The 1131371-nt window shown below is 41.8% G+C and overlaps 3 protein-coding genes and 3 non-coding genes across 11 annotated transcripts in view; 2 read left to right on the top strand and 4 right to left on the bottom strand.

The window, feature by feature from the left end:
* LOC126235833 (EGF domain-specific O-linked N-acetylglucosamine transferase) overlaps positions 1–91451 on the bottom strand; it is a 140429-nt gene extending 48978 nt beyond the window's left edge. The window contains exons 1-6 of one of the 2 annotated variants that reach the window (XM_049944688.1): positions 91229–91451; positions 90932–91108; positions 64046–64252; positions 44896–45044; positions 12054–12217; positions 1–145 (exon numbers count right to left, since the gene is read on the bottom strand). The exon at positions 1–145 is cut by the window's left edge and continues 130 nt beyond it. In XM_049944688.1, coding sequence (XP_049800645.1) covers positions 1–145; positions 12054–12217; positions 44896–45044; positions 64046–64252; positions 90932–91108; positions 91229–91231 — 845 coding nt within the window. In that variant the 5' untranslated portion in view covers positions 91232–91451. The remainder of the gene's footprint in view (positions 146–12053; positions 12218–44895; positions 45045–64045; positions 64253–90931; positions 91109–91228) is intronic. The other variant, XM_049944689.1, reaches the window with a different exon arrangement.
* On the top strand, positions 35451–35524 carry Trnat-ugu (transfer RNA threonine (anticodon UGU)). The gene has a single exon. It is a non-coding gene; the product is annotated as a tRNA-Thr (tRNA).
* Positions 91452–159342: 67891 nt separating the features above from the next.
* On the bottom strand, positions 159343–783654 carry LOC126235831 (phospholipid transfer protein C2CD2L). 5 transcript variants are annotated; one of them, XM_049944685.1, is made up of 18 exons: positions 782971–783654; positions 414302–414397; positions 332611–332790; positions 311729–311932; positions 305757–305853; positions 298885–298993; positions 288719–288908; positions 267523–267661; positions 259888–260009; positions 255008–255034; positions 251134–251178; positions 238661–238745; positions 234849–235034; positions 222746–222899; positions 192973–193080; positions 188481–188633; positions 176863–176890; positions 159343–161777 (listed from the first exon to the last, which is right to left on the bottom strand). In XM_049944685.1, exons 1-17 carry the CDS (start codon positions 783556–783558, stop codon positions 176863–176865), a joined length of 2511 nt encoding a protein of 836 aa, XP_049800642.1. In that variant the 5' UTR covers positions 783559–783654; the 3' UTR covers positions 159343–161777. The 5 variants fall into 5 exon arrangements, with proteins under 5 accessions (XP_049800642.1, XP_049800640.1, XP_049800641.1 ...); XM_049944683.1 differs by lacking the exon at positions 176863–176890; XM_049944684.1 differs by lacking the exon at positions 176863–176890 and having other exon boundaries at positions 222746–222887.
* Positions 588712–588784, top strand: Trnae-cuc (transfer RNA glutamic acid (anticodon CUC)). The gene has a single exon. It is a non-coding gene; the product is annotated as a tRNA-Glu (tRNA).
* On the bottom strand, positions 615232–615306 carry Trnat-ugu (transfer RNA threonine (anticodon UGU)). The gene has a single exon. It is a non-coding gene; the product is annotated as a tRNA-Thr (tRNA).
* Positions 783655–985895: 202241 nt separating the features above from the next.
* LOC126235830 (UPF0430 protein CG31712) lies at positions 985896–1076621 on the bottom strand. Its single transcript, XM_049944682.1, has 5 exons — positions 1076275–1076621; positions 1041323–1041466; positions 1021186–1021411; positions 1000751–1000834; positions 985896–990558 (listed from the first exon to the last, which is right to left on the bottom strand). Exons 1-5 carry the CDS (start codon positions 1076412–1076414, stop codon positions 990391–990393), a joined length of 762 nt encoding a protein of 253 aa, XP_049800639.1. The 5' UTR covers positions 1076415–1076621; the 3' UTR covers positions 985896–990390.
* Between the last annotated feature and the right edge of the window lie 54750 nt (positions 1076622–1131371).

Raw genomic sequence — 1131371 nt, 5'->3', positions numbered from 1 at the left:
ACACTTTTAAAACTTGACTGATATGTAAAGCTTTCCCATATGAGTATATGGACATCAGTAGAAAAAGCACTTGGATGAGAAGAATTTATGTGCAATGATGCATACAAGTTGAAAAAATCACAGAAATGATGGTACATGTTGACTGCTGCAACAAAACAACACCATTAGTAATATACATACCAATTAACTACACAACATACATAAAATAAGAAAATTACATGAATCTCATTACTTCATATCACTTAAGTTAGAAAAAAGTCTAAAGTTTTGAAAGAATGCATGAAAATGTACATATATCAATGACCTATAATGCCAAACCACAAAAAGTGAGTAAATCTAGTGATAATTGGTTTTTCAAAAGGGCAACCCCCCAATAACAAAAATCAGTTTAAACACACTAAACTAATAATGGTCAAAATGTTATACTGAGAAATAAAAGTAGAAGGTTATATAAATTGAAGGTGGAGGGGGGAGACTGAAAAGGAAAGGAAAGGGTAGAGTAGGAACTGATGAAAACAGCTGCACCAGGAAGGAATCGACAGCGATGAGTGAAAGTTTGTGCCGGGTCGGGATTTGAACCCGGGGTCTCCTGCTTACTAGGCAGTTGCGTTAACCACTGCACCATCCGGACACAGTGTTTATTGCTAACACACAGACTATCTTGGCATGTCCCCCAGCAGAATGACATTCCCACCTAGTGCCACCAAACCACTGTCCCCATCCATGTCCTCCACGCTCGATAATTTTAAATTCCTGCATGAGGTCGAATGATATTGTGCATCTGCACTAAGGGTTGTGGATTTATTGACCACTAAGGCAAATCAATTATATGAATGCGTGGTATCTGTTCTTTCAGACATGTCCAAAGGAACAGGTGTCATGCATCATATTGAAAATAGAAGGTGTGCAACAGTAAATCAAATGAATCCATCAAGCATATTGTCACAGAAGAAGCTGAGTAGCACAGTTGCCGTAGTGGAGTGGTTATGATATTAGACTGTTGCATGGAGGGTCAGGAGTTCAAAACTCACCTGAACTGCAAAATTTTAATTTCTATATTCGGTGCAAGTACATTCTAGAAGTATCCACAAATGGCAAGAATCATTGTACTGGAATGTTCTGTAGCTGTATATATACCATATGTGTTCTGGCTGGAGGCAGTTCGCTCCATGTTCTTGTATGTGCAAGTGCTGAATAAACCTTCATTAAGTGAAGTTAGTGTTCGTCATTCATCTACTTACACCTTCTTCTACATGACATTATTCTGGTGGAGTCGCCGAGTATTGGAACTTGTGATACCGCACATTATCGACGAGGCAGTGGCTCATACGAGAAACCCAAGTTCGAGCCATATTCAACAGATCACAGTCTATCGGAGACAGAAGAAGAAGAGGACATTACAATGACAGTAACTGTGTGCCACCACATGAGACATCCTTCCGGGTTCTCTGGTGATGATGGCCAAGATCCAAACAAGTGGCTGAAGGTACATGAGCGTATAGCCAAATTTAACAAATGGGATGACACCATGTGTTTGGCTGACGTATTTTTCTACTTGGAGGGCACTGCCAAGCAATGGTATGAGAACAACGAGAAGAAGTTCACAAGCTGGGAAGTATTCCAGGTGGAACTGCACAAGTATTTCGGCAACACATAATGACAGACTTGCAAGGCTGAAGATAAATTAAAGTGCAGGGCACAGCGTCCAGGAGAAATGACAGCATCCTACATTCAAGACGTCTTGGAGCTGTGTAAAATAGTGGATCCTAGAATGAAGAAGATAAGGTTGCACATCTCATGAAGGGTGTTGCTGAGGACATCTACCACGCCCTACTCCTGGAAGAGGTTTCGACAGCAGACGAATTCATAAAATGGTCCCAGTATATCGAGACAATGCATCGAAAAAGAATTAAACGTAATAAGTTTGAACAGCTTCCAAACATTGTATCAATGTCTGTGATGGAGGAAGAAACTGATTTCACAAGTGTTCTTTGTCAAATAGTGAGAGAGGAAGTTCAGAAGGCACTTGGATTGCACAGCGAGGAAAAAACCAAGACTCTTCAAGAGGTCATAAGGGAGGAAGTGGAACAGACATTGAACCCAATCTCTTGTCCTTCATTTCCCTTTAAAAAAGTAAAAAAGTCAAGACCCAGGTGAAGTTATGTTCCTACAATGCCGCATGAGGAACCAGTTTGGGCAACAAGGAAGACTGACGTCTGGAGGGCCCAGGATAACCAACCAGTATGTTCCCACTGTGGATGGCCGGGACATGTGGTGCACTATTGTCGAGAAAGGCGGCGGATATTTGATGATGCCCACATCAGAAGGCAGCAGACCGATCTTAGCCGATGCCAACTCTGGGACGATGAAGATGAACAAGAACATGTGGGTGCAGGATGACGTAGGTCACCATCACCACAAGCTAGCCACTTGAGAGGACGCTCCCCAACACGCTAATCAAGGTCTCCATCGCCATTTATAAGCTCCAGCCAATCACATAGCCACCACAACCTGGAAAACTAAAGGGTGTGACCTTCCTTGGAGGTGAGGCCGCTGAAGAGAAAAATCCTCCGCCGTCAATCACTACAAAAATAATAGTAAACTACGTCGATATCCTCTTGGATGGCCAACCAGCCCAAGCTCTTGTGGACTCTAGACCATCACATTCAGTCATTTCGGAGAAGTGCCATCACCAGTTACAGAATATCGTATTCGTCAACAACAAAACATCTCTGCTGAAGGTGGCTAATGGGAAATATGTAAAACGTACAGGAAGATGTGTCATTCGTGTGGGTATAAGTGGCCATACACAGCCCTTAGAATTCATCGTCTTACAAGAATGTAGTCATGATGTCATTCTCAAATTGGACTTTTTGAAAGCTTCTCAGGCAATGACAGATTGTGGTCACTTGAAGATTATGCTAGACGAGATTAGATACTGTGGACAGGAAGATGCACATCCGAGTGTGTGGAGATTGTGTGTGCTGGATGAAGTATTCATTCCTGCAGTCAGCGCTAGAAAGGTAACAGTCATGTGTCAAGCCATGCATCAACCCATGGATCTTGTAGTGGAATGTAAGAGAAGCATACCACTGAAGAATAACTTGGTCATCCCAGCCTCTGTTGTCTTGTTTAAGAACAGATTTGGTGAATTGTGGATAGTTAACTGTCGCCGAGAACCGCAGGTCCTTCCAAGATGCAAGTGCATAGCAAACGCTGAGCTGTTAATTGCAGAACAGCTGAGCATCATAGAAACCTCCCATGCAGAGTCTGTGGGTGAAATTAGCGCTACCACTACGGGACAAGATCTTCTAGCTTGACTCTCACCAGATCTCACTAAGGAAGAACAGAAGCTGCTTGCCACTCTTCAAGAGTTCTCTGAATGCTTCAATCCACAGGTGTTGAGCGAACTAGACAAATCAATGGTGAAGCACCAGAGCACTGGAGACCATCAACCAATAAGCCATAGATGACACCGTGTGTCAGCAACAGAACGTTGAATAATTTGCGACGAGGGAGAGAAAATGATGAAGGATGACATCATTCAGCCTTTGCAGAGCCCACGGTTGTCACCACTGGTTCTCATCAGGAAGAAGGATGGCGGTTAGCGCTTTTGTGTTGATGACAGGAAGCTTAATAAGATAACTAAAAAGGACGTTTACCCTCTTCCACAAATTGATGATACTCTAGAGTGTCTGAAGCGGGCTAAGTTTTTCTCAACCATAGACATGTACTTGGGATACTGGCAGATCGAAGTAGATGAGGCTGATCATGAGAAAACTACATTCATCAACCCTGAGGGCCTGTATGAGTTTAAGAATAATGCCGTTTGGTTTGTGTAATGCATCAGCAACTTTTGAACAGATGATGGATAATCTTCTAAGTCACCTGAACTGGACAATGTGTCTTTCTTATTAAGATGACATTATAGTGTTCTTAGAGACATTTGATGAACACATAAAAAGACTGAGGGCCATTCTTAAGTGTCTCCAACAAGCTGGACTGAAACTTAATCCAAAAAAGTGTCACTTTGAAGCAAAAGAAATCAGAATACTTGGACACCTTCTGTCAAACGAAGGTGTGCAGCCAGACCCAGGAAAGGTGAGATCTATAACGGAATTTCCTATTCCTAAAAATATTAGAGATGTGAGAAGCTTCCTCAGATTATGTTCTTATTACCATCGTTTTATCAAAGACTTTTGTATCAAAGCCAGGCCACTCCAAGAGTTGTTAAAAGTCATTGCTAAATTTATCTGAGGTGGTGCTCAACAAGATTCTCGCAATGTGCTGCGAAAAGCTCTGACGACTGACGCTGTACTTGGTCTGTATGATGAGAGAGCAACTACAGAAATACACACAGATGCCAGTGGGTATGGGATCGGCACTGTTCTGGTGCAGATTTTGGATGGAGAAGAGAAGGTTGTAGCCTATGCTTCTAGGACACTTACAAAAGCCGAGAGAAACTACTCAGCTATACAAAGAGAATGTCATGCTGTGATCTGGACCATGTGCAAATTTCGACAGTAGCTCTATAGAAGGTCATTCACGGTTGTTACAGACCATCATTCACTTTGTTGGTTGACAGGTCGTAAGGATCCAATAGGACGACTTACCAGGTGGGCACTATGTCTTCAAGAGTACGACATTACCATAGTGTTCAAAAGTGGAAGAAAACACCAAGATGCCAACTGTCTCTCAAGAAACCCTCTGCAAGACCATCAACACTTTGATGAAGATAGTGACTGTCTCACTGCACTCTAGGATCTCTCTGCTGAGCAGAAGAAGGATGCCAAGATACCTCAAATTATGCTTGCCTTAAATCAGTCAGAGGATGTGAAAGGACAATTTAAGGTAGTTAATGGATTACTATGCAAGAAAAACTTTGATCCATTTGCAAAGAGGTGGCTACCATTGATTCCTAAACACATGCACTTAGATATTCTACAGAACTTCCATGACACACCTGAGGCCAGACATTTAGGATTTATTGAGACATACGATAGGATACGCAAGAGATTTTTCTGGCCAGGTTTATTTAGGAGTGTCCATCACTATGTGTCACACTGTCGAGAGTGCCAGAGGAGAAAGGCAGTTCCTCAGAAATCACCTGGCCGACTCATACTGATTCCACCAGCGGAAACGCCTTTCCAGCGTATTGGGATTGACCTCCTTGGATAATTTCCAATGTCTGCTAGTGGCAATAAATGGATTATTGTTTGCACTGATTATCTGACATGCTATGCCATTACGAAAGCCATGAAAACAGCTGAAGCATTCAAGGTAGCCAAATTCATTGTAGAAGACATTGTATTACAACACAGTGCCCTAAGGTTGTTAATTATGGATTGAGGGAAAGTTTGTCAATCGAATTTTGTGACAGAGATAAACCGTCGGTGCAATATTACTCATCACATGATGACTGCCTACCATCGACAAACGAACGGGCTCACTGAACGCCTTAATAAGACCTTGGCCGACATGCTATCAATGTTCGTCAAAGTTGAGCAGAACAACTGGGATGAGGTGCTACCTTTCGTGACATTTGCCTACAACACTGCCAAACAAGACACCACAGGATTTACGCCATTTTTCCTGATGCATGGGCGTGAGGCAATAATGACGATGGACACCGTGTTTCCATTGGATCCTGATGACGTGGACAATGACTACACCAGCCAGGTGTTAACCAAAGCTGAGGAAGCTCAGCCATTAGCTTGACTCTGCACGCTGCAGGTTCAAGAAATCGATCACCGAATGTATGATGCGAGCCACCACCCTGCTGTCTACCAGCCTGGTGACCTCGTCTGGATCTTCACTCCTGTTCGGAAGGTTAGTCTCTCTGAGAAGCTCCTCAGGAGCTTCTTTGGACCTTATAAGGTTGTAAGACGTTGTCTGATGTTACTTATGAAGTTCAAGATTTCGACCCCGACACAAGACGACGAAAGATCAGAGATACAGTCCAAGTCCTTCAAATGAAGCCCTATGAGGATCCTGCAACCCAGCGCAAATTCAAAGCTCCAGCGACAGGGAATAAGCAGAAAGGTGACGAAGACTGTAGCAGCAAGGGAAGTTCTAAAAAGATCACTGCCAGGGCGAGCATCAGTCATTGGGAGTCAGAGTATGAAGGACCAATGACTTGTTCCTAGACTAGGACGACATAACACCGAGACGCTGTTCTCTTAAAGAGGGAGCAATGTCGCCGAAGAAGCTGAGTAGCACAGCTGTCTTAGTGGAGTGGTTATGATACTAGACTGTTGCATGGAGAGTTGTGAGTTCAAAACTCACCTGAACTGCAAAATTTTAATTTCTATATTCGGTTAGAGTACATTCTAGAAGTATCCACAAATGGCAAGAATCATTGTACTGGAATTTTCTGTAGCTGTATATATACCATATGTGTTCTGGCTGGAGGCAGTTCGCTCTGTGCTCTTGTATGTGCAAGTGCTGAATAAACCTCCGTTAAGTGAAGTTAGTATTCGTCATTTATCTACTTACACCTTCTTCTACGTGACAATATGCTAGAGAGATAGTGAAGATGATTTGTGTAGCCACCAGTTACAAAATTTGATATACAGGGTGGTCCATTGATCGTGACTGGGCCAAATATCTCAAGAAATAAGCGTCACACGAAAAAACTACAAAGAACGAAGCTTGTCTAGCTTGAAGTGGGAAACCAGATGGCACTATGGTTGGCCCGCTAGATGGTACTGCCATAGGTCAAACAGATATCAACTATTTTTTTTTTTAAATAGGAACCCCCATTTTTTATTACATATTCGTGTAGTATGTAAAGAAATATGAATGTTTTAGTTGGACCACTTTTTTCACTTTGCGATAGATGGCACTGTAATAGTCACAAACATATGGCTCACAATTTTAGATGAACAGTTGGTAACACGTAGGTTTTTTTAAATTAAAATACAGAATGTCGGTACATTGGAACATTTTATTTTGGTTGTTCCAATGTGATACATGTACCTTTGTGAACTTATCATATTTGAGAGAGCATGCTGTTACAGCGTGATTACCTGTAAATACCACATTAATGTAATAAATGCTCAAAATGGTGTCCATCAACCTCAATGCATTTGGCAATACGTGTAATGACATTCCTCTCAACAGCGAGTAGTTCGCCTTCCGTAATGTTCGGGCATGCATTGACAATGCGCTGACGCATGTTGTCAGGCGTTGTCAGTGGATCACAACAGCAAATATCCTTCAACTTTCCCCACAGAAAGAAATCCGAGGACGTCAGATACGGTGAACGTGCGGACCATGTTATGGTGCTTCGACGACCAATCCACCTGTCATGAAATATGCTATTCAATACCGCTTCAACCACACGCGAACTATGTGCCAGACATTCATCATGTTGGAAGTACATCGCCATTCTGTCATGCAGTGAAACATCTTGTAGTAACATTATGTTGGAAATCAGCATACATTGCACCATCTAGATTGCCATCGATAAAATGGGGGCCAATTATCCATCCTCCCGTAATGCCGCACCATACATTAACCGCCATGGTTGCTGATGTTCCACTTGTCGCAGCCATCGTGGATTTTCTGTTGCCCAATAGTGCATCTTATGCTGGTTTATGTTACCGCTGTTGGCGAATGACGCTTCATCACTAAATATAATGCCTGCAAAAAATCTGTTATCGTCCCGTAATTTCTCTTGTGCCCAGTGGCAGAACTGTACATGACATTCAAAGTCATTACCATGCAATTCCTAGTGCATAGAAATATGGTACGAGTGCAATCAATGTTGATGTAGCATTCTCAACACCGACATTTTTGAGATTCCAGATTCTCGCGCAATTTGTCTGCTACTGATGTGCGGATTAGCCATGACAGCAGCTAAAACACCTACTTGGGCATCATCATTTGTTGCAGGTCATGGTTGATGTTTCACATGTGGCTGAACACTTCCTGTTTCCTTAAATAATGTAAATATCTGGCGAACGGTCCGAACACTTGGATGATGTCGTCCAGGATACCGAACAGCATACATAGCACATGCCCGTTGGGCATTTTGATCACAATAGTAATACATCAACATGATATCGACCTTTTCTGCAATTGGTAAATGGTCCATTTTAACACGGGTAATGTATCATGAAGCAAATACTGTCTGCACTGGCGGAATGTTATGTGATACCACGTACTTATAGGTTTGTGACTATTTACAGCGCCATCTATCACAAAGCGAAAAAAGTGGTCCAACTAAAACATTCATATTTCTTTACGTACTACATGACTATGTATTAAAAAATGGGGGTTCCTATTTTTAAAAATACAGTTGATATCCGTTTGACCTATGGCAGAGCCATCTAGCAGGCCAACCATAGCGCCATCTGGTTTCCCCCTACAAGCTAGATGAGTGTCGTTTTTTGTAGTTTTTTCATTTGATGCTTATTTCATGAGATATTTGGCCCGGTCATTATCAATGGACCACCCTGTATACTCTAATTAAAATTACTTTATGACCTGTATTTCAGCGAACTGAGTGGTAGGGGCCAGTTGCCATCCACTCATAGTCTTTCTCAAGTGTCATGTGATTGCTGTGTTGCCTGTTTAGCAGGCACATGCAGAGCCTTGTGAAGCATGGCTGGCTGCAGGCTGCATGCTGGAAAAACTGCCCCCACCACTACCGTCTGTCGGTCACAAAGTAATTTTAACTGGAGTGTAGAAAGTTTGCACACTATACACCAAACACATGTAATTACGGTGATCACAAGCCAAGGATGATTGCTGTGCAGATGCACACATATGCTTGAACTGATGTGGGAATAGGCCTTGCCACAAGCATTAAGATTAATGGGCAGGCAGCACTACTTTCATAGTGTGTGGAGTAAGTCGAGAATGTGGGTCTGCTGGGAGCGTGCTTGAGATAAGTCAGCGCAGCTGCGCTAATTCCTGTGTCCTCAGTGGCTTAGGGGTTAGAGCGCCTGCCTTGTAAGCAGGAGATCCCAGGTTTGACTCCTGGTTGGTCACACATTTTCAACTCTCTCAATGTCCCACACACAGCTGATGTTTGTAATTCATTGAAATTTCATTCTTCATAGCTGTCACAATCCATCATGGTGACTATTCTTTCAGACATTTCTGAAAGAACAGACACCCAACACATACGCATATAAATCAATAATCTTTATACAATATAATAACAGGAAATGAAACTTGATAAGATTCACATGAGTCAGAAACTAAGCACCAATCAACTGTGTGGGAGTTACAAGATGAAGCAAAATCAACCAGTGGTTCCTATGCAAAGTCATTCCACGAAAATTATCACTTGTTGCTTCAGTTACACTCGAAATGTCATGATCACTATTTTAGGGAATCAAAAGAACAGTCACAGCTCAATGTTATATAACAATTTGTTTGCCAAAAACAAGAAAACCATTGAATTAATGTGTCATTGCCTGAATTCACCTGATTTGTCTAATAACTTTTTTGTTTCCTTGTGAAAAAGAACATTGAGAACAATTTCATTACCTCCAGAAGCCATCAAATCCTCCCTATGTCGCATTTTTGAGGTACCAACATACATGTGGAAAAATATTTCCAGAACTGGTTCAAACAGAGACAAAAATGTACAAATTTTAAAGGCAAATATTTTCACAAGCAACAAAATGATTTGTCACTATCTTGTCAAAAATAGACATTGTAAGGATTGTGGCTGTAGTATAATTATAATATTTATAATTTGAAAGAGCAACCAGCCACCAAGTATGTTTTTTTTTTTTTTTTTTTTAAATGTATTTAAATCAAACCATCTTTTATCAGTTTTCTCCATGAGAGTTTTGTTAACAGTTAGTTTACTGTTGATATGCTTGAGTGTTATGTGTTCACAGCAAATTCTGTTACTCGCTGAAAGCTTGTGTTTTGTTATGAGTTTTTCAGCTTTATATGCCAAGTTGATTTTTTCCATTAGAATCTAGCTTGGCAAAATCACATGTAAGTCTTGTAGCTGCTATTATGTCTTTTGTGCTCTTGCAGTTGAGTTTTAGAGCAATAAGATGCTTGAAGCCTTTGTTTAGAAGCTTCAGTTCACCAGAACTGAAAGAGATATCAGTTGAGTGTAATACTCTGGACAGAATTTGTGCTGTTGCTGCTGTGCATATATTTGAAGTTCATTTACTTTTAGTTTAATGAGAGATCCGAAATTCTTCTTATGCCTACGAGGTAAGAGATATTTTCTAATTTAGATGCATCTTGTACATTGATTCATTAAGCTTTGTACCAAAAACTGTTTATCTTTCACTGTTTTTGAAAAAAAACTCAAAAGGAGATCCTCACTCATAACAATGAGTAATTAATAGTATTTGCATCAAAAGGATGCATTAGACTATGGTATTTATTATTAGGTGTCACATTTTAAATTTACAGGATGTCATTCTTGTGTAAATTTTAAGTTGATAGCAAATAATGTTTTATCATAATAACATACCTTCGTAACATATATTGTGTGAGCATTTTTAATAAATTTCTCCATTATTACCTTGTTTACATTAATATATACTATAAAAGAAATGAAAAATGTTAAAGAACATATTCTAAGAGAATAGTTCTACTACTACTTTGCAAAATACACTTAATCCAATGGAAGTAAAGGAAATTTAATGACACAGAAGGTTAATTTTAACTTGCACTTGTGCAGAACCATCTTCTGAAACTTTCATTTCAGAATAAGAATTGAGTATGATGTAAAAACTTTTAGCACCTAAATACCCCCACACCCCCCCCCCCCCCACACCAAAATGCTAGAAACTAGGTTTTTAGAATGTGGGTGCTTGATGATCTAAAATGCGCTGCACACGTCATGAAAAGTAACAGTAAATTAATGAGGGAAAGTTGCTACTCACCATATAGCAGAGACGCTGAGTTGCAGATAGGCACAACAAAAAGACTCTCACAATTATAGCTTCTGGCCATTAAGGCCTTCGTCGACCTTAATGGCTGGGAGCTATAATTGTGAGAGTCTTTTTTTTGTGCCCATTTGCAACTCAGCATCTCCACTATATCGTGAGTAGCATCTTTCCTTCACATCCATCCTGGATTTTCCATTGTTTGTTTGAGTAAATTAATGAATTAAGTTACAATCAATCAACTAATCAGTTCATTCATATCACGCCGTATACCCAAAGACTGCACTCTAAATGTTGTGTTTCACATTATAATGCAAACTGCATTGTATTCTGGGTAAAATCTCCACCTAGCTGAGACGTTGCCTTCGCTTATCTCAGAGCCAGGAGAGAAATGAGCAGTGCAAAGCCATCAGGCATATGTACACCTCTCTTTCAAAATTAATCTTCTTTTAAATCTTGGCAGTGTCTACAAATTATAAAGTTATATGTTTGTTGAAAGTGACATGCCTAAACTCAGCAAAAAATTGAATACCCATACTCATACCACAGCACAAGAAATAAAATAAATCTTCACATTCATACACCACAAACCTCTACTGCCATCACATAATAGTATAAAAGAAAACAACATTTTAAAACTAGAGGCTGCTTTCATTTGTTCTGTAATGTATTTTGTGTAGTTCTTGCATTTGTCTTTGATGTATTTTGGTATTTGATTTTTGACAGCACTTCACCATTGTGATGTTATAATCTACAGGTGTTTTATTTTAAAGCCTCATAAACCAAGGAAGGATCACAAACTTAACACATGAAAAACAATCTAAATATGATATGGAAATAATTTAGAAGTAAAGGAGTCAACTCACCACACAGTGAAAGTGTTGAGTCAACCATAGGCATACAAAAAAAAAAATGGAAACTTCCCTAGATTTTGGACAAATCATTAAAAACTGTGCCAGCTGAACAAACATTCTTGGCACTGTAGTTCCTAGAGCAGTCTTCATTCTTTTTTGTGTGCTTGTAGATGACTCAATGCTCCTTTCAGTGAGTTGTCTTCTTTACTCATAAATTATTTACAAAAGACAATCTAATACAGATATTGTTCTCATATCAGCACTGTTTCATCTTCACATATTGACAAACCACATAATTCACTGAACACAACAAACAAGCACTTACTGGCATCAATTTTCATAATGAAAGTAGGTTTTTCAATTACTACATCACAGTCATCATCAGTGATTGGTCTCCTGGGCAATTCAGTGAAGTAGCGAATTTCAGGACCCCACGATTGCAAAGGACTTATATGATCACATTCAGCTTGCAGCCTCTCATTATGTAACCTGAGGACATACAGTAGTTTCAGAATGCTTCTATCAAATGAAATGATTCAGTATGGTTAAAAACATTATTATTAATGCTACTGTTCCACCATTGTTTATTGTATTATACAAGAGTAGTTCAAAAATATGTTCAGAAGCAATGAAGATATTTAGAAATTTTTGAGCCTACAGTTGAGGGCCATTTGTTTACAGATTACATTTAACATAATTACAAGCATCTTCATCACATATAGGCTCAAGTAAGTGCCTTCTGCAGTGCATACACACTTCATAAGAGCTTCTACCACAATGGCTCACATATGAGGTACAGACATAGACAAAAGATGTGTTTAGGATAGTCATTCACAGTGAATGGATATGAGGTATGTGTGATACAGAAATGAGTTGGAAAGGTAGCAGATTGAAGTGAATGCCTATACATGTCTCACAACTTCATGTTATGACGTCAACATTAACTCAGAAGCATAGACTTGAGCTATGTTTAGATTGGTGCCTGTGGATCGCACCCACATGAGGTGCCAGTGGCGGGTACAGTGGGCACACTGTCTAGCAAGACCAAAGCAAGAAATGTACGATCACTGGTAACCGACATCAAAGTAATGCGTGGCTCACCAGCATGTCTCTTGCTACCTGTCTATCGGTACTACGGGCTTGGTGCACAACAAATTTGGCTTATTTCTATTTTTGCTTGTTCTACCGACATACTTTGGCACCCTTCTTGCTGACTGAAATGCCTCCAGCTCTGGCTTCTCATGCTACCATGGTTTCACTACTTCAGCTTGTGATTTTTGCAGCTTTGCTGCTCTAGGCAAGTCACCAGAGATACGTATTTTTATCGTGACTAATAGAAACATTGGCTACGAGGAATGTTCTCGATGTACAGTTTTCATTATTATGGATCCAAAATTTCTCATACTGTAGAAGCAACCATTGGAACAGCAGCAGTGGTTATAATTACTGCAATGACAAAAATGATAACAATAGACAGACAGACAGACAGTGGCAATGACATAACTGCAACCACTGCCCTTGTCAACTTGTGTGAGGCCTTGCATTGTCATGGAGAGGCAACAATTCATTTGCATTTTTCTGACAATGGACATGCTGAAGTCATTTCGTCAGTTTCCTGAGGGTAGCAATATACACTTCCAAGTTGATAGTTGCACCATGAGGGGGGACATCAAACAGAATAATCTTTTCAGAGTCCCAGAAGAATGAGTGAGTCTTCATGTTCCAACATTACAGGAGCCACAGTTGTGTATGCCAGACAGCATATGGGAGATTGGACAGGTTCATGTGACCTTGTTGCAGTGATGACAGACATGTCCCGTCCAATGACTCATCGTGCTTCTATTCACTGCCAATGCTCCACACACATTCTGCATGTACCTACAAACATCTGTGATGTTCTGGTTTTACACCAAAAGAAACACAATAACAGCTCTCTGCTTTGAAAGCATCCTCCATTACAGATGCCATTTTGGAGGCTACATATAGTGCCCCCACCTATCATAAATCATGAAACTATAGGGACTGAAGCAGGAATAGTCCACAATGTCCCACAACAAATTCCACATTTTTTCAACCAAAATTGGCTGAGAAAAAAATGTTACATTACTTATTGAATGCCACTCATAATTCTAGAGGTTACTGTCATGTTGGTACTGGAGAAACAAGTTATGGCTAAAGTCTTGGCATTTTTGGACCAATCACTTGAAGAACTACTACATATAGTCCAAGTATTTGAAATAGCTGCTTCCACTCAGCAAATATTTGGAAACAATGTTAATATCTGTAGAGTGTTTAATAGCCAATTTTGTTGAACAGCTGAGGACATAAAGTCTTTGTCGTCATCCTCAGATTCTTTAGTCCATCAGTATAGCATAAAGAAGTCAATAATTCGCCCATCATTACTCTGGTAAAAGCTGCGATACAAGAACATATAGTAAACTGTCTGTCACTTGCTATCTCATAGCTGCTCCTTCGCAGCCCCATAATGTTAAATTGCATAAATCATGCCCTGTCTGTTATGAAAAACATGCTACCAGTCCATATTCCAACATGTGCAATTCATGCCAAGAATCACTCCACCCAACTGCATGTGCCTCAGCAAGTGACCACCAACAACCACAAGGCATAATGAGCCTTCACACAAATAGCAGCAGCATACAGAACTCTAATTTTCTGATGATCCACGTAATCATCAATAAACAGCAGATCAAATTGCAAGTGGACACGAGAGCAGCAGTGTCATTATCTTGCTGGTACACATACCAGTGCATTGGCACCCATCAGTTCCAGTAAACAGAGGCAAGTGGTACCCTCCAGTGATAACTAAGAGGACAAATTAAGGTCCCAGTAATGTACAAGCAAGTTGCTCATACACCAACATTGCTAATAGGTAGTTTGTCAGCAGAAATTAGCATATCTGAACTAGACATTTTCACTCTATTTGAGTTAGAAATTGACAACCAAGTAATGCACTTGTCATAAGAAGTTGCATTAACCCACTCTAGGTTGTGCAAAAGATTTTAAGATGTACATAACATTAAAACCTTCAGTGCAACCTCACTTCTGTAGAGCATTCTCGACTTCAATAGCTAAGTGTGAAGCCATTCAAATGAAGCTACAAATATTGCAGGAACTTGAGAGCATCAAACCGATATCAATTATCCAGTGAACACCACAGATTACTATTAAAAAGCCTACCAGATGAATCTGTATATGTCGTGATTTTAAGCAACAGTAACACACAGTCTAATATCAATCTTCATCCAATACTGTGATCAAAGAAGATGCTGAAAAATTAGTCAAGAGCCTGTATTTCTCCAAAAATGTTCTTGTGGAGCATATTTACAACTTCTGTTGCATTAGGAGATAAAGAAGTTCCTCATATTTAATATGTTATTCTGATTGCTCTTCAGAGTAGCAAGCATGCCTGCTGTATTCAAAAGATATTCCAAACACCTGATTGAGGCATCCCTAACTGTACTAATTTTCCTAATTATCTATTCTATATTGTGTTAATGAGAACTATATTGATAGAACATATACCTAGCTTCCAGGCATTGTTTGACCATTTACAAATCAACATGTTAAAACAATGATTGATAGGTGCAATGTTTTCATCCAAGCATAAAACACCTAGTGTGCATATTAAGTAAAAATAATAGCCTCCACATTTACACAGTTCTGGAGGCACAATGGCATAAACCACCTAAGCATTGCTCCCTTTCACCTAGCTCCTAGTTCTGAGGCAGAACAAAACAAATGCAGAAGGTTATCCGAACAATGTCGTATGAGGAAGCCCTCACCAATTTTCTTGCCACCTATAGATCCACCCCTGTCACTGCATGCAGCCAAAATTATGCACAGGTGAAACTCCATACATTAGTCAACCTATTGCATCTGATGTAACAAGCCAGAGCACAAATCTTACTATCTCATGAGCTCTCAAGTCTAGACTCACACCTGTGGGCAAGTGTCAGGATCTCAGAGTGTGCTAGGTTTTCTGACTTGTGAGCAACAGGAACCAAGTGTAGCCACAAATTCCATCACAGTCAGCACCAATACTTATTGACAGTTAGCAGTAGATTCACACATTGGTGACAAAAGTGGTACAACCTACAAGACAGAGAAGTTGTTGTCCAGCACTCACCTATCCCCATCTCTGGTCCAATTCCAGCACTACGCATCCCTCTACTCAACCAATGAGCCCACAGTCTTTTTACTTCTCTCCTTTTCTGATTCTCTCATCACTGCCATCATAGTCATGGTAACAATCACTATTGTAATGCAGTTCATTGCCTAGGAGGCACAAGAGTGACACCGCCACTGTCACTATCATCGGACGCCGACAACAGGCAGCTGCCTGTCACGGGAGTCATTGCTTGGAGTGCGTTATGGTAATGCATTGTTGCCATCATCTAGGGATGCCGCCTCCACAAATGCCATGACTGGGGCTGGAGCCAGAGACCCTGGCCTGCCGATCCCAGACAGCCGCAGCTGGGGATGGTCCTTGAGATAGGGCACTGACCTGCTGGCATATCCTCCTCAGATGCAATCACAAAAGAGGCTTGCAGCAGCATGTGGTTCCAGCCACTGCAGTATGAACCAGCAAGATCATAGCACCACTGCCAAGGCAGTAAATTCCAGTTACACCAGCGCACCTATAGTCAGTGCAGCAGGGGTGCGGCTGAGCGTCTGCTGGCCACCTTCGTCACCACTGAGAACATAACAAGTGGAAGTAAACCTCGCCCAGAGGGGCCACAGCCAATGTATTGCAGGTGATCAATAAATGTTGTTATTCTGTCATAAGGAGCCATCTGTGGACACCATTCTCTTCCTCATGTGCAGCAGAGAACCCACATTTGAATCCGGTGATGGGCAGTGGAGCCCCATGCCTGTTAACACAGCCTGTTTACACTGGTGTCAGGAAGACTTCTGAGGCATCGTGGACTACAACTATGGTGTGCCATGCAGCAAAGGAAGTTCTGTGCCAATTTCAGTTATTTTGGTTTTGAGCCTGTTGGTTTGTCCCTTTTCCTGTCTTTTGTCTGGATCATTTTTTGCATTCTTTGGGTATACTTTTCTCTTGATTAAATTGTAGCCATAGCAAAGGAACTTTCAGCTGGTGAAGTTATTGAGCAACATTGGGATCAAGTAGATAAATTACAGATAGAGGAAAATAAGCTCAGAGCAGTGGGGAGGGAAGCCACATCACAAGCCACCATCCCTGCAGGACTGATTACCCCATTTTCAACGAAAAACGGTGATGACATTTTTATCTTTTTTGCCAATTTGGCTACAGCCACCAAATGAGGGAGATGGATTAAGGAGCATTTATGATATTTTGCTATACTTAAGTTAGCAGGAGTTGGCTCAAAATGGCTCTGAGCACTATGGGACTCAACTGCTGTGGTCATAAGTCCCCTAGAACTTAGAACTACTTAAACCTAACTAACCTAAGGACAGCACACAACACCCAGCCATCACGAGGCAGAGAAAATCCCTGACCCCGCTGGGAATCGAACCCGGGAACCCGGGAGTGGGAAGCGAGAACGCTACCGCACGACCACGAGATGCGGGAGCAGGAGTTGCTAGAGTACATGTTATGGTAATGAGAATCTGAAGGAGAATAAAACATTTGAGGGTTTTCAGGAAGGGTTAATAGAGAGATACTGGAAGAAGAACATGGCAAGATATTGTTGAGGACAACTTACTAGGATTTTCCGTAAGCAGGATGAATCTACTGAAAGTTTCACTGACCATATTCGTTAAATCACTGTAGGTACCTATGAGCTCACGGATGATGATAGGGTTAACTTTGTAATTTTGCAAGAAGCAGATCAGATGGCTCTTGATGCATTTTTGAGGGGGTTACAACCAGAAATGTCAAGAAAGGTTTGTTTGAAATTTCGTAAGTACCTGAGTGAAGCAATGGATACAGCATTGTCATAGTGGAAACTGAGTCATTGGCTAGGTCATGTGAACATCGGACAGTGTTTATACAGATGAACCATGGACCTTGCCGTTGGTGGGGAGGCTTGCGTGCCTCAGTGATACAGATGGCCGTACCGTAGGTGCAACCACAACGGAGGGGTATATGTTGAGAGGCCAGACAAACATGTGGTTCCTGAAGACGGGCAGCAGCCTTTTCAGTAGTTGCAGGGGCAACAGTCTGGATGATTGACTGATCTGGCCTTGTAACATTAACCAAAACGGCCTTGCTGTGCTAGTACTGCGAACGGCTGAAAGCAAGGGGAAACTACAGCCGTAATTTTTCCCGAGGACATGCAGCTTTACTGTATGATTAAATGATGATGGCGTCCTCTTGGGTAAAATATTCCGGAGGTAAAATAGTACCCCATTCGGATCTCCGGGCGGGGACTACTCAAGAGGACGTCGTTTTCAGGAGAAAGAAAACTGGCATTCTACGGATCGGAGTGTGGAATGTCAGATCCCTTAATCGGGCAGGTAGGTTAGAAAATTTAAAAAGGGAAATGGATAGGTTAAAGTTAGATATAGTGCGAATTAGTGAAGTTCGTTGGCAGGAGGAACAAGACTTTTGGTCAGGTGATTACAGGGTTATAAATACAAAATCAAATAGGGGTAATGCAGGAGTAGGTTTAATAATGAATAAAAAATAGGAGTGCGGGTTAGCTACTACAAACAGCATAGTGAACACATTATTGTGGCCAAGATAGACACAAAGCCCATGCCTACTACAGTAGTACAAGTTTATATGCCAACTAGCTCTGCAGATGATGAAATTGATGAAATGTATGACAAGATAAAAGAAATTATTCAGGTAGTGAAGGGAGACGAAAATTTAATAGTCATGGGTGATTGGAATTCGTCAGTAGGAAAAGGGAGAGAAGGAAACATAGTAGGTGAATATGGATTGGGGGGAAGAAATGAAAGAGGAAGCCGCCTTGTAGAATTTTGCACAGGGCATAACTTAATCATAGCTAACACTTGGTTCAAGAATCATAAAAGAAGGTTGTATACCTGGAAGAATCCTGGAGATACTAATAGGTATCAGATAGATTATATAATGGTAAGACAGAGATTTAGGAACCAGGTTTTAAATTGTTAGACATTTCCAGGGGCAGATGTGAATTCTGACCACAATCTATTGGTTATGAACTGCAGATTGAAACTGAAGAAACTGCAAAAAGGTGGGAATTTAAGGAGATGGGACCTGGATACACTGAAAGAACCAGAGGTTGTAGAGAGTTTCAGGGAGAGCATAAGGGGACAATTGACAGGAATGGGGGAAAGAAATACAGTAGAAGAAGAATGGGTAGCTCTGAGGGATGAAGTAGTGAAGGCAGCAGAGGATCAAGTAGGTAAAAAGAAGAGGGCTAATAGAAATCCTTGGATAACAGAAGAAATATTGAATTTAATTGATGAAAGGAGAAAATATAAAAATGCAGTAAATGAAGCAGGCAAAAGGGAATACAAACGTCTCAAAAATGAGATCGACAGAAAGTGCAAAATGGCTAAGCAGGGATGGCTAGAGGACAAATGTAAGGATGTAGAGGCTTGTCTCACTAGGGGTAAGATAGATACTGCCTACAGGAAAATTAAAGAGACCTTTGGAGAGAAGAAAACCACTTGTATGAATATCGAGAGCTCAGATGGCAACCCAGTTCTAAGCAAAGAAGGAAAGGCAGAAAGGTGGAAGGAGTATATAGAGGGTTTATACAAGGGCGATGTACTTGAGGACAATATTATGGAAATGGAAGAGGATGTAGATGAAGATGAAATGGGAGATAAGATACTGCGTGAAGAGTTTGACAGAGCACTGAAAGACCTGAGTCGAAACAAGGCCCCGGGAGTAGACAACATTCCATTAGAACTACTGATGGCCTTGGGAGAGCCAGTCACGACAAAACTCTACCATCTGGTGAGCAAGATGTATGAGACAGGCGAAATACCCACAGACTTCAAGAAGAATACAATAATTCCAATACCAAAGAAAGCAGGTGTTGACAGATGTGAAAATTACCGAACTATCAGTTTAATAAGTCACAGCTGCAAAATACTAACGCGAATTCTTTACAGACGAATGGAAAAACTGGTAGAAGCGGACCTCGGGGAAGATCAGTTTGGATTCCGTAGAAATGTTGGAACATGTGAGGCAATACTAACCTTACGACTTATCTTAGAAGAAAGATTAAGAAAAGGCAAACCTACATTTCTAGCATTTGTAGACTTAGAGAAAGCTTTTGACAACGTTAACTGGAATACTCCCTTTCAAATTCTGAAGGTGGCAGGGGTAAAATACAGGGAGCGAATGGCTATTTACAATTTGCACAGAAACCAGATGGCAGTTATAAGAGTCGAGGGGCATGAAAGGGAAGCAGTGGTTGGGAAAGGAGTGAGACAGGGTTGTAGCGTCTCCCCGATGTTATTCAATCTGTATATTGAGCAAGCAGTAAAGGAAACAAAAGAAAAATTCAGAGTAGGTATTAAAATTCATGGAGAAGAAGTAAAAACTTTGAGGTTCGCCGATGACATTGTAATTCCGTCAGAGACAGCAAAGGACTTGGAAGAGCAGTTGAACGGAATGGACAGTGTCTTGAAAGGAGGATATAAGATGAACATCAACAAAAGCAAAACGAGGATAATGGAATGTAGTCAAATTAAATCGGGTGATGCTGAGGGGATTAGATTAGGAAATGAGACACTTAAAGTAGTAAAGGAGTTTTGCTATTTAGGGAGTAAAATAACTGATGATGGTCGAAGTAGAGAGGATATAAAATGTGGACTGGCAATGGCAAGGAAATCGTTTCTGAAGAAGAGAAATTTGTTAACATCGAGTATAGATTTAAGTGTCACGAAGTCGTTTCTGAAAGTATTTGTATGGAGTGTAGCCATGTATGGAAGTGAAACATGGACGATAACCAGTTTGGACAAGAAGAGAATAGAAGCTTTCGAAATGTGGTGCTACAGAAGAATGCTGAAGATAAGATGGGTAGATCACATAACTAATGAGGAGGTATTGAATAGGATTGGGGAGAAGAGAAGTTTGTGGCACAACTTGACTAGAAGAAGGGATCAGTTGGTAGGACATGTTTTGAGGCATCAAGGGATAACAAATTTAGCATTGGAGGGTAAAAATCGTAGAGGGAGACCAAGAGATCAATACACTAAGCAGATTCAGAAGGATGTAGGTTGCAGTAGGTACTGGGAGATGAAGAAGCTTGCACAGGATAGAGTAGCATGGAGAGCTGCATCAAACCAGTCTCAGGACTGAAGACCACAACAACAACAACAAGCTGTTTTTAGTGTGGATGCAATGGTCATGTACAAAGGGACTGCAGATAGTAACATTGCAGGCATTGTGAGAAATTTGGTCACTCGGGTGAGCAATGCTGTAACAGAAATAAGCAACAACAGAAGTTTCAGTCACAGGGTAGATTTTACAGGCAGCAGATAAACAGCGCAGCGACAGGGTGTTCCCCATGCCATATTCCCAGTAAAAGTTGGCACACGTAATAAAGCAGTGTCAGACTTTTTTCTGACCAGGTTCTCAGGTATCAGGTGGAAGTATACAAGTATTTGGGGCAAATAGATTAAATGCACCATAATGGACATTGAGTGGCGCAGGTGGAGGGTGTGTAAATTCACTCGGTGCTGGAGTGTTGAGGTTTTGAGTGGGGGAGGTTAACTTCCAAGTGGATGCAGAAGTTCTTCCCTTGATTAGCAGTACCCCGGTTGCGAATTTAGAAGTGTTAAATGAGGACGAAGTAGACGGTGACTTTACAGCAAATTGCACAATGCCAGGAGGGTCTGTCGACTAGTCAGCACTAAGGAGTAAGGAGTCAGGAGTCAGGAAGTAGATGGACATGAACACCCTATTGTGTACACTTCACAGCAGCTCAGTAATGCTAAACAAAATTATTCCACTACACAGAAGGAAATGCTTGCAGTGATTTTTGTAATTGGGTACTTTTGTTGTTACGTCTATGGTAGATGATTTAAAGTGGTGACTGACCATGCAGCACTTCAGTGGCTTTTAGGACTTAAAGATTCAATGGGTAGATTGTTGAGATGGTCCTTGCAGCTAAGCAAGTTTGATTATGAGGTCACATGTCTGCCAAGGAAGGTCACACGCTAATGTGGATAGATTCAGCCATAAGGTATGCGCTATGGAATGCATAGGCATTGACGTTAGTGAATGGAGAGCAGCACAAAGTGCTACCCAGACTGTCAGTGGTTTGCTAAAGAGCAGCAGTTCTGCACAGAGGATAGAGTATTGAATCGGACAACAAGAAATGGGCCACGGTTAGTGGTACCACAAAGCTTGGATGATGAAGTGTTGAGGTAAGTGCATGATTCAATTTCAGTGGGACATTCAGGTCGAAGAGCAATGGAAAGAAGGGTAGCACAGATTTATTGATGGATGATGTTAGGCAGGATGTGGACCATCACATGAAAAATTAGGTTTCGTGTGCTCAAAGAGCAAAACTTAACCATCAGAAAATTACACTACAGATGTTACCGGAAATTGATAAACCCTTCCTATTGGCCTACGTCATCGTTGCATACAACTCAAAAGTTCACCACAGCACAGGGTTATCCCCATATGAAGTAATTTTTGGGTGTGAGATGCCATCGCCCTTTGAGTTTTGCAAAGCCACGCCATGAGGAGACATTTCGTCAGTGAAGGATTTTACTAAGAGAGCGAAACTTATCTGGAGACAAGTACAAAAGATGAATACGAAGGCTTTAGAGAAAAAGGAAATGTTGCATGATATGAAAGCAGTATTACCTAAGTACCATGTGGCACTCTGAATTATGTTAACGAATCCTTATGTGACAAATGGGAAAACAAAGAAGTTGGTGTTACAGTACAATGGCCCTCACCATGTAATGGAGATAACATCATTGGTTAACATTAAATTGCAACTTCCCATCCACCCTTTCATAGTCAACATAAACCAAATTTGGAAATTTACAAGGGGTATAGACAATTTGCCTCATGTTGCCCCAGTTTCCTTAGATGGGTGGAGAGAAATGACAAAAGAGGAGGAGAAAAAGGAAGTGAGGGAAACAGAATAATATGGCGAATCATCATTATATGCTAACACTTAGAGCAGGGACATAGGACTGACACTAGAATTTTCTTTCCCCACAGGACCCACATTCCTGCCCTGGGATGGGAGAGGATGGAAGCAGCATCCAGTAGCACATAATCCAGTCCATGGAGTAGGGATGTAGTGTGGAGTCTTATTGTGTTAGGCCTATTGTACAGTGGGTGTGTAGCTGAAGCAGTGAAGGTACATTCAGTGTCAGGAAGTGTCATGTTTTCCAAGCCGACGGATATGATTATGTCAGATCACTCTGGGCATCAAGGGTAAATTGCAACATTTGAACTCTCGGGAATGAGATTTGGAGACTAGAAGAAATGTTTGGGAAACTGCACAACACGATGAGTAATCAGTCAGGGTGTAACACTATACAAGGAGAGTATTGTCTGTTACGATTAGAGTTTGCAAAGTTGTAGGTGCAACTGTGGCAGATTATGGAGTTGATCCTGTGGATCACACAGAAAAGAGGATGGTTGGACACGGATGATAGGATCCTAAAGACAGTGTTTGATACAGCCAATGTGAATGTCATAGCTAGCTCCTGTAATAAGGCACTGCGGAAAGTCTGGAGGTGGAAAGCAACCAAGAGGCAGTGAATTTGCACACAACCCAGCTCGCCAATTGGGAAAGTGATGTGCTGAACAACACTTGGCAGCTTTATGACTTGGCTGCTACTTTAATGTCACATATTATGTCACCTGCTGAAACCACCAATTGAGACTTGTGTGTTATTCATGATTGCTTGAACAACATTAATGCACAGTTAATGATTGCCACATTACTATGCAATCTTGCTGACAGCTTGACAGATGCTCTACTGAAACTGCAGAGTTGCAGTAAACACTGTTGCCTGCCATGTGCCGGCACCTTACATCAGTTCTACTGCCAGCAGAATGATTGGTGATGTGTTTGAAAGAAACGCAAACTGTTGGAGCAGAACCTTTGGGGGTATTAAACTGACAAGGGAGTAGTATTGCTTGGCTACCGTTACAAACCAGCAGAGAGGGCTTACCTCGAAGTTAGCAAACAAATATCACTAACTTGTAGATACTGCTATTTGGAGTGCTATGCTGTACATGCATAACCAGTAGTACAGGAGTCTTTGCAGAACTATGTCCAGCTAAAAACGTACTGGAAATCTTACTAGTGGCACCAGAAAGACACAATCAAGTGTTAATGTCTGCACAGGAGTTATTATGCTGTCGCACTGGACCAGTTACCATCTGCCCTTTGAAGTTAGTGCAGGGGGGCATGGAATGCCCTAAGGTAGTATTGTCAGAGGAGGGGAAATATTTCCAGTGCATAGGACAGCACTGATTATACTCAGTGGCAGAGCCAATAGTCGTTATTTGTACATGTTACAAGCTGGGCAACTTAGATGATACACAAATGTTCTGCAATGTCAAGGATTAATACTCAATGGAACTCAATGTGACATATCTGAATCAACTTTCCACTTACCAGCTATGATAAAGCAAACCATAGCCTTCAGAATAGTCCATTGACAAACTGCCTATTGGCTTCTGTCTCGGGTTCTTCGGCCGACGTTCATCTAATGATTTTTCTGACGTTTCGCCAGCACGAGTGGCTGGCATTGTCAAAACTTCACCCTCCATTGCCGGTGGTGAACTGGAGCCGAGCTTGTGGGCGCAGACTATATGTACCTGGCGCGCCAATGTCCGAGGGCTTCTCCGCGGTCATTTCCCCTGCGGTTCTCCTCTTGCTACCTGCGACGGTCGTTCGCTGCAGTACGGGAAGCCAGGATCCGTTTACCTTAAGGCTTTCCTCTTTCTTGTTCAAACTGTTCGCGTGTTTTTGTATTTCTACAGCTTCTCTGAACAAGCGCGTGTGATAGTGCTTCTCTACAGCCAGAACTTCCGTGACGGCGAATTTTATTACGTGGTCGGTCTCATTCAGTGCGAGCTCTGCCACAGCCGATTTCTCCACCTGCCCCAACCTGCAATGTCGCTTATGCTCTTTGATCCTGGTGTTGATGGATCGTCCAGTCATTCTGACATAAACTTTTCCGCATGTGCATGGTATACGGTATATTCCCGACATTGCAAGTGGGTCTCTTTTCTCCTTCGCCGATCTAAGACACTCTCTGATCTTCCTTGTCGGTTTGAAAATCGTCTTTACGCCATGTTTGCACAATATACGGCTGATTCTGACCGTCACTCTGGGAATGTATGGCAGAAAGGCCGTACCCGACATTTCTTTTTCTGGTTCCTTACTTCGCCGAGTGTTTAGCTCTGTTACACTTCTAATATAATTTGTGGAGTACCCATTGCTCCTCAGGACAGTTTTCAGGTGTTGCATTTCTCGTTTGAGGTGTTGCGGCTCACATATTCGTCCTGCTCTCGTTACGAGTGTACTAATCATGCCTCTTTTCTGGCCCGGGTGGTAGTTTGACAGTTTGTGCAGGTATCGGTCCGTGTGTGTCGTAACGAGAGTAGGACGAATATGTGAGCCGCAACACCTCAAACGAGAAATGCAACACCTGAAAACTGTCCTGAGGAGCAATGGGTACTCCACAAATTATATTAGAAGTGTAACAGAGCTAAACACTCGGCGAAGTAAGGAACCAGAAAAAGAAATGTCGGATACGGCCTTTCTGCCATACATTCCCAGAGTGACGGACAGAATTGGCCGTATATTGCGCAAACATGGCGTAAAGACGATTTTCAAACCGACAAGGAAGATCAAAGAGTGTCTTAGATCGGCGAAGGAGAAAAGAGACCCACTTGCAATGTCGGGAATATACCGTATACCATGCACATGCGGAAAAGTTTATGTCGGAATGACTGGACGATCCATCAACACCAGGATCAAAGAGCATAAGTGACATTGCAGGTTGGGGCAGGTGGAGAAATCGGCCGTGGCAGAGCACGCACTGAATGAGACCGACCACGTAATAAAATTCGCCGTCACGGAAGTTCTGGCTGTAGAGAAGCACTATCACACGCGCTTGTTCAGAGAAGCTGTAGAAATACAAAAACACACGAACAGTTTGAACAAGAAAGAGGAAAGCCTTAAGGTAAACAGATCCTGGCTTCCCGTACTGCAGCGAACGACCGTCGCAGGTAGCAAGAGGAGAACCGCACCGGAAATGACTGCGGAGAAGCCCTCGGACATTGGCATGCCAGGTACATATAGTCTGCGCCCGCGAGCTCGGCTCCAGTTCACCACCGGCAATGGAGGGTGAAGCTTTGACAATGCCAGCCACTCGTGCTGGCGAAACATCAGAAAAATCATTAGATGAACGTCGGCCGAAGAACCCGAGACAGAAGCCAATAGGCAGTTTGTCAACAAGTGGCCACGAAAGCCTTAACAATTTCATAGTCCATTGCTTAATTTACTTACCTGACCTATCTTCCTTAGTTTTCTCCCAGAACACATTTCATTTCTTAGTGATACCAATGACAAGGACCTGCTCACCTCTCTGGATCAGATGATTGCCATCCAACATGATCGTATTACCATGGAACAAGTCTTACAAAACTGTGAAAAGCTACAGAAGCAGCAGCAGCAATTGGTTGTCATTGGTTCATCAGCATCTGCCACTGGTGTATTCCTTGTTGTGATCAGAGTTATATATTTCTTGTTTAAGTCGGAATGACTGGACGATCCATCAACACCAGGATCAAAGAGCATAAGCGACATTGCAGGTTCGGGCAGGTTGAGAAATCGGCCGTGGCAGAGCACGCACTGAATGAGACCGACCACGTAATAAAATTCGCCGACACGGAAGTTCTGGCTGTAGAGAAGCACTATCACATGCGCTTGTTCAGAGAACCCTCAGCCATTCAAACCAATCAGAATGGCACTCCCCACCCCCTTCCCCCAAGGCAGTGTAATGAATGAACAGTCATGAAGGCAAAGACCAAGTATGCTCAAGGATCATAAGGAACAGTGTCTATAAGAGGGAGAACTATGGTTTAATTAGTAGTGACAAGCCACAATATATAATTTCAAAGGCAGTGAACTGTGTAAATACGGTACAAGTCCAGTATTGGTAGAGGGTTCAAAACCATGTAAAGAGAGTCAAATGAAAATAGATGTAGAGACAGAATATGGTGATTCATTCTTTCTGTAGAAGGGGGCCAGTGTAGAGGATCATATGATCAAAGTGATTAAGTTAGTTAAAGGTAGAAGTTTTACTGTAATGAAGTTTGTTAAAATGTGAAGGAATACTGGGAGCCATAAGTCATATGTGTGTTACATTCTGGTGAGCAGTTCAGTGGCATGATACCATGACGTAAGTGGGTCGACGGAGTGCCAAGTTAAGCAACACGACGAAGAATGATGTGTCACCATCCACTGGTGGACATGACAAGAAGCAGTTCGCAACACACCAAAATGTCAACATCGAGGGCAGTAATCAGGTCAGTTAAGCCAGCTGAGTAAAACCATAATATTCCACTGACCTACTTGGGATGAAGAATTACAGACATCAGTGGCAGAAAGCCATATTTAAGGACCAGCAGCCAGCTCACCATCATCATCCATCATGAGGTATTGGGGTGATGCAGAGTCTGTGGCTCTCAGCACCACCACCAGTTCAGAGTCATCACTGCCATCATAATCCTCATGACAGTCATCGTTGTAATGCAGGTTGTTGCCAAGGAGGCACCAGAGTGACGCCACCACTGACAACAGGCAGCCGCCTGTCATCGAAGTCATCGCTTGGGGTGTGCATTGTGGAAACGCACTGTCACCATCGTTTAGGGATGCCGCCTCCACAAATGCCGTGACTGGGGCTGGAGCCAGGGACCCAGGCCCGCCGACACCAGACAGCCACAGCTGAGGACGGTTGCTGAGACAGGGCACTGACCTGACTCACCACTGCTCCCCTCCAGACACAATTACAAAAGTGGTCTGCGGCGTGTGGTCCCAGCCATCACAGTATGACCCAACAAAGTCACAGCACTGTGGCCAAGGCAGCGGATTGCAGCTACAGTCACCACAGCAGGCATGCTTATGAGTGTCTGCTGGCCATCTTTGTCATCACTGAGAATATTACGAGCAGAAGCAAATCTCGCCCAGGGGGCCCACAACCAATGTATTGCAGTAGATCAATAAATGTTGTTATTCTGTCATCAGTGGACACATCCCCATCATCCTCTTCCTCATCCCAGAAGAGGACGCATGTTCGAATCCAGCGACAGGCAGTGGAGCCCCGTGCCTGTTAACATGGCCCATTTACATTCCAGCAGGAACCATGGCCCTATAACAGAGCAGGGGGATACAAAGGGACTGCGAATCATGTCACTCAGTTTCAATTACAGGCATCTTTAGAGCAAAATCAGCTAACTCATTTCCTTTAATTCCTGTACACCTCGAAAACAGAAAAATGACATATTCTTCTCCTGTTTTTGAAAGGAACAGAGATATGCTGAACAGATGTGAACACACACTAAGAATTTGAGTAGATGATGAATTTATGAATGTAGTGTTGTCTCTTTTGCTCCACTGCCTACAATATTACATGCATCTAGGCATCACATGGCGAATCTGAACTCCACTAACACAATTTTTGGGTTTTTTCAGGTATATTTTCTGAGTATTTTGGTAACGGGACCCATAGTCGCTGAAGGATTAATACAGAAAAAAATGTAATTATGATTTGTTCGGTTTATTTCCGAATAATCTCCGATTCTGTGAAAATATCTTGACAATAGTGAAAAGTCTGCAATATACAATAACCAAAACAGAGTAACACAAGAATCCTCAGATGCACCACAACAATACTGTGATGCGGTTGCTTTCACTGAGGGAAAATCTGAGCATACTGCCATCATGCAGCTCTTCTATTGTATACAAACGTAGTGATATCGCTTTATATAATTATTTACCCAAGACTACCACTGCCACACAAACAAACCCCAGCAGTGCTGAATACAAGCAGAAGGGTTAAATGTGAAGTGAGAATTACCATTGTTAACAACAACAGAACACGTCTGTTTGCAAAGATAACACACAATGTGCGTTGAGGACATTTGCACTGTTGTTCAGATATTTTCAGCACAGTACAAATACAAAACTACACTGTGGTAAGACTTGAACAAAATGTGTTTAGCTGTGGTAAGATTTCGAACAAAATGTGTTTACTAATATTGTGAAAAGGATTCTTTACAGATGAATGAAAAAACTGGTAGAAGCCAACATTGGGCAAGATCAGTTTGGATTCTGTTGGAACACATGAGGCAATACTGACCTTACGACTTAACTTAGAAGATAGATTAAGGAAAGGCAAACCTACGTTTCTAGCATTTGTAAACTTAGAGAAAGCTATTGACAATGTTGACTGTAACACTCTCTTTCAAATTCTGAAGGTGGCAGGGGTAAAATACAGGAAGTGAAAGGCTATTTACAATTTGTACAGAAACCAGATGGCAGTTATAAGAGTCGAGGGGGCAATGAAGGAAAGCAGTGGCTGAGAAGGGTGTCAGGCAGGGTTGTTGCCAATCCCCAATGTTATTCAATCTGTATATTGAGCAAGCAGTAAAGGAAATAAAAGAAAAATTTGCCGTAGGAATTAAAATGCATGGAGAAGAAATAAAAACTTTTGAGGTTTGCCTATAACATTGTAATTCTGTCATAGACAGCAAAGGGCTTGGAAGATCAGCTGAACAGAATGGACAGTGCCTTGAAAGGAGGATATAAGATGAACATCAACAAAATCAAAATGAGGATAATGGAATGTAGTCGAATTAAAACAGGTGATGCTGAGGGAATTAGATTAGGAAATGAGACACTTAAAGAAGTAGGTGAGTTTTGCTATTTGGGGAGCAAAATAACTGATGATGGTCAAAGTAGAGAGGATATAAAATGTAAACTGGCAATGGCAAGGAAAGTGTTTATGAAGAAGAGAAATTTGTAAACATCGAGTATAGATTTAAGTGACAGAAAGTCTTTCCTGAAAGTATTTGTATGGAGTGTAGCCATGTATGGAACTGAAATATGGACGATAAATAGTTTGGACAAGAAGAGAATAGAAGCTTTCAGAATGAGGTGCTACAGAAGAACACTGAAGATTAGATGGGTAGATCACATAACTAATGAGGAGGTACTGATTAGAATTGGGGAGAATAGGAATTTGTGGCACAACTTGACTAGAAGAAGGGATCAGTTGGTAGGACATGTTCTGAGGCATCAAAGGATCACCAATTTAGTATTGGAGAGCAGCGTGGAGGGTAAAAATTGTAGAGGGAGACCTAGAGATGAATACACTAAGCAGATTCAGAAAGATGTAGGTTGCAATAGTTACTTGGAGATGAAGAAGCTTGCACAGGATAGAGTAGCATGGAGAGTTGCAGCAAACCAGTCTTAGGACTGAAGACCACAACACCAACAAAAGTTGCTACTCAGCAATTGGCACAGATGCTGAGTCGCAGATAGGTACAACAAAAGACTGTCAGCAAGTGAGCTTTCAGCCAGCAAAGCCTTCATCGAAAATAAACAACATACACACATAAGTGTGCAAATGTATATCACACACACATGACCTAAGGCTCTGGCTACTTGAGGTCAAACTCAATCTCCGACTCAGCATCTCCGCTATATCGTGAGTAGCAACTGTTCTTTCATAATATTGTTACATTTCATCCTGGCTTTTCCATTGTTTAAAATGTATTTACTCTGTAACAAGCCACTGGAGACCAAAATACTCAGAAAATATTCCTGAAAACCATTTAAATTTTGACGGTGGAGTAAGGGTTCACCCTATACATATACATCCACATGATGCAACTCGCTGTGATGTGCAGGGTAAAAGATACTTCCCACTGAACTATAAATTCGGGTTTCTTCTTCTTCCATTTGTGTACAGAGCATAGGGAGAATGACTGTTCTTTAAATAACTAGACAATAATCTAGGAGAATATTACAGCCTTCTTAATTATATCTTGCCTATGGAGTAAACCTGTGAGGGCAGATTTAAGTTTTGCCTGGAGAGCTCAGTCAGTAGAGCAATTGCTTGCTAAAGATAATGTTATCAGGTTCACGTCTAGCACACAGCTTTAATCTACCATATTCTGAGATGTTTTACTCCATGTACTCTTGCAATTCTAACAACAGCTCGGGCCTTCTCAACAATGAAGGCACTGGTGTCATCAGCACTTAAGAACAGTCATTTTATCTGCACCTAATACCACTCAGCTGCAGGTTGTACAAATCCCTAATGGCCCTGTTGCTTATGGACAAGTCACAAAATGCCATTCCACTTACCTCCAATCGAATGGAAGAAAAAGGAAGAAAGATTATAGTTTACCATCCCATTGATAACAAGGTCTTTGGAGATGGTGCACAAGCTCATATTAGCGAGAATGGGGGAAGGAACTGACTGTGTTCTTTGAAAGGAACCATACTAGCATTTGCCTTGTGTGATTTGTGGAAATCACAGTAAACCTAAGTCTGGAAGGTCAGATGGGGATGAGAACCATCATGTGCCCAAAGGTGAGTCCAATGTGCTGACCACTCCACCTCTTTGATCGGTCCATGCAGCTGAAGGCTAGTGACTGAGATGCAACTGGCTTTGTATGCTTGACTCACTACTACAAAATATGGAAGGTTGATATCTGGGATACAACTGGTTGTTGCATGCTTGACCCACAATAAGGAAATGTTAACCTGATTGAAAGTGATGGCTCATCAGCCTCTATATAAGAGTGGGAATCAGGCTGTCCAAAAAAAAAAAAAAAAAAAAAAAAACTCCTGTTACCAACCTCATTCCTCAAGGTGAATATAATACACTCACAGTTTTGTGATACTGAGCATTCATAACACAGCCAAGGTCACAAATTGCTTAGTCTCCCCATTGTGATCAGCAACTGAGGCGCTAGATACTGACTGGCTTGTAGGCACTTGTTTTGAGATGTCTTAGGTATTGTAACAGTATTAATGTTTCATGAAATGCTAGGCCCAGATTTTGGAAACTGAAAGCAACACCTTTTATCCATAGATACGTTAACTGAAAACAACATCATAATGGTGAAAGTCGAAACACACATTTTTATTAGAATTCAGCCATTGTTAACCACTATATAAAGCTGATAAGTCATGGTCATTAGACTAGAGAAGCAGTACAAGAAGGGAAAGTTGCACAGCAAGCAGATGCTGACTGGGGGCTTCACTTTTAGGGTGACATACTATGATAGATATTTTTGAGTGATGATGTTCTTTTGGTCAAAATGGTCAGACATGACATGGTCAAGCTGATGTGTAAAGAAATGCTTAAACAAGGTCCTTAAAAAGATGGCAAATCATCCACAGAAAGCCTGCAGATGAACACAACATTAATTTTAAGAGCTTGTATGAAGACAGTAGAGTGAGTTTCCCACAAGAAAGTTCTTCAGTTCAGTTTTAAACTACCAGATAGGATGAGAAGGAAAGTCTTTCCTTCTCATCCCATCTGGTAAGTTACCCCTAAACCTCATCCCTCTGTTTCCTTCACCTCTCTTCTTTCCCCTTCAACACAACTGCCAGAAGAAGGAGCCACTGGCTCCAAAAGCTTGAACATTTCCATAACTTTTATGTGTATTTTCTCCTGCTGCTATTTCATAAGTAGATATTTTACCTATCCTATTATATTTTCAAAAAATTGTTTAAATAAAACAATGGAAAATTCAGGGTGGGATGTAACAACATTATGAAAAGGATAGTTGCTACTCACTGTATAGCAGAGATGCTGAGTTGCAGATAGGCGCAACAAAAAGACTACCAGAAAGTGAGCTTTCAGCCAGCAACACCTTAATTGAAAATACACACACACACACACACACACACACACACACACACACACACACCACAGTCTCTAGCAGTCTGGCTTCAGCTGGGATACAACTGAAGCCAGACTGCCAGAGACTGTGGTCATATATGTGTGAGTTACATTTGCATGGAGTGTGTGTGTGTGTGTGTGTGTGTGTGTGTGTGTGTGTGTGTTGTGTGTGTCTATTTTTGATGACAGAATTGTTGGCCAAAACCTCACTTTCTGACAGTCTTTTTGTTGTGCCTATCTGAGACTCAGCATCTCCAAAAAATTGATTATTTTTATTGATATATTTATTTAGTGTACAGGATAGCAAATCATATATGACCATATACATCATATATAAATAATACCTTCTTTTAAAAAAATGGAAAACAGGTATAAAAGCTCTTGCAAAAATCAAAAGGAAATAAATCAAAAGAGTCACAAACAAATTTTCAATTTTTTTTTATATATTCAGTTGCATATTAGTTCACAGTGAAGAAATCGATCACTGAGTGGCAATCTGCTATAATGCGATAGATGGTTTGTCTACTGGCACAATAACAACTTTCCTGTGAAGCTGTCTTTCCCCATTGCTAGAAAGAGACCTCTCATATGCCATATTCTGTTGGAGTTGTTCCATATTTTCCAGTGCAGGTCAAAGCTCATGGGTTTTTCTGCAATATGAGGAAGGTTGTAGACACATAACAATGAGGAACCTTCCCATAGTTTTTGTCATGCTTCAATGATGTTAAAATTGTTGGCAAGTTGCTTCCTGAATTTTTTAAGTACAGAGGTGCTCTGGAGCTCAATCTGTCAATTTTTGCACCTTCAGTCAGTTGATGAATTGAATACAGATGAACATATGGAGCCAACAGACAGGCATAGAGCTTCAAATGTTAGACAGAAATATAGAAACACTGTGAAATATGCATGCTTGAACATAGATGAAGATGCAAGCGAAGCCTGCAGGTTGTGATGCTGTATGGGATCATGAACAGCACTTGTGCAATGTTTTCAATATGTGCAAGTGCAAGTGCCAGTCATGGTCAGAACAGTGTGTAGTTTTGGGTGTGTTATGTCAGAGCTAACTGAATTCAAAGGTGAGCACATTGTTGGGGCTCATACGGTCAGAGCTTCTGCAACCAAAGTACCTTAAGTGTTAGGTGTGTCAAAAGGCATCAAATGGAAGATAGCAGTACAGCATCACGTTCTAAGTCACAATGTGAATGAAAGTGTGTATTGAATAATCACGGCGGATGGACACTGAAGAGGAGTATAATGAAAAATAAGAGGATGATAGCTGCAAAAGTGAGTGCAGAACTGAATGTTGCACTCGCAAATCCTGACAGCACCTAAACAACATGAAGGGAGCTCCATAAGCTGGCAATTGCAGGGCAAGTTGGAATTCCAAATCCACTAATCAGTGATGCAAATGCCTGTAAGAGGAAAATGAGGTGCTGAAACTGTAAAACCTGCACTACAGAGCAATGGAACATCAGATGTGTCTTGTTTCACACTTTTTCCAACTTCTGGCCAAGTTTAAATCCCAAGTATGAAACATGGCAGGGGTTCTGTGATGACTAGGGTGGCTATATTATCGTATTCCTTGAACCTCATGGTTATTCTTCAAGGTCACATTACTGCCAAGGATTATGTGACCATTTTGGCTGATCATGTCTACCTCATGGTACAATGTTTGTTCCCCAGTGGTGACGTTGTGTTTCAAGATAATAGGCACCCTGTTCACACAGCTCATGTCACCCAGGACTAGTTTTGTAAGTGTGAGGGTGAACTGTCACATTTTCCCTGGCCACCACAATCAATCACATCTTACCTGTCCACCATAGTCACCAGATCTCAATATTATTGAGCCTTTGTCATCTATTTTGGAGAGAAGGATGCATGATCACTGTCCACCTCCATCATTACCTGAACTTGCCACTAATTTGCAGGAAGAATGATACTATAATATTCCCTCAAAAACTATGTAGGACTTGTATTTATCCATTGAGATTACTGGAAGCTCTTTAGAACACCAAGTTTCCCTGCACCATATTAGACCTGGTATTGTGTCATGTTTGTGGTGTTTCTACATTTTTTTCCGCCACTTGTAATCATTCCAGATATTGTAGGGGGATTTATACAGCAAATTCAGAGACAGTTTGACATACTTCAGTGACTAGCTGAAGTTCATGGGAGAGCAGAACAATGCTCTGTCAACTGCATCAACATCACTGGTGTCTATATCAGCATTCTCAACACCAAAATTTCCAGCATTTGGTGATCCAAAGGAAACATGGAATATATATGGAAAACAATTTTTGCACTGTTGCGAGACTAGCAACATTTCTTATATTCAAGTTCAGTCTGTTATTGTCTTCTAGTATTCATATTTACAAGTTGGTTTGCAAATTATGACCACTCATGGCTTTTTAAGTGATGTCTTTGTTATTTTATTGTCCACTCATTTCAAGATGCAAATGTCTGTAGTTGAAGCTAGACTGAGCTTCAATGAGTATGAGAAGAAAGTGAACCAGTGACACCCGTATAAATCCTGGTTGCCAGACCTACATGGTCTTAGTCAACAGTGCAATTTCTGTGCTCAGAATGTATTACATTTTATGCCAGATCTTTAATTCAGGATGTGATTGTGTGTCTCCTTCTCAACCAGACCATTTGGCCTAGCTGTCTTATTAGAAAGTCTGATCTTAGTTATGTGACACTCTTACGGGAATCGCCAAAGCGTGCGCGAGTAATGAGTGAATGGGCAAATGTCTATAAGGTACATTGCTCATGTAGAATTGTGGACAGTTGGGAATGTGAGTTTCACGGGAAGCGTGCAAGGGATAAGTCCCTGCAGTCGCACTATTCATCTGTGTCCTCGGTGGCTCAGATGGATAGAGCGTCTGCCGTGTAAGCAGGAGGTCCCGGGTTCGAGTCCCGGTTGGGGCACACATTTTCAGCTGTTCACATCGAGGTAAATCAACAACACCAGTCGGCAGCTGAGGGTCTCAGATAGTCATAATTTACTCTTCACTTAGCTCAATCAGTCAAAATTTCATCAACAACGTAAGTGCCTATGAAAATGAATCATTAATTGCACAAAAAGAATCCACCACACAAAGATGCAAACATGTCATATAGATACAAATTCAAGCAGTAGTGATGATAGTTATCATTGTGACAGCTCATAAAGTATAGTGAAAACAAAAAAAATCCTGAACAAAATATTTCAGCAATCACAGCTGGCACCAATGCCCAAAGACAATAAGCCAATACCAGCACTCCATTGAAACTGATGATGTCACCAAATACCTATAATGTTGCCATGGATTCTGAATAAACACTGAAGCTTCTGTATCATTAATTCATGCTGATATAGTGGCGCACTGCCACTGGAAGCAACTAAACATTGATCAGTAATATATAGCAGTCACCTTATTGCTTTAAAGGCCAAATAACAGTCAAAGCTATATACAAAATGTTGGAGACCATAGCATAAATGCAGTTAAGGATTTTTTTATAGAAGTTTGTATCTTCTTCATTATACATATGGTAAAGTCAAGATACTTGCTACCTGGGATGCACAACGTTCCACACTTATACCAAATTGTAGTCAATCATGAATGCCCAAAGTTCACTGTTATAGACCACAGGCAATGCAGATCAATTACTGTTCTAGAGCCCCCGTTTGCATGCATTCATTCATTCATTCATTCAGAGATGTGAAATGAGACAAGATGTACATCATTCAAAGACAGGTAACTCATGGGACCTTAATTTGTGCACTGTATTAACAATACACTACAATTTTAAAGCTAAATGCTATTCATGCTCACTCCAATTAAATTTAATCAAGTATGTTAGAAAACAAACTGCCACTCTGAAACCACTGCTACTTTCTGAGTTATACTAAACAGCTGTTGTTTATCTCATACTGATAGCTTAGTATTTACTTAACTACACTTGTATAAAAAAAAGACAACAACAACAACAACAACAACAACAACAAAAACAACATCTGCAAATACTGAGTCCTGTTTTTAGTACATTACTACATGTCATGTCTGCCCCCGTTAGCTGAGTGGTCAGCACAGCGGAATGCCATGACACGGGGCTCGGGTTCGATTCCCGGCTGGGGCAGGAGATTTTCTCCACTCAGGCACGGGGTGTTGTGTTGTCATCATCATCATTACACCACCATCTCCGATGCGCAAGTCACCCGGTGTGGCACTGAATGCAATAAGTACTTGCCCTCAGCGGCCGAATTTCCCCGAATGGGGGACTCCCAGCCCACAATGCCGTATGCTCATTTCATTTTTTTCACTTCATATCATGAAGCTTTGAAACAAACATTGCTACTTGCCATGTAGCTAACAAACATTTTCAATTCTTGAATCTAAATTCTCACATAATCTGTTGAAAGTGTGGCTGCTGAGATAGGTTTCCAGCTGTTTTCTGAACTGGTTGGTATTGTGAATCTCTTATCTTATACTTGTTTTGTAAATAAAACCGTCCTCTCCTGCCGCCACTTAATTTATTCATCCCAGACATGTTTCACCTTTCTCTTGTTTTAAGGCATCATCAGTGGGATGACTTGCTGATCTAGCATTTCCTCTCATCTGGTCTGGAGGTCGCACTACCACTTTATTACTGACATATAAGCACAATTTTGCATTCTGACCTTCTTCACACTGTTCACTATGTTTCTCCTTCTTTTTTGTGGTGTACTATTGTTCTTTTGCCACTCAATACAACTATTTCGTCGGACACTGCTTTTCACAATGTAAATATTGCAACTCCATTTAGTACACCACAAAAAAGAAGGAGAAACATAGTGAACAGTGTGAAGAAGGTCAGAACTCAAAGTTGTGCTTATATGTCAGTAATAAAGTGGTAGTGTGACCTCCAGACCAGATGAGAGGAAATGCCAGATCAGCAAATCATCCCACTGATGATGCCTTAAAACAAGAAAAAGGCGAAACACGTCTGGGATAAATAAATTAAGTGAAAGCATGAAAAGGCTGTTTTATTTACAAAACAAGTATTTCTATGCTTGGTGCAGATGATGGCCACACAAGCAAATTTGTTCTTATTTTATATTAGATAGGAATTTCTTAAACATCTTTGTAGCAAAGTACTTATTTTCACCCTGAACAAGGGGCAAAGTCTACATAAAAATATTTTTGTGCCTTGTATTGTGATTAACCACACCACATTTCAGCTAAAATCGATTTTTATTGTTTACAAACACCAATGTCTATATCTGATGCTAGCAGATCATTTTTGCTTGTTTGAAACCACATAGCATAGTCTTTGTGGGATTAAGACTTAAACTGTAAGCTATAAACCTGTTCAGCCATCACCTGAACTATGTGTGATGAGGTTGAGTCTGGACCATTGATCAGAATGCTCATGTCATCAGCATATATTACAGTTTTTAAACCAACCTTTAAAGTCACTGGAAGGTCATTTATGAACTGGTTTATTAAAAGCAAAGAGTGGGTCCAGTACCAAACCTATTATGTTCTCTCGTTTCTGTGGCACAGTCTATCAAAGAGATACTCTGTTTTATGTTATGAAGGTATGACTCCATCCATGAAAGAGTGTTCTCACTGATGCCATTACATGTTAGTCTGCTATGACAAGTTTTGTGACACACTGTCTCTGGCTGAGCCAGATGCAGCTGCCTGCCCTGTTTCAGAGGATGATTCTCAGCCTTCAAGGTCCGGGCAATCACAGAGGGTGGGCTTATTGGTAGTTGGGAGCTCCAATGTTAGGCGTGTAATGGGACCCCTTAGGGATATGGCGGCTAAGGAGGGGAAGAAATCCAGTGTGCACTCCGTGTGTATTCCGGGTGGAGTCATTCCTGATGTGGAAAGGGTCCTTCCGGATGCCATGAAGAGCACAGGGTGCAGCCAGCTGCAGGTGGTGGCACATGTTGGCATTAATGACATGTGTCGCTTTGGATCTGAGGAAATTCTCTCTGGATTCCAGCAGCTATCTGATTTGGTGAAGGCTGTCGGTCTTGCTTACGAGATGAAGGCAGAGCTCACTATCTGCAGCATCGTTGACAGAACCGACTGCGGACCTTTCGTGCAGAGCCGGGTGGAGGGTCTGAATCAGAGGCTCAGATGGTTTTGCGACCGTGTTGGCTGCAGATTCCTTGACTTGTGCCATAGAGTGGTGGGGTTTTGGGTTCCGCTGAATAGGTCAGGAGTTCACTACACTAAGCTGGCGGCTACACGGGTATCGGAGGCTGTGTGGCGTGGACTGGGCAGTTTTTTAGGTTAGAAGGCCTCGGGAAAGTACGGGGTGGGCTGCAATCTCAAAGGGTGCATGGAAAATACAGGACGTGCTTGGATCAAGGAACAGTCGGAATTGTAGTTGTAACTTGTTGTAGTTGTGCTGGGAAAGTCCCTGAGCTTCAAGCGCTAATAGAAAGCACAGAAGCTGAAATCGTTATAGGTACAGAAAGCTGGCTAAAGCCTGAAATAAGTTCTGCAGAAATTTTTACGAAGTCTCAGACGGTGTTCAGGAAAGATAGATTAGGCAGAATTGGTGGTGGAGTGTTTGTGTCTGTCAGTAGTGGTTTATCTTGTAGTGAAGTCGAAGTAGATACTCCGTGCGAATTGGTATGGGTGGAGGTTATACTTAACAGCCGAACTAAGTTAATAATTGGCTCCTTCTACCGACCCCCAGGCTCCGATGATATAGTTGCTGAACAGTTCAGAGAACATTTGAGTTTCGTAACAAATAAATACCCCACTCATACGGTTATAGTTGGTGGGGACTTCAACCTTCCCTCGATATGTTGGCAAAAATACTTGTTCAAAACTGGTGGTAGGCAGAAAACATCTTCCGAGATTGTCCTAAATGCTTTCTCCGAAAATTATTTCGAGCAGTTAGTCCACGAATTCACGCGAATTGTAAATGGTTGCGAAAACACACTTGACCTCTTAGCCGCAAACAATCCAGAGCTGATAGAGAGCATCATGACTGATACAGGGATTAGTGATCACAAGGTCGTTGTAGCTAGGCTCAATACCATTTCTTCCAAATCCACCAGAAACAAACGCAAAATAATTTTATTTAAAAAAGCGGATAAAGTGTCACTAGAAGCCTTCCTAAGAGACAATCTCCATTCCTTCCGAACTGACTATGCAAATGTAGACGAGATGTGGCTCAAATTCAAAGATATAGTAGCAACAGCAATTGAGAGATTCATACCTCATAAATTGGTAAGAGATGGAACTGATCCCCCGTGGTACACAAAACAGGTCCAAACGCTGTTGCAGAGGCAACGGAGAAAGCATGCAAAGTTCAGAAGAACGCGAAATCCTGAAGATTGGCTAAAATTTACAGACGCGCGAAATTTGGCACGGACTTCAATGCGAGATGCCTTTAATAGGTTCCACAACGAAACATTGTCTCGAAATTTGGTAGAAAATCCGAAGAAATTCTGGTCGTATGTAAAGTACACAAGCGGCAAGACGCAGTCAATACCTTCGCTGCGCAGTGCTGATGGTACTGTTACCGACGATTGTGCCGCTAAAGCGGAGTTATTGAACGCAGTTTTCCGAAATTCCTTCACCAGGGAAGACGAATGGAATATTCCAGAATTTGAAACACGAACAGCTGCTAGCATGAGTTTCTTAGAAGTAGATACCTTAGGGGTTGCAAAGCAACTCAAATCGCTTGATACGGGCAAGTCTTCAGGTCCAGATTGTATACCGATTAGGTTCCTTTCAGATTACGCTGATACAATAGCTCCCTACTTAGCAATCATATACAACCGCTCACTCACCAATAGATCTGTACCTACAGATTGGAAAATTTGCTCAGGTCGCACCAGTGTTTAAGAAGGGTAGTAGGAGTAATCCATCGAACTACAGACCTATATCATTGACGTCGGTTTGCAGTAGGGTTTTGGAGCATATACTGTCGGTTTGCAGTAGGGTTTTGGAGCATATACTGTATTCAAACATTATAAATCACCTCGAAGGGAACGATCTATTGATACGTAATCAGCATGGTTTCAGAAAACATCGTTCTTGTGCAACGCAGCTAGCTCTTTATTCGCATGAAGTAATGGCCGCTATCAACAGGGGATCTCAAGTTGATTCCGTATTTCTAGATTTCCGGAAAGCTTTTGACACCGTTCCTCACAAGCGACTTCTAATCAAGCTGCAGGCCTATGGGGTATCGTCTCAGTTGTGCAACTGGATTCGTGATTTCCTGTCAGGAAGGACGCAGTTCATAGTAATGGACGGCAAATCATCGAGTAAAACTGAAGTGATATCAGGTGTTCCCCAGGGAAGTGTCCTGCGACCTCTGCTGTTCCTGATCTATATAAATGACCTGGGTGACAATCCGAGCAGTTCTCTTAGGTTGTTCGCAGATGATGCTGTAATTTACCGTCTAGTAAGGTCATCCGAAGACCAGTATCAGTTGCAAAGCGATTTAGAAAAGATTGCTGTATGGTGTGGCAGGTGGCAGTTGACGCTAAATAATGAAAAGTGTGAGGTGATCCACATAAGTTCCAAAAGAAATCCGTTGGAATTCGATTACTTGATAAATAGTACAATTCTCAAGGCTGTCAATTCAACTAAGTACCTGGGTGTTAAAATTACGAACAACTTCAGTTGGAAAGACCACATAGATAATATTGTGGGGAAGGCGAGCCAAAGGTTGTGTTTCATTGGCAGGACACTTAGAAGATGCAACAAGTCCACTAAAGAGACAGATTACACTACACTCGTTCGTCCTCTGTTAGAATATTGCTGTGCTGTGTGGGATCCCTACCAGGTGGGATTGACGGAGGACATCGAAAGGGTGCAAAAAAGGGCAGCTCGTTTTGTATTATCACGTAATAGGGGAGAGAGTGTGGCAGATATGATACGCGAATTGGGATGGAACTCATTAAAGCAAAGACGTTTTTCGTCGCGGCGAGATCTATTTACGAAATTTCAGTCACCAACTTTCTCTTCCGAATGCGAAAATATTTTGTTGAGCCCAACCTACATAGGTAGGAATGATCACCAAAATAAAATAAGAGAAATCAGAGCTCGAACAGAAAGGTTTAGGTGTTCGTTTTTCCCGCGCGCTGTTCGGGAGTGGAATGGTAGAGAGAGAGTATGATTGTGGTTCGATGAACCCTCTGCCAAGCGCTTAAATGTGAATTGCAGAGTAGTAATGTAGATGTAGATGTAGACACCAATCAGAGGTAGCAAAGTCGCAAGATACAGGAACAGGATAATTTTTCTTTATCTTTCCAGGACTTCATTTGTGAGGTCTTGTATTGCTTTCTTTGTGGTGTATTCTTTTAAATCCGAACTATGAGACATTTAACGAGTTCTGCTGAATTAAATGAATCAGTAATGTATCACAGTCCACTTTCTTAATTCCTTTTTCAAATAATTGGATGAATAGAAATATGTTTCCGGCTAGAGGTGGTTTGTTTATCTTCTATTTTATAGATGGATGTTAGTACGGCATATTTCATTCTGTCACAAAATATAGTCTGAGTTATTGATTTATTACAAAGGTAGCTTACAGATAATCCTATCAAGTCAGCATAAGATTTTAATGTTCTACTGGAAACACCACTACAGCCAGTAGAATTAGAAAATTTTAGTGACCTGATGAATTTTGTAATCTCATTAGTGGTTGAATTTTTTAAACTAAAGTATGTATACAATGCATGCAGTATCTGCACATGTAAATCTAATGCCTCTGAGTTTGGTTGTTTATTATTGGGTGCAATGTTTTCTGTCAGTATAAGGAAGTAATCACTGAATTTGGTGGCCAATGATTTGAAAGTGTCACCATTTGCGCCATAGCTATATTGTGAGGGCTCAGTTTCATTTATGTCAAAATTTTTGTTTGTTTCTTGTTAGTAATTTTCTTAGAGTGTTTTATTTTTATTATTTTTTTATTTAGTGTAGTGCATGAGCTTTGTTTTCTTGGCAGTAGACTGCAGGATTATACAAAACAGATGGTAACTGAATTCCAACTTTTGGCTATACAGTTTTCCCTTTGAATTAGAGAGAGCTCTCTCTTCTTAGTACAAAATACCTTAATTCTAGGAGTTACACATCTATTACTCTTACTTCTGCTTGATTTTAACTTTGTTTCATGGAAAGACAATACTCAAAGTGCTCAGTGAATATGCTTGAGGAAGAGTTAAATTTTCTATCTACACTATCTGCTTTACAGATTTCTCCTCAGCATTCTTCCTGCAATTTGCCTATAAATCCTTTGATCAAGTTATTGTTTATGTATCTGTAATATAACACTTTTTTTATGATCTGAACCAAACCAATCAGTATATTCTATTGTTAACACTAACCTACCATGGTCAGATAAACCGCTGCCTATTAATTTTACACTTCAGACTCCTCCACAGGTTGTTGGGTCAAAAAGCAAATTATGTTATAAAAACAGCTGCCAACCACTAATTTACAGATTTTTTGTGTAGCACATTTTACTTTTCCTTGCTATTACTGGTTTAGAACTTTTGTTCATTACCAGATGGCTGCATTACAGGATGATCTGCTGAGCAGAAGGTGGTGTTTTTTATACCATAGTGCCAGTGAATGCGTCTTGACAGCTTTGAAGGCTTGTGTTTTTATTATTTTCCTTGTAACACACATTAGTATCATGGTAAACATGTCCCACTATTATAAACAAAATCACAAAAACACAAAGTAAAGGGTGAGTCACCATTAGCACTTTTACAATGAACAATCTGATATCACAAACACTTCATCACACTGTAGAACATGAGAAGCATATGTGATATCACACTGTTCATTGTAAACATGCTAATGGTGACTCATGAATTACTCTGTGTTTTTGTGACTGTGTTTATAACATGGGGATATATTTAACGTGATACTACTGCATGTTAGAGGGAAAATAATGAAAATGCAGTCCTTCAAAGCTATCAAGACATGTTCACTGACACCATGACTTACAAAACAACCAACTGTTGGTTTAGCAGTTCATTCTGTAACACAGCCACATGATGATGAACCAAAGTTCAAAACCAGTAATAGCAAGGAACAGTAAAAGATGTTAAACAAAAATGTCTTTAAATTAGAGGTTGGCAGCTGTTTTTATAACACATCTTATAATACAACCATGGAGCTCTCATAATGTCAATTACTGACAAACTAGCTTCATAAACAAATTGCCAATGCCTCCTGTGTCATGTGCTTCAATCATTGTTGGAAATTTTACTATAGTGAATAATCCAAAGCTGAAACATCAACAACTCTGTATGTCCTCAATCAATATTTTCTGAAAGAAAATCAACATTAAACTCTTCACAGACAATGATTCTCCATTTAAATTTGCATAATCTTATTAAAATTGTTTTTAGATACATTATGAAACTTAAGATATTTCATGTTGGTGGCCAGTCAGTGTTACACACTCATTTGCTTCTGATCCACTGCTGTGGCACAGCTTTCAAACATCTGTTTGATACAATGTTCATTACCCTGAAGGTTCGGGGACTTAACTCCACTTTTGCATTTACTGCCACTCTCATTTCCTCTTAAAGATAAATCTATTTAGTTTCATTAATTTCTGTGATATGTTCTGATAAGCACAATAAGGCTGCTGCTGTTCCATCTATCCTTTCATTTTCCTGTAAGGATGTGAGAAATTCATTCTTTATATTTGCAGGCTTCTGATATTCTGATGGGAGACACTACATGCACTTCCATCAATACCCATGGCTTTGTAAAAAAAATTGCAGTACTTTGTTTTGCTAGTAGGTGGTTCAGCTGTAACTATATTTATTGTGTACCCCTTTCTTTCTAATTTACCCTTCAAAAGGCTACAGAACACAATGGAAATCACTGAAATGTGATGGATACTGTTTTAGTCAAACTGATCACTTTACATGCATCCAGCTATTTGTAGCTGCGAGCCCTTTTGGAGGAATACTGAACTTCCAAAATCTAAATTGATGTCAGTACAAAAGAAAGTAAACGAAAAATTAGTAAAGATATGTAACTAACTATACACAGCAGTGCAATCAAACTATTATGATTAAAGCAATAGACAAAAATAAAAAAATAAGACACATGGGTAAGAATTACTGGAACAATGAATACCTACTGAAAAACATTACAAGTTTCTCAGAAGAGGGTTTAGAGAGAGAGAGAGAGAGAGAGAGAGAGAGAGAGAGAGATGGATGGATGGATTTATATGCACTGTTGGTTTACTGGAAGGGAGGGAGGGAGGGAATTATATGCACTGTTGGTGTACTGGAATGGAGTATTTTCAAGTGTAGCTTTGTCAAAAACTACCTGCAATATCCACCAATTTGACCAGGCTTCAGGACATCCATTTTGTATCGCAATGGTTCAGATCGAGATGCTAAATCAGTCAAGTTGATCATCAAGTTACGGCCTCTACAAAATCTCAAGTGTTTTGAGCATTCCAAGGATGAATCCTCCTGCAAACAGATGGAAAAATAATACAGATATACATGCAATACTTTTAAAGTTAGGATTAATTTCATTAAGCATCTTTTAATGATTACATAGTTTGACATGCAAAATGTTGTAAAAATGAAATAAGATAAACTTTCCAGAATGAAATTTTCACTCTGCAGCAGAGTGTGCGCTGATATGAAACTTCCTGGCAGATTAAAACTGTGTGCTAGTTCTGCAAGGTTCGCAGGAGAGCTTCTGTAAAGTTTGGAAGGTAGGAGACGAGGTACTGGCAGAAGTAAATCTGTGAGTACCGGGCGTGAGTCGTGCTTCAGTAGCTCAGTTGGTAGAGCACTTGCCCGCGAAAGGCAAAGGTCCCAAGTTCAAGTCTCGGTCGGGCACACAGTTTTAATCTGCCAGGAAGTTTCAAGATAAACTTTGTTAATTATGTCCCACTGAAATTGAAACTGGTGCTAAAATTTGCTTATTAGTTCAAGTTTCTGATTTGCAGCCATACCTATATTACCAAACATTGAGCCCCACATACTGGTACTTGGAAATACTATTTGGGTATGTCTGAATTCTCACAGTATGACATCACCACATGATGGGGTACATGCTCTGCATGTTTTCACAAAATAATCAGTCACATTTTGGCCATAAAAGGGACTTCATTTCTTAATAACTGTTATAATAAAATGGTTACATTTTGATGATTCTCTGAGTACAATCATGAGAATTGTGTTGTTTTATGCTTCCAGCTGGCAACCTACTATTAACAGGCCAACACAATACTGTCCCTTGAATGTCTTAAAAATGAAGATAACTGATATATTTGCAGTGAAGTATAACATTTGCTTTGAGAGGAGTTCAGTTACATCTCCTATAAAAAAGGAGTAATTATTGTATTTTGATTTTAAGATAGAGGACCAGGATAAAAAATGAGTACCTTGTGTTCATTTACCCTCAATAAGTGAATGAATGGAGCATGATGCCATATGCCATATGGACTGCTGATGGTTTGGATGGAGTCTGCCAATTGTAATATTGATTCTTATTTGCCTCATAAACAAAGGAGTCTTCATGAAGAAGTATTGCAGAGCATATATTATTATGCTCTGCAATTCACCCTGCAGCTCATGGCAAAGAACATACTGCTCCTAAATTTTCAGACGTCTATCTGTGGGCTTGAAAGATTCCTCAACTGAAGATGAAAACACCATCTAGTTGACAGAGGCATACTGCTTTCTAAGCACATCCTCCTTGATTCACAATATGGGACAAGTGGAGTTCAGTGATATCTTCAGAGATCTAGATATTTCTTTAGAAAAAAGGGCAAAACTATTGGTATCTCATTTAAAACAGTGGAAGTATTTATACAATTATTTGAAAGTGTCCATTTGGTAATATGTCTAAAGAACTGGAGCACTCCTTTAAAACTGCAGGTGACCTCACGACAAACTTTGAAGACACACACGGTGTGACAAATGCTGTGAATGTCATATGCCATCCTGAACAATGACAACTATTAATGGACACTTCAAAGAAAGTCTCAAAGTGGTAGTTTCACACAATGGTAACAAGTTTCATTCTTCATCTATAGATTATACTACCAATACAAAAGGAATACACCCAAATATGAGAAACATCTTGATAGTCTAACAATGGAAAATCCTGGATGGAATGTAACAATATTATGAAAAGGATAGTTGCTACTCACCATATAGCGGAGATCCTGAGTCGCAGATAGGAGCAACAAAAAGATTGTCAGAGAGTGAGCTTTCGGCCAACAAGGCCTTCGTCAAAAATAGACAAAACACACACACACACACACACACACAAAGCAGACAGCAAGCAGCAGTGCATGATGGGAAAGGCAACAAGACTGTGGGGGTAAGGAGGAGGCTGGGGCAGAGAGGGGGAGGGGTAGCAGGGTAGTGGTTGGGGAATTGTAAAGTGTTGGTTGTGGAACCCCACATGGACGAGATGGAGAGAGGGTAGGGCAGCTAGGTGCAGCCAGGAGGTTACACGGAAGTTGGGGAGAGGGTGGGTGGGGAAGGGGGAGAGGAGTAGCGGAAAAGGAGAGAAGTACAAAGACTGAGGGTGTGTTGGTGGAATAGAGGGCTGTCTAGTGCTGGAATGGGAACAGGGAAGGGCATCAATGGGTAAGACAATGACTAACGAAGGTTGAGGCCAGGAGGGTGACAGAATTGTAGGATATATTGCATTGAGAGTTCAACCTGAGCAATTCAGAAAAGCTGGCATTGCTGGAAAAGATCCAGATGGCACAGGCTGTGAAGCAGTCACTGATATGACAAACATCATGTTGTGTGGTGTGCTCAGGAATGGGGTGGTCCAGACAACATCTTGATAGTTGTAGATTGTGTGAGAAACCCGTTGAAAATTTATGGAGAAGTTAAAATTATTGCCATATTATTAGGACTGCAATTTGGCAATGCCAAGTATTACTGTTTCACAGGGAAGTGAGATAGTTGTACTATGAACAGACACTATTTACAGAAAAACTGCATGAAGATACAATAATTAATTCCTGGAATGATAAGTATTGTATATGAAGCATTGACAGAGCCAAGCAGAGTTTTCTTCCAGCACTGCATTGGAAATTCAGGCTGAGGAAGAATTCTGAAAAACTTTAGGTGTAAATAGCTCTGCATTCACATACTTACATCAATGTTGCCAGGCTCAGTTCTGAAAAAAGTGAAAGTAGATGAGCATATTGGTTTACATATCAGCTAACTTTTTAAAGACATTCAGTTGAATTTTTGGTAAAAGACAAGGAGAAAACAGCACTGAAATTCTGTAAAAATTTTTCAAATTATTTTTGTGGAAACTTCAAACAAAAAAATTTCAAAGAACTTGTGGATGATCTCGTATGTCCATATGAATAATTGCAATGAAATGTATCACTAACAAAATAAATTTTGGAATAAAATGTGGATATATTCCTGTCAAACCGTGCTGATGTTAGTGTGTACATGACCAGTATTTACACCAGGATATTTCATTGATGGAATAAAGGTAAACAAGGAAATGGACTGCTGCCATGTTAAGTGATTTTGTTTGGTGGTGAAAGGGATACTCCTGTAACACAATATTAGGGGCCAGTCAAAATAAGACATCTTATCGTTTTTTAAAGAATTATTTCATCTTTCCTTGTAATATACATACAATCACTATCATTATCTCACACAGGACGGACAATCTATGAATTTAAGCTTCATTTTTTTTTTATTTTTGAGACACAAAAACAAGAAGAAATTACACATTATTCACCACAATATTGAATGTTTTAAAATTTGTAGAAAAATGTTATCCCACTTTAGAAAAGTAGAAAGTGGGGTGTCTGCTAGCTTACATTTCTAGTTGATGTGTACTGTACCAAAGATGGTTGTGGAGTTTTGATTCAAATGTTATTTAGGAAACTTCCCATTTGAAGGAAAAAACAGGAATTGTTTACAACTGTTCAGTTACATCATACATGGTTGGTATTTATAGCTCTGGTGATGTTGGTTTTGTGGGCACTGGGATATTGTCTAATGCACAGAAATCCTAATAGGCAGAGATACTGCACAATAAACTTGCTTTCAGAGCAGGCAACAGTGTGCTAAGTCCACTGTTGTTTTGTCTTCTGATTAAATAAAATCAAGGCACACAAGACATGCCTTGGACCCTGGCTGAAAGTTCATAAAACCAATGTTATCGAAATTAAATTACACTCACTTATAATGATCCACAAAACAAAACTGAAATGAGAAGCTGGCCTTGCAATGGACAGTATGTCTACTAACACCACAATAAAAAAATCCTTGGTTAATGTCCTAGCAGCCATGTAGAGATCCTGCATAGGGAAACAGTGGCACCTGAGGTGACAAATCCAAGGGCTATTCATTGCATGTTCTGAAAGGGATAATCCACAACATAGAAGAGCTAAGTAAAAGCAGCCAAGGCTCTCTTCTATAGTTCTTTTACAAAATTACCATTCTTGTTACAAGTGCACATCTGCATTTTAATGTTTCAGCATTTACAAGGGAACATCATGAATGCTCATAAAAAGTGGGAAATTTAAGTTTGAATATTGGTGCTGGCACAATTTTATAATCATCACTTGTGATAGTTATGGGTAATACTTGGAGGTAACATAACATAGGAAATCAGTAGTCAGGAAATTGAATGAGGAGACTTGGATTTGTTGAAAAGGTTCTGCAAAAGTGTCATGAACTTGCAAAATAAATCATATAAAAGATACTAGTTGTAGAATACTGCTTCAGCATTTGGAGTCTTTTTTTAAAAAGGGATTATAGCAGACAGAGCAAATCTAGAAACATTACATCAGGACCATAGAAGGTCACTATAATTCATAAGAAAAGAGTACAATCAAATATTGCAGAGATGTTGAGTCACAGACAAACACAATAAAAAAAAGTCTCTTAAATGTATTAAAAATGAAGATACCCACAGTAAAGTAACATTTGATTTGAGGAGCATTCAATTATGTCTCCTAGTCACTATTTTCTAATGCTACTGTACTCAACAACTGTCCTGTTCTTTCTCTTCTTTTCTGTGTTGTTCATTTTGCCTTCCAAACTGCAATGCATGCTCTTACTTACAAGCCACACTGTATCATCATTCTAGTCCATGCACAACACATGGCTACAAGACGACACTCACTGTTGGTACAGCATTTCATGTCCCACATTACTCCCGCCATTATCATTAATCATAGACCTTAAAACTGATCACTCTTCCTGCATCACTCTTGCATATTTTCAAATGTTATTTTCTGTATGTTCCTGTGCTACATGAACTTGTACCTCTAGCTACCAACCCCTCCCCACCACCCATTCTTTCCCCTCTCTTATTCCGATTTACACTAATCTCATCTGGTCTAGACACATCTGCTGTCCCACTTCCTCATACGTATACACCCACTGAAAACAAGCTACATTACAATCTTTTTATTTATTTTTGTCTTTGATCTCACTGTGTTTTCACATCGATTTCAGTTTGTTTTTGCCTTCCCCTATCAGCCTATTCCCTCAGGTTTCATCCTATTTCCCAGTACTTCATCCGCTCTGCTCTTCTTATGATTTTTCCCATGAATTTTTGTGTATTTTTGGGAACTTTTTGCACATATTTCTATATCATTTACGTATTTTTATCTTTCACCATGGCCTTGCTCCATCCATCTATGCCAATACAGAAAAGTTTCCTTATCCCTAGCCAGAACCCAGCCCAACATACTGTTCCTGCATTGTTGCTTGCAATATAAAGGATATCACCATTTCCTTCACCAACTCCCGACAGTTTGTGTCTCTACCGCATGGTGCTCTACTCCTCACTATTGATACCACCACTCTTTACATTAATGTATCTAATTCCCATGGTCTAGCCACTACTGAACACCACCTTTCTCAAGGCCCAACATATACAAAACCTACAACCTCCTTCCTGGTACCATGACCAGCTATATCCTCACCCACAATTACTGCCACTCTGAAGGCATCACCTACAAACAAATTCACCTACAAACAAATCTGCAATACGGCAATGGGCACCTGCATGATGCCATCCTAGGCAAACCTATTCATGAGTCTTCTAGAGAACCCCTGCCTAGCCATCCAGAATCCCAAACTCCTCATCTAGTTCAGAGTTATTGATGACAGCCTTGTGATTTGGACTGAGGATGAGGACACTCCACCAACATTCCTCCAGAACCTCAACACCTGCTCCCCACTCCCTTCACCTGCACCTCCTCAGCCCAACAACATCTCCCCCGGTGTTGACCTCCACCTCAAATATGGCTGAAACAGTTATCTCTGCCCATATCAAATATGCCAACCACCAGCAATACCTCCACTTCAACAGCTGCCACCTGTTCCATACCAAGAAGACCATTCCATACAGCCTAGCCAACCATGGCCATTGCGTCTGTAGTGACAAGCAGTCAAAATATACAAAATGTCTTTCTGAGGCCTTCATTGACTGTAATTTCCCCCCAACCTTGTACAATAACAGATCTCTCATGCCTTATATTTCCAGTCACCCACCACCTCGTCAGGTCCCACCATCTGGCCACAGACGAGCATTCCCCTCGTGACTCAGTGTCACCCAGGACTGGAACAAGTGAATCACATTTCCCACCACAGTTTCAACTACCTCTCGTGTGCCCTGAAGTGAGGAATGTGCTATCCACTATCTGCTTTACCTCTCCCACAATGGTATTCCACTGCCCACCAAATCAGCACAATATCCTTGTCCGCCCCTACTCCACCCCTGCTTCTGATGCCTGGCCTCATGGTTCATATACCTGTAACAGACCTAGATGCAAGACCTGTCCCATACATCTTCCCACCATCACCCACTCCAGTCTGCCCACAAGCATCACCTATCCCATTGAAGGCAGGGCTACCTGTGAAATGAGTCAAGTGATCTACAAGCTAAGCTGCAACCACTATGCTTTGTTCTACGTGAGCATGACAAACAACAATCTGTCTGCTCACATGAATGGCCACCAACAAACTGTGACCAAGAAACAGCTGGATAACATAGTCAATGAGCATGTTGTCCAATACAATGTTCTCCATTTTAACGGCTACTTCACAGCCTGTGCTATCTGGATGCTTCCTACCACCACTGTTGTTGTTGTGGTCTTCAGTCCTGAGACTGGTTTGATGCAGATCTCCATTCTACTCTATCCTGTGCAAGCATCTTCATCTCCCAGTACCTACCGCAACCTACATCCTTCTGAATCTGCTTAGTGTATTCATCTCTTGGTCTCTCTCTATGATTTTTACCCTCCACGCTGCCCTCCAATACTAAATTGGTGATCCCTTGATGCCTCAGAACATGTCCTACCAACCGATCCCTTCTTCTAGTCAAGTTGTGCCACAAACTTCTCTTCTCCCCAATCCTATTCAATACTTCCTCATTAGTTATGTGATCTACCCAATTAATCTTCAGCATTCTTCTGTAGCACCACATTTCAAAAGCTTCTATTCTCTTAACTATTTATCGTCCATGTTTCACTTCCATACAAGGCTACACTCCATACAAATACTTTCAGAAATGACTTCCTGACACTTAAATCTATACTCGATGTTAACAAATTTCTCTTCTTCAGAAAGGCTTTCCTTGCCATTGCCAGTCTACATTTTATATCCTCTCTACTTCGACCATCATCAGTTATTTTGCTCCCCAAATAGCAAAACTCCTTTACTACTTTAAGTGTCTCATTTCCTAATCTAATTCCCTCAGCATCACCCGACTTAATTCGACTACATTCCATTATCCTCGTTTTGCTTTTGTTGATGTTCATCTTACATCCTCCTTTCAAGACACTATCCATTCTGATCAACTGCTCTTCCAAGTCCTTTGCTGTCTCTAACAGAATTACAATGTCATCAGCGAACCTCAAAGTTTTTATTTCTTCACCATGGATTTTAATACCTACTCCGAACTTTTCTTTTGTTTCCTTTACTGCTTGCTCAATATACAGATTGAATAACATTGGAGATAGGCCACAGGCCTGTCTCACTCCCTTCTCAACCACTGCTTCCCTTTCATGCCCCTCAATTCTTACAACTGCCTTCTGGTTTCTGTGCAAATTGTAAATAGCCTTTCGCTCCTGTATTTTACCCCTGCCACCTTCAGAATTTGAAAGAGAGTATTCCAGTTAACGTTGTCAAAAGCTTTCTCTAAGTCTACAAATGCTAGAAATGTAGGTTTGCCCTTCCTTAATCTAGCTTCTAAGATGAGTCGTAGGGTCAGTATTGCCTCACGTGTTCCAACATTTCTACGGAATCCAAACTGATCTTCCCCTAGGTCGGCTTCTACCAGCTTTTCCATTCGTCTGTAAAGAATTCGCGTTAGTATTTTGCAGCTGTGGCTTATTAAACTGATTGTTCGGTAATTTTCACATCTGTCAACACCTGCTTTCTTTGGGATTGGAATTATTATATTCTTCTTGAAGTCTGAGGTCATTTTGCCTGTCTCATACATCTTGCTCACCAGATGGTAGAGTTTTGTCAGAACTGGCTCTCCCAAGGCCGCCAGTAGTTCCAATGGAATGTTGTCTACTCCGGGGGCCTTGTTTTGACTCAGGTCTTTCAGTGCTCTGTCAAACTCTTCACACAGTATCGTAGCTCCCATTTCATATTCATCTACATCCTCTTCCATTTCCATAATATTGTCCTCAAGTACATCGCCCTTGTATAGACCTTCTATATACTCCTTCCACCTTTCTGCTTTCCCTTCTTTGCTTAGAACTGGGTTTCCATCTGAGCTCTTGATGTTCACGCAAGTGGTTCTCTTATCTCCAAAGGTCTCTTTAATTTTCCTGTAGGCAGTATCTATCTTACCCCTAGTGAGATAAGCCTCTACATCCTTACATTTGTCCTCTAGCCATCCCTGCTTAGCCATTTTGCACTTCCTGTCAATCTCATTTTTGAGACGTTTGTATTCCTTTTTGCCTGCTCCATTTACTACATTTTTATATTTTCTCCTTTCATCAGTTAAATTCAATATATCTTCTGTTACCCAAGGATTTCTACTAACCCTCGTCTTTTTACCTACTTGATCCTCTGCTGCCTTCACTACTTCGTCCCTCAAAGATACCCATTCTTCTTCTACTGTATTTCTTTCTCCCATTCCTGTCAATTGTTCCCTTATGCTCTCCCTGAAACTCTGTACAACCTCTGGTTCTTTCAGTTTATCCAGGTCCCATCTCCTTAAATTCCCACCTTTTTGCAGTTTCTTCAGTTTTAATCTACAGGTCATAACCAATAGATTGTGGTCAGAGTTCACATCTGCCCCTGGAAATGTCTTACAATTTAAAACCTGGTTCCTAAATCTCTGTCTTACCATTATATAATCTATCTGAAACCTGTCAGTATCTCCAGGATTCTTTCATGTATACAGCCTTCTTTTATGATTCTTGAACCAAGTGTTAGCTATGATTAAGTTGTGCTCTGTACAAAATTCTACCAGGCGGCTTCCTCATTCATTTCTTAGCCCCAATCCATATTCTCCTACTACGTTTCCTTCTCTCCCTTTTCCTACTCTCGAATTCCAGTCACCCATGACTATTAAATTTTCGTCTCCCTTCACTATCTGAATAATTTCTTTTTTTCATCATACATTTCTTCAATTTCCTCGTCATCTGCAGAGCTAGTTGGCATATAAAATTGTACTACTGTAGTAGGTGTGGGCTTCGTATCTATCTTGGCCACAATAATGCGTTCACTATGCTGTTTGTAGTAGCTTACCCGCATTCCTATTTTCCTATTCATTATTAAACCTACTCCTGCATTACCCCTATTTGATTTTGTGTTTATAACCCTGTAGTCACCTGACCAGAAGTCTTGTTCCTCCTGCCAGCGAACTTCACTAATTCCTACTATATCTAACTTTAACCTATCCATTTCCCTTTTTAAATTTTCTAACCTACCTGCCCGATTAAGGGATCTGACATTCCACACTCCGATCCGTAGAACGCCAGTTTTCTTTCTCCTGATAATGACATCCTCTTGAGTAGTCCCCGCCCGGAGATCTGAATGGGGGACTATTTTACCTCCGGAATATTTTACCCAAGAGGATGCCATCATCATTTAACCATACAGTAAAGCTGCATGCCCCCTTGCTTTCAGCTGTTCACAGTACCAGCACAGCAATGCTGTTGTGGTTAGTGTTACAAGGCCAGATCAGTCAATCATCCAGACTGTTGCCCTTGCAACTACTGAAAAGGCTGCTGCCCCTCTTCAGGAACCACACGTTTTTCTGGCCTCTAAACAGATTCCCCTCCGTTGTGGTTGCACCTACGGTACGGCTATCTGTATCGCTGAGGCACGCAAGCTTCCCCACCAACTTCAAGGTCCATGGTTCATGGGGGGGCTACCACCACTAGCTTCTCTTAATTGTGCAAGTTGGAACTCTCCCTGCAATATACCCTACATTCACGTAGCCCTCCCAGCCTCAACCTTTGCTAGTCATTGCCCTTCGCCCAACTATCCCCTTCCCTATTCCCTCTCCGACACTACACAGCCTTTTATTCCACAAGTGCACCCATAATCTTTTATTTCTCTCCTTTTCCACCCCTACCCCACCCCCCACCCCACCTCCCACTCTCTGTATAGCATACGGATTGCATCTAGCTGCCGTACCCTCTCTTCACCTCATCCCTGCTTGCTCCACAAATAGCACTTTACCATTCCCCACCCACACAGAGCTCTCCCCCCCCCCCCCTACCCACCCCAGCCTCCTCCTTACACCCATCACTCAGAGTGACTGCTTCTCCCATCATGCACAGTTGCATGCATTCTGGCCTTGGGAGGCACAGAGAGAGCTCATGTGTGTGTGAGCTGCATTTGCATGACTGTGTGTGTGTGGTGGCGGGGGGGGGGGGGGGGGGGGAGGGGGGGCCGGCGCACGCATGTTGTCCATTTCAGAAGAATGCTTTCTGGCCGAAAGCTCGTGTGTTTAATAGTGTTTTTGTAATTTCTGTCTCCAACTCAACATCTCCACTATATGGTGAATAGCAATCTATCCTTTTCACAAATTGACATGAAGAAGGCTAACAAAGATGCTCAGGGAATTTAAAGAGAATTGTTTTGAAAATTGCAACAGTCTCACCGAAACATTGTTGGATCAATTTTGAGAGACAGTATTTGAGGAAGAATGTGCAACAATTCTGCTGCCTCATCATATATTGTGCACTGGGATCACAAAAAACAATATAAGAGAAATCAGAGCATGGAAACATTGTAGACAGTCCATTCCTCTCCCCCCTCCCCAACAACTCTGCTACAAACACAAATAAAGGATATGACAGAAAAACATGAATTTTGGTGCTGAGTGCCATGTAGTATATACACCACCTGCCACCTTCCAAAGTTCCACTGTCCGGCCACAGAGAAGCACTCCTCTCATGACTCAGTACCACCCAGGACCGGAGCAACTGAATTATGTTCTGCATCACTGTTTCGACTACTTACTGTGATGCTCCGAACTGAGAATGTCCTATCCTCTATCCTTCCCACCCCTCTCACAGTGATATTCCACAGCCCACTGAACCTACACAATATCCTCATCCATCCTTACACAATCCCTGCTCCCTTTTGGCTCATATCCCTGTAATAGACCTAGATGCAAAATGTGTCCCATACATCCTCCCACCACCACCTACTCCAGTCCGGTCACAAACATCACCTACCCCTCAAAGACAGGGCTACCTGTGAAACATGTCATTTACAAGTTAAACTGCAACCACTGTGCTCCACTCTACATGGGCACAACAACCAACCAGTTACCTGTCTGTAAGAATGGCCATCAGCAAACTACAGCCAAGAAACAGCTGGACCACTCTGTTGCTGAGCACGTGCCCAATGCAATGTTCTTCATTTCAATGACTGCTTCACAGCCTGTGCTAACTGGATTCTCCCTACCAACACCAGCTTTTCTGAACCATGCAGGTGGAAACTCTTCCTGCAACATATCCTATGTTCTCGTAACCCTCCTGACCTCAACCTTCATCAGTCATTGTCCTTACCCATCTAGCCCCTTCCCTGTTCCCTTTTCAGTTTACACATCCCTCTATTCCACCAATGCACTTTCACTTTTTTTTACTTTTCTCCTTTTCTACTACCTCTCCCCCCCCCTCCCCCTCCCCCTGGTTTGATACTGCATGCTAGTATATCATGTGCAAACCTCTTTATCTCTGGTTGGTTGGTTGGTTTGTGGAGGTTGAAGGGACCAGACTACAAAGGCCATCGGTCCCTTGTTCCACGGCCATAAAATCCTACAAGGAATTAAAAAAAAAAAAAAAAAGCAATTGAGATGAGAAGGGGTGACACAGAACCAGAAAGACACAGACAAAGACCAGACAAAAGGAATTAAAAGCACACAGAGTGTGACAGTGATTGGCCGATCATGAAAGGAAAAGCCAACCACCAAGAAACACACTAAAAAGCATAATCTAAAACTGGAGGCCAAAGGCCAGACTCAACATAAAAAGGACACAAACCCTCAAATTGAGCGATAAAAGCGCCCTGCAAGAATAAAACTCAAAACTAAGTCTGCCATCGCGGCATCATCCGATAAAAGTGCAGGGAGCATATCAGGAAGCACATACGTCTGCCTGAGCATAGTTAAAAATGGACAGGCCAACAAAATGTGGACCACTGTCAACACTGATCCACAGCGACAGAGAGGTGGGTCCTCACGGCAGAAGAGACGCCCATGCATCCGCCAGGTGTGGCCAATGCGTAGCTGGCAGAGAACAATTAAGTCCTTGCGGGAGGCTCGCAAGGAGGAGCACCACACACCTGTAGTCTCCTTGATGACTCGAAGTTTGTTGGGTGAAGGCAGGGGTGTCATTCATCACCCCAGGCACCAAGTACCTTCTTCCACAAAACTGACTGGAGATCACACTCCCAAAAGGCCAGTCTCCAAGGCTGGTGCATCGACAGCCTATTTCACCAGCGTGTCAACATGTTCATTACCCAGGATGCAGACACGACCCGCGGTCCACAGGAAAACGACGGAGTGGCCACAACAAGCAAGAGTATGGATGGATTCCTGGATAGCCATCACCAGACAAGAGCAAGGAAAACACTGGTCAACAGCTCGTGAACCACTCAGGGAGTCACTACAGATAACGAAGGACTCACCTGAGCAGGAGCGGATATGCTCTAGGGCACAAGAGATGGCGAGCAGCACTGCAGTGAAGACACTGCAGCCAGCCGCCAATGAGCATTGTTCATAATGATCACCTATAACAAGAGCATAACCGACATGACCAGCAACCATCGAACCATCAGTATAGACCACGTCAGAGCCTTGAAACATGGCAAGGATTGAAAGAAAGTGACGGTGAAGGGCCTCAGGAGGGACTGAGTCCTTCGAGCTCTATGCCAAATTGAGCTGAAGGCATGGGTGGGGCACACACCATGGGGGCATACACAGAGGGGCCCGGAAAAGAGGTGGAAGAGGGAAAAGCTCAAGCCCAGAGAGAAGAGCCCTGACATGAACCACGATCGTACACCCTGACCGGAGCCGCCGTTCTGAAAGATGGACGACCGAGTGAGGGAACAGGAGATGGTAATTGTGATGCCCAAGCAAGCTACAAACATATGCAGCATAAGCGGCCAGTAGTTGATGGTGCTGGATACGCAATGGAGGGACACCAGCCTCCACAAGTACGCTGTTGACAAGGTTTGTGCGGAAAGCTCCAGTGGCGAGTCGGATCCCGCTGTGAAGGATGGGGTCAAGCAACCGTAAGCCAGGCTACCAAAATCTAGACGGGACTGAATTAACGCCTGGGCAGCTTGTGTGACTCAAGCAACGAAGAGTGTCAAGATGCTGCCAGCATGTTTGTTTAAGCTGCCGTATATGAGGGAGCCAAGTCAACCAGGTATCTAAAACCAATCCCAAAAACCGATGTGTTTCCACCACAGCTAGAGGTTTGCCATCAAGATAAAGCTGTGGCAGAGGGTGAACAGTGTGATGCCAGCAGAAACGCTTAACGCAGGTCTTGGCAGCAGAAAACTGGAAGCCATGCGCTACAGCCCAAGACTGCGCCTGGCGGAGCAGCAAAAAACTGGAAGGCATGCACTACAGCCCAAGACTGTGCATTGCAGATAGCGCCCTGCAGCTGCAGAAAGGCAGCAGCAATGTCAGTGGAGTTATAGTATAGGCAGTCGTCATCAGCATACGAGGAAGCTGAGACGGACGTTCCCACCGCTGCAGCGAGCCCATTAATTGCAAATAAAAAGAGGCAGACACTCAAGACAGATCCTTGTGGTACCCCATTCTCCTGAACTCGGGAGGAACTATGGGAGGCCACAACTTGCACATGGAAGGGACGAAGCGACAGAAAATTTTATATGAAAATCGGGAGCGGGCCCCGAAGACCCCACCCATGAAGCGAGGTGAGGATGGGATGTTGCCATGCCTCCCTCAAGTCAAAAAGGACAGCAACCAGATGCTGACAGCAGGCAAAGGCCATACATACGGATGGCAGACTCCAGGCAGACCAGATTATTGGTGGCAGACTGGCACTTATGAAACCCGCTTTATCTCTGCATAGCCACTGCAATCTACAACCACTTGGACTTTCTTACTATGGTCAGGTCTTGGTCTCCCTCTACAATTTTTACTCCCCCCCCCCCCTTGCACTTCCCTTCATTACCAAATTGACAATAATTAAATGCTTCATGGTGAGTCCTGTTTTAGTCAAGTTGTGCCTGAGTCCCTGCCGTATCAGGCTACACTCCAGGCACATACCTTTAGAAAGGACTTCCCATAGCTTAAATGTATGTTAGACGTTAAAATATTGATCTTTTTCAGAAACACATTTCCAGATACTGTCAGTCTGTATTTTACATCACCTCTACTTCAGCCACTGTCAACTATTTTTCTCTCCAAATAGTAAAATTCATCTACTACTTGTAGTGTCATTAGCTAATATAATTTCCTCAGTATCAATTGATTTTAATTCAGTTACATACCATTATCCTCATTTTACTTTTGTTGATGCTCCTCTTATAATCTTTCTTAATGACATTATCCACTCCTTCCAGCTGATCTTTCGCATCCTTTGCTGTCTCTGACAGAAACATTATTCCAACAACAAAGAATGCATTCCAGGCCACATTGTCAAATGACATACAAATTGTACAGAAACAGGTTTGCTTTTCTTCCATCTTCTAAAATAAGACATATGGTCAACACTGGCTCATGTGTCTTACATTTCCTCTCCTAAACTGATCTTCCTCAAGGCCAGCTTCCACCAGAGTTTTCATTCTCCTGCAAATATTTTGTGTTATTATTATGGAACCATGACTTACTAAACTGATGGTCTGGTGATATTCACACCTGTCGCCACCTGCCTTCTTTGGAAATGGGATTATTACATTCTTCTTGAAGTCTGAGGGTATTTTGCATGTCATATATATATCTCACCCAGGTGAATTAATCATGAATGATGATCCCAATCATACAGTAATTCTGAGCAATTTTTCTCTACTCATGGTGCCTTGTTTTCACTTACGTCTTTCAGTGCTGTGTCAAATTCTTCTTGCAGTGTCACATCTCTCACCTTCATTTAATTCTTCTTCATTTTTTGTAATATTATCTTCAAGTTTATTTCCTTTGCATAGCCCTTCTATGTAATCCTTCAACCTTTCTGCCTTACCTTCTTTGATCAGTACTGACTTACCATCTGAACTCTTGATAGGCATACATCTGGTTCCCCTTTTCTCCCCAAGTTTCTTTAATTTTCCTGTAGGCAGCATCTATATTTCCCACAAGACTCTATATTTCCCACAGTCTTGCATGCTTCTACAGCTTCACATTTCTTCTCTAGCCAACCATCGTTTACTGTTCTGCACTAATTGTCTATCTCATTTTCAAATTTCTGTATTCCATTTTGCCTTCTTTATTTGCTACATTTTTACATTTTCTCCTTCACTCAATTAAATTTAATATCTTATAGTAAGGCATGAATTTGTACTAGATCTTATCTTGCTGTGTATGAACCTCTGCTGTCTTCTCTCAAAGCTACCAATTCACCATCTATTATATTCCTTTCCTCTGTTTCAGTTAGTTGTCATCTAACATTCCACAGAATCTCTCAACAACATATCATTCTTCCAAGTTATCCAGGTCCCATCTCCTTAATTACCTACTTTTCTTCAGTTTTAATCTGCAGTTCAAAAATAATATTTATGGTCAGAGTTCATATCTGATACTTTAAATGTTTCCAGTTTAAAATGTGATTTCTTAATCTCTGTTTGATTATTATATAATCTATCTGAAACCTTCCAGTGTCTCCAAGTCTGTCCCAGGTATACAATCTTCTTTCAAGAGTCTTAAACTAAGTATTTGCAATTATTAAATTATGCACTTTGTAAAATTCTACTAGTCAGCTTTCACTTTCATTCCTTTCCTTTTATCCATTGTCTTCCTCTTCCTACTGTTAAATTTCAGTTCTCCATTAATGAAATGAACAATTTCTTTTAACTCCATCACACGTTTTGAGTCTCTTCATCAGGACATCTAGTAGGCTTACTTGTACTACTTTGGTGAATTTTGGCTATGATAATGCAATCACTATGCTGTTCAAAACTGTTTGCCAGAATTCTTATTTTCTTTTTCATTATTAGGCCAACTCCTACATTACCAATGTTTCATTTTGTGTTGGTAACCCTGTACTCACCTGATTATAAACCCCCTTCTTCCTGCCAGCATATTTCACTACATACAATAAATGGTAGTTATTAAAAGTTTGAATTATCACCTCAAAGAAGTAAAATTTGTATTTTTTTTTCTTTTTGCAGATAAATGTCCATCACATAACTAGTAAAAAAAATTAAAAAACGGCACAGTCCATTTCGACTTTATCAATGGACTACATCACTTTGCTACGGCTCCTCTAGCAATGTGCTACGGTATTGTGGCAGTGGGATTTCCCATGTGTACCAGGACTGCAGATGTGTAACTACAAAACAAAAAAAAAAAAAAAAATGAATTATGGAACTTTATTTTCTTGAGGTCATAATTAAAACTTTATGACTATCCCTGATAACTTCAAGCTAACTACATTTCAAGTTCACTACCCTACTTAACTGATTAAGAGAGCTAGAAATTCTCTACTCCGACCTGCAGAATGCCACATTTGTTTTTCCTCCTGAGCAGTCTCTGCCCTGAGATCTGAACAGAGTACTGCCTTAAATCTACATATATACTCTGCAAACTACTGTGAAGTGCATGGCAATGGATACTTAGCATGGTACCACATATTAGGTTTTCTACCCATTATTGCATATGTGGTGCAGGAATGACTGCTTAAATGTCTCTGTGTGTGCTGAAATTCATCAAATTTTATCTTCACAGGCCCTATAGGAACAATACATATGCGGCTGAAGGAAAGTTCTAGATTCTTCATTTAATACTGGTTCTCGAAATTTTGTAAGAAGTATTTCGCCTTCAGAGTGTTTTATCCAAGAGGATGCCATCATCATTAAACCATACAGCAGAGCTGGATGTCTTTGGAAAATACAATGGCTCTATTTTCCCTCGCTTTCGACTGTTTACAGTACAGACATAGCAAGGCCATGTTGGCTTTATGTTACAAGGCCAGATTTGTCAATCATCCAGAAAGACAACATTCCATTAGAACTACTGATGGCCTTGGGAGAGCCAGTCATGACAAAACTCTACCATCTGGTGAGCAAGATGTATGAGACAGGCGAAATACCCACAGACTTCAAGAAGAATATAATAATTCCAATACCAAAGAAAGCAGGTGTTGACAGATGTGAAAATTACCGAACTATCAGTTTAATAAGTCACAGCTGCAAAATACTAACGCGAATTCTTTACAGACGAATGGAAAAACTGGTAGAACCGGACCTCGGGGAAGATCAGGTTGGATTCCGTAGAAATATTGGAACACGTGAGGCAATACTGACCCTACGGTTTATCTTAGAAGCTAGATTAAGGAAAGGCAAACCTACGTTTCTAGCATTTGTAGACTTAGAGAAAGCTTTTGACAACGTTAACTGGAATACTCTCTTACAAATTCTGAAGGTGGCAGGGGTAAAATACAGGGAGCGAAAGGCTATTTACAATTTGTACAGAAACCAGATGGCAGTTATAAGAGTCGAGGGGCATGAAAGGGAAGCAGTGGTTGGGAAAGGAGTGAGACAGGGTTGTAGCCTCTCCCCGATGTTATTCAATCTGTATATTGAGCAAGCAGTAAAGGAAACAAAAGAAAAATTCGGAGTAGGTATTAAAATTCATGGAGAAGAAGTAAAAACTTTGAGGTTCGCCGATGACTTTGTAATTCTGTCAGAGACAGCAAAGGACTTGGAAGAGCAGTTGAACGGAATGGACAGTGTCTTGAAAGGAGGATATAAGATGAACATCAACAAAAACAAAACGAGGATAATGGAATGTAGTCAAATTAAGTCGGGTGATGCTGCGGGAATTAGATTAGGAAATGAGACACTTAAAGTAGTAAAGGAGTTTTGCTATTTGGGGAGTAAAATAACTGATGATGGTCGAAGTAGAGAGGATATAAAATGTAGACTGGCAATGGCAAGGAAAGCGTTTCTGAAGAAGAGAAATTTGTTAACATCGAGTATAGATTTAAGTGTCAGGAAGTCGTTTCTGAAAGTATTTGTATGGAGTGTAGCCATGTATGGAAGTGAAACGTGGACGATAACCAGTTTGGACAAGAAGAGAATAGAAGCTTTCGAAATGTGGTGCTACAGAAGAATGCTGAAGATAAGGTGGGTAGATCACGTAACTAATGAGGAGGTATTGAATAGGATTGGGGAGAAGAGAAGTTTGTGGCACAACTTGACTAGAAGAAGGGATCGGTTGGTAGGACATGTTTTGAGGCATCAAGGGATCACAAATTTAGCATTGGAGGGCAGCGTGGAGGGTAAAAATCGTAGAGGGAGACCAAGAGATCAATACACTAAGCAGATTCAGAAGGATGTAGGTTGCAGTAGGTACTGGGAGATGAAGAAGCTTGCACAGGATAGAATAGCATGGAGAGCTGCATCAAACCAGTCTCAGGACTGAAGACCACAACAACAACAACAACCAGAATGTTGCCCTGCACTACAGGAAAGGTGGAACCACAGCTCCTCCAGTATGGTTGCCTGTACATTATTGATGTCTGCATCACTGAGGCAATTAAGCTACCCCACCCTGAAAGGTCCATTGTTTGTGAGGGCAGGGGGAGGAGAGATGGGGGCAAACCTATCAGCTTGTTATGTAATGGTTGGAAAAGTGTGCTAATTTTATGAAGTCTATTAAGCACACATTTTTAAATGTACTTTGCAGGATTTCATTCTTTCCTTCACCTTTTTATTGAGACTGAGTATTAGTACAAAATATTGTGCTGAGTTATTATGATGAAGTACAGTTTAACAGTTTTAAGTTACTGTTATTAAATGGATTTTTAGTTGTTGCTGACACATAATAGCTTACCACAAACCTTAAATAATGGCTCACACATCACCATCATCTCTTCAAGCTGTTGACGAACATATCCAAAATCACCCTGGGTATAAAAAGTTTGGAGCTGGTCCTGCTTTGACTTCACCCATCCCCGGTGATCACCAGGACATAGAGGCATTGAATATGACTCCTGTAGCTTGCAGCCTTGCTCATATCCCCAACATGCCTTTACATCTAGATACTCCTGCAAGAGCAAATGGAACAGTATATAAAAAGTCCAGTCTTATGAAGTGTCTCACTTGTTTCATCTTAAAGTTTGTTTCTGGTTGTGTGTCTTCATCGTGAAATCAGTTAGCATGTAAATCAAATTTAAGATGTCTTGGAACACAGAAATCTACATTAAATTGAAAAATAATATTAAAATATCTAAGAGCCAAATGGGTAAAATACAGATACAGTTACAAGTTTATTACATCCTAAAGTAGCTAGCAGCATAAGAAATAGATACTGTAGAATACTATGGTTTAAGAAGTATGTGTGTGTGTGTTTTTTTTCTTAACAGGAGCTAAGGAAAAACGTTGAGAACACAAACAAATAGCATCCCTTCAAAGGTGAGGGTACAGTGCACAAGGGCACAGCACTGAAAATAATATCAACGCCTTAGGGATTATTTACTGAAATGTTTGATCAGTTGGTTGAAGACAATAAGTTTGTTGAGGTCAATCTTCAATGAGAAATGAAGTTTGTATTTAAGCATCATAATGAATAAGTAAAATCAAAGCATAGCAAATATATGGCAATGTTCATAATATAGCCATGACAGTTCAAAATTTAATGTCTTTTGTTTCGTTCTGTGTTCCGTTGTCCAGCGTAATATTCAACAGGGCGCCAAATGTCCCGTTTTTTCGTAATCAGTAGTAACCTTATCTCTTTTTATTTCGCCGCGCGGTCTAATGCGTCTTGTCACGGTCCGCGCGGCTCGCCCCGTCGGAGATTCGAGTCCTCCCTCGGACGTGTGTGTGTGTGTGTGTTGTCCTTAGCACAAGTTAGAAGTAGGTAAGTAGTGCGTTTCGGCATGGAAGATAGCCGGCTCCTTTCCTTGCAAACAGGCAGCCATGCACGCCATCTCGCAAACTTGCGGCGAACCTTGCTCCGTGTGAGACGGGCCTAAGCTTAGGGACTGATTACCTCAGCAGTTTGGTCCCGTAAGACCTTATCAGAAATTTCCAAATTCCGTTTTGCTTCATTTTGTGTTCTTATTTATTTTTCGTCAGTTTGGTGTCTTAGACACGGTTTTGTAATATTTTCTTGAATCTTGCTTTGTCTTGAATGCAAAAATGGAGTGAAGAAGCATATTCTGATCACGATATGAGGATAGGCGTGAACAGAAGATTTTCCGGTATCATGCTCAGTACGTGTGAGCTCCGCGATTGGTATCGATTATTTACTACTGTAGAAATAACGGACGGATGTAAAAAGTTTTCATTAAAGAAAGCTACAGGGCTATCAATGTCCAATTTTATTTGTAGTTACAAATTAGCTATTTACTGTTACATGATATAAATTTGCAGTAGATGCAACCTACACGATGTATTCTGACTGTTACTGACAACAATGAGAAGTAAGCAGAAGTTTCAAACATGGGTTCGGCAAGCTTGCTTTAGTGCGCTGCGTCGTGTGTTGCTTGGTGTGTGTGTGTAAAACTAACTCGTGACCATTAATATGGAGAAAAGCAAGTGTTCTTTCTCGAAAACATGAAAGAAGTGGTCCCTTTCTTGAAGGAAACCACGAGTAGGAAGGTAGAAAGTACGATTGTGTCGTTCAGTTTTTTTTCCATTGGACATGGAGGACGTGTCGATACAATACAGCACATAAAGAAAAAGGAGCACCTGTCGGTAGCTTCTGCGAGAGCTTCTAGCAGCATAACTTTCTTTGTAAGTACGAACAAACTACAGAGGAAGATAAACGTATCGCTGCGGAAGGTCTGCGTTGCATACCACAAAAAAACAATCATTCTTTTTGCGTTCATTGGATTGCACGGCTCTTCTCATCATAGACCTATTTGAGATTAAATTCACATGTTCTATAAAAACTATAAAATGCGAGTCGATTTTAGCGACGTTTTATCGCCGCACGCAACGCATGAAGTTCAGTGAAAACCTAAGTGTCTGTCTGATGGTTGATGCATCATTTTACAAAAGCTCCAAACTAGTGCCGATTTTAGATAGGTATTTCATTCCTACCAGAGGTGTTCAGTGTAAAATAGTTTGTCTTCAGAACACTGGCGGAGAAACAGCAGAATTATTAACTAGCTATATTCGGGATATTTTAAAATAGGAAAATTTAGTTGACAAGATCGTCGTATTTTGTGCATATAATTGTAATACCGACTTTGGTGGGTTCAAGAGGGCAGGAACAAACAATGTTTATTCCAAAGTGGATAATGTTCTCAAGATGAACATTCAAGGCATCGGATGTGTGACCCATGTGTTACACAGTGAAGTTCAAACAAGTGCAGACATTCTTCTCATTGACACAGAAACAATAGTGAAATTTTTCAACATTTTCACATTTACACTGTGCGTGTGTAGGGACTGAAAACAACTATGATTACGTTGATACTGAAATCAAGCAAGTTCCAGGTAGTAAAACTTGATGGCTGTCGTCGTTGCAGCCGGCCGCGGTGGCCGTGCGGTTCTAGGCGCTTCAGCCTGGAACCGCGGGACTGCTACGGTCGCAGGTTCGAATCCTGCCTCGCGCATGGATGTGTGTGATGTCCTTAGGTTAGTTAGGTTTAAGTTGTTCTACGTTCTAGGGTACTGATGACCTAAGATGTTAAGTCCCATAGTGCTCAGAGCCATTTGAACCATTTGTCGTCGTTGCAGGAGTTTAAAGAATTATTGATATGTATGAACCTTTGAAGTCTTATTTTCTGTCACGGCACAGGTATCCTACATTGCTGAAACGGTTATGTAAGAACCCAAAGTGACATTTTTGACTCCATTTCATACAAAGCTAATCGAAAATATTTTCTATTTCAATCCAAAAGTTGGAAAGAACCACGAATTCAGATAAAGAATCAGCTGAGGAGAGAGCTGCTGAAAGGTAAAAAAATTGAGTTATTTCTTCAATTTTAATTAACTTGGAAAAGGAAGATTTTTCACTCAGTAATAATACAAGATAATTACCAGTTTATTTTATGGCACTTTGTTGACTTGCTTACACTGAAATCATGTTATTAGATAACGCTGAAAAATTCTATTTCTTGGGCTAACTTTGAGAATGTTATCTAATAACGCTGAAAAATTCTATTTCTTGGGCTAACTTTGAAACTGCCTGAAATTTCTTAGAAGTTGTTAGGTTCAGATGCAACATTTCGGAGAGAGATGATGTATTGTTTGATGATAGGATGCATGAACAATATTGTATCCAAGAAACTTGAGGACTGGGGAAAAGCTAATTTGGAAACATAAAAGGGATGGTGTGATGTATTCTGTGTGACTTGCTGTAAAAATATAGGAGATGCTAGTGAGTTTTGCTCTTGTTACACCAGGCACAAATTTTGTTGTGGAAAGGATATTTTCAGTTGTGAATTCCCTTTGGACTGATGAGAAAAACCTGTTTTACCACTGAAACTACCGAAGCAATTGTAATAGCTAAGACATTACCAAGACCTTAACATGCAAGGAGTTCTACAACCTGCTATTAACAATTCATACTGACACTAAATGGTCTACAGATTTTTGATGTATACATTAGTGTTTGTTTGCTAGAAATCATTGTCAGTATTTTGAATTATAAATAGTTCTTGGAAAAACAATGAATTATCACATGATAAAGGAGTGCTGTTGCAAACATGTTTTGAAGTTTCTTGTTAAAGTCTATGCCTTTTTATAGGTATAAATTTTAGTAGAAGATGCAATCATGTGTGCACAATATTTTCTGTTTGTCTAGTATGCCATTTTGTCCCATTTTTTTATCCCAATGTTTTGCAAATGTCCCTTTCTTAAAGAAAAGAAGTGCAACAATTTGCTAAGCTCAGAACAAAAAACTACACAAAGGCAGAAGAAGCTATACCTGATATGCTGGTGCATGTCTGGCAGGAAATCAAATTCAGATATCAACCATGAAATTAAAATGAACCTTAACAAACTATAGATACAAGTTTTATGTTTGTTGTGAAAGAATGAAACCAAAACCATCTCACCATAAAAAAACTTTAAAATAACTGCTTAGTTGTATATTCCATATTTAAACATATTGTATGTTTTTATATTATTATTTAATAGTTTATGAAAATGACAGTACAATGAAGGTGGTACTCCAGATAATATTAATTACTAAATGTTCACTTAAAATCACAGTGTTCATTTCAGAATGTAAGCTTGTAGAACTGGGAACCCAGGATATTTCAACAAGCCCAAAAATGTCCTGCATCTTCTCAGTAATTGTCCTGAAGACTTGCTCCAACATTATTTTAGTCAAAATTACATATGCCAGATGCGGTTTCCCTGTAGTTACAACTGTCCACGATGCTCATAATTGGCTGCCACAGAAATAGCCTATATATCACAAAAATCTGACTGACTTTTGTAAGCATTTTGCAATATATGTCATCACTAACTACCACTTGTAGTTCCTCAACCTCCACACAGAGGCTGAGAGACAAGACTCCATGTATTACGGACTATTCCACAGTTCAGAGGAAAGTTACTGTCAGTTCTTGGTAGAACATTATGAATGAGACACACATGGCATTGGTATAATATTCTACTATATTTATTATTTTACAAACCGGCTTTCAGCTGTTATGCTATCATCAGAGATAAAAATAAATACAGGGTCATTCCACGTCAAGGGGACCAGGGATCCCCACTCGACCATCTCCAAATCTAATGAAATTTGGTGTGAAGATTCCATATAACCTTTGATGGTTACATACCAAATTTCAGTTCAGTTTCTTCAGAGTTCGAATTTTTAGGGGCTTTTAAAGAGAGACAATCACTTTCACATCACATACGAATGTGCAGATGTGCCAAGTTTGCTAGGCTTTTTTAAAAGTTCTAGTACATATTTGGTCATTTGCTGTAACATACATAGACAACTTTTTATCTTGAATCACACCATGGAAAAAATTTGGGATTTTGACAACTGCTACTTTTCAAATGAACCAATCACACTAAAACTTCAGAGGGTTATTCCTACCTATTTGGGGGGGGGGGGGGGGGGGGGGAGTGTTATCTCAACTGTATCTTGTTCAATCCCTATTTTCTTGCCACAGCTTGAAACAGCATGCTTTAAGCTTTCAAAGCTATATCATTTAACTTCTGGATCTAGCGTATTGATGGGTAAGAATACATTTCAGAAGTTACTATTTTTGCTCTTTGAGACGATTGAAAAGTGAAATGTTTTGCTCACTAAGTCCCACAATTAATTTTTTGAGCATATAAAGAAGTTTCAAACATTAATTGAACATATGCCATAAAACATATGCCAAACAAAAACACTGAAGAGTCAGTTCCATTTTTGGTTAAGTAGTTCTACAATTTAGTCAAGGATAGATCGAGGAAAACTGTATTGTCTTCCTGGTGACAAGGGTATCATCTTCCTGATGATGATGTTGATGGTGCTTCTAAAGTCATGAAAAAATGTTGCTCAAGAATCCAGCAGGTGTCTTTAGCAGTTGGCCATTGGAAGGAACAAGCAGAACCATGTGGGTGCATAAAGCTGATGAGGACATCTTGTTGTTCATGTGAAACTTCAAACACTTTTCCAACCCACCAAAAATTGTCATACATACATACCTACATACATGCAATATACTGTCCTGGTTGTAAACTTGCTGCTGCTGGAGTTGCTTCATCTGCTTTGGAGGCATTAACTGTGAATGCTGTAGCTTCATTGGAAACTCTACTTACTCTGAGCTGATTACAGTTAATAGGCTTAAACTGATGTTTTTCTCTTATTCCAGATATTTTATGACCCATGGCGAACCTTGTTTCTTTATCAGGCTGGATTTTTGTCCAAAATATTCTTTTGGTACATAAAAATTTTATGCTTGCAATATTGTCATTACAGAATTTGAACAAATCATATGGAGGCAGTAGTCGGTTATCTAAGGGCCTCTGCAGACTAGCACAGGCTGTCCCCTAATGCCACAAGGCAATTGACCTGGGCTTGTTCCAAAATATTCCATTTGGCAGTGATGCCAAAATCCTTTTCACGCAGATATAAATTGATGAAATTTTTGAAATTCTTATACTGAGCAACTGAACCTGTACTAAAGAAATAAATGTTCTTAATGTTTTCAACCCGTGTCTTTAAATATGCTATTAACTTTATTTGGAAGTCATGGGCAGCAATGGTATCATGATGGAGACAGTCACTGATCATACAAATGCTAATACTCTGACATTCTTTGCCACCAAAATAGATAACAAATGGATGTAATGTAGCCTGACTATTCCCCCAATAAAATCCTTGCACAGCATCTTGAACAACAAATGAATAATGTAATCCATCAATGTAATCTGCAAGATTTCTTTTTGGCTGCTTAAGGTGTTTTGTCACATAAACTGGTAGTTTTCAAAATCAGTGCATCCATGAAATCTTTAACAGTTCTCCGACATGTCTCCAATGTGTGTTTGACAGTGTGGATCCACTGTTGGTATTACATTGATTCTTGAGGATCATAGTCTTTAAAAGTGTAAGGCAACATTAATTTGACATTTTGATGAACTGCACATACACATATTGAATGTGATCCAGTAGCACCAACTGTAGTACACCATCTCGTCCTGAGCCCACAAAATTGTGAGCAGCTCAGTCGATTTCCATATCGCTTACAATAAGCAATGAACATTTCTTTCAGGTTTCAAAGCAGCAGATGTTTCTGCTTGTGAATTTTTTTCCCATTTATTCTTACTGCAACACAATCCTTTTAGCCTGGGCATAAACAAGAAAACTAATCATCTCCTAAAAAAAGTGAGGACAATTTGTTTTACTTCATCATTGAACCTTTTCCCATTTCGGTTTGCAGGTGTTGCCTAAATTGCATTCCATCTTTAGTTTCCTAAACTTCATCTCCATTTTAGTTGAAACAGCAAATTCTTTAGCCGTTTTTTCAATAGTCCAGCTATTTGGGGCCAGGGTCAAAATTTGAACTTTACAGCAATTTCTTGAAGTCTGAAGCGTAATCTTAAGTTCTTCAATTAAGATATCCATATCTTTAAATTTTTTGCACTCTTCCATTTGTATTTGAGCAATATCTACTTGGCTCACACCATTAGCTGTGCAAATTGCCTGAGTAATGCAGCCTTTTCAGAACTTTGTGCTAATGGTGACTGTCCAAGTGATGATAATGAAGTATTAGCAGGAAAGCAAGCAACAACAACAACATCCATGTCTTCAGTGGATGGTGATTCTTGCTTATCCTACATGGATGATTTATTTATTTATTTATTTTTAAGGCACTTCGTGTCTACATATGGTACAAATTTTCTGATCATGTTTAAAAACTTCATTAGGCAGTAACTTGAACCTATCAGACATTAAAATGATCATTGCTGTTAAAGCCTTCTTGGTTATGTGTTTTTCTTTACCATATGGATTGTAGCAAGTCGTCTGCAGGAACTGAAATTTTGTCATTAACAAGACATTATGTTATGAACAAATTTGGGCATCTTCAGTAAAATCAAGCCCAGACCTATGTCATAGAAGCTCCTTGTCCATTGGTGACATTTCCTTAACTGATTGTAGTTGACTTTTGTCATAATAGAATAGTGATGACTTTTGACAATCAGCTCCACCTGATCCACTAAAGTAGCTAGGTGAAGAGGTTTCTTGGTCTCTTTGTTCATTTTATACAATAATTTAATAACCTATAACAAGCAATTTTGAAAGCTTGTGAATATCCTGGTTTAAAGCATAGGAGATTCAGTTTCATTTGTATATAAAACTACAAATTGGGCCATAAAAACATTGTTCTGGTGTTTACCATCAGTTACAACAATGATTATTGATTATTCAAACACTCGGTACTCAACACAAAGATAGTACAATGTCAACACAACACCACACAGAAGACTGACACAGTGAAAATTGCCAGTAATTAAGGCAACAATTGAAAGTGGTGATTCAGCAATTTATCACTGCTGCAAGGATAGAGCCTTAAAAAAACTATTGCTGCTTTATAATATCAATGGAAACAGTGACAATGCGTATATGTACCCACATGTATTGCAGGATTAAATCATTCTAAACAACATGTGATGAAGCCAGCTGGGATATTTTTACTTCCCCTCTTGTTTTGCCATCTGCCTCCTTAAAATTCACTTTTTTTTATTTCTGACTAATTACCACTAACACACATGAGTATAATCTGCATTTTCACAAAAGAAAAAGGTTGGCCCTCAGTTTTAAAGAATATAACACCAGATCTAATTTTGTGCTTAGTTTTATATATGTAATTGATTTTCTAATTTACTTTGACTGTTCCTAGTTAATACTTTTGTTGTAGAGTGAAATCGGTAATTGTTTCATAACTTAAATTCTGTTGTTGACTTATAAACAAATATAAATTCCGTACTAATTATAAACATTTGGAAGATGAAATGCTGGCATTCTTTAAGTATTTATTTGGTTCTATTCAAAAACATGTTAGCAAAGCCAGCTCTTAATTACTTCTAAAGTAATTTCCAGTTTTGTCAAAAGGATTGCTTGCGTACCTATATTTGTTAATTTCATGATTTAAACAAATAATAAGCTTAGCACTTGTAGAAGAAGGAACTGTTAAAAAGACGGAATTTTTCAACATATCCAGTTAATTTAATGAGTTAAATCAAAAAACGTATAGTTTCAGTGACTATTGTTGTGCTGATATATAAGGGCCAGATTTTTTGTCCCAAGACAGTCAGTCCACAGCCGCATTTCAGGCGAGGAACCCATATTGGTTTGAACAACAACAATGCATCCAGTTAACTGTGAAATAAATATAATAAGCCATGTGCTAAGACAATGACAGTGTCTGTTCAGTACACACCATATTATGCGGAAAGAACTGCATGGTTAGGTTTTTACTGCTCGTAGATGTCCAACAGTAAACCATTATAGCAGTATGTGCAAACTATTAATGAGGCTTATAGAAAGTTAAACAATAGTGCACTGGCCATACAACTGTGTATTATTGGGGGTTGTGAACAATGAAAGTAAAGAACTGTGAACCGCAACTGTGCACATGTTGGCTATATCATTTACAGTAGTCAGTACTGCGCTTCCACCCCCTACTTTTTCAGCCAGTATCACAATGCAGTACGACACCAAGGACAATCAATGAAGAAATAAAGCAGGTGAACATCACAAACACAGCATTCCATAATGATCATCTAGATTTTATGATCTTAAGAGCATTTTGTGAGGTTTTAGGATATTTATATTTTATTATATTTTTATTATATTTATATTCTATACTGTAAGATAATGTAAAAACACTTATTAGCATAGTTACATTCACTAAACTATAGGTATATCTTATACTATTAAAAGATACTACAATCATACATTTTTTGATTTACAATTACAAATTGTATTAATTTTTTGTATTATTTATTAATAATCCATTTTCCCTACGTTTGAATAGATATTCTTACCCATCAATGGAAGACCCAGAAATTAAACAATATAGCTTTGAAAGCTTAAAGAATGCTGTTTCCAGCTGTGGCAAGAGAAAGAAGACTGAACAAGACCCAGTTGAGATATTGCAACACCCCCCCCCCCCCCCCCAAAAAAAAAAAAGAAGAGAAACATTGCAGGTAGAAAATTTTGGCCAAATCTGCAGATGCATATCTTCTCTTCTAGGCATCCAATGTTAATTAAATTTGCTGCATATATAGACATCATAGGTAGGAATAACCCTCTGAAGTTTTGGTGTGATTGGTTCATAAAAATAGTATCAGTGGTCGGTCAAACATTGGCTCTCCGAATAGCACGACAAATTTTTTTTGCCACTTTAGAGGCTTGCATCTATATTTAGGTGGAGCTGAATTCCAAATTTTTGCCAAGGTATGATTCAGCATAAAAAGTTGTCTATATATGTTAAAGCAAATGACCAAATGTGTGCTAGGACTTTCAAAAAAGCCTAGCAAACTTGGCACATTTGTACTTTAATATATGATGTGAAGATGAGTAGCCTCTCTATAAAGGCTCCTAAAGATTAAACTACTGAAGATACTGAACTGAAATTTCGAATATAACCATCAAAGACTATATTGAATGTTCACACCAAATATCATTAGATTTGGAGATGGTTGAGTGGGGGGACAATTTAATATTGGTCCCTTTGACGTGGTATGACCCTACAGCATGTGTGGCTGTGAAATTTTGTAGGAGCAAAGATTTTAAACTAGTGCATTCCATAGTATCTCGGTTTGTTTCCAAAGATGACAATTTTAAAATGTTTGATTTCAGACTAAAACAAAGAGAAATTATTTCTGTGAAAATGTTATGTAATTATTGAACTTAGACAAACTATGTGACTTATTAAATAACGAATTACATAACAAATTACAACAAGTGTTGTGAAAAGATAACAAATTGTATAATAAAGTTTGATGAAATTTTCCAAGGGAGGAGCTGAACAAAACAAACTTATCTTTCTTTAATGGTCCAGTATTACAAGCAGGTAAAATATACAACTGAGATTAAGCAGGTAAGTAACACAGCTGTGATTATATAAAGCAAAAATTTTCAACAGGGCAAATGAAAATACAGGGTGTTTCAAAAAGAACATACATATTACAAAGTATTACTTTGTCAAAATCATTGATCGGTGCAAAACAGCTTGATTATTGGAGGAACAAATACATCGCCTAGTTTATGTTTATTGTTGCTAGATGTCTGTTGTCTTCTAACTGCTGGTCTCTGTCACATTGCAAAATGGCTACTTCACAGAAGAAATAATTTTTTGTAATTCTGCGGTTACAGTGCAAAGACCTTTTACACTGAGGTACCAAATTGAACCTCTGAAAGGACAGAACATTCGCAGGTTGTATCAATGGTCTGTACACACAGTATATGTATGTAAACAGAAGAGTCCAGTGTCCTCGTGTTTGCGACGAAAATGTTGCACGAATTCAAACTGCTTTCCAACGTAGTCCTACAAAATCAACTCGTCCTGCCAGTCAGGAGTTAGAACTGCCTACAAAAACAATTTGGAGTGTTTTGAGAAGTCACTTGGTTATGAAGCCATGCAAGTCACAGCTGTTACAGGCTCTACGTCATGACGACAAACGCAAACATGTGGGCATTTTCTGACGAGCTTCAGAACGCTGTTGACAGTGATAACACTTTCGCACAACGCATTGTGTTCAGTGATGAAACAACTTTTCACCTTAGTGGGAAAGTAAACAAAAACAGTGTTAGAATTTGGGGCCTACAGATCCCAAATTCACACACTGAACAGCTACAAGATTCACTCGAGGTCAATGTCTTTTGTGCGATATCCCTCTCGTCTGTTTACAGCCCCTTTTTCTTTTATGGAAACATGGCTAATGTTCAGCAGTATGTTGCTTCATTGCAAAGCTGGTTGGTTGCGAAGCTGAACGAGATCTACTTAGTTTTTCAACAATGTAGTGGGAATTTCTGCCACCAAATGTAGCAGGAAGAGATAGTAGGCACTTTATTAAGACTTGTCCGAGCTTTCGAAGTGATTTATTGTTTCCAGCTACAGCGCTCCCGTTCCTCTCGATCTGCCACTGGGTCCCGCAATGCTGACGACACCACTTCACTGCCTGCGAAACGGCTTGGCGTGGAATGGCTGCATCAGCAACCTGTGCGCGCACTGTTTGTCAGCCTTGTACACCAGCAGAGTTGCATCGTCGTCAGGACGCCGGCAGTCGACTCACCGGTCTGCATCCCTGCCGACTCAGCGCCGCTCGGTGTGAGTCGCAGGTGGCCAGCTGCGTGCTTCTCTCCAGCGTGGCTAAGATTGCGGCGACAACACGCTCCCATTATCCGGAGTCCGTATCTGTGGCACTCACTCCGGGATGCCTCTGGCACGTGTTGGAAGCCAGGACGACTCCCTGCGGCAGCGAGCCGTGGAGTGGCTCGCCGCTGGCTGGCTACGGACCCTGTGTCGGCCTCTTGAACCAGCGACCCGCCGTGGATTGGGACACTGGCGCCCCATCCGCTGCTGCATGTAGCTGTGGTGTGACACGCCCCGCCGTCCAGGAGAGCTACCACACTTGAATGAATCTCATTAGAAACCTGCACTTATTTATACGCGGCTGGGTGCCTCCGTTTTGCCACATGCGCTGCTTCGTGTCACATACTCACAACACGCTAGGCTCTGTGGCCTCTATTCTACTTCGCAACTTTATGTGTAACTCACTGCAATCCGGCCCGCACTTGTCTGTAACTTGTGCTTAGAATATTGCACAAAACTAACTTTCCCTATCCTAAATGGTGGTGCTGCTACAGCAAGACGGTGACCCACACTTGACTACCCAAGTGCGTGAGTATCTGAATGAGCCGTTGGATTGATTTTCAAACAGCCGGCGACTTACCACTTCTTAGCTGGCTACCAGTTTCACCAGATTTGAAGCCCTGTAACTTCCTTCTGTGAGGTTTCATTAAGGACAACATTTATGCACCAACACTACCACAGAAGAGATGAAGAACCAGATATGTATTGCCATAACACCTGTGACGATGAACATGCTTATCCGAGTTTTGGACGAATTCGAGTATCAAAGTGATATTGTTCATGTCCCTGGTGGAGAAATACTGAACATCTTTAATCTAAACTTGAGAGATTCTTAAATCTGTGTCCCAAGTTTCATAGTTGTATGTATTACGGTTTAATAAATATATGCATTTGAAATATGTATATTCTTTTAGAAACACCCTGTATAATAAATTGTACAAAGAGAAAAAAAAAGGGCTGGCGAGTAATAGAGCTGTGTCTGATTGTTCAGAAGTAAACTTGAGGAAATTGACATAGTTTATTAATTTCCATTATTTCAAGGCAGTTCATCTTTATCTATTTATGGATGTGATGTAGGACTTAATGTTGCACCTTGTATCAATAGTCTGGTTTGCAAAAGTAGTCTCTCCTATTCTAAGTTTCCAATTTCTATCGTGTTCCTTAAAGCGGGTGCATATTCCCCTGTCAGACTGATAGAATTTTCCACAATTATGAATAATTTTGTATATTCCACTCATTTCCAAAGTTGAAGTGCTGTCTTTACCGCTGGGTAAAAAGTGGCCAATAGAGTTACCTACATAAAATTATATTTTAAAATTCCTGGATTTAAGCTTTCTGGCCACAATCAGTGAGTTTTTTTCTCTAAATATAGAAACATGCATCATTTATTGAGGTCTTCAGGCAGTGAGATGAGAACTGGCCGAAGAAGAGAGGAGACTTGTTTTTTTATACGTTTTGGAGTCCACCAAGTCAGGGTTTTTGCCATTCTTTGAAGCTATTTGTTTTATTGTATTTAATTCACTTTTGAAAGTTGTCCTCACTCATAGGGATGGGTATTAGGTGATGTATCACTGAATGAAAGGCAGCATGTTTATGGGTCACTGGATGTTGGGATCTGCAGGTACTACAATGTCTGTAGTGATAGTTTTCTGTAGTTTATAGGGAAACTAGATCAACTACCGTAAAATAATGGAAATCAATGAACATATCAATTTCCCCAACTCATTAGTGAATGATGAGACACGGTTCTCTTACTCAGCACTTCTAATGGTTGATATTACTCATAATCCCATCTAGACCATGTTGTAAATTACCCCCCTACTCACATACACAATTTCTTCTGCCTAATCTCACTTAATACATCTTAACCTACTTTTAATAGTGGACCTGTTAAAGATAAGATTATTTTGTTCAGCTACTTCCTAGGAAAATGTCACCAGAGTTTGCTGTTCAATTCATTTCCTTCTCAGAATAATTGTTGTAATTTGTTATATAGTTCATTATTTAATGAATCATATTTTGTCTCAGTTCAATAATTTTACGTAACATCTGATGATAACACAATATCTGAAAAATAGTTTGTAAAATAATAAATATTGTAAAACATTATACCAGTGTCGTGCGTTTCATTCAGAATAAATTACTTGTTGTCCTCACCCTACTCCAATCATGAGCCCTTAGCTCACCAGTGAGATGATAGATGTGGACGACAAGTATGCTGCAGTATTTGCTATGCAGGAAAATTAATGGCTTTTCTCTGTAGCCTCTGTACCCTGATTTCTTAAGTGCCCTGATGCTATGTAAAATAACTTATTTTCCTCTGCCTCTGTAAGAGGAGAAGAGAATCAGGCATCGCTTAGGTTCTGTTCTTTGGAAAGTAAATGTGCTGATTAGCATGGAGAGTATTCAGTGAATAAGCATAATTATGAGTAAGTTTGTGACAAACTTCTCATCAGTGCCCTCAAGGTTACAAGCAATTCTGGATCTTAACCTGTAAATGTCTCGTGTCAGTCCTGATACTCTTGAGGAATATCACTGTGGGAGTTCAACCACTCAGACCCATTTATATGAACTGTGACATTGCTGCAGTACACAGCTAGAATGTTATAAACCATGGAATTTAATAACTGTAGTCCAGTATATTGTTCTTCCTAAGCACAGTAAATCTAAAATGACTGGAGAATGACAAGTGAGAATATTAACATGGTCTGTATCAACTGTTACTAAATACACTTAGTAAATTGTTAATGCCCTTACAGCTTTACTTTATATAATTTTGCTCCACTTTAGGGCACGGCAAACAGTAGTATGGAATAATTGCAACTGCTCTGTCAACAACAGGCTACAGCCATAAGGAACTGCTGCTGTTGTTGGATGGCAAGCAATGGCTCACCAGCCTCGGCAAAGAGGTAGGGGATTAAGCTAATCTTATATGACTTTGTGGATAGCCTAATCTTCTCACAGTGAACAGTGTCAATGATTGTGACAAGTGGTAGTTTGACAGTGTTGTAAACCATGCAATCACAATCAAGCAGGCACCTCATCAAAGTCTTTTATAAATGTAGCAGATGCATTCAATCTGTTCCCTATGACTGGTGGCTACTGAATTTGAAAATAATATAGCTTCTCATCAAAAGCTCAGAAATCTCATTCAGATTTTAAAATTAAGTGTTGTATTCCTCTTTCAGGGAAAAAGACAGGGAACTGTATACAGAAAACAGTTACTTAAACTTTCTTTTTGGCTGCTAAAGTGTACTTTACTAGATGTAGTTGTCTCCTTAGTGTATTTTCCTGGCCTCAGGCAAGATGGAACCAAGCTCACCCATAAAGTAGTCACAACTGCACACCTTTTCAGAATACATATTCCAGCTGCCCCTCTCCATTCACATTCAGTGGTGGTAGAAAATTGGTTCTGGTTTTGATTGTAAGCAGCATAAGTGAAGTATTTAGCCACTGCCTGGGCAATGTAATTAGGTGTAAGATAAAATCTGTTTGGGCTTCCAGCTGCATCAAGTACTTACACATCCATAACCTTTCAGCTGAGTGCTTCTTGATCAAGGACAAGTGGTAACAAACTGCCTTGTAGTTGCTGCCATCCTTACATAGCCACAGTACTGGTTGGTAACACCAGCAGTGTGCAGGTCATTGCCATATAAGGCAATGCACCTGTTGTGTCTACTTAAACACTCCAGTGGCTGGATTCCACACAGCACTTAGGTGGAAACCAATTTTTTGTCTCTGTAACTTTTTTAATTAATGTCAAAGCATCTGATACATTCTCAATGAAGACAGACGTTTGCAGCTAAACATAACATGGGACCTGGCCACCAAAAATTTATAGCATGGGTGGTAGAGATAGGATGAAAACACTGCCTATATAGTGGACTGACCACCAGTGACATCACAACCTGCACAACTACTGTACAGGGGGGGGGGGGGCATTAATAAAACCGACAAACTGCAGGGACAGATTCCTGACTGGAAATGTAGGAAAAAGGTCCTATGAACCCCTGCCGAAAAATATATTGTTGCCGCAGTAGACACCACTGAGAAATGAAAGTTCCTCTGACCATGTGCTGTGTGTTCCTTGCGTATTGCAGGCTGTGAGATTGATGCAGCATACTGTAAGGAGCAGAATGATTCAGTATTGATGTCGGGAACAAACCGAGGTGGTGATGGTGTGTGGCCAAACAGATGGAAACTGTCGAGAGGCAGCACGGCTATACCAGGACGAATACCCTCACAGACACCAACCACATCACACAACATTTCAAGCTCTTTTTGGCGTTTGTGTGGTAACGGGTCCTTTCAGCCAGAGGAAAATGCAGGGAGCCTGTGGACTGTGTGTACACCTGATATAGCCATGCTGCCTCTCTACTGTTTCCATCTCCTTGAACATACACAAACACCATCTCAGCTCGTTCCTGACATGAATACCCTACATTTTAATCCATCCAGCCCTGAAAGAAATCTCTCTCTTGCAGCTGACAGTTTAACAGTGCTTATGGAAAGTAAAATCAGTTTTGTGAGATAATGTTTGTGCTTTTAATGCTGCACTGAAGGAAAAGCACTTTCTTACACTTTTAACTTTATTTAGAATTTTAACACTTCCATTAAATCATCAGAAGTCGCACATTTTTATGTTTCGATTTGAGGCAGTAGACATTTAAAATGTTTTCCTCCTTATTTTAAGCACATTTGTAACTGTAGTGGTCCATGTTGTTATTTAACATGGCATCATGTCCCAGTTCTTCCTGCTATACTGATGAAAGATGTTCATGGGGAAATATAATTTTAATTAGTTGCGTATTAAGAACAACCCATTGTCTGTGAATTTTGTGCAGGGCAGAATGTGAGCACAGGGCATCCACAAGACCTGACGATGAGCGCGTGTCTTTACCTTGCAAAGGAGAAGTTGTTTACGCTTTGCAGTCGCGCTTAGGGGGTGCTGTAGACTCCAGAGAAGAAGGGGCCTGACGACAACGTTTAGCCCCAGAACAAATGAAGTTATATTATGCAAGCTATTACTTACTATCTTGTTATCTCATTACTTATCATATCTAGACTGCCTACAAGTATATTGTAAATGAGAGATCTGTTCATTTGATGTTGTTATAGTATGAGAAATGTTAAATACAGAAAATATCTTTAAAATGTAGTTACATGATTTCATAGCTAGTTGCTAGAGAATACAAGCGCTCTCTTACAACCCTTGATCTGCTGCAGTTGGAAATGAAGTCCCATGGTACAATTAGTGACAGTGCATAGTAGGACCACTGCATCAAGAACCAGCAAAAAGGCAACTGTAAGATGTTTTAGGTAAACAATATTATGAACAGTATCTGGGTGACAGAACTCTTCATGAAGTAGATACCCTCAGGAAGGCAAACGTAAGCCTGAGTCAAGTATACCACTTCATGCTCACTACTGTGCACACTCCAAAGTACTGCTGCATATGGAAACAACAAGTATACGGCATGAATTCAATTTTTCAGATGATATTACATTATAGGACACTGTTGATACATAATGTCTTTGATATGGGAAAAAAAACCTAATGTGAGTTAAATATGAGGACCATGGTGGACAAGTCATTGGCCCTCCTCTGCCAATTTACTAGGAAAAGTCAGATTTAAGATTCCATGCCTAGCCACCAAGTGAAAATGTACTGCACGTCTACCTTGCTGCAATCACATAAAGAGCCTAAATGCTAGTGGAATATCTAACAATGCTGTCAAGCATGTTTGAGAAATTCAAGAGTACCACTCAGCATTTGTTTATCAAAAATAAAACAGCTATAGCTTTATTGTTGATGAGTCTACACCAAGTATTTATTCTCCAGGCATGCTGAGGTTAACAAAGAGGGTTTTCTTTTGACCAGTAGTGAGCATTGTGATTATTTTCCTTGCCATTAGATATGAAAAAGGCTTCATCAGAGAACTGTAATGTTGTTTAGAATGCAAAAAATGATTCTTGTCTGGACATCTTCCCTTAATGCTCAATAAACTTATATGTGATAGGGACATAACAACTATCATGCAGCCAAGAATTTTTTTGTGGTGGATTTGTTGTACTGACTGTTCTCAATGCCCTTTTGTCACATATTCATAGAGGAATTAATGCAATAAACTCACCATGAACAGTTAATGCAGCTAACATGTAGGACTCTCCAAACAGTTCTGTTTACTATTCTCTCTATAAAAAGATGCCACTCAAGGTTTGTAGCAGTATATAGTTTATAGCAGTGCACTTCTATCATTTCTAACACATCATCTCATTTGTTTGTTATGTTGGTGGTCAGCTGCACCTGGCTACTAGAACGAATCTGCACCTCCACTTGTTGAAAACATGGTGTGACCAGTGTGGATGATCTTGATATATCTCTCCATAAACCAATGCTGCTTGTAGGTGACTCTGGCAACATTTTCTGAGTACTAGTGCTGAGTTCCCGGGGGTACGCTTGGGAATGTTTCAATGTGTAAATGTTAAGAGCCACAAAAATATTATTATATATAAATCTGAATCATTTGCTTACTTTACGATGTGTGTTAAAAGTATGTTATAATTTGTTCCAGCAATAATTTGTAAACATTAGACATTGGCAACAGGTCACTTCAGAGTACCACTTAACTTTCTTGCAGAAAACCAGCACTGCTGGGTACTATACATAAATCAAACACATCTTTATTAGTAAATTCCATTATTGAATGAAAATCATAAAGTGAAAACCACCACAGAAACGTTAAACAGTGTACCACCACCACAACAACTAGTTAGATTCGGTATTGGCACTAGCAGTGAGGAGATACAAGTTATGCCTTTTCTATACTACTAGTTTTACTCCATGTTATCCTTTAAAATTCTGAAGTTCGAGTTCATTTTCCAGCAGTTTCCAGGTAATGTAAGGTTCATCACTATACTAGTCCTCTTTTCTACCCACAAAAGATCGAACACATCGTTTCTGACAAGTACCTGTACCATAGTTCAGCAGCACCTTATACACTCTCCAGTCACATTATTGTGACCATTTGTCAAAAGCCTGAATAACTTCCCCTTGCAGAGAGGTCCACTGTGAGGAGTGCAGGAAGTGTGTCAATGAGTTTCTGGGAGGTACCGACAGGGATGTGGAGCCTTGCCAGTTCCAGTTCCGTGGCCTGTTGTGCTAGGCTTCTCAATTGAGGATCCACTGCTTGAACAGCCCAATGGAGGTGGTCCAATAGACTCTCAATTGGATTTAAATCCAGGGAATTTGGTGGCCTGTAGAGTACTGCTCTTTGAACCATACGCATGCACTGCGAGCTGTGTGACATGTTGCTGGTAGGTGCCATCACACCAAGGGGGAAAAAAAAAAAAAAAACTGCGTGTAAGGGTGGAAATTGTCCCCAAGGATAGATGCATACCTGTGTTGATCCATTGGGCCTTCCAGAATGATGAGTTCACCCAGGGAATGTCATAAATACATTCTCCCAGACCATAACACTCTCTCCTCTGGCCTGGAGCCTTCTCACAATTGTTGAAGGCTGTTTGCTTTCAGACGTTTCATGCTGTACACGTCAATAGCCTTCTGTCCAGTGGAGAATAAAATATGATTCATTTGGAGAGACCACCAGTCACCACTCAGTAGACACTCAGTTGTGGTATTGGCATGCAATTCCAACCCCCATTGCCAGTGAAAAGCAGTCAGAATAGGTGCCTGAACTGGGCACCTGCTACAGAGGCACATATGCAGCAGCATTTGCTGAATGGTCTTTGAGGAGACACTGTTGATAGCCCCTTGGTTCATATGGGTGGTCAGTAGCTCAACAGGTCACCCATACACATCTCTGCAGCCATCATCCACCCGTGTCATCTATAGCCGGTGGTGCACTTGGCACCGGTTTTGGATTGTGCCATTTTACCATGCATGGTATACTTTAACTATGGTAGCGAGTGAACAGTTTACACTCGTAGCCATTTCGGAAATGCTTCCTCCCTTGCCCAAACACCAATGGTCATGCCCATTTGGACATCAAATAAATTGCTCTGTTTCTGCGTTATGACAATGAGGACACTGTCCCCCCCCCCCCCCCCCCCAGGACACTTTATATGCTCTACACTCCTAGTACTACTATCTGTGAGTGATTACTGCATGTTAATGTCGAACAGAGGTCGTGGTCCCATTAATGAGACTGGACCATCTATAAGGTACTCACTGTTTCAATTAATGTGATGTCTAATTTTAGTTTTCAACATTTGACGTAAACAGATAGCATGGTTCTTATATTTTACAACTTCATGTCCAACAATTCTTAAAATAGTCTGGTAACTTTAACCTTTAGTGTTGGAAGTTTTACACTATTTTCACGAAAAAATCTGGACTACTGCAATCTGTCAACAAGATGCATATCTTCTAAGAGAGGAACAGAAAAATATTCTTTTGGACATTAACAGCAACTGAGTCAATTTGTGGACAAGGAAAGGCACCTTTATTAGCATGACAAACTGTAAACAGCAATAAGGCATGGGTCTATCACTATACACCATAACCCAAGAGAGGGAGAGGATGGGGGCGAGGTGATGAATGATCATAATGCTGCAAGCTGTTGATCACTGCAGTACTACCACATTATCTGTGACCAGTAATTAATTCAGAGCAATCTGCTTTCTTTGCATGTTATGGTGGAGCTGCAAAAAGCAAACTTGAAAAGCAATAATCTCCAGGAATTTCACTTGACAGCTGTTTAACTTTACCCATACAGTCCAGATTCATTTCCATGACTTCCACAAGTTTTGCTCAATTGAGGAAACTTTATGTGGGTAAATAATCATGGATAATCAGAGATGATGTAGGTATTGAGCTGTTGGTATACTGCTCTTCTTTTTTCAATCACGGGATCAAGATGCTGCCATTCTGATGGGGAAAATGCATTTTTGTAGAAAGTAAACGTGGAGAAAAATGGCATACTGCCTTGGCATTTTATTTGGCAGCAGTAAATGTATTGAAAAAACCTGAAGTTCAAATCTGAATAACTGTCAGTCATTTAGTGCTTAATCTACTACTCAAAGAAAGACTTTCAGCAATAGCAAGACATGCTTTGGTGATTGTACCAGGATGCTTCACCTGCAGACAATGCAAGTCTGCTATTTCAATTGGATGTTTCGAGGCTCATTTGAGCGAATATACACATTTTTATTTAATATATAGCTTTATTTGTTAATACAACAATTTACATATTACATAACATTAACATGAATAATTGGAATCTGTCATAACATATTCTCTGTTTTTTGTTGAAAGTGAAAGTATTTTTTCGGGGCATCAATCTGCAACATGGTTGGTTATGTCTCTTTCACAAACTTTAATCATCTGAAAATGGTTTCATGGTTTGCCTGAGTTTTGGTATCCTTGGATTATCTTTCACCATTTTGTAAACAAAACATTTTCTGCATCAACTTTCAGAAAATTTTGAAATGTGTGGTGATATTTTGGTGTCTTTATGTCAACTAGGCTTGTCCCAGATATAGGCCTACACCAAAAATAGGGTTGCATATGTTTGCTGTAGACTGAACATTACTGTGTAGTGCGAGTGACCCTATGGTCAAGCTGTTGCTGTCTGGAAATGGCTGAAAGCTAGGGATAAATTTTGACAACATAGTCTTTAGAAAACAGTGACCTAATGCTATATTTAAGTTAAAATGAACAGTTTGGATCGCAATAATATTTGCTTATTAACCAGTTTTGGCTTATGTACAAGTCATCTTCAGAATATTTGGTCCCCTTTGGCTGGTGGTGGTGGCTCGTCAGATTTCTCATACATCCGTATGATCGTAGTATCACGAGAAATCCAAAGAGCCACCAGCACCAGCCATAGGGGGCCAAATATTCTGAAGATGACTTGTACATAAGCCATAATTGGTTAATAAACAAATATTATTGCAATCTCGACTGTTCATTTTTAAGTTAAAAGTTAGGGGTTCTGATGGTAGTAACAGTGAAGTTATTAACAGATGTTTGGTTCATTATTCTGAGAATTTTCCTTCTACATCTACATACATACTCTGCAAACCACCTGGAAGTGGTGGAGGCTACCCTATACCACTACTAGTCATTTCATTTCCCATTCCACTCACAAAAGCCCGTCTCTGAATTACTTAGATGTCTTCCTTTAATCTGACATGGTGCTGGTCCCAAACACTCTCACAGCACTCAAAAACAAGTTGCTCTAGTGTCCTACATGTGTTCTCATTTACAGATAAACACCCTTTCCTAAAACCCTCACAATAAACTGAAGTTAACCATTCGCCTTCCCTACCACAATCCTGACGTGCTCATTCCCTCTCATATCACTTTGCAACATTATGCGCTGATATTTAAATGAAGCGCCTGTGTCAAGCAGCACAATATTGGTGCTCACTCGAACATTATGGGTTTGTTTTTCCTACTTATCCACATTTTTTTTTTCTACATTTAGAGCTAGCTGCCCTTCATCACACCAACTTAAAATTTTGGCAAAGTCATCTTGTATCCTCCTACAGTCACTCAACTTCGATGCCTTCCTATACACCACAGCTTCATCACTAAACAACCACACATTGCTGCCTACCCTGTCTGCCAGATCATTTCTGCTAATAGTGGTCCTATCACACTTCATTGGGGCACTCCCATGATACCCTTGCCACTGATGAACAATCCATCGAGTGGGTTCTATTATTTAAAATGGCTTTGTGCCACTAACCTATCTGGGAACCTATTTCACATCCTTGTACCTTTATTAATAGTCTGCAGTGTTAAATGCTTTTTGTGGAATCTCCCTGTTGGCCTTCATCCATAGTTCACTGTATGTCACATGAGAAAAGGGTGAGCGGATTTTTGCATGAGGAATGTTTCCTAAAACCATGCTGATTCGTGGACATGAGCTTTCCAGTCTCTAGGAAATGTATTATATTCGAACTCACAATATGTTCTAGAAGTCTGCAGTGTGACACCAAGGATATTGGTCTGTAATTTTGTGGGTACGTTCTGTTACTGCTCTTATAGACAGGAGTCACATGGGCTTTTTTCCAGTCTCTTGGAACTTTGCACTGGGTGAGAGATTTAAAAAATGCAAGTTAAGTAAGAGGCCAATGCCATAGTGTGAAATTTAAAACTTAGCTTTCATTTTGCAATCTTCTACTGCCACACCAACTGGTCAACAACTGACACCACGGAAGCCATAGACCCGTTTAGTGCTTTTACATAGAGGCAAAATTTTCTCAGATTCTCAACCAGATCTTTTGCTAAGGTATGGCAGTGGTAGATGCTATATGCTGCTCATGTACATCCATTCAGACACATAAATCTCTAATGACCATAGCCTGTCATTATTTGTGCATTATTCTCTTTTGAACCAAGAGTGCAGCACCATTTGATTCATCATTTTCCGAATTTCATTGTTAAAAGGGGTTTTTTTTTTTTTCTGTCCTTAATCCACTAACCTGGGCATACTTGTCTAGGGCATGATTTACAATCTACATAAACTTTGACCATAATTCCATGTTCCTGTTACTGGTACTGCTTATCTTATCTTTCTAATAGAAGCCTTCTCCTAGCCTTCTCGACTTATTTATTAACTTTCGTAACCATAGTCTCTATGATGACATCATGATCACTAGCCCCTGTCTATATATTGATGCCAGCAGTAATGTCCATCCTTTTTGCAGCTTCGAGGTCTACGATATTTCCATTGTGTGTGGGTTGCCAAACTAGATGGTCAAGATAGTTATTGGAAAATGTTTTCAAAAGTAGCTTGCAAGACTGTCTGTCTGTACCCCCTGATTGAATCCATAATGTCCCAGTCTATGCTCAGTAGTTTCAAGTTGCCTTGAATGAGTCTTGCAGGATCTGGCTAATTCTGCACTACTGACTGTAGACTTTCTTTGGATTACCGTAGAACTGTCACAGTGGAATCAGGTGGCCTGTAAAAACAATTTTTTGTCAACTGCAATGAACATTCCCTCTCCTATGGCATCTAGTCTGTCTTTTAAATATCACAGAGCTTTCTACTTCAGATTTCAGCCACCTCTCAGTCCCTAGAATTGTTTGAGCATGAGAATTTTTCTGGAAGGCAGTAAATTTGGAAACTTTGTTACAATTGCTATGACAGCATACTGATAAAATTTTGGTCTGATTTTGCTATCTGCGTATCAACTGGTATATGTTCATCAGCGTACCTCAAACTACTCCCTAGCCTAAAAAACCACTCCAGAAGTACTCTGCTAGCCAAGTAGCTGTTTGCTTTGTGTAGTGCACCCCTGACCTATAAAGGGGAGCCCTATAATTCCCAATTTAATAATGAAGGTCCAGAAATCTGCAGCCAAGAAAGTCACCGAGTTCCCATGAGCTATAAAAGCAAAGCTTGTGGTACAATGCTCCCAGATGTCAGTTTCTCTACAAACTTCAAGCTGGAGGGAATTCAGAGGGTTGATGACCTTAGGGTTACCATTAGCAGTTATGGCTCAGTTGATTACTTTCAGGTGGCATTATTTTTGCTGACAGGTAGTGAGCAGAAGTGTTAAGCCACTGTGCCTGTTATTGGTGCTGAGGGAGTCTGGTTTCCATTTCGTTTTTCAGTAGTTGTCCTCTAACTGCCTTTCTCCGATGTGGATCTTGGTAATCTACCAGTATGTGGAGTTTTTTTTTTTTTATATAGTAATGGAGACAAATGAAAGTTCACCATATATTTGTCTTGATCACAATATTAAAATAAAAAAAGTACATAACCTGTTTGAATTACTGAGCAACCCTCTTCAGTTCTACTGAAAGAAGAGGGAAATAGTTATCAGAAGGGATAACATCCCCCGTACTAACAATCATTTACCTCTTCTTTTTGGGGATCATTGTTCAACAAGTGACAATGCTTATCTAACTGCTCCATTATATTGTGTTCAAAGTATGTAAGTTTATAAATTTATTTTGGATCATGTCTCCTTAAATGACAGTTACGTGTTACAGAAGAAGAAAGTTTGAAAGGGAATGGTAGGAGCAACTAGTAAGTTTAGCAGGTACTTGTAGAAAAGTGCAGCTGTAAGGTGGTGGTTAGTGTTTAACGTCCCATCGACAACGAGGTCGTTATAGACGGAGCGCAAGCTCGGGTTAGGGAAGGATTGGGAAGGAAATCGGCTGTGCCCTTTCAAAGGAACCATCCCGGCATTTGCCTGAAATGATTTAGGGAAATCACGGAAAACCTAAATCAGGATGGCTGGAGACGGGATTGAACCGTCGTCCTCCCGAATGCGAGTCCAGTGTGCTAACCACTGCATCACCTCGCTCGGTGCAGCTGTAAGGCTGTGTGAACTACTATTCTTTTTTTTTGTGTGTGTGTGTGTGTGTGTGTGTGTGTGTGAATCAGGTGAATCAGTAATGTGGTGTATTTCAGCAGGAAGTTGATTAATCCTAGTCCTCCCTCAACCAGCTTCAACTTGAAAGCAACATATGACACCATACAAATTTTCTTCACCACAGCAGCCAATATTCAGCATGCTCTATGGTTCTGCAATTCTCTTTTGGGACACTGAAGACCTGTGTCATCTACCACAATTTGGATAGTACATACATATTTATTTAATTTCTGTGCTAGTATGAGATTGCTGTTGAAACTTGAGCCTGTAGTCACTCAACATCATCTCAGTATAAGGCATCTGCTTCATTACATTAAATTACAGAACCTTTATTTCTTCAAGATTTCAGGAAACATTGGAGATTCAGTGCTTCACACTAATTATTTTCTTGACTTGTTAATGTACGTCCTATACTAAATAGGTCTTTCTCTTACAAGATTTGATCAAGAGGACATGTCTCGATAATTTTCTTAGTAGGCAGTAGGGTGATACAGCCAGCTAATAGTCCGAACTATTAGAAGTTTTTCTGTCTTTATTTTAATGACCCTAGAAGATGCAGAGGAAGTAAGTGTCAACCCAAGCAAAGGCACAATACGTAGACAGGCAGAAGAGAGGAATGTGACACAGAGGTTGCCAGCTATTATTTACTGCCTCCGTAAGTGCCTTGGACACCTTGAGCCACAAGTAGTTATTTTTAACAGACCAGCCTACAGCACAATTGACACAAGGCTCACCAGACCAAACCCTATTCCATCTAAGCTGCTTAAAACACTCACAATTTTGAACCATCCAAAGGGCTCATGCAAGTAACAATGTCATGATTATGGAGAGCAAGGTCAAGATTCCAAGACACATAAAACAGTCCAAAGTTTAAGACATCCTTAGCACTCTATACCAATGTGCTGCATTGTCTTAGAACACCAGTGAATGTGTAAAACAATAAATAAAACATACTCCAAACGTGCTCAACAAACATCGCAGCAACAAGGGACAACATGTAAATGGCTTTGAGCAGGCAAATAGTTCAAGGTAGAAGAAATATTAGTGTTTTCAGTCCAATCAGAACTGATATAATTAGACACGGGGCACAAATCTGAGTTGGACATAAGCTTGATACAATATTGATTGCTGCCTTGCTTAAGGAATCATCACAATTCGCTTGAATCGATTTGCAGCAACAATGGAAAATCTAAATCCAGATGCTTAGGCAATGATTTGATTCCTGCTTCTCCTGAATAAGAGCTTCATAACTTAACCACCATACCATCCAACATCACTTGGTACACAGAGTCCAGTACAAGACTAGATTAAAATTACAAATATACCTAATACCTTAGTACATAAAGGAAGAGAGTGGAGGCATGCTGAATGAGATAAGATGTTGGGAGTGTTTCTGTTATTAAAAATACCTGCCACCACACACACCGAAAAAGATGGGTTTTAAAGGAAAGGCAGTGAGATTCAAGTCCCAGAGAAATTTATGGAATGAAAACGTATTAAATAATTCTAGTAATCTATAATGAAATGAACCAGTCACAGTACTTTAACATGCAACCTTGTGTTTGGAGTTGTGTTGCATTTCCTTACCTTATACGGGCATTGATCCGAAGTTCTACACTTTTCGGCAATATCATTAAAAGAACTAAAATAATATGGAATGTGCTCGTCGGGAAGATTAATATTCGAGAAATTGTATGTTACGCTGGCGCGTATAACAACACTAATAATAAAACAGTGTTGGATGTAAACAGATTCCCACGACGTCTGTCAACAAACACAGAATGCCATTACTATTATTGAGTGCAACGCATAACACATCTGCTTCTACTGTTACTGCTGACAGTCATGCATGAACATTAACGAAGAGATAAACTTGTGCCATACCATTCTGTATGGAATGAATTTTTAAAGGTTCTGTACAAGAACTACAAAATTGCATTACAAATATATCACAAAATACTGCCGGTATCACAGCTAAAATGCTGAGCAAAATGCGCTCGCGCGGTTAAAAGATTAAAAATACAAATTATATAAATTGACACATGACAGAACACCGCACTAAACCTATTATGGTATTTATTTTGAATTGTGACACAAGAAATACACGTGGTCGATATACCACAGTGTTTCACTTTGTCGATTTCAGTGATCTCTAGAGATGACTAGTCGATACACGAAATGACACGCTGGATCAGCTGTAAATTCTGTATAAAATATTATATGGATTCCAGCTAGTGGCCAGGTCTTGCTCAGTTTAATTGATTTCAGCTATTTATAACTGCCATTGACATTAATCTCTCACCTTTTCATATGTGCGAAAATTAAACTCGGGCACAATTCCTTGGGACACCCATTTGCCGGCCGCGGTGGTCTCGCGTTTCTAGGCGCTCAGTCCGGAACCGCGCGACTGCTACGGTCGCAGGTTCGAATCCTTCCTCGGGCATGGATGTGTGTGATGTCCTTAGGTTAGTTAGGTTTAATTAGTTCTAAGTTCTAGGGGACTGATGACCTAAGATGTTAAGTCCCATAGTGCTCAGAGCCATTTAGCCATTTTTGACACCCATTTGAAAACAGATGAGCATTTCAACTTTTGCTTTGGTATCCTAAATTTCAGTTTTGTTGTATTCATGAGTGTTTGTACACTAACTTTGGAGCTACTGATTATCGTGCATTCGCATCTTGCACCGACACATCTTTCAGATGTCATAACGTGAAGTACACGAACATAGTGATTTCAAGCGTTGAGTAGAATATTGTCAGTTTTTCGCAACAGCTGCAAGATGATAATACAAGCTAGAAATACTTGCCTTTTACTGATAAAGAAAAGATACCACTGCATATGCGACAATGCTATGTCCCTACGATCTGATTCCTCTTCATTGGTTTTAGAGGGAAGCATTCAATGCTGCGAGAAGCCCCAGCTTCAGCAGATGATAGGCGCTGACTAATTGGCTCACTATGCACCGCTATATCATTTAGTGACAGCATCTCATCGTCTGTTCATCCGTCTGTCGTACAGCAATCGCCAATGCGCAATGCATCCGATGGGAAAAAATTAAGAGTCCTTACTGAAGAGAAGTACAAAACGATATTTCACTAAGAAAATTATTTGTTTTTTAGGTAACGAATGGTAGTGGGGCTGTGACAGTTCTGGGCCAGCAACGATTTTAACCAGATTTCCTCTCCCCTTGCCCATTCCCTCTCTCCCCCTTCCACCTATCCCCTACCCCCTTCACCCGACCACTTCCCACTTTCCTATTCCCATTTTTCCCTATCCCATATGATGTCATGGATTGTTGACAGATAACCCCTTCCCCCTTTGACACAGACCTGTCAGTGCAGCTTGATTAGGAGTGCTCGACTTTGTTAGGTGTGTATCTTCCAAGCTCGCTAGAGTGTGTGAATCATCCACTCTCTGAATTAAGTACAACAATAGCTTAATTTTTCAGAACAGTGAACTATTGCATTCATCTCACTTATAAACAGCTGGGAGACATTTTACACGAGTGTAGAATCGTGTTTAAAAGGCTAAAACAGTTAATGACGAGTTAGTAGTCAAACTATATTTAACCATGTGATGTTTAAAGCTTTCCCGGCATACTGATTGTTCCATAAAAACACGGGAGAACTGCCGGATATCAGTAACGTCCTGCCACGATATTTCGGCGCAGAGTCTTCTGGCCATCTTCAGGTGAGTGCCATTGTAGAAGTACTACTACTGCCGGATATCAGTAACGTCCTGCCACGATATTTCGGCCATCTTCAGGTGAGTGCCTCTGTAGAAGTACTGCTACAGTGGCACTCACCTGAAGATGGCCAGAAGACTCTGTGCCGAAATATCGTGGCAGGACGTTACTGATATCCGGCAGTTCTGTGTTTTTATGGAACTATATTTAACCATGTTCAGTCTCTATCAGAGTAAGCAAAAAGCAAAGAATAAAGAGCAGTGTCACTACAATAGCATCTGGTGGTGTGCGGAATTCTATTTGACAGATGTGAGAACAATACACAGCAGGTATTGGAAGAGAAGGCTGCCAACACTTATAGGTGACAGTGTGTGCGTGGTAGTGGGATCACTCATGGAGCAGCACCTTTTTTGGATTCAAGTCAGCTGATAGGTATCCCTGCTTAAAGGAAATCCCTCTATCAAAGGAATCACCTTTAGAGGTGGTCAAGTATCCAAGTAGTGAAGGAAGTAGCATAATTCATCAGAATATGAGAGGTATTACAGAACTGTTTATAGATCATGACTCTGTTATTATTGGTATATTGGAGCACCACTTAAATAATCCGACAATTCGGAGGCTTCCTTTACCAGGATACAGTTCAGCTGGCTGTTTTTCAAGGAGTTCTTTGTGGAATGGGGGAGTGGCCATGTATGTAGAAAATAGTATTCCTTTTGAGTCTACAGACATATCACAACATTGCACTGAACAGGTATTTGAATGTTGTGCAGGGGTGAAACCAACTTCTAATTGTTGTTGTTTATAGGTCCCCTAATTCTGACTTCAGACCATTTCTGCTCAAGCTAGAGAGGGTTTTTGGTTTACTGTATAGGGAGTACCAAACATTAGTTATATGTAGTACTTCAACATTAATTTTTGTATGCGATTATGCAAGAAAAACGACGTTGGAAGATCTAAATTCATATGATCTGATGCAGATTACTTTTTTCCCAACCAGGGTGCAGGGGAACAGTAGCACAGCCATAGCCAATATTTCTATTCATTCTTCATTACTAGATGGGCATTCTGTTAGTAAAAGCTGCGTCATTGGACTGTCAGCCCAGGAGCACCAAGTCCCACTTCCTGTAGTCACACTGCCAGAGTTCTGGGACTCCGATTGTCACAGCCACGAGCTGCCTCATCATGCTGGAGAGAACTGGACACTAATGAAACATGTATACTACCGATTTGGCTACCTATCGCAGAGTGCAGGATAGTGATACTGATTTCCACTGCTAGTATGTTGAGGGGCATGAATGGGAAACAGTGGTTGGGAAGGGATTGAGACAGGGTTGTAGCCTATCACTGATGTTATTCAATCTGTATATTGAGCAAGCAGTAAAGGAAACAGAAGAAAAATTTGGAGTAGGAATTAAAATCCATGGAGAAGAAATAAAAAGGTTTGCCGATGACATTGTAATTCTGTCAGAGACAGCAAAGGACCTGGAAGAGCAGTTGAACAGAATGGACAGTGTCTTGAAAGGAGGATATAAGATGAACATCAACAAAAGCAAAACGAGGATAATGGAATGTAGTCGAATTAAATCAGGTGATGCTGCGGAAATTAGATTAGGAAATGAGACAAAGTAGTAGATAAGTTTTGATATTTGGGAAGCAAACTAAATTATGATGGCCGAAGAAGAGAGGATATAAAATGTAGTCTGGCAATGGCAAGGAAAGCATTTCTGAAGAAGAGAAATTTGTTAACATCGAGTATAGATTTAAGCATCAGGAAGTGTTTTCAGAAAGTACTTGTATGGAGTGTAGCCATGTATGCAAGTGAAACATGGACGATAAATAGTTTAGACAAGAAGAGAACAGAAGCTTTCGGAATGTGGTGCTACAGAAGAATGCTGAAGATTAGATGGGTACATCACGTAACTAATGAGGAGGTACTGAATAGAATTGGGGAGACGAGGAATTTGTGGCACAACTTGTCAAGAAGAAGGGATCGGTTGGTAGGACATGTTTTGAGGCATCAAGGCATCACCAGTTTAGTATTGGAGGGCAGTGTGGAGGGTAAAAATCATAGAGGGAGGCCAAGAGATGACTACACTAAGCAGATTCAGAAGGATATAGGTTGCAGCAGTTACTTGGTGATAAAGAAGCTTGCACACGATAGAGTAGCATGGAGAGCTGCATCAAACCAGTCTCTGGACCTAAGACAACAACAATAACATGTTATTTGTGATAGCGCTACACCCACAGCTCATGTGACCTAAGTTAAAAAGACAGGGGAATTTGAAAATGCAAGAAACAAACTTAACCCATTTGGTAATGTAGGGAAAATCAAAATTTTTCTAAGTTTAAAACGAGCAATAGCCCACACACACAGTTTGCAGGACATTCAAAACATCTGCGTAGAGAAAGGCTTGTGCAATAGCTCAAAAGCCAGAAATAAAAGGATTTAGGTTCTATGTTCATAAAATTCACCACAAAAATATATGTGTGGTAGCTATTCAAACAGGCACTGACATGCCTTAACCAGAGTCAAGCTACAGTTCTGTCATAAACCCACCAATCCTATATGCACCCACAATGAATCAAGTGCATTTGAAAACCAAGAACGTTTTGAAGCAGCAAGCCTGACACTAACCCTCAAAAGTATTATTACTGCTACCTGCAGTCCAGGTTAAATGCAGTTCAGTTAAGGACTCACACTTATCGTAGAGCATCGTTCTAGTCACGTGGTTGGGTCTCATGTGGTGCCACCGGCTGACAGAGGAGTCACACCTCTACAGCCCAGATCCTGTTGCGGTTAAAATTTGCATGAGCCTGAAAAAGATATCACATGCTCCGCAACACTTTCTACAGTATTTACAGTGATGTAATGGTTTGTTAATGTTTCTGCAATGAAAGTTCTCAGAAATAAAGATAGGAAATTACTGAATGTGATGTTCCCGACTATAGTAGTGTTCAACATGTACTGACTGCCCTGTAAAAGATAGGAAATGACAAGATATGACGATCCATACTGCAATTTTCTTCATCTACTGCCATGTAGACATAATGCAATGGGAACTTCACTGCTTCTACAGCCTGAGCCAACAAATGTAGTACTATTTCTGGATCATTTCGCTCAATATAACCTACGAAGAGTTTATATACAGTCAATGAATTTCACATTAAATTTTTTCCCTGATGTTACAGTTTTGTTTGGACTAGACGTACCTCTTATGATCCGAGCAGGGCAACTCTAACTTCAACCAATATCTGCTGTCATGGTTACCTCATTATCACTATAAACAAACCTCTAGAAGTGATTGTACAAGCATCATCTATGCAACCTCCTTTACAGTACATGGCATTTCTTTAGAACCCTGCCAATAAATGTGTTTGATTCACTTTTCCTACTGCTACTTTATGTGATCGTTTAATTTCTTTTTGCATCATACCAAATCCCCTGCCTTTGAACCTATGCTTCAAAGAATTGTGTATGTTCACTCTTTTTTTTTTAAGCTCAGCAAATGATGCAGCATCAAGTGCTTACTAAATTTTTGTCTAATTCCAGTTCGGCACTGAAATCTTTTTCCAAATTATTCAAATATAATGTATAATAACTACTATGAGTTGAATGTGTTGTCAGTGAAATGTGTCTGGTTGGTTTAAGGGAAAGGGGAGGGACCAGACTGCTCAGTCATCGATCCCTTGTTCCTATAAAAAAAAATCCACAAGGGAAAGGATAAAACACACAAGATTTATTGCACAAGACCTGGAGAAAAGAAAAACCACAAGAACTACAGAAGGACAACAAACACTACAATTGTTAAAATAAGATAAGGAAACCACAGGGGGATGCAAGAAACAGGTAGAATGGACTAAAACAATAGAGCAGACGACCACAGCTGGCTGATCACAACAATTAAAAAGGATAAGGCAGCCACTCTGCAACACTTTAAAACCTCCAGCCTAAAAGCACTAGGGTAGAGGACACAGATGGACAAAGGACATGCACCAAAACTTAGAAGGAACTATAACCCCCCTCTCTCACGTATAAAACGTAAAACTAAATCAATTGGTGAGGTGTTGTCAGCTAAAACAACTAGTAACAAGTCTGGTAACTGAAAATTCTGTCGCAGGTCAGCTAAAGCAGGACAATGCAATTGAATGTGGGCCACACTGACACTAGGTTGGGTCATTACAGCAGAGGACATAGCCGTTGGTCAGCCAAGTGTGGCCGATACAGAGCCCAGTAGAGGACCACAGAGACCCTGCAAGAGACCCACATGGAGGAGTCTCACGCATTTGTAGTCTCCTTTATGGCACACAGGTTATGGGTGTACCTAGATTATGCCATTTCGTTTCCCAAATCCCAAAACTCTTGTGGTGTAGTACCGACTGCAGGTCAATTTCAGAGATGCTGATCTCCAGAAGCAGTTTCTGAGTAGCCTGTTTTGCCAGCCTGTCAGCAAGCTCAATTTTCTGTGATTCTGATATGTCCCAGGGTCCAGACACACACCACTGAACGATTGAACCGTTCCAGGGTCATAGACAGACTCCTGGATGGTCGCTATCAAAGGATGGCGAGGGTAGCACTGGTCAATAGCTTGTAAGCTGCTCAAGGTGTCACTACAGACAAGGAAGGACTCACTGGAGCAGGAACAGATATGCTCAAGAGCACAGTATATGGTCATCAGCTCTGCAGTGAAAACAGTGCAGCCATTCGGCAAGGAGCACTGTTCAATTTGTCCTGTGTGAGCATAAGCGAAGCCAAATGACCATTGAGCCATTGGTGTAGACTACTTCAAAGCCCCGGGAAGCATCAAGAATCTAGAGAAAGTGACAACAGAGAATCTTAGGAGGAACTGAGTCCTTAGGGTGGTGTGTAAGGTCCATCCAAAGCTGCGGTCTGGGTATATACTGTGGAGGTGTATGTGAATGGACCTGTAGGATAGGTGATAAAGGAAAGGACACTAGTTCAGACAGAAGGGATCGGACACAAACAGTGATCCTAATCCTTGACCTGGGCTGCCGATGCTGGAGATGGATCGCTGTAGTTGGGAAAAGGAGACATTTGGGTGCTCAGGAGAGCTACGAATGTACATGGCCTGATTGGCGAGCAGTTGTCGACGCCTGATCTGCAGTGGAGGGACCCCAGCCTCCACCAGTAGACTGATCAGACTCATCCTAAAAGCTCCCACTGCTAGCCGAACACCACAGTGGTGCACTGGGTCCAGCAATCGCAGTGTGCCCATCAAACCATAAACCTGACTCCCATGGTCAAGTTTGGACTGAACAAGGGCTTTGTAGAGCCATAGTAGTGTAGAGCGATCTGCACCCGAATTGGCGTTGCTCAGGCAGTGGAGGCCATTAAGGTTCTGCCAGCACTTCCACTTAAGCTGATGAAGGTGAGGAAGCCAAGTCAATTGGGAGTCAAAAATCTGTCCTAAGAATCGATATTCCTCCACTACAATGAGTGGATCGTCATCAATGTAAAATTCTGGTTCTGTATAAACGACACGACGCCGATAGAAGGGTATGATGTACGACTTCACAACTGAAAACCGGAAGCCATGGGTTAGAGCCCATGACTGTGGCTTTTGGATGACTACCCATAGGCGTCACTCAGCAACACCAGTACTGGAGGAGCAATAGGAAATGAAGAACTCGTCTGCACACAAAGAAGGGGAGGCAGATGACCCCACAGCTGCTGCTAGACGTTAATGCCTATTAAAAATGAAGAGACACTCAATACTGCGCCCTGCAGGACCGCATTCTCGTGTATATGGGAGAAACTACAAGAGGCACAAACTTGGAAACAGAAAGTACAGGGTGACAGGAAGTTTTGGATAACTTGGACCCCAGACACTCCACTCATGTAACCTGGCGTGGATGTGGTGCCATCAGGTCGTGTTGTAGGCTTGTCTTAAAACAAAGAAGACAGCTACCAGGTGTTGGTCTCTGGAAAAGGCTGTTCGAATGGCAGACTTAATGGATACTAGCCTATCAGTGGTAGAGTGACCCTGGCAGAAACCGCCCTGACACAGAGCCTGTGACTCCAGGAACCAACACAACCGCCAACTCACCATACCATCTAGCAGCTTACAAAGAACTTTGGTTAAGCTGATGGGTCGATACCTATCTACATCAAGCGGGTCTTTACCGTGTTTGAGCACTGGAATGAGGGTGCTCTCCCACCATTGCGACGGGAATACACCATTGCTCCAGATGCAGTTGAAGATGATTAGGAGATGTCGCTGGTAGTCCAACGAGAGATGTTTAATCATCTGAACATTGATGAGATCTGGCCCAGGACCCATTGGGGCAATGTACAAGGGCGCAGAGGAGCTGCCACTCAGTAAATGGAGAGTTGTATGGTTCACTGTGGTGTGTAGTGAACAAGAGGAGTTTCCCTTCCATCCGCCATTTGAGGGTACAAAAGGCAGGGTGTGGGCTAATTCTCTGACACAGAGGACAAAGCATAGTGCTCAGCAAAGTGCTTGGCAATTGCGTTTACATTGGTAGACAACGCATCATTGATTTATGTGCCAGGGATGCCTGTTTGGATCTGGTACAGAAAGACACCTGATCTTTGTCCAGACTTGCAAAGGTGACGTATGTGACCCAGTGGTGGAGATGCACCTCCCTCAACATTCCTGTTTCCGTCTTTCTATGAGCTGGCGAACACGGGCACAGAGCTGCTTCAAAGCTATTAGGTGCTCCAGTGACGGGTGCCGTTTATGTCGCTGTAGAGCCCACCTACGATCTTTAATGGCCTCGGCGATTTATGGCGACCACCAAGGCACTGTCTTTCTCCAGGGGCACCCTGACAGATGAGGGATCGAGTTTTCTGCAGCAGAAACGATCTTTGTGGATACTCTGTTGACCGCCTCATCGATGTTACCAAGAGTAGTAGGGCAAAGAGAGCTTGGCCCTTTGTTGCATTGTTGCTAAATTCATTCAAAATGACAGCCATAGATGAGCCAATATTGCAGTGACATCGTGGTGGGAGGTTAAAATTTTGGCGGGAAAATAGGTCTGTTGGGCTACCTCCACTAACAAAACCCCCTCCCCTCCTCCATCTGTAAATTGGCGGGAAAAGGATTCAGTTTGTGCTGAGTTGCTGGATAGGAAAGACATGTCTTTATTTTGTGTGCATTGCTTCCCTCCCCTTCCCCATCTGGAAATTAGCGGGAAAGGACTCAGTCTGTGCTGGGGTGCTGCACGGGATGGATGTAAGACTATATTTTGTATGCATTGTTTATTTAAACAATTTGAATTGTCATAGGCAGTACCTTCATCAAGTGTTCTTCATGAGGTCCAGAGACCAGTTGACCTAGTTCACAAACCAGCCACCAGAGGGTGCTGTCGTCCCTCTCCCCTCCCGTGATGTAATCCAAGACAGCATTGGGAAAAGGGTTAAGTCTGTCTAGTTGCTGAACTGGGAAGACAGACGTAATTGTGTACTGTGTTCAATGTATGAGATGTCTGTACTGGAGGAGGAGTAGTTTATTAGCATCTGAGGACTGTGTCAATCGCATTGACATTTGGTGAAGACGAATACATTTCATGAAATATGGAATATTGTCTAAGTTATGCTTCGCAACTCATACTGACAAATGTGTGTGCTGTAAATGTACATCATTCAATAAACGTCCAGTCAGCCAGTTTTCCAAAGAGGCAAGATGTTCACCCACTCTAGTGTGGGGTCTTTTCCAGAGGGCCCAAAGACTCGGGCAGGCAACACGTTGGAGCTTACTCCATGTAAACGTGGTAGCTACTAAGCACTTCCTGTCGCATTGGAAATAACCGCAGCTTTCCTCCACCCCATCCTGGGCTCACGGATATCATCTGTCGTTGAACGCAACTGCTTCAGGAGTTATTACTTATGGTGTTGCGGAATATTTTCACATACATTAAGTTGAAGACTTCACAGGAACTAAATGTACCTCTGCACAAAGAGAGAGAGAGATAATCTTGCAGATGGCGTGAGAATATTTAAACAGTTACGCATTCTATTCCAAGGAATAGCGACACCGCCACACTTGAAGACAGACTCTAAAAATATCACGGCACACTTGTGAAACCGACCCTGTGATACTTCGGGTGATTTGTGGGAAATAAATTTGTCTTTGAGCTCATGCTGCTTCAGTGGAGTATGTCTCTAAACGCACTTTCAAAAGTATCGCTGCACAGTAGTTTGCCTCTAACATGTGCCTGAACTATTGCTCTGCAGTGTCTTTTATTCCAGGAGTAATGTAATATAGTACCCATGAGAGCTTCTATGAAGTCGAGAAGCTATGGGAGAGGTGTACAGTTGTGTTGGCTGGTCTTGAGACGTACCTGGATAGATTAGTCGCCAAAAACGCTGCACAGTATTTTGTGTTTGCAACGTATACCGCCACACTTGAACGATGACTCCGAAAAAGATCGCTGCGCACTTGTGTAACCTCCATGTAACACTTAACAAGATTTGTGGGAAACAAATCCCGAAACCGATATCAGCTACAATATATGGTTTTACACACAAACACGATGATATCTGGACTTCGAAATAAATATCTCTGAAGCTCTAAACAGGACGCTCACCACTTTTCGAGTTTTAGCTGCTTGCTTGAAGGCGCTGCCAGAGAGAGAGAGAAAAATTTCTTAGTCCTACAGCTGCTGTGGTGTTCATCACTTTTCTGAAATGGTGAGTGGGCTTAGTTTATATTTGCTGCTGTTGGAGTCACGGACGTTAATTTTTCCTCACTTCTCGAATCACAGTCTAAGCACAAATGGGAAAACCAGAACAATTACACAAACAGAATTCGAGGCACTCTCCTACAGACAAGCAAAATGCCTGGAATTTTCAGTGAATTTTCGGTGTCCTACAGCTGCTGGTCTGGAGATGCTCTAAAGCCACAATGGTGGATGAGGAACAGCATATCACCAGAGGAGGATGGTCTGCTTGGACGTGTTTATGAACACTCGAACAAAGAAGAAATTATGCTACTCTCAGGCATCATGGAACTTTCAGTGGATACCTTGCCCCTGTCTTGTTCGAACCAGTCCTTAGGGGGTCCTGTGCCCCACACAGAGGATGTCTTGTGAATGGAGCATTCTGATACTCTCTTACTGAATTTACCTGCCAAACTGCTGCTGCTGCCAGTGTGGAAGCACTATCCGCCATTTTCCGCTGACGAGACTTTCAGCGACGAAACTATTTTTACAGGCCGAAAAAAAATACAGCAGCCATATTGCACTGACAGTTAAACCTGGCAGAAGTGGTCTACAGAATATGAAATATGGAAAGACACTTCATCAATTACACTGCTCTGCTACTGTCGAGTGAAGTCTAAGTTTTTCAGCGTGAAACTGATCTCCAATCGGGCTGTCACCACACATCATATCGATGTAGTAACTACAATTCAAGTTGTGCACCATACAAAATCATCACTTCTGCATCCTGCATGTAGATATTTACTACCAGTCACTCATACATATACCACAAAGACAGACAGCATAAGCACATGCAGCATGTATAGTCCTTGCAGCACTAGATATTTCCCATGAGGTCACTTGGTCATCCAGCATAGTCAACAGTCACGAGTTAACTGCATCCTCACACGTTTCCCTGATACACGACCAGAGTGCCCTCCAAAAATGGTTCAAATAGCTCTGATCACTATGGGACTTAACATCTGTGGTCATCAGTCCCCTAGAACTTAGAACTACTTAAACCCAACTAACCTAAGGACATCACACACATCCATGCCCGAGGCAGGATTCGAACCTGCGACCGTAGCCGTCACGCGGTTCCAGACTGAAGCGCCTAGAACCGCACGGCCACACCGGCCGGCCGCCTTCCACAGACAGCGGTCACTCTCCGAACTGTTGAATCGATGTTGCAGAGTCATCGCCGGTCTTGAAGAGGAACTGCATCACTGTTGTCGCAACGTGACATCTACTTCACGGTCCATTATTGGTCACCTGTAAATAAAAGAAATTAATGTTATACACTTAGTTATAGCTAAATGTTCCAAGTATGTTCACAAACAGTTTCATTCTCCTCCTCCAAAAAATTAAAAAAAAAATTAGAGACAACTGTGCAAAACTTTTGAACGCCCTTTGTACATGGGAAGGAATAATGGTCCAACGCAAACACATGTCCATATTGAATCTTCTCAAATTTCCACAGAGAACCCGCGATCATGAAGGCTACCCAACATATACTGAATATTAGTTCGCTGTTCAGTCGTCTAGAGGGTGACATGGTTAGGTCAGCTACATCCCTGTACCCCAACTGGGATTTCCATACGGACGGCTCCTGCCATAACCCGGAAACATCAGTCGTTCCCGCCACAGGCCACCGTGTGAGGTAACGGGCGAGTTGTGGCGCCCTGGAAATATTATATGTTCGGAATTGGGGCGACTGCACAGGTCGCTCGTCAAAGTCGGCGTCCCAGCAGCAAACACGTGGTGGCAAACGTTAGCCGGACGAGAGGGGTAGCCCCAGCACATGGTCCAGCCGCGTGGCTGGGAATTCCGCTGTGTCGAGGACAGTGCTTTGTGTCGATGAAGGAGATGCCTATGCCGGGAGTGCCAAAGATGGCGGACTTTGTGAAACGTTAATGACAGACATTTAACAGTTAGTGTAGAAATTAATAGTAGCCAGACAAATCATGATACCTCAAAAAGAAACATGTACATTACCATTATTTGCATGACGATTCTGATGGTGTAATCAGATTTTCAATATATTTATTAGTTCAAAGTTTAGTATCTAACGATACATTTTACAAGTAACACCCAGCAACGAATTTCTAAAATTAAACAGTTCATCCGATTTCGTCGATCTACATGTCTTTAGAAAGCTATTAGTGTAAACCTAAATTGATATGAATTACAGGCACGTAACTTAAATAGTACATGAGTTATTGGAGGTCAAAGTGGACGATTACTATCGATCGCGTGGGGCCATAAGTACTTCACAGTTACACGAAAAAACGGTAGCAGCATGCTTATAAATATATTGATTCATCTATGTCTTTGTTAATAGTCGATATATGCTATTCATGAAGAAACTGATCAGAGACATTAGGCTCCTGGCCTACCTTTTGCTTCTTTTCTTTTGATATATGTTTATTCAATTGTTTATGTATTTAATAATGTGTGTTAGAGCGTGTTTATGGTCCAGCCGTAGGAATATTTATTTAATTTCAAGTATTTAAATGTGAATCCAGTATTTCGAATATGTGTCATTATGTGACTGTACGTTGGAATGAATACATGGCGCGAGCGCTCCAGCCAATCACAGCGCTCGTGAATGGGGAGGCTGTATGGAAGCGAGTTTCCGGAGAGGACACGTGGTAGTTCGGAGAAGGAGGCAGTTCGGGACGGTACGGGACAGAACACACGGGAGACGCTGGACGACACGACGGACGCACAGTGGCTGGAAAGACTTGGAGTGGGGCAGTTTGCGCGTGGTCACGAGAGACAGAAACATTCCGTAGTGCCGACTTGTGCACTTGTGAGATTTCCGTGGCTTCTACAGTGAAGACGTAGTGTGCGATTTGAATTGAATATCTCGCGAGCTGTGTTGTTGTTCATAACTAATTACGTGCTGTAGGAATCTATTGTTTCCCTGTTATTCAACTTATATTTTATTTAATTGCTGGACCATTGACACCATTAAGTGTTTTGCAGAAATATACCACATTCTCAAAAGTACTTCTACTATCGTATTCATCATTCAAAGTCGCTAAGATAGTACCTGCAGATTTTATTTAATTGCACTCTTTCATTTATAAATTTCTATATTAATTCGCAATTGCCGAGTGATAGGAACCTTCGACCATTCGATTGATATGTGTATTCATATTGTACACTATAGACTCAGCAGTATTTGTCCTGTAATACGGCAACTAAGTATCCCAGCCCCTAGACAACGAAACCAGCCAAAACTTTTAATATTTCAACTCTGAGTTGGAGGGTACATAGTTAATTTTGAAAGCCCGCAACCGTCGCGACGTACACCCCGCAAACCAGGCAGAAACATTCTAGGAAACCAGCGACGTATATTTTATCACTGTACTTACAAATATATATTATGATTGTGACTTCAAACTGACGACATTCGACAACGAGCGAATTATCAGAAATACCTCTTCCTGGTGGCTGTGGCTCTGGAAGTACAAATATCTGTATCATTCTTATGACTGGACATAATTTTTCACATAAAAAACTTTCATTCCCCTTATGGCTATTTCAGTTTTCAACGTCAACTCCATACCTTCCCTTATAACAGTTCAAAGCCAATTTCTTTGCACATGTTGGAACACACCCATACTTTATAAGCCTGCTGATCACAGCAAATCTATCACGCGTTCCCAACGACTAGTGTAATATTTCGCCAATAACTGAATGCTGGCGATTCCTACCAATACTGAGCGAAAATCAGCGATGGGTAGATATGTCTCATAAGTTTTTCTTGCGGGTAGCCCCACTGTGTCTTAGAAAGAGAGACATAATCGTCTTACAAGCCACCAGATGTTAAAAACACGATTGTAACAGCTATTTACTGTCACAAGCGCTCTTGATTCTACAGGCACACACAAGTATTGCTGACGATATCCATGTTAAAAACTATATGAGCCTTATAAATGGAGGTATGGCGTTACCCCCTAATGAAGTGGTTTTCCACACAAATACCATGAAACTGAATATAGATGGTGATGATCACTGAGGTGTGCATTAACAGACCGACAGTGCTGGTACACGTCGCCAGTGGTGTAAGCTCGTAATAAAATCACCTAATTTAGAAAGTGATTCGACTAAGGAACGTGTATGAAGCCGATATTTGCAAGTACCCCATGCTGCTGTTAAATATCTCTCCAGTATTCGTAACACATTCTATCTTGATGCCATGTCAAAGTTTCTGCGATATATCCACTGGGTTATAAACGATGGCTGATTGAGATGATCATAATCAGTGGCTGGTGTGCTATGTGACAAATCACTTTAAAAAAATACAATGTTAGATTGAGTCATACGAAATGAGATCTATAGTGTTATGCTTTCCAGTAGAAATGCTGTCTGCTATTTGGAATCATATCTTTTCATTCAACAACATACCTGCATTGGATCCTATGGAAATATCTTTTAATTGTTAACAGCCACTAGTGAGTCATATTAGTGACACACTCATATCTCGAAACGATTCACCCTTTCCGAACCTATCTGTACAGTAAAATTCCAATGTTGTCTTAGACAGTCCCTATGCATCTTATAAGTGTTCCTCTGACTCTGCACCGCCATCCTTGCAACTTTGTGCATGTGATTATTCCAATTTAAATGGGAACTGAGCAGAAATCCGAGAACGCTATATCTACCACGTTCTGCAACCCGCCCAGAAACAGAATGAGCTGAGTGAATGCGACAGGACCGTGTTTTGACCACTTGGTGGAATTGGGAACATGTTGTGTATGGTGAGCACTAAACGAAGCCTGCTCCTGCAACACGAGATAGTAGAAAAGACAGTACAAGCAGTTACAGGAAGTGGGAGAAGGACGAGGATTTTGCTACTGCATTGCAGTGCGTCTGCAAAAAGCATACAGGTGCTGCAGTCCGAAGGAGACCTGCGTCCCTCAGGGTGCATCCACGTCTGTCACCCAAACATTCTCTCTATAATGTACCACCCAACAGAGAATAAAAAAACTACGAACTACAAACGTTGTGCTAACTTAGTCTGGCAGTGATCTCGATATGTATATCGAAAACAAGGACCGTCTATGTGCTGGCATTGAATATATGCGCTGACCCCCATTAAATATATGCGTATTGATGCACTCAGTTGCCTGTCATACAGACCCACAGAAAATAGTGCAAATGCACTGCAACTCCGTTCGAGTACAGTGCTATACTATACTGAAATGTGGGAGTACATGCATGTCTTCTACTTGGTACGGACAATTCTTGTATGTGGCAGTGTCTGTATGTCTGTGTATCATGGTTGGTTCAGGGAGGAAGGCAGAGTGGCTTCAGGTCTGCTGCCACAAAGAAGGAAGGCTGAGATATTTCCGTAAGACATGAAGCATGCCTAGGATTACAGCTCGCCTGAGCACGCAAGCATCCTGACCGGTATCGCTCGGCCCGGCAAAACATGCGTGTTGCAGGCCGGCAGACTGTGGCATGCCATGTGTCCTTAGCTAAAGAGCGTTGTATTACGAGCTGCGGTGACAGCAATATACAACTATTGAATGGATAGTATGTTTGACCCTGTGCAGGGCTGATTATGTGTTTTAAACCCTAACAAACAGTATTTACAATGTGGTTCTCTGTACTCTCTGCCAATGACAACCTTGTGATGTCAGTTAACAAACCATTGCTGTATCTTATCATTCTACTGTATTTCTCTTGAGGTGACAGGTATACACGCGAGTTGACTGTTGTCTTTGATGCTTTCCTGGATAAAAGAGAACCATCTGCCTCCAAACTTATTTGCACCTACGTTGAAGGATGACAGAAAGTGGATGGAGTGATCAGTTGAGACGGAGCTGTAACGAAGTATGGAGGTATGAGAGGAAGATGTTGTTGCAGGTCATTTTTTCCGTTGTTTTTTCGGAGTGCATCAGTTGTGTGGCGTAATTTACCTTCGACTTGTATGCGACTGCATGTTCTGTGCGTGACCTAGAGCACTGTCTACTCGCGATCGTTAACAGCGAACGTCTACTCTACGTCGTCGCAGGATGTCTGTCTCATGTGTGATGATGATGAAACATGGCCATCCTGTTTCGGCACTTTCCTCTAAACGAACGAAGATTTATGCGACGTACACCATTCCCCTGCCGTATCGCGAGTATAAAATCAAGTCTTCAATTTCATAACTACGGCGATTCTATGTTAGCGACAGTTGTTTGTGAGGCACTGTTTGACAGATGTCATGTTTACGGAGCTAGTGACGGAATGACATGTAATTTCACATGTCAAACACCGCTGATATGCATTTGTCAGTTTCCTAGTAAGAGACATTCTTCGTTACTAACGATCATTCTATAGGAGTGATGCGAGCGTAGTATAATTTCTGAAACGTGATCAGGATGTGAACAGTGGGTGCTATACACCTCTGCAAAGTCATATTGTGCATGTATCACAAAGAATCGATGTTTTAAGGAAGCAGTTTTTTCATTTTACAGTTTGCAACCAAGTTTGTCGTAGAGAAACCTCGAAGGAGAATGTATTTCATGCGTTGGAAATATATTTCTACATTGGGATATTATCAGTGTTACATTCCATACGACTAATAGGTAGGAAACCGCACCACTCTCACATTATAGCCTGTTTTAAGTGCATAACCATGTAGCCTTGGGAGTTGATGTATTTACGTTCTCTCTCACTACTACCTTCTTGCTGCTGACCCCAAACACTAGAACAATAGTTTTGAATTGATAGCACAGTTGATTTACGTAAAATGATTCAAACTCAGTCCGCCTGGAGCTCAATCATGCATAAAAACATCCGTTTCTTCTTCTTCTTAACCATTTGCTATTACACCACAACTCTTTCACATGTAATAACCACCTCGACATGCGCGTATACCAATGTCTCTTCTATTCTTGTTTCTTGTCAAGAGTCACGACCAAAGTTTAGTAGTAGTGGGGGACACTCTGTTGTGGATGAATTCGTTTCCGACTAATGACCTGTCCAATTAATATGAAATAATAATGTATGATAGAAGTGTTCAGATTAATCTTATTACACTTCCACAATATTTTAAGAATTCCAACTGGTACAGTTTATTCTAGAATTGGAAACTGAATGCTCTGTTTTAATGAAATAAGGCCCATTCATTTACATTGGTATTTATTACTGGTTGTGATGTGAACTGCTGCTTGGCAGTGTTGGTGAGTATTCAAAATCTACTTGCAGTTAATTTTCATTGATCAATAAGAATAGTGTTCGTCAGTGAAATGCAGTATCAATAAAGATACACAGCAATTGGTAATTTAACTTTTGAAACCGCTGGTTTATTGGCATTTCTGGAAAAGACCACTCTTATACTCTCATTCGATCAGCAAATTCCGCGTAACAGTTTTGTATGTGTAATGGGACTTATTATGTCGCAAATCGTTCTAATGATTGAATTGATTTGCATTACAGTGTTACTAAGCAACGTTATCAACGAGGTGATATGTGTCCTAATTAAAAAAGAACCTCGATATTTAGAATAAATTTTCGGTTCGTTTTTATCAAAAATCAGTATGTCTCGAAAAGTAATTTCAAACTTCATGCATTAAGTCCAAGCACGTTTGCAATTATTATACGCGTTTTAATGGAAAGCTCTGTCATGAGCTAGCATGTAACGTGTTTCAAATCGAGCGTGCAGGTTTCAATTTTCCCTGATGGGTTAAACGACTCTTTATAATAACGTGATGTGTCTATATCACGTAAAGTCTAAATGAAACTGGATTTGTGTCTATTCTACTCCAAATGACAAAATGAAATTCACCGCACAGATCAGCGAACTGTACACGCACACTTTAAGTTGTAACTCATCTAAGAGTAAAAGCCACACATAAATTCACACTTTTTACATGTATACAAAAACCTTTATATTAAACAGATAAATTAAGGCATGCAATTACTAATTAAACATTTCCTATTCTAAATAAAGTTCAAGAACTTGTATTTCATAATCAATAAAATTTTATCCCACGAAAGAAACTATTAGTCTGCTAAAACGGATTCAGATTACTGTCAACTCGTGTCTGGACGATGACGTCACGAATTGATACTTGCTTGGAATGAACGAAATACCTGTACTAAAAAATTCTATCAGTTGAGTAATTTAAGGGCTTATATGACAAATTTGGTACCCCTTGCATCGCTACACGCGCATCTGGAGAAATCTTGTGCACTTGGATGGGTACTGTGAGCAAGATTGGCGCGGAACAGCAGTTAAGGACTCGGTTCTCACTATTCCTTCACGAGACGCAGAATGTAGTGGTCTACTTCTGGTCAGCTGCAGATTAAATCGGCGACAGTGCTGCAGGGAGGGCTGGTCAGAGACAGTGTCAGAAGATCTTTCAATCTCTGACTTTATCCTAAAAACGCCAGAATGCCCTGTGACTCCCATCCAGATAGAGAGAGATTATAAATTACGCACAATGCTCGAAGTGTTAGAAATATGTACACTCCTGGAAATTGAAATAAGAACACCGTGAATCCATTGTCCCAGGAAGGGGAAACTTTATTGACACATTCCTGGGGTCAGATACATCACATGATCACACTGACAGAACCACAGGCACATAGACACAGGCAACAGAGCATGCACAATGTCGGCACTAGTACAGTGTATATCCACCTTTCGCAGCAATGCAGGCTGCTATTCTCCCATGGAGACGATCGTAGAGATGCTGGATGTAGTCCTGTGGAACGGCTTGCCATGCTATTTCCACCTGGCGCCTCAGTTGGACCAGCGTTCGTGCTGGACGTGCAGACCGCGTGAGACGACGCTTCATCCAGTCCCAAACATGCTCAATGGGGGACAGATCCGGAGATCTTGCTGGCCAGGGTAGTTGACTTACACCTTCTAGAGCACGTTGGGTGGCACGGGATACATGCGGACGTGCATTGTCCAGTTGGAACAGCAAGTTCCCTTGCCGGTCTAGGAATGGTAGAACGATGGGTTCGATGACGGTTTGGATGTACCGTGCACTATTCAGTGTCCCCTCGACGATCACCAGTGGTGTACGGCCAGTGTAGGAGATCGCTCCCCACACCATGCTGCCGGGTGTTGGCCCTGTGTGCCTCGGTCGTATGCAGTCCTGATTGTGGCGCTCACCTGCACGGCGCCAAACACGCATACGACCATCATTGGCACCAAGGCAGAAGCGACTCTCATCGCTTAAGACGACACGTCTCCATTCGTCCCTCCATTCACGCCTGTCGCGACACCACTGGAGGCGGGCTGCACGATGTTGGGGCGTGAGCGGAAGACGGCCTAACGGTGTGTGGGACCGTAGCCCAGCTTCATGGGGACGGTTGCGTATGGTCCTCGCCGATACCCCAGGAGCAACAGTGTCCCTAATTTGCTGGGAAGTGGCGGTGCGGTCCCCTACGGCACTGCGTAGGATCCTACGGTCTTGGCGTACATCCGTGCGTCACTGCGGTCCGGTCCCAGGTCGACGGGCACGTGCACCTTCCGCCGACCACTGGCGACAACATCGATGTACTGTGGAGACCTCACGCCCCACGTATTGAGCAATTCGGCGGTACGTCCACCCGGCCTCCCGCATGCCCACTATACGCCCTCGCTCAAAGTCCGTCAACTGCACATACGGTTCACGTCCACGCTGTCGCGGCATGCTACCAGTGTTAAAGACTGCGATGGAGCTCCGTATGCCACGGCAAACTGGCTGACACTGACGGCGGCGGTGCACAAATGCTGCGCAGCTAGCGCCATTCGACGGCCAACACCGCGGTTCCTGGTGTGTCCGCTGTGCCGTGCGTGTGATCATTGCTTGTACAGCCCTCTCGCAGTGTCCGGAGCAAGTATGGTGGGTCTGACACACCGGTGTCAATGTGTTCTTTTTTCCATTTCCAGGAGTGTAGATCGTTGTGTGGCATACTTAAGCTAATATGTTCGAGAATGAATAATGAATGGACATACTGCACAGTCACCTATCAACATTCGCAATCAAGTATATGGTCCTCTAAAAGTAGTGGAGCAGCAGTTTAGCAATGATAGAAAAATTGAGAAGCATACTGCGCATCATTAGTCGGTGCTGAAATTACGGTAAAATTGCTAAAATTTATCGCATTATCAACTGTGGCGCTTATTATTATAGTACATCGACAGTGTCTTTTCCATCCCATCTGACCACTGGTATGCCTTTGAATACCACATAATGATTATCATCACTTGTTTGGGATGGAGAAAGAGTCTTCTTGGAGGGGCAAAGCCTTTCAGGGATGGCTAGCACCAAAACAGTGATCGCATACATTATTGCAATATGAGGAATAAACGGAAATGGAACCCCGAGCTATCAGCTGTCCCATCATTGTGAAAGATAAGTTTAAATGTAGAGGCCATCAATCACATTCCGACAGCTTTTTGGAAACACTCCACAACGCCGCAGAACTGTTCCAGTTTCCACATGTTGTGAATGTCTTTTATTTAAAATCATCCAGTGTGTGTATTGTGGGAGCAGCAGCAACAACACAATTTACGCCATGTGATGTCTAGTTTTCTGTGAGAGCAAATGTCTCGAAATGTGTTAATCAGTTTAGAACCTGACACAGATCTAGATGACTTGGTGAAAAAAACAAGATGTATGGCGGTGTACAAAGCTGTGTCATATACTAGTTAGACGTGTTATAGCAGGAAAAAACAATGTATGAAACGATGACACAGGGACACAGAGATCTTCTCTTGCAACAGATAGTATAGTCTGTGTTATATATTCCTCGTCCTACAGTACATGTGATGACACTTTACACTGGTCTGTGCTGGCGACTGAGTGGATCAATACCTGTATATTTAATGGAGATCGCTGCATATGTTCGAAGCAAGCAAATAGATCGTATTTGTTTTCGATGTACACGCATCAAAAAAGTTTTGCAACACCTTGGTTCCGAAAGTTCCGGAACCTGTACAGAAAATTGGAATAGAGATCAACGTAAACGTCATTTCCGCCCTTTCTATTGCTCATGAAAATCACACATTGCATATTGTACCACCATACAACGATACCTTCAGAGATGGTGGTCCAGATTGCTGTACACACGAGTTCCTCTAATACCCAGTAGCACGTCTTCTTGCATTGATGCAAGCCAGTATTCGTCGTGGCATACTATCCGCAAGTTCATCAAGACACTGTTGGTCCAGATTGTCCCACTCCTCAACGGCGATTCGGCGTAGATCCCTCAAAGTGGTTGGTGGGTTACCCCGTCCATAAACAGCCCTTTTCAATCTATCCCAGGCATGTTCAGTAGGGTTCATGCCCGGAGAACATGCTGGCCACTGTAGTCGAACGATGTCGTTATCCTGAAGAAAGTCATTCACAAGATGTGTACGATGTGGGCGCTAATTGTCGTCCATGAAGACGAGTGCGTTGCCAATATGCTGCCGATATGGTTGCACTATCAGTCGGAGGATGGCATTCACGTGTCATACAACCGTTACGGCGACTTCCATGACCACCATTGCCATATGTCGGCCCACATAATGCCACCCCAAAACAGCAGGGAACCTCCACCTTGCTGCACTCGCTGGACAGTGTGTATAAGGCGTTCAGCCTAACTGGGTTGCTTCCAAACACATCTCCGACGATTGTCTGGCTGAAGGCATATGCGAAACTCATCGCTGAAGAGAAGGTAATGCCAATCCTGAGTGGTCCATTCTGCATGTTGCTGGGCCCGCCTGTACCGCGCAGCATGGCGTCGTGGTAGCAAAGATGGACCTTGTCATGGACGTTGGGAATAAAGCTGTGCATCATGCACCCTATTGTGCACAGTTTGAGTCCTAACACGACGTCCAGTGACTAAATGAAAAGCATTACTCAACATGGTGGCGTTGCTGCCAGGGTTCCTCCTAGCCATAAACAGTAGGTAGTCGTCTTCCACTGGAGTAGTAGCCCTTGAGCGGCCCGAGCGAGGTATGTCATCGACAGTTCCTGTCTCTCTGTATCTCCTCCATGTCCGAAAAACATCGCTTTGATTCAGTCTGAGATGCCTGGACACTTCCCTTGTTGAGAGCTCTTCCTGGCACAAAGTAACAATTCGGACGCGACCGAACCGTGGTATTGACTATCTAGGCATAGTTGAACTACAGACAACACGAGCCGTGTACCTCCTTCCTGGTAGAATAACTGGAACTGATCGGCTCTCATACCCCTTCCGTCTAATAGGCGCTACTCATGCGTGCTTGTTTACAACTCTTGGCGGATTTAGTGACATCTCTGAACAGTCTCTGTGATACAATGTCCACAGTCAACGTCTATCTTCAGGATTTCCTGGAACCGGGGTGATGCAAAACTTTCTTGAGGTGTATATATATATCGAGATCACTATCAAACGAAGTTAGCAGAACTTTTGTAGTTTGTAGTTTTCTTATTCAGTGTTGGGTGGTACATGATAGAGAGAATGTTTGGGTGACAGACGTGGATGCACCCTGAGGGAAGCAGGACTCTTTCGGACTGCAGTACCTGTATGCTGTTTGGAGGCGCACTGCAATGCAGTAGCAAAATCGCTTGTACTGTCTTTCCTACTAGTGTTGCAGGAGCAGGCTTCGTTTTGCGCTAACCATACCCATCGTACACAGTTGGTGGAGTTACGACAACATGTTGCCGGCCAGGGTGGCCGGACGGTTCTAGGCGCTACAGTCTGGAACTGCGCGACCACTACGGTCGTTGGTTCAAATCCTGCCTTGGGCATGGATGTATGTGATGTCCTTAGGTTAGTTAGGTGTAAGTAGTTCAAAGTTCAAGGGGCTGATGACCTCGGATGTTGAGTTGCATAGTGCTCAGTGCCATTAGAACAATTTTTTTTTTGGCAACATGTTCCCATTTTCACCAAGTGGTCAAAACACGGTCTTGTCACTTTGACTCAGCTCATTTTGTTTCTGGACGGGTTGCAGAACTTGGTAGATATAGCGCTCACCAACTTCTGCTCAGTTCCGATTTAAATCACTATCACATGCACAAAGTTACAGGGATGGCGGGGTAGAGTCTGAGGGATACTGTGCAGGTGATCGGTAGCATACTGCTAAGTTCTTGATATCGAGAACTATCTCGTAAATGGTATGATATTCTGGCAAACCAGGTGAAAATACATATGTTCTTGTAATCCCAGAGTCTGGAGATGGGTGTATAAAGCAAGCAAGCAGGCCGATGTCAGAAACAACAACATCTCTGTATCGAGCGGAACTAGTCAAGTCTTTGTACAACAGTTCGGAGAGTGACCGCTGTCTGTGGAGGGCACTCTGATCGCATATGAGGCAGGCGTGTGCGGAGGAGGCGTGATGGATGACTGAGCGACCTCGCGGGAAATATCTAGTGCTGTGACGACTATATATGCTGCTTGTACTCATGCTGTCTGTCTTTGCAGTATATATATGAGTGTCCAGTGGTCAATAGCTATATGCAGGTGCAGAGTGATGATTTTGTATGGTGCATGACATGAATTGAGGTTACGACATCGATACAGTATGTGGTGACATAGCCCATTTGGAGATCAGTTTCATGCTGAATAACTCACACTTTACTCGACAGTAGAAGAGCAGTGTAATTGATGAAGTGTCTTTCCATATTTCATGATCTGTAGACCACTTCTGCCAGGTTTAGCTGTCAGTACAATATGGCTGCTGTATTTTTTTTTGGTATGTACAAAATAGTTTCGTCGCTGGAAGTCTCGTCAGCAGAAAATGGCGGATAGTGCTCCCACACTGGCAGCAGCAGCAGTTTGGCAGGTAAACTCAGTAAGAGCGAATCAGAATGCTCCATTCACAAGACATCCTGCGTGCAAGGCACAGGAGCCCCTACGGACTAGTTCGAACAAGACGGGGGCAGGGTATCCACTGAAAGTTCCATGATGTCTGAGAATAGCGTAATGTCTTCTTTGTTCGAGTGTTCAGAAACATGTCCAAGCAGACCATCCTCCTCTGGTGGGATGCTGTTCCTCATCTACCTTTGTGGCTTTACAGCATCTCCAGACCAGCAGCTGCTGGACACCGAAAATTCACTGAAAATTCCAGGCATTTTTCTTGTTTGTAGGTGAGTGCTTCGAATTCTGTTAGTGTAATTGTTCTGATTTTCCCATTTGTGCTTAGACTGTGTTTCGAGAAGTGAGGAAAAATTCACGTCCTTGACTCCAACTGCAGCAAATATAACCTAAGCCCACTCACCATTTCAGAAAAGTGATGGACAACACAACAGCTGTAGTACTCTCTCTCTGGCAGCGCCTTCAAACAAGCAGCTAAAACTCAAAAAGTGGTGATCGTCCTGTTTAGAGCTACAGAGATATTTATTTCGAATTCCAAATATCATCGTTTTGGTGTGTAAAACCATATATTGTAGCTGATATCGGTTTCGGGATTTGTTTCCCACAAATCTTGTTAAGTGTTACACGGAGGTTTCACAAGTGCGTAGCGATCTTTTTCGGAGTCAGCGTTCAAGTGTGGCGGTATACATCGCAAACACAAAATTAAGGCAAACTAATGTGCAGCGATACTTTTGAAAGTGCATTTAGAGACATACTCCACAGGGTTTAGTAACTCCTGAAGCAGCACTAGCTCAAACACAAGTGTATTTCCGACAAATGTTCCCGAAGTGTCACAGGGTCGGTTGCACAAGTGTGTCTTGATATTTTTAGAGTCTGTGTTCGAGTGTGGCGGTGTCGCTATTCCTTGGAATGGAATGCGTAATTGTTTAAATATTCTCACGTCTGCTGCAAGGCTAGCTCACTCTCTCTTTGTGCAGTGGTACATTTAGTTCCTGTGATGTCTTCAACTTAATGTATGTGGAAATATTCCGCAACGCTCCTGAAGCAGTTGCGTTCAACGACAAATGGTATCCGTGAGCCTGGGATGGAAGGAGGAAAACTGCGGGTATTTCCAACGCGACAGGAAGTGCTTAGCAGGTAACCATGTGAACATGGTGTAAGCTCAACGTGCCTGCCTGAGTCTCTGGGCCCTTTGGAAGAGGCCCCACACCAAAGTGGGTGAACATCTTGCTTCTTGCGCTTCTGAAAACTGACTGACTGGACTTTGATCGAATGATCTACATTTACAGCACACACATTTGTCAGTATGAGTTGCGAAGCGTAACTTAGCTTGCATGGGGGCTTAATAAAAGAGAAATGAGTAATATTAATGAATAAATGCAATAATTTTACTAGCCGCGTGACCGCTTACGAAGTCTCGTAACTGGTTGGCCCTGACTATTATTAGCATGCAATCTGACTGCATAAAATAAAAATAAAGAATGACAAGGAATTTCCATTGACACAATTGATTAATTAAGTCCCCCGCAACTATAAAAGCTACAAAACAACAAAGCACAAGTGTAACTTTTCTGTGTGTGGTAATGTGACTCAACATACATGTATCTGTCTCGGTTCTTTCTCAATACGACAAAATAAACACAATTTACAATGAACTAAATGAAAAACCAGAGCCCGCATCTCGTGGTCGTGCGGTAGCGTTCTCGCTTCCCACGCCCGGGTTCCCGGGTTCGATTCCCGGCGGGGTCAGGGATTTTCTCTGCCTCGTGATGGCTGGGTGTTGTGTGCTGTCCTTAGGTTAGTTAGGTTTAAGTAGTTCTAAGTTCTAGGGGACTTATGACCACAGCAGTTGAGTCCCATAGTGCTCAGAGCCATTTGAACCATTTTTTTTTTTTGAAAAACCAGAAATACAATAATTGCACATAGAAACCAGAATTACGAGTATAATAAATGAGCACGGGTCAGATGCTTTGTTGACTGTACCCCTCGTGCAAGAGGGATTGTTATCAAAGAAAACTGTAATACCTTTTTACCTCATTATATATTGACGAAAATATTCCATTACACCAGCATAATAAATCAAAAGCCCATCTCCTTTCTCAAATATATTATGACAATTGCATCTTCTTCCATCTATACATTACACCAACCGAACAGTACAACATTTCAGTCAACACTCAGATCGTCTACTCTCTCGCCCAACAGAACAACGACTGGTCTCGACATCTTCTGAACTACTACTGTCCCAGTGGAGGCAGCGTAATAATAATCTTTGGAGCAATCTCTCGCGCTGTGACTCAGTGTAGCCACCTTTCAAGCTCTTATTCATTATTTCATGAAACGTATTTTCTTTACCAAATATCAATGCTATCGACACAATCCTCAGATGCTAATATACGCCTCTTTTTCCAGCACAGATGTCTCACCCACTGAAGCAGTACACAATTACATCTGTCCTCCCAAGCCAGGAGCCATACACAGACTGATCCCTTTACCCATCATTTTTCCCCAGACCGCTATCTTGGATTACGTCACAGGAAGGAAGAGGGGTGGACGAGAGCACCCTCCAGTGTCGGTGCTGTGAACTAGGTTAGTTGGACTGTAGACCTCATGGTGAACACACTGGTTGGAGCTACTGCCTATGACAATTCAGATTGTTTAAATAAACAATGCATACAAAATAAAAATCTATGTCCATCCTATCCAGCAGCCCAGCACAGACTGAGTCCTTTTCCCACCAGTTACGAGATGGGGAGTGGAGGGGAGCAATGCATACAAAATAAAGACTTACAGCCACCCTATCCAGCAGCTCAGCAGAGTCTGAGTCCTTTTATCACCAATTTCTGGGAGGGGGGCGGGGGGGGGGGGGGGGCAAGTGTTAGTGGAGGTAGTCCATCTGATCTATTTTCCCACTAAAATTTGAACTTACTGCCATGATGTCACTACGACATTGCCACATCTATAGCCACTGTCTTGGATCCACCATCTTGAATAAATTTGGCAACAAAATAATGCAATGTGGGGCCCTGCTCTCTTTGCCCTGCTAGTACAATTTGGGGGAGCTTAAATTTCCCAGTGCCTTGTTTAAAGCCAATCTGGGTAGGCATCTGAGGGAATGACGCTGGGGGGGGGGGGGGGGGTGACAGGAAGATGTGGAAGTGGTCACTGCCATACAGGTGGTTGTAGGCTCTGCAGTCGACAGATGGGAGAAGTTCTGGGTTGCAAAGTGATAAATGAATGACCAAATAAGTACTGTGAGCCACACTGAAATGTCTGGTACCCCTTGTATTTAAGGGGCAGGTGTAGTCTTGTGACCCTGAGGCCAACTATAAATGATGGAACTGATGGGGTTGTAACTGTTGTTGCAGCTGTGGCATAAGATGATGTCAAGCACTCAGGCTTTAGCCTTTCAAATTTACTCTTGGCCTCTGTATAGGTCAACTGATCCATGGTCTTGTATTCCATTACTTTCCTTTCTTTCTGGAGAATCCTGCAGTCCATCGAGCAAGGGGAATGATGCTCTCCACAGTTGACACAGATGGGAGGCGGGGCACATGGAGCTCTGGGATGTGATGGACGTCAACAGTCTCGACATGTGACGCTAGAAGTACAGTGGGAAGACACATGCCCGAACTTATAGCACTTCTGCATCAGGGGAAGGATATATGGCTTTATCGCATCGGTATACCATCATCTAAACCTTCTCGGGTAATATGTCATCTTCAAAGACCAAGATGAAGGCATTGGTGGCAACCTGATTGTCCTTTGGACCCCAATGGACGTGTTGGATGAAATGCCGCACAACTCGTCATCGGACTGCAAAAGGAGGTCCCTGTGGAATAAATACCCTGGACCATATCAACGCCGGCGCAGGAAACGACACCACATAGTGGATGGAGGAAACGCACTCAACAGCTGGAGAATGAGCGGAATTGCAGACCCATGGCGATAAAGAACCCTCAAGGTCGCAGCCCACGGGGAGCACGATGCACCATGTAAGATGCACCGTTCCTCCCATGGTGTGGCCAGAGAGAGGAACGAGTTGGGATCATACTTCCTTGCATTGAATTGAGACATTGAACGCTCAGAGAGTGCCGGTATTTGACCACCAGCAAGAGGTGATGTAGTCCGCTTCATTGCAGGTCATCTGCCATGATGCCACCAACTCTGACCAGCGGTCCTCCCCAATAGGCTTGTTCTTTGGAAGAATTCTGAAGAACGGATGTCAAATCCTATAGGGGACGATCACAGAAAGTCCAAAACATTTGAGACTCTGTTTAGTCGCCTCTTATGACAGGCAGAAATACTTCAAGCCTATTCTAACCTCTGGACCCGCAGGGGGCAGATGTGTTTGATACTGACACTGAACACATCAGAACACTCAACGTTAACTTAGCAATGATTTAATACCATCGCACAGACCATTGGTCCCTATCTTAAAGTAAAATCATCAGAACAGGACTGCAGGACATGTGACTTTAAATGCTGTGTAGCCATCTGACGCTTTCCTTACATTCCTTTAAATGTTGTATAGACACCTGACGTTTTCCTAACACCACAGATGGAGCTACATAACAGGGAAAACGCGATGTAATATTGTAACTCTACAGAATATTCACACTTAGCAGTATAAAGGTTCTGGATGTTATGGCTCCAACAATGTATCACTAAGTTCCCTTCATGTTACAAAAGGTACAGTTCTTTCTAGCATCATCGTAAGAATGATTACCTATAATAGTTAGACTTATAGTTAGTAAAAATACATCCATTTGGTTGGAGAAATGGAATCAACGTCGTGATGCAACTTATGTATAGGAAAAATGAAACAGTAATTTTTAATGACAAATTGTACAATGATTGATGATGAAAATAAATTTTTATTGACAACCTGTAATTATGTTGTACAAAGATGTACAGGAAGGTTAATATACTTCAAGAAAGTCTGAAATAGTTTCTCCTTGAGTTATTTGAAAACCAGTACACAATATTAATTAGTGACAGATTCCTTTAGAATTGCACATGTCATAAAATCACTCTGAGGAATGACCAAATCTACCACCTCCAAGGAAAAGGAAAACTTCGAAAACGTAAGCTGTATTGGATGTCAATTATTATTCTGACTATGCTATATGTGAAAATACAGCAAGGAGTGTTAAATCCAACTTTAAAGACAACTGTGAAAAAAAATATTTTAGTTCCCAATAATATTAACTTTCCTGTGAGAAAGCCGTTTCGTACTCAGTACATATAATAATAGAAATATTTCACTGGAGACCTCAGAGGGACTGTACCTGTAACACAGTTTTATGTCTCTAAATAATTGTAAAATATTTGGTTGTTCAGAGAACAATGAATTTTATTTTTCGTTCTGCTCTCATGTCAAGAGAGGAAAAAATTGCATAAAAAGGGTGATACAGGATATGTAACGTTCTTTTTTACAAAATTTAACCACAGTGGATATCTGCAAATGGACGTATCACCAACAAATAATTTAAGAAAAGGCACAATAAATATTAGCCTTTGGTTACGCAAACACAGTGTAACTAGATTCATTGGCTATCTGAAATTCCAGGTTGGGTGATAATTGAAAACAATATTATATACCTGACTAAAAATACTGTAAGATTTCAGGCGACAAATGTGCCCAATGTGTGGGGCTTGTTTGTGTAGACGCTTGATTTGAAGGAACCCCACAAGAAAAAATCACAAACGCTTAGATCAGGGGAGCATGCAATATCCCCGAAACGCGAGATTACTCGGCCACGAAACTTGCTTTTCAAAAAGTCCATTACCTTATTGGATGTATGGGCAGTTGCCCGATCCTGCTAGAACCACATTCTACTGTGCACTAACCGTTTTCTCCTAAGTTCAGGGATCAGGAAGTTTTCTAACATCAACAGATAAAATTGTGAATTGGCAGTAACAGTTTGGCCAACCTATTCAAAGAAGTATAGCGCAATGACACAAGTCTTTGTTACGCCACACAGTGACCTTAGGACTATGCAGAGGAAGTTCATGCAGTTCTTCAGGATCTGTAGCTGACCAATAACGAAAGTTCTGTTTGTTCGCATAACCATCCAGACGGAAATGCGTCCCATTGTTCATCATGAAAATTTTTTCATCTGTCATCAAATCAATCATTTGCTCTGAAAATGCTTTTCGCTTTGCAGAGTTATTGGATTTTAACTGCTGGACAATAGCCATTTTGTATGGATGGAAATGCGGATCGAACTGCAAAATTCGTCTTACCGAGCTGTCAGACATATGCAAAGCAGCAGATTGTTTAGGGGTTGGCCGCCAAAACTGGCTTCCACAGCTTCTCTTACTCTATCGATATTCTCTGGCGTCCAGGCTGACCTTGGACAGCCTGTCGACTTCCATTTCAACTATGAAGCGGTAGCTCGGAAGTTACTCACCCATAGCATAATTGTGTTGCATGTCAGAACTTTTCCTCGTGGATCTAAATTAAAACGCCTATGGAACTGCCGCTGCACACCAACACAGGAATCGCCACTTTTAAAAAAAGCCTCGACAACAAACACGTGATGTCATAACCTTACATGGATGTGTGGCAAAAAAGGATAGGCCCTATTTATTCTAAAGAAAAGTGCAGTCATAACATGGAGTTAAGCTCATAATGGAATACCTTGCAGCAATACCTTCAAGGACATAACGATTCTTACACTTGTTTTAGTTCCTACAGTGATATGTAGTTCATATCAACAGTGAATTAAAGGCGAAATATAGAATTTACTATCATAATGCTAGAAGTAAAATTTTCTAAGTAGACAATTAAACCCTGTCTAGAACTCAGAATGAAATTTTATATTCTAGTGCAAAGTCTGTAACAGATTGTCAGTGAACTTCAGGCAACTAATTGAAAATCCTGATTGAGAAATAAACTAAACTATAGCTCACTGGTTACACCTATAATTTCTAAGAATACAGTAAGTTTCAAACACATCTAAAATTGCAATCATATTATCTATAATTTGTCAGAAAATATATAGTACCATGGAGGTGTACATTCACATATATTAAACCACTTAGGCGTTTTATTTGCCTTCCTAAAATTTTCCTTCAGCAGAGTGTAAATAAAAAAATGGCTCTGAGCACTATGGGACTTAACTGCTGAGGTCATCAGTCCCCTAGAACTAAGAACTACTTAAACCTAACTAACCTAAGGACATCACACACATCCATGCCCGAGGCAGGATTCGAACCTGCGACCGTAGCGGTCACGCGGTTCCAGACTGTACCGCCTAGAACCGCTCGGCCACCCTGGCCGGCAGAGTGTAAATAGCTTCACATGTTTTACTGTATGTCTACATATACATCTATATTATGCAAACCACCTGAGGTACATGGCAGAAGGTACATCCCATTGTACCAGTTATTTGGGTTTCTTCCTGTTCCATTCACGTATGGAGTGCTGGAAGAAGGATTATTTGAATCCCTCTGTACGTGCAGTAATTATTCTAATCTTACCCTCAAGATCCCTGTGAGAGCAATACGTAGGGGATTGTAGTATATCCATAGAATAATCATTTAAAGCCGATTCTTGAAACTTTGATAACAGACTTCCTCAGGATAGTTTATGTCTGTCTTCAAGAGCCTCCAATTTTAGTTCCTTTAGTATCTATGTGGCACTTCCTGATGTATTAAAGAAACAGTAGACCATATCTACTGCCCTTCTCTGCATACACTCAATATCCCCTGCAAGTCCTGTCTCGTGCAGGCTCCACACACTTGAACAATATTCTAGGATGGGTTGCACGAGTGATTTGTAAGCACTCTCTTTTGTAAACTGCCTGCATTTTTCCAGTATTCTACCAACAAACCAAAATCTACCACCTGCTTTACCCACGACTGAACCCGTGTAATCATTCCATTTCACATCCTTACAAAGTGTCACACCCTGCTATTTGTGTGAGTTAGCCAATTTCAATAGTGACTCATTGATATTATAGTGGTAGGATACTACATTTTGCCGTTTTGTGAAGTCCAGAATTTTACTTTTCTGAACGTTTAGAGCAAGTTGCCAATTTCTACATCATGTTGAAATCTTATCAAGCTGTAACGGAATATTTATGCAGCTTTTCTCAGATAGTACTTCATTATAGATAACTGCATCATCTGCATAAAGCCTGATTTAACCATTAATACTGTCTGCAAGATCATTAATATACAACATAAACAGGAAGGTTCCCAACACACTTCCATGGGGCACACCCAAAGTTATTTCTACATCTGAAGATGTCTCTCCATCCAGGATGCACTTCCCTCCCTAGCAAAAAGTCTTCAATACAGTCACAAATTTCACTTGATACCCCTTATGATCGTACTTTTGACAATAAGCTTAGGTGCGGTACTACGTCAAATGCTTTCCGGAAATCAAGAAAAACTGCATCTACCTGGTTGCTTGATCCAGAGGTTTCATTATGTTGTGTGAGAAAAACGCGAGTTGGGTTTCACATCATCGATGTTTTCGAAAACCTTGGCATTGAGGAGGCCATTCTGTTCAAAATACCTCATTATATTTGAGGTGAGAATATGTTATAAGATTCTACAACAAATCTATGTCAAGGATATTGGATGGTAGTTTTGTGGTTCACTTCTACTGTCCTTCTTGTATACAGGTGTGAGGTGTGCCTTTTTCCAAGAACTGGGCACGGTTTATTCTTTGAGGGATCTACGATAGATTATAGAGAGAAGAGGAGGTAACTCAGCCGCAAATTCAGTACAGAATCTGACAGGCATTCCATTGGGCCTGAGGGTTCGTTCAGTTTTAACGATTTCAACTGTTTCTCAACACCACTGACACTAATACTTAATTCATTCATCTTTTCAGTAGTTCCTTTGTAGAGGAACACTTGAAAACAGAATTAAGCATTTCAGCCTTTGCTTTGCTACCATAAATTTCAATTCCTGTCTCATTGGCTAGGGACTGGACACTAACTTTGGTCCCACTAACAGCCTTTACTTATGACCAGAATTTCTTTGGATTTGTGAAAGATCATTTGACAAAATTCTCCTACGATAGTCATTGAAGGCATCACACATTGCTCTCTTGACAGCCAAATGCGTTTCATTCAGCATCTCTCTACCTATAGCCCTACACTTTGTTTTACACCTATTATGCAGCAATCTCTGTTTCTTTAGAAGTTTCTTTACAGTGACTGTGTACCATGAAGGATCCCTCCGATTGTGAACTGTTCTACTGGGTACATATCTATCCAGTGCATGTTCAACTGTTCTTTTAAATTTGAGCCAGAGTTCCTCTACAAGCCTGAGCTGTGCTGAAAGTTTCCAATTCCTCACGGAGATAAGAAATTACTGACTTTTTATCTAGTTTACTGAACATATATATCTTTCTGCTTGATTTAATTGTCCTCTGTAATTTGGTAGTCATTGTTGCCACATCTGTGTCATTGTCACTGATACCAGTTTCGATGTGGACATCCTCAAAGTGGTCAGGTCTATTTACTGCCATGATATCCAATATATTTCCATCATGAGCAGGCTTCTTAACCATCTGTTCTAGGTAGTTTTCAGAGAAGACATTTAGTAAAGTTTCACAGGATGCCTCATCGTGCCCACCACTACAAAATTGTAATTTTCCCAATTAATTGCTAGATGATTAAAGTGTCCACAAATGACTATAGTATGACTGCGGAACTTATGTACAAATGAACTGAGGTTTTCTCTGAAGTTTTCGGTTACATCAGGAGAAGAGTCTGGTGGGCGATAGAAGGGTCCAATTATCATTTTATTCCCACCCCTGATACTGAGTCTTGCCCAAACAATCTGACATGCAGCTTCAATTTCTATCTTGGTGGATTTTTGTTTTGTGTCTACTGTGGCAAATACACCACCTCCATTTCCCATTTTCCTATCCTTTCGATACACACTTAAATTTTCCCCCAAAATTTCACTGCTTTAAATTTCAGTTTCAACAATCTTTCTGTATCTAGTATTACATGATCTTCTCTGCTTTTCATGAGCACTACAAACTCTGGCACTTTGTTGTAAGTGCTCCAGCTGTTTCCATTAGGATTTTAATATTCTCACCTGTGGGAGGCATTTCTTTTTCTCTTACACTGATACTTTGGGTTTCCTACAACTATCTTTATCTGGATTGGATGGAGAGTCGCCTAATCTAAAAAAAAAAAAAAAAAAATTGTGTGCATGCCACACACAATCAGCTACCTGAGTAGCAGCCCCTGATGTGTAGAACACACCTAACCTGTTTAGGGGAGCCCAACAGTCCTCAGCCCTATAGCGCATGTCCAGAAAGTAGCAGCCTAGCTTTTCACAGATCCATCAAAGTCTCTGGTTCAGTCCTTCCACTTGACTCAGAACCAAAGGGCCGCGATCAGTTCTGGGGACAATTCTGCAAATTGTGGGCTTCGTTGAAACTCCACACTCAAGGCTGGTCTTCTCAATCTTTTCTGCCAGTTACTAGAATGAGCCAAGAAAGCCCTCAGAGACCAGACGACAGGCATCATTTGTCCCAATGTGCCCCACAATCTGCAGTTGGTTGCACCTTGCTCCCTCAATGACTGCCGAAATAGCATCTCCAACAAGCTGAATGAAGCCCCTGGCATACACACTGAGTGCACCTGGTGTTCTTCCCTGTACCTTGCTACCATTTCCGTAAGGGGTACTATCATTCACCATACATATGAACTGCCAACAATTAATAGACCCCTACCTTTTTGTGTTTGCCTCCTCCTGACAGTGGACAAAACCGATTTGCCCAAAACAGGTGAAATGAGGCGCACTGGTTCAGTTTTAGTTTAAGTGAAAGACAGCACCTCCAACTTGTTGGTTAGGTACAACATCCTGAGTTCTCCCTGACCTCTGTCCATCCTGTGCAGGACGCCTAGATCTACCATTGGTACACCACTCACAGTCAAGCGAATGGGTAAAGACAGATCCTGTACTGTCTGCCAAGAAGACAGAATCCACAGGAGAAGATAGTACTTAAGGTACCTCTGGAGTAGATATCGCTGGTACATGACTCACAGGAGCTCTTCCAACACATCGATTCACAGCGACTGTCATAAGAATTGAATCAGATACACAAAACGAGGTTTCTATTAAGGCAACACAAAAACCTGTGGTAAAAATTATTAGTTTTCTAGAACGTTTTGATGTTAATTATAGTCGTTAGCGAACTCGAAAATTTACGATAAATGCTGATAATATAGTGGGCTACTCCTCTTTAAGGGAAAACTAGATGTAACACAAAATGTCAGTTAGAAAATGTGCTGCAGTAACTAAATCACAAACCCTGATTTCTCGTAGATTATCCAAAGGACAATGGTAGCTTCCGAAAGTTCTCAAAAACGCGCGTTTATTTGCATTGATACACAATGAAATTCAGGAGTGATGTACATTTCGGCTGAACTGTGAACCAAAAACGCTTATTTGCTACAAATTAAAATGTATATCCAAAACGCTCGTACCACTAACTTACAAAAATATAGTTTTGTACTCGTCCGAAAATTCCTAGTTCTTACGTAATTTGACAAAGAAAGTAGGGAGAGAATGTTTCGAACGAAATAGGCCTAATGACCGTAAAAATTTTAAAAGAGCACAATTTGGTTTAAGCCTATAATTGACGATAACAATACTAGTTTATCGCGGTACTTGCGAATGTTCGAAATTTTACAATATATCACAATACAAGGGGGTATTGATACAATCAATGAAAGATTGCTTAGAAGAAGCGACACAAACAGTTAACCATGTGAATATAGGACTTTAAATCGACACACGATCTTGTACAAGCCATCACACAAGGTAAAATTCTTAAGTCGGCTTTAATATATAATTAAACGTGCGTATTTGACGGATTTTTCACTTAACTGATTCCGTGCACGCTTCTACACTGGCATGCCGAAGAAGAACACTGCAGAGTAAGTTTATCTCGATCAAAATCGGTAAAATGTGCAGCACCAACAAAGCACATCTTCGGCCTGTTGCAGCTAACAATACTGTTTGGACTCTGCTACTCACTCCAACTGCCTTCTAGTGGCAGCTTCAAACTGGGCAGGTCAGACTGTCCAGTATAGTCTGCTCCCTGTCGGAAGAATTTGCAACCTATGTGCGGAAGTGGACCTCCCAGGTCCTTTGTGCGTGCAGGTAGGATTAGCCGTTGCAACAGCCGAGCGGCGAGTAGGTAGCTGCGAGACCCCGTAGCGGACGGGCGTGTATGTCTTCCAGCTGAGCCAGGAGCCGCAGTTGGCGCGCTGCCTGTGCAAGTTGTAAGGTTTAATGTAATAAACAATTATACCAGACTACTTGTTTCGTCTAGTTATTGTGAGTGGAAACAAGGAGAGGACAGTAAGTCCACTCGCACTATACATTCACACTCCAATGTACCACCACTGGAGGAAGAGCCCGCGCGCACGTTTTTTGGTCCTCCGGGTCGGATACAGTGGCCACGCGGAATTTACGTTCGCGCGGACTTATTTTCCGGTATTTATGAACTTCTAAAAAACAACGTGTGAGCTGCGCACGTTATCGGTTTCGTTGTTGACTGCTATCGAGTGTCCCAAGGCCTGTTCGGGACTTCAACAATAACAGCCTTAACAACGCCGATCGGGGACATATTTGTGAACAGTTAATGTGTCTCTAATTCAAACGCGAGAGGCACAGAAACGCGTCGGTGCAGCATCATCGGTGACGTCACCTCCTGCTCCCGCCGAAACTTCGCGCCGTCGGAGACTGCAGCGCCTGCGACGCCAGCTGCCAGTGCGCGTGACGCCGCTGCTGTTCCAGTCCGTACTGCCTCGTATTGCCGCTGCAGTCTGGTAAGTGCAACTGTTGGCTTCCTGCTATCATCTTCCTGGTCCTAAAATGGAGCCCTCAGAGAAAACAAAATTAGTCAACCAGAGAGGTGTAGCAAAGGCCGCTCTCGCGCGCTTAGCGAGCTTTGTCCAGTCTGCAGACAGTGCCAGCATTGAAATGTTGGAATCAAAATTAAGTCGATTGACTCGGATTCAGACTGACTTTTAGTCGTCTCAAACACGGCTGGAAATTGAAGACGAATCAGCAGATCATAGTAAGGACAGGGCAGAATTCGAGGATTCGTGGGACTTTGTTGAATCCACTATCAAGGGTTCAATGAAGAGGTACACCCAGCTTCCGCAGCCTTTTTGCCTCGAATCCATCAGGCAGTGTCAGTTGTTTGAAACTACCCGCTATTAACTTGCCAAATTTTGAAGGTGACTACCTTAAGTGGTCATCATACAGGGATACGTTTTTGAGTCTCATTATGAATAACAATTCAATTGATGACGTTCAAAAACTTCACTACCTTAATTCGTCTTCGCGAGGTGAAGCTAAAGACCTTTTGAAACATATACCTGCCACAGCAGGAAATCTATCGATAGCCTGGGGACTTATTATGCAGAGGTATAATAACCCAAAAATAATTGCAGCCAGACATGCTAAGGCTTTGTTGGCCTTGCCTACAGTCGACCATGGCGCAGCGAGCGATTATAGGCAACTAATTAATCACGTATGCAGCCATTTGAAGGCCTTAGAAGCTCTCAAACCTGATGTTCCACTTCATGAAGTTATTCTTTCGGAAGAGATTCTGTCTAATATGCGACCCACGGATCGTCATGAGTGGGAGGTAAAGATGTCTGGGTCAACATTCGCCACATTGAAACAACTAATAGATTTTTTGGAAACAAAATGTCAGGCCCTTGAGTTGATCAGGTTCAGGAATAACACCTCAAGGGATTTGCAAGGAAATGCCAATAATTTAAATCAAACAAGTCATGTGAGGAGGACTCATCTTGCTAATGCCGATGCTGAGGAATCATGTAATTTTTGTAGTGAACCTCATACTATCACTAAATGCAAAGGGTTTCAAGCACTAAATGTCGATGAGCGGCGGACATATGTGACAAGGAATAAGCTTTGTTTTTTGTGCATCCACTCTGGTCATTTCTCGAATAGATGCAGGATTTCTCCTTGTAAGACCTGTAAAGGAAGGCACAACATACTACTCCACAAGCCTGCTGAACCAAGGAATGGGCAGAATAGTGAACCAGGAGGCCATTCCTTGGCCCATCAAGCTACGAACGGGAAGGCAAACATCCATTGTAATGTTTTGTTAGCAACAGCTGTTGTCAACATTAAAGACAGCATGGGTAGACAGCAGGTTTGCAGAGTTCTGCTAGATAGTGCGAGTCAGCTATCCCTTATATCTAAGGGCATGGCAGAGAAATTAAAAATGAAACGAAGTAAACATTCGTTTCCTGTGAAGGGTATAAACAATGCCTATGCAGCCTCAGTGTCTTACACTTGTGATGTTGAGCTGTCGTCTAGGGTCAACGACTTTCATATCAGAACCACTTGTGCTATCGTAGATCATGTCAGCAGTGACCTACCGGCGAGCAAGATAGACACAAGGTCCTGGAGTGTCCCATGTAATCTTCCGCTCGCTGATCCAGAATTCAACAAGCCTGCCACAGTAGATTTAATTGTTGGTGCTGAGGTTTTCTTTGACGTTATTTGTAAGGAAAGGCTGGTGAAACCAAGTCATCCTTCACTGGTCGAAACAAGATTTGGTTGGATTTTGTCTGGTAGGATGCCTTCAGCTTCATGCAACATGTCTCGTTCTACAGTGACCTCGTGCTTTGTTAGAGGTGACAATTTAGATGCCAAACTGCAAAGGTTTTGGGAGTTAGAGGAACTGTCTACGAAAATGATGAGCAAGCAGGATAAAATATGTGAGACTCACTTTCAGCGCCACGCGGCACGAGATGAAGAAGGGAGATTCGTGGTTCGACTACCGGTGAAACCTGACTGTAAATCATTAGGCGAATCACAACAAGCCTCTCGGAGACTCGTGGATCTTGAGAGAAGGTTTAAAAGGCAACCGAATCTGCAGAAGGAATATGCTGCATTCATGCATGAATACGTCGAGCTGGGACACATGGAGGTCTCTAATTCTCCAGGTATTATTGGTCCAAGGTGTTACCCTCCGCATCATGCTGTCTTCAAAGAATGTAGCTCCACTACTAAGTTGAGGGTAGTATTTGATGGCTCTGCTGCCACTTCTAATGGAGTATCTCTCAATGATATCTTGATGGTTGGTCCCACTGTCCAGCCAGATATATTTTCCATTATTATAAGATTTCGCTCCTTTAATGTTGCTCTGTCAGCTGACATAGCAAAAATGTATCGCCATGTGTCGCTCCATCCTGATGATAGGAACTTCCAGAGAATTCTGTGGCGAGAATCACCGTCTGAACCGATGCAAGAATATAGACTGTGTACACTCACTTATGGAACTGCTCCTGCTGCCTTTCTTGCTACCAGATGTCTTCAACAGTTAGCTTTGAAGAATCAAAACAGGTTTCCAATGGCATCACAAGCCTTGATGTCTAGCTTTCATGTGGATGACTTCTTAGGTGGCTCAGATACAAAAGCTGAAGATCAGGAACTTCAAATCCAGCTGACTCAACTGCTTGCTTCTGGGGGGTTTCCACTGAGGAAATTGTGTTCCAATAGTCACAAGGTCATGGAAAAAATTCCTGTGCGGGACAGAGAAACGTCTTTGCCTTGTCATCTTACTGGTGAACAAGCCATAAAAACGTTAGTGATATTAAGGCACCCTGGCTCCGACACTTTCCAGTTCCATGTACAGCTGAAGAGTCTTCGGCTCTCAAAGGTTACCAAACTCAGTGTCCTGTCTTCAATAGCATCAATCTATGACACACTGGGGCTTTTAGGTCCAGCAGTCATAAGATGTAAATTGTTCTTACAGCGCTTGTGGCAACTAAGCCTTGATTGGGATGAAATTCTTCCATACAACCTCACTGATGAATGGAATGCTGTTTGTGTGCAACTGCCTTCCCTAAATGGTATTTTCATTAACAGGAAGATCATTCCTTGCCCCCACCATGATAAATTAGAAATTCATGGGTTTTGTGACGCTTCACAGTTGGCATATGGTGCGTGTGTATACGTCAGATGTGTTCTTCCCAATAACAGTGTATTGGTCTCATTGGCTGCAGCCAAATCTTGGGTCACCCCTGTAAAACAACAGTCTCTTCCACGACTGGAATTATGTGGTGCTGTGGGGCGGCGAGTTTTGAATTTTGGGAAAATATGCTTGCTGTATAAAAGTTTGAATGTTGAATCAGTTTCTGGCTTTTAGAATGTTGTTAATGCTGTCTTTCGCCATTCTCAACACTGGCTCTCTATTTACTTTTTAGCACCCAGAAAGTGATTTAACAAAACGTGAAGCCTGTAATTAGAGTTCCTAGTGCCCACTTCATCTGAGAATACAATTATAGCTGCAGCTTATAGCTCTGAGGAATTAGGAGATTGTCCGGGATTTCTAATCAAAAACGATTTTCCAAAATAGTTGAGTGTATTCTCAAAGTCACAGATAAAAAAAAAAACACAAGTATCCCTACAACCTAACTATCAGAGCAGTTCAGAGTCTAATGCGCTGATGCAACTATAAATGTCCGAATTAAATGTTGAAATGAATGCTCGCCATAATTTGATGATTAGTTTCATCAAACGCCACGCTAAATAATTGGTAGAATGTCTGTCCCGCGACGGCACGTGAAAATACGACAATACGCAAACTGAAGCTAGAAAATGAAAATCATCCCAGAATTAACACTTCACTTGAAATGATTTCATGGTTACACGTATCTCTAGTAACTTAATACGGCACCCGAGGCTGTTTGTAGCAGTGATACCGATGCGACGCGACTCCCGACACAGATGGCGTGTTATTCAGCGCCTGGAGAGAACTGGGGCCTTGCTTCCTTGCGCAGCGTTCTTATATATAAAGCCGCGGTGCGGACGGCTAAGGGAACACCTGATCAAATCGGCTCTCCCGACTAGCCGCTGGGCTAGTAACGCACCACTTCAAGTTACATAATAAATTATAGCTTCTTTTGCTGATGGCCGATGAAGCTCTTAACTTAAATGTGCATTCAGCACACAGTTAAATATTGATAATAAATTTTTGACGTGGCTAAGTTAAATATTTTGGGCGAGAGAATTAATTAAATTACACTGCACGCAGTAGATGAGCTCTGAACTGGCCCTTTTGAGATCTGCTATCGCTATAATTTTATAGGTATTCAAAATAAACTTTTCACATCTTCATAGTCATAGCGGACCTCCAACCAATTTAAATCTAAACATCCTAGCCTTATTTATTAGCCTACTTAATCTATCTTGCTTCCTTCAGTTTTGAGACAAAAACCACAAAATCATGAATTTCCACTAAAATCTTAATTTGTGAAATCCAAAGTACTGTTTTTATTAAATCATTATGAAAGATGAATCTAAATATAAAATTTGAAGTCTCTAGCTCTTTTCTGCTGCGCCAATGATTTTTACAGAAAAACGTCCAAATTTCAAAAATGGCTAAAGTTATCGCACTGATATTTAACACACATTAATTTAGTATTACTCCTGACATGCTAGAAAAGTTTTAGGTTATTTGATTGATTTTTAAAGTATTGCGCAACATTTATGACGTCAGAGCTAGTTACAGCAGACTGGCTGGCACAAAATGGAAAGGCTGATATGAATTTACTACAGCGTGAGTAGGCTGCTTCCCTACATCACCCTCTACTTAAATTTTTTGTTTTTGAATGTTAATGAATGAAAAAAAATTAATTACAAAAAGGGAAGCAAGAGTACAGCGTAACTTCCTACGAAAAATTGAAATGTAAACATATAGACACATTAAAGAAAACTGATTACCTACATTAATTATTTAACTTGCGGGCATGTTCACTGCCTCTTAAGCAACATTATTACTCAAATTTTAAGCAAAGTCAATGAAACACTTTGGCATACATATTGCCTTAGACAGACAAACACATATAAATATGTAAAATTATGAAAATCTTAAATCCATTAAATACCTTCTTACATACACAAATTTAAAGAAAATAACATGATACATAAACAGATGATTATCTCTTAGCAGTCTTTTCTAAACCTGAAAGAAAATTTCACAACTAAATTTTACACACGTGGTTGTAGCCGCTTTGGCTGGCGTTCTACACTTCCATTCACAAGGGTAGAGGAGGGAAGTTGCTATGGTGTGCGTCCTTCTCGTTCACTCTAAATTACATGGGGAAAGGGGAGGGGTCACTGTGAGTTGTGTCCAAGTCACTCCACGCTTTCACGCAGCTACCAGGCTGCCATTATCTGGTTTGTCCTGTAGAACAAACAAAAAGAGTGCCCCAGACTCTGTTCACTTAATATCTAAGGGTGGGTCACAATGAAATGGGGATATACATTTTATCTTCCAATATGTTACTGGAACAAAGTTAACAGAACCTTTTTAATTTTACTCTCATGGTTACTTGTGTATTTATGCTGAGCTAAAATTTACGTTTCACGTCTGTCATTATGTTATTCAATTATGTTGCTAGTGTATATACTTATTTAACACTCACTCTATTAAAATTTAAAGCATAGGATAGCACATTTATTTCATATCCATAGTGTATTGGAGCTGATCAGTTTGCTCACGTGGCAGTCCATTTCCACTCGATCGGACGCTGAAACCACAGGTAGTCTCTCTCGACCTACCACTAAAGTGCATCAAGTAATTATGGACGAGCGTAATGCTAAATTCCTTAAACCTATAGGACACCATGAGCTGCTCTGTCTCATCTAACATAAGGGTACCTATGGTCGCATTCACGCCTCCAACTCATAACCTCAATACGTGTAGGTGTGTCCTGTCACACACTGCACCAAATAACGGCCAGCTCCAACCTTATAAATATTTCAAAGACGTGTCCTTCACGTCTCAACCACAAACACTGCTCAAATCTATTACACTGCTATTCCTTGCTACACAAGGTGAGTTTATTCTTACAAATTATCTGCATATTTTTCATAACACTAAGCACTCTCTCTTACTATTAATTAGTTAGCTCTAATGTATACACTAGGTTTCACTACCACTTCAGATCCTGCTTGAACACGAATTTGTACATCTTTTTAAAATTACTATTATGGGAACATTTCCAATAAAACAACAACTTAGTACTTACTTTATTACCAGGGTTCTATACATAATTGTTACTCAAATACATTTTCTCTTAATTACGTCATACTTCTCTATTGTTTGTCACTATTAGGTTTGTCACATTAGGTATTTTTCTTCACTAATCGGTAGATAGAATGGTTATATAACGCATGGCTTGATAGCCGTGACGGAAAATTTTCGTATGTTGGAAAGAAGAGGTCAAAACTTTTTGTGGACAGGAAAGATGAAGATTGAGTGAGACCTGAAATGGGAAAGAAGATCTATTCCACATAATAGCAAATTAAGGGATTTGCACCGGTTTGTTGATGCCGAAGGTATTTTACAAGTGGGAGGGAGATTAATGAATGCTGATGTACCATATGATGAGCGCCATCCTATTATCGTACCGCTTAAGCATAATTTGACAAAAATTCTCATAATAGATGAACATGAAAATCTGTTGCACGCTGGGTCACAACTTTTGTTGGCTATGTTGCGTAGGAGGTTTTGGATCCCCAATGGGCGTAACACAGTCAAGGAAGTTATCAGAAAATGTTTAAAATGCTTTAGGCTTAAGTCCAAGACAGCAGTTCAACTCATGGGTCAGCTACCTGCAGCTAGAGTAAACCAGTCTCATCCATTCCAGCACTGTGGAGTAGATTATGCAGGCCCTATTGCTGTAAAGCATGGTGGAAGACGGAGTAAAGTTACCACCAAGACTTATATTGCTTTATTCATTTGCATGGCAAACAAGGTCATCCACTTAGAATTAGTTAGTGACTTGGTAACAAGTTCATTTTTGGCCACCCTCAGGAGATTCATTGCAAGAAGAGGGAAACCTTCTCACATGTACAGTGACAATGGTACCACATTTGTAGGTGCAGACAATGAGCTTAAACGTTTTCTCTCTAATGATGCTACTGTTGAAGGTGTGGTGAATTTTTCGACCTCAGAGGGAATCAGTCGGAGGTTCACTCCACCTCGTGCCCCTCACTTTGGTGGACTCTGGGAGGCAGGAATCAAATGCATGAAGTCGCATCTCAAACGCGTCATCGGCAATGCAGTACTGACATTTGAAGAACTGACTACTGTGTTAATTCATATAGAAGCATGCTTGAATTCTAGGCCGTTGTTTCTTCTCTCTGATGACCTAAATTCTCCTGCTGCTCTCACTCCTGGTCATTTCCCAATCGGACAGCCCCTTTGTGCTCATCCTGAACTCTCTGTCCTTGAGGTTCCTGCCAACAGGTTGCACAGATGGCAACTTGTACAGCAGTTGCATCTCTCCTTTTGGAAGAGGTGGTCCACAGAATACATACATGATCTGCAGCAATGCAAAAAATTGACATCAGAAGGAGCATGGCAACCCCAGATCGGCGATACTGTGCTAGTCAAGAAAGATAATTTGCCTCCCTTGGTGTGGAGGCTGGGTGTCATTGACCAGCTGTTTCCCGGTCCTGGTAAGTGTGTGCGTGTGGTGATGGTAAAAACTGCAAATGGGCAGATTAAGAGGCCTATAGCAAAATTGTGTCCCCTACCTAAGCAGTGAATCAGTTAAGTGTTCCCTCATATCTATGTAGTGGTATATGATACAGGGCCACTGCCAAATTGCCATTTACGGGAATAACCTCATAATACATAAGATCAGCTTGGGAAGCTGTGGATGTTTCTTGTGGACTAACTACTGTCAGTATTGATTTCATGTTTTTATGCTGTACAATATTAATACTTTATTGTTTTGTTCCCTGCATGTTAGTACCCATCGTGTTTCACATGCAGTGTGACAGTGGTGTTTTGGTGATGTGGGCATCCCAAATGTTAGTGTATTCATATTTTATGTCCATTGATACTGTGCCTAGTTATATTTCTATTGTTTACTTGTTTTGGTTTTGTTGTTTGTTAAAATTTTGGTATTTGTAAAATGAGAAAACTCATTTTAGAGTAGGAGTATGTTTGGACTCTGCTACTCACTCCAACTGCCATCTCGTGGCAGCTTCAAACTGGGCAGGTCAGATTGTCCAGTATAGTCTGCTCCCTGTCAGAAGAATTTGCAACCTATGTGCGGAAGTGGACCTCCCAGGTCCTTTGTGCACACAGGTAGGATTAGTCATTGTAATGGCCGAACAGGTAGCTGCGAGACCCCGTAGCGGACGGGCGTGTATGTCTCCCAGCTAAGCTAGGAGCCGCAGTTGGCGCACTGCCTGTGCAAGTTCTAATGTTTAATGTAATAAACAATTATACCAGATTACTTGTTTCGTCTAGTTATTGTGAGTGGAAACAAGGGGAGGACAGTAAGTCCTCTCGCACTATACATTCACACTCCAATGTACCACCATGGGAGGAAGAGGCCGCGCACACAAATACAGTTTTTTTTATTTCACTCAATGTTTATTTGGAAATTGCAGCAGAGAAGTCTAGCTCCTTTTAGCATTTTCCTGCTGCCCAGGAGCCTTCACGTTAGCATCAGCCACTCATCTGGAGTAGCTGCTCTCCTCATACAAGTAGTTATACGTTGGATTATGGAGCGTCAAAATATAATTATATGTTTCCACATCCATCCGCAAATAAACATGCTCGTTGTCAGGTTTGCACTGCAACTTGTGGAGTAAATTTATGAGCAAAAACCACCTTCGCTTAAGATTCCAGTGTCTGCACCATTTTGCTCGCCTTTTTCTTACAATTTTGTTTTCATTCTTTTCCATTGAAATACAAGTTGCCCATACTGGTTCAAACCATACAGAATTTCCTCCATTACGAATTTCTGAATAAACGAAATTAACTTTTGCGCTGTCACAGCCTAGTCACTTGTCGCTGATATTTCTTTTCTCGACCGACAGATGACTTGTGAACAGCAGACTGGAACTTGCGTCGTGTGAACGCAAGACATTTGCAGATTTGTTGTACGAGCAAACATATGGTCAGATATCTGCTTGTACGAGCAAATGTGTGGTCAGATATCTGCGCAGACAGATGATTGCATATTGATGTGACTTTTTAATAATCTATACTGTTGTCACGTTCAATATAATTTATTGATTCAAAAACTCAATGTTACTGAGATCTGGTAAACAATTGCACTTGTTTTAATTTCTGTGTGTTCACTGCGTTTTAGTGTTGAGTGGTAGCTTATTGCTTGTGGCAATGACTTTGGAAAACTTTGTTTTAATACGATGTGTCTTGAAAGTAAAAGATGCTTTGAAATAAAAAGTTAACCATACGAAAAAAATTGTTATATACATTTTAAAAGTACACTGTTTTTCTCCATAATCGCCATTCAATCATACTGTGACAAGTTTCTCAATAGTGTGTGTGTAGAAATTTGCCTCCTGAAATTGCAACCAGAGGCTTATAATGGTACACAGTTTGGCGTCAGTATCAGTGTCGTGCAGTGAGCTATGTCTTAATTGCTGGAAAGAGGTCATAGTCGCTCAGCGCCATATTCAGTCTGTATGGTGAATGATCAAACACCTCTCATCGAAAACCCTATAGAAGGCCTCGGGTATGATGAGCCATGTGTCGATTTGCACAGTCTTGAAAAACAAAGCTTTTGCTCTAAGTTTTTCCCGGTGCTTGTTTTGAACTGCCCACCTTAATTTTGTCAGTGTTTGACAGCACCTCTCTCTGTTAATTGTTGTCAACAAGAATAACTCCCTTAGAGTCCCAAAAGATGGTACTCATGATCTTTCTTGCTGACAGTGTTTGCAAACACTTCCTTGGTTTATTGGGACAATTTGAGTGTCCCCATTCCATCGACAGCCTTTTTGTTTCACAATCGACATGCTTCAACCAAATCTTTTTGTGTTCTTCCATTAGGATTTAGGGAGCCCACTTAACAAAAAGTTTGCCTTAACGAAGCTTCTCCGTCACAGTTTCATGCACCAAATTTCGTGAAATTTGGCTAAAATGTTGCGAAAGCTCCATAATCGTAAAACGACGATTGTCATAAATTTTATTGTTGACTTTCATCCACAGTTCATCAGTCACAATGCTTGGTCCACTACTGCCATCATCATCGTGAGCACTGGTACAGCTATTCTTAAAGTCAATGTAAGCCTTACTTGGCTTTCACTCATTACTCCTTTTCCGTGCACTTCTTAAAATCAATGTAGGCCTCACTTGGCTTTCACTCATTACTCCTTTTCCGTGCACATCACAAAGATGGTAATAAATTTCAATTGGTCTGTAGGTCTTTTTCAACTAAAACCTAAACAAAGGATGCACCTCACAAGTAGTACGATTTCCTATCACAGCACACATTTATCACGTAACATGCAGCAGAGTAGCAGAGACAGAGACCACACGCTAACACTGCTGGATGAGAACTGAGCATAGGGCATATTATCTATCGTCTATGGTTCTGAGTGTAGGAACTTTATGGCACCAAGATGGCAGCTGTAGCCCTGTCTGCTACCATGATAGATCAAAACGTCTGTTACTCTCTGGATAGCGCTCATGTCATCTATGTTAAATATGGGGATACAAAGGTGCAAACTAAGCAGTAAGACCTGCATTAATTTCCGTTTATTAAAGAACCCAGTGAGATTTCTGAGTGTGCTGTTTCTACTGCGAAATTTTACATTGACATGAAGTATGCAAGTAGTAAATGGGCAGGTTGGGTGCACTAAGGGATTATTTAAAGATCAAACCCACCCTTCCACAAAAATAAAGTATAAAAAATAAAATTGATAAAAAATAAATATAAAATTGAAAAGTCCATTAATTTTTAGTCAAAATAAATATAACTAATGTGTGGGATGAATTTTAATTTGATATTTTTGTTGATAGAAATAATAAACCAAGAGAGAAGGAATTTCAATATGATAATTGCAAAGAATATTTTAAGCCATCTTTAATTACAAAGCATTTCAGAAGTGGGGAACATACTGAAAATATTAACATATTCAAACAAATTTATGTAGAAGAATACATAACGAGATTTAATAGTTGTGATTAAACTGATATTCAAATATGGGAGGAAGTAGAAAACTAAGGTTCTTTCTTTTTTATGACTAAAAAAAGTAGCGAATTATAATTCACCAATAAATAATTTGCCAAAAATAATACAAAATTATATTAAAGCCTATGAATTATTTTTAACATTTTCACACTCAATATTATAGATTTAGAAGACAGAGAATAAAATAAAAATTTATATCATTGGCATAATAAATCTGGTATAAATTTTAAACTTACATTAGAAATATAGAAAAATTATTTTATATTTATTAAAATTTATTAAATAATAAATAATTTTTAATATCCATAAGGCACTGTGTCATAATTTTCTAGAACCTCTCTTTTGTCTTACAGAAATGAGAATTCTTTCTTAGCCTGCTTGTTAACCAGATTTTTAGTATCAACATCTCTAGTAATCTGATTATACTGTAAGTGAGTCTTTTCCTTCACTTAACTCTCAATTAATCTGATCATAGATTCTCCATTTAGCTTTGGAATATTTTTATAGTTTAGAGTCAATCCTTTTACCTTCATTATCGTGCTTTTGTCGTTTTTCTCGTATTAATAACTTTTTGGACCAGTTGAAGCCCAATTTGTTATCCACTTACTATTTTCTAACTCATCAGTCTATTCACCCAACATACAAACTTTTTCTATACTGGCTTTACCATCATCAATGTAGACTACAGAATCGGTATCAAAATATATAACATTGTTCCTAGTTTATTTATTGTATCATACAATCTATGCCTTGCATTTGACATAGTAAATGCAGCTCTAGAAATATTAGTAGCTGTATTATTTTCCGCTTAATAATTCTTGAAATTTTACTTCATCTGAAACATGTTGTCATTAAGAAAATATATATCTATACTGTCTAATCGATCATCCAATAGTACCTCATAAAATTGCTTTAAATTTGTTAAATATTCTGTATGACTAATATTTTGCCTTTGCCCAAATATCCCTCATAATGAATTACGATATATCTTCGCAACAGCTCGTTTTCCTGTATTTTCCGTTATTCTATCAGGATTTAAGTCACTATCTAATTTCTCTTTAACTGTTTTGATATACTCTTCACGTTTCAAAATCATGTGGATTGGTTTCTAATTTTATGTTCATAAATTCGAACATACAATTTTTGAAACAACATGTTACTTTTATTTCTAAAATCCCATACTTCATAGATGTCTAAAATTTTATAACCCATTTCTACAGCCAACTCTACTTCACCAGTTACCCAAGTTCCAATAAAACTTCTTTGTTTACTGCTGTGATTGCATTTATTTTTCTGTTCGTCTGCACATTTGACACACAAAGGAAACAACTGCTTTTTACATTTATTTTTACATGCAAAACGCGATGATACAATCCTCTAGGTGCCAATACTTTACATTTTATAAAGTCATACCAATTTTTAGAATAATAGCTTAGTCTGTATATTTTTGTTTCATGTCGTTTGAGATAGAAATCATAATATTGTACAGTTCGATAAATACTGTACACATCACCAAATCCAATTTTTGTGCTAACACCATCTGCTTTAGCTCTTAATTTTAATGCATTTGTTTAACCACCACAAAAGCATCTCTCGGATTCTATGGTTCAACAATTTCAGGTAACTGTTTTAATTTATTAGGATTTTTGTACTCTCCTCAGTTAAGCCAATCGCATTCCCACATTTCCACTAAATTATATCCAGCATTTCGTATTTCTGCACTTCTTGTTAAAGTCTTTTGATGAAGGTCATCCATTGTTTCTTTATTTTTATTGTTAATTACCTCACTTTTAAAACGTTTTTTATAACCATGACAAATACAACTATGGTATTGATAAACAGTATTAGTTTCTTTATCAATTCCATATACTTTGCACCAGCTATTGTTACTTGTCCAACATTAAGAGCATGCAAGGTATTATCCTTATTTAAACATTTAACAAATCTATAAATTCTTTGCTGTAATTTTCTTTTTGTGCTTCATCCAATACAGTGATTGTATTTTCAGGTAAATATTTATATCTGTAAATAGCTGCACAAACACCAGAAATTGTTAAATAAGAGAATGAATCTATGTAAGTTATCTCTTCTCAAAATACCTACATTAGAATGACAGTACTCATTAATTTCCATCTTCATGTTGAACACGTAATTTTCTTTAACTCTGGAGCTATGCCATTTGAGAAATGCTTCTCTATCTTTTGGTCTCATAGTGTAAACACAATAATATCGAGTATCTGGAATTGGTCCCATGTAATTTTCATTTTCCTGTGTATTGAACATATGTGGGAAGTAGTCTTCCTTCAGTCCTTTCAAATTAAATGTCTTTTGAAAACTACCAAGTGCACCTTATACAAAATTACTGCTATCTATAATTTTTAGGCCTAACTGTTTTTTCTCACTAACGTTAATTTAGTTCCTGTGTGCACAGTAAATGGTTTTATTGTATTTTCAGCACAGTACTTCAAAGTGAATTGTGAATCCTTTAGCATAGTGAGCTTTGAATGTATAATATGTGTTTTTCTCAGATATCACCCAACTACAGAATTCTTCATTTGTCGTAAATTTACAAACAGTATATCCTTCAAAATTGTGAACTACAATGTGATTCAGAGTATGTTTACTAGTTTTTTGTTGAGATTCATAATCAAACAACACGTATCTTTCAGTATAGGTACAATTCATTCTCATAGGGAATCCATCTTCATAACACTCAACTGTTTACCAGCAACTATTTTTCCACATTCTCAGCATTGGTAAACATAAAAATCTTTGAGTTCTCCATTAATATAACAGCCATATTTATTACAATTTAGGCAAGCTATGACTATAAAATCCGCACTAAATGTTCTTTCACAAATACCACCTTTTTGCAATCTGTACTGAATGTAACATTTATGATTTCCAATTTTCACTACTTGATTATGTTTTACTGGAAATTTTCAAAAGCACTTATTTATTCTTTAGATCTCAAACAAATCTTTTTGCAACCTTCGCATTTACAAGCTGTATCACAAAATTCTTTGTGATTTTTGAAGCATTCTTCATTATAATGGTATCTATTGCAGTTTTCACAGTGTATGTTGTTTTCCACATTTTTGTGTTCTGGAATATTGCACAGTTTACAGATTTTTCTCTCTATTTTGCAATTAGGTATATATTTGATGTTATATGGTTTGTTACATTTGTCACAGAAAAATGATGATACCAAGAAAGCTTTCATGCTATTAATTACATTAAAATAGTTTTGAATTTTATACAGATATAGGTTTATCTCTTTCTCAGGAGTACTGTGGATAACAGAACTGAAATTCTCAGCACATACAATGTTTATTTGAATATTCAACAATTCCTCAACATTTCATGTATCATCTAAGGTATACCCTTCTTCATTGTATTCACCCAACTGATTACACAATATGTCAGTTAAATCTTTTTGTAATCTGTATTTATCTCAACTCTAATCATCTTAATCTCATTTATAGTTAGTTCTCTGCCCAAAATATTATTTGTCTGCTATGTTAATACAACTATTATTCTCCAGGACAACACAAATTATCATTATTATTAATTCTTGTGATACATCTCACAGTATTTCTGTATTCAGCTAGATTTATTATTCTTTTTACTCTAGCACCTCTGTCTCTAAAAATTGCTATCATCTGAATATTAAATGGGGTATCTGCTATATCAGTAGCCTCATCAGATGTTAATATTTCTCTGTTTTTATTGCACAAAACTTGAACAGATTCTCGAATATTATCTGATGCTTCATATCCTGTAGAAATTGGATGAAACATTTTTGGATTTTTGGATGTTACATTCAACTTATCTTCTTTTCTAAGATTAGTTCTTCAACGATAGAAATGAATGCTTTCCTTATTTAATCTGTTTTCTCACTAACAGTATAAAGTTTAGTAAATTATCATCATTAAAAACTTATTATAGTCAACAAACCTAGCTTGAAATGTTTCATTAAATTTGCATGAATAGTTTCCTACTAAATGGATAAATTTGATCTAGTCTCACTGTTTTTTTCTTCTCTAGGTGGTTGAGTTTTTTCAATAACTTCATCATCACATCGGTATGAAAATAATTTATATTAGGTACACGTTTTGGTCTTGCTCTAGTTTTTTGGAATAATTCTGGGTGAAATTTATACATGTAACCCAGTAGCATTAACGAATGCTGATTTCTTTAATTTACTGTATCCTCTAACACCAAGATTTTTAGCTCTAGCTTTGAGTTCCCTTACTTCCAAATTATCGAGAGTTCTTGTAGTAGGAGGTAAATTATTTAAAACAATTAAATTAATTAAATCAACTTTTGTAAATCTGCTATACAGTTTTAAATTATTCCTTCTGCAATAATCACGATGTTGAGCAATTGTAAACTGTCTCTAAACCTATAAGGATAAAAAACATTACATTTTAAAAAAATGAGTTGAGTACTATCTTCAGCTAATTTATTTTGTTTGTTTGACAGTAAATGTCTTTTGGGATCACTTGTATTTATTTATTTTCCACCCTAAGACACTATTTTTCTTTTTTACCTATCTTCTATTTTACAAAACTTTCATCTACATCAGAGTTGGTTGTTACAAGTACAGTTAAAGTAAAAACAATGAAGATCTTTAATTTCTAGACAGCCTATACATTTCTTAGTTGAATTATCATTATATCACTTTTCACAGATAACGATAGTTTAGGAAGTTCTCTTTTTAAATGATTCTTTTAATAGTTGGATGCAATAAATTTTCCATATACACAAAGAGCTTGTTTACTATTCTATTTATTTCTTTGACGGTTTTGAATATGTTCCTTACATATTTGTGAATATTTATCCTTTCTATATTCACACGAGTGAAAGTTATCAATTCACTTCTCTACTTCACATTTCTTACATTTCTTGACTTCCATTTAATATGACAACTTTTATTGACCTGATTAAAATTATTATTTAATAAATGCAATGGAAACTCCAAAGTTGTTAGAATTGGTAACAAAAGATACAAGAAGATATAAATTAGAACAACATCACTACATTATTGAAGAAACAAACATTTGAGAATGTTTTGAGAAAAAAATTGGAAAAAATTGAAGATAGATATATATTAATTAATCATTATAAAGAACAGATTGATTATTGGTCAAAAGAACCGGATAATTATCTTTTTTGTGGTGAAACTATTTATGATTTAGCAGAGTACTTCCTACCTCGATCAAAAATGCTTATAATGCAAGAAAATTGGAAAATTTACAAAAAGGATTTAATTTCATGGCCAATCCATTGAGTACTTATCCTATTCTAAATAAAAATTATTCATTAATAAATGACTTCACTTTGTTGTTTTAAGGTTATACGATTTTAATTATGAATGTTATGTTATTCAGATACAATTTAAAAATGCACAAAATCATATAGATATTATCAGAAATAAATATCCAAATTGTGAAGAATTTCTAACAATTATTTATGCAAGTTCAGCAAGTTTATATCATCAAATGAGACACTTTAAGAATTATTTTTCCCTGAAATTATGTTACTACTTTAATATAATTATTTACGAGAAGAACTGTTTAATGATATAATAATGAATCTTCTTCACCAGTTTTAAACCTGACTATTCATCTACCTTTACCAAAATTCAACTTGAAGAAAGTCAGAGATTGGAAAATTCACTGTTGAATATAAGATTTTATAATCCATTTCGTATAGTATACATAAACCATACAAATTTCCATTAATACTTTGTAAATAATTAACATTTTCAACAGTTAATTGATTTATGAATTTAGACACTATATATTCTTTGTTGTCATGTGGATAACAGATGGTTAGAAAAAAGGAAAGTGCAAGTCTTTTTTATAGCATAGCTATTTATATAGAAAAAATTACTAACTTTTATAAAAACATTAATTTATCTGATTTTTATGTGAATTATCAAAATGAAACAATTTAACATGTACTCTATCTCCTATCTTTTTCAAGAAAATTTCAACATGATATAAAAGTGGATATTTTGTTTTCTGCACTTACCATTCAAAACAATGTCCTTAAATATATTTCAATTTGTTTGTGATTGGATTAGAATGAATAATAGTATCTTCAATTTCAAATATTTCTGTCCAGCAGTTTGCAGTATATCCTTTTTCTAAAATTCCTTTACGTTTACTGTTTCTGACTTTATCTACTTTTTTGAATTTCCCTTTTTCATTATACACAATAGTAGTGGGTTTATAATTTTTTTCATTAACTTCTGTTGGTTTCGTGTTGTTATATTCATCAACTAATGTCAAAACTATGTCAATCTATGTATACTTAAGTTCCTTGATGACTAAATCTCTTCCACATCTTTTCTTTCAGTGTTTTATTAAATCATTTAGCAACAGATCCTTTTAATTCACTAAAATTCGAATACCGATTATTGTTAAATTTATTCATCAATTCTTGAAAATATTTATTATAAAATTCCTTACCATCATCTATCTGTAAAGTTTTTGGAGATCTATGAAGCAAAATAAAAACAGTCTATTCCTTTATATCTTCCTCTAGTAAAATATTCTCTAACTATATCACGATTTTCAAGAATAAAATTACCAAATGCTTCTCCTGAATTATCTAGATTTTTCCTAATAGAATAATGTCATCATCAGTTACAATAAAAGCAATAAGTTTTTCATACTGTTTATCTTCAGTTTTTTCACACCTTTTTACTACTGCTTCATATTTTGGTTGATCTAAACTTCTTGAATAAACATAAAAATGATTAATTTTATTCCAATTCAAGCATCCTGGAGCTAGAATACAATTGTCAATCAATAATTTTGCTTTTATCCAACCACTTGGACCTATGATTGCACATCGAATTGAATTTAGTAAACGTTTATCATGTTATATTTGGATTTCTTTTGTGGGATACTTATTTTTGGTTCCCAATCTGTCATTTATTTAATAGACTTTGTTGTAGTAAGTGGGTAGATTATTTCAGTTAAGTGATAAGTCATCTGCTCCTGCGTGAGACAGCTCTAGTAATGTTGCACTGATTGGTTTTTATTCAACTTTTTAACTCCAAATATTACATAAAAAATAATACACTCTACTGTGATGGATAGATAATAGAAATTCCTGTGGGTCAATATAGTTTGAATAATTTAGAAAAAATCATTCATTCGAAAAATCCAAATATTCATATTAAAGCACATAAAATTTTAAGTAGGATTGTGATCAAAAGTGATGTAAAATTGTATATGGATATAAAAGAAGATAATATTGCGAGTTACTAGGATTTAATAATCAAATTATTGAAGCTAATAAAAAACTGTAGCTAAAAACATTCCTAAAATTATTCCATTTGAATTAATTAATGTAAATTTTAATCTACCTGTTGGAATGTTCGTTAAATATATGGACCATTTTCATAGAGAAACTAATATTATTTCTTCAATCAAGCCTAATTTGATGGACCATAAATTCCTGAACGACATTATGCTGTACATATTCAAATTTTTTAACCTATTCAATATTTAGAAATTACTGTAACTGATCAAAATGATAATTTGATTGACTTTAATGGTGCTTATGTAGCAGTAATTTTAGAAGTTTCTTGATAAATTTTGTCTTTATTAAACTGTGAACGAAGTAGAGAGTTTTCAGTTTTACTGATTCCCAGCGAATGACAAGACAATTGGTGATGGTTGGGTTCATCCTAATCATGTTCAGTTACACGATTTTTACTTTTATTGGAGCTGATGGTACTGATTTTCCATCATATGATGGAAAATCTAATAAACAATTAATTGATAACTATGCGACAAAGTTGTTTGAGGTCATCACTATAAAGAAATGAAACAATATTTTGTCTAGAGTGGAACATCCATTCATTTCTTCATCCATCCCTACGCACATGTCTTCAACTTCAGCTTGTGAGTTAACTATGGGAGGTTGCATTCTTAGTAACAGTATGATAAAAAGTAATAAACATGAAGTATTTTTTTTGCTAGATTTGTTTGGTGGATTTCTCAGAGGTTATAAAGAAGTGATGTGGGAAGGAGATTTAACCGTAATTTTTACTTGTTGCTCATGTGCTGAAGGTACTATTTTTAGATAGGATGATAAAAATGATGCTGGAATTTAAATAAAAAGGTAAAGCTGTAGTAGACTCTATGGAAACTCGTGTTCCTGTCATGAAATATGAACCAGAATACTCACAAGAGCTAGAAGAAGAAAGACTAAAAAGATAAAAAATTCCAGTATCTTTCTTTGAGTCATAAACAGTTGAAACAGCTGGATTAGAAGGAAAAAGAAATTTTGAATGTGATATTACTAATTTTTATAATTCTTCAGAATTTGATATGCCTTACTTTATTTTCGTTGTTTTCCAAACTAATCGAAAAAATAATGAAGTTTTCCCTCAAGAATTATGGAACTTGATCCATCAAATAATTATCTGATTATATGATGCTTTCGTCGATTTCAAGAGAGTTACTCAATTGAATGATGATGTCGAAATAAATTCCTTCAGTTTTATGTAAAATTATCTTATTTTTGTTATAAATATGTGTTAGTTACACAGAAAACTACAATGAAATTACTTGTCACTTTTAATGATAAAATTTCTAAAGAGATAATTGTGTACATAGTCATGTATGGTAAGAAAAATTTATCATGGTGCTCAGCGTACAACTTTGAATGAACATTTTATATAAATGGATAATCTATTGAAAAAGCTTGATAATGCAAGCAATTGTAATTTGTTTAAGAAGATTAGTGACCTAGAAGTAAATGAATCCTATTACATTACAGGCTGCGAATATTTAAAGCTAGATATGGAGATAAAATTTCTATGGAGCTTTATAATAATTTTGAAATTATTTTGCCAGAATGGTTTAATAAAATAATTACTAATTGGGACTTTCAATATTTTTCAGACATTAATATTATGCTAAAATATACTGGAATGAAGAAAACTAAAAATAATAACGAATGTCAAAATCTGGAGTTCATTATGTGAGTAAATTTTTATTGATTTAATTTTTTTATATTTTATTTTTGCAGGTGGGTGGGTTTGATCATTAAATAATCCCTTAGTGCACCCAACTTGCCCACTTACTACTGATGCATGGAGATAGTAACTCACGTGAAGTCCAACAAACACAAAGCTGCACTTCAGGGTAACTCATCCCCTGTGTTCAATAGTGAGATTCCCATTGCATCCTTAATGTGCCTCCAATGTTTTAACTTTTCTATATGCTGAATCAGTTTCTCTGATGATCATTTCTTTTTCGATTTCTTTGCAAATTTCCTGCAGCCATTCTGCCTTGGTTTTAATGGAAATAACATATATATCACCTTACAGGATTCAGGCATGTTCATACAAGGCAGGGAGGCTTATTAATGCGAACAGGATATGGAGCTTTAAGTGCAGCCTAGAAGAGGTAGAATGGGATGAAGTATACACAGAAAATGATGCTGATGCCAAATTCAGTTTATTCCACCTTAAATTTGTCTGAATATTTGAGAGTTGCTTTCCTGAAACGTTATCCAAAAAAGCCATTACAAAGTCAAGTAAGCCATGGGTTACTAAGGGAATTAAGATATCGTGTAAGAGGAAGAGGGAAATATATGGACAGGCCAGAATAAGTCAGGATGCGGATAATAAGATTAAAACTATATGGAATATTGTCAAACGGGAGATGGGGCAGTCTGACAGCACACTGCATACCATAGCAATAAAGTTAAATAATGGTGTTGTGAGTGATAATTCACAAGTTACAAGTATTTTTAACAATCACTTTGTGAATGTAGCAGCAAAAATAAGGTTAAAGGATTCAGTTGAAGAAGCAAAAAAAAATGATAAAAATGTCGTTCCCCAGAACTTTAGGCCTTTAGAAATAGCACCCACACCCCCCACTGAAATTAGGGGAATTATAAATATATTGAAAAACAAGAGCTCATGTGGTGTTAATGGAAGTGTTGTTCTAATTTTATAAGTGGAGTCCTTAGCGATATATGTAATGCTTCGCTGGCACAGGGAATTTTTTCAGACAGATTGAAATACGCAATTGTCAAACCTCTTCATAAGAAAGGAGACAAGAGTGACTTAAATAATTATAGACTAATCCCATTGCTGACTTCATTTTCTAAAATATTCGAAAAAGTTGTGTATTCTAGAGTAGACTCACATGTAAGTGAAAATATTTACTCAGCATATGACAGTTCAGATTCCGGAAGGAATGCTATCTACACATTTACCCACCAAATAGTACAAGCCCTAAATAACAAATTATCGCCAGTTGGTATTTTTTGTGATCTCTCCACGGCATTTGACTGTGTAGATCATGTCACACTCTTAGAAAAACTCAGGTTTTATGGAATTGAAGGCACAGCTGATTTGAATCATACTTAATGAACAGAAAGCAAAACGTTGTGCTGAATAGCACAAATAATGTTGGGAGGGTGGTAAATTCTAGTGAATGGGGAGTTATCACAAAGGGAGTCCCACAGGGTTCAAGTTTAGGTCCTCTGCTTTTCCTTATTATGTGAATGACCTCCCAGTTAACACTCAGCAAGCAGAACTAGTACTCTTTGCAGATGACACGAGTGTTACAATAAAACCCATTCCAAAAAACGCAGCTGAAGATATTTGTTAAGGATGTCTTTCAAATAATTATTAGATGGTTCTCAGAAAATCGACTCTCCCTTAATTTTGAAAAAACTCACTCTATCCAGTTCTGTACACCAAATAGAGTCATACTGACAATTGATGTAGCATATGAACAGGGCTCAGTTAACAGGGTAGATTTCTCCAACTTTTTAGGTGTTCACATTGATGACAACTTGAACAGGAACAAGCTTATTACTGAGCTTCTCAAACAACTAAGTTCAGCTTCTTTAGCTCTTTGTATAATCGCTAGTCTTGGTAATAAACAGAACAGCCTCCTAACGTACTTTGCATATTTCCACTCAATAATGTCTTATGGAATAGTTTTCTGGGGTAACTCACCACTTAGACATAAAGTATTGATTGCACAAAGGAGAGAAGTGAGAATAATTAGTGATGTTTACCCAAGGACATCGTGTTGGCACCTTTTCAAGGAGTTAGGTATTTTAACTGCACAATGAGAGTACATATATTCGCTAATGAAATTCATTATAAATAATCTTTCTCAATTTGCAAAGAACAGTAATGTTTATAGTTACAACATTAGGGGAAAAAATGACATTTCCTATCCGTTATTGAAGCTGTCAGTTGCTCAAAAAGGAGTACATTATTCAGCAACAAAAATCTTTGATCATTTACCCAACAACATAAAGTGTCTGGCTGGTAGCAGATCAAGTTTTAAATCTAGCTTAAAATCATTTCTTTTGGTCAACTCCTTCTACTTCATTGGCGAGTTTCTGTTTCAGATATGGTAAAAAAAATTGTACATCTAAATGTAGTTTCATGTGTAGAACTATATATATATATATATATATATATATATATATATATATATATATATATATATAAAATAGAGGGAAACATTCCACGTGGAAAAATATATCTAAAAACGAAGATGATGTGACTTACCAAACGAAAGTGCTGGCAGGTCGATACACACACAAACGAGCACAAACATACACACAAAATTCAAGCTTACGCAACCAATGGATGCTTCGTCAGGAAAGAGGGCTTTTTTCGGAGGAAATGTAAATAAAACTTAATGGGGTCGTTGTGGGGGTGACATGGTATTAGAAGGTGGAAAGTGTAACATGAGGCTGAAATGAAAATGAAAATAAAAATATATGGGGAGAGGTAAAGGTGAACTAGAAAGCAACTGGAGATCTGGTGTGAAAAACGCGAAAAAGTGTTGGTTAAACCTGGGCTATGTTGATTCTGTGGTGAACTTGGGTTGGTAGACAACGATGTGCACAAATGTTAGGTGGTTGTGTTGCCGCCAAAACACGTTAAAGGGTTGAGAATTTCGAGAAAATTTAGAAAAAACTGCATGTAAATGTATTAAAAGGAGTGGTTTTGTGGTGGCAGATTATGAAAATGAGGCTATCAATTGTCTGACGAAGAAATAATGACGTTGAAACTTGTGGCAAGCGGCTAAAAATGATCAGTGATGTGGGAAAAACGGAAATGGAAATAAAGCAAAAGTTATTAGAACTAGCCGAAGTGGTTGTTTAATAGGTGAAAGGAACTGTTTGTGAACTAGAAACTGTAGATTTTATAGCAGCGGTAGTGTTGAAAGCGGAAAAAAATTTTTTTGGTTATGGTTTGGAAGTGGGTTACATATTATTGAGTATATATAGGCGGGATAAAATTGTATAGTACATTACGGTATAAAGGAGAAGGTGAATACAAAGTGAAACTACTGGCAAAAACAGAAAGAGAAAATAAGACGACACAAAAAATTTCGAAATGCAACAGTGACAATAACAAACGTAATTGTTGGGTTCAAATTAATGATATGAATATATTAGAGGGAAACATTCCACGTGGGAAAAATATATCTAAAAACAAAGATGATGTGACTTACCAAACGAAAGTGCTGGCAGGTCGATAGACACACAAACAAACACAAACATACACACAAAATTCAAGCTTTCGCAACCAAGGGCTCTTTCCTGATGAAGCAACCGTTGGTTGCGAAAGCTTAAATTTTGTGTGTGTGTTTGTTAGTGTCTCTATCAACATACCAACACTTTCGTTTGGTAAGTTACATCATCTTTATCATCTTTGTTTGTTTTTAGATATATTTTTCCCACGTGGAATGTTTCTCTCTCTCTCTCTCTCTCTCTCTCTCTCTCTCTATATATATATATATATATATATATATATATATATATATATATATATATATATATATATATATATATATATAATCTAACTTGTTCCACATCATATCGATGAAATAATCAGGAAAATGATCTACAAAACATAACATAACTAAAACTGAACTAAACTAAAACTAAACTCCCTGCAATTCCAATTTACTTAATTCCAAAGGGATTTACATCATTGTATTCCTGTCTTTCCCTGAACACTATTCTACTTCCTACTTCCATCAAGCAATTGACGCATTTCTTCTGTTACCCAAGACTGTTCGTGGTTACCTTCCTTGTACTTATGTTTTTATGTCCAACATCTGTGAATGCCCTTTTAGAGATGTCCACTCCTATTCAACTGAAATGCCTTCTGTGGTATTTCTTACTGCGCTATCCACAGCTTGAAGGAACTTCTAATGCATCTCATAATTCCTCAGTAATTATGCATCCCATTTTCTTCCACACTGGTTCTTCTAGACGATTCTCTTAAATTTCAATTTACTATTCATCAATACTAAATTGTGAGCTGAGTCTGCATCTGCTCCTGGGTATACCTTCCTATCTAGTATCTGATTTCAGAATATGTCTGATCATGATCCAGTTGGAATCTTCCCATATCTCTGGGCCTTTTCCAAGTAAACCTCCTCTTCTTATGATTCTTGAAGAGAGTATTCGCCATTAGTACCTGAAATTTGTCTCACAACTCAATTAATCTTCCTTTTCTCACATTGATATCGCTAAACCCATATTCTCCTGTAACTCTTTCGTCTTCTCTTTCCCCTAAAACCGCATTCCAGTCCCATGTGACTGTTATGTTATCATCTCCCTTTAAATATGGAATTACCAGCAAATCCGAAAGTTGCAATTACACTCATCCGCTTTACATGCGATGTCATCCAGATTGTGATGACATCCATTTCAGTAGACCATTGTTAATATAGACTGTTCGTGACGTCGTGACACTGATACTGTGGTCAGTGAGATATCTTGTTGAATCCGACTGAAACCAACACTTAAGTCAGATGATTCGAGGCAGGACACTGACTTTCTGTTATTGCGAGCTGTGTTGACTGTAGAGTGGAGTTGACAGCTATGGGTTTTTTTCTCATTTATAGCTGAAATCAAGAATTGATTTTAACAACTAAACAATTTGCCTTATTGCTGTGACACATTTAGTATTATGGTTACCCCAATTTCTCCAAAATTCATAATATTAATGCGATGGTTATCGTTTTAACATATGGCCAAGTCGTTCTTACAAGCAACAGAATTACAGTTCATCAGTGAATACTTGTTTTTGTCACACTATAAGTTTTTTAGTTCGCTGGTTCCACAGCCATAAAAGACAAAAGCAGCAGCATTACTATTCTGACAACCGCTCAACAAAACGTGTGAAATATATTGTTATACTTTTATAAGAACTGACATCCATTTAAATCCATTATGTCTGATTTTAAGCAAAATAAGCATTTATATATTATGGTTTTTTCCACAATATAGTTATGCTGGTATGTAAAGCAAGAAAAGATTGCCTGTTTACGTTAAAAGAATCTCCTAAGGGAACTTCACTGGTTCACTCAACAAACAACTTTAGTTGTGTATGACGCTGTCAGAAGCAGATCTGCACCACGAGGGACTTTTGTACTGGCATATAAACTGAGTGAAGACCTGCTGGAAATTTTTTTCAATGCTGTGACAAGTTGTGGAAGAGCAGAATCTCAATACAGCAGTGTGAAGCTGCTTTCAAGAGATTTTTAATGCATATTCAGACTGATGCAGCTACTAGTGCTAAATGCTCAGCCGTTGTAATAAATAACGAATATAATTACATAACTCATCCAGTTTTTTTCACTGTGTATTTGGCTGGAAAACTGAACAAAAAACCGAGGTGCCACTTTTGGCAAATTTCACTATGTTCTAAAGTTTCTAGTACTGGTATGTTGAACAGGAAAAAAAATAGAAGTGGCTTGTCTGTTATATCCAATGATCATGTTTATCTGCTCAAAATGGGAAATGGGAGAGAAAGCATTAGACAAACGTCCATTTTTATTGTGAAAAACTCATAATTATCTCAGCTTTGCAGGACTGATGATGAATGATTTCTTTTTTTAGATGAATAAACATATTTCAAACAATCCTCCCCTTGATAATCACCATGAAATGAGACTCCATAGCGAGAAGGTACACAATGTTCTGATTAGAAGTTTCCAACAACAATAATTTTGCTTAGTAATCAATGATTTTATGTTTTGTTTTGGAAATAGAATTACGTACATATGAGGTGACACCTACTGTTGCAGAACTCAAGTCACCATTGTACTTTTTGTGTTTGTTACTGTGAAATAAATTAATGAAGTTGAGTGCCATTCTATAAAGTTTCTCTGTAACTTTTCTTAAACTCTATTGCCAGCAAATGAGATAGTTAATGCCTTGTATTTGTTTCAGTGCGTAATGCAGAACATGTTTCCAAATTTCTGTACCTTAACCCTCTACTGCCCACCGTGACTCTGAAGTCACGTCAAATTTTATCGTTATATTTCGCATTAGGATCGTTATTTCTTTCTTGACCAGTGTGACTTGAGTGTTACAATATGGCTGCTTTATACACAAACAATGTAACTGCCCACTGTGACCTCAGAGTCACAGAACTATTTTTAAAAAATAATTTTTTTCAAAAACAAAAATTCACCTGATATGTGTTAAATACATTATTCTCTAACATTCTGTGCAAATAAATATTTTTTTCTACAGGAAATAATAATTTGGGCAATAGAGGGTTAAAACTGTGTTATCATCTTAATTTTTAAGATGAGTGAACTGTTTTTCCTTCTTGCCTCTCACACTGTGTTTCCACAGCAGCAAAACTTGGATATTTATAAAAAAAGTGCTTCAGCAACTAGAAAAGAAGCTGAAATCGACACCCTATCTAGTGACATGAATCAGGTTTTTCCCTGGTGCTAGCAGCTGATACCTCTTTGTATGGAATTGGTGCAAGTTTTATCACATAAAAATTTCCAAGTGGTTCCAAAAGGCCAAGAAGCATAAAAAATTTTGTCATCAACACAATATCAATATTTTCAAATGGAAAAGGAGGTCCTAGACATTGTTTCTGGTGTACAGAAATGCCAAATACTTTATGTAGCAACGAATTGCACCTATTTACTAACCAAAACCTTTTACTTTTCCATTTTGGGCCAAAATCCAAGCTTCCTCATTATACTCTGGCTCTTGTGCTGGGGTTCGTATTTGTCAGTTCCCAATATTTCATTTATTCCACCTACACAATGTTCAACTGCATATATGTGTTGTATATTGCCAAGTGACATGATCCAGAGAACTGTAGCCAAGAAAATGTGCGCCTCCAAATAGACTGTCACATCAATCAAACCTTGGAAAATTTTCACAGCATGTCGCAGGGCACAGCAATGTAAAATGCAAGATTCTATTCTTAGCAAAGCACTAAGTTGCATGTACACATCAATCACTATCTCCTCGAACACTTCCTTGTGGCTGGAACCAATATCAACATTGAGAACATCTCCACACTGATGTTGCTGGACCTTTTTGGGGTAGTTGTGATTAATCCATACCCCCATTTCTCATATGTGGTCAAGCAACAGCATACCATCATGAAAGCCATCTCTATGACTTTATGTAAGATCTTCCCCATTCAGGATATATTCTAAAGACTCATAATGGGCCACAAGTTGTGGAAACAGTTTCTAAACACTTCTAGACACACATTGGCATCAAACATCTAACCATTCCCCCATTTCAAGCCAAATCAAGTGGCAGTTTGTAGAGATCTGTGCACACTTTTAAAACTCCCAATGCCTCTAAAAAATTGTCTAAGGACACTTCTGAAAGAGCTTTACATAATTTTCTAATTACATATGGTGCTATTCCTACCCATGGTTGCAGTGTGGCTGAGCTGCTTCATTGCCACCATGATTGGACACTCCTCGAATTACTGATTGGATGCCCCAACAGAATGAGAGTGCTCCAACGGAGTGAGAGGAGAACAACACCACACTGCAGCAACATCAGAATTGGCTGCACTTGTGCCATCTGGGCAAAGTGCTGCCTACTCTCACCAAACTATTCTAAGAACCATCATGATCCCCAGGACAGCCAACTGCCTTTCAGGGACTTCTGATAGGCTCTCCTGACATATCACTCAAAGACAATGCCCATGGCAGCATCACCAACGCCTCTTTCCTTCATGGGATGGCCCTTACTGGCACCCTACATACACCACACAGTGACACCAGTTTCCCCACATCAGACTGAAAATTTTTGGCCCTTTGAGCCAGTTCAAGGGGGGAGGGAATAATTTAGTCACCTTGCCTAGACATGTAAACTACATAACTGATCTGAGTAATTGCTGCAACATCCAGCTGGGACACTGCAGCTGCCTAGCATTAGGTGTGTGGCAGTGTACTGCCTGAGCCAGTGGCTGTGTTTGATAAAAAGTTAGACACAGACAACTCTGTGTTTATCTATGCCAGTGTTTCACAATGATCTCAGTTTGCCTTTTAGAATAAAATTTGCATTTAAAAAAAATTATGACTGGTTTGCTTTATGGATTTTATCTGTATCCACTGCTACAAGAATCTTCCTTGGACTTGGACTGTAATGTTTTCTTTTCATGTCTTGCCTGCTTTAGCATCCAGTATAAATACCCCCTTTCTAGTATATTTTGCAATAATTATTTCATTTGTTTGTGTCAAATTTACTGCGAAATTAAATATTAAATGCTGTCTATAAAAGTTATCTTTTACAGAACAGAATGACTTCAGTGTCCAAAGTCACCTTGTGGACAGATCCGCAAGTTAACATTCTGAGCTTTATTTTATTTTATTTTATTTTTTTAAGCAGGTAGTAGTGGTTTGTATAAATCTTGTATGACACTGATAATGACAATGTATGTGATTGTAAGTAATTATTAACTGAATCTGCTTACAATGAAATTTGCAGCTTTATAGAGCAATTCAAGGTAATGTACCGTACAGAAAAACCCTCTCTGCCAAAGCAGCATACTAGCTATCCTAGTACATAATTAAACTAACAATCAGCTATTGTATTCTGAAACTAGAATTCTTTATGCAGGAGATCCTGTTACTGCAACTAAAGGAATGTTTTGGCAATTCCACCTTTGATTGGACCTGAAACCATGCGTATGGAGCTGTGGAGACGTTGAACATTTAGAGGTCCTCAGAAAGTTAAGGAGACACATAAACCTAGTTCCCATTTGGATCACAGAAGGCACTAAACTAACTGAGAACTAGAATATCACAGTCCACGAAAATAATTAAAAATGGGTTACATTAAATGAAATTATATTTTTTACTTTCTTGGAATGCAGGATCCCAAATGCTCCCTGCTCTGATGGAGATAAAACCAAAAAAGGAAGGAAACAATAAACTGAATGTGTTTTAATACAGGGTGTTTCAAAAATGACCGGTATATTTGAAACGGCAATAAAAACTAAACGAGCAGCGATAGAAATACACCGTTTGTTGCAATATGCTTGGGACAACAGTACATTTCCAGGCAGACAAACTTTCGAAATTACAGTAGTTACAATTTTCAACAACAGATGGCGCTGCGGTCTGGGAAACTCTATAGTGCGATATTTTCCACATATCCACCATGCGTAGCAATAATATGGCGTAGCCTCTGAATGAAATTACCCGAAACCTTTGACAACGTGTCTGGCGGAATGGCTTCACATGCAGATGAGATGTACTGCTTCGGCTGTTCAATTGTTTCTGGATTCTGGCGGTACACCTGGTCTTTCAAGTGTCCCCACAGAAAGAAGTCACAGGGGTTCATGTCTGGCGAATAGGGAGGCCAATCCACGCCGCCTCCTGTATGTTTCGGATAGCCCAAAGCAATCACACGATCATCGAAATATTCATTCAGGAAATTAAAGACGTCGGCCGTGTGATGTGGCCGGGCACCATCTTGCATAAACCACGAGGTGTTCGCAGTGTCGTCTAAGGCAGTTTGTACCGCCACAAATTCACGAAGAATGTCCAGATAGCGTGATGCAGTAATCGTTTCGGATCTGAAAAATGGGCCAATGATTCCTTTGGAAGAAATGGTGGCCCAGGCCAGTACTTTTTGAGGATGCAGGGACGATGGGACTGCAACATGGGGCTTTTCGGTTCCCCATATGCGCCAGTTCTGTTTATTGACGAAGCCGTCCAGGTAAAAATAAGCTTCATCAGTAAACCAAATACTGCCCACATGCATATCGCCGTCATCAATCCTGTGCACTATATCGTTAGCGAATGTGTCTCGTGCAGCAATGGTAGCGGCGCTGAGGGGTTGCCGCGTTTGAATTTTGTATGGATAGAGGTGTAAACCCTGGCGCATGAGACGATACGTGGACGTTGGCGTCATTTGGACCGCAGCTGCAACACGGCGAACGGAAACCCGAGGCCGCTGTTGGATCACCTGCTGCACTAGCTGCGCGTTGCCCTCTGTGGTTGCCGTACGCGGTCGCCCTACCTTTCCAGCACGTTCATCCGTCACGTTCCCAGTCCGTTGAAATTTTTCAAACAGATCCTTTATTGTATTGCTTTTCGGTCCTTTGGTTACATTAAACCTCCGTTGAAAACTTCGTCTTGTTGCAACAACACTGTGTTCTAGGCGGTGGAATTCCAACACCAGAAAAATCCTCTGTTCTAATGAATAAACCATGTTGTCTACAGCACACTTGCACGTTGTGAACAGCACACGCTTACAGCAGAAAGACGACGTACAGAATGGCGCACCCACAGACTGCGTTGTCTTCTATATCTTTCACATCACTTGCAGCGCCATCTGTTGTTGAAAATTGTAACTACTGTAATTTCGAAAGTTTGTCCGCCTGAAAATGTACTGTTGTCCCAAGCATATTGCAACAAACGGTGTATTTCTATCGCTGCTCGTTTAGTTTTTATTGCCGTTTCAAATATACCGGTCATTTTTGAAACACCCTGTACAAGAAATGAAAAACATAAGTTTTTTAGCAAACAGTTTAATATTAAAATTGTATTGCATTAATAAATCTGTACACATTAAAATATATTTCCATCAAAATAACTGATGGAAACTCAATAGAATCATACATAAAGCAACACTTGCATTTATAACAATTTGTGATACATACTATTTCACAAATACAGGAAAATTAAAATTTCAAAGCCACCATAAGCATTTTGCACTGGTCAGTGGCAGGAAAGTCCATGGTTTCAGCAAATACCCTATTTACGGTACCATGGTCCCTTACAAATCATATAAATGTATTACTGCCAACACCAAAGAGGCAAGCACTGGTAAACGTTCCGATAATCAGTGTATGTAGTCTATGTCCATTAGAATTGCAAAACTTTCAAAAGACAGTTTGAAATAATTGCTTTATGGTTATCACATTAAGTCATTTCCAGCAAAGTGAAGCAAACTGAATTACATAATGGCTTTTTATAATAACGAAAACAATCAGTTTTGACATAATAATTTAATTGGATAGATAAAAAAATCTACTCACCAAGTGGCGGCATAACATACACATAAAAGACGGTTATAAGGCAAGCTTTTGGAGCCAGTGGCTCCTTCTTCAGGCAGTGTGTTGAAGGGGAAGGAAGAGTGGTGAAGGAAAAGGACTGGAGATGACTTGAAAAAAGAGGTAGATTTCAGGAAGTCATCCAGGACTGCAGGTCAAAGGAAATTTAGTGCACATGATGAGAAGGAAGGACTCAACAGGTCTTTTTCCTTCACCCTTCGTCCTTCCCCTTCAACCCCACTGCCTGAAGAAGGAGCCAGTGGTTCTGAGAGCTTGCCCAATTACAACATTTTTTAATGTGTGTTTTCTACTGCTGCTTGGTGAGTAGATTTTTTATCTATACAATTAAATTATAATGGCTTCTTAGTTTTACAAATAACTCGGTGTAATTAAAAATGAATGTAGTCCCTCAAACACATTTTTCAGAGATGCATTTGTTCTTTAAGAGAGATGTTTAATGGTAGTGATTTAAGTATAACAGATCTTAAACAGAGTTTTATTTTAGGAATGTGAACACAAATAGAAACTACAGGAAATTTCAGTTTCACTGGAATGAAGAAGAAAACTTATCTCAAAATGGACAGCAAGAGTCTGAAGAAGCCTAAATGCCTGCATATCATTTAAAAGGCTTTCCGGTAGTGGTCACTGTTTGAGAAAAATGAACCACACTACAAACAAGATATTCACAGATAACTGCACATATATTATTTAATACCTTACTGTTTACAGTTCCAATTTATATATGCAGGTAAGATAAATTGTGCACTTAAAAGCAACAAACATTTATTTCAATGTCTCTGAGTAGTCAATATATGCTGCAGTTATCTTTACTGTTTAAAGAATTTGAATTTAATGGGGGTTCCTCATCCATTAAATTTAAATCAGTAATATTTACAATGCTGCATTGCTACAACAAAATAAAATTAAAAATCTGTGTGAAGATGAAGAAAACATTTAAATTACTTGAGAAATTAATGTGATGCTGAGGATGCAAATGAGTACAAACACAAAACAAGAGTGAACAAATTGTTACATTCTCATTTATGTATAAAATGAAGATGGTGGTGGGGTGGTGGTGAACAAACACATCAGTTCAGCAGTTCGCAGTTTCAAATACTGCATTTCGAATAGATGTTAGTAAGTACATAAAAATAAGCATTTACTACAACATTTTAAAAGTCCTCCAAAAACTGGTTTAAAATAATTACATTGTTTATAAGAGTAAGAACCCCACATTTTGGATACCTCTCTCAGTTGTTGCAGTTTCTTGCTAAATGTGTTAATGATCAAAACTATAGAAAGGTACATTTTTAACAAAAATTCTGCTTTCTATGTCAAATAAACTTGAATTATCAAAACAAAAAAGGTACAAAGAGCATTTGAATATCTTAATTACTTTAGTTTTGTTACATCATAGATGTTTGTGTGTACAAAAGCAATGTTATATAACCTACTCCACATCTTCTCAAGCATAAGTTTTCTGAAGTCATACAATATTTTCTTTTCATTTTTGTGTACAATTTATTAAAATACAGTAAAACTGTTATCAAGTCCTTTCAGTGAATATTTAAGGGCAAAATAGCATGTCAGGCAGTACAAGCAATATTTCATTCAAGCCAGCACATTTTCATGTTATTATTCACATAACAAAATAGAGTCTTTATGCAGCTATGAATAGCACCATGTACTTGTCACTATCAGATGCTGGAAAAATAATTATAAGACGATAATGTTCTTCTCTTAATAAATGAAAGCTGTGCAAAAGTGAGTCATTTATCAAGATGTACTGGTTGTTTATAATACTCCAGCACATGACAGAATGACGGCAGCGTAGGTTCCTCTATCTTCAGCTCCAGCCATTCTTCAGTTGGAAGACCCGCCTATCCATGTAGGGGCTTGAGAGGTATGCACTGCAATGGAATTTAGTATTACAATCAAAGGTCGACATTAAATTGTTCCAATGATTTGTCTATTCATATCAACCCACATTAATTCATTAATGATAAGCAAACAAAGTACAGGAGTATTGAGTTGGTAGATATATAGAGATGAAAGTGTTGAAAAAATGTCAGGTGAATATTTACTGTTGAGACGCCTCTCGCATGGTCTGATGAAAACCAGTTACTTCACTCAGATAATTTGAAAACTGGTATCTAAAAGTATGTTGATTTCAGGACAAACTGTACCTACATGAGGAGTTATGGTCTGGGATGTGATTTTGTAAGACAGACAGAGCACTCTGTGGTTATTCCCCACACCCTGACTGCAAATTTGTATGCCAGTCTGGTGATTCAACCTGTGCTGCCATTCATGAACAGCACTCCACGGGGTATTTTCCAACAGGATAACATTCATCCTCATATCACTGTTGTATCCCAATACCCTTTACAGACTATCAGCATGTTGCCTTGGCCTGCTCGATCACCATGTCTGTCTCCAATTGAGCACATATGGACATCATCAAATGACAGCTCCAGTGTTATCCACAATTAGCATTAACTGTATGTGTATTGGCTGACCAAGTGCAACAGGCATGGAACTCAATCCCATAAACTTACATGCGGTACCTGAACGACACAATGCATGTATGTCTGCATGCTCACAATTCTGCATTCTGGTGGTTACATCGGTTATTAATGTACCAGCATTTCACATTTGCAATGTCTTATCTCACACTTACACTGACCTACGATCTTGCAATGTTATTCACTTAAATATGTTACCTAGACAACTGTATTACAGAAATAATAAATGAAAAGCAGCAGTTTCCAACAGGATAACATTCATCCACATATCGCTATTGTATCCCAACACCCTTTACAGAGCATCAGCATGTTGCCTTGGCCTGCTCGATCAAACTGGTGCTTTTCATTTAGTAATGTTATGTTGTTCTACCAAGAACCGACGGAAGATTCTGTTAACATGGTATTCCAGAAATTTCATTACTCTACATTAGTTTTGGTATTGCAGTTTCTTCTAACACTGTATTATAATACCTGTAAAGACTGTTCTTGTTAATTTGGTAGTTCATAAAGTAGACAACTTTAATCGTTCAGTTCAGAATGGAAGATTTAAAACTACTACACATAAATGAAAACCATGCAACAATTCTATATTAAGACAAGAAAAAGAAATGTTAAACACTACACAATACTGCAAGAATTGGTAAGGTAGTTAAAGGGATATGTCTTCCATAAACATTTCTTTCAAGTACAGAATCAACTGATTCATGAACTGTGACATTGAACTGGCTAGACTTTTACAACTCATGGTGTATAATTTGCCTTTATCTATACTGTATTACGATTACAAGGGGGAACAGAACAAAAATTGACTGATGCATGAAAAAGGATACAGTGTCACAGTTCATATTGCACATGCGGTGAAATTATATGAACTAAAATGAATCCTTGAAAAGAAAACAGTTAATCTAAAATGTTGTCCATAACTTTGTTTATGCTGTCTTCATCAGTATCAGAACTGTCCTTTGTCAGATGCATGAGCTTGGGTATTCAACTGTGTATGCCCAGTTCTCTTTCTTATACCCTGATATATGATGTGTATAGCACTCGTGCTAAATTTTATTCTGCCACTGAAAGAGTTGAAAACAAGTAAGTCACCAGGTCTGGATGGAGTCTCAAATAAGTTTTACAGAAAGTCTTATATGGTAGTGGCCCTTTACTTAGCTTGTATTCACCATGCATCTCTCACCCATCTCAAAATTCCAAGCGACTGGAAAAAAGTGTAGATGACTCCTCTATATAAAAAGGATAAAAGAACAGATCCACAAAATTACCAGCCATTATTCTTAACTTGGTTTGATGCACAGTTCTTGAACATATTCTCATTTTGAATGTAATAACTTTCTGTAAGGAGGAGGAGCTTCTGTCCACAAACCAACACAGTTTTAAAAAGCAGCGCTCATGTGAAAATCAGCTTGCCCTTTTCTAACATGACATCCTGCGAACCATGGATAAAGGGCAACAGGCAGATTTCATATCCCTAGATTTCCAAAAAGTATTTGACACAGTTGCCCACTGAATACTGTTAACAAAGCTATGAGTATAATGATTAGGTTCCCTGATATGTGAGTGGCTTGTTGACTTCTTAAGTAACAGGATCCAGTACGCCATCCTCGTTGGTGAGTGTTCATTGTGGAGAAAGGTATCATCAGGAGCGCCCCTGGGTACAAAATTATCTGACGGACAGGGTAAGTGGCAATCTGCAGCTGTTTGATTACGATGTTGTGATGTACGGGAAGACATTGTTGTTGAGTGACTCAGGAGGATACAAGATTACTTAGACACACTTTCTAGTTGATGTGATGAATGGCAGCTAGATCTAAGTAAGTTAATGCAGACAAGTAGGAAAAACAATCCTTTAATACTCAAATACCGTTTTGGTAATGTGTTGCTTGACACAGTTACACTAATTAAATATCTAGGTGAAACAATGCAAAGCAATATAAAATGGAATGAGCATTTAAGGATTGTAGTAGAGAAGGCAAATTGTTGACTCTGATTTACTGGGAGAATTTTAGGAAAGTGTGGTTTATCTGAAAAGAAGAGAGTATCGAACACTAGCTTGCAGAAAGAGAGAGAGAGAGAGAGAGAGAGAGAGAGAATGTGTGTGTGAAGAACGATAAAGTTACAACATGAAAAAGTTGATTTCAAAAGTGTAAGCTCCAATGAAACTTCAAGGCAGGTTAAGGAACAATCAATGATCCCATTGCAGATGCAACACAAGCTCAGATGAGGCAATAGGAGGAAAGGTAATTAGCCCTTTCCTTACCTCTGCCATGCACTTCACAGTGGTTTACAGAGTATGGGTGGATGTAGATTAAAGGAAGCATTCTGGCATTTTGCCTTAAACAGCTTACTGAAACTATTGAAAACCTACATCTGGATGGGGATTTGAGCCCTTTCCTCTTGAATGTTAGTACAGTGCCCACCTCACTTAGTTCAAGGCGGGTGAAAACATTGTGCATAGCAGTGTTCCAAATACAACTCCATTTGTACTCCTCCTCTGTTGGTATTTTTGCCTTCTTTTCCATGAGGGACAATTATATGAAAGCTTGTCATCTGATTTCTATATGTGATAATCTTGCTTTCTCCATAAAGAAGATACAAAATGTAATAAAAGATGCAGGCAACAGTAGACAGAACATGTCTAGGGTAGGTTCGTTTTCTGGTTATGTAAGAAATGAAATAAAATGAAGGCAGTGGAAAAGATATACAACATTCAAATGAAGCAAATGTGACAATAAGTCACACATCTAGAGAAATAAGTTTGTAAATGATAGTGGTGAAGGAACTGTTTACAGTTAAGATTTATGAAAAATGTTGGAATATGGAAAGTTTTTAGTAATTGACCTAGGACCCTAATCAGAGCAACTGCTTTGTAGGGTATGATTAAAGAACTAGGTAGATAATCCTGTCTTGATATGCCAACCAAGACATTATTACATTACAAAGGCATTGGTTTTCAGATATCTAATGGAAGGTACGTCAAGCCTTGAGACAGGTTGACAAACCTGTTTAGAAAGAAAAGAGTTAACACTTATGTGTTATGAGTGTCCTGGCATATTTATGAAGAGCCTTTGAAACAAAATTAATTAGAGGCACATTTTAAAGAAAGCATTGAAATATTAGGAAGCATTGAAATGTAGTTCTTCAAACAATGGAAACTTCCTTAATAGGACACACCGAGCGAGGTGGCGCAGTGGTTAGACACTGGACTCGCATTCGGGAGGACGACGGTTCAATCCCGCGTCCGGCCATCCTGATTTAGGTTTTCCGTGATTTCCCTAAATCACTCCAGGCAAATGCCGGGATGGTTCCTCTGAAAGGGCACGGCCGACTTCCTTCCCCATCCTTCCCTAATCCGATGAGACCGATGACCACGCTGTCTGGTCTCCTTCCCCAAAAACAACCAACCTTAATAGGACAGATAGTTTCTTGCTGTAAAGATGACCTGTTGAGTTGCAGACAGGCACAACAAAAAGACACATGCAGCTATAGGTCAAAGCCTTCCTCAGCAAATAAAACATAAACACATTTGCACAAGCAAGCACACCTCATGCGCACTTGGCTGGCATCACCAGCAGCTCTGACTGGGATATGAGAGTCATGTGAACAGAAAATCTGGAATGGGGCAGGAAAGGGGGAGGGATAGTAGGGTACGGGTATGGGGAGAGAAGAGTACTGTCTGAAGAGTACTGTTCCATCCAAAAGTCCCACATAACCTCCAGTCCCTGCTTAAAGCCTTAGGCCCTTCCCAGAACCCCTCTCCTGAATCCATTTCCCTACTCGTCCTCATGGCACACTGTGCACCCACCTTTTATGTCCTTCCTGAAATTCACAAACCCAACACCCCTGGATGCCCCTTTGTAGCTGGTTATTGTGCCCCCCCCCCCCCCCCCCCCAATGGAAAGGATTTCAGCCCTCATTGACCAACATTTCCAACCAATTGCCCATAAGCTAGCCTCAAACATCAAAGACACCTACAACTTCCTTCACCTACTCTCCACCATCCCCACCCTTTCACCTCCTGGTTTCCTACTGGTCACAGCTGACTCCACTTCCCTATACACCAAAATCCCCCATGAACTTGCCGCAATTGAACACTATTTCTCCCAGCATCCTTCAGACTGCAAACACACTACCTCATTCACCTATCAAACTTTATACTAACATGTAACTACTTCTCCTTTGAAGGGAAGGCATACAAACAAATCTGCGGAACAGCCATAGGCATGTGTATGGCACCATCCTATGCCAACCTGTTTGTGGGCCATATTGAGGAAACTTCCCCTGCCTCCCAGAACCCCAGACTCTTGGCCTGGTTCAGGTTAATTGTTGATATCTTATGATCTGGAGTCAAGGTCAAGACATTCCATCCTTATTCCTTCACAACCTCAACATCTTCTCTTGCATCCACTTCACCTGGTCATCCTCACCCAATGTGGCACCTTCCTAGATGTTGATCTCCTTCTCTCTGATGGCTCCATCCACACCTCTCTTCACATTAAATCCACCAACAGTACCAACATTTTGCGGCTGCCATCCTTTCCACATCAAAAAGCCCCTCCCATACAGTCTTGCTACCCGTCAACAAAAAGTCCCTTTCCCAGTATACTGTAGGTCTCACCAAGGCCTTCACAGACAGGCAATACCCCTCAGAACTAGTCAGCAAACAGATTTCCTGTGCCATTTCCCCACACAACCCCAATCCTCCCATCACACATAACAGCCAGCTACAAAAGAGTGCTCCCTTTGTCACCCAATATCGCCCCGGACTGGAACAGCTGAACCACATCCTTTGTCGAGGTTTTGATTATCTCTCAACATGCCCTGAAATGAGGGACATCTTATACCCACGATTTTTCGCGCACCTTCTAAAGTGGTGTTCTGTTGCCCACACAATCCTCACAACTTCCAATTTCAATCCCTTGCCACAGGAATGATGTCCCTGTGGAAGAGTTAGATGCAAGACCTATCCAATCCAACCACCCAGCACAGGCTTATCTTATCCCATGAACGGCTGGGCCTTTGAAAGTAGCCATGTTGTGTACCAGGTTTCTGCAACCATTACATAGCTTTTTATATTAGTATGACTACTAACCAGCTGTCCATCAGGATGAACGGTCACCACCAAATTGTGGCTGAAAGCAAAGTAGACAGTCCTGTGGCACAACAAGCTGTGAAAAATGCTTGATTTTAATGGCTGCTTCACAACCCAGGCCATCTGGATTCTTTTCAGAATTGCACAGGTTGGAATTATCCTTACAATATATTCTCCGCCCCCTAAATTATCCTGGCCTCAACCTGCAGTATCCTACACATCCCACACCCTACACCTAACAGTGTCTGCCCTCTTGTCCTGTCACCTCCTCCCCTCTCACATTCTCTCATTGCCTTTGTGTGCCATCCTCTGCCAACATACCTGTTCATCCTTTACTCTTCCCTGCTTCCCTCATTTTCCTCTTCTCTCCTTCTCTACTCTCCTCCTTTTCCTCTCCTCCCCCTACTCTCCTCCTTTTTTCGCTTCTTAAGTTATGCAGTGTTGAAGGAATTAGATTAAAAATGAAACACTAAAAGTAGTAGCTGACTTTTGGTAACTGGGCAGCAAAAGAACTGTTAGTGGTCAAAATAGAGAGGACACAAAATGCAGATTAGCAACAGCAAGAAAAGCATCTCTGAAGATGAGGATTTTTTTAACATATGATAGGAATTTCTGAAAAAGAGGAATTTATTAACACACAATATAACTTTTAAGTTTCAAGAAGCCTTTTCTGAAGGTATTTGTCTGGAGTGTAGTCTTGAAGAGATGTGAGATGTGGATGATAACTGGTTCAGAAAAGAAGAGAATGGAAGCTTTTGAAACACAATGCTACAGAAGAATGCTGAAGATTATATGGATAGATTGAATAATGAATGGTGGTACTGAGTCAAAATGCAAAAAAAATTATGGCATACCTCGACCAAAATAAGGAATTAGTTGATAGGACACAACCTGAGGCATCAGTGTGTGTATGCGCATGTCCGTGTCCTTGCGCGCATGCATGCGTGCTTGTGTGTGTGTGTGTGTGTGTGTGTGTGTGTGTGTGCAGGGGTGGTTAAAAATTGCAAAGGGAGACTGAGGCTTGAATACAAAATGGATGTAGTTCATAGTGGTTAGAGATGAAGAGGCTGGTACAGGATGACTGGTGTGGAGAACTGCACCAACCCAGCCTTCAAACTGAAGACCACAATATCGACCTACCTTGATCTGCACTCAAGTCCTATTTAAAAACAGAGGACAATTCATCTCAGTTGCTGTAGGATTTGGTTCTAGGTTCACTTTTTTTTCATTGTTGCAATTAATGGTTTGCCAACAGCCTTACCACAATGATAACACTGGTTCCCGTCAGATCACTGAAGTTAATCGCTGTTGGGCTGGGCTAGCACTTGGATGGGTGATTATCTAGTCTGCTGAGTGCTGTTGGCAAACAGCGTGCACTCAGCCCTTGTGAGCCAAACTGAGGAGCTACTTGACAGAAGTAGTGGCTCCGGACCCGTAAACTGACATACAGCCGGGAGAGCAGTGTGCTGATCATATGCCCCTCCATATCTGCATGCAATGATGCCTATTGGCAGCAGGTTGGTACCATTGGGCTTTCATGGCCCTCCTGGGCAGAGTTTAATTTAATTAATGGTTTACAATCCCATATACACAATTATAGCTGGTAGTGGCTTCAATCTACCCCAAATATGTTGGAAAAAGTACATTTCCAAAGTGTAAAAGGGTGCAATAACAAACTAGACCTCTTCGCAACAAATAATCCTGTTCAAATAGGGAGCAACATGATGGAAACAGGAATTAGTGACCACAAGTCCGTTGTAATGAGACCAAATACTGTAACATCCAAAACCACCCAAAATAAATGCAAAACATATTTATTTAAAAACTGGATGAAAATTTGCTTGACACCTCCCTTACAGACAGTCTCCACTGCTTCCAAAGTAACCGTGTAAGCATAGAGTACATTTGGTTTAAATTCAGAGAAATAGTGTTCATGGGAATTCAGATTTCCACACTATAAAAATTAGTAAGAGACTGAATAGTTCCCCTATGGTACACAAAACAGGTTAAGGTTCTCTTATAGAACAAACAAGTAAAGCATGTCAGATTTAAAAGAATGCAAAATCTCTATCATTTGTAAAATTTAGACTGGACTTCATTGTGAGATAGTTTCCACTCTATCTCAAAATCTGACAGAAAATCTAAAGAGGTTCTGGTTGTTTGTAAAGCACACCAGCAGCAAGAAGCAGTGAATACCTACATCTTGTGATAGCAAAGGTAATGCTACTGATGACAGGGCCACTAATTCAGAGTTACTCAGTACAGTTTTCCAAAATTTCTTCACAAACTAACATGAATAATTTAGGAGTACATACACTCAGTATAATGAAGCAACTTAAGTCACTCAATAAAGGCAAAGCTTCTGGTCCAAACAGTATATCAGTTAGGTTATTTTTGGAGTATGCTGATAAAATGGTTCCATATTTAGTAATCATATACAAGCACACACTCTATGAAAGATTTGTGCCCAAGGACTGGAAACTTACACAGATCACACTAATACATGAGAAAGAAAACAGATGGCAGAACACTTAGAAAATCTACTAGAGAGACTACCATTAGTCCTCTTCTGGATTGTTGCTATGTGATACAGGAGCCTTACCAGATGGGACTGATGCAGGACATCAAAAAAGTTCAAAGAAAGGCACCTTATTTTGTATATAACACAAAATAGGGGAGAGAATGTCATGGATGTGAGAAGCAAGTTGGGGTGGCAACCACTACAACAAGGGGTGTTTTTCAAGAAATTTCCATCACCAACTTTTCCTCTGAATGTGAAAATATTTTGTTGGCAACCACCTATATAGGAAGGAAAGGCTATAACAAAATCATAATTCCCACTGAAAGACTTAGGTGCTCTTTTTCCCATGTGGTATTCAAGAATGTGACGGTGAATAAATTGTCTGAAAGTGGTAGTGTCAACTCTCTACCAATCACTTTACTGTGAACTGTAGAGTAATCATGTAGATAAATGTAGATGTGTAGAAGCTAATTCCATAGTACATTATGCAGACAACACAACATTGCTTGACACACACCACAGAACTGCATAAGGCAAATCAGGGAAAATTTTGGGAATAATTAAAAATTATCCTAAATTAAACTGGAGGGAACATATTGGAAAAGTCTGGAAGACAATAGTTCGCAATGTGCTACTTCTTGTGGAAACTAACAGATGTGGTCATAAATGAGAATCTAAAGATGTCATAATTTGGTCTTTATGAATCTCTTATGGCACAGTGATATGAGGACATTGGTGGTATACCAGCAAACTTCAGAAAATTTATGTATATTATATAAAAGTAATCAGAAAATGAACAGAGTGTATCATAAGCATGCTTCCACTGTCATAAACACATATATCTATCCAGCATGTCAAAAGCACTTAGGTGACATAACACCATTGCAATTAAAAGAAAAAAAAAATTACTTCAGAATTTTGTGCAGTCCTTGACCTAGCACATTTTTATTTAAGGCACCCACTTTATGGGGTAACATCATTTTTGAAATAACTAGCATTCATTTTGGTTTTGAAAAATGCTGATACAGAATTAGCAGTGAACTGTATCAATTCTTCTGTAAAAATACCCTTATTATCAACGGTGAAATGGTTAACAAAGAACAGTGAATCAAACTCAACAAATTCACTCCAGACAGCATGACATTTACTTTGAAAAGAAGCAGTCCTGGCAAAGATCTGTGACTGCACCAAGTTGGGGTATATAGTTAAATCAGTCCTAGCCAAGTAGCATTGTAGCAGGTTATGGAATTAGCAGATATGATTTTTATGTATGGACAAGCAAATTGAAACAGTGAAAATTTGGGCAGACAAAGTTGATGACTGGTTACTGGGCTTGTATATGCTTACTTAGAACTTTTAAAAAAATCAGCACTTAAGAAAATATGAGCACATGGAAAACCAAATCAGCTGTGTGATTGGACTGAAAGAGTAGCTAGCAAACAGAACGTAGCATTCCGTTCTTAACAGATACAAATCTTCAGACATACAAGTATTCCAGTATATCCCAAGTGCCTGTTATAGGACTATTACTTTTCAAACTACAATAAATGAACTTGTGGATAACATCATTAAGTTACGTGAGCCTTTTCGCAGGTGGTGCTGTTGCATACAGAGAAGTGGCAATACTAGAAAATTGTAGTGAAAACAGGTAGACCTGCAGAGGATCAACACATGGTGCATGGATTGGCAGCTGGCTCTCAACATGAACAAATGTAACATTTTGTGCATAACTAAGCAGAAAGACCTATTATTGTATGATAACCTGATTCCATAACAAGAAGTGGAAGTAATCACATCCATTAAATACCTGGGAGTATGTGTACTGAGTGATTTAATGTAGAATGACTACAGAATTAGTTGCAGGTAAGGCGCAAGCCAAGCTGAGATTAATTGGAAGAATCCAAGGGAAACTTAGTCCATCCTCAAAGGAGGTAGTTAACATAAAGCTTATTTGGACTGGTACTTGAATACTGGGATCCATGCAATATAGAAAAAAGAGAGATGATCCGAAGAATCGCATCCCATTTCACTACAAGTTCATTTAGTAGTAAAACAGCATCACTGAGACACTCAACCAATTCCAATGACAAACACCACAAGAAGGGCTTTGTGCATCACAGTGTGTTCAGATTCTGAGAGGGTACATTCCTATGAAGAGTCAACCATTATATTGCTTTCTTCTACATATATCTTATGAAAAGATCATGAACATAAAATTAGAGAAATATGTGCCCACAAAGAGGCTCACCAACAATCATTTTTACTCCAGACCATTTGCTACTATAGCGGGAAAAAGGGGGGAGGGGGGGGGGTAGCAAGAGTGACAGTGATAGGAAAAGTACATTCTGCAATCTTAAGATAGCTTGCAGAGTATAGTTTGTTCAACTACATCTTAGTATGGTATGTTTTTGAGAAACAAACCTCCTACATTGTCGAACATATGCACATATTGTTCGAACATGACAAAACCTCAACTCACTTTGCACATCTTATAAATGAACACATGCATCATATGTTTTTAAGGGTAGTAAGGAAGATAAGGTCCTATTTTGTGGCCATTTCATTCACCTTACCTGATATCACTTGTTTTCTTTTCATGAGGTTATCAAAAATGTCTTTTATTGAAACATTAGGAAAGACTAAAGAGGATCCTTGGAAAATGTTTGCTTCCTATAGCACTGTTTATATATAAGGGTTGTTCCCATGGGTACAACAGAACTTTCTGTTACACCTCCTTTCATGGAATATAGGGAATGCCACTTTGAAAAACTGTTGCTTTTACATTTTCGGGTTAAAAGTATCTGTGCACACATATACAATGCAGAATTGACCTGTAGGCATCATGAGGGGTCGAGTTTCTTTTTTTGGATATCACTAGATGTTGAGAGATGGAGTTTCTTTTTTTGGATATCACTAGATGTTGGGAGATGGAGTTTCTTTTTTTGTGTAGTATATCTGGCTTCACCAGAAATATCCAATCTCCACAATTTATTGCGATTTATTTACAGATTGTATCTAATGAACAATCTGTAAATAAATCGCAATAAATTGTGGAGATTGAATTGAACTGGACCTTGCCGTTGGTGGGGAGGCTTGCGTGCCTCAGCGATACAGATGGCCGTACCGTAGGTGCAACCACAACGGAGGGGTATCTGTTGAGAGGCCAGACAAACATGTGGTTCCTGAAGAGGGGCAGCAGCCTTTTCAGTAGTTGCAGGGGCAACAGTCTGGATGATTGACTGATCTGGCCTTGTAACATTAACCAAAACGGCCTTGCTGTGCTGGTACTGCGAACGGCTGAAAGCAAGGGGAAACTACAGCCGTAATTTTTCCCAAGGACATGCAGCTTTACTGTATGATTAAATGATGATGGCGTCCTCTTGGGTAAAATATTCCGGAGGTAAAATAGTCCCCCATTCGGATCTCCGGGCGGGGACTACTCAAGAGGACGTCGTTATCAGGAGAAAGAAAACTGGCATTCTACGGATCGGAGCGTGGAATGTCAGATCCCTTAATCGGGCAGGTAGGTTAGAAAATTTAAAAAGGGAAATGGATAGGTTAAAGTTAGATATAGTGGGAATTAGTGAAGTTCGGTGGCAGGAGGGACAAGACTTTTGGTCAGGTGATTACAGGGTTATAAATACAAAATCAAATAGGGGTAATGCAGGAGTAGGTTTAATAATGAATAAAAAAATAGGAGTGCGGGTTAGCTACTACAAACAGCATAGTGAACGCATTATTGTGGCCAAGATAGACACAAAGCCCATGCCTACTACAGTAGTACAAGTTTATATGCCAACTAGCTCTGCAGATGATGAAGAAATTGATGAAATGTATGACGAGATAAAAGAAATTATTCAGGTAGTGAAGGGAGACGAAAATTTAATAGTCATGGGTGACTGGAATTCGTCAGTAGGAAAAGGGAGAGAAGGAAACATAGTAGGTGAATATGGATTGGGGGGAAGAAATGAAAGAGGAAGCCGCCTTGTAGAATTTTGCACAGAGCATAACTTAATCATAGCTAACACTTGGTTCAAGAATCATAAAAGAAGGTTGTATACCTGGAAGAATCCTGGAGATACTAATAGGTATCAGATAGATTATATAATGGTAAGACAGAGATTTAGGAACCAGGTTTTAAATTGTAAGACATTTCCAGGGGCAGATGTGGATTCTGACCACAATCTATTGGTTATGAACTGCAGATTGAAACTGAAGAAACTGCAAAAAGGTGGGAATTTAAGGAGATGGGACCTGGATAAACTCAAAGAACCAGAGGTTGTAGAGAGTTTCAGGGAGAGCATAAGGGAACAATTGACAGGAATGGGGGAAAGAAATACAGTAGAAGAAGAATGGGTAGCTCTGAGGGATGAAGTAGTGAAGGCAGCAGAGGATCAAGTAGGTAAAAAGACGAGGGCTAATAGAAATACTTCGGTAACAGAAGAAATATTGAATTTAATTGATGAAAGGAGAAAATATAAAAATGCAGTAAATGAAGCAGGCAAAAGGGAATACAAACGTCTCAAAAATGAGATCGACAGAAAGTGCAAAATGGCTAAGCAGGGATGGCTAGAGGACAAATGTAAGGATGTAGAGGCTTGTCTCACTAGGGGTAATACAGATACTGCCTACAGGAAAATTAAAGAGACCTTTGGAGAGAAGAAAACCACTTGTATGAATATCAAGAGCTCAGATGGCAACCCAGTTCTAAGCAAAGAAGGGAAGGCAGAAAGGTGGAAGGAGTATATAGAGGGTTTATACAAGGGCGATGTACTTGAGGACAATATTATGGAAATGGAAGAGGATGTAGATGAAGATGAAATGGGAGATAAGATACAGCGTGAAGAGTTTGACAGAGCACTCAAAGACCTGAGTCGAAACAAGGCCCCGGGAGTAGACAACATTCCATTAGAACTACTGATGGCCTTAGGAGAACCAGTCATGACAAAACTCTACCATCTGGTGAGCAAGATGTATGAGACAGGCGAAATACCCACAGACTTCAAGAAGAATATAATAATTCCAATACCAAAGAAAGCAGGTGTTGACAGATGTGAAAATTACCGAACTATCAGTTTAATAAGTCACAGCTGCAAAATACTAACGCGAATTCTTTACAGACGAATGGAAAAACTGGTAGAAGCGGACCTCGGGGAAGATCAGTTTGGATTCCGTAGAAATGTTGGAACACGTGAGGCAATACAAACCTTGCGACTTATCTTAGAAGAAAGATTAAGAAAAGGCAAACCTACGTTTCTAGCATTTGTAGACTTAGAGAAAGCTTTTGACAACGTTAACTGGAATACTCTCTTTCAAATTCTGAAGGTGGCAGGGGTAAAATACAGGGAGCGAAAGGCTAGTTACAATTTGTACAGAAACCAGATTGCAGTTATAAGAGTCGAGGGGCATGAAAGGGAAGCAGTGGTTGGGAAAGGAGTGAGACAGGGTTGCAGCCTCTCCCCGATGTTATTCAATCTGTATATTGAGCAAGCAGTAAAGGAAACAAAAGAAAAATTCGGAGTAGGTATTAAAATTCATGGAGAAGAAGTAAAAACTTTGAGGTTCGCTGATGACATTGTAATTCTGTCAGAGACAGCAAAGGACTTGGAAGAGCAGTTGAACGGAATGGACAGTGTCTTGAAAGGAGGATATAAGATGAACATCAACAAAAGCAAAATGAGGATAATGGAATGTAGTCAAATTAAATCGGGTGATGCTGAGGGGATTAGATTAGGAAATGAGACACTTAAAGTAGTAAAGGAGTTTTGCTATTTAGGGAGTAAAATAACTGATGATGGTCGAAGTAGAGAGGATATAAAATGTAGACTGGCAATGGCAAGGAAATCGTTTCTGAAGAAGAGAAATTTGTTAACATCGAGTATAGATTTAAGTATCAGGAAGTCGTTTCTGAAAGTATTTGTATGGAGTGTAGCCATGTATGGAAGTGAAACATGGACAATAACCAGTTTCGACAAGAAGAGAGTAGAAGCTTTCAAAATGTGGTGCTACAGAAGAATGCTGAAGATAAGGTGGGTAGATCACGTAACTAATGAGGAGGTATTGAATAGGATTGGGGAGAAGAGAAGTTTGTGGCACAACTTGACTAGAAGAAGGGATCGGTTGGTAGGACATGTTTTGAGGCATCAAGGGATCACAAATTTAGCATTGGAGGGCAGCGTGGAGGGTAAAAATCGTAAAGGGAGACCAAGAGATGAATACACTAAGCAGATTCAGAAGGATGTAGGTTGCAGTAGGTACTGGGAGATGAAGAAGCTTGCACAGGATAGAGTAGCATGGAGAGCTGCATCAAACCAGTCTCAGGACTGAAGACCACAACAACAACAACAACATCTAATGAACACATATGTAGATACTTACTTTCTTCAACATTGGAATTTTTGCTGCTCTTAATAGTCTTTTCTTGCTCATTTTCTATTTCCTGATGAAAGGTACAAAACAACATTTCTTTCCATATATGAAAAAATTACACTGTTACCTATTGAAATGTATTCTGTATTTATACCTTTCATTGTTTGTGTTATACATATAGGGAGACACACTAAATTGCAATAGTACACACAAGGTTACACTACACTACATTGGGTTATGAAATACCACATAATCTTTGATATTGTTATCTAATTGCATTACCAGTACATTCAATGTTATGTGAACAACAAGAGAATTGGTCGGGTGTTGGAGAGCAGACAAAATAAATTAATTGCAGCACAACATGCTTAACACTTTAATAACTTAAAAAAGACAAACATTATTTACTGGAAAACTACTATTTAAAAAAAAATCATAATTTTAAAACTTCAGCAAGCCACAACATATCGTAGCTCTCTTACCTATTCACTCAAGACAGGCAGTAGGGACCAGTAAAAGAAAAGAATGATTAATATTACAATCATTGCAAAATATTAATCATAAATGACAATTCATAAATATATAAGCTTTGATTTTATAATAATAAGTGTAAATAAACTCATTCAGAAGTACACTAAAGAAATTAAGAGTTTTGCTTGCTAATTTATTGTCGATAATATGTCTGACTTAAACAACAAAATTATCCTTCTGTTTAAAATGTGGCATTATAAACTAATTTGCAGTTACAAACTGTTGAACTAATTTACAGTTACAAACTGTCATAAAAGAGGATTGAAATAATAAAAATAAATTAATGACAGGACAAGTATGCTAAGAAGAGTCTTTGGCATGTAGAAGTAGATGGCATTGTAGACATGATATCCAGATTAGCAGAAACTAAACAGTCTAAAAATACTTTGCCTGATAATGTAAATTAACTTGTCACATTTACAACAACTTTCCATGGTCTTTTAAGTACTACTAAACACACTACAATTTGTTGCTGAGCTCAGAAGACTATTTTGTTTCACACCTCAAAATGACAGCAAAGTAGGCAGGTTAAATATGTTGAAGAAATGTTTGCATGTCTTGTTATTCACACATGTTAACATTCTATTAGTGGAAAGTGAAATCCTAAATAAAATGACAGAAAAATACACTACATAACCTTATCAAAGTAGACAACTTGTACTTTGACTGACAATGTGACAGGAAGGACAAGGACAAACTACTAAACATTGTAGTTGGTGGTAATCAAGGTTTCTTGATGCCTAATAGACATACCAGTGGTGAAAATTAGAAGTCATTCTGTAACAGAGACATAAAAAGTAAGGTCTGATGACATATGAACTAACTCATAGTGCCGACATTATATTTCAGATGCCGACTAAAAAAGTCAAAGATAAAAATCTTTTACCAGTTATTTTTACCAGGATATTTTTAGGCTTTTAGATGCAACCCATTATGCCATGAACAAATGTGTTGTTTTGCCCATAAAGCAGGTGTACTTCTGGGAGTTGTGCCCATTTCTTTTTACTTCTTTTAAACATTTTCCTATTGTTAACAGTTTTGTAGAAACTTCTTAGAGGCAGTGCAGGATTAACTTTTTCACTACATAGTAATTACAGCTGATCCTATAAAACATTCTTGCAACAATAAAGATTTTTCTCACATTTGATCAACTTCAAAATACAGGGTCGTTATAATTAAACTTTTGATACTTGAGAGTGCCCCCATGAAATACAAGTGATCGTAGGACATTCACTACGTAGTGATTACAGTTGATTCTATAAAACATTCTTTCAACAACAAAGATTTTTTTCACATTTGATCAACTTCAAAATACAGGGTGGTTATAATTAAAGTTTTGCTACTTGAGAGTGCCCCATGAAATACAAGTGATTGTAGGACAATGAAACTTAGTGGAAACATTTGTAAGGACATGCAAAAGAGAAATAATGAATAAACCACTGAAAGAAAAAAGAAATTTCAACTTCTACATGAGATGGCAACATTTGTTAATTGCACACCATGTTTACATTCCAGGTTACAAATGTTGCTCAATGTGCCAATAATCCGCATCAATGACAGCATGGATACCATTTCATCTCACAACTGTTCACAGTACTTTTTCAAAAGAAGGACCACGGAATTTTCAGTTGATGTGACACAGCCCATGCATTGCTTGAAGATCACACATTGCTTCTGGCATTCTCAGCCATGTCAACAGTAACTTCTTCAACAGTTTGTGGCAAAATTGGCCATCCTCTCCCAAGAGCCATTCCTAAATCACAAGTTAATTTGAACTTCCGAATCATGTTTTTCAACATCAGTATGGAAAGAGGTACCTCTCCATCTTCCTTTAATTTGTCTATACTCAAGCAGAGCAGCAGCACCATTGCTGTTGTTTTATGAGTGAAGCCCTGATTACATTGTTGAGATCCAGGTTGACTGTCTACAACTGTAACACACAGTGATGCTTGAATTCCAGCCCTACTTCATCACACTAGTATCAGTGCCTGCAGTGCAGGTACCCTTCTGGCAAATTGTTTGGCTCAAAGTTGCACAAGTTTACTTATAACCACCCTATATTTCTGAGTATCTCTAAGAGGTAAAATGCCACAATTTTACATAATATTTCCTAACTGCAGACAATGTCACATTGCTAGTGAAAAATGAAGATGACCTATGAAGGGGAATACACTTATTAGGAAAGATATGTGAAGAGTACCATTTGATGATTAGGCTGCAGCATCACACAATGAAGACACAGAGAAGAAATTAGCAAAGTTTGGGAATATATGTGGAACAATCAACATATGTCTAAAAAATAAAATGAGAAAAGAAATAAGATTGAAATTTTATAAAACAATGGCAGTTCCGATATCTATTTATGGATATGAGCCTTATGTTATACATAAATGCTAAGAAAGTTGCATGTAAGCAACAGAAATGAGATTTCTAAGAGCGGGAAAGGGATGCATAAGAGCAAATAGATTTCAAAAATTGGAAATTAGGCAAGAACTGGATGTATTTAATCTCCTCAATAAAATACAAGAAGATAGGAGAAAGTGAACAAACATCTCAAAAGAATGAGAGGAGAAAGACTACTTTTCCAGATAAGAAGATTTAAGCCAGTTGAGAGAAGAAGTCAAGGAAGACTGTGGAAGTGATGGGTACAAAAACAAAAAACAAACAAAAAGGCCTAATGTGAAGTGATGGCTTGCTAAATGTATTATTTATCTATCGCACCTGGCTAGAATTTATAACCAAAAGTTTAATTTTTGATAAGATTTTTTGCGTAGTGGTTGGCCTGTCATTATGTGCACATTAAGATAGTGGTCATTCAGCACACAAATGAAATGTGTGTCAAGTTTCAGTGGCTTAAAGAGCTAAGCAACATCAGCTACTCTTGTTAGACTGCCCTGTGGTTCAACGTGCAGCTGAACATAACACACTTGATTTCAATAGCTGCTTCACTAACCAAGCCATCTGGATCCTTCCCTCCACCACCACTTTTTCTGAACTGGGCAGATGGGAATTATCCTTACAACACATACTCCACTTCCATAATTATCCTGGCCTAAGCCTGTGGTAACATACTATCCCCACACCCTCCACCCAACAGTTTAAACCCCCTTCGTCCTATCATCTCATCCCCATCCTCATTTCCCACCCAATTTATTTGCAGCCCTCTGCCATTACATCTGCCCGTCTTTCTCCACTCCTATCCTTTTTGCCCCCCCCCCCCCTCTCCACCCTGCCCACAACCTCCTGATGCTGCACCTGTTGGCAGTCTAGCCCCTGTACACTCCACCAGACAGCACTCATCTCTCTATCCACCCATACACTACTATTCCTTCCTCGTCCCCACCACTCCAGATGGCTGCTTGCATCCTATGTGATGTTGCATTCTGGCTTGAGGTGCTGGAGTTGGCACTTGTGTGTGTGTGTGTGTGTGTGTGTGTGTGTGTGTGTGTGTGTGTGTGTGTGAGGTAAGTAGCAATCTGTATTTTCCTACACTGTTAGCAAACTTAATAGAAAGCAAAGGTATAAATTCCTAGTGAGTGACCATGTTGAGACACTACTGCAACATTTCAATGAATGTCACATTCACCATGTTGGGATCCATTTCCTGACAGTGCTGGGGTGAGAAATCCTACTGTTATGAGTAACTTGTTCCACATATCTGTTAGGTTTCAGTACAATTTGATCTAAATGTTCATTGTTCACAAAGTGAGAAAAGGCCTCAAATGGTGAACTGTTATTTTAAAGATGTTTCTGAAAGCCGGATTTTCCCGTGAAAGCAACTGAGCTGTGATGTCCTCTGTATGCCATCCATTCCACATTTTCATTTTCATGGGCACATTCTTCAACTTCCGCTTCTGTGTGGTTTACCAATTCTTCCTGTTTATCTGTTTGTTTACTGAAGTAGAACAGGTACATTTTCCATTTGAGAATTTCCTTCCTTTTCTGAACTGCAAGGTCTTGGATCAGCAACAGAATCATTACAAGACACATCTTCTTTTTCATGACCAGCTTTTAAGATCTTACAAACATATACTTCAGTCAACTTTTCAACAGCCATCTTGCAGGTATTTTAACATGTGAAACAAGCTGAAAGTTGCAGTTTGTACTCAACGTAGTGTTGGCAAGAGAGAATCTGCATTATTGGGGATGCGATGTGATGAATCAGAATAAAATTTTGAAAACTATTAGATAATACATACCACACAATATCAGTCACATATTTCCAACATGGCTATGTAATGACACTGTCACATTACAGTGCCACATCAATTGCACATATTTCCTGTTATAAGGTCGAAAGAAGTGTGAAATGCACATATACTTGGTTCTTTCAACAATGCAACAAGTTTCAGATGTATAAACAAATGCCCCAAAGAGGACATATTTCCAAAACTATTTTGCCCACCAGATGATGAAGGATGTCAATCATGCATATTTGAAGTGGCCTGGTGGTAAAATACTAATGTCAGTTAAATATCAGTCACATGATAGTCAAAGGTTAACTTAAGGTTTCTGTCTTGGTTCTGTTTCCTAATATATGCTTCACATTCTTCCTTTCCATTTTCCTGAGTTCTTCAGTTCCTTGTATTGATTCTAAACTCAGTGCTTGTGATGCACATGTGGATTCTGGTAATATTTGTGTCTAGTAATTATTAATTTTTAACTATGGAAATTCGTTGATGGGGCACTATGAAAAGTAAGGGACAGTCAACCACTCAACTACACTGGGTCAATGTGTGGAACACAATAACACATAATAGAAAATAGTATTCATGATAGCTTTCAAGCACCAACTTTTTTTCCAGCAATAGTGTACACACACACACACACACACACACACACACACACACACACACACACACACACACACATCTTCAGATTAATCTGTTGAAACAAAAAAGATAAATAAAAATACTTGTGCAACTGATGATTCTAAAATATATACAGGGTGTCTACGACCCGGGAGATCCGAGAAAAACCCGGGAATTTTTTCATCCGGGAGAAAACCGGGACAAACCTGGGAATTTTTTTGAATTTCGGGAATTTTTCATTGTTTTTGTTCTCAGTTAAATTTTTGTAGTTTTGACTGGTAAGAACCAATACTCTAACAAAGGATATTACTGTATCCTGCTACTGCAGAATAATACTGCAGCCATAAACAATGAAAATATAAAAATGCAGTAAATGAAGCAGGCAAAAAGGAATACAAACGTCTCAAAAATGAGATCGACAGGAAGTGCAAAAGGGCTAAGCAGGGATGGCTAGAGGACAAATGTAAGGATGTAGAGGCTTATCTCACTAGGGGTAAGATAGATACTGCCTACAGGAAAATTAAAGAGACCTTTGGAGATAAGAGAACCACTTGTATGAACATCAAGAACTCAGATGGAAACCCAGCTCTAAGTAAAGAAGGGAAAGCAGAAACGTGGAAGGAGTATATAGAGGGTCTATACAAGGGCGATGTACTTGAGGACAATATTATGGAAATGGAAGAGGATGTAGATGAAGATGAAATGGGAGATACGATACTGTGTGGAGAGTTTGACAGAGCACTCAAAGACCTGAGTCGAAACAAGGCCCCCGGAGTAGACAACATTCCATTGGAACTACTGATGGCCTTGGGAGAGCCAGTCCTGACAAAACTCGACCATCTGGTGAGCAAGATGTATGAAACAGGCGAAATACCATCAGAATTCAAGAAGAATATAATAATTCCAATCCCAAAGAAAGCAGGTGTTCACAGATGTGAAAATTACCGAACTATCAGTTTAATAAGTCACAGCTGCAAAATACTAACGCGAATTCTTTACAGACGAATCGAAAAACTAGTAGAAGCCGACCTCGGGGAAGATCAGTTTGGTTTCTGTCGAAATGTTGGAACACGTGAGGCAATACTGACCCTACGACTTATCTTAGAAGCTAGATTAAGGAAGGGCAAACCTACGTTTTTAGCATTTGTAGACTTAGAGAAAGCTTTTGACAATGTTGACTGGAATACTCTCTTTCAAATTCTGAAGGTGGCAGGGGTAAAATACAGGGAGCGAAAGGCTATTTACAATTTGTACAGAAACCAGATGGCAGTTATAAGAGTCGAGGGGCATGAAAGGGAAGCAGTGGTTGGGAAAGGAGTGAGACAGGGTTGTAGTCTCTCCCCGATGTTATTCAATCTGTATATTGAGCAAGCAGTGAAGGAAACAAAAGAAAAATTCGGAGTAGGTATTAAAATCCATGGAGCAGAAATTAAAACTTTGAGGTTCGCCGATGACATTGTAATTCTGTCAGAGACAGCAAAGGACTTGGAAGAGCAGTTGGACGGAATGGACAGTGTCCGGAAAGGAGGGTATAAGATGAACATCAACAAAAGCAAAACAAGGATAATGAAATGTAGTCGAATTAAGTGGGGTGATGCTGAAGGAATTAGATTGGGAAATGAGACACTTAAAGTAGTAAAGGAGTTTTGCTATTTGGGGAGCAAAATAACTGATGATGGTCGAAGTAGAGAGGATATAAAATGTAGACTGGCAATGGCAAGGAAAGTGTATCTGAAGAAGAGAAATTTGTTAACATCGAGTATAGATTTAAGTGTCAGGAAGTTATTTCTGAAAGTATTTGTATGGAGTGTAGCCATGTATGGAAGTGAAACATGGACGATAAATAGTTTGGACAAGAAGAGAATAGAAGCTTTCGAAATATGGTGCTACAGAAGAATGCTGAAGATTAAATGGGTAGATCATGTAACTAATGAGGAAGTATTGAATAGGATTGGGGAGAAGAGAAGTTTGTGGCACAACTTGACTAGAAGAAGGGATCGGTTGGTAGGACATGTTCTGAGGCATCAAGGGATCACCAATTTAATATTGGAGGGCAGCGTGGAGAGTAAAAATCGTAGAGGGAGACCAAGAGATGAATACACTAAGCAGATTGAGAAGGATGTAGGTTGCAGTAGGTACTGGGAGATGAAGAAGCTTGCACAGGATAGAATAGCTTGGAGAGCTGCATCAAACCAGTCTCAGGACTGAAGACTACAACAACAAACAAACAATGAACGAGAGAAAAATTAAAATAAAACTTAAATTGCAAGGGAAGTGTGCCCTATACAGCAACAAAACACAGTGCTCATACAAGCGGCTGCCAACAGCAAAATTTGTCAAAGGCTTTAGGAAGACTATGCAATGCTTCACAACAAAAATTTCATCCGATAAGCATGACGCCACAACTGTTATTAGATTTGTTTTAGCAGTTACGAGTGGGATCATGCGCATGCGCAGTTCAGTACTACCTTCTTCCACTTCTGGCTACAGAAACGTGGCTGTTGGCTGTGTAAGCAGTCGCAGTAAAAAAAAAAGAAAATGGATCCAGGAGTGCGGTGGGGGGAGGGGGCGGGAGGGGGGGGGGGGCAATTCATATAAAACTTGTTTCACAAAGCGCCTAGCATCCAGCGCACATTGGTCTATCGATTTTTCATATGACTTTGAAACGTGTCCCTGTCAGGTTTTGAACATCATTGAACACATTCTAAGTTGATTTCTGAATGAATAATATGTTGATTTTTGAATGCGTGCATAATGTACGTGATGTCTCTGTCAGTGGAATCCTCGTCACATCTAAAAACAAACTTCCCTGCAGACGAAAAAGGGGCTATGCGATCTGAGCAGAGTATAGCCGAATGAAAGAAAGCCAACCACTATGTGATTATGTGGTTGATATGGTTTGTGAATGATGAGCGTTGCTACTATTACCAGCTAAATCCATAGATTCAGACTACCAGAGTGCGAATAAACGACTAACAGGAATAACGGGTAAGAAAGATTACATATTATCTTCTTGGTGTATCCAAAAAAATTTTTGGCCAGATCGCTATACTAGCAAGGGCCAGTTATACAGTCTCCGGCTAGCAGCCGCTTTAAGGTCTATTCTGGAAGTAGTGCGGACAATGCGTTGTACAAACACGTAACAATGCCTAACCGGAGAATAATTGTGGGATAACTAAACTGGTGATTCTGGCAGAGTTAGTGAAGTTAACCGGTGAATAAGCTTTGACATTGGCAGGAATAGATACAGAATTAGTGATGACAATGTTGTCTGTTAGAACGAAGAAGGAGAAGAAACGGGGACATCACACAAATTATGGTAGAATAAGACGATTCCAAATTTCTATAAAAATTTTGCACTACTAGTTTTCGATCTCATGCTTGAGAAACTGGAGCGTATGAATGGTGTAAAACTATTTCCTAGCTATTTTGTTTTATCTTGCAGACAGTGACAAAATATAGGTAATCAGGTTGAGAAACCACACCAGCCTTGGGCCTATATGTAATTACAGCTTTTTCAGTATTAGACAACGACATTTCGATTTTTCATGTAGCAAAAGTTTGACAAACTTTGATGAGGTAACAGATCCTTTCGCAGAAAGGAAAGCACGCCATGTAAAGCCGTAGCAAGATTAGAGAGAAAAAAATTCTAGGAGCTAAGGATTGAAGAAATGTGTACTGTTTTGCTTGTCTCTTCTCTTTACTGGCTTTATGTATCCTATACTTAATTTTATGTCACAGAAAGCAGCAAGTTGTTAGTTAATAGAGAATTAAAGAGTGCAAATTTTCTGAAGAGTTTAAAAAAAAAAAAAAAAAACAGAGGGGCAGGATGTCAAACTGGCCGACTGGAAGCAGGAGAGGCACCATAGGACATTTTAATTTCCGCTGTCCTGATTATAGTTTGATAGCATCCAGTACAAAATATACACGTTTCAATTCCACAGACCAAAATACAGTGATGTGCAATAGAAGAATGCTGTGTGAAGAGGTGTGGCGCTGCACTTTGGCGCACTTAAGATCAGATAACATGTCTTACAATTCCTCGGACACATATGTTTTATGTATCAGAGTATTCAGAAAGATGTGCACAACAAAATGGACGTATTTTTGAAAATTTGATTTTTTAAAAATTTTTGACGTCCCATCTCAAATGCTCGAGGGACGCCACTATCTACTATTGGCCCGGTTCGGCAATATTGTGATACGGGTCTGCAGTCTGATTGAGAGTTATAATAGGGAAGGGGGTAGTCTCCATGTGACCCGTGTTTACATTTAGTGATTTTGCTGTTTCCTCCTTGTCTACTGCACTCACGTCAAATGAAAACAAAATTGATTTCTTTGGCCTGGAGCTATCATGTGAATTAAAATACATTCACATAATTACGGAAGGCTAAAATACGTTATTAGTTTCAGATTTTATTTTATTTCCACCTTTCTGACAGTCAAGCATTAATTGCCATGCAGAACAATGAAGTTATTTTTATCGGTTTGCTGAAGAAATTTTCTTTTATTAATATTTTCCGCTGAGGCAGTCAATATATTTGAAACAAAGGGTTTAATTTCAAACTATTAGCTAGTTTCAACTGTTCGGTGCATTTCAAGTGTACGTTTTCATCATCTAGCACATATGGCATTATGCCATAACAAAGAACAAGACATGAGATAACAAAGCACTGGTACCCAAGGAAATTTACATCCCGAAACCACATTGAAAAGCTTAATATCAGGTCAATGCCTACTTCACTGGGCAATCTGCGACTCATTTAAAAATCAGCTCTTTGATGACGAGCCACTTAGAAGAATTGTTAGCCCAGGAGATCACACATTTATGTTGTTTTTAAAAAATTTACTTGCACATTTGTGTGATATATCTTAAAATGTAATACGTGCATAAAAGACCAACATTATATGTGAAAGCTTAGCTTCTCTTGCATTGTATTGGCCTTAGAGACCAATAATATATGTGAAATCTTTGTTTTTCTTGTAGCAACATTATATATATGAATTTAAACCATTAACTTTTACTGTTCATGTGTTCGCGCTACTTAACAGTGATGTTGCTATTGGCTGACTACACCACGTGTTCGAAGCTCTGAACATCCACTGTCATTGGCTGACGAGATCATGTGACATGAACTATGACTGGCTTACAAATATGCGTCACAATCTCGATTTCAGTGCTTCGGAAAGTAACATGCTGTGTTTGGTGGAATTCGAATTTATACCTTCGTAATACGAAAATATGCAGCGTACATGTTACTGCACGTCAAACATCTTTCCAAAAGGTGTTTCGTTTTCTAAAGCGCCGGGAAATTCTACTCCCATGTATAAAATCATAACCATTCAAAGGATTGATAAGTTCTACAGTTCTGAGAGAAAATATACTGTCAATTAACAGGGAAAAACTACGTTTCCACCCGGGATAAAGTGTATTTTTAACCGGGAAATCTGGGAGAAATCCGGGAATTTTTTTTCCTTGTCCATGTATACACCCTGGTATACTACAGTTGCTGAGAAAATAATAGTCATGAATAAAGTCATTTCATCAACTGTGTTCAATTAATGGTAGCTGCCAGAAAAGTAGGGCCCATTTAAGTCCACACATGTCTGTTTTTGTTTCTCCATTGCTCAGAGCATCCCTGCATCTTATTTTACACAAGATTGCACAGGAGCTTAACTGTTTTTGCTTTTCAGCTAAATATAAAAATATGTTTGTAATAAACTGCTTGCCCACAACTATTGAGTTTACTTGTTTTTATGGTACTTGACACAGTGCAAGGACACAATTAAAGGTAAAAGAAAGGTCATCCACCTATAAACAACAACAAATAATATAACTATGGTCAGATATGCTTTGATTTCTCGATTCTTGATAAGCAGAAGTTGATGTTTTTCAGCCATCTTAAATGATTTTCAAACCTAAAGTTTAAAATTTTTTGTATTAATTTTTTAGTGTAACTTGTTGACAGGGGTATTTGTGAACTGTGACAGAGAGGTGGAAAGGCTATATGTGCCTAAATGTTTGTATGAAGCACCTTAATAATTATGTCATAAGCACTGAATGCATAGCTAATACTGATTCATAAGCTCCCTTTAGCAATCATTCCTAAATGTTATGGAGAAAAATGAAACTGCGCAAAATGGCAAACAAAGAAGGTAAAACAATTAAACAAATAATATGTGGGAATTTGCTTTCTTGTTACATACACATCCCTCTCCCTTCTTCCTTCTGTATCTTTTGAGAGAGCAAATTTTTGCTTGTTAAAAGAATAAAAAGCACAAACAATGCAACATAGGGAGTACAAAAATCATAACAATTAGTGACAAAACATGAAGCAATAGTAATGATAAAATGTAGTAAGCACAATAAATGTTTTTTTTACTAAAAAATGACATTCTTGGAATGAGAAATTTCCATTTAAATGGTAGAATATTTACCATCACCTCCTCCTCCTCAAATCCTCACAATGATATATTTGAATATATCCTCTTAAGAGTAAAGACACCATGTGCTACTGGACTCTGTTCACAAAATTGTGACGAGAGGGAGTGGGATGGTGGGAGTAGCGTTGTCAGTACAGTCATCACTTAGATACTGGTAATTAATCCCAGTTAATGAGATAGTTACATATTTAATATTTTTCTTTCCTATTAGATATGTGATGTTTCAATAAAAATTTTTGCCAATTCTATTTCCTTAGCACAAATATGGAAAAAATTCCAGCATTGTAATGAGATTTCTAAAATTATATACTTACAGTTCAATATTCTGAATTGTCGAACTTGTGCAGTTGGTATCCACCTTCACGTGACAGTGCTTATGACACTTCAGCTGGCAGTCTCTGCATTCATAACCTTGCTTCCCTAGTCTTCGTGCAATAGTCTTCTTGCATACTTCACAGACAGTGCCACTAAAAATAAATAATAGAAAATGGCATTCATTTGAAAGACAACATAGGAGTAAATGAGAGACCTCACAAAATTAAAACTATTAAGAATAGCTTGCACAGCATGCAAAAATATATTTACTGCCTACTAAATTAAATGTGTAAATTTCCTTAATGTCCATACATGTAACAGATTAAAACAGAATCAACACACTGATTAGCTGATCAAGTTCAGAGAGCTTGTTGTTAAAAGTAACTCACTGCTTTCATCTATAGACTAAGGGGCTAGTATAGATTCATTTCTTAATATCTTATGGCTTAATCTTCTGGAGCTTTAATGGTACTGGATGATTATACTTAAAGTGCAGCTACTCATACAGAGGTCCAGTGTGGTGTATGGTAATGTATGGCAGCGAAACTTGCTAGATATTCTAACACATAAATGTTTCCATATATAATGGATTAGGAATGGGCCATGAGCAGAAAGGATCAAACAAGTGAGAAAGGCACAATGTTGATTTTATTATTAACTGCCGCTTACACAACTGAGCACTGGAGATATTGACAAGATGCTGTACAGCATCAGATTTCCACCTGGCAGCCAAAACTGGAACTATTCTTTTTTTTTTTTCTAGCACAAATCGCTTCCACATTAATGTGTTAGCATAACTACCAAGTTTTGGAACCATACAATAATTACAGCCCACACTGTTGAGTCATGACTAGCTGCATTTTAATTATAACCACCTGGTATTTGTCAGAAGTCAATGTATATATAATAAATGTCAGCATGGTTTGTTCACGTGTGCCTCTGTATCTCTGCATTTCATTTGTGTACCGCCACAGGGATTACTTGGTATGGTAGCCCTTTACCCCCATACATGAAGGTTTCAGTTTGTAACTGTGGGAGAAGGATTTAAAGATATGGGTAACAAAAGAGGGGAAGTTGGTGTAGAAACTGGGAATCAGATGCCGAAGTGGCCAAGACTAGCCACAATGTCCATTCTAGAGCATTTCAGAATGTTGTGGAATGTTCCAGAATGTCACAGAATCTTTCAGAAGGTTTGATAAGGTTCCAAAAATGTATAGAATCTCCGTAACACTTGCTTTAGAATGTTGTAGAAAGTTTCAGAATTTTCTTTATGTTCTCAGACACTTTGGAATGTTCTTGGTGTTTTACAAAGAAATGAATAAGTGAGGGACTGAGTACTTTCTTCCGAGCTAGGCTACTGTTCAATATTTAAGTGGATTTAAGAGTATTTGAGAGTATTTTCAACAACAAATAATAACACTGTTATGATTTTTTTGAATGTTCATTTTTTGCAATGTTCTTGAGTGATCTGGAATGTTCTCAGAAAACAAATGAAAATAAAGACCAAGCGAAGTGGGTCTTTTGCTCTGCTAGTAGTAAAAATAAACTTAAGTACAATGTTCATTTATAAAACCGTTTTATTTTATCTTTGGCCTGTTGTCTACAGTCGAAATGGAGTTCTGTCTGGTGAAAATTTCTTCAAAAATTTCCTGTCAGATGAAAGCATGAAACTAGGGATACCTACAAATTCATAATAATAATAATAAAAATAATACTAAATAATAACATCCATCATTAGCTACCATTATCCAATTAATCTAATTTTGATGACTGAAGACCACTGTCAGATGTGTAACTATTACCATTAGTAGTCATTGTGTGTGCTGGTCTGTATTGTTAGAAACGTAGAGATTCTTCAACAGATACCAAATCTGTCATGTAAATACTCAGAAGGCAGTAGGGGATAAGCAGCAACTATTTAATGTGCTTGAAGTAGTAATATCTTTTTGCATACCAGTAGCTTTACTGTTAAATATATAGTGTTAAATTTAGCCTGAGTACACATGAGTAGAATATGGCAGTATAGTGAGTGGTAGTTTTTATCAATATGATATACAGACTTACAAGGGAATGGTTTGGTGTGCAATGCTGAAAATTGCTCTGTAATTTTCTTAGTCACTTTTAGTTCAGCATCATGTGAAAACAATTCGTGTTTTGTAACTGCTGATTCACACTAGAATTTAGCTGAGCAAAAAATCACAGAAAACACTATTTATTAGCAGAGTCCACGCAAATGAATAAACTGGCTCCTCCGGATGTTACTCACATACTATTGTTTCAACAAATGTAGTGTGGTGAATGCTCATGGAAGTGTTGCAGACTGCCAGCACAACATACACTGAAGAAGAACACTGCTTCAATTCTGTGTTAAAATGGAATAGAACAGTCATTTTGTGGATATTTCTTTTGGTTATAGGTAAATTTTTGAATCACATAATTCTCACATAAGTTTTAACTTCAAAAATTATTCTGTGAATCCAGTTTCATAGTGCAGATATTTGTATATGTTTTGCTGCTATCTGTGGATAATTACAGCAGATTTATCTGAAGACCTAATACAGGGACCGATGACCTAGCAGGTTGGTCCCTTCCCCCATCTTTAAACCAACCAACCAACCAATACAAAAACACACACTTCTGAAGATTATCTGTTGTGGGGAATTATAATGACAATTTGTATATGAACTTTTAAATAGTTCAAATAGGTGTGTGCAGAATCAAGAGATCAACAGTTTCTAAGACTTCAGTGCCACAGACAAGAAAATATGCAAAGAGATGATGTATTGGTTGAACAACCTTGGTAAAATACTTACATGTGAGTAATAATCCAAGGAAATTTTGTTTTGACTGTTATATAACTAGAAAAGATTCGAAATGATGTACCATTCCTTTCAAATAACAGCAACATTATGCACATACATTTTTGTTCAACTTTAGAAAAAGAAAGATCAGTCTGCATATGGTGCATTATTGCCCTCTATGATTGGGATTTATATGTTGTGAATGGTGTGTGACAAAAGATATTGCATATTTTGCAACTCTGAGTTCTCATCTCATGAAGTCACTTGATATTGTGTTTAACAATAAAAGGTAAACTGCTACTAACCACAAAGATGATACGTTGAGTAGCAGACAGGCACGATGAAAATACACTTACGCATTAGCTTTCAGACAAAAGTCTTCATCAGAAAAGAGAAGACACACACACACACACACACACACACACACACACACACACACACACACCTCAAGTACAGATGACTACCGTCTCCGGCAACTTGGACCGGAACATATTCTGGTCCAAGCTGTCAGAGATGGCAGTCGTGTGTCATGCTTACATGAATGAGTGTTTGTGTGTTTCCTTTTCTGAGGAAGTCTTGGGCCAAAAGCTAATGTATAAGTCTCTTTTCATTGTGCCTCTCTGAAACTCAAAGCGTCATCTTTATGGTGAGTAGCAATCTATCTTTTCCATTTGTTGTTGATATTCCAACCTCGAGTTTCCATTGTTTGATACTGGGTTTAGAAAGAAAAACAAATTTGTACAGAATAAAATATTGGAAAAGTCTGATTTCATATGCACAAAATAATATCTCCAATTATAGTGAATCCTGCATGTACAATGCAGATCAGTCTAATGTTGAAAAACAAATTCACAGTAAAATAATGCTGTTATGCAAAGGGGGGAAAATTTAGTGCGTATTTTCAACTCCTTGTCTGCATTGACACATCAATTCACTAAAACCGCCGATGATCAGTCTGCATTATTCTTAATTATCTGCATTATGTGTATCTCTTCACAAATCAACTAAAAACTTTGGATGATATGTTCACAGGTTAATGTTCTGGGCAGAAAATCTTGTAGTAGTCTCATGAAAGTGCGGATTTTCCATGCTTCTCACTTTTCCTCCATTATTTGGCAAAACCCCCCATCTCCGTTTGGATTCTTGGTCCGAAGTTGATTTAGCAGTAAACAGAGCACCTGTATATTTAATGACTGACACAAAGGGAAATTGGCACTATTTAAATGTGCCATATACAGAAGGATCTTATATTTACGTACTAATATCCATGCTATTTGGACTTTTTGTGCATATTTAAATGTGTGTGTGTGTGTGTAAAAAAATCAGCTATCTGCATCACACCTATAGACTTCTGTCTAATCACTACAATGAATAAAGGAGGAATGACCACCCTTAATAACTTTGTACAGGTTGTGGATCACAGTTTGAAGAAATTACTTAATTTATTTTGGTTAATTTTTTCACATGCTACAATTTCATAATTTTTTCATGGAAGAAAACTGAAAATATAATATGTCTTACATAATTTTTGATGTTGCTTGACAAATGCAAGACTTTTAATGCAATTAATTCCTTTCTTCCCAAATTTATAGCAATAAAATCTATTTTACTGATTTTAACGTGGGAAAAGTTATTATGGTAACACAGAACAGTATTCAAACACATAATAATAATAAAAACTTTTACTTACCCTTGTAAATGCTTTGCTATGAATGTGTGATCATTGAAAATGTGAAGTTTAGTTCCTTTCTTCCTCCATTTACTTTTCTGAGCCATGGACAGTGGTACAAGGTAATGTCTGAAATCAGAGTATTACAATAAATAGTCTTCGTATTTCCAATTTAGGAGCATGTATTCACTTTCTATACTTTCTAGAATCCTTAAGTTTTATCTTACAGAATTGTTATTAATCTGTAGATTGATTCTTTAAGTGTGTGAAGAAATACTTTTCCTCTTACATAAGTTGTGTGTCTCATGTGTCAATAAAAGGTGGAATATGCAATATAGGAAAAGCAATTTTTTTTCATCATAACACTTTGTTTCATACTGGTTCTCTATTCAATAATGCCAGAAGGTAATAGAGTGTAACTGAGTATTGCATTTTGTTGACTTAAGATTGTAGTCATATCCTTTACATCAGGCTGTTCCAGCTCGTCGGCTCCATTGTGAGCCATGGAGCGCTCCCTGCTCCAGGGAGCCGTGTCGCTCGCTGTGACCATTCAAGTGGGCCGGCACGTGGCACAGCTGGCTGAGGCAAGCGGCCAGGCAAGTGTTTTGACGTGCCAGCTGCATCTTACAAGATCTACAACCTCATACTCTTAGCTGCTAAGACGTGGTGACATGCTACACCAGGAAATACGATGTTCAGGAAATAAATAAGAAACAACTGTTTTACAAGAAATTGCATACTAAATTTATTGGGCCTCTGTAGCTTGACATTTTCTTTTCATTACAAGATCAGAAATATCAGGCGTCAAAGTGTTCGCAGCGTTAATGCGGAGGATGGCCTTCATTGTTGCATCCTGAAGAAATGATCGTTCCTTACTTTTTACTCTTTTCATTGCTGAGAAAAGCTGCTCACAACAATACATAGATCCAAACATGTACATGATCTGAGTGTCATTGTTGTGAAGCTTGGGAAATGTTTTTTGCTGTAATGGACGATACCATCGTGACAAATCCAACGTGTTGTAGTACCTCTCTTTCAACAAAGTTGAATTTTGCAAATCAATAATCTCCAATTGAAGTGACGATGACAAGTCATCGGGGGAAACTGAAAAATGAGTGCTGAACACCTTACGTTCCATTTCCAAACTAGTTAGGTCTCGGAATCGTGTTTCAAATGACGTGATGAGCTGCTTTCACTTTGTTTGGTAATCGCCGAAAGCTGTACCTTCAGGTAGTTTTAAAGAAGCAAGACGATTGAAGAACGTTAAATGTCCATTACTCATCTGCCTCTCAAATAAATGTAACTTTTCCATGAACGCTTTGATCTGGTCGTGCATGTCAACGATTAGCTGCCCTTTGCCCTGCAATGACAGATTTAAATTATTCAGATGCATAGTTATGTCAGCTAGGAAAGCCAGGTCTGATATCCATTTTATATCCATTTTATATCTTTCAGACAACGCATTTCTTCCCCTTTCATTTAGAGAAAAATGGATATTTCCTCACGAATGGCAAAGAAAACATCAAGAACCTTTCCCCGACTCAGCCAACGAACTGTACTGTGGTAAGGTATATCCCCATACTCTGCTTCCATATCTTTCAGGAATCCTTTGAATTGGCGATTATTTATACCGTGACGCCGCACAAAATTCACACACTTCACATCTTTCATTACGCCACCTAGCTCTACTGCTTCAGCACACAGTGCCTCTTGGTGAATAAAACAATGAAGAGTCAAAATGTCTTTCCCGAATTCGTCCCTGAGTTTATTTTTTTCAAATGAGAAGCAAAACCTTGATGATGCCCAATCATTTGTGATGCACCGTCTGTCGCCACAGAATGGAGCTTATCCCACAGCAAATTCATATTGTCCACTGATTCACAAACAGCTTCAAAAATGTCACGTCCTGTTGCGGTGTAATCGAGTGGTACCACATCCAAGAGTTATTCAGTTACTTGCAGCTCCATGTCGACACCACGCACAAAGACTGCAAGCTGAGCACAGTCCGATATGTCGGTGCTTTCGTCAAGTGCTAGCAAAAATGCAACAAAGCTCTCCGCCTTTTTCCTGAGCTGTGTCTCTAAATCTGCTGCCATGTCCAGGATTCAACGAAACATTGTTTGCTTCGACAGGCAAACCCCTCCAATTGCCTGCACCTACCTTGGAAACAAACATTCTACAACTGCTACCATGCACGATTTTACGAGTGGTCCCACCGAAAATGGCTTGCCACTCGTCGCAATGACTTGAGCGACCCTGCAGCTTGTTCGAATTGCAGATTCAGTAGTGTTTTCTCCGCTCTCATTCACCTGAAAATTATAAACACATTACAGAACACGAACTATGTTGCATGTTTTGATGCCCTCCGTATTACGAAACCATTTTTAAACTTACGTCTCCTGGTATGTCGTTCATAAGCCTGGCTACCAGTTCTCTGCGTGCAACACCTTCTACCTGATCGTAGTGCGCTGCGTGAAGATGTGTATAATGTCAGAATGAAATTTTCACTCTGCAGCGGAGTGTGCGCTGATATGAAACTTCCTGGCAGATTAAAACTGTGTGCCCGACCGAGACTCGAACTCGGGACCTTTGCCTTTCGCGGGCAAGTGCTCTACCATCTGAGCTACCGAAGCACGACTCACGCCCAGTATCCACAGCTTTATTTCTGCCAGTATTTCGTCTCCTGCCTTCCAAACTTTACAGAAGCTCTCCTGCGAACCTTGCAGAACTAGCACTCCTGAAAGAAAGGATATTGCGGAGACATGGCTTAGCCACAGCCTGGGGGATGTTTCCAGAATGAAATTTTCACTCTGCAGCGGAGTGTGCGCTGATATGAAACTTCCTGGCAGATTAAAACTGTGTGCCCGACCGAGACTCGAACTCGGGACATTTGCCTTTCGCGGGCAAGTGCTCTACCATCTGAGCTACCGAAGCAAGACTCACGCCCGGTACCCACAGCTTTATTTCTGCCAGTATCTCGTCTCCTACCTTCCTCACTTATTATCTCTCCAAGTAAAGGATATAACTACAATCTTGCTTTATATAGCTTTTGCTAACTTATAATCTCTCCATGTAAAGGATATGAATACAATATTAAGTCAACAAAATGCAATACACTGGAACCATAGAGCAGGAATATCTATAAAGTAGGAGACGAGATACTGGCAGAAATAAAGCTGTGGGTACCGGGCGTGAGTCGTGCTTCGGTAGCTCAGATGGTAGAGCACTTGCCCGCGAAAGGCAAAGGTCCCGAGTTCGAGTCTCGGTCGGGCACACAGTTTTAATCTGCCAGGAAGTTTCATGTATAATGTCATTGTATATTGTACCTCTTCGCAGAATTAAATACTTTATGACATACAAGACACTGCGGACGACCATCCCTCTCAATGAATAGAAAGGTATCCTCCAATAGAGGTACAGGGCTCCCGCAGCTAGTCATAGCTGTCATTGAACATGGATTATTGCGTCAGTTGTGGCTGCATGCGGCCAGGGGGCAGTGAGTTCACTTTCCCCCTCCACGCGGGATCCGAGCTGCCGCAGTGAGCGCTCCGGCTCCCTGGAACTCGGTTGGAACAGCCTGCTTTACATGGAGATATAATAAGTTAGCAAAAGCTTTATATAGCTTTTCCTCACTTATTATCTCTCCATGTAAAGGATATGACTACAATCTTGCTTTATATAGCTTTTGCTAACTTATAGTCTCTCCATGTAAAGGATATGAATACAATATTAAGTCAACAAAATGCAATACACTGGAACTGTAGAGCAGGAATATCTATAAAGTGAGCGTAGCATAATGAACATTGCCAACATTGAACCAGAATTATCACAACTTAAGTACAATTCTGTTTGTTTACATTTTGCAGTAAGACTCCTGAAACTTTAATATTGCAAGTATTTGCCTGTTTTTACACATTCATTTATTAGTGACAACAATGGTGAATGTTTATCACAAACTGAAATATGTGAAGGAGGAACAATTACTTTTCAAATGAATGTGAGCTGGGAGACAATTCACGCTAGCAAAAATCCTCTTCTGTTCATCTGTAAGTTCAATCGATGAATACTCTTGTTCTACGGCTAACATTGCACCTTTCTTAATTAGCAACCGTCCCTCAAGTCACCTTAATTTTTCACTCTAAAATAAGGCAGTAACTGTGCCTTTTTCTCCTTCAATGGAGCAATGCTCAATGCTGCAATCAATGTAAGTGGAAAATGCACAGGCCACTCAATATTGTTATAATGAAAATGAAATTACAAACAGATATCACTGATATCTATCTGTTGTAGAATTACTGAATATGTGTTGTATTTATGTCTGATGCTTCCTTGGAAATTGAAAATAGCTTCTCTATAAAGACCAACAGTATTGGTTGAATGAAACCCAGGATACTGCATGTACTGGCTGAGTGAAACACAGGTAATCAATTCACTACAGAAGACCGAGACAGCATGGCACAATTACAGCATTACTGTCTACTAAACAAAATATATTCCTGCGGAATATAAGGTCAGTCATGTAATTAGTTTAAAAAGTTTTTAGTGAGCAAGACTCAGTGCAGTGGATAAGATCTTAATAAAATCATTTTGCAGATAATGTCAGTAGCTCTCTGAGGCTATTCTACAGAAAATTCCGCTATATAAAGGGGATCCTTAGAAATATGCTTTGAAATGCTGGAATACATGCAGGTGGTCAGCACTTGGAACAAAAACTGGCAAATCATCACTCAACATGGCCAATGCAATTCCATGTATGTAATGACACAAAAATTGTCATGATCAGCCTTGTAGCATGCCAGCAATCCCACACATAGGATCCTTCATTGCTCTTTATTGTCTTCTATTGATCAGTGAGAAACCCAGCACACACACACTTTTGAGTAAACCAACTGTTGGTGAGTGTGTCAGCACAACTAATAGAGACATCCAGTTGTGCAGTGAGGTGTTTGATTGTGATCTGTCAATCACCTTGAATGAGTGTGTCCACACGTTCCAACATTGCAGCAGTCACAGCTGTGTGTGGCCGGCTGGAACACAGAAGACTGAATAGGTTTGCATGACCTTGTTGCGATGATGACTGGCACCTTCCCAAACAGCTCATTTTGCTTTTGTTCACTCTGGAGACATTCTCTCTGTAGACATTCTGCAAGTGCATATGAATATCTGTGATGTTCTGGTTTTCCACCAAAAGAAACTCGATGACAGCTCTCTGCTTGGAATGCAGCTCTATTACAGATGCCATTCTGAAGGCTGCACATTGCATCACCACCTACTGTGCACCACCACCTACTGGAACTTCACGAAACTATAGGATCTGAAAAGGGAATATTCCATGATGCCTCACAAGAAATTCCACGTATTTTCAACCAAAACTAGCTGAGAAAAAAATGTGCTGCATAAATTATTTAACACCCTTCTTAGGAATGAGATAATTTTTTTTTTTAAAAAAAAGGAGGAAGTGGTTCTAGATCACACAGACTTATAACAAAACTTTATCATTTATGAAGCTTGTACTTTAAATGCATTCTTTGGCATGGCAGAAACTCATAAGGATATGTTTCCCCCTTCCCAAATTATGCACTCAAATGTAAGAACCAAGTTCAGCAACACTCCTTTTGTCCTTTTATTTGGGAACACTAATATTCACTATCACTCTCAATTTTAAAAACAATCAGGTCAAAATTAAGGTGCCAAAGAGAAAGTTCTGCCTGTTTGCATAAAACCGTTCACAGAAGTAGAAGACAGAATGGGAAAGCAGATGCAGCAGAAAAATCATTAAGATGAAACTGGAAAAACAAATGTTTAGTAATGAGCTCATAAATTTTGGCTCACAGAAAAATTACATATACGCTGGGAAAAATAAGTTCAACTATTCAGCATAATGGATCTAAATGAGATGTTTAAATTCTGTAAGACAATATTTACTAAAATCTGGCTGGACATGTATAATGATCTGAAAAAGATAAGCAGGTACAAAATTTTATGACCTTCCAAGTGATGGAAGAACACGGTTTTCCAATTGAAATTACAGTTTGTTTCTCTCTAAATTTCAAGGAAAATAGAATCAATAATCTTGGTGCTCTGCGTGTGTGAAACTACAGATGCCAGATGTCACAATGCACTATGCTTTTGCCTTATCAGTCAGAACTACTTGCCCCCGAAACCAATGCCAAGTTGCTGACAATAGTAACCATTTGCAATCTGTTATGATCACTTGTGTCAACTTTGACATATAAAGTAAATGCATGATATAAAATGCCTAAATGTAAACATGTTGTCCTTTCTATGAGAGATAAATATTAGATTAATAAAATGTTAGGGGAAGGGGAATGTGCTACCAATTTATATAATTAGTACATGGTTGGTAAATCGACAATAACAGAGATTACAAACAAAAAAAGATCACCATACATATTATATCTAAGCTTGATTCTACTGATGGATCAATAATTTGTAAAACTATGAAGCCCGCCATGAACATGAATGTAGATGATGCTGTTCACATGTTGCCTGTAAAAAATCACAAGAAGAATCTACCTCTGGTCCCATTCTATGTGACAAGGCAATTCAGTTTAATGAAAATCTTGAAGGGCTGTCAAATTTTAAAGCAAGCACGGGCTGGTTAAAATGCTTAAATTCAAGACACAGAATTCATGAGCTTCAAACACAAGGAGAAAAATTGTCTGCTGATTCTTCCGGAGACAGTAAAAGTAAAGGAAGAAGATTATGCTCTCTAAAATGTTTACAATGTTGACAAAACTGCACTCAATTGGAATGCTTTGCCAAGAAAAACTCTTGCTTCATTTAATGAATTAGTAGAATCTGGTCCTAAAATAAGAAAGGATCATGTTACTATGTTACTGCTTTAGCTTGTCGTAATGCTACTGTTAGCCACTGATTTTCTATGCCCATCACTGGTGAAAGTAAGAAACTGTGTTGTTTCAAACACATTCAAATGTCAGTGATGCCTATTGTTTGCAGTCACAAAAGATCACCTGGAGGGATACTACAATTTTCATGGAATGGTTTATGGAAGTTTTTGTACGACCTGTAAAAGCTTATCAGTTAAAAAATGGCCAAAGGGAGAAAACATTATTGGTCCTTGAAAGAGCACCAACTCATCTATCATGTGATATCTTAAAAGAAAAGAATGAGTTCATGAAAGTGAGGTTTCTTACAACTAACATAACCTCCATGGACCAAGGGCATTACTGAGACTTTCAAACAATATTACAAAAAAGAAGAGGAAGGAGAAGAAAGTCAGTTATGAAATCATAAGAATATTGATTTGAAAGATGCATCCTACATAATCAGAGCAGCATGGGATGGTGTAAAGGAACATAATTTTTAAAAATCTTGGAATAAAATTTTATTATGGCAGCAAGTTCTCCAAGTCTAACTGAAAATGGCAAATAGACTGGTAAGTCCAAGTCTCCTAAATTTACATGAAAGAATGAAATATTTTTTGGCACATTCTGGTTCATAAGCTTGATTATTCCAAAGGTTGTATGCATATACTTTATAAATTAAGAATTTTAACAATGTACAGTGTACAGTTAATTTCTGACAGCAATCTACATTAGTTAGTGTCAACTGCCATTGAATATGGAGAAAACCAAGTTCTGTGCTATTATTAAACATTTTCATTTGAAGGGTTAGACTGCCACACAAATCAAAACAGAACTGGATGAAGTTCAAGAGAACTCTGCACCATAATTGAAAATCATGTACTTTTGGCTTGATAAATTTAAATGTGGTCAAACAAGCACCAAAGATGAAGCACATACCGGCCATCCAATTGAGGTCACCACAAAGGAAACCATTTACAAAATTCACAGCATGGTAATGCGAGGCTGCCAAATAAAAATTTATGATATTGCTGAGACTGTAGGCCCCTCCACTAGATGAGCACACAGTACTCTGCACAGATAATTTGCATGAAGAAACTGTGTGTAATTTTTGTACTATAACTGCTCACAGCTGACAAAATGTGCATCTGGTACAACATTTCAACAAAATGTTCGCGGATGTTTAATTGCAGTCCGCAATACTTTTTGTGCTGATTTGTGACTCTTGATGAAACCAGGATCCATAATTACACACCTGTGTGGAAACGGCAGACAAGACAATCGGCGCAGGCTGGGAAAAGCGCACCAAGGAAGGCAAAGATCATTTTGTCAGTTGTTAAGGTGCTGGCCATTGTTTTCTTGGGATTTCCAAGGAATAATCCTCGATTATTTGGAAAAAGACAGAACCATAACTGTACTCTATTACTTTTCACTATTGGATTATTAGAAACTTGTGTTGGCTGAAAGAAGACCAAAGTTGGCAAGCCTAAAAGTGCTCTTTCACCAGGATAATGCACCACCTCCACATCAGTGCTAACAATGGTGAAAGTGCATGAACTGGACGTTGAATTGGCTCCTCATCCACCCTATTCACTAGACTTAGTCTCAATTGAGTTTTTCCTGTTTTCTAATTTGAAACTTTGGCTTGCTGGATAGAAATTTTCACGACATGAGGAAGTAACAGTTGCAGTCAATGCATATTTCACAGAGTTTGACAGAACCTATCTTACCGATGGGATAAAAAAGCTAGAGGGTAACTGGACCAAGTGTATATCACTCTATTATCAAGAAGTAAGATGAGTTGTTTACTAAACAAACATCTTTTCCTTGCTTTTTTACCAGACTTATCAAGCCACCCTCATAAGCAAAATGAAGTCAGTTGCCACAATGTGATGAAGACAATGTTCAAGAATGGATGAGTGTCAACGATGCAGATCTACGGCACCAAATCATGCAAGATAGTGAAACTGTAAACCTCATCACTGACAAAAAGGACTCCATTATCTCATCACCCAGTGGACCAGAAAATGAAGATGAAAATATACCAGCTGCTTCTGAAACATTTACATGTTTAGAGACTGTCTTGTGATGATTTGCAGTTCAAGAAGAAAATGATTAGTATCAAATATTTATACTGAAAAAAGTATCTGGCTTGGCTGCTTGTAAGTGGATAGGCTTCTTTAGACAGACAAAAATTAAGGATTTCTTTTAAGTGTTAATTCTATACTTACATACTATACATGCAAAACGCATGTGTATTACATAAATTTTTGTTTACAGGCCACACTACATACATTTCAACTGTACTTGCCTTTGTAATAATAAAAGGGATTCACATTATTATAAATATATGCAGTTTTTATTGGTAAATAAAAGTATACTTTCAATCATGCAAATAAACCGGATATCTGAACACCCATGTTCCCTAATTATTGCAGATAATTGATGCTCTACTCTCCTCCCCCCATGAACCATGGACCTTGCCATTGGTGGGGAGGCTTGCATGCCTCAGCGATACAGATAGCCGTACCGTAGGTGCAACCACAACGGAGGGGTATCTGTTGAGAGGCCAGACAAACGTGTGGTTCCTGAAGAAGGGCAGCAGCCTTTTCAGTAGTTGCAGGGGCTACAGTCTGGATGATTGACTGATCTGGCCTTGTAACACTAACCAAAACGGCCTTGCTGTTGTGGTACTGCGAACGGCTGAAAGCAAGGGGAAACTACAGCCGTAATTTTTTCCGAGGGCATGCAGCTTTACTGTATGGTTAAATGATGATGGCGTCCTCTTGGGTAAAATATTCCGGAGGTAAAATAGTCCCCCATTCGGATCTCCGGGCGGGGACTACTCAAGAGGACTTCGTTATCAAGAGAAAGAAAACTGGCATTCTACGGATCGGAGCGTGGAATGTCAGATCCCTTAATCGGGCAGGTAGGTTAGAAAATTTAAAAAGGGAAATGGATAGGTTAAAGTTAGATGTAGTGGGAATTAGTGAAGTTTGGTGGCAGGAGGAACGAGACTTCTGATCAGGTGAATACAGGGTTATAAATACAAAATCAAATAGGGGTAATGCAGGAGTAGGTTTAATAATAAATAAAAAAATAGGAGTGCGGGTAAGCTACTACAAACAGCATAGTGAACATATTATAGTGGCCAAGATAGACACGAAGCCCATGCCTACTACAGTAGTACAAGTTTATATGCCAACTAGCTCTGCAGATGACGAAGAAATTGAAGAAATGTATGATGAGAGAAAAGAAATTATTCAGGTAGTGAAGGGAGATGAAAATTTAATAGTCATGGGTGACTGGAATTCGACAGTGGGAAAAGGGAGAGAAGGAAACATAGTAGGTGAATATGGATTGGGGCTAAGAAATGAAAGAGGAAGCCATCTGGTAGAATTTTGCACAGAGCATAACTTAATCATAGCTAACATTTGGTTCAAGAATCATAAAAGAAGGTTGTATACATGGAAGAATCCTGGAGATACTAAAAGATATCAGATAGATTATAGAATGGTAAGACAGAGATTTAGGAACTAGGATTTAAATTGTAGGACATTTCCAGGGGCAGATGTGGACTCTGACCACAATCTATTGGCTATGAACTGTAGATTAAAACTGAAGAAATTGCAAAAAGGTGGGAATTTAAGGAGATGCGACCTGGATAAACTGAAAGAACCAGAGGTTGTACAGAGTTTCAGGGAGAGCATAAGGGAACAATTGACAGCAGTGGGGGAAAGAAGTACAGTAAAAGAAGAATGGGTAGCTCTGAGGGATGAAGTGGTGAAGGCAGCAGAGGATCAAGTAGGTAAAAAGACGAGGGCTAGTAGATATCCTTGGGTAACAGAAGAAATATTGAATTTAATTGATGAAAGGAGAAAATATAAAAATGCAGTAAATGAAGCAGGCAAAAAGGAATACAAACGTCTCAAAGATGAGATCGACAGGAAGTGCAAAATGGCTAAGCAGGGATGGCTAGAGGACAAATGTAAGGATGTAGAGGCTTATCTCACTAGGGGTAAGATAGATACCGCCTAACTGCCTACAGGAAAATTAAAGAGACCTTTGGAGAGAAGAGAACCACTTGTATGAATATCAAGAGCTCAGATGGCAACCCAGTTCTAAGCAAAGAAGGGAAGGCAGAAAGGTGGAAGGAGTATACAGAGTGTCTGTACAAGGGCGATGTACTTGAGGACAATATTATGGAAATGAAAGAGGATGTAGATGAAGATGAAATGGGCGATACAATACTGCGTGAAGAGTTTGACAGAGCACTGAAAGACCTGAGTCGAAACAAGGCCCCGGGAGTAGACAACATTCCATTAGAACTACTGGGGGCCTTGGGAGAGCCAGTCCTGACAAAACTCTACCATCTGGTGAGCAAGATGTACGAGACAGGCGAAATACCCTCAGACTTCAAGAAGAATATAATAATTCCAATCCCAAAGAAAGCAGGTGTTGACAGATGTGAAAATTACCGAACTATCAGTTTAATAAGTCACAGCTGCAAAATACTATTTAGCAAGCAGTAAAGGAAACAAAAGAAAAATTCGGAGTAGGTATTAAAATCCATGGAGCAGAAATTAAAACTTTGAGGTTCGCCGATGACATTGTAATTCTGTCAGAGACAGCAAAGTACTTGGAAGAGCAGTTGAACGGAATGGACAGTGTCTGGAAATGAGGGTATAAGATGAACATCAACAAAAGCAAAACGAGGATAATGGAATGTAGTCGAATTAAGTGGGGTGATGCTGAAGGAATTAGATTAGGAAATGAGACACTTAAAGTAGTAAAGGGGTTTTGCTATTTGGGGAGCAAAATAACTGATGATAGTCGAAGTAGAGAGGATATAAAATGTAAACTGGCAATGGCAAGGAAAGCGTTTCTGAAGAAGAGAAATTTGTTAACATCGAGTATAGATTTAAGTGTCAGGAAGTCGTTTCTGAAAGTATTTGTATGGAGTGTAGCCATGTATGGAAGTGAAACATGGACAATAAATAGTTTGGACAAGAAGAGAATAGAAGCTTTCGAAATGTGGTGCTACAGAAGAATGTTGAAGATTAGGTGGGTAGATCATGTAACTAATGAGGAGGTATTGAATAGGATTGGGGAGAAGAGAAGTTTGTGGCACAACTTGACTAGAAGAAGGGATCGATTGGTAGGACATGTGCTGAGGCATCAGGGGATCATAAATTTAGCATTGGAGGGCAGCGTGGAGGGTAAAAATCGTAGAGGGAGACCAAGAGATGAATACACTAAGCAGATTGAGAAGGATGTAGGTTGTAGTAGGTACTGGGAGATGAAGCAGCTTGCATAGGATAGATTAGCATGGAGAGCTGCATCAAACCAGTCTCAGGACTGAAGACCACAACAACAATAACAACAACTTTTATTATCTGAAGTTGAATAGCTGTTGCAACAATATTCATATGATTATATTCTTCTCAAAGCACTTTTTCATTTTCTATAATGAATTGTCCTTCAAATCAAGCAGTGTAACTATGAGGTTAGATTTCTAGTGCAAGACAGCTTATTTCTAATATGTGATACCATGGGTATCTTAATATGCAACAGCATCGCATATTAAAACAAGCTATCTCATATTGGATAACTTCAGCTTGTCATCCTAGTAGTTAGGTCAGATTCATATGTTCACTGAGTGCTTTGACAATTTTCTGAATTTTGTGAAGCCATCTAGCGATGATCCTGCTGTACTAATACTTGTGTGATAGACAAAGCAAAAGAAAGCAACATGTACATCATCTGTTTATCACCCCCTACCTCGCATAAAATGCAGCCCTTGTGTGGAATCCAGGGGACCATTTAAATTGCATTATGCCCAAGAAATAGAAACCTGATGGGCCAATAACCCAGGTAAGTGGTAACCTCATTTTTGTACGAGGTTATATGGTGAGGCCTACTTGAGAGCAGTAACAATAGACAATGCTACACTACTGGCCATTAAAATTGCTACACCAAGAAAAAATGCAGATGATAAACGGGTATTCATTGGACAAATATATTATACTAGAACTAACATGTGATTACTTTTTCACGCAATTTGGGTGCATAGATCCTGAGAAATCAGTACCCACAACAACCACCTCTGGCCATAATAACGGCCTTTATACGCCTGGGCATTGAGTCAAACAGAGCTTGGATGGCGTGTACAGGTACAGCTGCCTATGCAGCTTCAACACGATACCATAGTTCATCTGCAGAAGTGGTGGTGGTTAGTGTTTAACGTCCCGTCGACAACGAGGTCATTAGAGACGGAGCTCATGCTCGGGTTAGGGAAGGATTGGGAAGGAAATCGGCCGTGCCCTCTCAAAGGAACCATCCCGGCATTTGCCTGAAGCGATTTTAGGGAAATCACGGAAAACCTAAATCAGGATGGCTGGAGACGGGATTGAACCGTCGTCCTCCCGAATGCGAGTCCAGTGTGCTAACCACTGCGCCTCCTCGCTCGGTTCTGCAGAAGTGACTGGTGTATTGTGGCGAGCCAGTTGCTCAGCCACCATTGACCAGACATTTTCAATTGGTGAGAGATCTGGAGAATGTGCTGGCCAGGGCTGCAGTCGGACATTTTCTGTATGCAGAAAGGCCCGTACAGGACCTGCAACATGCGGTCATGCATTATCCTGCTGAAATGTAGGGTTTCGCAGGGATCGAATGAAGGGTAGAGCCACGGGTTGTAACACATCTCAAATGTAACGTCCACTGTTCAAAGTGCCATCAATGCGAACAAGAGGTGACACAGACATGAAACCAATGGTACCCCATACCATCACGCTGGGTGATACGCCAGTATGGCGATGACGAATACACGCTTCCAATGTGTGTTCACTGCGATGTTGCCAAACATGGCTGCGACCATCATGATGCTGTAAACAGAACCTGGATTCACCCGAAAAAATGACGTTTTGCCATTCATGCACCCAGGTTCGTTGTTGAGTACACCATCGCAGGCGCTCCTGTCTGTGATGCAGCGTCAAGGGTAACCGCAGCCATGGTCTCCGAGCTGATAGTCCATGCTGCTGCAAATGTCGTCGTACTGTTCATGCAGATGGTTGTTGTCTTGCAAATGTCCCCGTCTGTTGACTCAGGGATCGAGACGTGGCTGCACGATCCATTACAGCCATGCGGATAAGATGCCTGTCATCTCGACTGCTAGTGATATGAGGCCGTTGGGATCCAGCACGGCATTCCGTATTACCCTCCTGAACCCACTGATTCCATATTCTGCTAACAGTCATTGGATCTCAACCAACACGAGCAGCAATGTCACAATACGATAAACCTCAATCGCGATAGGCTACAATCCAACCTTTGTCAAAGTCGGAAATGTGATGGTACGCATTTCTCCTCCTTACACAAGGCATCACAACAACATTTCACCAGGCAACGCCGGTCAACTGCTGTTTGTGTATGAGAAATCGGTTGGAAACTTTCCTCATGTCAGCATGTTGTATGTGTCACCACCAGTGCCAACCTTGTGTGAATGCTCTGAAAAGCTAATCATTTGCATATCACAGCATCTTCTTCCTGTCAGTTAAATTTCGCATCTGTAGCACATCATCTTTATGGTGTAGCAATTTTAATGGCCAGTACTGTACAAATGGCTTCTGGGAAATGGAACTCTTCCCACGTAACTAGCATATATTTGGACAGAATGACATTGAAATACACCAAGATCCCATAATCTAAAATACATCAGGAGTCAGACATACAAGATGCAAACAATGGAGTAAATGTGAGTGCAAATGGTATCCGGGCAGCTCCCAAAATCAGCAAGCCCCTTCAAGAGCCACCAGCCAAGTAAAATCAGCACATTCTGAATCTGTTAAGTAGCTAACATTGTCTCCACAGAGGGAACATCTGAAACAATTCAAAGAGAAGAAAGCTGACACGGAATCAAAGGAGACAGAAGTGAAAATATTGTTTTTGAAAAAGAAAAAACATGTGCACTATAATTGCGCAGTCATACAGAGTCTGATACAGATTTAATTGATGACAAAATTCAGATGCACAGTCTAAAGAAGAAGACACTGAATGCAGTAGTTGTTTCTCCGAAGACTAACAGAGAAAAAGGGGCAGTGCATGGAGTGCTATACTTGGTCTCCCGACAAACATTAACTTGAAAGAGAGCTTTTGTATGTCCTGACTGCACTTCTTTTGCACAACAGAGACAGAAAATGTTCCAGAGGTGTTAAGGAGAGAATATTATTATTTTAGGGTTTATCTGTTGTCATTAAAGTCAATAGTAAGTGTTTTCTCTGACTATCTCATATTAGTACAGCATTTATATTTTGTTTCAAATTAACTTGCACGTGGTTTTTTCAAATTTGCATGTGTTAAGTATTAAATAACATGAGTTCAATAAATAAAATTTGAAGAACAATGATTTCACATAGACTTCCAATTAACAAACATACAGTCATATCAAATGTTGTAATATAATATGGAGTAATGTGGGATGAGGAAAGTTTCATATCAGGCATGAGGCTAGTATGAGGTCCACTCACCATTGGCATCAATTAACTGCCTCATCCAATGAGGCATGGAGGTGATCAGCCTCTGGAAATATGTCTCACCCCTCATGAAACCTCTCCAATACATTCAATGCTGTAAAGGAGGTGGTTGTTCTTGTTACAGAAGTTTATTCACCCATATCACATAAAAATACACAATGATTGTATAGTTTTAGTGAAATTAAATTGCCATCTGCAGAGCATTTGTACAGGTGTCCCCCCCCCCCCCCCCCCCAAAGGACCAATACAGTTAGTTGACTGTTCACATTAGTTAGACACAAACTACAGAGGTAACATTCCACAATATCTTCTCTTGCCATACAATAAGAGAATAGCTGTGTAAACAGTGCACAATAGTTACAAAGAAAATACATAATATGGGTATAAAGTGTTCTCATGTTGTACCCTTGTTGACATATAATACATTTTCCTATCAGATGTCAACAAGGACACAACATGAAGACATTTTATACCCATCTTATGTATTTTATTTATAACTATTGTGCCTTGTTCACACAGCTATCATCTTATTGTATGATGAGAGATGGTGCTATCAAATGTCATCTCTATAACTTGTGTCCAATTAATGAGAACAGTCAACAAAATAGACTGACCCTGTAAACAAATTTTTTCAATACAAATGATCTGAAGATGGTGATTTAATTTCGATGAAACTAGTAATCTTTGTGTATTTTTATATGTATTATGAAGAACAATTACATTTAGATTCTGAGCTTGCTTTCAATGCAGCTGACGATGTCAGGTAAGCATCACAGCATCCATCTCTAGGTCCCCCAATTGATCTTCTGTGCATGGGTCTGGCCAGTGTAAGCTCATGTGGTGTTCCATTCTGGTCCACAAATTTTCAATGTGTTTCAAGTCCAGTGCTCAAAGAAGCCAATGGATTAGGTCAACACCAGCCTGTTGTGAAAATCAATGCTGAATGATTCGACCCATGTGAACAGATGAGTGGTCCTGTTGGAATTGGATCATTCCAGTGGGATAGTGCATCCTCTCACTCGGTACCATAGTATGTTTCATGATGGGCACATACTTATCCATGGTGAGATGACCATAAATTAAATGAAGTATCCCTGCCCGATGTGATATCTACCCCTAGCACATGACTCTGATGTGGCCAACGGGTGGATGTTGCCATGTACTGAGGGTCGTAACGTGCTCCCCATGGCCTGTAAATAACACTAAAAGTGTGTTCATTTGGAACTGCCACCATTTCCAGTGTGTTGCATTGCCACTGCTGTGAGCTGTACACAACCAAAGGTACACAGCACATGTCGATAGTCCTTTGTTCATCTGTGCAGTGTAGTTTTCCACAGTCTTTAGTATGGCTAGGGATTACTGTGTGTGGATGTGAGCACGTTTGCTGACACTTCACCCTCACCTCCAGGTTGTGTTGGCTTTAGTTACACAGCTTGAGGCTGCAGTAGGTGGGTGTCATTGTTGTGGACCAGCCATAGGAATCCGTTGGACACCCAGCATGACCCACGAGTCTGCTGATCAGTCCACATCTGTGGCCAGTCCAGTTACTGCTTGCATTAAGGTTGACTCCTCACCCATGGTCAAGAGGGACGTTGCCTCAGGACATGGCAAGTGGCAAAAGTCTTCCTGGGGGGCCAAACAAAAAGTCTCCATGCTTAGTCTTACAAACAGACTCCAGGTGCTGTCTATGGCTGACACTGGCCCTCAGCTACATGCAGTCACTTGTTCTGTTTCCTTACCTCGCAGCCTGCAAGGTCCAGGTAGTGACAGAGAGTGGGAATATTGGTAGTTGGGAGCTCCATTGTCAGGTGTGTTATAGAGTCCCTTAAGGACACGGCTACCAAGGAGGGGAAGAAAACCAGTGTACATTGTGTGTGCGTACTGGGTGGAGTCATTTCACATATGGAATGGGTCCTGCAGGTGGTGGATCATGTTGGTACCAGTGATGTGTGTTGTTTTGGATTGGAAGAGATAATATCTGGTTTTGAGCAGCTATCAGAAGTGGTAAAGTCTTGCTTGTGAGATGAAAGCAAAGCTCACCATTTGCAGCACAGTTGAAAGGACCAATGGCAGAACTGGTACAGTGCTGAGTGGAGGGTCTGAATCGGAGGCTCAGATGGTTCTGTGATTGTGTAGGCTGCAGATTCCTCAACTTGCGCCACAGGGTGGTCGGGTTTCAGGTTCTGCTAAATATGTCAGGAGTCCATTACATGCAGGGGTTGGCTAGATGGATAGTGGGAGCTGTGTGGCATGGACTGGGCGGATTATTTGTTAGGGAACTTTGGGGAAACACAAAAAGGGCTTCAGTGTCAAAAGGTGCACGTTAAACACTGGAAGCTCATAGATCTAGGAATCATCAGTATAACAGTTGTAAATTGTCAAGGCTGTGTTGGGAAAGTACCGGAGCTGCAAGCACTAATAGAAAGCACTGATGATTAAATTGCTATCAGTGTTGAAAGCTGGCTAAAGCTGGAGATAAGTTCAGCTGAAGTTTTTGTGAAGGACCTAAAAGTGCTCAGAAAGAACAGGTTAAATATTGTAGACAGTGGCATGTTTGTTGCTGTTAGAAGTAGTTTATCTTGTAGTGAAATTGAAGTATATCGTTACTGTGAGTTAGTATAGGTAGAGGTCATTCTTGGCAACCAGAATAAAATAATAATTGGATCTTTTCATCAACCTCCCAAATCAGATAATACAATTGCTGAAAGTTTCAAAGAAAACTTGAGTCTAATTTCAAAGATGTGCCCAAATCATACAATTATAGTTGGTGACAACTTCAATTTACCCTTGATATGTTGGTGAAAATATATGTTTAAATCTGGAAGTACATATAAAACATCATCCTTAATTGTGCTAAATCCATTCTCTGAAAATTATTCGAGCAGTTAGTTCATGAGTCCACTCGAACAGTAAATACTTGTAAAAACACACTTGATCTCTTACCAGCAAATAATCCTGAGCTAATAACAAGCATCAAAATGGATACAGGGACTAGTGAACACAGGCTGTTGTAGCAAGGCTGAATGCTGTAACTCCCAAATCCTCCAAAAATAAATGAAAAATACATCTATACAAAAAAGTAGATAAAAATTCACTTGACACCTTCCTGAGGGACAATCTCTGCTCTTTCCAAATTAACAACATAAGTGTAGACCAGACGTGGCTAGAATTGAAAGAAAGAGTATCAATGGCAATTGAGAGATTTATACCAAATAAATTAGCAAGTGATGTAGCTGATCCCCCATGGTACACAAAACAGGTCAGGACACTGTTGCAGAAACAAGAAAGGAAGCATGTCAAATTTAAACAAATGCAAAATTCCCAAGATTTGCGATCTTTTACAGAAGCTTGAAATTTAGTGCGGACTTCAACAGAAGATGCTTGTAACACAGTTTTCATAATAAAACTTTGTCTCAAGACTTGGCAGAAAACCCAAAGGGATTCTGATTGTATGTAAAGTGTGTGAGCAGCAAGACACAATGCCTTCTCTGCATGGTAGCAATGGAAATATTATCAATGACAAGCTGCTAAAGCACAGTTACTAAACACAGCCTTCCGAAATCCATTCACCAAAGAAGACGAAATAAATATTCCAGTATTTGAATCAAGAACAGCTGCCAACATGAGTAACTCAGAACTAGATATCATCAGAGTAAGTTAAGCAACTTAAATCATTTAATAAAAGCAGGTCTTCTGGTCCAGACTGTATATCAATTAGGTTCCTTTCAGTGTATGCTAATGCAATAAATTCGGAAAACAAACATTAAAATAAGGAAACTGTGTTCTCAATACACTAAGTGCGATGTACTGGATATAAGTAAGCTGCATGGAAATCTGCACACGAAGCATGGAATGCATTTGAACTATGAAGGGAAAAGATTTGTTTGTGATCGTGTTAGTGAAATAATCAAAGAAAGACTTGTAAGGGATAGAACAATTTATCAGCTTCCTGAACATCCTTCCAACAGGGAGGAAAACAAAATAAACAAGAAAGAAGAACGAAAACACAACACTGCTGACGTTCCTAATTTAAACTAGAGGTATGTGATGCTGTAAATATGATTCCCAATTACCAAATCGTGAATACGCCCGAACTAAAAATTTATCACCATAATGTGCAATCCCTGCATAATAAGATCGATGAAATTAACATTCTATTAACACATGAACTTAATGATATCTCAGTGTTATGCATTTCTGAGCACTGGCTTAACCCAGAATTAATCCAGAATACGAAAATAAACAAATTTGTCTTGGCTGCTTACTACTGCAGGAAAACCAGCAAGCAGGGTGGGGTAGCAATTTACACAAAGGATAATGTAGATTTTATTACACTACCTGACTTAACTAGGGCAAATGTCGGAAAGGATTATGAAATTGCAGCTATAAAAATTACTCAGTTCAACCTGGTTATTGCTACAGTTTACCGATCACCGTCTGGGAATTTTGAACTCTTCTTAAACAAAATGGAGTCATTGCTAAATAAAGTAAATAAAATGGATTGTGAATTGATAATCTGTGGTGACTTCAATATTGACTTCCTCACGAATAGTGGAAATAGGGAGACCATTTTGAACCTTGCAACATCCTACAATTTAAAGGCTGAAGTAAAAGCAGCTACCCAAGTATCAGAAACTTGTCAAACAGCTCTTGATCAGTTTCTAGTAAAGAAGAGTTTACACAACACCTCACTAAAAATTTTCAATGCAGGTTTTAGTGATCATCTAGCTCAAATATTAAGCATAAAAGTACAAGGCAGTATTATTAACAACATGTCTTTTAGAACAGCATATCGAAACTATAATCAGCATAATGTGAACTACTTCAACAACTTATTACAGAAAGAAAAATGGCTAGGAGTGTACAAAATGAATGATATAAATGAAAAATTCAACACTTTCATTGATACATTAACCCATTTCTTTGAACTTGCATTTCCACTGAAAACATTAACCATACGGGGAAACTCAAGAACAAACAGCTCGATCACAAAGAGAATAAGCGTTTCATGCCAGAAGGAAAGACTACTTCATGAAATATGTAACTCAAAAAATTCCTCACCTGTAGTACGCGCATACTATAAAAAATACTCCAAAATATTAAGAAAAGTAATAAAAGCAGCAAAAATAATGCATAATGATGAAATCATTTATAATTCAGCTAATAAATCAAAGGCTATGTGGAGTGTTATAAAAAAAGAATGTGGAGAATACAGACAACCTTGGAAAAATATAACACTATCACATAAAAATAAAAAAGTAACAAACCCCTTAGAAGTAGCCAACACATTTAACAATTTTTTCACAGGTGTTGCTGAAAAAATGTTACAATCAAACTTTAAGAGCATCCAGGCAAATGAATATAAAATAAGTGCATGTAGAGGATCAATGTACATCAGTTCTGTTTCACAAGATGAAGTAGCTAAAGCAATAAAAGGACTAAAAAATTCCAAATCGGCAGGTATTGATGGTATACCTGCAACAATGTTAAAGAAGAGCACATCAAACCTAATTGAAGTACTTACACATTTATGCGACTGCTCACTTCAGGCAGGCACTTTCCCTGATGTGTTAAAAACAACAAAAGTTATTCCTGTATATAAAAAAGGGGATAAAGACAATGTAAATAACTACAGACCCATCACAATTTCCTCCTGCATCTCTAAAGTACTGGAAAAAGTTATGTATGAGAAACTTATGAAATTTATAAATAAAAACAGCATCCTGTGTAATGAACAACATGGATTCAGAAATAAGAGGTCAACGACAACTGCTGTCTATGAGTGCATCAATTCCATCCTAAACCTGATGGACAAAAAACAGGAAACAATAGGAGTCTTTATTGACTTGTCAAAAGCTTTTGACATGGTGGACCATAAAATTCTGCTATCAAAGCTAGAAATATATGGTATTCGAGGTCTGTCCAACAAGTGGATTAGTTCCTTCCTGACAAATCGTATGCAGGCAGTGTGCGTCAAGCACACAAATATTGAACTAAAAACTGTATCTAATCACTTATCTGACTATAAACAAATAAAATGTGGTGTACCCCAAGGATCCGTATTGGGACCCCTTCTGTTTCTTCTGTACATAAATGATCTAAGCTTAAATATTGATGCACACAAATCAATCATATTTGCAGATGACACCACGATTCTACTAAAAGGAGACGACGATGAACAGATACAGCAGACAGTAAACACGGTCACGAAACAACTTAGCAGCTGGGCACAGAGTAATCAGCTTGTAATAAACAGTAAGAAAACCGTTGCTCTAAAATTCCACAATGTTCCTAACAAGGACATGTTTATCCCATCAGTCTCTATCAATGATGAACCTGTTGGTAACAGTACTGAAACCAAATTCTTAGGACTTTGGCTGCAGAGTAACATCAGATGGAATAAGCATATTGAATATCTCAATGCAGAACTGAGCAAAACATGTTATCTTCTTTGTTCATTAAAATCATGCTGTAGTGAGAAAACAGTATTGAACGCATATCATGCGTACTTTCATTCTCATCTTAGATATGGGGTCACCTTCTGGGGAAACTCTAAAATAGCTAATAGCACTTTTAAACTACAAAAAAGGGCCATTAGAATCTTGTTTGGGTGCAAGCCTAGAGACTCTTGTAAACCCCTGTTTAAGAAATCTGGTATTCCCCCATTACCGTGTGTATACATTATGGAAACCCTTTTATTCTTTAAATTAAATGTAATAGGCAAGGACCAGAGACTACATAAAAACTGTGATATACATGAGCACTTTACCAGACAAAACAGAAACTTACATATGACTCAAATCAGCACAGCACTGTGCCAAAAAGGTACTTTTCACATGGGAGTTAAGCTTTATAACAAACTTCCTGAAAACATAAAAGCTATCACTGAGGTCAATACATTTGGAAAATCTCTTAAGTCATATTTACAGCATCACTGCTTTTACTCCATTGAAGAATATTTAAATTTATGAAATGTGTTATATAAATACTTACATGAAAAGTGTATTATTGTAAGCTTAAATACGTATGCCTTGAAATTACTTTCAGCCTGTATATTTATAACTTGACTTGTCCAATGTCTTACGCATAAGCTGCTATGTAGACAACAGGACCAATAAAATACAATCTACAATCTACAATCCATACTTAACAATCACACACAACCACTCATTCAAGGAAAGATTCATACCCAAAGACTGGAAAGTTGCACAGGTCGCACCAATATTCAAGAGAGGTAATAGGAGTAATCCAGTAAATTACTGGTCCATATCATTAATGTCGATATGCAGCAGGATTTAGGAATATATATTGTGTATGAACATTATGAATTACCTCAAAGAGAACAGTCTATTGCCATGCAATCAACACGGATTTAGAAATCATCATTCTTGTGAAATACAACTAGCTTTTTACTGAAACACAACTAGCTTTTTACTCACACAAAGTGTTGAATGTTATCGAGAATGGAGTTCACATTGATTCTGTATTTCTAGATTTCCAGAAGGCTTTTGACATGATATCTCACAAGCAGCTTTTAATCAAATTGCATGCTTATGGAATATTATCTCAGTTATGGGACTGGATTCATGATTTCCTGTCAGAGAGGTCACAGTTTGTAGTAACTGATGGAAAATCATTGAATAAAACAGAAATGATTTCTGGCATTCTCCAAGGTAGTGTTATAGGCCCTCTGCTGTTCCTTATCTACATAAATGATTCAGGAGACAATGTGAGCAGCCATCTTAGGTTGTTTGCAGATGATGCTATCATTTATTGTTGAATAAAGTCATCAGAAGATCAAAACAAATTGCAAAATGGTTTAGAGAAGCTATCTGTGTGGTACAAAAATTTTCAGTTGACCCTACATAATAAAAAGTGTGAGGTCATCCATATGAATGCTAAAAGCAATCCATTAAACTTTGGTTACACAATAAATCAATTGACTCTAATGTCTATAAATTCAACTAAATACCTAAAAATTACAAACAAATTAAATCAGAAAGAACACAGAAAATGTTGTGGGGCAGGCGAACCAAAGACTGTGATTTATTGACAGAACACTTAGAAGATGCAACAGATCTACTAAGGAGACTGCCTACACTATGCTAATCCATCCTCTTTTAGAGTACTTCTGTGTTGTGCGGGATCCTTACCAGACAGCATTAATGGAGTAAATTGAGAAAGTTCAAAGAAGGGCAGCATATTTTGTGTTGTCGAAAAACACAAGAAAGAGTGTCACAGACATGATACAGGATTTGGGGTGGGCATAATTGAAACAATGGTGTTTCTCATTGCGGCGGGGTCTTCTCACAAAATTTCTATCACCACCTTTCTCCTCCAAATGCAAAAATATTTTGTTGAAATTGACCTACGTAGGGAGGAATGATCATCAAAATAAAATAAGGGAAATAAGAGCTTGTATGGAAAGTTACAGGCATTCTTTTTTCCACGCACTATTCAGGAGCGGAATAATAGAGAATTATTGTGAAGGTGGTTTGCTGAACACTCTGCCAAGCACTTAAGTGTGATTTGCAGAGTATTGATGTAAATGCAGATGTAGATGTTATCAAGACATGCAGCTAGTTTTGTATTGCAGGCTGTACTTTTTTAGAGTTTATGATTGCAATAAACTCAATTCTGCCACTCAGGTAGTTTCTGAACCATTTGTGGCCATATTCAATCTCCTTACAGCTTAAACATTTTAAGAAGCACTGAACTATTAATGATGTCAGATGTTTTTGAGTGTTCAAGGTAATGTGTCTACTGTTACTTTCTCTAATCTTGAAGAAGATAGATAATATTTCAATTGCCCTGTAATTCACCATGTCAGTCTCTTCATTTTTTGGCAGTACATTTATTGGAATTTTTATCAGGTCAGAATACTGTCCCTCCTCAAATATTTCTAATGTCAAAGAGCAGTTTAAAGATATATTGTGAGTACTACAAAGAGGAAGCAACAGTTTACATAAAAATCATGAGTATAATTCCTGTGACTTCTTGTGCCTAGGAGTATTTTTCTCTAGTAATCACTTCATTCAGATACACAGTATTGAGAGAAATAAAAATAACAAATAGGAAAAAAGATAAACTGAGGAGAAAATCATTTAACAAAACATATAAGAGGCTTGAAAATGATGCTTATAATATTTGTGTTTGTTTAAATGAATTAAAGGGGGAAAAAACAGGACTATTCTAGGCCTGTTTGAATACAAATGCAGGAATTCAGAAGGTAAATGCAAAACACTAAAAATCAGCAGTTTGATATTGCAGGAAAAAGTGCAGAGTAGTGTAACGAATGTGAAAAATAATCTTAGATAAAAATTAGTCATGATCAGAAGACTCATTAAATGACTCACAAAAGCATCTGCATGTGAAATGGCACTGTCTCATAGCACTGTTATAATCACGACTGTAAACATATAATGAGAAATATTCAAAATTCCTTAGTAACACCTGTAACATTATTATTTTACACTGGTGACCTTACTAATATTTCTTTGAAGTTTCCAAACACAAGCACAATGCAGAAATAATGTTTAGCACTTATTCTGGTATCAGCTGTAAACTTATGCACTAGAAGTGTATAGGATGTTAGCACATTAACAAACATGATTTTAGGTTTAATGGGATACACAAAGAAAGTATGCTAACATTATTACTTTCAAAGTAAACAATATTTTTCTGTAATAAGTGTCAAAAGGAAACAATTCCTGTGATTAATGACATCACAACATAGATATTTGGGAATACCATGTTAACTGGTGTGTGCTTTATGTGAGAACCATCAATTCTACTTTTAAGAATTTTTGAATTGTGAATTGTGTTTTATTCATCTCATGATGTACATTTGCAATCCATTTTGTGTACAGGAGACATGTTAAAAATTTATAAAACAGTTACAATGACTTTTATGTTAATAAATAATAGCACTATAGTAAATAATAACACTATAAGGATATTTCTTGGAATGTGTAACACATTGTATCGAGCTCAAATTTCCAGATTGTCTCGCATGAATTCATCCACTGAGTAATAACACTTCAGTGTCAGTACCTCATATAGCTTTCTTTTAAGTGAACCTAAATTCACATGCATCAGCTTGATCCCTTTTAATTTATTACAAATTTTCATTCCCATGTATTGAGGTCCCTGAGCATACAGTCTGAGGCCGGTGGGCAGGGAGCTTAAATGTATAGATAATTTGTTATCGGCTTCAGCAGCTGTCACCCAGTAAAAAATTGACAGTGAGTCACCATTTTTCATTTGGCCTCCTTTCACGTCAACACATTTTACCCAATATTTTCCTAATAAGTAGATTCCACCCCTAAAGAGTGATTCCATGAGATCTGAAAAATATCCTTTTGCAGCTACTATAAGTTCTTTGTTTGACTTAAAATTTTATACAGCCAAAATTTTCTCTAGATGTGAAATAAGTGGAAGTCAGAGTGCACTGAATCATTTGACCTTGATGGATGTCCCAACAATTTGTATTTATATCCTTAAATTTTTTCATTGCCAAAGCAATGTGAATTGTATCTTTTTTCCATTCCAGACCTCTTCTATATCTTTTTATTAATTTGATCCAGAAGAACTCCGTATTTTTACAAGTTATTTTCTTACCTTGAGCAAGGTAATCAATGGGAATAATTCTTCCTGTGCCCCAGAAAATTTGGTAATAAATTTCAGTCACAGGAAACTGATTTAATTTTTTTAACGCAAGGCTGTAGGTTTCCACTACTGCTTTGAATGCTGTTTCATTTGTGGAATGAAATGTTGTATCCACATTTCTTTCACATAATGAATTTGTGCACTGGTCAAGTCAAAGTTTTCTGAGAAATCACTTTTATATTTATTTTTCATTCTCATTCAGTGAGTATGGCACCCATTTTGCACAAATACAACTCACACTCAATTTTGTTTAAGTAAAACATACCAAACTCTCTTGTTTAATATGCCTAAGGTATCTGCTCTTTCATACACCTTTAATTGCTTGTCGTCCAAAAATACCATTTGTACTTTTTCTGACCTTATGCCTATTGATGCAGTTATGTGTCCTTGAAGTAGATCATCTGCAACTGAAACATGGAATATTTGAATTTCAGTGCCCAACCTTTATTGCTGAAAATGAAAGAACAGATTCCTTACAACACTCTGTTGACTTTGAATGCTCTGCATAACTACTGCACCCTAAATCCATTTGAACCTGCTTACTGTATTCAGGTCTTGGACTCTCCATACAATTTTTATCCTGCCCCCCCCCTCCCCCCCTCCCCAACCCCACTTCCCTCCATTACCAAACTGATTACTCTTTGATGCCTCACGATATGTCCCACCTGCCATATACTTCTTTCAGTCAGGTTGTGCAATAAATTTCTTTTATCCTCAATTCAGTTTCAGTATCACCTCATTAGTTATTTGATCTACCCACTTAACCTTCAGAATTCTCCAGTGAATCCACATTTCAAACACTTGTATTCCCTTCTTCTTTGAAATATTTATTGTCCATGTTCCACTTCTGTACAAGACTACAAATAGCTTCAGAAAAAGACTTCTTAACAATTAAATTTATTTTCATTGTTACTGAACACAAATAGCAGACTTCATCTATGACTTTTAGGTGCCTCATTTCCTAATTTAATTCCATCAGCATTGTCTGATTTAATCTAACTACAGCCCATTACCCTTGTTTTACTGTTGTTGGTGTTTACCCTATACTCTCTTTTCCAAGATGCTATCTATTTCATTCAGTTGCTCTTCCAACGCTTTTGGTCTCTTTTACAGAATTACAGGGTTATCAGTAGACCTCAAAGTTTTTATTTCTTCTCTATGAACTTTAATTCTGTTTTCATATTTCTCTGTGATTTCCTTCACAGTCTGCTCATGTGCTGGTTTGAATAATGTTACGGATAGGCTACAACCCTGTCTCACTAATTTCTTGACTACTGCTTCCTTCTCGCATCCTTTGACTCTTGTAACAACAATCCAGTTTCTGTACAACTTGTAATTCCCAATCCCTGTAGTTCATTCTTAATACTTTCAGCATTTCAAAGTGTGAAGTCCAGTCAGCATTGTCAAAAGCTTTGGCTAAATAGTATTGCTTCATGTGTTTCTACATTTCTCTGGAACATGAACTAATCTTCCTCGCAGTCTGTTCCCAACATTTTTCCCATTGTTTTGCAGATAATTGATATTAGTACTTTGCAAGCATGACTTATTGAACTGATAGTTCAGTAATATTCACCCCTGTCAGTACTTGCCTTTCTTAGAAATGGAATTTCTTGAAATCTGAGGACATTTCACCAGTCCTATATACCTGGCCTGTCAAATAGAATAGTATTGTCATAGTTGACTCTCCCAAGAATCTCAATAATTCTGAGGTAATGTTTTCTAGCAGAGGGCACTTATTTCACCTTAGATATTGCAGCACTATGTCAAATTCTTCTCACAGTATCATACCTCCCATCTCATTTTGTTTCACTTCCTTTTCATTTCCATGACACTGTCTTCATGTTCATTTCCCAGCTGAGCTCTTGATATTCATGCAGCTGCATCTTTTGTCTCCAAATGTCTCATTAACTTTCCTATAAGCAGCATAATCTCTTTCCCATAGTCGTGCTTGCTTCTGCATCTATACATTTGTCATCTAGCCATAACTGCTTGGTCATTTTGCACATTTTGTCTGTCTCATTTTTAAATATTTTCATTTCTTTTTGCCTGGTTATAAGATTTTTATATTTTCTCTTTTTGTTGAAAAAATTAAATACCTTATGAATTATCCAAGGATTTATACTGGGGCCGGATTCTTTGCCTATTGGATCATCTGCTGCTTTCACTACTTTACACCTCAGCTACCCATTCATCTTCTACTGCATTTCTTTTCACTGGTCTTTGTCTCCACTTTTAAAAAGATTTTCCATTCAGATACTAAATGAAATACTGTCCACATAATTCTGCATCTTCTCAATTATCTAATTAACAATAGTTTCAAGTACACATATAGTTATTTTGAAAACTTCCTAGTGAAAGCAACTCAGTAGGTCATTCCTATGAAGAGGCACTGTCAGAAACAAAGATAGCATTTGGCATACCTCAAGGAAGTTTGTTATGACCTTGCTGTTCTTCATGTCCATAAATAACATTTTAGACAAATTCTATAGCCCTACGAGACTGTTTACAGACAATGCGTCTATGTAAAGGAAGATAACATCATTATAACCTTGTTACAAAATGCTGAGCTTCAGCATATATAATTGTAATGCAGTGCACAAAAAGACATAACGAGATCTAATATTGTTAAGCTACGTCATTGTCAATCAACCACTGGAATCAGTCACAACCTTCAAGTATTTAGGAGTTTCTGTCTAGAGTGATTTTAGTTGTGATGTCCACGTAAATCTAGCTGTGATGAAGGCAGATGCCAGATTCAGATCTATTGGATTAAAGCTAAGGAAGTGTAATTTATGCACAGAAGTGATTGCGCACAAAGGCCTTATTTGACCTATTGTTGTTCAATGAGGGCACAAATAGAAAATACTGAAAGAAGAGCTCTGCAGTTTCTACAGGATTATTTAGTCAGCACAAAAATGTCAAAAAAGTGCTCACTGAACTGCAGTGGGGAGACTTTACAAGAAATATATGCATTACAGAGAGGCTTACGTATAAAATTCCAAAAGTTCAAATTCCAAAATGAGTCAAACATATCACTTCCTCCAATATATATTTTGCGTAATAGCCACAATATCAAAGTTATAGGGAATCAGGATCATACAAAGCATACAATCAGTCTTTTTTCTACATTACATCCATGAATGGAATAGGATGGGGAGAAATGATACTGGTGCCTATGCGTTCTCTACCTCAAACTGTACTGTGGCTTGATGATTAAGATGGAGATGTATTTGAAAGAGGTGACTTGTATTAATCTTCCTCCCAAGATACAAGTAGACACTAGCTCTCTGTAACTTCTGGGTGTCAGACCAGGACTTTCGTCCATACTGTTGCCTTTTTGGATACTGCTCTTATCGACTGAGCTTTCCATACTTAAAACCTTTCTTCTCAGCTCCATAGCTTTCTGTTTTCCATAAAGCTTGTACTACAAGATTTGTATTAGTAAAATTAAAACTGTAGCTCCTCATTATTATCTGACACAGTAATATCATCTGCAAAAAGAATGATATGTACTACTATCCATTAACTATTATGAAATGAAAGAATGCAAAGGTGGAAACATGCATTTTGGAATATTTAAACTAGTACTGATGGTAATGAGAGCTGGGAAACAGAATTGGAGTCAAATGTCTCATCTGCCTATAAGTCATCACTTTGAAGAAATTACAATAACTGCTCACTGAAACTTAATGGGAATAAGGTGTTAATATTAACAGCTGTGAAAATGTTATATGATGGTCTACGCACTTTTTCACTCCATTCTCAATAGTTTCAAGCACAAGCGTTGAAGCTTCATTGACGTATGTTCGTGTTGATGCACCACTAACACCAGAAGCTTCACTTAGGCTTGACCTTGTAGAATTTCCATCGATACCCCTCAGTCCTGGCACTGATAGATATCCTAATAACATAATACAAACATTAGGAGACAGAAATGTTAACAGTTTTATACTTCACAATGAATTTCAACTTTATCTACAGATGCACATGTTCTCTTTATGTGATTTATCCAACATATAAATGTATTTATAAATGTTTATGGACTGCAAATTATTGCTCCACCATAATTCTATGGCAATGGGAGAAAATCAAAGACAGGAAAGAGACAGAGAGATGAGACAGGGATGAGGGGGTTGAGAAGAGGGTGGTAGAGGAGGTGGGGAGGGGAGGGAGAGGAGGGAAGGGGAAGAGAGAGAAAAGAAAGGAAGATTAATGTTATGGTTCTATTAATGACCATGTCATTAGCGACTGATCACATGTTAAAATTTGGGAAGAAAATCAGTGGTGCCCTTTCAAAGGAAGCATCCCAGCATCCACTTAAAGCAATTTAGAGGAAATATGGAAAACCTAAATCTGGATGTCAAGAAGGTGCACACATGGAGGTGACAAGAACAAAAAGAAGAGGGAGTAGGGGAAAAGTGAGAGAAGAGGGAAAAGTGGGAGAATGGGGAAAAGAGGGAGGAAGAGGAAAGAGAGAGAATGGTAAAAAAAGGCAGGAGGGGGAAGAAGAGGCAGAGGTGGGGGAAAGAGAAGGAGAAGGCAAATGAGGAGGAGGAGGGAGGGAAAGATGAAGGGAAAGAGAGAAAAGGCATGAGAGGGTGGAGAAGGGGTGAAAGAGAGAGAATGGGGAAAAACAGAGAGAAGTAAAAAGAAAGGAAAGGGGGAGGGAACAGGTGGGGGCAAGACAGCAATGTTGGGAAGAGGGGGAGAAAGGAGTAGGATACAAGGGAAAAGTGATACCGGGGGTGGGGGGGGGAGGAGAATTGGAGAGGCAGGAAGAAGAGTAACAAAGTAGGAGGAAGAGGCACAAGGCAGGAAGACAAGGCTGGAAGATGGAGGGCAAGGTAGGAGAGAAGAGAGAGAGAGAGGGGGAGGGGAATAGGGACAAGGGGGGGAAGAAGAGGGATGGGGGGGGCAAAGAGGGATGGTGGGGAGAAGGAAGAGTGGGGGAGAAGAGGGACAAGGGGGGTGGATTAGAGTGATGAAGGGGAAAGTAGAGTGATGAGGGGGGAGTACAGGGATGAGGGGGGGAGGGGGAGAAGAGGGACAAAAGTATGGAGAAAAGGGACAAAAGGGGGGAGAAAGGGAGAAGAAGATGGAGGAGCGAAGAAGGAGGGCAACATGGGAGATAGGGGAGGAGGAAGGGGGGGGGGGTTGTAGTGGAGGTGCTGACTTAAGGATTTCAGTGTTCAGCAGTTGTATTCATCACAAGACAGACGAAATTAAATGTAAAAAATATTATTATTTTTCAGAGATATTGAATTTTTTGTAACATCTCAATGAAAATTACAATTAATGAGTTGAGTGCCAATAGTAAGGGCAGATTCCAAAGAAAATATGACCGTGCATGTTCATCAATTTCCTTATGTGCAGTAGCATATGCAGACAGTATGCGCCCAGGGATACACAGTTCTTACTACCATAGTTACTATCTCATTGTGTGCTATCAGATTAAAGTAGGTGAATAAAGAATTATGGTACTTGTTTGTTATAGTGATCAGTGTTTTCATTCCTCAATAAAAATTCAGATGAAATTTATTAACTGTCATGTTGATGGTGGTTCAGCATATTTAGTAGTTATATACGAATGTGTATTATTAGGAAATGAATGAGTACTTTAACAAATCAGCAAGGGACTTCTTTGGGTTTGTGAATGAATAGGTGCAATAAGACAGTCTCTCCATAATTAATGAACATGATGTGATATTTTCACAGGCACCACTCATTATTTGCATAGGAGGGAAATCATAGAGGGTTCACAGAGTACCCCTGCCATATGCCATAAAGTGGCTTGCATAGCATACATTTAGGAATAGATGTGCTACAAACAGCACTACACAGAAATGATACTGAAAAACTAAATTATTGGAAGCCTTGTGCAAGAGAAATATTGATAGAAGGTCACAAATCTGATGAAATGCAACCTGTACAGCCCTTTTTGGACCAATACTAGGAGAATGGAGAGATAATTTTCCTCACATCATAAGCTATGATAAAGTATCCAATTTTTTAAAAATATTTTTTGATGATGTAGAATCTAAACAACAACCATTATTGTAATGTCATTCAGATTCACCATGAAAGTTCAAATTAACACTATCTTCACAGGAAGTATGGCGGTCGCACCACTCAGACCCATTGTTGACAAAAACAAATCTGAAATTGTCTTGTTTATGACAATGGACATCAAGCATATTGCCATTCACACAGTTCATTTAAGAAATAGCTTTGGCTGAATCAAACAATGGAAAGTCCAGGATGGAATAACAAAACGTTTGGTAGGAAACTTTTAGTTGATCAGCTTAATAGATCTGAGCTCATGAACAGTGACTGTCACTTCTGCATTCAAGAAATGCCTTGCTCTTTAACATTGATTTGGAGTGTAGTAAAGCTTCAAAAACTTCATTTATAGCCTGGATGAAACATAAAATGATGTTCTTGGAAAATAATGTAGTGTGTGTGTGTGTGTGTGTGTGTGTGTATTTTACACAAATTTTATAACCACAATTTCAAAACTAGTGATTAGTAAATTATATTGCAATAACAACAAACATTGGTCTCAGTTGATCTGTAAAGTTAAATGTCGCAGGAAAAAATATTTATATATTACTGTTGCTTACCAGTTTATTTGTTGCATAGGATGAGACATCACGTTCCGCAAAGAAAAAAAAGAAACAAAACTTCAATTAGTTATCACTCAAATTAGTCAAATGCAAACCAAACATGTTTGTATCTCAGATATTGTAATTTTAATTAACAATGCAATACCAAACCATACTTCACAAAGTGGCAGTTAACTCTTTGACTATTTCATTAAAAATGCTACATAGTACTTGTGGGTTAATAACTTAGAACAAAGAAATTAATAAAAATTATAACTTCTGAGCAGAAATTAATAACAATAAATTTAATTTGTTGTTTTTACACATGCAAACTATCTTAATGGACACACTGCTGGATTTTTTAAAATTTATTTCAGGCCAATGATAGGAAAATAATTGGTTGCAGCACACTTTTATGTATATGTCACACTTAGGTGAGATTTTCTTTTTTATTGTGACCTCTGTTTTACACAAATTCATCTGATGAAGATCTAGACAAAGGGATTAGTATATAAAATAATTCATATTAATCTCTAAATTGCCTCTTGCATCAAGAAAGTGTAAGCTACTGATTATCTGCAAAACAACAGAATGTGAAATGCCTTACACAAGAAATTTGCACCTGCAAACAATTCTTCTCTCAGCCCAAGGGCTTGACTTATTCCCCCTCAAAAGGTTTGGAAGTGACAACTGACTAAATTAACAACTGTGAAAAGTGCTACAGCATGTTGGTTGGGTTCATGTGTCTGAAATGAAATTTAGATGACAGATTAGGTATGCATCAGTACACCAATAATTACAATTAGATAACTGAACAGGATTTCTGACTTTAAGAAGTCAGGATTATATTAGAGCACCACATTTAGGTCCTCTAAATGTTGTGGCATGGAATCAAATAGGATGCATGGGAAAACATCCTCCATGCTGTTTGTATGAGACTACACAAGGTTTATTCATGAGAATATAAGTAAGGTGAATGCGAAGAAAGTGTAAGCTACTGATTATCTGCAAAACAACAGAATGTGAAATGCCTTACACAAGAAATTTGCACCTGCAAACAATTCTTCTCTCAGCCCAAGGGCTTGACTTATTCCCCCACAAAAGGTTTGGAAGTGACAACTGACTAAATTAACAACTGTGAAAAGTGCTACAGCATGTTGGTTGGGTTCATGTGTCTGAAATGAAATTTAGATGACAGATTAGGTATGCATCAGTACACCAATAATTACAATTAGATAACTGAACAGGATTTCTGACTATAAGAAGTCAGGATTATATTAGAGCACCACATTTAGGTCCTCTAAATGTTGTGGCATGGAATCAAATAGGATGCATGGGAAAACATCCTCCATGCTGTTTGTATGAGACTACACAAGGTTTATTCATGAGAATATAAGTAAGGTGAATGCGAAGAATCAATTGACTATGGAAGAAGAGGCTGATAACAGATTATAATGGTTTGACATGATGGTCTTGATACAGAGTATATTGGAAATCCCAATACAAGGACCATTACTCGAACTGGAATTCAAGTAGGGCAAACAAAGCTTTGGCAGACACAAATTGCTTGGAAAACAATATCTCATTTGTACTTTGGTAAAGACAAATACTTATCCTCACAACAGATGGGTCCCTCTCAAGCTGGGGTCTGGGTGACCTGCTCATTCCTTCTTCCAAGGCTATGCCCTCTGAGGAAGGAACTCACAGGTCCAAAAGCTAGGACAGTTTTTATTTTCTACTTTTATATCTGTACATTGGCAGAACTTATAGTTTGCCTCCTAAATGTAATCAATTCTGTCTCTTTTTAATTTTATGATAATTAAATATTAACACAGTGTGCACAAGCAGTTTATCATACACAAATCTCTAATGACTATTTTGACTCATGTCATATCACCAAGTATTAACTGTCATAACGAGAGCTGTTGTTGAGATCTTCAGTCTGAAGTTTTGTTTGATGTCCTTATCTTAGACAATCCTGTGCAAGACTCTTTATCTCTGCATAGTTATTGCAATCTACATCCATTTTAACTTGCTCACTGTAGTCAAATTGTGGTCTCACCCTGTGATTCTCCTTCCTGCACTCTCCCCCCCCCCCCCCTCCCCCCCTTACATCCATTACCAAACTGACAAGTCCTTGATGTATCAGATTATGTTCTGTCAACTGATTTTGTATTTTAGTGAATTATGGAGTGAAGAAAGCAGGGGTGGGGTTACAGGTGGTTTGGGGAAAGGTACCTGATGGCTAAAAGCAGAGGCAGCAGATGCACAGATACAACTGCAGCAACAGCACCAGTGAACTCGTTCTGGCTGAAGGCAGGGGGATTTGAGTGCAGTGCAAGATGACATGGAACAGTGGACCGCGAGATTGAGATAGCACAGAGGAAGGGCAGATGGAAGAGGGTGTGGGTGTAGGGTGAGTGAAGATGGGGTCCTGGACAGGGTGGGTGTGGGACAGAAGCTACAGGAGGATTACAGGATTGAAGGATGTAGTACAAGGTGACCTCCTATCAACGTAATTCACAGAAGCTGTGGGGGAGAAGGGGGGGGGGGGGATGGGTTCCAGATGGCATGCCCATGTTGTGCTCAGTAGCATATTCTGCTACTGGGTGATCAATTCTGGTCATGGCCACTGTTTGACAGTGGCCATTAATACAGGTGTAAAAAGTTGTGCAGAAATTACAGCAGAGCTCGCATGTGACATAACTGCTTTCACATATGGTCCTGCCTCTGACAGGCTATAATAATCTTGTATTGGGACTGGAGTAGGGTATGCTGGGTGACCTTGATGCATCAGATTGTGTCCTATTGGACAGGTCTTGCATCTGAGTCTTCCACAGATGTATGAGCCAAGTGGCAACAGAATGGAGGAGGGTGTGGTATAAGGATGGACTAGGATATTGCATAGATTGGGTGGACAGCAGGTTACCATATTGGGAGGGGTGGGAATGATTTTGGGTAGGATATTGCTCATTCCTGGGCATGACGACAAGCCTTTGCAAAGGATCTGGTTCAGTTCCTCCAACATGAGCTGATACTGAATAATGAGGAGAGTGCTACTTTAAAGCTGGTTCTTTGGAATTGTCATTAGATTAGGGGTGTTGGTGGCTATGGCATAATAAAACTGTCTGTGGACTGAGTTTGGGGGATAGTGCCTGCCAGCAAAGGCCTTTGTGAGAGCATTAGCGCATTTGGCAGGGGAATTTTCATTCCTGCATGTACCAGACTATAAAAGAGTGACTTTTAGAGTGGAAGGGATGGTACTGTTCGTGGTTAGTGGGCTTGAGAGTGCTACTTTAAAGCTGGTTCTTTGGAATTGTCATTAGATTAGGGGTGTTGGTGGATATGGCATAATAAAACTGACAGAAGTTTGTATGGGGCCATCAGAGAGGTGGAGGTTAATGTCCAAGTAGTGAACATATTGTGCTGAGAAAGATAAAGAGAAATGGATGAGAGAGGAATCAAGATAGGGTGTCTGGGTCCAGAGTCCAGATCCTGAATATACCAATGAACACCTGAATGAAACATTCACTGATGATATCTAAATGATGTGGACTCAGGATCAAAACATCCTATCCTCATTCCTCCACAGCCTCAATACCTTCTCTTCGATCTGCTTCACCTGGTCCTCCTCAGCCCAGTGTGGCCTCCACCTGGACATTGACCTCCACCTTTCTGATGGCTCCATCCAAACCACTGTCCATATCAAGTCAGCTAACCATTAACAACACCTGCATTTTATGATGACCACTGACTAGCCGTCCATCTGAATGAGTGGCCACTGTCAAACTGTGGCCAAGAGCAGGGTTGACTACCCAGAGGCAGAAAATGTTTTTGAACACAAAATGCTTGATTTCAATAGTTGTTTTACAATCTATGCCATCCCAGTCGAGATTCCTATCCTGTGTCCCTGCTGCTTCTGCTTCCCACATTTCTGTCTCACATCACTGCTGCTGTTGCCTCCCACATTCCTATACTGTGCACCTGCTGCCTCTGCCTCTCAGCTGCCAGCAGTGCTTCCTCAACCCTCCCTCCCTCCCTCGCATTCCCTGTCTCCCATTTCCTCCTTGCCTACTTCACCAAACACAAACCCTCACTGAGCTCTTGAACCCATTCTTAAAACTAGTATTTCCACCTTTATTAGCTGAACTTAGTCTCAGCTCCACCTATCATTTGAAGGTCTTCATACTTACAAGCTGTAGCTCAGATAACATTACAGAAATACTGCATGCAACAGAAACATATACAAGTACTGGAACACAATACTACAACCTATAACAAACAGGTAATAACATCTCTTTGAGGGCATGCATTATAATCATTCAAAAACATCCTCATCAAAGAACTACATATAGTGCATTAAATAACTACTGCTTGCATAATTTGACATTGTATGTTAAGGAATATACATTAAATAATATTACAAGCCTCGCATTTTATCTTTACAATACTTATGTTGGTAAAAAGCAGCTATAATTGAAAAAGGAAATTTTGGTAAGTTGTTAACTGAAACATTTAATCCTGTGTCACTGACTAAACAGGTTTGCCTGTTTAATGAAATAAATTCTGGTTTAAAAATTTATACTGTGAATCAATTTTGTTTTGAAGAACTGCTAGAAAAGTTTCAAAGTTTGTTATATGAAAAACTATACAATGACACGTGTAACCCATTGGCCTCCATCAATGACTAATTAGTTAGTAACAGTACTGAAACCAAATTCCTAGGACTTTGGTTGCAAAGCAATGTAAAATGGAATAAGCATACAGAATATTTCAATGCAGAACTGAGCAATGTATGTTACCTTCTTTGCTCACTAAAATCATGCTGCAGTGAGAAAACAGTACTGTAATTTAATGCATATCATGCGAGCTTCCATTCTTGCCTCAAATATGAATTCACCTTTTGGGGAAACTCTAAAGTAGCTAATAGCAATTTCAAACTACAAAAAAGGGCCATTAGAATCTAGTTTGGATGCAAACCTAGAGAGTCTTGCTAACCTCTGTTTAAGATATCTGGTATTCCTCCATTACCATGTGTATACATTATGGAATACTTTATATTTTTTTAAAATAACTGTAATATACATGTAACCCAAATCAACACATCTCTGTCCCAAAAAGGTACTTTCAAAATGAGAGTTAAAGTTTATAACAAATTTGCTGAAAACATAAAAGCTATTACTGAGGTCAAAACCTCTGCACAATCTCTAAAGTCTTATTTGCAGCATCAATGCTTTTACTCCATTGAAGAACATTTATATTCATAGAATGTATTTTATTAATAGTTAATATGTAAAGTGTTTTATTGTAACCTTAAATAAGTATGCCCATAAATCACTTTCAGAAATGTACTTGTAACTTGGCTTGTCCAATGTCTTATGCGAAAGATGCTTTTGTAGGCAACAGGACAAATAAGTACAATACAATACCATACAGCTGCTTTTCAAATGTGCCCTACTTGCAATTATGCCTTTAAGAAATTGCTTACTAATATGAAACACATGAGATGTTTCAATCCCAGCCATCTAAAAATGTTCCTAACCATCTAGCTATCAATATGGTGTTAATCTTTGCAACATCTGTCTGAGGATCCATCAGGCTAAGTGCCACATCAGTATTATTTACATGTATGCCTTTCTAAATTCAAATTTATGTTTTTGTATATTCCTAGTGAACTAACATATAGTATCTTCCACGTTGAACTGCGATAATTTTTATGTACTAATGTACTAAACAACATTTTGTGAAAATTGATTTAGTCTGTATCCAGGAATCTGTTCACTTATGGAACTATGGAACTTGAAATAAACATAAAATTTGCCATTAAATACTCATGATGAAATCAGTTTAAAACATAGATTAAAATGACTGCAGAGGCATGAACACTGCCACTTGCTTTGCTCTGAAAAGCTGAAACGACCTGTTGATTCAGTTTCAGACATACTTATAAACAAATACATTCGAATAACAATAATATATACCAGAGTTTTTTTTATATAATTTAGATTGTGAATATTTTATAATAGACAGAATTTAATGCTGTTTTCATCCACATCCCCATGTCTTTGACAATACTGTTTTTACTGTATGAAAATTTTGTACTGAATTCTTAAAATTTCTATTACGATATTGCTAGTTCATGCAAACATGTGCAAGGAAAGCCTGTTTCAAGATTTTTGTGAGCACTGTTCAAAAATATGCTTGGATGCTTTAGTGAACATGAAAATTCAGGTGGATTTAGCCTTAAACAATTCTTGTAGCACATGATAGTTCTCAAAATGAGAAAAAATTAAGTGCATATTGTTATGATTCAGCTGTATACAAGCACAAATTTGTGAGAAGTGGAATGCAATTAAGAGCCAAATGCTCACATGTTGTATGCTAGGACAGTGTTTCAGTAATTGTGTGTCACATGTGGCATATGATAAATGAGCAACATTAATATGAGGCTATATTTCAACCAAGTTCCATTCTATCTCAAAGCATACAAAAGCAAATAATTGTGTTCCTTTGCAGAAATAGAGAAAAATGAATTCCAAACAGTGAAAGGAAATGCTAATAGGATGGAAAAATCACCAAAGATATGTAAAAATTCTGGAAAATGTATAGAGGGACAATGCTATAGTTCACCAATGATTCATTAGATTCCACTGGCACAGAACAGTCTACATCTGACCAAGTATTCCATACATCCAATAAGGGCAACAAATAGAGGTCACAAAATCAATGACAGTATGTTACATAATAACTGAGGTAAGGAGTCCACAACTAACTCTACTAAATGGTTATTTAGTGTCCTGCATGAATATTTGGGTAAGAGGAAGCTATTGGTTAATAGGTGCTGCAGTGATTACTCACATTTAATTGAAATTGGAATCATGTGATCATTGTTCAGCACTGTTGGGACACGTTTAGGCAGAGTACATGACGGCTTTCGGGTGTTACGTTCTCACTGAGCATCACGTGTATATTATTTTCAACCAGAGAGCTAACAAGGGAACCTCCCCATCGCACCCCCCTCAGATTTAGTTATAAGTTGGCACAGTGGATAGGCCTTGAAAAACTGAATACAGATCAACAGGAAGAAGTTGTGTGGAACTGTGAAAAAATAAGCAAAATATACTAACTGAGTAGTTCATGGGAAGATAGGCGACATCAAGGACTCTAAGAACACAGGAGCGCCGCGGTCTCGTGGTAACGTGAGCAGCTGCGGAACGAGAGGTCCTTGGTTCAAATCCTCCATCGAGTGAAAAGTTTAATTTTTTTATTTTCAGTTTATGTGACAAACTATTGTGTTTTCCTGTGGAGGAATCGGTTGACCTATGACCTTGCTATCAAATGTTTTCGGTTCCCATTGGAGAGGCACGTCCTTTCGTCTACTAATCGCACGGTTTTGCGATGCGGTCGCAAGACACAGACACTAAACTTATTACAGTGAACGAACGGACAGATAATAACGATGTAAAAATAAAGAAAGTAAAATTCTCACTGGAGGGAAGACTTGAACCAAGGACCTTTCGTTCTGCAGCTGCTCACGCTACCACGAGACCACGGCGCTCCTGAGCTCACATTGTCCGTGATGTTGCCTATGTGGCCCATGGACTACTCAGTTTGTATATTTTGCTTATTTTTTCACAGTTCCACGCAACTTCTTCCTGTTTTCTCAATTGATCTGTGTTCAGTTTATCAAGGCCTATCCACTGTGCCAACTTATAACTAAATCTGAGGGGGGTGCGATGGGGAGGTTCCCTTGTAAGAATAATTTGAGTTTCCATCATGAATGTGCTCTAAAGAAGGAATAAAACCATGAGTTAATGAAATACTGGTGATAGTTTTAGGGACTCACATGAAGAAATACTTATCAATGCCTTGAACATGAATATGTCTATAAGCTGCCACTTTATTAGATATACTTCCTGAGAAAGTAAAAAAATTGTAACACTATTTTACAAAGAAAGAGTGTCTCTTCCACCTTAAAAATTCATTTTGCTGCCACTGCCATTCATTTTGCTGCCACTGCCACAACCAAACTTAAACTGCACCTCAAACCACTACTTCATTCAGCTATTTATTACTCCTTCTCCCTATGCAGAAGCTCAAAATGAAGTCACATTGACCAAAATTAATAATTTTACAGCACTACAGGTATGAATCTTGAAACATTAAAGTAACAGTATCTTGAATATAAAATAAGGAAATGATACGGGAGAAAAGGCAATATGTCATGACTTTTTGAAGAAGGCTGAACAACATTCTCATCTTCATCCTGGCCAACAGAGGTGTATTACAACTGGGATGGAAAGAGTTGCTCTGTAGCAGAGTAGATGGAACAGTCACATCCAAGCAAATACAAAATGACATGAAGACAGAAAGGAGGCAAAGCATGAATAACAGTGCTGAAAACAAGAATGAAGTCAGGGAAAAAAGATGTTGATATGACCCCTCGAAATTCTTAAGTGCCATTGTTGAACTATTTCATAGCCTTAAAGACATAAATTAGTTCTCCCAAAAGTGAGATTTCTACAACAAGTGCTCTTTACTGTGGTTCATTTTTATTCTTATGTGCCTTCCTTGTTTCCCTTACCCTTCCAATGTCTCGGTCCCCATTTTAAGCTTTCCTCATCTTCTTACTTTGTTTCCCCAGTGTTCTCCTTTCCTTTACTCTGTGTCCAAAATTTTCTTATTCAACCAAGCAAATATGAAATTAGACACTAATATCGTGTAGTCTGATGCATAAATGAAACAATGAGTGATGAAGAAATGAGACAAGTCATGACAAATCTTTCCTCAAAATACACTTCTATGATTTCCTATCTGTCCAAGTCTGAAGATTCACCACTAACTGAGAAAACAGTTAAGATTATTCACTGCAAATATCTTCAACTGAATATGATTTTCAGTCGATAGAATCTCTAGTGTCTACATCTATAAATGCACCAAGCCTATGGTGGAAGCAGATAAAATATTCAGCTTAAATAACAATCTACTAAAGAAATAAAAGAAGATATGAAAGAACATGAAAAAATTGCACCCTTTGGATTCTTGAGCCTCTAGTGTACAAAATGTAGGACTAATGTGTCCATATTATTGTTAATCACAACACATTAGTGTGTAAAAATTTCATTCAATGATGCAATCAACATGGTTAAGCACAAATTAATAAACTATTATAGCAACTCACCGAGATATGTGCCCTTCATGCTTCGACAGCTCTTATTAAAATGTTATATAAAGAGAAAGTAAATTACCAGTTGAGTGAGCAGATGGATCTCGAGCCCTATCTGCTGATATAGATCGATTTATTGATGCATCACGATTCAGTGAATCATCTCGTTCACCTGGATCCACTGACTTAGATCGTGTTTTTGAGCGACCCAAGCGCCTCTTGATAGTTCCAAAGAAATCTCTCTTTTTTCTTCTACTCCTACCCCTATCTGTAAAAGGGTTGCATGTGATTAGCTCTTGCTAATCAATCTTTGAATGGAGTACTTTTTCACAGATACATGCTGCTTCTTTTGTTGTCCTTAAAATTATCTGTATAATGTGAAATAAAATACAATGTCAAAATTGTAGGCAGTGGTGTTTCCTTCCAACTCTCCATTCATTGATATGTTTGGTGAAATACTGCAAGAAATAAATAAATAGTATTCTCTCCTGTGAGTTCGAGAGACCTGTCTGCTTGGTAACAGTGGTAATGGTAATTACAGATAAGGGTCTGGTAATGACTCATATGGAATAGTTCACTGAACAGCCAAGAAAAAAGTTTATACTACAAAGTAAGTTTGATTTTAGAAAAATTCAAATACTCATAGATTTCAAATGGCATTCATGCATTAGACAAATAAGGGTTACTAGAGAAATATGACGTTAAATATGTAACGAATGAAATCTAACATTACTTATTCCTTATATTTTGTCCAAAACGGATTTGTATAGCTCCAGAATGGATTTCCTGTGCCAGAAAGTATATGTGATTAATATACTGATAAGTTGAAGACTTTTGGTGGTATTTATTGGATGTGAAAATTAAATTAGAGAGTCCAGAAAAATGCATCTGCTTTCAATATTAGTTTTGCTCTCAGAATAAATAGCACATTTAGCTACCTATGGAAACAATATAATTAATGAACAACACAAAAATAAAGCTTTCAACAGCCTTAACTACATGTTCCATCCTTTCCTTCTGTGTTATGCGCTATAAGTTCAATTTATCATAACCCTTGCCATTGTGTAAATTAAAGTAAAACTTCATGAGCGTACTGAGATGTGCTACAATGAGATGAAAGGAACAACCACAAATAATGAATCTGTCAGTTGACAGCAGACTAAATAATAAAATTATCCTACAGGATAAAATGATTATAAAATTTAAAATTTTAGAGAGTTGAACAAAGGAAATGCCAGGTTGGAATGCCAACAATATTATGAAAAGGATAGATTGCTATTCATTGTAAAGATGACACACCGAGTTGCAGACAGGCATGATGATAAAACTGTTGTATACAACTTCTGGCCAAAGCCTTCCACACACACACACACACACACACACACACACACACACACACACACACAAAAGCACTATTTCCAGACAGAATCTTTTTCTTTTCTTAAGAAGTTTTTGGCTGAAAATATATATAACAGTTTCTTCATCATACCTGACTGCAACTCAACACATCATGTTTACAGTGAGTAGCAATCTATCCTTCTCATAATGCTGTTAGATTTTAAAGAGAGAGAGAGAGAGAGAGTGACTTTCCTGTATGTTTAGTGAAAAGCCTATCATTTCAGAAGAAGATAATGATTTTTTTTTCTACACAGGACAAATATAAAGACGAAAAGTACCGAAACTGCAGATTAACTGGTCAGAATCTTGTTAAAACTTTAGAATGGAATGCATCAGTGGACATGACCAAATTTATTATTATTTCATTCTTCTTCCACACTTACAGTTTTGGAAATGTCTGTAATTTTCTCTTTCATTTTGAATTCCTGCAAGCTTTTAGATTTGTTCCTTCCTTTCTTTCTCAGGCATCCTGGTTCTCCTGAATTAAGTTTTCTATTTTGTTTACTTGCATCTATTTTTTATGTGATCTCTGTTCCGTGCTACAGATATACAAAGTAATTTACTTTTTTACTATTAGGAAGAGAAATCTGCAAGTATTCTTCTGCATACGAGAATCTGAATAGAATCCATTTTATATGAATTTATGGCCAGTTCTTTGCTTCTAACTGTTATTTTCCTTAATGTGGTAATATGTGCATACTAACTGCCAGTAATTAAAGAGGTACAGTCTTTCGGCACCAGCAAATTTCTTATATTTCCAATAAATAACAGAAAAATCTATATTTGTAGTCCAGCTTTGTCATTTTCACTTTGTCAAACTTTTCTATAAAATAAACTTTCTTTCTGTACAATAATTTTGCTGATGTGCAATGTCAGTAATGTAGCATTAATAATTTCTTCACAAGAGTACTGACTATCATATCTTTTGATATGATTTATATTGTAAAACAGCCTTCACATTCTTTTACTTTACATGCCCACATTTCATAGGGTCTCAATGGAAACTGCAGTAACTACTATCAATGTACTTCATGAATCACAATCTTTTGTGTACACACATATCCATTTGATGTTAGCAATTTTCAGTGTAGTGGTGATATGTTTCATTTCCTATCACTCCACCTTCTTTCAAGCAAAATTATTGTAATTTAATGCAGTTCATTTTCAATTAGAGTGTTAATTGATTAATTTTGTGTTGTTCAGTGACCAGGTGCAAGCCTTTCAATTGGATGCCACTTTTGCAACCTGTGTGTCCTTAACTAGAAGGTATATATACAAATGGAATAAGGGTGATACAGTTCTAAGTTCCAGTGGTAGTAAAAACCAAAACTGAGTTCCAGTACATGCACAACCTTCTGACTGTGTGTTTTATGCATGTGAACTTAATTTGCCAGCATATTTAATGGTTATATAAGCTCCTCCCTTTCCAGATGCTGAGTCATAAAACACCTGCTTCAGTGTATAAAATACAGACTGAAGTACTTGTAAATATTTATCACTTCATTATTATAACGACATTTTGTCTCAATTATATAAGTCATTGACAGAAATCTCAGATAAATACTGTGACAGATGTTCTATCTTCCACACATTACACAGTTTTCTTGTTCAAACCAACTGATCTATGATCTGTTTGTCTCTGTAGTCATTCTTGTCACATTGCTTCAGTTCTATTTGTGAAGTCAAATAACATCTCTTTTTTATATCATATAGAGCACTTTTTTTCATTAACATATTTTTGTCCTGACATTTATCACATTAGTTTTAATCTAGGATGATTTCAAGAATAGCACCTATCAGATGAATTTATTTATTCTCTGTAATAAATGAAAATGACCAAATGACTGTAGCTTCAGATCCACAGTATTTTGCATCTCTTTGTTTGTGACTATTTTAGATTCAGAAAGTGTTGGTCAGTGCATGATTTCTCCCCCACAAAAGTGTCATGTATAACCATTATAAACAGAAAAGTAATTGTTATACTGAAATCATATTTTGCACTTTTGAAGTTTTTCTTTCTTCCATGTCAATAATGTACATCTGCAAATTAAGCAAAATTTACATAGCACATTGTAGCTCAAAGATGTAAAGAAACATCAAGTGGTGCAGGATTTGTAGGTTTGTGTGGAATTCAATGAACACTCACAGGCAGACATACATTTACAAGCAGGCAGGATGACATAGATAATGACCAACAGACAGAGGTATGGACAGAAAGTGCAACACATATCCAGTATGTTGCACATTCTGGCACACTGTTTACTACAAGAAGAGCAGGCAAAATTAATAAATAAATACTGATAAATCAGATAAAAACTAATGCTAGTTAAGTCATTACTTTAATATTTTATACACTATCATCTGTTTTACTTCTCCTACTGATTTCCTATTGATGGGGTGATAAATGACTGCTACAGTACAAGATATTTCTACTTTTTTTTCAATATGCTCAAGTATTTTATTTCACAATTTTATGTAAATAAAGAATATTAGTACCATCTGTGAGGGTAGATGTTGGTGTGGTTGTCTGCATGCCATCCTGCCCCGAGGGTGGTAGTGCTGCTGTTTCCTTTGTGCCTTGCTGAAAAGCAATGAAATGTATGTTAATTATACTAAAGAAAAAAAGGCACTCCATATTGACATCTGAATATGTAGTCCAAATTTAGGTAATCAGTACGTCAAAGATGTTTCTTTCTGAGACAGTAGCCCCACTTAAGTCATTCTCAATTACTATTAACTTATGGAACACTTAATAAAATGGGTAAAGTAAAGTACGTGGAGTACAGCCCATGACTGGGCTACTGGCCTGGCTGTAGATAGAGTACAGCCCTTTTTTCCATAGGACTAGGAGGGGGAGGGTGGCAGGCCCATGGTCCCAGCTGCCTTTTACCCTTGGGAAAGAAAACTGGTGTTCATTTGTTAACTTATGGCAGGCTGAGTGGACTTGGTGCCGTGCTGGAATGAGAAAATATCACTGGCCCACCTGGGATTGAATCCAGGCAAGAGTTTGGTGTTCTACCCTATAGACAACTATGGCCACATGGAACATTAAAAAAATGATGTTATTACAAGATGTGGATCCCTCCCAGTGTGGGGTCTGAGTGATTTGCCCCTCTTTTTCCCTTGAACCCCTACTTCCTCTCTAATGAAGAAACATAAAACTTTTGAAAGTTTGGAAAGTTTTTCCCCACTACTTTTGAGTATCTGCATTGGCAGTATTTGAAATTTCACCTCCTGGAGCTTATTATTGGCCAACCATCCTCTCTTTTTGTAATTTAACAGTTTCATCAGTTAAACTTATTTTAAACATTTTTTGAAGGTGACTGCCAACAGCCATTAAGTAATGTATGAAATGCATATTTGAACCATCAGTTTTTTTTTTTAACCCAAATTCTACTGGTTTTGGTCTGGGACCATCGTCAAGGATGAGGGTTTAAAACGGTTTAAGCCACCACATTCTATTAGAAATTACTTAACATGTGTAGTGCATGACATGTATGTAAATATATGACACAGGACTTTAAAAGCAAACATTCGAATACTAAATGCATACACAGCAGCTGATGGTTCAAACATGAATTATATACATAAATTTATTTTAATTTTATTACTGAAAAGAATTCAGTAATAGTGAGTGCACTTTAATTTTTGTTGATTTAACCAACAGGTGATCTCAAGAGGAAAACACACTTTTGTTAGAATCTTCTGCACATTGTTACCATTGAAGACAAGAAATACTTTTGGATATCAATGACTGTTTTCTTAGCACTTATCAAATATTACGGCTTGATCACAAATTCTGCTTTTCTTCTGTTCTTCATATTATTACACTTTTTGGTACCATAACCTCTCATCAGATCTGTTGTATAAGATAAAAGGCAAGTTTCAGTCACAAATATGATACCAATGTGATACCAATGTGATACCAAACCTTGTAGTAAGGTGAAGAATAAAAAGAAAGAGAGAAGTAAAAACTGTGACAAGGATCGATATTTGATAAGCATTATCTACAGTAATACTGTGGGAATCACAAGTTGCTCTCCTACATAGGAAATTGAAAATAAGACCTCATATTTCATTTCTACTTTGTTCATACTTCGAATAAACAGTGTTCTCATTTGCAGTTCAGAAAATTACTTTATGCTTTAAAATGAAAAATTCGTGGAAGAAATACTGTTCATTTGAATGAAACATTGAAAGGTGTCACAAAGCTTATGATTAACATATATTAACATTTATTGTGTATATATCAACAAGAAGAATGTTGTATTTCATTCATGCAACAACTGGCCTTCTTAAGATGGAAAGTACATAAAAAATTACTTTAAATTGTTAGACACATTTATAAGATGCAACAAAATCTAACCTTAGAAAGAATGATTCATTTATTGTTACTTTCATACATTAATACTGTTTACAAAGTTATGAAAACAAATATCTTTTCTACAGTCATCTGCAAGTGAGTGCCTGCCTTTCCTAAGCACTGTTTAATCTTTGTGTTAGATATTAGCACACAAATAATACACAAGCTTTTGCAAATTTCTTAGTATATAGAAGCCCCACTGTAATCCAGGCTTGAATTTATTCTTTATTTCATATCTTCTGACTGTATTTCACTACTATGACAAATACAGACTTTACCAAGAGCACTCTTTCTCATGATACAACAAAGTTACTTCAAGAATGGTGTAGCTATGAAACATACAGCTAGAGCTGTTTTGGTTGGTCTAACTGACCCATCAACAAGATACAGTTAAGCAGCATATAATTAAAGTGTTCATAATCTTTAGTGTATTTCAAGGTGTCTATAGTAGAAACACCAGTAAAAATTATTCCTATATCTTTATATTTCCTACATATATTTTTAATCTTTTTTTCTCCATATTTTGTAAGAAACTGTCAACTGCAGCACTATAAAATCTGTACAGCCCTGTAACAATCAGAGCCACTTTGTTCACAACTAGCTTCACTGCTGATATTTCAACCGTAATTTTTACTTTCAGTTATGTTATGAAATATAGTTTTGTGAACAGTAGATGGTTCCTCCCCTACGCCCACTTCTATGTTCTGTTCAAATGAAATCACTAGACAGAGCATAGCTGTTGAATTTTACCACAGAAATTAAATTAGAAGACAGAATACACAGTGTATCCAGAAAGTAAATATCATTTCATTGTACCACCACCAAAGCACTGCAGTTCTGCACATTTGCGCTCATCTCTCTGGTTCATTGTCCTTCCACTGACACCATTAAAGCATAATTGTGTTGTGTTTACATTTGTTAGGAATTGTTTAAAATATTTAAGACAATCTCTGAGCCTGTCAACTGTGATGTGCATCCTGTTATACTGTTATTCAACACAAAGAATGTTAAGGCATTATCATCTTGTAGAGAATCAAAACAACAGTTGATGGAGTCGATGCAATCCCAATCCTCAAAAAATCAAAAATTTAAAACAATACTGTCAGTACAAAAGATCATATACACTGTGGTCTGGGGCACATAAGGTATTCTACTTCTTAGTATCTTCCAAGAAGTGAGACCATCAGTGTGGTACGATACTGTCAAACACTGAAAAACTTCAACATGCAACTCAAAACAAAAGGCGTGGAATGCTCAGTTGAGGCCCTGTGTTGCTTCATGATAATGCACATTCCCATTCTGCCGGTGTCACTCAAAACTTTACTGAACAATTCGGTTGGGGGCAGTTCTACCACCTGCATTACAGCCCCAACTTTGCAGCTTCTAACTTGTTCTTGAACTTGAAGAGTGATTTTTGAGGAAGGCACTATGACTGTGGTGACAGTTTGAAAAAAGCTGTTCAGCAGTGGCTGTCTTCACTGATGGCACCTATTCATGAAGAGTGCATAGAAAAATTGGTTTCCCACTATGAAAAATGCCTGAACAATGGTGGCAACTATGTAGAAAAATATTTTAAGAAATGCTCTTTGCCGTTAAAATTATTTTTTTTAGAAAAAAGTTTTTATGTTTTTTTTCCAAAATGGTACTTACTTTTGGACATGTCTCGTAGTATGTTCTGTAAAAAGATCACACCACCTACATTACTTTTTTCTTAGGTAGAAATTACATCCCCCCCCCCCCCCCCCCCCCGAGCACACACCATTTATCAACCATGCTGTTCCCTGTTAGTTCTACTTATTATTTTCAATTTTAAATTTATCAGCGAATATGTGAATATGTTACTTTGAATTTCAGATCCTAATATGTTTAAATATAAATTGTTTTTACCTATGTGCTGAAACCAACATAAAGCAAAACTATTAGCTTTCTTTTTTTCTTCAAGTTATCAGAAATACATCAGCAGAGCTCATATGTTGCAAGGTACGTTCAATTAGAACTGTGCTAAAAATTCTATTAAAACATCAACATGTCTTGGTACTTGGATCACTAACTTTTTCTAGTTTGGTGATGCTCAGCTAAGATACCTGGGCTGATATCTGGTAGTGAAATAAATGTTTGGCAAGAGGAAGACAGTGAGTGTGAAGTCTTTGGTTAAAACTGTGTCAATGTTTGCAGTTAAATTTCAAATCTCTCCAAAGAGTCTTGGAACAATGGCAAATGAGACTGCTAATCCATCAGTCAGATGAGAGTGTGAGGATGTTAAGCTTGCCAGTCTCCTTGGAGCTGCTACCTTCTTTTCACTTTCAAAATGGCCCTTGACAACACAAACACAACATCCACACTGCAAAAATATTTATCACAGAGAGAGAGAGAGAGAGAGTACATATGTATGTGTAAGTGTGTGTGTAGGGATGGGGGAGGGGGGAGGGGGGGGGGGGGAGATAGGAGGCAATAGAGTAGACTTTTTGCCCCTCCACTCAGCCTATAATTTTGCTGGGAAATTATATCATTTCCTTCAGTACAGGTGCATTTCTGCACTCACCTGAAATCCAGGCACATGCAAACCTAGCAAAATAGTGCTGAAACAAGAGTTCTCTAACATTTCTGTCAAACAGTTGTAAAACGTTCTCCCAATCACTTTTATCTCTTCCCCATACCCACTAGTGTTGGGTACAATCTAGCACCTGGAGAGACTATTGTTTCACATGGCATATCGTTGGATTGGTCCTTGAAGAATAAGAACATGTTACACAGTGCATGTGCTTGTTTGAAATGCAACTAAGCCTGTGTGAAATACTATCGGTTGTCAGAAACGTAACATGTTGATGGAAACATTAATATACACATCTTTATCTGGCTAAAAATCAATATTACGTGTGACACTGTCAATTTTGTACAAAATATTTAATTTTTCTAGATTTTAGAAAAATCTTTTGTTTAAAACTTGCAGCAAATTGGTTATTACAATATTTTCTAGAAACGTTTTACTTTTTTCAAGAGCTTTTTTTTTTTTTTTTTTTTTTTTTTTTTTTTTTTTTTTTTTTTTTTTTTTTTTTTTTCCCCCTCTCCCTGATGCAGCCACTTAGACCAGCCAGTTAGGTACATGTCAGATACTGGGGCAGGTCCCATAATGTCCTCTGACTTGACTACAAAAAGTACTCCCTATCTTCATCAATATTTTTGAAGGTCTGTAAGTAGGCTTGAAACAATAATTTCAACAACAGCAGCTCTGTGTTATTACTTAAAATTTCATTTCAGTATAGCAATATTACATGCACATTCCAAGAAGACTGTCGTTGATATGAGTGGCTAGAGTAGCTGCAATGATTAAAACTGCATGTAATACATGCACAGATAACTACACTGTATTCTACAGTATGAGTTACTAATGTACAGTACAACACTTCTTAGTCAGCTTGACACCAGTACGTCTAAGGAGGCAATAACGGAAGTCAGGTTGCCATATAAGAGCAGATTTTCTCCTCATCTTCATTTGCTGTGTGATACAGCAGGAGCTCAAATGGCCCATAAATGAACGAACTTGCATTCTGTAATTGAGTGCCTTGTTTACCCTTTCTCACTATTTTCTAACAGAAAAGATAGAATTCATTGTACCATAATCTGAAACTTCTATTAATTAAACTTGAACAATGGAAAATCCAGAATGTAATAATGACAATATTGTGAAAAGTACTGATTGCTACTCACCGTATAGTAGAGATGTTGAGTTGCTAATGGGTATGACACACAGACTACTAAACATGTAAGCTTTCAGCCAGAAGGCCTTCTTCTGAAGTAGACAACATACATACATACACACACATTCATGCCAATGCAGCTCACACATGGATGACCACTGTCTCCAGCTGCCGAGGCCACTCTCTGCAAGCCATTGTAGAAGGACTTCAAAAAGTAAGTGACACATTTTTATGGCAGGCCAAGTAACTTTTATTGAATGCTGCACTACATTTCAAAGTGTAACAGATATATGACACTATTTTCCAACACAGTCACCAAGTCTCTGCAAACAACTGTCAGAACGTTCTACCAATCATTCATTCCCTTAGTGATGGAAATCTGCTCCTTGGTGATGAAGCCATTGGAGATGAGACATCCTCATTGTTGGAAAATATGTGATAGCTGTGTATCATTTCTTCAATTGCCTGGACATTGTAATCTGTAGTCAATGTTGGCCTTCCTTCCCAATTAGCATCAGCCATGTCTCTGCAACCTTGGTCAAATTGTTGGCATCATTTCACTACAGCTGGATGTGACACTGCACCATTTCGCTCACACCCTGGGGTGTACCTGCTAACCATACCACAGCAGAACTATGTCTACAGTAAATCCAGAACATGCACTCTCTCTTCTGACAATGCACCACACTTGTTGTGCAATGACCTTATTATGGGACATGTGTAACTTATGTTTTGAAGTCCCCTCATATCACCAGAAGATAGTACCTTGCACAAGTGTAATTTTCTTCCATTCTCCTTCTCCTTCTACTCTCGGGTGTAAAACAATTGCCTGTGTACTTTTACTTTTGTAAATGTGCTAACACTCTTGATTTTATGAGTGTGACCTTATATAATTTGTACATCAAGAGGAAAGGTTGTAGCATTTGCTTCTAATCTGCTGCAAACATATTTTCAAGAATTGAAAGGCAGTATTTCACAAGATGCATAAGACCTTTCCTGTAATCTTGCATTCAAGGAAATTTGTTGGTCATCTGTAACATTCTCATGCTGACTAAATAGTCTCATCATGAAAAGGAAAAACCTTCAGACTTTTTCTATTTTTTCAGTTATACTGGATTCACAAAACACCAGATAAGGTTGAGATTTCAGTATATTATGCGAAGTACCTCTTTTAGAGTTGACATTTGAGCATGTTACATAAATTACCTCTTCTGTAAAGAAGCTGTACCTTCTGCAGAATCCTGCCAATAAACTGTAGCCTGACTTTTTGTTTTGTTTTTAATGACAAGATTAATGAAACTGTTTATCTTTTATCACTCAGACCAGGCATAAGGAACTACCATATTTATGATGTCGCTGATTCATGATTTACCACTATTGCTGTATTCCAACAGTACAAAGACTTTTATTTTACCTGTATATAAATATGAGACGCTAGTATCAAACATTTCAAAGAAAGCTTTCATACAGACCCTCAGCTTTTTATACTCAGGTGCATCTTCTGGATCCAGATAATTCCTAAAGGTAATGTAGTAGGAAAGAAATATGTTATAAATGGGACTGAGATAGAAATATACACAATGGTTTGTTGCTACATTTGGGAGATGGGGTATACTAGATATGGCCTACACTTGAACATGAGAGGGAAAGATAGGTTGGCTGAGGTTCCTGCACAAAATGTTCGGAGCCCATCATCACACAAAGCAAGTGATTACTTATGTCAGAGGTACCTTTTTGAAGTTAGAATCAGCATTGGGACACCCTATTATGAAGGAAGTTAAAACGACAAAAGAGGAACACAAAAGGCATAAGAATGCACAGATTCAGATAATAAGCTGGAAGACCTTATTGTTGGTTTGGAAAATTTAGAGAGCTCAGAAAAGATAGATATCCAGTGCCTATCTGAGCACCCCATAAACACAGGGTTAGAAAAGTTAAATATAAAGGATTATACTCTAGCATCTTACTCTTCTAGAACTAACATGGGAATGGAGGATTTGTTACATATATTAAGGCAGAACAAACAGAGGTTCAAAACATCAAGACAAGTAGATTTTATAGTGATCAGCAATTGCAAGTGTGTGCTAGTGAACTAATACTGAAAAATAATTCACTTTTAACTGTAATAATTCTCTTTATGAGAAATGTGGATTCTTTATGGTCAGACAGCAGCAAGCAGTTAATAGTCTGTGGTGATTTTAATGGTGATTTTCTAAGGGTTTACGACAGGAAACATGATCTGGAAACCTTACTTGTAGCCTATAATTTAATCTCAGTAATTAAGACATTAAGATGCTACATGATAATGTTTTCATTGAAGAAGGAAATAACTGATTACCCACTAATAAATGCTCTCTCCAATCATGATGCGTTTTTAGATATGAAATAGTAACTGTAAAAAAAAAAAAATTAATTATATTGTGTAAAGAAAACTTATGTTAAACTGACACATTCCACATTATTACAATATGTCATACTCATGATCTATGGAATGAGTATTAATGTAATGTAATGTGCCTTACAGTATAGATAAAAATGTTTTTTAGAATAGTTCACAAGAGATGACCTGTGGTGAAAATTATAACGAACCAAATGCTAACATACAATTTAATCTAATCCAGAACAATTTCAACATTATTTGAAAACAGCTTTCCTCATAAGCTAATCAAAAAGGGCATAAAACAAACATGTAAAAAACCATAGGTCACTAGAGGGATTGAAGTACTTTGTGAAAGGAAAATGGAGTTTATCTATTGGCAAGTACAAGGAAAGGTCCTTGTATTGTTGCACACTACAAAAAATGCTCATAATTACTAAGAAAAGTTACTAAAAAATCAAGGAAAATGCACATTATGTCAGAAACAAGTAATCCTAACAACAGACTTAAGGCTGTATGGAATGTAGTGAAATGAGAGACAGGACAAATGGCCACATAACAAGATAACATCACTTTTCAATTAAATAGGAGGACTAAAAATGATGAGTCACAGATAGCAAATGTATTTAATAATCATTTCTTAAATACAGTGGAAAATGTATGGACAATCAGTTGAAGAGAAAAATCAAAACAGTATGTCAAAAAGCAACTCTCATAAAATTCAACCATATGAATGTATAACAAATTTCTCTTTCTGAAATAAGGAAGATTATATATTCCCTCAAAAATAAAACCTAACATGGATTTGATGGTGTTTCCAATGGAGTACTAAACATTTGTACCTATATATTAAGCCCTGTCTATCTCAAATATGTAATGCATCACTTACTCAAGGCATTTTTCCAGAGAGATTGAAATGTGCCACTGTTACGCCCCTCCATATGAAAAGTGGTAAGATTGACGTTGCTAACTACCAACCTCTTTCACTGCCCTCATAATTTTCCAAAAGTTTTGACAAGGGGATGTATTCTAGAACAGCACACCATCTGAGCAACAACAATATCTTCAGTAAATCACATGTTGGATTTAATAAGAGTTGCTCTATTGAGAACGCCATTTATGCTCTACTCACCAAATTTTACAAGCATTAAATATCAAATTAGCACCAGTTGGCATTTTATGTGACCTATCTAAGACACTTGACTATGTGAACCACAATAGCCTCCAAGATAATCTGAGGTTCTATGCAAGAGATGGTATAGCCAGCCAATGGATAATGTCATGTCTAACCAAAAGAAAGCCGAAAGTTGTAATTAGTAATTCAACGAATGTGATCAGGGGAGATACCTCTGACTGAGCAGATCACATAAGGGATTTCTCAAGGCTCAATCTCAGGTCTGCCATTGTTCCTCACATATGCAAATGATCTTCCATCCAATATACAACAAGCAGAATTAGTTCTTTCTGTGGGTAACTTTAATATCATAATCAGTTCAAGCATACACCCAGGAACAGAAGAAGGGGGTAAACAATGTTCTTAAAAGTGTCACTGACTTGTTTGGTCCCACTATCAATTTTAAAAAGACACTTCATATTCATTTCTGCACATCTAGACATATTTAAATATGTCTGCTTGTGTCTGTATATGTGTGGATGGATATGTGCGTGTGTGCGAGTGTATACCTGTCCTTTTTTCCCCCTAAGGTAAGTCTTTCCGCTCCCGGGATTGGAATGACTCCTTACCCTCTCCCTTAAAACCCACATCCTTTCGTCTTTCCCTCTCCTTCCCCTCTTCCCTGATGAGGCAACAGTTTGTTGCGAAAGCTTGAATTTTGTGTGTGTTTGTGTTTGTTTGTGTGTCTATCGACCTGCCAGCGCTTTCGTTCGGTAAGTCACATCATCTTTGTTTTTACATATATTTTTCCCACGTGGAATGTTTCCCTCTATTATATTGCTATCAAGTTTGTAATAAGATTCATTTATTTTGGTGGACATTAAAAACACACTGCTTTAAAGTGCAGTACATTAGGTACATCCTATCATTCATTTCCTGCAAGCAGACGAGGCAATGCCACCAAGATTCATCATCTATTGTGTCATGTGTATGAGTATAAGGTTATGAGTGATGGTTTTGTGAGGATGTGGTACAAAAAAATTCAAGGTTGGTTGCACAGATGTTCATGATGGAAGTGGCTGAGAAAAACATTCAGATGTGATTGATGAACCTGCACAAGATATTGACAAAATTATGCACGTGGGACACGGGTTCACAATTTCTGAACTTCCTGAAGATGTGCCTCAGGTTTCAAGAATAGCTTTTTCAAAATAGTTGGGGTTATATTATTATAAGCTTTTTCCAAGGTGAGTGCCAAAATATCTAACCAATGTTTACAAAACTGAAAGAATGGATTCGGTCTTACCATGAAGACGGGGAGGAATATCTAAACAGAATCATGACTGGAGGCAGGACATTTGTGTAGAACATGACCTCTGAAACTAAGGAATAATCCAAATTGTTGATGTACACTCATTCTCTCAATAAGCCAAAACATTCAGACAAACACTGCCAAACCACTAAATGATGGTTACATGGTTTGGGATCACAAAGGAATTTGGACAACAGATTTCTTGAATGCAAAGTATGAGAAACTTTTGAAACACCAAAGGTCAATCCAAAATGAACAATATGTGATGATTACTGAGAAATTGTTCTCCTTGAGGACAAAGCACGACCCCATACTGTGAATCGAATGAAATAAAAATACAAGACTTTTTGGTTGGATGATTTTTCAACATTCTCCGTACAGTCCAAGCTGGACACCAAGCGAAGTTCATCTCTTCCCCAAGGTGAGACCTGGCTGCCTATTCAGCATTTTGCGACAGACAATAAGCTCAAGAATGTTGTCAATAATGGGCTGAAGCCCCACACAGCCTCATTCTTTGATGAAGGGAAAAGAAACCTGGTTGACGGTATGATGAATGCTTGAATTAGGGTGGTGAGTATGTGTAAAAGTGACATCAACATATAAGTACAGATTGTATATAAAAATTTATCTATTTTTTAATTTCTTAGTAGCTAGTCAGAGATAAATTAATGAATGGCCCTCATATTAGGAAGATCTGCAGAATTTTGTTCAAGAGCAGACCAGTAGACAGTATTCTGAGAATTTAAATCAGTTACTTAACAGGACATGTTTCAGCTGCTGATAGTACCCCTTGCTCCCAACCTACACAAGATCTGCTTTTCTGGAAAATATTTGTTTTTCTCCCAAGAGTGTTTCGAAATTTTGATTTTTTTTTTTTTTGTCACACTCTTCATAAGAAAGATCATTACCACAAAATAATATTTGAAACACTCTTGTCCTCATCTTTGGTCTCTAACTGTTCATTTGCTGGTTTAGTTATTGCTGCATCTCATTCCAAGAGATGCTGACTATTAATCTCGTGACATTTTCCTCTCTAAAGATAACAATCATGAAATTTACCATTAAACCTCAAAGAGAGGAATTTCCAATGATAAATATGTAGAATTATTTTTAAATTCACCACAACCTTCAAATTGATTTGTTCAATTTCTCTCCACCTCTTGTCCAAAAGACTTTGGTTTGCACTATTATTTAACAGTCTACTATTTGCACAGAGAGGCCCAAGAATTATGAGTAATGTGATGTACATCTCAGAATGTGATAATCTAACAATGGGAAATCCAGGATGGAATGTAACAATATTATGAAAAGGATAGTTTCTACTCACCATACAGCGGAAATGCTGAGACGCAGGTATGCACAACAAAAAGGCTGACACTGTCTATGGTCATATGTGTGTGTGTGTGTGTGTGTGTGTGTATTGACAAAGACCTTGTTGGTTGAAAGCTTATTTTATGACAGTCTTTTGTTGTTCCTATCTGCAACTCAGCATCTCCACTATATGGTGAGTAGCAACTATCCTTTTCATAATACTGTCAGAACGTGATGTATCGAGAGAATAAAGATGGCTGCTCATCATATATTGGAGGCATTTAGTGGTAGATACACACATAAATCTGTTTTCAGAATTTATTCTGCAGTTCAGGACAAAAACAAGGAGGGGAAGAGGGGGCAAGAGGGGGGGGGGGGGGCAGAGGCTGTCAGCTCTGAAGAAGAATCCAGGTTCATGTGTTCGTGAACTGAGCTACCGTATTCCAGTTCTTGCTTATTTGGCAACCTAAAGCTCAACACTTTTGTTACATGGTTTGGGCTTATCTTTATTCACTCACTGGATTTTATTCTACCAAGTGTTTTCCAGTAGCACGGAAGTCACCGTGACACATAAGACTTGTGTAACACAACCATTATTGACAGCTTCAGAATGTGAGAACAAGATGAGCATAAATGTGTGCTATAAACTAAAGCAGTTACTAATATTACAATGGTTCTTAAAGGTGGGATCCATACTTACAGCTTTTATTGACTCAGGATTGTAAAGCTGGTTATGGGAAAGGTGTTAGTACTATGTTAGCTGTTGGTAAATGGTATAAATAGTGGCAATCTACCTCATCTGCAACTTCATGCCATCTGCCAGTGTCAGTCTGTTCAACCTGGATGCAGGGACAAAAAAACAACATGAGGAACTATATATGGGTTGAATTATTTGTTACAGAAACATTAATGGATTCTTCTGCCAGGTTAAGAGATACAAATGCTCATACAAAAAATTAAAAAATCATGTGACAAAAATAATTACAAAACACGCAAAACTTAAGCTTGTATAAATGTAACTATATTTACAGCCAATTCAACACACTACATATTCACTTACAGCATAAGCTACTCTTGCCACTGAAGCATCAATATTTACATGGGGCTTTAATATTAAAACACATTTAGATGCAAAAATAGGTATTATAAAGGAGGACGATCAAAATGTTTTGAAGAAAGGCAGTTTTTTAATAAATAGGAATATGATTTTTGCAAATAAAAAAATAAAAATAAATAAATAAATGGGGGAAGGCAACACAATACAAATACCCTTTATCCGATTCATTTTATGTACATCCCTTTCTATATGAAGCAAATTCCCTATAAAAGTTCCCTCATAAATCAAATCAGTATGCAAAAATAATCAGTTTTTGAAAATATAACTTAACTGGATGGATGAAAAAAAAATCTACTCACCAAGTGGTAGCAGGAGAAAACACACATAAGACTTAAAGAAATGTGCAAGCTTTCAGAGCAGAAGGATAGAAAGGAAAAGAAAAGGGGGGAAGGAAAAGGACTGGCAAGGTTTAGGAAACTGGGAGAGCGTTCAGACAAATTTCAGGATTGCAGCTGGTCCTCATTGAATGCACTGCACAACTGATGGCTCACCTGAAGATGACTGGGAAGTGCCCAGCTGAAACATCATGCAATGAATACAGTGACAGCCATCTACAAGCCTGAAATTTGTTTCAACATTCAATTCACTGGGAAAATTTTAAACAGGGAGAGCTTGGAAAAGTCACACTGCACCAGATTTGGACATTGTTATTTCCAAATATCATCTGGTGCGGTCCCCAACAAGCCTTTCCTTCTCATCCTGTCCAGTAAGTCTTCTCTGATCTGGGGTTCTGGATGAATTTCTGAACTCTACCCATTTCCTAAATGTTGCCAGTCATTTACCTCCATCACTCTTCCTCCCCCTTTGCCCTTCTGCCAGAAGGAGGATCCACTGGCTCTGAAAGCTTGCACATTTCTTTAACCTTTATATGTGTTTTTTCCCGCTGTTGCTTGATGAGTAGACTTTTTAACCTATCCAATTACATTAAATCAGTATGTGAGTAAGCTTGTCACAGTAATTAGCTGCTATTTTTATAATTTTATCTTTTTGTTCATAATCATGCAATTGATCTTGAGCAGAACTTGGAAAATTTAACTATGATGACATCACTGATGGGAGAAATATATCTTTATAATTTTTTGTTTTTTGTTTCTTAGATTATCTTCATTTATAATCTGAAACTGATGTTCTCTATTTATTATTTTAGCATACTGCTTGTAGAAGTTATGTCAATGGACTCATTCAGTTAGATGCGCATACATCTCTGGCAGCAAATACATTTCCAGTACACATTTCAAATTCTATGGTATTTAAGATTTTATATTGTTGATCATTTATCTTGTTCAAATAATATGGGAAGAGTTTTTACTCACCTAATGGCAAAACTGGAACAGCTAGAGACATAACAGGTACTCAAGGCAATTATAACTGCCTCAAATATTAAATAAGCTCTACTAACTACATTGTATCACCATGACAGTGCACAGTAACTCAGAACCCTCTGCCCCAGTGAGATACTAATTGTCAAAATGACTTATATTTTATCTCCCACTCAAATTTAATTTGACAACCCTAGTCAATAATGTTTTGTCCTTCATGACTAGTTTCTAATGGCTTGTATTTTTTGTCAACTAGCCTTAGAACCAGTTTAAAATGGAACAATGTCATCAAACAACAGAGCCACACAGTACCGCATCCTTTCCAACAATATACGTCATGTTATTTTATTGGATAGATAAAAAATCTACACGCCAAGAGGTGGCAGAACACACACGTAAAAGAATGTTGTGATTGGCAAGCTTTCGGAGCCAGTGGCTCGTTCTTCAGACAGAAGGGTTGAAGGGGAACAAAAAAGGGCGAAGGAAAAGGACTGGAGTGGTCTATGAAAAGGGGCAGATTTCGGGAAAGCCACCCAGAACTGAGGGTCAGGGGAGACTTACTGTATGGGATGAGAAGGAAAGACTGATTGTTGGGGACCGCATCGGACAAAATTTGAAAACCTCATAGCTTAAAGGTGGAAGACGGGGCAATATCCAAGACAGAGATTACTACTAAAACATCGTGCATGAGTTAATAGGTGTGAAAAGCTAAGTATATTGTATGTAACAATTATCAATTAGGATGAATGGGTATAGGCAGAGGGTGTATACTGGCAACTCACAATATCCTGTTACAGAGTATGCTGTACAACATGACCCTCGTGACCTCGGTGCCTGTTCCATTACACATGCCATCTGGATTCTTCCCCCAGACACCAGTTTCTCAGAGTTCAGCAGGTGGGAGCTAGCACTACAACGTGTCCTTGGTTCTCGCCACCCACCTGGCCTTAATTTATGTTAATTTCTTCCGTCTCAGCTTTTATTCACTGTAACTACTCTTTGACTCACTCTGTTTTAGTTTTCTACATATTTCATTGTCTTTCCCATCTATTTTTCAGTGTCCCCCCCACTCCCTCTGTCCCGCCTCTGTTACGTACAATGCACTTAAATTTTCACTCTTATTAACTCATGCATGGTGTTTTAGTAGTAATCTCTGTCTTGCATGTTACCCTATCTTCCACCTTTAAGCTTTCAGGTTTTCAAATCTCATCTGATGCAGTCCCCAACAATCAGTCTTTCCTTCTCATATCATAGGTAAGTCTTCCCTGACCCACGGTTCTGGGTGACTTTCCCGAAACCTAGACCTCTCCAGTCCTTTTCCTTCACCCTTCTTCATTCCCCTTCAACCCTTCTGTCTGAAGAAGGAGCCACTGGCTCCAAAAGCTTGCCAATCCCAACAGTCTTTTATGTGTGTGTTCTGCGGCCACTTGGTGAGTAGATTTTTTATCTATCCAATTAAATAATTTAATGTGTAACTCCTCTGATTTGTGAACAATTCCTTTCACTTTTGCTCATGGTTACAAAACTATAGACTTTAAAAATTAAACTTCAATAGCCATAATCTTCTGTGTGTCTGTTAAACTTGTGTTAATATAAAATAAATTAGTTATTGATTTCAGAGTCTGTGTTTGATGAGAAGCATTCTTCTTCTGTCTTACTTTTTTTCAGTCTTTATGCTTAATTTCTTTTTTTTTCATCTTTGGAAATACATTACCCTCTATCTTTCCTTATTGTTATTTGAGGTTATCATTCATCATGCCCTGATTCAGTTAGCACATCAATTTTATTTCTTTTCGAGCATATGCCTGTATATTACTCCTCCAGTTTCTTCACTGATCCTCTTCTATTATAGCATTTTTGCTATGACCAAATTTTTACTGTGATTTTATAAATTTGTTCCATTATCTGTGAATTTTAAATTTTATAACCTCCATAAGTAAGCTAAATATATCAAAGAGGTGTCACTCAGAAGAACTGGAAGCTCTAAGAATTGCCTCACAATACTATAAGAAATGATATTCTAATGTTTTAAAGGAATTCACTTTTGATTTTTTTTATCTCATAACATTTGCCACCCAAAATTTTCACAATGGGTTTGACTTCAGGAGTTAATACTCAAACACCTTCTTAAATTAAATACAAAAGCTAATTACAATCAACAGTTTCATTAGAAACTTGCAAGTTTTAAATACAGCATTTTTCTACAAAGTAAGGGAATCTGAATCATCTTACCTTCACCAGCTGCCTGTGTTGTGGCTCCTGAATATGCCCAAAGGAGCAACAAGAAAACAACACACAATTAGTAGAGAATATCAACTATCAATCAACAAGCAGGTTTCATTGCATCACTCTTCATAATAACACAACACAGCAAGTATGAAAGCAGTCAGGGATAAAACATTATTACTATCACATAATTAACGAAGAATGTTAAGGACATGGATATTGAAGCCAAAAAGTTTACTGCTTTCATAAGGTGTAAAGGAACTTTCTCCACATGCAGCACTACCAAGAAGGTATTCTCATATAAAAGGTGAATACAGGAGTACAAACACACTGATCAAGCAAATTTAATGCTGAAGTGGGATGTAAACCAAACCCAAAAGAGCAATGGTTTGATTTTTGGAGAACATTCTGAAAGTAACAAAAATATACAAATGGCTGATTTAACAAAACAAGAGTTCAGAGTTACCTGGATATGGCTTCTGAACTATTTCATATCTTCAAAAATAATCATTTTAATGAGTTGTGTAACAAACAAAATACCAAGCACACAGTAACCTGTAACTGTATTTCTTTTTGTGCATTTAGGGCTGTGTGGGAGGAGTTAGAATCTGAATGAAGGATAATGAATGATTTCAGGATGAAAGGGTGACATATCCTTATGTGAGAGCTATAGTTTACTTAATATTGCTAATCCTGCCATTGTTTATCCAGAGGCTGAACACCAGTCTTTGCTTCTATGACATTAACTAACAGCTCCAGTTCCTTGTGCCAGGTCACTCCTCTCTTAACACAAGCATTCTCCAATTTCTCCGTTGTTCTCCTTATGGAGAGCACAACTTACTAATCATGAATATTTTAATATGGTGTAAACATAAAATCTGTCATAATCTTAAGTTTTCAAATGCGAACCCATCTCATTGCTTGTTCTGTCAACGGTCTTATCCATTTATAATCATAAGACAAACAAATCATTACATTTAACACAAAAAATGAAAGAGTTCATTTCCTCAAAAGATAAATGAGTAACCTTATTTTTCACTGTCAATGTTATCACAATCTGTGATCTTCACACTTGATAAGAACCACTGTCTGTTTTTAACTAATTAATGTAGCACCTCTGTTTGAACTTACAGTGATTACAGGTGATAGCTTAAGGGTGGTGTTATAGTCACAACACTAGAAGATGCTGGGGTACATTAACAGAATGTCCGTCTAATGGTATATCACACTGTTAACAGTGTGACATGCTTGAAGATCAAGCTGTAATTGCTTCAGTATCAACTGCAAATAAATTAAATCAATAAATACAGCTGAGTAGAAAGGTGGTAAGAGAATAGTCTTTGTTATCCATAAAAAAAAGATTTCACAGCTGATGCTGCCAATTTTCAGTGCAGTGGCAGCAACAAGATTAAGAGTTTTTGTTCATACAGACAACCAAGTCAAGGATTAGCACCTTCTGAGCAGGCAATGTGACAGGAAAGAGTGGAGTGTGTCAAACTAAATATTCAACACTAGGAAAGAACTGAAACTAAAACAATAACTTGAAGAAATTCTGCTATGAGGTAACAGAGAGGCATAAGGTGCATATCTAGAAGAAGAATAATATAGACTATCACTTAGCAATACCATTACCAATGTCGGAATATTGATAAATACTGGTGTAAATCTTGGTTATTTTAACTCAAGTATTTTATCACCCTGAAGAACTGCTCTTTGTCAGTAGAAGTAGAGTTCTAGAACTGAGTAGGGTCAGATGAAGAAAGAAATAAAGACCTTTAGCTAGCTAAACTAAAAATAAATCAAAAGCCTTTGCCTGAAACACTTTATGCCCAGAATACAGATGATAAATATTATCTGTATTTCAGTATGTTAACTTATTTTTATGTTGCTTAGCCTCAAAATCAAAACTAGGCAGTGGGGAAAAGCAAAAGATTACTAAAAATTATGAGAACACAATAGAAAAATAAATTGAATAACTGAGATACTGACACAAGCAGTTGGAAAATAATTGCAGGAAACTAATAAATACCCTCATAATGAAGTAAGCTGAAAGCAGCTGAGAATGTTATCAGTTGTGAAACAAGTGATAATTTTGTAAAGGATCAAATAGAAGTCATGTCAATGAGAATGATAAAAAACAGTAATTACAGATGGTACATTGCAGGTATTTTCAACAATTACCAAGTAGCCATGCTAGAAAATTTCATAGAAAAGTAGCATTCTGCAAGTAAACTGTTCTATAAGCTACCACTAAAACTATGCATCTCAGTGTTCTGAATGTAACTTCAAAATAGGACATGTAAAAAAAGGTACAGAAATTAAAGGCAAGGAACACACTGGTGGTGATGATTCAAAACAGTCTAGTATAGCATGTCACTGATGAAGCACTTACATCATTGATGAGCATAGTAATAGTTCTTTCATGCAAGAATATTTCCAGAAAGACTGAAAATAAGCAAGTTTGTACCAACATACACAAAAAGTAACAAGACTTTTAACAACTACAGGCTTGTCTCTCAAATACATAGATTCTCAAAAATCTTAGAAATACTCATGTAGCATAAATTTTTTTCTCTGTCTGAATATGAACGATGTTCTATGTACAACTTAGAATGGCAATAGAAAGTGAAAATTAACAGAAAAAGCAACAGTCATTATAATTATACTGTCATTAGATGACAGCAGAGTATGTGTTTCTCTGGAATTTCTTAGCAGATTAAAATCATGTGCTGAACTAGTACTCTCAGCTAGACCTTTGCCTTGTGTGTATGATGCACTAAATAAATGAGCTATCCAAGAAAAACTTGCAAGCTACCATAACAGTTTTCATTCTGGTAGTACCTCCCTCAACTTTAAAACTCAACAGGACCTCTTCTTGAGAAAGTTGACAACAAAAGGGATATTCTTGAAATAAATCTTGTGGCTAAATCATCCTTCACATAAGTGCCAATCTACCAAAGTATGTACAAGACCTGTATAGTTGAGAAGTAGGGGAAAGGTGCTGATGATACTGCAGTGGTGAAAGATTATGAGTCAAGCCTGGGCAGTTTACTTGCCAAGAGCATTACACACGGAAGTCTTGGGATCAGCTCTTTACCTCTGCTGACTGGGTACATTAAGTAAAAACTCTGAACTGGAATAGTTTGAGTGAAAAGTACATACTACAACATGATAACTTACAGGAAATGAACTGAATGTGTCCATGGTATTCCACATTAGAGAGAAGCTATAGATGAAACAAAGTTGTAGGAAGTAATGGTCAAAAGATTCTTAAGTATTACTTCAAATAATGATGTTAGATGGGAAATTTTCAAGAATACCTGCGCAATTAGGCTCTGTTTTATTCATAATAGTTAACGTCTACTATCTGCCCACAAACAACTTCTGTATCTGTATGATGGACCCTTTACACTATATAACTATTTGAACAAGAGAATAGGGAAACTACTTATGGAATCAGACTGAGTAATGAGGAAAAAACTTGGGCATTTTAATTTTACTATTTTTCTGCGCACATATCAAACAAAAGCATCTCTCTCTCTTTCTCTCTCCCTCTCTATTCTAACATTTATCCTGACATACAGGGTCAACTGTTTTCATGATTTAGCAAATTTATTTTATAACTTTGTGGCCAAACACCATTACTGTTGCTACAATTGTCAGTTAGCCTAAGAGAGGGAGGATGTGTGCTGTCTGTCTGTGGATGGCATAAACTTCGTTCTGTGAGTTACAAATTTTAACTTCTGATGTGTCTTAATTGGCCAGCCTAGCATTTGTATACACAAGTCTGGATACTTCCTACAAACCTCACTCAAGCTGGCTAGTTTAACATATCAAAGATCATTAATCAATTATGTGGATTCAGTCTGAGTCTGGCTTATATCCCTGTCTCACAATGCGTCAATGTGCATGCTGCACATTACACTATATGAGCAGGACCTATAAAACAACGTAATAATTAATAACAGTAACACATAATTCAATCAAAAGCAAATGTACACATTCATAAAACCATGAATAAAAATTAATTAAGACATGTGCTGCACCCAATGAGAAATCATAAAAAAATTACCTCAGTATTTGGAACCAAATTAATAATATGCATGGTTTGCAATACATCAGGTGTGAGATATTTGTCTTTGAATAACTCCAAAAAGAGTAGGTGCAATAAGAACCAAACCATATTAAGAACTACCTAACAAAATAAATTAATTTTGTACAATAATAAATAATGTTATTGGATAAATTAGCAGATACTTCATAACTAGTCACTAAATTTCATAAATCATTTAAGAAGCTAACAATCAAAATTGTCACTGATGTTGGAGTAAAAGTTCCTGAATGTATCAAAATTAATTATTACCAAAATTTAGTGACTGGTTACAAAGGCTTTGCTTATGTATAGTTTTAACAAACAGTCACAGATTCAGACTGTGTGAAAATGGATGTGTGTAAAATAAAGTTGTTCCAAACAATGGAAAAGTCTGGGATAGAATAACAATGGCAGATTGCTACTTACCACATAGGGGAGGTGTTGAGTCATAAACAGACACAATGAAAAAGAATGCTAGAAATATTTCAGCTATTGGACAATGTCCTCCTTCAGAAGTAAAAAACTCACCCATTCATAAAAGAGCAACTCACACTGTCTCTGGCCTATCTGCCCAGCCTTAGTGGCCGGAGACAGTGGCCAGGTGTTTGAGTTGTTCTTGTGTGAATATGTGTGTGTTTTCTACTCACTTGCTCTATGTGGTGAGGAGCAGTCTATGCTTCCCATATTTTTGTTATAAACTTGTTTCAGTGAGATATTATGATCAGCAATTGAATCATATCAAACCAATTTTCATATTTTCCTGTATATATGTGATCGTTGGCTTCTTACTTACTCTCTGCACACTGTGTATTATTAAAGTGCTTTTGCTTGTTTGAGTGGGACCAGTACGATTTCTCATTTCCAGCTCTTTGAGAGCTGAATCAGTGACAGCTTCACCACCATTTGTTAAGTTCTCTGCAAAAAAGGTGGAAACTTCAGGTCTTATGATGAAATACTATTCTAAAATGCTGTCTGCTATGTGTATTACTTTAAGACTGAAGATACTGTGAAATCAATGTCAGAATTCATAACATATTAGGTTGTTTATGTTAACAAATAAATGAACTGAAATTAATCATCTGATGAAATCAATTTCTTGCTACCTAAGCACAAGTGAGCATACAACCATATATTGAGTTAATGGCTTGACTCCCGACCTTGGTGTCTGGTGGTGCACTGTTGCATTGCACCCTAGTGAAATTCTTTTAAATCATGAAAGCCCAGTCTAATAAACAGTCAAGAAATAAATTGCAAATCAGTAATAAATGTGAAACATTAAACAAGATGAAATAGGAATAGTCCTTCAGAACAAGGATGTACCCAGACACCAGTACTAAGAGTGACCCTCAGTTTTATTTAGCCTGAGAAGCAAGTTCTATTGAATGGTAGCTTTATACAGGATAATATTACACACACTGAAAGAAATAAGATTTGAAATAGCAGTGCTATCAGTGCAAACAGAGTGTACAAAGGTAATGTTTAACTTGTGCCAATGGCATTATGAAGTGCTCCGGATTGTTTTACTGAAAAAATTCCATACATTTAACAATTCATTCAAGTCTCTCTCAATAACTAATTCATCAAAAACAAAGTTCAGTGTCTTAAGTCTATATTAGCACACAATGAAGTTGCAATGAAATGACTACATCCAAATTAACTGCACACAAAGCTACCACTTAACACACACAGCTTATAGGACGCACAAGATCTTAACACGTTACCTCACCAAGAAAGCTGACCATAAGATGATAAGTATTCCAATTATATACATTATATCTTTGAACAACTGCACATGAATATAATTTCATTACAGGTAAATATCACCAAACAATCAATACACTCCACACATCATATAAATGGAATGGCAATTGCTAATCAAATGTGCTATTTTATTCTCTCTTGCTGATTTCACACTATATTGTTCAAATAACTTCCTTACACCTACTAATTCCCAAAATTCTTGTAAAATAAACATAAACAATTAAAAACAGCAGTACAAATAATTCATGCATAGACTAACCTACTTGTGTAGCTTCACAGAACTCTTCATTTTGGAACTCAATAATCTACATCTACATACATACTCCGCAATCCACCATACGGTGCATGGTGGAGGGTACCTCGTACCACAACTAGCATCTTCTCTCCCTGTTCCACTCCCAAACAGAACGAGGGAAAAATCTCTCTTATCTTATCTTTGTGGTCTTTCCACAAAATATAAGTTGGCAGCAGTAAAATTGTACTGCAGTCAGCCTCAAATGCTGGTTCTCTAAATTTCCTCAGTAGCAATTCATGAAAAGAATGCCTCCTTTCCTCCAGAGACTCTCACCCGAATTCCTGAAGCATTTCCATAACACTCGCGTGATGATCAAACCTACCAATAACAAATCTAGCAGCCCACCTCTGAATTGTTTCTATGTCCTCCCTCAATCCGACCTGATAGGGATCCCAAACGCTTGAGCAGTAGTCAAGAATAGGTTGTATTAGTGTTTTATAAGCGGTCTCCTTTACATATGAACCACATCTTCCCAAAATTCTACCAATGAACCGAAGACGACTATCCGCCTTCCCCACAACTGCATTACATGCTTGTCCCACTTCATATCACTCTGCACTGTTATACTCAAATATTTAATCAATGTGACTGTGTCAAGTGCTACACTAATAATGGAGTATTCAAACATTATGGGATTCTTTTTCCTATTCATCTGCATTAATTTACATTTATCTATATTTAGAGTTAGCTGCCATTCTTTACACCAATCACAAATCCTGTCCAAGTCATCTTGTATCCTCCTACAGTCACTCAACGATGACACCTTCCCGTACACCACAGCATCATCAGCAAACAGCCGCACATTGCTATCCACCCTATCCAAAAGATCATTTATGTAGATAGAAAACAACAGTGGACCTACACCACTTCCTTGGGGCATTCCAGATCAGTGAGCTGCGTTTCACGGGAGTGATGCTTTCTAAAGCCGTGCTGATGCATGGACAGCAACTTCTCTGTCTCGAGGAACTTCATTACATTCAAACTGAAAATATGTTCGAGAATCCTGCAACAAACCGATGTTACGGATATTTTTACAGCAGTACGAATCTCTACTAACTTTTGCCTGTCCTCATTCTACCGATCTTTCTTGTACCGCGAGTGCAACTGTCTTTGCTTCCTGAGCATTCTCCGAATTGCACTGTTAAACCACGCTGGGTCTTTTCCGTCCATAACCCACTTTTTCGGCACATACTTCTCCAATGCGTGATTTACAATGTGTTTAAAAATTCCACGTCCATATTACCAGAAGTAAATGAAGTCGATTCATTTACTAAGTGGGATGCTAGCAACTGCTTATCTGTTCTTTCTAGTAAGAATACTCTCCTAGCCTTCTTGACCGACTTTTTAACTTTTGTAACCATAATCGTAATGACAACATCATGATCACTATTCCCTGTCCCAACACTGACACCGTCGATGAAGTCTGGTCTGTTCATGGCTACCAGATCTAAAATATTTCCATTACGCGTTGGCTGTCGATTTAGCTGCTCAAGACAGTTTTCGGACAATGTGTTCAAAAGTAATTCACACGATGGCTTGTCTGTACCACCTGTAATGAATCCATAGACATCTCAGTCTATACTAGGTAGGTTGAAGTCGCCTCCAACTAATATAGCATGATCCAGGTACTTCTGCGATACAGAGTGTAGAGAACTGTCACGGTGGAACCTGGTGGCTGCTCATAACACGCAGCAATTAACTTTATTTCTCCTAGCCTAGTAGACACAATATTTCTGTCAACTGCAAAATCTCAGGGTTCAGCCAGGTCTCAGTCCCGAGAGTAATTTGCGCGCCACACACTTCCTGGAGGGCAGTAAATTCAGGAACTTTATTCCGAACACTCTGAAAATTTACTGCTAATACCTTGATAGCTGAAGTGTCTTTACACTGAGCGCGTCCTGATTTCCTTTCCTGCACGTCGACTGGTAAGTGTTCATTAGGACACCTCGCACTACTGCCTAGCCTAAAAAACCCCCACGTGCACGTCACAAGTACTCTGCTACCCGAGTAGCCACTTCCTTTGTGTACTGCCTCCCTGACCTATCTAGGGGCGTCCTACAATTCCCCACCCAATAGCGCAGGTCTAGAAATCTGCTGCCAAGACCATCACAGAGTCGACAAAGCCTCTGGTTGAGACCCTCCCCTCAGCTCCAAACCAAAGGACCCCGATCCACCCTGGGAACAGTGCTGCAAATAGAGAGCTCTGCTTGCACCCCACGTGCGAGGCCAGCAGTCTTCACCAAATCCACCAGTCGCCCGTATGAACTAAGGATCGCCTCAGAACCCAAGCGACAGGCATCATTGGTGCCGACGTGAGCAACTACTTGCAGATGACTGCACCCCGTACGCTTGATAGCTGCAGGCAAGGCTGCCTCCACATCTTGGATGAGGCCCCCCAGCAGACAAACCGAATACATGTTGGAATTCTTTCCATCCCTGTACACTATTTCCCTAAGGGGCTCCATCACCCACTAAATGTTGGAGCTCCCAATAACCAGCAAGCCTTTGCCCCCGTGTGCCTGCTCGAGCCCTGCTGAAGGAGCGGCCACCTGTCTACTGACAGGATGAACGGGAGAGGCCAGCCGGCCAGCCTCCACATTGACCCTCAGTATTTTATTTATAACAAATTGCTGGTTTGTTGGTATGTCTAATATGCTGATTTTGTAGCTAGAAAAACGGTGTATCGCATTCATACATAACATATCTGTTTTATTTGTTGTTTTTGTTATAAACAATTTTACGCATGAACATCAATAACTTTAATTCTATTTGTTATATAAATTTGGCACTAATTTTACTGAACTCTTATCTTTATTGCAGTTTCAATGCTGTAATCAGATTTTCTGTAGCTTTACTGGAAATGATTTTAAATGTTTACAGTGAATATATTAGCTTTATAGTTTTTGACACAGTCACAATCTCACCATATTGTACAGTACTCATAACCATGTGGTGGCTCAGTTTTACTCCTCGCCCCCCTGCAGGGAAACCTAGGTGGCTTCCGCTTACTGGCACACTAGATACCTGCCCAACTCCTTGCTTGGCTTGTTCCAGCCCCTTGGATCTCTGGATGGCTTGTTCCAGCCCCTTTGACCTCTGGATGCCTCTTTCTTACCTATCTGGCCCAGCCACTACACTGCCACTTCTCAGCTACATATTACTCAACCAAACCTTCCATTCTTTGATCAGTTTATGTTACGATCTATGCTTGTAACATTACTAAATAATTATTGAAGGCAACAATAATTCATAGAAGATAGCATTCCTCATTTTTTGTTGTTTATTGACCTCATCTCATGTTCCACACTTCATGTCAGATGCCTCAAGTCATACTCTCTATTCCAAATGTCTAGTGTTTTTTTGTACCTCACGAAAAGGAAGTTCTTTTTGATGAAGGTAATTAGATTATAGACCTTGAGTGTCCTACCTATCAAGTTTTTTTAAAATTTATATCTGGTAGGGAGCATATATTTATCATTGCTCCTATATCTGGCCTTTACATTTTACACAGTTCTCATGTAATTTACCTTGCATGCACTCAATGTGCATCTTTCTGCATTTTGATAAGATTTTGTTAATAAGTCTCTTCAACTATGACATCATAGCTCCGAATTATGACACTGGAGGTGAGGTACTTGTTAAACTAATGTGTGGGCTATGTAATTGCTGTCTTGGTACAAAACAGCCATTTTCTGTACTACTTTATCAAGATTAGAGTCAGAGCTAATTAAAATTCCACTTGATTAAGGGGAGCCGGAGGTGCCTATGCTGCCCAAGTTAAAATCACTAAGTTTGAGGAACATTTATGAATAAACTACCAAATAGAAAAATTTGAATTTTTTTTTACATATAGAGTGGTTTAGTATTGCAGTTATGACAGAGGGGTTTTGGAGTATCTTTTCTAGTTTCCTTCCAATTATTTTTTTTATTAATGACCCAAATTTTTTTACAAATAATTGCTTCATAATTAAACTGAAATGAAACTACTGAACATATTGCCAAATGGCTGTGTTACAATGTAAGTTTGACCACTAGGAGTGCTGTATAAAAATTTCATCTCTCCAGCTTGAGTGGATTTTGAGAAAATGTTTCTTATATTCGAAAAATTCTAATTTACGGGAAATGGCTATCAAAGTTTCTCAATACATTCCTGCACTATAGGATGGATTATCTGGGTCTTCTTCTTCATCCTCCAAAAGCTTCCTCTTCTGTCTTCTATTCTGGCCTGTTGTTCCATCATACTTCATATGCCTTTCTCTTCTTTCTGCTCCTCTTATCCTTTCTCTGTCAATATTTCTTAGTGCTCGTACAGTGTTCACCCCAGCTGTAAATCCTAATGCCTTCAGAACTTCACACTTCACACTGTTCCCTTGGTTGTAGGTTGCTATTGCATCATAAATGCCAAAGTGTAGTGTTTTTATGCTTACAGACACCCTTGTAGGAATAACTTTCCAAATCAAATTGTTTACGCTCTCATTAGGATTCTGCGTCTTTCCGTGTAGACATTTGTGTAACAATTCTGGCTGTGCAAAGTCATGAAAAATTGGTTTTATTGCATTTATCACAGCTGCTGGAAAACCATGTTTGTGATCATAGTCCTTTTTTGCATTATATTTGCACCAGGAATCTTTTGGGCACAGGCTGTGTTGAGGGTATTCATTGGAGGAGGCAGTATGAAGGAACAATGCCCACACTGCTTTTCGCATGTCACTAACATTACTAGTATTTTGCCTTATAGCATACCCATAGTATCTCTGTAGACGTTCAATCACCTCATCAGTAAGCCTGCCTCTCTCTCCTATTGTCTTTCCATCACTGAGCTTACTTGAGCCCAAAGTTTGTTTGAGCCTTCGAAGCCGTGCACCCATACGCTTTTGCACATGCCCAATGCATTCCAACTTTTCAACTACAAATTCATTTCCATATGGTTTCAGTTCCTCTATAGTCTTGAAACCTTTGGACACACCATCCCCAAGGTAGTATTTGTACCTAACGTTGTATCTGGGAACTGCACGTTCAAAAATTTGTTTCACTCCATCCACTTCCATTGCTCCACTTGATCCACTAAAATTTGCCTCACAGGTTCCACTGTGCTCTCCTCTGAGTTTATTTTTGCACCTACAATGTTTTGATAATATTGTAACATCTATCACTTTTGCACTATCACCACAAGTAGCAGTTACAACCCCATTCAGGGATTTATGACCCCTCTTTTGCCATGAACCATCTAATGCCACTACCAAATCCCTAGAACCACCGTTCATTTCTACAGATTCCTCCATTGCTTCCTTCATGGTTTTCAAAGCCACATCTTCAACAGAGGATCCTACCAGTTCACAGTAGTACCCAAATTCGCTTGGAGGCGATGGCAAGTTCATAATACCACAAAACAGTTTACCAGCAGCAGACCCTTTTCCAATGGATCGAAGACCATACACAAGTCGAACATTCACATCAAACACACTAGATCTTCCATTTTCACCAAAGAGACTGGCATGTGAATTGTAGAAAGTCACTTGATACTTGCAACATGCAGAGATTATCTTCATCTCACAAGCTAAACCAAAGTGCTTTGTTATCTCTAGTCCCATTCCTACACTTGAACACATATTGCACAGAACACTTTCTTTCAGCACAGAAGATAATAATCCAATATTCAGTACTTCGTTAATATCATCACTGTCACTAACATATTCACGAAATCTGTCACTTCCACCAGTCAGCTTCTTGCTAGAAGATGTCACAGGGCTATGGCCGGCCATGTGTTGCTTAGCAAAAGAACGCACTGTTTCAGTAATTGTAGTATTGCAACTTTGTATTAGTGTTAATTTTCTTTTCCCTACATTCTTCCTCTTCTTATATACATGGTTACTAAAACGTGGCATCATAACCAGAACAACGCTTTACACAAGAAGTATAATACTACCAACAACAGGCGCAACACTGAACTAATTCGAAACGGTAAACAGCAAAGAGATGATGTTCCGCGCTCTTAGCGCTTCATTTGGCACAGAAAACAATGTAGCCAACCCTTGCACACTCGCTGTATGCATAACATAAGGTGCTGTATGCGTAACAGGCCGAGAAAATCCCAAGCAGTTCGCCAGGATGTCACGAGAGGGTGTTAGATGCATTCAGCGGCCGCCCATTTCCTCTGCAGGCGTGGGGGAAAATGGAAATAACTCCACTTCTAGGGCGAGTAGAACAATAATTCAAAGTTTACATTAAAGAGGAATGTTCCAGTTAATTTTCGGTAGAAAAAAAAAAAAAAGAATCGTAATTTTTTTGGATTTGACCACCTCCAGCTCCCCTTAAAACTAGGGACAGAACCAGCCAAAAGTTAATAAAGTTACTAATGTAAATTCTACATACCTTGTGTATCTGGTCTTGAGAAAACTGTTTTTGTTGTTGTTATTACACCACCTGATGGTGAAACAGTTCTCAGTGTTTCTTTCAACTTGTATGGTTTGTCGCCCAAAAGTGGAATATCAGGTCCTTCAATGAACAAGAACTGAAAGAGTTCAAGAACACATAAAGAACTGAAAAAAGTCTCCAAAAACATGAAATAATATATGCAAAGACAAGTTAAACACAATTTATTTATTTGAATGCTCTCAATTGCTCTACTCACTACCTGTTAAACAGAACACCAGTAACAACAATGTTTGTTCTTAGTAAGCAATTGGTTTGTGAAGAGAATGGTATGTTATGACACAAATCTGTCAATATTTTGATAAAACTCTCTCCATATAGTGAAGGGGCTATTTATGAGTGCTGGTGTGATATCTTTGGGTCCAATATATCACACTTCCTTTAGTAAAATAATTTAATAGTATAGACAAAAAATATACTCACCAAGCAGTGGTAGAACACACACATAAAAAAAGGTTATAATTTGGCAAGCTTTTGGTGCCAGTGGCTCCTTCTTCAGACAGAAAGGTTGAAGAGGAAGGAAGAAGGTTCAGGAAAAGGACTGGAGAGATCTAGGAAAAGGGCTAGATTTCAGGAAAGACACTCATAACTGTGGGTCATGGGAGACTTACCTGATGGGATGAGAAGGGAAGACTGATTGATGGGGACTGCATCGGAGATTACTGCTTAAATAACATGCAGGAGTTATAAGTGTGAAAAGCTGAGTACATCGTATGTAACAGAGATCGGAGGGGACAGTGGAAAATAGATGGGTAATACATTAGAAAACTAAAACGGAGTGAAGAAAAGAGTAGTTACTGTGAAGAAATGCTGAGATGGAAGAAAGAAACGTAAATTAAGGTCAGATGGGCGGCAGAAAGCAAGGACATGTTGTAGCGCTAGTTCCCACCTGTGGAGTTCTGAGAAACTGACATCTGAGGGAAGAATCCAGATGATGCGTATGGTACAACAGGCTCCAAGGTCATGACTGACATGTTATAGAGCATGCTCTGCAACAGCATATTGTATTTTGCCAGTATACATCCTGTGCCTATGCCATTCATCCTAATAATTTGGTGGTAGTCATGCCGATGTAAAAGGCCAAACAGTGTATATGTAACAGTTGGTATACAAAGTGTTGTTTCACAGGTGGCTCTCCCTTTATAGTATATGTTTTGCCAGTTACAGGGCTGATATAGGTGGTAGTAGAAGGATGAACAGGCCAAGTCCTGCAGTGGAGACAGTCACAGGGGTAGGAGCCTTAGGGTAGGGATGGGTGCAGAAGGAGCATATGGTCTGATAAGAATATTGCGGAGATTGGAAGGGCGACAAAAAGCTATACTAGGCGTGGTGGGCAAAATCTCAGATGCTTTTAGGAAGTAATGGTCTTTTCAAAGTAGCTGATTAACACATTCCAGACCAAAATAACACCGAGTGATCAGTGGTGTGCTCCGAAGTTGTTTTTTGGAGGGATGAGCAGTACCAGGATTGGATGGGATGGCTCAGGAAATCTGCTTTTGAACTAGGATGGTGAGTTTATTGTGTCCAATGAAGGCTGAGGTGAGAATAGTGGTGTATTTCTGCAAAGATTCTACATCCGAACAAATATGTTTGCCTCGAATGCTAAGGCTGGATAGGACGGAACATTTGACATGGAGCTACTGGCCCCGAAAGCTTGCCTAATTATAACCTCCTTTTACGTTTGTGTTCTGCTGCCGCTTGGTGAGTAGATTTTTTATCTCTCCAATTAAATTATTTTGTCAAAAATTAATTGTTTTCCTTGTTACACTTCTTTTAGTGGTAGATCATGGGGCAGGGGGGGGGGGGGGGACATAAGTGAAAATGGCCAAAAAAAAATAACCTTTTGAAAACTGCTACCCTTAGTACCTATAGAATATCCTCTGATAGTTTCACATCTCAAATAATATTAGAAACGAGTTAAGACTAATAAAATCTGAGAGCCTGCAAGTTGTGTGTCACATACACTTTTGCTGGACACCAATGACTTTGTGGAATTACAAAAGCAGTAAGTTTTATCTTTGATTTCAGCTTTATGCAAAGACTTCTATAGGCAACAGACCACTTTTTGTTCCTTAATGAATTTGGCCAATTGTAGACCATTCAGAACCTAAGACAAAAGGACAATTTTCTTCTTCTTATCTTCTCAATACTTCTTCATTTGTTGGCCGATGGCCAGCATCTGTTTGTTTGACATCACCCGCCTAGGTTGTGAATTTTGTTATTAGACAAGAAATTTTGCAGTACCGATAAATAGCCTGAAACATTCCCTGTCCTGTAAGGTGTCTTCTGTGACATTAAGTTTTCTTAAGTCCTTCCTTGTCTCTTCCAGCCATACCATGGTGTTTTTTTAATTTGAAAAGGAAATTAAAAATTTTCTTCATTAGCCTATTGTCATTCATTCTGTAAATATGGCCATAAAACTTTAATCTCCTCTTATTGTAGGAGGAGGAGGAGGAGGAGGAAATTAGTGTTTAACGTCCTGTCGACAACGAGGTCATTAGAGACGGAGCGCAAGCTCGGGTGAGGGAAGGATGGGGAAGGAAATCGGCCGTGCCCTTTCAAAGGAACCATCCCGGCACTTGCCTGAAGTGATTTAGGGAAATCACGGAAAACCTAAATCAGGATGGCCGGAGACGGGATTGAACCGTCGTCCTCCCGAATGCGAGTCCAGTGTTCTCCTCTTATTGTGTCTGTGACTGTTCCTATGTTTTTGTGTAGATCTTAATTTCTCCTCTTCATTGAGTTGTTATCTTTGTTCTTTTGTGCTCTTAACATTTTTCTGAGTATTTTCCTTTCCTTCTATCTTTCTTTTCCAGTTCTTCTTGTTCACCCTTTCATTCAGTGTTGGGCATTCAGATCCATAAAGTGCTTCCAGTTTAATTACTGTTGTGTACTGTTTAATTTTTGCCTGAAATGATAATGAACTTTTATTATATCAGTTTGTGTGAGTTTGTATGCTAATTCCTTTTTCTTTGATCTTCTTTTACTTGTGATGTTATCTAACCAATTTGATTGTCTCCCAAATACTTACACGTATCAGCTCTTTTGATGTTCCTGTGTGTGTTTGTATGTACTTTTTTGTGTTTATATTGAATGTAGTCTATTTTCTCAGATGATATTTGTAGCTCAGTTTTAGCTGCAGTTCTGTGAAGTGCTTATATCACTTTCCAGAATGAGATTTTCACTCTGCAGCGGAGTGTGCGCTGACATAAAACTTCCTGCCACATTAAAACTGTGTGCCCGACCGAGACTCGAACTCAGGACCTTTGCCTTTCGCGGGCAAGTGCTCTACCAACTGAGCTACCGAAGCACGACTCACGCCCGGTCCTCACAGCTTTACTTCTGCCAGTATCTCATCTCCTACCTTCCAAACTTTACAGAAGCTCTCCTGCGAACCTTGCAGAACTAGCACTCCTGAAAGAAAGGATATTGCGGAGACATGGCTTAGCCACAGCCTGAGGGATGTTTCCAGAATGAGATTTTCACTCTGCAGCGGAGTGTGCGCTGATATGAAGGTAGGAGACGAGATACTGGCAGAAGTAAAGCTGTGAGGACCGGGCGTGAGTCGTGCTTCGGTAGCTCAGTTGGTAGAGCACATGCCCGCGAAAGGCAAAGGTCCCGAGTTCGAGTCTCGGTCGGGCACACAGTTTTAATCTGCCAGGAAGTTTTATATCACTTTCTTTGCATTTGGTTTGTTCTTAGAAATTACTGCAATATTGTCAACAAAAGTGAGATGTATCACCTCTTCCTTGTCCTATATGGATTCCTTCAATGTTTTTCTCTTGTAGTTTTTTTATCCCCCTCTCTCATGACCATATCTAAGTCCAGATTGACAAGAATCAGTGAGAGCTCATTGCCCTGCCAAACATCTTTGCTAATTCTGAAGGATACAGAAACCTCTCCTAGAAATTTAACTTTTGAAGTTGTGTCTTTGAGTGTCTGTTCAACTACCTGTCTGGTGGTTATGTTGACACCTGTTTCTTCCAGCTCTAGGAATACTGGCTCTCTGTTTGCTTGTCTGTCAGTCTACATAATCATAGGCTTTTTTGAAATCAATGAATGTAACAACTATGTTATGGTTCCACATTTTTCTGATCCTGAGGATAGCTCTCAAGTTAAAAATTTGCTCTGGGCATGATCTATTTTTTCTGAACCCTGCTTGGTACTCACCAAATGTGTCTTCTGCATGATCTTTTATTTTACTCAGTAGAGCTTTGGATATAATTCTGTAGGTGATTGGAAGCAGAGATATGTCTCAGTAATTGTTGGTGTCTGTCCTGTCACCTTTCTTGAGTAGCAGATGGATTATGGCTTGTTTCCGGTTATATGGTATTCTTCCTTTATTCCAGCAATCTTTAATACCCTTGAATGGTTGCAGCTGCCCACTTTCCTCCACACCTCAGCTAATATCCCTTTTTCCCCTGGCACATTGCTGTTTTTCAGCTGGCCAACGTATTGTTCAATTTGATGCAGTGATGGTGGTTCTGCATGTGGCTTTTCTTTTGAGGCTGTCCGAAAATTAGTCATCATGTTGGTTCCTTGCAGTTTAGAAGATTTTTTAGGTATTTTGCTAGTAACTCATTGTTGTCTTTATTATTGGTAATCAGTTTGCCTTAGAATCTTTGAAGTATAGGCTCATCGGCTTGTAGCCTGTTATTTCTTCTTTGAAAACTTTATAGAAATCCCTAGTGTTGTTCTGTCTGAAAACTGTATCTATTTTCTCAAATTCCTTTTTCTTATATTTCCATTTCTATTTTCAAATAATTTTTGATACCTGTTTTCTGATCTCAGTGAATGTGTTCCAGTCTCTCTCCATTTTGCCAGAGTTCCATTTTTTCCAAGCTATCACTTCGTCACATATCTTATTCCAACACATATGTTTCCTTCTTCTTCATTGTTGTTCTAGTTCTTTCACCTTTTCTATCCTTGCTTCTCTAATTTCGTACCAATATGTTGATGAATATTTTAATTTTCATTTTTTGCACTCCACTTTGACTGGGATTCAGTAATGTGACTTGGACTGTTGTTACCCAAGCATTCTTCCAGTTGCAAATGATATTTGTTATTTATGTTTACATTAAAAAGGCTTTAATAAAGCACAAATATAAAGCACAAATCTAATGGGAGTATGTATACTGAAAGCAATGGACAGAAATAAGTTCAGTGTCTGAATGAAACTCTGCTATTATCATTGTCATAGAAGATAGGAAGCGATTTGAAAATACTGGCTGCCAATATCAATGGTGGCAAACAATTTCAAACAATGACGTAGATATTTGTGGACTTAGATCATCTTTCTTATGCTTTGTGTAAACAGAATAAAAGTAAAGACATTTAGTGTGTGTAGGAAACATCATCTTCGAACACAATGGTTATATTGTAAAACCCCATTCTTACGTTCCCGCATCTTGCGTTTTCCTGCTTTTGAAGTTCATTTTTATTGAGTCGAACAAAAGTCCTGTTCTCTTAATACAATGCTCGCCCATTGTTAATAATTATGTGTTACAACATTTCCCACATTTGAAGTTTTCTTTGACATTATCATGACCTTTAACTTTGATTTTCCAACAGATTTCTGCAAAAAGTGTATCGTATTCCTGTTCAAAGTCAGCCTTAGAACAAAGCAGAAATGCTGACTATAAGTCTAGTGACTGTAGTGTTAGCATGGTAAGCAAGATTTTCATTGTCAGTGCGTTCAGTCACTGCCATCTGTCCTACAGGTTCGCAAAGCTTGAAAGGGTGGGAAAGTATGCTGAGTCACTGCCTTAATGAAGATCCGCTTTTGAAGATGGCTGTCTCTCTAATGGGTTTTCATGAATCATTGTTACTTCCATGTGAAATATGATAATCTGTACTAGGTGCACAATCTTAGGTTGGTATGACCTGTCAGATGTAAACATTCCTCCTCAAGATGCCCCAGAACATGATGACAATTTCTGACCTCTTTCTCACCCAAGATGTCCCTGAACCAAGTGATCCCTTGTCTGCCACAACTGTAGATTTCGTGCCTACTGTTCTCTCTTTATGAAGACTGCCAACTTTAGTGTTTTAACCAATATTGTGATCCAAGTTCTATTTACCATAATTTTATAATGATTATCAATAATAAGTCTCACATTAGAACATGAATACGTTTTTAATATGATTTCATGAAAGACTTCTGTTTCAGTGTTTTATTTACACCATTGGACACGATCAGAATGATGAGGGAAACCTGTGCACGTGTTTGTATGTGTCAGGCACTCAGCCACTATCTTTATGATTATCACAAACACAGTGGCTGAGTGCTAACACACACAAATGTGTGTTTCATTCTTCATTCTGGTCATGTTCAACAGTGTAAATAAAACAAGGAAGAAAAAGTCTTTTGTGAAACCATGTTAAAAAGATATTCATGTTCTAATGTGAGACTTATTATTGATAATCATTATAAAATTGTGGTAAATGAAATATGTAACACAATATTGGTTAAAACACTAAAGTTGTCAGTCTTTGTACACAGATAACAACAGGCACAATTTCTACATCTTGTTGTGTTTCCTATGCTTTCCTGTATTTTACACTTTCCTGCATTTTACACTTTTTTGGGTCATTCTGCTGAGAAGTGTAAAAAGAAGATTTTACTGTATTTGTTCCAAGCAGACATTCAAGAGTGTTCCTATAGAATTTTTTATCACTTTGAGATATGTACACAAAAAGAAATGTTATGCATTGTTTGGTATTACAAACATGCCTACACCATTTGCAAGACTAGACAATTTGAACAATCACATTTAAAAACGTATCACTAGCACAACTTAATGGATCATCATAAAGAGCTGTCAAAGAAGTAATTAGTAATAAGGAATTGGAGATGAAGATGGCCATGAAATCATAATAGACATCAATGTGTCTGTGGATGGGACCCAAATGAAACAAGGGCACACATCTCTGTATGGTATTTTGTCTGTGATAAGTACTGACAATGGCAAAAACTTTCAACGCTCATTTCTCAAAATAAAAATGTTTCAATGTAAACATGAGATCACAAGTAATTTTCATCCATCTACAACAGTGGCTGCAAGAAACTGGAATAATCACAACTAGAAGGGTTGATTGTGGTGCTCCATAGATGTGCACACTCACAGCTTTGAAGATGATGTCTTTCACCTTGTAGAAGAACACCTGACAAGTATTTGGTACACTGCCATACCATGGGCTCCTGTAGAACACACTGTGTGAACTGCAAAGTGGGAAATATGGAAATTATCATATCTTCAGATTTATTTTACACCTGAATGGTATATTTCCAGATATGGGTTCCTTGTCAAAACTTTATATACTAAGTCCCCTCTGCAACCCCTAGAAGCCTGTTACAAGAAATAATATACTGAAGTACTATTTGATAAAAACTGCACATATATCCAGCCAGAGCTTGACAATATTTCAATGTGGTACAAACTTGCTTTAAATGTTCAGAAATGAAAAAAAATAACGCTTCTCAAAATGCAAAAATATAGCAACCTATGACTACAGAAGTGATGAGTCCCAATTGGTATCAGACAACTCACTCAAATACTGGAGTGTAACAATTTGTGGGAGTAAGAAGTAGAAAGATTATATAGGTTCAATCATAGGTAAAACAGGTACCACACTTCAGATCACTGATAGAACACTGGGAAAACATAGTTCATCTATGAAGGGTATTTCTAACACAAAAGTAGAGTGATCTCTCCTAGAATATTCTTTGAGTGTGTGGGACTCTACCAATTAGGACTAATACAGGATAATGAATGGTTACACAGAAGGTTAGTACAAATAGTCACATATTTGTTTGTTTTGCATTAGAGCATCATTGAAATGCTGAAAAAACCTGAACTGGCAGATCCATGAACACACATGTCAATTATCCCATGAAGCATATTAACTAAGTTTCAAGAACCAGTGTTCAATGAGTAATCCAGGAGTACAACACCTCCCCCCTCCCCCCCCCCCACCCCCACCCCTCCCAATACAACATTCCTATAGGAACCACAAATGTGTGAGAGATTAATTACAGTGTGCACAGAAAAGTTTATAAACCATTTTTCTTTGTTTCCAATGTGAATGGAATGGAAATAAAACCTAAGATATGGTACAATGGAAATACCTGTACAATATGACATACCGAATTCAATGATGAGCGATTGATTTTGATTGCAAGCGGTGTTTGATTTGCATAAGCAGTAGCACAGATGTAGGTGAGTGTGTCTCTGACAAGTAGTCATGGACATGTCAGTGGCCTGTGAACACAGCGTGGCTGGACAGTGCAGCAGTGGCAGCCACGTGCTACTTTCAAGATTCAAATGAGGCATGTGTGGTGTCTGTTCCACCATCAGCACATGAAGACTACATTAATATTGTTCATGTTAGCACACCTGTGGCATAAACTATTATAGGTGCAGAGAAGCATGATATGGCATGTTAAAAAGGAACTGACAATAATTTTTCTGTAATTAATGTGTGAGGGAAGTTACAGCACTGAGAAGACTTATGTCACTGATATCCAGTAAAGAAATATTAAGCTTTTGGCCAAAGTCTTCACTAGAAAATAAAAACATGTATTAATTCACAGGAGAAAGCACACCTTACATACACAGGACTGCTACCTCTGGCTTCTCAGACCAGACTGAAACTGGAATGCATTGAATGGGAACAATAATCCATAGTGAAGTGGAGAAGAAGAACGGATAGCAGGGTACGGGTTGGGAAAGAGGAAACAGGGCTGTCTCTACAGCAGGATTTGTGCGTGTGTGTGCGGGTGGGTGGGTAGGTGGAAGGGGGGAGGGGACGTGGGGAGGAATACGCAGAAAGCAGAGGAGCAGAGAAGGGAAAAGGTTGGTGGGTGGGTTACAAGAGGGCACAATGAGGGTGGGGGCATGAGTTGGGAGGAGTGACAGGATAGAGGGGGTGAAAACTGTTGGGCAGAGGGTGCAGGTCAGTAGGTTGCCATAGGGTGAGGCCGAGATGATTTCAGGAGCAATGCTACTTCCAATCCAGCCCCCTGGCCTCAGGTATCACGTCCCTGTGGAAGACACAGACGCAAGACCTGCCCAATTCACCCATCCAGCAATCCTGTCATAGACTTATCCTACCTGATCAGAGACCATGCCACCAGTGGAAGTAGCATGTTATTTACCAGATCTGCTGCAATCATTGCTCAGCTTTTTATATTGGTATGACTACCAACCAGCTATCCACTCAGATGAATGGCTACTGCCAAACCATGACCAAGAGCAAAGTGGGCCTGCACAACTTGCAGGTGAACGCAACAGGCTTGATTTCAAGGCTGCTTCACAACCCAGGCCACCTGGATCTTCCCTCTACCACCAGATTTCCTGAACTGTGCAGTTGGGAGTTATCCCTACAACACATTCTCCATTCCTGAAATTTTTCCGGCTTCAACTGACAGTAATATGCTGTCCCCACACACTTCACCCATTACGTTCCACCCTCTCTGTCCTATCATCTCTTTCCAACTCATGACCCCAATCTTAGTGTGCACTGCTCTCTGCCAATGCACCCGCCAATCTTTTCCTCTTCTTTCCGCTCTGTTTTTATTCCCTCAGTCTCCTGATGCTGCACTACATAGCCCTGTCTGCACGTTCTGCCAGGCACTCTGTTTCCTCTCCCCCCCCCCCCCCCCTCCCTCCTTCCCATTTGTACCCTAATAACTCTCCCCTTCTCCACTCCACTATAGAGTGTTGCTTCCGTTCAACACTTTCCAGTTTCAGCCTGGCCTGAGCATACAGAGATAGCGGTCATGTGTGTGTAAGGTGTGCATGCTTGTGTGAACGCATGTGTTTTTCTCTTTTCTGATGAAGGCTCTGAGAAAAAGCTTAATGTGTAACAGTCATTTCATTGTGCCTGTCTGCAACTCAATATGTTGTTTTTATGGTGAGGAGCAGTCTATCATTGCCGTAGTTGTTGATATTTCAACCTTGACTTTCCAATTTTTGAAATTCAGTACCTTTATAATACATGATCTTATGCCCCCCATGAACCATGGACCTTGCTGTTGGTGGGGACGCTTTTGTGCCTCAGCCATACAAATAGCTATACCATAGGTGCAACCACAACAGAGGGGTATCTGTTGAGAGGCAAGACAAACATGTGGTTCCTGAAGAGGGGCAGCAGCATTTTCAGTAGTTGCAGGGGCAACAGTCTGGATGATTCACAGATCTGGCCTGCTGCGCTGGTACTGTGAACAGCTGAAAGCAAGGAGAAACTACAGCCATAATTTTTCCCATGGGCATGCAGCTTAACTCTATGGTTAAGCGATTAAGGTGTTGTCTTGGGTAAAATATTCCAGAGGTAAAATAGTCCCCCATTCAGATCTCTGGGCAGGGTTTACTCAGCAGGACGTTGTTATCAGGAGAAACAAAACTGGTGTTCTATGGATCAGAGCATGGAATGTCAGATCCCTTAACCGAGCATGTAGGTTAGAAAATTTAAAAATGGAAATGGATAGGTTAAAGTTAGATATAGTGGGAATTAGTGAAGTTCAGTGGCAGAAGGAACAAGACTTCTGGTCAGGTGAGTACAGGGTTATAAATACAAAATCAAATAACGGTAATGCACGAGTAGGTTTAACAATAAATAAAAAAATAGGACCGTGGATAAGCTGTTATGAACAGCATAGTGAATGCATTATTGTAGCTAAGATAGACATGAAGCCCACACCTACCACAATAGTACAAGTTTATATGCCAGCTAGCTCCGCAGATGATGAAGAGTTTGAAGAAATGTATGGTGCGATAAAAGAAGCTATTCAGGTAGTTCCCCCCCCCCCCCCCCCCCTATGACCCATGGGCCTTGCCATTGGTGGGGAGGCTTGCGTGCTTCAATGATTCAATGATACAGATAGCCATACCATAGGAGCAACCACAACGGAGGGGTATCTGTTGAGAGGCCAGACAAATGTGTGGTTCCTGAAGAGGGGCAGCAGCCTTTTCAGTAGTTGCAGGGGCAACAGTCTGGATGATTGACTGATCTGGCCCTGTAACACTAACCAAAACGGCCTTGCTGTGCTGGTATTGCGAACGGCTGAACCCAAGGGGAAACTACAGTCGTAATTTTTCCCGAGGACATGCAGCTTTAATGGAATGTAGTCGAATTAAGTCGGGTGATGCTGAGGGAATTAGATTAGGAAATGAGACACTTAAAGCAGTAAATGAGTTTTGCTATTTGGGGAACAAAATAACTGATGATGGTCAAAGTAGAGAGGATATAAAATGTAGACTGGTAATGGCAAGGAAAGCGTTTCTGAAGAAGAGAAATTTGTTAACATCGAGTATTGATTTAAGAGTCAGGAAGTCGTTTCTGAAAGTATTTGTATGGAGTGTAGCCATGTATGGAAGTGAAACATGGACGATAAATAGTTTAGACAAGAAGAGAATAGAAGCTTTTGAAATGTGGTGCTACAGAAGAATGCTGAAGATTAGATGGGTAGATCACATAACTAATGAGGAGGTATTGAACAGAATTGGGGAGAAGAGCCATTTGTGGCACTACTTGACTGGAAGAAGGGATCGTTTTGTAGGACATGTTCTGAGGCATCAAGGGATCACTAATTTAGTGCTGGAGGTCAGTGTGGAGGGTAAAAATCGTAGAGGGAGACCAAGAGATGAATACATTAAGCAGATTCAGAAGAATGTAGGCTGCAGTATGTACTGGGAGATGAAGAAGCTTGCACAGGATAGAGTAGCATGGTGAGCTGCATCAAACCAGTCTCAGGACTGCAGACCACAACAACAACAACAACAACAACAACAACAAAAAGGGAGGCAAAAACTTAATAGTCATGGAGGACTTGAATTCAATTGTAGGAAAAATAAGAGAAGGAAAATCAGTAGGTGTATATGGACTGGGGGTAAAGAATGAAAGAGGAAGCCACCTGGTAGAATTTTGCATGGAGCATAAGTTAATCATAGCTAATACTTGGTTTAAGAGTTATGGAAGAAGGTTGTACTTGGGGAGGAGGCCTGGAGACACTGGAAGGTTTCAGATAGATTATATAATGGTAAGACACAGATTTAGCAAACAGGTTTTAAATTGTAAGACATTTCCAGGGGCAGATGTGGACTCTGACCACAATTTATTGGTTATGAACTGTAGATTAAAACTGAAGAAACTGCAGAAAGGAAGAAGTTTAAGGGGATAAATGGAAAGAACCGGACATTGTAGAGAGTTTCAGAGAGAGAATTAGGGAACAACTGACAAGGATGGGGGAAAGAAATACAGTAGAAGAACAATGAGGTAGCTTTGGGAGATGAAATAGTGCAAGCAGCAGAGGATCAAGTAGGTAAAAGGACCAGGGCTAGTAGAAATCTTTGGGTAACAGAACATACATTGAATTTAATTGATGAAAGAAGAAAGTATAAAAATGCAGTAAATGAAGCAGGTGAAAAGGAATACAAACGTCTCAAAAATGAGATCGACAGGAAGTGCAAAATGGCTAAGCAGGGATGGCTAGAGGACAAATGTAGGATGTAGAAGCAAATATCACTAGGGGTAAGATAGATACTGCATTCATGAAAATTAAAGAGACCTTTGGAGAAAAGAGAACCACCTGTATGAATATCAAGAGCTCAGATGGAAAACGAGTCCTAAGCAAAGAAGGGAAAGCAGAAAGGTGGATGGAGTACATGGATATCTGTACAAGGGCAATGTACTAGCAGGTAACATTATGGAAATGGAAGAGGACATAGATGAAGATGAAATGGGATGTATGATACTGAGTGAAGAATTTGACAGAGCACTGAAAGACTTAACTCAAAACAAGGCCTCAAGAGTAGACAACATTCGCTTAGAACTACTAATAGCCTTGGGAGAGCCAGCCATGACAAAACTCTTCCATTTGGTGAGCAAGATGTATGGGACAGGCAAGACTTCAAGAAGAATATAATAATTCCAATCCCAGAGAAAGCAGGTGTTGACAGGTGTGAAAGTTACTGAACTATCAGTTTAATAAGTCACAATTCCAAAATACTAACATGAATTCTTTACAAACAAATGAAAAATCTGGTAGAAGCTGACGTCGGGGAAGATCAGTTTGGATTCAGTATACATGTTGGAACACGTGAGGCAATACTGACCCTTCGACTTCTCTTAGAAGCTAGGTTAAGGAAAGGCAAACCTACGTTTATAGCATTTGTAGGCTTATAAAAAGCTTTTGACAATGTTGACTGGAATACTCTCTTTCCAGTTTTAAAGGTGGCAGGTGTAAAATACAGGGAGCGAAAGGCTATTTACAATTTGTACAGAAATCAGATGGCAGTTATGAGTCAAGGGGCATGAAACGGAAGCAATGATTGAGAATGGGGTGAGGCAGGGTTGTAGCCTATCCCCAATGTTATTCAATCTCTATATTGAGCAAGCAGTAAAGGAAACAAGGGAAAAATTTGGAACAGAAGTTAAAGTCCATGGAGAAGAAATAAAAACCTTGAAGTTTGCCAACAACATTGTAATTCTGTAAGAGACAGCAAAGGACCTGAAAGAGCAGTTGAATGGAATAGACAGTGTCTTGAAAGGAGGATGTAAGATGAACATCAACCGAAGCAAAATGAAGATAATGGAATGTAGTCAAATTACATCAGGTGATGCTGAGGGTATTAGATTAGGAAATGAGACACTTGAAGTAGTAAATGAGTTTTTCTATTTGGGGAGCAAAATAACTGATGATGGTCAAAGTAGAGAGGATATAAAATGTAGACTGGCTATGGCAAGGACAGCATTTTTGAAGAAGAGAAATTTGTTAACATCGAGTATAGATTTTTGTGTCAGGAAGTCTTTTCTGAAAGTATTTGTAAGGAGTGTAGCCATGTATGGAAGTGAAACATGGACAATAGGCAGTGTAGACAAGAAGAAAATAGAAGCTTTCAAAATGTGGTGCTCCAGAAGAATGCTGAAGATTAGATGGGTAGGTCATGAAACTAATAAGGAGGTACTGAATAGAATCAGGGAGAAGAGGAATTTGTGGCACAACTTGACTAGAAGAAGGGATAGGTTGGTAGGACACGTTCCGAAGTGTCAAGGGATCACCAATTTAGTACTGGAAGGAAGCATGGAGGGTAAAAATTGAAGAGGGATGCCAATAGATGAATACAGTAAGCTGATTAAGAAGGATGTAGGTTGCAGTAGTTATTTGGAGATGAAGAGGCTTGCACAGGGTAGAGTAGCATGGATAGCTGCAGGGAACCAGTCTCTGGGCTGAAGGCAACAACACCAACAACAAGCTTCCCAGTGAATCAACTATTTGCACTGTTCTTGAGTGTCCAGAAAGGTGCAGTTGTCTTCGTACCATGATATTTCAACATTGTACTTTGCAATTATTTTCAGGTGAGGCCCACAGAATGAGCTTTTTGCTACATCCTGCCTCCTTTGTACTGTGATCATTCCACATCCATTTCTCCAATATCCAGTCATATGCCATGTTGCTGGAGTAGTGGAGGGACAGAATTTCTGAGGAGTGGGCTTGAACCTTGGACCCTCTGTAGACCCCATCAGGCACGGAAGTGGCTTTCGGCCGACACTGTGATTTTAGTTGGCTGAGTGCTGGGTCCCAAGCTTTGCTTAGTGTGGAGCCAGTGCCTTTGTTGATCACTCCCCAGCGTCTCATATTTCAATACCTCCTTCAGAACATAGTCCCAAAACAATGAGGTCTGTCTCAACAGTTCCATTTCTTCATACTTAATTGAGTCCTTTGTAACCATGCACTGTTCTGCAACTGCAGATTTGGTTGGTTTCTTAAGTTTTGTATGTCTTCTATGTTGGTTGCATCTTTTTTGATTGTCCACATGATCTGCCAGATTATGCTTTATGGCATTTACATAGAATAAGGTAAACACCCAGTTCACAGAGCCCCAAGTTGTCTTTCACCATACATAATAGAGTACGAGTCCGCCCGCGGTAGCCGAATGGTCAGCGTGACAGACTGTCAATCCAAAGGGCCCGGGTTCGATTCCCGGCTGGGTCGGAGATTTTCTCCGCTCAGGGACTGGGTGTTGTGTTGTCCTAATCATCATCATTTCATCCCCATCGACGCGCAAGTCACTGAAGTGGCATCAAATCAAAAGACTTGCACCAAGCGAACGGTCTACCCGATGGGAGGCCCTCGTCACACGACATTTCATTATAGAGTACAGACAGTTGGAGATGGACAGAAAATGCATTTAATGTTAGGACAAGCAACGATTCTAAAGATTTTGTTTGACACTTTGCCACTGTATGGCAGATAAGCTATACAGAGCTGTGTATTGCACCCCATTTACCCAACTGAGCTCACCTGTGGCCAATTGCTCTGTTTCGCCTGTGGCCAATTCTCTGTTTTTTTGCCTGCACTGCAGTTAGTCAAGCTCAACTGTTATGGGATCACAACATGCAGTTGAGGTCCACAGCTTGTATGAGTACCTGGCCAAGCCTGAGAGTCAACAGACAGTTCAGCAAAAAACACTGACGTGTTCAGGTCATAAGCAATTCATAATTGTTTTTGTTTTCTTGACAGTGCTTTTGGGTTGTTATACATAATTATGTCCAAAATACATATCGAAGAGCAAAAATCCTCCCAATATCAAAGGATTAGAAAATGTGAGGAAGAGGAAAAAGATGTTTCCCTGAAATCGGAGGAGGGAACCTGCAATCACATGAGAAAATCAGGAGGTAGCATGGTATGCCAAAATTTTACACAGGTTGTAGATCATGAAAATAAATCTGTGGATTTTGTAGACTGTGGTGGCTGATGTACATTATTAGCTTTCTGTGATGGAAGTACCAGTATCCAGTTTGACACATTAATATCTACAAAGCTTCTCCTATAGCCATATCAGTAGTAGTAGCAACCTTCTGGCATCAACAAAAACCACTGTCCTCGATAAGTGTGTAAGATTATGTGCAAGAGATCTGCAGCTATTCAGTGCAGCTACAGGAGAAGGCTTTCAAGATCTTGCACAGGCACTGATAGAAATAGGAGCACAGTAACCCATTGCAAGAGCAAAAGATGTGCTTCTTCACCCATCAGCAGTTTTTCAACGCGTAAAAAAAAAGTTGCAAATGAATATTGTGTGGCTCTGGTCCCCTCACCCCCCCCCCCCCTTTCCCAAGTGTTGCAGGATATGGAGGGTGATGTATGTGCATGTGTAACTGACATGTGGACAGACGAGTCTACTTTGCCTCTTACTACACATTCAATCTCAAGAGAGTTGCAAAAATAGGGTCCTGTTTGTTGCAGAGTTCCTGTATGATATAGAGAAAAGTGCTACATGTATATGAGAGGAAACTGAAGCAAACATGAGCAAGTTAGGGATGTTTACAAGCCATCTGTGTAACATTATGTTTGTTACTGATCAAGAGACATACGTGAAAAAGACACTTGAGAACTAGTGTCGCCTTCCATGCAACATCCACTCACTCCCTTAGCACTGTTCTGTGCTACACCCTTGAGGGTAAGTGGTTGCAGAATATTGGCCTAATGTTTACATGTCACTGGAAACAATAGAAAATATCTTAACTTATTTAAAAATTTGTGGGCATGTAAAAGATTCATGGCTGCAGTTTACCATAAAGCAGCACATTGATAGTCACTGGAATACTTTGTGTGTCATGCTACAATCCATTTTAATGCAAAATGAACAAATTTCTAAAGCTTTACATGACTTCGGGAAAATACACTTGTCTGAGAACAAGCATCTACATTACCAGGTAGTTGACAGTTCAGTTTTCCGAAGTATTTCAAGTGGCTACCAAGGCTATGGAAACTGATAATGGCCCGACGCTGCAGCTGCTTGTGCCATAGGTATACCAGCTACAGGAACACTGTGGAAACTGTGGTGGACAATGAGGTAAGCACTCCCATTTATGTAAAATGATGCATATATAAATAAATAAAATTCAATGTTTGGTTATACATTTTTTGACACCCAGAATTGGGTAAGAGATTGTATTTAAAGAAGATGGTGTGCCTCAATATTGTCAATCATTTGCAAGAAATAGCACTGCTGAAGAAAAACATCCAGGATCTTTTAAGTGAAAAATGGAAATAAAGCCAGTGTATTTGCTTGCATTATTTCCAGTACTGCATCATATGAAGCAACTTCTGATAACAGAGAGAGGAAGCGCCAACTGCATCTATGCAATATATTTATCCTCCATGCAGGTATATTGATATCATTTGTAGAATGTCATACAGAGGACAAAGCCTCTGCATCAATGCATTCAAAACGAGCAAAGAATGCCTTTGCATCATGGGCAGATGAGGAGAAAATTGTCGAAGTTTCCATGTGTATGTTCAAGGGAAAATCAGATGAAGGACAGTCACATATGGAGTAAATTCATCCATAAGGTCATTATAGTGTTGCGAGAAGAATATTTCTTTCTTTACTTGGAGCAAGAAAATTTTCAATAAACTCCAATGTCTGTCTTGATTGCAGCTAGTGTTCCTTCATTAATTTAGCTTTTAGTTTTAACAAATATATTTGCACCCAACAGATAATTTAGTGACTCCATCATGCAACTCTGATGTCAGGTAGACATTTTTGCAGTTACCTAACAGCAGTGGTTCCTAAACTTTTTCGACATGTGACCCCCTTTTTCTGTTAACCCACAACGTCTCATTAAGAAATGAACTGGCTAAATCCTTTCTTGTAATTCATGGCACACAATTTTGTAGTCAGGAAGCACAGAAGTAAAATGCAGTTTCACAATACTGTCAGTGAGAAGTTTGTTTCCATATTTTTTTTTATGAAGCATGAGAAGGAAAATCCTTTTCACACAAATGTGTGGACAAGACAAGTAATAAAGTTGTTACTACTTTATTTGATAACATTGGGAATTCCGCCTCTAAGCTGAACCACGAAGTTATCCATGACTAATATTTACAGTGTCTTTGTACCTTAAAGTTACTAAAAATTTCCAGTAACTACTCATTTTAATTTACTATTCAAGTGGATTCCAAAATTATTGTCTCTTCCAAGAGATTGTGAGTCCAACTGTTATTACGAGACAGAGCAAGTAAATAGTCTTTGAAAGTTTTTTCACATCCCTTCAAATGTTTCTTAATTATGTTCTTGACATTTTCTTCTGCAGAAAAATGAATTTCTACTAGGAAATAATGACAGGGTATCGAAGCACTCAATTAATTAGAATTTAAACAGATATCTCAAACTGTAAGCTTTTTAGTGAATGATTCAATATGATCTTGCACAGTGCAAAGTTTTTATTTTGAACCTGAAATAATAAATTTTAACTGTTGATTTTTAGGTAAATTTGCACTTAATAAGCCACAGTTTGAAGCTAGATTTGACTTGGGGAAATGTGCAGCTGGTGTGAAAAAGATTAGTTTCATACAATATGAGAACAGGTGTGCCACAAGATAATCATCTAACTTTCATTTGTGTCAATAAAAAAATTTTCCCATTTCCTCTTACTGTATGGAAAAAGTTTGATAATTAGTAGTACAACATTTAACAAAATTAACTATTTTCATAGTATCGTAAGGTATGGACTCTTTTTAACATGCACATCACAATACATTGATTTATCAATTACAAGAAATAGAGGAGATTTAAAGAATCATCCTATTCCTTATGTTACAGTCATCCATTAATTTAGTGTAAGACTGGAAGTGAAATACTGCATCAGTAAATAATATGCAAAGTAAAAATCTGCTTGCAAATGGGCCAGAGAGATTTTGCTCTGTATCCACAACAGCGTGCAACCCGGTCAGAGCATGACTTGATGAGCAGCCAGGCAGACTCAGGCTCTGTTGGGGCACCACACAGCTCAGCGGGCCTCAGTGAAGCTCCACTGGCTGACTGGACAGCACAATTTGAGGCTCCCCCAGCTGTCAGGGCTACCATCTCAACCGGGCTGCACAGGCTCGGTGCATACCTCTGATGTCATTGTTTTATCCTCCTTGTCATGTTCTATCTGCTTGGCCTTAACCTTCTACGCAAAAGAATTTTAGATTTGTCTGCTGCCATATCCATTCTTCTTGAATATGTTCTCAGGGCTGTTGAGATTCCTTGGCAGGCTGTCTTCATTCAATACTGCATGGGGCAGTGTAAGTAGCACATCCTCACACTGTATTGGATGTTGGCAGCTGGCAGCGTGGAGATACAAATCAGTGCAGGGAGTGAAAACCTTCAGGAACTCCCTGCTATCAAATTCTCTATGAAGGTAGATGACAATGACAATCTTCCCTTTTTAACATCTTAGTTAACTGGAAAATGGACAGCTCTATGGTGAACAGTGTGTACAGGAAAGCCAGCCACACTGATCCTGTCCCTTCACCACTCTACCCGACACATAGGTCTGCAGAGTATGGATGTAGATATAGTAGAAGAAATATGGTATTTGTAAGTTTAATCAATAGTTCATACAGTTGTATCATGTATATATTTTTGCAAGTATTTGTGCATGGGTGTATGATGGTGTGTATGAAAATAAGTACTTAGATTGAAAAAAATTGTGGTAATTCACTCAAAAGGCCTTCGTGCCACCCAGTGATCAGCTGCAGGTGAATAATTACCTTTCCTCTTTTGCCTAGCATGGAGAGCTGCATCAAACCAGTCTCAGGACTGAAGACCACAACAACAACTTTTTTTTATCTTAGGTAATATTACACACACACACACACACACACACACACAGTGTGTGTGTTGTTGCAAAGAAGAATGCAGGTTTAATGAGCTGAGCTAACATGTACCAGTTACTGTTTACATCTTTATTGTCTCTTCAATGTCTCTATTACTATATAGTAGGTGATTAACTTTACTCATACCATTGTTGTGTAAAACCAATATTATGCAGCTTAAAAGCACAGTCACTAAGTAGGCTCCACAGACAGCTATCAATGCTCTCAAACCAGGTGCAACCCTGTATGTAAAATTTCTTGACATCATCTTTGAGCACAAACAAGAACAGAATCAATCTGCTAATAAGTTATTTAAAATACTTTATTGTACTGATCAAATATAACAATATTTTGTATATGTACTTTCCCTCCCTATAACCTTATCAGATTATCTGGGATATCACTGCAGAAATTAATAAACTAATTATCCTAAAAATTGTGTGGGATTGGTAAACCAAAGATGTGATTGCATTCTTACACTCCAATGTCCCAGTAAATACTGTTAGCCATAAATTTAATTAAAGAGTCACTTCTCATGAACTGTGAAACATATTGGTACAATACATGAGATAAAACCTATTTTCATAGACTCTCCTCCTTTTCTTTGTTTCTGAGCAGTGTTGTTCTCAAATGTAAGGCATAAAGTTGAAAATCCTCAAGAATTCAGAAGTGAGTTAAAAAGTTATTTTGCCACAATTTCTCTCAAAATTTACCTGGAAGTCTGAATACTATGATCACAGCTCTCCATTGTGGTTATGTAGAACAATATCCTAAAAATTAAATTCACTGAAATGAAATGAATGGATGGATAAAGATGAGATCAATAAGATGAAATGACATCAGCCCAAAATGTTCAGTTATGTGAATTTATCCCCGTGTGCCATAAATTTTCATCTGCCACAACATATTCAAAGATGTTCCTGTTTTCTTAGGTTTTTAGGCTGTTTTCTTAGGTTTTAAGGCAAAGATTTATGTTCTTATGTAAATTTGAAGCTTTTGCTAATAAATAAGCAAGACACACACACACAGAAGAAGTTGAAAAGCATCTGCTCTTTTTAGCCTTGCTTGCTTTGTACACATCAGATTTGTGTCTAACAAATAAAAAAGTGACAACAGAATGAGGTACAAGCAAATAATAAGATTCTTGTACATATATTTGATTATAGGTTTATTTGATAACTTGTTTCTTTATTCGTTGGCAGATTTTGGCTTAAAACTTCTGTATATATAAATACACCCAATGAAATACCATTTATTAGCACAATATAAACAGATAATCATACTCTTTGACTTTCTTATACATATCTCTACGTTTCTCTCTGTAAAGAAGTATCAAGAAGAGAATGGTAGTACTACTTTTTCTATTGTTTTACAGTTTTTTTCCCAATGACATGCTCTAAACTCAATTTACATACAGCTACAACAGATCAATTTAAATGCCACTAAATTACATATAAGAGACAAATTAGATTGTTTACATCAAGTTACCTCAACTGTCAATGTTCCAGATACTTCATCCTTCTCATAAGGACGAGACTGCAGGGTTATAACTTGTCTTTGGCTGGGATTAATGAGAAGCTCTTCCATTCCCACAATTCCCAAACCAAGAAATTTTTTACCCTTGTTCGCTCTGTCATAGATTTCAAACAACAGTTCTGCTGTATTTGGGCTGAGGTCACTGTAAAATTGAAAAGAAAGGGAAATGTACATTTTTAAACAGAGAACAAGTTTAAAATTTCTGAGATATTAAAGTTTATTTACAAACCATATTATTGCCCATATACAGGTATTATATCAGGGAGTTAGTTTTAACTGATAACTTTGGAGAAAAATATCTGTAACAAGTCTTTATTTTTCATTTTTTTATTTTATCCAACAATTTAATTGAGGGTACTGAAAAGCTGGAAATTCTTTGCAGTAAATCTATTGGTTTGCAAAAAATTCAAAGCTACAAACCAATAGTGGCAAATAGAGAATGATCAGGTTGTGAGAAATGTGATTTATTACAAATTTATTATTTTGTGTGTGTGTGTGTGTGTGTGTGTGTGTGTGTGTGTGTGTGAGAGAGAGAGAGAGAGAGAGAGAGAGAGAGAGAACGGCTTCTGTGACCAAAGACAATGGTCATGTGTGTGTGAGAGTTGTACTTACATAAATGTGTGTGTGTTGCTATCTTTAGAAGAAGGCCTTTTAGCTGAAAGCTCACATGTTTAGCAGTCTTTTTGTCATGCCTGTTGGCGACTCCACATATCCTCTATATGGTTTGTAGCAATCTATCCTTTTCATAACATTGTTATTATTGCATCCTGGGTTTTCCATTGATTGATTTGTGCAAATGAGATACATATGTAACAACTGACACAGTAGCAGTTGTTTAACTGATGTGATACACCAATTTGTTCTACTGTTGGTAAACTGTTTCTCTATGATGTTGCACCACAGGACAAGCCTCCTTAAGATTTAAAAATACCACCTCAAGTTATTTCAAGCAAAAAAATAATGTAAGAAGTAAAGGTAATCAATCACCATAAAGCTAACACATGTAGCAGCTGACAGTCCATAAACAAGACTGAACACATTACTAAGCATTTTGATGATGTCCATCTCGGAGCTACCTGACTAACAAAAATACGTACAAACACACACACGCACACACACACAGGTACAGTTATCTCAGCCCTTCACCCTAGGCAGACTGGTTTCCAGGACAATGTAACTGGTTGAGACAATAGAGCCATGTGTTTGTGAATGTGTTTTTGTTAGTAATTTATCTCTGAGAAAGGACATCAGTTCCTCCGCTATATGGTAAGTGGTTATCTTTACTCCTACAATTGTTTGTATTCCCCAAGGACTTCCCAATATCATACTGAGAGTGCCTGTGCAAGAAGTTACTCCATGTAGCCACTTTTAACAGGATGATATAGCCATGTTCAAATACAATTTTTCGAACCTAGAGTAAATGTGACTGAGGTTTCAGATTCCTGCACAAAGTATGGTCTGTTGATCAACAGTTTCTTCCACTATTTTCCCCATGGACAAAACTTTAAAGTCATAATACAGTAATTATCAGCTATACTTTTTTGATAGGTTTGAAGCACAAGATTACTACTTAATGCAATTTGAAAATCAGGAAAACATTGTTCACACTACCTAAAATTAAATCAGCATGTAAATAATTTAGGAGTAAAGGAGACCACTCACTGAAACTTGCATGCATGCACTCACTCACACACCTGTACACCTACAATGTGCTGGTTGGACAAACAATACCACAGTTACAGTTTGGCAGGTGGACTGGGGTGGGGGTAGTGTCTGATTGATGGGTAGAAGGGAAAGAGGCAAGAAGTAGGATGGTAGGTTGGTGATGGGTAGCTAGTGGCAGCAGGTGTGTAGCAGGCTAGGAATGCAGGAGGTAGGGGTGGCAGATACCTGCGTTAGGCATGTGGCACACAGGTAACGGAGCCAGTGAGGTGCGGCACATGAAGAAGATGACATGAAGGACTGGATTTAGAGAGAGTGACATAATCATAAGCCTTGCCACCCTGGGCACTTTATCTGTGTCTGCAGTGATGAGAATTCCCTTGCCTAATATGTTAAAGGTCTCACAGAGACCTTCAGAGCCAGGCACTACCCCCCCCCCCCCCCCCAAACCTAGTCTGCAAACAGATTTCCTGTGCCATATCTTCACACATCCCTAACCCTCCCACTGTCCCCAAGAAACAAATGCAAAGGAGTGCCTCCTTTCATGCATTCTTCACTCAATATCACCAAGGACTGCAGCAACTGAACCATACCCTTTGCCAGGACTTTCTCTATCATCATGCCTAGAAATGAGGGACATCCCTTACAAGATGCTTCTCATCTCTCCTAAAGTGGTTTTCCATCACCCATCCAACCCACACAACATCCTCATCCATCCCCATGCCACTCCTTCTCCCAAACTCTTGCCACAGGTGTCATATCCCTGTGGAAGACCCAGACCTGCTCAGTTCCATGTTCAAATTCAAGGGCTGCTTCACAGCCCACACCATCTAGACCCTTCCCTCTGGCACCAGCTTATCTGATCTATATAGATGGGAGTTATCCTTGAAACACATCCTTCACTTTTGGAATCAGTCAGAACTCAGTCTCCACTACCCCACTGTACTGACATCCTCTACCTAACAGTTTCCCCTTCCTCTGTCCTGCCACCTGCACCCCTATCCATGCCTCCATGTCATCTTCACGTATTGCACTTCATTGGCTGTGGTACCCAGGAGCTGCATGCCACACCCATGCACCTGTCACTCCTCCCTCTCCCATTCTTAGCCTGGACACCTACTGATTTCCTCCAAGTCACTAGCTACCCATAGCCAACCTCTCTTCCTGCATCCCGCTTCTTTATTTCACAACCATCACCTGCAGTCTGTCTGTTTCTGATGTTCTGAACCATGGCTGTTTTTATTTCCCAATAAAGTGTTCCATCAACTGACTGACTGCCTTCTTCACATACTCCAGTGCCATCCTCCACCAGAGAAACATGTGCCCACTCCTAGCTTTCAATAAAACCCTGTTACAATATTGGAGCTGGAAATGCTGATCCAGTGAAGGCTAGAAGAGAAGGAGTGCAGCAGCATTGCCATTCAGCCTAAGTTTTCATCTAAGTGCTGGCAAAATGTGTGTTGCTTTGGGACTGTCTCACTGTGTTTGTCCTTTCCCTTCTACTTTGGGTATATTATACGTTTGTGGTGGTAGTTCTGATTGAAATGTCTGTCCCTGGAAAGCAACAGCCCAGGAGACAATCCAGCATCTATTAAATGAGGTAGCTAAGGTTAGAGCTGACAATGAAGTTTTGTAGAGTGAAATGAATCATTTGAAGGATAAAAGACGAGTACGGTCATCTTCATGCATGTCTTCACCTATCTGATTATGGTATGGCATCATTGGTGGCACCATTTTCCAGTAAATCTCATGGATAATTTGCACATGGCTGCAAAGTTAGGGAACTGGACTGATGGAAAATTGTTAAATGTAGCTTGTTTAAAATTGTTTGGGGGATACCAAGACATAACCCATGTGGAATAAGAAATTGTGGGACTCTCAGTTCTTTACTGACTTTCAGGAAAGATCAGTGGATCATTACAGGAAGAAGAATACCTTTCAATACTATCATGAACGACTTAATGGTGCAGCACAGAAGCAAGGTTTTTGAACCACAAAAGGCCCACCATTGTCAATATGTATCAGTTAATGAATGATGATCATGCCAACAAAACCATTTTGCAGGAGGCAGAACAACAAGCACTTGATGCACTTTTGCGCGGCCTGCTGTCTGAAATATCATGGAAAGGGCGCATGGATTTTCCGAGAACCCTGGAGAAAGCAGCGTTAACTGAAATTGATACCATAACTAGACCAATAGAGAAGAATGTAGTGATTAACACAGAGATTGTGCATTATACATGTGGTGCTCCAGAACACGTTCAACGTTTCTGTATGAAATTACAATGTCAGAGGAGCAAGCAAGTGGGGTACTCTGTTCAAAAATGTCTACAGGCACATAGACAGTGGAATAAGCATAACAGTCCTGCCACTGCATTTAATGGTACAGGGGATGGTGTGACCACTGTGGTATGGCACCAGTAAGTTTGGCTATGGGCATCCCAGCGCAAAATCAATGGCGATATTCGACTATTCAGCTATATACAGGGAAGGCTGTGTAAATTGTTGTTGGATACAAGATCACAAATATCCATGGCTAGCCAGAGTATACTGAGAGCAGTGAATTTGAACCCACCATGCTGTAGATTGTGTGGTGTGGGTGGTAAAAGTGTGAATCCTCTCAGTTGCACACTGTTGGGTTTCCAAGTGGGAGGGAGAGCCTTCCAAATATGTGTGGAAGTTCTGCCTTCTGTGGGCATTAGCTATAACATCTTTCTGGTTTGGATTTGCTGAGTAAACATCATGCTAAAATTAATCTGCAGCAGTGCACAGTAGAGCTGGATGGGATAATTACTCCATCTTGGTTTTATGACCGTGAGAGCCAAACTGTCGCACAGTACACCCAAGACATCAGGTAAACCAGTTAAACAGTGTACATGGACTCTTTAGACCTGACCCACACAATACAATACCAAAAGGTGCAGGAAGGCTGGTCTGGATGAACATAGGAACTGATCTGCTGGTTAATATTGTGTATGTGGTAGAGTCCTTTCCAGAGAATGAGATACTGGATAGACTCAGCATCTCTGCTATATAGTGAGTAGCAACTTTCCATAATATTGTTATATTCCAGCCTGGATTTTCCATTGTTTGATATGTAATTTAGTATTTTTCTCTCTTCTCTGCATCTCTATTTTGCCTCCCTTGTTTTTAATTTGTTCCCTTTCAATTTCCCCAACCTCTCATTTGCTACTGAACTACTCTATCTAGTCACTTTAATGTGACCACCTGTCAAAAGCATGAATAACCACCGTCTGCAGAGCAGACATCTGCGAGATGTGTGGAAAGAGAGTCAGTGAGGTTCTGGAAGGTACCAACAGGAATACGGAGCCATGCCGACTCCAGTGCCGTGGCCAGCTGTGCTATGTTTCTTGGTTGAGAATCCATGGTGCGAACAGCCTGATTAAGATGGTTCCACAGATTCTAAATTGGGTTTAAATCTGGGGAGTTTGGTGGCCGGAGGACTACGATAAATTCATCCTGTTGCTCTTTCAAAAACAGACATACAATGTGAGCTGTGTTACATGTTGCATTGTCCTGCTAGTAGATGCCACTGTGCTGCAGGAAAATACACTGCATGTAGAAGTAGACACAGTTCCCAAGACTACATGGATACTTATGTTGATCTATTGTGCCTTCCAGAATGACAAGATAACACAAGGACTGCCACAAAAACATTCCCCAGCCTATAATGCTCCCTCCTCTGATCTGGACCCTTCTGACAATTCAACGACTATCTGTCTGATGGAGTAATATGTGATTCCCACCACTCAGTGGATGTCCAGTGTCCAATTGTGGTATTGACATTCAAATTCCAGCCTTCATCACCGACGAACAGCAGTCAGCACGGGTGCATGAAGGAAGCTCCTGCTGCAGAGGCCCATACACAACATTCACTGAACATGTGAAAGTTCATTTCTGTCATCAGTACCTGTGAATTTGAATTCCCACTGAGCAAGTCCAATGCAGCATGTGCCTGTTGTTGGAGTAATGCACATGGTGGCTGCAAGTTCTGGGAGGGTACTCCACAGACTGGATGAGCAGTACTGCAGTCCCAGTGGCAGAAGAATATCTCCTGTTTATCTATCAACTTTGCCATATCACTCAAACAAGGATGGCTGAACTGCCACACCTGGCTATGCAGTGAGTTCCAATGGTGAGTGGGCCTATGTATTTTGTGCACTGGGCACTTGTTATTGAGAAGCTGCTACATCGTGTATCGAGGAAATTGTTGTTGCATGGCTTGGCAGCAATTTCACTGTAACATTCTAACTTATGGACACTGTATTGCAAGGTGGGCAGTTAGAATCTCTCCAGAGTGTGAACCTAAGAAGCTGGAAATACTAGGTCACATGATTTGTTCTATTCTGAGTGGGTATCCGCTGATTCGGAGTTAGGTCACCTGAAGAAGGAATACAAGGAAAGGAAACTTGTTAAGCAATATTTTCTAAAAGACAATGTCCTGTGTTGTACCGTGCAGGACAGTTGCAGGAATAAAATAGGTTTACCTAAAGATCTGGTACCTCTGGTTTTTAAATACTGTCATGAAACTCCCACAAGTGGCCATCTTGGGTTCTGCAAGACCAAAATGAAGACCAGTGAACACTGTATATGGAAGAGAATGGATGAACAAATCAAGATATTAGTTATCAGCTATAAGCTGTGTGCTATAAGCAAATTGGTGATTAACACTCGGCAGGGATTTTTAGTCACCTGAGGTAATTAATTAGCATATGGAAAGAATATATGTTGATTATGTGGGGCCTTTTCCACATTTGCGAGAGGAGAACATGGTACATGCTTGAGTGTGGATGGCCTTATACATTTTTCTTAGTTAATCTGATGCAAGGCACCACCCCTAGATTTACAATAAAATGTCTCCAGTCAATGTTTGGCATGTTTGGTGCCTGTAGGTCAGTGGTTATGGAAAATGCCATAAACTTCACCTTGGCAGCCTCCCACAACTTCTATTGTGACATGGATATTAAGCCATACCATGACTGCGGTGTATTATCCTAGTCCATCTTTTGCTGAGTGAGTGAACAGCAACCTGCGTGCAGTGCCCATTGCCTTCCATTGTGCAGACCACATGCATTGTGATAGCTTCCTGCCCTGATTGGGATATACTTTTTAACACAGCCACACATTAGGACCATACACAAACTCCAGCGACTTCAATGTTTGCCTTTGAACTAATTCTCCATTGTCCAATTTATGGATGTTGAATGATTTGCTTCCCAAGAAAGTTGATGCTACGTAAATTTGGGATGACTGGAAGCACATGGAGAGCAATCTTAAACTCGTTCATGAGAAATCACAGTGCTGCAACAATGCTGGGAAGAAGTAAATCTCATTAAAGCCAGTTAAAAGTATGGGGGTTAAGCATTTTACAGCAGTAAGCTGGGGACAGGATAAGGTAATGAGGAAATTCTTGCCCACATTTGTGGACCTGTTTCAGATCTTGCATTTTGTGATGTTTGTCACCTTGCTCATCAGGAATCTGCAGACCAAACAAATATTTCAGGTGCACAATACACAGACTAAGCCTTTCAGGAGTAGGGTGCTACCCAGTCAACACAAATTGTTTAAGTTTGTAGGCTTCCACGGCTGGTGTCATTTTGGATAAACATCATTGTAAAATACTAAAACAACTAAACAGCTGATGTTTCAACCAACTTGCTGCGGTCATCTTTAGGGCGGTTCACTGAAAACCAAAACAAATAAATTGCCAATGTTTCAAGTGACTTGCTGTGGCCCTCTTCAGGGTAGTTCACTGAGCATAAACCATCCTGAAGAGGGCTGCAGCAAGTAGGTTTAAATGTTAGCAGTTTAGTTGTTTTAGTAGTTTACAATGACATGGCACACAACCCAAAATTATTTTATCCAAAATAAATTGTTTCAGTCAGTTGAATAAGTTCTTACTTATGAGGAGTCTTGTGTAAAGATTAGCAAGCTAGTCTCTTAAGTGCTTTGAATCTTGTCACTATCTATGTAATCAAAATTGAGTGCTCTTCTAAAAACCAGAGTGAGTATTAACAATAAATACATTGCACTTGGAGGTGGATGGTGATAGTCTTTGTAGGATGACATAGTGTTGTAACCCGAAGACTATATACCTTGAACAAGTTTCAGTATTCCTTCCCTTCCTCCTGGGCCTTTTGGTCTAAGGGAGGCGAGGGTGTGATGGTTCATTTACATCTCCAGTAACTGAGGATTTGAATTCTACCCAGCAAATACAGTGCGACATTCGTGCGCCACTGGAGTAATGAACACAGTGGGTGAAAGTGTTTGGAGTGCATTCCACAGACTGCACAAGCAGCACCGCATGCCTGGTGGCAGAAGAATTTTTCCTGTGGATTGATCAACTTCACTATATCACTCAAAGTGTGGCCACACCTGGTTATGCATCGGATTCCTATAGTAAATGGGCCTATTTGCTATGGGCAAATGTTACCAAGGAACTACTACAATGTGTATCGAAAGAAAGTTGTCCTTACATGACTTGGCAGCAGTTTCACTGTAACATTCTGATTTATGGACATTGTGTTGAATCAGAAGGTGAGTGTAATACTTTCCATGTTTTGTGATTTATAAGGAAGTGAAGTTAGAAAATTTTGAAATCGAACTCATGATACCAGTGTTAGTGGCTGATACTTAGTGCTTAGTTTAGGAAAGCTTTATTTGTTCTTTAAAGCATCTCTTGGTGCTTTTGAATATCACCATTCGTTTTGGCACATTGTTTCCCCGAGTTCATTTCTTGTTCAGATGTGTTCAATTGATATTTCCCATGCCAAGTCCTGGCAAAAGGCTATTTATTTTTAATTTGACATAAAATTATTTGGTTTATAATTAGAAAGTTCTTTAAAAGCCTATGTCACACTTGGTCAACTGTTAAGAGTGTTCTTAGCTATCATTTTAATATTCTGGGTTGCTGGTTTCTTAATTATTAATAAAGGACAAGGTTTTTTCTGGAGGCAGCTCCTCCTGGTAGAGAACTTGTGTTTAAGATTGTTTTAAGGAAATAAGGAAATGCTCAATTATGATCTAACTGTTACAAACACATCTTGACCCCAGTACCACCACTCCTAAAATCATTACAGAATGGCCCTTGGTTCATCTGGATGGTCAGTCGCTCAACAGTTCCACCTCTATCTGTCCATACACATCTCTGCAGCCGTCATTCACTCCTGTTGTCCATGGGCTCATGATGCACCACAGTTGGCTTGGCACCAGTTTTGGGTAGCACCATTTTGCCATGCATGGTACACTTTAAGCATGAGGACACTCAAATAGTTTACAAACTTAGCAACATAGGAAAAGCTTCCACCCTTGGCCCAAAAGTCAATGATCATGCCATTTTAGACATCAGATAAATCACTCTACTTCCATATTACAACAATGACTGCACTGTTTTCTGCATCCCCCAGATACACTTTATATACCTTCACTGCTAATGCTGCCACTTGCTGTCTGCAAGTATTTACAGCATGTTGAGATCAAACATAGGTGGTGATCACATTAAAATGACTGGATCGTTTATCTGTATAACATCTGCGATGAATCAGTGGTTACCTTTCAGGATGTTATCCTGTTAACTAACACTCCTCCTCCACAACTCCCAACCCCCTCTGTCACATTTTGTACAATTTACTTCTGTACTTCCACAATGAGACAATGTATGCCCATATGAATTTTGTTGACAATGGTTCTTTTTAGAGTGTTATCCTGTGATTGACCAATGAATTTGTAATTTTTTTCTTTTGTGTTTAAAAAAATTAAATGTTTTGTACAAGTTTTATTTCTTTTAATGTTGAGTATTTTCTTCATAACTGGAATATTTCTAATGTTGATTTTTTTTCTTTTTGTAAGCTTTTAAAGCTTTTTTATATTACTTTTGTATGTACTGGCTAATTCTTTGCAACGTCAGGTGCAGATTGGGAGAGGAGAGAGGAGAGAGGAGAGAGGGGAGGGGGGAGGGGGGGGGGGGCAACCAGGGTATCTGCCCTTGGCAGCAATTTCAAGGGGCGCTAAAATTCATATTCTTGAAGGAAAAAAACCTCATTTCACAAAGCACCTAGCACCCAGCATATGTTGGTCTATCGATTGTTCATATGATTTTGAAATGCATCCTTGTTGGTTTTTGGACATTTTTGAACACATTCTATGTTGATTTCTGAATGAATCATCAGTTGATTTTTGAATACATGAATAGTGTAGGCCTAAGTGTCTGCTAGAGGAATCTCCGTCACATCTAGAAATAAAAAACTTTCCCACAGACAAATGGGGACAGGGCTACACAAGCTGAGCCAAATAAACGCAAATGGGTGTATGCTAAGCATAGTTTGTTTATATGGTTGGTTGGGTGTTTGAACGATCAGCATTGTTATAATTATTAGCGAAGTCCAGAGACTCAAACTACCACAGTGGAAATAAATGACTAATAGGAATAAACTTACAATAGGAAATGCTCATCCCAAACTGGACTGTTTGTGTCTTTCTTGATAGAAGTTTGATTCTTTTGAGGAGGATCATCCATTTCGACAACACAATATGGTTCTGTGCATCCTGAAAGAGAGGAAAAAAGTATGTCTTTATTTAAACATGTTTAAGCTTATCTCAAAAACAGACTTTTATATAGACTAAACTCTGTCCAAACTGGGCTTGGAAGGCCCAGTGATGCTGACCAACTACCAAATCATCCTCAGCCTATGGGCATCACTGGATGTGAAAAACGTGTGGCATGTGGTCAGCACACTGTCCTCCCATTTGTCATCAGTTTATGAGGTCAGAGTCAATACTTCCAAGTTAAATAGCTCCTCAATTTGTCTCACAAGATGCAGATGGAAGATTAGACAGAGGGCAGTGGGGAGGGGGTGAGCAAGGAGAGGAGAGTGGAAAAGGAAGAGAAGTAAAAAAACTGTGGGTGTGTTGCTGGAACAGAAGGCTGTGTAGTGCAGACTGTGCCATCTGGATCATTCCTATCAATACCAGTTTTTTTAATTGCACAGGTGGGAACTCTCCCTGCAATATATCCTACATTCTTGTAACCCCCTAGCCACAACTTTCGTTAGTCACTATCCTTCACCCAACTATCCCATTCCCTGTACACACTCCAGCATTACATAGCCTTCTGTTCCACCAAGGCAACCACAAACATTTTACTTCTCTCCTTTCCCACTCTCTCCCCCTCCACCCTCTACCTAACCTCTTGTCTGCAACTAGCCGCCCTGTCCTTACCCTACCACATCCCTGTATATTGCACACTCCCACAAGCAGCACTTTATCGTCCCCCACCCCTGCTGTGCTGTCCCTCCCCATCCCTGCCCCAGCCTCAGGGCTGTGTGTGTGTGTTTTTTTTGTCTTCTTCAGAAGAAGGCCTTTTGGCTGAAAGCTTACTTGTTTAGCAGTCTTCCTGCTGAGCCTGTCTGCAACTCAACATCTGCACTACATAAAATATATGTATATCATCTTCTAATAATTTCCGGGTATGCAGCCGGAGTATCGAATGACGTTGTCGATTCCGCTGTGACAACAGCTTTCAGCTGGATAAAAATTGGAATCCTGTTATTAAAATTATAAAATCACAGCGGAATCGACAATGTCATTCGATACTCAATGACTAGCTGATCTTTAACTTTCACCACCGAGGGCAGCACGTACAACCTGGCTATGCCGCGCATGTCAACAACTGACGCATGCGCTGTAGGATGCCAGTACATTTCGCATGCGCGAGTTTCGGCATAAATACCACGACTGCACCTGAGCTCTTCAGTAGTTGTGTACTCACCTGATGATGGCCGGACGTCTCTGGGCCGAAATATCGTGGCAGAATGTCGACGGGATCCGGCTGCATACCCGGAAATTATTAGAAGACGAAATACGCTGGGAAAATTTCAGAAGTTATATGTATATCAGTTCAAAGATACATGACATGTACTTCACATGGAGCTACAAGTGAGTAATGTGTTGATTTAACCACTGACAGTACCTACCTCCTCACCCACGGTCACTAACACCTACTTGTGTGGTACCAGTGGTGCTTCATTTGAAGCTATCTGGATTGGGGGGTTCTAGAGGTACCAAAAAAATCACTGGAATTTGGCTAGCAATATGGCCATAGGTAGTAACATAAATTTGCTTTTAGTTGGAGAGTCACTTCATGTCCCACAGACCATCTCCAAGATTTCTATCAAAATGGTGTGAAATGAGTCCATTTACAGGCTATGAATACATGATTTGTTTCTGTGTATGGTTTCATGGTAGGCATTTACCGAATACTAGACAGTATAGTGATTTTAAACTCAGTAAAAATTAAAAGTTAATTTTTGTCAGTACTTACAAATGAAACACAGATGCAACAACATATTGTTCTACCATTGTATAAACATTACTAGTGTTTAATTAAGTATTCATCAATGGAATAGAAGGATTTGACCACCATAAGAAATGACATCAAATAAGATTTTAAATTTTCTTTGCTCCCTGTAAGACATTTTATGTAGTTTAGCAAATAATCACAGATTTTTATGGCTGTGTTTTGAACGCTTTTCTAGAGCCACTAACTGTTTACTGTTTAAGTAATGAGTAAAATTGGTCATTTTTTATTCTAGTATTGTAGCTGCATAAATTACTATTATTCTGAAATTCTTATGAATTACAGATGACAAATCTCATTTTCAGATATACATACTGTGAAAGATAAGTCAGAATGGTTAACTCCTAGAAGTGTTGACTACAAGATGATTTTGAGGGAGCACCACATATTACTCTCACTGCTCACTTTTGTGCAACGAATATTTTCTTCCTAATCGATGAATCACCCCACAAAATTATCCAACAAGAGACTAAAGAAAGGTAATATGTAAAATATGTTAATATGTTGACTAGTTTATTTCCTAAACTAGGAATTATACAAAGAGAAAAAGTTGCTGAACTTCATTGTTTGAGAAGTCAAAATCATGTTCCATCCAGCTCAAATTTCCAGCAGTATGCACACCCAAAAGTATGGAGCATTCTAACCTATTCGTTGACTCCTGTTCATGTACTAAATTCATTTTTGATATTATGTTATCCTTTGTACAGAACTGAACATAATGTGTATGGTTTTTTCCAAGTGAGTCCATTTGCAGGTAACCAATTATTAATGCTTTCACAAATATTAGCAACAATTTTTCTGTTCAGTCTCTTACACTGCATTAATTATAAACATTTCTGCATGTTGCAAAATGTATCAGCTCTGTTGTTGTATGTCACTGAAAATCATTCACATGTGTAAGGAATAGGAGTAGAGGAAAAATTGAATCTTCTACGACTCCATTCTTGCTTTTCCCAGTCACTAAAGTTTTCTCTCTCTTGAGATTTAATCAGTGTCACATTTTGCAATCCTTTAACTAAAAAGTGAAGCAAGGAGGGAAAAAAATGAAATTTCACAGGTTGAGTGTGTGTGTGATGTTATTTCAGAGATTATCGAACAACATCAAGTCAAATTTACAAAGAACTTGACAGTATGAGCCCATTTATCAGTATGACATTGCACCCCCTCTGTCCTGGATGCATGCACTGATGCAGCTGGTAAAGATGTCTGAGGCAAACTGGCCCACAATGGTTGTAACTTGTCCTTGATATCATGGATACTGGCACTGGGACAGAGTTGACATGCAAACTGGTCCCACATACATTCAATTGGGGACAGTTCTGGGGTTCTTGCTGGGCACATGAGCACCTCAATATCATGCTCACAGTTATAGACACACATGCCATCTGTGGACAAACATTGTCAATGTCCTATAAAAAAACATTTTCAGACTTCTCATTGTGTCAGTTCTGGCTAAAACCTTGAGATTTCAAGGATCATCTGCATTGTCTTTGTCAGGATCAACTGACTGCCCAAACTGCTCGCGGTGTTGACATCTGTGATGGTGGTGGCATCAGACTCGCAGCAGCATAAACACTGCAATGAATATCTCTGCCTTTTCTCTGCATCAAGAGATTGCTTCCACACACCATTACAATTATATCCAACGTCCCAGTTGAAGTTCTTCTAGCATATTCTTATTTCTACAGCCTCTTTAACTATAAAATCCCAATATGAAGGAGCCTGTGACAAAAGATTCATTTTGTAAACAGCATTTTGAGCATGTTTGTGAATTAGTGCTAAGCAGTTGCAGATTTCTCCAGTTATCAATTTTTAATATGCTGTTGACGTTCTGCACAGCAGTTGGAAATGGTGCAGATTGACTGACCAATGCAGCTGCTCCCACACTCACAAAGAATGTTAGAAGTCCCAGGGATCCTGAGGTCAAGAGTGTCCTTAACAGAGTGTAGCATCTCCTTTATCTTCTTAGCAGGTCAGACCATATAGCACCACAGAAAGGGAGGAATACAACTGATGGCTCATCACATGAATGTTTAACATATTCATATTTCCTTTTCTTGGAGAAGGCTGATCTCGTTGCTGTTCTTTTGAAACACATGTTTTGATGATTAATTTCAGAAACAGTTTTTGCTCTGTCTACTAATGCAGTTAAAACTGTGTTCTTCTGGAATAGATAATGAAAATTATGGGAACTTATATATAAATCAGTGTTCATCGGCTTGCGGTATGCTGAATGATTGAGAGGTCCATCCAACTTTTGTTGTGACAAAACATCTAAAAATGGCAGCCTTCCATCTCACTCTGTCTCAGCAGTGAATTGAGTGTTTTCGTGTATGCTGTTCACGTGTTCAGGGAAGTGCTCAAGACCGTTTATGCTGTGTGGCCAGACTATAAAAGTGTCGTCAATGTGATGATAAAATGAAGGTGGATAAGGCGGAGCCAAATTCAGTGCACATTCCTCAAAATGTTCCATAAAAGAGTTGTCCACCACTGGAGACAATGGAGAACCCATAGTCATTCCATCTGTCATTTCATAAAATTTACCACAATACAAGAAGTAGGTGGTTGTCATAACATATTGGAAGCTTGAGGTTTTAGCCTGAATTGACATGGCTAGATGTCCAAGAATAGCACTGTCTTGAAAGACTTTGTTCTCAAGCAATGTCCTGTTGAAAAATGGTACTATGTCACTGACCCATGAGAGTTAACACACAAGAATGCAGGATGTCTGTAACACACCACTGTGCCATCAGAGGTCCCTCAATCACTACCAACAGTGACTTGAAGTTATACATGATGGGTCCCCACATCATGAGGGCAGGAGTAACACTGTTGTGCCTCTCCAAAACACTGGAAGAATGGGCCCCCTCCTGCAGAGCTGCATTCGTCACTGAACACAATGTGACACCATTCATCAGCATTCCACATTTCGTGGTCACAGCACCACTCCAAATGCAGCTGCTTATGTTGTGTTGAAGGGTAGCCTACGCATGAGACAGTATTTTCTTAAACCAGCTGCTGCTAGTTTCTGATCAGTAGTGTGGGATGTCACAGAATGTTGCAGAGAGTCCTTACTTGTTCTTAGATGGCAAGTACAGACGTGAAGGGGTTACAATGTGCTTGTGCACAATATGGTGATCTTCCCTTGTGGTGGTCAGAGGTGGTCAGTCGGAACCTTGCGAAGTATGTTTGCCCTCACATTCCCATGCAACATCGGGCCACTGTCACATCCAAATTCCCAACAAATCTGAATACTGCACAATTTAACCAGCTTGCCAAATGGAGACTCACAATACAGCCCCTTTCAAACTCTCTCACTTGCTGATAATGTTGTCATAATGAGTACACAACATTTTCCTGTCCTTCATGGTGATGACTGAACGTCTGAAGCAGTTCACACCTATCTATACCATACCAAGCCTGGCAAAAATACTAAAGTAAAAACAACATTGACACACTCTGGTGGCCATCTTACTTGTCACAGCGAATTGTGACTCTGAATCATTTAATGACTCAGTGATTTTGTGTACATATATGAAATTACATTGACATCCAACCATTTCATCTGGGTGCTTCACTAATGTCTGTTGACATTCTTGAATTGTCAGATGTACTGCCAGATACTGTCACCTTCCTTGAATGACATTTCAGTGATGTGATTGGTCACCATCATCAGGCAGGTGCTACCTTAGACCAATTGTGGGATGAATGTGTCCATAATTCCTAACACTGCCCTCTTGTTCAGCCTGTGGTTTGCTCCCCCAGGCACTGCCCTCAGGCGTTCATGCCACTTGACACTTTTTGAATGCCATCTGTCCCTGCTGACACTGTCCTTGAGTGTTCTGTTTTTGGTCCAAGCTTACTGGTCACATTCTGTTTGCAGTCCAGTCCCATTTGCACTGTCCTGGGACATTCTGTTATCAATTTGCTCTGTCTGGCAGTGTGCTTGATGCATCTGTGCTGATGCATTGTGCATTTATTGTGTTTTTAGTAGATCCAAAGCAGTATCCCACATTTTATTCAACTGATAGCCGATGTCCTTATTGATAGGTCCTCCATCAATCCAATCTCAATCGACTCCCTCATTACACTATTTCAGTATCTGGGTATCTGGTGTCCATCTCTGTTTGAAATGTCAAATCCAAGTGAGCTTTTGTTTTTGAAAATCTTTTAATCCCTTTAATGTCAATGAAGGGTTTTGGTGTTACTTTAAGTTATTAAGTTTCTGCGTAATAACATTTTCTACAGATCCCCTTGCTCCCTCAATCCTATTTTTGCTGCTACATTTACAAAGCGATCATTAAAAATGCTTGTGATGCATGAATTATCAGTCACACAACAGGCATTCAGTTTAACTGTGATACTATCTTGGGTACTGGTTCTGATCACTAGAGTTTGTGCAAATTTTCAAAGTTCTTTGTTGTATCTCATGAAATGAAGAGATGAGACATGACTGATGGTGACCCATTTGTTGGGTGGGGGCATTAAACTCAGCAGCCCAATTTGGTGCTATTTGAGGGGAGTAGGCTATGTGCTTTCCCAGCGTCATGAGCAACAGAAATATGACACTATGCTTAACACAGTCACTGAGACAATACAAGTACACAAATGTCAAGTCAGACATACAAGTCTCCCAAATGGTATCCAGTAAAGAGGCTTGCACAAGACAACAAGCCACACATAAAGCCCCATTGACAGTGAAACATACAATGTAATTTCCCATAAACTGATTAGTTTTCTTATTTCATGTTCCAATACATCTTGCACATTCAAGTGTGCACAAAACTAACTGCATGACTCAGCAAAAATGCAATCATATTTTTTATATTACTTAAAAAGTCATACTGTTTTGAATATTAAGTCACATTGATACTTTACTCACATTAAGTGAATGAGCTTTTAAACAGCCTCAGAACTAATTATTTATGTGCAGAATAGATCACTATTTATTACCTTGTTTTGCTCCTAAGCCTGTGGCTTTGATTATTTTGATAAGAAGCCTTTTCTCTGCTGCAGTCTTTGTTAAATTGGAAGGATACTGTGAAGCCATCTGAAATACATCACTTTCATTAATCACAATATAAACTAATAAAATACCACTACACAATGTATACTCCAATTGTATGAACATATAAATGAATTGCTGATTGCAAAAGCAACCTAAGTCACATAACCCTACTTTTAAGGAAAGTGGGAAAAACAATATGAGTACTATGTAAATTATTAGAAGAAGGTGAAACTTAAGCCAAAGGTTAAGCAGCACTCAACAGGTTTATTGTCAACATCTCACACATACATGCTAACCCGTTTGCATTGCAAAAAGCTTTTTATGCTGTGGATTTAGGTTGTTTTTGCAATCAATGCATTTGACATTTAAAAAATTTCAAAAAATACAAGAAGCAATTAACTATTTTTTATTTAGAATACAGTACCATGATCTTATGTTTCTTGCAAAGCTGTAATATGACTTATTTGAATGCTTTCACTAATTAACACTGTTTACAAAAGGAAAAACAAGTAACAAAACAAAACAGTATTTAATGTTTACAGTTAGAAGTCCATTCAATGTTTTTTTGCATATTTGCTGTAGGCCAAGTTAATATTTCATTCTAGAAGGATGACACACTTTCACTGTCAGGAACAAATTGTACACATCGTTTAATGTATTCAATTTTCTTCACCCCAACAGGTACTTTCATATCCTTGTAACACTTTTCATCTAGCAACTGTGGTTTCTATCTTTGGTCAAATTTGAAGGAGAAGTTATAGGCGTGAAGCCCATTAATGAATTCCATTGCTTCTGCAACTCCTGGCATTGATGATTTATAATGGAAATGATGAAATTTTGAAATATTTAGTGGTACCTTGTCTGCCCTTGGAATATCTCGTTTCAGTGTTTCAATAGAAAAGCAAGTCTTCTTATAAATTGATGGCCACCACTTCTTGAAGTCTGTTATTTCATCTCCATTCACAAAATCCATGATTAAATTACAGTTTGCAGTTACTATAAGATCCATTAATTCTTGGATTGTGTACATTCTCTCTACTTTCTTGAGAGCTCTGTTTATTACCCCAAATACCCTATCACATGACAGGAATGAATGACCACAGATAGGGTAAAAATGTTCAGTCTGTTCAAATTGGTCTAACTCCACAAGAGCTAAATGCAGGCGGATCATTGTGTTGTGTTTGTTCTGTCCCGGGCAGTTATCGGAAAACAGATGTAAGTTTTTCATATCTTGGATCATATATTCATTGATGTAGCTTAATAGAAAAGTACAAACTTCAGTGCGTCCTTTCTTCACATTCCTTTCATGATAGAGATTAAAAACAGAAGACCTTGTATGTAGATTATGTATACAAAATATTTTAACAGTCAACTGTCACAAGTAGAACAGCTCTTTCACCGGGACACGTGGAAGTTGAACATTCTACATGTAGTCTAAACATAAAGCAGTAGTTCTAGGATTAGTCTCCAACTGTCTTTTCCCATCTTGCAGAGCATCATAAACCTTCTTAGATTTTCAGATGTGGACAATCTTCTCTGCTAGTGCTGCTTGTTTTGCTACCTCACTGAATGTTTTTGAGTTAATCTTTAACGTCAACTCTTTGCAGGTGCATTAAGTGTTTACTTTAGGTCTTCCGAAAGCAAATGAAAAGTTTTCACAAAAAATCTTATTATAGTACTCATATTTCACTGGCAAGTTAGGATGTTTGGCAATAAAAAGTTGGTGCATTTTTTTCACAGATATTTCACAGTCAAGGTAGTGCATAGTGTGGCTACCACTATGGGAAATGATCCTTAATGGGAAATGATCTGATGTGATCTGCAGTTTTGACAATTTTTTCTGACAATATAGTATTAACACTCTCACATTTCCTTCTTCCGTCTTTCAGTGTCTGCCCACTGCAGTTTGCGAATTATTTTAACTTTCGCATCTGTTACTGCATAAATACTTAGAAAATCTTTTCTACATAACTCAAATTGTTCGTCTCCAGTGAGGACACAGTAGATAAAAGATTTTTCATGCCTGCACCCCTTCTCACTTCTTGGACGGTGTCTTTTAACAGCACTAGCTATGCTCAGTTCTTGTAGGAAAGGGTCCTGGTCATTCTTGCTTTCCATATTCAGAAAATGTGCTAAAGCTTGAGTTCTGTTGTCTTCTGTAATAACACTAAAACAGCTTCTTTGATAGTGCAGTCTTCTCCTGTCACCTTTTTTGGAATTGCTTTGCCTCTATAATCCACGTGTTCCTCTCCATGAATTTTAGCTTTCTTCATAATATTTCTTTGATATCCAGAAGAATATTTCACCCTTTTCTTCTCATAACTGCTGGTACACGCCACTTCATCTATTTTGACAAGAATACTAAAATCAACAATGCCAATTTCTTTTGTTCAGTTGTACTGCACTTTACTGTAGTGACAACAGTTGAGAAGAAAAATAAACGAAGTCCTGGACTTCGGACATTTCTGCACTCAGCTCAAACTTCCTACCTCTGTTTGAACAGTAACAAACAATGACCTTGGCTGTTTTCATGCACATTCTGGTGGAGCTACATGCAGAGTATGCATTTTTGCCATTACCTCAGTTTTCACCAAAAGTGGACTTACCGGTAAGAGGTTTTTGCAATCAGCGATTCAAACATACCTGTGATGGTCCAAGTTTACTGCTAACCTAAACCTGTTGCAACATTAAAAAAGTTCATTGCAATGACATTTGTGTTCCCCAGCTTCTTAACTTCACTACAAATGCATTAAGATAGTGACAACTTTTCACTAATAATGCACATGAAAGCAGAAATTGTGAATATTCTTCAGCCCCTATGTACTGAACCCATAGAAGCCTTTAGGTTAATAACAGCTTGAATAGAGATGTATAACTCATCATTCTTCCCACACTCCACTCATGAATGGAACAGGAAGACACTGTGGTGCAGTAAAAAGTATATGTTTCATAGTCATTCACAGAGTATAGATGTAGATGTTCACCTACATCTCAATGTAGACTGTGGACAGAAGAATCTTGGAATATACACTCTGGGAATTTTAATGGTATGTTTTTCTATAAGGCACGAAAGCTTTCTTTAGCCCTCCTGCTGGAGTTTGTTGAGTGGTTGTAACACTAGTACAAAACAGACAAACCAGCTCCTATACTCAATTTATTAACCCTACTTGGTAAGGGTCTCAACTCACAAACGGCTCTATAATTGCAGAGAATCTTAGGATACTTTAACTGAATATGCTTTCTTCACAAGTGTACACTAATGAACAACTGAGTTAGAGACAACTGCCTAGTAGCATGTAGCATCCCTTCTCACCCTGACAATGGCAGTGACACAATTTGGCACAGACTAAACAAGACACCAAAGACATTCAGGAAGCAACATGAACCATGAGGCTCAAGTGTTGCACAAAAAGACTAAAGACATGTGATGTGAAAGGAGAGGGAGACAATACACAAGTGATGTTCTGTTCACTGGGTTTTCCTCACACTATTCTGACAATTCAGAAGCAGTTTTCATGATGAAGGTACAAGAGGCCTACATAGTGCTGTAGACAAACTAATGAAGAAAGGAAGATTAAGGTTTAATGTCCCTTAACAACAATGTATCTAGAGATGGGACACAAGTTCGGATTGGTTAAAGGTGGGCAAAGAAATTGACAGTGACCTTTCAAAGGAACCGTCCTGGCATTTGCCTTAAGTGATTAAGGGAAATTATGGAGAACTCGAATATGGGTAATTGGACATGGATCTGAATCATTATCCTCCCAAATGTGTGTCCAGTGTGCAAACAAAATGGATGCACATGGGCAGTCAGTAGGCTCCTCTTTTGTTCACTCATGAAACAATGGGAGATAGGTCCCTTACACAACAGTGCTTTCACCACATGCCTGAATGGTATCCTCATGACAAATAGGACATATCACATCACGTGTTCTTTTGAGGTGCTCATAACCTGCTATTGGCATGTACCACAATTCTTCATTTTAGCACTAACAGACATGTGATTTGCAGCACTGTGGCCCATCTGTTCACTGCTACCATCACCAGTTGCTAACAGTAATCTCAATTATCAATACATATTCCCAATGACTGCTGATACTTTTGGTGGCAGTTTTTCCTAAATCAAAAGTATGCACAGTACACCCTTGCAAGTATACACTGAGAGACATGTTATTTGCTACACTGTGGCCCATCTGTTCACTGCTACAATCACCAGCTGCTGTCAGTAACCTCTGTTATCAATAGATATTGACAATACTGCTGAGTCTGCTGGTGGCAGTTTTTCCTGAATCTACAGTATGCACAGTACACCCTTCACATAGCAGCACATGAAAGTACAATGTCTACACAATCTCAGAAATGAAGTGTGCAGGCAATGGGCACCTGTTTTCAAAAACTACTAATTTCATATGACCTGCCTATCCTACACACTACTGTTGGGGCAACAACCAGTACACGTTGTGGCAATATCTGAATATTATACACTGAATTATTTCATTTTTTCATGTTCCATTTATGTAAATGCCCCACATTGAATCATGCAGGAGGGACAATTATAAATATATGATGACTGTGACTGATTTCAGTGATTCTTCAGAAATGATGAACTCAAACAATATTGAGCCTGATGATAGCCATATATACCATGTCTGTCAGCTGCATAATGGAGCCTTTGCTCTCAAGCAACACATGAAATTGATACTGATGTGAACTAAAATGTGAAGCTGGCCACACTCTGTGAATTCAGCGGCTGTTGGTATACCCTCCCTCATATAACGGCCAAGACCCTCCTTTGTGCAAGTCCAGACATTGCTGGAAAACTGATCCTAGTTCCAACAGATAAAACAATTCATGATGAGTCAGAATTGTTATCAAATACAACAAATTTTCTGTAGTTCTACAACACAGTTATATCACTGAAATAGACCTATGGTACTGTGTGTTTGTCCAGTTGCCTAGCTAAATTTGGGAATGTCTACACCCTTCTCCAGTTATCTGGGACGTTGTTGCTCAATAAATATTCAGAGAGACAAATTTCTGCCAGAAGATGGGCCAATTCTTTTGCCTCATCAATACAGACTAACAGATTTCCTACCACATCCAGTGGCCTTTCATTTACTGAGTAAATTCAGTTCTGTTTTGATTCTGGCATCATCTGTCACCTCTACATCTGTCACTTTGCAACGATTGTAGGAAGAAACTGCAGCGCCATCTTTGTCAGGGATACAATTCTGGAAGAGAGAATTTATTATTCAGCTTTTGATTTATTGCTTCATCATCTTCCATTTTGGTGCCATATGATTAATGAGCAAGAGGCCAATGATTTTGATCCACTGACATAAATCACAAAGTAGTGTAAAGTTCTCATTAAAGCCTGGGTCTAATGGACTGCAGTAAATTCCCATTTATAAGACAAAGTAACATTCCCCACAAGTGCAATAACCTAATATATTTTATTTATATGCTTACAAAAGAATATTAATGAAAGATGTGCCCAAAATAAGCAAGATCTTGAAAAGTAAACAATTTCATGAAGATGCCTGATCACTGATATGCACATCATCTGTTTCGATTATTTCTATTTGTTTATGCTTCTTGGAATAACAATTTTTGGGGAAATTATTCTCTTGCATGGAAAATTTTAACTGGGCAAAAATGACAGAGTAATGAACACTACCCAGCATTGATACTGAACAGGAAAAGAACCATCATAACAAATGATCTCAGTTATTGTGGCCTGTACAGATCAGATTTTAATGATGGGGTGAGGATAGTAGACAAATATTAACAATCATTACTTACAAAAACATATTCACATGTGTAATATCAATGACTCTACGTTTTTGCAAAACTGTGAGCTATACACATAACTAAATGCATTTATTTTACTCTAAATTAAAGACTTTGTGTTACTAACAAGACTGTCATAGTGGACAGGCAGTATGGGCCCAACCTCAGCTGTCTGCCTCACAAATCTTGGGCAAGTGGGATACACACTTAGATTCAGGTTCACCATAGTGCTGCGTAATGCAGTTACTACAATCTCAGAGATCACATCCTGCAGTTGTTGTTCATCAAGATTGCTCTTTATGCTGCCAACTTGTGCAAGAGCTACCTTTATCTGTAAAAAGAAGTGACACAAAATTAAACATGTATTTAACACCAGTGGTAACCATATAAAAAGATCACACTGAAATAAAATGATTTTCAATAGGTTTCAGTGCAATTTATACCACATATGCTAATTGTAAGAAGAGCTTGTCCATGAACATTCAAATGTGAGTTTCACCAGTTTAATTAATTATTTTTAGCAAAGGTGGTACAGATCATAAAGATATATTGGTAATATTTTTCAGCTAAATATAAGAAGAACCTACAAAAATCAAACAGTGTATTCAAATTACATGGTTCAACTACAGTCTTAAATACAAAAGTCAATGCTGTTCACATAAAGTGAAAGAGAATAGCTATTGGACGTGTTTTTTGTTATTGAATGTGAATATTAAGTCTCATGACTCATATGTCATGTTGTTGTTGTTGTGGTCTTCAGTCCTGAGACTGGTTTGATGCAGCTCTCCATGCTACTCTATCCTGTGCAAGCTTCTTCATCTCCCAGTACCTACTGCAACCTACATCCTTCTGAATCTGCTTAGTGTATTCATCTCTTGGTCTCCCTCTACGATTTTTACCCTCCACGCTGCCCTCCAATGCTAAATTGGTGATCCCTTGATGCCTCAAAACATGTCCTACCAACCGATCCCTTCTTCTAGTCAAGTTGTGCCACAAACTTCTCTTCTCCCCAATCCTATTCAATACCTCCTCATTAGATACGTGATCTACCCACCTTATCTTCAGCATTTTTCTGTAGCACCACATTTTGAAAGCTTCTATTCTCTTCTTGTCCATACTAGTTATCGTCCATGTTTCACTTCCATACATGGCTACACTCCATACAAATACGAGGGCCGTTCAGAAAGTAACCTCCGGTTGATTTAAAAAAATACACCAAGTTAAATAAAAATATTTTAATATATACATCTTACAACTACATCTTTGCACTATTTTTCTACATAGTCTCCATAGCGATTGAGGCACTTATCGTATCTCTTCACAAGCTTTGAAATTCCTTCTGCATAAAAATCACCCGCTTGTGCCTGGAGCCAGCCTGTGACCGCATCTTTGAGCTCTTCGTCGTCATCAAACCGTACAAGAGAGTCTTAGAAATCTGTGGAAAACCAGTAGACAACTCCGACATTGAGAAACGTCGATTTTCACGAACTTTTGCATCAACTGTCTGAACGAGTTCGTCAGTCACCAATGATGGTCTACCACTCCTCTCTTCATCATGAACGTTTTCTCGTCCACTTTTAAATAAACGTACCCATTCACGGACAACTCCTTCACTCATAACTCTTGGTCCGTACACGGCACAAAGCTCACGATGAATAGGTGCTGCAGAATATCCTTTGGCTGTAAAAAACCTTATGACAGCACGCACTTCACATTTGGCGGGGTTTTCTATTGCAGCACACATTTCAAACTGCCACAAAACTAAACTAGCGCAGGTACGACGTTCACTCGACCATGGCTTGATGCCGACTTACCTGTTGAGTGCGTGAACGCACAGATGGCGTCGCTACTCCCCCAACAACCCACACTGTGACCAATCGGAGGTTACTTTCTGAACCGCCCTCGTACTTTCAGAAACGACTTCCTGACACTTAAATCTATACTCGATGTTAACAAATTTCTCTTCTTCAGAAACGATTTCCTTGCCATTGCCAATCTACATTTTATATCCTCTCTACTTCGACCATCATCAGTTATTTTACTCCCTAAATAGCAAAACTCCTTTACTACTTTAAGTGTCTCATTTCCTAATCTAATTCCCTCAGCATCACCCGATTTAATATGACTACATTACATTATCCTCGTTTTGCTTTTGTTGATGTTCATCTTATATCCTCCTTTCAAGACACTGTCCATTCCGTTCAACTGCTCTTCCAAGTCCTTTGCTGTCTCTGACAGAATTACAATGTCATCGGCGAACCTCAAAGTTTTTACTTCTTCTCCATGAATTTTAATACCTACTCCGAATTTTTCTTTTGTTTCCTTTACTGCTTGCTCAATATACAGATTGAAGAACATCGGGGAGAGGCTACAACCCTGTCTCACTTCTTTCCCAACCACTGCTTCCCTTTCATGCCCCTCGACTCTTATAACTGCCATCTGGTTTCTGTACAAATTGTAAATAGCCTTTTGCTCCCTGTATTTTACCCCTGCCACCTTCAGAATGTGAAAGTGAGTATTTCAGTCAACATTGTCAAAAGCTTTCTCTAAGTCTACAAATGCTAGAAACATAGGTTTGCCTTTTCTTAATCTTTCTTCTAAGATAAGTCGCAAGGTTAGTATTGCCTCACGTGTTCCAACATTTCTACGGAATCCAAACTGATCTTCCCCGAGGTCCGCTTCTACCAGTTTTTCCATTCGTCTGCAAAGAATTCGCGTTAGTATTTTGCAGCTGTGACTTATTAAACTGATAGTTTGGTAATTTTCACATCTGCCAACACCTGCTTTCTTTGGGATTGGAATTATTATATTCTTCTTGAAGTCTGAGGGTATTTCACCTATCTCATACATCTTGCTCACCAGATGGTAGAGTTTTGTCAGGACTGGCTCTCCCAAGGCCGTCAGTAGTTCTAATGGAATGTTGTCTACTCCGGGGCCTTGTTTCGACTCAGGTCTTTCAGTGCTCTGTCAAACTCTTCACGCAGTATCATATCTCCCATTTCATCTTCATCTACATCCTCTTCCATTTCCATAATATTGTCCTCAAGTACATCGCCCTTGTATAAACCCTCTATATACTCCTTCCACCTTTCTGCCTTCCCTTCTTTGCTTAGAACTGGGTTGCCATCTGAGCTCTTGATATTCATACAAGTGGTTCTCTTCTCTCCAAAGGTCTCTTTAATTTTCCTGTAGGCAGTATCTATCTTACCACTAGTGAGACAAGCCTCTACATCCTTACATTTGTCCTCTAGCCATCCCTGCTTAGCCATTTTGCACTTCCTGTCGATCTCATTTTTGAGACGTTTGTATTCCTTTTTGCCTGCTTCATTTACTGCATTTTTATATTTTCTCCTTTCATCAATTAAATTCAATATTTCTTCTGTTATCCAAGGATTTCTATTAGTCCTCGTCTTTTTACCTACTTGATCGTCTGCTGCTTTCACTACTTCATCCCTCAGAGCTACCCATTCTTCTTCTACTGTATTTCTTTCCCCATTTCCTGTCAATTGTTCCCTTATGCTCTCCCTGAAACTCTCTACAACCTCTCGTTCTTTCAGTTTATCCAGGTCCCATCTCCTTAAATTCCCACCTTTTTGCAGTTTCTTCAGTTTCAATCTGCAGTTCATAACCAAGAGATTGTGGTCAGAATCCATATCTGCCCCTGGAAATGTCTTACAATTTAAAATCTGTAGAAAACAAATTTCCTTTTGTGGAAGCCCACTGGGCTACCACTCACTTTGGCAAACACTGATGCTACTGCCGCAGCACAGTTACGACTTGCCTGCTTATTCCGCCTCCTCCCCGTCTCCCTCCCCCTCCGACTGCTGTGGGGCTCAGCAGCCACAGAGGTAGCACTGCAAATCTGCCTCCCCCCCCAAATCCCCTGAGTTCCCCTTGCACCAGGCTTCACTACAGCTCTCTATTTATGTGCCTGCTGCAAGCCGCTAAGGCCTTTTTGTCTTTCCTCACAGTACTGTGCACTTAGCACACTTAGCATTCGCAACATATGAAACAATTTGCTGTTATACTGAATTATTCTTGTGGCTACACTTTTGACATTTGTAAAGAACTTGGACAGTAAACTACATCATTTGACTGATGTGCCTTAATGTAAGTGGCAACAATAGTGGTCAAAACTCATTCTATGCTGTGTGAACATGGACCCATGACAGCATCAGCTACTGCTAGGTTTGCTATGCTATGTGAACATGGACCCATGACAGCATCAGCTACTGACAGGTTTGCCCAAGGAGGTTCTCAACAATTCTTGTAGCAGCAGTTGGAAGGACAACAGTGCCAGCAGGACCTCTTGGTCAAACTGCTTTCAAATCAGACAGTTACACGTCTGCTGCCATTTCATACCATGAAATGGCTGAAGATTGAGACATGTATGAGAAGCAATTCAGGTAGCATTTCGTCATTCTTAAGGTAAAGTACCTGCAACTGTTAAATCATTCTTTTTTCCTTCTATTCTGTCCAAACATATTGGCTGATTTGCGTTTTCAGCCTTCTCACTGAACAGCCCCTACTTGATTTTGATGAAATGTGGGCTCTCTTAAGTGCCTATTTTCACCGGCATTGCCATGTTATACTGCCACATGGAATTCTATCAATGTCACAAACAGTCCAAATAGTCACACTGCACTTGGCTGGCTCAGTAAAAAGAGCCATTTCATTACTTCCAGTGCTAAGCAACTTTAAGCAGAGTTTATGATTTGGGACACTATTATTCACGGGGCCCTGGACAAGGAAATACACCAAAAAGCTTTGTAATTCAACGGCCCCACTTTGGAGTTGGTGTTGAAATTGGCTCAATCATTCAAAGTCTCTTGGGCACCCGGCTACCATTTAAAACCTTGGGCATATGTGGCAGCCATCGCTTCCAACCTGGGTAATGCATACAGTTTGACCAACAAGGAAGAAGTAGCAGTCACTGAAAGTAAAAATCAACGTGCTATGGCTCAGCCTCACAAATTAGGGATGAAATCTCTGCCTCTTGACAGATGCACACTCCCATCATGCCCGGAGGTTTTTCACAACCATTCTTGGTATGACTGACCACACAGTTCGGCACAATGCAAAGGATACAGACGTCTCACTTCCATACGTTGAACCACTTCATTCCAGAACTCACCTCGGCAGGAACATATGGATATTAACATAATAAACATAGACTTTCAAAACACACAGTGATACCAAGTAAATTGTTCATTACACTTGCAGTGTGCAGCAGACACATTCAACTACATGTAGGCACCAAAATAACAACTTCCTTGTTGAACTTTCCTACTTACCTCCTGCTCCATGCACTGTCACTAGAACAACTATTTGCTGCCTAGTGACTTACAACAAACAGCACATAATGATCAATTTACCACTGAAGTGGTTTACAAAACATTCTATGGCATCTTACCTTTCCTGTGGTACATAGCACAAGCATGGAAAATCTTTATGGCTTAGAAGCCTTTTTGGTTTTTGGGTCAGCCATCAATGCTTAAGTGAACCTTGCCTCCAGCCTTTTGAGGGATTAGAAGAAATATGTAATGAGTGCCCTGACATTTTTTCCAGAGGTCTCATCAAAGCAAAATTCTTCACAGTACACACTGCACATTACACTAAAGAAACTGATGCTCTCTCATTTCTTTCATGCATGGCCTGCATCTTTAGTGGTGCATGACACAGTAAGAGATGAACTGGACAGATTGACAAACCTTGATGTAATTGTACAATTTCTGTGAGAGAGTAGGCAATGCCGTTGGTGATTGTGAGGAAACCCTCAGCCAAACTTTGGTTATGTGGTGATTTTAAGTCACTGTAAACACAGGGTCTGAAACAGATTTATCCCATTCCAAAGAAAAACTATCCACCACAATCTTGGGTGGGCAGTATTTTTCAAAAAACTAACCTGGCTGAAGCTTATTTCCAGCTGCTCTTGATGATGAAAACCAAAAGGTATTAGCTGTCAACATGCTGCATGAGCTTTATAAATTTAAGGATTTGGTTTTTTGCAAAGGCAATGTCCTGGACCTCAAACAATTGCCTAAAAATATTCCAGGATGCATTAATTATTTAGATGGTACTGTTGTCACTGGGACTTCAACCCTATAAAGAAGCATAATTATGGAAGTGATCACAGCACCCCCATCCCCCATCCTGTCCCACCAACTTGAAAGGGCTGCAATATTTCCTTGAGATATTACTTATTTAGGTAAATTTATTCCTGTGATTACCCACCTACTGAATAATCTTCAAAGAAAAGTGTTTCTTTTTCTTGGCAAAGAATTGTGAACAGATGTTGCTGATCTGGCTGCTGATTTGTCTGAATGGGAGTTGGGAACCTTATTAGTGCACCATAACACTGAGAGCTCTGAAGAGCTGATCACTTATGCTTCAAAAACGATCACTGCTGCCCAGAAGAAGTATTCTCAGATTGAAAAGGTGGCACTTGTGAACATTTTTTCATTAAAAAAGTTCCACATTTTTCCTCATGGAGCCATGTTCCACTTAATTGCTGACCATAAGCCTTACATATTGCTCTTCAGCCCAGCTGCTAAACTGATCAGTTGAACAGTCCACTAGCTCCAGCAATTGGCAGTTTTTCTCAGCAGATATAATTACAAGATACATTTCCGAAACACTACTCAGCACACAAACGCTGATGCCCTGTTGCTCATTCAAATGGGTCCTGATCTAAGATTTGATCAAGACGAGGTCCTTTGTTTCCATTTCGAAGACAAGACCCAGCAAGCCATAGGCCATTTTCCCATCACCAGATTTCGTGGTCGGATATCCTGTGTCTCCTGCACCATGGACAATGTACCAAGATGCTATCCAGGTGCTATATCTACTGGTCCAGCACTGACATGCAGATTGAGCACCTCATTTGGGATTGTCATAAATGTGAAACACAGCAAGTAGCACCTTCTTGCCTAGGCCGGTGCCTTCACTGGCTTGGGAGAAAGTTCATTTCAATTTTGCTGGTCACTTTCTGGATACCACCTGGTTGATAGTCATCAATACTTGGTATGAATTTCCCTATACTGTTATCTGACATTACACCTGCACAAAGGCCACTATTATGGTGCTCACCAGAATTTTCACCACAGAAGGCTTTCCCCATACGATTGTATCATATAACAGGCTGCAATTCTGGATGCAGCTTTTTGTCGCTTTGTGCCAGCAGAATGGCATTCCAACACATCATGTCACCACTTTTTCACCTCTAGTCCAATGAGGAAACATGTCAATGATTCACCTACCGGTAGTGCTTTAACCCTTTTTCTGATTTTGTACAGGGCAACACCAACTGGGGAGAAAAGTCCAGCAGAGTTATTCCATGGTTGCCAGTCACGCATGCTCCTGCATCTCCTACTGCTGGCTCCACCAGTGCCACCTGCTCCACTGTCTCCGTGCTTCATGCAGGGAACCTGGGTGTGGGTGCAGAGTTTCGGATGCTACGTCAAATGGGTCCCAGCAGTTATCTGGTAGTGAAGGGGCTCCTGTGTGTTCACCTTGGATACTGGTGAGTGACCCATCACCAAAACCCACTCAGCCTGGAGCTAGGTGACCAGCTGCCTCAGTCCCCAATCATGCTCCAGGAAATTCCCTGCATCATCACTGCAAGACTTCCCAGTGCTTCCCTATCTTCATTTTTTCCCATTCCCATTCTGGAGACTTTATTTCCTTCTCACAAGCAGCTCAGCATGCCACCTCCAGCTATGCACTCATCACTCTCCTTTTTTTGGGCCACTCTCTGATGATCATATTTTGATGGGGCCATAGTTGGGAGTGCCTCCAGACCTTCCTTAGTAGCACAACGAGGATGCAGTTACCCTTTCGAGTCAGATGTGCAACTGGAGCTCCTTCTGGCCTTAAGCCTCTGAGTGGGCCAACCACGAGCTGGCCAAGCCCACATGCCCCTCCAACATTTCCATGTACAACTATCTTGGTCAGTGTGCCCCTTGGCATCACACCAGATGCTGGACTCACCATGCAGCGCCACTCTTCATTCATGCAAGGGAGAAGGACTGTGGTGATCCACTGGCCTACCACCCTCTTCAGTAAGCATCGAACACCATTGATGCCATCGCTGCCAACCAGTCGCAGTTACGACCTGCCTACTTATTCTGCCTTCCCTTCATTACCACGGGGCTCAGCCACCAGAGGGGCACCACTGCAGATCTGCTGTGCAGGATGTCTGTGCAGGTCACCCTCTAATGATTTATTTATGTGGTTGCCACAAACCACTCAGGTCTTTCTGCCTTTGCTCACAGTACTGTGCACTTACTGTTTTCTATAAATGAAACTATTTGCTGTTATACTGGATTATTCCTGTTGCTTGCTCTTTTGGACTGTGTACTACACTTTTCATACTTTTAAGAACTTGGACTGTAAAAGTATCAGTTGACTGGTGTGCCAGTGTTGCAACTCACAACAACATTTATATCTCTATCATTCAGTTGGCTGGCTGTATGCCACACTCCATTTCTCCCTACATTGTGTTTGCAGCAACAGTACCCAATATCCTGAATAATTTGTGTTATGTATTCTGTTCTTTGTTTGCTCCCTACAACTTATCCCTGCTACTGCTCTCTCCCATGACCAATTAAATATTCTTGATGCTTTTGTCTGTGTCCCTTGTTTATTATCCCTTATTTTTGCACTATGATTGCACATTTCATTTTTAACAATACTTCTGAACATCAATCTTCCATTTAATAAAATCTCATCAGGTTTCAAATCCTCTACATTGTTACTGAATATTAAGCTGAAGATATACACCACAGACAACAAAGGGAATTAGACATATCAGCTGTTGTGGAATACCATATGGAGAATTGGGAAAAAATACAATTTGAAGAGATGAGAAGCTTGGTGTTTGCATCATTAGGCTGGGATTCAATTAAAAACAGTTGGCTGAGACTATTATAATCCCACAATTTCAACAGAGCTTAGGGTACATCCTTAGCAGAGGACGAAGTTGGTGTTTTGGATAGTGACCAAAAATAAAAAGAAGCAGCTTCGCAGTTAAAAAGTGGTAGAGCCGGCATCTGGCTTCTGCAACATCAGCTAGTGGATGGTGCAGCTGTCTTTCACTGACAGACTTATTTTTAAATGCACACATTATTTTGATACCCCTCTGTGAAGTTCTGAACTTGGTCCTTTGATCATAAAAGCATGTCAGTGCCAATACAAGCAATCAGCAGTTTCATCCTGATGACATGGTTGTGACAGCTGTAGAAAAGTGGAGGATTTTATTACAGTATGACACTATGACATACACAGGGAAAGTTGCTACTCAGATGTTTTCACCACTGTTAGTGTTTAATTTCTTCACAGTTATGTGGTCCAAACATGTTTAATAATTATTAGTTTAATTCCAGGCAAATATTTGACATCAGCCATTTTTTTTATCTGAAGAGGGTTTTCATCATGAGCAGCTTTCTTGTTTCTGCCTTCATGGTATGTTGCTTTGTACTCACAATATTTGTTTGACAACAAAAATTTTGGTGCTAGGTAGCCACAACCAGTACAACACTATTGCATCAGTTTGCCCTTGGCCAGTGTGTGACAGACTTCACATCAAAACATCAATGTACATGCCCTCATGCACAACAGTACTGAAGTGTCATGCACAACATTAACTTTGGCACTGTTATCTGCGAACATTTACCCACTTCCGTTAGTTCCTCACTGACATACGAGTTAAACAGCAGGGACAAAAGTCTCAACCCTCTCTCTCACCATTTTAACATGAGCTTATCTTTCAATACTTTCACGTCTACTATTCCTACTTGGTTTTGTGGCTATTTTTTGTTATTATTTATCAGTTTTCCTGTTTCATCCTCTCTCTTTCATATGTTGAACATCTTCCTCTCCTTTGTACTGCCTTAGGCTTTTTTGAAATACACAGAAGTCACTAGGGAGTCTTGGTTTTTCATTATTGAGCTTATTATTACAAAGTACAAATATGACTTTCTTCTTTGTAAATCTAATTCTTCTGAAATCAGTTACTATTTGAACAGAGTAGCTTGTTTTTCTTCATACACTTTTGTATAACTGGCAGTGAAATGAAAACAAGACAAATGAAAAAAGTAAGTAAACTATTTATCATATTCCTGTGGAAGACCCAAGTGCAACACATGCCCAATCCTCCTAAATCACATTTCCTATTCCATTCCTGTCATAGGCTTATCCTACCCATCAGAGGCCAGCCCACATGTGAAAGCAGCCCTGTCATATACACCTCTGCTGCAATCATCACATAGCTTTCTATATTTGTATGACTACCAACCAGCTATCCACCAGGACAAATGGCCACCACCAAACTGCAGCCAACAGCAAAGTAAACTACCTTCTGGCACAACAAGCAGCTGAACATAACATGCTTGATTTCAATGGCTGCTTCTCCAGGCCATCTGGATCCTTCCATCCACCATCAGCTTTTCTGAACTGTGCTGATGGGAATTATTCTTACAACACATTATCTGCTCTCAAAATTACCCCAGACTATCTACAGTAACCTATTGTCCCCACACCCTACACTTAACAGTTTCCGTCCCCTCTATCCTATCACCTCCTCCCTATTCTCATTCCCTCACCCCCATGTGTCCTGCCCTCTGCCAAAGCAGCTGCCTGCTTTTCCCTTCCCTGCTCCTCTCATTTTTCACTCTCCAATTCCTGCTCCCCACAGCCCTGCCCTACAGTCTCTTGATGCTACGCGTGTTGGCAGTCTAGCCCCTGCACTCTCCACCAGACAGCACTCTTCTCTCTCCCCACCTGTACCCTGCTATTCCTTCCCCTTCCCCACACCCTCCAGAATGCTGCTTCTCTTCTATTGACAGTTGCATTTCAGTTAGAGCTGCCACATATGGTGGTCACATGTGCACCAAGTGTGTTTGCTTGTGTGAATGAATATATGTGTGTGTGTGGGGGGGGGGGGCATTCGTGCGAGAGAGAGAGAGAGAGAGAGAGAGAGAGAGAGAGAGAGAGAGAGTGTGTGTGTGTGTGTGTGTGTGTGTGAGAGTATTTTTTCACTGTGCCTGCTTGCAACTCAGTGTCTTATCTTTAGAGTAAGTATCAATCTACCTTTTCCCTATATTGTTGATATTCCAACACGGAGTTTCCATATTTGATTTTAAGTAAACTATTTATTATTTGAAAAGTAAGCACTGCAACTGTTAATAGATTTCTCCCACTGTGAGACATATGGGCAGCTCACATGTTTGCAAGGTTGTTTTGAACACTGTAAAAGTTTCATTGGGAAGCCCTTGTATAAACAGTTATGTTGATAACTTTCAAAATAATAAACAGTTTACTTACTTTTTTCCATCTGTCTCATTTTAATTTGACTGTGCCTTATACACTGTACCAACTAACAGCTTATGAACATGATGCATCACATTGTTCATGCAACACCCCTCAAGACTCCTCACATTTATGTGCTTATGTGCTCTCCAGTAGATCGTAACACTTATTTCAGATTGTATAACTGTCCTCATTTCAACAACTACAAACATACTTGTTGATTAAGATTATAACCACAATAACAACTCAAGATTCATTACTAAAATTATCAGTTTGCTCTTTGTGACATAACCAAACACAATGAAGCACCAGAGAAACTGGTATAGGCATGCATATTAAAATACAGAGATATGTAAACAGGCAGAATATGGCACAGTGGTCAACAACACCTATATAAGACAAGAAGTCTCTGGCGCAGTTGATTGATCGGTTACTGCTGCTACAATGGCAGGTTATCAAGATTGAAGTGCGTTTTAATGTGGTGTTATAATCGGTGTGCGAGGGATGGGACACAGCATCTCCGAGGTAGAGGTGAAGTGGGGATTTTCCCGTACGACTATTTCACGAGTGTACCTTGAATATCTGGAATCCAGTAAAACATCAAATTTCTGACATTACTGTGGCCAGAAAAAGATCCTGCAAGAACAGGAACAGTGATTACCGAAGAGAATCTTTCACCATGGCAGAAGTGCAACCCTTTTGTAAATTGCTGCAGATTTCAATGCTGGGCCATCAACAAGTGTCACCATGTTAACAATTCAACAAAACACCATTGATATGGGCTTTTGGAGCCAAAGGCCTACTCGTGTACCTTGATGACTGCACAACACAAAGTTTTACCCTCCCCCAGGAACTGTCAACACTGACATTGGACTGTTGACTGGAAACATGTTGCCTGGTTAGATGAATCTCATTTCAGATCGTATTGAGGGGATGGGCATGTACGGGTATGGAGACAACCTCATGAATCCATGGACCCTGCATGTCATCAGGAGAATGTTGAAGCTGGGGGAGGCTCTGTAATGGTGTGGGCAGTATGCAGCTGAAGTGATACAGGACCCCTGATACGTCTAGATATGACAGGTGACACGTACGTAAACATCCTCTTTCATCACCTGCATCCATTCATGTCCATTGTGCATTCCAATGGACTTGGGCAACTCAAGCAGAACAATGCAACATGGCACACATCCAGAATTGCTACAGAGTGGCTCCAGGAACACTCTTCTGAGTTTTAACACTGCTACTGGCCACAAAACTCCTCAGACATGAACACTGTTGAGCATATCTGGGATGCCTTGCAACGTGCTGTTCAGAAGAGATCTCCACTCCCTCTTACTCTTACGGATTTATGGACAGCCCTGCAGAATTCATGGTGTCACTTCTCTCCAGCACTACTTCAGACATTAATCAGGTCCATGCCACATTTTGTTGCGGCACTTCTGTGTGCTCAAGGGGGCCCTACACCATATTAGGCAGGTGTACCAGTTTCTTTGGTTCTTCAGTGTATAATAGTGGCATTCATACATAAAGTACGACAAAAGGAGAGAAAAAGCAAAATAAGATACTAATTAGTCTGCCACTCTGCAAAATATTCAGTGATACCCTACAATTATTGAAGGGGCAATGGGAAAATTCTGAAACTTGTACCAGGCTCCTCTAGTTCACAGGTGGCGTGTAGCAAGCAACAGGTAAAATGAGAACTGATTATGCATTAGAAAAAGTGTTTAATTAACAATGTGGCACTGTACACAACATAGACATGTACAATAAAAGTTTTACAAAATTGTTATTTATTTATTTACATGTCAAGTTCCATAGGACTACATTGAGGAGCAAATCTACAAGGTCATGGAACATGTCAGTACATGAAACTACAACATAAAAGTAATAACAGATAAAAATAAAATGTTTATGAACCAGAAAACGTCAAACCACAAGTTTAGGTAAACACAATCAACAATACAACAAGAATCCCCTTAATTTTTCAAGAAACTCCTCAACAGAACAGGAGGAATGATCCATGAGAAAACTTACAGTTTTGATTTGAAGGTGCATAGATTACTGCTAAAATTTTTGAATTCTTGTGGTAACTTATTGAAAATGGATGCAGCAGTATACTGCATACCTTTCTGCACAAGAGTTACGGAAGTCCGATCCAAATGCAGGATTGATTTCTGCCGAGTATTAACTGAGTGAAAGCTGCTCATTCTTGATCGATTCAAATGTCTCTCAGCACTATGGGACTTAACATCTGAGGTCATCAGTCCCCTAGAACTTAGAACTACTTAAACCTAATTAACCTAACGACATCACACACATCCATGCCCGAGGCAGGACTTGAACCTATGACTGTAGCGACAGCGCGATTCCACACTGATGTGCCTAGAACCACTTGGCGACAACGGCTGGCTGCTCATTCTTGGGAATGAGCTAATATTGTTAACAAGAAATATATATATATATAAAATAGAGGGAAACATTCCACGTAGGAGAAATATATCTAAAAACAAAGATGATGTGACTTACCAAATGAAAGTGCTGGCAGGTCAACAGACACACAAACAAACACAAACATACACACAAAATTCAAGCTTTCGCAACAAACTGTTGCCTCATCAGGAAAGAGGGAAGGAGAGGGAAAGACGAAAGGATGTGGGTTTTAAGGGAGAGGGTAAGGAGTCATTCCAATCCCAGGAGCGGAAAGACTTACCTTAGGGGGAAAAAAGGATGGGTATACACTCGCACACACACACATATCCATCCACACATATACAGACACAAGCAGACATATTTAAAGACAAAGAGTTTGGGCAGAGATGTCAGTCGAGGCAGAAGTGCAGAGGCAAAGATGTTGTTGAATGACAGGTGAGGTGTGAGTGGCGGCAACTTGAAATTAGCGGAGATTGAGGCCTGGTGGATAACGGGAAGAGAGGATATATTGAAGAGCAAGTTCCCATCTCCGGAGTTCGGATAGGTTGGTGTTAGTGGGAAGTATCCAGATAACCCGGACGGTGTAACACTGTGCCAAGATGTACTGGCCGTGCACCAAGGCATGTTTAGCCACAGGGTGATCCTCATTACCAACAAACACTGTCTGCCTGTGTCCATTCATGCGAATGGACAGTTTGTTGCTGGTCATTCCCACATAGAATGCGTCACAGTGTAGGCAGGTCAGGTGTTAGATCACGTGGGTGCTTTCACACGTGGCTCTGCCTTTGATCGTGTACACTTCCAGCCTTGCCTCTCAATCCTTCTTAAAAAAACCTAATCCTACTCCCAACATCACCACTGCTAAAGCCCAGGCTATCCGTGATCTGAAGGCTGACCGGTCCATCGTCATCCTTCCGGCGGACAAGGGTTCCACGACCGTGGTACTTGATCGTCGGGAATATGTGGCTGAGGGACTGCGTCAGCTTTCAGACAACACCACATACAAAGTTTGCCAAGGTAATCCCATTCCTGATGTCCAGGCGGAGCTTCAAGGAATCCTCAGAACCTTAGCCCCCCTACAAAACCTTTCACCTGACTCCATCAACCTCCTGACCCCACCGACACCCCGCACCCCTACCTTCTACCTTCTTCCTAAAATTCACAAACCCAATCATCCCGGCCGCCCCATTGTAGCTGGTTACCAAGCCCCCACAGAACGTATCTCTGCCTACGTAGATCAACACCTTCAACCCATTACGTGCAGTCTCCCATCCTTCATCAAAGACACCAACCACTTTCACGAACACCTGGAATCCTTACCCAATCCGTTACCCCCAGAAACCATCCTTGTAACCATTGATGCCACTTCCTTATACACAAATATCCCGCACGTCCACGGCCTCGCTGCGATGGAGCACTTCCTTTCACGCCAATCACCTGCCACCCTACCTAAAACCTCTTTCCTCATTACCTTAGCCAGCTTCATCCTGACCCACAACTTCTTCACTTTTGAAGGCCAGACATACCAACAATTAAAGGGAACAGCCATGGGTACCAGGATGGCCCCTTCGTACACCAACCTATTCATGGGTCGCTTAGAGGAAGCCTTCTTGGTTACCCAGGCCTGCCAACCCAAAGTTTGATTTATTGATGACATCTTCATGATCTGGACTCACAGTGAAGAAGTACTCCAGAATTTCCTCTCCAACCTCAACTCCTTTGGTTCCATCAGATTCACACGAATCTGCTCCAGTCCGGAATCCCTGAAGCATTACACCAACAACCTGACAACAGCTTTCGCATCCCGCAACTACCCTCCCGACCTGGTAGAGAAACAAATAACCAGAGCCACTTCCTCATCCTCTCAAACCCAGAACCTCCCACAGAAGAACCACAAAAGTGCCCCACTTGTGACAGGATACTTTCCAGAACTGGATCAGATTCTGAATGTGGCTCTCCAGCAGGGATACGACTTCCTCAAATCCTGCCCTGAAATGAGATCCATCCTTCATTAAATCCTCCCCACTCCACCAAGAGTGTCTTTCCGCCGTCCACCTAACCTTCGTAACCTCTTAGTTCATCCCTATGAAATCCCCAAACCACCTTCCCTACCCTCTGGCTCCTACCCTTGTAACCGCCCCCGGTGTAAAACCTGTCCCATGCACCCTCCCACCACCACCTACTCCGGTCCTGTAACCCTGAAGGTGTACACGATCAAAGGCGGAGCCACGTGTGAAAGCACCCACGTGATCTACCAACTGACCTGCCTACACTGTGACGCATTCTATGTGGGAATGACCAGCAACAAACTGTCCATTCGCATGAATGGACACAGGCAGACAGTGTTTGTTGGTAATGAGGATCACCCTGTGGCTAAACATGCCTTGGTGCACGGCCAGCACATCTTGGCACAGTGTTACACCGTCCGGGTTATCTGGATACTTCCCACTAACACCAACCTATCCGAACTCCGGAGATGGGAACTTGCTCTTCAATATATCCTCTCTTCCCGTTATCCACCAGGCCTCAATCTCTGCTAATCTCAAGTTGCCGCCACTCACACCTCACCTGTCATTCAACAACATCTTTGCCTCTGCACTTCTGCCTCGACTGACATCTCTGCCCAAACTCTTTGTCTTTAAAATGTCTGCTTGTGTCTGTATATGTGTGGATGGATATGTGTGTGTGTGCGAGTGTATACCCGTCCTTTTTTCCCCCTAAGGTAAGTCTTTCCGCTCCCGGGATTGGAATGACTCCTTACCCTCTCCCTTAAAACCCACATCCTTTCATCTTTCCCTCTCCTTCCCTCTTTCCTGATGAGGCAACAGTTTGTTGCGAAAGCTTGAATTTTGTGTGTATGTTTGTGTTTGTTTGTGTATCTGTCGACCTGCCAGCACTTTCATTTGGTAAGTCACATCATCTATGTTTTTAGATATATTTTTCCTACGTGGAATGTTTCCCTTTACTATAACCATATATATATATATATATATATATATATATATATATATATATATATATATATTTTTTTTTTTTTTTTTTTTGAGAGGCCAATGTCAAAATACCCAGACTCACGAACAGGGGTCTACAAGAGGTTCGTAACTTACACCACTTATTGCCTGAACCACCCGTTTCTGAGCCAAAAATATCCTTTTAGAATGGGAAGAGTTACCCCAAAATACAATACCATATGACATAAGTGAACGAAAATAAGCAAAGTAGACCAATTTTCATGTCAAACGATCACTTACTTCAGATACCGTTCGAATAGTAAAAATGGCAGCATTAAGTCTTTGAACAAGATCCTGAATGTGGGCTTCCAACGACAGTTTACTATCTATCTGAACACCTAGAAATTTTAACTGTTCAGCTAAACTAATTATATGCCCATTCTGTGAAATTAAAATGTCAGGTTTTATTTAATTGTGTGTTGGAAACTGTACAAACTGAGTCTTACTGTGATTTAGCATTAGTTTATTTTCTACAAGCCATGAACTTATGTCATGAATTGCACTAGTTGAAACCAAGCCAATGTTGCACACAACATCCTTTACTACTAAGCTAGTGTCATCAGCAAACAGAAATATTTTAGAGTTACCAGTAATGCTAGAGGGCATATCATTTATATAAATAAGGAACAGGAATGGCCCCAACACTGATCCCTGGGACAACCCCCATTTGGTCATACTACATTCAGACCCCACTTCATAGCCATTCTCAACACTGTGAATAATGACCTTTTGCTGTCTCTTATTAAAGTAAGAGGTGAACAAATTGTGAGCTAATCCCCTTATTCCGTAATGGTCCAACCTCTGGAGCAATATTTTGTGATCAACACGATCAAACGCATTAGTTAAATCAAAAAGTATGCCTAGCATTCGAAACCTTTTGTTTAACCCATCCAGTATATCACAGAGAAAAGAGATTATAGCATTTTCAGTTATTAAATGACTTCTAAAGCCGAACTGTACATTTGATAGCAAATCGTGTGATATAAAATGATCAATTATCCTTACATACACGGCCTTTTCAATAACTTTATCAAACACTTATGGCATAGAAATAGGTCTAAAATTGTCTATATTAACCCCTTCTCCCTTTTTATAAAGTGGTTTTACTACTGAGTACTTTAATTGTTCAGGAAACTGACCATTCCTAAAGGAAAAATTCAAATATGGCTAAATCCAGGGCTAACATGTGCAGCACAGTACTTTAATATTCTGCTAGGCACTCCATCATATCCATTACAGTCCTAAGTCTTCAGTGATTTAATTATTGACTCAATCTCTTCCTTGTCAGTGTCACAGAGGAGTATTTCAGACATCAATCTCGGAAAGGCATTTGCCAAGACAGTGATACGAATTCCTGTAGAAACTAAATTTTTATTTAATTCACCACTAATGCTCAGAAAATGATTGTTAAATACTGTACATATATCTGATTTATCAGTAACAGAAATATTTTTACTACGAACTGACTTCATATTATCGACCTTGTGCTGCTGACCAAACACTTCCCTCACAACTACCAAACGGTTTCAATTTTATCTTGTGAATTAGCTATTCTATTTGTGTACCACATACTCTTTGCCTTCCTGGTAACATTTTAAGCACCTTACGGTACTGTTTGTAATAGGCTACTGTAGCTTGATTGCAACCACTTCTAACGTTTTGATATATTTCCCGCTTTGTTCTACATGATATCCTTATCCCACTAGTCAGTCACCCAGGCTGCTTTTTACTGCTGCTACCCCATTTAGAATGTTTTAATGGAAAGCAACTCTCAAAGAGCATGAGAAATGTGTTAAGGAAAGCATTATATTTGTCATCTACATTATTGGCACTATAAACATCCTACCACTCTTGTTCCTTTACGAGGTTTAAAAAACTCTCTATTGCTGCTGAATTAACTTTCTTATATTGTTTGTAATGACATTTGTTTGAGTACAAAAGCCTTTTAGTGTTAAAATGTGTGCATCATGGTCTGAAAGGCCTCTTGCCGGGGAAGATGTCTGACAAATGGGGAAAACCCCTTTCTTTCTCTTGGCAAGGCCATTTCCACCCACATTTATATCACATAATAAGTCTGATGTAAGCTTGTGACAGGCATTACCAGCTTTTCCCTCAACCAACCTTACTTTCACAAGCACTACACACTCTCTTTAGTGTAAAGTAAGAAATAGTGTGGAAATAACGTTTGCTGTGGACATTTTCCTCGGACATGCATTCACTTCAAACTTCCTTGGATGCTGCCTCAATAAGGTTTTTTTCTCTAAATTCCACACAAGTCAAGGAACCTAATAAAATACAATGATGTACCTTTGAGGAGAGTATCTTAAGTCTTTCTTTGCAGGCACTCAAAAGCTTGATCTGGGTATGTGGTTGCTTGTCTTCATTATATGGTTTCCAATCTCCACTCTCACGTTAACAGAATCACAATATTTACTGAACTTAAATGGACAAAATGTAGAGACACTTTGGATAAATCAAAGCCTTCAATACCATGCACTGACTTCGACCAATGAAGTCATAACAATCCTCAAAATGCAGCACAAACATGATTTCAAAATGATGGCTAATGACATTACCTGTTCCATGGTGCCAAAATAAAAACATCAAATACAGAATTCTATTAATTCTTAATAATAAATATCGAAGCTAATGGTACAACCTGGGAAATCAGTGTTTTGGGCAGGGATAAAATAAAATAACTGCAAAATCACAAAAATAGCAAAATATAAAAAAAGTCACAAGCAGAGAAACACGATACAATGGTTGATTTCAAAGATGCAAAAAACACTAAATTAGCTTGAACTAACTGCTGCTCTGAGCTAGATAGCTCAACTTGAAACACTGATACCAACACAAAACGCCAGCAGTACAAAAAACAATACCAGTACACAAGGCAAAAATGGTGGCAATCAACAAAATGCTGTATTGAAAGAAAACAAAAGGATTCATAGGTTAACATCACTGTAATGCACAAACTGAGCCTCAGTTTATCAAAGCAAGCAGCATGCCAGGCAAGACTTTTATATTCGAAAGGAAAATGTACTCAAAAGAAAGTCTAAGTTCATGTAAATTTTAATCACTATTTTCTCTTGTTACTATGAAAACCAAGATAATGTTTGATCTCTGTCTGCTGAATGATATTACCCACTACAACACTACTAAGTCATGCTTCAAAACAAATGGGTGGTATCTAAAGTTGAAGTTGACCTGACTTTGCTATATTCAAGATCAAAAGGCTTTTGGAAACAATGAAAGTCTGAAAGTGAGGCAACATTTGTGAAACTTTTCAATCTTAAAGCTAGTTATGTGACTGGTCTGGTAAGCAGCAGTAATCAGGTAATTCTTTAATTGAGGATAACATCTTTTGTTATTTACTTAAGTTGATTGCTCAAACCATGCACTATAGTTTCATGCTCAAGGTGGAATGGAAAGAAAACAGAATGAAAATGCCTTGTAAACACAGAACAGTTTATACCATATCTTTAAGTTCCTCAGGGATATTAGGCACTGTTGTAGGTTTAGAGATTAACATTGAGATTTCTATTGTGTGGCAGATTTGTTACACTTTTATCAAGAGGATGGCACAATAACTTACATGAAGCCACAGTTTTACATTCAGTTTCTATAAGTTCTGAAGTTTAAAGTAGCTTAATTCATAGTATCTTGATTGTAACACAACATCCAACCTAGTAAATCCATCTGGTAATGCTTAGTGTGGGCCCCCACTATATCAGAGGTAAATGTATCCATTCTCAGCTATGAAACACATAGATTTTGTTTCATTCAAATGTATGTATGGTATTTGGTTGCTGGTAATTCACATCTACATGACTGTGTTGGTAGCTGACATCATATGTAAAGCAATCAACAGCGGTGGAATAAATTATGCTGCATTCAAAGACTTCTTCTGTTAGAAATAGTCCGTCTCGCTATTATTACACATTTTTACCAATGCCTTTTCCTCTCACAGTGAGGCACTGTTTGCACCTGAACTTAGGAAGTTAAGAATTCACCACCTTCTACCATTACAAACTGTGACAGTCTAGGAGATACGAGTATCTGGTACATATCCTTTGGCTGTTTTGCTCTAAATCACTTTTTGAGATGTTGTAGTTTTCGTAAACAACAGCACATTTATTGACATTTTATAAGTTTGACACAACATACAGAAATAAGATGAAAAACAATATACATAATTAAACATAAAATGCACCGTACTGTTAAATAAAGAAAACTTTTTTATATATCTCATACTCACATCTGGCCAGCCATCACACTTAACATCTGCCAGTAACTTTTCTGTAATACACACTACATTTAGTCTGGCTCGAAACCGATTCACATTCACTCTGTAATGGGAGACTTCTACTTTTTCTCCCTTTTGTCGGAACGCCTTAAGCTGAAAAGCTGGTGTCGCCTCGCAGTCGCATGTCACAGTCTGTAATGAAAGACAAAATAACTGTTAACTTCAACTGTGAATTGTGAAGCAGGAAAATTTTTAAAAATGTCATGCATAAGTGTAGCACATTATTTTGGCAACAACTGTATTTTACTTTATTTATTATGTAACCTATCTGGTGTACAAATACAGAATGATAGTATAGGGAACATAGTGATTTTATGGATTATGTAAGATGATGTGATGGCAAATATGGGTGTGGACTAATATCATTCCTACTTTCAACTCGGCCAAGTATTTAGCATCCATACTCAGTCCCCACATCAGAAAATGCAAACATCATATTTCCAATTCTCTGGTTTTTATTCATTGTTTTAAGTCTTAATGTTACAGTCCCAAGGATTTGCACATTAGTTTTGATGTTGGGTCACTTTTTACCAGAGGCACTCTTGAAAATTCTTTGCAGTTAACTAGTGAAAAATTGGACAAGGGAACAACTAATCTTGGTCACTGTGCATTGATGTTGACATATCTTTTATTTAATGACAAACACTTTGAACAAAGTGATGGAGTGGCTGTGGGAAGCCCATCATCCCTCATAGTTGCCAGTTTGTTTATGGAAGATTTTGAGGATATGGCACTGAAGACAGTGTTCTTAAATCTAACTTGTTTTTGAAGATACGTCAAAGATATGTTTATGGTATGGCCACATGAGAGGGATGCTCTGGATCATTTCCTAGATCATTTTCATTGCCTGCATCCCAATATTAAGTTCATGAAGGAAGTTCAAAAAATGGAAAACTCCCATTTTTAGATGCTTTGGTCTATAGGATGGATGATGGGAAATGAGGACACAGTATTTATCATAAGCCCATGCATATGGGCCAAAACTTTCATGCATTAATTTGTCACCCATCATACCAATGCAAAGGGGTCCTACATACTTTGGTAAAAAGAGCTTATGCCATCTCAGATGCACACAATTTGACACAAGAACTGGATCATCTCAAAGCAGTGTTCAAGCAGAATGATTATAGCAACAATCAGATACATGGTGCTCTACAGATTGGACCTACGTGGAAACCAAAAGAAGATACAAGCAAATCAGTGATGTTCCTACCTTCTGCAGCAAGCACAAGCAAATCAGTGGCATTCCTAACTTTTGCAGGAAAAATATCTTCCAAAATAGGATGAATTCTAAAGAGGTTTGATATTAAAAGTTTATTCAATCCACAAGGAAAGACCACAGTGCTGCTTGGATGATTTTGGTTTGAGGAAGCCCTGTGTCTACAGAATTCCCTGCCACTGCAAGAAAGCCTATATTGGACAAATGAGTCAAGACAGTCCAGTATTGCTATGTGGAGCACCAGCGCCAGACGCATTTATTTCAGCCAGAAAAATCTGTAGTTGCAGGTCATTGTCTTACTGAAGGACATAAAATGTTATATGATGAGACATAAGTGGTTGCCCTTGTGTCACATTATTGGGTCTGTGTAATGAAAGAAGCTATTGAAATCCAGCTACCTGACAACATTATAATCAGGGATAAGGAGTGTCCTTTAAGTAAGAGTTGGAACCCGGTTTCGTTTGGCATTAAAAAGCAATGGTCTCTGATTCAGTCACCAAAAGGTGTCAGTGTTTGATATCGATTTATCATTTCCACGAGTTTTCACCACCGGTGCCCCGTTTCTTTGAGCTAGAGGGTGGTTACATTCTGGCGGCATATAAAGGAGCTGCCGCTGCAGTTTGATTTCAGTTCCAGCGAGTTAGTGCGACAGCTTACTCACCTGAAGATGACGAACATGTTAACCACCAAACTGTTGTGTCAAGATGACATTATGTGCCGGCTGGAGACCCGATATGAATATCAACAGCACTGACAGTTTACCCAAATGCCAAAATACAGAAGTAACTTCCTCAGAGCAACAGACGACTATGAACAACAAACTCAGCCCTTAGCTTCAAAAGACCTCCAGTAGATGGAACCATTAGAACAACTAGTCTCTGACCCACATAAAAACTGGGAAGTCTGGAAATCCTTTGAAAGACTACATACAGGAGCAACAAGATCAAAAGGAATTCTTCTAAAATCGTGATACACAGTATCATCAAACCCATGAATTTTGTTGAGGCCCAAAGAACACACCACATGTATTCCTTCTCTGATTGCCCATCCAGTGCAGCCTCAAGAACTTCATGCCAGTGAAGCACATCTGACCTCCTCTGTTTCTGGGCTACATTAGTGTAACTAACAAGCTCTGTTTCATCTGTAATACAAAATATGTATTGCAAGTGCCATAAGTACAGAAAAATTCTACTCTGATGACTTGTACTTCTTTTAATTAGTAAACTAATCTTTAAATCACTTTCAGATTTCCGATCTCATGCTTGCCTATATTTTACAACATGCACGAGACAAACTAAAATCTGCTTGGACTAACTTTATTCATGATCCAGTTAACTCTGAAAGATGATTATTAAGCACGCAGTCATCTAAAATGGCCAGAAATTTCTGGTACAATATTTTCAACTATAAACATTTTTATTCAGTCTGTAACACTGATAGACTTTTATTTTCTGGCATACAACATGATACATAAAATAAATTCACTATCCAAACCAGAAACATTTTTTGCACACTATTATTACATAATTTTCAGTTGCATCCATACAGGTGTTAAAGTATTGTTTGTGTACAAATGTGAAAAATATACATAGAAAGTTATTTTCAAAGAAATATTGTAATATTAAAAATTTGTCAAAGATATTTAATATTTTTAAAAGTCAGGGATATTAATTATTATTTTTCATAATTATTCTCAGCATCAATATTGAATTTTGGAATAATAGCATCAAAAAACTAAATTGTGATTAAAAACACAAAAAGATAAGTTTATTTGTATCTACTGATGTAGTTGTGAAGTAGTATCTTCATACAGCTTAGTGGATCTTTGATCACTATTTTGGTGGGATTGGGTTGTACAGAACTGTAAAAGTTGTATTCTGTTGTGGATACCAACTGGGCATGTTGTATTGTGATGATTTAATCTAAGAAGTTTCAAAGGATACAGACAGTATCCAAGTGTGTCACAATGGAAGCATGGTAGATGAAGGGGAAATAGTTGCCAATATCTTCAACAATCATTTTCTGAGAGCAACGGATCAAATTGGATGTAAAGGATGTATGGATGAAGCCATGAACCTTCTACAAAAAGCAGTGCAGAGAAAAATTAGCCAGATGTATGTACCCTACATCACAGCAGATGAGATTGAGAAGGTGATATGCCACATGAAAAACAAAAATTCCACTGGTATGGACAATATATCTATCAAAGTACTGAAACATTGCCACAAATATATTCTTAAAGTTCTGTGTCACATATTTAATGCATCTCTAAATCAAGGTACTGTCCCTAATAGACTAAAATTTGCAGTTGTTAAACCAATCTTCAAAAAGGGTGATAAAGCAGAGGTTTCTAACCACTGTCCAATTTCATTGTTAACAAGTCTTCCAAAATCCTTGAGAAACTTACGTGCAATAGAATCATGGCTCACCTTAATAAATATAACATCCTTAATAAAAATCAGTTTGGATTCCAAAAGAGTGTTTCAACTGAACAAGCCATTTCTCATTTGTCAACCAACTCCTTGAATCAATAAACAAGAAAATGTCACCTGTTGGAATCTTTTGTGATGTGTCAAAAGCATTTGACCGTGTAGATCACAAGATTCTACTAAGAAAGGCTGAGCATTATGGCTTAAAAGATAAAGTAGGGAAGTGGCTTGAGTCGTATCTAGATGACAGAAATCAGAAGGTAGTATCAAACAATTGTGCAAAGGCGCCTGCCAGCTCTGATTGGGGTACATTAAAATGTGGAGTGCCGCAGGGCTGGGTGCTTGGTCCCTTACTTTTCTTAATCTTTGTAAATGACCTCCCATGGTGTGTGGCCCAAGAAGCACACTTCACCCTATTTGCAGATGACATAACCATTATGATTGATAAGGTACCCAGCTGCAGTCTAGAGAACACTGTGATCACTATATTCCAAAAAGTTCTAGATTGGTTCACTGCAAATTGTCTGTCCCTCAATGTTAATAAGACTCATTTCATTCAGTTTCAAACAGTAAACAAAAAATTGGAAAATGTTGAAATAAAATGTGGAGGCAAAGAAATAGTGAAAGTTGTATCTTCCAAATTTCTGGGTTTACATACTGATAACAAACTAAACTGGTCTGTCCACATCACTGACCTATGTAAAAGACTGAATTCAGCAGCATTTGACATTCGCTCAATTGCATCTGTTTGTGACATGCAAACAATCAAAACTGCATATGTTGGTTATTTCCATTCACTTATGACATATGGCATCATATTCTGGGGAAATCAACCACAAGCAAATAAAGTCTTTGTTGCCCAGAAGAGAGTTATCACGATTATGAGCAGAGTGCATCCTAAATCTTCTTGCAGAAATTTATTTAAATAGCTCGGGATCCTCGCCATGCCTTGTAAATACATCTTGTCACTAATGTGCTTCATGAACAAAAATTATGCAATTTACAAAATGAATAGTGCGTACCATGATCACAATACGAGAAGAAAACATGATCTTCACAATGATTTAAAAAAATCTCAGCATGGTACAGAAAGGAGTTCATTATTCAAGTATAAAAGTGTTCAATAAACTTCCTGTACACATCAAATCAGTCATTGGGGATCTTACTAAATTCAAAACAGAGCTAAAACTTTATCTTTTGGATAATTCTTTCTATTCTTTACAGGAATTCTTTGATAATGTGTAATACTTCTTGAATTTGTGTTTATTTTCATGCAGTTCTAATAGAACTGACAACGTAGATTAGCATTTCACTTGTTGGCAGAATATTTTTTAGATGAATTACTTTCAATTTGTTTATGTAATCATATATGTCATTACTGCACTATTATTTATGCAATCATCTATGTCATTACTGTAGTATTATCTGTGTTGTTATCTGAATTTCTGTGTGTAATTGTTTGACATGTGGATGTCCTTTTCCATGTATATATGTTAAATTGGTTGCTTCATGATCATCTACATGTGGCTATTACTGTAATAACCTGACATGTTCTACATCCTAGTGACACATTCGCGTCAAGGATCCACGGAACTCGAAAATAAATAAAGAAGTATTGATTAAATATGGAAGAAGCAAATGAAATTCCTGTGACTTATGATTCACATTTATACATAAAACATTATGAATCCAAAGATCTCTTTCATAAAGCAGAAAACATAATACTTTCAAGACAAACTGTGCGACTGTATGAAGAACTGATAATAGGCACTGATGAAAAATTAAGTGAGGAACTCAATTATAAATTTACAGACTTAATGTAAAGGAAAAGTTCTAATCCTCAATCTCTTTTTTGCTTCCCAAGATATCGAAAAGCATTCAGGACAACCAATTCACTGCAAAAGTGAGTTGTACTAAATATAATTTTATTGTAAATTTGTCATAATTAAAAGAGATTAGGTTAGAAGTCATACTACAAGCAGCTGTAAATGCTCTTGGCAAGTTAATTACAGTCAAAATACGAGGATATGGCAAACAAAGTGATCCTCAAGTTTATTTTGTCAGACACAAGAAGGGAAGCCTAATATACTGCAAGGCAATCTACTACCACAGACATCAGTTCTACTACTTTATATATCTGCTGGAGGCAAGGCATTTCCAATGTTAAACCATTTCCTCAAATTTTACAACCAATGGGATTTTGACTCAAAGAACAAAAATTTCAACTGTCTCTCAAGATTATGATGAATTGTTGAAGGCACTTCTGAAATTATCAGCACTATATGGAGAATACTTCAGGAGCCTACAGGAATTTTCAATTAATTTGCTTACAATATCATAAAATGTCGATGTGCTCTGCTAAACACTGTTATTCAGACTCTGTATTAACTGTTTGGCATAAGTACATGGTATACACTTTGAAAACATCATTTTTAACTTACTTCTTAATACAACATTTTACGTACAGACTCTTTTTTACAAAGTTGTTCTCCTAAAAATTCTGCTAATGAATGAAATAGGCTTGCTAACAAAAAACTGTGCAGCTTACTCCTAATCAATGTGACTGGCATTCTTCGGTGTTTTTAGAAAAAAATTTAAACACTTCATCTGCTGTATAAACATGGCTGTTGTTAGCTTTTGCTAATCTGTTTAATGGTAAGACTAGATTCATACATGTTCTGATATTATATTCACGTCTTTGATTTGTAACAATTATGGATGACCGCAGGAAATGGAAAATTGAAACACAGAAGGAGGGAAGTGCAACTATAGGATGTTAAATAATGAATTAAGAAGGGAGGCAGAGAAAGCAAAGCAGAAATGGCTGACTGAAAAGTGAGACAAGATAGAGAAACTAGAGAAAGAAGGAAAATATGATTTGATGTACAAAGAAGCATTGGATTTGACATTCAGGGAAAAGAGAAACAACAATGGACTAAAGGAAGTAGAGGCAGCAGATGGTAAAATGGTGAGTGCACCCCAAGAAATAATGAGAAAATGGGAAGAATATACAGAATGGCTATAAGCTGCAGACAGCCAAACAAGTGAATAAGAGCCTGGGGTAGAAGAAGAAGATAAAGTTGCAGATGATGACAAACGAAATGCAATACTAACTAGTGAGATTTAAACATTTATGAAGGAGATGAAAAATGGAAAGACAATGGGAATTAATGAGATTCCTGAGGAACTGTTAAACTCATTGGAGAAAGAAGGGAAAAGGGAGTGGATTGAAATGTGTAATCAAATATACATGACAGGAAAATGGCCAAGGGACTTTACAGAAAATATCTTAATACCTATAGAAAAGAAAAAGAACAGAAAAAAGTGTGAGGAACATAGAACAGTGAGCCTGATATCGCATGCAGCCAAAGTCTTGCTGAGGACGATCAATAGAAGGCTATATGGAAAGCTGACTTGTGTAATAGGAGATGAACAATTTGGTTTCAGGTGAGCAGTGGGAACTAGAGAAGCCACTGGGCTACTGATAGTGATAGAGGAGAGGTACATGGAGAAGAAAAGGCAGTTGTATCTTGTTTTCATTAATCTTGAGAAGGCTTTTGACTGTGACAGATGGGACAAACTGATGGAAATCCTAAGAAAACATGGAGTTGACCGGAGGGATAGATGGCTAATTAGAAATTTATATTTGAACCAGAGAGCAAGAGTAAGAATAGGAGGTGTGATGAGTGAAGAAGTTGAACTGGGAAGAGGTGTAAGACAAGGTTGTTGTTTTTCACCAACACTGTTCAATATCTATCTGGAGGAAATTATTAATGAAAGTTTTGATGGAAGGAGAGGAGTTTGTAGAGGGGATTGGAGAGCGGAGTGTAAAAGATTTGCAGACAACATGGTATTGATGGCAGAGAATGCAAGAGAGATGGAACAAATGTTAGATGATCTAAACACAAAATTAGAAGACTATGGAGTGAAGATTAAAAAGAAGAAAATGAAAAGCATGGTAATTGGAGGAAAGGGGAGAAAATGCCGTATGAAAATAGGGGGAGAGGAAATTGAGCAAGTGAATAACTTCAGTTACTTGGGAAGTGTATAATGGATGATACATATTGCTCAACAGAAATTAGGAAAAGAATTGCAATGACAAAAGAAGGATTCAAGAGGAAACAGAAATTACTTTGCGGACTACTGAACAAAGATCTGAGGAAAAGACTTGCCAAATGTTACATCTGGAGCATTGCACTGTATGGTGCGGAGACCTGGACATAGAGGAAAGAAGATGAAAGAAGATTGAAGGCACTAGAGATGTGGATAAGGAGAAGAATGGAAAATGTGAAATGGGAAGATCACGTAAGAAATGTAGAAGTATTAAGAAGAGTTGGAGAAGAAAGAAACATGCTGAAAGTCATAAGAAAGAGAAAACGGAACTGGATTGGACATTGTTTGAGGAGGGACTGTTTATTGAAGGAAGGAATAGAAGGAATGGTGGAGGGAAAAAGGGGAAGAGGAGAAAGAAGATATCAAATGCTGGACAATATCAAAGGAGACAAATATTCAGAAATGAAAAGACTGGCTATGGACAGACAAAAGTGGAAGGGGCTTAATCCATGACAAGACCTGCCGAAAGGCAGAATACCATACTACTACTACTACTACTACTACCACCATGTTACGTAGTTCAGCCAGTATGTAATTAACACTGTCAAAACTTTGTACAGTGCTCACCGCTAAGATCTTATATTTAATGAATATAGGCTTCCAGTGTATACTATTACCTACCCTTGCCATTTCTGTTTTTTGTGTCCTTCTCAATTTCAATAATATCTTTTCTCTGTAGTTAACCCATTCCTCCACAGAGATTTATTTAAAAAATGAAAATTATGCTGCATTTACATATTAAAGATTGATACAGGACATCAGTTTCTTTAACACATATTATTTCTCTTGATAACTGAACTGTTACATGCGCAACATTTTAGAGTTCCATATTAGTCTGTTGTCAACTTCTATTCCCAAAACTTTTCATTTAGTTTTCTTACAATGGCAGTCTTTCAGCGCCTGCATCACATATTGTTCATATTTTTGGTCAGTCCTCCAATACATGGTTTATAGAAAGAAAAGTTGTATAATTTTCTGACAAGTCATTACTTCTATAAAGTATAAAAGAGGTCCTAATTTGATGTTTGTGGCAATTCATGCAGTTGACCACCAGAACACACACACTGCTTTCTTTCATAAACATAAGATTTGAATAGCTTCAAACAGTTTCCATACTACAGCTTAAACAGAAAAGCAGAATGCTCAACACAATTGAAGATTTGGCTCAGATCTGTAAGCATAATCTTTGAATGCTGATAAAATGTTTATCAGCTGTAACCAACTGTGAGATACTTAACATCTTACTCAGTTATGGTACTCATACATTGTGGTACATGGTGCTTTCAAAGACTGGAATAAGTGAAATCAGTCTTAGTGAGCAGGCTTTAATTTACTATCTTTCTTAAAAATTCCAGTCACTTTGGATGTTTCAAGCAGATCACAAAAAACACCTTCTGTGCAAGAAGTTAAACTATAGGTGCAACAACGTAATGTGTTACCTTCTTTCAATATGTTATTTGACATATCTCTGCTACATAAATTTTTAATTCCTTCAACAATTATATCAAACAAATAATGACTTTCTCACTAAAGAACTGAAAAGGTCAATTGAAGAAAGTGAGAACTCTCAATTTAGTAACAATTAGTCAGATCACTTTATCTGTTGTATATTATACTGCATCATATACTGATAACAAGTCATCACACAAGTTCTGCTAGGAAGCACTGTACACTATATAAATTATTTTGGCCTATTGTACTTCCAGTTTTTTAACAACAACTGAAAATATGCTCTTGTGTGTCAGCACTTTATTCCACTTACCCCTTCAATTGCCGAACACTGAAGAGCAACACAGAGATAAAATGAAGAATTGTACGCAAAGTGCACATGAAACAGGACAAAACTTCAACAAAGCCTCAAGCTGTGTTTTGCTAACACTCTGTCAAAAAATAAAACTGGACTGGATCTTGTTTTAAGTCAATAAACAAACCAAGGGTTGAGGAAATCTAAAAATGTTAATCAAACAATGGAAAAACCAGGATGGAGTAATCACAGTATTATGGAAAGGACAGATTGCTACCTACCACAGTGAGCAAATGTTGAGCTGCAGACAGGCATAACAAAGAGACTGCTAAAAACATGAGCATTCAACCAAAATTATCATTCTAAAGTAGACAACACACATAAATTCATGCAAGCACAACATACATACACATGACCACTGTCTCTGGCCTCCGAGGCCAGAGACAAATGTTGTGTGTCTGTGAGTTGTGCTTGCATGAATATGTATGTGTTTTCTACTTTAGAAGGTCTTTTGGGCATAAGCTCACATGTTTTGCTGAGCGGTCTTTTTGTTGTACCTGTCTGTGACTCAACATCTCCTCTACATGGTGAGTAGCAATCTATACTTTTCATAATATTGTCAAAAATGTAAATCTGTAATTCAGTCTGTAATTCTTCTAGTTAACTTGTCCAAAAAGCAATAGGTTTTGATGATTTTTGTCTTGCTGATCCCATAACTCCAGGAGGCAGACAAAAGCCTCCAAAACTTACTGTGTTGGGATATGAATAATAAATCACTAATATTTTATTCTAGTCAATTATAACACATTAGTTTTATTGTTTGAACATACTCGTATGTTTTATAATAGATTTGTAAACATTCATCCAAACAACAAAAATTTTACAATAAATATGGTTGCCACAGCCCCATGGTATAACTAACACAAGTTTGATAACTGGAGATTCAAGACACACAACTTTTTTTAAAATTAATTTTAGTGGTTGCTTTTGAAACAGTCCTTGCATGCTCCCATATACAAAAGTACTTTGAGACTGAACATCCTAGCAGTCTGGACTCACATTGAACGTGCTAATGTTTACTGCTTATTTTATGAATGCCTTTGTCTACATATGGCTTTTGTGTGTCTTGACTTGTACCGATAAATTATTTGTGCATACAAAGGCTGAAGAAGCAACCACAAACTATTTTTGGAACTAACAAATTTTATATAGCTATTGATAAAAGTCTTAATTGGCGAACTGCTCCCTTTTTACTTCACAGTACATAATGAACACATTTGTGACACAGCAGTCTACAAAGTGGAAAAAAGTGAGAAAACAGTCTTATGCATCATTTCTTTTTTTTCTGTTTGACTTCAATTTATCAAAATTATCCATAAAGTTTATGCTAGAATTATAATCATTCAATACAAGAGCACAAGTGATGTGGATTATTGTTCCCTCTTTCATCTTGTGGGTTACTATAGACACCTCTGATGGGGTATGACGTGAAAATCTCGCTGAATAACCTGTTATCCTTCCATCTATAGATAGCTAAACCATCATTGCTTCAATAAGCTCTGAAGATCCCTTTCTTCGATGAGTTTTGGTATATTTCTTCTTCTGGGATTTATCGTTCCACAACCTACAAACCACTGGGTCGCAGACTCTTGAACAAACCAAATTAAGCAAAAAGATGTCCATAAAAATATGGATTCTTTCCACAAAGGTCACTGCTTTAATTTTGAAACACTTTCAATCCTAACTTTGCAACTGGTGCATGTGAAACTTTTCCAGTACGAACATTTGATTCCAAGTTACATCACAATTTTGTCGCACAACATTCACACTCATACCCTCTCTTTATAAGTTTGTCTCTCATGTATTGCTTGAAGGACCATCTGCCATTTAATCCAACAATTGCAAGCTTATGTTCTGTTCAAATGAACTACTAACATACGAAATGTATACTGTTTGTCATATTCCTGACAGTTTCTGTCAGTAGCTACAGAATTCTCTTTAAGCACATATTACTGGGCAATCAGCTACACGTTTTTAATGGCATTATGTTCGAAATGTAACTTTCACCCAGGTCTAGATCTGAGCCCCGGCGTTCGCGATATCTGGTCCCATGTAAGGATGTACTCCAATAACAATTCTTATTTTATGTTCGTTGAAAGGAATGAAAGAGTTGCCTGTCTGTGTATGCAGATTTGTCTGAAACACTATGTGATTTGCGTGTCTCATTTAAAAAAAAAAATTGCAAAATAATTACGGTACTCTAACTTTGAGTTCTGTATGTTCTTTATAATGGCAACAATTCCCACAGCAACCAAAACCCATTCCAATGACAATTGATACTTGTTTCTTCGCTGCAGCTTATCGTTGTTTTTATTTCTCTCTCCACTTTCACTGTTATGCTCCGAATCACTAATGTTCGACAAGGCAGTACGGTACCGGAACTGTAGCGAACATCAGATCCTTGATATCGTCGAAAAAACTATTGTCGCTCAAACATATGAAACCAAATACTATTCGGTAACATACCTCTTATGTTATTGTTTTTTGGCGGGACATACCAGGTTCAAGAGAAGGACGGTGGTCAGCGCAAATAAACAAACAGCAATCCAGCTGGCTTCTGTTTCGGGATATTCGGCCGGTGTTTGTTTAGTGGCAAATAGAGATGGGCAAACTGAAACACGTAACTGTTTCGAAACAAATGATACAGTACAATGTAATGTTTCGATACGCTGTTTTATTTAACCAACAGATGAGATTCTATGACTTGAAAACAGTCGAACTTCTCTAGATAAAATTAAAGTGACGTCGAACAGAAACTGGAATGCTCAATAGCACAAAAAATGGCCGCTGCAAGGAAGCACAGGTGTGGGGAGCAACACATATTGTTATTTGCGAACTGTCATATTCTGAACATTCTTTTGGTATGTCTTTTGTAACCTGGCCGTCTATCCACACGCAAATGTAATTCATTTTCAAGAGTCAGTGTCTGAACAGTTTCCGGTCTCCACGAACTATCAAATTCTGCAGCCTATCATACGTTACGCAAGTATCAGTATACGGTGTATGGAAACCCATATTGAAGGCCGTATTGAAGACAAATCTATATTTTCATTTGAAGATAGTGAGTGGAGCTGTGGACGCTCATTTCCGCCATATTCTTCTGTTGGAGTTCACAGAGGGGTGACAGTAGCGGAGGCAACCAGAAATATTAGCGGCGTGTATGCCACTGGCAGAGCACGGCAAGAAAATAGTTTTCTCGTTTTAAGGACGATCATTTTGACCTTCGTGACTCTACGCATTCAGGAAGACCTTCAGTGTTTGATGAAGATAACTGAAACGCACTAATCCACAATGATTCACGTCAGTGTTCTCGAGAAACGGCAAATGTGATGAACTGTGATCTTCCACCGTCGTGCGACAATTGCGTGGAATGGGGAAGGTTCAAAAAAAAAAAAGGGGTGTACGAGTACAGCACGTTCTAAGCCAAAATCACAAAAATCAGCGGGTGGGCCGTATGTGCGTCTCTGCTTGCTGGTCATCAATTCGCTCGTGAGCAACACCGACCATGCCTATTCCTGTGTCGTTACCCGCGATGAGAAATGGCGTCTTTATGCTAACGTGAGGAAAAGAAAGAATGGCTGAGCCCAAACAAGGCACAAAGACCTGCGCTCGTCCACAAAAGATAATGTAATGCATCTGGTGGAACAGCGCCGGTGTGCAGTACTATGAATTGCTTCTCCGAGGTATAACCATCACTGCTGGCATTAATTGTCAACAACTGAGAAGTTTTTTAGATACAACAGTAGAACAACGACCAGGAAGACTGCGTGAAGTGATGCTATTCCACGATAAGCCCCCCACCCCGTTTTCTGCTCAACTGAAAAAGAAGTTATACAGGAGTTGCGTTACAGGCCATTCCTCACCCACCTTATTCACCTGAACTTGTGTCTACAGATTTTCACCTTTTCTGCTCTCTATCCAACAACCTTCAAGGAACTTCGGTTCAGGATAAAAATGCACCCCGAACCTGGCTCAACGACATCTTTGCCTCAGAACTACGTGTTCTCTACAGTCGCGGAGTGGAAATGTTACCCTAGCGTTGGCAAACGGTTGTAAATAGTGAAGGAGAACACATTATTGATGGCGTAAGTCTCTGCTGTGTATCTGTTGCGTTTATTAAACTTATGGAAAAACTCGACGAACTTATGCACCATACCAACAGAATATTCCTCTTTCGCATCAGAGACAATCTGTGTTTTCTTTTCAGTTTTGATTGTGTTTACCAGTTTTCAACTACTTCCATGGCCAATTCTTTATAACTAGCTACCAGTGAATTTTTTTCTCATGTACCACACACTGAGCAGAAAAAAGTCATGGGGTAGCGATATGCACAGTATAGATGGAGGTAGTATAAAAGGGTAGTGCATTGGCGGAGCTGTCATTTGCACTCAGGTGCTTCATGTGAAAAGGTTTCCGACGTGATTGTGACCGCAGGACGGGAATTACCATCCTTTGAACGCGGAACGGCAGTTAGAACTAGGTGCACGGGACATTCCATTTCGAAAATCATTAGGGAATTCAATATTCCGAGATCCATAGCGTCAAGGGTGTGCCGAGAATACCAGATTTCAAGCATTAGCTTTCACCACACTATACGACGGGCACCAGCGGCTAATAGACAAGAAATACTGCGTGATATAACGGCAAAAAGCAATGTGGGACGTACAACGAACGTATCCGTTACGACAGTGCCGCGAAATTCGACGTTAATGGGCTGTGGCAGCAGACGACCGACGCGAGTGCGTTTGCTGATAGCACGACATCGCTTACAGCGAAACTCCTGGTCTCGTAATCATATAGGTCGGACCCTAGACGACTGGAAAACTGTGGCGTGATCTGAGAAGTCCCGATTTTAGTTGGTAAGAGCTGATAGTATGTTTCGAGTGCGGCGCAGACTCCACGAAGCCATGGACCGAAGTTGTCAACAAGGCAACCCGGCCGCAGTGGCGGAGCGTTTCTAGGCGCTTCAGTCTGAAACCGCTAAGGTCGCAGGTTCGAAACATAGAGTAAATATCTCTGGAGTGAGAATTCACATGCGCAGAATAGATTCTGTGTTGTCAACATACATTGCCGGCCTGGTCACGTGTTCTCGGGACGTCGCGTGTTTATCCGTATAGCGCCCTGTATATTTGGAATGTCACTACATCCCTAGTACAGACGGATTCTTTTCGTACGTGTCGTGGATTATTTATATATGTTGCGCTGACATTTTAACAGTATCCATTTGATACCGGGAATAAACCAGCTACATAACTTTTATGGGCAAGTGATATCGCAGTCTGCTTCTTTGCGATAGGTGTCACAGTTCAGATGCACTCGATTTTTGGTAGTTTTCGGTATGATACGGCACTTTATAGTATTACAGAGCCTGACGTACATTTTTCCACTGATAGTCTTGCAAAACGACTTGACAGTACGCTAGTACTTTTGCAAGTGTCCGAAAAACACCGAATATGCAACACATTAGCGATTATATCCCTGCTAATTCGTCCTTTTTTTCTGCTATTTCTGCGTATTTATTTTCTCGTCTTTGGGACCTAAAGCACAATTTTTCTTACTGGTGACTCTTTGAAGTATTTATTTAACGCATTATACGTACTTGCTCCCAGTTTTTAAATAAAAAATGGACTGAGTAATCTATATGCATAATCGACAAGTCACTGATAAATGCATGGAGGATAGTATTTGCTGAAACAACTAACCATTCCCTTTCCTGTTCCACTAGCAAATTTACGAGAGGAAGCGATCGTTTGTAAGCTTTTGTACGAGCCGTAATATCTATTATATAGTCATAAAATCGTAGAAAAATAGGTCTACAGAATCAAGCCTTAATTATAATGTCTCGAAATTTTTAAACATATACAGTGTCTCTTACGAATGTGATAACTATAATTAGAGCTACATGGTATGTACCTATGAAAAGTTACTATCCCTCCTTTCACATACTTTTCTTTGCATCCATAGCAACAACAGTAATTCACCATCGCTATTACACTATCAACAAACGGTGAAACACAACAAAAACTCTTGGTATTGTAAGCTTCAAACGCTGCGGAAAGCACACACGCACAGCGAAGTCCCGAAAACACGTGACAATCCTGGTTTAATGTAGACAACATGCGCAGAACGCAATGCTCACTCCAGAGATATTTACTCTATGGTTCGAATCCTGCCTCGGGCATCGATGTGTGTGATGTCCTTAGGTTAGTTAGGTTTAAGTAGTTCTAAGTTCTAGGGGACTGATGACCTCAGATGTTACGTCCCATAGTGCTCAGAGCCATTTGAACCACTTTTTTCAACAAGGCACTGTGCAAGCTGGTGTTGGCTACAAATGGTGTGGGCTGTGTTTATGTGGAATGGACTGGGTTCTCTAGTCCAATTGAACCGATCATTGACTGGAAATGGTTATGTTCGACTACTTAGAGATCATTTGCACCCATTCATGGACCTCATGTTCCCAAACATGTCAACCATCCATAACTGTTTGCAGATGGTCTGAAGAACATTTGGACAATTCGAGCGACTGATCTTGGTTTCCAGATCGCCCGACATAAATCCCATCGAACGTTTATGGGACATAATCGAGATGTCAGTTCGTGCACAAAACCCTGCACCGGCACCACTTTTGCAGTTATGGGGGCTATAGAGGCAGCATGACTCAATATTTCTACAGGAGACATCCAGCGACTTATTAAGTGCATGCCACATCGAGTTGTTGCACTACGCTGGGAAAAAGGAGGTCCGACACGATATTGGGAGGTATCCCATGGCTTGCCACCTCATTGTACAACTTACGCAATTAAACAGTTCTTATGACTGACACGTCAATATAAATTTATATGATTTTTTTTTAAATTTCTGAACCACGTCTTCCGACGGAAAGTGATGTAATGTGTAAATTAGGGATTTAAGAAGTTTCATTATCATATAAAGAATAATACAATTTTTTAAATTTCATTCTTTCCACACAGTTTAACAGATAGTACACTTTTTATTCAAGCCAGAATAATATAATACGTCTAGCTCTTTCTGATTTCGTTAAAAACAACGAGATTGATTTTTGCAGGGCGCCACGCTTTTGTACCATTGCAGAGGACAGTCGTAGGCACCTTTTAGCCAAATTTCAAACTTATACGTCGCAGTATGAGATAGTTAGGAAGCTTTCCAAAAAGTGATCCCTTACCTCTGTTGCGCAAGTTACATACGCGTAATTATAAGCAAAAATTGTATACGCAACAATGTGACGTTTTGCATTCTTCCTCGCTGTCTGTTCTAATAATTATAAAAATGTTGTATTTATGTCTTATCGGTATTTGACTACAATACTATTACAGAATCTGAATTGTCCGAAATATTGTTACCATACACGTTTGCAGATTAAAACTATGCGAAATACGGTTACCGAAGCCACTATCTTCACAGACTCAACAGCTGGAGAGGTCGCTCTCATATTCCATAACGAATGATTCCAACCGTTTCACGTATTCATTCTGACCGACTTAAAATTACCATCAAGGTTTCATTTGCAATAATAATAAACAAGAGTTAAGTTCGGAAAGAAGGGGGAGGAGGAGATGCACAGAGTGGGTGGGGAAATTGACATAGAGAAAGGGAAGGAGGAGATCGACAGAGGGAGGGAGAAGAAGAGACTAAGTGAGAAAGGGGGATGAGATGATGCACAGAGATAGGGGAACGAGGGGAAGATGGACAGAGAGAGAGGGGGAAGGAGATTGGGATGTACACTACTGACCATTAAAATTACTACACCAAGAAGAAATGCAGATGATAAACGGGTATTCATTGAACAAATATATTATACTAGTCCTGACATGTGATTACATTTCCACGCAATTTGGGTGCATAGATCCTGAGAAATCAGTACCCAGAACAACCACCTCTGGCCGTAATAACGGCCTTGATACGCCTGGGCATTGACTCAAACAGAGCTTAGATTGCGTGTACAGGTACAGCTGCCCATGCAGCTTCAACACGATACCAAGGTTCATCAAGAGTAGGGACTGGTGTATTGTGACGAGCCACCATTTCCCAGACGTTTTCAATTGCTGGGAGATCTGGAGAATGTGCTGGCCAGAGCAGCAGTCGAACATTTTCTGTATCCACAAAGGCCCGTACAGGACCTGCAACATGCGGTTGTGCATTATCCTGCTGAAATGTAGGGTTTCGCAGGGAACGAATGAAGGGTAGAGCCACGGGTCGTAACACATCTGAAATGTAACGTCCACTGTTCAAAGCGCCGTCAATGCGAACAAGAGGTGGCCGAGACGTGTAACCAATGACACCCCATACCATCAAGCCAGGTGATACGCCAGTATGCCGATGACGAATACACGCTTCCAATGTGCGTTCACCGCTATGTCGCCAAACAAGGATGCGACCATCATGATGCTGTAAACAGAACCTGGATTCACCCGAAAAAATGATGTTTTGCCATTCGTGCACCCAGGTTCGTCGTGTGCACCATCGCAGGCGCTCCTGTCTGTGATGCTGCGTCAAACGTAACCGCAGCCACCGTCTCCGAGCTGATAGTCCATGCTGCTGCAAACGCCGTCGAACTGTTCGTGCAGATGGTTGTTGTCTTGCAAACGTCCCCATCTGTTGACTCAGGGATCGAGATGTGACTGCACGATCCGTTACAGCCATGCGGATAAGATGCCTGTCATCTCGAATGCTAGTGATACGAGGCCGTTGGGATGCAGCACGGCGTTCCGTATTACGCTCCTGACCCCAACGATTCCATATTCTGCTAACAGTCATTGTATCTCAACCAACGCGAGCAGCAATGTCTCGATACGATAAACTGCAATCGCGATAGGCTACAATCCGACTTTTATCAAAGTCGGAAACGTGATGGTACACATTTCTTCTCCTTACACGAGGCATCACAACAACGTTTCACCAGGCAACGCCGGTCAACAGCTATTTGTGTATGAGAAATCGGTTGGAAACTTTCCTCATGTCAGCACGTTGTAGGTGTCGCCACCAGCGCCAACCTTGTGTGAATGCTCTGAAAAGCTGACCATTTGCATATCACAGCATCTTCTTTCTGTCGGTTAAATTTCGCGTCTGTAGCACGTCATCTTCGTGTTGTAGCAATTTTAATGGCCAGTAGTGTATATCCAATCCCCACACCTGTTTAGCAATCGCACAGCGTTGCCAGGTTCGCTAGTACTTTATAAAATCAGTAAGATGTGACAGAGAAATGGTGTACTTCACATCGCCCATTTGCTTCTTTGCTTGACTAGCTCCAACGTCAGTAAGGAGCGCAGCTTAAGTATTTTTTCCAAATCTGCATTGAAATAAAAGAATTTTGCAGTGAAAAATGTATTCCAGCGGTTTGGATCACTTTGGATCCACTCTAAAGCTATCGCAGTCCACACAGTCACATTTCTAAGATCACAGCTTGTACCTTGACTCAGTGTCACACTAACGCTTATTGTCAACAGTATGATTATATGTGGTACGGTATCAAGTGAAATTTGTGTCTGGACTGAGGACTTTTTGGTAGAGAGGACGCAGCATGTTATCTTGGACCGAGAGGTATCGTCAGATGTAGAAGTAACTTCAATTGTGCTCCAGGGAAGTGGGCTGGGACCCTTGCTGTTCATGCTGTATATTAATGACCTTTCAGACAATATTAATAGTAACCCCAGACTTTGTTTTTTTGTAGACATTCAGTTATCTATAACGAAGCACTATATGAAAGAAGCTGCATAAATATTTAGTCAGATTTCAATAAGATTTTAAAGCAGTGTAAAGATTGGCAACTTGCTTTAAATGTCCATAAATGTAAAATTGTGCACTTCACAAAACGAAAAAAACCTAGTACGCTATGACTAGAATATCGATGAGTCACTGTTGGATTCGGCCAACTCATACAGATACCTGGTGTAACATACTGTAAGGATATGAAATAGAATTATCACATAAGCTCAGTCTTTGGAAAAGCAGTTGGTAAAGTTCGGTTCAGTGGTAGAATACTGGGCAAGTACAATCAGTCTACAAAGGAGATTGCTTACAAATCACTTGGACGATCAGTTCTAGAATATTGCTCAAGCATGTGGGAACCGTACCAAATAGGAATAACATGGAATATTGAACGTGTACAGAGAAGGGCAGCACGAATGGTCACAGGTTTGTTTGATCCATGGCAGAGTGTCACAGAGATACTGAATGAATGGAGTGGAAGACTTTTGAAGACAGATGTAAACTATCCCGAGACAGTCTATTAACAAAGTTTCAAGAACCAGCTGTAAATGATTATTGTAGCAATACACTATGCTATACTACAATCCCCTACACATTGCTCACATAGGTATCATGAGGATAAGATTAGAATAAATACTGCACAAACAGAGGCATTCAAACAATCATTCTTTCCGCGCTCCATACGTGTATGGACGAGGAAGAAACCCGAATAACTGGTACAATGGGGGGTGCTCTCTGTCATGCATCTTATGGTGGTTTGCGAGTGTAGATGAAGATGTAGATGTAGAAGTGAGAAATGAAGTGAAATGTTTGTGTGGCATTCTTAGTCGGAGACACAGTCTGGGGTTGTTCTGTCAGCTGGTGCAAGTCTTTCTATCTGACGTCACTTCGTTGACGTCATAACGATGTAAATGAGAGGAAACTATTAGGACAATGCAAACACCAGTCCCCGTGAGAAGATAATCTCTGACCTGGACGGGAATTGAACTGGGACCCCATGATCTAGAGGCAGTGACGCTAACAACTAGACTACGAGCTACAGAAAGTAAGGTGTAAACTTCATACCTTCATGTATTGCAAATACTTCTAGATGGAACAGAGTAACTCTTTTGGTGAAAGTCCTGTCTCGCTACCTACTAGATGAACGGTGACAAGTGCCACAGATTCGCAACTGAAAACAACTGGTGGCGCCGTACACATTTTGGAAGTGTTTTGGAAGACGTGCAGTGAGTTCAGTGCCAGGCGTAAGTAGAGGGACCAGGTTCGTACCAGCGCACGTTGCATTGTTGCCAAATTTATTCAAGATGGCGGCGATGACGTCATCCAAGATGGCGGCATGTAGACTCGGCAACATCGCATGACGTCATCCAAGATGGCGGATTTTGGTGGGAGAAAAGTCCAATTGTGTTACGTCCACTAACCTAACCTCAAGAAAAAATGGCGGGAATTTTGAATTTTGGCGGGAATATAGTCCAATTGTGCTATGTCCACTAACCTAAGCCTCCAGGAGAAAAAATGGTGGGAAGTTTGAATTCCAACAGGATAATGCATGCAAAAACCATACTTCTCTTTTTATTATTATTGATTATCATTCATTAACATTCATTATTATTTATTATTATTTATTATCATTCATTATCATTTATTATTATTGACCTGCCTCCACTAGAAAATTCCCTCCAAATTCAAAGTCCAACTCGGTAATGGTTGCAAAACTTTACTTTTGTTTATTATTATTCATTATTATTTATTAACATTTATTATCATTTATTATTATAGGCCTACCTCCACTAGAAAATTGCGCCAAATTCAAATTCCAACACGATATTCTCTCGAAAACTGTACTTCTATGTATTATTATCATTTATTATTTATTCAAGATGTCCGATTTTCTCGGTGAGAAAGCCATTCTCCTTACATCCATAACAAAAATCTATCACAAGTTCAAATCCCAACACCATAATTGATCTCATGTACGAGCTTTCTCCGTCACTTATTTTTTTTCACTGGTAGCCTATCATAATTGCGTCCAATAATAAACTGCGCTTATAGTAATGTAAGTCACGTCCTTTGATTTTGCAGGGAGAAGGGACTGAAGACTTTATTTCAAGCAGTACAGTCATCACTTGTTCTTCAACACAGTCAGCACACACATATTTGATATCGCAGTGCAGTCACCACGACGTCCGCGCTCCAACTGAATTAGTTCAAATCCTCGCTATCCCCTGGCCAGCGCGCGGAGACACTGCCTACGCCTGTCACGTGAGGCGGCCGGCCACTAGCGTTGGGGGGGGGGGGGGGCGAGCCCAGCGATCGCTCCCACGTCGTAAACATGTTTTCGCTGGACACGCTGGAACTTGCCGAGTTTGACGTCACAGCGGCCCCTTGTCCACTCACCACATGTATTCGTCGCCTCCACACGTTTCCCGCCAAAATTGTCTGCCTCGGAGCTGAATCACACAACGGTCGGCCGTTTCCCTGCAACACTATCGGCGCCACGTTCAAACCTGTCGATACCGACCGCTCAACGTCCACCACGTGTCCCTGTGCGCGCGAGAACGCATTGCTACACTTTTGGCGGCAAAGTTTGCTCGACAGTAGAATCCGCCACGTTTGGACCGCACTATAACGCCCGCTAATTGACTCGCTCTCGCGCGCTCGTAATAACTGTACAATTGCTGCGCCGCCGCCTCGCTTACGTCATAGTTTTCGATATGTAACGCTCACATAAGGCAGTTTCTGAACTCCAGTAGTGCACTATACTTGGCAACACAACCACACCCATCAAGATATTCATTCCAATCCAGACCTGTAACTCCTCTACAGATAAATTTGTCCAGTTATTTGTATACTCACTCACATTGTGACCAGATTGCCATTATTGCGCAAAAACAGCTCAGACTGCGTTGTGCTGCTCAGGGAAGTAAGGAAGGGCTGCACTCTATTTATTTGGAACCCCTTTTATTTAGTCGTGGAGTATATTTCTCACAAAACACTCGCACTGATCCGACTGTGGTCATCTGACACAGGCCACAAACACATAAACAACTCCTAATTTCACCACACAATAGCAAACAGCTCTTAAATAATGCATTACACAATATCAGCAGTCGAGCTCTGTACTCTTAAACTCTCCAAATAAAGCACCGCACAGTGCACAGACATGCTCGCAAAATAGTGCAACAGACGCGCCCAAACACCCTCAGCTGCCAAACCGACCAAAAGTCTCTGCTCGGCAGCTCCCAAACATGACCTCAACACAGCCGCATTCGCACCTAACACCGGAGAAATTGATATCGCCTATGCGCCTTAGATTACGCTCCAAGGCAGGTCGCGCGCGCGTGCGGTCGGCGGGGAAGGGAGTTCCAGTGTCTCCAGCCAAGTTCAGCTTCCGAGCGCTCCTGACAGCTGACACATGTGAAAGCTGCATTGTCCTTCTCATGTATACCGCCGGCGTCTCAGGTCTGGACTTGCCTTCACGTCTATTGTCTGAATAGCTCATGGCTCGTTGACACATACGATTAACGCGGCCGCAACCGAGATGGTGACGGGAAAACCAATCACTCTGATCTGCGCTGCAGGCGCGACTAATCATTTTCGAACAACTTATTTAACCATACAGTGTATCTATCACGCTATCAAAAAAACACCCACCCAGATGTGCCCTGGGCCATGTTGCACAGCTCACAGACACGCACCCAATCATAATTTCAGTACACACTATAGCAAACTGCTACTAAATAATACGCTCAGTACTCGTAAACTATCCTAATAACGCATAGTAGAACCTGCAGATCCGCTCGCAAAATAACTCAGCAGATGTGCGCAGGTACCCCCCCACTCCGCACCCTGCCCGCAGGATCGTGAAGTCACTCATCCGTCTGATTTCAGACCTCGCACAGCCCCTGTTCGGCTTCCGCAAGCGTGAGTTGGCGCGGTCAACGCACTCGTCAGCGGTCAAAGCACACACATACGTCCGTCCAGGACCGCAATCCGTCACAACCCCGAGACGCTACCACCGAACGCGGGCGAAAGTCAACTTTATATCAACGTAGCATAATTATCAAAGCGCAGCCTCCATACGCTAGATACATCATAGCAGCACATGTCTTTACCTCCTATGACCCTGTAGCACACTGCGCATTGCTCCCCACAAGACATTACACTGCCCTTTAATTGAACATAACTACACATCCCTGCTCTCGCCTCGTCGCATGACCAGCCATCTAAAACCTTCTCAATATTATTCTTACTTTACAACATTAAAAAAAAAAAAGATCTAATTTACACCTCCCACCGCACCTAACCTCACACCCGTCCCACAATCAACATACGCAAACGTCCTCAACCCTATCTTGACACTCATATATCACCCCACAAACCATGTCCATTAATCAATTTACCATTCTCATCCCCTCTTTTCGAATTACAAACGTAGCCTCTACCTAAACACCAATCAACTCATCTTTCTCGCACTTTCAACAGTAAAATTAATTTTACACACACCCAGAAATACCAAAGGCAATTAAAGAGTCAAACTTTTATACAGAGCATCAAGCACATACGACAATATTCAAAGCCTGGTCCATATTTACCACCTCCACCTTGAATTAAATATTAGTACCATTGCCGTAACATTCTGCCGGCGCTCGATTTGTACCTATTTTTTCCGCTCTTAACTGTTGTCACTAGCGGTCGAATATCACTATCTATAGATTACATAAATTTCCACATAAAAAAAATCTCGCCCCGCCGTTTAGAGACTCCTTTATCCGAACACATAGCATCATTCAACTATCACTTGCTCTTAACTAATAACTCATTCATCAGGTCTGAGGGCAAGGTCACCCCTTTCTTTCTTTCAGCAGCAGACATCTATTTTTTTACAGTGGTAGCTAAACCGCGCCATCAACTTAACATCACCATTCGCGAAACAGATCTTCAAATACGTAAACAGACTTACTCAATTACACAGCGGTTCCGCTGAGGACATGACCTTCAATATTACAGTTCTTAATCCAATAACCACCCAAACAAGTACTAAATGCTCAAACTAATCCCATAGCGCCTTACAAAGCGAGTGTCCGAGCGCCGCCGGCGGCATGTCAAAGCCACATAGCTGTCCATCTAAACAGCCGTCCACTCAGCCCCAGGACCAGAATGCTGAAGTGGGCTCTCCCTATACCTGCTCTCCAGCTATTGTCTAACGACATGCAGTGCACAAATGGATTCCTGAATAGCGCAGATCTCTATCTCCCCCTTGCGTCTCCAACAGGACATGTAAACAGTGTCTCCCCCAGCCAGCGAACCCGACGTCATTCACCTTTCGCTGACAATTTCCACTCACAAATCTTAAACATTCTCACATATAAAACCATATTAAATCCTGCCAAAACTCACTTAATAATAAAAAAGCATTCTCCCTTTCTAAGCATAGGTGAGTATGCAATTTAAGTCGGAGAAAGGCATTATCTATTACTTCCTGCAACCTGTCTATAAACAGAACGCTCTCAGTTACTAGAACAGGACCTTGTTTTGACCATTCGCCGGAAATGCACGCAATGTTGTACGCCTCAAACTAGATACAAGTACAACAGATCCGCAACACGCTATCATCTTTATCCTCTACCATCAAACAGTGAAAAAGTCAGGAAGGCACCAATGCGATCCACCTCCAGCGCGGACAAACGGAATTCACAATACTCCCCCGAATAACTCAGAGTGCGACCATCCAAGAATTCCTAACAGCTCGCCAAGTCCGACACCTCAAACTACAGATGCCTGTACGAACAAGATCATATTAAAAATACACACGCTGCAGAGACCCCTTTAAAGTTTGAGCACCCATACTCTAAGCGAATGAGAAGCTGCCTCTCGCCCTTGTTTAAACGGTGTTTTCTAACACGCTTTTGCACACTGCCGAGCATTTCGTCTTTCTGCCGCGACTTGGAAGTCAGTGTCTGATTCTAAACATACATTAACACGGACTGATGCACGGCCTCTCACAGGAAACTATACCTTGCACCTTGTAAATCATAGTTTTACAGTCGATAGCATAACGTTGTAGCGACTTCCCTCGAAAGTGATTGACTACCTCAACATTTAAACTCATATGTCGTAGTGACCGAATAGTTTATAACTCTGCGTTTCATTTCTAGTGATTGGTCATTTTTGCACACAAGTACGGGATCACCGTTTTCGGTGCTAGCAACCCCGGAAGTTGCGCTCCATCAACCAAAATTTGTCCCCCAACTCTAGCAAGCATTGTCAGTCAATCATTATGTGATACCCAATGCACAGATGCGATGGATAAGACACCACCGATCTACTGTAATATTATCCATCACAGCTGATATCGCGAAAAATTTTACAGTAAGTCCAACACTGGCCAATCATGTGACAGCTTGTTTTCTTAATTTCAGTATCATAGCTAAACCATACTTCTTCTACTTTGCAAGTATCATTGCGAACATTCATAGATGACTGCTCAGCACGTCCATTCACACTTAATTGTCGAACACATAAAGACGATCAAATTATACCAGACAGCGCTTTAAATACACTCCTGGAAATTGAAATAAGAACACCGTGAATTCATTGTCCCAGGAAGGGGAAACTTTATTGACACATTCCTGGGGTCAGATACATCACATGATCACACTGACAGAACCACAGGCATATAGACACAGGCAACAGAGCATGCACAATGTCGGCACTAGTACAGTGTATATCCACCTTCCGCAGCAATGCAGGCTGCTATTCTCCCATGGAGACGATCGTAGAAATGCTGGATGTAGTCCTGTGGAACGGCTTGCCATGCCATTTCCACCTGGCGCCTCAGTTGGACCAGCGTTCGTGCTGGACGTGCAGACCGCGTGAGACGACGCTTCATCCAGTCCCAAACATGCTCAATGGGGGACAGATCCGGAGATCTTGCTGGCCACGGTAGTTGACTTACAGCTTCTAGAGCACGTTGGGTGGCACGGGATACATGCGGACGTGCATTGTCCTGTTGGAACAGCAAGTTCCCTTGCCGGTCTAGGAATGGTAGAACGATGGGTTCGATGACGGTTTGGATGTACCGTGCACTATTCAGTGTCCCCTCGACGATCACCAGTGGTGTACGGCCAGTGTAGGAGATCGCTCCCCACACCATGATGCCGGGTGTTGGCCCTGTGTGCCTCGGTCGTATGCAGTCCTGATTGTGGCGCTCACCTGCACGGCGCCAAACACGCATACGACCATCATTGGCACCAAGGCAGAAGCGACTCTCATCGCTGAAGACGACACGTCTCCATTCGTCCCTCCATTCACGCCTGTCGCGACACCACTGGAGGCGGGCTGCACGATGTTGGGGCGTGAGCGGAAGACGGTCTAACGGTGTGCGGGACCGTAGCCCAGCTTCATGGAGACGGTTGCGAATGGTCCTCGCCGATACCCCAGGAGCAACAGTGTCCCTAATTTGCTGGGAAGTGGCGGTGCGGTCCCCTACGGCACTGCGTAGGATCCTACGGTCTTGGCGTGCATCCGTGCGTCGCTGCGGTCTGGTCCCAGGTCGACGGTCACGTGCACCTTCCGCCGACCACTGGCGACAACATCGATGTACTGTGGAGGCCTCACGCCCCACGTGTTGAGCAATTCGGCGGTACGTCCACCCGGCCTCCCGCATGCCCACTATACGCCCTCGCTCAAAGTCCGTCAGCTGCACATACGGTTCACGTCCACGCTGTCGCGGCATGCTACCAGTGTTAAAGACTGCGATGGAGCTCCGTATGCCACGGCAAACTGGCTGACACTGACGGCGGCGGTGCACAAATGCTGCGCAGCTAGCGCCATTCGACGGCCAACACCGCGGTTCCTGGTGTGTCCGCTGTGCCGTGCGTGTGATCATTGCTTGTACAGCCCTCTCGCAGTGTCTGGAGCAAGTATGGTGGGTCTGACACACCGGTGTCAATGTGTTCTTTTTTCCATTTCCAGGAGTGTATTTCTAGGACCTCGCGCATAGTACTTGATCAATCTCTATGCGTATAGCGGTCACAGAGCTATCTAGTCCTCTTACGTTAAAAGATTATCCTCACCTCGGCATTGACCAACCTACCCCGCAACATCGCTACCCAATTATTCCTCAACCGAGCAGACGAATACAGCTACACTCCACCTCTCTTGACTGAATAGAGCTTTCCTAGTCCCAACCCATCCAAGAGCACCACATTTCTCGAAATGTAACCAAGTCTTGGAACTTAGCACACCATATCGATCTATATTAACAGATCTCAAAGTGCCTTAATTTAATAGCATACAGTTAAGAAGAACAAGAACGGAGCGATATTTATACACAACGTAGTTCGCTAGATTTTTAAGTAAATCATACAATCTATCATGTGTAAAGTATTGTTCTAGAGTCCATGATCGGTGCATCGAAGGTTCCGGTAGGAGAGAGAGAGAGAGAGAGAGAGAGAGAGAGAGAGAGAGAGAGAGAGAGAGAGAGAGAGAGAGAACAAACACACACACTCCTAAGACTATAAAGTTCAGCACTTAAAAACGGCCAATAACCTTAGATCACTTACTTTTCCGTCCTGTCAGACATACATCATTCTACCCGGTCACCCTACGCTGAGCTATCCCTACCCCAATCGTAAAACTTGTCCTTTCTATGATACGAGCCCAATATAGCCCTGCGGACACGTCTAGTGCCCAATGATCACACCAGATGACGAGTCAGAAATAATACTATTACTCCATCAGGTCTATATAAAAATGATAGTTATTAGCAGCCGGTACATCCTACAAGCAAACAGATACGCATAACAGCAGCGTCCAACATGTGAAAATTACAAATCATCCCGTCACCAACTCTGTAAACACCCGTCTGTCGGGTAAGTGTGTACACAATGATTACAGCCCCTCACAAATCCCCACAGCTAACTTAGTTATGACGCTGAAGTCTCGATTTTACACCAAGCATGCGACAGGGTGGGGATCGCGTAAATCAAAGTGCGTTTAGAGGAATGTATCAACTTTCATCACACATGAGATGGAAGTCCTCTGATGACCGACGGGTCCACCGGTAACGATCGCAAGTAGACACTGCTTTAAACCACATACCGAACACGTAGCCGTATACGACTAGAACGCTGGCTATATCACGTGACTAAAGCATCCAAATAGAATACTGGAAAGAAAAATCTATCTTCAGAAACTTGTGCTTCACTAGAATAAATGAGTCAACGTTTGAATCGTACTTAGTTGCAGCTCTGTCTCAATCGATCATCCCGTACACCCTCTGTTATCATTTAACACAGATGTAAGTTTAGACGTGAATGATTCTCTGTCCTCCTGAAAAGCATCAAATGCAGTATTCAACTCGCGTGTATCACTGCTACCTCAGTAGACATACACTATAATACGAACTCAACGAGAAAAAATTGACTGCCTTCCTTATTCAGCTCGCTTCGATGTCATGGTTTTCCTGCATTCCTCTTGTTGCCGCATACTTGACTCCATGTACAAATGCCCCCCTGCGAACCAGAAGATAAGAAAGTACGTTCTCATTTTCACCGCATTTCGGTGTTTATTAGGTTAGTTTATATCTATGCGCTAATCAGTTTTCGCATTTCTTTCGATTTTATGTCAGACCCATCCATGCGACCGCGACATAAGTTAACGTTCTGTGTTCTAAAATTGCCTCTAAATGTAACCAAGGCGTGTCCAGTCACCTCCACATTCGGAGAGCGCTTGCTCTGTTTTCTGTATCTCTAAGTACATGCGAGTCAATTAGCGGGCGTTCTAGTGCGGTCCAAACGTGCTGTTATATAGTCATGGAGGGTCCACTGTCGAGCAAACTTTGCCGCCAAAAGTGTAGCACTGCGTTCTCGTTCGCACAGGGACACGTGGTGGACAGTGAGCGGTCGGTATCGACAGGTTTGAACGTGGCGCCGAAAGTGTTGCAGGGAAACGGCCGACTGTTGTGTGATTCAGCTCCGAGGCAGGCGACGAAAACATGTGGTGAGTGGACAAGGGGCCGCTGTGACGTCAAACTCGGCAAGTTCCAGCGTGTCCAGCGAAAACATGTTTACGACGTGGGGGCGAGGATTTGAACTTATTCAGTTGGAGCGCGGACGTCGTGGTGACTGCACTTGCGATATCAAAGATGTGTGCTGACTGTGTTGGAGAACAAGTGAGGACCGTAATGCTTGAAATAGTCTTCAGTCCCTTCCCCCCTGCAAAATCAAAGGACGTGACTTACGTAACTATAAGTGCAGTTTAATATTGGACGCGATTATGATAGGCTACCAGTGAAAAAAAGATAAGTGACGGAGAAAGCTCGTACATGAGATCAATTATGGTGTTGGGATTTGAGCTTGTGATAGATTTTTGTTATGGATGTAAAGAGAATGGCTTTCTCACCGAGAAAATCGGACATCTTGAATAAATAATACATGATAATAATACATAGAAGTACAGTTTTCGAGAGAATATCGTGTTGGAATTTGAATTTGGCGCAATTTTCTAGTGGAGGTAGGCCTATAATAATAAATGATAACGAATGATAATAAATGATAGTGAATTATAATAAATTATAATAAATGACAATGAATGATAATGAATGTTAATAAATAATAATGAATAATAATAAACAAAAGTAAGGTTTTGCAACCATTATCGAGTTGGAATTTGAATTTGGAGGGAATTTTCTAGTGGAGGCAGGTCAATAATAAATAATAATAAATAATAATAATAAATGATAATAAATAATAATAAATGATAATGAATGATAATAAATAATAATAAATAATAATGAATGTTAATGAATGATAATCAATAATAATAAAAAGAGAAGTACGGTTTTTTACATGCATTATCCTGATGGAATTCAAACTTCCTGCCATTTTTTCTTCTGGAGGCTTAGGTTAGTGGACGTAGCACAATTGGACTGTTCTCCCGCCAAAATCCGCCATCTTGGATGACGTCATGCGATGTTGCCAAGTCTACATACCGCCATCTTGGATGACGTCATCGCCGACATCTTGAATAAATTTGGCAACAATGCAACATGCGCTGGCACGAACTTTGTACCTCTACTGGCGTAGACGTCACATGTTTCCATACGACTTCTAAATCATTTCTGATTAATGCAGGTGTGATTCCTTTAACAGTACGCTTATGTGGTAAGTGTTTTGCTGGCCAATGTTGTGATGGTCGTGAGAGAAAGGATCTGCTGTTATGCACTGCACTGAACAGCTTAGGACTATCGGTAGATTAAGCATATTTGTGAAGCAGTGCTACAGCGGATTCTTCCAGGTTTATTAGGTCATTTGTCCAGGAAGTCTTTACTGGTCAAGGTTGCGGATGCTCACAATTCTACAGCTTTAGTAGATTGTAAAACACTTAAATATATTTAATTGTAGTTAGGCCTACTGTGACTTGCATTGTGTGATTATGTTGAGGAATTAATAAATGCAGTGGACTGACAATGCTAATTTACGCTATCACACTCTGGAAACTATATGACACTTAATTCAATACGTCGACATTTTATTGCAAAATTGTAAGAACTAGCCCATATTACAACACATTTGGAACAAAATACCCTATGTTATAGCAAAAATTGTAACCTATTACCCATGTTCCAGCAAAAATTGTAACTGAACGCCCCATGCCAGAGCAAAATTGTAGCAAAATGCTCCATGGCACAGTAAAATTGTAACAAAATTTTCCATGTTACAGCAAAATTCTAACAAACTATCGCTCAGTGAACATAAATATTCCACAGCATTATATAAAGAGCTCTAAAAAAACTATTATTAGTATGAAGAACTGCAGTGATCAATTCCTAGATACAGATAGTGTTACTAGAATGCCATACAGTGTGTATGGTGGACTGTACAACAACGAGGATGCAATTCACTTTCAGGAACCCACAGTGTGTGGTGGATGAGAAAATTGTTCTGGATCCTTGTGTTGATATTTTGCGGATTTATTTGGGGAAGCCGTATACACTCGCCCTCCAGAACACTTTAGAATAAGTCTTTGTCTGAATTTTGAATATGTGATTCATGCTCTGGGAATATCACATTTCAACACAGTGAACCACTTTTTTTTAAAGTCAGTCAGTCTTATGACTGATTTCATGCAGCCCACCACGAATTCCTCTCCTGTGCCAACCTCTCCATCTCACAGTAGCACTTGCAACCTACATCCACAATTATTTGCTGGATGTATTCCAATCTCTGCCTTCCTCTACATTTTTTATCCTCCATGGGTCCCTCTAGTACTGTGGAAGTTATTTCCTGATGTCTTAACAGATGTCCTATCATTCAGTCCCTTCTTCTTGGCAGTTTTTCCCCATATATTCCTTTCCTCGCTGAGTCTATGGAGAATCTTCTCATTTTTTACCTTAATAGTCCGACTAATTTTCCACATTCTTCTGTAGCACCAGGTCTCAAGTGCTTCAATTTTCTTCTGTTACGGTTTTCCCGCAGTTCATGTTTCACTGCCAAACAGTGTTGAGTTCCAGACGTACATTCTCAGCAATTTCTTCCTCAAATTGTGGCACACGTTTGATAGTAGTATGGCAGATGTTTCTTGGCCAGGATTGCCCTTTCTGACAGTGCTCATCTGCTTTTTATGTCCTCCTTGCTCCGTCCATCATAGGTTATTTTGCTGCCTGGGTAGCAGAATTCCTTAATTCCATCTACTTCTTGATCCCCAATCCTGATATTAAGATTCTCACTTTTATCATTTCTGCTACTTTTCATTACTTTTCTCTTTCTATTATTCACTCCCAGCCCATATTGTGTTCTCTTCAGACTGTTCATTCACTTCTGCAGACCCAGTAACTCTTTCCTTTCAGTGAGGATAGCAATGTCATCTGCAAATCTCGACGCTGATATACTTTCATCTTGAATTGTAATCCCCTTTTTGAATCTTTCTTTTATTTCCGTCTCTGCTTTTTCGATGTATATATTTAACAGTAAGGCTACACCCCTGTCTTAATACCCTTTTTAATCCAAGCACTTCATTTTTGGTCTTCCAGTCTCGTTGTTCTCTCTTGGTTCTTGTACAGGTTGTATATTCCCATCTTTTCTCTACAGCTTACCCCTATTTTTTTTCAAAATTTCATACATCTTGCACCATTTTACATTGTCAAGTGCTTTTTTCCAGGCTGACAGATCCTATGAACGTGTCTTGATTTTTTTTAGTCCTGCTTACTTTATCAACCGCAACGTCAGAACTACCTCTCTGGTTCCTTTACCTTTGCTAAAGTCAAACTCTTCGTTATCTAACAGATCCTCAATTTTTCTTTCATTCTTCTTTATATTATTCTAGTCAGCAACTCGGTTGCATGGGCTGTTAAGCTGATTGTACGATAATTCTCGCACTTGTCAACTCTTGCTATCTTCGGTATTGTGTGGATGATGTTATCCTGAAAGTCTGCTGGAACATCGGCAGTCTCATAATTTCTAGACAACAAGGTGAATAGTCTTTTTGTTGCTACTTCCCTCCATTTACTTTAAAAATTCTGATGGAATGTTATCTATCCCTTCCGCCTTATTTCACCTTAAGTTGTTCAAAGCTCTTTCGAAATCCGACTCTAAAATTTCTCACCTTAATACTGGATACCCTAGCTCTTTCATATTGATTCCTGTGTGCTCTTCTATCACGTCATCAGATAAGTCCTCCCCTTCATAGAGGCCTCCAATGTACTCTTTCCATCTATCCGCTCCCTCCTCTGCATTTAACAGTGGAATACCCATTGAACTCTTACCACCCTTCGCTTTTAATTTCACCATAGGTAGTTTTGACTTTTCTATATGTCGAGTCAATCTTTCCGGCAATCATTTCTTTTTCGATTTCTTCACATTTTTCATATAGTCATTTCGCTTTAGGTTCCCTACATTGCCTATTTCCTTCATTCCTAAGTGACTTGTATTTATGAATTTCCCTGAACTTTTTATTCTTCCTTCTTTCGTTGATCAGCTGAAATATTTGTTTTATTAACCAAGGTTTCTTAGTAGTCATCTTCGTTTAACCCATGTTTTTCTTATCAACTTCTGTGACTGCTCTTTTTATGGATTGCAGTATCTATATCCTCAGATAACTTCAATTTTATCTCCTCATTCCTAAGTACTTCCGTATCCCACTTCTTTGCACTCTGATTTTCCCTGATTAGTCTCTTAAACTTCAGCCTACTCTTCATCATTACTAAATTGTGATTTCAGTCTATATCTGTTCCTGGGCATGCCTTACGATTCATTATCTGATTTCGGAATCTCTGGCTGACCATGATGTTATCTAACTGAAATCTTCCCGTATCTCCTAGCCTTATCCATAGCCTTATCCAAGTATACCCCCTCCTCTTGCGATTCTTGAACAGAGAATTCGCTATTACTTCCTGAAATTTGTTGGAGAACTCTATAGTCTTTCTCCTCTCTCACATCCCTACTGCCAAGCCCACATTCTCCTATCGCTTTCTTTTATTTCTTCCCTTACAATATTCTGTCTCTGTCTGTTCATCTCCAGCTTGTAATGTCGGCAGTAGGAGGATAAGGGCCACGTCAGTGCATTTTGTTAGTGCGAGGTATGCACTCATGGGAAATCCTGAGTATATACCTATCCTTGGTGTAGGTAACCCGCACTAGCAAAATGCACTGGCGCTGCCCTTTTCCTTCTACTGTCGGCATATATACATGAACTATTGTTGTCAGTGCCAGTTTGGCGTCGGTTCTGATGAGAACAACCCTATCACTGAATTGTTCACAATAAATCACCCTCTGCCCTACCTTCCTATTCATAACAAATCCTACTGCTTTATACCATTTTCTGCTGCTTTTGATATTACCCCTTACTCTTCTGCCCGGCAATCCTTGTCTTCTTTCCATTTCACTTCACTGAGCCCCACTATATCTAGACTGAGCCTTAGCATTTCCCTTTTCAGATTCTCTAGCTTCCATACCACGTTCCAATCTTCTGACATTCCATGTCCCGTTTCTAGAACATTGCCCTTTCATTGGATATTCAGTCTTTCTCTCATGAGGCCCCCCCCCCCCCCCCCCAAGAGATCCGAATGGGGTATCTAGCCCGGAATCTTTTGCCAATGCTCATCATGATGCTTTTTCAATTACAGGCCACATAAAGTTGAAATTTTGCGACTCTGACAGACAGAAAATAAAATGAATTATGATAACTTCTGATTGTAAAAATTTTGGTGCTACAGTTCTTGTTCGAGGATCAGCAGATATTATAATGCAAAACACCACGTAAGAGCTCTTCGCTCTTCTACTTGGCAGGCAAGTTGTGGAGTTCGTACAAGGGAATTAGCAGACCTTTCTTCGACCTTTTCTGGTCGCAAATTTCACTCCGCACCGTTTAATGGACACTTACATTTCTTGATATTTATGAAGCTCTCATTTCATGTGCTTATAAAGTAATAATATGTAGGCATAGGTATCCTTGACAGGCGTTTCATTTACTACAACCCTGATCATTTTCTCAAAGCTTGATCGTTTCGCTACAGCTGCTCCCTTTTTGATTGCAGTTTTCCTTATCCTTACAGCATATCTCGCTTCTATGACCTTTTTGTATGTTATAGGGAGTGCATCATCTTACGTAGAAAGAAAATTGCAATCTGGATGCATGTGCTGAGAACGATGGCTACTTCAATAGCACATTTTTGTCCCTGTTTCCGGGCTTGAGTTTTCTCAGGAATTCATTAGTTTTGTGGAGGGGGAAGGGAAGGAAGAAGCTAACTAAATTTCTCATAAAATAAAACTCAAAACTGTTGAAAAACTGTTTATTAATCACCAAGTACCCGAATGCTACCACTCTATGTGTCAAGCAGGGCATCCTGCCACCAGTTATTATTAACATTGCCTCAACCCATATAATAATGCCGATCCCGTAGTCCAAACGGGAAGGCAAAAGAAGGAGAAAACGAAGAGACTTTATTAGATGCATCTGCTACTTACAATATTTTTAACTGAGACAGAACAGTTATCTGAGGTTTGCTGTCAGGTAGTTGGTGTTTAAATTCATATGGCTACTTTCTATACTCACATTTTAGTAGTTTTCGACACTGGCTGCTAACACGAGGAAATGTATCGCGAATTGACGACACAAAGCCACTGAAAGCTTATGGAACCTAGAGAGTCCCATGGTATATTCAGTCGCAAGGAGAACAGTGGCAAATGGCGAACTCGTTTTGAGATTTCACGTCAAATGGATGTGAGTGTATTTGTTACTATACAGTATCTATTACATGTTCCGGCTTCCGTCAAACTGATGCTTAATTTAGTATTTTATCTATCCTCAGCAAATGTAGTTGTATTTAACGAAATAATAAGTAACCCGTTGCCTAAAAGAAATTTAATCTCTTTTTACCATTTTCGGGCACTTAGCGCCCTCCTTCAGAAGGCCGCATTATTTGCAAGTGTCAACAACAAAAAGCATACAACAAAATGCCATGGTTTTATGGCTCATAGTATTTGTATAAAAATAGTACAAAGAAGTGAAACAAGAAACGAACCTGTTGTCTTGTTTCTTTATACTATTGTTGTACAAATACTATGAACCACATGACCAGGGCACTTTGCTGTTTGCCTCTAATCGTTGACACTCGCAAATAATGATACTGATATAACCTTCTGAAGAGGGGCACTAAGTGTCCGAAACCGGTGAATAAATTAAATTTCTTTTATGCAGCTTGTTACTTGTTACGAAGCTAAACTGATACGCTTGTCTGTGTGGATTGTTAATCCCACTATATATTTTAGTATAGTAACGCTCACTCAAGTTTGCGGTAATGCTTACACTAATCGGTGCACTGCATGTTATACTCATAGGGAACTAAATTGAGCGATTGTTCTGAAATGACAAATTCATTCAAATTAAACAGTTTTATTTTCACCAGGTTGGATTCCATTAGGAAGCGTTGCGCTCAGCGACTGTGAAATAATTATGCTCAGGGATGTTCACCGCCGATTATAACAGTTTATCTCACATATAGCCAATTTCTTTTACTTATTTACTTACTTCATTCAAAAAGTTTAAGATTACTTGCAATATGCAACTTTTATGTAAGAATACCACCAAGAAAGTAACTAGTTTCCCATATACAACTAATGGCTGCCATACACATATCACTTCTAAATCCTCAAACTATTCACGACTGATGATTCTTCACAATTAAGTTATTTCAGTCTTATCAAAAATTCTTTCTTTAATGTTTTTACTAATCCGTAAATGGCCGAAATACAACTTCCTTTAAAAATGATTCATTTTTAAGTAGGATGTAATTTGATTCGTTCTCTATCATCATGATACAAATTTAGAAATGATATACATAATATGATACCAACTAATTTCAAAAATAGTATCATATTCTGCTTCTCAGAAAAGAAGTAAGAAGCGCTTTACATTTGTTGAACGTTTGAAACGCTTTACAACATCCTAACTACGTACAGTGCTTGTCTAAATAACGTCCCCAATTCTGTTCTGACGCTTCTATTTGTTGGAGTGGGGTCTATCCGTCCAGGCTAGTTGGTGGAGGGGTGTTAGCTTTAAAACGCGACTAACCCCAGTTTTCTCCGAGATTACGTGTTTTTATGTGAACCTCCGTTTCGTGGTCTGGTCGCCCCAGGCGCGACGCAGCGGCCACTTGAACGATGGTGCGCAATCAAATTCTGCGAGGAAAGGGGGAAGTCCGCTCATGAAACATTTCCCATGGTTGAGCAGGAATTTGGGAGTGAATGTTTGTCACAATGGCAGCTGTTTCCGGTGGCACAAGGCGGTTTCGGAAGGCCAGGATGACGTCGACAACGAAAGCACTCTAGACGCCCTCCAACGTCGCAAGGTGAAGACATTGGGAGTCCGACGTCTGAACATTTGGACACAGACCATAGAATGAGTAGGCCTATTCGTCTGATAACTCAGACACTCAAGTGCTCAAAAGTTGCTCGCGTTGAATCACACAACGCCGGCTTCCGGAAGCCCAATCACAACGCTTTCTTGGTTATCTGATTAAATAAAAAAAAAAGTAGCAACTCTGCCCCAGTTCCCCTGTAGTCTCCGGCAGACTTTACTTTGGTACCCTGCCTCAAGACATCCTTCAGGGGAAACTGTTTCGAGACCATCGACAACGTGAAATCTGCTGTCACGTGTCTCCTGAGACACATTCCCCACCCAGGTCTTCCACGATCAGTATGCCTATAGCGCTTGGAAATCTCAGTGAATAAAAAAAAAACTGGTGCAACAGAAGAGTTTTGGTGCATTGTACCGTTCTATTTAAAAAATTATTTTTCACGGACTTAGAGACGATACTTTCCGGACAAATTCCGTATGAAACCGTAATTTTCCGCGTTAGAATTCAGGAATACCGGTTAGTCGTGTACAAGATGACTTCTCATTGGAGATAATCCATTTCTATAACCAGCCACTTTTTTGCTGTAGTTTTATAGGGACAAGCACGACATATGTGCGACGCCCTAGAGTTTTACATCATATCGTCGATTTATGTGTATTCACCAGTAAGGTTCCGCATATTTGTATGCTTCCTCTGCGTTTCAGCTCAAAACCAAAATTAAAAAAAGAAAAAAACTGCGCCCTTGTAGCAGTCTCACATTCAGTAAGATAAAACTGCTCTGAACTCAAAGGTTGGTTTAAGCACCAAAGTGCCTCTCACTGGAAGTGATAAGCCCTTGCCATCCTCCTATTTAAACTGACATGCCCAGACGGCTACAGAGGGAAAAGCTGTTTAACGTAGTCTCCATATCGTTCGATAACTACATTTAAACATTTAAAATTCAAAGAAATTTAAAGAAAACTGTTATGGACACTCAGCTTATTCTAGATTTGGAAAGACATGGAAAAGAAACCGGAAGTGGGAGTATCACACTGGGTGAGGAGTACAAAGGAAATTGCAACGAACAGAGAAACTGCCTGATCCAGTAAACAGTATAGGCTGGAAGTTCATAATATTTATTCCCTTCTCTTGAGCTTTGATTCATATATTATGCTTTACATTTTTTAAACGGTGTTACACTATTCAATAAGTTTAATGCTAGTGCGGCTTGCAAATAATAGTTGTTTTCCGTCGTAAAAAAGTATTTCCAGTTTCCATCATCATGACGATCCCATCCCATCCAGTCCACCATCTTGACCATACATTGTAGGATTTCACAAAGATTTTCATGAAAGCGAGGCCCCAAAATAACATTTCTTCATTACTGTAGTTCGTAGCTACAAATGATCGTTATTTGCGAGTACTGTTCGTACCATCATCTATGCGTTATTCCCATTATGTTCTCAGTTTAAAGTGCTGGATGACTCAAAAGTGCGTTCGGTGATCCAGAGCATGTTGTCACGAATTTGCATTATCATGGCCGTTTTCTGTCGTTATTAACTTTTAAATTAGGTTGCCACACTTCATCCTCCTGCGTTTTTATTAAACACCCGCCACCTGCAGATACGACTGTTTGGAAGAATCATCCAAAAACGACTTACCACCAGTTTGTTTTACGCTTGTGCGGCAGAGGACGGTTTTGCTAATCTTTTGTCTGACAGGCCCCGCTATTTCGCTTCTCACTTGCTTTCCGTCCCTCGCGGAAACGGCGTGGGGACTAGCGCAGGAAAATACGAGTCACCGCAGCCTTACAAAACACAGCCGTGGAAGGCGGAAACTTGCGAACTGGTTTCCTCTTAAATTTAATTGTTTGTGAAGATTCCAAGTAGTGTTTCTCACAGTGGGAATTATTCCCAAGCAAGCAGTTGTTGCAATATAGCTACGTATAATTAATTATTCACAGCGTAAAAGCGAGATTGCGTTAGTGGTTAAATGAGAGAGTCTTCTATATCATAATAAATGGTTGTGTGTGTGTGTGTGTGTGTGTGTGTGAGAGAGAGAGAGAGAGAGAGAGAGAGAGAGAGAGAGAGAGTTATCTAACTGATTTGACGGTTCACCTATTAACTAGGATAGTGTCAAAGTTTTCCACTGAAATTGCTCACTTTCAGAATGCGTTCAACGAAGCCAAGGTATACTATGATGGTATGCCAAAGTAGAAAGCAGCTTGCCATGAACTACAAACAATTCTGCTATTTTTAAAGTTGATTATCCAGAAAACTGATTGCTGTGTGAAAGAGAACTGCAGAGCAGGGATACCCAAACTTTCCTCTGACTGAACACTCTGAGAGTCCTGGTACTCTGAGAAACATCTTGTTTAAAATTATAAAAAAATGAGAAATACTTGTTTTATTCAGTGATTATTTCAATTTCAAATAATAACTTATAACACATAAATCATAATAAAATTAAATTGTATCGTCAAAATGTCGAGAAAAAAGAAAGAAAACGTCGTGTCATGAACTGTTTTTGGTGGAGCACTTACTCAGTTCCCGCGGAACACATTTTGGATAACCTGCTGTGGAGCACTGTCCTCTGAGTGGTGCTCTAGTAATTTGATTTACATAATTATTTACGGGGTATAGACCATGGGCATAATTATATCAACAAAAATAATGCTTGTAAAAGAAGAGATATCAAAATAAAGCAGCAAGAATTGCTATAAATGATAGATCAGGTGTAATAAATACCAATCGGGATGTGTCCCCACAGCTCAGTGGAAAGTGACAGGTCATTAATTCTGATTTTTTTCTGTTTTCATACTTTTTGAAAATTTGGACATGATCTTCAGGGATTACGTATCACGTACAAAAGGAATCGAAATGAATAACCGAGCTGGGAATGACAGTGCAATTTCAATCAGGTTTCAAAATCACGGCGGAATAACTAAGTTTCCTTAAGGGTGACAACGATTAAAAGTATCCAAATTAAATACGGAAGAATTTCATTCCTAACAACATTTCAAGGTCTGATGAACCGCTAATTTGATGCATGTCACAGTCACAAATTCGGTGTTTTTTTGAGACATTCATTTGAACGTATTAGGAAGCCATTTCGAAAATTGCACAGCCCAGTTATTTAAAACAGATACCTGGCAGCATGGTCAAGTGCAGTACAAAATCTAGAAAAATAGCAATGACTACGTTTCCTTAATTAAAAATCAGCGACATACGAGCTGCGATTCTTCTCTCAAACAGGTGAAAAGCACTTCAAAGCTTTAAGCCAAGTTTATTCCAAATATGGAATGCAAATTATTCAGATGCCAATGTACCGCAGGTATAGAATGGACGGTAAATTTGGAACGGTAATTACACTATGTGATCAAAAGTATCCGGACACCCCCAAAACATACTTTTTCGTATTAGGTGCACTGTGCTGCCGCCTACTGCCAGGTACTCCATATCAGTGACCTCAGTAGTCATTAGACATCGTGAGAGAGCAGAATGGGGCGCTCCGCGGAACTCACAGACTTCGAACGTGGTCAGTTGATTGGGTGTCATTTGTGTCATACACTTGGACGCGAGATTCCCACACTCCTAAATATCCCTACGTCCGCTGTTTCTGATATGATAGCGAAATGGAAACGTGAAGGGGCACGTACAGCACAGAAGCGTACAGGCCGACCTCGTCTGTTGACTGACAGAGACCGCCGACAGTTGGAGAGGACCGTAATGTATAATAGACAGACATCTATCCAGACCATCACACAGGAATTCCAAACTGCATCAGGATTCACTGCAAGTACTATGACAGTTAGACGGGAGGTGAGAAAACTTGGATTTCACTGTTGAGCGACTGCTCGTAAGCCACACATCACGCCAGTAAATGCCAAACAACGCCTCGCTTGGTGTAAGGAGAGTAAACATTGGAGAATTGAACTGTGGAAAAACGTTATGTGGAGTGCCGTATCACGGCACACAATGTGGCGATCCGATGGCAGGGTGTGGGTATGGCGAATGCCCCGTGAACGTCATCTGCCAGTGTGTGTAGCGCCAACAGTAAAATTCGGAGGCGGTGGTGTTATGGTGTGGGGCTTGCACCCCTTGTTTTTTCGCGTGGCACTATCACAGCACAGGCCTACATTGATGTTTTAAGCACCTTCTTGCTTCCCACTGTTGAAGAGCAATTTGGGGATGGCGACTGCATCCTTCAACGCGATCGAGCACCTGTCCATAATGCACGGCCTGTGGCTGAGTGGTTACACGACAGTAAGATCCCTGTAATGGACTGACCTGCACAAAGTCCTGACCTGAATCCTATAGGACCTTCCTTTGGCATTTTCTGGAACGTCGACTTCATGCCAGGCCTCACCGACCGACATCGATACCTCTTCTGAGTGCAGCACTCCGTGAAGAATGGGCTGCAATTCCCCAAGAAACCTTCCAGCACCTGATTGAACGTATGCCTGCGGCGGTGGAAGCTGTCATCAAGGCTAATGGTGGGCCAACACTATATTGAATTCCAGCATTACCGATGGAGGGCTCCACGAACTTGTAAGTCATTTTCAGCCAGGTGTCCGGATACTTTTGATCACACAGTGTATCTATACTAGCAATGAAATGAAATTCAAAACCTGCAGAGCGCTTACGAACAAACTTAATGCCGCACCACAGCCATGTGACTTTTGGAACTAGTGTCTATTGTCAACAATTTTCTGTTGTGCGCATCAGAATTCTCAATTCATAGATATTCTTACTCCATTCTATTTTTCATCTAATTTTACATGGAGGTATAATAAGGGGTGCTCTCATGGCGTTACAAACTTGAAGCCGACGTCCATCAGGCCCCAAACGTAAGCTTCTGGTGGAAGTTTATTGGTAAAAAGTGCCAACTTGCGTCAGTTACGGGTATAATAATCATTCCAATTATAGTGTAAAGTGTAAAGAATCACTTTTCATTTGTGAGTGGACTCGTTCAAGCGATATTTTCTGTTATACACATGTATTTAGGTTGTGCTGTTTACTTTAACTACAGTGGTTTTACTTCTGTCATTTGACTTTAGATTTCCCATCAGTCTAAGTAGAAAAGCTCCCTGAGTGAACGCTGCGACGCGGAAATATTGGAAACTGATGGAACACTGCAAAATACATTCTCAGCATTTTCGGTAAGGGGACACAGACTGAACACCAGTTTCATTAGTCCGTATATGGAAAATGGTGGATTACAAAACCAGACTTTTCACATCACATACTTCTCGATTATTCAAAACGTATAACAAAATGTAATTTATATTAAAGAGGCGAAATGCCTCTTATTACTGGATTAGATATGCATTTAAGACCAAAGAAATGTCTGAAAATGCCTTCCTGACGCTGAGTTATACACGAAAGTTCTGTACGTTCTCTGTTTCTGTTGCGTGCACACGGAAGAAATTAGGAACATGAAGGAATCGTAGACAGTAGTCTGCAAATGTTCTGGGGTGTCTAAAGTGGCGGCGCTGGTCTAAAAGCAACATACAGCGTTAAGTTTGTAACGCCATTTCCACTTATTACACCTCCATGTCTTTTTACCTCCATGAATGTCTCCCTTTCCTCCATGACATTTCGCAGAAGTTCTGTGACTTGGTACCATCTCCACGACATAATCGGCCAGCTACATGTGAAAGCCGAACATAGTTAACTCTTTGTGACGACGACAGGGAAGTCGTTGAAAGCCGGGGTAAACAAAAAAATCTGACGCGGCAAGAAAACCGAGAGAAACATGTAGCCCCCAGACTACAGTACTCATGTAAATGGGATAGTTTTCTTCTTGGTACAATCAATTCACTACTTCTTCTGCTAAAAACAGATCGAGGAATGACTATTGAGAGAGGGGGAGAAAGAAGGGAGGGAGAGATAAGGAAGTAAGGGATATGGAGGGGGCGAGGGGGGGGGGGGGAGGGACACATATCTACGTCTGCATCAGTATTCCGCAGACCGCCTGTGATGTGTGGAAGAGGGTACTTGTGGTGTCACTAACTGATCCCCTCGCCCTTGTTCCGTTAGCTAATGGCACGTGCGACGAATGACTGCAGGTTAACCTTTGTATTAACTCTAAATTCTGGAATTTACTCGTTATGGTCACTTCGCAACATGTACGTGAGAGGAAGTACACTACTGGCCATTAAAATTGCTACAACACGAAGATGACGTGCTACAGACGCGAAATTTAACCGACAGGAAGAAGATGCTGTGATATGCAAATGATTAGCTTTTAAGAGCATTCACACAAGATTGGCGCCGGTGGCGACACCCCTACAACGTTCTGACATGAGAAAAGTTTCCAACCGATTTTTCATACACAAGTAGCAGTTGACCGGCGTTGCCTGGTGAAACGTTGTTGTGATGCCTCGTGTAAGAAGGAGAAATGCGGACCATCACGTTTCGGACTTTGATAAAGGTCGGATTGTAGCCTATCGCGATTGCGGTTTATCGTATCGCGACATAGATGCTAGCGTTAGTCGAGATCCAATGACTGTTGGCAGAATACGGAATCGGTGGGTTCAGGAGGGTAATACGGAACGCCGTACTGGATCCCAACGGCCTCGTATCACTAGCAGTCGAGATGACAGGCATCTCTTATCCGCATGGCTGTAACGGATCGTGCAGCCACCTCTCGATCCCTGAGTCGACAGATGGGAACGTTTGCAAGACAACAACCATCTGCACGAACAGTTCGACGACGTTTGCAGCAGCATGGACTATCAGCTCGGAGAGCATGGCTGCGCTTACCCTTGACGCTGCATCACAGACAGGAGCGCCTGCGATGGTGTACTCAACGACGAACCTGGGTGAACGAATGGCAAAACGTCATTTTTTCGGATGAGTCCAGGTTCTGTTTACAACATCATGATGGTCGCTTCCGTGTTTGGCGACATCGCGGTGCACGCACATTGGAAGCGTGTATTCGTCATCGCCCTATTGGCGTATCACCCGGCGTGATGGTATGGGGTGCCATTGGTTACACGTCTCGGTCACCTCTTGTTCGCATTGGCGGCACATTGAACAGTGGACGTTACATTTCACATGTGTTACGACCCGTGGCTCTATCCTTCATTCGATCCCTGCGAAAACCTACATTTCAGCAGGATAATGCACGACCGCATGTTGCAGGTCCTGTGCGGGCCTTTCTGGATACAGGAAACGTTCGACTGCTGCCCTGGTCAGCACATTCTCCAGACCTCTCACCAACTAAAACGTCTGGTCAATGGTGGCCGAGCAACTGGCTCGTCAAAATTTAGAAGGCATATGCTCACGTGCGTGCGGAGACTAGGGGAACAGCTCACTGGCTTGAAGGCGAGCGGGCGGACGTATCTTCAACTGTGCATCAATGCTGACAACATACACACATTTACTGCTTACGGCCTACGTCTGTGCTACATATGAAGAACTGTTAACATTACAACCATTAAGAGGAACCACTTCTGGTGAAGATAGTTCTGAGAAAGTGGAAAAAATCTTCGAAACGTTCAATCGGAAGTGGAGTCAACTCGCTGGAATTTGTCTGATGAAGCACCTGCGAGGGTTGGTTCACGAAAAGGTGTTATTGCATATTAAATAAAAAATCTGCTGATTTAAATACTGAGGAAGCCAATTTAACAGTTCTTCACTATGTTATACGCCAACAATGTTCGTGTGCGGGCCGCAAGATTAAGTAAGTACGAGATGTGTCAAAAAGTTAGGGGTTCTTTTTTTTTATTTCGCTGGATTTATACACCTGATTTTCAATTTTTTTCCATCTTGTTGGTACACATGTTCCTGACGTATGCTTACATTGTCACCTGTTTTGAATGTTTAGTTTAATGCTGACAGACGAAAAGTTGTACCTGTTATCGAGAGCTCGGCGATTTTTCATTTTCGAAAAAGATGGGTCAAAGAATTTGCATTAAATTTTGCCTAAAAATTAAACAAAGTGCAGAACCTCATCTGAAATGTTGACCGTGGCTTTTGGCGAATCTGCAGTGAGCAAGACAAGAGCCGTATAAACGTTTCAAAGAAAGTTGAGAAGACACTGAGGACGACGGCCATCCTGGACGCCCCAGCACATCAATTACCGACGACAATGTGGAATAAATAAAGAAAACGGTTCTGGAAAATCACCGAATCACCATCAGAGAAGTTGCTGATGATGTCAGCATATCCTCTGGTTCGTGCCAAGCAATTTTTTGGATTGTAGCAGCCAAGTTCGTTCCGAGGTTGTTCAATTTCGACCAAAAGCGACGTCGCTTAGACATCGCTCAGGAATAACTCAATGCAGTCGACAACGATCCAGAACTTCTAAAGAAGATCGTAGCAGGTGAAGAAACACGGATATACGGGTTTGACGTCGAAACCAAGGCCCAACCGTCCCAATGGAAACTGCCTGGGGAGCCAAGGTCCAAAAAAATTCGAGATGTTCCATCAGATATGTTCTTCTCAATGTTTTCTTCGATTACAATGGGATAGTGTATCATGAGTTCCCGCCTCATGGCCGTACGGTCAAGAAGGAATACTAGCTGGTAGTTATGCGCCTTTGGCGTGAAGCAATCCGGAGAAAACGACCAAAACTGTGGCAAAACCACTCAAGTAAATTGCATCATGATAATGCTCCTGTTCACACCTTAATGCTTGTTCGTGATTTTTTGGCAGAAAAAAAAAACAACAGTTATATCGCCTCAGCTAGCGTTTTCGCCGGACACGCCCCACTGCGACTTCGTTCTGCTCCCTAGACTGCCACCACCATTGATGAGATAAAAACAGAATCGTTGATGGAGATGATAACCGTAACCAAAAGTGAGTTCCAGAGGTGGAATAAATAAAGGTTCTTTACTGGTAAGACAAGGCTGCAACCTGTCTCCACTGTTGTTCATATTATTTATGGATCATATGTTGAAAACAATAGACTGGCTGAGTGAGATTAAGATATGTGAACACAAAATAAGCAGTCTCGCATATGCGGATGCCTTAGTTGTGATGGCATATTCGATTGAAAGTTTGCAAAGTAATATTTCAGAGCTATATCAGAAATTCGAGGACTATGGTATGAAGATTTGCATCTCCAAAACGAAAGTAATGTCAGTGGGAAAGAGATATAAATGGATTGAGTGCCAAATAGGAGGAGCAGTTAGAACAGGCGGACGGTTTCAAGTACTTAGGATGCATATTCTCACAGGATGGCAACATAGGGAAAGAACTGGAAATGAGGTGTAGCAAAGCTAATACAGTGAGATCTACTCTCTTCTGCAAGAAGGAAGTCATTACCAAGAATAAGTTATCTGTGCACCATTCAATCTTTCGACCAACTTTGTTGTATGGGAGCGTGTGGTGTGTGTACTGTAAGACCTTTGGTACACACACCATCAGTTTATTTGACTTGTCGCTCTAACGAAGTAGGCGAGTGTCAGCAATATGTCTCGTGGTCTTATCGTGGTATGTTTATCTTCTGCCGTTAGGTCAGATGATAGAAATGCCACTTGCACGCTTAGAGTAGCAGATTGACAGTGACCAACTTTCAACAGAACTTGATGAATTTTCACACACATTTATTAAAATAATAAAAAGCATAGACATTACGTAACTTGATTCTGATTGCTGTTTACAATTGACAATATGAAGTTCCTTTGGTCTTGGTACGTTAATCTTATTCTCACATATCTCTGATACTTGACAAAGTGTCTATTCATTTATCTTCATGGCTATGTACAGGAATATGGTAATCTTATTAGGTGCAGACTGAAACTTGACTATAGACTGGTACAGACAAATGCAGACTGGTACAGACTGGTGCAGACCAATGCAGACTGACTGATCGGAGGTCTGTACACTCGTTATAATACCTCGCACGTTCAGGTATCACTGCGTGAGTGTGATTTGTGAGGAGAAAAGGTTCTACATTAGCAGCAATCTCATTGGCTGCGTTACATATTAATACGCGGATCGGCGGAAGCAGAATTTGGTCCGTCTCTAAGGCAGCGCCATCTCGTAGTGCGGAGGCGGACGAGCGCTGCGCCTGCGCTGTTGTGCTTAGCGGGGCGCGCTCTAGTGGGAAAGTTGTGTATGTGCTGACTACGCGGAACTGTGTACACAACAGAGTGAAAGCTGGGTGGATTCAGGTTACCTTAGCAATAAGGTTGAGGTTACGGATATGAAAGTAGCTAGAATGATTACAGGTACCAGTACATAGGAACAATGGCAGGAGGGTGTCCACAATGAGGAAATCAAAGAAAAACTGGGAATGAACTCTATAGATGTAGCAGTCAGGGCGAACAGGCTTAGATGCTGGGGTCATGTTACTCGCATGGGAGAAGCAGGGTTACCCAAGAGACTCATGGGTTCAGCAGTAGAGGGTAGGAGGAGACGGGGTAGACCGAGGAGAAGGTACCTGGATTCGGCTAAGAATGATTTTGATGTAATAGGCTTAACATCAGTTAGCACTGAATAGGGGATCATGGAGGAATTTTATAAGGGGGACTATGCTCCAGACATCGCTGAAAGACATAATCAGTCTTAAATGATAATGATGGTGAATGATGGATAAGGAAAACAAAAATTCTCGTTCCTTTTTATCGTTCCTCGTATGTGAATCAGGCCCGCGGCTCACCGAAGATTGCCCATGGCCGGTGAAGAACATTAGATGATAGCTGTTTAGCATCACTTTCTCAACTGTGTTTACCACGACTGCCGCTCGGCTTGGCGCGGAGCGTCCCTGGGCGTGCGCCAGCCGGCGGGCGCCAGCGGGTGGCACTGCGCCACTGTGCGGCAGCGGGGGCGGCGCCGGCCGGGCGGGCCGTTCACCCCGGACACTGCGGCTCCTTGCGCTACCCCTGCCGCTGCCGCTGCCACTGCCGCCCCCGCCGGCACAAATTGCTCTGCAGCGGAGCTCGTAAAAGCGCCGTCTAGCAGCCAGTCTGCGGTGGGCTCCCCACGGAGCCCGACGCTCTCCGGCATGCGATGCACTTCAAGCCCGAGCTTCAGTTCCACGTGACAAACAGGAGAGTTTTGACCACTCTTCCACCTGCTTGCCAAGTCCAGGTGGTACTAAGCTCACCGAATAAAACAGGAGAGACTTGACCACTCTTCCACCTGCTTGCCGAGTCCAGGTGGTACTAAGCTCACCGAACACAATGTTAGTCATCCAGTTAAAAGAGCGGACTGATCGCTTAGGAGCGCAGTGCAGATCTGGTACCCGGTGGTCACGTGACTCTCCACTGCCGACGTAAGTCACGGCAGTGAGGTGGCGTGTACAGCGTGGAGCAGAGGAAACGCATGTTTTTCACTACTGAACAACTGAAATCTGATTTTATTTTTTAAAAAATCTTGCATTCGCTAATAGTGATTTTATTGCGTTTTTGAAATCTGTATACTTTAATTAGGTTCGGAAAATAATGTCGTTGAGATGACATCCTTCTTGCTGGACACGAAATTGGATCGTCATCTGGTTACGCACGGCTCTCTTGAACATTTCATTCGGCACAGCTCCAATTTCCTGATGAATGAAAATCTAGAGGTCATCTACATCTACATCCACACTCCGCAATCCACCTGACGGTGTGTGGCGGAGGGTACTTTGAGTACATCTATCGGTTCTCCCTTCTATTCCAGTCTCGTTCGTGGAAAGAAAGATTGTCGGTATGCCTCTGTGTGGGCTCTAATCTCTCTGATTTTATCCTCATGGTCTCTTCGCGAGATACACGTAAGAGGGAGCAATATACTGCTCGACTCTTCGGTGAAGGTATGTTCTCGAAACTTCAACAAAAGCCCGTACCGAGCTACTGAGCGTCTCTCCTGCAGAGTCTTCCACCTGGAGTTCATCTATCATCTCCGTAACGCTTTCGCGATTACTAAATGATCCTGTAACGAAGCGCGCTGCTCTCCGTTGGATCTTCTCTATCTCCTCTATCAACCCCACCTGGTACGGATCCCACACAGGTGAACAATATTCAAGCAGTGGACGAACAAGTGTACTGTAACCTACTTCCTTTGTTTTCGGACTGCATTTCCTTAGGATTCTTTCAATGAATCTCAGTCTGGCATCTGCTTTACCGACGATCAACTTTATATGATCATTCCATTTTAAATCACTCCTAATGCGTACTCCCAGATAATTTATGGAATTAACTGCTCACAGTTGCTGACCTGCTATATTGTAGCTGAATGGTAAAGGATCTTTCTTTCTATGTATTCGCAGCACATTACACTTGTCTACATTAAGATTCAATTGCCATTCCCTGCACCATGCGTCAATTCGTTACAGATCCTCCTGCATTTCAGTACAATGTTCCATTGTTACAACTTCTCGATATACTACAGCATCATCCGCAAAAAGCCTCAGTGAACTTCCGATGTTATTCATAAGGTAATTTATGTATATTGTGAATAGCAACGGTCCTTCGACACTCCCCTGCGGCACACCTGAAATTACTCTTACTTCGGAAGACTTCTCTCCATCGATTGTGTGGGGCTTGTTTACGAACACTCTTGATTTCGAGTATCCAACAAAGAGAAGTTAGAGGTCAATAGATCGGACTAGTTTGGGGGTCAAGGGACATTTCCCTATCGTGAAATGACCTGTCCTGGGAACATCTGTCGAACTATTCCCATGGATGCTCTCGCCATGTGAGCTGTGGCACCGTCCCGTTGGAACCACATTTCTTTCATGTTCACTTGACACCTATCAAGTTCTGGACGGAGAAAGTTGTTTAACATTTCGACGTAGCGTGCTGAAGTCACGGTAACTGCAGTTCCTCCCTCTTCAAAAAGTGAGGTCCTACAATCACCATCTTGGAGATACCGCGCCACACTGTTACTTTTGAGCTGTAGAGCCGTTTTTGGCGTAGTTCATTTGAGTTCTCCGACGTTCAGAACCAGTAGTTCTGTACTTTAGCATAACCATCCAGATGAAAACGTGCGTCATCACTCTTTGTTACTGGGGCATCTGGATCTTCCGTGAGAATAGCGTCCATTATGCCACAAAATTCTCTGTGCTCCATAAAATCTTTTTCACTTAGCTGCTGGACAATCATTATTATGTACGGGTAAATTTTGAGATCGTCATGTAAGATGCGAAGAAGTGAACGACGTGACATACCCAGCGATACAGCCTGTCTCTTAGTGGATCGTTCCGAAATAGCAAGAACTGCTGTTCTCACTCTGTTGCCGTTTTCCGGAGTTAGACCAGAATGGAAGACCAGATAATTTGGCTTTCATCGCAGAGCCACTAATTCTAAACGCTGTAACCCATCAGAATATAGTGTTTCGATTTGGGACTCCATCTCGACGTCCGACATTAAACTTTTCGACGGAAAAGGCGTTGAACCGCGACCACATTTATCATTGTTTCTAAAGCACACCTTGAGCACGAACATACGATACTCTACGCTGCAACGCCCCACAGAGGATCCAAACAGCATTGTCTGAGCTGTCTGTCAGCAGTCGATGAAGGTCAATACTCCCGATTGTCACCGAGTACTGTGTCGCCTGGCCACCAAGGGCTGTTGCAGGACGATTTGATTCACGGATCCAGTTATGTGGCTCCTTCCGTGTATAGCGATTTTACGACTACGACGAGTGGGGCCTGAAGATGGCATCAATGTAATGCCGAAATCGGTAGCACACAGAAGTTCATAAAATAAAATAAATTTCTACAGTACATACGGCTGTTGATAAATTATTGCATCAAGAAGTTCATGCCAGCTGTCGTCCCACGATCCATAATGGATCAACGAAGATTCTGGGCGTGGTCGCCAATGTCGTTTCAAGGGACACTGTGTAAGTTCAGGCAGGGTCGAAAGGGAAATTCATTTTTTATTTAAATTTTATATTTATTAACAAATGGAAATGTTAATATGAAAATAATGGATCATACTTTTTAACAAAAATAACATCTGTATAAATAAAAATCAGTTGCCCCATGTATGAAAGATCATCACCTGAGAACAGCTTGACCGATCCGGTTTCTTTTTTTCGTTCTCATTACTGTCAGGACAAGTTTTGCATGAAAGATAATTTTTGGACAATCCACTGGAAAAGTCGAAAATTAAAATCAGTTGTGTAAGATCATCACTTGAGAATGGCTCGAACGATTTGATTGATTTTCTTGTGTTCGTAATTGTGCATGGGAATGGTATTTTTGGCACGAAAAAAAAAAGAAAAACGTTTTGCATTGGGTTTGACAGTTGTGTTATCACTTGCTTTCATAACAAAAAAAATGAGAGTTATGTATATAATATATAAATACATGCCTAATATACGAAGGTTGGAGCTTAAATAGTGGCAACCTCTTATTCACAACCTATACAAAAGAGTTACATGTTTGCACCTGTTACTATCCTTTAAAATAGTCACCAGCTTTGTGCAGAACCCGTTGCCAGCGATGTGGAAGGTGTAGTATACAGTTAGCAGAACCTGTTCTGTTGATGGTGCGAATGGAGCGGTCTACTGCCCGTCGAACCTCTGGAACAGTTCTGAAGCGAATACCACGAAGTGGTTTCTTCATCTTCGGAATCAAATCAAAGTCACAAGAACTTAATTCCGGGGAGTGTGGTGGATGGTACAGTACTTCCCAGTCCCATCGACCGAGCAGAGCAGCCACAGCTTGCGCTGTATGCGCCTGCGCATTGTCGTGCAAAATGATGGGTGGGTTGCGCAAAAAGTGTCTCCGCTTGTTTCGCAAAGCTGGTTGCAGGTGATGCTCCAAAAACGAACAGTAATATTGTGCATTGACGGTCTGCCGTGGAGGAACGTAATGCGTTAGGATAACACCATCACAGTCGTATACGAGAATCACCATAACTTTCACCATACTGGGGCTCTGGCGCGCTTTCGACTTTCGCGGCGACCCATAATGACGCCAATCGATGGATTGGCGTTTCAGTTTTGGCTCGTACGATGTGACCGATGTCGCATCAAGTGTTACGATGTGGCGTAAGAAAGCCTCTCCTTTGTGCTCATAGCGCTCCAAGTGTGTCTCAGCAGCGTCGTAACGCATCCATTTCTGCATTTCCGTCAAGTCATGCGGAACCCATCGTGACGCAATTTTTCGCATGCTTTAGGATGCGAAGCACAGTCGTATGCGCTAAGCAGGTTTCGTGGGGGAGTTCACGAATCGTATGGCGTCGATCACTGTCCACTAACGCGGCAACAGCCTGCACTTCTTCTTCAGAGACGCTACGGCGACCTGCCCGCTGCATGTATGCCACAGTTTGCCGACCTCGCAGGTTTTTACCCAACTTTCCACTGTTCTGTACGGCAATTTCGACTCCCTGCACGCCTCTTTAAGACCTTGATGACACTGTCGTGCTGTATGACCTCTGGCACATTCAATCTTGATCCAACTCCGTTGCTCCTGTTTTGAAAACATAGTGACACCGTTACGTTAGACCGCTCGCTCACAAGTGACTGTGTTTCCCTCGATTGTGCGCACGCCGGTGACGTGGGACGGGCGAGTCCACTTGCTCGGAGGTAAGGTAGGTATGTCAACAACGGGTGCTATCAGCGAAAATAGTAGATTCCATTGCATAGTGTCTCCACAACAGTGTTGCCACTATTTAAGTTCCAATCTACGTATAAAGGGGAAACGTTGTTACCGAAAATCTCGAAAAGTTCTTGACCGATTTACTTCAGATTTTTAGATGATATTCTATTGAACATTCAGAGATAGAGAGAGGAGAAGAGGCGATGGACAGAGAGAGGGGGAGGAAGTTATGCACAGAGAGATGGTGAGGTGGAGGAGATACACGGGGAGAGAGGGGGAGATGAAAAGATGGACAGAGAGATTGGGGGGAGCAAGGAATTTAAGATGTAAATGCAATTCCCATACATATTTAGCAACTACGAAGCATTGGGGGGATCGCTAGTACTTTAATAAAAAAAAACGCGAGTATTTTCAATCAATTTAAGTTTGGCATAAAAATGCCAAGCGTTAAATGCAACAAAAATATGTTTTATTTCTACATATTGGACAATATTGTTTATGTATATAATTATTTTCTTTAATTTAGCAGTAAGCCAATTCATACATGACACAATAAATTTTGTTAATACATATTTATTTTCATATGACCAGTAAATAAAAATGAAAATGTTATTTTTGATAACAATTATGTTCTAATATTTGCTTAACATTTCCATTTCCATTTGATAATAAATACAGAAGTCCGTAATGTCCCCTAGACAATGATGGCCATGTACTAACCCGTTACACATCTGGAAGTAGCTTGTAATCGATCCTTGTTAGTCCGACTGGCACGCGGTTATCTGTTACCTGATAGGAAGGTTTAATAACCGTGGGCCAGAATCATATAACGCCCTGTTGCAGACGCTCTCACCTTTGGACGGCTCTCTGGGTGCAAATCGGGAAGACTATGGGACGTGCAGGTGCTGGATTTCATCCTTTCCGCACCTTTCGCCCCACTTTTAGCCTCAACAACATAAACGCAAGCAACACGCGACTGTTCAAGCACTCATCACAATCAACCATTCGATGATGGTAAAAATTGGACAATTCAATTCAAAACAAGTCTTACGATAGCAGCGGTAAGCAACCTTCACTAGGACTTTACTCTCTGCTTATTTCAATCATTCACTGCCTGCCTTTTTGCCTTTTTATATAAGTTTCGTTTAATTTTGCGCCAACAGTTCTCTGTTTTCTCCTCCTCCTCTGCCTTCATTGGAGAGTTTTCTTGGACGCCTTAGAATACGTCTCACTAGCATGCCACTGCCTTTGTTAAGGGTTTCCATTGCATTTATTCATAATCTATTCTATCTTCTATATGTCTGCCTAGCTTTCGACTTTCTTTTCAAGAGCAATATTTCAAACGGCTCTAGCTGCTCTCACGTGGGTTTCATACTTTCTTAGTTACACTTACAACACTGCGATGTTCCGCTTAGAGTAACTTCTTTCTAACGTCTGTCTCTAGACATTGTGTAGTCGCTTGATTGTGACTGCCAGCCCATATGGAGAGCAATAGCTGTCTGCAGACCCACCGCAGCTGTTCATGGAGGAAGAGACCTCTTTAGCTGCTGATGAGCGTACCTGGTGCTTCTTCAGACTTTGGAGCACGATTCACACATCTAATATTAGAATCGAGACGTTCGCGTACGTTACATTGCGTAAAAACGGATATATTTTGGTATTTCGGAAAATACCGTGAACTTTCGATGGTGCTCGTCGCTTCTGTATGAGAATGCGCATTATTTTAGAAAAACCCCAATCCTCTCAAGGAAGACAGTTATCGTGTATGGCTCATCATCATCTCGGAGGATGAATCCGTGTGTAATTACATCACAAGTATCTTCAGTTCTGTCAAAGGGACAGCGTGTCTTTTACGATAAACGATACGTAGAAACAGGCGCACCTTGAGAACGGTGAAGGTCACGAACTTCAGAGGAAGAATGAAATATCAGTAACAATCTTCAGAATAGGCCGCAAGTTTATCGTAAGGAAATGTAACATAAACTTGCACGGCAAGCAAATTCACAAGCGCAGCTGTCGTACAGTTGTCCGTGCAAAATAGAAATAGGTTGTGACCGTTGCAAGGAAAAGTAACATACAACAAGACCAAAAAGAGGTCTGCAGTTCTATGAATAACGGATATTCAGAACAGGCAAGGATATCGATGCCACTAGTTGCGAGCACGAACATAGTCGGAGCTTGCATTTTCAGAAGTTTCTGTTTATCACAAGGAGTATGAAATTGGGCGGCCACAACAGGTGGTGGCGCTGGAGTCTGTGATTCGCCTGGTGGACACGCCCCTTGGTAGTGACTGGAACATCGAATGAAAACAAATGATTTAGTCTGTTGTCGAAAAACAATCGATTCATTTTGTTGTAGTTTTACGTATCGGCTTAATCACTCATTCATTCTGTTGAGTGAAACTAGTCTTTGGGGGCAAACCATAGAGTATGTATGTCTATAGTGTGAGCATAGCCTAATGCGTATGATCTCAACAGCAAATCGGGCTAGTTGCGTGATTTTGGAACGACGCTGCTTGAGTACACGTATTCGGCTTGTTGTATACGCGTTTCTGCATGTTTGAGTTTTAGCAAGAGCTGTGGTCCAGTACTGTCGCTGCTATGGATGTCGAGAGAAGTGTGTGAAAGGAGGACCAGTTACTTTTCACATGTGTGTATGACGAATGTATAGCTGTAAATGTCATATTGGTATGAGGCAATTCATATGTTGAAAAATATGAGAAACAGTATTATAAAGTCTTGTGTTGTATAGATAACTGCCGTGATTCTATGACTGTGTGTTTACGAGACAAGTGCTAGATAAATTTGCAAGAGTGTTTCAGTAAACTGCCAGTCATTGTATACTTATTGGTTCCATGTTCATATTCAGATAAAATTTATAAATGACTATCTGATTAATTTCTATCAGTTTGCGGAGGTTCTCAGACCCCTGTGTGTATCTAAGTATTTCAGTGTGAAATATATACAGTGTTGTTGTTACGAAGTTAATTAGAACGGATTCGACAATATGATTCGGTGCAGCAGAAAACCTAAAAAAATATTCTTAAGTGTCACTTTTTTCATAACTCTAAAATTCGAGAATTGATCTTGAACTCTATTTTTTGTGCGTAGTGTGTGGTTTTATTTTTCTGATGAGATGGCGAAAAAATGTTGGATTGTTATTTGTCTGTAAAAACCAGAGGGGTTCACAAAGAAAAACTCAAAACAATGGACAAGAAGATGGTGCAAATCGCTTACCGTATTTACTGTAACAATTTCACAGCTCCAGATGCGTTGTTTTTTCGTGACACTTCGACGCCGTCTCAAGTGTCACTGTAACGTAATTAATTTGAACAGATATTCGATAATATAAATAAGTGTAATAAACAATGTAGAAAAAAATTGTTAGCTGTCACTTCTTACACATTACCGTAAAAACGTAATTAAAGTGAAACCTGAGCTATGATACTCTGGTGAAAAAGGACAACACCATTGCTCTTCATATCTTGAATCCAACTTCAAGTTGTCAAGATATGTAACTCTCGTTTACAAAGATTCACAGTAGTTCTTAAGGTGATCTGTATGTAGCAGCGAAGTAATAACACTCAATACACGCTAAGCGCTACACGGGCTAAAACGCAACGTTCCAAGATCAAGTGACTTGAGCTACAGGAGACGTTCTATGTATTCGAATGCTCACTATATTTACGCTCTATGTCGATTCTGTCGGTTAGACTATTCATTCACTCTTTTGAGTGAAACCAGACTGTGGGAGCAACCGAATGAAAACAACCGACATAGCCCGTGGTGGTTTTGCTTATTGACTCAATTGTTATTCGTTTTTTTTTTTCTTTTCAGATCGGTTGAACCACTTATTCATTCGTTCTTTCAAGTGAAAGGACTCTTTAATGTTTTAGGTGACTGATCCATTCATTCATTCTTTTAAGGGGCTCCGGAAAGGCTCAAAATCATGAAAAGTTCAATTTTTACTTTTTTGCGTTTTCTGAATCTGCAGACTATTACCTTTTAATAGATATATAATTTATTCAATTCCGAAGACTACAACTATTTTTAAATTTTTTTTGAAATGTGTTCTACATGGGCGTGACCCACTGTGGCGCTGTTAAACAGAATTACAATGTCATCGGCGAACCTCAAAGTTTTTATTTCTTCTCCATGGATTTTAGTACCTACTCCGAATTTTTCTTTTGTTTCCTTTACTACTTGCTCAATATACAGATTGAATAACATCGGGGAGAGGCTACAACCCTGTCTTACTCCCTTCCCAACCACTGCTTCCCTTTCATGTCCCTCGACTCTTATAACTGCCATCTGGTTTCTGTACAAATTGTAAATAGCCTGTCGCTCCCTGTATTTTACCCCTGCCACCTTTAGAATTTGAAAGAGAGTATTCCAGTCAACATTGTCAAAAGCTTTCTCTAAGTCTACAAATGCTAGAAACGTAGGTTTGCCTTTCCTTAATCTTTCTTCTAAGATAAGTCGTAAGGTCAGTATTGCCTCACGTGTTCCAGTATTTCTACGGAATCCAAACTGATCTTCCCCGAGGTTATACATGGCGATTAAAAAAAAAAAAGGTTCGAATGGGTCTGAGCACTATGCATTATGGGATTTAACATCTGAGGTCATCAGTCCCCTAGACTTAGAACTACTTAAACCTAAGTAACCTAAGGACATCACACACACCCATGCCCGAGGAAGGATTCGAACCTGCGATCGTACCAGCAGCGCGGTTCCAGACTGAAGCGCCTAGAACCGCTCGCCCACAGCGGCTGGCGGTGATTAACATTTCGTATTACAAGCGTCTAGTGGTAGTAGAGGTGACTTAATAGATAAAGTTTTCGCAATGAACCCCTTTCGGGTAATGTATTGTTCGGATGTAAAGTAAGTTTGAAGGTGCCCCTTTTACACACTTTCGGCTGCTGATACTGCTGTCTCTCACGAATGCGCTGCATCATTCAACATGTGACGCTGTTCACATCCCTTATATATCCTTCCAGATCTAGTTACAACGCTAAACAAGAATAACATTAATACTATCTGGTGGCTGCTCTACCTGTCATAGAGAACTGCAACCCTAATCATTTACCTACCTGCCAATGGCGCCTGCAAGTATGGATTTACGTTGACATCCTACCATATTTTCTGGCTACTTCTCTTTTTCTGTCAGGCAGTGTACTTGAAACGCTACTGACGTTATAAAAATGCTTCGATTCACACTTTGATTGACCCTACTCTCTACACTATTTGGAGGGAAACTTACCATTGTTAGTACCATTATTGATGATAACTGAAACCAACTTTCACAGATCTATATTGCAGTTCTTTTATGTTTCCTGTATGTATTCCGTTCTTCCAAGGAGTTCTATATTTTTACGTGTGACAAATTCGAAAGTCGGAATTTCATTATGGTGTAACTGCCCATTTTACGAATCTCATTTTACGCAGTGGTAACAAAAAATTCCCGAAATATACTAATTAAAATTATGTCTTGCCGAGACCTTATTCTGCACTATCACCCTGAGAGTAAATCGCTTGGGAGTGAATACACCGACCCCAACGTTTCTGTTACTTTTGAAAGACATACTGGAAATGTTTCTTTGTTAAGGTGTTTAGTATCATCAACGATTCTACTTGAATATATCTCCACCCTTACCACTTGATGTTGATGTTGGGGTAGAGCAAGTAATCGCACGGAGCTAAATCTGGCGAGAGCGGTGGATGGGGAATAATCTTGATTTTAGTGGAATATCCCAATATACTGTAGGCTACATAGGGTCGCGCGTTGTTATGACTGAGTACGCAGTCCTATGTACGACAATTCTTTACACGTCTTCTCGTCAAGTCCTCCCTCAAACGTCTTGCAACTTATCGATTGAGCTCTTTATGAATAATGTCGTCGAAAAAAAAAAAAAAAAAAAAAGACACAGTTCAACGGGGAGTTACTGTTTCTCTTGACATGTCGAGCTTTTATTGGGCGAGGTGAAGAACCCTTTCAGTGCTACGATTACTAATTAGTTTTACTGCTGTAGTCACAGACACAACTTTCGTCACAAGTGACAACCACTGGAAGGAAGTTTGGACCGTCCTGAAGCAGTTTACTCCCTCGTGATCGTCTTGAAGCAGCAGAGGCACAAACTTCCCGTTAATATTTCTCAAGTTCAGTTATTCTGACAGAATTCTTTCACATGTGTCATGACTTATTTCCAAGGTACTGCAGAGGTCTTGCACTGTCCGACTTTGTAGAATCAGATCTGTCACTTTTGAACAGTTTTTGGTGTGATTCCAGCTGACGACTGATCGGAATGGTCATCAACATCAGTCTTCGGTCGCCCATTTCTGAAATGTTTATACCAGTCTTAAGTCTGTGTCTGACCTACAACGTTTGTCCAAAAGCTTGCTTCAACATTTGGTGTTTTTCTGCTGCGGGTTTCCCAAATTTAGAACACTTTATATAGACAAGCTCGTTTTTCAGGAGAGCCATCACAAAATCACAGTGTCATGATAATACCACGATGGAAATGCACTCACCGAACCACTGAGCTCGCAGCCACTTGCCATACACCGATTGTAGAACGATTTATGGGCGGTTACCCACTGGTGTTTCAGTCTTTATATATAATAGGAAATGTCCCGACTAAATGACTGCCGGCCGGGGTGGCCGAGCGGTTCTAGGCGCTACAGTCTGGAACCGCGCGACCGCTACGGTCGCAGGTTCGAATTATGCCTCGGGCATGGATGTGTGTGATGTCCTTAGTTTAGTTAGGTTTAGACAGTGCTAAATTCTAGGGGACTGATGACCTCAGAAGTTAAGTTCCATAGTGCTCAGAGCCATTTGTACCATTTGAACTAAATGACTCGTCATCGACCAGCCCAAAACGCTAAAAATAGGAATTTGAAATTTGGAGAGAGTGTTGCCCTTATATTATAGGCATCGTTTCAGGTGGGATTTTTCGAAATTCAACCCCTAAGCGAGTGGAATAGGGCATGAAAAGTTTTTGAAAATAATTCGCTATTAAGGCAATTTCGAACTTAGAACTACAAAAATTTGTATTTGGTTTCTCGGTAAGAAATAAAAAAAGGTGATTCAGCATTTTTGGAAATGCAACCACTATTTGGGTAAAATAATGGGCGAAAATTTTCTTATGAAAATAAATAATTATTGATGTACTACTAAAGCATTTCTAAGCTTCATTTGTGAAAAGTGATATTTGGCTTCTCAGTTAGAAACAAAAAAAACTGTTTCAGGGTTTTTTTGAAAATTCAACCCCTGAGGGTGGAGGATGAAAATTTTTATGAAAATATTTCATTGTATTAAATGTGTGATGTCTGTTCTTTGGACATGTCCGAAAGAACAGACATCACATGTATAAGCAAGACGCTGACAGCCAATGATATCTTCACTGCAGATGCAAATTGAGCTCAAACTGTTTCGAGAATCGCCGAAATATGGGGAATAATGAGGCTAATGAGCAGTGGCACTGAATCAGTAGTGTATGGTATAAGTTGAGAATTTGGGTCTGACAGGGGGCGCGCTGGGGTAGTCTGTGTGGTTGTGGTGACCACTGTGGACTGTGTCCCGACGGCGCAGTGATCACCACACCTACCTGGTAAGCAGGAGACGCGGGTTCGAGCCCCGGTCTGGCACAAATTTTGAACGTGCCACTTTGATATAAATCAATATGCACAGGCAGCTAACGTCTCTAATACCTTTGTGTCTTCGTTATATCAACACATATCTAAATCTATGATAACTGGTATATGACTTCAAAAGAAATGTCTACATCTACATCTACATGGATACTCTGCAAATCACAGTCAAGTGCCTGGCAGAGGATTCATAGAACCACCTTCACAATTCTCTATTATTCCAATCTCGTATAGCGCGCGGAAAGAATGAACACCTATATCTTTCCGTACGAGCTCTGATTTCCCTTATTTTATCGTGGTGATCGTTCCTCCCTATGTAAGTCGGTGTCAACAAAATATTTTCGCATTCGGAGAAGAAAGTTGGTGATTGGAATTTCGTGAGAAGATTCCGTCGCAACGAAAAACGCCTTTCTTTTAACGGTTTCCAGCCCAAATCCTGTATCATTTCTGTGACACTCTCTCCCATATTTCGCGATAGTACAAAACTTGCTGCCCTTCTTTGAACTTTTTCGATGTAATCCGTCAGTCCTATCTGGTAAGGATCCTACACCGCGCAGCAGTATTCTAAAAGTGGACGGACAACTGTAGTGTAGGCAGTCTCCTTAGTAGCTCTGTTACATTTTCTGTGTCCTGCCAATAAAACACAGCCTTTGGTTAGCCTTCCCCACATCATTTTCTATGTGTTCTTTCTAATCTAAGTTGTTCGTAATTATAATACCTAGGTATTTAGTTGAATTTACGGCTTTTAGATTAGACTGATTTATCGTGTAACCGAAGTTTAACGAGTTCCTTTTAACACTCATGTGGATGACCTCACACTGTTCGTTATTTAGGGCCAACTGCCACTTTTCGCACCATTCAGATATTTTTTCTAAATTGTTTTGCAGTTTGTTTTGATCTTCTGATGACTTTATTAGTCGATAACCGACGGAGTCATCTGCAAACTACCGAAGACGGCTGCTCAGATTGTCTCCCAAATCGTTTATATAGATAAGGAACAGTAAAGGGGCTATGACACTACATTGGGGGACGCCTGAAACGACTTCTGTTTTACTCGATGACTTTCCGTCAATCACTACGAGCTGTGACCTCTTTGACAGGAAATCGCAAATCCAGTCACATAACTGAGACGATATTCCGTAAGCACGCAATTTAACTACGAGCCGCTTGTTTGGTACAGTGTCAAAAGCCTTCCGGAAATCCAGGAATACGGAATCGATCTGAAATCCCTTGTCAATAGCACTCAGCACTTCACGTGAATATAAGAGCTAGTTGTGTTTCACAGGAACGATGTTTTCTAAACCCATGTTACTGTGTGTCAATAGACCGTTTCCTTCAAGGCAATTCATAATGTTCGAACACAATATATGTTCTAGGGGGATGTTAGGGGATGAAAGTTAATGGAAATATCACCAACAGAAATCAAAAGGCAGGACTAGCAAAACCTCTGGCTACAGCTACGAGAATCAATATTTGGTCAGAAGTACATTCGGAAAATACCGTGCTTCTACAGGCTTAATCAGCGTGAAACGTTTAGAAGATTTAGCAGTTTTTCAATAAGATTAAAAATTTGATTAAAGGGAAAAAAATCTGTGGAGACCTCACAGTCTACGTGCGCGAAGTAGCATGCGCTAAACTGGTTATTCATATTTGGAAACTTCCGTACACCACCAAGTATTTGTCGCTGTGTGCTTTCACTCCAGCGGACATCAAGATTGTTTTGGTGGACTGTACCTACACTACTCGCCATTAAAATTGCTACACCACGAGTATGACGTGCTACATACGCGAAATTTAACCGACAGGAAGAAGATGCTGTGATATGCAAATGATAAGCTTTTCAGAGGATTCGCACAAGGTTGGCGCCGGTGGCGACACCTACAACGTGCTGACATGAGGAAAGTTCCCAACCGATTTCTCATACACAAACACCAGTTGACCGGCGTTGCCTGGTGAAACGTTATTGTGATGCCTCGTGTAAGGAGGAGAAATGCGTACCATCACGTTTCCGATTTTGATAAAGGTCGGATTGTAGCCATCGCGATTGCGGTTTATCGTATCGCGACATTGCTGCTCGCGTCGGTCGAGATCCAATAACTGTTAGCAGAATACGGGATCGGTGGGTTCAGGAGGGTAATACGGAACGCCGTGCTGGATCCCAACGGCCTCGTATCACTAGCAGTCGAGATGACAGGCATCTTATCCGCATGGCTGTAACGGATCGTGCAGCCATGTCTCGAGCCCTGCGTCAACAGATGGGGACGTTTGCAAGAGAACAACCATCTGCACCAACAGTTCGACGACGTTTGTTGCAGCAGCACGGACTATCAGCTCGGAGACCACGGCTGCGGTTACCCTTGACGCTACATCACAGAGAGGAGCGCCTGCGATGGTATACTCAACGACGAACCTGGGTGCACCAATGGAAAAACATCACTTTTTCGGATGAATCCATGTTCTGTTTACAGCATCACGATGGACGCATCCGTGTTTGGCGTCATCGCGGTGAACGCACATTGGAAGCGTGTATTCGTCATCGCCATACTGGCGTATCACCCAGCGTGATGGTATGGGTTGCCATTGGATACACGTCTCCGTCACCTCTTGTTCACATTGACGGCACTTGGAACAGTGGACGTTACATTTCAGATGTGTTACGACCCGTGGCTCTACCCTTCATTCGATCCCTGTGAAACCCTACATTTCAGCAGGATAATGCACGAACGCATGTTGCAGGTCCTGTACGGGACTTTCTGGTTCAAATGGTTCAAATGGCTCTGAGCACTATGGGACTTAACATCTATGGTCATCAGTCCCCTAGAACTTAGAACTACTTAAACCTAACTAACCTAAGGACATCACACAACACCCAGCCATCACGAGGCAGAGAAAATCCCTGACCCCGCCGGGAATCGAACCCGGGAACCCGGGCGTGGGAAGCGAGAACGCTACCGCACGACCACGAGATGCGGGCAGGCCTTTCTGGACACAGGAAATGTTCGACTGCTGCTGTGGCCAGCACATTCTCCAGATCTCTCACCAATTGAAAACATTTGGTCAATGGTGGCCGAGCAAAGGGGCTCGTCACAATACGCCAGTCACTACTCTTGATGAACTGTGGTATCATGTTGAAGCTGCATGGGCAGCTGTACCTGTACACGCCATCCGAGCTCTGTTTGACTCAATGACCAGGCGTATCAAGGCCGTTATTATGGCCAGAGGTGGTTGTTGTGGGTACTGATTTATCAGGATCTATGCACCCAAATTGCGTGAAAATGTAATCACATGTCAGTTCTATTACAATATATTTGTCCAATGAATACCCGTTTATCATCTGCATTTCATCTTCGTGTAGCAATTTTAACGGACAGTAGTGTATTTTAGGATAACCTTAAAACGATGTGAGCGGACGAGTTAAAAGAATTAAGTTTTCGGAGTTTTCCGTTTGGTTGTGGCTGAAAGGAAGTAACGGGGCAACGTCGACTCGGACAGCGGCACCTGGAGAGGGTTATTACTTTTTGATCACACGTCGGAGCGGCCGAAAGCTGCGGGGGCGGCCGCCCTGTGGAGTCGTGCTGCAGGGGGCGGGGGCGCACGTGAGAGCAGCGGCTGCGTCCCGGGAGGGCTGGCGGTGCCAGGCGCCGGCTATTTCGGGGGCGAGGCGTGCCGGCGCCGCGGCCGCCTGCAGCAGCGGCCACCAGCCACCAGCCAGTTGCTCGCCACTGTCCGCTGCGGCCGCCTATTTCTGTAGCCAAGCGGTCGCCCTCTGCCAGACCGCATTCTGCCGGCTGACGCGCTCTCGGACGCTCCTCACCTAGCGGAAGAGCCAGATTCTCACGTACCAGCTGCCGAAACTCCTCTTCCCTCGTCCGACTCCTAGCCCGCTGCACCGTATTCGACTTGACATTTCTTTTAACCCCGTAACTTGGAAAGAAGCGAGTTTTTAACTACCAATGCAACCATAATGATGCTACGCTACTGGCCATTAAAATTGCTACACCAAGAAGAAATGCAGATGATAAGCGGGTATTCACTGGACAAATATATTATACTAGAACTGACATGTGATTACATTTTCACGCAATTTGGGTGCATAGATCCTGACAAATCAGTACCCAGAACAACCACCTCTGGCCGGAATAACGGCCTTGATACGCCTGGGCATTGAGTCAAAGAGAGCTCGGATGGCGTGTACAGGTACAGCTGCCCTTGCAGCTTCAACACTATACCACAGTTCATCAAGAGTAGTGACTGGCGTATTTTGACGAGCCAGTTGCTCGGCCACCATTGACCAGACGTTTTCAGTTGGTGAGAGGTCTGGAGAATGTGCTGACCAGGGCAGCAGTCGAACGTTTCCTGTATCCAGAAAGGCCCGCACAGGACCTGCAACATGCGGTCGTGCATTATCCTGCTGAAATGTAGGTTTTCGCAGGGATCGAATGAAGGATAGAGCCACGGGTCGTAACACATGTGAAATGTAACGTCCACTGTTCAAAGTGTCGTCAATGCGAACAAGAGGTGACGGAGACGTGTAACCAATGGCACCCCATACCATCACGCTGTGTGATACGCCAGTATGGCGATGACGAATACACGCTTCCAATGTCCGTTCACTGTGCGATGTCGCCAAACACGGATGCGACCATCATGATGCTGTAAACAGAACCTGGATTCATCGGAAAAAATTACGTTTAGCCATTCGTGCGCCTAAGTTCGTCTTTGAGTACACCATCGCAGGCGCTCCTGTCTCTGATGCAGCGTCAAGGGTAACCGCAGCCAAGGTCTCCCAGCTGATAGTCCATGCTGCTGCAAACGTCGTCGAACTGTTCGTGCAGATGGTTGTTGTCTTGCAAACGTCCCCATCTGTCGACTCAGGGATCGAGACGTGGCTGCACGATCCGTTACAGCCATGCGGATAAGATGCCTGTCATCTCGACTGCTAGTGATACGAGGCCGTTGGGATCCAGCACGGCGTTCCGTATTACCCTCCTGAACCCACCGATTCCATATTCTGCTAACAGTTACTGGATATCGAACAACGCGAGCAGCAATGTCGCGATGCGATAAACCGCAATCTCGATAGGCTACAGTCTGACCTTTATCAAAGTCGGAAACGTGATGGTACGCATTTCTCCTCCTTACACGAGGCATCACAACAACGTCTCACCAGGCAACGCCGGTCAACTGCTGTTTGTGTATGATGAATCGGTTGGAAACTTTTCTCATGTCAGCACGTTGTATGTGTCGCCACCGTCGCCAACCTTGTGTGAATGCTCTGAAAAGCTAATCATTTGCATATCACAGCATCTTCTTCCTGTCGGTTAAATTTCGCGTATGTAGCACGTCATCTTCGTGGTGTAGCAATTTTAATGGCCAGTAGTGTAATTTCAATCAACAACTACGAATCACACAGAGGAACACGAGTGAAGAGGGAGACCAAAACTTACTAGAATGTCAGAGTCATTCAAACTCATTCCCTACAATAGACGTTAGAAATCCGCCGTGGTACTCACACCGACCTACTATAGGGCTCAAGAGAGTACCAAGGCATTATGCTATAAAGGATTCGTCGTATTTTACGGAAATATGATGTCGAGTGTCTCTTTCGACCGCCATCTAAGATCAGGGTAGTTTTTGGTTCCGTAAAGGAAGACCTTAGGTAGCGTGAGCCGGCACTTTACCGTATTCAAAAATGGTTCAAATGGCTCTGAGCACTATGGGACTTAACTTCTAAGGTCATCAGTCCCCTAGAACTTAGAACTACTTAAACCTAACTAACCTAAGGACAACACACACATCCTTGCCCGAGGCCGGATTCGAACCTGGGACCGTAGCGGTCGCGCGGTTCCAGACTGTAGCGCCTAGAACCGCTCGGCCACTCTGGCCGGCCTTTACCGTATTCCTTGCAGTTGTAGAGTGTCATGTATTGGGGACTATCAGGACTGTGGAGGACCGGTGTACTGAGCATAAGCGGCACACACGCCAACAACAGCGAGCAAATCCGCCGTAGCAGAACGTTGTCTTGGCACCGATCATCCTATGGAATATAACAATACGGAGATTCTTGCATATACTTCCAGCTATTGGTATAATGTTGTTAAGAAAGCCGTTGAAATTGAATTAGCAAGGAATCTTATAAGTAGATATGATGGTTTTTTGTTTAAATTCAGTATGGAATCCTTCTCTCTCCTTTGTCAGAAAACAGAGGGACAGAGTTTATGCTACCTCACCCGTTGATTATTAATTTCGCTACCAATAACTTCTGACATCGATCATCTTTCGTTTGCGATGGCACTAGAGAGAGAGAGAGAGAGAGAGAGAGAGAGGGGGGGGGGAGAGATCGTCCCGAAGTTTCTCAGAAAACCGAGTCTTCTGACTGGTTTGATGCAGCCCTCCACGAATTCCTCTCCTGTGCTAACCTCTTCATCCCACAGTAGCACTTGCAACCTACGTCCTTTATTGTTTGCTGGATGTACTCCAATACGTCCTTTATTATTTGCTGGATGTATTCCAACCTCTGTCTCCCTCAACAGGTTTTGACCTCTACAGCTCCCTCTAGTACCATGGGAGTCATTACCTCACGTCTTAACAGATGTCCTATCATCCTGGCCCTTCTCGTTATCAGTGTTTTCCACACATTCCTTTCCTCTTCGATTCTGCGTAGAACCTTCTCATTCCTTAACTTATCAGTCCACCTAATTTTCAACATTCGTCTGTAGCACCACAGCTCAAATGCTTCGATTCTTTTCTGTTCCGGTTTTCCCATGTTTCACTACCATACAATGCTGTACTCCAGATGTACATTCTCAGAAATTTCTTCCTCAAATTAAGGCTGATATCTGATATTAGTAGACTTCTCTTCGCCAGGAATGCCTTTTTTGCCATAGCTAGTTTGCTTTTAATGTCCTCCTTGCTCTGTCCATCATTGTTTATTTTACTGCCTAGGTAGCAGAATTCCTTAACTTCATTGACTTCGTGACCATCAATCCTGATGTTAAGTTTCTCACTGTTCTCATTTCTACTACTTCTCGTTACCTTCGTCTTTCCCCAATTTACTCTCAGTCCATACCGTGTATTCATCATTAGACTGTTCATTCCGTTCAGCAGATCATGTAATTCTTCTTCACTTTCACTCAGGATAGCAATGTCATCAGCGAATCGTATCATTGATATCCTTTCACCTTGAATTTTAATTCCTCTCCTGAACCTTTCTTTTATTTCCATCATTGCTTCCTCGATGTACAGATTGAAGAGTAGGGGCGAAAGGCTACAGCCTTGTCTTACACCCTTCTTAATACGAGCACTTCGTTCTTGATCGTCCACTCTTATTATTCCCTCTTGGTTGTTGTACATATTGTATATGACCCGTCGCTCCCTATAGCTTACCCCTACTTTTTACAAAATTTCGAAGATCTTGCACCAGTTTACATTGTCGAACGCTTTTTCCAGGTCGACAAATCCTATGAACGTGACTTGATTTTTCTTTAGTCTTGCTTACATTATTAAAGGCAACGTCAAAATTGCCTCTCTCGTGCCTTTACTTTTCCTGAAGCTAACCTGATCGTCATCTAGCGCATCCTCAATTTTCTTTTCCATTCTTCTGTATATTATTCCTGTAGGCAACTTGGATGCATGAGCTGTTCAGCTGATTGTGCGATAATTCTCGCACTTGTCAGATCTTGCCGTCTTCGGAATCATGTGGGTGATGCTTTTCCAAAAGTCAGATGGTATTTCGCCAGGCTCATACATTCTACACACCAACGTGAATAGTCGTATTGTTGCCACGCCCCCCCCCCCCCCCCCAGTGATTTTAGAAATTCCGATGGAATGTTATCTAACCCTTCTGCCTTATTTGACCTTAAGTCCTCCAAAGCTCTTTTAAATTCTGAGTCTAATACTGGATCCCCAATCTCTTCTAAATCGATTCCTGTTTCTTCTTCTATCGCATCAGACAAATCTTCCCCCTCATAGAGGCTTTAGTGTATTCCTTCCACCTATCTGCTCTCTCCTCTGCATTTAACAGTGGAATTCCCGTTCCACTCTTAATGTTACCACCCTTGCTTGTAATGTCACCGAAGGTTGTTTTGACTTACCTGTATGACGAGTCTCTCCTTCCGACAATCATTTCTTTTTCTATGTCTTCACATTTTTACTGCAGCCATTTCGTCTTAGCTTTCCTGTACTTCCTATTTATTTCATTCCTCAGCGACTTGTATTTCTCTATTCCTGAGTTTCCCGGAACATTTTTGTACTTCCTCCTTTCATCAATCAACTGAAGTATTTCTTCTGTTTCTTCGCAGTTAGCTTCTTTGTACATATGTTTTCCTTCCCAACTTCTGTGATGGCCCCTTTCAGAGATGTCCATTCCTCTTCAACTGTACTGCCTACTGCGCTATTCCTTATTGCTGTATCTATAGCGTTAGAGAACTTCAAACGTATCTCGTCATTCCTTAGTACTTCCGTATCTTACTTCTTTGCATATTGATTTTCCTGACTTAAACTTCAGCCTACTCTTCATCACTGCTATATTGTGATCTGAGTCTATATCTGCTCCTGGGTACGCCTTACAATCCGGTATCTGATTGAATCTCTGTCTGATCATGATGTAATCTAACTGAAATCTTCGCGCACTACCCGGCCTTTTCCAAGCATAGCTGCTCCTGTTGCGATTCTTGAACAGGGTATTAGTTATTACTAGCTGAAACTTGTTACAGAACTCAATTAGTCTTTCTCCTCTCTCATTCCTTGTCCCAAGCCCATATTCTCCTGTAACCTTCTCTTCTACTCCTTCCCCTACAACTGCATTCCAGTCCCCATGACTGTTAGATTTTCATCCCCCTTTACATACTGTTTTACCCTTTCAATATCCTCATACACCTTCTCTATCTTCTCATCTTCAGCTTGCGACGTCGGCATGTGTACCTGAACTATAGTTGTCGGTGTTTGTTTGCTGTCGATTCTGATAAGAATCCTATTCATAACGAATCCTACTCCTGTTACACCAGTTTCTGCTGCTGTTGATATACCCAATACTCATCTGACCAGAAATCCTCGTCTTCTTTCCACTTCACTTCACTGACCCCTACTATATCTAGATTGAGCAGTTATGCCTTGAAAATGACAGGGTGTGCTCGTGTCAATATATCGGCGGTTGTCGACGACGTCACCTGGCTGCTTTCGCATAAGTTATCTGAACATTGTATACGCCGGGAGGCACTCAGGTCTCACATGCAAATAATCCTAAAGACACTGATCGTCATAAAAAAAGAGCTGCACGCAAAAGGACCCGACCGATCCACTGTAAACCAGGTGTTTATGCTGCACACGATGCCAATGGCTACTTTTGCACGGTCGGTCGCATATTCGGGGCACGCTGGCTGGCCTTTGACGTGGTGCCCATTGCTTGACGTGAGATGGCCCCAAACAGCCATGTCGACCTGTGCGACAGCGGGTAGCGTCACTAGAGCATCACCTGAGCGTGCAATATGCCTTTGCGATATATTCTGAGGTTGCCCAGCTAGAAGAGTTCTTGAGCGGCCGCATCCTAAGGCTCCGGGAGGCTGGCTGATCCTACTCCCACACCAGTCGTAAGGACACCACCATCGTCCGTTTTCGGTACAGATATTGGAAGCCAAGAATGCACTACATGTAGGATATGGGCATGTAGGAGATGCACCACATGGAGGGAGGACACATGATGAGGTGCCACGCGTGAACAGATCCAATGGCAACAACAGGGGACATTCTGCGGGTTGTGCTGCCTTTTATGCAACATCCTGTAAGTGCTAGTACAGGTGAGAGGCGGTTGCATGATGTAGGGCTAACTGCACGCCTACAGTTTCATTACGCCTGCCACTCCCCCCTCATCCCCCCCCCCTCCCCACGCGGAACGACGAACATGGGGCCCTGCAGACTGGCAGCGGGTCATCTTTAGGCAGTGCCCACATAAAGCGACAAAAGCGACCGACAACTGGATACGCGACACACCAGCTACAAGCGGCAACATCGAACGATATGTTCGGATGTCCTGTGTGCGAGCGACGAATTCCACTACCAAGACGTTTAATACAGCCGACCAGCTGTTTTTATAAAATGGCATCCACAAACCGTAGAATAGTGTAGCTCGAGAGTAAGACAACAAAATTAGCTTTACTTAGAAAACAAAGCGATAAAGGAGCGCTAGGCAGGAAATTTAAAAAGGAAGGAATCTTCATGGGGAACTTCGTGATTTATATCATCAGTTACGAAGATCATCACACAGATTCTTCGAATATACGAGGATGAGCACAGATACGTTCGACTATATCCTCAATGAATTAAGGGCGAGTGTTTCTTACATGATGAGTCCCGTTTCTGCCCTGGAGGCAACGACCACCAGGTCTGTGTCTGGAGGTGCAGCGGAGACCGCCATCAAGTAACGATTTGTGGTCACCCATCACACGTCCTATGAGGCTGGTGTGATGGTGTGTGGAGCAATACGGTGGCCGTTCACAGTTAGTGCTCCTAATAATCTGCATAACAACCGCACGCTACGTGGTGGTCGTACAACCAGTACTTCTGTCGCTCGTCAACATCCATGGCCATTCCCTGTTTCACGGGTCAACCTCCAGAGCTTGCACGCAGCGGTGGACGCACTGCACTGTCAGCCGCATCGCCCGAGCTCTTCCCGATCGAGAATGCGTGCAATGCCTTGGAATCTGTCATTAGGACTTCACTTCCACCTTCAATCTGCAGGAACTGCGCACTCGGTTGCAAGCAGTATGGAATAGAGCATAACAGGACTACATCTGAGACGTGTACAGCTTCACGCCTGGACGCTTGTATTCACGACCGTGGAGCCCCGATGCCACGCTAACGCGTATGTTTTATGGCCGCGTACCACAACAAATATTGGTCCTTCAAAGTTGAAAGAATAATCATTTCGTATGTGTGGTACAATCTACCTGCGTGCCAAAAAAGATCGCAGTCCGCATTTTCCGTCCGGGTGTAGCTCGTTTTATGACGATGTTAAGCATTTGTCCAGCAACTCGCATGCTTTTCTGCCTTCCTACCTATGCCACCAGTAAAGGCAGCTTGCCAACCAAAAAGAGAGGTAATGTGTAGAGAGAATGTGGCACGCTATGTAATGCCTCCCCACCCCCCACCCTTCCCCATTCCCCTGCGTTGCCAAGCCGCACTTTCAGCCGTTGTAATTTATGTGGTTATTTTGCAGTTGTTATGAAAACGAGAGAGCTCGTGTTTGGATGTGTAAGCTACACAATTTCTCCCTTGTGTTCAGCGTAAAAATGTACGCACGTGTCTGGGCTAAAGGCGGATGATTGATGTGTATATATTTTACGTATCTCCTGTAACTGTGCAGTATTTCGTACTTCGGTGTAATTGTTTACTTGTGTAATGAACCTTGTTTCGTCAGAGTTCTCCTTGCCACACATTTTAAGCCATTTCATATTTCCTAAATTCTGTAGCGATTGAGAATTCTGCTAAAGGCTTGCAGTGGAGTCTGTATCATTTCCAAAACTTCAGAAGCGTAATATCGTAAGTTTTTGCTCTCATTAACAGATGGAAGATCAGGTGAATTAGGTCTCTTTTGTATGATTATTCTACAGCAATTGTTTCACTTTTCGACACTTTCAATAGCCTTTACTCCAGTATTTTACCACTACCACGAGGACACAGGATAAAGCCAGGAAGAAGAAGAGAGCATATATAAATCCTTCTGCTCTGTCTACAAAGTTGCCGCCCTCAATAAATTGTTAAAACATTGGACTCATATTCACGAACAACAGCGTTCAAATCCTTATCCGACAATTCTAGTATAGACTGCCGGTGATTTCATTTGAAGCCAACCCTGTTATGTTGTTTGGGCACTGCTAGTTTGCTTCCACAGCCAAGCTTGCGCATCATTTACAATGACCTTTAAGTTCTACACCTTCATCTACATACATATTTCACAAGCTACCGTACGGTGTATGGCTGAGGGTGCCCCTTATCACTACTAGTCATTTCCTTCCCTGTCCTCTCGCGAATATAGCGAGGGAAAAACAACTATCTACATGCCTCCGTTCGAGCCCTAATTTCTCTTATCTTAGTGGTGCTTACGCGAAATGTACTCGTACCATGGCGGCAATAGAATCGTTCTGCAGTCGGGTTCAAATGCCGGTTCTATAAATTTTCTCAGCAGCACGCCTCTGAATTGCTCCGATGTCTTCCTTCAATCCAACCTGGTGTGGATCCCAAACACTCGAAAAGCACTCAACAATGGGTCACACTAGTGACCTATATGTCATCTCCTTTACAAATTAACGACGCTTTTCTAAAATTCTCCCAATAAAGCGAGGTCGATCATTCGCCTTCTCTACTACAATCCTTAGGTGCTAGTTCCATTTCATATCGCTCTATAACGTTACGTCTAGATATTTAATCGATATGACGGTGGCAAGCAGCGCACAACTAATTTTATATTCGAACATTATGTTTTTTCTTTTTTTTCTCGTTCCATTAACTTTTATTTTTCTACGTTTACATATAGCTGCCATTAATCACTCCAACAAGAAATTTTGTCTAAGGCGCTTCAGCCTGGAACCGCGCGACCTCTACGGTCGCAGGTTCGAATCCTGTCTCGGGCATGGATATGTGTGATGTCCTTAGGTTAGTTAGGTTTAAGTAGTTCTAAGTTCTAGGGGACTGATGACCACAGATGTTAAGTCCCACAATGCTCAGAGCCATTTGAACCTTTTTGTCTAAATCATCTTGTATACTCCTACATTCACTCAACAACGACACTTCCCGTACACCACTGCAAATAGTCGCAGAATACTGCACACCGTGCCCGCGAGATCATTTATGTACATAGGAAATAGAGGCGATCCTTTCACGCTTCCCAGGGGCACTCCTGACGTTACCTTTGTCTCTGATGAACATTCGCCGTCGAGGACAAAGTTCTGTGTACTGTTACTTAAGAAGTCTTCGAGCCATTCACATACCTTGGAACCGATACAGTATGCTATTACCTTCTGCAGTGGGACGCGGTGTCAAATACTTTTCGAAAATTTAGAAATATTGAATCTGTCTGTTGCCCCACATCTATGGTACTCAGCTATTACGTGAGAAAATGACAAGCTGAGTTTCGCACAAAACCGTGCTGATTCGTGGACAGAAGCATTTCCGTCTCAAGAAAATTTATTGTATTCAAACTGGGAATATGGTTCAGATGGCTCTGAGCACTATGGGACTTAACATCTGTGGTCATCAGTCCCCTAGACTTAGAACTACTTAAACCTAACTAACCTAAGGACATCACACACATCCATGCCCGAGGCAGGATTCGAACCTGCGACCGTAGCGGTCACGCGGTTCCAGACTCAAGCGCCTAGAACCGCACGGCCACACCGGCCGGTCTGGGAATATGTTCATGAATTCTACAGCAAACCGATGTTAAGGATATTGATCAGTAATTTTGCTGGTCTGTTCTTTTACACTTCTTACATACAGGAGTCACCTGCGCTTTTTTCCAGTCGCTTGGGACTTTGCGCTGGGCGAGAGATTCGCGATATATGAAAGCGAAGTAAGGGGCCAGTGCAGGTTCTCAGGACGTGGATCTTCCTTCCGTTCTTTCTTTCTTTCTCTTTGTCCGTCTGTCGGGCTATCTGTCTATGTCTATGTCTTTGAGCTTCTGTGCCTGGATACAAAAACTGCGTGGGAAGTAAACTCCTGACGACATCAGCCTTGCAACTGTGTGAAGTGCGCCGCAGAGCGATCAAGGGACAGTGATGTAGTGCGCGTGTGACGGATGCAGCTTTTTCCAGAGCGCACTCTTAATTAACAATAGCGTGCGGCAGCAGTGAGTGTGGAGCCGCCTTTGTGTGAACGGCCTTCTCCCGGCGCCCTTGACGTGACGTGGATCGTAATTCCGGCCACTGGTCTGTACTCGTCAAACCGACAGGCAGCGGCAGTCCATAAGCGATCAATCGCTGTCACTCGTTCTTTGACCGAGCGAGGTGGCGCAGTGGTTAGCACACGACGGCTCGAACTCGCGTCTGGCTACCCTGATTTAGGTTTTCTGTGATTCCCCTAAACCGCTTCAGGCAAACGCCGGGATGGTTCCTTTGAAAGGACTCGGCCGACTTCGTTCCCTAATCCGATGGGACTGATGACCTCGCTGTTTGGTCGCCTCCTCCGAATCAACGAACCAACCCTCTTTGAGCAAACTACCGGCTGTCAAAGCCGTTCAGGTAGAGACATCAAAAATGAGAGACAAATGACGTCTGCACAGAAGGTCGCTGGTTGCACGAAGAAGTGATAAAAGCATAATGTCAATTTTATTATTAGCTGCCGCTTACAGATTTTTTTTTCAGTACGAGCATCGGAGACGTCGACGAGATGCTGTACAGCGCCAAATCTGCAACTGGTGGCCAATATTGGAACTCATTTTTCCAGCATAAATCGGCTCCGCATTACTGCATTAGCATATCTACCAAGCTTCGCTGCCATATGATAATTACAGCCCACACTGAACTCACGAGAGTAGCTGCACTTTAATTATAACCACGCGGTATTTACTGTTCATTTTTTAATATACAGGGTTTCCCAGAAATGTTACGACAAACTTCGAGAGGCTGTAGAGGGTATGTTGAGGAACAAATCGGGGATAGGAACCCGTGTCTGGAATCGTCTTCAAATGATGCTACAGAGCGTCTAAATTGTAGGCGCCGGTGCCTGACAGTAGGCGGCGTTGACGCTCAAGCCTATCCTATACTCCCGCGGCTGCGCTACTAAGGTAATCCTTTGCTCGTGGAAGATTTCTGTGAGGACGTAGCAAGTCTCAACTGGTCCAAAGCAAGCTCAATCGGGTTGATGTCAACAGATGCCTCAAGGTACTCCATGCGGTTGATTCCTGCCTACTGGAGCAAAGTGTTCACGAGGCGGGCTCGTCTTGAAAGACGAATCTATCACCTAAATTTTGACTTAGGGCTGGACTATAGATCGGAGGTCAGAGGACTGTGTACCGGTACTGCAACAGCCGTATAATTACCCTCGACGGTGATGAGAAATGGTTCAAATGGCTCTGAGCACTATGGGACTTAACATCTGTGGTCATCAGTCCTCTAGAACTTAGAACTACTTAAACGCAACTAACCTAAGGACATCACACACATCCATGCCCGAGGCAGGATTCGAACCTGCGACCGTAGCGGTCGCGCGGGTCCAGACTGTAGCGCCTAGAACCGCTCGGCCACCCCGTCCGGCGATGATGTTTTCCTGCTTTCTCTGTATGCGGTATAAATCTTCTATAACAACGGCTCTTCAAACACCAATCACTTCGACTTCTTTTGTTATGGAAGCACCTACCACCAACAATTGTCCACGTTCGAAGTGGCTTGGCTCCCACATGACGCATTCATAACTACACAGCTCACTGTTCTGACCACGATTGACACTTGCAGAGTATTGAGGACATTACACAGGTACCGTTCGTGGTCAAATACAACAGCAGAACCTGTTATCTGCATTTATTTTCAATCACTCATTTCTCGTGGTATTTCCATATTTTTGCCCAACCCCTGCAATCTTTTAACTGTCATCCTGAACAAATAAAGTTTCGTAATTTATTTTTTATTTGTTTGCAAGGTATAGATTGAAATTCCTGAGCAGTGATGAGAGGCATGCGACACCTATAGATGATACCAGACCAAAACCTGACAAACCCAATTCCCTGCTGATCACGTTGGATTGCGTGCCTAAGACATAGATTGGAACTTGGTCACGACCACACGTTTCTACAAAGATTAGGTGTCAGAAGACAAACTCTTCACTCTTCGGTGATGAGAACTCGACTACCGTGATACAGTTTCTGTTCCAGGTGTTCCCTGACTCATCTTTTCGAATCACTTTCGTAGAAGAGGAGTGGGAGTTTACTACTGTTGATCGTAATGGACACCTGTCTGTTAAATTGGTCGCTTGTAGACGGTCGCGTAATGTCTAACCTGATACGGTCTTCCCTCTTGCCTTCAAAAAGGACGAGTCCAGTCCTGTTGTACTCTCCTCGAGGTATTTAAGAGCCATGCTTTGTAGGTAGTATCAATCAGCTGGTGGTGTAAACCACTGGCGATAATTACGAGGAAGATAGTCAATGTTTTGTGTTCCACAATAGTAGTTTAATTACATCGCTATGGTGTGCGGCAAACAGCGGACAGCTTCCTGTGTTGACAATGCTGCTTGCATTACAGTGAAAATGTGTGCACGGTCTCGGCTAGAAATGACCCTTTCATGCGTGCTGACCTCACCCTTAAAGTGCAAATTTATTTTTGTCTTCATTACACGGGTGACAGAACGTGGCGATTTACTTCGACAAGGCTACTGAAAAGGAGCTTTCCGAGCAAAATAACACAATTACTTTTTCAGGCAGGTACCGCAGGCAGACATAATTTATTTTCCATTTTTGACTGTAACAATTATTTGTTTTCCACTAGTAGCCTGATTCCAGTGTTACGCCACTTTCAAGCAGTAGCTGCGAGAAACAGACAGTATTTTCATAAAACGTTGACAAAAGAAAAACGCCAAATAAAAAATAAAATTACGTGCTGTGGCGGTTTCATATGTACAGTGAGCCAGTAAAACAGATTCCAGGTACATGACCAAAACCTAGCAAGCCACCCAACGACCCGGCCACCAGCATATAACTTACGATAAGTAGTACTGCGAACACTCAGCACAGAAACATTTAAGATAATAGGTGAAACGAGACAGAGCCAAGTTCGAGTCCACTGTCATAAAAATGAGCCGAGCCGCCGTAGCTTCCGCCGTCGCCCAACAAATGATAATACCAGCAACCGAGTCCACGTTAAGACGCTACTCTAATTCGTGTCAACACCACGACTGTCACTGCCTACCTCTGTAAAATTGTAACGGCAGTCAAGTAAAGTTTTCTAATTCCGTATACTGCTGTAACTGTCACTTCTTATTGTGAGAATTTTATGATTTTTAATTACTTACTATTTTTTCTTTACCATTGTGGCTCGTTGGGTCAGTGGTGAAGTGCCAGACTGCAGATAAAAGGTCCCCTGGTCACTCCTAGGATTTTTATCTTTCAGTTATCGCTTCTTTCACCTAGGGCTATGTTTGTTGTGCAACTGCAGAGTCGCACCGTGGTTCAGAGTGCACGTTAAACTGTAGATTCTTCTATAACTGCTTGATTTAGTCAGTTCAACTGTCCAACGGAGTTCAAATGGCTCTGAGCACTATGGGACTTAACATCGGTGGTCATCAGTCCCCTAGAACTTAGAACTGCTTAAACCTAACTAATCTAAGGACATCACACACATCCATGCCCGAAGCAGGATTCGAACCTGCGACCGCAGCAGTCGCGCGGTTCCAGTCCAACGGAGTAAGGCATAGCACCATGCCTAGTAAAGCACTCTGGTGTTCAACCCATTCTGATTGTTTCTCAACATTTCATGTAATTCTACAACTTGAAAATAGCATACAAGCTGAAACTGGCCAATATCGGAAAATAAATATCGTAATACACTGCGACACAGAGTTGAAGGATCATTTTTTTTCGAAATCCCGCAATTCCCACCCACTGCAGCGCTTAAATTTGAAATTTGTCTCAAAGCTGCGTTCAACCTTAGCCTGTAATCCCGCAAAAACGTGGACCCCAGCAACTTCTCTCTGGTGCTTCGACGATGCTACAAACAGCAAGATGTCGACATACGCAAAAACAAGAGGCCACAGCTCAGAAGTTCATGTGAGGTGTAAGAATGGATAATGATGTCACACAGGCGCCAGACTTCCCCGCAGTTCTGCCCGACGCCATCGTGGACGTCTCACACGATCGGAAGGTCATCACACCCTCTCTTACCTACATTTCAAACCTTCTTTGGCGCCTCTGCGACGGAGGTTAGAACCGCGACGCACAGCGTTGAAATCATTCTATTTTCTTATGAGTGACCGAGAAAAACATCCCAGACTCGCCGCCGCTCAGAATTGGCACGGAAAGTCTGCAGGCCGTGGTAAATAGGGCATCAATGAAACCACCCCTTCCCACACATTTCGCAGTCGAAAAGAGAGTTCATAGCGCGATGAGCAACAGATATACTTCCTCAACAACGTTTGACACTGCTGACATCCTCGGACCTTTCAACCTTTCTTTAACGACGTTGTGGGGCTGCGTCCCTATCTAATGTGATCGCACCCCTTTTGGAGCACAGTGCGTCTGTAGTTTTTACCCTCGTGTACAGGTTGGGACCACTAAGGACCGTTCAGCACCATTCGACGAACGTTGAACATGATCCGAAGCAGCAAAGGGTCCTTACGCTTTTTCAGCGCCCGTATCTCGCGTCTTCTTGTGGGGGTGATCACGGAGGAGGGGCGAGGGTTCGGCAAAAACCTCAGTATCACCCACCTGCCTTTGTTGAGCACCTTAAAAATGTGCCTGTACACAGAGAAACCGTGACGAAGTCCCAGGATACACTGCTGCTCTTTCGCCGCTGACAGTAGGCCATCTGGAATTGGAGAGTGTTGAAGGGGTTGCCCGCCTGCAAGCGCCTAGGACTACGTCACGTGTTCTGTCTGTACAGGTACACTTTCGAGATTTTCAATAAAGATGAGTGGGTGCCACTGAGGGCTTTGCCAGACTGAGGGAAGTTTTGTTGTTTTATTCATTCACGTGTCAGTGTCGCATCCCTCCTCCCCTCCCCTCCCCCCCCAACCCCCCTCCTGTGATCACCCAACAGGAGGATACAAAATAAGAGCGCTGACAAAGCAAAAACACCCTTTGCTGCTTCGGACCAGGTTCAAATGTCGTCGAATGGTTTTGAATGGTCCCTACTGTTTCCATCTGGTACACGAGAGCAAAAGTTGCAGTCGCACTGCGCTCCAAATGGATGCGATAACGTTCGATAGGCTGCGCGAGGTAGCCGCGTGGTCTTGGGTGCCTTGCCACGGTTCACACGGCTACCCCCATTGGAGATTCGAGTCCTGCCTCGCGCATGGGGGTGTGTGTTGTCCCTAGCGCAATTTAGTTTAAATTAGATTAAGTAGTGTGTAAGCCTAGTGACCGATGATCTCAGAAGTTTGGACCCACAGGAACTTACCACAAATTTCCAAATTTCCACGTTCGATAGGAACGCTGCCCCTCAATCTCCTTAGAGAAGGACTGAAACACCCGAGGGTGTCAACAGTGTCAAAGGTTCTTGTTCATCACACTGCTGTCGTTTTCGATCGCGAAATGTGTGGGAGTCAAGGGGTGGTTTCATTGGCGACCTTTATGCCGACCCCTGCGGCATTTTCATGCCGATTCTAAGCAACAATGTGCGTGGAATGTTTTCCTCGACCATTCATAAAAAGAAACCGTGCGATTCCAACGCTGGGCGTCGCGGTTCTGGCTTCCATCGTGTGACGCGTCCACGGTGGCATTGAGCACAATCATGGTGAAGTTTGGTGCCAATGTGACGTCATTAATCCACCTTACCCGTCACAAATAAACTTGTGAGCTCTGGCCTTTTTTTCTTTTTGCATGTGCCGACACCTTGATGTCCGAAGCGTCGTCGAGAACGATGGCGACGTCGCAGGGCACCATTATAGAGGAAGGCTGTACACGTCTTCGAGCCAAATTTCAAACTTAAACGTCGCATTGTGTGGGAATTTCGGGGTACCGAAAAAGTGATCCTTTAATTCTGTAGTTCTGTGTAATTACACTTGAAGGCCGAAAATATTATCATTTCACCAAAAGAAAGCTATGCTAGTAATGAAGGTGGTATAAAAGTCTTTTTGAGAGGTTTCTGGGTTGAGTGTTTGTCGTCGAAATCTACTGCAATCATTTTGTCAGCGCAGCAATAAAAAATAAAAAAAAGATTTGATTATGTAAGGTCCGAAAATTATACAAAACACCGTTTTTTCTAAGTTCCCGAACATGTTTCTGCTCCTGTTCCCGAACATGTTTCAGCACCTCTGTGCCGTCATCAGTAGGCTTACGTTTTATTTAATCTGTAATGCGAACATTTTTACAAAAGCAAAACGAGGATAATGGAATGTAGTCGAATTAAATTGTGTGATGCTGCGGGAATTAGATTAGGAAATGAGATGCTTGAAGGAGTTCAAAATGGCTCTGAGCACCATGGGACTTAACATCTGAGGTCATCAGTCCCCTACAACATAGAACTACTTAAACCTAACTAAACTAAGGACATCACACACATCCATGCCCGAGGCAGGATTCGAACCTGCGACTGTAGCTTAAAGTAGTAAATGAGTTTTGCTATTTGGGGAGCAAATTAACTGATGATGGTCGAAGTAGTGAGGATATAAAATGTAGACTGGCAATGGCAAGGAAAGTGTTTCTGAAGAAGAGAAATTCGTTGACATCGAGTATAGATTTAAGTGTCAGGAAGTCGTTTCTGAAAGTATTTGTATGCAGTGTAGCTATGTAAGGAAGTGAAACGTCGACGATAAATAGTTTGGACAAGAAGAGAATAGAAGCTTTCGAAATGTGGTGCTACAGAAGAATGCTGAAGATTAGATGGGTAGATCACATAACTAATGAGGAGGTACTGAATAGAACTGGAGAGAAGAGAAATTTGTGGCAGAGCTTGACTAGAAGAAGGGATCGGTTGGTAGGGCATTTTCTGAGGCATCAAGGGATCACCAATTTAGTATATGAGGGCAGCGTGGATGGTAAAAATCGTAGAGGGGGACCAAGAGATGAATACACTAAACAGATTCATAAGGATGTAGGTTGCAGTAGGTACTGGGAGATGAAGAAGCTTGCTCAGGATAGAGTAGCATGGAGAGCTGCATCAAACCAGTCTCTGGACTGAAGACCACAACAACAACAATTACAAAATTATGGAAATATTTAGTTCAAGCAACAATTCGTTTCTTTTTGTTAATATTTTTACACTCGGTTTGCATGGTTTTTCAGGACCACTTGTGTGTTATTTATTACAGGTAGTTTGTCATCTGTAACCAAACAAAAAGAAACGAACTGTTTGAACTAAATATTTCCATAATTTTTTAATCATTTAGTAAAACGTTCACATTACACATTAAATAAAACAGAAGCCCACTGATGATGGCACAGAGGTTCTGAAACATGTTTGTGAACTCGGAAAAAACGGTGTTTTGTATAACTGGCGGACCTTACGTCCAACAATTTTAAGTGCAAACACGGTAAACAAAAGGAGCTGCAAATCCAAATGATGAATTTTTGATTACATTCTGAGAGAGGATTAATCAAGTGCCTTAGAACAGTTTGGGTGCAAGGAATAATGAGAACAGCTGCAGCCGCTCTACATTTAAGTTGGCCACCGGCGACTACCGTAATATGGCGTGAGTCACACGGGGCGGCAGCGGCAGACACCGCGGCCAGAGCCGACTACTCACCACGTCGTCCTTGGAGTCGCACTCGCAGAAGACGTTGGCCAGCGTCGGCGCGTGCGTCTCGGGCAGGATGCGCACGAACTCGACGCCCACGCCGTGCTGAAACACAAAGGCAGGCCGCCCCTTCACTACACGGCCACTCTGGCGCTCGGCGGAGCTCAGCATCTAATAAGCTTTTTCTTTAATTATTTTTAACGTTTTTGAAATATGGAGGTTCGGGAAAACTTTGATGGCTCTTCACTCGTTGGACGTTCTGCCATATTCGGGGTTTACTTCTGCGTCTCTTTGAGTTTCAACCAAGTTACAGTTCTATGTATCGCCTTAACCCTTTAAGTGACTCTGGTAAAAACATATAAAAAAACCACACCATAAAGAAATTATCCGAGTGGGACGCAAAGCGGTAGATGTGATGTACATGTACAGACAGACAAACAAACGACTACTGCTTCAGAAAAATTGGGTGGTTTTTTCATGAGAAAGAGTTTCACAAATTGATCATGTCAATAACGCTTTGGTCTGCCTCTTACGTAAGCAGTTATTCGATTCGACTTGGCGTTGACTGATAGACTTGTTGGATGTCGTGCTGAGGGATATAGGGATATCGTGCCAAATTCTGCCCCATCGGCGTGTGAAATCGTCAAACTCTCGAGCTGGTTGGAGGCCCCTGCCGGTAATGCTCCAAAAGATGGTTTCAACGGTTCAGAAATATTGATTTTGATGTAAGAAATGAAGAACGTGGAAGACCACCAAAAAAGATCGAAGACGCCAATATTGGAGGAAGATGATACTTTGAGTCAGAAGCAAATGGCAGCAATGCTAAATCTTGCACAACAAACAATTTCTGACCGTTTGAAAGCTATGGGAAAGATCCAAAAGTGTGGAAAATGGGTGCCACATGAATTGAATGAAAGACAGATGGAAAACCGAAAAGCCATTTATCTAATTTTTGCATCAAAGACATGAAAGAAAATCAATTTTGCATCGAATTGTTACTGGCGATGAAAAATGGATTTACTTTAAGAATCCTAAACGGGAAAAATCATGGGTTAATCCGGGACAACCATCAACATCGACTGCAAAACCAGATCGATTCGGCAAGAAGACAATGCTCTGTGTTTGGTGGGATCAGAAAGGTGTGGTGTATCATGAGCTTCTAAAACCCGGTGAAACTGTGAATACTAATCGCTACAGGCAACAAATGATCAATTTGAACTATGCATTGATCGAAAAAGACCAGAATGGGCCAGAAGACATGGCAAAGTAGTTTTTTTATGCGACAATGCACCTGCACACAAATCAAAACTGGTTCAGTATACAATCAAAACACTTGGCTGGGAGCTGTTACCGCACCCGCCGTATTCACCAAACTTGGCCCCTTCCGACTACCATTTGTTTTCATGAATGGGACTCGCATTGGCTGAGGAACACTTCGATTCCTACGAAGAAGTCGAAAATTGAGTGTCTGATTGGTTTACTTCAAAAGACGAACATTTCTATTGGCGTGGTGCCAACAAATTGCCAGAAAGGTCGTCAAAAGGTATAGAAAGCAATGATCAGTATTTTGAATATAATATTTTTACTTTTCAATTCAAAATTAGTGTTTCATTTTCACAAAAAATACGCTCATTTAATACCGGTACACCTGGTAATGTGAATCCTGGCCTCTGAGTGCCTCTCTGACGATTGCTCGGTGCTCACTTTCTGTCATCTCTCTAGGTAGACCACTTCCTTCTGGACGCTGTGTTCGGCCTTGATTCATCTAGTCCTGCCAAAATCGTAGAATAGTGGCATTGCTTTTGTTCAGACGTGGAGCGCCTCGCCGATTACTCCAACAGGCTTATTTGAGCCCAAAGACGTGACCTCTCTTATGCAGACATCTGCCTATACTACTCACGCGCCTGCTTGCGAGGAATAGTTACTACCCAACTGAGTTCAGGTAATGAAATTCGCAAAGACATGCCCTGGTATCGACAAACCCCCTGTTTACAGTCCTCGCAAGATGCGCGGTGAAATTGCGCTGCAGCGTCACACATTCATCCATCGGTCGCCAAAATTTGCTATTCCTTAGAGTATATATCACTGGTCTTAAATGCTGTTTATTAGTTTATTTACTACAAAGAATCGATTGTATTGGTATTAATACATTCACAACAGCCTCTATAATAAGTATGAACATCATTTTTATTTTTTTAAGTCGACAGACATATCCTCAGACAAGCGAGTAGAGGTATGAATATTTACCGATGGCGTTTGAGGCAACCGTCTTTACAGCTCGTTGTGTGTTCAGCTACCGTTCGTCACACATGAATCTACTCTTCTGACACCTTCTGATGTAAACGATGGTAAGTTCAATTCGCAGTCATATTTCCTAAATTATAAAGTATAAAATAAATACGGGAATCGTAAATAAACGTATTTACAGTAGTTTTATTCGGCGCCGAATATGTAAAAAACAGACTGGCGTGCATTATGTTCCATTTTATATCCATTTTTACTGATTAAATGCTGTTAAATACACTCCTGGAAATGGAAAAAGAACACATTGACACCGGTGTGTCAGACCCACCATACTTGCTCCGGACACTGCGAGAGGGCTGTACAAGCAATGATCACACGCACGGCACAGCGGACACACCAGGAACCGCGGTGTTGGCCGTCGAATGGCGCTAGCTGCGCAGCATTTGTGCACCGCCGCCGTCAGTGTCAGCCAGTTTGCCGTGGCATACGGAGCTCCATCGCAGTCTTTAACACTGGTAGCATGCCGCGACAGCGTGGACGTGAACCGTATGTGCAGTTGACGGACTTTGAGCGAGGGCGTATAGTGGGCATGCGGGAGGCCGGGTGGACGTACCGCCGAATTGCTCAACACGTGGGGCGTGAGGTCTCCACAGTACATCGATGTTGTCGCCAGTGGTCGGCGGAAGGTGCACGTGCCCGTCGACCTGGGACCGGACCGCAGCGACGCACGGATGCACGCCAAGACCGTAGGATCCTACGCAGTGCCGTAGGGGACCGCACCGCCACTTCCCAGCAAATTAGGGACACTGTTGCTCCTGGGGTATCGGCGAGGACCATTCGCAACCGTCTCCATGAAGCTGGGCTACGGTCCCGCACACCGTTAGGCCGTCTTCCGCTCACGCCCCAACATCGTGCAGCCCGCCTCCAGTGGTGTCGCGACAGGCGTGAATGGAGGGACGAATGGAGACGTGTCGTCTTCAGCGATGAGAGTCGCTTCTGCCTTGGTGCCAATGATGGTCGTATGCGTGTTTGGCGCCGTGCAGGTGAGCGCCACAATCAGGACTGCATACGACCGAGGCACACAGGGCCAACACCCGGCATCATGGTGTGGGGAGCGATCTCCTACACTGGCCGTACACCACTGGTGATCGTCGAGGGGACACTGAATAGTGCACGGTACATCCAAACCGTCATCGAACCCATCGTTCTACCATTCCTAGACCGGCAAGGGAACTTGCTGTTCCAACAGGACAATGCACGTCCGCATGTATCCCGTGCCACCCAACGTGCTCTAGAAGCTGTAAGTCAACTACCGTGGCCAGCAAGATCTCCGGATCTGTCCCCCATTGAGCATGTTTGGGACTGGATGAAGCGTCGTCTCACGCGGTCTGCACGTCCAGCACGAACGCTGGTCCAACTGAGGCGCCAGGTGGAAATGGCATGGCAAGCCGTTCCACAGGACTACATCCAGCATTTCTACGATCGTCTCCATGGGAGAATAGCAGCCTGCATTGCTGCGGAAGGTGGATATACACTGTACTAGTGCCGACATTGTGCATGCTCTGTTGCCTGTGTCTATATGCCTGTGGTTCTGTCAGTGTGATCATGTGATGTATCTGACCCCAGGAATGTGTCAATAAAGTTTCCCCTTCCTGGGACAATGAATTCACGGTGTTCTTATTTCAATTTCCAGGAGTGTACTTCATTTAATGGAGAATGACCATTGCAGATAATATAAGTTATTTCCGCTGACAGTCCGCAGCTCGTGGTCTCGCGGTAGCGTTCTCGCTTCCCGAGCACGGGGTCCCGGGTTCGATTCCCGGCGGGGTCAGGGATTTTCTCTGCCTCGTGATGACTGGGTGTTGTGTGCTGTCCTTAGGTTAGTTAGGTTTAAGTAGTTCTAAGTTCTAGGGGACTGATGACCATAGATGTTAAGTCCCATAGTGCTCAGAGCCATTTGAACCATTTTTTTCCGCTGACATTGCATATGTAAGATGATTACTGAAAATATGCGACACGGCAAAAACAGTTTAAGCACACATTTGAATGCAATAGGTATACTATTTACTCATGTTTGATTGGTTTTTATGGTCACGGGGATCGTACTGAAATCCATGAACATTTATTTTCCATCTATAGGAATCATTTTATGGTTCCATGGCAGAGGTTCTGGCTGATCGTGTGAGGAACTGGTGGGAAGAGGTTACAAAAGAGCACGCAGAAGATTCAGAATTTGAAGGGGAGGGAGTCTGGTGCAGATGATGTAGCTACTATTTCTCTAGTTTTGAAGTCTCCTACAGTAACTGATTGTAGTCTGGGCAACACAGTGTCCAGTGGACGAGTGGGTGAAACTTCTAGTTCAAATACAGCATATAGTGTATTCCGTTTGCCAATGCCTTAAGAAAAGTATTTCATGACAGTCATGAAACTGACTATGCTACTGTAGTGGCTGATAATCTGGATTAATATGCATGATCTAAAGTTGGTTGAGAAACCCAGTCCTTTGGAAAATATCTTCCTCCTGAGGGCATATGTTTACTAGCAGAAGCTGATATTGCTAATATCCCGCAGCCTTTTCAAACTTTTTGATCACAGATTTTACAGTCGTTGATTTATTGGTATGAATATTTACCACCCCATAACTTATGGTGAACTTAGAAATACACAATAAATTGAGCAGTTTTATTAATTAATATTTCAGACTACCGTGTATTTCATTGTTATGCTGGATAAAATATTTCGTCATTTACAGGGTTTAATCGTGCGAGTTCCTACTCAGAAATCTCGAGCAAAAAATCTACCCACGCACGCGACCAACAATCCTTCATGTTCTAGGCTACTATTTTTTTAAATTAATACATCGCAATGTTGTGTGTACCAGGAGTGCCAGAATGAAAGACAAGTTAATTTGTTTCCCCTATTAATCTTATGATTGATTTGATGCGGCCCGCCACTAGTTCCTCTCCTGTGCCAACCCCTTCATTTCGGAGTAGCAGCTACACCAAGCTACCTCGACTGGTTGTTGTGTATCTTCCAATCTCCGTACTCCCGCCACCAGTTAAAAAAAAATGGCTCTAAGCACTATGGGTCTTAACATCTGAGGTCCTCAGTCCCCTAGACTTAGAACTACTTAAACCTAACAAACCTAAGGACATCACACACATCCATGCCCGGGGCAGGATTCGAACCTGCGACCGTAGCAGCGGCGCGGTCCGGACTGAAGCGCCTAGAACCGTGCGACCACAACGGGCGGCTCCCAGTTTTTGTCCTGCACGTCTCGCTCTAGTGATACGGAAGTTACTGAATGTGTTCCAGACGCTTATTCCCAGTAATTCATGTATGGTATTGTATGTGTGTATTTGGCTCAAAGAAACTTCTTTTGGCGAGCAATGCCCTCTTTTTTTGTGATTTTCTTATCTCTTCCATTCTCCGACCGTTATCCACTACTTTGCTTCCAGGACAGCAGAATTCTTTCACCTTTTCTTCGTGGTCCCCCATTTTGACGTCAAATTTATCGGTAATCTCGTTCCTGCATGTCCACATTACTTTTGTCCTCTGGGTTACTCACAGACCAGTCATGATACATTAATATTCATCAGATGTTGCAGCCGTAAGTTTGTCACAAGTTCTCAGGTACTTTAAATATCAGTCTACTCTACAGTTATTAGTCACGTGAAGAATTAAGAACTAACTGCTGTTCCTCGCAAATTTTCTTCGTTAAGAAACTTCAATGTGTTGCTACGAGTATCGGTTCGCACAGTCATGATACCACCAATGTTGTGTTAAGGATATTGTATCTGGCGCCCAATACTTGGTGCTTCATAATGTGTTCATGAGCCGGCCGAAGTGGCCGTGCGGTTAAAGGCGCTGCAGTCTGGAACCGCAAGACCGCTACGGTCGCAGGTTCGAATCCTGCCTCGGGCATGGATGTTTGTGATGTCCTTAGGTTAGTTAGGTTTAACTAGTTCTAAGTTCTAGGGGACTAATGACCTCAGCAGTTGAGTCCCATAGTGCTCAGAGCCATTTGAACCATTTTTTTGTGTTCATGAAAACATGGGCTGGACGTAATCTTCCAACCAACGCCGTAATCTCATAACATTTACTAGAAAACTCAATAAACGTACAATGGATACCAGCAGAAATGTTAATTTTACCACATGATCCATATCGTAAAGGATAAGCGCGTTGTGGTTTGTTGCATTGTGGGATTCCTTCTACAGGATTGTGCTTTTTTTAATTTCCATTGATTTTCTGTTGTAGGCCTATGTGAAAACCGCATACTGTAGTGTGTCATTACTTCACTTCAGAATAAAACTATTTTTGGTAATGGACACTATCATACATGATATTTCACGAGTATAAAGATATTTGGTGGTAATTAATAGTAAGAACCATTAGGAAGATAATCATAGCTTTCTGAAATTATCAAAAATGGAGACATATAGTTACTGTCGTGTAAACTGATATATCGTTTACTCGTTTTCTATTGTTAATTTACTTTTCCGATCAAAAACTCACCATTATCTTCATTACGGTAAAAAAAAACCCAGCAAGTTTCAATCGCTGTATTTGGAAAAATACGGTTTATACAATGTAACAATGAGAACTTTTATGCAGTGTATGGATTTAATCATATAAGTGGTAATAACTGTACCTGATACTGAAAAACCTAAGTGCTTTTATTTTCTTTTTTAAAAAATAGATTATTCTGTCGACATTCATGTAAGGCTCAGATTAATTCATTCCATGCCTCCTGTTAAATTCATATTCTGTTCCTCGCAATTATGCAGTAACCGTTATGCAGTGATGATCGAAAATTAATGACCACTTGCTTTATGACGTACTGGTCCATATTTGGAACGCAATACAGCAACGATTCTTCATGGCATGTATTCGACAAGTCTTTTATAGGTTTCCGGCGGTATATGGCGCCAGAGGTCTACGCACAGGTCACGCAATTTCTCATTTGGAGGCCAAGATATCAACGTGAGTTCACCATCATGCCCCTCAAACCATAAAAGTACGATTCTGACTCTACTGTAACATGGTGAGTTATCCTGATGGAAGATGTCATCATGGATGATTTCAGGCACCAAGGGATACAAATGGTCCGCGATAATGTTCACAACTGTCATGGTGGCCTTTGATTACCACCATAGGTCCCATAGAAGGCTAGGTGAATGTTTCCCAAAGCAAACACCTGCCACCACTCACAAATATCCGCGAGGTGGCACATGTTTCGCGCTGCCGTTTGCCTGGATGATGGTGAATCCGGATCAGCCCATCGTCCAGATGTAACAATAAAAGTGATTAATCACATCAAGACACAAGTTCCCATTGATCCACTATCCATTCTCGATGATTTCACGCCCACTTGAGTCGTAATTCACGATGTCGTTGGCTCAACATGGGAACGGGTCTAATGTGGAGCCCATTGCTTAAAAAGTGCGTTGAACCGTGTGCTCTGAAACAACTGTGCTTGAACCATCATTGTACTCTGCTGTCAGATCTGCCGCAGATCGCCACCTCCCCTGATTTACAGAGCGGGCAAGCCTCCGGCCTCGATGTTGCGTGTGAGACGTGACGTCCAACAAATTGTCGCTTACTCGTTGTTCTACATATACATCTACATTTATACTCCGCAATCCACCCAACGGTGTGTAGCGGAGGGCACTTTACGTGCCACTGTCATTACCTCCCTATCCTGTTCCAGTCGCGTATGGCTCGCGGGAAGAACGACTGCCGGAAAGCCTCCGTGCGCGCTCGAATCTCTCTAATTTTACATTCGTGATCTCCTCTGGAGGTGTAAGTAGGGAGAAGCAAAATAGTCGATACCTCATCCAGAAACGCACCCTCTCGGAACCTGGACAGCGAGCTACACCGCGATGCAGAGCGCCTCTCTTGCAGAGTCTGCCACTTGGGTTTGCTAAACATCTCCGTAACGCTATCACGGTTACCAAATAACCCTGTGACGAAACGCGCCGCTCTTATTTGGATCTTCTGTATCTCCTCTGTCAACCCGACCTGGTACGGATCCCACACTGATGAGCAATACTCAAGTATGGGTCGAACGAGTGTTTTGTTGATGGACTACATTTTCTAAGGACTCTCCCAATGAATCTAAACCTGGCACCCGCCTTACCAACAATTAATTTTATGTGATCATTCCACTTCAAATCCTTCCGTACGCATACTCCCAGATATTTTACAGAAGTAACTGCTACCAGTGTTTGTTCCGCTATCATATAATCATACAATAAAGGATTCTTCTTTCTATGTATTCGCAATACATTACATCTGTCTATGTTAAGGGTCAGTTGCCACTCCCTGCACCAAGTGCCTATCCGCTGCAGATCTTCCTGCATTTCGCTGCAATTTGCTAATGCTGCAACTTCTGTGTATACTACAGCATCATCCGCGAAAAACCGCATGGAACTTCCGACACTATCTACTAGGTCATTTATATATATTGTGAAAAGCAATGGTCCCATAACACTCCCTTGTGACACGCCAGAGGTTACTTTAACGTCTGTAGACGTCTCTCCATTGAGAACAACATGCTGTGTAATGTTTGCTAACAACTCTTCAATCCAGCCACACAGCTGGTCTGATATTCTTTAGGCTCTTACTTTGTTTATCAGGCGACAGTGCGGAACTCGAACGCGTTCCGGAAGTCAAGGAAAATGGCATCTACCTGGGAGCCTGTATCTAATATTTCCTGGGTCTCATGAACAAATAAAGCGAGTTGGGTTTCACACGATCGCTGTTTCCGGAATCCATGTTGATTCCTACAGAGTAGATTCTGGGTTTCCAGAAATGACATGATACGCGAGCAAAAAATATGTTCTAAATTTCTACAACAGATCGATGTCAGAGATACAGTTTTGCGCATCTGCTCGACGACCCTTCTTGAAGACTGGGACTACCTGTGCTCTTTTCCAATCATTTGGAACCTTCCGTTCTTCTAGAGACTGGCGGTACACGGCTGTTAATAGGGGGCCAAGTTCTTTCGCGTACTCTGTGTAGAATCGAATTGGTATCCCGTCAGGTCCAGTGGACTTTCCTCTGTTGAGTGCTTTCAGTTGCTTTTCTATTACTTTGACACTTATTTCGATATCAGCAATTTTTCGTTTGTGCGAGGATTTAGAGAAGGAACTGCAGTGCGGTCTTCCTCTGTCCTTGAACCATTTTCCACAGGTGCTCATAACAGTAGCACGCGAACAGCCGACCATCTTCGCTGTTTTCGAAATGCTCGTTGCCGGTCGTCGGGTATAGCGTGTGTCCTTGGTCAAAGTCGCTTAAATCAGTGGATTTCCCCATTTGTGGCACGTATCATCCCTAGAGCGATTCCCCATTAGTCACTGCTCTACTTACATATTTTCTCTAATGCAGCATACGCTCGCAACGCTACAAGGAGGCATTCAATCTCGCGGTAGCCTGTGGTTGTAATGTTTTGCCTCGTCAGTGTAAACCTGATGCTGAATACACTGTTGTAGAATAATCTGGATAGAGGAAATAGAGAACCTTTTAATAACCTTGTCTCTCCAGTTTGACACACCACCCCGCAGCACTGCTGAACAGACCGCGGGATTTGTAAGTCAATGACTGCATGTTGAGCTTTGTTGCACCCCATACAGTTTGAGGAAAACCCAGTTGCTGGAGAGGACACATTTTCGACTTTGAAATTTCACACTGTTTTCTCTCTTCCTGACATATTTTCGACTTTGAAATTTCACACTGTTTTCCTCTCTTTCTGACGCAGCTGGACACATCTACAGTACAGCATGACTGTCCTCTTCAGAGTTTTCTAAAATAGGCCTGGTGAAATAGAAAGTTGACTCAGCAAGCCGTAGCGAGTCTTCTTTGTCCACATAGGAATGGCAAGGTATTGTTGTATTCAGATTGGGCAGCAAGGGGAGTGGCCGTCCTTCAGGGTATTGGGTATGGACGTCGGGCAGGATACACTGCAGCCATGTTTGTGGTATCTATGGACTGGCCCGGGAATCTGCACACCATATGATTGGACGGGTCCTCTTCTGCATCTTGATAAGGACTGTACGAGGAAGCGACAAGGAAGATAATGGGAAATGTTCGCATTCACCTTGACTGCAATACGGCGCTCAAACTACCGCCGCGTCAAGGAAACGTGACAACAAAACAAATCTAGGTTATACAGGTGACCATTTAAAGACATAATCAGCTTTGACCTAGACGAACAATGACCAGGGACTCATGAAAGAAAGAGCGATGCTCTCTCGTAGCTTAATTAAAAACCGAGATACAGGCATCAACGATTTATATATTTCAGTGATATAATATTTTCATTTCGCGGCCCTGTCAGTTACTGTATAAACATTAATTTTAATTTTAAAAACCAACAGCCTCAGTTGCATAGTTTACCTAGATTTGGATTATCCCGACTGAAACCTTGGTAAATCTAGGTAAACTATGCAACTGAGGCTGTTGGTTTTTAAAATTAAAATCAGTGATATAACTCTTTTGTAGGTTTAACAAGAAATCATCTATTAAAAATGTATTAAATACAGAGATTTTTGCACTGTTGTTGGGGCCATTGAGTTGTCCGCCACTAGGAAGTTTAAGCCACTCTTCAAGGAAACTAAGGAAACTTGTGTCGCCGCAGTAAGACGCAATGAAATGCTTGTGCATCAGACTTTACAAATGACTGAAAATTTTTCCTTAGAAAGAAAATGATATGTCGCTACAAGTCATTCAGTCCGCATTAGAATAAGACAATTAACTTTTTTTACCTCCCACAGCGTTCAGCAAATGGATAGATAGGAAACCTGATGTTTGCAAGAACACTTGATGCTTGTAGAGAAATATTTTTACTGACAAAATATTGGAATGGGTTTCTAAAACCACGATCGTGTGAAACCGAGCTCGGTCTGTTCGTCCACGGAACCCATAAAGCAGTAGATACAGGCGCATAGGTAGATGCCGTGTTCCTTGACTTTCAGAAGACGTACGATACAGTTCCACATGCCGCATAATGAACAAAATACGAGCGTATGAGATATGAGACCAACTGTTTGATTGGATTGAAGGATTTCTAACAAACAGAACACAGCTTGCCATTTTCAAGGGCCAGAAGTCTTCAGACGTAAAAGTAACTTCAGGCGTTCCATAAGGGAATGTTCTAGGACCATTACTTTCCACAATACGTATGTAAACGACCTAGTAGATAACTCTGAAGATCCATGAGGCTTTTCGCGGATGATGCTTTTGTGTAGTACAGAGAAATCACGACGCTAGATAGTTGAAGTGAAATGCTAAAAGACCTGCAGAGGACCGACGCTTGGTACAGGGGTGGTAACTGACCTTCAACATAAACAAATGTAACTTATTGCACATAAATAGATAGAAGCCTCTTTATTGTATGTCTACACGAATTCAGGACAATCACAGGGAGAAGTTACTTCCATAAAACATCTAGGGGTATGCATATAGAGCGATTGGAAGTGAAAGGACCACATAAAATTAACCGCGGGGAAGGCTGATGCCTGACAGATTCATTGCACGAATCCGCAGGAAATGTAGTAAATCAACAAAGGAACTAGCTTACAAAACACTCGTTCAACCAATTCTGGAATATTGCTCGTCAGTCTGGGATGCGTACCAGATAGTATTGATAGAGGAAACAGAGAAGATACAAATAAGAGCTCACGTTTCGTTACAGGTTCATTTAGAAAGGGCGAACGCGTCACTGAGATGCTCAGTCAACCACTGTGGCAGACTGCAAGAGACGCGTTCTGCATCACGGTATGATCTACGATTAAAATTCGGAGAGCGTGCGTTCCTGGAAGAGTCGAACAATACTCCGCTTCCTCTTATGTATATTTCGCGAAAAGTCCACGAAGATAAAATTATAGAGATTCGAGTCGAAGTCCACACGGGTCCTTATCAGCAGTCGTTCTTTCCGCGAACCATACACAGCTGGAGCAGGAAAAGGGGAAAGGGACAGTGGTACAGAAAGTAGCCTCCGCCACGCACCGAAAGAAGACTTGCAGAGTATAGATATACATGTATAAACTCATATTATTTCTTCCGTTTGTTTTACATATGCTGTGTCTTTGCACACAATAATAATTCGCTTCCGCATGCCCCTCACAGTCAGTCGTTGGAACCTCCTTGCAGACAACAGGAGTTGCATGACCCCAGATGAAAAAGTCGGAGGGCGCCAGATCAGGCGATCGTGCCAAATACCTTTGAACAGGACTGTCTCCTTCCGCCCACCGCTTTGAAAATAAGCGCTTTAATGCATGTGAAGAATTATGTGCTGGACATCTATCATGTTGCAACGACGTCATTTGAAGTGTTCTCAGTGATATATTTTCTGATGACAAAACATTTATCAAAAATGTGTATATTTTTCCACGTTCAACGTGTCATCTGCAAAATAAGGACCGATCACGTTCGATTATGGCACTTCACACATTCTTAGGCCACTGTCGGTAGTTGAACGCGTGAAGAAGTCAATATGAGTTTTCCGTAGACAAGTAGAGCATATTTCACAAATTCACATTCCACGATTTGTGAACGTGGCCACATGAATAGAAAATACTTCCTCGAAAAATTATTGTCTTGCTGGACAATCCGCTGAAAGTATTCAAAATGATGTTGAAAATACCTTCCATGTAGCTCTTTACGTGGAGAGATGTGGAACGGTGGTATTTACACTGATCAGCAGAAACGTTATGACCACCAACATATTAGCGGGTGTGTCCACCTTTGGCATGGATATCAGCGGCGACGTGTCGTGGCATGGAAGCAGTGAGGCCTTGGTGGGTTGCTGGAGGGAGCTGACACCACATCTGCACACACTTCACGTAATTCCCGTAAATTCCGGAGAGGGGGGCGATGAGCTCTGATGCCGCTTTCAATCACATCCCAGATGTGTTCGATCAGGTTTAGATCTGGCGAGTTGGAGGGCCAGCACATCAATTGGAACTTGCCACTGTGTTCTCGAACCTCTCCCGCCACACCACTGGCCTCGTGACATAGTGCATTATCTTACTGAAAAATGCCCACGTTTCGGGAAACATGATCGTCATGAAGGGATGTACGTGGTTTGCAACCAGTGTACGATACTCCCTGGCGGTTATGGAGCCTTGGACGAGCTCCACTGGACCCATGGATGCAGGATGCATAAGTGAATGTTCCCCTGAGCATAATGGAGCCGCCGCCAGCATGTCTCCTTCCTGCAGTACAGGAGTCAAGGACTGTTCCTCTGGAAGACGTCGGATTCGCGCCCTCCCATCGACATGATGAAGAAGGTATCGGGTTTCATCAGACCATACAACGCTCTGCCACTGAGCCAACATCCAGCGCCGATGGTCACCTGCCCACTTCAATCTTAGTTGCCGATGTCGTGGTGTTAACATTGGCGCATGCATGGATTGTCGGCCGCGGAGGCACATCACTAGGAGTGTTCGGTGCACTGTGTGTTCAGACACACTTACACTCTGTCCAGCAAAAAAGTCTGATGTTATTTCCCCCGCAGTTCGCCGATTGTCCTCTTTTATCAGTCTGCCCAGCCTGCGACACCTGTAATGAGCGGTGACCGCCCAACACCACGACGTCTGGACGTTGTTTCACTTTTGTTTTGCCCCGTGTTCAAGACACTACAGCACCCCTCGAACGCCCAGTAAGTCGTGCAGTTTCCGAACTTTTCGTGCTAAGACTCCGGGCCATCACAATCTGCCATCGGTCAAACTCAGATAGACAGCACGCTCAATGATACAACACACATCAAAAAAAGTTTTGCATCACCCCGGTTCCCAGAACTCTGGAAAATAGACGTTGACTGTTGATATTGTATCACAAAGACAGTCCCTTTGACTGTTCAGAGATGTCACTAAACCCGCCCAAATATGTAAACAACTATGCATCAGCAGTGCCTATTAGACGGAGGGGGTCCGACAGCCGATCAGTTCCAGTCATTCCACCAGGAAGGAAATACACGGCTCGTGTTGTCTCTACTTCAACCATGCCTAGACGGTCAATATTGCGGTTCGATCGCGTCCCAATTGTTACTTTGTGCCAGGAAGGGTTCTCAAAAAGGGAAGTGTCCAGGCGTCTCGAAGTGAACCAAAGCGATGTTGTTCGGACATGGAGGAGATACAGGGAGACAGGAACTGTCGATGACATGCCTCGCTCAGGCTGCCCAAGGGCTATTACTGAAGTGGATGACCGCTACCTATGGATAATGGCTCGGAGGAACCCTGACAGCAACGTCACCATATTGAATAACGCTTTTCGTGCAGCCACATGAAGTCGTGTTACGACTCGAACTGTGCGCAATAGGACGTATGATGCGCAACTTCACTCCCGACGTCCATGGCGAGATCCATCTTTGCAATCACGACACCATGCAGCGCGGTACAGATGTGCCCAACAAAATGCCGAATGGACTGCTCAGGATTGGCATCACGTGCTCTTCACCAATGAGTGTCGCATATGCCTTCAACCAGACAATCGCCGGAGACGTAATTGGAGACAACCCAATCAGGCTGAACGACTTAGACACACTGTCGAGCGAGTGCAGCAAGGTGGATGTTCCCTGATGTTTTGGGGTGGCATATGTGGGGTCGACGTACACCGCTGGTGGTCATGGAAGGTGCCGTAACGGCTGTACGATACGTGAATGCCATTCTCCGACATATAGTGCAACCACAACGGCAGCATATTGGCGAGGCATTCGTTTTCATGGATGACAATTCGCGCCTCCATTGTACACATCTTGTGAATTACTTCCTTCATCGCTCGACTAGAGTGGCCAGCATGTTTTCCAGATATGAACCCTAACGAACATGCCTGGGAGAGATTGAAAACCACTCTGAGGGATCTACGCCGAATCGCCGTTGAGGAGTGGAACAATCTGGACCAACAGTGCCTTGATGAACTTGTGGATAGTATTCCACGACGAATACAGGCATGCATCAATGCAAGAGGATGTGCTACTGGGTATTACAGGTACCGGTGTGTACAGCAGTCTGAACCACCATCTCTGAAGGTCTCGCTGTATGGTGGTACAACATGCAATGTGTGGTTTTCATGAGCAACAAAAAGGGCGGAAATGATGTTTATGTTGATCTCTACTCCAATTTCTTGTACAGGTTCTGGAACTCTCAGAACCTAGATGATGCGAAACTTTTTTTGATGTGTGTGCATGCACCGTGCGCGCGTCTGACTAGCAGTCATTCCTCGCCAGGTGACGCTGTTATCACTTGGACGGTTTATATCGATAGTAGTTCGGTGGTCATAATGTTCTGGCTGATCAGTGTATATCTATGGGTTCAAAAGGCTCTGAGCACTATGGGACTCAACTACTGAGGTCATTAGTCCCCTAGAACTTAGAACTAGTTAAACCTAACTAACCTAAGGACATCACAAACATCCATGCCCGAGGCAGGATTCGAACCTGCGACCGTAGCGGTCTTGCGGTTCCAGATTGCAGCGCCTTTAACCGCACGGCCACTTCGGCCGGCGTGTATATCTATGTAAAGCACGTAGAAGGCTTCTTCGGGTGATACCAACCTCTCTTTGTATCTGAAGAGAGCTGAATGCGGAATTATTGCATATTTGTTCATTGGTAGCAATCTACCTTCGAATACATATTCATGACTATCGACAGATTCGTGACTATCGACGGCTCGATTACTCCCATCGATTAGATCACGCTGCCAAGTGCTGTCTCTGGTTTGCTGGCCTCCGCCTGTCGCCGAGGAGTGTAAAGCACATGTGCGGAGCCGGATGGTAGGCGACGGTGACATGGCCGAGTATGTGGCGATAGCTCGGTAAACAGTAACCATGGATACGACGCATGTACGATGAAGACAGATGTAAACTGCGCTAATAGTTTCGCCGACGTCAACAAGCTTGTGGCCGAGCTATCCACAACGTCAGCGCCGTGCATCAAGGAGGCGTTTACGGTTTGTTTCCGAAGCCGGGCTGACAAACGATACGGCGATTCGGTGAGTTCTCCGTCTGTTGTTATTACGTGGGTATGGTATCGAGGTGTGAGCACTTTGATGTGGGCAACTGCTTGCGCCACGTCTGTCGCTGATGTGAATATCACGGCACGTGTCCTACTAAAACTTGGACTGATCTGGCCTTACACAAGTTTTTGACAGTAGCTCAATTAACTGATTTTCGTTCGTGTAACGGCAGTTGTCTGAAATTAGCTGTACTGAAATGATTATGATCTAGGTTGCTGTGGGCAGCGTGTTTGCACTGTACATGGAAGGACAGTGCGCGACTGTGCTCTTCATGTGTCGTCGCAGGCAAGAGTTGCTCTTTCAACTATTTTGCAATTATCTGATCACTTTAACAGCTGTTGTTCTGATTATTTTGTTATCATTACTGCTCACTTTCAGAACGAGTAGTCTCGAACAGTGTAAGTTTCTAGGATAATTCTATTTTATAATGAATTTAAAGATAGTTGGGTTAACCTTCTTTTATGCTACGGCAGTTACGTTTCTTCCAAAGAGCAGACATTGTCAAAAGAGTAACCTGGAAATTCGTGGTGCTTAAAAGGCACGACGACAGTGCGCTATTTTGTTTCATTAATGAATCGAATATTGTTAAGCTGCGTTTAGACTAGCTGTCTTTTAGTGAAGTTTGAAATAATTTTAACGCTTTAATGTTTTTATTGGCTTTTAAAAGTTTAATGTTTTTATTCGGTTTAAGTGCTGAAGCATTTAGTAATTACAAAGTCACAAATTTCCAGCCAACCTGTTGCAAATAGAATTTAAAATTCTTTTACTAGTTTTTAACCCCAACTAGGAGCGCCTTCTTCAGAAGAAACTGTTACCTTACCTAACAATATCACAGGCAGGTACATTAATAGCAGCCTACCTGCTATTAATGTATCTTCCTGTGATATTGTTAGATAGGGTAACAGTTTCTTCTGAAGAATGCGCCCCTAGTTGGCGTTGAAATCTAGCTAAAGAATTTTAAATTCTATTTGTAACAGGTTGGCTGGAAATTTGTGATACTGTAATTAATTACGGTTGCTGGTCACAGCCATGTTCAAAGCATTTAGTAATTATTAAGAATTACAAATGTAACAAAATCATCTTTTCTAATTTTCTTTTATTTTCTAAAGAATTCGGATTGTAAGTAACCTTACTTGTAAATGTGGAAGCTATGAACAGGCAGTTTACAACTTCCTGGAAGATAAAATCTTTGTTTTAAGAGAAATGTTATTTTTGATGAGATAGTCCCCCGGCACTTTCAACTTACAAACAACACACTGCAAATGAATTGCAGTGTTTGCTTATCACAAACCTGATGTAAGTAGACAGTAGTACCAATGCACTTCAGTTAACTACTCCTAAGGGCAACACACAACAGACAAAGTAATTCTTGTCTCGACGACACAAGTTTCCGTGGAGAGCAGGGAACAACCACGAACGTGTTACCTCGGCGGCGCAACTTTTCTTGCAGAATGGCGAAAACCTCAGGGTGTTGGGTCAGTCAACGGCTGTAACCACGGCACAAAAATCCCTGTATGCACTGTATTTATTGTTAAATCTGTAAAATTATGTACACTACTGGCCATTAAAATTGCTACACCAAGAAGAAATGCAGATGATAAACGGGTATTCATTGGACAAATATATTATACTAGAACTGACATATGATTACATTTTCACGCAATTTGGGTGCATAGATCCTGAGAAATCAGTACCCAGAACAACCACGTCTGGCCGTAATAACGGCCTTGATACGCCTGGGCATTGAGTCAAACAGAGCTTGGATGGCGTGTACAAGTACAGCTGCCCATGCAGCTTCAACACGATACCACAGTTCATCAAGAGTAGTGACTGGCATATTGTGACGAGCCAGTTGCTCGGCCACCATTGACCAGACGTTTTCAATTGGTGAGAGATGTGGAGAATGTGCTGGCCAGGGCAGCAGTCGAACGTTTTCTGTATCGAGAAAAGCCCGAACAAGAGCTGCAACATGCGGTCGTCCATTATCCTGCTGAAATGTAGGGTTTCGCAGGGATCGAATGAAGGGTAGAGCCACGGGTCGTAACACATCCGTCAATGCGAATAATAGGTGACCGACACGTGTAACCAATGGCAACCCATACCATCACGCCGGGTGATACGCCAGTATGGCGATGACGAATACACGCTTCCAATGTGCGTTCACCGCGATGTCGCCAAACACGGATGCGACCATCATGATGGTGTAAACAGAACCTGGATTCATCCGAAAAAATGACGTTTTGCCATTCGTGCACCCAAGTTCGTCGTTGAGTACACCATCGCAGGCGCTCCTGTCTGTGATGCAGTGTCAAGGGTTACCGCAGCCATGGTCTCCGAGCTGATAGTCCACGCTGCAGAAAACTTCGTCGATCTGTTCGTGCATACGGTTGTCGTCTTGCAAACGTCCCCGTCTGTTGACTCAGGGATCGAGACGTGACTGCACGATCCGTTACAGCAATGCGGATAAGATGCCTGTCATCTCGACTGCTAGTGATACAAGGGCGTTGGGGTCCAGCACGGCGTTCCGTATTACCCTCCTGAACCCACCGATTCTATATTCTGCTAACAATTATTGGATCTCGATCAACGCGAGCAGCAACGTTGCGATACGATAAACGGCAATCGCGATAGGCTACAATCCGACCTTTATCAAAGTCGGAAACGTTCAAAATGGGTCTGAGCACTATGGGACTGAATATCTACGGTCATCAGTCCCCTAGAACTTAGAACTACTTAAACCTAACTAACCTAAGGACATCACACAACACCCAGTCATCACGAGGCAGAGAAAATCCCCGACCCCGCCGGGAATCGAACCAGGGAACCCGGAAAGTCGGAAACGTGATGGTACGCATTTCTCCTCCTTACACGCGGCATCGCAACAACGTTTCACCAGGCAACGCCGGTCAACTGCTGTTTGTGTGTGAGAAATCGGTTGGAAACTTTCCTCATGTCAGGACGTTGTAGGTGTCGCCACCGGCGCCAACCTTGTGTGAATGCTCTGAAAATCTAACCATTTGCATGTCACAGCATCTTCTTCCTGTCGGTTAAATTTCGCGTCTGTAGCACGTCATCTTCGTGGTGTAGCAATTTTAATGGCCAGTAGTGCAATTTAAATTGTCTCATCGATGTTTGCTTTTCTGACAGCAAACGTACCACAGTCCCTGTTTAGTGGGCCCCTAGGCATATTTAGTCCAGGTGAAAACAGATTACAAATGTCACAGAAGATCGAAAGTAATTTGAGGAGAAAACGTTAGGCACCTTCCCTCGTACAGCACTTCTAAATATACAGTATTTCCGTTGGGCTTTGCTGCCCTAAATCTGCAGTTTAATAAAGTCATTGTTAGCAATGCGTGAGAATTTTGTAAGGAATGAGAAGTCTTGGAGGAGGAAAATGCTCCCCGTTGCCAAACCCCCCAGACCTCCCGCTTTGCAGCCGCCTGTGCCTAATAAGCAGTTAATCACGCCGTAGGGACAGAACGAGACCCAGCAGTGGGAGGGATTGTGGGACGCCTCTGGCTGGCGAATCGATACCCTTCCGCTGCTGCGAGAACGGCGGCCACCGTTCACGTTCACACGTCCAGGGACCAGAGGTTAAGCCGCGGCAATGGGGTCTCGCGGAACTGGGGCACAGCGGCGCAGCCGGGCATCGCACCAAGAGGTGGAGGCCCTGCAGGCGCACAGGCGACAGTCGGAAATGGGTAGCATTCATCTCACGCTAGGTGAGGTGAACCCTACGTCATAGTGACGTAACACTACGTCATCGTGACGTAAATAACCTAAATCGACTACATGAGTGCATAAATCGATCTTAGCGGTTGTACCGATAACGTCAAAGCTAAATGTAAATAAATGTGTAAAAACGAAGTGACAGGAGTTATCTGTTACGCTCATCCCAGTTGAATTAATTATGAAGCTGTAATCCCAACAATTTGGGATGGTATTATGTGTTTTAGGAACATAATGAATGTCTGAACGAAGGAACCATAACGAAAGTAAAAAAAAAAGCTTTTAGTCAATTTTTTTAAAGAAATCCGTTGAATCGTGCATAAATCGTGTGGATAGAAACGTGAAATAATTAATTATTAAGCTGCAATCCAAAGAATGTGGGATATTATTGTGTGTTTCATGTACATAACGAATATGTGAACGAAGTAATCATAACCATAACGAAAGTGTCTTGTTATTTTTCTAGCCTGAAATGAATGCTACCCATTTTTTTAAGAATCCGATGAATCGTGTCTAAATCCTGTGGATAGAAACATGAAATAATTAATTATTAAGCTGCAATCCAAAGCCTGTGAGATGTAATTGTGTGTTTCATGAACATAACGAATATCCGAATGAAGGAATCATAAACATAACGAAAGTGTCTAGGCATTTTTAGTCCGATTAATCGTGCATAAATCATGTGGGTAAAAACGTGAAATAGGGAGAAATTAAAGTGTTCCGTATTTTTATAAAAGCCAATGAATTGTACATAATTCATGTGGTCAAAAACGTTAAATTGAGAAATTGAAGTGCGAAGTAATTCCGATTGTTGCTGGAAATATTAAACCATCTAGTTCGATTTAATTTTGCCTTCAAGTTGTAAATCAACTAAGAACAATGAACAGTGCAGATTCAAGACGCACACAACAGTCGATGTATACAGAATGCCCACAACAGTCGATAGGACAACTCGTGGTACTCATGATGAAGCGTGCCTACGTCCCGTTAACGCAGGGGGCTCCTCACCTAGCGTGAAATGAATGCTACCCGTCGGAAATCTGCTCCAAAGAGACTCATCGGAAAGACACGTAAACCCCTAACGTACAGAAACCTGACTGCAATTCTCAGAGTCAGAGGCCATGAAGAGGAGGCAGTAGCTGAGAAGGGACTCAGGTAGGGTTGTAGCCTATGCCCCTCCCCCCCCCCCCCCTCCCGCCACCATGTCATTCAGTTTACACGCTGAACAAACATTACTGAAAATGAGTGAGAAACTTGGAAAGGGAATGCAAGTTTAGATGTGCAGATGACATCGCAATTCCCTCAGAGGTGCTGAAGTACTTGGAAGATCAGCTGAACAGAATGTACAGGGTGTTTCAAAAATAATGAACTGATTTCGAGGCCGGCTCTGTGGCCGAGAGGTTCTAGGCGCTTCAGTGCGGAACCGCACTGCTGCTACGGTCGCAGGTTCGAATCCTGCCTCGGGCATGGATGTGTTTGATGTCCTCAGGTTATTTAGGTTTCAGTAGTTCTAAGTCTAGAGGACTGATAAACTCAGATGTTAAGTCCCATAGTGCTTAGAGCCATTTGAACATCCCGTCAATTTGCTAACTCAGTGGGATACAATCAGCGACGCCTTTCGCGGGGCCGCGCGAGATTAGCCGTGCGGTCTTCGGGCGCTGCAATCATGGACTGTGCGGCTAGTCCCGGCGGAAGTTCGAGTCCTCCCTCGGGCATAAGTGTGTGTGTTTGTTCTTAGGATAATTTAGGTTAAGTAGTGTTTAAGCTTAGGGACTGATGACCTTAGCAGTTAAGTCCCATAAGATTTCACACACATTTGAACATTTCTTGCCTTTCGCGGGCAAGTGCCCTACCAAGTGAGCTACCCAAGCACGACTCACGCCCCGTCCTCAAAGCTTTACTTCCGCCTGTACCTCGTCTCCCACAATCCAAAAATTCATCTGTGAGCTTCTGGCATGCCGCTGTGGACGAGCGGTTCTAGGCGCTTCAGTGCGGAACCGCGCTGCTGCTACGGTCCCAGGTTCGAATCCTGCCTCGGGCATGGATGTGCGTGATGTCCTTAGGTTAGTTAGGTTTAAGTAGTTCTAAGTTCAGGGGGCTGGTGACCTCAGATGTTAAGTCCCATAGTGCTTAGAGCCATTTGAACCATACGAACTGATTTCGAAACTCCATAATTATTGACAAAAAAGTGCTACAAACGTGGGATGGATTGCAAAATATTCACAAGATCTTAAAGTTTTAGCTATGCTGTTACGAATGCTCTGTGTCTACACCAGCAGCAGCATGAACAACATCTAGGCGATAGCTGAATTCGTCAAGTTTTACACAGTGTATCTGCTTTTAGATAAGTTATAGCGACTGTTTTTCTGTACTTCATTTATTCTATGTCACGAGGAGAAGGAGAGATGAACACACTTTCCTTCACATATCTCCACAAGAAAAAATCACTTGGGGTCATGCCTGGCGATCTTGTAGGCCAAGAATGTAGGGCCATGTCCGGGGCCCCGTTGAGTCCTATCCGACGTCGAGCTGTCATCAAATGTTGTAGGACTGGCTTTTTCACAACTTCAGGAGGAGTCCGATGACTTCATTCCAACAGGGTAGATCTTCAACACGCTGGTACAACGGCGTACGTCAGTTTCTCAATGAACCTCTGCCTCAACGCTGGATAGAGCTCACGGGGACCGCGAGACACTGCCCTGCATGCATGGTTTCCAAGAGTGCCAGACATGACCTCATGCGATTAATCTTTTGTGAATGAAAGTGTGCATCTCCCCTTTACTTTGTGACGTAGAAGAAGTGAAGAACTGAATAGTATCAGTTACATTGTGTAAAGTCTATGACGAATTCAGTTATCGTCTAGATGTTGTTCGGCTGCTGCTGGTGGACAGACAGAGCATTTGTAAAAGCGTAGCTAAGACACTAAGATCGTGAGATTATTTTTCAATCCATTCCATGTTTGTAGTAAGTTTCTAACAACAAATATGGAGTTTTGAAATTAGACCATTCTTTTTTAAACACCCTGTATAATGCCTTGAAAAGAGGTTATAAGACGAATATCAACAAAATGAAATAAGAATGTAGTCTGATTAGGTCAGCTAATGATGAAGGAATCAAATTAGGAAAGTTTTGATATTTAGGAAGGAAAAAAACTGAGGATGGCCAAAGCAGAGAAGATTTAAAATGAAGATTGTCAGATAAGCGTTGCTGAGTGAGAGAAATATTTTACCATCTACTGTTAATTTATTTGTTACCAAGTCAATTCTGAAAGTATTTGTCCGGAATGTAGCGTTATACGGAAGTGAAATGTAAGCTCAAAAATGGCTCTGAGAACTATGGGACTTAACTTCTGAGGTCATCAGTCCCCTAGAACTTAGAACTACTTAAACCTAACTAACCTAAGGACATCACACACATCCATGCCCGAGGCAGGATTCGAACCTGCGACCGTAGTGAAATGTAGTGTTACAGTAGAAGATAAGATTGGTAGATGGGATAACCAATAAAAAGCTGTTTTTTCGTGTCGGAGAGGAACAGTATTTGGAACAGCTCGATTAAGGAAAGGAACGGTTGATAGAACGCGTTCTGAGGTAAGAAAGAATTGTCAGTTTGGTAATGGGGAGAAATGTGGGGATAAAAAATTGCAGAGGGAAACGAAAGCTTGACTACAGAAATCTGAGTTAAGCAGACCTAGGTTAATGCAAAAATGAAGAGGTTTGCGCAGGATACATTAACATGGAGAGCTGCATCAAACCAGTCTTTGGAGTGAAGACATCAATAACAACAACAACGACAACAACAACAACAAAAACAACAACAACATAGACGACGATAATCTGCTGTATTGCTATGGAATACGCTTTATGCTCACGCCTTTTGACCTTTTTGGATAACGAAAATCTGTTCTAAAAGAAATTAACACAGTATCTGCAAACAGATATCATGCGTAATTCAGCTAGCTGTCTTCGTCCTCAGAGAAAGATGTCGTGCTCCTTGACTTTTTGAAGGCATTCGATACAGTTCTGCACTGCAGTTTAGAGAATGAAATAGAAGCTCACTAGGTTTTTGACTGGATCTGGGAATCTCTTGCAGACAAAACACAGCACGTTCTCAACGGCGCGGAACTGTTAGATGTAAGACGTCAGGAGTACCTCGAGGGAGTTTAATGGGGCCGTTACTAATCGCAATACATATAAATGATACAGTATAATGGATAGCATCGCAAACTCCGCGAGACGATTCACGGACGAAGCTGCTGTCCGCAGGAACATAGCACTGCCAGAATGTAACAAAACGTAGATAGCTCTACGGAGGATCCATGATAGATGCATGAAATGACATTGACTCTGAAATGTGAAGCATTGCGCACAAATAAACGAAAAGATCCAGTGCTGTTCGGTTAAACATTGACCACAGAAAAAAACTGTAAAATTCCGAGGAGTAACATAAAGTGCATAACACTAATCGTACAAAAAGGAGATGCCAGGCTGAGATTCATCGCAAGGATACTTAATTCATTCTGAAAGACGAGGGTCAATGTCAGAAATTTACTGCACTCGAAAAGAGTCAGGCAACACACATTGCCTGACAAAAGTAGTGAAGTACCCAGATGGCATTTCGGGTGCCGGTCTACACGTACACACCAGCGGTGAGTTTGTAAATGATCAAGAATTGTTGGGGCAGATAGAACGGCCACGAGAGTGTATTAGAGCTACTCGTTTTTGTTTTGTTACCAGACCTGATGGGGTACACAGAGGGCATGAACAGCGTCATATGTTGAGTGATCACTGTGGAGGACACAGAGGTGCAGGGTACTCGTGTGAGACAGCGTAATCAGCACGTGGCAGGATGTGAAGGGGGGCCACATTGTGGGTCTCCAATTGGCTGGCTGGTCGAATCGTTCAATATCGAGATTTCTAGAGCATTCGGGTGTGACAGTGACACGATGTACCGTAGTACTGCTTAGGTACGTGATGTCAGGTAATTTTGTTGGCTACGTTTGACGACTACTAGGGAGGCAGGCCGTATTGTGCACCGAGCACAGCGTAAACCCTTCTCATCTGCGCCTGCCATCCGAGAACAGGTGATGAGCTCCCTGCAACGTCCTGTATCACCCCGCACTATTGTTCGGGGCCAGCAGCAGTGGGACTAGGGAATTACCGTCCCACACCTTGGCTGCCGTTAACACTGCAACACAAACGGTTGTGTTTGGAGCGGTGCCGTGACCGGGAAACAAGCGTCGTAACGTTTCCAGTGTGAAGTCGCAGCTTTGCACTATCCCGGATAGGCATCATCGGAGAGTATGGCGACCACGGGAGAAGAAGTCCCATTCCTACAATGTTTTAGTGAGGCGCAACGGTGTTAATCCTAGTGTCATGGTATTGGAACCCATTAGTTCTGGTCGCGGCTGGTAGTGACTGGGGGAACTCTGACGGCACAATGATAAGTTGTAGACGTCCTGCGTGCTCGTGTGTTTTCTCGCTTGTGACAGTATCGTGGTGCGATTTTTCAACAGGACAACACTCGCCCACACATGGCACGTGTATCTATGAGATATGGGGGTGATGTTGAGGTACCTTCGTGGCCATAAGGTCCAAAAACTTGTCGCTGATAGAACACGTGTGGGACCAGCTCGGAAGTCAACTCTGTTCCAGCATCTCGTCTCAACAGATGATACGAGGGCTAGATGACACCCATCTCAACCGAATCAGTGCATACGTCAAGGCCAGAGAAGGTGCAACGTCGTACTAAATCGGCTCATACCGTCGAGTTCTTTGTAAATTTGATTTTGTAATCACTTAAATAAGCCGCGCGGAGTGGCCGCGCGGTTAGAGACGCCTTGACATTAATCGTGCGGCCCCTCCCGCCGGAGGTTCGAGTCCTCCCTCGGGCATGGGTGTGTGTGTTGTCCTTAGCGTTAAGTTAAAGTAGTGTGTAAGTCTAGGGACCGATGACCTCAGCAGTTTGGTCCCTTAGGAGTTCACATACACACACACACACACACAGACACACAGACACACACACACACACACACACACACACACACACACACACACACACACACACACACTGAAATAACATCACGTATCCTGTGACCCCACTGGCGTAATACATTTATATCTTCACCAGTCTGCAGCTCGTGGTCGTGCGATAGCGTTCTCGCTTCCCACGCCCGGGTTTCCGGGTTCGATTCCCTGCGGGGTCAGGGATTTTCTCTGCCTCGTGATGACTGGCTGTTGTGTGGTGTCCTTAGGTTAGTTAGGTTTAAGTAGTTCTAAGTTATAGGGGACTGGTGACCATAGATGTTAAGTCCCATAGTGCTCAGAGTCATTTGAACCATTTTTTTATCTTCACCAATGCAGCGTTGTTATCGAATTCAATCGATCAGAACGTTGTGTTGATGAAGATCTATATGTGTTAAGGAAATTGATGATGGGTGACAATTGATACCCGTCTTAGCGTAAATAAAGCACACTAGACTCGCATTCGGGAGGACGACGGTTCAAACCCGCGTCCGGCCGTCCTGATTTAGATTTTCCGTGATTTCCCTAGATTGCTTCAGGCAAATGCCGGAATGGTTCCTTTGAAAGGGCACGGCCGACTTCCTTCCCCATCCTTCCTTAATCCGATGGGACCGATGACCTCGCTGTTTGGTCCCATCCCCCAGGCCAACCAAACAACAACAACCATCTTAGCGTAAATAAAGCAGTATAAAAAGTGGCTGGTGGCTGTTTTTTCTACAAGTAATTCATGTTAAGAAAGCGTAGAATAGCAGTAAATTCTAGAAGCCATTGACGAAGACGCGATAATGAGTAGCAGAGACAAACGGAAACAGTATGACACAAAAAGCCGTCCATAAATGAGTGTTCTGGATTCGTCGATAAGTGATTAAACTGTATTCATTTGAGGATAAGCAAGCACATCACGAAAATGAAAAGACGGACATCAGTCGGTATTGCTCGTGCCAGTAAAAAGTTCTTTTTCACAGGAATGGAAACAATATTCCTATCATCGATTTAGATAAAGTGGAATAATGTATCCTTTATATGGTAAATGCTTACCATAGATGTAGAACGACTTACTGAAGTAATTGCCATTTCGTTTGCTACATCCTCCGTTGCAGCCTATACGCCTGTTAATCTCTGTACGGCATCCAACCGTCTTTGAGTGCATTGAGTGTTGCCTACGCCGTAGGATTTGCTTCTAACGACTCACCAGCCAGAACTATTTCATGTTCCTAAATATTTTGTGTGGATGGTGTTCCACTGCTTCTTGCTTCTTGGAAAGAGAAAGACATTGGAACCGCAAACTTTCATTTTGACTCCCCTTTAATCAATGACTAGTTTTGCTAGCATTAGTCGGCCGTAATTGAGTCATATTGGCTAGCTCTGGAGAGCCATGTCCCATGATATCAATTATTAAACAATATAAGCATTTGTATATGCACCTGTATAACTAGCATAATCTATGGAATTTGTTAACTTTACAGTAAAGTCTCATCCTTTCAAACATCACAGTAAATTTCTGAGCTGTAATGGACATACAGAATGAGGCAGCTGGAACTGGCCACTCTCATTATATCCAGAACGGGAGAATATGTTAAGATGCGGTTTTCGTTAAGTTTTAACGAACAATGTGGGGAATTTTCTGGCTGATGCAAGTAATTTTCAACTCTAATTTCTGCCGAATTATGACTCCGAATTTCATTTTTTAAATGGTACTATACAGTTTTTTCAGTGGCACCGGAAATATCCTTCAGGAATTCAACAACATTTGTTCAACTTGATAAAAAGCAATAAGATAACAGCACCACAAACCAATGTTGCCGTTGTACCCCTCCTCCTCCCCCCCCCCCTTCTAGTCACGGGAAGAGGTCTCACAAAGTGTTCCCTGTCGTACCAAATGTAAAAAAAGATGTTACTTGTGTGCGACTAGGTACAGGGTTTTTATTATTGACTTTAGACTTTGAACTTGTGAGAAGCGTAACCAAGCCTCGAAAGTCAAATTGATGGTGGTAACCGTAATTTACTCTGATATTATAAGTTCAGAGCATTGATCCGGGTCCGCCAATAAACGTTTCTGATTACATCTGCGGAACAGCTGAGACGCGACTGTGTACTGCCGTGACACTGCACGCCCAAATTGAGTCATTTGTCTCGCGCCGCACATCGCGGAGAATGAATGGATTGTGGCCGCTGCAACGGGTGCGATTTTGTGCGACGCCACGGAAGCCATAAAGCACGGACAAAAGGGACGTTTGAGTGTGAAGTTGCTTTCTAGTTGGTTTCCATGTTAGATATTGTAAAGGGCTGTCAAATGAAAACGAGACAGATGGAAGTAATAAACAGTTCATTACTTCAAAGGAATCACCATATTTTACAAAAACAGACATAATGTCTAATGGGATAGCAGCAATCAGTGATTGTATAATGTTACTTATAATCCGTCTTGATTGCAAAACTTTTTTTTATTCATATGACCGGTTTCGGTTCATTCAGAACCATCTTCAGATCTGATATTTCAGTTACAGGAATAACCCGTCCAAATCCAGCAACTTTCACATGCTGCGCCACATCTGAATGAACCGAAACCGGTCATATGAATAATTTTTTTTTTGCAATCAAGACGGATTATAAGTAACATTATAGAATCACCATAATTGTTAACACATTTATCACTGTGAGACAAGACAGTCAATTCTTAATGGAAACATATTTGCGGTTGCCTACGGATTAGTGATTGTACGCTGTCGTGCACACTTCGTTCGAAGGAAAATCGACGGCGAGAAGTGTCTTTCTTCAGGGCTAGTGGGCCGGCCCACGTGTTGCCAAGGTGGTTTTGAGAACGCTGCAGAGACTTCGCTTGGAAGCTCTTACACATCGTCGATATAGCTCCGTTCTCTCCATGCTGTCTTCATATTTTTGGAGTCCTGAAGTACGACATTCGTGGCTGTCGATTTGCTTCGGACGAAAAGGCGCACACTTTGTCACAATCATGATTCCATAAAGGCATTGGCCGTCTTATCTCACAGTGGGATAAATTTATTAACAGTTAGCCCTCCAGGTTAGCCGTGCGGTCTAACGCACTGCTTTCCGGGCGGGAAGGCGTGCCGGTCCCCGGCACGAATCCGCCCGGCGGATTAATGTCGAGGTCCGGTGTGCCGGCCTTTGGATGGTTTTTAATGCGGTTTTCCATGCGCCTCGGTGAATGCGGGCTGGTTCCCTTATTCCGTCCCAGTTACACTATGCCGGCGATTGCTGCGCGAACACTTTCTCCACGTACCCGTACACCATAATTACTCTACCAAGCAAACATTGGGGCTACACTCGTCTGGTGTGAGACGTTCCCGGGGTGGTCCACTGGGGGCCGAACCGCACAATAACGCTGGGTTCGGTGTGGGGCGGCGGTAGGGTGAGTGGACTGCTGTAGCCTGTTGTGGGGTTGTGTACCACTGAGGGCTACGACGGGGACGAAGCCTCTCCGTCATTTCTAGGTCACCAGTTCTGTACAATCCAGTACAATACAACACAATTAACAGTTATGACTATTACTTTTGAAACAGTAAAGAGTTTATTTACTTTTTTCTATCTGTCTCGTTTTCATTTGACTGCACATTACAGCTTCATTTATCTGATAAGCGCATTTTACTCTTCACACTTCCAATTTCTTGAACTTTTTTTTAATATTTGCAAAGATAGATTCTGAGGACTCGGCGCGATCGGGATATCTTTCACCGTGTATCTTGTGGTCAGTTAACTTCTGTCAGGAAGATTTCGAGACCCGACCACTAAACTGGAGTATGTACACCGCTAACAGTACATACACTGCCTCCAACTGACTTCTAGCAACTGCTGTCAATGATCTCAACAATAACAACAAAACAAAAATACAATTCAAAGGCAATGAGACAAGAGTCTGCAAAAATACCACACTCAAATTTCCACGAAAATAAATGGTATTTACTTGCTTCAATTAAACCTCAGTGAACACTGCCTCCAGCTGTATAATGTCTCCACCCTCTGAAGTAAGATACCTCTGTCAGTGAAATACTTACATGCGCACTAAAAGCCAACAGTCGTCTAGAAGAACCGGAAAAGGTCTCAACAGTACTCCACGCCCTTGCATGGGAGCACACTCGCTACACTTGTAGTCTTTCCCTATCTGAAAACTAACTTTGCGGATGAAGAAGAATCGCTAACTCCTGTCATGAGCTACATACTTTAAAAGACCAGCCGCGCGCCATCGTGCCTACGAATTGGCACGTCAACTCCGCAAAGGGCTGGCAGTCAACTCCTCGATTTCCCGAGCAACGGAAGCACTCTACGAAAATGCACTGCCTGACAAAAAATGGGAAACGCCCTGAAGATATCGTCCGATGTCAAAGTAACTTCGCCCACGCACACACCATCGGCTGGTACGAAAATGATTAAAGTTCCAATTCTCTGGGACAGGTAGTAGGCAACCAGAGAGCATTAGAGTTGTTCGCCTTTACTATTTTAAGCAGGACTGGCAAGCTACACAAGGGTATGAACAATGTCAAACGTTGAGTGATAGAGAGATGCATGGTACCCATGTGAGACAGTGTATCAGCACGTGACAATTTGAAAGGAGCCTCATTGTAAGTCTCCGTTTGGCTGGCTGGTCGTATCGATCGATTTCTAGATTTTTAGGATATTTGGATGTGACAGCTGCACGATGTTGGGCTGCGTAGGAACGTGAGAGCAGGCATAATCGTCAAGCTTCCAGTCAACCACGTCTGACAACCACAATGGAGAATCGCCTTACTGTGCACCAGGCACTTCGTAACGTTTGTGTCTGGAGTGGTGCAGTGACCGTGGAGCACGCACTGCTGATAAATGGCGTTGCATTGTGTTCAGATATGAATCGCGGTTCTGCTCTATCCAGGATAACCATTGTCGGCGGATATGACAACAAGTGGGTTCAAATGGTTCAAACGGCTCTGAGCACTATGGGACTTAACATCTGTGGTCATCAGTCCCCTAGCCGGCCGAAGTCGCCGTGCGGTTAAAGGCGCTGCAGTCTGGAACCGCAAGACCGCTACGGTCGCAGGTTCGAATCCTGCCTCGGGCATGGATGTTTGTGATGTCCTTAGGTTAGTTAGGTTTAACTAGTTCTAAGTTCTAGGGGACTAATGACCTCAGCAGTTGAGTCCCATAGTGCTCAGAGCCATTTCATCAGTCCCCTAGAACTTAGAACTACTTAAACCTAACTAACCTAAGGACATCACACACATCCATGCCCGAGGAAGGATTCGAACCTGCGACCGTAGCGGTCGCGCGATTCCAGACTGTAGCGCCTAGAACCGCTCGACCACGCCGGCCGGCCAACAAGTGGGGTGGGATCCCATTCATCCAACGTTATGGAGAGGCACAACGGTATTACTCCTGAAGCCATGGTGTGGGGAGCCATCGGATACGGCTTCACGTCATGTTTTGCAATGGTTGAGGGAACTCTGATAGCGCAGAAGTAAATCACGGACATTCTGTGTCGGCATTTGTTACCTCGCATATGACAGGACCGTGATGCCATTTTTCAACTTCGCATTGCTCGTCCACATTTGGCATGTGTCTCTATTAACTTTCTGCGCGACGTTGAGGTTCTCTTGTTGCCAGCAAGATCCAAAACTCAGTCTACGATAGAACACTGTGGGACCAGCTCGGAAGCCAACCCTGTCCCAATGCGAATATCGAAGATATGAGGATTAGTTGAACAGCTGTGAACCAGTTCTCATCAGGAGAGGGTTCGATGGTTTACAGCACCTTTCACAACGGTATCAGTGCATGTATCCAGGCCAAGGGGATGCAACGTCATATTGAGAAGCTGGCTCATACTGACATGTTCTCTGTAAATTTGACTCGGTTTTGTAATCACTGAAATAACATCACATACCATCGTACCTCGTCAAGTTTCATTTCGTTTTTTTCTCGCCTTCTGAGTGCCCCACTTTTCTTTGTCAGGCAGTGTATTTTAGCGCTTTCAGTCAGTCAAGCTCAGGAATGGAATTTAGGTGTTTCCATTGGCCATTTAATACTCCAAGTGGGAAAGCTGCTCAGGAAGGTGCCGCTTCCTGCCAGGATACTCGGAAATTTATTTCAACCAGGTGCTCGAAAACACAGGCTCTCAAGGGAAAATTACTCTTCCATGAAATCAGCGTAGCTAAGCCATACAACAATGCATTTAGGAGGATTAGGGAAAGACCATAGTATCATCCCAACCCATCATAATCGGAAAGGCCACTTCCAACGGCTTCTGGAAACTGGTCCTAGCATCCATAACAGCTAAAAGGACGAGCACACATCCAGGAAATGATACTTTATAATAGGTTTCATATACACAGTTCATTGTCAGATCTGGAAACCACTTCGAAGGGGAAGAGGTAAGGAACGAAAAACTGGACTACGTTGGGTGTACCAGATGTGCAGAGATTTGGGGGCTGCTTTTTTCTCAGCACTAGAGTCCTTGATGTGGCTTGACTTCCACAATAATCTGCCTATATTCGTCTGTGCTCTATACTTTTTTCCTGCATCCACGGTTCCTCAGGGTGGTTGGAAGGCTAACTGGAACCTGATTATGACTGTGTACGAAGATCATATGAATGTATAAAACCTTCTTAGCGTTTATTATATGATGCACTTGATTGTGAACGGCAGTGACGCATTTGCCCGCATCTCGTGGTCGTGCGGTAGCGTTCTCCCTTCCCACGCCCGGGTTCCCGGGTTCGATTCCCGGCGGGGTCAGGGATTTTCTCTGCCTCGTGATGGCTGGGTGTTGTGTGATGTCCTTAGGTTAGTTAGGTTTAAGTAGTTCTAAGTTCTAGGGGACTGATGACCATGGATGTTAAGTCCCATAGTGCTCAGAGCCATTTGAACCATGTGACGCATTTATTTTAATGCAGGTCACAGTAAAACCATTACCATACAGACTGCTATAAATAAACTTACGTTACCTGATGACGATCGAGACCGATAGTTAACGAAGATTAATTTAACAGCAACTTTTAACGGTTCTGAAAGACGACTCTTTTTCAAATTCTTACTGGCTATGGGGCACCATCTGCACAAACTATATGGGAGAATATGTTTAAAGAGTTTGAAAAAGTGGTCCCTCAACTCTTAGCGAGATTGCGTCTGTACCCTTGCATCCCCTAGGCTATGTTCTGCGAAAAGTGTGAACATGCCCGAGACCTTCCTGTGCGGATCGTTATACCAAAGGGTAATATTTCTTTTGTTACTGGTAGAGTGAAATGAAGCCCAGCCGTTCCGCTCAATCGTAGCCGATTTCCATCTTGACAAGGCCGTCAACATGTCCGCTCAAACTAATTTCGGACTCGGAGCGTGTCGGCGTTTAATTCATAGCATGATACACTACTGGCCATTAAAATTGCTGCACCACGAAGATGACGTGCTACAGACGAGAAATTTAACCGACAGGAAGTAGATGCTGTGATATGCAAATTATTAGCTTTTCAGAGCATTCACACAAGTTGGCGCCAGTGGCGACACCTACAACGTGCTGACATGAGGAAAGAATCCAACCGATTTCTCATACACAAACAGCAGTTGACCGGCGTTGCATGGTGAAATGTTGTTGTGATGCCTCGTGTAAGGAGGAGAAATGCGTACCATCACGTTTCCGACTTTGATAAACGTCGGATTGTCACCTATCGCGATTGCGGTTTATCGTATCGCGACATTGCTGCTCGCGTTGGTCGATATCCAATGACTGTTAGCAGAATATGAAATCGGTGGGTTCAGGAGGGTAATACGGAACGCCGTGCTGGATCCCAACGGCCTCGTTTCACTAGCAGTCGAGATGACAGGCATTTTATCCGCATGGCTGTAATGGACCGTGCAGCCACGTCTCGATCCCTGAGTCAACAGATGGGGACGTTTGCAAGACAACAACCATCTACACGAACAGTTCGACGACGTTTGCAACAGCATGGAGTATCAGCTCGGACACCATTGCTGCGGTTACCCTTGACGCTGCATCACAGACAGGAGAGCCTGCGATGGTGTACTCAACGACGAACCTGGATGCACGAATGCCAAAATGTCATTTTTTCGGATGAATCCAGGTTCTGTTTACAGCATCATGATGGTCGCATCCGTGTTTGGCGACATCGCGGTGAACGCACATTGGAAGCGTGTATTCGTCATCGCCATACTGGCGTATCACCCAACGTGATGGTATGGGGTGCCATTGGTTACACGTCTCCGTCACCTCTTGTTCGCATTGACGACACTTTGAACAGTGGACGCTACATTTCACATGTGTTACGACCCGTGGCTCTGCCCTTCATTCTATCCCTGCGAAACCCTACATCTCAGCAGGATAATGCACGACCACATGTTGCAGGTCCTGTACGGGCCTTTCTGGATACAGAAAATGTTCCACTGCTGCCCTGGCCAGCACATTCTCCACATCTCTCATCAATTGAAAACGTCTGGTTAATGGTGGCCGAGCAACTGGCTCGTCACAATGATGAACTGTGGTATTGTGTTGAAGCTGCATGGGGAGCTGTATCACCTGTACACGCCATCCAAGCTCTGTTTGACTCAATGCCCAGGCGTATCAAGGCCGTTATTACGGCCAGAGGTGGTTGTTCTGGGTACTGATTTCTCAGGATCTATGCACCCAAATTGCGTGAAAATGTAATCACATTTAAGTTCTAGTACAATATATTTGTCCAATGAATACCCGTTTGTCATCTGCATTTCTTCTTGGTGTAGCAATTTTAATGGCTAGTAGTGTATTTCGACTGGGTATCATCTCCGGGTAAGCCATCGAAGACTACCGAAGACCTGCTCCATTCCGCCATTTACATCGTGCTGCGAGTGTGCCGCGCATGCGTCAACCTCAGATTGACATACGGACCACACTTCCCGGCGGCAACGCCCTTACTGGTGGAAGCGCGGAACTCAGCTGTCCTCTGCATTATCGCTCGCCGCGGCCGTCCGTTAGCGCGCTCTGCCGTCTTGGACTAGAACAAATCGTGGAGAGAATGCGGAACGGAGCAAGTCTTCGCCTCCGCGCCCTCTGTCTTTTCCTCTATCCGCTTCACAATCATCTCCATAGTTTCCCCACCTCCCCACCTCCCCACCTAACAGACCCCTATCTCTTTAACCACATCCCTCAAACTCTACGGTACATATTGTCTCCTCCCACAATACTTATCACCCAGTGCAAGTCCTTCAGATTTTAAGTGCATATGCAGTGCTTCAGTGGTTTTTTATCAGACGAATTTCAGCTTTTTCGTTTTTAGCTGTCTGCCTAGGTTTTTAATCTGAACTAGAACAACAGCCAAAAATTTTGCTGTCTCATTCTATATTTTTTAATTAGCTTGCCCGAAGTGCGAAGATTTTACTGCCTGACTAACCCCCCACCCTCCCCCCACCCATATGAGGAGCGGGGTATGAAATAACTACAAAAGGGAGAAAAAGTATTTTTTGCTCACCTGAAGATGGCTGGCAGTTGCCCAGCGGAAATACGGCGCTATGAATTAAACGACGACCTGGTGGAAGCTCGAAATTTGTTGAACGTTCAATTCCAGAGAAAATCTTTTAAAATTCACAACATATTGTTCCTATCTAGTTCGACCCTTCCTTCTGGCGCAGAATAAATGAAAGACGCCGTTGTACCAGGCATAAGATAGTCTAAGTGGGAAAGCCGCGTGTTGCAGTTCAAAAATGGTTCAAATGGCTCTGAGCACTATGGGACTTAACATCTGTGGTCATCAGTCCCCTAGAACTTAGAACTACTTAAACCTACCTAACCTAAGGACATCACACACATCCATGCCCGAGGCAGGATTCTAACCTGCGACCGTAGCAGTCGCGCGGTTCCGGACTGAGCGCCTAGAACCGCGAGACCACCGCGGCCGGCCTTGTTGTAGTGAACTGTGACCTACTTACGGAGCGGCTAGCAACAAGTGAATGAGGGGTGGCCGCCTGCACGTGCGACTCGTGGGTTTAGCACCAGCGTGCGTGCGGCGTGGCGTGATCTCGGCCTCGCCAGGGCCCTCGGCCCAGTCACGGCTCCCTTGGGAGACCGCCCCAACCAGAAGTCTGTGCGTGGCTGTGCGTGCGCCACCGCCACAACACTCGTGCCGCCCTAGCAAAGCTCGCGCCGGATCGATGGCAGCCTCCCTGCTGTGGGACGCCTCTCATCACCCACTCTAAATCCTTCCCGCAGTCCACCTACACAGTCCAGGCTTTCTCACGCCTGTTTGCCTTCTACAGGACGAAACCCAAATTCCACCAACAAAATTTCGGAACACGTTCCGGAACATTTTCTACATCTGTACATATAATCGGTAACACGTTTTATGGTGTGAGGGTAATTCTAATAAAACCCTTTCCCCCTTTTCTTTTACTTTCGCGAATTACGTGTGGGAAAAACGACTGTTGGTAAATGTTGGTATTACCTCGAATTTCTGTAATTTTCTAAAATGGCTCTGAGCACTATGGGACTTAACTTCTGAGGTCATCAGTCCCCTAGACTTAGAACTACTTAAACCGAACTAACCTAAGGACATCACACACATCCATGCCCCAGGCAGGATTCGAACCTGCGACCGTAGCGGTCACGCGGTTTCAAACTGAAGCGCTTAGAACCACACGGTCACACCGGCCGGCTCTGTGATTTTCTCACTGAGATCATTTCGTGAGATGTACGAGGGTCACTCCAAAAGAAATGCACACTATTTTTGTAAACAATACAGTTTTCATTCTGCATGTGTGAAAGTTTTACAGTGTGTAATACATCCTTCCCGCTTGTTTTCAAATTTAGTTCAACCTGTTCCCATGTGTGGTGCCGTCACAGAATGTCTTCAGGATGGCTGCTGCACTTGACGTTCGTCAGAAGCAGCGTGTTGTCGTAGAATTCCTGTGCTGTGAAAACGAGACAGTGGGAAACATCCACAAGAGGTTGAAAAAGGTGTATGGAGATGCTGCTGTCGATCGCAGTACAGTTAGTCGGTGGGCTAACAGGTTACGTGACGAAAGCTGGCACGGCAATATTGAGGATAGGCCTCCTACTGCACACACTCCAGACAATGTGCAGAGAGTTAACGAATTGGTGACTGCTGACAGACGCATCACAGTGAACGAATTTTCACGCTACGTTGGGATAGGGGAAGTAAGTGTTTGCAGAATACTGAAAGTGTTGGCGTTAAAAAAGATTTGTGCCAGGTGGATTCCCAGCACGTTGACAGTGGCTCACAAAGAAACAAGAAAAACGGTATGTAGCGAACTTTTGGAACAGTACCAGAATGGTGGAGATGAATTTCTTGGAAGAATTGTGGCAAGTGATGAAACATGGCTCCATCATTTTTCACCAGAGATGAAGAGGCAATCAATGGAGTGGCATCATGCAAATTCACCCAAGAAAAAAAAAATTCAAAACCACACCTTCTGCTGGAAAAGTTATGGCTACGGTGTTTTTCGATTCCGAAGGAGTCTTGCTTGTGGACATCATGCCAAGTGGAACCACCATACATTCTGATGCATATGTGACGACACAGAAGAAACTTCAAGCTCAACTGAGCCGTGTTGGACCACATCGGCAAAGGCCGGATGTTTTGCTGTTGCACGACAATGCACGGCCACATGTCAGTCAAAAAACCATGGAAGCGATCACAAAACTCGGATGGACAACACTGAAACACACGCCTTACAGTCCTGACCTGGCTCTATGTGACTATCATCTCTTTGGGAAACTGAAAGACTCTCTTCGTGGAACAAGGTTTGAAGATAATGACTCCCTTGTGCACGCTGCCAAACAGTGGCTCCAACTGGTTGGTCCAGAATTTTACCGTGCGGGTATACAGGCGCTGGTTCCAAGATGGCGCAAAGCAGTTGAGAGGGATGGAAATTATGTGGAGAAATGAAAATATTGTTCCTAAAGGATGTATCTACACACTGTAAAACTTTCAAATATGTAGAATAAAAGATCGATTTTAAAGAATAAGTAGTGTGCATTTCTTTTGGGGTGACCCTCGTAAGTGCAAGGAAGTATACGTTGAAACTTCCTGGCAGATTAAAACTGTGTGGCGGACCGAGACTCGAACTCGGGATTTTGCCTTTCGCGGGCAAGTGCTCTAGCAACTGAGCTACCCAGGCACGACTCAGGCTCCGTCCTCACAGCTTTACTGCCGCCAGTACCTCGTCTCCTACCTTCCATACTTCATCTGTGAGCTTCTGAGTCTACTGCTAAACTTGCAGAACTGGCACTCCTGAAAGAAAGGATATTGCGGAGACGTGGCTTTGTCACAGCCTGGGGGATGTTTCCAGAATTCTGGAAACATCCCCCAGGCTGTGGCAAAGCCATGTCTCCGCAATATCTTTCCTTCCAGGAGTGCAAATTCTGCAAGTCTCGTAGGAGAGCTTCTGTGTAGTCTGCAACGTAGGAGAAGAAGTACTGGCGGAAGTAAACTGTGAGGACGGGGCGTGAATTCCCATCCTTGACACAATCCGAGCTTGTGCTCCGTCTCTAATGACCCCGACGTAGACGGGACATTAAACCCAATACCGGAATGCACGCTCTCTATATTTCGGTATTAAAAATCTGTTCGTGATGCACAACACCTCTCTTGTAGAGTCTGCAATTGAAGTGTATTGGGCATCTGCGGTAATGCTCTCACGCCAACTAAGGAAATGCGCCGTTCTTCGTCAATTCTTCTCTCCGTCTTCGGTAATGTCCAAAAATGATTGCCTATCGAAGTGGCGGGGTCCAAACGATACATATCTAAACTGCGATCTTAAATCGATCATGCGACTCTGGTGGCTGGCGTTGTGGTCAGTTATTTGTGATTGTCATTTTTATCTGTTTCCCGTCGTTCCCTTAGCTGCTCTAAATTACATACCTCGGCGAATTATTTGTGAGTTGCTAGGGAAGCCCAGACGACTTATGTGGTTAGTGAGTGGGATGTCTGGTATTCTTGACGTTTCTTCGGCGGATTCTCTCACATGGAAAAATCTAATTCCATGTTTATCCAGCGTAGAAAATTGTTCGACTTTTTGTCTCAAACATGGAGAATTCTACTGGACGAGAAAAGAAGGGACTGTGTAGACTGTGGCGATGCGAAGTGTGTAAAATTTCGTAAGAACAGTTTCGATGCTGAAATACCGTTTACAATTTCATTGTGGACAGTGCGGAAAACGAACGTGTATCAGGAAGAATACATGGTTCGACTCTTCCAAATTATCCATACAGACCACCGTAACGGACTTTCACATGATTCCAACACCGACGACGAGTAAGGTAAGTCGTCTCCTTTGCAATTAAAAGTATTTTTGTAACGCTCTTCTTTTGTCGTAGCTGTAGCGACCACCGTAAACATACTCATAACGCCCGCCATCAGAGTCGCATGATCGATTTACGATCGCAGTTTCGATATGTATCGTTTGGACCCCCCGACTTGGATAGGCAATCATTCTTGGAATTTATCCGGTCTTCTATTAAGTCAACCTGTTAACGGTTCCAGGTTGGTGAGTGATATTCAAAAACCCACTTCTTTGGTGAATGAACTGCAATTCCTTAAGATTCTCACAATGGATCTTAGCCTGGTATTTCGTTTCGTAAAACTAGGTTCACGTGGCCATTGCACTTCAGATAAATCCCGTTACTTCTAGGTATTTTACGATAGTTTCTCTTTCCAGTGGTGACTGCCTGTTTACACGGAATGCATTACGTTTATTTACATTCAGGATCAACAGCCATTCCCAGCACTGACGTGCAGGTTATCCTGCAATTTGCTACAGTGTTCCGGCGTTGCTATCTTCTTACACGTTACTGCGTCGCCCACGAACAGCCTCTTGGAGCTCCTCACATTACCCACTAGATCATTTACATATACCGTAAACAGAACGCTTCGTTGGGGTACTCCTGAAACTACTGTCACATCTGTCAGTTTTGTTACGTTTTGAGTGACTTGTTGAGTCCTGAGTATTTTGTTGTACGTCGTCTTGTGCTCATTACAGAGCAATAATGTAATTATGATTAATGGCCTCTGTTGCCACAGTTACCATCGTCTCTGTTTGTTTATTTGTTTGCTTTGTTTTAGGGCGCAAAAACAACTGGGGTCGAACGCGCCCAAGTCAAAACTATAGAACACGAAGACAGAGAGGAGTTAAAAAACGACTGCACATCAATCCCAATTGACTAAGAGACGACAGCTAAAAACAGGGATGTGGAGAAAAGGCTACAAAAGACACCATACAGAAAAGTAAGTCCAAAACTAAAAATTAAATGGCTTTCGCCATATTGCTTTGACGGATAAAAAGTAAAACGCGGTCAACAGCCTGCGCGTCATTTGCTAAAACGGCCAATAACTCAGACGGCAAACCCAAGAGGGAACGTGAACGGTTAAAAAATGGGCATTCCGTCAGGAAGTTGCGGACAGTTAAGACTTGGGCGCGAAATTAGCTTCACAACAATGAAAAAGCGTCAAATAAGCAACAACCAAATGTACAAGACACTGCAACAGACCATCGAGCTGGTGTGACAAGAAAGATTCATCTGACCAGGCGACAGGTTTACATTGATCCTCAGTCCAGTCTCGAAGATCTCGTGCACACAACACCAATGAGGCTTTGACGCACAACGTCTTGCCACCTACTCGAGTGTTCAGAGTCCTTCAAGCACTTCCACACATGCTCACGACAGTACCAGGCGAACAACCTACCAGCTGCGCCGCTTCCGAATGCTCATTCCCTGGTGCCCCGCCATAACAATCTCCACATTGTGAATGTCACTTATGTTAGTGAATTTCCTCTTTTGCGGCCCGTATGGTCGCTAGAATGATCCTGCATTAGAGTTTATACACAGTAACGGCTCGTTTAAAATAGACAGCGTTGCCATGCCGAGACCAGGGAGACCTAGCAAAGTCTTAGTCTGTGGGAATCGTAGCGAGTGAGACTAAAGGGGGAACATAGAGCTTATACAAACATGGCCAACCCGATTTATCACAGTCGCATCTGACACGCGACAGATGCACAGAAATACTGAACAATCTAAACAGGAACACCTAGAAAGGAAGAAATCTAGTAACTCGAAGAGATCGACGAGATCTTATCAAAAACTGGCTTTTAAGGAGGAATCTATGAAAGTTCTTTAGTTGCTAACACATGGCTTCACTTTAGGGACCGTGACGGTAGTTTAATAACAACTCATAAAGGGAAACAAACACCTTTTCTTTTCTCATTTCGTTAGTAGAAAGGGATGAAACCTTAATTGACTACGTAAAACGAATTCCTTCCACTGCACAACTTACAGTGTTTCGCAGTGTAAACACGGTGCACAGGAAGAGGAGTCAAAATGTGTGTGTCTCAGCTTATGCAGAGGTACTCGAAGGTCAAAGTTTACGACGTAATTCAGATGCTTTTTAGCGCGCGATAATTTCAGCCGAAGTGGTGGCTCAGTGGCTAGCCTCGTGGTATCTCATCTTTGCGCCCCTTGTTCGAAACCCGATTATTGCTTTTGTTTATTTATCTGTTTTCATTTATCTACCAGTGTCCGTATAAGGTTAGTACACGAATGTTCCTTATCAAGTTGGGGATATAAGGCGTCATATTAATTATAAAATTGCAACTGGGCTTCGCAATGTCGTACAGTTATTAGATAATTAGCTGTTCCCGGCCACGCGTTTCTGTGACTCAGTCTGGTGAAATGGAAAAGAAAGAAAACAGAAAGCATACGTTTCTGATATGTGTAGGAATTGAATACACTTTCTGTTCTCCTTCTCCCTCCTGTCTCTGTCCATCTCCGTCCCCGCTTCGTTGTCCATCTCTTCCTCTTTCGACATCACCTCCTCCTCCCCCTCCCCCCTCTGTCTATCCGTCTTTTCCTCCTCCCCTCTTTCTCCTTCTACTCCTGCTCCCTCTCTCTGTTTATCACCTCATCTCCTCTCTCTCTGACCATCTACTCCCTTCCGTTTTCTATGTGTTCTTCCTCCCACTCCCTGTCCATCTCCTATCCACCCCCTCTCTCTCCCTCTCTCTCCCTCTCTCTCACCTTGAGCTTTGTTTATTGCTATTGCAAATTCAGGTTCGGTAGTACTATTCTAATCACATGCTTACGAGCCACAGATTCAGCTTTACTGTTTGCTAACGTTTCAGAATTATATATATATATATATATATATATATATATATATATATATATATACGTACATGTGTTCAAATTTTTGTTTGAAGTAAATCGGTCGAGTACTTAGAGACTTTTGGTAACGTTTCCTCTTTATATCTAATATATTTATTTATATTATAATATATATTACAAAAAAGGTATATAAAAAGCGCGTATTTGAATGCAACATCGTCTAAAAATTTCAAACCAATCGGTGAAGAACTTTGGGAGATACATGGTTTTGAGCACACGAACGTTTATATTTTTATTTATATGGATGTGTGTGTTTATGGTACTTTCAGGGATTACAATACTTTTAAATTATATTTATTGTTCAGGAAGATTTGGTGCTTTCCCGTGGATAATATCGATCATATAAACATTCCAAACATAGAACTTCCGAATCTTCCCATGAATCTCTTACTGGTATGAAACGTCGTTAATATTGCTGAAGATTGCACACGTTGGCAATAATTTCGTGATAAATCATACATAACGGATCACTTTTACGAAAAATGGCCCTCGCAGTTGGTCATTATTGAAGATACACTACAGGAATTTCACCAAAAACTATTTCAGATAACTTTCTCATTCATTTTTTTATTTTTTTACATTCATTCACCAGACGTTCAATGAATGGACCAAGAACAACAACTTCATTTAATTCTTGTAAATGAACACACCGCCATTTGACTGTATTGTTGTTTATATAATTACGACCTAGGTTTCGGCCTTTTATGCCATTTTAAAGTAATAAAGTTTATATCATTAACATATATTGCAGGACATCATGCTCAAAATTGGCCACAAAATAATAAAAATATTCGCTCTCTACGAAATGCCAGATCTAAAGTCTTCATATTACCTCATGATTTTACATCTGGCATTTCATCATTTTACATCATGATTTTGGCCATAAATTAGAAAGATATTCGCTCCCACGAAATGTCAGATGTAAAATCTTGATGTAAAATTATGAAATGCCAGATGTAAAATCATAATGTAAAATGAAGACTTTACATCTGGCATTTCGTAGAGAGCGAATATTTTTCTTAATTTATGGCCAATTTTGAGCTTGATGTCCTTCAATATATGTTAATGCCATAAACTCAAACACTTGTAATGCCATAAAAGGCCGAAACCTGGGTCGTAATTAAATAAGCAACAATAAATTTAAATGGCTGTGTGTTTATTTAAAAATTATTATAAACATTCCAAACATAGAACTTCCGAATCTCCCTATGAATCGCTCACGGGTAAGAAACGCTAACTTTATTTCAGTGTACATTGTATAACATTTGGGTAGTAATCTTCTACAGACACGGGCAAAAGCGAGAAGCTGCGACTTTAACGACTGTGCCACCGTTTTGGTTTAACTATTTACTCGCTAAGAAGCTCACAAAGTACCTCGAAAATTTTGTCGTCATTATCTCAGAAACGGTCGAGCATCTACGGATAAACCAAGACATGTGTTCGCTTATTTTGACCCCTTTTCCATTGAGCGAAGTTTCTGGGAATTCGGATTATGGCACCTGCCGTGTTCTCCTCGTAAGAGACTAAATATATTTGAACTGGATCATAACTCCCTAGCAAATGAGCTATCCGAGCTCGCCATAGTTCAGATTCTAACTTTGCTTTGTCAAGGTGTTAATTAACGACCTACAAGTACTAGCGTGTAATGAATTTATCGAATATACATGAACACTCTGGCTAGTTAACTAGTTTCCGGCTTAACAGACTAGCGGTAGCAGAATTCCTCCTGCTGCTTGCCGGTCACTTGATAAACCTTTAGCTAATTATTACCGTGTGTAAACATCTAATTACTTGGGTGCCGACCAGTGAAAAAAGCTACATTTTGTCCTTCCAGTGGAATTCTAAGAAAATCATCGATGTTTCTTAATACATGTGTAGAGCATAGATACTTTTAGAACACAAAGTAGCAAGTATCCTTTTTTCAATAAAAACGAATATCTTTTGGTAGAGTTGTGGGCGAAAACCTTTTGATTCAAAGCACTGATACAGCGCGTGAGAGAATAAGAACAATATATAAAATCGATCGCCAGGAGTTTATGAAAACAGAAAAGTACACGAAAATTCCAACAGGTTTAAGACATACAATTTTCTGAGAAATCTCTTATGTTAAATATGAGCTCATTGGCTTTATATAATTTTCTGTCATAATTTAAAATTTGTTGGTTATTATCAGTATAGTAGTATGAAGAGCTATGTCAAAATGGTTCAAATGGCTCTGAGCACTATGGGACTCAACTGCTGTGGTCATAAGTCCCCTAGAACTTAGAACTACTTAAACCTAACTAACCTAAGGACAGCACACAACACCCAGCCATCACGAGGCAGAGAAAATCCCTGACCCCGCCGGGAATCGAACCCGGGAACCCGGACGTGGGAAGCGAGAACGCTACCGCACGACCACGAGATGCGGGCAGCTATGTCAAGATTAGACATTTTCGCAATGAAATTACACTTCATCAAGAATATACGAGGGCCGTTCAGAAAGTAACCTCCGGTTGATTTAAAAAAATACACCAAGTTAAATAAAAATATTTTAATATGTACATCTTACAACTACATCTTTGCACTATTTTTCTACATAGTCTCCATAGCGATTGAGGCACTTATCGTATCTCTTCACAAGCTTTGAAATTCCTTCTGCATAAAAATCACCCGCTTGTGCCTGGAGCCAGCCTGTGACCGCATCTTTGAGCTCTTCGTCGTCATCAAACCGCTGTGACCCGAGCCATTTCTTCAAATGCATGAAGAGGTGATAATCACTTGGCGCCAGGTCTGGGCTGTAAGGTGGATGGTTGATAACGTCCCACTTGAAGGACTCAAGAAGGGCCGTTGTTCTGCGAGCAGAGTGAGGACGGGCGTTATCGTGCAAAAAAACGATACCGGAAGTCAGCATACCACGGCGTTTGTTCTGTATAGCCCGTCGTAACTTTTTTATTGTTTCACAGTACACGTCTTGATTAATGGTCGTACCACGTTCCATGAATTCAACCAACAACACCCCTTTGGCATCCCAAAACACCGTTGCCATCAGTTTTCTGGCAGAAAAATCTTGCGAGGCTTTTCTTGGTTTGGTAGGCGAATTTGAATGTACCCACATCTTTGATTGTTCTTTTGTCTCAGGGTTCACGTACTTAATCCAGGTTTCGTCACCGGTCACGATTCTGTTTAACAATGGTTCTCCTTCGTCCTCATAACGTGACAGAAAGTCTAATGCAGAGGCCATTCTTTGAGTTTTGTGGTGGTCGGTAAGAATTTTGGGCACCCATCGTGCACAGAACTTACGGTAACCCAATCTTGCTGTCACTATCTCGTACAAGAGAGTCTTAGAAATCTGTGGAAAACCAGTAGACAACTCCGACATTGAGAAACGTCGATTTTCACGAACTTTTGCATCAACTGTCTGAACGAGTTCGTCAGTCACCAATGATGGTCTACCACTCCTCTCTTCATCATGAACGTTTTCTCGTCCACTTTTAAATAAACGTACCCATTCACGGACAACTCCTTCACTCATAACTCTTGGTCCGTACACGGCACAAAGCTCACGATGAATAGCTGCTGCAGAATATCCTTTGGCTGTAAAAAACCTTATGACAGCACGCACTTCACATTTGGCGGTGTTTTCTATTGCAGCACACATTTCAAACTGCCACAAAAACTAAACTAGCGCAGGTACGACGTTCACTCGACCACGGCTTGATGCCAACTGACCTGTTGAGTGCGTGAACGCACAGATGGCGTCGCTACTCCCCCCACAACCCGCACTGTGACCAATCGGAGGTTACTTTCTGAACCGCCCTCGTATATTAGAAATGTTTAGCGCGACAATACTGTACCTGTAGCCGTTACTCCGAACGAGTCCCAACTATCTCGCTCTCTTTCTCAGTTTCTCCCTCTCTTTCTCCCTCTCTCGCTCTCTTCGTCACTCTTTCGTTCACTCTCTCGCTATCGCTCTTAGCGTTTAGCATATCGAGCAAGGACCGCTGTTTTCAGGATTTGACGGATTTATTTTACTTCATCATTCACTATTTGAAGTGTGCGCTGGGGTGTCCTTCCCATCGGCATAGTGAACCTAAAGCGAGGGAGGCGTGTGCGCTCTCTGACTGTGAATACTGAAGACTGTTCCGTGTGTTATCTTATTTTAAATGCTTGCGTTTCGCATTTTTACTGAAGTGGAGACTGGGGACCAATTCAATATTTGCTTAACAACCGTATGGGTCGAAACTAATGTAGTATGAATCCGAACTTACCGGCAGCTTAGACAGCAGGCTTTTGGAACTCATGACGGAGCCATTGGCGCTTTTACCAGCCAGTATCTGTCCTATTCCCCCAAAATCTCCTCTGTGCAGCTAATTTAATTGATAAACAAAATAATGCAATAGCGGAAGTAGTAATAGCTGTAGTGGTGTACTTATATTCATCCTTGTGTCACTTTTAGGGGGATACAGAACATGACTTGATATTACAATTTAAGAACTAAAAAAGCAAATTGAATATACACGATGTTTCTCCTAAGAGTTGTCAGGCGCACTTTCTCTGGTGTTTCGACAGATATTAGCAACTTAATTTTTACAGTGTCTTGTTGCAGTCAGCCCAGACAAACGGTGGTTATCATATCTTTCATGTAACGCCCAGGATCGACGGAAAGCGTCTGTTTGTTTGACGTTACAAAAACAAAATTACTTTTAAAGCGAAATTTTACGTTCTCATTCGATATAGCAGTCCCAGATTAGTGCGACACCTGTTTTATCGACTTGTATAACAGGGGCAGAACCAGTAATCCAACACCGACTGAACGGCGCGGGGTAGGGCGGTGCTTTAGCTGCTAGAGTACTGGTTTTTCTTCGTGCTTTTATTGTCCCAGTTAATAGATATCAATAAAACGAACATCGACTAGACTAATTTGAGACTACTCTATCGAATTAGCAAATAAAATTCCGGTGTAAAAATCATTTTGCAAGTAACGGCAAACAAACCGACGCGTTCCGTAGACGCTGGTCGTCACACGAAAGACGTGACGAGCAGTATTTGTCTGGGATGACTCCAGCTACACATTGCAAAAACGAAACCGCAAATATCTGCTGCAATACCAGAGGAAATGCGCTAGACAACTCGTAGCAGAGACACCCGCTATATACACGCAGGCATTTACAGACTTGCACGAATAGTTTGACAGGGAAATGACAGCTGTGGCCTCACAATGGGAACCACTCCGGCTTGAAATAACGGCGGGAAATCTAAATAAGGATGGCCGCATGGAGCTTGGAGCCTCTGTCCTTCGGAATACAAGGCCACTTTGTATAAAACAGTGCTACCGCATTTGGTTTATTATTGGTGCACAGACTGTTTTCAGAGAAGTTATTTAATAACATAAAAATCTAGTGATGAGCTGTTCATACATTTATCAATAATGACCTCCGCACACAGTACGCCACACTGTACACACATTGCTTCTTAACGTAATACGACACGCGGTATCAGCTGATATTAAGACCATGGGGACGATGTTTTGATTCCTTTGCTTACCTGAGAAATTGAATCACCACCCTCAATAGTGAGTAAGCTGTCGACCCCTGAAAGACGTTAAGATGCTAGAATTATCCACTGCACAGCTTTGGAGTAAGGTTTTCCAGAAAATAAAAGAAAACATAATAGTGCAAAAGTGGGCTGAGGCATGACAAATGTTTTATTATTTACATTATTACTATTTTTATCATCATCTTCGTACTGATCAATTAGGATCGCATGACAACGTCAACTTTCTTTCGTTGTTTTTTCCTAGTTTTCCAGTACTCCATCTTCTTCCCATGTTGTCTTTTCCTTTCTTCAATTCATGTTGTCTCCGATTTCTTATATACCTTGAGAGCCTCCTAACATTAGTATTTTATTCTTAAAAACATTTCTTTCTATTATTTCCGATTCTTTGATGTTGTTCCTTTCTACTTCTTACCTTTCTTTCTTAATCCATGCCATTGTCGATTTCTTTTCACAGAAATACAGGATTGTTTGTTTTGTCAAGCTGTTCTCATTCATTTGGTGGAGGTCACCAAAGAAGATTCGACATTGCTTTTGCCATTACTTCTGATAAATTCTGTATGTTTTCGTAGCTCTCCTCGTTACTTCTCATTTTCCAATATTCTGTATGTTGTAGAGTATCCATTATATTTTTTATAACCCGTCTTCAAGTTCACATGCATATAAATATTCTAGTCTTAGCACTGGGGTACAGTGTTTTGGTTCTCTTTTCCTGGCTACGCATTTCTCCTTTTAGATATTTTTTGTCCAACAAAATGCTGTCTCCATGTTATTAACTCTTACATCTATTGCTAACTTTTGTAGTCCATTCTCCGGTATGGTTTCTCCAAGATACTGTATAATATTAACTATATTTTACCTATTTGTCTGACTGTGTAGGAGTATTTTGGTTAATTCGATATTTGTGACGGTTTTTGTGTTTCACGTGAAATTCCGAAACCAGTTCTATTCCCTGCTCTTTCCGGAATATTTGTTTGGATAATTGTTTGTCATATTTTTTGATAGTATTGCAAAATCCACTGCAAAAGCCAGACATTTTATCTAAGTTCCATTTGATTTCCTTCGCAAAATTATTGGTTCAGTTTTGTAATTTTTGAGCTCAAAATTCCAGATTCTTAGAATGTTTTCTAAAACACATTAAACAGTAAACGTGATAGGCCATTCCTTTGTCCAACACCAGATTATATTTCAAATGTCTAAAATACCACTCCCGTGTTTCAATTTTACCTGTGTTGAATTTTTTTACCAAGCCCCTACTGTGTGTTGTGTGTGAAATCTTGTGGGACTTAACTGCTAAGGTCATCAGTCCCTAAGCTTACGCACTACTTAACCTAAATTATCCTTAGGACAAACACACACACCCATGCCCGAGGGAGGAGGACTCGAACCTCCGCCGGGACCAGCCGCACAGTCCATGACTGCAGCGCCTTAGACCTACTGTGTGTTATCCAGAGTAACCGATCATCGTATAGGATGAAGTATTGTCTAAGAGGTACTTTTTAACTCCATCTGCAGCAATGTCTTTAATATTCTTTGACGATTTGTTGTACAGTTTTATACCCGAGTAGAAATTCTGTTTTAAGAATAATTTTTTCACTCTGCAGCGTTGTTTGCGCTGGTATGAAAACACCTGGCAGATTAAAACTGCATGCTGGACTGCGATCCGAAACCGAAAACCTTTACCTTTCGGGGGGAGGGGAGGCAAGTGCTGCACCGACTGAGCCACCCAAGCACGACTGACAACTAATACCTCAAAAATGGTTCAAATGGCTCTGAGCACTATGGGACTTAACATCTGTGGTCATCAGTCGCCTAGAACTTAGAACTACTTAAACCTAACTAACCTAAGGACATCACAAACATCCATGCCCGAGGCAGGATTCGAACCTGCGACCGTACAGTCGCGCGGTTCCGGACTGAGCGCCTAGAACCGCTAGACCACCGCGGCCGGCAACTAATACCTCATCTTCTACCTTGTAAACTCCACAGAAATTCTCCTGCGAATGCGAAACTTGCAGGATCAGCACCCTGGAGGAAAGGATATTGCGGAGATATGGCTTAACCACAGTCTGGGGGATGTTTCCAGAATGAATTCCTCACTCTGCGCTGGTATGAAAGCTGTGAGAAAGGGTTATGAGTCGTGCTTGGGAAGATCAGTTGGTAGACCACTTGCCCCCGAAAGGCAAAGTTCTCGGCTTTGAGACTCGGTCCGGCACTCAATTTTAATTTTCTGGGATGTTTCATTCTGTTTTTCATTTTATATTTATCCTTTCTTGGTAAATGTAATTTCAGTCTGGGGCTCGTTCCATAACCACACGCAGGGCTGTTTCCTCAGTAATTCTCAAGGATATTTTTGATGTGCTCAACAGACTGATAAATACTCACATGGTGTTAAAGTCCCCAATGTTTTGAACAGATCTTTACAATTATCTCAATTACTAATTTTGGTTATTATTCTTATGGCCTTTTCTGTGGTTCTGTTGTCATATTTTGAGCATTTGTTTCCTAGAAAATAATTCCACAGCTAAAAATATAATGTACATTTGAATAGTATGAAGCTAAAAGATACTGACAGTTACACACTGATGACAAGAGTCAAGGATGTAACTTGCCAATGATATTCTGTTTGTGTCTTTGTGCGTTCACTACATTTCAACTGAAAATCTATATTCGATTCTAAAAATTTTGCATTTGTGATACTGTCTACACAGTTAACATCTACATTTAATTTAACATTGTAATTTTCCACTCTAAATATGAATTTCATGGCATGTATGTTCTGTATGTTCAATGTATGTAGTGTATGTTCTTTTGGACATGTCCGAAAGAACAGGCGCCATCTTTGGTCCAGCAGCCGCTATGAGTCAAGACACATGGGAATTAAAGACAATTGCTGCCAGTGAGCATTGATTTTAATCAATGGGTCAAGTTGAAAATTTGTGCCAGACTGGGATTCGAACCCAGGCCTCCTAATTACTAGGCGGTTGCGCTGACCACTAACCATGAGTGCAAAGTGGTCACCAACCGCACAGACTACCATAACGTGACTCCCGTCAGACCCAAATTCTCAACTTACACCATATGTATAATTAGGGCGATGACGACCAATGATCCCCGCAGTGGAGATGCGCACAAAGCCCGAAATCTTACGCGAATCAGGGAGGTGCCGCGAGTATTGAAGATAATGAGTAAGGAAAATACATCAGTAGTATGTGGTATAAGCTGAGAATTTGGTTCGGACTGGAGGCGTGCTAGAGTAGTCCATGCGGTTGTGGTGACCACTGCGCCCAGATGGCGTAGTGGTCAAAAAATGGCTCAAATGGCTTTAAGCACTACGGGACTTAACATCTGAGGCCATCAGTCCCCTAGACTTAGAAATATGAAACCTAACTATCCTAAGGACATCACACACATCCATGCCCGATGCAGGATTCGAACCTGCGACCGTGGCGGTTGTGCGGTTCCGAACTGAAGCGGCTAGAACCGCTCGGCCACAGCGGCCGGCTGCATGGTGGTCAGCACAACCGCCTAGTGAGCAGGAGATACCGGTTCGAATCCTGGTCTGGCACAAATTTTCAACTTTACCCCTGATTAAATCAATGTCCACTGGAAGTTAACGTCTTATTTCCTTTGTACCTTTATTCAATGTACACTACTGGCCATTAAAATTGCTACTCCACGAAGATGACGTGCTACAGACGCGAAATTTAACCGACAGGAAGTAGATGCTGTGATATGCAAATTATTAGCTTTTCAGAGCATTTACTCAAGGTTTCCGCTGGTGGGGACACCTACAACGTGCTGACATGAGGAAAGTTTCCAACCGATTTTTCATACACAAACAGCAGTTGACCGGCGTTGCCTGGTGAGACGTTGTTGTGATGCCTCGTGTAAGGAGGAGAAATGCGTACCATCACGTTTCCGACTTTGATAAAGGTCAGACTGTAGCCTATCGAGATTGCGGTTTATCGCATCGCGACATTGCTGCTCGCGTTGTTCGATATCCAGTAACTGTTAGCAGAATATGGAATCGGTGGGTTCAGGAGGGTAATACGGAACGCCGTGCTGGATCCCAACGGCCTCGTATCACTAGCAGTCGAGATGACAGGCATCTTATCCGCATGGCTGTAACGGATCGTGCAGCCACGTCTCGATCCCTGAGTCGACAGATGGGGACGTTTGCAAGACAACAACCATCTGCACGAACAGTTCGACGACGTTTGCAGCAGCATGGACTATCAGCTGGGAGACCTTGGCTGCGGTTACCCTTGACGCTGCATCAGAGACAGGAGCGCCTGCGATGGTGTACTCAAAGACGAACTTAGGCGCACGAATGGCTAAACGTAATTTTTTCCGATGAATCCAGGTTCTGTTTACAGCATCATGATGGTCGCATCCGTGTTTGGCGACATCGCGGTGAACGCACATTGGAAGCGTGTGTTCGTCATTGCCATACTGGCGTATCACCCAGTGTGATGGTATGGGGTGCCACTGGTTACACGTCTCGGTCACCTCTTATTCGCATTGACGGCACTTTGAACAGTGGACGTTACATTTCAGATGTGTTACGACCCGTGGCTCTACCCTTCATTCGATTCCTGCGAAAGCCTACATTTCAGCAGGATAATGCACGACCGCATGTTGCAGGTCCTGTACGGGCCTTTCTGGATACAGAAAATGTTCGACTGCGGCCCTGGCCAGCACATTATCCAGATCTCTCACCAATTGAAAACGTGTGGTCAATGGTGGCGGAGCAACTGGCTCGTCACAATACGCCAGTCACTGTTCCTTATGAACTGTGGTATCGTGTTGAAGCTGCATGGGCAGCTGTACCTGTACACGCCATCCAAGCACTGTTTGACTCTATGCCCAGGCGTATCAAGGCCTTTATTACGGCCAGAGGTGGTTGTTCTGGGTACTGATTTCTCAGGATCTATGCACCCAAATGTAATCGCATGTCAGTTCTAGTATAATATATTTGTCCAATGAATACCGGTTTATCATCTGCATTTCTTCTTGATGTAGCAATTTTAATGGCCAGTAGTGTAACTTTATTGTATATTGACCAATTGTACTCTTCCTTGAGGTTTCTTTTGCTTTCTCTGCTTGGGGTTCTCTAGTTTTCTCAATGACTATAATACTGCTGTCATCAAGAAATAGACTTTTTCTCCATAATTAACACTGTTGCGAAAGTCATTGCTGTGTATCAGAAACAGTATTGGTCCTTATATACTACCCCGCGGAACTCCTACACTAATACATTTGCGATATGATATGTGTTTCACCAAAAGTGTAGCCTCAGTTGAGGTTTATACACTATGTGCCAGGTATGACCCGTATCAGTCTTAAGCTACAGCTCTTATTAGTAATGATTGCAACTTATTGTGTGGAATATTATTATCAATAGTGTCAAAAGCCTTAGAAAATGTAAGAGTATGCCTGCGACTCACTGATCATGGTCAAGTACAAGTACCACTTATGTGAATTCTAGTATGGCTGATTCTGTACTTCTACCACGTCAGAACCTAAACTACGATTCGCTTAGCATGACTATAGTGAAGGCGAAAGCAATGCTTTTGCGGCAGCTCTCACATTTTTAACGACGTTTTTAGCTTTCTGCCTTGATGTGAGCGTGCTGCCTTCGTACCCATCTCACTGCGTTAATTACGCAGACAGAAGCAGTCTGCCGTGTCGTACCGTAGCGTGAGAGCATATCGGGACAGATATACACAACGCACGCACGCGCGCGGACACACACACACACACACACACACACACACACACACACACACACACGCTGAAATTAATCGCGCCTCGTCCTGCAGAGTGCATTAGCGCGATCACAATAAATCACATCCGATGTAGCCAGCAGTTCTGCCCAGTCCTCATACGCGCAATTTCCCAAAGTGACCACCCTTCGCGCTTTGTCGATGCGCATTCATGTTCTAAACGTGGAAATTCCACATCACAATGGCTTCACTAATGAATGAATTCAATGAAATGTATTTGTGGCACTGTTGACAGTTGAAGCTACAATAACCGGATTGTATGGCGGTATTTCGTTAATCGAGCGTTTGTTTGGCACTTTGTGTAACAAACGGTCGCTCTTAAACACAACACATACGTTCCGAGTGCCGACTAATAAACACGAGATCATCCATCGAGGTGATAATTTTCTTCAGCACACATCAAATTTTGTACAAAAACACAGACAGCACCGTCTCGTAGAATCTATTGTGGAAACTTCACTGTATTCAAGACGCAGCCCTGATCATGTCCTTTGCAGCGGCGAAGAAGCTTCTGATTTAGAGTTGATTGTTTCTGAAACCCAGCTTTACACCTTCGAGCAATGACACGAAATTTGCGTCTAAGATCTAGAAACAAAATCGTACCTCTTTGTCTTTCTCGAGATGTCAAAGGAAGTGGTTTCGCTTTGTCTTTCTCACACCTGTAAATGTTGTGTCAAATGAGTTCCTGCAACCCGACGATGACTGTGGGTGCTTCACCTGATTTTATGTGGACACAATCATGCTTTTCGACTGATAAACCGCTGTGGTCATCTTCTTTCTGTTCTGTGACAATGTCTTCTTCTCTATGTTCGTACAACGCTCGTTTAAAAGTCTCTCTAGATGGTATCATAAAACGATAAAGACAGCAGACACAAACATATTGCCTTCATTCACCTTCAAAGCATACCGGCCTGGATACATTTTTGCTATCTATCTATCTATATCCGGATCCCGCCCCAGCTACTGCCGGGTCTGGGTGCTGACGAGTCCTCTCCATTTGGCTCGGTCCTCCCACCACTTTTCTTCCTCCACTTGCTGCCAGGTTACACCTCTCCTTTCCACATATATTCTCACTCCCGTTTTCCACCGTGTTCTTGGGCGCCCTCTAGGTCTTTTTCCATCCATCCTTAGTTCTTCCATAATTTTGGGGAGCCTCTACCCACGCATCCTCTTAACATGCCCTTACCATCTTAATCTCCTATTTTTCGATTTCTTCTCTCGTACTTTCTTAAGGTCCTTAAGGTCCATACTTTGGTTCAAATGGCTCTAAGCACTATGGAACTTAACATTGGAGGTCATCAGTCCCCTAGACTTAGAACTACTTAAACCTAACTAACCTAAGGACATCACACACATCCATGCCCGAGGCAGGATTCGAAGCTGCGACCGTAGTAGCAGCGCAGTTCCGGACTGAAGTGCCTAGAACCGCTCGTCCAGAGAGGCCGGCTTAGTTTAGAAATGCAATGTTTGACGGAAATTAGGTCATTAAGGGACTGATCACAAACTTTCACAGGGGAAGGACGCGGAAGGAAATTGATTGTGTTTCTGCCTGAGGAACGATTCCGACATTCACCTCAGTCGATTTAGGGAAACGTGAATCACAATGGCTAGTCGGATACTTGAGTCCCGCCCCTCACGAATGCGAGTTCTCCAACTGCTAACCATTTCATCATCCCTGAACTTCCTTCCTTCTTCCGCTATTAGCCACACAGTAAACGCACGAGATGATGCCACTGAGGGAGAGCTCAAACAGAGCGACAAGTACCATGTACGTTCATCCTGTGTAACCACCTACTATGTTCAAATGAACAGAAGCCCTGGCAGATGGCAGAGAATTAACAGCCGTTTCCCTTCGAGCGAAACAGAATTTTTGGGGACAGGTGACCAATACGGTGTTTGAAATCTAAAGCGCTAACTTGTTAGACGTAATTTTCACATGCGAGCGTCCGTATAGAATCCCTAATATCGAAAGAAGCTGACAAAGGCAGTGAGTCAGAGCCAAGAAGACAAGTCTTAAAGAATGGCGGGGAAGTCGAACAATGAGCAGCGGAATTCTCGAGGGGGGACGCGACACGCCGATAAATTAAAAAAAAAAAAAAAGATATTAATCATCCTGAGTGCGTCAGACGTCAAAGGGCGAATCAGCAGACGCCTGTCTCTACGTCACTCGTTGTCTCAACCACGGATTCCGGGCGTGGTTACAAAAAAAAAAAAAAAAAAAAAAAAAAATGCATCTCGGGCAGTTAGTTTACCGGCAAAAGTTTTTTTCCCTTCAGCCCATGATTTAAGTATGACAAATGCACATTTGAAGTCTGCGGGTCTCTAATAATCTACGAATTATTTGTACTTTTACCTCTACCACAAAGAGGTATTTTTGTCAAGGCTTCAGAAAACGAACGACACTTTCGGGGAACAGCAACCTGTAATTGCACAAACTACGGAGGAAATTCTACAAGTTTCTGCAACTTTTTAAAAAGTTTCAATTTCTATACACATTTGCTGGATCAGGAATATCATATCTTCACCAGTTTTCCGTTCGGGACACTGCTCGTTACGAACAGTTTTGTTTCCATTCCCTCGCCCTAGCGAGTTGGCAGCGGTATATTCCCGCTATTCAAACGAGAACATTCATAAAATATACATATATTTTAAAATATAATTTAAAATGATGAAATATGTAAATATTTTTTAATCATTAAAACGGGTGGTTGTAGTTTGAAGATGAAACGGGTAGTTGTACACTGATGATTTTCAGTGAAAAAGTTTTGTTATTTAAAATACAAAAAATTGGTGGCAGCTTTTAAATAAAAATTATTCTGTGGAATAGAAGGAATTGTGTAGAAGAAATTATTTAAGGTTTGATTTAAAACTTACTTTGCTACCTGTTAGATATTTTATGTTACTGCGCAAATAATTAAAACTTTTTGTTGATGCATATTGAACTCCATGTTGAACTGACAGCTTTAATAATAGACGGTAAAGATCCTTTTTCTTCTAGTGTTATAGGTATTAACATCACTAATCTTCTCAAATTGTGTTGGATTATTTCTGACGAATTCATAAGTCAATATATACTTTGTAAAGAAACGGTTAAAATGACAAACTCCTCGCAAAAGTACCTACAAGATGACTGTGGGCAAACACCAAGTAATATTCTTATTGATGGCTGTTGTGCAATAAATACTTTCTTTCTGGGTGATGAGTTACCCCAGAAAATTATTCCACAAAAAAAGTGCAAAATTTCAAAACTAGCGATTATTTGAAGCGCAAAAATAATTGAATTTTTTCTGTTTGAGCATTTCAGTACAATATTTCCTCCGGTTCAAATTTTCATCAAGACGTACATCCAAAAATTTGAAGCATTCTACCCTGTTTACTGACTCCTGTTCGTGTGCTACATCAGCTGATGGTATGACTATTAGTTTTGCAGAACTGAATATAGTGTGTTTTATCAAAATTATGGGAGTCATTTTGAGAGAACCATTTAACTTTTCACTCTGCAGCGGAGCGTGTTCTGATATGAAACTTCCTGACAGATTAAAACTGTGTACCGGAACAAGACTCGAACCTAGGACCTTTACCTTACCTCTACCAACTCAGTTAGGCAAGCACGATTCATGATCCATCCTCACAGCTGGAAACCATCTCCCCGACTACGGCTAACAAGGAACCCCTTCAGTGCGAGATCGCAAATTCAATCTTTAGTAAGGCTCATTTGAAAGTGTTGTGTTAACAATTATGACAGGAAAAACATTAGCTTCTAATGTCCCACCATGTGCATCAGTAGGGCGACAGAAAATCAGTGACTGCGAGATGCAGAAATCAACCTTAAATGGGATGTATGTATTACACTTCACAAAATGGACGTCATCGACATTCAAGAAAGGTTCAAAACAACCCATTAACACTGAGTGCAAAAGAGGCAGGCCGCAGTGATCACAAAGGTTCGTACCATCAAGACTGAAGGCGAACTCTTTGGGAGTTACAAACCATGCAGGATGTGCAGCTGGGTATCTACTGTCAAAGAATGCATACATAATCATATTGGTGTAAAAGGGTGATGAGAACTGATGGAATGTGACGGCAAGTAACCGAACGCTTATCGTGAAACTGGCTATCCTTTAAGGCGTTACTGCAGAGATTGCGATATTATGTTTTATAGGCGACTTTTACACGCAGACCAGGAATCAAGCAAAGGCATGTTGTTTTGACCAGGTAGTGGCCAAAAGCAGTGCTAATACTATAACTGTAGTTCTCTTAGGTCCATTTTCCCACACTTGCTTGCTGAGAAGTAAATATTCCCTACTGCCCTTGCAAGATGACGCACATGAGACAGAATCGTAGGTGACAGAGCACTTCCAACTTCTGGCAGCACAATAAATAACTTTCTAACCAATTCACCATCCAGTAGGCATAATGGTTTACGAATGCCGTTAAGCACATTGATTTTAGTGGATCTTGATACCGCTCTCTTGGTATCTCTAATTTCCAGGGTTCTTTACAAATGCATTTCCTCTTCAAACCCCGCTTGGTCGGAGTTGAAAACGAATTGCTCACTGAACTGTGGGATAAGTCTGTCTCATCTACAAATTTTCGGGCCGATTTCGCAGTTTGCTGTGTATCGGTAAGTTGACGCTTTGCTTGAAATTTCGTTGTGTTACGTCTTCCAATTTGTAGCACTGTTTGAAGTTATGCAACCATTCATTGCTTCCCTTGAAATCACTGTAATCTACATCGCACGCAAATTGATGTGCATCACGTAGAAGTTCACTATCGTGCATATCCTGTAAATTGTATCGAGCGTCCCTGAAACGCGCAAACACCAGTTTTTGTAGCAAATGCGCCTTGTCCTCCCTTAAACATCCGTAGTTTTTCTTATTCACTACACATTCATATTCCTGCGGACTTGTTCGAAATCTGTCCATAATCTTTCCTTTTTTACTATTTTGTCGATAATCTTCCATGTACGTAATTATGTTGAGTACCCGCTCCTTGGACAACGATTGTCCCTTACTAATTGTGTGTTTCACTGCAGATGGAATTTGTGACTCCTTGTAGACAGGACGCTGAACTACATGGTCTACAACTATTTCATTATCACTTCCACTAGTGAAGAACGAATTGTCATGATTGTACTTCTCATGTACATTGTTCGCACAGTTGAGGGTATACGACACCACATATTCCACTGACTCATCTTGCAGAGACGCTAATATTTCATCTATCACTTCTTTCTCATTCTGCGAATGCAATGTTTGCTTTGTTTATCGTTGTCGTTGCTCTGCTTTGTATCAAATGGTTCAAATGGCTCTAAGCACTAAGGGACTTAATAACTGAGGTCATCAGTCCCCTAAACTTAGAACTACTTAAACCTAACTAACCTAAGGACATCACACACATCCATGGCCGAGGCAGGATTCGAACCTGCGACCGTAGCAGCCGTCTGGTTCCGGACTGAAGCGCCTAGAACCGCTCGGCCACCGCGGCCGGCGCTTTGTATCAAGACCACTAGCACTGTATCAGTGTTGTGAGTTACTCGTCGACTAAGCAGTTCAACTACGCTCCACAGCCTCATGCTGTGCTCACCATTGGATACCTCACATCCCGCCCCCTGTTACCATTAGCAGCCAATGCTGTGATTGCATGGAAGACAAAAAGTGAGGCATCGAATACTGTAAACATCACTTGCCTCTTGCGACTACGCACTAAAGAGGTTTCTTGTAATCTGCGTTTCCGCAATGTCTTTTCTTCCATGAGTGCTAGCCCTGCAAGTTATGCAGGAGAGCTGCTAGGAAATTTGGAAGGTAGGAGATGGGGTATTGGAGGAAATAAAGCTGTGAGGACGAGTCATGTGTCGTGCCTGGGTAGCTCAGCTGGTAGAACACTTGCTCGCGAAAGGCAAACGTCGCAGCGTCGAGTCCTACTCTGGCATACAGTTGTAATCATCCAGGAAGTTTCAACTATTTAATAATTCCTTGAAAATCATCATCAGCAATTTAAAATAAATATAGAAAACTGCAACCAGTCACTTTTTTGAAATAGTTATTTATTCCATAAGCCGATTTTCGAACCTTCTCAGCTTCATCTTCAGATGGTGCATAGGAGGTTACACAATTTTCAAAGCATAATGCTGGGTGCTGGCTATGTGGCAAGAAGAAGGAATATGCTTTAATGTGTCACGAATAAAGTTTATGTGCCGATTTGGGCACAAAGATTAATTCCGTGCTTACTGCGACAATATGGGCGGCTTTATAGTTTATGACCATCTATCGGCTTCCATTGTGAATGACAGTTGGTAACATATCACTCACTTTTCATAGGTTATGTATTTATTTACCGATGGTTACGAAACTTTGTCAGCATCCAGCAAGCGCTGTACAACTGCTGCTTGCTACAAAGATCATCAGACGAAGGTATAATATACTGTGCTCAGAGATATTATTTGTTTTTGTTTGCATGTTATACAGTCTACATAGGGCAAACAAAAACACACAATATCTCTGAGCAAACTACGTTATACCTTACATGAAGATCTTTGTAATATGCAGCAGTTGTACAGGAAGTACATGCTGGATGCTGGCAGTTTCGTACACGCAAAGTTTCGTAACTATTGGTGAATAAATACATATCCTGTGAAAAGTGAGTGAAGTGTTACCAACTGTGAATCACAATGGAAGCTGACAGATGGATGTTAACAACAAATCTGCCCATACTGTCGCAGTAAGTACAAAATTCATTTTTGGATACAAGTCGCGATATAAACGGTACTCAGAGCGATACATTAAAGCACAGACATACATTACTAGACTGGCAAAGATGTAACGTGTACTGAAGCTTGACGTTTGGTGAGGTAAGATGGTAGAATCAGGAAGTGTGTGTGGTACTAATACGATTTTCTGCAACGAAATGGCGTTGTAAGCTTTACGAGGGGGTTTAAAGTATTTCTGCAGTTGAGCAAATATTTGTGTACTAGCTGACATAACACATGCAATGTAGAATGGTGCTATGAGGTTACAAATACACACGTTTAAAGCAGACTGCAGTTTTTGGAAGAACACTCAAATGAATAAAGACACTTATTATCAACGATAAATAGAACGTACTGCTAATAGGAGCACTTTCATAACGAGTATACTATTCGAAGAAAAGCCGAAGTTGATCAAAACTGGTTAAAATTGAATCATTATGTTCCGTCTGTTAATACTACATTATTAAACTCTTGGGATATATGTAAACTATTTAAATTCGTCCGCTATTTCGGATAAGACAAACTGTAATGTAATTATTTAGTCTTACATATAGTGCAAAATCAAAAATGCATAAGATGTTGTAGTTGTGTTTACATTAAGAAATGTTCCTTTTTTTGTACCTTCCATCTGCTGTACGAAAAATTACATTATGTCAAAACTCTTAAGGTAACGTAGTTGTACCAGTTTATTCCCATTTTTGACGAGTGTTTTACCAGTAAATAAACAGTTGTTTACACGCCCTTTGCAATCGCCGTCATATTGCTATTCTAAACTGCTGGCTTCAGTGACACCAATGATACTGTATACGATATTGCCAATCTATTAATGTATGTCTGTGCATTAAAGCATGTTCCATCTTCTTGTCACAGAGCCAGCACCCAGCATTACGCTTTGAAACAGTCATGTAATCTCCCGCGCGCCATCTGAAGATGAGCCTGAAAAGGTTCGAAAATCGGCTAAGGTAATAAATATTTAAAAAAGATGAGTGGTTGTAGTTTTCTGTATAATAAATAAAAAAGTTGAATTGAAAACATATTCTAACTACACTCCTGGAAATTGAAATAAGAACACCGTGAATTCATTGTCCCAGGAAGGGGAAACTTTATTGACACATTCCTGGGGTCAGATACATCACATGATCACACTGACAGAACCACAGGCACATAGACACAGGCAACAGAGCATGCACAATGTCGGAACTAGTACAGTGTATATCCACCTTTCGCAGCAATGCAGGCTGCTATTCTCCCATGGAGACGATCGTAGAGATGCTGGATGTAGTCCTGTGGAACGACTTGCCATGCCATTTCCACCTGGCGCCTCAGTTGGACCAGCGTTCGTGCTGGACGTGCAGACCGCGTGAGACGACGCTTCATCCAGTCCCAAACATGCTCAATGGGGGACAGATCCGGAGATCTTGCTGGCCAGGGTAGTTGACTTACACCTTCTAGAGCACGTTGGGTGGCACGGGATACATGCGGACGTGCATTGTCCTGTTGGAACAGCAAGTTCCCTTGCCGGTCTACGAATGGTAGAATGATGGGTTCGATGACGGTTTGGATGTACCGTGCACTATTCAGTGTCCCCTCGACGATCACCAGTGGTGTACGGCCAGTGTAGGAGATCGCTCCCCACACCATGATGCCGGGTGTTGGCCCTGTGTGCCTCGGTCGTATGCAGTCCTGATTGTGGCGCTCACCTGCACGGCGCCAAACACGCATACGACCATCATTGGCACCAAGGCAGAAGCGACTCTCATCGCTGAAGACGACACGTCTCCATTCGTCCCTCCATTCACGCCTGTCGCGACACCACTGGAGGCGGGCTGCACGATGTTGGGGCGTGAGCGGAAGACGGCCTAACGGTGTGCGGGACCGTAGCCCAGCTTCATGGAGACGGTTGCGAATGGTCCTCGCCGATACCCCAGGAGCAACAGTGTCCCTAATTTGCTGGGAAGTGGCGGTGCGGTCCCCTACGGCACTGCGTAGGATCCTACGGTCTTGGCGTGCATCCGTGCGTCGCTGCGGTCCGGTCCCAGGTCGACGGGCACGTGCACCTTCCGCCGACCACTGGCGACAACATCGATGTACTGTGGAGACCTCACGCCCCACGTGTTGAGCAATTCGGCGGTACGTCCACCCGGCCTCCCGCATGCCCACTATACACCCTCGCTCAAAGTCCGTCAACTGCACATACGGTTCACGTCCACGCTGTCGCGGCATGCTACCAGTGTTAAAGACTGCGATGGAGCTCCGTATGCCACGGCAAACTGGCTGACACTGACGGCGGCGGTGCACAAATGCTGCGCAGCTAGCGCCATTCGACGGCCAACACCGCGGTTCCTGGTGTGTCCGCTGTGCTGTGCGTGTGATCATTGCTTGTACAGCCCTCTCGCAGTGTCCGGAGCAAGTATGGTGGGTCTGACACACCGGTGTCAATGTGTTCTTTTTTCCATTTCCAGGAGTGTATTTACAATACTTCTTTATAAACAACATTGTGTTATCTGGAGCATATATGTACAAATTTTTCGAATTTCCTACTCCAGAGCAAGTTACGTGTAGTTGACAGTGAGAGGAGCAGGAGTCTTTGAGGTTGAGGCCGCAACATTTTAAAGTTTGTCCTTGCGGAATGGCAGTTCCGTAGAGATCAGTGGTATTGTGGGGCTAAGTAGTGTGTGTCCTTTACACTTTCCAGTCATAAGTTCGGCATCGATGATGTTATTCGATAGCTGTTTGAGGATAATCCTTGTTCCAACACATAGTTTTGGTGAGTTGAGATTTCCCAGTAGTGTGATCGGAGATGGAATTTTAAGTCTAACGCAGTGTAATGGCATTCCTGGTACTTTCAGAGCGTTTAGAAATTCTGTAGGGAAGTTCACACTTTCTTCAACGTTTATCATCGTGTCGACCGATTTATATATTCTCTCTCCACCGGGAATGTCATGTGGAATATTAAAGTTGAAATCGTCGACTAAATTATTTTTAGTTGCCAAAAGTGCACTTTCAAATAGCCAGTTCGGACAGATATAGTTGTGAACATTGTTTGGTAGGTTCATTTTCAGTAGTGGCTATGTTGCAGAAATATATGGGGTTTAATTATGTCGGTCGTCTGGTCAGTAGGACATGTGCTTTGTCTATTTGTAAAAGTTATTGAGCAAAATGTGCTGTTGTTTCGCCTTTAGATAGTTCAACCCTCATATTTTTCGTTAGTCGCAGTATTTTGTGTGTGGTCAGACATGTGATTTTTTTTAAAAGCATGCATTGGTCTCATCTGCTGGTGTTGACATGAGGATAACTGGAAGTTTTTGTCGAAACTCTTCTGAGAATATGAGTAGAGTTTCTCCCAGTTTCCTCACAAGTCTTGTAATGTTCTGTCCTTGGCTTTGAGTGCTTTTTTTATGTGCCATTATGCATTCGTCCCATAAGACTTGCTTTAGAAGTTCACCCCGTCCAGGTGCTCTTGAGATTTTACATTCCGGGAATTGTTCTTCAGCTATATTCAGCTGTAGTTGTAGGTCGTAATGGGCAGTTCGTTCTCCTTTCAGAAGTGTGGCTGCAATGGCGGATAATGCCAGTGCAAGTGCGATGTGTTGTTTAGCACGTATTCCCGCCAGCAATAGACGTATTAGTAATGTTTTGCAGGTGCCGCCTGCCGCGTCCAAGTAAATAATTCCGCCAGTGTTGTGAGGAGTGGTTTGTTGTGAGCAATGTATTGAAGCAATTCGTCGATGTTGTAGCTTTTTTTCTGTAATTTCGAAGTTGAACACACTGATGGCATCTTATCGTGGTGCTTGCATCCCAAGTTGTACTAAGCTCTGGTTGTTTATTGCTAAACATTTATCTTGTCGGCGAATGAGTGTTTCATTGAAGATGTCGTTGTTGAATTCGATGGTCTGATCAGAATGAGCTTGTCGGATTTCGCACAGTATGTCATCACCCATACTCTCTTCGAAGAAGTCCGACAGCGCCCGCATCTCGTGGTCGTGCGGTAGCGTTCTCGCTTCCCACGCCCGGGTTCTCGGGTTCGATTCCCGGCGGGGTCAGGGATTTTCTCTGCCTCGTGATGGCTGCGTGTTGTGTGATGTCCTTGGGTTAGTTAGGTCTAAGTAGTTCTAAGTTCTAGGGGACTGATGACCATAGATGTTAAGTCCCATAGTGCTCAGAGCCATTTGAACCATTTTTGAGTCCGACAGCTGTTTTGCTTCAAAACTGGCACGTTTGGGCATTGTCTAAAATATAAATCAAATCAACATTTTTTAACAAATATACCAAGTACACTTTACACACTTTTCTTCGATTTCCTTTCAGACACTGTATCACTCTGACTACTCATACCTCACTGTGTGTTTATATTCACTCACTGCACTACCCCTACCAATGTGTAGAACCGCCAATGGCAAATTCCAGAACATACCAAAAAGGCTTCGAATGGTTCACCATGTTCCAGAACGTTCCACAACACTCGACTGTGTTCTGGAATGTTCCACAATGATCTGGGATGTTCCTGAACATTTTGGAATCTTCTAGACTGTTCCAGACTATTTCCGAATATTCCAGAACACCCCGCACCATTGTGGAACATCACGGAATATTCTGGAATGTTGTGGAACGCGCTCTAATACGCTCGAATTTTCTGGATGTTTTCGAATACTATCGAATGTTCTGGATGTTCTAGAAATTTTCAGAGGCCGAAACTTCCCAGCCTTTATATCTTCAAAAGCAAGCCCTTCAGGGACAAGCGAGAACCCTCCTCGTGGATGGGAGATACAGGGCTACCACACCATATAACTCGTTTCCGAGCTTTAGCCGCACGGACATCGTATACTTACTTTCATAATGTAATACTGATTAGAATCGTCTGCAAAAAGTAGCAATTCTGCTTGATAAATCTTAAATGGTAGATCATTCAAAAGTAAAAGAAATAAGAGTAGATCCAAAATTGAACGCTGTGGCACTTCCTTCGTAATTCCTCCCCAGCCACTAGAATTTTCTCTATTCCCAAGAGAGTACTATATGGCGCCCTTTTCATAACTTTACTCCACAGATTTCATTTGAATTCCACAAATGCATTCACTTGGACGTTTTACGCATAAAAAGAATAAGAAATTTGCCGCCTGTGCTCGGGCAGCGACTGCAGACGTACGAGGGAGAATTGTGCGCTGCGGCGTGACTGCGGCGCCAGAGCGAGTAGAAAAGCCGCGCTCGTAACGCCGACCCCGTAAATTAAGCCCTCCAGTGGCAGCGCCACAGCCGTCGTGCGTATTTTTGTGCTGCTTCCAACTTCGGCTCGCTGCCACCGTTCCTCCACCCGCACTGTACTACAGGCCGTGAAAAACTTTTATCTCGATGCGTCGCCGTAAATCCCTGCTCCTGGATTTTATTTTCTACACAGCCGTATTTGATGACTGAAGTTCGTGGCTGCGCTATTTCTCTGCAGACGTCTTGTTAAACCGTAGTCTTGCTGCGGCTCGTCAGGGACGCCTATGTCCAAGTGCTCACCATTACGACCATTATCTTCCTTAAGGTGCACTCACACCTCTGTTCCTTGCGCCTAGTCTTCTTGCGCAGGCGCTGCGTCTCATGCAAAACGAGACATGGAAATTTTTCAAATCGTGCAAATGGTTCAAATGGCTCTGAGCACTATGGGACTTAACTTCTGAGGTCATCAGTCCCCTAGAACTTAGAACTACTTAAACCTAACTAACCTAAGGACATCACACACATCCGTGCCCGAGGCAGGATTCGAACCTGCGACCGTAGCGGTTTTCAAATCGTGTGTGCATGTGTGCTTCCATGTATAGGTAGAAAGAAGCATGTACCCGGTCCCAGTGGTCAAGAACTCCGCTTTGTAGTAGCCACATCCGGTAGTTTTGAAAGAAGACATCGAAGAAAGAAGCTCCTTTTGGCGAAAACGCACCGGACAGACATCCCGACACCTCCCAGAGATTTGTTTTTAACTCAGTGGAACAAGTCGGTACCGGAGCTTTAAAGCAGTACACACGTGTTAAATAGCAACGTAAATATAATTTGCCGCTGCGCCGGAACCAGTGACCGTGAGAATGGACAACGAATGTGACGTCGTGAGCAGGTGCGTGGAGAGAGGTACGATGTGAATGTACACTATACCAAGATTTTTCTGTCAAGGGACAGCGGCTGTATGGTTGAAGAGATGCGTTCCGGCACCTAAAATTTTAGAAATTGAGCACTGAGGGTTGGGTTCATGAATACGTTTTGCGCCTTAATGCATGTGTGAGTGTGGTTGAAGAAACAAAGCAGCCAAGTAGTACGTCGTTTAAAAACTTTACTCGTGTGCCAGCAAGTGATTTGGAAATAATGCACACATCAAAAAAAGTTTTGCGTCACCTCGGTTCCGAGAGTTTCCGAACCTGTACAGCAAATTGGAATAGAGATCAACATATACATCATTTCCACCATTTTTATTGCTCATGAAAACCACACATTGCATGTTGTACCACCATACAGCGAGACCTTCAGACGTGGTGGTCCAGACTGCTGTACACACCGTACCTCTAATACACAGTATCACGTTCTCTTGAACTGATACATGCATCTATTCGTCGTGGCATACTGTCAACATGTTCATCAAGGCACTGTTGGTCCAGATTGTACCACTCCTCAACGTCGATTCAGCGTAGATCCCTCATAGTGGTTTGTGCGTCACGTCGTCCATAATCAGCCCTTTTCAATCTATCCCAGGCATGTTCGATAGGGTTCATGTCTGGTAAACATGCTGGCCACTCTAGTCGAGCGATGTCATCAAGTCAATCAAAAGATGTGCACAATGGGGGTGCGAATGTCTTCAATGAAGAGGGATACCTAGCCAATATGCTGCCGAAATGGTTGCACTATCGATCGGAGGATGGCATTCACGTATCATTCAGCCGTTACGGCGCCTCCCATGAACACCAGCGGCGTACGTCGGCCCCCCATAATGCCACCCCAAAACAGCAGGGAACCTCCACGTTGCTGCACTCGCTGGACAGTGTGTCTAAGGCGTTCAGCCTGACCGGGTTGCCTCCAAACACGTTTCCGACGATTGTCTGGTTGATGGCTTATGCGACAGTCATCGGTAAAGAGAACGTAATACCAATCCTGAGCGGTCCATTCGGCATGTTGTTGGGCTCATCTGTACCGCGCTGCATGGTGTCGTGGTTCCAAAAATGGACCTCGCCATGGACGTCGGGAGTGAAGTTGCGCATCATGCAGCCTGCTGCGCACAGTTTGAGTCGTAACACAACGTCCTGTGGCTGCAGAAAAAGTATTATTCAACGTGGTGGCGCTGCTGTCAGGGTTCGACCGAGCCATAATCCGTATGTTGCCGTCATCCACTGCAGTAATAGCCCTTGGGCGGCCTGAGCGAGGCATGTCATCGAAAGTTTCTGTCTGTCTGTATCTCCTCCATGTCTGAACAACATCGCTTTGGTTCAATCCGACACTCCTGGGCACTTCCCTTGTTGAGAGCCCTTCCTGGCACAAAGTAACAATGTGGACGCGATCGAACCGCGTTATTGACCGTCTAGGCATGGTTGAACTACAGACAACACGAGCCGTGCACCTCCTTCCTGGTGGAATGGCTGGAACTGATCGGCTGTCGGACCCCGTCCGACTAATAGGAGCTGCACATGCATGGTTGTTTATATCTTTTGGCGGATTTAGTGACATCACTGAACAGTCAAATGGGCTGTGTCTGTGATACAATATCCACAGTCAATGCCTATCTTCAGGAGTTCTGGGAACCGGGGTAATGCAAAAAGGTTTTTGATGTGTGGACTTCACTTTGTTGGACCACTGACAGAGAGGGAAAGTGGAAAATACGGAGACAATATGACAGTTTCGGCAACGTTAGCTTTGACACGTTCATTTGTTACCCGTGACAATTCCTCCACAATCATTTCTTTCTTTCGACATGTAGGGAATGTGTACCCATGGGAAATATGATTATTTCTAGATTGTACTTATTTGTGGGGAACTATGCTTATAGGTCGGGGGATTAATTAACATTGTTTGAAGAAAATGCACCATAACCCTCTACAAAATGCAGTGTTTCTCATTAGATAACTCAGCCATAGAGCTAACGACAAAGTAAACTCCAAATAGTCGAAAAATATAGTTTTTTTGCACTATCAGTAGCAGTAAAACAAAACAGCAAACTAACAGAACCGCAGACAGCTGCCCATCTGGAATGGGGAACTCACCCGCCCGTGCCCTGGCCACACGCAACTACATTAGTCCCCAGAGGAAGTTGTGTAATTACACAAGTGCAACTTGTGTAATTACTACGCCTGTACTCGAATACTGCCTCACAGTATTAAATTTTATCCTGCTGCTAACTAGTTGCTTTCATAAGGTCATGAAATGCTGAACATAATTATGATCTACACAAATACTTAATTCCTATTAACTGCAAAGACGAGTGTCAGTATGGTACTTTCCTTAACATTATTTTAGAAGAGATGTATACTGTCGTCTTAAGATAATGATAAAAATGATAAAACAGAAATATAACGCACCAAACTATGACCTACAGCGAAGTTGTAACGCAAGGAAACTGCAGCGAAATGAAGGATGACCTGCAGAAGATCGACGACCCTTTAAGGAACTGGTAGTTAATCCCGAACTAAGAGGTGAGATCCAGTACGGTTTGATTACACTACTGGCGACCACCAGAATTAGTAAATACCTATGAGTAGCTGTCTAGAGCGATCAAAAGTGGAGTGATCACATAAAGCAAACTGTAGGAAATGCAGATGAAGTATGAGATCCATCCACGGAAGAAGTGGTTTGCAAGACACTTATTCGACCGTTTCATGAGAGTGTTTATCAGATTGTGACTTTTACCAGGATGGATTAATAGAAGAAATAGATAAGTCATCTAGGGTATTAACAACCGCTTGAGCTGTATTCAGCTCTTTATTACTGGATCACTACCAGTTTCGTGGCACAAAATCCACATCTTCCGGTGAACATAGCTTCTCCGATCTATAGGGAACCGCGTAAAAGGCAGCGTCCCCTGTACGCTGTTCCGAATAGTTCGGAGAAGCGATGTTCACCGGAAGATGTGGATTTAGTGCCACGAAACCGATAGTGATCCAGTAATAACGCACTAAAACCAGCCCAAACGGTTGCTAATGCCCATGATGAGTACTCATAGTCGGCCGGGGTGGCCGAGCGGTTCTAGGCGCTACAGTCTGGAACCGGGAGACCACTATGGTCGCAGGTTCGAATCCTGCCTCGGGCATGGATGTGTGTGATGTCCTTAGGTTAGTTAGGTTTAAGTAGTTCTAAGTTCTAGGGGACTGATGACCTCAGAATTTAAGTCCCATACTGCTCAGAGCCATTTGAACCAATACTCATAGCTGTGGTTGCCCCACCTGCAGAGTTGTCTGCAGAAACAGAGAAGATTCAATGAAGAGTACTGAGAGTGCAGTTTTTTATGCTCACCAAATTCCTGTGGCAGATGTTGAAAGACAGACGCCAAAATTTCGTGAAGAGTCGGTCAAAATATTATTATCTCCTACATAAGTCTTGCGAAATGACCACGATGAGAAAATTATAGAAAATAAACTGCACATGGAGCTCTGACCTTGGCCTGAATTTTCGCCTGCAGAACGACAACATATTTTCATATTCAGTAACCTAAGAACGTTGAAGTCTATCAAGATCATATTTTAATACAACATAGGCTGACATTATCTTGATACAGTCCTTAAATTGCAACATTCTGTTGTAAATAATGAGACAGATATTTCCTCGATACTGTGATGTCAAATGAAGTTGTGTCGCAACTCGTTCACCTTACATATCATTAAATGTTAGTTTTTACCGTTCGTTTATCAAATGTATGTTAATTCACCGTGATGTTAAATCATGTTAACGTGCTCAATGTAATAAGCACTGCAGAGTTATACTGAACATTATCTGTGTTGTACAATGAGGAATCAAAAACATGAAGCAAAGATACCAGTGGCTGGTGTGTCCTAAAACAGCCTTCATATCGCCTTGTGAGAGCTTTCGGTAACAACGTAGGCGACCAGTATTAATGTAAGCGAAACAGGACTTGCTCAGACGTGTGAAGCTGCTGGTGCGATGGAAGCAGATGTACACATAATTCTGGGGGAAGCCAGGAAGACTGACATGTCACCATCCAAAGGACTGCCATACACACGAGAGGGTTTCTGCTCTCAGATATTTTAGTACTCTCAAATAGTACTCGCAAAACTGTTTTCACTAGGGGCGAATTTTCACTGATAGTTACTGCCTGATAGTTACTTGCGACTAATTTACTGTAAGTGTCAGAGTCTTGCGAGAGCAGATGTCGGAAGCGTTTACACACAGCAGGTGATAGTGTCTGTGAGAGATAATAGATCACTCTCCGCCAGACTTTTCAGTCTTAGTTCTGTACGTGAAGGAAGAGGTTGAGATGGAAGAGCGTTGGGCTGCAGCTGCATCTTTTAACACTTTTAGTGGCAAAGAAAAAAAAAACAAAACGTCTGTTTATGTGTTGGATAAGAGTGGATTAGGTGGCCGATGATTTTAGAGCATGCAAGAATCTCACTGTTGGACTTGTTATGGAAGATCCACAACAATGTGGAAATTTTACGAGAATGACAGCGACGGGGACGGAGAAACAATCCTTATAATTGGACCCAAAATTACCAAGCGAGACAATATTGTGTGTCAATTCATTAGTGTTAAAGCAAGGCAGACTGATAGTGACGTTAAGATTCGTAGCATGAGGTACGTTTATTCTCTTTAAAAAAGGCTACAGTAGCAATTACTATGAAATTACGTTACACAGGACTTCATCTTGATCCCACATTCGTCCAAAAACCAAATAGGGCGGATAGCTGATAAATGAAGCGTTTCTGGAGATGCATTTATTTGAATGTTTTTACTTGTATTGACTTAAAGAATCACTCGTAAATTCCTGAAGGTCTGTTCTACATTATCCAATATAAAAATGCAATCAATAAGTACCACCTCATAAAATATTATACATTGAAGTGGCAATTTTCCGAGTTCCGAAACTATTACTTTCAAACACAACAGCACTTCGCTCGTTCCTCTATCTTTAATTGGTCTATGTTGTAAAACTACTTTGCCTATTTCCTTCATTGTGGATATTCTGGTAACTTTCTTCTGTGGATATGTTAAAAACCCTAACCATTTCAGCCAACTTTGTTTCTTATCTCGGTTCCTGTAGTCCATTTCTCTGGCCCATCCTCTCAAAAACTAATTAAATTCATAACTTCGTCCTGAGTCTATTCCTGCGAGCTATGTTCTTCAGTTTTTGCCGATACATAGCTGACATTCACTTCACTGTGTGTATCCTTGCGGCAGTAGTGTCAACTGTTTCGACAGTGCCGGCACATGTTTAAAAAGCGGATACTTTCAGTGTCTGTGTGGCGTAGTGGATAACGCACTAACCCGTTTTCCTATTGACACAGGATCGAGTCTCCTCGGTGATAGTTTTTTTCGTAGATTAATTCTATATGTTCAAATGGCTCTGAGCACTATGCGACTTAACATCTGAGATCATCAGTCCCCTAGACTTAGAACTACTTAAACCTAACTAACTAAGAACAGCACACACATCCATGCCCGAGGCAGGATTCGAACCTGCGACCGTAGCAGCAGCGCGTTTCCGGACTGAAGCGCCTAGAACCTCTCGGTCACATCGGCCGGCAATTCTATATGTCTCTGATATTTTTATAAGTTCTTTGCTGTGATGCATTGTTTAAGTTTCGAACTTTAGAAACTTGTGCTGTTCGTGTAGGAGGTGAAAGAGCGACTTCTTTGTTCAGAAACAAGACACATTCCTCAAATTATGGCTCAAGACGCGCAGTTTCATGAGTAATTTATGAATGTGTGCACGAGTATGACAAAATATAATACAAAGTTGTGGCAGCGTAAGAACTGTGAAATACGGCACAAATACTTGGCGCAATATGTCCGCTCATTACTCACCGGGTACTCTCAGTTCTATCGACAATGTCGGTATAGATTTTCTTGTCTGAGAGCTACTGCGAGCAGCTCTCGGAAGATGGAGGTCTAAACTCGCAATCTGACTATCTGAGATCTTGCGCCACGCTTTGAGTATACACGTAGGTACACTTAGCTAGGTATAGACGTGAGAGTTTATCACTCTCAGAGCGCTTTTGCCAGTAATAGGTCAGCGCCTCGAGTCAGCTCGGCGGCAGTGTCCGAGTGTGGGGGCAAGATCTTAGTCAGTCGCGCTCTGCGAGTTTAGACTTCTTGTGTGGACGACGACGGCCATAACTAACTAGGAAAACTATACCGGCATTGCTGGGGGAGCGGATAGTACTCCGAGAGTGCTGAAAGGATCTATTGCGTCCGGGATTTGTGCCGAAAGCTGACACAAAGCGACATGAATACTGTTCGAGGATAATCCAGCTACTGGAATCTTTGCTTCATGTTCTTGAATCCCGTCTGTGTACCACGTACGACACAGATAATGTTCAGTATTCAGTATAAAGTTAATCAATCTATCAACCTTTCTCCGAAACTATTAACGGATACACAATGCAGCGCTTATTACATTGAGCACACTAACATGATTTAAAATCATGGTGAATTAACATGCATATAGAATGAGATATAGCGCTGTCTCTCTGCTGACAAAGAAAGCTACGGAGACGCTAAACCTACCCAAGGGATACACGTCAGTTTTAATTGGCTACGAATATGTTTCAGTGTAGAGCAAAGTAAGAGACATTTTTTTATGCGTGCCGACACGACCGTTAAGGGAGTGAACACGCTCGTGAAACAAAAACTGAGCTAAATATTTCTGAATGAATACCCTTAAAACGGTAACAGATACAAAAAGATACTTCAAACAAAAGTTCTATCGTTTTTAATGTATGTTATAATGGTACACCCAGATTTGTCGAAAAAGTCATTTTTTTCGAAATCCCCTATGCTTGGTGCACAAAATCAAAGTGTACTCAGATTTCAACGACCCAAACAACTCTGAACTTCCTCATTTTTTGTACAGACTTACAATAATGTTACAAGAATAATGTACAAACCATTTCTAATACACAATAATCAATCTGAAAATGTTCAAACTTGAAAAAAATCGGCAAATGTAAAAAGAAAATACAAATACAATATGAATATATTTATCTTGGAAAGACTTATTAAACAACGGAACATGACAATTGGCACTAAACGGGACATATATCTGGCGAGCATACAGCGACGTGGAGATATTTCTAGCCGATTGCTGACAAATGCGTCTGTGGAATACCGCTTCATTATATACGACAGAATTTGGCATTAACGATGTTATACGTTTTGCTATTTGTCAAATGTCGAAATGAGGAACAACAGTGGGGGGGAGGATCTCGAAAAAAAGGCTATTTCCACAAATCTGGGTGCACCGTTGTAACGTACATTAAAAACCACCGAACTTTTATTTGAAGTTTTTTTTTATATCTGTTTCCGTTTCAATGGTATTCTTTCAGAAATATTAAAGTTTTTATTAGGGGTTTATGGGCCCCTTAACAGTCGTATGGGTAGGTATAAAAATATTTGTGTCTGATTTTGCTCTACGTTACAACATATTCAATGTCGACTTGTCAGACATAATGCTCCATTATACTCACTAGATGACTGCAAAAAAGCTGCTGAAAAATGAAATAAGATCGGATGACAATAGGTGACAGTAGTGTCACATTGCGACACCAACATCAGAAATTGACATGAACTAAACCTAGACAAGTCCGTCACTTTGGTCCCACACCACCTCCAACTGGCAAACGGCTCAACACTCTGCTCGGAGGTATCTCTCTTTACCAAACAGGTAAACACTCACTAATCCGCTACAATCGTCGAAAAAAGCAGGAAAGTGGCTAGGCAGAATTCCTGACATGTCCATGAACGTACTTTGAATGCTCTCTGTCCTCCGTGCTGCACGAAGTAATATGGAAACTCAAGTCCACGAGGGCTGTCGATCGGCTCTTCGATTTCGCGAAATCCAAACAGCTGCACGACATTATTTAACACCCACGTTTTTCGGGAAATCAGAATCGGGAGTAGAATTTAGGTATTCTCGTTGGCCATTCCTGTTCAAATGGTTCAAATGGCTCTGAGCACTATGGGACTCAACATCTTAGGTCATAAGTCCCCTAGAACTTAGAACTAATTAAACCTAACTAACCTAAGGACATCACACACACCCATGCCCGAGGCAGGATTCGAACCTGCGACCGTAGCAGTCCCGCGGTTCCGGACTGCAGCGCCAGAACCGCTAGACCACCGCGGCCGGCGCCATTCCTGTTCCTGCTTACAGTCAGAACCGTCGGATGACATCGAAAAAGTCCAAAGAAGGGCAGCTCGTTTTGTATTATCGAGAAACAGGAGAACGAGTGCCACGGATTTGATATGTGAAATGGTGTGGCAATCGTTAAAACAAAAGCGTTTTTCGTTCAATCTATACATCGAACAAGCAATGACAGAAATAAAAGAAAGGTTCAAGATTGGAATTAAAATAGAAGGTAACAGGATATCAATGATAAGAGTCGCTGATGACATTGCTATCCTCAGTGAAAGTGAAGCAGAACTACAGGATATGTTGAATGGAATGAACAGTCTAATGAGTACAGAATATGGATTGTGAGTAAATCGAAGAAAGACGAAAGTAATGAGAATCGAGAAACTTAACATCAGATTTGGTAATCACGAAGTAGATGAAGTCAAGGAATTCTGCTACTTAGGCAGCAAAATAACCCATGACGGACGGAGCAAAAACGACATACAAGCAGACTAACGCAGGCAAAAAAAAAAGCATTCGTGACCAAAAGAAATCTACTAGTATCAGAGATAGGGCTTAATTTGAGGAAGAAATTGCTGAGAATTACGTCTGGAGCACAGAATTGTGAAACATGGACTGTGAGAAAACCGGAACAGAAGAGAGTCGAATCATTTGAGATGTGGTTCTGCAGAAGAATGTTGAAAATTGGGTGGACCGATAAGGAAAGGAATGAGGAGGTTTTCCGCAGAATAGACTTGGCGAGGAAAGGAATATATGGAAAACAGTGGCAGGAAGAAGGGACAGGAGGAAGAACATCTGTTAAGATATCGGGGAATAATTTCAGTCGTACTAAAGGGAGCTCTAGAGGGTAAAAACTGTAATGGAAGACAGAGATTGGAATATATCCAGAAAATAATTGAGGACACAAGTTGTAAGTACTATTCTGAGATTAGCCGTTCGGTCTAACGCACGGCTTTCCGGGCGGGAAGGAGCGCCTGGTCCCCGACACGAATCCACCCGGCGGATTTGTGTCGAGGTCCGGTGTGCCGGCCAGTCTGTGGATGGTTTTTAGGCGGTTTTCCATCTGCCTCGGCGAATGCGGGCTGGATCCCTTATTCCGCCTCAGTTACACTATGTCGGCGATTGCTGCGCAAACAAGTTCTCCACGTACGCGTACACCACCATTACTCTACCACGCAAAGATAGGGTTGGTTGGTTGGTTTGGGGAAGGAGACCAGACAGCGTGGTCATCGGTCTCGTCGGATTAGCGAAGGATGGGGAAGGAAGTCGGCCGTGCCCTTTCAGAGGAACCATCCCGGCATTTGCCTGGAGTGATTTAGGGAAACCACGGAAAACCTAAATCAGGATGGCCGGACGCGGGATTGAACCGTCGTCCTCCCGAATGCGAGTCCAGTGTCTAACCACTGCGCCACCTCGCTCGGTGCAAAGATAGGGGTTACACTCGTCTGGTGTGAGACGTTCCCTGGGGGGTCCACCGGGGGCCGAACCGCACAATAACCCTGGGTTCGGTGTGGGGCGGCGGAGGGGTGAAGTGGACTGCGGCAGTCGTCGTGGGGTTGTGGACCACTGCGGCTGCGGCAGGGACGGAGCCTCTCCGTCGTTCTAGGTCCCCGGTTAACATACAATACAATACAATTCTGAGATTAATAGGTTGGCACAGGAGAGGAATTCGTGGCAGGCCCCATCAAACCAGCCAGAAAACCGATGACAAAAAAATTCAATTACGAATTTTCTCCTCAGAGTTTGAAAATATTTTGTTGGCGCTCATCTGTATCGGTAGATATGATCCTCATAATAAAATAAGAGAAACGAGAGCTCGCACGGAAAGATTTAAGTGTTCCCCGCGCGCTGTTCGAGAGTGGAACGGTAGAGGTATAGCTTGAAAATGGTTCGATGAACCCTCTGCGAGGCACTTTATTGTGAACTGCAGAGTAATCACGTAAATGTAGATGTAGCGTGTGCGTCCTGGCGGGAATTAAGAACCTTTTAAGCGATGGAGTTTGGAGACCCTGGCCATACTGGTGAATTACTTGCCCTTAAAATCCACCCATTTCGGAGGATTAGGGGAAAAAACACGATCCCTACAGCAGGAAGCTGGCTGAGGCGACTAATAAAGCAAACTTGGGTGGGCTGTATTACATACTCTCAGCAGTTCCCCACGTTGCGCGAGCGGGTTTATGACGGACCACCGAGACGAGGGCTCCGGACTGCAGAGCAGTAACTCACTTTCCTGGCGCCAGAGAAATCGCATTTCGCGCGGCGGGGTGCGACACGACGCGCTGCGGCGCATGGGGTCACCGCGGTTCTATTCGGCCCGGCTCGGCTCGAGTCCCGCAGTGGCGCCTGCCTGCTCTGCTCTGGTCCCCCCTCCCCCTGCCCCTCCCTCCAACTCCTGCACAGCCTCCTACCTATCGATTGGCCGCCAGCCGCCGACGCATTGTCTTGTTTACAGTCGCGCCAGCCTCTCCCTCAGAAAAAGTCCCCCCCCCCCCTTTCCACCCTTGGTCTGAGCAGAGCGGAAGTGCTTGCCACTTATTGGCTCCCCTTCGCGTGGTAAACACGTCCTCCTTTCCGTCGATAAAAACTTCTCTAAAAAGTGCTCCACAATAGCACTCCCACAGACTAGCTGGACAGTGTTTACATCTTCGAACCAGCCGGCCGAAGTGGCCGTGCGGTTAAAGGCGCTGCAGTCTGGAACCGCAAGACCGCTACGGTCGCAGGTTCGAATCCTGCCTCGGGCATGGATGTTTGTGATGTCCTTAGGTTAGTTAGGTTTAACTAGTTCTAAGTTCTAGGGGACTAATGACCTCACCAGTTGAGTCCCATAGTGCTCAGAGCCATTTGAACCATTTGAACATCTTCGAACCCGCTAACAGAATATCATGGAATGTGCTTTTTTCTGTTTGAAGTAGAGATATTTATTTCCAAGGTGTATTCCAATGACAGCAAGCAATGACATGTGAGATGGCATTTCTTTAATCTGTGACCATTTTCGAACATCTCTTCACCGTTACAGATCATTTTAAAACTGGGACAGCCACAGATAAAATAGTCATACATAATACAATAATCTATTATTCTACCAGTCATGCTGTATGGGTGTGAGACTTGGTCTCGCACTGTGCAAAATGAAAAGCCGTTTCGAGTATTTGAAAACAAAATTTTGAGGAAAATTTTCGGAGCAAAAAGGGATGACATTAGCGGAGAGTGGCGAAAACTGCATAACGAAGAGGTTCGCGAACTCTATTCAAGCCCTGACATAATCAGTATTATTAAATCACGTAGGCTGCGATGGGCGGGTCACGTAGCTCGAATGGATGAGGGCAGGACAGCGCGCAGAGTACTGGTAGGGCACTTAGAGGGAAACCGTCCTGTGGGGAGACCGAGGCATAGATGGGAGGACAATATGAAGACTGATTTGAGGAGCCTAGGTATTGAAGGGGAATGGAAGGAAATAGCCCAAGACAGGGACAGATGGCGAAAATACGTTGCCGCGGTAATGGACTCTCGAGTCCGGTATGATCGGTGAGAGTTAATAAATACAGCTACAGCGGACTATCGGAATTTTCATCCAGTTTTATATTTTAATAGTTTTAACTCCTTTATTTAAATATCTGCTGTACTTTACGAATTGTTAATCTGTTACGTATTTCTTGATCGACTCCTGGTGATTTACGTTCAGTATGAAAAGGAAAGTTGGGGTATAATCGGGTACGTGAGGTGAGCTAGATAACTATGACAATTTTCACTGTTTGAACTTCAAATCAGTGAAAGATAAACATGACATGAACAACATAAATGAACTATATGAAGACTTACTTTTGATGTTTTAAATTATGGTTAATATAACTCTACACTGTGCAATGTATGGTTATACCGCTTTCCTTCGGGTAAAAGCAGGTACTCTTTGGGGCAAAAAGGGCAGTGTTGCATTTTCCGTCTGAGGCATGGTGCACACCAAGACCCATGCAAGTAATCTTCAGTCTACCCTGTACAATCCACACTCTTTAAATACTTCATCCAATCATCTGATTTTCTTGTTGACTAATTTGCAAACAAGACAAGGTGATTCACTCTCATCTTCGAAAGAGCTGTTTGCCTCACACGTCGTCAGACTCTACCGAGTCTTTTTTTATGGTCTAGACCCGAAGCCCATCAATGGTTTTTTAACGCGCCGGGAACATGCTTTAGTTGTATTGAGTTCATTTTTGTAAGGAGATTCTGATCATGGCGCACTTTCCTCCTCACCTGGTTGATGATGAACTCGACTAATGAGGAATTGGCTTTACACTCTCCGGTGATACAGTGAATGAAAACTATGTTTGCACATCAGTCGACGGACCAGAATGTGGAGAAGAAGCAGTAACTGACTCTGTTGTGTTCTGGGAATGGGGAATTGTTCTTTCTGTCGCATCTGATGGCTCGAATTCCTCTTCGCCAAATGCGTTAAGCGGAAAAATACTTGCCTTTTTAAGCCCATATAGGACAATTTGCATTGTTGCTGTTCTATAATTAAGTACGAACAACTGAACTATTTGGTACTGGGTTGTCACACTTCCCGAACGGCTGTTGAGACATATATTAATTTCCTGACCCTAAAAAGCGCTTAATAATCCCACCTCAAATGAAAATACATCTTTCAATAAGGGATAATTAGTCACATTATTAATGACACAATCTGAAAATTGTCGCAAAATAATTGTAAATTCTATATGTAGTTATTAGAAGAGCAGCAGGTTCTGTAGTATCGCGAAATATGGGAGAGTGTCACAGAAATGATACAGGATTTGGGCTGGACATCATTAAAAGAAAGGCGTTTTTCGTTGCGATGGAATCTTCTGACGAAATTCCAATCACCAACTTTCTCCACCGAATGCGAAAATATTTTGTTGACACCGACCTACATAGGGAGAAACAATCAACACGATAATCAGAGCTCGTACGGAAAGATATAGGTGTTCTTTCCGCGCGCTATTCGAGATTGGAATAATAGAGAATTGTGAAGGTGGCTCGATGAACCCTCCGCCAGGCACTTACATGTGATTTGCAGCGTATCCATGTAGATGTAGATGAAATTCTAATTATTAAAACGTGTACACACAAGTAGCCTACTATTAAGAGCATATATTTCTTCCGTCGCACATATAAGTTATATGTAACGAAGTCACGGGGTAATTTTAGGTAGTTCCGGTTTTATTCCATGGCTTCTACCTGATTTTACCCCAACTGTACCTTACCTGTAAAACTCCTTCTGCACAAGAAAGAAGGAGAAGATCTGTTTAACATTCCGTGTTTTCGTAAAGTCTGTTAAAAGTATTATTCATTGTATTACTAATTTCTATTAACACAAAGAGATGAGATGTGTGATAGCGACATAACTGCGGGCGACCTTTCTGGGAAAAAAGAAGAAAAAGGTAAAACATTCTTGGTGAGCGGTTCGTGTACGATATTTTTGACGTTCAGAAAGAGCTGCAATATATTGGCATCAATTATAGATTAATACAGTGTACTGCTGATTTAAAGTCATAATGACACTACTGGTACCAATATAGAGTAACTCGCCTGAAATAAGCCGCAGTTCACAGAAAGGCCAACCGCATTTGGGTAACGAAGCAAAGGGATCGTCCGGCACAAATATATGGATTCGGTGGAGAGACTCTATGAAACAGTGATACTCAATATATCTGAATTCTCCACGAAACTAACAGGCGATGCCATAACAGACGTAGAATACGGGCACACAATGTGTGTGTGTGTGTGTGTGTGTGTGTGTGTGTGTGTGTGTGTGTGTGTGTGTCAGCAGTTTAATATCTCTTAGGGGAATATGGCATCCTTCTGATCACTATAGATGAACAAGCTCTCCAATAGGTTGAGTATGTTGGCTTTGGGTAACGAACACGATGTTCATGATGTGTAATGACTATCAACGTCACCGATTCACATACACAATATTTATTTGTACACGTTATACGGCCAGATACAACTTAAACACTTGGCATCTCAGAACACACTGCCCAAGGTCCAGAGATACAGTTTTCTGCAGCAATATCTTGGGGACGGAAGTCCATAGAGCTTGTGTCCCCACGAGTGCTTCAAAGAAATCTTAAACCAGCGCAGCCCACGTCATGCTTACAAGATCTAGTGACAAATTAGCAAGAGCTGATAACAGAAGTGTTTGCTAAAGCTCACATTGAAAGCCAAATGTGGCGTTGTATGGACACAGGCGGCTGCACTTACTGGGTGAAGAACTGCGATTCACAGAAGGTGATAATGTACTATCCTGATGCATCAGACACTTAAAGACATAAAACCGATAACCCAACAATAAGGTATCGGTCTGATGAAAGACGAGGCTAATGGGTCACGGATTAGAGTTTGTAGATCTGCGATCCAAAATGTATGCATACACGAGAATCGGGTACCACTTTAGGGCAGGCCAAAAGTGTGCTACGTGCCGTCACACGGACTCTTACAGCTGATGATTAGGTAGTGTACAGCGAGCTCATAAATTCATTGGGACCTCATCAAATCGACGATTCTACCAAAGGTTTTTCTCCTAATCACCCAAATAAGTCAGGAATTAACAAACACTCGATACAGAATATAAATATCACATTCAAATTCATGGAAGCTCAGCTCGAAATCTGACGGGAAGGAAGGAAGATTAGCGTTTAACGACCTATAGACGTCGTGGTCATTAGTGACGGAAATCTGACGGGAATAATCCAGTGGAGCTTTCATTGCAGAAACAAGACAGTCTCTCTACTGGCTTCGGAAACAAGCTCTGTTTTCATTTACTCCATGGCATATAAGCTCGTTTACAAACAGTAGGAGTTTAGTAAGAAATGCAGTGAATGTATGAAAAAAAAAATATTCAATGATCATGAGAGATCTGCATCAGTAAAAAAAGGGAAATGCGTCCTTACTTCCTGATCTACCGCTGTGCAGATTTACTCTTGTGTAATACAGTTTCCATTCATGCTCTTGAGCTTATTACATTATTTGTTGAGTAGAAAAGGTTAACGGCACGAACCGAGCGGCAATGTTGAGTAAGTTAAAGAGAAAAGTTGTTAATTTCATTTGCGTGAGTGACACGTCCTTTGCGCCATGGGAGCCGACGTCATTACGGTCAAAGAGAGTGAAAATTGAGATTATTGGACTAAAAGTGTGAGCTGGAACATGATTTAATACGATTTCATCGTGAAACAACTGCCGGCTACGTAGTCTCGCTTGCGGCAACTACGCGCTGTTCCATATTGCCGGAAGTCGGATAATGGCAGGTGGCGGGAAGCCAACGTTTGTGCGGAGGATGCGGGTGTCCGGACAGTTACGCAGCTGAAAGGCAACGGGATTTCCCTCGCTGCCTTCTCATAATTTATACACGCGGCTAAACGTGCGAACCGCGTTATTTTAACACACATGAAGATGAATGCGAAGTGTCAAGTTGAACATATTGTAAAAGGGAAACCACGCACTTTTGATGGTTTCTGAGATCTTATTCCTAACTAGTATTTAATTGATAGCTCTCTTTAGCTCTTCACAAGACTAATTCATTCTTCACAAGAAAACTTAAAAACAGCGTTATCGAGGGACGTAAGAAGGTGCACACTACGTGTCCTTATTTGCGTTTTTCTTAGCAACTCTTCACAAAAAATCTCATTCCAAAGTACTGAAGTCATAACTATTCCAGACAATGACAAAATTTTTATTTTCCTTCTGTGTTGAACCTTTGCATCGGTATTCCAGTATTAGTATTTTAAGATTTATAATTTAAACACCATTCAGCCACAAGTGTGGTTTAAAAAGCTTTATTTAAATCAAAACATTATCGGTTGAGGATTTCTTAGAGATCCATATTTAGATGGTTGTTACAGGTTTTTTTCTTTCTTGCTGGATCCTTGTTTTGTATTAGTGGTCTGTTTGCTGCGCTAGGACAGAAAATTTTTTGCTCAAAATTTGATAAAACTTGCGAGAGATTTAGTTCTTTTGACCTTTATCGAAGCATTCGCGGAAAGGTTTTGAAGTTAGTAAAACGATAATGTGGTGAAAACTCTACGTGCTGTATGATTCTGAGTGACGAAGTAGCCTTGTGTTTTTGTTATGAGTTTTAAAATTAACAATTTTGTGGACATGCACGATGTGAGTACTGTTCAGTTCACTGGAAAACTCTTTACACTATACCACACCACTCTCTGTTCAATGGCTGCACACATGATAAACATTTACAAAGCGTAATTCACTTTCACATGAGCAACATAAACAATACTATCTGAGATGTTACAATGGTACAGATATTAGGTTAGTGATGCAGTGAGAGTGTATGGGCGTAATAAAATACGTCTTTGCTGCTGAATGAAGTCAAAAACCGAGAAGAGAAAGTTTTTTACAATAATATCTAACACGGTGTTCTATTGAATGGTTAGGATTACAAACATAAAAATTATACCATTGTCATGCAATAATTAAAGAGACAAAATGGTCTGGGGGAAAAACTGTTAGTAGGACAAGTTTGGTACTTTTATGGCTTTAAGTTGGCATCACTGGGATGAGCCCTGATCAGCTGATGTAGCAACATTGTTTTGTTTATAACCTCAAAAATACATTTCAAGATGGCGAGTCCGCTTGAAACGTCTACATTAGTTGACAACGTTCTGTTATTCGTTTTTTACTTGCTGAAGCCGAGGAACCAGTGAATGAGTATACACTGTAGAATGTCTAAAGTTTATCGTGAAGGTTGTATGAATCGTGCAAATTTTTACAAGTGGGTAGAGCAGTTCAAAAATGGTGCATCTCAGTGACTAACGAATATCGTTCTAGCCGAACAGTTGCAGTTTCAACTCGCTCACTTGAAAGTCGAAATGATGAGCTTATTCGTGCCGACCGCCGTGTGACTGTGGAAATGATAGTTGATAAAGTTCAAGTTAGTACTGGTACAATTCGTAACATTATCTGTAACAAGCTGAAGTACCGCAAAACATGTGCAAGATGGGTCCCAAAGAAGTTGACGCAGCTACACAAGGAAACAAGGTTGAGAAACGTTATGAAAGAGAAGGTGAGCACTTCCTTAACAAAATCTTAACTTGTGATGAAACTTGGGTTCACTATTATGAGCCAGAATCAAAAAGCAAACCACTGAGTGGAAGCACACCAACTCACTTGTCAAGAAAAAATTCAAAACGCAAACAGCAGGAAAAATCATGTTGACGGTGTTTTGGGATGCTGAAGGTCCAGTTTTTTGTGATTATCTCGAAGAACAGCGTGCAATGAACAGCCAGTACTACTTTGATTTGCATTTAAACAAGGTGAGGCCAGCCAGAGAGAGAGACATCGTGGATCTTAAAGGAGAGGTGTGATTCTCCAGCAAGACAACACACGTCCTCATATTGCTTAACAAACCCGTGAAACCATCGACACAATGGGCTGGGAAATACTGCCTCATTCCCCTTACAGTCCTGGTTAACACCAAGTGATTTCCATTTGTTTGGTGCACTGAAGAAGGCGTTACGTGGGAAGAGGTTCCAGGACAACGAGGACGTGAAAACGTTTGTGGGAAATTGGTTCATACATCAAGATAAAGAGTTCTTTGTAGCCGGGGTAAAAAAGCTTGTAGCCCGTTGGAACAAGTGCATAAATGTTCAAGGGGATTATGTTGAAAAGAAGAAAAATTGTTTTGTAAAAATAAACGCTTTTATCTACAGACCATTTCGGCTCTCCTATATATAAAAAAGGCAAACACTATGTACAGTACATAAGCACAAAAAATGTTTTTTTTTATAGTGACGAAGCTAAGTTCGAATATTGAATCTATAATTGTATTTTTCAGTAGAACGACATATTAGAAATTATTGTAAGTGAGTTTACTTCTCTTTTCGATTTTTAAATTAATTTCATTGCGGCAGAAAAAAAACAACATATTTTACCGTCCATACACACTCACAGCATGAGTAAACTAATACCTTTACCACTGTAACATCTTTGAAAATACTGTTTATGTCGCTTATGTGGACGTGGGCCACGCTTTGTAAATGTTTATCGTGTGTACAGCCCTTGAACAGAGAGTGGTGTGGTGTAAATAGCTTTCCAGTGAACTAAACAGCACTCACATAGTGCATGTCCACAGAAGTGTTAATTTTAAAATCCGTAACAAAAAGACATCATGATTTCGTCACAAATGATCACACAGCACGTTAAGTTTTAATCACATTATCGTTTTACTACTTTCAAACCTTTTATAGTATCTTCTGACAGAGGTTAAAAGAACTAAATCTTTCGCAAATTTTACCGAATTATGCACAAAAAGCTTTCTGTCCATCCTAGTGCAGCAAACCTATAACGAATACAAAACGAGCCCCCTGCAAGAATTACGAAACAAGTCGTTCTTTGATTCAAATAAAACTTTTTAAATCATACTTGTGGCTGGTCCCTGTTATAAACCTTATACTACTACAGACTCGGTACTCAATATGTCAATTTTCGACAAGACAGCGCTAGTATTTTATTTCCGATTCAGACTGGTTTCATCTGCAGTGTTAGTGCTGTGTAAGAACGAAACAGAAGATTGCCAAATGTCGGGTCTGAGAACTTTCAAGTTTAGCGGGAAACCCAGGAAAACAAACTTTTGTATAAAAAGTAAAAGGTCATAATGTGACTCACGCGATTTAAAAATTTCTAATCTGAAAGTGATCTGTGTTTCAATGATTGGCCAATGCTCCTCAAACTGTTTGCCATTTCTTTTTAAATTTTACTTGTTACTCGAGTTTTCGGTTGCCGACAAAGCTCGACCCACTGAGTAATGCAATTAGACTGTCACACCTACACCATCTAGACACTTCTTGACCCAACTTCCCAAATTTTTCGCATCAGTACTGTCGTTGTGATAATCAACTTTAATTCGCCTGAGAGTCACCGCTAGAATAATAGTGATGACAATGCCTGAATGCCTACGTGTTACTTAAACCGCAGTGACGAGCTTCACTTGCACGATTCCACTCCTTCCATTTCAATGCGAAAATCACTCCCTATGCTAGTTAGCTCTGCAGGGAACGAAGAACAAAAACCCGAAGAAATTATACTATTTATGTAAGTCTACCTTCTGCACTGAAGAGCCAAAGAAACTGGTATACCTGCCTAATATGACGGAGGGCCCCTGCGACCACGCAGAAGTGCCGCAACACGACGTGGCACGGACTCGACTAATGTCTGAAGTAGTGCTGGAGAGAATTGACACCATGAATCCTGCAGGGCTGTCCATAAATCTGTAAGACTACGAGGGGGTGGAAATCTCTACTGAGCAGCAATAATGTTCATGTCTAGGGAGTTTGGTGGCCAGCGGAAGTGTTTAAATTCAGAAGAGTGTTCCTGGAGTCTCTCTGCAGAAATTCTGGACGTCTAGGGTGTCGCACTGCCCTGCTGGAATTGCCGAAGTCCGTCGGAATGCACAATGAACATGAATGGATGCAGGTGATCAAACAGGATGCTTACGTATGTGTCACCTGTCAAGAGTCGTATCTAGACGTATCAGGGGTCACGTATCAATCCAACTGCACACGATCCACACCATTACAGAGCCTGCACCAACTCGAACAGTCCCCTGCTGATATGCACGGTCTATCGGCCGCTGTGACCGAGCGGTTCTAGGTGCTTCACTCCGGAACTGCGGTGCTGCTACGATAACAGGTTCGAATCCTGCCTCAGGCATGGATGTGTGTGATGTCCTTAGGTTAGTTAGGTTTAAGTGGTTCTAAGTTCTAGGGGAATGACGACCTCAGATGTTAAGTCCCATAGTGCTTAGAGCCATTTGAACCATATGCAGGGTCCATGGATTCATGAGGTTGTCCCCATGCCCGTACACGTCCATCCGCTAGAAACAATTTGAAACAAGACTCGTCTGACCAGGCAACACGTTTTCTCACAAATGGTTTAAATGGCTCTAAGCACTATGGGACTTAACATCTGAGGCCATCAGTCCCCTAGAACTTAGAACTACTTAAACCTAACTAACCTAAGGACTTCACACACATGCATGCCCGAGGCAGGATTCGAACCTGAGACCGTAGCGGTGGCGTGGTTCCAGACTGGTTTCCTCTCATCAACAGTCCAATATCGGTGTTGACGGACCCAGGCAAGGGGTAAAGCTTTGTATCGTGCTGTCATGAAGGGTACACGAGTGAGCCTCCGGCTCGGAAAGCCCATATCGATGATGTTTCGTTGCATGGTTCGCACGCTGACACTTGTTGATGGCCCAGCATTGTAATCTGCAGAATCTGCAGCAGTTTGCGGACGGGTTGTACTCCTATAACGTTGAACGATTCTCTTCAGTCGTCATTGGTCTTATTCTTGCAGGATCTTTCCCGGCCGCAGCGATGTCAGAGATTTGATGTTTTACCGGATTCCTGATGTTCACGGTACACTCGTGAAATGGTCGTACGGGAAAATCCTCACTTTATCGCTACCTCGGAGATGCTATGACCCATCGCTCGTGCACCGAGTATACACGTCCAAACTCACTTAAATCTTGGTAGCCTGCCATTGTAGCAGCAGTAACCGATCTAACAACTGCGCCACACATTTGTTGTCTTCTATGGGCATTGCCGACCGCAGCGCCGTATTCTTCCTGTTTACATCTCTGTTTTTGAACACGCATGCCTATACCAATTTCTTTGGCGCTTCAGTGTAGTTGGTTGCTCCCAGTGTTAAGTGCACGCCTCACATGATGTACAGTATAAGCGCCAGAGACTTTGTATGGTCTAACACTTCTGACATTCGCACTTCTTCCACAGTTCGATTAGGTAGCGACAACATTGTTGAGCACGTCGGGTCGTATTTAGGGGTAATATAAAATTTACCTACCGGGTAAAACAGTAGGGCGAATCGAATGCTTAGATTTGTTGGATGAGTTCTACTGGCGAAGTGCAGTCCGGCTGTAAGGAAAACAGCATACGAGACGCTAGTGTGACCAATTCTAGAGTACTGTTCCAGTGTTTGGAATTCTTATCACGCAAGCATAACAACAAACATCGAATGAGCACAGAAAAGCGCCGACAGCATCGTGACAGGTCGCTATAGGCGATAAATGAAATGATCGTGTGGCATTAATGACTGAGAGGTCCCTTCTGGGGAAATTCGGCCGCCGGATGCAAGTATAATTTCAGGTAACGCCGCATTGGGCGGTTTGTGCGTCGGTGATGATGAGGATGAGGACAACACAACACTCAGTCCCACTGCATGGTAGGCAAGCACGTTACCACTCAGCTAAGCAGCCGGACGGTATAGTCCATACTAAAGTGTAACAGAAATGTTCGGGGAACTTACACAGGATCAGTACCACATTTACGCTTATTGTCATGAGTACGATCGTATGGGTTATCAAGCGAAATTTGTGAATGGGTTCAGGATTTTTTGGTACGAAGGACTTAGCATCTTATCTTGGTTGGAGAGTCGTCGACAGATGTAGAAATAACTTCGCATGTTCCCCATGAAAGTGTGTTGGGACCACTGCTGTTAATGTTGTATATTAATGATCTTGCAAACAATAGTAAAAGCCACCTCAGACTTTCAGTAAATGATAAAATTATCTATAATAAAGTACTGCCTGGGAAAAGCTGCAGAAATATTCAGTCAAACTTTATAAGACCCGAAAGTGATGCAAAGATTGGCAATGTGCTATAATGTTCAGTAATGTAAAACTTAGTATCCTGTAACTACAATATCAACGAATCACAGTTGGCATCGGTCAACTCATATAAATACCTGGGTGTAACAGTTTGTAAGGGTATAAAATGGAACGAATACATAGACGCAGCAGGTAAAGCAGGTAACAGACTTCGTTTTATTGGTTTGATACGTGTGAAATGCAATTTACGAAGGAGACTGCTTACATATCACTCGTGCGACCCATCCTAGAATACTGCTAAAGTGTGTGGGACTCGTAGCAAATAGAACTAACAGTGGACATTGAACGTATAAAGAGAAGGGCAACGCGCATAGTCACAGGTTTGTTCGACCCGTGGGAAAGTGTGTCACAGAGATGCTGAAGAAACTGAACTGGCAGCCATTTGTAGAAAAGTTTCAAGAACAGGCTTTAAATGGTGACACGAGGCATATACTACGACCCCCTACGTATGGCTCCCGTAGGGATCGTGAGGACTAGATTAGATTAATTACAGCCAGCGTAAAGGCATTTAAACAACCATTCTTCACGTGCTCCATACGTGAATAGAACGGGAAGAAACTCTAATACCGGGTTAAATGGGAAGTATCCTCTGTTATGCACTTCACAGTGGTTTGTAGAGTATGGATATACACTCCTGGAAATTGAAATAAGAACACCGTGAATTCATTGTCCCAGGAAGGGGAAACTTTATTGACACATTACTGGGGTCAGATACATCACATGATCACACTGACAGAACCACAGGCACATAGACACAGGCAACAGAGCATGCACAATGTCGGCACTAGTACAGTGTATATCCACCTTTCGCAGCAATGCAGGCTGCTATTCTCCCATGGAGACGATCGTAGAGATGCTGGATGTAGTCCTGTGGAACGGCTTGCCATGCCATTTCCACCTGGCGCCTCAGTTGGACCAGCGTTCGTGCTGGACGTGCAGACCGCGTGAGACGACGCTTCATCCAGTCCCAAACATGCTCAATGGGGGACAGATCCGGAGATCTTGCTGGCCAGGGTAGTTGACTTACACCTTCTAGAGCACGTTGGGTGGCACGGGATACATGCGGACGTGCATTGTCCTGTTGGAACAGCAAGTTCCCTTGCCGGTCTAGGAATGGTAGAACGATGGGTTCGATGACGGTTTGGATGTACCGTGCACTATTCAGTGTCCCCTCGACGATCACCAGTGGTGTACGGCCAGTGTAGGAGATCGCTCCCCACACCATGATGCCGGGTGTTGGCCCTGTGTGCCTCGGTCGTATGCAGTCCTGATTGTGGCGCTCACCTGCACGGCGCCAAACACGCATACGACCATCATTGGCACCAAGGCAGAAGCGACTCTCATCGCTGAAGACGACACGTCTCGATTCGTCCCTCCATTCACGCCTGTCGCGACACCACTGGAGGCGGGCTGCACGATGTTGGGGCGTGAGCGGAAGACGGCCTAACGGTGTGCGGGACCGTAGCCCAGCTTCATGGAGACGGTTGCGAATGGTCCTCGCCGATACCCCAGGAGCAACAGTGTCCCTAATTTGCTGGGAAGTGGCGGTGCGGTCCCCTACGGCACTGCGTACGATCCTACGGTCTTGGCGTGCATCCGTGCGTCGCTGCGGTCCGGTCCCAGGTCGACAGGCACGTGCACCTTCCGCCGACCACTGGCGACAACATCGATGTACAGTGCAGACCTCACGCCCCACGTGTTGAGCAATTCGGCGGTACGTCCACCCGGCCTCCCGCATGCCCACTATACGCCCTCGCTCAAAGTCCGTCAACTGCACATACGGTTCACGTCCACGCTGTCGCGGCATGCTACCAGTGTTAAAGACTGCGATGGAGCTCCGTATGCCACGGCAAACTGGCTGACACTGACGGCGCCGGTGCACAAATGCTGCGCAGCTAGCGCCATTCCACGGCCAACACCGCGGTTCCTGGTGTGTCCGCTGTGCCGTGCGTGTGATCATTGCTTGTACAGCCCTCTCGCAGTGTCCGGAGCAAGTATGGTGGGTCTGACACACCGGTGTCAATGTGTTCTTTTTTTCCATTTCCAGGAGTGTAGATGTAGATGTAAAAGTAGACGTTTGTAGAAAGCAAGGAAGTTCTTGCGAAGCCATATTGGGTTAATTTAAAGAAATTGTATTAGAGGAAGACAGTGCGATCGTTCTGCTTGCATAATCGAGTACCTCGCGCACGGTTAAGGGTCATGCGAATTACGAGTACATAAGAGAGATTAGTACCCCAACAAAGACACTTAGATAATCACATTTCCTTCGCTCAATACGCGAATAGAACTGGACAGAAATCGATAATACTGATACGATGTACCTTCCGCGAAGCACTATACAATGGGTCATGGTGTATGTAAGGAGATGTAGATTATATCTACGTTCTTTTTTCACGCAAACAGAGTTAGTTTTAGAGTAATATCCTCTGATTCCTATCTTTCTGATGACTTAGCAGCAGATCGCGATGATCTTAACTACATTTTTTTCATAATATTAGAAACGGATATAAATCTTTTGCACTGTAATTGTTTTTACCCTTTAGGAATCGAGAGATATGATTACTGGTGACAGCCATTCTTAAGAATTTCCTGCATTTCCAACTGCTGTCTTTTGGTGTTAGATAACATCTTTTGCTGTTTTATTTGCTGAAAAGTATAACAAACATAGACACAAGGTACTTTTGATAATACCTCTTACTAACCCAGACAGACGAGACAAGTCATTATTTAGCACGATCTGTCAGCACATTAGTCGTCCATCGAAAAATTCAGGCAGCATTCTTAAGTACTTTATTCAACTTAAACACTTCTCGGATCTTTGTGGCTTCAGACAGAATAATAAACCGTATAATGGTAGAGAGAAGTTTTACGTTAGGCCAATTTAAAAAAATTGGCAGTAAAACACTTCTTTAGAAATTTACGGTCATTCGGTGCTGCACACCGTGTTTCATCTCCAGAGCGAAAAAAATCTATCGTAGCTAGCGAGCACGTACTTTGAATAACACATAAGACAGCAGTACCGCCCTTTTAACTGTGCATTCGACTAAACGCGCTGCTCACAGAAACACTTTTCTCGTCCACATCCATACGACTTGTTTGCTGATTCACATTCAGAGGTAAATTTAGGTGGAGCCGCCGTATGTTTGCCACCTATATGTAAACAAGTGGAGAATTTCACATGTGCCAGCAACTCTTTACTGGCTCCGTGAAAACTGCTTCGCTTCGCTTAGTGGGTACGTGCTACAATGCCACAAATAACAATTTACCATCCAGAGGTACACGTTTTCTGGAGTTTCACGCAACACGCTTTAACACGGATGTTATCGATGAGTTACGCATTTTCGCCGACTAGTTTTTCTTCGTCACCCCCCTCCCCTTCTCTCTCTCTCTCTCTCTCTCTCTCTCTCTCTCTCTCTCTCTCTCTCTCTGTCTGTATCAGTCCCGGTCCTATCTCTATCTCTACGTTTATTCCGCCATCGCAGGGTCCTCTAACAAAGCAATCAGCCATCCATCATTTTGCGGATTAGTTTTACATTATTTCTGTTGCCGGATGATATTCCTTTATCCTCAATCCTCAGTTACCAGTTCGATTCTACACAGACTATGCAATAGAACATGTTCCTCTTATAGCAGTAGTGTACTGTACGTCCCTGGAGGAGCGAAGCGTTCCTAAAAACACAAGCCATTCTCGTCTTCAAGAAGGGTCGTCGCACAGACGCACAGAACTGATGGCCTATATTTCTGACGTCAGACTGTTTTAGTTTGTAGCTCAGATTCTTGAACTACAAGGAAGCATTCTTCCTTCTTTCAGAACGAAGCAAGTCTGTAAGATTGGACCCCGTGCGTTGTATCGACAATAAAGAAAAAGTGAGCAGGTATCCTTGGCAGCAAAAAGGGTGCCTGAAGGAAGCATGATTAAGGCTTAATGTCCCGTCGATGCCGAGGTCATTAGAGCTCACTCTCTGGTTGATGAACGAAACCAGCTGTGCACTTTCAGAGGAACCATCCCGGGATTCGCATTAAGAGATGCAAGGAAGTCATGCGGAAAGCTAAATCTGGATGCCCGGACGGAGACTGAACTGCTGTCATCTTGAATACGAGTCCAGAGTCTGGCCACTGCGCCACCTCGTTCAGAGTGGTGAATTGCCGGCCGGAGTGGCCGTGCGGTTATAGGCGCTACAGTCTGGAACTGCGTGACCGCTACGGTCGCAGGTTCGAATCCTGCCTCGGGCATGGATGTGTGTGATGTCATTAGGTTAGTTAGGTTTAAATAGTTCTAAGTTCTAGGGGACTGACGACCACAGCAGTAAGTCCCATAGTACTCAGAGCCAGAGTGATGAAATGTCCGTAATTCTCCTCGGAAAGTGACACGATGCTGCTAACTGGATATTAAATTACGAAATTGCGATTACTCAGCGAAAGTAGCAGTCGTTTGTAAGTCACGCGAGTGACTTGGCGTTTCGTGAAGGGCAGTAATTTCCACAGCACTTTCAGAAGGTGACTTGCAAAAGTTGTATTTGCAGTCTGTATTAGAACGAAATAATTACCCAAACCTCTGTTCCGTCGTTGCGGGATGATGTCAGTCACAAGTTTAGTGTGTGCACCCGTAAGACTACTGACCTCGTGTCTCGTTTGTACATCTCCCCTCTTTTCCTAGAGATCAGTATACTATTTGATGCTTGGATGCGAGACACTAATACAAACAAACGTTGTTGCTATAAAAACATTGCCTGAATTACGTACATGTAACAGTTTCTCTTCGTTTTAATCGAAAAATATAAATCTTTTCTTTTAAAATACACTTCCGGGAAAAATGCAACACTATTTATGACAAAGTCATTTTATTGACAATTGGGATAAATAGCAATTCTTCATTGTAGGAGAGAATGATGACAAATACAAATCAAATGAAAAACATGTCACTGTGGAGGATGCTCAAACAGTCTCATCAACACACAGTGCACCTCCTCTGGCGGCAACGAAGGTGTGCGCTCCCGCATGTAAACTATCAGAAAGGTGCCCAATCGCATCCTGCGGTAGAGTGTCCCAAGCATCTTCCATCTGTTTTTACAATTCGGCAATAGTTCTTGCAGGCCCCTGGGGAACGAGTAAGTTCCCACTTCATCATGTTCCATGCGTGTTCAACTGGTGAGAGACATTGTGATCTTGTTGTCCAGGGCAGTCGTTGCACATCACGACAAACACGTTGAGTTGCAGCAGCCGTATGCGTATGTACAGTGTCCTGATGAAAAAGCACGACATTTCCCTGGCGAAGAAAAGGCAGTAGCGCGGAGATAACACCCTGTTCAGTGTAGCGGGCGCTGGTTAGTACTTTACCTAAATATGACCAGAGTTTTAACTGATGACCCCCCCCCCCCCCACACACACTATGAAGCCACACCATGCGACCTGTGTGTCGTGAGCGAATGCACTGCAGAATAGGCAACTCACCAAATCTACTCCATACACGTGCAAGTCCATTACTCGCATACAGACAGAACCCACTCTCTTCACTGAAGACAAAAGGACACCGTAATGCTGGAATTCGGTATGGTGTTGGCCCACCCTTAGCCTTGAAGACAGCTTTCACTGTCGCAGGCATACATTTAATCAGGTGCTGGAAGGCTTCTTGGGGAATGGCAGCCCATTCTTCACGGAGTGCTGCCCTGAGGAGAATTATCGATGTCGGTCGGTGAGGCCTGGCATGAAGTCGGCGTTCCAAAACATGCAAAAGGTGTCCTATAGGATTCAGGTCGGGACTTGGTGCAGACCATTCGACTATAGGGGTGTTATTGTCGTGTAACCACTCCGCCACAGGCAGTGCATTATGAACAGGAGCTCGATCGTGTTGAAAGATGCAATTGCCATCCCAGAATTGCTCTTCAACAGTGGTAAGCAAGTAGGTGCTTAAAACATCAGTGTACGCCTATGCTGTGATAGTATCACGCAAAACAACAAGGGATGCAAGCCTCCTCCATGAAAAACGTGACCACACCATAACACCGCCTCCGAATTTTACTGTAGGCACTACACACGCTGGCAGATGACGTTCGCCGGGCATTCGTAATACCCACACCCTGCCATCGGATCGCCACATTGTGTACCGTGATTCGTCACTCCACACAACGTTTTTCCACTGTTCAGTCGTCCAATGTTTACGCTCCTTACGCCAAGCGAGACGCCACTTGGCATTTACCGGCGTGATGTATGGCTTATGAGCAGCCGCTCGACCATGAAATCCAAGTTTTCTCACCTCCTGCCTAACTGTCATAGTACTTGCAGTGGATCCTGATGCAGTTTGGAATTCCTGTGTGATGGTCTGGATAGATGTCTGGGTATTACACATTACGATCCTCGTCAACTGTCGGTGGTCTCTGCCAGTCAACACGTGAGGTCGGCTTGTACGCTTTTGTGCTGTATGTGTCCCTTGAGTTTCCACTTCACTATCACACCGGAAACAGAGGACCTAGGGATGTTTAGGAGTGTGGAAATCTCGCGAACAGACGCATGACACAAGTGACGCCCAATCACCTGACCACGTTCGAAGTCTGTGAATTCTGCGAACCGCCCCATTCTGCTCTCTCATGATGTCTAAAGACTACTAAGGTCGCTGATATGGAATACCTGGCAGCAGATGGCAGCACAATCCACCTAATATGAAAAACGTATGTTTTTGTGGGTGTCCGGATACCTTTGATCACATAGTGTATGATACCCTGGTGCGAGTGAGCACAGTTCTTGATGGTGTTGCTTTTTTCGTGCTCTGTGTGTAACAGCCCCCATAAAATTCTGCTGATCTGTAGATTGTGTTACATTGTAAAATGATGAATGAACTTTTCGGCCACTGTTTAAAAAGATTATCATCAACCCGCCATGTTAGCCGAGAGCACTAATGCGCTGCTTCCTGGACTCAGGTAGGCACGCCGGCCCCCGATCGAATCCACCCGGATTAACGACGTGGGCCGGTGTGCCCGCCAGCCTGGCTGTGGTTTTAGGCGGTTTTCCACATACCACTAGGCGAATACCGGACTGGTCTCCACGTCTCGCCGCAGTTACACGACTCGCAGACATTTGAAACAGGTTCGCATTATTTCATGGTTTACACTAGACGCAGACAGTTGGGGTACACTCATTCCGTCCCAGGGGGTATGGGGTGGCGGCAGGAAGGGCATCTGGGCACCCCCTTCAATTAACCACGCCACATAAGATTGTAACAATGTCGACCCTGCGAAAACTGTGTGAAAAGGCACAAGTAAAAGAAGAAGAAGATTTAAAAATATTATCATCGTGGCACGTAATATTACAGGAGCAATGCAGCTTCACCATACATTCTTCCACCGAGCCCCACAAATTGTTTTAAATTGGCATAAGTAAAATCCAATGAGTTCTTGCGATGAGGACGATAATTTTGACAACTCCTTTGCAGCCCGCATCTCGTGGTCGTGCGGTAGCGTTCTCGCTTCCCACGCCCAGGTTCCCGGGTTCGATTCCCGGCGGGGTCAGGGATTTTCTCTGCCTCGTGATGGCTGGGTGTTGTGTGCTGTCCTTAGGTTAGTTAGGTTTAAGTAGTTCTAAGTTCTAGGGGACTTATGACCACAGCAGTTGAGTCCCATAGTGCTCAGAGCCATTTGAACCAACTCCTTTGCTGAGAGTAGTAAGTTACGTGCCAGCACTAGGTTTTTACACTCTTCCTTCTCTTAACGCCAACAATACGGACAGGACTCTGATGCACGCACTCGTAACAATCACCTCTGCGAAACAGTTACAGTTAAGACACCAGACACGCTCGTTGCCTAAGTGGTTTTAACTGCGAAGTTTCCACCTGACTACCAAGCGAGTAATCAAATAAAATCACTGCGTCAGCGCGCACATTGTTTCTTTATAATGGAAATGGCTAATATTAGATGTTACTTTATGCACAGAGCAATGTTTAATTGCTGCTGAGAATGTTGCAACACAAATTGTTACTTCGAAATATGCCAAACAACGTTCATTCCTACTATCTTGGCTAACAATAAATTTATTTCAGGAAACAAGCACGACTTATTGTCTTCAAACATCCTCATCATGTTCTCTACCCCTCTGCTAACCTCTCCACCCCCACTCCCGCCCCCCCCCTCTCTCTCTCTCATACATACATATGTAGCTAAACCTCTTCCCCCCTCTCATACCAGTAGCTGACCATGTATCTACGTCGTATAAAATAAGGCCAAGAGGAAATGCGTTTTACCTCAGTAGTGTAGGTCTATCTTCTTGCTGCAGTCAACGATGCAGCGCGATATGAGAGCACCGTTTGGAGGTACAGGGTATGTACACCGCAATAACCGATTCCGGCCGCTTGTCTTTCAGGTTTAGCACATTCCTTTAAATTTTTTTCTAAAACTTTCAACGGCTACATTAACGAGCATTATAACATTGTTTTCATTTTTTTAAAAGCTGTGGAATGTCATTAAAAAAGAATACCGTAGCGCGTAGCTGCTTGAATATCTCGATTGGTACGCGGGTTAAGAGTATTAATCATATAAGAAAACTGTGTGTGCTATTACTTGCCGAAAGCCTCGCTTGGAAAACTTTAATTGCTCATAAAATTAAAGGGGTGCTACACTCCATGCGTCTTACCCTACATAGGGGGCACCCAAATGCGTGTACATCTAACTTGTGCAAGTCGCCTCACGCTGTGTGGAGGAGGCTGGTACTACCGTATTGTATAGTAACGTCCCGCCTTTCGTTGTGGTATCGGGATCTGTCAACCTCTACAGCACGGTTCGAGGTATTTGTTCTTCAACTGACCTGTCGTCTCCTACAGACAGTTCTCACAGTAGATGCAACGGCTCTCTATGGCGGGTTTCCTGTACATCAGGCCGGCCGAAGTGGCCGTGCGGTTAAAGGCGCTGCAGTCTGGAACCGCAAGACCGCTACGGTCGCAGGTTCGAATCCTGCCTCGGGCATGGATGTTTGTGATGTCCTTAGGTTAGTTAGGTTTAACTAGTTCTAAGTTCTAGGGGACTAATAACCTCAGCAGTTGAGTCCCATAGTGCTCAGAGCCATTTTCTGTACATCAAATGTTCAAATGTGTGTGAAATCTTATGGGACTTAACTGCTATGGTCATGAGTCCCTAAGCTTACACACTACTTAACCTAAATTAGCCTAAGGACAAACACACACACCCATGCCCGAGGGAGGACTCGAACCTCTGCCGGGACCAGCCGCACAGTCCCTGACTGCAGCGCCTAAGACCGCTCGGCTAATCCCCCGCGACTCCTATACATCTGCTGCGACACCGTCTATCACAGTTTGTACAAAATTTTAGGCGCTCTACTAGACAGTGATGCATAAGTTTCCAGACAGGGGTATAATACATGTCATTACATCAAACGGTCGCAGAATAAACAAGTTTACCAGTACTTGTAAATAATAGATTTCGGCCATCAGTCGTCCTTTTGAAATTTTTTTGGTAGATCTACATTTCAGCTAGAAACTAGCCATTCTCAATGAACTGTGGATGAAGCCCGACCAACAGGCATTGCATGCATTGATCAAAAATGATAGTGCATTGAGAATGGCTAGTTTCTAGCTAAAATCTAGATCCGCCAATAAAATGTCAAAAGGACGACTGATAGCTGAAATCTATTATTTACAAGTCAATATAACAGTCGCTGCGTGCAACAGCCTTCTGAATGGATGGTAACCTGATGAAGTTCACCAGTACACCAGCCTCCCTACCTAGCATTTTCTCCTCCCGGCAATGTATACAGTACAGGCCAACATGGTCAATAAGAATGCTCTCGGTTGCAAAAATGCTGCAGTGTGTGTATCTTTCATCAATAATTCCTACTAAGATAAGAGTGCATCTGAATACAAAGATTCGCCGTGCATTAAAGTATGGTTTGTTTATTACAGCTACAAAGTCATCGGGTTATGTTGTCTTTTATATCAGCACAGCCATTCTAGTGTGCAAAACAACGTTTATATTTGAACACCGTAATGCAGGAACTTTTTTTCAGTTATTTTATAGGTATTATAACCGGGCATTATTTATCAGTGAATAAAATTTTGTACAGCAGTCTTCGGGTGAGAACCAATTCATTTGCCAAGATCGCTCTGTTAACACAATTACTGGATTCTAACGTCCTAATGTGTCAGAGTGGTTTAAGTATTGTATGATGGAAGACTTGTAGAGGGGAGTGAGTACGTAATAATTTGAAAAGGAACCCATGTCATCGGATCGGCTAATGTCATTTGACGACTGTCCTACCTCTCTGACCTGATTCGAGCCTCATTCACGTGTCTGTGGGTATTATAGTAACGTGGCTGAATACACGTTTACAGAATACTCTGCAATGAAGCTCGCGGTAACGGAAGAGCCGCTCATTGCCGTGACCAAGATCATTCTCCACAACGTCCGACTCCACTGCATGTCCTTTTCGCCAGAATTACCCAACTGCTTCGAGAAGGGGCACCTTCACTATCAGCAGACGTGTCTGTGGTGTTCCAAGGAGACAAGTGGTGTACGGGGTCACGCCTAATCAATTACTTGAAAAAGTGGTGGCATTACCGACACGTTTTCAAATGGTTGTATCACGTAAACAGGATGGCAACATAGTGAAAGAACTGGAAGCGAGGTGTAGCAAAGCTAATGCAGTGAGCGCTCAGCTACGATCTACTCTCTTCTGCAAGAAGGAAGTCAGTACCAAGACTAAGTTATCTGTGCACCGTTCAATCTTTCGACCAATTTTGTTGTATGGGAGCGAAAGCTGGGTGGATTCAGGTTACCTTATCAACAAGGTTGAGGTTACGGATATGAAAGTAGCTAGGATGATTGCAGGTACTAGTAGATGGGAACAATGGCAGGAAGGTGTCCACAACGAGGAAATCAAAGAAAAACTGGGAATGAACTCTATAGATGTAGCAGTCAGGGCGAACAGGCTTAGATGGTGGGGTCATGTTACACGCATGGGAGAAGCAAGGTTACCCAAGAGACTCATGGGTTCAGCAGTAGAGGGTAGGAGGAGTCGCGGCAGACCAAGGAGAAGGTACCTGGATTCGGTTAAGAATGATTTTGAAGTAATAGGTTTAACATCAGAAGAGGCACCAATGTTAGCACTGAATAGGGGATCATGGAGAAATTTTATAAGGGGGGCTATGCTCCAGACTGAACGCTGAAAGGCATAATCAGTCTTAAATGATGATGATGATGATGATGATGATGACGTAAACAGTACGTTACCAGACATGGATTTCGATTCAAAATATTACCCTCTTACTCCCTTCTACATGACTTAGAATTTTGTAAAGGGATTTTCCGAACACCCTGTGTAAGCACTGTCATGTAGGCAGGTGACCAGCGTGGTATTCTTCTCTTTCCGTCCTGCATGCGGAAAATGTGGAAATGTGAACTGTGGAGACGTTATTACCAAAGGCGTAAAAACATGACCAACATGCTGTTATTCTTTTCTTGGCTGCCGAAGGACAAACACCGGTAGACACCCATCGGAGAATGAAGAACGAGTATGAAGCAGCCTATCTGACGAGAACTGCCGTTGTGAAATGGTGCGGCCAAGTTCCTTGCTGGTCGCGACTCGACACAGGATGCTGGTCTCAATCATTACGGATCAACTCAATTGGCAAACACACGATCACTCACCCTATAGTTATGATCCCTCCTCATGCAATTATCACGCCTTCGATCCCCTAAAATGAGGGTTGGAGGTTGGACGATTCCTGTTACAAGAGGATGTGCAGCAGGCAGCTATGGTCTTCTTCACGCTACAAGACACGGTATTTAACCAAACAGGTACACTACTGGCCATTAAAATTGCTACACCACGAAGATGTGCTACAGACGCGAAATTTAACCGACAGGAAAAAGATGCTGTGGTATGCAAATTATTAGCTTTTCAGAGCAATCACACAAGGTTGGCGACACCTACAACGTGCTGACATGACGAAAGTTTCCAACCGATTTCTCATACACAAACAGCAGTTAACCGGCGTTGCATGGTGAAACGTTGTTGTGATGCCTCGTGTAAGGAGGAGAAATGCGTACCATCACGTTTCAGACTATGATAAAGGTCGGATTGTAGTCTATCGCGATTGCGGTTCATCGTATCGCGACATAGCTGCTGGCGTTGGTCGAGATCCAATGACTGTTTGCAGAATATGGAATCGGTGGGTTCAGGAGGGTAATACGGAACGCCGTGCTGGATCCCAACGGCCTCGTATCACTAGCAGTCGAGGTGACAGGCATCGTATCCGCATGGCTGTAACAGATCATGCAGCCACGTCTCGATCACTGAGTCAACAGATGGGGACAACCATCCGCACGAACAGTTCAACGACGTTTGCAGCAGCATGGACTATCAGCTCGGAGACCATGGCTGCGGTTACCCTTGACGCTGCATCACAGACAGGAGCGCCTGCGATGGTGTACTCAACGACGAACCTGGGTGCACGAGTGGCAAAACATCATTTTTCAGATGAATCCAGGTTCTGTTTACAGCATCATGATGGTCGAATCAGTGTTTGCCGTCATCGCGGTGAAAGCACATGGGAAGCGTGTATTCGTCATCGCCATACTGGCGTATCACCCGGCGTGATGGTATGGGGTGCCATTGGTTACACGTCTCGGTCATTTGTTCGCATTGACGGCACTTTGAACAGTGGACGTTACATTTCAGATGTGTTACGACCCGTAGCTCTGCCCTTCATTCGATTCCTGCGAAACCCTACATTTCAGCAGGATAATGCACGACCACATGTTGCAGGTCCTGTAGGGCCTTTCTGGATACAGAAAATGTGCGACTGCTGCCCTGGCCAGCACATTCTCCAGATCTCTCAACAATTAAAAACGTCTGGCCAATTGTGGCCGAGCAACTGGCTCGTCACAATACACCAGTCACTACTCTTGATGAACTGTGGTATCGTGTTGAAGCTGCATGGGCAGCTGTACCTGTACACGCTATCCAAGCTCTGTTTGACTCAATGCCCAGGCGTATCAAGGCCGTTATTACGGCAAGAGGTGGTTAGTCTGGGTACTGATTTCTCAGGATCTATGCACCCAAATTGCGTGAAAATGTAATCACATGTCAGTTCTAGTATAATATATTTGTCCAATGAATACCTGTTTATCATCTGCATTTTTTTATTGGTGTAGCAGTTTTAATTGGCAGTAGTGTATCTACAATCTGGTGCGTCGGTGGGACGATTGCCTCAACGGTCTCACCACCACCACCGTCTCACCCTCATCCACATCCTCCATTACCACAGCCATCACTTCCTAGTAGCCTCGCGGGATTAGCCGAGCGGTCAGAGGGCGCTGCAGTCATGGACTGTGCGGCTAGTCCCGGCGGAGGTTCGAGTCCTCCCTCGGGCATGGATGTGTGTGTTTTCCCTTAGGATAATTTAGGTTAACTAGTGTGTAAGCTTAGGGGCTGATGACCTTAGCAGGTAAGTCCCATAAGATTTCAAATACATTTGAACATTTGAACTTCCTAGGACATTTTATGCAACTGTTTTTGATGTACTGGGATTTTATTTTATAAGGAGAACGTGGCAATGGAATAATTGTAGTGTCTCTTGCTGGGATTGGAGCACATTGACGCTACGCGCTGGCGGAAGATACAGACTGATTAGATGTCTATTCAAACACACATTCATGTCGACGATAGCAATCCAACTCGCTGCTCGATGTTTACTGGCAGCTAGGTAATTTAGGGAGCATGTTTTTACTTTTCCTCTCTTAAGTAGCAAAGCCTCGCAATTTTTCTTTTTTTTTTTCCTTTTCTTTTGAGTTCAACGAATCTGTATGTGAAGGGCTGTATCATTGTTTTCGTTGTGAACATTTCCTCTTCCCCGTGGCTGCTTTCTGTAATTTTCACGACAGATTACTTGAGTGTGAAAATAATTTTTTTGTCGTACATTCTTTCGCTCATAGGACATTCTTTCACATTCTGAAGGTGGCAGGGGTAAAATACAGGGAGCGAAAGGCTATTTACAATTTGTACAGAAACCATATGGCAGTTATAAGAGTCGAGGGACATGAAAGGGGCCGGCCGTTGTGGCCAAGCGGTTCTAGGCGCTTCAGTCCGGAACCGCGCGACCGCTACGGTCGCAGGTTCGAATCCTGCCTCGGGCATGGATGTGTGTGATGCCAGAGATAGTTTTACTGTTGACAACACGTGACGAGTGGTGGCGCCCTCTACGCGCTCTAGCAGCCAGTCGTAGACTCACCTCAGATGATGTTGCCCGCAGCTGGCAACGAAACGTCAGGGAGAAGTATTTCTACTATTGGACCACGGCCTCTTAGCCCGGAAGTTTTAATTACTGTCCTTAGGTTAGTTAGGTTTAAGTAGTTCTAAGTTTTAGGGGACTGATGACCTCAGATGTTAAGTCCCATAGTGCTCAGAGCCATTTGAACCATTTTTGAACATGAAAGGGAAAAAGTGGTTGGGAAGGGAGTGAGACAGGGTTGTAGCCTCTCCCCGATGTTATTCAATCTGTATATTGAGCAAGCAGTAAAGGAAACGAAAGAAAAATTCGGAGTAGGAATTAAAATCCATGGAGAAGAAATAAAAACTTTGAGGTTCGCCGATGACATCGTAATTCTGTCAGAGACAGCAAAGGACCTGGAAGAGCAGCTGATAGGAATGGACAGTGTATTGAAAGGAGGGTATAAGATGAACATCAACAGAAGCAAAACGAGGATAATGGAATGTCGTCGAATTAAATCGGGTGATGCTGCGGGAACTAGATTAGGAAATGAGAGGCTTACAGTAGTAAATGAGTTTTGCTATTTGGGGAGCAAAATAACTGATGATGGTCGAAGTAGAGAGGATATAAAATGTAGACTGGCAATGGCAAGGAAAGCGTTTCTGAAGAAGAGAAATTTATAACATCGAGTATAGATTTAAGTGTGAGGAAGTCGTTTCTGAAAGTATTTGTATGGAGTGTGGCAATGTATGGAAGTGAAACGTGGACGATAAATAGTTTAGACAAGAATAGAATAGAAGCTTTCGAAATGTGGTGCTACAGAAGAATGCTGAAGCTTAGATGGGTAGATCACATAACTGATGAGGAGGTATTGAATAGAATTGGGGAGAAGAGGACTTTTGTGGCACAACCTGACCAGAAGAAGGGATCAGTTGGTGGGTCATATTCTGAGGCATCTAGGGATCACCAATTTAGTACTGGAGGGCAACGTGGAGGGTTAAAATCGTAGAGGGAGACCAAGAGATGAATACACTAAACTGATTCAGAAGGATGTAGATTGCAGTAGGTACTGGGAGATGACGAAGCTTGCAGAGGACAGAGTAGCATGGAGAGCTCCATCAAACCAGTCTGAAGACTGAAGACCACAACAACAACAGAAGAATGAGACTATTGAAAACTTGTCCTACTGAAGATTACACCTTTTTTCACCAGGCGGGAACTTAACAGTCCTACAGTCCTTGCCCCCCCCCCCCCCCCCCGTTCCAAACGCGCGAATGGAAAGGGAACACCCACTGACGTGTGATACAATGGACATTTCACAGTTTTTTCCTGAGTATGGACATAGGTGGATGTAGGTCTAAGATCACTGCATACGATGCAGCAATCTGCTTCAGCAAGGGGCAGGAGCCGGCTCGACGTGTCGTGAAAGTGACCCAGTTAAGTGATGAAAAATCTTAGCGGAATGGCTCGATCTGGATCTTTCTCGAATCCAGTCCCTCGTCTTGTTCCACTGTCAAACAAACAGGCAACTGCCGATGTGTAACTTTGAGTTAATATCTACATCTACACACCTACATCTGTAGTCCACGAGCCATCTTATTGTGTAAGGCAGCTGCCGCCGTCCTCCACCCCGTCGAGAAAAAAATCTGACAAACCAAAAACGCACCCTGCATCAATAAAGATACAGACGTATCAGTGCAGTATTAATTTGGAAAAAAAGGCCAGAACATGTGATGTATATACATTAGTTGTCATTGTATCCAGAGCAACTTGTGAATTCTCAAAACCATTTTCGTACTTCATTGTATAGTTAACACGAGTTACGCCATCCCGCGGATATGTGCTTATTAGGCAAGCCTCGGAGTAAGCTCGAATGTCTCCAATTGTATCAAAAATGGTTCAAATGGCTCTGAGCACTAAGGGACTTAACTTCTGAGGTCATCAGTCCCCTAGAACTTAGAACTACTTAAACCTAACTAACCTAAGGACATCACACACATCCATGCCCGAAGCAAGATTCGAACCTGCGACCGTAGCGGTCGCGCGGTTCCAGACTGTAGCGCGTAGAACCGCTCGGCCACACCGGCCGGCTCCAATTGTATCCTCGTGACCTTTTCGCCAGCTAGAAACGTGTGCTGTCGGATATTTTTTAACGGTAAATTACTGAGTGATGGCCCACGTCTCTCTTGCGGTGTCTGTCACTGAAGTTGCCAGGGCATCTCCGAGATGTTTTCACGTTTACGAAACGTGTTGTCGTCTTTCAATTTTCTCCTTTTACTCCAACAATCCTGTGTGGCAAAACTGCCAGGCTGACGAACAGTGTTAAAGTATCTCTCGAACGAGGGTGTTGTAGGGTATCTGCTTCGTGGGTAGACTGTGTAATATAATCACGCCAAAGATACATTAGGAATCCAACTTTGCCAGCGTTTAAATGAAGAAAAATTCATATAAATACGTGTTCATAAAAAAATTATTATTTCAGGCTTAACTATTTGTATTTCATGTATTTAAAACAATGTGGAAGTTTTTAAATGAAATTTTGTAAGTTCAGTTCTATCAATTTTGCTAATGTGTACCAGCGATTGTCTCTGACTAAGATGAAAACTGCTTACTTTGTATAGTATCTCTGTTGTTCTTTGTTAAGGACAGGCTTGTCGGGAAATGGTTGTAAATGGAAGTCGCGTTGTTTGTGAAGCTGCAGAAAGCAAATGTAATTTTGTTTTGTTTGTTAAAACTGTGTTGTCACAATGTTGGAAATGTTGCTTAGCAAAAACGTTTTAAAAGGTCAGGTATTTTACTTCATTTAGTAGCGAGACTTACCCGATTTTCACAATCAATTCATCAGTTATGTTCTCCGTACTAGAAGAGGCACTTGCGGACGTTATCACGCCTCTGAAGAAGACAACGAATCCTTCATCAAGATAACCAGCTAATTAAAACTTCATATTTTCAAATGTGGATGTGTCCTTCGATGGAGTTCACTTCAAAATAACGACTAACGTCCGGTCCGAGGAAAAGTCATTGTAATGAACAGCACCGAAGAGAGACATTACAACTTCCTGACGATGACCCTCAGTTTGACGTCTGCAACTAGTCTGGTCGTTCCACTTTAAAACTGTCCGTAGTCACTGGAATGGACGTTACAGATGCGAACGAGCAGCGCCTGCTGTTAGCGCACAGCCATATGCGGGACAGGCGCGCGCTATGAAAGGCTTTACGAGAGGGAGGCGACTGCGAGGCGCGGTAAAGGCCAGACAGCCGGGCGTCTACTTTCTCTGCGGCCTACTTGCCTTTGCAGCTGGCGCACCGGTCACACGAGCCGCCGGCCATTATCACTCCGCTGCCGGAAGCGACGCTCGGCCAGTTGCGTCAACTCCGCGGCGCCGACAGACTGCGCTCCGCCTTTGTGCGCCAGTGCTGTCTTTGATTACAATTGCACCTAGTCCGTGGGGTTGCGCTGGTTGTTCACAAAGTATGAGAAGAATTCGCACGCCAGGAGCGCAGCAGATGGTCAGGTGTATATCCTGACGTGCAAAATAGTACGAGGCATACTAACACTTTGCCGTCCGCACGTCTCGTACAAATTTATCGCTTGGCGCCTGCAGCGCTAATTCGGATTATTTGGCTTGTCGCCGGCCGCTTGTCACCGCTCCGTTGATGACAAGCTTCAAACGCATTGACTTTCGCCCACTTTAATTTTTCCGGAAATCCTCTATCTTGCCGTATCGTTCCACAAACTCGAATTTTCTTTTCGAGTAACTTCTCTGCAAGTTCTACACTGTTATAATAATTATACGCGTAGAGGTGATGCCGCTTCCCATAAGAAGGGGTGAATAGTTCCATCACTGTTTTTGCTAAAGGTTGTCTAGCGCCGGAATATATCTTGAATGAGGAAATGTATCCCGTACTCGAATCACACAGCATACGAAGGAGTACGCCATATTTCGTAATTTTTGACGGAATGTAAGCTTTAAACTTTTAACTGTCTACGCCACGGTATCATTCCTTCATCAATTGAGAAGTTTTGACTTGGATTAAACGTTTCTTGAAACTTTTTGGAAAAATAATCAATTACGAATTGCACTTTGAAAAGCCGGTCGGCATTATCCGGTTCATTGTTGTTGTCGGAAAAAAATAAAAATGATAATATTTGTCTGAATCGATTGCGGGATATCGTTTCGCGAAATATCATTGTGTCTATCAACGGCCAGTAATCATCGATCCTTGCTTTTTTTTTTTACAATTCCCATAAGGATAGCAAGCCCAAACCATTTCCTACGTTCGGGTCCCGTAACGTCACAAATTTGGCAATCTTTTTATCCAGTTTCCCTCTATTACAATTTTGACTGTAATACTTGTTGGTTTCGTTGCTAATATATTCAAATAGATCGTCCCCAATATATAATTCTACGATATCCACGACGCTCTGTGTATCTTTGGGAAATACGTGAGGACCCGGAGATCCTTCAAATTTATTATTGGTCGTTAGTAAATCATAGTCTGTCTTCTTCGTCTGATTCATCCGAATCAGTTGGCAACCGTAGCGTCCGCCGAATTCTTCTTGGACGTATTTTACTATCTTCCGACGATTCTGCTTCACTTTCGTTTTTTTAATATCCAATGTCTTCTTCCCAATCGGCCAAGTCGTCCGGAATGTCAGACAAGACGTCCGCGCATTCATCGTAAATAATCGTATCGTCTCTTTCGTCTGCCATGATGCAAGTGCACAAGTACTTATAAAAACAAAACAAAAAACAAACTAGTTGACGTGTGTAACATTGTTACCTAAACAAAACACCAACAGAATGAAAAAGGTACGAAAGTGCTGTCACCGGCCACTGCGCGATACTATTCTCACGACACCACTGTGGTGTCGCCGGCCACTGAGCGATACTATGCACACGACACCACTGTGGTGTCGCCGGCCGTTGACCGCTATTTCGCACACGACACTACTGTGGTGTCGCCGGGCGGCAAAGTGCTAAAAGCATTTTCATGGATGCAGTTACGTCGCCATTGTCACTCTAATTCGGTGAGGTATTTTTAACCGACTCACCTCTTTAGTGTACCCAAACAGGGGTTGGAGTAAAACATGGAATCACCGTGAGGAATGTGCGCTACAACATAAATGAAGATCCTAGCCAAACCTGCAGGTTGAGCTGTTTTATTGCTCTACGAATGGCAGCTGCGCAATGCGTGGATAAGTTGCTGGTGCTCTTATGGTGGGTGCTTCCGTAACCAACGTAACCTAAGTGTTTGGTGTTTCAAGAGGCACCGTATCGAATATTTATACAGCATACAGGGAAAGCAGAAGAACATCATCTGCTACGTCATAACATGGGCGAAAGTGTGCTCTGAGAGACCGTGATACAAGGTCATTGAAGAGGATTCTGACAAAAAATTAGAATTTACATGCATGCGTGGAGTCTGTTCTTTCGGACGTGACCGAAAGAACAGCCACCACGCATTCGTATAATTGATAGCCTCGATGAATACACAACCATCAGTGCAGATGAACATTTACGTTCTACCTTCAGTGGGAATTTGAAATTAGCGAGCACGTCTAATTAAAACTCTTTCTTATTATTGTTTTGTGATGTTTTGAATCGTGATGAAAGTCTTTGTGTGTTGAATGCAGCTTGCCGCTAACTTGGTGTAGTGTTTGTCTGTACAGAAGTGTAACTGTCGTCTTTATCGTTCCTTCACTCTCACGCCTGAATCAGTACAGTAAAGTCAGGGCTTCGTGGATTATGATTGGCTGATCCGTAAAAGGACAGACAAACAATTATACTACTGGAGGATTCTAAGTAATTTCCAGAATTACATTCACTCTCTCTCTCTCTCTCTCTCTCTCTCTATAATTTATCTGTGTACAATGAAAATATATTACTTGAGATCAGCCTCGTCGAATCTCTGGTAGAGCCCCTCGTCTTAATACTCAGCGGCAGTTTTGCTAGAAAAGATCTTTACGTTTGTTATTATTATTAAGCGCTGCATTCAGTTGGGAAAATCGATCGTTTGAACAATCCGTTCAATTTACGACAGATCTAATATTTCAGATGTGGACGAAGCCTTTTTGGACGATTTGTAAAACTCATAGATTGCAGGTTCTCTTCGTCACAGCTGAAACTTCCCAATTAATTACAGGCCCAGACAATCATCAATGATTCATACAGAGAACTCATTCTTCATTCACTCTGTAATAAAATGTTCACAAACCTGATTTCAGATGAACGGTTTATATTAAATCCTTTGTTGTACAGATTCCGTTTTCTGGTATTTTAAATCTCAAGAGATTTATTTTCACAGGTTTATTATTTCTTTATGTCTCCCACTAGCGGCACAAATTTCCCTTGTTCGCTTTAATGCGAAGAAGAGTACCCAAAAACTTCTTTAACAATCCGATTTTGGAAAAAGTTCCGTTCTCTCTCTCTCTCTCTATCCCAACTATAATAACCATGGAGCATACATATCTGTACCTCTGTTGTTCCAGAGAATAAACGTACTAGAAAATTACCTTGGCGTCGACGAGCTGTCGGCGCATATCTTACTAGAAAATCTGATCCAATACTTTTCAAACGTAAATAAATATGGATGATTTGATGGATCACTATTAATTAGTGCGTGGTAGAGGGTAATTTTCCGTGGGGATATTACACACGGACATGGACAGGGACTGTGGATAAATGTTGGCTCTATGTGGGAGTGGGAGTCGGCCGAGGACCGTGCCAATGTTATCTTCGCATTTGCAATTAACACTGTGTCCGAGTGGCGCAGTGGTTAGCACAACTGCCAAGTAAGCACTAGATCCGGGGTTCGAATCCTAGTCCGACACACATTCTCATTCGTCGCCGCTGAGTCCGTATAAAGTTACGATGCAGCTGATATCATCAGTTCCTTCCCCTTCTTTTACTTTCAGTCACCCTCCATCTTTAATTTACGTAAAAAATAAGAGGACAACAGCTGCGAAGATCACAGCAGAACTGAATGTCGCACTAGCGAACCCTGTCAGAACCAAAACAACAGCTAGGGAGCTCCATGAGGAGTGAATTATAGGGCGAGCCAGAATTATAAAACCACTCATCAGTGAATCAAACGCCCGTAGCAAGAAAACGTGGGGTCGAAGCTATAAAACCTGCAATGTGGAGCAGTGGAAGAAGTCGTTCGGTCGGATGACTCTTGTTTCACACTGTTTCCAACGTGTGGCCGAGCTTACGTCCCAAGACTGAAACATGGCGTGGATTCGCTGATGATTTGGGCTGCCATATCGTCACATTCCATGGGCACCATGGATACTTCGCAATGTCGCATTACTGGCAACAATTACGTGACCTTTTAAGCTGATCAGGTCCATCCCATCGTACAGTGCTTGTTACCCAATGATGGGTGCTGTGCTCCAAGATGACAGGGCCCCTGTCTACATAGCTCGAAAAATGGTTCAAATGGCTCTGAGCACTATGGGACTTAACATCTGAGGTCATCAGTCCCCTACAACTTAGAACTACTTAAACATAACTAACCTAAAGACATCACACACATCCATGCCCGAGGCAGGATTCGAATCTGCGACCGTAGCGGTCGCGCGGTTCCAGACTGATTACACAGCTCGCATCGAGGACGAATTATCACATCTCCCATGGCCACCACTGCCGCCGGATCTCAATTATTAAGCTTTGCGATCTACTTTGGAGAAACGGATGCGTGACTGCTGTCCATCTACATAATCGTTACCTGAAATTGCCGCTGTTTTGCAGGAAGAATGATGTAAGACTCCGCTGAAAATCATACAGGACATAATTACTCATTCCGAGGCGACTGAAGCTGTTTTGAATGTTAACGGTTCTCCTACACCATGTTAGGCATGGTAATGTGTTCTGTTTGTGGTGTTTCTAAACTTTTTGTCCACCCACTGTACTTCCGTAATAATATCAGTAACATTCTTCATTTGAATTTACATGATATCAGCAGCTGCTGTATAAACAGTTTATCACTTCTGGTACTATGTGCGCACCTACTGAAAAGCGCTTTTTCGTCGCGATGCACGGTTCGTTTTATTAAGTCAAAACCTCCCCAATGGTACGTTTTTCTCGTTCGTTTGTTGCTTACAATCCGAATGTAATGCCTGCTTCCATGTTATAGTACTAATTTTCCTCGTTTACGCTGGCGCTGCATGTAAAAAAAGGGGACCGTAATCAGAGCTCGACGGAACACAGTCAAGGCTGGAAATAAAGTCCACTAGCAAGGCAATCTTTCTCAGCGGCTAGTAACAGACCATTGGTAGCCATGGGCCTCAACGGAGCGAGAGGAAGGAGTGTTTCTTCGCCTCACCCCTCGCAGCTGGCACTATCACGAGCTGCCTGCTGAACGTACCATTCTCAAATTAAAGCATTAATTCCGTGAGGAAAGCAGTCGGAACTACGTGCTGACGTGACAACACATGAAAATCTGAGGAACTGATAATACGAAATTAGCACTGTTGTGCAGATGTTTTCAGTGCAATGCACAAACAGAGAGTCAAATGGGGTAAGGAATAAAGCGAAATGCAATTACTCTGTAGCGAGCCACCGAACAACACGGGTCTCTTGTTTCTAGGGTTGCCAATCGTGCCAATATATCGGTACCGTCACTGTTACGAACCTTCTTGTCCCGACATCCCGACAAGACCCAATTTTATCCCGACTTCGTAAAATACTGAAGTAACGCCATCTGTTAGCGCATCATGGAAATGCAGAAGTGAGTCAATTGGTGAGAAATATTTGCAATAATGGGATAACGCATTAAACAGTCTTCGTTGTTATTTTGTTTCTATACTGTATGCACAAAAGACATGGTTTTCATGTAGGAGTACATCAATGCTTTTCATAGCTCTGAATAGAACCTCTGAATTCCGCCAACAAATAACAAAACACTCTAAAGAAAACGCATTCTTGTTAATTTACAATGTTCTGGGAGCAAAGGGATACAAGTGCATACAGACGTTTAAGAATTGTCATATAAGACTGATCATTTGTATTAACCTCTTACTCCAACATGCTAACGGAAAATGCTGCAAATTATCTGACTCTTATTGAGAGGATATGTATATTATATATTATGTATATTATGTATATTATGACATCCGTCCACCGTCACTGTGTAATCCGTGTATTGCCAATTTTAGGTGGTTGTCACTAAGATCAGGTAATTTTCAGTGCAGCCTCAGCAGGTGCGGCACGAGAATTGAACCAGCCCGTGCGAAACTAGTCACCAAATGTATATGTACTGCAATTGTGATAGATGTGTAATAAACTCCTCGTGAAATAAAAGGATTGCTGATCCTACATCGACAAAATGTTGGACTTGCATAATACACTCCTGGAAATGGAAAAAAGAACACATTGACACCGGTGTGTCAGACCCACCATACTTGCTCCGGACACTGCGAGAGGGCTGTACAAGCAATGATCACACGCACGGCACAGCGGACACACCAGGAACCGCGGTGTTGGCCGTCGAATGGCGCTAGCTGCGCAGCATTTGTGCACCGCCGCCGTCAGTGTCAGCCAGTTTGCCGTGGCATACGGAGCTCCATCGCAGTCTTTAACACTGGTAGCATGCCGCGACAGCGTGGACGTGAACCGTATGTGCAGTTGACGGACTTTGAGCGAAGGCGTATAGTGGGCTTGCGGGAGGCCGGGTGGACGTACCGCCGAATTGCTCAACACGTGGGGCGTGAGGTCTCCACAGTACATCGATGTTGTCGCCAGTGGTCAGCGGAAGGTGCACGTGCCCGTCGACCTGGGACCGGACCGCAGCGACGCACGGATGCACGCCAAGACCGTAGGATCCTACGCAGTGCCGTAGGGGACCGCACCGCCACTTCCCAGCAAATTAGGGACACTGTTGCTCCTGGGGTATCGGCGAGGACCATTCGCAACCGTCTCCATGAAGCTGGGCTACGGTCCCGCACACCGTTAGGCCGTCTTCCGCTCACGCCCCAACATCGTGCAGCCCGCCTCCAGTGGTGTCGCGACGGGCGTGAATTGAGGGACGAATGGAGACGTGTCGGCTTCAGCGATGAGAGTCGCTTCTGCCTTGGTGCCAATGATGGTCGTATGCGTGTTTGGCGCCGTGCAGGTGAGCGCCACAATCAGGACTGCATACGACCGAGGCACACAGGGCCAACACCCGGCATCATGGTGTGGGGAGCGATCTCCTACACTGGCCGTACACCACTGGTGATCGTCGAGGGGACACTGAATAGTGCACGGTACATCCAAACCGTCATCGAACCCATCGTTCTACCATTCCAAGACCGGCAAGGGAACTTGCTGTTCCAACAGGACAATGCACGTCCGCATGTATCCCGTGCCACCCAACGTGCTCTAGAAGGTGTAAGTCAACTACCCTGGCCAGCAAGATCTCCGGATCTGTCCCCCATTGAGCATGTTTGGGACTGGATGAAGCGTCGTCTCACGCGGTCTGCACGTCCAGCACGAACGCTGGTCCAACTGAGGCGCCAGGTGGAAATGGCATGGCAAGCCGTTCCACAGGACTACATCCAGCATCTCTACGATCGCCTCCATGGGAGAATAGCAGCCTGCATTGCTGCGAAAGGTGGATATACACTGTACTAGTGCCGACATTGTGCATGCTCTGTTGCCTGTGTCTATGTGCCTGTGGTTCTGTCAGTGTGATCATGTGATGTATCTGACCCCAGGAATGTGTCAATAAAGTTTCCCCTTCCTGGGACAATGAATTCACGGTGTTCTTATTTCAATTTCCAGGAGTGTAGTTCTTTTTCGCTTCTGCAGCGGCAGTTTCCACGAACGGTGCTGTATAGGAACGGCGCTCTCAAATTCAAATAGAAGTGCGTTCACTTGTTGCGTAGAGGGGAGAAGCGAAGGGAGGAGCGGAGCTGAACACGTAAAATGAGGGCGCGAGTGGGGGAGGCAGATTCGGAGCTACGGAGGCGGATCAATGAGTCCGGCGTGGCGCGGCGCGGCGCCATAGGGTGCCAGCGGGGCTGCAGATGCAGGCGCCGCATGTCGCGCTAGCGACTTCTGCCATACGTCTCCATTATGTACGCACCGAATTCCTCAAAAAAGTGTTCTGCGCCACGCTCATGCCTTATGTAGTCTTTTTACTAGCGAACACCTGTTCCTCAATACTCTTTTGATCAATAAATCACTACCTACAGGCACCGGCGTAACACAGGTAAAAGTAAAGTAATAAAACACAGAGAAAGAGAAGACTGAAATTTATAAGACAATGGCTGTTCCTACTTTTTCTGTATGGAAGTAAGACATGGAGCACACATAAACAACAGTAATAGAATTCAAGCAGCAGAAATTAGATTTCTCAGCACTGTAAAAGCATACGTAGCAAATGACAGAATTAAGAATGACGACTTTAGGAATGACTGAATATAACTTATAACTTGAAATCTTTGACAACAGAACAGAATGCAATGGAATGAATGTATTAAAAGGACGACTGGTCGAAGATCATCTCAAAATGTGATACAAACTTAAAGGTGGCTACACTGAGTCACAGCGCCAGAGATTGCGCCAGAGATTATTATTCCGCCGCCTCCACTGGGCGCAGTTGTAGTTCAGATGATGTACAGACTAACAAATAATTTCATTTTCAGAAAAACTGGGTGATTTAGTCAAGAGAAAGAGCTTCGCTAATTGAACAAATCACTATCTCGTCTGTACACCTCTGGCCCTTATACAAGCACTGACACAGAGTTGTTGGATGTCCGCCTGTCCTCGCTGACCGCCACAAATACTAAAGAGTGTGAAACGGACGATCGTCTTTTGGCTGTTATCAACAAGGTGCAGATGATCTGTTTACCCACATTATTATTGAAAACGACATATGTACGTCCTACACCAACGCAGAATCCAAATAAGTCACTGCAACAATCAACTTCGCCAAAGCCGAAGAAATTCAAGCACTCTCCTTACTTGAGTGGAAAAACAATGGTTGGAACGAAAAGGGCGTTCTGTTGGCTGATTTGTATCGTCAGTTACAGTTGACACACACTGCGCAAGGTTCACCAAACTGAGAAGCGGACTGTTAAAAGGCTCTGTTGCCAGTACCAACAGCACGATACGGCGCTCCTATTGAGAACTCTTTGGCCGGCCACCCTCAGTCCTTCGGTTACGATCTCACACCCAGTGATTTCTTGCCTCTTCTTACACTTGAACCAATGGCTTCGTGGACAACGGTTTGAAGATGACGGCGAACTCACGACGGCAGTTTTCAACTGGTTTAATTCCAGATGGAATATGTACACCGGAGAGCCAAAAAAACTGGTACGCCTGCCTAATATCGTGTAGAGCTCCCGCGAGCACGCAGAAGCGCCGCACCACGACGTAGAATGGACTCGATTAATGTCTGAAGTAGTGCTGGAGGGAACTTACACCATGAATCCTACAGGGCTGTTCATAAATCCGTAAGAATACGAGGGGGTGGAGATCTCTTCTGAACAGCACGTTGCAAGGCATCCCAGATATGCTCAACAATGTTCATGTCTGGGGAGTTTGGTGGCCAGCGGAAGTGTTTGAACTCAGAAGAGTGTTCCTGGAGCCACTCTGTAGCAAATCTGGACGTTTGGGGTGTCGCGTTGTCCTGCTGGAATTGCCCAAGTCCGTCGGAATGCACAATGGACATGAATGGACGCAGATGATCAGATAGGATGCTTACGTGTCACCTGTCAGTTGTATCTAGACGTATCAGAGATCGCATATCACTCCAACTGCACACGTCCCACGCCATTACAGAGCCTCCACTAGCTTGAACAGTCCCCTGCTGACATGCACGGTCCATGGATTCATGAGGTTGTCTCCATACCCGTACACGTCCATCCATTCGATACAATTTGAAACGAGCTCGTCCGATCAGGCAATATGTTTCAAGTCACCAACAGGCCAATGTAGCCGTTGACTAGCCCAGGCCAGGCTAAAGCTTTGTGTCGTGCAGTCATCAAATACACACGAATGGGCCTTCGGCTTCGAAAGCGCATATATATGATGATGTTTCGTTGAATGGTTCGCAGGGTTGCACTTCAGTCGCATTGAACGATTCTATTCAGTCGTCGTTGGTCTCATTCTTGCAGGATCTTTTTCCCCGCCGCAGCGATGTCAGAGGTTTGATGTTTTACTTGATTCCTGATATTCATGGTACACTCGTGAAATGGTCGTACGGGAAAATCCCCACTTCATCGCTATCTCGGAGGTGCTGTGTCCCATCGATCGTGCGCCGACTGTAACACCACTTTCAAACTCACTGAAATCTTGATAACCTGCCATTTTAGCGACATTACCCGATCTAACAACTGCGACAGACAGTTCTTATATAGGCGTTGCCGACCGCAGCGCCATATTCTGCCTGTTTACGTATCTCTGTACTTGAATATGCATGCGTATACCAATTTCTTTGGCGTTTCAGTATATATAATACGAACAAGAAGCGCAAACATTCCTGAAATTGGGGAAGTCAAAAGTGTACTTACAAGAACAACACATCAAACAGCGGTAGAAATTATGCTAGTAATGCCCCGGTGTGGAAAACACAAAAGCGATAGTAATGTTTTCAGTTCGTGTAGTACACATTCCCGCCACTTCTGAAGGAGGGGGATGAAACACAGTTTGATTGAGGACTGTAAACATTTGCAGTGAAACGGTTTACGCTAATTATGTAGACCGGACGGACGGGGATTAGGAGACCATTTCCACATTACATTTGTCAACATTCGTCAGGAGGCTCTCCGAAGTCCTCGCCGTTTATTTCTACACGACTATAACGCGGACCACGTAACAGTGTAAATTATAGATGTTAATCAAAAACCAAACTTATCACTTCTTTCCGTTGTTAACGTTTGTGTGCATATGCTGCTCGGCCCATACCAATAGTTACGGTCACTGTTTACGATATAGTAATTTTATGATGTATGACTTGACTACAATCACATTCATTACCCCTATTCATTATTCACTTTCCACATAAACAAACAAATTTATATGTTACTCTACGCCTGTCTTTATTGTTAGCGCACAATATTTAATGTTCCACTGCCCTTCCCCCATCCAGAACTGTCTCGACATGTCACTCTGGATAGAACATAGGAACTGCAGTTCTGATCGCGCACTTCATTTCATAGGTACCGGAAGTATATTCTCAGTGTAGTAGATCATAATTATTGCAAAAACACTTCACTCTGCACGATTGGCTCGTGACAGAAATTTATTGATAGCAAGTGTTTGATACGTAACATAATTCAGCATTGTTTGGAACAATATTCATTCGCTCTCATAGAAATTTACTGATGGCAAGTGTATGACACGTAAGACAATTAAGCATTGTTTGGAGCAATATTTATTCTTCACAGCTGTGCTTCTTACGTAGACTGTTTTGTGACTGTGTAATCATTTCTTACTCCTACTCAGATCCCTACACTTTAGATGATAGATACGCGCTCGTTTCAAATAACAACCGACAGCCGAGAATCAGAATGCACCAGTACATCAAATTAGGACTCAAAAATGCAATAAAAATCATAAATTATTATAGATACCCCTTTAAGAGAATCACGGTGGTTTAACGAAAACCATAACCCTATAAATGTCACCTCTGTCCACAGTATGGACCTCATTTCTACTGAGAATGCAGTCCGTGTCGGTTCGCAGTTGGACCTTCACACGTCGGATTGATGGCAGCGTTCTGAAAGTTGTATTATCTGATGTCTTCACTAGAAGCAATTCATCCCTGTACAGTATAGAGTAGGCATCTGTTCTTTATCAGGTACTGTTGTCTGAAATGGATTGCTACCATGTATGACTCAGACTTATGCGGACTTAATAGTCGAAGTTTTTCAAGGGACGCCAGTCATTTTACTCACAACTTTAGCGTAGGTGAAAACAGCAAAATCGCAGTCACAAAGTTGTATGTTCTCTACGACAACCAACGATCTACAATTAACAGGCAAGATAATCCACATACAGGATGTTTCACAATTCCTATTACGGCCTTCTACAGGTTGTAGAGGGGACATAATATATAAAGTTTTTCCAATGAACCCGCGTCAGGAATCGCACCGTTTGGATGTGAAGTAAGTTTGAAGTTCCCATTTACGGTGCGCACACAATAGAGACAATGAGATTTGATCTGTGTGGCCAAAGGGAGCCCATGGCATGGGCAATATGTCGACTACTCGTTCTCAGGTACTCCTCTACTGCCGAAGGACGTCCTCTTCAGAGTTGAGTGTGCAGCGCGTCCGTGGAGCACACCAGAGCCAACCCTCCTAGCTGCGAACGTACCAGTTTCTCGCAGCCATTTTTGTAGTCCGGTGAAAATCGTATGTGATGTCACGATTACAACGGTGACTGACGATAGCGCCGTCTTCTCAGACTGTGTGCCCACCTTGAAGCGAGTGATTTGGAACTGATCCGATCTTCAAACTTGTTTTATATCCAAACGGTACATTTTCGAACAAGGGTGTCTTATCGAAACATTATCTAAAACCCCTTTACAGCCCCTAGAAGCCTGTAATAGGAATTTCGGAACATCCTGTACGTTACAATAATACTTTTTATACCAAATAATCAATAGATAACTTTTCTAATAACGAATCAGTCTGCGTTGCTCACAGTGTCAAGCCAAAACAAAACCACAACGCTGCCGGCAAGCCGCGCATTCCGACTCACACACTGGCAGCGCAGGTTACTTCCTGGGGCTCTGTTCACAAACAGTTGGACGTGTTTCTCATGTTAATATGTTTTCTTATTGTACAACATTAATCGTTGGATTGTTTTAATAATTACTTCCTAATGAGGCTACTGAAGACTCTTTACCGTTTTGTAAATTCTTATTTGACATCTTGTTCAATTAATACACTAAGGTGACAGAAGTGATGCGATAGCGATATGCACACATAAAGATGGCGGTAGTATCGCGTAGACAGAGTATAATCGCGCAGTGCGTTGGCGGAGCTGTCATTTACACTTTAGTGATCCATGTGAAAGGGTTTTCGACCTGATTGTGGCCGCACCACCGGAATTAACAGACTTTGAACTCGGAATGGCAACCGGAGCTAGACGTATGGGATATTCAGTTTCGGAAATCGTTAGGGAATTCGATGTTCCGAGATCCACAATGTCAAGAGTGTGTCGAGAATACTAAATTTGAGGCATTACCTCTCACCACGGACAATACAGTGGCCGACGGCCATTCATGGCGGCGTTTGCGTAGACTTATCCCTGCTAACAGAAGAGCAACACTGCGTGAAATAACCGCGGAAAAGCGGGTGCAGTGGCCGAGCGGTTCTAGGCGCCTCAGTCTGGAACCGCGCGACCGCTACGGTCGCAGGTTCGAATCCTGCCTCGGCATGGATGTGTGTGATGTCCTTTAAGTTGGTTAGGTTTAAGTAGTTCTAAGTTCTAGGGGACTGATGACCTCAGGTTTTAAGTCCCACAGTGCTCAGAGCCATTTGAACCATTAACCGCGGAAATCAATATGATGCGTACGACGAACGTATCCCTCTTGGACAGTGCGACGTCATGGACTATGGTAGCAGACGACCGACGTGAGTGCCTTTGCTAACAACGCTACATCGCCTGCAGCGCCTCTCCTGTGCCCGTGACCATATAGGTTGGACCCTAGAAGACTGAAAAACCGTGGCCCGGTCAGATGAGTCCCGAGTTCAGTTGCTAAGAGCTGATGGTATGGTTCGAGTGTGGCGTAGACCCTACGAAGCTATGGGCCCAAACTGTCAACAAGGCGCTGTTCAACTTGGTGCTGGCTCCATAATGGCGTGGGTTGTGTTTACATGGAATGGACTGAGTCCTCTAAATGTTCGGCTACTTTGAGACTATAAACGTCCATTCGTGGACGTCATATTCCCAAACAGCGACGGAATTTTTATGGATGACAATACGCCACGTCACCGGGTCACAATTGTTCGCGACTTGTTTGAAGCACATTCTGGACATTTCGAGCGCATGATTTGGCCACCAGATCGCTCGACATGAATCCCATCTAACATTTATGGGACATAATCGAGAGGTCAGTTCGTGCACAAAATCCTGCAATTATGGGCAGCGGTAGAAGCAGGATGATTCAGTATTTCTGCCGGGGGACTTCCAAAGACGTGTTGAGTCCACGCCACGTCGAGATGCTGCAATATGCTGGGCAAAAGGAGGTCCGACGCGATATTAGGAGGTATCCCATGATTTTTGTCACCGCAGCGTAAATGGTATTAAAGTTATTAGTGCTCCGCGAGGTAGCTGCGAGGTTTGAGGTGCCCTGCTACGGTTCGCACGGCTCCCCCCGTCGGAGGTTCGAGTCTTCTCGCGGGCATGAGTGTGTGTGTTGTCCTTAGCACAAATTATTTTAAATTAGATTAAGTAGTGTGTAAGCCTAGCGAGCAATGACCTCAGCGGTTTCGTCCCATAGGAACTCATCACAAATTTCCAAAAGTTATTAGTTTTGTATAGCATTTTTCCCTCCCCCCCCCCTCTCCCCGGCTGGTTCCATGTCAGCTAAAAGCAGTAGGTCATCAAACTGCAGTCCCGTGGTGTGCATACCTCCTAATGGAAACTTTCCTTGGTCGCAATACTGATCAACGCTTTTGTGTGGCGTCAGCTGTCTGCTTCAACAGGTTAAGATGCTTGGATGTTAATAAGGCAGCCAGAAATTTTTTACGGCACGCTGGTTGCTTTGGATCTCTGTAGATCGTGTACATCTGTTACCAGGCGGTCATACGAACTGCGATCGCTTTTTTAAGTCATAGCTGTGGAGTGGTGCGTATGCTCAATCAGCGAAGTATGATGGGTCGACGTGAAAGAATGCAAGTCCATCTCAACCAGATTTCGATCGAACATTGTGAAGGGAACTTCATGCAGTGAGCATCTCGACTTGGGCATCTCGCAAAAGGTTATTTGCTGTAGAGGAACATTAAGCTCCACGACTTCACTGTGGAGAAAATATGCGGTGCAGACCTAAAAACTGAAAATCTCCAGGACCAGATGAGATATGTAATGAATTAACAAAATATGGAGCAAGTATTATATGAACAGCGTCATACTTTATTTAACAGTTTCATGAAGGAAGGTAAGATACCAAGAGACTAGAAAGGAAGTTTTACAATTCCACTGTATAAAAAAGGAGATAAACAATTATCAGATAATTACCGCGGAATTACACTAGTTGATACCATCTTAAAACCATTACAGCAGCAATGAGAGACAGAATGCAGCAAGTTATAGTAGAAGAACTGCAAGGAATCATGAGAAACAAGAGCACAATATATGTTATTTTCGTTTTAAGACAAATTATGGAGCAGTTCATAGAAAAAGGACATAATTTAAACCTTAATCGACAAGAGAGTATCAATCGATCTAGTGAAGATCACAGAAGATATTCAGTATACAGGTAATAAAACGACGTTAAAACACAGGAAGGATTCACAGGTGAAATTATACTAGATAAAGTAATTAGGCAAGAAGACTCATTAAGCCCCTGGGCTATATAACGTGAGATAAAGTCGTGAATATTATACGTTATGCTGATGATTCTGTACTGATAACAAATAATGAGGATAATTTACAAAGGTTACTCCACCTGTTTGCTAAAACAGTTGCACAATATAACATGGAAATTTCATTTAAAAAGATGAGAGCATGGTAATATCAAAAACACCTGTACGAAGTTAATTAGAAGTAGATGGTGTGTCAATTGAACAAGTGATGGCCGTAATTGTCTAGGGACTGTAATCACCAGCTGTGAAGAGACAGTAAGGGTACCCGGATGCTTGCAAAATGCTGTATGGAGAAACAAATTTTTGATAACTGAGGGGAAAATAAAAACATATAAAACAATGGTGCGTCCTGGTATGATACGAGAGTTGGAACTTTAATAGTGGCAGCTATTTATTTACAGCTCGTAAAAAATAGATACGTGTTTGAAAGTTTTACTGCCCTTCATTGTAGACATTGTATATAACCCGTTGCCAGCGATGGGGAAGTCGTAGGATACTCTTAGCAGTGCCACTTGTATTGATTGTTCGAGCGGCGCGGTCTATTGCCCGACGAATTTGCAGCAGTTCTGAAGCGAATGCCGTGAAGTGTTTCCTTCACTTTAGAAATCGAGTTGAACTCATGAGGGCTTCAGTCAAGGGAGTGCAGTAGGTTGTGACCCAAAAGTGAAAAGCATAGAGACAGAAATGATGACACTTTCTTCAGAACCTGACCATCTTTTTGCAGGACAATGCTCAAGCACGTACAGTGCAAGCTGTTACTGATTTGTTTGACTGATAGGGCTGCTAAGAGCTATACCACCTACTGCACTCCTCTGACTTAAGCCCTCGTAAGTTAAACTCTATTTCTAAACTGAAGAAAACACTTCACGGTATTCGTTTCAGAACTGCTACAAATTCGTCGGCAACACAACTGGCACTGCTAAAAGTATCCTACGACTTCCACATCGCTGGCAACGGGTTATACACAATGCTGGTGACTACTTTGAAGGTCAGTAAAACTTTGAAATACGTATCTATTTTGTAGGAGCTGTAAATAAATAGTTGCCACTATTAAAGTTCCAACCCTCGTATATGCAGCAGAAACTAGAGCAGAAATAAAAAGATAACACAACAGTTAATGGCAGTGGAAGTGAAAAGACTAAGACACAACCAAGGAGTAACCATGAGGGACAAAAGAACATAGGTATTGATAAGGAAACAATGAGGAGTACAAGATATAAATAAATGGGTGAAGAAAAGAAAAAGAAATGGAAGGATCATGTGGAAAGAGTGGACCCCAGAAGACTAACTAAAATTTGTAAACATGGACGGCTGTAAGGGAAACGGTTCCCAAACGAACCCAGGAGATGGGACAGCAGTTGCTCCATTATATCCACGGAATGAGTTAGACAAAAAGGTGTAACCCTAGTCAGAAGAAAAAGGTCTTCATTGTACCAAATAAGACAAAAACTTGACAGTAACGACTGGAGGCGTGTAGTGTGGTCCCACGATTCACAACTTCGCCTCTTTTCAAACGATGCCAGGCGTCTAAATGCGCCAACGGCCCAAAGAGACATCTGAAACACCGTAGGTGAAGGGTGTAGTTCAGGCCAGAGGTTTTTTCTGTGTGTTTTCGCGTTGTTTTTCGATCACGACTTGGACGCATTCATTTAGGCAACCAAGAACATGAACATTGAGGCTTACTTCAACATTTTCGGTGGCCAAGTGTTGGGTTTTCTTCTGAATCATCAGGTTGAATATGCTTTCAACACTCCCATCTTCCTATTAAATTACTCAAGCTTAATGCCATAGAAACTTGTGGGACTATTTGGAGAAGCGAGTGAAACTTAACAATCAACATCCCCGCAATTTGGTATCTCTACAGGATCTAATCACCAATGAGAGACTTCAGCTGCACAGCTGAATTGAGACCAAAGACCAATATCGTGGCTATGGTGGTGTTACACGATATTAGGTTGATGTCTACAGAGGGTGAAAATTCTTTCGTCCAGTGTGCTTCAAGTTTTGAGAAAGTCGATTAGCTCTTTCGCTCTTTCAGTGGAAGCATAAAAGGTGAGCAACGATCATCATATATATGGGTGTGATCAAAATCTAACGGGAATTTTTTCTTAAAGAATCTTTATGTATTCATTAACATCCACTTTGCCCCCCTTAAAAAGTAATCCCCCTCGGATATAATACACTTGTACCCGCGATTTTTCCAATCCTGGGAGCACTTCTAGAACGTACTGTTCGTTATGATGCCAACGCCAGAGATTCTGTTTTTATCTCATCAGTGGTGGCAAAATGACGTTCTTGCATGGTTCTCTTCAGTCTCCGGAATAGAAAGAGTTTTCAGGGGGGCCATCCCGGCTTATACGGTGGCTAGGGCAACATAACGATTTTTTGTTTTTTGACAAAAAATCATGAACAGGCATTGAGGTGTGAGCGGCAGCATTATCGTGATGCAATTTCCTCAAGTGGTTTTGCCTTAGTCCTGGTAGTTTTCTTCAGATTGCTTCACGAAAACGAAGCATAACCTATAGGTAGTATTCCTTATTAACCGTACGACCCTACCTCATATGCACTCTCTCATTGTAATCTAGGAAAAGAGAAGAATCGTCACATGTGATCGAACTTGTCGAAGATTATTTCGGTTTCGGTTCTTCAGGCAGTTTCCATTGGGATGATTGGGCCTTGATTTCGATGTCATACCCGTATATCCAAGTTTCGTCACCTGTTGTAACCTTGTTTAGAAGTTTTGGATCGTTGTCGACTTCATTCAGCAATGTCTACCCGACGTCGTTTGTTGTCGAAATTCAACAATTTAGTAACAAACTTTGCTACTACACGTATGTGCGTATGCGCGCCCAAAAAAAGTTGAAAAAATTGCTTGTTACGAGCCAGAGGATACGCCAACATTATCAGCAACCTCTCTGTTGTCTTCAACGTCCACTCAACCAACTTTTTGAAACGTGAGTACCACTCGTAAATTTTTGTTTTACTCGCGGTAGATTCGTGAAAAGCCACAGTCAACATATGACATGCGGTGCTGCACTTCATTCCGTTTTCAAGCAAATTTTAATGCAAAGTTTTTGATCTGTCTTTTTCGAAAGTAAAAATTCGCCGATCACTCGAAAACACATATCCTTTTCAACTGTCGAGAATAAATTAAATATTCAGAATGATTGGAAGTGCAAACATACATCAGGAACATGTGTAGCAACAAGATTAAAAAAAAAAAAAAAGACTTTGAAAATCAGATATAAAAAGCTCGCGAAATTAAAACAATTTAGTGATCACACCTCATATATATATATATATATATATATAGGGTGACTCACCTAACATCACCGCTGGATATATTTCGTAAACCACATCAAATACTGACGAATCGATTCCAAAGACCGAACGTGAGGAGATGGGCTAGTGTAACTGGTTAATACAAACTATTAAAAAAATGCACGGAAGTATGTTTTTAACACAAACCTGCGTTTTTAAATGAAACCCCGTTAGTTTTGTTAGCACATCTGAACATATAAACAAATACGTAATCAGTGCCGTTTGTTGCATTGTAAAATGTTAATTACATCCGGAGATATTGTAACCTAAAGTTGACGCTTGAGTACCACTCCTCCGCTGTTCGATCGTGTGTATCGGAGAGCACCGAATTACGTAGGGATCCAAAGGGAACGGTGATGGACCTTAGGTACAGAAGAGACTGGAACAGCATATTACGTCCACATGCTAACACCTTTTTATTGGTCTTTTTCAATGACGCACATGTACATTACCATGAGGGGTGAGGTACACGTACACACGTGGTTTCCGTTTTCAATTACGGAGTGGAATAGAGTATGTCCCGACATATCAGGCCAATAGATGTTCAATGTGGTGGCCATCATTTGCTGCACACAATTGCAATCTCTGGCGTAATGAATGTCGTACACGCCGCAGTACATCTGGTGTAACGTCGCCGCAGGCTGCCACAATACGTTGTTTCATATCCTCTGGAGTTGTAGGCACATCACGGTACACATTCTCCTTTAACGTACCCCACAGAAAAAAGTCCAGAGGTGTAAGATCAGGAGGACGGGCTGGCCAATTTATGCGTCCTTCACGTCCTATGAAACGCCCGTCGAACATCCTGTCAAGGGTCAGCCTAGTGTTAATTGCGGAATGTGCAGGTGCACCATCATGCTGATACCACATACGTCGACGCGTTTCCAGTGCGACATTTTCGAGCAACGTTGGCAGATCATTCTGTAGAAACGCGATGTATGTTGCAGCTGTTTGGGCCCCTGCAATGAAGTGAGGACCAATGAGGTGGTCGCCAATGATTCCGCACCGTACATTTACAGTCCACGGTCGCTGTCGCTCTACCTGTCTGAGCCAGCGAGGATTGTCCACGGACCAGTAATGCATGTTCCGTAGATTCACTGCCCCGTGGTTTGTGAAACCCGCTTCATCGGTAAACAGGTAGAACTGCAACGCATTCTCTGTTAATGCCCGTTGACAGAATTGCACTCGATGATTAAAGTCATCACCATGTAATTGCTGATGTAGCGACACGTGAAACGGGTGAAAGCGGTGACGATGCAGTATGCGCATGACACTACTTTGACTCAGTCCACCGGCTCTCGCAGTGTCCCGTGTACTCATGTATGGGTTCATGGCAACAGCAGCTAACACACCAACTGCACCCGCTTCTCCTGTGACGGGCCTGTTACGGACCCGTTTGCGTGCTACGACCATACCTGTTGCATACAGTTGGCGGTAGATGTTTTGCAATGTGCGGCACATTGGATGCTCTCTGTCCGGGTACCGTTCTGCATACACCCTGCAGGCTTCAGCTGCATTTCGTCGACACTCGCCATAGATGAGTATCATCTCCGCCTGTTCAGATTTCGAATACACCATGTTCACAGTTCCTACAACACTACACTATCACAGGCGTCTGGTAACACGGTGTACTACAGTTGGTCTGCGTGCGGAGACGAATGCAGAGTAACAATAGCAGCAAGCGCTACGTGCGGACACTGCGACAACTAGACCAAACCACAACAGTGCACTACAGCCACACTCGTAAACACGGTCGTCATCGTAAACATGTCCCTGCAGATGCTGCTCGCCGACCGTGGCCCGTGTTTGTTACAACACGCAACTGAACGTCGGAGGTTTCAAGCGTCAACTTTAGGTTACAATATCTCCGGATGTAATTAGCATTTTACAATGCAACAAACGGCACTGATTACGTATTTGTTTATATGTTCAGATGTGCTAACAAAACTAACGTGGTTCCATTTTAAAAAACGTAGGTTTGTGTTAAAAAACATACTTCCGTGCATTTTTGTATGGTTTGTATTAAACAATTACACTAGCCCCTCTCCTCACGTTCAGTCTGTGGAATCGGTTCGTCAGTATTTGATGTGGTTTACGAAATACATCCAGCGGTAACGTTAGGTGACTCACCCTGTATATATATTAGGAAACGGCTAGAAACTTCGCTGTATATGTATTGTAGATATACTGTGAATTATTCTGTTGTAGGATCCATGACCGTCGGCTCTGAGGGGAAGAAACAAAGTAATGTAGAATGAAAGGATCTAGTGTGTCATGTGTGAGAATACTGCATCTGGGGACATATGTGAGTTTTCATGCTTCCGAGAAGTGAAAGCGTAGGAACTTTCGAGCTTCCCAGCAGGAAATGGTAGTGTTTGTGTTGGCAGGAGGGAAATTAGGCCAGCGGCCTAGGCTTGCATGTAGCGACCGGAAGGGGTCTGCTGGTGTTTGGGGGGGCGCGTGTGACTGGCTACACAAAGGCCGCCGCTCTCCCGCCATTGTTTACGCTGGGAAACGACGCGTGGCGGCCCGGGCGCTCAACCACCGCTGCGTAAACACCGGCTAATTCGGTACACGCGCAGGAATATGCCCAATAAGCGCCGTCCCCTAAATACTCCGAATAATCGTATCAAGCGACGACGTCCACAAGAGTCGACAGACAAGTAATGCTTTTCATTAAACGAGTGGACAAAGTTAACTGGCCACACTTTGGTGTCCCTAGATATGGAATTATTTCCAGAAAAAAAAAAAAATGAAATCTGGTGCTGGCTATTCGTATTACCCTCTTTGGGATATCGATTTCCTCCTATTCTGTGATGTCATTTTGTATGTGTCAGTTGCTTCTGCCCGTGCGTTAGAATGCCGTGCAAGTGAGCAGAAAGGTGTGATTTATTCCGTGCAGACCCAGGCAGAGAATACGGCGCCGCGTCGCCAGTGTGTTCTCTGTGCTGTCCTACGCGCCACATTGCGCAATTGATTCTAATCTTAACTCTCCGTAGAAAAATTAATATATTCTGAGAATTTCATGCCGGGTTTCCTTTACGCCACCCATAATGAACTCACCCTCAAATACCTAAATAAAATGATATTCAACGCTAAATACTCTACGCGTACTTCGAAGGACACACACTACGGACAGACTCTTCAGAATAACGCTATTGACTGGTACACCCACAGAGTATATATACGAGGCGTGTTTTTTAAGAAAGTACCGTTTTTAAATTTAAAAAAGACGTGCTAAGATATCTCAATAATTTTATTTTTACATGAAAGCCTGTACCTTAATCTACGCACTGACGCCATTACAGTCTGATTATTCCTTGTTTACGTTGTGTACTGGGTGTTTAAGATGCCTCGGATAATCGTGAGTCCCGCCGACTGTGAAGTACGGGCTGTTATGAGATTTCTTAGCGCTAAAGGCCTAAAAGCGATAGATATTCATCGTGAGATCTCAGCAGTTTACGCAGAAAACATTATGAATGCTGGAATGGTAAGAAAGTGGGTGAGAGCATTTAAAGATGGCCGCACAAATGTGCATGATGAACAACGGAGTGGGCGTCCTTCGGTCGTTAATGAAAGTTTGGTGCAAGAAGTGGACAATAAGGTGAGAGAAAACAGACGCTTTACGATTTCCTCCCTGCGGGATGACTTTCCTAATGTTTCTCGTAGTGTTTTGTATGGCATTGTGACCTAGCACTTGAATTACCGAAAATTGTGCGCACGTTGGGTACCGAAAATGTTGACAGATGTGCACAAAACCAAACGTTTAGACAGTGCATTGACTTTCCTTGAGCGGTACCACAACGACGGTGATGATTTTTTAAGCCAAATTGTTACGGGCGATGAAAAATTGGTGGCCTACGTCACACCAGAATCAAAGCAACAGTCCATGGAAGTTGAGCAAGGACATCGTTTTGCTGCAAGACAATGCCCGTCCGCATGTGGCGAATCAGACTAAAGATCTCATCACATCTTTTCAAAAGGAAACTCTAGATCATCCTCCGTACAGCCCTGATCTTGCGCCCAGTGACTACCATCTGTTCCTGCACTTGGAGAAGCACCTGGGCGGTCAGCGTCTTCAAGACGATGACGAAGTCAAAACAGTGGTGATGCAGTGGTTAACAAGTCAGGCGGCAGACTTCTATGAGGAGGGTATTCAAAAACTGGTACAACGTTATGACAAGTGCCTCAATATTGACGGTAATTATGTAGAAAAGTAGATTAAGGTACAGGCTTCCATGTAAAAATAAAATTATTGAGATATCTTAGGACGTCTTTTCTTAATTTCAAAACGGTACTTACTTAAAAAACACGCATCGTATATCTAAGGAGTGATCACAGCCTACTGTGCATGTTCTCAACATGAAACCGGTCCAGCCACGTGGTTTTGAGACATGCTGATTGTCTAAATTTTGCGGTGATAGCCCAACTTGAATATTACACGTATTCGCCTTGTTTGTACATTTTTCGGCACCTTTGAGTATTAGTATCAGATATGGCACAATGTTGTTGCTACGGATGTAAAGATAAGTATGTGAAAGGAGGATCAGTTACTTTCCATAAGTATGTACATCAGATATACAATTGTAAATTTTATGTTAGTATTAGGCATTTTATATGTTGGAAAATATCGAGACACGGTATTATAAAGTCATATACTGTACAGCTAATTTCTGCGATTATTTGACCATATTCTTACGAGACAAATGCTAGATAAATCTGCAGGTGTTGGATGTCACATCTTACTGTAACCGAAAAAAAAAGGAAATACAGTGGAATCTGAGCTATGGCACTGGGCGAAAAAGCACAATGCTCTTGCACCTCACATCTTTAAGCTAACTTCAGTTCCACGAATCAAATTTTTAAGATGTCCATAAAACAAGTATATAAAATTTCACGGTGCTTCTGAAGGTGATCTATCGGTCCCAGTGAAGTAGTAACATTCAACATACGGGCTAAAATGCGCCGTTCCGAAATCAAGTGACTTGAACTGCAGGAGATATTACGGACAGAATTCTCGTTCTGTGCATCTGACTGCTCACTCCATAGATATTTCTACTCTAAGGGTGAACCGTACGGTACACCGCCTCCTGCTGCTGCGCATACTTCCCCCCCCCCCCCTCCCGGTCCCTCCTACCCCTACCACATTCTTTAATTTTGTCCCCACTATCGCTACGGTAGTGATATATTAAAAGCTAGTTCTTTAAGCTTTGTAAGCATCAGTCCTTGGGATAATTTGCGTCTATATTCAAGGGTCGATCAGTTCAGTTTCTCTGTCGTAATCACTGTAACACTCTCTCACAGATCAATAAACCTGTGACTATTCGTGCTGCCCTTCTCTGTGTACGTTCAGTACTCCCTGTCAGTCCCTTTTGATACGTGTTCCACAACTTGAGCAATATTCTAGGCTAGGCGGAACGACTGATTTGCAAGCAATCTTCTTCGTAGACTGTATTTCCCTAGTATTCTACCAACAAACCCAAAGTCTGGTACCTGCTTTACCCACGACGAAGCCTATGCGATAGTTACGCTTCATGTCCTACAACGTGTTACACTCAGGTATTTACCGAGCGGGGTGGCGCAGTGGTTAGACACTGGACTCGCATTCGGGAGGACGACGGTTCAATCCCGCGTCCGGCCATCCTGATTTAGGTTTTCCGTGATTTCCCTAAATCACTCCAGGCAAATGCCGGGATGGTTCCTCTGAAAGGGCACGGCCGACTTCCTTCCCAATCCTTCCCTAATCCGATGAGACCGATGACCACGCTGTCTGGTCTCCTTCCCCAAACCAACCAACCAACCACTCAGGTATTTGTAGGTGTTGACCTATTTCTACTGTGGCTTCCTCGATGCTGTAGTCATAGAATATTACGTTTCTTCGTTTTATGCAGTGCACAGTTTTACATTTCTGAACGTTTGGAAAAGTCGCCGACCATTGTACCAGTTTGAAATCTTATCAAGTTCCGAGTCAATATTTGTGCAGCTTTAGGCAGACAGTACTTCATTATAGATACCTCCTTCATCTGCAAAAAGACGTGACTATCAATACTGTATGCAATGACATTAATACACAACATGAATACCAAGGGTGCAGACACACTTCCCTGGAGAACACCCGAAGTTACTTCTACATCTGTCGATGACTCTCCGTCCAAGACAACTTGCTGTGCCCTAACTATCCAAAAATCCCCAGTACAATTACAAATTTCGCTTGATATCCCAAACGACATTACGGCAATAAGTGCAGATGTGGTACTGAGACAAACGATTATTCGAAAAATCGAGATATACTGCATCTACCTGATTGCCGTGATGTATGGTTTTCGGGATGTAACGAGAGATCAGTGTGAGTTGAGCTTAACATTGTAAGTAGGCTGTTTATGTTTTCTTATTGGCAACGTTACGTAGCGGTCTGTGTGAGAATCACTGGCTGTGCTGTGTGCAGTCTGTGGCTGGTTTGCATTGTTGTCTGCCATTGTAGTGTTGGGCAGCGGCAGCTGGATGTGAACAGCGCGTAGCGTTGCGCAGTTGGAGGTGAGCTGCCAGCAGTGGTGGATGTGGGGAGAGAGATGGCGGAGTTTGGAAATTTGTAAGATATACAATGATCTGTTATGTATATTGTGAGTTTTTAACATTATTAAGGTAAATACATTGTTTGTTCTCTATTAAAATCTTTCATTTGCTAACTATGCCTATCAGTAGTTAGTGCCTTCAGTACTTTGAACCTTTTATTTAGCTGGCAGTAGTGGCGCTCGCTGTATTGCAGTAGCTTGAGTAGCGAAGATTTTTGTGAGGTAAGTGATTTGTGAAAGGTATAGTTTAATGTTAGTCAGGGCCCATTCTTTTGTAGGGATTATTGAAAGTCAGATTGCGTTGCGCTAACAAAATATTGTGTGTCAGGATAAGCACAGTCTCGTGTATAATTGTTCTAAGGGCATGTTTCATATGTCGACCCTTAGCCGAGGATACCTCACTGGAATCTTCTGATTTTGTCTTGTAGTTTGTGTAATTAGTGTAGCTTTTGTTTATTACTAGCGCGTAATTATAGAGAGAATTTCCTTTGTAGTTGTAGTTTTTCATTGTTGTACAGTAAAACAGTTGTGGCATGCATGTAGATTTGCAGCAAGTATTTCGCAGCTGCGCTTGCAATTAACTAGATATTATTTTCAGTGTTATGTTAATGTGTTCCATTATTTTTGCTCTTCAAACTGTGTTTTTCTGTGTTGTTGTGTGAAACATTGTGACAATAATGGCGTGTGAAAAACGTAACACTAGGCTCCAAAGTAAACTGAGAAATAATAGTGACGACGAGCGTAGCTTATCAGCACCGCTGTGCAATGAATTAACAGACATTCAAAGTAGTAATTTGGTAACTGTGCATAGGGAAATGGAGCGGGCGTCAAATAATGGTGTAGACAGTGAAACAGGTAGTGAACAGGGAAGCATTATCGATCGATCGGTCGGCAACAGCTCACCTCCAACTGCGCAACGCTACGCGCTGTTCACATCCAGCTGCCGCTGCCCAACACTACAATGGCAGACAACAATGCAAACCAGCCACAGACTGCACACAGCACAGCCAGTGATTCTCACACAGACCGCTACGTAACGTTGCCAATAAGAAAACATAAACAGCCTACTTACAACATGACTGATGTTTCCGGAACCCATGTTGGTTGACATGGAGGAGCTCACTCTGATGCCTCGTTAAGTTTAGGCTCAGAATATGTTCTAAGATTCTAAAAGAAGTCGATATCAAGGATATTGGACGGCCGTTTTGCGAATCGCTTCTGCTACCCGTCCTGTAGACTGTTGTCTTCCAAATATTGGCCCAGTTTTTTGTCCGAGCGGTCTACGGTAGATTTTAGTTAAACGAGGGGCTAACTCCGCCGCAAATTCGGCATAGGATCCGATAGGATTTCCATCGGGAATTGGAGGTTTGTTCAGTTTTAACCATTTCAACTATTTCTCTACACCACTGACACCAATATCTGTGTAAGTAACCCTTGTACTGGTGTGAGAATTAAATTAGAACAATAACTCTGGATTTTCACTTACAATGGAACATTTAAAACGACGTTCAGTGTTTCTGCTTTTGCTTTGCTACAGTCAGTTTCTGTTCCTGATACTTGGACACTAATTTTGTAACTCTGGTACCACTAATAGCCTTTACATATGACCAAAATTTCTTTGTGTTGAAAGGGTCCTGTAGCCACCTTTCATTAGTCCGGTAGCCCAATTTCACAAACGGTGGCGTAGTCTGCTGCAGAAAGTCTGCGATAGTCGTACAGAATAGCCAACTCTCGTAGTGGTCAAGTCGGCAAAGAGGTTTCCGCTACTTGTGAGAAATCCACCTGCGTTAGGTTGGTGGCGGAAATGGCATCTTGGGGTTTTTCCGGTCCACGCGGAGCGTGGAAGAGGCTGGAGAAGCGGGAGGCAGTCTGCCGCCGGTACAGGAAGCGTCCACAGCTGTGCTCCAGTCGAAGAAGGGTGAGTTGGACTGACTGCGTGGCGCGTTGTCACATAGAGAGGGGAGCTTTTAGCTTTTGGTCTAGAATTTCGTCTTATAAAGATTTATTTGCTGGGTTGCAGCAGGGAATGCAAGGCTTTTGTAGACTTTCAGTTTGATTCCCAATGCCGTCTTGACTTTGATTCGTGAGAGGAACGTAGCACAAAGGAGTTGCATATGTTGAAGTGCCCTCGGTTCAGCGTGAATGTTTATGTGCCTACAACTGTGTGTGTATGCTTCTAATCTTTTCCGGATCTTGGTAATTTTTGAGTATTTGTGAATTTTCTTTGTCTCATGTGACTAAAATTTGGCCACGGTCCATAGAAATTGTCTCCGCGGACCGAGTGGGCACGCGAGTCTGTTATGAAACGTATAGTATTTCACAAGCAATTGTACATAGTTAGCATGCAACAGCAGTCTATAGATGCACTACATCAATGTTTTAAGGAATAAATAATTTTGCCTTCAATCTTATCTAGTGTACCGATGTTACGTCGCCGTTACCTTCGCCATTTACCTTGTAGTTTTCCTTGTTGGCCCATCTATAGTGTTTCCATGTGCACAGGTGTAGTGATTAGTGTCCCTTTTTTTTATCTGAAACAAATGCTCTGGAATAGATCGTGTTTTCACGAATCTTGCTGCAGGCTGCACTTACGCATGGTGTTCACGCCCTCTTTACTTTACTCAATATTTGATTCATGGGAAGAATGCCTGGATCATATTAATAATTACATCCCATTCTTTATCAATGACTTTACAATGAATGTTCTTTTGTGAGTTTTTCTTATTAATAAATTAAGTAATTTTCCGACTCAGTGCTACCTCTTCTTTGTCGTGTGGCTAGAGTTGGTGGCGACCCTATCTTTTACATTGATTTCAGTGTCAAATAGCATTTTCTTATTCAAAGTGCGCGTGGCTCTTTTAGCTATCAGGATACATTCAAAGGGCGCTTCATGCTTCTTACACATAGCGTCCTTTTATTCACGCTACTTACAGTGTTTTGTGAAAAATCCTTCGATAATATTCTGCTGTGGTGGTCTAAGATTCGCGGAGTATTGAAAGCCAAACGCTTTTCATTCAACATCTCCCTATCTACAGCCCTAAGCTTTGTTTTACGCCTGTTATGCAGTCGCCTGTTTCCTTAGAAGTTTTTTTTTTACAGTGACTGTGTACCATGGAAGGAGCCTCCCATCCTAAGCCTCTCTACTAGGAACGTATCAACCAAGTGGATGGTCAACTATTCTTCTAAACCTGAGACACTGATCTTCTATGTGCTTCTCTCCAGCGCTAACTGTTTCAAGTTCCTTATTGAGTTACGACGCTACTGTCTCTTTATCCAGTTCGCTGAACAAATAACTCCTTCCACTTGTTTTGCTTGCCCTTTGAACTTAGGTAATCATTGTTACTACAACTACCTCATGGTCGTTAATGCCAGTTTCTACGTGGACATCCTCAAAGAGGTCATGTCTGTTTGCTGTTATTAGACCCATTACATTACCATCATGAGCCGGCCCCTGCGGCCGAGTGGTTCTAGGCGCTTCAGTCCGGAACCGCGCTGCTGCTACGGTCGCAGGTTCGAATCCTGCCTCGGGCATGGATGTGTGTGATGTCCTTATCTTAGTTAGGTTTCATTAGTTCTAAGTCTAGGGGACTGATGACCTCAGATGTTAAGTCCCATAGTGCTCAGAGCCATTTGAATCATTTGAACCATCACGAGTGGGATTACAAACGATCTGTAGTAGGCAGTTTGCGGAAAATGCGTTTGGTAATGTTTCTCGGTATTTTTTGACACGCCCACCACTTACAAAACTGTAATTTTATCAACTGATTGAAGTCTCTTGTAATGACGACTGACTGGGTGCGTACATACTAGCCTTTCTCTAAAGTTTTCGGTAACACATGGAAGTAAGCCTTGTTGTCGATAGAAGAATCTGATTATATGTTTATGCCCATCCTTGATACTGAGTCTTGCCAACGCAATCTCGCATGAAGTTTCAGTTTCTGTCTCGACGGATTTCAGTACCTTGTCTACTGCAACAAATCCACCACCTCCATTTACCATTAGTGTATCCTTTCCATATACAATTAAATTTTCCCCATACATCTCATTATGTGAGCTTCACTGCTTTTTAAGAATGCTTCAAACTCTGGTACTTAGTTCTGAATGCTTCAGTAGTTAAACACTAGGATTTTAATACTCTCACCCGTAGGGATCACTTCTTTGTATCTTATACTGACACTTCCGGCTGCCCCTACAGGTAATGCCATCTGGACTGGATCTAAGAAACACCTTGTTTCTACCCCACTCACAGTCAGCAACCTAGGCAGCAGCCTCTGATGTGTGGTGGACAAGTGAACACTTAGGGTTTCAGTTGTCAACCCTTAACTTGCCACAGAACCTTCGAAGTCTCTGGTTCAATCCTTCCGCTCGACATGGAACCAGGGTACCACGATCCGTCAAGGGGACAAAGCTGTAAATTTTGAGCTCCGCTGAAACTCCGTGAGCAAGGCTAGTCTTCTCAACCTTATCTATAAGCTCACTGGAATGATCCATGTATGACCTCGGAGCCCAGACGACAGGCATATAGTTCTTCCAACGTGCACCACAATCTGCAGTTGGTTGCGTCCCATTCCTCAACGACTGCGAGAATACCTTCAACATTTTTGGTGAGTCCCCAGACAACACTCTCAGTGCACCTGGTTTTCCTTCCCATTCCTTGCTGCCATATCCGTAAGGATGCCATTATTCATCGCACGTTTGAACTGCTGGCGATTAACACACCCTACCCTTTTAATTTTGCATACTCTTGACATAGGATACAGCAGGTCTCCCAATAGGTGAAGACAGAACCTGTAACTTGTTGGTTAGGGGGATGGGTAGGCCGCCTATCCTACCACTGACACCACTCGCAGTCATGTGGATAGGTAGTGATGGATCCCGTCCTTCCTGTAGAGCGGACAGGATCCGCAGGAGAGTATTGTACTTGAGGTACCTTTGGTATCTCGTACGCGACTCTCACGAACTCACCCAACATATTCCAATCGTTTAACAGTAGGGCGATTTCCAGCTGCTAACGAACGCCAATCAACTCATCCCGTGCATTCGCAGTTGGTCTATATTGTGGTTTATCCAATACTTTACTCAACGGTAAACAAATATCTTTAAAATAAGCCTAATGATTCTCTTTTAATTTCTAGGTCTGTTAAGCTAAAGGTATTACTAATTCCCTTTAAAACTGAAGCATTTAATACATAAACAATATTATCTATTAAGGCAACAGAAAAACCTTGGATAAAAGTTACTACATTTCTAAAATTTTTTTTGAGGTTATAGTTTCTAAAAAAAAATTCTCGAAACAGTGTTAATTTACCATAAATGCTGACAGCATACATCCTTGTTGAAAGGAAAAATTAATTTAACACTATATGTTACTTATAATATGTGCTACAGAACTAAACCCACAAACGCCGATTTACTACAAAATAGTTCATGCACAACAATCAGCTTAAGAAAATTTATTCAAGTAGACATGCTCTGGAATAGACTATACAATGAAATTAGGGGACGCCTGTTTTTGAACGCGGATACTATTGCTAAAAGTTTCTAAAAAGCATAAATTAGGTTTACAACACGATACAATAAGAGTTTTTCACAGCACTCCCTAGTGTTCGAAAACACGCACCAATTGCTAGACACAAGAGTATTGGCTCTGAGCACTATGGGACTTAACATCTATGGTCATCAGTCCCCTAGAACTTAGAACTACTTAAACCTAACTAACCCAAGGACATCACACACATCCATGCCCGAGGCAGGATTCGAACCTGCGACCGTAGCAGCAGCGCGGTTCCGGACTGAAGCGCTTAGAACCGCTCGGCCACAGCGGCCGGCCCTGGTTCAATTAATGTAGAATTTGCACAATAGCGCTTATTTCCAGAGGGCCAAGGTAGCCGTCAGTATGAATTTCAGTCCTTGTGCACCAGCGGCGGAGGGATACATCTCGCGCACTGTTTTCGCAGAAAACCCGCTTTTGTAGGTCTCCAAATGATTGGGCCGCAGGCAGTGCCTTCGCAGGCTGAAACAAATTCGTGAGAGGCGCACCTGTTGCTGTTGCTCACGGGGCTCCTCTACTTTCCAACGAAGGTATACACTGTCGTAGGGTCTTAGTGCACAAAAGTGACGAGAGACGCCATCGACGTCCTAGCGGAAGTCTGTTGTTGGTAGGAGCAGGTTCGTGACCACGATCAGTGAGTGAGCTGCCGCCGTTATGCAGAGAAGTGAGTGCCTGTCACATCGAGGGCGGCCATCGACCGTGCGGCTCGCCACAGCACTGTCAGTAATCAGTTTCCGCGCGCTAATTTGTAATAATTGCGACGCGAAGGCAATAGCGCATGCACCGAACAGTAGTTGCGGTGACTACTGTATCGTGCTTCCGGAACTGCAAGCTGAACCGTCCCTGCTGGGGTGGTCTCTTCAGTTCTCATGACTATAATTATTTCAAGTATCCCTCGGCGCGCTCTCTCTTAATCCGGGGGGGGGGGGGGGGAGGGGTTAGGTCATTCATCTCAATGTTTATAATTTCTTCCTGTTTAATTGTTATTGTGTCCTGACCTGCAGGAAGAATAGTTCACATCAGTTTCTTAGCTTAATCTTCACTTTAGCAGGCTAGCTCTCATTTAATGTGTTCTTCTGAGACAGTATGTGCAACATTTTACCAGATCTGTCTGTTTTTCCTTAGTCTTTGATTTTCCCCTGTTGTCTCTAAAATTATCAACTGAATACAGAAACCACAGCTATACTTGACGGATTCTGATGCCGGCCGCAGTTAGGATAACAGCAGAACAGTAGGCGAGTTTTAACATTAGGGGAACAAGACAAACTGACAGTCAATTTAAATCATTGCTATCATACTTCCGATCAGTCACGTCATCTGACGCCATCACGTGAAACAACTACCCACAGGTTGGTTGGTTGGTTGACTTGAGGGAAAGGACCAAACAGCGGTCCCATCGGATTAGGGGAGGATTGGGAAGGATGTCGGCAGTGTCCATTAAAAGGAACCATCCCGGCATTTGCCTGAAGCGATTTACGGAAATCACGGAAAACCTAAATCAGGATGACCGGACGCGGGTTTGAACCGTCGTTCACCCGAATGCGAGTCCAGTGTGCTAACAACTGCGCCACCTCGGTCGGTTGCACTCTGGGCAAAACACATGTGGAAAGCAAGTCCATAAATAAAGTCACCCCCATAGTTCTGGTATGCAGTCAGTGTTCATTTACACAGTTCATCTCTGAAGAGCTGAACTATCATAATGAGCAGGAGTAGATATTACTGACCATTTATTTTACGTTTCCTTCAGTGCAAGGATGTAGCTAAAAATGTACCCAGTTTTTGGTGATTTCCGTGGAAAAATACAGAAGAACTTAGCGCTTGTAACGGAACATATTAAAGGCTTTACTTTCCCGAAGTATGCGATACCCTCCAAATTCAACCAGTTTAATGAGTATTTATGATTATAGAAAAGTTATTGTGTATGTTAACAATGATTGCACATGTCTCCATAAACAGTCAACCCATTAAATTATACTGAATAACTGACCCACACAAAAGTTAATATCACTTGATCACTGATACAGCAAATGTCATCATGTAAAAACACTAAGTTCATCTTAAATAATTAATATGAAGTACGAAAAATAGTGGCCAACTTAGGTATTTTGGATCTCCTTAAATAAAAATCACCCAGTGAAACCTGTTTGTTCACTAGGAGCGTTTTCACTCAGTATTCACGTAATCAATCCTATTTTAGACGAAAACCAATGTAATTCTTAATAATTCATGTTACTTACTTATTTATGCAAATTAGAGAAGTCAATTGACAAACTTCTAAAAAACGACCTTTTTGTAACAAAGAATTATTCTGTCAAGTCAACAAATCTGTCTGTCATTTTAATAACATGCAAATTAATAACTTTTCTGCACAAATTATGATAACAGATGTACATGTGACTTATAAACTATATCTCTTTTTAGTAGTTCTTTGACAATGTTATAAATACAAGCAGCGAAAAGGCAGTCGGGGGCAGTCGGAATGTCACTTGGGTGAAGTGTGTTTCTGTGTTATTGTTTGGGATGGAAAAACAATGCAAAGAACATGTAAAGGAAGTACTACTTTGTGTTGTGTTATGGTCTTTGGTGGACAGTGGAATTAATATGGCCACCAAAGTAATAAATGTTTGATGTTTACATATGTGTTGGTTTCGCTCGTTCTTTATCATCAAAAGCACATGAAAAACACGGGACCTCATGTGTTTACCCTAGACAACCAGATTTAGAGCCAGCATCAGCATCGAGACACAGCAGCGATCCAGCAAGCAGCAGCGATTACTACAATACAATACATTTTAATGGCGCCAACCTAACATCAAGTGCTAACAAGCTCCGTAAATTGGAGTGAAATAGTGCGATTACAGCAATTAGCAATATCTACGACCAGGCGGACCATTACACGCTGCATAGCCAAAATGCGATGCAGAAACATTTGCCATTCTGTTCTATGTCTTCAGCACAAATCGCTGTTTTTCTGATAAAATGCTCGGTGATATCTGTAATGGGTCACCCTCCTCTAGCATTCCCATTTTCTTTATAGAAATAACCGATACCATGTATACTATTGATTCTTGTATAGGTGAACATTATATCAGCTGTTTAACTGAATGTACTTCATATGATTTTGTATACGATGTGTTATGTTTCAGGCTAAAGTATATAAAAAAAATTAATTTGTTACAATCGTTACGTACTAACCTGTATGTGCGGTTAAAATTACTCTTCTTTTAAAAATATTTGAAATTACGAAATATCTGGCATAATTAAAATTCATATTATTAATTGCACAATCTAACGCTAATTATTCAATTTCTTTCTGGATTCATTTATAAAATAATGTTATAACTTGGTGATGACTTTTCTTCTGTCAAGAAAGTATGTAAACTCTTTTGTTTTGTAAACTGAATATTGTGAGTACCGCAGAATGTTGGGAGTAGTGTACATGGCTCTGATGGAAACGCACGTATTTGCTAATCTTGTCAACAACAATGTAATTGATAGTTTTATGCAAAAGGAGATTGTGAAGTCAGTGTGTTTTAGAAGAATGGGATAAAATAAAAGAAAATCATAGCAACAGATAATACTTCATCAGTTATTTAGTCATCAGGAACCCACACCGTTAAATCAATATTTCAGCTGCATGAATGTGCCCCTAGACACAATAACTGCAGCCAACAACAAGAAGAGAAAATGAAGATAACTAAAAAGGTTTTCTTTTGTATATCTTCCGCCTCTTGAAGCTTTCAAGAGAGACAGAGAATTTTAATAATGATGTGCGGGAGGGTATGATTACAGACAGCAATACAACCAAGTTTCTGAATGCAAACAGGTAACGACTTATATAAATAAAAACAAGTCATACCCAATTGAATATGGTCTCTTTTACTTACAAAAATTTTATTTCACTAATGAAAAAGATGGTGTTTTGCAAGATAAAACTATTACGTCTGTCGCCATAATCGCGCCATGAATCACAAAAACAGTATCTATGTTAGAATTTTTCACCCAGCACATCAATATACAGAAATGTTATCAACGTATTTTTAGCTGTGACAAATTTCAATTTTCCTACATGTTGTTCTTCAAAAATGGTTCAAATGGCTCTGAGCACTATGGGACTTAACAGCTATGGTCATCAGTCCCCTAGAACTTAGAACTACTTAAACCTAACTAACCTAAGAACATCACACAACACCCAGTCATCACGAGGCAGAGAAAATCCCTGACCCCGCGGGAATCGAACCCGGGAATCCGGACGCGGGAAGCGAGAACGCTACCGCACGACCACGAGCTGCGGACTGTTGTTCTTCAAGTGGCGAAACAGTTAAAAGGATTTACCTATGGCATATACAAAAATCTTAAAACTGTTTTTGCATACGTGAATAGAACGTACCCCCCTTTCTCCAAACCACTGACATAAAACCAAACGTAGTAGACAGCAGCGCATAAAGCTGAGTCGAGTGTATCACTGAAGTTGGAGAATACATATCGAAACAAAACATTTAGCAACTAATAGACGAAGTACGGACGGAAAGTAGTTCTCAATGCATGAAATATTTTATGAAAGATAATCATGAAATTGGAGATGTCACAAAAGAGAGTGCCTCAGCTCTTGCTTTAAGGCGATTTGTTTCCGAATGCTCTTTAAGCTCTACTCGACAGACAATTTATTATCTAGAATAGTAATATCCATTAAAACAGGTAATTAAATTGTGATGTAATTAAACAGATTATTTGTGTACTCACGGAAATGGAAATAATAACCGGATATCAAATTACTCCACAAAGCCAAATGGTATTTACCTGCAATGAAAGGAAATTAAAATCTGATCAGTATTTGACAATTTTACAACCGCAAAAGCGCAACAGATTATAAAAAATAGAGGAACTGAGAGGTACCAAACAGAATGAATCAGTCACAACAATAATTCAAATATCTGACAGTTTACAGTAAAGAAAAAGGTGATATTGGATACGGCGAGATTATATCTTCTGTCACTTCCAGCTCAGGCATACGGATAACTAACGCACGGTACTGTGAAAGTCAATGGAAACAAATTACTTTTCTAAATTGGAGACGATAAAAGAGATGCTATACTTGTTCACGCCATATCGAGAACGAAACTATTAGACATGTTATTGTTTGGGCAAGTTAATACTACAAAAATAACGAATTTAAAATTTCTTGCAGCACTGCCGAGAATAGCAGCGAGATCTCACTTACCAGACTGACAATAAGAATAAATATTATTTTGTGAGTTTTACGACATTTCCGGATTCACATTTCTAAGAGAGATGCTGTAAAATCATTGGCATAATGAAAATATATTTAATATGAAAGGGAAGCTTATAGTGGATTTCCTTGACGGTAACTATAGATACGGTAAATTTTAGAGGCGTACTCTATGATAAAACGGGACGTTTCCAGTAATTCGCATCCCTACAAGCAGTTTGCCAAATTTTAACTAACACACTGAAACAGAACACATTCAAGGCCACTGTCAGCCAAGCTTCGGAGAATATAAGGATAAATAAGACTGCGGCATGGGGGAGACAAGGTTTGGCAAGGAAAAAAAAAGTTACGTAACGGGTAAGAGAGTGGCCTCCTCGTAAGTGTTGTCTCGTGGGAGAGGAAGGGGGGGGGGGGAGAGCAGAATAGTGGTTTCCAGTTATTGCTTCGGTAAAACATAAGCATAATGAGGGTCACACAAAATAGGAGGTATCTAAGGTCTTACGTAAAACTTACTTACAGCGCAGGAAACTAATGGCTTCGTTGCTCTCCGCCCACGTCGATAGCGATCAAAATGAAAACTTAAACACAAAAAATGGAATACTCACTCCCCGTGAACCACGATCCCTTCACGGACAATGCTTTAGAGTTTGTTGCAAATATTAAGATAAGGTATATTGCCATTATTCCTACTAAAAACGGTTGCTCATCGACCTGATCTCTCTGTTTCGGAATTTCTCTCTCATGTGGAATTGTTAAACGAATTAAGTTTAGTTTTTCACTACAGATCCTTGAGTGATGAGTGAGCCGGGAAGACACATCGTTGTAGGACGAGAGTATCGAATCGATTACGTCTATGCGCTTTTGAATGAGCTTCCCCAAGAAGGTTCCCTTACTCTAAAATTCACTGATCTAGTGTGTACGCTTCCCATGGAGCTTTGTCCACAAACAAAAAATCGAAGATTTTATCACATCTACGAAAAATGCTCGGAAACATGCAATAAAGGTCCAGCGTGTATGGCACCTTTCGAAATGCATTTGTCAGTAGTCCTTTTCAGGCACATTAATTTCAAAATGTTATGCAAACGATGAACTACATAAGTTAGCATATAATGAAAAAACGGCTGCTATTGTTTTTCAAATCAATAATCATAGATGCGAAGAGCCAATATAAAGTAAAACTATTTTGCATACATTTCAGGAAAGATTACGAGTTTAGAACGAAATTAATTATAAACAAAAATAAAAAAGGCTCCATATGTGTTATGAAGTATGTGAAAACTTCGGTACTAGTCAGGCAGTCTCTGTAACTACCTTCGTTACTTGTGAAGTTCACATATGGGTGAAGAATGCGGTGGTCAAAGCAATCCCAGAGGGTCAGAGATACAGGGTGTCTCACATAAAAACGGCACGCCTCACGCCCAAGATTCGAGTAAAAATGAACTGATTAAAAAAGAATAGGTGATAGTGACGTTAAAAACGTGTTGTTACCTGTTTATAGGAGTTGCTGGAAATGATGGCCATGGGCATCCAGGCATCGCTGACTTCGTGTGATGGCGTTACCAGCAACTCATTGTATTTCTGCAGACGTGATGTTAATTTCTCTGTTAATGTTCCGTTTAAGATCGACTATTGTGCGAGGAGTGTCAGCATACATTTTTCTTTCTAGTGTGCCCCATAAATAAAAATCACACGGTGTTAAGTCTGGGGACCTTGGGAGCCAGAGGCCTCTACTGACAAATCTGTCTTCAGGGAACATGTTGATGATGTGGGCCATACTTTGGTTGGATGTGTGAGCAGTTGCTCCAACCTGTTGCAATACAGCATAAAGCTTCTCTGCATCTGTTAATTACGCGTAGAAAGAGCACAATATCTCTAGACATCTGGCACTGTTTACGGTGTAACTGAAAAATATGAAGCCAATAATGCTTAGCCGGCCGCGGTGGCCTAGCGGTTCTGGCGCTTCATTCCGGAACCGCGCGACTGCTATGGTCGCAGGTTCGAATCCTGCCTCAGGCATGGATGTGTGTGATGTCCTTAGGTTAGTTAGGTTTAAGTAGTTCTAAGTTCTATGGGACTGATGACCTCAGGTGTTAAGTGCCATAGTGCTCAGAGCCATTTGAACCAATAATGCTTATGCCGGACAGCACACACCAAACATCTTTCTTCTCTGAGTGGAGAGGTTCTTCATGCAGCATACGTGGTTTGCCCTGTGACCAGTACCTCCAGTGCTGGTAGTGTACATAACCCGACGAATGAATCCAGGCCTATCTGACATGTAATAAAGCAAAGAGTCCAAGTAACCATTAGAAATTGATGCTAACAGCCAGTTACAATAATGAACTCTTTTTTTTTTCCTGACCCTCAGATTACAACACTCGCATCACACTCACACGATAGGCTTTTAATTCCATGTTTTTTAGTACATGATGTACGAGATACACCAATCTGCTGCGACAACCTCCTTACAGACTTATAGGGCTTCTCGTAATGTCCATTGGAATTCTGTCTGTAGTTTCGAGGGTCTTAAGTGTCTGTCGCCTATTGGTCTGCACATTCTGAACGGACCCTACAGCCCTCCATTTCTTGTACATATCTTGAATAGTAGCTGTCTTGTGGAGTTTCCTTCCAGGATACTTCGTTTGAAACATTTCTTTACATTCTTTGATGGAGCCTGTCTTTATGTAACATTCCACAATATCAGTTCGCTGTTTCAATGCAAACTGACTCTTTCTGCAACAACAGTACGAGCTTCTGACAACAACTGACACACGGACACACAGCTGCACTCAACTTTCCAATAAAATGCAGTGTAGCCAACTTTCGGGACAGTGTTGCCAGTTCACAAGCAATTCGAATAGAGATGACTAACTGGTAGGTGAGGCATGCCGGTTTTACATGGGACACCCTGTATATTTCGTATATGTCTATAATTACTGTTTAAACTGCGGCATCGTCAAATGGCGGCTACATCTCCATTCACCACATAGATACGCTATATGCAAACACAAGAAGAAACGAGCTTACACTGTTTATAAAGACTTGAACACGATGCTGGCCGTATCACACGTTCACTCGCGCAGCTTCACGGCGTCGCCAGAACCAGAGAAACCATCTTGAGATAACACTATGTGCCATAAATTAATAAGTGTATAAAGGTTCGATACTCTGAAATATTCGTCAAGACGAGAATTTTTATTTTGTTTCCTGTGGTGCAAGCATCTGGACGGGCACGTGTCCAACCCATAAGAGTCTTCACTGAGCGTCTCTTACGAGTGCTGATTAACGTCATACGACATGGAGCACTGCGCCCAAAATGGCGCATCACATTACGTCATGCAGCAGCGAGGGCTATTTGCTAAGCCGTGTTTGGACTGACTACCATCCGTATTCGGCGTACGACTTGCAAGAGTCACTTTCTCCAAGCCCGCTACTCCGAGGACATGGCCTTTCGACTTGTTTCCTTCTTGCGTCGTTTTGAACCAGGAAATTCTTTAGAACATCTAAACATTCCTCCAATTGTGGCAGTTTCTCTTACGCGCTCTCTGCCTCTCTCTCTATCTCTATCTATCTATCTATCTCTGCCTCCCTCCCCATGTGACACATAGTATCAAGTTAAAGGGCAATGCACGCTAAAATGCCGACAAATCTATTGTATTACGGCTAATTTACCTACGTTGTGGGCAGTTTATTCTTTAATTTCTTATGGGCATAAAGAGTGGGAAGAGGAATAACTGTCGACGACTGTTAGTGCTGAAAATTACCAGTTCTTCTACTTCCTCATGAACGGTAATTTCACACGTACATAAGAACTACTTCAGATATCCCCTGTGACCAGGTTCCATGCTGGACACCTGGCAGAGTTCAGGAGTATGTCGCTGTATAACGCAACATTTATCGAGTTATGAGCACCAGCACGCCATCACACAGGAGAGGGGAGATACATTGAAGGACAGATCTCCACCAGAATAAAAGATGTTGTAGCCGGAGACAAGCTAATTTTCTACACCAAACGCTGGCGAAGAAATGGTAACAGTGTCATCCCATGACGAGATATGCAAGGAGTAGGCTGGCGGTTTCGAGAACTGTCGTCTTTGTTTTGCTGTTCCTTGCAATGAATTTTCGGCATATTTCAGATGGATGCCTGTTGTATCATTTGCAAATATCGAGAATGAAATTATGCTGGCATCAAGGAATACTTACAGATAAAATTATTTACTTTTTCTCTTCCCTACTTTCGTTTCGAGAACTTTCTTGCAGTTTCAATCCCTTAAAAGTAGTTAATACTTTTAGATATGTCCTTTTGAACGACGACGAAGTATCTTGTCATTGTTTTATCTAAAATGGAATCTGGCAGATGCATATCTTACCTCATTGAACATTTTAGAAATTTAATGAAATCCTTGGATCATTCTCTTAATAAGAATAAGGCAATAAGAAAACCCTGTCAACTTTACGTGACAACACTCGCGCAAGCTTAAAATCTTATAGTTGAATTTCCCATTTTACAATTGAGCTTGTTGCTATCTCACAGAGAACAAAAACAAGTTAGACTGCGATTAAAGTTATGGACTGGCGAAAGAACTGTATGTAAACTATACTTGAAGGTAGAAACAGGAAATAAATTCCGGGGGAGTGTGGCGTCAATTTATTCGCTACGAGCTAGGTAACAACTATATAAGTGGAACTATCTATCTAAAGCAGGTTGACATAAGAATAAATTTAAGATCCAGGCAGACATCAGATAAGAGGCAGTGCCACTGTTTCGAAGAAATAAAATGGAGCAGAGAAAATTTTACCTCTTCATTTGCTTCTTTTACAGCGTGTTTCAGATGACACCGTCTTGATTTCAGTAATTTTTTAACAGAACATACGATGCGTATCGTCAAAAGACACTTAATTACATAATATTAATTATTTATTTCATTTATGCCCTTTGGGAACCCTACGTTTAATACACAAGGGTTGTTCCTGGCTGATATGAATGCTGTAAGACGGCGGTCGCCAACAGCAACCTGGATGTGACGAGTGGTCAGTGAAATAGCCTTCTACCGTGAGAAGTTGAGAGCAATAAGTAACGGGCACAAAATGATTCTTCGTGTTGTTTTCGGTGCCATTTTGAATGTTACATAATGTCATACTTCAGTAAACACCAAAGCAGCAATAATTGTTTCCATCTGGATTTACTTTGGAAGATAATGTTATCAGTTTAAATGTTAAATACAATTTTTAGCATAGTATGTTACTTCGATATGAACACCAATGGTTCGAAACGCTACGAAAAAAAATTACACGAAGTAAACGTTCGTATGAACTCTTCCTGAACTTCTGCAGCATGTGCCTTTAACAAATAGAAAACTCGCATGGACAGCGTATGATGTGATTCCAAGAAATATTATTTTAGATGTACTTATTACATTAACAACGGTCTCCCACATTCGGTTTTCGTAACTGCAGTACCGGTTCTGATTGGTAATGTAAACACTGCAATATGAAATTTGGAAATCCGATCGTAACTTCCGGATATCCTCTTCCACAATCAATATTCGCCCCCATGTAACTCAACCGTGTTTAAAATGTGTTTGGGTTGTCAGGTCTCTGCTTATTTTTTAAAAAAATGCCATAATCTGAACAGAATGACATTTTGTGCAGCGAAGGAGAAGTAGACATATTAGACTGAGCAAAAAGTTAGCCACTTCCTATATTTAATTGAAGAGATCTTGATGACTTTAAATCAGAAATAGGAACAACTGAATTCCAGTAGCTCTTCGTCTTAAACAACTGACGACAGGAAAACTAATAAGACCTACGTCTGGATACATACAGGGTGAACATAAATAAAAGCAACAAACTGCAAGGACGGATTCCTGAATGGAAATGGAGGAAAAGAGCTCCTATGAAAATGTGTCCGGGAATGCAGAGCTGCCACATTAGATGACGCTGACAAATGAAAGTTCCTCTGACCACCTGCCAAGCGTTCCTTGTATGTTGACGGCTGTGTGATTGGCGCAGCGTGCTTTAAGCAGCAGGATGGTCCGCTATTCATGTCGGGAACAAGCCGAGATGGTGTTTGTGTACGGCGTAGCAGATGGAAACGATACACCAATACAAGTACCCTTACAGAAAAAAATGATTCAAATAGCTCTGAGCACTATGGGACATAACATCCGAGGTCATCAGTCCCCTAGAACTTAGAGCTACTTAAACCTAACTAACCTAAGGACATCACACACATCCATGCCCGAGGCAGGATTCGAACCTGCGACCGTAGCGGTCGCGCGGTTCCAGACTGAAGCGCCTAGAACCGCTCGGCCACTCTGGCCGGCACCCTTACAGACACCAACCACATCACATAACATTTGAAGCCCTTCTTGGGTGTTTGTGTGACTATGGGTTCTTTGTGACACGAACATGCAGGGAGGAGGCGGTTTTTGCGTACACCGGATTTGGAGCACCGGGTTCTACGGCATATTGGGACGAACACTAGCACAAGCCCCAGGCAAGTGGTCCACTAATTTGATATAAGCCAAAGTACGGTTATGTGTATACTGCATGACAAACACCACTATCCCTATCACCTCCAACGAGTGCCAGGGTTATCAGCAGCGCACTTTCTACGGGAAGGATTTTGTCGATGATTTTTACTCCAGACCATCAAAATTATGGCATTTCTGTCATTAGCCCTCTTTACCGACGAAGCAAGATTTACCAGAACTGGCATCATCAACCCGCATAATCGTTTTCTGTGGGCTACAGATAATCCTCTGGGATTGGTTGAAGCGTCACCTCAGAATCGGTTCAGCATTAGTGTGTAGGCAGAGATTCTTAGTGACAATATACTTGGGTCCGGTTATGTCTCGCGAACGCCTCGACGGAGGATCTTACCTGGACTTCCTGGGGAATACTCTGCAGGGGCTGCTTGAAAATGTGCCTTTGGCGTTACGACAGGTTATGTGGTTTCTGCATGATGGAGCACCACTTCATTTCCGCACTACAGTTTTCCGACACCTCAACTTCATCTTCTCTGGGGGGTTGGGTTGGGTTGTTTTGGGAAGGAGACCAGACAGCGAGGTCATCGGTCTCATCGGATTAGGGAAGGATGGGGAAGGAAGTCGGCCGCGCCCTTTGAAAAACCGAAATCAGGATTGCCGGACGCGGGATTGAACCGTCGTCCTCCCGAATGCGAGTCCAGTGTTTAACCACTGCGCCACCTCGCTCGGTTCATCTTCCCTGGACGTTGTGTAGAGCGCGGAAGCCCTGTAGCATGGCCTGCTAGATGGCCAGAGTTAAACTTCTTGGATTTTTATCTCTGGAGGCATCAGAGAAGAGTCGTGTATGCCGAACCAGTGCCTGATGCGCAGACCTTTCAACAGCGTGTTCACAACGCCTCTGCCGCTATTAGCAGAGAGGCCGGAACGTGCGAAAGAGTGCGACAATCCGTGATGCGACGTGTGAACATGTGCCTTGCGTCCCACGGGGGCACTTTGAACATATGTTGTGACATGGATCGATGCAGCTTTGTACTGCGGCCGCGCGGGATTAGCCGATCGGTCTTAGGCGCTGCAGTCATTGACTGTGCGGTTGATCCCGGCGGAGGTTCGAGTCCTCTCTCGGGCATGGATGTGTGTGTGTGTGTGTGTGTGTGTGTGTGTGTGTGTGTGTTTGTCCTTAGGATAATTTAGGTTAAGTAGTGTGTAAGCTTAGGTTCAAATGGCTCTGGGCACTATGGGACTTAACTTCTAAGATCATCAGTCCCCTAGAATTTAGAACTAATTAAACCTAACTAACCTAAGGAGATCACAGACATCCATGCCCGCGGCAGGATTCGAACCTGCGACCGTAGCGGTCGCGCGGTTCCAGACTGTAGCGCCTAGAACCGCTCGGCCACCCCTGCCGGCTGTAAGCTTAGGGACTGATGACCTTAGCAGTTAAGTCCCATAAGATTCACACAATTTTTTTTTTTTTTTTTTTTTTGTACTGCGTTTCGGGACGATCTGTTGTCGTTGCACACACGCCATCCTTTTCCAGACACATGTTAACAGGACCTTTTTTCCTCCATTTCTAGTCAGGTTCCCTCCCTGCAAATTGTCGGTTTTACTAATGTTCACCCTGTATATTACACAAACAACCTCGCGTTGTGTGGCGGGCCAGCAAAACCGACTAAGGCCTTATCGTGTAAGTTCGTCAGTGAAAATCGGTTTCTAGCATTCGGTTTTCGTCTTCCAGAAATTGTGTTACACGTAAACAGTGAGAAATATCTACCGTGAAGCACATTTCGTACTCTGGAACGCGTTCGTGGAAACGTTGCGGAACTGAAATCTTTAAGCCAGAGCTGTCTCCTGCCGCCGAACTCGACGGAACGGTCTCCCCTCAGAGCGCAGCGGCCAATTGGCGCCAGGGCGCGAGTGACAAATGCCGTTCCGGCTATTTCAGCTGTCTCTGGCGCTGGCACTCCCGCGAATAGTTGCGCCACGCGTGGGCAGCGCCCCTGTGCACGTCCCTGACCGTGACGGAGTCCCCCACTGCGCCGCCGCTGGCGCCAGTCAGCCGCCGCCACTGGCGGCATGCGCTCCCTTCGGAGAGAAGAGACTGCAGCGGTTAGTTAAGTAATAGGGAGGACGAGACCGGATCGATATCCAGTCAATCTGATTTGCATTTTTCTCGTCTCTTTCGACAGCGTCTACATCTGTACCTACATCTACACTCTGAGATTTACTGTGCAGCGCATGAGAGATGATATTTTTGACTACGCATATACGAGATTTGTGAGAAAAGTATTGAGACCGATTTTTACCTACGAAAGTTTCCATTTTTTACAGACAACAATACTGTCCCCTTGAAACTCCGTGAAGTCGTTTAATAATCATCAGTCCCCTAGAACTTAGAACTACTTAAACCTAACTAACCTAAGGACATCACACACATAAATGCCCGAGGCAGGATTCGAACCTGCGACCGTAGCAGTCCCGCGGTTCCGGACTGAAGCGCCTAGAACCGCACGGCCACCGCGGCCGGCTTGTCGAATTCGGTACAAAATGGCTCTGAGCACTATGGGACTCAACTGCTGTGGTCATCAGTCCCCTAGAACTTAGAACTACTTAAACCTAACTAACCTAAGGACATCACACACATCCATGCCCGAGGCAGGATTCGAACCTGCGACCGTAGCAGTCTCACGGTTCCGGACTGCGCGCCTAGAACCGCGAGACCACCGCGGCCGGCGAATTCGGTACAACTTATTCGCTTTACTACCTGATTGTAGCTCAATTCATGAACTCTTCCAGAAAGACTGGGCACTCAAATAAGGCCTATTGAATATTATATGTGTGTTTTAATGTGGGGTTTCGGTTTTGTTTCGTGGGAAACGCTGAGTTGGTCATCGTCTGCTGGGAGCAGACGATGTTGCTTCTCGTTCGAAGGAGAGCACAGGATGACCAACTTAGGTTTCCAATGCCTGAACAGAGAGGTTTACCCATCTTTGTCGAAGGCTGTTTTTGTGTGTGAGGTTCGTGACGGAGGGCTACCCCTCTGGTAGCTTCCGCTGCACGGGGAGCTAGATAATCTTGAAAGAGATAGCAGCACTCTTCGGTGAACGCTTGGTGAGTATGGATCGTAGCTCTTAAGGGGGGTTTCAGGTGATAGGAAACAGGTTGAGTTAGGACTTCGTTATGTTTAACTGTTGAAATACTTAAGAAGTTCAGCTTAACTGAAGCGTGTGAAGCGAGTTATTTTTCCGAATGTGACATAATTATATTGCTCTAAACAGGCGATTTTTGTGTGTTTGAGCTGAAAGTGTGGAAGTTACTTTGTTCATTTTGAACAACGATGAAGTAGAATTTCAAACGGTAAATCTGATTAGGAAAAGCTGGTTAGGATCATTTCAACCGTACGTGAGTGTAAGACTGTGTCGAAGCGAGTATGATTTTTAATCTTTTGTTTTGTGGAAGTTGCTTTTGTCTTTGTGTGTCAATTTTGTGCCACGTGTTTGGTAATCAAAGACCCTTGTGGTCCACCACGGCACCGCAATAGGCTTTATTTTAACAGTTTGCTTGTTTCAAATGGTTCAAATGGCTCTGAGCACTATGGGACTCAACATCTGTGGTCCTAGATCTTAGAACTACTGAAACCTAACTAACCTAAGGACATCACACACATCCATGCCCGAGGCAGTATTAGAACCTGCGACCGTAGCGGCCAAGCGGTTCCAGACTGAAGAGCCTAGAACCGCACGGCCACACAGGCCGGCAGTTTGCTTGTTTAATGAGCTATAATTTCTGAAAAAAATTATCTGTTCTTTCGAGCGCTTTCTACAAAGCAGCACAACAGTTTGATTCGGAATGCATCACTTGCTCTAGTTCGGCCGTTTGCAAGCAGCAGACGCAGTTAGTATGTTGAATAATTATCGCACAAACTCGTGCATTGGTTAAACCTCTGTCCAGAATAGTGCATGCGTAGAATCGTAATGTGAATCTCACTGAGATATTTTTATGGTATGAATGCAAAGGAGATGATAGTATCATTGTCTCCCACCCCCGTTTTCCGTGTTTCTTCTTGCTGTAGTTAAATTGTGCTCTGTTACATTCTCACGGAATTCTTACTTAAATATTTCTAGTCATGCACCAGTTATGTGTAGTTAGGATGTCCAACCAAATACTTAGATACAATAAATAATCTATGTGGAAGATAAATTCTGTGATCTTACCCACGTACTCCGATTTCCAATCCTGAATTAATCAAGTTGCTTCATGCACGACATGGAGTGCTATTTATCTGGCTACTTAAAGAAATTTGCATACTTGTAATTTAATTATTAAAGTAATTAACAAATAATTTTCCAGCTCCGTTTTTTTCTAAATGGTTAGGAAGGGATTGGGCTGGTGGCGACCATGAATTTCTGAATTTTTATCATTATTTGTGTGAGAGAAACAGCTAGAAATGCGAGATAGCGTTTATGACTCGATGAAATGGTTCAAATGGCTCTGAGCACTATGCGACTTAACATCTGAGGTCATCAGTCGCCTAGAACTTAGAACTAATTAAACCTAACTAACCTAAGGACATCACACATATCCATGCCCGAAGCAGGATTCGAACCTGCGACCGTAGCGGTCACGCGGTTCCAGACTGAAGCGCCTTTAACCGCACGGCCACACCGGCCGGCCGTGACTCGATGAGAAACGTCATAAAGATAGTAATACGTTACACCCTTCAAAGTAGTGCCCTTCGGCTGTTACACACCGGCGAAATCGTTGTTCTCACTCTTTGTACCAGCGCTGAAAGGCTTCATCTGGTAGGGCCTCTAACATGTCGATCACACTCTTTTGAATGTCCTCCAGAATCCAAAAATGACGTCCTGTTCAGACATCTTTCAATTTCGAAAAAAGAAAAATGTAATAAGCACTCATGTGAATAGTGGGGGCTTTGAAACAACAGAAATGCCTTTTGAGATTGAAAATTCCGTGATGGAAGCGGCCGTATGACATGGGGCGTTGTCATGATGAAGAATCCACTTGTCTGCAGTGTCGAGTCTCACTATATTCATCCTTTTCCTGAGCGTTTCGAGGATCTCTTTCTACATCTACATCTACATTTATACTCCGCAAGCCACCCAACGGTGAGTGGCGGAGGGCACCTTACATGCCACTGTCATTACCTCCCTTTCCTGTTCCAGTCGCGTATGGTTCGCGGGAAGAACGACTGCCGGAAAGCCTCCGTGCGCGCTCGAATCTCTCTAATTTTACACTCGTGATCTCCTCGGGAGGTATAAGTAGGGGGAAGCACTATATTCGATACCTCATCCAGAAACGCACCCTCTCGAAACCTGGACAGCAAGCTACACCGCGATGCAGAGCGCCTCTCTTCCAGAGTCTGCCACTTGAGTTTGCTAAACATCTACGTAACGCTATCACGCTTACCATATAACCTTGTGACGAAACGCGCCGGTCTTCTTTGGATGTTCTGTATCTCCTCTCTCAACCCGACCTGGTACGGATCCCACACTGATGAGCAATACTCAAGTATAGGTCGAACGAGTGTTTTGTAAGCCACCCCCTTTGTTGATGGACTACATTTTCTAAGGACTCTCCCAATGAATCTCAACCTGGCACCAGCCTTGCCAACAATTAATTTTATATGATCATTCCACTTAAAATCGTTCCGTACGTATACTCCCAGATTTTTTACAGGGGTAACTGCTACCAGTGTTTGTTCTGGTATCATATAATCATACAATAAAGGATCCTACTTTCTGTGTATTCGCAATACATTACATTTGTCTGTGTTAATGGTCAGTTGCCACTCCCTGCACCAAGTGCCTATCCGCTGCAGATCTTCCTGCATTTCGCTGCAGTTTTCTAATGCTGCAACTTCTCTGTATACTGCAGCGTCATCCGCGAAAAGCCGCATGGAACTTCCGACATTATCTACTAGGTCATTAATATATATTGTGAAACACTCCCTAAAACACTTGGTTGACAAACTCGAGGAACAAATTCTTTATGTGCGATACTTCTATTGTCAGAAAAGCAGCATTGTTTTGAACTTTTAATTGCTCAATCGAGCTTTTTCGGTCCAGGAGGTCTCAGTGCGCCATTCTTCACTTTGCTACTTTTTGACAAGATCGCACTCAAAAATCATCACCTGTGCTCACACGATTGAGCCATTCATGATTATTGGCAATCCTCTCAAGATAAGCACACATTATGCTTATCCATTACGGATATTTTAGAACCGTGACTGTATATTGAATGTAAATAAGTTATACACAACTGCAACCAGTCACTTTTTCGAATAATAATGCTTTATTCCATAGACCGGTTTTCAAACCTTTTCAGGTTCATTTTCAGATTGTTTCGGGAGGATCCGGGAAGTTACATCATTACTGGTAGTAGCATAATGCTGGGTGCTGGTTTGTGCCAGTATACACAAACCAGCACCCAGCATTATGCTACTACCAGTAGTGATGTAACTTCCCGGATCCTCCCGAAACCATCTGAAGATGAACCTGAAAAGGTTTGAAAACCGGTTTATGGAATAAAGCATTATTATTCAAAAAAGTGACTGGTGGCAGTTGTGTATAACTTATTTACATTCAGCACACATTGTTTGTTCGATTGCTCTTCCGCTCAATTGTGATGTTTTTCGGTGCCATTTTGGCACAAACCTTTCACATGCGCAAAACGTCGCTCAAAATTGGATGTACGGTGAAAGTGTTTTAACAGGTCACCCATCGTCCTTATTGTTAAACGTCGATAGATCTCACAAGAACACGCACACGTTCAACGTTTTCGTCAGTTTTTGAAGTTGAAGGTCTCCCTGAGAGACGATCATCTTCAACGTGTTCTCGGACTTCCAAAAATGATTTGCGCCAACAAAAAACTTGTGCTCTTGATAAGGAATGTTCCCCACAGGCCTTTTTCTACTTTTCTCTGATTCCCCAAGTTTAACACAAAACTCGACGGCTTAACGTTGCTCTAAATTCCACTGTTTCATTTTCGTAGAACGCAACAAAAACACAACTTCACTGATGGCACTCTCAAACATTACGTGATTGCTGTACGAAGCTGGAACTCCGACTGAGAAGGGATGTACACAAAGGTCTACACAATCAGAACAACACAGAGTTGCCAGATCGCTCGCAACATTGTCAGTCATTACTTTTCTCATACACCTCGTACACTGACGGAAATGAGAACTATAACATTTTGACCGAACGCTACCACACTGACACTGATGAATTTCCATTCTTATGAGATATGTTGACTAAAATTTCATGCTTATGCGAACTTATTTTCACTACAGGAAAAAGCCACTCCCACAGTTAAAGAATGGTGTGTGTACACGATGGCTATTTGCTGTCTATAACGTTACTACATTTCCAGCATGCCCAGAGGACGTGCATGTGAAATTTATCACCATCTTCCGGGCAAGAGTGGTAAACCCTATTGTCATACCCTTCAAGACCAGGGTACCAAGTGGCACATTCCCGCAGGATAATGCACCACAAATGTCTTGAGGAATGAACGGATCTTTGAGTTACTCACCCAGCACCTTGATGTGTCACCCACAGAGCATTTATGGGATGCGATGGACCTCCAGCCAGCAATTTTCATGAACTAATACTTGTGTTCCATACATAGAAAGAAATTCCTCAAGACGACAGTTGGAGGCTATTTCTTGCATGCCACAACGAAGAGTGAGTTTGTGACCGTGTCTCATACCGTAAAATGGGGCGAATAGCAACACAGCGATGAACAGAAACGAAACTTCCAAGAAAGTTCTAAGCTGTGATTTCGGAAGACAAATGGGAATAGGATGGTAGTGCCCCCGTCTAACAGGGAAACTGTGAATTTCAAAGTTGGCGACGCTGTCAGTTGATGTTTGATTCTTTCTATGACAAACATCGGATGTGGTTTAAAATTTGCTTACTTCGAACGTTATCTGTAAGTACCAATCTAAAGTGTTTTAATTTAATTATATGATAAGCAATTTTGCAATTTTGTTTCATTAACCAATCGTTCAGTTTTAAAGAACACTTTAATCTGACTTGTATTTCGGCTAATTGAAAATGTAGAGTTGTGTTTTCTATATTTGGGGTGTGAGTAGAAACACTAATCGTCAGTCTTTCCTGAGAACAATAATTTGACGAAAATGAGAAATCACCAGTAACTGTTCTCAACCCGAAAGATTATGATGTGTTTAAAGACTAAGGAAAAAGTGAGCTGTGATTTAGATTAAATGCATGATGCATGTAAAGTTTGTTGTTTAGAAGGAAAGGTTACGTTGATAAAAGAAAAGAGCCGACTGAACAAATTTATTTTAACAGACGAGGAGTCATTTCTTTAGTCAAGGAGATATTCGAAAGTTCTTTACTGACGGGGATACACCTCGCAAATTCAAAGACATCATTTTTAAACATGATGCCAATGACTTAACGTATTAACAAACAAATCAAGTTCGTAGATTTAATGTTACAGTAAAGTAACTAGAGATATAACAGTGTATTTTTGGACAATAGAATTAAAAACCCCAACTCATGCAATATTTTAAGTTCTTGTACTGAATTAAACGTTTTTTTAGACTAGATAAATTTTGTCTCTTAATTCTCCTACAACCACAACACGTTTTGATCTGTCCCTGTTCACCCCGAAGACCGATAAATATAACGAATAATGAGATTAACAATGCTTCCCCTCTTCTTTCCTCTCTGCAGTGTGGATAGAAACTCCAAGTTTTGTATTTATTAATGTCCTAAAGTGCGAGCTAGGTCCCAAATCTAATTTTAAGTATGAAGTTAGGAATAAGTCCTATAATCACACACAATTTTGATTTTCAAGTTTCTTTTCAAAATTATAAATCTTTATCTTCGAAAGTTGAAAACAGTTTCTATTCACCCACTTTATGGTATTATTGATGATGATGATGAGTTCCAAATCGAATGAAAATTTGATCATTTAATATCACACAGAGATTAGTGATAAATATCGGACTGGTGCTTCACGGTGCAATACTTTCCATTTCCCTCCTTCGCGTTCAAATCACGGAAAGAGCCGAGAACAACTGATGTTTATTTGTTTGTGTGCAGCTGTTACTCTAATTTGATCTTCAGCATCTATACGAGAGCTATACATAGGGAGACGTACAGTAATAACAGATTCTCCTCCTGAAAATCTTTTCTTAAAAGTTTAGAAGTAGGTTTTCCTCAAGTATTCATTGTTTTTGAGTGTTTGTTGGTTGAGCGTTTTTCTTTTTGAGATGTCTACTATATTTTCTGACCTGCCAGACACGTGTGTGAGCTTTCACAACTGCAGTTGTCTGTAGACTGTCTGTGTTCAAGCTGATGACTATCACATTATCAACAATCCAGTGTAAGCTTCACAAGTGCATAGTAAATACTGTCGTTCACAGACATAATGCAGTTTCCCAGTATTCTTAATTTCATGCATTTTTATTGCAATTGTCGCTTATTAACCCTCCTAGTGCCATTGGGGTCAATTAGACCCCACAAGCACAATGAAAATATCTCTCTCTCTTGTTTTCAAAACTATTATTTTCAAAATATATGAGTTTCTTTCACTGAGTCAGTTCGTGTCCAATGAAGTTTTGTTCATTTTTATATTTACAACACATTAAAATCTATTCATACTTTTTGCACTGAGCACCACTTTGAGTAGTATGATCCCAATTTAAACTGTTCGTTTATTTCTTGAATGTAACATTAGTGAAAATAGTGATAACAGTTGCATTGAACGGCTGTAATATGAAAAACCTGCGACAATAAAAACATTAATTCCCACTTATATAGTGTTAAAGGTTGCTTGCTTCGGCTTTTGTTGTTGTACCATTCCTGTATACCTCTGGGGTGTATTTGATCCCATAAGCACATTGGAAGCAGATATCTCCCTTGCTTTCAAAGGTATTATTTCCAGAACATATGACAATCTCCCTCTGAGTCAGTCGTATCCAATGATGTTTTGTTCAATTTTATATTTACTACACACTAAAATTTATTCATGCACTGGGTACCACTGGGGTCAATATGATTCCAGTCTATTTTTTTCCCTTGAAAGTACCATTTGTGAAAACGGAAATGATGAATGTTAGGTTGAACCGCTGTAACTTGGTTTTTATGTTAGTTAATTAAAATACTGCTAATATATCATCACAGTTGTACTCAGTGAAACAAAAAACCTGTTGTAGTAGGAGGGTTAATCGCAAATACGCCCCGTGACATTATGCACAATTTTCCGACACTGTATGTCCGTGCACCAATTTTTTTCCCTCTTCTGTTAATACTAACCATACAATCGGTCTGAATTACGCAATTCAAATTTGGCTTTGTCGAAGAACAATCAAACTACCCAGAAAATCGCCGCCTTTCCGCACTATACGTGAAGTGGCTGCGGCGCCCGCTAGCTGCCTCTTCTCGGAACAAGAGGCGCTGTCAGCTTCGATTCAGCTGCGCGGACTCCGGAGTGTTGTCAGGCTGGCAAACGCAGGAGACGGCCGCGGATCGCCCGGGGCCTTTGGCAGCGACTCAGCAGTGGCTCACGGTATATGCCGGAGTCTGGCCGCCGCCCAGCGAACCTCCCTCTGACATTTAGCAGTCTGAAGCGGGCTGCGGGTCACTCACCTCCGGCCGCCAGCTGTTCACTACTCCCACACTGATACTTTCCCTCTACTATGACGGGGGATCGAGTGTTGCTTCTCGGAAACGGATCGTATCAGCTGCAGGTAGCAGAGCTTGTGTGATTTCTGGTCAGCAGCTGCTAGTACATGAGAAGCTGGTTTAAGCCCAAAATATGCAAACTGTGGGTGCTTTCTTGTATTATTGGTATTGATTGAGGTGGGGCGGTGTAGATAGTGATGTTTGGTTTGTGGGGCGCACAACTACGTGGTCATCAGCGCCCGTACGAAGTCCCAAATTTTACAGAGTCCAATTTGTTCACAATCCAATCTAGCCACTGTCGCGAATGATGATGATGTGACGGGGACAACACAATCACCTAGTCCCCGGGCAGAGAAAAACCCACAACCCGCCCGGGAATCGAACCCGGGACCCGGTGATCCAGAGGCAGCAACGCTAGCCACTGGACCACGAGTTGCGGACGAGGTGGGGCGGTGTAGGAACTCTTTTCTCGAAAGACGAGCGTGTGAAATGCTGCAAAAAATTCAACTACAGCATAAAGAGCTAGAAGAAAGCAAAACATGTGAATTTTCTGCAAAAACAGGGTATTTAATATCGAGGTATTTGATGCAAAAATAATATCTATGGCGAAGTGATCGTATGCGACAGAGTGATAATGTAAGAAAGTTACACTACTGGTCATTAAAATTGCTACACCACGAAGATGACGTGCTACAGACGCGAAATTTAACCGACAGGAAGATGATGCTGTGATATGCAAATGATAAGATTTTCACAGCACTCACACGAGGTTGGCGACACCTACAACGTGCTGACATGAGGAAATTTTCCAACCGATTTCTCATACACAAACAGCAGTTGACCGGCGTTGCATGGTGAAACGTTGTTGTGATGCCTCGTGTAAGGAGGAGAAATGCGTACCATCACGTTTCCGACTTTGATAAAGGTCGGATTGTAGCCTATCGCGATTGCGGATTATCGTATGGCGACATTGCTGCTCGCGTTGGTCGAGGTCCAATGACTGTTAGCAGAATATGGAATCGGTGGGTTCACGAGGGTAATACGGAACGCCGTGCTGGATCACAACGGCCTCGTATCGCTAGCAGTCGAGATGACAGGCATCTTATCCGCATGGCTGTAACGGATCGTGCAGACACGTCTCGATCCATGAGTCAACAGATGGGGACGTTTGCAAGACAGCAACCATCTGCACGAACAGTTCGACGCCGCTTGCAGCAGCATGGACTATCAGCTCGGAGACCGTGGCTGCTGTTACCCTTGACACTGCATCACAGACAGGAGCGCCTGCGGTGGTGTACTCAATGACGAACATGGGTGCACGAATGGCAAATCGCCATTTTTTCGGATGAATCCAGGTTCTGTTTACAGCATCATGATGGTCGCATCCGTGTTTGGCGACATCGCGGTGAACGCACATTGGAAGCGTGTATTCGTCATCGCCATACTGGCATATCACCCGGCGTGATGGTATGGGGTGCCATTGGTTACACGTCTCAGTCACGTCTTGTTCGCATTGACGGCACTTTGAACAGTGGACGTTACATTTCAGATGTGTTACGACCCGTGGTTCTACCCTTCACTCGATCCCTGTGAAACCCTACATTTCAGCAGAATAATGAACGACCGCATGTTGCAGGTCCTGTACGGGCCTTTCTGGATACAGAAAGTGTTCGACAGCTGCCCTGGCCAGCACATTCTCCAGATCTCTCACCAATTGAAAACGTCTAGTCAATGGTGGCCGAGCAACTGGCTCGTCACAATACGCCAGTCACTACTCTTGATGAACTGTGGCATCGCGTTAAAGCTGTATGGGCAGCTGTACCTGTACACGCCATCCAAGCTCTGTTTGATTCAATGCCCAGGCCTATCAAGGCCGCTATTACGGCCAGAGGTGGTTGTTCTGGGTACTGATTTCTCAGGATCTATGCAGCCAAATTGCGTGATAATGTAATCACATGTCAGGACTAGTATAATATATTTGTCCAATGAATACCCGTATATCATCTGCATTTCTTCTTGGTGTAGAAATTTTAAAGGCCAGTAGTGCATTTGATGATGCTCCACCATCACACCACTGACACTGTTTTAGCATTTTCATCTGCAAAAGTAACAAAATTCCATAACTAAATCTTCACACTGAATAAATTAACAGAAACATAGGCGGGCTAGTATTTCGTTGTCTGCAAAGGATAACACAGAGGGAGAATTAACATGTTACGGTTTTTCGTCTTCGGTTTCGTTAGCACAAGCGAAGACCTGTTGTAAGTAGGCTGTTTATGTTTTCTTATTGGCAACGTTACGTAGCGCTCTGTATGAAAATCACTGGCTGTGCTGTGTGCAGTCTGTGGCCAGTTTGCATTGTTGTCTGCCATTGTAGTGTTGGGCAGCTGGATGTGAACAGCGCGTAGCGTTGCGCTGTTGGAGGTGAGCCGCCAGCAGTGGTGGATGTGGGGAGAGAGATGGCGGAGTTTTGAAATTTGTACGACTGGATGTCATGAACTGCTATATACTGTATATTATGACTATTAAGGTAAATACATTGTTTGTTCTCTATTAAAATCTTTCATTTGCTAACTATGCCTAACAGTAGTTAGTGCCTTCCGTAGTTTGAATCTTTTATTTAGCTGGCAGTAGTGGCGCTCGCTGTATTGCAGTAGTTAGAGTAACGAAGATTTTTGTGAGGTAAGTGATTTGCGAAAGGTAAAGGTTAATGTTAGTCAGGGCCATTCTTTTGTAGGGATTATTGAAAATCAGATTGCGTTGCGCTAAAAAATATTGTGTGTCAGTTTAAGCACAGTCTTGTATAATTGTTCTAAGGGAACGTTTCATATGTCGACCCTTAGCCGAGGATACCTCACTGGAATCTTCTGATTTTTTCTTGTAGTTTGTGTAATTAGTGTAGCTTTTGTTTATTGCTAGCGCGTAATTGTAGAGAAAATCTCCTTTGTAGTTGCAGTCTTTCATTGTTGTACAGTAAAGCAGATGTGGCATGCATGTAGATTTGCACCAAGTATTTCGCAGCTGCAATTAACTAGATATTATTTTCAGTGCTATGTTAATGTGTTCTCTTATTTTTGCTCTTCAAATTGTGCTTTTCTGTGTTATCGTGTGAAATATTGTGACAATAATGGCGTGTGAAAAACGTAATACTAGGCTCCAAAGTAAACTGAGAAATGACAGTGAAGACGAAAGCAGTGTGTTAGCGCCACCGTGTAATGAATTAACTAATGTTCAAAGTAGTAATTTGGTAATTGTACATAGGGAAATGGAGCGGGCTGCAAATAATGATGTAGGCAGTGAAACAATTAGTGAACAGGGAAGCATTATCGATCCATCGGTCGGCAACAGCTTGCCTCAGGAATCCGAAATGACAGGACACAATCTTGCAAATACTATAGATTCAGGTTTTGCGTCCTCGCCGTTTTCTCAAATAAGTCAAGACACATTTTCTGCTTTTCAAAATGCGAATATTGGCGGTTCAAATGCATTGCCGAATAGCACTGAGGAACATGTTTCAGACACCAGTGCATTGTTTTTACAATTAATGCAACAAATGGGACAAAAGCTTCAAAAGTTAGACACAATGGAACAAAATCTTCAAAAGTTAGACGCAATGGAACAACACCAGAGACAAACACAGCAATAGTTAGACACAATGGAACAAAATCAGAGACAAAAACAGCAGAAGCTTCATGGGAACAACATAATCGCATCCTCAACAGTTTGTTAGGTATTTTTGCAGAATCTGGAATTACAGTTAACTTGGAAAAGTCTGAATTCGGTAGGTCAAAGGTGAGGTTTTTGGGACATATTATTTCTTCTGAAGGCATTCAGCCGGATCCTGAAAAGTTAGAAGCAATCAGAGCCATTCCAGTTCCATTCACAAAAAAACAAGTCCACAGTTTTCTAGGTCTCATAAATTTTTACCGTCGTTTTCTGAATATGCAAATTCTTGTTACACCAAAACTTGGTTCTCTCACTGGAAAAAAAAAACAATTTGGAACTGGGACGAACAAGCACAGTTGGAATTCAATTCTTTGAAAGAATCGCTACATAACGCGCCAATACTAGCTCATCCAGATCTGTCACAAGATTTCTGCCTTAGCACGGATTCTTCTAAAGTCGGTCTTGGTGCCCATTTATTTCAAGAAGCCATAGAAAATGACACTACCGTTCAGAAAACCATTGCTTTTGCTAGCCGAGTGCTAACAAAATCTGAAAAAAATTATTCCATTACTGAATTAGAAGCTTTAGCTATCGTTTGAGCATTTAACAAATTACGTTTCTTTCTTACTGGTAACCATGTAAAAGTATACAGTGATCATCGTGAATTAAAATTTCTTATGTCTTCAAAATTAAATCATGACAGGTTAAAATGTTGGGCGTAATTTCTGCAAGAATTCCACTTCACAATAGTCTACATTCCCGGCAAGGAGAACATTGTTGCGGACGCACTGTCACGCGCAGCGGCTGGGCTTGAGAAAAGTAACACAGAAGGCAACCTCGAGAAAATTTTCAGTATTCTTTACATTCAGAAAGTCGCCTTTGAAAACTTCATCACCACATCTTTAAAGGACATTGCTCATGAGCAAGATAAAGATCCGATTTGGAAAGACATCAAAAGTAAATGGCATGAAAAGACGCACACTCAGATTCGGCATCATTATCTGGTTAGAAACAACATACTCTTCAAACGCTGCGCTGTTGATGACAAGCTATGGGTACTTTGCATTCCAGACGATTTTGTTAATAAGCTCATTTGGTACATTCATTTCAGCTACGCACATTTTGGTCCACGAAAATGTTATCATATTCCTCGAACGACTTGTTATTTTAACAATATGGAAAAGAGAATTCGAAGAGTCTTGTCTATTTGTAAACTTTGTCAAAAGGCGAAACCGTCTACTATCTCACATCGTGCTCCGTTGTTTCCTATCATTCCTTCTAAATTAAAAGAATTTGCTGCAGTTGATCTCTTGGGACCCCTTGTCAGAACATCGAATGGATTTTCGTACGTTCTAGTCGCTGTTGAACTTACTTCAAAATTTGTTTCTTTCACTCCGTTACGTAAAGCCACTGGACGGTCTGTATCCAACGCCTTTGTTAAAAATTTCTTACGTGAAGTTGGACATGTTAGTAAAGTCATTTCAGATAACGGACCGCAATTCAGATCTGCTGTTTGGGAACGCATGTTTCGGAACCATGAAGTCAAACCTGTTTTTATTTCATTGTACTCACCACATTGTAACCCCTCCGAACGGATTATGGAAGAAATCTATAAGCTTTGCAGACTTTATTGTCACAGAAAGCATCAGCATTGGGACAGATATTTACACTTATTTCAAAACGTGCTGAATGAAATGCCTCGTAACTCCACTGCTTTACCACCTACTCTTGTACTGAAAAATGAAGAACCACCGAACAGAATCAGAGAGCTCGTACCTTTCCCGAATACACGTAAACTTCGACACAAAGACATAATTGATTTGGCTATTAAAAATATAAAATCTGCGGCAGACAAAAGGAGAAAACTAAATGGTAAAGCAAATGCAAAGAAATTATATATTGGTCAGAAAGTTCTCATTAAAGCTCATTTATTGTCACATAAGAAGAAACACTTGAGTCATAAATTCTTTCTAGTTTACAATGGACCTTACAGAATCCGACGTATACCACATGACAATTGCGTTGAAGTTGAAACTCTGCGTACTAGGAAGAGTAAAGGATTGCACCACATTTCACATGTAAAACCGTTTATTGAAAGATAATCAGTTTTTTTAACTTAGTCTTTGCTATAAAATTTTTCACTTTACATTACTAGTATGCTTTGTCAGACTTAGAATCTGTTAACATGCAACAATGTCTGAAGTTAAATATCCAGTCAAGGACCAAGAGAACTTATTTAAACAGAAATTACCACTGCATTGTGATAGTGAACAGAGGACATAGTGTTACTGTGTGTGTACATTCTTGCTTGTTAGTTGCACGATTACGTAACGACTATAAGGCTTACATACTTAGAACATATACTGCTAATGAGATTTTAATGCAACATTTTGGTTTACTAGAAAAGACATTCCTTATTTGAAGTAGTTTTTGTGAGATTAAAGATGACTTAGTATTTGGTTTATTTGACAGCTACACGATTATATCACGACGCTATTAATGTGTGACACAATTTACATTGTTGCTTTTGCGGTGTTTCTGTTTTATATCTGCACAGTTTTTCTGAATTATTCTGGAAAGTGAAACATGTTTTAGTAGTAACTTTTGTGGTATAGCTACAGTGAGACAACCTTTTTCGAAGCACAACAATACGTTACAATATAGTACTTTCTTGATCACAGTAAGGTACGTAATAACTACGATATCTATATGCAAATCATTTCACTTTCGTTTATGATGAGGTAAGTACATTGACTTCAGCAGAACTTTGCTTACAGAGGACGATAACTACGACAGTTCCACAGAATTATCTTACAGCAAGACGCACATTTAGCGCTACAGGACACGCATTTGAGTGATTAATTTTGTACTTAAAACATTTATTTTTCAAGATTTTTGAATTACAAAGGAAGTTTTCCGTGATACATTTCATTCCATTGCTGTAATCTGTAACACCTGAGGGTATAATTACATTAATCCTCAGGGGGGGGGGGGGGTACACGCCTACTTTGTGTACCATGTGTTTGGCAAGCACAAGGAGCCCTAGCTAATATGGTATTTGCTTATACAACTTTACACATCGGTACCATATTTCTCTAACACATAAATTACACAGCTATCTGAACATTTAACTGAGAGGCAAACATTCTTTTTACTACATTAGTGACACATGTTTACACAATTACACAGTTGGATAACTTCACACTAATGAAACTGTATTTTGTCTGTACTGTGTGAACTGTTCATATTTTTCGGAACCATTGTGATACTATGAGAGCTTTGAATGATGTATTTGGTATGGGATCATGATTTTAAAGTACATTTGAGGTAGATGACGCTATTGAAATGAGCAAAGAATTTTTTTTATGTTTTGAAATTATTGGAGGAAGCTACGACGTTTCTGAGATTTGGCTGATTTTTTATGATGTTATTATTTCGATGACAATGTGTATTATGCTGTTGAGGTATGTTTATGATCAATAAGCTGATGCTATATGAGGAATCTGATTATGCTACGTATTTATTATGATGAAATATTGAAGTGTCGACGCAAGATTGACGTGTCGACGAATATGTATATGTATAATAAGGTAAGGAATAATGAGTAGTGGTTAGGGAATCTGATTTTGGAAAAAGGATGTTGGAAACCAAGAATCGTACTTTAAGAGTTATGAAATGTGTGTAAATACGTGAATGTTAGTTACTACAATGCTGACAAAACTTTTTGGACACTGTTATATATGAGATTTTGTTTCTACATACTTCTAATGTAAATTTCTAACTTTTGAATTTTTTTATTTTATGTGAGACCGTCACTGTAGTGGAAACTGCTGTCGTAAATATTTCGTTAAGAAAAGTAAGTGACCTTGATGTAATGCGTTTTGGGCGCCCAGGTGAGAGATAGTCGCCTGGAGAAAAAGCCATTAGGTGAAAAAAAAAGAGGCCAATATCCTCGCTATTAACATTTCTATGTAGAAAGCATCGCAAATACGACACGCTCAAACTTGAAAACATATGATTATACTGTGGAGCTCTTAATTTATGATATTTACTAAAATGCCTAATGAAATGATGAGGAACATTTTACATCTATTGTCTTTGTAGTTGAGAGATTGCTCATTTTGTTTAATATCTAGCATCTAGCTCCACTGCAGCATTGGTTAAAATAAAACTACTTAAAAAATTGCATACGGAATTTTCTTTTCAACTACTTGGTAATTTTTTTGGTAGAATGACTTCTTGTGGTGCACCACTTTAATGACATAGATATTAAGATGTGAACAGACATTTCCCTTATCTGCATTGTTGTCTTTAGTGTACTATTTTTTCTGCTTGAGCTTTGTCATGTTTAGGTATAAGTTATTGCATTTGCTGCTGCTGCTTGCCGGGCATAGTGCTACTAAATTTCACTTTGTATTACTCTGTGAAGCCAGTTTTACTACTGATTTATTTTTATTTTTGCTGCACATTGGCTCATATTACTGATAATGTTGCATTTGCTCTTCAAATTTAGATTTACTGCTGCTAGCTTTGCCAATTTGCATTTTTTTGTCATTGCTGTTTGTGTTAATTGTTTTGTGATGCTGCACTGCCTCGTCCCTTAGTATATATAACTGAGCTCAGTAGATTTAAGTTAGCTTAAGAGGGGGTAGACTATATAAGAACCTAACTATGGAGAATAGGGAAAGAATGCATTGAGAAGTTATATGAAAACGATTTGGGCCAAAATGAGTATTGTACAATGAGCAATAATTATTTTGAAAGAAATATGGTTAGAATACAGAAAGGACGTATAGATAGGACGTTTTGGGAATAATGATGGATGAAGGGAGATCTCCAAGAACAAAAAAGGTTTTGTTTGCAAAATACTGCAGTACCAAATGTTACACTGTAAACGAACCCTGTCCTTTCCATTGTGTTATCCCCCTATGTGTTTGTGTACCCTTGTGTATTTGTGTTTTTCCTGTCTTTATGTGTTTAGCTAATAAGATTTATGTTGTAGAATTTTTCTAGTACTAAGCTACATCCACTATGATGAGGAATACTGTTATCCTCAAATATAATTTGCATTTATAATATGTTATATTCTTTGTAAAGATGTTTAGACATTATTTATTCTGTTCTGTTTCAATGCTCATGTGTGAAATTAATGTTTCGAAAACTATTCTCATTATTATATATATTTACTTATGTCATAATTCCTGTAACACTGATGTATATGTTTATTTCTATTCTTTCATAAAGCCTGTGTTACTACACATGTTATGTATATTGTTATGTTCTTTAATGATGTATTTTGTACCTTTGTTATTGTATTCTTATGTTATAAAATTGTAATTGACACCAGTTCATCAAATTAAGTAACTTGTAAGTTACATTTCACTGCACACATTTCTATTGGTCATAGTATGTGGACAATATGTTAGAAGTAGGGACTATTAGCGTTTGCACGTGTGTTAATAATTCAGCAAGGGACTGGATAACAGCATTGTTGGTTCTAAGAACATTTCAAAAAAATTTTTTTGTGAGTGCACAAGTGGTGGTTCATGGACTTGCTATATTGTCCACAAGACTCTTCTATGGTGATTGTGCACCTGCACAGGTGAAACAGATGGCTGCTGGCCGTCTCTACTAGGACTACAGTGGGTCTGCATCTTTGACTGCCCACCAATACCATTATCTCTACAAGGACTATAGTGGGTCTGCATCTTTGATGGCCCACCAATACCGTAATCTCTACCAGGACTACAGTGGGTCTACTGTGTGATGACCTACCTACCAATATTCTTCAAAACGTCGAATGACTCTGCTGTGGGTTTGCTCTGTTGTGGCCCATTACCTGTCTGCATGTCGAGAGTCAGCACTGTCTTTCCGTTGGAAGGACAACACTACTTCTTCAAGACTGCATGGAAATCCACTACTTCCGTGTGCATTTTCTTTTACTGCTCAGCCTTTGAGAAAAACACTGCACCGGCCGAAGTGGCCGTGCGGTTAAAGGCGCTGCAGTCTGGAACCGCAAGACCGCTACGGTCGCAGGTTCGAATCCTGCCTCGGGCATGGATGTTTGTGATGTCCTTAGGTTAGTTAGGTTTAACTAGTTCTAAGTTCTAGGGGACTAATGACCTCAGCAGTTGAGTCCCATAGTGCTCAGAGCCATTTGAACCAAAAACACTGCAATTTTACTGTGATGAATGATCAGCACTGTCTTTATGGACTGTGAGAAAATTTTAGCTTTTGACGAACATTGTATCAATAAGTGTGTGAATTTGATATCTTTGTTATTGTAATTATGAAAAATTTTATCAAATCATTATTGGCCACTGCCCAAAACAATTTGTAAAATTTTTTGTGGGGAGCATGGGGGCTATGTAAGTAGGCTGTTTATGTTTTCTTTTTGGCAACGTTACGTAGCGCTCTGTATGAAAATCACTGGCTGTGCAGTGTGCAGTCTGTGGCCAGTTTGCATTGTTGTCTGCCATTGTAGTGTTGGGTAGCTGGATGTGAACAGCGCGTAGCGTTGCGCAGTTGGAGGTGAGCCGCCAGCAGTGGTGGATGTGGGGAGAGAGATGGCAGAGTTTTGAAATTTGTACGACTGGATGTCATGAACTGCTATATATATTATAACTATTAAGGTAAATACATTGTTTGTTCTCTATTAAAATCTTTCATTTGCTAACTATGCCTAACAGTAGTTAGTGCCTTCCGTAGTTTGAATCTTTTATTTAGCTGGCAGTAGTGGCACTCGCTGTATTGCAGTAGTTAGAGTAACGAAGATTTTTGTGAGGTAAGTGATTTGTGAAAGGTAAAGGTTAATGTTAGTCAGGGCCATTCTTTTGTAGGGATTATTGAAAGTCAGATTGCGTTGCGCTAAAAAATATTGTGTGTCAGTTTAAGCACAGTCTTGTATAATTGTTCTAAGGGGACGTTTCACTGTTTAACGCCAACTTTGTACACAAATCGTTGTTCTCAGAATGCTGGAACTGAACACCATTGCCTGACGCGTGCGAACTCTTTTTTTCGCTACCACAGTTAACTCGACATTGTGTCCTGTAGGGAAACTACTTCTCCCAATTACCGCAGAATTTTAGAGACATTCTACGACGCAACGTTAAAATGCGGAACAATAAACCGAACCAAGTCTGGCACACCTGGCGCTTATGGAAGAAATCAAAGATTAGTGTGTAACACCCTCTTGACGACGACGTTATTTGAAACGACGCACAAACCTGGAATGGTGGAGGATAGAAACCATCACTGTATTTATCATGAGCAATTTAGGAAAATCGTTGAAAACTGGTGGGTCGAACAGACATTTGAACGGTCACCTCCCCGAATACTATCCAAATGTATTACCACTGCGGGACTTCGTTGGGTGTGAACGTAATCGAATAAGAACTAAAAAATTCTATTTTATGTTACTCAGTAGTTATCATAGAACAGTTTCTTCCACAGTGATTAAGCTGCCTCCAAGCAGCTACTTAAAATTAGGCGCCAATATTTCATGTCACTAGTTTTACAGTCTGGAGGAGCTTGGAGAATAATCTTACAATAAGTAAACAAATGATTTGTTGTTACGTTACATGAAGTCAGAAGTAACGTCATTTAGGCGAAATGGAGCAACTACCTCGAATTTTTAAGCCGTAACTTATCCTGCAACCAACTATAACAAGATTAAATATATTATATTTGCTACATAATTGAAGTTGCAGATTAGAAATGATGAACCTGAGATTTTCTTTTGTTTGTGTTCGAACACAATTTGCAAACAAGACCTGAAATAATAAATGCGTTGTAGATTCGCACAGGGAAAAACGTAATATAAATTTCACTAAATACAAGGCAATTTTTTTTATTTCATTCTGTCCCTTGTGTGTTCTGGCATCTACTACGATTCTACGTGCGGCAGATAACAGTTCATTACTTAAATTACATTTTCTATGGCTTTTGGAATTCCGCCCTTGTTTGCAGATACTTTTTCCTCTCATATGGCGAATTAAATAGTCCATGCTAAATGCGTCTTACGTATAGGTAATTCTGTTTCTTTACACTTTGGCACTCAAGTAGACAACTTTTCTGGACGAGAAAAATTCTCTTATTTCAAGAAAAGCATAGTTCCGATCCTAATAAAAATTAAGAACAGACTTTTGACAAACGTATAGACACAATAGCGATCTAAACCATGTCCTGTGAGTTCCAGAGTTTTTTACGTGACTTTTTTGTAGGAGACAGAAGCTTCAAATCCATTTTCCTATCGTCGAGGAGAAAGGATATACCGTGTGATCAAAAAGTCAGTATAAATGTGAAAACTTAATAAACCACGGAATAATGTAGATAGAGAGGTAAAAATTGACACACATGCTTGGGATGAGATGGGATTTTATTAGAACCACTCAATATTGATAGACGGCAACGGCCTTGCCGCAGTGGATACACCAGCTCCCATAAGATCACCGAAGTTAGGCGCTGTCGGGCGTGGTCGGAGCTTGGATGGGTGACCATCCAGCCGCCATGCGCTGTTGCCATTTTTCGGGGTGCACTCAGCCTCATGATGCCAATTGAGGAGCTACTCGGCCGAATAGTAGCGGCTCCGGTCACAGAAAACTATCATAACGACCGGGACAGCGGTGTGCTGACCACACGCCCCTCCTATCCGCATCCTCAACTGAGGATGATACGGCGGTCAGATGGTCCCGATGGGCCACTTGTGGCCTGAAGACGGAGTGCTATATTGATAGACGCGTGAAAGATCTCTTGCGCGCGTCGTTTGGTGACGATCGTGTGCTCAGCCGCCACTTTCGTCATGCTTGGCCTCCCAGGTCCCCAGACCTCAGTCCTTGCGATTATTGGCTTTGGGGTTACCTGAAGTCCCAAGTGTATTGTGATCGACCGACATCTCTAGTGACGCTGAAAGACAACATCCGACGCCAATGCCTCACCATAACAACGGACATGCTTTACAGTTCTGTTCACAACATTATTCCTCGACTACAGTTGTTGTTGAGGAATGATGGTGGACATATTGAGCATTTCCTGTAAAGAACATCATCTTTGCTTTGTCTTACTTTGTTATGCTAATTATTGCTATTCTGATCAGATGAAGCGCCATCTGTCGGACATTTTTTGAACTTTTGTATTTTTTTGGTTCTAATAAAACCCCATGTCATTCCAAGCATGTGTGTCAATTTGTACCTCTCTATCTACATTATCCCGTGATTTATTCAGTTTTCAAATTTATACAGACTTTCCGATCAGCCTGTATGTGGTGCTTGCCTGAAAGCTGTTCTTGTCGCGACATCGTCTGAACTTTGGACCTTAAAAGTCAGTTGTCAACTAATTTGAGCTAGACTACATTCTAGAAACGGTAACATTTACCACCTGAACGTAATTTTACTTCTACGCGAAGCTTCTGATCAAAGGATAACGTTTCATAACATTGAGAAAGTTGGAGAGTAAAAGTCCAGTGCTCGGTTTTCTCTCTTAGCACAAATGGCAGGCGATGAGGACGTCGTGACGGAGAGAACGTGGGTCGGGTTCCGCTCTGGCTGGCACGGGAGGCACGCCCTAGCGGCGGCCAACCGAGTCGCGCAAGAAGCGCAGCGGACTGCGGAGGTCACAGCTGCAGTCGCCTCCCCAGACGCTGACAACATCCACAGTTCCGTGATGGTCCGCAACATCCTCTATCTCGCGGTGCCACCAGTTCCAGGCTACTGCTTGTGAAAACTGCAAAACCGCGAAGATAATAACAGAGACTCGTGAAAATTCATCGAAATGTCAGTTACGCCGTATGATCAAAAGTGTACTGACACCTATTAGTCGACATTAATATGTGGTGTGTCCACCCATCACCTTTATGATAGCTTGAGCCCTGCTGGATACACTTTCAGTGAGGTGTCTGAAAGTCTGTGTGGAGAAATTGCAGTCCATTCCTTCCCAAAGGCCGAAACCACAAATACACTACCGGCCATTAAAATTGCTACACCACGAAGATGACGTGCTGCAGACGCGAAATTTAGACGACTGGAAGAAGATGATGTGATATGCAAATGATTAACTTTACAGAGCATTCACACAAGGTTGGCGCCGGTGGCGACACCTACAACGTGCTGACATGAGGAAAGTTTCCAACCGATTTCTCATACACAAACAGCAGTTGACCGCCGTTGCATGGTGAAACGTTGTTGTGATGCTTCGTGTAAGGAGGAGAAACGCGTACCATCACGTTTCCGATTTTGATAAAGGTCGGATTGTAGCCTATCGCGATTGCGGATTATCGTATCGCGACAATGCTGCTCGCGTTGGTCGGGATCCAATGACTGTTAGCAGAATATGGAATCGGTGGGTTCAGGAAGGTAATACGGAACCCCGTGCTGGATCACAACGTCCTCGTATCGCTAGCAGTCGAGATGACAGGCATCTTATCAGCATGACTGTAACGGATCGTGCAGCCACGTCTCGATCCCTGAGTGAGTAGATGGGGACGTTTGCAAGATAATAACCATCTGCACGAACAGTTCGACGACGTTTGCAGCAGCATGGACTATCAGCTCGGAGACCGTGGCTGCGGTTACCCTCGACGCTGATCACAGACAGGAGCGCCTGCGATGGTGTACTCAATGACGAAACTGGGTGCACGAATGGCAAAACGTCATTTTTTCGGATGAATCCAGGTTCTGTTTACAGCATCATGATGGTCGCATCCGTGTTTGGCGACATCGCGGTGAACGCACATTGGAAGCGTGTATTCGTCATCGCCATACTGGCATATCACCCAGCGTGATGGTATGGGGTGCCACTGGTTACACGGTTCGGTCACCTCTCGTTCGTATTGACGGCACTTTGAACAGTGGACGTTACATTTCAGATGTGTCACGACCGGTGGCTCTACCCTTCATTCGATCCCTGCGAAACCCTACATTTCAGCAGAATAATACACGACCGCATGCTGCAGGTCCTGTACGGGCCTTTCTGGATACAGAAAATGTTCGACTGCTGACCTGGCCAGCACATTCTCCAGATCTCTCACCAATTGAAAACGTCTGGTCAATGGTGGCCAAGCAACTGGGTCGTCACAATACGCCAGTCACTACTCTTGATGAACTGTGGTATCGTGTTGAAGCTGTATGGGCAGCTGTACCTGTACACGCCATCCAAGCTCTGTTTGACTCAATGCTCAGGCGTATCAAGGCCGTTATTACGGCGAGAGGTGGTTGTTCTGGGTGCTGATTTCTCAGAATCTATGCACCTAAATTGCGTGAAAATGTAATCACATGTCAGTTCTAGTATAATATATTTGTCCAATGAATACGCGTTTATCATCTGCATTTCTTCTTGGTGTAGCAATTTTAATGGCCAGTAGTGATGTTGGACGCAGAGACGTTCTATCTCATCCCATAGGTGTTCCATTGAACTCAGGTTGGGACTCAAGGCAGGGCAGTCGATTTCAGGAATGTTATAGTCCATAAACCATTGCCTCACTCATGCTGGTTTATGAGAAGGAGCATTGTCATGCTGTCACAATCTATCATCGTCCCCGAACTGTCCCTCTACTGTAAGCAGTGCACAGTGCTGTGAAAAGTGTACGTATCCTTCCGCATTTAGTATTTTTTAAGCGCAAAGAGGAGACCACTTCCTAACCACGAAATACAGCCCCATACTGTACCACCACCTCCACACTACAGTGTTGGACTAAATATGATGGCAACCAACGTTCTCCAGGCATTCGCCAAATGCAAACCATTGGATTGCCACAGCGTATAGCGTTATTCATCTCCAAATCACTCGTTTCCAGTGATACATTGTCCAGTAGCGTCGAGTAACATTGGCAACAGAAATGTGTCGATCATTGTAGGCCATTCATTTTTACTCCCTACGCACTGTCATAGTGCTAGCTGAACTGCTGGCAGCAGCTTGGAACCTGCGAGTAATTCCTTGGCTTCTCTGGTTTCACCGGGCGAGGTGGCGCAGTGGTTAGCACACTGGACTCTCATTCGGGAGGACGACGGTTCAATCCCGTCTCCGGCCATCCTGATTTAGGTTTTCCGTGATTTCCCTAAATCGTTTCAGGCAAATGCCGGGATGGTTCCTTTGAAAGGGCACGGCCGATTTCCTTCCCAATCCTTCCTTAACCCGAGCTTACGCTCCGTCTCTAATGACCTCGTTGTCGACGGGACGTTAAACACTAACCACCACCACCATCTCTGGTTTCATGTGATTTTTTACAACCACCTTCCGCAATGCTCGACGGTCTGTAAGTGTGTGAGGTCTGTCTGGTTTTGGTTTAGCTATGGTTGTTCCTTAGCGTTTCCATTTTACAGTCACATGACCAACCGTCGAGTTGGGCAGCTTTAGAAGGGCTGAAATGTCGCTGATGGGCTTGGTACTCTGGGGACATCCAGTGACTAGTCCACGTTCTAAGTAACTGAGCTCTACTGAATCACGGATTATGCTATTACTGCTTCTCTACTGACAACAGTACTGGTGGGTCCACCTCTCTTAACGTCTATGGTCAAACACGCAGTATATGGGGATGTCCGGATACTTCTGATCAGGCAGAGTGTGGTGATACACAGAAATGGTTGTACATTGTGAACCCAAATCTAACGCTCAAAATTTAGGAGTCGTTCAAATGGTTCAAATGGCTCTGAGCGCTATGGGACTCAACTGCTGAGGTCATTAGTCCCCTAGAACTTAGAACTAGTTAAACCTAACTAACCTAAGGACATCACAAACATCCATGCCCGAGGCAGGATTCGAACCTGCGACCGTAGCGGTCTTGCGGTTCCAGAGTGCAGCGCCTTTAACCGCACGGCCACTTCGGCCGGCTAGGAGTCGTTCAGGGATTTCTTCTGAGTAATTTCGTGTAAGGGACCTGTGCTCTTCGGTGGCTCTTTAAAAATATTCGATTTCTCATGTTCGTCACTACAGTTCGTTACTATGAAAATACCACCACAACAGCGAAAAAAGGCTTGTAATATGCAATCATTCTACACTGAAGCGCCAAACAAACTTGTATAAGCGTGCGTATTCGATTACAGAGAGGTGTAAACAGGCAGAATACGGTGCTGCGGTCGGCAGCGCCTATATAAGACAAGTGTCTGGCGCAGTTGTTACATTGGTTACTGCTCTACAACTGCAGGTTATCAAGATTTAAGTGAGTTTGAACGTAGCATTATAATCGCCACACGGGCGATGGGACACAGCATCTCCGAGGTAGCGATGAAGTGGGGATTTTCCCGTACGACCATTTCACGAGTGTACCTTGAACATCAGGAATCCGGCAAAGCATCAAATCTTCGACATCACTGCGCCGGAAAAAGATCCTGCAAGAACGGGACCAACGACAACTGAAGGGAACCGTTCAAAGCGACAGAAGTGCAATCCTTCCGCGCAAATTGTATAGAGCGGATGGACGTGAACGGGTATGAAGACAACCTCATGAGTCTATGGGCCCTACAATGTTTGGTGCCGACGCCGATGGACTGTATTACCTGTGTGACGCATGTAGTGACAAAGCTAAAAGCCTTTAATTTTCTTACCTGTATGGTGCAGCGTCCGTATTCTCAACTGAAATGAATAATGTCTTAATAACTACATTACTTTTATCAGACCCGTTCGCTACATTGCGAAGCGTTTTCAGCGGTCAAGATGTTGTCTGCTTTCATCGTTCAGCTTTATAGTCTAGAGGCATGGGTGTCAGGTTTCAGTACACTATAATATAAACCTGAGGTAGTTCTATGTTCCTTTATAATGGAGAAAACTGACAAGAGAAAACACACTTGAGGGGTGTTCTCTCTTGAGATATTAAATTAGATAAAGGTGGTGTTCTTACCAAAAATAGGTATCTTAATGATTTTCGTAGACCTAATAAGGAAGTTATAGAAACCTACGTAAAGAATATCGGAAACAAAAAATAAGTGTTCTCCTGTAGCAGCAAATTAAAGTCTAACACAATCAGGGAACAGGGAAGGCCACAACACGCTCCTTCATCACACACCCTGCAGCTCGAAACTCGCTTAATGTCTGAAGAAAGAAGGGGAGGAAGATCAGGGTTTAGCGTACCGTCAATGATGCGAGTATTAGAGGATTACAATCTCGGGTTAGCATGGGATAGTAAAAGAAATCTATGATGCCCCTTCAAAGGAACCATCCCGGCATTTACCTTAAGCGATATAGGGAAATCACGCGAAACTGAAGTCTAAACGGCCAGTCTGAAATTTTAACCGGTGTCCTCCTGAATAAGAGTCCAGTGTCTTACCTCTGCGCCACCTCGCTCAGTCTTTACTGCTTGGTCCTCTTGTGGATACGTTAGGATCGCATGACAGCGAGGTGACGACGAAGTCACAAAATCCACAGATTTAAAAACGAACTAGTCGCCCTGAAGGTGACCGCTGCAAAGACGGGCGACGCGTCGCTTGTATAGTTGCTTTAGTGTTTTCAATGACGCGGACTAACACCCAAAGTAATTTTATTTAAAACTGACACTGGACGTCGACACCTATGAACTCATAAACTAGAGGTTCTTAGACCGAGTCTTTTACTCTCCAGTCGAGTGTGCTTTGTTTCGAAACCTCCTGGCGGATTACAACTATGTGGCACTCTAGAGATTCGATCCTGGAATGTTCAAGAGAGATACTGACGGAAGTAAAGCTGTGAGGTTGGAATGTGTGAATCGTGGCTGGGTAGCTCAGTCGATAAGAGCATTCCCCGCGAAAGACAGTTTATTCGATTCGAGTCCCGGTTCGGCACACAGTTTTAATTTGCTAAAAAGTTTCAAAACTGTATGTTCTCTGTCAGGTTAGAAGAAACTATTGCAATGCGTACTCGTAAGAAGCAGTGGTAGTTGCTAAAAATGGAAGTTAGAAAGAAATAGACGAGGAATCACAGGAACAACAATTATCCGCGTTCTTCACGCAGCGCTAAGGTAACACAGGTGACTTAGGAACCCACCTCGGGCTCCAGTCGGTGCAACGTGCCGGCCATTTATTACGTTACACAGCTTGTGGATGCTGATGTCATCGCTACTTCCATTTGCTATGCGCGCTGACATCATAGAGACTTTTATGGAGGCGCTAGCTTTGAGAACATATTGCACAACTCGCAACTGCCCCTCTCATGGAACTTAGAGCAACATGAAAAACAAACAAATCCGGCGTGTAATAACGGATCTTCATTGGCATCTTTTTATACGCAAGTCTGGGATGCCAGTAAGGTCTTGGAAACAAGATGGTATTACCGAGTAGGGGCAGCGGAGATTTCCGGGAATCTGCGCAGTTCTTTATTTGAGAGCGCCTCTGTAAACGAACAATCGACAGACGGAAGCCAGTTTGAGTGACAGACTGCTCACTACTAGCTGGAGCGTAACCAGCCACAAATCTGTTGATTCACTGACAGCTTTACTTCTCAGGAAAGGTTAACGAAAACCGGAATCGACTATTTTTGTGGACGTCGTTCAGATGGACAGACGGAAAATAATAATATACGAATACGAGAAACTCTCAGAATAGCATTGCTATTTCAAAAAAGGTGATTGTTTTGGCGTCTTCTTCTTCCTGTGTGGCTGTTTCTAATCTCTGCCGAGAACGACCAAGTGCAGTTTACTTCTGGAAACACTGCTCCGCTCTGTGCTTCGGAGGGAAGGAGTGGAAGCTATTCACGCACCCAGTAAAAAAGGCCGGCCGGTGTGGCCGAGCGGTTCTAGGCGCTTCAGTCTGGAGCCGCGCGACCGCTACGGTCGCAGGTTCGAATCCTGCCTCGGGCATGGATGTGTGTGATGTCCTTAGGTTAGTTAGGTTCAAGTAGTTCTAAGTTCTAGGACACTGATGACCTCAGATGTTAAGTCCAATAGTGCTCAGAGCCAAGTAAAAAAGGAAAACGTGAACTCTGTATAATAAGTACAATGCTTATTATAAACTGCTTTATGAAGACAGACAAAGAACAAAGACAGTCTCTGAATATGTCTTCACAAATATGATGTTCTAAAACGCACTTACATCTAGAAAGCCTTTTCCTGAAAGTATTTGGAGTGTAGCCTTGGATGGAAAAGAAATGTGCACGGTAAATAGTTCAGACAAGAAGAGAATAGAAACATTTGAAATGTGGTGCTGCAGAAGAATGCTGAAAATTTGATGGGTAAAATGGATAACGTAAATCGGATAGCCAGTGAATCGAACTGGAAAAAGTTTGTGGCACAACTCGACTAAAAAAGGGCTAAAAGAAGGGGTAGCTGATAGAACGCATTCTGAGGTCCCAAGGAATAGCCATTTTGGCAATGGACGTAAGTGTGACGAAATGGAGGGGGGTAGTTGTTGTGATGGACGGGAGGGAGCGGGGGAGGGGGATACACATCGTACAGGGAAAAAATCTGTGGTAAGTTCCTATGGGGCCAAACTGCTGAGGTCATCGGTGCCTAGGCTTACACACTACTTGATATAACTTAAACTAAGGACATCACACACACCCAAACACGAGGGAGGACTCTAACCTCCGACGGGGTGAGCCGTGTGAGCTGTGGCAAGACTACTCAGGCCGTACGGCTACTACACGCGGCCATCGTTGAGGGAGACTAAGGTTTGAATACATTAGATAGGTTCAAGTGGGCTGTAGGTTGAAATAGTTGAGCAGTGATGATGAGGCTTGTACAGGAGAAATTAGCTTGGAGGGCTGCATCAAACCAGTCTCAACGACGAATGACCACAATAAAAACGATAATACGAGGGGCGTTCAGTAAGTAATGCAACAATTTTTTTCTCTGTCACTTCCGGTTGAAAAAAGCGGAATTTTTTGTGGAAAGTCGTGAAATATTCCCGCTTCATCCCCTATAGTTTCATGAAGTTCCAATAGTTGGCGGCGCTGTACGTAGGCTTTAAAATTGCGTCTCTAAAGAAGATATATTCCAAGCAGAGAGCTGTCATTGAGTATTTTTTTTTTTTTTTTTTTTTTTTTTTTTTTTTTTTTTTTTTTTGGCGGAAGACCAGAGCATCGCAGATATTCATAGTCGCTTGCAGAATGTCTACGGGGACCTGGCAGTGAAGAAAAGCACGATGAGTCGTTGGACGAAGCATCTGTCATCATCGCAATAGGGTCGCGCAAACTTGTCCGCGTGCCGACCGGCCTCACACAGCTCTGAGTCCTGCATTGTTGGAAAGTGCAAGCTTATTCGAGTTGACTGACGGATCGCAATTAAACACCTCGCTGCTCAACTGGACATTTCTGTTGATAGTGCTGACACTCGTTCACCAGATGGGGTACTCCGAGGTGCCCGCCGGGTTCCTCACCGCCTAATAAAAGCCTTAAAGAGCAACGAAGGACAATCTTTGCTGAATTTTTTTGCGCGTTGCCAGGTCGATCGTGACATTTTTTTGTCGGACATCGTCACAGGCGATGAAACATGGGTTCATCACTTGGAATCCTAAACAAAACGGCAATCCATGGAGTGGCGCCATACTATCTCTCCTCCGAAGAAAAAGTTCAAAGCCGCCCCCTTAGCCAGTAAAGTCACGGCGACGGTCTTCTGGGATTGTAAAGGGGTTATTCTGTTTGATGTCCTCCCCCATGGTGCAACGATCAACACCGAAGTGCACTGCACTACCCTCAGGAAACTGGCGAAACGACTTCAGCGTGTTCGTCGCCTCAAAAATGGAAACGAAGTTCTCCTGCTCCATGACAACACAATGCTTCACACGAGTCTGCGTACCTGAGAGAAACTCAAAAAACTTCGGTGGACTGTTCTTCTTCGTTCACCCTACAGCCCGCATCTCGCACCTTCCGACTTCCATCTGTTTGGCCCAATGAAGGATGCACTCAATGGGGAGCAGTACGTGGACGATAGGCAAGACGTTGGCTCCCACGTCGACCAGTGGAGTGGTACCATGCGGGCATACAGGCCCTCCAGTAAGGTGACATAAAGCATCCGCACTGGACGCGGATCATGTTGAAAAATAGGGTTGGCTCAAATGGCTCTGAGCACTATGGGACTTAATATCTGAGGTCTTCAGTCCCCTAGAACTTAGAACTACTTAAACCTAACTAACCTAAGGACATCACACACATCCATGCCCGAGGCAGGATTCGAACCTGCGACCGTAGCGGTCGCGCGGTTCCAGACTGAAGCGCCTAGAACCGCTCGGGAAAATAGGGTCTTGTAGCCAAAAGAGCGAGGAATAATAGTGTGCCGGTATTCTGACTGAAACTAACCTGCTTTCAGGCAAAAAATGTGTTGCATTGCTTATTGAACGCCTCTCGTACTTGCATTGGTAGTCCTATATCGAGTGCACCCACAAGAAACAAATATCAGGAACACTCTTCATTCTGCAGTTATAGTTTTCTTAACTTCCGAGATAGCCAGGATGGAGACGAGTGACGTCCGTATGTTACATAAAGTTAAAAACCTTATTAATGATACCTTTTAATAGTGAAGATTGCACGTAAATAACATTCGGTGATAACTAGTTCTAGCTTATTACACTACTGGCCATTAAAATTGCTGCACCATGATGTGGACGTGCTACAGGCGCGAAATTTAACCGACAGGAAGAAGATGCTGTGATATGCAAATGATAAGCTTTTCAGAGCATTCAAACAAGGTTGGCGCCAGTGGCGACACCTACAACGAGCTGACATGAGGAAAGTTTCCAACCGATTTCTCATACACAAACAGCACTTGACCGGCGTTGCCTGGTGAAACGTTGTGATGCCTCATGTACGGAGGAGAAATGCGTACCGTCACGTTTCCGACTTTGATAAAGGTCGGATTGTAGCCTATCGCTATTGCGGTTTATCGTATCGCGACATTGCTGCTCGCGTTGGTCGAGATCCATGTAAAGAGCACAACTGAAGGGTACATACTGCACACCAAGAGAAATGCGGTTTAATTATTTTGATTGCACCATTGCATGTAATGGCGTGATAAGTATAACGCAACATGTTTCTACTCATGTCTGAAGATAGTCATTACCGACCGAAATTAATTACCTGATTACATAAAAACATTGCCATCCACGACTGCAATTATAATAAAACAAAAATTCTACTGGATCACTTGAATATTTTCCGTGACTACGTCACATCCTGTAAACCTAATATTTTATCTCCATGCTACATGCCATTAGTTTGTTGAAATCTTCCTCTTACAAGCATGTTCACCGTGACGCAGAAGTTGTATCTTAATCTCATTTTACGTGCAGACACATCAGATGTTTTTATAATCCGTATGTAACTGGCCTTTTTGCTTAGGCTATTAAGGTTTGTGTAATCTCTTCTAGCACTCTTCCTTAGTGCACTTTTCTGTTAGCATTCCAGATGTCGAGATGGATGTGTTGTCAGGTGAAACTAGTCAAGTTATTTACTTGAATCTTTATTATTAAATGCTTGTATTAAATTTTTTAACTTTATGTCAAATTTTATTTACGTTACCGTTTGTGACATACGCATGCAGAGAAAACGTCGTTGCATAGAATTTGTCTCAGCTGCTAGATACTGTTCTTTGGAAGGACTTCCCGAAGAATCAGCTATCTGTGCGCCATTATTGTCCCTTGTTTGCAAAGCAGTTTACAAATAAAATTGACAGCTAAAGATCTACGATCTAATCGAAAATTGCTTTCGACAGTAATAGGATGCAGTCATCCAACGAGAGGTAAACACTGTTGATACTGGCTAAAAGTCCCCCTTTATATGTAAGTCGATGAACAAATGAATTGCAGTCTGAAGACAATCCGACGAGCGATCTCGCCACTACACACCAAGCCCACAGTACATCCGTAATTAACTGTTGCATAGACTCAGGAACCATTAACAATTTATCGAAAGTATTTATGAAGTGTAACGGCCGACTGATAAAAACATAACTACAGTTAAGGTTCCCACAAAAATGGAACCCTTAAGATGTACATCAGGTGGAAAATTACACACTACATGGTCGTATCAGGGTTCAGCCTAATATGAAATATGAAAAGAGATATAGTAGAAGGTGTTCTGCCGCCTAACAGAACACGTTACTAAGCTGTTTACAAAATATGTATCAGAACTGCTAATCAATTACTGCTACTGACTCCTTATGATCTACATCTGCAGCTGGATCTACTTGATGAGGCTGCAATTCATAAGTAAGAGCCCGAGAGAGGGTTCATTGAACCACTTTCAACCTATTTCTCTACCGTTTCACTCTCGAACGGCGCGGGAAAAACGAGCACTTCAAACTTTTCGTACACGCACTGATTTCTCTCATTTTATTATGATGATCATTTCTCGCTATGTAGGTGGGCGCCAACAAAATATTTTCGCAATCGGAGGAGAAAGCTAGTGACTGAAATTCACGAGAAGATCCTGCTGCAAAGAAAAACGGCTTTGTTTAAATGATTGCCACTCCAATTCACTTATGTCCGTGGCTCTCTCACCTATTTCGCGATAGTACAAAACGAGCTGTCCTCTGAACTGTTTCGATGTCCTCCGTCAGTCCCATCTGATGGGAATCCCAAATTGCACAGCAATACTCCTGAAGAGGGCGGACAAGCGTGGTATAGGCAATCTCTTTAGTAGACCTATTGCTCTTTCTAAATTTTCTTCCAGTACATAACAGTCTTTGGTTTCCTTTTCCGACAACATTATCTGCTTGATCGTTCCAATTTAGGTTATTCGTAATTGTAGTACCTAAGTATTAAGTTGAATTTACAGCCTTTAGGTTTGTGTGATTTATCGTGTAACCGAAATTTAGCAGGTTCCTTTTAATATTCATGTGGATAACTTCACACTTTTCACTTTTTAGAGTCAATTGTCACTTTTTGCATCATACGGGTATACTGTCTAAACCAAATTGATTTTTATCATCTGATGACTTTACAAGACGGTAAATGACTATCTCATCTGTAAACAATCTGAAAGGGCTGCTCAGGTTGTCTGCTGTTTAGTTTTTGTAGATGAACAACAGAGGCTCTGTAACACTTCCTTACGGAACGCCAGATATTATTTCTGTTTTACTCTACGACTTTCCGTCAGTTACTACTAACTGTGACCTTTGACCGATGACCTCGCTGTCTGGTCTCCTTCCCCAAACCAACCAACCAACCAACCAACTGTGACCTTTCTGACAGGAACTCACGAATTCAGTCGTACTACTGAGGCGATACTCCGTAGGCACGCAATTTTATTGGAAGTCGCTTGTGGGGGAGGGTGTCAAAAGCCTTCTAGAAATCCAAAAATATGAAATCACTTTGACATTCCCTGTCGATAGCACTCACTACTTCGTAAGAATAAAGAGTTAGTTGTGTTTAACAAGAACATTTTCTGAATCCGTACTGACCATTTGTTAATAAATGATTTTCTTCGAGGTAAATCACAATATCCGACCACAGTGTATGTTCTAAGATCCTACTGCAAATCGACGTTAGTGATGCGGGTCTGGCGTGAGTTGTGCAACTTTCCAGTCTTTAGGTACAGATCTTTCGACGAGTGACCGCTTGTATATGATTGCTAAGCACAGAGTTTTTTTTTATCAGCATTCTCTGAAATGAATCTGACGTATACAATCTGAACAGGAGGTCTTACCTTATTAAGTGCTTTAAACTGCTTCGCTACTCCAAAGACATCTACTTCTAAGTCTAAGGAAAGTAAAAAAGTCATGATGGTGAGCACCGTAAAAATTTAATTTCTTTCCGACTATGTACATTCATTAAGAAAAGATCATTTTGCTGCCAGAACATGGCGTTATTTAGATAATGAACACTTGAGTACAATTCTAATTTCTCACCTAAAATTTGCGTCATATGCCTCTAGAAAAATCGGAGCCGTCGACTGCCGATTGTCAAATTCACTTGTGGTGAAACAACTAGCCTAAACGAAGCACCCAAAGTTTCCATGAAGAGGTTTTCCTAGTATCAAGTTTATAAAAAAATACACTCCGACGATATGGTCACGCTTCTTATTATTCCAGCGAAACTTCAGTTTCGTTTGGGTTCGAGAGGCGTAAACAAACATCAGAATTAGCGTCGAAAATAGTACTGAAATAGGCTTCCACGTGTTATAGCAACAGCCACGGGTCGGCATTGTAAATAATGTCTGCTCCTATAAGACAACCACCTTCCACTTCAAGAAGGTGCCAGAAGCGTTGATAAACCGAAGATACAAAACAGGCGAGTAGGTCAGACAATCCGCAGCTGCCAGCCGTCAGCCGTCAGGATATGTCTGTTGCTCGCTCTCCGAACATAACGATGCCAACGCCTTTGTTCCGGAACTGAGTCTGTGAGCGATTCTGATACGTCATTCGTGCGGCTGAGGTTTGTTACTGACGTCGTGGAAGTTAGCCTGCAGTAAACTAGACAATTTTTTCAGTTGTTTTGTTGAAAACTGACACGCTGAGACTCAGCCAGTGTAAAAAACGTAGTTTAATTCGTATAAAAAGTAAAAGAAGCAACCTGCCAATCTTAATAACACTACTTATTACAAACGACTATCGCCTCTACTGGTTTAGAACCGAGAACGTAACCTGTACATTCGATGCTGGCAATTTTTGTTGCAGCAAATATTCTCTGTAGTGCCCTGCAACAAAAAACAATATAAGAGGAATATATTACTGTAATTGGACCTAACAATGAACTAAAACAACGTAAAGTAGGCCTTCTTTCCATCGGTTTTGATGTAGGTCACCACCATGCCAAGTATGAGAACGCAGAGGAATTATGGGCGAACTTTAAACTAACTGTGAATCATGCTCTCTAAAAGTATGTGCTGACTAAGTGGATTTAAGGATGGGAAAGACCCACCGTGGTTTAATGCAAAAATCAAGGAAATGGTGAGGAAACAGACTGTTGCACTCTCGGTTTAAAAAGGAACTGCGCAATTGGCAACAGGAAAAAGTTAATAGAAATTCGACATCTATAAGAAGATAGATGTGTGAAGAGAACAACTTCCATCGTCATACTTTAGCGAAAGATCATGCCGATAACCTGAGAAAATTCTAGTTCTACATAAAATCAGTAAGCGGATCAAAAGCTTCTATTCAGTCACTCATCGAACATTTTTATATGAAGCCAATAAACCTCTCTGTGGCAGTAGAAAGTTTATTAGAACTACGATCGGTTTCACGCCAGTTTAAGCGCATCCTCGGGTGATATAATTATGTCTACAACATTATTTAACACTTTCTTGAAGCCTCTCCCCGTCCTTCAAGTCCCTGATAATATTAAAACTCGCTAGAAGCGTCTTATTGCCTTCATATAAAAATGTGGACCTTTGGCTGCGATTGTCCGCAATTCAAGATAATATGTACTCATCGACCCGTCTGATGGGGCTAAAGAAAACAATGAAAAGAAAGCTGAAGATTTAAATTTCGCGTTTAAAAAAATCATTCACTCAGATGGCTCGCACAGGCGCAAAATGTTCGGCCGTCCCATATGGAATATATGGGAATAGACAGCCCCGTTATTGAGTAGCAACTGAAAGAGAGGAAAACAAATGAGTCGCCAGGTCCGGATGGAATTCAAAATCTGTTTTGCGGAGTCTATTCTTCCTCACGGGCCCCTTACTTAGCTTGTATTTATCGCGAGCGGCTGAAAAAAAATAAAAATAAATAAAATAAAGAAAAACGCGCGTGGCTCTTGTATATAAGAAGAGTAAAATAACAGACTAGCAAAAGTACAGAGCAGTATCAAAGTCGCTTTGCTGCAGAATACTTGACCATATGCTAAGTTCGAATATAATAAATTTCCCTGAGTAAGAATAGCTTCTGGTCACAAATCAGCACACGGATTTAGATGCTTCGCTATTGCGAAACTCAACTTGCCCTTTTCTCATGCGATATCCTGCAAATCATGAACGAAGAGCAAATTCCATATTCCTAGATTTCAAGAAAACCGTTGTGACAGTGCACCACTGCAGACTGCTAAGGAAGGCCCAAGCATACGGAATAGGTTCTCAGATATATGAGTGGCTCGAAGACTTTAAAAGTAATGGAACCCAGTACGTTGTCTTAGACGGCAAGTGTTCATCAGAGACAAGGGTATCATCAGGAGTGTCCCGGAGAAGTGTGATAGGACCACTGTTACTTTCTGTATACATAAACAATTTGGCGGACAGAGAGGGAAGCAATATGCAGTGGCTTGCTGATGATGCTGTGGTGTACGGGAAGTTGTCGTCGTTCAATGACTGCAGGAGGATACAGATAGTGTTTATATTTGGCTTGCTCTAATGTAGAAAAATATAAGATAATGCTGAAGAACAAAAAAACGTCCTGTAACGCTCGGATTCAGTATTATATGCTGATGACACATAAAATATCTAGGCGTAGCGTTGTAATGCGATGTGAAATGAAACCAGCATGTAAGGTCGGTAGCAAAAAAGATGAATGGTCGATGCTAGATTTGTCACCGGTACGTTCGATCCACGCGAGTATTACGGAAATGCTCCTTGAACTCAAATGGAGGGAAGACGAAGTACTTTACGAGAAAAACCGCTGAGAAAATTTAGAGAACCGGCATTTGCTGTCGACTGTAGATCGATTCTATTGTCTCCAACGTACATTTCGCGTTAGCACTCGAAAATAACATTAGAGAAATCTGGGCTCGCTCTAATTGCGAGTGGAACAAGAAAGGAAATGACTAGTGCTTGTACAAGGTACCCTCTGCCATGCTCCGTGAGGTGGCTTGCAGATTATGTACGTAGATGTAGAACTTTCGCCAGAACGAACAGCAACATAGTATGTAGGGCATAAGATCAATGCAATTTTTAAGGTGCACTGTTGTCAGCAGATGTAACTTTCAGTTCGAAAGCGGAAACGCAATAAACAGTATTGTCAACATTGGTTGGTTGCTGCATTTATTCAACTCTAATGCTTCCTGTATTTCTACGTGCAATTGATTAGATGTTGGCGAGATTAATCGGGAACCGGCCTCAACTTTCAGATCAAACACATTGTTGGAGCGCGCTTGATTGGAAGAACACTGTGTAAGATTTTGGGTATGCTGAGTGTATCGAGAAAAACCATATACCCAATGATGCCGGAATTCACGATCAGTAAAGACTAACTGTAGAAAACATTCTTGTTTCTCATTTCGTGACGCCACTGCTGCGTTTTCATGCAGGGAATATTTGAATATCGGATCACCTCTGCTGTTATAAACCCTTATTGCTTACACACAGTCGGTTTCATCCTCTCGTTAGATAAACAAATATCATAATCATGCCAGATTTGGTACAATAAGTGAGCTACAGCGTCGTTATAACCCTCGTTTGTCCTACGAAACTCAGATTTTACCAGCGCGTCTCGTAAACATCTTTTGCTCCGGCACTGTACTCGTACTTGACATGAGCGTGAAGCTTGAAACTGGCTGCATATCATTAAACAATAAACGAGATTGATAATCGTGGTTCTGCAAGAGAAAGTCCAGCATCTCAATGATAGTGGTGTCTGTATAATGAAGGCAAGTCACCCAAGGAAAAGACGAGCAACTGCGCCACAATTCAAACTGCCGTCTAATAGCCTGCTTCTGCAATCGCACTCTGAATAGCGTACAGTAATAACCAGCGGCAAGGAGACTATCTCCATGCCTCCGACCACCATCAATAATGCATTAACGCCAAGAAAATGATGGTCACGCTACGCATCGTGGACTAACGTTGTATGGTAAACTATAATATCAGGACAACTCCACATATTTTCAAGCATTATGGAAGAAAAGCTTCTCACAAAGATACTGTAGGACCGAACTATCGTTCATTACTATTCCACATGAGACTATAAAAGAACTTGGAAGCGCTCCGCTAACAACAATGCGCAGGAATGAGAAAGCGGTACTTCTGCATCCTCGGCTAGATTTCTCGTAACGCAGTTTCTTATGTTCTTTACAGAATGATTCAGAGTAGAAAATGCCCTCTGTTGTTCGACAGTTGCAGTACCCATTTTACATGAGGGTTGGGGGGCTGAAACTTTCAATATGTTTGGAGGAGGAAGGTTTGTCTCTAAAACGAACTGCGATTGTGCAGCAGCATAACTGAACGAAAAAGACGCTGGGATAAAGGTTTTGCAGATGAACCACATACAACACGCGAGGACATCGCACTTGCGTATTGGATCAACTGCAGCACAAACCATTACGTACCAATATTTAGGTCTCTCAGAGCCGGCCGTAGTGGCCGAGTGGTTCTAGGCGCTACAGTCTGGAACCGCGTGACCGCTACGGTCGCAGGTTCGAATCCTGCCGCGGGCATGGATGTGTGTGATGTCCTTAGGTTAGTTAGGTTTAAGTAGTTCTAAGTTCTAGGGGACTGATGACCTGAGAAGTTAAGTCCCATAGTGCTCAGAGCCCACCGTCTCTCAGAGAGATGTTCCCTCAGGAAGCCGTACAAATGGATCTGCAACATAATCACCACGTTTACACAGGGAAACTTGAGGAAGACGAAAGCCGAATTCAGGGATCAGCTTTAGCTGTCGCTTTACGTGTTAAGCTAGAATCAATTTTACTATCCACTCGAATTCCTGTTCGTCGAGCGTCAGTTCTGGAGACTTAGATTGGCTAGGAAAGTTCCCGATGGGTAAAGACATTCATATTTCTGAGCTCTTCACTGGAGAATGTTTTGTCGTTTACCATTGATTGTATACGGAAGATCTTGCCGCTAAAAGAGAGAGTGGTTCATAAATTAGTCTGCTATGCAGGATGTACGGTTGTTGCTACCAATTCAATTTTTCTACGGTAACACTGTAAATATATCATTTATATATCTCTCTGTATCTAAAAAAGGCAAAATGTGTTTTTCTTCGATTAAATATAGGAAATTAATAACTTGCTTCTCAGTGAAATATTCCTTTTCCTTCACTCCGCTTAAAATGGCTAACATCAACCAAGAACCGGTGACCCAAGCAAGTATCAAAAACCGTTGACAGTTTACTTAGAAGCAAATATTGATTGAGGAAGAGGAAATCCGGGAGGTAGAACGGCATTTCCAGAATCGATACTAGAGTGATATGAGGACCAAACAGAAGCCGCATTCCGCAGTCCGTTTCCGAAAACCGGATATGTGAACCACATTTGAACGTTGTAAATTCACAGCTTACTGGCTTCACGTTCATAGGTGTAACCATGGCTCGTTGCGAAAATATAGCTACTTGATGGTGCTTCCCTGATGACAGGCACCTACTAATGTAGAAAGGAACTGGAACTGTGAGAAGAAATTGATAACCTCATTCTGTAGAAACACGACACATCTGATGCCATAGCCCTGGATAACCAACGCTTAGTTACTGCTCAATGGTTGTCGATACGCCGTTTGGCAAAAGTAACAATTAGTTCGATTTTGAAGAGTACAGAGTCAACTGCTTGGAAAAAAAATGTGCTTGGGTCTTCTATGGCTCTAACAAGGGAACCTCCCCATCGCACCCCCCTCAGATTTAGTTTCAAGTTGGCACAGTGGATAGGCCTTGAAAAACTGAACACAGATCAATTGAGAAAACAGGAAGAAGTTGTGTGTAACTGTGAAAAAATAAGCAAAATATAAACTGAGTAGTACATGGCAAGATAGACAATATCAAGAAGATTGAGATCGCAGGAGCGCCATGGTCTCATGGTAATGTGAGCAGCTGCGGAACGGAAGATCCTTGGTTCCAATCTTCCATCATGCGAAAATTTTAATTTTTTATTTTCAGTTTATGTGACAAACTATTATGTTTTCATCACTTTTTTGGGAGTGATTATCACATCCACAAGAAAACCTAAATCGGGCAAGGTAGAAGAATCTTTTTAGCCACTCGCCAAGTGTACAAGTTAGGTGGGTCGACAACATATTCCTGTCATGTGACGCACATGCCGTCACCAGTGTCGTATAGAATATATCAGATGTGTTTTCCTGTGGAGGAATCGGTTGACGTATGACCTTGCGATCAAATGTTTTCGGTTCCCATTGGAGAAGCACGTCCTTTCGTTTACTAATCGCACGGTTTTGCGATGCGGTCGCAACACACAGACACTAAACTTATTACAGTGAACAGAGACGTCAATGAACGAACGGACAGATAATAACTATGCAAAAATAAAGAAAGTAAAATTTTCAGTCGAGGGAAGATTTGAACCAAGGACCTCTCATTCCGCAGCAGCTCACGCTACCACGGGACCACGTCGCTCCTGTGCTCAGACTGTCCATTATGTTACCTATGTGGCCCATGGACTACTCAGTTAGTGTATTTTGCTTATTTTTTAACATTTCTATACAACTTCTTCCTGTTTTCTCAATTGATCTGTGTTCAGTTTATCAAGGCCTATCCACTGTGCCTACTTGTAACTAAATCTGAGGGGGATGCGATGGGGAGGTTCCCTTGTAAGAAGTGCTGCCTAGAAATAGCGAAGAAGCGAGCGAAATCGTCGTGCGCACAAAAATAATTCCTTTTGGAAGCAAGCGTGCGCCATACTAAGTTCTGTTTACAACGTGGTGGGCGGGAGGCATGACGTGAGAACGGAAACTGCCGAAGCACAACTGCAGGGGGCGCTGGGGCAACAGCCAGCAGGCGTTGTCCGCCTTGACCAAGTACACACGCCGCGGAGACTGCAGAAAGGCTTGCGCCACAGGTAGCGTGTGTGTGTGTGTGTGTGTGTGTGTGTGTCAAGGGCGGCGGCTCAAAAACCAGTCGTAGAAGCCACACGTCAGTAATTCGTCGGCGTGGTGGGTGGTGAGGGGCGAGACAACACTGGCGCGTTGCGAAACTGCAGACCTTGGCCCTGCCTGCACCTCGGTCTTCCTCGAAGCAGGTTCTCTCTAGCGCCAGAACCTCAGCGAGGAACGCTCCAACTTGACAAATCCCCCCATTACCAACTGCGCGCATAGCGTTGACAATCAGCCACGTTGTCATACTTCGGTAATAGGAAGAAAATACGTTTTCTTTTTCCAAGGGTCGAAACCACTCACCTCTCATCTCCTGCGATATGGCTCAACTCAATACGGTGACTTAAGTCATATCACAGTAGTAGTGGTGTAGGTATTCATTAATTAAGTTGGTGGCGTACACCTTTCTGCTTGATTCATGATGAGTGATATCAGTTTGTTATATTCCACACAGCTGTCTTTTATTTTACACTAATGGCAATTAAAATTGCTACTCCACGAAGATGACGTGCTTCAGACGCGAAATTTAACCGACAGGAAGAAGATGATGATGTGATATGCAAATGATTAGCTTTTCAGAGCATTCACACAAGGTTGGCGCCGGTGGCGACACCTACAACGTGCTGATATGAGGAAAGTTTCCAACCGATTTCTCATACACTAACAGCAGTTCACCGGCGTTGCCTGGTGAAACGTTGTTGTGATGCCTCGTGTAAGGATGAGAAATGCGTACCATCACGTTTCCGACTTTGATAAAGGTCGGATTGTAGCCTATCGAGATTGCGGTTTATCGTATCGCGACATTGCTGCTCGCGTTGGTCGAGATCCAATGACTGTTTGGAGAATATGGAATCAAAATGGTTCAAATGGCTCTGAGCATTATGGGACTCAACTGCTGAGGTCATTAGTCCCCTAGAACTTAGAACTAGTTAAACCTAACTAACCTAAGGACATCATAAACATCCATGCCCGAGGCAGGATTTGAACCTGCGACCGTAGCTGTCTTGCGGTTCCTGACTGCAGCGCCTTTAACCGCACGGCCACTTCGGCCGGCAATATGGAATCGATGGGTTCAGGAGGGTAATACGGAACGCCGTGCTGGATCCCAACGGCCTCGTATCACTAGCAGTCGAGATGATAGGCATCTTTGTCCGCATGGCTGTAACAGATCGTGCAGCCACGTCTCGATCCCTGAGTCAACAGATGGGGACGTTTGCAAGACAACAACCATCTGCACTAACAGTTCGACGACGTTCGCGGCAGCATGGACTATCAGCTCGGAGACCGTGGCTGCGGTTACCCTTGACGCTGCATCACAGACAGGGGCGCCTGCGATGGTGCACTGAACGACGAACCTGGGTGCACGAATGGCAATACGTCATTTTTTTCGGATGAATCCAGGTTCTGTTTACAGCATCATGATGGTGGCATCCGTGTTTGGCGACATCGCGGTGAACGCACATTGGAAGCGTGTATTCGTCATCGCCACACTGGCGTATCACCCAGCGTGATGGTATGGGGTGCCATTGGTTACACGTCTCTGTCACCTCTTGTTCGCATTGACGGCACTTTGAACAGTGGATGTTACATTTCAGATGTGTTACGACCCGTGGCTCTACCCTCCATTCGATCCCTGCCAAACCCTACATTTCAGCAGGATAATGCACGACCGCATGTTGAAGGTCCTGTACGGACCTTTCTGGATACAGAAAATGTTCGACTGCTGCTCTGGCCAGAACATTCTCCAGATCTCTGACCAATTGAAAACGTCTGGTCAATAGTGGCCGAGCAACTGGCTCGTCACAGTACGCCAGTTACTACTCTTGATGAACCTTGGTATCGTGTTGTAGCTGCATGGGCAGCTGTACCTGTACACGCCATCCAAGCTCTGTTTGACACAATGCCAATGTGTATCAAGGCCGTTATTACTGCCAAAGGTGGTTGTTCTGGATACTAATTTCTCAGAGTCTATGCACCAAAATTGCGTGAAAATGTAATCACATGTCAGTGCTAGTATAATATATTTGTCCAATGAATACCCGTTTATCATCTGCATTTCTTCTTGGTGAAGCAATTTTTATGGCCGGTAGTGTAGTATGTTAGTCTGCTCGGATTTGCTGCCGGATCCTAAAATTCGAGCAGACTATCAAGAATTATTACTGCGGGAAACCTAAGTCACGTATCAGGTAGCATGTTTTCTGGTTCACATTAAGTTGCTACCATGTGGCTTCTTCATGCAGGCGAACTCGGGGCGGAACGTGATACTTAACATTTAACAGTTTTTGTAAAGTAAAGTAACACAGAAAAACACTTCTTAAAGGTATAAAAAATCATCTTCTAGTGTAACCTAACGTACCTTACGTGAAAATTACTTGAATCTGTGTTTTATGTATTGTTTTTCATTTTTTTTTCAAAGAAATCCTTGGATGTGTCTCATTCTGCCTCGCCCATGGTGCAGACTGGGATTAGGGAATTTTTGGTGAAATTATTGCATAAAAGTCGGATTATTAGGATTATCATCTTAAAACCAAGGTGTAAATTTGTTTTAGTGAACAATTCAGACTAAGGAATATGGAATATTAGAAAAATAGTTAATATTATTGCAGTGCCATTCCGAAAAAATGTACTATTAATTTTAATGCTTAATACAAAGTTACTTTTACTGTTACTTTACTGAATCCCATAGCTCGTGCACCAGATGTACCCAACTAGACAAGTTCCTTTGTCAGATGTGTGTGGCACACTACATCCTTCTGTTAGTTGGTAGGCTAATTGTCTGAGAATGACGTGTTTCTTCGATGACTAGAGTCTGCTTTCCACTGACTACGTGATGCTATTAGTTCGTCCTCTTGTTCTGTAGTGAACACATTTATAAATTTTCCACCTGATTTGTCAACTGCCGGCCGCTGGGCCGAGCGGTTATAGACGCTTCAATCCGGAATCGCGCTGCTGCTACGGTCGCAGGTTCGAATCCTGCCTCGGGCATGGATGTGTGTGATGTCCTTAGGTTAGTTAGGTTTAAGAAGTACTAAATTCAAGGGGACTGGTGACCTCAGATGTTATGTCCCATAGTACTCAGAGCCATTTGAACCATTTTTAGGTTTTATGGCATCGGCAACATTTTTCCCTGTTACGGGTATTTGCATCACTGATGAGTTTGTTTGGAATTCTCGCTCGCCCTGCTCTCTTCCGCGTGTTTTGGTGCTGACTGGAATGGCTAGTGCGACATTCAGTTCCACAGTGACTTGCAGTGACTTTTGCATCTGTCGGCCTCTTACTTTTCGTGACAACCCTCTTGAGCGACGGTCCGTCACTATCACTCAACACACACTTTTTTACATGTTGGGACTTAGCGGATGACTTTTTTGCTACTTTCCCTGCGTTGTCTTTGTTGTTGTTGTCTTCTGTCCAGAGACTGGTTTGATGCAGGTCTCCGTGCTACTCTATCCTGTGCAAGCCTCTTCATCTCCGAATAACTACTGTAACCCACATTCTTCTAAATCAGATTAGTATATTCATCTCTTGGTCTCCCTCTACGATTTTTACCCTCCACGCTTCCCTCCAATACTGAATTAGCGACCCCTTGATGCTTCAGAACGTGTCCTACCGACCGATCCCTTCTTCTAGTCAAGTTGCGCCACAAATTCCTCTTCTCCCCAATTCTATTCAGTACCACCTCATTAGTTACGTGATCTACCCATTCAATCTTCATCATTCTTCTGTAGCGCCACATTTCGAAAGCCTCTATTCTCTTCTTGTCTAAACTATTTATAGTCCATATTTCAATTCCATACATGTCTACACTCCATACTAATACTTTCAGAAAAGACGCTTGAATCTATACTCGATGTTAACAAATTTCTCTACTTCAAAAAGGTTTTCCTTGTCTACATTTCATATCCTCTCTACTTTGACCATCATCAGTTATTTTGCTCCCCAAATAGCAAAACTCATGTACTACTGTAAGTGCCTCATTTCCTAATCTAATTCCCTCAGCATCGCCTGATTTAATTCGACTCACACTCCATTATCATCCCTGTATGCGGTACAAATCTTCGATATGCTGTCACATTAAACACCAAAAACTTCGGCTCCCTTGGCTACGGAAGCACCCATCATACGAGCACCAGTAATTTGCCCACATTCGAATCCACTTGTACAATGCACTCACAACTACGCAGAACACCACGACTGACACAACGTATTGAGGATATTACACAAGTGACTTTCATCGTCAAATACAACGACGCAACCTGCAGGCTTGGCTACCATCTGCACTTATGTACAAGCACGAACTTCTCGCGGCGTTTTCCTATTTTTGTCCAACCCTGTGCATTTGTTATCCATTACTAAATGAGGGGTACACTTTCTCCGTTCGATTTGCACTTCGAGAGCGCTGAGGCTGTATCGATCGGCTGCACGCCAGCATTACACAGATTTCCGGTTGTGGCGGTGAGCGGGGCAGATCACGTCACGGCAGCGCTTGTCGTAACCTTTACGCCTGCTCCCGTAGCGCTGCTGACTCAGTCGCAGCTACCAGTATACCCAATAGGGAGGGATTGCTGACATCGGCGACTCAAAGCTCCTCCTTGTGGAAATGACCCACGACGCATTTATCAGGGTGCGAGTGACGTAACTCCAGTCCAAACATTCCTTCTCTCTTAAAGAGATAGCGTGCAATAGGTCTGCACTAAGTGCCTGGCCTTAACCCGTAACAGATGACTGTATGCCGCCCACTAGACTAGCGCTATGTAGCGCGTGCTGAAGCGAAGCAACCGCTATCGGTGACTCCATAGTCCAGTGTGTGAAGTATAGCGCTGACAGCATCGCAGCCCAACTGCGTAAACAATGGCGTTTCTTTGTCAAAGTACGCTAAGCTTCCATTTAAGAACGACTCACACCTTCTTAAACCTTACCTGCGGCTGCAGATACGTCAGAAACGTTTGCAGTCGTGTGAATACTAGGCGACATTTTTCAATGATATGTTGAAAACTATATATGAATTACATTGCTTCTGTGTATCTGGATTTAGAAAAGAATCTTATTAAACGGTATTTTCTTGTAAACCGGACGGCCGACAAAATATTCAGTGTAAGAACACAAAACTGTTTCATGATTTCAACGAAATTTTAAAATCCTCTTTCCCTTTAGCAATGTGATTATGACCGAGTATGTCCCAGAGCACGTGTTTGTAATCTTATTAAGAAGAGCATTGAGGAGTATTTCCGATACATTGAACATGCGCTGGGCGTAGAGCCTTCAGAATTAAAGATAAAAAGAAGGGGTACTAGTATCACATTCTGTCGATAGCAAGGTCATTAGGAATGGAACATTAGTTCATTTGGACAAAGATGGATAGGAGGCATCTGAAATTATACAGGAATTTTTATTGAATGAGTCAAAGCATGAACTGAATATACATAAATCATAGAGATGGTAGAATTATTAATGGAAAAAGAGCATTCGCTTCATATGTTCTATCGCATTTTTACCTACGGAGATGTTAAAGCTACTTAAACAGAACTAGTTACTTTTAGTAACACTGTGAGGTACCACACGAAAAGAGGAATGTAGCTTCGGTTTACAAAGATTGAAAGGGAATAATTGTAAGGCCGAACTGCACCCCTGCATGTTACGTTAACTTGCCAGTTTAGGTGAAACTAAGCTATACTAGAATTGTCAACCATAAATTTAACGCATTTACCAGCGAATTTCTGCCAAATGCTTCACAAAGCGTTTACAAGTATTTTAAGTATCCAATGCTGTTTAAAATTCATCATTCCAACTTCCATTTAAACAAGCGGATGGATAAATTGCGAGTATAATCTATACTTTTCACTTCTCTTACTGGCAACCTTATTTGGAGATACCGCATTTTTTATCCGGTGTCAGGTGTGTCCACGTAAAATTGGGAACACTATATTATGGCTTGCTTGTTGCATGCAGAATACACTGTGTACCTTACAGAGTTGCCATACGTTTAATGAATTAATTCCTTCGACCCTCGCAGTTTCCTCAAATAGCCGCTCAGAGTTTATTTATGGTGCAGTACATTCTCATAAAGCTTGTTGCACCTATTCCTAAAACAGTTCTACATGACTCAAGGGTGTCACTACTCTTCGTGCAACGCTCCTATCACCGAGGTAGTTCTGTCTGATTTTGTCCTATAAGTCCAAATACCTTGCGACATACGTCTGGGAAATTATATAAATGTGTGAAGATCTTAGTTTTGTTTCGTATGTGTCTCTATTAATTTCTTGTGCAATGAAAAATACTTCGTTTGGCATATTCTGTTCTGAGTAAGACGAGAAAGTAAAATTCATTCCTTTTACAACCTCTCGGTCCTTGGAAGAATTTTTTTCCTGCCACTTAAGACATCGGGAATTACCGCTTTCAAACAAACAGATGTCAATCATATATTGATGTAAGTCTGAGTTTTCGTCCAGTGAAGACTTCGACGACACACCTATTGCTCCTGAGTTAAGGCACGTGGAACGAAAGCCTTGTGGTAACTGTGCATCGCCGAGGCCCGACGGCGCGCTGGCGGTGGACCGGAGTGTGTATTTTGAGTGCTGGTGGCACGTGGGCCGGGGGCCGCGTGACCCGTCTGTTTCCACGGTGACCCAGGCAGGATAGGCCCGGCCACGTGCGAGCGAGGCATACGGCACTCTGCGGACGGTCCAGCCTACAGGAGAGAGCGAATAACACGGTGAGGTCACCGAGCTCGGCTACTTTGTGGGCAGACACTCGGGACGTACCGTAGCAAATAACACGAGGGTGAGTCAAATGAAAACCTTAAATATTTTTTAAAATATTATTTATTGTGCAGAAGTGGTACAAAACTGTATCACTTTTCAACATAATCTCCCCCACGCTCAATGCAAGTCCTCCAGCGCTTACAAAGTGCATAAATTCCTTACGAAAAAAATTATTTTGGTAGTCCGCGCAACCTCTCATGCTCCGCGTGGCGTACCTCTTCATCAGAACGGAACTTCTTTCCTCCCATTGCGTCTTTGAGTGGTCCAAACATATGGAAATCACTTGGGGGCAAGGTCTGCTGTGTATAGTAGATGAGGAAGACACTCAAAATGCAGGTCTGTGATTGTTGCAACTGTTGTACGGGCAGTGTGGGGCCTTGCATTGTTATGTTGCGAAATGACACCTGCTGACAGCAATCCACGTCGCTTTGATTTGATTGCAGGCCGCAGATGATTTTTTAGGAGAACTGTGTGTGGTGTACTGGTGACAGTGGTCCCTCTAGGCATGTATTGCTCCAAAATGACGCATTTTTCGTTACAAAAAAGGGTCAGCATAACCTTCCTTGCTGATGGTTCTGTTCGAAACTTCTTTGGTTTTGGTGATGAGGAATGGCGCCATTCCTCACTCGCTCTCTTCGTTTCCGGTTGGTTGAAGTGAACCCAGGTTTCGTCCTCAGTTACGATTCTTGCAAGGAAGCCATCACCTTCTCGTTCAAAGCGCCGAAGAAGTTCTTCACAAGTATCAACATGTCGTTCTCTCATTTCAGGAGTCAGCAGCCGTAGCACCCATCTTGCAGACACTTTGTGAAATATTTGCACAATATGGTGTGCTGACCCACGACTAATCTGTAAACATGCTGCAGTGTCATTCAGTGTCACTCGGCGGTTTTCCTTCACTATGGCTTCAACTGCTGCAATGTTCTGTGGAGTCACAACTCGTGCCTGACCTGGACGAGGAGCATCTTCCACTGAAGTCACACCATTTGCGAACTTCCTCCTCCATTCGTAGACTTGCTGCTGTGACAAACATGCATCACCGTACTGAACCTTCATTCGTCGATGAATTTCAATAGGTTTCACACCTTCACTACGCAAAAACCGAATAACAGAACGCTTTTCTTCACTGGTGCAAGACGCAAGTGGGGCGGCCATCTTTATACTGATACTGCGACGGTATGTGTGCATCTGCACTATGCTGCCACCTACAGGCCATTCTGCACGCTGTTTGTAGCACGCTCACCAACTTGAAGGATAGCGGCGCGAAATTTCGATTTGTTATTACAAATTTAAGTTTTCATTTGACTCACTCTCGTATAACAGTCGACTGTACTGGCAATGTTACGGACGGCGACAGTCATATCGGCGTGCACGGTTCCTCTGTGCGGAGAATCTAGACTTTTTTTAAAACTTGATTTATTTGTTACCCGTCTAGGAAATGCGGACTATATTAATTCACTGTTCGATGTAAAGATTGTGTTTATGCAGCCATATCGTAATGAGATGGAATTGGGACTGTGACTGACAGTGCCGCCGCTGAAACTACATTCAAGGAAAACTTTTGTTAGAAGTCCCCATGTCTTTATAGTAACTGTTCATTCCCTAGCATAGTCATCGGTGTGGGGTGTTCGAGATGTGGCCCATTGTAGAACGATTTTTCTCAGCCATGTTCTAGCCAACAGAGAGTGTGCCAAAGAGTTTTATATGTTATGCATTCCCCTGATAAGTAATACAAACCTCCCTGTAACAGAAGTAGCGAACAGGACTGGAACTACATCCCCTTTATTTCTGGGAGAATGGACAACAGAAACTACAAATAAAAGTCAGTTATCTTCTTACAGTAACTACTTTATCTTAAACGACAGTGGGTTAAAAAGCTGAAAGAGAAACAGTAGCACCGTGAGTGTAATACCGATAACATAGAGTATCGTCGCATCCTGACTGGTAATGAGACGCGGGTTCCTTACATTAGTGTGGAATTTAAACAGTAATCGATGCGACGGCGTCATCCAAATTCAGGAAAACAAAAGTATTAAAAAAATATATATATAAAAACACACACAAATCATGAAAATTGTATTCTGAGTGTATGCTTTTGCTGGACTTTGGATCCGAGATCAGTGTTATCTCGCCGGCCGCGGTGGTCTCGCGGTTCTAGGCGCGCAGTCCGGAACCGTGCGACTGCTACGGTCGCAGGTTCGAATCCTGCCTCGGGCATGGATGTGTGTGATGTCCTTAGGTTAGTTAGGTTTAAGTAGTTCTAAGTTCTAGGGGACTAATGACCACAGCAGTTGAGTCCCATAGTGCTCAGAGCCATTTGAATCAGTGTTATCTCATATGTTGTGTAAAACACTTTGGAGACAGAAAAGAAATGAAAACTTGACCTGTGGAATTGATTCGTGACAATGTGCGCGCGCACACCACTGCATATACTGCTCATGGAGTACGAGACACCACCACCTGATATCGGAACAAATAAATAACCGTTTTTTGTCGTTGCTGTTGCTGGCTTCCCAATGTTTCGGAAATGTATGTTCAATACCTTTCAGGACTAGCTGAAATCCCTGATTGAAGTGTATGTGTATGCAAACTCTTTTACAAAAGCTTGTTCTATGTTCCAACGAACTTAATACTGTTGGCGTCGTACTGAAATGACCAAAAAGTATGTATATTGGCCCTTAGGGGCCTCTTCGTACATTGAACGGCCATATCAGTAATGGCTATCCTGTGGTGCGGAAGAAGGAGGTAAACACGCTTCCGAAAGTAACTTCTTTCATGTTAGAATACTAGGGAGAACATTGGAATTAAATGAACACAAGAAGTTTAAGAATGTTGATTCACTAGGTATTGCCATTAAACATGTAGAATATCAACGCAAAAACCATGTCTTTGGAACTTGTTATCATACGTATGATGAATGGCTTTATACATCTATTAGTGGACATTAATCTGGGTTGTATCCTGTGGAGATACTTTTTCAATATATCTTAATAACTATATATGACGGTAGTAACTGTTCCCGAAGAACAGTTACCGTCGATGACCATGCAGCTTTGCTCGAAATGAAATGATAATTAAATAGACACCCTAGCTGCAAGCAGGCGTTGATACACTTCATTGGGGACATGTTGAAAATGTGTGCCCCGACCGGGACTCGAACCCGGGATCTCCTGCTTACATGGCAGACGCTCTATCCATCTGAGCCACCGCGGGCACAGAGGATAGTGCGTCTGCAGGGACTTATCCCTTGCACGCTCCCCGTGAGATCCACATTCCCAACATGTCCACAACACTACATTCGTAGTGATGCTGGACGCTGGGGCCTGGTGCGAAGACTATCTTCCAACTCACTAAATCATCTCATAGGTGTGCCATTGGTCGCAGGTCAGGACTTTGGTGAGGATAGTCCATCTCAGGGATGTTATTGTGCCAAGCTATTTCCTGCTTTATGACAGGGAGAACTGTCATGCTGGTACAGTCATCTCCTTTGAGGTGTTCCTCAACTTATAAAAGTACACAATGCTGTGACATGTGTTCACACCCTTCCGCATTCAGCGTTTTCTTAAGCGCAAGAAGCGGACTCTCCTTAACCAAGAAAAACACCCTATACCCTGGCACCACCTCCTCCATTCTTCACTGTTGTCACTACATGTGATGGCAGGTAACATTCTCCAGGCACTCACCAAACCCAAATCCTTCAGTAGGATCCCTACAGGTTATAGCGTCATTCACCACTCCAACCCCTCATTTCCTGTCATCCACTGTCCGGTGGCACCGCTCTTATAGACCACGTCAAGCGTCGCTTAGCACTGACTAAACAACTGTGTAGCTTGTGAGCAGCTGCTCGACCTCTGTAACCCATTTCTTTACTAGCCAGACTGCTTGTAGCACTCCCGATGATTCCTTCCGCTGACTTTATGCGATTTTTTACAACCACCCTCCAGAATGTTCAATAGTCTCTGTCTGTCAGTACATCAGAGCTGCCTGATCTTGGTTTTATACTTCGCAACACGTCAACACTCCATTTTGGCAGCTTTAGAACGCCTGAAACGTCCCTGATTGATCTGTTACTCAAGTGACATCCAATGACTAGTCCACGTTAGATGTCGCTGAGCTCTGCTTACCGACTCATCCTGCTCTTCCTGCTTCTCTACTGACAACACAGCACTTACTGCCTCCTTTTATTTTGGCGAGTCGTCCTGTCCTGGCATCTAGTGCTCATTTCCGCATAACATAGGGGTGTCCAGACACATTTTTGTTTCCGATAGTGTATAAGCGGGCCAATCCACTGCAATAATCGTTACCAGATATTCTGTTGTTGATTGCACATACAGTATAATCTAACCAGTGGCGGATACAAATAGGGCGGGTTGGGGCGGGGGGGGGGGGGGGGGTCGCCGCCCCCTCGCGGGGCTCCCGCCAGTCAGCCCGCGCGCTATTCGTTCTTTTCTTTCGTCAGTCGACTCGACTGAATCGAGTTATCGAGTAGTTGCACTTTTCTATGTAGCACGCGCGTAAGCTTCATCGTATATTATACGTTTCTGTCTGGCACATAGATAGCTAACACATACCTACCAGAAAAGTCGCGGCCATCTAGTGATCTCGATACGTTATTCTGACTGGCATTTGTTCGAGAAAAGACGCGAATATTCTAGTGTTTTCTTGTACGGAGAACCTTCGATACGTAGCGTTATAAATACGGACTATTCGCCGAACAGAAAGCTCGTTTACATTCAGGAGCAGAAATATTAAGACTGAATAATAAATAAGTGAAAAGTCGTAGTTGTAGCAAGTGCTTAATGGCTTAGCTCTGTTGCACACTCAGCCTGATATTGATTGTGCTATTGACGACGTAACTAACCAATTTCCCAGGAAGAATAGGAGCACAGAATTCATTATTTACGGAAGAGAACCACAGTTGCGACTTTTTTATATCATAAGATGGTATTGTCTTGTATATGTGTATAATCAGTTTAAATAAAATTTTCTTAAACTCTGCATCTGACTTGATCATTTTTTATTACGGTAAAAGTAAAGGTAGCTCAAGATATCTTTAGCTCCCCCTCCTTGAGGTTTTTCTGTATTTGCAACTGATTCTAACTGACAATACCAGATAGATAGTTTATAAAAGAAAATCAATTAGCAACTAACTACATTCTCACGGCTGTAGTATAATGTATTGAAAAAGAGATAAAAACTTGAGAAACGAGTAACGTATAAATCCTAAAGCAAAAAATACATTACCTCCTTTTTACAGCACAGTTCAAGATATTTTCAAGCACTGTTCACTGTTCGAGGAAGTTTTTTGTGTGCCTCTATTCAGTTTTACGGGAAAAATTACATGGTATGATGTACTGTAATCGTTCTGCCAACACCTCCGAAACATTCTCCACCAGTTTATAACTGAACGAGGTGGGACAGTGGTTAGCATGTTGGAATCGCATTCGGGTGGACGACGGTTCAAATCCACGTCCGGCCATCCAGATTAAGGTTTTCCTTGATTCCCCTGAATCACTCCAGGCAAATACCGAGATGGTTCCTTTGAAACGGCACGGCCGATTTCCTTCCCCATTCTTGAAACATTCCGAGCTTGTGATCCGTCTCTAATGACCTCGATGTTGATGGGACATTAAACACTAATCTTCCTTCCTTACAGTAGCTTATCGGTACAGTTCAGACGACTGAAGTTCAAGCTGTAAGCACAGGCAAAATGATACATGTGTACAGTCTGGGAGAATCTGGACAGAAATTAACAGGCATTTGAACGTAACACAAAACAGTTGCAGACATAGCTATCTGTGGCTGTCATACAATTTTTAAAGACACTCGTCACCGGTTCCGAGGGCTTGCGCCATTTGCAGGGGGGGGGGGGGGGGTGTTTCATTCAACCTACTGACATGACATTGAGGTGAGTTTCGAAATTAACCGTGTTTCTTTTCCAATTTAATATTTCGTAATTTAGTGAGATAGTTAAATCTTAATAGCGAGAATCCCACTTTGCATGTGTTCTTTTAGATTTTGCAACATTCATTTCACATCACGGAGCACCAGATTATCAATGCGGGACGAATTAAGAGTTTGCGAAGTATCATGAATGTGCAAAATAGTAACATCTTCAATGTGGTTTGCCTGAGGGAGGACTCGAACCTCCGGCGGGAGAGGGTAATATAGAAGTGCCTGCAAATTTTCCGAAACGAAAGTAAAGTTACAATTTACAGTCCGCTGATATGCCACGCGTAATGCTTCGTTAAAGCGGAGATATTAAGTAATTGGTTACGTTTATCTTTTCCTCATCGTCAATTAACCCTAGGATGCATGGTGCCAAAAACATACATGAATGCATATGCAGGGCCTCCAAGGCCCTGCCCTAATTTAAAATTTTCCTCTTTTCATATAATCATTCTTTGGCGTTAAATTTATTTCTGTCAAATGTATTGCCATATTGAAAGATACCTAAGATACAGTAACAGGATCTGGTGGGCCTGATTAACATTTTATTAATTTTTTTAAAAAACTCTAAGACTGAATTTTTATTAGTTACATCCATTTACATACAACATATACAACTAATTTTATTAATTCACTTATAAGTTGCAGTTTACATTTTATAACATTTATTACAACCAATTTCTTCAATTAAAACATACTCATTATTCACAATATTATGTAAATAGGCAATATTTCGACAAAAATTTATTATTCATTGTTCACATAAAATTGCATTTTTCTTAGTTTTCAACATGTGACAAACAAGAAGCACAAAGGACGCCACTATGTTCCTTACAACTGTTGGTTTTACACTTAATGCACGTCATAGCACTTTTCCTGTGTTCATTATGTGGACAATAATTGCATCTTCTTCTTTTTTCTTGAAACAGGTCGTTGGTTTGGCAGTATGACATCTTTTTGAACATCACATCTTTGCATGGCATCAATGATTTTCTTTGGAAGATAAGGGTTCTGAATATGAAGTTCCATTAGTGGTCTTACCTTTTCCTCTGCTAAATCTCTTAGGAACAAACGCCTTTTATCACTTCTTCCACTATGGTATGTCAGATGTTGGGGCGGAAAATAAAATTTCTCTGTTTATTGCTGCGACGTCCATCATATTCATCCATAATGCAAATGGCCACCTTCTTGCTTGTCTCTTGCAAGTGTAATAACGAATTTTCTGGTCCGTTTGATCTACTCCACCCTTCGTAGAGTTATAGTACTTTATTATATCTGGTTTCTTTTTTGCATGAGTTTCATCAATGTTTCTGTCGTGATGCATTGTGCTAATTAGAACTACAGACTTTTTCTTTTTGGGAACATAAGTCACCATTGTAATGTCACCTCTAAATTCAAACAAAGAGGAATGAATCGCTCTTGAGGCAGATGGTTTCATCTCATTAGGAATTTTTGGTTTATTTTGTTTGATCGTTCCCAACACTGTAATTTGCTTCTGAAGCATCTCTTCTGCCAGCTGCTCACTAGTAAAGAAGTTGTCAACAGTAATATTTTTTTGATGATCCTTCAATGCTTTTTGCAAGATCTTTCGTCACATTCAATCCAAGATTTTTCTGAATAGGTTCATGGGGCTTCCTCCCCGTGTAAACAATTCTGTCTAAAGCATATGCAGATGTTGCATCACATAACCAAAATATTTTTATGCCATACTTGGTTGGTTTAGGGGGCATATACTGGGTGAAGCTGCATCTTCCACGGAATGGGACTAGCTGTTCGTCAACTGTGAGCGAATCATTGGGAATCCTTCTATTTCTACACTTGTCAAGAAAGAGTTCCCATACATAGCGAACAGCTGCAAGTTTGTCATCTGCAGATCGAGCTTCACGGGTATGCCTGTCATCAAATCTAATCATTCTCCTTATATCCTCGAATCTATTTACTGACATGGTGGCCTTATATGTAGGATTTGCCTTTCCATCCAAGAATAATTCTCTAATAGGGGCATCCCAACTTTTCTCAACACCAGAAAGCGGTAAAAGACCAAGAGAACCCTCCATTTCAGCAATCGAAACGTATTTCCATGTTTTACCACGTAAAGCTGCCACTCTTCTGCCATCAATATTTGTGCAGTTGATGATTTCCTCTAGTATTTCCTTGGAGATGAAATAGTACCAGACATCCTTAGGTTTACAGGTTTTCAAACCACGGGCTGGACCAGGTGCCTTCTTTACGATATTATGGACAGGCATATGAAAAGTTGCAGGAGGATCTAATTTCCAAATCGTTCCATTCAGACTAATGTATGTGTGGTCTTCTATACCTTTTTGTGGTGGTTCTTCATTTTCAGACTCTGATGTAGTAATATTATCGGAAGGATTGTCATCTGCCTAAATATTCACATCTGCAGGTTCATTGGCTGATTCTTCACTACTTGCATCTTCAAAAATATTTCCTTCCTCGCAAGAATCATCTTCTTCAAACCACTGAGCCACAACACTTTCAAAATTAGCTGCATTTGCACGTACTGACACTCTTGCTTCGCGTGTCGGAGACATAGCAAAAGGCGTGTCACTCGAACAGCAGCTTGTGCAGCACTAAACGAGTCATACTCGTAACAAATGGGACCTTGCAGTAACAAACAAACTGCAGTAACAATGAGCCTGACAAGAGCAGCACAGGATAACAATACTATGGAATAATAAAACATTTGATAGCAAAAAGATCAATAATACACCGACATCGCCAATATGTGAAAGTAGTGTGTATTATGTTTTAGTTATACTATTACTACTACAGCTACTGCTGCTGTTGGCACCCCTGTTGCTGGAAATACCACTACAGTTATTGTAGAATTAATAACTGCTCCCAGACATATGTTGAAGACAGTATAGGCTAAAGAACATGTATAAATGTGTGAGGGCCTCTGAAGCCCTGCTTATGCATTCACGGTGTATGGGTAAACGTATTGAATTATACAAAAAACTCAAAAAGGTATCTCGTTCAGACTTGATAGGAGGAATGTCACAGTGTTAGTGAAAGAGTACTGGAAAGCAGTTTGAAATCAAACAAAAAATTACAGATTTTTTTTTTAAAAATGAAGACATACAAGGGCCTTGGAGACCCTGTATATGCATCCTAGGGTTAAAGCAAGTAGTGGCGCTCAATAACGTGTTCATGCCCACATCGCAATATAGATCGTTGCATACGAAGGTCTAGCTCGGTGAAGTATACCGCGGTCATACGCTTGCATAAAATATTTTAGTGACTTAACAGTTTTCGACTTACCAGTCATTCTCAGTACTCCATTAACTATTCTGTGTGGGGCCCCTATCACTAGTCTGCTGGCAGCAGCCACAAACGGATGGTGACCCCCCAACATATTTTGACGCTGCCTTGAGACGAGGAAGCGGTATTGGAGGTGACTAATAAGTTGCCACCGATTTTAGTCATTAAAACATTTTGTCCAAGTATTTGACCACAAACATTTTATTGTTAAATTATAACTCGCTTGTAACTTGACATAAAAATGTTCTGCTTTTAGTACCACGTCATACTGTAAAAAAAAAAAAATCGGCCATCAGCGATAGTTTTTTACAGTATGACTCTCTACTATAACAAGAAATCCAGAGATAGTTTTTTACAATACGACGCACTACCATAACCACAAAAGTTTTGTGTCAATTGACTCTGGCAGTTGTCCTTTTAATTGCTGTCCGTCTGTAGGAGGAGCGCCTCTAATTATTTTACAAAGAAAGGACCAGTAGAAGTGACGTTGCAACTTTGTTAAAACTTTTCATTTGTTGTTGTTAAAACAATGACGTCTCAAAAATTGGCCTCGAACATTATTTACAGCGAGCGTTTGCAGAATCAAAAATGGAAGTTTGACCCGAATCGATTCGTTCAACATTCGATAATCGATCACCTTAAGAAAAGTCTGTTTGCCATTCATTTGCAGAATTTCGACGCGTTAGTGCTTCCATCAACAATGAATTTAAGTCGATTGATCGAAATCGATTATTGTTCAAAGGAACATGATACTGTGCGCGAGGATCGCTATGGACTTCTTGTCCGCCTGAGGCACTGTTCGACATATCGAAGGCTCCAGTACATTCAGTTTTACGTGAACATCTAGCCTTGAAAAGATCCATCCCACTGGATTCCGTTCAATTTAAAGGAGACGAACCTTTGACGTATTCGCAGGTGCCGGAAGCTAAGGAGCAATCGGCTGCGTGTCCGAAGATTAACCAAAATGAAAAAAAGTGGTGCGTTTGTAAAGCACTTTAAAGAAAATAATCGTTTATTCCTTTCACCGCACTGGACACATCACAACCATTGTTTTAGAGTATCGAAGAAAAGTTAATGCTGAATTGTGCATCATTTGTTTCGTATATGGCATTGATTAAATCAAGGGACTCAACAGAAAATACCACATTCTTCTTCATCACTACTACAACAACTGTCACGCCAAACAAATGGTTATCCGCGAGAGAAAACAGTATAACGGATACAAGATTGTTAAGGTTTTCTTGGGCACTTGTTGACAAATTGGCTGTTGGCTTGTGTCTCGGGTTGTTAGGCCGAGGTCTGATGATTTTTCTGACGTTTCTCCAGCACGAGTAGCTGGCGTTGTCAAAGCTTCACCCTCCACTGCTGGTGGTAGACTGGAGTCGAGCTCGCGGCCCAGTCTACCGCCAGCAATGGACGTTGACGGTTTGACAAAACGCCAGAAAAATCATCAAACTAACTTCTTCGGTCAAACAACCCGAGACGGAAGCCAACAATCTGTCAAGCCAGTTAATGTGTCATTGACGGTATTCACCTGGGTTACTGGCTAACGACTTCTTTTGGTTCCCTTTAATTTTTATTAAAAAAAGAAAAAAAAAAAAACAACAGAGTGGACATCGATTTTCATAACCTCAAGAAACTTAAATCCTTCCAAAACCATGTTGCTGAGGTAACACCTTCGGAGTGGAAAAAATTGTTTCTGGAATTTGTTCGAATACATAAATTTTAAACGCAAAAATTTTGAGAACAATAAAATGATTTGTGCCGCAGAAATTTTGTTTTCACTGTTTTGTAGAAACTCGCAATGTGACAGACATGAACAAGCTCAAGCTCACAAGAGGACCGTACGAACTGTCCCTCGCCGATTTGATTCGTACTGATAGGGCATGTAAAGCGCACCTAGAACTTAAGCATCGATAAATAGGAAGACGCAACTCCCAACCATTTTCGAGAAAATCGAGTTTGAAAATTTTAAGCGTGCTTATATACTTTGAATGGTCGCTAATATGCAACGAGTTCGCAGACGATCGTGTAAACCTTTGGTTTCATAATCGCGAGGTCTCTGGATCGAATCTCCCTGCTGGTACTACTTTTTTGAGATTTATTTGCACCAATATTCTACGCTATGCTTCGATATTCGTGGTAAGCAGTAAAATTGTGCGACGACCGAGAAACGTTTATGAATGTAAAACAAGTCTTTTTTTTTCTTTAAATAGACAGATTGACAAAAACCGCAGACATGCAAAAATTCGCGCGTTCGATAAATCTGCCGTATGTCGCGATAATTATTGCTTTTCGTGTTTCTACAGTCAATATCATCCTGATACATCCAGTGTTGTAAGTTACACATTTTAATTGTCGCAAATGTAAATACAATAATAACATAAATAAAATGACTGTACTGATTTACGAACTTCAGCATGCTGGAATAATTGTAGGTCAGCAACTTCCGTAAATCAGCACAACGGAAAATCAGCCAAAGTTGCAAATCTCACTTTTTTTTATTCACTCTATGACTAGTTTCGGGCCGGTACCCATTTTCAGATCGCTGTAACATAGTCAAACACGGTATTTCCGAAAATGCAAGAACTACATCAAAAATGTGCAAACGAACAGTTACATAACTGCATACTGCATACAGATAACTGTATGCGCTGTAACTGTTCGTTTGCACGTTTTTAACATGGTTTTTGTATTTTCGGAAATATCATTTTTGGTTATGTTACGAAGATTTGAAAATGCGTCCCGGTCCAAGACTAATAATCAAGTTAATAAAAAAAGTGAAATTTGCAACTTCGACTGGTTTTTCGTTGTATTACACTGATCTAATTGAATGTTCCCGTGTATCCTTTTTTTCATCTCAAATCTCCCTATGACAAAAAATCTTTCCTCCTTTTTCTTGTTAAAAATTATGAAAATAGTAAATGAATAATTAAATACTGTTACTTTTCACGGCCATAATAAATCTGTTGTTACAATTACGTGAAGATGAAAAAAAGCTACTGGCAGCAAGATTCGATCCACACACCTCGTGCTTACTCGCTCGGCTGCGGACGCCTTGAACGCTAACGGCCGTGCAAAGCGTACAGAAAAAATACACCTGTAAAATGCAGGGAGCGAAATGCTATTTACAATTTGTACAGAAATCAGATGGCAGTTATAAGAGTCGAGGGGCACGAAAGGGAAGCAGTGGTTGGGAAGGGAGTGAGACAGGGTTGTAGCCTCTCCCCTTGCTATTCAATCTGTATGTTGAGCAAGCAGTAAAGGAAACAAAAGATAAGTTCGGAGCAGGTATTAAAGTCCATGGAGAAGAAATAAAAACTTTGAGGTTCGCCGATGACATTGTAATTCTGTCAGAGACAGCAAAGGACTTGCAAGAGCAGTTGAATGGAATGGACAGTGTGTTGAAAGGAGGATATAAGATGAAAATAATCAAAAGCAAAACGAGGATAATGGAATGTAGTCGAATTAAGTCGGGTGATGCTGAGGGTATTAGATTAGGAAATGAGACACTTAAAGTAGTAAAGGAGTTTTGCTATTTGGGGAGCAAAATAACTGATGATGGTTGAAGTAGAGAGGATATAAAATGCAGACTGGCAATGGCAAGGAAAGCATTTCTGAAGAAGAGAAATTTGTTAACATCGAGTATTGATTTAAGTGTCAGGAAGTCGTTTCTGAAAGTATTTGTATGGAGTGTAGCCATGTGTGGAAGTGAAAGATGGACGGTAAATAGTTTGGACAAAAAGAGAATAGAAGCTTTCGAAATGTGGTGCTACAGAAGAACGCTGAAGATTAGATGGGTAGATCACATAACTAATGAGGAGGTACTGAATAGGATTGGGAAGAAGAGAAGTTTGTGGCACAACTTGACTAGAAGAAGGGATCGGTTGGTAGGACATGTTCTGAGGCATCAAGGGATCACCAATTTAGTACTGGAGGGCAGCGTGGAGGGAGAGGGAGACCAAGAGGTGAATACACTAAGCAGATTCAGAAGAATGTAGGCTGCAGTACGTACTGGGAGATGAAGAAGCTTGCACAGGATAGAGTAGCATGGAGAGCTGCATCAAACCAGTCTCAGGATTGAAGACCACAACAACAAAACGACATAACTTTCAGACTCAATTTTCTGAAAAACTGTTGAGTGCTGCGTCTTTCTGTTTACACATATTGTGGTGCCAGTTGTACCCTACAGTCCCTGTCAGTATGAATGACATCGGTGAGAGAAAGTTGGTACGGTCGCCTCTTCCGTTGGATAATGGCGTTAGGAGGTGATGGTGCGTGCCGTTAAAGAAGGAGCCCACCGGCATTTGCGCGAACGTAGCCGCCGTAGCTGAGGTACGTAGCCCAGTGCCGCTGCGTGAGAGTAGGGTCCACTGCGCCTAGTGCTGCGGGCCGGCGGCTGAGCGGCTGAGCGGCTGGCGGTGACAGCGTCAATCAATACGCTTCACACCCGCGCCGGCTGCCGCAGACAGCCAACACTTGCCGCTCAGCAACGGCAGTGCGTCACGTGTGGCGTGGGAGGGTGTGATCTGCCGTCGGCCCGCAGTATTGAAGTGCTGAGTTCTTACTCGAGAGAAGCACGTTTCAAATCCCAGTCCAGCTGTCCCGATTTAGGCGCTCTGCAATTCACCTGAAATAGGGTAGTGTATAACTTTGAAGTGTTTTTGTTATGCGTGTTGGTATTCATTTATCGATCTTCATATTTTATTAGTTAGTTCACCGTTGCTGTCTGAGTTCAATCCCGCGTCCGGCCATCCCGATTTAGGTTTTCCGTGATTTCCCTAAATCACTCCAGGCAGATGCTGGAATGGTTGCTTTGAAAGGGCACGGCCGACTTCCTACCCTGTGCTTTCCTAATCCGATGAGACCGATGACCTCGCTGTTTGGTCTCTTCCCCCAAAACAACCCAACTGTCTGAGTTCTGATATTAGGATTTTGTCATCTAGAGACAGGCGAACTGTGACCCGCCAGGTTAGCCGAGCGCACTAACACGCTACTTCCTGGACTCGGGTAGGCGTGCCGGCCCCGTATCGAATCCGCCCGGCGGATTACCGACGAGGGCTGGTGTGCCGGCCAGCTTGCATGTGGTTTTTAGGCGGTTTTCCACATCCCCGTAGGTGAATACCGGACTGGTCCCCACGTCCCACCTCAGTTACACGCCTCGCAGACATCTGACCACTTCCGCACTATTCCATGGATTACACTAGTCGCAGACAGTTGGGGTGCACTAATTCCTTCCCGGGGGGTACGGGGTGGCGGCAGGAAGGGCATCCGGCCACCCCTTCAACTAACATTGCCATATCCGATTAACCATGCCTACCCTGCGTATCCGTTCAAATGTGTGTGAAGTCTTATGGGATTTAACTGCTAAGGCCATCAGTCCCTAGGCTTACACACTACTTAACCTAAATTACCCTAAGGACAAACATATACACCCATGCGCGAGGGAGGACTCGAACCTCCGCCGGGATCAGCCGCACAGTCCATGACTGCAGCGCCCTAGACCCCTCGGCTAATCCCGCGCGGCTGCGTATCTGTGGGAAAATCGGCACAAGCAAAAGAAAAGAGAGATAGGCGAACTGTGGATGTCAGAAAATGGACTGTCAAGTGGAGAAATCGGAACATTTCCGACGTATTCTTCTGGGAGTTGAGCAGAGAGGTGTCAGCAGAGGAGGCAGCTGGAAACATTTGCCCCCTGTATTGGGATAATGCTATTGGACAGAGCACGGGAAGAAAATGGTTTTCTCGTTTTAAGGAGGATCGTTTTGACATTAGTGATTCCCCACGTTCAGGAATCCACAATGATCACGTCAGTGTGCTCCAGAATTGGCATATGTGATGAACTGCGAACATTCCACCACCGTGCCACATTTGCATCCAACGGGGAAGATTCAAAACTCGAGTGTGTGGGTACCGCATGCTCTAAGCCAAAATCACAAAAAATCAGTGGGTGAGTACGTGTGCATCTCTGCTTGGACATCATCAATTGGCTCGTAAACAACAACGACCATTCCTACTCTGTATCTTTACTGGTGATGAAAAATGGCGTCTTTATGTTAGCATGAGAAAAAAGGAGTGATTGAGCCCAGACAAAGCAGTAACTCCCCGTACAAAAACCAGAGCGCATCTGGTGGAACAGCGACGGTGTGGTGCACTGAATTGCTTCCCCAAGGTGTAACCATCACTACTGACATCCATTGTCAACGAGATGTCTCGCAGACGCAATCCAAGATCAACGATGAGGAAGACTACTTGAAGTGATGCTACTCCACCACATCGCACGCCCGTATTCTGAACCTACACAGGAATTCGGTGGGAAGTCATTCCACACTTGCATACAGGTGTTTAAATTTTTTATGAGTTTCTCAAATGGCTTCGATTCGACGACATGTTAGGATTCATTTTAGTAACAGGAAAGTTTATTATGCAGTGTCCACACTAGCTTGAGGCACACCGCTGCCAACTGCTGCAATGCCAAAAGGCTCTCCAGTGCTTCTCTACGATATTCTTTTAATCGGATTACTGCTACTGGCTGCGCTGTCGATATCTGAACGCCTAGGATTGATTTCTCTTTTTCGCTTTCCTCGATCGGACCGTGTCTGCACTGTTGCTCTTTTTTTTTCTTTTTTTGAGGCTCAAACTGTGAGCCCTAATTGTTCATTTTTCAGGAAAGCCCAGTTTACATAGAAACATATTTGTTCTACTGATCTGGCTACAAAATTAACGTAGTCGCTTAAATGCGGCCTCGGATTTTCTCCAGTCGTAGAGTTAGAATCTGATTCCATGATTTAGTTTCCACTGTCAGTCCACTAACAAAGTAGTCCTAACGCGAACTTCGTATACAAACAACAATAAACAGCCAACACCTAGTTATTCTCTCTCGCACTCGATTGTTTGCATCAATAGCGCGCATCGCGGCCTAGCCATACACCTAAATGACCCTTTTTTAACTTGTCAGAAAATTATTTCCGCGGGCGGCGGGGTGTCATTTTTGTCATAAATATCAAGTATGTAACTCACGATTAATGGACTCACAGGTAACAGGAGTTAAAGAGTCCGTTAATTTTTTAAAAAACAACTTAAAAGTTAATCCGTTACCCGAAAACTTAACTTCGTTATGGAGCTACCTGACATAAGTAACGGCTCTGGCCACAGAAATTGAGAGTGGCCGGGAGAGTGGTGTGCTGACTACATGCCCCTCCATAGGCCGGTATTACACTATCAAATTTCTTTGTCCAATATCTTTGTCAAACAAATTTGATGGTGTAACAGGGAGCTTTGTCAAATGTCGTCAAATATTTTATCAAATCTAGGGCCTCGCTGTAGATTTGACCAAAGAAGTCGCTTGTCTTCTGTTCACTGCAATGTGGTATGTTACCATGTGGAGCGCTAGCATCGCTGCAGCGTTCTGTCATTTGTAGTGTTTTTATAAACATTGCCGGTAAATACAATTGGTATGTACCGACAACTACAAAATTAATAGAGATTTATGAAGCTGACGAGGTGCTTTACAACGTGAGGCACCCTGAATACAAAAATAGATAAGAAGATTGGAGACCTAACCTAACCTAACCCTCTCCTGTAACAAGGAATCGGGAGTGTTACAGTGAGCCTGTCTTCTGCAGGTATAGCAGTTCTCAAGTGAGTATTGTGCTTTGTGATGTGAGGATAAACTTCACTGGGCAAATACTGAAATGTATGCTCATCCATTCGGAAGTAATTTATGTACGACTTGACGTCCTCCACAACAAGCTCACGTAACAAGTTTTGTTGAATGCTTTTATCGTGTCGTCGTAAAACCCACGGCTTCACCCAGGTACGTTTCCTTTTTTTCTCCCGCTTCTCTTCCGCATGTTTACACAGTGCAATTGTAGTACATGCAATTGCTGCGATTAATTACAAGTTGTTGTTGTCGTCAGCCATCTTGAACTTTGACGAAAAATATGATGACAGTGTAATACCACAGTCTAACAGAATAGTCGCGACACTCATTGCTGTAAAAGTTGTTATGGTTTGACAGATGGAGCGACACTAGCGCTCCAAGCGGCGAGTAAGGTGAACATCAGACGCGTCGTAGGCATGTTTGTTTTGCATCCATTTCCTACGTAATTTACGAAATATTTGAGTTATTTTTGTGGTGTCACTGCCAGACACCACACTTGCTAGGTGGTAGCTTAAATCGGCCGCGGTCCATTAGTACATGTCGGACCCGCGTGTCGCCAGTGTGTGATCGCAGACCGAGCGCCACCACACGGCAGGTCTCGAGAGACGTACGAGAACTCGGCCCAGTTGTACGACGACGTTGTTAGCGACTATACTGACGAAGCCTTTGCTCTCATTTGCCGAGAGACAGTTAGAATAGCCTTCAGCTAAGTTAATGGCTACGACTTAGCAAGGCGCCAATTGTCACAGTGCATGTATCTTACGAGTCTCATTTGTATCGTCAAGAGAGATGTATCACAAGGATTGATTAAAAGTTAAGTATATTCCAAAGATACGTATTTTCTTTATAGTATTCAATACGTATCCTGTTCCAGACTTGACGCCAGTCGGCGTGTGTGTACGCGTGCCTTTCGGCTTCCTCCTCAGTGTGGCGTGACTAGCTTGTTACGCCAAAACAATTTTCTTGTCTCCAAGGGTTTGTGTAGTACCAGAAGGCATATATGTTTCTAAAAATGATTCTAAAATAAGCGCAAGTAGGGACAAAAACCATGAATCGAGTAGCAAGCTACAACACATTCGTGAAGAAACTCTTGTGAAGTTGGATAGCATTGCAATTTACCTCGTTGATATCAAAAGAATATAAACACATTGATTCACACATAAGAAGCACAGACATGTACCTCTTCATGCAAACGATATCGACAGCTCATTTATCGTTCTGTAGGCCTATCGTGTTTGTCATTGTCGCCTGTTGCCACAAGTACGACCTTCATCTTTATATTATTCTAAGTGGGACAAGCAACTGCCAAATAGTGGGTGAAATATGTTGAAGACATTATAATGAGCTGATTATATTACATTTCACGCAAAACCAAATATTTGAATCGATTGCAAACAATCTGTCAGTGAACAAGGTGCTAACAAAATAATGTCATCACACAAAGGAGGCAAGGAAAATTAAGTGACTAATAACAGAAGTGAATGAAATGCATACCAAACATTACGATTTTGTAAAATACGAATAACTGCACTTAATCTAACCACTTCATCGTCAAAGCAGGTCTGTGTTGACGATTCACACGAATCTGGCACTGATAGATGGACAGCTGCACTGGCTGCCTCTGTGTCATAGGACTGTTTTACAGCTTTAGATGGGTTGTCGAATCTTTGTGGCAGTTTCCTCTTCATCGTCAGTTGAGGTGGCTTATTTGGGATGTCAAACAGTGTGGGTACTGCATTCCACACGAGTTTATTATTATCTGCGTGCATGAACTGGTTTTGTTCGAAGTGTAGCGAACAAAACCTAATATTATTATACATTTAAACTGGGTCTTTTTTCACAAGGTCTTCTCGTCTGCTATTAACTAGCCATTTTCTGCTCCTAAAACGAAACATTATTCATTAATACACATGTAGTTTGCAAGTGAATCCTGACGATAGAGTTTAGTAACATGGTGGTATATACCTCTCACGATCATTAGGAAACCTAAAAAAAGACAGCTTTGGTGTCTTCTTCCTGTTTTTGCTGCAATTTATTGCGCTACAAACGCTCCCGCTAGTAAAAACCATAGTAGAAATCATAATAAACAACCACTATTCGCTTTCACGATCGCGCCGAACTCAAATTTAAGCTACTTGCCGCTTGGAGCGCTGCTGGCGCGGTAGGCAACAAAATCGAGGCGAAGTGTCGCGATTGTTATGTTAGACTGTGGTAATACCCCTTTTTAGCGCCACGTCAAAGATCTTTGTCAAATATATTTGACGAATATTTGATCACATCTTTGACCAAATCTTTGACAAAGACATTTGATAGTGTAATACCGGCCATACCTGCAACCAGTGACGCCCATTGGATGAGGATGGCATGACGGTTGGTCGGTACCGTTGAGTCTTCCGAGGCCTGTTCGGACGGAATTTAGAGTTTTAGAATCTCGGTATTCATGCCTTTTAACCGGAAGTGCTACGTTACAAAACGAGGCTCGGCCCTGTGGTGCTGTGTGGTGTGGTGTGATGTGTGTGGGAGTGAGACGTAGGCAGGCAGCGGCAGAGGCGGCGGCGGGGTCTGACCCAGAGGCAGAGCGCTGGTGTGCGCTGCGCTGCGGCGCTGTGCTGTACGGTGCGTGGGCGGTCGATACGGCGGACTGGCCCGCTCCGGCCGCCCGGCACAAACAGCCACCGCTGCCCGACCGCCTCCACCTGCCTGCCGCATAGCGGCACGGGGGCGGCAGGGACGACACAGTCCCGCGAGCATGTCTTGGAGCAAGCGGCTCGTAGGGCTGCTGGGTATCCGTGTAATCCGTGTATTCAGAGGAGCACTATTCGGACCACAGCCCTGAGACCGTGATCTAGGTTCTTTCCTATATTATTAGGCCAATCTCGAGGTAATTACCTTAATGAGATCAGTTCCTGCTTCCTACTTCATCTTTAATCAAGATTAACTACAGCTCCATCTTAAAGTCCGCGATACTTGGAACTTTTAATTTCCTTTACCTAATAGTGCATGTAGCCTTTATACAAAGTAGGGTGAAAGGCCATTCGTGCCCGAAACTCTTCACCATACAGCCGGCCGCTGTGACCGAGCGATTCTAGGCGCTTCAGTCTGGAACCGCGCGACCGCTACGGTCGCAGGTTCGAATCCTGCCTCGGGCATGGATGTATGTGATGTCCTTAGGTTATTTAGGTTTAAATAGTTCCAGGGGACTGATGACCTCAGATGTTAAGTCCCTTAGTGCTCAGAGCCATTTGAACCTTCACCATACAACGCGGAAGTGCATTTCAAAACAAAAATACTCTTTGTATATATGCAGACTGAAGGGAAAAATTAAAATTCGTACCATGGCCAGTATTTGAACCCGGGTCTCCTAGCCAGCAGGCAAATACTCTAACAATTACGCTCCCCGGTGCAGTGGCAGTGGACAACTTCACGGAATACCCTAGCACGTCTCTCTCCTCAGTCCAAATCCCCATTCACTCCTCGCCCCACTTAGTATTCCCCCTAAATTGGAGCAGCATTGGAGAGGCTCTCCAACTGTTTGGAACAGCACCTCAGCACTGAACGAAATGGGGGGTCCTACCTCGATACCCATGCATAGATCCTCTAATCAAATGAAAGTGTATGGTTCAAATGGCTCTGAGCACTATGGGACTTAACATCTGAGGTCATCAGTCCCCTAGAACTTAGAACTACTTAAACCTAACTAACCTAAGGATGTCACACACATCCATGCCCGAGGCAGGATTCGAACCTACGACGGTAGCGGTCGCGCGGTTCCAGACTGAAGCGCCTAGAACCGCTCGTCCACACAGGCTGGCTGAAACTGTATACTTCCACAGATCGTTTCAAGTCTCCGACATCCATGACGTATATATGTATGTGCTAGAGTAGTCCGTGCAGCCGGCCGAAGTAGCCAAGCGGTTCTAGGCGCTACAGTCTGGAACCGCGCGACCGCTACAGTCGCAGGTTCGAATCCTGCCTCGGGCATGGATGTGTGTGACGTCCTTAGGTTAGTTAGGTTTAAGTAGTTCTAAGTTCTAGGGGACTGATGACCTCAGAAGTTAAGTCCCATAGTGCTCAGAGCCATTTTTTTAGTCCGTGCAATTATGAAAAGTCACTGTGTCAGAGTGGCATAGTGGTTGGCACATCCGCCTAGTTATCAGGAGACCTGGGTTCAAATCCCAACTTGGTACAAATTTTCATTCATCGCTTTAGTCTGCATGTGTTCATCATAGATGTTTGAGTCTTGAGAAGGTCTCTGGAACCGCAAGACTTGAAAAGTTCTCTGGCACCGTAGAGTTTCATTTGATTACAGCACCCAGGCGTGAATGGCAGTTTCGAGTGAGGAGGGAGGCGTGCTAGAATAGTTTGTGCAGTTGTGCAAAGCCACTGTGCCAACAAGGTGGCTTAGTGGTTAGCGCATCTGCCTAGTGAGCAGGAGATCAGAGTTCGAATCCTGGTTGTCTAATGATCTCGATGTCAGCGAGATTTTAAATCCATCTAATCTTGGCCTTGGTACGAATTTTCAGCCGTCGCTCCGGTCTGCACAGGTACATCACGGATGTCTAGACTTGGAAATGCCTCTGGAACCTTGTATTTTGATTTGAAAATTTTATGTTCTTAAATGCTTTTATAAAATAAGCCCATACCTGGACAACTCCCATGCCAAACCACACTCCACCGATACTGTACTACATGACCTCTTATTTTCTAGCAATGACAAAGCTGCTGAATCTGTGAAAGGAAGCAGTCAGTGATTATGCGAGTTGCCAGCTCGACATCCGGCAGTCGTGACCACAACTGGTACAGAAATGTTTCAGAATGTTCGTACAAGCACAATTTAGCCTTCAGTCACAACAGTGCTAATTAGCTTTTACTCAAAACAGTTCGTAACATATGGGCGACACAGAACGCAAGAAAATATTACTACAATTTGCAATCCTACTTTTAAATAAACAAAATCTTAGGCACAATAATAAAAATCAGTACGGAAATCTAAAAGCAGTTCCACGTTTCCCTTTCTCAGTCTTTGACAACTATTTCCTTTCGTAGTGTTCGACGAGTAATCGATAGTGCTGCAAACATATGAAATGTAATGGATGAAGTAATATAAAAATTATGAATTCTGTGATGAAGCCGGCCGGTGTGGCCGAGCGGTTCTAGACGCTTCAGTCTGGAACCGCGCGACCGCTACGGTCGCAGGTTCGAATCCTGCCTCGGGCATGGATGTGTGTGATGTCCTTAGGTTAGTTAGGTTTAAGTAGTTCTAAGTTCTAGAGGACTCATGACCTCACATGTTAAGTCCCATAGTGCTCAGAGCCATTTGTGATGAATTTACTCATACTGCCTTCATTTTACCCAGTAGAAAGACGCAGACAATTTAATAAGCATTTCCCCGTAAGTTTACAAAGGCTATGCTCTTCTCTCAGCTGCCAAAGGAACTTTACGCGTGGACCTCCTCAAAGCAGCAGCAGGTGGTCGTGAAAGGCTGTTAAGAAAAGAGCTCTAACGGGAGACCTGGAGCGACAGCTCTACCTACTGTTGTTTACTGCACTGTCAGAGGATTACATCGCTCCTAGACTGAGCAAAACTAAATCTGTTCCTCATTTGCCCACTCAACCAAGGAAGCTTATCTCCAGATAATGGAACTCTACGAGCTCTTTGCAAGCGCCAGATCGTTTTCTGTGGATGTCCGTCTGTTTTCTCTGCCAAAATTCCTTATTAAGACACTAGTCCTCAACTTAAATTTTCACAAAAGAGAAACACCTTAAAGTGAGGGGTAAGCAACCACCTCACAGAAGGTATCAATGTCGGCACGTGTAGGTAAGTAGGTGTCCCATAGACAACGATAACATTAAAGAAACATTACATCTTGTGTGCAAAGATAGATTTGGATAGAAATCCACCATAGTTTAATTTCAAGAGACGTAGCTGGAAATAATAAGCGAAAACTACGTTATATCAAAATCCATAATCTACATTTATGTACGATGAAAATGGCCTTTATGGAAGACGTAATTCGATTGCACTATCGCAGTAAAAAATGAGATGTAAGAAACTATTGTCAGGATGGAGTAATGTGTATTTTAACCGCTGTCACTCCCCAGTACGGGCGAATATGCTAACATTTGCGCTACCTAGCATGGTGGGAACTCGTGAATGATGCAGGAAAACAAAGCAAGAAAAAAAAACTCGTATTAATTATGAATCTGTTAACATTATCATTCATCAGTTTCAGAGAAAGAAAAAAAAATTCGACATTTGCCGGTCCAAGAAGGTATAGCAGTAGGATATCGGATTTCTACCACCAGAACAATCGTTAGAAATTCTGTCCGGGGTTCTTAAGTTTCCGTCATTTGGCTCTGAGTACTATGGGACTTAACTTCTGAGATCATCAGTCCCCTAGAACTTAGAACTACTTAAACCTAACTAATCTAAGGACACCACACACATCCATGCCCGAGGCAGGATTCGAACCTGCGACCGTAGCGGTCGCGAGGTTCCAGACTGTAGCGCCTAGAACCGCTCGGCCACCCCGGCCGGCTTCCGTCATTTCCATATCTCATTTTCGGCGAATATCGGTCCGGGTTTGCTCCGTAAATGAAGACGTTATAGACTCCGAAACCACGAAAAATAAAAATTTAGTAGACTTTATTCGCTCAGATCAGGCAGCACAGTCGATAGAACAACCATTAACACTTTTTAAAGCAGTTTAGTAAGGAAGTTTTAATTACTATGGAATCAGTGAAGGCTTGCGTGTTAGTGCCTGTCTTGAATATTAATTACCTTACTACCTCTTTAGTAATAGCGCAAGCCAAGCATTGACACTTGAAATCACTTTACAGTCTTTGTCTAAGCTACAGTCTTCCTGATAGTTAGCTACATGAAGTGGCAGTAGTCGGTACGTGTTAGTGTTATTGCGCAGTTCATAAATCTGAGCTGTCCCTGTGTCCTGAATAAGTGTTACGGTAAGTCTCGAGACGGAACACGCCCCTTAGATCCCATGACCAGCTACAGCCCCGTAAAGTTTCCGGTAAGCGAACTGCCGCTTCTCAATGAATTAGTGGGTACTAACAACACTGGACTAGGTTGCTTACTGCTAGAGTCTACTGTCTTAACGAAATTTGTGTACAATGCGACGTTCATGGTAATAAGACAATTTCCCTGTCGAATCTCGACATGTCAGAGCTACGACTTAACTGATTTAAAATTTAGGAAATTTATTTCATCGGCCAACGTAAGTTTTAATGTATTAAATTTCGTACGTGTTATTTTCATTTTAGATCAAACTGTAGATACTGAGGTGACAAAAGTCATGAAATACCTCCTAATATCATGGCGGACCACCTCCACCCGGCGTAGTGCAGCAAATCGAAGAATCGAAGTGGCATAGACAAGTCGAATTGGCAGAGACTCAACAAGAAGTCGTCGGAGGTCCCCTGCACAAATGCTGAGCCATGCTGCCATTATAGCCGTCCATAATTACGAATATGTTGCCGGTACAGGATTTTGTGCACGAGCTGACCTCTCCATAATATCCCATAAATGTTCGACGGGATTCATGTCGAACGATCTGGGTGGCCAAATCATTTCCTCGAATTGTCAAGAATGTTCTTCCCCCCCTCCCCCCCCCCCACCAATTAATGAACAGTTGTGACCCGGTGATGTGACATCGTTATTTGGGAACATGAAGTCCATGAATGGCTGCAAATGGTCTCCAAGCAGCCGAACATAACCATTTCCAGTTAATGATCGGTTCATTTGGATCGGAGGACCCAGTACTTTCCATGTTAACACAGTCCACACCATTACAGAGCCATCACCAGCTTGCATAGTGCCTTGTTGACAACCTGGTTCCGTGCTTCGTGGGGGTCTGCGTCACACACGAATCCTACCAAAGTCGCTGGGGGTGATGTCGTGCTGTTAGCAAAGACACTCGAATCGGTCATCTGCTGCCATAAGCCAACTTTCGACGCACTGTCCTAATGGATACGTTCGTCGTATGTCCCAGTTTGATTTCTGCTATCATTTCGTGCAGCGCTGTTTGTCTTTTTGCACTGACATACAAATGCCGCTTTTGCTGGTCGTTAAGTGAAGACCGTCGGCCACTGTGCTGTCCGTGGTGAGAGGTAATGCGTGAAATGGTTTTTCTCGGCGCACTCTTGACACTGTGGATCTCGCAATATTGATTTCCCTAACGGTTTACGAAATGGAATGTCCCATGCGTCTAGGTCCAACTACCATTCCGCGTTCAAAGCCTGTTAAATCCCGCCGTGCGGCCGCAATAACGTCGGAAACCTTTTGATATGAATCACCTGCGTAGAAATAACAACTTCGTGAATGCAGTGCCCTTTGACACTTCGAGTACGCGACATTACCGCCATCTGTGTATGTGCACATGTCTATACCGTGACTTCTCCCATCTCAGTGTATACACACAATTGACTACTATGTTCCAGTACTAGGAACAATATGAGTTCGTTAAAGGGTTAACTGATTAGAAATTTACGTCCTGCTGTAAAGAGAATTGTTTCGTGTACCACAGAATATGTAACTAGAAAATCAGTGCTGGATATTGCGTGTTGTCAACATGAGTTGTAGCTTTTGCCAATATTCCGCGCCGTGTGCGCACAGCCATAATCAATTTATTTAGCGCAGCTAGTCGTCCCAGATACCGGGCGCATTGCTGACCTGACATTTTGCGTAGAGAAACACACACACACACACACACACACACACACACACACACACACAGAGAGAGAGAGAGAGAGAGAGAGAGAGAGAGAGAGACGGTAAATTTAAAGCTTTGTAACTGGAGCAGAAGAGCGGACTCTACAAATTCCGAACTTTGTTTGCGAAAACAATGGCTCCATAAAACGATAAATTTTCTGTATAATCAAACGATGTGACTTTTACGAGTGTTAGGCTAATTTAAATTTACAGTAAAAAACAAAAAACTTACCTTTCGGACGCTGGTTGTATAAACAAAGAACTATCCAAATTCTAATTACCAACGACGTCTGCCTTCTGTCTGCTGCCTGTCGGCTCTCCCGGTTCAGAAGAAATATTTTTGCAAGAAGGGAACAACAGGTGTGGGGCTGTACGTGTAATCCAGGCCACGAAACCGCCTATAATAATCAGCAACAGTGCGCACGGTGTCACTCATTTGCTAATGTAGAGGCAGAGAGCGTGTCGATTCAGGAACTATTTTAAAGAGCGACAGTAACTTTTGCAGACCCCGTCTCGCCAGTTTAACGAATTCTGCAAACGCCAGCACTGATTTCTTCGCACTGAAGTTACTGCGCGTCACTATCAGTTCACTTGTTTCAAGACCAAGTGCATAAAGAATATGAATCATTCGTTATGTCAGACATTGTTGAGCATACCTACAACAGCAGAAGAAAGAAAACTACTTCTATTACTCGTTATAAAAGTATAAATGGCTCAGAAAGTAGTTCAATATACATCAACAAAATTTTTTCATCCTTTGCCCAGCAAAAAAAAAAAAAAAAAAAATTGACAGTGGTAAAGAAAGTTTTAAATCTAACCTAAAATGGATTCTTCTGAACTTCTATTCCACAGACGGATTTTCTAATCTAAAAACTGATAGCCTGTAAAAAGAAACAATTTTTTAAGTGCTGTTATTTGAATAGGCGTGAAAAATAGTATGTTCATTACTACCAAATTTCGGCCACTGTGCCATTTAGGAACTTGTAAATGGTCAGCACGTAGCCATCCACTGAAACTAATCATGCACACACATCCTGTAAACCGACTCGTTTCACATCGTTTCGATAAAGAACTGTATGGAATATTTAACTAAATACCTAACTTACGAATTCAGGTACTGTCAAATAGGATGAAGATCGCAGCAAATAACGTGTAGGCAACGTTTCCTAACTCGTGGTTCTGACTCAAAGATAAGAAGTATTACATGAAACCTATTCATATTCAATGAAAATAATCTGTTATTTCACATTTCACTTTTTATAACATAATGCATTAGTAAGAAATTCTATACAATTTTTGTAATATAAAGAATGAACAATAATTTTAGGAATTCTTTTGTACTTTAACAAAGAAATTATGACTGCTGCCGCTATTTTTTTTTCTTTTGTTGGAGTTATTTTACTGTAATTCATACTCGGAAAACTGCTTTCGTACTTTTCCAGAGAGAGAGAAAAGATTTTTCTTCAAGAAGGTAGTAAATTTTTTTTTTTTATTCCCCAAATTCTACTTGTCTCCCCTGCAATTTCCACGCAATGTCGCTCCTTATCATCTTGAAGCTGCCGTGGCACAAACTTCGCCCTTCTCACATTCAGTTATTCTGACAGAATATCTTTAAATATGCCATATCATATTCCAAAAGTGTCGGAGGTCTTGGATGGTGTGTCTGCGATCTTGCAAAATCAGTTCGCTCACTTTCCGAATTTTTTCTGGTGCGACGGTAGTTGTCGGCGAACCGGAACGGTCGTCGTCATCAGTCGATGAACGCTTATACCAATCGTAGGTCTGTATACAGCCAAAAGCGTTCCTGCAGTGGTTTTTCCAGGTTTAAAACATAACACTCACGCGCTGCTCTTTTAGATCAAACATCGCATAACCGCAAACCCCCTAAACACGACAGTGGAACATGTTCACCAACAGCTCGACAGTCCTCACACATCGTAGTCACTTGCCACACCGATTCAACAACAATGCACGCAGAAGACACGAAGCGGTATTTCAGTTTACTCGTGACCATCTGCACGCTAAAATCGTATTTCGGAAACTTCCGGATACCACCTCGCATCACGCCCCAATCAAAAGATAGTAAGGGTCGGATCCGACATGCTTGCCTATGGTTGTTCAAAAATGGTTCAAATGGCTCTGAGCACTATGGGACTCAACTGCTGTGGTCATCAGTCCCCTAGAACTTAGAACTACTTAAACCTAACTAACCTAAGGACATCACACACATCCATGTCCGAGGCAGGATTCGAACCTGCGACCGTAGCAGTCGCGCGGTTCCGGACTGAGCGCCTAGAACCGCTAGACCACCGCGGCCGGCTGCCTATGGTTGTAGGTAGCTCTTAAACAAAGGCGTGACACGCCTGACGGGTGAGGTGTACGCTCAGTTTCGAACTGTCCGTCATGACTGGCAGATACCGAGAAACGCACAAGAATGCGGAAACAAAGGTAGAACTCCGCTCCGTGCAGGCTGTGTGAATCAGGCCCTGGTAGCAACACCAGAGTCGTAGGTGTAGGTGGCTTCTCAGTACTGCGCATCACCACTTGTGGCGCTGCGTCATCAGCAGCTTACCATCGCTGCTGTCTCTTTACCGGTAACTGGTTTTTTTACAGACTTTGCTGCTCCGACCGATCTTTTATTGTGACACCACGTAACGGCACGTATGATCGTCGCTACCCATGTCTCCTCTAGCAGTTCTTTATCACAATGGCTGAAGTATTCCTTTCAAAAGCAGAGCAAGCATGAAATAGATTACTATTAGTGGAGGATTGGTAGCCTGAATCCTATCCCTGCACAGTGGGTGAGCAACGTCGCCAGGAACGGTGGTTTTGGTCGTACTGTAAAAACTTTTCATAAAGCGTCTACTGAAAAGACTACAGTGCCAAAAAGTTGTAAGGTTAAAACTTGTTCCGAAGCATTAAACCAGATCAAGAATAGAGAATCAGTAGGACGCGATAATATTGAAGCAGAATTTATCAAATGTGCAGTATTAATGTTAGAACCGAGTTGTCGCAGTTACTAAATGAATGCTGGAAGTGGAAGATGATTCCAGACTCTTGCAGGGTGGCGGAAGAAATTAAAAAAAACTGAAAATGCTTGTGAAAATTACAGGGGAAGAAGTCTGTTGAGGACGGTTATAAATTATATATTCACGAATAATTTATAACAGACTGAAAAGAAAAAGTGACGCCCTCTTAATGGAGGAACAAAGGAACAAAATGATTTTATAAAAGGTCTATAATGCATAGACAATACTACAATAGTGCGGCAGATAACTGAAAAGAGACGACAGCATAATCTGGTGACTCATATTGCGTACAGTCTCTCACCCACACACACACACACATATATATATATATATATATATATATATATATATATATATATATATATATACGACGACATTGTTATACAATAGAAACATAAAGTTGACCAAGGAATAGAATTAATTCCTAGAAATACACATTTAAATATTGTACTCTTTGCTGATACCAAAGACAAGGGATGATACATAATTTGCTCTACATCGGTTGAACTTAATAGGCAAACTCTGTAATTCGAAAATATCAAAAATAAATCACAGTTCTGGCTTCTAAGGGAAAGTACTGAGTACATTCTAGGCTAATGCTACATGGAAAAATCAGTCTCACTTTCAGCTATTAGGATGATTAAGTTAGCCGGCCGCGGTGGTCTCGCGGTTCTAGGCGCGCAGTCCGGAACCGCGCGACTGCTACGGTCGCAGGTTCGAATCCTGCCACGGGCATGGATGTGTGTGATGTCCTTAGGTTAGTTAGGTTTAAGTAGTTCTAAGTTCTAGGGGACTGATGACCACAGCTGTTAAGTCCCATAGTGCTCAGAGCCATTTGAACCATTTGATTAAGTTATGAATATAACAATGACGTCTCCACTAAGTTAAAAAGTTGCAAATTATATGTGGTACTATTCATAGAACATTATTCAATAAAAACCAGGAAAGACAGAAAGACAAAATTCTATAAAGTAATGAAATACCTAGCCTCGCATACGTAAGTGAGATCTGGAAAACAACTAAGAAAGACCAAAGAAGGACACAGTCAGCTGAATTGAAATTTTTAAGGAAAGTAAAAGATGTACTCTGAGAGATCAAACACATAATTCTGAAATAATAAAGAATTTAAAATATTTCGCATGAATTAAAATAGAATACGGGATTCTAAAATGGAAGTCGGATATTGGAAGAATGGGGGCAGAAAGGATATTCAGCCATGTAACAGACTTGAGACCTAAGGGAAAGAGGGATACAGGAAGACCAAGAAAAAGTGGCTTTTGCGAAGACGGTACAGGCTATATGGCTGTTCCTTGAAGTGAAGAAGAAGAAGAAGAATAAGAAGACTTCTTCCATAGAAATTTTATTTATATTAGTAGCTAAAGCCGGATCTCGCAATTTACGCTCACTTGAGTAACAACCCAAATGCCAGTTATGACCACATTTTAATACAACATAGCATCTGGCATTCTTGAAATACAGTTTTTTCTGGCCGATATTGTGAATTTTTCTGCGGAAAATTTCCGCAGTACTGGACAGTCAAACGAAGTCTTTACCAGTGGTCACACATTGCATTTTGTCAAATGTACGTAAATTAACCACAATATGAAAACATGTTAAACTACTACAGTACTCAATATCACAAGAGGTTTCTGTCTATAGCTTTACATATATTAAGAGAAATGTTGCGAGATTCGCTGATTTCATATCGGTCATTATATATCACGTATGTGAAGGACGAACAGGATTCATAACATGGAGCGAAGATTCCAAACAATGGAGTGGCATCGAAAAAGGCGTGATAGCTTTTATTGCAAAGGAAGCAAGAAAATCTCAGGCCATAAAACAGCTATAGTAGGACAGAAATAGGATGACGTGCAACGTGCAAAAAAGCAAGAAGGAGAGCATGTCGCCATCTCTGGCAAATATCGGCATGAGATCATTTTCCCTCTCTAAGACACTGAGCATTCCAACCAACGTAGTGGCACTTTGCCCCAAATAGGTAATGATAATAACTTCAGACATTGTATGTAATATAAATAGACAAAACCCGCAAAATTAATACCATCTCTTAACTTTTAACAACAAAGTAATAACTGTGGATATCCGCTGATATATAGGCGGATCCCTCTGTCCATATTGTTCTGAATAATCTGCTTCTGTGTTTTAAGAGGTGCCTGCTTCATATTTGTTGAGTTAAATGATAACTCTTCGAAGCTGCACACTAAAAACTCGGACAAAACTGTGACAGTAGCATGGCCTGCTACCTGTAACGCTCGAAATTCAAATTTCCCTGTTAATGTTTTGCATTTTTCACTCAGTCACTGAACACCAAAGTCAACATTATTTTCGTGCAGGACGAAGACTAAGCGCTTCTTTTTATACAGTAGGTTTAATTATTCATCTTTAAAGACCTTACAACAAATGATAAATGAGAGGGCTAAAGTAAAACTATTTCTGTCGACCCTTGGCCTTCGCTTAATACACGCGGAGTTTTTGTCATCACAGTTTACGATTATATCACTAAGTGTGTCGGCGTCAGTCAACGCGAGGACACGTCAGCCTGTCTAAAAAAAAAAAAAAAAAAAAAAAAAAAATGCTCATTTGATGCAATGTGTCGTGTGCATTAATTGTGACAATAAGATCAGTCGGCCAGGAGAGAGAGAGCAGAGTAGAAGAGCCAGTAGAGTCGGCGGTGAGTTCCACTCACAACAAGATAGCCAACCAAGAGGTCACGGGGCCACCCACATCTGGACCAGCTAACATAGCTTCTGCAGACGCCTGTCTGCAAGATTTTCGTAGCTGCGTGTGTGCGTCAAACCTACACACTCTCCCTTCGCTGTTGTAGTGTATCAGCGCTGTTCTGTGCGTACACTATGCTGGGTTCTTTTCTGTTTTGGAATAAACACTAAATGTTATAGCGTTAATACAAACAACTGTGCTTAAGTTATAAATGGACGTTCGGTTATGTTTCTTTTCGAGTTGTTACCTAATAATTGTACTGCCTAAAGCCTAATTCAATTCCTCAAACAGAAGTGGATGTTAAAAAAATGTTTAAAATGGCTCTAAGCACTATGGGACTTAACATCTGAGATCATCAGTCCCCTAGACTTAGAACTATTTAGACCTAACTAACCTTAGGACATCACACCCTTCCATGCCCGAGGCAGGATTCGAACCTGCGACCGTAGCAGCCACGCGGTTCCGAACTGAAGCGCCTAGAACCGCTCGTCCACAGCGGCCGGCGATGTTAAAAATCTGAGGTGAAACCGTCGTAGAACGGAAATGGTACGTTTCCGGACATCGGTTCCTGTTCAAAATAGTATGTACTCCCTTCCCTCTACAAGCCCAAGAAGTTTGTAACGGGAATTTCTGAACGCCCTGTATACTTTCCTTGCCGTGTCTATTGCCCACATCGTCACCAGGCCGCATTCAGTATCGTGGCGTCTCTAGTGGTCTTAAAGATTTGGCCCATCAGTGTAGCTTTACTGCTTCCAATATGCCTTTCCAGGTATACATTTTGCTACTTTACGTTCAGATGCTGCTACATATGCATGTGGACAACAGGTTGGAAAGTGGTCACTGAATTATAGGTCTTCCACGAATCCAATCACCGGTAGCTACAATGGCTAATGAGAGTAAAATCAGTGCCTGCAAGTGACCTTGCTGATGAGCTCAAATGCAGCTTTCTCTCTCTCTCTCTCTCTCTCTCTCTCTCTCTCTCTCTCTCTCTAGCCGGCCGCGGTGGCCGTGCGGTTCTGGCGCTGCAGTCCGGAACCGCGGGACTGCTACGGTCGCAGGTTCGAATCCTGCCTCGGGCATGGGTGTGTGTGATGTCCTTAGGTTAGTTAGGTTTAAGTAGTTCTAAGTTCTAGGGGACTTATGACCTAAGATGTTGAGTCCCATAGTGCTCAGAGCCATTTTCTCTCTCTCTAACAGTTATGTTTTTCCTAGAAATGATATAAAATCATTGCACGAGTCTGTGAGAATTATCACTGGTCAATATAACTATCAGCTATTTATATTTTTATTCTTTTCAAATATACACCTTAAGGCGTTTCGGCCGCAGCCGTCACCAAAATCTGTTAGATGAACAGAACAAATGAGAAGTGATAGTTCTACCGGAAATACAATATTAAACTGCATAGGAGAAGATGAAGATATATCACATCTAAAACCTCGATACACCGTATCTCGTCGATTCACCTGTACACATGTACTACGACTAGTACTGTTTAGTGAGGCAACACTCTTTACATATCTGTGGCCGTTAGATGGCGTTAAATGAAATTGGATTTGTCAACTAAAATTGAAATTAAAAAATAATATATAAAAATAATGAAGTGGGACTGTAGACGCTACGTTGAATGTCAGTGTGAAAATTCCAAATAATTACTTTGTACAGATTTTTTTTGAAATGTCTATATCCTTTAGTTTTTGACGATAATCTGAATTTTACTTGGCAAGTCCAATTGCATGTAACGCCGTCTAATAGCCACATTGTTATATAAGATAGATTGCCTCACTAGTCACCGCGCAAGTGTACAGTTGAATTGTATCGAGGTTTTAGATGTGATATGCCTTCGTTTTGTTCTATACAATGTAATATTACATTTCTCGTAGAAATATTACATCTCATTTGTTTTGTTTATCTGACAGATTCTGATGATGGCTGTGGTTGAAACGTGTTAACATATACACATATATCAAGATGGACAAGTATATTGACCAGTTATTTTTAATTAAACTTTTGATACTCTCAATTTCGAAGTATAGTATATAAATCAGAAGATGAATATTATTGATATGCTAGTGAAGATAAGTATTGCAGCAGGTTAAGTGAAAACTTTCAGGCATTCATTTAGCGATCTGTTTTCATCATTCAATATGGATGAGAACTCTATTTCGTAGAAGAATCTCTGTTGTTGTAATGTGTTAAGGTGGTCGGTACGCGTATATTAAGAGAATAGCAAAACAAAAACTTAAAAGTGGTCAGAATGTAACCATATTTAAAAATTAATTTGTTATTTAAATGTAGAATGACTCGTTCCAGATCATTACGACCCATCGTCAAACGGTTCTTGGAATATGAAACTGTCAGCAACAGAACTGTGCCGTTCTTTCAAGACAAGGTGACAGCCAGAACCTGCTCATTGGTATCGACGTCTAGAACCGGTCATGTATTGCGATAGTCAAATCTTCTGGGCAGCAATGAGAGCAGAGTGAAAGCGCCGGCAGAGGCGCGGCGAGTTCCATTCGACAACAAGGGAGCGGACCAGAGGTTAGGGGGCCACCCACATCTAGAGCAGCTAACAGTTTCTGCAGCGGCCGGTCTGCAGGAATTTCGAAGCTCCATGGATATTGATATATGATAGGATTTTCAGGCACCTGGAAGCTGCTGAAGCAAAGTAGGCTGCAAATGGTGTAACTGCTGGAAATTCAAAGAGTAAATACTGCAACTATTTTGACAGGAAGTTGTTATAAATACAATAACAAAATGAAGAAGTAGAAGGAATGAGAGGCGAGGAAAGACGTTGATGAACACGAGATAAATGCAAACATATATTCTCGAAAGACGAGTAGCAGTTTACCCTTGTCGGTGTGTATTGTCGAGGTAGAGGTATAAATATGGAATAGGGGTAGTAACATGAAATACTGTGGTTTCTCGCGTTCACTCTGGTAAGCTACTTGGAAACTACTTCAGCTGTAGACTGCTTTGGGATCTATTCATATTGCAGTTAGCAGCCACTACGAGTGAGTGAAGCTGTTTTAACGAATTAATTAGGAGGAATAATTGTTGCACTTTGGTGGTTTTCAGTTTCATTCGTGTCATAATCCGTAAATTATTAACATATTTTTAAACAGACGTTTAGCTAATACATTAAGTTGTAAATGGAGTGTTTGTTGCCTATTTCAGTTTAATTTTCGACTTTATTTGCCTTTCTGAATTTCGAGATACTAGTGTGTCACTAATATGGAATACTAGTATTCCATATTTGTACCGTACTTTCACAACCAGATCCACTTACAGGTATTGCTTCGGAAACGACTTCACGAGCTCGAAAGCAGTGGGATGAGTCTGCTATGAAAAAAAAAAAAAAAAAAAAAAAAAAATGGTTCAAATGGCTCTGAGCACTATGGGACTTAACATCTTAGGTCATCAGTCCCCTAGAACTTAGAACTACTTAAACCTAACTAACCTAAGGACATCACACACATTCATGCCCGTGGCAGGATTCGAACCTGCGACCGTAGCAGTCCCGCGGTTCCGGCCTGCAGCGCCTAGAGCCGCACGGCTACCGCGGCCGGCTCTACTATGCAAACAGCAATTAAAAGGGTTAGAGAAAAGAAGATGGGCTACTTGAAGGCAGCAAAAGTTTTCCAAGTTCCTAGGGGCGCTCTATGTATTCTAGTAAAATCAGATTTACCAGCTGATTTAGCCACAAAGACCGAACTTGAGACGCAAAACTCCTCTACCTAACGAACAAGAACAACAGCTGATTGAATATAGCATGATAATGGAAACCAAATTTTTTAGACTTACTCGAAAGGATCTTCAACAGATCGGATTTCGGGTTGCCAAAGCCAACAATATCCAGGTTCCACTTTTGGGTAAAGAGGCTGGAAGAGGGTGGTTACGCCTTATCTTGAAGCTGCGTAAATACGATATTTCGATTCGAAAACACACAGCAACTTCATTTAATAGATCTCCAGGTTCTACAAGAGACAATGTGGCAATATTTGATAAATAAAATTGATATATTTCGTGTTTTTCTATTGTGTTATTATGTTGACGTTGACAATGAATAACTAGATTCTCCATTATTTGTTTCAACGTTAACAAAGTAGAAATATATCGACTATTCACACATTTGTAGCCCAAAATGTGAAGAGCCAAAACTGTCAAACTTTGTGTTAGGCCTAACTTAAAAATTTTCCGAACGTAATATGTATTCGAAAATATAGGAAACATAAAATTACATCCCACAATATGAGCTACAGAAGTTTTGATTGCTTAATGTGAAAAACTGAGAAATTTGTGAACGAAAAACAAAATGGTATTCCATATTTGTACCACTTCCTCTACTCATACAAACTATAGGTCCCGGCGGAGGTTCGAGTGCTCCCTCGGGCGTGGGTGTGTGTGTTTGTCCTTAGGTTCAAAATGGTTCAAATGGCTCTGAGCACTATGGGACTTAACATCTGTGGTCATCAGTCCCATAGAACGTAGAACTACGTAAACCTAACTAACCTAAGGACATCACACACATCCATGCCCGAGGCAGGATTCGAACCTGCGACCGTAGCATTTGTCCTTAGGATAATTTAGGTTAAGTAGTATGTAAGCTTAGGGACTGATGACCTTAGCAGTTAAGTCCCATAAGATTTCACACACATTCTTGTAAATCTTTGTAGCCGGCTGGAGTGGCCGACCGGTTCTAGGCGCTACAGTCTGGAACCGCGCGACCGCTACGGTCGCAGGTTCGAATCCCGCCTCAGGCATGGATGTGTGTGATGTCCTTAGGTTAGTTAGGTTTAAGTAGTTCAAAGTTCTAGGGGACTGATGACCTCAGAAGTTGAGTCCCACAGTGCTCAGAGCCATTTGAACCTTCGATTGAGGATGGTTAGCTATCATTAGTGTGCATTTTCCTTGTGCTTTCATTTGTTTATTGTCAATACCGTCAAGTTGACGAGCTACGTTACCCCGTGTGCCTAGACTGTGTGCTATGACAGGAGAGTCAGTCAGTTTTGTGTCACGTTTTTAAAACGTCATGTTTACTGAATGGTACACTGTGATACGTTCTTGAACAGGTGTTGATTAGAGGCATTAGGTTTCCAGTTTAAAAAAAATACAGACCCATACGAACATATTTTAAGCGGGAAGGTGCTGACAGTTCGTGATTATAACACAGGATGGACATTCATCATTGATGACTTTTTATCGATTGAAGAAGACAGAGATTTTTTGCCTCAGCACACCAACTTGCGTTCTCTCTCTGAATTATCGTAAGTCCACCTATCTCGATATTCCTTCCTTCTGACGTCCCTTCACTCTGTAGTAGCAGATACGTGCTAGGCAGTGTAAAGCAGCGTTGATGAAACCACTACCTAATACCTACCACACAGAGGTCGCATAACTCGAGTTGAAAGTCAGTTCCTGAAAGTTCATATTTAAAAAATCGGGCGTTCGGAGAATGCAGTCTACTTGCGGAAAGCATTTAAAAATTAGATTGAATCTGCTTTTTATTCACGTGGAAACACATGAAATGGTTATCAAGTCCGTATTTAATATGATAAACTTTATCCTTCAAAATTCACTGTCTTTACAACAAATTTTCATTTGAAAAGCAGCCAGAATTTTTGCAAGTCCGACCTGACTAATTTTCACGATCTAACACTCTTCGCGAGTTAAACATCCGGTCGTTTCAGTGGTCTTCTTAGTAAGAAGTGCTCGCCAAAGTATTCCGTACAGAGCACGAAATATGCCACGCGGAATTGTTACTGCGACCAGAAAGTTCACACGCACATAAATCTCTAACTATTTAATATAGAAACACCAAACTTTCATTAAAATGTTCGAACCTCCAGTCGCTTCAGTCACGACACGCTCTAACTAAAATGAACTCACTAGTTCTTCATCTTACAGACTATTTTTACGGAGGTTAGCAAGCGACTATCTCGAACTATTCTACTCCCTGCCCACTCCACTATATTCGCGCGGGAACAGCTTAATTCTGATTGGCTGTTGATCTAAACAACCAATCACAATGTTCCTTCTAGATCATTCTCGCGGCAAAATTTGCGTTATCCAATCAATGATCTGATAGTAATTAACGTCATTAAAACTTCTATTTCTAGTATATTGTTTAATCAAAATTAGCGAAGTACGAATTGTTCTCCAAATTGATAAATAAACTTATTCCGCCTCTAACTTTCATTCTGGCTGCTTTTATACAAAAGCAAACTCACACCGACATAAGTCATCTGAATCGTGGTTGCACCATAACTTTCCGAAGGTTCGTTTGTACACGGTTATACATAAAATGACAATTTTTAACGTATGTCCCACCTACACTCTCTCAATCATTCTCATGCACTCTGTAAGAGGTATGCGCTGCCTGCAATAGGCAAGCCATAGGAGAGTCTCTGACCAGAGAGCAGTATGTTGTTAGTTGTTGCTTGTCGCTAGTCTGCAGTAGTCTGCGCGTGTCTGCAGTAGTCTGCGCTTGTCTGCGGTCTGCTCTGGTCGGGACTCTGGAGGATGAGTATTACTGTATAAGGTAAAGAAGCAGCCTTGCGCATATCTAGTAATATATGTGAACTGTCATCCAATTTTTTTTTAAATGCCCTAATAATAATTTTTATAATATAAAGTAATTTTTTTAAAGAAAGCATTCATTTCAATTTAAAGAATTTATCCAATGCATGATCATTCCTTTCACGAATCACAAATGTATAGGCCAGCATTGCACGGAGCTGTACCAAACATTTTTTAGGTAAGAGCAGATATATTCGCCGTTTTATTGAGGTAAGAATTTTTGCTTTTTTATTCAGAATACAGGGCCGTGGCGCAGCGCTGCTGTCGTCCTAAAATTTACCAGGTTACTGAATTTTTTTATTATTTTGGGGTTTAGGAATTTTTCTGTTCTGAGCTTACATTCAATGAGAAAAGAATTTTATGGGTACATTAAATGTGAATGCATTTCTGCACAGAGATTATAAATGGGAACCAGTTTTGTTCAGAGGTTACATTAAATTAGATTCTCATTCATTATTCATATTTAAAAATTTATTTTTTTATTGTTGTGGGGAGGTTACAACTTATACAGCAAAATTATAATCAAATAATAATTCTGAGCGATTTTTGTATTACTTAAAATAAAGTAACTAAAGTTTTGAAAAGAAAATTCTAATTAATTGATTTTAATCACTGATAACTTTGTAATGGCTTCATATGATAATGAAAGTCAATTTGTTATTGTTCCTAACTGGGTTTTAAAACATAAGAGTCGGTGTGGGGACTTTCAGGTAATTTTCATTATCTCCGGAACTATAATAAATAAAAATCTGAAATTTTGATAGCATCATTCCATTAATAACAAAAGGCTGTGTACCAAATTTGAACAAAATCGAATGATAACTGACATGGATTATTTAGATTCGTTGAGGGTATGAATTTTCGTACCGACTGAATGTTACTCTATGCAGTTCTCACGGCAGGCAGTGTCAGCTGCGCTGTGAGCAAAGCGAAAAAAAAGTAGCCATCGTGCAGCCACCGTACCAAACGGCTGCGTGTCTTACTGCAACGAATAACTCGCTACGTTACAAACTGTTACTTTGCAGCATTCTGTAATAAGTCTCTAAGCCATATGACATAGCATTACGTATACCAGGAGGAGGAACTTAAAAGTTGCGAAACAGATTGTGTGGACCTCTAATCGAATTAAATAAATACGGCTACAATGGGCTATAGGAGTTCTCATTAATTTTTTTATTTTAATTGTTTTAGCACCTGTAAGTAAACACCTGTTTTGCTGAATCGCAATCAATTATGTATGAAAATATGGGATGTTATTGAAAAAAACGCATTACTGTTCGTATTTTTGCAACGGAAAATGTTGAAAGAGTGGTAGTCATGCTTATTAATGTTCCCCTGGAAGCTAAACAACATTTGTTTGAGTCTTTTTTAAATTCTTTTTCTGGACAAAAAGTTATTTAGGGCAGTCAAGATAAATGGAACACCTTGTATAGTGATCTGCCCTATGGGGAATTAATTAGGTTCCTGAACACACACCTCGAAGGCATGCGAAATGTGGATTCGAGGCTCCGTCCGACACTTACAGTAAGTACTCGAACATGAGTCACATATGATAAAGAAATATGTCGTCTAAGTCTAAAATATTTGATTTAATATTCAGATCCGCGTCATATCGCACAGATAGCGAAAGTTAAACTGCAGAAACAGCAACTTCCCACATGGCGATGAACTGCTGAGGGCCTGTGGTTTTGTTACTTGCGCCGGCCACTGGAGCGCCGCTCACCCCTTTCCCCTGACTCAACCCACAGCCCGTCACCACTACTGACATTTCCAGGAGAGCTCGTAATATCCGTTTCATTGCTCCTCCCCCTTCCACTCCCCCCCCCCCCCCAACTCCATTCATCCCTCATCAGCACACCCGCCCGAATCGTTTCACACATGGCCGACTATCTAAAGCCGCTTTCTCGCTAAGCTGAAACCGCGCGTTTATCGCTCTATACAACAGCAAGGCAGTATTTTTGTAGCGAATATATCCTTTGTTTGTGCAGCTCACTTCTAGTCTACTGCTTTCTAGAGGGAAAAATATTTCTGAACAAAAGAATTACAGCGAACGCCATTTTTTGAACATCAAATGTTGGTAACTCACCTCGCTACCAAACAACTCGGGGTACAGAGAAAATATTTGTGCAGTTGCGACCGTTAAATGCTATTTTGTATGTTATCCGCTACCAGGGAGCCTTTCTCTGACATCGGGTAGAGCTGTGCTGAGTCAACTACTTGTACTTTTACTGCGCCCATAGTACAGTCTTTAAACGACAAAACTTCACCATTTGTGATCCTCTGTGACTTATCGAATACATTTGATTGTGTACGTAAATTATAATACGCAATTCGAAAAGTTAAGTTTTTATGGGACACGTAGTTCAGCCCATGCCTGGTTTAGTTTTTATTTGAGTAAACAGAATGCAGAAATTTACCCTCAGATTCTACAGTAATAAAAAGACGGACACCACGTAGTCTGCATGGGGAGAAATTACAGCGAGGGTACAAAAGTATTCGGTCACTGGCTCGGTACTGTTGTTGCGTTATGTTAACGATGTATCATTTTATTAAAATCAGGAAGCAGAAATAGTCCTGTTTGCAGATGAAACAGGCAGTGTCGTGAAGCCGAACGAAGAAGCAGCAACAGAGAATATAATAAATGATGTTTGTAGTGGTTTAGTGCAAACCCATGAACAGCGATTCTTTCAAGAATCGAATTCCCGCATATAAAAGAGCTTCAGACGTCTGATTACTTTGTAAATGAGTTAATTTCAACTCAACATTCGAATTGAAAACACCATTCTCAGGCACAATAAAACTCCGAAGTACTTGGACATGACGCTGTACAGAACACTATCTTTTAAAGAGTACCTAACAAAGACTGCCGAAAAGTTAAAGACAAGAAACAACATTATTCAAAAGCTCTGGGGAGCAACGGCCTCCACTCTCCGCACCTCTGCTTTAGTAATTGTATTCTCGGCTGCCGAATACTGTGCTCCGATTTGGCTAAACAGCCCACAAGCAAAAAAGGTGAATGTCCAGTTGCATAACACTCTAAGGATGATTTCTGGAGTAATTAAACCCACTCCAACGCAATGGCTCCCAATATTAAGCCACATCCCGCCGCCACACCTGCGACGTACTGACCCCCTTGTACGTGAATACAAAAACATCATAGGAAATCGAAGCCTGCCAATCCACCAAGACATTGAGGCAGCAAATACTAATAGGCTTCGATCTAGGAACCCGCCAACAAGAACAGCAAGGACCTGTTTACAAGAAGGTTTCAGTATCACAAACGTATGGTCTGAAAAATGGAACGCATGGCAAAATCATAACATGCCTTGCATCACACAAAAGACATCTGGTTTTGACCTACCACGCAAAACGTGGTCCACTCTAAATAGGATTCGAACTCGTCATGGTAGATGTGCTTACTCCCTGAATAAATGGGGTAAAATACCGTCCCCTCAATGCGACTGCGGAGAAAATCAGACCATCAGCCACACTGTTGAAGAATGTTCCAGAAGAGCCTATAAGGGGAGCCCCAACGACTTCCTGCTCGCGACTCCAGAGTCGATAGATTATATTAACACACTTGATGTTTGTTTGTAATCCTCAAACTTTGTTATATTAGTGATATTTGTTTGCAATTATTAACGTTTGTTATATTAGTGATTTGTCTGTTTCTTTCTTGTGTGTCTGTATTGCCATCCGATAAATAAATAATAATAAATAATGAGTTAATTAATTAAATATTTGGCGTTGACCATGTAAGCGATAAAAAGTTTAGAGAGGGTTTGAAACTATAATTAAAGTTTGTTGGCAGTCGCTGAAGTCTCTCATTAAGAAACAGATGAAAATAGTCTGGGTAATTTGCTCTCAGTTCCAAGCAAACGCAAGTTTTTCACGCATTCATTGTTTGTGACGTTATATCTCCTGAAATTACTATCGCACAATGATACAATTTTGAAGGTACATCCGGTGGTGTATGTGGATACTCTCTGTAAACTGTGTTGCGAACAGCGTCGGTAGTAAAGAACTAATAAACTAAAACGTTATATCTAGTGCTGAAGTTCCACTGCATGAACAGCGAGGTATAGTAGGCAATGAACTTCTTTCCTTTCATCGTTTTGTTGGAGGTGTCAGCGAAAAAACGTTTCGTAAAGGTTTGAAATTACGTCTAAAGTTTGTTGGAAGTCGCTAAGTGCTCTCATTCTAAAATAATGTATGAATAAAGTGTGGGTATCTGCGCGCCGTCAGTTGGGCTGCCTCTAGAAAAGCACACAGTTTCTAACTCTAATACTCGTTTTACTGTGTTAAACTTTTAACGTAAGGTTACACTTCTTAATGAGCGATTTATGACAGAATTTTAAATTTTTAAATTCGGTTAATATTTACACTAAATATTGAATATAAAATTTTTATTGCCCCTGGAAGCCGGTAGACAGGTAATCTGTAACTGGTAACTGGTAATGGGATCCGGGTCCCGGGATATACTAAGTAATATAGATGGACCACCTATTAACCTCGAAAAAAGCACATTTCAATTCCTTCCGTACAAACAAAATTGTCACCTCCTATTAACCTAGCATACCAACAAGAAATAATGAACAGACTAGAAAGTTCGAAGTTCGTAGGTGTGCATACTGACGAAAAATTAAACTGGAAAATCATAGGTTTTGGATTCAGTTACTTTTGCCATGAAACAGATATCAACTTTGGAGTGCACAAGTCAGTAAGTAAACACATTTTGCAAAAGAAAGTAGGGTAATTAGAGATAGGGATGGAGTTAACAAACATACATCTTTCAGGTCTCTCTTTAAGCAGCTGGTAATGTTAATAACAGCCTCACAGTTCAATTACTCACTTATCACATCTGTTATGAATAATCCATTTGAGTTAGAGTAACAGATGCTCACAAGTCTAGCACTAGAAGGAAAAATGACCTGTATTATCCCTTCATGACTCTGACTTTGGCATGGAAAGACAGTTCTCCTGACATTCCGCTTGTATCTTCGGATGACTTAGTGAAGCTTGCATCTTTTCGTGTCTTGCGTAAAATAAGAGATTTAAGAACTTTATCGAACAAATCTATATACTTTTTGTTATAGTTATGTGCCAGTTCTCTACAAACTTTACTGTGTTCATTTACAATATAGAAAGTTTTTATCAGTTGAGTGTCGAATAGCTTTTGCTGACTATTGATCTGCACGAGATAACAAAAGCAGACGCCAGTAGGTAGACCAGAATAGCACGGGTAATATGCAGTCTTGTTTTACCTTATTGAGAAATTACGTCGCGGAGACCTAGGTGATACGACATTTTTTTATTTTATTTTTTTATTTTTTTTTATTTTGTCATCAGTCTATACTGACTGGTTTGATGCGGCCCGCCACGAATTCCTTTCCTGTGCTAACCTCTTCATCTCAGAGTAGCACTTGCAACCTACGTCCTCAATTATTTGCTTGACGTATTCCAATCTTTGTCTTCCTCTACAGTTTTTGCCCTCTACAGCTCCCTCTAGTACCATGGAAGTCATTCCCTCATGTCTTAGCAGATGTCCTATCATCCTGTCCCTTCTCCTTATCAGTGTTTTCCACATATTCCTTTCCTCTCCGATTCTGCGTAGAACCTCCTCATTACTTACCTTATCAGTCCACCTAATTTTCAACACTCGTCTATAGCACCACAACTCAAATGCTTCGATTCTCTTCTGTTCCGCCGGCCGCGGTGGTCTCGCGGTTCTAGGCGCGCAGTCCGGAACCGTGCGACTGCTACGGTCGCAGGTTCGAATCCTGCCTCGGGCATGGATGTGTGTGATGTCCTTAGGTTAGTTAGGTTTAAGTAGTTCTAAGTTCTAGGGGACTGATAACCACAGCAGTTGAGTCCCATAGTGCTCAGAGCCATATGAACCATTTGAAGTACACACCAGAGGGCTGCCAATATTTTGTCTTCGGTGTGCTCCTGGTCCTGTTACATCGACATTTTGCTTTTTTGTGTTGCCTAACTTTCTCTCTTATAACTTGAATAAGTGATAATTCACGTATTTCTTGCGGTAAGACGAACAGTTCTGCATGCGAATGGCTCATACCATTGTTTTCGAGATGAGCGATTTATATTTTAACCACATTTTCGTGCGGTTCTGAGCGTTCGAGATGATGCTCTTCGCTTGTGAGAGATGGTCTACGTAACCTTCCATAAACAGTGCGATCCCGCTGCCCCCATCGATGCAGCACGCAATGTTATATCTGGCCTTCAAAAACCACGCTCGAAATTTTCATATTCTCCCGCTCATTATGCAAAAACTATTAGTCCTAAGGAAAAAAGGAACAGGACCTATCTGTAGAAAATTTAATGTACTTAAATTTTATACTGGGATACGTTTCCCCTAAGAGCCGTAGTTTTCAAGAAAAACGTACAGAAGTGACCTTCAAACGCACCCCAACTCCCATATTCAGCCTTCACCGATCAGCATTTGTAGTATGTTGTCCATGGCACTCCCTTCTAGCACTGTACAAAAATTTTCCACTGTACGAATTATTTCACACATTCCACCTTTAGGTCTTCACTGGTTGGCCTTATCACGCCACCGGCTTAGTGGAGTACTTGCAAATTGTAAAATTGACGTTTGTTTAAATTTTACGTAATATTTTTGTGAATTTTAACAGCATAAGCTAAACAATTATGCCGTTGTCTTCGTCAGGCCTTCGCACTATGAAACTCCTGAGCGTTTAAGGGTTAAGTTTGAATCGAACTGCCGCGCGGGATTAGCCGAGCGGTCTCGGGCATGGGTGTCTGTGTTTGTCCTTAGGGTAATTTAGGTTAAGTAGTGTGTAAGCTTAGGGACTGATGACCTTAGCAGTTAAGTCCCATAGGATTTCACACACATTTGAACATTTTTTTGAATCGAATCGTCAACGTAATTAGTTTTAGCGTAACATTTGTGGAAGTCGTTTTTCTTTCATTATCTTCACGGGAACATTTAAATTAATAATGTTAACGAAATAGCCGGCTATGCTGGTTGAGTAATAGCACAATCAATAGAGACCAAAAAAGGTTCGTGTAATCGGAAATTTTTGCATAGTGGTAGGAGGGAGTGCCACGAACATCATAGTAGAAATTCTGACTGGTGGGGATTGCAGGTGCGTTTGGAAGTCACTTTTGTACCCGAAGACCGTGGCCTCCAGCGAAAACATATCCCAAAATGTCTTGTCCATTTTTTTCCTGTAGGATTAATAGTTTATGCATAGAGAGCGAGAGAATATGAAAATCACGCCCGTGGTTTTTGAGTGACATATAATATTGCGGGCTGCATAAAACGACAACGGCAGGGGCAGCTGAATCACCCTATACACAGAATGAAGATGACGTTACTGCGACCGCCTTTGTGCGGGTGCACTGAAATGCTAATCATTGCATATTCACGCATTTAGTACACTTACGGCCAATTTAATATCCGTTACAGGCAGTCTTCATGTTGACCAGTAGAGTTATATGTCTATACTACTCCCAGCCTTATTTAGCAGTCGCGATAGGCTGCGCGCTCTCTGTGAGCATTAACATCACGTCTCTGTCTTAGCCAATACATTGACCGACATGGCAAAATAGGAACTTTAACACGTAATGAAGCCTGTGTATTCGTGCGTGACCGTGTGATGTAAGCGGTCGTTGGTTCCATTGCGGAACGGGAGGAGACCTTGCAGTTTGTGTGCCAAGGAGAGCGGCAGGAAGGACGCGATGTGACGCAACCGGAACCTGCCCGCATGGGCGCTGCCCGATGCGGTGTGCGCTCACTGCTCCCGCTACGTGCCGCGAGAGAGAAAGCAAAGCACCTCACCTTCACTAATCCAGCGTGCGGCGCGAAACCCGACGGTTGCCGCTGCCTCTGCCGCCGTCACCTCCAGCAGAAGCCCTGCCAGCGCGGCACACGCTTCGCAAACACACTCACTGCCATTGCTCCTCGCGCTTTCTCCTGGAAACCGCGCGGCTCTGCCCGTCACCGGTACAGCGTCTACGAACAGCCTCCCCGCTATCTGCAGCTTTCCGTATGCTATGAACGTGGCGCTGTGGTCGACTTCCTAAAACTCTCTGATACAGGTTTGTGCAATGAACAAAATACGGCGGTGATTCAAAAAGAAACAACAGCTTTCATTTCTTTATTACAGATAAATTATAGAAGGTTGAAACACATTGCGCATCTCACTGGATACAGAAAGATTTTGACACAGCTGCGCTATTATTTGTTTGTAGCAAAATGGCGACTAAACCACAACAGAGATCATTTTGTGTGTTGGAACTTGATCCAAGTCAATTCATTGCTAAAGTGCGACGCGCATTTTGCCATCGATTCACCAATAAATCGCCTCTGCACAAACATATTTATGACTGGCATACAAAATTCTTGGAAGTTGGATGCATATGCAAATGGAAGAGTACTGGTCGGCCACGCACGTCTGATGATAATATCGTGCGTATCCCAGATACGTTCACATGGAGCCCTCGAAAGTCCCCAAGATGGACAGGCCAGGAACTTCACTTCCTGAAACAACGACAAGACTCTTTTCCGATCGACTCATCTTTTAGAAGAATCGACATTCCATCTATCGGGTAAATTAAACCCCCATAATGTAAGAATTTGGAGGTCACAAAATCCTGACGTCGTCGTCGAACACGAAAGAGACTCTCCGAAACTGAATGTGTTTTGCGCTATTTCAGTTCACAAAGCTTATGGACATTTCTTTCTTTGCGGAGGACAATGCGACAGGAATGTCATACTGGACTTGCTGTAAATTGGCTATTTCCTCAACTTCAAGAAGATTCCAATAATTTCATTTTTGCCGGCCGGTGTGGCCGTGCGGTTCTAGGCGCTACAGTCTGGAACTGCGCGACCGCTACGGTCGCAGGTTCGAATCCTGCCTCGGGCATGGATGTGTGTGATGTGCTTAAGTTAGTTAGGTTTAAAGTTCTAAGTTCTAGGGGACTGATGATCTCAGAAGTTGAGTCCCATAGTGCTCAGAGGCATTTGAACCATTTTTTTTTTAAATTTCATTTTTACGCATGACTGTGCCCTGCCTCACTTTCTCCTTGAGATGCGGCGTTACCTTAACAACACCAACCCACAACGTGAGTTGGAAGAGGTCGACAACAAGATCTTGCTCACAGCTTTTGGCCTCCCAGATCGACAGACATCACACCTTGCGATTTTTTTTTTTTTTCTGAGGGGCTCATAAAAGACAGTTTTTGTCCCACCTATGGCAGCTGCTCTTTAAGATCTGAGAAATCGAATTGTCGACGCTGTCGATTCAATAAACAGGGACCTGTTGATTCTTGTGTGGAATGAAATAGACTACCGTTTCGATGTTTCTCGAGCAATGCATGGTGCTCATGTTGGGCTTATGGTATAGTATCTGAGCGAACATAAAAATCTGAACCTTTCTCTGTCCAGTGACGCGCACGGTGTGTCTCTACCTTTCACAGTTTGTCTGTAATAAAAATCTGTTCTTCGTTTTTGAATCACCTTGTACTTGCTTAGAGAATGTACGTCCATATACGACAGCGAAGACGCCCTAGCAAGCAGAACTCACTCGGGACTCTAACCCGGGATCTCCTGCTTACACAGCAGACGCTCTATCCATCTGAGCCACCGAGGACACAGAGGATATCGCGACTACAGGGATTTATCTCTGGCACGCCTCCCGCGAAACCCACATTCTCAACGTATTGTCCCGCACTACATTCGTAGTGCCCCCGGTCGGGGCACATATTTTCATCTGTCCCCGTTGACATATGTCAACGACTGTAAGCAGCTAAGGGTGTTCATTTCATTGTGTGGTGTCACCGCCAGACACCACACGTGCTAGGTGGTAGCTTTAAATCGGCCGCGGTCCATTAGTACATGTCGGACCCGCGTGTCGCCACTGTCAGGATCGCAGACCGAGCGCCACCACACGGCAGGTCTCGAGAGACTTACTAGCACTCGCCCCAGTTGTACGACGACTTTGTTAGCGACCACACTGACGAAGCCTTTCTCTCATTTGCCGAGAGATAGTTAGAATAGCCTTCAGCTAAGTCCATGGCTACGACCTAGCAAGGCGCCATTAACCATTTCAAGATAGTCTCACTTGTATCATCAAGAATGCTGTATACAAATGGATTAAAGTTAAGTATTATAGCAGCTACGTACTTTTCTTTATAGCATTCATTACGTATCCTGTTTCAGACCTCACGCCATCCTTCGTGCGCTTATAGCGTGCATTTCGGCCCCCTCAAACACACTGTGTCGGCACCTCTGTCGACACATCACATTGTAAAAACTCACTTTGTCTTTCTGAATGGGGAGAAACTATTGAGAGAAAGCATCACGACCACTGCCAGCCGCGACAGCAGATGACACCTGGTGGGCGTTACGGTCACGTGACGTATTAAGGAAAGTATGTAAGCGAAGCAGAGACGAGGGGGGGGGGGGGGGTGAGTGCACTGGCATAAGTGACTTTCACAAAGGACAGATTTTTATATCCATGTTCGCGTGCTACTGTCATGAGCATGAGCATCTATGGAAAGTGGTTGAAGGACAGCAAAAACAACGAGTAGCCGACAAAGTACCGGACGTCCATGCCACATCACAGAACGATGAAACTTGTCCGCACTGTGGAACAGAATAGGCAGCGATTGTGGCAGATCTGACAGAGTACAATACTTGTGTAACCACATATGTTTCTCAGCACACATTGTGGGAGTTACGCAGCAGACGACCTCCCACACGTTCTCATGTTGACCGGACGTCATCATCAATTGCAATTGTATTCGGCACGCGATTGTCGAGTTTGGACCGTGGATCAATGGAAATATGTCACCTAGTCGGATGCATAACGTTTGCTTATACACCAGGACAATGATGGTATCTGGATATTCCGTCTGCCAAGCGAACAGCTACTCAAAACGTGCACCGCACCACAGTCGAAAGGTGGTGCGGGCAGTATTATGCTGTGAGGGACATTCTCCTGGGTTTACACGGGTCCTGTAATAGCAATGGAAGGCAACATCACACCTGTCGATTATGTGAACATTATACGGATCACCTGCAGCCCTTTATACTTGATGTCTTCCGAGACGGCAATTGCACCTTCCAGCAGGAGACATGGCTGGAATCGCGCTCTAGTAGTTTGATAGTGAAGTGACTTTGATGTCTTCGTCACCTAATACGCCTGATATGAACCTGATGAAACACATCTGGGACGCTATCGATCAGTAATTTACGGCACATGTGTCACCTGTGCGTAGACATCTGGTGCGAAATACCTCTGGAAAAAGGTGTTGTTGAACCCATGCTACATTTAATCGCAAATGTATTGAAGATTAAAAGTGAACCAACACACTTTTAAGCTATTTCGTCTCATCATTGTATTTAAAAACCGACTATCGCATCTGGTGTACCTCAAGGACGCGAAAATACCAAAGATCATAATAACAATATTCATACTGAAATGGGAAAGCTGTTAACCTAGTAGATTTAAAAATGCCGGCCGGAGTGGCCGAGTGGTTCTAGGCGCTACAGTGTGGAACCGCGCGACCGCTACGGTCGCAGGTTCGAATCCTGCCTCGGGCATGGATGTGTGTGATGTCCTTAGGTTAGTTAGGTTTAAGTAGTTCGAAGTTCTAGGGGACTGTTGACCTCAGAAGTTAAGTCCCGTAGTGCTCAGAGCCATTTGAACCATTTGAGATTTAAAATATTGATCTAATGTTTTCTACTAGCAACACCGATGATTTTTTTTTAAAAACACTGAAACGATTCCACAAGATTGTCTTCTACATGAATTAAGATAGAAACTAGGTATAAAGTTTAATTGCCGCCTAAGACTACAAGTTTTTATTGTTTACAGAAGCATCCAGTTTTATAAGGGCATAAATTTTACATGAATCCACATACAGCTTTGGGGTACTTTTTAGGATGATGTTTTGGATAAAAGCTTTCATTTACCTTTAACAAATTTCTAATGTTCCCTACACTAGACGTACAACAAAAATGGTTCAAATGGCTCTGAGCACTATGGGACTCAACTGCTGTGGTCATCAGTCCCCTAGAACTTAGAACTACTTAAACCTAACTAACCTAAGGACATCACACACATCCATGCCCGAGGCAGGATTCGAACCTGCGACTGTAGCAGTCGCACGGTTCCGGACTGCGCGCCTAGAACCGCGAGCCACCGCGGCCTGCCAGACGCACAACAATCATCCATATGGTAGTCCAACTACTTCCACACATCTGCGAGCATATGTGGAGTTATGGCGTTCACTGGTATTGCTGGGCGGCGTCACAATTCGCCCAAACTTGTTGGAAGAAGTGGAACATAGACGGGGCCTTTCACGACAAAGAAAAGAAAAGAAAAAAAGGGAGAGATGAGGCGACCTTGAAAGCCGATGATACAATGCGACATCTGCACTCCGCTTACGCCCTTAGGAAACACAACGCCGTACCCTTTAAGAAAATCCCACAGCACAGTTGTAACTGAATTGCATGTGTTGAAATGGGAAACGCAAAACACCTTTGTTCATAAATTATTTGATATTTGCTTCGCTGTTACTTGCAGTTTCCATACAAGAATTAGAGAAGTGCACTGAAACTTCCGTGGTAAAATAATCGCAAGAGTGGAAATTCATAGTTGTGTGTCATTGCCACAGGCTGGTTGGAATCAATTAGTAAGGTTCCGTAAATTCGACACTAACAGACTGATTTCTCTGTTATTGCCATTACAGTGTAGAATAGACTATAGTAATCTTTACACCAGTTTCTCAGAAATATTCTGTTACTAATCATTTGAAAATACTGGCAAGAGTATCTGGTACAGTACAATGTATCTTATCACAAAGTATTACTTCAACTGTCATGTGCCTGTACTATTCTGATTCTGCGTGTTTAAGTTTTATTAACCCACAAATACGTGGAAAGGGGCCGCCTTGAGCAAAACACTTCTTTTCCTCTATTACCCAAACGTGTTTCGCTGAAGTTTCAGCATCATCAGTGGCTTTTAATTTTCTTTCAATTAAACAACAGGGAAAATGCTCTTTACTACTTATACACGTATAAATTCGAGACTTTAATCACATATTTACAGATCTGAAAAACAAAGTCTTGTATACGCTGATGAGCCAGAACATTATGTACATCGACCTATCAATGATATAAACCCGTCCACACGGTAGCAGCATTACCTGGCGAGGAATGACTGCTAGTCAGACACAAGCACGGTCTGACTGCTAGTCAGACACAAGCACGGTCCATGTAGTATCAGTGTCCGTGTGAAGAATGGGGAAGGCACGTGATCTATCTGAGTTTGACCGAGGGCAGATTGTGATGGCCCGGAGGCTCAGACCGAGCGGGGTAGTGCAGTGGTTAGGACACTGGACTCGCATTGGGGAGGACGGCGGTTCAAATCCGCGCCCAGCCATCCTGATTTAGATTTCCCATGATTTCCCTAAATCGCTTGACGCAAACGCCGGAATGGTTCCTTCGAAAGGGCACGGCCGCTTTCCTTCTCCATCCTCCCCTAATCCGAACTTGTCCTCCGTCTCTTATGAGCTCGATGTTGATGTTGTTGTTGTTGTGGTCTTCAGTCCTGAGACTGGTTTGATGCAGCTCTCCATGCTACTCTACCCTGTGCAAGCTTCTTCATCTCCCAGTACCTACTGCAACCTACATCCTTCTGAATCTGCTTAGTGTATTCATCTCTTGGTCTCCCCCTACGATTTTTACCCTCCACGCTGCCCTCCAATACTAAATTGGTGATCCCTTGATGCCTCAGAACATGTCCTACCAACCGTTCCCTTCTTCTGGTCAAGTTGTGCCACAAACTCCTCTTCTCCCCAATCCTATTCAGTACCTCCTCATTAGTTATGTGATCTACCCATCTAATCTTCAGCATTCTTCTGTAGCATCACATTTCGAAAGCTTGTATTCTCTTCTTGTCCAAACTATTTACCGTCCATGTTTCACTTCCATACATGGCTACACTCCATACAAATACACTCCTGGAAATTGAAATAAGAACACCGTGAATTCATTGTCCCAGGAAGGGGAAACTTTATTGACACATTCCTGGGGTCAGATACATCACATGATCACACTGACAGAACCACAGGCACATAGACACAGGCAACAGAGCATGCACAATGTCGGCACTAGTACAGTGTATATCCACCTTTCGCAGCAATGCAGGCTGCTATTCTCCCATGGAGACGATCGTAGAGATGCTGGATGTAGTCCTGTGGAACGGCTTGCCATGCCATTTCCACCTGGCGCCTCAGTTGGACCAGCGTTCGTGCTGGATTAGCAGACCGCGTGAGACGACGCTTCATCCAGTCCCAAACATGCTCAATGGGGGACAGATCCGGAGATCTTGCTGGCCAGGGTAGTTGACTTACACCTTCTAGAGCACGTTGGGTGGCACGGGATACATGCGGACGTGCATTGTCCTGTTGGAACAGCAAGTTCCCTTGCCGGTCTAGGAATGGTAGAACGATGGGTTCGATGACGGTTTGGATGTACCGTGGACTATTCAGTGTCCCCTCGACGATCACCAGTGGTGTACGGCCAGTGTAGGAGATCGCTCCCCACACCATGATGCCGGGTGTTGGCCCTGTGTGCCTCGGTCGTATGCAGTCCTGATTGTGGCACTCACCTGCACGGCGCCAAACACGCATACGACCATCATTGGCACCAAGGCAGAAGCGACTCTCATCGCTGAAGACGACACGTCTCCATTCGTCCCTCCATTCACGCCTGTCGCGACACCACTGGAGGCGGGCTGCACGATGTTGGGGCGTGAGCGGAAGACGGCCTAACGGTGTGCGGGACCGTAGCCCAGCTTCATGGAGACGGTTGCGAATGGTCCTCGCCGATACCCCAGGAGCAACAGTGTCCCTAATTTGCTGGGAAGTGGCGGTGCGGTCCCCTACGGCACTGCGTAGGATCCTACGGTCTTGGCGTGCATCGGTGTGTCGCTGCGGTCCGGTCCCAGGTCGACGGGCACGTGCACCTTCCGCCGACCACTGGCGACAACATCGATGTACTGTGGAGACCTCACGCCCCACGTGTTGAGCAATTCGGCGGTACGTCCACCCGGCCTCCCGCATGCCCACTATACGCCCTCGCTCAAAGTCCGTCAACTGCACATACGGTTCACGTCCACGCTGTCGCGGCATGCTACCAGTGTTAAAGACTGCGATGGAGCTCCGTACGCCACGGCAAACTGGCTGACACTGACGGCGGCGGTGCACAAATGCTGCTCAGCTAGCGCCATTCGACGGCCAACACCGCGGTTCCTGGTGTGTCCGCTGTGCCGTGCGTGTGATCATTGCTTGTACAGCCCTCTCGCAGTGTCCGGAGCAAGTATGGTGGGTCTGACACACCGGTGTCAATGTGTTCTTTTTTCCATTTCCAGGAGTGTACTTTCAGAAATGACTCCCTGACACTAAAATCTATACTCGATGTTAACAAATTTCTCTTCTTCAGAAACACTTTCCTTGCCATTGCCAGTCTACATTTTATATCCTCTCTACTTCGACAATCATCAGTTATTTTGCTCCCCAAGTAGCAAAACTCCTTGACTACTTTAAGCGTCTCATTTCCTAATCTAATACCCTCAGCATCACCCGACTTATGGGACGTTAAAATTACTTATCTCCTCCGGAGGCTCGGCAAGAGCATTTTGGGAGCTGCACGACTTGTCGGGTGTTCGAGTGTCTCCAACAAGTAGCGAAACCAAGGTGATATCTCGTCTAGATATCGTGGGGTTGGTGGGCCATCCCTCATTAGAGATGTCGGACGTGGTGGGCTGGGCATACTGGTAAAACAGGACAGACAGCGAACTGTGGTGGAACTAACATCAGACTTTAATGCTGGGCAGAGTACAACTGTGGCTGAACACGCAGTGCACCGAACACTCCTAACGCTGGACCCCCGCAGCCGATGACCCACGCATGTGCCAATGTTAATACCACGACGTCGGTAACTACGACTGAAATGAGCACGGTACTGGACGTGAGCGAAGTGGCAGAGCGTTGCAAAATCTGATGAATCCCGATATTTTCTTCATCATGCCGATGGGAGGGCGCGAATGCGTCGTCTTCCAGGGGAACAGCTCCTTGACACCGATGCTGTGGGACGGAGACAAGCTGGTGGCGGCTCCGTTGTGCTCGGGCGAATATTCACGAGCGCATCTATGAGTCCAGTGGAGCTCGTGCAAGGCACCATGGCGGCCAAGGAGTATCGTACACTGGTTGCAGACCACGTACACCAGTTCATGATTATCATATTTCCCGATGGCACTGGCAATTTTCAACAAGATAATGCGCCATGTCGCAAGGCCAGGAGTGTGATGGAGTGGTTCGAGGACCACAGTGGCGAGTTCCATTTGATGTGCTGACCCCTCACTCGCCAGATCTGAACCCGATCGAACACATCTGGGATGGAATTGAATGTGGTGTCAGAGCTCATCGCCGCCATTCCCCGGAATTTACGGGAATTAGGTGACGTGTGTGCAGATGTGGTGCCAACTGCCGCCAGCGACCTCCCAAGGCCTCATTGCTTCCATGCCACGATACGTTGCCTCCGTTATCCGTGCCAAAAGTAGACATACTGGCTATTAGGTAGGTGGTCGTAATATTCTGACTGATCAGTGAATATGCCTTGTTATCACAGGCTATGGTTTTCCTGGTATTCTATATTTTACATAACACTTATTTCCCTTTCACAGTTTATTCAAATGGCTCTGAGCACTATGGGACTTAACATCTGAGGTCATCAGTCCCCTAGAACTTAGAACTACTTAAACCTAACTAACCTAAGGACATCACACACATCCTTGCCCGAGGCCGGTTCGAACCTGCGATCGTAGCTGTCGCGCTGTTCCAGGCTGAAGCGCCTAGAACCGTTCGGCCACATCGGCCAGCTCACAGTTTGTTATCCGCAACGATATGGAACTTAATATAGAAAACTTTTTTACCTCCAGATTTTAAGATTGGAAACTTCGCGATTACGCTTAACATTTTTTTCCACTTATTTTTATCGTTTCCCCATTATCTTCACTGTGAAAAACTGCACTATTTATACTTTCACTAACGTTTTTTAGAAACTACGGAAAGAAGATGGCTTAGCAGTTGAATGTGTTCTGGGTGGGAGTTTTGAATCTTTGTCAGGTGTTATTTCTACGTTAAGACATGAAAATATATTTACTTGAACTGGTAACTGTCAAAACATGTAAAAAGTTCTATCTGAAATGTTGCGTCGTGTGAAATTATTGTTATGTAAATACAATTACGTCAAGCGCTAAAATATCGTCCACTCGTCAGAAATCTTCCAATACTAATGATGTTGAAAGCTGCACTATTGAATTTAAAACGTTCGAATAGCGAATTTTCCACCATTCGATAATTTAATGACTAGGTATGTTTCTATACTGATTCTTATTAACATTTTTGCTACAGAGAACTATTCATGCAAACATGTTAAAGCTCTTACTGTCTCCGCATATCAATGATGATTTTTGTTGATGATTAAGTTTTTTGGAGCGGCAATCGGGAATACACTTAACATCTGCCCTACGTACAATATTATTAAATTTGCCAGTCTTTCTTCCAGAGAAATGCATTATGTGAAGATGCCTGTGTAATGGAAACACTATTATTCCGAAAATAAAATGCATAAAAAAAGGAACGATGAAGGAGCGTTATGGTTTAACGTTCCGTCGACGATAAGAAGAGGATGTAAAAACGTTACTTAAAAAAGCAAGTGGCTCCGGAGTCGAGAGAGTGCATTTTCTACCTGTCTATTTACTGAGAGTGAGAGACGGAGTGTGCGGGCGATTTCCGATCGGTGTTGACAGTGTGTTTCCAGTAAGTGGTGCCTTCTGTAGCCGCCAACACGTCCGGCGGTGGTTCCATGTTTACAGCAGCTCACTGCCCGTGTGTATCCGCAGAGCAGTCTGTAAACATTGCGGGTGCCACGAAGGCGATTACTCATCGCTCCTGACACGTCTCGACTCACTGCCCTTTAACACATACTTACTCTTATGCAAGCGTTCCAGGACCAGACTGGCCACTGCAATACAACTTTTCCTATCCGTTCGAACATATCGTAATCACGTTCTGTTACACTTATGATCACATAATATATATATATTTCCCCACTCTTTGTTCAAGGCAGGCCCATTCTGAAACAGTACGCCTACATCCATATCACAACACTTGGAACTTCTTTATACAATATTTGCTTAAACTGCTGAGTGAAACTGAATGCAAGTGTCACTTTGCTAGTCTTTATCCTTACAACACTGACCTACTGAATTTGCCCTGGCAAACAGAACTCAAACTTTTCGTATTCATTAATTACTCTCAATATACAAATGACTGCTACCAAATTAACTCAAAAGAATGGCCCTGACTAAAACGAAATCTTAACCTATAGATTTCATTAAGCACTTACCTCACAAAAGTCTTCATTACGCGAACTACTGCAATACAGCGAGCGTCAGTACTGCCAGCTAAATGAAAGATTCTAACTACTAAAGCCACTAACTATTAATAGGCACGGGGTTAGCAAAGGAAAGATTTTGTTGCAAACCAAATAATGTATTTTTTACCTTAATAATGTGACATCCAGTTGGAACACGAATATAAATCGTCATTGACATCCAGTACGAAGATATATAATCTTGAATAATTTTCAATCTCCAAGTCGAACATGTACAGATCGTTAGCCTACGCTAACACTTCAGACCTCTACCTTCCATCAATGCTAACTTCTTACATCTAACATCCATCACTGTTGGCTGTTCAACTCCTGCCCAACAGTACCTCCATCATTGCTGGCGACTAACTTCCAACTGTCCAACACTACTGGCGATTAACTTCCAACAACGAGTCCTACCAGCCACAGAGTCTCTTACAAAGAAAGCGCAGTCAGAGATCCAATGCAAAGCGCTACACAGCGCTGCCAACACAGAAGCAGCCACCTACACATTCCCCCCCCCCCCCCCCCCCAGCTGCCATAGTGTGCATGGCGGAGGGTACCTTGTACTACTGTTAATGGTCACAATAAAACTCTCGTCTTGAGCGCAAGTATTTACTATACAAAAGAATTAAGGGAAGGCGTGTGTCAACGTCTGGTATGTTAAATCTATTATAATACAGGTGGTACCTGTAGTCTTATTGCATGGCTTGAGATCTTCGCTTTCAACGTAGGCAACAATTAAAATCATTCGCCATCTATGCATTACATGTCAGGTGACTCCTCAGAAGGAAGTGAGTAGCGGTGTCCCATTGTTCTGTAGAGGCTCACAGACGGGAGTTGTCATTTTCGGACGTTGTGTTCAACCAAGCACATGCATTGAGACGTCATAATGCAGTGAAAGTTGCAAGGGCAGTCTCTGTGATCCACAAAGGATGGATTTTCCGTCGTTTTGCTGCAAAAACGAGTGCCTCTCCATGTGTCATCCATAAGACGGGGACACGCTGCAGTGAGACAGATCAGTATACAAGACTATTGGACAATGTCATAGACACGTTACAATCCCACGTGAAGATGGATATCTGGCTATCTCTGTGTTGCGGCATCGTACAGATGCCTCCAGAGCACTGCAAAACGATCCCAGAAGGGCCACTGGAGCCGCTGTGCCCAATCAGAGTGTAATAAACAGGTTACGAGGAAGGACCTTACAATCCACAAGTCCTTTCCGACTAACCCACTTGACACGACGCCATCCTGCATCTCGTTTTCAGCTCCGCCGTTCCCACGTCCATCGCCAACTTCGTCAGTGGCGAAACGTGTTGTTGAACTATGAGTCAGATAGCTTCTGACCCAAGATGATGGCCGTGTTCGTGCGCCGAGACCCGTGATGAGGAGTATTTGTCAAATGTTATCCAGGAAATCGACTGATTTCCAAGGTTCTGAGATTATGTGGGGAATCTCCATTGTTGACAGCCATACCGATCGTACGCTGTAGGAAATATTGCAACCAACCACAAGTGGCTGGTTGCAGTACCCGCAGTGTAGTTCACGAAAACAGCTACGATGTTCTCCAACCAAAATGGATAAAATCATATGCATCTTGTCGTTGTCCATGGTCACCTTACCGCCAGGCAGTACATCGAACAAAAAAGTAGTTCAAATGGCTCTGAGCACTATGGGACTTAACATCTGAGGTCTCAGTCCCCTAGAACTTAGAACTGCTTAAACCTAACTAACCTAAGGACAACACACACATCCATGCCAGAGCCAGGATTCGAACCTGCGACCGTAGCGGTCACGCGGTTCCATACTAAAGCGCCTAGAACCGCTCGGCCACTGCGGCCGGCTACACCGAACAGATCCTGTTGGACCATGTGGTGCCCGCTACACGCGGCGGTGACCCTGAATTCCTCCTAAGGCCATGGCCTATGTGGCTAGCATCAGCAGGGATGGCTTGTAAAGCCTGGACATTGAAGTAAGGGAATGGTGGGTGGCGAGTTCCCATCGTGTGGGACGTACTTGCCAGATATGTTTGTGGCGTTCTGTTCCACCACGCAGTCTCTAAGAACTCCCATGAGCTCTCATTGAAGGATGGGAACGGATACCACAGGGTGAACTCGGTAAACTTATATGGAGCAAGTCACGTAGGTTTCAGGCAGTGTTAAACGCTCGCAGAGGCCATATTCGTTACTGCAGCTCTTAAAGTCCAATGAAAAGCATTCAGGCTAACGGGGTGAATGTTTCCACTCTGATTTCGTCACGTGTATAATTTGGTAACATACACAGTACTTAATGATAGCTCAATGGAGTGTGACAAACACCCGAAATCATGTCATCCTAATTCTTTTGAGCAGTGTATTTTATTTCTTTCATCATTACGCGTTTCGCCATTACGCTATTTCGAAAGGAACAAAATCTTGTTGACACGAAGTATCGTGACCCACTTAATCAGTTAAGCTTAAGTGCTCTTAAGTTTGCATTTATGTTTAATGCAGTTAAGTTGTTCCTTTGAAAATGGAGTAATGTCTAAACGCGTAAAGACGAGAGAAATGAAACAAATACTTTGATCAACACGAAAATTTTAGTATAGGAGTAGAATATGACCGCCACGTGCCGAAGCTTTTATGCGATATCTATTTCAACAGCGCTTCTAGAAAAGAATTGTTCCAGAGCTTCATTGAGAATTTCCATGACACTCAAACCTACCGGTAACAAATCTAGCAGCCTGCCTCTGAATTGCTTCGTTGTCTTCATTTAATCTGAGCTGGCGGGGATTCGAAACACTTCAGCAGTACTCAAGAATGGGTCGCATAACTCTTCCCTACGCGATCTCTCTTATAGATGAGCTACATTTTCCCAGAATCCTCACAATAAACCTTGTCGAATATTCGCCTTCCCTACAACCGGTCTTAGGTGCCCATTCCATTTCCTGTCGCTTCGCAATGTTAGGCCTAGATATTTAATCTACGCGACTGTGTCAGGCACCACACCACTACTGTATTCGAACTTAACAGAATTGTTTTTCCTGCCCATCTGTATTAGCACAAATTCTTCTACGTTTAGTACAAACTGCCATTCATCATACCAATTAGCAATTCTGTCCAAGTTCTCGTGGACCCTCCAACAGTCACCCAACGACGACTCCTTCCCGTTCACCACAGCTTCATCAGCAAGCAGTCACAGACTGCTGCTCACCCTGTCTGTCTGTCAGATCGTTTATGTGAATAGGGGACAGTGGCGGGCCTATCGCTCTTACCTGGGGCACTCGTGAGGATACCTTTGTCTCGACGTCCAGGACAACGTGCTTTTTTTTTCACTTTAAATTGTAGTGAATTACTGGAGCGTAAGTTAAACGATCTGTTCCCGTTATTCAAGGTGTTGACTGTGTTAGCTGAAGTGCTTCAGTAACCATCTACATCTACATCTAGATGGTTACTCTGCAACTCACACTTAAGTGCCTGGCAGAGGGTTCATCGAACCATTTTCATACTTTTTCTCTACCATTCCATTCTCGAATGGCGCGTGGGAAAAAGGAAAACCTAAATTCTTCCGTTCGAGCTCTGATTTCTCTTATTTTATTATGATGATCATTTCTCCCTAGGTCGGTTGGTGTCAAGAAAATATTTTCTCATTCGGAAGAGAAAGTTGATGATTGAAATTTCGTAAATAGATCTCGCCGCAAAGAGAACTGCCTTTGTTTCCACCCCAACTCGCGAATCATATAAGTGACACGAAACGAGCCGCCCTTCTTTGCACCCCCTCGATGTCTTCCGTCAGTCCCATCCGGTAAGGATCCCTTACCAAGCATCAATATTCCAGTAGAGGACGGAAAAGTGTAATGTAGGCTGTGTCTTTAGAGGGTTTGTCGCATCTTCTAAGTGTTCTGCCAACAAAGCGCAGACTTTGTTTAGCCTTCCCCACAATATTGTCTATGTGCTCTTTACAATTTAAGTTGCTCGTAATTGTAATTCCTAGGTATTAATTGACAGCCCTTAGATTTGTGCGATTTATTGTACACCCAAAATTTATCGGATTTCTTTTTGTACCCATGTGGATAACCTCGCACTTTTTCTTTGTTTAGTGCCAATTGCTACTTTTCGCAGCATACAGAAATTTTCCCTAGATCATTTTGTAATTGGAATTGATCGTCTGATGATTTTACTAGACGGTAAACTACAGCGTTATCTGCAAACAATCTAAGGGGGCTGCTCAGATTATCACCTAGATCATTTATGTAAATCAGGAACAGCAGAGGGCCTATGACACTATCTTGCGGAACGCCAAATATCACTTCTATACTCGATGATTTATCGTCTATCACTACGAACTGCACACAATTTGATTAATAGTCGCTTGTGAGGAACAGTATCAAAAGCCTTCTGGAAATCTAGGAATATGGAATCGATCTGAGATCTCTTGTCGACAGCACTCATTACTTCATGGGAATAACGAGAACGATATTTCCTGAATCCGTGTTGGTTATGTATTAATAGGTCATTTTCTTCAAGATGATTCATAACGTTCCAGTACAGTATATGCTCCAAAATCCTACTGCAAATTGAGGTCAGTGATATGGGTCTGTAATTCAATGGGTTACTACTATTTCCTTTCTTGAATATTGGTGTGACTTGTGCTACTTTCCAGTCTTTAGGAACAGACCTTTCGTCAAGTGAACCGTTGTATATGATTACTAAGAAAGGCGCTATTGTGTCTGCGTACTCTGAAAGGAACCGGACTGGTATACCATCTGGACCTCTGGACCGGAAGACTTGCCTTTCTTAAGTGATTTGAGTTGTTTCGCAACACATAAGGTATCCATTTTTATGTCACTCATGCTAACAGCTGTTCTGGTTTCGAATTCTGGAATATTTACTTCGTCTTCTTTCGTGAAGGAATTACGGAAAACTGTATTTAGTAACCCCGCTTTAGTGGCACCATCATCGACACCACTGCACAGATATCACACAGGAACAAGCCCGTAGTGCGGAGAATGTGGAACTACAGACAGTATGCTTCGTTTTCAGATGCATTTCTTTCCCTGTGGCGATACTACAGCAGACACATGCAGTCTTTGTTTCACGTGTTCAACTTTTTTCTCTGTGTTTGGCCTGTATTGTATGCAGCTATTTTCGAGTATTTTATGTGTTTTCTAGGACATTAAAAGCCAAGACGGGATCGAAGCAAAAACATTATTGATTTTGTTATTAATACATGTTAGAAGAAAGCACTACGCTCATTAGACTGACGTGGTGTGTTATACATGATGATCAGTCAATGGTTTTTATAAATCTACATGCACGAAATACTACGGTTCATACCAGTCATATGTCACGTCGTCAGATCATCAGTACAGATTCTTTCACAAGTGAGATCGGTGGAGCCACTTGACAAATGATCCATAATTGAACAACAGAGTAATTTCTGCTGGAGCTCGATAGGCTACTGGAACTCGAATGTTAAAATGTATGTAGTGTAATATCCATGGAAATGGTTAAGAGTAAGAAATAGACCAAATTAGGTTCAGTTTTCGTTCCATAGACCCAAAAATGAGATGATTGTCGAGGGTGTGGAACAAGTAAGAAAGTATAAGACAAAAAATGTAAAATATTTGAATATAATACTCACTATCCGGATCATTTTTGAGGGTATTCTCTAAATAGGTGAATACATTACAGTAAACTGGAACTGCTAATATTTCCAGAATTAATACACTGTCAGAATGAAACATAATTATGCACATTTAATAAATTTATCATACCCAAAATACCTAATCTTGACTGTTGTGACCAAGTGCTGTCAAAAATAAATCTAACATACATTTTTACTTAAGCTAGTCTAATTGTCCTTGTTAAGATATTCATCTGTAGAGTAGGAGGAGTTGTCTATCAAAGAGTCTTTCAGACTCTGTCTAAACTGTGCTTTATCTGAAACCAAGATTTTAGTGGTTGCTGGCAAGTTATTGAAAATGTGTGTTCCTGAAGATTGAACCCCTTTTTGAACCAAGGTAAGTAATTTTAGTTCTGTATGTAGATTGTTCTTATTTCTAGTATTGATACTATGTATTGAGCTATTGGTTGGAAATAGAGACATATTACTTGCAACAAATTTCATTAAGGAATAACTATACTGAGAAGCATGGTTTAAATATAAAGTTCCTTGAACAGGTTTCTATATGATGTTCTTGAATCTACACTACAAATGAGTCTTATTAACCTCCTTTGCACGCCGAAAACTTTCCCACTGTTTGACGTGTTACCCCAGATCGTTGTCGTTTCATTTGGAGTAATTGCTATGATGGAACCATAACGAGTATATTGCAGCAGGGATAAAACATGGTCTTGTTGCACAGTAGGTAGCACAAGGGCACACACGTTTTTATGTAACTGCGAAGCCCCGTACGGCGGCAAATCGGGCTTCATTCAGCGCACACCGGCTGCCTGCGTATACCGCGGCTGGCAGGCGAAAGTCGGTCAGTGACGTCATCGCCGATACCGCCAGCAACAGGCAGCCTGTTGGAGTGCGGTACCTGTTATTCCTCGCGGATGGTGTCCGCTGTTCCCAGAGTCACAGAGAGCGGCCAAGATCTCATCAACCATGCTACCAAAGGCAGCCTGCGAAATTTTATTCAGTATTTCTACTTCTTCAGAAAAAAGTACAGGCGAACACCTTTTCATTTGTGACCGTGACGTTACATTTCGACAGTGATCCCACGGTTACGGAAATCAGGAGACTCCAGGAAAATTTTTTAGCACAAGTGTCGGAACTCCGAGTTTGTTTAAATATTACAGGAAAACGGCGTGCCCTAATCACTCATATATTGTACTTTCGATAAATAAGACTAGCTGAAAAACAAGCGAAATAAAGCACTACGTTTGTGATTAGACGAAGACATAAACATAACAGGGGAATTTATTATACTACACAGTGTCCTACGTAAGTCGGGACATATAACATTTCATAAACGGTTCAAGATAACGAAATGCGGCATCCTTAATTTACTGAGAAAATTAATTAACTGCAGTTCTTTTAAAATGAGTCTATCTACTTTACGACGGCGTTCCATAGTTCATGAATAATAAACTGCAGTGATGCATGTCGATGTTGGCACTGAGACTTTTCGTAAAAATAAACCTTCAAGTATGTTAACTGTGAGGACGAAACCTGCCAGCAAGCGTGCCTTCAGCCATGTTATTCTACGTTTACATGAAAACATGCGGGAAATTGTGGTACATCAACAGACTTCGACTTTAATTTAGCACGTTACCTGACTATATTAACGAACACTTACTATGTAAATCGTATCATATTATCTTTCTATTCTTCTCACGAGCTATGGAATGGCGTTCAGAAAGCACATCATTAAATAAAAGGGGATAAAAAATTATGGTTGCGTCAGTACTACGGTGGGTTCAAAAGTTAAGAATATTAAATAAACAAAAAATTCTTTCACCTTTCAAAATGGCTCTGAGCACTATGGGACTTAACATCTGTGGTCATCAGTCCCCTAGAACTTAGAACTACTTAAACCTAACTAACCTAAGGACAGCACACACATCCATGCCCGAGGCAGGATTCGAACCTGCGACCGTAGCAGTCGCGCGGTTCCGGACTGCGAGCCTAGAACCGCGAGACCACCGCGGCCGGCCTTTCACCTTTGTTCAACACAATTTACCAGGAATATTATTTCGATAAATGAGACAGTTTGAGGAGTATCCATCATAGACAGCTGTATCAAAACAACGCCGAATACTTTTAGTGTGTAGTGCTAGTAGAAAGGACGGAAAACTGATTCGTTTTCTAGGCGGAACCACTGCCATGAATATATGATTTGGCCGCTGAGAGGCATCAAAGTTTGGAAGTGATTTACGTATAGTGACGGGTATGAATTCTCCGAATGGGCAAAAAAGTGCAGCATATCTTCCAATAAATTACAAACAGGATTAAAACGTGTGATTTACTTTAAACGTATAACAGTCTCTGCACAAGGGCACAACGAAGGGTCAAATAGTGTGGCATTCTACTCAATATAATTGTGTCTACGTGGATTCGTGCGGGTTCTTTTCGGGGGAGAACGAAATACTAGACACTACAGACGTACGCAACAATAAAATGACAGCACAGTCGAAATATCCCACACCTACTGACAGTCCATAAACAGGGATTTACTGCGCACAGTTCTAAATGCACCTCTGCTTTAAATTGAATTGCTACTACGTTTTGTAGTAGTCACATTACCTGACTATCCCATAGTGTAACAGATCTAACAGAGTAGGAAAAGTATTTTTATGGAAGTATGAGGTAGTTTAATGGTTAAGTTCGGCATGGTATTGGGCTACGCCTAATTAAATCTTAAATTAGTTGTCGCGTTCAAATACTTTAGTACATTGCAATTAATGAAATACATAAAATTATTTCTTTTTTTATTTTTATGGAAGGAACACGTTGTTAATCATAAAATTAATAGCAGAATCGAAGGCCACACTACATATCTACCGTGCTCGTTTTGAGCATTAGTAACTACGGCGTTGAACAATATACTTTTATGTGTTTGTCAGTTGTTGACAGCTAACGCCATTTCGCACTTGTCAACTTCTATAGTTTAACATGTTGCCAAAGCTCCCTCTTGGAAATTCTGGAGGCCATAGTTTCCTTGACATCTGTCAGCCGCTTTATAAACGACGGATCTAGTTTCCTTTTTTCCCTGTTGGTTTACCTCGATACCTTCATTGCTTGTCTATTATCATATATCCGTTGTAAATACCCATACAACAGTAATCACTTCTTCACAATAGTTTCTAAGATGTTACCTTCCATAACTTTCCTGATTTATTTACTTCTCATATAGTCTAGAGCCTCCAGCATTTCGTCCTGTTGACAACAGTTTATCTGTTCCCTTCTTTCTTATTTCGTAAACTTCTGACCCGTTCATATAATCAATCATGCTGAGAAAACCATAGAGATCAAGTACAAATGCTTTTTATTGTAGTGCTGTATAACTTTACATTAATTCGATTGTTAACGCTCCTTTTTTTCAAAAGACATCCTAAGGTTGTTCAACACATCCCTTCTGTGATACAGTGGCCCGAAGTTGGTATTTGGGAATCAAATGTACTGTTTCCAATTTTGGACTACAGCTTCTCTGTTTGTTTGCTTGTTTGTTTTTTTAGGGCGCAAAAACAATTGGGATTATACGCGCCCAAGTCAAAACTATTGAACGCGAAGTCAGAGAGGAGTTAAAAAAACGACTATACATCAATCCCAATTGACGTAAGAGAAGACAGCTAAAAACAGGGACGTGGAAAAAGGGGTACAAAAGACACCATACAGAAACGGAGGTCCAGAACTAAAAACTAAGTGGCCTTCACCATATTGCTACGACGGATAAAAAGTAAAACTTGGTCGACAGCCCGCGCGTCGTTTGGTAAGACGACCGATGACCCAGATGGCAAACCCAAGCGGGAACGTAAACGGTTAAAAAATGGCCATTCCGTCAGGACGTGGTAGCCAGTTAAAACTTGGGTGCAATGTGTACAAAGTGTTGGGGAAGTGCCACTTAACAAATGACTATGGCTAAAAAAGCAGTGGCCAATGCGCAACATAGTTAAAATGACCTCCTCGCGGCGTTAGGGCCGAGAGGGGGTCATTCAAGCCGCTGGGAGAGGCTTAACCCTAGGACGCCTAAGAGGGGGGTTCGCTGAACCCACAATTTTTTTATGTCCCCTGCTTTTGCTCAAGTACCTTTCATACTACATATTCCCTTTGATTTATTGTTTGTTGGCTATTTTATTAAAGGTTAGTGTCAATATATTTTATAGAAAATTCCTGCTTTGAAAGAAAAAATAAATAAACTTATTATGGGTCCAACAACACACCCCCCCCCCCGCCCCCCCCCCCCTTAGGCTTTCATGCTATAGAAAATTTCCCTTAGTAGGATTTCGTATTTCTCATCTCTACAAGAATGCAAGTTAGTTTCTTGTTGGTTGGTATTCTTGATATTCACAACAATTGGTTTACTTTAAGAGGAAGTGATTGTTGATGTCAGTCAGCTGTTATTTATCTTGTAAACTTGCAGTGAGTTAGTGCAGTTCCCAACATGTAGGCCTCCAGGAACTTTGGTGTCCTACACAGCAAAAACGAAACCAAGTAAAAATTTACTGATGTTGTCAACAATGCACCAAGATAAAGGCACTGTTGGAGGAGAGAAGAATGAAGCCGAGATAAATGCATATTATAATTCCACTAAATGTGGAATTGGTACCATTGATCAAATGGCGCGTATGTACACCTGCAAGAGGGGAACAAAGAGATGGCCTCTATCTGTATTTTACTCTCTCATCGACATTTGTGCTATCAATGCAACCACCATATTCATCCAGCAACATCCAAGATGGAATGAAAAGAAACACAACAAACGTAAACTTTATCTTCTGCAAGCTAGGATGGAACTAGTGAAATTGCAGGTAGAAGTAAGAAGTGCCAATGCAAGAGGGTTATCTAACCAAATTGTTCAATCAATGGAGACTATTCTACCAAAGAAAATCAAAGAAGTGACAACAGAAGCACGTCAGCCTCCTGCAGGGAAAGGTCGGTGCCATATTTGTGTAAGAAAAGCTAAAACAAAGAAGCAGAAGTACAACAATCTAAGTAAACCAAAACAGTATTGTGGATAGTGTCATAAACATGTGTGTAACACACATTCAGAAAAAATTGTGAAGTGTGTCTCTTGCCTTGAAGTTGATGACTCAGAGTAGTCTATTGTATATGAACACATCTGTATTTTGTATTGTAATATGTCAATTTTTTATTCAGTCAATCCAATATTTATAACAATTAACAAAATTTATAAACCGACGCCTTAGTTAAAATACATAAACCATTTTGAAAGTTGTAATTTTTCGTCAGTAAACTTATTTAATACCTGTGGCCTGTGGCCTGTGGGCTCGCCGAACCCCCCCCCCCCCCCCCTTAGGCATCCAAGTTAGAAAAAAACGCTTGGGCGTCCTAGGGTTAATAATCCGGAGCTTATTGCCATGAAGGGAGGACCAATGGCGAAGCCAAAGTGACACCATCTCCTGACAGACGGCAACACAGAGATCATTGGAGGGAACAGTCCGTCCCGATAGCTGAGTGGATGCCGGCACGGTAGCTCAGCGTGTGCGGTCAGAGAGCCGGTTGGCCTCTGCCATAAAAAAAACTCAGTGGAAGGATCAACAACCGAACTTGAACAGGATGTCTTACGATGTCCGCAACGACCAAAACACAACGATCAACAACGAACCAAATTAAAAAAGAAAAAACAGTTATCAGTGTGACGGATTGCCGTCCTACGGGCCCGGGTTCGATTCCCGGCTGGGTCGGAGATTTTTCTCCGCTCAGGGACTGGGTGTTGTATTGTCTTCATCATCATTTTATCCCCATCCGGCGCTGCCTTGGCAGCAGCGTCAGCAGCCTCGTTTCCTGGCAGACGGACATGACCAGGAACCCACAGAAACATCACAGTGACTGCACCAAGAGTGAGCAAGTGGCAGTTTTCCTGGACCCGCTGCACTGAGGAATGGGCTGTGTACAGCACACAGAGATTTTGAAGGGTGCTGAGGCTACAGCTTTTCGTTACCGTCTCCTCTTAACAGCCAAGTAACCAGGAAAATAGCACGAAGAAGTCAAGAAGCTGGACAACAACATGAAGGAACTGTAGCAGAACAGTAGTAACCGCTTGTTTAAAATACCGAAGAGCGGGGGACAGAGACACGAACTTAGTGTTTGCAAAATTCTGAAATGTGTGTCACTTGTAACATACGAGGGTCACTCCAAAAGAAATGCACACTTTTTTTTAAATGCACTATTTATTCTATATATTTGGAAGTTTTACAGTGTGTAGACACATCCCTTAGGAACGATATTTTCATTTCTCCACATAATTTCCATCCCTCTCAAGTGCCTTACGCCATCTTGGAATCAGCGCCTGTATACCAGTACGGTAAAATTCTGGAGCAACCTGTTGGAGCCATTGTTTGGCAGCGTGCACAAGGAAGTCATCATCTTCAAACCTTGTTCCACGAAGAGAGTCTTTCTGATGTGTTGGTGAATGTGCCAACACCTTGTAGATAGAGGAGGCCGAAATGCACGCTATCTAACGCAGACGGGCGTGAATTCTGGAACAGGATAAGTAGTGAATTCTAATAAGAAAAGTATGCAGCTCCTCTAATACTTAACTTTTATTTATCCTTGTTGTGAATACAGCATTCTTGATGAGACAATTCATACGATAACTATCAAACTATGTAAGGCTAATGGCGCCTTGCTAAGTCGTAGCCATTAACTTAGCTGAAGGCTATTCTAACTGTCTCTCGGCAAATGAGAGAAATGGCTTCGTCCGTATAGTCGCTAGCAACGTCGTCGTACAACTGGGGCGAGTTCTCGTACGTCTCTCGAGACCTGCCGTGTGGTGGCGCTCGGTCTGCGATCACACAGTGGCGACACGCGGGTCCGACATGTACTAATGGACCGCGGCCGATTTAAGCTACCACCTAGCAAGTGTGGTGTCTGGCAGTGACACCACACTTTAAGTTTCCCAAAGAGATGATAGTCACATGGGGCCTGGTCAGGACTGTAAGGCGGGTGTTTCAGTGTTGTCCATCCGAGTTTTCTGATCGCTTCCATGTTTTTTTGACTGACATGTGGCCGTGTATTGTCGTGCAACAGCAAAACATCCTGCTTTTGGCGATGTGGTCGAACACGACTCAGTCGAGCTTGAAGTTTCTTCGGTGTCGTCACTTATGCATCAGAATTTATGATGGTTCCACTTGGAATGGAGTCCACAAGCAAGAGTCCTTCACTATTGAAAAACATCGTAGCCATAACTTTTCCAGCAGAAGGTGTGGTTTTGAATTTTTCTTTTTCTTTGGTGAATTTGCATGATGCCACTCCATTGATTGCCTTTTCGTCTCTGGTGAAAAATGATGGAGCCATGTTTCATCGCCTGTCACAGTTCCTCCAAGGAATTCATCTCCACCATTCTCGTACTGTTCCAAAAGTTCGCTGCATACCGTTTCTCTTGTTTCTTTGCGAGCCACTGTCAACATCCTGGGAACCCACCTGGCACAAACCTTTTTTAACGCCAAAACTTTCAGTATTCTGCAAACACTTCCTTCCCCTATCGCAGCGTAGGATGACAATTCGTTCACTGTGATGTGTCTGTCAGCAGTCAGCAATTCTGCACATTGTCTGGAGTGTGTGCAGTACGAGGCCTGCCGCTGCGAGGACAATCCTCAATATTGCCGTGCCCGCTTTCATCACGTAACCTGCTTGCCCACCGACTAACTGTACTGCGATCGTCAGCAGCATCTCCATACACCTTTTTCAACCTCTTGTGGATGTTTCCCACTGCCTCGTTTTCACAGCACAGGAATTCTATGACAGCACGTTACTTCTGACGAACGTCAAGTGTAGCAGCCATCTTGAAGACATGCTGTGACGGCGCCACTCACGGGAACAGGCTGAACTAAGTTTGAAAACAAGCGGGAAGGATGTACCTACACACTGTAAAACTTTCACACTGTGGTGTGCGTACTGTAAGACCTTCGGTACACACATCATCATTGTCGCTCTAACGAAGTAGGCGAGTTTCAGCAATATGTCTCGTGGTCTTATCGTGGCGTGTTTATCTTCTGCCGTTAGGTCAGACGATAGAAATGCCACTTGCACGCTTAGAGTAGCAGATTTACGGTGACCAACTTTAAACAGAACTTGATTAATTTTCACAGACATTTATTAAAATAATAACAAGCATAAAAATTACTCAACTTGGTTCTGGATGCTATTTACAATTGACAATCTGAAGTTCCTTTGGTCTTGGTACGTTAATCTTATTCTCACATATCTCTGATACTTGACAAAGTGTCTATACATTTATCTTCATGGCTATGTACAGGAATATGATAATCTTATTAGGCGCTGACTGAAACTTGACTATAGACTAATGCAGACTGACTAATCGGAGGTCTGTACACTCGTTATAATACCTCGAGCGTTCAGGTATCACTGCGCGAGTGTGATCCGCGAGGAGAAAAGGTTCTGCGTTAGCAGCAATCTCATTGGCTGCGTTACATATTAATACGCGGATCGGCGGAAGCAGAATTTGGTCCGTCTTTAAGGCAGCGCCATCTCGTAGTGTGGAGACGGACGAGCGCTGCGCCTGCGCTGTTGTGCTTAGCGGGGCGCGCTCTAGTGGGAAAGTTGTGTACGCGCTGACTACGCGGAACTATGTACACAAGACACACATGCAGAATGAAAACTGTATTTTTACACAAATAGTGTGCATTTCTTTTGGAGTGACCCTCGTAGTTACAAATTTCTATAGGCCAAAACCGGCAACAAATTTTCATCATTCCTTTGGTGTACAGCTGAGTTGTCTACATGGAACGGAATCTTTGGTGACATCCATCGTCATCGTCAAATGCAGTCTGTATTCCGGTAATACATTTTGATGACTACCAACGAAGTGTGCCGAGTAGATACGAGACCCGCCGTCCGCTACGAATCGGATGTGGTCTCGATGGCAAAGTTTTATACGAGCCCGATTCTTGCAAAACACCTCCGTTCACCAGCTGCGTGCGCGGCGCTTTAAATCCAGCCGTGATACAAGCGCCCGGTGACCGCGTCCAGACTGAGCAAACCTTCCGGAAAGGTCGACCGCGTGTGGCCGGGTGGTGACGCAAAGTGCGGCGGTGAGTCTCGGCAGGTGACGTCACCACGGTGACGGCAGCATGAGGTAATGCGCGGCTATTGGCAGCGGCCGCGGCTGGCAGCTTTCGCCATCCGGACGCCGGCGGCCGCGAGTCCGCCGCTACGCGCGGGTGGCTCGCGCCGTCGCGTGGATCGGCAGCGCTGGCCGGGCACGCACGACCATTGTCGGTGGCCAGCCGGCGCAGCTTCCGGCGACAAGCAGAGGGCCCCTGTCCGGCCGTCGTGGTCTATTTTGCTGCCTACATAACAGATCTCCTTAACTTAATACACTTCGTGATCACCAACCCTGATGAAACTAACACATTCTCAGTTTTCTTTCCATTCTTCTGTACAGGGTGGTCCATTGATAGTGACCGGGCCAAATATCTCACGAAATAAGCGTCAAACGAAAAAACTACAAAGAACGAAACTTGTCTAGCTTGAAGGGGGAAACCAGATGGCGCTATGGTTGGCCCGCTAGATGGCGCTGCCACAGGCCAAACGGATATCAACTGCGTTTTTTTTTAATAGGAACCCCCATTGCGCTATGGCGCTGTAATAGTCACAGACGTATAAGTACGTCGTATAACGTAACATTCCGCCAGTGCGGACGGCATTTGCTTCGTGATACATTACCCGTGTTAAAATGGACCGTTTACCAATTGCGGAAAAGGTCGATATCGTGTTCATGTGTGGCTATTGTGATCAAAATGCCCAACGGGCGTGTGCTATGTATGCTGCTCGGTATCCTGGACGACATCATCCAAGTGTGCGGACCGTTCGCCGGATCGTTACGTTATTTAAGGAAACAGGAAGTGTTCAGCCACATGTGAAACGTCAACCAAGACCTGCAACAAATGATGATGCCCAAGTAGATGTTTTAGCTGCTGTCGCTGCTAATCCGCATATCAGTAGCAGACAAATTGCGCTACAATCGGGAATCTCAAAAACGTCGGTGTTGAGAATCCTACATCAACATCGATGGCTCCCGTACCATATTTCTATGCACCAGGACTTGCATGGCGACGAATTTGAACGTCGTGTACAGTTCCGCCACTGGGCACAAGAGAAATTACGGGTCGATGACAGATTTTTTTGCACGCATTCTATTTAGCGACGGAGCGTCATTCGCCAACAGCGGTAACGTAAATCGGCATAATATGCACTATTAGGCAACGGAAAATCCACGATGGCTGCGACAAGTGGAACATCAGCAACCTTGGTGGTTTAATGTATGGTGCGGCATTATGGGAGGAAGGGTAATTGGCCCCCATTTTATCGATGGCAATCTAAATGGTGCAATGTATGCTCATTTCCTACGTAATGTTCTACCGATGTTACTACAAGATGTTTCACTGCATGACAGAATGGTGATGTACTTCCAACATGATGGATGTCCAGCACTTAGCTCGCGTGCGGTTGAAGCGGTATTGAATAGCATATTTCATGACAGGTGGATTGGTCGTCGAAGCACCATACCATGGGCCGCACGTTCATCGGATCTGACGTCACCGGATTTCTTTCTGTGGGGAAGTTGAAGGATATTTGCTATCGTGATCCACCGACAGTGCCTGACAACATGCGTCAGCGCATTGTCAATGCATGTGCGAACATTATGGAAGGCGAACTACTCGCTGTTGAGAGGAACGTCGTTACACGTATTGCCAAATGCATTGAGGCTGACTGACATCTTTTTGAGCATTTATTGCATTAATGTGGTATTTACAGGTAATCACGCTGTGACAGCATGCGTTCTCAGAAATGATAAGTTCACAAAGGTACATGTATCACATTGGAACAACCAAAATAAAATGTTCAAACGCTCTACAGTTCTGTATTTTAATGTAAAAAACCTACCTGTTACCAACTGTTCGTCTAAAATTGTGAGCCATATGTTTGTGACTATTACAGCGCCATCTATCACAAAGCGAAAAAAGTGGTCCAATTAAGACATTCATATTTCTTTACGCACTACACGAATATATAATAAAAAATGGGGGTTCCTATTTGAAAAACGCAGTTGATATCCGTTTGACGTATGGCAGCGTCATCTAGCGGGCCAACCATAGCGCCATCTGGTTCCTCCCTTCAAGCTAGACAACTTTCGTTCTTTGTAGTTTTTTCGTTTGACGCTTATTTCGTGAGATATTTGGCCCGGTCACGATCAATGGACCACCCTGTATACCGCCCCCTTCCGAATTAGGGTTTCCTTCTCTGCTATTCTATTCCAGCGTCTTTCAGCTTCACTTTCGCTCTGCCTATTTGCCATTAATTTGTGTAGTAAGTGTTTGCCTTAACGCTGATCTCAGATGACTGCATTATATGTACACCTAAGACATCCCACGTACTTTCCGCGAAGCCGAGCAGTCAGCGGCCGGCACGAAAGCCGCAGTGCGGCAATTGCGAAGTGGTTGGAAATAGCCGGTGGTAAGAAGGGGTAAAGGGCAGGCGGGCGGGGCAGGTCGGAGGGCGTGGCCAACGGCGACAAGTGTTCGCGTGACGCCGCTATCGCTTGGAACGGCCCTCTTTTTAACGCTGGAACTCTTTCCAGAGGAGAGCAGTGAACGTGAGCCAAACTTCCTTTGCGCAACCAACTATTAAGCTCTCGACACGTATTTCATATAGTGCCGGAGGAGAGCGGAAGACAGATACGAGTAGATGACCTGCTCGTATAGCGTAGCGCGCAGCGTACCAGCTTGCGAGACAGAGAGGCGTGCCACATCCGGATCGAATCAGTGCGGTGGATTAACGATCGCTGACAGCTTCATCTAATGATATTCCGCGTTTGAGCCTGATTGCAGAAAGATTCTACTGCCGCCAGGATACATATTGCGTAAGGACAATGAAGATGAGATCAGAAAGGCAGGCATACATACCGTCATTTATCCCTCGCCCTGTCTCCGAGTAGAACTGGAAAGGAACTGATTAGTAGTGGTACAGGATACCCTCTGCCGCGCACCACACGATGGGTTGCGGAGTATGAATGTAGATGCAGATGCACCACTAACTGATCTCCCCTTCCCTGTCGCACTCGCGAATGGCGCTTTTCTCGACGTGGTCACTTCACGAAATGAATACGGAGGAAGTAATATGTTGCCCGGCTCTTCCCGGAAAGTGCTCCCTCGAAATTTCAATAGTGAACCTCTCTGTGATTCACAACGCCTCTCTTGTAGCGTCTGCCACTGGAATTGGCTGAGCATATCTGTAATGCTCTTGTGGAATGTACGGTCTTGTTACGAAACGTACCGCTCTTCGTTGGATCTTCCCTCTCTCTCCTATCGGTTCAAATGGTTCAAATGGCCCTGAGCACTATGGGACTTAACATTTGTGGTCATCAGTCCCCTAAAACTTAGAACTACTTAAACCTAACAAACCTAAGGACATCACACACATCCATTCCCGAGGCAGGATTCGAACCTGCGACCGTAGCGGTCGCGCGGTTCCAGACTGAAGCGCCTAGAACCGCACGGCCACACCGGCCGGCTCTCCTGTCGGTCCCACTAGTAAGGATCCCATATTGATGAGCAATACTCAAAAATCGGTCCAACAACCGCCTTGTAAGACTCTTCATTCATGGATTCTTTCTATGAATCTATGTCTGGCGTCTGCTATCCTTATTTGTTTTATGTGGTCATTCCACTTAAGGTCGCTCTGGATAGTTACTCCTAGATATTTTACGGTCGATATTGGTTCCAGCAATTTGTCATCGGTAGTGTGGTTGTACAGTAGTGGATTTATTTTCCTGTGTGCCGGCAGTTAGCTACGTTTATTTACGTTCAACTGCCAGAAATGCAAAAAAAAAAAAAAAAAAAAAGTTAAAATGGCTCTAAGCGCTATGGGACTTAACGTCTGAGATCATCAGTTCCCTAGAACTTAGAACTGCTTAAACCTAACTAACCTAAGGACATCACACTCATCAATGCCCGAGACAGGATTCGAACTTGCGACCGTAACAGCCGCGTGGTTCCGGACTGAAGCTCCTAGAACCGCTCGACCACAGCGGCCGGCCCAGAAACTGCACCATTCGTCAATCCTCTGCACGTCATTCTGCAAATCGATACTGCTTTCTGGCGTTGCTGCTTTCTTATAGACAACCGTACCATGTGCGAAGAGTCTTAAAGAGCTTCTGACGCTTTCTACTAGATCATTTATATACATTACAAACAGTAATGCCGGCCGCTGTGGCCGAGCGGTTCCAGGCGCTTCAGTCAGGAATTGTGTTGCTGCTACGGTCGCAGGTTCGAATCCTGCCTCGGGCATGGATGTGTGTGATGTCCTTAGTTTAGTTAGGTTTAAGTAGTTCTAAGTGTAGGGGACTGATGACCTCAGATGTTAAGTCCCATAGTGCTTAGAGCCATTTGACCGAACAGTAATGTTCCGATCACTCTTCCTTGGCGTACTCCGGAAATTACCTTTACAACTGTCGATTTTCTTCCGTTACGGACGACACTTTTAGTTCTGTCGGTAAAGAAGTCTTGCATCCAGTGGCAAATATGGTCCGATACTTGGTAAGCTCGTATTTTTTTTTTTCCTGAACTCAAGGAACGCGACATCAATCTGAGCGCCGTAGTCTATAGCTCTGTGGACCTCAGGAGGAACTGTGCGAGCTGTGTTTCACAAGATCTCTGTTTGCGGAATCCATGTTGATTTTTATAAAGGAGATTTTCGTTCTCCAAAAACGTCTTAATTCTAAAACATAAAAGATGTTCCACAGTTCTACAATAGATTCACGTCCATGGTATAGACCTGCAATTACGTGCATCTCTTATAGTTGGCTTATCTTGATGCCTTTTCACTACTAAGCGATTATAGCTGCTTCTCTGTTCCGCAATCGCTTCTCTCAATATTTGTTGTTTCGGCGTTCGTACGATGATTGAAAGGATGGACCGTGTTACGATCTTCCGTGGTGAAATAATTTCGGAAGTCCGAATTCAGTATTTCGGCCTTCTCTCTGTTATCTTCCTTTTCCAGGATGTGATTTTAAAGTGGTTTTCCATCTCGCTTAGGGAAATGTTGGGATGGTCCCCATCTCGCCTCAGAAAATAGTTAAAGTAAGATAACAGACGGAACAATATTTACACGATTCACGGACGGATCGCGCACACCATTTCCTTGCCTCATGTTAATTGGCGACGGTTGCGACACGGACGAGGCCCGCCCACAAACTTTAAAGAGGAAACAGTTTTCAAATTAAGACAGGATAAACGTTAGGAAAGAGATACGTTCGATAATATGGGACAGAGAGGGGGGGAGAGAGAGAGAGAGAGAGAGAGAGAGAGGGACCGCTGTAGCCAACACTGTTCAGGATCAAAGCAGGATTGCTATTCGTACTTTTTGAAAGAATTTTTTATAAACGCAGGATCATTACATCATCTAATGCTCATATCTGTTGCGCACTCTGACGCCAAAATACCAACATAATTTTACGATTTTGTCTGGCGCGGCATAGGTAAGTCTTAAACCGCAATCAGTTTTCTTGTTTCATGTTTAATAGTTTTTTCTTCCCCATTAACCAGGCGGACTTTCCCTGTAAGATAAAAATCATAAGACTTTCCTATGGTCTCTGACTCACTGTAGGTTAGCATCCCACTGTCATCAAATTTTGTTCGTTTCGATTACACCAGAAGCCTTTTAGGAAAATGAAAATTATTTCGAAAACTGGAAAAAATGGAACGCTATTTTATAATATTCACGCTACACTCTCTAAAAACCAGATACAGTACAATAAGCATACCCGAATAATGCAACCCCAGCTCCATACTCCTTGCATAGCGAAGAATAACGTATCCACAAATTCGTTTTGCGGCTATTGCATTACGAGTTCTATTTGAGCTAATTGGCACTGACAAAAGCGACAAAAGAATTTCGAAACGCGCTTGTTTCCGAGCGTCCCGTTCGGGACAAAAGGTCGGACAGACAATGCGGTGACGCCATTCCACAGCGCTATTGGGGGCGCCGACAGCTCACTTCCTCCGTTACGGCAGAGGCCGTGTTTAGGATGACGGACTCGTAAAAGTATCATGCCTCAGTGCAACGATTTCGGAGAATTTATCGGCGACGCTAGTAGTTATAATTAATCCTCGCTTCTCTCATTGCCAATAGCATAGCTAAAGCGATCCAGGCATATTAGCAAAAACAACAAATTTTATGTGAGTTTTCAGTTTCTTCCAGAGTATTTGACAACAAAATCACCTACGGATGTACATGGACTGTTGGTGTCCAAAGATTAGGATATTTCAGTGATCGATCTTGTCGCCATCTTCGGGTACTGATCCCCAGAATCTCCTACCCTTTGGTCACGAACAGCCCATGTACATCTGTGTGGTATTTTATCGACAAATTTCATTTCTTTAATTGTGGTATATTGTTTCCCCAAAGAAACTGATTACTAGATTTCGAAGCTTTAGTTCATGTAGTCGATACCGTTTTACAAATTATAATAAAAATAGGAAGATAGTCAGTTTACTTGCAAATAACATTATTTTTCCTGTGAATGTAGTTTGCTTCAATAATACAACGAAGTTAGTAACAAGTTTGTGACAAGTCAATAGTCCGTTAAGGAGCCATAGCAACTAGCGCAAGATGAGATTTTCATTAACCTACTACCACATATGAGTGCAAAATTGTCCGATTTCAATCTGCAGATCTCTTCTTATTTTCAAATAACCAGTTTCGGGCCAGCTGCCCATTTTCAGATCGTTTGTTGAAGTTGCGGAGTAATGTGTCACTAAGGAACTGGAAGTTCCCTTCATAATTAAACAGTTCCGTATCGACAGGTTACTACATAGCTGCAACGAACATTCTGAAGAAGAACACGTGGCCCGAAACCGGTTATTCGAAAATAAAGTGAAGCGAACTACAGACAGTTGGACAGTTTTGGTTCAAATGGTTCAAATGGCTCTGAGCACTAGAGGATTTAACTTCTGAGGTCATCAGTCCCCTAGAACTTAGAACTACTTAAACCTAAATAACCTAAGGACATCACACACATCCATGCCCGAGGCAGGATTCGAACCTGCGACCGTAGCGGTCGCGCGGCGCCAGACTGTAGCGCCTAGAACCGCTCGGCCACTCCAGCCGGCGGAGAGTTTTGCATAAATAACGATCACGGACACTCCCTAATGATGAATATGTGTAGTTTTGATAAACATGTGAGTGCCACTAGAACCGCTCTGTGTACTTTCCCAAATTTGTTCAGTTTTATTGTCAAGGACCAAACATCCGCAATAGCTTAACTTCACTTTTGATATGCTAAGTATGCCTTTTTTACGGTGACTGACATTAGAAAGTGTTCTAATTAACTTCTTAATTCCGCACTGTAAGATCTCATTCGATATTGCATTTATATTTCATCGAATGATAGGAACCTTATTGTTTGACCTGCCTGATTACATTTAGTAATTTATCACTCATGCTCCATCGCTGTATTCAAACAACATCGGAGCTCGTCGATATGTATGTGTATGAACTCTCGTATATTTTCATAGAGGACTGACAGGTATTTTGTTAATTATCTTAAAAATTACTACGATTTTTTCAATGGAGGGGGAATTTGTCACCTCTATAAATATATTATTACCCGTAAAATCTTACTGTACGTAGAGCAATCAGAACATTTTGAAAACCCAACTAACAGCATTTTAATCAACCTCTGACATGAGAAACAGCCGCAGTCTACCGAGGCATAGGGCCTACTGTACTTTGGTACATAGTCGGGGGAAGATTCTACCAAAAGTGCGCGTACTACCTGCGCAGTTCCTGTTGAATACTGGGCCGTTTAACTCTGAGTACCTGCTGAATGGCACCCAGGATTTGTTCGATAAGGTTGTATCTGACATCTATGAGATACAAAACATCAACAGGAATTCATTATCGTGCCCAAAGACGACTCTAGCTACATTGTGGCGTTATTGTTGATCTCTTTCCTGCTAGGAATAACTCTGTCTTATGAGGAAAGACACTCATCAAGGGATTCTACCGGTGAGAAATAGTACAGACGGAGTCCACAGCCTTCTTAGCTTACTTTGTGACATTCACAGACCCCAATGATGTAGCCACCAGCGGTATGCGTATGTGATACGCGGCATGTGTAGAATTGTACTGAAGGATTGCTTGTCCTGAGACTACCTTCTACGTATATTACGTAGCAGGAAGAGTCTGCTCAACAGGTCGTTTCCATTTACATGTCGCGCAATCAGTATATTCTTGCGCACACAGTAATCTCAGCTGATGAGGTTCTTTGTTCAATAACTAAAGACGTACGTGTCATCTCTTGCGAAGCCCATTTCCAACGACGGTCGATGAACGGTCAGGTCGGAGACTCTTACTCCTCCCGTTGCAGTTTACACCGTTGCCAGGTGGGGAACTTGGTGGCAATAACATGCCTCGTCGAGCGGGCAAGCCTAGGAAGTCCATACCACTGGAAAAGGCATTAATCGAGTTTAGTGTCCCCGCATGACACAGTTCTCGAAGAACGGAACACATGTTCAGATGCCGGCAGGTGTGGCCGTGCGGTTCTAGGCGCTTCAGTCTGGAACCGCGTGACTGCTACGGTCGGAGGTTCGAATCCTGCCTCGGGCATGGATATGTGTGATGTCCTTAGGTTAGGTAGGTTTAAGTAGTTCTAAGTTCTAGGGGACTGATGACCACAGATGTTCAGTCCCATAGTGCTCAGAGCCATTTGAACCATTTTTGAACATGTTCAGATGGCACAAAGTCAAATAAGGAAATAGAACGTGTCTTGTTCAACAGACCGATCCCAGAATTCGTCTGAACCGATTGAATTAAAAGACCAGGTAGCGGTTTGAAATTTAAAGCTTGCTCCTGCCGAAAGCTATTCCATTCCCACAATCACGGAACCACTTCAATGCATGATGATGGGCTGCAAGTCTGATTGCTAGGAGTGTTACCATTACTTGACAAAATTCGATAAAATACTAACTACGAAATGAAGTAAATATCCGTCGAGCCTCCTCATTTCCGCGTTTCTCGTTCCAAACCATCACAACCTGTCCTTTGTCACAATTATTTATTGATAACTTTCTACGTTAAATGCACACACTCTCGAATGAATGAGTTTATGTATCTCCGCCTCCTACCAAAGCCTTTTTGGTGATAAACTTGCGCTCAAGCTTAGCGTGGTTGATCTGTAAGAGGTGCTCAGTTTATTTATAATATGATAGTAAGTAGTTTTTTAAATTTTTCTCTGTTATTATTTCATTCAGTTCATCCGCACATGAAGGAGGAATGGGCTATCACTTGCAACCGTTCTTCAGCCAGCGAGATTCAAAACATACACTGTGGGGAAAAATAGGTCATGGGATAGTGATATGCACACATACAGGTGGCGGTTGTATCGCACACACAATGTAGAAATGGGCATTAAATTGACAAAGCTGGCATCTGTACACAGGTGATTCATGTCAAAAGGTTTCCGACGTGATTATGGTCGCATGAGTGGAATTAACAGACCTTGAACGCGGAATGGTAGTTGGAGCTAAACGCATGGGGTATTCCTTTTTGGAAACCGTTAGGGAATGCAGAACACCGAGATCCACAGTGTCAAGAGCGTGCCGAGAATACAAAATTTCAGGCATTACCTCTCACCACGGATAACTGTGACTGACGACCGATAGTAGCGGCGTTTACGTAGAGTTGTCAGTAACACCAGAAATCGGTGTGGGACGTAAGACGCACGTATCTGTTAGGACAATGCGGTGAAATTTGCCGTTAATGGGATATGGTAGCAGACGACCGACGCTAGTACCATTGCTAAAAGAACATAGCCGGCAGCGCCTCTCCTGGGCTCACGACCACATTGGTTGGACCCTAGCCGACTGGAAAACCGTAGCCTGGTCGGATGCGTCTCTATTTCAGTTGGTAAGAGCTGATGGTGGGATTTGAGTGCTGTGCAGACGCCACGAAGCCATCACTCAAGTTGTCAACAAGGCTCTGTGCAAGCTGGTGGTGGCTCCATAAGGGTCTGAGCTGTGTTTACATGGTTTGACTGGCTCCTCTGCTCCAACTGAACTAATCATTGACTGGAAATGGTTATGTTTGGCTACTTTGAGACCAAATAACGCCGGCCGCGGTGGCCGTGCGGTTCTAGGCGCAGCAGTCCGGAACCGCGGGACTGCTACGGTCGCAGGTTCGAATCCTGCCTCGGGCCTGGATGTGTGTGATGTCCTTAGGTTAGTTATGTTTAAGTAGTTCTAAGTTCTTGGGGACTGATGACCTAAGATGTTAAGTTCCACAGTACTCAGAGCCATTTGAACCATTTTTGAACCAAATAAATACGTAATTTTTATGAATGACAATGCGCTACGTCACTTGTCCACAATTATTCGCGATTGCTGTGAAGAACATTCCGGAGAATTCGAGAGATTCATTTGGCCGTCGAGATCGCCCGACACGAGTCGCATCGAACATTATGGGACATAATCGAGAGGTCAGTTTGTGCACAAAATCCTGCGCCGCCAACACTTTCTCAATTATGGACGGCTATAGAGGCATAGAGGCAGCATGATTCAATACCTATCTGCATGGAACTGCCAACGACTTATTGAGTCCATACTACGTCGAGTTGCTGGAGTACGCTGGGCAAAATGAGGAGGGACATGATGTTAGGGGGTATTCCATTACATTTGTTACTTCATTATGGTAAGGTGTTAAATTACAAATAGTTTGTAAGTTAAAATGTTTGATTTCCATTAAATCTGTCTTCAAGGATAAAATCTGGTTTTTACGGTAACATAAATGGCTCCAAGCACTATAGGACTTAACAGCTGAGGTCATCAGTCCCCGAAACTTAGAACTACTTAAACCTAACTAGTCTAAGGACATCACACACATCCATGCCCGAGGCAGGATTCGAACCTGCGACCGTAGCAATCGCGCGGTTCCGGAGTGCGCGCCTAGAACCGCTAGACCACCGCGGCCGGCAAAGTGTAGAGTCTCTGAGGATGTTCAGTGCGAGAGAGGAATGGGAGAAATTGACAGGTTTTATTGTGAAATGTGTGTGTGTGTGTGTGTGTGTGGAGAGGTGTAATCCCCACATTCTGCCTGTGTCACTGATACACGCTCGAAGTTACTCGTTTCTCACCACAGTCAGAATGAGAATGGTGCGTTGCATCCAGCTGAGCAGTTGATGATCGGACCGCCTGGAGATTTGGTAAATGGCCTCACAAGTGCCAGAGACAGGCTTGTTGATGGTGTGCAGCAGTGCTCCAGAAGAGCGGCTCTGAGGTGGGCGCCCTGGAGCGCGACGCGGCGTGGGCGCAGTCTGACGGCTAACGGTTCTGATAATCGCCGTAGCGGAGCCGACACCACACCTCGCCTCTGCTCTCGTCTTCTCCCACGTGGTTTTCTTGCCACTGTGGTCTGGCGGGTCTCGCTTCTGTGACTCCCACAGCCGTTCCGCTAGCACCGCCGCCCGTTAACACTGGTGTTGCGAAGACTGTTCTCGAAACCATCCTCAAAAAGAACCCATTTGAGAAGAAGATTCCCAAGCCCTCGTTTCCTGTGCTGTTCTATACACCAAGTTGACAAAAGTCATGGGTTACTTCCTATTATCGTGTCGAACCTCCTTGTGCCGGCATAGTGCAGCAAGTCGACGTGGCGTGGACGCAGGAAGTCGTTCGAGCCTCTTGTTGAAAAATTGAGCCACGCTGCCTCCATAGTTGTCCATAATCACGAAAGTGTTACCGGTGCAGGATTCTGTGCACGAACTGACCTCTCGATTAAGCTCGACGGGATTCATGTCGGGCGATCTGGGTGACCAAGTCATTTGCTCGAATTGTCCATTTGTTGTTGTGGTCTTCAGTCCTGAGACTGGTTTGATGCAGCTCTCCATGCTACTCTATCCTGTGCAAGCTTCTTCATCTCCCAGTACCTACTGCAACCTACATCCTTCTGAATCTGCTTAGTGTATTGATCTCTTGGTCTCCCTCTACGATTTTTCCCCTCCACGCTGCCCTCCAATGCTAAATTTGTGATCCCTTGATGCCTCAAAACATGTCCTACCAACCGATCCCTTCTTCCAGTCAAGTTGTGCCACAAACTTCTCTTCTCACCAACCCTATTCAATACCTCCTCATTAGTTACGTGATCTACCCACCTTATCTTCAGCATTCTTCTGTAGCACCACATTTCGAAAGCTTCTATTCTCTTCTTGTCCAAACTGGTTATCGTCCATGTTTCACTTCCATACATGGCTACACTCCATACAAATACTTTCAGAAACGACTTCCTGACACTTAAATCTATACTCGATGTTAACAAATTTCTCTTCTTCAGAAACGATTTCCTTGCCATTGCCAGTCTACATTTTATATCCTCTCTACTTCGACCATCATCAGTTATTTTGCTCCCCAAATAGCAAAACTCCTTTACTACTTTAAGTCTCTCATTTCCTAATCTAATTCCCTCAGCATTACCAGACTTAATTCGACTACATTCCATTATCCTCGTTTTGCTTTTGTTGATGTTCATCTTATATCCTCCTTTCAAGACACTGTCCATTCCGTTCAACTACTCTTCCAAGTTCTTTGCCGTCTCTGACAGAATTACAATGTCATCGGCGAACCTCAAAGTTTTTATTTCTTCTCCATGGATTTTAATACCTACTCCGAATTTTTCTTTTGTTTCCTTTACTGCTTGCTCAATATACAGATTGAATAACATCGGGGAGAGGCTACAACCCTGTCTCACTCCCTTCCCAACCACTGCTTCCCTTTCATGCCCCTCGACTCTTATAACTGCCATCTGGTTTCTGTACAAATTGTAAATAGCCTTTCGCTCCTTGTATTTTACCCCTGCCACCTTCAGAATTTGAAAGAGAGTATTCCAGTTAACGTTGTCAAAAGCTTTCTCTAAGTCTACAAATGCTAGAAACGTAGGTTTGCCTTTTCTTAATCTTTCTTCTAAGATAAGTCGTAAGGTTAATATTGCCTCACGTGTTCCAACATTTCTACGGAATCCAAACTGATCTTCCCCGAGGTCCGCTTCTACCAGTTTTTCCATTCGTCTGTAAAGAATTCGCGTTAGTATTTTGCAGCTGTGACTTATTAAACTGATTGTCCGGTAATCTTCACATCTGTCAACACCTGCTTTCTTTGGGATTGGAATTATTATATTCTTCTTGAAGTCTGAGGGTATTTCACCTGTTTCATACATCTTGCTCACCAGATGGTAGAGATTTGTCATGACTGGCTCTCCCAAGGCCGTCAGTAGTTCCAATGGAATGTTGTCTACTCCGGGGGCCTTGTTTCGACTCAGGTCTTTCAGTGCCCTGTCAAATTCTTCACGCAGTATCGTATCTCCCATTTCATCTTCATCTACATCCTCTTCCATTTCCATAATATTGTCCTCAAGTACATCGTCCTTGTATAGACCCTCTATATACTCCTTCCACCTTTCTGCCTTCCCTTCTTTGCTTAGAACTGGGTTGCCATCTGAGCTCTTGATATTCATACAAGTGGTTCTCTTCTGTCCAAAGGTCTCTTTAATTTTCCTGTAGGCAGTATCTATCTTACCCCTACTGAGACAAGCCTCTACTTCCTTACATTTGTCCTCTAGCCATCCCTGCTCAGCCATTTTGCACTTCCTGTCGATCTCATTTTTGAGACGTTTGTATTCCTTTTTGCCTGCTTGATTTACTGCATTTTTATATTTTCTCCTTTCATCAATTAAATTCAATATTTCTTCTGTTATCCAAGGATTTCTATTAGCCCTCTTCTTTTTACCTACTTGATCCTCTGCTGCCTTCACTACTTCATCCCTCAGAGCTACCCATTCTTCTTCTACTGTATTTCTTTCCCCCATTCCTGTCAATTGTTCCCTTATGCTCTCCCTGAAACTCTCTACAACCTCTGGTTCTTTCAGTTTATCCAGGTCCCATCTCCTTAAATTCCCACCTTTTTGCAGTTTTTTCAGTTTCAATCTGCAGTTCATAACCAATAGATTGTGGTCAGAATCCACATGTGCCGCTGGAAATGTCTTACAATTTAAAACCTGGTTCCTAAATCTCTGTCTTACCATTATATAATCTATCTGATACCTTTTAGTATCTCCAGGATTCTTCCAGGTATACAACCTTCTTTTATGATTCTTGAACCAAGTGTTAGCTATGATTAAGTTATGCTCTGTGCAAAATTCTACAAGGCGGCTTCCTCTTTCATTTCTTCCCCCCAATCCATATTCACCTACTACGTTTCCTTCTCCCCCTTTTCCTACTGACGAATTCCAGTCACCCATGACTATTAAATTTTCGTCTCCCCTCACTACCTGAATAATTTCTTTTATCTCGTCATACAATTGTCCAAAATGTTCTTCAAACCAATCGCGACAATTGTGGCCTGATGACACGGTGCATTGTCATCTATAAAAATTTCAACGTGATTTGGCAACATGAAGTCTATGAATGGGTGCAAATCCAGGACATTCCATGTTAACATAGCCCACACCATCATAGTGCCATCATCAGCTTGCACAGTGCCCAGTTGACAGCTTGGGTCCTTGACTTCGTGGGGTCTGCGCCACGCTCTAAACTACCAAATGAACAGGTCACGGTTTTCTAGTCATCTACGGTCCAATCGATATAGTTACGACCCCAGAAAAGGCCCTGCCGACGATGTCGTGCTGTTAGCAAAGGCACTCGCATCAGTTCTCTGTTGCTGCAGCCCATTAACACCGCATTTCGCAGCACTGTCCTAACCGATACATTTGTCGTACGTCCCACATTGGTTTCTGCGACGTTTCATGCCGTGTTGTTTGTCTGTTATCACTGACAACTATGCAAACGCCGCTGCTCTCGGTCGTTAAGTGAAGGCTGTCGGCCATTGGGTTGTCTGTGGTGAGAGGTAATGCCTGAAATTTGGCCTTCTCTGCATGCGGTTGACACTGTGGATCCTGGGATATTGAACTCCCTGACTGTTACCGAATGGAATATTCCATGTGTCTCGTTCCAACTCCTATTGACATTCATGGAGTGTTAATTCCCGTCTTGCAGCCACAATCATGCCGAAAATTTTTTTCATGAATCACCTGAGTACAAATGACAGCTCCGAAAATGCACTGTTCTTTTATACCTCGTGCATGCGATTCTACCGCTATCTGTACCTGTCCATATTGCTACCTCATGACTTTTGTTCCCTCAGAGTAAGGTGCTGTTTACATGAGCCTACATTGATGCACATTTCCTGTAAACCTGATTTCATACTATCGAATATTAGGCCGCCAGGAAGAACAATGCTCTTCACAATTTTTCTCCCAGTTATGCAGACGTTATTATTTGCAATTTATATTAACGATCTAGTGTCTACTGTTGCAGACTCTGTGAGACCATTTGTGGACGGTGAAGATGTCTATAGGAAAGCTGAAACTCTAGAACGCCGTAGCAAAATGCAAGATGACTTTTAGAGGATCGACGACCGGTGCACGAAAGTCATTTGACACTCAACGTAAATAAACGTATTGTGCATAATTAAGTGAACAGACCCACTGCTGTTCGATAACACTCTTGACGATAAGTTGCCAGAAACTGTAACCACCGGAAAATATCTAAAACTATCCGGAGCGCAATAAAGTGGGATCACCACGTAAACAAATGTTAGGAGAAGGCAATGCGGAGATTAATTGGCAGAATCTTAAAGAAATATCATTCATCCACGAAAGAAGTAACTTTAAAAAATTTTTTTCGGCCGATTCTTTATTTCTCATCAGTGTTGAGACCGTTATCAGGTTGGTTTAATACTACAGGTAGAGATCCAATGAAGAGCGTCGTGTTTCATCACGGAATCGTTCACTAGGCACGAAAGGCACAAGGATCACAGGAAAAGGTCTTCCAGCTTTGAATTACTAACAAATAGCTTAATTATACTGGATTCCCGTGCCGCACCAGTACCTGGTAAACGGTAACGATAAAGGAGGAATCTCAAATCTTAGCAATGATTTCAGGAATGTTAAAAAACACGTGTTCGTAACTTCTACTGTGAATACTTCGCAGACAATATCCGCACCATTGACGTTCATCGTAGGCGATGCTCTTGCTCGTCGGAAATCTCTAAGAAGCTGCTGGGGTGATGGAGAAGGGCTTCTAAAAATGTAAAAATGCTTGATGTGAGCTAACTATCATTGCACTATGACATCAGTAGTAAACACTTCAAGTTACTTAGACGCTAGAAGCTGACCTATTTGAAATTTGCAAGAAGAATAATGTGGAATTCCTACCAATGACTCGTAGCCAGTGTTGAAAACTATACATCAAATCGAGTGATACAAGGAAGTTCCTATCGCAGCGCTGGGTAAATCTGTTAGAAGAACACTACACTGAGTAAAGACAAACATCGCAGGATGATAAAATGTGACCGAAAGATGTGGTACACAACATTCTTTTGTCTCAGCTGATCTGTCTGTGCAGTTGTCTGTTAGCTCTTGAACTCATGCTATGTTCGTCCAAATTGTGGGCACTTATTTCATATTGTTTGGATAATTGTGTTGTTCCCACGTGATTTATACATATAACCCGCTACATTAAATGGTTCAAATGGCTCTGAGCACTATGGGATTTAACATCTGAGGTCATCAGTCCCCTGGAACTTGGAACTACTTAAATCTAACTAACCTAAGGACATCACACACATCCATGCCCGAAGCAGGATTCGAACCTGCGACCGTAGCGCGCTACTTTAACCTGAAGATAATTTCAAGTTTTCATCTAATAGAGAAGCTCGTATTTTAATGGTGCATTGAATGATATACTTCTTTTACCTCTCATGTTCCTTTCTGTTTCGTACTTATGTTCGCCGTTACTGACTTAAAGCGCTTTAGTTTTGGTATGTACGAAGTACGCTGAACTTGCGGGTGTTGATCTAGATTGTTGTTTCCACTTTAGGTAGAATGCAGAATACAATATACAATACACGTAACAGCAGCACTTGCAGCGATTGGAAAGGTGACTGGGTCGGTCATCACAGTGTGCATAATCAAGTGGAACTATAGTGTTCCAGAGAACTTTTCAATTCTGAAATATCTGTGATGCATATACTGACACTGCTGACCACCCAGAAGTACACCGTTAATCAATCACGCAGAGAAAATCTGAGAACTCAAGTACGAAATACTTGTTCATCAGTTTTCATGTAATTCTTTTTTTGGTGAGCTTCGTAAGTTTGGATAAAAGAGAGGAGCGACAGCTTTTACGATTGTTTATATACAGTGTGAGTCACCTACCCCTACCTATGGGCTTACGCAACCCACAACGCCTTCAAATGCCATGCGCAAATTTTCATATTCTCTCGCTCGCTACGCACAAAATATTAGTCCAACAGTAAAAAGTGAAATGGGACATTTTGTAGGAAATTCACTGTAGTTAAATTTTGTAGTGAGAAAAGTTTTCCACTAGAGGCTGTAGTTTTACTTATAGTATTATTCAAGATAAACGTACAAAAGTAACCTTCAAAAGCGTTTTTCTTTAATAACTCGAAAACCGTATCCTCTTGCGAAAAACGTATATGAGTACAAAATTTAACTACAAGAGAATATCATAGTTTTTGAAGGTGTTGCAGGTTGCATAAAACCCATAGGTAGGAGCGTCTGAATCACTCTTGTAGGTAAGCTGTTTAGGTTTTTATGTTGGTAAGACCACGTAGCGCTCTGTATGAAAATCACTGACTGCTGTGTGCAGTCTGTTGCTGGTTTGCATTGTTGGAACATTCGCTATTTTAGTGTTGGACAGTTGGATGTGAACAGCGCGTAGCGTTGCGCAGTTGGAGGTGAGCCGCCAGCAGTGGTGGATGTGGCGAGAGAGATGGCAGAATTTTGAGAGCGGACGATCCGGACGTGTGTCCATCAGAAAGAGTAAATTTGTGATATTGGATATCATGAACTGATATATATATATATGATGACTTTTGAACATTATTAAGGTAAATACATTGATTGTTCTCTATCAAAATCTTTCATTTGCTAACTATGCCTATCAGTAGTTAGTGCCTTCAGTAGTTAGAATCTTTTATTCATCTGGCAGTATTGGCGCACGCTGTATTGCAGTAGCTTGAGTAACGAAGATTTTTGGGAGGTAAGTGATTCATGAAAGGTGTAGGTTATTGTTAGTCAGGGCCATTATTTTGTAAGGATTATTGAAAGTCAGATTGCGTTGCGCTAAAAAAAAAAAATGTGTGTCAGTTTAGTGATGATCGGAATAAGTAAAGAGAGAAATGTCTGAGTAATATCTGAGTACGTTCAGTTTTGCTCAGCTGTTTGAAAATCAAATAACGTAAGAAGCTTATCAGCACAATAATTCATTAATTTTTCTAAGGGGATGTTTCACTCAGTATACGCAATTTTTCGCTCAAGCGAATGGACAAAGCTGTGCGGCACCGCAATTCTTTGAGTAAATAGAAAATCCATAAACAGGTTTCAAAAGTAAAAGAAGGACTTATATCCTGTAACGCATGTACTTTTTTTTTCTTTTTGTGGTGGGCAACATTGATCAGCGTGCGCCTGGAATGTTATTGCAGTGAGGGAAGGTAGTCTGCAAAATGAGGCGGTATACTGCGCATTAGCTTCTACAGTTGGTCATAAGTAAGACAAAGTGCGAGTTTTCTCTACTTTCAAGGAGGACAGACTGGACGACTGTCGTTAACTGAAACAAATGCATCTCAGACCGCAAGAGCGTCCACGGCAGTATTACTCACAAAGGCAACATCATACACAGTTTACGGCAATGCGCCACTAGCCAAGAGAAACAGCGAAGAGAAACTGTCATCGTTTAGCGTCTTTTTATCGAACAATGAAGGGGACTGCTATAAAAACTAGCGGAGTTTAAACTAACGGAATCAGCCAGCAACGATAAAGGGATTGACGCGCGCTACTGACCGGTACTTCACTCTACGCAAATTAAACAGGAATAGGAATGCGTTCCATCCCAGTCCTTCTCCGAATTTCCTTTAACAAATACGGTTGGTTATTGTAGGAAACAGTACATAAGCGGCTTCACAAATATGGCATTAGGACGGCTCTTATTTTTGTAGCTGATAGCACTTAGCGACTTGAAACAAACTTCACACATAATTTCAAATCTTTATGAATCTTTTTCCTCACTGACAACCCCTGCCAAATGATGAGCGGAAAAATGTTTATCGCTTATTACTTTTCCGCTGTTCGTGCAGTAAAAGTACCGCATGAGGCGTGACGTTATAGTTTATTACTTCTTTCCTACTGACTGTTTTCGCGACACATTTTACAGACAATATGCACATATACCACTGAATGTAAGTGCAAAATTATATCATAGTGCGACACATAGTTCAAGAGGAATGACGTCATGAGCAATAAGATGCGTGAAGAACTGCTGTGGCATATAAGATGTTCAAATGTTTTACTTCTTTGCTACTCTGTTCGCAATAAATTTCGGAGACAGTATCCACATAAGCCGCAGAATTTATCTATAATAGTGTATCAGAGTTCAGGAGATGTGACGTCATAAACATTATGTACAAGGCCGGACGCTGCGTGGTACGGGCGTGGACGGATAGCTATAAATAAATACCTGGGCGACGCCGCGTTTCTCCGCTAGTTAATTACATTGTGTAAAATTTATAAATAGAATCTGTAACAATAAAACGTGCAACATTCTTCAGATAAATACGATGCAAAAATTTGTTTAAAAATCCTTGTTCTCTTTACGCCCTAGAAACTTATGGCGGTACTCAGACACAACCTGAAACGCATATTTCTTCTGGTTCTCTTTTTCTGTTAATAGTACCAATACGGTAATGACGGAAGCTGAATAAATGAATTAAATTAATAGTCCTTTTTAGCCATTTATGAACGTGACGCCTCTCTGCTGAATCATTTATAAATGTCTGTCTGTTAACGAGTCAAAGTGCTCTGACGAAATGATTTTCACGTTCCTGTGAAAATATGTTTTAACGGATGCGTAACTCACGTCAAACCTGTTAAAATGGCTTCATTAAAAAGTTTTCAATCTTAATGCTATTAATTTCTGATATTTGTTTGTCCTCCTTGAATCCTTTTAATATTTACGTCTTCTGGCTCTGCGTCACGATTGAATTGGTTGACCATTTTCACGTTTGACTTAGAAAAAATTGAGATCAAAGTACGCCAAGGCGACAAAAAAAAAAAAAAAAAAAAAGGTTCAGATGGCTCTGAGCACTATGGGACTTGACATCGGAGGTCATCACTCCGCTAGAACTTAGAACTACTTAAATCTAAATAACCTAAGGGCATCATACACATCCATGCCCGAGGCAGGATTCGAACCTGCGACCGTAGCAGTCGCGCGGTTCCGGACTGAAGCACCTACAACCGCTCGGCCACCGCGGCCGGCCCAAGGCGACTGATTCTGGTAGAAGTACCATACATGAATTTTTATTTTTTGTGAAACCACACGAGTAACTGATTGTGTGCTGTTTGATGTTATTTCAGCCGAATTGTTGATTCCATTTCATGCACGATATTTCGGCTCCTGACCCAGACGACCAATTCCTGAGGTGCTGCGAAGTGCGTTATTACATGTACTTACTGCCTGCACTCCAACAACAATTTCATATTTACAATTTTTTTAACGATTGTTCAAATCCAAATTCTAATGCTATGGTCCGCAGCTCGTGGTCGTGCGGTAGCGTTCTCGCTTCCCACGCCCGGGTTCCCGGGTTCGATTCCCGGCGGGGTCAGGGATTTTCTCTGCCTCGTGATGACTGGGTGTTGTGTGATGTCCTTAGGTTAGTTAGGTTTAAGTAGTTCTAAGTTCTAGGGGACTGATGACCATAGATGTTAAGTCCCATAGTGCTCACTGCGGAAAATCGTAACACGGTCCCTGACTTCAGCCGTCGCACGGACGCCAAAATGGAAAATATTGAAATAAACGATATCGGAATTGAAAAACAACTGCTATCACTTAGTAGCGGAAAAGCATCCGGACCAGACGAGATACCCTTAAGATTCTACAGTGATTATGCTAAAGAACTTGCCCCCTTTCTATCAGCAATTTATCGTAGATCTCTGGAAGAACGTAAAGTACCTAGCGACTGGAAGAAAGCACAGGTCGTTCCCATTTTCAAGAAGGGTCATAAATCAGATGCGAATAATTATAGGCCTATTTCACTTACGTCAATCTGTTGTAGAATAATGGAACATGTTTTGTGTTCTCGTATTATGACGTTCTTAGATAATACAAATCTCCTTCATCATAACCAACATGGATTCCGCAAACAGAGATCATGTGAAACCCAGCTCGCCCTATTTGCCCAAGAAATTCACAGTGCCGTAGACACTGGCGAGCAGATTGATGCCGTATTCCTGGACTTCAGGAAGGCATTTGATACGGTTCCGCACTTACGTTTAGTGAAAAAAATACGTGCTTACGGAATATCGGACCAGGTTTGTGATTGGATTCAGGATTTCCTAGAAGAAAGAACACAACATGTCATTCTTAACGGTTCAAAATCTGCAGATGTAGAGGTAATTTCGGGAGTACCGCAAGGAAGCGTGATAGGACCCTTATTGTTTACAATATACATAAATGACTTAGTTGACAACATCGGTAGCTCCGTGAGGCTATTTGCAGATGACACGGTTGTCTACAAGAAAGTAGCAACATCAGAAGACTCGTACGTACTCCAGGAAGACCTGCAGAGGATTAATGAATGGTGCGACAGCTGGCAGCTTTCCCTAAACGTAGATAAATGTAATATAATGCGCATACATAGGGGCAGAAATCCATTCCAGTACGATTATGCCATAGGTGGTAAATCATTGGAAGCGGTAACGACCGTAAAATACTTAGGAGTTACTATCCGGAGCGATCTGAAGTGGAATGATCACATAAAACAAATAGTGGGAAAAGCAGGCGCCAGGTTGAGATTCATAGGAAGAATTCTAAGAAAATGTGACTCATCGACGAAAGAAGTAGCTTACAAAACGCTTGTTCGTCCGATTCTTGAGTATTGCTCATCAGTATGGGACCCTTACCAGGTTGGATTAATAGAAGAGATAGACATGATCCAGCGAAAAGCAGCGCGATTCGTCATGGGGACATTTAGTCAGCGCGAGAGCGTTACGGAGATGCTGAACAAGCTCCAGTGGCGGACACTTCAAGAAAGGCGTTACGCAATACGGAGAGGTTTATTATCGAAATTACGAGAGAGCACATTCCGGGAAGAGATGGGCAACATATTACTACCGCCCACATATATCTCGCGTAATGATCACAACGAAAAGATCCGAGAAATTAGAGCAAATACGGAGACTTACAAGCAGTCGTTCTTCCCACGCACAATTCGTGAATGGAACAGGGAAGGGGGGATCAGATAGTGGTACAATAAGTACCCTCCGCCACACACCGTAAGGTGGCTCGCGGAGTATAGATGTAGATGCTATGGTTGCAGGAACACAGAAGCACACTTCGACAGACGCACTGACAGGGAAAATACAAATATCTCAAATTCAGTTTTTTGTAGTCACAATTTTATTCATTAATGAAAAAATGTATCACACAATAAATGTATTTTGCTATTGCTCTTGAAAAATAGACAGCACCCGGGGCATGCAAAGCTACTCGAGGAGAGGGTGTTACACCAAGAACCGTACAGTTAATGCGGTATTTTAATGTACTGTAAAATTATTGAAGCCACCACTTATAAAGTAAAACGACTGAGTTTCGTTTAACAAATGGCTCTTGGATTCCAGTTATCCAGTTATTTCTTAACAGTAAAACACGCAGAATTAAATTTTCCCCCGAAAATGAAATGAGGACGAAAACGTTGTGTTTGCTACGCCTGCTGCCTTCCCTCAGAAGCAGAAGACGACTGGATTGGTGCAGATGTGCACATAGCAAGAAACGGCTGGTCTCACTCCTTATTCCCTCTTAGTGTTGTAAGACTACCGTAGGCTAGCGCAGACTACGGTAGTTTTCCTAGTAGCTTTGGTCAGTTAAGGCCGTAACCACGATACCTGTACGTTGGGTGTGTTCCATGCCTGTCGATCGTCACCTCATGATGTCGCTTTCTTTATGTTTGCGGTCAGTGTCTTGCTACATTCCCCTAAAATCCGGAAGCAGTGAACCGTCTAGAAACTGGGTGAGGATGTACAAAGGGCCGGGCAACTGACGGAACATTTTTGTTCTATATAGTTATCCTCCAATCTGTTGCTCAAGAATGAACAGTATTTACAGCAAGCAACACTGATATTGACAATGTTCAAATCAGGTTTAATACAAAAATAGTTGATTTGAAACATGAAACAGAGGCATGTTGTAGTAAAAATAAAGAAAAAAATACAGATTTATCATACAGCCCTAGAAAACGCAATTTTCTCAACGAAAAGGTAAAATAAAACAAACTGCAAAACAAAACTGTATCAAACGTCGCTTCAACACTTCGTTGACCTTTTGTAAATATGTTTCTCTTGTTCATAAACAAGTATCGCATTTATCAATAATAGCAGAAAATTCTTTCCTTTGATCATGATCAAGAACGTTCCACTGAGAACAAAATAACGAAAATAATTATATAGATTTGTTGATGTTTGTGCATGTAAACTATATTTGCATAGGAAGTAATTGCTTTGTTTGCATAAAAGCTAAGAAGTTATGCGATCAAATAATTTTTACTACTTATAAAATGAAATTTATATTCCGTAAGAATATAAAATACCCAGTGGACTAACAATGAATGATCTGCTGTTCAAATAATGTGCAAAACAAACAACCAAACTAACAAAAAAACGACGAAAAGTCGTCGGCTCCCATTTCCTCTCTTACACATTCATTTATGCTTCTTTCTCTGCCAGTTCTACCAATACGACCGGTAATTCTACTATTTACTATGTAATTTATGTACTGTACCAAAACCACTCTCTCTTCTGTCTGCATCACGTGGTGGTTCTGATACGTCACGTAAAATGCGATCTGTGAAACAATAACACATTCAGTTGTATGAATGAATTTGTGGTGTAGAAGTAACATTTTGTGATGGTGGAGGATGGCTTTTGTTTTCTTCCCTAGATTTTCGTTTTTGAATTCTAGGGGCAACCCTTACCCTTATGCTACTGAACCGAAATTACAAACAACTTAGTTGGTGGAATCAAACGATAAGGTTTCTTTTAAGTACTAATTAAAGCCAACCTAATGAAGTATATACGTAGTGACCAGCCACATGTGTACTGCACACGTCAAGATGCATCTTTTGCTGTGACCACGCCACCATGTTGCAAGAGACTACAGCTCAACGAAGTACTTTCCACTTTACGAAACTCTGCTGGTTTAGCTGGCAGGGAGAGCAGGCGTGTTGACTTGGCGAGCGGCCAGGACGCTCTATCGTTCCCCAAACATCAGCGAGGGGATGCCTCCGGAAGGGGCGCTGTGTGTGGCTTGGGCGGACAAACTTACACTTCTTTCCTCACGAAACCGAGACTGTGCAGGTCTATAGAGATGACGTCCTCAATGCTTTCGTGCGTCTTTAAGTCAGTTGTCAGTTCAGTAGGTGGTGATTTCATCTTATGAGGTCACCAAAGCTCGAATCACCGACTAATATCGCCAAAAACAAATAATATAGCGCACGGAGCTATAAGTTCGAACTCACAACGAAAAAGTCCTATGAAAATATTTGGGAGCTGTCGTAAGACACCATCTGTGACAGCGTTACACATAGCTGCAAATAGAGTACTGCCTCTCTACGTAATTACACTAGTCTGGAGTTACTTGTGCTGTGCAAAATGTATATATCCGTTTCCTACATTTCTTGAATTTATCTGGGTAAGAGCTTCAATTTCCTCAAGGAAGAACAGTTTTTGTAAAGGGAAGTTGCATTGTGAGTGTATAGACTGTCAGCCGACATTTTTTGGGAAGCGGGAAAGAGATTATTAGCTTTCATGAGATTCGATACAGCTTCTTGAACTGTTGTTATTTCGCCGATTTTAATTTTTTTGTTAATTTTTAGAGCGCAATGAATTTCCGATTCGAATAAGTGAACAGACGGTGCGTCTGAAAAGTTCGCCGGCCGTTGTGACCGAGCGGTTCTAGGTGCTTCAGTCTAGAACCGCGCGACCGCTACGGTCGCAGGTTCGAATCCTGCCTCGGGCACGGATGTGTTCAAAAATGGTTCAAATGGCTCTGAGCACTATGGGACTTAACATCTATGGTCATCAGTCCCCTAGAACTTAGAACTACTTAAACCTAACTAACCTAAGGACATCACACAACACCCAGTCATCACGAGGCAGAGAAAATCCCTGACCCCGCCGGGAATCGAACCCGGGAAGGCACGGATGTGTGTGATGTCCTTAGGTAGTTACGTTTAAGTAGTTCTAAGTTCTAGGGGACTGATGACCTCAGATGTTTAAGTCCCATAGTGCTCAGAGCCATCCGAAAAGTTCGCTAAATGGTCTTAGAAAACTAAAGGAAACAAAAGTTACAAACAAAATACCTTAAATAGTCTTTAAAGTAGTCACCATTAGCTACAACACACATCTGACATCGGTTGTAAAGCTGCTGAAAACTGTCAGCAAACATTTCTTGTGGAATCGCTCGAAGCATTGCGGTCACGCGTTCTTGGATATTCGCATCATTAGAGATGAGATCTGACGCTACCAAAACGATCCGCCGACAAAGCGACAGAAAATAGCATGTAAAAAAGTCGGCTGACGAAAGCTACGGTTAAGATGATGTTGATCGTCCTTATCGACAGCAAGGCCTTGATCAATCGTGAAATTGTGTCCGAGGGAAGCGGAGCAGACGATTAATGCCATTTCATTGACTGTCGCTTCATCTCCAGATCGCGTTGGTAGCATCAAGTCGCAGCTCCTGTAATCATGGGGGTAACTAACAACCCATGACTACGATGCTTCGAGTGATCCTACATGAAGCACTTTCTGACAGGTTCTTACAGCTTTACAGAGGATGCCAAAAGTGTGTTGTAGCTAATTGTGATTACTTTGAAGTCCAGTAAAGGTATTTTTCCTTTATTTTCTGAGACCATACAGCGAACTTTTCAAATGCACCTTGTAAAATGTTCTTGAAGTACGTAGGCCGCTAGCCAGCGAGAATCGTCTTGTTCATTGTTGGCAATGTCTGACGGCCTTACTGTAGAGGAGCTATTAAGCAAAATCAAGTTCCATCGAGCTCGTATTCGTCTTCGATTCTTCTCCCTCGTGAGACAGCGTTCGCCTCCCGTGGTCGCAGTAGAGCCAAGTGCCGACTCTCAGCAGTAAGTGGCGCCTGGAAGTATGTATATAGCGCAGGCAGGCAGGCGCTCGATGCAAAGCGGGGTGTGGGCTGGCCCGCTAACGAGCTGTACAGCACGGGCCGCCTGTTCCTGTGTTTGCACAGCCATCTGCAAACATCTGGGGATACCAGCGCGAGAAGCACTATGCTCTGCTACCTAGATCACTTTCGACGATTCTGTTGGTGGCATAAAATCTCTCACATTACGATCGGCGTACTACTTTACTATCGTCTGTACGATTTGCCGGTAAAATCTTCTGAGTTGCTAGGCCGCGTCGTATTCCTCTTCCAACTTCTTCCATGCCCGACGTTTCGATCCATCTGCTGACCTGTTCTTCCGGATTGCACTGGGGTTCTGGATTGCTGAGTGCTGTCCCAAGACAGTGTAACGTCCTCTTATGAAAGGCTATTTTCCTGCACTTTTCCGGAGATGTGGAGATACGGGGTAAAATTTTTCAGTCTGCCTTAGCTGTGCTGTCGTCATTGGGTAAATACTAAAAGCATACGCTGAAAGAAAGGAGCGTCGCGGGTTTAGCCGAGCGGGCTAAGGCGCTGCAGTCATGGGCTGTGCGGCTGGTCCCGGTGGAGGTTCGAGTCCACCCCCGGGCATGGGTGTGTGTATTTGTTCTTAGGATAATTTGGGTTAAGTAGAGTGTAAGCTTAGGGACTGATGACCTTAGCAGTTAAGTCCCATAAGATTTCACACACATTTGAACATTTTTGAAAGAAAGGAGAAACCCTGAATATGAGGGTTGGAATTTTAATAGTGGCAACTATTTATTTACAGCTCGCACAAAATAGATACGTGTTTCAAAGTTTTACTGACCTTCGAAGTAGTCACCAGCATTGTGTATAACCCGTTGCCAGCAATGTGGAACTCATAGAATACTCTCAGCAGTGCCAGTTGTGCTGAAAGTTGGAGCAGCACGGTCTATTGACCGACGAATTTGTAGCAGTTCTGAAGCGAATGCCGTGAAGTGTTTCCTTCAGTTTGGAAATCGAGTTGAAATCACGAGGGTTTAAGTCAGGGAAGTGTGGTAGGTGGTGTAGCACTTAGCACCCGCTTCAGTCAGAGACTGGGTGTTGTGTTGTCCTTATCATCATTTCATCCCCATCGACACACAAGTCGCCGAAGTGGCGTCAACTCGAAAGACTTGCACCAGGCGAACGGTCTACCCGACGCGAGGCTCTAGCCACACGGTATTAATTAATGTAAAATATAAAAAATCATGTTGTGGTATATTGACAGACGAGGGCAATGTGTGGATACATCGTATGCATTGTATGTCTTGTATTCATTGTGGCTACTAATATAGTCATGTTTTGCTAATGATTATGGTTGACTCCAGTTGAGTCGTTTTAAGGGTTTATATAGAGCAGTATGTTTCTATGCTCAACTACTCATAAAAATGTCTTTTATACAATGATACAATCACAGCCAAAGAGTTCTCAATCCGACAGGATAAAAAGAAATGATCTAAATAAGTTCAGGCTTAAGGTAAGTGTACTGTATTCCGATTACGTCAATCCACAATAATTATCAGGGAAACGAAGCTCACGACGTGTTGGTTCAAAACACTGTACAGGAGAATTCCTGCGAGCGGTGAGGTGTGCAGCAGATAACAGTATTTCCTCTCGGTCTGTTCTGGCTGCTGAAAAAATTTGCTTTACCAACAAACTTCATTGTGAGCTTGTTGCGTTTCGTTGTACTTCGTGCACGGTCTCCAGTTTTATTTCTCATCTACAGTACCAGTAGCAACGGGTAGGAAAATTCTAGTGAAACCTGCTTGTTGACATCACATCCCCAATGTACAAGAAATGGTTGCGGAATCGTTACCATTGGCAGTGTTTTAATAGTACAAAGCAAAACGTTTATCTTGACAAGAAAGGTATTCCTGTAGATGCAGACACAGCATCAATATTAGTATCTATTTATACACGACTTACTGGTATCATATACAAACAAATTTGATCGATATTATTCCGGCAGTATCAGTACACTGAAAAGGTGAGACTGTTTAATATATTTACAGCGCTCGAATCTCACTAAGCAGTCAAAGTTACAATGCTGAATTAATTTCATTGACAAAAATGTTTTAAAACGGCGCGTCATTTTCTTCTCTAGAGAGCATCACAACGTACGCTTGACAGAATGTTGCCATTCCTGTCGAGCACATTGTTCTCGCCAGCGGACAGTACTTGTGCTAGCCGAAGCCACGCTCTCACAGTATTTCGGCCATTTAAGCGCTGACTGCCTCTGCGTTTTAATGCTTCACGGTCGTGCTGAGTTTTACAGCTCTGCCGTAGAACATCGCATGAGCATTCGTGAATCTCTCTCGTAGGACGGGACGACCCCTTTGATTACCGCAGCTGCTCTGCCGTCGCACAATCCACCTTAATTCTTTTAGCAGTATGCAAGAGGGCTCACTAAGCCGTAGCTGAAAAGCTGCTCGCAGTGCCCTCAATTACGGCAATTTGCTGCAGTCTGGCCAGGTAATGGCACTACAGCCGACTGCCGACTGCCCGCTCGCGGAAGAACCTCCCAGTCTTGCTTACCGCGAGTGCGACGAGAAGGTTCTGCTTTTAAAGCAATGCAGTCTACGGACAAGACGCGCAGATGGATTCAAGGGAAAAGTTAGGTAAGTGGAATACTGGAAACAAAAGACAAATGGGATAAAATACACTCTAAAAAATAAAAAACTACACACCGTGATGGAGTTATGCAAGTACACTACTGGCCATTAAAATTACTACACCAAGAAGAAATGCAGATGATAAACGGGTATTCATTGGACAAATATACTAGAACTGACATGTGATTACATTTTCACGCAATTTGGGTGCATAGATCCTGATAAATCAGTACCCAGAACAACCACCTCTGGCCGGAATAACGGCCTTGATACGCCTGGGCATTGAGTCAAACAGAGCTTGGATGGCGTGTACAGGTACAGCTGCCCATGCAGATTCAACACGATACCGCAGTTCATCAAGAGTAGTGACTGGCGTATTGTGACGAGCCAGTTGCTCGGCCACCACTGACCAGACGTTTCCAACTGGGAGAGATCTGGAGAATGTGCTGGCCAGGGCAGCAGTCGAACATTTTCTGTATCCAGAAAGGCGCGTACAGGACCTGAAACATGCGGTCCTGCATTATCCTGCTGAAATGTACGGTTTCGCAGGGATCGAGTGAAGGGTAGAGTCACGGGTCGTAACACATCTTAAATGTAACGTCCACTGTTCAAAGTGCCGTCAATGCGAACAAGAAGTGACCGAGACGTGTAACCAATGGCACCCCATAGCATCACGCCGGGTGATACGCCAATATGGCGATGACGAATACACGCTTCCAATTTGCGTTCACCGCGATGTCGCCAAACACGGATGCGACCATCATGATGCTGTAAACAGAACCTGGATTCATCCGAAAAAATGAAGTTTACCCATTCGTGCACCCAGGTTCGTCGTTCAGTGCAGCATCGCAGGCGCCCCTGTCTGTGATGCAGCGTCAAGGGTAACCGCAGCCATGGTCTCCGAGCTGATAGTCCATGCTGCCGCAAACGTCGTCGAACTGTTAGTGCAGATGATTATTGTCATGCAAACGTCCCCATCTGTTGACTCAGTGATCGAGACGTGGCTGCACGATCCGTTACAGCCATGCGGATAAGATGCCTGTCATCTCGACTGCTAGTGATACGAGGCCGTTGGGATCCTGCCCGGCGTTCCGTATTACCCTCCTGAACCCACCGATTCCATATTCTGCTAACAGTCATTGGATCTCGACTAACGCGAGCAGTAATGTCGCGATACGATTAACCACTATCGTGATAGGCTACAATCCGACCTTTATCAAAGTCGGACACGTGATGGTACGCATTTCTCCTCCTTACACGAGGCATCACATCAACGTTTCACCAGGCAACGCCGGTCAACTGCTGTTTGTGTATGAGAAATCGGCTGGAAACGTTGCTCATGTCAGTACGTTGTAGGTGTCGCCACCGGCGCCAACCTTGTGTGAATGCTCTCAAAAGCTAATCATTTGCATATCACAGCATCTTATTCCTGTCGGTTATATTTCGCGTCTGTAGCACGTCATCTTCGTGGTGTAGCAATTTTAATGGCCAGTAGTGTAGGTCACAAATTTATATTCATACTGGTGTCGACGGAAAATGTAAAGTAGTAAACTTTGGCGGCCGATGGATTAATGTGTGACACCGCAGCGCAATTTCAATTCGCAGCTGGGGTGGATTGTAAACAGGGGATATGTGCATACCAAGGCATAAAGTCTCTGAGAATTTCATTCCGTGCACTCAGTTGGACAGAAACTGTGCCTCGCAGACAGGAGCGTGAACAATAAACGCAGATGTCAGCATTTGAGAGAGTAAGTGTAGCTGGGCTCATAGAAGTCGATTAGAGTAATCGGCGAATGGCTCGACACTCGAACAGGAGTGAAACCACTATTCGGCAATGTTGGCTGGAATGGGTGAACCATGGCCGAACACACAGTCAAGAAGTAAGCGGTCGATCTAGTGATACGGTACAACATGAAGACAGAGCATTCGTCAGCGAGGCATTCAGAAATCCGGATCATCAGCATCTTCGATCCGACTTCCAACTGGTTCTTCGACCACCGCAAGGACCATTAGCAGGCGGTTCAGAGAAAGATGGCTGAGCTCGCAGCGCACCTTGCGCCGACTACCATTGACCTCTGTACACCAACCACCCCATTTGAAGGGATGTCGATGTGCTTGCTACGTCTGCCCTGGTCGGCAGTCCGTACTTCTTGCTGAGAGGCTTCTTAATTACATTCAGTGCCGGGTCCCAAGCCAAGTAATTAAGAAGACTTTCAGCAAGAAGTACGGACTGGCGACCAGGCCAGAAGTAGCAAGCACGACGCTACGACAGATTTCGATGCCCACGTCTTCGCGGACGCCGGCGCGCGGGCGCGGACGGCGAAGAGAGCGCCCCCGGGGGGAGGGGATTTAAATCGGCCGCCCGCTCTCAGGAGCTCAGTTTTTTTTCGCAGACACCTTCGCCGAGAACTTCTCCACCGTGGACGATGTTGTCGACGAAGAGACCATCCGGGAGGTGCAAGAGCGTCTTCCGCTATACCTGACCCATCAGGAGGCGGACGACGTCATCGAGCCAACCACCGCAGAGGAAGTGCAACACCACCTAGACTTCCTACAGCCCAGGAAGGCGGGGGGTTGCGACAAGATCGACAACGCACTGCTGAAGAAGCTGCCGCCGGAAGCAGTGCGTATTGTCACATCGATCTTTAACGCCATCCTCCGCACAGGCGCCTACCCCGATGCGTGGAAACACGCTGAGGTGGTCGCCATTCCGAAGGCTGGCAAGGACCCCAGGCTGGCGCAGAACTACCGACCAATAAGCCTGCTGCCCTCCCTCTCGAAGACCTTCGAGAGGATACTCGCCAAACGGCTACAGCGCCACGTCAGAGAAGAAGGCCTGCTTCCTGACGAGCAGTTTGGCTTTCGAAGTGGGCACTCAACACAGCACCAACTGCTGCGACTGGTGGAGCAGGCGATGGGGGCCCTGGAGCGTCGCGAGTACCTTGGGGCGGTACTCCTCGACGTCTCCAAGGCCTTTGACAGCGTGTGGCACGACGGCCTCCTGTATAAGCTGCTGGTACAGGGGGTACCCGTGTCGTACGTCCGCCTCCTCCAGTCCTACCTGCGAGGGCGCACTTTCCATGTGCGTGCAGACGGTGGCGTGTCCACGGCGCGCCACATACGTGCTGGAGTGCCGCAGGGGTCCGTCCTTGGCCCCCTGCTGTACTCTCTCTTCACCGCTGACGTCCCGAAGACGACGCCGAGGGTCCATCTGGCGCTCTACGCCGATGACACCGCGCTGTACACGCGCAGCATGAGCGCGCAGCTGATGCGCCGCCGCCTGCAGCTCGCCTGCACCGAGATTGGAGCCTGGGCCACCAAATGGCGGCTCAAGTTCAACGCCGGGAAGAGCCAGGCGGTGGTGTTTACTCGCCGCCGGATACCCGACGCGCTGCCGCAAGTGCGGATCATGGGAGGCCCCATCCCGTGGTCGCGTACTGGGAAGTACCTCGGCGTCACCATGGACCGACGCCTGACCTGGGGTCCACACATCAGGGAGCTGAGGGGCCGGGCGCTTGGACGGATGCGCTCGCTGTACCCCCTCCTCAACCCCACGACGACACTGCCCCCCCCCACTGCGGCCTCACGCTCTACCTAGCACTAATCAGGCCAGTGCTAGAGTACGCGGCCGTGGTGTGGGGAAACGCCGCCGACACTCACGTCCAGACGCTGCAACGGGTGCAGAACAAAGCCCTTCGGCTGGCGCTCCACCTGCCGAGGGACTACGACACCCGTATGCTGCACGACATCGCGGGAGTTCCGATGCTGAAGCGCCGCTTCCGCGCGCTCGCACGGAACTTCTACGAGTCGGCGAGGACGGCCAGGAACCCGCTGGTCAGTGGATTGGGAAACCAACTCCACTGGCGTCCAGCGACCAGATGGCCGGACCGGTTGCTGGAATAATTCCAGCACCCAGTGAGGACGACCAGCATTGTGAAAAGAGAGGACCTACATAAATTGAGGACCACATCGATCAGAAGAATTCAACACGCAGGAACAGCAGTTAACCTGCTTAACCTGCTATAAACCGTGCAGGAAATTGCACGCGAGTCACACGGTAGGTAGGAGCTCAGTTTGTCAGCGCACCTGGCGATGGCGACATGTCTGATCGCCGAAATATTGTGCCCGTTGGACACTATGAACCGGCAGTATACCCGTGGACTGTTCGAGCAACAAATACGCCGGGAGAAACTGAAGAATCACAAAAACTTTGAGGTTCGCCGATGACATTGTAATTCTGTCAGAGACAGCAAAGGACTTGGAAGAGCACTTGAACGGAATGGACAGTGTCTTGAAAGGAGGATATAAGATGAACATCAACAAAAGCAAAACTAGGATAATGGAATGCAGTCGAATTGAGTCGGGTGATGCTGAGGGAATTAGATTAGAAAATGAGACACTTAAAGTAGTAAAGGAGTTATTCTATTTGGGGAGCAAAATAACTGATAATGGTCGAAGTAGAGAGGATATAAAATGTAGACTGGCAATGGCAAGAAAAGCGTTTCTGAAGAAGAGAAATTTGTTAACATCGAGTATAGATTTAAGTGTCAGGAAGTCGTTTCTGAAAGTATTTGTATGGAGTGTAGCCATGTATGGAAGTGAAACATGAACGATAAATAGTTTGGACAAGAAGAGAATAGAGGTGCTACGGAAGAATGCTGAAGATTAGAATGGGTAGATCACATATCTAATGAATTGCGGAGAAGAGGAGTTTGTGGCACATCTTGACTAGAAGAAGGGGTCGGTTGGTAGGACATATTCTGAGGCATCAAGGGATCACCAAATTAGTATTGGAGGGCAGCGTGGAGGGTAAAAGTCGTAGAGGGAGACCAAGAGATGAATACAGTAAGCAGATTCAGAAGGATGTAGGTTGCAGTAGGTACTGGGAGACGAAGAAGCTTGCACAGGATAGAGTAGCATGGAGAGCTACATCAAAACAGTCTCAGGACTGAAGACTACAATAACAACAACAATTTGGCCACCCAGACCACACGACATGATTAACATCGAGCATGTATGGGACGTAATCGAGAGGTCAGTTCGCGCACAAAATCCATCATCAGCACCACTTTCGCAGCTGTCGACGGTTATATAGGCAGTATGGCACAGTATTTCTGCAGGGGACTTCCAACGACTTGTTGAGTCATGATGCTGCGCTACGTCGGGCGAAAGGAGGACCGACACGATATTTGAAGGAATCCCATGACTGTTCACCTCAGTCTGTATCTCATCCAAGCTTAGTTCGACTTAATGCTCAGACGGTTTAGAGCCGTTGTTGTTGCCAGAGATGGTGGCTCTGCGTATAAAATACTTGCCGTGTATACCAAATCGCACACAGGTTTAATCGTGTATTCTTCCTGCTACAATGTGTAATTTCGTTGTCCGCAGCTCGTGGTCGTGCGGTAGCGTTCTCGCTTCCCGCGCCGGGGTTCCCGGGTTCGATTCCCGGCGGGGTCAGGGATTTTCTCTGCCTCGTGATGACTGGGTGTTGTGTGATGTCCTTAGGTTAGTTAGGTTTAAGTAGTTGTAAGTTCTAGGGGACTGATGACCTCAGATGTTAAGTCCCATAGTGCTCAGAGCCATTTGAACCATTTTTGTAATTTCGTTAACGGCTATCCTTCCTGGTTTCCCAGGTTTAATGCCCAGCAGTGTGTCCGGCACGACGTAGGATACTGCGCGGTGGGTTTCTTTATCGCTGGCCTTCTACTGCGCTTGCGGTTACGTCAGCTCCGGAACGAGCAATAGCGTGCGGAAGTGGGGCGCGCGGCGCGGCTATGGCTCACCAGTTTACGGCGTCGCGTCGAACCGAGCCGAGCCACGGCTGAGCTTGCCGTGCCATAGGGCAGAGGGCGTCCGCCGTGCCACCGGGGGTCACAGACTGACTCACTGTCGCTACGAGATTTCCACAGCTGTCTTCATTTTAGCGTGAAGTTATACGAGGGGCGTTTGAAAAGTCCGTGCATAGTTCGAGAGATGGCACCACCGGCGCATATCGAGGTCATGTTTAGTTAGTAGCATCTTTGGAAAGAACCATAGAGTAAATATCTCTGGAGTGAGCATTGCGTTCTGCACATAATGTCAACATTAAACCAGGATTGTCACGTGTTCTCGGGACTTCGCTGTGCGTGTGTGCTTTCCCCAGTGTTTGAAGTTTATAATATCAAGAGTTTTTGTTGTGTTTCACTGTTTGTTGATAGTGTAATAGCGATGGTGAATTACTGTTGTTGCTATGGATGCAAAGAAAAATCTGTGAAAGGAGGGATAGTAACTTTTCAAGGGTACATATCACGTAGCTCTAATTATAGTTATCATATTAGTAAGAGACACTGTATATGTTAAAAATTTCGGGACGCATTATAATTAAGGCTTGATTCTGTAGACCTATTTTTCTACGATTTTATGATCATATAATAGATATTACAGCTCGTACAAAAGCTTACAAACAATCGCTTCCTCTCGTAAATTTGCTAGTGGAACAGAAAAAGAAATGGTTAGTTGTTTCAGCAAATACTATACTCCATGCATTTATCAGTGACTTGTCGATTATGTATATAGATTACTCTGTCTACTATTTATTTAATAAACTGGGAGCAAGTACGTAAAATACGTTAAATAAATACTTCAGAATGTCACTAGTAAGAAAAATTGTGCTTTAGGTTGCATAAACGAGAAAATAAATACGCAGAAATAGCAGGAAAAAAGAACGAATTAGCAGGGATGTAGTCGCTAATGTGTGACAAATTCGGTGTTTCTCGGACACTTGCAAAAGTACTAGCGTACTGTCAAGTTGTTTTGCAAGACTATCAGTGCAAAAATGTACGTCAGGCTCTGTAATACTATAAAGTGCCGTATCATACCGAAAACTACCAAAAATCGAGTGCATCTGAACTGTGACACCTATCGCAAAGAAGAATGCAATATCACTTGCCATTAAAAGTTACGTAGCTGGTGTATTCCCGGTATCAAATGGATACTGTTAAAATGTCTGTGCAACATATATAAATAATCCACGACACGTACGAAAAGAATCCGTCTGTACTAGGGATGTAGTGACATTCTAAACATACAGGGCGCTATACGGACAAACACACGACGTCCCGACAACACGTGACCAGGCTGGCAATGTATGTTGACAACACAAAATCTGTTCCGCGCATGTAAATTCTCATTCTAGATATGTTTACTCTATGGAAAGAACGCACACCAAGTTTCAGCCATATTGGTCTATTTCTTTGTCTTTGGCATTCGTGTGAATCAAGGAAGTCGAGTGATTGTCAAAAAACGGACAAAAAGGAATTTAGTGTGGTGATTAAACATTACTTTATGAAAGGCAAAACGCCTCAGGAAACTAAAGAGAAGCTTGATAAACATTACGGTGACTCTGCACTTTCGATTGCCATATGGGCACAAGTGATGCTGAACGTTCTGGACGCCCTGTGGAGGTTACGACTCTAGAAATCATTGATAAAATCCGTGATATGGTGATGGATGACAGAAGCGTTAAGGTGCATGAGACTGCTAGTGCTGTGGGCATCTCGAATGAATGGTTACATAATATTTTGCAGAAACATTTGGACATGAGAAAGCTATCCGCATGATGGGTTCCGTGATTGCTCACGCTTGACCAAAAACGGAATCGTGTGAAGTGTTCAGGAAGAATCCGCAGGACTTTAAGTGTCGTTTCGTCACTGTAGATGAAACATGGACACATTACTATACTCCTGAAACCAAAGAACAATCTAAACAATGGGTTACCAAGGGAGAATCTGCATCAAAAAAGGCGAAGACCTCCTTCAGCCGAAAATGTTATGGCGACTGCCTTTTGGTATTCGCAAGGGATAATCCTCATCTACTGTCTGGAAAAGGGTAAAACTATTACAGGTGAATATTATTCGTCGTTATTGGACCGTTTGAAAACCGAGCTGCAAAAAAACCGCCGGCGATTGGACCACAAAAAAGTATTTTTCCATCACGAGAATGCACCAGCACACACCTCAGCAATTGTGGTCGCAAAATTAATGGAAATAGGATTCTAACTCATTTCACATCCTCCCCCCCCCTCCCCTATTCTCCAGACTTGGCTCCCTCGGACTACTATTTGTTCCTCATTTTGAAGAAATGATTGGCGGGACAAAGATTTTATTCAAACGAGTAGGTGATTGCAGCATTTAATAGCTATTTTGCAGACTTGGACAATTCCTATTATTTGGAAGGCATCAACAAATTAGAACAGCTTTGGACGAAGTGTATAAGTCTAAAAGGATACTATGTTGAAAAATAGAAAAAAGTTTATCCCAAACACTGTAGTTTTTATTTTTGCACGGACTTTTCAAACGCCCCTCGTACATACAGGCAACCGAGATGCTGACCCTATTGGTGATATAAGTTCGTAGGCCTCCACGGCAGATGTAATTTTGGATAAAATAATTTTGCATATTTGGTGGCGTCGTTGTAGATAACTAAACTGCCGACGTTTCGACCGACTTGCTGCGATCCTCAACAGTGCGGTTCACAGCTGTATACTGGTGAATGTCTTCCTTTACATACTGTCATTTTCGGTTACGGATGGCTACAAACGTCACATATTTGAGAAGATGTCATTGTGAAATTTGAAGAGGTTATAATGTGGGGGGGGGGGGGGGGGCTCGTGGCTGTACGGTACGCTACTGCCTGTGCTACCCTGGTGACTGATTGCAAGGCAACTCTAGTAGGGAGTAGTAGACGGTAGTACATCAGCTGGCTGTATTGGTGATAGTTTTTAACAGCGCTATCAGAGCTGACTTTCATGGCAAATATGGCCTAGGCCGTTCGATCCCGAAAGACTATCCAAGCAGTGTGTAAATACTGTTCGCACAGTCCAAGCTGACACCCTGCGTGGTGGCTGATGGGGGCGACCATAAATGACAAATATATGAAGATGGTATCTGTTCTTTCGGACATGTCTGAAAGAACAGATACCATCTTCATATACACTCCTGGAAATTGAAATAAGAACACCGTGAATTCATTGTCCCAGGAAGGGGAAACTTTATTGACACATTCCTGGGGTCAGATACATCACATGATCACACTGACAGAACCACAGGCACATAGACACAGGCAACAGAGCATGCACAATGTCGGCACTAGTACAGTGTATATCCACCTTTCGCAGCAATGCAGGCTGCTATTCTCCCATGGAGACGATTGTAGAGATGCTGGATGTAGTCCTGTGGAACGGCTTGCCATGCCATTTCCACCTGGCGCCTCAGTTGGACCAGCGTTCGTGCTGGACGTGCAGACCGCGTGAGACGACGCTTCATCCAGTCCCAAACATGCTCAATGGGGGACAGATCCGGAGATCTTGCTGGCCAGGGTAGTTGACTTACACCTTCTAGAGCACGTTGGGTGGCACGGGATACATGCGGACGTGCATTGTCCTGTTGGAACAGCAAGTTCCCTTGCCGGTCTAGGAATGGAAGAACGATGGGTTCGATGACGGTTTGGATGTACCGTGCACTATTCAGTGTCCCCTCGACGATCACCAGTGGTGTACGGCCAGTGTAGGAGATCGCTCCCCACACCATGATGCCGGGTGTTGGCCCTGTGTGCCTCGGTCGTATGCAGTCCTGATTGTGGCGCTCACCTGCACGGCGCCAAACACGCATACGACCATCATTGGCACCAAGGCAGAAGCGACTCTCATCGCTGAAGACGACACGTCTCCATTCGTCCCTCCATTCACGCCTGTCGCGACACCACTGGAGGCGGGCTGCACGATGTTGGGGCGTGAGCGGAAGACGGCCTAACGGTGTGCGGGACCGTAGCCCAGCTTCATGGAGACGGTTGCGAATGGTCCTCGCCGATACCCCAGGAGCAACAGTGTCCCTAATTTGCTGCGAAGTGGCGGTGCGGTCCCCTACGGCACTGCGTAGGATCCTACGGTCTTGGCGTGCATCCGTGCGTCGCTGCGGTCCGGTCCCAGGTCGACGGGCACGTGCACCTTCCGCCGACCACTGGCGACAACATCGATGTACTGTGGAGACCTCACGCCCCACGTGTTGAGCAATTCGGCGGTACGTCCACCCGGCCTCCCGCATGCCCACTATACGCCCTCGCTCAAAGTCCGTCAACTGCACATACGGTTCACGTCCACGCTGTCGCGGCATGCTACCAGTGTTAAAGACTGCGATGGAGCTCCGTATGCCACGGCAAACTGGCTGACACTGACGGCGGCGGTGCACAAATGCTGCGCAGCTAGCGCCATTCGACGGCCAACACCGCGGTTCCTGGTGTGTCCGCTGTGCCGTGCGTGTGATCATTGCTTGTACAGCCCTCTCGCAGTGTCCGGAGCAAGTATGGTGGGTCTGACACACCGGTGTCAATGTGTTCTTTTTTCCATTTTCAGGAGTGTAGTTAAGGCTAACTGGCCATTGACATTCTTCTGTGCTGGATGCACACGCATTGCCCGAACTCTTACGGGACTCGGTAAGATTGTCTGCCGCGAGTAATGAGTGTTATGGGCGGGGGAACTACGCATTTAGTGTGTGGACATTAAGTTGGGAATGTGGGTCTCACGGGGGGCGTGCAAGGGATAAATCCCTGCAGTCGCACTATCCTCTGTGCCCTCGATGGCTCAGATGGATAGAGCGTCTGCCATGTAAGCAGGAGATCCCGAGTTCGAGTCCCAGTCGGCGCACACATTTTCAACTGCCCCCGTTGATGTATATCAACGCCTGTCGATAGCTTAGGGTCTTCATTTAATTATCATTTCATAAATGGCAACCCCCCCCCCCCCCCATGAACCATGGACCTTGCCGTTGGTGGGGAGGCTTGCGTGGCTCAGCGATACAGATAGCCGTACCGTAGGTACAACCACAACGGAGGGGTATCTGTTGAGAGGCCAGACAAACGTGTGGTTCCTGAAGAGGGGCAGCAGCCTTTTCAGTAGTTGCAAGGGCAACAGTCTGGATGATTGACTGATCTGGCCTTGTAACAATAACCAAAACGGCCTTGCTGTGCTGGTACTGCGAACGGCTGAAAGCAAGGGGAAACTACGGCCGTAATTTTTCCCGAGGGCATGCAGCTTTACCGTATGCATGGAGAGCTGCATCAAACCAGTCTCAGGACTGAAGACCACAACAACAACAACAACAAAATGGCAAACTCCGCGGTCGCTCCCGTCAGTCACTGCGCCGAATGTCAGCTCGGATACGCGGACAGCAAGATGAGATGCAATATGGTATTGCTTTGAGAAGCGATAAATCATCTTGAAGGCACACCAGAAGGGAGTTCAATAAGTCTTGGTCAATTTTGGTTAAAAAAATGCGGAATTTGTTGTCTGGCATCGTGGAATATTCCCGCTTCAGCCGCTATAGTCTTGAAGTTCCGATAGGTGGCTTTCAAAATAGTCTAACAGAGGTGCGTTCCAAGCCGGGAAGTCTCACTGAATTCCTTTTCATGAAAAGCACATCGCAGATATTCGTAGGCTCTTACAGTATGTCTATGGTGACCTGGAAATGAAGAAAAGCATGGTGAATCGATGGGCGAGGCGTCGGTCATCATAGCAACGAGGTCGCGCAAACATGTCCGACCTCCCTCGTGCCGACCGACCGCACACAGCTCTCACGACAGCAGTGTTGGACTGTGTGGACACTCTCGTTCGAGGTGATCGACGGATCACTGCTCAACTGGACGTCTCCGTTGGTAGTGATGAAACACTCATCCATCAGTTGTGGTACTCAAAGGTGTGTGCCCGCTCTGTTCCTCACAGCCTACCAGTAGTAGACTTAAGAGCAAGGAAGGACCATCTGTGTGGAATTGCCTGCGGGTTATGAGGCTGATCGTGATTTTTTTTTTTGCCGATTATCATCACAGGCGATGAAAAATTGGTTCATTACAAAACGTCAAGCCGTGAAGTGGCGCCACATCATCTCTCCTTCTAAGAAAAAGTTCAAAGCCGCACTCTCAGCAGGTAAAGTCATGGCGGCGGTCTGCTGGAACACTCAAGGGGCTATTCTGTTTGATGTCCTCCCTCATGATACAACGATCAACTCTGAAGCGTAGTCCTACTTTCAGGAAACTGAAGAACAGACTTCAGCTTGTTTGTCGCCACTAAAATGGTAACGAACTTCTCCTTGTCCACGACAGTGGAAGGCCTCACACAAATCTGTGCACCCGAGAGGATCTCACAAGACGTCATTGCGCTGTTCTTCCTCGTCCACCATACAACCCGTCTCCGAGTTTCATCTGTTTGGTCCAATGAAGGATGCAGTCTTTGGGAAGCAGAACGTAGATGATGGGAAGGTTCCTGATGCAGCAAGACGGTGTCTCTGGCGTCGACCAGTAGAGTTGTACCATGTAGGCATACAGGCCCGTCCAATAAGGTGGCTTTAGGCCGTCGTAGCCGGCCCTGGTCACCGAGCGGCTCTAGGCGCTTCAGTTCGGAACCGCGCGACTTCTGCGGTCGCAGGTTCGAATCCTGCCTCGAGCATGGATGTGTGATGTCTTCAGGTTAGTTAGCTTTTAAATAGTTCTAAGTTCTAGGGGACTGTTGACCTCAGATTTTGAGTCCCATAGTGATCAGAGCCATTTGAACCATTTACTTAGGCCGTCGTATAGTGCGGAGGTTATGCTGAAAAATGGTCAAAAGGGTGGGGAATATTGTGGTGTATAGGAATGCTAAAAAAAATCAACCTGCTTTCAGAAAAAATATGTTGCATTACTTACGTAGGCCCTCCGTAGTTGAGCCAAAGTACGAATGTCATTGTCTTTACAAGTGCGGTGGGAGAGGCGATAAGTTATTCCGCGACTGAATGAAGTTTTGTTACTAGAGGTACAGCTGTCCGTTTGCATTCTGTAAGCTGAACGGCAGACATTCTGGAAGCTGAATAGCAGACAGAGAAGAGTGGTAGATTTGATGAGCTTGGTTTATGGGGCACTCAATGTCAAAGTCATCAGCCTCCGATTCCAAATGACGATAACCAACTGTATCGCTTTTCGTGAACATTGGTGTACCCAAGTACCGCTATTTCTCCCAAAACCATTCCGCATTATTCTAACTGTGTGTTAGGACGTCCAAGTGACACACACATTCCAATGAGTCCACACGTCGCTGGGCCAGATTGCAATGCTGTCTTGAACATAGTGTTCTGTACTTGCTACAGTAATCTAGATTCTCTCAGATCAATCGTGACCCAGCAAAATGATTTTATTCCGGGCAGTACCCAATCAGAAGAGAACGAAGAACAGGCTACCATCACCCAAATGTGCTGGAACGTCAGATTTTGGAGCGCGCTGTGTCTGGACGACTTGTATGACTCACGCAAAAATTGATAGCACGTCACAAGAAAGCAGTATTATATCGCATCTTTATCGTTGTCAAAAATGCCGAGCTGCGCTGTGGTTCGGACTCAACATTAAAGAGCAGATCCCACTAAATCTGGCTGCGGAAGGTAAATTTAGACTAGGAAGAAGGAAACGGCTGCCACTTCCAACAGGGCCATGCCCAGTAAAGCACTACCGTGATCAAAACAATTAGAAGACGTATCGGTATATATGCCAGGGGCATCTAGTTCTCGGGGACATCGGAGTAATGTCCTGCTTAGTTACGCCACAGCACATGTCAAATATGTAATGCCATAAATTGAAAAACATATTTGTTGAGGGTATGTGACCCACCAGTAAAAATACAGTGTTTCCCTTTGCGTTTTCCTCATTACTAGCACGAATTATTTGCTTTTCAGCTCAGTATTGTGGATTGTAGTAATATTCAGTGTCGCATAAATCAAACCTAATTACCAAGTAGATTCTGTCTAGCTCTGAGTCAGATACCTACTTGCACAATGTGAAGTGTAGTACATAAAGGGACTTTATTGACGGCTGAATAGAGCAGACAGCAGTGAAAGACAGGTTGGCTGTGTAGCTCTGTAAAGAGTACGCACAAAAGGGAAGCAAGTTACCTGTGTGCTGGAGGCCAATGTGAGGCAGTGAAGTATACCCACGTGGTAGTTAATGATAGTTAATGGGACAGCACACAGTGGCAGTACTGACATTGACGGACAGGCACCTCGTACTTAGCTGCCGGAGTGAACAAAACATTATTTGCCCGCTTCGGCATGGTATGTGGCGGTCTCTCTACACTGCAGGGACGTCAGTGCGTGCATGCTCGTTGCTCTCCGATCTTTCTCAGACGATTTTAAAAAACCTATTTGGTATAAAAATCTGATTATTTCAAATCTTATAGCCTCATTTATCAGTTCTCTGATAAACTTCCAATCGCTGATAGACTGAAGGCTTTCACGACCGGATGACATTGCTGCTAGTAAACGTTTCTCGGTATAAGGTCGTGGTCCATGAAAGTCTTCTGTTCCTGGACGCCGAATTAAAACATCTAAAGCAGGCTTTCGAGAAAAATGGCTATTCGGCGAAGGAAGTAAACAGAATTCTACGACCAAATAATGGAAGGCCGAAGGACAAGCATGAGAAACAACGACGGAAGAAAACAGTCTCTCTCCCTTTCATTAAGACAGTATCAGATCAGATTGGAAAGATTTTAAAGAAACATGAGATTGGAGCGGTTCTTAGACCAACATAGAAAATAGGTCAAGCACTCCGATTTGTGAAGGGTAAACGCCCTCCTCTGTCAGCATGTGGCCTATATAAATTCTCGTGTGCGTGTGGTAAAGTTTATATTGGAACGACCAAGAGAAGCGTGAATACACAGGTAACTAAACACAAAAGTCTTTGTCGACTAGAGAAAATAGACAAATCGGCTATAGTAGCAGCCAGCAAGTCAGGAAGTGAAGTTTCCTGAAATAAAAATTTTGTCTACGACGACGATTGTCATATAGAGAAGCCATCGAAATATACGAGGCGTGTTTTTTAAGTAAGTACCGTTTTGAAATTAAAAAAAAAGACGTGCTAAGATATCTCGATAATTTTATTTTTACATGAAAGCCTGTACCTTAATCTACCTTTCTACATAATTTCCGTCAATATTAAGGCACTTGTCATAACGTTGTACCAGTTTTTGAATACCCTCCTCATAGAAGTCTGCCGCCTGACTTGTTAACCACTGCATCACCACTGTTTTGACTTCGTCATCGTCTTGAAGACGCTGACCGCCCAGGTGCTTCTCCAAGTGCAGGAACAGATGGTAGTCACTGGGCGCAAGATCAGGGCTGTACGGGGGATGATCTAGAGTTTCCTTTTGAAAAGATGTGATGAGATCTTTAGTCTGATTCGCCACATGCGGACGGGCATTGTCTTGCAGCAAAACGATGCCCTTGCTCAGCTTCCATGGACTGTTGCTTTGATTCTGGTGTGACGTAGGCCACCCATGTTTAATCACTCGTAACAATTTGGTTTAAGAAATCATCACCGTCGTTGTGGTACCGCTCAAGGAAAGTCAATGCACTGTCTAAACGTTTGGTTTTGTGCACATCCGTCAACATTTTCGGTACCCAACGTGCGCACAATTTTCGGTAATTCAAGCGCTCGGTCACAATGCCATACAAAACACTACGAGAAACATTAGGAAAGTCATCCCGCAGGGAGGAAATCGTAAAGCGTCTGTTTTCTCTCACCTTATTGTCCACTTCCTGCACCAAACTCCGTTGTTCATCATGCACATTTGTGCGGCCATCTTTAAATGCTCTCACCCACTTTCTTACCATTCCATCACTCATGATGCTTTCTCCGTAAACTGCATAGATCTCACGATGAATATCAATCGCTTTTAGGCCTTTAGCACTAAGAAATCTTATAACAGCCCGTACTTCACAGTCGGCGGGACTCACGATTATCGGAGGCATCTTAAACACCCAGTACACAACGTAAACAAGGAAGAATCAGACTGTAATGGCGTCAGTGCGTAGATTAAGGTACAGGCTTTCATGTAAAAATAAAATTATTGAGATTTCTTAGCACGTCTTTTTTTTAATTCCAAAACGGTACTTACTTAAAAAACACGCCTCGTATAAACATAGGGATAATTTTAATGGGAAAGAAGAGACCTTTAAACTTAGCGACGTATGGACAAAAAAAAATGGCTCTGAGCTCTATGGGACTTAACTTCTGAGGTCATCAGTTCCCTAGAACTTAGAACTACTTAAACCTAACTAACCTAAGGACAACACACACAGCCATGCCCGAGACAGGATTCGAACCTGCGACCGTAGCGGTCGCGCGGTTCCAGATTGTAGTGCATGGACAGTAGCTCTGCAGAATCGCTAAACTGTTATTTATCCTTGACAGGACGACAACCGATAGTTAAATTTTATCTTTGACAAAGATCATGTCCGCTTATCACGTGTAACTCCGGCCACGCCCCTTTTCCTACTGTGTATATGTCACTCTCAGAGTCCGACGCATCAGTAGGCAAGACTCAAAGATGATCAACGCCTCTTAAGATGTCCAGAGCGGTTCTGGGCAAAACGTTAGGAACAGAATAGTTTCGTGGACCACGGCCTTATACCCTGAAAAGTTTAGCAGCAGCAAACTTCCAATCATTTTGTTAATGGCCATAGTTATTGTGATATTTCAGAATTAAGAAAGCCACTGCACGAAATTCGATAAGTTTGCAGTGAAAAACATGTCTCTGTGGGTTTACTTTTGGTGCAAGTTACCATGTATATCATTGTTTATGGGATGTAGTTAACATATGAATTTTTCTTGATACTTAGGAGACCTACATCTCCAATTTCGAAAAAAAAAAAAAAAACGGAATCTATACCGCTCACTCACATCTGTCTCTATTTGAAATCAATGTTGTGCCCTACCATAACTATGATTTGGTGAGTTTGGTACAATACAGAAATGACGTAGTAAACTGTGTAGTTTATATCCTTACAGAATATAAATTTAATTTATTATTGATAAGAATTACTGTTTAGCTTCTATGGCTTTATGTAACCAAAGCAATTACTTTTCATGACAGTACAGTTTACTTGCACGAACAAATGTATATATTAGTTTTTGTTTACATAGTTCCGCGTAGTCAGCGCGTACACAACTTTCCCACTAGAGCGCGCCCCGCTATGCACAACAGCGCAGGCGCAGCACTCGTCCGTCTCCGCACTACGAGATGGCGCTGCCATAGAGACGGACCAAATTCTGCTTCCGCCGATCCGCGTATTAATATGTAACGCAGCCAATGAGATTGCTGCTAACGTAGAACCTTTTCTCCTCACGGATCACACTCGCGCAGTGATACCTGAACGCGCGAGGTATTATAACGAGTGTACAGACCTCAGATTAGTCCGTCTGCATTTGTCTGCAACAGTCTGTAAGAGTTCTACATTTGTCTGTACCAGTCTATAGTCAAGTTCCAGTCTGCGCCTATTAAGATTACCATATTCCTGTACATAGCCACATTTTTGTCAAGTATCAGAGATATGTGAGAATAGGATTTACATACAAATACCAAATGAACTTCAGATTGTCAATTGTAAACAGCATCCAGAACCAAGTTAAGTAATTTTTATGCTTGTTATTATTTTAATAAATGTGTGTGAAAATTAATCAAGTTCTGTTTAAAGTTGGTCACCGTCAATCTGCTACTCTAAGTGTGCAAGTGGCATTTCTATCGTCTGACCTAACGGCAGAAGATAAACACGCCACGATAAGGCCACGAGACATATTGCTGACACTCGCCTACTTCGTTAGTGCGACAAGTCAAATAATATGATGGTGTGTGTACTGAAGGTCTTACAGTACGCACACCACACTAGTGTTGCTATTTTCCACTCAACACAACGTTCTTCATCGTGATCAAAGGCAAGAGTTTCCTGCGATCACTAATAAATGCGGAAGTTGTTTATGAATAACAAACATGTTCGACAAAGAACTGAAGTGATATTTTGTTTCGCGTTTTTATTTTATTTTATCTTTTTGTTGAGGAATTTGCGTTTTCTAGCGCTACCTGATAAATCTGTAATGCTGTCTTTATTCTTACTATAACATCCCTATGTTTCAGGTTTAAAAAATCAACGATTTTCGAATAAAGCCTGAATGAAATATTGGCAGTTTCAATTTTGTTGTAAATCCTGCGTATTTTTAAGTAACAGACAGGAGGATAACTATGTAGAACAAAAATGTCCCACACGTTACCTGACCTTTAGATAGCCTCACTCAGTTTCTGCACAGTTCACCGCTTCTGGTTGTGTAGTAAGACAGTGATCGCATACATAAAGAGAGCGCTCTTTATGAGGTAACGCCCGATAGGTATGCAACACATCTATTGTATGGGTAATGAGGGTACAATCTTAAATAACCAAAGCTACTTAGAAAACTGCAGTAAACTACGCTTACTTACAATAGCCTACGGTAGCCTATGATAGTTTTGCAACTCTAACGATATTATTAAAAAATGGCTCTGAGCACTATGGGACTCAACTGCTATGGTCATCAGTCCCCTAGAACTTAGAACTACTTAAACCTAACTAACCTAAGGACATCACACACATCCATGCCCGAGGCAGGATTCGAACCTGCGACCGTAGCAGTCGCACGGTTCCGGACTGCGCGCCTAGAACCACGAGACCACCGCGGCCGGCTAACGATATTATTCATAACATCCACCGTACCTCAGAAACAATTAAAGATGTCAAAACGAGATTTATGGAAATGATAGCAAACAAAGAGGAACATATGTCTGTCACCTGACTATTATTCAACACCTCCTTATTTACGCGATATACAAACAAAAAGAAAAAAACAATACGAGGGTCATTCAATAATTAAAGAGACAAATTGCTCTGGAGAAAAAAAAGAGTTTATTTTTACAAAACAATACTTTTTCTACTTTTCAAGATAACCCCCTTGAACATTTATGCACTTGTTCCAATGGGCTACAAGCTTTTTTATTCCGGCTGCAAAGAGCTCTTTATCTTGATGTTTGAACCAATTTCCCACAAACTTTTTCACGTCCTCATTGTCCTAGAAACTCTTCCCACGTAATGCCTCCTGTGCTCCAAACAAATCGAAAACACAAGGTGCTAAATCAGGACTGTAAGGGGAATGAGGCAGTATTTCCCAGCCCATTTGGTCGATGGTTTCACGGGTTAGTCGAGCAATATGAGGACGTGCGTTGTCTTACTGGAGAATCGCAACTCTCCTCTGAGATCCACGACGTCTCTCTTTCATGGCTGGCTTCGGCTTGCTTAAAAGCAAATCTGAGTAGCATTAGCTGTTCATTGCACGCTGCACTTCGAGATAATCACAAAAAACTGGACCTTCAGCATCCCAAAATATCGACAACATGACATTCCCTGCTGACGCTTGGGTTTTGATTCTGGCTCATAATAGTGAACCCAAGTTTCATCACAAGTTAAAAGTTTGTTGTGGAAGTGCTCACTTCCTCTTTCATAACGTTCCTTTAGCTCTGTGCACACTCTCAACCTTGTTTCCTTGTGTCGCAGCGTCAACTCCTTTGGGACCCATCTTGCACATGTTTTGTGGTACTTCCGCTTGTTACACACAGTGTTATGTACCAGCACTAACTTGAACCTTATCAACTATCATTTCCACAGTCACACTGCGGTCGGCACGAATAATGTCGTCAATTCGACTTTCAAGTGAGGGAGTTGAATATGCAACCGGTCGGCCAGAACGGTGTTCGTCAGTCACTGAGTCGCGACCATTTTTGAACTGCTCTACCCACTTGTAAAAATTTGCACGATTCATACAACCTTCACCATAAACTTTAGACATTCTACAGTGTATACTCATTCACTGGTTCCTCGCCTTCAGCAAGTAAAAAACGAATAACAGAACGTTGTTCGACTAATGTGAACGTTTTAAGCGGACTCGCCATCTTGAATTGTATTTTTGAGGTTCTAACAAAACAATGTTGATACATCAGCTGAGCAGGGCTCATCCCAGTGATGCCAACTTAAAGCCACGAAAGTGTCAAACTTACCCTACTAACAGTTTTTCCCCACACCAATTTGTTTGTTTAATTACTGAATATTCAAGAAGAATATAATAATTCCAGTGCCAAAGAAAGCAGGTGTTGACAGATGTGAAAATTACCGAACTATCAGTTTAATAAGCCATGGCTGAAAATACTAACACAAATTCTTTACAAAAGGATGGAAAAACTGGTAGAAGCCGACCTTGGGGAAGATCAGTTTGATTCCGTAGAAATGTTGGAACACGCGAGGCCATACTGACCCTACAACTTATCTTAGAAAATAGATTAAGGAAAGGCAGACCTACGTTTCTAGCATTTGTAGACTTAGAGAAAGCTTTTGACAATTTTGGATGGAATACTCTCTTTCAAATTCTAAAGGTGGCAGGGGTAAAATACAGGGAGCGAAAAGCTATTTCCAATTTGTACAGAAACAAGATGGCAGTTATAAGAGTCGAGGGACATGAAAGGGACGCAGTGATTGGGAAGGGAGTGAGACAGGGTTGTAGCCATCCCCAATGTTATTCAATCTGTATATTGAGCAAGCAGTAAAGGAAACAAAAGAAAAATTCGGAGTAGAATTAAAATCCATGGAGAAGAAATGAAAACTTTGAGGTTCGCCGATGACATTGTACTACTGACAGAGACAGCAAAGGACTTGGAAGAGCAACTGAACGGAATCGAGAATGTCTTGAAAGGAGGATATAAGATGAATATCAACAAAAGCAAAACGAGGATAATGGAATGTAGTCGAATTAAATCGGGTGATGCTGCGGGAATTATATTAGGAAATGAGTTGCTTAAAGTAGTAAAGGGGTTTTGCTATTTGGGGAGCAAAATAACTGATGATGGTCGAAGTAGAGAGGATATAAAATGTAGACTGGCAATGGCAAGGAAAGCGTTTCTGAAGAAGATTTGTTAACATCGAGTATAGATTTAAGTGTCAGGAAGTCTTTTTTGAAAGTATTTGTATGGAGTGTAGGCATGTGTGGAAGTGAAATATGGACGATAAATAGTTTAGACAAGAAGAAAAATGGTTGAAATGGCTCTGAGCAGTATGGGACTTAATATCTGAGGTCATCAGTCCCCTAGAACTTAGAACTGGTTAAACCTAACTAACCTAAGGACATCACACACATCCATGCCCGAGGCAAGATTCGAACCTGCGACCGTAGCGGTCAGGAGATTCCAGACTGAAGCGCCTAGAACCCCTCGGCCACTCCGGTCGGCAGACAAGAATAGAATAGAAGCTTTCGAAATGTGGTGCTACAGAAGGATGCTGAAGATTAGATGGGTAGATCACATAACTAATGAGGAGGTATTGAATAGAATTGGGGGAGAAGAGGAGTTTGTGGCACATCTTAACAAGAAGAAGGGATCGGTTGGTCGGAAATGTTCTGAGGCATCAAGGGATCACAAATTTGGTATTGGAGGGCGCAGCGTGGTGGGTAAAAATCGTAGAGGGAGATCAAGAGATGTATACACTAAACAGATTCAGAAGGATGTAGGTTGCAGTAGGTAGTGGGAGATGAATAAGCTTGCACAGGATAGAGTAGCATGGAGAGCTGCATCAAACCAGTCTCTGGACTGAAGACCACAACAACAACTATTACTGAATGACCCTAGTATATTATTGCATTCAAACAGTTTGTAAAGGCTAGTGAAATGAGAACTAGCGTGGGTTAGCAACAAGGCGTACGAAGAAATTACACGTTTAGCGTAGCAGTTCGGCTCTGGCCGCTCTAGCGTCAACACCGACTCAAAGGAATGCCTCGGCGCTTGTTGGTGACGTCACGTCAGCTAGGCACGGAGAACGCCAGGTCTGTTGCAGGCAGAAACGCCTGGGCGTGCTTATGACTATAAATCTCTTATTTTTTGGACAAAATGTTTGGTACTGTTTTGGATTCTGCAGTTTTATTTAGATGAAAGATTTTCTTACTATAGTAAAGCTACAAATGAAGACGTAGTTCTGTATTAGTGAATCCTGTCGAAACAAACGTAGATCAATATGAGAAGATGCTTCGCCCCATTGCAAGCTTCGGAAATTTTACATTCAAGTAACTATATTTACTTGATCCATTTTCTTATCGAAACTTACCCCAACCCCCTTACAATTAACTCGTTTCTTTTATTTATTTATTTATTTTCGTTTGACATCGTCGCTGGAAATGTGAACTAATTTACATGTGTAAATGTCCGACTGTTGCTAGTCATTAGATTACAGTCGTTTTCAACGAAAGGAATTCTAAACAGGAAACAAAATAGCTTCATACATCGAAAATACTGCTGAGCTTAAACTTTTTTTAAACATGCACATTAGAAAAGATAAATATTCCCCTCTTGCAACTGAAAGGAGAAACTTTATAAGATAAAAAAATTTTATTTGATAAAACAAGTATCTCTCTTTTGCCTCTTCTTCTGTCCCCCACCCTCTCCCCCAACGTGTACAATCGCAAGATATTTCATTAACATTCAGTGCTCCTCACCCCACAGTCAAACAAGATACCTAAAGAAGAGCACGAATATGTTCACAGTTTCTTGTAAAAGTAACCCAGTACAAACGTAACTTCCCCAGATTTACAAATAAGGTGAAGAAGCACGAATTCTGTTGCTGCTGGACCATGAACTTGTTTTTGTATGTCAATCCTTAAAACAGGTGGAAATTTAAGTTCAGGAGTACACTATTTGTTAAGAAGTGTAATGAATTGCACAATTATTGCAGAAATCTCTCAGAACAATGTGTGTTGGTCAACTATCGCCAATAGTTTCACATTTTCCTGTGTCAGAGACGGAGACACCACCATTATGAGTATGCCTGCAACAGACCTGGCGTTCGCCGTGCCTAGCTGACGTCACCAACAAGCGCCGAGGCCTTCCTTTGAGTCGGTGTTGCTAACGTCCGCGTGCACACCCGAGTCGGCACCTGCCGCTAACGTCAAGTGCAGCGCGCCGCGCAGCGGGCGGCGGTACGCCGCGGCGTTGCGACAGCGCGGGCCTGGTCCGGCCACGGCAGGCAGCAGGCGGCAGGCGGCAGAATTAGCGCTCACGTGCGGAAGGGCAGCGCGGACGCGGCCCGCAGCTGTTGCGCAACCACCTGCGCCGCCGCGCCTCGCGGCAACCGGCTGCAGGCGGAGGTGGCGAACAACAACACCAGGTCTTCTCCGAGCAGCCACACTGGCTCGCGCAACGTCAGCAGTCCGAGGAAGGGGTACGAGATCGCGTACTGTGCTCGCACCGCGAGCCGTCCGCTGTCAGATGGGAAAGATACACGAGACGAAAGTGCCCTGGGTGCAGGCGCAACACGAGTAGCGATGTCTTAATTTGCAGGATAGTGTACCATCCTTTCACTGCAGATCCAGTAACACTCACCTCCTCTTCTAGTTGGTCGACCTTCGCATTGTAAAACAATCCAAAATGAACTGGGACTAGAGTTTTACATCTACATCTACATCCATACTACGCAAGCCACCTGGCGGTGTGTGGCGGAGGGTACCTTGAGTACCACTATCGGCTCTCCCTTCTATTCCAGTGTCGTATTGTTCGTGGAAAGAAGGACTGTCGGTATGCCTCTGTGTGGGCTCTAATCTCTCTGATTTTATCCTCATGGTCTCTTCTCGAGATATACGTAGGAGGAAACAATATACTGCTTGACTCCTCGGTGAAGGTATGTTCTCGAAACTTCAACTAAAGCCCGTACCGAGCTACTGAGCGTCTCTCCTGGAGAGTCTTCCACTGGAGTTTATCTATCATCTCCGTAACGCTTTCGCGATTACTAAATGATCCTGTAACGAAGCGCGCTGCTCTCCGTTGGATCTTCTCTATCTCTTCTATCAACCCTATCTGGTACGGATCCCACACTGCTGAGCAGTATTCAAACAGTGGGCCAACAAGCGTACTGTAACCTACTTCCTTTGTTTTCGGATTGCATTTCCTTAGGATTCTTCCAATCAATCTCAGTCTGGCATCTGCTTTACCGACGATCAACTTTATATGATCATTCCATTTTAAATCACTCCTAAAGCGTACTCCCAGATAATTTATGGAATTAACTGCTTCCAGTTGCTGAACTGCTATATTGTAGCTAAATGATAAGCGATCTATCTTTCTGTGTATTCGCAGCACATTACACTTGTCTACATTGAGATTCAATTGCCATTCCCTGCACCATGCGTCAATTCGTTGCAGATCCTCCTGCATTTCAGTACAATTTTCCATTGTTACAACCTCTCAATACACCACAGCATCATGTGCAAAAAGCCTCAGTGAACTTCCGATGTCATCCACAAGGTCATTTATGTATATTGTGAATAGCAACGGTCCTACGACACTCCCCTGCGGCATACCTGAAATCACTCTTACTTCGGAAGACTTCTCTCCATTGAGAATGACAAGCTACGGTAGCTTTGGTCAATTAACCAATGGCCTTGACGCAGTGGTAACACCGGTTCCAGTCAGATCACCGAAGCTCAGCGCTGTCGGGCTGGGCTAGCACTTGGATTGATAACCGTCTGGTCTGCCGAGCGCTGTTGGCAAGCGGGGTGCACTCAGCCCTTGCGAGGCATACTGAGGAGCTACCTGATTGAGAAGTAGCGGCTCCGGTCTCGTAAACTGCCATACGGTCGGGAGAGCGGTGAGCTGACCACACGCCCCTCCATATCCGCATCCATTGACGCCTGTAGGTTGAGGATGACACTTCGGTCGGTCAGTACCGTTGGGCCTCATGGCCTTCTCGGATGGAGTTTAGTTTTGTTTGGGCAGTTTAGGTCGTACCCGCTCTACCTGTACGTTCGGCGTGTTGCATACCAATCGGGCGTTACCTCATAACGATAGCTTTCTTAATACACGCGATCAGTGTCTTACTAGAGATTCCTTTAAAATCCAGAAGTAGTAAACTGTCTAGAAACTGCGTGAGGATATCTAAAGGGCTGGGTAACCTACAGAACACTGTTATTCTAAATAGTGATCCTCGTGTCTGTTACTTAAAAATAAACAGTATTTATAGCAAAATTGAAATTGTCAGTGTTCAGGTTTTATTCGAAAATTGTTGATTTGTTATGTCAAACAGAGAGATGTTGTAGTAAAAATAAGGGAAACAATACAGATTTCTCATGTAGTGCTATAAAATGCAATTTCTTCAACAAAAAGGTAAAACAAAAAGAAATTACAAAACATCAATATACCAAACATCGCCTCAATACTTCGTCAAACTTACATAGAACATATTTCTGCTATTCATAAATAACTTTCGCATTTATTCATAATAGCAGGAAACTCTTGCCTTTGATCATGATAAAGAACATTCTAAAGAGTACAAAACAACGATTTAGATGTGCATGTAAGGTGTACTTGCATCATAAATAATTGTTTTGGCTACATAAAACCGCGTAAGTTACACGATCGCCTAATTTTTATTATTTATAAAATGCCATTTGTATTCTGTAATGATGTAAAGTACACAATAGACTAACACTGAAGGATATGCGATTCTTGTTGTGTGCAAAATAAACAAAGAGAAGTCGTTGGGTCCCAGTTTATCTTTTAGATATTCATTTATGTTTCTTTCCCTACGAATGGTACCAATACCGGTGATCCTACCATTTACTGCCCCGTTTATGTAATGTACCAGAACTACCGAACCGTTGTTTTGGTAGAGCACAACTCTAGCTGGGGCTCACAGAAACTAGATTCCAGTTAGTGATGTTCGATGATCATCGATATTTCCAAAATACCGAAGTGTCTGAAACATCGTAACACGGATATCAAAGACAAAATATCGAGCTTCAACTGTGCGAAAGAAAACCAAACTACTTCTTACGACTGTCAATGTTGTTCTAGTTATTTAAACGATTTTTTTTCTGAACATGTCTTAAGACACCAGTTCAACACATTCGCGACTTGTCAAACGTGAGCATAGGTCGGGGGTGTGAGAGCCATATTTTTTTAACAAATTAAGACAAGAACATTGGCTGTTGTTGCAACTGAGCTTGAATTAGTAACTTTCGTTGTTCAATCAGTTCATGCTTTCATGGTATCAAATAGTGTAGGCAACACGTTCCTACATTACGGGAGAACAGAGAAATCGATTTGAAGTATGGAGTGACTATTACAAAATAACACGAAAAAAATAATTTGCAAACCGGAATAGAAGCGGACCTAAATTCACAACTCAGTTATTGACTGAAAGACCACACTCTAGATCCATTGGAAATATGTATTCATATTATCGGACTTCCTATCTAAAGGTTTCAAAGAATCAGTTATGTAGCCACATAGCTTCTGAAACACTTGTCTCAAAAGCAGGATATGCTCTATCTCAACAACGCAGTAAACTGAAAGGGAAATTTTTCTCAAAAACGATTCTTTTACAGTATGCAGGGAGAGAGTTGCGAGATACGTAATGTTCTTAGTTATTTTCAGTACGGGGATGAAATTGACATACGAAAATCGAATTTGGGAGCTCCAGGTAAAGAAATCAATAGTGCCCTTGACATGAAGGACTGATGCAGAGGCAGTTCTTGCGTTTAGCGAGTAGCGGCTAGGACGCTTCAGAGGTGTGTAACTCGGCCTTTAAGCAGTCTGCAAACGGGTCACGTTTCTCAACATGGAGCACCAACTCTGTTTTCAACTTGGTTGGTACACGCTCAGAAACTATCTGGAACATCACACGGAACGTGGGTGGCCAGCGTAATTTCCGACCGCAGCGCCCTGCAACGGCAGTTGTTGGACTGTAGCGGGTGCACAAAACACAAATATCTTTTACGGAAAAGGATGCGCGCTAAACAGCTACTTTAGTTACGTCTGTGGTCGTCGAGGATGAGTAGGCAAACTCGCGGAGCAGACTGTGAACACGTCGATGAATTGAAAAAAGAATTGTTACACATATTTTTAAAAAATTGCTTTGGTATTCTTTTGGAATCATTAAGTCTGGTCCAACGAAGTTTACGTTTTCAAATACGCTGGAAAGTGCTCAGCTCGGCAAATTTCAATGTGTTAATCGTTAGTTTCAACTCTGTACGAACACCTCTTCTCTTTCACTGTATCAAATGCACATTTGCTCTCTTGTGTACATGCTAGACATGTTGAGTTTGCACTATACAGTATACTGAGTTGCGAGATATCAGCTAGTGATGTAAACAGCCATCTTGCAGTTCACAAACTCGAACACACACACACACACACACACACACACACACACACACACACACACACACTGTGTGGTAACGGGCGAATTGTGGCGCCCTGAAAATATTCAAGTTGGCGTGGCCGCACGGGCCGCTCGGTCAGCCGGGGCCCTGCAGGAAACACGAGGTGCCGAACGTTAGGCGGACGAGAGGGGTAGCCCTAGCGCATGGTCCAGCCGCGTGGCTGGGAATTCCAGGGTGACGCTGTGTCAATGAAAGAGACTTGTATGCCGAGAGTGCCAAAGATGGCGGTCTTTGTGAAACCATCATGGCAGACATTTCACAGTTCGTATAGAAATTAATAATACCCAGATGAATCATGATAGCTCAAAAAGAAACATGTACATTACTATTATTTGAACGATGATTCTGATGGTGCAAACAGATTTTCAATATCTTTATTAGTTCAAAGTTCAGTATCTGACGGTGAATTATACAAGTAACACCCAGCAACGAATTTCCAAAATCTAAACGGTTCATCCTATTTCGTCGATCTACGTGTCTATAGAAAGCTATTAGTGTAAACTTGAATTGGTACAAATTACAGGCATTTAACTTGAATAGTACATGAGTTATTGGAGATCAAAGTGACCGATTACTAACGATGGCGTCAGCCCATAAGTACTCCACAGTTACACGAAAAAACGGTAGCAGCATGCTTGTAAATATATTTATTCGTCTGTCTTTGTTTAGATTCGATATATACTCTTTATGAAGAGATCGGTTAAATATTTACTGTGTTTTATAAAGCACAGAGACATTAGGCTACTGGCCTACCTTTTGTTCTATTCCTTTGACATATGTTTATTTAATTTGTTTATGTATTTAGTAATATGTGTTAGAGCGTGTTTATGGTCCAGCCATAGGAATATATTTAATTTCAAGTTATTTAAATGTAAATCCAGTATTTCGAATGTGTTTCATTATGTTCGTGTGGGTACGTTGGCATGAAGACATGGCGCGAGCGCTCTAGCCAATCACAGCGCTCGTGAATGGCAAGACTGGATGGAAGCGAGTTCGGGTGGAGAGTTCTGGGGGTACGTGACAGGACACGGCAAGTGCTGGACGCGACGGACGCACAGTCGCGGGTAGGTTCAAAATGGTCCAAATGGCTCTGAGCACTATGCGACTTAAATTCTGAGGTCATCAGTCGCGTAGAACTTAGAACTAATTAAACCTAACTAACCTAAGGACATCACACACATCCATGCCCGAGGCAGGATTCGAACCTGCGACCGTAGCGGTCGCTCGGTTCCAGACTGCAGCGCCTAGAACCGGCTCGCGGGAAGGACTTGATGAGTGGAGCGGTTTGCGCGTGGTCGCGACGGATAGATATACTTCAGAGTGCCGACTTGTGCACTTGTGAGATTTCCATGGCTTCTACAGTGAAGACGTAGTGTGTGTTTAGAAGTGAATACCTTGCGAGCTATGTTGTCGTTCATAACTAATTGCGTGCAGTAGGAATCTATTGTTTCCCTGTTATTCAACTTATATTTTATTTAATTGCTGGACCGTAGACACCAATAAGTGTTTGGCAGAAATATACCGCATTCTCAAAAGTACTTCTACTATTGTACTCATCATTTAAAGTCGTTAAGATAGAACCTGTAGATTTTATTTAATTGCAATCTTTCATTTAAAAATGTCTATATTACATTAAAATTCGCAATTGCCGAGTGATAGGAACCTTCGACCATTCGATTCATGTGTCTATTCATATTCTGTACTGTATACTCAGCAGCATTTGGCCAGTAATGCGGCAACTACGTATCCCAGCCCCTAGACAACGAAACCAGCCGAAACTTTTAATATTGCAAGTCTGAGTCAGAGGGTGCGTAATTATTTGAAAGCCCGCAACACACACACCTGAAAGGAGAGTACTCTCCGTGGAAGTGACTACAACATACAGGGTGTGCGAACTTTCCTTTACAAACTTCTATGAGTACTATTTCCGTTCTACGACGGTTTCAATTCAGATTTGCAACGTGACGACATCTGATGAAGAAAAGAAGAAAAGTCGCAGAGTTTCTTGTCCTGGTAGCCAGTAAGGTACACAGGACGACGAGTACACGTCAGACAGTCGTCTGATGTCACTTAACATCTGCCTTTCAGCATGATAGTGCATTACCTCAATTCTCATGTGTGGTTCGGAGACATCTGAACAGACGATACGGTGAAAGATGGGTAGACTGAGGTAGTCCAACCGCCTGGCCGCCGCGATCGCCTTATTTAACTCCCATGGATTACTTCTTGTGGGATCATATGCAAAGTTCAATTTAAGAGACTCCCATAGAGACGGAGGAATATATGCCGGCACGAGTTCTGGCCCCTGCACTAGAAACTGAAGAGACATCATTTTGCAACGGAAATTTCGGAATACCCTACATTTGCAGAAAGCAGGCTGGGAGCCATCAACCTTTCAACTGATAGCCCTATCCAATACACTACAATTGATGGATGTTATTTGTGTCTGTCTTTAATCTTGCAATAGCATGACGCCTTTAATCGCCAATGTGTCAGAAACTGACGTCTAATAATAATAAATCGTATCAAAGACGGCGTGTTTTTGATGAATCTTTAATGTCGCAGTGCGTTCAAATATGTGAGCATATAGCTTCGACCACAGGCGCTGGCCGGCCCATCGGTATCTACCGACTGCCGTGTCATACTCTGGCAGTGGCGTCATTGCATGTGGTAAGGAGGGGGGTAGGGTTAGCAGCCACTCGCCCAGCCATTGCCAGTTTTCGTGAACTGAGCCGCTGCTACTTGGTCAAGTTGGTCATCAATTGGCATCACGAGGTATCCGTTCCAGTTCTCCACCCGAGGAAAAATTCCTGGCAGTACCGAAATCGAACCTGAGTCCTCGACATAGGAGTCAACTGCGCTGATCATTTTTTTGTAATCTCATTTTGTTCGTTTTCGTTCGTTCTATTTATTCGGGGCGGACCTCCCATGATGCTTGTTCAAGTTCATCGTTCACGGAATAGCTCAGTTTTTTTATTACATAGGGCACCTAACCCTCTGACCGAACACGCTGAGCTATCGTGCCAGCGACCACTCAGCTACGGAGGTGGTCACCTTAACAGCACGCAAATTATAATTCTGTAATCACCAAACACATTTAACAACAATGTGTCATTTCTGTCAATTTGTTACAACAAATTGTGCAACAAATAAGGCGTTTGCACGAGATCTTCAATGTGCTGATGATTTGAAACAGTATATATTCATAGCACACGTAATACAGGGTGGTCCATTGATCGTGACCGGGCCAAATATCTCACGAAATAAGCATCAAACGAAAAAACTAAAAAGAACGAAACTTGTCTAGCTTGCAAGGGGAAACCAGATGGCGCTATGGTTGGCCCGCTAGATGGCGCTGACATCGGTCACACAGATATCAACTGCGTTTTTTTTAATAGGAACCCCATTTTTAATGCATATTCGTGTAGTACGTAAAGAAATATGAATGTTTTAGTTGGACCACTTTCTTCGTTTTGTGATAGATGGCGCTGTAATAGTCACAATCATATGGCTCACAATTTTGAACTAACAGTTGGTAACAGGTAGGTTTTTTAAATTAAAATACAAAACGTAGGTACGTTTGAACATTTTATTTCGGTTGTTCCAATGTGATACATGTACCTTTGTGAACTTATCATTTCTGAGAACGCATGCTATTACAGCGTGATTATCTGTAAATACCGCATTAATGCAATAAATGCTCAAAATGATGTCAGTCAACATCAATGCATTTGGCAATACGTGTAACGACATTCCTCTCAACAGCAAGTAGTTCGCCTTGCGTAATGTTCGCACATGCATTGACAGTGCGCTGACGGATGTTTTCAGGCGTTGTCGGTGGATCACGATAGCAAATATCATTCAACTTTCCCCACAGAAAGAAATCCGGGGACGTCAGATCCGGTGAACTTGCGGGCCATGGTATGGTGCTTCGACGACCAATCCACCTGTCATGAAATACGCTATTCAATACCGCTTCAACCGCACGCGAGCTATGTGCCGGACAGCCATCATGTTGGAAATACATCGCCATTCTGTCATGCAGTGAAACATTTTGTAGTAACATCGGTAGAACATTACGTAGGAAATCAGCATATATTGCACCATTTAAATTGCCATCGATAAAATGAGGGCCAATTATCGTTTCTCCCATAATTCCGCACCATACATTAACCCGCCAAGGTCGCTGATGTTCCACTTGTCGCAGCTATCGTGGATTTTCCGTTCCCCAATAGTGCATATTATACCGATTTACGTTACCGCTGTTGGTGAATGACGCTTCGTCGCTTAATAGAACTCGTGCAAAAAATCTGTCATCGTCCCGTAATTTCTCTTCTGCCTAGTGGCAGAACTGTACACGGCGTTCAAATTCGTCGCCATGCAATTCCTGGTGCATATAAATATGGTACGGGCGCAATCGATATTGATGTAGCATTTTCCACACCGGCGTTTTTGAGATTCCCGATTCTCGCGGAATTTGTCTGCTACTGATGTGCGGATTAGCCGCGACAGCAGCCAAAACATCTACTTGGGCATCATAATTTGTTGCAGGTCGTGGTTGACGTTTCACATGTGGCTGAACACTTCCTGTTTCTTTAAATAACGTAACTATCTGGCGAACGGTCCGGACAATTGGATGATGTCGTCCAGGATACCGAGCAGCATACATAGCACACGCCCGTTGGGCATTTTGATCACAATAGCCATACATCAACACGATATCGACCTTTTCCACAATTGGTAAATGGTCCATTTTAACACGGGTAACGTATCACGAAGCAAATACCGTCCGCACTGGCGGAATGTTACGTGATACCACGTACTTATACGTTTGTGACTATTACAGCGCCATCTATGACAAAACGAAAAAAGTGGTCCAACTGAAACATTCATATTTCTTTACGTACTACACGAATATGTAATAAAAAGTGGGGGTTCCTTTAAAAAAAACGCAGTTGATATCCGTTTGAATGTAGCAGCGCCATCTAGCGGGCCAACTATAGCACCATCTGGTTTCCCCTTCAACCTAGACGAGTTTCGATCTTTGCAGTTTTTACGTTTGATGCTTATTTCGTGAGATATTTGGCCCAGACACTATCAATGGACCACCCTGTATAAAGACCACCATAAACGAGCTTCAGCGGCAAAAGAGGTAGCCCAATATGGCGTGACGTAGAAAGCAGTCTTGCATCTCATTGGCCAGTCTACAAAAATCTGATTTGTTCTTGCTTTCCTCGCTTGTCAATGCTCTGCAACGTGAAATTCTCCGTAGTGACGTTTCAGAGGCCCACGAGAATGAAAGGCCGTGACGCGTACATCACGGCAATTGACACTGCAGGTATTACGAGTGCCAGCAGCAGTCTGCAGAGGAGTTTAACAATTCTTGACCGTGTTTAAATGCATGTAAGCTTTCGCCAGCACACGACGAAGGTAAGACCTTTAGTGGGCATCTTTTCAATTACATATTGATTTCCCGTGGACCCTGCACGGAGCCGAGCGTCCGCGATGTGTGTGTGGTGGACAAGCCGACTAGTGTGACGTCACAAGTTCGTTGCGGGGCCCGTATTTCTCGCGGGCCGCGACTCACCCAGTTGCTGCCGGCACGGTAGCTCAGCGTGTTCGGTCAGAGGTTAGCTGCCCTCTGTAATAAAAAAAACTGAGTTAATGGATCAACGACGAAATGAAACGGGTGTCTTGCGACGTCCGCCCAGAGCAGATGAAACAAACGAAAACGAACAAAATGTAATGCCGGCACGGTAGCTCAGCGTGTTCGGTCAGAGAGCCGGTTGGCCTCTGTAACAAAAAAACTGAGTGGGAGGATCAACAAACGAACTTGAACGGAAGTCATGTGACGTCCGCAACGACCAAACACACACACAAAAAAAAAGTTCCACTTTGCGTCCTCTGCGAGGGAGGCTTTAAGCCGTCGGCACACGGACCGTGCTGTAGAACGTTAACGCTGAGCGTGCCAAGTTCTACGTGCTGCTGAACGCTCAGAACGATGCGCCTTGTGCATACGGTACGTGGGCCCCAACGTGGTATACGCGACCGCAACGCACTCCAGCGGCAGTTGAGGGATGTTTCTAGTTCGTAAATCACACTGTTTACTCAACGGGCGAGTGTAAGATTCCCACTTTATCTCTATTAAAACGCACATTTCCTCTATCGTCCACGAAAAGGAAAGTACTATGTCCAATCAATAAGCACAGGCTTATAAAAGTTCCATTACAAACAGTGCGGTAGAAATTTGGAATACTTCTCCGCATAAGATAAACATTATTTGTACCAAGAACAATGCGTTTTGGGTGGATCTTCAGTGAGTGGCTGCCTTCAAATAGCCTACTCTCATAATACGCAAGTTACAATAATTCTTTTGCCACGAATATGGTGTTTCTCATTATTTTATTGGAATGAATCACACAGTTAAGAACGGGTTTTCCAGTGATTCTGAAGTTGCTGGTGCTCAGAAACGGCATATATACGTATAAGCTTGAAATGAATGCCAATATGGCGCCCCACAACTCTGTACTGAAGGGAGACGGCGTGCTTGTGACGTAGGTGGCGTTGTGCCACCTCATTGGTCAACGCTCAGACGCACGCTCAGAATATCTGACATGCGAGATATTGCTCTGCACGTTCGGAAAGACTCCCGAACGTGCCATTCCACACTATGACGTCAGAAACTTGGCACGCTCAACGCTCAACGTTCGGATGCACGGTCCGTGTGCCGACGGCTTTAGGTAAGTGAGTACGTGGCGCGTCGGAGGTCCAGGACACGTACGCAGCTGCGTCAGACTTCCGCATGCGGCCGGCGTCGCCGCTTCCGCCTGCGCAGCACACCACACCACACCACACCGCCTGGCATGTAGGTGGCGACTCTGACTCTACCCGTCCCACCCGGCGGGGCTGGCGAGCCCGGCGTCCGACGCGCCTTCCGGCTGCTGCTTACGTCCGGACGCCCACCTCCAGTTTGCGTCCTACTGCAACGAATAAACAGTCATCACACGTCATTCCGTTTCTCCCAGCAGATACAATATTCTAGCATTTTTCGAGCGTGCATCTGGCACATCGTTGTTACTTCCTCTTCCGACATTTCGAATGAGAAGCTCCCAGACGTCAGACTCCAGAACCTCGAGATATAAGGCTATGTCGTGGATTTTGTTACACGTGCTTCACAGATGTCAGTTGACACACAGATACATTCTACATTTCAAGGTTGGAAAACTCTTATCCAAAGCAATATAAAATTTACTCATACAAAAGGTAGCTTTTGTCAGAAACTACCGGAAATAAAAATTTGAAAAAATAGGCCTTGTAGGTTACACATACCTAAACACTAACAGAAGGGTCCGCAGCTCGTAGTCGTGCGGTAGCTTTCTCGCTTCCCGCGCCCGGGTTCCCGGGTTCGATTCCCGGCGGGGTCAGGGATTTTCTCTGCCTCGTGATGACTGGGTGTTGTGTGATGTCCTTAGGTTAGTTAGGTTTAAGTAGTTCTAAGTTCTAGGGGACTGATGACCATAGATGTTAAGTCCCATAGTGCTCAGAGCCATTTGAGCCATTTGAACTAACAGAAGGATTTCTAGAATATTGATTAGTTTTAAGATAACTGCATTTGTAAAAAGTGGACATAAAAAGAAATAAAAACCTTGTGTTAAAATATGCCCAATACTCCAGTGAGTATACCATACAATTTTGAACAAATTCTGGAAGCAGAAACTGAAAAAAGTAAACTTTATTCTTTAAAAATAAAACTTACTGGGAGACAGCCATTTCAGTTGTGCTTGCATCCTAGCACTTATGATGGATTACCTGCATCCCCTTCCATCTCAATTTGCTTTTTCCTGCTCGTCTGTTCAAAATGGTTCAAATGGCTCTGAGCACTATGGGACTTAACATCTGAGGTCATCAGCCCCCAGAACTTAGAACTACTTAAACTTAACTAACCTAAGGACAGCACACACATCCATGCCCGAGGCAGGATTCGAACCTGCGACTGTAGCGGTCGCACGGTTCCTGACTGTAGGCTCGTCTGTTACCGGCCGGTGTTGCCGAGCGGTTCTAGGCGCTTCACTCTGGAACCGCGCGACCGCTACGGTCGCAGATTCGAATCCTGCCTCGGGCATGGATGTGTGTGATGTCCATCGGTTAATTAGGTTTAAGTAGTTCTAAGTTTTAGGGGACTAATGACCTCAGATGTTAAGCCCCATAGTGCTCAGAGCCATTTGAACCATTTTTTGCTCGTCTGCGCTGTCTTGCTCTTCTTTAAAGGTCTCTGACACCTCTCTCTGATGCCCTAAGTCTTTCTTTATCTAAATGTAACATTTATTTCGATGTAAAACGACCAACAGTTTGTAAAGGTCTTTTCAGTACTTCACATCTAGCAACATGTCCTTCATGGGGAGTTGCCACTGTGTCAGAGACATCAAAGTGCACTGTACTAACTGACACAAACACTGTCTTGGGAATTATGGCCCAGATTATGCTTTTGATGGACTCTTTAGGATTCTGGGTGCGCCTATGAAGACATTTGTTCAATACTCTCACATGTGACAAATCTTTGAAGACCACCAGTGTGGCAAAAGGTTTGTGAATAGATCTTGCCATTTTTTGTGCTCTGTTGCATCAGCACCGTGAATCGCTTTCTAGATGGCACAGACCATGAATAGGTTTACCGTCTGTTGAAGAGAGGTAGCTGACTACTTAAGCCCCATCTTATTCTATTATTTGCTCCTGTGAACGTGTACGTGTTACACAGGTCTTTGAGTCACTCATGTCCATCTAGAAAGTATTTACTGAGTTTAACGAAGGCGATGTTGGCCTGATGTACTCGACGATGCCCTTTCGCTACACTGTCTAAAGGATCGTCCTAAAAAATACCAAATTTAAGATCAGCCTGAAGATGCCTAAATAAGGTGAAACGCGTAGCTGATAAATAAAAAAACTAAAATTGCAACCAAGACTGTTTTCAACTAATACTATTGAACACTGGTTTGCTGATTCATGCCACAGATGGATTGGAAGAATTTTTGTCGTCATTCCATTTTAAATCACTCCGTATGCACACTCCCAGGTTTTTAATGGGTATGACTGCTTCCACTGATCGTCCAGCAATCGTGTAATCAAATAATAAGGCGTCTTTTCGCTCATCTGTGTGCAATAGGTTATACGTGCTTTATGTTGAAGGTCAACTGTCATTCCCTACAACAAGGGGCGATCCTTTACAGGTCTTCCTGTACTTGTCAATGATCCTATAACAATCCCTCGCGATACACCTCAAGTTACTTTTACGTCACAAAATTTCTCTCCGTTAAAAATGGCACGCGTTGTTCTCTTTTCTAGGAATTCTTCAGTCCGGGCACAAAAGCGGTATTATGCTCCTTACGCTTCAGATCATGTGCTGCACAGGAGAACCAAGCGTGTGTCAAAGCGGTTCAACCACCGAATATAAAGAAACACATAGCCGCTCGAGATACCGCAGATCTACAGTGACGATCCAGATGGTTCATCGTTCAAATTGGAGGCAGGCAGTAGAACACCAGCCAAGCAGAGAAGACTTGGAAAGCAATTCCTGTGAGAGGAAAGATATGAAACGGTGAGATTCGAGGGACTGTCTAGGTGGAGGCCGTTGTATCGGTTTATAATAATCTCCGTTGTTTTCTTTGTGAATGTTGGAAATACAATGTTTATGTATTGCAAATTTGTCCAGCTGTATAAGGCAAGTGTTTCCGATGTTAAAGGCACAGTCGTAGTGCAGTGCGCGTACTTTTTATTTCTAATCTTTCGGCTAAGGACATCTTCAGTAGTCACTGCATTTAATGCAGAGTAGCGGAGGTAAATTGTACTACACTGTTAAATCATTTTACAGTTACGATTTCTGTTACATCGTCGAATCGTACTGCTATTTACAGTCAATTACATCGAAATGTAAAAATACTGTGCTGTTCTTAATATCCCAAACTGCTCAAGAAGGTCGGCAGAAATCTATCGAAAGTGATTTAATATATTACTGATTAACACTTCAGTGCTACACTCGACTTTTGTAGATTGGTTGTTTCTGTGGAACCGGTGCGAACTTCCGTGATGGTCGCAATAGTGGCGCCAGCTGGTCTGGGCAGAGTGCCAGCCACAAAGCTAGAGGTCGTACGGCTGCCACTTGGCCTGTCAAAACTCCCTTCGGTCCACTTTGTGCTCACTGTTGCCGACTGTTCTCTTTCAGCAGCAGTTGTCGGTTATTACGATAGTCAAAAACAGTTTCTTCATATTTCATACTAGGAACTGGCGGACAGAATTCAGCCTTTTTTCGCGGAAATTTAGGAGTCGAATTATACAGTTGAATGACAACTTGAACGGTATAACTTATACCCTGGTATGTTATTACTTCTTGTAAACGAATGTCAAAACGTTACACTAGAGATAGAGCAAGCGACTGCTGCCACCGAAATTCCGTAATGCTGTACCGATATAAATACAACAGAGGTCGCCGGACATTACGTACAGAGGCTGCTTCAAAAGGAGTCATACATGGGACTTTTTCTCAGTCACAGTGAGAATGCGGCAGAATGCTTTCTTGGCTGCCAGTGCGAAGAGCTTGGCGCGGAGGAAATGGATTACGACGACCGAAGGAGGCTAGCAAAGCCCGAGATAATTACTCTGACACACGGTAGACGCCAAGCCAACGCTGCGGCTGCGGCTCCGCCTCACAATTAAAAGCAATTTAATTGTCTGGACACTAACATACCCAGCAGTCAGTCAGCGATGTCGCAGTAGCCATTAGTGACGGAACTCCGTGAATTTAGTAGTCAACGTTCCGGCAACATCACTGCTAATTACAGCTAAGGGTGTATAGACTCGAGTCACGTTGTCCTAGAAGTTTGAGACACAACAACGATGCTGGCGAGAGTTTAGAAGAAAACCAAGAATTCTCAGGGTTTTACAAAAACAATTGTTCCTAAAATCTAAAGCCACTGAAGTTACTAAATACAGATATAAGCACCATAATATGACTGTTTCCGTGTAACTGCTGCAATAGAAAGATGTAAAATTTGTTCTTCTAGCAGCTGTTACGCCGCGGGAATGTATTTTGGGAGTAATCAAACCCAAATCAATCTCCTTTTAAATGAGGTCGCGAAGTGGTGCCCGCAGCTACTGTATAACATAGCTCGCGCCGAACTGACAACCATAGATAAACCCACAACAACCTAAAACGAATGACTGGCCGAACTTGGCGACACACCTCCCCACTATCCTCCATAAGCACAAAATCTTGATCCGACCCATTCTATTGCAAGCATGTGCTGCATGGATATCCGCTTCACAAAAGTTCAAAAAACTATATGAATTCAAAATTTAAATACTTGGTTATTTTTTCTATTTCAAATGTAAGTGCAAAATGGTTTTAAATTAAAGTATTTAAATACAAAATACGTAGTTTCAAAATATCTTTATTCAAATAAAATACCTCTAATTGGTGAACATTTTATACGTCATTTATTTCACTGATTTAAACACCAACGATCGTTCAAATCTGTCATGTTTCTTGCTCCATCTATGTGGCCTCATTGTCATTCCACCAAAGGAAAATTTGTCTTTCAACAGGAGCAGAACTTGCTAAACAAGTATTATATTTAAGGAACAGTTTCTTAACGGTTGGATATTTGTTCAAGGAATCTAAACTGTTATCACTACCTTTTCAATAGTGTACCGTTTCCAGATCTATTGCAGTGTGAGCACTATCACTGGTTACAGAAGAATCAAAGTCCTCAAAAAATATATAATAGTACTCAACCTTTTTTTATGAGAATGTTGCACTATCTTCTTCTTCTTACTTCACCTTCTGCGCTTCTGAAATAAACAGTTCTGTAAGGTATTCTCTGCTAGCCTTCAGTACCCATTTCATTTTAGAAAAAGGATAAGACATGGATTCTAATATGCCATCCTTTCCTTTTGGTTTCTCTAATTTATGGAATGCCTCGAAATGCCGATTAAGACTTTATTTAATAACTTCTATTAGCACACCACAGTACGTAGAGTTATCCATTTGCAATTTGCTTAGCCTTCTTTATACGATCATTAGTTCTGGCAGAAGACATCAACAGTTGGTATTTCCGTCCACTTCTAAACTTCTGATGCCGTTAACAATAAGTCCTGAACAACTTACGTATTCATTAAGATAGTTTAATTCCTTTGAGAGCTGCTAATTCTAGTTTCCCTGAAGTTTCATTTAGAGTGCCCTTGATTGTGAGTAGATCTTGAATAGAATTATAGTATGAATCCTATCGTGTTAGACATGGGTAAGTAGGGGGTTTTCAGTCGATTCTAAACATGGTTCAGATGCTTTAGGACAACTTGAACAAAGATTTCAGAATGCTGGACATGGCTGCAGAGAGTTTTCTGTATGAATTACTTTGAGATCTCGGTTATCCATATCTCCTTATGCCATTAAATGAAGCGTGTGTGTATGTGTGTGTGTGTGTGTGTGTGTGTGTGTGTGTGATGTGTCGACAGAAGTGCCGACACAGTGTGGTTTGAGGAGACCGATATGCACGCTATAAGCTCACGCAGGATGGCGTGAGGTCTGAAACAGGATACGTAATGAATGCTATAAAGAAAAGTACGTAGCTTCTGGAATACTTAACTTTAATCCATCATTTGTATACATCGTTCTTGATGAGACATGCTTCATACGATAACTATCAATTGCTATGGCGCCTTGCTAGGTCGTAGCCATTGACTTAGCTGAAGGCTATTCTAACTATCTGCTCTGAAAATGAGCGAGGCTTCGTCAGTGTGTATCGCTAGCTAAGTCGTCCGTACAACTGGGGCGAGTGCCAGGACGTCTCCCGAGACCTGCCGTGTGGTGGCGCTCGGTCTGCGATCACTAACAGTGGCGACACGCGGGTCCGACATGTACTAATGGACCGCGGCCGATTTAAAGCTACCACCTAGCAAGTGTGGTGTCTGGCGGTGACACCACAGTGTGTATGTGTGTGTGTGTGTGTGTGTGTGCTCCTCTCGTGATTAGGCAGTTGCAGCTTTGCAGCTCTTCAAAAGTGATCAGATATATCCGGAAATTCTCTTAGGCTTTACAAATCATCATCATGATGGGAAAATTCAGTATTGTGAATTAGCCGAATCTCTGTCACTTATTCCTGTATTCGAATCGTTTCCATATATTTTAAAAGCTTTGACCATATTTGATCTGTTGTTGGTAATAGTTTTCACAATTTTTATCACCTTAACTCAAATTCAGAATGAATTTCCACGATTGTTCAGTTACTTGATCGTAAGTGCGTGTGTGCGCCCTTAAACCTCCTGCAAGAGACAGCTAAAATTTTTTGCTCAAATGTTTCACGGTCAGTCCAATGAGCCGTTATATCCAGATAGCTTCTCTTGGACGATGACCGAATATCAGGAGTGGTGCATAAAAAATCAACCTTTTCCAAAGCACTTTACGTATTCTCTACATATTCTGTGTACTGGAGTGCAAATTTTTTGTTATATGTTTTCTAGCACATAACTTTTAGTGGAACAGATAACTGCTGTGTATGTTCAATAAGAGCCTTAAAGGATTTCATTTTCTACAACTGATATAGGTGACATGGTAGCACCGTCATATTGTTGTCTGCGCTTATAATGTAGTGTTGGGTAAACATCGTTAGCACGAGAACATTATTAAAATTATCAATGGCCGATAAAAGCTATCGACACTAACCTTACTAATGAAAAGAAAATGCAGTTTTCCGAGAAATCCGTAGATGTAGACGCTGCTTACAAAGATACAACTGTCAATATCGCAATGATTGAACAGTCTTAGCGTTGCCTGTGAGTAAACTCGTAATCACATAAAAATGCGATATTGACCACGATGCTCCTTCCTTCACTTCCTTTGAGGTTGGTTGGTTGGTTGGTTTGGGGAAGGAGACCAGACAGCGTGGTCATCGGTCTCATCGGATTAGGGAAGGATGGGGAAGGAAGTCGGCCGTGCCCTTTCAGAGGAACCATCCCGGCATTTACCTGGAGTGATTTAGGGAAATCACGGAAAACCTAAATCTGGATGGCCGGACGCGGGATTGAACCGTCGTCCTCCCGAATGCGAGTCCAGTGTCTAACACTTCCTTTGAGATCACTAGGCATTGTCAGATGATTTCGGTACGTTTTACACTGAACAGATAATAATAGTATAAAGTTTGCTCAAGTCTTACTGCCTTTTCATAATGAGGGTCATGGCTGCATTCATTTGACATGTATACCTTCGGCACTTATTGTGCCATCTGTATCCGTCGTAGCACTATTTTTGTTTAAATAGACGGTACAGTAAATAAATGAAAACTACGAAATATGAAATGAAAAAAAATCGAGAGAAGCATTTAGAATTTTACAAATACAAAATGTGTATTAGTTTACATATTGGTGGTTGAGAAGGGAGTGAGACTGGGATGTAGCCTATCTCCAATGTTATTCAAGCTGTACATTGAGCAAGCAATAAAGGAAAGCAAAGAAAAATTGTAGAAGGAATTAAAGTTCAAGGACCAGAAATAGAAAATTTGAGGTTTTCCAACGACACTAATTCTGTTAGACACAGCAAAGGACTTGAAAGAGCAGTTGAACGGAAATGGACAGTGTCTTGAAAGGAGGCTATAAGATGAACATAGAAAAAAGCAAAACGAGGATAAAGGAATGTAGTCGAATTGAATCAGGCGATAATGAGAGACTCAGATTAGGAAACGAGACACTTAAAGTAGTAGATGAATTTTGCTATTTGGGCAGCGAAATAACTGATGATAGCCGAAGCAGAGAGAATAGTAGATTAGCCGGCCGGTGTGGCCGAGCGGTTCTAGGCGCTACAGTCTGGAACCGCGCGACCGCTACGGTCGCAGATTCGAATCCTGTCTCGGGCATGGATGTGTGTGATGTCCTTAGGTTAGTTAGGTTTAAGTAGTTCTAAGTTCTGGGGCACTGATGACCTCAGAAGTTAAGTCCCATAGTGCTCAGAGCCAATGGTAGATTGGCAAAGGAACGAAAAACGTTCCTGAAGAAAAGAAATCTGTTAACATGGAATATAGATTAACCTTTTGAAACTTGGAGGTACAGAAGAATGCTGAAGATTAGATGGGTAGATCACGTAAATAATGAGGAGGTACTGAACAGAACCGGGGAGAAAAGAAATTTGTGGCACAAGGCAAGAAGAGATCGGTTGAAAGGACACATTCTGAGACATCAAGGGATCGCAAATTCAGTAATGGAGGGACGTTTAGGGGGCAAAATTCGTAGAGGGAGGTGAAGAGATGAATATATAGAAAGCAGATTCAGAAACATGTAGGTTGCAGTAGTTATTCGGAGATGAAGAGGCTTGCACTTTATAGAGTAGGATGGAGGCTTGCATCAGTCCATTCTTCGGAGTGAAGAGGACTACAATAACAACAACAACAACAACACAAGTATTCAAAAAAAAAAAAAAGAAATTGCTTTTTGAAAAAGAAGTATCTCAAGTACAAAAAAATAGGTTTCTTGCATTTTGTATTTGCATTTCAAATAAATTTATTTCGCATAATTCACATCTTTGGTAATCATACATACTGAAAAGTAGTACGCACGATATACTTCTTTCAGTTAGGATAACGCCTAACTTTTCCCTGTACATTCGTTTGACATTCTCGGCATCATCCTGCACCATGCGTAAAATGCATGTCTAGAAGTGTCGGTAACCACAGATTGTCCATCTTCGTCAACCAGTGGTAAACTCCACCGTGGAAACATTGCAGATGATTGTATGCTTTTTTCGAGGTGGCGCCACCGTCATCGATGTGGGAGGCAGATGATTATTATGAAATACCGGGTGACCAAAAAGTCAGTATAAATTTGAAAACTTGATAAACCATGGAATAATGTAGATTGAGAGGTAAAAATTGACACACACGCTTGTAATGACATGGGGTTTTATTAGAACCAAAAAAAAACACCCCATATTGCTAGACGCGTGAAAGATCTCTTGCGCGCGTCGTTTGTCGATGATCGTATGCTCAGCCGCCACCTTCGTCATGGTTGGCCTCCCAGGTCCCCAGACCTCAGTCCGTGCGATTATTGGCTTTGGGGTTACCTGAAGTCGCAAGTGTATCGTGATCGACCGACCTCTCTAGGGATGCTGAAAGACAACATCCGACGCCAGTGCCTCACCACAACTCCGGATATGCTTTACAGTGCTGTTCACAACATTATTCCTCGACTACAGCTACTGTTTAGGAATGATGGTGGACATATTGAGCATTTCCTGTAAAGGACATCATCTTTGCTTTGTCTTACTTTGTTGTGCTAATTGTTGCTATTCTGATCAGATGAAGCGCCATCTGTCGGACATTTTTTGAACTTTTGTATTTTTTTGGTTCTAATAAAACCCCATGTCATTCCAAGCATGTGTGCCAATTTGTACCTCTCTATCTACATTATTCCGTGATTTATTCAGTTTTCAAATTTATACTGACTTTTTGATCACCCGGTATATTAGGCAGTTTACAAACACGTGCCTCAGACGTACTGCTCATCGAAATGAATGAGATGGACCTATTGTCCAGTGGTGGCTTATCCCAAAATTCTGAGTCTGAGCTCTCCACAGTGGCATAGTTCTCACGCCCTGACATGAACATAGTTTCGTAGAGGCGGAGGCTCGGGAAACGCAGAGCTGGGAGAGTCGACAGCGGCCGCTGTGCGGCGCACAAAGCTCTCCGCTGTTGGAGCAGGGAGGGTGCTGGGCTCACGCCAGGCCGGCCGGCCAGCCGGCCAGCGCGCGCCACACAACGGCCCGGCTGTTCTGCCGCACACCGCCTCCTGTGTTGCAACACAGACAGCCCGCACATGCACGGACGCGCCCGCTATCAGCTCCGCCCGGCGCGCTTTTCAGGTGTCTTCTGGCGTTTCGAGTCCTTCGCGATACTTTGCAGAGGCAAATCACGCAGAGCGATTTATATCTTCTAGTACTGCTGCTACTACTACTGCTGTTATTACTCCAAGCGTTAGTAATGTCACCTTTCGTAAGCTAAAAATAGGACACTTCCCATTTGACCGTTTTTTCTTTTTTTTAAAAAATTAGCGTTAACCTTAGGTCTTTCAGTCAATGCAATTAAAAAATCTAAAACCTTATTTATGTATTTATTACTTGCCGGCCGCTGTGACCTAGCGGTTCTAGGCGCTTCAGTCCGGAACCACGCTGCTGCTACGGTCGCAGGTTCGAATCCTGCCTCGGGCATGGATGTGTGTGCTCTCCTTAGGTTAGTTAGATTCAAGTGTTTCCCAGGTTCGACGTTGTGTACACCATCGCAGGCGCTCCTGTCTGATGCAGCGTCAAGGGTAGCAGCAGCCATGGTCTCCGAGCTGATAGTCCATGCTGCTGCAAACGTCGCCGAACTGTTCGTGCAGATGGTTGTTGTCTTGCAAACGTCCCCATCTGTTGACTCAGGGATCGAGAGGTGTCTGCACGATCCGTTACAGCCATGCGGATAAGATGCTTGTCATCTCGACTGCTAGTGATACGAGGCCGTTGGGATCCAGCACGGCGTTCCGTGTTACCCTCCTGAACCCACCGATTCCATATTCTGCTAACAGTCATTGGATCTCGACCAACGCGAGCAGCATTGTTGTGATACGATAAACCACAATCGCGATAGGCTACAATCCGACCTTTATCAAAGTCGGAAACGTGATGGTACGCATTTCTCCTCCTTACACGAGGCATCACAACAACGTTTCACGAGGCAAAGCCGGTCAACTGCTGTTTGTGTATGAGAAATCGGTTGGAAATGTGTGTGTGTGAAATCTTATGGGACTTAACTACTAAGGCCATCAGTCCCTAAGCTTACACACTACTTAACCTTAATTTTTCTAAGGACAAACACACACACTCATGCCCGAGGGGACCAGCCGCACAGTCTATGACTGCAGCGCCGTAGACCGCTCGGCTAATCCCGCGCAAATCGGCTGGAAACTTTCCTCATGTCAGCACGTTGTAGGTGTCGTCACCGGCGCCAATCTTGTGTGAATGCTCTGTAAAGCTAATCATTTGCATATCACAGCATCTTCTTCCTGTCGGTTAAACTTCGCGTCTGTAGCACGTCATCTTCGTGTTGCAGAAATTTTAATGGTCAGTAGTGTACAAAAACTAGCCGGAGTGACAGAAAAACAATTATGGTTTTACAGAAAATAGGAGAAAAATGTGCTACTGAACGGCATAGCCTAATGCAAAACAAAACTCGTTAGATACTTAATTAGGCCATGTTATTCATCTGCAAAACATTTCAGAAGGCAAAATCGTAGTGAAGAAAACGAGGGGAATACCGAGAACATCCAGTTTTAATAAAGTATGATCAATAAGATAGGAAGTTCTTCGAACAAGGACATGAAGAGGACAGTTGAGAGGAACCTGTGACTGCAGTGACAAGGCTTAACCTTTTAAAAGAAGAAGGGGAGTTGGAACGGTAACTAAATTTTCTCCTACTGCTCTTACAGTGTAACTAGGACGGACGGAACCTCGAAAAGGCGGGACCAGCCCCGCAGCGTGCCGGGCCTCTGGCACAGCCGCCGCCGCCCCCTGGCCCGCCCCCGCACCCCAGCACCGCAGCTGCGGTCGTCGAACCGCCGGCCGGACACAGCTGCCGACCGCGACCTCTGCGCGGTGGCGACGGCTCGAAACCGCAATGCACCGCCCAGCCAACCGTTCTCGTCAGTCCGCACGATCCGTCACAAATCAGTCACAGCGCAGAGTCATCCGTTTGTTGCGCCTCCATTCTGCGGGTCCACCCGGGTAGCTGTGCGTGTTAAAGCATCCCCTTCCGGGACGGGCAGCTCGTCGGCCCCGGTTAGAATCAGCCCGGCAGACTGACGACGACGGCCGGTGTGCCGGCCAGCCTAAGTGTGGTTTTTAGGCGGTTTCCCACATCCGACTAGGAGAATACTGGGCTGGGACCCACGTCCCGCGTCGCATACACGCTACGCAGACATTTAGAACATTTTCTCACACTTGCACATAGAATTTGTTCTAGACGCAGACTGATGGAATACACTAATTCCATCATGGAAAGGTGAATAGGATACTGATGACCTAGTCTCCTCAAACCGATAATCAACAGCAGCTGTGTGCGGAGTATTTCCATGCCAATCACGCCTAGCTTTTCCGCTCTACGTCTGGCGCGTTCGTAAGTTCTAAGGTCTGCAGTCGAATTGTTATTCCTTTTTTTACTCGATGTTACAACTTCCCTAGTTCCCTTCATCAAGTATCTAACGCGGATCATGTTCATCGTTCTTTGGACTCCTCACTTAAACTTATCTGCGTTCTCTCATAGCCTTTCTGCTGGTTTTGAATTTCTGTTGAATTCTTTATTGTTAACGGCCATCAGAAACAATCGCTAGTGCAGTGGGCAGCAGGTACAGTTCGAAGTTGTTTTGGAGTCCAAGCATCCGGCATCGGTATCTGCGCTCGACAATTGACGGAAACAACTTGGGAAGTTGTCGAAACTTCGTGTAAAGAGACAATTAGAACTCGGTCGAGAGAGTTTGAAAAAATTATGTCTGTCTATTCCAGGTCGGGCAGAGGGTTCAGAAACATCTCGCGCCCACATACATTTGGTTAAGTGTGTGTGTTTGTGTGTGTGTGTGTAACAGTACTGACAAAAAAAATTTAAGATGACAGGGCTTTAATCTAACATCAACAAACTGGAGAAATAAGAAAAGAATTACGAGATATTAGTGCTTGTGTTATTAAGAAGTACAATGCAATGTTCCAACGAACATACATGCATGTCCGAAGAAACAGGCACTTCACTGATTGCAGCCGTCAAGAAACACAGGAAGTGTATTCACAGTTGCGAATATGAACCATCATACGCTCTATAAGGGAATGAAGACAGCAACAATTTGTGCCTGACTGGGAATAGAACCCGAAATTCCCGCTTTATGCGAGCGGCCGCCTTTACCGCTTCGGCTATCCGTGCACGAATTACGGCCACACCCAAACTTAGATAGTTCGTCCTCCATGTGTCACAAGCCGCACTCTTACGTTACGTATATTCCCGTCCAGGAAGGACATATTTATTCAGAGTCGACGACAAGGTACTGGCGAATATATATGAAATAGTCGCTGTGCTGCCTGTTCTAAGGAACGTCCTAATAAAATAGGCACAGTTGTTTCGTATTTATTCGTCAATACCAGGACCTCGACTCTCAATAACATGTCTCTCTGGACGGGAATATTCGTAACGCACGAGTGCACGTTGTGACACATGGACGATGATATATCTAAGTTTGGGGCTGGCCGTTATTCGTGAATGGACAGCCGAGGCGTGAAGTGGAAAATCAGGATTCGAATCCCGGCCCGGCTCAAATTTTCATTTTCGTCATTCCTTTACAGCCACTTGTTCATATTCGCAACTGCGAATACATTTCCTGGAAAAATATTAAACGTTTCATTTTAGGCCAAACATTTCCGTACGTATGTGTAATATACTACTGAAAATTTTGAGTAATTACAGATGAACCACAGCAACATATGAGCTGTACTGCACGTGACAGTCACATAAACATGAAGGTAACAAAGTTAGTAATGTTATGACTATAACTATCGTAATTCCGAAACCGTATGTATTATCATGCAAAGTTTTAAATGCCATTTGAAAGAAAATAAATGAGCCTACAGACGATGGTGAAACTTCGCCGAAACGTGTTTATGTGTTAAAAAATAGTATTTGTGTATACTCAAGGCACAAAAATATTTCCATTATTACTTACCCGTGTTAACTGTTTGAATAAAAATTTTGGAAACTAACTCTGACGCTGGAAAGAAGTCAGCAGATTCAAGTTCGATAACACAAAATACACCTGGTCTTTTTTTTTGCAAATGTTATCGTGCTTGGTAGTTCTATGTACAAAGCAGTCTGTATCACGTTTTATATGTATTTTATGATTGGTTTCGGAGGGATTAGCCCATTTTCAGATTTAAAAAAGGTTACATAAAATACAGGCCATCTGCTACAATGAGCGTCGGTTAATGAGCCGTATATCGTTCCGGAGCTGAATGTGCACACGGAATATTGGGTCGCACAGCTATACTCGGAGGGATTAGCCCATTTTCAGATTTAAAAAAGGTTACATAAAATACAGGCCATCTGCTACAATGAGCGTCGGTTAATGAGCCGTACATCGTTCCGGAGCTGAATGTGCACACGGAATATTGGGTCGCACAGCTATACTGACGTCATATCCATTACACTGATAACTGTGTTCATTTCTCATTTCAGAACTATGGGCAGTTTACATCAAAAGGAAGCATAGCAGGGCAACAGGAACTGTATTGCGAATTTACCAGTCCACAAACATCGTAAAATAAGGGCGAATATAAGACAGCAACATATGTACTAAGATCTTAGAAAGGATTAAGGACACTAGACACAAAAGTTAGGGAATACTGAGTCAGAAATATGTCTCCATCCACACCCATCAACCTTTGTGGTTGACAAATACCCTTGAGCAACAGCAGCTACAGTATGATTACTGAGCCTCTACTTCCAATTTCATATTTTAGTGCGAACAGATATTTATTCGGTGACAGTACCTGTCATTAAGTTTATCTGCCAATTTACAAGAACGACTTCACATTCAGTTACACGAAACATTGAAGCCCTGAGTGTAATCCTTAACGTTTAATGTTGCTCTACGTGGAACAAAGAATGGCTCACAACCGCGCACTACTGTTGCTGGCAACACCACAAAAGTGAGCTGGAGTTTCCTCGCCTCACCATCCTGCCACGTAGAACCTTCCCCCTCGAGCATTCCACCCTCTGAAAACGCAAACAAGAAGTGTACTGATGGTAATTAAGATTTCTGGAACGGCCAGTGTACGTTAAGCCAAGGTTTACTTTGTAAGGGGCAGAAAATTGGAGCACTTGAGTTTACAGTTACAGTATATGCCCCCAAAGTGTCCAACATTATGATACAGATCAAGTATTACAATCTCGATTACGTAATGTTTAACGAACCGAAACTGTGCACCCGAAGGTTAGACTACTGTTCTGCCTTGCCTGAATAATTGCCTATCCCCAAGTTGTTCTTAGAGCGTAAATACGAAAGTGGATTACATCAGTCAGCTATTCTTGCCGCCAATATTTATTTTACTATTTATTTATTCATTTATTTCTTGCACAAAAGTGTCATTACTATCAAAGCAGAATGTTTGAGCGTATCGTCTAATTTTTGTAGAAATACACTAATGGCCATTAAAATTGCTACACCACGAAGATAACGTGTTACAGACGCGAAATTTAACCGACAGGCAGAAGATGCTGTGATATGCAAATGATTAGCTTTTCAGAGCATTCACAAAGGTTGGCGCCTGTGGCGACACCTACAACGTGCTGACATGAGGAAAGATTCCAACCGATTTCTCATACACAAACAGCAACTGACCGGCGTTGCCTCGTGAAACGTTGTTGTGATGCCTCGTCTAAGGAGGAGAATTGCGTACCATCACGTTTGCGACTTTGATAAAGGTCGGATTGCAGCCTATCGCGATTGTGGTTCATCGTAACGCGTAGGTCGAGATCCAATGACTGTTAGCAGAATATGGAATCGGTGGGTTCAGGAGGGTAATACGGAACGCCGTGCTGGATCCCAACGGCCTCGTATCACTAGCAGTCGAGATGACAGGCATATTATCCGCATGGCAGTAACGGATTGTGCAGCCACGTCTCGATCCCTGAGTCAAAAGATGGAGACGTTGGCAAGGCAACAATCATCTGCACGAACAGTTCGACGACATTTGCAGCAGCATGGACTATCAGCTCGGAGACCATGGCTGTGGTTACCCTTGACGCTGCATCACAGACAGGTGCGCCTGCGATGGTGTGCCCAACGACGATCCTCGGTGCACGAATGGCAAAACGTCACTTTTTCGGATGAATCCAGGTTCTGTTTACAGCATCATGTTGGTCGCATCCGTGTTTGGCGACATCGCGGTGAACGCACATTGGAAGCGTGTATTCGTCATCGCCATATTGGCGTATCACCCGGCGTGATGGTATGGGGTGCCATTGGTTACACGTCTCAGTCACCTCTTGTTCGCATTGACGGCAGTTTGAACAGTGGATGTTACATTTCAGATGTGTTACGACCCGTGGCTGTACCCTTCATTCGATCCCTGCGAAACCCTACACTTCAGCAGGATAATGCAGGACCGCATGTTTCAGGTCCTGTACGGGCCTTTCTGGATACAGAAAATGTTCGACTGCTGCCCTGGCCAGCACATTCTCCAGATCTCTCACCAACTGAAAACGTCTGGTCAATGGCGGCCGAGCAACTCGTCACAATACGCCAGTCACTACTCTTGATGAACTGTGGTATCGTGTTGAAGCTGCATGGGCAGCTGTACCTGTACACGCCATCCAAGCTCTGTTTGACTCAATGCCCAGGCGTATCAAGGCCGTTATTGCGGCCAGAGGTGGTTGTTCTGGGTACTGATTTCTCAGTATCTATGCACCCAAAATGCGTGAAAATGTAAGTCAGTTCTAGTATAATATATTTGTCCAATGAATACCCGTTTATCATCTGCATTTCTTCTTGGTGTAGCAATTTTAATGGCTAGTAGTGTATATATCTTTCTCTATACACCTGTATTCAAAGTATAACAATGAAAAGCATGTTTTTAGGTTATATTTCTTCATGTATTGTATTCTAACGAAACCACGGTAACAGTGGAGCTTATTAAGAGGTCGAAAGAAACAGTATACCCCAAATATACCGCTTGCGACACTTCCTTGTTATGTGTGTCGTAAATTTCACCACAGAAACTGATGGCACTATTAACACTTTGTTCCGAAGAACTAGAAAATAAAAAAAAATAAAAACTCCGTCAAATCATAGTGGGAGAGTATGATGTCTTGCGTTTTCGCAACGCTGCTGTGAAGTATAAAATGTGGTGTCGAGGGGAGGCACGATGCACGTCAAGTAGTTGAGACGTCCACTTGACCTGGGTCACGTGGGACTGACCGCAGCCGCAACCGAAGGACGGCGGCTTTCGCCTCAAACTGTTCGGAACGCAGGGCGTGCAGGCGACGTAGCTTCTCTTACTGTTACCAGTTAATGTCCATCTATTATGCACGTAGTGGATACGACCGTCTTAAGTTCTTTGATATTAACCATTTTTGTATAATGAAGGATGAATTTTATCATTTACAGCGTCGATCATCGACTGCGTCCTTTGTTAATATTCCTCAGAAATGATGGTTAAGAAACCACGAAAAATCTGCACCGCCTATGAGAAAGGAAGAAAGATACGAATCTAAAGCGAACGCCGAAAAATTTAAAATTACATAAAAGCTGCTTCATTAGCTACAAAGAAGCGACGCTAGTCTGTCGACGATGAAAAAACAAAATACGAGGGTAATCCCAAAAGTAAGGTCTCCTATTTTTTTTATAAGTACAGAACTCTGTGTGGCAATTGGTCACTTTGTTATGAAGAGTACTTCACGCGTTGAGGCGCTCAGTCTTTTCTTGGCAGCCGTTGAGAATGGAGCTCCCGTTCGATGTTACCGCCAAGTGCGAATTGCGCACAGTTATTCGGTTTGTGAACGCAAAGGGCACTGCGCCGACTGAGATCCATCGCCAATTGACGGAAGTGTATGTTGAGTCGTGCGTGGATGTCAAAAATGTTCGTAAGTGGAGTAGAGAGTTTGCAGCTGGTCGGACCGAAATTCACGACGAACAAAGGAGCGGGAGACCGTCAATTTCTGAGGAGACAGTGTTGAAGGTTGAGCAAAGCATGCTTGAAGATCGGCGGATCACCCTGAATGATCTCTGCACGTTGGTTCCTGAGGTTTCCCGAAGCACCGCTCACAGAATTTTAACGGAAATATTGAACTACCGGAAGGTGTGTGCAAGATGGGTGCCGTGCATGCTGACTGAGGACCACATGCGGCAACGAGTTGATGCTTCCCGCGCATTTCTTCATTGCCTTGCAGCCGAACAGGACAACTTTCTGGACGCAATTGTCACGGGTGACGAAACCTGGGCATACCACTTTACACCTGAGACCACGCCAGTGGCGGCATCCTTCTTCGCAGCATGGCGGCGAGCTGGTATGACATGGGCATACATAAACTGCCACAGCGTCTACAAAAATGCATCGACAGAAATGGTGATTATGTCGAAAAATAGCTAAATGTTCAAGCTGTAAACTGATGTAATAAACAGGTCTATGTACCTTTAAAAAAAAAAGGAGGCCTTACTTTTGGGCCGGCCTGAGTGGCCGAGCGCTTCTAGGCGCTACAGTCTGGAACCGCGCGGCCATTACGGTCGCAGGTTCGAATCCTGCCTCGGGCATGGATGTTTGTAATGTCCTTAGGTTAGTTAGGTTTAAGTAGTTCTAAGTTCTAGGGGACTGATGACCACAGCAGTTAAGTCCCATAGTGCTCAGAGCCATTTGAACCTTACTTTTGGGATTACCCTCTTAGTTTGTTGACGACGAAAAAATAAAATAGTTACCTATTGGACAGTTTTCTTAAAGTCATCGTTTCCAGTTCTTACCAGGAAGAATGTCTTAAGACAACGAACGCATTCAGAGGCGCGTTGCTAGGGTTCAAGACAAATGCACAGCACAGCTGCAGTGGAAGTGCTCAAGGAAGTTCAATAAGAATCTAAGCGACGTTCTCGCTAAAGGTTGTTGTGTAAATTTAAACAGAAATTCGAGGAAGGCTGAGACAAGTGTTGTCTCGACCGTATATCGCGTACATGGGCCGCGGCAATAAGATAAGAGCGATTAAGGCGGGCACCGAAACATGTAGTTTTCCTCTCCCTCCATCTGAGAATTGAGTAGGATAGACAGTTACCATTACTCGTGTTTCATACACCTGTAAGTATGGTATGTATGCTGTGCAAAATACATCGAAGAATCTCTCTAACTTACGAAGAAAAGTGTACCCATAGCAACAAAGGCAGCCATAAGTAAGTGAAAAAATGATGAAATTTCACATGTAAAAAGAAAATATTTTGTTATATTTTCGAACTTCCACTGAAATGAGTGTGAATCCCGAATCCTTCCTGGTGATGCTGACAAAGTCTCATGAATTTATTTCTGAAAGTATAGATACTGGAAATTAAAATGTCATGTGATGCCTCTCCTGCTCCAAGTCGAACAGTTTGACGTCCTACCCCCCTTAAGACGTTCATTCCATCGGAAGACGAGACCGTCTATTACCGTTCCATTGGATGCAGTAGGCTGTTGACGGATCCACACCCACAGCTACACCAACCCTTGCACTTCCTCGTTCGGCCGAAACCGACGTCTACGCAGGTCTTTCTTCAGATCGCCAAAGATGTGAAAATCACACGGTGAAACATTCTGGCTATATTGAGGACCTTGCACTATTTTACAGCGAAATCGCTGAATCATCCGATTGGCAGTATGAGGATGGAATGCTTCGTCCGACAGCATTGGCTCTGAGCACTATGGGACTTAACATCTGAGGTCATCAGTCCCCTAGAACTTAGAACTAATTAAACCGAACTAACCTAACGACATCACACACATCCATGCCCGAGGCAGGATTCGAACCTGCGACCGTAGCAGTCTCGCGGTTCCGGACTGAAGCGCCTAGAACCGCACGGCCACCGCGGCCGGCGTCCGACAGCATTCGTGAGCGTTTTGACTTTACAGCGCGTCGCAGTTTCTGCAAAGTGCCTTCATAGGGTTCAAATGGTTCAAATGGCTCTGAGCACTATGGGACTTAACTTCTGAAGCCATCAGTCCCCCAGAGCTTAGAACTGCTTAAACCTAATTAACCTAAGGACATCACAAACATCCACGCCCGAGACAGGATTCGAACCTGCGACCGTAGCGGTCGCGTGGTTCCAGACTATAGCGCCTAGAACCGCTCGGCCATGTCTTCATAGGGCTGCGCATTGATTGTCGTTCCACGCTCGAAGAACTTGACGGCAGAGGGCCCCTGCAGTCGATGGAGGTCATCGTGACCTTATCGGAACTTGTGTGAACAGCTTTGGATTTCTTTGGCGGGGGAGATGTGGGATGTTTCGACTGCTGGCTTTGCCTTTTGCCCTCGGCCTGTCGGAATGCTGTCGAACGGAAGCATCCTGTTGCTCGATAATGCCCGCCTCCACACTGCCAATCGGACGAAGGCTACGCTCCGGCGATTTGGTTGGGAAACACGGCAAAACCTCCGTACTGGCCGGACCTTTCACCGCGTGATTTTCACATCTTTGGTGACCTGAAGAAAGACCTGGGTGGATGTCGGTTTCAGCTGGACGAGGAAGTGCAAGGGTGAGTGCGATTGTGGATCAGTCAGCGGCCGACATTGTTCTACGAAACAGGAATTTATCGTCACGTCTCCCAATGGTATAAATATCTTAAATCGTGTAGTGATTACCTTTGAACGGACCCATTATATGGTTCCGTTGTGGCGGGTGTTCAGTTTTCATTTTACTGCCCTCCTACTTTCCAAACAAACAATATGCAGACTTTGTCTCCCCCAAGTCATCTATCATCGGGAAAAATATGACGCAGGAAGGAGTAAAACCATCAAGTTTCATGATCTCGAATTTTTTTTTAACTACGCCTACTGGAAAACATTTTCTATTTACCCAAAGATGTTTCGGCGTCTACGTGTCACTTCCTGTTTGTGGATCTAAATTTTCTACAAAAACTTTATACAAAGTTCATGTTTTTTTTTGTTTTTTGTTTTCAGGGAGAAATTGAGGCTAACGGAAGACGAGACATTGATATCGATATCGAAACCTGTTTGGTTTTTCAGAAAAAATAAATACATTAAGATTTGTAGAAAGTTGTATTTAAGAACCCAAATGTAATTCGCAAACACTATATTGTCCTTACTGTTGTTAGTATGAAGTTGCTAGTTGTGTGTATTGGTGTGTACCACTGTAGAATTACTACGTGGCCGTGTAATTGTGATAATTTATCTGCATGCGGAAAGGCCCTCTAGTACAGAATTATCTCGAATAATTATGTTGTAGGTGGTGTACACGTTTCTATGTACTATTCACACACTCCTACAGTACAATCATACAAAGTCCGCTTGATCTGAAATTATACTTTAGATTTCTCCGCAAAATAAATTTCGGAATGTCGTCGTTAATTCCTGCTAAAGCAGTAAAGTAAGTAACCCGCAGGATTTAAAATAAACTGTATATATTCAGTCATATATATTTATGAAACTAGCCGCACACGATACCGAACACGAAAAAAATGTAAACAGGAGCCTCCAGCCCCAGCAAGACGACTTTCATGTGTGTGTGTGAATTCCTAAGGGACCAAACTGCTGAGGTCATAGGTTCCTAGACTTACACACTACTTAAACTAACTTAGGCTAAGAACAACACACACACCCACGCCCGAGGGAGGACTCGAACCTCCGGCGGAAGAGGCTGCGCAATCAGTGACATGGCGCCTCTAACCGCGCGGCCACTCCGCGCGGCCGACTTTCAAGGTCGCAGATTGATTTTTCGAGGTGACTGTTCATCACTACCCGAGTAACCTATCTTCCCTCCTGCTGCACAGGAGAACTGGTCAAGACCGGCATCACTATTATTGGCACGAAGTACCTTCCGTCACGCAACGCACAGTCGCTTGCAAAGCATGTACGCAGCTGTAAGGAGTGACTACGGAAGACAACTCTGCAAAGAAATATTCCGTTAGAGATAGCTCGCCTACCGTGCCCTATCAGCAGCTAGAGCAGCAGGTGTGTATCAGTTGGTGCTGTTTCAAGGCGAGCAGTCAACCGAGCGCTGCGCGACGCTGCGCAGAGCCAGGGAAGGGAGGCGTTTCTTGTCCCACGCCACAGTCACGGTCGGTGCACCTGCGTGGCGGACAAGGAGCCACATTCGCCACTCATCGTACAGGAATCAAACAGGGCTAATAAAATCAATGCAACGCATTAAATGCCTTTTTTCCACTATATGAGGTTGCTTACGAAAACCTCGAGGTAATACAGATAAACTGCACATACACTAAAAAAAAAAAGGCATACCACGAAGAAATTATCTGAATGGGACGGAAGTCGGTAGCTGCGATGTGCATGTGCAGACAAACAGATGATTATGATTTTAGAAAAATTGGGTGATTTCTTCGAGAGAAAGAGTTTCACAAACTGAGCAAATCAATAACGCGTTGGTCCATCTCTGACCCGCATGCAAGCAGTTCTTCAACTTGGATGTCCTCCGAGGGATATCGTGCTAAATTCTGTCTAACTGGCGCGTTGGATCGTCAAAATCCCGAGGTGGTTGGAGAGCCCTGCCCATAGTGCTCCAAACGTTCTCAATTGGGGAGAGATCCGGCGACCTTGCTGGCCAAGGAAGGGAAAGGATTTGACAAGCACGAACATAAACGGCAGAATCTCTTACCGTGTGCGGGCTGTGCTGTATGGGTGCCGCAGATGACAACTTAAGGGACCCTGCTACGAAACGAAATGGTACACCAGACCATCACTCCTGGTTGTCGGGTGGTATGTCGGGCGACAGACAGGATTGTACCTCACCACTGTACAGGGCATCTCCAGACACGTCTTCGCCCTGGAATCCCGTTCACTCTACTAGAACTGTCTGCGGTGGTGAGTCCCGCTTCGAATGGAGCCCCAATGACCACAGAAGGCATGTCTGGAGACGCCGCGAACAGTGGTGGGATACCAACCTGACCGTAGCCCGCAGTACGGCCCGACAACCAATAGCGATTACCTGGGGTGCTATTTCTTTTGATAGTAGGGTCCCTTTGATGGTCATCCGAGGCACCCACAGAGAATAGTGGTACGTCGACGATATTGTACGCCCTATTTTGTTGCCCTTCATGTTAAGCCATTCTGGGCTAACATTTCAGCAAGATAACGGCCGCCCGCACTCGGTGAGAGTTTCTACTGCTTGTCTTCGTGCTTGTCGAACCCTAGCTTAGCCAACACCGTCGCCGGGTCTTTCCCCAATTGAGAACGTTTGGAGCAGTATGGCCAGAGCTCTCCAACCACCTCGGGATTTTGACCATCCAACGGGCCAATTAGACAGACTTTGGCACTATATCCCTGAGGAGGACATTCAACAACTCTTCCAATCAATGCGAAGTCAAATAACTGCTTGCATAAGGGCCAGAGGTGACCAACCCGTTATAAACTTGCTCAGTTTGTGAAGCTCTTTCTCTTCAAAAAATCATCCAACTTTTGTAAAATTGTAATCATTTCTTTATCTGTACAGGCACAACACGTCTACCAATTTCCGTCCCATTCGGATAATTCCGTTGAGGTGCGCAATTTAATTTTCATCTTAGAGTGTATTTCATTTATCGACGTAATGCCCATGACGTTTAACGCACGCATTTCACAGCTTCGGTGGTGCATGTATACATCGTGAGAGAGTCTCTTTTGGTTCTGAATGCAGCCACCAGCACACCGCGGTTTTCACCTCTTCGTGACCTCTGAAACGCTTACCTCCCAGCGCTCTTTGAGCCATCCAAACTTATGAACATTATTAGGGGTGAGTGTTCGAGACACTCCAATGTCATATCCCGTGTTGTACCAACGGCTGAACGGGCAATACGGGATATGAGCATTGTAAAGTCAGAAGTTATAGAATACGGTATACGCACTATAGACGAAAGAAATATTATTATAGTCGCCTGCCCTATCTGGTGGCGCATGGCTGATCAGGAAATTAATTATTTCGAATCTTTTGAAATAATAATGGCTCTGAGCACTATGGGACTTAACATCTGAGGTCATCAGTCACCTAGAACTTAGAAATATTTAAACCTAACTAACCTACGGACATCACACACATCCATGCCCGAGGCAGGATTCGAACCTGCGACCGTAGCGGTCGCGCGGCTCCAGACTGAATTTGAAATAATAGATCATTTCTGAATTAACTGATAAGGCGGCATGTTCATCGTTTGCCGTATTTAAAATGATCACTCAGTTCTCACCTCGTATAACTGCCGTTCCAGATAAGGTCTAATACACCACACGCTATGTATCTGTAACTAGCTTGAAGCCTCGCTAAAACCGTCACTTACAAAATTGACATAATTTCTGAACTGGATGGAATGCCATTGGTACACGATATTATATTTTAACACTGATTTTTTTAATACTGCAAAGCATACAAATAAATTTGTATTAAGACCACTGTGTTCTTCCAGAAACTAAGAACGAGTGGGCTTTTAAAATGGCCGTAATTAATTTTACATTATTCGTTAGTGATGAGTGAACCTTGTCAGTATCGGCAAGGATTCATATTGCCCGCTATCGATTAATCTGCCTCATTATGTAGTCTCTGGTCATAGCCAGAGGCAACGCGAATATTGTAATCTTTCATAATTCTTTTACTCCTGATTTCAGGTCGAAGATGATTCCGTAGCAAATTTGAGTATGAGTTACTGGTAATTGTCACTTTCCATGCAGTCCTCTAAAATCACCCCTTTGAACAACCTAAAAGAGCGCGAGCCCGACTTTTCCTGCGGAACTTTGTGTTAAGGCGTCATTCGTTAGTCGATATTCTCGTTTCAGGCTGATGACAGAGTACACAGGATCATCTCCTGTAGCAGTTCTGTCTAGATATCCTTTGTCCTCGAACTGAAAACGACGCAAGAGTTCCTTATAGGCATCAGCGAGACAATCGCCCAATTCAGCAGTCAACCATGTTTCGGACACTACTGAATCGCAGCACTTCATGTACAACACCGTGTGAACCAACACTAATATTCGGAACAGTGGCTGTTTCGTCTATACTAATAAACCTGTTTTATTTCGCGAGCTCTTCAACTGCGGCGATGTTTCCGTTCATCATACTCCGAGCGCCTAGTCCGAGCGAGGAGAGGCCTCCACTGAAGTCAGATTTGACCTCTTCGCTTGACGAGTTAACTGTGTCACGTATTCAAATACGTTTAGTTTTATACAAACATTACTCGTTGTAAGTTTAGTTTTATATAGAAATTACTTGTCTCTCTGTCTTCCAACTAGCGCTGATGCATCTGCCTGTTCCATCTTCAGAAAGTTTACGTAGAAGTTGGTTCGATTTGTAGTTAAGTATCACAGTATCCTACCTCTCTCTCATCTCTCTCTCTCTCAACAGATCATCTGAATATGACCTGGTAATAAGCTGAAACGATAATTTTATTATTTGCATGACCTGAGACAGAAACATATAATAAAAAATTTCAGAATGAGTAACAGTCAGTAACTAATTTTATGTTCGTGTTTTATAAATGGCTCTGTGACGTAAAAAAATACATTTATCAGTTCGGGAAACTAAAGAGACACATGTGAAAAAAGTAGTAAATGACTATATTCTTTCTCCATTTATTCTTTTACTGTATTTTCAGCAATGAAAACCTATGATAAAACTTGGACCAAAAATGTGTGATTTAAGGGCAAACAAAATCTGATCCAATCAAATGGCTACCAAGACATTAATACTAACAGAATAATGAAGATTATATTTCAGACCAATACAGACATCAAAATCAACTAACACAACTTATCATTAAATCAGTATCTTTATATTTTGTCCGAAAAATGCTTTCTTACAGAAGCGTAAGGAAAACATAGATGTTGCACAACAAATTTCAAGCACAGTCTAAAACGGGATATGCATGAAATAAAATACACTCCAAATCAAACTCATGGTTACAATGTATAAGTGTAGAGATCGCCTCTAAGTGCATGTAGGTTGGATTGATAACGCCAGGCGGGCTAGGGCAGCCTCAGCGTCTATGATTTGAAGGCAATAAAAACAATTGACCGGAAAGGATAATGTCGAGACAGGTTTTCAAAAAACTGACCTCAACCTATATGCACTCGTTTGAGACTGCGTGAGAATAGCTACTGTGACTTTTGGGAAATTCCGACACGGTACACGACCAACTCGTGAGAAATCGAAAAATGAATGCCATTCTAAACACTTCTGGAATGTTAGGACTGACGCTACGTAGCCTCGTTCGGTTCATGGGATGAGGTCGTGATTCTCAATTTGGGTACAAATTTAATGTACATCCTGCCTTGACTATGTGTAATGTAGAAAAAGTGTACAGTACAGTAAATTGTAATTTTTGTTAGACTACGATATTGCTTAATTTATCGACGTAAAGTTTTCATCACAGTGTTTTTGCAGCCTTTACTTCGTGTCTATGGGCAAATAACACTTCTGTCTTGGCTTAATGATTACGACATTGTTGCCGGAGAAATTTCTTGGGATGGGAAAGAAAACAGGAAACAACTGTGGTAATTATTCTTTTCTATTATACATAGCAAAATAATCAGTAAGGTGTCACGCTTTCCGTTGAAAGCAACCAGTGGATAAGATTTGTTCTGTATGTACTGGTTGTTACTAGTGTCCGGACTCGTCTGTTAAAGGCCGCGAATCAAAATAGTACCGCTCTGAATCTAGTGCCAAGATTTTAGGTTTAAACTGCCAGTCTAGCTGAAAACTCGTCCAACGACATCTTAGTTTACTATCAACGCGTCCGCTTACCTCGATCCGTAAACTTGGTCTCTGGAACGTATCGCAGCCCATTCCTCAACAACATACTTACTGTATCGTTATGAGGAGATATTTACAGTTAAAGCATTTAGGCGCCTTGCAGGTTGACAGTCCCAATTCACGCCACTATGCTTTATTTTCGCCATTCACGTCACCGGATTTAAGCGCAAACACTAATACTTCCCTATGTGAAATCAACAATAATTGTGTGTTCGTGGAGCTACGGAATGTCAACTCTTTTCATAATTAAACGGTATGGAAGTTGTAATGCTTCTGGAAGGGCGTAATATAAAATTTTTATTTGTGTCTGCATTACGCCCACTGCGTGCCATCGTAGAATGAGGGTTTTCGTGCAATTTGTTGTGTTCATGTGGATTCTGAACGACGCAGTTAGAAACGTTTCACTCGGTCGTTAGGAGCAATTACTCGTCGTCTTGAGCAACTTTACTTAAAGCTGTGGTTTCGTCGTTAATGACTGCTACCGGAAAAAGAGTTCTTCTCTCACACCAAATTAAGCTGCATGATGTGAAGTGTCGCTGTTTTTGGCTCGGCTTCAAAGGAGCAAATGGATTACCAGATGCTATCTGCCTATCCGTAGGCGCTAGATGATTCACGTTTAATGTGTTAGCATCTAGGCCAGATGGAGCTAAAGAAGAAATCAGCTTCCTGGTTTAAAGTAACTAGATACTACAGAGCCCAGAAAGGAAGAAAAATCATCCTCGTTGGTGTCGTGCAAAAAGATATGGAAACTTTGCGATTTATTCCATTATTTTATCACATTCTAACACCTCACACGTAAAGATGGCGAGAAATAAATTTACGTCCGCAGACATGAATCAAGTTATTTGCCATGAACATTTTAGTTGCGTATTTCTCTACCGAATTCATCTTTAATTTTTTTTTAATATTTACAGACGCAGAAATCTCTGCTTTGTTCTCGAAGTGAAAATTTTTTTTTCAAATTATTGATTATATTTTTCTGTGGGTGTTCTTTCTTCATTCCACCGAGGGTTATTTTAGTGCCAGGCATAAGCATCGCTGTAATAGTCATTTCCATTCACCCATGCATACATATTTTCAGCCATAGCGAAGCTGTCAGAAACTGAAAGGTTTGTCACAACACCATACTACTTCCGTAGGCAAGAAGTGGTATCCCCTTATCATCCCACAACCACAGAAAAGCCACACACTGCCTGTGATTAGGGAAACCAGCACTGCCACCTGTAATCTGAACTACGGGTTCAACTAATGTGTCACTTACGTAGGAGACTACCAAAGGTATAAACAGTGTCCAGGTCGTTTGTTGTTGCATCTCACTCAAACGTATTGTGAATAAACGTAGGGAATAGTACAAATCGCGAGGTGTGCACTTATCTTTCTCTTATCGACCGATGGGACGTCGTATTGCATGACTGATTAATTTATGCAACGTAATGTTGTTTAGAATAAAAGAATGAAAGAGCTTAAAACATGGTGGCAGGCGGTGCATGTTTCTGTAGAACAGCATCACGGAGGCTGCAGTGCTAAGAGAACCGTCCCAGTGGTCTATCAACTGTCACGTTTCTTCACTTCAAAACGAGACACAGGAGATATTTTGGATCTACTCCACAATACTGACAAGTCTCGTGCTCCATCATCCTCGACGGGCAGATTCTTCCACCTCCAAGACATGCTTCATTTGCGAAGATGAGTTTCGGTTTGTTATACACATCTATGCTGTAAATGCTTGGAGAATGAAAACAATGTGCTGGGCCATGCCCCTAACATGCAACCTTTGCCTTTCGAGGATAAATGCTCTACCGACTGAACCACTTATACATACATTTTATAAAGCTCTCCAAACCCGACTCACGCCTGGGGTAGCCAGAGTAAACCGACATATTTACCGACCGTTGCCTGACGAAAGGATTTGCTGAGCTGAGGGTGAACACAATAAAACGCTTAGTAAACACTACAAAATTATTTATTATTGCTTTTTACAGCTTTCAACAAGTTTTTGATTCCTTTAATTTTTTGGTAAAACTTATTGCATGTTGCAGACTTGAACTTACAACGAATGCATAATTCTGCCTTTACCATATCGACACTCAGTTTGTTTCTACCATCAGACCATAAATTATTCCTGTGACTGAAGATTATTTCCACACAGGCATTGCTTCATTGAACCACCATAATCCTTTTGATAATTTTGTAAATCAATAAATAAATTCGTTATATGAATGGAATTATAAAAATGAGTGGAACTCTAAAAATACCGAACCCCTCCATAATTCAGCAGCGTACACGGGGCTGGAATACCGAACAGTTCGGCAAAAGACCGAACACCGTGCAACCCAGCTCACGACCTGCCCTCACAGCTTTACTTCCGCCTCTGCCTCATCTCCTATCTGCATACGTTGCGGGACTAGCCCTCCAGGCTTATTTATGGTATTCTTTATGCCTTTTTACCTCAGTTCCGCACCGTAAAATTCAGAAATTTTCTGTAAATGGGACTTTCGTGACTCGTGTTTCACGATAAGACATATAGGTCACCCTATAACTTGTAGGCTTAGTCTGTGGTCAGGTTGGAGGAAGACAAGGAATAGTATCTTTAGCCTCACGTTGTTTAGAAAAGCATAAAGGTTTTCAAATAAACCTTGCCTGGGCCACAGATTTACATTTTTCCAATGAAGGTTTTACTAGAAAGACGAAAGCTAAACATCGCCAAGTATGCAGCAAATGATATACATATGCAGACTGAAGTGAGAAACGAAAATTGGTACCAAGGATGGGATTCGAACCCGGGTCTCGGGCTCATTGTCACATGCGACAGCCACTACGCCACCCTGGCATAGTGGCTTTGCACAACACCACGGACTACCCCAGCACGACCCCTCTTCAATCCAAATTCCCATTCACGCCTTAGCCCACTTGATATTTCCGCCACACTTTAATCTCGGCCTTGGTACGAATTTTCATTCTCCGCTTCAGTCTGCATATATACATCATAGATGTCTGGGACTTGAAAAGGTCCCTGCAACCATAGTTTCACATGCAGCAAATAGTTTGACTTTCAGAGTTAATCTTAATTGGTGGATTTACATTCTACTATAGAGTTAAAAACGGACATTCACAAACATCAGTCTCCTATGTCAATACACAATAGTTCCCCCTCGCTTTTATCAGTCATGAAATAATTATGAGTAAGTACCATCATCAAAAGTTGCGCCTCATTCTCCAGCCTTCGCAGTACAGCGCCTACGCGTGTGTGGCGTTTTCCGACAAATTCTTGGGACAGGTGAGCCCCTAGTATGTCCCAGGTCCATTCAAGCAGCCGCAGCTGAGAGGAACAAAAGCAAATCTCCACAAAGGACGTTAGGCAGGAATGCGGGAGGGGAAGGTTGCAGCTTTCTCGGAACCGTGGCCGCCAAAGTACGTTGCTCTCTGCGGACTATCGTGCAACTCTTGACGGCAGAATAGCTCCCCAGAAAATGTCTCTGCAATCTACCTGATAAAAGGTGGACGAGAAATCCTTAAAATACCGTCACCCGAGTGTTGTCCCCCCATTACTTTGCGTGAATTAGCTATTATTATTTGGCAGGAAGTTATTTAGCCAGAAGTAAAAAATATTTCTGGAAGAGTCACTTAATAATTTTCTTCTCACAGACGAAATTTCTTGCGTCCTGTGACAAACTCGCCTATAAACTTACGCTAATATCATTCCTTTATGTGATGAAAACAACCAATATTCGTCATCCAGCTGTCAAAGGACCTGAAGTGCATGCCAAAGTCCACCTTGAATCTATAGAGTTATTTCGCATATTTGATACTAAAAATCACTTCCAAATCCGTGAAATTTTATAAGGTAATAAATTGAACGCATTTCCTGATAACATAACAGCCATAAACCGTCCTAGCGCAGTAAGTAAAGATGTGTCTTCGCCCCAGATGTGTGTCAGTGACTGTCAGCTACAACGCAAATAGTAAGGACAGCGCTGATTTTATGGTCCTCCCACATCCAGCGAGGCATACTGAAATTCACATTGCTCTGTTTGCTGCACATCCTCATCTGGCCATCCTATGACATTTATTACTTACAAGCTTAGATACCTTAACATGTTGTTATATTCGAGTAAACTGTTTTGTGCATGCGGAGGAGATACACTTCCAGGAGTTATCCAGTTGCATTAAGTTTCATGTTTAGAACCTGAAGATGGGAACATGTTTAAACATGGCAAAAAAATTCTTCTGGGTCGTTGACCGCATTGTCAATATATAATATTGTCCGACATTTCGGCCACTTGCAATAGTGGCCGAAACGTCGGACAGTTTTATATATTGACAATGCAGTCAACAGTCCAGAAGAATTTTGTTGACAGTGACAACGGCCGCGGAAGCCTACACTTACATGTTTATACTTACAATTTGTAGCAAACAATCAAACGAACTGTCTAAATGGTAATCCTTTCACCGCCGGCTGGTGTGGCCGAGCGGTTCTAGGTGCTACAGTCTGGAACCGCGCGACCGCTACGGTCGCAGGTTCGAATCCTACCTCGGGCATGGATGTGTGTGATGTCCTTAGGTTCGTTAGGTTTAAGTAGTTCTAAGTTCTAGGGGCTGATGACCTCAGCAGTTAAGACCCATAGTGCTCAGAGCCATTTGAATCATTTTTGAATCCTTTCACCATCTGTCATATTTTATGTTCTTGTGGATATGTCTTTTGAAATTAGTTATACTGCATGTCATAGTAAATGTCAAAAATATCATATTCCTTATCTGGCATTATACGGACACTCACTTCAATGCGGCAAATTTGGTACATTAGAGTACCAAGTGAAAGTATCATGTACATTGTCAACTGTTTGTCACCAGGCCCAAAAACTGTTGCAGCCCAAATAGTACATTCGTACCGTATTCTAGTATACCATAAAAGTGACACTAACATGACTAGGTGTCCTTGTATGGTTAAATAAGTAATAGGATGTTAGTGACAATGCAACCAATTTTGAAAAGACAAAAGTGAGTCAACTGACAAAGGCTATAAAGCCGAAACTGCAATAGTGTATCATGAAGGAAATAAAATAACATTCAAACGGCGAAAGCGTAATCGTTCGCAAAATGTTGCGTAACTGACTCCTAATAATAAGAAAATCAGTCAACTAAAATAACATTAATAACTTCGTAATCGCTAAGTTTGGCTAGAAAGGTCATTAATCTTTGTGTCATGTTTCCACTATCGTACCGATGAGAAACAAAATTAAAAACTGAGTAAGTACAAGGGTCGGAACTTTAATAGCGGCAACTATTTATTTACAACTCGTACAAAATTGATGCGTATTTCAAAGTTTTACTGACCTTCAGAGTAGTCACAAGCATTGTGTATAACTCATTGCCAGTGATGTAGAAGTCGTAGGATACTCATAGCAGTGCCAGTTGTGTTGACAGTTCGAGCGGCGCGGTCTATTGCCCGACGAATTTGTAGCAGTTCTGAAGCGAATGTCGTGAAGCGTTTCCTTCAGTTTAGGAACCGAGTTGAACTCACGAGGGATGAAACACGTATCTAATTTGTACGAGCTGTAAATAAATAGTTCCCACTATTAAAGTTCCAACCCTCGTGTTAGATACATTTGATTAAAGTTAACGTAACAAGTACTAAAGCGATCAAACGTAGTAGAAACGTGGACAGTGACATGCTAAATTCTGCGTAAATTTTTCTGCGAGCTCGGTGATGGAACGTACAGCTGGAAAATGTACGGGATATTTTTATAGAAGACCCACTTGCCTATGGTGATTCGAAAGGGAAGTGTACGGATATTCATATGTAAAGTTTATTGAAAGCATGCTCAATTAACTTGACAAAATCTACGGTTTCGGCTGCTCTGGCGTTGTTTGCAATCAGTTTACATTGATCTTAGCCAATAGGGTGGTAGTATACAGTAGCCAGTGAGGATCGCTGAATCAAATGATTTCTTTTGGCAGAAGATGCGAATTGATTATATTAATTTTCGTTTTGGAGAGCTCCTGAATGTCTTTTGCTCATCTGGTTATTGTGATATTTGAGGTTGGTTACTGATTTTCGTGTTTCCTTATTGACTGAAAAAAAAAAAACTACTACATGTACTGACAGACTGGCCTGTTGCGAATCCTGAGGGCTAGATTAGGGTGCGACAATCTGATTGTGAGTTGGCGAAGCCAACGAATATCGACACGAAAATACGATTGCCGTTATACACAGATGTTTAGCGTAGTTAGAGATATACATTCGTCATTGCAATAACCTTCTTGTATGCCTTATTTCCGAGTTTGTCGAAAATTCCGACAATGTGGTTACGGTTAACGTAACAGAATAAAATACCAGCTAAGTTTCTTTACGAACCATAGAAAATTATGAACAAGCATTCTGACTGGCTATCGAAAGCCGACTCATGATTCGTCGTATTCCGCTCTCATCGTTCAACAAGCGAGTTGTTATCAACATCGGCACGCGACGTAGGCTGCGGACACTGTAAGCAATGAGCCTTTCTTAAGAATAACTGCCCTACTCTGTTGGGCATGGAAGTATTCTGTTTCATGATTGATGTACTACTTATCTAATAAAGGTGAATGAATACAATAGTCTTCAGCAATCTGATCACCGTTCGTTGGTAAGACAGCATTTTACTGAATACCTGGCTCGACACTGTTTCGATTATTTTCAGTGTACTTGTGCCCACAACCCTTTGCAGCACTGTGTACATAAGTGAACAGAAAATAAGAGTATTATTTATCTCCAACTGGACACCGTAAGGTGGCTGGCGGGGGACATATATAGATACAGAACAAGAGCAGCATACGCCTAACGGTAGCGGCTTCACTGCACCTGTCTGTTTCTCGGGGAAATTTGGGGAAAGGGTGGAACGAAACAGGCAGAGTTATTTTGTGCTCAGGCAAAGTAAATACTATGAAAATAAGCATCTTTCGTGGACTGAACTATTCCTTCTGTAGAAATAACGGAAGAGTAAAGAGAAAATACGGCCTGGACATATTACGCCCCAGATCATTCCAGAATGTCGTTATCCTTAAGGTTCACAATCTATCCCCACACGTCAAGAACGTCAGCTCTCTGAACTCAGTTGTCCTTTAATCATACTCCTAATTGATTCACTTTAGCACATGCGGGCGCGAATACTGTTTTGTTTCGTGCGTGCGCTCCCTATGGAACGTATTATGTCTTGTATCACTGATGAGACGATTGTTTACATGTTACGTAATAAGAATTACAGAACCGTTCGTGAGTACACAAAGCTGAATGAAGGGCAGGCCACATCATTCAGCCCCTGATTATTTATTTACGCGCCATTTAAAACACAGCTATCATGACTGAGCCATTTGCTGGTTCAGTTCGAGGTTAAATGTATGTCATATGGGAAATTTAGTCGGCTGTGGTATAATCTACTTCCGCCCCCCCCCCTCCCCCCCAACTTTAAGAGGAGATGATCGTACAGTCCGAAGCGGAAGAAGCAATAGCGATTGTAAATAGCATAGCGGCCAGTTGTGTATTTTGCGTTGTCATATTTGCTTCCTTTCATCTGTATCACGCTTCTCGTGGGAGATGTTTAGTCATTATCACTACAGTGTCGATAAAAACCGAAATGAAAATAATGTTTATATGGAGAAGGCTGATACCTTTCTAGACACACATAAACACCGACCAGTTGGCTCAAACTGCGTATGGAAACAATTTCAGTTAAGAAGTAAACTACTGCAGAATGCTTTTAGAGCAATGGAAATGGGTCTCACTAAATATCAGGTAAAATGTGTATCCACTGCTGTAATATATCTGCTTCTGTCGTATTTGAGGATGCTTCGCACCATTCTCAACATTATTTAGGGGGTTAAATCCTCATTTGGGTTTGAAGCACTTTTAGTAGCCATGTTTGCAGTCAAAACTGTTGGATTTCAGATCTGTCTGATATGGGCTTATATAAACAAGAAGTTGGTTGTATAAAAACCCGACTTTGCAAGTGGGTGTATACAAAAAACCGTTAGTTTGCAAAACAGGTGGATCTGAAATCCAATGAAGTTTAATTCCTGTAGCCTTCATTCAGGAGAATTGATGTTATGACTGCAACAAAATAGAAAGGAAATGACAGTGACCCGCTCACTGCGAAAATCACCTTCTCCTCAATTCCAGAGACCCTACACCGTCTACGCTTAGTCATGCAGAACTTTGAGGTAATGTTCTATTCCATGCTAGCGAATCTGGTATAGCTTGGAACTGTGTCAGGACGAAAATTTTGGCTCCTCATTGTGACTTCACCCATTTTGAAGGTGTGGAACTCGAAATTATAATAAATCATACAAAATATGAATGTAAAAGACTTCTTTATTTTCGTTTTTCGGTTTCATTGTTTCAGTTTTTTAAAAGCTTTTGTACGCAATTATGAAACTTCAGAATATAGATTTTTCGTTTTTGCATACTGTGTGGTAAGAGTATAAACTGCTTTTTCGAACTACGAGTTCGTGATACAAGGCCAACATACAGTTGACTAATCGTAAATAAATTACAACGTACGTGAATGAGTAGTGAATGAGTAGCTTTGATTCGCTTAAATGGATGGGTATGTCGGTGGGGTTCCTTGCTGTAATGGGTATGAGCGAGGCCCGTCCAGCTGCCGAACATGTGAGATTAGTAGCTGCAACAACATTATTTCGCATAGTCTTAGTCAGTTCGGTATTCAGACGATTCGTATGAGTTTGTAGTACTCTAATCATATGTCAGTCAACGATAAATACGACTTTCCCAATATACAGGATTTCTATTAAAAGCGACTGCGAGGTAGAAAGCATAACAGCACATTGTTGTGTATCCAATATTTGTTTATATTTATGCATACGGAGATACAATATATACATGGGGAAAACAATTTGTCTCACGCTTTAAATGCCCTTCTATCGAGTTAAAACTGACTGTCAGAAACTGCAATCGCACATTTTCACAGCACACTACAACTTTTTCTATTTCGCAGTCGGTTTTAACAGAAAGCTGTACACTGTTGTTTACAAAAATATATAGCTTATGTCGGTCCAGATGTCTTGAGTATAGTGTAAGAATTTGATGCCAATCGGTCAAGTACTTTTCGAGATCTTTGCTAACAACGCTTCCCCTCTACATATTAGTAGAGGGAATAGACGATATTAACTGTACACACACACACACACACACACATACATACATACAGGGTGCTACAAAAAGGTACGGCCAAACTTTCAGGAAACATTCCTCACACACAAATAAAGAAAACATGTTATGTGGACATGTGTCGGGAAACGCTTAATTTCCATGTTAGAGCTCATTTTAGTTTCTTCCACTTACGCTCAATGGAGCACGTTATCATGATTTCATACGGGATACTCTACCTGTGCTGCTAGAACATGAGGTTCATGCACGATGGAGCTCCTGCACATTTCAGTCGATGTGTTCGTACGCTTCTCAACAGATTCGGTGACCGATGGATTGGTAGAGGCGGACCAATTCCATGGCCTCCACGCTCTCCTGACCTCAACCTCTTGACTTTTATTTATGGGGGCATTTGAAAGCTCTTTTCTACGCAACCCCGGTACCAAATGTAGAGACTCTTCGTGCTCGTATTGTGGACGGTTGTGATACAATACGCCATTCTCCAGGGCTGTATCAGCGCATCAGGGATTCCATGCGACGGAGGGTGGATGCATGTATCCTCGCTAACGGCGGACGTTTTGAACATTTCCTGTAACAAAGTGTCTGAAGTCACGCTGGTACGTTCTGTTGCTGTGTGTTTCCATTCCATGACTAATTTGATTTGAAGAGAAGTAATAAAATGAGCCCTAACATGGAAAGTAAGCGTTTCCGGACACATGTCCACATAACAAATTTTCTTTATTTGTGTATGAGGAATGTTTCCTGAAAGTTTGGCCGTACCTTTTTGTAACACCCTGTATATATACACACGCGCGCGCCAACGCACGCAAGAGGCGTGCACGCACCCGGACAAGCACGCATACGTACGAACGCACACACACACACACACACACACACACACACACACACACACACACACACACACACACACACGAGGAAAAACGCATACGGAACGCTCCCAGCTATAGACATATGGAACACCCCCCGGCTACACATGTACACTGCAAAGCCGCTCAGCTGACGCGAGCCGCTGGGACAACCTTGAGCGGAAGGCGGTAGGCCTACTCACCTCGGCGACGGACTTCTTACAGAACTCGTTGAGCGAGTGGATCCAGACGTTGAGGATTTCGTTGACGATGACGAGGTCGGTATAGAGCCAGTAGAAGATGTCGTTCACCCACTGCACACACTCACTGTCGGGCCCGGTGGCGATGGGCGGCGGGGCGACGAAGGGCCGCAGCGGGCCGGCGGACGCGGCTCCAGAGCCCTTCTTGGTGGACAGCCTCTTGCGGACGGGCGGCGTGGGCGGGACGGCGGGGGCGCGCGGCGGCACCACCACCGGCTTGGGGTGCGCTTCCTTGGCTTCGTCGCTCGCGGCGACGGCGGAAGCTGCAGCGGAGACGGCGGCCGCCGGCTTATCGGCCGCGGCGCCGGCCGGCGCGCTCAGGAAGCGGCCGTACACGTACCTGCCGATGGCCAGCACGCACAGGCCGAAGATCATCCAGCCGAACATGAGCATCGCCACCGTATCCATGGTCGTATCGCCGCCGCCTTCGAAGCTACAGATCAGGTCGTCGATTCTGTCCGCGAGGTCGGCCATACTGCCCCATAGCTGCGACAGCCAGTTCCAAATTGGCTCGAGAATGAGATCAGCCATGTCTATTAATAGGCGAGCGGGGCGCGTGTTGAAAATAGACGCCTCCCGGGGCGGCGGGGCGAGATCGAGTTTCGGCAGCGGTGGCGGCGGCGGGCGGGCTGGCGGCCGTGTGCCAAGCCGCGCCGAGGCCAGCGCCGCCGAGCCGCGCCGCGCCACCGCAGCGCCGCCCGCGGCCGACGCGCCAACTCGCTCGCCGGCTGACAGTTGGCGCACACGTGCTCGCGTGCCTGACGCTGTCACTTCCACGACCGACAAAATAAAGCGCTAATCGTGCTCTCCTCAATACATTCTACTACTACAACATCCCTCTGCAAATTAATGTACAGGGTAGTGCATTTAACAGTAACCCGCCTCCCCTTTGAATGCAAATGCGATATTTCAATTACTGAAATAAACAGTTACAACAATGGACCGTTGTATGCAGTAATCGATTTTTATCATTCTTCTGCAAGCATTTCAGTTTATTTCATTGGTGTAATTAGACGTTCCTCTTTGCAGTCTGCAAAATGACTTTCTACACTGTTGTTGTTGTGGTCTTCACTCCTGAGACTGGTTTGATGCAGCTCTCCATGCTACTCTATCCTGTGTAAGCTTCTTCATCTCCCAGTACTTACTCCAACCTACATCCTTCTGAATCTGCTTAGTGTATTCATCTCTTGGTCTCCCTCTACGATTTTTACCCTCCACGCTGCCCTCCAACGCTAAATTTGTGATCTCTTGATGCCTCAAAACATGTCCTACCAACCAGTTCCTTCTTTTTGTCAAGTTGTGCCACAAACTCCTCTTCTCCCCAATTCTATTCAATACCTTCTCATTAGTTATATGATCTACCCATCTAATCTTCAGCATTCTTCTGTAGCACCACATTTCGAAAGCTTCTATTCTCTTCTTGTCCAAACTATTTATCGACCATGTTTCAATTCCACACATGGCTACACTCCATACAAATACTTTCAGAAACGACTTCCTGACACTTAAATCTATACTCGATATTTACAAATTTCTCTTCTTCAGAAACGATTTCCTTCCCATTGCCAGTCTAAATTTTATATCCTCTCTACTTCGACCATCAGTAATTTTACTCCATAAATAGCAAAACTCCTTTACTACTTGAAGTGTCTCATTTCCTAATCTAATTCCCTCAGCATCACCCGAGTTAATTTGACTACATTCCAATATCCTCGTTTTGCTTTTGTTTATGTTCATCTTATATCCTCCTTTCAAGACACTGTCCATTCCGTTCAACTGCTCTTCCAAGTCCTTTGCTGCCTCTGACAGAATTACAATGTCATCGGCGAACCTCAAAGTTTTTATTTCTTCTCCATGAATTTTAATACCTACTCCGAATTTTTCTTTTGTTTCCTTTACTGCTTGCTCAATATACAGATTGAATAACATCGGGGAGAGGCTACAAACCTGTCTCACTGCCTTCCCAACCACTACTTCCCTTTCCTGCCCCTCGACTCTTATAACTGCCATCTGGTTTCTGTACAAATTGTAAATAGCCTTACGCTCCCTGTATTTTACCCCTGCCACCTTCAGAATTTGAAAGGGAGTATTCCAGTTAACATTCTCAAAAGCTTTGTCTAAGTCTACAAATACTAGAAATGTACGTTTGCCTTTTCTTAATCTAGCTTCTAAGATAAGTCGTAAGGTTAGAATTGCCTCACTTGTGCCAACATTTCTACGGAATCCAAACTGATCTTCCCCGAGGTCCGCTTCTACCAGTTTTTCCATTAGTCTGTAAAGAATTCGCGTTAGTATTTTGCAGCTATGACTTATTAGACTGATAGTTCGGTAATTTTCACATCTGTCAACACCTGCGCCGGCCGCTGGTGGCCGAGCGGTTCTGGCGCTACAGTCTGGAACCGCGCGACTGCTACGGTCGCAGGTTCGAATCCTGCCTCGGGCATGGATGTGCGTGTTGTCCTTAGGTTAGTTAGGTTTAAGTAGTTCTAAGTTCTAGGGGACTTATGACCTCAGCAGTTGAGTCCCATAGTGCTCAGAGCCATTTGAACCATTTTTCAACACCTGCTTTCTTTGGGATTGGAATTATTATATACTTCTTGAAGTCTGAGGGCATTTCGCCTGTCTCATACATCTTGCTCACCAGATGGTAGAGTTTTGTCAGGACTGGCTCTCCCGAGGCTGTCAGTAGTTGTAATGGAATGTTGTCTACTCCTGGGGCCTTGTTTCGACTCAGGTCTTTCAGTGCTCTGTCAAACTCTTCACGCAGTATCGTATCTCCCATTTCATCTTCATCTACATCCTCTTCCATTTCCATAATATTGTCCTCAAGTGCATCGCCCTTGTATAGACCCTCTATTTACTCCATCCACCTTTCTGCTTTCCCTTCTTTGCTTAGAACTGGGTTTCCATCTGAGCTCTTGATGTTCATGCAAGTGGTTCTCTTATCTACAAAGGTCTCTTTAATTTTCCTGTAGGCAGTATCTATCTTACCCCTAGTGAGATAAGTCTCTACACATTCACATTGGTCCTCTAGCCATCCCTGCTTAGCCATTTTGCACTTCCTGTCGATCTCATTTTTGAGACGTTTGTATTCCCTTTTTCGTGCTTCATTTAGTGCGTTTTTATATTTTCTCCTTTCATCAATTAAATTCAATATTTCTTCCGTTACCCAAGGATTTCTATTAGCCCTAGTCTTTTTACCTACTTGATCGTCTGCTGCCTTCACTACTTCATCCCTGAGCTACCCATTCTTCTTCTACTGTATTTCTTTCCCCCATTCCTGTCAATTGTTCCCTTATGCTCTCCCTGAAACTCTGTACAACCTCTGGTTTAGTCAGTTTATGCAGGTCCCATCTCCTTAAATTAGCACCTTTTTGTAGTTTCTTCAGTTTTAATCTACAGTTCATAACCAATAGATTGTGGTCAGAGTCCACATCTCCCCCTGGAAATGTCTTACAATTTAAAACCTGGTTCCTAAATCTCTGTCTTACCATTATATAATCTATCTGATACCTTTTAGTATCTCCAGGATTCTTCCATGTATACAACCTTCTTTTATGATTCGTGAACCAAGTGTTAGCTATGATTAAGTTATGCTCTGTGCAAAATTCTACCAGGCGGCTTCCTCTTTCATTTCTTCCCCCCAATCCATATTCACCCACTATGTTTCCTTCTCTCCCTTTTCCTACTGACGAATTCCAGTCACCCATGACTATTAACTTTTCGTCTCCCTTCACTATCTGAATAATTTCTTTTATCTCATCATACATTTCATCAATTTCTTCATCATCTGCAGAGCTAGTTGGCATATAAACTTGTACTACTGTAGTAGGCGTGGGCTTTGTGTCTATCTTGGCCACAATAATGCGTTCACTATGCTATTTGTAGTAGCTTACCCGCACTCCTATTTTTTTATTCATTATTCAACCTACTGCTGCATTACCCCTATTTGATTTTGTATTTATAACCCTGTATTCACCTGACCAAAAGTCTTGTTCCTCCTGCCACCGAACTTCACTAATTCTCACTATATCTAACTTTAACCTATCCATTTCCCTTTTTAAATTTTCTAACCTACCTGCCCGATTAAGGGATCTGACATTCCACGCTCCGATCCTTAGAACGCCAATTTTCTTTCTCCTGATAACGACGTCCTCTTAAGTAGTTCCCGCCCGGAGATCCGAATGGGGGACTATTTTACTCCGGAATATTTTACCCAAGAGGACGCCATCATCGTTTAATCATACAGTAAAGCTGCATGCTCTCGGGAAAAATTACGGCTGTAGCTTCCAGTTGCTTTCAGCCGTACTCAGTACCAGCGCAGCAAGGCCGTTTTGGTTAATGTTATAAGGCCACATCAGTCAGTCATTCAGACTGTTGCCCCTGCAACTACTGAAAAGGCTGCTGCCCCTTTTCAGGAACCACACGTTTGTCTGGCCTCTCAACAGATACCCCTCCGTTGTGGTTGCACCTACGGTACGGCCATCTGTATCGCTGAGCCACGCAAGCCTCCCCACCAACGGCAAGGTCCATGGTTCATGGGGGGGACTTTCTACACTACTGGCCATTAAAACTACTACACCACGAAGATGACGTGCTACAGACGCGAAATTTAACCGACAGGAAGAGGATGCTGTGATATGCAAATGATTGGCTTTTCAGAGCATTCACACAAGGTTGGCGCACGTGGCGACACCTACAACGTGCTGACATGAGGAAAGTTTCCAACCGATTTCTCATACACAAACAGCAGTTGACCGGCGTTGCCTGGTGAAACGTTGATGTGATGCCTCGTGTAAGGAGGACAAATGCGTACCATCACGTTTCCGACTTTGATAAAGGTCGGATTGTAGCCTATCGCGATTGCGGTTTATCTTATCGCGACATTGCTGCTCGCGTTGGTCGAGATCCGATGACTAAATGGTTCAAATGGCTCTGAGCACTATGGGACTTAACATCTATGGTGAACAGTCCCCTAGAACTTAGAACTACTTAAACCTAACTAACCTAAGGACATCACACAACACTCAGTCATCACGAGGCACAGAAAATCCCTGACCCCGCCGGGAATAGAATCCGGGAACCCAGGCGTGGGAAGCGAGAACGCTACCGCACGACCACGAGCTGCGGACAGATCCGATGACTGTTAGCAGAATATGGAATCGGTGGGTTCAGGAGGATAATACGGAACGCCGTGCTGGATCCCAACGGCCTTGTATCATTTGCAGTTGAGGTGACAGGCATCTTACCCGCATGGCTGTAACGGGTCGTGCAGCCACGTCTCGATCCCTGAGTCAACAGATGGGGACGTTTGCAAGACAACAACCATCTTCACGAACAGTTCGACGACGTTTGCAGCAGCACGGACTATCAGCTCGGAGACTATGGCTGCGGTTACCCTTGACGCTGCATCACAGACAGGAGCTCCTGCGATGGTGTACTCAACGACGAATCTGGGTGCACGAATGGCAAAATGCCATGCCTGTTTACAGCATCATGTTGGTCGCATCCGTCTTTGGCGACATCGCGGTGAACGCACATTGGAAGCGTGATTTCGTCACCGCCATACTGTCGTATCACCCGGCGTGATGGTATGGGGTGCCATTGGCTACACGTCTCGGTCACCTCGTGTTCGCATTGACGCCACTTTGAGCAGTCGACGTTACATTTCAGATGTGTTACGACCCGTGGCCTTACCCTTCATTCGATCCCTGCGAAACCTTACATTTCAGCAGGATAATGCGCGACCACATGTTGCAGGTCCTGTACGGTCCTTTCTGGATACAGAAAATGTTCGAATGCTGCCCTGGCCAGCACATTCTCCAGATCTCTCACTAACTGAAAACGTCTGGTCAATGGTTGCCGAGCAACTGGCTCGTCACAATATGCCAGTCACTACTCTTGATGAACTGTGGTATCGAGTTGAAGCTGCATGAGCAGCTGTACCTGTACACGCCATCCAAGCTCTGTTTGACTCAATTCCCAGGAGTATCAAGGCCGTTATTACGGCCAGAGGTGGTTGTTCTGGGTACTGATTTATCAGGATCTATGCACCCAAATTGCGTGAAAATGTAATCAAATCTCAGTTCTAGTATAATATATTTGTTCAACGAATACCCGTTTATCATCTGCATTTCTTCTTGGTGTAGCAATTTTAATGGCCAGTGTATCATTAGTGACCATGAACAGCTAATGATTTGTCTCGATGATGACGACGATGAAGATGACTTTGGCGCTGTTTCCGATAACAGTGAAGATGGAGAGTTGGATGGAATTGCGCCTATGTCGCCGTAAATTGGTGAGTAAAAAGCTACGAATATTGGTTATCACTGCATCACTGTCAGAAGAAAACCTAGAGCGAGAAGTTACTACCTCGATTATTATTTAGTAAACCATGCTCTATACTGTTTACAAGATATCAGTCAACATCAGATGCTTATTTCCTATTTTTCTTTGCTCCGTTATCGAAAGCGTGTGCTTTGTTATACTTGTGTCTACAGTACTATGTGGTTGTTTATTTGCTGTCGTTGTGGCAACAACTCAAAAACGAATTGTCATTACTCAGTTGCTTATATTTATGAGGTGGAACTGAAATCCGTATCGTCTGCGTCGTGTATAGAGGCTGCTGTTGCAACATCGCTATTGCAGAATAGCCAACCTAACTTGACATAACAATGCAAACTGTCAAGTGCAACGTTTCACCTGCGCAGGTACAGCAGAAAGAACTGAAATTGTGGACGCATGTGTGTAAACAGGTTAGATTAAGGTAACTCGCGAAATTTTAGAGGCCCGGCCGGCATCATATTGGTTGGTTGGTTGATTTGGGGGTGGGGACCAAACAGCAAAGGTTATTGGTCCCATCGGGTTAGGGAAGGACGGAGAAGAAGTCGGCTATGCCCTGTCAAAGGAACCATCCCGACATTTGACTGAAGCGACTTAGGGGCATCTTGGAAAACCTAAACCAGGATGGCTGGACGCAGATTTGAACCGTCGTCTTCCCAAATGCGAGTCCAGTGTGCTAACCACTGCGCCACCTCGCGCGGTTCAAGTATTCGGATAGAGGACTATCAGAAAAGTGAGCAAGACAGACTCTGTTTAAAAACTGTCACACCTACAGCTTTGGTCAAAAAGTAAAACGAAAAAAAAAATCCTTCAGTTCCCACATCAAAAGTTATTGCAGACAGGCACAGAAAAATTATTCAGAGCCCAATTTATCTTGAAGCCATGTCATGTGACAGTTCTGCATTAATTGCGTGAGGATGACAGTCAGAAAGGTGTATATTACTGCTCATGGCTTCTGAATAACATCAACGATGGTTTTTTAGACCCCTCCCATTACATCATGGGTGATGAAGCATGGTTTCGTCTTTCTGCTCATGTGATTTCACAGAACACGAGGTGCTGTGCAACGGAGAACCCTAACATTGTGTGTCAGGAAACACTCTGTGATGAAAAAAGTCGGCGTTTGGTGCGGTGTAACGGGAACGCATATCATTGGGCCGATATTTTTTGTGACAACCCTTAACACGATTGCATATATGGAAATTTTTGATTCATTTTGTGCTCATCTCACTGAATATGAAAGGCAATACTGTTTCTTCCAGCTAGCTGGAGCAACTTGCCACACGTCTGAGGTATCCCTGAAACGAGTCCATGTCTTCACTGAGGAACGAACCGTCAGCACACATTTATGACCACCGAGTTCGTCGCAACTAACAACATATGTTACACGGATTCCCAGGTAGATGCCGTGTTTCTTGACTTCCGCAAGGCGTTCGATACAGTTCCCCACAGTCGTTTAATGAACAAAGTAAGAGCATATGGACTATCAGACCAATTGTGTGATTGGATTGAAGAGTTCCTAGATAACAGAACGCAGCATGTCATTCTTAATGGAGAGAGGTCTTCCGAAGTAAGAGTGATTTCAGGTGTACCGCAGGGGAGTGTAGTAGGACCGTTGCTGTTCACAATATGCATAAATGACCCTGTGGATAACTTCGGAAGTTCACTGAGGCTTTTTGCGGATGATGTTGTGGTATATCGAGAGGTTGTAACAATAGAAAATTGTACTGAAATGCAGGGGGATCTGCAGCGAATTGGCGCATGGTGCAGGGAATGGCAATTGAATTTCGATGTAGACAAGTGTAATGTGCTGCGAATACATAGAAAGAAAGATCCCTTATCATTTAGCTACAATATAGCAGGTCAGCAACTGGAAGCAGTTAATTCCATAAATTATCTGGGAGTATACATTAGGAGTGATTTAAAATGGAATGATCATATAAAGTTGATCGTCGGTAAAGCAGATGCCAGACTGAAATTGATTGGAAGAATCCTAAGGAAATGCAATCCGAAAACAAAGGAAGTAGGTTACAGTACGCTTGTTGGCCCACTGTTTGAATACTGCTCAGCAGTGTGGGATCCGTACCAGATAGGGTTGATAGAAGAGATAGAGAAGATCCAACGGAGAGCAGCGCGCTTCGTTACAGGATCATTTAGTAATCGCGAAAGCGTTACGGAGATGATAGATGAACTCCAGTGGAAGACTCTACAGGAGAGACGCTCAGTAGCTCGGTACGGGCTTTTGTTGAACTTTCGAGAACATACCTTCACCGAGGAGTCAAGCAGCATATTGCTCCCTCCTACGTATATCTCGCGAAGAGACCATGAGGATAAAATCAGAGAGATTAGCCCACACAGAGGCATACCGACAATCCTTCTTTCCACGAACAATTCGAGACTGGAATAGAAGGGAGAACCGATAGAGGTACTCAAGGTACCCTCCGCCACACACCGTCAGGAGGATTGCGGAGTATGGATGTAGATGTAGATACGATTTTTTTCTTGTGGAGACACATGAAGAGCAAGGTCTATGAAAAGATCCATACACAATACAGGAACTGAAAGACAACATCAGCCGTGAAGTTCCCGCCATCGATATCTGGGCAATACGCTGGTTGTATCTGAACATGCTTAGACGTGCACAGCTGTGTATTGATGTTGCAAAGTGTCACTTTCAACATCTTCTACAAATGTATTTTTCACTGTAAATAAATGATAAATCCATTTCAGCTCTTTGTTTCTGTAATTTCACTGCATTTTCTTTATATTTATATGGGCTACTTTCATTTGCGCCCCCTTTGTATTTACGTTAAATGATTTTTCTATTTGAAAGTTCAAATGTTAGCTTGTTGTTGTGGACTTCAATCCGAAGACTGGTTCGACGCATCTCGTCACGCCATTCTATCCTGCACGAGCCTCTTCATCTCCCAGTACCTACTGCAACCTACATCCTGAATCTGCTTACTATATTCATCTCTTGGTCTCCCTCTACGATTTTTGCCTCGCACACTTCCCTCAATACTAAACTGGTGATCTTGATGTCTCAGAATGTGTCCTATCAACCGATCCCTTCTTTTAGTCAAGTTACGCCACAAATTTCTTGTCTCCTCAATCCTATTCAGTATCTCCTCATCAGTTACGTGATCTACCTATCTAATCTGAAGATCTGATGCAATCTTTATGCAGCATCAAATTTCAAAAGCTTCTATTCTCTTTTCGTCTAGACTGTTTATCATGCATGTTTCAGTTCCGCACATGGCTACACTCCATACAGATACCTTCAGGAAAGACTTCCTAACACTCAAGTCTATATTTGATGTTAACAAATTTGTCTTCTTCAGAAATTCTTTTCTTTCCATTGCCAGTCTACGTTTTATATAATCTTTACTTCGTCCATCATCAGTTATTTTCCTGCCCAAATAGCAAAACCCAGCTACTGTGTCTGGTTTCCTAATCTAATTCCCTCAGCATCACCTAATTCGACTACATTCCATTATCCTCGTTTTGCTTTTGTTGATATTCATCTTATATCCTCCTTTCAAGACACTGTCCACTCAGTTCAGCTGCTCTTCCAGGTCCTTTGCTGTCTGTGACAGGATTACAAAGTCGTGGACAAACCTCAAGGTTTTTATTTCTTCTCCCTGGATTTTAACTCCCACTCCAAATTTTTATTTGGTTTTCTTTACCACTTGCTTAATGTACAGACTGAATAACATCAGGGATAGGCTACAACCCTGTCCTGCTCCCTTCTCATCCACTGCTTCCCTTACATACCCCTCGACTCTTATAACTGCCTTCTGGTTTCTGTACAAGTTGCAAATAGCCGGTCGCTCTCTTTATTTTACCCCTGCTACCTTCAGAATTAATACTCTTTTTGAAATTCTGATGGTAGCAGCAGCGCAAGCTTAACCATACGTAATGCAAAAGGACTTATTTAACGCTTTTGGAAGATACGTGCATTCACGCCTCATGATTTGCCTTGCTTTCCGAATCCGCTTATCCTCCCTTACATGATTCCTTTACCAACTCATATCCTTTCCTCATTTTCTTGCTCACAGTGAACACCTCCGTATATTCATTACTTCCTGTAAACTACAAGAACCTTATTGTGTCCAACCTAATTATCAATCCTGATGTGCTGCCGCGCCTATATCAACATATCCCACCCAGTATACCCTTACACGTTCTCAGAGTCCTCTTCCAACTCATCTTTAGGGTTCTGTGCCTCTATCTGTAAAAACTGAACCCTTATAGGATCACTCTGTTGTCCGTTCTTCCGTCTGTCTGTCTGTCTTTCTGTCTCACCGACGCTTGAGAACCCTTTTTTCAGGAGCGAGAAGACAGTTCAAGTTCACATTTATGTCACATATTAAGGTCTGCCGTCCTTTGCTTCTAAGTCGATGCAATCAAAAGATAGGGCGATTTATGTCAGATATTTTGACCGAAAACTCACTCATCATCTATAGGATGACCTAGAGTTATGAAATTTGGCAAGAAGCAAAGTTTCACAGTATAAGCAAGGGGAGAAAATCCGAAATTCTTAATCTGTAATTATGTAACATGAAAAAAATATTTCTTTCCATTTTTTATCCTCCTATCTGTTTGCCTGTCCGTCTGTCAAGATAAAATGGTTCAAATGGCTCCGAGCACTATGGGACTTAACATCTGAGGTCATCAGTCCCCTAGAACTTAGAACTACTTAAACCTAACCAACCTAAGGACATCACACACATCCATGCCCGAGGCAGGATTCGAACCTGCGACCGTAGCAGCAGCGCGGTTTCAGACTGTAGCGACTAGAACCGCTCGACCACACTGGCCGGCCGTCTGTCAAGAGGCTTTTTCTCTGGAACAGTTGGGCATATCAACTTCAAATCTATGTGACATACTAAGGTCTGTCAGCCCTTGTTTCTAAGTCGATGCAATCAAAAGATACGGCCATTTGTGTCATATTTTGATACTCGCTCAACAAAACCTACATATAGGGTAATTCCCCCTTACCTACAATCATGAAATTTTGCGAGAAGCAAAGTTTGAGAGTACAAGTAGAGGAAAAATTCCGAAATTGTTAATTTGTAATTAGATCAAACGAAAAAAAAGATTTCTTTGTTATTTGTTATCCGACTTAAAACTAGAAATTAAAACATTCTCGAAAGTGTGGAAATCCTGGGACCGTTATCTTGCCAGTATCAATATGAATAACAAGCACATATCGTCAGTATCCTCGATTACTGGATAAATTGTCTGTATACATCATTAAGTTTGTACAGAACCCTCAGTACGCGAGTCATACTCGCACCTGTCCAGGTTTCAGCCCTAGAACACTGAAGGAGGGAAACTGTTGCATAGAAATTAACCTATCGTAAAGTGTACTACTCCACATTTTATTCAAAGGAAGTCGTAATTTATAGGTTATGCATTAGTTAATTACCATAGTTAGGTCTCCAACAGTATGTTACATACCAAATTAAGCATAAAATATCCTGTTCTATACCACACTGCAATCGTAAATTTTACAAAGCCTTAGTAATCTAGGGATAACGGACTCCCTGACAACGAAGTCCCCCAAATCATGAAATCCCTCCTATCAGATCTTATAACACTTTTTTTGTTAATGGTTCATCTATATTTTTTATAATTTTTTGTTTTAAAATTTTCGCATATTGGTACTATATTTCCTGTATATGTAAAGTATCCTATAGTGGAGGTTGAAGTTTCTTGCATTGTATGTGAGTAATGTATGTAAAATACTAAGTAAATTGTTTATTATGTTAAATAATTGTCTAAATAATTTTCTGATCACATTTTGCACTTAAAATATTTGTGTGTATTAACTGTTCATGTTGATGTAAATTTGACAATTGTAAGAAATGGTCACGCTTAGGAACAATGTAAGAAATAGGTGTTATGTAAAAGCGAGTGTGCTTTTGTTTGACACGAAAGTGGCTCTGGGGAGTGGAAAAGGTGGCAAGGGCGAATTGTCGCGCTACCTAGAGCAAGCGCGGGAAGTAAGTCACACATTCTGTAGGCAGTAGTGATTGAGGCAACACCCTTGTTGAGCAGGAGAAGCTTTGCCTGCAAATTTGCACAAAAATGCCTCTGATGAAGACTGCAAACGGCTTACGGCATATCTGTGAGTTGTTGGGCTACTGTATGTAAAATTGAACGACGCCAAGAAGAGAAATTGAACGTATGCAGCAAGATACTTGCAGGCCGTGCTGTGGGTAGTGCAGCTGCTATACTTGTTCGCCACACCTAAGACTACAGCCACCAGATAAAATTATTTTTGTATTCTACTTTTCTACAGCGCGAACCATTAAGTTAAACTGTGTTTTATTAATGAATAATCATTCTTGAACTTTAAAGAAACTGGTTCACCCTGTTATTTCACCCTAATCATGCACCTATATAGGGTTCCTTCCTGGTGTTTGATTAATCTGAGTATCCTGTTTTATAGCTTATGAAGTACCAATGCCCGCATCTCGTGGTCGTGCGGTAGCGTTCTCGCTTCCCACGCCCGGGTTCCCGGGTTCGATTCCCGGCGGGGTCAGGGATTTTGTCTGCCTCGTGATGGCTGGGTGTTGTGTGATGTCCTTAGGTTAGTTAGGTTTAAGTAGTTCTAAGTTCTAGGGGACTGATGACCATAGATGTTAAGTCCCATAGTGCTCAGAGCCATTTGAACCATTTTTTTTTTTTGAAGTACCAATTTAATATAAAGAGGCACCATTTAAATTGTTTTTGTGTAAATAATGAGAGTAATAACTTTTGAAAATAAATTCCAGTAAGAAAGAGGCTTTCTTGAAGTAAAGTGTTCAGTATAAAACGTGTGTGGTTTAGTATATAAGTATTTTAGTATTTAAGTTGGTTGTTTATAGAAAGGGCTTTTTTTTAGCTTCCTTGAAGTTATCTAATGGTCTTTTTCTCTTGTAAAAACGTAATTTATAATGGTGTAGTAGTCAAAAAGAAATGCCAGTATCTGCACCAATATAGTTTACGTGGAGTAATATCTGTTTGAAGAAGCTACTTAAACAGTAGCAAGAAAGTAGGCAAAATTCATACTCCTGCTTTTCCTATACTTCACTGTTTCATTGCCCGGATAGGCTGGCGACCGTTAGTACATGTTTTAAATCACTAAATGAACTTGGAACTGAGTTGCCCTAGCGTCAATATAATACTATTCATACTGCGTTTCTTTCTAACCGCTGGGTAAGATCTTAGGAAAAGAATTGAAGTCTGATTTACTTCTCCATTAGACCCAATACTCGATCAAATCATGTAAAAAGGGTAACTCTATTGATTAGCTTTTCCTATTAACAGGACTATCCTCCCATAGTGTACTTTATTTGGAAACTAAACTAAAGTTAGTAAGACGGTCATACGTGGCGACATAGAGACAGGGTTTTTTGTTATTTAGGTAAAAGCATACTAAATTACAATAATAGTGGTAGAGTTATAATCTGACTAGCTTGTCTCTACCCCTTTCGAATTTCAGGACTCCCACCCCATCCTTCCTCTTTCGCCTCCTTCCCCTGACCGTGGCCTGGCCCCCAACGTATCTATCTTACCCCAATTTATGTCTTTTCTTATCGACCACCCAACTACCCATCCCATCAACCTAATCTGTCTAAACCAAGTATCTCCATAAACTAATTCCAGAGAATCAATCCATCTTCCCTCACCCCATTACTCCTTCTAAATATAGGTCCTTCCCATCACGTGTTAGTGAAATGTAACAGACTACAGTCCTTGTTTTAACTTACTCGCAACGCATTATCCCTGTTTTTAAATGTCAAACAACGATTTCATACGTATTACTTTAAATTTCATCGCTGAATAGCGTCTTTTAATGTTCAAATGGTTCAAATGGCTCTAAGCACTATGGGATTTAACATCTGAGGTCGTCAGTCCCCTAGACTTAGAACTACTTAAATCTAACACGTCCATGCCCGAGGCAGGATTCGAACCTGCGACCGTAGCAGCAGCGCGGTTCCGGACTGAAGCGCCTAGAACCGCTCGGCCATCTTTTAATGTGTTTTTTTTTAAAAAAGGTTGTATATATATTGCATCCTATTAAAAATATTTATTCCATCTTTGTGTCATTTAAAATCTTTTGGCTGAAGAGTGGAGTACCGTGCTGCTGCCAGTCCACCCTCACCCTCTTGCAACGAAGGAGTGATACAATAAAGAAATATATGTACATGCATTTATCATCAGAAATATCTGCGACACAAGAATTTCTATTGCATAGAAAGCATTTACAAACGTCCATTCATGCAAAAGTCCTTACAATAGTGTAAACATTGTATGTTTTCCAAGCAATGGATGTTCGTAGATAAAGACATTTCTGATGATGAAAGTATATACATTAGAAACGCGTTTCTGTTTATTTTGCTTTGGTTTATTGAACCATACTGTCAACAGCTTGGTACAAATATAGGGGTTGGACAAAAATAAAGAAACACAACGAGAACTGTATGCTTGATCATAAAAGCAAATGTTAGCCAAGCCTGCAGGTTGCGCTTTGTATTTGACCACGAACGGCACCTGTGTAATGTCGTGCAATATTTTGGTGAAAACTACGTTCTCTGCAATTGTGAGTATATTATATCGGAGCTAAGTGAATTCGAACGTGTGCAAATTGTGACGGAACTATGGTAGGTGCATCGTTAAGGGGAGGTTTACTATCTTTGGCCTGAAAAAGGCATGTTCTTTGAGAATTTTTTTCGCGGGATGTGTTATAGATATCATTGTCAAATTTGGTCAAGATTTTTATTGATTTCCTCTACAAACTGGAATTTTTTCGACCGGAAATGTCGAAGAGCAAAGGCAGAAGTGCCGTCGGAACGAAACAAAATTTCGATGTAGACCTCCACGCGCGGTATGTCACAGGTCAGCTGGCTCGTCTGAAATCAAAATTGAGTTGACGTTAGCGAAGTATATAAGATTCTTTAGGAGTTGTACCTCGCTTAAGTTATTTGGACCATACGAAACAAAATGGAGGTCTTTTGAAAAAAATAGGGGTTTTTCATCGATTTGTCGACTTTGCGGCCAAGTAAAAATATTCATAGTTGATGGATCGGAATAAAATTGGTACAACTCCTAGATAATTTAGTTAGCTTCGTCGGAAACAAAGAATCATGCCAGTCGCTTCAGTAGATTTGAAGTTACCACACAGCGCGATAAAAAAAAGCCATTTCGAGATAAACGTGTTTGAAGTTTTGACTACATGTAAATGCAATATTATGCAACTTACGTTCAATCTGCTACTCCGGGTCCATAAACTAGTCCTTCCTCTTCCTCATAGAGGGCGTTCTGCTCGATCTGGGCCATCCTGTGCTGCTCCAGAACCGCTCGTACGGCCGGTGACAAGCGGTTTTCGGCCACTTGAATCCGGTGGTCGTCCGAATGCTTGGCGAACTGCGTCGAATAAAGTCCCAGCGTGACGTCCATCGTTGTCATGGTCTTCAGAACTGCTAAATACTCTTCGTTGGAGCTGCTCACTTCCAGGAATGTCGCAATCTCCACAGTCTTCGGGGGCTTCCTTCCAAACACACGCGTTCAAACTTTCATTTGAATTTCGTGTGTTTCCTCCCAAGCACCGGTACAATAACTCGTCCTCCGAAAGAAAAAACAAACTGGTGCGTGAAAAATGCCGATTTCAGGCAGGTGAATTTTTGTGTTCAACTGCGTATAACAAACATTTCCGTTCCGTATTCGGAAAAACCATTTCAGGGGTGGATTCTATACACTTTTATGGATCCAAAAATGCAATTTTTTTAAAAAAATCGATTTTTTTAACCAAAAGATAGTAAACCCCCTCTTAACCAAGGTAGCCGAAGTGTTTGGTGTTTCAAGAGGCGCCGTATCGAAGACTTCTACCGCATACAGGCAAAGCGGGAAAACGTCATCCGCTAAGCTACAACACGGACGAACGTGTATGTAGAGTTATCGTGACAGACGGTCATTGAAGAGGATTGCTACGAAAAATAATAGGACGACAGGTGTAAAAGTCACTGCGGAGCTGAATGAGACGCTCGCGAACCCTGTGAGCACTCAAAGAACATGAAGGGAGCTTCAGAAGCACGGAATTCCAAACACATACGTCGCTGATGGAAATCCTCGTAACAGGAAAACGTAGTGCCGAAGCCATAAAACTTGGGCTACAGAGCAATGGAAGAAAGTTATGTGGTCGGATGATTCTTGTTCCACACTGCTTCAACTTCTGGCCCAGTTTAGTTCCCAAGAGTGAAACATTTTGGAGGTTCCGTGATGATTTGGGCAGCCATATCGTGGAATTCCATGGGCCCCAGGGGTTCTCTGCAGGGTCGTATTACTGCCAAGGGTTATATGACCATTTTTGCTGATCAGGTCCATCCTATGGTACAATGTTTGTATATCAATGGGGACGCTGTGTTCCAAGACGGCAGGGCACCTGTTCACACATCTCACGTTGTCCGGGACTAGTGAGCACGAGGATGAATTGTCAGCCGCGCGGGATTAGCCGAGCGGTCTTAGGCCCGTTGCACACTTACGCGGATGGTCCGCGTTCCGCGCTCGGTTGGCGGACCCGCGTGATGGTTCACACAGTCGGGCGGATGCACGCGGTTCTGTGCAGTCGAGTGAACGCGGTCTTCCCTGCACTGTGCTGTATCTCATCTGTGGTGTAACACATCGTTCTGTTTGATCGGATGTATAGAGATGAGCTCGCTGCAAGTAAAAGTCATTTCAGCCTATATGATATACAAAAAGAGAAATTCCACGCGCGAGAGACGGCTTTGGATGCATCCTATGGTGGAACAAAGGTGTACTAAAGGAGCGTTCGTCACACTGTATTCCGGATTGCGCAAAGACGAAGACAAATTTAATACATATTTTCGTATGTCTGACTTGGTTCAAATGGCTCTGAGCACTATGGGACTTAACATCTGTGGTCATCTGTCCCCTAGAACTTAGAACTACTTAAACCTAACTAACCTAAGGACATCACACACATCCATGCCCGAGGCAGGATTCGAACCTGCGACCGTAGCGGTCACGCGGTTCCAAACTGAAGCGCCTAGAACCGCACGGCCACACCGGCCGGCTTTTCGTATGTCTGTTCGTTGCTTTGACGAGTCCCCATGCGATGGATCCCATATGAGAGGCATTCCTTGAATTTCGGCAATTAACATGTCTGTATCGATTTCACAAGACATTCTAGAAACTTCTTAAATCACACCCATACTTACCACACTAGTCGAATGCTACGGCTGAAATGAGGCACTCTGCTTCTACTGTGCGCGCGGTATCCGCAGGACTGTGCACGCACCAACTTGTTTCTGTGTATTCAACTGACGCGGACGGTCCGCGGCGCGTAGGCGTGTGGTGCCCCATTCGAATGCGTAACTATCAACCGCGCGCGGAACGCGGACCATGCGCTAAGTGTGCAACGGGCCTAAGGCGCTGCAGTCATGGACTGTGCGGCTGGTCCCGGGGGAGGTTCGAGTCCTCCCTCGGGCATGGGTGTGTGTGTTTGTCCTTAGCATACTTTAGGTTAAGTAGTGTGTAAGCTTAGGGACTGATGAGCTTAGCAGTTAAGCCCCAGAAGATTTCACACAATTCTTTTTTTTTTTAACATGAATTGTCGCCGTTCCCCTGGGCACCACAGTCACCGAATCTCAATAGTATTGAGCCTTTGTGGTCTGTTTAGGAGAGGTTGCGTGTTCGCTACCCACTTCCGTCATCGTTACCTGAACTTGCCAAGGTTTTGCAGGAAGAGTGAAATAAGTCCCTTGGGAACCGTACAGGGCCTGTATTTACCCATACCGAGATCACTGCAAGCTGTTTTGAATGCCAATGGTTTTCCTACACTGCATTAGGCATGGTAAAGTGTCGCGTTTTTGGCACTTCAATATTTTTGCGTTTCCATATATACTGAAATCGCTGTATAAAAATTTAATCAACCATAAAGCCTCGGTGGTAGCGCAACCGAACTGCAAAGACCTTTCTGTATACTCTCTTCAATGGAGGACTTTTTTATTAACAGCGACACAGTTCTGAGAACGTTGTTAGTGGGGTCCTTATTCAGCTTCCTATATGCTTGCGGATCCAGTAGATCAGTAATTCGACACATTTCATCAGCAGATTGAATGGCATAGTGGTCCAGCCGGAGGACATATTGGTCAGCTTCGATGTAGTATCGCTGTTTACCATGGTTCCACTTAATGATGTATTGGAACAGCTGGATCGAATTTTTCCTGCCGATATTTCAGAACTGTTTAAGTGTTGTTTGACAACCACATACTTCAAGTGGAATGAACAGTTTTATGAACAAACGGATGGCGTGGCTATGGGAAGCCTCCTAAGTCCCGTAATTGCAAACTTCTTTATGGAGAAATTCGAAGAACAGGCCTTAGGTACTGCCAGCAAAAAACCAAATGTATGGTTCCGATACGTGGATGACACGTTTGTGCTGTGGAGACATGGTAGGGAGGAACTAAGCCGGTTCCACGAACATCTGAACAGTATAAACTCGAGAATTCAGTTTACAATGGAGAAGGAGGTAGACGGCAAATTACATTTCCTAGATGTGCTTGTTTTTAGAAACGAAAATGGTAGTTTGGGCCACTCAGTATACCGCAAACCCACGCACACGGACCGTTATTTGCACCGGGATTCGAACCACCACCCACAACAGAAGCGGGGTGTTATCAAGACGTTAGCGGACAGAGCTAGAAATATTTGTGAACCTGAGTTGATCGACGCTGAGATGGAACATCTGCACAATGCACTAATGAAAAACGGATATTCGTCCGACGAAAAAAAACGTGCGTTGAGGCAGCCACGCAGAAATCATACTGACGTACAGGCTACTGCAAAATCTAAGGTTTTCCTGCCGTTTGTTAAAAATGTAACGGAAAGAATAGAGAGGATCTTGACGAAGCGGAATATTACCGTAATTTACAAGCCCCCCAGGAAGATACAGGAATACCTTAAGCCTGCCAAGGACGCTCGCAAACCTTTGGAAAAAGCTGGAGAGTATAGGATCCCATGCAGTTGGGGTGATGTTTATGTGGGTACAACTAAAAGAACTGTTTCTAAACGTTTGGAAGAGCACAAGAGAAATTGTAGAAGAGGAGAAACGGAACGATCAGCTGTTGCGGAGCATGCTTTCCAGCCAGGGAACCACAATATTCGTTTCGAGGGGACGCAAGTACTAGCGGCCACAAGCGGATACTACGAAAGGCTCTACAGGGAGGCAATCGAAATCGCTAAACACCCAAATGATTTCAACCGAAAGGGGGAGGGCGTGAAATTAAACGGTATATGGATGCCGGTGTTAAAGAAGATGTGTACCACCCGTCCACTACTGGGCGACGGACAGCGGCCAATTGCACTGACGTTTTCAAAACACGTGACGTCACGTCGCGGCGCGGGAGCGCGCGGACACGGAATTTAGCGGCAGTCAGTAGCGAGCCAGTGGGTGTGTTGGACCTTCCACCGACCTACGGACCCCCTTGAAGATGTCTCCCGCAGTCGGAGACGAAACGTTGGGAATTGAGACAAAATTCATCACCGACCAGGGCAAAACAGCCCGGATAATTATAATGGACATGAGAACGCATACACAGTTAAGTGCCGGAGAATGCGGCTTCCCTGATCGACTGTTTCGCAACAATACGGGGGTCGTTTGTGCGCCGGCTCACGGCACTAGATGCGCTGAAACCTTTTACGCATGCACGGAGCGAGCTTTGTCGACAAATCACAGCACTCGCTGGCACGTATGCGGCCCCAGGCATCGTTTAGACTTGCTTTGTCAGTGCACTACCTATTTCATAAGTCGATTTTTGACCTTCAAGTTGTTTTCATTCATCTCTAAACCAAAGACTATTCGGGGGGGGGGGGGTCACTGGGAACACATTAGGGCTCAGCCATGGATTTTCGACTGAAAAAGGGGTCCACCAGCTGAAAAGATTGGGAAGCTCTGCATTAGTGCTTTTGCCTTGAGCCTACTTTTCAGCTTGAAGTTGGACACAGCTACGACCTCACAGCCATCATCATCATCAGTTTCCTGCAACACTATGCTACACCACGAAGATGACGTGCTACAGACGCGAAATTTAACCGACAGGAAGAAGATGCTGTGATATGAAAGTGAGTAGCTTTTCAGAGCATTCACGCAAGGTTGGCGCCGGTGGCGACACCTACAACGTGTTGACATGAGGAAAGTTTCCACCCGATTTCTCATACACAAGTAGCAGTTGACAGGCGTTGCCTGGTGAAACGTTGTTGTGATGCCTCGTGTAAGGAGGAGAAATGCGTACCATCACGTTTCCGACTTTGATAAAGGTCAGATTGTAGCCTATCGCGACTGCGGTTTATCGTATCGCGACATTGCTGCTCGCGTTGGTCGAGATCCAATGACTGTTAGCAGAATATGGAATCGGTGGGTTCAGGAGGGTAATACGGAACGCGGTGCTGGATCCCAACGGCCTCGTATCAATAACAGTCGAGATGACGGGCATCTTATCCGCATGGCTGTAATGGATCGTGCAGCCACGTCTCGGTCCCTGAGTCAACAGATGGGGACGTTTGCAAGACAACAACCATCTGCACGAACAGTTTGACGACGTTTGCAGCAGCATGGACTATCAGCTCGGAGACAATGGCAGCGGTTACCCTTGACGCTACATCATAGACAGGGGCGCCTGCGATGGTGTACTCAACGACCTGGGTGCACGAATGGCAAAACGTAATTTTTTTGGATGGATCCAGGTTCTGTTTACAACATCATGATGGTCGCATCCGTGTTTGGCGACATCGCGGTGAACGCACATTGGAAGCGTGTATTCGTCATCGCTATACTGGCGTATCATCCAGCGTGATGGTATAGGGTGCCATTGGTTACACGTCTCAGTCACCTCTTGTTCGCATTGACGGCACTTTGAACAGTGGACGTTACATTTCAGATGTGTTACGACCCGTGGCTCTACCCTTCATTCGATCCCTGCGAAACCCTACATTTCAGCAGGAGAATGCAGGAGCGCATGTTGCAGGTCCTGTACGGGCCTTTCTGGATACAGAAAATGTTCGACTGCTACCCTGGCCAACACGTTCTCCACATCTTTCACCAATTGAAAACGTCTGGTCAATGGTGGCCGAGCAACTGGCTCGTCACAATACGCCAGTCACTACTCTTGATGAACTGGGTATCTTGTTGAAGCTGCATGGGCAGCTGTATCTGTACACGCCATCCAAGCTCTGTTTGACTCAATGCCCAGGCGTATCAAGGCCGTTATTACGGCCAGAGGTTGTTGTTCTGGGTACTGATTTCTCAGGATCTGTGCACCCAAATCGCGTGAAAATGTAATCACATGTCAGTTCTAGTATAATATATTTGTCCAATGAATACCCGTTTATCATCTGCATTTCTTCTTGGTGTAGGAATTTGAATGGCCAGTAGTGTACATGTAACAATTTCGTAGAAAATAAACAAGGGCTTTGCATAAGTAGGGGGGAGGGGTCTCCTGGCATAGTAAAACAAGAGCTCTTGTTGGAAAGAGTACCCTCAATTACACAAAACACGTTACATTAGTGCTTTTGCCTTGAGCCTACGTTTCAGCTTTAAGTTGGACACAACTACGGCCTCACCGCCATCATCATCATCATCATCAGTTTTCTGCTATATTAGCAGGTCCTTTGCCTCTCCATTTTCTGCAATCCATTGCTTCCTTCTTAAGGCTGCTGTATGTTGTACCGTCCATCGCGTCATCCAGTATCTGAAATCTCTTCCTTCCTCGCTTCCTTTTCCCTTCTACATAACCTTCTAAAACTGTTTTTATCAGTCCATCATTCTTTCTTAAAATATACCCAATCCAATTTCTTTTTCTTCTTTTTATTACATCTAGTAACTGTCTTTTCTCTCCCACTCTTCTCAGTACCTCTTCATTTCTTACTCTGTCCATCCAACTTATTCTTTCCATCCTCCGCCATGTCCACATCTCAAAAGCCTCCAGCCTTTCTCTGTCTTTCTTCCTCAAAGTCCATGTTTGAGCACCATACAAAAGAACACTCCATACAAGACATTTTATGAATCTCTGTCTGAGTTCTCTGTCCAGACCGATGCAGAAAATTCTCCTTTTCTTATAAAATGCCTCTTTGGCGTTGCTATCCTTGTTTTAATTTCTGTGGTGCACTTCCAGGCGGTGTCTATCCTGCTCCCAAGATATTTAAAATTTTGCACCTTTTCTAATATTTCTCCATTCAACATAATTTTTATTTCTTTATTTCCTTCTATTGACAATACTTTTGTTTTCTTTGTATTAATTTTCATTCCATAATTTTTTCCGTTAGCTTCAATGGTGTCCACCAAATCTTGTAATTCTTTTTCCCCTGTGGCTAGAACGACCATGTAATCGGCAAACCTCAAACGTCCTACTCTTCTTCCTCCAATTTCTACTCCTTTGTCATCCAATGAGCATTGGTCAATCATATTTTCCAATTAGAGGTTGAAAAGGGTAGGTGACAGACAGCATCCTTGTCTTACTCCTTTCCTCAGTCCGGTCCAGTTCTTACTCACAGCTAGTCATGAATAAATTAAAAGGATTTTGTACTGAAACTTCCTGGCAGATTACAAAGCTGTGTTCCCGAAAGAGACTCGAACCTGGAGCCATACGTTTCGCGGATAATGCTCTTACCGACTGAGCTATCCAGGCTCGACCCACGACCCGCCCTCATGGCTTTACTTCGGCTTTACTTACTACTTTCCAAAGGCAACGCTCCGGGCTCGAGCTGAAAAGTTTCCAAATCTAAAAAATGTGTTCCTGCTGTCTTTAAAGCAACTGGCTGACTGGGATCAAATAACTGAAAATCAGTTAACGCACTAAACTTTATAAAGTTACTGAACTACGTTTATATAATCCTGTAATTAAAATTTCCTGAAGTTTTCCAGTAAAATATCAGTATCTGCAGAAAGTGGGGCGGTGGTGAACTAGTTGGACATATACTTAACTTGAGTAACCTGCTTCAAAGAAATGATCTGTTGTTGTTCCTGTAGAACAGAAAGTAGTCCATATCCTGGCATAACCACAACTGACCAGAGTGAGCAAAGTGCCCACATTAATTTGTGCCTCCATGTTTTTCAATTTCGAAGTAATTTATGTTGTTGTTGTTGTGGTCTTCAGTCCTGAGACTGGTTTGATGCAGCTCTCCATGCTACTCTATCCTGTGCAAGCTTCTTCATCTCCCAGTACCTACTGCAACCTACATCCTTCTGAATCTGTGTAATGTATTCATCTCTTGATCTCCCTCTACGATTTTTTCCCCACCACGCTGCGAACTCCAATACCAAATTTGTGATCCCTTGATGCCTCAGAACATTTCCGACCAACCGATCCCTTCTTCTTGTCAAGTTGTGCCACAAACTCCTCTTCTCCCCCAATTCTATTCAATACCTTCTCATTAGTTATGTGATCTACCCATCTAATCTTCAGCATTCTTCTGTAGCACCACATTTCGAAAGCTTCTATTCTCTTCTTGTCCAAACTAGTTATCGTCCATGTTTCACTTCCATACATGGCTACACTCCATACAAATACTTCCAGAAACCACTTCCTGACACATCTATACTCGATGTTAACAAATTCCCTTTCTTCAGAAACGCTTTCCTTGCCATTGCCAGTCTACATTTTATATCCTCTCTACTTCGACCATCATCAGTTATTTTGCTCTCCAAATAGCAAAACTCCTTTACTACTTTAAGTGTCTCATTTCCTAATCTAATTCCCTCAGCATCACCCGACTTAATTCGACTACATTCCATTATCCTCGTTTTGCTTCTGTTGATGTTCATCTTATATCCTCCTTTCAAGACACTGTCCATACCGTTCAACTGCTCTTCCAAGTCCTTTGCTGTCCCTGACAGAATTACAATGTCATCGGTGAACCTCAAAGTTTTTATTTCTTCTCCATGGATTTTAATACCTACTCCGAATTTTTCTTTTGTTTCCTTTACAGCTTGCTCAATATACAGATTGAATAACATCGGGGATAGGCTACAACCTTGTCTCACTCCCTTTCCAACCACTGCTTCCCTTTCCTGCCCCTCGACTCTTATAACTGCCATCTGCTTTCTGTACAAATTGTAAATAGCCTTTCGCTCCCTGTATTTTACCCCTGCCATCTTCAGAATTTGAAAGAGAGTATTCCAGTCAACATTGTCAAAAGCTTTCTCTAAGTCTACAAATGCTAGAAACGTAGGTTTGCCTTTCCTTAATCTAGCTTCTAAGATAAGTCGTAGGGTCAGTATTGCCCCACGTGTTCCAACATTTCTACGGAATCCAAACTGATCTTCCTCGAGGTCAGCTTCTACCAGTTTTTCCATTCGTCTGTAGAGAATGTGCGTTAGTATTTTGCATCCGTGACTTATTAAACAGATTGTTCGGTAATGTTCACATCTGTCAGCACCTGCTTTCTTTGGGATCGGAATTATTATATTCGTCTTGAAGTCTGAGGGTATTTCGCCTGTCGCATACATCTTGCTCACCAGATGGCAGAGTTTTGTCAGGACTGGCTCTCCCAAGGCTGTCAGTAGTTCTAATAGAATGTTGTCTACTCCCGGGGCCTTGTTTCGACTTAGGTCTTTCAGTGCTCTGTCAAACTCTTCACGCAGTAGCGTATCTCCCATTTCATCTTCATCTACATCCTCTTCCATTTCCATAATATTGCCCTCAAGTACATTGCCCTGGTATAGGCCCTCTATATACTCCGTCCACCTTTCAGCTTTCCCTTCTTTGCTTAGAACTGGGTTTCCATCTGAGCTCTTGATATTTATACAAGTGGTTCTCTTTTCTCCGAAGGTCTCTTTAATTTTCCTGTAGGCAGTATCTATCTTACCCCTAGTGAGATAACCCTCCACATCCTTACATTTGTCCTCTAGCCATCCCTGGTTAGCCATTTGCACTTCCTGTCGATCTCGTTTTTGAGACGTTTGTATTCCTTTTTGCCTGCTTCATTTACTGCATTTGTATATTTCCTCCTTTCATCCACTAAATTCAGTATTTCTTCTGTTACCCAAGGATTTCTACTAGCCCTCGTCTTTTTACCTACTTGATCGTCTGCTGCCTTCACTACTTCATCCCTCAGAGCTACCCATTCCTCTTCTACTGTATTTCTTTCCCCCATTCCCGTCAATTGTTCCCTTATGCTCTCCCTGAAACTCTGTACAACCTCTGGTTCTTTCAGTTTATCCAGGTTCCATCTCCTTAAATTCCCACCTTTTTGCAGTTTCTTCAGTTTTAATCTACAGTTCATAACCAATAGATTGTGGCCAGAGTCCACATCTCCCCCTGGAAATGTCTTACAGTTTAAAACCTGGTTCCTAAATCTCTGTCTTACCATTAATTTATATCCATCTTGAAGTCATTCAGATGACGACAAGCAATAAAACAACTCAGTTAAATTGGCACACTGTGTGCCTCGAAGAGATGCTGCACATTTACAAATCAGACCGACACAATAGCCACCTCGAAAATTCGTGCAAAAGTGGCTTACAGTAGTGATCCCACACTGGCCTTATGTACATTTGCCTGAATGTTGCTGATAGTTAAAAACAGAAAATTAATGAAGTACAAGAAATTTGACATATATACGAACAAAGACTGACATAGTATGAATCATAAAATAAAATGTCACTAGGCAGTAAATTAATCTCGTTACAGAACAGTTTCATTGACAGTTAAAATAGTCATATACGCTAATATAACAACAAATATTGCATTTTAGTGGATTACATGAAAAACATCGAATATAATTTCTTCTTAGCATGTTTGATTCAAATGGCTCTGAGCACTATGGGACTCAACTTCTGAGGTCATCAGTCCCCCAGAACTCAGAACTACTTAAACCTAACCTAAGGACAACACACACATCCATGCCCGAGGCAGTATTCGAACCTGCGACCCTAGCGGTCTCGGGGCTCCAGACCTTAGCATGTTTCCTAGCTTCATTAATGTTGTTGTGGTCTTCAGTCCTGAGACTGGTTTGATGCACTCTCCATGCTACTCTATCCTGTGCAAGCTTCTTCATCTCCCAGTACCTACTGCAACCTACATCTTTCTGAATCTGCTTAGTGTATTCATCTCTTGGTCTCCCTCTACGATTTTTACCCTCTACGCTTCCCTCCAATACTAAATTGGTGCTCCCTTGATGCCTCAGAACATGTCATACCAACCGATCCCTTCTTCTAGTCCAGTTGTGCCACAAACTTCTCTTCTTCCCAATCCTATTCAATACCTCCTCATTAGTTGTGTGATCTACCCATCTAATCTTCAGCATTCTTCTGTAGCACCACATTTCGAAAGCTTCTAGTCTCTTCTTGTCCAAACTAGTTATCGTCCATGTTTCACTTCCATACATGGCTACGCTCCATACAAATACTTCCAGAAACCACTTCCTGACGCTTACATCTATACTCGATGTTAACAAATTTCACTTCTTCAGAAACGATTTCCTTGCCATTGCCAGTCTACATTTTATATCTTCTCTACTACGACCATTATCATTTATTTTGCTCCCCAAATAGCAAAACTCCTTTACTAATTTAAGTGTCTCATTTCCTAATCTAATTCCCTCAGCATCACCCGACTTAATTCGACTACATTCCATTATCCTCGTTTTGCTTCTGTTGATGTTCATCTTATATCCTCCTTTCATGACACTGTCCATTCCGTTCAACTGCTCTTCCAAGTCCTTTGCTGTCTCTGACAGAATTACAATGTCATCTGCGAACCTCAAAGTTCTTATTTCTTCTCCATGGATTTTAATACCTACTCCGAATTTTTCTTTTGTTTCCTTCACTGCTTGCTCAATATACAGATTGAATAACATCGGGGAGAGGCTGCAACCCTGTCCCATCCCCTTCCCAACCACTGCTTCCCTTTCATGTCCCTCGACTCTTATAACTGCCATTTGGTTTCTGTACAAATTGTAAATAGCCTTTCGCTCCCTGTATTTTACCCCTGCCACCTTCATAATTTGAAAGCGAGTATTCCATTCAACATTGTCAAAAGCTTTCTCTAAGTCTACAAATGCTAGAAACGTAGGTTTACCTTTCCTTAATCTAGCTTCTAAGATAAGTCGTAGGGTCAGTATTGCCCCACGTGTTCCAACATTTCTACGGAATCCAAACTGATCTTCCCCGAGGTCAGCTTCTACCAGTTTTTCCATTCGTCTGTAGAGAATATGCGTTAGTATTTTGCATCCGTGACTTATTAAACAGATTGTTCGGTAATGTTCACATCTGTCAGCACCTGCTTTCTTTGGGATCGGAATTATTATATTCTTCTTGAAGTCTGAGGGTATTTCGCCTGTCGCATACATCTTGCTCACCAGATGGCAGAGTTTTGTCAGGACTGGCTCTCCCAAGGCTGTCAGTAGTTCTAATGGAATGTTGTCTACTCCCGGGGCCTTGTTTCGACTTAGGTCTTTCAGTGCTCTGTCAAACTCTTCACGCAGTAGCGTATCTCCCATTTCATCTTCATCTACATCCTCTTCCATTTCCATAATATTGCCCTCAAGTACATTGCCCTGGTATAGGCCCTCTATATACTCCGTCCACCTTTCAGCTTTCCCTTCTTTGCTTAGAACTGGGTTTCCATCTGAGCTCTTGATATTTATACAAGTGGTTCTCTTTTCTCCGAAGGTCTCTTTAATTTTCCTGTAGGCAGTATCTATCTTACCCCTAGTGAGATAACCCTCCACATCCTTACATTTGTCCTCTAGCCATCCCTGGTTAGCCATTTGCACTTCCTGTCGATCTCGTTTTTGAGACGTTTGTATTCCTTTTTGCCTGCTTCATTTACTGCATTTGTATATTTCCTCCTTTCATCCATTAAATTCAGTATTTCTTCTGTTACCCAAGGATTTCTACTAGCCCTCGTCTTTTTACCTACTTGATCGTCTGCTGCCTTCACTACTTCATCCCTCAGAGCTACCCATTCCTCTTCTACTGTATTTCTTTCCCCCATTCCCGTCAATTGTTCCCTTATGCTCTCCCTGAAACTCTGTACAACCTCTGGTTCTTTCAGTTTATCCAGGTTCCATCTCCTTAAATTCCCACCTTTTTGCAGTTTCTTCAGTTTTAATCTACAGTTCATAACCAATAGATTGTGGCCAGAGTCCACATCTCCCCCTGGAAATGTCTTACAGTTTAAAACCTGGTTCCTAAATCTCTGTCTTACCATTAATTTATATCCATCTTGAAGTCATTCAGATGACGACAAGCAATAAAACAACTCAGTTAAATTGGCACACTGTGTGCCTCGAAGAGATGCTGCACATTTACAAATCAGACCGACACAATAGCCACCTCGAAAATTCGTGCAAAAATGGCTTACAGTAGTGATCCCACACTGGCCTTATGTACATTTGCCTGAATGTTGCTGATCGTTAAAAACAGAAAATTAATAAAGTACAAGAAATTTGACATATATACGAACAAAGACTGACATAGTATGAATCATAAAATAAAATGTCACTAGGCAGTAAATTAATCTCGTTACAGAACAGTTTCATTGACAGTTAAAATAGTCATATACGCTAATATAACAACAAATATTGCATTTTAGTGGATTACATGAAAAACATCGAATATAATTTCTTCTTAGCATGTTTGATTCAAATGGCTCTGAGCACTATGGGACTCAACTTCTGAGGTCATCAGTCCCCCAGAACTCAGAACTACTTAAACCTAACCTAAGGACAACACACACATCCATGCCCGAGGCAGTATTCGAACCTGCGACCCTAGCGGTCTCGCGGCTCCAGACCTTAGCATGTTTCCTAGCTTCATTAATGTTGTTGTGGTCTTCAGTCCTGAGACTGGTTTGATGCACTCTCCATGCTACTCTATCCTGTGCAAGCTTCTTCATCTCCCAGTACCTACTGCAACCTACATCTTTCTGAATCTGCTTAGTGTATTCATCTCTTGGTCTCCCTCTACGATTTTTACCCTCTACGCTTCCCTCCAATACTAAATTGGTGCTCCCTTGATGCCTCAGAACATGTCATACCAACCGATCCCTTCTTCTAGTCCAGTTGTGCCACAAACTTCTCTTCTTCCCAATCCTATTCAATACCTCCTCATTAGTTGTGTGATCTACCCATCTAATCTTCAGCATTCTTCTGTAGCACCACATTTCGAAAGCTTCTAGTCTCTTCTTGTCCAAACTAGTTATCGTCCATGTTTCACTTCCATACATGGCTACGCTCCATACAAATACTTCCAGAAACCACTTCCTGACGCTTACATCTATACTCGATGTTAACAAATTTCACTTCTTCAGAAACGATTTCCTTGCCATTGCCAGTCTACATTTTATATCTTCTCTACTACGACCATTATCATTTATTTTGCTCCCCAAATAGCAAAACTCCTTTACTAATTTAAGTGTCTCATTTCCTAATCTAATTCCCTCAGCATCACCCGACTTAATTCGACTACATTCCATTATCCTCGTTTTGCTTCTGTTGATGTTCATCTTATATCCTCCTTTCATGACACTGTCCATTCCGTTCAACTGCTCTTCCAAGTCCTTTGCTGTCTCTGACAGAATTACAATGTCATCTGCGAACCTCAAAGTTCTTATTTCTTCTCCATGGATTTTAATACCTACTCCGAATTTTTCTTTTGTTTCCTTCACTGCTTGCTCAATATACAGATTGAATAACATCGGGGAGAGGCTGCAACCCTGTCCCATCCCCTTCCCAACCACTGCTTCCCTTTCATGTCCCTCGACTCTTATAACTGCCATTTGGTTTCTGTACAAATTGTAAATAGCCTTTCGCTCCCTGTATTTTACCCCTGCCACCTTCATAATTTGAAAGCGAGTATTCCAGTCAACATTGTCAAAAGCTTTCTCTAAGTCTACAAATGCTAGAAACGTAGGTTTGCCTTTCCTTAATCTAGCTTCTAAGATAAGTCGTAGGGTCAGTATTGCCCCACGTGTTCCAATATTTCTACGGAATCCAAACTGATCTTCCCCGAGGTCGGCTTCTACCAATTTTTCCATTCGTCTGTAAAGAATTCGCGTTAGTATTTTGCATCCGTGACTTATTAAACAGATTGTTCGGTAATGTTCACATCTGTCAGCACCTGCTTTCTTTGGGATCGGAATTATTATATTCTTCTTGAAGTCTGAGGCTATTTCGCCTGTCGCATACATCTTGCTCACCAGATGGTAGAGTTTTGTCAGGACTGGCTCTCCCAAGGCTGTCAGTAGTTCTAATGGAATGTTGTCTACTCCCGGGGCCTTGTTTCGACTTAGGTCTTTCAGTGCTCTGTCAAACTCTTCACGCAGTATCGTATCTCCCATTTCATCTGCATCCTCTTCCATTTCCATAATATTGTCCACATGTACGTCGCCCTTGTATAGACCCTCTATACACTCCATCCACCTTTCTGCTTTCCCTTCTTTGCTTAGAACTGGATTTCCATCTGAGATTTGATATTCATAATAATTATTCATAATAATTTATAATATATATATATAACTTATATATTATATATGTAATTATATATTATATATAATTATATATACAATAATTAACTTAATTTCAGTGCTATAGGTCTTTCGAAAAACAGTCTGGAAGTTCCTTAAAGAAGTTTGTATACCTATTGTAATTAGCGTTTTTGTTAAGAACATAGCAATTACCTTTCACACAGACACCAAAATGCTTTGCAATTACACAGTAAGACTCACATTTTAATATAATTTGACTTTTTAGTTGCAAATGATATCGGATTTAAAATTTGTGACAATGATCCTATTTTAGTTATTTTAAGTAAATAGCATGGTTTTAAACATTCTTACTGATTATGGTGTCTACTTGAGCCATAAGGAATACTCTGTGCAGGTTTATTTCATCATAACAGTTCCCAAAGTGTAGAATTACCTGCATTGCCTAAATTGGCTATGTTTAGGGTTACCTTTGACGTGTTATTAGCGTTTCAAATAATCAAACGTGAGCGAGAATCTGGTAGTAGTAAACTTTAAAGAAGTGGAAAAAGTCCTAACTGTTACATTTCAGAGTCCCGGTCAGGCACACGCTTTCATTTGCCAGGAAGTTTGTAACCTCCCCACAAAAAATAATAAATATATATAAAAATGAAAATGAACCATGTGTAAACTCCCTACAAAAATATTATAGTTAAAATATGAACCATGCGTAAACTCCCCACAAAAATAATAATTAAATGAATTTTTAATATTGTAACCTCTGAACAAAATTGGCTCCCATTTATAATCTCTGTGCAGAAATGCATTCACGTTTAATGTTCCCACAAAATTCTTTTCTCATTTAATGTTAAGTTCGAAACAGATAAATTCCTAAACACCAAAATAATAAAAAAATTCAGTAACCTGGTAAATTTTATGACGACAGCAGTGCTGCGCCTCGGCCCTGTATTCTGAATAAAAAAAAAGCAAAAATTCTTACCTCAATAAAAACTGCAAATATATCTGCTCTTACCTAAAAATTTTCGGCACAGCTCCGTGCAATGCTGGCCTATGCTTTGTGACTCGTGAAAGGAATAATTATTCATTGGAAAAAATCTTTAAATTGAAACGAATGCTTTTTTTTTAAAAAAATTACTTTATATTATAAAAATTATTATTGGGGCATTTTTTGAAACAAATTAAATGACAGTTAATATACATTATTAGATATGCGCAAGGCTGCTTCTTTACCTTCTACAACAATACTCATCCTCCAGAGTCCTGACCAGAGTGCCGATTCCCGCCGACTCACGCAGACTACTCAAGACTACTGTCGACACGCGCAGACAGGCGCAGACTAGCGTCAAGCAACAACTAACGACATACTGCTCTCTGGTCAGAGACTCTCTCATGCCTTGCCTATTGCAGGCAGCGCATACATCTTACAAGTTTCAAAACTGAACTCAGAGATTCATTCTGGAAACCAACTCCTAAGGTGAGGGTAATCCATTTCTCGCCAATATCCTTACCTCCAAGGGTGCTAGTTCCGCAAGATATACAGGAGAATTTCTATAGAGTCTGGGAGGTAGAAGGGTAGCTCAAGTGTTATGGAGTTACTCGAAAGAATGAGATAAAAGAAGGAAATATAAAGCTACTGAGAGATCAGCAAGGCTTAAATAGAATCGTGAGAAAAAGACGAAAAGATGGATGGAAGAATATTTATAACAATGCCGTCACGGGCGTACTACATAGCTGTGTTAGAAGTACGTGGTATAAGGCAATTAATGTGGTACCGACTAATTCAAACGTGAAAGCCGTTAGCGTGTGTAACACCTCATTGAGTTTGAACGGGGTTATGTAATAGGGCTACGAGAAGTTGGATGTTCCTTCTGCGCTAATCAAATGGCTCTAAGCACTATGGGGCTTAACATCTCAGGTCATCAGTCCCCTAGACTTAGAACTACTTAAACCTGGCTAATCTGAAGACATCACACACATCCATACCCGAGGCAGGATTCGAACCTGCGACCGCAGCAGGGCAGTTCCGGACGGAAGCGCCTATAACCGCTCGGTCACAGCGGCCGGCCCTTGTGCGTTATTGCGGAAAGACTTGGCAGGAATGCAGCCACTGTACATGATTGCTGACAGCAGCGGTCATGTGACTGTACGGTCGCATGTAGACCGAGCTCTGGACGGCCACGTGGCACTGCCGAGAGGGAAGAGCATCGTGATCGGCGTATGTCTCTGACGCATCGTGCTGCAGCTGCAGCTGCAATCTGAGCAGCAGTTGGCACCACAGCGACACAACGAACTGTTGCAAAACGGTTGCTTCAAGAACAGCTCCGAACCAGACGCCTTGTGCCGTGCATTCCATTGACCCCAAATCGCTGCCATTTACGGCTTTAGAGGCGTCAAGTGACAGCTCTCTGGAGGGCAGGGTGCAGATCTGTTGTGTTTGCTGATGAAAGCTGGTTCTGCCTCGGTTCCAATAATGGCCGCGTGTTGGTTAGGAGCAGGCCAGGTAAGAGCCTGCGACCAACCTATTTCTGTGCTACACGCATTGGACGTACACCTAGAGTTATGGTCTGGCATGCGATTTCATATCCTCTCACTTGACGAAAGGTCTGTTCCTAATGACTGGAAAGTGGCACAGGTCAAACCCAATATTGAAGAAAGGAAACAGGAGTAAACCATTGAATTACAGACCCATATCACTGACCTCAGTTTGCAGTAGGATTTTAGAGCATATACTGTACTCGAACGTTATGAATCACCTTGAAGAAAATGATTTATTGATACATAACCAACACGGATTCAGAAAATATCGTTCTTGTGAAACACAGCTAGCTCTTTATTCCCATGAAGTAATGAGTGCTGTCGACAAGGGATCTCAGATTGATTCCATATTCCTAGATTTCCAGATGGTTTTTGATACCGTTCCTCATAATCGACTATTAATCAAATTGCGTGCATATGGAGTATCGTCTCAGTTGTGTGACTGGATTCGTGACTTCCTCTCAGAGAGGTCACAGTTCTTAGTGGTAGACGGTAAGTCATCGAGTAGAACAGAAGTGATATCTGGCATTCCGCAAGGTGGTGTGATAGGCCCTCTGCTGTTCCTGATTTATATAAATGTTCTAGGTGATAATCAGAGCAGCCCCCTTAGATTGTTTGTAGATGACGCTGTTCAAATGGTTCAAATGGCTCTGAGCTCTATCGGACTTAACATCTGAGGTCATCAGTCCCCTAGAACTTAGAACTACTTAAACCTAACTAACCTAAGGACATCACACACATCCATGCCCGAGGCAGGATTCGAACCTGCGACCGTAGCGGCCTCACGGGTCCAGACTGAAGCGCCTAGAACCTCTCGACCACACGGCCGGCTTAGATGAAACTGTAATTTACCGTCTAGTAAAATCATCAGACGATCAATTCCAATTACAAAATGATGTAGAGAGAATTTCTGTGTGGTGCGAAAAGTGGCAATTAGCACTAAACCAAGAAAAGTGCGACGTCATCCACATAGGTACTAAAAGAAATAGGATAATTTTTGGGTATAGTATAAATCGCACAAATCTAAGGGCTGTGAATTCGACTAAATACCTAGGAATTACAATTACGAGCAACTTAAATTGGAAAGACCGCATAGATAATATTGTGGGGAAGGCGAAACAAAGACTGCGCTTTGTTGACAGAGCACTTAGAAGATGCGACAAACCCACTAAAGAGACAGCCTACATTACACTAGTCCGTCCTCTGCTGGAATATTGCTGCGCGGTGTGGGATCCTTACCAGGTAGGATTGACGGAGGACATCGAAAAAGTGCAAAGAAGGGTAGCTCGTTTCGTGTTATCGCGCAATAGGGGTGAGAGTGTCACTGATTTGATACGCCAGTTGGGGTGGCAGGCACTGAAACAAAGGCGGTTTTCTTTGCGGCGAGATCTACTTACGGAATTTCAATCACCAACTTTCTCCTCAGAATGCGAAAATATTTTGTTGACACCCACCTACGTAGGGAGAAATGACCATCATAATAAAATAAGCGAAATCAGAGCTCGAACGGTAAGATTTAGGCGTTCCCTCTTCCCACGCGCCATTTGAGAGTTGAATGGTAGTGAAGTAGTATGAAAATGGTTCGATGAACCCTCTGACAGGCACTTAAGTGTGAAATGCACAGTAACCATGTAGATGTAGCTGTAGATGTAGATATGACAGCAGGAGCACTCTCGTTATTATCTCACGCACCTTGACTGTAAATTTGTACGTCAGTCTGGTGATTCGACCTGTTATGCTGCCATTGATGAACTGCATCGCCGGGGTATCTTTCCAACAAGACAATGCTCGCCTACATACTGCTATTGTAACCGAACATACTCTGCAGAGTGTCAGCATATTGCCTTGGCCTGCTCGATCTCCAGATCTATCTCAAATGGAGGACATATGGGACATCATCGCAGGACAACTCCAACGTCATTCACAAACAGCATTAACTGTCCTTATATCGAGTGACCAGGTCTAACAGGCTTGGAATTCCACCCCAGAAACCGACATCTAGTATCTATACTACACAATGCATGCATGTTTGTATGCGGTTACACCGGTTATTAATGTACCAGCATTTCACATTTGCAATGGTTTTTTTCGCGCCTACATTAACCTACGATCTTGCAATGTTAACCACTTAAATATGTTACCTATAGAAATGTATTCTAGAAATTTCATTACTTAATTATTTTTTGATGTTGCGGGTTTTTTTCCGTCTGTGTATCTAACATCGACAAAAGCTTAAGCCTAATAAGGACGCAAAAAAACCTAAATTTATTTGCACGCATCAGTAGAAGTGCGGAACTGGACGAAAGGAAGAATTAACCGCACAGGCGTTAACAACATAAGAATGGAATTGCTCACCTCACCGGATATGTGGCCGTATAATGAAGCTAAAAGAAGTGCACCAACTGGCTTCTAGGTCATTTTGCATGGTATACTTTAAAAAAATCATTCTACGACTGTAGAATATAGCTACAAGGGTAATTCCAAAAGTAAGGTCTCCTATTTTTTTTATAAGTACATAGACCTGTTTATTTCTACAGTGGTTTATATCAGTTTACAGCTTGAACATTTATCTATTTTTCGACATTATCACCATTTATGTCGATGCATTTTTGTAGACGCTGTGGCAGTGTTTGTATGCCCATGTCATACCAGCTCGCCGGCATGCTGTTCAGAGAGTTATGAACCTCTTCTTTCACCTCGTCGTCGGAGCTGACTCGCTTTCCGGCCAAATGTTCTTTTGACTTAGGGAACAGGTGATAGTCACTGGGCGCCAAGTCAGGACTATAGGGTGGGTAGGTGATTATGTTGCACTGAAACTGTTGCAGGAGAGCAACGGTTTGCCGAGCGATGTGCGGGCGACCGTTGTCATGGAGAATGTGTACGCCCTTGCTCAACATTCCTCTTCTCCGGTTCTGAATTGCCCGTTTGAGTTTTTTCAGAGTCTCACATTACCTGTCAGCGTTAATTCTGGTCTCAGCGATTCAGCTCCGACGACGAAGTGAAAGAAGAGGTTCATAACTTTCTGAACAGCATGGCGGCGAGCTGGTATGACATGGGCATACAAAAACTGCCACAGCGTCTACAAAAATGCATCGACAGAAATGGTGATGTCGAAAAATAGCTAAATATTCAAGCTGTAAACTGATGTAAACTATTGTAGAAATAAACAGGTCTATGTACTTATAAAAAAATAGGAAACCTTACTTTTGGGATTACTCTCGTACAAATAGAATTCGACAACTACAATAGGATCTATAATAACAAAAATCCAATGCAAAATTTTCCTGCGGCAATATTCCAGAATCGATAATGCTGCAAAAGGAAAAAGACGAAGAAAAATAGTGAGTTGACAGTTGAAACGACAGATTTATATTACATTTAATTTGTGTTATATTTAACTTATTTTAGGACATTATTAGAAATATTTTAATTACGAAAGTGATACAAAACGGAAATAAAATTTGCCGTTGAAAATAAAGTAGGAAATCCGATCGTATAAGGAGCGATCAAAAAGTTTCCAGTCTACAATCGGTATACCAACCTGACAAAATCTCCGTGACCACTGAGACAGTTGTCCCTCCGACGCACCGGGTTGAAGATAACCCTTTGGTAAAACACCCTGTCCCTTAAGGAAGTTCGCAACTGCCTGCTGCACATCCTCGTCTAACGAGAATCATCGACCCTTCAAGGCCTTTTTTAGGGGACCGAAGGCGTGATAATCGCAGAGGGAGAGATCGGGACTAAAGGGCGGGTACTCGAGCGTCTCCCAGTTTTGTTGGCGTAACTTCTGCGTTACGACATTTACGCTATGGGGTCCTGCATTAACATAAAGCAGCAGCACCCACTGTCGCACGGCCTCTTTTAAGGGACCGAAGGCGTCAAAATCGCTTGGGGAGTGGACCCTTTGGCTCACCATTCCACAACGGTGCTTTTCGACAGACATACTGCCCCACAAACAGGCTTAATTCTTCCACGGATGTCTATCCATGTTTTTCCTCCGGTAGCCAATGAAAGAGTAACAGCACATTGGTTCTGTTTGCAAATGGTTCAAATGGCTCTGAGCACTATGGGACTCAACTGCTGAGGTCATTAGTCCCCTAGAACTTAGAACTAGTTAAACCTAACTAACCTAAGGACATCACAAACATCCATGCCCGAGGCAGGATTCGAACCTGCGACCGTAGCGGTCTTGCAGTTCCAGACTGCAGCGCCTTTAACCGCACGGCCACTTCGGCCGGCTTCTGTTTGCACGCCATTGGTAATAACGTCGCCATAGTTCACATCTCTGCGTTTACCACACACTCGTCGCAAAGATATACTGATCCCTTGCCTGTATGTCGCTGCTTACATACCCGCATCGGAGTTGCGCTACGTTGCATATATGCTGCAGCAACGCCCTTAAACGGAAACATTTTGATCGCACCTTGTACAGAATGATGCTATAGGCTGAAACAGTTACTAAAGACAGGAGTGGAAATTGCTGTTTGAGACATTTTCTGTAGTCAGCATTTCATGCAGAGACATAAGAAAGGAACACATGTGCTATCGCCGGCCGAAGTGGCCGTGCGGTTAAAGGCGCTGCAGTCTGGAACCGCAAGACCGCTACGGTCGCAGGTTCGAATCCTGCCTCGGGCATGGATGTTTGTGATGTCCTTAGGTTAGTTAGGTTTAACTAGTTCTAAGTTCTAGGGGACTAATGACCTCAGCAGTTGAGTCCCATAGTGCTCAGAGCCATTTGAACCATGTGCTATCTACACTGCCCAGTCGCTTTAATGTGACCACATGTCTAAAGCCTGAAATCCACCTCCTGCAGCGCGGACCACTGCGTGACGTGCAGTAAGAGAATCTACATCTACATCCATACTCCGCAAGTCACCATACGGTGAGTGGCGGAGGGTACCTTGAGTACCTCTATCGGTTCTCCCTTCAATTCCAGTCTCTTATTGTTCGTGGAAAGAACGATTGTCGGTATGCTTCTGTGTGGGCTGTAATCTCTCTGATTTTATCCTCATGGTCTCTTCTCGAGATATACGTAGGAGGGAGCAATATACTGCTTGACTCTTCGGTGAAGGTATGTTCTCGAAACTTTAACAAAAGCCCAAACCGAGCTACTGAGCGTCTCTCCTGCAGAATCTTCCACTGGAGTTTATTTATCATCTCCGTAACGCTTTCACGATTAGTAAATGATCCTGTAACGAAGCGCGCTGCTCTCCGTTGGATCTTCTCTATCTCTTCTATCAACCCTATCTGGTACGGATCCCACACTGCTGAGCAGTATTCAAGCAGTGGGCCAACAAGCGTACTGTAACCTACTTCCTTTGTTTTAGGATTGCATTTCCTTAGGATTCTGCCAATGAATCTCAGTCTGGCATCTGCTTCACCAACGATCAACTTTATATGATCATTCCATTTTAAATCACTCCAATGTGTACTCCCAGATAATTTATGGAATTAACTGCTTCCAGTTGCTGACCTGCTATTTTGTAGCTAAATGACAAGGGATCTGTCTTTCTATGTATTCGCAACACATTACACTTGTCTACATTGAGATTCAATTGCCATTCCCTGCACCATGCGTCAATTCGCTGCAGATCCTCCTGCATTACAGTACAATTTTCCACTGTTACAACCTCTCGATATATCACAGCATCATCTGCAAAAAGCCTCAGTGAACTTCCGATGTCATCCACAAGGTCATTTATGTATATTGTGAATAGCAACGGTCCTATGGCACTCCCCTGCGGCACACCTGAAATCACTCTTACTTCTGAAGACTTCTCTCCATTGAGAATGACATGCTGCGTTCTGTTATCTAGGAACTCTTCAATCCAATCACGCAATTGGTCTGATAGTCCATATGCTCTTACTATGTTCATTAAACGACTGTGGGGAACTGTATCGAACGCCTTGCGGAAGTCAAGAAACACAGCATCTACCTGTGAACCCGTGTCTATGGCCCTCTGGGTCTCGTGGACGAATAGCGCGAGCTGGGTTTCACACGACCGTCTTTTTCGAAACCCATGCTGATTCCTACAGAGTAGATTTCTAGTCTCCAGAAACGTCATTATACTCGAACACAATACGTGTTCCAGAATTCTACAACTGATCGACGTTGGAGATATAGGTCTATAGTTCTGCACATCTGTTCGACGTCCCTTCTTGAAAACGGGGATGACCTGTGCCCTTTTCCAATCTTTTGGAACGCTACGCTCTTCTAGAGACCTACGGTACACCGCTGCAAGAAGGGGGGCAAATTCCTTCGCGTACTCTGTGTAAAATCGAACTGGTATCCCATCAGGTCCAGCGGCCTTTCCTCTTTTGAGCGATTTTAATTGTTTCTCTATCCCTCTGTCGTCTATTTCGATATCTGCGACAATCTAGAGAAGGAACTACAGTGCAGTCTTCCTTTGTGAAACAGCTTTGGAAAAAGACATTTAGTATTTTAGCCTTTAGTCCGTCATCCTCTGTTTCAGTACCATTTTGGTCACAGAATCACTGAGGTCTGGAAGGTTTCAGCAAAGATGTGGAGCCACGCCTACTTCAGTGCTGAGGCCAGCTGTGTTAGGTTTCCCGGTTTAGGATCCACGGCGCGAACAGCCCGATCGAGATGATCCCACAGATTTTCGATCGGGCTTAAACCGGGGAGAACAGTAAACTCATCCAGGTGTTCTTCGAACTACGCACGTTCACTACCTGCTGTGGATAGCATTGCATTGTCCTGCTGGTAGATGCTGTTGTACCAAGGAAAAACAGACTCCATGGAGGGATAAACATGGTCCCCTAAAATAGATGCATAGTTGTATTGATCTATTGCGCCTTCCAGAACGACGAGATCAACGAGGAATGATTCCCCAGACCATAACACTCCCTCCATTTTTCCTTTCAGACGCTTCACGCCTTACATGCCAAAGGCTATCTTTCTGATGGAGCAATAAACGTGGTTAATCTGAAAAGACCATCTGTCGCTACTCAGTTGCGGTACTGGCGCGCAAATAGCAAGCTTCGTCGTCGATGGACAGCAGTCGGTATGGGTGCATGAGCCAGGCGACTGCTGCGGAGGCCCATTCGCATAAACGTTCGTTGAGGAGACACTTTTCATCTGGGCGGTGAGGTGCTCACCAGTTGCACGTTTATTCTCAGTTACACATCTCCACAGCCGTTGTTAACCCCTGTCATCTATGGCTTGTGGTGCACCATTCTTTGCCTCTGTACCGGTTTTCGATAGCGTCGTTTTGCCATTCATGGTATACTTTAACCACAGCGCAACGCGAAAAATTTACAAACTTTGCCGTTTCGTAACTGCTTCCACCCTTGGCCTTGGCCTGGAAGTCAGATAAATCGTTCTGTTTCCACAGTACAACGACTGCACTGTTTTCCGAGTCTCCCTGACACGCTTTACACACGCTCTACTGCTAGTCCTGCCACCTGACATTTGTGAGTGGTTACTGCACTTTGACGACGACCATATACGGTGATCACATTAAATGTGAAGGGACAGAGTATATTACTAATCGAATACAGCGCTTCTTGGCTCATGGATTGCCGGTTGCCTGTCTATCGGCTTCCAGGACCAAGAAAAGTCCGATTTTCTGTGTTTCCCATAGTAATCCACCGAATTTAAAATTTTGTAATCATGCCATAATCTACTCATTAAGAAGTACAATCTTATGCTAAAGGTTTATCAGTTAGGAACTGGTTGCATGCTTTGAAGCTGCATACCTCATTATGTGAAATTTACCCCGAGTGTGTTCATCCAGTATTTCAGAGTGAGAGCACTTAGTGACTCCCAATAAAATTTAAACATAATTTAAAACCTTTATGAAACTTTTTCTCGCTGATGCCACCCACAAAATGGTGAAAGAAAAAAAAGTTTATCGCTTACTGCAGTTTCGATGTTCTTGCAGTAAGACTTCAGAATCAGGCAAGATGCTTCAATTTATTACTTCTTTACTAATAACTCTATTCGCAACACATGTTGAAGACGGTATCCACGTACACTAATGAATATACTGCAAAATTGTGTAGTTGTACAACGCATAGTTCAGGATATATAGCGTCATAAACGTTGAGATCGGTGAAAAACTCGCTTTTGTTTAAAGAGGAGTGCAAATTACCCAGCGTTTTATTAAGAGTGGACAAATTTTAAACATGATTTCAAACCTTTCCTAAACTTTTTCTTGCTTACAAGATCAACGTCAAATATTTCGAAAGCAATTACATTTCTGAAGCTATTTTTATACATTGGAGTTCGATGCTTTAAAAATTGGGGGTGGTGGGGTTTTATGGTAGAATGCCAAATAGGATACGGATACTCACTTAGGAAAACATTAGGATGAGGAAGAATAAAAAGAAGATACAGGAATGCCACCACTTAAGAGTGGCAAGGAAGATGCCTCCCAAATAGAAGAAGTGGAAAAAATTGCTTTCCATGTCTTATTATTGAAGCACTCCGTCGTCAGGCCACAAGTGGCCCATCGGGACCATCCGACCGCCGTGTCATCTTCACTGAGGATGTGGATAGGAGGGGCGTGTGGTCAGCACACCGCTCTCCCGGTTGTTATGATGGTTTTCTTTGACCGGAGCCGCTACTACTCGGTCGAGTAGCTCCTCAATTGGCATCACGAGGCTGAGTGCACCCCGAAAAATGGCAACAGTGCATGGCCGCCTGGATGGTCACCCATCCAAGAGCCAGCCACACCCGACAGCGCATATCTTAGGTGATCTGACAGGAACTAGTATATCCACTGCGGCAAGGCTGTTGCTGTCTTATTATTGAATATTGCATAAAATTCTTATTCTATATGTGGTATCATAGATTGATACCACCCTTGGTGCCTCACAATTGGCAACGGAAACGCATGTTTCCGACAGACCTCTGCAGCGGTAGCACGGGGACTCGACAGATTCAGTGATGCACGAGCGCTGTGCGATGCCTTTAGCGGCTCGAACTGAAGCGCCCTCTGCCGCCGCGATGCAGCGTGCCGGCGGCAGCTGCCGGGCTCAGCCTCAGTCGCAGTCTTCGACAGTCATCAGTCTTACAGTTAGTCAGCCTTCGGCATTTCGCTCTTGCATTAGCAGCGGCAGCTTCACACTGCACGATGCTCTGTCCTTGTTGTAACATCTGGACTTCGTTGCTGTTTGTTCTTTTGTAAAGTTTCTTCGCAACGCTTGGGGAAAGCCACAAGTTAAGAAAAACTTCTGTCTACTGTGTCATTTCTGCTCCTGTCCAGCTTCCTTACGATGACAGCTGCAGCACCACTCTGTAGCCCACCTCTCCTTACCATTGAGTACAAAGTAGAACACAACACTATAAATGCTCCAGTCTCCATTTTTATGTGTAATGTAGAACGCTTATTTACACTGAAGAGCCAAAGAAACTGGTACACCTGCCTAATATCGTGTAGCGACAGGCACAAGTGCCACAACCCGACGTGGCATGGACTCGACTAATGTCTGAAGTACTGCTGGAGAGAACTGATACCATGAATCCTGCAGGGCTGTCCATAAATCCGTACGAATACGAGGGGTGGAGACTTCTTTTGAACAGCACGTTGCAAGGCATCCCTGATATGCTCAGTAATGTTCATGTCTGAGGAGTTTGGTTTCCGGCGGAAGTGCTTAAACTCAGAAGAGTGTTCCTGGAGCCACTCTGAAGCAATTCTGGACGTGTCGGGTGTCGCATTGTCCTGCTGGAATTGCCCAAGTCCGTCGGAATCCACAATGGACATGAATGGATGCAGGTGATGAGACATGATGCTTACGTGCATGTCACCTGTCAGAGTCGTATCTGGAGGTATCAAGGGTCCCATATCACTCCAACTGCGACACCATTACAGAGCCTTCACCAGCTTGAACAGTCCCTTCTGACATGCAGGCTCCATGGATTCATGAGGTTGTCTCCATATGCGTACACGTCCATCCGCTCGATACAATTTGAAACGAGACTCGTCCGACGAGGCAACATGTTTCCAGTCATCAACAGTCCAATGTCGGTGTCGACGGCCCAAGCGAGGCGTAAAGCTTTGTGTCGTGCAGTCAGCAAGCGTATACAAGTGGGCCTTCGGCTCCGAAAGCCCGTATCGATGATGTTTCGTTGAATGGTTCGCACGTTAGCACTTGTTGATGGCCCAGCATTGAAATCTGCATCAATCTGCGGAAGGGTTGCACTCCTGTCACGTTGAGCGATTCTCTTCGGTCGTCGTTGGTCCCGTTCTTGCAGGATCTTTTTCCGGCCGCAGTGATGTCGGTGATTTGATGTTTTAGCGGATTCCTGATATTCACAGTACACTCGTGAAATGGTCGTATGCAAAAATCCCCACTTCATCGCTACCTCGGAGATGCTGTGTCCCATCGCTCGTGCACCGACTATAACACCATGCACATCCAAACGCATCTAAATTTTGATAACCTGTCATTGTAGCAGCAATAACTGATCTAAGAACTGCGACAGACAGCTGTTGTCTTATATAGGCGTTGCCAACCGCAACGCCGTATGCTGCCTGTTTACATACCTGTGTATTTGAATATGCATGCCTATACCAGTTTCTGTGGCGCTTCAATGTGTAATCCTAATGTAATAACAATTATTTGAACACTTACTCAACGATATACTTGTGAGAAAAACGAGACTGGTTTGTAGATAGGTTAGAAAAATAGTGAGTTAGTTGAAGAAAAAAATAGTAACGGCACTGTCTACGAAACACAAGGTTCCAACTTCAGGTCATGGTCCGGCACAAAATTTCTGTCTGCCAGGAAACTTCAAAAGAACGCACACACCACTGCAGAGTGAACGATTCACTCGGGATTTTGTTCTCGTTGTTGTTGTTGTTGTAAGTGCGTAATGATGATGCTTTCACCACGAATAGCCCTGCACATATATTTGTATTTTGTTATTGTCAATTTAATGGAGTGGCACTGATATATTGCCCGAAAAGGCGTACTGAAGACCTGTACCATCCCGTATAAGACCGAGAGAAGGGAGAAAAGGGAAGGTAGGAGCAGCATACACGTGTATGAGCCAACGCTCTACATTGGCGGCACTTCTCTCTGACAATACTTCTCTTAATCCTGTTTTGAGAGCTTTTGTTCACAGTGTGATTTGAATGAATCCTTCATTCATCTCAACAAGTTATTTTCTGTTTTAATGCTGATGCTTCATTTATCGTAAAAAAAGTACGTAATATGCCTCTCATTGAAACTGGTTTGTGTTATTGTGTCTTTTTCTAAGAAAACTGCGTTGCAGAATATTACCTTAGCTAAATGAGATAACCCTAGGAACTGGAAGGAGATACATTATTGAGGATTAAGGACACCAACCAGGAAAGATCCCAGTGTCCAATAGAGACGTTGGCATCTTGCAATTACACTGAGGTGACAAAAGTCATGGGTTAGTGATAGTCATATATACAGATGGCGGTAGCTTTGCGTATACAAGATGCAAAAGATCAGTGCATTGGCGGAACTGTCATTTGCACTAAGGGATTCATGTGAAAATGTTTCAGACGTGATTATGGCCACTCGATGGGAATTAACAGATTTTGAACGGGGAATGGTAGTTGCAGCTACACACATTTCGGAAATCGTTAGGGAGTTCAATATGCCGAGATCCACAGTGTCAAGTTTGCGCTGAGGATACCGAATTTCAGGCGTCAGCGCTCACCACGTGGGCGACGTCTTCATTTAACGATCGAGGACAGAGGCATTTACTTACAAGGGAACCTCCCAATCGCACCCCCCTCAGAATTAGTTATAAGTTGGCACAGCGGATAGGCCTTGAAAAACTGAACATACATCAATCGAGAAAACAGGAAGAAGTTATATGGAACTATGAAAAAATAAGCAAAATATACAAACTGAGTAGTCCATGTGTAAGATAGGCAACATCCAGGTGGATGTAAACACATGAGCGCCGTGGTCCCGTGGTTAACGTGTGCAGCTGCGGAGCGATAGGTCGTTGGTTGAAGTCTTCCCTCGGGAGAAAATTTTAATTTTTATTTTCAGACAATTATCAAAGTTCAGGCACTCACATATAATCATCTTCGCTCTCCAAAATTCCAGGACATGTTCAGATTTGCTTGGACATATGCAGGATTTGACGGTTTACACACGGAAAAATTTGAAAACGTTAAAAACATATGTTTTGACGGAGCACAGACAAAACTGTGCGACTGTGAAACTGTTGCATTCATTTGTTGCAGTTTATGTGACAAACTCTTATGTTTTCACACTTTTTCGGAAGTGATTATCACATACACAAGAAAACCTAAATTGGGCAAGGTAGAAGAATCTTTTTACCCATTCGCTAAGTGTACAAGTTAGGTGGGTCGACAACATATTCCTGTCATGTGAAGCACATGCCGTCACCAGTGTCGTATAGAATATATCAGACGTGTTTTCCTGTGGAGGAATCAGTTGACCTATGACCTTGCAATCAAATGTTTTCGGTTTCCATTGGACAGGCACGCCCTTTCGGCTACTAATCGCACGGGTTTGCGGTGCGGTCGCAAAACACAGACACTAAACTTATTACAGTGAACAGAGACGTTAATGAACGAACGGACAGATCATAAATTTGCGAAAATAAAGAAAGAAAAATTTTCACTCTCGGGAAGATTTGAACCAGGAATCTCTCGTTCCGCAGTTGCTCACGCTAACCACGGGACCACGGCGCTCCTGAACGCAGATTGTCCTAGACGTTGCCTATCTTGCACATGGACTATATATATTTTGTTTATTTTTTCATAGTTCCACACAACTTCTTCCTGTTTTCTCGATTGATCTGTGTTCAGTTTTTCAAGGCCTATCCACTGTGCCAACTTATAACTAAATCTGAGGGGGGGTGCGATGGGGAGGTTCCCTTGTTAGAGTTGTCAGTGCTAAGAGACAAGAAAAGCAGCGCTGCGTGAAATAACTGCAGAAATCAGTGTGGGACGTACGACGAACGTATCAGTGCGGCTAAATTTGACGTCATTGGGATATGGCAGCAGACGACTGACGCGAATGTCTTTGCTAACAGCTCAACATCGCCTGCAGCGCGTTTTCTGAGCTTGTGACCGTATGGGTTGGACTCTAGACATCTGGAAAACTGCAACCTGGTGAGATGAGTCCCGATTTCAGCTGGTAAGCTGAGGGTAGTGCTGGAATGTGGCGCAGGCCCTACGATGCCATGGGCCCAAGTTGTCAACAAGTCACTCTGCAAGCTGGTGGTGGCTCCATAAAGGTGTGGGCTGTGTTTACATGGGATGGACTGGGTCCTCTGGTCCAGTTGAACCGATCGCTGACTGGAAATTGTAATGTTCTGTTACTTGGAGTCTGTCTGTAGCAATTCATGGACTCCATGTTCCCAAACAACGATGGAATTTGTATGGATGACAGTGCACCAAGTTAGCAGGCCACAATTGTTCGCTGTTTGTCTGAAGAACATTTTGGGCAATTCGAGCGAATGATTTGGACCCAGATCGCCCGATTTGAATCCCATCGAACCTTTATAGGACATAGTCGCGATGTCAGTTCGTGTACAAAATCCTACACCGGCAACACTTTCGTAATTATGGACAGCAGTGGATGATGATGATGTTTGGTTTGTGAGGCGCTCAACTGCAGGGTTATCAGCGCCCGTACAAATTCTCAAGCTTTGCTCAGTCCAATCTCGCCACTTTCATGAATGATGATGAAATGATGAGGACAACACAAACACCCAGTAGTTTAGAGCCAGGTGAAAAATTCCTGACCCCACCGGGAATCGAACCCGGGACCCCGTGCTCGAGAAACGAGAAAGCCACCGCCATACCACGAGCTACGGATCACAGCAGTGGAGGCAGCGTGGGTCAGTATTTCTACAGGGGCTTCCACGACACACAGAGTCGAGTTGCTGCGTTACACTGGGCAAAAGTACTTCCGACACGATGTTAGGAGGTATGAAATGATTCAAATGGCTCTAAGCACTATGGGACTTAACATCCAGGTCATCAGTCCCCTAGACTTAGAACTACTTAAACCTAACTAACCTAAGGGCATCACACACATCCACGCCCGAGGCAGGATTCGAACCTGCGACCGTAGCAGCAGCGCGGTTCCGGACTGAAGCGTTTACAACCACTCGGCCACAGCGGCCCTCGTTAGGAGGTATCCCGTGATTTTTGTCACGTCACGTGTTAGCATACATAAAGTAATAACCTTGGCGGATCACATTGTGGGAAACAAATATGGATGGTGTGCTCATCAGCTCGTACTGTAGACAACATGGTGACTAAAATTTTCGTTACCGTCTGGCCTTAATGTACAGGATTAGCCTAAATGATTCACTGGGTTTCAGAGCTCTGTTTACCGACAGTTATACAATATACAAAGACGGTGGTGGATGAAAAGGTAGATACACTCGCAAGTTTAAAAAGCTTTCCTTGTGGCATGCGTGCGCGCTAGACGGCAGGCTTGTGATGGCACTCTACAAGATGGCGGCAGTGCAGGAGAAAAATTTTTTGTGTTAGAATACGGTAAGTGTTCATCAGTTACGACCGTTTGACGTGCATTCGTACGCAGAAACGGAAACCTTCCACCTGGTCACCAGAGCATTTTGCGTTGGTTTCGCAAGTTTTATGATACTGGTTCTTTCTTAAAGGGAAAAGCGCAGAGTGACCACACGTCTCAGAGAAAATCGCGGAGCGCGTGGGACAGCGCTTTGTGTCCAACCCACAGAAACTGACCTTTCTTGCAAGCTACAAACTGAGCATTCTGTAGAATACAGTGTTAGGCTAAATGTCTTACGACAGCGTTTGCTTTTCAAACACTACTGTTTGCAGCTGTTCCAACTCGCCCGCCATTGGAGTTCTGCACCCGAATCGAGCAACCCGTGGAAGATGTTGATGACTTTGTCGATACGTTAATATTCAATGAAGTGGCGACTTTCCATCTGGCGGGAGACGTGAATCACCACTGAGCCGTGGTGCGCCTTTTTCTCGCACACCAGCTCTTTGGCACAACACTATCGATTACATGGCTGTACTAGAATCTTTGCCGCTGTTGCGATCTCGCGGGTGTTTCGCGATCGCGGCAGGGGTGGTTGGACTCGCTACGGGGCGCAAGGACGGGCTTGCGCGGACGAAAGAGGAAAAAACGCGCGCTAGGCCAGCAGTGGCACGCTGGGTCTACCTCGTAAGACGGTCGTGAGTTTGTGGTGGAGCTGCCTGATGTCAACTCCGGGCGCTGTTCGTCGCATTGCGTTAGTGTCTATTTTTTCGGAGAGATCCATCCCTGGAGACCATCTCGAACAACGCTCTCCATCAAAGGTGTAAGTGATTCTGGTGCCTTCGCTTCGTTGAACCATTTGCGCTGCAGCGAGTGTACTTGTTGCTTGGTTGGCCTGATGTACACAGTGTTGAAATAAGAGCAGCTGGTTAGGTGTGTGACCGCATGGAGACCAGCAGCTACTGTTTCCCTTTAAAAATCCGCTGGTTGGATTACTATTAGGAAGCTGATTAGCACGAAGGTGTGTGTGTTATATTTTGGCCTTTGGGACAGTACCCAGAAGTTTATGTATTGTCTGTATGAGATTTTCAGTGTATTTTGATTGCCATCACGTTGACGTCCCTTGTATATTGCTTTAAAACTTGGGTAACTTATATACGTGCATTTATTTGAAAGCACTCACTCTGTTAGTAGTAAAGACTCGTATTCTGTAAAGGTAGCCATTTATACGTAGTTCTTTTACATACGGGCATTTATTTGAACGCACTCACTCAGTATTAGTAAAAGAGCCGTTGCTTCTTAATTTATACTGTTATTTATTGATCTCTTATATTAATTGACGTTTGGTTGGTGTTTGCCGTGTCTTCTGTGGTCTGTTTGTGTTCCAGTTTTCTGTGAGTTAGGGTGTGTGGGAGCGGCGCCACATTTCGCTTTGGTGCAAAGAAGCTGTGACGTGATGTCTAATGGGAAGTGACTCCCGGTTGGGCCCTGGCGTTTAGGTGTTGTTTTGGACAGCTGGTCTACTCCTTCCAACATTTTAAGTTGAGTCACCTTTTGCCCAGGGTAGCCTGGCGTCATTGGCCGTTTGGTAAACATTTAACGTTTTTCATGTTTTTTTTTTAAATACGATTTTTTAAAATTTTCTTGGAAATGAAATGTATTAATTGGTAACTTGTATTATTTGGGTTCTTAACGAACTGGTGTGAGTTTCATGAATCACTTCCATCTTGCAAATTACTGCTCGTAAAAAAAAGAATTCTATGGTATTGTGGTAATGTCTTAAAGATGTCTACGTGTTGATTGTCTCTTACCTGTTTTATAAATATTGTCTTGAGTAAATTGTTAATTTATTGATTTGGTAGTTGTTATGTTTAAGGAGTGACATTATAGGGGCCTTGACCTTCCATGCTAAGTGTATCCCTCATCCCAACTTCCTCAGTCACAAAACAATGTAAGAGTGTGGGGTACTGAAGCGGCGCATGTCCATGTGGAGTTAGAAAGTGATTTGCAGAAAGTGAATGTATTCCGCTCTACATCCAAGACAAATGGCCTCTTTTTATTCATTTTGCAGATGGTGGCAGTTTCCTTGTACATGAATATGTTGCAGTTGTGGCTGTTGTCACAACTGACTTCTGACACTTTTACAGGCCAAGGCGCCCCCTTACTGGAGCACAACTGCCTGTGCCTTTCTCAAAAGAGAACTGCCACACTGCCAGACTGTGTGCGTTCGTCTGGGTGCTGTTACTCCTTTGCCACGACTATCCAGGTCCCTAGGTCTCATGCCATGTCAGGAATCCGATAAAACAACAAATCTCCGACATTGCTGCAGCCGGAAAAAGATTCTCCAAGAACTGGACCAACGACGACTGAAGAGAATCGTTCAACGTGACAGAAGCCCAACCCTTCCGCAAATTGTTGCAAATTTCAATGCTGGGCCATTAAAAAGTGTCAGCGTGCGGACCATTCAACTAAATATCATCGATTCGGGCTTTGAGAGCCGTTTACACTTGATGACTGCACAACACAAAGCTTATGCGCCCCGCCTGGCCCCGTCAACACCGACATTGGACTGTTGATGACTGGAAACATGTTGCCTGGTCGGACGAGTCTCATTTAAAATTGTATCGAGTGGATGGACGTGCACAGGTATGGAGACAACCTCACGAATCCATGGACCTTGCGTGTCAGTAGGGGACTGTTCAAGCTGGTGGAGGCTCTGTAATGGTGTGGGGCGTGTGCAGTTGGAGTGATACGTCTAGAGACGACACGTACTGAAGCATCATCTCTGATCACCAGCATCCATTCCTGTCCGTAGTGCATTCAGACAGACTCGGTCAATTTCAGCAAGACAATGCGACTCCCCATACGTCCAGAATTGCTACAGAGTGGATCCAGGAACATTTTTCTGAGTTTAAACATTTCCGCTGGCCACCAAGCTCCACAGACATGAACATTATTGAGCATATCTGGGATTCCTTGCAATGTGCTGTTTAGAAGAGATTGTAAGTAGGCTGTTTAGGTTTTTATGTTGGTAACGCCATGTAGCGCTCTATATGAAAATCACTGACTGTGCTGTGTGCTGTCTGTGGCTGGTTTGCATTGTTGGAATATTTGCCATTGTAGTGTTGAGCAGTTGGATGTGAACAGTGCGTAGCGCTGCGCAGTTGGAGGCATAGCGTTGCGCAGTTGGAGGTGAGCCACCAGCATTGGTGGATGTGGGGAGTGAGATGGCGGAGTTTTGAGAGCGGATGATCTGGACGTGTTTCCATCAGAGACAGTAAATTTGTAAGACTGGATGTCATGAACTGATATATATATTATGACTTTTGAACACTATGAAGGTAAATACATTGTTTGTTCTCTATCAAAATCTTTCATTTGCTAACTATTCCTATCAGTAGTTAGTGCCTTCAGTAGTTAGAATCTTTTATTCAGCTGGCAGTATTGGCGGCACACTGTATTGCAGTAGTTTGAGTAACGAAGATTTTTGTAAGGTAAATGATTGATGAAAGGTATAGGTTATTGTTAGTCGGGGCCATTCTTTCGTAGGGATTTTTGAAAGATTGCGCTGCGCTAAAAATATTGTGTGTCAGTTTAAGCACAGTCATTAATAATTTTTCTAAGGGGACGTTTCAAGATCTCCATCTGTTCGTACTCTTACGGATTTATAGACAGCCCTGCAGGATCCATGGTGTTGGTTCCCTCCAGCACTACTTCAGACATTAGTGGAGTCGACGCCACGTCATGTTGCGGCTCTCCTGCTTCCTAGCGGGGGCCCTACACGATATTAGGCAGGTGTTCCAGTTTCTTTGGCTTTTCAGTGTCTAACGGGCGAGGAAATAGTATTGTGAACTAGCGATTATAAATAGCTCATGTGTTTCGAGCCTAAATACACTATGACGAGTGTCGTTAGAGGACTTAGTGAAAGTCCGAGTTCCTACGACATCAGTATTCGGGGCTGGGTGAAAGAATATTGGGAACAGTGGACTGACAGAGAACGCAGGCTATAGTTCAGGCCACGGGACATGCCAAACTACTACTGCGCCTGCACATTGGCATAGAAAGTGTAGAGAGTGTTGGGAAGGCATTCATCCAGCAGTGGATATCAAATAGATGATGATATGGTTCGGTTTAAAAGACAGTACAGCGCTGTAAATGAAAAATGGAAATTACTGCGCTTTGGAAAACATCTTGTATTTACCAAACAAAGAGTAAATATGATTTCAAAATTGAATTGATTGTGGTGCAAGAGAATGCATTCAAATTTCAGATTAATGGAACTACGTTACTAACTAAAAGACGTCAGCTGATTGACGTCACTGTGGGTTGCAGTAATGTCTTCTTTACCTCCAGATGTTGGAGAAACACTGGATGCTTTCTTCATTTATTGCCTGCCAGATTGTTCACTTTTGCTGACATCTGCAGGACATGCACGACTAGTTGCACTGGCATCTTTTGCGAGGCGCTTTTATCCGACGACATATCTGACAACAGGCAGTGCCGTAATAAAGCCTGTCGAATTGCAGACTTGTGAAGACGCATTATCTTGCTGGAATGCAGTATCTCAAATCATGTTACATTTGTCCTTCATCTAATCTGCTTTTTTACATTTGTTTCGAGAATTTTTTTTAATAGCTGTCGCGTCGTCATACGAACTCCTCTCATGGCTAATTATTTCAGTAACAACATTGACAGTATTTTGAATAAACCAAGTTCTTAGTGGTCTGCAAGGCGCTGCACCACGAGCTGAAAAATAAACAGCTCAGCATTTGTTCCTCTGTAGCCAACCATGGAACACTATGGCTCACATTAAACTAAAATATGCAGTGATCTCCTGACTTGATGTTGTCAACTTTAAAAGCTTGCATATTTGTATATATGATGCTTGAAAGTCATTTAATTGATGAAAATCAAAGACTGTATAATTACTGTAGCATATATCCACTCGAATCAGCTTGCCCTGGTCTAGCCTTGGTATCCCTCTAGTGCATGTAATGTTTACCTCCACCCTTTCCTCCTTTACCAAATTAACTATTCCTCGATGCCTCAGAATGTATCTTATGATTACATCCAGTATCCCTTTGTGTAGCCAAGCTGTATTACAGGGTTCTTTTCCCCGCAAGGCGATACAGTATTACTCTATCTATCCATCTAATCTTCAGCATCCTTATGCAACACCACATTTCAAAAATTCTTATTCTTCTCCTGTCTGTATTCTTTATCATCCACGTTTCGCTTACATATAATTCTACAGTAAAGCAATACTATCAGAAAAAATTAGTAATATTTAAATTTATATTCGTTGTTAACAAATTTCTCTTTTTCAGAAACCCTTTCCCTGATACGTTTTATGTCCCTTCTACTTCACCCATCATCAGTTAAATTGCTGCCCCAATGGAAAATCAGAACTACTTTCAATGTATAATTTCCTAATTTGTTTCCTCAGCATCGCCTGATTTAATTCGATTTTCCGGGAAGAATGCTGCAGCTGCCGTACAGAGTGACTAAGAATCAATTTTCCTTTAGCAGTGTGCACAGCAAGAGCGTCTATGTGACAGGTTGTAAAGGGAAGGGAGGGGCAAGACCCATGGGCAAGGAGTGTTTTTACTAGTCATTAAGAATGTCCAGTTCCAACCCCGTCAAATATCTGCATAATACCTACTTTTTAATTATTTTCCTGAAAGTAAAGCACCATAATGCAAAACATTTCTTCCTTCCCTGAAAGCATGGGAGGGGGGGGGGAGGGAGTGGTATGGACCCCCATTGCCCCCCCAAATATGGGCACCATTGCTGATTGGGCAGGTCATCTCTATAACCTGATATGGCCCATTAATTTTCGTTAAGAATTTCTTGGTTTTCCCTTTTGGCGTGTATGAATTGGTAACCAACACCCACTGGCCAACTCTGAAACATGGAACAGGACTTGGAAATTGCTCCTCATGTTCTTCCTTTCCAGTTCTTTTGTATTGGCCTACTGAACTCTTTGCCATAAATTTTTGCAAATTTCGTCGCTGACTCAATGACAGATCGTAACTTCAGTTTTAGTATGTCAAAGGGAGACACCACTTTTCTTCCACAGATGACCACATGGGGTGAGAGACCTGTACTAGTATGGAGTTTATAACTGTATGAGCTGATCACATAACTCAGGTATGTGGCCCAATCTGCATGTTAGCGTTTGACTTAGTAACTCACCATCTTTGATACTGTCCAAGGAAGAAGTTCCATATGTCTGACTGATTACAGACGGAACAGGCCCGTCCATAACTTGCGAACGTGTAGTACATAGCATAGGTATTCCATCAAATCAGTTAAAAGTTATTATCCTGATCAATCAGTAAGGTTTTTGGTACATCAAATTTAAGAATGCAGTTATTTAGTAACGCTGTAACAGTCATAACATTTAGCTGGTCAGGAATTGCTGTCATAAATCTAAACCTCGAAAAATGATCAATGATTCTTAATATGTGTTTATTACCATCTCGAGTATTCCTGAATGGACCTAAAATGTGAAGCCCTATCACTTCAAAATGTTAAGACGCCTCAGGAAACCCTTGAAGAGGTATCCTTTTACAGCTAAGGTCTGCCTCCTATGTGCATGGTATGTGACACCTCACATATTAATCTACATCATATGTGACCATATCATCTGGACCCTAGACATCTGGAAAACCATGAACTGGTCAGATGGGTCCTGATTTCAGTTGCTAAGAGCTGATGGTGTTTGAGTGTGATGCACACCCTTCGATGCCATGAAACCAAGCTGTCAAAAAGGCACTGTGCGAAATAGTGGTGGCCCCATAAGGCTGTGGGCTGTGTTTACATGGAATGGACCAGGTCCTCTGGTCCAAATGAGCCGATTACTGACTGGAAATAGTTATGTTCAGTTACTTGGAGACTACTTCCAACCATCCAGGGACTTCATGTCCCCAAGCAATGATAGAATTTTTATGACTGACAATGATCCATGTCACTGGGCGAGAGTTGTTGTCAATTGCTTTGAATACACTCTGGACAATTCGAGGCGATGATTTGATCAACCCAAATCGCCCAACATGAATCCCAGTGAACATTTATGGGGTGTAATCGAGAGGTCAGTTCATGCAGAAAATCCTGCACTGCCAACACTTTTGCAATTATGGTTGGCTATAGAGGCAGCATGGCTCAATATTTATGCAGGGGACTTCCAGTGACTTGCTGAGTCTGTGCAACAACAAGTTGCTTCACAATGCTGGACAAAAGGAGATCCAACATGATATTAGGAAGTGTCCTTTGACTTTTACCACCTCAGTGTCTATAAAGCAGAGTGTATGTGTATATGTCCAGGATCTCCTTCCAAACCCCTGGATCGATTTCAGCCAAATCTGGCACACAAACAGCAGGTTTCACGAGTATTTTCTCTGTGAAGTTTATAACCTTTCAGCTTCAATAAGAGATAAGGGCAAATATGTGTTTTTCCAGCCCCTGGCATATAGACACAGAGGCAGCCCTGCTCAACAGGCAGTTTGTTTGGGGGTAGTATTGGCCTATCTTACCACCCTGCTTTGCAGTGCTATCTACACATCAGGGTTTTTCAAGTCACAATATGCAGGCTGTCCTACACAACAGGCATATCGACCTCCTTTGCAGGGGCTAAAAGTGCAGATGGGCATGGCCGAGAAAAGTGGTGGAGAAGGAGATGCAGAGTGAGGGGGGGGGATTAGATGGATAGAGAAAGAGGGGAGGGCAAAATGGTCAGAGAAAGGGTGAAGGAATGGACAGAAAGATAGACAGGAAGTGTGGGGAGTAGGAGGTAGACAGAGAGAGAGGGGGCACAATGGAAGTTGTGATGGTGGTATTAGTATGCCTTGCAATGGCCAAACCTGATGGGCACAGGTGGACACAGCTGGGCAAAGAGAGGAGGCAGGGAGGAGATAGAGAGTGGGAAAGGGGGAGAATGAGCTGGATAGAAATGGAGAGGAGATGGACAGAAAGTGTGGACATAGGAGATTAACAGGAAGTTGGTTGAGGTGGGGATGGACATAAGAAGCAGGAAGGGGAGATGTACATTGAGAGTAGGAAGATGCAGAAGGCAAGTGGAAGGGGGAGGGGGATAATAGGCAAGTGGGAATGGAAGAGGGGCAGAGGATATGGACAGAAGGAGGGGAAGATGATATGAACACAGGGGAGCAGAGGATGTGGTTGGAGAGAGAGCTGGATGAGATGGAAAATGAGAGGGGAGGGGGAGTTGGAGATGCAGATTTGCAATGATGAAGTGGGCAGAGAGATGGGACATAGGAGAAGGTGAACAGAGAGAGGGAGGAAGAGAAAATGTCTGTAGTATATGTGTCAAACGCATTTGCAGGCGAAGCTGCAGGGAAAAGGCTATGTGATATAATACAGTGGTCCCTAGAGTATAAGAGACATGTCTTCGTTAATTAAATCCACAAATCGCAACGAGAAGCCAAGACCATCAAACTTATGAGCGGTAATATTGTATCATGGACCCCATAGTAAGCGATCTAAGCCGAGAAACCCTCTGAGTTTGAAAGATTATCAAACAATCAGATATCCAGAAATACAAATGTAGAGATACTTTGGAATAAGAAAATCTGATGTGTTGAATTTAGTACCAAAAAAGTAGGAACATTGTCAAACTACAAAATTAGAAAAAAGAGAGGGCACCACACAAACTGCAGACTGAGTGCATGCTGTAATGATAGGAATATTTCTAGGCAAATATTTAAAGGATAATTTACATGTAACTGTAATGGTTTATGTTACTATTGTAATGAGAGATTCTGTTGTGAAATATGACCTGTATTATCCTAGATTATAACAGTAAATTAAAAATATATAGAAATTGCAGGAATCGTCAACAGCTTATAGCTTTTGGTGATTTCTGCACAAATGCAAGAGCACTATATACCAGATGCACTCCATTCATCTTCCGCTACTACTGCAAATATTAATAGTTAAGTTGTAGTAGGCATCATGTGTAAAACTACAATTACAAAGAAAATTACTATGTGATGATCACAGAGGTCAATATGTGGACCTATTCTCTGGAATGTACCCACAGAGCCTTATCTTGATGTGGATGAGCATAGAAATGGGATTATCGCATTTACTAATGACTTGCTGATTGTCTTCTTGACTAAGTAAAATATAAGACGACAGATGAGTATGATCCATCCCATACTCAGTAGACATTCATACCATTGGCAATAAAGTCTCAATAGCTGATATATACAGTGAGGTCATGTTCAAATTAATTTCATGGGACACAAGTGTATACTTAAAATATTCAAGTGTTGCGATCCCCACAGAAGGACTATGTTGCTGGCAGCCATATGTAAGAGCGGCGTACTGTGACTGGAGACTGTCTGGGCAAAAACAGTGTTACTATGTACCAAGCGGAGCATTGTATCAGTGCCTGTATACCCACTGCACCAGAGTGTGTCAGAGTATAACCTCTAAAGTCTGTAGAGGATCAGTCCACTGAAGGAATTCCAGTGTCGGTAATCCCACCTACTGGCCTGAATGCTATGCAGTATCTTATGTAAAAGGAGACAGACAGCTTCGACCCAAGCATGCAGGTCTTTGTCCATTTGTATGCAGGTTTCATACACCAGTGCCTTAATATAAACCCAGAGGAAAAAGTCCATAGGTGTGAGATCTAGCGATCGTAATGGCCATGGGACAAAATATCAGTTTCCAGGTGTGATTCCATGGCTAATAACGGGGATATAATTTTTTTTTTCCTTTCTTTTACTACCTTGTACTCCATAGATATATTTCTGATGGCGTAGAATACTTTTCATTTGGCTACACAGGGTAGAACATGAAGTGAGTATGACTATGCTTACTGTGCTATTTTCTATATGAGTTCCTTATGTAAAGACTTGGATTTTGCTTTTGGTGATCTTCCAAATAGTTTTATTAAATGTAGCGTGTGAAACGGAAAGCATTAGGCAGAAGTTTTGGAAGAACTGTGGAGCGAGAGATGTATCGATAGTTGTCGGGTCGAACAGTGAGCGGACAGTCGCAGACGGCTCGTAAACATGGCGGTACGAAAGCAAGTACTGTGTGTAGTAATGGTGTATGTTTAACGTGATGTTAGTACCGGACTTTCTTGTGTTAGACCGGTTTGAAATTTGACTTTATGATGGATATTCTAAGCGGACGTTGTATTACGCAAACGCTGTTGGTTTTCGCAGAATGATACTTGTGGCAGTGACAATGCACTCGTGAACAGACAGTATTGTCGTTGGTTTAGAATTGAGCTGTATTACATAAACTGTGAATTTAATGTTGCTCATTTTCTTGACTATGATATATGACATGTGCTAAAACACTAACTGCCAATGTGGAATCTGTGAACTGTGTTGCTACGCAAGTGACTATTTTCGCGGGAACAGTGTTATTGTGAACCATGAAAATTTACAATAGATGGACTGTCTATCTTCGCAATTGGCAAAGTATAGCAAATGGAGTGTTAATTTAAAGACTTCATTTGGTCTGTGGCAAACTATCGTGTGTGAAAGTTGCAGCTGAACTTATACAACCTTCAGGTGCTGCATAAGCAGTTACTTTGTTCCAGCCTACGACAAATGGATGCTACGCAACTTATTACCACCGCCATCCGAAAAAGAATGTAAGGAAAGAGGATATTTTAATGCTAAAGACACGACTGGATGAACTTATAGGATACATACCAGCAACTTCAAAGTGCTACTACCGCCGTCGCCACATTTCGCCGACCCAGAACAAATAAGGCAAAACCACTCTTCTCTTTGAGAAACTTAATTGTAAACAATTCAGTTTTTTTGCTTTGTAATAGACTACTTCTTCATGTTCCTCTCTGTAAATAAAAGAAGTGTATTGTAAAGACTGTTCACCTTCAGTGATTGTTGACTCCAACAATAACAATAGTTATTGCCATCATTTATTTGTTTTTGCTTTTCAGTGTATTTGTACTAGTCGTTGCATGTGTTGTATGCATCTTTTGGAAGGGTGTGCTTCGATGTGTATATACAGTAATTTAGATAAGATAATTTATGCGTTGCACTGTAAAATATGACCAAATGTGTAAGTTGAGGAATCTGTCATTGAAGTTATTCACACTGACCAATTAAAGCCATTGGTTCAAGTTAGCATATTGGAGGGAACTTTCAATCTGTCAGTTGTCAAAGTACGCGATCTGTTTTTACATGCCACGTAATGTCATATTACCATTCACTCAGGTTTAGATGCAAATTTGTCTGGGTTTAACTGTTACTGGTAAGCAAAATTATAGTATTCTGTGTCTTTATTTGCCAAATTAGCTTCAGAGTGTTTTACTGTGTTCCACTATCAAAGGATTTTACTATCAGGATTTTAACAGTATTTGGAAACTTCTCATATAGACGTGTGTTTCTGAAGTTTCTGGAAATATAACAGGTTCGTGGGTTTTACACAATATTAATTTACTTCATGCAGTTTTTCTTTAAACATTTTTCTGATTACAAATTCATGGTCATAGTAAATCTCCAGGAACCGTTTTCTTCACATAGTCCACATGTTGTTCTTCTACTTGTGGACATTACCACTGAAGTGGACTTGTACACCATCATGTTGAATCCACATCGTTTCATACACAACAATTGGTACAATCTCCAAGAACTGTGACAGCACATCTTGCAGGAACACCAGGTAACGTGGACCAGTGAAATGGGGAGGTGGCAAATGAGGTCCTGTGAGGTGATCTTGGACCATTCTCGCCCATACGCTGACATAGAATCGTTACTGGAAGCCACCTATGTGGGTGGTGTGGGAATTGTCCTCACTCCAGGAACAGCTGTTGAAGATGTTGGAAACACCACCATAGGTAAATTAGGCCTCATCTGTGAACAATACAGATTGTACAAAGTTCGTGCACTACACCACTGTGGGGGATAATCCTTGACATAAGTATAAGCCAGGCTCAAAATCCGTTGGTCCCAGTGGTTGCACATGTTCTTTATGATAGAGGTGTAATACCTGTTCCACCAGTACTCTCTTGCAAAGTGTGCATTTCGTGGGCAAGTTGACAGGTGCTTATTGCTGGTTGGTCAGCTTCATGGTCCAACACATCCCCTCAAAGTGAAGTGTTCAGACACGTCTTTGGTGGGAACCTTGGCTGGCTCTCTGTGGTGTGAATGAGCCTACCTTTTGTATCCAGGGACATAGACTGATTCCATTTAAGATTATGTCTGTTGGGAAAATGTTCTCTGCACATTCATGCTGCTTGACGGGCACTACATCCTACCATTCTGTACATTAAATGCATGTCTGCCAACCCTCATGACGAGTAACAGAATGCATGTCATACTGTACACACTAGCACACATCACCATGGACCCATCGCAAGTTGTCTGATGGAATGGACAACTGACACAAGGATAGTGATGTGCATGCACTACCAGTTAATGCACTGGTGTGATGCATGCTGTCGACACATGCACATGCTATGAGATAAATTGTACAATATGTTTGTCTGGTGGTCCAGGTGTACACTGTTTATCACTCACTGCTTATTCCAGTGAACAACAGACACCTGAGATCTTAGTGAGAGTGCAGCAGAACTGCATGCACCATTGCAATACATGGATTGAGACTACTCATCGTTGCTCTTAACAGTTACTATGAACTACATTGTTATGCAGTGTATGCTGTGTATATCCATTACACAAATGTGCATTTGCAACTATTGGTTTCCTATCACAATATAATAGTTTGTGGATTTTCAATTTGACCCAAAATTTACACCCTGTACCAAAAAAAAATCATTGATTCTCAATGTGTTTCCTACTTAGTTGGTTATTTTACACACAAGTACCTATAAAAAATATATAGCTTCTTTGCAAGAACCGGAGTGCTCATGCTTCACAGCCGTGACCACCACTGCTGTTGGTGATGACCCTGATGCCCATCTCCGATTTTGCCCCCAGTGCTGAACGATTGTGAATGACTGTCTGATACAGACATATCGATAGTTAGCCAAAGGCTTGTGGCTCACTGGGAGCCCAACAAGCGGCCTCCACTCGCCCATGAAGGCTCATATCTCAATATCGAATTGAGACTCAAACATTTAATTGAAGTATGAAATAAAAGCTAATTAAAAGGTGTGGCTTAATCAGTACAGCCTTTACGTATTTGCCAAACTGCCATGTGTACACACACACACACACACACACACACAGAAACATCTATTTTAAATACACCAAGTGGGAAAAAAGTTCATTTATTATTTTCCTCATCACAACCAACACAGTCACAGTTTGTGGAAAGAAGCCCATCAATCTGACATCAAGCATTCACATCATAATGTTTATATCGACAATTACATTATTTTTAAACAGTTTAATCTATGTAAAATATCACTTAGCGAAAGTATGGACTGTGTAGGTAACAATAGTCTACAGCAGTAGTGGAGCAACAAAGACGTCACCCCACTCTCCATTCTTGCCAAATTTTTTCATGATGGCGGATCCAAGGTGGGGCGATAGATATGGCAATGTCGCAATGACATAATGGCGGGAAGTTCAAATTTTGGCGGGAAACTAAGTCAATTGGGCTACCTCCACTAATCTAACCACATCCCATCCCCCCTCCTCTCCCCTAGAAAATAGTGTGAAGTTCAAATTCCAGCAGAACATTGTGACACACCTTGGCTACCTCCACTAACCTAAGAAATGACGGTAAAATAGGTCACTTGGGCTACCTCCACTAATCTAAGTCATTCAACCGCCACCTCTTCCTAGGAATTGGTGGAAAAAGGACTCAGCCTGTGCTGGATAGGATAGACACAAGTCTTTATTTTGCAGGCAGTCTTTATTTAAACAATTTGAGGCAGTACCTCCATCCAGTGTGTTCACCATGAGATCCGGAGTCCAACTGACCTAGTACACAGTACTGCCACCAGAGGGTGCTGTCATCCCTCCCATGATGTAATCCAAGATGGAGGTGAGGAGGACAAAAATGGCGGGGAAAGGACTCAGCCTGTTCTGGGCTGCTGGAGAGAGGAAGGAGTGTACTTTATTTATTTCGGAAGAATTTCGTTAGAGACGGATTTGACATAGTATACTTATTACACTGATACAAAACACTCACCCTGATTGAGAGCTGGATTCTCAGGATGGGGCAGGATAAGGTTGCGATTGTGGATGGGGCCTTTAAACAGTTACTCTCGGTTGCACAACAAATATGTAAACTTTAAGGAAATTAAAATTTTAAAACAATCTCTTAAAAAAACACAATTGACTGTATGACAGCTGAAGGCATTATGACTGAAAAAAATACTCCACAATTTTGTGGCCGAATGCCACCAACAATAACCTCAAACAGCTGAAGGCCTGAATTAGAAGGCATAATAACAATTCCAAATAGCACACATTTCAACGAATACTTTGCTTTTAAAACAAGTTTGCTTAGAAAAAACTTACTGTAACACAGCTGAAGGCCTTATCATGAAAGAAGTGAAATTATTGCTCAGCTGAAGGCCACACCAACAATAATTAGAAAATTACAAATATCCTTAAAACAAACGTCACAATCTAAGGAATGAGGACAAGCTGTTCTCAGCAAGTTTTCCAAGGGATGACCTAAGAAGGTAACTCAAACATAAGGTAAGGTGAGACAGGCAGCCAAGAGTAGTACTCACGTAACAGTATGGCAACTCAAACTAGGGGCAGCTTAAGCGCCGACTAACCAATCCGCCTAACGTCCGATCACCGGTACAACGATGGAATATTTTTAGGCAAGGGCGAAGAGACAGACAGCACTACGTTTTTAGAAAACACCCAAGGCCGAAGGATACACTAGAACCAAGGTAGACCTCCCAAAAATATGCACGGTGCAATACAAGAGGCTGTAGAACTACACACCATGTCGGACAGCATCAACACAATGAGGAAAGGTACAGTTGCGGAAAATTACGCTAATCTCCAGTGCAGGTAACTGGGGCATTAGCGGCCACAAGGCTGAAAATACCGCTGGTTGCACTTCACTAATAAGAATAATACTAAATTCAATGACGAATGACAAATAGAGAAAGACGGCTGCAATATTTCACCGCCTCGAAACACTTCACTCATTGCCGCCAGGCTCAGCAGCCCTGGGAGCAACAACCTGCGGACCAAAGGTGAGATCTGAGAATAGTTGAGGTTGCATTAGCAGTTAACTCTTCACTCAACATAAACGTCCAGGATTCGGTGTGCAGTTACCCCTCCTCGATCTGGCAGTGGTAGCATGCCACCAGCGACCCCGGCTTGCCCTCGCGCTGCACAGACCTTCTCACTGCTGTGCCCCAACTGATCTGATGTCTGTTTACAACCCCTCTCCAAATCCAGTACGCAGACAGCATTAAAATAACTGCTCATTCAAAACCACAAGATACACATGGATCCGGGAAACCAATTCCACCAACAACTCACAATACTCAAACCAGTCACTGTGAAACAACACAAACACAGAGAAGCCAGAAGCGGTCAGAAGACCAAATTCATGTCGTTCACTGCGACGACCAACCGAACGACCAACCAACAGTTGTCCCCACTGAAGTAAAGCACGGGAAAGATACCAGTATAAATTGTCAACTGACAACTTATTGCCAAGAGGTCACTTCGATGGGCAGACACACATACACAAGTGAAAGTTGCACTACTCGAATATCACAGTCCATTCAACTAAAACTCACTGAATCCAGTACCCGACGTGGTCGTGCACTCTCACGACCACATCCTTCCACGGGACAGGGTACGTGTGTAGCCAGCGGTTGGGTGAGTACAGTCTGTCCGGATCTCACTGCTGCTCCGTTCCAACTCTAACTCGACACACGACGACCCGGAAATACTCGAGGCTGCTCCAAAGATGGTACCACTGTACGCGCTATTGATAAGCGCTGCTGCTGCCACTAACAGACAGACAAGGCGAGCAAACGTAGTGGCACCAGTGAACACACTAAGAAAACGAGACGCCACTATCGCTATTACAAGATGCCAAGCTATGAGCAGCACCAACGCTCCGGCTTGCCCTGGCTCTGCACGGACCTCCTCGTTGCTGTGCCCAACCGATCTGATGTCTGTTCGCAACCCCTCTCCAAATCCAGTATGCAGACAGCTCATTCAAAACCACAAGATAAACACGGATCCGGAAACCAATTCCACCAACAACTCACAATACTCAAACCAGTCACTGTGAAACAACACGGACAAATTATAAGTCGGCACAAACACAGAGAAGCCAGAAGCAGTTGGAAGACCAAATTCACGTCGTCCGCTGCGACAACCGACCGAACGACCAACCAACGTTGTCCCCACTGAAGTTAGGCACGGGAAAGATCCCAGTATAAATCGTCAGCTGACAACTTATTGCCAAGAGGTCACTTCGATGGGCAGACACACATACACAAGTGAAAGTTGCACTACTCGAATATCACACTCCATTCAACTAAAACTCGCAGAATCGGGTCCTTAATGTGGTCGTGGACTCTCGTGACCACACCCCTCCGTGGGACAGTGCATGTGTGTCGCCAGCGGTCAGGCGAGTACTGGCTGTCCAGACCTCACTGCTGTTCTGTCGCAACTCTCTAGCTTGACACACGACGACCCGGAAATACTCGATTCCGCTCCAAAGGTGGTACCACAGTATGCGCTATCGATATGCGCTGCTGCTGCCACTCACGGACGGACAAAGCGACCAAACATAGTGGCGCCAGTGAACACACTAAAAAACGAGACGACACTATCGCTATTACAAGATGCCAAGCTATGAACGGCATCAACACGAGCTGCACACGGCTCACTGATGTGCTTGAGGTCGCAGTAAATAGTCTACAGACCTGCAAACTACTCGTAAATAATGCAGTACACTGATGTGCAGAGATACAAACAACTCGTAAATTATAGAAATAATGCAGTACACAACATACAGATGTGCAATCTACTCGTAGATCACCGTAATAATGCATTGTAATGCTATGCAAACACACTCACAACGCTTGAACAGTCGAAAATAATGCCGTGCACATACACTTGTTGCACGTAAAAAATCCTCTTGAACTATTTTCAACCATGACGTACAGTGAACTGTTCCACAGGTCGACGCTGCTGCAAGCCGCCACCAGATAGCTGAATATAGGGGTGCGAGCTATTTACTCTCAGGCCGTTGCCGGCGGCAGGGGAAAGTCGCGTCTACAGTTAAAGAGTTCTTTGAGTGTTATACTGCTGTCACATGTCTACGTAAATAAGAGGCAAGTCATCCTCTGGGCTGCACGCAAGTGTTTACCGTTGCTGGAACGAAACCTCTCTACCTGTGGAAACTGATGACACAGGTCGCACTATAGAAATCTGTTGCAGTGCTTCCCAGAATATCACTGGGTGCATTGTTCCTAGCGATCCTAATGGGACATGCATGGCGCGTCTAGCTGCACACGTGTTTACCGTGGCTGACGCATCGCCACGGAATGTTCGGGTAGCGACTCTCCATCTAAAAGGTTCGCAATGTTATATTGATGTCACATGGATATGTAAATAAGAGGCAAGTGCGTGTGTTTACCGTTGCTGGCTGAAACCTCTCTACCTATGGATACTGACGTCACAGGTCGTGCTATAGAAATCTGTTCCAATGCTTCCCAGAATAACATCGACTGCTTTCTCCCTCGCGATCCTAATGGGACTGCCTGTCCATTACTTATGAGCCCCTTCTAGGAATTGATAAACTTTCACAGAAATGGTTAACCCTCGCGTTTGTTGTAGCTTTCGTGACGTCACAGCTTGTCTGAATAGAAATTCCTGTACTAACATGACCTGTTAACGAAAATAGCCCAAAACAACATCAATTGCATTCTTCCTGATGGTCCTAAAGAGGCATCACGTGTTACCCTTCCGGAAATCGTAATATCCTTCTTTCAGCATATGTCTCAGAAATCGTAAACTTCTCACCGCTAAAAGCCTTCATCATGTATGTGCACGCTTGCGAAAACACAGTCAATCATAAAAGCATTCTTGTTACTTGGAGAGAGAGCAAGAGAGACGATGGTCGCATCAAGCCCTTCCAGAAATAATGACGTTCCATAAAAGCTTCTCATTGGCTGAACATTCAAATGAAGCTCTATCATTGGTCGCCTCAGTCTATATATAAACCCACAACCAACCTACTTTGTCCTCAGTCCGCTGCTGTCCGCCTTGTTGCGCGTTCCATCGTCTCTGTGTGTGTAATTGTTCCTTTTATCTCCGCAAGATGAAGATAGGTAGCTGCAGCAATGCTTCAGTGTGTAGCAGCAAGAGGCGTAGAGTTCTGGAGACAGGATTACCAAGTGAGTAAATAATTTATATTTTGAGTGTAAATTTTTGTGTGTGTCTGTTAAATTCGCCTTATTAATTCCGTCTTCTTCTTATAGTCCAACTCCAGGAGTTTGTCTTGGGAGTGTGAGGAGAGACAGAAGAGGGCTGGACCGTGGCAGACTCTCGAAGTCCAGCCTCCTGTGTTGAATTCACAGCCAGAATTGCCATGTGAGTACAATTTTCATTGTAATTGTTCTTGTATAGTAGCGATTCAATTTTTTTTAATTTCATACTTCTTTTATTTTGTTCCTCTAGCTCACTTGATGCAAATGCAAACTGAGCTGGAGGTAGAGCTGGGGGCTGAAAACAACTATCTATTACAGCAGCAGCAACACTAGATGTAACAGCCTCCATCTGTGGATAACCAACAATAACACTTACGTAAGTATAGAAAAAAATATCCACGTGGGAACTTTCTGTGTAGCTCGACATTTAAAATAAATAAAATTGTGTCTCGTCCTGTTACAGGAACAGCTCTAGAGGAGTTCGATTGCTGGACAGGCAGATGGAGACCTTTCATCAGCAGATGCAGGAACAGCCTCCAGCAAATAATGAGATGCGCAAGCAGCAATCTTGTAAGTTAAAAAAAAAAAAGAAGAAGATTACGTTTGCACATGCCTCTAGTAGTAGTAGTAGTAGTGGTGGTGGTGGTAGTAGTAGTAGTAGTAGTAGTAGTGTGGGAAGTTTTTTTCCGTAAAAATTTGGTTTATATATCTTGTTTGTTGTCGTTGTTGTAAGCGAGACAAACCAATTGCCAGATTCTGACGAGGGCAGACAAAGGTGTTCTGCTCTGGCCCTATTAGATGATGATGATGAATGTTTTGAGGGTGCAATGGAGTCACCCGATCAAGTGCTAATGCCCTGAAGCCAGAGAGAAGAAGGTAGTTACTCACTCTGCTTATAACCTTGCGATCGTCAGAATTCTTTCTTTCACCGCGCCAGCAGCGGTAAACAATGTACTTAATTATTATTTATTTTATCTCTTCTTCAACTGCGGTCGCGTCTCCGCAACCTCAACACAGTGTGCGCACATACCGGTGTCGGCAAAACTGTCTTCCTCACCAAAGCGCTGCCCGGTAAGGCAAGCCTCGCCTATAAGGGCGCCACTATTCGCTGCGCGGGAAGCCGCCACCACCGCCACTGCCGCCACCCCAGCATCGCCGCTCTTGCGTACATGGGCCGAGAAACGAACCACCGCCCCTCAAGTTACCAGGTCGGGTCTACAACAGCATCATCATCTAACAGGGCCATCGCCGCAGCCTGGCTGTTCCCGTCGTCCTGACCCGGTAACATTGCAACATCCACCTCCGTCCTTGTCAGAATCGGAGTAAACTTAAGGTATGTGTGCCTTGCCGCATAACAACTTGCCCCTCCCCAACACCATCATCGATGGGGTGGACTCAAAATAGTATTAATACTTATATAGATGATTCTGTGGCTAGTGGCAGCTCTCTCCCAGGACATCAGGTCAGTGATATCAACCGCAGTTAGAATACTCAGTAACTGCAGACGCTTTTGAGGAGCAAATCTCGTTCACGAGGATCGAGAACCCAGCAGGAGGGTACCATGACCCTGTTGGTTTTCTAAGGGCGTGCCTTCCTGTCGTGGAAACAAAGCTCTTCAAGGTAGTCAATGATCTGCGGTATCCCGTTATTAAATGCAGAGTGGTGCTTTGCGCCGAATTATCGCATCCCCCCCCCCCCCCTCCCAAAGTTGAGTCTGGTGTTGAAGAGACAACTCTTCATTATCTTTGGGGAGAAAGTGGCGTCATAACGCTGAGCACATCAATCGACGAGTGGTTTCGTAAATCCACCTTGAGGGCTATACTGGCCCGGTTTTCCGAGATGGAGGTCAGAGGGTCAGCTAAAGCACTCAGCCGAATACTACACCTGGACATCCATACACATGTCTACAATCCAGTAAATCGAGGGTCAAACTATATCAAACTCCCTACAGATACAGCTAACAAGAGGGCATGTATTAATGTCAAAAATAGAAACGATCAGGCTTGTTTTGCATGGTCAATCCTGGTTTGCAAAAGAAACTACAATTACAGAGATCATCCTGAGCGTCCCAGTACATACCATGTAGGGGATAATATTCGTGGGTATTATAACTTTGATGGTATCGATTTCCCCGTAAAGATCCAGGACATACGTAAATTTGAGGTGCAGAATACTGGAATATTGGTTCATGTTTATGGCCTGGAGAAGAAAAGCAAGTCAGATGATCAAGACAAGCATATTGTCATCGGCCCCCTCGATTTCTCAAAATTTTCCAGTGAGCGTGAGTTGCATGTAAACATGCTGCTCTTCTCTGAAGGTGATAATTATCACTATGTTTGGATCAATGACATGTCTCGACTCCTATTCTCTCAACTGAATAACGACGGGTCTAAAAAGCACATTAGCTTAAGGTGCCTGAATTATTTTTCCTCAGACAGGTTATTAGCGGCGCATCTAGTAGACTGCGCTTCCAAGGATCCGGTATGTGTTATTATGCCTACTGGGGAAAACAAATTCGTAAAGTTTAAGAATGCTCACCACCAGGAGCGATGCCCGTTTGTAGTGTATACTGACTTGGAATGCCTCCTCGCTCCTGTGACTCGTTGTGAAAGTGACCCTACAGCTTCACATATCACGTTTACAGAAAAACACGTACCACATGCGGCAGTGTACCAAATTGTTTCGTCATATGATTCCAGTCTTAACCATTGCAAATCGTACGTCAGGGATAATCCTGCAGTTTGGGTGCTCACTAAGCTCGAAAAATTTTCACAGGAAGTTGATAAGCTTTACAGCGGCAACGTTCCCACGGCCAAATCGAACGAGAATGAAGATTTGGATAATAACGCTGTTGATTGTCAAACTTTTTGGCTGCCGTTAGACAGAAAAGCGGAAACTCGTAGGGACCACTATCATCTTACGGTGAAGTTATCTGGTGCAACTCACAACACGTGCAATTTGAAGTATCAGCTACCAAGGCACATACCCGTTTTCTTTCATAATTTAAGCGGTTATGATGGTCACTTTCTAGTTGAGCACTTGGCTGATTTCGGCTTGGAGAACAATCAGATCAGTGTCCTACCTGAGAGCGTCGAGAAATACATTTCATTCTCCAAATGAATGACGCCAAGATTTACGCTCCTTGATACGCTACGTTTTATCCAGGCGCCACTCCAGGATCTCACTGAAACTCTACCTCAAGGGGATATGCAAATCACTCGAGCTGCAATTCCTGACGAGGAAAAGTTTAAACTTCTCACTAGGAAGGGGGTTTTCCCATATGAGTATGTGGATAGTATGGCGAAACTCGACGAAACCAGACTACCTGACATAATTGCATTCTCCAGAAACCTTACAGGCGTGTGGAGTGTATGCATGAACACATATTCTCTGGATCTTGCCTTTTATTACACGGCACCTGGGTTGTCTTGGGATGCAGTGCCCAAGAAAACGAAGTGCAGCATTGAATTATTGACCGATGCTGACATGCTTCATTTCTTTGAGTGAGGGATCCATGGGGGACTTTGCCAATGTGTAGGGACGCAAAGGCAAATACCCACGGGTGGGTGACAGGTTCAACGCATCCCTTGACTCGAGTTACATAATGTACCTTGACGTAAATAACATAATAATACAGGCACGCCATGCAGCAATCACTGCCGATTGGTGAGTTTCAATGGGTGCACGAAGACAAATGCAAGTGATTAGGTGGAAAAATCATGGGGGTATGGCAGCTGATTCTGACGTAGAGTATGTGATGGAGGCAGAACTCACATAGTTTGCATGATGTGCATGCTGCTTTGCCACTGTGTCCAGAGCAACTAGTTCCGCAAGGAGGCTCCACGCTGAAACTGATGACAACGCTGGGGAATAAGCGGAGATATATTATTCACTATCGCAATTCCAGCAGTGTCTCAGCTTCAGTATGGAGCTGGTTAGAATCACCCAGACTGTCTCCTTCAAGCAGTCCCCCTGGTCGAAGGAGTATATTGATTTGAATACGAGACAGAGAGCTTTCGCGACATGTAACTTTGATAAAGATTTTTACAAATTAATGAATAATTCAATTTTCGGTAAAACAATGGAAAATTTGAGGGAACGACATGAAATTTTTATTAGAACCGAATGGGATGGGCGTTATGGCATAAGAAAACGCATTTCCAGAGCAAATTGTAAGCGGGTCACCGTATCCAATAAGAACTTCGTTGCTGTGGAGATGGCGAAGACTGCAGTAGAGGTTATGAAACCTATTTATGAGGGGATGTGCATACTAGATCTATTCAGAGTCCACATGTACCATTTGATTATGAATTTGCAAAAACTCATTTCGCAGATCCTAAATTACTTTACTCAGATACAGATAGCTTCATCTATTGAGTGAAGAACTGCGATCCATATGAAGTAATGAGGTGCCATGGTAATGAATTCGACATGTCCTCATACACGGCCGATATTCCTTATGGTATTATTCCACAGAACAAAAAGGTTATCGATCTTATGAAGGACGAGGTGAATGGATTGCCGATTGTGGAATTTGTAGGTCTACACTCAAAACTGTATGCATATCGCACATTGGAAGGTACCACCCAGAGGCGGGCTAAGGGTGTGTAACGTATGGCATTGAGAGCCCTCTCTAACGAAGACTATTTGCGATGCCTGTGCAGTAGTGTTCGGGGTGCTGCATCGCAGCCACTGCAAATGGTAAGGCACACCAGTATTCGATCGAAAGGACATGAGGTGTACACAGTGCTGCAGTATAAAATCGGTCAGAGTGCCCACTTCCAAAGATTTATAGTAGGCTATGTCTAAAATTATATCTCTTATGCTTGAAGAAAACCACAGACATAGTATGTGGTGAAAACTGCACACTGTCAAAGCGCGAACAGGGTTGAAGAAAAAAGAAAAAGAACACAGAGGTTGTGAGGTAAAAATTCATTTATTTCTTATCCAACTTAAAAGTAATTTTACATTTTCATAAGCAGACACAGCAACACTATTTTCACACATCTTCTTCTTGAGTCGATGGAGAGAAGGACACCTATAGAATTCCAGGTCTTGAATAGCAGCAAACTTAAAGATTCGACGTATCCATGAGAGCTTCTCCTTCCCCTTCACGTAGATTATGGTATCCGTGTGATCGAATAATTTAAGTGCCGTCGCCATATGTTTATAGGGTATGCCAGAATCATCCTAGTGAATTCAGTGGTAGAAATGTGTTAACCACTTTGCACTCTTCCATGTCGTAGCACACTTCACATTCTTGAAAGACCTCAGTGGTGCAATGTTTGCTGAGAATGTCTCTATTATTCCTGCATCTTGTGTGTACTCTACAAATGCAACATCTGTAAATATGAACTGTTTACGCTCACTATCATACACGCCTTGAGAAGTCATTGTGGAATGCTCTAGGTACGGTGCAGCACCTGTTCATTTATACAGCATGATGCACAACACCAGTGAGCAGGCAGCAGTTGATCACACAGTCTTGTAGAACTAGGGCATACACTGCAGTGTGTTCTGGCAAATTTGTCGAAGATTCAAATTCAGTTCGCACATCTATAGGACCAGACTTAATTATCTCGTTCTGTTTCGAGCAATCTATTACAGTGATCGGTGATAGCTCCCTGAACTTCCGTGGACTGAGTAGATACCTTACTCCTTCTTCTTCAGCACTTTCACAGTAAGAAGCACAAAACCTTGCATGCATGTCATACGCTAGACTGTATACATTTTCATTCCACTGCAGGTGTAAATTGTTGTATGGGTAGAATTCTGAATTCAGGTAGACTTTAGCATTAGTTAAGTTGCAGTTGTCAAACACGGTGGAATCATTTGCTCTTCTATCAGTCTGAAATGCAAGTATGATGAATCTAGGTGTCTCTAGCTGCGAGGAGATTTTAATAGTCCATGTTTATCTGCTCGCAGTCGGTAACACTGGACACTCAAAAACCTCTCAAGAGCGGAATGTCAGTGATCGAAATGTACCGGAATTCAGGACTTTTAAAAGCTTCAAACGCTCCTCGTCTGATACACTGATGTGAGGCATTTTCCATATTATCTTCCTGATTGTGATCATATTCTCCTCTTGAGCTCCTTGAATGTACGAGTTATTATCCATCGCACTCCGTACCAGAATGAGTTCCTGTTTAGCGTTCATAATAATCTGTCTCATGTCCTCAAAGTAGCCCATAAGCATTTACGCACGCAGTAAATTGCTTGTACTCTGCAACTGTTCTATCCTTCGGATCGTCTACGAACCACCCCTCATTTTCTAAACTATGCAATTCCGCGGGTGATGCAGAGACGCATGTTTTAAGGGTTGATGTTGTGCCGACACTGCGTGTATGGTCGATCTCAGACCCATTGAGTTCATAGCGTATCTCTTAGCAGATGAATGCTAAAGTGGTATGTGTAAGCTTGGATCCCACTGTATCGCTGCCGTCGGGTTTCTTGAATGATTCCTCTAGATGTATAAAACTCTTGCAGGGAAGCATCAGTGCGTCTTAGTGCTGGATGACAATCCTAATTTCATCGTTCTTGTTAAATGTGGTTGAAACATAAAGTTTAAGAGAAGTATTCCTGACGTATAATTCTCTCATCACGATCTGCTGGACTGGTTATATTGAGTGAGGACTTCATTCCGAGGTTTCAAGCAGACTGATTTAAGAAACTTGTATTTCGCACGTGGTATCAGTTTGCGGTTCGGCAGCGCAGTGACTTGCTGTGGATCGCGTGCACTTGTTTTATACCGAACGCCCATCCTGCTTTAGATGTAATCGTACAATGATTCCCCCCCCCCCCCCCACGAATGTCAACAAGTTGAATATTTTGGCCCACAACACGCAGCTCCCAATAGTCCAATGTGTGAGCTGCCACTGGACGGTATATTGCATTGGCAGGAGTCTCAACAATCTTATGCAACTGAGGGGAAGAATTCGTAAATACTATGAATCAGACTGTCTTTGAGATAGGAGTTCGTTGCAATGTTACACTCGACTCGGATTGTGCTGACGGAAAGTATGTCCACAGTCTGATCTGACTTGTAAAATTTACTTGGATCCTTCTTCAAAACCTGTCCTTTTGTGAAGCCCAGTGGACGCCCTATTTAACCTTCCTGGTTAAAGCCAATCTTTGCATTTACAGTCCTTATTTCAGATTTAAGTGCATTGATGTTTGAACGTAGCTCAATACCTTTTCCAGACTGTTTTAAGACTTTGTGTAAATAATTGATATCGTATGCACCCAGTCTATTTCCACAATGTCTTTTTCACCATTAATTTCCAGATGCAGTTTGTTGTTAGTCTCAGTGATATTCGTGATGCTGTTGTACGTATCCTGTCCAGTCAGTGCAATACTCCATTCACCAATGCTCAAATCAATTGGCGGGAAGTAATTTGAACGCAATACAGATGATCGTTCTTTTAACGTCAAAGTGTAAGATATTGCATCTGAACCACAACTGATGAAGGAATGTTTAAGGCTCCTCCTTATATAGCATATTACTTCTTCTTTGTAAACATCAAGAGAAACATGATGCATAGATGTCCACAGAAGTATGTATTAAAGTCCTGATAGCGCCGATAATTGTACAATAGAACATACGTCTTCTGTGAGTGAAGTGTCGTTGTAATTCTTGTGGAGGTTGCAGGTCACCAGATGAGTCGAAATAGTAGATGGTATACACATTTTTCATAATGTATGATACCCAGTGGGTGCCGGGGCCTCTAGCAATATCTAAATTCACAATACCACATTCACCAGTTTTCCACATAGTCTTCGGTAATGTATTCCGCATAAACACACCAAGGAATCTTGGAATGTTGAATTTTTTCTAACAAACTTAAGAAGATCAGCATTTGTGAGTGGTCGGTCAGGCAGGACCGCTAATGGGCTCTTTTTTTTTTAATTTATGAATAGATCAAGCCCTTTCCTGTACGGTTTCAAGTATAGTCCTTTTCTGATGGCTACAGCTTCCATCATATGGTTATGTCTTCTTTCCTCTTCTAACTGCGCTTGGGAGTTCTGCACGTTCTTGACCGTTCCAGCAACACCTGCAGCACCACCAGCGAGGGATCCAACTACCGAGAGTGCAGAGAGAGCCGGGATGAGAAATGGAAGAAAAACAGCAGTTGTCTTGGGTATTGGTAGAACTCGACTGCTTCAGCGCGTTTTTAGCTGCATACATCGCTGTCAGGATACAGTTCTTCAAACAGCTCTGCTTCCCACCCTTGTCCTTCTTCTTGTTTAGTGCACAACGTGCAGCATTCATTACTCGCTTGAAATTCATCATTCATTAAGACATCAATCGCATCATCAGCTGACGTCACAGCAGCCATCTTGAATAACGTCAATCATGTCACAGTGCGACGTCTTGGATAACAGCACTTTGGGGTATTATCCTTGTTGTCTGCGACAAGCGGGGATCAGAACGTCTTAATGTCAGTTTAGAACGTGACACAGACCTTGAAGTCGTGGCAGAAAAACAAAATATTTGGCATTGTACAAAGCGTGTTAGAGCAGAAAAAAAAACAATGTTTCAAACGACGAGACAGGGCCACAGGTGGCGTCTCTTGTGACTTACAGTGTAGTCTGCGGGATATGATCGTCCCTCCTACAGTACAGGTGATGAAACTTTAAACTGGTCTAGGTAGTTGATCAATACCTGTATGTTTAATAGGATCGTCACATGCGCTTGATGCCTGCAAACATGCGGTATTTGTTTTTGATATACGGCAGGAGAGAGGTACGGTAAAAATCTTATCTAGTTCTCTATCGGATGACGTTAGTTGAGCTTTTATAGTTCGTAATTTTTCTCTGATGGATGGTACAGAATAACGAAGATAGCATGTTGGGGAGATAGATGTGAATAGTGCATGGGGGCTTAATTAAATGCAATGAAAATGATTTTGATTTCTTGCTTTAGCAGCTGTCTGTCCGATTACGAAGTCTCGTAACGGTTGGCCCTGACTGTTATTATTACGCAATCTGACTGCTTAGAACAACAACAAAGAATGAAATGGAAATTTTCATTAACACAATTAATTAATTAATTAAGTCCCCAGCAACTATAAAACCTACGAAACCAAAGCACAAGTATAACTGTTCTGTGTGTGGAAGTATGACTCAACGTACGCATCTGGCACGGTTCTTCTTCAATAACACAAGAAATTTTAAATATCATTCATACTGAATTAATTAAAGAAAATAAAAATACCATAATTACTCAAGAAAACCAGAATTACACTCTAATACAATAACACAAGCCAGATGCTTTGTTGACTGAACCTGTAATGACGCATTATTTAACATGGAAATAATGAAAAATAAATCAAGTTTCGTTACCTTCATATATTGACCAAAATCACTCTAATCATTACAATATATCTCCACACCGACTCGCTATTACCACATCTCAACAAGAACCTTTCAGTATCACATCTCAGAAAGCACACCCTACTAGCACATCTCAACACGAACTGACTACTACGAGTCCTCGACAAGCACTGCCTACTCCGACATCTCAATAATCACTCTGCCAGTGGAGGCGGGCGAACAATGCTCTCTAGCGATCTCTGGCGCTGTGGCTCAGTGTAGCCACCTTTCATATGCCCTTCCTCCACGGCTAGAATTTGATGGTATTTTTGCCAGCATTGGTGGTGAAAATACCACCAAATTCGTCAAAAAAATACAGACAAAAATAAAAGATAATATTAATACGTAAATACCATATAACTAGATAAAATTTTGGCTTTGCACTGACCTTTCAATAACCTATTATATAGAATACAGTAAGCAATACAAATTCTTTCATGCATGTGACTTTACATAATAGTTTACACAAGTATTATGTGGTTAAACAGTTCAATCAATAGCGTCAGCAATGACGAATATGTGCAGGTAAGAGTCTCATAACTTTCCACAAACAGTAATACACAAAAAAATCAGTTTATACAAATATTCACATAAACGCTTTCCATAGCCCATGAATAAGCAGTTGACAGTTCCAGCAATAGCACCCAGCAATGGTCAACAGGTGCAAATACCAACAAGTAACACCATTTCAGTAGAAGCAGTCCATTAGTGGTACCCAGCAATGTTGAGCAGGTACACACAGCAACAGGTGACTTCATTTCAGTAGAAGCAATCCATCAGTGGCACCCAGCAATGTTGAGCAGGTGCAGACATCAACAGGTGACATCTTTTCAGTAGAAGCAGTCCATCAGTGGCACCCAGCAATGTTGAGCAGGTGCAGACACCAACAAGTAACACCATTTCAGTAGAAGCAGTCCATTAGTGGCACCCAGCAATGTTGATCAGGTGCACACAGCAACAGGTGACTTCATTTCAGTAGAAGCAGTCCATCAGTGGTACCCCGCAATGTTGAGCAGGTGCAGACATCAACAAGTAACACCATTTCAGTAGAAGCAGTCCATTAGTGGCACCAGCAATGTTGATCAGGTGCACACAGCAACAGGTGACTTCATTTCAGTAGAAGCAATCCATCAGTGGCACCCAACAATGTTGAGTAGGTGCAGACACCAACAAGTAACACCATTTCAGTAGAAGCAGTCCATTAGTGGTACCCAGCAATGCTGAGTAGGTACACACAGCAACAGGTGACATCTTTTCAGTAGAAACAGTCCATCAGTGGTACCCAGCAATGTTGAGCAGGTACACACAGCAACAAGTCACATTTCTCAGCAGAAGCAGTTCAATAAAATACACTGTCACTGATCACACTGTTCATCAGAGTTTATAAGCAGAAATTAAACATGTCCTAGTGGCACCAATCATGTAGAAAAGGTACAAGTAACAGTCCATAATTTTTTACAATCACTGATCACACAGTTCATCAGCAGAAATTAAACATGTCCTTGTGGCACCAATCATGTAGAAAAAGTGCAAGTAACAGTCCATACTATTCACCATAACTACTGAGACAGTTCAGTCATGAACAATAGTTTGAATGCACATACAATTTCTTTAACAAATTATTATCAATGCTCTTACACTAAACATACAAATCATAATAAACACACAAATGATATCAGGTAATTGTCACATTAACTATTACAGTACACAATAACAGTTAACCTATAATATTTATGGGTGTCAGTGCAAGCCACAACAAACAAGTGAAATAATATTTAGGAGATAGGTTGGGATCACTTCTCTGGGATTATAAAAGGAAAACACACAAAACACACTCACTCATCTTTCATCCACATTAGTGCTACTGTGTAATTGAATAGTGTTAACTGTGTAAATGCAATTCTGTCAAAATTTTATGTTCATCATGTGTATCAAGTAGTAGTGGCAGCAATGTATAACAGTCAATAATAGTTAAGTCAACGTCATAGTCATCATGTCAAGACCAATGTTTGCCAAGCCAGATCAAAATGTACGGTTGCTGAACAACTGTCAGTGAGCCAAGATATGCACATGCTTCCTCTCTCAAAAAAAAGTATATACTGCTTAGTGATTTAACAAGTGTGTGTATAGACAATCTTCCTTCCACTTTAGTGTTCTAGTCTGCCATCTTCATCCTCCTTGTTCCATATAAACCAACAAAACAATATGCTCCTCATTTACTTTACCTCTTATCCACCAAAACTCCAATAATCATCAACTTCACCTAATCTCAATACCTCAATAATACGTCGATACATATAAACCTCAGCACCAATATCATTTCACTTCCATAACAACTCTTTCCTCTAGTCAGTCTCCTCGAACAAGTACAGACAAAATCCTAGTGCAACTTCAATTCATCATCCCATACAATCCGAAGACACAGTGTCCACACACAACCTCTGTGTAATCCATCTGACCCAAATTTTCTACTCATTATAAATTATAAGATACATTTTGGTTCCTTGTCCATCATTAAATAAAAGAAATGCATACATGACCTCTAACAGACTTAGTTCGAATAACTCTCAGTAATTAAGTACGATTACGGAGTGTGAATGATCATAATATTTCACAGTGTGTACACCACTTCAAGAATCATAGCAGAAGCAAACATGTGGAGTATTTTTTGTGTCAAGTGTCACCTCCTATTTCAATTGCTCACGAAAATGCAGTGTAATACTGTCAATGGTCTAAACCTAGTTTTGGTATGTCATGTCGTTAGCTTCCTTCCTATTAGCATAAATTTATACAGCTTCCATAAAACCTCAGCTCATGTGACTTCTATGACTTCCTTGTACTAATGTCGTTCGTCGAATTACTGCAGTTCATTTTCTTATCTTAAAAATATAAGGCACTGAGCGTATGCAAAACAAGCAATAGCGAGTAAATATACCAGTAGAGAACAGAATGTCAACAAGTGGATGCAGCACAATTCTTACAACGAGGCTCTGCCAAGCGAACAATCTATAATTAATACCACAGTGTAACCTAAACTCTATGTTCGTACACTGTACATCAGCATTGCTATATTCTAAATTGAAGAGTAGTTATGACAACAAACAGAAATGTGTAAATATGCAATCCATGCGCACAGCAGCAAACATGCCTTACACAATAAACAGGTCATTAGCATCACATCGACATAAGCAAATAAATGTTCATATGTAATCTTAATAAGTACCCATGAAGGCGCAAGCAGATAAATCACAAAGTATAACTTACATATCTAACCACAGTCAGCACAATTAATCAGGTGACAATTATAATTTAAATAAATAAGCACAGCAGGCACATAATAAAAAATATGACATCAGTGAAAAAGCAGTGCAGCCCAGCGATGCATAATATATACAAATAACAACCCTGTTCATTAATTAATCATTGTCAAAATCAGTTAATGTGCGTAAGCACGTCGCTTCACTAGTAAATTCATAGAACATGAAATTAGCACAAAGTATCAATCACGTAATCGCTAGCAGCAAATTACGTCTAAAGTACGTACCTAAGTGGAATTATGTTACCTGAAAAATAAACTCAATTAATAGTTACCTTTTTTAATTTATTACTTTTTTTTTTTTTTTTTCGAAATTACATTCTTCCTGAAATTTTCTCCATAGCAAGTCGTCTTAACGTCGGACACGCACCGAATTTACCTGAAGGTCTTAAATACTTTAGACAACCGTATCCTGAAAAATACTGAACGTTAATAACATAATTTATGAAGTCCTTATAGCTTTATACAGAATTTAGTCGGAGAAATTAGACTGTGTATTTGTTTACGTCTGTCAGTGCATTCGCACTGAGCGCTCGATCAGCTGTAGGCGCGTGACGTAGGAAGGTAATTGTTTGCGGTCAACGACTGCCTTGTGCGGCGCGCAGACTGACTGTTGCTTTGAGTATGTGCCGCCGCCAAACACAGCGCGGTATCCTTGTACTCTCTCCATGTTTACGTAAACTGTTGGTTTCTCACAAGTATGTCATTCCACAAAAATTTTTACGTTAGATATGTGATGTATTCCCTTAGAGCGCCGAGTTTTAAGAGTTTCTACTTCAACAGTGTTATCATGAATAATTTTGCGAACTCTATATGGACCATTATAAAGCAGAAAAAATTTGCGACATAAGCCTTTTCCTTTATGAGACAAACGATGAGATTTAATTAACACCTTCTGACCAACTGACAAGATTTTTAAACGACCAGGACGTTTAGCTGATTTCTCTCTTCTAGCAGCCGCAGATGCAATATTTTGTAGAGCCAGGTTGACAACTTCAGAATGCCGCAGTTTCCGTGTAGGCGGAAAAGGAACGATTTCAGAAATGCGATTTGTTGGTACTTTATTTTTTAATATCAGTATAGGCGGTAAAGAAGTTGAATCATTAGGAAGTTCATTCAGAATGTTTTGAAAAAGATGAAGATACTGATCCCACGTTCTGTGATTCTGATGACAATAAAGACGACACAATTTATTGATTTCCTTCATCCATCTCTCTGAAGGATTAGATTGAGGGTGAAAAAGTGAAATGAAAATTGGTTTAATTTTACGACGCCGTAGAGTACGAAGCCAAATTTTAGAGCGAAACTGTGATCCATTATCTGATATAACCTTATCAACATGACCAACTTCCTTAAGAAAATGTTTGATGAAAGCATTAGATACTGAACGAGCTGTTGCTTTGCGTAAAGGTGTAAAACACACATATTTTGATGTTAATTCCACTGCTACGAAAATATACGCAAAACCATTAGTAGAACGAACCACTGGACCGAACAAATCGACTGCAGCCATCTCCTTTAATTTCGCTGGAATGATAGGAAACAACGGTGCTCTGTGAGAAACTGTTGGTGGCTTAGCCTTTTGACATAATTTGCATTTGGCAAGAACAGATCGAATACGTTTTTCCATATTACTGAAGTAGCAATTTTCTCGTAATTTATGAAAGCATTTTCTGGGACCAAAGTGCGCATAACTGAAATGTGTGTACCAAATCAATTTATTGACCCACTCATTAGGAATACAAACTAACCAAACAGAGTTGTCGACCGATTTTCGTTTGAAAAGAATATCATTGCGAACTAAATAATACTGTCTGATCGCTACGCTTTCCTTTCTCCTCCACTTCTCCTTAATGTCCTTCCAGATTGGATCCTTATTTTGCTCCTTAGCGATGTCCTGGAGCGAAGACGAAATAAAGTTCTCAAACGCAACACCTTGAATGTACATCAAACAATAATGGTTTTCTTTGCCGTCCTCTTCAGCACTTTGTTTCAAACCCATAGGTGCACGTGATAAAGCATCAGCAACAATATTTGAAGATCCCTGTATGTAAACAATACTAAAATCAAATTCCTGTAGGTACAACGCCCATCGTGACAATCTGCCATGAGTTAATTTTGTCGACATAAGAAATTCCAGAGCTCGATGATCGGTGTAAACCTTAGTATGTCTGCCAAACAAAAATGTGCGAAATTTTGTGAAGGCCCATACAACAGCCAAAGCTTCAAGTTCCGTAATCGAATAATTCTTCTCTGATTTAGAGAGAACACGGCTTCCAAAGGCAACAGTTTTCTGTACTACAACGCCGTTTTCTTCTATCTCTTGAAATAAATGTGCACCTAGGCCTTTGTATGATGAGTCCGTCGCCAAACAAAAATCTTTAGATAAATCCGGATGTGAAAGAAGTGGGGCAGCAACTAAAGCATCACGAAGTTGTTCAAATTCTGACTGAGCTTCCTCATCCCAACACCAATTAGAATTTTTTCCAGATAATTCACATAAACGAGGTGTGGCCAAATTGTCCAATCTAACAAAGCGTCTAAGAAAATTACAGACACCAAGGAAACTACGTACATCACGTTTTGTGGTAGGAACAGCATAATTACGAATAGCGTCTAGTTTCTCTGGATCAGGGAGAATACCTTCTGTAGAAATAATGTGACCGAGAAATTTCACCTGAGAACGACCAAATTCTGATTTTTCCAAGTTCACTGTCATGCCAACTCGTGCAAAAATACGTAATAATGAATCCAAAATTTTGTTGTGCTCACTCCAAGAACGTTTAGCAATAAGAATGTCGTCAACATAAGAAGTAATATTGTCACGAAGATAAACAGGTAAAATTTCATTTAAACTGCGAATAAATGCTGCAGAAGATACAGTAAGTCCAAACGGTAATTTCCGAAATTGGTAACAGTTACCAAAGGCTAAAAAGGCAGTATATTTTCTACAATCAGGGTGGAGTTCTATTTGCCAAAAACTTGCGCGCATATCAATCGTGGTTAAAACTTTAATTCCATGGAAATGTTGAAGAAGTTCATCTAAATTTTGTGGACGGTCAGTTTCAGGAATAATAATATTATTTATCTGTCTGGAATCCAGAACCAAACGAATTGACCCATCCTTTTTAAGAACAACGTGTAATGGGCTGGTATAAGGACTGACTGCTGGCTCAACAATGCCCTGATCTAACATGTATTGAAGTTCATTCTTAACCTTGTCTCTGTAAGCCAAAGGAATAGCGTACGTTTTTCCGCGAAATGGTGTGTGTTCTTTTACTTTAAATAAATATTGTAAGCCTTGTATAGTTCCTGTGTGATGACTAAACACTGTAGCATGTGAAGTCAAAATATGGTGCAGCTCTTCTCTTGCAACGTCATCTGGCACTTCAGCTTTCTTAACCTTTTCATTAATTAATTCTTCGCTATTAATTACATCATCCATCGCGTCCCTGTATCTATTGTCATTGTCATGAATAAACACACTGTCGTCATAATGCTCAACAAAAGCATCAGAAGTAAGAAACCTTAAACATTTTGTATCTGATTCAGATCTTGCTAAACACTCGAAAAATTTCAAACATTTCAGCATTCCGGCAACAGTCAAATTCACACTTCCTTCTTTAAAGTTCAAAATTGCCTTATGTGCGTTAAGAAACTCCATACCTAAAATAATCTGTGTACTGAGTAATGGAACAATAATAAAATTAGCAGAAAATTCGTATCCTTGACAAATGAAATTTAGGTTGGTCTGTTGTTTAACTTCCACACCTTTTCCAGAAATCGCTCCTCGAATTGTAGTTTTAGAAATAGGTAACACGGGACAGGCAATAGTTCTTTCACATATACGAAAAACTGATTCACTAATGACGTTCAATGGGCTCCCAGAATCTAAAACTGCAGTGAACTTATTCTTACCCACACATACTTCAATAACAGGATGTAAAAATGCGTCTACATTAGTTTCCTTTTCGTCTAACAAAATGTCTCTCATGTCTTCCAGTCGTACGTAGTGTAAAGTCGAAGTGTCATTACTTTCTGAACCGTCTATATTGCTGCCAGAAGCCGAAGCTGCTAGTCATTGTCGATTGTTTGCGTCACGTCTTTGATTATTCGCGTCATTTCGCGGATCAATTTCTACTAATTGCACTTGTCTCTCTGAAGTTCTGTCACGTGGAGGATGCCAATTAGGTCCTTCCTGTCTGTTAGATGCAAATTCTTGGTTGTGTCTGTTATTAAAATTTCTGTTTTCCTGTCTGTCTGCATAACTACTTCTTGTGTAATTTCGACTGTCACTTCTGAAATTATTGTTGTATCTACTACCCTGGTTATTTCTGTAGTAAGAATTTCTGTTATTGTATGAATAATTTCTATCTTGATGATACCGATTACTGTTTCCGTATGGTTGATCATTCCGGTAGGAATTACCGTTATTATAATTGTCTGTGTAATTTCTGTTAGAACGTCTGTTATTGTCATAAGGCTGGTATCTATTGTCCTGTCTGTTACGTCTGTCATTCTCAAAGTTACCCAAATAACGTCCGTTCCGATCACTATCCCTTTTCTCTGAAAATGTATTGTAATTACTGCTACTGAAAAAATTACAAGAAGTCCCGTCGTCGTTGTCATACTCAAGTTCTTGTAGCAAAGTCTTAAAAGTCTCAATGTCGTCTTTACATCTTCCGGCTAAAGCAATTTGTCTTATGGATTGTGGCAGCTTAGTTAAACAAATGCGAATTAATTCAGTCGGACTGTAAGGGTTGGAAAGGAACTGATTCTTTCGAATCATGTCTTCAAAATATTCTGCTGGCGTGCGGAATTCAGACTGTTTGAAATTACGCTGCATAATAAGACTGTGTTTGACTCTGTCTTGCGTGTTTTCGGACCAATATGCCGATAGAAATGCATGATAAAAATCATTCAGATTATTACAATCTCTAATGAGTGCACGCATCCGCGTCGCCGGTTCGTTTTCTAAATATCCACACATAAATTCCAGTTTGTGACTTAGTGGCCAATTTGGTGGGAGTGCATACATAAATTGATCTAACCATGCACATGGATGTATGTCATTTTTAGAATTGCGGAAGATCTTAAATTTCCGAACAGTCAAAAAGTGTTTATAGTCAAAGTTTTCGCCTCGTGGCGACAAAGACCTACCGCGTCTGTCCCAGTTTGAATGTCGATTATTGTCAAGTTCGCGCGCCTGGCGCTCTCTTGTTGTGTCCCGTAAATGAAATAAATTACTTTCTTCAAACCCCTCTGCTATCTGTGATTCTAAATTTCTTCTGCTGTCTTTTCCTACGATTTCGCCTTCAATTTGTTTGACTTGCTTTCGTAATGCCTCAACTTCCCTTTTAACGCGTTCATTAAATTTTCCCTGATTTTCAACATGCTTATTTATGTTCTGGTACTCTTCGGTTTCTGCAAATGGTAATGGAGCTGTATCATCTGAATCTCTATCCCCATTTAAACTAAGACTTGTCAATTTATCTGAAATCTCCTCAACTCTTTCCGATAAGTCACCTATTTTTTCTTTCTGTTTATTTACGTCTTCCGTAAGTGTCGCGACTCGGGTTTCAGTGTTGACACATTTGGTAGTTAACTGTTCATATTGTTGTGTTAGATTATTTATTCTGTCATTTGGTACGGATTCCTCGATTCTCTCAAATATTTCTTCCTTATCGTGTGCACGTTGTAAATTTAATTCTGAAAATTTTTGTACTATCACGCGATCTCTTTCTTCCTGTTCTCTATCCTGTTCCCTTTGTCTAATCTCTACTGCAATTAATCTATTATTGTGAGCATTCAAAATCGGTTGTACTTCTTCTCTGATTTCTTTCTTTAATTCATCTTTCATGTTTTTGAAACAAGTCCCTATTCGTGAATCTAACCGTGTTTCCATTGTTCCCATCTCAGTTCTAATTGTTCCTATCTCAGTTTTAATTGTTCCTATTTGTGATCCCTGTGAGTCTAACCGTGTTCCCATTGTTCCCATCTCAGTTTTAAATTCAGATCGAAAATTTAATATTACACTCATCAACTGCTCCATATTAACTTGTTCTAAATTCCTTTCGCTCCTAACATTTCCCGCGAAACCAGTTTCCTTCATCATAGCTGTAAAGCTATCTGAATTCGATACTATTCCAGAATCTTCTGTCGTTAATCTCGGATTCTGTGAATTTTCTGATTGAGAAAAATTTTGAAATGGTTCCGGACTATTTTCCCGACTTATTACATTGTTTTCCACTTCATTATTCAACATACTGTTCTCTTGTGTTGGCGAGTTCGCCATGTCAACAATTTCGTCATTCTGACTATCCATCATTTTTGCCTTTTTCATTGATCGCGTGATCATTTACAAAATATACAAAACTCGTCACTATAAAAAAATTACACACAATGACACTATATCTCCAACAATATCATTCACACGAAATGCTTCCCTCAATCACGATCATCGAACAATTGAAATAATTGCACTAAATTGTCAAACCCATAGACAAGACAACAAAAATTAAATTTTAAAGAATACCATTAGAAAAATGCCAATTACCAAATCTACACATGCAATATAGACTACAATTACTAAATTACAAATTACTACAACAATCCTACTGTCTACTATTTCTACAATCAGAAGAATTCCAAGGGACGATCCTGGCAGGGTCGCCACGTGCATGGGGGCTTAATTAAATGCAATGAAAATGATTTTGATTTCTTGCTTTAGCAGCTGTCTGTCCGATTACGAAGTCTCGTAACGGTTGGCCCTGACTGTTATTATTACGCAATCTGACTGCTTAGAACAACAACAAAGAATGAAATGGAAATTTTCATTAACACAATTAATTAATTAATTAAGTCCCCAGCAACTATAAAACCTACGAAACCAAAGCACAAGTATAACTGTTCTGTGTGTGGAAGTATGACTCAACGTACGCATCTGGCACGGTTCTTCTTCAATAACACAAGAAATTTTAAATATCATTCATACTGAATTAATTAAAGAAAATAAAAATACCATAATTACTCAAGAAAACCAGAATTACACTCTAATACAATAACACAAGCCAGATGCTTTGTTGACTGAACCTGTAATGACGCATTATTTAACATGGAAATAATGAAAAATAAATCAAGTTTCGTTACCTTCATATATTGACCAAAATCACTCTAATCATTACAATATATCTCCACACCGACTCGCTATTACCACATCTCAACAAGAACCTTTCAGTATCACATCTCAGAAAGCACACCCTACTAGCACATCTCAACACGAACTGACTACTACGAGTCCTCGACAAGCACTGCCTACTCCGACATCTCAATAATCACTCTGCCAGTGGAGGCGGGCGAACAATGCTCTCTAGCGATCTCTGGCGCTGTGGCTCAGTGTAGCCACCTTTCAATAGATGTTGATCTTAGTACTTGTATGTAGTTTGGGGGTGCACCACATTGCAGTAGCAAAAATCCTCGTCCTTCTCTCAGTTCCCATTTCCATCGAATGGTCAAAGCACAGCTCTGTCACAGTAACGCAGCTTAGCCTGTTTCTACACGGTACGCAGACGGTGGTAGATATAGTTTCCTCTGACTTCTACTCAGTTCCGACTTACATTGGAATGATCACATGCACAAAGCTGCACAGATGGTAGGTCAGAGTCTAAGAAGGCTGTTGCATGATGCATAGGGACTACCTAAAACGAGGCTGGAATTTTACTGTAGCAGATGTGTTCGAGAGAGGTGACTCGTTTCGAGATATGAGAGTGTCAGAAATATGATTCACTAGTGGCTATAATCATTAAAGGACTTCTCCATAGGGTCCAACACGAGTATGTGCTTGAATGGAGGGACTTGATTCCAAATCATAGACATCATTTCTAGCGGATAGCGTGACGCTAGAGATCTGAAAAGCTACTGTACATTTCTTACGACGTCAATCAGCACAATATCTACTACTGTTTGTGATCCTCCTCAATCAGTTATCGCCTATAACTCAGTGAATTATCACCGAACCCCTGACATATCGAGACAGAATACATTACAAATACTGGAGAAATATCTAGCGGTGTGAGGCAGTTAGAAATACCGGTTTCATACCATGTTCCTTAGCCAAATCACTTTCAAAATTCAGCGATTTTATCACGAGGTCGCATCGTGGGCTACGTGTAACCGGACTGCTGGTCTGATAAAATACACTCTTACGATCACCGTCTCGGTATTTGTCTGGAAAAACCAATTCATTCGGAGGTAATGCCATACCTCGATTTATAAAGCCAGTATAGCTTTTAACAGGGATACATGTGTGCACCTGTAGAACCAAGACCGCTCGTGATCGTAATATGGTTGTGTTTTTGAACATCTGACAGTTTGTAAGACGATTACATCTCTCTTTCTAAGACACAGTGGTACCACTCACAAGAAAAACTTATGAGACATGCTCACCAGTGGTTGATTTTTGGTCAGTATTATTTCGTATTGCCGGCAATCAGTTGCTGGCGAAGTATTATACTTGGTAGTAGGGGATGTGTAATAGGTTTGCCTTGGGCACCAGGCTTATGAAGTATGTGCTTGTATTCAGACATGTGCAAAGGAAGCTTTGGATTTGACATGAAATACTGTGACAGCAAAGGGAAGAGTATATCAGGTCATAAGAATGGTACAGATATTTCTATTTCCAGAGCCACAGATATCAGCAGGGTGTATTTCCGATACTTCGCTCACTGTCGAATGTCGTTTAATTGAGACCGCAATCATAACATTTAATTGTAACTACAGTGATAAAACATATGTGTGACAATTTTTCTAGAATGATTCTACCTATGCGTGCTTGGCACACAGCGCCGGTGACGGGAATGATTCACATTTCCCGTTAACAGCAGGAGCTGTCCGAATGGAAAGGCCTGTTGGAGTGTAGGAATGTAGCTGACTTAACCGTTTAGTCCTCTAGCCGGCTGAATATCGAAATAATACTTAGTATATGCTGGACAGGTTTCGTGATCGCGTGGAAATTTGAGAATATTCAATATGGTGTGTTTGTGCTGGGCCATTATTCCCGCCCATGTAAATTATTTGGTTGTCTGCTTCTTCACATTTCGCGTCCATATTTAGTTGAGAGAACATCGATTATGGCGTGTGCATCGAGCAGGTGGAAGACACGTTGGGTGGTTCTCTGGACATGAGAAACACGTTATTTGACTTTGTAAATTATAGAGATGATTTGGAATCTGTTACATCACCAACATCGGTATTAGCGAGTGGAAATATCAGTTTACTGTATTTTTCTTTTGTCGAGTTTTTTGACGTAAAAGTCTTCACAGACAGGATAAGTTTCTAGTTACTCTATGGTTTACAGCATGCTCCATCTAGCTAAAGTTTCGGGTTTCTGGAGAAGTAATTTCCAGTCTGTATCTTTAGAATTATATCATGTGAGCGATACTGCTGTGCAAGTGATATTGATTTTTGATTGATATCGAGAAGTACCGCGAAAATGGTATGATATTCTAGCAAACCATGCGAAATTAGGTATGCTCTTGTAATCACAGAGTATGGAGATGTGTGTAGAAAAGCAAGCAAGCAAGCAGATCCGGACCAGACACAATAACACGTTTGTGCCGAGGGAGAAATGAGTCAGTCTTTGCACGAAAGTTCTGAGAGTGTCTTCATTCCACTGCGGGCGCTCTGGTCACTTGTTAGGATTGGATGGCCGCCTCACCTCGCAGGAAGTATCTAGTGCCGCGAGTATACCTATGGTGCAAGTGCTTATGCTGTCTGTCTTTGCGGTATATGTATGAATAATGTAAAAGGGGTAATTTTGTATGGCGCAGGATACGAATTGTATGTTTACTACATCTACATGGTATGCAGAGATACACTGCTGGGTTAAAGATTGGTTTCACGCTCTAATATTAAAGCTCCTGTCCTCATTGGGAGAGCAGTGTAACTGAGTAAGAGTCTTTCCGTATTTGATGATCTGTAGGCCACTTTGCAAGGTTTAATTGTTAGTGCAATATGGTGATCTGTGCAAAATAGTTTTTGCCGCTGAAAGTCTCGTCTGCAGACAGGAAAGAAAGGTGGACGGTGCTTCCACACTGGCGGTATCAGTAATTCAGTGGGTAAATTCGATAAGAGTCAATCATAATACCACATTCATTCACAAGACATCCTTTGTGCTGGAATATAGGAGTCTCTACACGGCGGTGAGATGTTTGCATATGTTGAAAGCAGGAAGGGTAACACGTGATGAATGGGGTGCCACGTTAGGACCACGAGGAAGAATGCATTCGACGTTAATCTGCGCTATTTTCGTAAACAGGTTCGGTTAGAGCAAGAATGTCCATGCATACAAGCCGAGATATCACGAAAGCTCCTACAAAAGCGAGCGTTAACTATTTCTGAGACACTATTAATTTCCGAGAGGTTGACTTGGTTCTTATTTTACATAGACATGTGGTATCAGTATAACATTGAGAACATTTCGCGGAGATGCATCAGTCACGCTAGGGCAGGTAAGCACGGCTGAATGCAGCTCGAATGTGCCATTAGGATTGCGAGGAGGAGAAAGCAGCCAGTGCCATTCTGGCAACTGATTTCGGCAGCATCTGCGAGGGTGAGTCGCTCTGCAAATAGGTATTTGCTCCCGTCCAGTCGCATCAGCAATGGTGCCTAGGTGAACATGTATTTCGACAGGAATTTCTCAGGTGTCAAGTATGAAAGGGATGTCTCCACCTCATGCTTGCAGGACCCGAATGGGCACCTGTGTGTGGCTTGTCTTGACAGCTGACTGTTGCATCGTAATGTCGTGGGGGGCTGCCGGTGCATCCTGACTTCTGGGAGCGTGTGCGGTAGCATCCTGTGCGGTCCAGTGGACAGGGGGCAGTGGGCGGTGCATGCACGCATTGTTTGTGTGTCTGTTGCATTATTTTGCAGGCAGGTGTGTAGGCTGTACTATGCATTATTTGGACAGTTTACGAGTAGTGAGCATGTCTGCTAAGCGTTTTACATGCAGTATTTTGATAATTTAGGAGTTGTTTTCGTGTCTGCACTTCAGTGTACTGAATTATTTCGGTGATTTTCGAGTAGTTTACAGGTCAGTATGCTGTGTGCTGCATTATTTCGGTAATTTACGAGTTGTTTGCGTGTCTGTACATCAATGTATGGCATTATTTACGAGTAGTTTGCAGGTCTGCAGACTGTGTATTGTGACTCTAAGCACATCAGGGCGAGTGTTTTGTATCAGTGTGATAAATATACTATCTCAAATCCGTCCCTAAATAAATTGTTCCAGAATAAATAAATAAAGTACACTCCTTCCTCTGCCGACCGGAGTGGCCGAGCGGTTCTAGGCGCTACAGTCTGGAACCGCGTGACCGCTGCTGTCGCAGGTTCGAATCCTGCCTCGGGCTTGGATGTGTGTGACGTCCTTAGGTTAGTTAGGTTTAAGTGGTTCTAAGTTCTAGGGGACTGATGACCTCAGAAGTTAAGTCCCATAGTGCTCAGAGCTATTTGAACCAACTCCTTCCTCTCTCCAGCAACCCAGCGCAGGCTGAGTCATTTTCCCATCATTTCCCCTCCAGACCACCATCTTGAATTATGTCACAGGAGGGATGACAGCGCCCTCTGGTGACAGTACTGTGTACTAGGTCAGTTAGACTCTGGACCTCTTGGTGGACAAACTGGATGGAGGTACTGCCTCTGATTATTTAAATAAAGACATACGTCCTTTTTCCACCATTTCCCCCACCCCAGACCGCCATCTTGGATTACATCATGGAAGGGACAACAGCACACTCTGCTGATGGTACTGTGTACTAGGTCAGTTGGACTCTGGGCCCCATGGTGAACACACTGGATTGCTGTACTGCCTGAAATGGTTTAAATAAAGACTGTAAATAAAGACTTATGTCCACCACAGGCTGAGTCCTCTTCCCACCAATTCTGAGGAAGAGGTATTGGTCGGATGACTTAGGTTAGAGGAAGGTAGCTCAAGTGCCTTTTCTTTCCCACCATTTTCTTAGGTTAGTAAAGAAAGGCCACTTGGGCTATCTTTACTAAGCCCAAGTGGCCTTTCTTTACTGCCAAAATTCAAATTTTCCGTCAATTCTTAGGTCGAGGTGGTTGTAGGATGACTTAGGTTAGTGGAGGTATCCCAAGTGGCCTATTTTCCGGCCATTTTCTTACATTAGTAGAGATAACCGTGGTGTGTGCATTGAGCTGATGGAATTTGAACTTCCCACCATTTTCTGGGGGAGGGGAGTGGAGGGGGGTTAGGTTAGTGGAGGTAGCCCAAATGACATATCTTCCCGCCAAAATCCGCCATCTTGGATGTCGTCATGCACTGTTGCCAAGTCTACAGGCCGCCATCTTGAATGACGCCACCGCCGCCATCTTGGCTGTATCTGGCAACAATAGAGAGTGGGGTAGAAGTGGCCTAGCCCCCCTAGTGTTTTCGTGTTTGCAGATCAGTGTACTGAATTATTTTGGTCATTTATGAGTATTTTGCAGGTCTGTAGGCTATGTAGTGTGACCCCAAGCACATCAGAGCAAGTGTTTTTGTGTCAGAGTAATAAATGAACTATGTGAAATCCATCGCTAAATAAATTGTTCCAAAATAAAGTACAGTCCTTCCTCTCCAGCAGCCCAGAACAGGCTGAGTCCTTTTCCCGCCGTTTTTCCCACAGACCGACACCTTGGATTACGTCGTGGAAGGGACGACAGTGCTCTTTGGTGGCAGGACTGTATACTAGGTCAGTTGGACTCTGGACGTCATGGTGAACACACGAGATGGAGCTACTGCCTCAAATTGTTTAAATAAAGATGGCCTGCAAAATAAAGACTTACGTCCATCCTGTCCAGGAGGCCAGCAGAGGATGAGTCCTTCCCCCACCAATTCCGAGGAAGAGGTGGCAGTCGGATGACTTAGGTTAGTGGAGGTTACCCAAGTGACCTCTTTTTACCAACATTTGAACTTCCTGCCATTTTCTGGGAGAGGGGAGGGGGGGAGGGGAGGGGGTTAGGTTAGTGGAGATAGCCCAATTGACCTCTTTTCCCCAAAAATTTGAACTTCCCGCCATGACGCCATTGCGTCGTTGTCATATCTACCGCCGCCATCTTCGATCCGCCATCTTTAATAAATTTGGTAACGATACAGAGTGGAGCGACGTGAACTTCGCTCTACTAGTTCTGGGGACCGCACTTGGAGTGCACACTCACTGCCCTAACTTATGTTAGCCAGGAAAACAGTTGCTCCACAAATGATCTGATGACAAACTGGCAGTAGAGGCCACAGCATTCGTCTTCTATAAGAAGATTTTTTTGAAAAAAAAAATGTGCATACACTGCTTCAAATAATTTATAAGAACAGTGATCGATGAACAGTCATCCAGTGGTGAGCGAGTCGACAGTGGAATAAGATGTGGAGGTGCATTGTAAGTGAGGTGAACAAGCAGTTGTCGGTTGATGTCAGATCAGGAGTTCTGTCCGGTGACTATTGTAAAATCTGCGATTTTGTGATGCTAAAGTGATATTATTCGCGGATGAATGGTTTTGATTATGTGATATGTCGATGCATATTTCTCTTTTGTTCCGCAGCAATGTACACTCACCGCCAGTAATGCTGGGAGATCATACCGTCGCAGCATGAGACTTCCCTGGAACAGCTAAAACATTTAAGAGCAGAGAATGTATACATCACAGCAGGAACATAGTTTAAGAATGTAATGAACAGAGTCTATTCTATGAAGTATGTTGCAAACTGTTGACTAAGGTTGCAGTCGTACGACTATCGATTCTGTGAGACGTTGTGGAGTAAACTGTTGAAATCTGCAAGCGAAACTCTGCGTCCATTGGAAGAAACTGTCACTCAATGTATGATTCATGTTGTGTCGGCTTGGAAGCAGAAATATATGAGCCAAGTGTGCTAGATATACGCAGACAACTGCGATAGTATTTAAGTCTGTTCATATGCCCTGCTATATGTATGTGTTTACAGTCGAAACTTCCATGAGGTTCTGCATAAAAGGCAGTGTACGAAAACGTAACTGTGTCATTACATAGAAGGCTATGGACAAGATTCGCATGTATGCAGTGTGCCCATTCCGAATCGATGAAGCACAAGTTAAACATGTTTATATGTCGACAGAAAAACCGAGACAATCAATGCAAGATTAATGTAATTGGATAGCAGTTCAAGGCAACAGATGCGAAAGATGAAACTCAGCTCAGCGATAGAATACAGTGTAGTAGGTTAGTAATCAACACAAGGTTGACGGAATTGAGTAGCATTATCAAGGCAGCAGCTAAGAAATGTGGATTTCAGGTGCAGCAGTTGACCAGTAAAATACAGTCATATATTGAAGTGACAAAGACAAAGATCAACGCTATTCGTCGCAAACTATGACTCTTAAAACTGGGACAGGTGGATACGAACAATATCTTTCTGTAACATTTAGAGCCATAATAGCTAAGTATTAAACAGCTCTCACACACGGTGGTAGTGGAGGATGGCAGAAGAAAAGGAGAAGAGGGCAAAAAAGGATATATTATCAGTGATTTCATCAACTGTCATAGTGCTTACTAATTAGAAATGACATATGGGATCAGTCGAGATCAGGCATATAAGCTGGGAAAGCTACATGCATACTTAAACGAAGGACACCGAACACATTGGAGAAAGAGTTTGCGCGGACACCTGGTTTCATGGAGCTGATGTTCGTAAAAGTTTCGAACGCTTAGAAGTATTTGCTGAAAGAGAAGAGATCATATGCTAAAATATTATGTGTGACTAATGTGGATAGGTGAGACAACACTCCAGAAGCACGACTAAAAAGCTCAGACAATACGAAATACTTTAACATTATTAGACCATTGTTAAGTGGTGAACACAGCGAAGAGCAAGGTGTTCAGCATAAAAAGGTGAACACACTGCCTCTGGTGTATATACACTATGATGATGCTAACAAAATCATAGACCGACTATGACTACTGATCACATTAGCCAAGCGGGGAATACACCTCACCCGAACGATGTATCAATCATTTCAGTATTTTGAGAGAGACACATTATTGAATAACAATGAAGACGGTGGTCGGTGAGCTCCACAGCCCTGTTTGTAAAACATTTCCACACAGAGAAGTCATAATACGTTGTTTGAATGATTTATGGCAGGCCAATCACGTGGATAGGAGAGAATATTCACAATCGAATAATGGGTTCAAATATATTTTAATGATTATAGATACACATTCCAAATTCACCTGGGACCTTCCTGTGAAGGTCTGAACACCTGCTGCGGACTGAAATGGATCGGTGTCCACCCAACCACAGAGGTGAATTTTACAATGAGTATTTCAAATCGGCAATGGAAAGATGTGGAACAGACCACTACTAAATATTCTTCCACATGGAAGTCAGTATTGTGGAGCATTGGAACAGGACCATTAAAACCCGTATGTGAATGCAATTTAACCTTCGTGGTTCATGTACACCTCTAGACATTCTTCCACAAGTTATTGGGGAGTGTAACCGAGCTGAATATCGTACAATTAAGATGAGAACCATCGATATACGTGACAGTGGACATCAAAATACAGCATAAAATCGTATTAAGATGATGGATCTACGCAAGCGGAAGTTCAGGGTAGGTGATTTCAAGCGTATTTTGAAATACATAATTGCGTTTCAGAAGTCTTACTTCCCCAAATGCTCAACGGAGATATTTGCAGTGCCCAAAGTACAGAAGACAAACCCGAGAACTTACATCTTAAGGGACAGCAATGGTGAAGAAAGGTTGAAGCTGCTGTCATGGTCTGAACAATGAAGAACACACAAAACGCCCAGGAGCAATCTAAAAGGCATAACAGGATGAAAGGCGCCGTCGCTATCGGTAAACGTCTATATTTAAAACCATACAAGAAAAGACTTCGACTGTTTATTAAAAAAGAGTCCCCTAACTATACTATTGGAAAGACCAATCACCGAAGCTGATCTGCTTAAATTCTTCAACAAACTCAAATTTCCAAGATTTTGTGGTTTGTTTATGTGGAATTCCTTGCCGAAGAAGATCCGGACATAAATTTAGACGTAGCAGGAGGATTTGTAACGCCATGGGTTGCGTATGTTACAAGAGAATAGAATAACACACTCTACTTTGACTCGGAGGGGCATTTACGCCCGACGGAAGAACTGCGCTGCTACTTCGCCAACAGCCGTATGTTCTACAGTTTTCAATGCTACCAAGATTTCGATTCATACCTCTGTGGCCATTTTTGTCTAATGTTTCTCCTGATAAATGTATAAAAATAAGCAGTATACGTGCGGCCCCTCCCGCCGGAGGTTCGAGTTCTCTCTCGGGCATGGGTGTGAGTGTTGTCCTTAGCGTTGAGTTAGTTTCAGTAGAGTGTAAGTCTGGGGACCGATGGCCTCAGCAGATTGGTCCCTTAGGGATTCACACACATTTGAACATTTGAAGCAGTATACACATTATCGCGTCAGATGGGACATAATTGTGATGCTGCAGCCTGTAACTTTAAACACTCGTCTGTATTAAGTGCAAATTTCTTCCACCCAATGGATCTAAGCAACGGTGATCGTAATATTGCATTGATCAGTCTGGAAACTTAAAACACTATTCCAAGCATCACTCAGGCGAAAAATAAACTTCATTTAGAAGGTGGCAATGTTGTGGAGATTCTTCCTGGCTCATAAGACATTGACGATCTAAATGCAGCCATAATAAGATCTGCAAAGGTCTGACTTACGTGTAAAGGTTAATACATCTAGAACAGAGATAAAAACGGCAAAGCGTACAGTAGACTTCAGCCAGGAAGACTCAATAGGATAAATACTCAGTTTCTTGAAGAGTCTAGTTTTAAGCTAATAACACTGAGAAACTTTACGAGTCGGATCAACCAGTAGATATTATACCCATTAGCATGAACCGTGTGGAGTAATATATTGCAACAAATTCAGGCATCAATGGTCGATTAACACACACCATCTGTGGGTTCTTCCCTACAGTGGGACCAGAATTCCAACTTGATTAGGTACCCACAAGTCCAAAATATCTCCCACTGATTGTTCAGACATTATACCATCTCGAGTGGAACATTGTTGACGACGACAGGAATCTGGTTGATTTTTGAGGACAGAAAATCGTACTACGTCGTCATTGGGAGCAGCACTATGGGCATAAAGTATAAAACAGACCACACCCCAGTCAGTAATCCACTCTGCAGTAGAAGAATGGGATGATAACATGATATAATTATGGTTCAGATGGCTCTGAGCAATATGGGACTTAACATCTGAGGTCATCAGTCCCCTAGAACTTAGAACTACTTAAACCTAACTAACCTAAGGACATCACGCACATCCATGCACGAGACAGTATTCGAACCTGCGACCGTAGCGGTCGCGCGCTTCCAGACTGAAGCGCCTAGAACCGCTCGGCCACACGGCCGGCGATGCCACTCTAAATAACACTCCACTTCAATATGATGAATGAATTACTCATTAGGAATATACCTCCCATAAACATTTTGCTTTAGCGATATTTAATAATAAGGATGAGATAAGAATTCTGATTCAACATCACGATGATTTAATTATTCCGAGCAGCAGTTTCCTGTATTGGAAGGCACATTTATGAAGAATGACAGAGGCACTGCAGTAGGGACTTCACAACTTACGCGCTACGCATTCACTTTTCTGTTTCAAGAAATATGACACGAACTTAATGCTGTTGAAGTCGACCACACAAGAAACATTGGATCACATCAACACTCGAAACTACCGTATCTGCATCAAACTCGGAGCTGAATATTCTGCAGAACACAGGATGGTTCATTGACAGACCGGTAAGTAATCACTTTAGTATGTGGATTTCTCACTAAATGCTTATGAAGTTCTTTGAAGATACGAGGGGTGCCCAGAAAGTAATGCACCGCATTTTTTTTTTCTCATCCGAAAACAATGCTACGAATGGGAAATGTTACATATATATAGAGAACTTTGGAGAGAAGAGAACCACTTGTATGAATATCAAGAGCTCAGATGGCAACCCAGTTCTAAGCAAAGAAGGGAAGGCAGAAAGGTGGAAGGAGTATATAGAGGGTTTATACAAGGGCGATGTACTTGAGGACAATATTATGGAAATGGAAGAGGATGTAGATGAAGATGTAATGGGAGATAAGATACTGCGTGAAGAGTTTGACAGAGCACTGAAAGACCTGAGTCGAAACAAGGCCCCGGGAGTAGACAACATTCCATTAGAACTACTGATGGCCTTGGGAGAGCCAGCCATGACAAAACTCTACCATCTGGTGAGCAAGATGTATGAGACAGGCGAAATACCCACAGACTTCAAGAAGAATATAATAATTCCAATACCAAAGAAAGCAAGTGTTGTCAGATGTGAAAATTACCGAACTATCAGTTTAATAAGTCACAGCTGCAAAATACTAACGCGAATTCTTTACAGACGAATGGAAAAACTGGTAGAAGCGGACCTCGGGGAAGATCAGTTTGGATTCCGTAGAAATGTTGGAACACGTGAGGCAATACTAACCTTACGACTTATCTTAGAAGAAAGATTAAGAAAATGCAAACCTACGTTTCTAGCATTTCTAGACTTAGAGAAAGCTTTTGACAACGTTAACTGGAATACTCTCTTTCAAATTCTGAAGGTGGCAGGGGTAAAATACAGGGAGCGAAAGGCTATTTACAATTTGTACAGAAAGCAGATGGCAGTTATAAGAGTCGAGGGGCATGAAAGGGAAGCAGTGGTTGGGAAAGGAGTGAGACAGGGTTGTAGCCTCTCCCCGATGTTATTCAATCTGTATATTGAGCAAGCAGTAAAGGAAACAAAAGAAAAATTCGGAGTAGGTATTAAAATTCATGGAGAAGAAGTAAAAACTTTGAGGTTCGCCGATGACATTGTAATTCTGTCAGAGACAGCAAAGGACTTGGAAGAGCAGTTGAACGGAATTGACAGTGTCTTGAAAGGAGGATATAAGATGAACATCAACAAAATCAAAACTAGGATAATGGAATGCAGTCGAATTGAGTCGGGTGATGCTGTGGGAATTAGATTAGAAAATGAGACACTTAAAGTAGTAAAGGAGTTTTTCTATTTGGGGAGCAAAATAACTGATAATGGTCGAAGTAGAGAGGATATAAAATGTAGACTGGCAATGGCAAGGAAAGCGTTTCTGAAGAAGAGAAATTTGTTAACATCGAGTATAGATTTAAATGTCAGGAAGTCGTTTCTGAAAGTATTTGTATGGAGTGTAGCCATGTATGGAAGTGAAACATGAACGATAAATAGTTTGGACAAGAAGAGAATAGAGGCTTTTGAAATGTGGTGCTACGGAAGAATGCTGAAGATTAGATGGGTAGATCACATATCTAATGAATTGGGGAGAAGAGGAGTTTGTGGCACATCTTGACTAGAAGAAGGGGTCGGTTGGTAGGACATGTTCTGAGGCATCAAGGGATCACCAAATTAGTATTGGAGGGCAGCGTGGAGGGTAAAAATCGTAGAGGGAGACCAAGAGATCAATACACTAAGCAGATTCAGAAGGATGTAGGTTGCAATAGGTACTGGGAGATGAAGAATCTTGCACAGGATAGAGTAGCATGGAGAGCTGCATCAAACCAGTCTCAGGACTGAAGACCACAACAACAACAACATGTTATTTGGAGACTCCTGAGTGAGCGCGCCAAGTTTCCGTCACTTCCGACAGATAGAGTAGCTGCAGGACAGTTTCAAAATGGCGTCTGTGGGTGATGTACGTTACAAGCAACTTGCCCTTATTGAATTTCTCACTGCAGAGAAGGAAACTGTGGGGAATGTTCACAAAATCTAAGGAGCATGGGCATGGAGGGTGAGGTCGTCAGAAGTCGGTTCGGCGGAGCTCCACGGTCTGTAGCGGTTGAGGTGATCATCCACGGCTGTCACACTTGACACACATGACCTGGCCCCCTCGGACTTCTACTTGTTTGGGTCATTAAACGATGCCATTCGTGGAAGACATTTTGAGGACAATGAGGAGGTGGTTCACACAGTGAAGCACTGGCTCCGTCACCAGGACAAGGATTGGTACCGACAGGCCATACGAGCTCTTGTTTTGCACTGGAGGAAGGCCAGAGAACGGAATGGAGATTACGTGGAAAAATATTGTATGCAAATAAAACACCAATCTTTCGTGCGTGTAATTCTCATTATGTTCAATAAAGAATCGTTGAAGAAAAAAAATGCGGTGCATTACTTTTGGGGAAACCCTCGTAACAGTGAATCGTCGTGAACGCCAAGCAGGAACCGATTCTTTTTCGAAGCGTTACCCATAATGATGTGTTCATTCACAAATCACAAGCAGCAGGAAATAAAATTGTTTTGGATAAATTAATTTGGAAAGCACCACACATAACTGTATCAGATGTGGCTCACCTGAAACTTTTATGTGTGCTAAGTTCTGGAGTTCAGCTGCCATTAAGATTCTGTTCATGGGAGCTATATGAGTATCCAGTTCTGCCAACGACTTGAACACATAACTGGTCAATTAAGAGATCTTATCAACTAGAAACGCCTCAATTCATTATTCTGGGGCTGCACGCAGACAGGAGGGGGCAATGTGATTAAGGATTTCCGTATATTCGATAACTGTAATCGGTCAGACATGCAGTAGCCTGGTTAAACATTTCCAATGCAGCCCATGCCATTGACTCCCAGGGCCAGTCCATCATCATGGCAAAGCATTACGACTCCAGCCTGTTTGTAACGGTATAGGCCATGCTCTCCATGCCCTGGACCATCTCATGAACATCACCACCATCGGAAATCACCATGAATCACTTTGGGTCTATCAGCAGCAGCACCCCACCCATGCTATTGTGGATCACCGTGTAAGTCCTGTGACCACACTGGACTACTCTGTGGTTGCTGGCACATTTGGGGGCAGGATCTGACTTACCCACATAGAAAACTCGATAGGGGGTTACTGAGATTTGCTACTTTCCTTAATGCTTGTCAGGTAGTTCTGGAAAGGGAAGTCCTCAGAGACGTAATGATCTGCAGTATCCCACCATTAATTGCAAAACAGTTCTGTACTGCAAACTGACGCACACACCCCCAAAAGAGGCAGTAATGCTAGTGGTGGAAAGAGAATCATCCAAATCTGGGGGTCTGGCGATGTGATGTCGGGGGGCAAGTCAATCTCAGAGTTGTTCATAACAACAGCGTCATACTGCGTCATTTTTCCAAAATACAGGAAAGAGGGTCTGGCAAGGAACTCATCCATGTACTACAACTCAGTTTATACTCGCACATCTTTGATCATTTCATTGGGGGGGGGGGGGGGGGGAGGTCAAGCTACATCCCTCTTCTGAGAGATACTGCGGCTAAAAAGCATGGATTAATGTCCAGATTCTTGATGAGAGGACTATACTGTTTTTCATGGTCGCTTCTGGATAGCTATAGAAATTGTACTGGTCAACCTGAGAATACAAGTAAATAAGAAATATCTTATGTCTGTAAGCGCTACAATTTCAAAGGAATCTCATTCCCTATAAAACTCCAGGACCTACCAAAATTCAATAAGCAGAATCTGGACTATTCAGTTCATGTATACACCCTGAATGTTGGTGATAGCAAATCAGAAGATGACCATGAGCACACTATGCAGAACAAATTAGTAAAGCATAAAGTAGTCTGCACCCTCTACTTTTCAAAATTAGTCAGTCAGCGTCCAAAACATGTGGCTTTCTTGCTAATCTCCGAGAGCCAGCAGCAACACTGTCGAAAGAATGTACCAACTAGTTTCCTCCCAAATGAGTAGAAAACATTGTACGAGACATTTTTGTTGTAGGTATCTCAACTGTTTTACCACAAATGAGTGTCTTGAAAGGCACCTCAAGCCACGAAGTGGTATGAGTGGAAATGTATACTGAGTATAAAAAGTTCTTATGAGTTAAGAACGCCCACCAGGAAGAGTGAAGTCTTTTCATCATTTATGCCGACTTTGAATGCCTTCTAGCTCCTGTAACATGTTATGAAGGTGAATCCTCTGCCTCTCATACTATCTTCACAGAATGACACAAGAAAATACTGTGAGATGTTTGATCACTCAGCTGGAAAAACCTGCATCGGAAGTTGATGTGATTTATCACAACAACGTCCAAGTGACTGAGTCACAGGAAAATGATGCCTTGTGTAAGTAGGCATATTTGTGGGCTGTCATTGGACAGAGAAGAGGAAACTCCGTGTAGAGACTATTGCCATCCAATAATGAAGTTCTGCAGTGCACCTCATAATGTATGCAACTTAAAGTTCCAACTGCCACAGCAAATACCCGTTTTTCAGCAATCTGAATGGGTATCATACCCATTTTCTCGTTCAACACCTGCGTGATTTCGGCTTGATGGGTGATAAGGTCAGAGTCATCCCTGGCACTGTTGAAAAGTATATTTCATTTTCCATGAGAATGACGCCAAGAATAACGCTCTGTTTCCTGGATTTGTTTCTTTTCATGCGCCTGTTTCTACAGAAACCTGCTGAGACGATGTGTCAGAAGGATATGCATATCACCAGAACTACATATTCTGATGACACATAGTTTCAGCTTATGACGAATGAATGCCTGGATTCAGTGGAGAGACTTTAGATAAACACACTACCCAACACAATAATTACTATAGTAAACTAGCAGTGACTGCTATAACGGATGTGGCGTAATAGCACACAGTGAGTATTTGTCAGGACATGCTGACAGCACTGATTTAGGAGAACTTGCTAGATTGTATATGAACATTGGTGTACACCTGCTTCTGGATATCTCTGAGAAGTTCCAGAGGATATGCGTGGCCACATACCATATAGATCCTGTCTTCTATTTGGCCGCACCAGGGCTTTCTTGGGACACAGTGTTGAGGTGGACACGTGTCGGCATTGAACTGTTGACCATTGTTGACGTGCTACCCTTTCTCGAAAGTGGGATTTGTGATGGACTTTGCCAGTGTGTGCACAGGTATGCCAGGATGAATAACCTCCAAATCAATGAAGAGGAGTGCAGGCTATCTGACGACGTAACGTAATCCTTTACTTGGATGTAAACAACCTCTACATGCAACAAAGTCTACCATTTGGAGTGTCCCAGTGGTTGCCAGAGGAGGACATCATCAGACTGAAGGAAAAGATCCATGTTATGGGTGAGAATGCCGGTGAGGGATATGTTCTGGAGGTAGAACTGGAATATTCTACCCATTTTCATGACAAGTACAGCGACTTGCTGATGTGTCTGGAGTGCCTAGACCCACAAAATGATTCCATCCCGAAGCTGTTGACAACGCTGAGGAACAAACAGCGATATATTCTGCACCGCAGAAACCTCCATCAGTGTCTCAGTTTGGGAATGAAACTTGTTATTAACACCTATGGCATCTCCTTCAAGCAGCCAAGCAGCACTGCTAGTTGAAGGAGTACAGTGATGTAAACACTGAACAGAGGGCTCTTGCGATATGTTACTTAGAAAAAGATTTTTACAAGTTAATGAATCATGCGGTTTATCGAAAAATCTTGGAAAGTGTTAGAGAATGCCGCTAAATTCGTTTAGTTATCCAGTGGTATGGGCGTTATGACGCAAGAGATTACATCTCCGGACCAAATTTCGAATGAGCCATCATCTCTAATGAGGACTAGTCGCTGCGGAGATCGCCAATGTTTCAGTGCAGCTCACGAAGCCTGTCTATAACGGTATGTGTGTTATAGACCTATCGAAAGCCCACTTGTACTGCATTCACTGTGACTTCTCCGATACTAAGTTACTTCATATGGATACAGATAGTTTCATCTACTGGGTGGAAGGCTGCAATCCCTATGAAGTAATTGGGTACAATCCCGAAACATTCGACAAGTGTGTATATGCGAAGCCAAACTTCTTCGATACTAAATTACTTCATATGGATACAGATAGTTTCATCTACTGGGTGGAAGGCTGCAATCCTTATGAAGTAATTGGGTACAATCCCGAAACATTCGACAAGTCTGTATATGCAGCAGATAATCCTTTTAGAATAATACCTCAAAGCAAGAAGGATATCTACTTGATGAAAGAAAAGGCCGGCCGGGGTGGCCGGGCGGTTCTAGGCGCTAGAGTCTGGAACCGCGCGACCGCTGCGGTCGCAGGTTCGAATCCTGCCTCGGGCATGGATGTGTGTGATGTCCTTCGGATAGTTAGGTTTAAGTAGTTCTAAGTTCTAGGGGACTGATGGCCTCAGAAGTTACGTCCCATAGTGCTCAGAGCCATTTTTGAAAGAGTTCGTGAGGCTCAGGTTGAAGGTGTATGCACACCGCTTAGATGCAGGTACCACCCAGAGGCAGACTAAGGGTGTGCATCACGTGGCCTAAAAGGTTCTCACGGTTGATGATTACAAGAGATGCCTCCTCGAGAGTGCTGGTGCCACCCTACACATGGCGCGCCAAGTAATCTTTCAATCACGAGGCCATGAGGTAAAAACTGCACTGAAGCTGAAAGTAGGGTTGTCGTATCATGAAGACGAATGTTTCATCAGTGAGGATGGGAGTGGCAACCTACTGTACTCACACTAGTCGTTGGAATGATTGAGTATGTGGCTGTGTATTTATTTATTTGCAAAAAGTGGTTTTGTGTGTGAGTGTCTGCAGAGTAGCTGGATAATTGGCTTGTCATAGTTGTGTGTGTGTGTGTGTGTGTGAGTGTGAGTGTGTGTGTGTGTGTGTGTGTGTGTGTGTGTGTGTGTGAGTGAGTGAGTGGTGAGTATGCATGTCTGACTGCCTTGTATATTTAGATATTGTGTCCCATGTACAGAACTGCACACTATGTGTGCGAGTAAATGTTGTGCATATTTGAGAGTGTGCGTTTCCTTCACCTGATGATGCCAGTACCCAAACCCATACATAGAGAAAACCATCGGTTATATGTAAATACTCCATGTACTTAAAGCCATACTGTAAATAAAATGATGAAGCCAGTGAGAAAGAAAATGATTAAATGCACATACTGTATATAGGCAGACAACGAGAAACATAGTACTTAAGATTTTAGTGTACCTAACAGTCATAAGTTTTGGAAAAAATACTTTCTAAATAAACCTAATATATATATACACTCCTGGAAATTGAAATAAGAACACCGTGAATTCATTGTCCCAGGAAGGGGAAACTTTATTGACACATTCCTGGGGTCAGATACATCACATGATCACACTGACAGAACCACAGGCACATAGACACAGGCAACAGAGCATGCACAATGTCGGCACTAGTACAGTGTATATCCACCTTTCGCAGCAATGCAGGCTGCTATTCTCCCATGGAGACGATCGTAGAGATGCTGGATGTAGTCCTGTGGAACGGCTTGCCATGCCATTTCCACCTGGCGCCTCAGTTGGACCAGCGTTCGTGCTGGACGTGCAGACCGCGTGAGACGACGCTTCATCCAGTCCCAAACATGCTCAATGGGGGACAGATCCGGAGATCTTGCTGGCCAGGGTAGTTGACTTACACCTTCTAGAGCACGTTGGGTGGCACGGGATACATGCGGACGTGCATTGTCCTGTTGGAACAGCAAGTTCCCTTGCCGGTCTAGGAATGGTAGAACGATGGGTTCGATGACGGTTTGGATGTACCGTGCACTATTCAGTGTCCCCTCGACGATCACCAGTGGTGTACGGCCAGTGTAGGAGATCGCTCCCCACACCATGATGCCGGGTGTTGGCCCTGTGTGCCTCGGTCGTATGCAGTCCTGATTGTGGCGCTCACCTGCACGGCGCCAAACACGCATACGACCATCATTGGCACCAAGGCAGAAGCGACTCTCATCGCTGAAGGCGACACGTCTCCATTCGTCCCTCCATTCACGCCTGTCGCGACACCACTGGAGGCGGGCTGCAAGATGTTGGGGTGTGAGCGGAAGACGGCCTAACGGTGTGCGGGACCGTAGCCCAGCTTCATGGAGACGGTTGCGAATGGTCCTCGCCGATACCCCAGGAGCAACAGTGTCCCTAATTTGCTGGGAAGTGGCGGTGCGGTCCCCTACGGCACTGCGTAGGATCCTACGGTCTTGGCGTGCATCCGTGCGTCGCTGCGGTCCGGTCCCAGGTCGACGGGCACGTGCACCTTCCGCCGACCACTGGCGACAACATCGATGTACTGTGGAGACCTCACGCCCCACGTGTTGAGCAATTCGGCGGTACGTCCACCCGGCCTCCCGCATGCCCACTATACGCCCTCGCTCAAAGTCCGTCAACTGCACATACGGTTCACGTCCACGCTGTCGCGGCATGCTACCAGTGTTAAAGACTGCGATGGAGCTCCGTATGCCACGGCAAACTGGCTGACACTGACGGCGGCGGTGCACAAATGCTGCGCAGCTAGCGCCATTCGACGGCCAACACCGCGGTTCCTGGTGTGTCCGCTGTGCCGTGCGTGTGATCATTGCTTGTACAGCCCTCTCGCAGTGTCCGGAGCAAGTATGGTGGGTCCGACACACCGGTGTCAATGTGTTCTTTTTTCCATTTCCAGGAGTGTATATATATGTGTGTAAATACACCAGCAAAACAATTGAGAATTATCTTACAGAGGAAAAACAGCTTTGTAATAAATAGCATTGTAAAAAGAAAAATAAACCAATAATAAACAACAAAGGTTTTTTAAAAAAGAAATTGTTCATAATAAGCTGTTAGTTAATTTGTTCTAGCATTGTTATTACTTGCAAACCCTAAGACTATAATTTGTATATAACAAACCTGAACCTGTCCCCCATGACGCACAGACATCAAATGAAGATGCCTACACAGATTAGCTAGCTATAAAGGATGATAAGGGGGAGGGGGAGCTCAAATGTTATTGGTCCATAGGGTTTCCTGTAATTTTAATGTGCTTTCGTTGGTCCACGTTTTCCTGTCAATTTTATATTACATGGACTGTATCAAGTTATGTGTCCACTTGCCTAAGATGTGTGAGTAGGACGGAGGGTTCTCCTGGATGACCCTGAACATAACTTCCACAATTCCACAAGGCGTGTAGGGGTTCCCTTCGATGGGCTTGATAAATTCCTGGTGATTCCCTGATAAGAGGGGAGTTGGCAGTGACCATGTATATAAGTCGCCCAAATGTGTAACATGACACTGGAAGTCCTTATGTGTGACCTTGGAATAAGGTCGTTATCTGCCCCAGAATGAACCCTGCTTATCTACGCTATTCACACAACTGAGTGATTTTCGTGACTTTTAATCTGCTGTTGGCAGCCATTATTGACATCATTGCGCGTTGTCTGCCCGGATAGCTGGGTGGTCAGTGAGCTGAAATGCTATACCAAGAGGCCTGGGTTCGATTCCCGGCTGGGTCGGAATTTTGTCCACTCAGGGACTGGGTCTTGTGTTGCCTTCATCATCATCGTCGCATACCCATCGACGCCCAAGTCGCCGAAGTGGCGTCAGCATAAAAGACTTGCACCAGGCGATCGGTGTACCCGACGGGAGGCCCTAGCCACACATTTCATTTTCACTGGGCATTTTCTTTCCGTTATGACTTACGCTGTTTTAGGCGTATTAGGAATTCCTCCTTGCCCTGAGCGCAGTTCCTACAAACAGATTACATCGAATTTCTGTTCTTCTAACAACTTCCATAACTCATGTTGCGCTGTTGCACTGCGCGCTGTACCCATCTGTGCTGTTCGTAATGGTTGTATGGTCGGTGAGGAGTATGGAAGTAACAATGTGGCCATGATTTTGTATGATCACAAGCCATATGTCCATGCGTGCCTACGAATTGTTTATAAAATGGTTCTAAACGAAATTCCTCTCTTCTTTTGGACGCTTTTTAATTCATTCTGTAAGACTGTCTGCACAATTTGGTTGGTGAACTGCTTTTAGCTGAATTTTGCCTACAAATTTGGGAACTGGGAAGATAATTAAATTTCCCTTGAGATGTCCCACGTGCACTAGATGCCTCAGAGCTGTGTTTAGAGTAAGAAACTCCTCTAGTTTAGAGAACCAGAGCCTGCCCGCATAGCTGTTGTACAACTGTTGTGCGTCAATTGGTGTTTTACGTTTCTGGAATAGTACAATGTTTATCACTTTTGGTGTCAACGCCCAGCATCTGCTCTCTGTTGACATAAGGTGATGTCGTCTCAGGTGAGTTACCAGTCTCCATGGTGGCATAAAAAATCTGTCTTTCGCTGAGCAAGTGCAGGGCCAATTTGTCTTTTCAATAGCATTGTAAGACAATCTCTCCCTTTTTCAGTGTATCTTTTCCCCATTTCTTGTGTGGCATACGAACTGCTGGATTGATTTTCATGGGACAGTTACTTGTTTCATGATGTATTTCCCCACAATGCCCACATATTATCTTATCTGACTCACGGAACTTATATATATGTCCATAATAAAGTCACCTGCGGCATCTGGTCAGCAATCAATAATCTTTAACAGATGTTGCTGAGAACCTTCCACTACTACATTGTCCCAGAAATTCGTTGATTGTACTATGATGCCGGCATCTAGATATTCCATTTCATGACCACAAGTGAAACTTTGTTCGGTGAAAGCTGATCCAGTTGTTTGCTTGACTCAGATGTTCTTAGCTGCATTTACACTCAGTTTGAAACATGTTTGGCAACAATGTTTGAAGTTGTTGCTGGACTATCGATGTCTGCAACATGTCGGGAAAATAAAACTGCTATCTTTGACTGTGTGGGTACAAATCAAAGGATACATTGTCTTACTGAGGGAGCTATGCAGACACTTTAATGAGACAATATCAAGTGCGGTCTAGCGGTTCTGGCGCTGCAGTCCGGAACCGCGGGACTGCTACGGTCGCAGGTTCGAATCCTGCCTCGGGCATGGGTGTGTGTGATGTCCTTAGGTTAGTTAGGTTTAAGTAGTTCTAAGTTCTAGGGGACTTATGACCTAAGATGTTGAGTCCCATAGTGCTCAGAGCCATTTGAACCAATATCAAGTGCGGGTGAGAGAAGAGGGTTGTTGAACTATGGTTGCGCAAGATACCGTTAGAGGTCGGGCCTGAACTACTACACTCACGGCATTGCTAACCTCAACAAGCTATTGCGTGGTAGCCTGTTCCATATGCTTTATGTACTCCACTTTGGTTTGAGTTCTGCATTAGTCATGATTTTCTTATATTTAGATTAGTGAAGACAAAAATCGTGGCCCACCATGGGGTTCTAGTACAGCTCTCACAGCACCAGAGGAGATCGGTGATCCCTTCTATAACCTCGTGGCAGTTTTGCTTTCGCAGAAATACATCCGTGTAGGCTACTAGGCCTGAGAAAAGGAGGGTGGACACCACACCTCTACCTCTCCCCGTTGATGGTCAAAGTTCTCGTTTGTTTTTCAACGAGGCCGACTGCCACATTATATAGTCCGCACAACAAATGTCGTGGTTTAGCGCTAGCGTATGTTTATGTTCCGACAAATTCGTGTGGCAGAGTGCAGTACAGTGTGAACGAAAAGTCGCGCACATGAAAATAAACATACCTGTGAACAGGAATTGCATTGCATTCCCTCGGTGAGCCACTGCAAGATAGCACTACAGGTATTATTGCCAACAAATGAAGACGCCAATACAGGATGAAGAAAAAATGGCGCACTTGTTGGTTGGCTTGTGATTCATCATCCTAATTCAAGACAAAAGTGTATCTAGCAAAACCCAGCCCCGCCAATAGGTTTAATAGAAAATCAGTTTAAGAAAACGAGGCTCTGGCGACGCTATAACTGAGTGCAGTTTGCCCAAAGACAGATACATAAGCTCTGCGCTGTGCAGAGCTGTCCCATTAGCTCTGTGAAACAAAGCAGAGGTATTGGAAATGGAAATGCGCACTCGTCAATGTTAGAGTCGCGTTCACGCCAAACATTTTTTTTTTTTCATTTAAAACAAATTGTATCAAATTTATACCTCCACAGCGCGGTATTGTGTTTATTTATTTCTGTTATTGTTACCTGTATTTGAACCTTACGACATAACATGAACTTCTTATAGACGTAAATGACCACTTTGTTTCGTCCATGACACAAATGAGGCCAATATAAAATAAAAGTGAATACAGCAAATCATCTCTATCCAATAAGGTGTGAAAAAAAACAATAGGTAGTCTACACTAGATTGAACATTATGCTATGCACAATAATTCCGTTCTGTATATTTGAAGTCCAGGTTTATCTTACGAGTAACGTTCAATTGACAGAAGATGTTCGAAGCGACCACCTTGCATTGACAAACACTTCCCCTCTCATTGGATCATACTTTGCTGGACCATACACAACACACCTGCATCCACCATTGCTGAAGCAGCATCCACACAAGCTATTAGGCCGTGCACATTCATGGGTAGAGTATTATAAACTTGTTTCTTTAAGTTTCTTTCTTTCTTTGGGCCTTGTCCCACGCCAACGCGGGGTCGGCCATGTCATTACGAATTTGGCAGTGTTAGTTGCAGAGGGTGGCCAGATGCCCTTCCTGCCGCCACCCCGAACCCCCTATGACACAAGTAGTGTAGCCCAGCTGTCTGCGTTGAGTGTAATCCATGAATTAGTGCGAACACGTTCAAATGTCCGTGAGTCGTGTAACTGAAGCGGAACGTGGGGACTAGCCCAGTATTCACCTATCAGGATGTGGAAAACCGCCTAAAAACCACATCCAGGCTGTCCAGCATACTGGCCTTCATTGTTAAACCGCTGGGCGGATTCGATCTGGGCCGGCGCGCCTACCCGAGTCCAGGAAGTAGCGCATTAGCGATCTTGGCTACCCTGGCAGGTCAAACTTGTTCCTTTAAGTATCCCCACAAAAACATTAGTGGATTAAGGTATGGGGAACTTGGAGGTCAGAACATTGGAAATCCACGACCAATCCATTTCCCTGGAAACGCTTCATTTAAATAGTTATGCATATGCATTTGAAAGTGTGGCAGTGCTCCATCATGCTGAAACCATAGCGGCCATCAAATACCAAGTGGAACATTTTCTAATGTTCAGGCAAACTAACGTACGACGAAACTTGTCTGGCAATAGGTAAAGGTCCAAAAGCACTCCTCCCACGATTCAAGCCCACAGGTCTATGCCAAAGTGTACCTGAAAGCCACATTCAGAGGTAACATGTAGGATGTGTTCTGACCAATAATGGCTACTGTAGAGGTTGAAAATACCTTCATATGTTAAGCTAGATTCGTCAGTCTGTGTCACATTATTTATAAAACGTTCGTTGTCTTGGTGCAAAAGCCGTTCACGAAACTGTACTCTCCAAATGCGGTCTTCTGGCCGCTGGTGTAGTGATTGGATGCAGTTCTTCATCCAGTCTTTGAGATACCAGGAACCGCCTTGCTGTATCATGGGTACTTTGCGGAGGAGATTGGTGAATGGTTTCAAGAATCGTGTCCACTGTTTGTGATCTAGTCCCTGGACGACCTCTGTCCATTATTTGTGGAAGAAGACATCCGATTTTCCAAATGCGTTGCTACAGTCGACGAAAAACATTCCTATCAGGATGGAACCTTTGAGGGTACCGCACATCATATGCATAAGCAGCAGCTTGGTTATCGGCTGCACCCAGCATCAAAACCATGTTTGTGTACTCCATTGGGAAGGCGCGCTGCGTGTTTGTGCACTCCATTAGGAAGGCGCCCTGCATGAATTTGACAGGACCAGTTACAGTTGGGAATTGCATGGTTAGCAGACACAGGCATGCAGTTTAATGGGGCTGACAGGCTATTGTCATGTGACAAAATGATGTCCTACCTTTAAACGACGAGAACTAGAGAACGAACGTCCAAAAATAAAAAAAAAGGAATCTGGTGAGGATTCGAACCATAGCCCCATGTTGGACGTGGGTTTGATGTCACACAGTCTAGTCAGTGAGCTACAATGGCTGATACAGTTGTGCGGGATGACAAATATTCCTCTGCACATTCTGATGCACTGTATGATGTGACAGTGATGCAAGCTCCTTTTCATAAATGTGTTTCCAAAATTCACCCAGTCTGAGTTTGCTAGTTAAGCCTTTGGCTTGAACTGTGATGAGAAATCGCATACCGCCCACCAAGTGCAGCATTATTTCTTCACCCTGTACTTTCACTGCTTGGTAAACAAGTCGTTTTCCCAAGAGCAACGACTTTACCTTTCTCATCAGTATTTTGACAGTTGTTCGTATGTATGTCTTGTAGATGCATTTCGTGGTAAATATCCCAGTACGGCAGTGCCGAACAATTCAACAATAAGGAGATTAATCCCCAGTTTCCGGGATTGCAGATCGGTTGTAGACCAGAAGAGAACCAGGAGACCGTCCATTTTGACGAAACCTATACCGGTGGAGGTCAGGAATGAGATATTGCATTCGCCTTCAAAAGGTTTCAAGAAGACTGTCTGTCCGACCTCAGATATCGTACGGCGGCGCACAGAAAGCGATGCAGAAGCTGAAATTTCGTGCATATCGTGTTCGTTGCGTGCAGTAATTGAAGGCACCAGATAAAGGAAACCATCTAACCTTTTATACATGTTTTCGGTAATTTGTTGATGCCCATAGAATCGCAGCACTTAACCGTATGTTTTTCGCACATAAGGTGTGGTTTTACCTTACAAGGGAACCTCCCCATCGCACCCCCTCAGATTTAGTTATAAGTTGGCACAGTGGACAGGCCTTGAAAAACTGAACACAGATCAATCGAGAAAACAGGAAGAAGTTGTGTGGAACTATGAAAAAAATAAACAAAATATACAAACTGAGTAGTCAATGCGCAAGATAGGCAACATCAAGGAGAATGTGAGCTCAGGAGCGCCGTGGTTAGCGTGAGCAGCGAAAAGTTTAACTTTTTATTTTCAGACAATTATTATTTGTCCGTCCGTCCGTCCGTCCGATGCGATCACTTTTTTGGGAGTGATTATCACATCTACAAGAAAACCTAAATCGGGCAAGGTAGAAGAATATATTTACCCATTCGCCAAGTGTACAAGTTAGGTGGGTCGGCAACATATTCCTGTCATGTGACGCACATGCCGCCACCAGTGTCGTATAGAATATATCAGACGTGTGGAGGAATCGGTTGACCTATGATCTTGCGATCAAATGTTTTCGGTTCCCATTGGAGAGACACGTCCTTTCGTCTACTAATCGCACGGTTTTGCGGCGCGGTCGCAAAACACAGACACTAAACTTATTACAGTGAACAGAGACGTCAATGAACGAACGGACAGATCATAACTTTGCGAAAATAAAGAAAGTAAACTTTTCATTCGAGGGAAGACTTGAACCACAGGCCTCTCATTCCGCAGCTGCTCACGCTAACCACGGGACCACGGGACCACGGCGCTCCTGAGCTCATACTATCCTTGATGTTGCCTATCTTGCCCACAGACTACTCAGTTTGTATATTTTGCTTATTTTTTTCATAGTTCCACACAACCTCTTCCTGTTTTCTCGATTGATCTGTGTTCAGTTTTTCAAGGCCTACCCACTGTGCCAACTTATAACTAAATCTGAGGGCGGTGCGATGGGGAGTTCCCTTGTTAGTATATACGTGAATACCGAAAATGCAAGAATTTGGACATCGGAAAATCCACATGTCTCTCAGAAAACTGGAATGAGGTGTATCGCGTCATTGAATAGTGAACGCTAATTTTTTTTGCCTTTGAAACTACAATGGACAGTGTTGTATACCAAGACATTGTTTCACGTTGTTTATTTCTCTTCATGAAGCTGGTGTGTACGACTTTTCGATCACCCTGTTATTGTGTTGCCTAATAGTGGAACTGATGAGAACAGAATTTGAATTTATGACGCTACGACACAGGGGAGTGCCTCTGCATACTTCAAAGTGCAAACTACAAATCGCTGATGTGTTTATCGCCCAGAGTGACATAGAAAACAAACTGAGGTCTTTGCAAAAACAGTACAGACTAACTGTATCAGTTTCTCTTTGAGACGAACAGGAATTATTGCAAGATAACGGGTGAATCGTCAGTGAATGTATATATATCACGTTTGTTAATACCGGTTGTAAGAGTACTGCAGAAGATGTGGTAGGTGTTAATGATGAAGACTATTTGATTATTAGTACCCACTTTTAGAGAAACTCAATTCACTAGAGATTTATTGTTGCAATATGCATATGAAGTACACTGATTACATTTACAGATCAATAGCACAAGTGATTCTCAGGTACCAGGTATCAACCCATGGTGTAGCCTCCAGGGGTGGCAATGCAGTTGCTGACTCTGGCATCCAGTCGATTATACAGATGGCGAAACCTGTCCTGAGATATTTATTCCATACCTGCTCCACCTGTTCATGCAGTTCTGTAAGAGTTATTGGTTGATGAGTCACACGAGTCACTCCTCGTCCTATCATGTGCTTGGAAATTTGTGGTAAGGTCTTATGAGACCAAACTGCTGAGGTCATCGGCCCCTAAGCCTACACACTACTTAATCTAACTTACGCTATGGACAACACACACACCCATACCCGAGGGAGGACTCGAACCTCTGACGAGGGGAGCCGCACGGACTGTGACAAGGCGCCCCAGACAGCGCGGCTACCCCGGGTAGCAACATGTGCCCAATTGGAGACAAGTCTGGTGGCTGGGCTGGCCAGATAAGTTGCTGCCCCATCTTGCAGAGCACGTTGAGTTTCACATGCAGTGTGTGTATGTGAGTATTATCTCGTTGGAACAACACACGACTTTCCTGTTGCAAAAACAGCAAAACAACGAGTCTAACGACATTCTGCACATACCGAGCACTGTTTAGCATCACACCAAACCAAAGGTGAACGAGAGTTATAGCTTATCGTACCCCAAATCATAAGGCCCCAGGTGGGACCAGTGTGTTTTGGATAAATGCACTCTGTGAGACAGCGCTCATCAGGCCTGCATTGTACATGTAAACAACATATACTTGCGTTGACTAGAGGTGTGCGTGCCCGTAGTTCCATTGTCAATAACCGGTTCGCAACAGCTCGTGCTGACGCGTCTGGGCTCACAAGCACTCTTATCTGAGCTGTGGTGGTACGATCTGCCACAGCTGCCCCTACAAAACGACGATCCCGGCGGGCGTCTGTGCTGCGTGGACATCCAGAACCTCGTCTTGCGGTGTGAGAATGTTCACGTGGCCATTGATACTAGCATCGTTGCTCAACTGACAAAGCACATCCGACATGCGTGGCAATTCTCCGAAAGGACCATACCGCCACTCGGAAGGCCACATTTTGACCTCTTTCATACACGCTCAGTTGGCTATAGGAAGCAAGAGTGCATTTCTTGGCATGGTTACCTGCTTGCCCCACACGTCTGCATCACAGTGAGCCTTCTCCCTCTGTGCATTCCCCATTAAAGGGTAGGCACAGATGGCGCTCTGGTAGCTATGCCACTGCGCTATCTGTTGGTGGATGACGTTTAAACCATTATGAGTTCGCCTATTATCCCACAGGTCGCATACGCTATCATCGGATCGATACTGCCGTCGTCTTTGCAGGTGTACTTACTCTTTTTCCGGCAGTGCAGTATGTACATTAACGTATTATAAGTACTTCTTTACAATCAAACAAATCCGTCAATGCTATTTACATAATTGAATTGTCTTGACACAACACTTCAACTAATGCTTCACAAACTACAACATCTATTTAAGATCAAATGCTGGCTTTTCTTTACAATCAAACAAATCCGTCAATGCTATTTACATAATTGAATTGTCTTGACACAACACTTCAACTAATGCTTCACAAACTACAACATCTATTTAAGATCAAATGCTGGCTTTGAAATGTGGAATAAACATGCAAGACATAGGAAAGAATCTCGTGTTGCCAAAAACTGGAGAGTAACAGCAAGTTTTTGCTTCACAGGAATTGCTTATCTGAAATTTGTACCTTGCTCTTAAAGAAATAGTTCTACCATATTCGTTAGAATTTCTAAATCGAACGGCGAGTTCCTACTGAAGTTACGAATAGCAGCACTTTCTTCAAAAGTTAGCTATCTCAACATGTTATTTCCGCCACGTTTTCGTCCACTGATGACGACTACGCCTTTGTCTCCATCTACTCATATTCTCCAGTGTTATTAGTGCAGCCCACGTATGATAAATTTATGATCTTCGCTGGACATAACGTAACACCCAATGCGGATAGTTCAGTGTGACAAGACAATTCACTTTCCCAATATTTTACTTCCCGGCCAAGCGAATACAGGTGAGATGAAACTGTAATAATTTAAGGGGCTCCGGAACGCCCTATACTTGCAATGTTAAAATAACGCTTATAAATTACATCTTTCCTCACAAAGTATTTGAGGTAGGAAGTTGAACTTTTTACCGATTATTTATTGGAATATGGGCTACAACTTAACACAGGGATTTTACAAAATTTTAGTTCAGTTATTAAAGATGATTTTTTTTCAATTGTAATGAAAATTCACAACATTTTTTTGCAATTTTTTATTTATATATTCAAAAATATACAGTTTTTTGGAAAAAGGCTGTGTTAAATTATGCAGAAGGTACTGTGTAACATTTACTGAAAGTTTGAAACAAATATGTTTGGAAGATCATTAGAAAACATGTAATTAGTATGAGAAAATAAAAGTTTTGGGAATCGAGCGACAAAGATTGGATTAACTTTTTAGTGCATTCCAGGTCCATAGGATGGATTATCTTCATCCTCTGCAAACTCCTCCTCCAGCTTCCTCTTGTTCCTCCTCCTGTTTACTCTTGCTTGTATTTCTAGACTCTTTACAGCCCTGTCTGCAGCCCAAAGGCGTTCCTTGTGTAAAGCAAGCATCGCTCATACCATGTTAGAACCTATCTTCATTCCCATATTTCTAAATACCTTGCACCTTACAATGTTGCCATCATTGAAAGTCGCAACAGCATCATACACACCAAAGTGAAGTGTTTCTATTCCAACAAATACAGTCTTGGGGATTCTCGACCATATAACACTATTTACACTTTCATTGGGGTTTTGAGTTTTTCCGTGAATACACTTTTTCAACAGTTCAGGTGCTGCTAAGTCTCTGAAAATAGGTTTTATCACATCCATTATTGCATGAGGCAGACTATGCTTATGAGTGTACACTTCACCAGTTAGCAATCCTTTGTTACATTTACACCAACTGTCTTCTTCTTTGGGACACAAGCTAAGTTGGGGATTTTCATCGGTTGAAGAAGTATGAAAAAAAAAGAGCCCAAACAGCCTTCTTCATTTCGTCGACACTTTGTGTATTTTGCCTAATAGCCATTCCATAATAGTTCTGTATTTTGTCAATTACACTGTCAGTTAACCTTCCCTTCCCATCCAACCCTTTACCATCACTGAGTTTTTGTTTTTTGTACGAAGCTTTCAGTCGCCGAAGTCTTGTTCCCATTCGCTTCTGTACGTGTCCAATACACTCAAATTTCTGCACTACAACATCATCACCATAGGGCTTCAGTCCTTGAACATGTTTGAAACTTTTAGAATCACTGTCACCAAGGTAATTAACATATCGCACTTTATCACACGCCTCAGAACGCTGGAATATACTGGCAACACCAGCCACTTCCATTCCTCCACTACTGCCACTATAGTTAGCTTTGCAATTATTTTCATGTGTACCTTTATATTTTTGTGGACATCTACAATACTTTGATATTACTGCTACATCTAAAACTTTTCCTGTATACATACTGGTGGCAGATACTACACCATGAAGAGATGTGTGTCCCCGTTTATGCCAGGTACCATCGAACGCTGCAGTCAAATCTCTGTTACCATTATTTTCATTACTGCCTCTTCCACAGCGTTCTTCATAGATTCTATACAGACATCTTCTACTTTAGACCCTATTAATTTATTATAGGTCGTAAACTTGGTTGGGGGATTTGGAAGATTCATGATGCCACAGAAAATTGCACCTGCAGTAGCACCCTTACCAACTGAATGCAAGGAATAAACAAATCTAATGTTGTGTTCGTAGATTTTGCTACCATTTTCTTCAGTTACAGTTACTGCAACACTGTTCCAAAAGGTGGTCATGTATGAACACTTATCAAATTTCAGTTGTATTTCACTAGCAAGTCCTACGAGCTTTATTATGGAGAGTTCCAGACCAACTTCACTACAATGAATACATCTTACACAGTTTGAAAAAATTCCTTTGAGAACCGACATATCAAATATTTCATTCACATCCGATCGCCCATAAAACATTCATAGTTTTCACTCATTGAACCAAGCTTCTTCTGTGAAGTATTTTCTTTCCCACTTTGACTGCTATGGGCAGGTGTACTTGAGAGGTTAGGTTCACTCACTTGGTTATCGTCTTTATTGTTTACAGTAATAACACATACCTTTGGCTTTCCAACATTTCTCCTTTTCTTAAAAGCCTTCAGAGGATTTCTAATAACTTTACTTTTACTCATTATTATACTTCAACAAAACAGAGACTCAAGAAACAGAATTAATTACGAATATTTTCGAGATAACGACAGAGTAAATAAACATGAAACAATCGACAATCACACCAGCGATTTATATTGAACCATCACAGGTTGGCCACAACACATACTTTATCTCACATCACTAAAATGTACCTGATGAACACGGACGTTAATAATAACACCATTTGACAGCAGTTTAACAGCGCCACAGTGGGTCACGCCCATGTAGAACACATTTCAAAAAAAATTTAAAAATAGTTGTAGTCTTCGGAATTGAATAAATTATATATCTATTAAAAGGTAATAGTCTGCAGATTCAGAAAACGCAAAAAAGTAAAAATTGAACTTTTCATGATTTTGAGCCTTTCCGGAGCCCCTTAATAGCCGTAAAAGAGATTTATTTAATGTGAATTCAAATGATTTTATTTATGTTAATACAATGTGTTTCATAAATGTCTTTGTTTTTTCTGTGTTATGTAGAGTCCGCGATCGATGCAACACGTCGACGGCAAAATCTTCGTTGTAGAGGACAAAGATGCCGAACCAACTCGCGTCACAGCTTACGTGACAGTCCAGTCCAGATTACGTAATATAACCTGGGGTGCCAGCCAGCGATCCCCAGAAGATCTCGCTGGTTCTTTTGCCGACCTCGAGCTCCGTTGTGAATGAGAATCATTTATTGTAAAAAAATAAAAAATGAAAGTGTTTAAATATTTGTAATTTAGCATATCATATGTGTCGCACGTAATACAGGTACATCTGTAGTTGAGATACCAGAAATATTCAAGCATATGGCTTCTTGCTAGATATGAATCTTTCTTTCTGTTTGTTTGATCATTAATTTCAGAAGCATTATAGGCAGAAAAGTGGAGGTAATGGACTTGTACCACTATTGAAATAAGCCCTATATATATATATATATATATATATATATATATATATATATATATATATATATATATATATATATGTGTGTGTGTGTGTGTGTGTGTGTGTGTGTGTGTAAGCCGACTATAAATTACAATACGAAGAGCAAGCTTTTGCTCCCAATCCCAATATTTCCTGTGAAAACGAAATGATTTTATGAAAATATATACGATGCATATTTGCGCAAAAGAAATATTATAAGCAAAACCGTCTGAAGGAAAAGAAATAAAGTGTATCTTTGCAGTATGTAAATGGACCGGTACGCAGTACAATGTCAAATTTTTCCCTCGTCACTACAGTATATGAAGACTGCCTTGTATATTTCGTGCCACTCAGTTTGCTGGTACATTTAAGGAGTGGTCTGTAGGACACTAACGAATCCGAAACAGATGAGACAATTATTCTGTCAATTTCATCTCATCTGCTCCATTGTCTTTAGAATTGTGCAGAACTCTGAGTCAGATAATGTAAATCCATCTAGAATAGAATCGTAAAGGCACTACGAGAGTGAAGAGTCACCAATATAGCTCTGTTAGACTCATTAGCGTGAAGAACTGTAAAATTTTGGTGATCGCCTAAATATTCGTTAAAGGTTTATTTAAAATTAAAATATGGTGTACAATATTTCTTCTGCTACGTCAGATTTTACATCAGATTTCAGATTGGGTCTCAGTACTAATCAGGGAGGACACTTGCTCCAACCCCGTGTTCCCGCATTAAATCATTCAGGTCTGGCATCTCGATCTCCGCAAGTTGCTCGCTTGCTCTAATCCCAAATGGTCTTGCTGGTGTTCTGCGATTTACACACATGTGTTTTGCTGACGCATTCCGGCAGAATAGCTAAAATCTACTCTTTTAATGACACCAAAAAAGTTAATGCTAAAGAATACTCCGAACATAAACAACAAGCTTAATGTCGTATACTTGAAAAGTTTTCCTGAAAATCATTCACAAAGATATATGCGCGCCAGTGCGCTTGTTAAGTGTACCACATGCGTTAAAAATGAATGGCAGAGACCACAATATTAATGGTGCCTTTATGTCAAATATTAGAATGCGAAAGTTTGTGTTATTGAGTGCTACTCGTTAATAAATATGCAAGTTTGTGACTTTACGTTTTGATCGCCATCACTGATAACCACAATCGACTGGTGCTTATCATCTAACCTGATGACAAGGTTCATTTCTAACCTGGAATATTAAATGTACTTATCTGCTGCGAGCGCGAGGACAGAACAACAAGAAATTAAGACGTGGGGGCGTACATGAACCTGTTGGCAGAAAATGAAATCGACTGGCAAAATATTAGAATAATTTAAAACTTATACTGGCAAAAGACTGCTGTTATCATCTGGGACGGAGAAGCACAAGAATACATTAAGTTAATGCGAGGAATAAGACAAGCCTGTGTTCTGTCCCCGCTCCTGTTTATCTATTACTCGGATGCAATCTTCAGGCAAACTATATCAAACACAGAAATAGGTTTAACAGCCAATGGAAAAGTGATAAATAACATATGGTGTGCTGACGACATTCCACTACTGGCAGAAAATGTAACATAGCTACAGAAACTGTTTGTAGAAATCAGTTGAGTTGGTAACAATTTTGGCCCCAAAATGAATTTTCTCAAAACCAAATATATGATTATTAGCAAAACTCCAAAGATCCCGCCAGGTATTATTATTAACATCATATCCATTGAAACAGTACCAAAATATAAATACTCTGCTGTCCAGAACTAAAGCAACAAGCCGCTACCTCCCTGTGTTGTGTCTAATTCACAGTATAATCATTCAAAATGTCAACAGGTGTTCTGCATGGAAGGTGGCGTTCTGGTCAATGGACAACCACGTCAACGATGGCATCAGGGCAGCTATTAAACTGGGTAGTGTTTGTCGGGTAGTCCCACATCCACAGTCGCTGTCTATACAGACGGTGCAGTATGGCACAATGAAGACACCTGCCAGTGGATGGTCATAAGAAGAATGGAAGCAGGACACTGATGTGGCCTGAAGACTTTATGTGAATCGTTCTGTCATTTCTTTAATGTGGCGACAATTTATAGAGACCGAAATGGTATCCTGAAGACCAGGTTAGGGCCGACTACCTGTGATACTTAAAGGGGAAGACCGTTGTTTGGCCGTAAGGGCACGACAGTGCTGCCTTAGTACTGCACTGCAACTGTCACCTGACCTCGCAGTATACGTCTTGTATCTAGGCAAAGGGTGTACATAAGGCTTTGGCAGAGTAGCCTTTATTGTTGGACACCTGTATATCTACCTCTGATGCGTCTTCACAGAAGGGAACTTCTATAGTGGAGTCGTCGACATACCACCTGGACGGTCGAACAGTAGGCCAATGTTCTTTTTTACACATGAGTCCCGATTTGGTCTGGAGAGTGATTCTCGACGCATTCGCATCTGGAGGGAACGTGGAACACGTTTACGAAATCCAAATATTGTGGAAGGAGACCAGTATCTAGGAGGTGTGGGCAGGGATTATGTTGACCACTCGAATACCTCTTCATGAAATGGTACAGGTGAATCGGTAAGGTACAACTGCTAGCAGATGTCGCAACGAGATCTTTTAACCTCATGTGCGGCTGATGCTAAGTGGCGTGGGCTCAGACTTCATATTGATGGACGATAATGCTCCACCTCATAGAGCATGAGTGGTTGATGATTTCTTGGAAACGGAAGATACTGCATGCATGGCGTGGCCTGCTCGCTCTCCCGATTTGAATCCCATAGAGCATGTCTGGTTTGCACTACGGAGACAGGTTGCACCACGTCAGTATCCACCAACCGCTCTCAGAGATGAGACCATGACGTCACTCACAGCTTGCCCCCTCGTTGTCAGGCCTGTATTACTGCCAGAGGTAATCACACCCCATGATGAGCATATTACACTATTGGCCATTAAAATTACTACTCCACGAAGATGACGTGTTACAGACGCAAAATTTAACCGACAGGAAGAAGATGCTGTGATTTGCAAATGATTAGCTTTTCAGAGCATTCACACAAGGTTGGCGCTGGTGGTGACACATACAACGTGCTAACATGAGGAAAGTTTCCAACAGATTTCTCATACACAAACAGCAGTTGACCGGCGTTGCCTGGTGAAACGTTGTTGTGATGCCGCATGTAAGGAGGAGAAATGCGTACCATCACGTTTCCGACTTTGATAAAGGTCGGATTGTAGCGTATCGCGATTGCGGTTTATCGTATCGCAACATTGCTGTTCGCGTTGGTCGAGATCCACTGACTGTTAGCAGAATATGGAATCGGTGGGTTCAAGAGGGTAATACGGAACGCCGTGCTGGATCCCAACGGCCTCATATCACTAGCAGTCGAGATGACAGGCATCTTATACGCATGGCTGTAACGACTGTAACGATCCCTGAGTCAACAGATGGGAACGTTTGCAAGACAACAACCATCTATACGAACAGTTCGACGACGTTTGCAGCAGCATGGACTATCAGCTCGGAGACCATGGCTGCGGTTACCCTTGACGCTGCGTCACAGACAGGAGCGCCTGCGATGGTCTACTCATCGACGAACCTGGGTGCACTAATGGCAAAACGTCATTTTTTCGGATGAATCCAGGTTCTGTTTATAGCATCATGATGGTCGCTTCCTTGTTTGGCAACATCGCGGTGAACACACATTGGAAGCGTGTATTCGTCATTGCCATACTGGCGTATCACCTGGTGTGATGGTATGGGGTGCCATTGGTTACACGTCTCGGTCACCTCTTGTTCGCATTGACGGCACTTTGAACATTGGACGTTACATTTCAGATGTGTTACGAGCCGTGGCTCTACCCTTCATTCGATCCCAGCGAAACCCTACATTTCAGCAGGATAACGAACGACCGCATGTTGCAGGTCCTGTACGGGGCTTTCTGGATACAGAAAATGTTCGACTGCTGCCATGGCCAGCACATTCTCCAGATCTGTCACCAATTGAAAACGTCTAGTCTATGGTGACCGAGCAACTGGCTCGTCACGATACGTCAGTCACTATTCTTGATGAACTGTGGTATCGTGTTGAAGCTGCATGGGCAGCTGTACCTGTATACGTCATCCAAGCTGACTCAATACCCAGGCGTATCAAGGCCGTTATTCCGGCCAGAGGTGGTTGTTCTTGGTACTGATTTCTCAGGATCTATGCACCCAAATTGCGTGAAAATGTAATCACATGTCCGTTCTAGTATAATATATTTGTCCAATGAATACCCGTTTATTATCTGCGTTTCTTCTTGGTGTAGCAATTTTAATGACCAATGGTGTAATCAGTTGCCGGAATGTGTGTCCAAATCCGTTAAGTTGGAGAAAATGAAGAACATATTTGTCTACCGTTATGCAAGGTGCAGTTGTTTATGATCTGTGTTTTTTGCATTGTTTCTACTTAACTAACTTTTGTGTGCAAAATAAACGCAACCTTGCAAAAGTTCCGTTTGTTGCTTTAATTTTGGTCACCAGTGTATCTCACTACTCAGATCAGTGACAAACTTGGATCAGATCCATGAAATCAATAGCAGAATTGAACATGCTAGGGATAGCTTTATTAAGATGTGATCGTTTTTTACCAATCGTAATTTAAACTAGCAGTTAAGACTCTTAATGATTATATGTTATGCAATTCCAGTACTCTCTTATGGACTAGAGCCAATGCCAATTAATAAGGCTACAGTGAGGAAGACCGAGGCATACGAACTGTGGCTCTATCGACGAGTGTTAAAATATTCTAGGCACAAAGAATTACCAATGAAGACGTTCTAAGGCTAATCAATAAGCATAAGGAATTGGAAACACAATCAAAACCAGGAAACTAGAATACTCTTACCATATAATGAGAGCGAGATAGATATAATACTGTAAGACTGATAATGGAAGGAAAATTTGTAGGGAAAAGATCAGCAGGAAGAAGACGAACATCGTGGCTGCAGAGTCTGAGAGGGGGCGTTCTGCTGCACCTCCCTACAACTTTTTAGATCCGCAAAGTCAAAAACAAGACCAGCCATAATGACAGCTAGTCTCTGAGGAGACTGCATGAAGATGAGGATGGTCTGTTCCCCAGTACCGGACACTATGGCCCTTAAAGATGTTTGCAAACTTTAGAACTCTTACCTTGCGGTGCTTCAGGTGTAGCAACCAGATGGGGTTCTCATAGAAGATGACGTCCAGGAACATTACTGATGCCTTCAAACTATGAATAGTGTTCCCAGTCGCAGTTTGGGTTGATTAAAAACATGAAATAGACGATTAAGATTGCCACAAAAATTTATCAGAACAGTTGAATGCTGTGGTTTAAGCCCATAATTCCAGCCTTCTTTATGTTAGCACGGTTGTCGAGCAGTCATCTCGAGTCTAGAAGACGAGCAAGAGACTGAAAAATCGTCCATAAAAACAGAATAGTTAACAGTTACTGCAAAAAGGGTAAGGCGTAAGACAGTCCCCCGTGGGGCACAATGCTTCTGGATATGTCAAACAGAGTGCACCCTGCAACTACGAATATAAAAACGCCCTGAAAAGAAAGAGCGCACTATAATGGGCAGGAAACTGCAAAAGTCCCATTCATACGTCTGTTGCATGAAACTGTATCACCACATGATCTCAAAGGCCCTTTGAATGTCAAAAAATACATTCATAAGTGCTACCTGAGCAACAGACCTCTTGCATGACTGCATCCACTAGTATGATTAGATTGTTCAGTGTTGAAAAGTACCAATAGAAGCGACAATGAAGGTGATAGAAAGTTCTGGTTTCGAGTGTCCATATTAAGCGACTGTCGATTCATTTTAACAATGAAATGTGCATATGGCATTGTTGGCCGGGAAACCCCTGCTAGTGAGTCTTTTCATTTACCTCCAATCGGCGATTTGCACATTAATCGTGTCGAGGACAATGCATACACTCCCAGTCCTCGATCTGGGTGGGAATTGAAACTAGGCCCCATGATTGAGAACCAATAACGCTAAACACTAGACTATGAGCTGCTTACATTCATTTAAATGGCTCCCCTAAACTGATTAAATGTTACACTGCAATAATTACTTGGGTTGGTACGATTTTTCCCAGGTTTTAGAATGGAGATTATTCCTGCAAACCCTTCAAGAATCAGTATATTTTACGTCAGACCAATTTCTGTTAAAAAAACATTAGTATATTTCCTGGATCAATATCTAAAGGTAGCAATATTCATAGTGTACTTCGTCTGGCCGTGGTGTTTTATTTAGAGACACTTTTAGTACACCCTCTAACGTCTCCATTCAGATTGTGCTGTTATATTCTTTTCTACTGGAGCTAAAGCCCAAAATTGCCTTCTTGGTTACTACTCACACTCGTCTACCTTGGAAAGCAGTATTTTGGTTGGTATTCGATGTTATTTGCTGGAAGTATTTCGCCATTATCTGCGCTACCGCTTCTGGTGTAATGATCGGAGTACCAGTGAACTGTATGGTCACTGCAGTTTATGCAATGCCTCCCCCTCTGATCTTCTTATGGATTCCCATATCTGTGATGATGGTGTGAAATGGTTAATAGATTTAAGAATTCTTGCCATGACCACTGTTAGTTCTCTGATAATGTGCTGCATTTTTGCTTGAGCAATATGAAACGCAATAAGGTTATCAGTAGATGACTGTAACGAAAGTTTCAGCGCCCTGTAGACGACGCTAATGGTATGTTCTACCCTGTCCTAGGTGGTGGATTTATGCTCAAATACACATAGATTTCGTTAATGTTTCTGGCTGGCACTGTGAAACGGGTGGATCCAAATGGGAATGAAATTGCTTGAGTCCTCCGCAATTTTTCAATGGACAATTTCAGTGAGCCCAAGAGTGATAAACGTCAGGTCAACAGATGAGGAGGAGCCATTTGCAATGCATAAATGTCTCACTTTCCCAGTTTTGAGAAGACAGAAATCATTCGACAAGGAAGAAGTTGTTACCATAGCTGTTCTAGACCACAGGGTCCTGGGTACGATTCCCAGGTGGGTTAGAGATTTTCTTCACGCAGGGTCTGAGTTGTCATCATTTCATCTCATCATCATCATCATCATCGACTCGCAAGTCAAATAGAAAGACTCGCAGCAGGTGGCCGAACATCCCGAGATACGGTCCCTACCCAGTGATTTCATACGATCATTTCATTTCATTTGACAAGAGGAACCTCTCCATTAACATAACCCTGGGACAAGTGCATGTATAGCCCCACTGGATATGATGTGCTGTGAGATCTCCAAGGAAAATGAGGTCCTCAGTTGCCTCCTTATTCGTAAGTTCGTGAAATGGGAGATACAAGAATAGAAAGTTTGAAACATCTCTTTCCTTTGTGCCTCAGAGCTTCTTTGGCGTCATGTAAAGTCCCACTTGTGTCTTCAATCCACGTACTCCAGGCGATGTGCAACAAACGAGACAAATTATGCGGCATAGTGCTCTGCAGATTTAATTGTAAACATTTATTGGCTGACCTAGATTAATTCTTTGTTCTGTTACACTATCATATGAAATAAAAGTCTCCAGTCTCACTTCGACCCATGAGAGAGGATTAAACTTCTCACTACATCAACGTCAATAATTAAAAGCATGTAGCAATCCAACTACGATTCTGAGATCCAGCAACTGTAATGGAAAACGCACGCCGCTAATAGGTCTATAGGAGTCCGGTCCCAGACTCCTACAGTCGTCAGGAGAGATCTGGACGGGATGCAGTGATGAAGATCTAGCGAAGTTCGAGAGCACCAAAAAACATGACTGACAGTAACACATTTATTAAGTAGCAATACTGGATTGTCTTCCAAAACAATGCACCACAGCTGGACTGACAGAGCGATGGCCTCATCAGTAGAAGAGGCGCAATAAGTATCAGATGGCGGTAGCTATGTCACGGGGCAGCCATCGACCCATGAACAATGGCGGCCTCCAGCTCTATATTTCGATCTCCAAACTACTCTCAACGATGTAGAAGTTTTGCATTCAGCAATCATGACCCCAGGTCAACCTGCAGTGCTCACTGACTCGCAGGGGTCAGCTCTAAGCCCCTGTTTAGGAGACAGAAGCCAGCAGCCTCCCATTCAATGGCGGATGACGGGCAGCGTTCTGGTCATGCAGGTCAAGCGTTCAGCAGGTCTGCAGGGTGATGGCGGACTCTGCTTCCCATCGTGTTGCCTCGAAAGTTGGCTGTGCAGCCAGCATAAGCAGCGTCTTTTAAGCCAGACTCGTGGCTCCAAAGACAATCGAAGACAGCTTGGCATAATGGAGGTCGACCTCTGTACCTACCTACCCCCCCCCCCCCCCCCTTCTCACTGGATAGCTACAGCTGGCATAGGGGGTGAGACTACGCACTGGGTAGTCAGCAATCCACACTCAGCAATCCGACATTTGTTAGAAAGTACGGGTATTTATGTTGACACTTTCTGTGCACTCTGCATTGGTGGGAATGGCAGTGACACCACATGTCCGTTCTCCCTTGCTGTTAGCTCTCTTAGTGACTTCAGACTTTCGCAACTTCACCTTTCAGAGGCTCCTCTCTGCTGGTTTGGCACCTGACTACTTATTGTTGCACCGTACCTAGGCGTCCTCACGGCACGCTGCTTTGTCACTAGTATGATGGTTTCTCTCGGTTTTGATGATGTTTTTATGCTTCGCTTGCAGACTTGGGTGCTCGGTCACTCATCATGCTGCAGTTGTTTCTGTGTCTGCTGTAACGACTCACTCAGCATTCCCCCCTAACTGGGAGTCTACTGATCAATGACACACATGGTTCCACTTCCAGGAGTTGCCAAGGTAAAACTTGGACGAATTTTCAGTGTCCTCTGGGGATACTGTCCTGGGGCATAACAGTTCATATGCAGCCCCCAACTGGCCACTAGCAACTCTCGTTGTATTAAGGTTTCCAGATTTTTTTTTTAGGTGAACAACGGAGCGTTTTTGGAGCTACTCCGTTTTTGGAGGAAAAAACCGCAGCGTTTTCCAATTTCGTAAATTTTTTGAGAGGTAAAACTGAGTACATACTAAATGTTTCCACGTATTATAATAATGATATTTATTAACAAATATGAAAAAGATTTATAGAAATTCATCTAACTTTTACTGGTATTTTGTAGATGTTTTCGCATCTTTTAATAGTATAAGCTCTTGTTCTACATATTCAAAAAATTCTTTACATGACAGTTTAACATTCATCATAATTTGGAGCTCTGCCTCAGTTAGTTCTGTACTACATCTATTTCTTGTCTCAATCCATTTGTTATTCATTGATGAGAACACACTTTCCACAAAAGTATTAAATACAAATACAACTGTTTTATTCCACCTTTGAACATATTTACATGCAACTGGTGTCATCAGTGTTAACACAACAACAAAAACGCAAGAATAATAATAACCAGACAGAACGTGTGAGAAAGGAAAGAAATAATAATAATAAACCCCGTGGAGGCCCGGGAAAAGAATAGGCCTCTGGTATGTTCTGCCAGTTGTAAAAGGCGACGAAAAGAACAAACCACTGATAGGGTTAAACCCCCTTTTAGTGTGATTAGTTGGTTCAGGACAGAACTAATGAAGGTTCGGACAAGCGCTGTCATGGTCGGGGACGACGCTTGAACCCTATCTATGCCCATCCACAATGGTAACGACACTGCTAGACACACGGAAAATGATTTAAATCCAAATAGAGGTGTTTTGCAGGATATGCTTCCTGCAACCACCCTAGAAGGAAAACAAAGACAGAGGATGAGATGGTCAGATGAAGTTAACCGACACCTCATGTTCTGTTATTACCAAGCAACAAACTTAGGAACCAACACATCTGGATAAAGATCACAAGTATACACAAAATTTATTTCCAGATACCCAGAATTAAAATTTTTAACAGAACAACGACTAGTTGATCAGATCCGTGTAATAATCAAAAATAACAGGATACCCCAGTCAGAATTAGAAAACATCAAACAACAAGTACAGGCACTGTCTCTGGCTGAGCCAGATGCAGCTGCCTGCCCTGTTTCAGAGGATGATTCTCAGCCTTCAAGGTCCGGGCAATCACAGAGGGTGAGCGTATTGGTAGTTGGGAGCTCCAATGTTAGGCGCGTAATGGGTCCCCTTAGGGATATGGCGGCTAAGGAGGGGAAGAAATCCAGTGTGCACTCCGTGTGCATTCCGGGTGGAGTCATTCCTGATGTTAAAAGGGTCCTTCCGGATGCCATGAAGAGCACAGGGTGCAGCCAGCTGCTGGTGGTGGCACATGTCGGCACTAATGACGTGTGTCGCTTTGGATCTGAGGAAATTCTCTCTGGATTCCAGCGGCTATCTGATTTGGTGAAGGCTGCCGGTCTTGCCTACGGGATGAAGGCAGAGCTCACCATCTGCAGCATCGTTGACAGAACCGACTGCGGACCTTTGGTGCAGAGCCGGGTGGAGGGTCTGAATCAGCGGTTCAGACGGTTTTGCGACCGTGTTGGCTGCAGGTTCCTTGACTTGCGCCATAGGGTGGTGGGGTTTCGGGTTCCGCTGAATAGGTCAGGAGTTCACTACACTCAGCTGGCGGCTACACGGGTAGCGGAGGCTGTGAGGCGTGGACTGGGCGGTTTTTTTAGGTTAGAAGGCCTCGGGAAAGTACGGGGTGGGCTGCAATCTCAAAGGATGCATGGCAAATACAGGACGTGCTTGGATCAAGAAACAGTCGGAATTGTAGTTGTAAATTGTTGTAGTTGTGCTGGGAAAGTCCCTGAGCTTCAACCGCTAATAGAAAGCACAGAAGCTGAAATCGTTATAGGTACAGAAAGCTGGCTAAAGCCTGAAATAAGCTCTGCAGAAATTTTTACGAAGTCTCAGGCGGTGTTCAGGAAAGATAGATTAGGCAGAATTGGTGGTGGAGTGTTTGTGTCTGTCGGTAGTGGTTTATCTTGTAGTGAAGTCGAAGTACATACTCCGTGCGAATTGGTATGGGTGGAGGTTATACTTAACAGCCGAACTAAGTTAATAATTGGCTACTTCTACCGACCCCCAGACTCCGATGATATAGTTGCTGAACAGTTCAGAGAAAATATAAGTCTCGTAAGAAATAAATACCCCACTCATACGGTTATAGTTGGTGGGGACTTCAACCTTCCCTCGATATGTTGGCAAAAGTACTTGTTCAAAACCGGTGGTAGGCAGAAAATTTCTTCCGAGATTGTCCTAAATGCTTTCTCCGAAAATTATTTCGAGCAGTTAGTCCACGAACCCACGCGAATTGTAAATGGTTGCGAAAACACACTTGACCTCTTAGCCACAAACAATCCAGAGCTGATAGAGAGCATGTCTTGTGACAGCCAGAGCGAGAGCACCAGCAGCAGCGAGTACTGTTTGTATAAAGCGTTTATTTTGCATTTTGTTTACGACCTTCCACTAAGGAAGGGATTCTATTAGTGTTTATCTGCTCTGCATAGTAACTAACAGTTCTTGATAAAACTTTACGTAGTTTTCGTGTTAGATTTCTTAGTGTTTTCTTGATCGTTTAGAACAGAAAGCGCCCTAAAACCGTCTTTTGTTTGTTTCGCGGCCGTTAGCCACTAGTCACTTGAATCAGCAGTTGTCTTGTGACAGCCAGAGCGAGAGCACCAGCAGCAGTGAGTACTGTTTGTATAAAGCGTTTATTTTGCATTTTGTTTACGACCTTCCACTAAGGAAGGGATTCTATTAGTGTTTATCTGCTCTGCATAGTAACTAACAGTTCTTGATAAAACTTTACGTAGTTTTCGTGTTAGATTTCTTAGTGTTTTCTTGATCGTTTAGAACAGAAAGCGCCCAAAAACCGTCTTTTGTTTGTTTCGCGGCCGTTAGCCACTAGTCACTTGAATCAGCAGTTGTCTTGTGACAGCCAGAGCGAGAGCACCAGCAGCAGCGAGTACTGTTTGTATAAAGCGTTTATTTTGCATTTTGTTTACGACCTTCCACTAAGGAAGGGATTCTATTTGTGTTTATCTGCTCTGCATAGAAACTAACAGTTCTTGATCGTTAGGAGAGAAATTTATTTTGTACTTATTTGCTGCGCTTAGCTTTTAAATAGTTTTTCTGGGAAAACCTAGCGTAGTTTTCGCGTCTCGTATTTCAGTGAGTGTTTCTTGATTATCAGAGTAGCTTATCAGAAGATTATCTTGGGAATTTGTCACCGTATAGAGTAGGGTAAACATAGTCATGTGTAGGGACTGTGGTTGTTGTGAGCGGACGCAAGGAGAATTGGCCACTCTTCGGGGGCAGGTGGAGGCTTTGTCTGTTAGGCTCATCGAGCTCGAGGCGCAGGCGTCGGCTCGTAGTGGCGTTGGGGCAACTGTGGTGAGACCTATGCCTACTTCGGTGGCCTTGGAATCACATGGAACCCCTGATGTCGCTGCGTCTTCCGGCAGTGAGCATCTTACCGGTCAGCCATCACTCCAGGGTGAATGGCGGACAGTGGTGGGCTCGCGTGTTCCTGGCCGAAAGGCGAAGGTGGGATCTGGCCGCGTGGCAGCTGCCTTACCCCTTTCCAACAGGTACGGGGTGCTTCCTAGTGGTGATGACATCGTTTCCGAGCCACCACAGGATGCCTCGCCTGTTGGGCCAGTGGCCGATTCTCCGGCAAGGTCCCGACAGTCACAGAGGGCGGGCCTATTAGTTATAGGGAGCTCCAACGTTAGGCGGGTTATGGAGCCCCTCAGGAAAATAGCGGGTAGGTCGGGGAAGAATGCCAGTGTGCACTCGGTGTGCTTGCCGGGGGGTCTCGTCCGTAATGTGGAGGAGGCCCTTCCGGCAGCTATTGAACGAACTGGGTGTGACCGGCTGCAGATAGTAGCACATGTCGGAACGAATGACGCCTGCCGCTTGGGTTCTGAGGCCATCCTTGGTTCCTTCCGGCGGCTGGCTGATTTGGTGAAGACAACCAGCATCGCACGCGGAGTGCAAGCTGAGCTTAATATCTGCAGCATAGTGCCCAGAGTCGATCGCGGTCCTCTGGTTTGGAGCCGTGTGGAGGGTCTAAACCAGAGGCTCAGACGACTCTGCGACTATAATGGTTGCAAATTCATCGACCTCCGTTATTGGGTGGAGAACTGTAGGGCTCCCCTAGACAGGTCAGGCGTGCACTACACACCGGAAGCAGCTACTAGGGTAGCAGAGTACGTGTGGTGTGCACACGGGGGTTTTTTAGGTTAGAGGGACCCCCCCCCCCTTGGGCGAAACGATAAAATACCTGACGGCTTACCAGAGAGAACATCAGCATCGTTGATAAAGAACGTCCGTCCTCAGAGACCAAAAACAGGAAAAGTTAACGTAATATTGGTAAACTGCAGGAGTATCCAGGGCAAGGTTCCTGAATTAGTATCGCTTATTGAAGGAAATAGTGCGCATATAGTATTAGGAACGGAAAGTTGGTTAAAACCGGAAGTGAACAGTAACGAAATCCTAGACACAGAATGGAATATATACCGCAAGGATAGGATAAACGCCAATGGTGGAGGAGTATTTATAGCAGTAAAGAATTCAATAATATCCAGTGAAGTTATTAGCGAATGCGAATGTGAAATAATCTGGGTTAAGTTAAGTATCAAAGGTGGGTCAGATATGATAGTCGGATGCTTCTATAGACCACCTGCATCAGCAACCGTAGTAGTTGAGCGCCTCAGAGAGAACCTGCAGAACGTCGTGAATAAGTTTCGTGATCATACTATTGTAATAGGGGGAGACTTCAATCTACCAGGTATAGAATGGGATAGTCACACAATCAGAACTGGAGCCAGGGACAGAGACTCTTGTGACATTATCCTGACTGCCTTGTCCGAGAATTACTTCGAGCAGATAGTTAGAGAACCAACTCGTGAAGCTAACGTTTTAGACCTCATAGCAACAAATAGACCGGAACTTTTCGACTCCGTGAATGTAGAAGAGGGTATCAGTGATCATAAGTCAGTGGTTGCATCAATGACTACAAGTGTAATAAGAAATGCCAAGAAAGGAAGGAAAATATATTTGCTTAACAAGAGTGATAGGGCACAAATCGCAGAATATCTGAGTGACCACCATCAAACGTTCATTTCTGAGGAAGAGGATGTGGAACAAAAATGGAAAAAATTCAGAAACATCGTCCAGTACGCCTTAGATAAGTTCGTACCGACTAAGGTCCAAAGCGAGGGGAAAGATCCACCGTGGTATAACAATCATGTACGAAAGGTACTACGGAAACAAAGAAAGCTTCATCATAGGTTTAAGAGTAGTCGAATCATAGCTGATAAGGAAAAGCTGAACGAAGCGAAAAAGAGCGTAAAGAGAGCAATGAGAGAAGCATTCAACGAATTCGAACATAAAACATTGGCAAACAATCTAAACAAGAACCCTAAAAAGTTTTGGTCATATGTAAAATCGGTAAGCGGATCTAAATCCCCTATTCAGTCACTCGTTGACCACGATGGCACCGAAACAGAGGACGACCGAAGAAAGGCAGAAATACTGAATTCAGTGTTCCGAAACTGTTTCACTGCGGAAAATCGTAACACGGTCCCTGACTTCAGCCGTCGCACGGACGCCAAAATGGAAAATATTGAAATAAACGATATCGGAATTGAAAAACAACTGCTATCACTTAGTAGCGGAAAAGCATCCGGACCAGACGAGATACCCGTAAGATTCTACAGTGATTATGCTAAAGAACTTGCCCCCTTTCTATCAGCAATTTATCGTAGATCTCTGGAAGAACGTAAAGTACCTAGCGACTGGAAGAAAGCGCAGGTCGTTCCCATTTTCAAGAAGGGTCATAAATCAGATGCGAATAATTATAGGCCTATTTCGCTTACGTCAATCTGTTGTAGAATAATGGAACATGTTTTGTGTTCTCGTATTATGACGTTCTTAGATAATACAAATCTCCTTCATCATAACCAACATGGATTCCGCAAACAGAGATCATGTGAAACTCAGCTCGCCCTATTTGTCCAAGAAATTCACAGTGCCGTAGACACTGGCGAGCAGATTGATGCCGTATTCCTGGACTTCAGGAAGGCATTTGATACGGTTCCGCACTTACGTTTAGTGAAAAAAAATACGAGCTTACGGAATATCGGACCAGGTTTGTGATTGGATTCAGGATTTCCTAGAAGAAAGAACACAACATGTCATTCTTAACGGTTCAAAATCTGCAGATGTAGAGGTAATTTCGGGAGTACCGCCAGGAAGCGTGATAGGACCTTTATTGTTTACAATATACATAAATGACTTAGTTGACAACATCGGTAGCTCCGTGAGGCTATTTGCAGATGACACGGTTGTCTACAAGAAAGTAGCAACATCAGAAGACTCGTACGTACTCCAGGAAGACCTGCAGAGGATTAATGAATGGTGCGACAGCTGGCAGCTTTCCCTAAACGTAGATAAATGTAATATAATGCGCATACATAGGGGCAGAAATCCATTCCAGTACGATTATGCCATAGGTGGTAAATCATTGGAAGCGGTAACGACCGTAAAATACTTAGGAGTTACTATCCGGAGCGATCTGAAGTGGAATGATCACATAAAACAAATAGTGGGAAAAGCAGGCGCCAGGTTGAGATTCATAGGAAGAATTCTAAGAAAATGTGACTCATCGACGAAAGAAGTAGCTTACAAAACGCTTGTTCGTCCGATTCTTGAGTATTGCTCATCAGTATGGGACCCTTACCAGGTTGGATTAATAGAAGAGATAGACATGATCCAGCGAAAAGCAGCGCGATTCGTCATGGGGACATTTAGTCAGCGCGAGAGCGTTACGGAGATGCTGAACAAGCTCCAGTGGCGGACACTTCAAGAAAGGCGTTACGCAATACGGAGAGGTTTATTATCGAAATTACGAGAGAGCACATTCCGGGAAGAGATGGGCAACATATTACTACCGCCCACATATATCTCGCGTAATGATCACAACGAAAAGATCCGAGAAATTAGAGCAAATACGGAGACTTACAAGCAGTCGTTCTTCCCACGCACAATTCGTGAATGGAACAGGGAAGGGGGGATCAGATAGTGGTACAATAAGTACCCTCCGCCACACACCGTAAGGTGGCTCGCGGAGTATAGATGTAGATGTAGATGTAGATGTAGATACAGGGATTAGTTATCACAAGGTCGTTGTAGCTAGGCTCAATACCGTTTCTTCCAAATCCACCAGAAACAAACGCAAAATAATTTTATTTAAAAAAGCGGATAAAGTTTCACTAGAAGCCTTTCTAAGAGACAATATCCATTCCTTCCGAACTGACTATGCAAATATAGACGAGATGTCAAATTCAAAGATATAGTAGCAACAGCAATTGAGAAATTCATACCTCATAAATTGGTAAGAGATGGAATTGATCCCCCGTGGTACACAAAAAAGGTCCGAACGCTGTTGCAGAGGCAACGGAAAAAGCATGCGAAGTTCAGAAGAACGCGAAATCCCGAAGATTGGCTAAAATTTACAGACGCGCGAAATTTGGCACGGACTTCAATGCGAGATGCCTTTAATAGGTTCCACAACGAAACATTGTCTCGAAATTTGGTAGAAAATCCGAAGAAATTCTGGTCGTATGTAAAGTACACAAGCGGCAAGACGCAGTCAATACCTTCGCTGCGCAGCGCCGATGGTACTGTTACCGACGACTGTGCCGCTAAAGCGGAGTTACTGAACGCAGTTTTCCGAAATTCCTTCACCAGGGAAGACGAATGGAATATTCCAGAATTTGAAACACGAACAGCTGCTAGCATTAGTTTCTTACAAGTAAATACCTTAGGGGTTGCGAAACAACTCAGATCGCTTGATACGGGCAAGTCTTCAGGTCCAGATTGTATACCGATTAGGTTCCTTTCAGATTACGCTGATACAATAGCTCCCTACTTAGCAATCATATACAACCGCTCACTCACCGATAGATCTGTACCTACAGATTGGAAAATTTGCTCAGGTCGCACCAGTGTTTAAGAAGGGTAGTAGGAGTAATCCATCGAACTACAGACCTATATCATTGACGTCGGTTTGCAGTAGGGTTTTGGAGCATATACTGTATTCAAACATTATAAATCACCTCGAAGGGGACGATCTATTGATACGTAATCAGCATGGTTTCAGAAAACATCGTTCTTGTGCAACGCAGCTAGCTCTTTATTCGCACGAAGTAATGGCCGCTATCGACAGGGGATCTCAAGTTGATTCCGTATTTCTAGATTTCCGGAAAGCTTTTGACACCGTTCCTCACAAGCGACTTCTAATCAAGCTGCGGGCCTATGGGGTATCGTCTCAGTTGTGCGACTGGATTCGTGATTTCCTGTCAGGAAGGACGCAGTTCATAGTAATGGACGGCAAATCATCGAGTAAAACTGAAGTGATATCAGGTGTTCCCCAGGGAAGTGTCCTGGGACCTCTGCTGTTCCTGATCTATATAAATGACCTGGGTGACAATCTGAGCAGTTCTCTTAGGTTGTTCGCAGATGATGCTGTAATTTACCGTCTAGTAAGGTCATCCGAAGACCAGTATCAGTTGCAAAGCGATTTAGAAAAGATTGCTTTATGGTGTGGCAGGTGGCAGTTGACGCTAAATAACGAAAAGTGTGAGGTGATCCACATGAGTTCCAAAAGAAATCCGTTGAAATTCGATTACTCGATAAATAGTTGAATTGACAGCCTTGAGAATTGTACTAAGTACCTGGGTGTTAAAATTACGAACAACTTCAGTTGGAAAGACCACATAGATAATATTGTGGGGAAGGCGAGCCAAAGGTTGCGTTTCATTGGCAGGACACGTAGAAGATGCAACAAGTCCACTAAAGAGACAGCTTACACTACACTCGTTCGTCCTCTGTTAGAATATTGCTGCGCGGTGTGGGATCCTTACCAGGTGGAATTGAGGGAGGACATCGAAAGGGTGCAAAAAAGGGCAGCTCGTTTTTTATTATCACCTATTAGGGGGGAGAGTGTGGCAGATATGATACGAATTGGGATGGAAGTCATTAAATCAAAGATGTTTTTCGTCGCGGCGAGATCTATTTACGAAATTTCAGTCACCAACTTTCTCTTCCGAATGCGAAAATTTTTTGTTGAGCCCAACCTACATAGGTAGGAATGATCATCAAAAGAAAATAAGAGAAATCAGAGCTCGAACAGAAAGGTTTAGGTGTTCGTTTTTCCCGCGCGCTGTTCGGGAGTGGAATGGTAGAGAGATAGTACGATTGTGGTTAGATGAACCCTCTGCCAAGCACTTAAATGTGAATTGCAGAGTAGTCATGTAGATGTAGATGTAGATGTAGATGTAGATGAAATACTGGAACAAAATAGTGTGCTATCAGAAGAAGAAGAAAATACAGTAATGGACTCAAACATCCAAGAGCAAACAAACAAAGAACACCACCCATCAATTAAACAATCAGAGGAAAACGAAATCTTAAGACAGCCACCAGCACAAGCACAAATAGAACATGAAGTGACACACATGTTAGATATAGAAGAAAAATTGCAGCTAACATATATAGAATACAAAGACACAAATACAGACATAAGACCGTTCTTGCATAGACCACCAAATAACCCACAACTATTAACACTATCATACACAACAAAATAAATGAAAATACAACTATGGAAGAGTTACAACTACTGGTTTATATAGGAGCACTCACTACACTAAATATACACACTAGGCAGAGATCAGAACCAACCAACACACAGAAGAAACCCACAAAACCAGCATGGCAACACAGGCTACAGATCAGAATAGAAAAACTGAGAAAGGACATCAGACAGCTAACACAATTTATAAGAAATGAAATGTCAGAAAAAAAACGAAAAAGGTTAGGTAAAATCTCACAACAAGAAGCGATAGAGCAATTAGATGAGAAGAAGCAGAAATTACAAGCATTGGCCAAACGACTTAGGAGATACAAAAAAAGTGAAAATAGAAGGAAACAAAACCAAACATTCAACACAAACCAAAAGAAATTTTACCAGACAATAGATAACACACACATTAAAATAGACAATCCACCAAACATAACAGACATGGAACACTTCTGGAGCAACATATGGTCAAACCCGGTACAACATAACAGGCATGCACGGTGGATACAAGCAGAAACAGACACATACAAGATGATACCACAAATGCCTGAAGTGATAATTTTGCAACATGAAGTCACCCAAGCTATTAATTCTACTCACAATTGGAAAGCCCCTGGAAAAGATAAAATAGCAGATTTCTGGCTAAAGAAGTTCACCTCAACACATTCACATCTAACTAAATTATTTGACAGTTACATTGCAGACCCATACACATTCCCTGATACACTTGCACATGGAATAACTTATCTGAAACCTAAAGATCAAGCAGACACAGCAAACTCGGCTAAATATCGTCCCATAACATGCCTACCAACAATATACAAAATATTAACTTCAGTCATTACACAGAAATTAATGACACATTGTAGGGAAGCAGCCTACTCACGCTGCAGCAAATTCACATCAGTTTCCATTGTGTGTTAGTCAGTCTGCTAGCTCTGACGTCATAGATGTTGCGCAATACCTTAAAAATCAAGCAAATGACATAAAACTTTCCTAGTATGTCTGGAATAATGATAAACTAATGTGTGTTAAATATCAGCTTGATAACTTCAGCCGTTTCCTTTATTTGGACGTTTTTCTATAAAAATAATTGGCGGCACAGAAAAGAGCTAGAGACTGCAAAATTTGTATTTAGATTCAGCTTTCATAATGATTTAATAAAAATAGTACTTTGGATTTCACAAATTAAGATGTTAGTGTAAATTCATAATTTTGTGGTTTTCATCTCAAAACTAGAGGAAGCAAGATAGATTAAGTGAGCTTATAAATCATACTAGGATGTTTAGATTTTAATAGGTTGGAGGTCCGCTATGATGATGAAGCTGTAAAAAGTTTCTTTCAAATATCTATTAAATTATAGCAATAGCGGATCTCAGAAGGGACAGTTCAGAGCCCATCTGCTGCGTGCAGTGCAATTAAATTAATTCTCTCGCCTAAGTTATTAAAGTTAGCCACGTCAAAAATTTATTATCAATATTTACCTGCGTGCTGAATGCACAGTTAAATTAGGAGCTTCATCGGCCTTCAGCAAGAGAAGCTAAAATTTATTATGCAACTTGAAGTGGTGCGTTACTAGCACAGCGGCTAGTCGAGCCAGCCGATTTGATCGAGCATTTCCTCAGCGGTCCGCACCCCGGCTTTATATATAAGAGCACTGTGCGAGGAAGAGGGCCCCAGTTCTCTCCAGACGCTGAATGACACGCCATCTGTGTCGGGAATCGCGCCGCGCCAGTATCAGTGCTGCTAACAGCCTCGGGTGCCGTATTCTGTTACTCGAGATGCGCGTAACCAGTAAAGCGTTTCAAGTAAAGTGTTAATTCGGGAATGATTTTCATTATCTAGCCTCAGTGTGCGTATTGTCGTATTTTCACGTGCCGTCGCGGGACAGACATTCTACTACTAATATAGCGTGGCGTTTGATGAGATATTTCATCAAATTATGGCGAGCATTCATTTCAACAATTATTTCGGACATTTATAGTTGCATTGGCGCAATAGACTCTGAACTGTTCTGTTAGTTAGGTTGGAGGGATATTTGTGTGTATATTTGTGATTTGAGAATATACTCAACTATTTTGGAAAGTCGTCTTTGATTAGAAATCCCGAACAACTTCCTGACTTTACAGAGCTACAAGCTGCAGCTATAATAATATTTCTCAAAGTGGGCACTAGGAACTCTATTTACAGGCTTCAGGTTTTGTCAAATCGCTTTCTGGGAGTCAAGAACGTTAAATGGAGAGCCAGTGTTGAGAACGGCGAAAGACAGCATTAACAGCATTTAAAAGCTAGAAATTGACTCGACAAACAAACATTTGTACAGTCATCATTAGTTTTCTCCCAACTTAACCGCCGCCCCACATATGGTGCATCGGCCGGGAAACTAGTAACTAAGTGAAAGCGATTTTAACTATTCGAATTCGCGAGTGAAATGCGACAAGCAGCTGAGTAAAAGAACAGTGAAAGTGTTACGTGTGCATGTGAACGACGCAATTGGATTAACATCGCATCTGGATTCACGGAGCTGGCACTGAGTCTAGCGGTGCAGCCGGCATCGCGGGAAGCCAGTTTCACCTCACCGCAGTCATCCGACGCAGCAGCCGGAGACGCGCCTGCCATTGCGGGCCACGCAAACACATCACAGCCGTCGGAGTGCCGTCTGCAGTTCAACGCGTCACGTCGCCTCAGTAATCCTGGTACGCCGCGCCGACAACGTCGTGCAGAAGGAACTAAGTTAAGTGAAAAGCTGTTAAAATTTTTACTAACCTGCACTAAAAGACTGTCAGCGATGGAAACACCAAAAGAAACTGAGTTTAAAATTAAATTAGAACCTATGTCTGTTGAGGGAAATGTAAATTCAGACCATGATTCAATTGTAAATATGCATGAAAGTAGTGTTAAAGTAAAATATGAAGTATTGTCTCCTGACAGTAGTGTGGGAAGGGGCAATGATTCAGTGATAGAGACCCCTGTAGTAAAGCCGAAAATTGAAATTGTAAATTTATTGGAGGATAGTTTCTCTGGTGAATTAAAAATGAAACAGTCATCAGAGATAGTAGAATTTAAACAAAAGAAGTTAGACATGTCTGATCAATCAGAAGTTTCATTTAGTTTTGATGATTCTGGTATTGGAGCTAGTTTTTCGTCACCTGAGTGTGAAAAGAAACCAGCTATTGAGCAACCCAAAGATGCTGGGGCTGTTGATTTAAATGTTATATTACAAGCAATAGCAGCCTGTAATGCAAAAATGTCAGCCAGTAATGCTCAAATGACAGCTGATTTAAAAGCTGAAATAACTGAGGTCAAAAGTAGTCATGCAGAAATGTCAGCTAGAATGAATGCTGAATTAAAGTCTGAAATTATGGCCAGCCAAACAAATTTTAATAAACGGTTTGAGGCAATGGATAATAAATTAGAATCCAATAAAGTTGAATTAGAAAATTCTTTCAAGGCTAGTTGCAATAAGTTGAAAGACGATCTGGACAGTTTGAATAATAAAATAGATTGCAACCATGAGGATATTAAGAAAAAGGTTGCTCAACAGTTTTCTGAAATGTATAAAACAGTTAAATCCGAAGTTGCTGAGGTTCGCAAAGACTTCCAAATGGAAGATGCGAAGCTGGAGCACAAGTTAACAGAAAAGATCGAAGCGGAATCTGAACTGTGCTCAGATAGATTTAAAGATGTTAATATAAAAATAAACATATGTCAAGCAGACGTAGATGCAATCAAAACTGACACTACTCATATTGTGCAAAGAGTAGATAATGTTGAGATGAAAGTAGAAAATATAAGTACTAACATTGCTAACATTGAAAGTAAAGTAGCTTCGGTAACTTCTGGTAATGGTAGTGTACAACAAGTTGTAGCTGCAAACGCCGCTTTTATCGGGTGTCGGCAGTTCTTGCGGTTCGATCCAGATAAAAATATCCATCCGCTAGATTTCTGGAACGATTTTGAAGATGTGATTCCACCGACTTGGTCTGAAAGAGAGAAAATCTCATTTATTAGAAGTCATTTAGCAGGTGATGCCATGCGTTGGTCAGCTGATGTAATGTTAAAGTGTAAAACATTAGCGGAATTTAAAACAGCTTTTATTAATGAGTATTGGTCTAGCCATAAGCAAAATGATGTGTTAAGAGAATTTTGGAGTGGGAAACGCTTCAATGCAGGCAAAGAATCTATTAAAGAATTTGCTAGGTCATGGATTTCACGGTTGTCACATTTGGACGAAAAGCTAAAACCAGAAATGATTATACTAGGTCTTGAAGCCAAACTGCCATGGTATTGGCAAACTAGAATTATCTCTGCCCCTAGAGACAATCTTGATCGTTTCATTGAATATCTGGAACGTGTAGAACGTGTTGCTGCCAATGAGGAGCAAGCACGTAATAACAGGAATGCCAATAACAATAATAATAATTTTAGGAACGAGCAAAATGGCAATGTAAACATTAGAACAGTAGGTGTTCGCCAGCCTAGGAGAGGTAGGAATTGGGGAAATGATTATCAGAACCAACAATGGCGTCCAAGGGATAATTTTGTTCCAAACAGAAATATGCATGTAAACAACAGTACGGAAAGTAATGCTCAGCCAGTTAACTATAATGAAACTGAAGGAAACAGTAGTAGGCCGAGGCAGGAAAACTAGTTCCCGTCTATGAGGATACTGGCGCTCACCAGGCGGTTACTTTTCCTAGGCCAGCAGTTAAGGGAATTGGTAAGACAGATCAAAATACTCAAACTGAACATGTGGATGAAGAGTCGGTAGCACCTAAGGATACAACAGAAATATTAGATCACTCACAGTATTTGATAGATACCGTGTTAGAGACGCTTTCTAAGTGGGAAGAGAAAGAGAAGGCGCAACAGTGTAATGATAGGGAAGAGCTACAAAATATTGAATTGTCAGGTGAAGAAGCAGAAGAAATTCACGCTTATATATACGATGAGGATGATGTGCTCTTATCTAAAGTGCCTGTGCAGGAGGTTGATAATGTATTAATAGATTTAGGACAGGAGATAAGTGAGAATGTAGAGGGTAGGCTGTTGAGGGTCGATGAACCCAGTAGCTGTGACCAGTTGTCACTTGAGAAGGAAACCGACGATAATGGTGAAAGTGGTTTAGCTGTAACTAGTGTTATGCCCGGTCTGGAGACGCAGAATCGCTCAGACTACAGTAATTTGGGTCATGTTCAGCAAACTAAATGTAATGAAGTCGTGCGGTGTTTCGATTTAAAATTAATAGACCGACTGGAAAAGGCAGCTGAAAATGTAATTCAGGAAACCCCTACACACTGTAACCTAAATGTAATGAAGACAGATGTTGATCACTTTAGTTGGAGACAAATCCAAAAGGAACTATTAGATGAATTTGAGAAACCACCTGTACAACCTAGAATAAGCCACCCTATAATAATAGTGAATATGTTGGGTATCAATGTACGTTGTCTCTTAGACAGTGGTAGTGAGGTGAGTGCGATATCACAGTCCTTCTTTGATGCATTACCTGGTAAAGACAAGCTTACAGTAATGAGGGTATCAGGACTAAGAATAATTGGTGCTACTGGCAAGGTGTCAAAAATGGTAAAGCAAGAAGCTTTGCTGCCCTTTAACATTAATGGTAACTTAATTGATCATCCATGTTTAATTGTAAACCATCTCAGTATTGAGGTTTTAATTGGCATAGATTTCTTGTCAAAATATCAGAGTGTTGTCGACTTTGAAAGAAGCCAGTTAAAAATGGTCTTGCCAATAACCGGAGTAATTATAGTACCTTTTAGTGATAAACATGTAGTAACGGATGATGAAACTTGGGAGCTGCCTATACGAGTTTTGAAAAATAGGAGATATTGGGATGAAGATGTTAACCTTAGTGGAAGTAAGCTAAACACAGAAGAAGGAGAAGCAATAATTTTGGGCAAAATAGATGCTAAATTGCAAGAAATCGATAAGATTTCAGACGATCAGAAGAAAGAACTGAGACAGGTTCTAAAAAGGCATCATAAAGTATTTTCAGATCGACGTGGCGTGTTCATAGGCAGCCAATGAATGCTGTAGGGAGGAGGTTGTTCTGTAACCTCTACACAGTGTGGCAGCTGTGCAGTCCCAGCTGTGTGAGATCTTCTTTCCCTTTCAGGTCTCACTCACTCTTCATCTTTTCTATCCACAAACATTTCGGCTTTTTCTTTCCAATATGAAAAATTTCCGTTATGATTATCAAGACAGCATTATGTAACCATTCTATATACCGATTAGTGAAGAAAAACACCTGATATGACAAACTTAATAGTGACAAACAATAGAGAAGTATGACGTAAATAAAATAAAATGTATTTGAGTAACAATTATGTATAGAAGCTTGGTAATATTGTAAGTACAAGTGTTGTTTCATTGGAAATGGTCCAACAACAGTATTTTAAACAGATGTACAAATTCATGTACAAGCAGGATCTGAAGTGGTAGTGAAACCTAGTGTATGCATTAGAGCCAACTAAGAAATAGTAAGGAAGAGATTGCTTAGTGTCATGAAAAATATGCAGACAAGTGGTAAGAATAAACTCACCTGGTGTAGCAAGGAAAGGCAGTGTAATAGAATTGAGCAGTGTTTGTGGTTGAGACGTGAAGGACACGTCCCTGAAGTATTTATAAGGTTGGAGCTGGCCATTATTTTGGTGTAGTGTGTGACAGGATACACCTACACGTATTGAGGTTATAAGTTGGAGGCGTGAATGCGACCATAGGTACCCTTATGTTAAATGAGACAGAGTAGCTCATGGTGTCCTATAGGTTTAAGGAAATTAGCATTACGCTCGTCCATAATTATTTGATGCATTTTAGTGGTAGGTCTGAGAGAGACTACCTGTGATTTCAGCGTCCAATTGAGTGGAAATGGATTGCCACGTGAGCAAACTGATCAGCTGCAGTACACTAAAAATATGAAATGAATGTGCTATCCTATGCTTTAAATGTTAATGAGTGAGTGTCAAATAAGTACATACACTAGCAATATAATTGAAAAACATAATGACAGACGTAAAACAATATTTTAGCTCAGCATAAATACACTTCACAGTAAGTAAGTACCTAATTTCAGATGTGGAATTGACAACAGCAGAGGACCAATAAGTGAATTTAGTAATCAACTAAACGTAGTGTGTTTTGAACACTCGCAACTGTACTATTACCAAAAGTTACTCACATGTATAAAGAAGCTGAGGAACAACTACTAATCAAATATACTCATACTATCTCTAAGAATGAAGTAATAAAAAAAATGAGTCAGTTAAGTGAATAAAAGACAAATGTATCAGAAATGTACTGAGCATTGGTTCAGTGTTCCGGCCCTGAAATAATAAATTCAGACTAAATATGATTTATGATTGTATGTCTTGAGCATAAATTTTATCTAGTACATGACTAAAGGCGTTTTGAGCCATTTGTTTACCAATTTATGACAATTAAGTAACCTCGAGAGTATTATTGAAAAAGATTCGGTTAACTTTGTTCCAGCAACATATTGAAGGCTAAGATGTATATATCCCCATTTCATTGTGACCCACCCTTAGATGTTAAGTGAACAGAGTCTGAGGCACTCTTTTTGTTTGTTCTACAGGACAAACCAGATAATGGCAGCCTGGTAGCTGCGTGAAAGCGTGGAGTGACTTGGACACAACTCACAGTGACCCCTCCCCTTTCCCCTTGTAATTTAGAGAGATCGAGAAGGACGCAAACCATAGCAACTTCCCCTCCTCTACCCTTGTGAATGGAAGTGTAGGACGCCAGCCAAAGCGGCTACAACCATGTGTGTAAAAATTTAGTTGTGAACTTTTCTTTCAGGTTTATAAAAGACTGATAAGGAATAATCATCTGTTTATGTATCATGTTATCTTCCTTGAATTTGTGTGTGTAAAAATGTATTTGATGTATTTAATGTAACTAAGATTTTCACAGTTTTTCAATTTCTATGTGTTTGTTAGTCTAAGGCAATATGTATGCCAAAAATATTTCATTGACTTTGCTTAAAATTTGAGTAATGACATTTCTAAAGAGGCAGTGAAAATGCCCGCAATTTAAATGATTAATGTAGGAAATCAGTTTCTTTTAATATTTATATATGTTTATAATTCAATTTTGATTTTTCATAGGGAGTTTAAATTGTACTCTTGCTTCCCTTTTTGGAATTAAATTTTTTTTTTCATTCATTAACATTCATAAACAAAAAAAATTTAAGTAGAGGGTGATGTAGGGAAGCAGCCTACTCACGCTGCAGCAAATTCACATCAGTTTCCATTGTGTGTTAGTCAGTCTGCTAGCTCTGACGTCATAGATGTTGCGCAATACCTTAAAAATCAAGCAAATGACATAAAACTTTCCTAGTATGTCTGGAATAATGATAAACTAATGTGTGTTAAATATCAGCTTGATAACTTCAGCCGTTTCCTTTATTTGGACGTTTTTCTATAAAAATAATTGGCGGCACAGAAAAGAGCTAGAGACTGCAAAATTTGTATTTAGATTCAGCTTTCATAATGATTTAATAAAAATAGTACTTTGGATTTCACAAATTAAGATGTTAGTGTAAATTCATAATTTTGTGGTTTTCATCTCAAAACTAGAGGAAGCAAGATAGATTAAGTGAGCTTATAAATCATACTAGGATGTTTAGATTTTAATAGGTTGGAGGTCCGCTATGATGATGAAGCTGTAAAAAGTTTCTTTCAAATATCTATTAAATTATAGCAATAGCGGATCTCAGAAGGGACAGTTCAGAGCCCATCTGCTGCGTGCAGTGCAATTAAATTAATTCTCTCGCCTAAGTTATTAAAGTTAGCCACGTCAAAAATTTATTATCAATATTTACCTGCGTGCTGAATGCACAGTTAAATTAGGAGCTTCATCGGCCTTCAGCAAGAGAAGCTAAAATTTATTATGCAACTTGAAGTGGTGCGTTACTAGCACAGCGGCTAGTCGAGCCAGCCGATTTGATCGAGCATTTCCTCAGCGGTCCGCACCCCGGCTTTATATATAAGAGCACTGTGCGAGGAAGAGGGCCCCAGTTCTCTCCAGACGCTGAATGACACGCCATCTGTGTCGGGAATCGCGCCGCGCCAGTATCAGTGCTGCTAACAGCCTTGGGTGCCGTATTCTGTTACTCGAGATGCGCGTAACCAGTAAAGCGTTTCAAGTAAAGTGTTAATTCGGGAATGATTTTCATTATCTAGCCTCAGTGTGCGTATTGTCGTATTTTCACGTGCCGTCGCGGGACAGACATTCTACTACTAATATAGCGTGGCGTTTGATGAGATATTTCATCAAATTATGGCGAGCATTCATTTCAACAATTATTTCGGACATTTATAGTTGCATTGGCGCAATAGACTCTGAACTGTTCTGTTAGTTAGGTTGGAGGGATATTTGTGTGTATATTTGTGATTTGAGAATATACTCAACTATTTTGGAAAGTCGTCTTTGATTAGAAATCCCGAACAACTTCCTGACTTTACAGAGCTACAAGCTGCAGCTATAATAATATTTCTCAAAGTAGGCACTAGGAACTCTATTTACAGGCTTCAGGTTTTGTCAAATCGCTTTCTGGGAGTCAAGAACGTTAAATGGAGAGCCAGTGTTGAGAACGGCGAAAGACAGCATTAACAGCATTTAAAAGCTAGAAATTGACTCGACAAACAAACATTTGTACAGTCATCATTATTTTTCTCCCAACTTAACCGCCGCCCCACAACATACAACACAGAACAAAATTATAAATGAAGAACAAAAGGGCTGTTGCAAAGGAGCATGAGGATGTAAAGAGCAACTGATAATAGATGCAGAGGTGACATATCAAGCTAAAACTAAACAAAGGTCGCTACACTACGCATACATTGATTACCAAAAAGCTTTTGATAGTGTACCCCACTCATGGTTACTACAAATATTGGAAATATACAAAGTAGATCCTAAATTGATACAGTTCCTAAACATAGTAATGAAAAGTTGGAAAACCACACTTAATATCCAAACAAATTCAAATAATATCACATCAAAGCCAATACAGATTAAGCGTGGAATATACCAAGGAGATTCATTAAGTCCTTTCTGGTTCTGCCTTGCTCTGAACCCACTATCCAACATGCTAAATAATACAAATTATGGATACAATATCACTGGAACATACCCACACAAAATCACACATTTGCTATACATGGATGATCTAAAACTACAGGCAGGAACAAATCAACAACTCAGCCAATTACTAAAGATAACAGAATTATTCAGCAATGATATAAATATGGCTTTTGTAACAGACAAATGTAAGAAAAATAGCATAGTCAAGAGAAAACACACTAAACAAGAAGATAACCACAGTGACTGCATAGAAGCGATGGAAAAAAACAGATGCCTATAAATATCTAGGATACAGACAAAAAATAGGAATAGATAATACAAATATTAAAGAAGAACTAAAAGAAAAATATAGACAAAGACTAACAAAAATACTGAAAACAGAACTGACAGCAAGAAACAAGACAAAAGCTATAAATACCTATGCTATACCAATATTGACCTACTCATTTGGAGTAGTGAAATGGAGTAACACAGACCTAGAAGCACTCAATACACTTACACGATCACAATGCCACAAATATAGAGTACATCACACACATTCAGCAACAGAAAGATTCACATTAAGCAGAAAGGAAGGAGGAAGGGGATTTATCGACATAAAAAACCTACATTATGGACAGGTAGACAATTGAAGAAAATTCTTTATAGAACGAGCAGAAATCAGCAAAATACACAAAGCAATCACTCATATTAATACATCTGCTACACCACTGCAATTTCATAACCACTTCTACAACCCTTTAGATCACATAACATCAACAGATACGAAGAAAGTAAATTGGAAAAAGAAAACACTACATGGCAAGCACCCGTATCATCTAACACAGCCACACATCGATCAAGACGCATCCAACACATGGCTAAGAAAAGGCAATATATACAGTGAGACGGAAGGATTCATGATTGCAATACAGGATCAAACAATAAACACCAGGTATTACAGCAAGCATATTATTAAAGATCCCAATACCACAATAGATAAATGCAGAGTTTACAAACAACAAATAGATACAGTAGATCACATCACAAGCGGATGTACAATACTAGCAAATACAGAATACCCCAGAAGACATGACAATGTTGCAAAAATAATTCATCAACAGCTTGCCTTACAACATAAACTTATAAAACAACACGTTCCTACATACAAGTATGCACCACGAAATGTACAGGAGAATGATGAATACAAATTATACTGGAACAGAACCATTATAACAGATAAAACAACGCCACATAACAAACCTGACATCATACTCACCAATAAAAAGAAGAAATTAACACAACTAATCGAAATATCCATACCCAATACAACAAATATACAAAAGAAAACAGGAGAAAAAATTGAAAAATCATCCAACTGGCTGAGGAAGTCAAAGACATGTGGCATCAGGATAAAGTTGACATCATACCAATTATATTATCAACTACAGGAGTCATACCACACAATATCCACCAGTACATCAACGCAATACAGCTACATCCAAACATATATATACAACTACAGAAATCCGTAATTATTGATACATGTTCAATTACCCGAAAGTTCCTAAACGCAATGTAACATATACCATACAGTTAAAAGGAAGTCACGCTTGATCAAGGTCCGCATCACTTTCATTTCGAACCAGACCTAAGGTCTGAGAAAGGAAAGAAATAATAATAATAATATAAACTTTGACAAATGTCGTTAACTACAATATAATAATTCAAGATGGATTCAATACATATTTATGCAGATATTAATAACAACAAAAAGTTTCCTAACAGATCAATTACAAGATAAATGAACTACTTAGTTCAGTGAATAACTAACAAAAAATCAAACAGATAATTAACGGTAAGTACATGAAACAGTAATAAAATAGTTGCACAGTGTGGCATATGTATAGTTTGCAGTTAATTTATTGTTTATTCTCATAAGGAAAGTGGGTCATTCGTCACACATCGAAGGATCTCTTGAGCATAGTAAATTACTTTACTTTTCATCCACCTTCAAAGACTAGGTTTAAATTTATTTGCTGGCACTGTGTAGGCATTTTCAGGTAATTTGTTGAAGTAGACATGACTAAAGATATTTGTAACTATAAGATACTGATATACTGAACAAGAATCCCATATTTGGCACTTCACGTCCTGGTACAGCTGAAAACAAACGTAACCACTTCGATACATCACTATTGTCTTTGTTTGTACTTCCAAGCAAATTTGTCTTCAATTCAGAGAAGTCTTCATGCAAGCCAGCTATACAAACGAGATCTCTGAGGTTAAGAATTTCCACTACAGTTACAAAGACTTTAAATTCAACTTCATTCTCCAAGAAAAAACAAGTTAAACATGCATATTGATTATTGGCGGTAGTATCATCTGTCTTTCTCCAGATACTAAAGTAAAAAACAGTAAAAGCCATGGAAACATGCTGAAACCTTTTTTTCGTAAGTAAGGAGATAAGCCATCCAACAGCTCCGTTGCCTTCCAGCCATTAAACCATCCTTATGCCTCCATTTAAGCTTATCAGGTAGAAGATGCATTTGGTTAAAGATCTCCTAGACACTCCAATCACAACCTTCTAATGTTTTGTTAAGTGTATTCAACAGATCTGCAACATTACTCACAAGATGGAGGTACGTTTTGGGCAAGATATCTTGCCCAGGCTTTTCATTCAGAAACACTAACCTAAAAAATTCTGGACGCTCATCAATACTTTGGAAATAGCTCTTCATGAAATCCCCGATCAGAAGAATCCTGTTTACAGCTGAAGACAAATAAAAGCCATCTTGTGGGAACACGTCTCAGTATCTCTGTCCATTCTACTTCCACAAACTGGAAAAAAGATTTCAGTTCCTCTGTTCTTTTTGCAGAAACCGCGAAATGATTATAAATTTTTAGAACTATGCTTTCCAAATCGATATCTAACTTACCAGTCTCATTTTTAATTGCATTTAGGAGCATATGATTAGAGCATTATTCGCTTTATAATATTTTTATTCTTATTGAGAAGTAACTGAAAAATATTTATTCATGGCAAAATTAACGCTTGCATTATCAGCACTGTATAAAGAAACCTTGTCGATACCTAAACTTCGCTGTAGCAAATCAGTCACAACAGAAGACGTTTCATCGGCATTTTCAATAAAACTCAGAAGTTTTTTGTGTACTCCTTGATCAGAATAGCGAAAGCAAACACGAAACATCTTTCTGTTGCCCTTATTTGATGCATCTGTTGCCAATAAAAACAAAATTAGTTTTTTGTGCTACTTAAAGTGTTTAAAAAGTCATTCACACTTTCAGGAGCCAGCTCATTCTTCACCAACATTTTCGCTTTTGTTCGTCCACAAGAAATCTTTGAAGCTATCGCAGACTCTTCGAAAATGGGTGAAACGAGCTTATTTCCGCAGTCCAAACTCTGGCGGTGTTTCACTGCATGATACACTAAGACCAATTCACTTGAAGCAGTATTACATTGTTCCATTGTAATCTTTTCACTTACGAAATAATTCTGCAGTTTCTTTGATTCAACAATACATTTTTCAGTTCCACGTTAACTCATTCTAAAACCATTTAAAACAGCCACCTTAAAATGGTTCGTAAATTGCCTTGTTTAATGCTGATGGTACTCACCAGCTGGTCTCGAAAGAAAATCAGTGAATCGGAAATACGTCTCGCTCTTTCTACAGGTGAACAGAAAGAGGCAAGACCGACTATAACGCCTAATCATATTAGGCTACGCAACAATGGTTTGAGGCTACTACTGCACTACCCATGACAAGCAGAAAGAAAGAGAGAGAGTATTTGATGCTATGAGGCGACGAGAATGAGAAGCTGTTGTACACTGCTCTCAGCGCCTACCCCACGTAACCGATCACCTTCTGGAGTAGAAATGACACACGGACGGACGTAACGTTTTCCAAAAGTGCATTGTAGGGACGTTTACGGTCATATGTGGTACTTACGTGTCGTAAGGAATATGATGAAATAAAACCTTCAGTAATAATAACTGTTAGCTCGCTATTGATGTCTGCAGTTGATGAACACATAGATTGTACTCTCACGCTAGCCGCTGTGGATTTATTCTCAAGAAGTGACTGTTTGTAACAACTCAGATCTGTAATCACCATGAGCATTTATTATAATCAGGGTGTTACAAAAAGGTACGGTCAAACTTTCAGGAAACATTCCTCACACACAAAGAAAGAAAATATGTTATGTGGACACGTGTCCAGACCGCTTACTTTCCATGTTAGAGCTCAATTTATTACTTCACTTCAAATCACATTAATCATGGAATGGAAACACACAGCATCAGAACGTACCAGCGTCACTTCAAACACTTTGTTACAGGAAATGTTCAAAATGTCCTCCGTTAGCGAGGATACATGCATCCACCCTCCGTCGCATGGAATCCCTGATGTGCTGATGCAGCCCTGGAGAATGGCGTATTGTATCACAGCCGTCCACAATACGAGCACGAAGAGTCTCTACATTTGGTACCGAGGTTGCGTAGACAAGAGCTTTCAAATGCCCCCATATTTGAAAGTCAAGAGGGTTGAGGTCAGGAGAGCGTGGAGGCCATGGAATTGGTCTGCCTCTACCAATCCATCGGTCGCCGAATCTATTGTTGAGAAGTGTACGAACACTTCGACTGGAATGTGCAGGAACTCCACCGTGCATGAACCACATGTTGTGTCGTACTTGTAAAGGCACATGTTCTAGCAGCACAGGTAGAGTATCCCGTATGAAATCATGATAACGTGCTCCATTGAGCGTAGGTGGACGAAACTAAAATGGGCTCTAACATGGAATAACTTTTGAATACATTAGGGGAAATTCAGTGATCAATGTCTCACAAATATTTACTATTAAAAACAGTATTGATCACGATTTATTTATCAAGGTGGCCGGTTTCGACCACTACTTTGGTCATCTTCTGACCATTGACTAGGAACCTCTTTCTGTTGATTCTCCAGCAGAAAGAGGTTCCTACTCAATGGTCAGAAGATGACCACAGTAGTGGTCGAAACCGGTCACCTTGATAAGTAAATCGTGATCAAGACTGTTTTTAATAGTAAATATTTCTAACATGGAAATTAAGCGTTTCCGGACACATGTCCACATAACATCTTTTCTTTATTTGCGTGTGAGGAATGTTTCCTGAAAGTTTGGCCGTACCTTTTTGTAATACCCTGAATATATCCATACAAACAACCGCGTGATGGTTCCCTAGCGTTTAAATTCTTCTGAAATTAAGGAAAGTATTTACTAGAACAAGAACTTTAAAAAACGGATTATTAGGGACTCCGGAGAAAGAAAAAAACGGAGTACCAAAATTAGACGAAAAAACCCATACATTACGGAAAAAGTGGAGTATCTGGCAACCCTACGCTGATAGTCACAACAAACAACATTTCAGAGTCAATAGGGAAAGAGTCACACAAAAACATCACTCTCCACAGAAACAAACAACATTTGTGGACACGAATTAACTCTAGCTAGGTAAGTACTTTCAAACACGATCTACACCTTCTGCTCTCTCTATACCGACCAAGTCCACACGTACTAACACGCAACACTCGCCGAGAAAAACAGGCAATTCCACACCCACACCTTGAAGCTCACTTTGAATTCTCTCATCAATCTTCCGTGCTTCACGAAGTAACTTCGTTGATCACAAGGTATTACCTAGTCCTGCCTTCGAAATATACAACAAAAACACTGCCTCTGCTCCTAAGGGTACACGGTATCTACACCCCAAGAGGACTCCCGACTGACTTCTCGATCTCGCGAGCTCCAGACCCTATTGACTCTAAACTGTAGTTTGCTATGAGTATCAGCTTAGGGTTGCCAGATACTCCGTTTTTTTCGAATTTATCCGTTTTTTCGTCTAATTCAAATTACTTAACATTTACGCCCATCAATCGGCACGCTCAGAAGATTCTCTGGAATATAGTGGGGAAATCACGCGACCTTGAGCAGGTCTCTCAGGCCCAGATCATTACACATTTCCATTTACCTCCTACCAGAAACTTATCCTGTCTTGGATATATTGGACAATAGCCACAGGAGCAGCACACAGGGGCGGCCAGGAAATGAAATGTGCTTAATAGTACGTAAACCTGAATGGAGACTGCTTGAAGATGAGTGATACAGGTCACAGGTACATAAAAGCATGCATCAGTCATCCCACGCTTCACCCTTAGACCCATCACAATTGCAACATCCTTCCTCTGGGTGGCTCAACCTTTGAACACACCTTTATCCCAAGATTTGAAACACACCTCTTGTACACAAAGACCTGTCGTAAAATTCAGTTCAAGGAATGGTTTGATGCAGGTCTTCCTGAAAGTCTGTCCTATGCAAGCTTCTTCATCTCTGGATGGTTCTGAAACTACGTCGACTTAAAGCTGTTTACTGTAGTCAGGCCTTGATATCATTGTACAATTTTTGCACCCCACATTCCCTCCACTGCCAAAATGACGATTCCTTGACGTCTCAGGTTGTGTCCTATCAAACGATACCTTCTTTTACCCTTTGCATCCCACTAACTTAAAAATAAATTTAATTTTTTTCGGACATTAACCTTTATCATCATAGTATGAAGAAGTTAGCAAAAAGTAAACAATTAATTGTTTTAAGGGGGTGGCTTCTCTCTGAAACTACAGCGACGTACAGCTTACAACCACTACTACCACCCGTCATTATTTGAGAGGTACACTGAGGTGAGAAAGTCATGACATACTCCCCGATATCATGTCGGACCTCCTTTTGCCCAGATTAAAGCAGCATTCGACGTGGCATGGACTTAACAAGTCGTAGGAAGCCCCCTGCCGAAATAATGAACCATGCTGCAACTATAGCCGTCCATAATTGCGAAAGTGTTGCCGGTGCAGTGTTTTGTGCGCTAACCGACTGCTCGATTATGTCCCATAAATGTTCGATGGGGCTCATGTTGGGCAATTTGGGTGGCCAGATTATTCGCTCGAATTGTCCAGAATGCTCTTCAGACCAACTGTGAACAACTGTGACCAAGGGACAGGGCACACTGTCATCCATAAAAATGAAGTCCATGAATGGCTGTAGATGGTCTCCAAGTGGCCAGACATACCGATTTCCAGTCAATGTTAGATTCAGTTGGACCAGAGGACCCAGCCATTCCCTGTGAACACAGCCCACACCATTATGGAGCCACCACCACGTTGCACAGTGTCTTGTTGACAACATCGGTCCATGGCTTCGTGGAGTCTGCGCCTCACTCAAACCCTCCCATCAGCTCTTACCGACTTAATTTGGGACTCATCTGACCACGACACGGTTTTCCAGTCGTCTAGTATCTAACTGATACAGTCACGAGCGCAGATGAGGCGCTGCAGGCGATGTCGTGCTGTTAGCAATGACACTCGCGTCAGTCTTCTGCTGCCAAAGCCCATAAACCCCTAATTTCGCCGCACTGTCCTAACGGATACGTTCGTCGTACGCCCCACATTGATTTCCGCGGTTATTTCGAGTAGTGTTGCTTATCTGTTAGCACTGACAACTCTACGCAAACGCTGCTGCTTTCAGTCGTTAAGTGAAGGCTGTCGGCCTCTGCGTTTTCCATGGTGAGAGGTAATGCCCAAAATTTGGTATTTCTCGGTACACTCTTGACACTGGATCTCGGAATATTGAATTCCCTGACGATTTCCGAAATGCAATGTCCCTTGCATCTGGCGACAACTACCATTCCACGTGCAAAGTCTGTTAATTTCCATCGTGCGACCTAATCACGTCGGAAAACTTTTGAGTAAAAATGACAGCTCCGCCAATGCACTGCCTTTTTATCCCTTCATTAAGCGATACTACCTCCAACTGTATATTGTATGTGTCGCTACCCCCTGACTTTTTCACCTCAGTGTATTTGAAAGCATTTTTTGCTTTTTTCCTACAGACAATCCCACATCTCGAAACTTCCGTGAGCTCACATGGTCTTAAATTACAAGCAGAAATGGACGTAAAATTTAATAAATTTATAACAAAAGTACATACTGCCCCAATGGTTTCACTTCGAAAGCACTCCTAAAACAGGAATACGAACTCAGATTTACGTTACAGCAACTTTAGATATACTCAGATTTCACTTCAGTGATTTACTCAAGAGAAAAACTATTTAAAAATCCACATGTCACCATCTCCTACAATCATGTGCTGACTGTTGCTTTGAACGTTGTAAGAAAATGCTGCAACTCACTACATTCGTTGAAGTATCTCAGAATACCACTAGATTTTTCTGTCTTGTAATAACATTGGTGGCTTCACGCGAAAGGCACTGGTATTTCACAACAAAAAAAAAAAAAAAAAAAAAAATAGTGTTTTCAGACAGATACCACTGGTACTCAAAGGGTTAATCAGGCTGTGTCATAATAAATTTCTTTTCTCCACAGTACTTCAGCACTCTTCGTAATACACATTTTAAAAGCTTCTCTTCTTGTTTATACTGTTCACTGACCACATTTCACTGACGTTTAAGACTACACTGTAGGGTGCACTTGCATTTGGGGGGGGGGGGGGAGGAGGAGAACTCTGTTATCCCTAGCCAGCAATGCCATGTAGGTAGTGGCTTCCACAATCGATGCTACGTAAGTGCCCTGCGATGCTGACAGAAGGCCCGCGGCAGCCGGTGGCCTCTGGAGGCCATAGCTATGACATCAGCGGCGTCTTACTTCCCTCGGTGGCATGGAGCCCTGGCAGCAAGTGGAGATGGATTGTGCCGGCTTCGACTTGCTGTCCTCTGGCAGGAATCGGACGGCAGATGGTGCAGAGGCACTAAGTTCCATTAAGAACTCAGTGTTGGTGGCAGCCAGCGTAGAGGGCAGTTTGGCAGGGCTGTGGCACAAGGGCCTATGAGGAAGTTATTGCTGGTGGCGACTGGCACAGTCCCGTCTCAAACACATGGCTCATTATGGTGATGCCCAGTCATCTCTCTTCCCAGCATGGCCCTTGGCTTCATGATGATGCTGCTGCTACTGGACTCTGGCGACCTTCGGCCTCAAAATTCAGACATATTTACATCACCCTGAGCCGCATTTGTTTCGCTTAAACCTGCCCCCTAGTCAGTCGCCCATAACAAGAGACTTGCACTGGTGTGGTGACATTGACCCACCTGCTGCGATCACTACCGCTGTGTGGTGCAGCTTTTTGCTAAGAGCGGCTAGCCTTGTCTCGCAATCTTCGTATGTCGCCACACTAATGACTACCAGCCTGCTTCATGGCTGATTTTTCACTATTCCTCATTATATCGGCTAAAAACTGCGTAGAGACGTTACACTGCCCTCCTCTATGTAGAAGACCACGCCCCTCAAGTCTTACTTCGACCAGGTTTCTTGCTAAGATTTCTTCCATAAACAAATACAGATACCACTAGACTGGTTATTTCTAAGTACTTACTACAAAAGTACCATATTAATCCCGAAGCTAAAAATCTACTCTCCATCGTTTGCTTGGGGAATCCAGACTACAGGAAATCTTATCGTCCCTGTATCAGTCTCTGAAAAGCTCGTCATCTCAAATATGTAAAGGCTAAATCAAGCAAAATCAGAGTCACTTGGTGCTAGGAATTGCGACACTCAACGTCACAGTTACTTGACGTCTAGCATCCTGACATTCTCTTACATGCTGCAAAAATTGTTTCACTGTCATTCGCCCCTTCTGAACAGCTATCATCTGACTCAATGAATGGTCTAGGCTGTGTTCCCAGATGTTAAGCAAGGTGAGGTTCTGTCTGGGCAACCTCTCCAGAAGTTTTGTCTGACGAATACAACTGTGGCTTTGTTACATTCAGCATAGTAACTTCCATCTTAGTATATGCTAAACGGAATATAGGTCTTGACACATCACGCTTAATCCACTGATCAACAACCCACTATCTTGCAACTCTATATAGTTTGTTCCCATGAGTTATTCTTGCTCATAGCATCTAGGTACCACAACTACGATGTCATATGCTGAGTTTATCACATGTAAATATGCTCTACGAAAATTCAGCTTTCGTTTGGTCACCTCTTTCCGACACGGAAGTCCCTCTGCTCTACCTCTGAACAATTTCGTAATAAATGTATTTCCAACTACTGCAATCTCATGCAGTGAAAATTTGGTGACCTTCTCACTCTAGCACTGCTGAAGCACACCCTTGGTCACTACCAAGTGTCGATCCCCACATTCAGCCACTAGTAACAACCCTTCTTCTCTCACCTGCATAAACCCTCCAGCTGCCACTAACTTCACTAGATACGTGTGCACCATGTAATATCCGAGTAACACATGCTCGCTGTCTACCAGTATCCTAACCGACACATACAACCGTGCATTATCCGCTACCACACCCATTGTTGCACTTCGGCAGTAGTGATGAAGTACCTGATGAACAGCTCCTGCTGTTTCATACAGTTTGCTCACGCTGCTGTGTCTGTTATCCCTAACATGGTATTCAGAATTCTACCTCCCACATCTATCCATTCCCTTTTTACCCTCCTACATATGTGCGCTGCACCGACTGTTGGCACTACTCTGATTACCTCATGCATCCGATCTTTTAATCGTGCATCTGCCCTGATCGACCTCTCTAAGCACACCATTACTATCCACTGTTACTCCCGTGAAAGTACGTCTTCAAGCTTCCATATCTCGTTCCGTAATTCTCAACCATTAAACAGGAAACTCAATGACTATCTGTGACTGGATAACGCTCCATCTTGTTGGCTGGAAAATAGAAATCCTCTGTGCAGGTGGTGTTTTTGCAGCGCCCTCACTCCGCCTCTGTGAAAGAGGTATAGTACTATCAAAACTAGCATTCCTCTTCTCTTGCCCTTTCTCCATACGGGAACCTGATGATAAGGATCATTATCCTCTTCCCTCCACCCCAGAATCCTGCTGTCTACAACGGCACATCCCAATACCCTAGAGATAAATCCTACCCTAACAAAACATACAACCTTACCTAAAACATAAACAGCCTGTACTACACAAAAGATAAAAAATATCTAAAATCAAGATACATATCGATTATTTTCTTTGCCACAAAGCCTATCAAGCATGAGGTATCTGGACCTACCTCTCCTGTTGTTCATCATCTCGTTTCGTCTCCTCTGGCTCCTTCTTCACTTTCATTTCCATCTCCTGTGGAATCGCTTCTGGGACATCCTTGAATGGCAGTAGACACCCAGCATGCGTAGCTGCTGACCTGGTTAGCAACTGTAGCTTTACATTGACTGGTGAAGTAGTCTCAGTCACTTGGTGTGGGCCCTGGTGCCTTGTTACAAACTTATTTGTTTTCCTCTTTGGAGCATATGGACTCCACAACATCACCCATTGTCCTGCTTTGTATTGTGGCAACATTCCCACTCGCTTCACTGCATCGTCTTGCCTCTCCAGCGCCTTAGTATTCACTCGTTGGCCCTTCATCCATACTTCTCTCACTTTCCTTGCAAATTCTCAGACTGCCTCACTGTCCCTGCCTCCTTTCTGTCTAACCATGTTTTTCCCATACACCACTTCGAATGGTGTGCTTTTGTGTTCGTATATACACTCACTATGAAGGATAAATGTGTTTCCCAGTCTGAATGGTATACGTTCGCATAATAACCAAGCATCTCCCCAATTGTCCGATGAACTCGTTCAGTCCTTCTGTTGGGCTGAGAATTAAGTGGACTCACTCTTGTGTCTCTCTCTCTTTCTTTTTTTTTTTTTTAGTCTTAATAACGGACAATTATTTCATCAGGTCTGACATGAAGTTTGTCCCCTGGTAGATAATTATTATCCCCGGCACCCCAAACTTCAGAATCCACCTGTTCACCACACTTGTGTGACTGTGACTGCCTATTGAAACAGTATCGACACCACCTCCATGTAATGAAAAAAATGTTCTATTATGGATGAATGGTCCTAACACATGCCCCTCCCCTCTATGAAATTAAATGGTTCCATCGCTCTGGGAACCTCTGCAACAGCACCTGCTTTCGATTCAAATCCATATGCTGCACACATTCCACACAATTTCTAACACATTGATCAACATCATTTTTCCTTTCTTTCCACCAGTATTCTCTTGCCGCTCTTCGATTCGTTGCCCTGCATCCTCCATGGCCCAACAAGACATGATCATGCATTTCACATGGTACTTCCTCCTTCAATACTGCTGGCATATCCGTGATCCTAACTTAGTCTCTGTACACAATAATCTGTCATGCACACTGAACCATTGCTGGTTGCCATGTTCTTTACATTCCTCAAGGTCCTGACCTAGTGGTTTTATTACCACTATCTTCCTGCTAAACCCATTTGTATTTCATGTTTTCTCTCTGGTTTGTGGATTACTTTGTACTCAAATTTATCGACTTTTAATGCTCACCTCATCAGTCTATTGGATAGGTCCTTCAAACCTAGTAACCACTTATAAGCGGTAATGGGCCGTCACTACGTTGAACTTTCTACCACAGAGGTAACAGCGAAAGTATGTTACTCCATATACAAAGCTAAGCATTTCCCTCTCCATTGCAGAGTAATTACTTTCTGCTCCATTCAACAGTCTCGATGCAAAAGCAACAGGATATTCCTAACCATCAACCTCCTGACCTAAAACACACCCAAGACCATGACTGAACGTGTTACATGATAATACACACATCAAAAAATGCTTTGCATCGCCCCAGTTCCCAGAACTCCTGAACACAGACGTTGACTGTGGATATTGTACCACAGACACAGTCCCTTTGACTGTTCAGAGATGTCACTAAACCCACCCAAAGATGTAAACAACCATGCATGAACAGCGCCTATTAGACGGAGGGCGTCCGAAAGCCGATCAATTCCAGTCATTCCACCAGGAAGGAGGTATACAGCTCGTGTTTTCTGTTGTTCACCCATGCCTAGACGGTCATTATCGCAGTTCGATAGCGTTCACATTGTTACTTTGTGCCAGGAAGGGCTCTCAACAAGGGGAAGTGTCCAGGTGTCTCTGAGTGAACCAAAGCTATGTTGTTCGGACATAGTGGAGATAGAGAGAGACAGGAACTGTCGATGATATGCCTCGCTCAGGCCGCCCAAGGACTACTTCTGCATTGGAAGACTGCTACCTATGGATTATGGCTCGGAGGAACCCTGACAGCCACGCCACGATGTTGAATAATGCTTTTCGTGGAGCCATAAGACGTCGTGTTACGACTCAAACTGTGTGCAATAGGCTGCATGATGTGCAACTTCACTCCCGACATCCATGGCGAGGTTCATCTTTGCAACCATGACACCATGCAGTGCGGTACAGATGGGCCCAACAACTTGCCAAATGGACCGCTCAGGACTGGCATCACGTTCCCTTCACCGATGAGTGTCGCATATGCCTTCGTCGGAGACGTGTTTGGAGGCAACCCAGTCAGGCTGTACGCCTTAGACACACTGTCCAGCGAGTGCAACGGCGCCATACTGGCTGTAGAAATACGTGAATGCCATCCTCTGACCGATAGTGCAATCATATCAGCAGCATATTGGCGAGGCATTCGTCTTCATGGACGACAATTCGCGCCTCCATCGTGTACATCTTGTGAATGACTTCCTTCAGGATAACGACATTGCTCGACTAGAATGGCCAGCTTGTTCTCCAGACATGAACCTTACCGAACATGCGCGGGACGGATTGAAAAGGGCTGTTTATGGACGACGTGACCCAACAACCACTCTGAGGATCTACGCCAAATCGCCATTGACGAGTGGGACAATCTGGACCAACAGTGCCTTGATGAACTCGTGAATAGTATACCACGACACATGGCATGCATCAATGCAGGAATGTGCTACTGGGTATTAGAGGTACCGGTGTGTACAGCAATCTGGACCACCACCTCTGTAGATGTTGCTGTATGATGGTACAAAATGCAATGTGTGGTTTTCATGGGCAATAAAAAGGGCGGAAATGATGTTTACGTTGATCTTTATTCCAATTTTCTGTACAGGTTCGAGAACTCTCAGAATCAAGGTGTGTACATTTAAATCAAATCACTCTAGCCGATCAGCATGAGGGGTAGAATGCCCAAGCAAATTACATTGTGTACAATGCGCGGGCACCAACCATTCACCTCTAGCATTAGCCCTAAACTGCTATAAATCTACTGGTTCCTCAGGTTTTACAAAGCTCACCCTTGCCATAATCATGTCCCCTAGACTTTGACCCCGTGAATGTTACCACACAACAACAAAAATGGTTTCACTCACCCTAAACAACGATACTGTCCGCCGTTTCTCAGATATTAGTTGCCGGGAACGGGGGGGGGGGGGGGGGAGCGGCCTGGGGGAGGGGGGGGGGAACACTGTCCACTGCTGATTGTGGCCACATCGGCACCACTGACTCAACTCTGAAGAGTGTACAGATGTGACGACCACTCTGAAGAGTGTAGTTGTGCTCGGGGGAGTGATGATTGGTGGTGACAGGCTCATAGGCCTGACACTGTTGACAGTACAAATGTCTTTATTTAAATGCAGTTAATGACGTGTCATCGCTCAGCGAGGCAAAACACCTCACTCGTTTGTTCCTGGCCAGTGGCGGCGTATTGGCAGCAGCTCCCACCCTGGATGCTGTTGAGGCACCCAGCGTACACAAAGACCCATGACAGACTCATGGCCTCTGGAGGCCACAGCCATAACGTCGGTGGCGTCCTACTTCCCTCAGTGACATAGAGTCCTGGCAGCCTCTTGGCCCCACATGCATTTAGTGTGGCGGCGCATAGAAATGGTTGAGTAAGGGCTTCAACTTGCTGCCCTCTGGCAGGAACTGGAAAGCAGCTGACACTGAGGCACTGAGCCCAAATAGGAACTTAGTGCTGGCAGCAACGGTCATGGATGGCAGGCTGACAGGACTGTGGCATCAAGTCCCATAAGGGACTTAATGCTGATGACGGCAGATGCAGCCCGGTCTCGAACCCATGGCTGATGCTGGTGATGCCCAGTTGTCTCGCTACCCGGCGTGGCCCTTGACATCATGGTGGTGCTGCTGGACTTTACCTCAAAGTCCAGACATATTTATATTGTCAGACGCATTTGTTTCGCTAAAACATGGCCGCTTGTCATGTCACCCATAACACGAAACTTGCCATGGTGTGATGACATTGACCCACCTGCTACAAACTTTACTGCTGTGTGGTACACCATTCCTCGGAGTGTAGCTAGCTCTCTCCCACAATCCCCTTATGTGAATTTTGTTCTGACCCATTTGTCGCCACACTGGCACCTATCAGACCACAGCTACTGATGCAGTGCTTCACTGCGGCTCTCTCACTACTAAGCTGGGTATTGGCAACCATTCTGCAGTTATAAGACTCAAAGAACATAAAAGGTAAACAGTGCTTGAGAAAGGAGTGAGACAGTGTTGTTGCCTGTCGCCGATGTTATGCAATCTCTACACTGAGCAAGCAGTAAAGGAATCAAAGGACAAATTTGGAAATGGGAATAAGCTCAGGAAAAGGAAAAAAATAAAGGTATGTCGATGACATTGTAATTTTGTCAGACAGCAAATAACTCAGAACAGTAGTTGAATGGCATGGATTGTTTCTTGAAAAGAGGTAATAAGATATCAAAAAAAGAAAAACAAGGGCAATGGAGAGTTAAAAGTAACAGACGACTTTTGTTATTTGCGCACCAAAATAACTTGTGATAGCCAAAATAGAGAGGCTATAAAATATAGAGTGGCAATAGTCATTAAAGTGTCCCTCAAAAAAAGAGATATTTGACACTGAATATAAATTCAAGCATTACGAATTCTTCTCTGAGATGAGGTCTTCCATGTCAGGCCTTTTCCGTGCTCCGAACATATAGCGTTTCTTCCATCAATAGTATCAACATTTACATCCACGTTGGCCAACAAGAACTGGGTAGAAGGATTGGCTGGAGAGATTTCTACTGCTTTTTGCGTACTGGGTACTTCAAACTGTCTGATATCGTTTTTGGAACTGCAGAATCCACAAGCTGGTAGCACAGCTACAAGATACCTTGATATATATAATTTTATATACCATTGCTCCAGACCTAATTGTATATTAGAAACGAAGGATCTCGGGCTTGCAGCTGAAATAACTACATGTGTAAGGCAGCTGATTTTCGTCTTGAGCTTTGAATGGTCTCCTTTCTTTTTTTATTTTGACAATTGATAGTAGCAAGAAGTAGTTTCAATGATTCTGGAACGTCACTTCAACTTTATCCAAGAGCGTGACTGAAAGGATGAGGGGGAGGGGGGAGGTATGTCTCCGCATCATAAACTCTTGATCCGATGTTGTTAAGACTTCGGCTGTTGCAGTTTCAACAATTCGGATGCTTTCTTGTCTTTGATCTTCCTTTGTGGCCTCGTACCACATGTCAGATGTGATGGAATGGTCTATGTTTCGAAAGCATACCATGATTTTTCTTGTGCTGATTTATTTTTCCAATGTCCGTTCACCACTCCTTTCGAATAGCAGCTCCTGTACTGTTTCGATCTTTGGAACATATCCGTTATAACTCTTCAGTATGTCTTTGAGTACGAACTGCCATTCATCTTCGTTTGCTTCCAAATGCTCAAAAATGAAATTCACCTGGGCAGAAATTTCATCCGCTTTTGGTTGCCCAACAGAACTATGAACTGCATCAGATCTGAATAAGCTCTTCGCACAATTATCAAGGTACCTACCTTCAAGAGCAACAGGATCTTCAATGCGTCAGACTCGAAATTTCGCTTGAGTTGCCCAGTCATAATTTCCATTAACAATTTTCAAAAAGTCCTTATCGCAAAGTCATGATCAACATTTCTTTTTGAAATCGGTTTCTTCATTTCTTTTTTCACGTAATCCTGTGATGCGTCTTCACCACAAAATAAACTGTTTTAAAGTCAAATTTTTGAGTTGATGATCGATAAATGTAGGGCTCATTTTTCACTACACCCATTGTAGCATATCTTTCCTTCTAATAATATTTCCTGCACGTTCTATGAACAATAACAGCCATACAGTTCACCAAACCAACATGTTTACCATCCTTTCTCATCTTACTCGTCTCTGTAAACGTTCATGTTCTTTCTCCTTCACTGTGATGACATATAACCCGTACACATTACTTTCACCACAAATGAAACAGTCACTGTAATGAGTTAACTGACGAACGCAAATAAAGGGGTGGTTTGAGAAGTTTAAGAGAAGAACAGGCGAGGCATGGCGAAGCAGCCAGTTCCGACACAAAGACAGCAAAGAACTTCATCAGCAACTTCAAGATGTTCGTAGATTCTGAGGGTTGTTTGCCGCAACAGGTTTTTAATTGTGACGAGATTGGTCTATTCTGGAAAAAGATGCCAAAGCGTACCTTAAAAACAGCAGGGGGCAATGATTTCTCGGTCACAAGCCAATGAAAGACCATCTGACACTGCTATTCGGTGCCAATCCAAGCGATGATTTGAAAATTAAACCGCTCCTTGTTTACCATTCAGAAACTCCATGAGCCTTCAAGTAGTGTAAAGTCCAGAAGAGTAGGTTATGTAATGTGGAGGTCTAACAACAAGGCTGGGGTGACACGTGGTCTTTTATTGTGATTGGATCAATGAAGTGGTTGGTCCTTCGGTGAAAAATATTTACTTGAGAGGAATCTGCCACTCCATGTCTTGTATTGTATTGTATTGTATTGTATTCCACCCAACCCACCGCCGCCCCACACCGAACCCAGGGTTATTGTGGGGTTCGGCCCCCAATGGACCCCCTGGGAACGTCTCATACCAGATGAGTGTAACCTCAAATGTTTGCATGGTATAATAATTATGGTATACGATGTTTGCACAGCAATTGCCGACACATTGTAACTGAGGCGAAATAAGGGGAACCAGCCCACATTCGCCGAGGTAGATGGAAAACCACCTTAAAAAGCATCCACAGGCTGGCCGGCACACAAGACCTCGACTCTAATCCGCTTATCGGATTCGTGCTGGGGACTGGCACGCCTTCCCGCTCGGGAAGCAGTGTGTTAGACCGCGCGGCTAGCCGGACAGGCACTCTGTGTCTTGTTATGGACAGTGCTCCTGCCCATTCTCCAGGCCTACAAGACCACCTCCTCGAAGAATTTCAATTCATCGAGATCCAATATCTGCCTTCCAACACCACTCTGTTACTCCACCCTATGGGCCAGCTGATTATTTCTGACTGTAAGAGGCTCTATCGTAAAGCACTCTTGGAGCATTTGCTTTCGGTTGACAGAAGCTACCAATCTCACTCTCAAAGAGTTTTGGAAATATCACTTAAACATCGTAGCCCTCGTCAAGATGATCGAAAAGGCGCGGGAAGGGGTTACCAAGAGAAACCTCACTTGTGCGTGGAAGAAGCTTTGGTTGAGTGTGTTGTCGAATGTGCCTCTGAGGCATCTGAGTCAGTACCTGTGGAGTTGTATCTTTGGCCAAAAAAAAGGGAACTAGAAGTGGATAACAATTATATTGATGAGCTTGTGGAAAACACAGCCAAGAAATGACCACCAAAGAGTTTATAGAGTTGCAGTGTGTTTCATACCAGGAACTGTGTAGAGGAGTTCTGGCACTATGAGAGAAATGCTGAAAGCATGGGAGACGGTTACGTCGTACATTGAAAATCAGCACCCCAATAAAGCAGTTGCTATGTGCGTTACAAATTTAATTGACGATAATCTGTGTCGCATTTTCGTCAAGTGCTGAAGCGTCGGCAGAAAGAAATGACAACAGATAGCTTCCCCCTAAAAAAAATAATGTAGTGCATAATACTGTATGTATAATTTCCTTTGAATAGATGCCATGTATAAGATAAAACTTTTAGTACTTCATCTGCATTGAACGCACTATCGTATTTTACATTAATATATATAGGATAAATTGTTTCGTTTAACGAGTGTTTTGTTCTGCGAGTAAGATTCTGGAACGAATTATGCGACGTTCACTGTATATGTTTCCGTCAATGATGGAGCAACAAGGTGCAGAGAATTAAATAAGTAATCGAAAAAGCGTGGCCACTGGAAGAAATCAGTCAACTGAAAATTTAAAAAAAAGTTTTTTTTAACCGCGTGATGTACATATAAATGGATAATGTCGACATTTACTTACCAGCTATGGTAGTTTTTTTGTCACTTCCTTTTACTTTATGAAGACACAACTTGATGCTCCGCAACTTTCCTCTTATACAATTTTGCATCAAACTGGCTGAAAGTTTTAAAGCGACGAAAAGTGTGTTTTTCGAAAAGTATTAAAAATTACCGTCTTCTGTAGTAACTTTTCTACACGGAAATTTAATCAAATAGCAGTTTTGGTGGTCAATAGATGCAGAATACTAATTTTTGGTAACCTTGGCTGTCTGGATTACATTCTTAGTTTCGGAGGATTTTGAGAAAGTAAGTCTGAAATTGTGGTGATTTTCTTTTCACCACAGCTGGAACTCCACTCAGAAAGCGGGGCAAACGCAGATTATTTATACCGGAGGCCTACTTGAATGGTTTAGACAATTTGCACAATTCCACAATTTTTTTGGAAAGCAGTCCCCTTTTTACAGCTAATCGTACTGGCCTAAAATGTAAGGCTGCAGAATCATACACAACTAGAGGAAAGAACTTCGTAAATACTGCTTGCAGAACAATTCTTTGGAGAAAGAAAACCATCTGTATGAACATCGAAAGCTCAAAAGTCAAGCAGTACTAAGCGAAGAAAGAAAAGTTGGAAGGAATATACAGAGTGTATATATGAGGCAAACACACTTAAGGACAGTGTTATAGAAACAGAAGAAGATTTATGTGAAGATGTAATAGGAGATACGATCTTGCGAGAAGAATTTGACAGAGCACTGAAAGACCTAAGTAGAAGCAAGACAAGGGACGACATTCATTCAGTTATTGAGATGAGATGTTTAGGAGACCAGACATCCAGAGTGAAATATATGCGAGGTAGGGGAAATACCTTCAGACCTGAGGAAGAATGTAATAATTCCTGTTCCAAAGAAAGCAAGTGCTGACAAGCGTGAATTATACCGAACGATCATTTCAATAAGTCATGATCGAAAAAGTTTTAAAAAATTACTTACAGGAGAGCGGAGAAACTAGTAGAAACTGACATTAGCGAAGATTAGTTTGGGTTTTGGAGAAAAGTAGGAACACGCCAGGCAATACTGACCCTATGACTTACCTTAGAAGATAGATTAAAAGACATCCAAACATTCCCTTACGTAATTCGTACATTTAGAGAAAGCTTTTGACAACGTCGTCTAGGATACTCTCTTTGGTATTATGAACGAACCAGGGATAAAATACAGAGAGCAAAATGTTGTTTGCAACTTGTACAACAAGTTGGAAGAAACGCTATATGTTCGGAGCACGGAAAAGGCCTGACATGGAAGACCTCATCTCCACCAACCATAGAACCCGACGAAAACGGAAATTCAAATACATTAGCCCTTCCAACACAACAGCCCTAAACACCGCAAATACATACCCAAAACTAGCGCCAATCCTAGAACCACTCACAGCCACAATCCATCCTCACCTAGACGAGAGAACAGACAACTGAAACACACACACACACACACACACACACACACACACACACACACACACACACACACACACACACACCCAAAACTAGCGCCAATCCTAGAACCACTCACAGCCACAATCCATCCTCACCTAGACGAGAGAACAGACAACTGAAACACACACACACACACACACACACACACACACACACACACACACACACACACACACACACACGCACACGCAACACTACAACAAACACACGACCACGACCCTCTCAATGAGCTATTTAGAAACAAATTGTAGATAGTAAATAAGGCCCTATAAGTGAACTACCTCCACTAGAAGTCACGTGAACCCACCACACTCCTATCGCTCTTAAGTAATACTATTGTACTATGCAAAATTGTAAAGAGAGAACATTACCAATATACAAGTATCACAATGAATGATGGAAATTGGAATACCAACATGAAAGTTTTAAATGTACAATCAACATTAAATGTGCACTGAAATGCATTATATAAAGAAATGTAAATTAAAAATAAAATGAAAAAAAAAAACAGTGGCTGAAAAGGGTATACAGCAAGCCCTCGAACAGCCCGCCCTTAAGTGCTACACTAAAGTCGGCAGTTTGTGCAAGAGTGCCAACCGCAAAATTAGCAAAAGTTCCTACTGCAAGTGCCTTAGGAAAATTTGGAGCTATGTCTCTAGTTTAATTTCAAAGAAAAGTCCGATGAATGTGGAAAATATTGATATGTGGACTTAATAGTAAGTACCTACCAACGTAACTGCAATTACCAAATGATGAGTTGCTATGGGTGGCAAATGGAAAACAGTGGCCAACATTCCAAGTTGGAAGGGATTTATGAAAGCAGCACACTCGCATGGAGATTACTCGACTTCACGTACGCTGTGTGTGCCATTCGTGATTTCGCATCCTCCCTCATATGTATGATACTGTGTATATTGCACTTTTGTCTGCAGCACAAAAATCTAAGTCACATAATATGAAGAGCTGTTTCGTCATATTTGACATACCACTTTATATAAGGGTTCAAGACATTGTTGCTTCCTCTGATCCTATCACTGAACTGGAATGTAACATAGCCTGCATTGGAAGTTTTTACTTATTAATGTCTTTCATGGGAGTAATAGGATATATTATAGATGGAAACGTGTTGCAGGATTTATTTAGTATTATGTACACAGTCACATTCAAAAGTACGTTATGAATGGACACGCCAGTTCAAGAGCTTTCCGGGACCATGTGTTGGCACACTTGAGTTAGGCCCACAGTATTTTATCAAAGATCAGTCTAACAGAGGAAGAGGGTTCAACACTGAAACCTGTCCTCAATGACTGGGACATTTACAGTATGAATGTAGATGCGTCTTTGATTATAGCAGTGACCAAAAGATTTTCTCAAAAAGTTGAAGTTGCTAATAATAGAGAAACAGCCTGACTGTGGGTGCAGTGCTTCAGAACTGTAACTATTGCAAAGACATTTGTGGGAGCTCAGAGAAGTGGAGACTGGCAATTTCATTTGCAATTGATTAAGGATATCCTTCCATATTTCCATGCCTTTGTGCAAAATCATGTCATTATATACTTAGAAGACATGAACTGGAAACGAAACTTACTCGACAAGATTATGAGATTTTTGAACTTGCAAGATGTTCACAATCCGAACATAAGAACACTTTTAGGCAGCAATTTGGTCTGGCATGGCAACTCAACAATACAATGCATACAATGAAAGGAAGTGGTGGCTTAACGAATGGAAGAGGATTGGCAGATAGCATTCTGGGCAGATGGAGTGCTTCGATGCCTACAGCAGTGGACATCACTGACCAAGTCGAGCAGTTTTGTGGAGCTGCATTTGCAGCCACTCAGCAACATGTGGACGCCAGAAACGCAAGAATAGATGAAGCAGATGCGAAAAAGTTGCACGACTGGTTTTTGTCACATAATTCCTTTCCTGTTCCTGAGCGTGTAATGTCCGTTAGCACTGTGGTAGAGACACAAAGATCAATTGCCGCAAAGCTGACGAACTAGGCAATTTGCGTGTTTCAAATATTATTGGCAGTAGCTTTGACAGTATGGGATATCAAAAAAGAAATCGAATCCTATCTCAAACTGTACGACATCTAAGATCACAGTGCACGAGAAGGACATTCCTATCGACGATTTTTTTTTTCCCCGTGTAACGCCGGAAATGCATATCCTCCTATTTCCATCTATTGTACTGTAAGTTTTTTCCTTATTTTGTTACCTGAATATATGACCTTTCTGTGCCTTTATATATTGTAATTGTTTTACTATTTGTATATATATATATATATATATATATATATATATATATATATATATATATTTATGCATTTATGTCGATGTATAATTGGTTTGTTTCGTAAATATTATTTGTATTTTTACGCTGGGTCTTGCCTAGGGAAAGCTGCTATCGAACGATTACATCGATAGGTCGTGTGAAGAATCAAAGTGTGTAGGATCTTTGGTAGTGTTAACTCTGCCGCGTGGAGCGCGGGCAGAGCAGTTGGGGTCTGGCTGGAGTAGCGAGTGGAGCAGGTGTGTGGTGTGACGCTCCCGCGAGTTGCCGCGCTTTCGGGGCTTAGCAGCATGTAATTGCGCTCGACTTGCTATGTTAGTTTCTGGCACGGTGTCGCGGACGGGAAGCATTAGCCGGCGCACATCAAGAGCCCGTTTCGTTTGGTGACCGTGTCGAGAAGAAGGCGCGCCAACATCCAGCTTCTGCAACAGCGACGGCCGACAATGAGTGACCGTCGCCACCTCCTCGATCGACGGCTTCAAACCTTCAATCAACTAACAAGGAAGACTAAAAGCACGTAAAGTTTCAGAACTGTATGGCAGACCTCAGCTTTTCAAATTGTTCCATTTGCCTCGCAAAATTACAGCAACTCAGCATGAACCTTTGTTGCTCATTGTCCCAATTGCATTACCAAGCAGGGTCCCTTCCTTTTCCGAAATGAAACCGAGTGTCGTTGAAATTCAGACGCCAGCATTAAAGTACTATCATTGCATTTCATTACTTTAGTTTCCAAGTGCAGTTAAAGCATAGCTGGCTACAATAGTTAGATTACACAAGCACAAATTAAGAGTGCGAGTTTTGTTAGCATATTTTAGCTTACCTGTGACTGCAGCTCAGCTTGGTACGTACTAAATTTTATTATTGTTAATTATTCAGAATCGTTTAATTCAAGTTCAAAGTTAAATCTCTTCTTTCTAAATTGCGTAGAGTCAAGTTGCTTTTGAAATGATTGTTGAGGTAGTCCAAGACTAACCGTATTCTGCTGGATTTCGATGTGCTTCAGAAAGAAAGCTCACTATTAACTTCAGTCACTAAATTAACTTTCGATTTTCCGGTTTTATTAATTCTTTTGCTAAATTAAGTCAGAGTGTAGCGAAATTTATTACTTCTGACAAACTTTCAGTTTTCACACTACACGTGTCAACCTTCAGTTGCCACGCTTCTAGTGCTAATTATATGTGTAATAACCTCTCTTTTTCAGTTACTATAGTGATTGTCCTTAGGACTGGCGACCGTGATTTTCCCCAAATCTCAAATATCTAATTACCGCTAGTTAATTGTTGACGTAACGGCCGCACATTTACTTTCTTTATTAACTTTACCCCTTTTCAAAATTAATTTCCACCAGTTTCATTTGCATTTTTCCTTTCATTTAGATGTAACCCTTTCCTCCCTCTTTACCGACAGATTAACTTCGGTGACGATTGCTTTCCCAAATTTCCCATTAGGTACACGCGGTTTCATTTTTCACTGTCATTAAGGTCGATAAGTGAGGGGGAGGTTACACCCGTTCTATAAGAAGTCAAATGAAAAGCTTCACCACTAGTTTGAATACTAGCTGGCGCCATATTTCCCGTCTATGTTTAACGACGTAGGTATGTGGAAAACACAAAAAGCTGTGTTGTACAAGATGTTGATGCCTTTTAAAGACCCAATTGACTTAGATCAAGCAGTGTTCGTTGTAGATGGAGGATATCTGCTGCGTAGGGTGAGATGGGAGGCAAAAGAACTATTTTCTTCCACAATTACACAGTATGTGGATTACATCAAGCGTTGGTATGGTAGAAAGGTCACGATTGTGCTTTACGGATATCCTGATGTGTCAAGTGACAGGAGCAAGCTGAGCGGCTGCACACAGACACAATAGAACTACGCAAACGGTTACATTCAATGAATTATCAGTAACCACAGCAAAAGATTAGTTTCTCTTGAACTAATAAAATAAACGGGGCCTCCTTTTCTTACTGACTGCACAGCATGGACGCGAGCAGTTCAAAAAGCAAGCCGCCGAGGACATCGATACTCGTAATATTGTAGCTACTAGCACTAAGTTGTTATCGTTGGGGAGGATACCAATCTTCTTGTGATTCTGTCCGCTCAGTCCCACTGCCTACTTCTACATCACTTATCTGCAATGCACACTTATGAGCCCAGCAGAGGGTTTTTCGAACCAGCTTCAGACTGTATCCCTACCGTTCCACTTTCTAATAGGGCGCGGGAAAACTGAACACTTCAAATCTCTCCGCACGAGCCCTTACTTCTCGCATTTTATTACGATGATCATTTCTCCCCATGTATTTCGGCAACAATAAATTATTTTCGTATTCAGAGGAGAAAGTTGGTGGCCGAAATTTCGTGAAAAAATCTCACCGCAACAAAAAACGGGTTTGTTTTAATGATTGGCACCACAACTCTCTTATATCAGTGGCACACTCTCCCTCCTCCCCCCCCCCCTATTTTGGGATAGTACAAAACGAGCTGAACTTCTTTATATTTTTTTGGATGTCCTCCGTTCAATCCTATCTGGTAAGGATCCCGTACCGCACGACAATACTCGAGCAGAGGACGGAATGTTGTAGGCAATCTCTTTAATAATAGACTTGTTGCATTTTCTAAGTGGTATTCTAGTAAAAGAGCTCAGTGTTCCCCCACAACATTATCTATGTGCTAGTTCCAATTTAAGTTCGTTGTAATTTTAAGATTTGTGTGATTTATCAAGTAACCGCAATTTAACGGATTTCTTTTGGTACTCATGTGGATGACCTCACTTTTCCTTATTCAGAGTCAACCCCCAGTTTTCACATCATGCAGATATCGCGTCTGACGTAGGTCATTCTGCAACTCGTTTTGATGATCTGATGACTTTACCAGATGGTAAATAACAGCACCATATGGCAAACAGTCTAAGAAGGCTGCCCATATTGTCTCCTAAATCGTTTACAAGGATTAGTAACAACAGAGGGGCTACGACACTGAATCGTAGACATGTGTTATCGCCGCTTAAGCTCCTAGGCAAGCAGTGCACCGGCTTTATGCTGCACCCATGCACTAAGTCCAAGGAAGAGGCTTGGTGACGGGAACGTGACGGGAATTGACGAGAGTTGTTTTGTCAATGACATATTCATTTTGCCATACCTCGTTACATGTCACAAAAAAACTCTTATTTTTAATGTCCCTGCTGGCGCGTTGCACTGGTGGTATGGCTCGATCACCAATCCTCGAGGTACACACTCCGGTGATAAGCATGTTGCGCGACCTTGTAAACCGCGGAAAACAAATGTCGATACTCCGAATGGTCGATTTCTGGCGCGACCCACGGGAGCGCCGTGTCTTTCGTGGACACATGAAAGATATCGCGAAACGGACGAATGAGAAAAACTTCGCGTACGCGTTTGTGGGGAGCCGCGTTAACTCGACCACGTAGTGTGCGGCGAGAAAGATGAAAAGCGTGTGTCGCGTTGCGTTGCGTTGTCAAGCTCGAAATGGCTGCTTTGTCTTTATGGGCCGGCGTGCACTGCACCGTTGCCAAAATTTTGTGTAACGGTAAATCTGCGCGCGTGGGTCGGCGAATGCTGGGCAGTATTTGCTCGTCTCGGCTGTGACCTGCAGTTCCACCGTTCACACGTTTCTGCGGTATGGCCACCACACAGATCCCCCCCTTGGAGGGCGAAGCTCCGTACCTCTGAGAAAGTGTAGCGATCAATCTGTGGCTTGTGTGTGTTTACACACGGGGCTGGCGAGCGTGCACTGGCATGTCCTCGTACGGTCGCGTAGTGACAACAGTGGCGGCTTTTGCTGACTACGAACTGTTCGCAGCAGTGTGTGGCATAGGCACGCGGCAGTGAATCATTCAGAAAGCTGTCTCAAAGGCTGATGCACTGATAGCTTAATAATGACTCAGAGTGTTCACTAGTTCAAATGGCTCGATGCACTATGGGACTTCACATCTTAGAACTACGTAAACCTATCTAACCTAAGGACATCATACACATCCATGCCAGAGACAGGATTCGAACCTGCGACCGTAGCAGTAGTGCGGTTCCAGACTGAAGCGCCTAGAACCACTCGGCCACAGCGGCCAGCTTGTTCACTAGCGGTGATAGCAGAAGTTCGCTATTTTAATTGTTCAGAACGACAAATCCAAGGTTCACGACTTGCACTGTCCCACAAGTTCACCAAGAATGGCGTGGCTCACGATCTGGCCTCAATGCCGAGACAGGAGAGATACGGACACTAAGTATAAACTTGCACAAGTGCGGTGTTGCCGCATCTTGAATGTGGGTTTCGGAGCCCTGACGGACAATTCGGGCGGCATGGTGGGCGATGTCCGGAGTTCAGCAGTAACACCAGTACGAAAATCGACAAGAATTCTGATCCAGCATCAACACCTGATGCGGCGGAGGCGGAAGCACAGGGACCTCAATGCAAGTCCAGGAGCTACGATGGGAAAGCAGCTGTTGACACAGTAAGTGCCGTATGGAGCTCAACCAGAGATACCGGCTGCAGGCACAGCTAGCTAGAGACGGGGAGGACATCATCAGATTCCAATGACATATGGAGGCTGGGGCACATGCTCACTGCTCGGCATGATGTGGCATTTTGATGATGCAGCACAGGCATTTGAAGCAGATGTTACAGTCAGTGCACGTGTCGTAGTCCACTGGCAGCTGTTGTGGGGGTGACCCATTCACCTGTGGTGGGTAGGGTCCAGGTGGCAGTGCTAGCTGCCTGGGCAAGGTGGTGGGTGGTGCACGTGGTGGCATGATGGCAGCTGGTCGCAGTTGTACATTACCAGCGTCTACAGGTGCAGGCTCTGTCTCACTGCTGCTGGAGGGAATGTTCGTCTGTTGTCAGATCTTCTGCCAGGTCAGAGAAGTGGGTAGCTGCTGAAGCAAGCAAGATGTGGTCGATTGAGACTAAGTGGCTTCCTGTTGCACTCAATGTCAAGCATTTTCTCTCTGCAGGTGATCGGGCACACGATGGCCAGAGAGATGGCTGTACTGCGTCGGTACACAACCTGAGGTGTGTGCATCACTACAAGTCGGCATGCATGAATAATTTCCCGGTGCAATGTCACATTGGTGCATGTGTTCGGAGGCTGGCCATGTGAGTGTACGGACATTCTGCCAGGGTGGGGGCCATGGCATCATGGGGGAATGGTACTTCCCCTACAAAATCACCTGGGAGTGCGAGAGATTGCCCGTAAATGAGGTCGGCAGGTGACACGTCGCTCTCCTCCTTTGACATTACTCACATGCCCAGCAGCACCCTCCATTCATGTGGTGTCATGGCATGTGAGAGGGGTTTCAGAGTACTATGCAGCTGTTCGACCATGCCGTTCGATTCTGGATGTTAGCTTGAGGTTCCATGTAATCGGATGCCACACAGTCTGGTGACGTGTGTGAACAATGCGCAGTCAAACTGTCAGCCGCATTCTGTTGTCACTTGCCTGGAGCTTCTGAATTATGTCACCCAGGTGTCGACAAAGGCAGTAGTGACGGTCTTAGCAGTGAGGTCTGTGATGAGCATTCCCTATAGCCAATGAGTGAAGTGGTCCACCATAGTTAGTAGATACTGTTTCCCTTGGGAGAGAGGGAGCCAGCCAACCAGGCCAATGTGAACATGTGCAAATCAATGTGTAGCATTGGGAAAGGTGTGCATGGGTGTGCCTCCCAACTTTGGCATTGCTGGCATGCAGTGCAAGTGAGTACCCCTTCACGGTAGTCCTTCTGAAGCCCCAAAGAGACGAAACATGCAGCCACAAGCATCCCAGTGGTGTTGGTGCACGATGGACTCTGTCGAAGGCACTGTGCCAGAATTTCTCCGGAAGGAACGATCAGTGTTTGCCGATGGAAATATCCCACCAAATCATCCATGTAGAGCTGGGGACAGGCACTAACTTCAGTTGCAGGCCACTGTAGGTGCTGTGACGGAAATTGTGCAGTTCTCCATCACTCTCCTGCACTTGGGCGACGTCCTCAAAGTTCACAGTGGGCGAGGTAAGAGCACATGCATGAGATATGCAATCAGTGACTATATTGTCCATCCAAGAAATATGGCGGATGTCTGCCGTAAATAGTGATACATATTGTAATTGCTGGAGTTGGCGCAGTGAACATTTGAAGTGATTATTTCAAAACACCCGAGTTACCGGTTTATGATAGATGAAAATGACAAATTATCGGGGTTCTACCGATGGGTGGATGTGTTTCACCTATATCTACATCGACAAAGACACTCCGCAAGCCACTGTATGGTGTGAGGTGGAGGGAACCATGTACCACTACTAGTCATTCCCTCCCTTGTTCCACTTGCAAATAGAGCAAGGAAAAACAACTGTCTATATGCCTCTGTATAAGCCCTAACTTCTCATATCTTATCTTCGTGGTCCTTACATGCAAAGTATGTTGGCGGCATTAGAACTGTTCGGCAGTCAGCTTCAAATAATGGTTCTGTAAATTTTCTCAATACTATTCCTCGAAAAGAACGTCGACTTCGCTCCAGGGATTCCCATTTGATTTCCCAAAGCATCTCCGTAACACATGTTGTTCAAACCTACAGGTCACAAATATACACTATGTGATCAAAAGTATCCAGATACCTGACTGAAAATGACTTACAAGTTCGTGGCGCCCTCCACCGGTAATGCTGGAATTCAATACGGTGTTGGCACACCCTTAGGTGTTGGCACACCCTTAGCCTTGATGACAGCTTCTACTCTCGCAGGCATACGTTCAGTCAGGTACTGGAAAGTTTCTTGGGGAATGGCAGCCCATTCTTCACGGAGTGCTGCACTCAGGAGAGGAATCGAGTCAGTCAGTGGGGCCTGGCATGAAGTCAGCATTCCAAAACATCCCAAAGGTGTTCTATAGGATTCAGGTCAGGACTCTGTGCAGGCCAGTCCATTACAGGGATGTTAATTGTCGTGTAACCACTTGCCACAGGCCGTGCATTATGAACACGTGTTCAATTGTGTTGAAAGATGCAATCAGAATCCCCAAATTGCTCTTCAACAGTAGGAAGCAAGAAGGTGCTTAAAACATCAATGTAAGTCTGTGCTGTGATAGTGCCATGCAAAACAAAAAGGAGTGCAAGCCCCCTCCATGAAAAACATGACCATATCATAACACCACCGCCTCTGAATTTTACTGTTGGCACTACACACTCACTGGCAGATCACGTTAACCAGGCATTCACCATACCCACACCCTGCCATCGGACCACCACATAGTGTACCGTGATTCGTCACTCCACACAACGTTTTTCCATTGTTAAATCATCCAATATTTATGCTCCTTACACCAAGTGAGGCATCGTTTGGCATTTACCGGCGTGATACGTGGTTTGTGAGCAACCACTCGACGATGAAATCCAAGTTTTCTCACCTCCCACCTATCTGTCATAGTACTTGCAGTGGATCCTGATGCAGTTTGGAATTCCTGTGTGATGGTCTAGATAGATGGCTGCCTATTACACATTACGACCCTCTTCAACTGTTGGCCGTCTCTGTCAGTCAACAGACGAGGTCGGCCTGTACGCTTTTGTGCTGTACATGTCCCTTCACATTCCCACTTCACTATTACATGGAAACATTGGACCTAGGGATGTTTAGGAGTGTGGAAATCTCGTGTACAGATATACGACACAAATGGCACCCAATCACCTGACCATGTTTGAAGTCCGTGTGTTCTGCGAAGTGCCCCATTCTCCTCTCTCACGATGTCTAATGACTACTGAGGTCGCTGATATGGAGTACCTGGCAGTAGGTGGCAGTTCAATGCACCTAAGTAGTGGGACTAAGTATGTGCCAGGCCACACTGCATTGTTGCCAAATGTATTCAAGATGGCGGCGATGACGTCATCCAGTATGGTGGCCTTTGGCGGGAAAATAGGCGAATTATGCTATGTCCACTAACCTGACCTCAATAAAATATGGCGCAAATTTCGAATTTTGGGGGGAAAATAGCCCAATTGTGCTATGTCCACTAACCTTAGCCACCAGAAGAAAACATGGCGGGAAGTTTGAATTCCAACAGGATAATGCTTGCAAAAACCGTACTTGTCTTTATTATTATTGATTATCATTTATTTCATTCATTATCATTTATTATTTTTATTATTACTTATTATAAGCCTACCTCCACTAGAAAATTGCGCCAAATTCAAATTCCAACACGATAATGTCTCGAAAACTGTACTTCTGTTTATTATCATCATTTATTATTTATTCAAGAACTCCAATTTTCTCGGCAAGAAAGCCATTTTCCTTACATCCATAACAAAAATTTATCACAAGTTCAAATCCCAACACCATAATTGATCACACGTACGAGCTTTCTCCGTCACTTATTTTTTTCACTGGTAGCCTATTATAATCATGTCAGATAATAAACTGCACTTATAGCAACATAAGTTACGTCCGTGGATTTTGCAGGGGGGAAGGGGCTGAAGACATTATTTTAAACAGTACATTCATCACTTGTTCTCCAACACAGTCAGCACACACATATTTGATATCGCAGTGTTGTCACCACGAGGTCCGCGCTGCAACTGAATTGGTTCAAATCCTCGCCACCCCCTGGCCAGTGCGCGGAGACACTGCCGACGCCTGTCACGTGAGGCGGCCGGCCACTCGCTCCCACGTCGTAAACATGTTTTCGCTGGACACTCTGGAACTTGCCGAGTTTGACGTCACAGCGGTCCCTTGTCCACTCACCACTTGTATTCCTCGCCTCCGCACGTTTCCCGCCGAAATTGTTTGCCTCCGAGATGAATCCACAACGGTTGGCTGTTCCCTGCCACACTTCTGGCGCCAAAGTTGTTTTCCTGGGCATGTTCAAACCTGTCGATGCCGACTGCTCACCGTCCACCACGTGTCCCCGTGCGAGTATGAACGCAGTTCTACACTTTTTGCGGCAAAGTTTGCTCGACAGTGGAATCCGCCATGACTATATAACAGCACGTTTGGTCCGCACTAGAACGCTCGCTAATTGACTCGCTCTCGCGCACGCACGCGTAATGACTGTACAATCGCTGTGCCACCACCCCGCTTACATCACACACCCTCCATACACGCGACGGACATAGTCTTCTGTAAATACCTAAGTACTTAATTACATTTCGATTTTAATCATATTAAATAATTCAATTTACAATTTCATATACGTATGCAAAGGTGTTCAACTACCTAATTTCAACTACTTTTCGATGACCAGATAGCCACCTCTTCCTAGGAACCAGCAGTAAAGAAAGGGCACTTGTACCAGCCTCCTAGGAACCAGTGCCAAGTTTGAAATCTGTCAGTATACAAAGCTCACTTGCGTCCCGCCACCAACACTCAACCTCTTCCTACACGTTTCGGCTAAAAGGACTCACCCTGCACTAGGCCCATGGATGGAGGAACCAATTTACTTTATTTAGGAATGGAGTGTATGTATCACACCGACATGTTCCACACCATACAGACCTGCAAAACACTCCTACATAATTCATTTATAATGCTCAAGACACACGCTTGCTAATTGTAAACAGTTAAAAATAACTCTTAGGACAGCCTACAGACATGCGAACCGCTCGTAAATAATGCAAAACATTTACGTCCAAACAGCCAAACAACAGCTAATTTTCCGCAATAATTTCAGTGCATAGGCTGATGGAAGGAGGAACGAGTGTACTTTATTTATTTGCGACGTATCTTTTTCAAACTTTTGTTTCTCATAGGTTTCAATATGTAAGGCTGACATAAGGCAGTTTCTGAACTCCAGTAGTGCACTACACGTGGCAACACAACCACACCCACCAAGATATTCATTCCAATCCAGGCCTCTAACTCCTCTACAAATAAATTTGTCCAGTTCTTTGTTGACTCACTCACAGTCTGACCAGATTGCAGTTTTTGCGCAAAAACCACTCAGACTGCGCTGTGCTGCTTGGGGAAGTAAGGAAGGGCTGCACTCTATTTATTTGAAGCCCTTTTATTTAGTCGTGGAGTATATTTGTCACAAAACACACACACTGATCCGACTGTGGTCATCTGACACAGGCCACAAACACGTAAACAACGCCTAATTTCACCACACAATAGCAAACAGCTCTTAAATAATGCAGTACACAATATCAGCAGATGAGCTTTGTACTCTTAAACTCTCCAAACAATGCACCGCACAGTGCACTGACATGCTCGCAAAATAGTGCAACAGACGCGCCCAAACACCATTAGCTGCCAAACCGACCGTAAGTCTCTGCTCGGCCTCCCCCAAACATGACCTCAACACATCGCATGACTGTCTGTCTGTACCCCCCGCAACGAATTCCTGGACATCCCAGTCTATACTAGGTAGGTTAAAAGTCCCCTCCAACTATTAAGCTGCGTATACTGCAAGCAACTCCTGGTCATATGCACTCCAAGCACATTGCGAGTCAGATAGCTCCTTTGAGAAAAAACTGAGTGACTGCCAGCTCCCGCCAACATGCTATCGTAGTGCTGCACTGATGGCAGCCTGGCTGCCGTCCACCACTATGGCTAAGTCCACGTTGTGTGCTTGGTGCAGCAGCAGCGTTGCTTCTGCGAGGTTGTTTTGACTACATGAAGCTCTGCTCCAGCGTGTCCATCCAGTTAACAGGTGTTTTTCCTTGAGTTGGAACTGTGTAGTGGCTTAGTCATAGATTCTCCCATGGCAGCACTGTTAGGCAGACGGTGGCGATAAAAGTTCAACATGCTGAGGTAAAGGCATAATTCTTTGTGGGTCTATTGATACGGCATGTTCAGAATTGCTTGTGCTTTCTCTGGGATTGGCGTCAATCCAGTGGGGGTGATTAAATGGCCACAGAACTCTATTTCCATCACACTGAATGCACACTTCACTGGTGTGATTACGATCCTGGTTCTCACAGGCACTGAAAGACTTTTGTTGGGTGGCGATGGTGGGGCTCGGGCAACTCTGACAACACCAATACGTTGCTGAGGTACGCTCAACAACATGGCGAGCCTTGGAAGATGCTATCCAGGAACCGCTGTCAGGTCAGGGCAGCATTGAGAAGACCAAACGTAATAAATAAACTTTCAAAAAGCCCAAAAGGCACGATGATAACCGTTTCCTGAATGTCTTTTGAATTTGCGTGTACACCTTTGTGCAATTGAACTTTCAAAATAAGACACAGCCCGCCAAGGCATGGCTGAAATTTTGAAGCACCGTTCGTGATTTAAGGGCGCAATAGTCCCCATATGGGCGCCACAAATTGTCTTCCTTTTGGAACTAAACGCTATGCGGATGACCACGGGTTGCTTGACGGCCGAACGAAGACCTGCCCCAGCATGGCCTCAAACTCGGCCTTTGCTATAGTGAGTATATCAGGTGCAAGTCAATGTCAGTGGCACAATGTGCACGGGTGAGGTGTAATTATTATTATATGGTTAACTACTGAATGCTCGATGTCCTTTGGTGCACCAGCTAGGCGGACGAGTTCAGGAAGTTTTTCCAGAATGTCAGCATAATGTCCACAGCACTTCACAGGTTTTATACTATAGACTGCAGCTTGCTGGCACCGTCCTGTTATCTTTAAATTTTTTTGTTGAGTCAGTTACCTGTCTGTGTGCGATGCCGGCTAGCAGCCTGTAGTGGCCGAGAAAGTCCAACCTCAGGATCGGCTCATTGACTTCAGCTACAGTGAATGACCATGAGAAAGTGCAGCATAGTCCAAGATCTAAATTGCAGTTTTGTGTTCCATACATTTTAATGCCTGAATTGTTCACCATAGTGAGAGAGAGCGCCTTGGCCTGCTCACAGTCTCTTAGCATACAATGGGGGAATATTGAGAGATCCAAACCTGTGTCAACAAGGTACCTCATGCTGCCCGCCTGGTCTGCTATGAAGAGAGGCCTGGATACTGAACTGCAGCTGGGTGCATCTGGGCCCAGTTGCAGCTGACATTTGGGTGCATGCGGAGAGGACAACACTTCACCACTTTGTCACGGAAGTGTGAGTGGTGGCAGCAGAAGTTGCTCAGTGGCTGCTCTGCTGTCAGTGGAGTATCATTAGAACGGCTGGGTATGCATTACCAGTTACGTGATTGGTTCGGCAGTGGCTGCCACTATGGTACCCGCTGCCATCTGCCAGTGAATGCACCAACCAGTTGACCTACATGGTGTGAGCTGCCACCTGTGTGGCCAAGTCGTGAAGTATCTGGTGAAGGTCAGCATCTATGGCAGAGGCTGTGGGAGGTGGATGCCTCTGCAGAGATGGGGGAAGGGCAGGAATGGTTTTGTAAGTTGCCATGGCCATGGTGCTAGGCACTGTCACCAGTAGGTCATACACTAGGTCAGCCAAGTTTCAATGGCATCCAGCTGCATTTCTGTCTACACTGCTATTACCACCTGCACCTGAGTGAGGAGGCTGCACACCAAGGTGGTGGGAAACATTGAGTCCAGTACTGTGTCGGACTGTGCTAGGCTCTGCAAGTGGCGAAGGAACTGAGAAGGTCTCCTGTCGCCACATTCCTCTTTGCACAGCAGTCACAGTCAAGGATATGGGTCTGTAATTCCCTGCATTACCCGTATTTCCTTTTTGAGTGCTGATGTAAGCTGTATAATTTTCCAGTCTCTATGCATCTACATCTACATCCTAACTCTGCAAGCCACCTGACTGTGTGTGGCGGAGGGTACTTTGAGTACCTCTATCGGTTCTCCCTTCTATTCCAGTCTCGTATTGTTCGTTGAAAGAAAGATTGTCGATATGCCCCTGTGTGGGCTCTAATCTCTCTGATTTTATCCTCATGGTCTCTTCGCGAGATTTACGTTCAAATTCAAACGAATAAAATTCATGAAATAAGACACTTCGATATTGTTTTCAAATAAAGAAGATATTAAGCACCGAACAAGGTTTGACCTCAGAACCTTTCGTTTAGCTGCCAAACACTTTAACCATTACGCTACCGCAGCCCATGATTCAATAGACTTTCCGAAGAACTTTAAAATAGCACCCAAAGTACTGACAAACCCTGTTGGTATGACTATGAATTACCCACGTTTCGTCGAAGTACAATAGGAAAGACACAATTACCGCTGTTCTTTATTGCGAAAAAGTGGTTAGTGAGAATGATACAAATACCTTTCTTTGCTATCGCCTGTATTAGGAGGCTTATTGCTTGTTTGGTTTAATTAATTAATAGAATATGAAGCAACTGGTATAAAGAATGCTTTTTCCAAATTTTCTATAAAAGAAAGTCTGCTATCAAGACATTGCTTTAGTTCAAGTACTTTATTTATGGACTGAACGTTTCTAAAACTGAAGACACTCGTCCGTGCTCTGCACTGCAGTTGAGCTCTGGCAACGTCGTTCTCTGTTCATTGGCTGACTGTGTTTTGTGACGTCAGATGCGCAGAACGAACCTAAACTCAGCCGCCGTCGTAAATGACGCGCAGTCTGATCCATCTTGGCTTTGTGTCCATTTCGCCTACAACAATGCTTTCACTACATTGTTCTTAGTGTTCTCATTCATTATTAGAACTCCTCCTGCATTACTCATATTTGCTTTTGTGATACACTGCACTCACCTACCTGGAAGTCCTGTTCTTCCTGACATCACACAACACTAATTTCCTATACATTTAACATTCAAACTCCCTAACTTATTTATTTGAGTAAGGGCTCCAACATTTCAAATTCCAAGCCATAGTATGCCAGACCAGTTTTTTCCTGTTACATCATCCTCATAAGTAGTACCTGAATAGAGAACCAACTGAAGTACTATTTCCTGAAAAATTTTACCCAAGAGGATGTCATCATCATTAAGCAGTACAGCGGAGCTGCATGTCCTTGGGAAATGAAAAGGCTACTTTCAACCACTCTTAGTACCTACAAAGCAAAGCAATGTTGCCTAATGTTACAATGCCAGATCAGTCAATCACTAAGACTGTTGCCCCTGCCACTACTGGAAAGGGTGTTGCTTCTATTCAGGACATGTATGTTAAGTCTCACCTCTCCACACATACCTCTCTGATGTGGCTACCCCTATGATATGACTATCCGTATCATTGAGGCCCATGAGCCCCACACTATGTCAAACCCATGGTTTGTGTTAAATAGTTTATGTCCTTTGCATAATGAACATTCACATCCCATTGCAGTACTGGAGCCATTAATCATGAATGATTTTCTTATCCTTCTTTTTCTTTTTAGTGACATTTGCTCAACAGAGAGGAATGCTCATTATTCCTGATTTACTACCTGAGGGTTTCACGTGTGTTTCTAAGGATTTTGATTTTAACTGTATTGCAGGCTGTCACAAAGGGCAGCACTATTGTATTTAGTTTTGTGATTGGTGGTTCTCTTTGCAATTCCTGTTGGAAATAGTATGAAAGCACACAGAACAATACGTAGATACGTTTGTGTTAATATCTATTGCCTGTATTTGCGTAACAGCACTGACTTTTACAAAGGAACAGGAGGTTTTTGGACTAGGTGCATGAGAATGATGACTGGATACTCTTTGAAATTCTGAAACTAACATTGATAAAGCATTAGTGGGAGGGAAAGGTTATTTACAACTTGTACAAAAGCAAGACCACAGAAAAGTTGAGGGGCACATAAAAGGTAAGTGCAATAATTGAGAAGGGATTGATATTGGTTGGTAGCCTCTACTCTATGTTATTTATTCCACACTTACCTTGAGCAAGCAATTATGAAAATGACAGAAGTTTGGGAATGGAACTAAAGTTATGGAGATGAAATAAAAACTCTGAGATTTGCTGATGAAAATATTATTCTGTGAAGGCTTGGAAGAGCAGCTGAATGGAATGGATAGCCTCTTGGAAAGAAGTTACAATATAAATATCAACAAAAGTAAAACAATGGTGATAAAGTATAGTAAACCCTCCAAGACCTAAGCCTTGACATGGCGGGAGCACAGTACTAAATGATCCAGACGACCAATGCAGGACAGTCTATTTCTGATAGCTGGTCGCTCAATAAGAGAAGAGAGGAAGCCAATTTGTCAGCAATGTGGGAGTTGAGATGAAGAAGATCAAAAACTTCTGAGGTGAATGAAGATATTAATCTCAATGGCAAAGAAGGCGGATGAGTCATTTTATCCTGACAGTGACACCTCAACAGTAGTAAAGACGGAGAGGAAGAACCTCAGAGCGGCATATCTAGTGGAAGAGGCAACCCACCAAGGAGGACAAAAATCCACATTGCATCTGACTTGCAACAAGTGGCTACATGGTCAGCAACTCTCTAAATGTTGGTGGTAACTGTAAAAATCTGTAGTCTGTTACCAAAGTGGTCAGCTACGAAAGGTGTCTGTTCCCCTACTGCTAGGCACACTGAACATCAACACTTTGCAAAAGACTGGGAAACTTAAACAACTGACATATACATTAAACAGACACAATATACTCATTAGCACTTCAGGAAAGCAAATACGGTGTTGAGAACACATTTGAATCAGAGGGCTACAGGATCTATAAAGAAAATCTGGCCACAAAGAATAAACAGGAAGTCATTATGCTTGGAATAGCTGTTGTGGTCAATCATAATCTAACAGTATCCATAACGAAATTTGCGTTCCCACTGGAGTGAATACCACTTCTCTTATACCATCATAGGTGCACATGCACCTACCAAAGAATGACAACAGAAAAAATCCAGAAAAAGTCTAACCATTTTGAGAGACACTAGAAATAGACATCAAAAATACCAAAGCACCAAGTACAAGTACTCGTAAGGAGACTAACACACAGATCGGCAGAGAAGAGAAACACAAGGTAATAGCAGGAAATCTTCCTGCACAAAAACACATTAATAAGAATAGAGAAAGGCTCATCAGCTTCTGCAGACAATTTGACTTAAAACTGATGTCATCCTTTTTCAGGAAATTACCATGGAGAAAGAAGACCTGGTGTTCTCCTGATGCACATTTAGGCTCATGTCAAGTGTATCATGTAGCAATAACCAAACAAAATCATAGAGAAATCATGAATGTAGGGGTCAGAAGAGTACTAGTCACAGATTCAGACCACTTTTTAACAGATATCAAAGCCAAATTTCAACCTAAAAGACCAAAGTCCAAAGAGTTGACATAAAATTTGTGAGAGAAGAGGAATGAATTCTTTAAAAAGCTTCACACAAAGAAGATGAGATCAGAGAAGCAATGACAGGAACAGTAGTAAAAAAACAAGAATAACAACATTGAGGTTTTCCGATGACATTGTAATTCTGTCAGAGACAGCAACGGACTTGGAAGAGCTGTTGAACGGAAAGGAGAGGGAAAGACAAAAGGAAGTGGGTTTTAAGGGAGAGGGTAAGGAGTCATTCCAATCCCGGGAGCAGAAAGACTTACCTTAGGGGGAAAAAAGGACAGGTATACACTCGCTCGCGCGCGCACACACACACACACACACACACACACACACACACACACACACACACACACACACACACACACACACACACACACACACACACACACACACACACACACACACACACACACACATCCATCCGCATGTGTGTGTGTGTATATATATATATATATATATATATATATATATATATATACACTCCCGGAAATGGAAAAAAGAACACATTGACACTGGTGTGTCAGACCCACCATACTTGCTCCGGACACTGCGAGAGGGCTGTACAAGCAATGATCACACGCACGGCACAGCGGACACACCAGGAACCGCGGTGTTGGCCGTCGAATGGCGCTAGCTGCGCAGCATTTGTGCACCGCCGCCGTCAGTGTCAGCCAGTTTGCCGTGGCATACGGAGCTCCATCGCAGTCTTTAACACTGGTAGCATACCGCGACAGCGTGGACGTGAACCGTATGTGCAGTTGACGGACTTTGAGCGAGGGCGTATAGTGGGCATGCGGGAGGCCGGGTGGACGTACCGCCGAATTGCTCAACACGTGGGGCGTGAGGTCTCCACAGTACATCGATGTTGTCGCCAGTGGTCGGCGGAAGGTGCACGTGCCCGTCGACCTGGGACCGGACCGCAGCGACGCACGGATGCACGCCAAGACCGTAGGATCCTACGCAGTGCCGTAGGGGACCGCACCGCCACTTCCCAGCAAATTAGGGACACTGTTGCTCCTGGGGTATCGGCGAGGACCATTCGCAACCGTCTCCATGAAGCTGGGCTACGGTCCCGCACACCGTTAGGCCGTCTTCCGCTCACACCCAAACATCGTGCAGCCCGCCTCCAGTGGTGTCGCGACAGGCGTGAATGGAGGGACGAATGGAGACGTGTCGTCTTCAGCGATGAGAGTCGCTTCTGCCTTGGTGCCAATGATGGTCGTATGCGTGTTTGGCGCCGTGCAGGTGAGCGCCACAATCAGGACTGCATACGACCGAGGCACACAGGGCCAACACCCGGCATCATGGTGTGGGGAGCGATCTCCTACACTGGCCGTACACCACTGGTGATCGTCGAGGGGACACTGAATAGTGCACGGTACATCCAAACCGTCATCGAACCCATCGTTCTACCATTCCTAGACCGGCAAGGGAACTTGCTGTTCCAACAGGACAATGCACGTCCGCATGTATCCCGTGCCACCCAACGTGCTCTAGAAGGTGTAAGTCAACTACCCTGGCCAGCAAGATCTCCGGATCTGTCCCCCATTGAGCATGTTTGGGACTGGATGAAGTGTCGTCTCACACGGTCTGCACGTCCAGCACGAACGCTGGTCCAACTGAGGCGCCAGGTGGAAATGGCATGGCAAGCCGTTCCACAGGACTACATCCAGCATCTCTACGATCGCCTCCATGGGAGAATAGCAGCCTGCATTGCTGCGAAAGGTGGATATACACTGTACTAGTGCCGACATTGTGCATGCTCTGTTGCCTGTGTCTATGTGCCTGTGGTTCTGTCAGTGTGATCATGTGATGTATCTGACCCCAGGAATGTGTCAATAAAGTTTCCCCTTCCTGGGACAATGAATTCACGGTGTTCTTATTTCAATTTCCAGGAGAGTATGTGTGTATATATATATATATATATATATATATATATATATATATATATAGACTTACCAAATGAAAGTGCTGGCAGGTCGACAGACACACAAACAAACACAAACATACACACAAAATTCAAACTTTCGCAACAAACTGTTGCCTCATCAGGAAAGAGGGAAGGAGAGGGAAAGACGAAAGGATGTGGGTTTTAAGGGAGAGGGTAAGGAGTCATTCCAATCCCGGGAGCGGAAAGACTTACCTTAGGGGGAAAAAAGGACGGGTATACACTCGCACACACACACATATCCATCCACACATATACAGACACAAGCAGACATATTTAAAGACAAAGAGTTTGGGCAGAGATGTCAGTCGAGGCAGAAGTGCAGAGGCAAAGATGTTGTTGAATGACAGGTGAGGTATGAGTGGCGGCAACTTGAAATTAGCGGAGATTGAGGCCTGGTGGATAACCTCAAAATTCCAATCAACACAATCTGGAACCACAACACCCTAATTCAGTAGTTAACCTTTCCTCCAAACCTCTCTCCCAATCCGAAACCTCTGTCCTATCCAAAGGCCTCACCTTCAGCCCCACTCCCAGATTCAACCAAACAGCCCTCGTTAAAGATTTACTGTCCTACACTCGTACTCTCTGCTGGAAGTATCACTTTGCCACGAAGAAAAATGATCCTAATCCTACTCCTAATGATCCAACTCCCCAAGACACTATCCAAATTGAACCCTGCCTGGAACAGTTCCGTCCTCCGTCACAGCAGGACCCACCTCCTCTTCCTCAAAAATCACCCTCTCCAAACCTCCCAGGAATTTCTGACTTCCAGCCTTGCCTCTCAATCCTTCTTAAAAAACCTTAATCCTACTCCCAACATCACCACTGCTGAAGCCCAGGCTATCCGTGATCTGAAGGCTGACCGGTCCATCGTCATCCTTCCGGCGGACAAGGGTTCCACGACCGTGGTACTTGATCGTCGGGAGTATGTGGCTGAGGGACTGCGTCAGCTTTCAGACAACACCACATACAAAGTTTGCCAAGGTAATCCCATTCCTGATGTCCAGGCAGAGCTTCAAGGAATCCTCAGAACCTTAGGCCCCCTACAAAACCTTTCACCTGACTCCATCAACCCCCTGACCCCACCTACACCCCGCACCCCTACCTTCTACCTTCTTCCTAAAATTCACAAACCCAATCATCCCGGCCGCCCCATTGTAGCTGGTTACCAAGCCCCCACCGAACGTATCTCCGCCTACGTAGATCAACACCTTCAACCCATTACATGCAGTCTCCCATCCTTCATCAAAGACACCAACCACTTCCTCGAACGCCTGGAATCCTTACCCAATCCGTTACCCCCGGAAACCATCCTTGTAACCATTGATGCCACTTCCTTATACACAAATATCCCGCACGTCCAGGGCCTCGCTGCGATGGAGCACTTCCTTTCACGCCGATCACCTGTCACCCTACCTAAAACCTCTTTCCTCATTACCTTAGCCAGCTTCATCCTGACCCACAACTTCTTCCCTTTTGAAGGCCAGACATACCAACAATTAAAGGGAACAGCCATGGGTACCAGGATGGCCCCCTCATACGCCAACCTATTCATGGGTCGCTTAGAGGAAGCCTTCTTGGTTACCCAAGCCTGCCAACCCAAAGTTTGGTACAGATTTATTGATGACATCTTCATGATCTGGACTCACAGGGAAGGAGAACTCCAGAATTTCCTCTCCAACCTCAACTCCTTTGGTTCCATCAGATTCACCTGGTCCTACTCCAAATCCCATGCCACTTTCCTTGATGTTGACCTCCACCTGTCCAATGGCCAGCTTCACACGTCCGTCCACATCAAACCCACCAACAAGCAACAGTACCTCCATTACGACAGCTGCCATCCATTCCACATCAAACGGTCCCTTCCCTACAGCCTAGGTCTTCGTGGCAAACGAATCTGCTCCAGTCCGGAATCCCTGAAGCATTACACCAACAACCTGACAACAGCTTTCGCATCCCGCAACTACCCTCCCGACCTGGTACAGAAGCAAATAACCAGAGCCACGTGCCAGCGCTTTCGTTTGGTAAGTCACATCATCTTTGTTTTTAGATATATTTTTCCCACGTGGATTGTTTCCCCCCCCCCCTCTCTCTCTCTCATATATGTGTGTGTGTGTGTGTGTGTGTGTGTGTGTGTGTGTACCTGTCCTTTTTTTCCCCCTAAGGTAAGTCTTTCCACTCCCGGGATTGAAATGACTCCTTACCCTCTCCCTTAAAACCCACATCCTTTCATCTTTCCCTCTCCTTCCCTCTTTCCTCATGAAGCAACCGTTGGTTGCGAAAGCTTGAATTTTGTGTGTGTGTGTGTGTGTGTGTGTGTGTGTGTGTGTGTCTATCAACATGCCTACGCTTTCGTTTGGTAAGTTACATCATTCGAGTCTTGGTCCGGCACACAGTTTTAATCTGCCAGGAAGTTTCGTTTTTACGATATTTGTGCAGAATAAATGACAATCAGCTAACAAAAAAAATTTTAACCTCATTTCCAAATTAGGAAACATCACAGAATGGCTGGAAGAGACTAAGGACTTTGTTGTTGTTGTCTTCAGTCCTGAGACTGGTTTGATGCAGCTCTCTATGCTACTCTATCCTGTGCAAGCTTCTTCATCTCCCAGTACTTACTGCAACCTACATCCTTCTGAATCTGCTTAGAATATTCATCTCTTGGTCTCCCTCTACGATTTTTACCCTCCACGCTGCCCTGCAATGCTAAATTTGTGATCCCTTGATGCCTCAGAGCATGTCCTACCAACCGGTCCCTTCTTCTTGTCAAGTTGTGCCACAAACTCCTCTTCTCCCCAATTCTATTCAATACCTCCTCATTAGTTATGTGATCTCCCCACCTAATTTTCAGCATTCTTCTGTAGCCCCACATTTTGAAAGCTTCTATTTTCTTCTTGTCCAAACTATTTATCGTCCATGTTTCACTTCCATACATGGCTACACTCCATACAAATACTTTCAGAAACGACTTCCTCACATTTAAATCTATACCCAATGTTAACAAATTTCTCTTCTTCAGAAACCCTTTCCTTGCCATTGCCAGTCTACATTTTATATCCTCTCTACTTCGACCACCATCAGTTATTTTGCTCCCCAAATAGCAAAACTCCTTTACTACTTTAAGTGTCTCATTTCCTAATCTAATTCCCTCAGCATCACCAGACTTAATTCGACTACATACCATTATCCTCGCTTTGCTTTTGTTGATGTTCATCTTATATCCTCCTTTCAAGACACTGTCCATTCCGTTCAACAGCTCTTCCAAGTCCGTTGCTGTCTCTGACAGAATTACAATGTCATCGGAAAACCTCAATGTTTTTATTTCTTCTCCATGGACTTTAATACCTACTCCGAATTTTTCTTTTGTTTCCTTTACTGCTTGCTCAATATACAGGTTGAATAACATCGGGGAGAGGCTACAACCCTGTCTCACTCCTTTCCCAACCACTGCTTCCCTTTCATGCCCATCGACTCTTATAACTGCCATCTGGTTTCTGTACAAATTGTAAATAGCTTTTCGCTCCCTGTATTTTACTCCTACCACCTACAGAATATGAAAGAGAGTATTCCAGTCAACATTGTCAAAAGCTTTCTCTAAGTCTACAAATGCCAGAAATGTAAGTTTGCCTTTCCTTAATCTATTTTCTAAGATAAGTCGTAGGGTCAGTATTGCCTCATGTGTTCCAACATTTCTGCGGAATCCAAACTGATCTTCGCCGAGGTTGGCTTCTACCAGTTTTTCCATTCCTCTGTAAAGAATTTGGGTTAGTATTTTGCAGCCGTGGCTTATTAAACTGATAGTTCGGTAATTTTCACATCTGTCAACACCTGCTTTCTTTGGGATTGGAATTATTATATTCTTCTTGAAGTCCGAGGCTATTTCGCCTGTCTCATACATCTTGCTCACCAGATGATAGAGTTTTGTCAGGACTGGCTCTCCCAAGGCTGTCAGTAGTTCTAATGGAATGTTGTCTACTCCCGGAGCCTTGTTTCGAAACAGGTCTTTCAGTGCTCTGTCAAACTCTTCACGTAGTATCATATCTCCCATTTCATCTTCATCTACATCCTCTTCCATTTCCATAATATTGTCCTCAAGTGCATCGCCCTTGTATAGACCCTCTATATACTCCATCCACCTTTCTGCTTTCCCTTCTTTGCTTAGAACTGGGTTTCCATCTGAGCTCTTGATATTCATACAAGTGGCTCTCTTTTCTCCAAAGGTCTCTTTAATTTTCCTGTAGGCAGTATCTATCTTACGCCTAGTGAGATAAGCCTCTACATCCTCACATTTGTCCTGTAGCCATCCCTGCTTAGCCATTTTACGCTTCCTGTCAATCTCATTTTTGAGACGTTTGTATTCCTTTTTGCCTGCTTCATTTAGTGCATTATTATATTTTCTCCTTTCATCAATTAAATTCAATATTTCTTCTGTTACCCAAGCATTTCTACTAGCCCTCGTCTTTTTACCTACTTGATCCTCTGCTGCCTTCACTACTTCATCCCTCAGAGCTACCCATTCTTCTTCTACTGTATTTCTTTCCCCCATTCCTGTCAATTGTTCCCTTATGCTCTCCCTGAAACTCTCTATAACCTCTGGTTTAGAGAGTTTATCCAGGTCCCATCTCCTTAAATTCCCACCTTTTTGCTGTTTCTTCAGTTTTAATCTACAGTTCATAACCAATAGATTGTGGTCAAGTCCTCATCTGCCCCTGGAAATGTCTTACAATTTAAAACCTGATTCCTAAATCTCTGTCTTACCATTATATAATCTATCTGATACCTTCTAGTCCAGGATTCTTCCATGTATACAACCTTCTTTCCTGATTCTTGAACCAAGTGTTAGCTATGATCAATTTATGCTCTGTGCAAAATTGTACCAGACGGCTTCCTCTTTCAATTCTTACCCTCAATACAGATTCACCTACTATGTTTCCTTCTCTCCCTTTTCCTACTCTCGAATTCCAGTCACCCATGACTAAATTTTCGTCTCCCTTCACTATCTGAATAATTTCTTTTATCTCATCATACATTTCATCATCTGCAGACCCAGTTGGCATATAAACTTGTACTACTGTAGTAGGTGTGGGCTTCGTGTCTATCTTGGCCACAATAATGCGTTCATATGCTGTTGGTAGTAGCTTACCCACTTTTTATTCATTATTAAACCTACTCCTGCATTACCCCTATTTGATTTTGTATTTATAACCCTGTATTCACCTGACCAAAAGTCAGGTTCCTCCTGCCACCGAACTTCACTAATTCCCACTATATCTAACTTTAACCTATCCATTTCCCTTTTTAAATTTTCTAACCTAACTGCCCGATTAAGGGATCCGACATTCCACACTTCGATCCGTAGAATGCCAGTTTTCTTTCTCCTGATAACGACATCCTCTTGAGTAGTCCCCGCCCGGAGATCCGAATGGGGGACTATTTTACCTCCGGAATATTTTACCCAAGAGGACACCATCATCATTTAACCATACAGTAAAGCTGCATGCCCTCGGGAAAAATTACGACCGTAGTTTCCCCTTGCTTTCAGCCGTTCGCAGTACCAGCACAGCAAGGCCGTTTTGGTTAGTGTTACAGGGCCAGATCAGTCAATCATCCAGACTGTTGCCCCTGCAGCTACTGAAAAGGCTGCTGCCCCTCTTCAGGAACCACACGTTTGTCTGGCCTCTCAACAGATACCCCTCCGTTGTGGTTGCACCTACGGTACGGCCTCCTGTATCGCTGAGGCACGCAAGCCTCCCCACCAACGGCAAGGTCCATGGTTCATGGGGGTAGGCTTTAAGGACTAGAGAAAAGTTAACCTTTAAGGACTAGAGAAAAGTTAACGTCACCGAAGACGCCTTACAGGACAGGGAATGTTTCAGGCTACTGATCAATACTGCAAAACTTCCCGTCCAACAATGAAATTCACAACCTAGGAGTGTGATGTCACATGAAAAGAGGCAGGCCATTAGCCAACACATGAAGAAGTTCTGGGAAGATAAAAAGAGACTGTACCTCTATCTTAGGTTGTAAGCAGTCTATAATTGGCCAAATTCTGTAATAAAAAAGTATAGTAAAATTAAGTATTATGATGCTGACAGTATTTAATTAAGAAATGTGATTCTGATAGGAATAAGTTGTTTTGATATTTGGGCAGCAAGGTAACTGACAATGACAGAACTAGAGAAGATATAAAATGCAGACTGGTAACACAATGAAAAGTGCCAGATAAAGATAAAATATTTTATTGTCAGATAAAAATTTAAGTGTCAGAAAGACTTTTCTGAAAGCATTTATATGAAGTGTAGCTTTACATGAAAGTGAAATGTGTAAAATAAACAATAAAAGTTAAGAAGATATCAGAACCGTGTGAAATGTGATGGCACACAAAAATGCTGAGGACTAGGTGAGTAAATTGAATAAATGACAAAGGTACTGAATCAAACTAGAGAAAAAATAAATTTATGGCATAACTCGACTAAAAGAAGTGATCAGCTGACAGGACACATTCTGTGGAATCAAGGAACCGTCAGATTGTTAATGGAAGGAAATATGAAGGATAAAAACTGTAGAGGGAGACCAAGTTTTGATTACCAGAAGCAGGTTGAAATGGAAGTAGGGTGCAGTTGTCATGAAGAAACTTGCACAGATTAGACCAGTGAGCAGAGCTATATGAAATTGATCTTTGGATTAAAGATGATGACAAGAATACACACTTCGGTTGATAACTTTAATTTTCTTTTCTTCTAGAAACACACAGCAATTCTCAGTCCAAACAGGATGATTACTTGAGCAATATATGCAAAAGTGTGGCACTGAACAAGATTACCATGTTTCACAAGCTTCTTAGCTGTATTTTATCTGTCATACCTTCCATTACCCACTTCTTTTGCAGTTCAGTGGTGTCCACGACTATGATGTCTGAAGTTGAAGAGTATTTTAATTTTTCTGCTGATATGGGGTACTGGCCATAATTCTTAGTCTCCTGAATCAATTTCATTCTACAGTGGAGTATGCATTGATCTGAAACTTGCTGGCAGAAAAACTGTGTGCTCGAACAGGACTCAAACTCAAAACCTCTTTTGTCTCGCTTGGATAATTCAGTCAGCAAAGCATATGTCCGAAAAAGGTAAAGGTTCCTGGTTCTAGTGCCAGTCAAGCACACAGTTTTAAACTACCAGGAGTTCTTAGTGCACAAAAGAGAGGTCACATGGCAAGATAGAGCAGTTTCATCTAAGGATGAAGTCATTTGAGAAGTTTTCAGTTCCAGTTATATTCCACTAAATTTCTTAAAAGCAACCTCTCTGTCACAATCCTTATCTACTTATTCTGACACTGAATTGTGCCCTATTACAATTGTAAAGCTTTGATTTTCCTAATGTAATTCCACGAGTACTATTCTAAAAAATGGTTCAAATGGCTCTGAGCACTATGGGACTCAACTGCTGTGGTCATCAGTACCCTAGAACTTAGAACTACTTAAAACCTAACTAACCTAAGGACATCACACACATCCATGCCCGAGGCAGGATTCGAACCTGCGACCATAGCAGTCGCACGGTTCCGGACTCCGCGCCTAGAACCGCGAGACCACCGCGGCCGGCGAGTACTATTCTGTCATGCGCTCTTCATTGTGTGTGTTCATGATTTCTAAGAACCCATCCACACTGTTTATTGAACTGTTTTTTTTTTTTTTTTTTTTTTTTTTTTTTTTTTTTTTTGAGGTTCCATATAAGTTTCTAACGAATACACAAGGAGCTATACAGTCCACCCAGAGCTCCACACGCCAGTGAAAGCCTTATAAAACAGAAGAGTTTCCCAGAGGTCACCCAGTAACAACTGTCCTACCACAACAGCAATCCATCCCCTCATCACATGACACACCTCGAGATTGAGATTTATTTTCCTTCACAGGTTTGTGTTATCCTGCGAATCCAGCAGCTCTGAGACAGAGACAATTACAGTGGCACTCCTCATGGCAGCCACTGAAGCATGTACAGAGTTTATGGTCATAGAAGATTGTCTGTGTTAACCAGCCTACATCTTGGGAACTCTGGGTTCATTAACTACCCAAACATCACTGGTGGTTTAGTCCCTTGGGAAAGTCGATGGACAGTTGGTTTCAGTCTCACCTTTCTGATCAACAGGAAGAAAGGGGCCCATTTGTTACGGTATTCGACGATTACACCTTCATTCAAGGAGCTAGACTCCTGTGAAGAACAGACGGCATCTTCAAAGGAGGGGTTAACAGTAAGAACCTGGAGTTGATAATGATGCTAAATGTTGAGATGCTGTGCCACCAGAGTAAAAGGCAGAAAACATTAAAACTTGTTGTTGTTGTTGTTGTTGTCTTCAGTCCTGAGACTGGTTTGATGCAGCTCTCCATGCTACTCTATCCTGTGCAATCTTCTTCATCTCCCAGTACCTACTGCAGCCTACATCCTTCTGAATCTGCTTAGTGTATTCATCTCTTGGTCTACCTCTACGATTTTTACCCTCCATGCTGCCCTCCAATGCTAAATATGTGGTCCCTTGATGCCTCAGAACATGTCCTACCAAACGGTCCCTTCTTCTTGTCAAGTTGGGCCACAAACTTCTCTTCTCCCCAATTCTATTCAATACCTCCTCATTAGTTATATGATCTACCCATTTAATCTTCAGCATTCTTCTGTAGCACCACATTTCAAAAGCTTCTAGTCTCTTCTTGTCCAAACTATTTATCGACCATGTTTCAATTCCATACATGGCTACACTCCATACAAATAATTTCAGAAACGACTTCCTCACACTTAAATCTATACTCGATGTTAACAAATTTTTCTTCTTCAGAAACGCTTTCCTTGCCATTGCCAGTCTACATTTTATATCCTCTCTACTTCGACCATCATCAGTTATTTTACTCCCTAAATAGCAAAACTCCTTTACTACTTTAAGTGTCTCATTTCCTAATCTAATTCCCTCAGCATCACCCGATTTAATTTGACTACATTCCATTATCCTCGTTTTGCTTTTGTTGATGTTCATCTTATACCCTCCTTTCAAGACACTATCCATTCCATTCAACTGCTCTTCCAAGTCCGTTGCTGTCTCTGACAGAATTACAATGTCATCGGCGAACCTCAACGATTTTATTTCTTCTCCATGGATTTTAATGCCTACTCTGAATTTTTCTTTTGTTCCCTTCACTGCTTGTTCAATATACAGATTGAATAACACCGGGGATAGGCTTCAACCCTGTCTCACTCCCTTCCCAACCACTGCTTCCCTTTCATGTCCCTAGATTCTTACAACTGCCATCTGGTTTCTGTACAAATTGTAAATAGCCTTTCGCTCCCTGTATTTTACCCCTGCCACCTACAGAATTTGGAAGAGAGTATTCCAGTCAACACTGTCGAAAGCTTTCTCTAATATTTTCAAATATTTATGCATCCAACACATTTTTCTGGTCTTCACAGTTTTGGGGTCCAATCTACAGGAGAAAAATTATGCATGAAATAAACAGATTATCATTTCTTTATGATAGATCTGGAGCTGGAAGATATGAAATTTCAGAAATCCACATTTTTCATTACTCTCTTGGTATATTTTGTGATGCCCCGTAGCATTTCCATGTGCAAGGCCATCATACACCATTAGGCTCTTCAGAGCGAGGAGGATAGCCCCGTGAACAAAATACTAAAAACTGTATCTGGCTTAGATGGATTTTGTAAAAACAGCACACCAATGAGAAGTGCCTCTTTGCACAGAGTCAAGTGAGATAGGTGCTATCTGTGTGTGTGTGCGCACGCGCAGTCTGAGCAGTGAGCCGGCGTCTATACTTGCTGATGGAGTGCACTATTGCATACTGCCACCAATTGAAGATGCTTTGGAGGGGCTGCCAATTGAAGAGGCTTTGGAGGGGCCACCGTAGAATACACAAGTAAACCTCTCCAAGAATGCTGCTTCTGGATGCGGAAACGGCATTGGGAGTGGTGTATCAATTGTGGAAGAGAGTATTTCGAAGGAGATCAAACACAATAAGTAAAACGTACATGTAGAAAAATTTTGTGGATGAAGTTCCAGAATTTTGGAACAGACCTGATATTTGGAGTTTTTATTACAGGGATAAATAAAATCACATGAAGGTCTGATATTGGGCCTGAACTGATCACTAGTAATTCATTTTTCTATCCTGCAATCTGACAATATGTTACACCCATGCGGCCTCCATCACCTGGAAGCATTGGTGCCATTCAATAGCTCTCCTTTACGTATGAAACAATAAAGATATCAGTTTCACCACCATTCCAAAACTCGTTTGTATTTTCAGCTATATTTCACTCAAAGTAGTGTATTGTCTAAAACTTAGCGAACAGTAAGCAACACACTATCTCACTTCAATACAAGATTCGTAAATCAAGTGCATGTATGTGACAAATACTGTAATAACACAATGACCAATACAAATTACGAATCGATTAGAAACATTATGCAACTAATACATTGCGCAAAATTAAAAGTAGTCATTTTAATTCTTCACAAGCAAAGTAAAGCTTTTGATGAAAAAATAAGTTCAAAAACTGATGTGGTTCTGGTCTAAAACACCTTCTAGCATTTTTACAGTGCAAAAATCTTCAAGCAATTGGGCCTCCCAGCCAGATATCCAGTGTGAATGGGATCACTTGTGTGTACATGTTGAGTAAGAGGCAAGCACCTACATGCATGCCTCTACTTGTGGTTGGGGCAAAAACAGGTGCATGCAGACTAGGCCCAAGCCACTCAGGTGTGAACAAACCTCAAGAAAGACCTCGTTGATGCCCAGCAAGCTGTTAGTGTCCCCTCCAAAGGATGTAACGGGTGTTCTAGAGATGAAGAATCAAACCAGAACTCAGCTGAAAAAATATTTTTCTACATACTAACTACTACCAGAAAGTTGTGAAACACTTCTACAAACTGTCACAATCTACAATGTTGCCTACAAGTGTTGACTGCTGGATGTAGTACTCTAACACCGTAAATAATCAGAATGTGTGGCCACTTTATGGCCAAGTTTTTTGCCATAGATGGTACACAAGCAAAATATAGAATGAAGTATATACAAGTATAATGAAGAGTCAGCCATGACCATGTAAAAAGGAATTATTTGTGTATCAGACATTTTGTGAAATTTAAATCCATAGTTTTTAAAAACTGTCCAACCAATTTTACGAGTACAAGACTGTGTATGGAATGTGAACATTTGCTTCGATACTAATTAACAAAGTCCCATCTAATTTATTGTATGTGTTGAAGGAACCCATTAATGCAATTATCTGCAGTTTTACTTATTTAGATACAAGTGTTTTAGAATGGCAGCAAAAATCATAAAGAAATAAATTAATTTTTACTAAGATGGTATCTGTTCATCGGTGACCAAGCAGCTCGTTAGAATGAAATTACAATTAAATGAACACCCTTAGCTGCTTAGTAAATATATAGTTAAGGCTCACCGGCCACCTGACCATCTTCTTCTTCTGTGCGAATGCACAAACAGTGCCCAAACTCTTACGGGAATTGGCAATGCGCCGCGAGTAATGAGTATAATGGGCGGGGGCACTACGAATGTAGTGCGGGACAATATGTTGAGAATGTGGGCTTCGCGGGAGGCGTGCCAGAGATAAATCCCTGCAGTCGCGCTATCCTCTGTGTCCTCGGTGGCTCAGATGGATAGAGCGTCTGCCACGTAAGCAGGAGATCCCTGCTTCGAGTCCCGGTCGGGGCACACATTTTCATCTGCCCCGTTGATGTATGTCAACGCCTGTAAGCAGCTAAGGGTATTCATTTCATTGTAATTTCGAAATAAATTAAAATCTTTGCTCAGAAATGCACAAAATCTTTCAGAATCTCACAATTTCGCACGCTTTTTTCCCTCGATATGTAATATTTATCTGTATGTGGCAAGATACACTATGTCATGACTTATTAATTATCTGCGGATAGATACCCTTCCTGTTGCCACAGAAATCTGTTAACTTACAGAAGTAAAATCATGTGTACAATCTATTTATGGATTGGGTAAACTCTGTCCCCTGCGTTTACATATATTGACTGCTTCTGTGTGTTTTCTGGGGCTGAGGTTGGGAACCAAGCAAGCACTTGCCTAAATCAGATGCAACTACACTGTGCAGCACAATTACAGGGTCACTTTTTTGAAGCACCATGATTGCCTTCCCACTGCAACAGAGAAGCTTGAAATTTGGCTCAACGGTGCCTATAACCTTTTCTGTAATGATTCAGAAGCAAGGTGTCCTGTGACATCATCCTTGGGCTAGGCAAGACTTTTATAAGGTGTTGACACATGTGAGAAGGGATGGGGGTGGGGGGTGGGAGGCCAGAGCTCAGATTTTTATGTGGAGTGTAAAGTGCGTTAATGAGGTCACATTGGTACCAAATTTCACCACAATTCTGTCCAATGCCATTGTGGACATGCCACACTATTTGAGGGGGGGGGTGATGATACATGTGTGAATAAAACAGTGAAAGGTCCCTCCCAAGATCTCCCAGTTCAGCAATGTCCTCAGTGTCACCTTCACATCTTTGTTGAGCGCTTTAAAAATGTACTTGTACAGAGAAAAACATGACGGTATCCAAGGCAACTGCATGTAGACTACACCGTGACACCTCTCCAATTGCGCATGCTCACTAGCAGGGCCTTGCGCAGCAGCACAGTCTGCTTACATGCGCCAAGGACCTTGTCACACATTGCCTCTGCACAGGTACATTTTTAAAGTGGTCAACAAAGGTGTTTGGATGGAACTGAGCATGTTGCCATCCTATGTGGTCTTAGAGGGGCCCCTTGCTGTTTTATTTACTCTTGTGCCAATGTACATCCCTCTCCCTCGATTATGCCACACAAGGGTGCGAAAGAAGTAGGGCTGAAAAAGTAGATGCACCCATTGCTGCTTTGGATCATGTTCAAATTTCACTGATTGATTTCGAATGGTCCCCACTGGTTCTACCCTGTATACCAGAGTAAAGCTGTGACTGCACTGTACTCCAGAGGGATGTGATCACGTTAAATGGTGTTGCTCATTATGTCCTTAGTTGAATCGTCTGGAAGGTGTCAGCAGCCTCAATGGTTGTCAAGAAAGCCTTCCTGTTCCACATCACACTGTGAAATGCCATTTTCGACTGTGAAATGTGTGGGAATCAATGCTCCAAGGAAAGTGGTGGTTTCATTGAGGTCCTTTATGCCATCCCCTGAAGTCTTCTGTGTGAATTCTGAATGGGTGTGTCTCCATTGCCTTCCTCAGCCACCCATAAGAAAACCATGGGATTTCAGTCCAGGGCATTGCTTAAATCCATAACAAAGGTGTCAATAGAAGGGGGCGAAACGTGGGTAAGAAGTGATCAACGATCTTTCCATGGTGTGACATCTACGGTGGCACAGAACTGCAGTCTAATTTGATGCCAATGTGACATCATTAAAGCTGTCTTACACCTCACATAGAAATCTCAACTCTGGCAGCTTCCATATTTACATAGCACACCATTCTTTTGGGGGGTATCCTGGTGCAAAGGGTGTACAGCTGAATGAAGTTCATCACTGTTGGTGAACTACTTACCCCACGACCTCTTTCAATGCATCAAATAGGGCACAGTCGCTAGGAGCCAGATCCCACAAATATGGAGACTGCGCCAGCACAGCAAACCCTAGTTCTATGAAAAATAGTCGACATTTGATTCTGCTCAAACATTCGTTCCGTGACTACTTGGGACAAGGGCTCCCAATATGCTTCCACTTCACTGACTTCCACTTCTCTTCTGGAGACCCATGGGAGAAATCTGATTCGTCAATGGTGACCAAATACTCAAAGAACTCCACTGCATCTGCACTACACTGTTGCAAAAACTGTTAGGATATCTCCACACACTTCTGTTTGGCATAATGGTGAGGGAATGGGGCAACCATTGTGCACACACTATCTTCATCTTCAAATCCTGATGTATCATAGTGTGGAGGGTTCTCATTGATAGATCTGTTGCTTTCTCTAGTTCATCAAACTTAATTGACTTGTGCCCCATTAGCAAGTCATTGACATGCTGGACATTGTTTGGTTTGTGTGCAGTTGCTGAATACCCAGTGTATTTGCTTTCTTCAGCATAGACCCTGCCACCTCTGAGCTCTGATACCCAACAAAACACGAGTTTGTGGCTTGGTGCTGTTTCCCATATACGGCGACTAACCTCTTGTGAAGGTCTGAAGCAGTTACTCCAGCCCTCTAGAGAAGCCACTCAGTCCACTGTTGCCCATGATTGTCTAATTACATGCCTTATTCATGTCCACCACTTTCCTCACAAGCCGAATCACATGCTGCTGTAATATGCCACCTATGGAAAACAACACCACCATCTAGTGTAAGTACACAGTATACAGTCTACCTTCGCACTAGTTTGCAGGAGTTATAGGGGGAGTGAGCTAAATACTTCAAGAAGAGCATCCCAAAAATTCAGAAACTGTCTTTTTACTGGGGCATACTCAGCATGGAAGGTTCTCCAAGAATGAGAAGATAAATATCATAAAAAAAGAAAACACCATTGTGCATTAGCTCTCTAAAATTTCAGTAAACCTAAAATAATTAAGAAAATTTACACTAGCTAGCCGGAGGCTGAAATAATTCACATTTTTGATCAATTTATCACTGTTGTGCGACGAAGTGGAGAAACAACTGGAAATTTACCAACAAATAATGAAAATGGTACCAAACACATTACTATACTTGTTATACTATTAATAGCTGCAATTCGCATAATAATGCTCAAAGAATAGAGCCAAGAATCCCTCTTATACAGCCCTCAATGCAGTTAACTTCCTGTAACAGAAGATAATGTGTGTATAGTATTATCTGTGCAGGGTCTGCATAAGAGATTGAATGTTATCTTCTAACACTAAAAATGACTATAATTATTTTAGTTTCCTGAACGGAGGTCATTGTGAGCTTTAGATCCTTCACAATTTATCTTGCGAATTCACTACTCTGACATTTACATGCATTACAGCCAAAGGAACATCAATCTTCAATAACACTGTTATCATTTATTGAGCAACAAAAATGCACAACTTACACGAATTCTGAAACTATGTCATATGATTCCACACAAGCACTTACAGTTTAAATCTTTCCATGAGATTTCTAAAAACAATACTGACCATCTCAAGCGCACAATCCTGGAAAATTTTAAGCAAATCTGGTTTACAGTGTCACCAATAACTTTTATCAAAAGAAAGAGATGCAGAGAGGACTAACCAAAAAAACAGACATCCCATATCATTAATAATAATAATAAAAAAAACAAATGTGGACAAAATACTCATATGTAAAAAAAAACCTCAATGGATGATTTCTACAAAGAAATAATTGTACTGATGAAGCACAACATAAAAACAAGAATCCAATTCTGTGCTATAAGTTTCAACATTACATCAAATTAGAATAAATGTGACGTGAAAATATCTAAATCTGAACCTTGGCACAAGACTACCCCTCAGACATATTTACAATAACTAGTTCAGAAACAAGAGCACTGAAAAAAAATTTAAAAAAATAAAATAAAATCTTCAACTGACCATTCTTTGAATATCCACTTTCAAACTAAGTTTGCTGTTTCTTACTACTATGACATTAAGACATTTCTTTGTACAGAGTGTAAAAGACTAAAGATTTTATTTCATTTATTTACAATAATACAAAACACAATATATTTTAAATGTTTGATATAAATATTGCTAATCAGTACTCACATAGAAAAAGATATGCTAGCTTTGCAACAGTGACAATGATAATAGCACAATTCTCAACAAGCACATATGAAAACATACTTGAACATATTGCTCATTACTCTAGCTGTGAACTGCTAGATCTGTAAGAAAGTGGAGACCATTCACAGATAACTGCACTTCCAGTCTGAAGAAACACTAGGCAGATTCAATAATATGAACCAATAGCTAATCTACCGAGTCCCTTAGCTAACACAATATTAATGAATAATGCTCCCAGTACACAAGCCATGCAGTGTGACAACAGGCTAACACAGATGCTGAAAAAAGTAGTAAAGCAGCACAGCTCCTAACGTAAGAACAAGTACATGGTGGTTTCCTAAAATATACCTCTTTCAATCTTAATTATCATTCAACTTTAAAGTTTTTGATGAAATTATTTGCCAGTATTTCCTAAATGACTTCTCAATGTCTCTTGTTTGTCCTTTCGGAAATCTAAAATCTATGTGATCAGCACTTTTTAGAACACGAACACACACACACACACACACACACACACACACCTACCTTTTGGTGCCTGTATCAATTAAACGTTACATTACAGAGAATCCTGCAATATCTACTTTTACTTCTGAGTTATATCTCTGTGTGTGTGCGCGTGAGAGAGAGAGAGAGAGAGAGAGAGAGAGAGAGAGAGAGAGAGAGAGATAAGCAGCATTTCTTGAAATGTAAGGCACCTATTAAAATCCAAATTCAAGCTGCTTTGTTTCTATGTAAGAAGGCATAGAACATGCTAGTAATAAGTGGTATGAATGTAACTGTAATAAGCTTGATATTTAATGTATCTGTATTTACTAACTGCGAGCTTCTGAATGCCACAAGGAAACCTTTCCAAAAGGTGTTTCCACCCTTTCTTATGTTCTTCACCTCTCATTAAATAGCAAATTACACTTAAATATAAAATTCCATTCTTATACTGCAATAATGGGAACTTAATGTGTACTTCACTGAAAATAACTGAAGCATTATGCCAGTTTGCACGTCTCATTCTTTTTTATTAATGTGCTGAACATATCAGAAAAATCTCATCTTCACATTTTTTAAATACAAGCTACACTATAAATAACTACATTTTTACATTTCCCCTTTTTTTCCTTGATAGGTCATTTACGAAAAATATCACAGCCATACCTTCCTCACAATTTTTACATTAATGATTAATTACAGGGACAACTGTATTTCTCCTGTCTTCCTCATTTCAAAGCTGTCTTCAATTCCACAAAAAAGAATGATATTATATATTATTTCACAAAAAGTAAATAGAATGTTCCACACGAGGCAGACCTTGAGCAAAATAACAATATTACAAAGAACTACTGATGAAAGAAATATTGGGATAGTCAACATGACGAAAACAAAATAAATTAATATCTGTCATATTACAGAAATGTCATCAGCTGAGGAAGGCAGTCTGTTGATGGAAAGATGGAATGAGCATTGATAGGGCAATGTTTTCAATTTGCCTGTGCTGAGTAAGAGGGAATTTACGACACGTTTGATTTTGTTTTTAACTGTTGCACTTGATACTGTTGAACTTTAGATTCAAAGAAAAATTGTATCAAAATGTGACATATTACTATGTTTCAGAGACAGAAATAGTACAAAATGAGTAACTACAACATTTAGAAATTAACTCTGACCTCTGAAAAATGCACACCATTCTGAAACTTGATTAGGAGAGAGCAAGGGGTTAGAAGGGGAGAGGGAGAGGGAAAGGGGGGGGGTAGAGAGGGGGGGGGGAGAGAGAGAGAGAGAGAGAGAGAGAGAGAGAGAGAGAGAGAGAGAGAAGGAAAGGAAAAGCAAAGGATCAAAGGATGGAGGTGAAGTCTGTAGGCATACTGTTGCCAAAGACAGGCAAGATTTGGCAAAGCACAGTTGGCATTTTATCTTGTCCCTTTCTTTTAACCAAGAAAGATTCAAATATTTAACAAAGCAAAAATAAGAACGGATAACTAAGACAAAAACAAATATTTTACTGTAGACCAACTTATTGGACCACATATTTCAAGAACTTTTGAAGAGGTTTTACCTAGTAGTACAAATAACAAATACCCACTCTCAATCTGAGTACGTGGATAATTCTACAAACATTCCTCAGAATATTTCTCAGTTAATTATAAAATAACCCTAATGCAGTAACAAAAATGGAGCCAGTTTCAAATATTTCGCTACATAAAATGAAGGGGGACAAATGTGTCATGTGCAAATAGTAATGTAGCAATAATCACTAGTAAATCAACCACATCTTTGACAACAAAATACCCAGGTTAGAAAAAATTGAAAATTAAGCAGTTTTCTGCTTTGCTACTGACCTGCACAACAAGAGGTGGCACTTTGTGTGTGTAATTCCTTTTATGACACAATGACAAAAAATTGTCACTTTCTCAATAGCAGTCTTTAGAAGTGATAAATATCACCACAGTAATGCAAAATTATTAATTACACCTTTTAACTAAGGTAGGACACAATTAATACCATCTCAAATGTTGAGCAAATATGCGCTCAGGTGAATTCAATACAAGCCCCACATTGAAGGCTGGGAACCTGATATAACATGAAAGTCCATCAATGGCTAAATTGTTAACAGTTTCAAAAGCCCTCAGATATGTCCTTCAAAAAGGTAACTCCTGCTTGAAGAATGGCTCATGGAAACACACAAATGTACAGGCAATATGTGAAGGATAGCTCATTGAAAGATATAACTGCAGAGGCAATGTGGCAGTATGGTTCTCCACACTAAAAAACAATCTTGACCAATATTCATCCTGCGGTAATATAATTACTGTAAGTGCCATGAGTAAATAAGCCGAAAAAACACTCATACCCTAAGATCAATAACCAACACTTCACCTGAAATATTAATGATAAAACGGCACATGTCATTCTTACAACAGAATCATATAAACTGTATGACAACATAGTAGGGAAATACAGAGAGAGAGAGAGAGAGAGAGAGAGAGAGAGAGAGAGAGAGAGAGGTGTCAAGTGTGAATCTGCCCAATTCTGTTAATTTTTTTTTTTTTATCATTTTACAATTATTTCAATATGGTATCCTTTAGATACATTCCCATAAAATGAAAAAAATAAAATTCAGTAATAGTTATGGCAAAAATCAGTATTTGCTACAAAAGATAATCTCAAGAGCTGAAAAATTAATGAATTTTTATGGAAATAGTAAATGAAAATACACAGTGGAACTGAAAGGCATTACTAGTTTGGTTATACTGAATAACAATCTGAAAGCTACACAATATCTTGTTACTGTACAGACATTACCCTTTCAAGATTACAAAAGACTATACTGCAATGCTGTAAAAAAAAATCTAAAATTGTCATATGCATATCAGACAAGAACTGTACAAAATTTCCAGGCAGCAACTTTTGTCATTTTGTGTCTTTCAGGGGCTTGCATTCATGCTCTTTATCATAGATGAATAGTTTCCACTCCTGATTCAACACCACTAATGCCACAGCAAATATATTTCTTTTAAATTTTTACAGCTTGATGTTTAAATTATATCGCCAGGTAAAACAGACTGAAAAACTTCAAGTACAGGGTAAAATAAGAATATCTCATTATTACCTGAAAACTGAACATTTAAGTCCTGAGTCAACTCCTGTTCTCATTAAGCACCCACATGGAGTGAAAAAATGAACTCCTCGATCATGCAAACACACATTTCATTTGAAATATGATTACACACACACAAACACGATGGACTTGTTGGACCTGTTCACGATACAGCTGGCTTCAATGTAAAGGACAACTTGGGTCGTGAATTGTTCTTTCCCAAAATTTTCTTCTGCTCTTCCTTAATTCGTTTTTCTTGCTCTTTTCTCAGCCTTTGGCGTTCCTCTTCCATCTTTCTCTGTTCCTCAACCATAGCCAAGCGCTCTTCTGCCTGTGAGTTAAAGTTTTACAAAATATATTTAACATACACAAACATATTTTGTTAGACATTGGTCTTTTATACGCTAAGCTTTGCCATCCAAAGAAAACTCCTATGTGAACCATTAATTTATTCACAGTAATTCTTATATACTATCTGAAATCTGTAACGAACACTAGCAACATTTGTACGCAGGAGCGCGGATGGGCGGGCGCACGCACGCACACAATTTTGTTAAAAGACCTGAGTCCTTCATTGTTGGGGAAGAAGGGAGAGAGAGAGGGGGAGGGGATGGGAATTTTCCACAATGATAAAGAAGAACATATATATACCCACAAGTGATGGCCGAAAGGATACTGATTCGAAATTCGGAGGGAGGCTACAGGGAATGTATAAAAAGTAACAGCACTTACAAGACAGGTTTAAATTGCCAAGAACTTCCAAAAACATGCTGTAGGTGATTGTTAAATTATAGGTAAGAACAAGAACTTAATTTAAAGTAAATAAATACGAAAAAAGTATCTGATCATTTGCCTAATATGATAAAATACCTGATATGTTGCAAAACAAATATTAAGGCTAATTACATATCATTTCTTCATTACAGCTTTTATACCAAGGACAAACATTTAATTAATAACTGGCTGTTTGTGTAACATACAAGAAATCAATGTTTACTTTGTTGTTAACTCTGTGTTTCACACGACTAATGACACAGACTAATATGTTCATTCTTATTACATTTACGCCACAATGCTATTTAGTATTCTGTAATTAACCCCTTTGTAGGCACATACTCAAATTATGTTTACACAGCCTATAAACTGACTCATTCCATATGATTTTGACACTTCAAACACAAGATCACAGCTCCATAGAGTGAATAAATGATAAATGTATAGCAACGACACGCATACACATGGGGCACCAGTAAGACGTGCTCGCTGCAATGGACAGTGTGCATTTACAGTCTCAGGATTGACTGAAAACACCAAAGAAGTGACAATTAACAGCTGTCCACTGTAGTGGACACGATGTGGCCCAGGATTAACCATAATTAGGTGAAGGTAAACATTAAGAGGCTGCTCAAGGGGAGAAAAAAATGAGAGTATGTGGGGAGGGAGGCAATCACTAGGCAGTATTCACAGTTGTCCGTAACATTGCTAAGCTACATTCTAAAGACACTAAAAAGTATATTTGCACAATAAGGAGCACTGGTATGAACACCACAACTCTCAGGAGCGTGCTATGTTTTGGAAAAGGATACAGCACAAATGATATTCTCGTATCACTAATTACCACTATCCAACTTCTGAGTCAGAGCAAATGATACCTTGCAAATGTTCACCTAAGTGATTAACGCAACGAATCAGAAAAACTTATGTTGGTGGGAAAGATGCACATGGAACACATTGTGAAACAGCCTTTGAAGTCAAGCATGTAGTGTTGGCTGGAATGCTCCAGCTGTCTTGGCCACAATTTGGCAGTGACCACTCATGCAGACAGACAGCTTGTTAGTGGTCATGCTCACGCAGAAGTTGGTTGATCACATGGCTGCTATCACAGGTGGACCTGTCTTTGATGGGGTCAGCAACAGTAGTGTAATAAGGATAGACAAGGATTTGTATGGACTCAGTGGGCCACCTTCCTCTATGATGACCTCCATCTCAAAGATGGATTTACTAGTACCTCCGACCACATCAAACCTACCAACTGACAATGATAAGTCCACTTTAACAGCTGCCACCTATTTCACCCCCTCGTGACTCGGTAACACCCACAACTAAGGCAACAAAATATATTCTCTGCTAGAGTTTCTACTACCTCTTGTCATACCCTGAAATGATAAATACCCTTCCACCCTTCCCACAGATATATTCCACTATTCACCCAACCTATGCTATATCCTCGTTCATCCTTATTCCACCCCTGTTCCCAATCCAGTTCCCCGTCTCATATCCCCACAATACGTTCTACCAAGGGTCTCACTGAGTTCTTCACAGCCTGTAATTACTCTCCCAACCTTGTACAGAAACAGATCTCCCATGCCTTATCTCTCCACTTACCCCCAATCTCCTAGAGTCCCTCCATGAGGCCACAGAGAAGAATTCAGTACCGCAAAGGACTGGAGCAACTGAATCACACTCTCTGCCAGGGTTTCGACTACCTCTTGTAGTGACCTGAAATGAGAAATGTCCTACCCATTGTCCTTCCCACACCTGCTACAATGCTATTTTGCCACCCATTGAACCTACACAGTATCCTCGTCCATCCCTACACAACCCCTGCTCCCAACCACTTGCCTCATGTCTCATGCCCATGTAATAGACTGAGATGCATGACCTAACCCATACATCTTCCCACCACCACATACTACAGACCAGTTACAAGCATCACCTATCCTGTCAGAGTCAGGGCTACCTGTGAAACCAATCATGTGATCTACAAGCAAGCTTCAACAACTATGCTGTATTCTATGTGACCATGAAAATGGCTGTCTGCATGAATGGCCACCAACAAACTGTCGCCAAGAAACAGCTAGACCACACAGTTGCTGAGCACACTGCCCAAGACAAGATACTTTATTTTAATGACTGCTGAACTGTGGAGATGAGAACTCTCCCTACAGTATGTCCTATGTTCCCGTAACTTTCCTGGCCTCAACATTCGTTAGTCATTGTCCTACACTCACCTATCCCCTTATCTGTTGTCACTACAGCACTACACAATCTTATTATTCCACCAACACATCCACAGTCTTTTTACTTATCTCTTTTCCGCTGCCCCTCCCCAACCTCCGTCTAACGACCCATCTGGTTGCTTCTCCCAACATGTGCCACTGCTTGCAGTCTGGCCACAGCAGTCGTGTGTGTGTGTGTGTGGGGGGGGGGTCTAATTCTGATAAAGGCCTTTTTGGTCGAAAGCTTATTTGTTATGACAATATTTTTGTTGTGCTTATCTGCAACTGAACATCTCTGCTATATGGTGAGTAGCAATCTATCTTTTTCATAATATTGCCATTATCCCTACAACAGACCTAGATGCAAGACCTGTCCCATACATCCTCCCAGTACCATCTTCTCTAATCCTGTCACAGGTATATCTTACACCATCAAAGGCAGGGCCACCTGGGAAAGCAGCCATATGATCTACCAACTTAGCTGCAACCACTTTGCCGCATCTTATGCAGGTATGATCACTAAAAAGCTGTCTGTCCACATGAACAGCCAACGTCAAACAGTGGCCAAAAGAGAGCTGAAACAGCCAGTTGCTGAGCCTGCTGCCCAACATGATTGCTTCAAAGTCTGTGTCATCTGGATCCTTCCCACCAACATTAGCTTTTCTGATGCCCCTTCCTGCACAGTATCCCTCTTTCCCATAAACCCCCTGGCATCAACCTTTGCTAGTATCTGTCCTCTACCTGTCTATCCCTTTCCCTGCTCCCACTCTAGCACTAAACACACCTTCTAGCCTGTCACTGCACCTGCACAGTTCTTTCCGTTTCTCTATTTCTTTGTTCATCCCCTTTAGCACAGCCTCCTGATGCTGTAACTGGCGGCCCACTATAATACCCACTATCCTTCCCCACACCTCTTCTATAGCCTATAGGATTTAGTCTGATAGCTAAATAAATCCAGCAGTCTTTTTCAATGTGCCTGTCAACTTTTCAACGCATCCTCTTTGTGGTGAGAAGTAATCCATCCTTTTAATATTGTTGTTATTCCACACAGATTTTCCATTTTTCAGTACACACTTACCTTTCTTAGTGAAAAAACACAGAGGCTGCACCATATTTCCAGCCAACTTTCTAAATCAGCTAGTACAAGCACACTGGCAGATTACTTATCGTAACAACACGAAATTATATCAAGTAGGCTTTAGAGGGTTGAGATGAGGTCTCACAAAGGACTCAGTTTTAATGACCTGAAACATCTGCAGTAGTCCAGCAAACTATTTCCCAATAAAAGGCAGCCTGGCCCACAATTATAAATACCTTACTAAGGTAACAAGAATCCTATTACCAAAAGCAGAGGAAAATTTATACTTCTCCTGCACATCACTATTCTAACAACATATCTGACAGCCATCCTTATGCTTACCATCAAGTAACAGAACAAGCTCAGTATATTATCCTATTCATTAAGCTACGAAAGCATTTATAAATAGGAAAGAAATAATCTTCCTGTTGCGTACAGTATGGAGGAATTGCTAACATTATTACACAGCCATCAACTGGAGCTCAGTCCCAGCTGGATGAAGGTACAGTAAGAAACTAAGAGAAATTAAATGGTACATGAGGAGGCCTCTCATGATGGAGAAATTAGTCATTGCAGAATCCCTGTAACCAAGTTCCTATGAAGACCCAGAGCTTTCGCTAGGGAACTGTGGAATAAAGAATAGCAAGTGTTTATGCGAAATAACCTTCGCCGTTCCTTGCTAGTTAAACTAATGTGGCCTTTATTGGAGGAGTGCAAGATATTCAGAATCTCATACATGTTTTTAGTCAACTTTGACGCCCACCTTTAATATGGCAGTACTAGTAAAATGTGAACGATTTCACACAATATTTCATACAAGTTTTAATTTATTTGTATGATGGCATTATTAGTTATCAATGTAGTAATGCTAGCTGCAGCAGACTCAGATGCCAATAAAATAATAATAACAAAAGATCATAGATGAGACTTAGAACCCAATGTCCACAAACTGTCATCCTTTATTCAGGGCACTAAGGCTTCTAGACAACTTTAAATCAATACCCTTTGCACTCTCAATTAACACTCTTCTTGTTTATAGCAATTACTTTACTTTCGAGGAAGAAAATTACAAAAACATCAGTGGTAACTATGGGAACAAAAATGGCTGGCTTCCATCTACATCATAGGAAGAGATCTGAAACTTATCTTTTGCAATGAAGGCAAATTCTGCCTTAAAATGCAAAATTACATACTAAATTTATTTCATAGCAATTTGTATCCCAATGTTTTTATTGGAGATATGTTTATTTTCTGCACATAAATACCAAAAATTAACGAATTTTCAGGTACAGGTATTGTACATCATCTGACAAATCCCCATTTCAAAACAGAAAGTGCACAAGAACATGTTTGCAAAATAAAGAGCACACATGTGCATAATACAATGATGTATCAGTGGCTCATAAGTTATGGCCTGGCACCACATGAATTGTGGGCAATTAAATGGTCTCTATTAGATACATACATGCTATGTACAGCAAAATCTATCTCTGCCATATTACCTACCACCCTACAACAAAGGAACACTTACATCAGTCCCCTAGCTAAAGTTTCTAGAGGCTGGGAAACAGAATTGGTCAATGTATTTTGATACCTATCAATTCAGTTGCTTTCATTAGGGGCTATGCCGAATCTTCTTGTGTAGTACAACCAGAGGTAATTTCAGTTCCACTTCTATTCTAAGCCTCTTGTTCGTTCTGACTAGTAAGTCTCCCCTGACCACAGGTTCTAGGTGACTTATCTGAGATCTACCCTTTGTCCTAAACCTCTCCAGTCCGTTTCCTTCAGCTCTCTTCCTTCACCTTCAACCCTTCTGCCGGAAGGAGGAGCTACTGGCTTCAAAGGCTTGCAGACGTAATACCTTTTTTATATGAATAGTCTCCTGCTGCCATTTAATGAGTAGATTTTTTAATCTATCCAATTACATTATATTGTCAAAATTGATTATTTTTCATAGTTATAATTCAATTCTTATTTTGATATCTTTAGTGTTGTCCTATCTTCACTATCTTGCCTCCTTGGCTGATTTTGGTTTTGAAATCAGTGAAGGAAGGAGTGAGCAGCAAGCACTTGGATGGTGGGCAGTGAGCATGTTTGTGGGAGTGAACATGTAAAGATTACACTGCGTTGATGGCCGTTAAGTGATGCATGTGGAAGCTTGCTGGCTTTCTGGACCGAGTTGCAGCTGTGTGGTGTTAGTTGGCTGCCTTATGCTAGAGGACAGACAGTTCTGCACGACTCAGCAGGGACTGCTAACTCAATCCGAAGTGTTCTTCTGCTCTTATCATTCATGGAAGTAAAGGTGTAACTCTGAACATTGGCTGAGCATTTCCAGCAACAACAGCTCATTGGCATTGTATTGCTGCCCACGTCCGCCTTTTGCAGTTCTGACTGATTGAAATCAATTAGCAATTAAGCTAAATCACTTCTGTACGGTTTGAGTTTCAAGTTGTTACGGTTATCAAACCATGGTCTCTACACTAGCTTATTTAGGGGGAATATTTTATATTATAGGCTAGTCTATTTTTAGTTGAACTGTGATCAGAAATTTGTTTCAATCACTGAGCTGTATGGTTATTTTTCCTCACTTATTCCAAGGAGCTTTAAATTATTCTTTACTGTCGAAAGTTACTTGTGCATATTTATTGTTATTCTCACTGATAGTTTTAAAATAAGTGTAAGAAAGTTATCATTTACTTACAAGCACAGCAGTTCAAAATAATTTTCTCCTTATTTGTGGAGATCTATAAATTCTTGCTGGCTAACCTTATGTACACTCCTGGAAATTGAAATAAGAACACCGTGAATTCATTGTCCCAGGAAGGGGAAACTTTATTGACACATTCCTGGGGTCAGATACATCACATGATCACACTGACAGAACCACAGGCACATAGACACAGGCAACAGAGCATGCACAATGTCGGCACTAGTACAGTGTATATCCACCTTTCGCAGCAATGCAGGCTGCTATTCTCCCATGGAGGCGATCGTAGAGATGCTGGATGTAGTCCTGTGGAACGGCTTGCCAAGCCATTTCCACCTGGCGCCTCAGTTGGACCAGCGTTCGTGCTGGACGTGCAGACCGCGTGAGACGACGCTTCATCCAGTCCCAAACATGCTCAATGGGGGACAGATCCGGAGATCTTGCTGGCCAGGGTAGTTGACTTACACCTTCTAGAGCACGTTGGGTGGCACGGGATACATGCGGACGTGCATTGTCCTGTTGGAACAGCAAGTTCCCTTGCCGGTCTAGGAATGGTAGAACGATGGGTTCGATGACGGTTTGGATGTACCGTGCACTATTCAGTGTCCCCTCGACGATCACCAGTGGTGTACGGCCAGTGTAGGAGATCGCTCCCCACACCATGATGCCGGGTGTTGGCCCTGTGTGCCTCGGTCGTATGCAGTCCTGATTGTGGCGCTCACCTGCACGGCGCCAAACACGCATACGACCATCATTGGCACCAAGGCAGAAGCGACTCTCATCGCTGAAGACGACACGTCTCCATTCGTCCCTCCATTCACGCCTGTCGCGACACCACTGGAGGCGGGCTGCACGATGTTGGGGCGTGAGCGGAAGACGGCCTAACGGTGTGCGGGACCGTAGCCCAGCTTCATGGAGACGGTTGCGAATGGTCCTCGCCGATACCCCAAGAGCAACAGTGTCCCTAATTTGCTGGGAAGTGGCGGTGCGGTCCCCTACGGCACTGCGTAGGATCCTACGGTCTTGGCGTGCATCCGTGCGTCGCTGCGGTCTGGTCCCAGGTCGACGGGCACGTGCACCTTCCGCCGACCACTGGCGACAACATCGATGTACTGTGGAGACCTCACGCCCCACGTGTTGAGCAATTCGGCGGTACGTCCACCCGGCCTCCCGCATGCCCACTATACGCCCTCGCTCAAAGTCCGTCAACTGCACATACGGTTCACGTCCACGCTGTCGCGGCATGCTACCAGTGTTAAAGACTGCGATGGAGCTCCGTATGCCACGGCAAACTGGCTGACACTGACGGCGGCGGTGCACAAATGCTGCGCAGCTAGCGCCATTCGACGGCCAACACCGCGGTTCCTGGTGTGTCCGCTGTGCCGTGCGTGTGATCGTTGCTTGTACAGCCCTCTCGCAGTGTCCGGAGCAAGTATGGTGGGTCTGACACACCGGTGTCAATGTTTTCTTTTTTCCATTTCCAGGAGTGTATATGCAGGTTATGATGTGTCACTTGGTTATGCGTTCATCTGTGCAGTGAATCATACCTACTATCATCCACATAGAAACTAACTGGTGATTTGTGTGTTTTAGAGAGTTCAACTGTAATTTGGTTTGTGGCTGTTTTGGCTAGGGGTTTGTGTGGGTGTCCTAGTTGGGCTGTCTGTTGTCCCACTCTCGCGGTCCGTTGAATAGGTGGATGCACTGTTAAGTGCGGCCATATTAAGTTATGTTATTCACTTTTATTGCTTTCTTATTGTAGTCTTAAGGTTTTGCTTGAGTATCGACTGCTGTAACTACTGTAATTTTATTTCGATGCTCGGCAGTCGCCCGATTTTAAATTTTCACTTTGATCTACGGCCTTGTCCTGAAGGTAAAGGTAGTTTTGATCAACAGGAAACAGTTATCTAATTCCCGGTCCTTGTATGAATTTGTTTTACTGTTTTAATTTAAACTATTGCCTGATTTTTTTAAACTCTTCCATACTTGCCACTGTTAACACAAGAATTGTACTACACTTGAATGTTCGGTGTAGTTATATTAATTTACAATAATTGTAATAATAAAATGTCATAGTAAATGATGTTCAATTAAACCATCTTGGCCAGTCCTTCCACAATACCTGCTTCTCAGACACAAACACTGCTGATCCTGGTGAGGTGTTAATTACTACTGACAGTTGTATGTTCTGGTTTGCAAGCCTCTCTAGGAAAGTGGTGCCATGACGGTCTCACTAATTCCTTCCTTGTTTAAAGTAACAAGATGATATCACAAAGCAGTCTGGTATAATTTTAATTAGTTGGTGCTTTAAAATCCTGCATTGCAGGTGTGATTTAATGTTACCAGGTGAAAACTGAGTGGGCACTTCAAAGATGGTAGTCTAGGACTCCATCCTAGAGGCAGAAGACATGGAAGAATTTGCCTTGTAGCAAATAAAGTAGGATCTACTGCTGTCACCAAGGCATATTTTCTCTTTTTTTGCTGTCAATGAAGTGCAATTTACAGACAAAATGGACATTTTTATTAAAATTATTGTTGAAAAGGAAATTTACTCACATCACTTTGTTGGCCACCATTCTGTTATTTTTCCATTTGATGACTGATAGCACTGCCAACGGCAGATTTGAGTTAAATGCAATATCATTTATGGTGTACTTACAGCATGCAAGGTTTGCTGGTAACTTCATCTAGTATGCCATGTGATACTGGTGGCTCGGTCCACACGTTTTTAGCATAGTTAAAATCTTAATTAATTTTTCGTCTACAATATCCAAAGTATATATAAGAAAAATGAACTAGATATAAAATATAACCATTTCCTGAATTGTCTTTAACACAGTCTGGATTCCAGCAGATCACATTATCTACATAGAATCTCATTCACTGTGTAATGCATTCAACAGGAAGTATGCACATTTTACACAGGCCACATCATTTTGCCCAGAGAATTGACAGGACATTGTGGGAATATACAGTTGGCAAATGAGAGAACCAAAGGTTTGTCTGATAATCAAAATGGTAGGCCAACCCAGAGCATCTGGCACATTCTGAAACGCAAGAGCAGGCGCACCACATAAATGTGTGTCAGTATTATTACAAAACCAACCAATTAGAGTACTACAGTCTCGTTTGTCAAAAAAAGTATGCCCATAGTTACCAATAACAACATTAAAAACTGTTCCAATAGAATATGTTTGCTTGGGTACCTAACCCAAATTTTATCACTACCATCTTTCCTGATTCAGCTTCCTTCATCTGCACCAGTTCACTATATACACATATTTCGCACATTTTGTGAAATCAGTTCTGAGGAACATACTTCACGAATAGTAGCTGCTTTGTTAAATAACTTGACTCTTCTCATGGAGCTGAAGAGTGGCATAAATTCAGAAAATAGCCACTTATGAAAATCTAAGTGTACAGCAAACCCCAGTCAGTATGATTTACAGTGCATCCCCTTGTAACAGTTATAATTCGAGTAAACTGTGTTACCTACGCACCAATATTTTTTGTTATATCACTGGGAATAAAGTACACATATTTTAATAAAATATAACCCAGTGTGGGGAACAACTATAACATTGTTGAAATCACTAAATTTGGCATTAGTTAGTGATAATCAGTAGCACAATTACAAATAAATGTATTTGTGCTACTGATGGACTCAAAACATTATTAGCACAGAACTTTGCCAGAATAATTGCTAACATTTAAATAGACAATAAGTGTTACATCTTACCAGTTTCTTCTGGGCTTCCTCAATTTTACGATTATTTTCTGCCATAATCTGTTCTAACTCTTCACGCTTCCTTCTTTCTTCAGCCTACAAAGTAATTTTTCATGTCAATATTGGATGGTTATATATGAGCAAACATGCAAACTGATAACTAAAAGAAAGAGTAGTTACATTAATACTATGTGATGAAATACTGTGGCACTGTGAATCTTTGAGCAAATGCTACCAAGCATCATATCAATCAGGTAAATGATTCTTTACTATTCACACGATTAAATCATTTGTTGTCTGCACACTGCATATTTTGCAAAGATTTAATCAAGAATATTCACTGAATTGATTATACAAAAAGATTAAAAACCTCTATGATATCATCTTTTACCTATGTACATTACCCCATCCCACCCCACAATTTACTAATTATAACCCATTAAATGTAATGTTCATATCCCATTAAATGTAATGTTCATATCAATTAGGTAAACAATTCTTTAATATTCACACGATTAAATCATTTGTTGCTTACACAGTGCTGGATGAAACACCAGCAAATTACATGGAAGAAAGGTATCTCCAGGCATTTTCAATTGTATTAGCTCCTGCAGTGCAACCTTTATGTCACTAGAATCATTCTTGAAAGTTGTGGTATGGCACCTACTGTTGTACAGAAGATTTTATCAGAAAATTGTAAACTGGGGAACCAAAAATAACATTCTCCTGGTAAAGCAAAAAATCCAATATGGTATGTGGCAAAGCAACCAATCAAATGACTATATTTTAGATCCAAATGAAAAAACTTCCAATAAGTACTATAAATATGTTATAAAGACAGTTCATGTAAGAGGGGGTATATGTACAATGACTGAGATCAGCTATAGTGAGACTAAGTTACCAAAATCAAAAACTAATATGAATGAAAGTTGTCTTACCCTAAAATATACAAAGCTGCAAGCTTTTTGCTGTTCCCCTCTTCAGGCTATTACATTTTACAGTAGTAATGGTATCACACAGACTCTCTGTGATGTTTAAGGATGAATTGGCAACTTCAGTATTTTAAATATTTTGTCTAAGCGAATCACAGTACTTGTGTTCAAATTTAGTGCTGTATATAAGAGTTTATGATCAACCTACAGGTTCTGTAAACCTTTTCCCTGAGATACATAACAAAATTCAAAACTTTGAGTTGCAAGTTTTTCTTGGCAATTTGTTGTGGGTGATATGTGGGTGCAACACTGCAGCAACCATAACACATTTTACTTTCTAACTCTAGCAGCTAACTGCATACTAAATAGACAACCACCCAACATATCAAGATGTACCATGGAGGAAATTAAATATGGTAAAAGTCTATGAATGCAAGAAATTATTTCAAAACTAGTAGTTAATCTTAACACTTCATCACATTGTAAATTAAAAAGATTTACTAAAACAATCATTGTCTCAAGTGAAACTTATCTACATTTCTTATATAAACAGCTAACATAAGTAAGAAATATGCCAGTATTCATACCATGCCTCTCCAAATGCAAACAGCAATCATAGGGGAAACTATCTTGTATCAGTAAGAATACTACAGACATTTCTCAAAAAATGAGTTACATTTTTAAGGAGAAAATATGGAGATTCTTACTGCATGTGGCTTGGCATTCCATACAAAAAATCTTAATCAAGTCACAAGAGTTTCAAAAACATGATAAAACTGTTCTCCATATAGCCTAGATATCCAGAATCAAATCGGCTAATTCAGCAGGAGAGAAGACAGGTGTTTCAGTCTCTTCTGAACTTTGCAGTGCCAACAGGTAACAACACGTTGAGAATAAATCAGCATGTAACAAATTTGAACGTAAGTTCTTAATAAAGCATCCTGTGAAGAAATATTGTTATGTCATGTGGATGATTTTTCTCTGTCAGTTAAAATTTCACAGTAAAGTGACAAAGAGTTATTTATACAGGAGTAAAGATGAAATAGCAATTGTCTTAGTAAGACATCCAAGTCACAACATACATTTGATGTAAAGGAGATGGAAATAATTCTTTAAAGATAACACAAAAGCAAAGCACAAAATATCAAATAAAAAAAAAAGAGTTCAGAAAGTGAAAAAACATAATATCACTCAAACCATATATTACGATGTGGGCATGGCATTAACTTTACAGAATGAGGAAAAAGGTGTAGCAAGGTATGAAATTTTATGAGCTGTGGGACAATCCTCCAGAATGTCAAATAAGAGTGCAAAGGGAGCGGAAAGATGCAATTGCTATAATGCTACATGGTACGGCTGATGAATCACTGGAAAGGCAACAGCTGGAACATATCACAACATGGAGGAAGAGAAGTAAGGAAACTGAAGAAGAGCTGCTCTACAACAGATTCAAATGAACTACATGAAGCAGAAAATTTATGATAGTTATTTATCCTATAAGAGCCTGAAAATTATTTACTAGGGGGTATTACATCAAGACTCAAATGGTGTAACAAGCGTCAAAATACTATTTTTTAGATCATGTTTGAAGGTTTATTAGTGTGTGTGATCAGGGTAGTTCACATTGGTAAGTTTAAGTGTTTTTAACTCTGTGGAACCTCAACCGATGGTACACTGCATGTACGATGTTGTATGTTCCAGATGAGATTTAGCCTCAAAACAGCTATTAATTGCAGGTAATCTAAGGTACAGAAGTGGAAGGAAGGAAGTTTTTGTTTAAAATGCCATCAATTAGGCTGTTAGATATGTAGCAGAAGACAAATTATATGCAAGTGGAGGTTGGAAGATCGGCCACGTGGCCATGCGGCCAGTTCAAAGGAAACATCCTGTCATTTGCCAAATATAATTTAAGGAAACAACAGAAAAAACAAATCTAGATAGCTGAATGGGGACTGAATACCATTTGCCCTACATGTGGGACTAGTGCTTCATCCACTGGGCTACATCAATTGCTTTCAACAGAAGCAGTATTTGGCATGAAGATTAAGCAAATATTAAAAAAATGTAGGCTTCCCTATTTACCATTAAGTTACATGTGCAACTACTGTAAAAACTGCCTATAACAAAGACAACTCAAAGTCATAACAAAAAATGATACAATATTGGAACAAAAGCTGACTAAGCAGTTTTATCAAGGGGACCAGATACAAAATATCAATCAATCATCCTGAAGTAAGCCAAATGTACAGTCTTTGACCTAAAATACGGCTGCCAGCTGGTTGCCTCAAAGACTACAGGTGTGTTTATGCTGCACCCGCATAACTGATGCCTCGCTGCTCACACATCACATCTCGCTGGGAGTCCTGTTTCATTTATGTTGCTGCCTCACTGCTGGCACACGCTGGATACTTTTTACCCTGTAGCTGTTTGCATCACTAGTTGAGTGGATTATTTGCAGATATGAAGCAAAAACTTGCATTCTATGCATCATCTGATGACACTAATACAGGTTTGTTAACACCAAAAATGTGGTTACTGACAATGAGAAAGAAGAAGTAGTAGACTGTTCACACTGTAAATACTATCACCAGCTCTAACAACAGCTTCAAATTTATTCAGAACAGTTTTGGGACAGTTACGAATATCACATAAGTTTTTTTTTTTTTAGTTCATTTTAAATATTACAGAATCAGAATAATCAAACAATGGTAACTCTGGGTAGGAATATAAAAAATGTAGAAAAAGACAGATTGCTACTTACCATAAGGAAGAGACATAAGTTGCAGAGAGGCACAATTAAAAGACACACAAGAGAGGTATTTGCTGATGAAGGCTGTGGCCGAAAGCTTTGTGTAAATGTCTTAATTATGCCTGTCTGCAACTTAACATGTCTTATTTACATTAAGTACCAGAACAGCTTAAGAACTGATGGCTTGACCCAAAATTATTAACGTAATTCCTGTTGAAGAGCGATCCATAGACCTACTCATGCTGAGGTAACATTTTGTCAGTTTTTATTTGCATCTACTCCATATACTACATCTGCAAATTGCAGGTTTTTGTGCTGATATTCTAATTGGGGGAGGGGGTGAAGAAAGAAAAGAAGAAGGAAGGACAGAAAACGATAAATTAGGTGGAACAGAAAAATGGCTGAAATAAAAGTGATGAATCTAGGATTATACTTCAGCTTGCACAGACACATTTCAGAAATCATTTTTTTAGCACTGAATATGCAAACTAAGCAGGAGGAAATCTTAACAACTGGTACAATGAGAAACATCCTAAGCCATTCATTTCATGGTAATTTGTAATGAATGTAGATGGAGATGTAGAAGCAGAAATAGATACATGTTGTACGAAAAACTGTGAAATGAGGAACAGTCAAATGTGGCACTGCCAGAGTGACCTCAAAGCAGCCAATCACAGCTCAAGTTTCAAGACAGATGGTTATGGTCACTGCTCCAAACCTAATCCAGGTTGATATACTAGCTTGGTGAGGATCATAACTAGCAGCACTGTGAACAATGATGGTGCAGGTTAAACATTCCAGTAACACTCAGTGAGATTGTTTTATCATTGCCGCACCATGATGGTGGGATGTGAGCAGCAAGGTGGTAGCATAAACACACCCTAGTTTAAGTCATTCACGTAACAAGCCAATAAAACTGACCGACCCTCAGAATTTTAAGTCTGGCCACCTGCACAATCTGTAAATACCATAGCATGTGAAAATCTCGGGAGGAAGTGCTGTCTTCAGTTTCAGGTGTTGTTGTGCTGTATATGCTTGTGGTCTAGTGATAACACTGCATAATGTAGAAGTATAGTCGCAAATTCAAGTGCATCCTTCCTTTATTTTTTAAAAATTCATTTAGGGTGATTGCGAAAAGTATGTCTGGTGAAAACCCAAATATAATGAGCTTCACTTTCTAAAACCTTCCATAAACATTTCTGCAAAAGATCAGGATGGTTTACACTGGAGAATTTCCTTGCCATACAGTGACCACCTAATACCAACCACGAGCCACCTGGCAGTCGGTGTCCAACCACTGATCATAACATGTTTCTGCTATTACATTGGTGAGCATAAAATTTTTTTATTATTGTAGTTTGATTTTCTGTGCAAAATGATTTTGATACATATAGTGAGTAAAAAACATTTACACAACATGCATGGGTTACCACGAGTGTATCTATTAAATATTTTTTATTTGGTGTTCTAGTATTTGTCCTGTGATTACTTATTGGTTTTTGCACATTTCAATCTTAAGATTGATGTTCAAGTGTTATAAAATAGAACTGAAAGTGGAGTAAGGGCTAGTATTTGCGACAGTATTCTCTTTGCGTTACACAGAGAGGTGAAGGCAGCAGAGGCAGCTAAAAATATTTGTTATTGTGTGTGCGATAAGTGTATCAGACAAATCACAGCAAAAAAGGATATTTCTTGTTTTGAGATTTGTTCGATAACTGACACAGATGATGAACTGGGACTATTTTACCTTTGTAAGCCATTTGTTTTCAATAAGTGAAGTTTGGGAGTGGGATTATTTCATTCTCCAATTCAAAGCAAGAACAACAAATGCAGTCATCAGTTCGCTCATTGAGCAATTCTATACAATACTGTTACTGGTGACGAGTTACGATTCCTTTATGTTAACTTCTTAAGAAGTAATTAATAACTGAGCCCTAACTAAAGACATCACCTTGAGCAAAGGGCAATGTGAACAAACAATATTTTGCATGTGTTATATATTTATATTGCTCCCCAGGAATGCGTCCATTGCAGCTGACATTTGTTGTCAACAACTGAGATGCCTTTCAATTGCAGTGCATAAAATACACTCCATACCTGGCTTGATGACATATTTAACTACAAAACAGTAGATTTCTACAGGTGTGGAATTGATAAACTATCTGAGCATAGTTAGATTGTTTTAGATAATATGACAGAATATATTGTTGATGATTAATATATCACTTATGTTTATTGTTGTGTTCAGTAAACTAATGGCAAAACGTTATTAAAATATGCACTGTAGTAATACAAATGAATTACAACTTACCACAACAATTTTATGACAAGTTTGTTTCAGTAAAATGTGAATTACCTGTTACACAAGTGTGACTAACTGACATGAATTAATTGGATATTGCACATTTTGCACTATGAAATGGTCTTTGTTTATGTGGTGTCTTGTGTCATACTGAAGTAGTATGGAAATGTGATAACAGGAGCAGACACAAAAAAAAAAAAAAAAAAAAAAAAAAAAAACAGTTAATAAATTATTCAGTGAAAAGTTCAAAAATAAAATTGTGTATTCACAAAAACCAACAATCATACTGGTCGAAGCACAAAAAGGCATTACCTAGTAGACCGATGACCGTAGCAGTCTGGTCCCTTTAATCCCACATTACTTAGTATTCATATGTTTTTCACACTTAGATGTTGTACTGAAAGTAGCAAGAAGGCTTGTGATGGAGAAGGTTTTCTATGATTTCTTTACTGATTTTTGATGTGCTTACTTGTAGCTTTGTAGGTAAGATGCTGACCTCAATCGAAACTGGAACAGATAGTCAATGTGGCTTCACTTTGCAGTGCAACACCTTTACCTCAAAGCTAAAGAACAACTGCAGCAATCATCTTTTCCTTATTGCACCAGTTGTGGCTATGACAGAAAAATCACAATGTGAAAGAGAAGCTTAGTTGCAGTTTCTACATGGAATGGCCTTCCTGAGCTCAAAATCATAATTTGATAACCTGACATCAAACTTTAAATGAAAATCACTCAGATCACTCAACAGAAATGAATTTAGCAAGAAAAATCTGTGCCATCCAGCAATGCAACTTGATGATCACAGAGCTGCCAAACCTTATTCTACATTGTTTCCAAGTTTCAGTTATACTACTGGCAGAAAGAATGTGTTTCTACAGCTACTGCATTTCTGGGCTCAGGAAGGTGGATCTCTAAGATGCAACTGTCAAGGACTAGAATGCCAAAAGCATAATCCCTGCTAAGGACTAGAATGCCACAAGTATAATCCATGTAGTGGTAGTCTGGTGTCATAAATCAATAGTGTCCAGATAGTGTCTGCAAATTTCAGAATCATCAGTCCTGTGCCATCACATTACATCTAGACAACTCTCATGTGAATTTTATTGTAGCCCAGAGGCTACCATCATCAGGAAATAAATTACAGTTTCCTCGCACAGTAGGGTTTCTTGATTAGGAAATTTATGTTATTCATAGCTTATGAAATTTCTCTGAGGTTGTTCATGTTTTGCAATCAATGGTGTAGTGTTGACTTTTCATTTGTGTTCCTCTGTTTTGAGGACAGAATATTAATGACAATGTTTCTAAGCAAAATCTTTTTTAAATCTATAATAATCAAAAGACATGCTGCCTAGCCATAATGTTTACAATATAATCATGCTCTAAAATGGTGAATTTCATCAGGTGAATAAGCTTTGCAGTTTTCAATATGCTTAGACATAAAAATAATTTTAACAGTTAGTGATTTATCACATTTAATTTTCAATGTGTGATTTTGAGTATTATTACTAACTATGCTTTAGTCCCTCAACTTAGAGAAATGAGAATAAAACTCACGGGAATAAAACTCATTGACTTTTACTTCTCAATGCTCATGCCTGAGATGCAACTTGTGTTCCTCAGGAGGAGGAGGAGGAGGAGGAGGAGGAGATTAGTGTTTAACGTCCCATCGACAGTGAGGTCATTAGAGACGGAGCGCAAGCTCGGGTGAGGGAAGGATGGGGAAGGAAATCGGCCGTGCCCTTTCAAAGAAACCATCCCAGCATTTGCCTGAAGCGATTTAGGGAAATCACGGAAAACCTAAATCAGGATGGCCGGAGATGGGATTGAACCGTCGTCCTCCCGAATGTTGTGTTCCTCACTTTTGAGCACAATCAAGAAACACATCAGCTGTGGAAACATAGTCTTCCTGCTGGTAGTATACCTGAAACTTGGCTACAGTGCAAAATATGTTCTGCAACTCTATGTTCATTGAGTTACTTCACAGGTGGTATAGAATTATCCTGCTAAATTTACTTGGTGTTTACTTGTTATTTCTGCTGAATAGTCTGAGTCACCTTCACTTATGGCGGGGGGGGGGGGGGGGGGGGGGGGGGGGGTAGGATGCCAAACAGGCTGACTTGGAGCAGGAGGGGCACCACATGAAATTTTAATTTCCACTGTCTATACTTTTGCAAATAAATTTATAAAACTTTGTCAGCATGACCAGGAAGGATTCAGGATTCACATGCATAGCAGAGGAAGATCAAAAACTTTTTTTTTTCGTGTGAAATTTCATCATTTTCACACTTACTGTTGGCTGCATTTGTTGCTATAGGAACATTTTTCTTCGTAAGTAAGAGAGATTCTTCAATGAATTTTGCACAGCATACAAACAATACTTACAGGTGAATGAAACTCTAGAATTTATTTAATTTAGGAAAATATGAATGAGCTGTTACATTTTAAACTTTATATGTAGAACAACTCAAATTTTATTGTTAATTATTTCAGTTTTACCACAGTCTTTAAAAGATTTGGAAAATTCTAGAGTTTTTCATTAGGAAGTTTGTGTTTAATAAGCATACCAAGTCTGAAAGTAATAGGTTATTTATTTTGGATGTAACATGTACCTAAGTACAGAGGTTTGTGTTTCGTGGAAAATGGCCGCTAAAGTTTCTGCTTGTATGTGGCATTCTTTTAGAACTGTCCTGCACCATAAACAGGTTCTTTTTCATTTTCTAAATCATTTTTCTTCCTTTTCACATTCCTATGATGTACTCTTCTTTATTTTATCACATCCAAAAATGATTTATCTGCTTTCACTACTTGCTCTCTGTCTATTGCAGACAAAGCTTTGATGCAGTTCGCTCCAGGCTTAATTATCATTTTCTCTAAAGCATATTTCCTGCTTTGCACGCCATCATTAAAACATGAATCTGCATCATAAACACCAATAACAAGTGCATTTCTTCCCACAAAAATGGTTTTTGACAATCTTTCCCATACACATTGGTTAAAACTTTCATTTGGGTTTTGGGTACCGCCATGAAAACATTTTCTGAATCAGTTTTCATTTGCAAGGGCCCTGAATATAGGTTTGATGGCTTCCATTACAGCAGTCGGTAGACAATTCCTGTGATGATATTCTTGACCACCAGCAATAGATCTTTGGTAGTCACACCATGATTCACTTCTTTTTGGGTGCAAGTTGTGGATAGGGTTATTGTCTGTGGATATTTTGTGGAAATATAAGGCCCAGTCTGCTTGCTTCATATGTTTCAAGTCCCCCGTGCTCCTTCTTTCTGCCAAGCCATAATATATCGGCAGCTTGTCAAATTCTGCATCTGTCACTTGCCCTCTCACTTTTATTCCCTTCCCATCAGATAATTTATTTCTTGACAAATTGTGTCTCAGCCTTCTAGGTCTAGTGCCCAGTCTTTTCTGTACATATACCACACATTCTAACTTCTGCACAGTAGTCTCAGCTCCATATGGAGCACATTTTAGAACCTCAAGGAAAGCTTTACTATCACCATCAAGGTACTTCACATATCGCAGGCCATAAGAGGCAACAGATATGGTAAACAAGCTGACAACTCCCTGCACTTCCATACCTCCACTTGAGCCTTTATAGTTCATATTACATTCATGATTTGGAATCCCTTTAACACAACTTAGACAAAATTTGCTCAACACTTCAACATCTAGTACTTTGCCAGTGTCAACAGATGTTGTTGTAACAACACCATTCAAAGAAGTGTGTGCTCTTTTTTGCCAGGTACCATCAAAAGCAGCCACTGTCCCTGTCACCATCATTTTTGATAATAGATTCTTCTGCAGCATTTTTCATTGACGATTCTGCAACTTATTTTACAGACCCAAGCAATAAGCCATAATATCGCAATAAGCCATAATAATATCTCTCAAATTCTGCTGGAGGAGGTGGAATATTCATCACTGCACAAAGTGTTCCTTGTGCTGCCTTCTGTACCCTACCAATGGAGCACGTGCCATACGCTACCCTCAAATTCACATCATAATCTTTGCTTACGATTTTAGATGTCAAGCAAGATGCACAAACATTGCATTTGATGCTTATCAAAGATAAGTTCGTAGCAAGGTCTATCCTGGCAAGCTCATTTTCGACCACAGAAACACACCGTACACCAAAGCAATGCTTGCACATAACACTGTCCAGTACCTAACCATGACAGTAAGTTAACATCAACAATAACATTACACGAACCTTCAGATTCACAGCCTCCATTTTCATTAGCAACAAAAACAAGTTTCCTTCTTGAAGTACTCGGCGGCAATTTGTTTACCGACTCAGAGAAGTTGCAGTCTTGAGCCACTGGTGTAACACTTGTTGTAACACCCTTTACTGTGTATCTGTTGCCCTGGTGGTGATGTTTACGGTTGAAGCAACAAATTCTAGGCATCTTGTATGATAATATGCCACAATCGAACACCAAACAACACAGCCAAATTAAAATCGTTTCAAAATTCGCAACACCACACTGAAAGCCTTTGAAAACAGACAACAAACAAAACCAGCGATCAAAGCAAGATAGCAGCAGAGAAAGTATCGATATCAAGAGTCCTTTGTTTCATGTATGACAATCTCTGGCACAAATATAAACATTTGAATTATTCAGAGTGAAATACAATTACGTATGACATAAGAATGCTGTGCAAAGGGGTGTGGTGCTGCATCTTGGTACACTTAAAATCAAATAACATGCCTTATAATGACTCAAATATATGTTTTATACGTCAAACTATTCAGGAAAATGTGCGCTATATTTTTGAAAAACTGAATTTTTTAAAGTTTTGATGTCCTACCCCCCCCCCCCCTTAAGGTGTGAGGTCAGGTTAGCAAACTATGGTTTTGAGTTCAAGAACCGAGAATGTCATTCAATGTGCAAACAATGTAACTAATCTCATCTTTTACTCTGTGGTTTATCCATTGTAGGCACCACTAGGCCAATAAGGGACAGATGAATGAATCAGTTGTTCACTAGCCATAAGGTATCCATGTCACCCTGTCTCTTCACTTCAATCTTGATGGAAGCAAATATTTCATCTTTTCTGTGACAGTGCTACAAGCAACCAAACTGAAAATCAATAAGGAAGGTTTAAGAAAATCATTCCATCATTATTTTTATTTCCACTTTCAGCAGCCACACAGTATAAGGGCACAAGCTTATAACACTGCTTACTTGGCAATGGCCTTTTCTTCTTCCACCAACATAATTGTTGATTTTTGTAAACAAATCAATTTTATTTATGAAATTGTCACACTGAATAATTTATTAACTGGCTCTATGCATCTGTTCTAAATACCTTATTTGCATACTAGATGAGTACGACACAGGGCAGTACATACAAAAAGACTATTCCGTAATCGAAACAGAGCAATATGTAACTAATTTGAGAATACTTCACATTTTATTAAAAGAGACTTCTGTCAGAGGATATTGTGGTAAGTTGTAATTCATTTGTATTAGTGAAGTGTATATTTTAATAGTTTTTATGCATTAGTTTATTAAACGTAATAGTAAACATAAGACAGAAATTAATCATAAACAATATATTCTCTCACATTATCTAAGACAGTCTGACAATGTTCTGGTAGTTTACAGATTCCACATCTGTAGAAATCTACTGTTTGAAGTTAGAGATGTTAAGCTAGGTATGAACTGCACTTTCATTGGAAAAAAATTTCTGATCATTGTTCAATAATGAATGGGAAAGGTCAAAATCTGAGGGTGCAATATCAGAAACATGCATGATGGATGACTTCCCAAACAAACTCGTAGACAGCTTTTAGTATAAAATCAGCAGAGTGCAAGCAGGTGATACTGTGTGAGCAGTGGTAACACTTGAGACAGTTTTGTTTATCTTTTTCTTACATTACAACTGAAGAGCATCTCCATTGTTGGCAGCGAATGCCAGCTGTAATGGCACAACCCTTGGGAGCAGTTCATAGTGCACGACACCCTGTTTTTACCACCAGATGCACAATATTATCTGAACGCAATGCCATTTACTCAAGGAGATTTCTTAGTCACAGCTCAACCTTCAATTTCTTCTCAAAAAGTTTACATAAAGACATCACAATTGTCATCAGTAACAATGTTGTGTAGGAATGCTCAGCGTGTGACATTCGCAAAAATACAATACTAGTCACCACTTTGATTTTCATTGCTTGCAATGACAGTATGCAAGTATTCTTAAGCACTACTTCTGAATCTTGCTTATTGAATGCAAATGTCGCACAAAGGTTAAATGATTGCAATTCACCACATATGTCAATTATCAAAACTTTCTGAATGTGGGAAATCATTCTCTTTCTTGAAACAATGAAATCCTTTTCAAACATAATTTGTCACATAGTATTCATCCCACACATGATGATAAAAGTTTCCAGTTGCCTTTGCTGCCTTCAACTCTCTATTTATCCCACAGCAAACAATATGTCACAAATGTCAGACATTATTTCACTTGCAACTATTTTGTAACACTTGAGTAACCCTCACTGGACTAATGTACACAAAAACCAATGCGTAAGTGTGAGGCAAATACTCAAACGCCTAATAAAAAGTGATAATGTGTGTCTAATACACACATAATAACCTATGCATGTTGTGTAACTGCAGTTTGTACACTACGTACATCCAAGTTATTTCATGTGGGGGGGAAAGCACTACAATAGTAAACTATTTTCTAATTTCATAATGGTATTTTTTTTCCATTTCCTTTCTTGGTATCCTCTCAGACATTGAAGGTGGTTTTAGAAGTGTGTACTGAAACTGTATGTTAGATCCCTCTCACAAGAGGAAGATCTCAGACACAGCCCACCAATTCAGCACAAATTTGCAAGTTTGCCTGTGTACACCCTAAAATAAAAGTTTCCAAGATATTTTGGCTCAATATCCATGTAGTTTAGAGAAAAGCATGCCTGATGTTTATGACGCGTGATGGACTCTAATCTGACAACATCAACAGACAACTGAAAACTGAGCATTTTTCAACATCATACATAGGGCCTGCAAAAGCATATTTTTCCAGAAACTGAAGAAACAACAATTACAAACTGTTGCTCACGTACCAATAACATAAGCACTGTCCAATGAAAGGATGCTGGTATAGTGACCAAGATTTTCAAATGCATGCTGCAGTTTTCTTTTTTCTTTCTTTTTTTTCTTTTTTAATCTGATTTTTTTTCCATGTCGAAATTTGTAAGAATAGAAGGGTTAATAATAAGTTAATCAATAACAAAGCAGGCAAATACATTTCTCAAACAACTTTACAAATCAAAGTATTTAAAATTTTAAGCCTCGTTGCATGAAAACAATTCCTAGTAATACTGCTACGAATTCACCACGAGAAGCCACAGAGAGCCGGCCATGCAATGCTAGTTAACAGAAAGACACGGTGCACAACTTTATTTGGGGGTTTTAATATTGCATTGTGTTTCTAAAAACCCAGTGGGAATTGCAGAACCTTGTGGACACAATATTGATTCATAGTCTATTTCACAATCAACTTTCAGCACTGATTTCTCAGGCAAATTTATCATACACTATGTGATGAAAAGTATACAGAAAACCTGGCCAAAAATGACTTACAAGTTCATGGCACCCTCCATCAGTAATGCTGGAATTCAATATGGTGTTGGCACACCCCTAGCCTTGATGACAGTTTCCACTCTCGCAGGCATACGTTCAATCAGGTGCTGGAAGGTTTTTAGGGAATGGCAACCCAATCTTCATGGAGTGCTGCACTGAGGAGAGGTATCTATGTTGGTCGGTGAGGCCTGGCACAAAGTCGGCATTCCAAAACATCCCAAAGGTGTTCTACACGATTCAGTTCAGAACTCTGTGCAGGCCAGTGTATTACAGGGATGTTATTGTCATGCAACCACTCTGCCACAGGCCATGCATTATGAACAGGTGCTCAATTGTGTTGAAAGATGTAAACGCCATCTCCGAATTGCTCTTCAACAGTGGGAAGCAAGAAGGTGCTTAAAACATCAATGTAAGCTGTGCTGTGATAGTGCCATGCAAAACAACAAGGGCTCCAAGCCCCCTTCATGAAAAACACAACCACACCATAACATCATCGCCTCTGAATTTTACTGTTGGCACTACACAAGCTGGCAGATGATGCTCATCGGGCATTGGCCATACCCACACCCTGCCATCGGATCGCCACATTGTGTACCTTGATTCGCCACTCCACACAATGTTTTTCCACTGTTCAATCGTCCAATGTTTACGCTCCTTACACCAAGTGAGGCATCACTTGGCATTTACCGGCGTGATGTGTGGCTTGTGAGCAGCCACTTGACTCTGAAATCCAAGTTTTCTCACCTCCCGCCTAACTTCATAGTACTTGCAGTGGATCCTGATGCAGTCTGGAATTCCTGTGTGATGGTCAGGATAGATGTCTGCCTATTACACATTACAACCCTCTTCAACTGTCTACAGTCTCTATCAGTCAACAGACGAGGTTGGCCTGTACGCTTTTGTGCTGTACATATCCCTTCTTGTTACCACTTCACTATCACATCGGAAACAGTGGACCTAGGGATCTTTAGGTGCATGTAAATCTGGCGTACAGGTGTATGGCTCAAGTGACGCCCGATCACTTGACCATGTTCGAAGCCTATGAGTTCTGTGGGGTGCCCCATTCTGCTATCTCACGATGTCTAATGACTACTGAGGTCACTGATATAGAGCACCTGATGGTAGGTGGCAGCACAATGCACCTAATATGAAAAACGTATGTTTTGGGGATGTCCAGATACTTTTGATCACACAGTGTATGTGTGGTATGTATTAAAATTAATTCCCAATAAAGAATGTCTGTTTTCCACCGAATTTTCAGAAGGAGTGATGTAGTTGTGCGAAGATTGCATTCATTAGATGTCCTTGCCGCTGCAGGCATATTTGCTTCGAATATTTGTATGACAAGTACCATAACTGAAACTGTTTGAAGGGAAGTGAGGACACACGACAGAGCGAGGGAAAGAGCCATTGTAAAGGAACCAGGATCAAAAGTTTAACTATTTACAAATCCAAGTTGTTTGAGAAATTTAATTGCCTACCTTGTCGTCATTGTTCGCATTTGTGGAGCCACATAAGGTGGTAAATAATGCTCAATTTTCAACTGTCTATTGACCCTGTCATTTTTTTAGTCGAATATGCGTCACGAACTTTAGGGGTGATTTTCCCAAAGATGCGAGGTGGGAGGGAACTAAGTCAAAATAATGTAGAGTCTTTCATTTTAAGTTTTGCACAAGTGACCAGCCAAATATGAACCAAATCAATTAACTGCGTTCAAGACCTTCCCCCTTCAGATAGAAAACTGCAGTCATCTTCGGCTACACCAACATACAAAATGTATGTGAACGGCACATCGCTTTAAGAGTTTGTTCCCTAGTTTGGAATTTTATCTTAACTTTATACTCATCAGCTTAATGGTATATCAGGTGTAAACTGAAGGTAGACGTTACTGCTTCCCCTTAAATAGCAGTGTGTTGGGTCCTTTGTACATGATATTCAGTGAAGGAGTTGCCTTATTTCAAACTTGAATGTCTCAAAACCTAAGATTGAAAGACGAGTGCAGCAAATGTTATGTTTACTGTCAAAGCTGTAAAAATTTTATACAGAAGTTTCGAAATATTTTGAAAAGCTACAAACAGATGGCACTGTCATTGCAATGTGTATGCCTATAAATAGGGCATCACAACTCAGAGTGCTCTGTCCCACCTTTGGAACATGGAAGGACATTAGCGTACCAAAAGAAGAGCTTGATGTATTCCATTGAACATGTTTGTTTTTCTGGCACTGGAATTATTCAGGAAAATCCAAGGAAATCCACCCAATGAATTGCAGCAGAAAATACTGAGACAGCGCCTACATGTTTCCATTCAAATTCCAAAACCACCACACCATACCTGCATGAGCTGTCAGACAGAGGGCTGACTCTGCGAACCAGATTCTCACAATGATTGATAACTACGGGTTTCATGTTGTCTGCATCTTGTTCACAGATAAAGTATGCTTTCACCTCTATGGAGTAGTGAACAAACAAAACTGGCGATTTTAGGATTCTCAAAATCTCCATTTGTGTGAAGCAAAACCACTGTATTCTCCCGAAGTTCCTGCCTGATTACAGTATACAGCAGAGGCATTCTTGCCCTTTTTTCATGTGAGAAATGATCACTAGTGAATGTTATGTTGCAATTTTGGAACAATTTGTTGCCACACAGTTAGCACTGAAGGATTCATGCAAGATATAGACAGACCACATTGCGTGTAACAGGTGTTTCGCTTGTTTGATGATTAATTCAGGAATAAAGTCACTGGGTTGGGTTTTTGCAAATTTACTGGTGTAGGGATGGACTGGCCTCCGTACTTGCTCAACCTGACTCCTTGTGACAGCTTTTTGTGGAGCACATGGAAAGACATCCCATCATGCTGGATGAGCTTTAATGAATGGTCTGTATGGCATCTGAATCCATTTCCATTGAAACACTACAGGTTGTGATGGCAAATGACATTATTCGTTTGTGTCATCTCCTTTCCATGAGGGGTGAAAATTTCGAAAAGATTGAGACATGACTGCAAAGACTGCTTGCAGAGAACAAGTTCAAATATGCATGCTGATTCTGTACGAGCTGCACCGAATACAGCAGAATGTGTTAGCAAGTTTTTGAACTATTTCAAAGCTTCTGTATAATAAACTTACAGTTTTCACAAACTTATCTTTTGCTGCACTTATCTAACGATCTTAGTTTTTGTGATATTTAATTTTGAAATCAGGGACTCCTTTGGTGGACATCCTGTAGTTAGTTTTTCTGAGATTTCAGACCACTTATCCTTCACCAACCCACCAAACAAATAATGCTTTGACAAGAAACAGCTGCAAACAATAACCCTGTAAGTATTTGGACTTGGCTGTTACATTTTTGCAATAGGTGAACAGCAATTTCTGAAATTATATTTCAGTTAACTTAGTTATGAAAAGGATAGTTGCTACTCACCATATAGCAAAAATGCTGAGTTCCAGATATGCACAACAAAAAGACTGTCAGAAAGTGAGCTTTTGGCCAACAAGACCTTTGTCAAAAATAAACACACACACACACACACACACACACACACACACACACAGAGAGAGAGAGAGAGAGAGAGAGAGAGAGGCAGACAGACAGAGAGAGAGAGAGAGAGAGAGATACTCTGTGTGTGTGTGGTCTATTTTGAACAAGGGCCTTATTGGCTGAAAGCTCACTTTTTGACAGTCTTTTGGTTGTGCATATCTGCGATTCAGCATCTCTGCTATATGGTGAGTAGCTATTACCCTTTTCCTAATATTGTTACATTCCATCCTGGATTTTCCACTGTTTAATTAACTTAAGTTCTTTAGATAAACTCCTTGAGGAGGACCTCCACACTAAGTATTTCTTTACATTGTAAGAAAGGTTGTATCTTTAATAACAAATACTTTCTTTCCTTGCATTAATGAAAGAAGCTCAGTCTGGATGATATATCTAAGGAAGAAGAGGGACAGCAAACTAGTATAATCAAAACTTAAATTTATCTTCATCAATCTTGACTATACATTATTTTGCATACAGAAACAAATCTGATACAGTTTTGATTTTAAATGGTACATGGGCATTGCCATACAAATAATATGTATAGCTTTTAATTATTAAAAGACAGAATAGCTGACCACATGAAACATTTAGAACTGCAGGGAAAAAAAATGTAAAAATTATGACATTATCCTATCTTTTGGAACTATTAGTTCCTTCGTCAGGGAGGGGCGGAGGACAGAGTGGGGAAGGCTAAAAAGGAAAGGCAGATCACTCATACCTGTAGAGAGAATGGTGGTCTTCTCCTTTGGTTTACCCTTATTCTCACTACAAGCAGGTTCCTCTCGTCCTGAGGTCTGAGTGAACAACTTTCCTTTTTCACCTTCTCCACACTGTAGGAAAAGTACTAAAAGCTCTGAAAGGCATGGTAATGTCATCACTTTTACTGTGTGTGTGTGTGTGTGTGTGTGTGTGTGTGTGTGTGTGTGTGTGTGTGTGGTTTTTTTTTCCCCCGCCTAACAGAACTAAAAATTTCACCTCTTGAAGGTAAGTACTGCACAGCAATTCTGCCTCATATTTATCATTTCTCTCAACTGAATTTACCTTTATGTAGCACTGCATTAATTCAAAAGTAAATCTTTCTGATGCTGTGCCATTTCTTAAACTCTAATGAAGAGCTGTTCATTTCCCGTCCATGCACGAAACAGGTACAACTACACATTTTGCATTCTTCTCATTTCATTGTTCATACACTAGTGTGTGTCAAATGGCATTTCACTATCTATATCCTCCCATAGATTTTCTTTTACTTTGCACAATCTCAACTGTAGAAGCACTGATGTTATTTCTGTGTTCATACAACAGCTAATTTTCCTGGTTGCCACTGTCAGTTTCTTACTGACAAATGTAAGTGGTGTGCGCTGACTCATCTTAAAACATGTTTTCCACTACAATAACTTTTTCACCCACTGAATCTGGGTCTCATTATTTCTGAGAACTACTGAGATGGGTATTTGCTAAAATACAGCAACAATTTGCCTCTGACTCACTCTTTAAATCCACAATTTTACTTTATTTCTTGCTTATTCTATGTGCTTTCCTGATTGCCTATTGTGTTCATTTTTACAATTCATGTTTTGTTTGGAGCTTTTTTTAACACTTATTGTCAATGGTTCAATTAGAAAACATATTAATCAGGAAATGTAATTTCCAAGGAATTGAGTCCTCATTGGTCTATACTTAATGTGCACAAACACACACATCTACAAGCATTTAAAAACAGTTTTGGAAATTTATATGCCTCTTTGTGACTTGGCAAATGTGCAGACAAGATAATATGTGCTCTTTCCTTACAGAATTAGAACTGATTTATATGAAAACTCATACAAATTACTGCAAATAAAAATTTATAACTTTACACTCTGCATGTTAATTACTTATGTTAAGCTGCTGTGAACTTATTTCCAATTATTTTACCAAGAAGCACAATCTAACTCCTCATTCAATCCAGATATGGAACACATGTTCAACAGAATGATGGAGTTTCAAAATGTAAATAATTTTATTGTAATTTTGAAAAGTTGGAGCAATTCCATGAGGAGCACAATGTGAAACAAATATAATCAATGATTAAGAACTATATGTAACATAATTAATTATACATTCAGTTTAATTTTACAAGATGTTATAACTATACAAGCCACAAAAAATGTTTTTTGGCTGCCACTTTCCACACACTAACTTCATTAACAGATGCAGAAAATATCAACAAAGATAATTTCATGTGCATCATACTGGTCTAGTTACTTACCAAGCTAATAGAAATACTGAATGAATTCATCAGATATGTATCAAGTGGCAACCTTGCATATGCTCTTGGTAAAACAAATGTAGGAATTGGCATATAAATATGAAAAAATGGTAGATAATACCTTGTAGCGGCGCAGCCCAAGCCTTCTTCCTCTGCAAACTGTAAACTCAGCCTCAAATTCATTCTTTAGTACTAATGATGCAGTCTTCTTTTTACAGATGATGAACCTTACTTAGGGACTGACAATCAGTCTCTGGACCCCCGGAAAAATGTTTGTTAGATTCCCCAGTAAATTACATGTATAGTGACAAGACTATGGGAAAAATATTGAAAGAAATCTATAGTTTACAAATGGGTTTAAAGATAAGGAAGTTAGAAGATTTTTTCAACGGATATAAAATCATACAGAGGACCTATTTTTTTTTTTTACAGAGGTAAAAATAATGGTTCATTTACGTTAAACAAAAAAGATGAGAACTTACAAGGATAAGAACTTAATTTCTGTCCAAATTAGTAACAATTCTCATATAAAAACAAACTATTTCTACATGCAACTGATCAATTACTGCTACGCTGAAGCTTTTAACAAGTAATGGAAATTGACAATACAATGAGGCCTGTTGTCTCAAAATAAAAGCACACTATATGTTTTTAATCCATTTCATATTTAATTCAGTGAAGTTCAAATATCCAAATATAAGCAAACTACAAAAAGAAAAACACAAAAAGTGTAAATACTTTTTCAGTCTCTTTCTTTTTTTTTTTTTAATTGCATGTCTGTGGCACTGGAACTTTGTCCATATTATACTGAGAAACAAGAGCAGAAAAATCTTGTCATCGTACCACTTCTTCAATCACAAACTGGAACAGTGAAGCAGTTTAAATAAAAGAAATATTTTCAACTGTACTTCTGAGCAGATTAATGGGACTGCAGAGATATTATATGCAAACAAGTGCATCACTCAGCTCTTTCAAATGTTCCCATTAATCTGTCCTTATGCCCTCCCACAAAATTTTCTTTCCCACCCAGTACGGCCCACTCCGGCACATGCTCTCCACCTTACCTCTCTCCTCCTTTCCTCTTCCAACTGTAGTTCTCGCCGTCTTTCCATTTCTTCCATCATTTGCTTTTCCATTATTTTCTTAGCTTCCTCAACTCTCCTGAGTACTTCTGCCTCAATTTCCTCTTTTCGTTTTTCCAATTCCTCCTCAACCCTCTTCTTCACTTGCTCTTCAATTCGTTTTGCAGTTTCTTCCTCCACCATCTTTTGTTCTAGCTCCCTTTGCCTCCTACAAAATAGAAATCTATAAATTTCTGAAAAATAACATGAAATATTTGTTCTGACACACACACACACATACACACACACACACACACACACACACACACCTTACTGACAGTTTCTTACATAATGAAATGGTTTGCATGTGAATTTATTCAATTTTCTAAGTTCATCACTTGTTAGATGGCCAACAACCTGTCCTATAATGGCTGGAACTCACAAGAAGTTTCTGTGTTCAACTGGCCTGCCAGATACTCAGCTTATTTAGCACAGCTTTATGGGAACAAAGGAGTTTTAAGGCCAACAGCCTGAAAATATCTCAGAAGGTCTTAAGGAGCATTATATCGGATGTTGAGAGAATAATGTGGACAAATAGGGACTCAACCAAGAGTTGACTCAGTGCTGGTGTATGCCTGAGGCAGACAACAGATTATCTAAATTGTCCTGAATGTCATCTTGGGTTCACAATGTGGATGTTTTATACAAATACTGAACTGTATAGTACATAGTGATCAGTCCTTAACACAACTGTCTGGCGAGCACTTTTCTGTCCCACTGGCAGCCAGCCGGCAGCAGTGCTGGTGAGGAGTAATTTCCCCTCTGCTGTGAGGTCTTTGATTGTGTAGAATTGTTACAGAGGTAACACATGTTTGTTAGACAACGGAATACACTGTACTGAGTGAAAGTGTTTAAAGTGAAATACAAGTACTCTATTTGCCACAGAGTATTCATGTGCAATTCAATAAGAGTGTGCAGAAACAGCACATGCTGTGAAGGTTATTGTCTCAAAAGGAATCTCCTGATGTTCAAGAACCTAATCGGAATACAATTCATAATCGATCAATAAATTTCATGAAACGGAAGGTGTTCTTTACTGGAAACAGACAACCGTGCGCAGTACTTTCAGAAGAAACTCTCGATAACACTGGGTGTGCTCTGGAAAGGTATGCTAGAAAATCAGTTTGACGTCTTCCTCAAAAAATGAGAATTTTCTATGGCTCTGTTCAAATGGATACAAACTTACTGAAGTTACCGCCCTATAAAATAACTACAGTGCAAGAACTTAAATTTGATGATCCTGTAAAAAGTTTGTGGTTTTGTGAATGGATTTTGAATAGGGTTCGCAGAGAAACTGACCCTCACCTAACTTTTTTCTCAGACAAATCACAGTTCCACCTAAGTGGATATGTTGATTCACGAAACAACCATTACGGGAGTTATGAAAAGCCTAATGTAATACATAAGGCACCCCTGCATGACCAAAACATAGGAGTGCAGTGCAATATTGTGGTGAGAGGTAATAGGCCCATTATTTTTTCCAGGAAACAATTAATATCAAAGAGATATGTGGAAAACATTCTGCAGCCTTTTTTGGACCGATTAAAAGAGATAACAAGCTTTTGCGACCTTTCAGTAGGACTGTGATGGCACATACAGCCCTCTTCTCGTTGCAGGAAATTCATGACGTATTTCATGATAGAGCCACAAATGGCCTCCTTGTTCTTTTGATTTAACCTCTTGCGATTTTTATCTCTAGAAGGGTGGGGCAGAGGGCACGGGGGTGGAGTGTGGATGGGCTTGCAATAAAAGGAACTTAAAACTAACATTCATCAAGAAATTGTTGCCATTTCGCAGAGGGAACTGCAGAGTGTAATAAGCAATTTTCTAAGCAGGTGTCAGAAATGCTGGAACAACAAAGGGCAGCAGTTCCAGCATATCATTGCTTAATAAATGTCAATAATTTGCAGTTCTTTTAAGTGTTTGTCTCATATGTTACATATAGCTTATTCAAAAAACCGTACAAAGCTTACTGCAGACCACCTATCATCCTGCACAACAGGCAGCCACATCGCCCAGCCGCACACCACAAAAGCGGCTGCATGAATGATTGATCACACGGTATAATTACTGCTAAGGGGACTTTGTATTTTTATAGGGACAATTCTAATAATATAATGAACAGATATGTATGTACACAACGCAATTGACCTAAAACGGATTTGAGTATCAGACGACGAATTGCTTCAAGCACAAATGAGTTATAGAAACATTTCTTGAGGCACCAAGACTATTTACTACATCACAATGAAGATCAGCATTATTCTGAATGCCTTCTCTTTGGCTCTCTTTAATGCACCAAGTGATTCTTCCAAAGTTATAGCATCATTAAGCACATTATAACTTCAATATCATCCATAACTTGCCTATTTGATATTCTGACTTCATAGTATTACAATTCAATTCAGAAAATTTTCTGAATTTGTAAAACTATATTTCTATAATTTGAAAAACAAATTATTTTTCTTTCTGTTTTTAATGTAACCTTTTCTAACTGTCACTGCCAAATTACTGCATCTCTCTCTAGTAAGCTACTTTCAGTTAATTTAGTGACCGAGAGTCACGTAAACTGCTGTCTTACAGTTACTTTTTTTGACTGAAATACAAGTAACTTCTTTGATAGACAATAAGTAACCAACACGTGTCTTAAATAAGTGCTCCTTCACCACATTACAAAAATAACCGATTTTATGTTAACTGAAATTCAACTACCAAAACTCTGGTGCCAGTGAATAAAGTAAACAATGAATAGTAGCACCACTATCATTACTTCATGTGGAGCACCAAACATGAAGTTTTATGAACATACAATATGAAGTATAATAAGTGCCTCCATATTCTCCCCTTCCTTCAATAGGACAGAAATGTGGCACATGGGCATCAGAGCTGTTGAGTTCGTGAGCCACAAGAACTCACCGGCTGGCTTACAATAAACGCCAGGACAATACAGTTGGTCAAGACAACGATATAATGCAGGTGTGTGTGTGTGTGTGTGTGTGTGTGTGTGTGTGTGTGTGTGTGTGTGTGTGTGTGTGGGCGCGCGCGCGCGCGCGCACGCACGCTTGTGCTGTACTAATTAACTTTCAAGACAGACTTGAAAACTTAGCAATGTTGTCATTCTTGTTAACAGAAACAGTTCAGATTTCTAAAGTGTTTTGGTACTGGGAAGGGTGTCTATACACACAACAACAAGAAAATAATGAATTAAGTACAAACAACTAATTACTGGCTACTGGTACATTTTGTGACCTGTCAAAGGCAACTGACTGCATACGAAACAATATCCTTTTAAATAAATAGATGTGCACATTTAAGCACTGCTTCCGGGACGGGAAATCCACCAGCTCTGGAACAGAATCAGTTCCGTGGATTAACAGTGAGAACTGGTGCACCTGCCAGCCTGGATGTGGTTTTCACACAGTTTCCCACATCAGACTAGGTGAATAATGGGCTGGTATCCAAGTCCCACCTCAGATACACGATTTGCAAACATCTAGAACACTTTTGCAGACTTTCACAAAAATTAAACTACATGCAGACAATTGGTATTTACATGACCTCTCCCAGGGGGAAGGGGTGGGGGAGGTAATGGGGTGGCGACAAGGAGGACACCCGGCCACCCCTTAAATTAACCATGCCAAATCTATAACTAATCATACCAGCCCACTGTAGGTGCAGGACAAGGGTAGGAGGAGGAGGAGGAGAATACTACAGTGCAACAAGAAAGGCTTCAAAACTGTTTAACTCCTTTGTCTCTGACTGGATACAATGGGTGTCAATAGGAAAGAGACTCAATATAAGCTATCAGGTGTCATCCAACTGGGAACCAATTACATGTAGTGTTCCACAAGGTTCCATCCAACAGCTTTTACTTTTTCTTATGTATATCAACCACCTTTCATCTGTGAAATTACCAGACACCATTTTTGTTTTGTTTGCAGATGATATAAACATTGCAATAAATAGCAAATCAAGTATAGTCTTAGAATTATTGGTTCATGAAATTTTCATGGATATTAATAAATGGTTCCTAGCCAATTCTGTATCACAAAAAAGCACATACTGTTTGCAGTTTAGAACTTAAGAGGTTTCCTGCCAGTATACACCTCAAATATGACAACAAGCAGCTAAAAGAAGTTGACAGTGTTCAGTTCTTGGGATTGCGGCTGGATAATAAATTCAACTGGGAGGAGCATACTACAAAACTGAAGCACATAAAGAAATACCTATTTGTAATGTGAATGTTGTCAGGCATAAGGTGATATTGTGAATTAACAAGCATTTTGCTCTCATTTAAGTATGACCAAAAGAGTCAGCCTTCAGGAATTGTGAAACAAACACTGTCATCCAGGACCGTGTGCTACAAAGAGCACAGATTCACCGCAAGATGGGGAAACCGTCTATTGTGTTGAATGAGGCCTAAGCACTGTAGTGTGCGAGTGAGACAGACAAGAACCTACGTCATAGTACATTTATGAAAACTATAAAATTCAGGAAATGAAGCCACAGTAAATTTAATCTACAATCTTTCATAAATTTTCATGGTAATCCCAACAAAACTTGAATATTGTTCGTATCTATAACAGTTTAGGATTTACTGTTAAAGTGAAATTAACAAGTTTTGTAACAAAGATCTGAAGACTAAAATCTGAAAGCCTTGGTCGATCGTAACGATTAACATTTCATATAGAAGCGCATCATTAAAATGACAAATCTTGTAAGTACTATTGTAACTTTATTTGTTTAAAACATATAGTACATTAAAATTATCTGTATTTTCAGTTAAGCATCAGATCATCATTTCCTCCACACAAAACACAGTGAACAATGATAGCACAACACCTTATTGAATCATTAGGTAATAGAATATTTGTTGTAAAGTTTATTGCACAATAGTTACTTTTGTTCTTTATTTATTTATTTATTTATTTATTAGAAAGCACAATGGTGCAAGGCTACCGGCCGTGACATTCAAAGTTAAGGAGGAAATTGTATTGGTTTTATGAAAACGAATTTAACTTTTATTATGTAATGGATATTATTGTTACTTTATTTAGGATGTGAAAGTGGTCAAGCTTTGATTATTTAAATATGTTAAAATGTAACATAATGTAGAATAAGCTGTAGCCAATCATATGGATGGCTTCAGGAAAGAGAACTGCCCTAGTCAGTTGAGCGAGGATATTCGGCATGCGGGAAAACGCGGCCAAGGACAGGCAGAGAGAGGCAGTTCAGCTGGGGGCACCTAAGTGGACAGTTATGGTCTAGACACCAGCCAGAGAGGGACAGTTTGGATTGAGACATGAAAGCGGACAGTCAGTCTTTAGGCAACTAGGAAGTGAAACGACTTAGAAAATTTCACGTTGTGTGGTATAGTGGGACTTAGTCTCTGAGTGGTGAGCAGCCGCATGCCCGGTGTGTAAATGATGAGGTGGAGTATCGGACTTGTGTTTTGTGATGAGACTGTGAATGATCGAACTGTGTCAAATGGATATGCGTTTTTGTGTAACAGTCACTCTAACTACGACCACTTTCACTATTAGTTTGCTTTCTGAATAACCATTACTCTAACCAAATCGCAACTGTGTGTCCTACGTCATCTAGTTCCCGATATTATTATTACGGTTATTATGTGTTATCTTAACTTTGTTTTTCGCAAACTTGCCATCAGCCAGATAATTTAACCAAAGGGTCACAAGTGTCTAATTTAGAGCATGTAATGTGACGTGGGGTTCAACCCCTAGGCAAGTCTGAGCCAACACATTTCGATGAAGGGGAACCGCATTTGAGCCCAAACATCTTTGGGACGTCAGCTCGCAATATAAAAATAAAAAGCTAGCATACTATGTTTACTTTCATTCCATAAGGCCACATGAGATTATTTTTTGGGGTAACTAATCAACCCAATCTAAAGTTTTCTGAGTCTAAAAATATATAATAAGAATTATTTGTGGTGTGAACTCAAGAACATCCTGCAGAGGCCTGTTTCGGGAACTAGGGATACTGTCCACTATTCCCATAAATTTATTCCTTAATAAAATTTGTCATTAAAATACACCTCTCTTTTTAAAACCAATAGTGCAGTTGATTGAACAAATACTAGAAATGAGAATAATCTTCACAAAGATTTAAAGTCACTTACTTCGATCCAGAAGGGTATCCATTATTCACGAACATACATCTTCAATAACTTGCCAGTATAAAAAAAGGCTTAACTACTAATAAAGTTCAGTTTACGGGGAGCATAAACGATTTGAGGCCAACTCCTTCTACTACAAGTTCTCAGCAGAATGAACTGATGCACATATGTTACTAATAACATCAAATAATGTATTGCATACAGAGAAACTGAATATTCTAAAAACTATCAACCAATTTCACTGTTTTTTCTATCCAAACAAAATCTTAAGACAGGCTATCATTAAAACAACACGTGTATTGCTGACTCTTTTCTCACACCATCACTTCCATCTTGAGAAGGAAACCACATCTCACATCATCATTCTAAATTATACTGAGATAGTAAGAGATTAGAATAGCATTTAACCACTCACCACAAATTGCTGGTGAAGCTTCCATGGGTTGTCAGAAATCTTCTCCAAAATAATAGGTACTCCACCGAGTTTACGGGCATAAAAATGTGTGATTAAATTAAAGAATACATATAGTTCACCATTACGTAGTGCTCACCCTTTACTGAAATGACCAGCACATGCTCAATGATGCTACTAGGTACATATCTAAGCTGACACTGGAGCAATAGTTGCCAAAGAGCACATTTGTGGAAGTGGAACAAGAACTTCCGCAGTCATCTGAAACCTTGAATTGATAGTACATAGAAAAGCAGCTGAAACTGAAGATCTGCGATTTTCACCTTTACAGCAGATAAGCCAAAAGGAAGAGTTAGTCTAATGGACAGAACAATGGTGCATTATCCTATACTCAACTGCCAGCAAGCAATTCCAGAACAAGCCCTAACTTCTCAACAACTCTGTTCCAAGATTAAGTTTAAAGTCAATGGTAAAACAATATATTACAGAAGTTAAGCAGTACAAAGTGTCACGCAAAATGAAATCGTTGCTCTAACCCTGAGGTTGTCCTGGGGGAATATACTTGTCTATCATAGTATTAATCAACATGTCCCACAAAAATTCAATATGCCCTCAATGGAAGTCATAGACAAGTAATTGGCTATCTCTGCTTGAAATTTATACAATTGGGGAGTAACAAAATTTTACCTGGCTGGCACTGCACTTCCAACAATCAGGACAGGAGCAGCAGCCTGTAAGGTGAGAGCCAAACTGTCTGCCTCTACACGACACCTGCTTCACAGCTCACAATCCAGCAGTCAGTGATTCAATTTCGCACACAGATTTTTAAAATCCATTCCAGACTTCAAGGCACAAGTCACTTTCAGAGTGCAGAGATGAATAAAATTGAAGGGCGGTCATTGGATCCCACTTTCAGAAGTGATTATAGCTGGATACAGAGAGGAGTGGAGCACTAAACTGACTTTGAACTACGGTGACACACCTTTCCACAGTGCCTCGTGCAACTGGAAAGATCTAATACCTGCATAGCTGAATAGAGTGGACACTGCCAATGCCTGAGCTAAGACTGTAGTTGTTTTAACTTATTACTATTTGCTGCCTTGTATTTTAACTCAAATGCATTTAGCTTCACTTACATTAGCTAGAAGATGAAGATAAATTCAAATATTAATAAAAACATCAGATGTACCATTGCTGAAGAGCACAGTACGCGAAAAACAAATTGAGTGAAAATTGAATGAAGAACAGGTGTGTGTGTGTGTGTGTGTGTGTGTGTGTGTGTGTGTGTGTGTGTGTGTGTTCATGTATTGATGATCAGACGCTCAGGGCAGTTGTTCCCGCGTACAAAAATTCAAGTCGGAGAATTAACTGGTAACTCCACCCACTGTGTAGACGCTATTGTAAGCTGCCACAGTAGATGTTAGTTGCAACAAGCATGTCTCAGCATATGCAGCAAGCATGATCCTTGTTCCTGGGAACAGCAACATCAATGGATTTGCACATTGTAGAGTGAGGTGGAAAAATGAGTAAAATTGTTGGAACAGCAGTCTCCACTCCCTATGGAGAAGTCTCCTCTCTTACAGAGGAGTGAAGTGACATAAAACATTGTAGGTGCTAGCCATACCAAGAAGTGCATAGATGTTTAGCTTCTTGCTTGATACTTTTGCTACCAAACATGGAGTTTTTTAGTGTGAAGACCAGGGACATCCCTACCTACAAGAGAAGAAGGAGAAGAGGAAGGGGAAGGACCTTAAGGATACAGGATACTTTCCCAGCTCAATATTATGTAAAAATCAACGCTTATTTCTTTCAGGCACTGTTTATAATGTAGGCTACATGTTTTACAGATTTTTTTGTTGATATCAGGTAATGCAGCACACTTTCTAAACAAATTAGAAGTATTTTGAATATTTTTGAACCTGATTAGGGTTATTAAAAAATTATAAAGAAATTGATGCATTTTTTTTCCCAAAATGCTTCCTCAAATTGAGGTACCATTTAATCCAATGTTGTACATTTAAAGGAGACCAAATTTTTACCAGATATGCATGACATGATGGCTGAGGTACTAGAACTATTTAATTCCACCTATTACGTATATTACAAGGATAAAAAATATCACATCTTACAATTTAATTTTTATAATTTTTTTCCTTATTAACTTTATGAGTGAATCTTTCAGCTTCATGCACCCATTGTCTGTCACACACAAGCAACTGATCTTCCATATTAGAGCCACATTTTATGCCTAAATTTCTCAGGGCTTCCAACCTTCCTATCACTCCATCACTGAAACATATCACTGCATCTAGTACACCAACTTTTAATGTATTTAGTCCTACAAAAACATTCTTGGGTAATATTTCCCATATGCAATGGTTGAAACTTTCATTTGCACTCTGAGTGTCCCCATGAAGACATTTACTAAGCAAAACAGGGTCACTCAGGTCTCTAAAAATTGGTTTTATTTAATTCATAACAGGATCAGGAAGAAAATGCTTATGACCGTATATTTCAACACTCTCCTTTGCTTTTTGGTAACCACACCAAAAATCTGCTGCTTTAGGGCAAAGTCCATGAACAGGGTGGTCATCTGTGGACAACTTATGAACGTAGGTGGCCCATACAGCTTTTCTCATTGCTGTAACATCATTCAGAGGTGCAGTTCATCTAATGGCCAGTCCATTTTAACTCTGAAGAAGGTCTGTTTCAGTTTCTGTCAATCTGCCCCAACCAGACAGAGATTTTTCATCAGATAGCAATTTTCCTTCCATTTCTCTTCGTAGCTTCCTCAATCTAGCACCCATCCTCTTTTGCACATGTCTACAACACTCCAGTTTTGTTACCAAGGTATCACCATAAACATTGAACTCATTAATTTTACTGAAAGCTTTAGATTCCCCATCGCCTAGGTACTTCATATATCTAACATTATAAACAGGCACCGACTTCTGAAATATTTGTAGAGCTCCATCACACTCCATACCTACACTGTAACCATCATAATTCTTAGAACACTTATGTTCAGTATGTTCTTCAGTGTTACTATGGCAGGTGTGTTTCTTCTACTGTACATTTCATAGATGCTTTAGAAACAACTGTCAAGGCAGCTCCTGCTGGGAGGAGGAGGAAGGACCATCAAACCACGAAACGTTTGAGCAGCCTTTTTTCCTTTTCCTATTGCACACATTGCATACACTAACTTCAAATTCACATCATATGAATTATGCACAATGTTCAAAGTCATTTTCGAGGTAGATTTATTTCAGGATCTATACAGAACAATTTTGACACTAAACACTTCATGCTACTTTGTTGATCAGTTATTTCAAGACAGCCTACAGCATCACATTGTTTACATTTCACCACTTCCTTTATCAAAGAAGATAAGATGCCCACATCAACAACAACAAATCCACTACAAACAGTTTCACTGTTAACACTCTGCCGTCCGTCGACAATGCAGTGGTGTCGTGTGCAAAATAGTGGTCAATGGCCGGCAACTCCACAGTGGTGCATGGGCATAGTATCGCTCAGTGGCCAGCGACACCACAGTAGTGTTGTGAGCATGATATCACGCAATGACCGGCGACAGCACTTCCGTATCTTTTGCATTCTGTTGGTGATTTGTTTAGGTAGCATAAGTTACACATGTCAACAAGTTTTTTGTTTTTATAAGTACTTGTGCCCTTTCATCATGGCAGACGAAAGAGACGATACGGAGCAAAACTTGGAGGTTGCCACTACATCATGCACATCTCGTCATGATCCGGTTGACCGATTTTCCGATCACATAAAGCAACACTAAGACCCATGTATTTCCGAAATGAATAAACAAAAACGAAGAAACTGCCATGTATGTTCCAAAAACGAAAAAAGAACAACAAACTTATTGTGCAAGTCTTGTGGAGATGTGTTACATCTATGAGACTGTTTTGCTACATATCATATGAAAGAGAAATTCTAAGTACCAAAGACAATGCAAATAAACAAATTTACGAAACAAACAAATTTTGTATTTATTTACGTATGTATATCTTCGAACTTTCATGAAAGTAGGGAAACGGGGTTGAGAACTTATGAGAACTAACAATGAGATAAGTAAAGCATTACAATTTATGATCTCCTGATGATGTCATGAACGGCCGGCGACATGCCAAGTACTTCAAATTAGTGCTGCCGGCACCAAGCGAATAAATTTGTACCAGACGTGCAGACGGCAGTGTTAACACTAAAATTTGAATCACCAGGAGGTGTGCCATGTGGGAGTTTCTTCCCTGAAGAACTGTACATAGGTTAGTTTTAACAGTATGGCTTGCTTTGTTTGTGAACTGGTTACCACAGAAATTCCTTTCATTAAATTTCTTCATGTATGGCATAGTTCGTATTTATTGCACACTAAAGGATATGTACTTCCACATATATATGTAGCACTTGGGCAAAAAACATTCAGTAACATGTGAACAAACAGCTTCAGCAAAACAAAAATAAATACTAGCAAAGATAATCATTTACAGACACTAGAAACCTGCACTGTTACGAATAGATACAATGTATCATACGTGTAATAACTGGAAACAGAAAGCTCACAGCTCTTTTCGAAATAATACTGGTTTCTGTAACAGAAATAAAGGGGGCATGGCGGCATAAATGACAGCAACTTTAAAATTTGGTATATATAGGTTATTTTTCATTTGAAACCCTATAATGTATATATCAATGTAATCAGGAAAGACTATAGACTTTAATAAAGACATAAAAATTTCGATTTTTCCATCCTTTATAAGTACCCTGTATCCTTAATGAGGTTGGCCAGATGCAGCATGGAGGGACAGAGCCACATGTCAGATTGGCTGATGCCTAAAAAGTGCCAGTGGATTAGCAGAGACTACGGGTAGAAAGAAACAGTATACTGCCACAATCCTATAAAAATCCCTGATTTTCATATTCAGTCAGTACTTCTGGATGCCAGCTCCATACAGATGCCAACTTCCTATTGCTCGATGTCAGCCTCAGATAAATGCTGCTCAAATTTTTGTACTTAATGATGCTGCTAGTGATTGCTACTTCTGTTACCTCTAAACCTTCAGATTCAGACACTGACTTCTGTTGTGCCACCAGTATAATCCTTTGATTTTTCTGATGTTTAGAAACAGCTCTCAGTCCAGTAATTTAGTCTGAATACAATGAACAAGTGTTATTGAGTCCCTCGACTCTCCTGCAAGTACTCTTACTGATTCCCCATCTCTTGCAGGCATCCTGTTATAGTATTTGGCATTGTCCAACCAACTGCCTGACATCACTGGGAGTTTGTCTTACTGCATTTGCCCCATATTGGAACCCCAATTAAGTTCTCATACGCTCCCTGTGGCCTATGCCAGGACACCACATAAATAAACAATTCCTGGTGCACCATGTGAGGTTTATTTCTGATTTTGAGATTAGACAGGTACTTCGTACATAGCCTGAAGTCATGGCTGGACTGACGGCTTTGACACTCTTCTTATAAGCGGCACTTTTACTCCAGTGAGAACAGACAGAGCAAGAAAAGCTGAAGAAAGAAGCAGAGGTCCACAGCCTGATGCTAGATGACAGAACACAGGGCCAGGGTGGCTGTCTTCACGATTGAACGAAAATGCGTTGTGAGTAACGGCCGAGCGACAACAAGCCTGAGCAGCAGTTTCTGTCCGAAAAGAACTAAAAGAACTGTCAGGGCAATGACTCAATGGCAACATGGCAGGGGCAGCACAGTTCAGAGCCAGAGGACGCAAGGTGCCCTTCAGCGGCAGCCAGGTAGGCTGTGGGCAGTGAGCAGCAGCTAAGCATGCAACCCAGCAAAAAACAACACAACTGAGGACACAATGGGAGCTGTGCAGTCCCATATCAAATGGTACAACAGGCATGTAGTGAAGTGGACTTGTGGTGGCGTAATCTCGACTCAACTATGTACAGGTTGTCAGCAAAAAAAGTATGCCATGGCCATAACCAACACTGCAGTTGCAGAGGGTAAAGAAGTAGCTAACATTAGTGTTAGCAATGTCCCTAAAGCCATTCCCTACACTTCCGATGGTACAAAGTCTGCATTACATGAATTTATAAATAATATGGACATAGCTTTTGAAGTAGGTGGTGACGTGGACCAGCGAATACTGTTAAAATTTGTAAAAACCCACACGCAGGGTAATGCACGGAGTAAACTCCTCATGCATGAATTATCTTCAATTTAGGAAGTAGTAAGAAATATTTTGTTAAAAAATTTTGCATGTAAACACATAGTCTTTGATGTAAGACTTTTCCCTGTGGGCAATCAAAGGGAGAATCGAAGGCTTCAACACCAGTTTTATGGGGCTGTCAACGGTGCAATGCCAGCATCAGAACTGGTGGGATCTTTGTCGCTAGTAGTAAAATTAATTAGATTTTGGAGAGACTCTGTGATTAGTGCATACAGACAATTACATGTGCAAGGGGGATGAAAAAAATCACACTGAGGCCATGGAGTTCGATTGGAGGGAGTATCAGCAATTTTGTCTACCAAAGAAAAAGAATCTAGTTATAACAATTATCATAACAAAATGAGGTAAGTTATCATTAAGCATTTCTAATGTGGATGTGTAGAGTTTACTGATATCTAAAAGGACTTTTTGGAGTTGGTAGCAATGTTATTTTTGTAGTCTGCTTTCGCTTTGTCAGTTGAATATTATGTACTTACTATTGATCTTATTATTTTTTTTAAATATTAATTACTACTACTGCTACTACTACTTCTGTACATGTGATGCAATTTTGTCTTGTTTTTATGTTCTGATTGTATATGCTGTGAAACTACAAATGTGCTCTATTGGGCTACTACTTTCAAGGGAACGAAGTGAAAGCAGAGTGCCAAGAGAACATTGCTTTAAAACCCAAACAGCCCTTTTCATCGTTATAAACACGTCCCATATAACACTTTCAAACACAATACAGTAAAAAAATATTTCCTTGTCAGGGTTTGAACCCAGGATCCATGGTACGAGGATTTAACACTATACCAACTTCCCCACAGAAGCAACATGTGCTACATACTCACAGTTATGCTTTTGATGTTCTACGCAGTTCTGGTGTTACTTTTAATTAATGTTTATGCCCATTCTGCTGTACTACAGCACATATTATGAATTAAATCGGAGTTTTGGTTGATACTCTACCGACGTACAATGTTTGGTACCGATCTGGGTGTCTGACATCTGGAGGTTTGGGTGTTAGAATAGATCAGGAATTAAGAGTGGAATGTAAATTTCATCTATTAGGAGGGGAGCTGGATATCCCCTAAGCCGCAGAGGCTTCTTTACAAAACATGGTGTAGTAACTGATTACACAAAGGGAACCCTGTGGATAGGGGGCAAGCCCGTTAAATTGCATACAGAGAAAGAAAAACAAAGCACAAGTACACAATGGCTTAGAAAGCCACAAACAGATTTTGGAACTGCAATGTGTGACTGCAGTAAGTATTTATAATTCTCCAAGTCTCTCAGAGAAGCCAGGAAACAAAGGTAAGCTGAAGAAATGGTGAATTGAACAAGGTACCAGAAAGCAGACATATCACCAATGAGGAAAGGAAGCAACAAGAATAAGGCAGGTTAGGTGGCTACAATAAAGTTGGGTCCTCATATGGAGAGAATTTTGAGGATAAAGGCTGCAGGTACTAGCCTAAGGTAAGGCACTGTTGAGAAACAGGAGTTGCACGGAGGCATGTACTTACTAGAGGCACTGGTGACAGTATGAAGAAACTCTTCCTTAATTAAATAAAACAATGGAAAATCCAGGATGGAATGTAACAATCACCATATAGCGGAGATGCTGATCCGCGATAGGCACAATAAAAAGATTCACACAATCATAGCTTTCGGCTATTAAGACCTTTGTCAGCAGTAGTCACACACACACACACACACACACACACACACACACACACACACACTCACTCACTCACTCACGCAAGCGCAACTTGCACACATATCTGCAGTCTCTGAGAGCTTGTTTAATTAGTGCGTTAAATACACAAGAGGAGGCAGTGTCTACTGAGTGTCTCATATAAAAAGTGTTAAAGAGGAAGAAGTTCTGCAATTTAGCAAAAGTGCAAAGCAGACTACGTGTAGCGTAGAAAATGTATTGAGTTGAGTTGGGGGAGGGGGAGGCAGGAATCAAGAATCATTCTGCTACGAGAGAATTCACGGTTGGACCATTTAAATGCCACAGAAAAGCAGTCCATGAGAGAGTATGTTATGCATATAATGATATATTTCATCTGAAATGAGATGCAATGATGTATACAGATACAGTTCAGCATCAAATAAAATTGACGCCCAAAGAAGAAGCTCGAGTAACTGGCTCTCATCCATACACAATACCAGAAGCACAGAAAGAAGCATTACAACAGGAAATAAATCATATGTTATAAGGCAATGTAACTGTACCTTCAACAAGCCCAGCAATTTTCCATTAATCAAGGTTCTCTAGAAGAGTGAGACAGACAATTTGAAGATGCCGGTGAATAAGTGTGAATTTCTAGGGTAAGAATTAACATATCTAGAACATAATTGAAAACAGGCTGAAGTCTGATTCAAACAAGGTAAAGGCAGTAGCAGAATGCCACAGTCAAACACAATGAAAGAATTTTCTCGGGTCAGATGTGTGCTACAGATGCTTTGGCTTGGCTCTGAGCACTATGCGACTTAACTTCTGAGGTAATCAGTCGCTTAGAACTTAGAACTAATTAAACCTAACTAACCTAAGGACATCACACACATCCATGCCTGAGGCAGGATTCGAACCTGCGACCATAGCGGTCGCTCGGTTCCAGACTGTAGCGCCTGGAACCGCACGGCCACTCCAGCCGGCTACAGATGCTTTCTTAGAGACTTTAGTAAAATGGCAAAACCACTACATACGTTGCTCAACAAAGGTGTTAAATATGAATGAGCTGCCACATTCCAACTGCTAGAAAAGAAGCTATTCAATCCCACTAGTAACACAATACTCAGATTTTACTAAAAAGTTTATAACAATAACTTACACTAGCCAGGAAGTGACTGGTGCTGTTCTAGGCTGAGGAGATGTGTGTAAAAACCTTTCAGTAGCTCACACATCTAGAACAATGCAGAGAGAAACTATAGCACACTGGAGAGAGAGAGAGAGAGAGAGAGAGTAGATTATAAGCAACTACAATGGGCTGGAAAAATCAGAGATCCATCCTCACATTTTATGAAGTTCAGACTGAAATTAGAGTAGTGTTATACAAAAAAATGCAATGTTTGGAATAAGGAAGCACAGTCATCTGATATCAAAACTGAAAACTGAGGCAAGTAAAAGTGTGGAAAAGCCAATAACCATGGAAGACGAATAGCAGGAAATAATCGCTGCAGAAGAAGTGCAAATTTTGAAGCAATTCCATGATGCAACCACAGGTGGGTGCACAGATGGGGTGTTTGACAAGTGTGATATTGGTACTGTAGGTCCACTGACAATAACCAATAGAAATAGTAAGTATATAGTAACACTCCAAGACACACTAACAAAGTTCACTGTAGCAGAACCAATACAGAAGCAGGACAGAGATTCAGTGGTCCGTGTCCTGGTGGAAATTGAGATTTAGGTTTTGGTAATACTTAGTGACAATGGCAGTAATTTTTTGAGCAATACAGTAAAAAGAGTGTGCAAATTATTGAAGACCGATACAACAGACTTCTTGTTACCATCCCCCGTCAAATAGAGCATTAGAAAGATCATACTGAACTATAATGGAATTAATGAGATGCTGTATCAATTAGGCACAATCAGATTGGACTAATGGCTCCAATATGAAGTATTTGTGTGTAATACCACACCTCATAGTGCAACAAATTATTTATCACATGAGTTGTACTTCAGTAGAGAATGTAACATTCTGCGTGAATTGCAAAGAAAGCCTACAGCTGATACTTATGTTGATTATTTAACCAAATCAAAAAAGAAATGAGACAGATGCATCAATGTGGCGGGGATCATAAAAAACAGCAGAATACGGAATACTGCAATAGAAATCAGAATCCAAAAGAATTTAAAATAAGTGATCAAGTTCTATTATATGACGAAAGCATTGCAAGAGGCGGAAGCTGTAAGCTACACACACAATGGCTTGGCCCATACACTGTAGCAAGGACAAAAGACTCAAATGTGGTCACTTCATTAAAGAGAAATTTCTAAGGGTGCATGGCAATAGCTTAAAGGAGTTCTACTAAAATACAACTTTTTCTTGAATTTCAGATGGGGAAAGTGACAGGAGAGTTGCAGCTGGTAAGCTGTATTGCAGCAGTGTACACCCTTTCACAATATTAAATTTCATAGGGGGAAATTAGTAAAATATTGTTTGGAACATAAGATGAACTGGATGTCTCACATTTCGAATTAAAGATCGATTTCATTAAAAATGAACTGCGACACATTGCTTAAGTTAACCAAAGAGCAAGTTACAGTAGGCAAAGAAACCTTAAGTAGTTAATAATTGTAAAAAAATTACAGAGAAGTTTCACAGACACATGAAAGAATATGGTAGTATCAGTAATTGTCAGAAGATACAGGTCTTAGCTGTGATCACTACTGTTAATGAACAGTTAACACAGTTGGTATCGATATATACTGAATTACAAAGGGAATATGAGTTGTTAATGTGTGCCATAGTAAATGAGCAGAAAGGAATACCAGAAACTCACATAATTAATCCAGTACAAATAGTTAAATACTTACATTTATTTTGGGATAATGATAAAGACAAGAAGTTCCCAACTGCTCTCACACAACAGAACAAATACCAATTATTACATAATCTGATGTTGATGTGTTTATGTCCAAGTATATATTAAGTTATGTATTGAATGTTCCTTAGAGGCAAATGGTGTTTTAATTCACAGAGAATGTTATCCCTACTTTCTGAGACTGAAGGAGATCAAAATTTATTCATGCACGTATAGAGAAAGATTATTTGTCACCTGACAAATCAAAGCTGCACTACGCAAAACTGTGCAACAAAAAATTGTTGTGTAAAGAGTTAGATCATGTTCGGAAAATTTGTAAGCAAAAGTTTTTTCGATGTCCATGTATGATCATGAAATGTGTGAAGCTGGGATGCTACAACTAGTAACGGAAATAACCTAGGACAGTATTACGAAGGTTGCGAAACTAAATGATAGTATTTGAATCCCACAAAGTCAGGATCAGTGGTTATTTGTTGCTACAAAAGATGGAGGCTTGACAATTTTGTGTGACGACAACAAGTGGACGCATGCATTGGTCGAAGGTACAGGCAAATGACATTTTATGCAAATGTAAAGGATATGGAACACAGGTTTTCATATAGTTCAAACAAATAATAAGAACTATTGCGACCTATGAAGTGCTCTTAATGTCAGCTATGAACACGAACACTGATTGCTGTATAATAAACATGGAAAAGAGGAACATTTCTTAACTAAAGCTGGACATACCAGTGTAGCATGTAATAAAAAATACCTTAAAAGTACCTTAAAGTAGCAGGTCATAAAATAGCAGAGACAAAGGAGGAAACAGCTTTCCAAGAGCAACATAGTTTCTCAAAAATGTCTTGACATAATTATTTATCTGTTCCCAGGAGTAGTTACACTTACCAATGTGTTTTATGTTGTTTGTTTAAACACTGAAAATATTGGAGGGGCCGTTTTAATTTAACTGGTAAGGCATGGGCGATGATAGCTGTAGTAGAGTGTGTGTGAGGAAGACCATAGTGAACACATGCAAAGGGTTAGAGATGGAATGCATTTGTAGTAAAAAGTATATTTGCTCAATCAGGTGATGAGACCTGCATTACTTTTGAACAGATTGAGGACATACCCTTGTTACCAATGCCGGCTCTATGCAGGGTTCAAAGATAACACTAGGCACTGCAAAACTCAAAAATAATAAATTTTGATGTTTATCTAAAAGTGAAAAATGGACCAAAGTGCAAAATGTAAACAAAACTAAAGTGATAATCAAACAATGTATATAATGGGGGAGGTGTCAAGTATTGACGACTTATTGAGTTATCGATTGCTAAGCTTGAGGTTGCTGGAAGCCAGCTAGAGCACTACAATACTGGAACCCTGAGACGTAAGGCAGGTGGTGGACATAGGCGGTAGTGTTAAGGACACAAGAGGTAAGCACTAACAAGAAGAGCCTGTGAACAGCTGACATTCATTCAGGGCAGTTGTTCCTGTTCAGAGAATTAACTGGTAACTCCATACACTGTCTAGATACAGTCGTAAGGTGCCACAGCTGATGTTAGTCGCAAACAGACATGTCTGAGCATATGCAGCAAGCATGATCCTAATTCCTAAGAACAGGAGTGTCAGTGGATTCACACAGTGTAGAGTGAGATGGGACACAAAATTGCGGGAACAGCAGTCCCCATTCCTGAGGGAGAAATCTCCTTTCTTAGGGAGGAGCAAAGTGATGTAGAACACTGTTGTTGTGTTAGCCATACCAGGAAGTGCAGTGAAGTTTAGCTTTTGGCTGCTACCAAACGAGTTCATTAGTATAAAGTTGGTGTAACGGCCAGGAACATCCCTATCTACAGACTAGGAGTTAAGGAAAGGACCTGAACATGGTTGGCCAGGGGCACCATGGAAGTGAAGATCCACAGATCAAATGGGCTGATGCCTGTGGAGTGCCAGTCGATTAGCAGGCCAACTACACATAGGGAGAAACAGTGAATCACCATAATCCAATAAAAAACCCAGATTTTCATATTCAGACAAGTCCTAAGTCAGAACGTTTGGACGCCAACTCCGCGTCATTTGACACCTGCCTTGGGCAAGTCTGTTTCTCACTTGGAATGTTGCTCAAATGTTTGTACTTAATGATGCTGCCAATGATTGGTGCTGCGTTAGCTCTGAACCCCTCTGACTCCAGCACTGAATCCTACTGTGGCAACAGTCAAATCCTTTGTTTTTTATGCTTAAAAATAGCCTTCAGTATAGTAATTTTATTTCAATGCAATAAAAAAGTGTTATTCAGACCCTTGAGTTCTATGAGCCTCCTACAAATATCCTAATGTAATCCCAAAATCCATACCTCTTGTGGGTGCCCTGCGACAGTGTTTGGCACTGATACAAGCAATCACCTGGCATCACTGGAAGTTTGCCTTTCTGCATTTTCTCTTAACTGGTCGGAAATTGCAGACTGACCTCAAACCCCCGCCTTTAAGTTCTCACATGTTTCCTCTGTCCTATGCCAGGACACGACAAGCTGCCAGTTGAGAAAATTCTCTGACTTCCTTCGATAGTTGCCAACTGTCCACGACCAGTTTTAAGTAGCAACTCAAACAACTAACAGTTAACTCAGGAACAGCTGGTTGTAGTAGAAATACCAGCAAAATCACTATTTTTTTAGCTGCAAGCAAATAATGGCTAAGACAGTGCAAAAAAAACCATGTAAATATACACTTAGTACAAAATGCATAACAAGTAAATTATTGTGTAGAGCTAGAATTATATGTTCACCTCTGTCTTTCCATCTCCGCCAGTCTTTCAACTTCATCCATTTTCCGATCATGGTAACTTCTTTTCCTAGAGTGCCCACCAGTTCTTGGTACGTCGTCTGAAGCATCTGAACTACAGCTTGATGATCCAGAATGTGACCTTTTCCTTCAAAATAAATTGCAAAGAATGGGCCATTAGCATTATGAAGTACAGTATAATACATAGAACTCAGAAAGCCTATACTAATGCCATTTAAAAAAAAGTCAAGAAGTGTAACAACTGTTACACTCACCATCAGATGAATTAAGGTAACAATATGTGTGTCCCCACAATACTGAAAAGTCAACAAGTAAGCCAAGCACTGAGTTGCATGAAAGTACGTGTGTGGGGACTTGAATGTCAACAGCACAGAGACTTTTAAAGATTTGATATCCAAAACTCAGTTGAAGAAAGGCAGAAAAATGTACCAGAAAAAGCAATAAACCACACTAACAAAAAAAAACAGCGATTACATTAACTTGGTCCACGACGGAACATGATGTACCTACATACATGCTCAATATTTCAACACCGTTCAAGCTATTTTCAAAAACCAAAAGCAAGCAGAATTAATAAACATTGATTATTATGACAACAGTTGTTCTGAAGCAGAAAGGACAATGGAAACTATACAGAGGTGGGCCTATTTGAGGCAAAGTTGTCAAAATAAGAGGAAACAATCTGACCATGTACTAGAACGAGGTAAAACAAGAGCAGAACTTCTGAGAATGGATAAAAAGAAAACACAGACGGAGCTGAAGGAAGGAATACAAGATTAAGAAACAAGTAAATTAGGACCAAAGTCTTCACAAGTAACACACTGGGAGGGGGGGGGGGGGCGAAAAAAAAAATTCAGAGAAGTCTGACTACTGATTATTTATTTGCACGAACAAGACCATAATCCTAGCTATTCCAATCAAGAACTACCACATCCCTACAAAACATGAAGATTTAATTCTTTTCCCAGAAAAATCAAGTCCACTTCCATTACCTACTGCCTGTATATTTACTGCAATGGGTCTACTGAAAACGACAGCAAATACTTATGGATTGGATTCCTAACACAAGGAATAATAAGAAAAGTTTATAAAAATAAGGGGGCTGAAAAGGCTTAATTTTCATATCATGAGTCAGTGAATTGTGGCTACTGTCAATTTCATCTTAAAAGCTCAAGGTTTATTGTTATATGTGCTCTACTTTTGTGTGGAGTTGTTCTGGTACATGATCAAGTTGATTCAGCCAACAGTGAGATAGCCTGGATAACAAACACTCAACAGAAAATGAATATACTATCATGTGTGTGTGCTCCAGGGAAGTGAAATACAATTTTCACTATTTTCGATACACAAACCATTTATCATATAGAGTTAGTAGCGCACTGTGAGTATTTGCTGCTGCTGCTCCTGCTGCTGATAATGATGATGTCTGCAGGAATGTATAGTCGAAGGGCAACTACACGCAAAACAACTTGGACACTATTTCTACTTTATGTACTGAATGGCAGCAACCTTTTCAAGTGGATAGATGTCAAACACAGCTCACAACAAACAGCAAATACACTATATTATGCGATCAAAAGATTACCAGTGAATTTGTGAAGCAAGATACCTTGCAGAATCACACAAAGCAATATGAAACGAAATAAATTTATGAAACAAGTATAAGCAGAAGCAAGTGAAAGACAAAATTTTGGTCGTCAGTCACCATTAAAATTCTTTTTAAAATGGTTCTTTGTCCGGCAGAACCCCATAAAATTTCAAAATGAAATTATGTGCAATTTCATTTCAAAATGTTATGTGGTTGTGCTGGACAATAAACCACTTTAAATAGGAAGACTTTGAACTGTTTGTTTAGGTCTATGGCACATCTGTAATGGAAATCACACACAATACATGACAACAGATGTCAAAGAGCATCAGAATCATACTGCTAGCATTGTAAGAGGTCATTATATCTCACATGAAAGTATAACTGAAATGGGAATCTCTGGAAGAAGGAAGGAAAATATGAGTTTAGTGTCCCTTTGACAATGAGGTAATTAGAGACAGACTACAAGCTCGGACTGCACAAAGATTAGAAAGGATATCATGCTGCCCTTTCGAAAGGGACCATCCTGGCAAATGCCTTAAGCGATTTATGGAAATCACGGAAAATCTAAATCTGGATGGCTGGATGGGCACGTGAACCATAATCCTCTCGAATGCAATTCTAGTGTGCCATCATGCTCAGTGGAAATCTTTTGAAGCAAGGAAACATTGTTCTTGTTATACTGATGGATAAATTTAAAGAATCAGTGTCTGAGGAAGACTGTGCACTACTTCTTCTGCCCCCATTGACCATCTTCCTTAGGGTCCATGAGGTACAAAGCTGCTCTCACACTGGCCCCGCCACCTGTGCTCTGCAAAACTTAGGCGAGAGGGCACTGCAGCGTGGTTCATCTGTTGTGAATGCCAAACTGTGCCACTCTGTGCTACAATGAACAAGTTTTGTGCAGTGTTGGTACCAGCAAAGTAAATGGTTTGTTCATAAGCACTCTATTTGGACAGTATTTCTTGTTTTCAATCTTTACTGATGCATGCAGTGCACACTGGAACATTTCTGAACACCTTCAAACACTCCTCATTTTGTGCCTCTCTGCCCTGGTGTGGACACAGCTGAAGAATACAGATAGAGGCATGGAGACACGTATTTTTCTCCTCACTTCATATGCAAAGGTATTGTAGCAAAAAGGGGCTAACATTGGTAGAAGTACCCACTGCCACACACACTGTATAGCCACTCTTCTGCAATTCACATATTAGGCCTCTGCCTGCTACAGTACCCACCCTTCTCTTTTTGTCAGTAGAGTACACATGTACAGGGTGCAGTAGATACAATGATGCATTTTAAGTTGTGCACCATTGATGAACATGCCTTCCTAGAGAGCTGATGTTAGTACCAGTGCACACTGCACTTCACAGCATTGGCAATCAGCATGAATCGTTGGTTAAATGAACATCTTGTGTTCACAATTGAAACATGTTTCAAATTTGGTGACTGTGTAAATATGACAGTTTGTTTTGGCAATATTTTGACATTGGTCATCATCTTCAGTTTCAGTTCCAGAAGTCAATTATGAGATGAGTTCAGCTGTTAATAGCAACAGTACCTCCAACAAATAAGTCACCACTTGGTAGGCCATGCATGGTCCAGATCCTGGCCAACAATAACAGCTGCGTTTCAGCAACGTCCATTGCAATCAGTCCATTTATCATTGCAAGTGCTCATGGTCTTGGACAAAAGTGTGTGACAGTCGCATTTCCCTTATCCGCCGGCAAAATCACAATATCAGGATCTTCTCGTAGGGATCGAACCACTGACCTCTCTGCAGTTGTCAGATTGTTCCTAGCCACTTGAGCCCGTGTCAGAGCACGGCAAGTCTCCCGCTGGATCTCCTCGGCAGATTCCTTGGGAAGTTTTAGGATGCCTTGTTCGACGGAGCTAATGATGTCCTCTCCACGTCGATGTATCTGAGCAAGATGCACCAGCTTCTGGACGACTCTGCATATCGCACACTAAATAAGGACCCCACAGCAAAAATTCAGCGAAAAACTTTGGAGCTCCTGAAAAACAGCACGATCTCCGATGTGGTTGCTACGAGACTACCTACACAGGCACCCGTACCTCCCAGGCTATACGGATTACCCAAAATTCACAAGGATAATGTGCCACTGCGGCCTATTGTGAGTAATATCGGGGCACCAACGTATAATCTCGCGAAACATCTGGCAGCACAATTGAGCCCTTTATTAGGAAAGTGTGAGCATCACATCCGTAACTCACAAGACTTTATTCGTCGGCTCAAGAACTTACGACTCGCACCATCAGATATACTCTTGAGTTTTGACGTAGTCTCACTTTTTACTCGAGTACCATTGCAGGAATCATTGTTGCTCATTAGCGAGAAGCTGGATGGGGAATTTTTAGACTTATTCCAACATGTGCGCACCTCGACATACTTTTTATTTAATGGACAATACTTTGAACAGACTGACGGCGTCGCAATGGGTAGTCCCCTGTCACCCATTGTGGCTAATCTTTTCATGGAAGACTTCGAGGAGAGAGCGCTCCAGATGTCGGATTTGAAACCTACGTGTTTTTGGCGATATGTGGACGACACCTTTGTTATCTGGCCTCACGGCATTGCATCGCTGAATGTTTTTCTTGAGCATCTTAACTCGCTTCATCCCAACATCAAGTTCACGATGGAGATGGAGAAAAACGGCGAACTTCCATTCCTGGACGTGTTGGTACGGAGAAAAGAAGATGGCACATTAGGTCACGCAGTGTACCGTAAACCAACGCACACGGACTTACACTTACAGGCCACCAGCAGTCACCATCCTTCGCAACGAAGTGGCGTACTGAGGACATTGGTCCACAGAGCACGAGCCATATCACTCAGACAGCTTATCCAATGAGCTACTCCATCTGCGTACCATTTTCCAACAAAATGGATATTCCGAACGGGAGATTCGACGTGCCTTACAACCAAAGCGGGTTACCCAACGTGAGGAAGTGGAAGAAGGCGAAGAACAAAGGGGAATGGTCATCTTGCCATACATCGGCGGTGTCTCTTCAAAAATAGGAAGACTATTGAAGAGGCATAAAGTTAAATGTGTTTTTCGTCCGCCAGCAAAACTCAGAGCTCTCTTGGGCTCATCTAAGGACAGCCTTGGCCTAAGAAGACCCGGTGTTTACGAGATTCCTTGTAGCTGCGGCATGTCGTACATCGGACAAACTTGTCGCACTGTGGAAGAGAGATGCACTGAACACCGACGCTACACTCGTCTGGAGCAACCAGAAAAGTCTGCAGTGGCCGAGCATTGTCTCAGTACAGGACATTCTATGAATTATCAACATACAAAAATTCTTGCATCGACGAGTTCGTACTGGGACAGTGTTATTAAGGAAGCAGTGGAAATACGTAGCTCGACGAATCTTGTAAACAGAGACACGGGCTTTCAGCTTAGTTCAGCGTGGGATCCTGCACTGGCCATATTGAAGTCGCTTCGAGCAGAGAGGAATACTATTGGTCATAAGACGGACGACGATTCGCCAGCAACATAAATATTCTGTTGACAACGGGAGGATAATCAAGGCGCCTACGTGGACGCGCAGTTTTGCTTGCGGCTTCCGACGGAGGTCGCTGGGGCGGCCGATGGCAGCGCAGAGTAACAGCGGCAGCCTCCGCCCTTGCGGCTTCCGACAGAGGTCGCTGGGGCTGCCGATGGCAGTGCAGAGAAGCGGCGGCAGCCTCCGCGCGTGCGCCGAAGTATTTGGTCCTTCATCCTGTAGGTGGCGTTACTGTCCTTCCAGCTATCTGTTGATATCGTCGCTATTGGCCATCGAATTTGGCGCCTCCACGCATGCGCACTTCCTGCCTAAAACTGGCATAAATAGGGGGCCCTGGTGCTGCCTTAGCAGTGTGTTCATCGCACCTGAAGATGTCGGCCAGTTGCGCTGACGAAATATTGTGGAGTTTTCACTACAACATCCGACGTCTCGCCCGAGAACCATACATGCAACATGTCCGTCGGGAAAGCCTCAAGCAACACAATCATCATCTGTATTATGAAAAATACCCACAACACAATGTCAGGATATGAAAACACTTCAATGCATCTGTAAGTGTCTAAGTGAACACAGTTTTCCTTCAAACATGTGACTGTGGATGGCTGACTATCACCAATTCTTCACAATGTTGTTGACAAAAGTCAGCAGTAAGCACTTGACCACGCAAGTTTTTGCTGTAGGTACAAACTCTGTCAACTCCTCGCTCTTCTCAAAGAACAGCATATATCCAGGGCTCTTACAGCAATGTAGAACAAATTCAAACTTTTAAACCCTTGATACTATGCTTAAATGAATCAAACTTTAGAAGAGATTGGATACAGAATTTCTATAAACAGTGTGTGTTGCTACTATTGAAGCTCCAATCAAATAAGGTTCTCTGTCAAAACAGTCACTCTGTCAGTGTTTGTGATCACTTGTTAGGTCATCATGTAATGCCAAAAGCCTTACAGGTGCAAACTGTGGTCACTGCTTGTACAACAAACCACTCATTGACGATTGATTGATTGACTAATTGAGAGAGTATGGGACCAAATGGCGAGGTTGTCAGTCCCGCGATTCCGAAGGGGGTTACATAAGAAAGAGTGTCTGCTAAAAATGAAGATTCAGTCAGATTAAATGGCTCTGAGCACTATGGGACTCAACTGCTGAGGTCATTAGTCCCCTAGAACTTAGAACTAGTTAAACCTAACTAACCTAAGGACATCACAAACATCCATGCCCGAGGCAGGATTCGAACCTGCGACCGTAGCGGTCTTGCGGTTCTAGACTGCAGCGCCTTTAACCGCACGGCCACTTCGGCCGGCAGATTCAGTCAGAGGAGTCAAATTATAAAAAGAATGAACATTAAACACACACAGTACAAGCATAAAAGGTGAGACCAAATCTAAATACTGAAAAAAAAGGGGGGAGGTGGGGGTGGTCATGGGGTCACAGACCGTGAAGATTGCAAAAGGAGTCCCAATCACAACCAACCTGCCCCTGCTCCAAGACTAAAGGAGAACCTTTATCTGGAAATAAAAACCACTTTCACAGAGGAAACCGAGGACCAGGTCAACCACCCGTGGATCGTCCGCTAATAATAAATTTAAGGAAGCAGGAAGATTATACCTAGCACGAAGGGTCGAAACAAGGGGACATGCCACCAATATTGGTGATATCGTCAGTCTGGCACCACAAGCACATTGTGGGGGCGCGTATTTACGTAGGAGGAAACAACGGGTGAGTCGGGTATAGCCAATGCATAAACGACATAAAACAGTGGACTCCTTCCGAGAGGGGCAGAAAGAAGTGCCCCAAACTGCAGTAGACTCCTTGATTGTGTGGAGTTTATTACTATGAGCAGTAGCGCTCCAGATTGCATTCCATTGTTGGGCAATGAGAGATCTGACGTAGATCCACATATCACAGCTGGAATCATGAAAGGAAAAGGGGGTATGTATCTGCTTCTCTAGCCAAACGGTCAGCCAATTCATTCCCTGGGATTCCCACATTGACTCGGGACCTAGAGGAAGATGACTGAACAGGCGGCCTGCTCAAGGGCAGAGAGAAGGTCATGGATGGCACAGACCAAGGGGTGACGAGAGTAGCATTGACCAATAGCCTGAAGGCTGCTCATGGAGTCGGAACAAATTAAAACACTATGGAGGGAGGCCTGAGAAACAAAAAGGAGGACCCTGTACATGGATAGAAGCTCTGCTGTAAATACACAACATGATCCTGGCAACAAATGGTGCTCGAAGTTGGTAGGAGACGTGAAAGCGTATCCAACCTTATCAGTAGTCTTAGAACCATCAGTGTAAAAGACAGTGGCATACTGGAACTGCAAGGATGGCACATACAAGATGCCGGTAAACCATAGGAGCAACAGAGACCTTAGGACCCTGGAAGAGAGTGGTCCTAATCCGTGGTCTAGGCACCATCCAAGGGGGGGGGGGGGGTTACTGGTGGAAAGATACGGGGCACAGTCCAGTGAGTGCAGATGGAGATCCCGGCAGAGGGTAGTGAGACACATGCCAACCAGCAATCCCACCCGTGGGCAGGTGTTAGGAGGGAGACATCCCTCATTGGTGAAGAGCACAGGGTATACAGGATGGTCAGGGAATTGGCGAATGGATACTGCACAAGAAACAAGGAGTTGGCTCCGTCGGATGTGTAAGAGGGGGGGGGGGGGGGAATCCCTGCTTCTGTGAGGAGACTATCAATAGGACCAGTGCGAAAGTCACCCCACAATGATGGACTGGGTCAAGGAGTTTCAAAGTGGAAGGAGCTGTTGAGCCATAAACCTGACTAACATAATCGAGGTGGACAAAACCAGAGCATGGTAAAGATGGAGAAGAGTGGAATGGTCTGCACCCCATGATGTGTGGGCCAGGAGGTGGAGAGTATTAAGCTTCCACATGCACGTAGCTTTAGGTGGCGAATGTGGGGCAGCCATGTCAGCTGGTTATCAGAAATAAGGCCCAAGAAATGGGACTGTGTTACAACATCAAGGAGCTGGTAGCCTAAGTAAAGTTCTGAATCAGGGTGTACTGTGGGTCGCCAACAAAAATGCATAATCCGCATTTTGGAGGAGGAAATCTGGAAGCCACGTAGATGCCTGTCGGATGGCACCTTGGAGCTGGTGCTCAGCAGACGCCATCGAGTGGGAGCTGCACCAGATGCAAAAATCGTCAATCTACAATGCCGGGGTAGCCAGAGGCCCAACAGAGGTCACAAGCCCATTTATAGCAATGAGGAAGAGTGTGACACTTAGCACAGAACGCTGTGGGATACCTTTCTCCTGAATATGAGGGGGTGTTGAGTGAAGTGCCAACTCGAACCCGCAAGAGCCAGTAACATAAAAACTCGCAGATAAAAATAGGAAGGGGACCATGGAAGCCCCAGTCATGGAGGATAACTAAAATGTGACGGCACCAAGCCATGTCATATGCCTTATGTAGGTCAAAGAACACTGTGACACAGTGCCGACAGTGAGTAAAAGCCTGTCAGATGGCTGATTCCGATCGGAGTAAATAGTCAGTTGGAGATTGCCCTGCCTGCGAGCCACACTGACATGGTGACAAAAGGCCCCGAGATTCTAGAACCCAACATAATCTGGAGTTGACCACCCTTTCAAGCAGTTTACAAAGCACTTTTGCAAGGCTAATGAGGCGGTAGCTGTTGAGACACATTGGGATTCTCCCGGGCTTAAGGATGGGGATAACTATACTGTCTCGCCATTGTGACAGAAAAGCATCCGTGAGCCAGATGTGATTGAAGACCCTGAGGAGCTGTTGCCTCTGGGGAATGTCCAAGTGTTGAATCATCTGATTGTGACTGGTGTCTGGCCCTGTGGCTGTGTCTCTTGAAGAGCTAAGGGACCGCGCCAATGCCCATTCAGTGAAAGGAGCATTTTAGGGCTCAACATGGTGTGGGATGAAATTGAGGGGGGCCTGTTCAACTCTACATTTCTGCTGGAGAAAGGCAGGAGGGTAGGAAGCGGACGCCGATGCCATCACAAAGTGTGTCGCAAAGTGTTCTGCAAGGACCAATGGATCAGTGCACAAAGCTCCTTGAATGTTCTGACCCTGGACAGTTGACTGTTGCTGGCAGCCCAGAACGCAACGGACCTTCGACCAAACCTGCGATAAAGAGGTATATGTCCCCAGAGAGGAAACACAGTGCTCCCAGCATTCCTTTTTATTCTGCTTGATAATGTAACGAGCCTTAGCATGAAGACGATTGAAAGTGAGGAGGATGGTCTGGGAGGGGCGTCACTTAAATCACTGCAGCGCCTGTCGGCGGTCCTGGATAGCGAATGCGACATCCTTGGTCCCCCATGCTACCAGCCGATGACGATGGGGCCCTATGGATAGGGGGACAGCAGTGGCAGAAGCATCAAGAAGAGCAGCAGAGATGCCTTGCACGACTACATCAATGGAATTTGAGAGGGAGGTGTCAAAGCGAACAGCAGACATGTATAAAGGCCAATTGGCCCTACAGAATGCCCAACGTGGGGGCCTGTCTGCCTGGCGGCAGCAGGGAAATGATAGTGTCACTGGGAAGTGGTCAATGTCACAAAGATCATCATGGGATGAGCAATGTAGGAAAACCACAAGGGCAGGAGACGAGATCGCAAGATCAATAGCAGAGAAGGAGCCATGAGTGGCACTGAAGTGGGTAGGGGAACCATCGTTGAGGAGACAAATCAAAGTCCGTGATAAGTTGGTCAAGGAGGAGAAATGGGGGCAACAGGTGCTGAATTAAGGTAGATAGTGTAACATAAGCAAGTGGTCTACCTGGAGGGAGGTAGACATTGCAAATGGTGATTGCTGCAGTCGTTTGCACTCTAACCACTATCACTTCCAAGGTGGTACGTAGGGGGATCCAGTCACCAAGACATCGAAGTGAATCAAAGTGCAGACCCCACCAGATGCTATCCCAGAGCCAGCACGGTTCTAACAGAATGCCCAATAACCACATAAAGTGGAAGAGTGGTTGTCACAGAAATGTGTTTCTTGAAGAACAAGACAGAACACAGAATAAGAAGAGACAAGACATTGCATTTCTGGTCAGTGACGATAGTAGCCGTTGCAGTTCCACTGGATGATTGTGTGACATGAGTCCAAGGTAGGCATGAAGGTGCTGAGGAGGACGTCAGGTCATTTTGTCAGTAGTTGTCACCGACAAGAATGGGGTGACATCCATAAATAAGATGTCTGATTCAGGTTGCAAGAAGGGAGTTGGCACCTCCGGGGGCACCGGGGACACCTTGTCTTGGGATTTATGTTTCTTCTTCTTCTCTTTCTGAGATGGAGGAGGGCAGGACACAGGGGGCATACAGGCATCTGCAAGATCAGGAACAGTAAGAGAGCGGACAACCTTGGGGCCCACAGATGGTGAACGTCGTGGCCAAGTGGCGGTAACAGTCTTCTGGCCTGAGAGACGCCGGGGAGAGGGTTCCCAGGAGGGAATGGGAGTCTGTATGAAAGAGGGTGTGGGTGCAACACATCTTTAATTCCGGTAAAACTCTTGACCTCAGTCTCTGCTAACCTCCTGTCTCAGAGCCACCTCCACCCTGCCACAGGACCCCCAACTTTGCTTCTCCCCGACCCTCAATGTCTCCACTTCCTCTGTTTTGTTAGCCACTCCCAACCCCATCCTCCAAATCATTATCATGCGTGTGTCATGCTTCCACTCATGCACCTACTGCTTCATCCTCCAACATTCCCATCCCATATACCTGCTGCCTCTCTCCAAGCCATCAGCCACCCTTCCTGAACTCATCCTCCTGCCTCACATCTCCCCTCATCTACTCAACCCAACGTACCCCCTCACCCAGTCTGCCTGCAGAACAGCATTCAGCCAACACAACGTAAGCCATACAGGAGAGGGAGAGAGAGAGAGAGAGAGAGAGAGAGAGAGAGAGAGAGAGAGAGAGGGAGGGAGGGGGGGGGATTGGTTGGTTGGTTGGTTGGTTGGTTGAAGGGACCAGACTACAAAGGCCATCAGTCGCTTTTTCCATGACAATGAAACACCCACAAGGAACAAAAACAAGCAACGGTGATGACAAGGGATGACGCACAACAAGAAAGACATAGACAACGACCAGAAAATAGGAATAAAAACACACTGAGTGTTACAGTGATTGGCCGACCATGGAAACAAAAAAAGGAAAAGCCAACCACCAAGAGACACACTAAAATGCCTAAATTAAAACCGTACGCCAAAGGCCAGTCTCAACAAAAAAAAAAAAAAAAGAGACCAACACTCAGATCGAGGGAAAGCCCCCTGCATGAATAAAACTCAAAACTAAGCCTGCCATGGCAGAGTCATCCAATAAAAGTGCAGGGAGTGTATCAGGCAGTGCAAACTTCTGCCTGAGTGCAGTTAAAAACGGACAGTCCAACAAAATGTGGACCACTGTCAATGCTGAATTACAGCGACAGAGAGGTGGGTCCTCGCAGCGCAATAAATTACCGTGCGTCATCCAGGTGTGGCCAATGCGCAGCCGGCAGAGTACAACAGAGTCCTTCCGAGAGGCCCGCAAGGAGGAGCGCCACACACCGGTAGTCTCCTCGACAATCCGAAGTTTGTTGGGTGAATGCAAGCTGCACCATTCATCATCCCAGGTACCAACGACCTTCTGCCGCAAAACTGAATGGAGATCACACTCCGAAAGGCCAGTCTCCATAGCTGGTGCACCTACAGCCTGTTTGGCCAGCGTGTCAACTCATTCATTACCCGGGATGCCGACATGACCCAGGGTCCACATAAAAACCACGGAGTGGCCGCAATGGGCAAGAGTACGGACGGACTCCTGCATAGGCGAGGAAAACACTGGTCAATAGCTCGTAAACCACTCAGGGAGTTACTACAGATAATGAAGGACTCACCTGACCAGGAGCAGATATAATCTAGGGCGCGAGAGATGTCGACCAGCTCAGCAGTGGAAACACTGCAGCCAGCCAGCAATGAGCATTGTTCAGAATGATCCCAAAGAGTAAGAGCATAACCAACTCTACCAGCAACCATCGAACTGTCAATATAGACCACGTCAGAGCCATGAAACGCGGCAAGGATGGAAAGAAAGTGGCAGCAGAGGGCCTCAGGAGGGATTGAGTCCTTTGGGCCCTGTGCCAAATCCAGCCGAAGGCATGGGCAGGGCACAAACCACGGGGGTATACGTATATGGGCCCAGAAAAGAGGTGGGAGAGGGAAAAACTCTAGCCCAGAGAGAAGAGCCTGGACGCGAACCAGGATCATACACCCTGACCAGGGCCGCCGTTCTGGAAGATAGATGACCCAGTTGGGGAACAGGAGACATTAATTTGGATGCCCGGGCAAGCTACAAACACGTGCAGCATAAGGGGCCAGTAGTCACCGGCACCAGATCTGCAATGGAGGGACACCAGCCTCCAGAAGTAGACTGTTTACAGGGCTTGTGCAGAAAGCTCCAGTTGTGAGTCGGATCCCGCAGTGAAGCATGGAGTCAAGCAACTGCAACACGGAAGGCAATGCCGAACCATAAGCCAGACTCCCATAATCGAGAAGGCACTGAATCAAAGCCTGATATACTATTAGAAGGGTAGACCGATTGGCACCCCAGCTGGTTTGACTCAAGCAACGAAGAGCATTAAGGTGCCGCCAACACATCTGTTTACGCTGCCGAATATGAGGGAGCCAGGTTAACCAGGCATCAAAACGCAAGCCCAAAAACCAATGTGTCTCCACCACGGCAAAAGGTTTGCCGTCAAGATAGAGCCATGGCTCAGGGTGAACAATGTGACACCTGCAGAAATGCATGACATAAGTCTTGGGAGCCGAGAACTGGAAGCCGTGCATGACAGCCCAAGACCGAGCCCTGCGGATAGCGCCCTGTAGCTGCCTTTCAGCAACCGCAATGCCAGTGGAGCTATAGTACAGGCAAAAGCCATCAGCATACAAAGAAGCCGATATGCACATTCCCACAGCTGCAGCTAGCCCATTGATAGCAACTAAAAAGAGGCAGACACTCAAGACAGAGCCTTGCTGGACCCCATTCTCCTGGACTCGGGAGAAACCCACTTGCACACAGAAGAAACGAAGCAACAGAATATTTTGAATAAAAAGTGGGAGCAGGTCCATAAGACCCCATCCATGAAGTGTGGTGAGGATGTGACATCGCCACATTGTATTGTATGCCTTCCGCATGTCAAAAAAGATGGCAACCAGATGCTGACGGCGGGCAAATGCCGTGCGGATGGCAGATTCCAGGCAGACCAGATTATCGGTGGCAGTGCGGCCCTTATGGAACCCACCCAGGGATCGAGACTTAAGTAGCCAACTCAACCTCCGACTCACCATGTGTTCGAGCAACTTGCACAGAACATTGGTGAGGCTAATGGGGCAGTAGCTGCCCACCTCCAGGGGGTTCTTACCAGCTTCAACACTGGGATGATAATGCTTTCCCGCCATTGAGAGGGGAACTTACCATCAACCCAGATACGGTTGAAAAGTCGAGGAGGTGTCGCTGGCAGTTCATCTAGAGGTGTCTGAGCGACAGCCTCTAGAGGTGTCTGAAGACTGACACACTCGCTGTAAAGAGAGTTAAGGATGTAGACAAAGACTCCACCAGATACCCCCTCATAAGCTGCCCGATTCTTATAATAAGCCCAACAGCCACAGAGGGCGGGGGTTCGCATCATCGGAAACCAAGTTTCCTGGAGAGCAATGCAGAATAAAGGGTAAAGGCTGGGAAGTAGTCGGAGCTCAGCAAGGTTGTGGAAAAACCGCTGCAATTCCACTGGAGGATGACATTGTCTGCGGCACCGATTGAGTACCCATTCGATCGACATCCATGGTGTCCGAGGGTCCGGCGAGATCTAGGTCCTCAGTGGACACCAGAATCTCCATCCCACCCTCAGACGCAGAGCTTGTAGGTTGCGGTGGGGTGGGCGCCACCACTAGTTCCTTGGTCTTAGAGGTCTTATTCTTGGACTTTTCTCGCTGCTCCTTGGGTTTCACTGGCTGGAAGGGCTTAACTGCTTCAGTCTCCGGGACTGAGGAGGATCGTGAAGCCCTACAACCAGCTGCTTGTGGGTACTTACGCCACTGGCAGGCGTCATCCTTCCCACTAGTGGAAACCTGGGAAGGGAGGAACGCAAGGGACCCCTTCCAGCTTAGAAGTGGGGACGGACATCCCTGATGGGTAGGTGGATGGGTGTGGGGCGGGGGGCTTGTTGCTCCCGAAGTAAGTGTTGCAGGAGCAACAGGGAGGGTAGTGGCCCCCATGGTCAAGGGGGAAGGTGTAGTCTTATAGCTAGGGGAACCGACTGGAATTCGCTGAACTGATGGGAAACTGTTGTCTTAGCAGTGGCATAAGAGGAAGTCATTTGCACAAGATGGAGTCATTCATATTTCCTCTTAGCCTCCTCAGTGTAGGTCAGCCGGTCCAGGGTCTTATATTCCATGATTTTCCGCTCTTTCTGTAAAATCCTGCAGTCTGGTGAGCAAGGTGAACGATGCTCTCCGCAGTTGACACAGATGGGAGGCAGAGCACATGGAGTATTGGGATGTGATGGGCGTCCACAATCTTGACATGTGACGCTGGAAGTAGAGCGGGAAGACATATGGGCAACCTTCCAGTACTTAACGCACCGCATCAGGGGAGGGATTATAGGGCTTGACATCACAGTGGTAGAACATCACCATGACCTTACCAGGTAATGTGTCACCCTCTAAGGCCAAGATGAAGACACCGGTGGCAACCTGATTATACCTTGGATCCCAATGGGCAAACCGGACGAAATGAACACCTTGCCGCTCTAAACTGGCACGGAGTTCGTCATCAGACTGCAAAAGAAGGTCCCTGTGGAATATAATACCCTGTACCATATTTAAACTCTTATGGGGCGTGATGAAACATCCCGCAACTTGTCACAAGCGAGTAATGCACGTGACTGGGCAGAGGATGCTGTTTTGATAAAAACTGACCCAGAGAGCATTTCGGTTGGTTGGTTTGCGGGGTTAAAGGGACCAGACTGCTACGGTCATCAGTCCCTTTTTCCAAGTACTAAAAACAACCACAGAAAATAAAAACGATTAACAGAAGAGAGCACAGACGACACAGAACAAGAGAAACTGAGACAAAGACCAGACAAAACGAACTAAAATCACACAGAGTGTGATGGTGGTTGGCCGACCATAGAAATAAAAAAGGAAATGATGCCAACCACTTGAAACACATTAAAAAATCAGTTTAAAACCGGAGGCCAAAGGCCAGAATCAACACAAAACTATAAGATAAAACAGAAACACTTAGATTAAATGATAAAAACCCCCTGCCCGAATAAATCGTAAAACTAAGTCAGCCGTAGCAGAGTCATCTGTTAAAAGGGCAGGGAGCGTGTCAGGCAGTGCGAACGACTGCCTGAGCACAGCTAAATGCGGACACTCCAATAAAATATGGACCACAGAGAAAACGGAGCTGCAGCGACATAGAGGCGCGTCCTCACGGCGCAATAAGTGGCCGTGCGTAAGCCAAGTGTGCCCAATGCGCAGCCGGCAGAGGACAACAGACTCCTTGCGGGAGACCCGCATGGACGACCGCCACACAGTCATCGTCGTCGCCTTGATTGGACGGAGTTTGTTGGGAGTGGGCAGATTGCGCCATTCAGCGTCCCAAACCGAAAGAACTACGCGGCGTAAGACTGCCCGCAAATCAGTCTCCGGGAGGCCAATCTCCAGAGATGATTTACTAGTGGCATCTTTCGCCAGGCAGTCAACATTCTCATTGCCAGGTATCCCAACATGGCCTGGGGTCCACATGAAGACCACAGAGAGGCCGCAACGCGCAAGAGTATGCAGGGACTCATGGATAGCCATCACCAGACGAGAACGAGGGAAACACTGGTCGAGAGCTCGTAAACCGCTCAGGGAATCGCTACAGATAACGAAGGACTCACCTGAGCAAGAGCGGATATACTCTAGGGCACGGAAGATGGCAACCAGCTCAGCAGTGTAAACGCTGCAGCCATCCGGCAAGGAACGTTGTTCGGAATGGTCCCCTAGAGTTAGCACATACCCGACACGACCAGCAACCATCAAACCGTCAGTGTAAACAATTCCAGAGCCCTGATACGTGGCCAGGATGGAATAAAAGCGGCGGCGGAAGGCATCTGGAAGGACTGAGTCCTTCGAGCCCCGTTCCAAGTCGAGCCGAAGGCAAGGGCGAGGAACACACCACGGGGTGTACGCAGAGGTGCCCGGAAAGGAGGTGGAACAGGGAAAAAACCAAGCCCGGAGAGAAGCTCCTTGACGCGTACGGCGATCGGACAACCCGACCGGGGCCAACGGTCTGGCAGATGGACGACTGACTGAGGGAACAGGACACGGTAATTTGGATGCCCGGGCAAGCTAAAAACATGGGCAGCATAAGCAGCCAGTAATTGTTGGCGTCGTAACCGCAGTGGAGGGACACCTGCCTCCACTAGTATGCTGTCCACAGGGCTGGTGCGGAAAGCACCAGTGGCAAGGCGTATCCCGCTATGGAGGATTGGGTCCAGCACCCGCAACGCAGATGGGGAAGCTGAGCCATAAGCCAGGCTCCCATAATCCAGACGAGACTGGATTAAAGCCTGGTAGAGCCGGAACAGGGTAGATCAGTCGGCGCCCCAGCAGGTGTGGCTCAAACATCGCAGAGCATTGAGATGCCGCCAACACGCCTGTTTAAGCTGCCGGATATGAGGCAGCCAAGTCAACCGGGCATCGAAAACCACCCCCAAAACCCTGTGTGATTCCACCACTGAAAGAAGTTCGCCGTTAAGAGAAAGCTGCGGCTCCGGGTGGACAGTACGTCGCCGGCAGAAATGCATAATGCAGGTCTTCGCTGCCGAAAACTGAAACCCATGAGCTACAGCCCAGGACTGCGCCTTGCGGATTGCGCCCTGTAGCTGACGTTCAGCAGCTGCAATGCCAATAGAGCTGTAGTAAAGGCAGAAGTCGTCAGCATACAGGGAAGCGGAGACAGAACTTCCCACGGCCGCAGCGAGCCCGTTAACGGCTATTAAAAACAGGCAGACACTTAAAACAGAACCCTGTGGCACGCCGTTCTCCTGGATGTGGGAGGAACTATATGAGGCTGCGACTTGCACGCGGAAGTTAAGATACGACAGGAAATTGCGGATAAAGATCGGCAGAGGGCCCCGAAGACCCCATCCATGAAGCGTAGAAAGGATGTGATGATGCCATGTCGTATCGTACGCCTTCCGCATGTCGAAAAAGACAGCGACCAGGTGCTGACTGCGGGCAAAGGCAGTACGGATGGCTGACTGCAGGCTCACCAGGTTGTCGGTGGCGGAGCGGCCTTTACGGAACCCACCCTGAGACGGAGCCAGAAGGCCCCGAGACTCCAGTACCCAATTCAAGCGCCGGCTCACAATCCATTCGAGAAGCTTGCAAAGAATGTTGGTGAGGCTAATGGGGCGGTAGCTGTCCACCTCCAAAGGGCTCTTGCCCGGTTTCAAAACGGGGATGACAATGCTTTCCCGCCATTGCGACGGAAACTCACCCTCGACCCAGAGACGGTTGTAAAGGTCGAGGAGGCGTCACTTGCAGTCCACTGACAGGTGTTTCAGCATCTGACAGTGGATGCCATCTGGCCCAGGAGCGGTATCAGGGCAAGCGGCTAGGGCACTGCGAAATTCCCACTCACTGAATGGAGCATTGTAAGATTCTGGGTGGTGGGTGAGAAACGAAAGGCTCCGACGTTCCATCCGCTCTTTAATGGAGCGGAAGGCCAGTGGGTAATTGGAAGAAGCGGAACTAAGAGCAAAATGCTCTGCCAAGCTGTTGGCAATTTCGTCGGAGTCTGTACAAACTGCTCCATTCAGTGAGAGCGCAGGGACACTGACAGGGGTCCGATAGCCATAGAGGCGTCGGCTCTTGGCCCAGACCTGCGATGGAGAGACATGGAGGCCAATGGTGGACACATACCGCTCCCAGCACTCCTGCTTGCTTTGGCGGATAAGGCGGCGAGCCCGCGCACGCAGCCGTTTGAAAGTGATGAGGTGTTCAATGCAGGGATGTCGCTTGTGATGCTGTAGCGCCCGCCGGCGATCTTTAATCGCTGCAGCGATCTCAGGCGACCACCAAGGCACAGTCCGCCGCCGAGGGGACCCAGAGGAACGGGGAATGGCAGATTCGGCGGCAGTAACGATGCCGGTGGTGACCGATTGAACCACCGCATCAATGTCATCATTAGAGAGAGGCTCAAGAGCGGTAGTGGAGGAGAACAAGTCCCAGTCAGCCTTATTCATAGCCCATCTGCTAGGGCGCCCAGAAGAGTGACGCTGTGGTAAGGACAGAAAGATCGGAAAGTGGTCACTACCACACAGGTCGTCATGCACTTTCCACTGGACAGACGCTAAGAGGCTAGGGCTACAGATTGAAAGGTCAATGGCGGAGTATGTGCCATGCGCCACACTGAAATGTGTGAAGGCACCATCATTTAAAATCGAGAGATCGAGCTGCGACAGTAAATGCTCAACAGTGGCGCCTCGACCTGTTGCCACTGACCCACCCCACAGAGGGTATGGGCGTTGAAGTCGCCCAATAGCAAGAAAGGTGGCGGCAATTGGGCTATCAGCGCAGCCAGGACATGCTGCGAGACATCACCATCCGGTGGAAGGTAAATACTGCAGACGGTAACAGCCTGTGGCGTCCACACCCGAACAGCGACAGCCTCTAAAGGTGTTTGGAGAGGGACAGACTCGCTGTGCAGAGTGTGAAGGACATAGATGCAGACGCCACCAGGCACCCTTTCATATGCTGCCCGGTTCTTATAATAACCCCGATAGCCACGGAGGGCGGGGGTTCACATTGCTGGAAACCAAGTTTCCTGAAGAGCAATGCAGAAGAAAGGGTGAAGGCTGATAAGTTATCGGAGCTCAGCTAGATGGTGGAAGAAACCGCCGCAGTTCCACTGGAGGATGATATTGTCCATGGCTGAGAAAGGCGTGAAGGCAATTTACGCCGCTTGTTCACTCACTGCCACCGATTCAGTACCCGTACGAGTGGCATCCATGGCGTCTGAGGGACCGGCGAAATCAAGGTCCTCAGTGGACGCTAGAATCTCGACCTCATCCTCAGACACAGAGCGCGAAGGGTGCGGTGGGGTTGGTGCCACCGCAAGTTCTTTGGCCTTAGAGGTCTTTCTTTTGCACTTCTCTCGCTGAACCTTGGGTTTCACCGGCTGGGAAGGCTTCACCGATTCAGTCTCCGGGACGGAGGAGGATCGTGAAGCCCTACGCCCGGCCGCTGTTGAGGACTTATGCCACTGTCGGCCGTCATCCTTCCCGCTGGTGGAACCCTGGGAAGGGAGGGTCCCAAGGGAACTCTTACGGGCGAGAGTAGCCGAAGAAGTTAGACACTTCTCCGGCTGAGAAGTGGGGACGGACGTCCCCGATGGGTGGGAGGAGGTTGCTCCTGAGGTAGGTGGTGTAGGAGCAACCGGTTGGGTAGAGCCCCCCACGGGCAAGGGGGCAGGAGGAGTCTTATTGCTTATCGAGCTGGCTGGAAGTCTTGAAACTGATGGGGCTAGCACAGTTGTTGTAGCAGCTGCTTAAGAAGATGTCATTCTCACAGGATGGAGTCTGTCATATTTCCTTTTGGCCTCAGTATAGGTCAGCCGGTCCAGGGTCTTATATTCCATGATTTTGCGCTCTTTCTGAAAGACTTTGCAGTCAGGCAAGCAAGGGGAATGATGCTCTCCGCAGCTGACACAGATGGGAGGGGGGGCACATGGAGTATTGGGATGTGATGTGCGTCCGCAATCTCGACATGTGAGGCTGGAAGAGCAGCGGGAAGACATATGCCCGAACTTCCAGCACTTAAAGCACCGCATCGGGGGAGGGATATAGGGCTTGACGTCGCAACGGTAGACCATCACCTTGACCTTCTCCGGTAATGTATCACCCTCAAAGGCCAAGATGAAGGCACCGGTAGCAACCTGATTGTCCTTCGGACCCCGATGAACGCGCCGGACGAAATGAACACCTCTACACTCTAAGTTGGCGCGCAGCTCGTCATCAGACTGCAAAAGTAGGTCCCTATGGAAAATAACTCCCTGGACCATATTTAAACTCTTATGTGGTGTAATGGTAACGTGAACATCCCCCAACTTGTCACAAGCAAGTAACCTGCGTGACTGGGCGGAGGATGCCGTTTGTATCAGTACTGACCCAGAGCGCATTTTGGACAAGCCCTCCACCTCCCCAAACTTGTCCTCTAAATGCTCGACGAAGAACTGAGGCTTTGTGGATAGAAAAGACTCCCCATCAGCTCTCATGCAAACTAAGAATCGGGGTGAATAACTATTACCTCCATCCTGAGACTTACGCTCCTCCCACGGCGTGGCCAGAGAGGGGAACGTTTTCGGATCGTACTTTTGAGCATTAAATTGAGCCCGAGAACACTTAGAGACTGCTGGCGGTTGGCCGCCAGCGAGAGATGATGTACCACGCTTCATTGCGGGTCATCCGTCCTGATGCCACCTACTCCAACCAAGGGCCCTCCCCACGGGCGCCACCCAGCCACAGCAATAGCCACCTGGCAGGATGTCCATTGCCGGGAGTCCTGATGCCCCAGGGAGACGGGCATCTACTCCTTGGCATACATGGGGAATTAACGGTGCGGGCATCAGTAGAGCAATCCCTGTGTTGTCAGGGGGCTACAACCAACAGGATACATGGCGGTCCCACCACAACGGACTGGCTACCGTGCTGGATCTTAGGTGCAAAAATGTCCAAGGTCGTCATCGCAGTTAAAAGCAACACTGCAGAGTGCAGCGTGGTAATCGCACCCAGTGACGTATCCTCGCCCAAGAGACGGAAAACGAGCAGGACACCATCACAACGACGAAAAAGTCGGCTAAAGGTCTCAATGCACGACGGATACAGTGCACCATGTAAGGTGCCCTTCCCCAATTGGCTCGCTCTTCGGAATAATTTAGAAAGATGGAGGTCAAACCCGAGAGGGGACCATCACATAAGGCCGAAACATTTGAGACTCCTTTTAGTCGCCTCTTACGACAGGCAGGAATACCGCGGGCCTATTCTAGCCCCCGAACCCGCAGGGGGGAGAGCATTTTGGACAAGCCCTCCACCTCCCAAAACTTATCCTCTAAATGCCCTACAAAGATCTTAGGCTTCATGGACACAAAGGATTCCCAATCAGCTCTCATACATACTGGGTAGTGGGGCAAATAAGCTTCACTGCCATTCTTAGCCTTTTGTTCCTCCCATGGTGTGGCCAGAGAGGGAAACGATTTGGGGTCATACGTGCTTGCATTAAATTGAGCCCTGGAATGCTTAGAGACTGCTGGCGGCTGGCCACCAGCAAGAGATGTGACACACTTCATTGCGTGTCATCCGCCCTGATGCCACCCACTCCGACCAAGGGCCTTCCCCACGGGCGCCAACCAGCCGCAGCAAGGGCCACCTGGCAGGATGGCCATTGCCGGGAGTCCCGATGCCTCAGGGATACAGGCATCTACTTCTTAGCATATGTGGGGAGTTAACGATGCAGGCATCAGCAGAGTGGTCCCTGTGTTGTCAGGGGGGCTACAACCAACAGGGTGCATGGCGACCCCACCACAACAGACTGGCTACCATGCTGGATATCAGGTGCAAAGAAGTCTATGGTCATTGTTGGAACAGAAAGCAACACAGCATAGTGGATGGCGGAAACTGCACCCAGGAATTTATCCTTGCCCAAGAGATGGAGAGTGAGCAGGACTGCAATGCGACAACGAGAAAGCGGGCTAAAGATCTCAATGCATGACGGACATGATGCACCATGTAAGGCACCCTTCCCCAATTGGCTCGCTCTTCGGAAAAATTTGGAAGTATGGAGGTCAAACCCTACAGGGGACCATCACATAAAGGCTGAAACATGTGAGACTCCTTTTAGTTGCTTCTTACAACAGGCAGGAATTCTATAGGCCTATCCTAACCCCTGGACCTGCAGGGGAAGGGGGGGGGGGGAGATTTTCAGTCTTGTGCATGTTGATACTTTAATGTTTCTACTATTCCGTCAGTTGTTACCTTCACCCCTAAATAATTTACATTCTCTTATAAATTATAGAGCGCAGCAATCAGTCATCTTATATGCAGGTTTTATTTGGCAAATCCAGCAATTGTCAATGCACTATTTTCTAGTCTCAACGCATGTCAGTTCCCTGTTGTTCGGGCAACAGTCACAGTTCTTTGAGTAATATGGATCTGCCAAATAAAACCTGGAAAAAGAAAGAAAGAAAGGTTAGGTTAGGTTGTTTGAGGGAAGAGACCAAACAGCGAGGTCATCGGTCTCATCGGATTAGGGAAGGAAGTCGGCGTGCCCTTTCTAAGGAACCATCCCGGCATTTGCCTGGAGCGATTTAGGGAAATCACGGAAAACCTAAATCAGGATGGCCGGACGCGGGATTGAACCGTCGTCCTCCCGAATGCGAGTCCAGTGTGCTAACCACTGCGCCACCTCGCTCGGTGAAAGAAAGAAAGAAAGAAAGAAAGAAAAAGAAGATGACCGAATGCTGCGCTCTGTAATTTATAAATCACATCACAGTCACTGAGTGCACCCACGTCCCTAATGGAAGGTAACTTGATCAATTTACATTCTGCCAGAACTCTCCATATTTCTGTCTATTTACTCTAAAAGGAAGAAGAAAAAAAACAGTGTAGAAGCCAACTAAGTGTTGAAATGAGCACATGAACACAATGTATGGTAGTGTGCAGTAACATTATAATTTAAACATTTCGAGTTCAGCCAATGATCACTGCTTGGTAGAATAAGATTGGTCACTCGGTTAACAGCTTAAAGAGTTAGTCACTGCACTTGGTATGCTCTTTATTTCCCATGTAATTTGAATTACCAATTTTCTCCTTCAAATGCAAAACATTTTGCTGACTCCCACCTACATAGCAATAAATTACCACCGAGATAAAATATGAGAAATCAGAGTTTGCCTGGAAAAACTTAGGTGTTCATTTTTACCACTTGCTATTCAAGATTGAAAAGCTAGAGAAATATTCTGAGAGGTGTACTAAGAATCCTCTGCCCAGCACTTAAGTTTGAACTGCTAAGTAATCATGTGGCTGTAGATGCAACTAGATCTGATACTGTATCTTCAAATTAGTGTCTTTTTACACTAGCTCTCATATGATTTGCAGGGAGGTGATGTCATGTTTGACTTGAAAGTGCGATGTACACATTCTCTTGAGGGTTTTGACTTGACAAAGACTCTCTATTGCCAGTACATTCTAATTATATAATTTTAATAATTAGGCACAATGGTTCAAACCCTAATTAACTGCTTTCACTGAGAACTGTTTTATGTTATTACTTTTTCATATTTTAACTGCATTGTGTAGGCCTATGAAGCCAAAATTTTCGCCTCTTATACAGCAATCATCATGAAAGATAAGTTAATGAAAACACAAAATTGGTGCTTAATTATGATCAATGAAGATAATGCGCTTCTATCTTTAGGAAATATGCAATGTGATGCATAACACAAATTACAGAGAAAAACCAAATTAGTAACTATGCAGAGAATGGGGTTTTTGCTCAGAATCATTGCCTGAAGCCCTCTGCAAAGTAATCATTGCCTGAAGCCTTCTGGGAAGTAACAGCAAATCTATTTCACGATATATTCTCTCTCTCTCTCTCTCTCTCTCTCTCTCTCTCTCTCTCTCTCTCAGGAACCCAGAAACCCCATAATGCCATTTTGCATGATGCACATAAAATCTTCTCATAATTCTTTGAAATTCAGTACCAAATTGAGTAAAAGGGGTGATTAAACAGACAGAAAACAATTACATATGCACACTACCTTGTTCTTTTACTTCCACTCCCAAGCCTATAACTGTAGCTCAATTTGAACAATTGTGCTAAGAAAACTTACAGAAAAATGGTCAGACTCAGTTTTAATTTTCATATATTAAACTGATGACAGGCAGAAATTTAAAAATCTAGCAAATGAAGTAGGCGAAAGGGAATACAAACATCTAAAAAATGAAATTTACAGTAAGTGCAATAGCGCTGGGAGAGCTAGCCATGACAAAACATTTCCTCCTTGTGTGTAAGGTGTATGAGACAGGAGAAATACTCTCAGGCTTCAAGCAGAATGTGGTACTTCCAATTTCAAAGAAAGCACCTGCTGACAGGTGTAAAATTAGTAGGTCATAGTAGTTATAGTTGCACAAGACTAACACAAATTCTTAACAGAAGAATGGAAAAACTGGTAGAAGCCTACATCAGAACAAACCTACCATTCCAGCATTTGTAGACTTTAGAGAAAGCTTTTGACAATATTGACTGGAATACTCTCTTTGAAATACTGGTGACAGCAGATGTAAAATACAGGGAGCGAAAGGCTACCTACAACTTGTACAGAAACCAGATAGCTATAATAAGAGTTGAGGGATATGAAAGGGAAACAGTGGTTGAGAATGGAGTGAGACAGGGTTGTAGCCTATCCCTCCTGTTATTCAATATGTACATCAAGCAAGCAACACAGAAAACCAAAGAAAAATTTGGAGTAGGAATTAAAATCCATGGAGAAGACATAAAAACGTTGAGGTTTGCCGATAATATTGTAATTCTGTCAGAGACAGTAAAGTACTTGTAAGAGCAGTTGAACGGAATGGACAGTGTTTTGAAAGGAGAATATAAAATGAATGTCAACAAATGGGAAACATGGATAATGGAATGCAGTCGAATTAAACTGGGTGATGCTAAGGAACTCAGACTAGGAAATGAGACACTTAAAGAAGTAAATGAGTTTTGCTATTTTGGCAGCAAAATGACTGATGATTGCCGAAGTATAGAGGATATAAAATGTAGATTGGAAATGGCAAGAAAAGCATTTCTGAAGAAGAGAAATCTGTTAACATTGAATATAGATTTAAGTGTCAGGAACTCTTTTCTGAAGGTATTTGTCTGGAGCATAGCCATGTATGGAAGTGAAACATGGATGATAAACAGTTTAGATAAAAAGAGAATAGAAGCTTTCAAAATGTGGTGCTACAGAAAAATGTTGAAGATTAGATAGGTCGATCACTTAACGAATGAGGAAGTACTGAATATAATTGGGGAGACAAGAAATTTGAGGCACAGCTTGATCAAAAGGAGGAGTCAGCTGATAGGACACATTCTGAGACATCAAGGAATCACCAATTTAGTACTTGAGGAAAGTGTGTGGGGTAAAAATCATAGAGGGAGACCAAGACAGTAAGCAGAATCAGAAGGATGTAGGTTCCAGTAGTTATTCGGAGATTAAGAGGCTCACACAGGTCAGAGTAGCATGGAGAGCTGCATCGAACTAGTCTTCGGAGTGAAGACCACAACAACAACATATTAAATGAATCATTATAACAGCAATGATAAAAGCATGTACACCTTTGCATTTTTTTAAGATGTCAATGAGGATTTTTCGAATGTTGTTCAAGGTGATGTCCATCTGCATTCAATGTTTTTCACTCTGAGAATCTTGATGAAACGAACAGGTTTTGTTGCTGGGGTTCCTAAAGTATCTTCAATCTTTTTGACAGTCTGCAGTTTTTCCCACATGATCATTAACATAATGTTCTCCTACATCCACCAAACTTTGAAAACTGATACTGTTTCCTAGGAGTATAAAACACTGTGCCCAACATAAACAGTTTTTACACAGGAGATGAAACCTAATGGCAAGCACAAATAAAAACAGCTAATTATTACAAAATGTAGCTTTTCTGATTTATATAATTTTTCTCGGATGTTACCTAAAATCTTTCTATGTGATGCCTCAGCTTTATAATAGTGACATAAAAATGTGAGTACGGTGTTACTGATTAGCGTAAACAGACTAAGACACTGCAAAACCAGTGGGGGCAATTCCACTGTAGTTCATTGCTTTTCCCCACACTCGTGGGTGTATGGTGGTCATGAGCTGCACTAGCATTTGCTGAGGTTTGCTTGATCACTACTTGAATGATGGGAAAGAGGATTCCTGCATACGAGGAATTCTTTTTTGGTACAACTGTAGAAGTGTGAAAGCTGCTGACAGGCACACAGACCACTTTGAAACAATTTAAAATGTCATGGAATTAAGAAGATGAAGAAACTTGTTATGCTCAAAAAAGAAAGTGTGTCGTTTTGAATGTTACATAACAGCAGATTACCCTGGAAACCTGAAAGAAAAGTTAACGCTATAACACTACCACAAAAAAAGAATTCTGTGCAAATAAATTTTAAAAATAGCTGTATAAGCTAATGGAAAATCTTAGACAAGATATCCTACAAGTATTTAACTACAATGATGTCAACTGAATCTACCAATACCAGACACTGGCATTGACAAGCAATGTAATGATATTGTTAGTCCAGTCAACGACCACAAATGGTCAAATAGGGAAAAATATTCGTGTAGTCACAAAATTTTTGTACAGTGGAAGGAGGGAATGTTATGAACAACAACAAAAATCTCCACCACTGACTTGAGGGTGGGATTGGGCATTTAAAGGTCACTTTTTAATGTTTTTCTCGGATAATTCAGAACTGTTTCCCATTACATAAGTAAATTCTGTTATATTTCCAACAAAAAATGCCCTATTCTTTTTTCTTTACCACCAAGACTTTCTTTGTTGCAGTGGATGGAAATGTCCCACATTATTAAAAATAGTTTTTAATGGTGTAGAATTAGTGTTTAAGGTTAAATGAAGTGGGTTAAGAACAAACATTAAAAGTGTGTACCACATCTCAGTGCATTAGGGATAAATTGTGTTCTAGGAGATGTGACATGGTGGAGGGGCCAGATGTGGAAGGTAGGTGTACAAGCATTAGGTAAGGTAGGTTGCAGCATTGTGGTCATGTAATTTCCTATTTCATAAGTCTGCAAACTGAAGAGCAAGCAGGTGGTTTCCAACTCTATCTACAAAACTATGTCACAAGAAGCTACTACAGCTTGTTTCAGGAAGTTATATCAACCCTCTGTAGCATGCATTATGTTGGTGGTGCCACGAGCAGACATGTCCTGGAGGTATTTATTTTTCATCAAGTGTGTTAATGCTACATGGAATACAGGTATTAATTATTAATAATATTAAAGCAAAAAATGCATATGGATGGAATCTATGCTAATCTCTGCACACTATTCTACACTGCTAGGGGGGACATTGATTCTTAGTCATTGTGTACGGCAAACTTCCATGGAATGACGGATGGATTGATGGGGTTAAAGGGCCCGAACTACGAGGTCATCTGTCCCTTAATCCTATATGTCAAGCCAGGAATAGTCCCCAGAGGACAAAAGACAAACCTCAATGGACTCAATTGTATCTGAGAATCAAGAAAACCATGTGACATAAGAGCTAACAGAAGTGAGAGTGGGGTGAAAGGGTGATGACGGGAGAGCTGTCCCACTCCAAAAGCTACTGGAGGCCCCCGAGAAATGTTATGCAGCCGGAAACACACCCTTTGCATCCGACCAGTGCTTCCACACCCTATGTTGCCACAAGAAACTAGCTACATAGAAAAGATACAATCTCTCGAAAGAGGATAATAACAGTGAGTCTGTCAACCAATGACAGATGTAAACGAATAAACTGAATTAAAAAGGTGGAAAGGGCAGGAGCCAGACCAGACCACCTTGCAAGGGTAGCCAATGGGACCCTTGAGTCAAAGCAGATGACGGGTCACCTCTACAATCCCTCAAGCGGCCAATGAGGCTAAGGTGCCCTACATCATGGAGAGGAGTAAAAACCACTTTCACAGGTAAAACATAAAACCAAATCAAATGCTACAGCAGTATCAGCTAGCACTAGAGGAGCATGTCTGCAAGTTTAAGATTTCGCAGAAAGGTGGCCAAATTACGGCAGTCCCGAAGGGTATGGGTCATCTTGAGATGGGCACCACACTGACAGTGGGTGGATCCCCATGTTGGATGATGTGGACATGGATCAGCCAGTGTGGCCAATGCAAAGCCGACAGAGGACAGCAGATTCCCTGCCAGAAGCATGAAGTGAAGACTGTCACAGAGAGGCGCTCTGCATCGCGGTGTAGCTTGCTCGCCAGGTTTCGAGAGGGTGCGTTTCTGGATGAGGTATCCAGTATATTGCTTCCCCCTACTTATACCTCCCGAGGAGATCACGAATGTAAAATTAGAGAGATTAGAGCGCGCACGGAGGCTTTCAGACAGTCGTTCTTCCCGCGAACCATACGCGACTGGAACAGGAAAGGGAGGTAATGACAGTGGCACGTAAAGTGCCCTCCGCCACATGCCGTTGGGTGGCTTGCGGAGTATGAATGTAGATGTAGATGTACTGTGCTCTTTTATGATTCACAGTTTACTTGAAAAAACCAGGACACTCCAATCTGCATCCCAGGACTCAATTGTTTGTGTACAGTCAAGTAAAGGTCCGGTTCCAGTACCCCATTTCCAAAGTTTGGACCCTAGTGGCCAACTTGGCAAACCAGTTATCATGTTTATTCCCTAGAATCCCAATGTGACAAAGTGTCAATGTAATTAACTACAGACCATCCAGCATGGTGGATATCATGAAGGAGATCCTGAATAGTTACAACCAATCAGTTTCTAGGGTAGCAATGGTCGTCAGACTAAAGACTAATTGAGGAGTCACTGCCGAATAAGAACGACTCGACAGTCCAAGAACAAAATTGGCTTGCATCCGTTCAGCAGGGAGCGTAGTTCACTGCATCTTGTACGCGTGTACGCAAAACCGGTTCATCCATCAATCATAGAGCTGTCAGTGCATAACACGCCTGAGACCAGAAACGTGTCAAAGCTGTCCAGGAACAGGAGGTGGGGAAAACATCATAGGTTCTACTGAGTCTTTTGATCCAAAAGAGAGAAGAGAGATCTATGCAGATCCAAGAATGGGGTACACACCATGGGAGTGCACACGATTTTTCGCTGATATGGGGTGACTGGGGGGGGGGGGGGGGGGGGGGGAAGGAGACTCAGCACGTGAATGGCAATTGTGACTCCATTCCTTTGCCTGTTGTGGAAGGTAGATCTCCATAACAGGAAAAAGGACACCATAGTTCACATGCTAAGATGAACAGCGAAAGTGTATTGTATAGTTAGTAGCAGTTACTGGCGCCTAAATTGTAAGGGTAAGACACCACCCTCCACGAGTAGGCTGTTCATAGGACTGGTTCAAAAGGCATCTCTCGCAAGTTGGATCCCACAATGGTGTATCGGGTCCAGCCATCCTCCAATTCTGGTTTGGGCGGACAGTACGATAGTGACAGAAGTGTACGACATATGTCTTGGAGGAAAAAAACCTGGAAACCATGGGCGAGAGCCCTAGACTTCACATTTTGCATGGCACCCTGCAGTCAGAGTTCAGCAACACCCACAGTTAAGGAGAAATAGTAGATGCAGAAGCCATCAGCTTCTAGGGAGGGTGACACTGTAAACCCCTTAGGTGCAGCAAAATCAGTGACAGCCACTACAAAAATCAGTGACGTAGGGGTAGAAGGTCCAATGGTAGCAACACACCTCCATCAGCATTCTTCTTTCAGTTGTTTTATGAAGTAGTGGATCTGGGTTCGGAGCCATTTAAAGGTAATGAGGTGTTCCATAGATGGACGCTCATGGCGTTGGAGACCCGCCTCTAATGGCCAAGGCAATTTTGGGTTTCCACCTAAGTGATGTCTTCTGTCTGGGTGAGGGGTGGTGAAGCTCTTTCAGGAGAGGCACTTTCCCTCACCACGAGTGCCACTCACTTTTCATTTTGTGGACAGACTATACCTCCGCAGCATATACTGTCCAATTCTCTTATTTGAGCAGACAAAATAACTTCATCAAGTGTGCATTAATACAGTGGAGTTATTTTTAACTATGAAATGAGTACTTATTGGCAACTGTAGTGAGCTATTAAGTAAAAAAAAGTTCAACAGCCGGGCTGTCAACTGCCTACCAAACTGAAAAATCTATCCAAAATGTGGTAGACTGTCAATATGGATTTGACAATATTAAATTCACTGCCTCCACTATCACTGGCTGGAATACTTTTCACGAGATGAGGGGTATCAAGCCTGGGCTCTCCCAAGATCTAAAGAGGGCCAGAAGTTTAAATGGTCTCCCTCTGCAACAGAATTTGATCACCTAGGTATTACGGAACAGAATTCAAGAAATGCATAACTGTAAAGTAAATTACATCTCTGCACTTGAACATGATCAGTCCCACTCCATCCAACAGTCACAACCACCTTGGAAGATATACTGTGGATGTGTGCTACATGGCTCCACTCAGTGCAGCCCACTCTACAACTGTGAACAGTTCCTGAATGGAAGAAATTTATGCAGTCTACCAGTAACATAATTAATGGCGAGATAAGTACATTAACTTTCTGGCCATCTGTTAATTCACCAAGTGACAATGACACAATTACATGGTTTTACAATACGTTGTCAACAACAGTCAGCAGCTAGGTGCCACATTTACCAACCGATTAACTAAACTGAAAGTAGCTCCACTAAGTAAACACGAGTCAGTTTCAAAGTTCTCTGTGAAAACTAAACACTCGGCTATGTCTGCCAGCAATTCATAAGGTACATTCCTGAGGGTTGGTGTAACTCTGTGGTATAGCCTGTTGTAGGTTCTTGACACAAAGTGAGGTAAAAAGTGTGGGAAATCGTCTTCTCGCTCTTCAGTTAGCAGATCTATACAGGAGGGAACTGCATGACCACAAGCTGCCAATGTACCTTCCCTTGTGCTTACACCCTCCCTTCTCCTGCCTGTTACACAACCAGAACACAATTTTTCCCTTAATATAGTGCTACTGCACTTAGATGTTGTACAGGCATGTGATATTTATTCTTAACCCACTTCATTTAACAGTAAACACTGATTTTAAACAATTAAAACACCATTTTTAATAATTCATGATTTTTCCATATCTAGCAACAAGGAAACTATTAGTCATAGAGAGTAAAAAGGACGACATTTTTTGTAGGAAATGTAATGTAGCTTAATTTTGTTTTTTTACAGGTAAACATTTTCACTAGGATACGCGGTTTTTGAGTTATCCAATAAAAACTCCAAAGACTGACCTTTAAATACCTCCACACCCATTCCTCCCCATGCCCACACCTCATCAGTGGGGATTTTTATTATATTGATCACAGCATCCCATCCTCCTACCACTGCACAAAACTTTGTGACTAAATGAATATATTCCTCTAATTTTCCTTTCCTGTCTGGACAATGTGTCATGTGTGTACAACCAGAAATAGAGGAAAATATCAAAAACTTTTTGCTTTACATTATATTATATTTTTAAATTTAGGTTTTGGGACAGACTGATCCATACCATAGCCAGACAGATTGATCTGTAGCATACCTTAAGTCTAAATTAGGTTGAAAGGTGACCATTTGACTGCGACTTAACACAGTCATTGAGTGAGAATACAAAATTTTAGTTGTTGAGGCATACTGATCTGTTGCATAGGCCAAGCTCAAGGTTAAGCTGGAAGATGACTGATGACTGGTTGTGAGTTAGTGAAGTGATAACAAAGGCTCCACGTAACACCTAAAATATGTCAAACTTCAGTTCAATACCCTCTTGTTTCATGAACACTTTCTTCACTTACAACAACTGCGAAGAAAATTACCAACTGAAATTAGGTAATAAGGTGCAAATTGATACCTACTGTATGAGATTGAAATGCCCAATAAAATTTTTCCTTGCCCTTTTATCACATGCTCTGAAAAACAATAAGGTTCACATGATATCCACAGAGAAAAGTATAAAAAGTTTCAAGTAGTAATAGCAATAAATGAAGGGAAAGAAGTTGTATAACTTATGGACCTACTGTATCTATTGCTTTCACCAATCCACAAATGAGGCAGGACTACAAAGTTTATGCTACACTTACAAATCTAAAACCTCATACTCCTCAAAGACTTTGCCATAAAAATGTTTCCATTTATAAATTAAAGCAGAGTTCTGTGAGAAAGAATATTATTAAAAGGAGTTGTAACTTCTCTTTTTTACACCCCAAGCTTATGGATACAATACAACCAGAAGTCAAAGTTGTTCTCTTTGGTGGGAACAATTCCTGATGATACTAAAATATTTACAGGACTTCCTTTAAATAATCAATACTTTTGCACCACCACAGATACAGTTAACTTGAGATTCTCCCATTGGTCTCTTTTCTCAAATGGAAAGATCCCCAGATCCCCAGTTTATAAAATATGTAATTACTTATAAGAGAATATATTGACAGGTAATTGCTAAGACAAAACTGCTTAGAAGTTACAGTATCATAACAACTGTTTGGCAATAAATATAAATCTGCAGGGGTAAATGTGAAAAGTGAAATAGGGAAGAGACATGAAGAGCAGGAAATTACACTTACAAATGCTGCTAACAATATTTGAAAAAAAAAAAAGAAAAAAAAACTGCAATGTTACATAACCAGTTACCTTATAAAGGCTGATTCAGAAGCTACAATGGCTTTGGCTCATGGCGCTATCTTATCATTCATTGGGACAGTGTTACCCCATTGACAAAAATTTTTGAAAGTGATACCTTCCTTCATAAGTGGTAATAAACAAAGTTGAAAATTATTGACCCATATCACTCGTATCAGATTCTCCAAAGTATTTGAGACTGGTGAAACAAGACAACAAATACTTAAATGACCAGAAGATCCTGACCAGCAATCAACATGCTTCCGAACAGCTAGAAGCAAAAAAACAGCAATACCAGATTACATAGATGATATAATAAGAAACCTAGGAAACAACAGTGTCATAGAAGCTAATTTAAGCCTTTTAAACAGTGCTCAGAAATTGTAGATAAGATTACAATTTTCTGTAATAGTGAGCTATGTTAAGGACACATCGTCTACAACAACTAATCATTCCTCAAGTCCACAAATTCATGGCTCTAAGTCAACAAACTGTTCCTTAATGAGGAAAAAAAAACAACAACAAAAAAAACATTAAATTTGGAAAAATGAATCAAGACCAATATCTCTATCTGGTACTAGGGAGAAATAAATAAGAAATACTTTGGTGTACAAACCTTTACTTATTTATGTTGATCAAGACAAACTGAAAAAGCATACAACTAAACTCTCCAAGAGACTTCACTTCGGCATGCTTTGCTCTGAGAATCATTACAAAAGTATGCTCTTCAGAATATCCTAGAGTGGCTTACTCTGGTTACTTCCTGCCCCTTGTAGAATATGAAGCTTTTTTTTTTTGGCTAAAACTAATAATCAATTAAATCAAATTTTTATATTACACAAAAGAGCTACCTGAATCGCGTGACACAGCTCTACATGAGCTCACTGCAGGACCCATTTTAAAAAGTTGTGCATGCTTACTGTACCCTCCATATACATACAAAAGCGTGTGTTGATGACAGAGCTAAAATTGGAGACCTGCAAAACAATTGCAATTACCATAGTTATAACACTTGCAATCATGGGTCCCCTCCATCTAGAACACGTAACGACAACTTGTACTCTGACATTTGAGCCACTTGGTGTCAATCTGTATAATACACAGGAGAAGGATACAGCATTTAGAGCAGAGTTAAAAACAGTTTTTGTGGAGAAGAGTTTCAACAGTATATGTACAGAATATAATAAATTGCAGAAATATGAGGCCCTCCTTTAACTTGGTTCACTATTTTTTAATCTGTTATCAGGTGTACCACCTATGTATGTCTTTGCACAAGACTATTTCTGTTGTTGGTTTCCTGTTTCAGATGCAGTGCAACATCTCTCCTCAAAACAGGGAACCAGTTGCAATAAAAAAAAGGTATAGTGTTCACAGGTGTTTGCATGTTTATAATTTTCAGATGCACACAACAAAATTTCGTATTCTTGTTGTATTACTGACTTTACTATCTTTTAAATAAAAATATGATCAAGATTGTTTACTTATTGCACTGCACATCCATGAACGACATTTCATTTGGGATCTGTGGAAGATAAAGTAGCATATCTGCTTTTATTTGTAAATATTTACTGTGTATTCTTGTTTGTTTTATTTTCTGACATTTTTTACACCCTAGGGATCTCCTCACTATGGATACATTGGAATGAAAAGTACATCTAATCAACTACTTGCTCATGATGTAAGATCATTGTAGACTAGGTATGTGAGGGTTTTCTTTCCAAATCATTTACTGAGCATGTTGGCTATGGCAGTGTTAATGCATTGGTCTCCCACTCAAGACGAGTGTACCCCGTCCGGCCATCCTGATTTCTCAAGTTGCTAAAACGATAGTCAAACGTTTGATAAGGCCAATAAAGTTCCTGCACTACTGTACGTATGTTCATATATGTATATATTATTTCTGTTACGTATCCAACATGACTTGCACTGATGCACCGAATAGTCAAAGGGCGAATGAATAAATAAATAAAGACATATCAATACTCTTGCTAATTCGTATGAAGAAAAATTAATACGCGGCAATAAAGTGGGCACGGGATACTGCTCCAAATTCGCTTGTGCTGTCCACGTATTAGACAGTTTGTTTACATTTCCTTTTAACTGAGAGATCATTCAAAAGCGTATTGATCAGTTCTACAAAAACAAAACGGTGATTAACTATTCTTCTTTTTAATGTCGCAGCAAAATTTTAATCTGCTAGTAGGACGAGCGTTACTGTACATTGCGAATGGCTGTTCGTCCAGCCATCAGTTTTCAACAACGTGGAAAACTTTTGTATTTATAACAACATATCAGTAAAATCAACGATAAATAATATAATGGTTTCTGGCATTTCTCTAGTAATGGCACAGTACACACGCCTAGAATACAAATTACCTTGATTTGTTGCTCCTTTCCCTTGTCTTTTCACTGTGTTTGCTGTGAGAGCTTCTGTCACGAGACTTCGATCTTTTCCGAGAGTGTTTACTTTTGTGCCGCCTTTTCGGTGATTTGCTTCGTGTTCTCGATCTTCCCATGTCGTAAAAATATCACCAAGGAGAATAAAACGAACTGGCCCTGGTGTCAGTAACACAACAGAATCTAACGACAACACATATCCGACATTACTCCAACGCTTCACTCCCCATGTTCAGTATATGCAGTGTTGCCAAGCCGATTATTTAATTGTGCCAAGGAATACTATCAACGAAAAATTAAAACACATGCAGACTCTTTAAACCTTTCATTTCCAGCTAACCAACAAGAAAACATACATTAATGACAAGTAATAGGAATTTATAAACAACCACAACGTAGGGGAACTACAAAACTGTATCGATAGTTGACTTGAGGATAGAACGTATCTGGGCAAGCAACAAACAACTGGATATACAAATCTTGGGTAATCTATCAGGATTCTAATAACTCATGAATTCAATAAATGCTCAAAGAGTGAGCTCACAGTTTCTGGATAGTATGCAACTATAAAGGCCATTTAACACATCACGCTCTATCTACGTCCATTACATCTGCGGGAGAGCCTAAAATTTGCACAAATTGTAAGCATCTGCAACCGAATTTTGCGCAGATGTGAGATGTGCGCAGACCCGAAAGTAGGAGTTGAAAGTTTAAGGGCCGTATTATACGATGCTCCTTAGAGAACCCCACAAACGAGCTACGAATAGCAGCGATTCATCGAAGCAATATCGCTGCAAACAGTCGTCCTTTCCGAGCACGCCGCACATGAGAGATCTGCCAAACAGTTTCAACGAATATTAAGTGCGCTACTGTGTCGAGAAGATTTGCTGTGTGAAATAAATTGCTGTTATTAACAGCAGTGGCAGTTGATCTCCGTGTCCCCAAGAATACTTGCAAAAAATAAGTGATATATGACAGGAATACAGTGTATTAACCATGCTATGAAACGCCTTTCTCGAGAACTTATGTATTTATTCGTCCATAGACCATTTTGGTGCAACAGTATCAGACATATCAGAAACATACACAAACAATATACACATATAAAACATTAACAAAACAGAATAGGATAAGGTGAAGATAAGTCATGAAATCGGCTTTGGGATAATAAAAGGAACTGTCCCAGCATTCATTTTAGCGATAAGGGGAAACCATGGATAGTCGAGTGGGGAATAAACTCCAATCCTCCTGAATGTGACTCCAGGACATTAGGACTGGAGTAGCCATCTCGCTCGGCGAAGGATTGAAACATGAATCGTAAAATACAGCATCTACATTGTGAGTGCAACATGCACAGTAGGTAAATAAATGAAAAAGGAGTTTTGAAAATAAAAACACTACTGTAAAAAATGACAATATATGAAGAAATTATATAGTACAAAATGCACAAAAAGCCAGTGATGTAGACAAACCCGAAACTTTGGTTTAAAACACCTCTCAGAAAATTAAACCCAATAGCACGTTATATAGCACTGCTAAACGGTATAACGCATCAACACACGAGAACCAGTTGACACCATAAGCATCACCAATAGATTAGCAACAGATCCTTTCACAGCAGAGGTGTGTTGCACTGCATCTGAAATAGAAAGTCAAATGCAGGAACATTCTTTGCAGAGACAAACAGAGAACTGATGGTGCATCAGTTCAGAAAAAAAAGAATGAGAACCTTGTAATCCTTTAAGCTAACAAATTCTTTTACATTATAGAAACACTTCTCAATCATAAGCGATTTTAACTCTGCTCTAAAGGCCGTTTCCGATTCCAGCCTCTTTATGTATGTTTGCAATGCACTAAAAAGAATGGCACCACAGTGGCTCTCATGCCTTTGAGTGCAGGTTGTTCTAAGTTGTTCTATATGGAAGGACCCACAGTTGCACGTATTTTACCAGTGATAATTGGAGTTGATTAGCTGGTCACGAAGTCCAGCTCTTGTCATAAACACATATGTGTACGTGAACAAGAAGGGAACAATAAGCAAACACAGCTTTTTAAATAGGGGCTCTGCAATGAGTCCTAGCCAAACTTTGTGACAATATTCGAATAGCCCTTTTCTGTAATGTAAAAACTTCATTTAATCAGCTATTAATTTTGCCAAAGAAAACTATTCCGTAAGATACAAGGGACTGGAAGTAACCAAAGTAAGCCATTCCAGCACCATCTGGGGAGCAAACCTTAAAAATAATTCTCATAGCAAAACATGCATTATTGAGTTTCTGGGAGAGATTAGTTATGTGGTCTTTCCAATGTAAGTCCCAGTCAACGTATATTCCAAAAAGTTTTGTGCATCATATCCTTTCTCATTTCCATCAAGCACCAAAAAGTGATTTAAGTTTCGACTCATTTTCCCAAGTTTTATACAGCTTGTTTTCTTCACATTTAGGACCAGGCTGTTGGCAACGATACATGATTGCAAGAATTTAATGACTTTATCAGCTGTGGTCGACAGAGATTGCCAAACATCACTCAGTTTAGTTCCCATAGCAAATCTTCTCAACACATTAGCGCTCTTGATATTGGTTGAAACTGCTTGGCAGATCTCTCACGTGGGGCTTACTCGAACAGAACGACTGTTCGTAGCGATACTGCTTGCGATGGATCACTGCTGTTCGTCACTCGTTTGTGGAGTTCTCTAAGGATCATCGTGTAATACGGGCTTTACACTTCAACTCCAAATTCCAGGCTTGTGCACAGCTCTTTTGCAGGTGCTTACAATACGTCTGTGTAGATTATAAGTTCTAGTGCTGACGTAATGGACGCAGAAACATGATCTGACAGTGGTGTCTGATGTGTGTTCATCATTTATATAAAAATGGAACAGAAGTCAACCTAACACTTTCCTTGCATCAGATTATAAACTGATTTTATGACCAGCATGAGCTGATGTGAGTTCCACAGCCTGTAGTCTATTTTGCAAACATGATTGAACACACTTGTTTTCTGTTCCTTTTATCCCCAACTTACCTAAAAGGAGTTCATGGCTAGCCACACTGAAAACTTAGAAAGATCTAAATTAACTTTGACAACACTATTGTCGTTATCCAGAATAACTAACTGCTTTGTCAGTGTAATCATTTGCCATGGAGTTCCATAGACTTTTACCACCAATGCATCTTTAACTCACATTTAATTATAACTAACTGTACCAAGAGTGACATGTTGTGATAAATATCCAGTGTGCCAATCCATTGAAAAGTCATAGGGCCATAATATACAACTTATAATACAACAACGAAATCCAATATGGTTTTTAACAAAATTCTTCATTTGCCAACTGTTACCAAGTGTCCTAGTTGCATCGATTTTTACGGAAATCATGTCATTTTGATGTTACTTCACAGTTACCTTCGAGTAACATTTATTTCTCCTGAGGTCCAATGTGTTTGGGAAAATCTCAGATAGTAGCTATCGATCGCTGATCGTTTGGATTCTCATGAAATCTGATGAGTTGCATGTGATGTGTGGCACTAGGGCTGCCTGCTTGCGACTTGTATGACTACTTATCAAGCACAGTTATGTAGTTTTGTTTCGTTTCACTTTGACCACGTTGATTCGTTTCACTTTGATGACGCTGAATACGAACTTTACTTTAGAATTTATACTTATTCAGGAGCCACATACCACTCTGAGAAGTGCATTTGAAGAAGATTAAGAAGTAATACAAATATAACAATTACATTTTCATCCTCCAATTTCGCAGTGATTAGTATTTTGAAACTTGTAGTACTGATGGAAAGTTCATAGTAATAGTCATGATATAATGGGTTTCATCTAATGATTTTGAGTTATTTATGAAACAACCAGACAAAGAGAATGATGTGCTCTAATATTAAGTGCACATTTTAATTTAAATGTTTAGGGCAAATGTGATATATGTTTATACGCAAGTCCCTCATCATTTCACATACTCTGACTCTTCCTTACACAATTTATAGCAAGAGTAACCAGTAGAGCTAATGAAACACTCACCTCAGAAGATGTTGCCCGCAGTAGGCAACGAAACGTCAGGAACGAGAAGCAGTTTTATATATGGACCACGGCAATTCAGCCCAGAAGTTGTAATTAATGAAGACACTGTCCGTGAAACCTTACATGTTATGACTTCTTGAACTTCCTTACTAATGTGATAAAGTATGTCATGTGGAATTTGATTTTAGTTTAATATAAGAGCACTTTCTCTAACAGTAAGTTTGTTCCCTTTGTGGCCCCAGTCTGATTAAAAAAACGAAAAATTGAGTTTCTGTGATTGTAATGTGCAGCAATGACATTTGTGTTTTTGTTTGTCCCAGATATTTGGCTGTTCCGAACATGTCGCGATTCCTGAGGGGGTGGTTAGGCAGTAACCTAAGAGAATAGCTTAAATTATATGCTTGCTTGTCATAAATATTCAATATTTTTTTCGAATATCTGATGATTTCTGGGGGTTTACCCACCCACTTCTCTTCTGTAAAAATCGATGCGACCATGAAACTCATTAGCAGTCGACAAATTTGCTGCACAAGTGCACTTCACTTTGACATCACTTCCCAGTAAGCTTCAAGTGAAACTAACATCTCCCACTTGATCTCCAGACGGAGCCCATGATATTTTGGCAGACCTCTGCCATCCATTGGTCATGTGTGTTGTCCACATGCAACGAACTGCTTGTGCAAATGCCCGGGCACATCACTACTACACAGACAGAAAGTAGTGTGTAGCCAGGAAATCTGACAGATGTGAGATATGCACAAACCTCGGAGTTGAATTTGGAGATTTGAGCAAAACTGCTGAAATATGTGAGTGCAAATTAAATCTTCACAGATAAATCGAAGCATGTGGATAAGAGATCACCACACGACTGGCATGCAAAATGTGTATGAGTCAGCTGTTTGTTCGTCATATTTGTATACACAGTAAAATCCAAAATAGTTTATAAGCCTCAGCACTTTGGGAATTCATTCAGCATCAACTAGATGCCTCAAGATAATGCATTTATCTACATATACAGGGGTCACACATGCTTGTGGAAAGTGAAGATCAAGGATTCCAGTGATTGAGATAAGATTGTAGCTGCTTACAATCCTTTAATAGAGAAAAGAAGAGCAGCTATAATCTTTAAGAAAATTGTTGCCAACATAACTTCTTTTTTGGTTAGATATTTCTCTCATTTTGACGTGAATAAGGGATTGCTAGCATATTTCCTGTCAGTACTGACCTATTCAATAATCTTTTGTAGTTGTTGTCGTTATTGTGGTCTTCAGTCCAAAGACTGGTCTGATGCAGCTCTCCATGCTACTCTAACCTGTGCAAGCTTCTTCATCTCCCAGTACCTACTGCAACTTACATCCTTCTGAATCTGCTTAGTGTATTCATCTCTTGGTCTCCATCTACTACTTTTACCCTCCATGCTGCCCTGCAATGCTAAATTTGTGATCCCTTGATGCCTCAGAACATGTCCTACCAACCGGTCCCTTCTTCGTGTCAAGTTGTGCCACAAATTCCTCTTCTCTCCAATTCTATTCAATACCTCCTCATTAGTTATGTTGTCTACCCATCTAATCTTCAGCATTCTTCTGTAGCACCACATTTCGAAAGCTTCTATTCTCTTCTTGTCTAAACTATTTATCGTCCATGTTTCACTTTCATACATGGCTACACTCCACACAAATACTTCAGAAACGACTTCCTGACAAATCTATATTCAGTGGCTGGCCGGTGTGGCCAAGCGGTTCTAGGCGCTTCAGTCTGGAACCGAGCGACCACTACGGTCGCAGGTTCGAATCCTGCTTCGGGCATGGATGTGTGTGATGTCCTTAGGTTAGTTAGGTTTAAGTAGTTCTAAGTTCTAGGGGACTGATGACCTCTGATGTTAACTCCCATATTGCTCAGAGCCATTTGAACCATTTTTTTTAATACTAAGTGTTAACAAATTTCTCTTCTTCAGAAACGCTTTCCGTGCCATTGCCAGTCTACATTTTATATCCTCTCTACTTCCACCATCATCAGTTATTTTGCTCCCCAAATAGCATTTACAACTTTAAGTGTCTCATTTCCTAATCTAATTCCCTCAGCATCACCCGACTTTATTCAACTACATTCCATCATCCTCGTTTTGCTTTTGTTGGTGTTCATCTTATATTCTCCTTTCGAGACAATGACCATTTCGTCCAACTGCTCTTCCAGGTCCTTTGCTGTCTCTGACAGAATTACAAGTCATCCGCAAACCTCAAAGTTTTTATTTCGTCTCCATGGATTTTAACTCCTACTCCAAATTTTTCTTTCGTTTCCCTTACTGCTTGCTCAGTATACAGATTGAATAACATTGGGGATAGGCTACAACCCTGTCTCACCCCCTTCCCAATCACTGCTTCTCTTTCATATCCCTCAACTCTTATAACTGCCATCTGGTTTCTGTACTAATTGGAAATAGCCTTTCGCTCCCTTTTTTTACTCCTGCCACCTACAGAATTTGAAAGAGAGTATTCCAGTCAACATTGTCAAAAGCTTTCTCTGAGTATACAAATGCTAGAAACGTAGGTTTGCCTTTTCTTAATCTATCTTCTAAGATAAGTCGTAGGGTCAGTATTGCCTCACGTGTTTCAGCATTTCTATGGAATCCAAACTGATCTTCCCGAGGTCGGCTTCTAGCAGTTTTTCCATTCGTTTGTAAGGAATTCGTGTTAGTATTTTGCAGCTGTTACTTATTAAACTGATAGTTGGGTAATTTTCACATCTGTCAACGCCTGCTTTCTTTGGGATTGGAATTATTATATTCTTCTTGAAGTCTGAGGGTATTTCGCTTGTCTCATACATCGTGCTCACCAGATGGCAGAGTTTTGTCAGGGCTGGCTCTCCCAAGGCTTTCAGTAGTTCTGATGGAATGTTGTCAACTCCCACGGCCTTGTTCTGACTTAGACCTTTCAGTGCTCTGTCAAACTCTTCACGCAGTATCATATCTCCCATTTCATCTTCATCTACATGCTCTTCCATTTCCATAATATTGTCCTCAAGTACATCACCCTTGTATACCCTTGTATAGACCCTCTAAATAATCCTTCCACCTTCCTGCTTTCCACTGTTTGTAATCATCTGCAGTGCTGCACGCTGAGCTGGGTCCACTTCCTGCAAGTCCACTTGTGCTAAGCTTAAACAATCTCACAACCCCTCTGAGATTACAGTTTAAACAATTAACCCTTCCACAGCAGCTACCAGAAGTTCAAAATGTTGAGAAAATTCACTTATGCCAAGTTTAAAATGATAGGCATTCTGCTTACTGTCAAAACTATAGAGTACTCGTCCTATCTTTAAAACTGATTAGCCCACTGATGCAGCCTGTACAGTTGTCACTATCATGTCAGTAGAAGAGCTATTGACTTGCATCTTTATTAAAACAAACACCACACTGAGGATGGTCTCTTCCACATGCATACAGTGCGTTACCCTCCACAAAAACTTGTGGCGACTGTGACGGCCACTTAATGCCATTGCCACTGCCACCACTGCCACAGATCACGTAGTATTGTGTGACATTCCACAGCTGTCGTGAAACGTTTGATAAACCCTGGTACTCAGATTCACCACTACGTACTCAGCAGCTTTCACCTACAGATATAGAGCAGCAGTCGCTACATCATACTGCATCGATTAGGCCAAAGCCCCAGTGAGCTACCTCGTTTCCATGGTGACAAAGTTCTTGATCTCCAGACCATTTGACAACTCCACAGCACCCACATTGTGCTGGAGAAACACAATGTAGCAGTTGAAATGTTCCATAATGGGAACAGTCTTGATGGTACTGCACCACATGACCAATGTTAAAATGATTGGAAACATGAAACTTAAGCCCATATTGTGGTAGAGAAAGGCAGTGTAACAGTTCTGACATTCCATAGCAGGACTGGTCTCGATGGCACTGCACCACATGACCCATACTAAAATGATGGGAAATGTGAAACCTGTAACCCACATTGTGGTGGAGGAATGCAATGTAACAGTTCTGACATACCATAGCTGGAACAGTCTCGATGGTACTGTACCACATGACCTAAGATAAAATGACAGGAAACATGGAAACTGTACATATTTCTTCCTGGAAAGTGAAAAATCGAGAGATGTACGAGTACATTACTCATCCTTGCAGTGGAAACTTGAGCAGTGGCTCAAAGGCCATAAAATTAGATTCCGGTTCTATGCTTGCAAAATTCACTGCAAGAAATTTGTGTGTAATGGATGGAAGATATTTTGTGAGCAGCAGCATAGTTATCCATTACAGAACAAACCAACAGGTGGACTTATATGTACTAGACAAGCAGCAATAACATTTGAGAGCCAGACATACAAAACTCAAGTCATCCTTCCTGTACAGTAGTTTTATACCTTCCTGTACAGGAGTTTGATACAGGTATCACATCTACAACTACATTGATACTCTGCAAATCACATTTAAGTGCCTGGCAGAGGGTTCATCGAATCACCTTCACAATAATTCTCTATTATTCCAGTCTCATATAGTGCATGGAAAAAACGAACACCTGTATCTTTCCGTGCTAGCACTGATTTCCCTTATTTTATTATGAAGATCGTTTCTCATTATGTAGGTCGACATCAACAAAATATTTTCGCATTTGGAGGAGAAAATTTGTGATTGAGATTTCATGAGAAGATTTTGCTACAACGAGAAACGCCTTTGTTTTAATGATGTCCACCCCAAATACTGTACTATTTCATTGACACTCTCTCCCCTATTTCTCAATAACACAAAACAAGTTGCCCTTCTTTAAACTTTCTCGATATACTCCATCAGTCTTATCTGGTAATGATCCCACACCACACAGCAGTATTCTGAAAGAGGACAGACAACTGTAGTGTATGCAGTCTCTTTAGTAGATTACATCTTCTAGGTGTTTTTGGTTAGCCTTCCCCACAACATTTTCTATGTGTTCCTTAAAATTTAAGTTGCTTGTAATTGTAATTCCTAGGTATTTAGTTAATTTATGGTCTTTAGATTTGACTGATTTATCGTGTAACCAAAGTTTAAAAGATTCCTTTTAGCACTCATGGGGATGACCTCCCCTTTCCCTTATTTAGAGTCACTTGCTAATTTTTGCACCTTACAGATATCTTTTCTATATCGTTTTGCAATTCGTTTTAATCTTCTGATGACTTTACTAGACGATAAACGATGCCATCATTGTTGTTGTTGTAGTCTTCAGGCCAGAGACTGATTTCTACATCTACATCTACATCAATACTCTGCAGGCCACCTGACGGTGTGTGGCGGAGGGTATCTTGAGTACCTCTATCGGTTCTCCCTTCTATTCCAGTCTCGTATTGTTCGTGGAAAGAAGGATTGTCGGTATGCTTCTGTGTGGGCTCTAATCTCTCTGATTTTATCCTCATGGTCTCTTCGCGAGATATACGTAGGAGGGAGCAATATACTGCTTGACTCTTCGGTGAAGGTATGTTCTCGAAACTTCAACAAAAGCCCGTACCGAGCTGCTGAGCGTCTCTCCTGCAGAGTCTTCCACTGGAGTTTATCTATCATCTCCATAACGCTTTCGTGATTACTAAATGATCCTGTAACGAAGCGCGCTGCTCTCTGTTGGATCTTCTCTATCTCTTCTATCAACCCTATCTGGTATGGATCCCACACTGCTGAGCAGTATTCAAGCAGTGGGCAAACAAGCGTACTGTAACCTACTTCCTTTGCTTTCGGATTGCATTTCCTTAGGATTCTTCCAATGAATCTCAGGCTGGCATCTGCTTTACCAACGATCAATTTGATATGATCATTCCATTTTAAATCACTCCTAATGCGTCCCCCCGATAGTTTATGGAATTAACTGTTTCCAGTTGCTGACCTGCTATTTTGTAGCTAAATGATAAGGGATCTATTTTTCTATGTATTCGCAGCACATTACACTTGTCTACATTGAGATTCAATTGCCATTCCCTGCACCATGCGTCAATTCGCTGCAGATCCTCCTGCATTTCAGTATAATTTTCCATTGTTACAACCTCTCGATATACCACAGCATCATCCGCAAAAAGCCTCAGTGAACTTCCGATGTCATCCACAAGGTCATTTATGTATATTGTGAATAGCAACGGTCCTATGACACTCCTCTGCAGAACACCTGAAATCGCTCTTACTTCGGAAGACTTCTCTCCATTCCGAATGATATGCTGCGTTCTGTTATCTAGGAACTCTTCAATCCAGTCACACAACTGGTCTGATAGTCCATATGCTCTTACTTTGTTCATTAAACGACTGTGGGGAACTGTATCGAACGCCTTGCGGAATTCAAGAAACACAGCATCTACCTGGGAACCCGTGTCTATGGCCCTCTGGGTCTCGTGGACGAATAGCGCGAGCTGGGTTTCACACGACCGTCTTTTTCGAAACCCATGCTTAATTCTACAGAGTAGATTTCTAGTCTCCAGAAAAGTCATTATACTCGCACATAACACGTGTTCCAAAATTCTACAACTGATCTACGTTAGAGATATAGGTCTATAATTCTGCACATCTGTTCGACGTCCCTTCTTGAAAACGGGGATGACCTGTGCCCTTTTCCAATCCTTTGGAACGCTACGCTCTTCTAGAGACCTACGGTACACCGCTGCAAGAAGGGGGGCAAGTTCCTTCGCGTACTCTGTGTAAAATCGAACTGGTATCCCATCAGGTCCAGCGGCCTTTCCTCTTTTGAGCGATTTTAATTGTTTCTCTATCCCTCTGTCTTCTATTTCGATATCTACCATTTTGTCATCTGTGCGACAATCTAGAGAAGGAACTACAGTGCAGTCTTGCTCTGTGAAACAGCTCTGGAAAAAGACATTTAGTATTTCGGCCTTTAGTCTGTCATCCTCTGTTTCAGTACCATTTTGGTCACAGAGTCTCTGGGCATTTTGTTTTAATCCACTTACCGCTTTGACATAAGACCAAAATTTCTTAGGATTTTCTGCCAAGTCAGTACATAGAACTTTACTTTCGATTTCATTGAACGCCTCTCGCATAGCCCTCCTCACACTACATTTCGCTTCGCGTAATTTTTGTTTGTCTGCAAGGCTTTGGCTATGTTTATGTTTGCTGTGAAGTTCCCTTTGCTTCCGCAGCAGTTTTCTAACTCGGTTGTTGTACCAAGGTGGCTCTTTTCCATCTCTTACGATCTTGCTTGGCAGATACTCATCTAACGCATATTATACGATGGTTTTGAACTTTGTCCACTAATCCTCAACACTATCTGTACTTGAGACAAAACTTTTGTGTTGAGCCGTCAGGTAGTCTGAAATCTGCTTTTTGTCACTTTTGCTAAACAGAAAAATCTTCCTACCTTTTTTAATATTTCTGTTTACGGCTGAAATCATCGATGCAGTAACCGCTTTATGATCGCTGATTCCCTGTTCTGCGTTAACTGTTTCAAATAGTTCGGGTCTGTTTGTCACCAGAAGGTCTAATATGTTATCGCCACGAGTCGGTTCTCTGTTTAACTGCTCAAGGTAGTTTTCAGATAAAGCACTTTAAAAAATTCCACTGGATTCTTTGTCCCTGCTACCCGTTATGAACGTTTGAGTCTCCCAGTCTATATCTGGCAAATTAAAATCTCCACCCAGAACTATAATATGGTGGGGAAATCTACTTGAAATATTTTCCAAATTATCCTTCAGGTGCTCAGCCACAACAGCTTCTGAGCCAGGGGGCCTATAGAGACATCCAATTACCATGTCTGAGCCTGCTTTAACCGTGACCTTCACCCAAAATATTTCACATTTCGGATCTCCCTCAATTTCCTTCGATACTATTGCACTTCTTATCGCTATAAACACGCCTCCCCCTTCACTGTCCAGCCTGTCTCTGCGGTATACATTCCAGTCTGAGTTTAGGATTTCATTACTGTTTACGTCTGGTTTCAGCCAACTTTCTGTCCCTAGTACTATATGGGCGTTGTGACCGTTTATTAATGAGAGCAGTTCTGGGACCTATCTATAGACGCTCCTGCAGTTTACTATTAGCACATTAATATTGTTATTCCCTGTTGCATTTTGCCTACTCCTACCTTTCCGCGTCTCAAGAGGCGTCTTGTCGGGCCTAGGGAAGATATTCTCTAACCTAAAAAAACCCACATGTGCACTGCACACGTGCTCCGCCACTCTTGCAGCCGCTTCCGGCGTGTAGTGCAGGCCTGACCTATTCAGGGGGACCCTACATTTCTCCACCCAATAGCGGAGGTCGAGAAATTTGCACCCCAGATCTCCGTAGAATCGTCTGAGCCTCTTGTTTAAGCCTTCTACTCCGCTCCAAACCAGAGGACCGCGATCGGTTCTGGGAACGATACTACAAATAGTTAGCTCAGATTCCACCCCGCGAGCGAGGCTTTCCGCCTTCACCAATTCCGCCAACCGCCTGTACGAACTGAGGATGACCTCTGAACCCAGACGGCAGGAGTCATTGGTGCCGACATGAGCAACAATTTGCAGTCGGGTGCACCCAGTGCTCTCTTCCGCCGCCGGCAGGGCCTCCTCCACATCTCGGATGAGACCCCCCGGCAAGCAGACAGAGTGAACACTGGCCTTCTTCCCAGACCTTTCCGCTATTTCCCTAAGGGGCTCCATCACCTGGCTAACGTTGGAGCTCCCAATAACTAATAAACCCCTCCCCCCGTGTGCCTGCTCGGACCTTGCTGAAGGAGCGGCCACATGTCCATTCACAGGCAGAGCGGGCGATGCCACACGGCCAGCCTTCACATTGACCCTCCCGCCTCGTGCGCCGCGAACTACCCTCAACCCGCCACTCCCCTTGGGGAGAGGGTGGCCCAACCGCGCCCGGTACTCGCGAAGATGTCTCGACAACAGGGACAGTGGGCGAAGAATGTAACACCTGGGGTGTACCATGCGACGCACCAGACTCCCCACTGCCGCTACACTCCGAGGCAGCAGCCTGAAGACGGCTGACCGCGGCCATCAACACGCTCAGCAGTTCGCGAACAGTGGCCAGCTCCTCCTGCGTCCGTACACAGCAGTCACACATCCTATCCATCCTAAGAAATTAATTTACTGTAGAGAGTTAATCAACTTTTAACTAGACTGCTAATTCACTAAAGGCGGCTGATAGTTGACTAAACTGTGGTTGCTAGACACTTCTTGTAGAAAACAATGAAAATAGCACTACCTGTCTCTGGACTGTATTGAAAACAAACACTAGCACTACTGGCACTATGGTTGACTAAAGGGACTCTCTCTGACTGTATTCAAAACAAATACGAAATCTATGGAACACTATCACTAGCAATCGACAACTAAAGCTTCCTAAAAGCAAAAAACCACGGAAGAAGAAGTGACAAGTAAGAAAAAAACAGTTAATACTTAAATTAACGTAGCTCGCTGCACAGCAGACGTGAAGCAGACGGCAGTTACGACGACACTGACGCAGCTCTCCATGCTATTCTAACCTGTGCAAGCTTCTTCATCTCCCAGTACCTACTGCAACCTACATCCTTCTGAATCTGCTTAGTGCATTCATCTCCTGGTCTCCATCTACTATTTTTACCCTCCATGCTGCCCTCCAGTACTAAATTGGTGATCCCTTGATGCCTCAGCACATATCCTACCAACCATTCCCTTCTTCTAGTCAAGTTGTGCCACAAATTCCTCTTCTCTCCAATTCTATTCAATACCTCCTCATTAGTTATGTTGTCTACCCATCTAATCTTCAGCATTCTTCTGTAGCACCATATTTCGAAAGCTTCTGTTCTCATCTTGTCTAAACTATTTATCGTCCATGTTTCACTTCCATACATCGCTACACTCCACACAAATACTTCAGAAACGACTTTCTGACACTTAAATCTATACTCGATGTTAACAAATTTCTCTTCTTCAAAAACGCTTTCCTTAACATTGCCAGTCGACATTTTATATCATCAGATATTTTTCTCCTCAAATAGTAAAACTCATTTACTACTTTAAGCGTCTCATTTCCTAATATAATTCCCGCAGCATCGCCCGATTTAATTCGACTACATTCCATTATCCTCGTTTTGCTTTCGTTGATCTTCATCTTATTTTATTTACACATCAAGTTCCATAGGACCAAATTGAGGAGCAAAACTCCAAGGACATGGAACGTGTCAGTACATGAAACTACAACATAAAAGTAATAACAGATAAAAATAAAACGTTTATAATCCCAAAAAGAGTCAAGCCATACGTTTAAGTACGCACAATCAACAATACAAGAAGAAAAAGCTTAATTTTTCATGGAACTCCTCGACAGAATAGAAGGAGTCACCCATGAGGAAACTCTTCAGTTTTGATTTGAAAGCATGTGGATATCTGCTAAGATTTTTGAATTCTTGTGATAGCTTGTTGAAAATGTATGCAGCAGTACACTGCACACCTTTCTGCAGAAGAGTTAAGGAAGTCCAATCCAAACGCAGGTTTGATTTCTGCCTAGCATTAACTGAGTAAAAATTGCTTGGTCTTGGAAATAAGCTGATATTATTAACAAGAAATGACCGTCAAGAACGTATATATTGAGAGGCCATCGCGAACTTACACCACTTACTGCCTGAACCGCCCGTTTCTGAGCCAAAAATATCCTTTTAGAACGGGAATTGTTACCCCAAAATATAATACCATACGACATAAGCGAATGAAACTAAGCAAATTAGACTAATTTTCGTGTCAAACGATCACTTACTTCAGATACCGTTCGAATAGTAAAAATGACAGCATTAAGTCTTGAACAAGATCCTGAATGCGAGCTTTCCACAACAGTTTACTATCTATCTGAACGCCTAGAAATTTGAACTGTTTAGTTTCACTAACCATAAGCCCATTCTGTGAAATTAAACTCTCAGGTTTTGTTGAATTATGTGTTAGAAACTGTAAAAACTTAGTCTTACTGTGATTTAGCGTTAGTTTATTTTCTACAATCCATGAACGTATGTCATGAACTACACTATTTGAAACGGAGCCAATGTTGCACACCTCCTTTACTACCAAGATAGTGTCGTCTGCAAACTGAAATATTTTAGAGTTACCATAATATCACAGGGCCTATCATTTATATAAATAAGGAACAGGATGGGCTGCCAACACTGATCCCTGGGGCACCCCCCCATTTGACCGTACCCCACTCACACCCCACATCACAGCAATTCTCAAAACTTGAATAATGACCTTTTGCTGTCTGTTGCTAAAGTATAAGATGAACCAATTGTGAGCCACTCCCTGTATTCCGTAATGGTCCAAATTCTGGAGCAATAGTTTGTGATGAACACAATCAAACGCCTTAGTTAAATCAAAAAATATACCTATCGTTCGGAACCTTATGTTTAACCCACCCAGCAGTCACAGAGAAAAGAGAATATAGCATTTTCAGTTGTTAAACGACTTCTAAAGCCGAACTGTACATTTGATAGCAAATGGTGTGATATAAAATGATCAATTATCCTTACACACACACAGCCTTTTCAATAACTTTAGCAAACACTGATGGCATACAAATAGGCCTAAAATGGTCTAAATTATCCCTTTCTCCCTTTTTATAAAGCGGCCTTACTACTGAGTACTTTAATCGTTCAGGAAACTGAGTATTCCTTAAGGAAAAATTACAAATATGGCTAAGTATAGGGCTGACATGTGCAGCACAGTACTTTAATATTCTGCTAGGCACTCCATCATATCCATGAGAGTCCTCAGCCTGCAGTGATTTAATTATTGACTCAATCGCCCCATGTCTGTATCACAGAGGAGTACTTCAGACATCAATCTCAGAAAGGTATTAGCCAAGAGAGTTAAATGATTCCCTGTAAAGACTAAATTTTTATTTAATTCACCAGCAATGTTCAGAAAATGATTGTTAAATACTGTACATGTATCTGGTTTATCAGTAACAGAATTATTTTTACTATGAACTGACTTCATATCGTCGACCTTGTGCTGCTGACCAAACGCTTCCTTCACAATTGACCATATGGTTTTAATTTTAACCTGAGAGTTAGCTATTCTGTTTGTGTACCACATACTCTTTGCCTTCCTAATGACATTTTGAGCACCTTACAGTAATGTTTTTAATGGGCTACTGTAGCTTGATTGTGACTGCTTCTTACGTTTTTATATAATTCCCACTTTGTTCTACATGATATCCTCATCCCACTAGCCAACCACCCAGACTGCCTTTTACTGCTAGTACCCCATTTAGAACGTTCTAATGGAAAGCAACTCTCAAAGATCATGAGAAATGTGTTAAGGAAAGCATTATATTTGTCATCTATGATGCCATCGCTATAAACATCCTGTCTCTCTTCTTCCTTGATGTGGTTTAATAAACTCTCTATTGCCACTGTGTTAACTTTGCTACACAGTTTGGAATTATATGCGACATTTGTTTGAGTACAAAAGCCTTTTAATGTTAACATATGTGCATCATGGTCTGAAAGGTCATTCACCAATTTAATAACAGAATACCCATCTAGTAACGAAGAATGAATAAAAATATTGTCTATAGCTGTGGTACTGTTCCCGTCACCCTAGCTGGAAAAAACACAGTCTGCATATACATTTAGGAGATCCACCAACATCCTTTTTCTTGCACCATCATATACAAAATTAATATTGAAGACACCACATATAACTAATTTCTAATCATTCCTATAAAGTGAATCAAGAACCCTCTCCAGCTTGAGCAGAAATGCTCTGAAGTCAGAGTTAGGGCCCTATAAACAACAAATAATATAAGTTTAATTTCATTAAACTCAACTGCTCCTGCACAAATTCAAATATCCGTTCAGTGCAGTGCCGTGATATGTCTATGAAATCAAATGGAATACTGTTTCTTTGGTACATGGCCACTCCCCCACTCTACATGGAACTCCTTGAAAATCAGCCTAAGATGGCTGCACAGATTGTCTCCTAAATCGTTTATATAAATAAGGAACAGCAAAGGGCCTATAACACTACCTTGAGGAACGTCAGAAATCACATCTGGTTTACTCCACGACTTTCCATCAGTTACTACAAACTGTGACCTCTGTGACAGAAAATCATGAATCCAGCCACATAACTCAGACAGTATTACATAAGCATGCAATTTCACTGCAGGCCCCTTTTGTGGTACAGTATCAAAAGCCTTCTGGAAATCTAGAAATATGGAATCAATTTGAAATCCCTTGTCTACAGCACTCAACACTTCATGTGAGTAAAGTGCTAGTTGTGTTTCACAAGAACGTTATTTTCTAAATCCGTATTGACTGTGTGTCAATAAACTATTCTCTTCGGGTAATTCATAAAGTTCGAATACAATATATCCTGCTGCATACTGACATTAATAACATCGGCCCGTAATTTTGTGGATTACTCCTACTACCTTGTTTGAACATTGGTTTTACCTCTGTAACTTTCCAGTCCTCGGGAACGGATTTTTCGTCCAGCGAATGGTTGTAAATGATTGTTAAGTATGGAGCTACTCTGAAAGGAGCCTAACTGGTATACAGTCTGGACCAGAAGACTTTCGTTTTGTTAAGTGATTTAAATTGCTTCACTACTCCAAAGATATCTACTTCTATGTCACTCATGTTGGCAGCAGATCTTGGTTCGAATTCTGTATTATTTAGATCGTCTTCTTTGGTGATGGAGTTTAGGAAGGCTGTGATAAGTAATTCTGCTTTGGCAGCACTGTCGTCTATAGTATTTCATTGCTATCACACAGAGAAGGCATTGATTGTGTGTTGGTGTTTGCATACTTCATATACATGCAGAATCTCTTTGGATTTTCTGCCAGGTTTAGAGATAAAGTTTCGTTGTGGAAATTATTATAAGCATCTCCCATTGAAGTCTGCACTAAATTTCGATCTTCTGTAAAGATCGGCAATCTTGGAGATTTTGTGTCCACTTCAATTTGGCATGTATTTTTCGTTGTTTCTGCAACAGTGTTCTGACCTGTTTCGTGTACCAAGGAGGATCAGCTTTGTCGTTTGTTAATTTATTTGGTATAAATCTTCCAATTGATGAGATACTATTTCTTTGAATTCAAGCCACATTTGGTCTATACTTACATTGTTAATTTGAAAGGAGTGGAGATCGTCTCACTGGAAGGCGTCAACCGAATTTTTACCTACTTTTTCGAATAGGTATATTTTTCGTTTATTTTTGGAGGATTTGGGGATTACAATATTCAATCTCGCTACGACAACCCTGTGTTCACTAATCCCTGTATCTGTTTTGATGCGTGTTATTAGCTCAGGATTGTTTGTTGCTAAGAGGTCAATTGCGTTTTCACAACCGTTTACTATTCGCGTGGGCTCATGAACTAACAGCTCCAAATAATTATCAGAGAATGCATTAAGCACAATTTTGGATGATGTTTTATGCATAACTCCGGATTTAAACATGTATATTCTCCAACATGTCGAGGGTAAATTAAAGTCACCACCAACTATAATTGTATCATTCGGGTGTGTGTTCGAACATTAAATGCAAACATTTTGGGTTAGGCTTTACCGTGACCAGAATACATGGCAGTACTAAAAAACAAAAAAATGCCACACATCAGCAATGGCCACCCACCTGCATGAAACAAAACACCATGTTAACAACACAAGTGTCAGCATCCTACACATCCAACCTAAAGGCAAAAAACTAGACATCCTTGAAACACTTCATATATACAAACACCAAACAAAACCACCTGAATCCATTTTAAATGACAAAAACGAACATTTTTACAATATTATCATTTATGTTTTCAGCAACTGCCTACATTATTAAATTTGCAATGCTCACACACACACACACTCACACACACACACACACACACACACACACACACACATACATACACACACATCTCTCTTAATATAATTTACCATAAATATTTAGTTATGTTACCATGATATCCCCCATATGTACAACAGATTAAACTCACTTACAAATATATCGTCACACCAACAGCATGTACCCTCAGTCAGCTTGAAACTATATGTACATCAACTACTGGCAGAAATTGTGCATCCATTTGCATATTTTAAAGCATTAACCAATGTATTACCCCAAACTGTAGGCAATTATTACATGTAACTGACATATTCTTAAGAACCCCCTGCTTTGGAATCACTCCTTTCACCCTCTCACTTTCTCTTTCTCTCCCTCTCGCTCTACCACCAGCCTTTCATATCTATCTGTGAATCTCAAACAAAATTGTTATTTGTATATAATTTTACTACTGTAGCCAACATAATCGTTCTACTTAAAGACTGTAACATGTCATCTGATAATATAAATGAGTATGAAGTTTGAGCTATATTAACTTGACAAAACTGGATTTATATACAACCTGAAATTTTTATTCCAACGCATGTATTCAATACCTCTAAACAAAGACCTCCAAAATGCTTTGAAAGGTTATTCTGTAATAATGTTGTTATGATGTATATTCTTTGTCCTTTGTGATAATGTTTCACTTCTGCTTTATGATCCTTGCATCTAATCGTTTTCAGACGCCACATTTGTTTAGAAAATATGACAGTATACATGGAATGTGTTATGACAGTGAAAGGAACCTGTGACCACTGGAGGTACTCTTATTTTACATATTTATTTTCACCGTTAGATATAGGTTTACTTTTGTGTGAAAAGAAGACCAAAATCATGTTCTGAAATAGTGTTTTGTTTCTCCACAAGACAGTGCCACAAGTTCCTCCAAAAATCGTAACACAACACCCACGCCCACACACACACACACACACACACACACACACACACACACACACATACACATACACACACACACACACACACACACACACACACACACATCATACTAACAAATGTAAATCCACCTGATTATTGAGGTTTAAACCTTTGAAACGCGTCGTGAAGATAAATAAACAGTGACTGGTAACCGAAAACTTTTTGTTCCATGTAATAAGCGTTTGAGATTAAACTCAAGTTTTGTTTGAACCTTTCAGCAATTGTATCATCTGATTTGAGAGGTTGGTGAAAGGCTCAAATTATTATTTTATTCCTGTTGCCAAGAATGATCTCTGCCCATACTAACTCATAGGAAATATCTACTTCAATTTCGCGACGAGATAAACCATTTGTAATAGCAACAAACACGCCATCACCAACTATGTTTAGCCGATCCTTTTGGAACACTGTTAGATTTTTCGCAAAAATTTCGGCTGAGCATATCGCTGGTTTTAACCAGCTTTCAGTGTCTATAGCGATTTGAGTATCAGTGCTTTCTATCAGCGCTTGGAGCTCTGGTACTTTCTCAACACTGCTGTGACAATTTACAACAGTTATACCCATGGTTCTTGCATCTACCAGGGTGAGTCAAATGAAGAACTTAAATATTTTTTAAATATTATTTACTGTGCAGAAGTGGTACAGAGGTGTATCACTTTTCAACATAATCTCCCCCACGCTCAATGCAAGTCCTCCAGCGCTTACAAAGTGCATAAATTCCTTCAGAAAAAAATTCTTTTGGTAGACCGCGCAACCACTCATGCACCGCGTGGCCTACCACTTCACCAGAAGGGAACTTCTTTCCTCCCATTGCGTCTTTGAGTGGTCCAAACATATGGAAATCACTTGGGGCAATGTCTGATGAGTATGGTGGGTGAGGAAGGCACTCAAAATCCAGGTCTGTGATTGTTGCAACTGTTGTACAGGCAGTGTGGGGCCTTGGATTGTCATGTTCCAAAAGGACACCTGCTGGCAGCAATCCACGTCGCTTTGATTTGATTGTAGGCTGCAGATGATTTTTTAGGAGATCTGTGTATGATGCACTGGTGACAGTGGTCCCTCTAGGCATGTAATGCTCCAAAATGACGCCTTTTTCGTCCCAAAAGAGCGTTAGCATAACCTTCCCTGCTGATGGTTCTGTTCGAAACTTATTTGGTTTTGGTGATGAGGGATGGCGCCATTCCTTGCTCGCTCTCTTCATTTCCGGTTGGTGGAAGTTCAAATGGCTCTGAGCACTATGCGACTTAACTTCTGAGGTCATCAGTCACCTAGAACTTAGAACTAATGAAACTTAACTAACCTAAGGACATCACACACATCCATGCCTGAGGCAGGATTCGAAGCTGCGACCGTAGCGGTCGCTCGGCTCCAGACTGTAGCGCCCAGAAAAGCACGGTCACTCTGGCCGGCTTGGTGGAAGTGAACCCAGGTTTCGTCCCCAGTAACGATTCTTGCAAGGAAGCCATCACCTTCTCGTTCAAAGCGCCGAAGCAATCCTTCTCAAGCATCAACAAGTCGTTCCCTCATTTCAGGAGTCAGCTGCCGTGGCACCTATCTTGCAGACACTTTGTGAAACTGGAGCACATCATGAACAATGTGGTGTTCTGACCCATGACTAATCTGTAAACATGCTGCAATGTCATTCAGTGTCACTCGGCGGTTTCCTTCACTATGGCTTCAACTGCTGCAATGTTCTGTGGAGTCACAACTCGTTGTGCCTGATCTGGACGAGGAGCATCTTCCACTGAAGTCACACCATTTGCAAACTTCCTACTCCATTCATAGACTTGAAGCTGTGACAAACATGCATCACTGCACTGAAACTTCATTCGTCGATGAATTTCAATAGGTTTCACACCTTCACTACGCAAAAACCGAATAACAGAACGCTGTTCCTCCCTGGTGCAAGTCGCAAGTGGGGTGGCCATCTTCATACTAATACTGCGACGGTATGTGTGCATCTGCACTATGCTGCCACCTACAGGCCATTCTGCACGCTGTTTGTAGCACGCTTACCAACTTACAGGATAACGGCGCGAAATTTCGATTTGTTATTACAAATTTAAGGTTTCCATTTGACTCACCCTCGTACATTCTTCCTGTGCTCGGCCTGCACCCTTTGAGACTGAAGCCCTTTTCGTGTTTTTCTGAGACCCTCTAACCTAAAAAACCGCTCAGTCCACGCCACACAGCCTCTGTTACCCATCTAGCCGCTTCCTGCGTGTAATGGACTCCTCACCTATTCAGCAGAATCCGAAACCCAACCACCCTATGGCGCAAGTTGAGGAATGTGCAGTCTACACAGTTTCAGAACAGTCTGAGCCTCTGATTCAGACCCTCCACTTGGCTCTGTACCAGATGTTCGCAATTGGTCCTGTCGACTATGCCGCAAATGGTGAGCCCTGCTTCCATCTCACAGGCAAGACTGGCAGCCTTTACCATTCCTGTTAGTTGCTCGAAACCAGAGAGAAACTCTTCTGATCTGATGCGACACACATCATTGGTACTGACGTGAGCCACCACCTGCAGTTGGCTGCGCTCTGTGCTGTTCATGGCATCCAGAATGACCCATTCCATATCTGGAATGACTCCACCCAGTATGCAAACAGAGTGTACATTGGCTTTCTTCCCCTTCTTGGCAGCCATGTCCCAAGGGGTCCCATAACCACCTAACATTGGAGCACCCAACTACCAATAATTCCGCCCTCTGTGATTGCCAAGGTTTTGCAGGCTGAGAGATTTCCTCTGAAACAGGACAGGCGACTGCGTCTGGCTGAAAGACAGTGTCAGCCATTGACAGCACCTGGAACGTGTTTATAAGAGTAACCAGGGGTGCCTTACGTGCGGCCCCCCTAGGAAGTCCTTCACCACCTGCCACGCCCTGAGGCGACCTCCCACTTGATCACAAATGAGGGGTGAGCCTCAGTGTATCGGAAACTGACCTGGCCACTGGTGAGGAGAGATCGAAGGCCTGGGACGTGCTGGACGCCCATTGGATCCCCATAGCCAGCCCATAATTGTCACGCCCATTCACTGCAGCTTCAGGCTGTGTAACTGAAGTCATCACAGCCTGGAGCAGGGAGCGAAGTGTCACCAACTCGTCTCGCATCCACGCACAACAGTCACAGTCCCTATCCATATTTAAGACCAAGGAAAACTTCACTACTCAGAAAAATGGACTATCGACACATGCTGCACAGACTCTGACGAAAACTCAAGAACTGTGTCTAATAAATTAGATTAATACGCAGGCCGGCCGGAGTGGCCGAGCGGTTCTAGGCGCTACAGTCTGGAACCGTGCGACCGCTACGACCGCAGGTTCGAATCCTGCCTCGGGCATGGATGTGTGTGATGTCCTTAGGTTAGTTAGGTTTAAGTAGTTCTAAGTTCTAGGGGACTGATGACCTCAGAAGTTAGGTTCCATAGTGCTCAGAGCCATTTGAACCATTTGATTAATACGCAGAGATTCAGAAACCATACTACCAGAGCACTCAGGTGAGTCTGAATAATTCGCTCCTGATTTGGAGCTTGTAATATATCACAAAATCGGTTTACCTTCCAATGGAAACGAAAACGCGTGAAATGTATCTATTACCTATTAGATTAACACGAAAAAACTCAAGAAACTAAACTATCAACGCATACAGATGAAATTATACAATTCGTTCCTGATTAGGAACTCGTAAAAGTCACAAAATCACTTACTTCCCTGTGGCTGCTTTCATCTCAGCCGGTTGCTGCTGCCTGACTGGCTGACTAATGGCAACAAGCGGTCAACAACTTTCGGAACAAACGAACAAGCGACTATCGATTCGAGCTACGGAACTCTACTGTAGACCCTGACGAAGGCGCAAGAACTGTGTCTAATAAATTAGATTAATACGCGGAGATTCAAAAACCGAACTACCGAAGAGCATTCGATGCAAGCAGACTGTGGACACATCATGACAGATCCACAGTCACAGTGGTGCAGACAGCTCCATCAGACAACTCTGGAGACAGTGCCAGTCTGTGGATTGGAAAGTCTTGGTATTTTATCCTTCCTCAGTCACTCATACTATCTGTATCTGTTACCTACCATTTCTTGCGATTCTGGTGGGTATATGACAAAATAGGACAGTAAGAATTCCATCTTTATTTAGACCCATGCCATCGCAACCGCTGAACCTTTCGTCAGTCAATCAATGCGTCAGGCAGCGTTAGGAAAGGCCACACCGCGCTTTGTGTAACAACATCCCCCTCATCAAACTGTTGACAAACTCTGTCTTCCGAATGCCGCAGAGCGTCGCGTTCTCCTGCAGGAGATAGGTCTGCAGCAGCCTGTTCCATGTCATAGAGTTGAGAATGCAGACCGATGTTTACCGGTCTCCTACTGGCCCAGAATGCTACATTATCTTCCACTTAAGAGCTGTACCATGTCCAGTTTTGCTTGACGACCGTTACGAGCTGCAGACTACCACAGCGAGTGTCTCAGTGCTTTGAATTCCCATCTCAGTATCAACAGTACCGTCACAGTGCATTTATTTCAGGGTCTTGAGTGTTTGAGGCATGCAATAATCACTACTGCGTGTAATGCAGATGTCTGTAAAAATGGAGACAACTGACAAGTGTACAGCTGATCACTGAATTTTTCGACATTTTTATGGTGAAATTAGCGAATATCGAACCGAAATCTATTAAATTTACTCTTATATGAGTGTAAACTCACTCTCTGGCTGCGGTCTTATACTTGCTACAACGAGTATTGTACCGACACGAAACAATTTTGAAAGCTTCGACTACAGTACGGAAATCACTGAAAATTTGTACCTACAGTAGTGTAAACTTTCCGATCCAGATGCTTTTGAAACGGATATTACACCCAGAATAGCGGATGTTGTTGTTGTTGTGGTCTTCAGTCCTGAGACTGGTTTGATGCAGCTCTCCATGCTACTCTGTCCTGTGCAAGCTTCTTCATCTCCCAGTACCTACTGCAACCTACATCCTTCTGAATCTGCTTAGTGTATTCTTCTCTTGGTCTCCCTCTACGATTTTCACCCTCCACGCTGCCCTCCAATGCTGAATTTGTGATCCCTTGATGCCTCAAAACATGTCCTACCAACCGATCCCTTCTTCTAGTCAAGTTGTGCCACAAACTTCTCTTCTCCCCAATCCTATTCAATACCTCCTCATTAGTTACGTGATCTACCCACCTTATCTTCAGCATTCTTCTGTAGCACCACATTTCGAAAGCTTCTATTCTCTTCTTGTCCACACTAGTTATCGTCCATGTTTCACTTCCATACATGGCTACACTCCATACAAATACTTTCAGAAACGACTTCCTGACACTTAAATCTATACTCGATGTTAACAAATTTCTCTTCTTCAGAAACGATTTCCTTGCCATTGCCAGTCTACATTTTATATCCTCTCTACTTCGACCATAATCAGTTATTTTACTCCCTAAATAGCAAAACTCCTTTACTACTTTAAGTGTCTCATTTCCTAATCTAATTCCCTCTGCATCACCCGTTTTAATTTGACTACATTCCATTATGCTCGTTTTGCTTTTGTTGATGTTCATCTTATATCCTCCTTTCAAGACACTGTCCATTTCGTTCAACTGCTCTTCCAAGTCCTTTGCTGTCTCTGACAGAATTACAATGTCATCGGCGAACCTCAAAGTTTTTACTTCTTCTCCATGAATTTTAATTCCTACTCCGAATTTTTCCTTTGTTTCCTTTACTGCTTGCTCAATATGCAGATTGAATAACATCGGGGAGAGGCTACAACCCTGTCTCACTCCCTTCCCAACCACTGCTTCACTTTCATGCTCCTCTACTCTTATAACTGCCATCTGGTGTCTGTACAAATTGTAAATAGCCTTTCGCTCCCTGTATTTTACCCCTGCCACCTTTAGAATGTGAAAGAGAGTATTCCAGTCAACATTGTCAAAAGCTTTCTCTAAGTCTACAAATGCTAGAAACGTAGGTTTGCCTTTTCTTAATCTTTCTTCTAAGATAAGTCGTAAGGTTAGTATTGCCTCACGTGTTCCAACATTTCTACGGAATCCAAACTGATCTTCCCCGAGGTCCGCTTCTACCAGTTTTTCCATTCGTCTGTAAAGAATTCGCGTTAGTATTTTGCAGCTGTGACTTATTAAACTGATAGTTCGGTAATTTTCACATCTGTCAACACCTGCTTTCTTTGGGATTGGAATTATTATATTCTTTTTGAAGTCTGAGGGTATTTCACCTGTCTCATACATCTTGCTCACCAGATGGTAGAGTTTTGTCAGGACTGGCTCTCCCAAGGCCATCAGTAGTTCTAATGGAATGTTGTCTACTCCCAGGGCCTTGTTTCGACTCAGGTCTTTCAGTGCTCTGTCAAACTCTTCACGCAGTATCGTATCTCCCATTTCATCTTCATCTACATCCTCTTCCATTTCCATAATATTGTCCTCAAGCACATCGCCCTTGTATAAACCCTCTATATACTTCTTCCACCTTTCTGCCTTCCCTTCTTTGCTTAGAACTGGGTTTCCATCTGAGTTCTTGATATTCATACAAGTGGTTCTCTTCTCTCCAAAGGTCTCTTTAACTTTCCTGTAGGCAGTATCTATCTTACCCCTAGTGAGACAAGCCTCTACATCCTTACATTTGTTCTCTAGCCATCCCTGCTTAGCCATTTTGCACTTCCTGTCGATCGCATTTTTGAGACGTTTGTATTCTTTTGCCTGCTTCATTTACTGCATTTTTATATTTTCTCCATTCATCAATTAAATTCAATATTTCTTCTGTTACCCAAGGATTTCTATTAGCCCCCGTCTTTTTACCTACTTGATCGTCTGCTGCTTTCACTAAATCATCCCTCAGAGCCACCCATTCTTCTTCTACTGTATTTCTTTCCCCCATTCCTGTCAATTATTCCCTTACGCTCTCTCTGAAACTCTCTACAACCTCTGGTTCTTTCAGTTTATCCAGGTCCCATCTCCTTAAATTCCCACCTTTTTGCAGTTTCTTCAGTATCAATCTGCAGTTCATAACCAAGAGAATAGCGGATATAGTGCTGAAATCAACGAATTTTGCACTTAAATAAGTGTAAACTCACTGTACAGGTGTGCGAATTACGCTTTTAAAAATAATATTTTACCGACAACACTGAATTTTGCCTTGTCGGATCACATTTTTTCACATCCCATACAGTGTCGCGATTCTATGTTACATGGATTGGAGAAGCTCTTGACAGATTTAAAGAGATGGAATACATGTTGTTACTCTGTCCCTAGAAAGTGCATAACATCTTTTACCAGAACTGAATAGCCGACTAGCAAGTAGATTTTTGGTTGTGTGCAACAACTTGATGATACTTCACAGAATAGATTTTACATTTCTGCTGTAACTTTGAAGTAGCAGAAATCTGACGAATGGTATTACTATCCATTGCATTATCACATTAAATTATTCACATTTCTAGCACAGGCCTGAACCATTACAAAATAGAAGCTGAACGTTTCATACACATTTATGATGAGCAGTGCAATTTTTGAAACAATAGACCATTTTCCGTCTTTCTTGAGAATCATACGTATGCACTCAATGTGGGAGAGCAGAACACACACAATGCGAATATGCTGATGGTGACTGAACTTTATCCAACAGCCATTAAACATACTCCAGCTAGCAAGTTCCACACACTGTGGTCTCAAACTTTAAGAGGGTGAAATTGTTACCTTGGACACCAAATACAACGTTCATTCTGTTTGATATAAGACATTTGTAAGATTCTGGAGGTGTATAGGCTAATACCTACTTTTTACGAAATTCACGTCCGATTACGGTTCAGAAATTATGATATGTTCTCATAATTCCTATAAAATAGTCGTCAGCGACGGTAAATGTGTGTGACGAAACAGCGAAGTCTTAAGGGAGTAATAGTCTGTTCTTTCTTATCCACAACATTTCAACACTAAAAACAGTCACCAGTGCTATACTTGACAACACTGTCGAAGAGTAGTTTAAGATATGTCCAACAGAGACTGAGTCTCTTTGTAGCGACATACATCCCAGAGTACAAGCCGCACAGGCTCACCACAACTGAACGCATCATGTTACTTGACAGAAGCACATATCCGAACTTCCATTGCTCCATATCCAGGTGAAACAGCAAAAGCGTTAGACTAGCAGTGATACAAGGTATTCTGCACAACATATTGTACGCAGGCTTGCAGAATATATGTGGTCGTCTTTCTAAGGTTTCAGCCTTAGCAGAAGCAGCATTCAAGTCTTAACAGCATACACAACACACATCTCTCATTTGTTACGAACTATAATGGTACTTGCACAGGAAAATGAGATATAATAGTTCTGTAGATGTATGGGTTGCTTTGGCACATTTGATATAGGACCATACTAGCATCTGCAGAAGTAACAGTAGTAGTAGTAGCACATGTAGTGGTAGTAGTAGTAGCCAGTTTAGTAGATTCCAACAGAAGGCCCCATGGCGAATTCAAATTGCAATAGGTTTGCAGTTAACTGCAGGATTCTCAACCAGCTGTGACACAGCGACCAAGACACTCTTTTGATGGATGGCAGCAGAACTTTTCAACTAACATCAATTTCACCATGGACATGCGTTGAGGTGATGGAAATTTGATATGGAGGTAGACAAAACATTAAACTCCAACCATCCTTACTATAAACAGGTGTGATCTAATGTCTGAGCTGTCATTTCATTTTTAAGTGATTCCTCACATAAATTATGTTTTAAGTTGTGCATCGGAGATCTGTTATTTGCAGCTGATTTCTATCCATTGCTCACCTTCAACGTCCAGGCTTACTAACCACCAAGAAAGAAGTCTTTGCTATGAATTTATAGTATGTTATTCACATCTGAAATTCCAACACAGTAAATCACTGTGCAGGATAGCACTATTTCTATGTCTCCCTACAGTGACTAACCTGCGTGATTCTAAGTTTAGAATCCAAGATGGCGAATGATGAATTCTTCAATGATGTCAGAATCCAATATGACTAACCTGGGGATATGAATGCAGCCCAAAATAGTTGTTCCAATTCCTGTGCAACTGAGCTCAGCTATCCTCACCATTTACTCTCTGCACAGGCATGCTATCCATTAAGCAAACACACCACTTGTGCTCTGTACTCAATAATGAAAGACTAAACGTCATCGTTATTGTCGAGTGTCATCAGAGATCTACCACCCCAGACAGAAGAACTTGACTTGCACACTGTATTTTAAGTATTAAACCATCCCTCTCTCTCAATCATTATTATTTGTTATGTGTGTGTGTGTGTATGTGTTTTTTCATAATTTTCTTTTATTTCTCCCTAAGTTCAAGAGCTCCTTGATGTAGACAATGTGGTGGCTGATTCAGATGAGCAGCAGCGGCATATATCAAGCCAACAAGCAGATACACTCCCTGATGCAGTTCCCAGCATATTGCAGTAGAAATCAAGTACATTTGAGCAGCAGCAGCAGTAAAATCAGCAGCAGAAATCAAGTCAGCACACAGTCAAGCTTCCTAGTGTAGCCACCAACATGCTGGAGTGGAAATCAAGTCAACATGGAGAACCGTTTCAGGACTTTGAGTTTCTACTAACCCATCACCAATACCACCTCACTCGCATACAGAGAAGATCTCTGATGCAGCACCTGATACATCAGAGCAGGACATGGAATTGTTTACAGAGCTTGACTTTCTGCTATATTCAACTCCTGCACCACTCATTAAACCTCAGTTATGTTGTTACAGAGTGATGTTGTTCAGCACTACTTGTCAGCTGACCACAAACGTTTCGAGATATGTTAACGTTGGTTTAGCATCTGACATATACTTCGAAGACATAGTGGAAATAGAGGACGTCCAGCAGGAAACAAAGGTGCATTTCACTGATATGGAATGGGATCTTTGGGGGTGATACAATGAAGTTAACATTTCCTTTAAAGTGTGTATGTGTCATGAGCCTATGTGGTCTGCACTATGCAATACAGAGGACTCAGCCTATGGAGAAGGTGCATTAAACCACTCTTTGATGATACTGTCAGGTATTTATTGGAACATGAAGTTCACAGGGAAGATGAGTTAAATGTGTGTATATGTGTATGTATGTCTGCTACACCTATGTCTACTAGTATTACAGCAATTAACAGAAATTCCATAAAGAGTCATTTAATTCTCATGGTCCACTGCCCGCCACACTGTTAGTTCAGCATTACATCCCCACTGGGAATTAACCACTGCTGTATAAACGTCCATATAGTGTTCCAAAAAGTTTACACCCTGTTATGGAAGAATTTATTAATCAGCAGCTTAGGGATGGGATAATAGAAACCAGTAGTAGTCCCTGGTCCGCTCCTGTCGTAATAGTGGGTAAAAAATCACCTGATGGGGGCAAGGCATATCGTTTTTGTTGTGACTATCGTATCCTGAATCAAAAAACTGTATCAGATGCATACCCAATGCCTAATATCATTGAAACTCTGGATGATTTGGGTCAGTGTCGGTACTTCACGACCTTGGATCCTCGAAGCTGGTACCACCAGTTGGAGGTCGCCCCGGAAGACCGACCGAAGACAGCTTTTTCAACACCTACAGGTCATTTTCAGTATCGGCGAGTGCTTTTCGGACTCAAAAATTCTCCGGCAACCTTCTATCGGTTACTAGATAGCGTGTTATGAGAGCTGAAACCTAATCAGTGTATGGTATATTTGGACGACGTAATTGTTTTCTCAAAGGACGTGCAAGGACATGTGCGCCGTTTGCGCGAAATTTTCGACCGTCTGAAAGCAGCACAGTTAACTCTTCATATGGAAAAATGTCATTTTTTGTTACAAGAAGTCCGTTATTTAGGTCATATTATAGGACAGGAGGGTGGCCGCACGGATCCAAAACCTGTTGAGGCGGTAATTAATTTTCCGACACCTACAAAAGTAAAAGAGTTGCAGTCTTATTTAGGTCTCGCCAATTTTTACAGGAGGTATATTCCAAAATTTGTGGAAATTGCAAGGCCTCTCACGCAGTTTTTGAAGAAGGGAGCAAAATTTCACTGATCAGCAGAATGCGAAGAGGCTTTTCAAAAGTTAAAAAATTTGTTAACATCTAGTCCGGTTTTGGCTTTTCCAGATTTTAGTAAACAGTTTATATTATCTTGTGACTCTAGCAATTTTGCTTAGGGCATTGTATTATCTCAGGAAATAGATGGGCAGGAACACCCGATAGCATATGCCTCCCGACAGCTAAACAATGCAGAAAAAAATTACTCAACAACCGAGGAGGAGTTATTGGCATTAATTTTCTGAATAACCTATTTCTGGTGTTCTTTGTATGGACGACGTTTCAAAGTGATTACTCATCAGGCAGCGCTTAAGTGGTTGTTAGAGCTTAAAGACCCAACGAGTAGATTAACTAAGTGGGCTTTGCGTCTTAGTGAGTACGATTTTGAAGTGATTCATCGACCGGGTAAATCGCACGGAAACGCAGATGGTCTGAGTCGTAAAGTATGCGACATGGAATGCACAGAAATAAATGAGATCGAATGGGTAGAGGCACAAACCGCCGACACAGACTGACAACGATTTACCTTGCAGTGCCAGTTCGTCGTGGAAGACGGGATATTGTACTGTAAAACTAGGAACGGTTCACGCATAGTCGTACCAGAAAAATTGCGAAGCGAAATTTTAAGGCAAGCACATGCTTCAATGTTTTCTGGTCATTCAGGTCGAAGAGCAACGGAAAGGAGGGTAGCACAGAGTTATTGGTGGTCAACGCGTAGGCAAGATGTCGATCAGTACATAAGGAATTGCATTCCGTGTGCTCAATGGGCGGAACTGAGTCATCAGAAAATTGTGTTGCAACGACTACCAGAAGCGGATAGACCTCTCCAATTACTTGGCGTAAATGTTTTAGGACCATTTGTGCAAACACCAGCGGGTAATCGCTATATTTTAACAATAATAGACCATTTTTCGCGCTATGTGTCTATGACAGCTATTCCGGACCAGCGAGCCGAAACAGTGGCTCACGCCGTGGTACATCAATGGATATTGAAATTCGGAACACCTGAAACTATAATTACAGATCAATGGTCAAACTTTATGTCCGATTTGATGAAACAGTTATGCAAGATGTTGTATGTAAAGAAATTGAGAACGAGTGCGTTACACCCGCAGGCTAATGGTCGGACCGAGAGAGTTCATCGTACAATAGCTAAGATGTTGAGTTTTATGTAAATTCGCAACACAACAATTGGGATACCCTATTGCCATTTGTAACCGCAGCGTATAACTCAAAAGTGCATGAAAGTACAGGTTTGTCTCCGTATGAAGTACTGTTCGGTCGGAAGATGCCATCTCGGTTTGAATTGCTCACGACCCCACCTGGAATCGATATTTCGGCTGTTAAGGATTTATCCACGAAGTTGAAAACAATCTGGCGGCAGGTGAAGAAAATGAACACTAAATGTTAGAGAGACAGGACAAAGTTCACAATAGAAAGGCGGCTTTACCCAAATATCATGTAGGACAGTGGGTGATGGTGACTAATCCGTATAGGTCAGAAGGTAAAACGAAAAAAATTGTATCCCGTTATCAAGGTCCTTTCCAGGTGATCGAGATGACATCGCCGGTGAAAGTCAAATTACATCTTCCAACTCGCCCTACTATTGTGCATGTGAGCCGAGCTAGGCCTTTCAAGGGGAATTTTGAGGAACTTCCTTCATTGTCTGCAGTAACTTCTAGTGGAGAGAAAGATGAATCTAAGAAAAATAATAAGAAAGGAGTAGATGAACAAGAGAACCAAGTTAATTGTGGACGCGATCAGACATGCTATTATGCTCTTAGGCCACGTGTAAAAGGAAGAGCTAATGTGAGTTGTTTTTCTTTTGTTTCTCAGGAGGCATGATGTTCTGGTAAGAACAGCAGTTCCAGCGTCATGGGTTGCGCTGAAGAGGGAAGAGGGAAGGTGTGCTTTATCTCTCAGCATAGTTATTCTGTTTTGCTGTTGAAACTTAGCTGAAGCCTTGAAGGTACAACCTATATCAAGTGGTGTTTTGTTCTCGCGACAAGCGGACGTAATTATGTCTGGACATCAATTGACCTTACTGGTGGACTGTAATATTTGTGCGGTTGAAGACGAAATCTGTAAATTAGAGGATACATTTCATGAACTTCATTCCGTGGTGGCTAATCAGTCAAGGTTTAATGACACACAGGGGGAATATCAGCTCCTATGATCAGCTTTCGCACGCTTACAAGCTCAGTTGCGGCAAACTGCAGGGTTAATCCCGCACGTCCGTAGGAAAAGAGGATGGTTGGACGCAGGTGGCCGTATCCTAAAAACTGTTTTTGGGACCGCTGACGCGGAAGATATTAAAAGTATTAATGAAACGCCACAGCAGGTACAGGATAATGTGAATAGCAACCAGGGAATGCTAGATCTTCACACAACCCAATTAGCGGGTTTGGGGAAAGATGTAGTTAATAATACGCGCCAATTGCGAGCTTTGGCCGCGACCTTGATGTCCCACATTAAGGCCACAGCCGACACAACCAATCACGACTTGGGTATAATCAAGTACCGGTTGGATAACGTCGATTCACAGCTGATAGTCGCTAAGCTGCTCCGTTTTCTTGCTGATAGTATTACGGAAGCACGCATAGAAGCCACAGAACTACAGGAGGCTTTGTTGCACACAATGCACGGGCACCCAACCCCGGTACTGTTACCTTCGGAACAACTTCGGGATGGATTACTGAAAGTTCAATCGGAATTGCCCGCATCCCTGGAGCTACTGACGACATTAACAGACGAACACTTATCTCTGTACTACAAAATGGCCACTGTTACCAGTACGCGGACGGGTACCCTGCTGAAAATTCATATCATATTACCATTAACATGTAAGGACTGTAAATTTGAATGTTACGCCTTGCATACGTATCCAGTGAAGTGAGAAATTTTGCAGAAATTCGTACAATTAACTGTGCGGGAAATACTGTTAGTGGCACTAACAGACAAGCTCATGCGTTCCTCACTGCACAAGACTTGCTGCGTTGTCGAACAGGTCCAGTTACCATCTGCCCCGCGAAATTGTTACACACTGTTCCCAAATCTTGTGAGTATTCTCTATTCCGATCTCAAGAACCAGTTGCGGAGTGCCCTAAGGAAATTATAGCAGGCACGGTGCAGTTCTTTCAGCAAGTGGGTCCACATTGGGTATTTTCAGTAATGGAAAACACAGTCATTATTTGCGTTTGTTACGAGCAGGGTAAGCAAGGGGGTACGCAAAGAATAGAATTGCAGGGGCAGGGACTGTTAATTAACGGCACACAGTGTGACGTTTCAGGGCCAACTTTCCGTTTACCAGCCGTGATTGCTGGAGCTACAATCATGAACATAACACGCACATTGCTCTATGTACCCGACCAACCGGTGCAATTCGTCACGAAAGAAAATCTCACTCTTTTGAATAGCACATTAGACCCGACTTTGCTCGCCTCTCTGGACCGGATGCTAGCAGCTCAGGATGGACATATAACTATGGATTATCTTCTTCAACGAGTGCATGAGTACCGTAATGATCATAAGCAATGCTTACTAGTTATTGGATCATCAACCACTGCCACCTGTATTTTTATCTTTGTCGTAGGATTAGTGTACTATCGGCTCAAGAGGAAGGTAGCCCAAATCCCACCCCTTCCAACCTTTAACCTAAGGGTCCAGACAAAATCACTGAACAGTTGTGAGGCACTGCAGCAGGACACTGAGAAATCTTTAGGAACAAAGATTAGACTGAGGATAGAAGTGAATGAACACAGTGTAAATAGTGAATCAATCGCATTTTGTAGTGTTTGTGAAGTGAACTGTACTTGTTTTGAGTTTTTGGTTGAATTCAGGGCCGAATTCTTTTCGTACAAGGAAGGAATTGTAGGGGACAAGGGGTTATTTTTAGGTAATATGGTGCGAAATTGTGATTTAGTGTGTTTCAGTGCGCGATGCGCCAGCCTCACGGCAAACGGCGGACGAAGGCCGGCCATCGCGTTATGCAGGTGACACAGTTTTGCAATGAGCATCAGTATGTGTGTACGTGCGCGGCAGGCGTCAGAATAGGGAAGATCCTATCGTGAGGGATGTATAGATTCAGCACATGAATAACCACGAGGGTATGAGAGATATTTTTTATGCGGAACTTTACGTGCACTGTAGATACTGAGATTCGTTCCAGGAGACATTACCTGTACATCGATCGGTGTCAGACTTTAGCAACAATAGCAATATTTAATTGTAGTTACACTGGTAAATATGTTCCTGGCTTCCAAAATTCTTGTGAGTCTCGTATGTATTTGATGATCTGTAGACAACTTTACAGGTTTAACTGTCAATGCAATTTAGCAATCTGTGGAAAATGATTTTACCGCTGAAAGTCCTGTCAGGAGAAAGAAAAGGTGGATGGTGCTTCGATACCGACGGCATCAGTAATTTGGAGGGCAATTTCGATAAGGGCTAATCATAATGCTTGATTCATTCACAAGACATCCTTCGTGCTGGGATATAGGAGTCTCTACATAGCGTTGAGAATGTTTGCATATGTTGAGAGCAGGACGGGTATCACGTTAGGACCGCTGGGAAGAGTGCATTCGTGTTATTCTGCGCTATTTTCGTAAACAGGTTCTGTTAGGGAAAGAATTTCCGCGCATACAAGCTGAGACATGACGAAAACTCCTACAAAAACGCACGTTAAGTATTTCTGGGACACTATGCAATTTACTAGAGTTCGACTTGGTTATTATTTTAGATAGCCAAGTGGCTTCCAGTATAACATTGAGAAAGTTGCTAGATGCTCTTGTGTTGGTATGTAGCTACGTGTGGCGATGTGTCAGCCACATGTGACACATAGTCCATTACAATCGCTAGGGGGAAAGCAGCTTCTGCTATTCTGGAACAGATTTATGCAGTGTCGTTTGGCAATAAGCTCCTCGTCGGACTGCAGGTAGAGGAAGGGTTCTCGCAAGCAGCGGTGAACATGCACACGCGGCCCACCTTGGAGCGTCTGCGCTTTGTATATAGGCTTTCACTCCCATCCGATCGCATCATCGATGGCGCCTACGTGAACACGTGTTACGAGAGGAATTTCTCAGGTGTTGAGTATGAAAGGGATGCCGCCACCTCATGCGTGCGGGACCCAAACGGGTACCTGTGTGTGGTTTGACAGCTGACGGCCACATCACTTCTTGGGGCTGTTGGTGCATACCGACTTCTCAGAGCATGTGCAGTCCAATGGACGGTGGACAGTGGGTGGTGTCTGCGCATGTCTGTTGCATTATTTTATGAGTGGGTCTGTAGTCTGTGCTATGTGTTATTTGGACAGTTTACGAGTACTGAGCGTGTCTATACATCACTGTGCTGCAGTATTTAGGAGCAGTTTGCAGGTATGTACTGAAATTATTTCAGTAAGCTAGGAGTTGTTTGTGTGTCTACAGAGCGTTATTTAAGAGTAGTTTACAGGTCTGCAGACTGTGTATTGTGGCCCCAAGCATGTGTTTTGTATCAGTGTGATAAATATACTCCATCCCTAAATAATTTGTTCCAAAATAAATAAAGAACACTCCATCTTTACTCTCTCCAGCAGCCCAGCGCAGGCTGAGCCATTTTCGCGCCATTTTCCCACTCCAGACCACCATCTTGGATTATGTCACAGCACCCTCTGGTGGCAGTACTGTGTACTAGGTCAGTTGTACTCTAGATCTCATGGTGGAGACACTGCCTGCAAAATAAAGACTCATGTTCAGAACAGGCAGAATCCTTTTTCCGCCGTTTTCCCCCATCCCAGACCGCCATCTAGGATTATGTCACGGAACAGATGACAGCGCCCTCTGGTGGTAGTACTGTGTACTAGGCCAGTTGGGCTCTAGATCTTGTGGCGAACACACTGTTTCCCGCCATTTCCCCCCCCCACCATCTTGGATTACATCACAGATGAGAGCGCCCTCTGCTGGTGGTAGTGTGGGCCAGAAGCACCCTTGCTCCAATACTACCACCTACTTATTCCACCAACTTTTCTACAGCCCTAGTTCTCTAAACGATTGTCTCTGGTGACTTTATTCCAGTATCCCAGAGGGCTCACAGAAAATTAGTTCACAGTTCAGCCTTTGGAAACCTCATCCATTAACAAAAGCTCTAAAATTTCAGATCTTAAAATTCAACTCGCAAATGATCTTTGTGCTCGAAACACACATGTCACAGTGCCACAAATAATGGAAAATGCAGCAGGAAGATCTAATACAATCAGCATTCTAAACTGTCGTGAGAAACCATCACCAACCCTACAAACTGTTGGAAAACACGCTCCCCCTACTTTCGGATCATTACAAACATTGCAAATAACTGACATCGACCAAAACATCGAAAAAATTCCGAAAAATCACTGTAATAAAAATCTACAGCAGAAACAGTGGAGGCAGCTGCAAGTGTTCACCTAGGTGTCACAGGACCAACTACTTAAGTTCACAATTCGACTGGCAGAGGGCGCTGGGACAAGCAACATCCCATCTTCCTCCCTCTCCCTTCCTCTAACCGTAATGCTGGTTTCTCTGGTCTACTTCCCTGTTGTAGCTTGTTGCTGGTGGTAACAAAGAGACAGTGGTTTTGCTTTGATGTGTGATTCTCTCAGTAGGTGGGACTATACCAGGCATGGCCTACATCTCAACAGGAAAGGGAAGGGTAAACTGGCTTGGGTAATAGCAGGAACTTTAAGGGGGGGGGGAGGCACTGCCATGAATGGTAAAATACCAGTGGTTACAGGTGTTGGAGCAGCACCTTTTTTAGGGTAGGTAAGGCAGAAAGATGTCATGTTCTACGAGAGGTCAGGATTGAAACAAATCTTCAGTTTAGGAAAGAAATTAAACAGCACAATTCTAGCACATTGGATCATCAATCACAGCTGTCAATTATAAATTTTCCCCAATCACCAGAAATTTTATCTCCACCAAGTTGTATCTCAGTCCTAGGTAATTGCATTGGTGAATTAAAGTCACCCAACCCAGCTGACATAATCTGCCTCTCTGAACACCATCTGACCACTGGTATAGGAACTAGGCCTAAGCACAATGAGAAACTCAGACAGGAGAGTACTTCAAATGTCAGAATAAGGAAAGCTTCTCATAAAAGTATAATTAAAAATAATGTAAGTATATTTCATCAAAATATTGGGAGTTTAAAGAATAAAATAGATGAGCTTCTGGTTTGTTTAGAAGATTTAGAAACTGATGATGAAATACATATAGTATGCCTGTTTGAGCATCACAATGGTATTGATATGGATAAGGTACATGTAAGTGGATATAAGCTCTTTGCACGTGTAATTAGAGAAAATATGGAGAAAGGAGGAGTTGCCATATATGTCAAAAGTTATCATTAAGTAAAAAGTATAGAAACAAAAAAGTTTTGTGTAGAGAAACATATAGAAGCATGTGCCTGTGAGCTTAAATTAAATAAAGGCACATTTATAATTGTAACTGTATATAGGTCCCTATCGGGAAATTTTTATGTATTTCTGAAAAATTTGGACTCCTTGTTGTGCTATCTGTCAGACAGGGGGAAGCAAATTATTATTTGTGGGGACTTCAATGTAGATTCTCTGAAAGAGGGTAATAGGAAAAATGACCTTGAAGTATTACTTGGTTCATTCAATTTGACACCTGTTATTGATTTTCCTACTCGGATGGTAAAGGATAGCAGCTCACTGATAGATAACTTCTTTATAGACCAAGATAAGTTTAACCAGATAAATGCTCAGCCTGTTGAGAATGGTCTTTCTGATCATGGTGCACAGCTAGTTACAATATATGACATAGCTCCATTCAGCAGTACTAAACAGTCCTCCAAAGTAGTACGTTCAATCAACGATTTAACAATTGCAAATTTCAGGGAAAGCCTACAGCAGTTAGACTGGGATGAGGTGTACCGTGAACCTGATGCCAATTTAAAATATAATTTATTTCATGACACTTTTGTAAATGCATTTGAAAACTGCTTCCCCAAGAAAATAGTTAAATATACTCGTAAGAAACCATGTAACAAACCATGGCTTACTAATGGTATATAAATAATTTGTAACCGGAAAAGGGAAATGTATCTGACAGCAAGAAAGAGTAGTGACCCAGAAACTATCAAACATTATAAAAACTACTGTGCTATATTAAGAAAAGTTATTAAAAAATCCAGAAGTATGTGTATCATGTCAGAAATCAGCAACTCTGATAATAAAATTAAAACAATTTGGAATATTATTAAAAGAGAAACAGGTCAACCAAGAGCACAGGAAGACAGTATTACCATCAAATTGAATGAAAACTTTATGAACAAAAAGTCAGAAATTGAAAATATTTTTAATAATAATTTTCTAAATGTTGTGGGTACAGTGGGATTCAGGTGTTCATTAGAAGATGCTAGGTTGTTAATGGAAGAGGCCATACCTATGCAATTTGATGCAATTGAAATCTCACCCACTTCTCCCTCTGAAATTAGGAAAATAATAAACTTGCTTAAAAGCAAAAACTCACATGGAATTGATGGCATTTCCAGCAAAATACTAAAAGCTTGTTCTCAACAGATAAGTAAGATTCTCAGCCACCTGTGTAATAGCTCTCTGGAACAGGGCATTTTCCCTGATAGACTGAAATGTGCTATTGTTATACCTTTGCATAAAAAAAGGGGATAGATCAGATGTCAACAATTACCGTCCAATCTCCCTTCTAACAGCTTTATACAAAATTTTTGAGAAAGTAATGTATTCAAGAGTAGCTTCACATATCTGTAAAAATGAAGTACTAACAAAATGTCAGTTTGGTTTCCAGAAAGGTTTTTCAACAGAAAATGCCATATATGCTTTCACCAATAAAATTTTGAATGATCTGAATAGCTGAACACCACCCATTGGGATTTTTTGTGGTCTATCAAAGGCTTTTGACTGCGTAAATCATGAAATTCTGCTAGACAAGCTCAAGTATTGTGGCATGAGTGGGACAGTGCACAAATGGTTTAATTCGTACCTAACTGGAAGAGTGCAGAAAGTTGAAATAAACAGTTCTCAAAATATGCAAAGATCAGCACATTCCTCAAACTGGGGAACTATCAAGAATGGGGTTCCACAAGGGTCGGTCTTGGGTCCTTTGTTGTTCTTAATATATATTAATGACCTACCATTCTATATTCATGAAGAGGCAAAGTCAGTTCTCTTTGCTGATGATACAAGCATAGTAATCACACCTGACAAACAAGAATTAACTGATGAAATTGTCAATAATGTCTTTCAGAAAATTACTAAGTGGTTCCTTGTAAACGGACTCTCACTGAATTTTGATAAGACACAGTACATACAGTTCTGTACAGTAAATGGTATGAATCCATTAATAAATATAGACCTTAATTTTCATTGACGCTGTTGTTCTCAACTGTAAAGTATTGCCTCTAGGCAGAAGTGAACTAACGTAGCCGCTAGATTCCTGTAGGAATCAAGCACTGTTGACGTAAATGGAAACGGCATTGATGTATAACTTATTGAAATTTCTTGACAGTAAGCATGTAGGGAATCGATAAGGTCCTTTTACTTAGGAAGAATAATAATCATATCAATTTAACTATCCTAGCCTATTTACCAGATCGATTCAAAGCTTAGAAACCATTAGATGCTCTCCCTATTACACATAATGTGTGAATCTGGTGGAACAGTGAAGGTGTGGTGTAGGACGAATTCCTTCTATCAGATGTAACCATGCTAAATTTAAACAGACGTAAAATATCCAAGATTGGCGATCTTTTACAGAAGTTCGAAATTTAGCGTGGACTTCAGTGCGGGATTCTTATAATACGCATAGCTTCCACAGTGAAATTTTGTCCCGAAACTGGCAGAAAATCGAAAGAGATTCTGGTGGTATGTGAAGTATGCTAGCGGCAAAACATAATCAATGTCTTTTCTGCGCAACAGCAAGGAGATACTATCGAAGACAGTGCTGCCAATGCAGAGTTACTAAACTCAGCCTTCCGGAATTTCGTCACCAAAGAAGATGGACAAAATATTCCACAATTCGAATCAAGAACAGCTGTCAACATGAGTAACGTAAAAGTAGATATCCTTGGAATAGTGAAGCAACTTAAATCACTTAAAGAAAGCAAATCTTCTGGTCCAGACTGTATACCAATTAGGTTCCTTTCAGAGAATTCTGGTGCAATAGCTCCATACGTAACCATCATATACAACCGTTCGCTCGACAAAAGATCCGTACCCAAAGACTGAAAAGTTGCACAGGTTACACCAACATTTAAGAAAGATAGTAGGTGTAATCCACTAAACTAAAGGCCTATATCATTAACGGCGATATGCAGCAGGATTTTGGAACATATATTGTGTTTGAACATTATGAATTACCTCAAAGAAAACGGTCTACTGACACACAGTCAACACGGATTGTGAAACACAACTAGCTCTTTACTCGCACGAAGTGTTGAGCGCTATTGACAAGGGATTTCAGATTGATTCCGTATTTCTGGATTTGCAGAAGGCTTTTGACACTGTACCACACAAGCGACTTTTAGTGAAATTGCTTGCCTCTGCAATATCGTCTCAGTAGTGTGACTGGGTTCGTGATTTCCTGTCAGAGAGGTCACATAGGGAGAAACGATCAGCATGATAAAGTAAGGGAATTCAGATCTTTTATGGAAAGATATAGGTGTTCGTTCTTTCCCCGTGCTATACGAGATTGGAATAATGGAGAATTGTGAAAGTGGTTCGATGAACCCTCTGTCAGGCTCTTAAATGTAATTTGCAGAGCATCTGTGTAGATGTAGATGTAGATGTACAACCATGACTATTGATTTCATTGTCAACAGCTGAGACGTCCTGCAGACTCAGTCCAAGAACAGTGACTATAATCGCAACGTGATGTGGTGTTACTCCACGATAACACCAACCCACAAATTATACCACGGATACCCGTTCATAACCATCCCGACATGTAAATGATATCACAGGCGTTTCGTGTATGAATAGTACACTGAGACACTGTTGTAGATGGACCTGTGGGTTAATCATATAAAAAGCCCACCATCATAGTGCTAACTTTGCAGACATAACACATAGAACTTCGATACAAGTTTGCAACATCATATAGGTAGGAAACGAGGGTCACTTTGCTTTCAGTTACCTAGTTTCAAGCACTTTTCAAGGTCATCCAACTACCAACCTCCCATACACGTAAATCATTGTAAATAGGATTTTTTTGGTTTTTGGAGTGGTAGAGAGAATCTGAAAAAAAACGTATTCTTGTACAAAATCTTTTTTTACTGTCCACATGTTCAGTGTAAACACACACACACACACACACACACACACACACAAGGACATTGTTGTAAGTGGCTGGTCTTGTAGAAGATGCTGGGTACAAGAGGGAGAGTTGTTCTTGTGTGTAAATGTATTTGTAGACAGCAATAAAGATTTTGGACAAAAATATGTATTTTCAGATTCTCTCTGCCACAGCAAAGACCCAAAGAAAGACTCTTATTTACACACGTGTGGGAGATGGGTGGTTGGATGACCTTGAAAAGTAGTTGAAAGTAGATATATGAAGGCAAGGCAGCCATCATTTCATACGTGTATGAGGTGCCATACTGCGTGTTGTGCACGTTGGTTTCATACTGTACACCCATCCTGTCTTAGTTGACAACACAAGGGCAGTGCGAAGCTGCTTTGAGTCTGGGTTAGTTGAAAGTCGATACTACCGCTTCTGGTCTCGCAGCAACGCTAGTCTTCGTTCTTGCTGAGAAGTTGGGGTGTGTCCACTGCAGGGCCTGGCTGGTTGAAGGTCGCCCACACGTTCAAGTCTTTGAAAATTCAAGGTGACTGACGGTTCCGCTTTAGATGTAGCTGCACAATGATTTCCTCGTCAGGAAAGTCGATGAGTTGGTTACCCTGGTCCACAATATGCAGCTCCAGATAGTCCAATGCCTGAGCTGTTACTGGGAGGTAAACAGGATTGGTAGGGGTCTCAACAATCTCATACCCTGTTGCCACTGATAGGAAGAATTCTTAAAATGTGTAAATCAATCTATTGTTGAGATAAGAGTTCATTGCAATGTTACACTTAACATGTATTGTACTGACAAGAAGTATGTCCACAGAGTGGTCGGATCTGTAAAATCTACTAGGATCCTTCTTCAGGATGTGTCTTTTTATGAAACACAGTAGCCATCCTATTGAACCTTTCTGGTTAATGTCAATCGCTACATTCATGTCTTTATTTCAGAATTTAGTGTGTTGATGTTTGCAAGTAGCACAATCCCTTTCCCAGCCCACTTTAAAAAGGCGTTTAAATCGTCAATATTGTATGCACCAGCTTCTGTTTCCAGAATTTCTTATCCATCATTAATTTCCAGCTTAAGTTTATTGTTGGTCTCTGTGATATTCGGAATCTAGTGCATGTTTCCAGCTTAGTCAGTGCCAACCACCCCTTCCTGTTGCTTAAACCCATCAGTGGGTAAGAATTCACGCGCCATACTGGCGATCGTTCTTTTAAAGTCAGAGTATATGACACTGTATCTGAACCTCAATTGATGAGTGGATGTTTGATGCACCTCCACATATAACGTTCTTCGTTAACGTTAGGAGGAAAATGACGCACAGATGCCCACACAAGCAGGTGTTAAAATCTTGGTAGCGATGAAAATTGTAGAACACACGTTTTCTGTTGGTGAAGTATCGTTGTAACTGTTGTGGTGCCTGTAGGTCTCCAAATGAGTCGAAGTAGTAGACGTTATTTATATTTCTTTAAACGTACGCCATCCAGTGGTTTTCTGGTCCCCCAGCAACATCTAAATTCAAAATTCCACATTCTCCATATTTCCACATAGTCTTCAGTAACGTATCCCTCATAAACACACCACAGAATCTTGGAATGCTTAATTTTTTCCTGACAAACTTGATCGGATCTGTATTTGTAAGCGATCTATCCGATAAGATAGCTAAAGGACGTTTTTATTTATGAAGAGATTAACTTTTTCTTAGGTATAGTCCTTTGCCAGTGGCTGCTGCTTCCATCATGCGCTTGTGTCTTCGTGCATCCTCTAGTTGTTCCTGGGAGTTCTGCACTTTTTTGACTGCCCTCGCAATAGCCGCAGCACCGCCAGCCAGTAAAACCTGCTAGGATAGAAATGAGGAAGGGGATAAGTCCGCCTCATGTCTTGGATATAGGCAGAATCCGCGGTGTTTTAAACGATCCTTTGTGTTTCAGGGCGCCTTTAGCTGCATACATCGCTGTCAGGATACAGTTTTTTTAAAATATCCCTGATCTGGCTGCCTCTTCTTTTTCTTCATCATTCTCTTCTTCTTCTTCTTCAGAGTACGACATGTGGCGTTCGTAACTTACGTGAAATTCACACCCAAGCCCAACTACATTTTACAGTGGATGGTTTTGTCAACTACAAAAGCTGTAACGTGCTGCCCTATAATTATATCCTTTCCTGCGCTTACTATGATGGCTTTATCATCTAAAATTCTTTCTGCAGTGTGACGTCCTGCGAAATGTTTATGTTTTATGTATGCAATGTTTTGTTCCAAACACAAAGCAGGTTCATCCCCTTATCACCTCAAGCCAAATGTTATCGACGCTTTGTTCCAGGTCTGCAGTAGCTGCACTCCACAATGTTCAAACTTTGAAGTTTCTTGAGAATACCACCATCTCCTATAATGTGTCTCCTACTATGCATGTTATGCTACTGTGCTGACTGTGTTCTGTGCACCCTATTATATAGCAAATCGTCAACGTCAGTCCAGCTGTTTTTGTTTCAGAAAAACCAAGCGATTTAACTAGTGCTCTATTCCCTCGGCTTCTTATGACACAATTATGAGAAACACATGTGGTTCTAAAATTTTCTGCGGTTCCTCTGTGTATCAGCGTCCTGAAAATTCAGTGCCACTGCTATCCTTTAAGATGTAAGTTCTGGGATTTGTTCTTTACGCTTTGGAAACTGAGAAAATCTCTCTCGACCAGTTTGTGAGGTATGACTTCTCAAATACTGTCTTGTATTTTGAGATATGTATCAAACCACCCACATTAAATATCTGTTTATGCGGATCCAGCATTTTAATACGATAGTATACCGTATCTGTGTGTTATCATGAACATTGATTGGTCTCATTTTTATTGTGTTATGTTAGGTTCGATTAAACTGCTCAGCTATTTCTGGGAGGATATCCATCCATTTATATAAACAGTGAAGATCAAAATGCATCCACATTTGACCTCTGATTGTTCTGTTCAGACATTTCTTGATTCTCGCCTTCAGGTGGGTGAATGTTGAGCTGTGATGTGTTCCACACTACTGCATCATAGTCTTGAAATAACTGTTACAAAGCTCTCCACTCTAATCGGTTTAGAGGTTGTCTGGGCATCGATTCATCCCTATCTGCAACAAATACTCACACACCCTGCAACATCTCTCTCCATTTTTGTTTTAACAGGTGATGCCCAGGAAAATTTGGATTACATATCAATAACCGTTGAAATATATTTGAATTCACTATTCACATGTGAATGTTCTCACATTTCTTCAAGATCAGTCTGCCATAAGGCACCCAAAGCTTTAATCATAACACACCTGTAAAGATATGTTTTGCATGCTGCCTTGCACAATTCCTAAACTAATGTCTCCATAGATATTCGATTATACATCTGTCTCTAAGCTCGGAGATTACTGAAATAGTCTCGTTCGAAAGAGCAGTACTACAAGCAGCAGCTGATGCCATTTGCAGTCACAGTCAATCTGTTAGCTCAGTGGAATCGTCGTAGTATATATACACTGAAGGGGTTGATTGCTGACTCTTTTATGCTGGATTTCAACAATATAAATATTGCTATATCAAGCATCAAATATAGATTTTGTAATGGTTCTGTATCTTGCACTGCCCGATTTCCCACAATCCTATATACACCAGTGAGTCACAGAATTTCACCATATATCTCCAGATCTTGGAGTGAATAATTTAAGTCAATAATTTACAGTTTTTGTGGCATGTAGGAAAATGAGGTTCATAAGATCAGTTGTCCTTTGAAATTCTCTATCACCTATCTGTACTGTGTATGATTTTTCAAACTGACATTGAATGTTTCGTCTATCCTAGCATCACTGTGATGGTTAATGAAATCAGCAACACTGTCGTCAATGTGTAATATTGTTGAGAGTTCATCAAGAGTTTCAGTAACTGGTTTAAAAGATACTTTCAATGCCTGCTCTCGATCCAGATGTCCTAACCTTAGCAGCTGTAACTTCTCAACAGCCATTTATGCTGTGATGACCTTACACTTAGTTGACATTTTGTTATATGCTAACTGACTACTTTCCAACGGGCACCTTATATATATTCCGTCCATCAACCTTTATAGTTAAGTCGTATATATTCGTTTCAGTTCCATCAACCTTTACAGCTAAGTCGTCCACTGTCTTTCTCAGAGTGATCTGGGAGTACATCTCCAGTTCCTTAACAGTAGCATCTAAGTAGTTGATCAGTCTCAGGAGGGTCTGGGCATACATCTCTATGTCCTAATTCTATATATGAGGGGTTGAAATTTTCCAATTATGTATAACTACCCTCTCGGGCTGAGTGCCTGACATACGTGCGAGCTTGTCCCTGGTGCGATGTAAACTAATGTACTCATCACGTTTTCATAACCATATACAAAGAAACTCCAGGAGTTCCCTCTATACCTACCATAATTTTCCTGATTTACCAATAATGAGAAACCTGTACTGTGTGTGATTCCAGCAATCTGCAAATATCTTTACAAAGTCATTGAATGACATGTCAGGTACTAAATGCACCTGGTAAATATGTTTCAAATTAAAATTGTCTTCACGAGTTTGTTTGAATGGCCATCCTACTCAGCAAGCACTGAAATATATGTTTTGTAAGTAAAAACCGCCTTCTCCGCTGCATTGTATTTTAGTCTCCCAGATGTGTTCCGCCTTTTCTCACTTCAAGGCATCATCTGATACAGTTATGACACACTTTTGTTTTCATATGTATTATTCGTAGATTATAAAGCTAAAAGTGAACTGTTTTATAATTTACGAATAATACATGTCAAAACAAAAGTGTATCACAACTGTATCATTATAGATCCCAATTATGACGCCTTAAAGTGACAAAAAAGCGAAACGCGTCTGGGAGAATAAAATAAAGTGGAGCAAGAGAAATCGTTTCATATTTATAAATCAAATTCTCTTGTTTGAAAGCTATAATGAGATTTGCATCCTTCTGCACCAACTGTTTTGGGATTGTGGAATATGTTTGACTCAAATAAAATACCTCGACACCCTCATGGTGACCAAAACAGACACACTGTAGAATTAGATCCTGGTTTCCCATAGTAACATTCTCAAATATCAGCATGGTGTTTGGCTTTACTTTTTCTGGCGAAGGGATCTGACTGCTCAGACTGAATGTTGTGTATGTTACACCATTGATACACCACAAAATCTCCTGCAGCAACTAGCATTTGGGCTGAAACAGCGTTTTTGCAAAGACACATACATACTCAAAGCAGACTCCATCTGGCTACGTTAGCATTGATATGAGAATGATATGAGAACATTTGTCTTGCTGCAGTTGGATGGACCTGTAATTTTCACTCCTATATTATTGGGTAGGAGTGTCCTAGTCTTCTGGTCTTCTTCCACACACACACACACACACACACACACACACACACACACACACACACACACACACATATATATATATATATATATATATATATATATATATATATATATATATATATATATATATATATATATATGAGATATCCCAATCCCAAAACAGTTGGTGCAGAAGGATGCAAATCTCATATATATATATATATATGTGTGTGTGTGTGTGTGTGTGTGTGTGTGTGTGTGTGTGTGTGTGTGTGTGGAAGAAGACCAGAAGAAGACAGAAGAAGAAGCAGACTAGGATATTCCTACCAATAATATAGGAGCGATAATTGCAGGTCCCTCTAAGTGTGTCAAGACAAATTTTGTCATATCAATGCTAACACACCCAGATGGAGTCTACTTCGAGTATGTATGTATATTTCCAAAAACGCTGTTTCAGCCCAAGTGCCAAGTACTGCAAAAGATATATATAGGGTCTGTCCAAAAAACTCCGGAACGTTCGTAACTTCGCTTCAGTGGCGTGTTGGAGCGAAATGCCATTGGCATCCTGCACATGCCTGTTTTTAATGTGTAGCTGCCGGATGTTGTTGTGTGTCTGCTAGTTACTGTTCAGTGCTGTACCGAGGAAAATGTTGTGTCACAAAGTTTGCGAATTTCGAGCTGGCAGAGTTAGAGGAGCAATGCGTTTGCATTAAACTTTGCCTAAAACTCAACATTTACAGAGACACACCAAATGATGGAGGAATCCTACTGAGACGAGTACTTAAGCCGTACTCAGTGTCACAAATAGTTCGCACGGTTTAAAACTGGCCTGACGGAAGTTGAAGATAACCCTTGTTCAGGACACCCTCCAACGTCTACCAAAGGTTTAGTTCATGCCACTAGGAAAAACTGTTAAGCGATGGTACTGCTGGGACGTGTTGCGAGGCCTGCGAGAAACTGTGTGAAGGAAACGGCATGAAATGTGGTGAGACAATTCATGGCTCATACATCACGATAACATGCTTGCACGTTCATCCCCATTGGTAAGTAACTATTGCACAAAAAACGAAATCACAGTGCTGTCTCATCCTCCATACTCTCCAGACCTGGCTCCTACGGACTTTTTTTTATTTCAAAGTTCAAAATCCCGTTGAAAGGAGGAAGATTTGCAACGATAGACGAGATGAAAGGAAATTCGCATACGGCACTTCATGTGATCCAGCAAGATGCGTACCAAGTCTGCTTCCGGAAGTGGAGACGGCATTGGGAGTGGTGTACCAGTCGTGGAGGAGAGTATTACGAAGGAGACCATGCACGATAAGCAAAAGGCAAGCACAGAAAAATTTTGTGGACAAAGTTCCGGAACTTTTTGAACAGACCTCGTATACATATATATATGTACACCTGAAAAGTTTCATCTCTCATTCAGTTTAACAATGACTGAAGCTTTTGTCTCTACTGATGAGGTGATCCAGACAGCTTGGTCCTGCTGCACTATTGTAGACATTGCAGTGTTAATACTGGTAGCAGTAACATTATTATAAACAAAATAAAAACACAGTTTGCGGTATTATACAAATGTTTATTCAACAGCCAAACATTAGGAGCACTACATTAAAAAAATTAAATTTTTTATCTTTATCTTCACATTTGTACAGAATTTAGAAAATAAAGTTTTCTAGTATGCACAGAATGCAGTGTCTTTTTCTCTCCAATTAATGGGTGTTCATTGAGCTTCTTCTTTTGACATCGTGTTGATACAGTGTTCTGAATCATCTGCATGCACACTATATGTACCGAGATGGTTCACAATGCCATTATACACAGTTTAAGCTCACAGCAGCCCATGGTTCATTCTTTCCAACACAATGGATAACACCATACGAAGGCTGAACAAGTTTGTAACGGTGGAATGTTGCAGATAGATGGATCGACCTCCATATCTCACCATGTGTGCTGCACCATCATACACTCCTGGAAATTGAAATAAGAACACCGTGAATTCATTGTCCCAGGAAGGGGAAACTTTATTGACACATTCCTGGGGTCGGATACATCACATGATCATACTGACAGAACCACAGGCACATAGACACAGGCAACAGAGCATGCACAATGTCGGCACTACAGTGTATATCCACCTTTCGCAGCAATGCAGGCTGCTATTCTCCCATGGAGACGATCGTAGGGATGCTGGATGTAGTCCTGTGGAACGGCTTGCCATGCCATTTCCACCTGGCGCCTCAGTTGGACCAGCGTTCGTGCTGGACGTGCAGACCGCGTGAGACGACGCTTCATCCAGTCCCAAACATGCTCAATGGGGGACAGATCCGGAGATCTTGCTGGCCAGGGTAGTTGACTTACACCTTCTAGAGCACGTTGGGTGGCACGGGATACATGCGGACGTGCATTGTCCTGTTGGAACAGCAAGTTCCCTTGCCGGTCTAGGAATGGTAGAACGATGGGTTCGATGACGGTTTGGATGTACCGTGCACTATTCAGTGTCCCCTCGACGATCACCAGTGGTGTACGGCCAGTGTAGGAGATCGCTCCCCACACCATGATGCCGGGTGTTGGCCCTGTGTGCCTCGGTCGTATGCAGTCCTGATTGTGGCGCTCACCTGCACGGCGCCAAACACGCATACGACCATCATTGGCACCAAGGCAGAAGCGACTCTCATCGCTGAAGACGACACGTCTCCATTCGTCCCTCCATTCACGCCTGTCGCGACACCACTGGAGGCGGGCTGCACGATGTTGGGGCGTGAGCGGAAGACGGCCTAACGGTGTGCGGGACCGTAGCCCAGCTTCATGGAGACGGTTGCGAATGGTCCTCGCCGATACCCCAGGAGCAACAGTGTCCCTAATTTGCTGGGAAGTGGCGGTGCGGTCCCCTACGGCACTGCGTAGGATCCTACGGTCTTGGCGTGCATCCGTGCGTCGCTGCGGTCCGGTCTCAGGTCGACGGGCACGTGCACCTTCCGCCGACCACTGGCGACAACATCGATGTACTGTGGAGACCTCACGCCCCACGTGTTGAGCAATTCGGCGGTACGTCCACCCGGCCTCCCGCATGCCCACTATACGCCCTCGCTCAAAGTCCGTCAACTGCACATACGGTTCACGTCCACGCTGTCGCGGCATGCTACCAGTGTTAAAGACTGCGATGGAGCTCCGTGTGCCACGGCAAACTGGCTGACACTGACGGCGGCGGTGCACAAATGCTGCGCAGCTAGCGCCATTCGACGGCCAACACCGCGGGTCCTGGTGTGTCCGCTGTGCCGTGCGTGTGATCATTGCTTGTACAGCCCTCTCGCAGTGTCCGGAGCAAGTATGGTGGGTCTGACACACCGGTGTCAATGTGTTCTTTTTTCCATTTCCAGGAGTATACTATGATGTTATAGGTATTGTCAGGCGAGCACAGTAAGTTTCAGGGAGGTAGAGGAGGTGCAGAATTCTTAGAGATCATCTGTTGACTGATGTATGATTTTGTATGACACAGTTCATCCCATTCTAACTCCATAAACTGCACTTTAACACTTCTTGATACATTTTCAGTCTCTAACACACCATGCCAGCCACTATCTACTGACACTAATATACCAATATTTAAGTGCTTTGAACCAATAGCTGTTAAATTATAATACGAGAGGAAAAGCAGTGAGTGTAGTAACATTGTAATGTTCTGGGATGGTGCATATGTTGAAGACCAATACTGACCTTTACTTGTGGTGTAGGGCCCGCAGCACAGTTCTTCTGAGAGTAGGGGACTGGCTGGGTGTCTTTATTGTAGAAATTGACGAGTGGGATGGATAATAGCAGCTCGTTGTGCTGATCCAACATGCTGGTCAGGTACGCTACAGAATCCCACAGTGCTGCTGTCACTGCAGTCCCTGACAGACCAGAGGTCGATGCAGGTCCTGACAGGCCTGTGGCTGCTGCTGGTCCAGACACACTGGAGGCTGCTGCCAGTCCTGACACTCTGGAGGTGGCTGAATAGACAAGAAGAAGAAGAAGAAGAAGAAGAAACAGTAAGAATAACCAAAGGCGTGGAGCTGAACAAAGCCATGGAGCTGAATAAAGACATGGAACTAAACCACATGTATTTAACTTTAAGCTTCTTCTGTGAGGTGGGGCAGATGAGGATCTAGGTTGCTATTGGCACTTTATGGTTCTTCCACTGACTTATTACGACTGAGTCTGTATCTGCCTTACATCTCCCGACGTCATGGTCATGTGACTGGTTGCAGCTCTCCTATTGGTTCCCATCAATTTTCAGGTGGGGGAGGTGCTGAATGACGGGTTCCTGATGGTTCCAGAGGAAAGTAGTGGGGAAAAAAGCCTATTTCAAACTTTCTGTATTGCAGTTTTTGTGAAATAGCTGTACACCAAGGTGAAAGACCTCTATATCATTCTGTCTGGGGAGTGGATTAGGATGAAGTTGTCTCCTGTACTATCGACTGACCAGCCATTTCAAAAAACACATACAGCTCCAGCACGAGCAATAGTCCCCATGAACTTTGAAATGCAACTTCTGCCCATCCAGCGGCATCGCCATTATTTGCTGAAATGTGCTCACCCCACCCTCACCCATTATTACGTCCTTCTACTCAGGAGGAGACTACATACTGAGACAGTGCAGTAATATAGTTCCAAACTGAGCTAAGATATCCAGCAAAATGCTCCCTACACTACAATTTCTCTCATTTCTTATTCATCATCATCACAAGAGCTCTCTATAGTGAGATCCTTTCTATCCAGCAGCTCAACACAGACTGAGCGATTTAGGGGTGGAAGCCAACTGGAACACTATTGCCAACTGGCAGTGGAGCGTGGAATTAGAGCCTCACTAGCAGCCCGACCTCCATGGCATGCAGATGTGCATGCCTGGTCCTGACACCATCCAGGTGACAGACGCAAGCACGGGTGAACCGAAACATCAGGTAATATATCAATTTATCCACTTCATTCCATTCCTTGGTGCTTACAATTATTACATCATGGGGGCAGGGGGGGAAGTGTGACCTCTGCCCAAGTGAGAAAGCACATCTCCTGCAAACTGATTAAACAAAGATTATGCAAATTGAATTGAACAAAATGTTATTGACTTTGGTTTGAATTTAGTATTGTGAAAGTCTTCAACAACACATGGACTGCCAACTTCCAGATGAGCGTGGAGGAAGTAGGGATGGCTGGGGGATTTCCCAGGAGGGGGAAAAGAGGCTCAAAAATGGGGAAGGGGTGACAACAATGCGTCTCTTTTCCCAGAGGGGTGGGGGTGGAGGACAGGGAGGGGTGGTGGTATTTCTCAAATGAATGGATTGTCCACGGTGGTCATAATTCAACCCCAGGAATCGTAAACTGCTTAAACTACTTAGCAGAACAGTAGGTTGAGGGGTAGGGAGAAGGAGGGTGGTTCAATGGATAAATTTAATTAATTAGCATCTCAATTTGGTAAGAAAAGTGCACCAGAAATGCCCTTACCCCAACACTCTTATCAAAAGCATTTGATTGGGCACTTGACAATATTCTCCTAGAAAAGTTCAAATACAGTGATATTAGAGATATTACTGGTTTTTATCCCGTCTTACTAAAAGCATGCTTACTGTAGAATTAAGAAATCCAAGAAATGTACCTAATGAAATAGCGTTTTCATAGTGGGGAATAAATCTACAGATGTTTTGCTGTGACGATATTGGGGCTGCTCTTATTCTTTTTATTCTTGTTATGTGTAAATAATCTGTTATCATGAAAGAGCGCCTGATGGCATGATGAAACTACTCACTTGATTTGAGGAAAATCTGTATCTCAATGTTGTGGAGACACACATCCCTCCAGGACCTGCCATTCTACCTATCATGCACTTGTATGTCTGAATGCAAAAGAATCTATTTGGTCCTGTCTTTAATGTTACTTCATAGTTTCACCCCTTTATGTAATTTACAGTTCATTGACGAATCTCCCCCAAAATGTGATTAAATGTATGGTAGAAGGAAATTCTTTTATTTCAGCCAGTGATCACAAAACATTTGGTCCTTAAATTAGTTTTCAGTCAGCAATGACCACCTTCAGATCTACAGCAAAATATGAGAACTGAAATACAATTAGTGAACAGATCACGTCTTAGAACAACATAATAAGCCATAATGAAGAATTATTACCTTCGTGGATGTGAAAACATGCACCTAAAATACAATGACGCATATGTGTTTTATAACTTGTCTTAATATAATATAGCCTTGATGGGGTGGTCGCAAAATATACATCATCAGAGATATTTAAAATATGGTATAAGCTAGGCCACAGTTCTGACAGAGTCATACTGTTTCTATCGCTACTGTTCGTAATAAACTACAGTTCAGTAGACACAACATATATTTGTGCTGTAAGACCATTAGATGTCGCTATTGTAATTTTACACATATTCATCAATTATAAAGTTGTACATAATGCAGTAAAAGCAGTTCACAATATGTAACAGAAATATGTTTTGGAAAATCTAAAGTAAGATGTAGTTTTCAAATTAAGAATACCCTACAACTTAGAGTAAAACATAATTTGAGAAGTGCACATGACACATTTGACGGCTGTGGTGTGTACATGATCAAGTGTAATAATTGTAATAAGTATTATAGGAATCAAGCCGGCCGTCCTTTTAGTGTAAGATCTAAGGAGCATTAGCAGCCAAGTAACGAAACTGTCTTTGGATTGCACTTAGGAGAAACTGGCCATTCTATAGGGACTGTTGAAAAATGTATATATATTCTCCACAGAGGGCAAAAAGGCTGTGTTCTCGGTTTATTAGAAGAGCTTGAAATTTATATAGGAAAAAGACAGGAGCCGACAAAAGTGCTCAATGGGCAACATGATTTCGTAATCAACACCTACTTTGCTTTATTTTACAATGTCAATGACTGAACGACTCTCATATGTATATTTTGCCCTGTCGCTACATAGTTTGGAGTGCATTACTTATTTCCTCCATTTTATTGCGTTCTTCTTTTTCCCTCATGTTTCATTCTCCCTTGTCGGTTTATGTAATACATTTTATTAACAACATAATCTTATTAAGTGACAGTTCCAATATTTTATTACGCTTTTCTTGGAACGAGTGTCACAGGGTAGTTGAGGCCCTCTGGCAGTTAAGTTCCTCTGACTTCTCACCTTTGCCGCATTCTGATGGCTATGCCAACAGATGTCACTGATTACATACTTTAGTCTTTTGTTTTCATCCTTTTTAGTTTCTTTCCCTGGTTTTCTATCAACTTTATGGTATTTTATTAGCTCCATAAGCTTGTTCTTATGCATCTTATTATTTCTATGTAAGATGAGTATAAGAGTGTCTCAGAATCATATATTATCACTGAACCCCACCTTCTAACAGTTTTAAATTTGAAACTTCCTGGCAGATTAAAACTGTGTGCCCGACCGAGACTCGAACTCGAGTTCGAGTTCGAGTCTCGGTCGGGCACACAGTTTTAATCTGCCAGGAAGTTTCATATCAGCGCACACTCCACTGCAGAGTGAAAATCTCATTCTGGAATTTTAAATTTATTAGTGTTTTTAATTATTACACTTTATATTTGTAATAACTTAT

Source organism: Schistocerca nitens, chromosome 2 (genome assembly GCF_023898315.1).
Source record: "Schistocerca nitens isolate TAMUIC-IGC-003100 chromosome 2, iqSchNite1.1, whole genome shotgun sequence".
In the NCBI taxonomy this organism is placed as follows: Eukaryota; Metazoa; Arthropoda; class Insecta; order Orthoptera; family Acrididae; genus Schistocerca; species Schistocerca nitens.
The sequence above is the reverse complement of the archived record's forward strand: the minus strand, read 5'-3'. Positions and strand labels throughout refer to the sequence as shown.

Coding starts and splice junctions, on each gene's coding strand:
- LOC126235831 (XM_049944683.1), bottom strand. CDS start 783,558: ATGGCTGATCTCATTCTCGAGCCAATTTGGAACTGGCTGTCGCAGCTA. Junction 332,791..414,301: donor GCGACTCCAAGGACGACGTG/GTGAGTAGTCGG, acceptor CTTTCATTACAG/ACTGTGACATGCGACTGCGA. Junction 267,662..288,718: donor CTGGAACATTGACAGTTGAG/GTAACTTGATGT, acceptor GAACTCTTTCAG/TTCTTGTTCATTGAAGGACC.
- LOC126235830 (XM_049944682.1), bottom strand. CDS start 1,076,414: ATGGGAAGATCGAGAACACGAAGCAAATCACCGAAAAGGCGGCACAAA. Junction 1,041,467..1,076,274: donor GAAAGGAGCAACAAATCAAG/GTAATTTGTATT, acceptor TTTATTTTGAAG/GAAAAGGTCACATTCTGGAT. Junction 1,000,835..1,021,185: donor AAGAGGAAAGGAGGAGAGAG/GTAAGGTGGAGA, acceptor ATTACTTTGTAG/GCTGAAGAAAGAAGGAAGCG.